At 36.8% G+C, this 1117155-nt stretch overlaps 5 long non-coding RNA genes and 1 pseudogene across 16 annotated transcripts; 2 read left to right on the top strand and 4 right to left on the bottom strand.

The window, feature by feature from the left end:
- Window positions 1–93062: 93062 nt before the first annotated feature.
- LOC139363562 (uncharacterized) lies at window positions 93063–132407 on the bottom strand. The gene is made up of 3 exons (XR_011624206.1): window positions 132229–132407; window positions 94644–94792; window positions 93063–93793 (listed from the first exon to the last, which is right to left on the bottom strand). It is a non-coding gene; the product is annotated as an uncharacterized lncRNA (long non-coding RNA).
- Window positions 132408–204342: 71935 nt separating this feature from the next.
- LOC105480807 (uncharacterized) lies at window positions 204343–225583 on the top strand. Of its 7 annotated transcripts, XR_011624493.1 has the most exons (9): window positions 204343–204466; window positions 204652–204779; window positions 205109–205168; window positions 205569–205668; window positions 208398–208551; window positions 211178–211332; window positions 211957–212073; window positions 221533–221692; window positions 225288–225583. It is a non-coding gene; the product is annotated as an uncharacterized lncRNA (long non-coding RNA). The 7 variants fall into 7 exon arrangements; XR_011624492.1 differs by lacking the exon at window positions 221533–221692 and having other exon boundaries at window positions 225288–225581; XR_011624491.1 differs by lacking the exons at window positions 221533–221692; window positions 225288–225583 and adding an exon at window positions 208009–208126 and having other exon boundaries at window positions 208398–208487; window positions 211957–212208.
- A 4120-nt stretch (window positions 225584–229703) lies between these two features.
- Window positions 229704–232646, bottom strand: LOC139363709 (uncharacterized). The gene is made up of 2 exons (XR_011624494.1): window positions 232566–232646; window positions 229704–229923 (listed from the first exon to the last, which is right to left on the bottom strand). It is a non-coding gene; the product is annotated as an uncharacterized lncRNA (long non-coding RNA).
- Window positions 232647–280440: 47794 nt separating this feature from the next.
- Window positions 280441–393841, bottom strand: LOC105480806 (uncharacterized). Its single transcript, XR_011624487.1, has 5 exons — window positions 391899–393841; window positions 390102–390297; window positions 377854–378386; window positions 283413–283550; window positions 280441–281045 (listed from the first exon to the last, which is right to left on the bottom strand). It is a non-coding gene; the product is annotated as an uncharacterized lncRNA (long non-coding RNA).
- A 330-nt stretch (window positions 393842–394171) lies between these two features.
- On the bottom strand, window positions 394172–1088201 carry LOC105480808 (uncharacterized). 6 transcript variants are annotated; one of them, XR_011624483.1, is made up of 10 exons: window positions 1086704–1088201; window positions 1042699–1042835; window positions 1007160–1007211; window positions 891024–891125; window positions 819259–819345; window positions 818058–818225; window positions 817358–817450; window positions 399739–399943; window positions 397594–397708; window positions 394173–395203 (listed from the first exon to the last, which is right to left on the bottom strand). It is a non-coding gene; the product is annotated as an uncharacterized lncRNA (long non-coding RNA). The 6 variants fall into 6 exon arrangements; XR_011624482.1 differs by lacking the exon at window positions 1007160–1007211 and adding an exon at window positions 1080029–1080127 and having other exon boundaries at window positions 394174–395203; XR_011624484.1 differs by lacking the exon at window positions 1007160–1007211 and having other exon boundaries at window positions 394172–395203; window positions 817358–817474.
- LOC139363545 (uncharacterized) lies at window positions 582279–587859 on the top strand (annotated as a pseudogene).
- Window positions 1088202–1117155: the final 28954 nt, after the last annotated feature.

The following is a 1117155-nucleotide window of genomic DNA, read 5'->3' as shown; positions in this document are numbered from 1 at the left end:
TTTTATTTTTAGGAAATATTTGCATTGCAAGTCTTTTAAACTATATGTTGGAAATTCCAATCTCATTGGAAAAAACTTACACATTACATTAGTTATTTTTAAGGAACTATTATTCATACCCCCCAAATCTACAAACATACAAAGTCGATTAGCCCTACTCCAGAGACAATGTCATGTTTTCTTGAAGTCTTTTGAAATTCTCCCAGGAATATAGCATGATCTTCACAACACAGTTGCCCTAACCATCCTCGGCCCCATTCTCTTGACCCTGCATGTCTTCCTGCATCTAATTTAAACATCTATTTCTCACCTTTCAAACTTATAAAAATGTAGTTTTCACTTAGATGTTGTCTGCTGTCTAACTCAATGCCCTTAACTTTAGCTGAGTGTATATCTTTATATGGCCTTGATTCTTTGTATTAAGTCTCAATATTATTCTGACTAGTAGCAACAATTTTTGTCTGCAATGAAGGTCAAATTAAGTTAACCAAATGATGGTTAACTTCAGGGATTATGTCAAAAATTGCTATCTCTATGCTTTGTCACTATGAATCTTTGTCAAAGGTGTAGAATATGGGGGAATGACATAGAAAAAAAGCTCGGCTATGTTTTTCAGTGCTCAGTGAACTGCCAAAAGTCACACAGCTAGTTAATGACAGATCAAGGGGTCATCTGAGCATTGCTCTTTCCACTGTGTCTCACAGTATTTCAGAATTTAGAAGTAATATTCTGAAATATTTTATCTTTCTGTTAATATTTTAGGATCTGCCAAACTGCAGGATGCTTTCTTTCTTTGATCTAAACCTCACTTTGACTCATTTTATTGCAATGAGACAGGAATTTTAGAATACCTCATAACAGAAGGAAGTCAGTGGGTTTTGTATTTATTTTATTCCTTCTCATGTAAAATGACCAATTGATATTTAATATTACCCATACTACTTTCAGAATGCTGTTTCAAAGAAACATCTAAACAACTCCAGACCTAGGGTTAGCCTTTGTCTTTTAGGGTATGGGGCAGTAGACAACCAAAAAGTTTCCATGGCTAGGATCTGCAGGTTCATTCTTTCTACTATTTAAGCAAAGTGGTGGCGAGTGACCTAACTCTTATGATTCTTTCTAAGGTTACAGATTATAGAGAAATTGCAAAATCCAGTTGTAACTTTCTTTTGCCACATTTTGGATAATAAAGAAATAGTTTCCTCTAATTATGGTTTGTATAACTAATTGGAAAAGCAGAGGCTCTTGCTCTAGATTAACTAGGTTCAAATATCAGCCCTGTCAACTTTTGTCTGCCTCGGTTTTCTCACCTGAAAAATGGAGATAATATTGGTGTATATCTCAGACTTTATTATAAGGAGAAACTGAGTTAATACTAAAGAATTACTGGATGCTAGTAATTTTCCTCAGTAAGGATATGAAGTTTCAGAAAATACAGGGTACAAGGACCATATCTACTTTGCTTAAAAATATTGATCATCATTTGTGAGGACTCTCTTTTCTCATTAAAAAAAAAAAAGTCACTGGACGAGGGATAGAAATTTCAGTTAACATCTGGGGATTTCCAAATACTTCTATCTTGATGATATTCAGTTTCTTATGTAAATGAGAGAATTTGGCCCCTTTTTCTCCAGCAGGCTTTTATTCGATCACTTCTCTGCTATTTGCTATGGCCTGATGTTATTGATTACCATCTAACATTCTGACTCTATTAAACTATGTCTTATCTCCACACAGGTATCTTGGCTCATTTATGTTATTTCCTCCTTGAGACTTCTACGAAAAAGCACAATAGTCCTAGAATGTCTTTCTCTGCTCAACAGATTCAACAGTCTCTAATTAAAGACTCTACCTCGTCTGTAAGGTCTTCCCAGTTTCACTAAAGTTCAATATGTTATTGTCTTTTATCTCTTCCAGTTCTTGATGTGACTTTCAAATGGCCTACTCCTAATGTTTATCTGAGTTAAATACTTGCATTCATCCAATCCGCTTAGTAAACAACATTAAATGAACAATGCTGTGACAAGAATATATTATAAATAATTCACTATCAATTTGCATCTTAAATCATGATGGTCATCTTCTATCTCCATGCTCTATAAATTTGCCTCATAGTTTTTTTTTTTTTTTTTTTCCCTGAGACTTGTATGTTTTATGGGTGTGGAATTAAGTCCCTCATCAAATAAGTTTTCATTAAGCATCTATACATTCAGTTTAATGTAAAGTTATCAGTAAATTCATGCCATGGGCCTAATATAGGGCACTGTGAGTGCAGGAAGAGATAAATTTCAGCTATGCTTGGCCCTGAAATGCCCATAATATGATACAAAAGTCAGAAAAGAATACAAATAACTCTAATGGAACTGCACACAAGTAGTTGTAGATAGAATAAGTCATTATTCTAACTGTGAGTGAAGTCAGAAAAGGGTTTCTCTGTATAAAAAGCATTCCTCTACATGTGAGGAGGTCCCTTCATGCTTAAAAGCCCCCTTTCTATAATTACTAATAAAAATCCTATGGACTATTTGAAAACTATGTACATGCACATAACAATATTGTTTTTAATCCATTAGCAAGAGTTAATCACTAAAATAGTATTTACCTTTTTATTTTTGTTTTCCTCCATATATATTTTTATAGCTGAGGGTTTTATATGTATATAAATATATGTAACAATATATAAATATATATATAACAATATATAAATATAATAACAATATATAAATATATATATAACAATATATTAAAAATATATATAACTATATATATATATATATATGTCTTCCTCTATTTTCATAAAATAAATCCCTAAACATGAGCTTTGCTGAATTAAAATGTATAAGCATTTAACAATTAGAGTCCTGGCAGAAAACAAGTGGTATACTCCAAGGAGTAATTGAAGAAAAATTAATGAAGGGTTACTTAGAAAGATTTAGGCAAGGTTAAAGTCTACCAATTAAAGGATGGTTTAGTACAACGGGTCTAGCATCGATCAACTGAACTAGTTACCTATATCCATTGTACAAATTATCATGAACTCAGCGACTTAGAACAATATAAATTCATTATCATAATGAATTTCAGAAGGTCAGAAATTTCAGTGGCTGAAATCAAGATGTGAACAAGGCTGCATTCCGTCTGAAGGATTTAGGGGAGAATTAATTTCTTGACTTTTCCCTGTTCTAGAGGCCTCTTGAATTCCCTGGCTTGTGGTTCATGTTCACCTTTAAAGCCAGCAACTACATCACTCAGTCCATTTCCTTCATGTTTCCTCTGGCTCTGACCTCAAGCCTCCTACTTACAAAGACCCTTGAGATTACATTGGATCCACCCAGGTAATCCAAGATAATCTCGTCTCCAGATCCTTAACCAGGCCTGCAAATTCCCTTTTACCACATAAGATATCATATGTACAGTTTGCAGGGATTCAAACAAGGACCTTTTTTGGGGACCTATTATTTTGCCTACCAGACCACCCCAGTCATTAAAGCACAAAAGGAAGGGACAGTTACTGGACCCAGAAAAGCTGTAGAACAGGAACTGTGACTTTAAACTAATACAGCCACTGCCCAACAGTGGCCAGTCAAGGAGAGAGTGTAGGAATAAGTAATCAGAATTCTCTCTTCTCCTACCTGAAGTATATCTAATTGGTCAAACCAAATGGAAACTAGCAGACAGGGAAATGCAGATAGGGTGCGCCAGAGGTCAGCCTCATGGGGCACAACATGTGATGAAGAACTTTGAAGAATGGATCCAGAGAAATGACTAGAAATTATCCAGAAAACCTCTCCAAAAATTAGCATGAGTGCTACAAAAGAAATCTTCTTTACTTGTACCCTACTTATCATAACTTTCTGAAATAAAGAAGTTTGAGGTTTTCAAATAGATGTCTATGCCATGGAAAAAGTAGTCTTTAAAAGTTATTATGCTGGAATATTACAGATCCATATATTTTATATTGGGTAATCTGTTCAACCTGAACAACTTTTCAACAGGCTTTAAAACGATAAAGCAAAAGCCTTTATACAACTACTTTCTGGAAGTTAATGTGGGTTAATAGACATGCCCTTCTGGTGAGTCCTGTGGCAAGGGTGCCAATTTAGTCAGTGATTTGCAGGCCATAGCACCTTGAGCTATTTTCACAAAGGGTGGACCTTCTGAGCCAATATTCCTCATCTGTTATTGCAGACCTTAAAAAGGGACAGGGCTTCTGAGTCACTGAGAGCCCAAGGGTACAATTCTATACTGGGTTCGAGGCTGAAAATAGCAAAACCACAGACCTATTTCTGTAAACACAATGACTGTAAGGACAATTAAAACTTAATTTGGACAACTTAACCTAAAGTGAAAACAGTAAACCATTTGGAAAACAGACTAGCTTAGTACTGACACTCTGAACATAGCCTCTTACAGTGTACAAGACTATGACTTTCCCATTGACAGCCTTCCCATCCTCTTGAAGTCATGGGGGAAACTGAGTCCTCATTAGGGCTAGATTGTGGACCCTGTTGAACAAAAAAGAAGGACAATTTTACATGGCACTTAAATTTAGCTCTTCTCTTCTAAACCTCTATTGACTCTGTTTCTCCCCTTTCATTCTTTCAATCTCTTTTTTTCTTCAAAAATACTTGATGTTATTGTGAGGCAATGAAGATGTGATTCAATTCAGTAAGTATGTTGAGTGCCTACCATATGCCAAGAACAGCACTATGCGTTGGAGATATCTTGGTAAAAATTATTGGCTTAGGCCCTATCCTTACAGAATTTACAATATAATGCAAAAAGAGGTAAGAAATGTGAAATTAAGTGGGTGGTTAGTATTATTAATGCAGAGGTAAATATCTGATCATAAATGCCTCAAACCTCTCCAAATTCTATATATATAAATGTGTGGGGTAGGTTTAAGCTGATATTCTTCAATTAATATTAATAGATTTATTTCTTAGACATAGAAAATAAACCTATGAAGTAGTGGATCATGGGGTTTCCTTAGGATAATGCATTTTTCATTTTTAAAAATTGCTTGTGTCTGCTAGAGGATCAAATCAGGTTTTTTTCATTATAAATGTATTTTCAGGCATGTATATGAAATTACACAGGCAACATGTATTTCTTTGGAAAACACATTGCTTTTCAGGCATAGTGATCTTTTACCAAGGGACTAAACGACAGAGAATCGTGAAGTGCTTTCAGTGGTGTTTTATATTAAATAGTTGACTTCCTAGTTTGTCACTGGGGAATTAGTACCAATTATTAAAGTAATAAATTCCTGCTGCTACCATGAAAATCAGGGCTTTAAAACTTATATTGACCCATGATAAGCAATAATTGTACATTTTAAGCTAATATACATGCACCATGCATATCCATGTATTTGCAATACATACACTTGATGCAATATTTCTTGTAAAGCTACAGTTTCTCAAAGTGAGGGCCAAAGTTTACACTTCTAAATCTTTATTGCCTAACACAGTGCCTGACCCATAATAGCCACTTGAGAGATGAAGTTTTTAAAATACAGTCTGTCAAATGGATGCTATTTGACTATTATTTGTGAAGTTTTTATTTAAAATACCCATTCTATTTTTTTATTTTAAGGAGGACTATATATATAAATATATATGTGTGTGTGTGTGTATGTTTATGTGTGTGTGTGTGTGTAATCACCACAACATTCTAAAGCATCCTCTCACATATCTTCCCCCAGAAGAGTACCACTAACTTGATGAACATAATCAAAGGTAATCCTCAGAAATATGAGAGTATCATCAAAGACGGTATCTACTGAAAATCCCCATGAAATTTAAGACAACTTACTGAGATTTGTTATTTAACAATTAACTTTCAATGGCAACCAAGTGACTCAATTAGTTTTGAGGAGAAACAAGAAACACATTTCCTGAAATGAGATTTTTCCAGGTAAATTCTAATAAGGATCAAGACTAAAATTACTTCCTTTCTTGATAAATAATATGGTTTGGATATTTGTTCTCTACAAGTCTCATGTAGAAATGTGAACCCCAATGTTGGAGATGGGGCCTGGTAGGAGATTATTGAATCATAAGGCAAATGTCTCATGAATGCTTTAGCACCAACCTCCTAATGATAAATGAGTTCTCACTCAACTACTTCACAAAATATCTGGTTGTTGTAAAAATTCTGGGACTTCCTCCTTCTGTATCTTGCTCCTTTTCTCTTCTTGCACCATGTGGTGTGCTGCTCCTGCTTCACCTTCTTCTATGAGTAAAAGCTCCCTGAGGCCTCACCAGAAGCCTAGCAGACGTCAGCACCACGCTTACTGTATAGCCTGCAAAACCATGAGCCAATTAAACTTTTTTCCTTCATATATTACCCAGCCTCAGGTATTCCTTTACAGCACACAAAATGGACTAATACAACAAGTTAGCAATTATTTATAATTGTCTTAATTTCTTTAAGCCCTCAGTGAACACAATTTGGAGAGTTTATTGTATTTTTTGCATAATGTTTTAATACTTATTCCAAGGTAGAAAAATAAAAGGATGATAATTTTCTGGTTATTCTGTTTAATGTCTACATCCTTCAAAAGCTTATTTTGATGGTTTTATATACATTATACAAAATGTAAGAAATAGGTCATCTTTACGTGTTTATAGTGGGTGAGAGTAAGAGCAAGATCTAGGCCAAGAGCAAGATGAGATAATGAGGAATAAATAATACAATGGGGAAATGATAAAGGAATTTATACTTCTCTGACCATTAATTCATTACTATTAGAAATAATTTAATCAGAATTCCAAATGTAATAATTTCTTCATATTGGGATATGATATTCTTATTTGCAAAAGTTATATTAGTCTTCATATTATCACTAGTAACACTTTGAGCACTAATATTTTTATTTGTATATTGAGTAGAAAATACTATTTATAATTTTCCAAATGTTCTGTTGTTTATGACAAAGTTTAATCACAACATGCTGCTCATCACTAGTACTCAATAAATGTCTGCTTTAATTACAATAATGACAAAATTATATGCTAAGAAAGATGTGACAGGGGGAGGGAAAAAGATGACTGGTTAGAAGCAGCTACAGTGCATAGTACTCATGGAGGGGAATAAAAGGGCCAAGAAAATACAGCACCTTCCACTGAAATATCCAGGTACTCTTATTGGGACTGATAGGGTAAACAATGCGACCCATAGAGAATGAAGAAAAGCAGGGCAGGATAATGGCCTACCTGGGAGCAACATCGAGTCAAGTGAAACCCTACCTCCTGCCAAGGGAAGTGGTGAGTGAATGTGCAACCCTGGAAAACCACACTTCTCCCATGGATCTTTGCAACACTCAGATCAGGAGATCATCTCATGTGCCACTCCATCAGGGCTTTGGGTCCGACACACAGAGCTGTGAGGAGTCTCAGCAGAGTAGCTGCTCAGGCATGCACATACTCTGACCCTAGGGTTCCGACAAAGGTGACTGCAACTCAGGCAAGGCAGGAGGTATGTGAAGCAGAGTTTGTTTGGGGTAATACTCGAGGTTCCTTCCCTCATGCCAGAGAAATGAAGGACAACATTGAAAACACAAGGAGTGAGTATAAAAGCAGAAGTTTCACAGGCGAAAGAAACAGAAAAGAGAAAAGCTCTCTCTCTTGCAGAGAGAGAGAAGTTCCGCAATGGGTCTTCTGGTTCTGTGGTGAAGTGCACAGGATTTTATAGTCGAGCTTGAGGATGCAGTGTCTGATTTACATAGGGCATAAGAAATTGGTCAGATCAGGTGTGCCATTTGCATAGCACATGAAGAAGCTGTCCATCTCACCCCAATCTTTTATTATGCAGAGGGGGTCTCTACCTGGCTGGTGTCGTGTTGCCTGCTTTTTCACTGCACATGTAGCAAAAAAGAAAAGGGAAGAGAAAACCTCCATGTTGAACATATCTGGCTTCCAGGTATCCCTTTTCTATTGGCACAGCTGCTAGCCTTTAGCTATGCAAGATTTTGGCTTGCTTATCCATGCTTGCAGCCTGATTTTTCAGGCTGGGCTTCTTGTTAGAAAAGAAATGATTTGAGGGCTACTTTTTATTAAAAAGAAATCTTTCTGAGGACTCTCTTACCCTTGCTATCTGCCTAAATAATTTCTAGGTCTTGTATCATCTGTACATACTCCTAGAAGGGGGCTGAATCCAGGGGCTGGGCAGGATTAGTCTGCAGGCCCCATTTCCATGGCACCACACAAGATAAGACTTATTATCTTGAAATTCCAGCCAGCTACTGGCAACAGGGTAGAACCTGCCTGAGACCTGAGATGGGACAGAGCCCCCAAGAAGAGGGGTGGGCCACCATCTTTGCTGTTTGCACGACTCAGCCATTCCAGTCTGCAGGCTTTGGAGAGTCCAAACGATCCTGACAAGGAAGGAACTCCCCAGTGTAGCACAGCCTCTTTCCCAAAATGTTGATGGACTGCTCCTTTAAGTAGGACCCTGATCCATTCCGCACTGTGATGCACCTCCTAGCAAAGGCCTCCAGCCAACCCTGCCTGCCTGTATTCTACAGACAGAGCTCTGAACTCTCCCTGGGATGGAGAGCCAGGGGAGGGGCAGGCCACCAGCTTTGTTGCTTGGATGACTCAATCATTCCAGTCTCTGGGCTTTGGTGAATCCAAGCAGTTTAGGCAAGGAAGGGACCCCCCCACCACCTCTACACAGCACAGCTGCTTTACCAAAACATGGCTAGACTACTACTTTAAGTGAGATCCCAATTCATGCCTCCTCTGGGTGCAACCTCCCTGCTGGGGTCTCCAGTCACCCCCCCCCCCCATATTCTATGGACAGAGCTCTGATCTTTTCTTGAGATAGAGTGCCCAGGGAAAGGGGCAGGCTGTGACTTTGCTGTTTGGATTATTTTGCCATTCCAGCCTGCAGGATTTGGAGAATCCAAGCTGACTTGGTCAGAGGCAGTTCCCCAGCATGGCCTGGCTGTTTTGTCGAGGCATGGCCAGACTACATTTTTAAATGAGACCCTGATCCATTTCTTCTCACTGGGCAGGTCCTCTTAGCTGGGGCCTCTGGCAACCCCTTCCTGTGTTCTATGGCAAACAGAGCTCTCATTTCTCTCTGGGACACAGGGCCTGGGGGATAAAGTGGGCCACCAGCTTTGCTGTTCAGGCACATCAGCCAGTCCAGCCTTTGGGCCTTGGAGAGCCCAGACTGATCAGGGGCTGAAGAGATTCCCTACACAGCACAGCTGCTCTACCAAAATGCAGCCAGACTACTTCTTTAAGCAGGTCCCTGATCCTGTTCCTCCTGACTGAGGAGACCTCCAACCTGGGGTCTCCAGCCACCTTCTATAGGTGTGTTCAAGCCAACAACAGGTCAGTGCCTTCCTGGGGTGAAGTTCCAAGAGGAAGGGGCAGGCTGCCATCTTTGCTGTTTCACAGCCTTCACTGGTGATACCTCCAGATGCTGGAATAACCAAGACAACTCAGGTCTGGAGTGAACCCCCAGCAAATCATAGCAGCCTTACAGAAGAGTGGCCAGACTCTTAAGAGAAAAACAAATAAAACAACAACAATTACAACAACAACAACAACAACAACAAAAACACACACAAAAGCCCCATCTAAAGGTCAGCCTAGCTAGACAAGCCAATATTCAAACTCAGGAAATGCAGAAAACCCCAGTAAGATACTCTGCAAGAAGATCATCCCCAAGGCACATTATCATCAGATTCTCTAAGGTTGAAATGAAAGAAAAAAATGTTAATGGGAGCTAGAGAGGAAGGCCAGGTCTCCTGCAAAGGAAAGCCCATCAAACAAATAGTGAATCTCTCAGCATAAACCCTACCAGCCAGAAAAGATTGGATGTCAATATTCAATATTCTTAAATAAAATAAATTGCAACCCAGAATTTGATATCCAGCCAAATTAAGCTTCATAAGCAAAAGAGAAATTAGATCCTTTTCAGACGAGCAAATGCTAAGGGAATTTGTTACCACCACCAGACCTGCCTTACAGGAGCTTCTGAAAGAAGCACTATGTATTTTCTGGAAAGCAGAAATCATTACCAGCCACTACAAAATCCCACTGAAGTACACAGACCAGTGACACTATGAAGCAACCACATAAACATGGCTGCAAAACAACTAGCTAGCATCATGACGACAGGATCAAATCCACACATAACCTTAGTAACCTTAAATGTAAATGGGCTAAATGCCCCAATTAATGGGCATAAAGTGGCAAGCTGGATAAAGAACCAAGACCTATTGGTATGCTGTCTTCAAGAGATCCATCTCACATGCAAAAACGTACATAGTCTCAAAATAAAGGGATGGGGAAAATTTGCCAAGCAAATGGAAAACAGAAAATAGCAGGGGTTGCAATCTGAGTTTCTGACAAAACAAACTTTAAACCAACAAAGATCAATAAAGACAAAGAAGGGTATTACATAATGGTAAAGTGTACAATTCAAGAAGAGGAGACAATTATCCTAAATATATGTGCACCCAATACAGGACCACCCAGATTCAGAAAGCAAGTTCTTAAAGACCTTCAAAGAGACTTGGACTCCCACACAATAATAATGGGAGACTTTAACACCACACTGACAATATTAGACAAATCATCAAGACAGAAAATTAGCAAAGATATTCAGAATCTGAACCCAGCTCTGAATCAAACAGAGCAGATAGATATCTATAGAACTCTCCCCTGCAAAACAACAGAATATACATTCTTCTCATCACCACATGGCACTTACTCTAAAATTTATCACATAGTTGAAAGTAAAGCAATCTTCAGCAAATGCAAAAGAACTGAAATCATAACAAACAGTCTCTCAGACCACAGCAAAATCAAATTAAATTCAAGATTAAGAAATTCACTCAATTCACTCAAAACCATACAGCAACATAGAAATTGAACAACCTGCTCCTGAATGACTTTTAGGTAAATAATAAAATTAAGGAAGATATCAAGAAGTTCTTTGAAACTAATGAGAACAAAAAGATAATGTACCAGAATCTCTGTGACGCAGTTAAATCAGTGTTAGGAAGGAAATGTAGGCCAGGAGCAGTGGCTTATGCCTGTAATTCCAGCACTTTGGGAGGCAGAGGTGGGCATCTTATGAGGTCAAGAGATCAAGACCATCCTTACTAACATGGTGAAACCCATCTCTACTAAAAATACAAAAATTAGCTGGGTGTGCTGACACATACCTGTTGTCCCGGCTACTCGGGAGGCTGAGACAGAAGAACCACTTGAACCTAGGAGGTGGAGGTCACCATGAGCCAAGATCACGCTGCTGCACTCTAGTCTGGCAACAAAGCAAGAGTCCGTCTCAAAAAAAAAAAGAAAAAGAAAAAAAGAGAGGGACATTTATAACACAAAGTTTCCATATTGAAAAGCTAAATAATTCTCAAGTTAACAACCAAATATCACAACTAAAAGAACTAGAAAAACAAGAGCAAACAATACCCTAAATTAGCAGAAGACCAGAAAGAACTAAGATCATGGTTGAACCGAAGGAGATAGTGACACAGAACAACCCTTCAAAAGATCAATAACTCACGGAACGGATTTTTTGAAGAAATTAATAAAATAGACTGCTAACTAGGCTAATAAAAAAGAGAGAAGATTCAAATAAATGCAATCAGAAATGATAAGGGCAGAATTACTGCTGACCTCACAGAAACAGAAACAACCATCAAAGAACATTATAAATACTTCTATGCACATAAACTAGAAAAAAATTTAGAAGAAATGGACAAATTCCTGGACACATGCACCCTACTAAGACTGAACCCGAAAAATATTGAATCTCTGAATAGACCAATAACAAGTTTGGAATTTGAGGCAGGAACAAATAGCCTTCAAACTGAAAAAAAAAAAAAAAAAAAGCACAGGACCTGATAAATTCACTGGTGAATTCTACCACAGTTACAAAGAAGAGCTGGTACCATTCCTACTGAAACTATTCCGAGCAGTTGAAAAGGAGGGACTCCTCCCTAACTCATTAGATGAGGGAAGCATCATCCTGACCCCAAAACCTGGCAGAGTTACAACAATAAAAGAAATCTTCAGGTCAATATTCTCGATGAACATCAATGCAAAAACCCTCAACAAAATATTGACAAATCAAATCCAGCAAAACGTCAAAAAGCTCATCCACCACAATCAAGTAGGCATTATCCCCAGGATGAAAGGTTTGTTCAACATATACAAATCAACAAATGTGATTCATCACATAAAGAAAACAAATGACAAAAAGCACATTATTATCTCAAAAGATTCAAAAAAGGCCTTTGATAAAATTCAACATCCCTTCATGTTAAAAGCTCTCAATAAACTAGATATTGAAGGAACATAACTCAAAATAAGAGTCATATATGACAAACCCACAGCCAAGATCATACTGAATGGGCAAAAGCTGTAAGCATTTCCCTTGAAAACCAGCACAAGACAAGAATGCCCTCTCTCATCACTCCTATTCAGTATACTATTGGAAGTTCTGGCAAAGGCAATCAGGTAAGATTAAAAAAAAAAAAAAAAAAAATGAAGGATATTCAAATAGGAAGAGAGGAAGTCAAACTGTCTTTGTTTGAAGATGACATAATCCTGTATCTAGAAAACCCTACTAATTCAACCTAAAATCTTCTTAAGCTGATAAGCAACTCCAGCAGTCTCAGGATACAAAATCAATATGCAAAAATCACTAGCATATATCCAACAAAAGGCAAGCCAAGAACCCAATCAGGAATGAACTTCCATTTACAGTAGCCACAAAAAGTATAAAATACCTAGGAAGACAGCTAAGAAGGGAAGTTAAAGACTTCTTCAAGAACTACAAACCATGGCTGAAAGAAATTCAGAGATGACACAAACAAATGGAAAAACATTCCATGATCACAGATAGCAAGAATTGATATCATGAAAAATGGCCATACTACCCAAATCAACTTAAAGATTCAATGCTATTCCCATTAAACTATCATTGACATTCTTCACAGAATTAGAAAAAGTTAAAATTCATATGGAATCAAAAAAGAGCCCAAATAGCCAATACAATCCTAAGCAAAAAGAACAAAGCTGGAGACATCACACTACCTGACTTTAAACTGTACTATAGGGCTACAGTAACCCAATCACCACTATACTGGTACAAGAATCAATAAAGAGCCAAAGAGCCAAGGCAATCCTAAGCAAAAAGAACAAAGCTACAGGCATCATGCTACCTGACTTCCAACTGTACTACAGGGCTATAGTAACCAAAATACCACTGTACTCTTACTAAAACAGACACATAGACCAATGGAACAGAATAAAGAGCCCAGAAATAAAGCCACACAACTACAACCATCTGATTTTCAATAAAGGTAATAAAAACAAGCAATAGGAAAAGGATTTCCTATTTAATAATTGGTTCTGGGAGCACTGGCTAGCCATATTCCAAAAATTAAAACTGGACCCCTTCCTTATATGATATACAAAAATTGACTCAAGATGGATTAAAGACATAACTATAAAACCCAACACTATAAAAACCATAGAAGAAAACTTAGGTAATACCATTCAGGACACAGGTATGGGCAAAGATTTCATGAAGATGCCAAAAGCAATTGCAACAAAAGCAAAAATCGACAAATGAGATCTAATTAAACTAAAGAGCTTTTGCACAGCAAAAGAAACTATCAACAGAGTAAATAGACAACCTACAGAATGGAAGAAAATTTTTGCAAACTATGCATCTGACAAAAGTCTAATATCCAGCATCTGTAAGGAACTTAAACAAATTTACAAGAAAAAAAAACCTTATTAAAAAGTGAACAAAGTACATGAACAGTCACTTCTCAAAAGAAGACATACATGAGGTCAACAAACATGAAAAAAGGCTCAACATAGCTGATCATTAGAGAAACGCAAAACCACAATTAGATACCGTCTCATACCAGTCAGAATGTATTACTAAAAAGTGAAAAAATAACAGATGCTGGTGAGGTTGTGCAGAAAAAGGAACACTTGTACACTGTTGAAGTGTAAATTGGTTCAACCATTGTGTAAAACAGTGTGGTGATTCCTCAAAGACCTAGAGGCAAACATATCATGTAACCCAGCAATCCCATTACTGGGTATATACCCAAAGGGATAGAAATCATTCTATGACAAATATGCACATATTCACACATATGTTCATTGCAGCACTTTTCACAATAGCCATAACATGGAATCAACCTAAATGCCCATCAATGATGGATTGGATAAAGAAATTGTGGTACATATACACCATGGAATACTATGTAGCCATAAAAAGGAATGAGATAATGTTCTTTGCAGGGGCATGGATAGAGCTGGAGGCCATTATCCTTAGCAAACTAACTCAGAAACAGTAAACCAAACACCATATGTTCTTGCTTATAAGTGGGAGTTCAACAATGAGAACACATGGACTCAGGGAGGGGAACAACACACACTGAGGCCTACCAAAGGGTGGGGTTGGGAGGAGGGAGAGGATGAGGAAGAACAGCTAGTGGATTCTGGGCTTAATACCTGCGTGTTGGGTTGAACTGTGCAGCAAACAACCATAGTACATGTTTACCTATGTAACAAACCTGCACATCCTGCACATGTACCCCTAAACTTAAAATAAAAGTTGAAAATAAAAAAGAAAATATATTTCTCTATATGTTTATACACATTTTTCCAATAAATTTTATTTCGTGGACATTGATATTTTAGATATTTGCCATATTTCAAGATTATTCCATTTTTCTCCTAGCACTTCTTTTTCTTTCAAAGCTATGTTGTTATATAACTTATAAAAACTTAAAAAATGTAAGAAGTACTTGAAGGAGAAAAGAGTTCTTACTCAAGACATGCCAAAATAAAATGCTAAACATAATGTCAACAACTGATAAATTGGATTATTTATTTTCTTCAAAAGACACGTTAAAGAAAGCAACACACAGAGGATCTAGGAGTTATTTTTGACACATATGTAGGAAAAGGTCTCGCTAAAATTGTATGATTAACTCCTACAAATCAATAATAATAAGAAAACCCAATAAAAAATTGTCAAATATTAAGTGAGTTCTTTACATATGAGATACCAACTAATCTATTTAACTATCATGAGTGCATATTAAAACTGTAATGCCAAATCAATATACAACTACTGAAACTAGTTTGAAAAAGAAAAAATTTCAAGTGTTGCAAACATGTGAAGCCATATAAACCCTCAAACTCTACTTGTGGAAGTGTAAATTGCACAATATTTTTGAATAGTGTTGGAAAAATTGACTAAACCATTCATATCCAATGACCTAGAAATTCCCCTAATGAAAGCATAAACATATTCAGCAAAAATATAGTTATAAAAATATTCATCAGAGCACAATTTTTACCAGCTTGTACATTCAAGACATAGAATACTACTTTTTTAATAACTCAAATAGCGAAAACACTAAAATGCCTATCAAATGCAGAATGAATAAAAAAGCTTTGGTATAGTCTCATAATAACATATTTTGTACTGTAGAATATATAGTAAATATAATACAGAATAACATATTCTGTGCAGCAAGCAGATAAAATATGTATGAATCTCACATCTGTAATGTAGAACAAATGAACATCGTATTTGCGCTACACTAAATATTTGTGTGCCCCCAAAATTGCTAAGTTGAAACCTTAATCCCAATGTGATAATATCAGGAGATGGGGCCTTTGGGAAGTAAGTAATGAAGGTGAAGTGTTCATGAATGGGATTAGTGCTTTTTCAGGCTGGAAAGCTAGGTAGTTCTCCTTCTTTCACATAGGATACAATGAGAAATTGACAATCTGCAATCCAGAGAGGGTGCTCATCAGAACCTGACTATCCTAGTGCCGAGATCTCAGAATTCCATTCTTCAGAACTATGAGAAATGTATTCCTACCATTATCACCCAGTCTATGATATTTTGTTATAACAGCCTGATCTAAGACACTAAGATTCCATTCATATAAAACTGAGAAAGAGCCAGGTGTGGTGGCTCACGCCTGTAATCTCAGAGCTTTGGGAGGCCAAAGTAGGAGGATCAGTGGAGGCAAGGAGTTTCAGACCGCCTGGGCAAAATTGTGAGACCCTGTCTCCACTAAAAAAAAAAAAAAAAATAGCAAAGTCTTGGTAGTGTGTGCCTATAGTCCCAGCCACTCAGGAGGCAAAGAGAGGAGAACCTTTTGAGCCCAGGTGGCTCCAGTGAGCAATGATCGTGCCGCTGTGCTCCAGATCAGGTGACGGAGAAAGACCTGTAGATGTGAGGAGAATTCTTGTGTGTGTGTGTTGTGGAGGAGAGCAGGGAGAAAAGGGCTGAGCATGAGAAGCACTTTGGGATATAGATAACACCATTAAACTCCTTCTTGATCTGGGTTCTGCATAGGTGGATAGGTTGCACCTATTTTTTGAAAAATATATGATCTGTAGTACCCTTTTCAATACTCATATTTATTTCAATAGAAACTACAAAAATACATAAAGGTGGCTGGGCACAGTGGCTCACTCCTGTAATCCCAGCATTTTGGGAGGCCAGGGAGGGTAGATCACCTGACGTCAAGTTCGAGATCAGCATAGCCAACATGGTGAAATCCTGTCTCTAGTAAAAAAATTACAAAAATTAGCCAGGTGTGGTGGCAGGCACCTGTAATCCCAGCTACTTGGGAGGTTGAGGCAGGAGAATCACTTGAACCTGGGAGGCAGAGATTGCAGTGAGCTGAGATCACACCACTGCACTGCAGCCTGGGCAACAGAGCAAGACTCTGAAAAAAAAAATTGCATAAAGGTGTATGCTTGCATATATACATATTCTATGTTTCTTTATATATATCAACAAACAATATACATCTATAATAAATTAAAGTACATACTTTGGTTGTGAAGCCATGAGGCATAATATAAGGGATCTTAAAGAAAATCAGGTTAGTTTTATTTTAAATACTGATTTTTCAACAAAAAAACATTGTGACCTCAGGAAAAAATATAGCATATCCAGAGTTTTCTCATGAGGGACTTGAACTATATTAACTCCAAGTTTAACTTTTGTACTTTATATTCCATAAGATATATGTGAAATTTCATATCGATCTCCCAGGTATTGATACTGCCTTTGAAAGAGAGTAAAGATAATGAACGCAGTTTCTAGAGTATCAGTAGATCATTGTTATGTTCATTTAGATTTATACTTGTTCACGTCACAAAATGCATGTTATAAGTTGACCACAGATTTTAACTATATACCTAGAAGTCAAATAAATTGGATTATTATTTCAGTAGTTGGAAAATATTCTGCAAGTTGTATGAACAGAGTAATTCATGTATCGTGAAAATAATGCCTATATGTATATCCATGGAGAATCATTAACTCTTACCAAATGAGAAAATCTTTCGTGCTATTGACACTCATCTATGTAACATACATTGGCCAAACAAGAATTAGGCACATGAAAATTGGTTATCTTTGTGACAGATGACTTGAAATAGCTGTTTTAGGAATTGTAAGCCTGTCTTCCCTGACCAGAGTCACACGGTCTGCTAAACTGTGCCTAGATCTTAGCTGCTTTGAAGACCAACACCCAAAGAGAGTTCTGCAAGGAAAACATCAAGCCTTTGCCATCCATCTGAGAACGAACTACAAAAAATCGCTCCTGTTCAAAACAAATCATTATTTGCAACTTCTCTGGGAACCTAACTGCGGGTCCCCCAAAGTAAATTTTGAGTACACCGCATAGCATATTTTCAATCAGAAAATCAAATTTTGTGGATGGATTAGATAGAGAGATGATAGATAGCCAGCCAGACAGAAAAAAATATTAATAATATGTATGCTGTTTGGAACATTAGAGACCATCAGTGATTTTTATTTTTAAAAATATCCCTCTGAGTTTTCTAAAATATTTAATTGTACAAATTAATTTTATAAGCAGAAAATGGATATATTCTTAAATTATAAAATTGCTATGACAAAAATCTGGATTTTTAAAATATATGCGGTCAGAGTGGGAAAGATTGTTCTCAGTAAATCAAAATCATACAAAAAAAAAAAAGGTATATGCGTAGCAAAGTAGACCGCAGGGCTACATATACAATTCAAAAAAATAAATAAATAAATAAATAAAGTTTTTAAAAAATGTCAAGTGTTCTAAAAACCAGAAGTTGAGTGCATTTACTTTCCGTTGTTGTTTAAACACATTCCCTTTGTCCTTTCCTCCAAACCCTTCCTGTTTCAGATGACATTTCAGGGAGCTATTTGAAGGCTCAGCCCCTCCCACACCCGCACCTCCACTTTTAGTTCCTTTTTTTCTTTTTTCCTGAAAAATACAGAAAGTGCTCTTAAGAAGCAAGAGAGAAATAGCTTTTGAGACTGGAGTTGTCTCTACATTTCCATTATTGGAGGAGGTCAGATGGCACTGGTCAATATGTTCCACCATCCCACAGTGATATTTTAAATGTTGCAGAAGCGCCAGGGCTCCAAAACTGGGTCATGGTTGCCCTCCTCCAATTAGTCACAGCTACTCTGCTGTGAGGCTGATGAAAGAAAGTTGCAACATTCCTGTCTCCTAATGTGGACTGATTAAGAATGATTAAATAGTGTGCTTGCTGTCCACAGCACCCATGCATGAGATAATAGAGGACACTGTGGAAGGGGGGTATATATACGTGTATATATGATTAAAAACACACACATACATAATATATATAAAAGAATCTCTCACATTTTATAAAAATCCTGAAGATTATCTACTTCACTCAGTGAGGCTGTTATTCTACTATTCATTTATTCATTCAAAAATAGCTAGGGAATACAAGTGATAAAAATGATGCTTCTCGGTACAATAGAACAAGAACGAGTCAGAAACCTCTTCCTTTTAAAAACAACTTATCTAATGAATGCTTTAGAACATCTGTTATGAAGCAGACATTATGATGTATGAAGACTAGAACAGGAAAGCCTGTGTAATAGCCAATGCTGTTGAGACCCACATCTACCATCTGTATCTGATGTAGAAGAGCCCAACCTTCAACTGACAGCTCTTGCACATTTTTTTTTTGCCTGGGGGCTTTTGGGTCATTGGAGTTTATCTTGTTGTCTACACAACAGACTAAAAGTGTCAGGGAATTTATAACAATCCTCCATTCCTCCAGTCACCTGTCTTCTCTTTAGCTGCCTTTAACCATAACTAATGGAAGTTGGTTCTAGGGGGATTACTCTGGTTTGTCTGAGACTGACGGGTTATCCAGGATGTAGCACTTTCAGTGATAAAACTGTAACTTTCAGTGCTATCAGGCTAGTTGCTCATACTAGTTAGTGTGTGAATACGGTAACGCTTTCCTAGGCTAGAGTAACTCTGAGGCACATATTTTACACTGTCTCCTGGAGAATCTAAGCTCCACTCACCTAGAGTGGTAATGTCCTTGATGATCTGTTTATTGATTACTTTCCCTTCCCTGTCTCTCTTCCTTACTCTGTCGTCAGTAAGGAAGATCACTTTCAAAATTATTGCGCTTGAATCTTTCTCTCAGGCCCTGCTTCTAGGGAAAATTAAGTCAAGAGAAAGTCAAGGTGCCTACCCTTGAAGGGACATAAAATTCAGTGACAGTTGTGCAAAAAAAAAAAAAAAGTGGGTAATTAAGATGCAAAAGAAAAGAGGCAGTGTGATAAATTCTGTGATCGGGGTAATGATTATATCCTCTGGGAGATCATAGGGAGACCTTGGGGAGGGAGAGAAGGCTTACAAGAGGAAGTTAACATCTAAGCTGAATCATGAAGGATGATGTGCAGTTAGCCTACTGAATGAGAGAGAAGGTCACATTGTTAGGCAGTAGAAAAGAACTTTTTTGTAAATCTTAAAGGTGAAATAAAGTGCAGCCTGTTTGGAGATCTACAAATAGTGTCCAATGGTTGGAACTTAGAATGAAGTAAGTAGTTTGGATAGAAGAAGCCACAGATTTAGACAAATGCTGGGTCATGAATGACCTTGCATGTCTTACTAAGGAGTTTGGATCTTATCCTGAAGGCAGTGGAATGACATTGACAGGCTCTAAGTAAGCAAGAAAGGGACATGACCAGATTTAACTTGAGAAAATCACTCAGACTGCATTGCGAAAAATGGATTGGAAGGGTCATGAACTGGAACAGGGACACCAGTAAGGAAGTTGCTGCAGTGATTATGGGGTGGGTTAAATGGTGTTTTGAACAGCGGAGATAGAGAGATTTGGCTGTATATTTCAGGTTTTAAGAAAGGACAAGCTACAAAACTTATGATTCATTACATATGATCTGCAAGAGAAAATGTCTAATTTCTTGAGTGTATAAATTGATGAATAATTGCAAATTATTGCAATAATAAATCAAATGGAAAATTTCAATTTAGGTTCTGTTGGATTTGAGTTTTTGTGGAGAAGCCCTTGCATATTTATCACTAGAGGCAGAATGAAAAGTGGCTAATAGCATGGGGTTGGGAGTAAGACACATCTCAATTCTAATTGAATGTATTGAATAATTTATTAAATATCTGTAATCTTCAGTTTATTTATCTTTAAAGGGAGTTAATATTTGAAACTGCCTTTTAAGGTTGATAATTCATCAATGGATTTATCAGGGACTCATCAACAGTGAGTTCTCAATTATTATGATTCTTACATTTAATAGTGGTGCAATGTTACCACCAGGCTATACTTCCATAGATACATTGATATGTGGACTGGAGATAAGGAGTAAAACTTACACTGGAAATCTAGCTTAAATTATTAAAATATAAAACAGTACATGAAGATCAGGGAATGGATAAGTTCACTGAGGAAAAGTGGTCAGAATAAAAAGAGGTTGTAATCACGAGGAAAACAAAAGAAAATTCTAGTAAGGAGGCTGAGAAGGACACAGTAAGAAGGATGTGGTGTGACATGCTCTCTCCCCCGCCAAAATAGAATACAATGTAAGGAAAGGTTGATGAACACATCAAATTCCAAGCAAAGACTAACCAAAACTAGGGCGGAGACATTTCCATTCAATGAAGTAACAAAGAAGTCAATGGTGATTTTTATCTACAACAATTTCAGCCTAGCAGAGGTGACAGAAGCCAGGTTGTAGTTGTGTGAAACACAAATAGAGGGTGAAAAAATGGATACAGCCTTTTTTTTTGCAGACAGCTTCTTCAGGACACTTGGTTGTAAAGGGAATGAGAAAGATAAGAGAATAGCTTCAGGGAGTCCAAAAGAGGTGAAGGAAAAATTTTATATTTTAAAGATGGGAGAAACTTTTATTGGTTTTAATACTCTTGAGAGGGGTCAACAGAGAAGAAAAGGCTGAGAAAAATAAAATAAATTGTATTAAATGACCCAGACCCTTAAGGACACCGAATGTGATGGGATCCAGTACATAGGTGAAGGGAAGGCACCTTTAATATCGTGCCCTTGCCAAAATATCTTGCTAATGTCTATGCAATTTCTAGAATAGACTCTTTTCTGGCCGTGACTGATAGTTTGCATTGTAGTCAAATTTGTCAGGGCTAGTTGATTGGATTTGCATGGCGTTAGTTATTAGAGCATGAAGCAAAGTTAATCAGCATCTAAGGGACAGATTTCCTGTTCTGTTAAGCTGAGCATCAGGGAGATTTTATCCCTCAGAAGTTAAATTGTTTCCACTTTGCATTAGTTTTCCAGGGCCATCATTTAAGCCAGCATACATCTTATGTGCCAGTTTTAGCCAGTTAAATATGATCCTTGAAATGTACTTGAATTAATAAAGTGACCTGAGAGATTGGCATTGCATGGGAAAGGACAGGGAGTCAAGGATGGGGGGTTGGTATTACATATGCCTAATGTAGCACATGTCTTTTGTATGCCAGCCAGATTGGCTTAATAAATAATTTATTCTGTATTATTTACATATATATTTGTAACATATATATGTCAATTAAGGAAATAAAACCTAATTCCAAGAAATTGTATATTGTGTTTTGTATATGTATTATACATATTGTATATGTATAATATATAGTAATATATTGCATATTACTATATATTATATAACATATAATATATTGTATAATATATTTATAGATAACATATAATTAATAATAATGTATAATATATACTATATATTAGCATATATATCAATTATTCATGATAATATATATAACATACTATATTTTATCATATATAATAGTTAATAATTATCATAGATAATTATACTATATTACATATTATTATAATATAGTATAATTATTAATGACATATAATTATACATATATACACACACAATATAAAATTTCCTGGAATTAGGTTTTATTTTCTTAATTGACATTTTAGACAGCTTTCAATCTATAAATTTACTAAGTCAAATCAATACCAAAACTATTAATATTATTGTTATTAATTTGCCTCTCAGCTTGACTTGTACCAAGGGAAAAATTTATAACAGGGAAAGGTCCATTCCTTGCTCTACAGGTAGTTTTGAGATGTCTAAGTTGTTCTCAGCTCCTACAAAATCTCTAGTAGTCATTAGATATGTATTATATGATGTTAGTTTGCAAACAACATAATTATACACAAAGGATCACTGGTGCAGAAGTTAATGGACACTCTAGAATACTCATGAATAGATTTCAGGGATTCTGTAATCCTCTGAATTTATGCACATTATGTTTTCAACTCAAATCAAAGGAGAACCCACAGTCTGTATAGTTTGAAAGAAATGCTGAGTGGTTGCGTTCATCAGTTTTCCTATCCACTGACATTTCTCTTCAAAGTAGTCGCATCAGTTTAGACTCCCACCAGAAAAAATATAAGAGAATAATGTTTCTCACACTTCTGCTGATGAATATTATTTAAAACTTTTTAATGTTCTTTCTGATTCATAGGATTTGAATTGTGCTGCTTTGTTTTAAGTTGTATTTTTACAAATTTATGAGATTCAAAATCCTTTCTCATGTTTGTGATCATTCAGATTTCTTATTTGAATTGATTGTCCATACTATTGGTTGTTTTTTATTTCTTTCTTCTTGTTTTCTTTTCCCCCTATTCATTGATAGGTGTTTGTTTTATGTTTTGCATATTTTACTTGTATTGGAGAGGTATAGATGTTTTAAATATCTTCTCTTAGTCTACCCAGCTGTTTTTTAAACTTTATGATTTCTATGGCATGCAGAATTTTTTAATTCATTGTGGTTGAACTTACATGTTTTCCTTCAGAAAGTCTTCCCCACACGTAAAACTCTATTTATATATTTTATTGTAACACTTTTGTAGTTTTCATTGTTTTAATATTAAGGTAATTATTCTAGATATAATTAATTTGTATATATATATATTTTGCATTCATACAAGTTATTTTCTTTATTTCAATAGGTTTATGGAACAGGTGGTGTTTGGTTACTTGAGTAAGTTCTTTAATGGTGATTTCTGAGATTTTGATGGACCCATCACCCAAGGAGGGTACACTGCAACCAATGTGTAGTCTTTATTCCCATGCCACACCCCATACTTTCCCCTGAGTTCCCAATGTCTAATGTATCATTCTTATGCCTTTGTGTCCTCATAGTTTAGCTCCTACATATGAGTGAGAATGTATGATGTTTGGGTTTCCATTCCTGAGTTACTTCATTTACAATAATAGTCTCCAATTCCATCCAGGTTGCTGCAAATACCATCATTTCATTCTTTTTTATGGCTGAGTAGTATTCTATGGTATATGTATTTGCATATATCTATATACACACACACACATACACAAACACATGTATATACACCATAGAATGTTTTATATATATACACACACATATATGTAATGTTTTCTTTATCCACTTGTTGATTGATGAGCATTTGGGCTGGTTCCATATTTTTGCAATTACAATTTGTGCTGTTATAAATACGTGTGTGCAAGTATCTTTTTTATATAATGACTTCTTTCCCTCTGGGTGGATACCTAGTAGTGGGATTGCTGGACCAAATGGTAGATCTACTTTTAGTTCCTTAAGGAATCTCCACACTGTTTTCCATAGTGCCTATACTAGTTTACATTCCCATGAACAGTGTAAAAGTGTACCCATATCATGGTATCGACACGAGCATGAATTATTTTTTGATTTTTTATTATGACCATCTTTGCAAGAGCGAGGTGGTATCGCATTGTTGTTTTGATTTACCCTTCCCTGATCATTAGTGATGTTTAGCATTTTTCCATATACTTGTTGGCCTTTTGTGTATCTTCTTTTGAGAATAGTCTAAGTCATAAAAAGTGTTAGGCCACTTTTTAACGGGATTGGTTTTGTTGCTGTTGATGATTTATTTGGGTTTCTTGTAGATTCTGAATATTAGCCCCTGGTCAGATGTAGATTGTGAAGATTTTCTCCCACTCTGTGGGTTGTCTGTTAACTCTGCTGATTATTTCTTTTGCTGTGCAGAAGCTTTTTAGTCTAATTAAGTCCCATCTATTTATCTCTGTTTTAGTTGCAACTTCTTTTGGGTTCTTGGTCATAAAGTTTCAGCTAAACCAATGTCTAGAAAGTTTTTCCAATGTTACCTTCTAGAATCTTAAAGTATCGGGTATTAGATATAAGTCTTTGATCCACCTTGAGTTGATTTTTGTATAAGGCAAGAACTGAGGATCCAGTTTCATTCTTCTACATGTGGCTTGCCAATTATTTCAGCACCACTTGTTGAATAGGGTGTCCTTTCCCCACTTTATGTTTTTGTTTGCTTTGTTGAAAATCAGTTGGTTGTAAGTATTTGGCTTTATTTCTGGGTTCTCTATTCTGTTCCGTTGGTCTGTGTGCCTATTTCTATACCAGTTCCAAGCTGTTTTGGTGACTATAGTGTTATAGTATAAAGTTGGGTAGTGTGATGCCTCCAGATTTGTTCTTTTTGCTTAGCCTTGCTTTGGCTATGTGGGTTCTTTTTGGTCCCATGCGAATTTTAGGATTCTTTTTTTCTAATTCTGTGAAGAATGATGATGGTATTTTGATGAAAATTGCATTGAATTTGTAAACTGCTTTTGGCAGTATGGTCATTTTCACAACATTGATTCTTCCCATCCATGAGCATGGGAAGTGTTTCCATTTGTTTGTGTCATTTATTATTTCTTTCAGCAGTGTTTTGTAGTTTTCCTTGTAGAGGTTTTTCATGTCCTTGGGTGGTACATTTCTAAGTTTTTATTTTATTTATTTTTTGTTTGCTTTTTTTTATTTTTATTTTTTGGCAGCCATTGTGAAGAGGCTTGAGTTCCTGATTTGATTCTCAGCTTGGTCATTGTTGGTGTGTAGCAGAGCTAATTATTTATGTACATATTTTTATATTTTTAGAAGTAGGACCTAAGTTAATTTATTCCATATGTACAATTATTTAATCCAGCAAAAAGTATTCATTAATCATTTCCCCTTTAAAGTGTATGCAACCTCCTTCTTTTAATGATTTTGCATACATTTAAAGGTATCTTTCCAAAATTCCTGTTCTAATCCATTGTTTTATTGGTCTACTTCAGTATAACACAATGTCCACATAAGTTCTTGAAGGAAAGGTAAAAAAAAAAAATACATTGCTACAGTTTCGTTAATAATGTAAAGTTCAGAACAGACATTAAGAAGGGATTGATTATCATAAGTATGGCACATCTATGCAATGTGCTATATCCAACAGCTAAAGTAATGGTGTTCATTTAAGCACGGAGATAGGCTGAAATATACATATGCTCAAATACATATATTTAAAGTATGGCCTTAATATTTATATAGAAAGCATAAGCTTAAAAACAATATATATGGTAAAATATATATACCCATACACATTTAAAATATATATTTTAATATATATTAAAGTAATGACATGAATGTAAACATATATGTGTGAGAGTGTGTGTGTGTATATACATATATATCAAATTTACTGATTTGTCATTCTATATCTTCCCATTAAACCTCGTGTATTTCCATTCTCCAATATAATAGATTTTTCTTTTGGTAAAAACTACCCAAGAGTTGGTAGCTATAATTTCCATTTTGTAAATAAGCAAAGCAAGAATTAGATGAGAGATAAGATGCCTGAGATCATGCAGGAACTAACACAATTTACATATAGGTTTCCAAGCAGCCAATAAAATAACTCATTGTGTGACATGGCTTTAAGCAGGAAGTTTAATTCCTATAGACAGTAACATTTGTCTCTTATTCTTGGGTCATTGTTAAAACCTTAATCGCTAGATTAAAGTGGTGGATTTTTTTACACTTTCCTCTTGCTGCTTGGATGTTGTTTAATCTTTATTTCTAGCACCTGTGGATTTCCTTTCTTTTGTAAGCGTAAGTTTTTCCACAAGATAATTTTAATTTGTGTTTTTCAGAAGTTCAAGATGTTTGTAGCTAGAACTGTGCCAGAATCAGAAGTTAAATGAGCTTGTACAATTGAGGAATGGTATGTTCTCATGTACAAGATCCATGAAAATGTAGGCTTATTTTCAGTTTTAAATAAGCATTTAAATACAATGTAGCCTTTTACTTTCTTTTTTTTTTCAAACTGGTGCTGTTAAAACAAAGACAAATTATCTTGCCATGATTGATGTAATGCTATTGCAGTATCCTTTGTTCTCAACTTTTCTTTATGAGTGTGAATCTCATCAAAACCTTTGGAAATATCAGAATTTTCTTATTTATTTATTTATTCATCAATTTATTCATTTATTGCTGGTTTAAAGCTAATCATTCAAGCCAGGAGCTGTGCAGCATGCCTTCAATCTAAGATACTCAGGAGGCTGAGGCAGGAGGATCACTTAAGCCCAGGAGTCTGAGTTCATTTTGGACAACACAGTAAGACTCCCATCTCTTAAAAACATGTGTAAATAAAATGAAATCAGTGGTTCAAAATACTCATTTCAAATGAAGTCCTATGCTTTCAATAAAGAATATAAATACAAATTATTGGGCTTTAATTTTAATTTTAAAAATGATACTAAACTCTTAAAGGACAGAATTTGTAGTAATAACTCTACTTAATTCCATGTTAAAAACCATTTCTGTCATTTTCTTTATTAATATATAACTAGTATAATTTGACTGTGTCCACACCCAGATTACATCTTTAATTTCAGCTCCCATATCCCCATATGTTGTAGGAGAGACCCAGTGGAAGGTAATTAAAATATGGGGCAGGTTTTTCCCTTGCTGTTGTTTTGATACTGAACAAGTCTCATGTGATCTGATTATTTCATAAAGGGCAATTCCCCTGCACACACTCCCCTGCCTGCTGCCATGTCAGATGTGCCTTTACTGCTTCTTTGCCTTCTGCCATGATTGTGAGACATCCCCTGCCATGTGGATCTGTGAGTCCATTAGACCTCTTTTCTTTATAAATTACCCAGTCTCAGGTATTTCCTTATAGTGGTATGAAAATGGACCAATACAGTCATATATTAGATACATTTTTTAATTTTGCTGTATTTGTTTTCTCACATATCTCTTGACCTATCCATCATTCTTTTAATTCATTTTCATTTTTAAGAGTAAAATATCTATAGAGTGAAATGCACAAATCCCAAATGTACCATTATCCGACTGTTGACAAATGCATACATCTGTATAATGCAAACCAATTTCAAGATATTGTATTACCATTATCCCCAGAGAGTTTTCTTCTAGCCCTTCCCAGGAGATTCCTACTATCAACTCCCAAAAGGCAATCATAGTTGTTTTTTATTTTTTTTACTATAGGTGAGTTTTACCTGTTCTACATGTTATACAAATGGAAGCAAACCATATATATATTCTTTGGTGTACGGCTTTTTTCACACAGGATGATGTTTTTGAGACTTTTTCCACATTATTGCACATTATGAGTAGTTGTTCTTTTATATCTCTGAGTTGTATACTATCATATAAATATATCAGAGTTTTATTTTAACCATCCTTCTTTCATGGAAAATGAATTTTTATCTATTTTAAGACTATTAGAAATAAAGCCACTGGGAATATTATTTTTCCAATTTTTTAAGAGACGAGGGCTTGCTATGTTTACCAGGCTGAACTCAAACTTCTGATTTCAAGGGATCTTGTTGCCTCATCCTCGTGAGTGGCTGAGACTACAGGTGCACAACACCAGCTTCAAATCAGTTTGAGCTTAGGGTTTCATGTATCTTGGGTAAAAAACTAATAATGGAATTGCTGCATCATAGGGTAGATATAGGTTTAATTTTATAAGAAACCACCAGAACTTTTTCTAAATACATTGCAATATTTTACAGTCCCATCAAAAATGTATGATAGTTCCAGTTGCTTTATATCCATTAAACATTAGTTGTCATTTTTGAAGATGTTAGTCCTTCTCATGGGTGTGTCTCATTGTGTTTGGCTTATTTAATTATTTTTCTAAAACGACTTAAGTGAAATTGAAACAGGTAAATATGCCATGATTTTTTTTCTAGATGTTTTTTATTTTTAGTTTAACTCTGTTATGGTCAGATTACATATTCTATGAGATTTTATTCTTCAGAGTTGTACACTAATTTATTTTATAACCCAAGGTGTGCTCTATCTTGGTCAATATTCCATGTGCACTTATAAAAATGTACATTCTACTGTTGAGCATATTGTTCTGTACATGTCACTTAGAGCAAATTAAGTAGTATTGTTCCCTTCTGTAGCCTACTGAATTCAGGGTGTTTTATTTTTTGGTACAATCAACTGATAATAGAAAAAATGTTAAAATATCCAGCTGATTTTAATTTCTCTACTTTTTCCTTCAGATTTATCAGGCTTTAATTTTTTTTTATTTCCATAGTTTATTGGGGAAGAGGTGGTGTTTGGTTATATGAGTAAGTTCTTTAGTGGTGATTTGTGAGATTCTGGTGCACCCATCATCTAAGTAGTATACACTGTACCCTATTTGTAGTCTTTTATCCCTCATCCCCTTCCTGCCCTTTCCCCATGAATCCCCAAAGTCCATTGTGTAATTCATATGCCTTTGCAGCCTCATAGCTTAGTTCCCACTTATGAGTGAAAACATACTATGCTTCATTCCTGAGTTACTTCACTTAGAAGAACAGTCTCCAATCTCATCCACGTTGCTTCGATTGCCATCAATTCATTCACTTTTATGGCTGGGTAATATTCCATCATGTATATATGTGTATAGATAGATAGATAGATAGATAGATAGATAGATAGATAGATAGATAGATAGATAGATAGATAGATAGATATCACAGTTTCTTTATCCACTCGTTGATGGATGGGTATTTCGGCTAGTTCCATATTTTTGCAATTGCAAATTGTGCTGCTCTAAACATTCCTGTGCAAGTATCTTTTCCGTATAATGACTTATTTTCCTCTGGGTAGATACCCAGCAGTGGGATTGCTAGATCAAATGATAGTTCTACTTTTAGTTTTTTAAGGAATCTCCACACTGTTTTCCATAGTGGTTGTACTACTTTACCTTCTCACCACCAGTGTAGAAGTGTTCCCTGTTCACTGCGTCCACACCAACATCTACTCTTTTTTGATTATGGCCATTCTTGCAGGAGTAAGGTATTATCATATTGTGGTTTTGATTTGAATTTCACTGATCATTAGGAATGCTGAGCATTTTTAAAAATATGGTTGTTGGCCATTTGTATATCTTCTTTTGAGAATTGTCTATTCATGTCCTTAGCCCACTTATTGATGGGATAGTTTGCTTTATTCTTGTTGATTTGTTTGAGTTCATTGTAGATTCTGGATATTAGTCCTTTGTCAGATGTATAGATTGTGAGGTTTTTCTCCCACTCTGTGGGTTGTCTGTTTACTATGCTGATTGTTACTTTTAACCTGCAAACCCTCTTTAGTTTAATTAAGTCCCAGCAATGTATCTTTGTTTTTCTTGCATTTGTTTTGGGTTCTTCTAGCCTAAGCCAATGTCTTGAAAAGTTGTTCCAATGTTGTCTTCTATAATTTTGAAGTTTCAGGTCTTAAATTTAAGCCCTTAATCCATCTTGAGTTGATTTTTGTATAAGGCAAGAGCTGAGGATCCAATTTCATTCTCCTACATGTGGCTTGCCAATTATCTCAGCACTATTTGTTGAACAGAGCGTCCTTTCCCCATTTTATGTTATTGTTTGCTTTGTCAAAGGTCAGTTGTCTGTAAGTATTTGACTTTATTTCTGGGTTCTCTATTCTGTTCCATTGGTCTATGTGCCTATTTTTATACCAATACTATGCTGTTTTGGTGACCACGGCCTTACAGTGTATTTTGAAATCAGGTAATGTGATGCCTCCAGATTTGTTTTTTTGTTTTTGTTTGTTTGTTTGTTTGTTTTTTGCTTAGTCTTGCTTTGGCTATGTGGGCCCTTTTTTGGTTGCATGTGAATTTTATGATTGTTTTTTCTAATTCTGTGAATAATGATGGTGGTATTTTTATGAAAATTGCATTGAATTTTTCGATTGCTTTTTGCAGTGTGGTCATTTTCAAAACATTGATTTTACCCTCCATGGGCATGGTATGTGTTTCCATCGGTTTGTGTCATTTATTATTTCTTTCAGCAGTGTTTTGTAGTTTTCCTTGTAGAGGTGTTTTACATCCTTGGTTAGGTATATTCCTAAGTTGTTTTTTGTTTTGTTTTGTTTTATTTTGTTTTTCAGCTATTGTAAAAAGAGTTGAGTTCTTGACTTGATTCTCAGCTTGGTCTCTGTTGGTATACAGAGGTGCTACTGAATTGTGTACATTAATTTTTTTATCCAGAGACCTTGCTGAATTCTTTTTCAGTTATATGAGCTTTCTGGAGGAGTCTTTAGGGTTTTCTAGGTAAACAATTATATCATCAGCAAACAGCGACAGTTTGACTTACTCTTTACCAATTTGGTTGCCCTTTATTTCTTTCTCTTCTCTGATTACTCTGGCTAGGACTTCCAGTACTATGTTGAATAGGAGTGGTGAGAGTGGGACTTCATTTCTTGTTCCAGTTCTCAGAAAGAATGCTTTCAACTTTTCTCTTTTTCAGTATTATGTTGGCTGTGGGTTTCTCATAGATGGCTTTTATTTTATTGAAGTATATCCCTTTATGCCAGTTTTTCTGAGAGTTTTAATCATAAAGGGATGCTGGATTTTATCAAAAGCCTTTTCTGCATCTATTGAGATGATCATGTGATTTTTGTTTTTAATTCTGTGTGTGTGGTATATCACATTCATTGACATGTATATTAAACCACCTCTGCATCCTTGGTATGAAACTCACTTGATCATGGTGGACTATCTTTTTGATATGTTGTTGGATTCAGTTAGTTAGTATTTTGTTTAGGATTTTAGCATCTATATTCATCAGGGATATTGGCCTGTAGTTTTCTTTTTTGGTTATGTCCTTTCCTGGTTTTGGTATTAGGGTGATACTGGCTTCATAGAATGATTTAAGAAGGGTTCCCTCTTTCTCTATACTGTGGAATAGTGTCAATAAAATTGGTACCAATTCTTTGAATGTCTGCTAAAAATCTGCTGTGAATCTATCTGGTCCTGGACTTTTTTTTATTGGTAATTTTTTAATTACCATTTTAATCTCGTTGGTTATTATTGGACTGTTCAAGGTATCTAATTCTTCCTGACTTAAGCTAGCAGGGTTGTATTTCTCAAGGAATTTATCCATCTCTTCTAGGTTTTCTAGTTCATGCGCATAAAGATGTTCATAGTAGCCTTGAATTATCTTTTGTATTTCTATGGTGTCAGCTGCAGTATCTCTCAGTTCATTTCTTACTGAGCTTATTTGGATTTTCTCTCTTCTTTTCTTGGTTAACCTTGCCAATGGTCTGTCAATTTTATTTATCTCTTCAAAGAATCAGCTTTTTGTTTCATTTATCTTTTGTGGGAATTTTTTGTTTCAATTTCATTTAGTTCTGTTCTGATCTTGGTTATTTCCTTTCTTCTGCTGGGTTTGGTTTTGGTTTGTTCTTGTTTCTCTAGTTCCTTCAGGTGGGATCTTAGATTATCTGTGTTCTTTCAGACTTTTTGATGTAGGTGTTTAGGGCTATGAACATTCCTCTTATCACCACCTTTGCTGTGTCCCAGAGGTTTTGATAGGTTGTGGCACTGTTGTTGTTCAGTTCAAAAATTTTTGTAATTTGCATCTTGATTTCATTTTTAACCCAATGCTCCTTCAGGAGCAGGTTATTTGATTTTCATGTATTTGCATGGCTTTGAAGATTCCTTTTGGAGTTGATTTCCAGTTTTATTCCACTGTGGTCTGAGAGAGTGCCTAATATAATTTCAATTTTCTTAAATTTATGAGGGTCATTTTGTGGCCTAACATACAATCTATCTTGGAGAAAGTTCCATGCGCTGTTGAATAGAATGTATATTCTGCAGTTGTTTGATGGAATGTTCTGTGTGTATCTGTTAAGTTCATTTATTCCAGGGTATAGTTTAAATCCATTGTTTTTTTCTGACTTTCTGTCTTGACAACCTGTCTAGTGCTGTCAGTGGAGTATTGAAGTCCCCCACTATTATTGTGTCATGGTCTATTTCAATTTTTAGGTATATTAGTGATTACTCTATAAATTTGGGAACTCCAGTGTTAGGAGCATATGTTTAGGATTGCGATAGTTTCCTGTTAGACAAGGCCTGTTATTATCATATAATGCCCCTCTTTGTCTTTTTTTTTTTTTTTAACTGCTGTTGCTTTAAAGTTTGTTTTATCTGATATAAAAATAGCTACTCCTGCTCATTTTTGGTGTCCATTTACATTAAATGTCTTTTTCCACCCCTTTATCTTAAGTTTATGTGAGTCCTTATGTGTTAGGTGAGTCTCTTGAAGGCAGCAGATAGTTGATTGGTAAATTCATATTCATCAGCAATTCTGTATCTTTTAGGTGGAGCATTTAGGGTATTTACATTCATTGTTAATGTTGAGATGTGAGGTACCATTCCATTAATCATGCTATTTATTGCCTGTATACCTTGACTTTTTGTTCTTTGTTTTAGTTTTTTTAAGTTGTATTTTTGTTTTATAGGTCCTGTGAAATTTATGCTTTAAAGAGGTTCTGTTTTGATATGTTTCCAGGATTTGTTTCAATATTTAGAGCTCCTTTTAGCAGTTCTTGTAGTGGTGGCTTGGTAATGGTGAATTCTTTCAACATTTGTTTGTCTGAAGAAGACAGTATCTTTTGATCATATATGAAGCTTAGTTTCACTAGATACAAAATTCTTGGCTAATAATTGTTTTTTTTTTTTTTTGAGGTGGCTGAAGATAGGGGCCCAATCCCTTCCAGCCTGTAGGGTTTCTGCTGAGAAATCTTCTGTTAATCTGATAGGTTTTCCTTTACAGGTTACCTGGGACTTTTGTCACAGCTCTTAAGATTCTTTCCTTTGTCTTAACTGTAGATAACATGATGAAAATGTGCCTAGGTGATGATCTTTTTGAGAAGAATCCCAGGTGTTCTTTATATTTCTTCTATTTGGAGATCTAGGCCTCTAGCAAGACCGGAGGAGTTTTCCTCAATTATTCCCACAAATAAGTTTGTCAGACTTTTATATTTCTTTTCTTCCTCAGGAACACCAATTATTCTTAGGTTTGGTCATTTAACATAATCCTAGATATCTTGGAGACTTTGTTCATATTTCTTTATTCTTTTCTCTTTGTCTTTGTTAGATTGGGTTAATTTGTCTTCAAGCTCTGAATTTCTTTCTTCTATTTGTTTAATTCTATTGCTGAGACTTTCCAGAGCAATTTGCATTTCTATTAATGTGTCCAATGTTTCCTGAAGTTTTGATTGTTTCTTATTTATGCTATTTCCTTGAATATTTACCCCCTCACTTCTTGTGTCATATTTTGGATTTCTTTACATTGGGCTTTGCCTTTCTCTGGTGCCTCCCTGATTAGCTTATAACTAACTTCTTGAATTCTTTTTCAGGTAAATCAGGGATTTCTTCTTGTTTTGGGTCCATTGCTTGTGAGCTAGTGTGATTTATTGGGGGTGTTAAAGAACCCTGTTTTGTCATATTACCAGAGCTGGTTTTCTCATTTCTTCTCATTTGGGTAGGTTCTGTCAGAGGGAAGGTCTAGGGCTGAAGGCTGTTGTTCATTCTTTTGTCCCATAGTGTGTTCCCTTGATGTAGTACTCTACTCCTTTTCCTATGGATGTGACTTCCTGAGAGCAGAGCTGTAATGATTGTTATCTCTCTTCTGGATCTAGCCACTCAGCAAGTCTACCAGGCTCCGGGATGGTACTGGGGGTTGTCTGCAAAGAGCTCTGTAATGTGAACTCTCTGTGGTTCTCTCAGCCATAGATACCAGCACGTGTTCTGGTGAAGGTGCCAGGTGGGTGAAATGGACTCTGTGGGGTCTCTTAGCTTTGGTGGTTTAATGCACTAATTTTGTGCTGGTTGGCCTCCTGCCAGGAGGTGGTGCTTTCCAGAGAGCATCAGTAGTTTGTGGAGGAACAGGTGGTGGGCAGAGCCCTAGAACTCCCAAGAGTATATGCCCTTTGTCTTCAGTTACCAGGGCGGGTAGGGAAGGACCACTGAGTGGTGGCAGGGCTAGGTGTGTCTGAGCTGACTCCTTGGGTGGGTTTTGCTGCAGCTGCTGTAGCGGATAGGGATGAGATTCCCAGGTCAATGGAATTGGGTACCTAGGAGGACTATGACTGTCTCTACTGTGTCATTTAGGTTGTCAGGGAAGTGGGGGAAAGTCGGCAGTTACAGGCCTCACCCAGTACACAATCCAAGGGGCCAGTCTTACTCCCACCATGCCCCCTGCAACAGCACCGAGTCTGTTTCCAGGCAATGGGCAAGCAGGGCTGAGAACTTGCCCGAGACTACCCACCTACCAGCAGCAAAAGCAAATATGGCTTTCCTTCTTTCCCTGCCTGTGAAGTCTGCACACCGGATTCATGTCTTTCCCTGAGTTCTGACCAGGAGGCTTCTCAGTCAGTTCAAATTGTTATGAAGTTTAGCTGGAGATTTCCCTCTCCCTGTGGCCTTTTTCCAGCACCTCTGTCTACCCTCCTGAAGAACTCATGTATGACCCGGCAAAATCAGCTTGATAGGGGACCCTACAAGATCCTTGGGCTTTTCCCACTGCTTCCTCTACCCCTGTATTTTGCTTTGCTCTTTAAATTGACTCAGCTCCAGGTAAGTTCAAAATCCTCTCCCATAATCTAGGCCTCCAGTTTCCGTAGTGAGAGTGGCAGATGTTCAGCTGTGGATGTTTCCCACTTCCACAGTCTGGACACTCACAGTATTTGGGGTGTCTCCCGGGTCCTGCAGGATCAATCCACTTCCTTAAAGGGGTCTGTGAGTCTTCTCAGGTTTCTTGATTTATTCCTGTAGTTGTTCTGGAATAATAATTCACGGAGAGAGCCTCCGGACACTGCTCTGTCTGTCTGAGTAACAGCTGCAATCTAGACCTGCCATGGTTACTTTAAAATTTTGCATACCACCTGCATGAAAACATCTACTTTAGAGGACTATGCTTTATTTTTAGAAATATAGTACCAAAGGTTATGCTTTCAGAAGACAGTTGCATTCATTTCATGACAAGTAATGCAACACTAGAGAGTAAAATTCCTCAAATTGGTTGATTAAATGTAATTCTACTGAGAAAAGCAATTTCAGATAGGAGTTAGAGAAAACATAGTACCTACATTTTCATTGATTGGATCACAGTCAATGTTCTTGCCTTTTAGTTTAACCATATGTTCAATCATTTTATTTATCTTTGTTACAAATAGAACAGAGTAGATTAATTGAATTAGATAAATAAGCATAAGAATACTGCATTTCTTATAATAGTTTCCCCACTTATTTGGCTATTTTCCTAGCTTTTTAGAGCTACTAAGCATGACATTACCCAGCATCATAAATTATGCAATAACAGTGTGATCCCTTGGGTGAAACTGTAAAGATTTCCAAACAGTTCCTTGTAGAACTGCAATACACACTGCCCACTTTCCAACTATATTGTTGTAAATTTCCTCACTTATTTAACTGTAACCTATTTTGCACCATTAATACAGTATTTCCAAAAAGATAACTGTGAAAAGTCATTGTATAATTAGTTGCTTATAATAATTTTTCCAAGGGTGTTAAGAAAGAGGTTTGAGGCCGGGCCCAGTGGCTCACTCCTATAATCCCAGCACTTTGGGAGGCCAAGGCGGGTGGATCACCTGAGGTCAGGAGATTCAGACCATCCTGGCTGACATGGTGAAACCCGTCACTACTAAAAATACAAAAAATTAGCCGGGCATGGTGGTGGGCACCTGTAGTCCCAGCTACTCTGGAGGCTCAGGCAGGAGAATGGCGTGAACCCGGGAGGCAGAGCTTGCAGTGAGTGGAGATCGCGCCACTGCACTCCAGCCTGGCCTACAGAGCCAGACTCTGTCTCAAAAAAAAAAAGAAAAAAAAGAAAAAAAAGAAAGATGTTTGAGCTTTCCAGCTGTGTGGAATCAGGTTTTGTTGTTTTTCTTTTGGTTCATTCTAGTGCTTTTCTTAGGAAGAGAGTTTTGTGTACACTCATAACAAAATTAATGGAAAAAACACAATATTACATATATATTTTACATATAATGGAAAGTAAAAATCAACCATTGGAGTTGGAAAATTAATTTTATGTTAAAGACTTCATCAAAAGCAAATATGCAGACATAATTTGGAAACTTGCCTATTATTCTTATTATTCTTCTATTCTATAGTCTTAAATGAAATAAAAATGTCTCTAATTGTTGACTCCTACTATGTGCTGTTCATCTCCTCCTGCCAATCTTTTTCTAAATATTCAATGTCCTTTTTAAATTTACTTATAATTCATTTTTAGGAGAGTATCATCTAGAAGCCCAGGGATCTTGAATATGCCTATGTTCCTTTGCAGTAAGAAATATAACTTCCAGCAAATGCATTAGCTTCTTCTAAATTACTGTTTACCTTCTTAACAAACTTTCAAAGATGAAGTTACTATCCCTATTTTATAAGGAAACATAGATGATGTTTTGGTTACCCCATAGAGATGGATGAATCCCTCACCTAAAATTTGATTTGGATGTTGAGACTGATAATTCTACCTACACATACACCAAGAGGGAATGAAAATGGCTATTACCTACGTACCTAGGAGGGAGCAGGGGTTGGCTCTCAAGTTGGTCCAGAAATGGCTTGAAAGGTTAGCGAAATGCTTGGTTTTAATGGTGGTTAGTTGATTAGGCTGGGTTGTGTTTTCCAATGCACAGTCTAGAGATTCCATGGCTTGAACATTCTGATGGTATCAAAGAAGAAAATACTCACCCTTTCTGAGCTTTCTCAGGCATTGCACGGAAAGGAAGGGGAATGGTTGGGCTTAAAGGCTGTCAACAATCCACATAGAAAATGGCCTAAGACTCTTCATTCCACAGGAATTCTATGCATTTGGCAGAGCACAATCTACAGGTGGTGTTCCAGGACACTCTGCTCAATAGGTAGGGGTTAATACTAAGGTTAAAAGGCCTAAAAATAAGAATAAATAGGCCACAGAAAATTGCATTCACATACAGGTTATCTCAGGCTGTGGATGTTCAGGATTCCCTTCCTATCTTTTCCTGAGTCCTTACTCCCAGGCCACATAAATTCAGAGGGGTCACGTGTTGCTGAATGTAGGACTATGAAGCAGGATATATTTCTTAGTCAAGAAACCTTTTTTTTTTTTTTTTTTGAGACAGATTCTTGCTATGTTGCCCAGACTGGAGTGCAGTGGTGCAATCTCAACCCATTGCAGACTCTGACCTGGGGTTCAAATGATTCTTGTGCATCAGCCTCTCAAGTATCTGGGATTACAGGCTCATGCTACCACACCAAGCTAATTTTTGTATTTTTAATAGTGACAAGGTTTCACCATGTTGGCCAGACTGGTTTCAAACTTCCGACCTCAATGATCCACCTGCCTCAGCCTCCCAAAGTGCTGGGATTACAGCGTGAGTCACTACACCTGGCCAAGATACTGATTTTAATGACATTTTTGTTTTTCTCTTCAGCACGACTCAGGCAATTGTCAAAATCTTCATAGAACTTCAGCTTCCTTGGGTCCATTCTAACATGGCAGAGTATGTATGATTATTCAGTGTCATTATTTTTGCGAACTCGCATATGAAATCTTGACCAACTGCCACTGTCTAGGTTTGCAGTTGTAAACCCCTAATATGGAAGGGATTTTGCCCATCAGTCTAGCTGTCATTCATAATCATGGACACACAGAGGAAAAGCAATCATTACTTATGGGTCAGTATAATATTACTCTTACATAACCCAGTTCTGAAGAGAACTGTACACATTATCTAACTCCCTCATTTCACAAATGAGAAAGATGAGTCTTATCCAAACAAGCAAGTTCCAGAAAGCAAAAAAGAGGTACAATACTATAATTGCATTGTTTATATGAACTCCAAGAATATTAGTGCCAGCCAAATCTGGTGGTGATCTTGTTTAGAGAACCAAGTAGGTCCACTGAGAGTGTTTCTATACCATGAACAATTAAGAAGCAATTTCTCACTTGTTAAAAGTTTCATTTCCTCAAAAGATTAAAGCTAGAATTTAAAAATAGAATTTTTGTGTCATTCTTGGCAATATCTGAAACAGTAAATACTGATGTTGCTGCTGCTAATACCATCAATACTAATTACTGCTATTATTCTAATATTATTAGGCATACCACATTTTAAATTTGAAATAAAATTAAGTGTGATGGTTATTTGTGAAGGCTGTGGGGTAAAGAAACATTGGATTTCAGCATTTCTATCTACGAGTTTTGTGACTATATCACAAACTATAAGAGTTATAAATTGAGATCTGTGACAAAAGTCATGAGATGTAGATACTTAGTTAAGTAAATACTGATTTACCTGATTATATTATTTTATTAAGACACATTCTGCTGCAAATATGAAAAACTATATTGTTTAAACACAGGTTTAAAAAATAAGGAAATTGATTACTGCAAACATCAGGATCGCTTAAGGTAGAATAGATTTCAAGCCTGGTTCATTCCACTCCTTGGTTTTGCCTTCAAGAACAAAGACCTCTATTTTATCTTTCTACCTTTTTTTTTTTTTTTTTTTTTTTTTTTTTGAGACGGAGTCTCGCTCTGTCGCCCAGGCTGGAGTGCAGTGGCCGGATCTCAGCTCACTGCAAGCTCCGCCTCCCGGGTTTACGCCATTCTCCTGCCTCAGCCTCCCGAGTAGCTGGGACTACAGGTGCCCGTCACCTCTCCCGGCTAGTTTTTTGTATTTTTTTAGTAGAGACGGGGTTTCACGGTGTCAGCCAGGATGGTCTCGATCTCCTGACCTCGTGATCCACCCGTCTCAGCCTCCCAAAGTGCTGGGATTACAGGCGTGATCCACCGTGCCCGGCCCTTTCTACCATTCTTAATCTTGATTTTATTCTTGGACTATTTGTCATAGGAAGCAGAAGATATGTATTTCATATCCTGATACATCAACATTAAGAGCAAGGTTTCTCGACCTGAGAACTATCAGTATTCTGCATAATTCTTTGTCATAGGGCCTGTCCTGCACATGGTAGTATATGTAGCAGCATCCCTGATATCTATTCAGTAGAATACATTAGCCCCTTTCCAAATTATCCCTTGGTTATGAAACCCAAATGTCTCTAGACAGTGATAAAAGACCTTTGGTGGGAAGACGGGTCAAAATTGTCCTCAGTTGAGAACCACCTTTATTCCCAGAGAAAGAGGAAGAGAAGACAGCACCTGTATTCCTGCATGAGTCTTTCCTCATGCTTTCTTGGTAAGGATTGGATCACATATACACGCGGGAACTCATCAGTCACATAGGTGTTGGGAATGGAAACCTGAACACAATTGTGGTCCTTTTAGGAGGGGCACTGGGGTAAGGAACCAATAGTATCATCTCCAGTATCTAATTATTTGTTGCCCCAACAGACAAACTCCCAAATCTCAGAGACTTAGCATCATAAAAGTGCTATTTATTATTCACTTAAACTCTCACATGGGCAGTGTGATTTTTCTCCATCTTGTAATTTCAGGAGCTAAAAAACAGGAGAAGAGAAAGATAGAGAAAACACACTATTTGTTTTTAACCTTTTCATTTTGAATCAATTTCAGACTTACAACAAAGTTATAAAAATAATACAGAGGGTTCCCCTTTATCTCCTACTCAGCTTCCCCTAATGGTAACATTTTCTCTAGTACAATTATCAAAACCAATAAATTACACTGGTAAAATATGACTGACTAAACTACAGGTCTTATTAGAATTTTGTCTATTTGTTCACTAATGTCTTTTTTTCTCTGACTACCTTAGCCTGGAAGTGAAATGAATCACTTCACAGAGTCATTCGCCAGAACATGTTACACAACACTAATCAACTGCAAAGGAGAATATTAACTGAGAGGAGGACATGGATACTTGGTGAGAACAAATGATCTCTTCCTAATATTTTTAGACAGGTATATGACTGAACACACTTAATCTCTCTAGAGATTCCAGAGATATATGTAAAAGCCAGAGGACTCTAATTTCAACAACCTGTGCAAAGTGGGTGTTTCCATACCTGAGGCACTGCCCATTTGTAGCTTTCCTTCTTTATTGAAGTGTGTTGCTGGTTGGAATTTGTGAGAAGGCTTCTGGTTAAAATCCTGTTGTATCATTTGTCGTGGTCAGTCTTCCAGGCCATAAGGAGACACACATTTGTGCCTCTACACCTCCAAAAATAGCTGTACAGTCACCTAATTATCTACATTGAAAATTCATAGTTGGCCATCTTTCTGAGATGAACTTTCTTTACAGTAACTTTAAATGAGAAGCTTGACTGCTCTGAGCCTCAATCTCCTTTGCTGCAAAATAGATACAATAATGCTTCACACAGTGGATGAAAGTATTATATGAAATGATGTACATAAAGCAAGAAGAATGTTTGAGCCATAATACATGTTCAAGAAATTAAAACAAAATAGTTATGGTAGTATTATGGCAATGTTTTTGTGCATCACCAATTAAAACAGATTATTCAATAATGTTCTATAACTTTTAGTCTTTTTAAGGTATGCTTGACATGTTTAAAAGGTTCAGTTTGCAGATCATTATTAATATAATTGTAAATGTACATGTTAGGATGTTTGTGTAAACTACAAGAAAACTGACTGAGTTAATGTAATCTATTGGGAAAATAAGAGAAAATTTAAAAGTCCAGGATTCAATTATCTGTGGTCTCTTCATCTTTTTATGATATTTTTCATTGACTTTTCTCCCTCCTAATAATAATTTATGTTTGTTTCTGTAATATGTTTTCTCACATTATCCCCAGAGAACTAAAAAACTGTTATTTTTAATATAGGCTTTTTTGCTTCCCAGAAGTTGGGCTAAAAGAAGGTGAGAATCTATCAGAGTTGCCAAAACAGAAATGCTTGGTGATAAATTATCTATCTGAGCATGTACAATGGACAAACAAAATATTCTGAAACTGTCAAATCAAATGTGAGCATGATTAGAATAAAGCTGCTCGATGTCAGGGCCTTGCTTAAATAAAAGTGACAAGTTCTGACAGAATTTCTGCCTGGTGTGGATGAATGACTGCGATGATTTCTGAAATTACTTTTTTGTCAAGGAAACAAAGAGTCAAAGTTTTTCTGCTGTATACCATCTGCAGACAACACCTTGGTAATGAAAACCACCACAGTTTCTAGAAGCCACACATTTTGCAGACTCTGCTGGTGTGGTCTCTCTCCTACCATCTTCAACTTATGACTGGACCTGGTCTTTGACCATCTGTGGGTAAAACAATCGGGTGGTTTTTCAATACTACAAGAGAAAGCTGAGCTCAAAGGTGACTACACTCAGATCTTCAGAGTTTGCTCATTCTCTTCACCAATCCATTTTCCTAGATGGCAGTTTGCCTTCTCAGAGGATGGTGAGGTACCTTCTTAGACAAGAGTGATGTGCCCTCTTACGGAAAAGGAATCCATACAAGCATTACAGTGGCTTTCAATTCCAAACCTATTGAGAACCAACTGCATGTCTTAAATAAGCCTTTTTCTTTCTCTTTGAATTATTTTACTCCATATAAAATAGAAAGAATGCTTTCAACATTTATTAGATCCATGCTACATGTTGGCTACTGTGGTAAACATTTAAACTTATAAGATGTGCTAACTGTCTCTAAAGGTTTAATACTTCATCTGTTTACTGAGCAACTGAAAATATAAAGCATTATATGAATGCAAAGATTCACTGGAATATTTTATCTAAAATGAATAGGTGTGTGCGTATAATTGATAACTCTCACCTATTTATCCATCTGTCTATCTGTATATTCCTCTTCTTCTCAATGTGTATATCATATACTACACAGGCATACACAGTGAGAGAGGGAGGAAGATACAGAGAGAGTGACTAATAAGAAACTTGTAATTATTACCATTTTCTATGTGATTACATGTGACATTTTATTTTGAATTTATGTTTTTAAGATGAATATGCTTTTATAACAAAAATAAGCAAGTAGAAGTTATTTCATCTCTATTCAGAAAAAAGACATTTTACATGGATCCAATTTTGAATTTTCCATTATTACCTGACTTTTATTTTCTCTAGCTAACACAAATATGGCTCTCTCCTCTCTTGCAGACTATTTTCTTATGAGGTAGGGTTAGAGAAAATGAAGGTGGCATGTGATACATATTCTATGTCAAATGATTTTAGAGTTTCTAGGAATTCAGTGAGTAAGTAGAAAATCAGACATCATGGCCTACATAGAATGACTGAGAGAAGCTGTTTTGTTCACAGCCTGATCCTGAGTGCCTAGCACCATGCCCACCATATAATAGGATATAAAGAGAAAATTAAAACCTTGGCTGAAGCAATGCAACTATGAACTCCCAGTCCTAAGTTTTGACTGTGACACATGAGTTAAAAGAATTTTTTTTTTTTTTTTTAGGTCTCAGTTAGTAAAAAAGCTAGTTTTAAAGATTCAAATAGCCATACTTTGGATAGACACAAAACTTTAAACTAGGTACAAACACGTGTCCATCTCCATTGTCTTCATGTAATATCCCTCTGGTATCTAGGGCTCAGTTGAAGACAACGGACTTTCACATAAACAATCATTTCGTTGTGACAAGATGTCTTGTGCTAGCTTTCTATTTCTATATAACACATGTCCACAAAACTTAATAGCTTAAAACAACAAACTTAAAAACCTCACACAGTTTTGGAGAGTCAGAAGTCTGGCAGCTTAGGTGGATGGTTCTGGTTCATGGTTGCTGTTAAAACTCGGCGGGGGCTGCAGTCATCTCAAGGTTAGACTGGTTGTTGGCCAGAAGCTTCAGTTCCCTGCCACATGTGCCTCTCCAGGCCTGCTTCCCACATAGCAGCTACTTCACCCAGAGACAGTATTGAGAGAGAGAGAGCACAGTGACGTCTCCATGTTTCTATGCCCTGTCTCAGTCACACATCATTAATCCCATTTTGTTAGAAGTAAAACAAGTCCAACCCTGTTCAAAAAGGAGTTTCAAATAATTTGCTGACATTAAAAAAATTATTTTATTTCATTTTATTTTTGGTAGAGAATGGGTCTCACTATGTTGTCCACTCTGCTCTCAAATTCCTGGGCTTAAGTGATTCCCTGGCATCGGCCTATAAAATGTTGGGATTATAGGCATGAGCCACTGTGCTGTAGTGGACAAATTTGTAAAATCTTCACAGATGGCTCAATATGGGGAGAAAGTCAGGATTATAGTTCTGGCTTCCGGCAGTAATGAACTGTCCCTTACCTCTTCCATCACTGGGCCAGAATCTGTTGTATTCAGACTCAGTTAATGCTGTGAAGCTGCTATGTAAGTCTCGGTGGATGCACTGGTGAGTACTGAGATCGATTTAGGAGTCCACAGAGATCAGTTTCATTTTCTTGGATGGTTTCACTAACACTCATGCAATTCCAAAAACATGATGAAATTGTTTTTCAGTCCTTTATTGGTCTATCCTTGCCCATCCAGACTGGTTTTCTTCTTAAATTCCACAGGGAAACAAAAACTGGAAGACAACTTTTCAGGTTAAATATTTGTTAAAGTTTTACCTCCTCTTCTCACAGACACAGGGAAAACTGTATTTATTAAACAAGAAAAGAAATGCCTTTTTTGAAGCACTATATTATTCTCACTCTCCTATCTTTCTCTTCCCTGACCCCAAACATTCACATAAGCTATTATTTTTAATAAGGTTGCTTTATAAAAATCACACATAAATTAATCAAGCAAAAACTGTGTTTCCTGAAAGCTAAAAAAACGAGTAATTATTATACTATTACATTCTCATCTTATGATTGTACAGGACTGCACAGTTTATAAATAACTATTCATACACTGTTTTATTTAATCTTCTCGAAGAATCTGTGGGATAGGTAAAATAGGTATTCATCTTTCCATTGTACATATAAATAGAGACATACAGATGTTTGGTATCTTGGATAAAGTCATTCAACTTCCACCTTAAGTATAGTTTAGAATAAATTAGAGGAGAGATGCGGGAGAGGAAGGGAAAGAGAGAGCGAGAGAGAAGGAGAGAATAGAAGATTGAGATTAATAACAAGTATCATCACACAGCAGACCTCTGACAGAACCCACATCAGAAAACAGGATTTTGAGGTGGCAGAGCTGACTCTCCAAGTTAATACAAACGTGAAGGAAAAAACTGTGAAGACTTTTTAGGTGTGATGAGTCACAGTACTGTGGAAAATTTTGAGGCTTAAAACCTGCATTTCACCCTGAAATTTCTCCTCCATTTGCTGGGAAACCAGTCCTTCTTGACTACAGTCAAAAGCATAGCCAAGCACAAACAAATTAGTTAGAAACGTGTTCTCCAAGTCAGTCTATGAATTATCCCAGTGATTCTCAAACTTGAGAAAGTATTGAAATTATCTGACGATTCCTTAAGACACAGAATCCTGATCCCCTTCCCCAAAAGTTGTTGGATTCAACAGCTCTGCAGTGGGGCCCAGTAATTTGCATTTTTAAACAAATTTCCAGATGGTGCTGGCATTGTTTCTCTGGAGATCTGACTTTGAGAACCCCTAGATTGTTATGTTTATTTCTATACTTCTTGAGTCCTCCTCTGGCCTTGGCTTTCCCAACTTGATATCCAACTTGTGTGCACTAATCCTGGCCAGCCTCAATGCTGGCCCTACTAAGGGTAGTCTTTCATTTTATTATCTAAACTGGGACACTTTTGAAAGTGAAGGCAATACTAGTAATAACTACTACACTGGAATTGTCTTGATAAACAAGAATGTATATGCAAGACCTGAAAGCACTAATTTGATTTGACTCAATCCTCTACATACGTTTTTATTCCAAATGATTTTTTACACAATTAATAAATGAGTTAGGTTTTACAGAAATATAAATCTATATACACACATATGCTTATATATATACACATATATGCATATAGATACACACATACACACACACACACACACACACAAATGCTTTTTTTCATCCCAGTTTCTGGAACATAATGGTAGATTCTCTGAGGAGCATCTTCAAGAAGAAACCATGGATATATTCCCTCGGCTGCTGGCTGACGAGCACTAACAATTCTTTTGTCTCTCTTAGGAGATAGCCTCATCTGAAGCCAACTTCCTCTTCCAAGGTCATGCCTTCTTCCAAGGACAACCTGCATCAGTGACTGATGACAGCATATATAGGCTCATTCCCTTACTCTAACTTGTGAAGACTCCAAAGGGTCATCCCACCTCTAAAGAGGCTTCTTGGGGTTGGCTGAGGCATCTACTGAGAATGCATCACAGCTCAACTTCTTCCTCTGATCAAAACTCCTTTTCTTTTTCATAAGAATTGATCCTAGTTGATGTCTTGCATACTAATCTTTATCTCGGAGTTGTTGCTTCCTGGGAACTCAACCTGTGACACACACAATAAATGTTCAATAAGATGAATTGCTGCTAGTGACTACATTTTCTTCAAGTAAAGTTTCATCCAGTGACTCCCTTAGACATTGTTATAATCATACTACCCTTTGATCTATAGCTACTAAAATTAATATGGTAAATCCGGTAACTAAATAGCTTTCATAGAATGTACATAGTAACTTTCTACTTGGTAAATAGTGATAAATGCTTCATCTTGAAGCATAATTAAGGCCTGCTCTCATTAGGAGGATTTGTCCACATAACGCCAATCACTGGAATGATATGGAGGGTAAGCAACTGTGCAGTTCTTTCGACTGTATTTATTTAATACTCATGTGAGTCTTGAGAGTGAGTGTGCTAAATCTTTGGATAACTCCAGGGTTAAGGGTTCCAACCCCCCTCCTTCCACACAGTAAAAAATCCACATGTAACTTTAGATCCCCCCAAAATTTAACTACTAGGAGCCTACTATTGACTAGAAGCCTTAACAATAGCATAAACTGTCAATTAACACATTTTGTATGTTATTGTATTATATAGTTTATTTTACAGTATGGTAAACTAGAGAAAATAATTTGTTATTAAGAAAACCATAAGGAAGAGAAAATACATTTATAGTACCGTACTGTGTTTATTGATACCATAGGTTTATGTCATCCGTTTACAAGATAAATCATCTGTCTGAGATGGTGGGCAACCACAGCTGCAGACCTCAATCTGTGGTGCATAGCAAGCAATTCAGCTTGTTCTTATAATGTCATGACTTTTCTCTGCTTCTTGGGAGCACTTCCATCATCACTAGTGGCATTTCGTATGGGTCCCATGGTGTTATTCAAGGTTTATGATAGTGTACTAAACACAATAAAAAAAATTGCAAGAACCATGAGAGTTCACCTTTTACTGAAATGCTCAATTTACTAGAGAGAAGAGTTGCTCACACAGAGATGATTAGCATCATCTGACGTTTTAAGTATATACTCACAACTCTGAGCTCACTGCAATAGCTACAGGAGAACTTGTTCTAGCAGTACAGTACATACTACAGTTAATTTTATACAGTGATGATTTAATACTGCACTTTTATGTTTGTTTACAATTTTTTCCTGATGGGGAATGGTGCCATGAATGGTTTGTGTATGTATAAGTTTGGTAAATTTTAACTTTATATAATAAATTTGTATATATTTAATAATAGTAAATGACAAAATAGACTAGTGTCTTATACATACATCTTATATATTCATGACATATCTAACTTTTTCTGATTTTTTTTCAATATTTCTAGGCTACATAGTTCATCTGCAAGTTTATTTAAATTGTCACAATCTCCAAAAATTGTTCTAGGTTTATTGAAAAAAATCCATATACAAGTGGACCAGCATAGCTTAAACTCATGTTGTTCAAGGGTCAACTGTGGTATGATTTTTCCTCATTCTACATTTTGGACTGTTATATATATTCACTGTGAATTGCAGTGTGTGTATGTGCGCATGCATACATGTATACACGATGATGTCAGATGTTGGGCAACTCTCAGTGTAGTGAAGTCATATACTTGAGCTTTCATATTTAGCTTTATTTCTTTGCATGTGAGCTAATGAGATGGGCTGGAAGCTATTCAAATTTCCTTGAGAACTCCCTGTAAAAATATGTGATGTTCTTTCTAAGAGGAAGACATGCTAGATTTACTGTTAGTTAATAGGAACCCCAGTCTGTGAGGTGGAGACATTTATACTGCTTGGCAGTATTAAGATCAAGCTTACAAAGAAGCTATAAATTTCTTAATCGTTGGCAGAAGCTAAGCTTCCTTTTTTATGTAATTTCTAGGCTTCCTTTTTTTAACCTCATTGCCAGTTTCAAATGGCTTGGGACTCTAAATAAAGGTCTGGCCCCATAACTGTCTCCTTTTACATGCTTCCTGACAGATTTTTTTGAGAGGTGAACAATTCATTATTCTATCTGGGTTTAAGAAAACCAATTCTCAAGTCTGGCTCTTTTTGTATGAATGCATTCTAAGAGCTCTAGGTATGGCCCTGAGTGCTTTTCAATAACTTAATTAAAACTCATCTGGGAGAGTTTACAGGGGGAGTAATGAATGTAATCAGGGAACAAGAATCCAAGAGAAAGAGAAGACAGCACATTTAGGTCAAGGTTTGTTAACACTGGCCCTGATATTTGGGGCTGGATAATTCTTTGCTGTGAGGGGCTGTCCTGTGCATTTTACACATCTTTAATAAGACCCCCCAACCCTCTGAATTGTGACAGCCAAAGATTTTTCAGATATTCCAGAAAGTTCCCCACGGAGAGATGCAAAATTGTTCCAAGTTGGCAACCACTGATTTAGATGTTAAGTAGCAAATGATGCAAAGACCCCAACAATAATCTAAATGATCTTCTCTTTACTCCAAGTAGCACCACTGAGGACAGAAATCTGGTGACCTGGCCTCCATTACATCATTTAACATCTATTTGTGGAATAAATACTGACTGTATTTTCTGGCATTTTGCTAGGTCTACAAAACTTGGTTCCTATCTTCAGAGAGCCTACACTCAACTGAGGAAGACAGACAATGGATTTAGAATCAGACAAATATATATCTGAATAAAATAATGGAAGCCTTATGAAGGAAAATGAAACTGGTATGAGAGGGTAATAGACAGGGTCTGTCCTAGAGTTGCAGTCAGAGAAGGACTCCTTGAGGTGCAAATGTTGTAACCAGTATCTGAAGATCTAATAAGAGCTGACCAGAGATCTAGCTCTGTTTTCCTGACTGAGTCTAATACTTGTTTTAAATTGCACTGTCCACAAGGTATTTGGACCCTTTCTTCTTCAGTTCTCTCTTTCTTAGTTATTTCTGAGGGCCTTATGCTTGCTAGGGTGAGAGAGAAGAGATGGGCCTGGGAAGCTGCAGGGCTCCCTAATCAAAAAATTTACCCCGACCATGACTATGGTGCAGTGGCGATTCTTCTCACAATTGCCCTGGCTAGTCAAGACTATCTTTGGGCTTTTGTTTGTTTATTTTGCTTTGTTTTTCATTTTTATTTTTCAACACATGCCATCATCACCCCCCATCCTGGCTGTTTTAGAATAACAAAAAATACATATTATTGAATATATAAATACTATTTCTAAAAGCAAATCAAAGCAATTACTGTATTGAATCTGCCTTTTCAAATCATATTCTTTTTTACCTTCTGTATAAAATTTGGAGACAGGGAGTTGCATTCTGCTCCAGAGTTTCCAGGCTGGGGATCATGAACTCCATAGCCTTCTTATTCTGTTTGTATTACTCTGTTCTCACTCTGCTAATAAATTCATACCTGAGACTGGGTAATTTATAAAAGAAAGAGGTTTAATTTACTCACAGTTCCACATGGTTAGGGAGGCATAACAATCATGGTTAAAGGAGGATGAGGAGCATCTTACATGGTGGCAGGCAAGAGAGCGTGGGTAGGGGAATTGCCCTTTATAAAGTCATCAGCTCTCTTGAGACTTATTCACTATTATGAGAACAGCACAGGAAAGACCCACCCCCATGATTCAATTACTTCCCACCACGTCTTTTCCACAACACATAAGAATTATAGGAGCTACAATTCAAGATGAGATTTTGGTGAGGACACAGCCAAACCGTATCACTGTTACTACACATTTTGTTGTATAACAGAAATCTGGTATGGGACAGAGAAGGGAACCACCCTTCTCCAGACAGGGCAAAAACATTTCATTTACTATTTTGTAAATAGTTCTAAAATTTACCACATTAGTTAATTATATTAGTTTAGCCTTAAAGGCCCTAATGAGATGCAAAGTTGACAGATGGGATGACACATTAAACCTGTTCATGTCCATTACCATGAAAACTGGCATGAATTAAGTGGACACATTAGGCAGCAAGAGCAGGACCCTAAAAATGCAAACTGAAACCACAATGAGATTATCATCACATGCAAGTTAGGGTGGCTATTACCAAAAAGTCAAAAGATAACCAATGTTGTTAGGGATGTGGAGGAAAGGGAACCCTTGTGCATTGTAGGTTGGAATGTAAATTAGTACAGTCGTTATGAACAATTTCTCAAAAAATTAAAAATAGAACTACTAGCAATCCCACTCCTGAGTATTGGGAAAAACCCCACCCCTGACATTTATTGTAGGTTCTTTTCTATTTCCCTAAGTGTCTCAGCTGGTTTGAGAAATAAAGGGAAAGAGTACAAGAGAGAGAAATTTTAAAGTTGGGTGTCTGGGGGAGACATCACATGTTGGCAGGTTCCGTGATGCTCCCTGAGCCGTAAAACCAGCAAGTTTTTATTAGCAATTTTCAAAAGGGGTGGGAGTGTACAAATAGGGTGTGGGTCACAGAGATCACATACTTCACAACGTAATAAAATATCACAAAGCAAGTGGAGGCAGGGCGAGATCACAGGACCACAGGATGGGGTGAAATTAAAATTGCTAATGAAGTTTTGGGCATGCATTGTCATTGATAACATCTTATCAGGAGGCAGGGTTTGAGAGCAGACAACCTGTCTGACCAAAATTTATTAGGTGGGAATTTCCTCATCCTAATAAGCCTGGGAGCACTACAGGAGACTGGGGCTTATTTCATTCCATCGGCTTCGACCATAAAAGGTGGCTGCCTCAAGGGGGCCATCTATAGACCTACCCTCAGGGCACATTCTCTTTCTCAGGGATGTTCCTTGCTGAGAAAAAGAATTCAGCGATAGTTCTCCTATTTGCCTTTGAAAGAAGAAAACTATGGCTCTGTTCTGTCCGGCTCACCGGAGGTCAGACTCCAAGTCTTATCTCCCTTGTTCCCTGAAGATTACTGTTATCCTGTTCTTTCTTCAAGGTGCCCAGATTTCACATTGTTCAAACACACATGCTTTACAAACAATTTGTGCAATTAACGCAACCATCAAAGGGTCCTGAGGCAACATACATCCTCCTCAGTTTGCGAAGATGACGGGATTAAGAGATTAAAGTAAAGACAGGCACAGGAAATCACAAGAATATTGATTGGGGAAGTGATACGTGTCCATTAAATCTTCACAATTTATGTTGGGGGATTGCAGTAAAGACAGGCATAAGAAATTATAAAAGTGTTAATTTGGGGGACTAATAAATGTCCATGAAATCTTCACAATTTATATTCTTCTGCCATGGCTTCAGCTGGTTCCTCCGTTCGGGGTCCCTGACTTCCCGCAACACCTGAGTATATATACAAAATAAATGAAATCAGTGTGTGGAAGAGATACCTGCACTCCCATGTTCATTACAGCATTTTTCACAATAGCCAAGGTATGAAAACAACCTAAATGTTCATGAACTGATACACTGATAATATTTATTAGACACATGTATATATTTTGTGTGTGTATATGTAAATATATATACATGTAAATGTCAATGTGTACATGTATATATATGTATGCATATGTACACACACACACACACACACACACACCCTTACCCACACGATGAAATATTTTTCAACCTCAAGAAAGAAAGAAATCCTGTTACTTTCACCAAAATGGATGAATCTTGAGTTCATTATGTTAAATGAAATAGGCCAGGCACAGAAAGTTAAATACTGCATTATGTCATTTATATGTGGTATCTAAATAAGTCAAATTCATAGAAGCAAGAGTAAAAGGGTGGCTGAGGGGAGGGTGGGGTATTGAGGAGATCAAAGAATCGTGATCAAAGAAAACAAACTATCAGTTATACAGGATGAATAAGTTTTAGAGATCTAATGTACAGGATGGTGACCATAGCTGATAAAATGTATTGTGTACTTGAAATTTGCTAAGAGAGTAGGTCTTAAGTGTTCTCACCACACAGACACACAGGCACACACAGATGGTATCTATACAAACTGATGGTTATGTTAATTAGCTTGATTGTGGCAATCATTTCACAATGTATACATATATCAAGACACTACCTTGTATACCTTAAATACATGCATTTTTTATTGTCTTCAGTTATATCTCAATAAAGCTGAAGAAAAAGATTATGAAAAATGGGGGGATGGGAAACTGGACCCTAAGGTCATGGAATGGAGGAGACAGCTTATCTTCAGTAGGGGTGATAGGAGTGTCAGGGAAAGACACTGGCCTACAGGTAAACCTGAGACAAGGATGCCTCCAAATTCCTCAGCAGGGAGGGATACAGGAGAGGAGCCACAGAAATGGAGGACGAATGCATAGAGAAGACCCCCAAGACAAACTTCACCTCACTTCCAATCAAGCTGTTTTCAGAAAACACATGGGAGGCAAAATCCAAGCCCTTTTGTCTATGTCCTTCTTCAAATAAAAAGCAAAATAGGCATTAATACACAAAGGGGTCACAAAACCTCAAGTTTTTGCCCATCTTAGAGGCCCTGCCTCTGAGGGAGAATGACAGAAGCATAATAATTTGACACTCAGTATTGTTGGTTAAAGAGAACGTGCTACCCACAGACAGACTGAGATACCCACAGAGGCCTCTTTAAAATTAAAGTCTAAGAGAATGACAGAAACATAATAATTTGACACTCAGTATTGTTGGTTAAAGAGAACGTGCTACCCACAGACAGCCTGAGATACCCACAGAGGCCTCTTTAAAATTAAAGTCTAAACTTCTTCAGAAGTTTCCAAACAAAATAAATAGGCAGATGTTTGTGTCACCCTGATTTTGTTTAGGATTTCCTAGATGACTACTAAACATTTTATTTTAAAAAATTACTTTTGCCATGTAAGAAAACTTAGTGATTTTTCTAAAACTGAAAAGTTCACTGCAGTCTCACTGAACTATTCCTTAAAAAACAGGCCAGGACAGCAAGCTAAGGTGCCGAGTGATGACAGTTGTGATAGCCCACAGCTCTGAGCAGGGAGGTAAGGGGAGCGGTGTCAAGTTAAATCTGTCAGAAGAAGTTGAGAAACCTGATAAAAGTATAAAATATTCAGGATGCAGGAGAAGTGCACCCAAATTCTCCATTAAAAAAAAATAGCTTCCCTTTAAGAAGCCGAAAGAGATATGAGAACAGCAGCCGCCTTGGGGCACCACTTCTAGGTTGATCTACTTGAAATCTGATTAAGCAAAAATATAATGAGCATTTCCACTTATGTGCTAGAATTAAAAAGGCATCACCTGCAAATAATGTTACTGAGCATTTTTTATATTGCAAGGCACTGAAATAAGTACTTTACGTTAACTAACATTAATCCTCAAAACAAATCTTATCAGGTTGGTATCATTATTCATATTTGTAGGAAACTGAGGTGAATAGAGTAACATATGAGCAGATGCCTATGGGGATGCAGGTTGGTCTGAATCCACGCAAGTGCACTTTGAACAATGACACAAGTTAAAACAATAAAGGAAGAAAGACACTGTTGATTCTCATTATTTGTGGTAGTTACGCTATATAAAGCCATTCTAAAAAATGTAATTAGCAAAGACAGAACCATTACTTCTGGGGGAAGTGGAGGGTGAAATTTCTACAAACCTCTGGTCACGACATTTTCTTTTTTCTTTTTCTTTTTTTTGGGGGGGTGGGGAGGTGGTGTTTCACTCTTGTTGCCCAGGCTGGAGTGCAATGGCACAAACTCAGCTCACTGCAACCTCTGCCCCCTTGATTCAAGTGATTCTCCTGCCTCAGCCTCCCCAGTAGCTGGGATTACAGGTACACGCCACCACGCCTGGCTAATTTTTGTATTTTTAGTAGAGATGGGATTTCAACATGTCGCCAGGCTGATCTCGAACCCCTGACTTCAGGTGATCCACCAGCCTTGACCTTCCAAAATGCTGGGATCACAAGCATAAGCCACCATGCCTGGCCGACATTTTCAACTGATAAATATATAACCTTGCTTTACATGTTTCTATTTACAGAAAACTTATGTAATATACCGTTGATGCATTAACACTGAGCTCATAGCCAATAGCACTATAGCTTGTATCTGAATGAAGCTTATCATACACACATTTTCTCCCTAAGACACATCACAGCCTTCTTACTCTTAGGAACACTGCATAGCACTTTAGCACTCTGGTTGGGGGCCATTACAAATGACAAAATCATCAACAGAAAGTCAAAAATGGGAAAAACATGGCACTAAATTGACCACTAAAAGAAAACTTATTTACAGAATGAGAGCTGAAACAAAATGGAAGAGTTGATCTCAGTTGGGAATGTGCACTTCTGGTAACAAATTTTTCACGCACTTTTCACATCTCCAGTGACTGTAAAAGTGCTGTGTCAATTTGGGGATTATGTATCAATTTTGGAGAGTAGAGGGATTCATAAATACAGAATCCAGCAATAATATTGATGAACTACATGCATTCTGCCCATCCCCATAGCCTGGTAAACAACGTTCTGGAGAGCAGAAAAGGAGAGAAGGATGACAAGAAAACCAGAAAGAGGGGCTCAACAGAAAGCGAGATCTATGTTGCTGACATCCTTGGTTTTAGCAGGTCAGTTTTTGTAGCATTTCTTCTCTTGAGAGCCCTGTGTTGTAGCCTTGTTTAAGTCACCGACAGGCTTATTTCCTGAAGCAGAAACCCTGCATTCCTTGATCTCCTCTCGTGTTTTCCAGATCTTTCCGAAATGAGGACCTGACTTGTCCCATCTCTAATTCCTTGACAAATCCAGGAGTGCTGTTTCTCAACACAGCCGTTATTGGGTTGATACTGTTTTCAGTCTTTCTCATATCTCGTTACCCTTATTCAGAAATGATCTGATCACCTAATGCTACATTTTAGAAACTTTTCTACACAAATGAACAAAATGAGTTACTTAAACTGATTTATCTATTGAGATTACAGAAACCCAAGGGCAGGTGTGGCATTTAAGTAAGCCTGGAATAAAGATGACACCCCCAAATGATGGCTCAGGACCTTACCTCTGTCTCGAACTCAGCTCTCTTTTACTGTGCTAACCCACGCTCAGAGAGTCTCTCCCTGTGGTCACCCAATGGCAAACAGAGACACCAAAGGCAAAATCTTTCCAACTTCAGCTCAAGAACAAAGACATGGACCCCTTTCCTCGTATTCTTAACAAAGACCTTAGGACTTAACCTGCCGTTATTCAAACTGTCCTGATTTAAATCCGCATGTGTCCATCCTGATTCACATAAACTGAGACTGTTTGCGTGAGGATGGAGCATCCCCCGATAAAAACTATGGGGTTTTTTAGAAGCCGGACTCCTCTGTGTAGGCAAACACGAATGAATGCTACACAGGTGAAGTGAGGTTCATCTGCCTCTTAAGCCGGCCTCAGAAGAGTTAATCTTTTCCAGAGTATCTGTCCTCAACGTCCTGAGCAGCCCCTAACAGTCAATAGTGGCCAGATGAGGGCAGTAGAGAGAAAAGTCGCCGTGGAAACCTCAGACCACAGGAAGCTATGATGGAGCGCTCGCTGCTCTGGGTACATGTCAGAGAACTTGAAGCTGATTTGAAGCTTCCTGCCTGTACCCACTAAGGCATTGTGATTGTCACGCACAACTGGCTTTCTGCTCCCTGAGGATTCTCTCTGGCTGCCAGAGCCTGCTCTCCCTGGACTCCTGGCAGGTTTGAAAGGCCAGAGAGTTAACACTCCTTGGGAGCAGCTCCCCGCACCCCCCGCCCCCGCCCCCGCCCCCGCCCCGCCAGTGAACCCTCCTGTGGGATGACCCTGAGGCACATGTGCCACACTGACTCACAGCTTCATCCTAGTGGGGATGAAAATCCAGTGAATTGGAGAAACAATGCACTTTTCTTTCTCTCTCACTCCCCTGCTCCTCTGCCAGTGCCTCTGGGATTACCTCCCAAATAAACCACTTTCCTGGAACCTTGTCTACTGAGACAAATGCCACATGGACCATGATGGCATAGGATCCAGGATTTTAAATATTTTTGCAAGAACACATATTTTCTGTTGTTGTGTTCTCCCTACTATAGAATAAAAATCAAGGAAAGGATGGATAATCTCCTTGCTGGGAAATCCACTGTTAACATATTTTCTAGAAATAAATGAAAAGAATATATATTTATGCTGAAAAATGTAAATAGCATGATACTATAAAATATAAAAACTAAATTTGTATTTTCTCACCTTCTTCCAACAGTAAATTCTGATAAATTCTCTTGTAATTCCTCCCACAGGAAAGAGAATATACAGAGAAAGCAAAAGATAAAAGAGAAGAGAATGTCATAGAGAGGTACAGAAGGAGAGAGCATTTGCAAAGCTTTTGGTATAGAGCTGGTTACTAAATAAATCACTTTCCTTAACACTTTCTTCAAACAATAATTCTATCTTTGAGTATACTTCAAGTAACAGAACCTGCACTGTAAATAAACATACATACAGGCATGTTTAAATGATGATGTTGGTCTGGCTACTGGATATGCCATAGATTAACTCAGTTAACTCACCAATAAAAATTCAAATGAAGTCCTCTTTGCTAATGAATAAAAATGAGCAGCACTAAAATCTAATTACATCCCTACAAGAATATTTTATGTCTTAAGTAGCCAATATTTTTACAAAGTGAGCTAATTAAAATATTAAATAAAATATTAAAATAGGTAGACAGTTTTGAATATTTCTGATTAAGTTAAATTTGTTCTTTATACATTTTTCTAATACAAATGGTGGAAATTACAGAATATAAGCCTCCAATTAATCTTTCCTTCCTTAAATGGAAACATGATTCAGAACTTAACAGCATTGATAGAATCTAAGCATTTTGCTAATGCAAAACAAATCTTAACAAAACATCAGTACAATATGTTCAGTCAGAAAGAGAATATAGGCTGGGCACCGTGACTCACATCTGTAATCCCAGCACTTTGGGATTGCTTAAGGACAAAAGTTCAAGACTAGAGTGAGCAATATAGTGAGACCCTGTCTCTACAAAAAAATTTAAAATTACTCTGGGGTGGTGGTGCACACCTGTTGTCCTAGCTACTTGGGAGGCTGAGGCAGAAGGATTGCTGGAGCCCAGGATTTCAAGGCTACAGTGAGCTATGATCGCTCTGCTGCATTCCAGCCTGGGTGGCACAGGGAGACCCTGTCTCCAAAATAAATAAATAAATAAATAAAATAGAACATAGTTTTGCTTTAGTTATCCTTTTATTTACCAAAAAAAAAAAAAAGCCAAAAAAAACCAAAAACAAACAAACAAAAAAACCTGAAATTTTGTTCCATGTGAACTTGAAAACTGTTCTGGACTGAAGATGGTGGCTCGTGCCTTTAACTCCAACCCTTTGGGAGGCCAAGTCGGTAGAATCGTTTGAGCCCTTGAGTTCAAGACTACAGTGAGCTATTATGGCACCAGTGCACTCCAGTCTGAGCAACAGAACAAAACCCTGCCTCTAAAAAGTAAAAGCAAAGCAAAGAGAAATGTCTTGAACTATCTGATTTTCTGATTTGTCATTAATTAAACAATTTAAGAAGTAGCACGTTAGCCAGTCGTGGTATATCACACCTGTAATCCCAGCACTTTGGGAGGCGGAGGTGGATGGATCACTTGAGGTCAGGAGTTTGAAACCAGCCTGGCCAATATGGTGAAACCCCATCTCTACTAAAAATACAAAATTAGCTGAGCATGGAGCCACATGCCTGTAGTCCCAGCTACTTGGCAGGCTGAGACAGGAGAATCGCTTGAACCCTGGAGGCAGAGGTTGCAGCGAGCCAAGACTGCACCACTGCACTCCAGCCTGGGCAACAGAGTGAGACTTCGTGTCTAATTCAACAACAAAAAAAAAGCAGCACCTCAAAAAAATAAATAAATAAAACTTTTAAGAAGAGCAATAAATACACTTATGCTTACGAGCATGTGCACATATGTGCACACACCCACAAACCCAATAAATATGACTGAAGATGGTAAACAAATTAGGTTAGGAAAAATATTTCTATCTAATACTATAGACAAATGGCTCATATTGTTAATATACAAAAGGCTGTTCTAAGACAAAAAATATTAAAATTCAGGTAGAATAAATATGAGTAACAACCAAACACAGTTAAAAGGAAAGTAATTTTAAAATTTTTGAAAAAATGTTCAATCTGACTTAAAATATTTTTTAAAATACCATTTAAAGCCACTAATTGTCATTTCAACTGCCTGACTGACAAAGATAAAAAAGTCTTTTAGTAAATCTACAGCTTCCTGGGGGTGTTGCAGAAGCAGGAACGCTCACCTTTGATTGGTGTGGAGGATACAAGATTTCAATATCCTTAAGATAAATTTTTCAATAATTTTAAAAACTAGAATGTTTATAAAGTTTCTAAGGATTTACTCAAAATATATACTCATTGATATGAATTGAAGAATGTCATCAAAGCATCTTAGTGACAGCAAAACATTGAAAAGAAGAAAAATACACATCAATCATTCCTGGTTAAGTAAGTTATGCAGAGTAATACAATGTAAAACTATGATATTTAAAGAACTAAATAATTTTATTTTGTTGATATAGAGCTTTGGATATCTTTTTTGAAAAGTAAGAAGAAGAACAATTTGTAGTCTGTTAACATTTATGTTAAATGTTAAGTGCTCCATGTCCCTCTGTTATTCTATATGCATAGACAACTTCAAATTGTATTCAAACATCAGGACAGTTGGTAGTCTTAGAGTAGAGGGACTGAGTGGCCAGGGGTCAGAGATGGGAAAAATGGGAGTGTTTTTTCCTGCATTTTTCAGTCACTTCAGTAATAGATTGGGAAAATACTTGGACAGACTTTCCCATTCTGAGATTATTAAGGGAAAAGAAGCCTAGGGTCAATGGCTCAACATCCAGAATTTCAACATTTTGGGAGGCCAAAGCAGTAGGATCACTTGAAGCCAGGAGTTTGAGACCAGCCTGGGCAGCAAAACAAGACCCTCTGTCTACAACTTAAAAAAACAAAAATCTTAGCCAGGTATGGTGGTGGGCACCTTTGGTCCCAGCTACTCAGGATGATGTGGGAGGATTGCTTAAACCCAAGAGCTTGAGGCTAAGGCGAGCTGTCATCTGGGTGACAGAGAGAAACCCGGTATCTTTAAAAGAAGAAAAGTAAGGAAAAAGGGAGGGAGGCAGGGAAGGAAGGAAGGAAGGAAGGAAGGAAGGAAGGAAGGAAGGAAGGAAGGAAGGAAGGAAGGAAAGAAGGAGGGAGGGAGGGAGGGAGGGAGGGAGGGAGGGAGGGAGGGAGGGAAGGGAAGATGGTAAAATATTCCCTGGTGGTTTTTTTTATGGCATTCCTTGTCCACATTTAAATCTTTGAGTTTATTGATATTTTCATGTCTTCTACAGGTTCTTGAGTGCCTACAGATTCAGGAGAAAAGACAGCACATAAACAGAAACACACAAACAATATTTTCAAAAGAGGTGGCCACTTGGTTCATAAGGAGACAAAAAGCTTCTCACTGGTTATTCCCTTGATGTTCAGTCTTGAATGATGACCTCATCTGCTGGATATGGAAACTGAGTTATTTTGATATTTTACACTTGCTGTTTTTGTCATTCATTCAGAAAAATTTATGGAAATGATAGAAGCATCCAGTTCCCTACTGGGGAAAGGTCAGGTCAGTACCCATCTCAGCCACTAGTTTTCCATCATTCTGAAAATTCATTTCTCCTCAGCTACTCATTTGTCTCAATAGAATATGTTGAATCATTCTCTTTCCTAATTATGCAAATGGCTTCCTGTATCAAAGGTAAAGTTGTCTGGTTATTGGGATGAATTTGGGGACACTATTCTGTTTCTATTTATTTTTTGGTTTAGTGCTGTATTGGTACCACGTTGCTTTAACCATGGTGACTGGATATTATGTTTTCTTTTTTGATAATGTTAGTTTTTCCTCCTTATTTCCTTTTCATCATAGATCTCTATCATCTGCCTGCATATATACTTTTTCATATACTGGGGACTTTTATCATTATGTTACAGATAAGGAAACCAAATATTAAAGAACTAAAATGTTCAAGTCGCACAACTTGTAAATATCAAAACAAAGATTTGGACTTAGTTTTGTTGGACTCCAAATCTACACTTAGAATCTTTGGATTTGAACCCTATAGGTTGGAAACGTGATTCTTTTTACTTTTCTATTTATTTTGCATTCTTGTAAGTTGCATGTATTGATTTTTGCTCTTTTTTAGTATTTTTGAATAACCTAGTTGAAATGTTAAAACCTCAGTTTTCATAAGTATATACAATTTTTTCCTGGGACAGGTTCTGATACAGCTGACTTAAAGTTGAAATAGCACAATTCTGGAAATCGTGGGCACTGGTGACTTTGTGATAAATGAATAGAATCTCAAAATAGAGGTAAAATGAAATATACAAATTTTTAAAATTATATTGTTCCAAACTTACAGAAAGTTACAAGAATAGTTAGGATTGTCCTCTATACCTTTACCCAGATTTACTTAATTATAATATTTTTGTTCTCTGCTCTCTTTATGTAATATGCATGTTATAGGTTTTCCTGAACATTTGAGAGTGAGTTCAGTACATCACCGCCCTTCACCATTAAATATTTTAGAGGATGTTTTCTAAAATATAGACTTGTACCCATAGTAAAATTATCAAGTTTTTATATTGAATATTTATACAGAATTTTATCAAATCTGTCAGTCACATTTCAATTCATCCTGGAGTATCCTTTATAGCATTGAATTTCTTCTACTACATATTTTATTGGCTATGAATTATAATCTATAGTCATAGATTCTAGTCTATGGTCATATAATATATTTAGTTATCATGTGCCTCTAGACTCCTTTAATTTGTAAAGGTTCCCCAGGCTTTCTTTGCCTTTTACGATATTGACATTTTTGAAGAATAAAGTTGATGGACTACTTTTATAGCCCCTTATATCACCTTGATAGTGTGTGTTTGAAGCATACCTTTGTTCAAACTGGAAAGAGTATTTTTACATATAGAAGTGCTGAGACCTTTAGAGCCAGCCAGGGCCAGAATCATAAATGACATTAAAGATATGGCAGTAGCAGACATGCCGGAAATTTTTCAGAGAAAATTTTCCACACAGAAGGACTCTCTGCATTGAAGGTAGAGTAAATAAGGGAAGGAGGCATGACTTAAATTCCAAGTTTTTAGGGGTTACCTGACAAAGGAGAAGTTGTTGTTACAGAAGAAGCCAGGCAAAGAAAAAAGCTGCCAAGTCTGCTAAATCTCCATAATATGAATGAGAAAGGTTTGATTTTCTGAGCCAAGACTGTTGCTTTAGAATCAGAACAGAATTGAAGAACTCAAAGCAAGTAAATCGTGTAGTGCTTGACTTCAACAATTTCTAATCTCAGCGATGAAGCTGTCCATATTGTAACTTTCACAGGCATACATCACACAGGGAGAAATACTCATGGGAATATTCTTTCACACCTACCTGCCTACATCTATATCAATATATACCATCAAGTAAATCTCCTCATTAACTATGTTTTAAAATATTAGGTATTTTTATAACCACCAAGAGTGGTTTGAGTTAAACCAAATATTTAAAGGATAGAAGAGAAAAATAGGGAAACGATTCACAGAGGAATAAACTTTGATGTAATTCAACACTACCATACATCCTGCTCTGTGTAACTTCACGTGCTCCCATTAGAGACTGAATTTTGCTAAGGAGAGGTTCTCACCCACTCTCTACATCAAGATGGGTTTAGGTATGCAACTTGGCATGGGGATGTGATGCCAATTCTATATGTGAGAATTGGATTTCTCAGTGTGAGAACAGGGGAAAAATTAAAATGGTAGGAGACCTGAAAGTGAAGGACCAGCAGGTTGGGAAGTTTACTTTCAGGAAGAGACATGATAGACCTCAGGGGCATAGTAGCCTACAAGAGACAAAGAGGACTAACAATTAAGAGAGGTGATCAAATTATTTGCCATAGGGTATGATAACATTTTTCTCAGTAATTTTGCACTCTTGAAAGATATTTAATAGAGGCTATATTGCTCACTCATGCTTTTTGGTTTAAGTAGATTGTTATAGGTAAACTTGAAAAGTTGCTTAGTTCTATGTCAGGGTTGATCAAAGACAGGACCAGTTTATATTGTGAAGCTGTAGTTAAGAATAGGGAAGATCCTAAAAGTATAATGATCAGAGAATAAGCAAACATTTCTGGGAAAACTCCAGGCTTTCAAGGTTATGAAATTGGTCATTTCAAAGCTGAGAACTCAAAGGAATAAAGCTAGACCAAGTTAATATCTGGTTTTATTTGACAAAAATCTAAAAAATGTACTGAAGTATACATGACATTTCTAAATGGTTAGGGTTGGAAATATGCGAGGCCAAGAGAAGGTTGGAGAAATACGGTAGCCCAGGATATGTGGTTGGATCTGCTTGGTTGGTTGGTGTGGATGGGATTGGGGATGCACCTTCTTTTTGTCTCCTCTTCACCCTCTTTACACTCAAGACCCTCATAGCTCTGTAGGCTGTAGAGCACATGCTCAGGGCCCAGTGGCCCGAGATAGCAGTGTGCTATATAAAATATAGAAAAACTTTCATTTATTGAACAGCTGTAGTACCCATGAATGAGTTCAAACTCAACCTTCTAGGACATTTTCTGTTTCTTTTTTCTTCTTGTGGAGTGTGAGACTCTTTTTGGTTTATGTACTCCCTCCAGGTGAATCAATGTTTAGAAAAAGGGGATAGAAATAAGATTTTTTAAAAATTCTGGATTTGCCCACCAATGAAGGTTGACTGTATTTTATTGTTCTTGTTTTTACTTTCATGTTTTTCTTCCAGTTCTACTAAATCAACAGACATGTGAGATGGAACATCTCAGTATAAATAGGAAATATTTTCTACTAGGAGAGTAGGCTGGACAAGACAGTGATTAAAGTGATTACTGAATCTTCTATCAAAACCTCATGGGCAATTCTATCTTGGTGTTGTAAAAAATTCCAAGATGAGGTTGAAACCCTGTGATACAGTGTCTGTGGAGTGGATTGTTAAGAGAGTGCAGCATACCTGTGGAGAAGCAGAATCACACAATTGTTCAGCACTCTGTTTTCTACATCAGGCACCTTTAGACCTGGCCTCTGTCTTTGTGATGACGTGGAGATAAAGGCTGAGTGTCTGAAAGTCTCCGATCAGATGCTAAATACTGAACTCTGACCTCAGGGAGCAGAATCCTACCTGTCAAAGCATACACAACCTATATAGGTCATTGATTCTGCAGCTGTCCTCAGCAGAGGGCTCCTGACTGGAATCTTAATAGAGAAACATGTGCATAAAGCACTTCTTTATTTGAGTTTACAAAGAAGGTGCAATATAAAGTATGTTCACTATCTTTACAAAAAAATAACAGAAAAGAAGCATGGAGTCTGTCCATGAACCCAATGTAGAAAGTCACATAATTCGTAGGTAATAAAGCTCTGTAACTTGCCTAGGGAGAGAAGAGTGGCAGTTTGATTCCACTTTCTTTGCTTTCTTGTTCCACACAGAAGCAAGATAAGCAAGTCCTCAGATGATCCCACATTCTCTAAGGATATTAATTTATCATCAGTCTCAACTACCCCAAGAATAGAGCTGATACCTTTGCTTGTCTTCCTCCACCACCAACCCTCTCTCTTTCACTAACACTGTGTTTCTATGGCTGCTGTAACAAATTACCATAAACTTAATGGTTTGAAATGACACAGATTTGGTATCTTACAGAAAGACGAAATGGTTCTCAGTAGGCTACAATTTATGTATCAGCAGGGCTACCTCATTTCTGGAGGTCCTAAGGGACAGTTTGCTTTCTTTCCCTTCCCAGCTTCTAGAGACTTCCTGCATTCTTTGGCTTGTGGTCCCTTTCCATCTTCAAAGCCAGCAAGGGACATTTGAGTCTTTCTAAAGTCACATATTTCTAATCCTGACTTTTCTGCCTCCATCTTCCCCATTTACGAACCCTGTGACTATATTGGTCCCAACTAAATAATCACGGTTGATCTCTATATTTTAAGGTCCATTGCTTAGCAAACCTAATTCCATCTTACACCTTTAGTTCTTTTTCCGTGGAAGATAACATATTCACAGGTTCCAGGAATTAAGAAGCAGACATCTTTGGTGTTCACTACTATGCCTACCACAACTACCATATACCATATGAAGTCTGACCCAAACTTATATGATTCTTGTTCTGCTGAACAATGTCTGAAAGAGCTTATCTCCAGAATGTCTAAATTTGTTGGCCTCAGCTGTTCTAATATTATCAGCCACAGACTACTCACAATTGCCCATTTCGGCATTCTTGTGGCAGATATATGCAAAAGACTTGTCCTTTTCAACATTCCCACACTGTGTTCTTCACAATGCCATCTTTCTTTCCATATATCAAGACTTGACTCAGTGAAAATTCTGCAACCAGCAATACAGAAGATGGAAGCCTCTCTCTGTGTAGACACAATATCCAGGATAACCTAAAGATTTGAGTCCTGAAGAAGGTGAACTTCCAGATAGGGTTGGAGGAAAACAAAAGAAGGTCTAATTTCTAAAACAATTGAGACCGGGCTATAAACTGAATACTCTTAATATTGTAGCATAACTTGAGGTGCATAAATACACCTACCCCAATACTCCTGGACCACTGAGGGGTAATCAGAGTAGCTGCATAGTTCCTACTGCCTATCAAATTACCTGAAAAGCTCTAGAGAACATTTGCAACAGAAATGGATTCTGTTCTTCTAAAAATTCCTCTTCAGACAAAGCAAGTCCCTGGTGGCCACTGTGTTGGTCTCTGGTAGCTGTTTTCCTCTTGCAACTACCTTTGTCTTATCCTGAGTAATATCCAGTGCCAACCCTAGGCCTAACGTGTATCAAGAATCCCCATTGCTTCTCCAGCTGTAGCCTCCTCTTCATCTCAGTTACAGCCCAGACATTTGTCTCTGTTATAGCCACAGGCCCACTTCAAGCCTATCTCCCAATTCTACTAACATCCTCTCCAACATGTTACAGTCTGTGGAGTATTGCTCGTTAGAATCCAGAAAGAAGCACAGTTTCTTATGATGATTAATATTGGAAAAGAAAAATGGTGCTCATGGTAGAAGCAACTGGAGAGGTTCAGGAGTTTACCCTGAGAGGTCCAGAGATCTCAGGAAGCCTTAGTCTTCCAGCTCACAGCCTTCCCCAGGATGGCCTGGACTCTATTCTATGTGATGGAGTCTAACATTCCTGAAAATTTGCTGTCAACAAGAATATATGGAAACAATTCTAGCATCACATTCAAAATAGGCCTGGCCTGCACAACTGCAGAAATCTGGCATTCATGCAGCCGTATAGCAAATGACCAGAGATTGCTAAATCAAAGAGGGAACGTGGACTCTCATGGCCCTTTGTGTTTAAGGCCAAAGCAGTAAGATTCGGAGGACTGGGTTGATGCATCCAAGAAGCTTCTAGGGGAGAAGGCCCAGAAGCATCTGCCTACAGAATGACTTAAGGGCCTGGGATATGTCCTAAGAAGTCCAAAAAGTATAACCTCTCAAGGCTCTTGGAAATATACCTAATAAAGAGTTAAGGAGCTAATGCTGAGAAGGAGGTAAAAAGTGACTTAGTGACTCACTCAGTGAATGATTTATTTTCATGATTTAAGGGAGAACCAGAGGAAATCATCCAGAAGACATCCAGAACATAACCTCTGTCAGAAAGACACAGCATGTCAATCAGGGTATACATTCTTCATGGATAGCAACCCTCTCTATCTTCTCCCTTCATAAGAAGTCTCATACATGTGGAATCAAAAATGTGCTATTTTATTGGGTCAATAACATCATCTCAATACCTCTTGGAGCTTTCCTTCCTTGATCTCAGGACTTGACAGGTGCTGGAAGCCTACTTGATACAATTTTGTGGGTGGCAGAGGTGAGGCCTAACTCTCAAGGTCCTTGAATCCAGAAAACTGTATTGGATGAGAAAAGCCCAAGCCTGGTCTCTTTCTTGGGGAAGAGCATACTGGACATGCTTGGTTTAGGAGCAGACTCCATAGCCATGATTTCTCAGCTTCTAATAGGAAAATGTCAAGCATTTCATGGAGAACGGTGATTACAAAAAAAAGTTTCATTTTTTTTGTTGTGGGGTGTGAGATGGAGTTTCACTCTGTCGCCCAGGCTGGAGTGTAGTGGCGCAATCTTGGCTCACTGCAACCTCTGCTTCCTGGGTTCAAACAATTCTCCTGCCTCAGCCTCCTGAGTAGCTGGGATTACAGACATGCCACCATGCCCAGCTAATTTTTCTATTTTTAGTAGAGACAGGGTTTCACCATGTTGATCAGGCTGGTCTCGAGCTCCTGACCTCGTGATCTGACCACCTCGGCCTTCCAAAGTGCCGGAATTACAGGCGTGAGCCACTGTGCCTGGCCACAAAAAAGTTCTTATCTACCCGTGATAATGTTTTACTTGAACTTTCCCCTATAGATGAAGAAGACAAGAAAGCCTTGAGATGGTCCCACTTTGATATCAAACATGAATTTCCAGGGACCAACCCCTCATGCCCCACATCAAAGACAAAACCAGGCACAAAGAGACTGAACTAGAGAGCTGGATGACAGGGGGTGCACACTGGGTCAGTGAGAACAAGCATCCCTTTTACTTTCATGTCGAAAAAAAAAAAAAAAAAAAAAGACAGTGCATTAATTTAGACCCTCCAAAAAGAAGAAGGCCTTAAGAGACAACCTATTCGGGAAGCATATATTATAGAAAGGGATCCAAGGTTGGGGAACTTTACACACCAGAGGAAAGACAAGCAACTTGGCCAGGGACAGGAAGTCAAACAGATATTCATTCTGTTGAGCAAAATGTCCCCAGTTCCTTTCCTAAAAGGATTGGGTTCTTCAGAAAAGTAAAGTCAGATAAAGAACACATCATTAACTAGGGTGAATTAACCCCAGGAAAAAATGAAAAAGTCAGTAAGCTCCCCGGAAACAAAATATGTCAATGTCACTATCTGAGCAGAGTTCAGGCCTATTCCAACCAAACCGATCTGGGGACATTGAAGATATTGAAAGTCAAGATCAATGTCAGTCATGGACCTGATCCCACAACATGCACTGGGTCTAAGACGTGGACTTCATGCAGGGAAGACAGTCAACTCAAAGAGGTACTTTACAGATCACATAGCTAACTAAACATGCCTGTGATTACTGGGCTGCCTTCTTCCTTGTGCAAAGCAGAGAAATAAAGGCTAAACTTGCAGGATTCAAGCATGTTCTGAAGACCTGAATTTAATGAGGGGAATCATGTAGATTAGAAAAAAATTCTGGATATTATGAAATTATTTCAAAAAGTAGCCCTGGAGACATCTGGTTTTGGCTATACTAATTTATGAGGGTTATCTCTACCTTGATTTGAACTTGAATCTCTACCACTCTCCAGTTTCATGGCTTTGGGAAAACTACTTAATCTAAATGATCCTTCATTACCTTTTCTATTATTTCTTGTCTCACCGTTCTGTTTTAAAACACATATGCATTTATATTTATATATCGCATTAAGCCCAGTTCCTGCTCAAAAAGTGCTAGTTCCCATTTTTTTCCCATTTGTTTTTTTCTTTGCCTTCAATTGAAGAAGGTGCTAGTTTATGTATTTCTGTAACAGGTGCATTGAGTTATAGACAAGCACGATCTATTTTCAGATTAAAAGCTGAATGAAAATGAGCAATGGTGTTTTCTCCAGAACAGTTGACTTAAAAAAATAGGAAGTAGAAAAAATTAATTGTTCTATTTTCACAATAGTTTCTATTAATGTGGAAAAATACAGAAAAATGAATGGTTATCTTGAATTAGTATTGTAACAGTTGTGTCAAAAACATATATTTTTAAACTTTCGCTTATATTTTTTTTCTCATTCTGCCAAGCTAACTCCATGTACTAAGCACACTGTGGCGACCCAATTTAAACCTGTGGTGAAGGGAAATCAATTTAACTAAAAATACACTTTGGAGTTTTAAAGAATTATTCAAATATTACTGGCTCCTTGAATACATTGTCACATTTATATAAAATCTGAAATACAGACTCTTTTCCTCCTAGCACTAGAATCCCCTTCTCTTATCTCCTTCATAGAGCAATCTGCTTTTAGGGGACAAAGAATTTGCTAAAATAATTATAGTGAGAGGAAAGGCCCTGAAGGGGTTTGCTCAACTAATAATGAATTGTCACTGAACTGTCTGTTTAAGGGGGTGACTGTTTAACTAGAGGACTTCAGGTTTGCTGAGCAGGGTGTGGCATGAGGGGGCAAAGCAGACTTGTTTGAAGCAATCAAAAGGTGTATTTGCTCTACAGGAAAAGAGGTGGCAAGGAAAATTATACACCATGAGGAAATGGGATTTATTTCAGACATGCAAAGCTAATTCAGTATTTGAAAATCTAATGTAACTATCAAAAAGCTAAAGAAGATAAACCATATGATCATATTATTAGATACAGGAAGAGCATTTTATAAAATCTAACACCTAGTCATAGTAAATACTTTCAGCAGACTAGAAATATAGAAGACTTTCTAAACTTAAAGAACGTGCACAGAAACCCTACAGCAAACATCGCATTTAATGGCGAGAAATTACATCAGTAAAAAGATACGCCCATTTTAATCACTCAGACACAACATCTTATTGGAAGGACTAGCTAATGCAGTATAATGAAGAAAAGGAAACAAAGATATATATGTTAAAAAGAAAGGAGTAAAATTGTCTTTTTTCACAGATATCATGATTGTTAATGTATTTAGAAAATCAGAAAAAGTCAACCAAAAATCTCCTGAAACTAAGCAAATATAGCAAGGTTCAAATACCAGTTTAATGAATAAAAGTTAACCAATTTCCTACATACCAGCAATTAGCAGTTGGAATTTAAAATTTGAAAATGTTAAAAATACTTTTTGCCATAAAAAATTTTAATATGCATATTGCTAAGGAAAAGGAGCTAGTGTGAAATGGCTCTACACTATGATTTCTCTTCAATAACATTTTGGAAAAGGCAAAATTATTGAAGTGGTTTCTGGAAAATTGGGGGATGGCAGAAGAGAGGGATGAACAGATAAACCTGGGGGAGTTTTTAAGGTATTGAAACTATTTTATATGATATTGTAATTATTAATACATGACACTATATATTTGCCAAAAATAAGAAAGGTACACTGCGAAGAGACAGTCTTAATGTATGTTAATTAAAATATCTACCATTTAGGAGGTTGGAGTATTCCAGCATGAGATGTAGTATGCGATAAAAAAAGCTAACTCCATTACAAATATCTAAAACAACCTCATTGAAAGAATGATAAAAAGGTGCTGATCTAAGTAACTGGAAACCTATGGACCCTTTAAAACCAAAGCGAAAGAAACAGTACACAGCACTATACTTTAGTTGATGAAGTTATTTCCCATGGAGATACAAGTTAAAAATTCTGATGTTTCATATATATAGTCATTTGTTGCTTAACAACAGACATACATTTTGAGAAATGCTTCATTAGGCAATTTCATCATTATGTAAACATCATAGAGTGCTTACGCCAGCTTAGACAGTATAGCCTACTACACACCTAGGCTATATATTATAGCCTATTGCCCCTAGCCTACAAAGCTGGATAGCATGTTACTGTATTGAATTCTGTGGGAAACTGTAACATAATGGTAAGTGCTTTTGTATTTAAACACATCTAAACATAGAAAAGGTGCAATAAAAATATGGTATTCTAATCTTATGGGATCTACATTGTATATACAGTGTATTGTTGGCTGAAACATCGTTATGCAATGTGTGACTCTATACTGGACTTGAACAATTAAGAAAACAAATGGTAGATGATGGAGTCAGTTTTCTCATCGTTGGAATGGGATTTTACAAGCAATGGCAGGACACCAGAATAATCCATGTGATAATAGACTGGAGTTGGAGACTGTGTGTGAACTCGTATTTAGTTTAATATAAATACAGATGTTTAGATATGGAAACACTTAAACATATGTGCGTATGTATGTGTTCTTATGCACACCTATGTCCTTGCTCTGTCAGCTGAAGGGGCACATAAGTAAAAACAGTCCTGCAGAAATGAACACATCTAGCTCCTAGACCTTGATTTCTAATACCATTGTCTCATAAAAGGAGCCATTTAGAGAAATGGCGGGGACAGAAAGTATATAAAATGAGTCAGGGACGTCTCGTAGTGCCAGAAAGTAAAAAGTACTCAAAACAAATAAAAATCAAAAATCACTACCCACAGGAATGAGGGTATGTCAAGGGAAGCAGAAGGCAATCGAAAGAGCTCCTATTGCCAACACTATACCAATTTGAATAACAAAAGTAGAATGAGATTAGAACCATAGAGTTATTGTGTATGAGTCTATGCTGATATAAATAAATGATTGGATAAATAAATCAATAAATGAAAGAAGAAACAACTCTCCGATGTAGAAGAATTTCACCTAACTTTTGCAGATATTCCTCTCTCAAGGAGGTGGTGCCCTACTGCCCACTCATAAAGTGTGGGCTGAAGAGTGTCCTTCTTTCAAAGAAGTAATGGGAAGTATGAAAAGTCGGGAAGAAAAAGGTAACTTCACAGTGGAGAAACCTGACAAGCCTTACTTGAGTCTGCTGATTGAGGTCAACATCAGCAGCGATAAGTCATGTTGATATAATGTGATGAAAACGGGACTTTACCACTATGGGTTTTGTGACAACTCATAATTCAAATCAAATCATAAGAAAACATCAGACAAACACCAACTGAGGGACATTCTACAAAATGCTTGACCAGTACTCCCCAAAACTGTCAAGATCATCAAAAACTAGGAAAGTCAAACTGTCACATCCAAAGGAGCCTATTGAGACATTTTGACAACTGTAATGGGGTATACTGGGTGAGATCCTGGAATAAAAAGAGGACAATAGGTGAAAACTACTTGCATATTTAAATTAATTATGTAGAATAATATAAAAATGTTGGTTTTCTAATTGTCAAATATACTATTCTAGTGTAACCTGCTTTTTTTTTTTTTTTTTTTTTTTTGGAGTCTCGATCTGTCACCCAGGCTGGAGTGCAGTGGCACGATCTTGGCTTATTCTCCTGCCTCAGCCTCCCGAGTAGCTGGGACTACAGGCGCCCGCCACCACACCTGGCTAATGTTTTTTTGTTGTTGTATTTTTAGTAGAGACGGGGTTTCACCAAGTTAGCCAGGATGGTCTCGATCTCCTGACCTCATGATCCGCCTGCCTTGGCCTCCCAAAGTGCTAGGATTACAGGCATGAGCCACTGGGCCCGGCCTTGTAAGCTTCTAATAAGAGGGGAAACTGTGTTCAGGGTATATAGGAACTACGTAATATCTTCTACTATCTTTACAGTTTTTCTGTAAATGTAAAAATGCTATAGAAAATAAAGTCTGTTAAAAAGAAACAAGCAAACAAACAAAAACAATTGTGTCCTAGGCGTCCTCATGCCATGCCTCCCAGTTAGCCTGTGTCCCAGACAGGACCATGCTGTGTCCAGAATGCCAGGTTGTTCGGATGGCGTGTGCCATTGCCCTGGCTGTGCCTTTTGCCCTTTGTCACTTCTAACCTGCCTGAAAGTCCTCCTCCATCTCTTTTAAAAATGAAAATATATTTCAAAAAAAAATTTCAGTCATAAAAATAAAATACGTTAGACTGGCAAATTCTGTAAATAGTGGCGTCTGTTTTTACTGTGTTTTCACATGTGCTTGATGATAACATGTAGCTCTCCTTTTAAATTCCACTCATACCTCGCTATGAGTATGTTGAAAGCTTTAACATGGATATTATACCTATATTAACATCATACTTAAATGACTTTTAAAAAGTTCGTTTTTCTTTTCCAAATATATTTGTTTCTTCTAATACGAGTGTGATGTCATCCTTCTCTGCCATGCCTTGGGCCAAACTTTAGTATATTTCAGTAGCTAAATTAGTGTATTTGGGCTAAAAGGAACCAAGGAGTTAAACTCAGCTCTTATTGAGTGACTGCTTCAGCTTCTAAAGAAGATCTTGTTCATGGATGGAGGATGACAGCGTTGTTGACACCACTACAATCCTTGGCTTATTTTATTTGCACCTGCTCATATATCCTATTGCCATTTGTTTTATTTATTTGTTTGTTTGTTTGTTTGTTTGTTTTTGAGACAGTCTCACTCCGTTTCCCAGGCTGAAATGCAGTGCTGCAATCTCAGCTTACTGTAGCCTTTACCTCCTGGGTTCAGGTGACGCTTCTGCCTCAGCCACACAAGCAGTTGGGACTACAGGCACACGCTACCTCACCTGGCTTTTATGATTTTTTCTTGTGGGATCAGGGTCTCTCTATGTTACCCAGGCTACTCTTGAACTCCTGGGCTCAAGCAATCCTCCTGCCTCAACCTTCCAAAGTCCTGGGATTACTGAAATGTGAGCCACCACACCCAGCCAGATATCCTGTTTTTAAAGCACATAGTATTTTCATAATATTGTCATAAGGAAAAAATATGTACAATAGAAAGAAAATACTATAAAATCATTCAGGGTCTTTTGAAATTGACTTTTAAAAAGTCTACTGCAGGCCCAATTTCAGGTCCTGGCTCAAGCATTTATGCCATCCCCCAGTGTCCTGAACATCCCCCAGTGTCTGTGAACTCTGCTACTCTGGGGTGGATGTGAATACACTGCCCTAACAGGAAATGCCATTCTCTGACAGTCTTTCAGGGAGATAAGAGACTAGTAGCTTCCTCTAGCACACATGGGAAAATTGGAAGTCTGAGGGTGGCTAGGCCCTGAGCTCTGAAGATGGAGGAAATCTCTATCTCTGATTCTTTTCCTGGAAATAGCTGCAATCTGCACTATGACCCTTGGTTTTTCCCCAGTAAACATTTGGGGGATGGGCTCAGTGGCTCTTGCCTGTAATCCTAGCATTTTGGGAGGCCAAGGCGGGCGGATCACGGGATCAAGAGATGGAGACCATCCTGTCCAACATGGTGAAAACTTGTTGGGTTTTCACCCAAAAATTATCTGGGCGTGATGGTGCACGCCTGTTGTCCCAACTACTCAGGAAGCTGAGGAAGGAGAATGGCTTGAACCCGGGAAGTGGAGGTTGCAGTGAGCTGAGATCAAGCTGCTGCACTCCAGCCTGATGACAGAGGGAGACTCTGTCTCAAAAAAAAAAAAAAAAAAAAAAAAAAGTTGGGAAGTGAGCACTGCTACCCCAACCTCTTAGCTTAGTCTTAATGAAGATGCAAAGAAGTCCATCTCTTTCTGTTCTTATACCTAAGCTATAGAGTATACCTGGGCAGGGAATTGCTGTGTGTCCACATGAGCAAGAATTTTGCACCTCTCTACCTGAAAGGAGGTATACCACTCTCTTACTTGCCTTCCCTATCTCATCCCCAGAGAGGGTACTAACAGCTTGTGTTTGGAAATTTTTAGCTGTTGACAGCAGGACATTTGGGACCCTGAGTGCTGAATATAGTAAATCGGATTATTGTTTGTGTATCTGCTCTCCCCACCCACCAAATAATAGTGCATTAGTTTGTCCTCACACTGCTATAAAGAAATACTGGAGACTGAGTAATTTATAAAGGAAAGGGGTTTAATTGACTCACAGTCCCACATGGCTAGGGTGGCCTCAGGAACATAAAATCATAGCGGAAAGTAAAGGGGGAAAGGACCTATTTCACATGGGGATAGGAGAGAGAAGCGCAGCAAGTGAAATGCCAGATGCTTATAAAACCATCAGATCTCATGAGAACTCACTCACTATCACCAGAACAGCATGGGGAAAACTGACCCTATGATTCAATCACCTACCACCAGGTTCCTCCCTCAACACCTGGGGTTTACAATTTAATATGAGATTTGGGTGGGGACACAAAGCCTACCCATATCAAATAGGAAGCCAAGGAAAAGGGAGGGCTGAGGAAACATCAAAGAAGCTTGGAGTTTGAGAAGGATACACTATTCAGCAGCCTGTGCAAGAAATCTCTTCACATTGTTACAAGCAATTATCAAAAAAGGCGGGGGGGGGGGCGGCGGGGGATGTGAAAGTATGATTCTAATATAGGTATAATATCTATGTTAAAGCTTTCAACATACTCATGGTAAGATGTGAGTAGAATTTAAAAGGGGAATTACATGTTGTCATCAAGCACAGCTGAAGGAAACACTAAGTCCACCTTGCCCAAGAGGGCAACGCCAGGTTGAGTAATATCCATGCGGATATTATCAGATATTATCAAGATAAATCTCGTGTGTTCTTCCACAGAAAGGCCACCAATGTGCTCTAAAGCCATAAGCCCTGAGCAGTCATTAGAAGATGAGACCTGGGTTTGCTGTGCATGTATCAGGGGAAAAGGTGCGAGCGTCATGATTAGGGATGCTGGGGACTTCCCATTCCTTCATACCAGCTGGTTAATCTTTTGTTCTTCAACCTTTTTTTCTGTGGTCCTACCTATGTACAATAGAATAAAGGTCTTTTGAATTCAAGGATAATTTTTTCTGTCAGTATTTATTGACAGTAATTACTTTGCATTGCTGTCAATTATCTACAACTTTTACAGTGTTCTAAAACAGATGCCATGCAATCAAATTCTGAAAACTCTGAAAGGTGTGCTATAGACAAAATACAGTTTTCAGCAGAAGCACAGCTACTTTTTCCTAAAATATGTTCAAATAGATTTCAGGTTGTGCTTCAGGCAAGCATATGAAATCATTTCACATACAGAGACATGAAAATTAAGCTCTGGCCAATGCCAGCTTTCCATACTTTCCAGGAGATCACCCAGCTTGCAGAGACCGTTGAATTTTTGAAAAATTAGCCAGTGTCCAGAAGACACAGAGCTGGGTAGATGATGGGTTGCAGTGGGTGATATATGTTTGGGAAATATTGCTGTAGTAAGCAACGGGATGGTGGGGTAGCATAGAAACAGCAGAGATACAGCTTAAGAATTATCGATGTCTCTGGTATTAATCTATCTGGAACAAACATGAACTTGGAAATGAGAGCTCCCCATTGGCTTGGAACCTCATGGAAGGAAAGGCCTTCCGCATGGAGAGTCTCTGTGAGGTTGCTGACTTAATGACTTCATTGCAAGGCACAGGCAGCAGATATCAGTGCAATCACCCAATTCCTAGTGAAAAATGAGACAGGGAGTGGGGAACAGGTTGACTTGGTGGTAGACTGCATAGGAACACAGGAAAAAGAAAGGGCGAAAAAGGAAAGATTAACCATTTGATATGAAGGAATGGGAAGACCCCAGTATTCTTAAACATGACACTCACATGGTTTTCCCTAATACGTACACAGCAAACCCAGGTCTCACCTTCTTATGACTGCTCAGGGCTTGTGGTTACAGACCACATTGGTGGCCTTTCTGTGGAAGAGCACATGGGATGTATTTTTGATAATATCTGCATGGATACTGTTCAACACGATGTTGCCCTCTTGGGCAGGGTAAACTTGGTGCTTCCTCCAGCTGTGTTTGATGAAAACATGTCAGACTCTGTCCTCTTCCTTCTAATACTTCTCTTTTTATAAAGTGAGGAACCAAAACTCTGATTTTCCAGTAGCCCTTTGTCAAATATCTAACATATTTTTGTATGTTAAAGATGTCCTAACATTTTAAAATTATTTTTATGTTTAAAATCTGAGGTTAAAGCAAAAATCAAAAATGGTCATGATATTTGAACACCTAAGATAGGATTATGGTCATGGTTGCCTGAAAAACAATTCTTAGCTCTTCTATATAAAATGAGAATAAAATATTTAAAAGTAAATATATAAGATAACATGATTGTAAATAATCTTGGTTCTTTCCTAAGTGAGAAACTTTTGTTTTCTTAAATAGTCAAGAACATGGTAAAAGCAACATAAAGCACAGGAAATTATTCTAGTAAAAGACAGAATCTTTGCTATCTCAGTAGATTGCATGGGAGAGGCAAAGGGCATCCTTCAGATAGTAGACAAAGGCAGTAAACAGTATATAAAGAAAAAAGCCCAAAGTTTCATGATGCAAGCCTGGAGATCTAAGCCAGGGCATGCATGCTCACTTCGTAGTTATCTGGGTCCAGAAAGTGACAATCTCTCCAAAATAACTGAAATCCCAGCCAGGAGCAATGGCTCACGCCTGTAATCCCAGCACTTTGGGAGGCCAAGGCAGGTGGATTACAAGGTCAGGAGTTCAAGACCAGCCTGGCCAAGATGGTGAAACCCCGTCTCTACTAAAAGTACAAAAATTAGTCAGATGTGGTGGCGAGCACCTTCAATCCCAGCTACTGAGGAGGCTGAGGCAGAGAATTGCTTGAACCTCGGAGGCAGAGGTTGCAGTGAGCCGAGATCATGCCACTGCACTCCAGCCTGCATAACAGAGCGAGACTTCATCTCAAAAAAAATTTAAAAAAGTAAAAAAAAACTGGAATCTGAAATCCAATGTCTAACACAGCAATTATGACAGAAACAACAGAAAAATGTGTTACTTACTTCTGTGGTCCACGGATCTCAGGAAGCCCTTAGTCCTGCAGCTCACAATCTTTCCCAGGTTAGCCTGACTCCCTAGTCCTACGTAATAGTTTCTAATATTCCCAAAGAATTTGCTGTCAGGGAGGAAATTTAAAAACAACTGCAGTTCCACTTTCAAAATTGGCTCACTGAACAACAGATAGGCCTGGTCTGCATGACTAAGGAGACTTTGGCACTGATGGCAGCCTCAGGGCAAATGTCCAGGGATGTTGGTATTCTAGAATCCATCAAGAGCCTCAGGTATTGTACAGAGCCCAAATTTGAGATATTCACATCTAGGGAGTAACTAACTACTTTTTTGTGTAGCTGCAAAACTCCCTTAATCATCAATTTACTTTTTTTTCAGAGGATATATCATTTTCTTTGATAATACATGCCTCTTGGTCAATACTCATTTTGTTAATGCTTTCATTTTTACTCACCCCAGCTTGGGATGTAGAGGATGAATATGCTGTTGCCGTTGTAGTTAGTCTCACGGTATCCATCAACAGCCAATAACAAAACAGTAATAGCCACCAAATGAGGTATTACTAGGGTGTGAAGTAAGGCCTGTGTCCAAAGCAGCGTATCTAAAAACCCCAGGGGACATCATTGCTTTAGTTGTGATATCTATTTACCATTGGCTACAGTTTACATTATTGTCAGTCACTGGTGTTTGCAGCTCAAAAAGTTATTAGTGTGTACACCTTAGTGAGTGGATTCTCTGAATTTTTTTCCCCCACAGATTCACTGAAAAGTTGCTGTCTTTTCAGTGTTCTTATATAACCCTCTGCGCAGAATCCTCATACAACGTATGAACTAACTACAATACCTAATCAGGTCAATCAGATGCTTGCCTTCTTTTTGTTTGTCGGATTTTATTTTATTTTATTATTTTTTTTAATGAAGTCTCGCTTCTGTCACCCAGGCTGGAGTGCAGTGACGTGATCTCAGCTCACTGCAACCTCTGCCTCCCGGGTTTAAGCAGTTCTCTGCCTCAACTTCCTGATTAGCTGAGATTATAGGCACCTGCCACCACACCCTGCTAATTTTTTTTTTTTTTTTTTTTTTTGTATTTTTAGTAGAGACAGGGTTTCACCATCTTGGCCAGGCTGGTCTTGAACTCCTAACCTCATGATTTTCCTGCTTTTGCCTCCCAAAGTGCTGTGATTACAGGCATGAGCAACCATGCCCTGGAATTTTTAAGGGTACCGATTCTTCTTTAGTAGATTCATAGTTTATCCTTGGGACATTATTTTACATAGTGTTCACATTTTTGCTTGGGTGATGATATGGTTTGGCTGTGTTCCCACTCAAATCTCATCTTGAATTGTAACTCCCACAATTAGCATGCGTCATGGGGAACCAGGTGACGTCACTGAATTATGCTCATGATAGTGAATCAGTTTCATGAGATGTGATGGTTTTAAAAATTGGAGTTTCCCTGCACGAGCTCCTTTTTTTTGTTGTTTTTTTGTCTGCTGCCATCCAGGTAAGATATGACTTGCTCTTATTTGCCTTCTGTCATGATTGTGAGGCCTCCCCAGCCATGTGGAAATGTAAGTCCATTAAACTTCTTTCTTTTGTAAATTGGCCTGTCTTTGGTATGTGTTTATCGGCAGTGTAAAAACAAACTAATACAGTAAATAGTAAATTGGTACTAGTAGAATGCAGTGTTGCTGAAAAAAATACCCTGAAATGTGGAAGTAACATAGGAACTGGGTAACAGGCAGAGATTGGAACAGTTTGGAGGGCTCAGAAAAAGATAGGAAAATGTGGGAAAGATGGAACTCCCTAGAGACTTGTCGAATGGCTTTGTCCAAAATGCTAAGAATGATGTGAACAATGAAATCCAGGCTGAGGTGGTCTCAGGTGAAGATAAGGAACTTGTTAAGAACCGGAGTAAAAGTGTCTTGTTTTGTTTTAGAAGACACTGGTGGCATTTTGCCCCCGCCCTAGAGATTTATGGCACTGTGAACATGGGAGAGAGGATTTAGGGTATCTGGCAGAAGAAATTTTTAAGCAGCAAAGCATTCAAGAGGTGGCAGGTGCTATTAAAGGCATTCGGCTTTAAAAGAGAAACAGAGCATAAAAGTTTGGAAAATTTGTAACCTGACAATGCAGAAGAAGAAAAATCCTATTTTCTGAGGAGAAATTCAAGCTGGCTGCAGAAATTTGCATAAGTAATGACGAGTCAAATGTTAATCACCAAGACAATGAGGAAAATGCCTGCAGGGCATGTCAGAAAACTTTGCAGCAGCCTTTCCCATCATAGGCCCAGAGGTTTAGGAGGAAAAAATTGTTTCATGGGGTGGGCCCAGGGTCCCTCTGCTATGTGCAGTCTAAGGACTTGGTGCCCTGCATCTCAGCAGCTCCAGCTGTGACTAAAAGGAGCCAAAGTAGCTTGAGCTGTTGCTTCAGAAGGTGGAAGCCCCAAGCGTTGGCAGCTTCCACGTGGTGTTGAGCCTGTGGGTTCACAGAATTCAAGAACTGAGATTTAGGAACCTCTGCCTAGATTTCAGAGGTTGTGTGAAAATGCATGGATACCCAGCCAGAAGTTTGTTGCAGAGGCAGAGTCCTCATGGAGAACCTCTGTTAGGGCAGTGCAGAAAGGAAATGTGGAGTTGGAGACCCCACACCGAGTCCCTACTGGGGTACCCCCTAGGGAGCTGTGAGGAGAGGTCCATCATCCTCCAGACCCTAGAATGGTTGATCTGCTGACAGCTTGCACCGTGTACCTGGAAAAGCCACAGACACTCAGCACCAGCCTGTGAATGCAGCCAGGAGGGAGGCTATACCATGCAAAGCCACAGAGGCAGAGCTGCCCAAGACCATGGGAACTCACCTCTTGAAGCAGCATGACGTGGATGTGAGGCATGGAGTCAAAAAAGATCATTTTGGAGCTTTAAGATTTGACTCTCCTGCTGGATTTTGGGCCGCCATAGGACCTGTAGCCCCTTTGTTTTGGCCAATTTCTCTCATTTGGAAAAGCTGTATTTACCCAATGCCTGTACTCCCATTGTGTCTAGGAAGTAACTAAATTGCTTTTGATTTTTTTTTTTTTTTTTTTTGACATAGAGTTTTGCTCTCAGGCTGGAGTGCAGTGGCACAATTTCAGCTCACCACAATCTCTGCCTCCCAGGTTCAAGCAATTCTCCTATCTCACCCTCCTTAGTAGCTGGGATTATAGGATGTACCACCATGCCCAGATAATTATGTATTTTTAGTAGACATGGGGTTTCTCCATGTTGATCAGGCTGATCTCAAACTCTTGACCTCAGGTGATCTGCCCATCTCGACCTCCCAAAGCGTTGGGATTACAGTCATGAACCGCTATGCCCAGCCTTTGCTTTTGATTTTACTGGCTCATAGGTGGAAGGAACTTGCCTTGTCTCAGATGATACGTTGGACTGTGGACTTTTGAGTTAATGCTGAAATGATTTAAAACTTTCAGGGACTGTTGGGAAAGCATGATTGGTTTTAAAATGTGAAGACATGAGATTTTGGAGGGGCCAGGGGAGAATGATATGGTTTGACCTGTCCCCACTCAAATCTCATTTTGTACTGTAACTCCCACAATTACCACATGTTGTGGGAGGAACCGAGTGGAAGGTGATTTATATGGGTCCAGGTCTGTTCTGCACTGCTCTCAAGATAGTGAATGAGGCTTATGAGATCTGATGGTTTTAAAAATGGGAGTTTCCCTGCACATGCTCTTTTTTTTTCTGCCACCATCCATGTAAGACGTAATTTGCTCCTCCTTGTTTGCCACCACGTTTGTAAGGCCTCCCCAACCACATGTAACTATAAGTCCATTAAAGATCTTTCCTTTGTAAATTGCCTAGTCTTGGGTATGACTTTATCAGGAGCATAAAAATGGACTAATAAAGTGACTAGCCCCTCTAACTTCTCAGGGTTAATTCTCATCCTGGTTTCTCAGATATTGAAATATTTTCTTCTAAGTCAGCTTGTACTCTGTTTTTAGTCCCTCCAATAAGAATAATTTATCAATATAATGGTACCACATCACCTCTGGTAGGATCTTCATCTGTTCCAGGTCTCTGCTTAATTGCTGAAGACAAATCATGGGGAAGTTTAGACAGCCTTTAGACAGTAAAGTAAAAATATATTGTGACATGGCCATGAAAATACAAATTGATTTTGATCATCTGGATGCAATGGGGTGCTTGAAAAGCATTAGTAATGCCCACCCCTATGTACCAAGCACCTTCAGTCTATGCAATGGATTCTGTTATCTGGAACTGCAAGGGCAAAGGGAGCTACTGCAACATTGACCTGGAAATAGTCCACAGAGATGTGTCAAGTACTGTGGGAATTCTTCACTGGCCACATAATGCTATCACAAAGGGATAACAAGAAGTAGCTCTGCCTCTACTATCACCTTGAACAATGTCATGATTTCTTTCTACCCTTGCCCCACCAGTATATTATACTGCTTCATAGTAGTTACGTGATTAGGCAAAGTAAGGCTAATCGGCTCCAGTTATGTAATCTTCCTACCACTGTTCTAATCAGGGTATCTCACCTTGAGAACATTCCTTAGAATCAAGAGTGGATTACACACTCAACACATGTAATCTCACAATGTATTCAGCATTATCAATACTGTTGTGCACTGCTCCAAAAGGACCTACTCACAAGTCGATCAGTTGATTGTCCAATCTGAGAATTTTTGCAAATCCAGTTAAAATATTTTTTTGGCCCCACACATAGGTGCTTCCCAGCACCACAGGGCTGAAAAGGTTTGGCAAACTTGGTTGCTGTAAAATCCTCTGTACACCTTTATGAGTAAATAAGGTCTCCAGTCCCCTTTAGGCAACTTTATTCTCTATTCTTGTCTGTTTGTTCTTGAAGGAGGCAAAATAAGGATAGAGAAGTGGTATCCAAGGTGTTGAATCAACACAAGCCCAAACAGCACAAACCTCAGCAAAGGCACTGAGATCCTCCTTCCTTGCCTCCTGTTGGCCATACTAAATGTAAAGCTAGTGGGGGATTTCCTCTGCTACTCTCCAGATCTTCAAAGTTTTTGTCCCTTTAAAGGTTTGATAATGAGAGATAATATCTTCTGAGGGGAAACCACTAATCTCCTTGGGGACTTCCTGATATAATAGCCTGATCCACATGGTTCTAGTGTATGCATTTTAATTGATTTTATTTATCCCTCCTTACATTCTAGGTCTAAGGTCACTTTCCCTGACATTTGCCAAAACTTTCCCAAGCAGTTTGTTTCCTAGTAGAGCTTATCCCAGGTGCACATTATAACACTTATTTCCCAATAGGGTAGTGGTGCTGATTGAACAAATCAGTAAATCAGACCCAAGTGACTATTTCATTATCTGGGCGCTCTTGATATATTTATCAATCCAGAGTAGGGGTTAAAGAAGTTCTAAGGGAAGTTAGAATTTCTCCAACAGATTTCCTTGGGTGCTTATCAGAGGATGGAAACTCATTCTGGGTGTATTATTCTTTTTCACACTGCTATAAGGATACCCAAGACTGGGTAATTTATAAAGGAAAGAGGTTTAATTGACTCACAGTTAAGCATAGCTGAGGCGGCCTCAGAAAACTTACAATCGTAGGGTAAGGCAAAGGGGAGGTAAGGCACCTTCTTCACAAGGTGGCAGGAAGTAGAAGATCCAAGCAAAGGGGAAGAGCCCCTTATAAAACCATCATATTGTGAGAACTCACTTACTATCATGAGAACAGCGTGATAGAAACCACTCCTATAATTCAATTACTTCCACCTGCTCTCTCCCTTGACATGTGGGGATTATGGGGATTGCAATTCAAGATGAGAGTTGGGTAGGGACACAGAGCCTAACCATATCATTCCACCCCTGGCCACTCCCAAATCATGTCCCTTTTACATTTTAAAACCAATCATGCCTTCCCAACAGCCTCACAGAGTCTTAATTCATTCCATCATTAACCCAAAAGTCCAAATCCAAAGTCTCACCTGAGACAAGGCAAATCCCTTTCGCCTATGAGCCTGTAACATCAAAAGCAAGTTAGTTACTTCCTAGACACAATGGGGGTACAGGCATTTGGTAAATACACCCATTTGAAATGGAATGAATTGGCCAAAACAAATAGGTTACAGGCCTTATGCAAATCCAAAATCCAGTGGGGCTGTTAAACAGTAAAGCTCCAAAATGATCTCATTTGACACCATGTCTCACATCTAGGTCATGCTAATGCAAGAAGTGGACCTCCATGGTCTTGGGCAGCTCTGCCCCTGTGGCTTTGCAGGGCACAGTCCCCCTCCCGGCTGATTTTATGGGCTGTCATTGTCTACTGTTTTTCTAGGCACATGGTGCAAGCTGTTAGTGGATCTGCCATTCTAGGGTCTGGAGGATGGTGGTCCTCTTCTCACAGCTCCACTAGGCAGTGCCTAGTGGAAAATCTGTGGGGACTGTGATCCCACATTTCCCTTCCACACTGTCCTAGCGGAGGTTCTCCATGAAGACTCCACCCCTGCAGTAAACTTCTGCCTGGACATCCAGGCATTTCCATACATCCTCTGAAATCTAGGAAGGGGCTCCCCAACCTGAATCCTTGACTTCTGTGTACCCATAACAGCCTGAGCTGTGCCTTGGCCCCTTTTACCCACAGCTGGGACACAGATAACCAAGTTTTACGACTGCACAAAGCAGCAAGGCCCTGGGCCTGACCCATAAAATCACATTTTCCTGCTAGGCCTCCAGTCCTGTGATGGGAGGGGCTGCCATGAAGACCTCTGGCATGCCCCAGAGACATTTTCCTCATTTTCTTCGTGATTAACATTCAACTCCTTGTTATTTATGCAAATTTCTGCAGCTGGATTGAGTTTCTCCTCACAAAAAAAATGCATATTTCTTTCTATCACATTGTCAGGCTGCAAACTTTCTAAACTTTTATGCTCTATTTCCCTTTTAAGCATAAGCTCCAATTCCAAAACATCTCTTTGTAAATGCATAAAACTGAGTGCCTTTAAGAAAACCCAAGTCGCCTCTTGAATGCTTTGCTGATTAGAAATTTCTTCTGCCAGATACCCTAAATCATCTCTCTCAGATTCAAAGATCTTCATATCTCTAGGACAGGGGCAAAACATTGCCAGTCTCTTTGCATACCAAGTAACGTTTACTCCAATTCCCAACAAGCTCCTCATCTGCACCTGAGACCACCTCATGTGGACTTAATTCTCCATATCACTATCAGCATTTTGGTCAAAACCATTTAACAAGCCTCTAGGAAGTTACAAACATTTGCACATCTTTCTGTCTTTCCGAGACGAGCTCAGTCGGGGAGACCCTACCCCAACAGTGCTAGAGGAATTAAAGACACACACACACAGAAATATATAGAGGTGTGAAGTGGGAAATCAGGGGTCTCACAGCCTTTAGAGCTGAGAGCCTCAAACAGAGATTTACCCACGAATTTTTTAACAGCAAGCCAGTCATTAGCATTGTTTCTATAGGTATTAGATTAACTAAAAGTATCCCTTATGGGAAATGAAGGGATGGGCCGAAATAAAGGGTTGGGTTGGGCTAGTTATCTGCAGCAGGAGCATATCCTTAAGGCACAAATCGCTCATACTATTGTTTGTGGTTTAAGAACACCTTTAAGCGATTTTCCGCCCTGGGTGGGCCAGGTGTTCCTTGCCCTCATTCCAGTAAACCCACAACCTTCCAGCATGTGTGTGTTATGGCCATCATGAATATGTCACAGTGCTGCAGAGATTTTGTTTATGGCCAGTTTTGGGGCCAGTTTATGGCCAGATTTTGGGGCCCTGTTCCCAACATGTCCCCCTTATTTGATTTGCAAAGTGATAAAAGAGAGGGTAGCTTTGTCACGGTGAGCTACTTCTCGCAGGAGTCAGGATCTGCATGTGCAGGCTATACAAAGACAAACAACACAGATTCAAAGCACAATCATCATTGAAGTCACAGAGCTTCCAAGTGTTTTTATCCATTTTAATGAATTACTAGCTGCTAATCTGTCTGCAGCTCCTTCAAGCACTCCAGTTCTTGGCATTAAGGTCAGGTGTGCCTGGGATGCTTTAAATATTTGTTCTTTTAATTTTGTAATATCCAAAGACAAGTTTCTAGAGTATTCTTCTAGATTTTTTAAATTTTTTCCCAAATTTTGATCTTATTAAGAGTTATTAATAGTTTCCACAAATCCTTATGTGTAGCTCCTACAACGAGTCATATCATTTGAGGTTGAGGTGCCACTATACCCCCCATGGTTCCAGATAATAGGAGCTCTCGCTGTACTTCTTATCATTTCTGCCATCTGACCATTTTGTTCAGACCAGCAAAACGTAGTGTGGCCATGGCATGTAGACTGAGAGGTGAAATTCAAGCTAAACATCTCCTTAGGGGACAAATTAATAATGATTTCATAGGAATCATTGTGCAGCACCTCTACCTGTTCTGCAATGCAATTTTCCTAAACAAGTATGTTCATTTCTTTCTGATCAGGTTCCATTTTGTTTACAAATAGGTTTTTGAGGGCAGTATGCCTCAATTATAGGAGCAGATTATGGTAAATACTGAGATCAGAAATCATGTGTAACTGTGTCATAGAGTGATTACATCCAGGCATTATTGTCAGCTAAGATTGATAAATATGCCCAATAAGTACAATAAGTATAATTGTTCTCTGTGTCAGCCCTTGTTGAAGGAATACTCACAGCAATGGTGATCGTCACTATCATAACTACCATTAAATTACTCATTGTGACTGGTCATCCCATTTTCCTTAGGTTTCCTTCTGCAATCTGTGACAGCTTCTTGATCTGTCCCCAGGTGGGTGGCTGTGTTCAACAGGTATTGCTTGTGACAGTTGGGGTCCTCTTCAGCATTAGTCTTGACATGGCTGCAACCGGGGGGTCCTCGGGATCCTCCCAGAATCTCTCCCTCGGCATCTGGCTCGTGATAAGGTTTCAGGTGTCTTGATAGCATCCAAATCGGTTGTGGGGGTTTTGGCCTGGAGAAATACAAGCATAACCTCTACCCCAAGTTATTATTTTACTTATTTCCCAACTTTTTGTTATTGGATCTCTCCACCAAACCAATTGTTCTGCTTCTGTCTTTGAAGCTGGTTTCTGTAGATGCTGTTCAACTGCTGATAAAATCTGGCCTTTGGGTAGCTTCAAAAAAATTAAAGTTAATAATGCTAGATTCAATTGTGTATGGGCTGTCCTGTAAACCCTATTTCTCCCCCTTTTTTGTTTTTGTCTTCAGTTGTTTATCTGTATGAAATAGTAACGGAGCATTTTTAATTAACTATATGGAATGAACCACGTATGAAGAATCAGAAGTCACATTAATAGGCATGTCAAAAGCAGTTAAAACATCAATTATAGCTACAAGCTCTGCTTTTTGAGCTGAAGTATAAGGCATCTGCAATACTTCACTTTTCGAACCAGAACAATAAACTTTACCATTACTAGACCCATCTGTAAAACAATGAAAATGCTTAGCAGGTTGCAGGTTGTTTACCGCAGGAATTGTAAATGCAAACTGTTCACAGTCTTGCTCAGCTAAGGGAATAGTAAAGAAATAGTCTTTTAAATCTATGACTATTAAAGGCCAATTTTTTTGAAATTATAGCAGGAGAAGGCAATCCTGGCTGTAATGTTCCCATAGGTTGTATAACTGAATTGATGGTTCTTAAATCAGTTAACATTCTCCATTTACCTGATTTTTTCTTAATTACAAAAACTGAAGAATTTCAAGGAGAAAATGTTGGAGCTATGTGCCCATTTTCTAATTGTTCAGTAACTAATTTCTCTAAAGCCTCCTGTTTCTCTTTACTTAGCGGCCATTGTTCTATCCAGATTGGCTGGTCTATTAACCTTTCTAAAGGTATAGGTTTTGGAGGCTTAACAATGGCCACCATCAAAAATGATATCCTAATCTTTGGTGGGAACTTTGTCTTTCCAGTTGAAGCAGTTCTTTCAAACCCTGCAATTTTTTTTTCTAGTGCCATACCAGGGACATACCCCATTTCATGCATTGTATGTTGACTTTGAGGGCTATATAATTCTTCTGGAGTTAGAACTTGTGCTCCCCATTGTTGTAATAAATCTCTCCCCCATACATTTATAGGTACAGAAGTTATAATTGGTTGAATAGTCCCAGGTTGTCCATCTGCCCTTCACAATGCAAAATAAAACTACTTTGATATACTTTAGGGGCTTTACCAACTCCAACTATGTTAAATTGACCAGGTTGAATTGGCCACATGGACAGTCAGTGCTGTAGAGAAATGATTGAAATGTCCCCTCCTATATCTACCAAACCTTTAAATTTATTTCCCTGAATAGTTATTTCACAGGTAGGATGTTTATCAGTACTTTGATTTACCTAATAAGCTGCTTTGCCTTGTTTATTTGTGCTTCCAAATCCTCCTGTTCATTTAATTTCACTTTTTCCCATTCCCACATATGGCACAATCAGGAGCTGTGCTATGTACTCTCCTGGCTCTGCCATCCAGAGAACAGAAGTAGATATAACAATTTGAATTTCCCCATTATAATCTGAATCAATGACTCCTGTATGTATCTTAAACTAGATCTTCCTAAACTTAAACTAGACTTTCCTAAAAGTAATCCTATTGTCCCCACTGGCAAGGGTCCACAGACTCCTATTGGGACCTTTTGCCAGGGGTTCCCCAGGCAGAAGGCTCACAGCTTTTGTGCAGCATAAATCTACTGTGGCACTACTGGCTATGGCAGGGGACAGACATTGTACAGGGGTGAGGGAATGGCCTGAGCTGGAAATGCCCCAGTTTAGAATGGGATCTGGGATGGGCCCCTTATGGCATTTCCCGAAATCAGGTTCCTATCTTTATCAAACTTAGAGTGACGTTCATTAGCCCAATGTTTTCCTTTTTTATATTTTGGACATATTTCAGACTCATTGTTCTTTTTTCCCCTATCTGGCAGCCTGACTCACTGATTTTTTTCTGTATTCTTCTTTAGTATGACCATGCTTCCCACAGTTAAAACAAGCTCCAGGAAATGGAGTATTTCCTTTATCCACTCTTAGTCCTGCTGCTGCCTGTGCTAGGAGAGAATCCTTATGCAGATTACCTCTGATACCATCACAGGCCTTGATATAATCAACTAAATGTACTTTCCAGAATTTAAAAGGAAAAGTCTCAAATGTAGCTATAATATTTCCCTGTTGATCTGGGGGGTGTATTCTAACAGGGAACTGCCAAGCCTCTAAATCACCCTCTCGTCTAGCTTGGTTAATTCCTGCCTGAATAGAAATAAGAGCGGTCGCTTGAGGCGCTGCTCGAACAGTCACTGGGGCAACTACTTTTCACCCAGTGTTCTCTGGAAAAGAAAGATCTGGAGGGTTTTTTTCTTCAAAATAATAATGTGGGGGAGCAGAACGGTAGGGGTGAATCTATCCCTCCTTTGCCGCTTTAACTGGCAAACAAATCTGCTCTGTAACCTCTTCTGTTACTTCGTTATACTCTCCTTCCTCCTCATCATCAGTGTGAAAAAGTTCCAAGGTGAAACGAACCAGACCCCATACTTGTCCCATCGTTACTCTGATGCTTCCGAGCTCCCCTTCTTACTCACCATAGGGACTGCTTTAAGATAATCAGGTGTCCTCCAGCTAATTCCACGTTCTCCAACCATCACTCCAGTGACCCTTTGACCTGGATTCCAGCCCCCACAATGGCTGCCACTTGCCAAGATCAGTTCATCTGGGGAGACCCTAACCAGTGGCTGGCGCTAGAGGAATTAAAAACACACACACACAGAAATATAGAGGTGTGAAGTGGGAAATCAGGGGTCTCACAGCCTTCAGAACTGAGAGCCTCAAACAGAGATTTACCCATGAATTTATTAACAGCAAGCCAGTCATTAGCATTGTTTCTATAGATATTAGATTAACTAAAAGTATCCCTTACAGGAAACGAAGGGATGGGCCAAAATAAAGGGATGGGTTGGGCTAGTTATCTGCAGCAGGAGCATGTTTTTAAGGCACAAATCGCATGCTATTGTTTGTGGTTTAAGAACGCCTTTAAGTGGTTTTCCGCCCGGGGTGGGCCAGGCATTCCTTGCCCTCATTCCAGTAAACCCACAACCTTCCAGCATGGGCGTTATGGCCATCATGAATATGTCACAGGGCTGCAGAGATTTTATTTATGGCCAATTTTGAGGCCAGTTTATGGCTGGATTTTGGGGGGCCTGTTCCCAACATGTCTTCTTCTGAGTCCTTTGCCCTCTGCTTGTTACACAGTTCCAAAGACACTTCCATATTGTTGGGTAAATTTATAGCCACACCACACCCTCTGTGGTACAAATTTATTATATTAGTCTATTTTCATACTGCTATAAGAAAATACCCGAGACTGGGTCATTTATAAAGAAAAGAGGTTTAGTTAACTCACAGGTCAACATGGCTAGGGAGGCCTCAGGAAACTTACAATCATGATGAAAGGCAAAGGGGAGGCAAGGCACCTTCTTCTCAAGGCGGCCAGAAAGAGAAGTGCTGAGCAAACGGGAAAGAGGCCCTTATAAAATTATCAGATCTCATGAGAACTCACTCATTATTACAAGAATAGCATGGCAGAAATCAACCTCATGATTCAGTTACCTCCACCTTGTCTCTCCTTTCATACGTGGGGACTATGGGGATTGTGAGGATTACAATTCAAGATGAGGTTTGGCTCAGGACACAAAGCCTAACCATATCAATTGCAGTAAGTACTGCAATTGCTAACCCCTGGACAATTGCAGTAAGTCTTGGTCTGTCTTTACATGTTCTTCCTTGCCTATGGCATTGCATAAAGTGGCTGTGGCCAGACTGTCTTGGAGCACAGGGCCGATTATTAAGTGACTAAAATAATTCCATTTCTTTTTATCTAGCAACATTTGTGTAGTGCCCTAATCTGTGAATCAGATGAGTCACATTTTTATAATACCATAAGGCTTTTGCCCAAATTGATATCCAGTTTTGCTTGTTTGGGTTTATTGTAAGGGAAAACCTCAGTATTTTTATGGATAACTAATTACTGTTGATTATCAGGAACCAGGACTGAGGAAAGTGGCCTCACTTTCCCAGTGGTGCCAAATGGTGAGTGACAACCACAGTATACTTTCTTGGTGTCGTAGGTTCTATCTCTAATTGTAACCACCAAGGTAATTCATCAATCATCTTAGACATTGTGGCCCAGAAACAGTTACCTCTATTGTTACTGAACACTTTAGCAACCAAATTTGCTTCCACTCACCAATGAGTTGTACTGTATCTGACTAGCCAGCCCACCAGACTCCTGTTGTCATTCTTCCAAAAAGGCGTTGCGATCTCAATAGCCCAAAGTTGGGAGCCAAATTTGTCAAGAAAGCTGAATGATTCAGTTGGTAAATAAAACATAAGCCCAGATAAAGTCATAGTTTTTCACTTACATTGTCAGCCAAACAAGGTCAACAATGATGGCAGTGCTCCACGTCCCTTGTTCCTTGCCCACAGGTTGACACTCAAACAAAAAGGGCAAAATGACATGCAAATGTTACGAGGCACTGTGTTCTGTGGAGCCAATTCCACACAGCAACCAAGCAGTTTTACAGTCTGCAGCTGTACCCTAAGAGGAAACAAGGCAGGAAACACCCCTCTGGGAACTAGAGAGGCAGATGAGGAACTGCCTGTGAAAGTCTCTCTCATGGTAAGGGAGTAGGTAAGACATTGCCTTGCAGCAGCTCCTCAAAGACTGACCTCCTTCCTGTTCTTGGAGGACCACAAGGTATTCTGAGAAGGCTTACATCACACGAGCCTTGACTGTGTGGCCTATGTGCTATAAGGTCACCAGGGCACCAGTATTTCCACCACTAAGAAAATTGGTTCAGGTTCTAGGGAAACCATTCCTGAAACCATTCCTGCCTCACATAGGTTTTCTTTGGAGGGTTCACAGCCCCATGGCCAGAATGTGTCCAGTGGCACCAAATGCTAAGCATAATCTAGCAACAGAATGTTTCAGTCTTAAGCTTCTGAGCAGAACAGTCATATTCCATGGGTTATTTCTAGCTATTATGATCATGAACATGTAGCATGTTAGATATGGGTGTATTTTACCTAAACACAGAAAGGTAGTAGAGAAATTTGTTGAAAAGGATACTATAAAAGTTCCTTGTTTTATCTTCTTATTCTTATAAGAAGGAAAATATTTTCAGCCCTTTTAATTATAATGTGTTTTGAGAGAAAAAGAGAGAGGGAGACAGAGAAAGAGGGAGAGGGAAAGAGACTACTCTAATCATTTTGCTATCTGAAAACAGTCCCCTATCCTGATGTCACTCAAGGAGACACATCTTAAACCAAGTTTTTTTTTTATCATGTTCTTCATTTGTTGGTCTTTTCACAAAGAAACTTTGCTGACACGAATACCTTTTTTCCATCTAGAAATATCATTTATTTGAAGAGAAGTTCAGGAGTCCTCAAATAATTCAACAATTAATTAATGATTATCCAGCATTTGAGACAGATAGTATAATAACTGAATTAATTATTTATTCTCCTACAGCGAGATCATCTAAGCTGTAGCCCAGCATGATGCTGAATTGTGGCCTAGAATTAGTTATGAAAGTAATGCAGCAAATACAGCACTTAACATTAAGACTGATCACTCTTTATGATGTTCAATATACTAGGGGTTTCTCAAAGTGTAGTACACTGCTTCTGCTATGGAAAATGATAACAGGTGTTGTTTGTAATAACATTTTAAATGTTTACAAGCATATATTTATTTTATGGTTATTTTTACCATAATGATTTGAAGCTTTTTTCAAAATAGGTTAAAATATTAATTATGTAATGGTATAGCTACCTATATGGAGACACTCACAAGGGTATTAAGATGTGATTGGAATTTGGAATCACTAAGTTGGAAAGAAAAACCAATTTGATGTTGTGGGTTGCACCTATAGCCCCTATTATTCAGCTTTCCCTGTATGTACAGCTTTTCCATGTGATTTTGCAAATTCTTTCCCTAAAGGGGTGATGAACATTTCTCTGACCCTTGAGGTCATTTTGGTAATGTACCTTATTTGGCTAACAGAAGGTGAGAAGTGACAGTGTGCTGGTGCTGAATCCAGAACTCAACAGGCCTTGCATGTTTCCACTTGTTTCCTTTGCAACTTTGCATCAACGTGAAAAGAACACATATTAGCTAGCTTGATGGTTCAAGGAGATTGAGAGACACATAGGAGAGAGTCACTTCAGCAGAGTCCATCCTAGCTCTGCCTAAACCCAAGCAAACTGCAAATGCCTGAGAAATAATAAACGTACTTTAAGCCACTGAGTTTGGAGGTTGTTTGTTATGTATCAATAACATAATATCAATTGATAGAGAATAAGAAGCAAACAATGTATGTCTGCTAGCCATTTTAATAAATCCCTAGTAAGCATCCAAATGGTTTCACATCTATTACTTACTCCAAGTCACCGTCACAATACTGCCATGAAAGTGAAATGGGAAAGATTCTTTATCTCCCTCACATGGCATGTGATGAGAGTGCGGCTTGCTTCTTTGGTGCCCTGCTGCTCATACCTCTAGGGGAGCATGCATATGGGCAGGTTGTAAGGCTCTGACCCCACAGCAGTGTCTAGAGGTGAATGTTTACATCTCCTGAAACCCCAGTGGGCAGGGGATACAGTGTGCTGTTTTAGTTTTGCCATCTGTAGGTGGCTTGTGTTAATCAGCTCAATTAGATCCTCTGCTTTATTGCAAGAGGACTTTCTGTACCCCAGGGTTCTTGCCTTGGTGTACTGGCAAAATTGGATCGCAAGTGGGCTTGGATAATGAGTGTAGGGTTTTATTGAATGTTTGAAGTAGCTCTCAGTGATGAATGGGGAGCCAGAAGCAGGATGGATTGGGAAGGTGGACTTCCCCAGAATCAGGCCACCCAGTGGCCAAACTCTCCTCCAACCCCTACCTCCCACCGAATTCCACGTGGTCTCACCTTTGACAGCCTACTGGCATCTGCTGGCACCTGTCAGTATATTCTTCTGCTTCTCTGCACCTCTCAACATCCAGCCACCTGTGTGTTCTTCTACTGGTGTGTTTCTCTCAACGTCTAGAGGCATGTGTGTATACCCACTAGGGTCTCAGGTTTTTAAAGGCACCGGATGGAGGGCATGGAGGGCCAGGGTGGCCTTGAAAAATGCAACATTTGGGCATGAAAACAGGAGTGTCTGTGCTCACCTAGGTCCGTGGGCACAGGCCCAAGGGTGGAGCCCTTGCCAGGGACCCTGCTTTTCTCTACCCATCACTTCCCTGCCCCCTCTCCTGTATCAAAGGTAGTAGATCCTACAGCACAACCATTCATTCTACAGATGAGGAGACTAAGTTTCTGCAAAATTCACTGAATTTCTTTTGTAACTCTCACAACTAGATTATTGGTGATAAATTTTTAAAATACTAAATTAGAGTCCAATATTATTCCATTATTGCTGGGCTTACATCACTGGAAAGTAAATCATTACATTTGATTTTTTTTTTTTTTCTAGAAACTTGAGCTATTGCCAAAGATTCCACATAAAAAGAAGAGAGATGCCTCAGTACTGATTTGAAAACAGATAGAAAATATTTTTTCCTAGTCATAGCATTTAGGTTCTTCTCATTTACAAAAAAATTAACAATATATTACACAATAGCTGAAAATAATCTGTAGAAATACAGGATTATTTTGAAGACACCGTGTTAAATTTTTCAAAAAGTTCAGGACAACATGTATGGATTGATAACATTTATTTGAAAAATATTAGATATTTTGTGGGTTTATTTTTGTATCCATAAATATATTGCATGAATGTAAATATAAGTTGGAAGTTTTCACAAACTGAAGGATAGTTACCTCACAATGAAAAGAGAGGTACCGAATATTTCTGGGCAATGAGAAAAGTGGACTGTAACCTTATAAGCAAGTTGAAATTCTTATAAAGAGATTGTATCTATCTATTGTTTGCACAATAAAATATTAATACAAAGTGGAACTTTTTTTGGATGAGCAATGAATTATCTGAAGTCAAAGAAATGACTTTATTTTTGCATCCAAACTAGCTTTATGCAACACTGCACATTTTGCACCTTAAGGTGGATTGAAAACCACTTTTGCGAAAATAACAAACAGAAAAGTTCACAAGTTTCCCATATTGATGATCACGAATAAACAAGAATGCTCCCTTAAGTAGACAAACAAAGTCTTTGCTTCCTCAGACACAGAGATAAGATATTAGGGACGTGTTTATTGTTCTTTCTGATGTGAATGCGCTAATACTTTCACACATAGTGACTTCAACAGTAGAGAAAATAAGCAAAGTTAATATCAATTATTAAAATAATTTGTGCATCACTTGTTTCCAGTGTTAAAGAAAGCCTGGATTAAGATTTCAATCTTAATTCACAGACACGGTTGTGGATACGTGGAACGAATCAGCAGCATCATTCTTTGTTCTTCGCCCTGTACATTCCATTGAGTATTCCTGGACAAGAGCAGAAAACAGAAAATCAGACAGATTTCATGAAATAGCTAGGTGAGTGTCTCAAGCAGCTTGGAAATAGCTGCTACAAGTATTTTCTTCATTGATGCTCTTGTTTTGAGCCCTCTTTTTTTTTTTTTTTCTATTGACTCCTCACTTTTACTATACTGGTCTCTCAACATATTTAATAAATAATGAAAGTTACATCGAGAGTAGAAAAGAGCCTAAGCTAACCAATGAAATCAGAAAATGAAAAAACAAGGACAATAAAACCAATGAGTTCGGAAGGTGGCTCAGTGGAGACTCCATTTTCTTTTTCTCCTTTAGTTACTTGCATAACTTATTGCTGTTATTCTCCACTTTTCTGATTTCTCGAATAGACTATGTTCCTTACATTGCCATAGGCATTTTTTTCCATAAATTTCAAGATCTTTTCTAATATCTTTATTTTCATCATACCTGCGTCTACATTTTTCTCATAAAGGAGCATAATTTGTCATGATTCTGTGAAGCTATTATCCCCATTTGACAGCTGACGAAGTCCGTATCGGATTTTCCCATGGCCACAGAGGAGACTTATTCTGTAATACCCTTAGTGCATTTTCCCCTCAATAGCCAAAATGATTTTTAAAAAATATGTGTCAGAACATATGAGCTTTCTTTTTAAAATATTCCAATAGCGTTCTGCATATTTAACATAAAATCCAGACACTTTCCACACATTTAAGGCCGTGTTAGGATCTCGTCTTGGAAACTCCTTCAATCTCATCTCTTACTCCTGTCCCCATTGTACATTATACTTTGGCTACTGTGTCTTCTTTCAATTGATAAAAAAAGAAAAGTCTATTTTTACCCCCAACTCTTGCCCTTATCTTTTCTCTGCGTGGAATGCTGTCCTCAGATTTCCATAGAACTGCTTCTTCTCATCATGTAAGTCTCAGACCAAATATTTCCTCTTCCAGGATTTCTTCTAGATTGCCTCATCCAATGTCAACAGATTCCCTAGAAATATGTGGATCAAGAGTAGGAAAGAGCTCAGTTCTTGCCATATTGGCAATCAGAATATGGATTTTTCCAAGAAGGTAAGAAAATTCGAAGCTATGGAAATAATAAGGAAATTCATCTCAAATTGGGTAACTTTTCATCTGAGCATCAAAATAGTGTGCATGAAATGGAGTAGAGGAAGAATAAAACATGTACAAAACAGAGTCAAAAGTAGAAAAGGTTTGACTTAATAAAGGAGATTTTACAAAAGTGAGAATAGACAGGTTGAGAATTAGAGGGTAACTGAAGAAAGACATCGAATACTGGGCATAAGACATGAGATGGTTTGATTTGCTAAGCAGCCAGGCTTTTGAGCACAGTGTGTTACTTAATGCTTCTGAGGAAAAAAAAAAAGAAGAATTCAGTGAAAATCCTTTTTTGAAGAGCATTTTTTCTGCTATTTGTCAAATGAGATAACAGTTGCTTTAATTACGGAAAATATATGACAGAAATAGTAAATATACACTGTGCTTATCAAAGCAATAAACCTACAGCTCAGTAAATTTAATTTGACTATTCTAAAGTGCCACATGCTGTGACTGAGTCCTTTGTTGAGCATACTTAATATCAATAAGGGAGTTTTCAAATTAACAATTTCTATTTCAGCATGTTTCCTTAAAATTAATGTAACATCATGGGGTATCTTGGGAAGTTAGTTAAATTTAAATGAAGACATTTCCTTTTAGGAAAACCTTAACTATTTTAATTGATGTTCATGCTTCTATATATATATATATATATCACTTTGGAATGCAAATTTAGTATGCAGTCAGATCTGTTTCTAATTTCAGATTTTCCATTTACTAGTAGGTTAACATTGAATAAAATACATTAAATTATTTGTATATGTACAAGAAAATAGGGGTTCATATAAGTCATCTTGTGATAAGTTTCTCAAAATCATGTTTTCTATATTATGAGGTATCACTAAAATATAGAACAGGTGAAGCACACGAAAAGAAAATGCACTACCTGAAGATCATGTAACAATGATACAGTTAGTGATACCTACTCTATACTAGGCACTTTGCTAAACAGTGAGATAAAGTTATGATCAAGTGTATTTCCAGCCCTCAAGAAAATTATTATCTTATAATCAAAATATTTGCTGTAGCTCAGCTAGAAACCATCTTCTGCACAGCTATGAATTTACTATTCATTCTCTGGTTGTTTAACGCTATTTTATAAATCCTGGAATTAATCTGATGTAAAGCAATCTCATGATGGTAACACAGACCAGAACTATACTTCTGGAGAGTCAAGCACTTTCATTTTATTCTAGATTAATTACGCTATTATATAAACAATGTATTTGACATGACTAAGAATATTTAGAATAAATGACATGACTCTACTTTGAAATTTTTCACCCTTTAAATGGTGTTACAAAAATATAAAGGTCAAGTTGACATAAAGACATAGTAATTAATAAATTTAATTTCTTTTGCATTGCATATCCCTTTACTAAAAACATAAACAAGTCTTAAGTATGTACTAAAGTGTTCACAGCATGCTCTGTGTCCTGGTAAATTTTCAAATAATAATAACAAAAGGTCTACAATAATAGATTTATAAGATGCATGCAATTATAATTTATTGTTATTATAAGGTTTTGATAAAAGTAAAAGATCTATTATTTTCTTACTGTGTGCAAGGTACTCTACTTTGTATTTTATATGCATTTTTTCATTGATTCTACATAGAAACCTTATGAGGTTAAATTTTGTAATAAATACATGTAGGGTTCCTTGCATAGCTCGTGCTCCCATATTTGAAACTGCCATTTGCCAGATGAAGATATGAGGCTAGGTGCTGTATTTAATATCTATTTCATCCCTGTGGTCACAATTGAGCAAAGAAGAGATTCTAAGTGTTTCAAACTGGACTTGAGAAGACCAGGAAAATTAAGTGATGATATGAGCTTAAACAAAAACACAGCGAACAGAATAGGCCAGAATATGTTCCTTGTTCAGAATAATGCCAAGAATAAATTGCACTTTTAGAGGTACAAAGAAGACATGAAAGCAAAAAAAAAAAAAAAAAAAAAAAGAAAGAAAGAAGAAAACAAAGAAAAGAAAATCTCATCCTCAAGTAAAATATGGAGAATTTAAAGGATGCATAGAAGGATTCAGAGGCAGAAATTTCAGTCACTATATGTGCTGGCTGGATTTCATTTTTGTTCTGTCATTAAAATTGCTTATTGCACACTTCGGAAAAACCCCTTATTCATTTGCATTGCATTGCTTTATTAATACAGTGCTTTGTACTTAATGAACCCTGAGTAAGAATGAAGATACTAGTTGTCCAACATTCTTGCCAAAATTTTATATTGTAGTATTTCTATTAGCTATTCCAACATTTGTGGAATTATATCGTTTTGTAGCTTTAATTTTTATTCTCGTAATGACTAATGATTTTTAGTACCTTTTTTGAACATTCATTTATCTTTCTTTATATTTATCTTAGACACAAATATAAATGTCAGAGTAAAGATTTTAAATGAAAATTTGAGCAAATATCTTCATAATCTTGGAGTACACATGTATTTCTTAGATTTCTTAGACCAAAATGTACTAACTATACAAGAAAAAATGACAAATCATATTCATCAAAATTAAAAACATCTGCTCATCAAAGACATTAGTAAGAAAATAAGTTAACAAGCCACACTCTGAGAAAAAAACTATTTGTAATACATATGTTTGGCAAAAGCTCAAATTTATAATATACAGAAAACTTATATAACAAACTTCTATAGGCAAGCAAACCAATTAAAAATGGATAAAAGACTTGGGTACATCTAAAGAAAGATAAATTAATGATCAATAAGCTTGTAAAAGTACTCAAAATTATTAGTCATTAGGGAATTATAAATTAAAGCTACAAAAACTTATAATTTCACAAATGCTGGAATAGCTAATAGAAATACTACAATATAAAATTTTGTCAACAAGGTTGGACAACTAGTATCCTCATTCTTACTCAGGGGTCATTCAGTACAAAGTACTATACTAATATAATAACACAGTGCAAGTGAATAAAGGACTTTTTCAAAGTGTGCAATAATCAATTTTACTGACAGAACAAAAATGGAATAGAGCCAGCACACATAGTGACTGAAATTTCTGCCTCTGAATCTTTCTATGCATCCTTTAACTTCTCCATATTTTACTTGAGGATCACTATTTTTTTTTAGCTTTTATATCTTCTTCATATATGTACAGCGAAAGGGGATGAGATTATTTTTTCCATTCAACCAACCAGTTTTTCCAGCTATTTTTATTAAAACTTATTTGTACTTTGTGTTTCAATTTGATAATTCCTATAGAATTGCCTTCAAGTTCACTGACCCTTTCCTTTTTAGTTTCTAGCATGCTGCTAAATCTGTCAATTGAATTCATTTGGTTTATTTTTATAGTTTTTATACCTGTGATGAAATATACCATTTATTATTAAATGTTACACATTTTTTCAACTAAATCCATCCATAAGCTTTTCAAATCTAGGCTATCTCTGTATCTGTGTGAATTTTCTGTTTTCTCTCTTTTTTGTGTGTAATGGAGTCTCACCGTGTCGCACAGGCTGGAGTGCAATGTCGCAATCTCAGCTCACTGCAACCTCTGCGTCCTAGGTTCAAGTAATTCTCCTGCCTCAGCCTCTCAAATAGCTGGGACTACAGTCACATGCCACCACGCCCAGCTAATTTTTTTTGTACTTTTAGTACAGACACGGTTTCACCATGTTGGCCAGGCTGTCTCCAATTCCTGACCTCAGGTGATCCACCCACCCCGGCCTCCCAAAGTGTTGGGATTACAGGCGTGAGAAACAGAGCCCAGCCTGTTTCCTCTCTTGACTATGGACTACACTTTATTGTTCCGGCATGTTTAGTAATTTTTACCGTACATCAGATATTGAATATAAAAGTATCTAGTACATTAGCAAAACAATATTTAGCCTAGAAAATGGAACACCCTTATTTCTGTAAGGTCTCTACTGCTGGGCTGAGTATAGCCATATTTTACCTGGGCCTGGACTTCGTTGCAGCTTTATTCCTTTGGTTCACCATTGGCTTACACTATTTGGTGAAAAGAACAACGACATTTCCTTCATGCAAACTTTGGACTTGAACATCAACAAAATGTCAATAATTTTCATGTGCCTTTCCGGATGCCAGCTTTCAAGCCGTGGGAAGTCACTTTCTAATTTAAGCTTGGCACCAGGCCGTTGGGCCACTGAGAAATCCCCTCTGATGTCTAGGTTAATCCTTGGGAAGTTTTCCGGGAATCTTCCTCCCTCAGCTGTTCTACATTGGACCCTTTGAAGCAGAGCTGCAATGCTTTCAGTGAACACCAGGGGTGCCCGAGAAGGATTTCTCTTTCTCAGAGTTGCTACCTCACTCAGCCTTTGGAAGATTTCCGCAACACACACAGAGATGGTGAAGAGTGACTTAGAGGGATTTATCTCAGCTTTCCTGTCCTCCTCACCATCGCTGACAGCGGTTACCTGCATTTGACAATGACCCATTGTGTCTCAGGTAGTTGTTCTCTGGCTCTCCTGCCCTGCTCAACTAAAGTAAGCAAGGTGCTGTGGGGACAGCACCTCAGGGATGGGATTCCGCTTAATTCTCCTGTTCTATCTCAGCTTTTGATTAAGGAAAGATTAGTAGAAAAAAATTAGTAGAAGAATGCAACTGAATTTGTGACTGGGGTTCCTCAGTACTCTAATCCAACAAACCAGCCCACAAATGTCCATTAAAATTGTATTAAATGTTCAGCTGGTTTCTCCATCTGCCTTTCTCAGGAAGATTCTTCTCCTCCTCTCTCTTCACCAGAAATCAAAGCAGCTGGGAGGTTCTTCTGCCTTCGAAAGGGTCCATCACTTTCTGAAGTGGAGTTCATACATTTTTGATGTTGTTTTGTTTTCATCTTCAGCTCTCTGATGTTTTGTTTTATTTGCTTTCTTTGTTTGTTTTAATGTTGACTTTGTAGCTTCTTTAGCTTGCTCTTTTTATTAAAGTGGAGCCCATAGTCTCTTGCAGCTTTGTACATCCCAGTGAAAAGTAGATATTTACTATTAAGCTTGTATTTTTATTGTTATTTTTACACCTCCGAGTCATACCTCCAAGACAAGCTACTTTATTCTAAAGAAAGTCATGTATTTGCTGACATAAAGTCTCATTTTAAAGTAGTTAATTATACATTTTTAAATGTACTTCTTAACTGCTCATATTTGTCTCTAATTTTCTCTTCTGTAAAATTTCTACAAGTATTTCCAAGTGAATAAAACTCTGTTAGTATTAATAAAAAACAATTTTACTTTATGTGAGTAGTGAGGCCTCATGTTTGTAATTCCCAAGCTACAATATTTCCAAGGAGATTTTAGAAAGAGTTGGTAGAACATGCTGTTAATGATAAACCATTTCTAATTTTTCCAAAGAAAAAAAGAAATATCAAGAAAGTCTCAAAATCCATACTTTCATTTTTCATTTCTTTTTCAGTCAAAAATATCTCAAGTCTTAAGGTGAATGAAGATCTTTGGACAGAGTTTTTGTATTTATTGGCATCCATAAATAGTTCTTGACAAAAGTGTTTAAATTCGTATTTTTTCAAATAAAAAAAATAAGATAATTTCGGGTACCTCCACTGATTGATATAGGGAACTACCAAGTTGTTCATGTCTATCATTTATGATTTATTTCTGAAACACCCACCAAAGTGTCATTTTTCCTTATGCTGTATTATGATGACAGGATGTTTCATTAATTATGTCAACTAAAATACAATATAAAATAACCCAACATCAAAGATGTAATAAAACTTAAAAACATGCAACTAATGCATTCATTTCAAAGGAAATTAATAATTAAATCAATAAGATTAGTTATATGCCAATTTGTATTCTTGAAGTTAGTCATGTTCCTCAGTAGCACCTTTCTTTTGTCACATTCAAATTGTAGGGACAGCAAAGAGCCATTTGATTTCTTATTTTTTTCCTTCTTCAAAGTGGACTTTAGTGAGTATGTCATTTTTTTTTCATGAGCATATAATGATACAATGTGACATGCTGTGAGGAACCAATGCGTACTGCTATTCAAATCAGAGCAGCATATTGAAGAATCTGAGGCTCAGAAATCTTCTATTTTCTTTCCAGTGATTTTCTTTATAGAATTCATCAATAGATGGATATAATATTCATTATGTAGGTGATATCCAAAATTGTGACTCTTAGTGACTTTATCTGTTAAGTTATTTATGCCTCTGTGGTGAAAAAATGACAATGATAGTAGCAGCTATATTTTAGTGAACACTTGTAATGTGTCAGACACTATGCTATAAACATTATATATACATATTGTCATTTAGTCTTTATAACAGTCTTATAAAGTAGGCTTTATTGTTCTCATCTTATGGATGAAGACAGACAGTTTAAGTGACTGGACCAAGATTATACAATTATTAAGTACCCGAGTGAGAATTCAAATCTAGCACTATCTGATTTTCTCCCTGTATGAAGACAGAATATAAGCCAAGCCCTGCCCTGCATTGTAGGCATCAGCATGAGAAACACAGCCTGAATCTGGATCTTTACTACTAAAATAATACTGGGTACAAACCATCCAAACTGATCAATAAATAGATGTAATATGTTTAAAAACTTATTTTTCACCAGAAAGGAAAAGTGAACCCTAAAGGAAGTTTGCTAATTGCTCTTTCCTGGTGCTGGCATTAGGCAATGTTAACCAAAATAGGTATTAACTATAAGAAAGTTTATGCATTGTAAATATTATACAATGTTTCACCAGTAAATATTTCATAGATAAAAACTCATGCAACTACAATTTTTCTCAGCTGTCAAAGAAGCAATTCTAATCAACTGTGGGGTTTCAAATTGTAAGTACAAGTGCGTTTTTCCCTTTTGTCTCCTTCTATATATGTGAACACCACTGATTAAGAATACATTTTAATGCACAAATGGTCAAAATTTAAAGGTAACAAAACATAGCCCTGAAAGTGTTCAATCATTCCTTCCTTTCTGGACTTTGAACATGTATGTTTTTGGCCTATGCAAATGACAGTTACAGAAATCATCAGACTCGTTTTTTTTTTTTTTTTTTTTTGATTAAGGGCCATTTTCAAGGGACTCAAATGGCTTAATGTAGTCCTGTTTCCCCCAATATTGTGGTAATAAATTATAAACCATAAAGCTGGATTCACCAAATTCTGAAAACTATTTCACCGTTTATAGCAGGATGATAATTAAACTTTCTAACATGTTAGTCAACACACGATGAACCACATTAACTCAGCTACAGGTAGCTCAGCATGTGTCGTCATGGCGCATACTGTATGCATCATGAATGCATTGTACAGTATGATCTATCGAATTATACTTATGACTTTGTTTTGTTTTGTTTGTTTAATTTAAGGTTTCTAAACAGGACAAGGAGTGTCAAGGGCTATGACTGACACATGTCTAGAGAGCTCAGACTATTTTTCTCTTGAATGGAACAGGTGTTCAGCCTAAAACCCCAGATAATTTTTATAATATTTACATAAACAAGATAAAGGGATTCTTCAGGACATTTATAGGTAACTATTTTGGAAAAGTTACTGCTTTCTCAGGAATCTTTTAAATGGATGATGTTCCTTTCTAGAATACTGAGAAAGGAAGCACCACCAACTGCCAATCAACAAAGTTGGGTCGTAAAACCCAAATTTGTCTGTAAAATCTGTAGTTCTCTCCCTTTTTTCATTTCAGATTTTAGTTATGTTAATCTTTTCTCTCTCTCTCTCTCTTTAAAGTTTTTAAGTCAACGTAGCTAAAAGTCTGTCAATTTTGTTTAGTCACTCAAAGAACTGACTCTTGGTTTCATTGATTTTCTCTGTTTGGTCTATTCTCGCTTTTGTTTATCTCTGATCTCATCCTTATTTCTGTCTTTCTACTGCCTCTGGGTGAGTTTGTTCTTTTCTAGTTCCTTAAGCTGTAAACATTTTGTAGTTTTTAAAGTAGATATGAAATATTTCCTTTTTTAATGTAAGAGTTTATAGCTCTAAATTTCCCACCTAGCACTGCTTTTGCTGCATCTCATAAATTTTAGAAAATGGTGTTTTCATTTTCATTTGTCTCAAGATATCTTCTAATTTCCCTTGTGATCTCTTCTTTGACCCAATGGTTAAGAGTGTGTTTTTTAATTTTCATATATTTGTGTGTTTTTAAATTTTTTCTCTGATATAGATCTCTAGTTTCATTCCTTTGCGAATAGAAAAGATACTTTGTATAATTTTCAATGTTTTAAAATCTATCAAGACTTATTTTATGACCTAACATGTGATCTCTTCTGAAGAATGTTTCATGTGCAATCGAGAAAAATGTGCATTCTGCTGTCACTGGGTGGGGTGTTCCATTTATGCCTGTTAGGTCCGTTTGGTTGGAAGTGTTGTTTAAGTTCTTTGCTTCTTTGTTGATTTTCCATAGGTTGTTCTATTCTTTATTGAAAGTGGATTATTGACGGCTCTTTCCATTATTATAGATTGTGTGGTAATGTTTATGATATCCAACTTCTCTTAAGAATTTGTGATGAAACCACGTTCTCACTCATAAGTGGGAGCTAAACAATGAGAATACATGGACACAGGAGGGGGAACATCACACACCAGGGTCTGTCAGGGAGTAGGGGAAAAGGGGAGGGAGAACGTTAGGACAAATACCTAATGCATGCAGGGCTTAAAACCTAGATGATGGGTTGATAGGTGCAGCAAACCACCATGGCACATATACACCTATGTAACAAACCTGCACGTTCTGCACATGTATCCCAGAACTTAAAGTAAAATAAAAATAAAAATAAATAATTTGTGGTGAAAATTGGAAATAAGTATATAGAAGGGGCAGAGAAATAAAGTGATAACATTATGGGTTTATATTATAACTTTTTTTGAAGTTCATATTTATTTTTCTTTTCTATAGCCTCAACATCTACACAAATAGGCTGGGAACATCCTTCCCCACTGTGATAATGATGGCTCCTGCCACAAGTTTCCCTTCCTGCCCTTCCCTGGTTATGACCTAGTGATATTCAAAAACCCCAGTGAAGTCTCATGCCTTTTCGTATGTCCTCCGCACTGATCCCTAATAATGGCAGTTGCCCACAAATTCTCTATCTCTTTAGGCTCTCTACTTGCTTAGTTGAGCCCACTCCATAGGTGTTCCTCTCATGGCTTTTTCTTGGTGTGCAGTGACTCTGTCTCTCTAGGACCTGTGGTTATGTAATAAACTTTGTTTTCCTGAGTCTCTTCTTTGTTTACTCTTACAGCCCCACTTGACCGACCATTAATTAAAAAGTCACAGAACAAATTTCTACAACTAGAATTGATCATAAAGTTAACCAAACCTCTAGTTGTACAGCAGGAGAAACTGATGCATATTAGAATTGAAAATCTACCTTAAAGTAATATAATGACTTATAACAGAACTGGGTCTAAAATAGGGATAATTTTGTTTCACCTTTCGTATGAATTTTGTTGTATGTGTGATAATTTCCCAGAATTATGAATTAAGAAATAATGGGCAGTCTCACCTGTGTTCAGTGGGAAGGAGAACTGTAGGGGATTACTTGGTGTCTGCCAACGGCATTTTAAAGAATGAGCAAACCCGCTCTCTGATGTGTGTCCCTGTGCTTGTGATCCCTGGTCTAGAATAGAAAGCTCTTGTGATTCAGAAATCCATGTTTTCTACCAAGCAAGTGACTCTCAAATATGGTACATGTTTCATTAGTTCTATGTGAGTTTATTTTTAGACAGAATTTTTAAAATGTGTTTTAATAAATATTTTACTTTAAGAAGTATTAAGAAAATGTGTATATATATATGAGCACAGCGAATGAAGTTTTTCTGGAAAAAAATATGTGCATAGTGAGTTTAAGAAAAATATTTGATAAAATTTGACAACATTGAGAAGCAGTATTATATAATATTTAAGATCTTAAACTCTAGCAAGAATCCAGTATAAATTCTGACTCCACCACTTAAACAAGTTTCTTAACTTCTTAACTCCACTATATTGACCAGATAAGCATGATATTTACCCACAAGATTATTGGAGGATTAAATTTGTTAACATAAATAAATGCTCAAACCAGTGACTAGAATATTGTAAGCACCGCATTATAAGTCAACTAGTGTTGACTAGTTGCAATACTGATGACCCGTAAAAAAATATGTGAAGGTTGTACAGAAACAAATGAAGTTTAGAACTAATGTGTTTTCCTCCAGGTCTTTTGACATTGCTGATTAATGGGTCCTTAAGAAATTTAGCCCTGGGACTAGCTAAAAGTCAAAAAAGAAATAATCAACCCACCCTGTTTTTGTGACATATCAGGCATTTTAATTCTGTGTTCTATAATGAAACAAACTTTCTACATGTTCATCATTGTGTCAGGCTCTAAGGAGAGACTAGTGATATGTGATTCTTTGCCTTGCAGAGCTCAGAGAGTGTGATGATTTCCAGGGAATTTATTTATTTATTTATTTATTTATTTATTTATTTATTTTTGAGACGGAGTCTCACTCTGTCGCCCAGGCTGGAGTGCAGTGGCCGGATCTTAGCTCACTGCAAGCTCTGCCTCCTGGGTTCACGCCATTCTCCTGCCTCAGTCTCCTGAATAGCTGGGACTACAGGCGCCCGCCACTTCGCCCACCTAGTTTTTTGTATTTTTTAGTAGAGACGGGGTTTCACCGGGTTAGCCAGGATGATCTCGATCTCCTGACCTCGTGATCCGCCCGTCTCGGCCTCCCAAAGTGCTGGGATTACAGGCTTGAGCCACCGCGCTCGGCCTCCAGGGAGTTTATTAAATTAACTCTCCTGAAGTAATAAGTAATACAAAATCCCTGCAAATCATGCACTGTTATATTTTCAAGAAACACGAAGGCAACTTCAAATCCAGTAATTGCTGATCTTAAAGCTTTTTCAAAAGACAAATGTAATGGCAAAAAAGATTTACCTAGCATATAATTGACGTGCATCTGTCACTTGAAAAGATAATTTCTAATAAAATAAAATCAGCATTTATATTTGCTATCATCTTCAAGTTATATAAGTCACAGTTTAACCATTTTTTCTGTCTACAATTTCTTTGCCACATCTCCTATTGCATCATCTTTTAATCTCTGTTTATTGCAAGAGTTAGTCTCAACCAGAAGGTATACCTCTAAAATAAATTTAGCTTCTATTGCTGGTTCTTCTTAGTTCTCTATTTTTTCAGCATATACACAAATGTTGTTCTACTTCAACAATAATTTCTAGTTCCTTAACTCTTTCTGGACAACCAACTGAAGATTACCAAGACATTTTCTAACCAGCTGTATCTAGGACCGACTCAGACATCATGAATATTTAGAAAGTTTGGGCTCGTTTACTTCAAAGGTGATTGCAGTGTTCTGTCTTATAACCTGTTTAACTGCTTTCAGAAACAAGTTTAACACAACCTCTTCTGCAGATTTTCCAGCTGAACAGTGTCAGCTTAAGGCCTTGCAGAAACCCTTTCTTGCTGTCACTCATTTCCCATCCTATGAAATAACTCCAATTGCACTAGAACATCACCCAGATGGACGGCTTCTTCCATACTCTAGATTATGGAAAAAAGAGATGTTTCTGCTCAGGTGAGTGAAGGCACATTAAGATTAATCCAACTTTCTTCCTTTAAACCTCAATCTTCTACACTATACTCAACTAAAAGAATATAGGTAGAATTGATCATTGCCATTAGTTCTATTAATTTTTCCTACCTGTGACCAAGCTGAATTCCAAAAAAGAACCTAACGTTATTGAAATAGTAAGGTGATCAGAGGCAGTTAGCTGTTTTTTGTTATTATTCTTGTTTCTAGACCTCTGAGTCCTGACCTCTTAATTCACTAGATTATTAAGTACTAAAAAATCTGTCCTTTGGAAAACATTTACTTGCATCTATTGTTTATGGTAGATACCAGGACCTCTCCAGTTTATGGCCCATTCCTAGTGCTCTAGGGGCAGTGTGAACAGCAGGAAGAGCATAGGTTCTGAACTTAGGTAGACAATGGTTTCAAACCTTGGTACTATGACTCCCAATATTGTGCCTTGAATGGAATTATTAGCCTTGCTAATATTAAATTCCTAATCAGCGAAAATGAAATAATAATGCTATTTTGAAAAGTTCTATAAGTCAAATGAAACAAATATATGTATAAAGTTAGGCCTAAAGATGTGATTGGTAAATTTTAGTTTAATAATGATATTTATTTATATTTTAATAATTCAATCAGTATTTATTAAGATGTTGTCACTTCAGATACAATTATTCTAATTTAATGATAAAACTGTATTTTTTTCTCTGTGGGGTACCTATAAAAGGCCTTCATACTAACTAAATGTTTGTAAATTTGAATGTAGCATTATTATAAAATTTTCTGTCTTAGAGAACACTAAAAAATTACAAAAATTTTCTAGCTTTTGTTTACATTGGAAATATTTAGAGAATTTTAAATGCATGATACATTGGAATAAACATAAGATATTAAAGGAACACAGAAAACAGCACATATCCCAATATTGTGACAATCTACCTTAGTTTTTCAAAAATAGAGACATCAAAACTGAATCCTAAAGAAAGAAGAAAAAGAAGCTAAGTTAAATTGTGGGGCTTCATGTTTTAGGCCTGTGGATGGTCTAAGAAGGCATGAAGTAGAGCTTCCCAGTTCTTTTGTTTTAAAGGAAGGATATCAATTGAAGTAGGACACATCCTGATATTTTTAATTAGATTGGTTGACCAGCTGTTTGGTGCTTTTCTATGGACCGAAGCTGCTGCTAAAGTTTGTTCTTCAATGTTTCACTTGTCCTATCTGGCCATCTTTGCCTCACACAATCTCTAATTATTGAATACCTAAAGGAAGCACAGTTTGTTCTACTTTTTAGCTGCAATGATGATCTCAAGTGGAAGCTGACTGGCTTCTTTTAGAAAACCAGATCAAAGAAAACGTGGTGATAGTATCAAACTGGAAGATCAATCCACCCTAGAAGAGCTTTGCTGCACTGGCTGGGACTTGTCAATAGCAGGATCCTCTTGCAATTCATTTCTGAACTGTTCAAACCAAGCTATTCAATCATCAAGAGTGACATGGTGCTACTCATTTTTGAGATCTGATCATGTGCACATTAGGATGTCAGCAGGAAACAGATGGTGCATTCAAATTAGGATAACTCAAGGGAGTTAAATAAAGGGACTCTTTGCAAAGATGTTGAAGGGTGATCTCCAGGACTGTTTGCACTCCTGAAGCAGTGAGTGGACACAGCAGTTATAAAAATTCTTTAAGACAGTCATATGGAAACCTCCACCTGGAGAGGAGATTCGACCTTTTGCTGAGGAATGCAGCCAGGTCAAGGAGAAACCAGACCTGGGAGAATAAATACCTTGAACATTCTCTCTCTCTTTCTCTCTTTCCAGTAGTCAACCCAGTGAAAGAAGAAAGGGATCCATAAAGGTCAAGCTTTTGGAGACAGAGAGAAGACCATTTAATAAGAAAAGATGATCTGGATGGCATTAAAAAAGCTGTCTAACACAGTTTAATTTATGAATCAAAAAGGGGACCAATTCATGTGAATGTACTTAATTATTTCCCATCCTTTAAAACTGCACTGCTTATGAAATTATTTACAAAACAGTCTCATGGAGAAAAATACAATTATCGAAGACTGCTTCTTATGTGTTGTGTATGTGTGTATGGTAGCGGTGGGGTGATTCTATTATGCCTTCCTAAATCTCCTGAATTGTATTGCAGGCATCTTAGCTGACCTATTTATCATCACGAAGAATATCATTGGATGAGCTGGGTCAATGTTAATAACATTTTCTGTAGGATTATCGTGTTAGAGTAAACCATAGACCTCACCAAGCAATAAAATTAACCATCAGGAGACGTTGTATAGCTCTATAAAACTGACCTAGTAAAGTTAGTATTACCTCTAGATATCATATGTTCACAATCTATGTTTGAGCATGAAAACCAAGCTCTTTTAAATGAGGACACTCAATGATTGAAGGATAATAGATGCCAACAAAAATACTAGAACTGGAGGCAGAGACAATTTTCTATTGAATAATCGTGAGTTCCTAAATGTGATTCTTATCCATTGGTTTTTAATTGAATTTTAAGGTGGATATTACCAGTTTTATATTAGATGACCAATGATATATTTCCAAAAATAGGTCAGATGCTCTCCCCTTGAGTCTAGAAAATACTAACCACATTAATTAACTTTGAAGGGCTCTTCTGACTTACAGGAGAAGATGAACAATATTTCCTATGGCCTACACTGAGGAATTTGTTTCCATTCAGACCATAAGCTGATTCAGTGTATTTTCCCTGTCATGTAATAAATACAAAACAAATATTATTTATTGTTATTACACAGCAAGTTTTAAATTATTCCTTCTTTGTATATATCCTTTTCATCTTGTGTTCTTACATCTTTACAATGTCTTGCTTCTTTCTACCAGGACAAATTAAGTAAAGCTTATCCTAGGGCAGAGATGTTCTTTTCATTTTGTTTAAAAACCACTGCATCATTCAGGAAATTCAAACAGAGTCAGATTCTACTTGGCAACCCCTTTCCCCTAGAAGACTTTCAACTATTTTATCTTGAGTTTTTTGCAAAGTTCTAGAAAATACTCAATGAATGAATAATTCAAAGACCTTGAAGATGGAAAAATTATGGACCAAATTTTGAAATCTAGAATGTTCTCATTCATGTTACATTTGATTTTTATAATTTTACTTGCTGTCTCTTTATAGAATTATAGTTATGCCACAGTTATACACATAAAACAAAGGCTTGGTTTTATAGTTTACTTTCTGTTGTCTAATATTTCCTTCGGAAACACTACGTTTCTGGTTATAAATTTCCTCAGTATTATTAAGGAAGTCTGCTTACCATCTCAACAGCTAAGTCTGCAAGACCTGAGATGCGAAGCCTCACTCAGATGTTTCTGCTGAACCCTTCTGTGCATTATTACTCCTAAATGAATAACTCCATCTTTGGGAAATGCATTCCTTGGTTGCTCTTGTTTTTGTTTTATAGATTTTCTGGTAAGGGAAGGAGTAAAGAATATGTCCTAGTGTAACACCAAACCCCATGTGAGGATGCTCAGAATGGCATAAAGAATGGTAGGGATTAACCATCTGAACACATGGAGAATATTTAGAACAGGATCCAGCAAACGGTAAGTAAGAGTTTAATAACAACAATTATAATCATTATCAATAGCTTCCTTAGTTGTAGTGTAATAATATAAGGAAGATATAACTCCTACAAAGAAAAAAAAAAAGACAGAAAAGCAGGTAAGAGAATCAAGAGGGTTATCGTTAGAAGATACTCTATATAGAGTTTTCTGTGTTGTATTTTTCCTGTGGACCTGGACACACTGTAGTTAGCATTGGGTCTCCTCTCATTGCCAGCTTCTGCTTTTGCCTGCCCTGACCTTGAAGTAGTAGCATTTTGTCATATCCCTGAAAAACAGAGACATAAAGGAGACTGCAACGGTCATAATTCTCCTATATCAGGGGACAACTTTGGATATATGTATCAAAACCCTCCAGGACTGAATGCCTGACAGAGGCCAAACCAAGCTTTGTTAATATAGAGGTTACCTAAGAGACTCATATGTTGTATTTCTGACCACTTACTAAAAATACAGATCTGATATGTGTGTTCACTCTATAATATTTTTGTCCTCAGCCACAATTGTTTACTTTCCATGCCGACTCTTCTCCTATATAGCCAATAAACTTCCTTTATTGCTTCAAGCAAGTCTGCTGTGGTCCCTGATGGCATATCCTGCTCAACAAGGCTAAAGTCCTATAGTTAACCAGTCACCTCCTTAAACAGGCAGTTCAGTAACCATCCATCATTATTTGAGCAAACTCCTTCAGGGTCTCTCCTCTCACTACAAACATTTAGCAAATTATTTGTTCCCTAAATGCAGGGCACTCTGGCCAGGCATGGTGGCTCACGCCTGTAACCCCAGAACTTTGGGAGGCTGAGGCAGGTGAATCACCTGAGGTCAGGAGTTCGAAACCAGCCTTGCCAATATGGCAAAACCCCATCTCTAAACACACACACACAAAATCAGCTGGGCGTGGTGGTGCACACCTGTCATCCCAGCTACTTGGGAGCCTGAGGTGGGAGAACTGCTAGAACTCGGAATGCAGAGGTTACAGTGAGCTGAGATAGGGACACTGAGATAGGGACACTGCACTCAAGACTGGACGACATAGACAGACTCTGTCCAAAAAAAAAAAAAAAAAAAAAAACCAGGTGCTCTATAGGGGGAGATAGGATTCTAGTTCTAAGAGAAGTCTCCATTTCAGATTTTATATAAACATGGCAATTTATAAAAGGGAGAAATAGCACTAAAAAGCTCTAGAGGTACCTTAATTCTTTAAAATTGCAAAGTGTACTCTTAGCTGTATTGATTTCCCTTGACCACAAGTTTAAATTAGGTTGTAACCATGCATTTAATACATGGCATTAGCTTGGCAGAGTGAGAAAAGAAGCTACAGTTTTCTCTGATGTATTTCCTTCTTGGCACAATTGTTAGAATACTACTTCAGAAAAACCATTCATTTTTCTATTCTTTTTTCTATTTTACAAGAACTATTTTTTTTGTAATTATTCTTTCTTAGTTCCTTTTGTGAAAGATTCACTGTTCTAAAAATGCCATTTATCTTTTATTCATTCAGATTTTAATCTGCAAATATATTTTAAATATCTATCAATAACCCAATTCACCCAGCACTAAAATATATAAATTATCATCTATTTTATTGAGATAAAGGAAAAATAAAGAAGAATAGAAAAAGGAGATGACAGCCTGCACTTTTTTGAGCAGATACTGGGCTCAATATAATTTATAAACATAAATGCATATATATTTCAAAGAAGAACACTGAAATAAGAAAAAGAAATGAAAAGAAAATAAAGAAATCCTTAGTTGTTTGCCCAAGATCACAAATAGAAAACGGGAGAAATTAAATAGAAATCTAGGGTACCAGGCTAACCCTTATGAGTTAATGGGAGGTCAGTTGTTTGTTAAAGTATATCAGTCTAATAATACCCACAACTAAGTGATAAAAGAATGTAGAAATCCATGTGTGACGGAGGAGCAGGAGACAGCTTCATAAGGAAGATGCACATGATACGGACCTTAAAAGATCCGATTTGAGCTTATGGAAGGAAGAATGGTCTCCTCTCTCAGAGTATGGTGATAAGCATTCATCAGATTAAAGAAGTTGAGCTCTTCTGCCAGTTGTCTGGTTGAAGAATTTCAATATCATTTGCCATGGAGCTCGGCATTTCTTGGCTATACTAAATCTAGCAGATGCTAACACAAAGAATTGGATGGCTGTAGCCTTCTAGTTTATGAGAAGACTTATAAAAAATTTTCAAAGTCCACATTTAAAACTAACAGGATTAAGTACATGAAATGAAGTGTAATTATTCTTCATTAAGGTTTGTGTGTGTGTGCACGCACGAGTGTGCACACGCACAAGTGTATTCTCTTAAGTAAATTTTGGTTGCCATAGTGTTAAATGAAACCCAGCTTTATGGAAAGCAGTATGGAAGTTTCTCCAAAAATTAAAATAGAACTACTATATAATCCATCAATCCCACTACTGGGTACATATCCAAAGGAAATAAAATTAGTAAGTCAAAGAGATACCTACATTATCATGTTCATTGCAGCATTATTCACAATAGCCAAACTATGAAATCAATCTAAGTGTCCATAATAGATCAATGTATAAAGAAAATGAAGTATACATAAACAATAAAATATTATTCAGCCTTTAGAAATTTGGAAAATATTTTCATTTGGAATAACATAGATGAACCTGGAGGACACGATGTCAAGTAAAATAAGCCATTCACAGAAAGATAAACACCACATGAGCTCATTTAAATGTGGAACCTAAATAAAGTCAAACTCAGAACCAGAGAGTGCTACTAGGGGCTAAATTGGGGATTGAAGAGATGTTGGTCAAAAGATACAACATTTCAATTAGACAGTAGGAATAAGTTCAAAAGATCTATTGTACAACATGGTGAACATGGTTAATGACAATGTATTGTGTACTTGAAAACAGCTAAGAGAGTAGATTTTAAGTTTTCTCATTATAAAAAAATTGATATGTATGTGAGGTGATGCATATGTTAGCTAGCTTAATTTAGCCTTTCCACAATGTGTACATATTTTTAAAGAGAACATTACACACCACAAATACATATAGATTTTAGTTGTCAATTTAAAAATAAATTTAAAAGTCAATCTTTGACTTAATGTATCAGAAATGAATTCAAGCTTCCGTTAAAGAACACCAACAAAAACAAATCATAGATAAGTTTGTGGAAGAGGAGGCAGAGCAAGATGGCCAAATATAACCCTGTAACAATTGTCCCCCCACCCTCACCCAATACCAAATTTAATAACTATCCACCAAAGAAAGCACCCTCTTAAGAACTAAAATTCAGGTAAGTAATCATAGCAGCAGGTTTTAACATCCTAGCAGGAAAAGAGGAATTGAAGAGGGTAGGAAAGATATTCTTATATTGTCAATACCACCCCTCCCTCATCCCCTGGCAATAGCACTCTTATGCCAAGAGAGAATCTGTTTGCTTCAGGGAGGGTGAACGCAGTGATTGGGACTTTGAATTGGAACTCAGTGCTGCCTGTCCCAGCAGAAAGAAATGCATGGTGGAAATAATTCAACTGTCAGACATTTATGGACATGCTCTGGTCTACGGGGGCATAGTGAGGAACTTGTTACCCTGATGGGAAGGTCAAAGCCTGGCTGAATTTGCCACTTGCTGAATGTAGAGCCTTTGGGTCTTGAGTGAACATCAGCAGTAGTCAGGCAGTGGCGACCACCACCCTTCAGCAAGACCCAGAGCTGTGCTGGCTTCAAATCTGACCCAGCACAGTGGCCATAGGGGTTCTTGTGTCACTCCTCCCCAAGCTCCAGGTAGCCCAGCAGGGAAATAGACCAAAACCAGAAAAAGCCACACCATAAATAGAAAACCATAGGCCAATATCCCTGATGAACATTGAAGCAAAAATTCTCAACAAAAAACTAGCAAACTGAGTTCAACAACACATTACGAAGATCGTTCATTATGATCAAGTGGATTTATCCTAGGGATGCAAGGATAGTTCAAAATATGCAAATTAATTAATGTGATGCATCATATCAACAGAATGAATAAAACCCATATTATCATTTATATTGATGCTCAAAAATCATTTGATAACATTTTACATCTCTTCATGATAAAAACCCTCAAAAAAATGGATGTAGATGGTACATATCTCAACACAATAGTGATATATGACAAAACTACAGCTAATGTCATACTGAATGGAGAAAAACATAAAGCTTTTTCTCTAAGATTTGGAATAAGTCAAGAATATCTACTTTTACCATTGTTACTCAACATAGTACTGGAAATCCTACAGAGCAAACTGACAAGAAAAAAAATGAAGGGCATACAAATTGGAAAAGAAAAAGTCAAATTATCTTTGTTTGCAGATGATATAATCTTATATTTGAAAAAACCTAAAAACCCTGCCAAAAAACTAATAGAACCGATAAACAAATGCAGTAAAGTGACAGGATATTAAAATAAACATGCAAAAATCAGTAGCATTTCTATATGTCAACAATTAACAATCTAAAGAAGAAATCAAGAAAGTAATCCCATTTACAATAGCTACAAATAAAATAAAATACCTAGGAATAACTTAATCAAAGAAGTGAAAAATCTCTACAATGAAAACTATAAAACATTGGTGCAAGAAATTGAAGAGGACATACAAAAAAATGGAAAGGTAGTCCATGTTCATGGATTCGAAGAATGAATGTTGTTAAAATGTCCGTACTATCCAAAGCAATCTATAGATTCAATGCAATACCAATTAAAATCTCAATGACATTCTTCACAGAAATGAAAACAAAAAATCTTAAAATGTATACAAGGCACGAAAGACCTGGAATAGCCAACACATCCTGAGCAAAAAGAATAAAACTGGAAGAATCACATTATCTAACTTCAAATTATATTACAGAGCTATAGTAACCAAATCAGCATGACATTGGCATAAAAATAGACACATAGACCAATGAGACAGAATAGACAACCCAGAAACAAATGCATACATTTACAGTGAACTTGTTTTCCACAAAGGTGTCAAGAACATACACTGGGAACGGACAGTCTCTTTAATAAATGATGCTGGAAAAACTGGATATTCATATGCAGAAGAATCAAACTAGACTCATATCTCTCACCATACCTAAAAGTTGACACAAAATGGATTACTTAGTTTTAAGACCTGAAACTATGAAATTAATAAAAGAAAATTTTAGAGAAACACTCCAGCACATTGATCTGGGAAAAGAGTTCTTGAATAATCCCCACAAGCACAAGCAACCAAAGGAAAAATAGACAAATGGGATCACATCAATTTAAAAAGCTTCTGCACAGCAAGGTAGCAATCAACAAAGTGAAGAGATAGCTCATGGAATGGGAGAATATATTTGCAAACTATATATCTAAGAAGGGACTAATAATTTGAATATAAGGAGCTTAAACAATTCAAAAAAATCTAGTAGTCTGATTAGAAATGGACAAAATATCTGAGGAGATATTTCTTAAAAGAAGACATACAAATGTTGAACAGATATATGAAAAGATGCTCAACATGATAGATCATCAGAGAAATGCAAATCAAAACTACAAAGAGATATCATCTCATCCCAGTTAAAATGACTTTTATCCAAAAGACAGGCAATAACAAGTGATGACAAAGATGTGGAAAAAAGGGAACACTCATAAATTTTTGTTGGAAATGTACATTATTCTAGCCACTATGGAGAAGAATGTGGAGGTTCCTCAAGAAACTAAAAGTAGAATTACAGCAATAGACATAGCAATCCCACTGCTATGTATGTGCCCCAAAGAAATCAGTGTATTAAAGAGGTATCTGCGCTCCCATATTTATTGCAGTACTATTCCCGACTACCAAGATTTGGAAGCAATTTAAATTTTCATCAACAGATTAGTGGAAAAGAAACATATTTATATACACACAATGGAGTAGTGCTCAGCCATAAAAAAGAATTAGATCCTGTCTTTGCAACAACGTGGATTGAACTGGAGGACATTACGTTAAGAGAAATAAGCCAGTCACGGAAAGATAAACTTCACATGCTCTCATTCATTTGTGGGAGATAAAAGTTAAAATGATTGTACTCATGGAGATAGTAGAAGGACAGTTACTAGAGGCTGGGAAGGGTAGTGAGGTGGGAGAGTGGGGATGGTTAATAGGTACAAAAACAGAATGAATAAGATCTAGTATTTGATAGCACAACAGGGTGATTACAGCCAACAATAATTTAAATACATTTAAATTTAGTATATATAGTGTATTTTAAAATATAATAACAAACAATATAATTGGAATGTAACAGAAAGAAAGAGTAAATGCTTAAGGTGATGGATACTGTATTTACCCTAATACAATTGTTACACATTAATATCTGTATCAAAATATCCAAGGTACCCCATAAATACATACACTTACATACCCATAAAAATTAAGTACTAAAAATAAAATGAATTTAAAATTAAAACATAAGGTTACCTTTGGAAAAAGATTTTAATAAAATATTTATTTTGGATTGTTGCTAAGCATAGTCTAATAGTAAATTAAAAATATATACATATATATATGTATATACACACCAATAAGACTTGTCATTCTTTACCCAGCACCTCTCTTTCTCTACCCTGCCTCCATCTCTCTTTTCCACACAAAAAGCAATTCTGTTAAAAGCCAGAAGCCTTGTGGTAATTGCTTTCTTGGGATTCTGAAATTAGTGTACGTCTTCCTATTTATTTAGCTGTTTGAAAACAATGAGATATTTCTTTACACAACCAAAGAAGATTGAAATCTCACAATCTATAGCCTAGAAAGGTGTTGCCATGAATGCAAAGCAGTTGCAAAAGTTGATGGGCTAAGTTTTATAGCCTCTAGTGAACCAGCTCTTCCCAGGGCAGGGCCAATGTCGTTTTTCCAATGTTTCCAACCCTTCAAAATTACCTTTCTCATAGCAAGACTCCTAGGTTCAGGGAGGCTGAGAAGGCTACATTTTGAAAACACATTGTTTGAAACTCTGTTTTAGAAAAAAATACTGATTGTTTTCTATTAACACTGGAATGAAATAGAGAGGAGTTTGACTCGATAATGACAGTGTATTTATGTTCCCAAGAAAACAGTCCCATTTTAATTGACTAAGGGAGTCACCACTCAATCCTCCTGCACTGTGGGATTGTAAAATTAGGTGAGCATATAATTAAGGATGAAAATCCAAATGTAAAATAGAGTTATTTTATTAATCTGGACCAGTACTCTCTAACTCACTCATTGCAGGGCTTCTGATAATGGTGATGAAGCCGGTTTAAGCTTGAAGTTGAAATAAGGCTTCCTTCTCCATTCACCTCCTGAATTTTAAATAGTTACATCTCAAGAAGATTTAGTTGTATATCATTGCATTCTGATTAACTGGCTTAACTGAGGATTATCAATTGTTTTATACCATTGCTTTCCTAATCTTGAATTTTTAAATTAATTTTTAGACATTTCTGCGTGTATGTGTTTGTGTGTGTGTGTGTATTTCCATCACAAATTATTTGTTAAAGATACTGTTTTTTTCTGGTTTGTTTTCCCCCAGGATTTCTGAAAACACACATACATTCACATTTGCACATAGATGACAATTTATATCAATGTAGACTTCTCGGGTTATTTATAATTATTTTTTCTCATGACTGTCAATATCATTGCATTGCCTTCTGGTGTTTCATGCTGCATATGAAAAGGCTAAGAGAACTTTTTCTTCCACATAGATAACTTTTTTCGTATCTTGAAATCCTGTTAAATTTTCTTTATTCTTGAATTTAAAATAAAATTAAAACAACATACCTAGCTTTGATTGTTTTTTTAACTGCATGAACCTTTTTGATCTGCATATTGAAACCTTCCTATTAGGAAAATTTTAAGTGTGCTCTGTGATTTCAGTGACTATTTCTTCTCCCCAGCCCTCCACCAAACCAGGCAACTCTTCATACAGAGAAACTAGAATTCCTGTATCTATTAATGTCTTCTAACTACTGTATTATAACACTTTATTTTTATCTTCTGAGATCTCAGTGAATATCTCAGTTTTGTCTTTTCTGTTTACTTGGACTTCTCTTCTTGATTTTTAAGTGAGTAATTATGTTATTCATCAAATGTATTTTTCAATTATAGGTTTCACACACTTCACATCTGCTTACTTTAATTTCATAAAACAGATATGTATCATCCCCTTTTGTTCTTACACAAAAAATTTTTCAGGTACAAAGTTTTAGCTGATTATTTGGGATATTTCTCTTTTTGTGGGCTGTAATACATATTTTTCTTAGCTCCTATGCTTTTCTTTTGCACTTTAATTTGACAGAAAGCTCCACTCAATAACATTGATTTGATGGTAGGCAGTAGCTATTGGAGCCCATTTGGAACAGGTTTTCTTCTTCTTGCAGTATCTGCTTTGAAACAAAACTCTGTCATTTCATTCATTCATTCATTCATTTATTCGATAAAAATTACATTCCTACTAGGGCCCGGACACAGGCAATGGAAATAAATGGAGACCCAACTAGGCTGCCTGTTTTGGCTACCTGCCTCATAAAAAAGAAGAAATCCAAGGGACCTACACATTTCAGGGAATAATACTTAAGTTATTATTAGTGCTGAAACTTCTCCCCCTGCCAACCTGTGGTAGTCTTTATAGAAGTAGAGGGAACAAGAGGTCAATCACCCTCTCTACCTGTACAATAGGGTGTAGTCTTACGCCCTGCCAATATTTTCATTGTTAACATGGCCTTTTAGCATTTCTTTGTGAAACCCGATGCTTGTCAGAGACTTCCCTGAAATCAATGTGTATTGAAAGGTAGAAGTGGGAAAGAAGGAGCAGAGTGATTTATGTTACGAGTTATGGTATTGTGTCTACAAGAGGCTATGTGAGAGACACAGCTTCTTTGTCTTCTGAAAGCTGCTGACACAATAAACTACCTAGTAAGCTAATTGTGCTTCTAAGAAGTCATCCTGACATTTATCCAGCTAAATGAAACATCAGTAGCAGAAAACTTCGGTTCCTAGTGACCTCAGAGAAGAATAGTTAAGGTAACATTAATTTGTCTTGCTTCCAATCGAATGAAAAAGCTTTGGGTTTTTAAAGAACTTAACGTAACTACTGCTGCAAATAATATCTATTGCTACTAAATCTTCAGATTCAAGTTTTACAAGCATTTTCTGAGTGCTTCTTATACGCTTTCACATTGACTTTCTTAACTTTTATAAAAATTCTAAGGTAACATCAAATTTCTCCTTGATACAGGCGAGAAAACTAAGAAAAATGAATTTGCCAAACATCATAGCAAAGTTGGTCTACGATTGACATGTAATTCTTCTAATGTAAACCCGTCAACAAGCCCAACTCAAAAGAAGCAACAATAATATTAAACATATATATTGTTGAGGAAAATTGTATATACACTTTACAAAATGCATTTGTAAACTTTCTTGCTATTCCAAACCATCATCATCTTCCATATCCTTCATGTTTTGGCAATAATTGATACTTTAAAGGAAGATTTCAAATATGCTGGCTCATTTAAACATCAAAATTACCCAAGACGGAAAGCAAAGCAGGAACAATACCAAAGAATCGAGAAAGAAGCTAAGGTTTAGAAAATTGAAGTGTCTGACACTACGTTTTTTCAAATACCTAGCTAGGGTCGGAGTTCTCTCTTGCACCTGTCATTCTAAATATTATCAACTGCCACAAATTTGTTTCATATTATTCACCACCAGTTAATATCCGGTAATGTTTCATTGTTACTGGACATCAGATACTTTTATGATGTAGCCTGGACTGTGTTTAAATGTAAAAATTGAATAATATTGAGAGGTGAAGCCAGCTGGATTTCCTGGGTCCAGCAGGGACTTCTCCAACTTTTCTTACAAGAGGATTGTAAAATGCACCCATTAGCACTCTGTAGCTAGGATTGTAAAATGCACCAATCAGCACTCTGTGGCTAGCTAGAGGTTTATAAAATGGACCAATCAGTGCTCTGTAAAATGGACCAATCAGCACTCTGTAAAAATGGACCAATCAGCAGGATGTGGGCATGGACAAACAAGGGAATAAAAGCTGGCCACCAGCCAGCAGCAGCAACCTGCAGGTCCTGTTCCATGGTATGGAAGCTTTGTTCTTTGGCTCTTCACAGTAAATCTTGTTGCTGCTCACTCTAGGTCCACAACACCTTTAAGAGCTGTAAGGCTCACTGCCAAGGTCTGTCGCTTCATTCTTGAAGTCAGTGAGACCACGAAACCACAGAAAGAAGAAACTCTGGACACACCATCTTTAAGAGCTGTAACACTCACGGTGAAGATCCCCGGCTTCATGCTTGAAGTCAGCGAGACCACACACCCACCAGAAGGAAGAAACTCCGGACACAATATCATGAATATGGAACAGGCAAGAAGCAGTTAAGCCACGTGCTGAGTGATTCTGGGAGAATCAGTAATAACTACAGAAACGAAATGGTTGTGGTCTGGGTGGACTGAGAAAGGAAAACTTACTTTTTCATATTAAAGTAGGACTTTATTTTGACACGATGACAATAGGATGAGAACTTCTTAGTGAGGATCCAGGCACAGTTAATAGACAATTTGATTTTTGCCACAAAGAGTGAAGCAAGTGGGAGCAATACAGTTTGGGGCCACATAATTCTGTTGTTTCATGAAATAAGTAGAGGAAATTCTGACCTAATAAATGTGTCTCGGAGTTTTCTGATGCATCCAGAACCATCCTGGAACTCTGAAAATTTACCAAATTATAACACTGGCTGGAACTAAGGAATAGTAGAACATGGAAACTTGGAATTGGAAATGAATTTGAAATGTATTCATTCCAGTTCTCTAATATCCCTAAAATATGATTGTCCAGTCTATGCTTTAAATCACTCTGATGAGAAGAAACTCATTGAGCCCTGAAGTGGTTTATTACAGTGTCAGATAATGTTTTTTCTTAAAAATTCACCTGTTTGTGTGGCGGGCGCCTGTAGTCCCAGCTACTCGGGAGGCTGAGGCAGGAGAATGGCGTGAACCCGGGAGGCGGAGCTTGCAGCGAGCTGAGATCGCGCCACTGCACTCCAGCTCGAGCGACAGAGCGAGACTCCGTCTCAAAAAAAAAAAAAAAAAAAAATTCACCTGTTTGTGATTTGCATCCATGATTCTTGATTAACACTCAAGAGTTTCATTTAGTGAGTATATTCCATTTTTATTCACCAAGAACTTCAAGCATTTAGCAATATCTATCTTATATCTTCCCAGGTCTTTTCTTCTTCAAGCTAAATATCTGTCATTTAATCAACTTTCTCTTATGACACACAGTTTTTATTTCCATGTTCTAAGTCCTTTTCATTTTTTGTCTTTTAATTTGTTAACACTTTATTTAAAATTCTACCTGTGTTCTGGTCAGTTTATGACTATGAGACCAACCCAGTAGACAGGAGAAGGCTTTTCAGGTAGTCGATAACTCTGTCAGCCCTAATGAGTATGGATCATTTACCCGATGAATTTATTTAGACATCACAAAGGTGGTTCCACTTGCAGTCTATAAGCATTTATTAATTACTTGTTTTCTGCCTATTTCAGTATTTCACCCATAACATAGAAATGCTTTGTGTTTCATTCCCTCCTTTCTCTTTCACCTATTTCTCACCCTTGTTCATATCTGCTTTCTGAAAATACTCCTCCTGATGCATGAAATTACCGTGATGGTAATTGAGGAAAATTAATACCCCATTTCCACCTATTGGTTTGCTTCTCTCACATGTACTTTGTCTTATTTGCACTCTTCTCTCTTTCAATGTCACACTCATTATGACATTGTGCTTAGCCCTGCTACAAAATTTCAGGAATAAAATAGATCATTCAGCCAAGAAATACTATTCATTGTCTACTATGAACAAGATGTTAAACAGGGTACTGGAAATCAATGGATTAAATAAGACACCTAATAAAGGACTTCAAGCTCTGAATATTTAAAATATCAAAAAAATAGTTTCAGGGCTTATAAATTAATCCTCATAAAACATCATTAATTTAGTATTGTAATCTTAATTTTACACATCAAGAATCTGATGTTTAAAGTTGTTAGGAAACTTGTCTATACCAATAGAGGTGATACGTCGGGGGTGTATAAGATTATCTGATGTCAAAGTTCACTACCTCTCAACCAAAATATGATAGGTTGGTGCAAAAGTAATTGTGGTTTTGCTATTAAAATGGTGGCAAAAGCCCCAGTTACTTTCATACCAACCTAATAAATATGTCACATTATTTTAGGGTACCATTTCTGCAGTCATTGTTATTTCTCCCATTTAATCTTGTCAGTTTTAAATCTTCTTTAATTTTTTGAGTCTATTTAAGGCAAAAACACATCTTATTTTAGGAAAATGTACTGTATTCTGCCAAGAGGTGGCTGTCTCATTCATTACAAATTTAACTAGACAAGGGCAGGGATATTTGTTAGTGTTCCAGATAGTCAGGCACCTCCGATTTGAAGTTGTTTAGAATAGATTTGGAATTTCATTGAAAAAATAATGCACCACTTCATAAAGCATTAATGATCATCATAGTCACTCTGAACAAGCACAATTGAGTAGAATATAACAACAATTTTAAAACTCCATAAAAAGTAGAAACAAAAACAACTATGTTTCATCTCTAAAACTAACATACAGAAGGAATTGATTTAGTAATTCTTGTCTTGCCTGTAAACCTTCAGATATATTTAAACAACCAAGCAAATTCCTATTAGGGAACAATCTAGGGGTCATACAATATGACTCTTCATTTTCTTGTGAGAACTCCTATGTATATGGGAAATTTCTCCTTTGCCCTCTTAGGGTCTCTAGCTGGGCCTAAGACTTAAACTGAAATAATTCGGATGAACATGAGAAAAGTATACAAGTTTTATTAGGATAGTGCATATACATTGGAGTCCTCACAAGAAAATGAAGACCCAGAGAATTGACCAGAGCAGAAAGCTTATATACCTTTTAGAAAAATAATTGATAAATATGTGAAGAAATGGCATGAAGAAGGAGTTTGGGCTGGGGCAAAAAAAAAAAAAAATGTGGGTGAGTCACTAAGAGATAGACGCAGAAAAGTAATGGAAAATATGGCTATCTCAGGAAATGTGTACAGATTCATTTTAGCATCCATTCCCATCTCTGATGATAAAGATGGGTTTCTCTCTCCCTGGTACTAGGAGGGGACCTTTCTCGTGGGATATGTTATGACCTGTTTTTAAGTAGAAAAGCCCATACTGCACATGATGATGTCATGCAGTGTATTTTTTTTTTAAGTTGGATTCTCTAAAGCAAGTGCAAGGTAAATGCAGGAATTGTTCAAATGGTTGGAAGGAAGTGATTCAAGCAGCTCTAAAGAAACTACTAGCAGCCTGGGAGTGATGCTGCAGGAACTCACTTCCAGAGTCATTTAGAAACCAACTATTGAGGAAACAATTAACTTCTCTTGGAAGAATGAAAAGAAAAAGGAAAAAAAAAAAAAAGAAAGAAAATCTTCATTACTTAGTACTAGAAAACAATCCTGAGTTAGTTCTTAGAGAGATCACGCCTCCAACACGTTAGCCATTTAGATAAGCAAGAGTACTGTAGGATTTGGCTGTCTAATTTATCTAAGTTTCTCAAGAGATTTTGGGTTGTTTTGTTTATTATAACAATAGTGTTTTTAAAAGTTTTTTTTTTTTTTTAAAAAGAGGGTATAACCATATAGATACAAAATGACCACATGTCAAAAGTTGTATTCAACTCAGTCAAGAAGAAAACCAGCAAGACGTTTCCTCAGATTCTCAAAGGGAGGACTAAAAGGAAGGTGACTGTAGGAATGCTACCTCAGGAATGCTGAAGTAATTCGCTAAATAGATGCGAAACTGGCAAAACTGGTCAATCTCCACAGAGCAGTAATCAATTGCACACGATTTTCATTGTGACAAAATTGACTTTTTATATAATTATTAGTTTTCTATAATTTATAGGGTTGTAAAATAGTTCAAAAACACTGAAAAGCTTGGATAACCTGGAGACAGTACTAGACAGAACACTCAATAATCTTTTTGGTCCATTTTGAAATCCTTCATATTTTTTTCCTATGCTAGAGTTTTGTTTTAATTGAACTTTGTAGTATTATGAAAATATTCTAATGTATATGTCAGCTTTAAAAAAATAATCTAATGTAGATTTGGCTTCTTTAAAAGAATTTTGATTTCATAGGAAGAAAAGCTTAATGAATCAAGTATTGTCTAGGTGATTTTTCTAGAAGAACTGCATCTAAACATTGATTAATGTGCTAAACATATGTTTATTGAGTACAGGTTGTAAATAATGAACTTCCTAGCAGAAGCAGAATTAACCTGGGCAAAATAAGTTTATTTAATATTATTTCTTGGCCTGCCAGAGCAGGTGCTAGACACAGCAGAAAGATCTATTGGATTTATTCTCTATCATTTCAAAGGGTTCCCTGTTTCAGTAATATCTAAAAATAAGTATGAAGGCTATTTCATACTGCTTGACACTCCAACAAGGTAGGTAACATCCATCCTCTGCCTAAATGCTTGGTGCTTATGAGCCAAGCACTCATTCGAAATACTTCTCTCTTGTCAAAGACGCTCTCTAATAACAAGAAATTTGAGCCAAAAACTTTTTAAAAATCACACCTTAGTATGAAACAAAACTCACAAAGCTTCCCAGCAGACTTAGGGGGCTGATGGAATATAATGTGTCTTCTGTCCTCTACCAAAACGTTCAGGGCACCTAACCTGGAGCCCTTTCTTTATCTTACATTGTCAGTGTTGCAGAGTTCCAGTACTGTGCCCTCTGGGAAAAGGTTTCACCACTGGCCTGGAAGTTTAGGACATGCCATCCCAAAATACGCCACTTTGCTATATTGATGATATTGAGCTGAAGGCACTTGAGAAACAGCAGATGCAGGAAGGGCCTTTTGACCTCCCCTTTTCTACTTAAAAACAGGCCATAACATAGCCCATGAGAAAAGTGCCCTCCTAGTGCCAGGGAGAGAGAAACATCTTTATCATCAGAGATTGAAATGGATGCTGACATGAATCTTACAAATTTCATAAGAAAGCCATATTTTCCATTAGTTTTCTGCATATATCTCTTAGTGACTCACCTACATTATTTTTGCCCATAACCCAAACCCCTTCTTCAAGTCATTTCTTCACAAATTTATCAATTATTTTTCTAAAAGGTATTTAAGCTTTATACTCTGGTCACTTCTCTGGGTCTTCATTTTCTTGTGACTCCCATATACATGTACATGTAATAAAAATTGTATACTTTTCTCATATTCATCTGAATTATTTCAGTTTAAGTCTTAGACCCAGCTGGAGACCCTAAGAGAACAGAGGAGAAATTTCCCATATACATGGGAGTTCCCACAAGAAAATTAAGAGTCGTATTTTATGTCCCCTAGATTGTTCCTTAATAGGAATTTGCTTGGTTGTTTAAATATATATGAACATTCTGATTAGACATTCATGAGTATATATTCATTAACTTTTAAAAATGCAGATATTTCTCCCAAATAAAGTTATGTCTGTGCATTTTAGATATGCAATAAATCCATTCATTCAAAAATATTTACTTTGAATCCATCGGTTAGTGTAGACAAAGTCTGTGTTCTCAAGAACTCTAGTCAAATGGAAGAGATAGCTATAGAGCTATAGTTACATTTTTTCTGGAATTACTTTTGTTTCAAAATATAGATTTTATTATTAGTCAGGTATGGCAAGGCCAACAGATTAAGAGACAATTACCATTGAAATGGTAGTTGGTTTTATTCACAGATCCCAAGAAATAGGCTCACACTGAGAGTGGTCATGCATGGCAGCCCTGGGGTCTATCACGGGGTGGTGATGAGGGTGGGAAGTGTGGGCAAGAGCCTTAACAGTGATTTCCAGAAGAAGGCAACTGGGAAGGCTGGTAAGTAGATGTAATTGCCATGGGCTCTGGGACCCCAGGAGCTATCCCTAATTGTCTGGCACCTGGCCCTGGAGTAATTAGCCAGGCAGAGAGTGGGATAGTGGCCCAGAGTGTGAGGGCCCAGTAAGAGAGTTTGTTGAAGTGTGAACTCTGGATTGGTTGGTTTGCATTTGAAAAGCTCACTCTTGGAGTTGTTCACTCTCTTTAGGAATTACCAACTAGAGAGACCTCAGGAGGGGCTGGAATAGAAAGGCCCCAAAAGTCAAAATGTCAAAACACAGAAAATAAAGAACAAGATAAATACACTCATGCGTCATTTTTTACACCCTCATTACCAAAAGTAATGATGAAGAATACAGGAAATGAGGGGAAATACCACCAACCAAAAACAAACAGAAAGTTCAGAATTGTTTGTACTTTTTTCTAGCTTCTTATTGTCAGGCCTCTGAGCCCAAGCCAAGCCATCGCATCCCCTGTGACTTGCACATAATATGCCCAGATGGCCTGAAGTAACTGAAGAATCACAAAAGAAGTGCAAATGCCCTGCCTCGCCTTAACCGATGACATTCCACCACAAAAGGAGTGAAAATGGCCGGTCCTTTCCTTAAGCAATGGTATTATCTTGTGAAATTCCTTTTCCTGGCTCATCCTGGCTGAAAAAACTCCCCCACTGAGCACCTTGTAACCCCCACTCCTGCCTGCCAGAGAATAACCTCCCTTTGACTGTAATTTTCCTTTACCTACCCAAATCCTATAAAATGGCGCCACCCTTATCTCCCTTGGCTGACTCTCTTTTCGGACTCAGCCCGCCTGCACCCAGTTGAAATAAACAGCCATGTTGCTCACACAAAGCCTGTTTGTTGGTCTCTTCACATGGACGCGCATGTCACTTATAATGGGAGTAAGATCGATAAGTTGAGCAAACTGTGAATCCAGGAAAATAATCATAATTAGTAACAGCAACTATTCAGGGTTTGCTTATCGTGACCTGGGCATTATGCTGAGTGCTTTTCATGTAGTTATTTTATTTGATTTTTCTGGTAACTCTGACAGCATTAGGAAAGTGAGGCTTAGAGGGTAATTTTTTAAAGTTTACATAGCAAGTGAGTAGTATAAGTGGAATTTATGCTGAGGTATGAAGGACTTTATAGCTGGAATTGATCATTATTTTACACACACACACACACAAATACACACACACACACACATTACTTATCTATATCTCCACACACGCACTTGTTTCCATATACTACAGAGCTATTTTAGTTGAAGAAACAGGAAAGACTTTTAAGCATATTGTTCAAATCATATACAGTTAAGACTTTAATTTTCTGGTATGGTTTAAAAATGGAGTATGATAATTAGATTTTATGAATATTAAAGAGATAATCATAAAAGTCTTCCAATAATTATGATTGACAATCATAATTGTCTTATCATACTTAAGTTCTGAGGAATCTAATATAATATTTGATGATTAAATACCTGGGAAGGCCTTAGTGTCATGATAATGAATATGAGTTGGATCATACTGAAGAAATAAAATAGTGCTTATTGTTGTAGCTGTGATTTTTCTCACTTCTTGCTCCTAAAATTGTGTATATATATATATATATACATACACACACACACACAAATATATACAATTGTGTATATATAAAATTATATATATATAAGTATATATATGAAAAACTATTATATATATGAATATATTTCAATGGAACTTGATAGAGTAGATGTACCCCTATTTATCATGAAAAGGAAAGTGAAAGGGAGAAATAGACACTCCATCTAAGATTAAAGAGAACACAGAGAAAGGGAGTTTAACATAAAATTATTCCAATAATAGATACTGTAATGGATACAGCACTGCCTCTGAGCTCACCCTGATTTGGGTTTTAATTCAAGATGCAAATTCCTAACTGAACTTGTTCCTACACTGTTAAGCAGTGAAAATTCCTATCTCATGGGATGATCGTGAGGGCTAAATAAAATAATGATTGTGAAACTCTTAATACAGTGTTTATTACATATACATTTTAAGTTTTATTCCCTTTTTACGTATGAAATAGCATGTATTAAATAAGCATTCAAGCCGGGCGCGGTGGCTCAAGCCTGTAATCCCAGCACTTTGGGAGGCTGAGACGGGCGGATCACAAGGTCAGGAGATCGAGACCATCCTGGCTAACACGGTGAAACCCCGTCTCTACTAAAAAATACAAAAAACTAGCCGGGCGAGGTGGCGGGCGCCTGTGGTCCCAGCTACTCCGGAGGCTGAGGCAGGAGAATGGCATAAACCCGGGAGGCGGAGCTTGCAGTGAGCTGAGATCCGGCCACTGCACTCCAGCCTGGGCGACAGAGTGAGACTCAGTCTCAAAATAAATAAATAAATAAATAAATAAATAAATAAATAAATAAGCATTCAATAAATCTTAGTTATACATAAAATTTGCCTTTAATATGTATTCTTGCCACATACTCCTTAGAACAGCTGTATCTTGGGGAGAAGCTTCACCCTTGGAAAAGGAATCTCTCACACACAAATTCCTACTACTAGTGGAACCTAACTTACTCCATTAACTTCAAGGGGGAAAGGGACTCCTCTATGAAGATGCAACGTCTACAGCATAACCTTCAAGTTTCAGGCTCAACAGGCACCATAGTTCTGAGAAAGAAGGGCGCTGAAGAAAAATGCAGCAAGTAAGAGGGCTTAATTAGCTCTGGTAGAAAATTAGATGATAATTGTCTGCTCCTGCCGACCCAAGGGACTTGCATTCTCCATTTCTTATCAGATGATCCCTTGGCTCCAATTTCTTTGGGGAAAGAATCTTGATGCTGATAACATTCTCACACCACCAGGAAGGTTACTGCACAAAATCCCAGAGTTTGGTGCAGAGTTGGCTCAGTTTCCTATTGCGAAGTAAGCAGTCTTTTAACTGCCTGAATGTCAATTGTTCTGCTTCAGTCCTCCTCAGGGATATCCTGACCCCTTCCAATACAATCTCTTACCTTTACACTGACCTTGCCCTAGAGACCCCTCGATTAATTCCCAGCTCTCAAATAGATGTATATATATATGTATATATATGAAAAAAATCCCAGGCTTCTCATAGTTTGACATGCTCTGGTGAGAATTCAAATCATAACCACAAAAATCTTGCACACAATGTGAACACTTCTGGGTTTATGAATTCTCTACTCACTTGGCCACTTGTGGTTTCACCACGTTGGCCAGACTGGTGTCAAACCCCTGACCTCAAGTGATCTACCCTCCTTGGTCTCCCAAAGTGTGTTGAGATTACAGGCATGAGCCACTGAACCTGGTCTCTCAGGACATTCTTGATGGAAGCAGGAAGAATATTCTGTATAATCAGGGTGATATTTTAAAATACATTGTTGTGAATTTCTCTTTCACATTTCTTTCCATGGAGATGATACCCTCCCTGGTGAGCCCAGAGTAGTTCTGAGTTGGGGGTTGGGAATTAAATTGTCATATTAACATTCACAATAATAAAAAGAGAAATAGTTAATATTTTTCTTCTGACACTAAAATATGATTTTGCAGCAAAACCAAAGGCTTGGGTGAAAGACTTAGAGTAAGAAGATAATTTTCTAGTTCATTTGAGCATATCAAAGAATGAGTAGATATCCAATAAGAGTTTATTTCTTAGTAGAATGAAGATACTCTTTTGTCTATGGTTACTGGATTGTGTTTTGCTCTTGAAAGGTAGGAGAAGAATACAAAGGAGAGAAATTCTTGAAGCCCATCCCTTCTGGGCAGTAGGATTAAACATTGCCAGGGAAGAGTGAAAGAAAAAAGACTCATGGGTTCTAATCTCTAGGCAGCAGGCTTTAGTGTGTGAAGAGAATGTGTATTGGATAAGCACAGAGGAATGCATAAGTCTAGGAAGCATTTACTTTCATCCAATTTGGGACTCTATATGGCACACTGCAGAATTTAACAGTTCCAGGCAACCAGTATTTCAAATGCAGCATGAACAGGGGCAGAAGAGCTGATTTAAACCCAAGAGAGACTCCAAGACAGCTGGAAAATTTAGGGGCTTGTTTGTTTGTTTGTTTGCAACTTCCCCAGGTGCTTACTGCTCTCTAAAATATTAAGGTTGTTTTGAGAAAAGACAGGAGGAGTTAGGACGTTAGGCAGGCCTCCAATAGTGGCTACCATAAATGAGGAACCCTAGAGGTCTCATCTGGAGAAACTGGGTTTTAGGTATCATGGGTTTCCTTATTGCTATGCTTTGAATGTTTTTGTCTACTCCAAAATTCATATTGAAACTTGATCCCCAATGCAAGAATGTTAGAGGTGGGACTTTTAGAAAGTGATGAGGCCACGAGAGTTCTGCCGTCAAGAATAAGATTAGTAACCTTATAAAAGGGCTGGAGGAAACTAGCAAGTTCCCTCTTGTTTTCCCCAGACACCAAATGCCAATACCTTGATCTTGGACTTCTCAGACTTAGAACTATAAGAAATACATTTTTTTGTTTTTTGTAAACTACTCAATGCTGTGGTTTGACTGTTTGTCCCCTGCCAAAACTCATGTTGACATTTACTCCCCAGCGTGGCAGCATGAAGAGATTGGGCCTTTAAGAGTTGATTGTGTCATGAAGGCTCTGGGTGTCAAAACTGGAGGAAGGGAAGAGAATCTGAGTCTTCTCACAAAATCTTGCTATGAGAGGACTGGCCATGATTAACAATACATCATCCTGGAGTGCCAGATATTTTTGGAATAAGAAAAGGCAAATTAAGTCGTGGGTCTACTGTTGCTTAGAGACAATGTTTCTGATTATAGGCCATAGCTATCCTAAAAAGATCATGTTGATCTTCACCGTCAGCTGAGAATATAAAAGCATTGGTAGTGATTGCCATGGAGGGATGGCTTTTGAGTAGCACATGTAGGACCTCATGGGATTGAGGATCAAGTGAAATAACTGAAAATTCATAACTTGAGAACATTTCACATATTTAAGAGTTGAACACAATCACCAAAAAATCTATTTTATTTGCTCATATTTACATTATTAGTTATTTTATTTGTTCAGGGAGTTAGGAAGAGGGAAATTTACAAACTAATGATGAATGTATTTTGTGGCCAGGGTCTTACCTGAATTGGGCCTCGTTTCAAGACTGAACCTTATTTTCTTTAAAATATTGTTTACCAGACCGAAGATATTCGTCACACAAACATTGTCGACTTCTGGTTTGTTCTCTGCCCCTCACTAAGAGGTGGGTGCTTGACATGCAGTACCAATGAGTTACAGATGGACAGTAAGAAGCCACATGTTCTTTGTCCTTTGCACATTTGCATTGAAATGTGAAAACCCTGGTGTACTTGAGCTAACATGAACTAACCAGATCCCCTCTCTCCCTTCCTTCTTTCTTTCTTTCTTTTCTTTCTTTCTTTCTTTCTTTCTTTCTTTCTTTCTTTCTTTCTTTCTTTCTTTCTTTCTTTCTTTCTTTCTTTCTTTCTTTCTTTCTTTCTCTCTGTCTCTCTTTCTTTCTCTCTTTCTTTCTTTCTTTCTTTCCTGTTTTCCTTCCTTCTTTCTTTCTTTCCTTCCTTCTTTTTTTATTTTTAAGTGACCTTAAAGATGACCTAATCAGGTGCCCTAGTGCACTGGGATAGAAATTCAGAGACATTCAGGAGATTATTGAGGAATAATTTATTATTATTTATTCAGGAGATTATTGAGGAATTATTGAGGAGATTATTGAGGAGATTAAGAGGAATTCTATCTCCTCATCTCAGGGATTGTATTTCTGACTCACTTGTATTTCTCCTGTATCTTCAGTTTCTCTCTCCTCTATTTACCTTAAATATCAAATTCTGAAAGAGGAGGTTCCTGACTCTCAAATAGAAGGAATTATCTACTAACCCATTATAACCTAATCTTGATGTAATTCTCTCCTTGACTACTCTTTTAGCAAATATTTTCTTGTTTGTTCACTTGTTTTACTGTTTCTCCTTGTTTCCTAGTATAGCGTCTCCATGAAAAGAAAAACATTATTGCTCATGTGCAATAGGGGATCTCCAGGACACATAACTGTGAGCAACATAGAATAGGCTCTCAGTAAATATTTGTTAAATCTGTTAAAAATGCATGAGCCAAAATATGATATAGCCTGAGAGGCAAAGACATAAGAAGAGGAGTCCGCTTACCTTCCAATTTCCCTAAGGTCAACTTCTTGTAATTCCATTCCTTAATATTTCTCTCTGCTCTTAATTTTGTCTGGTGTTCCCCGTCTTCCAATCAAATAATGGATGAGCTAGCACTTGCCTTTCCTAAACCTCAGTTTCTTTATTTTAGAAACAGAGGGGACTCTCTATTACCACAGAAGATATATCTAGGAGGATTAAAATTAAAATGGGTAAGATGTACATGTAAAACATTTTAAACTACTTACTGCACACATTTAAAGACAATTTTACAGAATTACTAGATTTTCAATTCTTGAAGGAATGTTCAAGCCTTTTATTTTCCAAAGGAGGAAAAATTGATCCAGAGATCTTATATTTCTTCACCATGGTTACAGAAATTGTGTAGTTTTCTGACTCCAGATTCTCTCTTTGGTTTACTATTCCAAACTACCTCCTCCAAATCTTACCAAGTGTTTTAACCTTAGGGGTGACCTGCTTAAAGCAGTACACCCAGCATGCTGCAAAGTCTTTTGACTCCCTAGTTTAGCACTTTTTTATATTATGTCTTCCTGCCTTCCATTCTTATTGAATTGTAATGAGATGTATTCTATTTTAATTAGTATGTTAATGTTTTAGTGTTGGTGTCAGCCTGACCTTGTATGTGTTTGTCTTTGCTGCTCTGTTTCTATTTAAACTACAAGCTCTTGGGAAGAGAAAGAAATGCCAATTTAACCACTCCACTGCCTTTGCTCCTGAAGACTTTAACAAAGACTATTTGGCGATGATAATGATGATAGACTATACATAATAATATTCCCCCTTCTCTCTAGAGGCCTGCATGGTTGCTTTACTTTGCATTTGGAATTCTCTCATTACTGTTTGAAAAACAGATACTTTAGGATTCTTCTAAAGGCCAGAAAATGGAAGCAATATTTTCCATCAATAATTTTTCTCACTAGAATTCTGAATTTTCCTCATATTTGCAAAGGAAAACAAATGTGTGAAACCCAGAGATAAAGTGTAGAGTGGAGCTGTCATTTATATGTTTATGTATTTTCCAGAACACTGCTGAGCACAGCAATATAAATGGTAAATGCAACATTTCTTTTGCGGGAGAGCAGGTGGCACTTGAGGCAGGGGAATTGAAAGGATGTGGGATATGTAAGATAGAAAAGCAACAACAGAAAAATGGAAGCTAAGGAGGCAGCTGGATACAATACCTTACACATTTTTTTTTTTTTTTTTTTTTTTTTTTTTTGCACAAAAATACAGAACTTCTGTAATTGGGTATAAGTTAGAGTTGCCAAGTTCCCATAGGCCGCTTAACGGAATTAGAAATAGGACAGCATAGTGGTTAGGTTCTTGAGCCAAACTACATAGACTGGTATTCCAGCACCAGCAATTCCTTCCTATTGAAAAGTATTGTAATATTAATTAAAATAATACATGCAAAACATTTCAAACAGTGCTTTTCCCATAGCAGGCAAACAATAAGTTTGTTTAATAATATGTAAATATAAACAACTAGTCTATTTATATTTAAGGCTTTATTCTTATTAGCAGAGTGAAGGGGTTGTTCCCAGCTTGAAGACAGAGTGATTACAAAATTTGGGTGGCCAAACAGTGATCTTGGGGACATGGGTCAATAGAGTCGGAGAATTGGATGCTGAAGCCTCCAGAGTTCTCCCTGATAGTAACTGCTTTTCTAAAACTATTCACTTAAATGGTTGAGACATTATGAAATTACAAATGTATAATATAGGATTAAGACATAATCACCTATTAACCCACAATCATTAATCCATTTATCGTATTAGCTACTGATAGCTTAAGGGACCTGAGGGAATTAGAAAATACAAACTATGAATGTGTATTGGCAGACAGTGGCTAGCTGTTTCCCATATCCACTTCCTTTTCTTCCTGAGCACACATGCCCCAGATTCACTTCCTGTTAGGTGTGTAGGGACAGGCCTAAGCTCTACTCAATGCAATGCAATCCGAATAGATGAGTGCCCCTTTCAGGCCCAGACCACTAAACATTTCCCATATACTGTCCTTCGTGCTTTCTCCTGACTGGATCAATGAGTACGTGGCTTTTGAAAACCACAAGTTGAAGATGTAAACAACTCATGTCAGTTATCTCATCTAGAAAATTTGTAAAAACAAGAAGCAAACTCCTATGGTGTTTGAAACATTATTCAGTTTTGGGATTTATTTATGACAAAAACTAGCATTCAGCTAACTCATAAGAAACATATATAAGTTTGTATATGTGTAAAGTTTAGAGCAAGGGGAATGATAGGAGATGAGAAGGAGAAGCGTTGGCGCAAACAAAATGCAATTCACTGTGGTGCCATTTTCTAAGTAAAAACCTGAGACGTTAGAGGGGGCACAGTTTACAAGACCGTTGTCATTTCTGACATTATTTGCAAATTTGGGTTCCCCCAAACCACTTATAAGATCAATAATTAGCAAGAAAGCCTCACTGAACGCACTGAAAGCTATTCATTCACAGTAAAGGGTTATCACAGCTAAAGGGTACCGATTAAAATCAGTTAAGAGAAAAGTACCATAGGGCAGAATCCAAGAAAGTCCCAAATGCAGAGAGATCTTCCAGTTGTTCTCTCCTCAGCGAGCCATGGACAGTACTACTTTTCTAGTATCGATGTATGACAGTGTTGGGGGTCAGCAAAACATACCCTAAATTGAAGCAGCTTTAGAAGCAAATGTTTCTGTCTGAGCTTCTCCTGCCCCCCTGTCTCTCAGTCACGAGAGACTGAGTCTCTTATGTCTGTGAAAACAGAGTTTCTTGTCTATGGAAAGAAAGACAAGTTAACACTGTTTAAACTCATGAATTCAAGTGTGTTTGATGAGCTTTCCTTTGATAGTCTGTGAAATGGGCACACAAACTTCCTTTTTGTTTTAAAGTGTTTTGAAGTGATTACTGTAATTGACATTGAAATACTGCTAATTACATGCAGTAAAGAAAACATTAAAATGCATGTAAGCAAAGGGATAGGGGTTAAAGCCCTCAATTTCTGAATAACTGTGAAATTGACTGGAGGTAAGTGACAATATTCCTCTCTTAACTGGCCACTTGATTTCATAATTTTCATCTTCCTGGCTATGCAATTATGGCTTGGTCCTTTGTGTTTCTTTAGTTGATTCCCCTGTCCCAAGATATAGTTGCTGCTGTCAGGGACCCTATATTTATAATGACGATTGAGTTAGCTCAGGCAGGAATGTGCCTTATCAACAGATTCACTCCACAGAAAGTGTTATGATGATTAATGAGTTCATTTTTCTTATAATTCAAAAGTGACTTAGGGTGGCGCCTGTGGTTGTATGGAGTCTAACACTGTGGTGATTTGTGTTCGCCCAACACCTTTGACTCAGCCAGTCCGTCAGGACTGAGACTTACATGCCCTTCAAATTAGGGAGGCATTGAGTAATTAACAATACATGGCAGATTTTAACATGGGAGGAAACTGCTTCTCTTAACCAACATTCCTCAACCAAGTTCCTTATAAAAGGTGGTGGAATAAAAATTCGCTAATTATTTTTATCACTAATAATGTTTTAATCTGTAATTATTTTTACCTCTAATAATTTTAAACCTAGTATTTGCAAAATATCTGCTATGTACCAGATGCCAGGGTAGTAGATGTGTGTGTGTCAATATATGCTGCTGTGTGATCTAAAGTGATCTAGAAGTAAGAGAATTTTAATCTCTATTGCCTAAGTAAGACCAAAGACTTGAAAAAATAGGCCCCAACATACTAAATTCATATTCAAAAACACTTTTTAAAAATCATAGCTTAACTCCTCTGTTTCTCCAAATGAATGTGAAATTATGAAAATGCAGATCTTGTTGTTTATGTGAACCGGCTATTTTCTTTGAAAACCTTTGTGTACTCACCCAGAACATTTAAAGATTTAAGACAGGAAAGGACAATTTTCAAATTGTTAAACACATAAGTGTTACGCAAGTAGAAAATAAATACGTGCCAAAGTTTTATTTGAGTCATTAATGACAGAATAAGCAACACGCAAGTGATGTTTTGGAAAAGATTTTAGAAATGTAGTGTGAACAAAGTTACATTTTCCGAGACCGTCAAATATCTCTCAGATGTGCTTATTAGAATACAATCTACCATAATACTGAAGTCACAAAAATCAACATTTTATTTATTTTCAATTTTGGATAATTTTCCTACACTTGTTGATTTCTTATCCATTCCCTACTAATAAAAAGTAAACTAATAATTATTTTCAGCAAACCTTATATATCTCAGATATTTGTAGATTTGCCTCCAGATACTAAAAATGCAAGTTAGAAGCTCAGGCATATTTATCAAGGAAAACAAATTAAATTGCTTACAATGTACGAGTTGAAAGAGGGAAAAGTTTAGTTCATAAAATGATAAACGTGAGGTAGGAGGTGGGACTCCACTGCAGACTCAGGGCTAGGATAGGACCGAATTGAGGACTAGCTAAAATAAGGATGGAGCATGGAGCTGAAGTTACTTCCCAAAAAACCCACCCACCAGTGTGCCCTATCAGTTTACCATTACCATGGCAACACCTAGGTGTTACCACCCCTTCCCATGGCAATGACCCTAGGATCCACATGTTACTACCCTTTGAAAGAAATCAGGCACATTCCTCAGTCCCGGGCTCAAAACAAACAGGCCCAGTACAAACACATCCCACCATATATCTCTTAACTTCCTGAGCCCAGTACAAACACATCCCACCATATATCTCTTAACTTCCTGAGCCCAGTACAAACACATCCCACCATATATCTCTTAACTTCCTGAGCCCAGTACAAACACATCCCACCATATATCTCTTAACTTCCTGAGCCCAGTACAAACACACCTCTCAACACAGAGACTACCATATATCTCAACTTTAGAAAAACACCACCTGGAAAGTCCCCGATAAGGACACAGCCGTTTGTGGTTTTACTGAAAGCGCGGGAACCAATAGAAAAACTGCTATATGTATAACTTAAAATGTAAACCAATTGTAATGCTGTAACCAAAAGAATTCCCTTGTTCCTCTGTAACTTTACGTATCCTACTTACATCGGGCTATAAAAAGCAAGCACTCACATTGTTCGGGGCCCTCTTGTATGCTGTGGAATGGAGGACCAAGTTCGAACTTGTAGTAAACGATCCTTGCCGCTTGGCTTTGACTCTGGACTCTGGTGGTCTTCTTTGGGGAACAAACGGTCTGGGTATAACACCTTCTCCTAAAAATTTCCGCATAAACTGCCCTTTAATCTACATGTAATTAAAAGTAGGTGGAGGCCGGGCGCGGTGGCTCAAGCCTGTAATCCCAGCACTTTGGGAGGCCGAGACGGGCGGATCACGAGGTCAGGAGATCGAGACCATCCTGGCTAACACGGTGAAACCCCGTCTCTACTAAAAAATACAAAAAACTAGCCGGGCGAGGTGGCGGGCGCCTGTAGTCCCAACTACTCGGGAGGCTGAGGCAGGAGAATGGCGTGAACCCGGGAGCCGGAGCTTGCAGTGAGCTGAGATCCGGCCACTGCACTCCAGCCTGGGCGGCAGAGCGAGACTCCGTCTCAAAAAAAAAAAAAAAAAAAAAAAAAAAGTAGGTGGAAATATGGCTAAAACTGCCCTGAGCTGCTACTCTCAGTGCACTGTCGGTGCAGTAGCCCTGCTCTGCGGAAGCAGTCACGAACACGTAAAACTACAGGTACTGTAACACTGCTGCTTCCACAAAGTCGTTTTCCTCTGCCCTGCCACAGCTCACCCTTGAATTTGAAATTCCTGGGCGAAGCCAACAACTCTCGCAGGCTAAGCGCCATTTTGGGGTTGCCTGCCCTGCACCAAAGGTAGCTAGTGTTTCTAAAGAAACATAACCATAAGGTGAGTTGGCAACAATAAGTAATTGCACATAATAATTTTACCGTAAATAAATTTTTAAGATCCTCAGGGTTATTTTTACCCCAAGGGGAATTTTTTTTTTTTTTTTTTTTTGACAGAGTCTCACTCTGTCACCCAGGCTAAAGTGTAGTGGCGTGATCTTGACTCACTGCAACCTCTGCCTTCCAGTTTCAAGTGATATTCTTGTGCCTCAGCCTCCTGAGTAGCTGACTACAGGCACGTGCCACCACACCTGGCTAATTTTTTTTTGTATTTTTAGCAGAGACGGGGTTTCACCATGTAGGCCAGGCTGTACTGGAACTCCTGACCTCAGGTGGTCTGAATGCCTTGGCCTCCCAAAGTGCTGGGATTTCAGGCATGAGCCACCACACCTGGCAGAAAATTTTTTAAGATTTTATTTTCTCCCATCTTTCTATACAGCATTTGAAATGTCACACGTCTCCAGAACAAGGGAGGGAGAGAGGGAGGAAGGGAGGAAGGGAGGAAGGAAGGAAGGAAGGAAGGAAGGAAGGAAGGAAGGAAGGAAGGAAGGAAGGAAGGAAGGAAGGAAGGAAGGAAGGAAGGAAGGAAGGAAGGGGGGAAGGGGGGAAGGGGGGAAGGGGGGAAGGGGGGAAGGGGGGAAGGGGGGAAGGGGGGAAGGGGGAAGGGGGAGACTCAAATCAAATCATCACACTTAATATTTAATTTGGATCCTCATCATCTTGGCATGCTCTTGTTTACTTCCCCAAACCACCTTTTTCTCACATAATAATTATATTTTTATTAAAAATACAAATTACAGCTAAAATTTCTTATTTAATTAAATGAGAACATTTTTCCTCCTTTGTACACTCTGCATCCTCTAAACGCTTGCCTGTCCCTTATCTTTTGGGAGCATCATTGGCACTATTTCTATTATAGTTAACAAGCCACTGCAAATTAACTCACCCAATATGCCACCATTGACCAACAGTTTTAGGATTTCAGAAACAAGTAGGATTTTACATTATTCTCAGGTAGATATTACGCAGGACCAAGTTTGTCTTTCCCGGTTGGAATCAGTAACATGACTGTTCTAGAAGCACGATGAGTTTTTAACTAAATGTAGGGGCTAAAAAAGCTAAGCGCAGAAAGACACTACAAGAAACACAAAATTAGCCTAGGATTTTGTGAGTAAGGACCATGAATTGAGTACATTTGTAGAATGATACATTGGGTGAGTTTGAGCCTGGCTTCATAGTTATTTTCAGGTTCTGTGGAAAATCTTCAAGAGGTGGGCATTATTTCTTGTGACTCTGGGCCAGCAACTTCATTCTGATATCCTCAACAAGGAAAAAAAACATCCATAAACACCTGGAATTATACAACTGATGTTTCTATAATGCAAGGAGTACAATTTATTTGTGATTTGAGGTGTTCCTGTTTAAAGTTCTTAGGAGAGAAATTTCGTAACCATACTTAAGGAAGGCGTATTTTGAACTCAAGTTTTGTTTTGTAATTATGGTATATACTTACCAGCAAGAATCTGAAGCAATTAAAGTTAGAGGGTGCCAATGATTATGACACTCAGAGAAAGTAAATAAGGCATAACTATATTAACATCTAAACCAAGATGCTCCTTGAAAAGGGGCAGTCTTTGAAGCTATCTACTTGAGAAAAAAGGTCTCAGTTTGGAGACAGGAAAATCCCTTATCGCAAACCTTGCTAACCATAAAGTATCAGGTCAATGATATCAAGCGCAGTTCTTTGGAGGCTGAATAATTGATTCCACAGCGCATGGTTATAAATATCTTAGAGCTTAGAGGAGTTGATTCTAATAAAGTCTAATATTAAGCTCCTGTTCCTGGTGGCAAAGACACCAAGACAATTAATAACTTGGTATTAGATATTAGCAGCAGAGAAGCTGGCTATTTTAAAAGTCTTAATTGTTATGATTACAGAAAGATGTAGGTCAAAGGGGAATGAATAAAAGTGGAAACCTACCTTCATTAAGATATTGAGGGGCTGGAGTAATGTTTCATTCTTACTAGCCTTGTATACTCAGGCCAGAATAGAGTAGGAAGTTGGTCAAAAAGTAAAGTTAATTGATTCATAAATTAATACATTCGTTTTGCATTTACCGCCCTCCCCTTGCTCATAGCACTAAGAACCTGGGTCATGGCTCAGCATATAATAGACCGCAAGTATTAGCTCATATTTATTAAGTGCTTTTTAAATGTTAAATAAAAAGCTAAATAAAGTCGTTGCAGATATCATGTCATTTAATTTTCATAAAACTTCAAGTAGTTAACCTATTATCAGGACTTCCATTTTGTAGATGAGTAATTTGGAAGTTAAAGAGTTTAGGTTAGAGGTAAGTGGCAGATCCATGACACACACAGGTCTTGGTATTTATTTGTTCTGATACAGAATGACAGACTGGTAGGTTGATTAACTGGAAAATTTAAAAGTAATGCCTTATTTCTAGGGCTACTGCCTGAATCAGCTCAGTATCTGCTTATAGGCAAAATGTTCTTAGAATAGCAGGGGAACCTAAAGTCTAGATATGAATGTTTATTGGTGTTCTTCCTGCTCTGGTTATTCATTCCTTCTACCTCCTGTCTAACTTCTAGCAATTCTAGGTTCCAGGTAGCTGGCCACAAAACTGATATTCACTACTGTTGGTTGCTCTATATAATTTGGCTTCTTTTAATTTGTTATATTGATTTATTTTATAAATAATTTGCAAGACACTTCGTTTTATTTTGTTTTAGTTTTATTTTAGATTCAGTGGCATATGGGCAGGTTTGATATACAGGTAAATTTCATGTCACGGGGCTTGATGTCAAATTATTTCATCACTTAGGTAATAAGCATAGCACCTAATAGGTAGTTTTTTGATCCTTACCCTCCTCCCACCCTCCACACTCAATAAGCCCCAGTATCTATTGTTCTCTTCTTCATGTCCACGTGTACTCAATGTTTAGCTCCCACTTGTGAGAACATGCAGTGTTTCATTTTCTGTTCCTGTCTCAGTTCACTTAGGATAAAGGCCTCCAGTTCCACCCATGTTGCTACAAGGACATGATCTTATTCCTTTTTTGTTATAGCTGCACAGTATTCCATGGTGTATATGGAACACACATATATATATATTTAAAGCCCGTTAGAGATTAGAGATTTCTGCATGTCAAATACGTTAGGTTTCAAACATTTAGAAAGTTACAGTAAATCCATAATAGGCAAACATATACAAAACAAAGGTTAAGGTCAAAAACTAGAGTGAACACCCTGGGCACCTTCACTGATTGCTTCCCCCCAGGGGCCAGGAGGACCATTATCTAAATTTGTTCCATCATTCTTGTGCTTTGCTTCACATTTTATTATTTTTAAATTTTTATTTATTTATTTAGCTATTATTTTAGGCTCAGGGGTACCTGTGCACATCTGTTCTATAGGTAACTTGCATGCCATAGGGTTTGGTGTATAGATTATTTTCTCATGCAGGTAATAAGCATAGTACCCGATTTGTTTTTGATCCTTACCCTCAAGTAGGCGCCAGTTTGTTGTTCCCTTCATGGTGTTCATATGTACACAAATTTTACCTCCCACTTATAAGTGAGAACATGTAGTATTTGGTTCTCTGTTCCCATGTGAGTTTGCTTAGAATAATGGGCTCCAGCTCTACCCATGTTGCTGCAAAGGACATGATCTCATTCTTTTTTATGGCTGCATAGTATTCTGTAGTGTATATATACCACTTTTTTTAACCCAGTCTACTGTTGATGGATATTTAGGTTGATTCCATGTATTTGCTTTTGTGGATAGTGCTGTGATGAACATATGCTTCCATGTGTCTTTAGGGTAAAATTATTTATATTCCTTTGGGTATATACCCAAAACTGGAAGGGCTGGATCACATAGTAATTCTGTTTTAACTTATTTGAGAAATTGCCTTACTGTCCATCCTCACATGGATGAACATTTCCACCAGCTGTAAATGTTTCCTTTTCTCGACAGTCTCACCAGCATCTGTTATTTTTTGACTTTTTAGTGATAGTCATTCTGACTGGTGTGAGATGGTATCTCATTACAGTTTTGATGTGCATTTCTCTAATTACTAGTGATGTTGAGCATTTTTTTTTTCTATACAAGTTGGCTGGGTGTATGTCCTCCTTTGAAAAGTGTCTGTTCATGGCCTTTGCCCACTTTTTAATGAGGTTGTTTGACTTTTGCTTGCATATTTGTTTAAGTTTCTTACAGATTCTAGCTATTAGACCTTTCTTAGATGCATAATTTTGAAATTTTCTCCCATACAGTAGGTTGTCTGTTTATTGCTGTTTATTGACAGTTCCTTTTGCTGTGCAGAAGCTCTTTATTTGAATTAGATCCTCTTTGTCCATAGTTCTTTCTGTTGCAATTGCTTTCGGCATTTTTATCTTGAAATCTTTGCCAGGTCCAATGACCAGAATTCTATTTCCTAGATTATCTTCCGTGGTTTTTATAGTTTTAGATCTTACCTTTAAGTCTTTAATCCATTTTGTGTTTATTTTTATTTATGGTGTAAGGAAGGGACCTTCCACTATTATTGTGTGGTTATCTAAGTCTCTTCATAGGTCTCTAAGAGCTTGTTTTGTGAATCTGGGTGCTCCTGTGTTGGGTGCATATGTGGTTAGAATAGTTAAGTCATCTTGTTGAACTGATTCCTTTACCATCATATAATGCCCTATTTTATACTTAAAAAAATCGTTGTTGGTTTTCAATCCATTTTTTCTGGAATTGGAATAGTAACCCTTGCTTTTTTGTTTTTCATTTGATTAGTAGATTTTTCTCCATCCTTTTACTTTGCACCTATAGGTGCCATTGCATATGAGATGGGTCTCTTGAAGACAGTGTACAGTTTGGTCTTGCTTCTTTATCCAGTTTGCCTCTCTGCGCCTTTTAATTGGGGCATATAGCCCATTTACATTCAACATTAACACTGATATGTGCAGATTTGATCCTATCCTTACGTTGTTAGCTTGATTATATAGTTGTTTTATACTGTCACTGGTTTATGCAATTAAATGTGTTTTTGTGGTGGCCAATAACTCTTTTGTTTCCATAGTTAGCACTCCTTAAGTACCTCTTATAAAGCACGTTTGGTGATAATAAATTCTCTTAACATTTACTTGTCTGAAAAGGATCTTATTTCTCCTTCACTTACGAAACTTAGTTTAGCTGGATATGAAATTCTTGGTTGAAAAGTCTTTTCTTTAAGAATGCTTAGTACAGGCTACAAGTTTCTTCTGGCTTATAGAGTTTCCAACTGAAAGATCTGGTTTTTCCTTTGTAGGTGGCCTGCCCCTTCTCTCTAGCTGACTTTAAATTGACCTTGAAGAATCTGATGACTATGTTTCTTGGGAATGGTCATGCTATGGGTTCTCAGGGGTTCTCTGCATTTCCTGAATTTAAATGTTGACCTCTCTAGTGAGGTTGGAGAAATTTTCATGGACAGCATCCTCAAATATGTTTTCCAAGTTGCTTGCTTTCTCTCTTTTTCAAGAACACCAGTGAGTGATAGATACGATCTCTTTATGTAATCCTGTGTTTCTCAAAAATTTTATTTATTTTTGCTTATTACATTTTCTCTGTATTTGTCTGAGTTGATTTAAAGAACTGGTCTTCAGGTTCTGAGATTCTTTCCTCAGCTTACTCTATTCTGCTGCTAATACTCACTGTATTCTGAAATTCTTGTAGTGAGCTTTTCAGCTCTATCAGATCATTTTGGTTCTTTCTTAAAATGGTTATTTCATCTTTCAGCTCCTGTATCATTTTACTAGATTCCTTAGATTCCTTGGATTGGTTTTCAACTTTCTCCTAATCTCAATTATCTTTGTTCTTATTTAGATTCTGAATTCTACACCTATCATTTCAGCCATTTCATCCTGGTTAAGGATCATTGCTGGGAAACTAGTGTGATCATTTGGAGGTAAGAAGACACTATGACTTTTCAAGTTGCCAGAGTTCTTGCACTGGTTCTTTCTCACTTGTGTGGATGGTGCTTCCAAGGCTGTGCTGCAAGCAAGTGCAGCCAGAATGGGGCCTGAGGAGTGGCCAGCACGCAGGGAGGCACTTAGATTGAACTGGTCCTGTCTCATGGGCAAGGCCACCCTGCTTTGTCCAGGACTGACAGTCAACAAAAGACAAAGCTATCTAGAGGATTGTGGTAAACTTTGAAGGATGAGCATTCAAGGTCATGCTCCACTGTAGCCTTTCCCACACCAAACCCTCTGGTGTCTCACAAGTTAGAGTCCTGCCCCTGCTACTCTCCAAGCTGCTCTCCCTGCCAGCCCAAGTGTCTGTATGGATTGTGGGCTTCCCTGCAGCTAGGATTTTGGAGGTCTGTGTTGAAAGCAGGCCACTTCTTGCCTGTTGAACTTACCCCTGCCCTAGGAGCCACTGGGGGCTAGGAACAAGTCCCTGTGCATGGTAGCCACATGCAGGTAAGCCATCAGCTTACTCCCACTTCAGCCCAGTGTCTAAATCCTCCCTTCATCTACTCTCAGTGTCTTCCTGCAAGGATCTTCTTGGAATGTACCAATCTTCCTGATGTTCTTCTCTCTCAGTGGGAGATGTTCTTCCTGGATGCATATTGTTGGCCATATGGGCTCTGAATACTTTGCATTATTTTTAAAAGAAACTTTTTGTCAAAACAAAAACAGTGTGTCCCAAACAATAAGTATTTTATATTATACATATTTCTTTTTCTCACATTTATTCACTCACCTTTGACAAATTTCAGGAACATTCTATTTGTAAATTCTCACATAAAACACCTTTCACCCTCAGTTATCTATCTGTTTTTTATTATAAAATTGACTCCATATTTGCTAAAATGTTAACAATTTCCTAGCTCATATTAAATAGTACTGTTTTATTACAGTGCATATATTTTTATTAAGAATATTTTAATAACACTAGCAAAAATAGAACAAAAGTAATTGCATCTTCTAGCAAACATCTTAATTTTAATTTGTATTTCCAATACATCTTATTCCATTTCTTTTCCACATGATAGAAAAACTTTCTTCTTCAACCAAAATTGCACGAAGATATTTGTGATAGTTATTATTTTAATGGCAGATAGCATTATTATAATTCAACTTGTAACCTTAACAAAATCACACTATCCTAAAAAAGCATATGACATTTAATATGATTTTAACTTGATCTCTATTTTGAGAATCATCAAGATGTCAATTTACAACAAAAATTGTATAAATCTTACCTCATAATTTGTTCTTATAGTCTAGAAATGTGAACAGTTTTTAATGCTCAGTGGAACTATAGTTGGTAAGTTGCCACCTGGCAAAAGATACAGGACTAGACACAGAGCATAAAATTTAGAGTAACAAAGCTGCTGCCATCTGAAAGATTCCAGTAGAAAATACATCATTAAAAAAGTATTGGAGGACAGCGACAGATAATTCTGGAACTGCTGCAACAAATATATACAGCTTTTTTTTTTTTAAATTTATTTATTATTATTATACTTTAAGTTGTAGGGTACATGTGCATAACGTGCAGGTCTGTTACATATGTATACTTGTGCCATGTTGGTGTGCTGCACCCATCACCTCGTCATTTACATCAGGTATAAATCCCAATGCAATCCCTCCCCGCTACCCCCTCCCGATGATAGGCCCCGGTGTGTGATGTTCCCCTTCCTGAGTCCAAGTGATCTCATTGTTCAGTTCCCACCTATGAGTGAGAACATGAGGTGTTTGGTTTTCTGTTCTTGTGATAGTGTGCTAAGAATGATGGTTTCCAGCTGCATCCATGTCCCTACAAAGGACGCAAACTCATCCTTTTTTATGGCTGCATAGTATTCCATGGTGTATATGTGCCACATTTTCTTAATCCAATCTGTCACTGATGGACATTTGGGTTGATTCCAAGTCTTTGCTATTGTGAATAGTGCTGCAATAAACATACGTGTGCATGTGTCTTTATAGCAGCATAATTTATAATCCTTTGGGTATATACCCAGTAATGGGATGGCTGGGTCATATGGTACATCTAGTTCTAGATCCTTGAGGAATCGCCATACTGTTTTCCATAATGGTTGAACTAGTTTACAATCCCACCAACAGTGTAAAAGTGTTCCTATTTCTCCACATCCTCTCCAGCACCTATTGTTTCCTGACTTTTGAATGATTGCCATTCTAACTGGCGTGAGATGGTATCTCATTGTGGTTTTGATTTGCATTTCTCTGATGGCCAGTGATGATGAGCATTTTTTCATGTGTCTGTTGGCTGTATGAATGTCTTCTTTTGAGAAATGTCTGTTCATATCCTTTGCCCACTTTTTGATGGGGTTGTTTGTTTTTTTCTTGTAAATTTGTTTGGGTTCTTTGTAGGTTCTGGATATTAGCCCTTTGTCAGATGAGTAGATTGCAAAAATTTTCTCCTATTCTGTAGGTTGCCTGTTCACTCTGATGGTAGTTTCTTTTGCTGTGCAGAAGCTCGTTAGTTTAATTAGATCCCATTTGTCAATTTTGGCTTTTGCTGCCGTTGCTTTTGGTGTTTTAGACATGAAGTCTTTGCCCATGCCTATGTCCTGAATGGTACTACCTAGGTTTTCCTCTAGGATTTTTATGGTATTAGGTCTAACATTTAAGTCTCTAATCCATCTTGAATTAATTTTCGTATAAGGAGTAAGGAAAGGATCCAGTTTCAGCTTTCTACTTATGGCTAGCCAATTTTCCCAGCACCACTTATTAAATAGGGAATCCTTTCCCTATTTCTTGTTTCTCTCAGGTTTGTCAAAGATCAGATGGCTGTAGATGTGTGGTATTATTTCTGAGGACTCTGTTCTGTTCCATTGGTCTATATCTCTGTTTTGGTACCAGTACCATGCTGTTTTGGTTACTGTAGCCTTGTAGTATAGTTTGAAGGCAGGTAGCGTGATGCCTCCAGCTTTGTTCTTTTGACTTAGGATTGTCTTGGAGATTCGGGCTCTTTTTTGGTTCCATATGAACTTTAAAGCAGTTTTTTCCAATTCTGTGAAGAAACTCATTGGTAGCTTGATGGGGATGGCATTGAATCTATAAATTACCTTGGGCAGTATGGCCATTTTCACGATATTAATTCTTCCTATCCATGAGCATGGTATGTTCTTCCATTTGTTTGTGTCCTCTTTTATTTCACTGAGCAGTGGTTTGAAGTTCTCCTTGAAGAGGTCCTTTACATCCCTTGTAAGTTGGATTCCTAGGTATTTTATTCTCTTTGAAGCAATTGTGAATGGAAGTTCATTCCTGATTTGGCTCTCTGTTTGTCTGTTACTGGTGTATAAGAATGCTTATGATTTTTGCACATTAATTTTGTATCCTGAGACTTTGCTGAAGTTGCTTATCAGCTTAAGGAGATTTTGGGCTGAGACAATGGGGTTTTATAAATATACAATCATGTCATCTGCAAAGAGGGACAATTTGATTTCTTCTTTTCCTAACTGAATACCCTTGATTTCTTTCTCTTGCCTAATTGCCCTAGCCAGAACTTCCAACACTATGTTGAATAGGAGTGGTGAGAGAGGGCATCCCTGTCTTGTGCCAGTTTTCAAAGGGAATTTTTCCAGTTTTTGCCCATTCAGTATGATATTGACTGTGGGTTTGTCATAAATAGCTCTTATTATTTTGAGGTACATTCCATCATTACCGAATTTATTGAGCATTTTTAGCATGAAGGGCTGTTGAATTTTGTCAAAAGCCTTTTCTGCATCTATTGAGATAATCATGTGGTTCTTGTCTTTGGTTCTGTTTATATGCTGGATTATGTTTATTGATTTGCGAATGTTGAACCAACCTTGCATCCCAGGGATGAAGCCCACTTGATCATGGTGGATAAGCTTTTTGATGTGTTGCTGAATCCGGTTTGCCAGTATTTTATTGAGGATTTTTGCATCGATGTTCATCAGGGATATTGGTCTAAAATTCTCTTTTTTTGTTGTGTCTCTGCCAGGCTTTGGTATCAGGATGATGTTGGCCTCATAAAATGAGTTAGGGAGGATTCCCTCTTTTTCTATTGATTGGAATAGTTTCAGAAGGAATGGTACCAACTCCTCCTTGTACCTCTGGTAGAATTCAGCTGTGAATCCATCTGGTCCTGGACTTTTTTTGGTTGGTAGGCCATTAATTATTGCCTCAATTTCAGAGCCTGCTATTGGTCTATTCAGGGATTCAACTTCTTCCTGGTTTAGTCTTGGGAGAGTGTAAGTGTCCAGGAAATTATCCATTTCTTCTAGATTTTCCAGTTTATTTGCATAGTGGTGTTTATAGTATTCTCTGATGGTAGTTTGTATTTCTGTGGGGTCAGTGGTGATATCCCCTTTATCATTTTTAATTGCGTCGATTTGATTCTTCTCTCTTTTCTTCTTTATTAGTCTTGCTAGTGGTCTGTCAATTTTGTTGATCTTTTCAAAAAACCAACTCCTGGATTCATTGATTTTTTGGAGGGTTTTTTGTGTCTCTATCTCCTTCAGTTCAGCTCTGATCTTAGTTATTTCTTGCCTTCTGCTAGCTTCGAATGTGTTTGCTCTTGCTTCTCTAGTTCTTTTAATTGCGATGTGAGAGTGTCAATTTTAGATCTTTCCTGCTTTCTCTTGTGGGCATTTAGTGCTATAAATTGCCCTCTACACACTGCTTTAAATGTGTCCCAGAGATTCTGGTATGTCGTATCTTTGTTCTCATTGGTTTCAAAGAACATCTTTATTTCTGCCTTCATTTCGTTATGTACCCAGTAGTCATTCAGGAGCAGGTTGTTCAGTTTCCATGTCGTTGAGCGGTTTTGATTGAGTTTCTTAGTCCTGAGTTCTAGTTTGATTGCACTGTGGTCTGAGAGACAGTTTGTTATAATTTCTGTTCTTGTACATTTGCTGAGGAGTGCTTTACTTCCAATTACGTGGTCAATTTTGGAGTAGGTACGATGTGGTGCTGAGAAGAATGTATATTCTGTTGATTTGGGGTGGAAAGTTCTATAGATGTCTATTAGGTCTGCTTGCTGCAGAGATGAGTTCAATTCCTGGATATCCTTGTTAACTTTCTGTCTTGTTGATCTGTCTAATGTTGACAGTGGAGTGTTGAAGTCTCCCATTATTATTGTATGGGAGTCTAAGTCTCTTTGTAAGTCTCTAAGGACTTGCTTTATGAATCTGGGTGCTCCTGTATTGGGTGCATATATATTTAGGATAGTTAGCTCTTCCTGTTGAATTGATCCCTTTACCATTATGTAATGGCCTTCTTTGTCTCTTTTGATCTTTGATGGTTTAAAGTCTGTTTTATGAGAGACTAGTATTGCAACCCCCGCTTTTTTTTGTTCTCCATTTGCTTGGTAAATCTTCCTCCATCCCTTTATTTTGAGCCTATGTATGTCTCTGCGTATGAGATGGGTCTCCTGAATACAGCAGACTGATGGGTCTTGACTCTTTATCCAGTTTGCCAGTCTGTGTCTTTTAATTGGAGCATTTAGTCCATTTACATTTAAGGTTAAGATTGTTATGTGTGAACTTGATCCTGCCATTATGATATTAACTGGTTATTTTGCTCGTTAGTTGATGCAGTTTCTTCCTAGCCTCAATGGTCTTTACATTTTGGCATGTTTTTGCAATGGCTGGTACCGGTTGTTCCTTTCCATGTTTAGTGCTTCCTTCAGGGTCTCTTGTAAGGCAGGCCTAGTGGTGACAAAATCTCTAAGCATTTGCTTATCTGTAAAGGATTTTTTTCTCCTTCACTTATGAAACTTAGTTTGGCTGGATATGAAATTCTGGGTTTAAAATTCTTTTCTTTAAGAATGTTGAATATTGGCCCCCACTCTCTTCTGGCTTGTAGAGTTTCTGCCGAGAGATCTGCTGTTAGTCTGATAGGCTTCCCTTTGTGGGTAACCCAACCTTTCTCTCTGGCTGCCCTTAAGATTTTTTCCTTCATTTCAACTTTGGTGAATCTGGCAATTATGTGCCTTGGTGTTCCTCTTCTCGAGGAGTATCTTTGTGGCGTTCTCTGTATTTCCTGGATTTGAATGTTGGCCTGCCCTACTTGGTTGGGGAAGTTCTCCTGGATGATATCCTGAAGAGTGTTTTCCAACTTGGTTCCATATTCCCCCTCACTTTCAGGCACCCCAATCAGACGTAGATTTGGTCTTTTTACATAATCCCATACTTCTTGCAGGCTTTGTTCATTTCTTTTTCTTCTTTTTTCTTTTGGTTTCTCTTCTCGCTTCATTTCATTCATTTGATCCTCAATCGCTGATACTCTTTCTTCCAGTTGATCGAGTCGGTTACTGAAGCTTGTGCATTTGTCACGTATTTCTCGTGTCATGGTTTTCATCTCTTTCATTTCGTTTATGACCTTCTCTGCATTAATTACTCTAGCCATCAATTCTTCCACTTTTTTTTCAAGATTTTTAGTTTCTTTGCGCTGGGTACATAATTCCTCCTTTAGCTCTGAGAAATTTGATGGACTGAAGCCTTCTTCTCTCATCTCATCAAAGTCATTCTCCGTCCAGCTTTGATCCGTTGCTGGCGATGAGCTGCGCTCCTTTGCCGGGGGAGATGCGCTCTTATTTTTGGAATTTCCAGCTTTTCTGCCCTGCTTTTTCCCCATCTTTGTGGTTTTATCTGCCTCTGGTCTTTGATGATGGTGATGTACTGATGGGGTTTTGGTGTAGGTGTCCTTCCTGTTTGATAGTTTTCCTTCTAACAGTCAGGACCCTCAGCTGTAGGTCTGTTGGAGATTGCTTGAGGTCCACTCCAGACCCCGTTTGCCTGGGTATCAGCAGCAGAGGCTGCAGAAGATAGAATATTTCTGAACAGCGAGTGTACCTGTCTGATTCTTGCTTTGGAAGCTTCCTCTCAGGGGTGTACTCCACCCTGTGAGGTGTGGGGTGTCAGACTGCCCCTAGTGGGGGATGTCTCCCAGTTAGGCTACTCAGGGGTCAGGGACCCACTTGAGCAGGGAGTCTTTCCCTTCTCAGATCTCAACCTCCGTGTTGGGAGATCCACTGCTCTCTTCAAAGCTGTCAGACAAAGTCGTTTGCGTCTGCAGAGCTTTCTGCTGTGTTTGCTATTGTTTACTGTGCCCTGTCCCCAGAGGTGGAGTCTACAGAGACAGGCAGGTTTCCTTGAGCTGCTGTGAGCTCCACCCAGTTCGAGCTTCCCAGCAGCTTTGTTTACCTACTTAAGCCTCAGCAATGGCGGGCGCCCCTCCCCCAGTCTCGCTGCTGCCTTGCCGGTAGATCGCAGACTGCTGTGCTAGCAATGAGGGAGGCTCCGTGGGTGTGGGACCCTCCCGGCCAGGTGTGGGATATGATCTCCTGGTGTGCTTGTTTGCTTAAAGCGCAGTATTGGGGTGGGAGTTACCTGATTTTCCAGGTGTTGTGTGTCTCAGTTCCCCTGGCTAGGAAAAGGGATTCCCTTCCCCCTTGCGCTTCCCAGGTGAGGCAATGCCTCGCCCTGCTTCAGCTCTTGCTGGTTGGGCTGCAGCAGCTGACCAGCACCAATCGTCCGGCACTCCCCAGTGAGATGAACCCAGTACCTCGGTTGAAAATGCAGAAATCACCGGTCTTCTGTGTCGCTCACGCTGGGAGTTGGAGACTGGAGCTGTTCCTATTCGGCCATCTTGCTTGACCAATATATACAGTTTTAAAGGGCTGCTAAGGAACAACAATCAAACCTTGAAAACACAGTGGTTAAATTAGAATGCAAGAGAAGAAGAAAACAGGTTTAAGCAAGAAAGAGAACAATTCAAGGACAATCCAAGCCTTATTCATAAATCTTGCAAAAACAAATTGGTTCTGTGACATCAAATAAAAATATATATGTATCTTGATAAACATCACTCAGAGAGTCATTCTGTAGTCTCCTTGCTTTTGATAGAAAAATTTTCTCTCCTTAAGTCTCAATATATTTGTAGCTTTCATTAATGTTTAGAAAAGATGTAACTCTCAGACCTTTATCCCTAATTTCTTTGCTATATTTGATTTAGACTGCTAAATTTGTCAAGAGATTTATAGTCTTGTAACAAATTAGGATTAAACATAGTCACCAAAACATTGTCAACTATTTAACTCAGAGAAGAGGGGAAAAAAACAGCACCCTTGTTTTCTTTTTGTTATTGTTTCCAATACACATGTCTCTTACATGCCAAATTGAAAAAAAGACCTATTTTTATTACAAATAAACCCTATAATAATCAACGTTTAATGAAATTAAAAGTGAATTGTCAGGTTATTCATCATTGAAATTTGAAAAGAAAATATTTAATTACTGATTACTGTTTGCTATTACTTAATATGCTGGCATATTTGAGCCTGTTCATTTCTTCCTGCATATTACTTTTGTTGTTTGGTTAAGCTGCCAAGTAGAGAATATTGGTGTCCAGGTTATGGTTTAATGGTTTATATTATAAATGGAAACTGTACTCAGAGAAGTGAATCTTACCTTGTAGCATGTGATTATAGTAAATGGTCCTTCTGTTTAATATTAATAACAAAATAATGAACAAAAATATGTCCTATTTAAAAAGAAAGTATAGCTCATCTCAGTATATAAAGAAGTGCAAAGTAGAAAACAGATATGCCAGATCAAAAAATTATAAAATTTATATATATTAAGAAGTTACCAAAGATAATTTTTATCTTCTTTGACTACTATAATTTACTCCACCTATTCTTAAGCTTTTCTTCTAGGCTGTCTTAGTCTGTTTTGTGCTACTATAGCATAAGAGCTGAGATTGGTTAATTTACAGTAAAATCAAAATTTATTTGGTTCCTGGTTCTGGAGGCTGGGAAATCCATGAGCATGGTGCTGGCATCTGGTATTAATCTTTAATGGCAGAAGGTAGAAGGGTACGAGGGGCAAGAAAGAGTTCGAACTCAGCCTCAGGCGTGCATTGGAGATTGTTTCCAACACATGCATTTTGAGAGATACATTAAAACCATAATGAAAGCCCCAGGGCAAAGCAGCCTATTCTTAATCTTTTCTTTAACTTGACCCCAAAATCATGTTCTGTCTCTAGTATTATTAATTTTGGTGAAAGTCGATGTCAAAAATCATATTTGGCAATTTATATCAAAATTTAAACTGCACATGCAATTTGGCATATTGATTTTATTACTAGAAATTTATTTTATAGGTATCCAGAAAAAATATAGAAACATAAATCTAAAATTGTGTTCAATGAAGCATTGTTTATAATAGGGGAGACAGATATTAAGAGAACCAAATATCCATTGGTAAAATATATGTCTTATTAAATTACAAAAAATTATAGTACAATGATACTGTGGTTAGCTCATGGCTAAATTATAACATAGTCATTTTTTGAAAGTAAGATAGAAGTATACATGCTGATTTCTAAAAAATCTCCAGAGTTTATTAAGTCAAAAAGTAAGATTCAAAATGCATTTTAACAGTATGAGCCTATTGTTGTAAAGGAAATGAAATTCTTCAACTTTTTAAAATATTTTATATTTTCACCACACACATTTGTGGTATTTATTTTTTTTAAGTCAAAAGAAACATTGATAACAAGAACAAAGTCAAAAACAACAGAGCTGTCAAATATGAGAAACCAATATGCCTTTTGAAATTTGCTGCTCATCTCAATTCTTTGCAGAAGAAATATATTACAAAACACATTTAAATGGGTATTGTACAATTCAATAAAATAGCCTTGCAGTGTTTATGTTAAAATTAATATCACTATGTATATGACATAAAGGAGTTATCTACTGGCAATTTTCTAATGTTCGTCCAATAATTCACAGTCTCTAAACACAGCAACATGCAGAAGATTGATTTTGACATGGTCATTCACTGTTCTTACCTGGAAAACAAATTCAATCCTCATGCAGGTGATGATGAACATTCCTTTGAAATCAATGAAATTGTGATGACTATAATTTTGTGGGAACTATCCTGCTTATCAAAAGTGAAACAAGAAGAAAAGCCTTTCACAATCAGAAAAATAAAATTAAAAACCAGAGCTGTGGAACAGAATTCTCTACATTGAGTAAACAGTTTGATCAAGTGAAATAATTTAGAACATGTAGAAAATTAAAAATTCCATTTATGATGACGGGTTTAGAATCATAATCCTAGGATGTTATATATAAGAAAATGGTGTTTAGAGGGACATTTATGGTACTAAATGCCCACAGGAGAAAGCAGGAAAGCTCTAAAATCAAAACCATAGCATCACAATTAAAAGGACCAGAGAAGCAAAACAAGCAAATTCAAAAGCTAGCAGAAGACAAGAAATAGCTAAGATCAGAGCCAAAGTGAAGGAGATAGAGACACAAAAAGTCCTTCCAAAAAAAAAAAAAAATCAATGAATCAAGGAGCTGGTTTTTTGAAAAGAGTAACAAAATAGATAGACCACTAGCTATACTAATAAAGAAGAAAAGAGAGAAAAATCAAACTGACACACTAAAAAATGATAAAGGGGATATCACCACTGATCCTACAGAAATATAAACTACCATCAGAGAACACTATAAACACCTCTACTCAAATAAAGTAGAAAATCTAGAGAAAAATGGATAAATTCCTGGATACATATACCCTCTCAAGACTAAACCAGGAGGAAGTCGAATCCTTTACTAGACCAGTAACAAGTTCCGAAATTGAGGCAATAATTATTACCCAACCAACCAAAAAAAAAAGAAAAAAAAAAAAAAAAAAAAAAAGCCCAGGACCAGATGGATTCACAGCTGAATTCTACTAGAGGAACAAAAAGGAGCTGGTAACATTCTTTCTGAAACAATTCCAAACAACGGAAAAAGAGGGACTCCTCTCTAATTCATTTTATGAGGTAAGCATCATCCTGATACCAATGGCAGACACACAACAACAACAAAAAAGAAAATTTCTTTTTTGGCCAATACCCCTGATGAACATCGATGCGAAAATTCTCAATAAAATACTGGCAATTGAACCCAGCAGCACATCAAAAAGCTTATCCGGCACAATCAAGTCGACTTCATCTCCTTCATCCCTGAGATGCAAGACTGGTTCAACATATGCAAATCAATAAACAAAACCAATGACAAAAACCACATGATTATCTCAATAGATGCAGAAAAGGCCTTTGATAAAATTCAACACCTCTTCATGCTAACAACTCTCAATAAACCAGGTCTGAATGGAATGTATCTCAAAATAGTAAGATCTTTTTATGACAAACCCAAAGCCAATATCACACTAAATGGGCAAAAGCTGGAAGCGTTCCCTTTGAAAACCGACACAAGACAGGGATGCATTCTCTCACCACTCCTATTCAACATAGTATTGGAGGTTCTGGCCAGGGCAATCAGGCAAGAGAAAGAAATAAAGCATATTCATATAGGAAGAGAGGAAGTCAAATTGTCCCTGTTTGAAGATGCATGATTTTATATTTAGAAATCCCCATTGTCTCAGCCCAAAATCTACTTAAGCTGATAAGCAACTTCAGTAAAGTCTCAGGATACAAAATTAATGTGCAAAAATCACAAGCATTCATATACACCAATAAAAGACAAACAGAAAGCCAAATCATGAGTGAACTCCCATTCACAGTTGCTACAAAGAGAAAAAAAATACCTAGGAATACAACTTACAAGGCATGGGAAGGACTTCTTCAAGGAGAACTGCAAATCACTGCTCAAGGAAATAAGAGAGGACACAAACAAATGAAAAAACATTCCGTGCTCATGGATAAGAATAATCAATATCATGAAAATGGTACACTGCCCAAAGTAATTTCTAGATTCAATTTTATTCCTTTCAAGCTACCATTGACTTTCTTCACAGAATTAGAAAAAACTACTTAAAATTTCATATGGAACCAAAAAAGAGCCCGTATAGCCAAGACAATCCTAATGCAAAAGAATAAAGCTGGAGGCATCATGCTACCTGACTTCAAGCTATACTACAAGGCTACAGTAACCAAAACAGCATGATACTGGTGCCAAAAGAGATATATAGACCAATGGAACGAACAGAGACCTCAGAGATAACACCACAAACTTACACCCTCTGATCTTTGGCAAAACTGGCAAAAACAGCAATGGGGAAAGGATTCCCTATTAAATAAATAGTGTTGGGAAAATCAGCTAGCCATATTCAGAAATCTACAACTGGACCCCTTCCACACACCTTATACAAAAATCAACTCAAGATGGATTAAAGACTTAAACGTGAGACCTAAAACCATAAAAACCCTAGAAGGAAACCTAGGCAATACCATTTAGGACACAGGCATGGGCAAAGACCTCATGACTAACACACCAAAAGCAATTGCAACAAAAGCCAAAATTGACAAATAGGATCTAATTAAACTAAAGAGTCTCTGAAATGCAAAAGAAACTACCATGAGAGTGAACAGGCAACCTACAGAATGGGAGAAAATTTTTGCAATCTATCCATCTGACAAAAGACTAATATCCAGAATCTACAAGGAACTTAAACAAATTTACAAGAAGAAAAAAAAAACCCAACATAATTAGGCAAAGGATATGAACAGAAACTTCTCAAAAGAAGACATTTATGTGGCCAAACATATGAAAAAAAGCTTATTATCACTGATCATTAGAGAAATGCAAATCAAAACCACAATGAGATACCATCTCATGCCAGTTAGAATGGCGATCATTGAAAAGTCAGGAAACAACAGATGGTGGAGAGGATGTGGAGAAATAGGAATGCTTTTACCCTGTTGGTGGGAGTGTAAATTAGTTCAACTATTGTGGAAGACAGTGTGGTGATTTTTCAAGGATCTAGAACAAGAAATACCATTTGACCCAGCAGCAATCCCATTACTGGATATGTACTAAAAGGATTATAAATCATTCTACTATAAAGACAGATGAACACATTTATTGTGTTCATATAGTGTTTATTGCAGCACTGTTCACAATAGCAATAAACACACATGCATGTTTATTGCAGCACTATTCACAATAACAAAGACTTGGAACCAACCAAAATGCCCATCAATGATAGACTGGATAAGAAAATGTGGCACACATACACAATGGAATACTATGCAGCCATAAAAAAGGATGAGTTCATGTCCTTTGGAGGGACGTGGGTGAATCTGGAAATCATCATTCTCAGCAAAGTGACATAGGAACAGAAAACCAAACACTGCATGTTCTCACCCATAAGTGGGAGTTGAACAATGAGAACACATGGACGCAGGGAGGGGAACATCACACGCTAAGGCCTGTTGGAGGGTGGGGGTTTGGGGAAGGGATAGCATTATTAGAAATACCTAATGTAGACGATGGATTGATGGGTACAGCAAACCACCATGGCACGTGTATACCTATGGAAAAAGCCTGTACATCTGCACATGTATCCCAGAACTTAAAGATAATAAACACACACACACACACACACACACAAAAAGAGACTATATTATAAGTGTTTTCATGCATGCAAAAAAAAAAGGTAACTGTGAAGTGATGGATGTGTAAATTAGCACACATATCTAAACATTACATTCTATACCTTCAACATATGTAATTGAAAAAAAATGAAAACGGAAGCTTGCTGCTGTGTGTAAACCAGGGTCTCCCAATCTTGGCACTATTGACATTTTGGATCAGATAATTCTTTGTAACAAGGATGCTGCCTGTTGCATTGTAGGATATTGAGCAGCATCCATTACCCTTTATCCACTGGATGCCAGTAACATCCCTTCTTCCACTCTCCCATCCCAACTGTGATAACTAAAAATGTCTCTAGATATGTCAAATATTCCCCAAAGGGGCAAACTATTCCTGGTTGAGAATCTCTGAAATAGACTATATTGACTAATTTGAGAGATTTAAATGCTGTTTTTATTGCTGTTATTCCATGTTCCTTAGTAAGATATCTAATTCAGGATCCTAATATACATATATATGTAAATGAGGATATATAAGAATATTTAACAATGATTTTGGCCTGATCATTTGATCAATCAAAATAGTCAGTGGTGGTAGAGCTAGAGGCCTCTGCTGTACCAGGAAATGTTCTTCAGCGGATAGGCTCTGGATGGGTCTTGTCACAGGACTCAAGGGAGTTACTGTGTCCAGGGGAAAGAAGGCACTGGGGGCCAGAGAGTCCCTGACTTTTTACTATTAAACAGATACTTCATTATTGTAACAACTGGTTCAGCCCATTTTAGTGTGTACTGACCGAACACCAGTATATTCAACACAAAATATTTTATGAAATGATAACTCTATGACAATGAACATTGATAATTTTTATTCTATTATTATTGTATTTCTCTTTCTCTTGTTACTTTTCTTAATGTTGACATCCACTAAACTGTATTTATTGAACACATTGGTAAGTCATAATTCACACTTCTTTGATAAATACTGGACTAAGTGTGTATCATCCCAGTCACATAAGTATGTCTGATTTTTCTTCATAGAAAAGAAAATAATGTTGATTTGAGGCGGATTCCTTTTACAATGTCACACAGTTTTTGAGTTTTGACGTAATACTTGTGCCAAGATGGCATCTGTCTGTATGTGTAATTTGTAACTGCCAGATATTTATGGTGCAAAGGATATCAAAAGATATCTCTAACTCAATTTATATCATCTACCGACCTGTTTCAAATTCCCCTAATTGACCACGCCTTCTAGGGCTCACCACTGAGAGTTTAGTTTAAGTTCATACATTTGATTAGTAGGAGAATAGTTAAATTTATTATTAGCCTGTAATCTCTTTGCAGTAATTCAAAGGCAGTGTGCTTTAGTGGTTAAGAATATGCCCATTGGAGACCTACAGATACCATAGGCACATCCTAGTTTTGCTACTTTTTATCTGAGAGTTTTAGGGTAATGTACTGAACTTACGCAAGCTTAATTTATCTCAAAAGTTGGAATAATGATAGTACCTACTGCATCTCTTTAATGTGAGAATTAAACAAAATAATGTATGCAAAGGGTTTAGGTCAGTTCCCACATGTAGTAAATGCTCCATGAATGCTACTATTAACTAGAATGATAACACCAATATGCTAATAATCTGAATGTCAAGTCATGCTATTCTGTGAGTATCAGAAAGAGGAAATATATAACATGACATTTGAGAGAGTGTTAAGGTTGCTTTCAGCTCTAGAACAAAGTCTTTTGGATCACCCTTCCCACAATTTTGTGGGAAGTCATTTGATGTCTGTAACTGAAAATGTATCATTTATATAGATTAATAACAAGAATTTTTTTTTTTTACTTGCGTGATTAGGATAGATATTACACTACAAGGGGAAAAGCTGCCTGGATAAGATTTTTGGTGACATTTTCCAATTAAAGGCATCTGGAAGCTTTTGAAGAACAAACTGGGTTGCTATTTTTAGAGCTCAGTTTAACAATTGTTAGACTTTTTGTGCTTTATCTTATTCATTTTTTACCCCTTTAACAAAATTGTAGAAATGTTTTACAATTTGAGCCTCATATATACCAGCATCTGCTATATAGCAATTCACATATGTTGTCTCCTTGATAAAACACTAGATTGATGGTGGCCTCCTGTAGCTCCCTCAAATGTTAAACCATTAAGTAGTGTAATCTGCGTTGGGAACTGGCAATGTACCACACAGTCTCATCTGAAAGATGCAGGAAATGGTAAAAGCCAGAATCTACTGGTTTTCCTGCTATGAAGATAAGCATTCATGCTTACAAAATAATGAAACTGGGTGTTCGTTTTCAGAATTTGACACAGAAGTATCCAGTTTGAATTTTTTCTCACTATGTTGGAAAGGTCCTCTGTTTGAGGAGGCCAGGCTATGATGGTGGTAAAAGACCATCTTTGAAATCCAGGTAGTGGTACTTTAGTTAGTTTTGTTTGGAAATTACTCTGTGATTCTTCATCTCATTTAGCAATAATGTGAAATGAAATATGAGAGCTAAAAGGTTAGATACCAATAAATCCAGTTTGTCTTCATAAATGTGGTAAAAGAGGTAAAAATTATCTGTTTCTGCTTATTTCTGTAGTTTAAAATTCATTTTTCAAGTTCAAAATTCATGTGTATATATATATACACACACACACACATAGCCAGTGCATCACGATTCTGGAATGGTTAAGATGAAATAAACTTCTAGCCTCTTCCATTCATTACAACTAAAAATTCTATATAATATACATAAAACAATTATTCAAGGACTAAAACATAAATATAGAAGATGGATTTGGGAGAAAAAACTTGAAGAAAGACTACCACAGTGGTTATCTTCCTCTCTGCCACTCATTCCCAACTGCACATCCTTCTTAGCGTCAGAGGAGTCTAAATTTGCAACTGCACAAAGTGTGTTGCCATGGAAAACCCTCTCTTTCTGGTCAGAGGAATAATAAAGGGAACCCTGGAAACAGAAAGGGTGATAGACATTTCTGTTTCTTTTTCACTCCCAGTTCTACCTGCCCTGGAGGTCCTCAAGCTTCAAATCCTATGGTGTTGAATAGGTAGCAGTAGTCAGATTTACTAATTTGCCCTAGACGAAAATACACTTACAGGAGATATATAACAGTGTCAGAACTTTACAATCCTGGCTTTCTGGCCAGAGAAAAGGAAGAATATGCTCTGAGACAAAGTGAAGTTGGGAGATTATGAAGAAGAGAGACCTGTTAAGGGGATCAAGAAGAAGAGCTGTGTGCGAGGTCCTAGCTGTGCAAGTGTGAAAATGATGCAGAGGCCAACCACTGGGAGAACGGACCTATAAGGCATATAGACCTCCCATGTCTCAGATAGTTCCCTGGGTGGCGTGTAAGCAGCTAGATCCAAATAACAAAGCAGAAGCTTTAAAAGCGGAACTAACACCAGAATCACAGGTCACATTAAACAGAACAGGACTTGAAGCCTAAACCAAAGAAGGTTGATTATTTGTTTAAACAAACAAAGAAAGGAAAGAGTCAATATTATCCAGAAGATTTTTAACAGGAACGCGAGACTGAAGACATAATATTTTGAATACCCAGGACACAATAGAAAATTATGCAACATATAAAAAACAGAAAATCATCAACAACTTTCAAGAAAAAGAAAACAGTTGCCAAACACACAATGATCAGATATAAATTTTCAAGCAGTTATAACCTAGCTCTATAAAATAAGTGTGAGAACTCTTGAAACAAATTGAAAGATTAAAAATTTCAGAAGAAAAAAATAATTTGAAAGGTAGACATTTTAAAACTGAAATACATAACAAAAGCCTTAAAAACCACCTGAATGACTCAAAAGCTGATTGAAAATTATAGAGGGAAAGATTTAATGAACTTGAATATATATATATGTGTGTGTGTGTCTGTGTGTGTGTGTGTGTATATTTAGATAGAGGCAGGTTTTCAGTTGGCCACCCAGGCTGGAGTACAGTGGCATGATCATAACTCATTGCAACCTCAAACTCCTGGGCCCAAGCTATCTTCCCATCTCAACCTCCCAACACTCTGGGATTTCAGGTATAAGCCTTTGTATCAGCCTTTTATGTAAATTAAAGGCAACAATCAGAATAAGAAGAGAAAAGAAAAAAAAAAAAAAACGAACAAAACCTCAGGAACCTGTGAAATAACACCAGAAGTTCTAATATTTGTGTCATTGTAGTCCCATGAGGATAGCAAAATTGTGTTCCCTCATTCCTTTAAAATGAAGAAATAATATCTGAAAACTCCTCAAATTTGGTGAAAGAAAAAAAAAAGTGTGCAGTTTTAGGAAGCTATAAACAACAAAGAGTGTTAAGCTCAGAGAAAAACACATCTGTACATATCCTAATTAAGCTGCTTACAAACAAAGAAAAAGGAAAAACGAAACAAAACTTGAAAACAGTCAGAGACAAATGACATGCAACAATATAGAAACAGCAGTTCTAATCATTGTGGCTTTCTCATAAACCACGAGGGTGAGCAAAGTTGAATACATTTTTTTAAATACTGAAAGCAAACAATTATCAACCAATAATTCTACTTTAAGCAAACATATTCTCCAGGAATCATGGTGAAATAAAAGCATTTTCTAACGAAGTAAAACTAAGATAATTTGACTCTAGAAGCACTGCTTCAAAAGAAATAAGATTGTATTTTAGGCAAAAAAAAAAAAAAAAAAAAAAAAGTGTTGTCAGAAGAAAAGTTGAAAAATCAGGAATAAGGAAATAGCAATAGAAATGGTAAATATATGTGTAAATATAATAGATTATTTTATTCCTCGTACCGTATTTAAAATGTGTGTGAAAGTTAAAAGCACATATTTGAAATTGATTGGTGGGCTTTCAATTTTTCCGTATATAATACATAATGTGGCAATTACAGCATAAGGAGGGGAGATAAAGGAACTTTAATGGTTGTAAGGGCCCCATATATCACTTGAAAAGATAAAATATAAACTGGATGTGAAGTTGAAAAGTCATATGTACATCTCACAAGTCCAATACAAACCACTGAAAAAGTATTTTAAAAGACGTAGTAAAAATTAATAGATAAATTAAAATGCAATTTTAAAAATTATTCATATAATCAAAAAGGGAGGAGAGAAAAGAGGAAGACACAACAGAAGAAACAAAATGAAGACATGTAATAAAAGAGCAGCCTAAACCCAAGCATATTAATAAAACATTGAATGTAAATAATCTAAGACAACCAATTTAAAGACAAATGTAATGAGACTGAATTACAAAGATACCCAAATATATGCTGTTTATAAGAACTCAGTTTGAATATCTATAAATTAAGTATTTATAAAGTGGACAAAAGTTATAAAATACTAATAAAAAACAAAGAAAATTTTCAGGCATAAAAAGAACATTATATACTGATAAAAAAACATTTCATCAAAACACATAGTAATCATAAATTGCATGCACTTAACAAAATAACTTTGAAATATGTTTATGTGTGTGTACACATGTATAATCATGAATGTTTGTGTTCCCCCCTAAATTTGTATGTTAAAACATAATCACTAATACTATTAGAAGGTTGAGACTTTCAGAGATTTTCAGATTTTCTCTTTCTTTTTAGAGAAATTCTAAGATTTTTAGCTCTTAGACTTCTCAGCCTCCACACCCGTGAGAAATAAATTTTTATTGCTTATAAACTACCCAGTTTATGATATTTTTTGTAGCAACCCAAATGAACTAAAAGAGTTAGAAACATAAACACTCCTTCAATGTGATTGATAGAAGTAGACAGAAAATCAGTAAGAAAATAAAAAACTTGAATAATACCCACAAATACCTTGACATAGTTGATATATATAGAACCCTTCACGCAAAAGCCTGTGAATACATTTTTATATGCATAAGAAACAACGGCCACAACTGAACATATTCTGCATCACAGAGAAATATATTGACAGGTTAACCAAAAAATTAAATTTTGTAAATGTTATCTTGTCACTATAATGAGATTTGACTAGAAATAAATAATAGAAAGCTACCTGGAAAATCCCTATACACATAAAAATTAAATTACACATTTTTAGATAATCACTAGATCAAAGAGGAAGCCTCAAGATAAATTCAGAAACATTTTGAACGGAATGAAAACAAAATTATAGCATATCAATATTTGCAGAATACACCAAAAATACAAATTAAAAACATTTATAGCATTAAATACATTTATTAGAAATAACAAAGTTCTAAAATTACTACTTTGAGCTTCCACCTGAAGGATCTAGGAAAAGAAGATAAATTTAAACCTAAATCATGCAGGAAAAGGAAATAAAAATATAAGCTGATAGCAAAAAGAGATGAAAACAGCAACAATTGAAAAAAATTTTAAAAAGTGGTTATTTGTAAACATCAATAAAATTGATAAAAATGGTAGCCAATTTGACTAGGAAATGAGTAAAGCCAGTGTTCTTATGTCAAGAATGAAAGAGGAAATGGCTTTATAAACTCCATAGGCACTAAAAACGTAATAAAGGAATCCTGCAAAAAACACTATGGGGAGGGGAAAAATGAAGAGAACTTCATTAATGGGTGCAAAATTACACTTAGATAGAATAAATAAGTGATAGTAATTGATAATGCAGTAGGAAGACTATAGTTAAAAAAATTATTGTATATTTTGAAATAGCTAGAAGAAAAGAATTAGAATGTTCCCAATAGAAATAAAAGTACATGTTAGAGGTGAAGGATAGACCAGTTATCCTGATCTGTTCATTGTACATTGTATACAGGTATCAAAATATCACACGTACCCCCAAAATATGTACCACTATTATATATCAATGAAAAGTAATAAATAAGCACTATCAACATAACTTGTACATGAAGGAAATGAAACATTTTCTTGAAAGAGGCAAACTAAGAAAACTTTCTTAAGAAGACAGATAATCTAAATAGTCATATATCTAATAATAAAATTGAATTCATAGTTAAACGCTTTTTAAAGAATTGTCAAACCTGAATGGTTCCACTGGTGAATTCTACCATATGTTTAAAGAAGAAATAACACAAATATTATAAAATCTCTTCCTAAAAGCAGAAGAAAAGGGAATATTTATCAATTTATTTTATTATGCCAGGATTGCCCTAATACCAAATCCACATTAAGACAGTACAGGACAAGAAAACCAAAGAAAGAGCAATCATAAATATAGATGCCAAAATCCTCAATAAAGTATTAGCACATTGAGTCTACAAATAAATACAAAGAATAAATCATCGTCAAATGAAGTTAGTCTCAGGAAATGAAATATTAAAAACCAATATTAGAAAGTCAATCAACATACTCCATCATATCAATAGGCATACAAATAAAAAAAAACATGATCATATGAGTAGATAACAAAAGCAGTTAGCAAAGACAACCACCATTCAGGATTTTAAAAAAATACTTCCACAAACTTATGAATAGAAAAAAGCCTTTTATGTGATAAATGGCAACTACATAAAACCCACATCTAATGTCATGTTTAACATTGAGAGACAGAATACTTCTCATTAAGATCATGACCAAGGCACAGATGTTCACTCTCACCAGCCCTGTTTAATACTGTGCAAAAATCTTCACAATTTCAATGAAGCAAAGAAAGGAAACAACAGATATTGAAATTGAAAAGGAAAAAATGAAACTGTTCCTATTCTAGGAGACAAGTTTTCTATATAGAAGCTTTCAAATAATCTGCAGAAGAGCTCCTAGGACTTATAATTGGGTTTACTGAAGTTGCAGAATATGATATGAAGATACTAAAGTCAATATTACTTGTATACACTATCAATCAACATGTGAACATAGAAAAAGCACCATTCATAGGAGTTTCAAATAATGAATTAGTTAGGTATAAAGTGACCAACATATGCATAGGACATATATGTTGAATCTCCAAAATGCTAATGAAAGATATCAAATAAGACACAGTCCATGAAGAAATACTTGGTGTTCATTGAATGGAAGAGCCAATATAATTAAGATGCCAATCCCAATGAAACCTCTGTAGGATTTTTAATAGAAATATACAAATTAATTATAATCTTTATATTAAAAGACAAAATAATCAACAAACATAATTGTTATGAAACTATTACAAATAAGACAGTATGTCATTGACAAAGAGAGATACATAGCTCAATGAAACAGAGAACAATAAAAAATACATAATTCATGGATTTTTAAGAAAATGAGAAAGTCAAGTTAATGGAATAAGGATGGTCCTTGTAACAATGCGTGATTAAATATTTGGATATTCACTTACCAAGAAAAAAAAAGTGTTGTTTTTTTTTTCTTGGTAAGAAGGTTTGCCTTATTGAAAATGTACTCAAAATGGATTATACAGTAAATTGTAAAATGCCAAACTCTGAAATTTTTAGAGGAAAACTTAGGGAAAGATCTATGTCTCCTTGAGTTACGCAAAGACTTTTAAAACATATTTCAAGTCACATATCCGGCAAATAACTTGATATACAGAATATACAACTAAGTCTTAAATCAAGAGTAAGAAAACAAACAATTTAATCAAAATATGGGCAAAAAAATTGAATATTTACTGTAACACAGAAGTCATATGGATGGCAATAAACATATGAAAAGCTGCGCAACCTTATTAGTCATTGAAATTCAAATTGAAACCAATATGCTAGGCTATACTAATATACACTTATTAGAATGACTATAATGAAAAACACTGATAATACCAAATTATGACTACTACAAGGAACAACTGGAAATTGATTACAGGTGGGACCTCAAAATGGTACAGCCACTCAAGAAAATCGTTTGCTCACTTCTCTCAATGCTAAATATTTCACTCCACTCTCTTCTTGCTTGCATGGTTTCTGAGAACTTGTATATAGTCAGATCTCCATATTTGTGGGATCTGCATATGGGGATTCAAGTACCATAGGTCAAACCTCTTTAGAAAAAAAATAGTAAGTATCAATATAAAAATGCAAATAAACAGCAATACAGCATAACAACTATTTACATAACATTTGCATTTTATTAGATATTATAAGTAATCTAGAGTAGGTTTCAAGGATGCAGAAGATGTATGCCGTTCATATGTAAATAATATGCCATTTTATAGAAGGAAATTGAGCATTCTCAGATTTTAGTATCTGCAAGGGTTCCTGTAAATAATCCTCCTTTGAATGAATATAAGGGGACAATTTTAATTGCTATCTTTGCTTCTCTATAGGTCTGGTGATTTTTCTGTCTTCTTATAAGATCTTTTTCTTCATCTTTGGTTTTTTGAAGTTTGAAAATGATATACCTGGATGTGATTGTGTTTGTATTTATCATGGTTTGTGTTCTTTGAGCTTTCTGGGTCAGTGGTTTGATGTTTGACATTAATTTCAAAAAAGTCCCAGTCATTACTGTTTCAAATATTCTCTCTCTCTCTCTCTCTCTCTCTCTCTCTCTCTCCTTGTTTTCCCATTGTATGTTTATATCTTTTGTAGTTGCCCAACATTGTTGGATATTTTGTTCTTTTTTTCCTTTAGTCATTTCTGTCTTTGCTATTCAATTTCAATGTTTTCTGTTGTATCCTCAATTGCAGATTCTTTATTCAGCTGTGTCCCATCTACTAATGAGTCTATCAAATTCATTCTTTATTTCTGTTCAGGGTTTTTGGTGACTACCATTTTTAAAAATTATTTCTTAGAATTTTAATGTCTCTACATTATTCATCTGTTTTTTCATGTTGTTTGCTTTTTCCATTGAAACTTTTAGCATATTAATCGTAGTTTAAAAATTTCTTATAATTCCAACATTCCTGGTGTATCTAGTTCTGATGCTGGTTAAGAGACTAAAAAAAAAAAGCAAAAAAAAAAAAAATCTCAGTTTCTTGGAACTGTGTTTTTCTGCTTTTTTTTTTTTTTTTTTTTCAGTATGCCTTGTAATGTGTTGAAAAGTGGGCATGTTGTACAGGTTAGAAGTAACTGAAGTAAATGTAGTTGTAAGGTGTGGAAGGAAGGAAAGTGTTCTATCATCCTGAGATTCGGTTTTAGTCTTTTAGTAGCCCTGAACTGTGAACTTCACCCTTGTTTCTCAGTCTTGCAACTCCCTTAAATCAAACAGGACAGCTAGAGGAGGATGGAGTTAGGCCAATCTAACAGGTAAGTTAAGCTCATACTCCAGCAAGTTAGATTCTGGTTAACTTGTTTCTCCTGAGGGCAGAACTTGTCAAGAATAGATGGCTCCAGCATATTTCAAAATGATTCCTTTTCCCCTCTCTCTGCTTGGCAGATAAAGGGATTTTCTCTGTGAGATATATATCTATATATCTATATATATATCTATATATATAGATATATATAGTTTTTTTTTGTTTGTTTTTGTTTGTTTGTTTTTTTTTCTTTTTTGAGATGGAATCTCAATTGGTTACCCAGGCTGGACTGCAGTGGCACAATCTCAGCTCACTGCAACCTCTGCCTCCTGGGCTCAGATGATCCTCCCACCTCAGCCTCCTGAGTAGCTGGGACTACAGGCATGCACCACCATACCCAGATAATTTTTTGTATTTTTGGTAGAGACAGGTTTTGCCATTGATATGGTTTGGCTGTGTCCCCACCCAAATCTCATCTTGAATTCCCATGTGTTGTGGGAGGGACCCGGTAAAAGGTAATTGAATTATGGAGGCAAATCTTTCCCATGGTGCTATTCTTGTGATAGTGAATGAGTCTCATGAGATCTGATGGTTTTATAAAAGGAGTTCCCCTATACAAGTCTTCTATTCTTTTGTCTGTCACCATGTGAGACATGCCTTTCACCTTCACCATGATTGTGAGGCCTCCCCAGTCACATGGAGCTGTAAGTTCATTAAACCTCTTTCTTTGGTAAATTACTCAGTTGCAGGTATGCCTTTATCAGGAGTGTAAAGATGGATTAATACAATAAATTGGTACTAGGAGTAGGGTGCTGCTGAAAAGATATCTAAAAATGTGGAATCGACTTTGGAATTGGGTAACAGGCAGAGGTTGGAATAGTTTGGAGGGCTTAGAAGAATATGGGAAACTGTAGGAAACTTTGAAATTCCTAGAGACTTGTTGAATGGCTTTGAACATAATGCTGATAGTGATATGGACAGTGAAATCTAGGCTATAGTGGTCTCAGATGGAGATAAGGAGCTTGTTGGGAACTGGAGTAAAGGTGACTCTTGCTATATTTCAGCAATGAGACTGTTGGCATTTTGCCCCTGTTCTAGAAATTCATGGAACTTTGAACTTGAGAGATAATTTAGGGTATCTGGTGGAAGAAATTTCTATGCAGCAAAGCATTCAGGATGTGACTTGGGTGCTGTTAAAGGCATCCAGTTTTATAAGGGAAGCAGAGCATAAGCATAAAGGTTTGGAAAGTTTGCAGCCTGACAATGCAATAGAAAAGAAAATTTCATTTTCTGAGGAAAAATTCAAGCTGGTTGCAGAAATTTGCATGAGTAACGAGGAACTGACTGTTAATCACCAAGACAATGGAACCAATGTCTCCAGGGCATGTGAGAGGACTTCATGGCAACCCCTCCAGTCACAGGCCCAGGCTCAGAGGCCTAGGAGGAAACGATAGTTTCCTAGGCTGGATCTAGAGCTCCCTTGCTGTGTGACACCTAGGGACTGCGATGAATCTGAGGCCTCCGCAGCCGTGTGGAACTGTAAGTCCATTAAACCTCTTTCTTTTGTAAATTTCCTAGTCCTGGTTATAGCTTTATCAGCAGCATGAAAGTGGATTAATGCAGCCATGTTGGCCAGGTTGGTCTTGAACTCCTAGTTCAAGTTATTCTCCCTCCTTGGCCTTCCAAAGGGCTGGGATTATAGGCGTGAGCCACTGTGCCCAGCCATCTCTGTGATATTTTCTGTGAGAACTGGTCAGAGCTCCTAGAAGTAAAACTCACAAAAATGTGGGGGTCCCTCTATGACTGGGTACCCCTGAAGTTTTTAACTCTCATACTTGTCCACATTGAGCCTCCAGCAATTCATCAGTTATAGTTTAGGTTTTTCTTACGCTGGTACTGGTTCCCTCTCATGGTTTTCTGCCCTGGTAAGCTGTGATTCTCTGCACTTATCTACCTATCTCTCCAATTTGGGGTGGGGGGTGCAGTGGTTTTCTCTGTGGCCTCATTTCTCTGATAGGTATCAGAAGAGTTGAGTTTTCAATTTGTTCTTCTTTTTACTTGTTGTTAGAACAGAGTGGCTAATTCTGTTTCTTATATGCTGAGCTAGAAACTGGAAGTCCAGTTGTTTTGTATAACGTTAAATTTGCCCTTACCATATGACCCATCCATCCCACAAAGCCTACATATGAAGATTCACAGCAATCAATGTACAATCACCAAAAATTGGAAACAACCCAAATGACTTTTAGTAAGGAAATGGATAAATTCTGGTACAAAGGTACAATACAATACTACTCAACAATAAAATAAATGAGCAACTAGTATACACAAAAACATGAATGACTTCTAAAGACAGTATGACAAGTTAAAATAGCCAGTCTCAAAGGTTACCTTCTAAATTATTTAAAAATATATATATATTGGAAAACAACAAAACAATTTGAATGGGGACCAGGTCATTGGTTGCCAGGGATGGGGTGAGAGGGGGATTTGGCCACCAAGTGACAGCACAAGAGAATTCTTTGGAGTGTTATAATTATTATGCATCCCAATTGTGCTGGTTGTTACATAAATCTGTAGATGTTTTAAAACTCAGAAATGTGCAATTAAAGAAATACGTTTTGTAAATGTTTAAAGCTTATGTTGTAATAAAAACTCTTTTATTTAAAGTGAAAAATGTATACTCAGAAGATTTTCTATGCATTTTCTCTAGCATATTTATAGCTCCAAAATTAGACATCATGCCAATCATAGTTTTTTACTACTTCATAACACCCTGAATACCAGAACAGCAGATGCAGTCAGTCATAGGAGGGGAAAACTGACACTATGTTGCATTGACAAAAAGTCTAATGAACTAACACTTTGTAACTCAATGTTTTAGCAAGAGGGACCATTATTATGTCACACAGAATATTATTTAATAAAGCAGAGTGCAGAGGGAGTCTTGAAGAAAAAGAAATAAACAGAATACGAGACAAATTCTCTTTGCTTTTGAGTGCTGTTTGATGAATCTAATTAGTAAGCCTCAATGGTCCTGTGGAGGCTTTGTGGATTTTTGCATTCATTTAAAAAATGAAATGAATGTGTTGGCAGCTCCTGAAACAGAATGTTAAGATAAGAAATGTAACACAAAAAGCAGTCACCTTGAATCAGAACTGAAGAGCTGACTGGAGGTGCTACTGAGACTATAAAGAAGTTTGTCTTTTTTTTTTTTTTTTTTCCTGCAAGATCACCTTGCATTTCAAACCAACAGCTTCACAAAAAATGCAAGAATTAGGGAGAAAAACAACTGTCAGCTGATTAGAAACTGGTGGGAGGTTAAAACTCTGGAGGATTGGAAGAGAAATCAAACAATATTAGGCAGTAAGCACATTTAGGTTCAGCGAGTTGGCAATTAAGTTGAATGTTAATTAATCAGCAAAAATAAAATGAGGTGACTACCTAGCAGAAAGTCATTTATAAAGGCTTCCATTTCCAGCTAGTTCTGTGAAGGAAGTTCAGAGTTTGCACCTCTCCAGGGCATTTCTCCAGAGTATGTCAATACAGGTGCCAGCCTGCCTAGCAAATCCTGAAGGTCACACATCTGTTTTCTACCAGAGCCTCTGAGCCCATGGCAGGAACAATAAGATCTCCCTTTCATCCAAGAGCTGTTTCTTACTCTTTGCTCCATCTCCCACTATCATCTTCCACAAAATCGGCTTGTCCTCAGCTTCTATCAGTCACTGTTGCATGATCAAGCTGGCAGCTTCCTGCTCAGACACAATACAGAAAACACTGCATTGACTCTTTACTGTTCCTATGATGTGAAGGCATAAGATGGGGGTATACTTGGCCTGGTAATCATTCCTGTTATCCCAACATCATACAAAGTTTTAAATCACATGAATCATCAAATAAGGCAAACAGTGTGGGTTATTGCAGAATTCAGTTAGCATCGTCAGAGTATCTCCTTTAGATGCTGCTGGACCAAGGTACAGTGTGAGCAGGAAGCCTTGATCGAAGGCTTTGCTTTGCTGCCTGGCTGGCTATACCTCATAATTTGCTAAGGTAAATCTGCAAGACTAGAGTGAAAAAAAATTTAAAATGTTGTGGTGGATGCTGGTAAAATGCAGGTCATAGCTTAGGATAAATAGACTCCCTACTTGATTTTCTCCTAGGTGTTCCTGTCAAAATGTAGTTCTTGTTCAATTAGCAACTTTGCAGGTGTATAGGTGATGAGTGAAAGGGGAATCAGGCATGTGATTGGTCATCTAGTATTGCCAAAAATAGATGATCATAAAGGAATAAAATAGCTTTAAATGGAAAAGGAAATATGGCAGATAAGGAAAAACATCTGGATTAGCATATTTACCTTTCACCAACTCTGAGGGCACCTTGACAATGTGCTATTTGCCTATTTAAAGGCATACATAGTTTACTACATGAAGAACCTGAGGATAATGTATCTGGTATGTGAATCACTTGAAGAATAAACTATCTTCCTGAACTTATTCAAGGCAGATCAAATCTAGAATTCCATGAAATTAGACACACCATAAATACTTGGTGAGATTATAATACGAGGTTTATTTAATATCATTTTCTTGACTGTGGGTACGAGTTAGATTTGGAAAGCATCTTCTTTTTATGATAATCTGCTTCTGTTCATAATTGGTCATAGAACCCTCGAATTTCCAATTGTCATAGAACATACACTGCATTAGTATTTGTGGTCATGTTTTTCCCAGAATGCAAACACAATGTAGAGTGAAAATATAATCAACCATCTAAATGGCTGTTTCAGATTTATACAGCCCATACACACACACAAACTGCTTTTACTATTTTTCATTTATTTGTAAAAAGATAGCTTATACACACAATCTTAGTCAATATTTAATATTAATATTATTAAATATTAATATTAATATTCAATATTTATTATATAACATATTAATATTAATTTAATATTAAATTAATATTTAATATTTAAAGGATGAAATAACTAATTATACAGCATAATGCACATTACAAAACTGTAAGAGTTTGACTGAAAACTTAACTTTTCCAATTTTTTTACAGACACAGATTTAACTGACAATGTAATTGATACAGTTGCATTAAACGCACAGCTCCAGTCTCATTTGAATATACACTTACAGCAAAAACAAACAAACATCAAAAATGTTCAATTGTTTTCACTTGATGTTGAGCTTTAAATCTCAACTAAGCCACGCCTCTCAGAAATTTCTGTTAGGTAATAAATCAAAACCACCACCCATTCCCTCCAGGAAGAGAATATCTGAAAGCAGGCCAGTTGGCATGATTCGCATGGTCTGTATGTGGTGGGAGCATTTGTTATAAACTTAAATGCCTTAGGCCAGGCAGGAAACATAAATAACTAAAGTGATTTGGGTGAGGATTGTGCTGACAAAAAAGCACATGGCCTTAGGCATGACAGAGCCACAGGTTTCTCTGACTGCTTTTCTAAATGCCATTGCTGGTTGAGACCAACTTGCTAGAGCTAGGGGTAGAAGTTTAACAGCTAAGTAAAAATGCCTTACCGATTTTCCTGTTTTGTAAATGCAGGTCAAGTGTCATTAGATCTAATTTTAAAAGGAAACAATTGCGTATGATGGTTTTTCTTCTCTAGTTAAAACCATAAATGTATAAACACATACATTTGCTTATCATATGTATATGTCATAGCTTATAAAGTCTAAATATCATGGTTATGGGCTGAATTGTGTCCCCTAAAAATTCATAGGTTGAAGTCCTAACCCTAGTATTTCAGAATATGACTGAATTTGGAGATAGGGTCTCTACAGAGGTAATTCAGTTAAAATCAGGTCACTGGAGTGAACCTTAACCCAGTATGATCAGTGCTTAAAAGAAAAGATTATGGCACAGACACAGAGAGAACACCATTTGAGGACAGAGCAAGAAGATGTCATCTGCAAGCCAAGATAAAATTGCAAATTTAACCTTGTCTATACTTTGATCTTGGACTTCTAGCCTTCAGATTTTTGAGAAAATAAATTTCTGGTTTTTGAGCCACCTGGTTGATAGAACTTTGTTATGATAGTCCTAGCAAACTAATCTGATCACAACTGTTTATGAATATGTATCAATAGTTATAAAAAAGCTGAGTGCAAGTTAAGTGATTCAGTTATCCCTGACTTAGAAAGCATGGATGTTGATTTATGATTTGTGAGTTATGATGATCTTTTCATTATACCATTCCCTCACCAGCCCCCATGCCAAAACAGCTTGCTTTGGGAAGCTTTAATTTGGGAGATTAGCTATTTCTAAACAGCCTGAGCTAATTCATTTTTGATGTGTGCCCATTGTCTGTATCACAGACTACATCTTACTTTCAGTAACATAGTTTAGCTAGCCAATTAAATAGAGCGAACAAGTGGACTCAAAAAATACTATATATAATTGTACAGTCTAGTACAATGGGTTAGAATTAGGTTGTAAACTTGTTTCTTTTTAACAAATTCTTACCACATAGCTGCTGAATCTGCAGCATTTTTTTTCCCTTTGCTTTATTTTTTAGGTTGTTTTATATATTTTTGCGGGCAATACTATCAATTTTCCCTTAAAAAGAAAAAAAAACCTACACTGAATAAATAACATCACAACATCACAGAATTCTATACAAAGTTTTATATTTCATGAGGTCAAATAATGACAGGTTTCAGGTTCTGAATCAAGATCAGATTATATTAAAGTTTATTCGCTTTGTAACTATCTTTTAATTTATGCTAACCAATAATTTTAGGGGACTGCCTTAGGCACTCACATAATAAAACTTTGGGGGAATCTTAGATAATTTAATATAATTTCAGATGATAAGCTTTTATTAATTCAATAAAAAATTTTAAACATTTTATGTGTCCTAAAATAAAATTCTTGCCTAGTAAAATGCTAATAGCATTTATTCAAGCTCAAATCTGTAGCTACTCCAAAAAACCTAAGTTGCCACTGGACAAAGTCAGAGGGTTATCAGGGAACTCTGTTTACTGTTTTTCATCACATTTTTTTCCTTATTTTCAAAATCTGTTGAAGGTTTTTTGCTCTTAGACTCTTAGAGCTTTAAGAAGCTTTCAAGCACATTTTCACACTGCAAGGAAAACTTAGTTCTGACCTTGGAAAGACTTTGGCAGCAGGACCAGAGCCAAATAAAATAACGAAAGACACAAATTGGTCTTCAGCATTACTTAGGTAATTTGCTTCAGGTTTTGCTGCTCAGAGCTTTCACAGAAATTTCTCTATATCCACAATCTCATTCTCAGTTTGGGTGATTGCCCCCAGCTCAAGCTATTCCAGGAAAGTGCTTCATGCTCTACAACTTAATAGGCCTGAAGCCTTTGAGCACAGAGACCTCTTGGTTGCAGTGTGACCCTAAGCAAGTGACTTAGCCTTTCAAATAATCAATTTCTTCATCTCTACGCTGAACCAAGCTCAGTAGCCTATAATCAGAGAAAAAGAGATAATCTATATACATTACTTAGCATAGGGTCTGTCACACGAACTCTATTCCATCAATATTTGTTGTCAGTGAGTCAGACCCCAGCTCTGAGTAAGACAAAGACCACAGTGCAAAGATTCACTGGACTTGAAGCTAGAGTGATAGCAATTATTCAATGTTATTAAATTATTTTCTGGGCAATAGACAAAAAAAATTAAAACTAAAAACAGAAATTAAAGACTGACTTGACAATAAAGAAATCTAAAATGTGTGTTATCAAAGTTCCAGATAAATAGAGAAAAATATGTGGTACTGAAAATAACATTAAACAACTTTCCCTCCAGCAGTGAGAGACATAAGCCTACAGATTCAAAGAAACACAGAGAATTCAAAACAGGTTAACATATAACCAAAGATGAAAAGCAATACTTGAAGAGAGACAGAGAGAACAGATATATTATATATAGGAGAACAGTAATTTGAAGGACAGATTTCTCTTCAGCAACCACAGAGTTCAGAAGGAAATGGCATAGGATTTTTAAAGTGCTGACAGAAACTATAAATCCAGAATTCTACATCTAGAAAAAATATCTTCTACAATTAAAAGTAAAAATAAAGATACCACAGGAGAATAAAATCCAGTATAACTTGTTGCTAATGAAACTGCTATAAAACATCATTAAAAGACAGACTTAAACACAAGCGAAATAGAACGAGAAAAATCAGACATAAAGAAAAAGAAACAAAAATGGTAAATATCTAGGTAAATATATTACTTTACTTTTCTTCTCTTGGGATTTGTACAATATGTTTGGTGTTTATATCAACTAACAAAACTTAAGATTGTTGTTGTATTTTTCTTTTTTTTTTTTCTTTTTTTTTTTAGTCTGAATTCCTGGCATTACAATTTTCTGAGTAACAGGACTATCTTTGTCATGCATGAGCTCCTTTGGATAATCCTGATAATTTAGACTAATGAGGAGAATCATGGTAGGTTCCTGGATAGTTCTAAGATCGGACCCGTAATGCCACAAAGACAACCATGTGGTTAAAGGGTTGAGCCCATGAGCCAATCTGAATTCTGGGAGGGGAAAGTTTTAAACATTGAGTTCAACCACATTGCCGATGATTTAATCAAGCCTCTGTAACAAAACCTCAGTAAAAACTCTGGACATTGAAGCTCAGTGGAGATTCCTGGTGGGGGAACACATTGATGTGCCTTTAATTCCATGGGATTAGAATACAGAAGCTCTATGCTGGGGAGACTGCAAGATGCCACCCTATGTTTCTCTTTATTTGGCTGATCTTGATCTGTATCCTTAATAATAAAATTGTTGGTATAGATCTTTCCCGATATGCTTTTTAGCAAATGATGGTACAATAACTGGACATCCACTTGCAATAAATAAATAAATCTAAACACAACCTTACGTCCTTTACAGAAATCAATTCAAAATGGATAACAGCCCTAAATGTAAAATGCAAAAGGATAAGACTCATAGAAGATAACATAGGTGAAAATCTAGATGACCTTGGACACAGCAATGATTTTTTTGGTATGACACCAAAAGCACACTCCATGAAAGAAAGAATTGATAGGCAGAACTTCATTAAGACTAGAAGTTTCTCCTTTGCAAAAGACACTGTCAAGAGAATGAAAAGACAAGCCACAGACTGAGAAGAAATATTTGCAGAAGACATATATGTAAAAGGACTGTTTTCCAAAATATATGTAATATTCTTAAAACTCAACAATAAGAAAACAAGCAAATTTATCAATGGTCCAAAGACATTAACAGACAACTAACCAAATAAAAGGTACAGATGGCAAATAAGCATATGAAAAGTTGCCTTGGGGGGCCAAGATGGCTGACTAGAACAATGGCAAGTGGAGGAGGCTCCCATGGAAAAGATCCAAAACAGTGTGCGAATCCTGCACCAGCAACTGAAATATTCAGGTTCTGTCATTAGGACTGACTAGGCAGCTGGTGTGATCACAGACAGGAAGGAAGAGCAGTACAGTGCGGCAGCCCACCTGAGAACCACATAGGGCAGGGGAGCCCCCACCCCCAGCCAAGGAACCCAGACAGCCCAGACAAGTGGGTTTCCCCCCAGAGGAGCACACCCCCTCCACCAAGGGACAGCCAAAGTGCCTCGTTAAATGGTTCCTGCTTTCCATGCCACACAACTGGGTGAGATCCCCCCAATAGGGATTATCAGACATCCTATACAGGAGCATTCCCACTGGCATCAGATTGGTGTCCCTCAAGGTCAGAGATCCTAGAGGAAGGAGCAGGCACCCGTCTTTGCTGTTCTTCAGGCTCCTCAAGTGACATCTCCAGGTGCAGGAGTGAACCAGATGAATAGGGCCAAAGTGAACCCCAAGCAAACTATAGCAGCCTTACAGAAGAGAGACCTAATTATTGAAAGAAAAACAAACAAATGGAAAGCAACAAAAACAGTATCAACAAAAAAAGTTCCCACAAAAACCTCATCCAAGGGTCAGCAGCCTCAAATACCAAAACTAGATAAACTTGTGAAGATGAGAAAGATTCAGTGGAAAAACCCTGAAAGCCCAAAAGGCCAGAGTGCCTCTTCTCCAAATGATTGCAGCACCTCTCCAGCAAGGGTACAGAACTGGACAGAGAAGGAGATGAATAAATTGACATAAGTAGGCTTCAGGCGGTGGGTAATAACAAACTTCACTGAGGTAAAGGAGCATGTTCTAATCCAATACAAATAAGCTAAGAACCTTAAAAGGTTAGAGGAGCTTCTAACTAGAATAACCAGTTTAGAACAGAACATAAATTACATGATGGAGCTGAAAAGCTCAGCACAAGAACTTTGTGAAGCATATACAAGTATGAACAGCCAAATTCATCAAGCAGAAGAAAGAATATCAGAGATGGAAATCTATCTTGCTGAAATAAGGCAGGCAGACAAGATTAGAGAAAAAGAATGAAAAGGAATGAACAAAACCTCCTAGAAATATGGGACTATGTAAAAAGACTGAACCTATGATGGATTGGAGTAACTGAAAAAGATGGGAAGAATGGAATTAAGTTGGAAAACACACTCCAGGATATTATACAGAAAACTTCCCCAACCTAGCAAGATAATCCAACATTCAAATTCAGGAAATACAAAACCCCACTAAGATACTCCACAAGAAGATCAACCCCAAGACACATAATCACAATATCCAAGGTCGAAATGAAGGATAACAATGTTAAGGGCAGCCAGGGAGTGGGGCCAGGTCACCTATAAAGGGAAATCCAACAGATTAACAGTGGATCTCTCAGCAGAAACTCTGCAAGCCAGAAAAGAGTGTGGACCAATATTCAACATTCTTTTAAAAAACAATTTTCAACCTAGAGTTTCATATGCAGTCAAAGTAAGCTTCATACATGAAGGAGAAATTAAATCCTTTTCAGACAAGCAGATGCTGAGGGAATTTGTCAACACCAGGCCTGCCTTGCAAAAGCTCCTCAAGGAAACACTAAATATGGAAAGGAAAAACTGGTACCAACCACTGCAAAATATAAAGACCACTGAAACTATGACGAAATGGCAACAACTAGTGTGCAAAATAGCCAGCTAACATCATGATAACAGGATCAAATTGACACATAACAATATTAACCTTAAATTTAGATGGACTAAGTGCCCAAATTAAAAGACACAGGCTGGCAAATTGGACAAAGAGTCAAGATCCATCTGTGTGCTCAATTCAAGAGACCCATTTCATGTGCAAAGACACAACTAGGCTCAAAATAAAGGAATGGAGAAAAATTTACCAAGCAAATGGAAAGAAAAAAAAAAAGGAGTAGTTGCCTAGACTCTGACAAAACAGACTTTAAGCCAACAAAGATCAAAAAAGACAAAGAAGGGCATTACATAATGATAAAGAAATCAATTCAAGAAGAAGAGCTAACTATCCTAAATATATATGCACTCAATGCAGGAGCACTGAGATTTATAAAACAAGTCTTTGGAGACCTACAAAGAGACTTAGAATCCCACACAACAACAGTAAGGGATTTTAACACCCCACTGTCACTATTAAATAGATCAGTGAGACAGAAAGTTAACAAGGATATTCAGGATTTGAACTCAACTCTTCGATCAAGTGGACCTAATAGATATTTACAGAACTCTGCACCTCAAAACAACACAATATGCATTCTTCTCAGTGCCACATAACACTCACTCTAAAATTGACCACATAATTGGAAATAAAAGACTCCTTAGCAAATGTAAAATAACTGAAATCATAACAAAGACTCTCTTAGAACATAGTGCGATCAAATTAGAACTCAAGATTAAGCAACTCACTGAAAACCACACAACTACATGGATATTGAACAACCTGCTCCTGAGTGACTCCTGGGTAAATAATGAAATTAAGGCAGAAATCAAGAACTTCTTTGAAACCAATGAGAACAAAGACACAATGTACTAGAATCTCTGGGACGCAGCTAAAGCAATGATAAGAGGGAAATTTATAGCACTAAATGCCCACATCAAAAGCTAGAAAGATCTCAATTTGACACCCTAACATCACAATTAAAACAATTAGAGAAGCAAGAGCAAACAAATCCAAAAGCTAGCAGAAGAGAAGAAATAACTAAGATCAGAGCAAAACTGGAGATACATACACAATAAACCCTTCAAAAAATCAAAATCCAGGAGCTGGTTTTTGAAAAAATTAATAAAATAGATAGACTGCTAGCTAGAATAATGAAGAAGAAAAGAGAGAAGAATCAAATAGACACAATAAAAAATGATAAAGAGGATATCACCACTGACCCCACAGAAATACAAACTACTATCAGAGAATACTATGAACACCTCTATCAAGCAAACTAGAAAATCTAGAAGAAATGGAAAAATTCCTGGACACATACACCCTCCAAAGACTAAACCAGGAAGAAGACAAATCCCTGAATAGACCAATCCCTAGTTCTGAAATTCAGGCAGTAATAAATAACCTACCAACCAAAAAAAGTTCAGGATCAGATGGATTCACAGCCAAATTCTAACAGAGGTAAAAGAGAAGCTGGTACCATTCCTTCAGAAATAAGAGAGGACACACATAAAAATACAAAAACGTTCCATCCTCTTGGATAGAAAGAATCTATATTGTGAAAATGGCTATACTGCCCAAAGTAATTTATAGATTCAGTGCTATTCTCATCAAATTACCATTGACATTCTTCACAGAATTAGAAAAATCAACTTTAAAATTCATATGGAACTAAAACAGGGCCCACATAGCCAAGACAATCCTAAACATAAAGAACAAAGCTGGAGGCATCACGCTACCTGACTTCAAACTGTACTACAAGCGAACAGTAATCAGAACTGTGTGATATTGGTACCAAAACAGACATATAGACCAATGGAACAGAATATAGCCCTCAGAAATAACATCACACATATACAGACATCTGATCTTTGACAAACCTGACAAAAACAAGAAATGGGGAAAGGATTTAACTGACTAACTGTATGCAGAAAACTTAAACTGGACCCCTCATTTATACCATATACAAAATTAACTCAAGATGGATTAAATATTTAAATGTAAAAAATTACACAAAATTAACTCAAGATGGATTAAATACTTAAATGTAAAACCCCAAACCACAAAATCCCTAGAAGAAAACCTAGGCAATACTATTCAAGACATAAGCCTGGGCAAAGATTTTCTGATGAAACCGCCAAAAGCAATTGTAACAAAAGTTAAAATTGACAAGTGGGATCTGATTAAACTAAAGAGCTTCTGCACAGCAAAATAAACTATCATCAGAGCAAACAGGCAACCTACAGAATGGGAGAAATTTTTGAAATCTACCTATCTGACAAAGGTCTAAGATCCAGTATTTATAAGGAACTTAAACAAATTTACAGTAAACAAACAACTCCCTCAAAAAGTGGGCAAAAGATATTTACAGACACTTCTCAAAAGAAGACATTTATTTGGCCAAAAAACATGAAGAAAAGCTCAACATCACTGATTATTAAAGAAATGCAAATCCAAACCACATTGAGATACCATCTCATGCCAGTCAGAATGACAATTATTAAAAAGTCAAGAAACAACAGATGCTGGCAAGGCTGTGGAGAAACAGGAACACTTTTATATTGTTGGTGGGAATGTAAATTAGTTCCACCATTTTGAAAGACAATGTGGAGATTCCTCAAGGATCTAGAACAAGAAATATCATTTGACCCAGCAATCCCATTGCTGGATATACACCCAAGGTATATAGATCACTCTTTTATAATGATACCTGCATGCATATGTTTATTGCAGCCCTATTCACAATACCAAAGACATGGAACCAACGCAAACGCCATCAATGTTAGACTACATGAAGAAAATGTGGTACATATACATCATGGAATACTATGCAGTAACAAAAAGGAATGCGATCATGTCCTTTACAGGCACATGGATGAAGCTGGAAGCCATCATCTTCAGCAAAATAACACAAGAACAGAAAACCAAACACTGAATGTTCTCACTCACAAATGGGAGTTGAACCTGCACTCAGATGTTTATGGTAGCTCTACTCCTAATTGCCAAAACTTAGAATCAACCATGATATCATTATATATGTGGATAAAGTGTGATACATCCAGACAACGAAATATTGCTCAGTGGTAAAAAGAAATAAGCTGTCAAGACATGAAGAGACGTAGAGTGACATGGAGAAAACATAAATCCATATTACTAAGTGAAAAAAAGCCAATATGTAAAAGAAACACACTGTATGATTCCAACTATATGATATTCTGGAAAAGACAATTCTATGGAGACAGTAAATAGATCAGGGGTAACCAGGGGTTTAGGGGGAGGGAAAATAGAATAGGCACAGTACAGAGGATTTTTAGAGTAGTGAAACTAGAGTTGACACTTGAACTGTTCAGGTCCACAAGTACACATAAATTTCAGAAACCAAAGGTGAATAAAAAGTATTTTCATAGGATGGGCAACCTGCTTATACAGAGGGCTGATTTTTCAGATATGTGGATTCCACATTGTTGGCTATGGGACTTAAGTGTGTGCAGGTTTTGGTATATGCCAGAGTGCGGGAACCAATCATCCATGGATGCTGAGGGATGACTGTATATGACACTAATATGGTGGATACATATTATTATATATTTGTTCAAACCCATAGAATGTACAGCACCTAGATTGAACACTAATATAAACTGTGGGCTTTGGGTGATAATGATGTGTCAATGTAGGTTTATTAATTGTAGCAAATGCACCACTCTGGTGAGGAATGTTGATAAGGTGGGAAGCTATGCATGTGTGGGGTGGGGAGTATTTGGAAATCCTTTTTACTTTCTGCTCAATATTTCTGTGAACCTAAAACTGCTCTGAAAATATTGAAAATCATTCAAAAAGAGGGACATTGTATAAAAATAATATTGACTGTACCAAATCCTGACAACGATGCAGAGCAATGAGAATTCTCATACATTGCTGGTATGAATGTAAAATGGCACAATTAATTTGGAAAATAATTTGTAAGTTGCTTATAAAGTTAAGTGAAGACCATGTAACTTAACAATCTCACTCTTGAGTATTTACCATAGAGAAATAAAAACTCATGGTCACTTAACATCTTACACACAAACGTTTATAGCTGTTATTTCATACTCACCAAAAATTGGAGTAACCCTAAAGTAATGAACAGGTGAAAGGATAAAGAAATTGTGGTCCATACATACAATGTAATGTTCCTCAACAATTAACAGACTATTGATACACATAGAAACTCAGAAGCCATTTAAAGGCAATACGCAGAATATAAAAGAAATCAGTTTCAAGATTTCTTACTGCATAATTCCATTTATATGATATTCTTGAAAACCCAAATTTACAGGGATTGAAAACAGGTCAGTAATTTCCAGGAAATAGGAATGGGGTTGTTAAATGAATAGCATAAAGAACTTTTCAGGGGTAACAAAGCTGTGTCCTGTGGTGGTTGTTGCATTACTCTGTCAATGTATTAAAACGAGTAGAATTGCACAACAAAAAATACTCAGCTCCACTATAATAATGTATACAATAAATAATTTTACTAATAAAATTATTGATAATTTATAAAATAAAAGCAAACAAATGAAAAGAGTGGTTCTTATTGTCATTAGTTTCTTAGCATCAGCAAGCCTGTGCATTCTGAGTATGCTCAGAAACAACACACTATCTAGCCTTGTGCTTGTAATATACTACACATTTACTAAAAAGGAAGAAATTATTATTGATATTGTTAAAATTGTCTAATACACCACTCTCAAAGAATACTGAGAGACGACCTCTAATGTAATCTAATGAATTTTGCGTTTCAGTTACCTATTGCTACATAACAATGTTGTTGCTTAAAACAACACTGTATTACTTTATGTTATTTTATAGTAGTTATCTTAGTGACTTCTCTGCTGATTTTGCCTGAGCTCATACATGAGTCAACATAAACTGGAGAGTTGGGTGGGCTGGAAAACCCAAGATGGTATTGATGACTTGTCTGGCATTAATGCTAGCTGAAAATAAGGGCAACTTTTCTCCTCTACATGATTCTCAACCTCCAGTATTCTAGACCAACTTTGTATAGTGGCCTCAGAGCAATAAGTCATGAGGGTGAGAGTGAAAGCTGCAAGGTATCTTCAGGCCTAGGCTCTAGAACCTACGCAATGAACCTGGTCAAAGCAAATAACAAGGCCAGCCTGAATTGAAGTAGTGGGGAAATACACTCCACCTCTTCATTGCAGAAGCCACAAACTATTTGGACTATATTTTTTTCTACCATACCATTTAATTCTTATATTAACAGGAGTTAAAGAGCAAACTGCTGAACATTTATTTCCCGATACACGCAAAGATAGAAATTTCAGACTTTTTTCCAACGCAGTAAGAAGAAAGACCTTTCCTTTCCCTTACGTTGTGAATATCATTTTTCATGCGAATAGTGTATGCATGATATGGCCATCATGTGTGGTGGTCGTCTCTATTTGAAAGGTCTTTTTTATTTCCTAAGAATTAATTGAATATGGTAACTGTTTATTGCATAGCTCAGGCTTGTGCCTACTTCCCTACAAGGCAGATCTGATGATCTGTTAACACCTACAGTTTCAATTTATCTCAGAGGAAAAAAGAATCACACTAACATAGGAATGAGACTCATTAAATTCACCCTGTCTTGGTTAGAAACTGGAAATAGTGTTCCTCACTTACATTTGTCAGCTAAAAGAGAGAATTCTTATGATTAAAAAGTTGGAGAATTATTTGTACTTTGCAAAAGGTGCTAAGTCGTTTTCCCAAAGGAAGTAATTTCCAGATTTCCATTTTTAGAACTGCTTCTCCCCACATTTTCCCTGAAGATATTTTTCTTTTCAATTCTCACTTTCACATCTCTATTGCCTTGGTTTTAATTTAATTAATTACTTATTTTAATTTTATTTTTGTGGGATACTTTTATGACATATAGATGATTTGTAAATATATATACAGGGATGCTGTGGTTGTATGGATGTGTAAAACAGTGCAGATGAAGAGCCATCTACGTTTCCATAGGAAAGTATAAGTTTCCTGAGTAACATTCAGGTTTATTTTAGTGCCTCTTTTTTTTTTTTCCAGTGTAGCAACAACTTTCAAAAGAATGTTCACTTGCATTAAGAAATTCAGAAGTAATAGCATTTCTTAGAAAGATGAAATGATCCTCTGTTCCCAAATGTGCTCTGTGTCTAATATTATAGTCACTTCCTTCCTTGTTTCTGCCTGTAAAGTAATGCTCTGATTAGTGTCATCCTTGCACTTTGCTGTTAGGTACAATAAGGCACTTAATATGGACAATAATGAAATAGTGAAAATTAGAAGCTTTGGGAAAAATTACATGTACAGCAACATTTAATATTCGTAATGGCTGGATACAGCAATTGGAGGTAGTGTTTTCAATGAAATAAAAGATCATTTGACCAGCAGCATACTCTTATTAAGAAACCTGGGCAAAATAATTTTTTCTTTCAATTGCTGGCTTAGACAATTTGCAGGAAGTGAATGGATATATCATGACCTCTGCCTGTAATTAGTATCTAAATTCTACTTTCTTTGTTGAGTGTATTAGCACTACCATTGGTTTTAGAATCTAGTCCTGGCATCCATGTATTGTGTCTTTTCTATTAATTAGGTGCCAGTTTTAGCCAGCCAATTGATCTACCAAAACAAGCTAAAACATCAGGAGCTCATAAATTGAATGTTTTACTATTGCAAAGGAATTAGGTCATTCAGGAATACATTCATCAGAGCATGGATAATAGAAACAATCATTAGGAGGAGGCCAAGAAAGGGCCTTGAGGTCTCTGGTTGATATGGGGTTGTTTGGTGTAAAAAACTATCTCTAAAACATTTGTAACAATAAGTCTGCTTTAAGTGAAGGAGCTCCTTAATTTGTATGGTGCACTACACCATCCTAAGACTAACAAAATAAGATAAAGTTCTTAGTTTATCCAAATTTATTATCTCCCATATTTTGTTTTATAATACATAATTGTATTTCTCATACACACATCATTGATTTGAGGAGAGTGTTCAGCCATTAAATATCCCCTTTCTAGAAAAGATTTTATTCTTCATTAGGATATCTCCAGTTTTCTCAGGAATTTGGTTGAACATTATGTTTTTTAAAGAGCCCTTAAGAGAATTAGGTACTGCATCCCAGAGGCAGATTTCTCAGTAGAAAGCACAGTGGGATAATCCTTTCCCTTGCTCTGTTTATTCTTCCTAATCTTCTATTAGGAGTCTTTGGAGTCATTTCACACTGTTGATATTTACTGAGCTTGTCATCATCTGAAAGCTCGTCCTTTGTTGATATGGATTTCTGTCAAGTCAAATTTCTTCTATCTAATATTATATGTGTTTGCAGGTTTAACATTCATTTGTGTGCACGTGGTCAGGTGCTGGGGGAGTGGTGGAGAAAGATGTTCCATATTTTTCTTCGGGATATTTGAAATCTTTTGAATGCTGATATTGCCAACAACGGTATTAATTATGCCTTGTGACTTTGCATAATGAATAAAAGATTTATTTTTCTCCTTCCTGAATTATAAGAATAAATGTATGAGGTGCACTTGAATAAAGCGAAAAATAGATTTCTAAAAATATCTTATTTGCTATTAATATTCAGTAAAACCTGAGTCACAGAAAATGAAAGAGATTGCAAATCTGACAAAAAAAGTTGATCTTTTGGCAGTCTACTTTTAGAGAAAAGTCAAAGACAAGATTAAAAGTGAATATAGCATGGCTAACAAAACTCATATATGCATAACTCATACAGTGCAAATTTCCTGACATCCTTTTCTGTGTTCTAAACTACTCCAGGAATCTTTCTCTATACCTATTATCCCTAGTATTCTATTCAATGGAAAATGATGTTCAGAATATCACAAGCAAAAGACTACAGAATTGTTCACAATAAAGTATTAAGAGAATTTCACTGTGCAGCACTTTCAAAACCAGAAAAGGGATGTAAATGTTTATTATGTTTTATACTTATCTAAACAAAACATTTAATATTTCAAGTGTCCCCATTTCATTTTCCTGTATTCATTTTGGCTTCTTACCATTGAAGTTTTTCTCTTTTTCATTTTATTCTCCTTTACTAATTTCAAACTAGAAATACTTATAGACATGGTACATATATACATATCCATCTCTTCTTTTCACTTGGGAACTAATCTTACTAAAAGAATTCTGGAACTTACAAGATGTATTGGTTCATTTTGAACATAATAATCTTTAGAATAAGGACATGTTATGTAAAATCAATTTATTCATACAATAGACATGAACTCAATGCTTACCATGGGTTTGATTATTGTGTTGGAGATCAAAGAAGTACCAGCTGTAAGTGCAACCCAATTTCAACTACAGAATAGGTTCTTAATATGTTTTTTTTTTTAAAAGTCAGCTACATTACAAATAAATGATTCTCATTTGACATTTTAATCGACCAACTTTTACTCACTTTTTAGTTTATTTATATCTAAGTGACAATAATGTAAGAATGGCAGAATCTAAGATATACGGAGAAGCTTAAGTCCCAATGAACAAATTTAAGTGTAATCTGAGCCATCTAAAAAGTAAAAACTAAACTGTGTTAGTCCACAGTTGAAACCCACAATTTGAGGCTACATGTGTATATAGCACTTTGCAAAAAAAAGTTCTCAGTAATAAATAATCAAAACAGAAACAAAAGAAAAATACACAAACCACAGTATGATTTTATTAGTCATGTATGTAGAAAGCAAACATATTTATTTTAGAAATTGTTTTTATCTGTCTATTCTCAACTGAGAGTTACTTCTGGTGCATTTAGACATCATCAATAAAAGGAAGCAATTTGGTCTAGAAGAAACTGTTTCAGTTTAGGGATCTAGAAACTTGGTGCTGATCCAAAATTTGTAAATAGGTTGGTATGGGAACATGAGACAATTATTTTGAGTTCTTGCTCTGAGATTTCTTATCTATAAAAAGAAGAATTTGCACTGATCTTCTCCATCTTTTCCACATACCAAGAGCAAGTCCCAAAGCTCCACATAGCATTCACAGGAATGAAGCAGATCCCAGATGATTCTGCTTGTCCTTGGTAAGGCTTCCACTTCTCCTTCTCCTTCTATGGTATAGCTAATGTTATCTGTATTATGCTCTGAATGCTTGAGTTCCATCAAAATTAATATGTTGAAATCCTACCTCCCAAGGTGATGGTTTTAGGAGATGGAATCTTTGGGAAGTGATTAGTTCGTGAGAGTGATGACTTTATCAAGGGGATTAATGACCTTATAAAAGAGGCTAGAGAAATAATTTTTCCCTTCCACCATGAAGGACAGAGTGAAAGACAGCCATGTATGACCCAGAAAGTGGGCCATCACCAGACATCATATCTATTGGCACCTTAATCTTGAAATTCCCTACCTCCAGAACTGTCAATAATGAATTTCTGTTGTTTATAAGCCATCAAGTCCATCTATGGTATTTTGTTATAGCAGCACAAATGGACTAAGACACCCTGAAATCTCCCAAGACTAATCTTATTCTTTTTCTTTTATTGTATATATCAATCAACACTAGAAGCTTGGCATATTACGATCATCCTTTAAACCCTGGTTCTATCCATGTATTGAGTAAGTTATGAGGCAAACCCTTTACCTCTGCTCTGGCCAACATTTTCTATTCCTTTTGACTCTTTTATTTTTCCTCATAGTATTTGTCACCATCTCTTATACCGTATATTTTATTTTTATCAATGCTTATCTTCCCATAGATATATAGCCTTTACAAAGACAGAACTTCATTTTTAAAAAAACTATTATTTTTAGAATACTTTTAGATTTATAGAAAAATTTTAAAGATAGTAGAGTTTTCTAATACACCACACCTAGTTTTCCCTATTATTAACATAATAATCAATATGTATTCATTGTAATATTTGTTATAATTAAAATAATATTCATATATTATTAACTAAAATTTATTTCACCTACTACTTACCTAATGTCCTTTTTCAGTCCTTGAATCCAGCCAATATGTCAAATTACATTTAGTCCTTGTGTTTTCTTAAACTCCTCTTGGCCATGAAGTTTCTCAGACTTCCCTTGTTTTTGATAATTTTGACAATTTTGAGTAATACTGGTAAAATATTTTGTAGAATGTTTCTTGAATGATATTTGTCTAATGTTTTTCACAAGATTGGAGAAGAGTTGTGGATTTGGAGGAGGGAGAGCACAGGTAATGAACTATTCTTATCACATCACATGAACGGTTTATACTATTAACGTGACTTATCACTGCTGATGCTGGTCTTGATCAACTGGGTGAAGCAGTGTCTGTCAAATTTCCCCACTGCAAAATTACTCTTTTTTTTTACTTCTGTTTTGTAGTCTTTGGAAGGAAGTTGCTACGTATAGCCCAAATTAAGGGAGTGATGTTCCACCTCCTTTAGAGCATAGTATGTACAAAAATCATTGGGATTTTTCTACACAGAAAATTTATCTATACTCTCATTTGTTTATTTATTCAATTATTTATTTATATTTGTATAGACTCACAGGTATTTATTATACTTTGGGTTATAATACAATATTATATTTATTTTATTGGCTCCTATGTATTTTGATACACTCCCATAATTTTTTATTTTTATTTATTTATTTTTTTAGGTACTTTCTTACTTTCTGGCACTACAAGATGTTCCAGCCTCATCTCCTATATTTCCCGTCTTAGTCTTAGAATGTAAGGAGTTCTGCTTCCTTTCCTTGAATATCAGCATTTTAAACCATGATATGAATGTTAGACATGCTGTTTCCTACTGGTGCACTCTTACTTCTAGGCTCTCCCAAGTAACAAGGGGTGGGACCTTTGGAAGATAGGTGGGTTTAGATGAGGTCTTGAAGGTGAGATTCCCAGGATGGGACTTGGAGAGACCAGAGAGCTTGTTCTACAAACAATCAGCAATAAGTCCTTTAAGCAGTCAGCAAGATGATAGACTATCTGTAAGGCAGGAAGAGGCCCCTCACCATAAAACAAACTTGTCAACACCTTGATCCAAAACTGCACAGCCGCTAGAACTGTGGGAAATAAGTGTCTGTTGTTTAGGCCACCTAGTCTGTGGTATTTTCTTACAGCACCCTGAGCTGACTAACAGCATACTCAATATATCTTTTTGAATGAATGAATAGAAAAATGGTTTTTGAGTTTCTTTCTAGTTAAAAAACCACCGTGATACTATGTAAGTTATTTGGTGATATAATTTTATTTTATTTTGCCTACTCCCACTTTCTCTTCCAAAAAGTCGTGGTAGAAAATAAAATAGGTACTGCTTTAAATTATGATTGTGATAAAACCGTTTCCCAAAAAACTTTTCCAAAAGGAATTTGGAGGTATGTCATTTATAATGACTGTTGCACTGATTAAAATAGTATATATAAGAAATTTTAGGTATTTAGAAATGGATAAAAGTGGTAACATAGTAGATCTTTTTTTTCTACCATTTGCATAGGGTCAATTTATGCAGCATTTTTCAAAGAAAATTGAAAGTTATCTTTAAATTATTCTGTGCTATTAACGAGGTTTAAGCCTTAGAGAGTAGACGTAAACTACTTCACCTAAAAAGAACATACAATTACAGGCCTCCCTGAGCAGATATCTTGGTGTATGGAAACAAGGGTTTTCAGTCTTTCCTATTTTAAAGAGTTCCCAGTTGAGGACTGGGTGAAATACATGCAAAAATTTGCCTGCAGCCCTTTTACTCACATAGTTCACACACAATTTAGTTTTGAGTTAATCTGAAGTCGTTTTATTGTTAAGTTATAATTTATGGTGTATATCCAAAACAACAACACTAAGTTAAATAAAGTACCATAGAAAAGTTATTATTAGTCTTTTCATTTACCTTATTACTAAAGACATCAGTGTAAAACTGGTTTAAATTAAGATATGATGCACAAGACCTTGATGGAATGACAAGCCCATAAGCATATCTAATTCTACCAGGAAAACTTTCAAGACTTGATCATCAGTCTTGTCCTAGTGTGAGTTAGAGATATGATTCTCAAGGTCGTAATTACTCTTAAGTTAGTCCAACCAGAAATTCTAGTCTACATAAAACACTCCAATATTTCTAAGACTGAGCAATCAGCAGAATCACAGAAGAATTTGGAATCAAATCAGTTAGGATTTTTGTAAATGACAAGCCACAGTTGGTTTGGTTTTGTAAATCTTTGCACAGAACTTCACTGTCCCTGAAGTTTGTCATAAAGAGAGCATTTATATAATGTGTGGCATTAAATACCCCATTTTACTTATAGATATTAACAAATTTTCTTTTAAACATCTGTAGATACTAAATAATATTACTCTCATGAAAAACTTATCTCTAGTAATTCCCCCACACCACCCCAGCACACACACACTGGTTGTTATTTCCTTACAGCTTTTATTTTCTCTTCACATCCCAAGGCTACTCTCTATCTTTTTATTCTTCATCGAATTCCAGATATACTAGAGAATTCAGTGAAAATTGCATATCAAATAAAAAATTAATAATACCTTTTAGTATTAGTATGTTCCAAATATTATGTGGGACATAGTTACACTACATTTATTATTCATCACTTATCTAAAAGTCAAATTTAACTGGATGTCCTGTGTTTTAATTTGCTAAAACCTTAAGTCTAATGTTACACACAGCACTTGCCATTTCAGTTGTTTAATGTTTTTAATGTCCTATATAAAATGAAAATCTAATTAATTATTCAAACATTTTTGAGCAATAAGACATTTTAAAAACTCAGTGTAAATAATCACTTTTAAATTTAACTACATATACAAAATTATTTTGAATTCATACTGTGCTAAGCCTTAGTCCAATTTTTTTTTAAAGTTCTCAAATTTCCCTCAAAGAACTTTGTTCTCTTTATGTTCCCATAAAAAAGTGAACATCCAGAACCCATTGGATTTTTTCTCGTGTAATATTGTTATATTTCATTAAGATACCTGTCTTCTTGTTGAATTATAAGCTCCTTGGAAAAAATAGATACTTTATCTTGGTATCACTCAGATTATTTTACCTTCGTATCTTTTAATGTACCACGTTCCAGTTAATTGAATTGGAAAAATCAGGCTCCACTGGATGGCAGCTAAGCATTGGTACTCCAGTCATTTCGAAATGGCACACAGTAACTGCATTGCAAATCAGTTTACAGTCTCATGACTGCTTGTTAGGTCAAAGCAGAAAATAAACCAAATAACAGATGTTGAAAGGAAGACTACTTCAACTTAGAGTGCCTTTGGGAAAACATGTATGTTATGTTTTTTTTCTGGGCCATGGGAAGTAGTTGAATTTTTTAAAACAGATGATACTGTCACCATAATAATTTCCAGTAGGAAATTTGAAAAAAAAAAAAAAAACTATAAGGCTTGTTATATTTTCTTTTCACGGATAATCTTCAAATATTTTGGTCTTGTATTATTTTATTCTTAAGAATAATGTAAAGTAATGAAAATGGCTGTTTAAAGTTTTTTAAATACCTTAAGATATCTAGGATAGATAGGCTGTGTTGAAATATTTTCATGAAATATTTATTTTTTCTTGTACTTATTCCAAAAAAGTTTAGTTTGGCTCATAGAAAACTTGAAACCATGATAATCAAAAGTTATTTTGAATCCATTTGACCTATATATGTATATATTGTTTTTATTATAAGTAATATCGTATTTTGATATAACCAACATGATGTGACCTAAAGTTGTTAATGGTCAGTGTAAAGTATATAAACCCAAAGTGTAGCACAAATCCGCTATTTTGCCCTATCTTTCATTTTCTCTTCTTCTGGTACAACTCTGATTTTATTTGGGGGACCATACATTTCTCATTAGATAGAATCTAGGCGGAACTGTCAATCAAATTCCTTGTACTTCTCTCAGAGGATAGATACTTCATGCAAACCAGGACAGATAATATCCTTTCCCTAGAATGCACACAAAAGCTGACGGTAGTTATGAGTCTCCTTTAGTCTTGGCTTCTCACATCCAAATAGCTTCATTGATTCCTGTCTTGTTTGATGCCTGGTTCTGTAACGTTTTCTTTGATGTGTGGAGTTATTTCATATCCTCCAGAAAATTGTTTGTTTGTTTGTTTATTTATTGAGACGGAGTCTCACTCTGTTGCCCAGACTGGAGTGCTGTGACTCACTGCAACCTCCAACATCAAGGTTCAAGTGATTCTCTTGCTTCGGTCTCCTGAGTAGCTGGAATTACAGGTGCCAGCCACCACGCCTGACTAATTATTGTATTTTTAATAGAGATGGAGTTTCAACATGTTGGTCAAGCTGGTCTCAAACTTCTGACCTCAAGTGATTCACCCGCCTCGGCCTCCCAAAGTGCTGGGATTACAGGCATGAACCACTGCACCTGGCCTGGAAAATTTTTGTTTAATTGAGCAGAACAAGTTTAGTTGCTTGAAACTAAAGAACGTTAGTGAAAACACACGTTTATATGTTCCCTTAAAACAGGAGAAAAAAAATAAGATGCGAGTAATACGGAGACTATTAGTTTTCTCTGTGCTTCCATAATGAAGTACCTCAGAATGGATGACTTTAACAACAGAAATTGATTTTCTCACAATTCTAGAGGCTAGGAACCTGCGATAAATGTGTCAGCTAGGTTGGTTTCTTCTGCAGCCTCTTTTTCACTTCTAGATGGCTGTTCTCTCCTTGTGTCCTCACATGGTCTTTTCTGTTTATGTGTCTGTGTCATGATTTTCTCTTATTATAGGAATACTAGTCATATTAGATTAGAACCAACTTAGTGATGCCATTTTAACTTAATTACCTTGTTAAAGACTATCTCTGAATACATTCGTATTCTAAGATACAGAGGTTAGGGCTTCAACATGAGTCTGGAATTTGGGGTGGAGGTGAGATACCACAATATCAGAGACTATCATTGTTGGGTTGAGAGGCAAGACCCCATTACTTGCCTGGATGACCACTCAGCTGAGAGAGACAGAGACAAAGAAATAGAGACAGAGAAAGAGAGAAAGAGAATTTTTAAAGGTGCAGAAAGAGAAATAATAGAGAAAGGTTTAGGGTGCTTACATGTCACAGAAATCCAGTAATATTCGAAATTGCTGATAAATTTAATAACTCATTGTAGTAAAGACTACAAAGTTGCATGATGTGTAGACTTTTCGCCATTAGTTTGCACAATAACTTGTACAGGCCTAGAATAGTCACAAAAAATAGCTCTAAAACTCCAAATCCTTGGAAACAGACACACTGCATTCTCTCTGAAAGCTGAGAAATAAAATGTTACATTAACACTTGTAGAGACAGCAATTCTGTTAGACCTTTCTTTCTCTTTCTCTTTCTTTCTTTCTTTTTTTTCTTTCTTTCTTTTCCTTTCTCTTTCTCTCTCTTTCTCTTTCTTTCTTTCTTTCTCCTTCCTTCCTTCCTTCTTTCCCTCCCTCCCTTCCTTCCTTCCTTCCTTCCTTCCTTCCTTCCTTCCTTCCTTCCTTCCTTCCTTCCTTCCTTCCTTCCTTCCTTCCTTCCTTCCTTCCTTCCTTCCTTCCTTCCTTCCTTCCTTCCTCTCTCTTTCTTTCAAGTCTCACTCTGTCTCCCAGGCTGGAGTGCAGTGGCGTGATCTCTGCTCACTGCAAGCTCCAACTCCCGGGTTCACGCTATTCTCCTGCCTCAACCTCCTGAGTAGCTGGGACTACAGGCGCCCGCCACTGTACCTGGCTAATTTTTTTTAAAAAATATTTTTAGTAGAGATGGGGTTTCACCGTGTTAGCAAGGATGGTCTTGATCTCCTTACGTCATGATCCACCCGCCTTGGCCTCCCAAAGTGCTGGGGTTACAGGCGTGAGCCACCACGCCCGGCCTCTGTTAGATATTCCTATAATTGCTTTTAAATAACTTTAAATATGACCCACAGTAAGCAGTCATTTTATATGACTCAGTGGTGTAAAACTAAAACAGAAGTTTAATGAAAGAATGTTCTATCTATCTGTGTGTGATGCACTCTTCTTATCTTTCTTTGATGTGATTTTATTTTTTTAAAAAGACTGAGTCCTGCTCTGTTGCCCAGGGCCAGGCCAGTCTGTAGTGCAGTGGTGTTATCACAGCTCACTGTAACTCTGAACTCCTGGACTCAAACAATCCTCCTACCCTCAGCCTCCCAAAGTGCTAGGACTACAGGCATGAGCCACCACTCCTGGTAAACTTTGTAAAAATAATAATTACTAACTAAAATTGATTTCATGACCCACTAATAGGTCACAATCTGCAGTTCGAAAAATACTAGAAAACGGAAATTGCAGAAATGGTACAATTACACATATTATTGTAGAATGAGAAAAAAACATATCTATCTATTTCTCTATCATCTATATGTATGTACTTATTATTGGAATACTCCAATGCAAATTTCCCATTATTCTTCAATATTTGCATAGCTGTTCTGTTTTTCTGCCAAACCTTGAATAAGAATAGTGATACAGTAAAAACTAGGATAAAATCCATTTTATTCTCTCTTTTTAAAATTATTATTATACTTTAAGTTCCAGAGTACATGTGCAGAATGCGCAAGTTTGTCTTATGGGTATACACGTGTCATGGTGGTTTGCTGCACCCATCAACTTGTCATCTCCATTAGGTATGTCTCCTAATGCTATCCCTTCCGTAGCCCCCCATGCCTCAAAGGCCCCGATGTGTGATGTTCCCCTCCCTGTGTCCATGTGTTCTCATTGTTCAACTCCCACTTATTAGTGAGAACATGCAGTGTTTGGTTTTCTGTTCTTGTGTTACTTTGCTGAGAATGATGGTTTTCAGATTCACCTTTGTTGCTGCAAATGACATGAACTCATCCTTTTTTATGACTGCATAGTATTCCATGGTATGTATGTGCCACATTTTCTTTATCCAGTCTATCATTGATGGGCATTTGGGATGGTTCCAAGTCTTTGCTATTGTCAATAGTGCTGCAATAAACATACGTGTGCATGTGTCTTTAAAACAGAATGATTTCTAATCCTTTGGTATACACCTGTAGTGGGATCACTGGGTCAAATGGTATTTCTGGTTCTCGATCCTTGAGGAATCGCCACACTGTTTTCCACAATGGTTGAACTAATTTACATTCCCACCAACCATGTACAAGCAATCCTATTTCTCCACATCCTCTTCAGTGTCTGTTGTTTCCTGACTTTTTAATGATCGCCATTCTAACTGGCGTGAGCTGGTATCTCATTGTGATTTTGATTTGCATTTCTCTAATGACCGGTGATGATGAGCTTTTTTTCATGTTTGTTGGCTGCATAAATGTCTTCTTTTGAGAAGTGTCTGTTCATATCCTTTGTCCACTTTTTGATGGGGTTGTTTTTTTCTTGTAAACTTGTTTCAGTTCTTTGCAGATTCTGGATATTAGCCCTTTGTCAGATGGATAGATTGCAAAAATTTTCTCCCATTCTGTCAGTTGCCTGTTCACTCATTAGCTTCTTTTGCTGTGCAGAAGCTGTTTAGTTTAATTAGATCCCATTTGTCAATTTTGGCTTTTGTTGCCATTGCTTTTGGTATTTTAGTCATGAAGTCTTTGCCCATGCCTATGTCCTGAATTGTCTTGCCTAGGTTTTCTATGGTTTGAGATCTTACGTTTAAGTCTTTAATCCATCTTGAGTTGATTTTTGTATAAGGTGTAAGGAAGGGGTCCAGTTTGTGCTCTGCATATGGCTAGCCAGTTTTCCCAACACAATTTGTTAAATAGGGAATCCTTTCCCCATTGCTTGTTTTTGTCGGGTTTGTCACAGATCAGGTGGTTGTAGATGTGTGGTGTTATTTCTGAGACCTCCGTTCTGTTCCATTGGTCTCTGTATCTGTTTTGGTGCCAGTATCATGCTGTTTTAGTTGCTGTAGCCTTGGAGTATAGTTTGAAGTCAGGTAGCATCATGCCTCTAGCTTTGTTCTTTTTGCTTAGGATTGTCTTGACTATGCAGGCTCTTTTTTGGTCCCAAATGAAATTCAAAGTAGTTTTTTCTAATTCTGTGAAGAAAGTCAATGGAATAGCGTTGAATTACTTTGGGCAGTTCGGCCATTTTCATGATACTAATTCTTCCTATAAATAGCATGTATTTTCTTTTGTTTGTGTCCTCTTTTATTTCCTTGAGCAGTAATTTGTACTTCTCCTTGAAGAGGTCCTTCACATCCCTTGTAAGTTGTATTTCTAGGTATTTTATTCTCTCTGTAGTAATTGTGAATGGGAGTTCACTCATAACTTGGCTCTCTGTTTGTCTATTATTAGTGTATAGGAATGCTTGTGATTTTTGCATATTCACTTTGCATCTTGAGACTTTGCTAAAGTTGCTTACCAGCTTAAGGAGATTTTGGGCTGAGACTATGGGGTTTTCTAAATATTCACTTTTTAAAAAATGTGGTTTAAGTTTTATATGTTTAGGACGTACATATGCAGGTTTTGCTTTTAGTTTTAATATTTTTATTTCAATAGGTTTTGGGGGAACTGGTGGTGTTTTGTTACACAGATAAGTTCTTAAATGGTGATCTCTGAGATTTTGGTGCACCCTTCACCCGAGCTGTGTACACTGTACCCAATGTGTAGCCTTTTATCCCTTACCCACCTCCCACCCCTTCCTCCAAATCCCCAAAGTCCATTGTACTATTTTTATGCCTTTGGATCCTCATAACTTAGCTCCCATGTATGAGTGAGAACATATGATATTTGGATTTCCATTCCTGAGTTACTTCACTTAGAATAACGGTCCCCAATTCCATCCAGGTTGCTATGAATGCCATTATTTTGTTCTTTTTCATGACTTAATAGTATTCCATGGTATGTATATGCCATATTTTCTTTATCCACTCTATGATTTATGGGTATTTGGGCTGATTCCATATATTTTCAGTTGAGAATTATGCTGCTATAAACATGCATGTGCAAATAACTTTTTCATATAATAACTTCTTTGCTTCTGGGTAGATGCCTAGTAGTGGGTTTGCTGGATCAACCGGTAGATCTCCTTTTAGTTCTTTAAGGAATCTCCACACTGTTTTTCATAGTGGTTGTACTAGTTTTCTTTACATTCTCATCAGCAGTGTAAAAGTGTTCCCTTTTCACCACATTTATGCCAACATATATTATTTTTAAATTTTTTTGGATTATGGCCATTCTTGTGGGAGTAAGGTCGTATCACATTGTGGTTTTGATTTGCATTTCCCTGATAAATAGGGATGGTGAGCATTTCTTCATATGTTTGTTGTCTGTTTGTATATCTTCCTTTGATAATTTTCTATTCATGTCCTTAGCCCACTTGATGAGATTGTTTGTTTTAAACTTTCTGATTTGTTTGAGTTTCTTGTAGGTTCTTGGATATTAGTGCTTTGTCAGTTGCATAATTTGTGAAAACTTTCTCCCACTCTGTGGGTTGTCTGTTTTGATTACTGCTGTGCACAAGCTTTTTAGTTTAATTAAGTCCCATCTATTTTATTTATTTATTTATTTATTTATTTATTTATTTATTTTGCATTTGCTTTTGGGTTCTTGGTCATAAAGTCTTTGCATAAGTCAATGTCTAGAAGGGTTTTTCTGATGTTATCCTCTATGATTTTTTATGATTTCAGGTCTTAGATTTAAGTCTTCGATCCATTTTCAGTTTATTTTTGTATGACGTGAGATATGAGGGTCCAGTTTCATTCTTCTACATATGGCTTGCCAATTATCCCAGCACCATTTGTTGAATAGGGTGTTCTTTCCCTACTTTATGGTTTTGTTTGCTTTGTCAAATATCAACTGGCTACATTTGCCTTTATTTCTGGGTTATTTGTTCTGTTCTATTAATCTATGTGCCTATTTTTGTATTAGTACCATGCTGTTTTGGTGACTATGGCCTTATAGTGTAGTTTGAAATCAGGTATTGTGATGCCTCCAGATATTTTTTTCTTTTTGTTTAGCCTAGATTTAGCTATGTGGGCTCTTTTTTGGTAGTAGTATAGTTTGAAATTGGGTAATGTGATGCTTCCAGATTTGTTATTTTTGCTTAGTCTGGCTTTAGCTATGTGGGCTTTTTTTGGTTCCACATAAATTTTAGCTTTTTTTTTTTTTCTGGTTCTGTGAAGAATGATGGTAGTATTTTGATGGAGATTGCATTGAAGTTGTAGATTGCTTTTGGCTGTCTGGTCATTTTCACAACATTGATTCTACCATCCATGAGCATGGGATGTGTTTCTGTGGGGTTTTTTTGTGTGTCATCTGTGATTTCTTTCAGCAGTGTTTTATAGTTTTCCTTGTAGAGGTCTTTCACGTCCATGGTTAGGTATATTCCTAAGTATTATGTTTTTATGTTTTTTTTTTTTCAGCTATTGTAAAAGGGGCTTAGTTTGTGATTTGATCCTCAGCTTGGTTATTGTTTGTATATAGCAGTATTACTGATTTGTGTACATTAATTTTGCATCCTGAAACTTTACTGAATTCATTTAATAGTTCTAGGAGGTTTTGGATGATTAGGGTTTTCTAAGTATGATCATATATGGGTGAACATAGACAGTCTGACTTCTTGTTTACTGATTTAGATGTCCTTTATTTCTTTCTCGTGTCTGATTGCTCTGGCTAGGACTTCTAGTACTATGTTGAACAGAAGTGGTGAAAGTGGGCATCCTTGCATTGTTCCCCTTCTCAAGGGAAATGATTTTGACTTTTCTCCATTCAGTATTATGTTGGTTGTGGATTTGTTATAGATGGCTTTTATTACCTTATGGTATGTTCCTTCTATGCTGATTTCACTAAGGGTTTTAGTCAAAAAGGAATGCTGGATTTTGCCAAATGCTTTTTCTGCATTAAGATGATCATGTGATTTTTGTTTTCAATTCTGTTTATGTGGTGTATCACATTTATTGACTTGCTAAATCATCCCTACATCCTTGATATGAAACCCTCTTGATCATGGTGAATTATCTTTTTCATATGCTTTTGGTTTCAGTCAGCTAGTTTTTTGTTGAGGATTTTTGCATCTATGTTCATCAGGAATATTGTTCATCAAAGATATTTGTCAGTAATTTTCTTTTTTTGTTATGTCCTTTCCTAGTTTTGGTATTCGTGTGCAACTGGCTTCATAGAATGATTTAGGGAGGATTCCCTCTTTCTCTAACATTTGGAATAGTGTCAATAGGATTGGTACCAACTCTTCTTTGAACGTCTGATAGAATTTAGCTGTGAATTCATCTAGTCCTGGACTTTTTTTGTGTGGGCAATGGCAATTTTTTAAATTTCCATTTCAATCTGGCTGCTTGTTATTGGTCTGCTCAGAGTTTCTATTTTTTCCAGGTTTAATTTATGAGGGTTGTATATTTCCAGGAATTTATCCATCTCTTCTAGGTTTTCTAGTTTATGTGCATAAGGTGTTCATAGTGGCCTTGAATTATCTTTCATATTCCTGTAGGATTAATTGTAATATCTCCAGTTTCATTTTTTGTTTGGATTTTCTCTCTTCTTTTCTTGGTTAATCTCACTAATGGTCTATCGATTTTGTATATCTTTTCAAAAAAACCAGCTTTCTGTTTCATTTATCTTTTGTTGTTGTTTTAATCTTTGCTATTTCTTTTTTTGGTTGTTGGGTTTGGATTTGGTGTTTTCTTACTTCTCTAGTTCCTTGAGGCATGATCTTAGATTGACTATTTGTACTCTTTCAGAATTTATCATGTAGGCATTCAATCCTATGAATTTTCCTCTTAGCACTGCTTTTGCTGTATCCCATACGTTTTGATAGTTTGTGTCATTATTATTCGGTTCAAATAATTTTTTAAATTTTCATATTGACTTAATTGTTGACCCAACCATCATGCAGGAGCAGGTTATTTAATTTCCATGTATTTACATGGTTTTGAGCATCCTTTTGGAGTCTATTTTCAATTTTATTCCACTATGGTGTGAGAAAGTACTTGATATAATTTCAATGTTTTTAAACTTATTGAGGCTTTTTTTGTGGCCTATAATATGTTCTATATTGGATAATGTTTCATATGCTGATTAATAGAATATATTAAGTCCATTTGTTCTAGGGTATAGTTGAAGTCTATTGTTTCTTTGTTGACTTTTTGTCTTGATGACCTGTCTAGTGCTGTCAGTGGAGTATTGAAGTCCCCCATTATTACTGTGTTGCTGTCTATCTCATTTTTCAGGTCTAGTGGTAATTGTTTCATAAAGTTGGAAACTCCAGTGTTAGGTGCATTCGTATTTAAGATTGTGATAGTTTTCTGTTGGACTAGCCCTTTTATTATTATATAATGTCCCTCTTTGCCTTTTTCAAGTGTTGTTGCTTTAAAGTCTCTTTTGTCTGATATAAGAATAGCTGCTCCTGCTCACTTTTGGTGTCCATTTGCATGGAATATCTTTTTCCAGTCCTTTACCTTAAGTTTATGTGAGTCGTTATGTTTTAGGTGAATCTCCTGAAGACAGTGGATTTTTGGTTGGTGAATTCTTATTCATTTTGCCATTCATATCTTTTTTTTTTTTTGAGATGGAGTCTGGCTCTGTCTCCAAGGCTGGAGTGCAGTGGTACGATCTTGGCTCACTGCAACCCCCGCCTCCTGGGTTCACGCCATTCTCCTGCCTCAGCCTCCCGAGTAGCTGGGACTACAGGCACCTGCCACCACGCCAGGCTAATTTTTTGTATTTTTAGTAGTGATGGGGTTTCACCGTGTTAGCCAGGATGGTCTCGATCTCCTGACCTCGTGATCCGCCCACATTGGCCTCCCAAAGTGCTGGGGTTACAGGCATGAGCCACTGTGCCCGGCCACCATTCTGTATCTTTTAAGTGAAGCATTTAGGCCATTTACATTCATTATTAGTATTGAGAAGTGAGGTACTATTCTATTCAACATGCTAGTTTTGCCTGAATACCCTTTTTTCCCATTTTGTTATTATTTTATAGGCCTGTCTTTTGCTTTAAGACGGTTCTACTTTGGTATATTCCAAGGGTTTCTTTCAAGATATAGAACTCCTTTTGGCAGTTCTTGTAGTGCTGGCTTGGTGGTGGCAAATTCTCTCAGCTCCTGAGAAAGACTGTATGTTTTCTTCATTCATGATGCTTAGTTTCACCAGATACAAACTTCTTGGCTGGTAATTGTTTTGTTTAAGAGAGCTAAAGATAGGACCCCAATCTCTTCTAGCTTGTAGGGTTTCTGATGAGAAATCTGCTGTTTGTCTGTTAGGTTTTCCTTTATAGGTTACCTGATGCATTTGCCTCACAGCTTTTAAGATTCTTTCCTTCCTCTTAAATTTAGATAATGTGATGACAACACATCTAGGTGATTATCTTTTTGTGATTTTTCCAGTTGTTCTCTGAGCTTCTTGTATTTGGATGTCTAGTTCTTTAGCAAGGCCAGGAAAGTTTTCATCAATTATTCCCTCACATATGCTTTCCAAAATGTTAGATTTCTCTTCTTCCACAGGAACACCAATGATTCTTAGGTTTGGTCATTTAACATAATTCCAAGCTTCTTGGAGGCTTTGTTCGTTTTTAAAATTATTTTTTCTCTGTCCTTATTGGATAGGGTTGATTCAAAAGCTTTGTCTTCAAGCTCAAGGAACTTCAAGAGAAGTTCTTTCTTCTCCTTGTTCAATTATACTGCGGAGACTTTTCAGGGTATTTTGCATTTCTCTAAGTGTGTTCTTCATTTTCAGAAGTTGTGATTGTTTTTTTATTTATGTTATCTATTTCTTTGGAGATTTTTCCATCCACTTCCTATACCATTTTATTTTTCATTCCTTTATATTGGTATTCACCTTTCTGTGGTGCCTGTTTGAGTAGCTTAATAATCAACCTTCTGCATTCTTTTTCTGGCAATTCAGAGATTTCTTCCTGGTTTGGGTCCATTGCTGGTGAGTTAGTGTGATTTTTGAGGGGTGTTAAAGAACCTTGTTTTGTCATATTACCAAATTGTTTTTCTGGTTGCTTCTTATTTGGGTAGACTATATCAGAGGGAAGATCTGGGGTTTAAGGGCTATTGTTCATATTCTTTGTCTTGCAGGATGCTCCCTTGATGTGGTGCTCTCCCTTTCCTCTCGGGATGTGGCTTCCTGAAAGCTAAACTGCAGTGATTGTTATTTTTCTTCTGGGTCTAGCCACCCAGCAGAGCTACCAGGCTCCAGTCTGGTACTAGGGAGAATCTGCAAAGACTCCTGTGATGTGATCCATCTTCAGGTCTCTCAGCTGTGGATACCAACACCTGCTCTGGTGGATATAACAGAAGAGTGAAGTGGACTCTGTGAGGGTCCTTCAGTGTAGTTTTGTTTAGTGTGCTAGTTTTGTCTTGTTTGGCCTCCAGTCAGGAGGTGGTGTTTTCAAGGCAGCATCAGCTGCAGTAGTGTAGCTTCCCCTAGGGACACCTGGATAAGTATTTGGGTTTCTCAGGTGGTGAGCAGGGCCACAGAGCTCCCAAGAGATTATCAAGTGCAGGTTTCTTACATGTGTATGTTGTGTAGTGGTGAAGTGTGGACTTTTACTGTACCTATCACCTGAATCGTGAACATTGTATGCGATAAGTAACTTTTTAACCCTCACCCCTCTCCCACCTTCCCATGTTCTGCAGACTCCAATGTCCCTTATTCTAATCTGTGTGTCCATGTGTACTCACTGTTTAGCTCCCACTTATAAGGGAGCACATGTGGCATTTGACTCTCTGTTTCTGAAATATTTCACTTAAGATAATGGCCTCTAGTTCCATCCAGGTTGCTGCAAAGAACATGATTTCTTTCTTTTTTATGGCTAAGTAGCATTCCATGATATAGCTATGTTGCATTTTATCTAATCCTCTGTTGATGGACACAGGTTGACTCTATATCTTTCCTATCGTGAATAGTGCTGCAATAAACATATGAGTACAGGTATCTTGTTGATATAATAAATTCTTTCTTTTGGGTACTATCCAGTAGTGGGATTGCCAAATTAAATGATAGGTCTATTTTTAGTGCTTTGAGAAATCTCCATACTGTTTTCCCTAAAGATTGTACTAATTTATATTTCCACTAACAGCATGTAAGTGTTCCCTTTTCTCTGCAGCCTCAACACCATTGGTTGTTTTTTGACTTTTTATATATGATCTGTTTATAAAATAAGTTTTATAAGCAGCCTGTTGCTTTCTGACTTTTATATAGAGTCAGAATTAGTATTATTAAAAATTATTGTTAATGATAGCCATTCTGACTGGTGTAAGATGGAATTTCATTGTGGTTGTAATTTGAATTTCTCTGATGGTTAGCGATGTTGAGCATTTTTCATGTTTGTTAGCTGCTTGTCTGCCTTTTGAAAATTTTTGAGTGATCTCCATATGCAAGATCTTATAGAAATTACAGGTCAAGATTGCACTCTTCAAAATATCTATTTGAAAATTCCGACAATTGTCTCCTCTTGAAGATTGTCTAATAGAACTTTCTGCAGTAATGGAAGTTTTTTATAATCTGCAGCAACAAATATGTTAGCCACTAGCCACACGTGAGTAAAGAATAAATGGAATTGGGCAGCGAGACTGAAGACTTGAACTTTAAATTTTCTTCAAATTTCATTAATTTAAACGGCCATATGTGGTTCATGGCTGCCATATTAGAAAGCACAGTTCTAGAATTTTTTGTAGTTCTAGAACTACTGGCAGGTAGGATGCTAGGAAGCAGGTAACGTTTATTTCAATCTCTCAGCACACAATTATGGAAGAAATATCTCCTTCTTCTTCCCCTCCAAAAATATACATTTCCAAAATTGTGGAACTTGTTTACTTAAAATGAAATCTTCCATGTAAGATATGTGTGTGTGGAGTGGGAGGGGGGCAGGTGGGGAGTAGGTGGTATAGTTTATATCACTGGCAAATTAAATATCTTTTATTTATAGATGTTAGTGAGGGGTATTTAAAGAAAGACTGAAATGCCAAATTTCCTGTGGGATAAAGTATGAGATTCAAGATTCACATTATCTTTTTCCAGGTGAGCACCCTAATCAATCTTCAGAAACACAAGGGAGACTCCAAAGCCAAATAAAGGCTATAAAACTAAATTGTTTGGCATAATAAAGATGAGATGGAGCAAGTGACTAAGCAGAGGAGTTGAAAAATGTGAGTAAAGTATTTTTAAATTTTATTGATATTTAATGGTTGTGTATATTTTGGGGGCACTTGTGATATTTTGATACCTGTATATGATGGATAATGATGATCAAATAACAGTATTTAGGATATACTTCACCTCAAATGTTTATCTTTCTTTGTGTCGGGAACATTGCAATTCTTCTCTTCCATTGTAATTTGAAATATACAATACATTATTGTTAACTATAATTTCCCTAATGTACTATGATGCTTGAATTTATTCCTTCGAACTGTATGCTTGTACCTGTTAACCAACTTCTTTTCATTCCCTGCCCTCAAACCCCCTTCCCTTCCAGGCCTCTGGTAAATACCATTTTACTCTCTACCTTCATGAGATCCATTTTTTTAGCTTCCACGTGAGTAAGAATAAGCCATATTTATCTTACTGTGTCTGACTTATTTCTCTTAACATAATGACCACCAGTTTCATCCATGTTTATGCCAATAACAGGATTTAATTGTTTTATATGGGCAAATAATATTCCATTGCATTTATATACCACATTTTCTTTATCCATTCATCTGTTGATGAGCACATGTTTTGGCTCTGTATCTTGGTTATTGTGAATAATGCTGCAGTAAACATGGAAGTGTAGATATCTTTTGACAACACTGATTTCCTTTATTTTGTATAAGTACCCATTAATAGGATTGTTGTATCATATGTATCTTTGTCTGTTTTGCATTGTTATAAGGAATACCTGAGACTGGGTAATTTATAAAGAAAGGAGGTTTACTTGCCTCACGGTTTTGCAGGCTATACAGGCATGGCATCCATATCTGCCCAACTTCTGGTGAGGCTTCAGAAAGCTTTTACTCAAGGAAGAAGGTGGAAGAGGAGCAGTAGTATCACATGGTAAGAGAAGGAGCAAGAGAGCGAGAGAGAAGGGTGCCACACTCCTTTGAACAACCAGCTCTTGTGTGAACTAATGGAACTCACTTATTACCACTAAGATGATATAAACCCTTCATTAGTAATCCACATCTGTGACCCAAATACCTTACATTAGGCCCCACCTCCAAAATCAGGGATCAATTTCAACATGAGATTCTGAGGGGACAAATATCTGAATTGTATGGTAGTTCTAATTGTCTTCATTTGGTAAATGTCTGTTCAATTCTTGTGCCTTTTTGTTTCTTTGTTTTGAGATGGAGCCTTGCTCTGTTGTCCAGGCTGGAGTGCAGGGGCGTGATCTCTGCTCACTGCAACCTCCGCCTCCTGGGTTCGAGCAATTATCTGCCTCAGCCTCTCGAGTAGCTGCCATTACAGGCAACTGCCACCACACCCAGGTAATTTTTTTGTATTTTTAGTAGAGATGGGGTTTCACCATTTTGGCCAGGCTGGTCTTGAACTCCTGACCTGTGATCCATCCGGCTCAGCCTCCCAAAGTGCTGGGATTACAGGCGTGAGCCTCTGTGCCCAGCCCTTGTGCCCATTTTTAATTGGATTATTTGTTTGTTTTCTATTGAGTTACTTGAGCTTCTTATATTTCCCTAATATATTCTTGTTGGATGAATAGTTTGCAAATAGTTTTCACTTTCTGTAGGTTGCTCTTCACTTCATTAATTGTTTCCTTAAAAACCAGAAGCTTTTTAACTTAATGTGATCACATTTGTCTATTTTTGTTTTTGTTGCCTGCGCTTTTGAAACCCAAATCATCTTTGCTCAGATCAATGTCCTAAAGTGTTTCCCCAATGCATTCTTTTTGTAGTTTTATACTTTCATGTCTTGTATTTAAGTATTTAATCCATTTTGAGTTGCTTTTTGCATGTGGTGAAAGGTGGGGATATAGTTTCATTCTTCTCCATATAGATATCCAGTCTTCCCAGCATCATTTATTAAAGATGCTGTTCTTTTCCCAATGCATATTCTTGGTGGCTTGTCAAAGATAAGCTGACTATAAGTGGATGGATTTATTTCTGGATTCTCTATTCTGTTCCATTTGTCAATATGTCTGTTTTTATGCCAATACCATGCTTATTTGAATACTATAGCTTTGTAGTAAAATTTGAAATCAAGTAGTATGATCCCTCCAGCTATATTCTTTTTGTGTGAGATTAACTATTAAAGGACTGTTGTGTCTCTGTATAAATATTAGGGTTTTTTTTTTTTCTGTGAAGAAAATCATTGAAATTTTGATGATGATTACACTGAATCTGTAGATCTATTTGAGTAGTATAGAAATTTTAACAAGTTAATTCTTTGAATCCATGAGCATGGGATATCTTTTCATTTTTTGTGTATACTCTTCAATTTCTTTCCTCAGTGTTTTATTGTTTTCCCTGCAGAAATCTTTCACTTTTTTGGTTAAATTCATTCCAAAGATTTTTGTTTGTTTGTTTTTTGTTTGTTGTAGGTGTTGTAAATGGGATTGCTTTCGTAATTTCTTTTGCAGGTTGATCACTGTTACCATATGTGAATGTTACTGAGTTTGTATGTTGATTTTGTATCCTGCAACCGTATTAATTTATTAATTCTCAGTATTTTGGTGGAGTATTTAGGTTTTTATAACCATAAGAGCATGTTGTTTGCAAGCAAGGATAATTTGACTTCTTTAATTTGAATTTGTATGGCTTTTATTTATCTTGCCAGATTGCTCTGGCTAGGATTTCCAGTACTATTTTTAATAGAAGTGGTGAAAGTTTCAAATCTTAGTCCAAAAGCTTTCAATCTTTTTGGGATGGAGTTTTGCTCTTGTTGCCCAGGCGGTAGTGCAATGGCGCCATCTTGGCTTACCACAAACTCCGCCTCCCAGGTTCAATTGATTCTCCTGCCTCAGCCTCCTGAGTAGCTGGGATTACAGGCGTGTTCCACCATGCCTGGCTATTTATTTATTTATTTATTTATTTATTTATTTATTTATTTATTTTAGTAGAGATGGGGTTTCTCCATGTTGGTCAGGCTGGTCTCAAACTCCTGACCTCAGGTGATAATGCCCACCTTGGCCTCCCGAAGTGCTGGGATTACAGGCATAAGCCACCATGCCTGGCCTTATTAAATGCTTTTTAAGCATCTATTGAGAGGATTTTATGGTTTTTATTCTTGATTCTGTTGATCTGATTTGTCACATTTATTGATTTGCATATGTTGATGCCTCCTTGGAATGAATTTCAGTTCCTCATGGTGAATCTTTTTAATGGGTTGTTGAATTCATTTTGTTATTACCTTTTTTTTTTTTTTTTTTTTTTGAGACAGAATCTCACTCTGTAATCCAGGCTGAAGTGCAGTTGGCATGATCTCAGCTCACTGCAACCTCCACCTCCCAGTTCAAGCAATTCTCGTGTCTCAGCCTTCCAAGGAGCTGGAACTACAGGCATGTGCCACCATCCCTGGTTACTTTTTGTATTTTTAGTAGAGATGAGGTTTTTTCATGTTGGTCTGGCTGGTCTCAAACTCCTGACCTTAGATGATTCACCCGCCATGGCCTCCCAAAGTGCTGGGATTATAGGCGTGAGCCACCACACCTGTCCCAGTTTGTTAATATTTTGTTAAATATTTTTGCATCTGTTTTCATTAGGGATATTGGTTTCCTCTTTTTCTTATCTTTCTCTTTTTCTTGTGTGCCTGTCTGGTTTTGATATCAGGGTAAGGCTGGCCTGTGAGTGAAGTACAGAAGGGAAGATGAGGATAAGTCTCAGAACAGAAGGCTCAAATAATCAGATAAAATTCATCAAGTAACCATCAATGTCAAAGAAATATTGTGGAGAAATATATTCGAATTAAGATTATGCAAAGAAGGTAAATAGCTATACCAAGAAGTTCTTAAGTAACTGAAATAAATTATCATTGGGAGCAGCAATTCATGACCAGATGTGCCCGTGTGTTTTAAGGCCCTCTGACACTTCTGCTATGTTATAGATCACTATAATCTATGGGGATCATGAAATATTTTATATGTTCCTATCTTTCTCATTAATTTATAGTAAAATCTACTAAAATACTTGTGGGTGATGTTTGATAAAATTATCTGTTTTTAGAATACTGGCTGTTTTGTGTTTTCTATTCTCAAAAATACCGTTGTTTTTGAAACTTAACAAAAAATATGTAGAATTTTCTGCAGGTAAAGCACTCTTATAATCATTTTAAAAATAATGTATTTAATCATCATACTATTTCCAGTTACCAGATATTGAAATTTAAACAGGGAATTTAAGCAACTCCCTTCTCAAAGTCACACTGGTAGTGAACCGAGGATCCTGCATTTTAAATTTGCAGTTTATCTGCAGAATTCATGCTCCTCAAACATAAAACCTTTGCTTGTGCTACAATAAAAACAAACAAAAAATGAATTAAAACAAGAGTGGACTCTAGAATCAAACATACCCAGATTCAATTCATTAATCTTCTAGCTGTGTGACCGATTTGATTTACTTATTTTTTTTCTCATTGTAGATGGAATTGAGTTTCAGTTAATTTTTCTCAATATTCAATATGTTTTAGAATTGGAACTTCTTCAAAATTTTACTTTTATTTTACTCTGTAATCTATTTGTTCACCAATATTTTTGAGTGCCTATTATTTACCAGGCATTGTTATCATAATAAGTATAGATAAAAAGGGAAAGGTCCCAGATCTTATGAAACTATATATTATGTACCCATTAGTTTGTTTCACATCCTATTACAGTGGTCCAAGGCACTCATTTGATAGTGTCCTAACTTTATTCCATTAAAAGTCAATCAGTTTTCTCAAATTATGCATTAAGTTTATCAAATGTCTTCTCAATAAAAAAAAAAAAACAAATAATGTAAAGGTATTATTCCATATCAATATCTGTCCCCACGAGTCAGGTGACACATTGTCAAGTAATGTGACTGGACTGGACTTTGGTAACCACTCTATATACAGCTCAGAGAAAAACAAGCTGAATTACAGTTGAATATGAATGGTTTCTTGCCACAAGTAGATCATATCCTTGTCAAGAAGCATTTGAGTCACATTAAAGAGTAGTAATTAATGTTAATGGGAAATCCAACAAAATCAATTCCTTTCCTGCATTTAGTCTCTGAGGAAGAGTTTGGCTTCAGCTCACTATTGATGCATAGGCTCTTTGATTTTGGGAAAAATGACACTGCGTGACTTGGGCTATTTAAACTGGAAATGCTTCTCACGGGATTAGCTATACAATCATCATTTTCCCTTTAGAGACACACTTAGATCTTGATTAATCATCCCAGGTTCATAGAGACTGCAGTTAGGAAAAGGTTGTATGTGACATAGAGCTCCACAAATTATTACCATTTGTAATCATTGCAATTGCTGCAATTTCTAGATGGGATCATGTATAGCATGTTGAGAAGAAATAATTCTTTGGTTACTGGAGTAGTTAGGTGTGCCTTACACTATTACAGTGGATACATAAAGGACATTTGATTAGTTTTGTTTTGATTTGCTTGCCTGCTCGTCATCCATTTTTCCTTCTTTTGATAAAAGCACACTGACTTTAATTTTTGGAACCACTTATTTCTCATTATCAATACTCTGGCTCTGATTATGAGTATGTGAGCCAGTGCTGGCCAATCAACAAGTTCTCCCTTCTAGCCACAGTGTGATGAGAACATGACTCAAGTCAGCCAGTACAGTGAAACTCAATCTTTGCATTTTTCTGGAACTATTAACTATTATTTGTGACTTTTAAAACTCTCTTATGCTGACTGACTGCTCAGAGGATTGCATGTAAGTCTGACTGTATTGGAGTGTTCCATGTGGGAATAGATTGACCAAGTGCATTCAAAATGGAGGAAAGTCATAAAATATACAGTACATGAGTTCTGTTAGTGCTATCTGAGATCTTGTATATGGCCTTGCTGGAAAACCATGCTACCTTCCTTTGTGTTGTTAAGATATGCAAGTCACTGATTCTTCTTTGTCACCTAATCCAGTTTTGGTTTGGTTTCTGTATCTAAGAGTCATCTGGAATTGCTCAAATGTTCCTCCTTGAAAACTATGAGCCTGGGTTAACATTCCATAAGCCAGGGATGAGGAAAGGTGTTCAGTGTGTACTATGGCAAAACCAATGGCTACCTCATGAGGGTACCTGGACTTACAAAGATTATTCTACTAGCTAAAGTTCAAGAATATGAACACAGACAAACTAGAACCGAAGTCAAAATTGGGAAATAAGTATAGAGAAAAGTCATTGTCAAGGCTGAAGGATGGAGGTGAGGAAGATTCCCTAAAGAATGAGGCTTTAATAAGGTGTTCTTCAAATCATATTTGGAGGCTGAGGTGGTTCCAGTGAAATTTACCAATAAGGTAAATATTCCAAGTGTAGCAGTCTGTAATCCCTCATGGAAATATTGTTTGTGTATGATAGATTTAATATCTAAAGTACTGACTTTGATGATAATTATATCTGAAACAGGTTTTGAATAAACCATCTTGAAAATTCAGTAAATCAGTGATTCATATGAAGCAGGAGGAGGAGGCTCAGTTAGCTAGGAAAATCTGTGTCCCTACTACTCAGATTTCTGCCTGTGATTTACCATGACAGAAGGCTTGGCATACGCCATATTCAAGGTATTAGTGTTTTGCTTTTGCTTTCTTCTATTTGAATTTGTGTGACATGTTATTCATCATGATTCTTGGAGCAAAATTTGGCTTTCTCTGTAAGAACCTATTATGGTATGGCTTAAGGCTGTATACATTAGTCTTCAATCTTTCACAACTGCTGCTTGAGTCATAATTAAAAGTTAGCTGTAAAATGCCACATAAAGTGGTCAAACTTAGTCCATTAGGCTTAGGTTCTAAGAGGAATTTATTTATAATATGTAGGTCATTAAAAAAATGGAAAAGAATGAAAGAAGCTTTTGACTGTAACTCATTTATATTTTATGAAACAAATGCCTCAGCACTTATATTTTACTCAGCTTTTAATTAAAGCATGCATACAGTGTTATGTAACTATTAATAAGTCTAAGTATTTCCGTGAAGCATTGTTATGCTTCAACAACTTTTATAAAGTTCATTCTGCTAATTCTAAAACTTTTGATGGGACATTTTACTAAGATGATTTCATATATAATAGGTATTTCCTCGAGTGGCCTAATTGTATATTTAAATATTCCTCTTTTTAAAGTGGCAATGAGTTTTGCTTTCCATGCCTAATTGTAACTAAGCTAAACTCCTTTACCTGCTTTATAGGTCTTCATATATCCTGGCATAATTTAAGTTAGTTGGCTCTACTCAAACCAGCTTAGGAAATAAGAGGAAGAAGAAAAGGAAGAATAACAAGGAAACAGAGAGGAGGAGGAAGAGAATGTAAGAATTTGTAGTTATCATTAGGTACAACTGGATCTCGGAATTTAAGCAATGTTATTAGCTTGTACTCCTCATCCCCTAACTCTGTTCTATTCTCCGCATGTTGGCAATAAACTGTTGGTAATATATCCAAAGCCAAAACATTTGTTGATTGAAAAAATGATTTAAAATAATGCTAACTCTAGAACTGTGGTGGTTAGTACGACTTCTTTCTAGTAGGTAATCATACTTTGTAGTATGTAATCATACTTTCTTATTGGCAAAGAAAAATAATTTAACTCTGGATATCAGGGGACACTATCAAAATCTTCAAACTAGTGTTAATAACAACAAGGTAGTTCTAGTTGCTTTAAGAAATATACTGCCACACTTGAGTAATTTATACATACAAGTGTATTTGCGGCTCACATAACTTCCGTGCAGATGCTCCTGGTCAGTCTCCATTTGGTAATTCAGGAGCCTGGAGTTCTTTCATCTTACAGGTTCACTATCTCTAGGAACTTAAGATCTTTTGCATCTGGCAATCAGATGGGGCATGAACATGAATGTAGAGACGGCATGCTTCATTTTATTAACCAACATTTTGTTCAAGTGAAACACATAGCAGTAGCTCACATTTGTTAGGCAAAACTAGGCCCATTTAGATGCAGGGAAGGATGGGAAATGTGACTTCTATCTACCCAGGCACAGCCCAATCCCAGCTGCATTTTATGTGTGGAATTAAGTATGAATATTTGGTGAACAACTATTTATGCCTGCCACTAAGCTTAGATAAGGCCCCAGTAAGCTGATTGTGAGAATTTGAAAGACTGTGATGCATAGTATTAACAAAATTGGCAGCAGTATGAACAATTCAGGCATGCAACTATTTTTTATGCAGTAAAGACAAAACAAAACATCAAAAATCAAAGAAACCAAAACGTGTTGAGCTATTTTCTGTTTTATGGTTTTGTTTCCATTTTCTGTTTCTGGCTGCTTGTGTTTTCTTTTTGTTTTAAGAAACATTGGAAATACAACCTCAGGCTGGCATGTTGTGAGTGACAACAGACTTTTGTGATTTCTCTCTCAAATCTTAACTTGTTCTTTCATTATTTCTGAAAATATTTTTAAGTGTTAACCCAAAAGAATTGATTTTAACACATATAATTCCAATGTCTGAATTTATTATGTTCTATCCTGTCAAGATGATGCTAATCAACTGCTTTTTAAATTACTTTATTTGGTTTGTTTAATACAGCAGTGTACTATTTATTATCTTCACAAAACGTGAAGACTGAAAGTTACAACAGTATTTTACTGAATGAGAAATACAAAAACAGGTGGCAATTACCACAATACTGTGTTCAATGTTAAAACACTGGCAAATTGGATAGTCTATCAGCAGATGTTTTATTATGTTAATTCATTTAATTTTGGATATAAAGAGTCTAAAGTAACCAAAGCTATGTGCAAACTAAGGGAATACAGAGACAAGCACAGGGCGCTGACTTGTTTTGTATGATAATTTTTCCTAATAAGATTCCCACAAAAGTCAATTTTATTTTAGTCAATAAGTCATAGCAGGAAATCCTAGCCAGAGCAATTAGGCAAGTGAAAGAAATAAAAGGCATCCAAATAGGGAAAGATAAAATCAAACTATCCCTCTTTGCTGATGATATGTTTCTATACCTAGAAAATCTTAAAGACTATGCCCAAAGGCTCCTGGAACTGATAAATGACAGTTTCAGGATACAAAGTCAAAGTACAAAAATCATAGAATTACTACATAGTACTATGTACTACTATTACTAAAATCATAGAATTTGTAAAACTACAAAACACTGCTGAAAGAAATCATAGATGGCACAAACAAATGGAAATGCAATCTACACATTCAGTGCTATTCCTATCAAACTACCAATGTAATTTTCCACAGAATTAGAAATAATTATTTTAAAATTCATTTATAATCAAAAAGAGGGTGACTGATCAAAGTATTTTTTTTTTTTCTTTTTTGAGATGGAACCTCACTCTGTCATCAGGCTGGAGTGCAGTAGCGTGATCTCAGCTCACTGCAACCTCCAACTCCCAGGATCAAGCAATTCTCCTGCCTCAGCCTCCTGAGTAGCTGGGATTACTGGCATGCACTACCATACCCAGCTAATTTTTGTATTTTTAGTAGAGACAGGGTTTCATCATGTTGACCAGGAGGGTCTCAATCTCCTGACCTCGTGATCCGCCCACTTCAACCTCCCAAAGTGTAGTCAAAGCAATTTTAAGCGAAAAGAAAATAGCTGGAAGTGCCATATTACTTGATTTCAAACTATACTACAAGGCTACAATAAACAAAACATCATGATACTGGTACAAAAACAGACATATAGAAAAATGGAACAGCATAGAGAACTGAGAAATAAAGCCATATGCCTATAGCCAACAATATTGGCTATAGATAAAACCAAGCAATGGGGAAAGGACTAAATGATGCTGGGATAACTGGCTAGCCATATGCAGAAGAATGCAACTGGACCCCTACCTTTCACTATATACCAAAAGTAACCCAGGAGACCAACATTCTAGACACTAGTCTTAGAAAGAATTTATGACTAAGTCCTCAGAAGCAACTGCAACAAAAAAGAAAGTTGACAAGTGAGACTTATTTAAACCAAAGAGTTTCTGCACAGCAACAAGAACTATCAATAGAGGAAATAGACAGTCTATAGAATGGAAGAAAATATTTGGAAACTATGCATCTGATAAAGGTCTAACATCCAAAATCTATGAATAACTTAATCCGACAAGTGAAAAACAACCCTATTAAAAAAATAGACAAAGGACATGAACAGACACTTTTCAAAAGAAGACATACAAGCAGCCAACAAATATATGACAAATGCTCCACATCATTATCATCAGAGACAGGCAAATTAAAATTACAGGGAGATATTATTTCATATCAGTGAGAATGGCTGCTGTGAAAAAAATATACAAATATATATATAAAAAATAAGTCAAAAAATAGTTGCTGATGAATCTGCAGAGAATAGGGAACACCTACACACTGTTGTTGAAAGTGTAAATTAATTCAGCCGTTATAAAAAGTATTTTGGCAATTCCTAAAAGAACTTAATGCAGAACTAACATTTGAGCCAGTAATCACACTACTATGTGTGTATCCAAAAGAAAATAAATTGTTCTTCCAAAAAGACACATGCACTTATGTGTTCAACGCAGGACTGTTTACCATAACAAAGACATGGAATCAACCTAGGTGTCTATCGATGGTGAATTGGATAAATAAAATGTGGTACATGTACACTATGAAATACAATGCAGCCAGAAAAGAAAACAAATCATATCTTTGCTGAAACATGGATGCAGTCGGAGGTCATTATCCTGAGCAAATTAACAGAGGGACAGAAAACCAAATACCACATGTCCTCCCTTATAAGTGAGAGCTAAACAGTGGATACTCATGGACATAAAGGTGGCAGCAATAGACACTGGAGACTACTAAAGGAGGGGAAAAGGGAGGGCATCTAGGTTTGAAAAACTCTTAGGTATTGTGCTCACTTCCTGGGTGATGGGTTCAATCATACCCAAACCTCAGCATCACACAATATACTCATGTAACAAACCTGCACATGTATCCCATAAATCTAAAATAAAAGTTAAAATTATATTAAAAAATAATTCATGGCAAGTAGCCCAAACTGATGTCTCTAAACCACATTTATTAAAGATTTATAATTCTTTTGAAATTTCTTACAATGTTTTAAAAAATAATTTGTCATGATTTGTTTTCTCTGCTGGAAATTAAAATATTTCCTCCCCACTTGTCACTCATATTCATTCAACAATAAATATCTCATATATATGTGTATATATGTGTGTGTATATATGTGTATATATGTGTATATATATATATATGTATATGTACATATGAGTATATATATGAGATATACACATATATATACATGTATCATGTATATCTCATGTATATACATGTATATACACATGTATATATACACACACACACACACATATATTTGCCCTCAAAGTAGTTCTTTGTATACCAGACTGTTATTACCAGAACTGAATGATGATATCTGACAATGACATCAGTGACATTTCAGAGAAGTGTATGGTAAATGTTGAATAAGTTAAACAGATATATATCATGTACTCTGAGCATAAAATTTATCACAGAGGAGAAGAGTAACCTGAAAAATCTTCTTGGAGGTGGTATGAATTAGGGATTTTGGAGAATGCATAGGAGTTGAACAGTATAAGAATAAGTTTGGAATTTCCAAAGAGGAAAACAGTGTGAAAGAATCATAGAGAAGAGGTCTGAGTATAACATTTAGAGAGAAGAATCAGAAAAGTGTTATGGCTGAAGAGAGGAAGGCTCAATGAGAGGAGGGTAAAGAACTTTGAGAGCTGATAAACTCACCAACCAGCTTACTTGGGGGAACAGAATAAATTATGTATAAATTAAGACCTTAATGATGAGTCAGTAATATTGACTCTGCAGTGTGGAAGTAAGGAATCTGAAAAAGTTTCCAGTAAAAAGAATGACATACACAAAAACCCAAAGGAGATTAAAGTATTCATTATTTAAGAAACTACAAAAAGTTCAAAATGGTTAAAAGATAAAGTGTTTATGCATGGCAAAGGGAAGAGAAGACAACAGTTGGGATTGGGAAAGATGAGTTGTAGGAGGTTGCTTAGCTGGGGCCAAAACCTGGGGGCTATTTATCACCACATTTAAAAGTTGGATTTTACTCTGAAAGCACTGTGTATTAGTCCATTCTCACACAGCTAATAAAGACATACCTAAGACTGAGTAATTTATAAATGAGAGAGGTTTAATTGACTCACAGTTCAGCATGGCTGCACCCCAGGAAACTAACAATTAAGGCAGAAGGGGAAGCAAATGCATCCTATTTCACATGGAAATAGCAAGGAGAAGTGCCAAGCAAAAGAGGGAAAAGCCCCTTATAAAATCATCAGATCTTGTGAGAATGCACTCACTATCACAAGAACAGCATGAGGATAAACACCCCCATGATTAAACTATCCCCAACCGGTTCACTTCCACAACATGTGGGGCTTATGGGAACTATAATTCAAGATTTTAGTTGGGTAGGGACAGAGCCAAACCATGTCATTCCACCCCAGACCCCTCCCAAATCTCATATCCTCCCATTTCAAAACATGATAATGCCCTTCCAAGAGTCCCACAAACTCTTAACTCATTCCAAGTTCAAAGTCTCATCTGAGACAAGGCAAGTCCCTTCCACCCATGAGCCTGTAAAATAAAAAGTAAGTTAGTTACTTCATAGATACAGTGGGTCTACAGGCATTAGGTACATACTGCCATTCCATATGAGAGAAATTGGCCAAAAAAAAGGGGAGCTACAGGCCCCATGCAAGTCGGAAATCCAATAGGTCTGTCATTATACCTTAAAGTTCCAAAATAACTTCCTTTCACTCCCTGCCTCACATTCAGGTCATGCTGATGCAAAAGACGGGCTGCAATGGCCTTGAGCAGCTTCATCCCTGTGGTTTTGCAGGATACAGCTCCCATCCTGGCTATTTCCATGGACTTGCGTTGAGTGTCTGTGGCTTTTCCAGATGTAGAGTATAAGCTGTCAGTGAATCTCCCATTCTGGGGTCTGGAGGACAGTTGGGACACTTCTCACAACTCCACTAGGCAGTGCCACAGTGGGGACTCTGTATGGGGGCTCTGACTCCACATTTCCCTTCTGCACTGCCCTAGCAGAAGTTCTCCATGAGGGCTCCACCCCTGCAGCAATCTTCTGTCTGGACATCCAGGCATTTCCATACATCCTCTGAAATCTAGGCAGACATTCCCAAACATCAATTCTTGAGTTCTGTGCATCTGCAGGCCCAACACCAAGTGTAAGCTGCCAAGACTTGGGACTTGCACTCTCTGAAGCAATGACCTGAGCTGTACATTTTAGCCATGCTGGAGCTGAAGCAGCTGGGACACAGGGCACCATGACCCAAAGATGCATGTAGCAAGTAGGCCCTGGGCCCAGCCCAAGAAATCATTTTTCCCTCCAAGACTTCTGGGCCTTTGATAGAAGGGGATCCCTTGAAGGTTTTGCATGCCCTGGAGACATTTTCCCCATTGTCTTTGTGATTAACATTCAACTCTTCATTACTTATGCAAGTTTCTGCAGCAGGCTTGAATTTCTCCCCTGAAAATGGTTTTTTTTTTATTTTCTTTCACATCATCAACCTGGAAATTTTCCACAATTTTATGATCTGCTTCCTCTTCAATGCTTTGCTGCTTAGAAATTTCTCTTGCCAGATGCCCTAAATCATCTCTCTACAGTTCAAAGTTCCACATATCTCTAGGGCAGGGGCAATATTCTGCCAGTCCATTTGCTAAATCATAGCAAGAATCACCATTATTCCAGTTCCCAACAAGTTCCTTATCTCTGAGACCATCTCAGCCTGGACTTCATTGTCCATATCATAATCAGCATTTTGGGCAAAACAATTCAACAAGTCTCTAGGAAGTTTCGAACTTTCCCACATCTTCCTGTCTTCTGAACTCTCCAAGTCTCTAGAGAGTTCCAAACTTTCCCACACTTTTCTGTATTCTTCTGAGCCCTCCAAACTGATCCAACCTCTGCCTGTTACCCAGTTTCAGTGTTACTTCCACATTTTCAGGTATCTTTACTCCAGGACCCCACTTCTGGTACCAATTTACTGTATTAGTCCATTTTCATGCTGCTAATAAAGACATACCCGAGAATGGGTAATTTATAAAGAAAAGAGGTTTAATTGACTCACAGTTCAGCATGGCTGAGGAGGCCTCAGAAAATTTACAATCACAGTGGAAAGGGAAGCAAACATGCCCTTCTTCACATGGTGGCAGTAAGGAGAAGTGTCGAGCAAAAGGGGGAAAAGCCCCTTATAAAATCATCAGATCTCATAAGAACTCATTCACTACCATGAGAAGAGCATGAGAGTGACTGCCCCCATGATTAAATTATCCCTCCCATGACAAGTGGGGATGGTGGGAAGTACAATTCAAGATAAGTTTTGGGACATAGCCAAACCGTACCACACTGGGAGCTCCTTGGAGGGAAGAACAGGGTCAGAATATGGTGGATTACACTAAGCTGCAGTGGGGATGATCTAAAAGAGTTGGCACAGTTGGAGGTAGAAAGAACCATTATTAGGAAATTGAAGTGAATTCAGATGATAAACAGTAGTGAAGGGAACTCTAGTGGCATGGGAATAGAAAGGAGTAAACAGATGAATGGTGTAGTAAGGAGAAAGAACTCATAAGTATTTCTGTGTGAATAGAGGACCTTAGGACCATTCTGGTGCCCTCATAGTCCATGCATTTCCACTTTGGGTATCCTTACCCTATATTGTATTAGGCATATTACAAAATACTTACAAACCTGTTGAATATCATAAGTAATTATGACAAAATGGAATCCTCTCATTTTTATAATTGAGTTCTTATACATTCCATTATTAATATTTTCTTTCAATTTTAACCTTATTAGGTTAAATCTATGCTTTGATTTTTACATCTATATAAGATTTGCATTGAGCAACTGGCTAGTTATAAAATAATTCATGGGTAATTAACTAAACAATTATAATTTTAATTTTTCTGGGTTTATATATGGATATGTAAATTTTATGTACAATTTAAAATATTTTCAGTAGTGCTTCAAAAGCTTTTTGTCCTAGGTGTTGTACTTTTTATGTAACGTTGTCTTGGATGGTGGCGACACTTACTAATACATCAAGAATCACGAAAAGGAAGATCAAATTCCAAGAGCCTCCCACAACACCCTTTTAGAGTTTCATGTACTAAAGTCCTAAGTCAATACTTTTAAATTCAGCAAGTCTTTGAGTATGCTCTGTATCATGGAGTAAGTGTCTCCACCTCCTTGTGGAGATGTTTGTAGTTAACTCAGTGGGAAAAACAAAAGAGAAATCTGTTTTTCCATGCAGACCCTTCTCATAAGTGCAGTCATTTGTGATCTTAGGGAAGGAGGAAAAAAACACAGCTGCTCAGGCCAGCCCAGGCCACTCTGTGGAGCTATTTCAGTAATAAAAGGGCCCAGCATGCTACAGAAGGGCAGATGCTGCATTGACGTCAGCCCCTCCTCAGGGCCAGTCTTCAGTGTGCACATACTCATCTGCCATGAACAGTGCACCCCACGAATCCTCACTGACATGTCGTGGCTACAGCAGTGACTTAGACTTTCTCCTTGACCACTTGCCATTTCTGCAGAAATCAGAATCTTCTCCTTGCTTCTTTACAATTGCCAGCTAAGACTTGTACTGGAGCAGAGTCAGAGGCAAAAAGGCAAGGCAATTTATGATGACACATTAGTGAAGTGAAAGTAAGTCAAAGCTCTAGGTTATCTAAAAAATTAAAATTAAATTTTCTCAAAAAATGTTTCCCCAATTTTTTTTTTCATTTATCAATATGTTGTATAGCTTGTTCTGAATCAAATTTACCTCTCTTTCAAGGCAATATTAGATATTTTTAGTGGAGTAATTTGATATGAATCTGTCATGTAGACAATTGAGATCAATATTCAGCTTTTATGTATTTCTTATATATTTCTTCCTCCAATCAGCACTTTTTAGAAAAAAAAGCAAGCTAGATGAATAGTTAGGAGGGGTAGAGAAGACGAGGTAGAAAAATATGGTAATGGAGAGAAAAAAGAAAAAGAAAAAGCTGTGAAAAAAATCTGTGAAAATCACTTTCCCTCTTTCTCTCTTCCATGAATGATTAATTCAAACTTTCTTTAAAAATTTTCCCATCTAATCATATGGAGACTCTACTCCAAATCAAGTTCACTTTGTAAGTATAAAGGTAACATCCCCAGATTAAGGAGTTTGGTTGTTTTCTTCTTGTCACTAAATAAAATTAAAAATGTTATTTGACATTATTGTTCCAGTCTTGTAGATGATAAATTATGGCCATGGGTCTAGTTAAAGTTAGATTTCTTTGGCACTCACATTCTCTAGGCATCCAACTCTTTCATTCTTTAATAGACTAATCTATATCACCTCTTCTTTTATTTTTGTTCTTTTATTTATTTTTTCTTGCTATGTTGCCCAAACTCATCTTGAGCTCGTTGCCTCAAGCAATCCTCCTGCATCAGGCTCTTGAGTGACTGGGATTACAGGCACAAGCCACTGTGCCTCATATTATGTCTTATAAAAAAATTTATCTTTGGCTTCCAGAACTTGATCAGCCAATATGTTCAACATAAAAACTAGTTCTGTAATAAACACTGACTTGTTTGCTCCTCTCTAAACTGTGTTCATTTTATCTCCAGAGATAAACTGTAAATTATCTTTGAACATCAAACTGATAGTGTGCTGTTTCCAGGGTAATTGGAAACCCTGAGCCACAATCTAGAAAATACATAATAATATATCCATGTGTATTGTTTTATTTAGTCTTTTACAAGAGCTCATCACATGCCAGACTTTGCTAAAATTTGAGGAGATGGAGAAGATGAATTTGAATCCATTCTCTAGGGAAGCTCTCAACAAAGTGGAGGTGATGAACTTTTGATCTGATGAATTCAGAAAAATATGACAAGCTTGTGAATGAAAGGTAGTGAGGACATAAAAATTGGGTAATTAATTTTGCCCAATGTGGTCATATCAATAGCTATTTAATCTGGGTCTAGATTTTAAAGAATATATATGACTTTATTAGGATAAACATTAGGGAGTCAGGAAATTTTCAGGTAGAAGTAATATTCAGAATCAAAATAAAAGTTTCCCCAACCTTTAGCACACAGCCATGTAAATAGAATTTACTATTTAACAATAGTTTCATTTTAATTAATAAAAAATCTTCTATATTGGTTGGGGAAATCTAGATTCATATTTGCCTAAAAACTGCAAGGAGAACCAAAGCCCTTCTACTCTGCATTTAATGTGCTATCTTAAATAAAAGCTGAGACGATTCAGTTATCACAAAGAGAAATAGGCCAAATATTCAATTTGATGCATTTTGATGATGTAAACTTACAGAGTATCTTAAGCTCTTAATATTCCCTGCTGGTCTATTCTAATTAATGTGAGCACTACGTTTGAAGGACAAAGTTTAGTCTACAAAGGCACTGCCTGAAGTAATAGCATTTGCATCTTGCTTGATTTCCCCTATGAAAACAGAAAAAAAAAAAAAAAGACTCATGCCCAAGTGGGGAACAAAAGTACTGTTCCAATCATCTATTTAGCTAAAAATACATGTATTTGATTCTAAGTTCTAATTACCTCAGTGTTTTCTCTTCATTTTTGCCAAGTGTAGCTAAAACATGAAGTTTCGCTAATATTTTGGAACCAGATTTATATCCAATTACTTTCTGCAGATGCTTAATGTATGCTTAATGCTTTACATACACACAATGCTAGATACCAGGAATATAAACAGTGAACAAGGGAAATACCACCACACTCTTGCAGACTCTTCTATCTAATGGGAAAATGGTAGAAAACAAGGAAATGGCTGACCATGACTCTATGATCAAAGGACTCAAATGGCTTACTGTTAAACTCCATTCGTTAAATAAATACCATTCAAACTCAGTATCATGATCTACAAGACCCTACATGTTCTGCTCTTACATAATTCCCTCTCATCATCACCTACTATTCTCCCCTTCTCCCACTTAACTTTAGAAATGTAGACCTCCATGGTCATCTTCAAACATGTCGAGCTTATTTCCACACCTGAGCATTTTTATTTGTTGTTTCCTTGTCAAGGAAATCTTTGCTAATTTCCTGAATTCATTCAAATGTTACCTTGAGGAAGCTTATTCCTGACCATGCTTTTTCAGTTGGTCTCATCTACCTTCTATTGTGCTCTAACAGTCTTTGTGGCCCATATAACTTCCTGAAATAATATTATACACACATACATGTACATACACAAATATATTATGTGCCTCTCTTCTAGAGAGGGAAGCCAGTTTGAGCCTCTTATTGATGACTGTATCTCCAGTTTCTTGTACAGTACCTTGCACTTAATAAATGTTCAATAAATATTTTCTGGTTTTCATTGGAGTTGATTCATGTATGTAGAGTGACATGAAAGGAGAACAAATGTCTTTTGAGTGTCTTTTCCCTTTAGAAATTTGCATAGGATCATTCACCATAAATTTTTTATTCCATTCTGGCTATCTCAAATGTGATATTTCTAATGGAATGATCACAGAGGATAGTTGATTCTGAAGCTCAGATTTGTCAGTTGAAATGGAAGGACACTCCTCTGTCTGAATAGTGCCAACAATTCAAACTGATGTACTGATTTCTACCAACAATCATGAGAATTTATCTAGTTCTCATAATTCTAAAAACACTCCCTTTATTGAACAGCATCTGTTCTGTTTTGAGCTGAATCAGTCAACTTGTTTGTTCTGTAAGGTCCATTGCTGCTAGAGACTCCTCTACCGGCAACACAAATGCTTTAATTACAGGTTTCCTTCTCTGTCTTCGTTCCCAAGGAAGGAAATACTTTAATCTACTTTTAACATTCGTCGCCAGTTTCAGCGTCAGTGACCACGTCATCTTCATAGCTCACTGCTTGTGTATTTTTTTAGCTAATCCTTTTGTGTTTTTTTCACATTTAAATTTAACACTAAACATAAATGAGAATTTTCAAGCTCAAAAGAGCCTAACAATCTTTCCATCAGCTTTACAGGTGATTTGCTTTCTAATCACCATTTAAAATAATATATGCATAGTTATTTTTACATTCATATATTCATTGCTGCTATATGCAATTGAATAAAGACAGATACAGAGACAGGCACAATTATATCTGCAAATCATTGCAGTAAATTGGATGTTTATTCACAGAAACATCTAGTTGATGATCAATTGCTGGCAAGATTGGACAAGTTTCAAAGCAACTCTAAAGGAGATCTGAGCACACTGTTATAAAGAAAATGTTCACAGAACATAATCAAGATATTTGTTTTTGCTAAGGCAATTATAACCCCATGAAAAATGAATGCTCTAACTTTGAGGTAGAGGTGTCATTTATTTACTGTGATATTAACTGCAAGCCAAGAATCGGTTTGCTTTAATGAAAGAGGAGAAAATGTTGTTTCTGATCAAGCAAATTCAAATGAAAACATTGCCAGTTCCCATTTGTCATTTGGATATTCTTCGCTATTTCCTTTAGAATACTACCTTAACACATTCATATACAATTGATGGAAATGTAAATTAGTTTGATCCTTCTGGAAGAAAATTTAGAAACAAGAATAACATCTTTCAAAATTTTTATTTGAGCTACTAGAAATGGACTCTAGCCAACAGAAGCAGATGAATACTTTATTGACGGTGTATCTTAGAGCTCTTAGAATGGAAGGGACATCTAATGATCCCAGCTTTAGCTAGGGCCAGAAAAGTACTGGGTGGAGGTATAGGAGGTAATAGACATCTTTTAGGGAGTGTGCAATGAAATGAATTAGGTCCAAGCCTTTTTCAATTTTTTTTCACTCACCTGCTCATTTTCACATTTCTTCAGAGAGATAGCGTTTGATTGGCCAGCCGTCAGTGATATGTCAATTATTTTCCCAAGGCATAACAGAACACTTTAACTGACATTTTCACCAGAATGTATTCTAATACGGGAAAGGTTGTTTCTAATCAATCAGTATTCAAACAAATAAAAAAAAAAAAACAGACCCATCACTCCTATCAAAAAGCTTCAAAATAAATAACCTAAGCTCAGCCATTTTTTAACATGCTTATGAGACCTTCTCCTAACTTTCTTATAGAGGAAATCAAATATATAGCCAATGTATTAGTAAGCCAACTTATTAGTGAAGTCTGCCCACATTCTTTATATTTAATGTTTCATAGCCTAATAAAAGCCTAACAAATAACAAACTCACTAACTCAGAGCAGAAGCTTTAAAGCCAGTCAGACCTGTACCTGAATCTTACTTCTTCCACGTCTTAGCAGTGAGAACTTATCCAAGTTATTTCAATGTTCAGATTTCACATTCTATATCTCTGAAGTGGAGGTAATACATTATAATTTATAAGATAGAACACTATAGAAACAACACTTATATAAAAGGTATATTAATTTTACATTTACTATAGAAATAGAAAATGTATACAATAGTTATCTATTAGAAATTGGATTTTAAAAATATTAAACGATTTAAATATTTTTATTTTATACAGATATAAGTGGAACCATGAAAGCAGTAGGCAACTAGTTAAAATGTGGAAACGATGCTCTAAAATTATGAATGGAAATTTGGGGAACCCTCTGGCTTACTTAGAATCTGACATGTGCATAAGGTACTATGATCATGGGAAGAATTATACCCTTGTTTTAACGTTGGTGAGTAATCTAATTTCATCTTCTAGAAAGCCACATCTAGCGAATGCAGGAGTGATTATGTTGGTATCCATGGGTGCCCCTATTGGTCAGTGAGAATGTACACAAAACTTTAAAGTATTGATGGCAGTGACTTTGTTGGAGTGAGAGCCGATAGCCTTCACCAACTTTTCAGAAAGATGTGAGATCCTCAAAATACTAAGAAGCACAGAATTAAAATCTTCACTATCTACCCCTCCCAATGTCCCTGATTTTGTCTACTTCCTCCTTCCTTCCTTCTATCCATTACTTCCCACTTTCAAATGCTCTTACAAGTGTGAACTGGCTGCTTAAAAAGGCCTTAGAAATTAGGGGGAGCAAGTTAGGCATGTTCCCTTTACTCCGCCATCTTTTGTAATGAGCATCCTTATATGTGGTGGAAATAAAAGATGAAATTGATTTGGCTAAGGTTAAAAACACATGAATAGTAATTTAATATTAAGTTAATATAAACCTATTTTATTCCCTCATTGGAGATATAAATATGGAAACAGAAAACAGGATGGCATAATTTAAAGTGAAAATGTAATACGGTGTTACAGACTGAATCAGAATACTAAGATGAATTATTTTTCTTATCTGCATTGCCTTTATAATTCGAGTCCTCTTTCATAAAACTTCACTAACCCTCCCTTTTTCTTTAGCTTGTTCTAACGTCACTTTTCTGATTTCTCATTCCTGGAGTGACAAATGTTTCCCAGGCCAACTCTGATCAGTTGTTTGGCTGTTTGAGAAGGATTTGGAGGACCTGTCAAGGCTCAGTTGGAAAGAAAACTTTGATGATTAGCAGTGTATGCTATGGGTGCTGATGGGAGAAAATGGTTGCCCTTAGACGAGATTAGAGCTGAGAAAACAATAAAGGACTCACAGCACAAAAATACTAAAATATTTTTAAAACCCATTAGGAACTAGTATAATTCAAAGTTACACACATTAACATGCAATCAAGTATGAATGTACAAACAGGGTTATGACAACCTTAATTACATTAGCCTTGGGGATAAAAGTATTAGCAAAGGCAATGCATAGTTATTATAACCTTGAATATAAGCCAGTAAATTCATAGTGATAATGCATTGGATAAATTTTGTTCAACTTTTATTATCTGACTTAGTGTACATAAACTAAAGTAGCTACTATTGGTTTATAAAGAAGTTATAAGTTGATACAATAGGCAGCATGGAAAACTTTGGGATGAGGGTGAAGAAACAAAATGGACTTTTTCTCTGCGTCATTTATTTATTCTGTAGCAAATACTATGCTTATTTGTCCTTCATATATCCTTTTAAGTAAGATATGATGAATGTCTCCTTTTACAAATGTGCAAATAGGTTCAAAAACTTTTTGCTCCAAAGTAGGTGAAAGTTTCACCCAAGTCCAACTCTTCTATAGTCCATGCCTTTAATTGTTTTACTATTTTATTATGTAACCTCCAAAGACACTGTTAAATCATCATTACTTTCTGTAGATTCCCTCAGCTAAATAGCTAACAGAAAGTAGTCAGAAACAGCTAACAATTGATCAGACTATCTGGTAGGTGCCCATTCAGCTGACATAAGAGAAGATGGAGGAGGGAGTTACTTTTCACCAGGAAAATTATAGAACTACATACTCTCTACTTTTTAAATTTAAAAATCCTAATAAAGACCCACTTCTATTATTGTCAATGTCAAACTCAAATATTAAAGTGACAGAATTGAATATTGAGAGTGTTGCTTTGGGAACCATACTGCCTGAGTCCATATCCTTGGCTCTAATACTTGCAAAGTGTGTGACACTGGATAGGTTATTTAGCCTCTCTGTTCTTTAGTTCCTGCAATTGAAAAATGTAGCTATAATAATTCCCATCTCATATTATTGCATCACATTATTGCAAGAAACAAAATAATGTATCTAGAACGCTTAGATCTGTGCACGGAATGCTGTATAATTGATGTGTTTACTATTATTAACATTGTTATAATAATAATTACTCTTATTCCAAGTCTATAGATACCACCAATAATTTCATTCTGTTTTCAGTATCATAGCTGCCCATTTTAGAATTCTCTACCATGACCTGTTGCTCATCACTGATAACTCCACCATTAAAACCTTCCTTTCCCACATGAAGCACTGAGATGCAGTGATGAAAAAAACAGATGCTTCCTTATCCTCATCAAATTTTCAGCCTCTTAGGGAATGCAGAAATTAAGATGAATTAATAATTTGGAATATTATGAATGTTTTGAAAGAAAAATATAGTTGTGATGGAGAGTACAGTTGTGGTGTTGGCATTATGGAAGCCTTTCTGAGAAAGTGGCGCTTAAGTTGAAACTTTCTGGAAAAGGAAGCTAAGTGAAGACAAGTGATTCAAACAGAGGAAAAGGTATGTGTGAAAAGTTGAAAGATGTGTACATACCAGCTAGTTATTTACAGCGTACCTTGAATGTACCCTCCTATAAGAGGAAGGGTGAAGAGAGGAGAGTGAAGTCCGTTAAAGGCAAGGTCTTGTTTGTCATTTTGGGAAGTTTGTAGCTCGAGGATCATGGAAAGTCACAGAAGGGTTTTAAACAAGGAAATGACAATCCTTTTGTTACTCACAGAAAACTGGAATTCGGCCTATTCCCAGTATTGCAGACAGAACAAGAACTAAAAAGGAATTGAAATGCTTACTTAAGTCTTGTCTTAGCTCAGGCTGCTACAACAAAACTACCAGAGAGTGGGTGGCTTAAAAACAACGGTTATTTATTTCTTAAATATCTGTCCTGGAGGCTGGAAGTCCAAGATCAGTGTTCCAGTATGGTCAGGTGAAAGCCCTCTTCTGGGTTGTAGACTTCCAATTTCTCATCCTATCCTTACATGGCAGAGAGTAGAAGGGGGAAGCAAGCTCTCTCACGAGTCTTTCAAAGGTGCTAGTTTTATTCACAATGGCTCTCCCCTCATAACCCAATCTAATCCTAATTATCTCCAAAAGGTCCTACTTCTACTACTATCACATTTGGTGGGGTTTGTTTTAGTGTTTTAACATATGAATGTTGGGAGACACAATTATTCTGAATATAATTTTCTCTTTAAAAATGCTGATAGGAGACTTAATTGAATAAAGCACAGAATACCCTAGAATTTTGTTTCACCATCTATCTCCTCAAAGTTGAAGGCATTCTAGCATAACAGCTATTTTTCCTCCACTTCTCATGCCCCTTTCCAAAGAAAGCTCCTTCTATCTTTTCAGTTTCAAAACCACTGTTACTTTTCTTTCTCCCTCTTTCTTTATTTCACTTCTCATTTCCAAGATAGACTTAGACAGGCATGACCTACATTCCCCTTCATAGAGGCTCCCAAGTTGAGGGGAGTGTGGTCAGCAGGCAACCTTTAGCGGTGAGCCCATTCTCAGGGTCAGCCTTAGCTCTGGAGACCCATCTCTTCCTAGGTCATTTCTTTCCCAGGGAGGTCCACTTCTGTGACTGAGAGAAATGAGGATATAAGGACCTGGCAATTTCAGCCAAAATGGGGAAACTGCCCATCCACATACACCCAGAGTTCCCAGCAGGGTTGGCCGAGGCTTTGTCAATCCTGCACGGCAATTAAATGTCTCCCTTTATCCAATCCTTCTATCTCCCATTTCTTTCACCAGTTTTGACCCTGATAAATCTCTTACAGCCCACACGTTTCTGCACACATTTCCAGAGAACCCAGCCTGCCGTAACTTTTCATTCTATTTTATTCTTCAGAAGGTATCTCTGCCAATTCACATATAGATGAACTCAATTTTTTTTTTAAACTGAGTTTTAAAAAATTATTTCTCAACAGGGTGCGGTGGCTCACGCCTGTAATCCCACACTTTGGGAGGCCGAGGCGGACAGATCACAAGATCGGGAGATCGAGACCATCCTGGGTAACACAGTGAAACTCCGTCTCTACTAAAAATACAAAAAATTAGCCGGGCTTGGTGGCAGACACCTGTAGTCCCAGCTACTCAGGAGGCTGAGGCAGGAGAATGGCATGAGCCCAGGAGGTGGAGCTTGCAGTGAGCTGAGATCGCACCACTGAACTCCAGCCTGGGTGACAGAGAGAGACTCCGTCCCCCCAAAAATATATATATATTATTTCTCTCTGCACATTGCTCTGATCAAAGTGACAGAAACCCAAGCCGTGGAGCTTGTGTAGCACCAAAGCCCTCTCTCACAAGTTCATGGAGCTATGTGTGAGTGTGGAGGGCAGTAAGTAAGGTATAGTAAGACTACGACTTAGTGTATATTATTATTTTTTGCACATATTACGCAGACTCCCTGGAACACCTCTTTCATGAAGCTTCTCTCCAGTCAATGAGATTATAGGAGCCGGGAAAAAGGCATCAAATTCCACATTCTCTGCATCAAAGCATCTGCCTGTCTTCCGCCCATAGCAGCAAATCTGTATTTCATCTCATTATTCTAGTGCATTTTTTTTGATGACCTAGCACAGAATTGGAAGACAAAAATGGTAGGAAGAGGTGAGAGAAGAAGGAGATGGACTTTGTGAGATCAATCTGCATAATCAGGAGTGGAGGGTGGAGTGGGGGATGTTTGGCTGGTTGGTTTGCTTTTTGGAGGGTAATGGCAGTGGGAATGTTGGGCATGATAGAGTTGGGGAGAAAGAATGGGAGATTTGAGAATATTGCTAGGAGTTATGAACTTGATCTCCTTTTATGTATGTTGAGAGATAGGGAAATTATTAAAGTTCTCTTTTATTGCTCTTTTGTTGTTTACATTAAAGTTCTTTATATATATATATCTTTATATTAAAGTTCCCTTTTATTGCTCCTTTGTTGTTTGGACTAGAACAGTGTTTCCAAAAGAATGATCTAGAAGGTCATATGTATCATAATCACCTGGAGAGCTTTAACCCTAATTCTGTAGCCACACCTCCAGAGTTCACCATTAGATTTGAAGCTGGGTCTATAATATCTTTTTTGTTTTTCAAAGTAAGTATCCCACATGTTTCCAGAACATTTCATCCATAGACCATATTATCTGAGCACTGGCAGAGTCCAAAAATCACTCTTCAAACTGAGCAAGTCGCATGATGAAGTTATCCACATGCAGGCTTCCCAGGGTTTATAGAGTCATGCATGGTTTTAGGGAAATTTACCTCCAGATCCTCAGCTTCTGCATGCAGTCTTTCCCAAAGGTGATATTGCTGAAAAAAGTGTTTTGTCTTCTAATTTTCCATAACTACCCCTCCCTTTCAAAATGGCTTTTTCCCGTGCTCTAAATGAAGAATAGCATTATCCTGCCTGCAATGAATCTTTCAGATTTCATTGCCCTTCGGTCTCAATAATGCAAGCACTAAACAAAGGGAAATGTCAGAGTTCATCGTTGCTAAGAAAGAGATTCAAGAGAACAAAAAAAAAAGTCAGCATGTTAGTGAAAAGTATAGAAATTTTCCTCTTCCACAGATTCATGACAAGGCTCCTGCCTTTGGGCATCTATGTGTCTCTTCATTGTCTACCTACCTACCACATCCACTCATCTATCATCAGTATTAGTCAGAGTTCTCCAGAGAAACAGAGCCAATGGAATATATGTATATTGTATTGTATTTATAGGTAGGTAGGTAGGTAGGTAGATAGATAGATAGATAGATAGATAGATAGATAGATAGATAGATAGATAGATAGATATTGGTCTATTTATACATCATTAGTATGAATTGGCTTATGCACTTATGGAGGCTGAGAAGTCCCACAAACTGCCATCTGCATGCTGGAGAGTCAAGAAAGCCAGTGGTGGAATTCAGCCTGAAGGCAGGAGAAGATGCGATGAGAGGTCCCAGCCCAAGCAGTGAGGCAGGAAGAAAAATGAGTAAATTACTCTTTCCTTTGTCTTTTGTGCTATTTGGTCCCTCATTGGATTGAATGATGGCCAAACATATTGGGGAGGGTATGTATTAAAAGCCAATACAGCATAAACAATTGGCCAGAAAACATCTTTTGAAACTATTAAACTTGTGATGAAAAATCTCAGGTGACAACTTAAAATATGTAAGGAGTTAAATAATTTAAATATTATTTTAGTGAATACAGGAGGATATGTATGTGTGTACATGCCTACACACACACACACACACACACACACACATATATATATATATGTGTGTGTGTGTTTTGGGATGGTTTAAAGATGCTTTAAGGATGGTTGCATCTGTACTGAACTCTTTTCTTTTTACCTGTGCCTGTGAAGTATATCACAAGAATACATAGCTCTGGATCTCATGAGGAAATATTCTAGAAATCATGGTCCTAGACAATATCTACTAAGTACCTAAACTAGAGTATAATGTAGATCTGAGTGTGGGGCAGTTATGTTGGGCCCATATGCATACAGAGCAAAGAAAGTTGCCACCAGAGAAAAAATAACAAAGCAAATGTAGAAAGAAAAGTAGAGAAGTGATGATGATGATGGAGAGAGAAGCTGCGAAGTTGCCAACAATTTTTTTATTATAATTCCAGCCATTATTAAGATATGGGAGCATTTTCTTGCCTTGAAGTTCATGTGCTAATGTTTGTATGTTTCCAATAATTGTCCTTTTTTTAGCTTCAGGTAATTTGAACAGGTATCTCACACTTGTCTCTAAATTGTTCCATGCCTAAGCACATGGCAAATAACCGAGAGGAAAAAGCATTTTAAGACTATTGAGGAAGAATTTAAGAGGCCCCACAAAACCACTGCTGGGATCATAAACCAACAGCATCCATCTCATTAGCCTCATTAATAAGGAAGTTGAAACACCATCTATTCTAAGCCCTTCATTTTATAGATAAGGAAACTATTTGGTCACATTGTATGCAATTAAGTAACAATTTCAAATATATATATATATTATAGATCTAGATGAAAGGAAAGGACCAAACCTTTACACAGAACAGCTTGAAATAGAAACCACTGCTGAATGCAAGCTGGTATTATTCTGATTCATCATAGACAGATGATAATTTAGATTTGAGAGAGATTTTTCCTTAAATATACTTGCACATCTCACGTGCTGTTTCAGCAATTTAGTTACCTAATGATTTGCTTGTATTCATTCCCAAGTCAGGAGCCTAAGTTAAAACATACCTTGTGAATCTCAAATCAGGTTGCCATGGTAATAGAATCTGTTCTCCACCAACTGTGCACTCTCAGCTAACTTGAATGTCATGTATTATTTCTCTGTGATGTCAAAGAACTATAACAGATTATGGGATTTTTATGTCTTATTGCATAGAATTTAATTTCTCTTCAAAAGGTGTTTTATAGGTTGCGTTTTACAGTATACATTAATATAGCCCCAAAATTTTATTCATTTGAAAAATGTTACAAATCTTGACTCCAATTTTGGCACAAGTTGAGATGAGACATTTTATACTTTAACCCTGCTCCTTTAGGCACTGTGAAAAAGAACTTCAAAGAAAAATTTAAATAAATTCTGAAACATAGCTTGACTTCCCATTAATACATATTTTTCCTAATGTTTAAAATTCATCAGCAAGCTCCTTGTGGGCAGAGAATGGGTTCATATTCTTTGACTCATCCAAAGTAACTTTAATGCCACCTAAATTCATCTTTAACTAAACTAGGCATGTTATATTCCAAGATATTTATGAACACCCATGCTCTCCAGTCTCAAAGTATCTCTGTTTACTTGTGTGGCTTAAAATCCAATGACTTGCACTTCTTGGAAAGACATTAGGCTTCAACGAAGGCAAAGACAAGCAAGTCTGAGTAGAAACTTTATCTAATTCCAATCCATCATCAGCATAATAATTATGCTCTACTATAACTGGTCCTCTGCCCCTGTGGTTTCCATTTCGGAGGGTTCTGCTTCCACCCAACTGCCAATCCAAAATATTTAAGGAAAAAAAAAAAAACAATAAAGAGTAACAATACAATAATGAAAAACAGTATAAATAAAAATGCAATGTAACAACTTTTTACATAGCATTTACATTGTATTGGGTATTATAAGCATTTAGAGGTGACTTAAAGTATATGGGAGGGTGTTTATAGGTTATATGCAAATAGCATGCCACTTTATATAAGGAACTTGTACATCTATACATTTGAGTATCTGCAGGGGCCCTGGAACAAATCCTCCATGAACACAGAGGGTCGACTATATTTTCTTGGCATTACAATGCTAGTGTGCTAAGCATTTTATCTAACTGTTCCATGTGAATCTTCAAGGCAAACACATTTTATAGATGATGGCTGTATGGTTCAGAGAAGATAAAGCAAGTTAGCTGAAGACCAACAACTGTAAACTATTCAAATCCAGGTGTTCTAAATATCTTCAACTAGTGAGGATATTTCTGGCTACAAGTAAATAAAAATCAGATTCGCTCTCAATCCAGAGCTAGGGCAAGGGTAAAGTTAGGTGCCTGGAGCACAAAGTTAACCTTCACCTCAAGCTCTTACTGTTGTTCTGTCCTGACCCATTCTTTTCCATCCTACTCTGTCCCAGGAGGTTGATCTGTAAGGATCATATCAGAGCTTCCTTCTCCTCTCACTTCCCTATGGGTTGGGCTTTTCTGCTGGATCTCAGCAGGAAATCAGAGAAAAGCAGGAGAGAGACCTGTCTTCAACGTAGCCTTGGCTGCTTTCCTTTACACATTTCCCTAGATTTTGTCATATCATGTTTAGTACATAAGGGCCACAGAATAATATATGTTTTATGTTAAGACAGCTGGGTAGAGACATGTGTTTAAAAACTAATGTTAGCCTGCAGATACTGAAATATCTTATGATATACTGCATATAATCTTATAAATATTATTAATATTCTCTTCAGTTCAAGTCACTCAACACGTACTTGGTAGTTATTTACTGAAACTCTGAATGACTTTCCATTGTGCTTAATATAAAATTCCATATCCTAAAGTGACATATCATATTCTACAATCTGACTCCTAACGGCCAGTTGAGGTTTTTCTCCATCATTTAGTCTTAACTGTCTGCAGTCCAAGGCATTGTGGACTCCTTAATACCTTTAAGGGTGACAAAATCTTGAGGCTTTCTTTACAAACAATCCCTCTGCCACAAATTATTTCCCCTAACTTTTATTCAGCTGAACAGTTTCTACTATCATACATCTCTTTAGAAGAGTTAAATAAGTGAACAATAGTATTTAGCTAGTTCTTGGCAAATAACATTCATGCTAGCTATTATCAATTGTCAAGCCAAGTGCTAAGTGTGGGTCATTTCAAAATTAAGAAGATGGCCAGGGGTGGTGGCTCATGCCTGTAATTCCAGCACTTTGGGAGGCTGAAGCAGGCAGATCACCTGAGGTCAGGAGTTCAAGACAAGCCTGGCCAACATGGTGAAACTGTCTCTACTAAAAGTACAAAAATTAGCCGGACTTCGTGGCGCATGACTGTAGGACCAGCTACTTGGGAGGCTGAGGCAGGAGCACTGCTTGAACCCCAGAGGTGGAGGTTGCAGTGAGCTGAGACCGCACCATTGAATTCCAGTCAGGGTGACAGAGTAAGACTCCATCTCAAAAAAAAAAAAAAAAAAAAAAAAAAAGGGCTAGGCGCAGTGGCTCACGCCTGTAATCCCAGCACTTTGGGAGGCTGAGGGGGGTGGATCATGAGGTCAGGAGATCAAGACAAGCCTGGCCAATATGGCGAAATCCTGTCTCTACTAAAAATATAAAAATTAGCTGGGCATGGTGGTGGGTGCCTGTTAATACTAGGTACTCAGGAGGCTGAGGCAGAAGAATCACTTGAATCTGGGAGGCGGAGGTTGCAGTGAGCCGGGATAGCGCCACTGCACCCCAATCTGAGTGACAGACCAAGACTTTGTTTAAAAAAAAAAAAATTGAGAACATAAGCATATGAATGTGTTGTTTTTATAGAGGTACTATTATTATTGTATTGATTGGGAGGAAGTAAGACAATTTCTCCTAGGGCATATCAGAAAGGCTTACCAAATGAAGAAGGAAACTTGTATGTTGTACTTAAAACCCCAGATCCATATGTCTTCTATGTGAAACTACAAAGAACAAAATAAAAGGAAGTATAATATTTTGAAAGGTCTATCAGAAACCATGCATCTTAAAAGTAAGTTCTATTATTTCCAAGTGAAAAGCATGTAAAGAAAGGTAGAGTGGGTGTAGGATAACGTCTGTTCAAGGAATTTTGCCATCATTCTTGGCTGTTCCTGTATTTAGCATTTTTCATCTGGGAAGAAGACCGATGGCATCTTTCTCGAAGATTGTTAACCTTGTTCAAAAAGACTACAATGAGAGGTGTTATATAAACACACAGAAAAATAACTCGGGCATCTGAGCCCCTCCAGATCTCAGAGACGTGAGAATGGAAGATTGACTTAGCAAAGGAGAAGCTTGGAGGGGAGAAGAAATTGAAGAGCCATCTGTCAGCTAAAAAGCTAGAAAAACAAATACAATAGTAAGTCACATAACCTCAGTCTTGGCCTTTCCTTTGGCTGATTATCTAAATGTAGAAAAACTGACCTATCTCATTTCTTTGAGTGCTTCAGAAAATAAAACACTTACTCCTCTTACTGGAAGAGCTTTATGTTGCAAATTGTAAGGTGATTATTCCTATAAATAAAATTTTAAAGCCCAATGTGCGCATTTAACTGGTGATTATCCAGAAACATTAAAGGGAGGGAAATGTCCCAGTTCATGTCATTCATATCTTTCTGAGTCAATGTTTTCATTTATGAAAAACACGAATGTTTTGTGTGAGCTTTCTCCCACCAAGTCCCTGCCACTGGATTGGAAGACATCAACACACATGGGCAACCTTTATAACACACTTGCCCTCTCAGTTCTGTTTTATCCTCCAATGCAATGAGATTTTCTTAACCTCCTCCATGATCAATGTCCATGAATACACTCTGAATCTTGTCATCCCTAAAACTACTCTATATCGCAAATAATTAATTCTAGTTACTTAACTGACATATTTTCAGCTTGATTGCTTCACCATTGTTATTATATGCAATTGCATTTCCAGTTTACTGGAAACTCTGTTTACATACTCTCCATCCCTTTCTTCCTCTCCATCTACCCTCCATTTTCAGATTGGACTTTAAATCATCTCTAACCAATAACACTGATTCCACTGATCCTCTGTATTTTCATTACCATCTGGCAAAACCTTTATAAAGAAAAAAACAATGCTATCTTCTCTCTTCTGTACCCTGGTGTTATAAACCGAATGATCTCTAAAAAATTTATATTTTGAAAACTAACATCTTATGTGACTGTATATAAAGATACAACCTTTAGGAAGTAATTAAGGCTAAATGATTTCATAAGGATGGGGTCCTAATTCTACAGGATCAGTGGCTTTATAGAAAAAGGAAAAGAGAGAAAGTATCTTTATATGGAAGACTATGGTTTATATATAGCAAGGAAAGGCTATGTAATTACATAGTGAGAGGCAGCTCTCTGCAAGCCAGGAAGAAAGCCCTGCTCTCAGACTTCCAGCCTCCAGAAATCTGAGAAAAATAAGTTTCTGGTTTTTTAAGCCACCTAGTCTATGCTATTTTGTTTTGGTAGACCAAACTGACTAACACATCTGGAACCTTAGCATTCTTGGGGGAAAAAGTCATAAGACAAAGTTGATTAGTATGACTACAACTTCATGATTACTAACTGAAACCAGGCCTTTATCACAGACTAAAATGACTCATCTGTTTATCTTGTCAATCAATTTTATATAATGCACAGCAAACAAACATTGTTCATCCTTCCCAAATAGTCATAACCACTTTCCCGTCCCTGTTGTATTTGTTTCATAACTAGCTTTAGTGAATGCCCTCCTTATAACTTTGGGGTTCTTTCCCACTTGAAATCTGAGTGTGGATGTGCTACTTGCCTTTGCCAATGAGCTAGTAGAATACTTAATGCAAGCAGAAGCTTAAAAAAGGACATGTATTTTTTGTTTGTTTCTATATTCATCTGTTCTGGCTCCATAACAAAATAACGTAGACTGGGTGGCTTAAATGCCAGAAATTTATTTTCTCACAGTTCTGGAGGCTGGAAGTTTAAGATCAGAGCATAGCATGGTCAAGTTCTGATGGAGGACCTCTTCCAGGTTTGCTGATAGCCCCCGTCTCACGATGTCCTCACATAACAGAGAGAATGAGAGAAACAGATAGCTCTCTGGTATCTCTTCTTCTAAAGATGTAAATTCTGTCTGATCAAAGCCCATGCTGATGATCTGTTTTAATCTTAGTAACTTCCTTAAAAGTTTTGTCTCTAAATACAGTCACATTGATGGTTGGGGCCTTTGATATATGAAATTAGGGGTGACACAAACATTCAGTCCATAACTGTTTTCTTTCCTGGAATACTGCCACTAGTATTAGAACAAGTCTTATTCAACTTGCTGTAGGACCGTAGGCAACTTGGAGGGGAAGTGCATGGTCTCAGCTGAAGTCATTCTAGGTCAACCAGCTCATAGTTCACCTGGATGTTGACTACAGGCAGCAAGCCCAGCCCAAATCAGTGGAACGTAGTCCAGATACACTGAACTGCCTTACCATCCACAAATTCATGAGAAATAACAAGTGGCTGCCAATTTAAGCCCCTAAGATTTGAGGTTGTTTGTTTGTTACTCAGCAATAGCTAAATGATAATGCCCCATCACTCTTAGAATACCACATATTCTTGTACAGAGAAAATAGAAGCCATCAAACAGAAATATCCCTTACTTTTTGCTGCCACATTTACAAATTATTGAAAATGTATCAAATCTCTCCTCAGCTTTTCCTTCAGTAAAAAAGAAAATGTCTTTCTCCTATCTAAAGCCAGCTGCTCCATTTGAATTCTGGAACTCTAGAGTCTCTGCATCTTCTTGTTTCCTTTACTTGCCACTCACTCATCAACCTATTGCAACTTGGCTTTTATCTCCTGTCAATAAGCCACAATGTCCATAGATAAGATCACTAAGGAACACTTCATCATATTTTATTTTTCATTTTCTTGACCTCTCAGTACTTATTCCTCTGGCTTCATAATGCCATCTTCTCATGTTGATCCTCCCACCTCTCTGTCTATATATTTCAATCTCTTTTCCTGGATCCTTTGCCTCCATCTGGATTTTAGATACTAGAGTTCCTCAAAGATTAGTCTTAAGACTTCTAATTTAGTTACTTAGTGTTCTGTCCTTAGGTGCGTTCTTCATCATTCATCACCTAATATTGAATACCTCTATATTTACATATCCCAGGCCACCTCTTTAGCTCTAGATTATACATCTCCAGGACTTCTGGAGATATCTACATCCCAAACTCAACATGTACATGTCTCCTCTTGTGATCATCTCTGTTTTATTATACTAACCTGGCATTCTTCCAGTGTTACCCAGTTAAGTAAGTGGTACCACCATCTGTATTCAGTTTTGCAAGCCAGAATCATCATGTCACCTTGACAACTCCCTTCTTCTTCCAATTTCCATTTTCTCCCCCACCCCCAGATGTATGCAATGAATAGCTTATAAAGTTGTCCTGATTCCCGAGAAGGGTCACTTTTCCTTGCCATATAAATTTTGGTAACCTTTATATCTCTTTGCAGTGCTCATAATAATTTAATTACATCTGCTCTTCCTCTAGAATATTAACTGTATTTAAAGGGTGTGTCCGTGTTGATGTCACTTATTCTATTTCCAACACTTAGTATACTCTCTTGAAATTTATAAATATTCAATAAATATTAGAAGAATGGTGGAATATAAATACTCATTTGAAAATTTTAATCAGTCAAGGAGTGCTTTATGTCCTCTGAGGGAAAATATATTGTATAAGTATTTAAATACCTAAGGTAAAATTTGTTTATGTGGGTTTATTTGTTCCTAGATGATGTACAGAGGTTCTGCCTGGTTAAGAATTATTGCAAAAAAAAAAAAAGTTTGATTACACAAGATTCTACAAGAAAATTATAAGAGCAAAGCATGTGGTGAAATTGATGGGTTATTTTGAGATCAATTTTAATGAGAAGGAGAAAGTACATTGTTCTATAATATTATTAAAAAACACAAAGTTAGGCTTTGGAAACTGATGCGCGAGTGCTAAATTCACCATTTAACCTTGGAGATTTACCATCTAATAGCCCCTTTTGCTCACATAAAAATATTTTTAAGTCTAACTATATATTATAATCAATGGTTTAACTTTTAAAAAATAGCGAAAAATGAGTGTCAAACCCAGAGCTTATCAAAAGAGAAATAGAATATATATGAGTGCTTTAAAACTCCAAAATCTAATGTGTTGCTCAGCAAAGATGAAAGGACATGTATGTAGAAAAAGACAGTAGCAATAAGCAATACCTTCCTCACAGGACTGTTAAAAATAGCAAGTAATTGGGAGGCCAAGGCAGTCAGATCACAACGTCAGGAGTTCCAGACCAGCCTGACCAACATGATGAAACCCCGTCTCTACTAAAACTACAAAAATTAGCCAGACGTGTGGTGTGTGCTTGTAATCCCAGCTACTCAGGAGGCTAAGGCAGGAGAATCGCTTGAACCCAAGAGGTGGAGGTTGCAGTGAGCTGAGATCACACCACAGCACTCAAGCCTGGGCAACAGAGTGAAGGTCTGTCAAAAAAAAAGAAAGAAGAGAGAGAGAGAGGAAGGAAGGAAGGAAGGAAGGAAGGAAGGAAGGAAGGAAGGAAGGAAGGAAGGAAGGAAGAAAAAGAAAAGAGCAAGTGAGATAATATGGACAAATACTAGAGAGAGAGCAGAAATATTAGTTTCCTATCCTTTCACTTTTTCTCAGGATACTGGAAACAGTAAGAAAAATGCTTTTAGAACAGTGATGTGGAAAAAAGAAGTCCTAAGTTCAAATTCTACCTCTATTCTTCACTAGCTGAACAAATATTGGCAAGTCACGCATTTTCTTTAAGCCTGAGTGGTCTGTCTGCTTAACATGAGTAATAATTGATATATATTCATTCAGTTAGATAACATATACTAAAATTATTGAATAAACAATTCAATCAGATCATTCATTGAATATTTCTTGAGCATTTACTCTATGCATAGTACTCTTCTAGAAATTCCAGAAATAAAAATGAAGAAAAAACAGTGAACATGGTCTCTACCCTTTTGACACTTAAGAACTATCACTAAATATTTTTAAAAGAAATAAAAATATAAATGATAAAGAAATTGTAATACATACCCTACATAAAAGTTATTGAGATAGAAAAATAGGAAATACTGGTGAATGGGGAACTTCTTTGATTTAGGGTGATCAGGAATGACCACTTTCAGCAACTTACTTTTGCTCTGAGATCAAGCTAAGGGCTAGAAGAGAGTACAGTGTGTTAAGGTGGAAAATAGGGCTTTGGACTCAGGTTACATTTTATATGGAAATCTAGAAGAATACAAGCACTCAAATAACAAACAGATTCAAGTATTTGGCATTTTGTTAACTCTAATGAGATCAGGGTAACTGCCTCAGCCAAGTTTGAGAAAAGAAGCAGATTTTGCCCTTTTGAGTAATAAGATATGCCAACACCACCTCCTGATATTTGATTTTCACCTTTTAACAAGAATGTCTTAGACTCTTTTAATCATCAGTAGTAACCAGAGACCTTTCACATTCACATTGTGTTCATTTTATTTACCAAATGTAAATCAGCAATGTTTAGTGGCATCCAACTAATCTGAAAAGAATATTGTAGATTCTATCACAAATGTTACAGATGCCAAGATTTACTAGAAAATTAGGTTAGTTATGTCCAGGCGACATTGCCTAAGGCACAGACCTCTCTATATTCTCCAAGATGTATTTTTGTCTCTAACAACAAGAAACACACATGTACATGTTTCTGCAAGTAAACATTTTCATTATTCCTTGTCCTCATGTACTGGTTCACAAAAAGATATAGGGGAGGTCCACAGAAGAAGGAACCGTTTACGATCTCACTTGCTTTGCTGCCTTCTAACAGTAGAAATTTGAAATTCGTGTTGGAGGCTTTCAGATCCCCAAGCGTTCTGAGTCATCTTTTTCTGTTTAGTAAAGAGACAGAATTTTAATCAGGAGTCTCTATAGATGCAACAGCCTTGCCAGAATTAGAGAACGTGCCTTTGTTATGTCACCCTACCCCAGGGAGAAGAATAAAGAACATTCTAATTTATAGAACAAGTATATGTAGACACTGGTCTTATCTCAATTGTTCAAAAACTCTCGAAGTTATTCAAAATTCCAGTCAAACTAAAGTATTAAAATGTAAATCCACAACTATTATCGTAGCAAAAATATTTATAATATGAAGCCTATAGCTTCTATTAAGCCCAAAAGTAATGTTTCTAGGATTTTTATTTGTTCATACAATGTGTAGTTTGTTCCTTTGTTCATGCGCTCATTCATCCATTCATTCTTGCAACAAATACACACTTTTGTGCCAACTGTGTACCAGGAATTGTGCTAGGCACTGGGGTTTCAGCACTGAGTGATGGAGACAGGTTGATTATCCTTGAGGAACTTGAGGAGCTTACTAGAGGAGTGACCAGCTGTTAAACAAACAATTCAATGAGATAGTTAATCACAACTGTTTTACATCCTTTGGGGAAGCATGCGGTTTCTTTCTTTCTTTCTTTTCTTTCTTTCTTTCTTTTCTTTCTTTCTTTCTTTCTTTCTTTCTTTCTTTCTTTCTTTCTTTCTCTCTCTTTCTTTCTTCTTTCTTTCTTTTTCTTTCTTTCTCTTCTTTTTTTTTTTGAAATTAACCTGCTGATAGCAAGGAGCTGTTGTCAAAAAAAAAAAAGAAATCATTCTCTAAGGGAGAAACATTAAAACACTTAGTGGGGAATAAATAAGAACTTGCTAGGCAAAAATGAATTGGGGGAAAAGGAAGGGAGCTTCGTAGGCCAACCAGAGAACTGATTTTGTGCAGATGTCTCTGCAAGGAGACAAAGGATTCTGCAAATTGAAGGAAGTCCTTTGTAGCTGAAGCTTGGTGAGCAAGGGTGACCATCTCAAAATATACCGAGCTACATATGGCATGTTAAGAAATTTATATCCCTATTCAAAAGACAATCAGAAGCCAATAAAAATTTTAAAGTACAACAGCTACGTAAAACCTACATATATTTTTAAAAAGATCACTCTGAATACTGGGTGAAGGATAAATATGGATACATATTTTGTGCTGAAAACAACATTGCTCAAACATTTAAGGTGTAATAAAATCATTTAAAATTTTAAAATAACACCAAAAGAAGGGGTATTCTAGGTGTTACAAAAACAAGTTTCCAGAAAATAATGTTAACAAGAGGGTAGAATAGAAAGCTTCGTCTCCCATCCACCAACAGACACACACATTTGGCAAACACCATAGACAAGAGTACACTTGTGGGAGCCACACAGTCTAGCTACAGAGTGTAATATCCCACTGAGACAAAAAAAAAATTATATGAGTAGACACACTAAAGACAATAATAGAGCAGTTTCACATTATGTGCATTACCCCTCCTCCAAAGTAGCACAGCTCAATGCCAAGAGAGGCCCCCTCAGCCTGCAATTTCTCACCTGGGGAAAAGAGGGAGAACAGTAAGCATTAGGCTTTCCCAGTCTTGTGGGACACTACCCAGCAGGCCTGCTTCTGTTTCATCCCACCAGAGCACTGACGGGTCAGCACAACTAAATCATCTGGGGACAGCTAAAAGCAGGGAAATGGCAAGGGAGCATATAGCAACCATTAGGCAGTTCTCGAGAACCAGCTGCAAATCCTGCTAACCTGCTACTGGATTCCCTCAAGTGGCCCACCCACAACCCCTGCAACATGACTCACCCAAGGAACCCTCTCAACTAGTCAACACATGCCTCCAGCACTCTGTGTACTTGCTCACCCACCCCTGCATGGATGGCACTCCATATGTTTCTATTAATGGCCCACATAAGCTTTTGTAGGCAGTACATGAATCTCAACAGCAGGTACAGATCTTAGCAGCTAGCTTTACCCTGTTGGTTTTGGGAGAGTGCAAACAACTGTGAATGTTTCAAGGCACTGTCCTAGAAAAATAAATGAGAGTCTAAGAACAATGCTGGCTTTGTAGGATCAAGAGAAGACACATAATCCTAAGATTTTCCCACTCAAATATAACAAGTGGAGCAGGAACACTCACAGCAAAGGCCTTGGAGGCCACGAACATCTCTAGGCAGGCTGCCTGGTGAAAGTCTTTCTCTTCAAAGCTAGTCAGTAAAGACTAGAGAAAGGAACTGCTTCCTCAAGTGCAAAAACAGCAATGCAAGACTTAGAGGAACATGAAGAGACAAGGAGGTATCATAACACCAAAGAAACAAAATCAAGCTCTAGTGACTTACCCCAGACAAACTAACATCTACGAATTGCCTGATAATTCAAAACAATCTTTATAAAGAAGTTCAGTGAGCTCCAGAAGAACAGAGATAGCAATTAAAAATATCAAGAGGACAGTGCATGAACAAAATGGCAAAGTCAATAAAGATATATAAATCATTATTTTTAAACCTAGAAATTGTGCATTGAAGAATTCAGTGTTTGAAGTAAAAAGTTCCATAGAGAGATGCAAGAGCAGAATCAATCAAACAGAAAAAAAGAATCAATAAATTCAAAGACAGATCATTTGAAATTATCTAGCCAGAACAGAAAAATATAAAAAGAATTAAAAAGAATGAATAAAGCCTATATGACTTATGGGAAACACTGACTTAAACCGATATACACAGAAGGAGTCCCAGAAGAAGCAGAAAAAGAAGGGACAGAAAGCTTATTTAAAGAAATAAGACAGAAAGTCTTCCAAATCTGAAGAGGGAAATAAGCATCCCTTCATGAACACTCACGATGCTTAAGGAACTTCAAATAGGGTAAAGATAAAGAGAACTTCACTGAGACACATAATAATAAAATTATTAAAGATCAACAACAAAGAGAATGTTGAGAATAGCAAGAGAAAACTTACTTATCAAATATAAAGGAAACTACATAAAATTATCAGCAGATTTCAGCAGAAACCTTGCAGGCTAGCAGAGTAGGATAATATATGCAAAGTGCTAAAGGAAGAAGAAAAGCCAACCAAGAATGTTGTACACTGTGAAGTTGTCCCTTAGAAATAAAGGAGAAAAATACAGTCTTTTTCAGACAAAAGAAAAAGAGGGAGTTCATCATCTCTAGATCCAGTGCATGTAAAAAATGCTAATGTGAGTTCTTCAAGCTGAAATGAAAAGACTCAAATCAGCACCATGAAAACATACTAAGGTTAAAAGTTCACTGGTAAAGGTAACTATATAGTAAAATTAATAATGTTATAGTGCTTTAATGATGGTTTATATTTTAATTTTAACTCTCATATAAGATTGAAAGACAAAAGTGTTAAAAACAACTATGGTAACAACAATGTGTTAATGGATATGAATATAAAAACATGTAAATTGTGACATCAATAACATAATACATGAGGGAGGAAGTAAAGTTACAGAGCGGTTGTATGTGATCAAAATTTTGTTGTCATCAGACTAAAATACACTTGTATAAATAAAAAAGTGACATTTATTTAAGCCTCATGGTAATCATAGATAAAACTTGAAGTAGATACACAAAATATAAAGAAATAAATCAAAGCATACCACAACAAAAAAAATCAAAAAATCATAAAAGAAGTCAGTAAGAGAGAAAGAAAAGAAAAGAAACAGAAAACAATGAAAAATGGCAATGAACAAAATGGCCATATACAGGCTCTATTACCTATCAATAATTACTTTAAATGTAAGTATATTAAATTATCCAATCAAAAGTAAAGGTAGGCCGGGCGCAGTGGCTCACACCTGTAATCCCAGCACTTTGGGAGCCTGAGGCAGACGGATTATAAGGTCAAGAGATAGAGACCATCCTGGCCAACATGGTGAAACCCTCTCTCTACTAAAAAATACAAAAATTAGCTGGGTTTGGGGGCATGTGCCTTTAGTCCCAGCTACTCTGGAGGCTGAGGCAGGAGAATCATTTGAACCCAGGAAGTGAAGGTTGCAGTGAGCCAAGCTGAGATCGCGCCATTGCACTGCAGCCTGCTGACAGAATGAGACTCCATCTAGAAAAAATAAAAAAATAAAAAAAGATAACTGAATGGATTAAATATTGAAACCCAACTATATGCTGCCTAGAAGAAATTCACTTTACCCTATGAGACACAGAAGCTAAAAGTGTAAAGAATGGAAAAAGATATTCCAAGCAAATGAAAACCAAAAGAGAACAAAGTAGCTATATTTATATCAGGCAATATAAACTACAAGTTGAAAATAATAAAAGAGACAAAGAAGGCCATTATATAATGACTAAGGAGTCCACTCTTCAAAAGGATATAACAATAGTAAACATATATAAAGAAAACATATATATATATAAAACATATATAAAGAAACATATATATATATAAAAACATATATAAAGAAAAAATTAACATATTTGAAAGGAAAAATTTAAAGTGATACGATAATAGTTGGGAACTTCAGTCATCCACTTTTAAAAATGGACAGAACATCCAGACAGAAAAATCAATAAGAAAACATTGAATTTGAACTATACTTTAGACCAAATGAACCTAACAGACATAAAGAACATTCCATTAAACTTCAAAAAAAATCCTTTTCTTAGGGCCACATGGAATATTTTCCAGTATAGATTATATATTAGGACACAAAACAACTTCTAACAAATTTAATAAGATTGAAATTTATCAAGTATTTTTTTCTGAGCACGATAGTATGAAACTAGAAATCAATATCATGGGTAATCTTAAAAATACTCACAATTATGTGGAAATTAAACAAGAGAGTTCTGACCAATCAATGTGTCAAGGAAGAAATCAAAGGAGGAATCAAAAACTATCCTGAGACAAACAAAAATGAAAACAAAGTATACCAAGGCTATGGAATGTGGCAAATGCAATTATTTGAAGGAATTTTATAGCAATAAATGCCTACATTAAAAAAGTAAGTATCTGTAATAAATAATCTACCATTATACCTCAAGGAACTAGATAAAGAACAAACTCAGCCCAAAGTGTGCATAAGGAAGAAAGTGATAAATACTAGAACAGATACAAATAAAATAGAGATAGAGAAATCAATAAAAAATCAACAAAATTAAGAGTTAGATTCTTTAAAAATTAAACAAAATCAACAATCTTCTAACTAGGCTAAGAAAAATGACAGAAGAATTAGATAAATATAATTATAAATGAAAGAGGAGGCATTGCAATTGATACTATAGAAATAAAAAGAATCGGGGGCGGAGCAAGATGGCCGAATAGGAACAGCTCCAGTCTCCAACTCCCAGCGCGAGCGACACAGAAGACCGGTGATTTCTGCATTTTCAACTGAGGTACTGGGTTCATCTCACTGGGGAGTGCCGGACGATCGGTGCTGGTCAGCTGCTGCAGCCCGACCAGCGAGAGCTGAAGCAGGGCGAGGCATTGCCTCACCTGGGAAGCGCAAGGGGGAAGGGAATCCCTTTTCCTAGCCAGGGGAACTGAGACACACAACACCTGGAAAATCGGGTAACTCCCACCCCAATACTGCGCTTTAAGCAAACAGGCACACCAGGAGATCATATCCCACGCCTGGCCGGGAGGGTCCCACACCCACGGAGCCTCCCTCATTGCTAGCACAGCAGTCTGTGATCTACCGGCAAGGCAGCAGCGAGGCTGGGGGAGGGGCGCCCGCCATTGCCGAGGCTTAAGTAGGTAAACATAGCCGCTGGGAAGCTCGAACTGGGTGGAGCTCACAGCAGCTCAAGGAAACCTACCTGTCTCTGTAGACTCCACCTCTGGGGACAGGGCACAACTATACAACAACAAAAGCAGCAGAAAACTCTGCAGACGCAAACGACTCTGTCTGACAGCTTTGAAGAGAGCAGTGGATCTCCCAACACGGAGGTTGAGATCTGAGAAGGGACAGACTCCCTGCTCAAGTGGGTCCCTGACCCCTGAGCAGCCTAACTGGGAGACATCCCCCACTAGGGGCAGTCTGATACCCCACACCTCACAGGGTGGAGTACACCCCTGAGAGGAAGCTTCCAAAGCAAGAATCAGACAGTTACACTCGCTGTTCAGAAATATTCTATCTTCTGCAGCCTCTGCTGCTGATACCCAGGCAAACAGGGTCTGGAGTGGACCTCAAGCAATCTCCAACAGACCTACAGCTGAGGGTCCTGACTGTTAGAAGGAAAACTATCAAACAGGAAGGACACCTACACCAAAACCCCATCAGTACATCACCATCATCAAAGACCAGAGGCAGATAAAACCACAAAGATGGGGAAAAAGCAGGGCAGAAAAGCTGGAAATTCAAAAAATAAGAGCGCATCTCCCCCGGCAAAGGAGCGCAGCTCATCGCCAGCAACGGATCAAAGCTGGACGGAGAATGACTTTGACGAGATGAGAGAAGAAGGCTTCAGTCCATCAAATTTCTCAGAGCTAAAGGAGGAATTACGTACCCAGCGCAAAGAAACTAAAAATCTTGAAAAAAAAGTGGAAGAATTGATGGCTAGAGTAATTAATGCAGAGAAGGTCCTAAACGAAATGAAAGAGATGAAAACCATGACACGAGAAATACGTGACAAATGCACAAGCTTCAGTAACCGACTCGATCAACTGGAAGAAAGAGTATCAGCGATTGAGGATCAAATGAATGAAATGAAGCGAGAAGAGAAACCAAAAGAAAAAAGAAGAAAAAGAAATGAACAAAGCCTGCAAGAAGTATGGGATTATGTAAAAAGACCAAATCTACGTCTGATTGGGGTGCCTGAAAGTGAGGGGGAAAATGGAACCAAGTTGGAAAACACTCTTCAGGATATCATCCAGGAGAACTTCCCCAACCTAGTAGGGCAGGCCAACATTCAAATCCAGGAAATACAGAGAACGCCACAAAGATACTCCTCGAGAAGAGCAACTCCAAGACACATAATTGCCAGATTCACCAAAGTTGAAATGAAGGAAAAAATCTTAAGGGCAGCCAGAGAGAAAGGTCGGGTTACCCACAAAGGGAAGCCCATCAGACTAACAGCAGATCTCTCGGCAGAAACTCTACAAGCCAGAAGAGAGTGGGGGCCAATATTCAACATTCTTAAAGAAAAGAATTTTAAACCCAGAATTTCATATCCAGCCAAACTAAGTTTCATAAGTGAAGGAGAAATAAAATCCTTTACAGATAAGCAAATGCTTAGAGATTTTGTCACCACTAGGCCTGCCTTACAAGAGATCCTGAAGGAAGCACTAAACATGGAAAGGAACAACCGGTACCAGCCATTGCAAAAACATGCCAAAATGTAAAGACCATCGAGGCTAGGAAGAAACTGCATCAACTAACAAGCAAAATAACCAGTTAATATCATAATGGCAGGATCAAGTTCACACATAACAATCTTAACCTTAAATGTAAATGGACTAAATGCTCCAATTAAAAGACACAGACTGGCAAACTGGATAAAGAGTCAAGACCCATCAGTCTGCTGTATTCAGGAGACCCATCTCACACGCAGAGACATACATAGGCTCAAAATAAAGGGATGGAGGAAGATTTACCAAGCAAATGGAGAACAAAAAAAAGCGGGGGTTGCAATACTAGTCTCTGATAAAACAGACTTTAAACCATCAAAGATCAAAAGAGACAAAGAAGGCCATTACATAATGGTAAAGGGATCAATTCAACAGGAAGAGCTAACTCTCCTAAAATATATATGCACCCAATACAGGAGCACCCAGATTCATCAAGCAAGTCCTTAGAGACTTACAAAGAGACTTAGACTCCCATACAATAATAATGGGAGACTTCAACACTCCACTGTCAATATTAGACAGATCAACGAGACAGAAAGTTAACAAGGATATCCAGGAATTGAACTCATCTCTGCAGCAAGCAGACCTAATAGACATCTACAGAACTCTCCACCCCAAATCAACAGAATATACATTCTTCTCAGCACCACATCGTACTTACTCCAAAATTGACCACGTAATTGGAAGTAAAGCACTCCTCAGCAAATGTACAAGAACAGAAATTATAACAAACTGTCTCTCAGACCACAGTGCAATCAAACTACAACTCAGGACTAAGAAACTCAATCAAAACTGCTCAACTACATGGAAACTGAACAACCTGCTCCTGAATGACTACTGGGTACATAACGAAATGAAGGCAGAAATAAAGATGTTCTTTGAAACCAATGAGAACAAAGATACAACATACCAGAATCTCTGGGACACATTTAAAGCAGTGTGTAGAGGGAAATTTATAGCACTAAATGCCCACAAGAGAAAGCAGGAAAGATCTAAAATTGACACTCTAACATCACAATTAAAAGAGTTAGAGAAGCAAGAGCAAACACATTCGAAAGCTAGCAGAAGGCAAGAAATAACTAAGATCAGAGCAGAACTGAAGGAGATAGAGACACAAAAAACCCTCCAAAAAATCAATGAATCTAGGAGTTGGTTTTTTGAAAAGATCAACAAAATTGACAGACCACTAGCCAGACTAATAAAGAAGAAAAGAGAGAAGAATCAAATCTACGCAATTAAAAATGATAAAGGGGATATCACCACCGACCCCACAGAAATACAAACTACCATCAGAGAATACTATAAACACCTCTACGCAAACAAACTGGAAAATCTAGAAGAAATGGATAATTTCCTGGACACTTACACTCTTCCAAGACTAAACCAGGAAGAAGTTGAATCCCTGAATAGACCAATAGTAGGCTCTGAAATTGAGGCAATAATTAATAGCCTACCAACCAAAAAAAGTCCAGGACCAGATGGATTCACAGCTGAATTCTACCAGAGGTACAAGGAGGAGTTGGTACCATTCCTTCTGAAACTATTCCAATCAATAGAAAAAGAGGGAATCCTCCCTAACTCATTTTATGAGGCCAACATCATTCTGATACCAAAGCCTGGCAGAGACACAACAAAAAAAGAGAATTTTAGACCAATATCCCTGATGAACATCGATGCAAAAATCCTCAATAAAATACTGGCAAACCGGGTTCAGCAACACATCAAAAAGCTTATCCACCATGATCAAGTGGGCTTCATCCCTGGGATGCAAGGCTGGTTCAACATTCGCAAATCAATAAACATAATCCAGCATATAAACAGAACCAAAGACAAGAACCACATGATTATCTCAATAGATGCAGAAAAGGCTTTTGACAAAATTCAACAGCCCTTCATGCTAAAAACGCTCAATAAATTCGGTATTGATGGAACGTACCTCAAAATAATAAGAGCTATTTATGACAAACCCACAGCCAATATCATACTGAATGGGCAAAAACTGGAAAAATTCCCTTTGAAAACTGGCACAAGACAGGGATGCCCTCTCTCACCACTCCTATTCAACATAGTGTTGGAAGTTCTGGCTAGGGCAATCAGGCAAGAGAAAGAAATCAAGGGTATTCAGTTAGGAAAAGAAGAAGTCAAATTGTCCCTGTTTGCGGATGACATGATTGTATATTTAGAAAACCCCATTGTCTCAGCCCAAAATCTCCTTAAGCTGATAAGCAATTTCAGCAAAGTCTCAGGATACAAAATTAATGTGCAAAAATCACAAGCATTCTTATACACCAGTAACAGACAAACAGAGAGCCAAATCAGGAATGAACTTCCATTCACAATTGCTTCAAAGAGAATAAAATACCTAGGAATCCAACTTACAAGGGATGTAAAGGACCTCTTCAAGGAGAACTACAAACCACTGCTCAGTGAAATCAAAGAGGACACAAACAAATGGAAGAACATACCATGCTCATGGATAGGAAGAATCAATATCGTGAAAATGGCCATACTGCCCAAGGTTATTTATAGATTCAATGCCATCCCCATCAAGCTACCAACGAGTTTCTTCACAGAATTGGAAAAAACTGCTTTAAAGTTCATATGGAACCAAAAAAGAGCCCGCATCTCCAAGACAATCCTAAGTCAAAAGAACAAAGCTGGAGGCATCACGCTACCTGACTTCAAACTATACTACAAAGCTACAGTAACCAAAACAGCATGGTACTGGTACCAAAACAGAGATATAGACCAATGGAACAGAACAGAGTCCTCAGAAATAATACCACACATCTACAGCCATCTGATCTTTGACAAACCTGAGAGAAACAAGAAATGGGGAAAGGATTCCCTATTTAATAAATGGTGCTGGGAAAATTGGCTAGACATAAGTAAAAAGCTGAAACTGGATCCTTTCCTTACTCCTTAGACGAAAATTAATTCAAGATGGATTAGAGACTTAAATGTTAGACCTAATACCATAAAAATCCTAGAGGAAAACCTAGGTAGTACCATTCAGGACATAGGCATGGGCAAAGACTTCATGTCTAAAACACCAAAAGCAACGGCAGCAAAAGCCAAAATTGACAAATGGGATCTCATTAAACTAAAGAGCTTCTGCACAGCAAAAGAAACTACCATCAGAGTGAACAGGCAACCTACAGAATGGGAGAAAATTTTTGCAATCTACTCATCTGACAAAGGGCTAATATCCAGAACCTACAAAGAACTCCAACAAATTTACAAGAAAAAAACAAACAACCCCATCAAAAAGTGGGCAAAGGATATGAACAGACATTTCTCAAAAGAAGACATTCAGACAGCCAACAGACACATGAAAAAATGCTCATCATCACTGGCCATCAGAGAAATGCAAATCAAAACCACAATGAGATACCATCTCACACCAGTTAGAATGGCGATCATTAAAAAGTCAGGAAACAACAGGTGCTGGAGAGGATGTGGAGAAATAGGAACACTTTTACACTGTTGGTGGGATTGTAAACTAGTTCAACCATTATGGAAAACAGTATGGCGATTCCTCAAGGATCTAGAACTAGATGTACCATATGACCCAGCCATCCCATTACTGGGTATATACCCAAAGGATTATAAATTATGCTGCTATAAAGACACATGCACACGTATGTTTATTGCGGCACTATTCACAATAGCAAAGACTTGGAATCAACCCAAATGTCCATCAGTGACAGATTGGATTAAGAAAATGTGGCACATATACACCATGGAATACTATGCAGCCATCAAAAAGGATGAGTTTGTGTCCTTTGTAGGGACATGGATGCAGCTGGAAACCATCATTCTTAGCAAACTATCACAAGAACAGAAAACCAAACACCGCATGTTCTCACTCATAGGTGGGAACTGAACAATGAGATCACTCGGACTCAGGAAGGGGAACATCACACACCGGGGCCTATCATGGGGAGGGGGGAGGGGGGAGGGATTGCATTGGGAGTTATACCTGATGTAAATGACGAGTTGATGGGTGCAGCACACCAACAAGGCACAAGTATACATATGTAACAAACCTGCACGTTATGCACATGTACCCTACAACTTAAAGTATAATAATAATAAATAAATTTAAAAAAAAAAAAAAAAAAAAAAAAAAAAAGAAATAAAAAGAATCATAAGAGGATACTATGAATAATTATATGCCAATAAGTTGAATTACCTAGAAGAAATGGATAAATTCCTAGAAACACACATCTAGAAAGACTGAACAATTAAGAAATAGAAAATCTGAACCATCCTATCATAAAGAAGAAGATTAAGTTAGTAATCAAAACCCCCCAGCAAAGAAAAGCCCAGAATAAGATGACTTAAGTGGGGAGTTTTACCAAATATTTATAGAAGCCTAATGCCAACCTTCTCAAACTCTTCCAAAACATTAAAGAAAAGAGGACATTTCAAACTTATCTTATTAGACCAGTATCATTGTTACAGGAAAGCCAAATAAGGACACCACAAGAAAATAAGTACATGCCAAAATTGCTAATAACCATTGATGTAAAAATCATCAACAAAATACTACCATACCAAATTCAATAGTGCATGAAAAGAATCATATCATAATCAAGTATGAGTTACTTGTGGGATAAGGATGGTTCAACATAGGCAAATCAATATCAATAAATACACACCACATTAACAGAATTAAGTATAGAAATCATGATTACCTAAATAGAAGCAGAAAAAGCACTCAACAAAATTAAATGTCCATTCATGATTACAACTCTTTTTTCTTTCTTTCTTTCTTTTTTTTTTTTTTTTTTTGAGACGGAGTCTCGCTCTGTCGCCCAGGCTGGAGTGCAGCCGCCGGATCTCAGCTCACTGCAAGCTCTGCCTCCCGCGTTCACGCCATTCTCCTGCCTCAGCCTCCCGAGTAGCTGGGACTACAGGCGCCCGCCACCACGCCCGGCTAGTTTTTTGTATTTTTTTTAGTAGAGACAGAGTTTCACTGTTTTAGCCAGGATGATCTCGATTTCCTGACCTCGTGATCCACCCATCTCGGCCTCCCAAAGTGCTGGGATTACAGGCTTGAGCCACCGAGCCCGGCCATGATTACAACTCTTAACTCAGGTAGAGAAAAAATGTGGCTGAGTGTGATTGCTTATGCCTGTAGTTGTAGCCCTCTGGGAGGCTGAGAAAGGAAGATTACTCGAGGCCAGGAATTCAAGACAAGCCTGGGCAACATAGCAGGACCACCTTGTCTGTGTGTATGTGTGTGTGTGTGTGTCTGTGTATATATATGACAAGCCCACAGCTAACATCATACTCAATAGTCAAAAGCTGAAAGCAAGCTGGGCGCGGTGGCTCAAGCCTGTAATCCCAGCACTTTGGGAGGCCGAGACGGGCAGATCACAAGGTCAGGAGATCGAGAACATCCTGGCTAACACGATGAAACCCTGTCTCTACTAAAAAATACAAAAAACTAGCCGGGCGAGGTGGCGGGCGCCTGTAGTCCCAGCTACTCAGGAGGCTGAGGCAGGAGAATGGCGTGAACCCGGGAGGCGGAGCTTGCAGTGAGCTGAGATCTGGCCACTGCACTCCAGCCCGGGCGACAGAGCAAGACTCTGTCTCAAAAAAAAAAAAAAAAAAAAAAAAAAAAAAAAAAAAAGCTGAAAGCATTTTCTCTAAGATTAGTAATAAATTTAGGGTCCCACTCCTGTCATTCCTATTAAGCATAGTACTGGCAACCTTATCTAGCAATTAGGACCTGTAACAAAAAGTCTAGCACTTAGACAAAAAAAGAAATAAAAAGCATTAAAGGAAGGAAGGAAGGAAGGAAGGAAGGAAGGAAGGAAGGAAGGAAGGAAGGAAGGAAGGAAGGAAGGAAGGAAGGAAGGGAAAATTATCTCTGTTTATGACATAATATAATATATAGAAAACCTAAAGATTCCTCCAAAAAAATATTAGAACTAGTAAACAAATTGAGGAAAGTTGCAAGATATAAAATCAACATACAAAAATTAGTTGCATTTTTATACACAAACAACAAACTGAAAAAAATCAGGAAAACAATCTCATTTACAATAGCATCAAAAATTTAAAATACTTAGGCATTAATTTAACCAGAGAGGTGAAAGCTGTGTACACTTAAAATTACAAACATCAATGAAGAAATTGAAGTAGGCACAAATTAACAAAAAGATATTTCATGTTCAGAGATTGGAAGAATTTGTATTGTTAAAATTTCTATACGACACAAAACAGTCTCCAGATTCAGTGCAATTGCCATCAGTATTCCAATGATATTATCACCTTTTCTGATTTCAAATTATGTTACAAAGCTATAGTAATCAAAATTATATGGTATTAACATTAAAAAAGAAACAGATAGACCAATACAATAGAATAGAGAGTCCGTAAATAAATAAATAAGACCTATGCACATAAGGTTTTTACAAGGGTACTGAGAACGTACAATGCGGAAAGAAAAATCTCTTAAATAAATGGTAATAAGAAAATTGGATGGCCACAAGCAAAAAAAAAAAGATAGAAAAAAAAAGAACGCTTATCTAATACCATATACAAAAATCAAATCAAAATGAATTAAATACTTAAACGTTAGAACTGAAACCACAAAACTCATAGAAGTAACCATAGGAAAAATGTTCCTTGACATTGGCAATGTTTTTTATTTTTTGGATGTGACACAAAAAAGGAAACTTAGGGAATGGAAGAAATTATTTTCAAACCATACAGCTGATAAGGAATTAATACCCCAAATATACAAATAACTTACAACTGAAGAGCAAAAAAAAAAAAAAAAAAAAAAAAAGGAGAAAACAACAATAAACAAAAATACTAAGTTAAAGAATGAGCAAAGGATTTGAATAGACATTATCCCCAAAATTAAGGTCTATAAGGTCGTGTTCAACATGTCTAATCATCAAGGAAACACAAATCAAAATTACAAAAGGATATCATCTCATGCTAGTTAGGATGGTTATACATATAATTTATATATATATAAAACATATAATATATATAAATAAAACATCCTCTTAATATGAAACATATATAAATAAAACATCATCTTTTATATATAAAACAATGGCTATTGTTATGAAACTATATATATATATATATATATATATATATATATTTATAAAATAAATGTTGACAAGGATGTGGGAGAAAAGGAAACCCTTGTTTACTGTTGGTGGGAATGTGACTTGGTGCAGTAATTACAAAAAACATTATGAAGCTTCCTCACAAAATTAGTAGATCTACCATATAATCCAGTAATCCCATTGCTGGATATATAACCAAAGGAATTGACATTAGCATCCCGAAGACATATCGGCATTCCTATGTTCATTGTAGTAGTATATTTTTATTCCTTATTATTATTATTATTGAGTTGGAGTCTCACAGTGTTGCCCAGGCTGGAGTGCAGTGGTGCGATCTTGACTCACTGCAATCTCCACCTCCCGGGTTCAAGTGATTCTCCTGCCTCAGGCTCCCAAGTAGCTGGGATTACAGGTGGGCACCACCACGCCAGGCTAATTTTTGTAGTTTGAGTAGAGATGGCACTTCATTTTGTTGGCCAGTCTGGTCTCGAATTCCTGGCCTCAAGTGATCTGCCCACCTCAGCCTTCCAAAGTGCTAGGAATACAGGCGTGAGCCACCTTGTCTGGGCCTCACTGTAGCATTATTTATAAAAGCTAGAATATGGAAACAACAAATGACTCTATAAAGAGATGAATGAATATACAAATTGTGGTGTGCATGTATAATGGAATATTATTCAGTCTCAAAAAAGAAGGAAATCCTGCTATTTACAACACAAATAGACCTGGAGGACATTAAGTGAAATAAACCAGAAAAATACTGCATGTTCTAAATTACATGTGGAATCAAAAATAGTTAAATTCATGGAAACAAGCAGTAGAATAGTGGTTGCCAGGGGCTGCCAAGAAGGAAAAATGGAGAGGTGATTTTTTTTTTTTTTTTTTTTTTTGATGGAGTCTTGCTCTGTCACCCAGGCTGGAGGGCAATGGCACAATCTTGGCTCACTGCAATCCCCGCCTCCCCGGTTCAAGCACTTCCCTTGCCTCAGCCTCCCACTAGCTGGGATTACAGGCTTCTGCCACCAAGCCCGGCTAATTTTGCATTTTTAGTAGAGACTGGGTTTTGCCATGTTGGCCAGGCTGCTCTTGAACTCCTGACCTCAGGTGATCCACCCGCCTCGGCCTCCCAAAGTGCTGAGATTACAGGCATGAGCCACTGCCCGGCCAAGAGGGAATGTTTTAAGGGTACTAATTTTCAGTTATACAAGATAAGTAAGTTCTGGAGATACATCATACTGCCTACAGCTCATAGTACTATATCACATATTTAAAATTGCTAGGTGGGTATGTTAACTCTTACCCAAACAAACAAAATAAACAAAACAATAATAATTATAAAAGGAATAAGAGGAGGTAAAGGAAATTTTGAAGTTCTTATTAGTGGTGGTAGGGATGGGTATATACTTATCCCCAAACTCATCAAGATGTGTGTATACTAAATGTGTACACCTTTTTATATGTCAGTTTTATCTCAATAAAGTGGTTTCAAAAAACCAAAAATGAAACAAATTTCCAATCCCAATTCCAAACCAGTCATTCACATAGCAAATCTGTATGCTATTTATCATTTTTAAAAAATGAAACACAAATATTTCACCTAGTTTGCTTGACCTGTATTTATAACAGCACTTCTCAAATTATTTTCATCAGAACAGCAACATAAACATGAAGCAGGACCTTGGTAGAAATAGAAATTCTCAGGTCTAACACCATATCTACTGAATCAAGCCCTCCATGTTATTCTGATGCAGACGCAAGTTTGAGAACTGCTAAAGGTTGAGAATAACTGATTTATACAAATGACGGTCACAAGCAAATACTAATGAATTTTTCTAGACAGCGTTATTGGTTAAATTCTAATAATTAGTATTCTTTAGATGTTAATAGACATTGAAGTTGGAGAGACTTCATGTCTGTTTAAAATGACTCATTCTACAGATGGCACACTGAGGCTCAGGGAGGGTGACCTTGCTTTGATCACACAGTCTTTCAGGGCAAAGACTGAGATCACACAATGCCTGGTATTCAGTGTTTGTCACTTAGTATGACCCTGGGTCATTTAAATTTTCTGGACTCAATTTCTTCATCTATAAATAAAGATAGTAACAGTGTGTATTTATTTCCTATTGTGTTCTGAGGATTAAGTAATAGTAGTGAAGCACATTACCCACTGAGTTGCACACAGTAAAAGAACCCAATAAATGGTAGGAATTTATTGGTTCAAAGATTTACTGTCTCCCTCATATTCTGATGCTTTGAGTGGAATGTGTTATAAATGAGTGTGTAGTAATGCCTTTTTTCAGAATAGTTGTTACTGAATCAATGGTGTCACGTACAACAAATGATGAAACCTTAAAATGGAGTAAATATCTCATTATTGCCATTGATATGATTTCAATTCCAATGTTCAAGTCTCTTTTTGACTAGTTCTAATTCCATTGTTACTCAGGAGAAGACCAAATGGCAGCATTGTGGGAGACGGTTGAACTCTTTGTCGCCTTAAATCCTGTACACCAGTTGTTCCCTCTGTCTGATAGGCTCTTTCCCCAGATAGACATAGAGCTGGTTTCTTCAAATTATCCCACTTCTGTTTAAGTGTTCACTTCCTTGTAAAATAATTTCCCAATCATTCTATAACAGTCACAGTAGGCATTCTATTTTATTTTCACTATTGAACAAACATCTTTTTGTCATGTCTAATTTTGTTGTGTTGTTTTGCCTATTATCCATCTATTCCATTAGAACGTAAGGTCCCTAAGTGTTCAAAGCTGCAAACCCAGTAAACAAACAATAGGAACTTAATACATATTTCTTGAATGACAGAAGTAAGGTTAGATCAGGGGTTTTACCTGGACATTGATAAATATGCCACAAAATGAAGAAATTAGTGTGGCTATAATTACTAGTCTCCATCAAGAGTGACTATAACAAAAGTTTTATTGAATGATCACTCTATCAGACAACATGGTAAACATTTTACATGCATAATATTGATTGTGAAGTTATTAATTCCATTTTATAGATGAAGAACCTGTATAGGCTTGTGAAATAAGTTGCCCAAGTTTACAAATCAAAAAGGAACATCTTCATCTTCAATCAAGGTAACCAAACCCCTACAGAACCTATGCTCTTGTACTATGCATCACAATTATTTCCAAAATGTCAACAAAAGTAGAAGTAATAATTAAGGTGAGCAGTGAGAAGGGAAGAGGCTGGAAGCTTGTGCAGCAAAGTACTTACTCTTGAAACAGAAAGATCCTGCCAAAAATTGTAAAAAACAGTAGCCACTGACATCTGGGAACTTATGTGATGCTCACAGCTAGCCTCCAAAGTTATGACAAGTGGGCCTGATGATCGCAGCTAGATGATGTTTCTCTCCTGCTCACCATAAAAAAAAATACTCATAGAACATCAGGAAATCATTCTGAGATCATAATAAACTGAATCAAAAACAATATCTCGGCACATTACATAACACTTTACATAACAGCAAGTATCTTCCACTCTCAGCCAAAATGAAGGATTGCTGCTTCTTTACCAACGAAACTTTATTATCTTACTGATCTCCCCTTCCTATATATGGGGTATATTAAAATATTCAATTGTAGAATTGCCCCCATTTTTGACAGAACAAATGTAGAGCAAACCCCTGTTCTTAGACACCTCTCCAAATTACCTCATCAAAACCCAAATTCTTAAACAGATTTTTCTAACCTGCCTTGCTCAGATACCTTATGGTTCCCTATGGTGTGTTCCTTCTTGATGCAATACAAAATAAAACCACCTGTTCAAGCACAAGTATGTTCCTGGTGATCTTTGGCTAAAGGGAATTGAAAATTGTGAGGGCTGATGGGGAAGTAGGAAGCTAAGGAAGTGTGTTGTATTTATCGGTGGTCACCTGAAACATGTGGAAGAGATGTCCTTTAAAAAAAACAGGTTGTTCATTCTAAAAATCCCAATTTTGTTATGCTTTGTCAGATTCTTCAAAGATAGGTGTTAGAATTTTCCTTCTTGATTAAGAATTGCACTAACTGATTAATGTATATTAAACTATCTTCTAACCGGGAGACCATTTTTAAGTCCTTTTCTAGAACCTTCTCAATGCCATATGAAATCTGTTAAAATACATCTCCATCCTACATTAAATATATGTTTTGCTCTAAACATTTGAAAATATTTTGTTATTTTAATATTTCGTTCTTAATTATTAAAAATAATTAAGAACTGGGAAATGTGTTTTATTCGTGGTTGACTGATATTTTAAGCAATTATTTCACAAGCCTGAGAAATATTTTGCTGTGAGAAACTGAATCTGCAAGATGCTTTCAAACACAATGAAAATTTTATAAATATTAACTGTGGCAGTTAATGAGGCTAACATAATACGTTGATTGAAACATTTATTAGTTTTCATCTTGTGGTTTAAATTTCAAGTTGATGATTTTGTTTGTTCTCTAGGTCTTAGATATTTTCCTAGGCCACTGAAAATTACTTAGGCCCAAACATATTCGCTTTTGTGCTGAACAGTTGAAGTTCTCCTTTGTCTAGGTCCACTTTCGATACTTCTTATTGTTAGTGCTTAATTGAAAGATATTATCTCTAACACCTACTTATTTGGTTATTGATTTATTTATATTTAGAAAACACGTTAAGTATACAGAAAAGTTGCAAGCAGAATATGGGATACACTTTTTTCCCTGAAAAACTTAAGAGCAAGTTGTCTAAATACCCTACCATGACCATCATTTTTTAGTGTGTATTAACTACAAACAAGGATATCTTCCTATTTAACCTCAATATAACCACCAACCTTAGAAAATTAAGACTCATACATTACATTACTACCAACTTTGAATCTCATTCAAATTTTGATGCTGCCACAATAATAACTTTACTGGCACAATATTCAGTTTAGAACCATGCATGAACTTTTGTTAGGTCTCTTTAGTTCTTCAGTCTTTCATTGACTTTTATAATTTATCACATTTAGAGATTACAGGCAGTTATTTTGTAGACTTTATCTGCAATTCAGTCTATGTGATGTTTCCTCTTCAGTGGAATTAGGTCTACCTCTTTGGGAGGAGTAGCACAGAGTAATACTGTGTTCTTTACATTACAACATATTGGGTAACACACAATTCAATTTGTCTTGTCCTTGATAATGTACATTTTGATTACATCACAAAGTTACTGTGTACCGGGATTTTCCACTATAATAATCACAAATTATCCATTAGTGTTTTTATTGATTTTGTTCAAAAGAACTTTCAAATTATTTAAATATTCCATTCCTTATTATATCTATACATCAATCTATCTAAACTACCAATAAATATACCTCCAATTTCAAATAAATACCACCAAATCTCTTCTACTTTTCCCTTTACCATCTATAATTCTGTCCTCCATCAGAGAGAAGCTCAGCTCACATTATTCCTAATGTGTATATTGATTTAGTCAACCACCCTATGTATGACTAATCTCCAGTCATTACCACTGTGTCTGACTGGCTGGGTGGCCTCCTTACTCCAGTCAGACTCTAAACCCCATGCTGTGCAAAACTTCTGTACTGATAGACTCTTTCCCCCGGTCAGTTCCAACACCCTCCTCTGCTACAACATATGGCTTTGAGACTAACTCTGTCTTAATAATTATCCTAGGAATGAAAGGGAGGAAAGAGGATTGAAGAGAGAAAGGGACGGAAAGAAGAACGGGGTAAAGAAGGGCTATCTGGCATGTTTGCATTCACATCAGTAGGAAGCTTTCCCTTCTGAAACTTTGTTACTCATCCTCCTTTCCATAGCACTTCCCCAAAATTAAATCAAAGACTAGCCTTACACAGTCCACACTCCCTCATAAGAGGGCTATGAAATTCAGTGTGCATATCAAATAATTACAACCATATATGTACCTACCTAATAATGGTTCTATGTTATTATAATTCATATCTCTATATCCACTGGGGGAGGGTCTTAATTATAGAGTTACAACTCACTGAAGTATCATATTCAGTTTTAATGTGTGCCAGAGATGATTTTCTGCTTCTTACAAAGTAACAAATTTTGGAATAATGTAATTAGAGGGGATTCAAAATGGTTTTCATAAGAAAGTCACTTTCTCATATCCTTTCTTGAGTAGGAGAGGGTGGGAAGCTTTATAGCTTGAGCAATGCAAATTATCATTACATTTTTATTACCTTCACAGAAACTTAATAGCCATATATCATAGGAGTTTGTCATTTATCTTGTTTCTTGTGGTGAGTTAAAAAGGTTGAGGCCGTGAAAAGGATTCATAAAATATCAATGGTATATTTAATCTTTGAACTTAATTTAATTCATTGATTATTTTAAATACAGATAAAATACCATATTGCATTTCTTATGATTATTGTATTAAGTAATGTCTGTAAATGCTTACCAAGTACATAATAAGTGTTCACTAAATTGAAGTGAATTTCATTGTTAGCATAATTCTTCCACTACTAAGGGTAGTGGTGGAAATAATGGAACTTAGATCACTTGAATTTTATTTAGATTCCTCTTATCAGATCATTGTCTCCCTGGTTTTCTATACTTTGAGTTTTATAGTATCCATGTCTTTCTTGTAATACAAAGTAGAAAATCTTTATAAAAGCTGGAAATGTGTCTGTTGAAGGTCCTGGGTGGATGAAGTGAGTCAATGATTTGAGGACCTATGTCAGGCTATATTTTATTAAAATAGCTTTAAATTCATGGTGCTCTAGTTTTTTTCACTCAATAGAAATAATAGAAATAGTGGATTATAAATTCTCTGCTCCTGTTAGAAGGTGAAAACTTTCTCCTGAAGGCTCTTTACCCCAGCTCTTAATTGAAGATGAGATGAACCTGAGAATTAATGGAACTTAGATCACTTGAATTTTATTTAGATTCCTCTTATCAGATCATTGTCTCCCTGGTTTTCTATACTTTGAGTTTTATAGTATCCATGTCTTTCTTGTAATACAAAGTAGAAAATCTTGTATATAACATATAAGCTATAGAAAAAGATAACATATTTATCTTTAGAAAAAAGGCATTCAATCTTATAGCCCTTTTGTTGGGAGAAATGTCTTGTGTCTCTTGGATTTTTGCAGATTTTGTGAAGAAACATTGACAGCTTCTGTTCCAGACTACACTTTGAAAGATATTTGGATAGCAAACAGCCTTGGTAAATACAGAAAGCATATTCTTGTATGGCAGAGAGAAGATTTATTTTTAGGTCTAAATTTTAAAAAAAATGATGTCTGCCAGGCACGATGGCTCACGCCTGTAATCCCAGCACTTTGGGAGGCGGAGGTGGGTGGCTCACGTGAGGTCAGGAGTTTGAGACCAGACTGGCCCACATGGTGAAACCCCATCTCTATTAAAATACAAAGATTAACAAAAATAGTTCCAGCTATTCAGCAGGCTGAGGCAGGAGAATAACTTGAACCCCGGAGATGGAGGTTGCAGTGAGCCGAGATGGCGCCACTGCATTCCAGCCTGGGCAACAGAGCGAGACTCCCTCTCAAAAAGAAAAAAAAAAAGATGTCTTTTTTAAGGGTAAAAGTTAGGAAGATTTTCCAGTAGCTCTCTTATAAGATTGAGGCTCCCTAAACTTGAGATTCCTCAGCAGTCCTCCCCTGCATCACACTCATGGGACCAGGGAGGTACAGGCAAAGGGAACTGATGCAAATATGAAGCCTACACTGCCTGCTGTGCCATGAGTAATAATAGTCTTTTGTCTCTCACTCAGGAGTATTGTGTCTTCTGCCAGCCTCCATAAAAGTGTGGGAGGGTAACTTGTTAGTTTGCAAGTAGTGTAATCTTATATCCTTCACAATTATTCACACTTTTGTCTACCATTTTTGGTTCTTCATCCTATTCTCAATCCTCTCACAGTAAATTCACAAAGTTTCTCATACAATGTCATGGAAAAATATCTTCCGTGGCTTTGCAAATTCTTTGTTATTCTGATTTCTCAAAAATCCATTTAATAAAAACCCAAAAATTCAGCTGATAGAATATTTGAGGAATCTGCTTTAATACAACAGAAAAAAAATACCTAAATAATTTCATAGAGAGAAACTCCTTTTGAACTAGGATTCCTACAGCCTGTCTGCATTTTTGGCAGCTTTTTCTTTCTTATAAACTCACAACGTGGGGATGATCATCTGCCCATTCCAGATGCTCCAAGTGCCTGCTTTACAGGAATTACTTTTATTAAACAGTCACATGTCTAGGAGACCCACATTTTCAGTGATGAGCTCTACAGAGCCTAAGAACAAACATTTTTTAGACTTCTCAGGTTCATCTCATCTTCAATTAAGAGCTGGGGTAAAGAGCCTTCAGGAGAAAGTTTTCACCTTCTAACAGGAGCAGAGAATTTATAATCCACTTTTCTATTATTTCTATTGAGTGAAAAAAACTAGAGCACCATGAATTTAAAGCTATTTTAATAAAATATAGCCTGACATAGGTCCGCAAATCATTGACTCACTTCATCCACCCAGGACCTTCAACAGACACATTTCCAGCTTTCATAAATTCCTAATAACATAACTATTCAGTGCCTCTCAGGACACAAATGAAAAATATAGCTACACCATGGGTTTTACAAGGGCATGCTCACTAGTAAAGTGGAATTTGATTACATTAATGCAGACATAAGATAGCATTAGGTCTTGATGGGTCACATGTTTTATATGTCCATGAGAGGAGTCCCACATCCTTGGCAAGAGGGAGATTTTTTTTTTTCAAAATTATTTGCTGCCCTTGGTTGGGTGATGGCTAACATTCATTTAGTGATTCAACAAATTTATACTGAACTCATTCTGCACGGCCAGTGCTAAGCCCTGAGGGCTACAGTGGTGTACAAGACAGACTCATATTCTGCTCTCTGAGTTCACAGCTGGGTAAACCGCAAATTACCAGCTATAAAATAGTGGCTTTGATAAGTGCTATGCACGACAAGGATGTGCGATAAGTATGATGGAGATGTTTTCCGTCGGGTTATAAAGAGCTCCCATTTGAGGTCAGTTGTTGTGGGCTTTGTTCTTTGAGAGGTTGCAGTCAACATGATTCTTTAAGACCACAACCCTGCACACTTCTCGGGCTGTATTTCTTACATTCCTTTTCTATTTTAACCATATCCCATGTTACCTACTTCCAGCATAGTGGTCATGTTGAATTTTTACAAAACCATTTTGCCACTTGTTGCCAATTGTGTTCTTTATAAAGCAGACTTTCAGATGGAGGCTAGTGTTCAGAGGGGATGCTCAGGAGAAGTTTGGGGATTAATACTTATGGCAGGTAAGGGAAGGAAGCAGGATTAGACAGAGAGAAATATTGAACTGTGATACAAATTCAGCAAAGACTTTAGTCAATCATACGGGAGCTCTGAAGCCAAGGTAGTCCTTCAGCCTTGCCTTGAGTTGGAGAGAAGCTGTTAGCTCTCTGTACTTCCAAGTTAGCCGGTCTTTGGATGCAGACTTCTCTAGGCAATCGATAAGACCTTGAGCACAGTTTTTCTCTTGAGTCAAAGCACTCCTCAAAGACAGCTGTCAGCTAAGGTCTGTCTGCTGGCAGCACTTCCAGCAACTACGGGGAATAAATATTTTCCTTCATCTTCAAAGAACAAAGTGGGTGATTCATTGTGGCATCCACTACAGTTGTTACCTCTCTTGTGTACAGAGCTTCACATATGTTGTCACCACTGCCTGAAACAGTTTTTTTGTTTGTTTGTTTGTTTGTTGAGATGGAGTTTTGCTCTTGTTGCCCAGGCTGGAGTGCAATGGTACGATCTTGGCTCACCACAACATTCGCCTCCAGGTTCAAGGGATTCTCCTGCCTCAGTCTCCCAAGTAGCTGGGATTACAGGCATGTGCTACCATGCCCCGCTAATTTTTTGTATTCTTTGTATTCTTAGTAGAGACGGGGTTTCTCCATGCTGACTGGGCTGGTCTTGAACTCCCAACCTCAGATGATCCGCCCACCTCGGCCTCCCAAAGTGCTGGGATTATAGGCGTGAGCTACCGCGCCCAGCATGAAACAGGTTTATACTCTGTTTCTCTTAATATCCTTTACTCAACATTTGAATCTTAGAATAAATGTCTTCCTCTTGTGAATTTCTCCTGATAGACTCTTGTTAGAATTTTGTTATTTTCTTTCTGCAGCACAAAATGTAGAAGGGGATACAGAGAGTAAAAAGACAACTAAAATACACATTTTGTGCTGCTTGAAGACAGGAATCATTCATTATTGTATCACTAATGCTTATCATGGCTGCTACAAAGCAGAGTGTTGATAAATATTGGTTGAATAAATGGTTAAATGAAAGGAAAGCAGGAAGGAAGAAAGGAAAGAAGGAAGGGAGGAAGGAAGGGAAGGAGTATGAGCTTTATACATAATGATGCCATTGCTTAAATTCCAATTATTTAAGAAGCTAGTTGCATGGTTTTGGATAAGTTATTTAGTTTCTTTGATTTTTCTCTCTTCCCTATGTAAAATGGGAATAACTCCTACCGTTAAAATATTGTAATGTAACTGTTACAGAATAGATGCCAAATAGATTTTGATTCTTTTTTTCCTTCTCTCCTCCCTGTCAAGGCATGTACTATAATGTCCAAGGTGTCTTCTATCTCTAATGTTCTGTAAGTCTACATGAAGAATAATGGCTATTCTAGTATCACAGAAAAACAAAATATTGTCAATTGGCCGGGCATAGTGGCTCACGTCTATAATCCCAGCACTTTGGGAGGCTGAGAAGGGTGAATTACCTGAGGTCAGGAGTTCGAGACCAGCCTGGCCAACATGGTGAAGCCCCGTCTCTACTAAAAATACAAAAATTAGCCGGGTGAGTTGGCACACACCTCTAATCCCAGCTACTTGGGAAGCTGAGGCAGGAGAGTTGCTTGAACCCGGGAAATGGAGGTTGCAGTGAGCAGAGATCATGCCAATGCACACCAGTCTGGCTGACAGAGCGAGACTCTGTCTCAAAAAAAAAAAATATATATATATATATAAATATATATATATATATAAAATACATATATATATATTGAATTGAGGAAATTAGGAAGTGAATGTAGCTGAGGCCTGATTCATGTGAGGTCTGATATTACTTATAAAGAAGCAATCACTTTAATGTGTTGCAGTGATAAAAATCAGAGGGAAAGAGGAAAATCAGAGGGAAAGAGGAAATTACAACATTTGGTCTCACATAATCTGTGTAAAATTTCCTTCCCTGGGCCCAGCCGAGATATTACCTGACTCCCGTGACATGGGGAACACCATTTCATTGATAAAATATTGTAAGATTTCCAAATTAAACTTTATTTTCTTGCTTCCATCACGTGTATGTCTCTGTGCAGGGGACCTAGAGGGACATAGCTACTAGAGGGAAGAAGGTTCTGGTATCGGGGGCAATTTAACTTCTAGTCTTAGTAACAATTCTGCCTCTTCTGGTGTTGTCCTATCCTTAGGTTACCAACAGCCTCCTTTCTATCCGCTACCTAACACTTCACCTGGAGATGCCACCATTTCTCAGAATTTTACAGCTAGGGCTCAGCCAGGTTCACTGAACATCAGTGAATGACCAACATACATCTCTGGCTTTTCTTGTCTGTAGTGTTCTGCTTCAGCTATCTTCAGAACAGCTGTCCTCGGGCTCTGAGCCCATCCGTTCTCTGCACATGCCCAGTCCAAAAGATTAATGGTAGAGCAGCTCTTCCCAGCAGTGAGGCCGGCTGTGTGCCACGATTTGGCCAGGACTCATCTTTCTTTCTCTTTGATTACCAGTAGGTACTGCGGGTGATAGTAACAAGGCTGCTCAAGAAGCCAGATACAATCCAAGGTCCGGATAATCCCTGTGTGATAAGTTATCCGTGAAGCTTTCCCTGACACAGCAGCCCAGGTGATCTCTATTTCAGTAAACTCCTCAAAGTTGTTGCTTCAGCTTCCTTTGTATATGATTATATATTTCAGCATTAGCATTTAAATAAGTTGCCTATAAAACAAAGTAGAAAAATATTTGCCCTGATACTTAAAGTCTTCTAAAATTTGACCTCCACTAATGTTTCAATTTGTGTCTGCTATCTCAAAGCCACTCAGTTCACGGCAAGGTGACCCTTCATTCTTCACTCTGCCTTGACACTGTTTCCCTATCATGCTTACTCTGTCTTCCTTTTTAAATCTATAGGGTAACCAAAGTGATTCTTTTAATATTGTAAGCCAGGCCATGTCATTCTTCTACAAACAAGCCTCCAGAAGATTATTTTGCCGCTCAGGGGAAAAATAAATAAGTAACTGCCTTTGACACGGTTGGCAGGCCCTATCTCACGTTCTGCTCTCTCTCATTCTGCTCTAACCACACCAGCCATTTTCCCCCGCTCAATTTGCCCAATATACTTCCACCTTATAATTTTTGCATTTATTTTTATTTTTACCTGGAATGCTCTTTCTTTAAATATCTAATTTTGTCTTTCTTCACTTCTTCAATTCCTTTTGGTCTCAATTCAGATGTCTCCTTGACAAAGCAGATATTGTTCACCAACCTATCCAAACTGCCATGCTCCACTGAGCCCCCACTGCCTTGCGTCACTCTCTAGCCCCTTTCTCTCTTATACGTTTCTTTGTGACACCTCCATGATATACAATATGCATTTTGTGATTTGTGTACATACACATTGACTTTCCCTTTAAAACCAAGAATCTTGGGACCAGAGACACTGTCGTATTCATTTCTGCATTTCTATCTTTAGCATACATCAGCATGCTCGGTATGCAGTTTGTCCTTGATGTAATTTTGTGGAATGATCACATAAATGAATAAATAAATGTCAAACGTCCTTTCCTGTCAGGCATTTGCTTAGGTTTTCCAGCTTTTGTTTATGCCACTCCCTCTTTTTTGCTAAGTCTTAGCTTGACCTTTCCTTCCAATTTAGTTCACATCCTTTATCTTATTAGTTGTACTGTTCACAGTGAGCTTTCCTTCCTATGAACTCTAATAGGAAAAGTTTTGAATGAAAAATATATTTGACAATTATAAAGCACAATATTATTTTCTTAAAAGAAAAGTCCTAGGTATTTGAACGCAATTACATTTCGCTGCTTTTTCTGCATCTTCAATTTCTTCTTTGTCCTAAACTTTGAAAATAATGTCTTATTGAATCTGGGTAAATAAGATTATTTTCACACACTTTTGTAAGATCTACCATAGTTACAGCTAGTCTCTCCAAAAGAATACTTTAGATATTATTAGTCATGGTTTATTCTGTTTCAGAAATTGAATAAACTTGTTTTCTCTGAAATATAAGTTTAATTAAAATGTACAGTTTTTCTGGTCCTTGATAATTTCTGAGTATAGACTTCAAACACTGTGCAATTTGAATGACTGAAAGTTGTTCTTAGGTCTGTATCATTTATAATTGTGATCTTGGCAACATCATAACATAGATGTAACTTCTAAATAATTGCAGAAACATTAAATTATAGTGACCATAATTTCACTATTGATTTTTAAAAGTACTCTAACTTTCTTAAGATCAATAATTTGTGTTGGAAAAAATAAATGCAACTTCTTTCTACTCTAACTTACCATAAAATTTCAATGAGTTCTCTTTTACCTATATATTAGTATTATCTTTTATTATTGGTGTTAGTATAAACAATTGTTGTGTTTCAGATTAAAATTTTCTTGCTGGGAAGGATTAAGTCTTGCAGTTATAAAAGGAAGAAAATAATAATATGTACCTCATTGGAACATAGTGAAAGTTAAATGAAAAATTCGTATAAAATACTCAGCACAGGTTCTGAGAATACTGAAAATACAATAAAAATGCTATTGTTAATATTGTTATTTATTTTTCTATGGAAGAACCTAGGATATTTATAGTATAAATTTCATGCTAAATAGATATCTACCGACAAATACTTGATGGATAGATGGATGGATGGGTGGATAGATGAATGGTTGAAATGACTGATGATTAGATGCGATTTAGAAGAAAGACTTCCCATGCCGTTTTTTAAAGATTTGGCATCCCTGTGGAGATGACAGAGATAAGCATACACACGTTTCAGTCGTCCCAGTAGGCCTTGTCTAGATAATGCATATCTGGTGAAGAAAATGTAAAGATTAACTGAGTGATGTGTAGGGATTGATATTATTTTAGCCCTAGTTCACCATATCTTTTTATCCTCATAAGAGCTTGATGTGGCAGGCCAACTTTTTTTTTTTTTTTTTTTGGTTTACAGATGAAGACATCTGAGGCTTAGAAATATGAAATAACTTTCTTAAGGCTTCACATAGGTGGAAAAATAAAATCCATCTCCAGCACTTTTTTCTATTTCATGTTAATGTCTTTCACTAGGCCCTACAAAAAGGTGATTTTCTTTCTTGAGTCCATGTCCAATTGTTAATTCAATGTGAGACACATAGTTCAAAATATAAGGCAGGTCTTAGTTCCTTCTGGGAATTTTGACTAAGGCAACTTCCCAATATTAAGTCATATTAAGATATATATGGCTATGAAAAAAATGGGGCCTATCTGTAAAAAGCCTGTGAGAAATCACAAAACTATACCATAGGTCATCAATGCCAGCTGGTTATAATTTGTGTTGCAAATATTCAAGCAACTCTCTATTCATTGTTATGTTGTGATCTTGGTGTTCGTCATTGTGCCTTAACAAATAAATAAGGGTGTAGTTTTTATTATCACTATGCTGTAACGAACTGAGCTAACAGTCTGGGTTGTAATAATGTGTGAGGTATATATACCTTTTCTATTAACTTTGCTGTATGTTTATTCTCAGTGATGACACTTAAATTTATATTATAATAACCAAAACCAAATATTTAAATACTTTTGGCTACAGAAAAGTTCATCTTTCTTCCCAGGGGTTAGGAATAGTTTGCTAGAGGCTTAATCCTGATTTAACCGCTTCTGAAACATTAACTGGACGGGGGAGATACAAGCCTATATATGTAATTCTTTTGTGAAGAATAAAAACATTTACTATTGTAATACCAAAAAATATACACTTTTTCAAAAGAAGACAAATCAAGACCTTGTCTTTTATTATTTAAATTAAGGACAGCTTATTAGCCAGATGAATTAAATAATGATAATAATAAATGTTAAACAATGATTACATATTTACTATATTCTGAGTACTGTGTTAAGCACATGGGCTGTATAATTAAACTCTCATCGTAAGACTAGGTGAAAAGAAATACGCGGTCCGTATGTGAATCACAGAATGGTGCGACCCACTGTCGCATGAAAACACCAGGCCTTTAAGAGGTCAATACATGAACAATACAATGTGTGGTAGAGGGGCCCTAAATCCTGTATTCATTCCACCACAACCCATGCTCTTAAATAACTGGATTTCATATTCATAGGGAAGGGAAAAGGCACAAAGATAATTTTTTTTACCAGAACAAGGAAAAATTAGAAACCCTCATTTTCAAGCATGCCAAAGTATATTCAAAGTTAACTAATCTAAAGCGTAGAGAATAAATAAAGATAATAAAACACTGCTTGATTTATCTTGATTTATCTCTTTGGAAATCATGAAACGGCCCCCTCTTTATTTTTTAGCAAATACAAAACACAATAAAGCTCATGCTTTTGGACATACATCATTCTTGAGCAAGTAGCAAGTTACTGACCCTTCTCTATATATGTATTTTACAGTGACGTTACACTCAATTCGGAAAAGCTGACCAATTAAACGCATAATATATTTTTGTTTTATTGATGACTCTCACTGCTAACACACCCTCCCAAAATACTTTACTGTGTGGCTGTTAAATAGAAGTTGGTACAATTTATTTTTGAAATGGCCACTTGCCAGATTGACAGGCAGTGTGCTTTCTTTGTTAATGTGACCTGTTTCTTATCCATAAATGGCAAAGACTGAGCTGTGTTCTTCCAGTGGAATTCAGAAGTGGAACTTATAGAATGATGTTTGTAGTCAAACAGTGATTTTTTTTTATATGGCATATAGCTTCATACTTGAAATTAAATTTTCATGACATTACCCACAAATCTTTCTGAGAAGAAAAAAAAATGATTCCTGATTAAATTTGGCATAGTGAACCTACCATTTATCATTTCTGTTTCTTAAAACTTTACTAAAATGGTACAACATGGCTGTGCCCAAAGTACATACCCTCAATAACTGTGTAGAATATGAGAAGACAGTAAGGTAAAAATTAATTGACTGGTGACTGTGTGGCAGTTTAAGAAAATGAATCTTAAGCTGGAATTGGGAAAGTCATTCAGAGACGACTTTCATGAAAGATTCAAATGGCATATTAATTGGGTGCATCAGGTAATGGGGGTTATAAACAAGAGGGTTATATCAACTTCTGTTTATGGGCAGGGTGCGGTGACTCACGCCTGTAATCCCAGCACTTTGGGAGGCCAAGGCGGTCAAATCACAAGGTCAAGAGATTGAGACCATCCTCACCAACGTGGTAAAAATACAAAAATTAGCTGGGCATGGTGGTGCACACCTGTAGTCCCAGCTACTCGGGAGGCCACGGCAGGAGAATTGCTTGAACCTGGGAAACGGAGGTGGCAGTGAACTGAGATCTCACTACTACACTCGAGCCTGGCGACAGAGCAAGACTCCGTCTCAAAAAAGCAAAACAAAACAAAAAAATCTGTTTATAAAGTAATCTGAGTGCCAAATCCCATGCCGATATTGATGCAATGATGTGCTAGTTATTCCACTCTCCCGCAGAAGCCTGGGAGTCCTCTAGAGGGGGATATGCTGCCACCTACGCAGGAGATTGGAAGCCTCTTTGCCAAGGATTACCATCTCCTCCACACACACACATAAAAGTAACCCAGAAAGCTATTGAAACTGGAGGTTCTCTAAGGAACCCATTTAAACTACTGTACAGTAAAGGTGACAGCTGACAAACATCTTATGTACATGCAGAAATTTCAATGCATGTTATGGTGTCCCTGCTCTGAAATATGAATCAGGATTACCAGACATCTCAAGAAAGCATCTAACATGAATGGCAGACAAAGCGAAAAAGAAAAATAGAGCATAAACAGAACCACTATATCTAATATATATTATTAAGTTCAAAAAAATTCTAACGTATTAAATGGTCTGACTGAGACAAGCTGTCTCATCATATCATAATATAAACACTGACAATTGAGAGACAATATAACATAGCAGTTAAAAACACAGGTTTTGGAGCCAAATTTCTTGAGACTGAAGGTCAAATCTACAGGCTACTAACAGAACTTCATCAATTTACTTACCTCCTGTCTGCTTCAGTTTTATTTCTACAAAATATGCATAAAAATAACACCTGCCTCCAAGATCAGGAAATAATGCTTTGAGGATTAAATGAATATGTATTTGTAAAGTTCTTACAGAATACTTAACATGTAAAAAGCACAATATAAATGTTTTTAACAAATTCAGCATGGTTGGTCTAAACAAACTCATGATGTAACTGAAATATTAAAATGGAGAAATAGAACTAAATTCATGTGTGGTGGAGATGGAGATGGCAAGTAACGGATTTAAATACTAATCTTCTACAGTGGGAGAGGCATTGCTAAACTGTATAAACCATGGAAAAGCAATATGCAAATATTATTTAGAAACACTGTGGACTGTCTCACGCAAAAGTAAATCTAATATTTGAATAATTTTCTTTAGGGATCAAAAGCATAGGACAGTGATTGCTGGAACAATACTAATTCTAAAATAAGAATTTTAGAATAACGTAACTCTTTATGCACAGAAACACAGTACTTTTAAAGTTTTACTTAGAAATTAGAAATATGCTGTACACTAATTCCCCCTTATCTATGGTTTTGCTTTCTAGGTTTCAATTACTTCTGAGCAACTATGGTTCAAAAATATTAAATGAAAAATTCCAGAGATGTATAATACATCTTATTTTTTTAATTTTTAAAAATATACTTTCAAAGTTTCTTTTAGATTAAGGGGGTATATGTGCAGGTTTGTTCCATGGGCATATTTCATGACACTGAGGTTTGGAATATGATTGATCCCATCACCCAGGTAGTAAGCATAATATCCAATAGTTAGATTTTCAATCCTTGGTCCCCTTCCTACCTTCCTGCTCTAGTAGTCCCAAGTTTCTATTGTTACCATCTTTATCAACATAAGTACTCAATGTTTAGCTCCCACTTGTAAGTGAGAGCATGCAGTATGTGGTTCTCTGTTCCTGTGTTCATTTGCTTATAATGCCCTCCAGCTGCATCCATGTTGCTCCAAAGGACAAGCATTCACTCTTTTTACTGGCTGCGTAGTATTCCATGCTGTATATGTACCACATTCTCTTTATCCAGTCTACTGTGGATGGGCAGCTGGGTTGATTCTATGTCTTTGCTATTGTGAATGGTCCTGTGATACACATGTGAGTTCGTGTGTCTTTGGTATAATGACTTACATTATTTTGGATATATATCCAGTAATGGGATTGCTGGGTTGAACGGTAGTTCTAAGTTTTTTGAGAAAGCTCCAAACTGCTTTACAAAGTTGTTGAACAAATTTACACTCCCACCAACAGTGTCTAAATGTCCTCTTGCATCCAGAGTCTCACAGCATATGCTAATGTTTGACCTTTTATCATAGCCATTCTGACTGGTGTGAGATGATATCTCATTATAGCTTTGACTCACATTTCTCTGATGATTAGTGATTTTGAACATTTTTTTCATATGTTTGTTGGCCAGATGTATTGTTTTGAGAAGAAATGTTTGCTCATGTCCTTTGCCTGCTTTTTAATAGGGTTATTTGTTTTTGGTTGTTTAGTTAAGTTTGTTATGGATTGTGGATAGTAGACCTTTACTAGGTGCCTAGACTTTAATAGATGCATAATCTACAAATATTTTCTCCCATTATATAGGCTGTCTGTTTACTCTGGTGGTAGTCACTTTTGTTATGCTGAAGCACTTTAGTTTAATTAGGTCCCACTTGTCAATTTTTGTTTTAGTTGCATTTCCTTTTGAGGACTTAGTCATAAATTCTTTCCCAAGGCTGATGTCCAGAATGGTGTTTCCTAGGTTTTCTTCTAGGACTCTTATAGTTGGAGGTCTTACATTTAAATATTTAGTCTATCTTGAGTTGATTTTTGGATATGGCCAAATGTAGGGACCAGTGCAACAGAATAGAGAATCCAGAAATAAAGCCACATGCCTACAGTCATCTGATCTTTGACAAGTTTGACAAAAATAAGCAAAGAAGAAAAGACTCCCTATTCAATAATTCATGCTGGGATGACTGGCTAACCATATGCAAAATAATGAAACCGGATCCCTAACTGTCTTGTTTTAAATCACATGCTGTTCTGACTAGGGCGTCATATCCAACACTGCACCACTCCATTCAGTCTGGGATGTGAATCATCCCTTTCTCTAGAGTCTTCATGCTGTATACACTACCTGCCTATTAGTCACTTAGGAAGCTTCTTGGTTATCAGATCAAATATCACTCTATCCCAGCTTACTTTCAAGTAACTTTTATATTACTTAGTAATGGCTCCAAGGAGTATAATAATGACAAGAGTAATGATGCTGCCAATTTGGTTATGCCAAAGAGAAGTCATAAAGCGCTTCCTTTAAGTGAAAAGGTGAACATTCTTGACTTAATAGAGAAAGAAAAAAATGTATACTGTGGTTGCTTTTATCTATGAAATTGTGAAGAAGAAAAAAATTGGCTGGTTTTGCTGCCACACTTCAAACTTTATTATAGGTGGGTTTGTTTGAGAAACATATATAGGGTTTGGTACCATCCTTGGTTTCAGGCATCTAGTGAGGGTCTTGAAATGTATCTCTTTGAATTAGGGGAGACAATGGAATCCATGTTATTAAAATATTAAGAAAGCAACCCCAGCACTGTTTAATCACGTATTCTGATGTGATTATCATTTTGACCATTTTCCTGAACTCTTTAAACACTTGAATTTTTCTGTAGACGTGAAACCCTCTTGCTACTTTCTGACCCTGTTTTGATTTGCAGGGCTCTTAGTAGGGGTAATCATAGCAGCCAGAATATAAATGTTATGGCACTGGTTTTTACTTTGCCATGTGAATAATGACTCCCCTGCACTCCCTTGCTGAATTTTCAGGGGTTGGAATTAAAATAAATGATTCTCTTAGATGAATGGTAATAAATTTCTTACTCACTTTTATTTTACTAAACTCCATAGACCATTAGAGGATGAAGTCATTACCTTCATTTAAAGGAACGAGAACAAGAAGCACAGGAACATTAAAAAGGAATTATGTGACTGAGCATCTATCTTTAACTCAGAAAGGATATTATGACTTACATGGTATTATCCATAGTCATGTTAATCATATTTGGAGAAAATGTACTGAAATTAACCAAAAGAAAGATGTATTCTACATAAAATGTGGAACTTCAAGACTCCAAGGAAAGGATGGTGGGGAAAGTGAAGGAACCATGTATCTCTCTTAAATAATTTAGTTTTTGGAGGCAAGGTGTTAGACTTAATCAGACATCACAAACTGCAAGCCGGAAGAAACCAGGCAGGAACACAAACGAGCAAAGATATCAAGCCTAGAAAGACCTGGTCCCAGTCTACCTTTGCTGACAGCAGCCATGCAGAAACACAGTCCAGGTGCAGGAGACATTTCCATTCTTCATGAGAAGCCAAGAATCTAGAGTTTTGTATCAAAAGGTTAATTTGAAATGTTTGACAGTTATTGAAGGAAGGAAAGAAGAACAGGAGAGAGGGAGATGGGGAAGGTCAAACAGTGTGGGCCCAGTCCACAGGCTCCTTTTTTGACCTCTAGGCATAATGAATCATTTAAAAAAGCTTCCAGCCATTGGATTTTAGTATATCTTCATAGACTTACAACACAGCTGGGGAATATCTTACTTTATGCCTTTTTCTAAACTTTGATAATACCATCTCTATCATATAGTCAAGCTGACAAGTGGAAAATACATAAAAATTTACTTTCCGTTTTCTGGTGACATATAGTTTTCTGAAGCAAATTATTCAAAAGCTGAGTCCTAATTATTATTCCTATCACAGCCCATCTGATTAAGTTTTTCACTTCTTAGTTGAAATAAATATAAATTGGAGCAATATTTATATTGCCTTTCTATAGAGAAGAGGGTATTTTATTGAAATATATTATTTACTAGATGAAGCTGAAGAGGGAAGCTAGAGGTTTTTAAACAGATAATTGTGTTTGAAATCTGAAGCAATCCAGTGTTTTAGCTCCTCGAAATTGCATTTACTGAACACACTGATATTCTTGTTATTATAAATCATTTAGTAAGTCCTAGTTTTTATTAGTTTTGTTACAGCTAACTAAAATTGGGGCACAATAAAATCCAAATTAATGAATTTTGCTTAAGAATACTTTTGTGACTGGAAGAACATTGTGTTCTCTCAATTTATAAGAGTTAAAGGGAACAATTGGATGGCTGCTGAGTACCCTTCTACTCAGAAAGAGACAGTCAAATTTCAATTAGCACTTTAACAAAACAGCCCATGTATTTCCACCTATAGGCTTGATTCTGATCATTCAGTTTAATTTAAAAATCAGACTGCATTTTGGATTGTAGGCTTTTTCCACAGCTATTGACTACTGTGATATTGGAAAATTGATTTTTACTGTTATTGGTCTGACTAATTTTTGGTTTACATTGTTCCGTCAATCCATATTTGACGCTCTTTTAATAACATAAATTTTTAAAAATGGTAGCGATGCATGATTTTTATGTATCATGCACTTTGTAAATTGATTTACTTTGAAACAGCATCGATACTTGTTTTCATTTACAGGGCAGTAAATAATTTGCTTAAATGTATACACAAATTCTGGATCCCATAAGGGAGGGGGACTGATTTTACTCACTAAACACTCAGTACTTGGAACAGGGTAGGTTGCAAACACCTTGGTTGTAGTGAAAGTTTACAGAACACAATGAAATATAACTTTTGTTGTCAGCTATGTTCTTTCTTTGATACATGGATATTTTAAATAACTATAAAACTGATAAAGCCATCTTATAGCTTGTGTGTGTGTATTTAACCATGGGGATAGTAGAGAACTATTGCTGTATTAAAAAAAATTTTATGGAAAACTGTCCTATGTGACTGGAGTTGAGATCTCGAGGTTATCCCTAATCATGACAATGACTTGAAGGAGAGAAAAATGACCATCTAAAGACATTCAGAAATTGACCTCAGACTCCTAGCTAGACCGTGTTATTCTCTTGATAGACATAAGCCATCTCACAGAATAACAACCTCAGATGAGATTACTCTGAGGTTGTGATAAGATTAGATAAAATAAATCCATTTTATAATTTTGTCTAAGCACAGTCAAAAACTATGCCAATGTGGAACCCACAGATAAATAAATAACTGCTACTTCTTTAATCATTGGAATTTTGCTTTTATTCTAATCTCTTATTGTTATAGATAATATTTATTGAGATAGTCAACAGAATTGCCTTCACTTTCTACATGCATGTAATCTGGAGAGAACCCCACTTCTTTAGACTTTCCCCCAGTAACCCAACCAAAGCCCAAATCCTTCAACAGTTTCAATTAAACTCCCTCTTACTGAGATACTCCATGGTTCTCCATGGTTCCCCATGGTCTGTATTTGCTCTTCATGTGATGAATAACAGACCCAACCTATTCAGGTGTGTTCTTGACTATCTTTGACTGGAGGACATTGACAATTGCAATAATAGCCAAAACAATAATAATAATAACCCACTGCTCACTTTACTACAGCCACAATCCTCTTGCTAGAAGAACACAACACATGCTCTCGAGGATGTTTGCTGTTGCTGCTAATTCTGCCTGGAGCATTACTCACTAAATATCTGCAAGATTCCCTCTCATTTCCTTCAGATATATACAAAAATATGTGGTGGATAACAAACTACTCAGAGGCTTAAACAACATTATTTTATTCTTATTCATAATTGTATGTATTAGCTGATGGACTGATGAGCTAGATTGGGCTTAGCTGGGGGTCTGTGTTCCAAGCTGTGATTCTGAAGGACGGGGCTTCTTACTGTGAGTTGAGTTCCTGTATTTGTATTCTCTGGCTCCTGGTAAGGCACTACAACTTCTCATAAGGAGTGCTTCTTCTACAGATGATAGAGGCACAAATTGATATACTGCTCTGCACAAGTAAGTTTCAAGACTTTGTTTTCTCCACCTCTCCAAACATTCCATTGTCCAAAGCAAGTCATATCACTGAGCCCAAAGTCAAAAAACAGGTACTACACCCCTCCCTTGTGGTAGAAACAGCACAGTTATTTGAAAAAAGGATGTGGATACCTAGAGGGGTAAAGAACTGTGCCAGTCAATAACTCAGTCTACCACAAGATCTCTATATGAATTTTATCTTTGCAGAGAAATCTTTTTTGATCACCCTACCTTAGATCAAAGATTCCCCACTCCACCACTTTCTTATCGAACTTTATTTAAATAATTAATTGCTACTTCATCTATATCTGTGCCAGTATGATTGATTTTGTGTGTGTTTATTATCTGCTTGCTGCCATTGACACTACCTCCCACCCCCAACCCCACATATAATATAAACTACAAGGAGCAGAGAATCTGATCAGGGTTGCTTATTGCTGTGTCCTCAGTACCTAGTATAGCACCTGGTAATTGTTAAGCACTCCACTGAATATTAAGGATACTGATATTCTGAAGTCAAGATGACAGAAACATTTCTAGACTCTGACTCTTCAGTACATAGGCAATGCTCCTTCTTTGTGGCCAAAGGTGGAGACTGTAAAAACAATATCAAGCTATACATGAAATGTGAGATATAGGATTATATCTTGATGTATTGTCACTTGGCTGAAATATCTATTTTAAGATAGTAGGAAGAGAAAGATTTAGTAATATTTACTAATTAAAATGTGGCTCATGTTTTCTTTACACAGCCTGTTTCCAAAGTAGAAATTATAATAAAGAAGCAATAGTGTATTGACATCACTAAATCCAATAGGTCAAAAGAAAAAAAAAAGCCTAAATTTTAAAATAACAATCTAAGAGCTTTACTGCAGAAAAAGTTAAATTTATATTGGTTTTCCTCATAATATCTGACTACATTTCTCTTCTTAATGACCGTAGTGGCCATTTGTTCTTAGGGATTTCACTGAAAATTAATGCCTCATTGAAAAAAATAAGTGGTTCCTGTATTCATACATCGTGAAACATAAAAGATGTATGGTGAAGTTGACAAGATCACTTCTTTATTTTTTTTAAATTTGTTAAAATGTTTTTCTTAACAGAAGGTACAGGTCTAAGTACAGTGGAGAAGTAGCAGTAATATTTAACAGCCAAGTTGAAAAACTCTCTAATTTAATTTTAAATGTTTTTGTATAGTTCTAATTTCATGAAAGAAGAAAAAAACTATATGAAAGTAAAGGTGAAAATATATTTCTTAAAAATCAAATTCATTTGAAACCTGAAGTTAAAATATTAAAACTATTGTGGGATCAACATTTTACCAACATTTCATAGAAAAAAATTACATACACTTTTAATCAAAACGTTTGACTTATTAAAAAATGATACTTTTTTACTGTGTTACAAACTGTAGAGAGTATTGAACATCCACATATCTGAAAGTATATCAATGTGATATAAATAAGTAATACAGATAAATATGGTGTTTTTTCCATTTCAAAATTATTACTTCTTGGCTTCAAGAAAGTTTGACGTTGAAGTTGGAATGTAAAAAAGATCAAAGATGGAAGAGTTTTAAAAGTTAATCTGTTGAGCAATGCCAAAACTTCATTACAGGATCCCTTTCAGATATTCATCCATCTTCTGTTTAAATACCCAAGAATGCTGAACTTACTACTGCCTAAGACACTCCATGCTAGTGTTGACAACCCATTTATGAGTAAAGTTCTTTCAATGCTCAGTCACCTGGAAAAATAATAATTTATAATTTGCTGGAAATTCTCTTCTACTGGTTATAACAGCAAAAGCATATATTCAAAGTGGAGACTAAGGTTCCAAAAGTTGTATCTTCAGAGGGCCTTTCAGGTCATGTGACCGCAAGTGTTTGCGACAGTTTTCTTCTTGCAATTTTTAAACAATATAATGTATACCATTTTTAAAGTTATGGACACTGAGATCTACAAGAAACAGAAAAAAAGAACAATAGTGCACAAAAGTATCAATAATAAATAGTTTAGATTGAAATCTATGAGAATTTAAACCATAGTTGAGGACTCCAATTAAGCACCCAAAATAAAGAAGATCCATGATTCGGGTATCTACAATACATAATTTATATATGACATATATAAATATATGATAACTGATTGTAAAATGGAAAAAAATGAAAGATGACAATTTTATTCATGTCATTCATTCACTTATTCCAAAACTATTTACTGAGCATTTATTAGGTGCCAGAACCTGTGTTAGACACCTAAAAGCTCATAAACACAGAGACTTTTGTAAAATCCCTATGGAAGTAAAAACAAAAAATGAGAGAGAGAGAGAGAGACTTTCTATATACAAAATTTTGGTACCAACCTTGTCATAGAGACACCGGTACAAATGTGGCTTTTACTAAGAGGTAATACAGGTGCTTGCTGTGGCATCTCAGATTGAGAACAAGGTTCATTTGTTGGTGCAATAAATTGCTAAGAGCAGTGAAATAGAAAATGACTGTATAGCTGAGTAAAGCCCTAGTTACTGAACCGTGGCACTAGGTTCTACTCAATTGAGCTAATGGGTATAGAATCTAGCACTGGTTCTTGCTAAAACCTACAACTCTTCGTTTAGTTAAACATAGAAAAAATATACCGAGTGAAAAAATGCACCTCAGGGTAATATGCATGTATTAATCTCTGTTAATTTTCGAGGTACAAGATGAGATCAATACTTTATTGGTTGTGCCTTTAACATGAATTTAGTTTGAATGTGATATCATCTGTTACTTTATTGAGAGAAATAGTAATGATGGCTAATGTTTATAATGGCCTCTTTATTTTTCTCAGGCTTAAGATAAAAACTAAACTATATGACACTCTGACAGAAGCTTCAATGCTAACTGTTTCAGAAGAACCAGAACAGACATCTCTTCTCTGAGCCTTCGGTCTTTATACTTTGGAAGAGAGAGATTTAATTTATTTGAAAGAGTGATCTTGCAAAATCTTTCTCCTTCACGAGATTTTTCTAGTAATTTATGCACCAAGGTGGGCTATTTAAAAATTAATTGACTCTGTAGATACCATGTGTTTGGGTCCCTGGAACTATATGACATTCATAGTTGTATACATTTTTCTTAATATATTGCTAGATGATCTGTGTGAAAGTAATGCCCATGGAGCCCACTTTCAGGAAGACATAAATAACTTCGTAAACGTGTTGTGCTTCATAGTACATCTCTTTAATCGCAAATTTCTTAATTTTAGTAAGGCACATAAATATTACTCATCTGCTTCTTTTAAAGTACTACTTGTAGATAATAAAAATAGAAATAGATTTATTTTCATAAGAGTAATTGTCAGGGCACGTATACATAATGTACAAAATTAACGACATTAGGGATCCAGAAAAGGATGTTTTTCAAAATTCTCTTCTTTGAATCTTGAAATTTTGAACCTCAAGAATTCTACACAAATATCCACAAGACTAGTAAATCAATGAAATTTGTAAGTCAATAATTATTGTCCAGTAAATTACTGAAGACCAAAACCTGAAAACATGGTTTAGACCAGGAGTCTGCACTCCCACAAGCTAAATCCAGCTTGCTGTCTGTTTTTTTTTTTTTTAGAAGTTTGTGTTAGAACACAGGCACATTCATTTCTGTACTTGCTGTCTATGACTGCTTTGACAATAGCAGAGGTGTGTAGATGCAACAGAAATATTTAATATTTAAATATTTAATATTAAAGCCTAAAATATTTACTATTTGACCCTTTACAGGAAGCGTGGTCATCTGGGGTCTTGACTGTTTATTATGCTGCAATCCACATTCTTATTAATCAATAAATCTTGTCAATACTACCTCCTAAGTAAATGAACAAATTTATTTTATTTCCTCTTTCCTATTATCTGTGCTACAAACCTAATTTAGTTCCTTATAATATCCATCTGAATTAAAGGCAATATTTTCTCAACTGTTCCCCAGTAGCCTCTCCACAATCAATTCATCCTTAGTCTTCATGATGTGTGAAAACATAGCTCTATCTCCGAAACCCTTTTCTGAGAGGTTGAAAAAGTTACCCAAATTTCTTTTTATCTTGTATAAAGCTCTTCCCAGTGTAGCTGCAAACTTAAATTAGCCTTACTCAGTATCTTGGATGAACTCAGGGTACACTATCATCTATTGTTTTCTCTACCTACCTCCTACTTAATCCACCAAACTCTGACTCATATTTTAAGTTCCTTCTTAAATGTAGCTTGAATGGGTATGACTTTTCTGACTATTTATGGCATAATTGGCAGCATTTGTCACTAAGTTATAGCAGTACTCTAATTGTACATACCTCTTTCTACATTGTATTGTATTTATTTGTATATGATCTTTGTATATCTTCTTTTCTGTGATATTATTATGAACATCTCAGTTAAAGGTAAATACCTTGATTCAATCATCTTCATATCTCCAATGTCTAGCACAAATCCTAGAAGACAATAGTTGTAAAATTAGTTTTCTTAATGGATATGTATAAAAGATAGTAATAGGAATAACCTAAAATTATGAAACTCACTTTTTATGAAGTGACTGATACAGTTAAATCGCTGTTTTATTTGTTAAATGGAATGTAAAATGTTCTTCCCACAAAGACATTAACTATGTGAGATAATACATATGTTAATTTGCTAGATTTAGTCATTCCACAATGTATATATACTTCAAAACATCATGTTGTACACGGTAAATACATACAATTTTATGTGTCAATATAAAAAATAAAATAAAAATCAAGAAAGAAACCACTTAACTAAAAAAAACTGCTTTAATTTACTCTGACTCCTATTTGTTTAATAATATGTCCTAAATGAAAAAGTAATTTATTTTATTATTATGACTAGGTGGTGAATGTCTATTGAGCATTTCCATATTCCTAGATATGTTATCTTTAATAGCTGTCATGTAGATATTTACTCCATCTATATATGTTTATTTATTTACTCAATTAATCATCTACTGAATGAGTTTTATATTCCAGAATCTGTACTACACTTTGAGAATACAATGATAAGCAAAGCAGACAGCCACTTTCCTTATAAAGCCAATAATTTAGTAGACAGACAATAAAATTAAAGAGATAAATGTATATTATGAGTAGGATTTTGTAAGAAATGAACATTTCAATGTAACAGAAGATAGAAATCAGGGATACTAAAGGAGATTGGAAAGTTTTCTGTGAGGAGGTAACATTTAAGGGAGACAGAAAGGGTGAGGTGGAGTCAGCAGCTGTGGCAGTTGTGTTCTAAAAATATTCCAGGCAGAAGAAATAGGTTGCATCTAAGCTTTGTTGTATCATTAAAAAATTTAACTTTTCTTTTTTTGGTACTTTGTTGATATAGCTGTACATATTTTGGGAATACATGTGATATTTTGATACCTCTATACTATAATGAGTATAATATTTGTACCCATTAACCAACTTTTCTTCATCCGCCATATCCCTCAACTTTTCCAGGCTCCAGTAGCCACTATGCTACTCTCTACTTCCATGAAATCGACTTTTTTTTAGTTCCCACACATATGTTTTTCAAGGAATGGGGAGAGAGTTAATGTGGTAACAAGACAGTAGTAGGGAACAGGAGTCAAGATGGAGCAGAGGGCTAAAGATTAGTTGGATTTTTCATAGCCTTGAGAGTAAAAATTAGATTTATTCAAAATTTTAGGAAGCCTTGGCAGACTTTACTTGAAGGCCTAATGTGATGACATTTTTGTACTAAAAAGATTATTCTGGGGATTGCTATGTGGAGATTGGATTGGAAAAGTAGTTAGGAGATTCAAAAACTGTGTATTTTCCTAAAAAAGTAAGAATTGATAGTGCTTTGGTCTAGGCTCTAGGGTGGTAGCAATGAGATAAGAAACTGACAATAGAGAGGAATCATGATTGAAAATTCTAATTCATGATTGCTAAATACAGTATCTGGGACTAACTTATTAAATTAGTGTATCATATGTGATGCTAAGCTCATACATTTGGTCTGAAATTGTTCTGTAAGCTTTTTTATTCTATGGCATGGTGTGTACAGAACAGGACTAAGATAGATGAATATTCAGGAGATACTGGGTGTAATGGCATGGTTGGTTGAATGGAGAATTTTCTCTACTGAAAGTCAATTCTCCAGAACCTATTCATTATAAGTCCATGCAATCATTCATTTGACACTGGGGTTGGCAATTTTTCCTTAAAGTGCCAGACAGTAGGCCCAGCGTGGTGGCTCACACCTGTAATCCCAGCACTTTGGGAGGCCGAGGCGGGCGGATCATGAGGTCAGGAGATCGAGACCATCCTGGCTAACAAAGTGAAACCCCATTTCTACTAAAAATACAAAAAATTAGCCAGGTGAGGTGGCGGGCACCTGTAGTCCCAGCTACTTGAGAGGCTGAGGTGGGAGAATGGAGTGAACCCGAAGGCAGAGGTTGCAGTGAGCCGAGATCATGCCACTGCACTCCAGCCTGGGTGACAGGGAGAGACGCCATCTCAAAAAAAAAAAAAAAAAAAAAAAAGTGCCAGATACTAAATATTTCAGACTTTATGGGCCATCCAGTCTTTGCCACAACTACTGAGCTCCGCAGTTGTAGCAACCAAACAGTCTTAAACAATATGTAGATGAATAGGTGTGACTATGTCTTAATAAAACTTTATTTAAAAACAGGCAGGAACCATGATTTTGTCTTCAAGCTATGGGCCTACATCTGATTTCTCATATGAATAATGTACTTACCATTAACCAGACTTGTTTTAGTTGAGCCTATTATTACATTACACCTCATCTTACTCACATACATCTGGATCAGAGTTAGTATTTAAAGACCTTTCTATAGGATAAAACTGAAACAAATGAATAATTTTAAGAAACAAAATAACATAGATGCTAAAATTTATCATGATTTTATCAGTGGATCTAAAAATGATAAATACTTGTTTTCCTATCTCAGCCTATTCGCCCTTGAAGACCCAAATATTTATTTTTGTGGGAATTCTCAGCAGTTCTTCTACTTACCCTCTGAAGATTCATTTTACCTATTCTCTATGACTTTCTAGAATGTAGTTCGTAAATACATTATAGGACTCGTTGTATTTTATTACAAGTGTTTATTTATGGAACTGCCGTGTTCATCATGCTTCGAGTTTCTTGTGGGTGAGCACTATTTCTTATTTATTGGTCATTTAGTTTTCATTTTAAAACAATGCTTATTAGATATCAACTATATATAGGTACCATTCTAAGTACTGAGGAAATAATAAAGCATAACATAATATTTTGTATTATAATAATGATACAAAAAAACAGCATAGTCTTTCTCACAGTAAAGCAGATATTACACAAAGGAATTGACATTTTGTATTACAGTTTGAAAGATCTATTAAGAAAATTAAAGAGATGACATAAAGAATATCCAAGATCTGGGACAAAGCATTTCACTCTTTCCTCTGAAAAAAAAAAAGTATTACAATCAGCATCTGCAAAGGTTCTGATTAAACTGATTTTGACAAGCTATAGAAACAGAAGGAAGGGCATTATGGCTACAGAGTTGATGAGGAGTTGAGGAAATGGGCAGGAGATGATAGTAGAAAGCCTTGCAGACAAACCTGTGGCAAATGGTATTTTCCAAAAACCACTACAGTAACTCGCCTGCCTCACAGGCTCCTCCAAAACCCTGCCACTTCTCCCATCAATGAATGGCACCAAATCCCCTTTGCTGGAGCCTAGATGGGTCTTTGTGACTGCCTTGAGCAATAGAGTAAGGTAGAAGTGACATTCTGTACATTTTAAAACAAAGTGATATATTTTCTAGTAGGTTCTCTTTCAGGATGCTCACCCTTGTTCCTCACCCATCCTAAGAAGAGGAAGCCGCCTTAAGAGTCCCACGTTGAGAGGAACTGAAGCTCCTGGGCTCCCACATATAACTGACCAGCATGCAATTGCTGTTTTGGGGAGGGCGGACAACTGGAATGTATAAGTTAACCTCATTTTATAATCTGTGTCTGGGACAAATAAAGTCCTTATTAAATCATATTGATATTGATGGAATCACGGAAGGAAATGCAAGCAAGCCATAATTACAGAAATTACTTTCTCTGGGTAAATGAGGTCATAAAACCCTAGTGACACTAATCTTAGCCATAATTTTTGAATGTACTTATGTTCCCACATTTATCACTTCATTTATTATTTGTAATAGGCCTTATTTTTTAGAGAAGGTTTAGCAAAATTGAGCAGAAGGTACAGATTTCCGTGTAACTCATGTCCCCACACATCCATAGCCTCTCTCATCATGAACATTATTTTCTTTATTTTGCATTTTGAAACATCAATTCATATTTGATCCATTGTTTCTTATATTTAAAAGTTGCCTTCAACTATTGAATGTTTACACATTTCAAGTACATTTTTATTGAAGTATGACATACATAATAAAACATGGACCATAATAAAAGTGCATAGCTTGATGAATTTTCACAAAGAGAACACATCTGTGAAGCAAGTATCTAGATTGAAAAATTAAATATTACCACAGCCCAGCTGTCCCCTCCATGCCACTCGTAATCACAATGCCTACCCCAAAAATAATAGCTTATCTGACTTCTAACATCATAGGTTAAGTTTGCTTGATTTGAAATGTTGAGTTAATGGAATCATACACAACAAACTCTGATATGATTTTCATCATACTATGTATATACATACTATGATGATACATCATAGTATGATGTAAATGTAGTGTATAGATACATTTCATTAATTCTCATTATTATGCAGTATTTTCTGTATGTATTTATCACAATTTACATACATAATGTTCTCAATGGATATTAGGGCTGTTTCCAACACCATGAAAAATTATTGCTGCTGGGAACTTACCTAGGAGTAGAACTGTGGTGTCTTAAACTGCATATACGCTGCATTTAAGAAAATATTTTCAGAGCTGTTGTATTAATTTTACTAATTTACACTCCCACCATCAGTGACTGAGAATTCCCATTGTTCCACATTCTCACCAATGCTTCGTGTTGCTAGTCTTTTTTATTTTAGCAATTCTGGTGAATATGTGGCAGTATCTCCTTGTGGTTTTATTTTTGTTTCCTGATGACTAATGCTTTTGAGTACATTTTCATATGTTTACTGTCTATTTGGATAGCCTCTTTTAGGAAATGTCTGTCAAGTCTGTCCAGATGTTCTGTTAGATTGTTTACCTCCTTGTTGTTGATTATAGAAAAAAAAAATATATATATATATATATATACATTCATTCCAGGTATGTCCTTCCTTGCGCACAAGTATTGCAAATATTTTCTCCCATTGTGTGTCATAATTTTTCACTCTCTTAATTATGTCTCTCAATTAGCAGATTTTTTATTTAATATAATTAAATTACATTTTTTGTGTTATAATTAGTGACTTTTGGCATACTACTTAAGAAATATTTGTCTACCTCCAAGTAATAAAAATATTCTGCTGTGTTTCCTTTGAGAAACATTTTAAAATTTGATTCAGAATCCATCTACAATTGATTTTTTGTATCAATACCTATTTTTCCCATATGTGTATCAAATTTAATCCATACCCTTATATGAATGAAAGCACATTTTATGTTTTCTTTTGTGATTGATATTTTCCACTTAATCTATTTCTAATCAGATTAAATCATGTTGCTTTATCTAGTAATAGTGTATTTTTTCTCACAGCTGTATAATATCACAGTGTATCTATACCCTATAATTCATTTATGCATTTTGCTTAGTAAGATATCTAGATCACTTTTAGCTATCCAGTTATTAAAAACATTACTGTTGTGATCACTCTATTCTGTTGGTGAACATATGTGTGTATCTCACTGAGTATATACCTATGAGTCAAGTTTGTGGGTTAGATGTTATGCACATGTTTAGATTTAGTAGTACTGAAGAAGCATTTCTCAAATAGTTTACAATTTTGTGACCCAAACGGCAGTATATGAATACCTGTGTTTTCTAATTCATCAAATCAGTTGGTATTTGTTCTTTCTTTTACATTTTTGTTCTTCTAGTTCTATGTTGTGATATTTCTTGTCATTTTAATTTGTATTTCTCTGATCAGAAAACTAGAATAGTTGAATAATTTCCTGTATATTCACTGGTCATTTGAATATCCTCTTTTGTGAAATGCCTATTCAAAATAATTCAGAAAAATTGAAGATTACTTTGAAATATTATCTCCAAAATAATTGAAGGGAGATAATTCTATGAGATTCTTTCACTTTTTCATATTGATTTTTATGTTTCTTTTTATTTTTAATATTTTAAAAATGTTCTCTGTATGCAAGTCCTTTGTGTAATGCATGGGTTGTAACCATATTCTCTCAGACAACAGTTTGACCTTTTTCCTCGCTAATGGTATTTCTTTTTTTCTTATTGTAAATTTTATTTTACAGTTGTTTTGTATGGGTGCATAGTAAGTGTTCATATTTATGGGGTACATGAGATATTTTGGTACAGGCCTGTGCAATAATAACTAACATCAGGGTAAATGGGGGTATCAGTCTCCACAGGTATTTATCCTTTCTTTGTATTACAAATAATCCAAGTAAACTCTTTTAGTTATTTTTAAATGTACAATAAATTACCATTGACTGTAGTCAGCCTGTTGTGTTATTGAATACTAGATCTTATTCATTCTATCTAACTATATTTTTGTACCCATTAGCCATCTCTACTCCCCCCAACCCCACTAACCTTTCCAGCCTCTGGTAACCATTGTTACACTCTCTATCTCGATGAGTTCAACTGTTTTAATTTTCAGCTTCCACAAATAAGTGAGAACATGAAAAATTTGTCTTTCTGTGCCTGGCTTATTTCATTTAACATAATTACCTCCAGTTTCATCCATGTCGTAAATGACAGAATCTCATTATTTTATGGCTGAATAGTACTCAATTGTGTATATATACCACATGTTCTTTATCCATATGTCTATTAATGGACACTTGGGTTGTTTTCAAATCTTGGCTATTGTTAATGATGTTTCTTAATAAAATGTATAAAGACAATCTGGTCTAATTTTTTCATTTAAAAAATTTTTGAGATGACACCTTTGTCTGAAGAAAAAATCTTTGCTAATCTCCAAATTATGATTTTTTCTCTTTCCTTTTAAATATCCCACATATTAATAATGAATAAAAATCCTATCTTACACTCTGTAAGAGTGATAATCAGACTGAATCATGATAGGTTATAGCAACAGAGTTTTGGCATGAATAATTATGAAAACATATCAAATGTGTGTGTTTCTCTGTGCCAATCCAACTGTGTTCTTTTTACTAACGAAAATACCTTGAAAGTACCTATTCCTACAAAGTTCCAAGAGTAGGATACCTCTTATTTCATGGTTAGCATTTGATTAACGTTCTGATGATCTAAAAGTTCAAAGGAGTTGGAATGAACCAGTTCTATCATTGTCATTTTTATTTCTGAGATTTATATTACCAAATATGGACTATAGATCTCAAACTGATGTCTGTGTAGTCAAGGGAATTAGGAAATGAAAGTTAAACTTTATTCATTAAGGTATATGAATTGTCTAATTCCTTCAAAGTGTTTCATTCTCACTGATTAAGAACCCCCCTTTGAAATGGTAGACTGTATTCAAGTGTAAGTTTGATAGAATTTTTTTAAAGGCTCTTTTTCTTAATGATATGCACTGACAGATTCACATACAACAGATGCTTGGTCACTCACTCAAATTTCTGATCATTTTCCAACACTTCAGACGGAGTGATTTTGACTGCCATTTGTTCCAGACCAAAGACTTTCAGGCCAGAAGCAAATGTCTTTTAAATTCCATGTGATTAATGTCCCTCAACAGTGTATTTGTCACTTCCAGAAACTCCACATGTTGTTCTCCAAGGCAAACCTACCCTGAAATGATCTGGAGAAGAAATGAGGCATGTTGAATAAGCACTATTAGATTTTAATGTGACTGAAACTCAATAATCCTCACTGCTGGAAATTAAACATTAAGATCCTGAAGCAGAGACAGGAACTAAAATCTTACCTCATTTTTTTCTTATGTCTAGGTTCACTAAGAAAGGTGATGACACTAATGTGTCGATCTTATCAATGAATAATAAATAATGTGTTAGGTCATGTAGATGTCACATAGTCGAATGAACCCTGTTTCATCAAGTTTGCATACAATTACTAAGAGAAATAAGATCAAATGTCTACTTTGGCAATGTTCTGAGAAAGGCAATCTACCATTTTTTGTTTTTGTTCCCCCACCCCCTTAGCATTTCAAGCTCTCAATTCTATCCTCAGCAAAATGAATTTTAAGCTTAAAAACTCTTCTTACCTTAGAATTATGCTTTTTATTGTGTGATTTGGACCTTGACGTGAAAATGGAAGCTATTCATTCACCTTTAAACACCATAAAACTCATTTTTATAAAATTCACTTTTAACTCATGATATTAAACACAATTTATTTAGTGCCATGGAAAATGCAGGAAATAAGAATCAATCCCTTGGAACTCTTAAAACTCTTTTCCTTTTTAAGCTCATCTATTAAATATCTCTTCTGTGAAAAGATAACAGAAAACAGTGTTCTATTGATATTATCAGATACTCAGGTTTTGGAAGGAACAGAGAAAATCCCCTAGACAAGCACCATCCTACAGCAACATAATGCCAACCACAAATGTATGCAACATATGTCATTTAACAATTTTTAGTAGACACATTAAATAAAGTAAACCAACATAGGTAAATTAATTTTAGTAATATCTTTTATCTAGTCCAGTAATCATCATATTATCTTTTCAATATGTACTCAATGTCATTTATTAATAAGATATTTGCATTTTTGATGTGAAATCTTTGAAATCCAGTGTGTGTTTTAAGCTTTCAGTATATGTCAATTTGGATTCATCAGATTTCGAGTGTCCAGTGCCCACATGTGGCTGGTGGCTACCAAATTGAGCAGTACAGCTCTAGCACATTTGAATTTACTTCTCAAGATAGAAACACTTGGAATAAAATCTTATCTTTTATATCTGTCTTTACTGTTTACTTTTCTAATGGCTCTTTTTGCTTTTCATCTATTTTTATTTTTTATAGAGATGAGGTCTTGATATGTTGCCCAGTCTGGTCTCAAACTCCTGGGCTCAAGCAATCCTCCTGCCTCAGCCTCCTCAAGTGCCAAGATTACAGGTGTGAGCCACCACGGCCAGCCCCATTACTTTTCTAGTCACTGGATTATAATCCCAATCAATCCTCGTTTTATTTTCCTTCAAGCTAGTAAAAGAAATTACTAGAATTATAACTTTTTTTTTTTTTTTTGAGATGGAGTCTCGCTCTGTTACCCAGGCTGGAGTGCAGTGGCCGGATCTCAGCTCACTGCAAGCTCCGCCTCCCGGGTTTACGCCATTCTCCTGCCTAAGCCTCCCGAGTAGCTGGGACTGCAGGCGCCTGCCACCTCACCGGGCTAGTTTTTTTGTATTTTTTAGTAGAGACGGGGTTTCACCGTGTTAGCCAGGATGGTCTCGATCTCCTGACCTCGTTAGCCAGGATGGTCTCGATCTCCTGACCTCGTGATCCGAGACGGGTGGATCACAAGAATTATAACATTTTGATAGCAAGGTATGAATTCCAGAAAATACATTGAATTATTGATGATTATTGATATAATTTCCATTTAAAGCTTTCTTTTAATAGAATTTGTTGCCTTTAATTGTTTTGTCTGGGATGAAAGTTATGTCTGCCATTTGCACGTTAGGTGAACATAGGCAACTTATTTTGAATCTCTAAGTTGTAGCTTCCTCATTCCTAAAATGAAGAAATAATATATTATATATATATATTTATATATATATAAATTTATATATATATATATATATATATTTTTTTTTTGAGACGGAGTCTCACTCTGTCACCCAGGCTAGAGTGCACCACGTCTGGCCAGAAATAACATTTTTTTCATAAGATTGTTCAGAGAATTTCATGAGGTCATGCTTATATACTTAGTATAGGGCCTGGCACATTATAAGAGCTTACTATACACAAATAAACATTCTTGTTTAATAGGCATTTTTCATCAACTAGAAAACATAAGCGTTTTCTTTGACTTTTTCATTTACCTTGAGATGCAGAAAAGATATTATAAAGTTATTTAATTTGCATATCTGTTAAACAGAAACCATTTTATTCAAAGTATCCCTGTGCTCAAATTGCAAGTCCTCACTGGCCTTCTTTAACATCATTTTACTCTCATTCAAACTACTCAAATTTTTTCAACACTGATTTTTTTTCCTGATTTATACAAGCAATTTAACTACGTAAGATTTAAGGTAGCTTTTGACCCATCAACAGCTGATTACAAGAATACCTCAGTTTATTGTACCTCACTTTATAGTGCTTCACAGATACTGTGTTTTGTTTTGTTTTGTTTTGTTTTTTTCCCAGTTCAACGTTTGTGGCGACCCTGCATTGAGAAAGTCTGTCCTTACAATTTTCCCAACAGCTTGTGCTGACTTTGTGTCTCTGCTTCGTATTTTGGTAATTCTTGCAATATTTGCAATATTTCATACTTTTACATTATTGTTATATCTGTTGTGATAATCTGTGCTCAGTGATCTTTGATATTACTATTGTAATTGAGGGTACAACTGACCATGCCCATTTAAAAAGGCAAACATTTCTCTCTCTCTCTCTCTCTTTTTTTAGAAATTCTGTTTAACTATGTTGCCCAGGCTGGAATATAGTGGCTACTCACTGGCATGATCACAGAGCACTACAGCCTCTAACTCCTGGGCTCAAGCCATCCTCCTGCCTCAGCCACCAGAATAGCTGAGATTACTGGAATGAGCAGCCATGCTTGGCCAGAAGACAAACTTAATCAATACTTATTGTATGTGTTCTGACTCCTCCACTGAGGCTGTTCTCCCATCTCTATCCCTTTCTTAGGGTGTCCCTGTTCCCTGAGACATAACAATATTGAAAATAGGCCAATTAGTAACCATACAATGGCCTTTAAGTGTTCAAGTAAAAGAAAGAGTTGTAAGTCCCGTTCTTTAAATCAAAAGCTAGAAAATGATTAAGCTTAGTGAGGAAGGCATGTGGAAAACTGAAACAGGCTGAAAGCTGGACCTTGTCAGCCCAACAGTTAGCCAAATTGTGAGTGCGATGAAAAATTGTTGAAGAAAATTAAAGATGCTACTCCAATGAACATACAAATGATAAGAAAGTGAAATGGCCTTATATCTGATATCGAGAAAGTTTGAGTGGACTGAATAGAAGATTAAACCAGACACATTTCTTTAAAAACTACAGCCTAATCTAGAGCAAGACCCTAACTCTATTCAATTTTATGAAGGCTGAGAGAGGCAAGAAAAGTGGAGAAGAATAATTTGAAGCTAGCAGAGGCTTGTTAAAGAGGTTTAAGGAAAGGTGCCATCTCCATAACATAAAAGTGCAAGATGAAGCAACAAATACTGATGTAGAAGCTACAGCAAATTACCTAGAAGATTTTGCTGAAATCATTGATGAAGGTGACTCCACTAAACAACAGACTCAAAATGGTGGCAAAATTGCCTTCTATTAGAAGAAGATACCATCTAGGACTTTCATAGCTAAAGAGGAGAGGTCAATTCCTGGCTTCAAAGCTCCTAAGGACAGGCTAACTCTCTTATTAGAAGTTAATATGGCTGGTGACTTTAAATCGAAGTCAATATACTACTCATATAACACTCTGAAAATATTAGGGCCCTTAAGAATTATGCTGAATTTACTCTGACTGTGCTTTATAAATAGCACAACAAAGCCTGAATAATAGCACATGTGTTTACAGCAGGGACTACCATATATTTTGTGCTCACTGCTGAGGCCTACTGCTCAGAACAAATGATTTGTTTCAAAATATTACTGGTGATTAATAATGCAAAGGGTCACCAAAGAGATCTGACGGAGATGTAAAAGAAGATTTATGGTGGTTTTTTTGTGGGGGAGGGGCTCCTAGAACATCATCCAATCTGCAGCCCATGGATCAAAGAGTAATTTTGGCTTTTGAGTCTTATGATTTAAGAAACACATTCTGTAATGGATCTGGGTAAAATAAATTGAAAACCTTCTGGAAAAGATTTGTCACATTCTAGATGTTGTTAAGAACATTCATGACTCAGGGGAGGAGGTCAAAATATCAACATTAACAGAAGTTTGGAAGAAGTTGATACCAACCCTCATGAATGACTTTGAGGAGTTTAAGACTTTAGTAGGGGAAAGTCACTGCAGATGTGGTGGAAATAGAAGGAGAACTAAAATTAGAAGTGTGGCTTGAAGATGTGATGGAATTGCAATCTCGTGATAAAACTTTAACAGATAAGGAGGTGTTTCTCATGGATGAACAAAGAAAGTGGTTTCTTGAGATGGAATCATCTACTCCTGGTGAAGATGCTGTCAATATTGTAGAAATGATAACAAAGGAATTAGAATATGCCATAACCTTAGTTAATAAAGCAGCGACAGGGTTTGAGAGAATTGACTCCAATTTTGAAAGAAGTTATACTGTGAGTAAAATGCTACCAAACAGCATTGCATACTACAGAGAAATCTTTCATGAAAGGAGGAGTCAAGAGATGTGGCAAGCCTCATTGTTGTCATATTTTAAGAAATTGCCACAGCCACCCCAGCCTTCAACAGCTACTACCCTGATCAGTGAACACTCATGGAGGCAAGACCATCCACCAACAAAACAATTACAACTCCCTGAAGGCTCAGAGGATCATTAGTAATCTTCAAAAACAAAGATCTTTTAAATTAAGGTATATACTTTTACAATATAGATATAATGCTATTGCACACTTAATAGACTGCAGTATAGTGTAAGCATTTCTTCTACATGCACTGGAAAGCCAAAGAGTTCATGGGACTTGCTTATTCCAATATTCAGTTTACTCTGTTGATCTGGAACTGAGTCCATATCTTTGAGATATACCTATATAATGTTAAGTACAATTTTGCTCTTGTGGTTTTCACTAAAAGAGGAATAACTTTATTTAAAATATGTGTAAGTTCCCAATTAATCAAAGTATCAATTAATTGGAATATTTTCCCAATTATGTTAGAGAGATGAGAGAGTGCAATTCCATCTATTTCATTTATATCTCATAAGGATGATTTCTGCAACTTTTTCTAATTTTGTTTTATCACTATTCCACCCACTTACTAGATATATTCTCCATACAACACCCAGTCACCTTTTCAAAAACATAAATTAGATAGAATCATTTATAGATCAGAAACCTTACGTTATATTCAAAATGCAACCAAACTCCCTAAACGGCACCACTGAGCAGATTCTGTTCTATTGTATATCCACACTGGCCTTTCTTTCTTTTGAAATCTTAATCCTTAGTTGATCACCTCTGCCTAGAATATTTTGCTCCCTCTTAATGTTCAGCACTTATATTAAATGTCACCTCTTCAGAGTACTTTTCTCTGAACAAATTACCTAAAGAACAACCCAATTAAAACCTTAGTTATCCTCTCTCTCATCCCATCATTCTCTATCATATTATTGTCTTCTACCTGACTGCTCTCACAATCTGAGATGATCATATTTGTGTATTTCTTGGTCTAGTTAAGGTCCTCTCCTTCACCAACAAAATATGAATCCTTGCGGGGAAGGAGCACATCTATTCTATTCCCTAGTGACTCCCCATACTTAGGAAGGTGCCAGGCACACAATACTTGTTCAATAATTTTTTTTGGAAAAATTAACAAATTTCATACAAGAGAAAATATTTGGCCTTTCTTTATATCTTTTTGAGTCCCTTTACTCTAATTATGTAGGCTTAACCTGAAAAGTGTATCACAATGGATCTGCATAATGGAGGAAAGTTTCAGGTAAATATAATCATCCATACAATTTATTTTTCCTTAAACCTAGCAAATATCCACCTAAAAATATAAGGCAGCTTTATTTTTCTTTGCCCTTTTTTGTGCATAAATGTTTTTTAGGCATTTGTGGGGAGGTTCAAAGACTTCTGCTAAAATAGAATTTAGATATCCCACAGCTGACTTTCAAAATTAAATTGTAACTCATTAACATTGTATTGTTTTTGCTAATTACCAATTGCTACTTCTTTATGAAATCTAACAGTAAATTTAAGGCATAACATCAAATTTACATATACAAACACATTTTTGGCATACGAAAGAAGGTAGAGAGAAAAGAGTACTGATAAGTGAAAAATGTTTTCCTTAGAAAAATGAGAGAATTATAAACTTACATGCTACTGTGGGAGAATTACAAGGCTCAAAATATTTACCAAATACAATGCTAAACTGTTCAGTCTTTAGAATATCTGTCCTCAAAAGCAAAATCACTCTTAGTCATTGACAGCCCTATAAATCGGACTTAGAAATAAAAAGATGCTACATTAGTTTACTGTGTCGTAACAGACAATATAGTAAAAACCTCTCCTGGGGCAAGAGGGTCTCTCTTTGTCCTTTTTGATTTTCCTAAATTATATTTGATAAGACATTCATGCAGTGCTAACCACAGTGCCAAGGAAAAGATTAGCAAAAGATTTATATACAAAGCTTTTCTTCTTCCCTTTCTGTATGTAAATTGAAGGAAAGAACTAATCATTCAAGCATCCATTTCAATCATATGAAAAGAAGAATAGGTTAGGAGGATAAACAATGATTAATGAGAATGCCATCAGGCAAGAAAGTAAAGGTTTCATTATAATATGAAATTGCTGGAAACTTGCAAAATAAAAGTGCATCTCTAAAGAAAAAGATATCTTGTCAATGCACATGAACTTGCTATAGATTTACCTTAAAAGTAGATCCCACAGTATGTTTCTTGAAAGCTATGCATACAGATCGTAGATATTCATGAAATATTTATTAAAATCAGATTTTAGAAAACTCACACATTAAAAATTATTTTTCCTTTTTTACTTGGGTGAGTTAAAGTGATTATCCTTTAATCTTCCAATCCAGGGTTCAGGCATCCTGAAGACTTAACTGTAGGTTCTGTTTGCAATTACGGAGCAAAGGACAATGCACTTGGTCTTTGTTTTACTGAAGTTCTTAGGGCTCCTACTATGGGGGTATTTATTGATTCATACCCTTCCATTATTTCAAACACAAAACACCTTTGGAAGGCATTAACAATTAATCTAAATTTTTGCAAGACTCTTCAGAGGCATTTTGAACTGTAGCAATGCAGTACAGTGGCTTAGCACATGGGATTCACAGTCACATGAACTGAAACTGGAATCACAGCTCTGCTGCAAACAGCTGTATTATTTTGTTTAGGATCATTAAGTTGTCAGTTGTTTCAATAAAAAATGGGGTTAATACCAGAACCTAATCTGAAGTTTGTTGAAAGCATTCAAAATGTCATGTATTTGAAGTAGTGAGGACAACATCTGGCATAAAGAAAGAATTCCATAAAAGGTAGCTTTTCCAAAGGAAAAAATGAATCATTGAAGTATAGCAAAAATGGAGAGATGTACAAAAATATACATGTAAGCTTGATGAATTCTCACAGAAGACATTCATTAATAATTGTGTCCTTGCTGCTATTGCCATATCTGTTCTTATAATTTATAGGAATGGCTTGTAGATTATACGCTCATTTGTGTATGGCTTCTTTCATTGACCGTGATGCTTGTGATACATGCTCCTGTTGTTCCAAGTAGTGATAGTTGGGGTTTTTAAATTCTCACTATTATATAATATTCATTTGTAGGTTTATACCACCATTTTATTATTCATTATACTATTAATGGAACTTATATTTTCTGTTCCAATTGTTCATGACAAATGGTAAGTTTTCTATGGTATATAGTACTTGAAGATAAGGTATAACCTGTTCTTTGCCACATCTCATATAGCTGCCTATTCCTGTCTATTCTCACTACCCTCACAGCAACATCAATTCTTTCCTATTTTCCTTGCCTTCAGCCTCTCTGTGTTCAAATTTATTCTGAGTATAACTGTCTTAGTTCTTCTCCGTGTAGGTGAATAATGTCTACACATGGACATAAGGTATAAAATAATAGACACTGGAGACTTGGAAGGGTGGGAGGTTGGGAGGGGGGTGAGGAGTGAGAAATTACTTAATGTGTACAATGTACACTATTCAAGTGATGGCTGCACCAAAAGCCCAGACTTCACCACTACGCAATATATCCATGTAACGAAACTGCCCCTTGTGCCCTCTAAATCTCTACAAACAAAAAACAATAATAATAATTGAGGACTATGTTTAAATTGAATATGAGAACAATGCTGTGAAAAGCATACAAATCGATATCGCCATTTTATCCATGGAAAAACTGAGGCTTAGTTAGGTTAGGCCACTGACACAGTTCTTCAGATCTAGTGAGACACAGAACAGAAGCCCAAACCAATGCTCGCTGGCTCCAGAGGCAGTAATCTTCTCAGTTTTACGAAGCTAATATTATCTGAATTAGGTATAACTTGCTTCCTGGTTGTTCCAGAAAGTGCTGCCTTCAGTCCTGCCTCATTGCCTTTTCCTGTGACGTGCCCCTTGCCTAGCATGCCTCTCATCATCAGAGAACTCGTCCCTGATCTTGTCATGACCTGTCACGAAGCCTTTCTGGACCACTGTGCCCCCATCGGTCTCTGTCTGTGGCTCGTCTTCCTCAGGAGAATGGGTTTTAAATATTCTCCTCAATCCTGTCCTGTTTATAACCTTGTGCTTCAAGCGCGGCTGTGATAGAGCTGAATAGTCAGTGATAGATGTCTACATCTTTCTTGTTTTTACAATATTGGCTTGGCCTTTATATGCAGAAACTTTGAACCACACTTACTATTCTGAGTTATAACGCAATAACGCTGACTCGAAACTCTTATGACTCTCACCTTTCTGTTTTTTAAGCCCACAGTAATGATACGGAAGTGGGACAGGGAAGTGCTGGGAAGGGAAGGGCAGGTCCCTGGTGAGTGCTCCACCCCCTGGGCTAAGGCCTACGGACCTAGCTGAGAACAGGCACTCCCTCCTTAGCGCCCAAATGTTGCATTTCTCAAGAACACCCTGGCCTGCCATGCCCCCATCCTGTGCCTCTAAAACTCATGGAGATCCTAGCAGGCAGACACACAGGTGGCTCAATGTTGAGAGCAATGCTCCGATAGGCACCTGCACCATGGCAGGCCACTGACTGGCTGACAGAAGCAGAATGAGCAGAGCTTGGCTAGGGCAGTTGGAGGAGAGCCCAGACATCTGAGCACCCCAACTCCAGGAGGAAACCTTCCCATTCCATCCCCTTCTGACTTCCCTGGAGCTACCTCCACTCAATAAAACCTTGCACTCATTCTCTAAGCCCAAGTGTGATCTGATTCTTCCGGTAAACCAAGGCAGGAACCAAAGATTCAGAAAGCCCTCTGTCTCTGGGACAAGGTAGAGGGTCTAATTGAGCTGGTTAACACAAGCTGGCTACAGACAGCAAACTAAAAGAGCACCCTGTAACACACGCCCACTGTGGCTTCAGGAGCTGTAAACATTCACCCCCAGACACTGTCCTGGTGTCAGAGCCACACAGCCTGCCCATCCGTATGCTCTCTTAGAAGTTTGAGCAGTGGGGCACTGAAGAAGTAAGCCACACTCTCATGGCACACTCTGAGAGGGGGACAAGAGAACTTTTCCCCCTTTTTCCCCTTTCAGTAACAATAATAAGATATTGTATTATCCATTTGGGAAAGATAGGTATAGAAATGTATGCAGGTGATTATTCCTTTAAGTTGTAACAAACTTCAATATTTATCACTAATGGAAAAAATCCAACCCTTCACTTCCAGTGTTTCACTTTCATTTCGACAATCACACAGCCCCGTGGGCCACTAGTTAACACTGAAAATGCTAACTTATCAGTATAATAAGCGGTTAGTCTCTTATTCAGTTTGTCCACAGAATGAAAATTTTACTTGCATTTGCATTAAGAGGTAGCAAGCAAGTTAATTGTTAATAACTTGAGTTATTACATTAAGTATAATTTGTTGATGGCAATTTGAAAGCAAAGTAGCACTATGACAACTTAGAGATGAGATCCAGAAAGTTGTTTGCATACAAATATTAAATGCATCATTCTTTTAGCCAATCTATTTTGGTTGGTGTAATTATTATTAATAATAAACTGACACAGTGACTAAAATAACATATCTCACTGGTTAAGGCAAAAGCATACATAATTTGTGACTGTCTGAAGGGGACTTTTTGGCTAGACTAATGTTCATGCATGCTTTAGCTTATTCCTTAATTATTAAAAGTTATATAATTTCTCACAGTTAATTCATAATACTTTGGATTTTAACATAGAAATGTCAACAGTCATAAGACTATATACTGGAAAAAAGATTTATCAAAATTTAGTATCTACAGAGCAGAAATTCATTATGCACTAGCATTTCCTCTCACTCACCCATAGAATAGACAATATGGAAATTAAAATATCATAGTCAGACTTTTGTATTTAAGAATCCAGGGACTGGGCATGGTGGCTCACGCCTGTAATACCTGTATTTTGAGAGGCAGAGGCAGGAGGATCACTTGAAATCAGGAGTTCTAAACCACTTTGGCCAACATAGAAAGAACTCTTCTCTACAAAAAATTAGCTGGATGTGGTGGTGTGCACCTGTAGTCTCAGCTACTCAGGAGGCTGAGGTGGGAAGATCCCTTGAGCCCAGGAAGTTGAGGCTGCAGTGAGCCATGATCATGCCACTGCACTCCCACCTGGGCGACAGAGACCCTGTCTCTGAAAATAATAACAGTCCAGATTCTGGAATCCCAGCACTAGCACTTGTTAGCACAACACATTAGAAAAGCCTGGAAACATAATGGTGAGCCAATCATTCTGATTAGTGTTTATAAAAAGAAGTCGAACTTTTAAAGGAATTAGAAATGGGATGAATCAGATACACAGTTCACAGAGATTTAGAGCAGAAGACAGGGAACCATGTTAGGGCCTCAAACACAGAAGACGAGCATCAACATGACTTAACTAAGCTATAGGAAAGACTTCGGAGACCAGAATTAAGCAGAAACTAAATTACTAGAATCAATGTTCTTTGCTAGGTCCAGCATTCAGGAGCTAAGGCAATATGAAGATATTGGATGAGGCCAGCATGAGACACAGTGCCTTCCCCACCCCTCTAGATGTGAAGACTGTCTGTGGTATAACAGGGGGCTCTAGGGGCTTTTCTTACTGCACTATTTTTGGATATTTTTCTCTTTGGCTTACAATTATGCCATAAAGCCAGGTATTAGGCAGAGGCTCCATGGGAAAGGAGACATGGTTCAGTTCAAAGTGTCCTCTCAGATAGATTAACACCACAGTTATTAAAAATCTTCTTTTAGTCTTTACCCCAGTCATTACTGTATCTACCAAAGCAATCCCTTCCGAAGACTTCAACTCACCCAAAGATCACTCAGCTCTGTATCTGTGGATTCTGGCTACTTTTTCTAAAATTTAGAAAAGCAACTGTTTTCAGGTTTTTAAAAAGTACCTCTTTTCATGAATCACTTTAAACAAGAACTGCCGTGTGATGAGTGAGAGATTCAGAGATCTAGCCCTAGCTAGAGCTCAATTTTCTTGTACTTACCTTTGAATCAAACTGATCTCATGCCTAGAGAGTGACCTGAGTGTTACCTGAATATAATACAGGAAAGCAATCCATGTTTCAATGGAAAACATACATTAATTATAGCACACCCTTCAGCGTGTCCTCATTCTCATTCTGTAGGAGTCATAAGGACTTATGTAAATGGAATATTTTTAAATTCCCAAGGAAATAGAAAAGTTTGATTTCTAATGCTTTAAATATGCTGAATTAAGAAAGTATTTTTGAAGAAACCAATTCAGAAACTTTTAAAAAATCTTTTTAAAAACTTTTTAAAAATCCTATTTCACATAATTTAAGTAAACCTTTTGCAAATTCGTTAACAAATTTGATTCAATAAAACAACCATAGTTCTATTGGTGTCGAATATAATACAAGCTTTTTTCACCATTCTATTTTTTTCTTCAGTTTGGGAACCACTTCTTGAACACATTTTTTAAAAAAATTGATACATTACAATTTTATGTATTTATGGAGTTCAAGTTGATATTTTGATACATATATATGTTGTATAATAATCAAGGTATTTAGCATGACCATCTCCTCACGCATTTATCATTTCTTTGTGAAGACATTCAAAATCCTCTCTTGTAGCTACTTGGTAACATACAATACCTTACAGTTAACCCATCGTCACTCTACTATGCAAAATAACACCAGAACTTATTCCTCGTATCTAATTGTAACTTTGTGCTTGTGGACTAAACTCTCCCCATGCTCTCCTCTTCACTCCTCTCTTCAGTCTCTAGAAACCACTGCTCCATTCTCTGGTTCTATGATATTAACTTTCTTTCCTTTCCTTTCCTCCTTCCTTTCTTTCTTTCTTTTTCTTTCTCTCCCTTTCTTTCTTGATTACACATATGAGCGAGATCATGAGACATTTGTCTTTCTGCATCTGGCTTATTTAAGTTAACATCATATTTTGCAGGTCCATCCATGTTTGTCTCAAATGACAAGATTTTATGAGTTTTATGGTTAAATAGAATTCAATTGTGTATATATACCACACTTTCTTTATCCATTCATCCATTTTTGGGCACTTGAGTTGATTATGTATCTTGGCTATTGTAAGTAGTGATGAAATAAACGTGGGAGTGACCTCACTTTGACCTACTGAATTCACACCCAGTAGTGAGAGTGCTGGATTATGTGAGTTCCATTTTTAATTTTTCGAGACATGTCTGTTGGTATGTTTTTCTAAATGTATATAGGCTTTCTGATAAAAATAAGTTAAATAATTCCTAACGTTTTAAGATCATAAAACATGTAGGCTTGTTTTTAACTAAATTAATTTTGACAAATTCTATTGCAATAGTAACTATATTTTATAGTACATTAACTTGAACACAATTTCTAAAGCCTTTAAGGAACTTAAAGCCTTGAACAAATATTAAATTAATTGAAAATGATTAGATGCTTATTATTTCTTAGTAAGACTAGAATACTGAGATGTTAATTGTTAAGCATCATTTTAGGTTTATATGCTTTTTCCTCCTTTATTTATTTATTTATTTATTTATTTATTTATTTATTTTTGAGCCAGAGTCTCGCACTGTTGCCCAGGCTGGAGTTCAGTGGCATGATCTCTGCTCACTGCAACCTCCGCCTTCTGGGTGCAAGCAGTTCTCCTGCCTCAGCCTCCTAAGTAGCTGGGATTATAGGTGCCTGCCACCACGCCCGGCTAATTTTTTTGTATTTTTAGTAGAGACGGGGTTTCACTATGTTGGCCAGGCTGGTCTTGAACTCCTGACCTCGTGATCCTCCTGCCTTGGTCTCCCAAAGTGCTGGGATTACAGGTGTGAGCCACCACACCTGGCCTTCTCCAATTTTTATATGCTACAAAGAAGTATCTTTGGGTCTATTATTGAATGTGTATGTGTTTTGTTTTTAGGTTTTGTTTCGTTTTGTTCTTCTGTGTTGCTGTGTCTACCATTTTGAAAAGTTGTGTAAGAATTTAGCATGTTGGTGGTTGTAGAAATTTGTGTTATAGATATCTATGAGCTCTGTGAATCTGCTGCAATGAGTACATGTGACATGAGAGTTCTCAATTATCCACATTATCTTTTCCCTTGAGCAAAGCAATCATAAATATGGTTGGATTTTTTTTTCATTTTGTTCTCCAAGTATCTTTACACTCTTCAAACTTACTGAGAATCTCCAAAGCACTTTTTTTGTGTGTTTAGATGTGTTACAATTAATGATATTTACAATATTAAAAATGGAAACTGAAAATTTGTTAAATGTTTACTTATTGATTCATCTGAAGAGATCAATAAATGTGTTCTGGTAGTAATGACATCTTAGCAATACGATAAAGTTAGTCATGAGCTCACAGACACCCTAAGGTCTGAGCTCTGTTCCATAGTATGAAAGAACAAAATACAAGATGAAACTGGAAAATTAATTTTGTTTGCTGTCATTTACTATGTGAGTCTGAAAAGTTATGAAGTGTGTTAAAATCTCAACAGATTTGCTCAATTTTGATGGGCTTGTTTCCTTGGTTGGCCATTTACTGCCTTAACCTATAATATCAAGGGTAATTCTCTTTATGTGTAATCTGTCAAGATAGCAAAAATTTTGTGTCTTACCAGAATAATTTTATCTGCTTTATATTAACTTTATTATTTAAGAAAATAAAACTTCTTCAATTATGAAAGAGCTAAGATTATTTATGATTACATTACCATCTATTTTTAAGTACTTTATTGTCCTGTCCTGGTTCTGAGCTAAATTTTCAAGTTTCCTGACAAATTTGATTTTGGCTTTCCAGTTCAAATCTTTAATATAAAATGGAATGAAATAAAATTTTCAGAATATCTCTTACACCTAAAACTGTCTTTGAGATTTCCCAATGGTACCGTGAAACATCATACAGTTTAATTTTTTCACCTTATACAAAGAAAAGCTCTGGGAATAATTAGTGTATTTGATATATTATGATTTATGAGTTTCATTGCAAGAATTGTCAAATAAACACACTGCTCAGCCTTCCAATGGTTAAATTTTTATCATTCAAATAACTATAGTCATGCACCCCATAATGACGTTTCAGTCAGTTATGAATCACATATTTGACAGTGGTTCCATAAGGTTAAAATACTGTACTTTTGGCCAGGCATGGTGGCTCATGCCTGTAATCCCAGCACTTTGGGAGGCTGAGGCGAGTGTATCACTTGAGGTTGGGAGTTTGAGACCAGCCTGGCCAACATGGTGAAACCCCATCTCTACTAAAAGTACAAAACTTAGCCAGGTGTGGTGGTGGCCACCTGTAATCCCAGCTACTCAGGAGGCTGAGGCAGGAGAGTCACACAAACCTGGGAGGTAGAGCATGCAGTTAGCCAATATTGTGCCACTGCACTCTAGCCTGGGTGACAGAGTGAGACTCTGTCTCAAAATAAAATAAAATAAAATAAAATAAAATATAAACAAACAAATAAATAAATAAAACACTGTACTTTTACCATACCTTTTCCATGCCTAGATATGTTTAGAAACACAAATACCACGTGTTACAATTGCCTGCAGTACTCAGTACAGTAACGTACCATCCAGGTTTGTAGCTTAGAGAAATAGACTATATACTATACAATGTAGGTGTGTGGTAGGACATACCATTTAGGTCTAGGTAAGTACACTCTGTGATGTTCACACAATGAGGAAATTGCCTAACAATATATGTATCAGAGTGTATCCTTTTCTTAAACAAAGCATGGCTACTTCAGAGATGGCATGTTTTATGGGAAATCTACAATTATTAGTCAATGCCTTTACTTTCCATATGTCATAACCTCAGAAACACTAAAATAAATAGCAAGCAATAGTTCTGCCAGTTTTTGTATATTTATATATAGGTGTATAAGTGTGATTGGCCCGATGATATTAGGCAACAACAGTAAAGTGTTATCAGTCATAAATTCAGTTATTATTTAAAATGTTTATATGACCATAACCTCATTTTTTTTTTTTTTTTTGAGACAGAGTGTCATTCTATCCTCCAGGCTGGATTACAGTGGCGCGATCTCGGCTCACTGCAACCTCTGCCTCCTGGATTCAAGCGATTCTTATGCCTCAGCCTCCCGAGTAGCTGGGATTATATGCGCTTGTCTCCATGCCCGACTAATTTTTGTATTTTTGGTAGAGTTGGGGTTTTGCCATATTGGCCAGGCTGGTCTTAAACTCCTGACCTCAGGTGATCCGCCTGCCTCGGCCTCCCAGAGTGCTGGGATTACAGATGTGAATAACCTCATTTCCTTAATTTGGATCTAGCGTCATCTAGGCCAATACTTTCTATCTGATGATTCACGTCAATATTAACAATTGAGTTGGTTTTGTTTTGTCTTTTGCTAAAAATGCAGATAATTAGAATTTTCATCAAACTTACTAAACTTCTTGATAGTATCATGTAGTGCTTGATATATATTCTTACTAAGGGCTTGGTATATTCTTGGGATGTGGTAATATATTGTTTTAAGATTATTATAGTTACATCTCAAAATATTTTTCTTCATAAAAATTGTTTATTCATTTTTACAAAATAAATGTAATATTCACTATATTCTTGGAAAATATCTTTAATCATTATGTCTACAGGCATTTTGTCAAAACCTTTTTTGGTTTAACCTTATTTTCTTCTTTATTTCACAAGCCACGGCATCAATCTAATTTCCTTGTCAGTTGCATTATTCTTGTCATGAATTCTCATCAGACTTTTCACTTTTGAAAATTATCAGTAATAAATTTACCACAGCCATTGTACATCTCTGTCTTCTACAGATAGGTTTTGTTTTATTCTGATCTTTCTGCAAATGTTGTATAATCAGCTACAGGCCAGAGTCTTTCTGGTACTTAAAGAAGGACTGACTCAGAAAGCTGTGAAAAACGGGTATAACAGGTATTTCCAACAACCATTTCATGGAAAACTAGATTTTTGAGTATAGGTTTCCGATTTCTGATGGCATCCCTTAGACAACTTTAATACCATATGGGGGTACTATGGGGGTACTGAGTAAGAATTTTCTGCAGCTGAAAAGCAGAGAGGTTCATGAGACTGCTAACCTAAGACCCAGTGGAACCAGAATTCATTATATGGGATTGAATAAACTGACAATGGATTGCTATAGCTTTATTTTTTATATTGCTGGCATTTTAATATATATTACATATATATTCTCCACATAAATATATATTTATGTAAAAATAAAATATATGTAAATATATATAGTACATATATATTCAAATATCCTTTGCTATTTGTTAGACACACATACAAACTTTGTTATTGTGCTGTGTGCAAATCGTAACAATTTAATCGTTTAATAGACTCTGCACTGGTAAGCTAAGGGAAAACTTTTAAATGATATATTTTCCCTGACATCCAGAAATCCAGAAACTCTAATTGAGTCTCCTTCCTATTCATAGCGGTGCAGTTATTTGCATACATTCATGAAAAATTTGTCTCCCTTCTTTTCAGGACACAATTGGAAAGTTGGTTATGCAACCCAAGACTTGTCAGAATGTCATATTCAAAAATGATGCTCTTTCATTCAGGTTTGACCAGGCCACTTCTAAGGCAATTTATGGAACCTTTTCTTACAAAGCCGTCCCGGGAACTGTAGCCAGGTATCTCGCTTACAGGATCCAGACTTACAGGTGGTAACACAAGTCACTCCCAGAGATTCCAGGAAATGGCATATTTGGGGGCCTTGAAAAGAGAAGAACTTGCCAAAATTTATACTATTTGTAGGTGAAATCTAGTGGAGATAATTTCTTGGGCTTGTCTTCCTAGCTTCAGGACAGCAATAGAGGAATTAAAAGGTCCAATCTGAGACTCCTTATGAAAACATCCAGGGAGGCAACTTAAGAAGGCCTGCATAGAAATTTACACTCTTTCTGCTCTTATGTAAATAATCAAGTTAAAACTGCTAAGACTGGTAGCTTTATTTTGTGACCAAATAAAAACATCGTTCTATGAGGGTTTTGTTTGTTTGTTTGTTTTCTTTTGTTTTTATTATAAGGGGAGAGACTATATGAAAAAATCTGAGCTGCAGTAAACACTATACACCGCCTGAAGCAAATCTTTCTGATTATCTGATTCCATTTTATGAGAGCTATCATGGTGCTTTGTAAGTTGTAAATAACTGATAGCAGTGCAGCATAATTCTTCAGGAAGGAAAAGAAGCCATGAGCGCCATGTCAGCTATTCCCACCTAGAGAAGCAAGAACAAAGATTTTCCTCCCACTAATTCAGAGCACAGGTCCTAGCCTGCCCAGACTTCTGATTTTCTCTTTTGAGAGTATGTGACCTTCAGTGTTCCTACTATCCCAAGCACAGTCTGGTTGGATAGGGCCTGGGCTCTGCTCAGAGGCTGACGCTGCTTTGCTTCGGGGAAACTTGCTGAGATTACTGTGTCCTCCTCAGACGGTTCTGTGGTAACAGATGCCTGATCCTTTGTCTGGATTTACATTTTCAAAGAGTCTGTCCCTTCTGGAGCAGGAACTGAGCTGTCTTTCTCAACAGGGTCTCCGTTCTGGGAAGATGGCTTGCCTTCACTCTGGTGAGGGAGGTTCCCAACCCTGCACTCCCTTCTGGAGGCTCTCCTGATTTGAACTCTTCCTTTTCTGCTTTTTTGTTCTAAATTTAGGTGCTGGCTCTTTCCTAGAAACTGAAACTCAGGAGATCCCATCTCCTTCTCCCTTCAGTGTGCCCCCTCTGCCCTCCAGATCTCCAGTTCAGTCACCCTATGCCAGATTTGGTCTTTGACACTGGGTGTGAAGTTGGAAATGTTGTTTGCTCTCTTCTCAGTGTGATGTGCCTCTGCATGCCCATGGCCAGGATGACAATGAGAACATCTCAAGGCTGTCTGGCCCTCCCCACCCCCATGTGTGGGTTAGCAAGGGCACTATGCAGGGTGGGTAGCGTCATCTTTTACAATCACCTGTTCTCCATGATCTTAATGCTTTGTTCCAAAGAACTGGGAAACTTGGCTATGGAGTCTACTCCTGAACCATGGGTGTCTAAGAAGGGGAAGGTGACCTGGTAAAGTGGCTATGACTCAGTATCTCTCGTCTGATACAATCATGTAAATTTAAAAACTTTGATAAGTCTTTCTATTTCTTCTACCTACAGTCATATATTAACCGGGTCTAGCTTTACTCCTGGGAGGTTTTGGCTTTCACTTCACAATTTTCAAGGTCTTCAAAGACTGGAGTTTTTCAAGAAATTTTTACTTATTTCTAAATCTTCACATTCTTAGGAATTTTTCTGTTCTCCACTCCAGCTTCTCCATATAATCTGGTCTTGCTTTGGATCAACCCAGATGTAGAACTCAGTCCCAACTTGAATTTTATCTGACATAATCCACCTTCCCAAAAAACGTGAACGAGAAGAAAAATATCCTGGATTGAATATACCATAAGAGTGACAAAGAGGGAGGGAGGTGCTAACACACCCAGTGCAGGAGGGAGGTGCTAGCACACCCCATGGATACATAGACCAATGGAGCAGAATAGAAAACCTAGAAACAAGCCACTGCATTTACAGCCAATTGATTTGCAACAAACATGCTAAGAACACACAATGGAGAAAGAACAGACTCTTCATTAAATAAAACTGGATATCCACATGCAGAAAAATAAAATTTAACCCTTATCTGTCACCACATAAAAAAACTAAAAATGGATTAAATACTTAAATGTAAGATCCAAAACTGTGAAACTGCTAGAAGAAAACTTAGGGGATAAGCTTTATAATATTGGTCTAGGCAATGATTCTCTGGATATCACCCCAAAAGCACAGGCAACAAAAGCAAAAACAGACAGATGAGATTATATCCAGCAAAAAGCTTTTGTACAGCAAAGAAAACAATCAGCAGAGTGAAGAGACAACCTACAGAATGAGATCAAATGTTTGAAACTCTACATTTCATAAAAGGTTAATATCCAAAACTCTAAGAAATTCAAATGCTTCAATAGCACAAAAATAGGTAACCAAGTTTTAAAAATGGACAAAAGACCTAAATAGATATTTCTCAAAAGAAGACATATGAATAGCCAAAAGGTATGTAAAAAAATACTCAACATCACTAATTATTGGTGAAATGGAAATCAAAGCCGCAATTAAATATGGCCTTACCTCCTGTTATAATGGCTGTTACCAAAACACAAAAACTAGCAAATGTTGACAAGAATGTGAAAAAAGGGAACTCTAAAACACTGCTGGTAGAAATGAAAATAAGTATAGTCATTATGGAAAACAATATGGAGTGTCCTCAAAAAAGTAAAAATAGGACTACCTTATGATCCAGCAACCCCACTAGTGGGTTTCTATCCAAAGGAAATAAAAATCATTATGTTGAAAAGAAATATGCACTCTCATGTTTATTACAGCACTATTCGCAATAGTCAAGATTTGAAATCAACCTAAGTATCTACTGATGGATGAAAGGATGAAGAAACTGTGGTGTATATACACAATGGAATACTATTTAGCCATGAAAAGAACAGAATCCTGTCATTTGCAACAAGAGGATGAACCTGAATGACAATATGTTAAGTGAAATATGCCAGATACAAAAAGACAATTACCATATAACTTCATGCCAATGTGAAATCTCAAAAAGTTGGTATCATAGAAGTAGAGAGTACATTGGTAGTTTGCCAGAGGTTGAAGTGGTTTGGAAGGAGGAGAGATTGAAGGTATGTTTGTCAAAGGATGTATATTTGTAGTTATACAGGAGAAATGAGATACATTGTACAGCATTGTAACTATAGTAAATGACAATATGTTATTTTCTTAAATAGGGCTAAGAGAATGCCTGTTAAGTGTTCTCACCACACACACAAAAAATGATTCTACATAACGTAGTAACGTTTATTAGTTAGATAGATTTAACAATTTTACAGTGCATATACACCTTAAAACATCATGTTGTGGCTGGGGTTGGTGGCTCACGCCTGTAATCCCAGCACTTTGGGAGGCCAAGAAGGGCAGATCACCTGAGTTCGGGAGTTCAAGACCAACCTGACCAACATGGAGAAACCCTGTCTCTACTAAAAAAAAAAAAAAAAAAAAATTAGCTGCGTGTGGTTGCACACGCCTGTAATCCCAGCAACTGTGAGGATGAGGCAGGAGAATTGTTTGAACTCAGGAGGCGGAGGTTGCAATGAGCCAAGCCAAGATCACGCCATTGCACTCCAGCCTGGGCAACAAGAGTGAAACTCCGTCTCAAAAATAAATAAGTAAGTAAGTAAATCAATCAATCAATCAATCAATCAATCAATCAATCATGTTGTAGACAACAAATACATAAAATTTTATATCTCAATTTAAAATAAGCAAACTAAAAAATTATAATTGTGATTATTATGTGTGTATATATGTGCATGTGTGTGGGTGCACACGTGTGGTTTGTGTACTTCTAGAAAGGAAATCATGCATTTTCTTCTCCCTTTTTATGCTTACGTAAGAAGCATTTGACAATGAACGATAACTATTTTGCAAAAATAAGCCTGGATTCTATGCAGTCATGGCCTATATGAGTATTTGAGGACCCTGAGGAAAGGGTTCAAGTACAGGTGGTTTATTTGGGAGGTGACCCCAGAGGCACTGGTAGAGGAGCAGTAGTCCCCACTGGGATAAAGCTGGGAGTCAGTGTGGCACTTGTGACTCAGTGCCATCCCACAGGAGAGATCACTGGCTGGGAGCTGCTCCTACAAGATGTCAACTCTCTGGCCCTTCAAGGGACCTGGGTAAAGAAGGTTCTGGCAGCCAGAGAGAATCCTCAGGGAGTGAAAAGCCAGTTGTGCCTGACAGTCATAATGCCTGAGTGAGTCTGGGCAGGAAGCTTCAAATCAGCTTCAAGTACTGTGACATGTACTCAGAGTGGTGTGCGTTCCATCATTACTTCCTGTGGTCTTCTCTTGTGTTTCAGAGGTTACAATTGTGTTTTCTCTCTCTCTATTTCCCTTATCCAGTCACTCCTGAGTGTTGAGGCTACTCAGGACTTCCAGACAGAATCTTCTAGAAAAGGAGGAATCCTCTGAGGCCAGTTTCGGGGTCGTGTAGCATTCATTTGTGTTTGCCTACACGGAGGTATCTGGCTTCTAGTAAACCCCTCAGTTTTTATTAGAGGATGCTCCTCCCCCATGCAAACAGTCTCAGTTTATGTGAATCAGGATGGACACAGCGGATTTAAATCAGGATAGTTTAAATAACAACAGGATACGTCCTAGGGTCTTTGTTAAGAATACCAGAAAAGGTATCCACCTTTTTTGCTCTGGAGCTAAAGTTGGAAAGATTTTCCCCCGGTATCTCTGTCTTCCATTGTGTGACAATAGGGAGAGGTCCTCTCTGGGAATTGGTCAGGTCAGTACAGTGAAGAGAGCTGAGTTCAAGAGAGAAGTAAGGTCCTGAACTATCATTTGGGAGTGGGAACATTTCTCAGCCTGGTGTAGGACCCAGACCTACACCTCTATTATCAGGACATCCAGAAATAAATTAGTTGGAGTAAAATTTTTGGATTTTAAATTCAGAGGTTTCCTAAATGCAACATTTAATGACAGGCTATTATAATATAGGAAGTAATAGTAACAACCTATTGAAGACATTTTCAGCAATAGGGAAATCTTTGGAAACCAGAAACTGCGGTGACCTTTGGTGAATTTCTTAAATTTTAGTGCCTCAGTTTTCTCAATATTAAACTGAAATAAACCCTGTATGTACCATATAGAAGGGCTGTGAGGGTTAAGTAACCTAATAAACATTTTGCAAAGATCTTGGCACATGGTATTATTACCTCAGTAAGGGCTGCATCTATGTCCAGTATTCATTTGTGGAACCACTAAAATTCTAGTGCCAACTATACTTTATTCATAGTAAGTTGTTAACAGATAAATGCCAGTTGAATGAACAGAGGGAAGAGAGTAGACATAATATTCAAAATATTTAACAACAAGGTGGCTGAATAGACACAGGTAGCATATACCTCCTACATGGAGAGAAACCAGAATAGCAAGTAGATACTCATATTTTGAACAGAATATCTAGGAGATAATATTAGGATTCCCCAGAGAAGAGATGGGAAGCACAAGAAGTAAGTAAGGAGAGAGTTTGAGGCAGCTTGCCCACACAGGAGCTGACTGAGATCTGAGAGAGGCTCCTGGACCTGGGGAAACAGAAAGAGAGAAACTCCCAGGCCTGAGACATGGGCGTTTACCATCTTGGCTATGGGAGAAACCCTTGACTTACTAGGCCCCTGAACCTTACATATAGAGTTGCCTAAAGATTGCACAGAGATATTGCTCCAAAAAGGTAACTCACATAGAATCCCTCAGGCATTCAAGGCTGGTATGTAGCCTCAGTTGGAAGCCATTTTGAAAGCCTGGATATAAGGGTAGCATATATCCAGGTGGATATAGGGGCAGCAGAGCAAGACTCCATCTCAAAAAATAAATTTAAAAAAAGCAAAAATAAAAAATAAAAGTTAACAGAATACATTTCCTTGATTTCATGACTCTTTATACAGACTTCTACTTCTGAGAAAAGACTCATGACTTGACATCCCCCTGAATGGTCAATATTACAAGAAGTCACTTGCCTGTGCTCTATAATTCTATTGCTAAGAGCATGCTTTGAGACTATATGCTAGGTATATGCATGACACTTCACAGAAGTAATCTGTTTGGAGAGTCCTTCAACATGAGCTGTGTGATTTTACTGTTCTTTATTAATTATGACCCCTTTGATAAATACAATATTTAATGTACTCCTTCATTCACCAAGCCAAAGATTGACTATTACTGAGAACAACGGAGTTTAAGGACTGACTCTATGTCCCACAGAAGGGTCAAAGTAGAACTAGAATACAAACCCATCTTTTCTTACCACTAGTTCTCTAAAACATGTAAGCATATGTCTGCTGTAGGACAGACTATACCAGTATAACAACAACAACAACAAAAACCCGTGTTTTCATCTGTTAATCAATTCAAGAACTCAAGGATACACTCATAAAACTGAATACTATTTTTTGTCATCTCATTATATCCAGGTTATTTTCCCAAATTCACATCTGCCCAAAATATCTATCTTCTTTTTACCTTAGAACCTCTCCATATGTCCTCAGGCAATAGAAATTGATTTCCTTAAGCATTCATGATTTTATTTAACAAATATTTGTTTAGTGCCTGAAAGCACAAGCCACTGGGCCAAGACTGATTAAAGAAAAACACAATGAGGATCACAGTTCTCCTGCAACAAGAACATCAATAATAAAATTGTAACATTCAACTTTCCTATTTGCCAAAGTCAACAGACAAGCTTACATCAGTCAACTGGTGAGTCAAAATTGTTTATTCCCAGAATAGACACTTTGTTTCATCCATGATAGGCCCTTGATGGAGCAGAACAGAATCATATTTGACATTCATTGGATTTGGCAATGGTCATCACTGTTTAATCAGTTACTCTTAAGTATTCTTCATCTGTCATTATTGTGTCTAAATTACAAACAAGTCAAGGATTAACAATTACCAAGTACTTTGGGATTTAATCAAAATAAACCCAATGGGGTACATCATTAATATCTCAATTCCACAATCTTCCCTTTCATTGTACTTCCGATAATAATTGCCCCAACCTAGCAGATAAATACCTCTGAGTTATTTTTTCTTTCTCATTTATTAACAACCACAAGACCACATTTCCTTACAGATGAACCATACATCTTCAGTTTGTGATTGTATTCCCTTAGTGTACAAAGGAACTGAGCAGGAATTAGGAAATATAAGGTAAACATTCTGGCTGAAAGAATAATTACTATATTGATTTTCTGCTTAATGCCACAAAATGCCTTTGTTTCTAAAATTCCCCCTCTCTTCTGCCAAATATTAACAAGAAAATGACCTTTGCATTACTTCAAACTAAATCATACATCATATTATTTCAACTGCTTTATAAAAGGTCAAAAAACATTTTCCAGTATAAAGATTGGTAGTCGAGAAGGCAACATACGTATATTTTTAATTATACTGTTTAAATATACATATGCACACCTACAAGGTAATCTTTCATTCTGAAACATCCTTTGCCATGACTTTGAAAAAACTGGAAAATACTTAAATTCCTCAAAGACTTTGCACAAGCCTTGCATTTTTTTCATACTTTCTAGAGCACATATTGTCAGCAAGGACTACCAGAAAGTTGTACCATAATTGCTAACTACCTACATATGATGAAAAGAAAATTAAATAATCCATTATCTACAGAATATAAGCTACTTAGTAGTTACAGTTCTTAAACTTGTACTTTAATATTAATGTACATAGCATAATATAATTATAGTAAAATATATCTAGAATATAATAACACAATAATACATTTTATACTATCTTATAAATATGTATAATATACTACATAAGATATAGTATAATATAAAGTCCAAAGTTTTTACCACTAATATAATACCAACAAGTTGTCTAAATAAATTTATGTTTATGGATACCTACACTTTCTTCACAAACAGTTTAAAAAACTGCTGAAGGGATAGAACCAATCTAGTTTATTCTCAGATAAATCTACACAATGTCTATTTTTTAAACTACAGATTATGGAAAGAAGAGCAAAGGTATTATTACATCATGACTTTCTATGGAAATGAAAACATATCTTCAGTTTTCATGTCAAAACCTCTTGTTATCTAAATTATCTTTCACAGTATATAACTTCTTGGAGATTAAAAAAAAGTAAGTTATTTGGATTAAATATCAGGGTTTTTGAGGGAGATACAGGTATGTGAAAATATAGCAGAGCTAATAAGAGGTAATTCCTGTGACCAGAAATCGATGTGCTGAAATGGATTTTAAATCACAGAAGTACTCAAATCTACTGTATAGTTAAGATGTGAGCACAGCAAGCAACAGAAAGCAGCTCTGGCAGCTGCATGCAAAAGAGTGGTGCTGGACAGTTCTCTAAGTGACCTTGAACAGACCCGGTTTTCTCCTTTTTCACATTTGTAGACCTCGAGAGTAACTGTGGAATGTGCTGGGAATGCAATATCCTAAGATAGAGAAGAACTGGCCAGAATAGCTCAGGTTCTGTTCCAGTCCCTACTAGAAAAAGGGTCTGCTTTCACCTGTTAGCCCAGGATGTCATGTTGCCCTCTGTTATAAAACCTGGACTGGGATGGTTTCTGGGGTTCCTCAGCTCTGGTGCAAGTGAGACATACACTGAGGAAATGCCATCCACCATGGCAGCCTCCCTGGGCCATGGAAGACTGGCTGGCTCTGAATCCTAGGCCTCTCTTGTTCCTTGCTGCCTATCTGTTTGCAATAAATCCAATCGGCTTCATTAACTTGTTTTGTGTGGGTGTGTTCTGTCTCACTAGACTTAGACAAGTTGGTATCTGGTGCACAGTGACCTTGCTTCACAAAGATGGCGCACTGAGCAGTGTCCTCCTTGATAAAATCATGGCGTCCTGGTGAAGCTAGAAAGACAATAACCTCCAGGATCTGACCCAAGAAAAAATGTCAGCCTGGGGATGTAGGGACTAGACATGCAACTAGATGAGTTATGGGAAAGGAAGTGCAATAAATGGGACATAGGTCACTCCCAATGGATGTGAATGAATTGGCTGCATGGATTGAGGCAAAGAAAAGGGAATATGGAAACGGGGAAGCACAGAATGCAATTCTCTGATTGTCAGACATATATGTGATCACTCATTCCTGGGACCAGAGGGCTCAAAAAGTAAATGCTCATAAAGATCCTGAGGCATTTGAGAGGGAACCAACATGTGCAACTTGAGCCTTCACAGAAACAGAGACTTGTGATCTAAAGGACAAATATCAGGAAAAGCCAGACAAGTCTTAGGCAGATTGGTTGGTGTGTTTGTTCGATAAAGGGACATTGCAGGTCCAAATGTCTCAGATTTAATAGAGTAATTAGTGACAGGGCCAAATAGTGCAGTTAGAAATAGGTTCCCCACTGGAGGCCAGTGGCCTTTACAACGGTCAGAATTAAAGGGGAAAAGAGAAAAACATTAAGCTGCTGATGTTGGGAGGTTTGGAGACAAATGAGGTCACCCACGTTGCTTATCTGCCTACGGGTCAGGCATTTGGGGGCATTTCAGGTACCCATGACCATGATTCCGCCACTCAGTGCATTATAGACATTGACATTTTGACCATTTGTGCTGCAGAACCTCACCTGCCACCTGAGGAGGTATGACCCCTCATAGCTAAAAATTCATGCCATAACAATGGGGCATATCTACTCCTGCCTGCCACCTAACCTACCCAAGTCCAAATGAGTTACTCACCTAACGTAGTATTCCATACTAAGTAGAGAGTAGCACGTTACCTGGTTAACTGAGGAATTGCTATAAACAAAAATATTACAAACCACCCTGTCACAAAGTAACACTACAGTTGGACTGCTCAAAAAGACCTCCAGGACATTAAGACTATTACAGGCTGAATGCCAGGGCCAGTTAGATGGGAAGCCAAATGAATATTCAGATACAGTTAGGAAAATACTATTGGCCTTGGTGGCACCAACTAAGTAAAATGGAGGCTGAGCAGCCAAGAGGCCTCTGGGTACTGAAGACAGCGTACCCCATCTTAGTGTTCTTTTGGCCATCATAATCAAAGTGGCCAACAAAGCCATCAACTTTGAAAGGCTTTGAAAGAGCAGGATTTAGAAACCATTCAAAAAGCTGTGGCCCGGGCACTACCTTTGCAACTTTCAGAGCCTGCTAGCTCATTGGAATTACAGAAGTCTGCAACTTGCGTGCACACTGATTGTCATCTGGGGCAACAGAAAACTGCCATTGGGCTGCTCTAGCACTTTATACGTTGCCTGATATAGCCAACAGATAGACTCCCCTTTTGAATGGCAACTCCTTGCTCACTATTGGGAACTGATAAAAATAGAACGTTTTATGGCCAGAATGCCACATGTGATTGCTGCAGTACCAACTGCCTATTTTTACTTGTTTGCCTACAAACCTCACCAATAAAATTGGACAGGTTTGGCAGAGCCCACTTATCAAATGGAACGCATACATTTAAAGTTGGATTGAGCCGGAATTCCAGGGAAGCGGTGGGTCCCATGGCTAGCTTTCTAGGATGGACCAAGTGACCCTCAGGGGATGCTTTGACTCCTCCTGTGCCTACTGACGGTATGGCACGATTCACTGATGCCCCTGCAAAACTAAAAGCAGACAGGGTCCACTGGACTGCAGCCCCCATCTGGTGAGTGAATGGCCATATTTTTACTGAGGCTGAACACGAACATTCTGCCCCAAGGGTCAAACTACATGCACCAATGATGGCCACGCAGGCCACCACTTACCAGCCTATCTTGCTGCATTTTCACCGATGTATGGGCATTTATCTACAACCTAGCCATCTGGTCAAGAGAACAGCAACTGAATGATGGGACTATCAAAGGATCCCCTATATGGGGACAGGGACTATGGCAATAACTTGCTGCCTGGAAAGGACAAACGTGTATCACTCATATGGATGCTAGGCCTACCATGTCCTCCCTGGAAGAGAGCTTGTGATCCCACTTGCAAAGCAACTGAAGAAAGAATATCAAGATGTCCTGCTAGTGGGGTGGTTCCCCTTCTGACTAGAGCAGTATGGACACTAAACTCTGCACCATGATGTGAGGGAAACATGGCACTGCAGCACCTGTTGAGAAACAATGGCCTTAGCCGGGGTAGAGGTAACCAGCCAGCTGCTTGATTAGGCAACATCTGCAAATCCCAATCTCAGTGTTCCCAACCATTTATTTCTTTTTTCCTTTAGAGTACATGTCCTGGGGGGCAGTTTGCAGTTCAGGCCACCATAATACTCCAGACGGGGACCCCTAACTCTAATCTGAAAACAATCCTTCCCGTGGGTCACTGCTCTCTATGGGATCCCACAGGGTTATTGGACGGAACCAAGGAATACCAGAGTGCCAGGACTCTCTAGGGACACTGGGGAAATCTAAACCCTTCAGTCAAGTGGGCAGCATTACCAAACATGTCATGTTTGAACAGGATGTGACTTCCCTTCCTGAACTGGAGGACTGAAAATGAATGGTCTGGCTCAAGCAACAAGGACAATGAGTACCTGCAGATGTGGTAACCTGGGGACTGGAACAGACAAAATTGGACACTATGTCTACCCAGCCCAAACCCTATTCAATAAGTAGAAACACCTAAAACCCCAAGAGGGGTGAAGTGTAGGGCACTCATCTGTAAATCTGTTTTATTTTACAAGGATGTGGCAGCAGAGGCCTGGAAGCACAACACTTTTATTAGGTTCTCCCAGGCATCAGCCACCTTGGGTACCCCGATTAAGGGTTAGACTTATTTAGTAATTGCCATCTCAGACATTACTCTGTTACAAACCACAGCAACTTCTCATCCTATCAGTGGTAAATTACACACACATTCCTAATGCCGCAGTGCACGCTTCAGTGTGAATTTGGCACCCACCACATGGAAGAGAATCAGAGGTGCTCTGTTTTAACTTAACTGCCAAAATGTCACAACTATAACTGAGAAGACCTTGGTGGGCTTGCACTTTGACACTTCACGTTCCTTTGATTACCTGAACAAGAAGTGTCCCAGGGTGAAAATGAAAACAAGGACTGAACTGTTGTTAGCCCTCTGTGTAGGGGCTTCATGGACAATATTTGAAGAAAACTGAGTTCATGCAACTAACTCAAGACTTGGCTGGTGAATTCCAATGCCTTCATACCCATGAATGTGTCACTGAATAATAAAGTGAGAGAAGGGTTGCTGTGTACACCCAAAAGTTACACCTTTCTCTGCAGGTGGTTCAGTGATTCAGTGGTGAGTCAAATATAGGATGGGCAATGTCATGCCTGATGGATGCTAGGATCCTGCATGCTGGAAGTGCTCCTGGATATCACCCCTGGAAATGAGATGCACCACTGGCCTGGGAGGCTTACTAACTGTCTCTGGGTTTACGCCCTTTGTGAGCTCTTTGATAACAGACACAGGAGTCCGTGCTCATGAAAAAATTATAGGAAATCTGTTTCTGACCATAGTAAATGTTGCTTCTTTCACAGCCACTGCCTTGTCAGTCCAACAGACATCCCTCAGCTTCCTTGGGAAGATTGTTTTAGGCAACAGAATGGATCTAGATCTTTTTAGCCCAACTTGGAGGAGTATATGCAATTGCCAACGCCTCCTGCTACACCTAGATAAACTTCAGTTATTGTCGAAGCACAAGTAGAGGAAGTACAGAAGCAGGTGCACTGGCTGCAGACAGTGGGGCCACTGGAAGGATCTTTTTTTGGCAACTTTAATACCCTCTTACCTGGATCACTGGGATCCTCTGTTAGGTCACTGCTCTGAGCAAGCCTGAGCACCTTGCTTATGAGTAGTAGTCAAATGTACTCCTGGGCCTGGTGAAATGTATTCTGCCGATGGCTCAATGATGTTGCAAAGAGATTGTGTCAGTGCAGGTGTTACATCGATCTGACAAAACCAATCTCCAACTCCAAATCTGGGGATGTCACTGGGCATAGGAAATGGACAAGCTTTGCTATCTGGATCAGCAGTAAACTGCAGAACAGTTCTCTGGGTGACCTTGGACTCACCCAGTTTCTCCCCCTTTCCTGTTCGTAGTTCTTAAGTATAACTGTAGAATGTTCCGAGTATGCAACATTCTAAGATAGGGAGAAACTTACTAGAACAGCCAGGGCTCTGTTCCAGTTCCTCCTAGAAACAAGTTGCTCTTCAATGTTTTAGTCCAGTGGGTCATGTTTTCCTTCCCCTCATATAAAACCTAGGGTGGGATGCTTTCCAGGGGCCTGCAGCTGCAGTACAAGTGCAGTCCATTCAAACAAGACTCCATCCAACCTGGGCAGCTTTCCTGAGCCTTGGGGGACTGGCATGCCCTGAATCCTAGGCTTTTATTGTCACTTGTTGCCTCTCAGTTAAGTAATAAATCTGCTTCATGTAACTTGTTTTGTGTGTGGGTGTTCTGTCTCACCAAATCAGACAAGTTAGTAACCAGAACACAGTGGACCTGCTTCACAGATGGATATCTATTTGAGCAATACTATGAATTCACAGAGCTAATGGGAGTTTGGAGATGCAGGCTTAGCAAACAAAGATGCAAGTTAGGTCAAACAGCTTTGGAACAGAAAACACAGTCTGTTTCTTCCTAAGAAGAGAAGTTTGAGCATCATTGTTGTAGGTGATGTAGTGAATGACTCCTATAAGTATCCTACCACGTCTTTGCATCCTTTGATCAATATTAAAAATTGCAAACAGGAATATCTCATTAACTGAGCTAATTCACATGTTTGATCCCTGGCTCTGTCAAATTGAAGTAAGAGAGGATCTGATCCTTTTAGCTTCCAGACTAGAACGTGGAGTACAATCTCTCACAAAACTACATGAAATGCAGAATTCCTCCTCTCTAGGAGGAAGGGGGTGAATACTGTACAAAGTGTTAAGCAAATATTTACCTAGCCATGACAGTAAAAAAATCTTTTCTCTACTCTACATGTATATTATTTTATAATAATCTTCTAAAGTGATGTTACTTTTTAAAATTTAACTTGCTGTCATCTTTAATGGCAAAAATATAAGTCCCACAAGAAGACAAATTTGTCTGTCTTGTTCAATGCTTTTTTTCTATCACCTAGACCAGATATTGGTAATATACACACAGATAATCAGAAAACATTTGTTGAATAGATTGAATGACAAATAGAAAAACACTAATATGTACAAAATACTTCTCCAATTCCTTTGCCCCATCCAATCCCTATGAATTACTTCTGCCACAACCCTGTGGCCTGTTTGCAACCTTAAATAATCGTTATCACATAGAAGCCTTGACTAAAGGGAAGATGGAGAGCTTTCAATCTATGTTTTACATATTTAGCAGTTTTATCCCTACATATCCTTGTAGAAAGTGAATCTTTGACCTACTTTAACAGGCAGAGTGCAGTGTTCTGGAGTTAATAATGAACTTGTGGTGATGATAAATCAAGTGTGAAACAGCTGTTTCCCACTGGTCCCTTTGAAAGTGCTTCAAGCTTCTAAAAGACATTTTGTAAACACCAGTAGAATATGAATAAAAAATGTAAACTGAACTTATTGAAGAGCTTTTGTACTGAAAAGTTTCTAACATAATTCAGAAGAAGGAGTTAAAGAAAACAATAAAGGCTTGAAAAGATTGATGATAAGTATTATGACAAAATGTCTGAAAAGGTATTCCATATAGTTTATTCATTTATGTCTGTGAGTGAGTGCGGGAGAGATAATTAGATGTCAAGATTTATGGTCAATAATTCTGGATGATACTTTTTGTCTGAAATCCTTTTGTCCTCTAAAACCCAGTCAGTTCCAGGTTCATATATGCAGGAAGGTTTCCCTGAACTTTCAAGATTATACTCTACTTTATTTTACAATGTAGCACTTTTTTTTTTTTTTACATTTGGATTCTTTATCTATATTTCCCTACTCAAACATTATTCTTCTAAATGTAAAACGACATCTTACTGGTCCTTGTACCCAAGCATTGAGTTCAACAATATGCAGCACATAGAGCTCAATGCAGTTTCCCTGAAACATTAAGTAGTCTAGGGTGAATCCAGTCATTTAATTTTGCTGAAAATGAATAACAAATCCAATTTATGGGTTATATTAAGAAGAATGGCATGTTAAAAATAACAAAGCAATTCCAATTTGTAAATTTGGAATCAAATCGCATTTTATTTGGTAATTAATATATATTCTCAGCCTTTTTAAAATAAGCAATATACAATATTTTCTGAATATGAGAAGAAAGTTTAGAGGTAATAATGTAGTTATTACCCCTTCTCTCTTAAAGACTTAATAGAAAAGGAGAACCCACATAAGTAGTCAGGCAACAAGAAAACATGGAAGGTAGGGAGAGAATCAAAAGTACTGAAAAGATAAAGTTTTACGCCTTTGCCAGTCTGCCTGAGATGACTCAGGAAAAAAAAAAAAAAGGAATAAAGACTGAAAATCCCAGTGACACTTTGTTTATGCCAATGGTAGTTTTAGGTCTATTTTAATAGAGCTTTCAGAATTCCCCAGACAACAAACTCTGTTCCTCTCAAGGTTCCTGCATTTTTCCGAGGCCTTTGGGCATCCAGTAATTTCTCTGAAGAGTTTGGTCATCAGAAACTCCCAAACATCATAGAGAAAAAGCGTCATGGAGAGCTTTCAATCTGTGTTTTACATATTTAGCAGTTTTATCTCTATATAGCCTCATATAAAGTGAATATTTGACCTACTTTCTCTGATAGGCAGGGTGCAGTGTTCTGGAGTTAAAAATGAACCTTATTCTAACAGTAAGAACTGAACAATTAATAAATCAAATTATTATTATTTATACCAATATGCCATATATGTATATATAATATATAATATAAAAATTCAATGTTTATATATACATATATGGCATATATGTATATATGAAATTAAATATATATGTATATAGAAACATAATTAGATTTATTATTCATTTATTCCACTACATATATTGGCTCTCCTTTTCTATTAACTATTTAAGAGAGGAGGGCTAATAACTACATTATTATCTCTAAACTTTCTTCTCATATTCAGAAAAAGGTATATTGCCTTTACCAACAGAAAGGACTAGAAAAACATATCTTTCATCTTCACGAATATTAGCATTAGCCACATTAGGACCCTTTTGCAGCTAAGGAAGAAGAAAAGAGTACTTTGTTAGATGCCATAAAAGAAACATTATTTTTAAGTTCTCACTTCTTTTTTGAGGGACACTTGCTTGAAAATTAAGGCAGTCGATCTTTTTTCTCAAAAACTTAATGGGAAAGTAAAATTTGTATAGGAAAAAAAAATTGGTTTGGCCCTTATACACATGCAATGTGCCACAAACACTCACCATAATGTTAAACCACTGAATTACTCTTTAAATAATATATGACATTGATGATGATGATGATGATGATGATGATGATGATGATGATAATGATGATGATGATGACGAAACATGATCTCACTCTGTTGTCTAGAATGGAGTGCAGTGTCGCTATCTTGGCCCACTGCAACCTCTGCCTCCCAAGCTCAAGTGATCCTCCCACTTCAGCCTCCCGAGTAGCTGGGACTACAGGTGTGTGCCACCACACGTGGCTAATTTTTGTATTTTTTATTTTCGTCATGTTGCCCAGGCTGGTCTTGAACTCCTGGGCTCCAGGCTCCCAAAGTGCTAGGATTACAGACACGAGCCACTATGCCCAGTCTTATTATTTTTAATAGAGAAAATAAATGTAAAGAAGACAAAAACGTAATTTAAAAAGCTCCTTTTATATAACTTTTAGATTTAATCTTTGCTAAATGCTTAGAAAAAATATTTTTCAATAGCAAAATACTTCCTAAACATTGTTTTCCTTGGTATATGTCAAATTAAAGAGAAATATATAGTTGAAAATGAATGGAATGTTTTCTTTATTCCCCTTCCCCATATGCCCTAGGCCTTGTAGTGAGGACAACAAAGTATAGAATTCCTTGCCACTCTGTGATGGACACGAGACATGAGAAAGAACTAGACTATTGTTTCAATGTACTGAGATTTTGAGGTTGTTGATTTCCAAAGCATAATCCAGCCTATTTTGATAGATATAGAAGTTAGATTAATTATTCTTTATTTTATTATTTAAAAAAATTTTGAGGCAGGGTCTCACTCTGTCATCCAGACTAGAGAGCACTGACCCAATCATAGCTCTCTGTAGTCTCCAACTCCTGGGCTCAAGTGATCCTCCCACCTCAACCTCTTGAGTAGCTGGGACTACTGGTGTGCCCACCACACCCAGCGAATTTAAAATAATTTTTTGTAGATACTGGATCTCACTATGTTGTCCAGGTTGGTCTCAATCTCCTGGTCTCAAGCCATCCTCCCACCTTAGCCTCCCAAAATGCTGTGATTTCAAGCATGAGCCACCACGTCTGGCCTTATTCTTTATTTTACAGTATTCATATTTACATTTTATTATTTTATGTTTTCTCTTACTCTTCTTTAACTTAAAATATCTACTGATGTTACTGGATATTAATCTACTTTATTCTTTTTAATGGATGCATAATATTTTATTGAATTAATGTATAACATGATTGATATGTCAAATTGCTTGAAAGAATATTAAATGTAGCAGAGGATGACTTTACATAAACTAAAGCTTCCATAAATAAAAAAAGTGTTTGCCTGTAGTATAAATAATGAAGATGGTGAATTTAAAAACAGGCCTAGGATAAAAATAAGATTAAAAGAGGAACAGGTAAAATGTGTAAGATGTTTGCTACAAAAAGTAAATGGTTAAGAAAGAGATTGACAGAAGTATGGGAAGAGCTGCTAACCACTGTACGAACATCAAGAGGGAAGCTGGTTTTTGATATTTGTGTTAACTGTAGGAAAGAGAACAGCACCTGACACATTCACCTATTTGGGGTTTAATACATACTTGTGAAGTAGTGCTAATAAAAATAAAAATAACTCCTAACACTTATTCAAAATTTTTATTTGTTCAACTCCATGTTCTGTGCAAAGTGTTGGTAGTAATCCCTGGAAAGGCCTCTTCAGTAAGTTTTCATTTGCTATATTCATTTACTGAACTATTTCTAGATTCCCCTTTTTTTCACAACCACACGTAATCCATCAGTAAGTTCTATGTTCGCTACTTTCAAAATATATCCGAAATCTGACCACTTTTCATCACTGTCACAGCTCCCTTCTAATTCAAGCCATCTTCTTTTTTAGACAAGCCTGATATAGTAACCTTCTAACTAGTTTCCTTGCTCCCACATTTGCCTCCATGCAGTTATTTTTCATCTAGCAACAAAATAATGTTTTCATCATGTAAATCTAATCATGTCCTTCCTCTTACTCAGAGCCTTCCAATAAGACAGTAATCTACAGCCTCCGTCATGGTTTATAAGGACACCTATTTCCGCAACGCAATCTCCTGCTATTCTTCACCCAGCTCACTGGGCTCCAGGCGCACTGGCTTCTTTATTTTCAGTCAAATGCCCACGTTCATTCCTCCTTAAAACTCCTTCACCCTCCGTCTGTCCTATACCTTGAAAGATCCTCTCCCAGAAGTTCACACAGCAATTTCCTCACTTCACTGAATCCTCATGCAAAGGCCATTTCCTAAGAGCAGCTTTCTCTGACTACCCTATCCCAAATACCCTTACCATGTAACCACTTACAATGCTGTAGTTTTCTTCCTAGAATTAATCATTACTATGTATTAGTTATACTTTTACTTTTTTGTTTACTGTTCATCTGACCTATTGGAATGTACATTTCATGAATACAGGAACTCCATCTGCTCTTTTCTGTATCTCAAGCACCTAACAGCATTATTTGATACATGGGGACTTCAGCAAATATTCATGGAATAAATATCAAAAAAGAAGGCTTTGTTTAAGGGTGTCACTTTTTGTTTTTAAGCTTGACATATTATGAATTCCCCTTTTTGTTAAGTGCTCTTTGTTCTAAATTGTCAGGGCTTAACAGAAACCCTGTTAAAGGCTAGGGAGTTTTGTATATTATACAATCTGGAATTGTCAAAATTTTTGTTGGGATTAATAGTATTGATGCAACTGCTTAAGTCATAAAAGCTCAACTTAGCTTATGTTAGCAATTGAGGGTGGTCATAAGTAAGATGTTTCCTCTCCTGAGTGTACCAACCCTTTACAAACCAAGAAGCAGAGTCCAGGACAAGGGACCCAATTGAATAGCTTGCCTATTCCATCAGCTTTAGATATACATCAATTCTGTCACTCTCTGCTTTGCACACTTTCCAATTAACCAGTTATTTCTAGAGAAAGGGTAACTTCTATGCAATTTGAACTTTCAATTCGAAGATACCAGAAAGAGTTTCACCACATGATCCTATTTAATTATTGCAATCATTTAACAGGTTATGACAATACATGCTTGCATTTTATACGTTAAGACACTGACTCCTCTCTCTAGCTCCAGAGTTTGTTCTCCCACACGGTCACTGCATTCAAACACTAGGTCAAATACTTCCTAGCTACGTGACCTTGAATGGGTTGCTTAACGTTTTAAGGTATTATCTTTATTTAACATAAAGTAGAAATAATAATAGCATTCATGTGATAGAGTTATGGTATGATTGAACAAATGAATGCTCCTGTAAGCTACCTATCCAATCAACAAGAGTAGCAGGGATTCTTAGTGGGAGGTAAATATCAGAATTGTCTGAAGACAACTGTCATAGCCCCAGCTGAGCATTTCTGCACTAAATTCTAGAATATAGAGTAGTTGTTTCTTTGCAATCATTTGAAAGGAGTTTAAATTACTAAAATAGCAATAGCCTCTCATTATCATTAGGATCCTCTCATAACTATTCACAATGCTTCCTTTGCAATTTGCCTTTACTGGATTAAATATTTATTGATTTGGCCAGGCATGGTGGCTCACGCCTGTAATCCCAGCAGTTTGGGAGGCCGAGGTAGGAGGATTATGTGAGGTCAGGAGTTCAAGACAAGCCTGGCCAACATGATGAAATCCCGTCTCTACTAAAATTATAAAATTAGCTGTGCGTGATGGCACATGCCAGTAATCCCAGCTACTCGGGAGGCTGAGGCAGGAGAATCACTTGAATCCGGAAGGCAGAGGTTATGGTGAGCCAAGATCGTGCCATTGCACTCCAGCCTGGGCAACAACTCTATCTCAAAAAAAAAAAAAAAATTATTGATTTAAAGAATATGTTTACGGTATAACTCTGAAGTTGTATTTTATAGATGAATGCTCAGTGGTTAATATCACTAACGCTAGAATCACAGTAAAGTAAATTCAAATCTCAGCTCACACCCTTCATCCCCTCATAGTTCTATGATCTTGAATAAGGTAATAGTAAGGTTTAGCTACATTATATTATATTATAATGTATTATATTATATTATATTATATTATAGCTAGATTATCAAGCTAGCTGACTTTCCAGTTATATATGACTAGGGGCACAAACCCTCTGGACTGATTAACCTCAGAATAACAGGAATTGTAGAGGTTAATATCTGCTGAGCACATGTCTAGCATTCTGCTTAACACTCTGCCTGAATTACATCATCTGATCAACACAGGTGACCTATAACATTGGTATTATTATTTGTATCTCTTTTAACAGATAATACAAATAAAGTAAAATATTTTATTTATGTTCTGTAAGTTAGCAAGTGATCAAGCTATTAATTCAATCTATATCATTCTGATATCACCGCTGTTGTCAATCCAGTGTTAAGTGCTTTCCAATGTTTTTAAGTAGCCTATACTTTTCTAAATGAAATCTCTTGAAAAACCCAATAAATAAAGCAGAGAAAGTAGAACTTCTATAGCTTAACAAAAAATGAGGGGACCATAAATCCAACTCTCTTTGACGCATTGCTTTCTTGAGGTGGACCTTCCGTGGACCAAGAGTGATCTGAAGTACATATTGAAAATTATTTATTTAAAGCAACCCTTAACTCTCTAGAGTAGTCCTTATCTCTAGCACATAGTATGATTTATATTTAATTCTTTATTTATTATAATTTTTTTTTTCTAGACAGAATCTCACTGGGTCACCCAGGCTGGAGTACAGTGGTACAAACTCTGCTCACAGCAACCTCTGCCTCCCTGGTTCAAGCGATTCTCCTGCCTCAGCCTCTCAAGTATCTGGGATTATAGGTGCCTGCCATCACACATAGCTCATGTTTGTATTTTTAGTGAAGACAGGGTTTCACCATGTTGGCCAGGCTTGTCTCAAACTCCTGACCTGAAGAGATCCGCCCACCTCAGCCTCCCAAAGTTCTGGGGTTACCGGCCTGAGCCACCGCATCCTGCCATTTAATTAATTTTTAATTATTATTAAATTATGGATTTTAATTAAATTGGTTAAATTCAATTATCGAAACATAAAAATTGTATTAGATTAGAAATTTTAATTTAAAATTAATTTAATTTTTATTAAAATTAAAAATAATAAAATACATAGTTCCTCAGTCCCACTGGCTCTATTTTGAATGTTGAATGGAATCTATATCAGATAGCACAGATAGAGAACATTTTCATCATAAATTAAAGTTTTATTGGACAGTGTTTATTTAGAGTCGATCCCCACTAACTCTCCCATTACAATTAGAATAAAACCCAGCCACTTTACTGTAGCATTCCTGGGCTGATATGTTCTGGCCCTTGCCTACTTCTTTGAGTTTACTTCATAGCAATGTCTGTTGTTCACTATGTTTTGGACATAGTGGCTTTCCTATGTCCCTCTGATACACAAAACTTCGTTGAGACCTTTGCATTTGTTTTATATCTGCCCATTACATCCTTTCCCTAGATAATCCCACGTGGCTGCCTTCCTCTAATCTTCTAGATACTAGACCAAATATTGTCTTCTCAAAGATCTCTCTTTCAATTATTCCATCTAAACCCTTCCATTTCATCTTTTCAATTTCATTACCCTGTTGTATTTTCTTACAGCATTTGCCACGTTTGGAGTTTTGTTGTCCGTGTTCTCGTATGTTTAGTGCTTTCATTCTTGTATTACTCAGAGGGAAGGTCAGGAGGAAGATTATGCTCAGGAAACACTTCAATATCTAGTTTAAAAAAAGCTAGGATTCAGGCTACCCGGGAAGACTGATGGAATCACCGATACAGCTCACGATATTAAGTCAGATGCAATAGCAACTGTTGACATCTCGTGGGAGCTGTGAACTGGGCACTTGAACTTTCACTGCACTGAAATGACGTCACTTGCCAAAGACAGCCATCTAACCTCAAAGGCTAAAAAGTGCCTGACACAAGATCCCATAGTGGTTCAATTAATAGCAAGAAATTTTCACAGAACACAGAAAGACAGACATCAGAGGCTAATCAGAAGACTAAGGTGGAGAGAGGCACCAGTAGATCAGAGAGTTGTTGAGAACAAGTATTAAGTCGATCAGCCAGCAGCACTAATGGAGGGTCAGAAAGAATTGATGGTGAGTTACTGGCAGGCCCTGAGCACAGCTGGTAGCCACAGGAAGAGCTGGCAGGGTGAGAGAAAGGAGCAGCTAATCAAACTGTCTAAGGGCTGATTAGCCAAGCAGTGGGATCAACCAGCAGGGGTAGGCGATTCAACTGCCAGAGGATCAGAGGGACAGGAAAGGGAAAGACAGAACAAGGTCAGTTAGGGGCCTGAGTAAAAGAGAAGATGATTGGGTGGCAGTCTGATCAGCCAGCTGTGACAGCTCATCAAAGAATAAAGGGAGCCAACTGTAGCAGTAGCAAGGAGGGCCGAGGGGACGGAACAGTTTACGGAGCGGGAGAATCTCGCAGTCAGAAAAGCTAATCAAAGCTGACAGCAGTTCCGCAGAGCTAGGGGCGGGACTAGTTGTGAATTTGCAGCCACTGCCTTGGGTCAAGGGTTTATTTTTTCACACCACAAGCAGAGCATGCAGCTCAGCTGCTTTCTCTGCTGTTCCAAGGCTCAGGGGACTGTGATTTGAAGACTCGTTGACAAAGTAGGGCAGAGAGGCCAAGTCCCAGCTCCTATAAATATGGCAGCCTAGACCAGGAGCTGAGACCTGATTGAAACCCTGGCCAACCTGATTCACTCAGGCAAATAAATATGCAAGCATTCCTCTTTTTTTTCTTTCCTTTTTCCTGTTTTCCCTTCTTTTTTCATCTTTTCTTTTTTTATTTTAAACGTAACACCTACACTCTTGGAAAAGTTGTATCAAGGATTCTGAATGTAAAAGTTTATGTCAAAATATGACATATCTTAAATATATCAGAAATATCTGTCCTTTGTTTTTTAAACTTCAGATACAGACTCAACACACTTAACCCCTTTGTTCTTTTATTCTCCCCGCCAAGCCACTACATATTTTCTTTTTTGTTATAACACACAGACAAAGACACACACTTAAATACTTTAAAATTGCATCCTTGTGAAGTGATTTATATAATGGATTTTCTTAAAGCAGAAAATAAATGTCCAACTTGAAAAACAACCATTTTCCCTATCTTCCTTCTGTTGTTGCTAATAGGATTCTATCAGCATCAAACCCATCTTTCATGTTTAGAAGAATAATTGTTGTCCTATAACCTACATTTCCCTTGTCTATGATGACTTGGGAATTTAAAGGCACATAAAAATAATAACAACAATAATAACTACCTTCTTTGAGTGCTTACTTGGAAATACTCTATGCTATAAGAACCTATTCATATTTCCACATTACTGGGAAATGAGGCCCGTAGAAGTTAAGAAGATTAACCAAAGCCACACACACTAGGATGCAGTTAAGTTGAAACTCAAATGCTGCTTCACTTATCCACCATGTCACATCACCTTTAGGTTTCAAACAACATTCAGAGACACCAGATGAAAACTTGCATAAGGTTTTACTCTTCCCACTTTTGTTCTCTACATGGAATAGACTAAAGAAAGCTTTCTACCAAGGCTTAAAATTTCTGTGTGTTATAAAAAACAAACGACATGCTTTTAGAATATACCAGGTGAAATTATTTCAAGATGTGACATAGCTATATTTGGTAAGTGTTACAGCAGCTGTAAATTAAGCATGGGCTCCAGCATATCCCTCTCTGACCTTCTGCATTGTCTGGATAAGGATCTGGAACCAAAAAAATTAAAATGTTATTTTAGTGTGTGAATTAATTTATTCAATATTAACTAAGCTTGAAACCACAATAATTAAAATAATGTGGTATCAGAACAAGAATAGACAGGTTGATTCAAATTTAAATTTAAGTAAGTACAGGATTTAAATTAGTCTAAAGGTGACATTTCAGATCACCAAAGGAAAGAAGAACTTCCTACTGTTCCTAGGTTAATTTTCTTACTAAAGAAAAAAAGCAGTTTTAAAAAATCCTTGTTTTAAAACAAATACTAAAATTAATTCCAGATAGATTAAACTTAAGTTTGGCAGACTCTGTGTTGGAATATACGTAGCCACTGTATTAAAAAATGAAAAAACAAACAAACAAACAAAAAACTTCAGTAATGTGTTTGCCTTTCAACACAACACTTTTCTTTTAGTGAATGCCCATCACATCATTGTTTACTCTAACCATGATGAAAGGCTACTGGTGAGACAAATGTTAAACAACAGGGGATTGCATAAATAAAATATGATGCATGCTTATAAAAAACAGATCCTATGCTATCACTACCAACAATTTGTGCTGCAAGGCTCATATATTACTCTGTAACTATAAAATAAACAAAACCAATATTTTCATGAAATATGCAAAATAGACGAAATGTATGTCTAGGTAAACTACTATAAATTACATCAGAAAGGGCACTTTTGGTGATAGTGCCAATTGTATGTACTAGTCAGCATGGTGGTTTATATTGAGTAGACACATAATATGTATGTGATGAAGTCCATTTTATTATCCTGAAACGATTCCATAATTCTCTAAAGTTAATTTTAAAATGTCTTTGTATCATCATGATCTTATTTGATTATGCGTAGGTAAATACTTAAAAGCTAATGCTCTACTCAAACAGCTTTTATTTTCCTAACTGGTATTTAAACCTTATTACATTAATACTTGTTTAACGTTTTATTTTTACCTGCTTCCAGTCCACTTGTAAACCAGTCAATCAGAATGACTAAGTACTAGTAAGACACACTGGGAAGTTCCTCACGTCTTCAATCTCTCTCTTCCCCAACAAATGTAGCCCCAAAAGAATTTTTTCTCATGTAAATTTCTGCAGGATCTAATATCTTTCCAAGCTTAGCTATAAGTGAAGAATCAGACTCCATGTTATTACATTACACATGAGCCTTTCATAGAAGTAGTACATTTTTAGCTGCCTGCCCTCTCTCTAGGAGACAGAGGGAAAAAGTTATTATTTTTAAGTAGTTACATGACAAGAATCATAATGATTCTTTTGGTCATGCTCCAAACTCCAAAGCATTACATAAAGAAGGCATACCTTGGAGAAACTGAACAAAAACACAAGAATTCTAAGCATTGGGCTAAAGAACACATTGGTTTAATTTGAAAATGGTTTAATTTTAAACCTGAATATTATCACTAGATAGAAATGGTAATTCACAATCAAGCCAGAAGAAACTTGCTTCTTTTGTCAATTTTCTTTAAAGAATTTAAATGTCACATTCAAACATATAACTCTAACAACAATTATACATATATATAGTTAATATATATATAGTTAATATATAATTAATATATATATAGTTTATATATATATAAACAACTTCAAAATTAACACATTGTATCACCACATCTCATATGCCTTCGTTCTTGACAAAATGTAATAAAAATTTCAATTTTAAAGGAAAGGACACCACTTTTGGTTAAACCCTAATATTTTTCTCAGATTTACAGCAGTCTGTAAGACAAGCATATTTTTCCACCAGCTCAGGACACAAACTGGTGTTAAAACTTAGCTCTTAAAAAAAGTTACTAGAATTATGACTAAAGAAAAAAATTTAAGTAAAACTTGAAATGGGCCTAACTATTGATGAGAGCTTGAATTTCAGGAAACAAGGATGGCTCACAAACCATACTGACAATCATAAATAAACATTCAGGTCAACCACCACCACAGCATCATTGTGTTTCAACTTGACTGAATCAGCAGTGAGCAATCTTATCATCCTTACGTTAACACATAAACAGTTTACCTTTGAAAAAGCAGAGTCTTACCAGGAGTATATAAAACATTATCTCCAATATGGAAGGGTTTGAGATACTCTATCTTCCAAGAGAATGGGGAACCATTGAATTATAAACAATGTGTTCATTTCTAAGGAATGTCAATCATTTGAAATAATATGACTTGGTAACTTAATCTCAGATATACTTACTTAAGACACAGTAAATCTCTAATAAAATGATGGCAGTCCTAAAGAGGGAGATCATTTTCAATACAGCACATTCAGTTCAGTTTTGTTTACTTTTTTATATATATATTACTATTGTTCACTATTGAGAATGAAATTATATTGATAAAGTTCCTGCATTTATAATACTGATAGTTTAGGAACATAAATATAAGAGCATGAATCAGTCAAAAATAAGGGAATGATTCTGGGATTGAATCTAAATTTTATTTAAACCAAATGAGTTAACCCATTGCTTGGGCAATATATAAATTCATAGTTAGGCTAATGGAAGAATATCTAGAGCAGAAGTAGCAGACTCAAATACTCACAGAAGCCAGCAAGGTATTATAAATGTTGAATACAGAATGACAAAGAATATTAGGACCCACATAAACATTCAACATTCAATAAAAATAACTATAGCAGGGTAGTGTTACTTTCAAGCCATAAGCTGCCACTTTTGACCTGGTGAAATGACTAGAGTATGTAACTGCAACCCCAAATGAAGGAGCCCAATATTAGAATCCCTGTGTAAGAGACAACCAAGACTATGACCAGTTATTATTCTTTGCTCAAGAGGCCGTGCGGTTTGCTTCTTGCTAAGGAGATAAGATACGGTCATAGTTCCCAAGAAGCTGATAGTTTGAGTTTATAAGTTAATACCTAGTGAATAACAATTAATTTTGACAAATGCTGTAGTAAATGTAAGTACAGAGAAGAGAACCATCGAGTGAAAATAGAGGTACTGATATCTGCATTAAGTCATTAAGTATAAATAGGAATTATTCAGCAATGAAAGTGGGGAGGCTCTGCAGACAAGAAAACAGCATATTGTACATGTCATTCTCTTGCCTTCTTTATTTCTCAACCTACAATAGCTACAATAGCTAGCTAGCTAGAGCTCACTCAATAAATAGCTATTATTATTAGAGTGGAACAATTGGTTGATGTTTTGAGTTAGCCAGAGCTGGCTGATTCAAATCCTGTTTTGTGAGTTTGTTAGCTGTGTGACCTGGATTATACCACTTACATTCACTAGTTTTGTTTTCTTATCTGTTTAATGAAGATAATAATTACTTACCCACATTGTTGTCCTATGGATTAAATAAAATGATGCACATAAAACCCAGCTCCTACTACATAATAAACCCAGCTCCTACATACATAATAAAATTCAATTTTTATTATCAGGGAAAATAAAACACAATAGGCAGAGTTAGACCAAGGAAGACAGAAAATGGAGCGCAAGTGAAGTGATACAAACTCATCCACACCATTCATCCAGACCAAATTTAGTAACAGTTATTTTTTTCTCTCTAAAAAGTTATTGGGTGCTCAGATGTGATTCAGACATTCCAGCATGGGGGCCATGGAGAGGGCTCAGTAGGGGAAGTGGTGAATTACTAGAAAGAACATGAGTAGGAATGTTCCCAAGCTTAAGTGAGCTTTGAGCTCCCAAACAGAGCTTGCTGTGGTTTTTATTTACTAAATGTGGGCTGAGAATTTCTGATGCTGTCTGTCATCAGATCACTGACATAATTCCTTATCTCCTGCATTATATCTCTTTCATGGTTATTCTTTTATTTTTTTGCATCATTTAAAATTAAAGCCTTGACTCTGTCCCTTGATTAAATGATTTTAGAATACAACCCTCTTTATTTTAAATTTCTTATTTACGTATTACCTTCCTTCATGGATGCTGGAAATAACTTTAGAATCTTTTAAAACTCTAAGATGGAGAAAACATTCTGGGCAACAAATTTATGTTTATTTTTCAGGTAGCTCATGTCAGTCTGACCCTTCTGAGCCTTACCTTTCCTTGTGGGACCACCCTTTACATCTAAAAGATAATGCTTTGCACACAGTGTCAAACGTATTATATTCTGTGTTAATCATCATGGAATCCAAGGGTTTTCTTTGCTTCCTACCCTCTGTATCCAATGAATTAAGCCATGCCAACCTGGTGATTTAGCAAATAATTTATTCTTTTCTGTCAATTTTGGGCTAGTAACAAAAATTGCAAGAAAATCATGCTGCTTAATAAGTTCACATCTAACTGAGAATGCTAGTATTTTTCCACATGTCTAGAATGCATTTGCATCTTTAATTTTTCTCTAAGTAGTATAAAAATGTACTAACATAAACAACCAGTATAATTATGTTTCTATGAGGAAATAAAAAATCCAGAGTAGAAATGAAGAGATTTGTATTTGTATTCCAACTCTGATACTTATAATATGGCCCTGGCTATGTATTGGAACTTTATGGATACTACATACCAAATGTTTATTGATCACATGTCATGTTTCAGATCCTAATCTTATCTCCTCAAAAAAATGGTCATACAAATTTGCAAGGTCAAGTATGTTTCCATGAGAAAACAAAAGTGCATGTTTTAAATTTAAAAATTGTAAAAAGAATGAGAAATTCTTCAGCATCCTTTTATCTATTCCTTTCTGAACAATGTCCCTTATGAAGCAAAAACTGCCTCCTAACTTATGAAAGACAGAAATAGCAGACAGTTATGTTCTGAAGCTTCCTTTGTAACTATAAACCAGGCACAGAAGCCAAAGTTTCTGTTTTGGGTGAACTGACCTTAGAGTCCTAGGAACCAGGAGGAATTTTGTCTTTCTAGTGGTAAATGTAGGAGGACTAAATTTCTAAATCTTGGTGACAGCCGTGCTACTGGCAATGCCAAGAGACACAAGACCAGTGTGACAAGCACCAGCAACCACAACTTCATGGTCACAACGGCACAGGGTTCCCTGACCAGTTCTGCATTGGCATATACATAGTCCCAAACCTTATTCTCCCATCTTTTTAGTAGTGTCTAAGCTTTCCAATATCCTTTCAGTGCATCTGGTGTCTATTCAAATTTGGTAAATATACTTTGTTTTAGGTGCTCTGGGGGAATATACTGAACAAAAACAGTCTCAGCTTCTCTCCCTCCTCCCTCCCTCTCTTCCTATAGTGAAGAGAACACACAATTCTCCTTATTGCATTTGATCAAATTTGCTTCTACCAAAGAGAGAAAGGTAACCTATCTTATTACTGTTTATTGAGCAGATAGTAGATAGCAGAGAGTTTGTTACTAGATTATTTTCATGCATTAAATAATTTAATTTTTAATACTTTTGATTTATTTTTTGTAATAATAATAGGGACAGGAGGCAGAGAAATTCTAGGCAGAAAAAGGTGGGTCCCTGGCAAAGCCCCACCCTCAAGCCAAAAAGCCTGAGACTGTGGCCCAAAGTGAGAACTTCCATCCCTGTTTTCCTGCTTAAATGTTGCCTTTTCCAAATGCACACATGACCCTGCCCTGGCCCCCATCCTGTACCTATAAAAACCCCAGACTCAGCCAGCAGAGAGAAGAAGCAGCTGGATATCACAGACTACAGCTGGATGTCAGAAAGAAGCAGCAATTCTGCTATTTTTTTCTATTGCTGCAATTCTGACTCCTAACAGATGTAAAGAGAGTTAAGTTGTAGATGTTTTCAAAGCACCCATCTACCTATGGAAGATGCCATCCTATTACTATCATGGGCTGAGGAGGACATGACAAAAGAGCTCCCCTCCCCAACTTCAGTTGAAACTGACCTAATAGCCCAATAGAGCTGATGGTTAGGGTGTCTTTGAATAAACATAGAAGTTAATCCTCTCAGTCTTAAAACTTGAGAAAGTAACGTTTATGTTAATTGAGTTTCTCTCTCAGGAAACCAACCATCAGGCCTCCCAGATAGTCTCAAGGAGCTGAAACTCAGCAGACCACTGCATTTGGACAATGAGATTCCAGATCCCTCACTCATCGTAACTGCCTAACCAACCACCTGCTTCCTGTTGACCAACTCCTCTTCCTTTCCTCTCCCTCTGCCCCATGAATGAATGCCTCTGTAATCAAATAACTTTAGAAGATGCTGCATACAATGTCTGCTCTTGGAAATCTGCATAACAGGTCAACATATGATAGGCTCTGGGAAGTGTAGTGGTAAAGAGATATTTGTGACTTTCTACCTTGCACCTAAACTTATTTGTCCGAGAAAAATGTATTTTCCAAAGCACCAAGAACATTGTGCCATTAGGGTCCTGCTGAATGTATTTTTAGGCATACATCTATGCCATATTATTTAGTCATTTTATTTTGGAAGAGATAATCCTAGAAGTATGCTACACATAGTAACAGGAGAAATAGCATGGGAATGGGATTCATATCACATACCACGTGAAATATCTTGGGGACATCAATGCACTTCTCTGATTCTTAATTTCATCTTCTGTAGAATGTGGTAAATAACCCTTTTTATGTACATTACTGAAATATTGTATATAAAACTCTTAGCGCAATGTCTAGCACATAGGGAACTAGATGTATTATTGAAGAAAGATATTTACCTGACCCCTTCATGGGATTAGCAATAAGGATGCCTCATTTACTCAGCCTGTAGCTGTCAACACCTCATGGGAGGGAGCATGAGAAGAAACAAGGTGGGAACTGGAGTGCAGGAGTGCTAGAACCAGCCAGCCACTCCAGTGCCAGCAGAGGTGAACTCCACTCACTCAAACCCACTGTGTTCCACCCCTCACAGGAGGGAGCACACAGGTGAATGGGTACAGGAGCTGGGGGAGTGCTTCTGGGAGCTGGCAGGAGCAAACTCTGTGCAGGCCCCATGGCAGTGTCTAGGGAGGGTGCCCATAATCCCTGAAGCCCCAGTGGGGAGTGTTACGGTGCTCATTTAGCTCTGCTATCCGTGGATGGCTTAAGTGTTGACAGATCAATGGGTCCTCTGCCTTTCACATGAGGTGGTTGCATTCCACCAGTAAAGGCAAAGTGTCAGTGTGTCAGCCTTTTGTATCCACAGTCATGGCTCCTGAGCTCTTGTCAGGCATCCAAGAGAAATGAGTTGCGCAAACGAATTGAAGAATGGTGCATGCAAGGGATTTTATTGCTGATGAAAATGGCTCTCAGTGGGAACGGAAGCTGAAAAAGGGATAGGCGGGAAGGTAATACTCTCCTGAAGTTCAGCCATCTCCAACCAGATTCTTCTCCAGAGTTATGTTGTCAAGCTGTCCTTCTGAAGTCAAGCTGCTTCTCTCTGACATCCAGCTGTAGTCTATGATATCCAGCTGCTGCTTCTCTCTGCTGGCTGAGTCTGGGGTTTTTATAGGCACAGGATGGGGGCCAGGGCAGGGTCATGTGTGCATTTGGAAAGGGCAACATTTAAGCAGGAAAACAGGGATGGAAGTTCTCACTTTGGGCCACAGTCTCAGGCTTTTTGGCTTGAGGGTGGGGCTTTGCCAGGGACCCACATTTTTCTGCCTAGAATTTCTCTGCCTCCTGTCCCTATTATTATTATAAAAAATAAATCAAAAGTATTAAAAATTAAATTATTTAATGCATGAAAATAATCTAGTAACAAACTCTCTGCCATCTACTATCTGCTCAATAAACAGTAATAAGATAGGTTACCTTTCTCTCTTTGGTAGAAGCAAATTTGATCAAATGCAATAAGGAGAATTCTGTATTCTCTTCACTATACTGTAAATGGAGGGAGGGAGGATAGAAGCTGAGACTGTTTTTGTTCAGTATATTCCCCCAGAGTACCTAAAACAAAGTATATTTTTGTATATTGTTACATAAATGTCCTACTGTTTGTGTTAACTTCCCAGAGCACAGAATCAAAATGCTCCATTTTTTTCTCTGTAGAAATTTATTCAAAACAATAGATTACATATAATAAGTTCTTTTTCTCATATTTTACTATGTTTCTCAGTCTGGTCTCAATTTCATTTTTCAATTCAAACTTCCAATGATTAGCAAAAGGCAAATAAATAAGAACATCTTATTTTTGATACAGTTAAGGTAAATATATTGGCATCTCAACAAACATACAGATTGAAAACTTTTTTCTGAAACATTGGAAGACTTTCCTACTAAGCAGTGTTCCACTCTCAATTCCATGGATACAAAATTGCTATTGACTGCAGGGCAGAACAGCCTAACCAATTTCACAGAATTACTTTTTGGTATATGGATTACAACTGCACAGAGAACAGCAGATATATAAAGATACTGGCTTCTAGGACAAAGGGAAAATAGCAATTAGGGCAATATAGTCATATCAGAAAGCCAGAATATTTGTGTGATGGTTTGCATTTTGGAAATTGCCAGACTTAATTTTTCATACTTGGTCTCTTCAATGTTCCTGGGAGAATGGTAAATACAGCTATGATGAATAATGTATAGTTATCAAAACTCTCTTAACCTCATCAATCATTCATATATTTAGCATAGGATTCTTCCCCCAAAGAAAAATATCTGAAAATCTCTACTTTTTGAAAGATAGTTCAATGCTTAAAAAATGATCCAAATTATTAATTTGGCCCATAAGGCTGTGTATTCTGACACCATCTCTAATAGTCGGGTTAGGCTATGCTACGCTACAATAATAAGCAAACCCCAAATTCCAGTGTCCTAACATAGCATTTTATTTCTTAATTTATTTGTTACCCAATGCCACACATCCATTCAACTCTTCTGAATAATTGTTCTCCAAATAGCGACTTACATCTGGATCAGTTAATTTTGGAAACTTTGCCATATCAATACGAGGTATCCTCATTGACCCCAGAAGAGAAAAAGAGGTACTAGATAATTAATTGTGCATGCCCTTTAATTGCCTCAGCCAAAGGTGATATTCTCAGAGCTTCCTTGCCTGAAAGGGGTGAGGAGTTTGTATGTGAGTAAATGAATATTTAAGGAGTACCACTGTCTCTTCTTCACCTCCTTACCTGTGCCACTCTCCTACCTGTTCTCAGCTCTCAGCTAAACTCAGTTTTTTAAATGAGCCATGCTCTCTGCTCCTACAGGGAACTTGTACATCCTTTTATTTCTGTGGGTAATATCTTAATATTCTCCTCTATCATTCCACCAACTACCTCTACTTGATTTTGTTTTTCTCCCATTCTCAGCTAAGCATCACTTTCTCAGGGAACTCCTTCCCAAACTACTCCCCTCCCGCAAATACCATTACAGGAATTCTCTTTTAAGAGGACTTATTACTTCATACATATGTGTTTCTCATTTGGCGATTTGACTAAGCCTTGCCTATCCCACTAGAATGGAGCTGCAAGAGAACATGAAATGTATTGTTATGTTTTTAATCACCATTGTATTCCCAATACATAGAAAAATAATTGACCCATAATATAAATGCAATAACTATTTGTTAAATGAATAAATGAATGATTAAGCGTTTGGTATTCAGAGAGATTATAACATATGACCAAAGTTATAACGAACTGGTGACAAAGCCCAGACTTATACTCTAATCTTCTGACTCTAAATTCCATTATCTTTTTATTGTTTCCCAGTAGGCTAAATTTGGAAATGGGCAGTTTCTTGGAAGGAGGGAATTGGAGATGCGTCCTAGAAAGCCTTTCCTGTCAGAAATTTAAAAAGAGACATAGATTTTAGCCATCTGTTTTTACAGAGCCAACAATTCTTTGCCTGGAGATCCTTGGGTATATAAATTAATTACAAAGCAACCATTGTCAACTTAAAGATCATAATGAAACTATTGTTAATGTCAGCCAAAAGAGCTTTCAAAGTTTGAAGACAAAAAAAAGTGTTTGCTTTGTGGCTTTCTACTGTCCCTTCATTCTTATTTTCAGACTGTTGGGACAGACAAGTCACATTACTTTATAATAAGTCATACTTTCTAAAAATAGAACTTTATTTGCATGAACAATAGTTATGTGTGCAGCTCGATAGTCAGTAAGGCTGAAAACCAGCCTCTATTAAGTAAATAGCTTTTCTATTTCTGTAGATCACCTGAAATTAGGTGAAATTTCATTGTGAGCTAGTTAGTTAAAAACTGCTAATTTATGAAAGTGATGCATGCTCAATGGAAAATAAAAGTAAAAACAAAATTATTAAACAGTGCAAGGAAGAAATCAAATTTTGTTTGAAACCCTACCTCCTAAATGTAATCACAGTTACCATTTGGGCAAACATCCTTCCAAAGACAGTTATCTCTCAATAACCCATATTTTTAAGAAATTGTCTGTTTCCAGATGTGGAACCCAAGGTTGAATTGTGCAATATTTGAGTCAAAAGTCCCAGGTTTAAATGCTTACTCTGCCACCTACCAGCTGTGTGACCTTAGACAGTTAATTTCTCTAACCTTCACTTCTTCCATTTAAAAATTTTGAGAGTATTTACTTTGTAGGGTGGTTATAGAAATAAAATGAGATAAAATATGCAAAGCACCAGGTACAATGCCAGAAATACTCAGGCAGCCAAGGAAAACAAACACAATTTTGTTTTCCCGGTAGGATATAGATAGTGATGATCCGATATGAGGATTGAATGACAAATGGAAAAGTGGGAGACCATTTTGCATGCAGTCAAAATTGCAAGACCAATGCCTTCAGCTACCCTTTTATCAGTGTTGATGGGCACTGAGGCTAAATTGGCCTTTAAACATGTCTGATGGTTACATTTACTAAAATTTTCTGAAAAGTCATTCCCTACAAAAATAACTTGGCTGGGAGTATATGAAGACAGAACTATCATTCATCGAGCAAAGTATTAGGCAGGTGTTATACTAGGTTCTTTACATTTATTGTTTTATTAAATCTTCCTAACAATACTATAAGTTAGATGCCATTACTAGACATATTTTACAGATTAGGGAACTGAAACTTAGCAAGTTGAGGTGATTTGTCCAAGCAAGTTGAGGTGATTTATCTATTTTTATGTGTCCTTGGGCATGTAATAATAGAGGAACTGAGATATGATTATAAGTTGGGTCAACCACAAATTTGAAGCCCTAATTCATTGGGCAGCACTTCTTTCCCAGGTACCTGGAATATCTTCATTTATTTTTTAAAATCCTATAACATGTGCTTTCAAGAAAACATAAGTTGTAAAGCAAAATATACTGTCTACTTAATAAACAATGAGCTCAAGACCTGAAAGGATGCACCATTTGTTTACTGTCTGATAATATGCACAGCCAGTGGAATGAAAGAGCTAGGGAGGACCAGGAACTCCTAAATTGCTCTAACTAAACTGATTTTTGGAAGAAACCAAAGGCTACTCACAGATTATCTCTTAAAAATTTCTGTCCAGAAAAATAGTGACAATCATACTGCACATCTAACTAGCATGCTCTTTCAAAGGTTATATGATTCTTGCAACAACTCTAAATCTGGAGGGTAGACATTATAAGGCCTATTTTACACATAGAAGAGATTAGATTACAAATGCAATTGGTATTAGAAAATCTAGGCTTTCTAACTTTAGATAAGTGTTCTCTTTACAATACCTGGGAGAGAAAAAGTACAATATTTTGTCTCCCAGGAATAACTTCAACATATTTTGAAACTCATTCACCTATATTGTCGTGTCCTGGAGCAAATAATTTACAGGATATTCTTTTTATGTTTTATACTTTAGCTAGGTGAAGTCTCTGGTTTTTCAGATATCACCATGTGCAACTCAAATAGCTCTGCCTGGCGAGTTACAGGGAAACATCCTAAATGAGATTTATGAGGAGGCCTCTCTAGCTTTGGTGTCCTTCCTAGATAAAGTAGAACTTTTCCCACTAACCTCGCAAGATCTATACTTGAGGCACTTGGTAACTCTTTTTATGAGAAATCAAAATGACTGCCTTCATCACAGTGAATAATTTTTGACTTTAGAAAGAATACGTAATTAAGTGACTTGCAGTACAATAACTCTAAATTAATCAAGAGAGGACGGACATTAATTCAGAAAGGGAAAAATCTATCAAGAGCAAACCAAGTTAAACACTGTAGAATCATTAATATCCATTTCACAGGATCAAATGTCATTAGCTCTACTCAGCCAACAGCCTGGCACAATCACTTTCTCTTCCCTCTGCCACTGGTCCATGGAAAAACACAGCTTACTGAATGTGTTTTCAAACAACTTAATTTGCTTCTCATTAAGGGGCTGTGTGGTTAGCCATGATGGATAGATGTTTAAATGAGAAATAAGAGTTTATTAAAAACAAAAAAAAAAGGTGTTTATTAAAAATATTTAATTTTGTGATGGGAAGAACTTATGTTTTGTTTTGTTTTGTTTTATTTTTCTTAAATCTGCATGCACTAGTTGATTTACTCAAAATCAAACTGAGAGCTGCCAAAACATCCCTGTAGTGAAAAAGCCCATCCAATTCAACTTTGTGGTACAACCATACTTTAGTTAAAAAGAAAACCTGGGCCAGGCGTTGTGGCTCACGCCTGTAATCCCAGCTCTTTGGGAGGCCGAGGCGGGCAGATCACGAGGTCAAGAGATCGAAACCATCCTGGTCAACATGGTGAAACCCCATCTCTATCAAAGATACAAAAATTAGGTGGGCATGGTGGCGGGTGCCTGTAGTCCCAGCTACTCTGGAGGCTGAGGCAGGAGAATCGCTGGAACCCAGGAGGTAGAGGTTGCAGTGAGCCGAGATTGCGCCACTGCACTCCAGCCTGGGCGACAGAGAGAGACGTCATCTCAAAAGAAAAGAAAAGAAAAGAAAACCTGGAATAGAATGCAGACTATACCATATTTCAACTATAACTCATGGGAGATTCACGTTACCTCTCTGAGTCTCAGTTCTTGTATCAGGTGAAAATCAGGTGAATATTCACCACACTGAGTCTCAGTTCAGGTGAATATTCACCTCTCTGAGTCTCAGTTCTTTTATCAGGTGAAAATCAGGTGAATATTTACCACGCTGGAAAGTTGTGGGGCCAAAATGAAATCATAAGTGCTTTGTAAAGTCTAAAGTAATACTAATTAAGCTTTTAAGACAGAGAACTGTTGATTCAAGTCCTAGTTCCTTTAACTCATTAGCTGTGTGGTCTTGAGTAATTTGCATACTTCTCTGGATTTAAGATGTCACCCATAAAAGTATAACAATGATTCCTGATAAGACTGTTATGTGAAATAGCAGTAAAAAACCAAATTTAACACCTTGTTGGCACTTGATAAAAGGTGGCATTATTATTGCTATGTTTATTAATTTTCCCCGAGACCAACATGATGAGAATTAGTATCAGGTGGGATGATCATAATGGAAAGTATAAAATATAATACAAGAAATCTTTGCCAAGAACACAGGAATAAAGCCTGGTAGGGCTGAGAGAGGAGCTTTTTCTGCTAAATAATTACTTTCAACTCATACATTTATATATTGAACAATTTTTGTGGAGTATTTACAGTGTGGCATTAAAAAAATGTTATTCATAATCATCATTTTCAGGGGCTTAATATATAGTGAGATAAATAGATTTAAATATATTTATATAAGCAAATACATAAAACGTTATTTACATGGCAAATTATATGCATATATAATTTATGTATGTACACACACTATATTTTAATTTAAAAATTTTGCAGAAAGAGCAACATATCACAAGACAGTGTAGAGTAAAATTGAAATGACTGTGACAGACAGTAAGTATTCAAGTATAGGAACAATGCCTGTTTTTCACTGTATTAAGTAAACACAATGTGTTCTCAACAATATTGATTACAGAAATAAATCTGTCAATACACGTTTCATTCTGAAAACCTGTTTCTGAGGACTGGAGTTTAGCTTTCTTATTTTGTTGTTCCCCATTTTCTCTACTCACCTAAATGAAAAGATAAGGGAGAGTTCTCTCCAAAAGCCTATCAGTATATGTCAGCAAATCTGTTATCACTCTTATACTTAAAGTCTTTCAAATTTATCCCTTTGGCATTTTACATGGCATGAGGAGCTTCTTTTCCTGCCACTCTCAGGTACACATACATAGCCTATGTGCAGTGCTGTATTGCATGACTTATCTTATAGTCACTTGTACAAGTTGTTCTCTCTGCCTATGATACCCCTTCCTCCCCTACCTAGTACACATCCATCAACTCCTCATGCAACTGTTTCTTCATCTTTGAAGTTTTTTCACTCCTACTCGTTTAAAAAAAAGTGAATTGTTATATTTTGTTCTGCCTCTCCATCATTAATTAACATATTATGTATCTATCTATAACATATTGCTTATCTATCTTCTCCACTAGACTTCTGAGATTTACAAAGACTAGAACTGTGTCATGTCTCTCCATGGCTCCAGGGACAGTGGCTGGCGGGTTGTAAACACTTTACAAATAAATCTCTAGCCAATTCTTTCAAGTAACTATTGTATTAAACTTGTTATTATGTTGCATTAGACAAGAAGGAAAACATGTGTTTTGAATAAAGACAGCTAATACTACTGAACAATTCTTATACGACATGTGTTATACTGTTATTTACCCCAGTTTATGAATGAAAAGAAAAAAAAAATAAGCTGCCAGAGACAGTGAGATTAGATCAACCATTAGATCAAATAAGAACTGGGCCGGGCGCGGTGGCTCACGCCTGTAATCCCAGCACTTTGGGAGGCCGAGGCGGGCGGATCACGAGGTCAGGAGATCGAGACCACGGTGAAACCCCGTCTCTACTAAAAATACAAAAAATTAGCCGGGCGCGGTTGTGGGCGCCTGTAGTCCCAGCTACTCGGGAGGCTGAGGCAGGAGAATGGCGTGAACCCGGGAGGCGGAGCTTGCAGTGAGCCGAGATCGCGCCACTGCACTCCAGCCTGGGCTGGGCGACAGAGCGAGACTCCATCTCAAAAAAAAAAAAAAAAAAAAAAAGACCAGATATAAGGTGACCTATCCAACTGTCATGAGATGAAAGGGTACCAAGGTGGTGATTCACAGTAGTGGAAGCTTTGGGTTGCAGAGAAGAAAATAAAGGTGACAGAGCCACCCACACTAGTACTCTTAAAAACACATTTGATTATTTTTTTAGTGAAAATGTAAATGTGTTTGATCTATTTGGCAAAGTAGTGGCAATTGGATTCATGAAAATTAAGATGGTGTTCTGCTGGTTTTATAGAAAGAGGCTAAAATTTAAAAAAAAAGAAAGGGGCTAAAATAGAAATTTCAACTGCTACACATACAAAGGAGATCATTATTTTGGTTAAATGTAACTAATAATTAATGAAAAAATTCCAATTTTTGCTAAACATGGGAATCTCTATGACTAATAGCCAAGTGACAGAGGTACTTAATCTCCATTTCTTTTTTTTAAGATCTTAATTGGCTTTATTTTTGATTCTAGAATCAGGCAACACCTCATTCTATAAAATAGAAGGAGTGTTATCACCGTTCCTTAACTGATGACTTTTTAAACCACAGATGCTTTCCTTTTACACTTTATTTTTATTTTTACTTTTTTCAGGATCCAGTTGATTGGACTGAATACACTTTATTTTTAAAAGAAACATACATTTAAAAATAAAAGACAAATCAATGATGACTCCCACATATACATGTCATGGAAAGTGACGTGTGAAAATGAATGGAAACTCCAAAAATAAATAAATAAAATAAAAATGAAAAAGAGAGTGCTGTCATTAAAAATATGTATAATAAAATAGAGGAATTGTATAGCCTAGACTTTTCTTTTTGAGTATATAGAAAAAAGGACAGAAAGCTCTCCAGGAACATGGGAGACATTACTGGGATCCATCCCTAACCTTCTTTCTTTCCTTGCATCTCCTTATCTTTTCATGGGGAGATAGTGTTTCCTCACTGGGGGAAGTTCTGCTTGAGGATCTTAGACATGAGAAAGCATAAGGAAGGTCCTTGATGACTGAAATGCAGCAGCTTAAGGCATTTGCCTGCGGCTGTTGAACAGCTTTGACAGGTATCTTTGTCCGTTTTAGAATTGAGCCTTCTTTTCTCAGAATGACAACATTGCAGAGGAAGCCAGTGGCAAGATCAGCAAATTCTGAAGATGTCAGTGTCCTCCCTATATACCTAATGCATGAATGTCCACATTCATGTACATACACCCACACTCAGAACACACAATTTGCTTGTTTCAGAAATCATACTTAGGCCATTATCATTACATGGATTTAATTGAACTGATTTCTTGAGAATAATCATCCTTGATGTTGAAAACACAGCCTAGATGCTCACTGAACTTTTGTCTTCATGAAAACACTTTAGAAAGACTAAATTCCTTTAGCAATTGGATGATACGGCTGGATTCAGGCCAAGAGATGGGCACAGAAGTGATATACACTGCTTTCAGCTGTAACAGTAGAAAGACTTGTCTATTTTTTTTTTTTTTTTTTTTGAGATGGAGTCTTGCTCTATCACCCAGGCTGGAGTGCAGTGGCCAGATATCGCTCACTGCAAGCTCCGCCTACCGGATTCACGCCATTCTCCTGCCTCAGCCTCCCGAGTAGCTGGGACTACAGGCGCCCGCCACCTCACCTGGCTAGTTTTTTGTATTTTTCTTAGTAGAGACGGGGTTTCACCGTGTTAGCCAGGATGGTCTCGATCTCCTGACCTCGTGATCCGCCCGTCTTGGCCTCCCAAAGTGCTGGGATTACAGGCTTGAGCCACCGCACCCGGCCGACTAGTCTAATTTTTTACTTCCTCTCCTTCTCTAAGCCTGTCTGCCCGTTCTGCCAGGTACATAACCTTAGGCAAACCTTGAAGCCTCAATGTGAGAGAGACATAAGATATAAGAAGCCTGGGTTCTAGCATCACTCCTGGAAGACAGCCACCTGCCCTGTCTCAGACTTCCATGTGAGTGAGAAATAAACTTCTCTGCTAAGGCCACTGAGCCTTTAGAATTTATCTATGACTTAGATTGTCTACACTGACTAACAGGAAAATTGGCGCAAAAAAATGTGGTATTGCTTTAAAAAAGCGTGAAATAACTTTTGCTCATCAGTTGGGCAGCAGACACCAAGAAAATCAATATCAGATGCTGGAAACATGTCAATGGCATTCAGAGGCAAATCTTTAGTAACAATGTTGCCCCAAATCAGCACTTACTACGCCAGCTACAGCTCTAAGGAAAGAAGATTGAGACTAGGGCCCAGGCGCAGTGGCTCACGCCTGTAATCCCACCACTTTGGGAGGCCAATACAGGTGGATCACCTGAGGTCAGGAGTTCAAGACCAGCCCGGTCAACATGGTGAAACCCCATCTGTACTAAAAATACAAAAATTAGCCGGGTGTGGCGACAGGCACCTGTAATACCAGCTACTCAGGAGGCTGAGGCAGAATCATCACTTGAACCCGGGAGGTGGAGGTTGCAGTGAGCCGAGATCATGCCACTGCACTGACCCTGTCTCATAAAAAAAAAAAAAGAAGATTGTGTCTAGAAAGTTCTACTTTAGCCCCTTTCCATGAAGCTAACAGAACAGCATCTTAATTTCCATGCATGAACTAGATTGTTTTGGTTTAGTTTTGATTGCCTATGTTTGGGAAGCCTTTTCAGAAGTGGAAAGGGTCAGGAAAGAATGAGTTACTTTGGAAACATAGCTGAAAATGAACAGAGAATCCGTAAATGCGGGATCTCTCAGGATTGGAAATTGTAGACTGCAATTATAAGGAATGGGATTTGAAAAGACTTTGCCTGATGGAGACCCAGTAAAAACTTCTCAGTAACTCAGAGAACAAACCAGATGTAGGATTGCATTTTCTTTTTTTTTTTTTTTTTTTTTTTTTGAGACGGAGTCTCGCTCTGTCACCCGGGCTGGAGTGCAGTGGCCGGATCTCAGCTCACTGCAAGCTCCGCCTCCCGGGTTCACGCCATTCTCCTGCCTCAGCCTCCCGAGTAGCTGGGACTACAGGCGCCCGCCACCTCGCCCGGCTAGCTTTTTGTATTTTTTAGTAGAGACAGGGTTTCACCGTGTTAGCCAGGATGGTCTCGATCTCCTGACCTTGTGATCCGCCCGTCTCAGCCTCCCAAAGTGCTGGGATTACAGGCTTGAGCCACCGCGCCCGGCTAGGATTGCATTTTCTATTGAATCCCAATGACTTTGAGATATTCGAGAGAGAAAGAATCATGAGGATAAGAAAGCACAGACATCAACTGGACATAAAAATTATTTCTAGGAACCATCTCTAGATGCAGATATCATCACATAAAGCAAAAGAGATTTAAATATATCAGAAGCCTACCATGTGGTTGTGGGAACTGTATTTCCAGAAAACTATGTGCCTGAAACTTAAAAAACAGTGCCTGTTTGAGACTTAAGCAGCCTTTGGCATCTATTCCTCTGCCTCCCATTCTTTTAGAGCTGGAGAAAGGCCATGCAATATTCCCCTGGGCCAATCGCTACACTATTTTTTCCATTCTTTCTGTTTAAGAATGGAGGTCTGTTTTGGTTATTTTAGCCCTGCCTCTCCTTTATATATTAAAATGTATTGGAGTGGAGAGCAGTTAACTTTTATTTTTATTCCATGCATTGCCAGACCCAAGGCTCCCATATCCAAGCCTTCTAGAAAACAATGAGCAACACTTTCCAGGGCCTGAATAGGATTTTGGGCTGCCATCCTTGTGAAGAGGTGAGTGTTTCCTCCATGCAAAAGGAGATATGTGGTGACCAGAATGTGCAGGGGGCTACGACAAAGACAGGATAGATATTCACCTTACCATTTCCTCTTCTTGGACATAAGGAAGACTCTATTTCCTAACCCCCTTTGCAATTAAGTTGACATATATTATTGGTTTCTGGCAAACAGAATGCGGGCATAAACTCCAGTGATTCATGACATTCCAATGATGGTCCTGACAATACTGGTTGATCCCATGTTCTCTCTATGCCCTCCTTCCCTGTCATGTCTGCTACTGCTGGCTAGATAAAGTCAGGGTGAACTGAAAGCCACAGGATACACATAGCTTGGGTTTCTGAATCACCGTCTGGTGGAGAACTGTTTGACCTACATCAGGTTGATATTAGCAAAAAGTAAAGTTATATTGTTATTATCTCACTAAAATTTTAGAATTTATTACTTCTATATCGCTTAACCTATCCAACGTATACACTTTTATATATAAGAAGCATAGTCATGCATGATTATTATTACATGTGTTACTTCGTTACTGTCCTACTAGATTCAATTTCTTAATATTTTGTTTGCTAAATTAATTAGTAAGATTCTTATAATTGTTCAAATACATTTGACTAAGAGATAAAAGTAATCCTAACTGAGCATTACTCTAGTTAAGTCCCTGTGCTGGATACTTTAAAATCACTTTGAGTTATGTTATTCCAATTTTAAAGATGAGACAGCTTAAAACATAGGGAAGCTACATAACTTGCTACTTGAGCGCATATTACTATTTTACATCCAATCCCCTTCTTAAAGTGCTAGCTCTCCTGAGTTTCCCTTTAGCTATATGTCCATCCCCCATTCTCAGTACAGTTGTCTGCATAGAGTTTTACATCTACACCTACACCTAGACTGTTCCCCATGGATATCAGGTATAGTTCCAAGGCAGCATGTGGTTTAAGCCAGTCCAATCACAGCGAATCTTAGAATTTTTATTTAGATTGGGGAAAATAAATTCCCTCTTTATTCTGAATGTTAATCAGAAATGGGAAATTCCCTAGAACTACTGGTGACCAACCATTTTTCAACGACATGGGGAGAAACTATCTGCTTATGAGAAGAAGACAAACAAGAGATGGAATGGATTACATATAGCATCATTTGAATTTTTATGCCTTTTGGGACATGAAACTATATTTAAACCATTATGCTCTTCTCTTAGTAAAGACAATGGATCCCCTCTACATTCATTTAAAGTGCATTTGAGTTGGTTTACCCTCACCTTCAATCTCATGCTTCCTAAAATATACCTAAGTCCAGCCAGGTAACAGCTGAACCAATTTTCGAAATCCGGAACACCATTTTTTTTCTCATTTAATGATACTGTCTTACCTTTCATTTGATAAAATATGGTTTTGTATTAAATTAAGTTATTTGTCTACATTGAGACATTTATAAGGCAACAACTATACATTGGGAATTACGCTAGGAGGGAAATATAAAAGATATAGTATCAGAAGATTACAGTGTTACTGAGATGTGAATAATATCCACTAAACTGCAAGACAACTGCACAACGCAGGATAGCCAAGTGCTAAATATTAATCTCTTGTTGATCAAATTCAGATAACATTAAAAACCTTAGTAATAATTGGCTCAAAATATTTTACGAAGAATTATTTTAAATAAACCATTTTAATTGTCCTAGAGAGAATATAATATGAAGGAAAACATTTACATGTATTTTATGAAGTTAGCCTAATATACAAAATATAACTTGACAGATAAGATGTGACGTCCAAGATAGGTTAGAAAAGACAATGCATCTTCTAACTGGTCTTTCTCTAGATCCTTTGGAACTGGGAACCATCATGTAGGAATCCCGGTACTTTGAGTAACCACAAAAAGAACACAATGGAGAGATCCTGAAACTCCATGAGGAGTGGGTGATGACCGGCTTGCCTCTATCTGCTACAACCCCTCATTGTTCCAGTTCTAGCCACTGTGTAATGAGGAACACATGACGGGAACCCAGTTAGAATCAACCAGACAGCTGTTTCAGAATTACTCACCCACAGAAACCACGAGATACAATAAACAATTGTTGATATTTTAAGACACTGAGATTTGGGTCAGTTGGTTTTGCAACAAAAATAAATGCATAAATAAATAATAATAAGCAGAAAAATTATAAAATTGAAAGTTTTAAAATTAATTTAATACAGTTGACCTAAGCTAGATAATGAAACCTGGCAGATGGCACACATGTACACACATAAATACACACACCCATATACACTTGGAAACACATATAGGACAAGAGACCATTCTAAGTTTGAATATGGATACTAAATTCACATAGAAGGTACTTTCAAAAACTCGGTAGAATATCAAAAAGAAAAATTGAATTATTCATTTTTAATTCATTTTAAGGGTATATATGAATCATTCCAAACATGTAAGGATAACGCAGCATTATGAGATTATTAATATCATACCAATGTGAGGAAACATGTCACTATCTTGATAGACGCTAATAAAGCATTTGATAAAATTAACACACATTATAGATTAAAACAACTCTAGATAAACAAGAATAAAAGTTACTTTATAAAGGGATAAAGAGCTACATGAAACCTAAAGTCTTTTTATCAAGCAGCTCTGCTCCATGCAATAATTTCAGAATCCATACACTTTCAATTTTGTATTTTCAGTATTCTATAGGTGCCAGGCCTGGTGTCTTATGCCTGTAATCCCAGCTACTTGGGAGGCTGGTTGATGTGGGAGTAGGGCTTGAGCCCAGGTGTTCGAGGCTGTGATGTGCTGTGATAGCACCACTGCATTTCAGCCTGGATGAAAGAGCAACCCTATTTCTAACATATATATTCACTAAAACAGAGCCTTTTCATGTCATTGTACCTACCATCTATTCCATCACTGCTACCACCGATAACAACAGCATCAATAACAACAAATGAGCAAGTTTTCCTACAAAGTTGCTCTTGTGTTCATTTGCTACAGTAGCTCTAAAACTTGAGTGTACACTAAAATCACCTAGAGGACCTGTCGCAAAAAATAAGATTGATGGGTTTCACCCCAGAGTTTTTTTATTTAGTAGGTCTAAGATAGGTCACAAGGAATTTCATTTCTAACAAGTTCCAAGGGAATGCTGTTGTGTTGCTCTGAGAACACACACTTTCAGAGAAACATTGAAACTGTTTTAATATTTCACCTCCTTGAAATTTAAAATACAAGCCCTATTATGGTACAAATAGAGTTGTTCTGAATAGTCTCAATTTTGAGTATGCAGAATGTTATGGTATGACTGTTACACACGATGGGAGAGAGGAATAACTACATTATAATGGATACTATATAACCAGAATAGACATAGGTACAGTATAATTAATTTCTGACACTAAAAACGGTGCTTGGTTTGACATTTTGCTAGGACAGACAGCTCAGTTAAACTCAATAACATTTAGGGCAGCTGCTCTTTATTCCACCTCCTATTTGTACTTCTCACTGTATCTGTTCTTCTCCCTCTTCCAGATAATTGTGTACTGCTTCCTTCTGCTTCCTTTGTCTGCAATATACTTCTTCGATCCACCACATGGCTAACTCCTACTTTCATTTTTATTTCATAGGTTGCCAGACCCAAGGTTCCCATAGCCGTCTCTTTTTTTGTTTGTTTGTTTGTTTGTTTGTTTTGAGGGAGAGTTTCGGCTCACATGATCTTGGCTCACTGCACCCTCTGCCTTCAAGCGATTCTCCTGCCTCAACCTCCCAAGTAGTTGGGACTACAGGCGTGTGCCACCATGCCCAGCTAATTTTTAGATTTTTAGTAGAGATGGGGTTCCACCGTGTTAGGCAGGATGGTCCAGATCTTTTGACCTTGTGATCCTCCCGCCTCGGCCTCCCAAAGTGCTGGGATTAGAGACGTGAGCCACTCCGCCCAGACTATGATTCATCTTTAAAGTCACCTTTTCCAAGAGATCCGTCTTGAAACACTTTTTACGGCTGTAAAATATGTTGGGAGGCTTCTTTTTTTCCAATCGGAAGATGTTGTGCTCATCTCTATCATACTTACCAGAGCATAGTGTTTATGTATCTTCCAGTTTATGTATCTTGGCTAAAACTGTAAGCTCCTGAAGAGTGGCAATCTGACCTTGCTGATGTTTCTATTTCCAGCCACCAGAATAAGACCTTGACGATATTTTCAATTAACATGTATATATATGTGTATAATTTGTTGTTAGCATTGTCAAAATAAACCTGGAAATTGTGTTTTATTTTATTTATAACTTTAGTCAAGTAGATTTGGAATAGAAGCCTATTTATTTGCTCATTTGAATTTAATGGACTCATGTCTATGTGCCAAACACAACGGATATATTAGTGAAGAAGCCCATGAGATTTCTATTCTCTAAGGTTCCAACATTTGATGAAGATGCACATTAATAAAAGGATGATTACAGATTAGCATGATAAAGGTTTGATGGGGTAATAAAGACTGAGAGATTTATATATGAGGATCAATTAACACAGACTTGGAGGTTTAGGAAAGGATTCATGAAGAAAGTAATTTCTAAGGTAGATGTTATTTTAAAAATCTGTTTTCCTTGGGTGTTTTCTGTATTAATCTTCTATGTTCACATCTGGCATAGCAATTATCTATGGATTCATTGTTTGGGCTTCCAGAAAGTTGTACTTGAATATAAAATGAGAATCAGAAAGAAAAAATTTATAAGCTAATTATGAGATATCACACTTTTTACTGTTTTTACATAAATAATTTTAGTTCACTGTATTTGGAATTTTGAAATATTTTCCCCCTCTTTTCCTAGTCTACATTTGTATTCACTCATTTTGCATGCAAATATGCAGATTCGAATCATTGATTGCTTTCACTATAATGTAGTTATTCCTCTCTCCTATCATGTTCAACTGTCATACTGTGCTGTTTTGAATTTTGAAGGATAAGACTACTCAGAGCAACTATATTTGCATCATAATATAATTATAATAGGATTTGCATTCCTAATAAGGGGATTCATCACCCTTTTGGTATCACCTTTACCTTTGGATTGTCACTTTAAAGGTTGGTCATCTCAGTGAGGTTTCCCGTGCCCAAGGTGCTGGCATTTAAGAAATGTATTAGATGCCTCAAATGAGACAGTGGCCAGGGACATAGAAAAGGGTGATGATCACTGACTCAAGCAATACAATGGAAAGGTTTGATTCATACTGTGCGCACAATTCTGTAATACCAAAATTAGTATTTAAAGTTTCTCCCATCACCACCCATTTTCTTCTCAACAGACTATTTTTCCTCAGTTAATATTATATCCTATATATCTAACAGGAAACTGTTGACAACATATTAAAGAGGAGATGAAGTTAAAGAGAAGATTGTATTTCCTCATGCAAGAGGAAGTACACATATATTATTAATGAGCAATTTATAAAACGTATAAAAGTTACGTCTTTCTCCTGATGTCACCAGATCATTTTTATTATATTTGTACGAGTCCAATTTAAGTGGCAATAAGTAATGCTTTATATTGTCTTCCATCCCTGGCTACTAATTAGAGTTACATGGCATGGTAGGCAGAAGAATGGTCCTCAAAGATGTCTACATTCTAGTCTCCAAAATCTGTGAAAATGTTATTTTGTGTCGAAGAGAAATTAAGGTTAATCATCAGGTGACCTTAAACAGGGAGATTACTCTGGACTATCTGCGTGGGCACAATATAATCATAAGAGCCCTTAAAAGTGGAAGAGTGATTATGAAAAGAGAACCAGAGGGACAGCAGCTTGTGGTAAACTTGACCTGATTTTGCTGGCTTTCAAGCTTGGGTAAGTGGGCCTTGAACCAAGGAAGGCAAGCATCCTCTAAAAACTAGAAATGATGGGAAGATGAATTTACTTCTAGGTGAACTTTTCTGACACCTTTATCTTAGCTGATTGAGATCCCCATTAGACTTACGATCTACAGAACTGTACAGTAATAAATTTGTATTCTTATAAACCACTAAACTTGTGGTAATTTGTCACAACAGCAGTAGAAATTCAATAAACTTGGGATTCTTTTAATAGCTCTAATGCCCAGGTCACACTCCAGAGCAATTATAGAAATTCTGGGGTCAGAAGACATAGGTATCAATCATTTTTTCAGGTTCCCTAGGAAATTCCAATGGGCAGCCATGTTTAAAAACTCTTAACTCTAAGCATATTTACAGGTCTTTATAAGGAATTAAACTGCCTCAAAACCCTTCATTGGTGGTAAGGCTGAGGCCATATGTCCTGCCACTCCACATGTGATTTCAGAGTATCAATATCGTCTCAGATAATGCATTTTCTAAGGTGTATTATCTTAAAAAATGCATTATCTGGGTCCCAACTTGACCTACCAAATAAGAATCTGAATGCTTTGTATGCACATTAAATTTTAAGAAACAATTAAATAGTAAGAACTGATGGTTGCCCTCCTAATCCAAGATGTCTCTAAGACTTGTAATGATTTTTAAATTATTATAAAGATGAAACTTTTTAAGCATGTCCTCTAGGCTATGGGTTCCTGAATAAAAGGAACTCCCTTCCTTCCTTCCTTCCTTCCTTCCTTCCTTCCTTCCTTCCTTCCTTCCTTCCTTCCTTCCTTCCTTCCTCCCTCCCTCCCTCCCTCCCTCCCTCCCTCCCTCCCTCCCTTCCTTCCTTCCTTCCTTCCTTCCTTCCTTCTTTCCTTCCCTCTTTCTTTCTCTCTCTCTCTTTCTTTCTTTTTTCCTTTCTTTTGTTCTTTCTTTTGTTCTTTTTCTTCCTTTCTTTCTTTCCTTTTTCTTTCTTTTTTCTCTTTGTTTCCTTTTTCTTTTTTCTCTTTCTGTTTCTTTCTTTCTTTTTCTTCCTTCCTTCCCTCCTTCTTCTTTCTACTGTTTCCCCTTCCTTCCTGCTTTCCTTCCTTCCTTCCTCGCTTTCTGTCTTTCTCCCTCTCATACTTTTTCTGTTTTCTCTTTCGATTTATCTGTTATTCTGTGCTTTCACTTTTTATTTCCTTTTTCTTCCATTCTTTTCCTTCTCCTTCTTTTCCTGTCTCTTTCTCTCTTTTTCTTCCCTCCACTCCCCATCTCACTCTCTCTCTATCTTTCTTTACTTATCACCAGGGCAAGAGACACATTTCTGACTTGCTGACTCACTACCTAGGTTAATAATATATGCAACTGCAGCAAAGACAAAATAACTCAACCAAATGCATACTACTACCAAATAGAAATATAACTCGAAATGTCAGAGAAACGTACATTTTAATTTATAATAAGTGTTCTTTTTTTTAATTTTTGTGAGTACATAGTAGGTATATATATTTATAGGGTTCATGAGATATTTTGATATAGGCATGCAATGTGTAATGATCATATAAGGGTAAATGGGCTATCCATCACCTCAAGCATTTGTTCTTTCTTTGTGTTGCAAAGAAAAGTACAATTCAATAGTTCTACTTTAGTTTGTTTTAAATGTAAAATAAATTATTATTGTCTGTAGTCACCCTTTTGTGCTAACAGGTACTAGATCTTATTCATTCTATTGAATTATGTTTTGTATCAATTAACCATCCACACTTCCCACTGCCCCAGTACCCTTCTCAGCCTCTGATGATCATCATTCTACTCTCTACTTACATGAGATCAATTGTAATTTTAGCTCCCACAAATAAGCGACAACATATAAAGTTTATCCTTCTGTGCCTGTCTTATTTCACTTAACACAATGTTCTCCAGTTTCATTCATGATCCAGCAAATGGTGAAATCTTATTCTTTTTATGGTTGAATAGTGTTACATTACATATATGTGCCACATTTTTCTCTTTCCACTCATTTGTTGATGGACACTTAGGTTGCTTAAAAATATTAGCTATTGTGAATAATGCTGCAATAAACATGAAAATGAAGCTATATCTTCAATATACTGATTTTCTTTCATTTAGGTATATACCTAGCAATAGGATTGCTAGATCATATGCTAGTTTTTGCTTTTTGAGAACTCTCCAGACTGTTCTCCATAGTAGTTTTACTAGTTTACATTCCCACTAACAGTGTACATAGGTTTCCTTTTCTCCACCTCCTGGCCAGCATTTGTTATTGCTTGTCTTTTGGATATAAGCCATTTTAACTGGGGTAAGATGATATCTCATTGTAGTTTTGATTTGCACTTCTCTGATGATCAATGATATTGAGCATCTTTTCATATACCTGTTTGGCATTTATATGTCGTCTTCTGAGAAATGTCTATTCAAATCTTTGGCCCATTTAAAAAATTAGATTATTAGATTTCTTTTGCTATTGACACGTTTTAGCTCTTTATACAATCTCGTTATTGATCCCTTGTCAGATGGGTAGTTTGTGAACATTTTTCCCATTCCATGGATTGTCTCTTCACTTTGTTGATTGTATCTTTTGCTGTGCAGAAGCTTTTTAACCTGATGTGATGTTAGTTGTCCATTTTTGCTTTGGTTGCCTGTGCTTGTGAGGTACTACCCAAGAAACCTTTACCCAAACCAGTGGCCTAGAGAGTTTTCTGAATGTTTTCTTTTATTAGTTTCATAGCTTGAGATCTTAGATTTAAGTCTCTAATTGATGTTGGTTTGATTTTTACATATGGTGAGAGATAGGAGTCAAGTTTCATTATTCTGTGTATGGATATCCAGTTTTCTTAGCACCATTTATTAAAGAATATATCCTTTCTCCAATGCATCTCTTAGGCACCTTCATTGAAAATGAATTCATTGAAATGAATTCACTGTAGTATTTTTGTTCCATGTCTGTATGTCTGTTTTTATAATAATGTCATAGCATTTTGCTTATTATAGCTCTGTAGTATAATCTGAAATCAATTAATGTAATTTTTTTAACATTGTTCTTTTTGCTCAGAATAGATTTTGCTATGCTGGATTTTTTGTTATTCCACACAAAAATTATGATTATTTTTTCTATTTCTATGAAGAATATTACTGGTTTTTAATAGGGATTTCATTGAATCTGTAGACTGCTTTGGGTAGTATGAACATTTTAAAAATTTGATTCTTCCAATCAATGAACACAGAATATCTTTCCATTTTTACCTGTCCTCTTCAATTTCATCCATCAGGGTATTATACTTCATATTCTTGAGATTTTTACTTCTTTCCTTAGGTTTATTCCTAGATAGTTTGCTTTATTTTTAGCTATTGTAAATGGAATTACTTTCTTGATTTCTTTTTCAGATTGTTCACTGTTGGCATATAGAAATGCTACTGACTTTTTAATGTAAATTTTCTATCCTGACATGAACTGAATTTGTTTATCATTAATAATAGTTTTTTTGTGGAGTATTTCAGTTTTTCTAAATATAAGATCATATTATCTTCAAACAAGGATAATTTGACTTGTTCCTTTCCAGTTTGTATACCCTTTATTTCATCCTCTTGTCTAATTGTCTAGCTAGAACTTCCAGTCCTATGTTGAATAACAGTGGTGAAAGTAGACATTTTGTTTTGTTCCATATCTCAGAGGAAAGGGGTTCAGTTTCTCCCCATTCAGTATGATATCAGTTGTGTGTCTGTCATATATGGCTTTTATTATATTGAGGTATGTTCCTTCTATACCTAGTTTTTGAAGGTTTTTATCATGAAGGGATGCTGAATTTTATCAAATGCTCTCTGAGCATCAGTTGAAATTGTCTTGTGGTTTTTGTCCTTTATGTTCTTGATATGGTGTAATACATTCATTGATTTGTGTATGTTGAACCATCATTGTATCACTGAGATAAACCCTATATGGTCATAATGAATGATCTTTTTAATGTGTTGTTAAAAATTCTGTTTGCAGTATTTCATTGAGGATTTTTGCATCAATGTTAATCAGGCATATTGGGCTGTAATTTCATTTCCTTTTTTTTTTCTTTTTGCTGCATCTTCGACTTTGGTATCAGGGTAATAGTGGCCTTGTAGAATGTGCTCAAAGTATTATTTCCTCCTTTATTTTGTGGAATAGTTTGACTAGAATTGGTGTTAGTTCCTTAAATGTTTGCTAAAATTCAGGAGTAAAGGTAGTAGGTCCTAGGCTTTCCTTTGCTAAGAGGCTTTTTATTACAACTTCAATCTTATTACTTGTTATTGGTCCATTCATGTTTTGAATTTCTTCATGGTTCAATCTTGGTAGGTTGTATGTGTCTAGTAATTTATCTATTTCTTTTCGGTTTTCCAATTTATTGGCATATAGTTGCTCATAGTAGCCTCTAATGATCCTTGAAATTCTGCAGTATCTGCAGTTTTAATATCTGCATTTTATCTCTGATATTATTTGGGTGTTCTCTTTTCTTTCCTTAGTTTAATGTGTTAGTTCATTCTCACACTGCTGTAAAGAACTACCTGAGACTAGGTAATTTATGAAGAAAAGAGGTTTAATTGACTCACAGTTCTTCAGGCTGTACAGGAAGCATGGCTGGGAGGCCTCAGGAAACATACAATTATTGCAGAAGGGTAAAGGGGAAGCAAGCATATTTTCACATGGAGGCAGGAGAGAGAGCAAAGGAGGACATGCCACACACTTTTAAAATATCAGATCTCATGAGAACTCACTCACTGTAAGAAGAACAGCAAGGGGAAAATCTGCCCTCATGTTCCAATCACCTCCCATCAGGTTCCTTCTCCAACACTGGGAATTACAATTCAACATGAGATTTGGGTGGGGACACAGAGCCAAATCATATCATCTGTGTAAAATTTCATTATTTTGCTTATCTTTCAAAGAAATATTTTTTCATTGATCTTTTGTATTGTTTTATTCCTTTCAATTTTATTTATTTCTGCTCCTTATTTTGGATTTGATTTGCTCTTGCTTTTTTAGGTCTTTAAGACACATTATTAGATTATTTATTTGAAGTGTTTCTACTTTTTTGATGTGGGTGCTTATTGACACAAATTTCCCTCTTAGTACTGGTTTCATTGTATCTCATAGGTTTACATATATTGTGATTCCATTATCAGCTGTTTCAATAAATTTATAACTTTTCTTCTTAATTTCTCCATTGACCCACTGGTCATTCAAGAGCATATTGTTTAATTTCCATGTTTTGTATAGTTTTCTACGTTCATCTTGCTATGATTTCTATTTTTATTTCATTGTTTTCTGAGAAGATACTTGATATTATTTCCTTTTTTTTTTTTTGAAAATTCTAAGACATGTTTTGTGGCCTAACATGTGGTCTATCCTTGAGAATGATCTTTGTCATGAAGAGAAGTATGTGTATTCCAGAGCCGTTGGATGAAATGTTCTGTTAATATCTACCAGTTCCATCTGGTCTATTGTGCAGATTAAGTCAGATGTTCCTAAGTTGATTTTCTGTCTGCATGATCTATTCAATGCTGAGAGCTGAGTCTTGAAATTTCCAGCTATTGTTGTATTGGGATCTATTTCTCTCCTTAGCACTAATGATATTTGCTTTATATATATGGGTGATCCAGTGTTGGGTGCATATATAATTACAATTGTTATGTCCTATTACTTAATTTGCTCCTTTATCATTATGTAATGACCTTCTTTGCCGCTATTTAGAGTTTTATCTTGAAATACATGTTGTCTGATATATCTACTCCTTCTCTTTTCTGGTTTGCATTTCAGTAAAATACCTTTTTCCATCCCTTTATTTTCAGTCTACATGTGTCTTTATATATAAAATGTATCTTGTAGGCAACAGATCATTGGGTTTTCTTTTTTATCCATTAAGCCACTCTATGTCTTGATTGGAGAGTTTAATCCATTTACATTTATTATTAATAAGTAAGGACTTACTCTTGTCATTTTGTTATTCATTTTCTAGTTGTTTTGTGGTGTGTTTTCTCTCTTCTTTTCTGTCTTCCTGTCTTCCTTTTAGTAAAGAGAACTATCTCAGGTGGTATATTTTAATTTCTTTCTTTCTATTTTTTATGTATTTGTTGTACGTGCTTTGATTTGGCATTGCCATGAGGCTTGCAAATAATAGCTTAAAGCCCATTACTTTAAACTGACAACAAGTTTACAGTGATTGCATAAACAATCAAACAACATAGCAAACAAATCAAAAGAAAAGCAATGAAAGCTTTACACTTTAACTTCATCTTTCACTTTTTAACTTTATCTTTCACTTTTTAACTTTTTGTTGTTTTTAACTATTTTTATTACACTCTATCTTGAAAAGTTTTGTTTTTATTATTTTTGCAGTTTCATGTTTTAGTCTTTCTACTCAAGATATGCATAGTTTACACACTACAAATACAGTATGGTAATATCCTGTTTGTGCATTTAGTATTACCATTTGAGTTTTGTACCTTCAGATGATTTCTTATTACTGATTATTTTCCTTTTCTTAAAGATTGAAGAGCTCTCTTTAGCATTTCTTGTTGGACAGGTCTGGTGTTGACAAATGCCTTCAATTTTTATTTGTCTGTGAAAGTCTTTATTTTTCTTTTATGTTTGAGGATAGTTTCACTGAATGTACCTTCCTACTATAAAGGTTTTTCTTTTAATTTCAGCTGTTTAAATATGTCATGCTACTCTATTCTGACCTGTAAAGTTTCCACTGAAAAGCCTGCTGCTAGACATATTGGAGCTCCTTTGTGTGTTATTTGTTTTCTTTCTCTTGCTGCTTTTAGAATCCTTTCTGTATCCTTGACCTATTGGAGTTCTATTATTAAATATCTAGTGGTGCTTTTATTTGGATTATATCTGCTTGGTGTTCTATAACCTCCTTCTTGTAATTGTATATTGATATCTTTCTCTAGGTTTAGAAAGTTATCTGTTATTATCCTTTTGAATAAACTTTCTACCCTGATCTCTCTCTATCTCTCCTTAGACCAATAACGCTCAGATCTGCTCTTTTTGATTCTATTTTCTAGACCTTGTAGGCATCCTTCTGTCTTTTTTGTATTTTTCTTTTGTTTTTGTCTACTGTGCATTTTCAAATAGCTTGTCTTCAAGTTCACTAATTATTTCTTCTGCTTAATCAGTTCTGCTCTTAAGAGACTCTGATACATTCTTGGGTATGTCAATTTAATTTTTCAGCTCCAGAATTTTTGTTTCATTTCTTGTAATTATTTCAATATCTTCAATAAATTGTTCTGATAAAATTCTGGATTCCTTGTATGTTTAATCCTTAATTTCACTGAGCTTCCTCAAAACAGCTATTTTAAAGTCTCTGTCTGAAAGGTCCTATGTCTGCCACTGGTGCTTTGTTTAGTTTGTTTGGTGAGGTCATGTTTTACTGAATGGTATTGATGCTTGTGGATGTTCATCAACTTCTTGGCATTGAAGGGTTAGGTATTTATTGTAGTCTTTGCAGTCTGGGCTAATTTGTATTTGCACTTCTTGGGAATGCTTTCTAAGTATTTGCAGAGACTTAGGTGTTGTGATCTAAGTATTTGGCCACTGCAGCTATATGTGCTTTAGAAGGGATCCTAAGCCCAGTAATGTAGCTCTTGCAGACTCACAGACATACTGCCTTGGTGTTCTAAGGAAGATGTAGGAAAATTCCATATTACAAGGCAGAAATTCTTGTTCTTTTTCCCTACTTTCCCCCAAACAAATGGAGTCTTTCTCTATATGTAATGAGCTGCCTGGAGCTGGGTGACAGGTGAAACAAGCATCTCTGTGGCCACCATCACTGGTGCTGTGATAGGTCAGACCTGAAACTAGCACACCACATGTCTTGCCCAAGGTCCACAGTGTACACTGCCTGGCTATCACCTATGTTCACTCAAGATCCAAGACTCTATAATCATCAGGAGACAAATACAGCCAGATTTGTGTCCTTCCATTCAAGATGGTGAATTCTGTTTGGCCCTGTGCAGGTTCAAAGGTGTTGTCCAGGAGTCAGGACCTGGAGTCAGGTGCCTTAGGAATGTTCCTGGTGCTCTATTCTACTGCGGCTGAGGTGAAACTGAAGCACAAGGCAATGTCTTTCCCACTCTTCCCTTCCCTTTCCTTAAGTAGAGATGTCCCTCTCCATGGCCACCACCATCCTAGTCCATGGTGAATACTGTCTAGCTACCTGCATTATTCACTCAAGGCCCAGGAAGTCTACCATCAGCTTGTGGTGAATGTTGTCAGGCCTGAATCTCTTCATTCAAGACAGTGGGACCCCTCTGGCTAAGGGAAGGTCCAGAAATTTCATCCAAAATCCAAGCCCTGGAAGTGGGACCATAGGAGCCCCATTGGCGCTTTACTCCACTGTGGTGAAGCTAGTGCCTAAGCTACAAAACAAAGTGTCTTTACTCTTCTCTCTCTGATCCTCAAGCAGGAGACTCTCCCCATAGCCACTACAGCTGGAAATGTGTTTGGTCACACCTGAAGCCAGTACAGCTCTGAGTTTCACCCAAAGCTCATGGCCATTACTACCTGGCTACCACTGCTGATTATTTAGGGCCCAAGGGCTCTTTAGTCAGAAGGTGATAAATCCTACCAGAATATTGTCCTTCCCTTCAAGGCAGCAGACTTCCTTCTGGCCCAGGTGTGTCTAGAAATGTCATCCATGAGCTATGGCCTGTAATGGAGGCTACAGGACTCTGCAAGTACCCTATTCTACTGTGGCTGGACTGCTAACAAAGTTTCAAGCCAAATCCCTCTTTATTCTCCCGTCTCTTCTCTACAGTGGAAGGAAGGAGCCCCTTCCACAGCTGCAAGCTGTGCTGCCTGAGGCTGGTGTAGGATTGATGCAAGCCCTCCTTTGGCTGCAACACCTAGTGTCTCACTAGGTTTCATGTACCAGCTTTGAGCTCAGCACAGCACCTGGGCTTGCCCAGGAATTGCAGTCCTTGTGGTATAGACTGCTTTTCGAGTTTATTTAGAAACTTATAGCACTTTAGCACACAGTCATGGGGCTTGCTGGAAATCAGATTCCACCTACTGGGATGGACAATTTGTCTCTGGCTAGGCTGGACTAAATGCTCCTTCCATGGGTGTCACTTGAGTTCTGCCTTGTTTGCTTTCTGCTGTGACAGAGCAGAACTAAGTTCCAATGCGAAGTGCCACAATCACTGCATTCTCTCTCTCGCAAGCACAAGCACACAGATACGCTCTTTACGCCATGAGCTTGCTGCCAAGGTATGGATGAGGGATGATTTAAGCAAAGCAAGACTGTGTTTCTCACCCTGTTTAGTACCTCTTTCCTAAACATTATGTTAAAACCAAGTACTGTGATGTCAAAACCAAGTACTGTGATCACTCCATTGTAATCATTCACCTTTCTTGTGTGTGAACAGTTGTTCAATTTGGTATTCTTGTTGAGGGGGGATAATTGCTGGAGGCTTCTATTCAGTTATCTTGATCTGCCTCTTCTTCCATAGCTCTATTTTTTTATTGACAAATGTTTTTCACCTATTTCTTGGTATGTGTGATATTTTGTTACATGCATAGACTGTATAAGGATCAAGTCAGGGTCCTTGGGGTATCCATCACCTCCAGTATTTATCACTACTATGTGTTGGGAACATTTCAAGTCCTCTCTTCTGTTTTGAAATATGCAATACACTGTTGTTAAGTATAGTCAGTCTATTCTGCTATCAAGCATTAGAACTTATTTCTTCTATCTAACTGTATGCTTGTACTCATTAATCAAACGTTCCTTATCCCTAACCATTCACCCACACAATTTTGCCAGCCCATTCTGTGGCGTGAGTTGTTGGGTCTTGTTTTTCACTTCAGACTGAGTTTAAGCTCTCTGTTTTCTTTTGGTTTGTCTAGCCAGGTGTTTATTATTGATTTTGTTTATCTTTTCAATAAACCAAGTTTTCATTTTGTTGAGCCTTTGTATTTTTTTTTGGTCTTTATTTTGTTCAGTTCTGCTTCAGTACTTATTACTTATTTTCTTCTACTAATTTAGAGTTCAGTTTATTCTAGTTCCTTGAGGTGCATCATTAATATTTTTATTTTGAATCTTTCTACTACTTTGATGTAGGCATTTATTGATATAAAGTTCCTTCATAGCACTGCTTTTGCTATATTCCAGAGGTTTATTATGTTGTATATCTGTTTCCATTTGTTTCAAGACTTTTTAAAAAACTTTCCTCCTTGATTACTTCCTTGACCCAATGGTCATCCTGGAGTTAATTTAGCATGATGTTTAATTTCCATGTATTTGTACTCTTTCCCATGTACCTCTTGGTATTAATTCCTTTTAAATTTTACAGTTGTCTTAGAAGATATTTCATATAATTTTGATTTTTAAAAATTTCTTTAAATTTGTTTTATGTCCTAATATGTGGTCTACCATGGAGAATGTTTCATGAGCTGATAAGAGTGTCCAATCTGTAGCTGTGGGATGAAATGTTCTGTAAATGTCTGCTAGGTCCATTTGGTTTAATTGCAGTTTAAATCCAATGTGTCTCTGTTAATTGTCTGTCTGGATGATCTGTCTGATGCTGAGAGTAGGGTGTTCAAGTCCCCAACTATTATTGTAATGGAGTCTATCTCTCCTTTTAGCTGTAATAATATTTGATTTACATATTTGTGTGCTCTGTGTTCGCTGCATATATGTTTAGAATTGTCATAATCTCTTGCTGAATTTATCCCCTTAGCATTATATGACCCTCTTTGTCTCTTTTTACTTCTTCTGACTTAAATTCTGTTTTATCTGATGTAACTATAGCCACTCCTACTCAATTATGGCTTCCATTTGCACAGATACAATTCTCCAATTTTTACTTTCAGTCTAAAATTGTTTTTACCAGTGAGATTAGTTTCTTTTAGACAGCATAGACAGCATATAGCTGGGCCTGGTTTGTTGTTCCTGTTGTTGTTGTTTTTAATCCATTCAATCAGTCTACATCTTTTAAGTGGAAAGTTTAATCCATTTACATGTAATGTTATTATTGATATGTGAGGGTTGTTCCTGATTGATTTCTCATTGTTTTGTATATCCTTTGTTCTTTTCTTTTCTTTCCCTCTTATTGTTTGTCATTTTGTTTTTGTTTTTGTTTTCTTTTTCTGCAGTGGTAACATTTGAATTATTTCTCTTCTTTAATTTTGTGTTTGTTCTATCAGTGGGTTTTGAACTTTCATGTGTCTTCATGATGATAAATAGCATACTTTTGCTTCCAGGTATAGTACTCTCTTAAGCTATTTATTTATTTATTTATTTAGACAGAGTCTCATTCTGTAGCCCAGGCTGGAGTGCAGTGGTGCGATTTTGGCTCATGGCAAGCTCTGCCTCCTGGGTTCACGCCATTCTCCTGCCTCAGCCTCCCTAGTAGCTGGGACTACAGGTGCCCACCACCATGCCCAGCTAATTTTTTTGTATTTTTAGTAGAGACTGGGTTTCACTGTGTTACCCAGGATGGTCTCAATGTCCTGACCTCATGATCCGCTTGCCTACACCTCCCAAAGTGCCGGGATTACAGGCGTGAACCACCATGCCCAACCCTTAAGCAATTTTTAAGGGCCAATCTAGTGTTGATGAATTCCCTGAGCTTTGGCTTGTCTGAGAAAGACTTTATTTATCTTTTATTCTCTTATCTTATAAAAGATAACTTTGCCAACTACAGTATCCTTGATTAGCTGTTTTTATCTTTCAGCAAATTGAATATGTCATCCCATTCTCTCCTGGCCTGTAAGGTTTCCAGTGAGAAATCTGCTAGTATTCTAATAGGTTTACTTCTAAGGGAATAGATGTTTTTCTCTTGCTGTTTTTATATTCTCTCTTTGTCTTCACTTTTGACACGTTGATTATAATGTATCATGAAGAAGGCATGTTTGATTGTATCAGTTTGCGGATTTCTGAATTTCTTGTATCTCAATGTCTAAATCTCTTGCTAGACTTGGAAAGTTTTCTGCTATTATTTTGTTAAATACGTTTTATAATTATTTTGTTTATTTCTTTACCTTCAGGGACAATGAAAATTTAAATTTGTGGTTGTTTTACGGTGTTTCATAAAACACCTAAAAGTCTGCATGTTGTGGTCAATGGCAATAGCAGTGGGGGGTCTAACCTTTGGGAACCAATTGGTATTTACCCGTGTTAGCAGTGGCTGCAATGAGCAAGGTTGGCCAGTTTCCGGACCCACAGAAGCATGTGCAGTTGAGTGCCCACCGTTATGGTAGCAATAGTTTGGGTGGGCCTGATCTCAGTCCCTTAAGAGGAATGCTTGGGTGCCAACAGTAGTGGACTGGGCAGGGAAGTCCCCAGGCCCTTGAACAGCATGAGAATGTAAAGCAGGGCTTGGTGGGCCCGTCCTCTGGCACCCCAGTGATGTGGATAGGCACTGACTGCGGTAGGCAAAAGCAGAATGAACCCAAGACCCACGGCAGAATGCTTGGGTGAGTGTGGCAGCAGCAGTGGCTGCACTGTGGACTTACTTCTGGGGAGAAGAGGTGTGCTTTCAGGGACAACAGTCATAGGCAGGCAGCTGAGGAGCATGCACTTCACTCATATTTCAACCCTGGATGTGACAGCTTGTAGTGACGGCTACTGCTAGTTGCAGAGTTTGTCTTCAGAGTGCATGAAAATGTGAAGTGACATCATTCCTGAGGAAACAGGGTCTTTGCCAAAAGCTCATGCTTCAGCCCTGGATGCAGCATCCAGCCGTGGTGGTAGCTGAACGTGGGGAATCTCTGAAGGCTCTAGAGAAGTGGGGATGCAAGCACTGTTGCACCTCCAGGCAGGATGCAGTTTGGTGGAGGCTGGGCTCTAAATATGCTGCCTGTCAGTAGCTGCTTAGCTCAGAATATGTTCAACGCAGTGTGAGCTCCCTGTCTGGAGCAATGTTTTCACACTGCCTCCATACAACTCCTTATGCTAGTCTTACGGACTGCAAGGGTCTAGGGGCTTTCCCATGCCCAGAATGCAAGAGTCCATGGTGGAAATGTGAAGCTCTGTGGGTCACTAACTTATCCTTGACTGCACTAGAGAACCTCTCCAGGCTACTGCATGATCCCAGACAAGCAGACTGCCACGTTTCCCTCTCCCTCCTTGTTTTAGGTGTCTCCTGTAACTTCTCTGTTGAATTCCAGTGTTCTTTCTTACATTATGTATTTGCATTTCAGTTATCTACTCACTATTTTGGTTCACTTTTGTGGAGGATAAGAATACTGGGTGCTTTTAATCCACCTTCTTTTTTTGTTTGTTTGTTTTTTTGTTTTTTTGGTGGTTTTTTTTTTTTTTTTGGACTTTTAGTAGAGATGAGGTTTCACCGTGTTAGCCAGGATGGTCTCAATCTCCTGACCTTGTGATCCCCCCCCATCAGCCTCCCAAAGTGCTGGGATTACAGGCATGAGCCACCATGCCCAGTCCATTAATCCAACTTCTTGAACGTACTTTCTGAGGTTTACCTTTATTTATTTTTATTCCAGACTGATTTCCCTTAGACTTTGCAGATGTGTATTAATATTTCTTTCTTTTTTTTTTTTTTTTTTTAAGAGACAGATTCTTATTCTGTCACCCAAGCTGGAATACAGTGGTGTGATCTCGACTCACTGCAACCTCTGTGTCCTGAGCTCAGATGATTCTTGTGCCTTAGCCTCCTGAGTAGGTGGGACTACAGGTGCACACCACCACACCCAGATAATTTTTTGTATTTTTAGTAGAGACAGGGTTTCCCCATGTTGCCCAGGATGGTCATGAACTCCTGAGCTCAGGCAATCTGCCCGCCTCAGCCTCCCAAAGTGCTAAGATTATAGGTGTTAGCCACTGCTCCTGGCCAGTATTTGTTAGTTTACTCTTAAAATTCCTAAATAATTCCAAATCTCTCTTGGGATTATTTTTCCCATCCTTCTGGTAATATCTTGCCTACATTAAACTTAAATTCCTTTTACCATAAGTTTACAATAAAAAAAAATCTAACCTCTGTAAATAGAATCATTCTCCATCAGTAGAACTATGTTCTCCTTTTTTCTCAACCCAGAGTTCAAAGAAACCAATGACAATGACATTGTAAGATTTGAAAGTGAGAAATACGAGATTGCAAATTACACTCTGTCATTCCCTATCCTATGCTGTCAGAAACATCAACCAATCCATCAGAATTCTTTCCTGCGCTGAGTTCAAGAGTTTTTTTTATAAATTCATCTCAATATAGCACTTTATATAGCATCTCAATTAATGGTTTATTATTATTTTTTCCTTAATCATTTTACTTAACTCTTACAACAAACCAAGGAGTTAGGTGTTACTAATCCCATTTTACTAATGAGGACGCTAAAATCTAGATAGGATTGTAATTTATCCAAGGTTATGCTGTTAGCAGTAGGTGATTACAAGATTCCAGTCTAGGTTTGTCTGGTTCCAAGGCCCATGCTGTTAAAACTGTGCTGCCTGTGGTGGTATGGCCTGATTTGTTGGCCTGATTTGTTGGCCATGGGAGTGTCAGGAAGCCACATATTAAAGAACTCTCCCGTGAGGTGTCGTAGGAAGAGCCCCAATGATCAGGTGAACTCCTTGCTCTTTCTGAAGCAGCCAAATGTGTGTAAAACTGTCCTGTATAAGTTTGACGAAGAAGTTCATTTATAGAACACATCCTTGCTCTAGAAATATGTCATTATAGAGCACAGAGATACATTGCCTATGTATTATCCCACACTAAGAAACAAACCATATTGATTCAAACCAACGACCTATTAGGCTGAATTCAAATTATTTGCTGAAAGCAAATAAGTAATTTTCACTTACATACGGAATTTTTGTAACATGTTGATGCATGTGTCACCACCTGCAAAACACAGTGCTTTTTCAGAGTATCCAGTTTAATTAAGGAACTTCACTAAGATGAGGCATTATCCAAATAGTTGTATCCATCTGTTATTGTGGAGAGAGGGAAGGAAGGGGAAAATTCAGAGATAACATGCCGACCTTACCATGCAACTAAGGATAAATGTTTTCTGCTTTCAGAGCATTATCCAGTATTCTTTTTAAAAGATAGGTCTGCCTATTAGCTAGTTGGCAATGCCCTTTGTCTCCCACCAAGAAGACATCTGAAAGGCTGTTTCTGCAGGAAATGCCAGGAAGGCTTTCTCGTCTTGCCTACAGCCAATAGGTGTTATAAGTCTCACCCATGATCTTGTCTATGCTTATGTGACAATATCTAATGAGACAGAAAGATCCAGTCAGTCCAATATACCACTGATTTTTAAGATGACCCCAAACAGGGAAAACAGAAGTTAAAGATCACTGCCAGTTACAAGATAATTAATTTTAAATAGTTTTATTACAATGACAAATTAAAATTCAAGAAAGTCAAGATTTGGATCACACCTGGGTTTGAGTCTTGGCTCCACCAGCTATTGGTTTTGTAACATTCAGTAAGTCATTTAACAGCTCTAGGTCTCAAATTCTCATTCTATGAAGTGTGAATAATGCCTAAGTCTCAGGATTATTGTAAAAAATAAACAGATGAATTCAAAGTATGCAAGGGGATTAACATACTGCCTGGAGCAAAGCGAATACTCAGAAAAAAATCAACTTTCATCTCCTTCCCTTTTCTGAGAGTCAGAATTTCATATTTTTTTCACACCCTCAATTGCATATGCTTTGTGCCCTGTAAGTTCAAGTATTCAAGGCAATATATTTCCACTAATTTCCTAACAGAGTACATATTACTTTTTACACTTAATGTTGAATGCACATAACCACAGCCTTAAGCAAATGATTTCTGTTGCCAGATATTATGGTGGAGTACAATTATTCGAGACTGATTAATTTTCATTGAGTTCCTACTATGTGGCAGTTGATTTGTAAAGCACTAGGTGAAGAATAAAAAGAATAAGACATACTTTCTGCCCGTGAGGCATTCACAATCTAGCAGAAAAGGATTAAGCTAACTAAACCATGTACCCCATAAAGTTATATAAAAGGGAAGGTGGGACACAGAGGCTTGATCAAGAAATAAATCTTGAGAAAGGTAATGTTTCATAAGGGCCTTGGGTAGTAAGTCAAATTTTAATAGGAAGAAAGGACAGTAAGGACATGTTGGACAAAAATCTTGGAAACCGACTAGAAAGGACCTAGAATGGCAACATTTAAGTATTTAATATTTTGAGTGGCAAGAATTCAATGAGGCATATAAAGCAGGAGAGTTACAGCACTGTATCAATAGAATTAACTGATAAAATAAAAACTAGTCTGCACTTAGCCAACCATACCCAAGGTTCTATTTAGCTACCATTAGTGTGCTTAGTGTGCCAGCTTTTTTTCTATTCAGTTGTAAATGTATGTGGGTGCACACACACTATAAATACATTTCTCTGCATGACGTACATATGCAAATACTTATATAGGAGTGGCAGAGTCAAGAGCTAGGAGTAACCTTTTCTTAGCAAAACAAAAATTTTATTGTTGAAAACCATAAAAAATTATAGTCTAGGGAAATTCTCTAAGAGCATACAGGAATTAAAGAAACATTCACTGGAAAAAATCTACTAAGTCTCAGTAAGAACAGTGAGATTCTATAGTATTTGGGTCATGACTCGCTTCCTTTCTGCCCCCTTCAGCCCAGCATGCAAAAAACTATATTGCAAATTGGTATAGCCAAAAACACTGGGCTCCCTTTTCTGATCCCCTCCCCAACCCCAGCTTTCATCTATGGAGCTCTGCAATGCTGCCTGAGGATCTTTATTATTATTATTGTTATTGTTATTGTTGTTGTTAAAAAGCATGGGGAACTCTGTGACTAAGAGAAGTATCTGAAATAATGAATATCTTAGTGGTGAGAAATTATGAGAGGCTAGAAGCTCCATGATACAAAACATGATGCAATAGAGGGAAACATTCAGAGCTTTAATAGAGAGAACAAGGGAAAGAGATATCTAAGAAGAGTACTCCTGGAATCATACTCAACCCCAGGAGTCAAGAAGATTGCCCATATACAATGAGCTTTGCTCACTCAGAAGTAATCAGAACAGGATATGGACAGACTTGAAGGTGTTTTCAAAACCACACACAGACCAGTTCAAAGGACACATCCCTAATGGCACAAATACTTAAATTCAACTTCTTACCAAACACTCACTGGCGATCTTCTCTGACACAAGTGTGACTCCTAGGAAACTATGTTTAGAAGTAAATCATAGCCACTACTGGTAATCTGAAAGAGTATGCATGCCCAGTGCTGTGCCCTCAAAACTGCAATAAGAAGAGTAACCTCCAAGGTCTTGGTCCCAAGCCGAATTCAGATTTAAACAAAAAACAAACAAAAAAAACCCATGTAAACACACTGAACAGTAGTAGTAGTCTGTAAGCTACATATATATTCAACATATCAACAGAGAGAGGAAAGATCTTACCGGCTGAGAGAGTTTAATCATAACAATTGACTAATAAGTGGCTTATGCTGACTAGGACCGAGCTATAAGTAGCCAAGCTACAAGATTAAAACAAATAAACCAGAAAACAAACAAACAAACAAAAAAAACAAAAAAAGAAAAGAAAGAACATCTGACCAGGCACATAAGAGACTGCATGCTAAAAAGTAATGGATTACAGCCATGTTACTAAATCAATGAAAAACAGTCAAATAACAATTACTCCTTCCACTAGCAGATCTATATTCAGATTTGTTATACTATCTAAAATAAGCTGTTTTCAATAAAAAGTTAGGAGACATGCAAAGAATGTGTATGTAATACATACACAGGGAAAACAGTCAATAGAAGCCGACTTTGAAAAGGTACATAATATAAACACGTTAAAAAAACTAATGGAAATAATGCATCAAAAATATGATAAAGTAATAAACACTATTTAAATAAAAACAAATGAAAATTCTCCAGTTAAAAGGTAGAATAACCAAAATAGATCTCAACAGATTTGAGCTGGCAGAAAATAGTCGTTGTCTTGAGGACAAGTCAATAGAGATTACAAAATAATAACAGGCCATCAAAACATATAAAGAAAAAATTGACAGATTTAAAGGGAGAAATAAGCAGCTCTACAATAATAGTTGGAGATTTAATATCCTACTCTCTATCATGTATAGAACATTTAGTCTCAAAATAAGTAAGAAAATAGAGGTCTTAAAGAACACAATAAACCAAGTAGTTTTAACAGACATACAGAACAGTCTACTCAACAACAGAATACTAATTCTTCTCAAGAGCACATGGAACATTTTCCAAGATAGACTGTGTGGGGGCCTACAAATGAAGTCTCAGTAGCTGTGAAAAGATAGCTGTCAAACAAAAATTCATCTCTTACCATGACAGATGAAGTTAGAAATCAGTAGCAGAAGGAAAACAAGAAAATTCATAAATTTGTGGAAATTACAAAACACACTCAAATAACAAATGAATTAAAAAAGAAATCACAAGGAAAACTGAAAAATATTTAAGATAAATGAAAATAAAAACATAACATACCAACATTTATGGGGCATAGTGAAGGCCACATTAAGAAGAAAATTTATAGCTATAACACATTAAAAATTTAATCAAAAATGTTTTAAATCAGCAGATTAACTTTACAACTTAAGGTACTAGAAAAAGAAACAAATTAAACACAAAGGTAGTAGAAGGAAGGAAATAATAGAAAAGCAAAGATAAATGGGATAGAGAATAAAATAATAATAGAGAAATGCAACAAAACTAAAAGTTGGCTCTTTGGACAGATCAAGTTTGACAAACCTTTAACTAAATAAAAAAAAAGAGAAAAAGTGGGGCAGAAAAGACTCAAATTACAAAAATAAAAAATGAAAGACATCACTACTGATTTTATAGAAATAAAAGGATTATGAGACAGTACTATGAGCAGTTGCATGCCAACAATTGGATAACTACATGAAATTCTTATAAACTCGAAAGCTACCAAGACTAAACCATGAAGAAATAGAAAATTTAAATAGAACCATATAATGAGTAAGAAAATAAAATAAATAATAAAAAACACCCAACAAAGTAAATCCCTGGATCTGAAGGCCTCACTGGTGAATTCTGCCTAATCTTTAAAGATTAATTAATGGCAATTTCTTTTCAAAGTTTTCCAAAAAATATTGAAGAGGAGAGAACACTTCCTAACTCACTTCATGAGACAAGTATTACCCTGATGCCAAAACCAGAAAAACACAATTGAAGAAGAGAAAATTACAGACCAAAATCACTAATAAACATAGATGCAAATATTTTCAACAGTATACTAGAAAACTGAATTCAACAGCATATTAAAAAATTACTCACTTGGAAAGCAAGGTTCAAAGTATACAAACCAATCAATGAAATATACCACATTAAGGAAATGAAAGAGAAAATACTATGATTATCTCAATTGATGCAGAAAAAGCATTTGACATAATTCAAATTTATTTCATGACTGAAAAAAGACAAAGTAGAAATAGAAGGCAATTACCTCTACATATAAAAGCCATATATAAAAACCCCATGACAAACATCATATTACTAGTATTAATAAAAAATTGAAAGCTTTCCCTTTAAGACCAAGAATATATTTTTCTCCTTAGAAAACCAAAAAAGTGGGCCATGCGTGGTGGCTCACGCCTGTAATCCCAGCACTTTGGGAGGCCGAGACAGGAAAATGCTTGAACCGGGACCCGGGAGATGGAGGTTGCAGTGAGCTGAAATCACACCACTGCACTCTAGCCTGGTGTCCTGGGGTACAGAGAGAGACTCTGTCTCAAAAAAAAAAAAAAAAAAAAAAGGAAAGAAGAGAAAAGAAAACCAAAAATGTACTTATTGATTGATTCTTTAGAGATTTTTCTTTTTATAAATTGATACACAATAATTGTACATATTTATGGTGTACAGAGGGATGTTTTGATACATACAATGTGTAGTCATTGGATCAGAGTAATCACCATATTCATTATCTCAAACATATATCATTTGTGGTGGGAACATCAAATAACCTCCTTCTGGCTATTTTAAACTATAAGATATATTATTGTCAACTATAGTCATCATACAGTGATATAGAACACTACAACTTATTTCTCCTATCTAGCTGTAATTTTGTATTCTTTAACAAATCTCTCCCTATTTCTCCATTTCCCCTATTATTTTCAGCTTACAATACTCTTTGTTATACTTTTTATTTCTATGAGATCAACATTTTCTAGTTTGTGCTTATGAATGGGAATATTTCTCACTTCTATTTAACATAGTACTGGAAGTCCTAGTCAGAGAACTTAAACAAGAAAAATAAATTGAAAAATTCAATCAGAAAAGAAGAAATAAAATTATTTCTGTTTGTAGATGATGTGACTTCATATGTAGAAAACTCCAAAAATTCTATATAAATATATACACAAAATACTCTTAGAATATAAATGAATTTAGCAAAGAATCAAGATATAAAGTTCAAACACAAAATCAGTTGCATTTTTATATACGAATAATAAACCATCTAAAAATTAAGAAAATATTTTCATTTGCAATACCACTACAAATTATAAAATACTTAAGAATTAACCAAACCAAGGAAGTAAAAGACTTGTACAATGAAAATTATAAAACATTAACCAATAAAATTAAGGAAGACATCAATAAATGAAAAAATATCTCACATTCTGGATTAGGGCTTAGCATTGTTAAAATTTCAATAGTACACAAAGTGACCTACAGATTTAATGCAATCTCTATCAAAATGTAAGGTCAGTTTAACATCCAAAAGTTAATTTATGTGATATGCCATGTCAATAGAATAAAGAAAAACTATATGCTCATCTCAATAAATCCAGAAAAAGTATTTGACAGAAATACAATACCAAACAAACAAACAAAACTAGGAATAGAAGCCTCACCCTGTTAAAAGGGATTTGCAAAACATTCCACAACTACCATCATACCTCATGGTGAAAGACAATTCTTTTCTCCTAAGATCATGAAAATCATAAGGATATTCATTCTTGCCACTTCTAACGTTGTACTGGGGGTGCTGGTCAGGGCAAGTAGGCGAGAATAAGAAAGAGAAAGTATCCAGATAGGAAAAGAAAAAATAGAACTCCTTATATTTTCAATTACCTAATTTTATACATGTGTGTGTATACACATATAAACATACGCACTTTGTTATGAGCATTATAAAAACTGAAATTAAGAAAACAATTGCATTTATAATAGCATTAAAAACCCAGAATACTTAGTTATATGTTCAATAAAGGACAAAACTTGTATACTGAAAACTAAAAAACATAGGAAGTAATTAATTATTTGTATTTACCTTATTATTTCCCTGATCATTCTTACCACCAGAGAGATCGAAGACTTAATGGGCAGTTTGCTTCTTCAGTGATGTGCTTATTCGTATGCGTTGTTCAATATTCTTCTGTTATTCTTCAATAACAATGTCTGTTATTTTCTTATTCAGGCAATGGAACTCCTTTTAGAGATATAAACACTTTTCTTATAAATGTTGTAAATATTTTCTCCTGACAAATCATTTGTCCCTTCATTTCATTTAATTTTATTCACTTTTCCACTTTTTCTCCCGTATTTGTTCTGCTTCAGGCACACAGTCTCTTAGATGTTCTCTAAACATTAAGAATTTGCACTGACTGTTCTCTTTGCCTAGAATGCTTTTCTCTGGATTCTCATTCCTCACTCTCTCCAAGTCTTTGTCACATATCACCTTCTGAATGAGGCCTACACTAACCACTTTATTTAATTTCAGCACAATCCCACTGCCGCAAGAGCCAGGCCAGATCATCTTTACTCTGCCTTTTTTTTTATAGCACTTAAAACCTTCTAAAATAATATATCATTTATTTATTTTCATGTTTTTATTTCTTGTTTTTCTGGTAAATTTAAAATTAATAAGAGCAAATATTTGTTTGTTTTGTTCCTCATATATCCCAAAATTTTTGAACAGTTAGTACATGTTAGGGGCTTATAAATATTTGCTGAATTATATAATTTATAATCACTTCTTCCAAATAAGTTTTTAATGTTTAATGTTATCAAATCTAGAAGAGATATCTTTAAGAATAAGTATATCTTTATCTTGTGTTGTCAAGATAAGCTACACTAAGATTAAGAACATCTTCTCCTTTATTTTTATTATGCTTTTATAAGAATTATTGTTGATTTACACTTACGTTTTGACTTGAACTAGATTATAATTTGGGTAAGATAGAAACTCTAAAAGCTCTTTCATTTTAAAACCTAATTGTCTTAACAGTAATTATAGAACAGTCGATTCTGTACCCACAGATAATTAGCGTGACCTTTAGAATATGCTAAATCTCATTTGTATTGCTTTCTGAAATTTATTCTTTTTCACTCTGCAATAACTTTACTTAAAAGAGTTTTACACCTGAAATTATAATAAATTTATAGCTGTATTTGGGTGAAATTGACCCATATTTTCTAGTTGAGTTAATATTTGCTAATTTCTAGAAAAATTAATCCCCTATATTCAATCTGTTTATTCCTTCACAAACTACTATGACCAGACATTGAATCTCCTCGATATATATTCTATACCACGTTAAGTTCCTTTCATAACACGTACTTTTATTTTTTAATGTCCTTGAGACTTCCACTTAATTATTCAAGTTTATCTTTCATTGTGTCCAACTGCCCAAAACTTTACTGATATTTTTAAACATTTCATACATACGGAGAAGTACATAAATGTATATGCAGAATTTAAAGAGTATTTTTAAATGAACTTCTGTGATAATTTCATCTAGAAGAGAAAATGGAACATTTTTCCATGTATTTTTGAAAAATGTATTCTGAAATAATTTTACTAACTGTATATTCTGATATGTGCTATTATACTCAACTATTTAGTGTTGTTTCTTCATGTAACTTTCTGAGTTTACATTTCATTTGATACTTTTGCAAATATGCTAGGTAATGTTTACAGTTTCTTGTTCCATACATGCATTTTTTCCAGTCTTCTAATGCTTCAAACATAAATTATAATTATTTTATAATAGATACTTTAATAATTCTTATATTTGGCCGGGCACGTTGGCTCAAGCCTGTAATCCCAGCACTTTGGGAGGCCGAGACGGGTGGATCACAAGGTCAGGAGATCGAGAGCATCCTGGCTAACACGGTGAAACCCTGTCTCTACCAAAAATACAAAAAAATTAGCTGGGCATTGTGGCGGGGGCCTGTAGTCCCAGCTACTCGAAGGCTGAAGCAGGAGAATGTTGTGAACCCAGGAGACGGAGGTTGCAGTGAGCCGAGATCGTGCCACTGCACTCCAGCCTGGGTGACAAAGCGAGACTCCGTCTCAAAATAAATAAATAAATAAATAAATAAATATATAAATAATTTGAGATGAAGACATACTCTTGAATTATACAGGTAGGCCCAAGGTAATGTCAAGGGTCCTTATCACAGGAGGGCAGTAGCATCACATTCAGAGAAGAAAGTATCATCATGGGAGTAAAGATTACAGGAAATGAGAAACAGGTCATGATCTAATAAATTCATCCCGCCTCCAATATGGAAAAGGCAAGAAAACAGATTTTCCACTAGAACCTCTTGAAGAAATGCAGCCCTGCTGACCCCTTTATTTTTGGAATTCCTAACCTCTATAATTATAAGATGATAAATGTGGGTTGTTTTAAGTCACTACATTTGGGGTAATTAGTTACAATAACAATAGAATACTAATACAGTTATTTTAGTAATTTCTTAATTATGGTACCTTTTCAGTACGTGCTTGGTTATTTTTCATTGTGAGGCATATGTTTGGTTTTTTTCCAGAAATTACTTGTGGAATAACGAGGTTGAAGGTGAGTTTCTCTGGAGAGCATTTGCTTATATCAGGGCTTATGGGTTCTGCAAATACCAGTCTACTGTAAAGTATTTTCATGTTGTGTCTGTATTTTTGGACCAACAAATAAATTGCCTTGCTTATGTTTTCATATCTTCTTTTTTTATACTGTAAGTTTTTCTCCTATTTATAACAACAAAGATGTGAGGATAAAAATAAGACTTCTTTTTAATGTCCTCACATTGGTTGTTGGTTGTTTAAAGTGTAGAGCATCAGTATGTTACCAAGACACCAGGGGCTCGGTCTGGGTTCTGCTGCCTCCCACACAAAAGGACAATGATGGAGACAATGAATATTGCCAAGGAAGAAGCTTTAATCAGGTGCTGCAGCTGAGGAGATGGGAGCTCAGTCTCAAATCTAAACCCCTGACTGACTAAAACTAGGGATATATAGCAGGGAAGAAATAAAACAATGTGTAAGAAAACAAAAAGCAGGGAGGGCAAGCAAGCAATCATGATGAAAAGGTGTTTGGTCATTGTCTGATGTGGTGATGTGTGAGATTCAGTTGTTTGATACTTTTTTTTTTTTTTTTTGAGATGGAGTCTTGCTCTGTCTTTTAGGTGGTAGTGCAATGGCGTAATCTCGACTCACTGCAACCTCTGCCTCCCAACTTCAAGCGATTCTCCTGCCTCAGCCTCCCGAGTAGCTGGGATTACAGGCGCCAGCCACCACGCGCAGCTAATTTTTGTATTTTTCAGTAGAGATGGGGTTAAGCCATGTTGGCCAGGCTGGTCTTGAACTCCTGACCTCAGGTGATCCACCTGCCTTGGCCTCCCAAAGTGCTGGGATTACAGGCGTAAGCCACCACTTCTAGCCGATATTTTTTTGGGGGGGAGGCCTGAAAGTTCTTTTCTGAGGAGAGAACTCCTATAAAACAAATATAACTTTCAAGCTTTAAGGCCATAAGGGGTTAATTTCAATCTGTATCCAAAAAAATCCATGTAGGACTATCAGTTTCAAGTACAGCACGATAGATAGATGGAATTACCCTCTATGGCAGACTGCCTTCTACAGTGAGATAACCGAAAACTGTTAGTAAGAAGGCTTTCATTTGTGTTACTTGCGAGAAGAGGAGGAAGGTGTTTAGGAATTAATGCATTTATCTTTTAGTATTCTTATTTTTATCTTGCTCTTGCCTTGTGGTTGCTAGGCTTTTCTGTCCTTTAGTTGTTGTTATTGCAATTTCATCTGCTTTTTATCCTCCTTACACCATTATAAAAAACCCAATGTTTGAAGAAACCAGTTTGAAGTCATATCAAAAGAGACATGGTAGCTGCATATTGTATAGATTTTATAGGTACCTGAGAATATTACATTATCATTAACCTTAAACAAATGCCACAGGAAGACAGTATATTGCTTGCTGGAAAATAAAGCTAAGGGTGTGCTATGATGAATTTCATATTCATACTTTGTCTAAAGGCAGATGTTTGCATGATTTGGAGTTTTTCCAGGCTTAAAGACTATAAACTTTATCAAGAATCTCAACCAAAGACAGTTGTTTCCTCCATTCCATCTGTGCAGCAGCAAGACGTTACACAAAAATCCAAGCCAGAGATGGTAATTATGATAAGGATATATTGGTACACTAATGAACATCAGTTATCATTATAAATTTAATTATTTACTATTATTAGTAACTGATGTATTGTCCTGTAAAATAAGTACTATTACAGATATTGTAAAGAAAGAATGAGAAACATCATTTGTTAAATAACGATTTGACTTCTGTACCACAGAAAAATTGATTGGAAGTGACTTTTTAAAATTTTTACTTTTTATTTATCTTCATATATAATAATGATTACTTGTTTATTTCTGCATAATTAAGTATCTGAAATTATGTACCTGGATCCCAGAGTAGTCTTTGTTAAAGTAGCCTGGTTTCATATCAAAGTATGAGGCTCTCTTTATGTGACATGGACCATGTTATAAGCCAGACCACCTTAAATAAGTGGATAAAGATCCTTCAAGATTTGTTTTAACTCATTCATTCATTCAATCAGCAAACACCGAGTATAAGGCACTTACCTAAATGCCCAATATACATCAACGAACAGAGAAGATGAAGTTATTTTACCTCCTGGAACTTATAGTCTGGCAAATAATTTATTATAAATACATAATATACAAAAGTGATAAGTGTTATGATGGAAACCTTAGAGTATGATAAGAAAGATTAGGGGAGCTTTGATTTGGCAGTTTTAAATCGGTGATCATGGTGGGGCTTCTGAGAAGTGTTATCTGAGTAGAAACTTAAAGGAGTCACGGAGTTAGCCATGTGGATATCTGGAGGAAGAGCACCGTATGCAGAGGAAACAGACAGTAAATAGGCCCTGAAGCAGAAGCATGCCTGGCATAATTGGAGAATAGTGAAGAAGCCAGGTTTTTCTGAGTAGAGTGGAAAAAAAAAAAAATGGAAAGGATAGAGTAGTAGGAGTTGATATCACAGAGAAATTGGAAGGACAGATCATGAAGGACTTTATGGGTCATTATGTGAATGTGGGCTATTTCATGAAAAAAATCGGGGAAAATTTTGAGTTGAACATTGAATTTAATCTAGCTTTTATTGTAAAAGGTTCCCTCTGGCTGCTGAGTGGAGGAGAAACCAAAGTTAAGAAAGGATAGGAAAAGTGCAACAGTGAGCTGGCTACTTTGTTACGCAGACAGGCAATGATGGTGGCTTGGTTTAGAGCCAGTGGTAGATAAATGCAGGACATATATCAAATCATCAAGTACATAAATTACTACAATTCTAGATTACATATTGGCCTCCTGACTTCCCAAGTGAATACTTTCATTTCAATATAATAACCAATCACTTTAACTTCAAAACCAAAAATAGTTAATGAAATCTTCATGTACTTCTAGTGATGAGTTCTAAAATGAATGGATGATATTTTCTTTCATTTCCGTAGTAGTCATGGTTAAGGACTAAGGTGTAGGATAAAGTGAGAAAGCAAAGCAGGGTTAATGAGCTTCAGAAATGATAGCCCTGTTTGCTGGACCTGATTCAAAGTGGAAATGTAGAGGGGAGTGTTTGAGCATGGTGACTTCATGATTTAAAATTTAGAAAGCAGAAGGATTGATCTTTTCTCCTGTCAAAAATGCCAGAGAGAGTCGCACAATTTATTATTCTTCCTGTTGAGTAAGCAACACTGAAGAAAAGCAAGAAAGTAGGACTTTGCTAAAGCAAAGCAAGGGAAGGATGCTAGGCCACAATAAAGATTCAGTGATAACTTGCTTTACCGTGAATTCATCATGGACTTAGGTGTTTGCGAGACAGGGAGTCAAATACAGACTCTACCCTTTCTTTAGCCACATATGTCACCTTTAAAAAGTTAATTAATCTCACCAATTTTATATTCCTTATTTTTGAAATACATTTTGAATATCATTTAAAATTCATAACAATTTGTGATCATAATTATAATTTCATCCTCCTTATTACTAGCTATTATTGACTACTTTGTACGTCAATTGAAATAATATTGTATAAAATTAGATCTCACTGTCCTCTGTGCCCACTTTCCAAAAACAGGGAAAAGGTAACTAAGACAACCCACAGTGTACATCATGTATATTTTCTGGAACAAGAAAGAAAATGCCTAAAGAGGAAACTGAACAGTTGGTATCTTGTTAGAAGGGGATTTTTTTTTTTCCAGTCTCAACAATAACCTGATGCAGTTGCTAATATTTTCCACCTCAGCTTGTGTTTATTAAGATGATTTTAAAAGGCAATGAAGTGGAGAATGCATCAGGGTAAGTGGCTACATATTTTATTTAATTATCTGATGAAAAGGGCAAAACAGTGAGGAGAGCTCTTCTTTTGGTACATGCCAAAATAGACATACTCAGAATGGAATTCTGAACAAGCCTGCTCTCCACTTAACTAAGCCCTTCTCCCTGTCCCCACGTGGCTTACTTGACTGAAAAGAATTCACTAATAGAAACAGAGCACCTATGATACGCTCTGCATTGAGCCAGGTATTGTAAAGGAAGCACCAAGATGCCGCTTTTATAATACTGATGATGTAAGAACGGCAAATATGAATAACAGCAACAAACCTGAAAGATAAGAACTGTGTAATAACGTTCACAGTAACAGCTGTATGTTCTGTGTAAGGCACAGAACTAACACCACCTCGGAATAATAGGGAAGGGGCCTGGTGTGGTGGCTCACCCCTGTAGTACCAGCACTTTGGGTGGCTGAGGTGGGAGATGAGCCCAGGAGTTTGAGACCAGCCTGGGCAATATGGTGAAATCCTGTCTCTACAAAACACACAAACATTAGCTGGGCGTAGTGGCACACATCTGTAGCCCCAGTTACTTTGGGAGGCTGAGGTGGGAGGATGCCTTGAGCTCAAGAGACGGAGGTTGCAGTGAGCTGAGATTGTGCTGCTTCACTCCAGCCTCCGTGACATAGTGAATCTCAAAAATAAAACAAAAACAAAAACATAAAGAACGATTTATAATCTTTTATATATATGCAGTAATGGGATTGCTGGGTCAAATGGTATTTCTGTTTCTAGATCCTTGAGCAATCATCACAGCAGCACTGTTCACAATAGCAAAGATTTGGAACCAACCCAAATGCCCATCAATGACAGACTGGATAAAGAAACTGTGGCACATATACACCATGGAATACTATGCAGCCATAAAAAAGGATAAGTTCATGTCCTTTGCAGGGACATGGATGAAGCTGGAAACCATCATTCTCAGCAAACTAATACAGGAACAGAAAACAAAACACCACATGTTCTCACTTAGAAGTGGGAGTTGAACAATGAGAACACATGGACACAGGGAGGGGAACATCACACACTGGGGCCTGTTGGGGGTTGGGGGCTAGGGGAGGGATTGCATTAGGAGAAATACCTAACGGAGATGACGGGTTGATGGGTGCAGCAAACCACCATGGTACGTATATACCTATGTAACAAACATGAATGTTCTGCACATGTATCCCAGAACTTAAAGTATAATTAAAGGAAGGAAGGAAGGAAGGAAGGAAGGAAGGAAGGAAGGAAGGAAGGAAGGAAGGAAGGAAGGAAGGAAGGAAGGAAGGAAGGGAGGGAGGGAGGGAGGGAGGGAGGGAGGGAGGGAGGGAGGGAGGGAGGGAGGGAGGAAGGGGAAAAAGAAAGGAATAATAGGGAAGTCTTTATAGTTGAATGTGAGATTCAAGTCATATCTGGAAGAATAGGTAAGCTCTGGATATGTAGAAGAGAAAGGGATGCTGGACTTGGAGTCAGACAAACCTCTTTCACTCTCTGCTCCATTACAAGCTGCATGGCCCTTAGAAAATTAATAAGTGCTAGGTTATTTCATTGCATATTGGAATTACAGTAGAATCTGTCATGTGTGATCACTGTGAGATTTCAAGAAGATGATGCATATGAAGTGCTTCACACAGAGCCTGTCATATAGCAAGTTCTCAGTAAATGGTGGGAATTGTTCTTGTTGCTTGTATTGTAACTATTATGATTAATTAAAGTATAACAACACTGACCTCAGGAGATTATTGTACAGGAAGACTTTTAACACTGTAACTGGTTTTTGGAGCGTATGCATCTGTAACTAGTTTGGGGGCATATGCATTTGCATATGCATCTGGAGATGGGAATAAGGCATGCAATGTTTACGAAATAGTGAACACAAAAGCTTATGAGAGCTAAGCATAGAATTCAAGTCCAATTGAACAAAAAAGAAGCAAGTTTCATACTGGAAGATGTTGGTTAAATGCTTTGAGATGAGAAAACTGGAAGCCTTTTGCTTTGGTTTAGATTAGCAATGTGTTTAATCATTTGTAGCAATTATATTATAATTATATAACGGCCCCCACCTGGAGTGTAGACAAAGATTCTGAACATACAAGGCTGTGCATCAGAGTGGAATGAGGCCATTATTTCCTTTGGGTAAGATTCATTTCTCCTGCACAAAAACACCCGGTGCTCTTTGTTTTTCAATTCAACATTTCTAGTGGAAATAATTTATGGTAATACAGGCAAATAGCACAGAGCATGTAAGGAACTGAAATAAATTTGAGTCTCAAATGAGAAACCTTGGAGTGTCGACAATAGCAAGACGGTCCTTTGGAAACAGCAGGTCTCATTATTTTTCCACACTGATCAACAAGGGATTTGGCTGTAAGGGGTGGTTAAGTGGCTGAAGTTTTAGTTTTGACTTCCTTCTCCTCTAGTGAGACAATTACTGTCAGGGTCAATTAGTCTTCACAAATTTGCAGATAAAGTTCTATGTCATTATCATTTAAGATATTGTTAAAGCAAGTCTCAAATACCACAAGTCTGTCAGCTCTATATGGGCATTAAGAGTATCTGACAACATTGTCTTGTGGTTTAGTTTCAATTTTTTTATTTTTTCCTTTCTTGGGTTTAAAGTCACCTGAAATTAAAATAAAAATTTGGGAAAGGTTTTGGCAAATTTTGAATCTTGAGATACATATCATTAATAAGGTTTAAACTCTAGGATGTTGAGCTAAAATAATTAATGTAAATATTATTTAGACAGAAATAAATCTTGATATTTAAGTGCAATTTTCACTTAATTTGCATTCATCTATAAGAGATTAATTCAACAAGTAAAAATGATTGATTTCAAGGAATTAGAACAATTGAAAGATGCATTTCTAAAATGCTACTAAATACATAATATTTCTTCAAACTATATTATCTTTTTTCAGATGGAGAAAAAAGTTTGTAAACTTTTCTGATTATTCTGATTCTGACTTAAGAAGCAAACAAAATAAAACATAAATACTATAAGTGTTGACGTCCTCAGAATTCTGTACAAAAGAACAAAAGTAATTTGAACACCATACATTTCCTCCTGCTAGGGTTGGACATTTGGTTTTATGAAGATTGTTTTCCAAATGCTTCGCACGATTAAGCGTGCAATATCGCTGCTCTGTTAGCATGGGATAAGGTGACTTCCACGTTTTATGAAACTCATTACCAACAACTCGGTGTGCACCTAAATAGCCTCTGAAGAAAAACAAACAATATGCCCAATTGCTGTTTCTGTGGCCATAAATACAATGTTTAAAACTGGTGTGTGTCTTTGGGGAAACACATCTGAAATGGTTCATTGTCTAGTAGCGAATGTTTATGGATGGATTTTCTTCCTGCCTCCCTCACAGCATCCTATCAACATTAGGAGATACAAACTGCAAGAGACTTCAGAGGGAAGGACTCAAGCCTAGAAAGAATTGACAACCAGTATTTCTTACACGTACTTACTTTTTAGCAAGCTATAAAGGATGAGTATTTTAATGGTTAAGGAAGAAATACATGCCAACAATTCTATACCAAGAAATTCATTCTCTACCCTTGAGAAATACCATGAGGATGTGTTAAACTCAGTGGGGTTGTTGGTGTTGAAATAAATGAAGAAACAGAATCCCTCTGGTCTTATTGTTTCATCTCATGCAGCAAGAGGCCTTCAAAATCCTCTACATTGACATAGAGAAAAATATAATAAGGACGTGACATGTCAAAAGGGTCAAGCCTCAGAAATGAGAATTGGGCACATGTACCCTAGAACTTAAAGCATAATAATAATAAAAAATAAATTAAAAAAATACCTTACATTCACACAATGAAATGCTTTGTAGCGATTACTTTAAAATTGGACTGCTGATATATGCTGGCTTGAGTATTTTATAGATGATACCTGTTCACTCAAAACTTTTAAATAACCAGATCTTCTATATCTTTACATTTTTATTTGCTTGGCACATAAGTAACCGAAAGTGATGTAGTATATTATGGCCATCATAACACTAAATGGTGCAGCTTTTTTGTAGATTTATTGACTATATTCTTTGTGTGTTTGGAGCTATTAGGTCCAAGCAAGATAAAATTATTCTATTTCTCTCAAGAATTGGATCTTTTTCATGCTATGACTACCTCTATTCCTAATGATGTTCCTTTCAAACATTTGTCTGGTAAAGATTTCTTTTTTTATGTTATTTTAACTGTTCAAACTTTATTTTGTGTATTACTTTCCTGTTATATTTATCCCTTGTACTTGTACCTTAATACTTGTCCTTATGCTTTTAGGTGAATCTCTTAGAAGTAACACAAACTTTGATCTTTATTCCACTGTGATTATAGTTTTTGTCATCTACCTGGTGAATTTATTGTCTTTACTGGGATTATAGATAAGCTGAGATGTTTCTCACATCTTTGATGGTTTTTGTTGTTGTTGTTGTTCTACTTTATAATACACCCTTCATTCTTGCCTTCTTTTCAATAAATTGTTTTTAAATTTTGTCTCAATTTTTATCCTCTACTAACTTAGACATTTCTAAATATAGATCCCATTTTAAATGTTTAACTTCAATAAATATACATGTACATTTCACAAGTTCTAAAGTCAATCAGTATCTACCTTCCATTCAAATATGTTTACATGTTTGACTCTGCCAGCCTAACAACTTATTTTTTGGCCAAAACTTTACTTTTACAAGATTAATTAAGCATTATGTAATACTATTTTACGACATTATGTGTAAAACACAATAAATATTGTATTTTGTATTTATTGTATTGTAAATATGGGATACATGTGAACAAATATGGGATGCATATAAACAAATACTGTTTGTTCACATGTATCCCATATTTACCAATGTCTATATACATTTTACTCTTTGCAACTCAAACTTTCATTCTAATGTGATTTCTCTTCTGCTTGAAAGTTCTTAAATGAGGATCTATGGCTGTTAAACAGTCTAAGTTTCTTCTGTTTAATAATGCCTTTAGTTTGTCCTCATTCTTGAAAAACAGCTTATCTTTTCACAAAATTTTAGATTGACAGATTCTGTCTTTCAAGAATTCGATTACACTTTTTGAGTATTTAGTTGCTGAAGGCTGCAAGAAATAAAGTTATATTACTTTATGTGATTTTTTTAAACCAATATTGACTACAGCAGTCTTTATCATCAGATATATCAAATGTCTATCTTCTGACTCACAGTCCCTAAAGAAAATGCTTATAACTTTGATCTTCCATTTGTTAAAGAATTCTTAGAGGTCTAGAATATCTTAAAAACATAGAACCTATTTCATTCCACACAGTGTAGAGGCAATCTGAATGTGGAAAGCAGAGATGAGAAACAAACATCTATTAAATTATTTCTTGAGCTAGATATGATGGTACATACTTTATACACAAAATCTCACTGAATTCAAACAACAAATATTTGAGGTTGGTATTAGCGTTCTTGTTTCACAGGTGAGCGTCTAAGATTCTAAGCTGAGATGTGTTCCATTTTACCTGCTGGTTGTGACTCTGTAAGATCTTTGAAGGGAAGTGCACTGCCTTGTTCATCTTTCTATTCCCAGTTCAGTCTTTATTGCTGAGGGCAACCATTCTGATGCTTATGTCCAGGTCAAGGTAGTCAGTTGGTACAATTCTGAACGTGGCCTCTTTCCTCGCTCCCTCAAAAGAAGTGGAATGACTTATCTGCTTGCTACATTTGGAAAGAATAAATGGAACATGCTTAAATTTCTCTCCCCCACTTTTTTTCTTATATGGACATGAGTGGCTGCCCACAGACATTAGGTGCTCTTTCCCTTTCTACCACAGCTTCACTCCTACCTGGTCTGTTTTTGAACACATGAGAGGCTGCCTTAGCCCAACACTATCATAGTGTGATAGGTAAGTTTGCCTAATTTGAGGATTTAATTAACAGGCCTATTTGTTTTTACACAAAACTAAATTGTTTAACTTGATTTTTATTAATCCAAATGGTGATATTTACATCTCCCACTTATCTTACATTTTATCTTATTTCTCATTTTATTTAAAATCTGGCGAGGGAAAAGGGATACTGCTCAAAGACCACAATGCCAGTATAGTATGTTCTGTAAAATGTATCAAGGCATTAAGTTAATGGATTCATAGGTACTTCCACTTCACTGAACAATTCCTTTCCTTTAGAATTCTCTGTTGTTGTATTAAAAAATAAACTAAGGATAACCCAAAATAGGTCTATATTTAATATGCATTGAATGTTTATTGCTGAACATTAATGACTTTATATTTTTCCTTTTTTAAAAGAATTTCCATTTCTACAAATGCTTTTCCTTTTTTAGAAGGCCCATAATTAATAAGTTCATGACTTATTAATTATGAATTTTTAGGAATTAGAAAAAGGGTAGTGGTAGAATATTTCAGGAGGATTTTTTATGCTACTTGAATCATACCACATAGAATATCATCTAATCTACCCACAAATAAATTTAGCTCTCCTTTCACATTCAAAATTTCTCTTATCAATAGTTTGTAACATTCCAATTTCAGGAATACCTGAGATTACAAGAAAATAAGAACTTAATTAAATCCACACAGTATCCAGGTGGAAGAGAACCTTTATGTATGTATCCATTGATTGCCAAACATTAATTGCCACAGACTATATTTTCAATAAATATTTGATGAATGAGAATCAGTAAATGAATTAAACTCATAAGTAAAATTCCATTTCATAAAACAAAAGACTTCTCAGGCACATCAGATAAAATCTAGGATTCAATCTTTTCTCTAAAAGAACTCTCAAGAGGAAGCTTAATTTGTAAAATAGGTCAGTATAATGCTCTACCTCTTTTCCTAAGCCTTCAGTGAAGATGAAGGTCGCTTTGCGAGGTGAAGTCAGCTGGACTTCCTGGGTCGAGTGGGGACTTGGAGAACTTTTCTTCCTTACAAGGGGATTGTAAAATGCACCAATCAGCACTCTGCAGCTAGGATTGTAAAACGCACCAATCAGTGCTCTGTAGCTAGCAAGGGGATTGTAAAATGCACCAATCAGCGCTCTGTAAAACGCACCCATCAGTAGGATCTTAAAAGCAGCCAATTGGACAGAGGGTTGAAAAAAGGGCACTCTAATAGGACAAAAATGGAACATGGGAGGGGACAAATAAGGGAATAAAAGCTGGCCACCCCAGCCAGCAGTGGCAACCCGCTCGGGTCCCCTTCCAGGCTGTGAAAGCTTTGTTTTTTCACTCTTCACAATAAATCTTGCTGCTGCTCACTCTTTGGGTCTGTGCCATCTTTAAGAGCTGTAACACTCACCGTGAACGTCCACGGCTCCATTCTTGAAGTCAGAGAGACTACAAACCCACCGGAAGGAACCAACTCCAGACACAACTTCTGAGCTTCCAAATCTGTATTTATGGACAGAAAAAAATCTCAGTTCCTGACAGAAGTTACTGCCTATGGCCAAGCGTAATGAGTAGCAGGAACTTTGCTGGTATCTTCTTCTCACCCTGGTCCAGTGATTGTGCTTGTTCAACCTTCATTCCTCCATGATGTTAGTGGTCAAGCCCCCCAGGATATTTTAGCCAGAATGGTTCTTTATGTATGCTATTAAAATGGCATTATAAATGACTTCAGGAAACTTCTCTTTGACTTCTCTTTGTTCTATTCATTCTCAGCTAGCTGAACTAGAATAATACTTTTAAAGGAATCCCCAGACATAAGACCTAGTTAAAGCCTTTTGTAAACAAGAGTAAGAAGGGAGATGAAGAATGATTGTTTTTTCCTGTTCTGTGTATAAACTCTAGAAAGAGAGACATTTGCCATTTGGACTAGGGCATTCAAGTCTGGTCTTGGACTATTTAGAATAATAAAGAAAACTCCAAGTTCTGTCAGAATAAACCACATATATTATAATTAAACACAGACCTCCTTAGTAAGTTTTCTATTACATTATTTTCCCACTCCCACCCCAAGGATCCAGGCTGTCACGGAGGTGTGTTTACACAAGAGATACAATAGATGGAAAGGAACTTAAAGCACAACTATAATTTTACAGTTCGTAAAATATTACAAATCCATGTATTTTGAGTTAAACAAAGACCAGAATGTTTTCTGGTTTCAGTGACATAGGATGCATCACATGAGCCATGAAAACCTCCAAAAATTCTTTCAGACAAATGAAATTTGTCTTATGTTCTTTTGGACTCAATAGTCACGGCTCCGGGAAAATAGATCCTAGTGATACCAGAGTTCTGGGAAGGGAAGAGTATGGTTCCTTTAAATGATATGGAAGGGGGAAAGGGAAGTACTGTGTAGAGGTGAATGTGGTCCCTGGCTAGGGCTCCACTGCATGGACCCAGGTGAGGAAAGGCACTCCTGCTTTGGAGCCCAAATGTTGCATTTTCCAAGACCACCTTAGCCTGGACTGACAAAAACTTGAGACCTGCAGGACACGGTGGCTCATGCCTGTGATATCAGCACTTTGGGAGGCTGAGGTGGTGGATTATGTGAGGTCATGAGTTCGAGACCAGACTGGCCAACATGGTGAATCACCGTCTCTACTAAAAAAAAAAAAAAAAAAAAACATTAGCCAGGGGTGGTGGTGCATGTCTGTAATCCCAGCTACGCATGAGGCAGAGGCGGGGGAATCTCTTGAACCCGAGAGGCAGAGGTTGCAGTGAGCCAAGAATGCACCATTGCACTCCAGCCTGGGCAACAAGAGTGAAACTCTGTCTCAAAACAAAAACAAACAAACAAACAAAAACTTGAGACCTTAGCGAGCAGACACACAAGAGGCTGGACGTCAAGAAGAGTGGATCCGCGAAAGAAGGCACAGAGGCAGCTGGAGGTGGAGAGAAGCACATCAGCGGAGGAACACACAGGCCACTGCACTTCTAGAGAAACGCACCGACAGGCAGGGCACACCAGCAGGCCACCGACTGGCAGAACAACGTGGAGTTTGGCCAGGGTAGCCAAAGAAGAGTCTGGGCTACCGACGGCGCACTCCAGGGGAAAGCCATCTCCCTTCTAGGTGCCCCATCTGCTGAAAGCTACTTCCATTCAATAAAACCTTGCACTCATTCTCCAAGCGCAGGTGTGATCCGATTCTTCCAGTATGCCAAGGCAAGAACCCAGGATACAGAAAGCCCTCTGTGGTTGCAACAATAAGAGAGTCAAATTGAGCTAACACAAGCCACCTATAGGCAAACTAAAAGAGCGCCCTGTAACACATGACCACTGGGGCTTCAGGAGGCTTAAACATTCACCCCTAGACACTGCCTTGGGGTCGGAGCCCCACAGCCTGCCCATCTATATGCTCCCCTGGAAGTCCCAGCAGCGGGGCACTGAAGAAGTGAGCCACACCTCCATCGCACGTCCTGTGAGGGGGACAAGGGAACTTTTCCCATTTCACTAGTTAGTTGTAACGATGTCCATAGCAATACCTCTGACGCTACAATCATTGACTATCCAGGGAAATCTGGAGTCTTCTGGCAATATGAGAAGATGGTCCTGGTCTCAATTTCTTCTGAGACTGGATTGCTACCATGACTCTTGTCACTTGGGGGAGTAGGCTATGCATAATATCACCTTAGTTCAAAAGGATACATTTTGATACTTACAACCTTTCACAATCCTTTTTTATTAAAAAACAAGATACATATTGAGGGTGGCTCCAATGGGAATAAAATAGATTTTCTGGACATTATCTCTTAAGTGACAGGAAGATATCTGAAGATGTAAAATTTGCTTAATCAGTTTTTTGCCTGTGTCTCCAGGGCTAGCCACTGAAATATGTGTACCTCTAGCACCCTGAATAAATCCAACAATCTCTCCCAACCCCATCACTATAAATAAACTACATCCCATAATAAACATCATGAGCATTTACAGATAGTAATAGGGAAGTGAGATCACTGAGGACTTGGTCTCCATTTTAAAATGATTTGCCCTTGGTATTCTCTAATTATATTATTTCATGTTCTCCATGCACGTTTTCTAGTTACCCTTAAACATTGGAAATTTCCCAGATGGATCTTGGTTTTACTCAATTATTTGGTGTGATAAGTAATATTTGGGTCCTTCCCATAAAGAGGAGGTGAGTAGCATACTATACAAATTTTGTATTTCAACTAGCAAGAAGAATAAAACAAAGCATTACAAGAAAACTGAGTGAAAACTATTATTGTGGTTAACAGATGAATAATAAAGATGGCAGAATACCATATCTATTCATGCCTGACCCTAGATATAAAAGGAGAATTGTTAATCAAATTTGGCTAGCCTGCACTACCGTGCCACTTCAGTGGTATTGTGTAGAATATCTAATTCCAGTTGGAGCAGCTTTTACTGCCTGCCTTTTCCCTCAGCTTCTTTGACTATATCACAATTTTAGAAGATATTTTCTGTCTTTACCTATGATCAGAATCATATATAACAATGTTTTGCATAATTAATTCCTTGCATGAAGTAAACAACGGTTTTGCAAACTCTATTTTGATTTTTTTACTTACCCTCTAAATTAGGGAATATTTCGCAAATCCACACGGGTATGTGACATTGTCCATGTACTTATATGGATTTTCAATATTGAGAAAGACATTTTGCACACTAGAAAATATCTGTAAGACCAAGAGATGTTAATTTTAGGTTTTTAAATATCGAATTTGACATAATAAAATAGAGAGGGAACACTCAAACAAAGGTAGCCTGTGGGTTTTATAGAGAGAGCGCGCTCCTTTTGCATTCAGGTAAGTGCAGCTCATTGTTGCAGGCGGAAGAATGGCTTCCACAAAGATGCCCATATCCACATTTTCAGAAACTATAAATATGTTCTGATATATGGCAAAGGGGATTTAAGACTGCAGATGGATTTAAGGTGGCTAATCAGTTAACTTTAAAATAGGAAGATTATACTAGATTATTATCTATGTGTGCCCAAAGTAATCCAAGGGCTAGAAAAAGGTGGAAGAGGGAGAGAGAACAGTCACTGCTAAGAGTGATACAGCATGAGAAAGACTTTACTAGCTATTGCTGGGTTTGACGATGGAAAGAAGCCACAAGCCAAGTAAAGTAGGCAGCCTTTAGAAGTTGGAAAAAGTACGAAAAATTTATTTTCCCCTAGAAGGAACAATCCAGAAGGAACACAGCCCTGCTATACCTTGATTTAGTCCAATGAGACCCATTTCAGATTTTTTACTTCCAAAACTGTACGATAATAAATATGTGCTGTTTTTAGCAACCAAGTTTACAGTAGTTTGTTACGGCACATTTGGAAATTAATACAATATCCTCATACATATGTTTTTATAGGAATTGACAGTATTTCAACTTCTCCTTAAGGCTTCCGGATATGTAATTAAAATGACAAAGTTCAACTGCTTCTATAAAGCCTAAGGCTTTATTGCTTCGATTATTGTTTATTTTCTTAGTACCATTTAACATCACTTGAAACGATTTTATGTGTTTATTTATTGCTGTTTCCTTTAGTACAAAGTAAGTTGCATGAGAGCAGGCTTTTAAGCTACATTGCTCATTGGGTACAAAGCCTAGAAAAGTACCTATCACATATTGGATATTCCATATATGTTGATTAAATGAATGATGAATAAATGAGTGAATGATAGGTCTTCAGTAGCAATGAATATTTGAGTGAAATACATCAATAAATTAAAGCTTTTCTTCTCATTTTCCTAAAGTATGTGAGTAAGAATACATGTTATGTTTAATGCTTCCTGATGAAGTTAACCTTAATTATTTTTCATTGCATTGCATTTTTTGCCTCAAGAATAAATTTGTTTTCTTTATTGATTTGCCTATTCAGTATTCATATATACTAACCCATGCCTCTGCAGTCACTCTGTAGATTTAGACTGATCATTTTTCTCTTGTTACTCCCAACAAATCCCTTAGGGAATTTTTAATGTAAGCACAGCTGGAAATATGTGCAGTCAAGGTTTTATGCCCAAGAATACAGTGACCCTTTGTTGAATGAGGATTTTCTACAACTGATTTTTTCTTGTGAAATGTCTCCTATTTTAGCAAGTTGCTACAACCTCCTACCTCCCCTATCCTAGTCATCTCCTGGAGACAATGTCTGAGCTCCTGGAATATCCTGCCTGATAATATTCCCATAAGCCTGAGGCCTTGGGCCATGCTATGGCAATTTGACCACATAAGTTTATCCTAACAGTATGATTTATAGTGAATACCTGATTTTACTCTTGAGGCTACAGTCTGGTGGGTGAAGTCAGTCACAGAAACACTGAATGTGTGCATGACTGACAACCAGTAAAAACCCTGGTGACCAAAGCTGGGGGGAGCTTCCCTGATGGCCAATACTTTGCATGTGTTGTCCCACATTGCTGCTGGGAGAGATATGTGCATCCCCATGGGACTCCACTGGAGAGAAAACCTTGTAGCTTGGTTTCTCCTGGCCTTCACCCCATGGGCCTTTTCCCTTTGCCGATTCTAATCTCTACATCTGTTCTCTGTAATAAACAATAACTATTAGTATAGCAGCTTTTCTGAATCACGTGAATTGTTTCATTCAATCATCAAGTCTTAGGAGGGTCTTATGGACCCTCCTGACCCAATCCATTAATTTGTTTATTCCTCATGATAACCCAATGAACTTGGTTTGAGCTTTTACTTTCATCTCAGAGATGAGGAAACTAAGAGTTATTTTGCCAAAGGTGAAGCTAATCTAGCAAAAACAGAAAATAAATAAGAAATAATTATTTCTTTATATTTGAATATTTAAATATTTCTACCTTTTAAGATAACAATCAAATACAGGCATACCTTAGAGACACTTTGTGTTTTATTTCAGACCACTGAAATAAAGCAAATACCACAATAAAACAAGTTACAAATATTTTGTCATTTTCCAGTGCATATAAAAGTTATGTTTACACTATGGTGTTGACTATTGTGTGCAATAGCATTATGTCTAAAATGTATATATACGTTAATTAAAAAATGCTTTGTTGCTAAAAATGTTAATAATTACCAGAGCCTTTAGCCAGCTATAATCTCTTTGCTGGTGGAGGATCTTGTCATAATGTTGATGAATGGTGACGGATCAGGATAATGGTTGCTGAAGGCAGGGTTGGTTGAGACAATTTCTTAAAATAAAACAATGAAGTTTGCCACATCAGTTGATTATTTCGCGAAAGATTTCTCTGTAACATGCAATGCTGTTTGATAGCATTTTACTGTCAAAACTGCTATAAACAGATGTACTGTCATCCAGTCTTTGTTGTTTCATTTATAGAGCACAGGCAGAATAAATTTAGCACAATTCTTAAGGGTCCTAGGATTTCTGAATGTTAAATGAGCATTTACTTTAACTTAAGGTTACCAGCTGCCTTGACCCCTAACAAGAGGGTCAGCCTATCCTTTGAGGCTTTGAAGCCGGACATTAACTTCTCCTCTTTATCTATGAAAGTCCTAGATGGCATCTTCTTCCAATAGAAGGCTATTTTGTCTATACCGAAAATCTGTTGTTTAGTGTTGCCACCTTCATCAATTATCTTAGCTAGATCTTCAGGATAACTTGCTGTAGCTTCTACAACAGTACTTACTGCTTCACCTTGTACTTTTATGGTTATGGAAACATTTTCTTTCCTTAAACTTCATGAACCAACCTCTGCTATTAATATTCAGAGATATTAATATCAACCTCTGCTGTTAATTATTGGAATATAATATTCAAACTATTCTTCTGTAGCTTCTTTATCTTTCTCAGCCTTCATAGAATTGAAGAACTGAGGAACAGAATTGTTAGAGCTTTGCTCTAAATTAGTCTCTGACTTAAGGGAATGTTGTGGATGGTTTGATCTATCCAGACCACTAAAACTTTATCCATGTCAACAATCAGGCGGTTTCACTTTCGTATCATTCATGTGTTCACTAGAGTAGCAATATACTCATTGATTACTTAGATTTATATCTACTTAATGATATAGCTTATTGGAACAACTCGTCTGGGCAAGAGACATTTCTTTTTTAGTCCTCTTTTATTTGTATCATTCATGTGTTCACTAGAGTAGCACTTTTACTTTCCTTCAAGAATTTCTCCTTTGCACCCACAACTTGGCTAACTGTTTGGTGTCAAGGGGCCTAGCTTTCAGCCTATTGCAGTTTTTGGCATGCCTTCCTAACTAAGTTTGATCATTTCTAGCTTTTGATCTAGAGTGAGATATGTGTGACTCTTCCTTTCACTTGAACACTAGAGGCTATTGTAGGGTTATATTAACTGGCCTAATTTCAATATTGCTCTTGCTCATGAAATAGAGGGGTCCCGGGAGATGGAGGGAGATGGGGGAATAACTGGTTGGTAGAACAGTCGTAACACACACATTAATTAAGTACATTGTTTTATATTGACACACTTTGTGGCACTTCAAGACAGTTACAAAAGTAACATCAAAGGTTACAGGCCAGGTGCGGTGGCTCACACCTGTCATCCCAGCACTTTGGGAAGCCGAGGCAGGTGGATCACTTGAACTCAGGAGTTCCAGACTGGCCTGGGCAACATGGCGAAACTGTGTCTCCACAAAAAAATATGAAGATTAGCCAGGTGTGGTGGCATATTGTGAGAATTTCCATAATTGACACAGAGACAGGAAGTGAGCAGATGCTGCTGAAAAGTGGCTTTGGTAGATTTGCTTGTTGCAGGGTCGCCACAAATCTTCAATTTGTTAACAATGCAATATCTGCCATACATAATAAAATGAAGTATGACCGTATATAGATTGGAATGTGAAATCAAAGAGGACTAAAAAGAAATTTCTCTTGCCCAGACGAGTTGTTCCAACAAGCTCTATTCAGTAGCTATAAATCTAAGTAATCAACAAGTATACTGTTACTATGTGGACAAGACAGAAGTGCCAAAGCATCTAGCTGCGGCTTAACAGATCCTTGACCAAGCCCACATACAAACTGTGTTTTTAGCAATTACGTTAGAAACTATTTAGCCATCTGCTTTCTTTCTTTCCATACTGCTGATTTTATTGTGGGAAGCATCGTTCAGTATTTACAGATACCACAAAACATTCTAAATAATTTAAACATGAAAAGATTCCATGTAAGATCTTTAGAAGGATTAGGTAAATAGGTTAGAGATGGAGATTCCAGGAACACCACCACAGACCTCAATTAGCGAAAGGGTTGCTTCTTCTGCCGTGGAGAGAAGGTCAGGAATTCGAGAAGACATCACCACCTCTGCTGGCTGTGCCACATCCGTGTGCTGTGATCTCGGAATCATGAGGCTGCCGCCAAGAAGTCGTGATGTCCCATGTCTTAAATCTCAGCAGTCACAAAGCTGAGGACTCCACACAAGAAATCCTCTATAGTGTCTGCAGAAAAAGCAAAAGAGAGAGCGAGATAAGTGTTTTTAAGACTGTGCTGGATGGGAGAAAAGCTAAAAGCAGCAAAATTGTGACCACTATCTTATCATTCACTTCAGCTTTTCAAAGTTCACAGATCACTTCTGATGGTGAAATATAAATGGGATTGTAGCCTGGCTGCAATCAATGTTCCTTACCTCTCTGAGTACTGAAAAATAAACTAGAAGAAAGTTGGAGCGGATGAGTGATTCAATCCAGAATATATACTTACCTCCCCTCCTATGCCCTTAAAGATTAGTTATGTTGCCGGGCACGGTGCCTCACCCCTATAATTCCAGCACTTTGGGATGCCAAGGCAAGCAGATCATGAGGTCAGGAGTTTGAGACCAGCCTGGCCAACATGGTGAAACCCCATCTCTACTATAAATACAAAAATTAGCCAGGTGTGGTGGCACTGGCCTGTAGTCCCAGCTACTCAGGAGGCTGAGGCAGGAGAATCATTTGAACCCAGGAGGTGGAGGTTGCAGTGAGTCAAGATCGTGCCACTGCATTCCAGCCTGGGCAACAGAGCAACACTCTGTCTCAAAAGAAGAAGAAGAAAAAAAAAGATTAGTTACGTTTTGCTAGGAAGAGTGAACAGTTAATTTATAAGGTCAAAAAAATGCATAGATGCTGTGACTCTACTCTAATGAGCACCCCTCTCTCTTCACTCCAATTTAAGACTAAAGAAAATTCCTGATTCTTACCTGCTACTTTCTGAACTATTCTGAATTATTTTCAAGAATTGCCCTTCTACCTTTGCATTAATCCAAAACTTTGCTTCCAATCTCATTTTAAGACCTTTTAAAAAAGCTTTCTTGATAATCCCTTCAAAACAGCAGTAGTTTTATTTTATTATTTGAATTCCTAATTCCCCAGCAGGCTATGGTAAACCGTTCCATGCTTAATTAAAAGAACTTGACTTAGTCTGTTCTAAAATCATTTCAAAATGTTAAGCCCGTCCTCTCTATTTAGATAATAAAATTTTAAAAGACTATATCATATATTGATTCCTCCTTTCAGATCCCAGAGAAACAGTTGCTTAGATACTTAAATTAATAAGCAGATTTCATTTATTTGGATAAGGTAGCACCTTTTGGAAGTATCTCTAATTCTTTTATTTCAACATACAGGCTAAATAAATGGCCTACAAGAGGCGTTCTTCTGACACAGCAGTTCAGAATACCTCCACCCAGCTTCATAATTTTGCTTAACCGCTGAGCAACATTCAACTTCCTAACAGAATAAAAAAATCAGTTATTTCACTCAATTTCCTTTATCTCTTGCAAAGCTGAAGCAAAAAATAAATAAAATATGTGTCCACTCTCTTATTCATTTTTTCTCTAACGGATATCTTCCTTGCCTTTTCTATTTGATCTAAAATAAAAGTTGTGTTTATTATAATCATAATATATAATAATTATAAATATTTTGCAAAAACAGAAAGGTATAGATGATACGAAAATCATTAACAATCCAGAAAAAGCACTTTAAACTTGTAAGTATATAATGCTTTAGTATTTATTACACAATCAGTGGTAAATATAAAGTCATGTATAATTATTTTAAATACTTATTTTTCTTAAAGACAAGATTACAAACTTTTTTTTAAATCTTGTAGATTTTTTAAGTTTCAAAATTTACTTTTTGAATAATGTGTAACAATATTTGCATGCTAGCATTTATTTATTTAAAGGCATTAGAGACTGTTTCTATTGTCATATATTCTGATTAGACTAATTTGATTTTATAGACCAGACACTCAAAGCAAATATTACTGAGCTATTAACAGATGTATGGACTCCATGGAAAGTGAATTGCTACTTTCAAAGCAAATATTTTAGGTTCACAACTACATCCATACATCCTAAAAAGCAAATCTTTTGTTTTCTATTTTAATTTGAGCCTCTTTCAAAAAGGTTTTTATTAGATCAATCTAAGTAGATTACTTGATGCTGATGCTTCTGAAATTAGGTTGAAACCACTGTCTCCTTTCTTCTTCTTCTTCTTCTTTTTTTTTTTTTTTTTTTTTGAGATGGAGTCTTGCTCTGTCACCCAGGCTGTGGTGCAGTGGCGAGATCTTGGCTCGCTGCAACCTCTACCTCCCAGGTTCAAGCGATTCTCCTGCCTCAGCCTCCCGAGGAGCTGGGATTACAGGCACCTGCCACCATGCCCAGCTAATTTTTTTGTATTTTCAGTAGAGACGGGGTTTCACCATGTTGGTCAGGCTGGTCTTGAACTCCTGACTTCAGGTGATCCACCTGCCTTGGCCTCCCAAAGTGCTGGGATTACAGATGTGAGCCACTGCGTCCGGCCTCAGGACATTTTTTTAAAGCACTTTCCACAAAACAAAGACGGAACCCTTATAGTTAAACGCAAAACTGACATTTGGATCATGGCACAAGTGGAAGAGTGAATATTATAAATTTGTTCATTGATGAACAGACCAGGTGAAATAAAATGATTAAAGGAAGATGAGAGTTAGATCCTGTTGTTGCCATCCAGGCAACATGATCCTGCATATATCATGACATGTACCAGTCATTTGAAAATCACTGTTATGTATCTGGGGATGAGTTGCTGTTGGTGGCAGAAGTGGTATCAGCAAAATACGTTCTTTTTTTTTTCATTCTATCCACGATACATGGAAGCATCATATTTTCTTTATTTTACTTACCTTATTTTCTAAGTAAAATTACCTTTTAAAACCATGATTTTTATGGTTTTATTGGAGAAAGAAACTGATTGTTCCATTTCTCCATTATGGAAGTTAGCAACTCTCTAGCCAGTATTTACAGAGAAAGGGCTTTGATTCTATTGATCAGAAGCCTATGTAAAGAATTTCTATTTTCTGTGAACCTGGGAAGAACAAGAGAAGAAAAGATGAAATCACCAAAGAGAAAACAAATAGTCTCTAAAAGATTAGTCTGGACAGAAACAACCTAAAGCAGAAAACAGCAAATATTCTACCATCTCTTCATAACCGTTAGTGTATATAGTGTGTATATGCCAGGGGCTGTTGGGAAATGAAGGTATTCTCTTGTTTTTCCCCCCATTATGTACTTCAAAGGCAAGGGAAAGATAAACAAGTACTACAGGTAGAAACAAACACATTTTAAATGTCTTTGGAATTACCTTATCAGTGTTATTGTTTTATTTTGATTGAAATTTCAGTTCAACTTATATATTACAAATACATTTTATATTCCTAATTTTGAAAATAATGACACATTGCTTGAGGCGATTTTTTGAATTACTAATTATTTCTGTCAAGTTGGAAAATTCAGAGTTAATATTATATACTACATGACTTTACAACAACTTATTAGCTAAGTAATATAATTATCAATTTTTGAATACAAAACTTACGATACAAAGAAGTTCAGTATCTTACCAAAAGTCACACAGCTACTAAGGGATGGAAGCAATATTTATAACAACTCATTGTTAAAAATCTATATTAGGTCAAAAAAACACACACTTGCATGTCAAGAGTATATGCATGTATTCTATGGAGAAGCATGCCTTCAATATTCCAAAGAAGGTCCATGGTGGCCGGGCGCGGTGGCTCATTCCTATAATCCCAGCACTTCGAGAGGCCGAGGCGGGTGGATCACGAGGTCAGGAGTTCAAGACCAACCTCGCCAACATGGTGAAACCCCATCTCTACTAAAAATACCAAAAATAGTTGGGCTTGGTGGTAGGCACCTGTAATTCCAGCTACTTGGGAGACTGAAGCAGGAGAATCATTTATCGTTTGAACTTGGGAGGTGGAGGTTGCAGGGAGCCAAGATCATGCCCTTGCACTCCAGCCTGGGTGACAGGGCAAGACTCCATCTCAGAAAAAACAAACAAACAAAAAGAATAAGATGGTCCATAGCTACAGTTTCCACAGAACATGTACTGACAATTGAAAAAAAAAATGCAGGATATGCAAGTAAACAGTGATCAAAGGTCAAAAGACAAAACAACAGCAAAATTAGAACCAAATACTGGTTTAACGAAAAACAAAAGAACATACATTTTTTAGTATGTTTAAGGTTATTAAAATAGTATCAAGTGAATGTATAAGAAGGATAGAGTTTTAAAATTGAAAAAGGATATATGCAAAAAGTGAATACAATTTGTTGAAATTTAACATCATAAAATGGATTAGGTAGATTAACTAACACATTTATCACAACTAAAGGACATATTCGTGAACTGTAAGATAGGTCTGAAGAAATGTCTGACAATTATTATAAAAAGAGGAAAATATAGTAACTCATTTTACTAAGTATTAATATATTATCTAAGTTCTAGGATAGAATAGGATTAATGATTAATGAAGTGAGGTAATATTTTTTTAAAAATGATAGCCCACAGCTAGTACAAGCAGCCAAGCAATGGACATAAAAGATACACAAATTGAGAAGGAAGAAACAAAACTGTTTTTGTTTACAAATGCCATGATTGTCTATGCAGAAAATCTAAAAACATCAAACAAAAAATACCTTCTAGAACTAATAAACAACAATAGGAAGGTTGCAGGATACAAGATTCGTATACAAAAGTCATTTACTTTCCTATATAAAGTACTAGCAATAAACAAATTTAAAATTAAAAACAAAATACCATTTATATTAGCAGCCCCAAAATGAAACAGGTCTAAATCTAACAAATATTTACAAGATCTGTATGAGAAAAACTATAAAACTCAGATTGGATGTAGAGGGATAAATAGGCGGAGCACAAAACATTTTTAGTGAAATACTGTGTATAATATAAGTTCAGAAATGAACTGAATAGGGAGACGTTTCATGTTTATGAATAGGAAGATTCAATATTGTCAAGATATCTGTGTGTCCCGACATGATCTATACATTAAGTGCAATCCCAATCGAAATCATATAAGTTATTTCATGTATAGTGGCAAACTGAGTCTAAAGTGTATAGAGAGAGGCAAAAGTCCTAGAATAGTCAACCCAGTAGTGAAGAAGAACAATGTTGAAGGGCTGATACTCCCTGACTTCAAGACTTACTATAAAAGCTATAGTAATCAAAAACATGTGTATGTTGGTGAAGTAAGACACAAGTAGATCAACAGAACATACCAGAGAGCTCATAGACCCACGTAAATACAGTCAACTGCTCTTTGAGAAAGGAACAAAGGCAGCAGAATGGAGAAAAGATAGTCTTTTCAGCAAATGTTGTTAAAACAACTAAACATCTACATGCAAAAAAATAAATCTAGGCAGAGTTTATACCCTTAGCAAAATTAGCTCAAAGTGAGTCCTAGACCTAAATGTAAAATTAAAACTATAAAACTCTTAGAAGATAACATTAGAGAAAACCTAAATGATCATGCAAATTTTGATGACTTTTAGATACAACACTGTAACCACAATGCACCCATTCATTCAGAGCCACGTTGCAAATCACATAATCTAAGCATGTGCAGATGAATTGAGCATGCTCAATTGCAGTAAAGTTTTTTTCCCCAGTGACAACACGAAATACACCACACCTAAATGAAATAAGTGATAAACTGAGCTTCATTAAAATTTAAAATGTCTGCCTTATGAAAGACAATGTCAAAAGAATAAGAAAACATGCTATAAACTAGAATAAAATATTCGCAGAAAAACATATCTGAGAAAGGACTGCTATCCAAAACATACAAAGAACTCCTAAAACAACTCAATCTTAAAATAGGCCAAAGATCTTACCAAAGAAGCTATACATATTGCAAATAAGCATATGCAAAGATGTTCCACATCATATGTCATCACGGAAATGCAAATAGGACAACAATAAGATACCACTACAAACCTATAGAATGGTCAAAATCCAGAACACTTACAACACCAAATGTTGGCAAGGGCGTGGAACAGCAGGAACTCTCATTCATTGCTGGTGGGAATGCAAAATGGTACAGCCTCTTTGGAAGACAGTTTGAAAGTTTCTTTCAAAACTAAACATCTTCTAATTATACTGTCCAGAAATTTCATTCTTTGGTATCTACTCAAAGGATTTAAAAGCATCCCCACACAAAAACCTTCACACAGATGTTTTATAACAGCTTTATTCACAATAGCCAAAATTTGGAAAGAACCAAGATATTTTTCAACAAGTGAATGCATCAATAAACTCCAGTAAATCCAGGAAATAAAACATAATTTGACACAAAAGGTAAATCAGTTATCAAGCCATGAAAATACATGGGAGGCTGGGTGTAGTGGCTCACGTCTGTAATCCCAGTATTTCAGGAGGCCGAGGCGGGTGGATCACCTGAGGTCAGGAGTTCAAGACCAGCCTGACCAACATGATGAAACCCCGTCTCTACGAAAAATACAAAAATTAGCTGGGCATGGTGGGGCGCACCTGTAGTCCTAGCTACTCAGGAGGCTGAGACAGGAGCATCACTTGAACACAGGAGGCGGAGGTTGCAGTGAGCCAAGATCAGGCCACTGCACAGCCTGGGTGACAAAACTAGACTCTATCTCAAAATAAAATAAAATAAAATAAAATAAAATAAATAAAGACATGGAAAACTTAAATGCATATTACCAAGTGAAAGAAGCAAATGTGAAAAGGCTACACACTCTGTGACTTCCTAGTATATGACATTCTGAAAAAGACAAACTTTGAAGACAGTAAAAAAAATTTAGAGGTTGCTATGGGTGGGGGCAGGAGGAGGAGCACAGAGCATTTTTAGTGAAATACTGTGTGTGGTACTGTAATGTAATGGTTGCTATATGTCACCATACATGTGTCCAAACCCAGAGAATGTACAACACCAAGAGTGAACTCTAATATAAATTATGACTTTTGGGTGATTATGATCTGCTAAAGCATGTTCATCATTTGGAACAAATATACCACTCTGGTGGTGGATGTTGAAAATTGGAGAAGCTATGCATGTGTGGGGACAGGGAGTATATGGGAAGTCTCTATACCTTCCTCTCAATTTTGTTACTAGTCTAAAACTGCCCTGAAAAAAAGAGTCTTTTAAAACAAGTTATGACTAAGAAAGTTCTAGAACTGATGAAAAAATATGCAACTATGTATTCTGGGTTGTTAATAAACCCCAAGTAGAATAAATAAAAATTCATAGCTAGACATACTGCAGGTAGCTTTGCAGAAAAAACATGTAGAAAAGCTCTTCAAATAATCCAGAAAGAAAAGACCCCCTCCCCACGCACACACATACACAAAATAACTGAAAAAAAAGAAAGACAATATTTTTGATCTGAGAAATGAAAACCCCTTTAAATTATCAGGTCTGGGGAAGCATTAGAATAAAACAGCAGTCGCGTTACTCCCCTTTGAGCTAAATAAGTATCTCTTGAAGCCACTTGGGATTTGGGCTAAGCCGTAAAATGCTATATGGACACCGTAACTCACACCCTATAGTTCAACAATGTATAGACAATCACTTATCAATATTATCTCTGTAAACCAGTGAAAATTCTGGTTAGACAACTTGGTTTCAGCCCTTTCTTGTTCTCTTTGGCTGACTTGCCAATAGCAACAACAAAATCAAAAGAGAGTGAAATAATATATTTAAATTGCTGAGAAAAATAACTGTCTAACGGGATTGTATACCCAATTTAGGCAAACTGTTCGAGAATAAGGATAAAATAAAGACAACTTCAAATTACTAAAAATAAGGAGTTTCCCATGAATATGCCCTTAGTAACTGAATTTCTTTCTAAAAAGAAAAACAAAAAACAAAAAAACAAAACAAAACATACTCCAGAAAGAGAGATATGATGAGAAAGGGGAAAAATGTTCTGAAATTCAAGAACAAAATAGTAGTAAAACAAAATAAAAAATATGAGATCAATACAAACAAACATGGAAGGTATAATATATTGGCAGCAGACAGATACAGTAAAAATAGAATGTGACTTAAATATAGGTCTAGTGCTACTGGTACAAGAGACGAGCAGAGAAAGGCAGAAACAGCTCAGTTTCTTCATTAGTGAGACAAAGGTATTTATGACTTTCTATCCCAATGGTTTTCCTAGTGGTGAAGGAGACCATGGATGTGGTCCCAGTTAAAACCCAGAGGATACGATGAATGTTCAAAGTATTTACGCTACGTTGGTCAGTTTCTAGGTGAAAAAATATATATATATATTGAGCCTTTAAACAACTGCAACCTCCATGAATCATTTTTAAACAAATTCTGTATTCAGGGAAGACACACTTATTCTTGGTACTAGGGTTCAAAATGGAAAAATCAAATTAAAATCTTCAACAATTTAACCTCAACTGGTACAAAAGAATGACTCACCACATAGGCTGAAGGCTAAAGGAAAGGGGAGTAAAATGATCAGCAGAAAGAATCAACAGAAATGAACATCTTTCATCAGAAAATGAAAATTATAAAAAAAAAAGATGCTAAATCTTTCATTTTCTCCCCTAATGATTATAAAACAAATTTTACACTGAGACCTCGTCACTATTCTCTTATGGAAATGAAAATAAAATTTCTATAGTTGTAAATAGTGTCTTGGATAGCCTGATATTCTTTACAAAATAGGTGTACTGAGGCATCTGTTGTTGTTACTCACATAGCATTTTAAGGATAGCTCATAAATTAGCAGGGATATTTCAAAATAGGAAACTGGAGCACTGAACAAAAGCATCAGAAAACAGTAAGCTGTATCAGGCTCATGGAAGTATTTATGGTGAAGAAGTGGTTATGTGTGTGTTCATCTGACCAAAATTGGAGATGAAGCCGAGTGTCTCACTTTTCTATTTTATGTTATAAACTGTACTATGTCATTGAGAATTTAAGAAGCTTAAAATGAATGTGTTGAGGAAGAAGAAGGATATGATGTTTTAATATCTAACATGCTACAGAAACCTGAAATGTGTTAAAATTACACATTACTCTTACCATCTGCTATGTTCATATAACGTCAAGTGACTATCAATTTTTTTCATACTTGAAATTGTTTTATCCTCCAGTGAGTTCTTGAAGGCAAGAAATAAAAGTGTTTATTGTTTCTTTGAAACTTACTGAAATTATAACTCCATGAATTGTTTTAAAATAAGTTGACATACAAACATATTTATTGGATCACTGCTTATAATAGCAAAAAAAAAAAAAAAAAAAAACCATCCCAAAACAAAACAAAACATAAAATGACTTACATGTTCATGAAAATGATGTAATATGTCTATACAATAAAATACCACATCGTCTCTGAGAAGAGTAAAATAATTTAATAAAATTTGATTTGAAGGATTGGTAAGTTGATAAGTGAAAAAAGTTGCAAAATAATAGACATTATACATGTGTACCCAACATTGAGTTTATGTTTTGCAAACTTTTTTTAATTGCTTCCCCAGTGCCTGTTCATCTTCCCTTTTGCAATAATATCCTAAACATTATTTGAAGAAGACAGGAAGTGAGTGACCAAAGTCCTAAATTAGTCCCATACTCCTTTCCTATGGCGATTTGTTAACAAATGGACATATGACAAAATTCAGACTATATGTCTCTAAGAAGACTCAATTGTAGGATTATTGTTGGAAATATTAAATAAGTAAGTATTCTTTTTTTGACTAGATATAGAACATCTATATCTAGAGTAGATATGGTATTGCATATGGGTACTAATAGTAGCACTGCCCTGGGAACCGATAATAGTCATTTCACTCTCACAAAGTGAAAGTCTACAAAGAAGGGGCCAACCAGAGTAGAGCTAATAAATGGACAGAGAAAAACAGAGTCTGGACACCCATGTGAGTTACTGGACCGAACCTCAGCTCAAGTTAGTCTCTGTTCCCCACTTGGTTTCTGTTGACATCCTGGTGAGGAAGAATGGTGCCTCATTACAGGTGGGTAAGGATGGATGGGAGTTCAGGCTCCCATTAGTCCTCCGCTCTTGCCACCCTGGCTGGAAGAGGCAAGGCTGCCTCACATTGCTCCCCTCATGCTTCTGAATACATCAAGGAGGTAGGAAGTCAAGTATCCTGGAAAGTCATGAAAGCCCAGGTTTCCCACGTGGCCTTTTCTGATGCCAATCCAACGGGGAAGAGGATGAACAGATTTTTACTGCTGAGTCGGGGTGGAAGTCCACGCTTCCCATGTGCTCTCCACCAGGGGGAGGAAAGTCTTCAGTCCCCACTTGGTCATCTCTGACACCACCCAGACAGGAAGGGGAGGGATGTTTCTTCATATCCTGGTAGAATGAAAGTCCAGGCTCCCGTTCACCTTCACTGAGAGTTTGAGGAGTGAGACCACACTTTCTTTTCCTGTAAAAGTTAAAGTATGGCACTTATTGTCTACATATTTTCTCTATTGCTAGGCTGCTCTTTTCTGATCTTTGAATGGACAGAATGGGATTTTCCTGGGGCTTTTTTACTCTCATTCATTGACATTTTGGGGTTAGTGACTTTTCCAGCACTGAGTCTGTGATAAATGAAGCAAAAGAAAACCAAGAAAATCTACTACCTGTTCCTTGTATCTAATGCTCTTGGCTGGTCTGTCTTCTTCTTTTTACCTACCATAGACTTCTTCTGTTGCTTTGTATATAATGTCCATGATTTTTAGCTATAATTAGCAAGAGGACGAGTGAAAACTGCATTTACACCCTGATGTGGAAGACCCTACTTAATATGATTTTACTTCTAAGTTTATTGGGGTAGTCTTCATTGTCCAGTTTGCCTTAATAATTTTTCCATTTGTCTTTGAGTGGCATGCATATTCTTTGGTTGTTGGCTGGAGTATTCTATACTGTCAATGGAACCAATTTCATTATAGTTTTGTTTAGACTTTCTGTATCCTTACAAAATTTTCTCTAAGGGTCTCTCAATCAAACAATAGAACTAAGAAACTTAAGGATGTTGTTCTGTAGCAAAGGGATAAGGTAGAGAAGTTATTATCCTGAAGACATTTGTGGGTATGGCTTTTGCCTAATGAAGTAAATCCTATTAATACTCAAAGGTGATGCATCAAATCTTTGAGAAAAAATCATAGATGCAGAAACATAGCTTGGAGAAAAAGTGACAGAAACAGTACAAAATGAAAAGGACCTTTTGGAACCCTAAATATCGACAAGCCAGAAACAGGCTAAAGCAAATACTCATCCAAAAAGTCTGGGCTGCATTTCCTGGCAAAGGAAGGGTGACTTCGATGGCAAAAGTAATTGGCTACTGGGAAGAACCAAAAATTCTGAGGGTGGAGTTGAAAGTTCTGAAGAATCATTTCCAGGAAGTAACAGGACTGAGTTCTCATCAAGGAACTTCCTACATTTGCCTGGATGAATTTCAAAATTGCTATGGATCTGTGAATCTGTGCTTTACATTTTCTCCCTTTTGAAACTGGAGTCTATAGTGGTTAGCATCATCTTTTGCTGGGTGTACAGGAGCAGACACTGTATCTGTTTCACAGACTTGCAGGAAGAACTCTATTTAGGGAGCAGCACATAAGGAGCTTCATGTGGGAGATGCACCCTCATCTGGACTTCATTTAGGTAGGGTGATACTGCAGGTTTTTCTGACATGGTAATGGGCTAAGATTTGGTGAGGAACCGGGGGACATGGCAGGATGTGAGTGTATTTTGTATGTGGGAGAAACTTAGATCTTTTGGAGCCAGAGGGTAGACTCTGGTAACCAGCCTTTCGGACCTACTTTCCAGGCAGCCCCTCTCCACCACTGTGGTCTCTCTCGCTCTCTCTTCTCTCTCTCACTCTTTCTTCCTCTCTCTGTTGGCTCTTATTCTCAGGTAAAACTACATCATAAGCAGCATATGGAGAGCCCTTCATGGTAAGGAAATAAAGTCTCCTGCCAAAGGCCAGATGAGTGAGCTTGGAAGTGGCACTTCCAGATAAGACAGCAGTCTCAATCAGCAGCTTAACTCCAAGCACAGAATTGATGCTGAGTCACAAGCACTCAGTTAAGCTGGTCTCAGCTTCCTGAGTCTCAGAACCTCTGTGAAATAATATTATTTTATTTGTTTTCATCTGCTCATTTTGGGGTAATTTGTTATACAGCAACAAATAATACACCAGACATTTTCAATTTCTATACCCAGAATAATATACAAAGAAGAGTGCAAGACTTTTGTCCGTATACTTATTTCTATGGGACTGTTTTTATGAGCGTTTTCAAAATAGATATGTGAATCCGCCCCTGAAACTGTCATTACATCTGTAAGTGTGGTTGTTTCCTGAGCAAAAGGCAAGCTTTCCCTAATTTGGTGGCATGATTCTTTGGGTAAGACATATGGTTACAGCAGAAGTCTGTGAGGTATTGAAAGCTATAGGCCAAACAGTTCTGTGGTTCTGTTTTGCCTCCGGGGACATTGGTAACTGAAAGAAGTGAAGGGCTAGTCTCTAAACTCGCTGTTGCCATGCAACACAGACCATTGGTTTTATCTTTTATTTTCTTATATTTTTGTCCATTACCTCTCAATTGCTGTGCTAAGCTTTAAAAAAAAAAAAAATCAGAAATCCTTCTACATAGGTGTTTGTCTGCTTTTCTTGACAAGCAATAATTTGAGGTTCATGTAAGGTGACTCATTTGAGGCAGCCCTTGTTGAATAGCCCAGTGATTTAAATGAGGTCTGTTGGAAATGGATCTTTGGTTCCAAATCAGTATGCCACTGCATTGTGACTTAGTTTACAGCACTTCTTCCTTTCTTGATTCTCTCTTTCTTTTTCTGAATTCCAATCAGAACAAGAACTAGGGCATATTTCATAGTTTACAATTAATTCTGATATCTTGAAAGAGTTTTAGAGTGAGGCTTTTTCCGCCTTTGTTTTAATAGAGAGTAGAGATTGTTACCGTTACGCTTCATGTACTTTTATCAAAACAGAGAGCCTAACCTAAATTATCTTTCTGGCAGATATTTCAACAGGCTCTTTTTAATGTTCTACTTGGCAGCATTTGTTTTATGGACATACACTGCCCTCTATAAAGATGTACTGCTTATGTTTCCTGGGACAGAGAAATGGAAACAATCTCTATAAGGCACATACACCAAGAAAGTATTTATTTAATGCACTGTACTACCTTTTTAGAAAGGAAGATAGACGGCTAGCTATTGATTTTTGTTCTTGTTTGTGCTTTTTGTTTTTGTAATACAGTCTTTTAATAGCAATATTCTATCTTCTACTTTGCATCTTTTCTCCACATCTGGCTGTTCACCATTTATCTTCACAATAGATGGAAGAAAAACTTGTAAATCATTTAACCTTGTTTGCCTAATATCTTTCCTTGATATTATGTATTAGCTTGTGTTACATTAAAAGGCTTTTAATATTATAGACCAGGAAGTACTCGTTTAATTCAGTTTTCAGAAAGCAGAAGGGGCAGCTACTCTACATCTTAGAAACAGGGAATGGAGTGTTTGAATGTAACTGTGTAATTACATAGCTATGACATCACTATTATACTTTATTATGGAAAAGAAAACATGTTACACCATTAGGATATACCTCTTCCTGCCTCTTCTTTTCACTCCTAGCTCTCTTAGGAAACCTAGTTGCCTTTATTTCCATTGCAAACAGTGGTCAATATCGAAAGTTGGAAGATGTGGGCGTGGATGTCAAAAAAACTTAGTATTCCACTGTGGCACGAGTTTGTCCCTCCTTTCCGAGTAGTACTCCTACTGATAATCAGGATCAGAGAGAGAGAAGCCTTCTGGATAGGGTAGACTTCAGGGCACGGTTGTTGGAAGTTGTATTAGTCCGTCCTTGCATTACTATAAAGAAATACCCGAGACTAGGTAATTTATAAAAAAACAGAAGTTTAATTGACTGACAGTTCTTCAGGCTGTACAGGAAGCATGATGACTTCTGGGAGGCCTCAGGAAGCTTTCGATCACGAAGGAAGGTGAAGGAGAAGCAGGCACATCTTACGTGGCAGCAGCGGGAGGAAGAGAGAGAACTAGTGGGGTGGTGCTACTGGTGCTACTCACCTTTAAACAACCAGAGCTCATGAGAACTCACTCACCCTACAGTACAAAGGGGGATAATACTAAATCATTAACAAGAACTCTGCCCCCATGATCTAATCACCTCCCACTAAACCCCACCTTCAGCACTGGGGATTACAATACAACATGAGATATGGGTGGGAGCACAGATTCAAACCACATCAGCAGTTTTCACTCCACACTTTTCTCTGCCTGAGGCCCTTCCAGATATTTCACTAATGAAACAAAATACACCATGACTAAGTACATATTAATAGTCAAATCTATACTGTAAGGCATCTCCATGTTCTGGGAAACATTCTAAGAATACACAAGGCATATGCTATGTGTTAACTACTCATAGGAATGAGGTAGGAGACCGGCAAGACTTACTTCCTGGTCTCAACAGGCTAAAAGGAAGAAGTCAGCTGGAACTAGCAAATGATGCCAAAGGCAACCTCTAGTTGTCCTAGCTGCTCATCAGCATAAGACACGCCCACCAGCACCATGACAGTTTACAAATGCTGTGGCAACACCTGGAACTCCCTGCCACTTTTCTAGACGTTTCTGAATAACCCTCCCCTTAATTTGCAAGTAATTAAAAGTAGGTATAAATACTGCCAGCCAGGAGCCCCTATGCTCCTACTCTGGGTGCGCTGCCTATGGTTTAGCCCATAGGCTAAAGGTTTAGCCCTGATCCACAAGGACCAGGCACCGAGCTGCACACTGCTGCTTCTGCTAACTTGCTTTCTTCCACTGCTGGTTCACTCTTGAATTCTTTCCTAAGCAAAGCAAAGAACCCACCCATGCTAATCCCCACTTTTGGGGCTCACCTGTCCTGCATCAGGAACATCAATAAAAGAAGAATAATTCTGAATGCCAAAAAAATGCTACTGCTCCCTTTTCCTCAAACTGTCTGTGGTGAAAGGTGAGTGTTTGTTGTTTATTTTCAATTTACAGTTCATTGTATGTGGATTGAATTTTAAAAATGTAATTAAAAAATAGTAAAATAAAACACAAAGAAAAACAGAACATACAAGCCTGTTGATATGTTAAAGCTTTTAAACATTTTCTCTCAATGTTTGCATTTATTACAAACTCTTAGGAGTTTGTGGATTGGCATTGGTCCACAAAAGACACTTTGAGTAGCATGACAACTACTGCTCTGAAAAAGATGATGCAGCTGGGTGCGGTGACTCACGCTTGTAATCCCAGCACCTTGGGAGGCCGAGGCGAGCGGTTCACGAGGTCAGGAGATCGAGACTATCCTGGCTAACACAGTGAAACCCTGTCTCTACTAAAAATACAAAAAAAGAAAAAAGAAAAAGAAAATTAGCCGGGTGTAGTGGCGGGCGCCTGTAGTCCCAGCTACTCAGGAGGCTGAGGCAGGAGAATGGCGTGAACCCGGGAGGCGGAGCTTGCAATGAGCCGAGATCACGCCACTGCACTCCAGCCTGGGCGACAGATCGAGACTCCCTCAAAGAAAAAAACAAAACAACAACAACAACAACAACAACAAAAGATGATGCAGCTGGAGCCCCAAGTCGTTTTTTCACAAGGACATTGTTCCTCAATTTGTATTACAGCTCAATATTCTTGAAGCATGTTATATATTCTCACGAGTACTATTGGCTTACTACAGAAGGGACAACTAGGATCTTTTACGGCTGTGTGTGAAGTTGGAAAAAGCTTCCCATATAATTCTGATGGATTCTCCTTGTCCTACCTTAGAACCATTATGTAAGAAATCACAAACACGTAATGAGATTCTATTCTGTATAAAGCCCTGTACTATACAACTATACACACAAAGACCGTGAGACAGACCTGAACACTATTCATCAATGTGAGAATGGGGATAGCAGTGGGACTCATGCAAAAATAACTAATGATTCAAAGTAATTCATAAAAAGTTAATTTGCACATTGGAAGTGCACAGATTAATTATAGTGTCATAGATTTAAATACCAGTTATACCACCTCCTAGTTTTTAAATTTAGATTTATAATCTCAAATTTATAGGGTTTTATGAAAATGTAACTACACTGTTATGGAGGGTTAAACAAAAATAAACTTACGCTAGGGAAGGGGAGAAGTCGCATAAATATACTCCTTAGAAAAAGATTTTAAAAGATTAAATTATTTTATGTGACACCTCAGATATAACACCTAGCCTTACCTCCAAGGATGTGTGTTGTTCTGCCATATTTATATAAACATTGATAAAGAAAAGGTCAAATGTATAAGTGCCATTACGGATGAATGTGAGATTACATACATAAAGCAAGTAGTACAGGTGATGTCATATGGTATGTTTTCAAAACATGGTACCCATGTCTAATTTCATTTAAAGTTTTTCCACCAAGATTAACTAGGTGAGATGAGCTAATTTTATATCCATATAAAATAGCACATTGATAAAGCCCTGGTTGCAATTCCATAAATATTTTTTGATGGATCACTCATCACTTCTCATTTTACAAAGTTAGACTAAAAAGATATTTTAGCACAATTACCTTTCTCAAGATTTGCAAATATTTCTAACATAACTTCAGTTAAAAGAGTAATGACAGAGAAATGTAAGATGGCATAAAGTACTGACAGCCTAAAACAAAATGCAGCAAAATGGATGGAGCTGGAGGCCATAAATCTAAGCGAATTAACTCAGGAACAGAAAATCAAACCCTGCATGTTCTCACTTATAAGTGGGAGCTAAATATTGAGCACACATGGACATGAATATGGGCACAATAGACACTCAGGACTACTAGAGGGTGAGGGGAATGGTGAGTTGAAAAACTACCTATTGATTACTGTGTTCACTATCTGGGTAATGGGATCCACATCCCAAACCTCACCATCACACGACATTCCCAGGTAAGAAACCTTGACATATTCCCCTGCATCTAAGATAAAATTTGAAATTTAAAAACAAGAAATGAAAACAGGAAAAAAGTCTCAGAAACTTTAATAAAGCAAATGATAAATAGATTTGACTTTGATTTTTAAGGCATCCGTTTATTTCTAATATATTTGTATAATTATATATATTTCTAATGTTTTAAGTCAATTCTAGGTATATTTCAAAAGAAAAAAGAATTGAGAAACTAAAGATGTATGCTAAGAGAAGGAAGATTTTAGTACAGGCTTGTGATGTTCAAAATACCTCTCACATATTTTAAGTAATACAATTTATTCATATGACTGGCAATTGATCAGGGAAACAGTTATTCAATATTGACACATTTGGTACAACTTTCTTATTCTGGCCTCATAGCACAAAGAAGTAACATCTGATTATTAACTAAAAATAAGAAAGTACTGAACAGTATTCATTGTAAAAATGTATTTTTATTTCAAATAAAATTCATCTGCAAAAGTAATTTTTTTGAGGCTTTAAGGAAATTAACTACTTTGGCCAAGCTAGAGTTAAGTGTAGCTTCAGCTTTTGTTATCCCTGTTCCATAAGATCTAGATTTTGTTCATGTGGGTATAGTTAGAAAATGGGATCTTTTCTCGCACAGGGCACTTAAAGAGAAATAGGTACTTGCTTAACAGTAAACATTTAGATGATGACCATAACAAAAGGTCAAAACTTGCTATGAAATTAGACTTTGGCATGACAGTCAGTCACTAGGAGAAAGAAGGGAATATTTACAAGAAATTCAAATATTTCCTTAAGTCCAGGATAATAGGTGGGTAGCTAAGGATGTTTGAATTCTACTTAAGAGACAACATTTAATAATTAAGTAATTTCTAGATGCACCACCACAGTTGCTCAGCTATAAATGTAAACTGGTGTGTACCTTTTATGGAATTTGAATAGTGAATCATCAGCAGTAGTCTTTCCCCCAAAGACTTTGTTTTGGGGAAAAAAAATCTTTGTTTCTAACACATTCATATATAAAATCATTTAATGGGTCCCAGTTATTTGAAAAACCAGATAAAAATTTCCTTAGCATAGTTTATTTAGACTGTTTAAACGTGATTCACAAATCTCACTTTACATACACTCTGCTCCCATTCTTCCTTCTTGTGTACTGTCCTGGTGTCTGGGACTTCACTTGGAGAGGTAAATTGACCTCAAATGCCAACTTCATTTCTTTTTACTTATCTAATCTTAATATGTGTCCATCTGCAAACAATGTCTTCAGTACTTCTAACGTCTAAAATACGTTTGACAATGCAGGCAAAATTGCCATGTTCTATTTCTCTAAATAGAATGTCGCAAAGGCCATATTATGTACTTCTAAGTATCTCTCACAGATCTGAGCACAGTGCTATGTCTATAGTTAAGGCACTTTCACTTATCTCAAGAATACAGGGAAAGAAATAGAGAAATGGAAGTAATGAAGGGGTTTAGCAGTATTAAGAAAAGGGAAAGAAAAGAGGAAGTGAGAAAAAAACAGAACGCAAGAGAAGCAAAGGAACGAAGGATACAGAAAAAAAAGTAAAAACAAACTTACAAAAAACAGTATGTTAGAAAATAAAGAGTAGTCAACACCTCACACAAGAATAAGGTGCCTATTCCCACCACTTGGTAAAATCTTTATGAGTTAGAGGATAGAGTACTCATAAGGGTCTTGTCTCAGTATTGGGGAGTTATTAGCACTAAACTAAACACATCTTAAAAACAAGTTGGGTACAGTGCTTCATGCCTGTAATCTCAGGACTTTAGGAGACTGAGGTGGAAGAATTGCTTGAGGCCCAGAGTTTGAGATTAGCCTGGGCAATATAGTGAGACCCCTTCTCTATAATAAATAAAAAATTAAAAAATACCCAGATGTGGTGGTGTGTGCCTGTGGTGCCAGCTGCTTGGGCAGATGATGCAGGAGGATTGCTTGAGCCTAGAAGTTTGAGGCTGCAGTGAGCTATGATCACACCCCTGCACTCCAGCCCGGACAATAGAGATTAGTGAACTTGAATATATAGCAACAGACAATGTACAAAATGTAACACAAACAGAAAAACAATTTAAAGAAGAAAAAGTGTATCAGAGAGCTGTGAGGCAACTTTAAGACACATTACATATAAAATTGCAGTCTTCAAAGGGAGGAAAGGAGCAGTAAAATATTTGAAGAAATAATGTCTCCACATTTTCCATAAAGCTCTATGAACCCTAAGCAGAAGAAACAGAAAGAAAACTCTATGAAAGCACTTCAGAAACAAATTACTCAAATCAGTGATAAAACTTTTAATGTTTAAGATTTTTTTTAATTTAAAAAATGAGTTAATCATAGAGGAAAGAAAAGTTAAAAAAACAGGATTTATTCTCATAATCAATCTAAGCAAAAAGATAGTAGAGCATTATGTTTAAAGTACTGAAGCAAAACATCTAGCAACTAGAATTTTTAAAAGAGTTAACATAACTTTCCAAAAAAAAAAAAAAAAGAACCATGAAATTTATCAGACTTAGAAACACTGAAAAAAAATATTTTTTAACAAACCAGTCTTACAAGAGACATTAAAGGAAGTCCTGTGGGCAGAAAAATAAAAGATACCTAATGGAAATATAGAAATGCAAAAGGAGTAAGGAACACTAGAAATAGTAACAAGAAAAAATATATTATTGGTTTTCTTCTTATGTAAATTTCTTTACAAAGTAAATAACAAAATTTTACACTAAATAACAATGCTTTGAAGTTTTTGTACTACATAAAAGTAAAATGAATGACAACAATAACATAAAAGTGGGAATTGAGAAGTGAAACTATTTAATGTGAAATTCTTATACTTTGCAAGAAGAAATATAGTATCATTTGAAGACAATCTGTGAAGGGTCCAAATATATATTATGAACTCAGCAACTGCTAACTTTGCAAAAGAAAGAGTTACAGCTAAATCAACAATGGAGATAAAATAGATAAATTTAAATTTTTCTCCAGAAGAAAGCAAAAAAAAAAAAAAGCAACATGGAAACGAAGAACATATAAGACATATAGAAAAAAATGAGAAGAGAGATTTAAGCCTAACCATAATAATAATCATTAAATATAAATGGTCTAATTAGTCCAATTAAAAGTGAGAGGTTTTCAGATTAGATAGACCCGTCCATAGCCTGCCTATGAGAAGCATTTTCTTGTAAAGACACAAATTAGTTAAAAGTTAAAGGATATAAAAAGCTATATTGGTCGGGCATGATGGTTCATGCCTGTAATACCAGCACTTTGGGAGGCTGAGGCGGGTGGATCACTGGAGGTCAGGAATTCAAGACCAGCCTGGCCAACATGGTGAAACCCCATCTCTACTAAACATAAAACAATTAGATGAGGCGGGCAGATCACTGGAGGTCAGGAATTCGAACCAGCCTGGCCAATACGATGAAACCCCGTCTCTACTAAAAATACAAAAATTGGCTGGACATGGTGGTGAGCGCCTATAATCCCAGCTACTCAGGAGGCTGAGATGGGAGAATTGTTTGAACCCAGGAGGCAGAAGTTGCAGTTAGCCCAGATCACGCCATTGCACTCCAGCCTGGGCAACAGGGTGAGATTCTGTCTCAAAAAAAAAAAAAAGCTGCATCTTACTAAAATTAATTAAAAGAACGTGGAAATGACTATATAAATCAGATAAAGTATATTTTGGAGCAAAAAATGGTACCAGATATAATTACTTTATAAGAAAGATATCAGTTTTTCAAGAGGACATTACCATCCTGAACATTTTGTACCTAATAACAGAGCTTTTTAAAAACTGATAACATTTCAAAGAGAAAAAGACAAATTTGTAATTATAGAAAGAGATTTCAATACCTCTCTGTATCCCCCCCACTGTATTCCAGTAATGATAAAACAAGAATACTGGAAATCTTGAAGCATATAAAATTTTGAAGACATTTGATAAATATTGGATGGTGGAACAACTTTTTATTTTTACAATAAAAAATATTTTTTATTGTAAAAAAATATATATTTTTTACAATATTTATTGTAAATTTCCAGCATTTCACTTGAGAGCATGAATAGCAACTTTGTTTATTGGGATATCTGTCTGCTTTGGAGAAAACAGAGAACACACTGTTATTTTATTTTTCCCCAATTTTAATCGAGTTACAGAGAGACTATGCATCACATTCTTTAATTTAAATAGCAGTTGAAGAAAACAGTAATCATTTGAGTAATTAAAACAAAAGACTTTTTCCAGGCATGGTGGCTCACACTTCTAATCCCAGCACTTTGGGAGGCTGAGGCAGGTAGACCACTTAAGGACAGGAGTTTGAGACCAGCCTGGCCAATATGGCAAAACCTCGTCTCTACTAAAAATACAAAACTTAGGCAGGAGTCATGGCTCATGCCTGTAATCCCAGCTACTTGGGAGGCTGAGGCAGGAGAATTGCTTGAACCTGGGAGGCACAGGTTGCAGTGAGCCGAGATTGCCCCATTGCACTCCAACCTGGGCGACAGGGCAAGACTCTGTCTCAAAAAAAAGAAAAAAAAGGACTTTTAAAAGTTAAGATAGATGCTTATAAAACCTCATACTTCTCATTTTATATCACGTCCAACCTTTCCAACCTGTTTTATCTTGTTTAGTTTACACACACACACATACACACACACACACACACACACACACAAAACAAATGAAACCTTTCAGAATACACACCTAGCTCAGCAATATTACTGAGACTTTAATCCTTTTCTCCAAAGTCCTGTTCTGTGCCTTCTACACTTTCTTTACATTACCACTGCTACACTCTCATGTATTTCCCACCCACCCCCCATTTTCTTTTTGGAAATGGAGTCTCGTTGTGTCACCCAGGCTGAAATGCAGTGGTGCAATCTGGGCTCACTCCAACCTCTGCCCCCTAAGTTTGAGCAATTCTCTTGCCTCATCCAGAGTAGCTGGGGCTACAGGCGTATGCCACCATGCCCGGCTAATTTTTGTATTTTTGGTAGAGATGAGATTTCACCATGCTGGCCAGGCTGATCTCCAGCTCCTGGCCTCAGGTGATACACCCACCTTGGCCTCCCAGAATGGGATTACACACCTGAGCCACTGTGCCCAGCCAATATTTTCAATGAGTCAGTCTGTAAAACCTTTCTTTTGTAATCAGGCACTAAGGGTATTCTAGGATTAATTTTTTGAACCATTCACCAAGAAATGCAGGATTTAGAATTTGTGGGTTTTGTTAATAAAAAAGTATGAGCTTGAATGTTTCTACGTTTATGTATGTATGTGTGCACATGTTTTTGTGTAGCTAATCTCTGAATACATTGACCAAAATCTCTTAAGAATTACTATTTCTTTGGTTATATTTGAGTACTCACAGAGTTCACCTATTTTTTTGTTATTTTCCCTTCAGAAAGTAGTTGATACTATATTTAACACAATAGTCAAACAAATTGAGACATCATCGTCAAATTAAATGTAAAAATAAAAAATTTGGAGCTTGTGCGTTGAGAAAGTTGTACAGTTAAGAAATAGTAGTTGTGTAATTCAATTTATAATTTATGTTTGACTTTGTGACATTTAAAGGACAGAGCGATAGACTGACAGAGATACAGATATCTTTATATATCTATAAAACATATATAAAATATATATCTATCAAATATCTTATATATAAATATCTTATATATATAAAAGATATTATATATATCTTATATATATAAAAGATATTATGTATATCTTATATATAAAAGATATTATATATGTACATCTTTTATAGTGAGAGGTTTTCAGATTAGATAGACCCATCTATAGCCTGCCTATGAGAAGCATTTTCTTGTAAAGACACAAATTAGTTAAAAGTTAAAGGACATAAAAAGCTGTATCAGCTAAGCGTGGTGGCTCATGCCTGTAATCCCAGCACTTTGGGAGGCTGAGGCAGGCGAATCACTGGAGATCAGGAATTCGAGACCAGCCTGGCCAACATGGTGAAACCCCGATATATATAAAATATATAATATATTTATATTTTAATATATATTTTATATATAATATATATTATACATAATTTTAATATATATTTATATTACATATTATATTTTATATATAATATATCTTTATATTATATATTTTATATATTTTATATATAATATATATTTATATTATATATTTTATATATTTTATATATAATATATATTTATATTATATATTTTATATATTTTTATTATAAATTTATATATTTATATATACTTTATATAATATATAAAATTAATAAAATATATAATATATTTTACATATTTATATATTTATATTATGTATTATATTATATAATATATAATAATTTATATAATATAAAAATATTTTATATAATATATAATATATAATATATAATATAAATATATATTAAAATTATATATAATTAATTAATATATATTATATATTTATATATTTATATATTTATATATTTATATTATATAATATATAATATAAAAATATATTATATTATATATTATATAATATAAAAATATATTATATATTATATATTATATAAATATATATTAAAATTATATATAATTAATTAATATATATTATATATTTATATATTGATATATCTTTTATAGATATACAGATAAAAGATATCTCTATCTCTATCAGTCTATCTATCCATCTATCTATCTCTCTATCTACCTAGCTACCTACCTAGCTATCTCTAAGTTAAAACATCAACTACAAAGGTTAACAACATGAAAAATAAATTTCCTATTTATATGTTTTGAGTTTCCTGGTTTCTGTACTCAGGGACAAAACTTTATCTATGCCTCAATTTTCTCACCTATAAAACTGAGATAATTACCACTTTCATCCCATTGATTTAAATTATCATTTGGTGTAACTTTCTTCCAACTTGAAGAATTTCCTTTAGGGCACATCTTCTGACAATGAAGTATTCCAATTTTTATCTGAAATATCTTTATTTTACTTTATTTTTAAAAGATATTTTCTCTCGATAAACAATTTTCCTTTTACAGCTATTTTCTTTTAGCACTTTAAACGTGTTCCACTCTCATTTGTCCATTAATGTTTCTGATAAGTCATTCCTAATTTGAATAACTCTTCTCCTATTTGTAATATTTCAGTATTCCTTAATGATGTTCAGGATTTTCTTTTTATCTTTTGGATATCAACATTTTAATGTCACATGTCCAGTTATATACTTGTTATTGCATCTATACTTCTAGACTATTTTATCAAGCTTCTTGAGTCTATAAATGAATGTCTGTTACCAAATTCGGAATGTTTTCAGCCATTATTTCTTCATATTTTTCTTCCTTAATGTCCATGATCTGTCTCTGGTCCTTCCAGAATTCTAATCACACATATAATAGATTTCACTCAATATTGTCATACAGACTTCTAAGATACTTCGTTTTTTTCTATTTTTTTCTTTATGTTCATTAGATTATATGATTTCTATTTATCCACAAGATCATTGGTTATTTTATTTCTGCCATTGACATTATTTTCTTAACCCTTTCCAATTATTTTTATATCAGTTATTTTCCAATTATTTTTATATCAGTGCTTTTCAGCTCTAGAATTTTTATTTCATTTTGTTTTGTTTCTATATTTTTGTTGATAGTCTGTCTCTACTTATTATGCATGTATTTTCTTTTAAGTACTTAAATATATTTTTAGTAGGGTTTTTAAAGTCCTTTTGTATTCATTACAATGTGTAATTATGTCAGAGTTGTTTTCTGTTGCATGCTTATTTTCTGGAGTAGGAGTCATATATTTCTGTTTCATCATATGTTCAGTAGTTTCTAATTGTATGTTGGATTTTACAAATACTAAGTTTTAGAAAATCTGCAGTTTGATACATTCCTCTATAGATTTGTTTTTGCACGCAATTTGACTTGCTTGGACTCAAATTCCGTTTTTATCTACTCTGAAGTGGGAAGTCAGCAAAATCTCTGCAAAGTTCATTCAGCTTCTGGCTCCTACTTTTTCACTATAGGCTTTAGTGTCTCACCTGTCCTTACATAGGTTAGTATTCATTCAATGCTTTTGGTGGATTTTAAATGCAGACTTTTGGTCTTTTATGGCTCTTCCTCCTGAATATCCCCACCCTCTCATTCTTACTTGCTGGCTATTCTTTCAAATTCAATACTTTCCAACCTCAAACTAATAAACAGCATCTCTCTGCTACTCTAGCAGAATCGAAGTTTGACAGTTTATCTTTTCAGATGTATGTTCCTCTAATTTCTCCCAACTTTTGGTCACTTTTCAATACCTTCAAATAGCTACATCTTATATTTTGTTGAGGTTGTATAATTTTTTTCTTGCAATAAGTTTGGCGTAGCTACTTCTCCATTTCTAGAAGCCAGAAAATTTACTCCTCCATTCCTGGAAGGCAGAGGTCTATTTCATGTATTTCAAAATTAAAGTGACAAGTCAATTTTCACATCTTTCTTATGTGACTTGCTGTATATGTAACTATGGTAATCTCTTAAAGACCAAAATGTGAAAGCCTGTAATCCCAGCACTTTGGGAGGCCGAGACGGGCGGATCACGAGGTCAGGAGATCGAGACCATCCTGGCTAACACGGTGAAACCCCGTCTCTACTAAAAAATACACTAGCCGGGCGAGGTGGCGGGCGCCTGTAGTCCCAGCTACTCGGGAGGCTGAGGCAGGAGAATGGCGTGAACCCGGGAGGCGGAGCTTGCAGTGAGCTGAGATCCGGCCACTGCACTCCAGCCTGGGCGACAGAGTGAGACTCCGTCTCAAAAAAAAAAAAAAAAAAAGACCAAAATGTGAGTTATTTTGCATAGTGCCTTTGTGTGTGTGTGTGTGTATTAAATATTTGTTGCATGCATAAGCATATTAATTAGATGTTTAAGAATTATACATTCTTGTTATTCATTTTCTCACAAGATTACCTATTTTCTGCTACAGTCTATGACACTTGGGATATAGATTTTGTTTGATTCACTGATATCTCCTCCAGTAATATATAAAGTGATCAAACAAGATCATTAGAATACATTTGAATTTCCCACAAAAATAGAGATTTTCATATGATCTATTGCTTTTAGTTTTCTCCACTTCTATTATTTTTCACTACAAAGTTAACAATCTAGAATTATAACTGTTTTTAGTTGGACTCCAGCCTTTGAGCAGTTATAAGGAAAGTTTGAAAGCAAGGGATGGAGACAAAAAGAAGTTTTTTAAGTAGTAGATCCATGAAGATAATTCAAGACAATCCAGAAAATAGAGAAATAATTTTTTATCCATTTTAAATTTTTATACTCTTTAAAAATTGCCAATTACTAGATTTAATTAAGGGAAAATGTAAAGTCAATATGTGTGTATATTTTTAAATGATAAAACACATTACAAGACTTCAATTATCATGACTTTAAGTTAGTTTTCTCTGAACAGATTTTCAGTGCTGGTCAGAATGGTATTTGAAGCCAGACAAAAGGGTCATCTGGGCTGGGCGCGATGGCTCACTCCTTTACTCCCAGCACTTTGGGAGGCCAAGGCAAGCAGATCACCTGAGGTCAGGAGTTTGAGACCAGCCCAACCAACATGAAGAAACCCCATCTCTACTAAAAATACAAAATTAGCCAGGCATGGTGGTGCATGCCTGTAATCCCAGCTGCTTGGGAGGCTGAGGCAGGAGAATCACTTGAGCCTGGGAGGTGGAGGTTACCATGAGTCGAGATCACGCCATTGCACTCCAGCCTGGGCAACAAGAGGGAAACTCCATCTCACACACACACACACACACACACACACACACACACACACACACACAAGTCAGATTCCTATAATTGTTTAATACTTTTTTGTGTATTTACATATATATATACACATATAAACATGCTTAAATAAAGCCATTCTGTCATTAGCCAAAGACCACATACAGATGAAAGATGTTATTGAAATAAATGAGAAAACATATGATAGGGTTACACTTCAGAAATGAGTCTATTATATATATTTCAAGTATATATGATTATTCTGTAAAACTTTTTAGTATTCCGTATACTCAGTTCTAAAGTAGAATCTCAGCACTTTTTTTTTATGTGTAGCTCCAAGTTAATAAGTGCTGAAAAATAGTTTATGGGGAAGGCATTTAAATTGAATATATTGGAAAAGTTTTTGTTTGCTAATTTCACAATGTTTTTAGAAGACAGTTCTATAATTGCAGCATTCAGAAGATTAAAGAGACACTTTATCAGAGAGCAAGAAAATGTTGTTAACCAGAAAACAGTACCTCAGAAGAAAATTAAATATGATAAAAATTCCATTTGCCTTGATAAAATTTATCAGTAACTCAATGATAAGTACAAACAAGGGAGGTAAAGCTATGAAAGAGATTGTTTAAGAATTGTGGTATAGGCAATATATCTCAAAGACAGAGGGATAGCACAGCTCTATAAAATGCACCTGTAAGAAACAGCAAGATTATAAAAGTAGGCATCAGCACTGATAATACTGATAATAAACTGCTGCAAGCACTAAAATGGAAGTTTAAAATTGGAGAAATGAACAAAATAACCCACAGAAAGCTGCTTGGTTTATTGAAACTGGTATGCCCTATATACCTTGGAGACATGTACCTAAAGGCCTTGAAGGATGCATGTCTTTTTCATTCTTTTATTTTTTTGATTTCCAACTTCCATTTTAAGTCAAGGGATACATGTGTCATGGTGGTTTGCTGCACAGATCACCCAATCACCTAGCATGCATTAGCTATTTTTCCTGATACCCTCCCTCCTCCCACCCCCACCCTCCAACAGGCCCCAGTGTTTATTGTTCCCATGTGTCCATATGTTCTCATCATTCAGCTCCCAGTTATAAGTGAGAACGTGTGGTATTTGGCTTTCTGTTCCTGTATTAGTTTGCTGAGGGTAATGGCGTCCAGCTACATCCATGTCCCTACAAAGGATATGATCTCATTCCTTTTTATGACTGCATAGTATTCTATGGTGTATGTGTTCCACATTTTCTTTATCCAGTCTATCATTGATGGGCATTTAGGTTGATTCTATGTCTTTGCTCTTATGAATAGTGCTGCAACGGACATACACGTGCATGTATCTTTATAACATAACGATTTATATTCCACTGGGTATATACCCAGTAATGGAACTGCTGGGTTAAATAGTATTTCTGCCTCTAGGTCTTTGAGGAATTGCCACACTGTCTTCCACAATGGTTGAACTAATTTATATTCCCTCCAAAAGTGTAAAAGCATTCCTTTTCCTCCACAACCTTGCCAGCATCTGCTGTTTTTGCCTTTTGAATAATAGCCAGTCTGACTGGTGTGAGATGGTATCTCATTGTGTTTTTTATTTGCATTTCTCTAATAATCAGTGATTTTGAGCTTTCTTCCCTAACTTTCTTGGCCACATGTATGTCTTCTTTCGAGAAGTATCTATTCATGTCCTTTGCCCACTTTTTAATTTTTTTTTTTTGTAGATTTATTTAAGTTCCTCAAAGATGCTGGATGTTAGACTTTTCTCAGATTGATAGATTGCAAAATTTTTCTCCCATTCTGTAGGTTGTCTGTTTACTCTGATGATAGTTTCTTTTGGAGGATGCATTTCTTCACCATTGTTTAATTGTTGTCATAAGAAGTATCCTTTGTCCTCTCTAAAATCATCTATTTCAGCTGAAAAAAAAGATTTTGTATTTAAAGATGTGGTTTAGGTTTTTATTAAAATCATGTTTTATTTTGTAATAATGAATCCACTTTAATTAAAGGGATTTCTGCCATACTGTTTGCTGCAGGGAAGTGAAATATAAAGTTCTCAAGATTTGAAACCTAAGATTTCTTAGATCATTTACAACACAAAAATTGCATGATTCTATATGTAGCTTCAATCTTGTCATACAGTTAGGATGTGGATGAGTTGATTGTCACTAAAATCCAGCATGATGTGTTTAAAGGTGATACAGACTTATATGGATGCTAGTTAAATCATTATTTGTCATGGTGGATAAGTAGGACTTAATTTTTAAAATATATTTGCCAATGTCACCTGGTTGGAAAAATTAGCCAAAACTTTAGGCCCCATGTGGTATTTTATGGCAGCATTAAGTATTGAGTGGATCCTACTTCTAGCACTGATAAATTGTAAAACCTCCAATTACTGACTTTATTCCTGAAAGCCCTGATTATTACATTTAATAGACTTCACAATAGTGCTCACATGTTAAATATGCTGGGAGTATTAAAACTACAAAGCCTGAAAAGTTGGGCACCAAATTCACTCTCTGGCAATTAGTTACTTTCCAATAATTCGTAGTTAATAACTCATTTGATCCACATACTCATTAACAGGATCTATTTAACAATATTATTACAACTTTTTTCAGGCTTTATGATACATTGCTTTGGTGACTTGGAACCAAATAGAAATTAGACAGGTATCTCTGTAATCCTATACAAATTTCCCACTCTTTAAGTTCCGAAACAGCATGATGATAAAATGTCCCATCCTATAGTAAGAGCAGCCCACAACAAGGAGAAAGTTTAATATAAAACACACTTGTTTTTTGTCTGATATGTGAAGGCTCTTATCTTATATTTTGGTAACCAGCTATTTTGTAGAGTTTTATTTGATTATTCTAATTCTAATTCCATGAGAGTTCTTTTTTTTTTTGTTTTGTAGCTTCTAATTTCTTTAATACAACTCTACATGGAAATTGGCATGACCAGTTTCTTTCCAGAGAGAGAATAATTGGATATAGTGATACATCAAATTAATGAGAAAGTGAACTTGTTTCTCATAAATTGACCATCATAAAAAGACTAAAAACCTCACAAGTGCTAAGAACAAAAAAAGCTATTATAAATTATATAAGTAAAAGAAAAACTAACATACTATGAAGGAAATTTTCTATTTAGAAAATCTCCAGAAGTTAAGTTTTGGAGTTATGGAGAAAAAAATTAACTAAAGAATATTCCTAGGAGAAAAGAAGAGGATTTGGTCAACATCAATTTCTGAAAAAAAAAATTTTGAAAAAAATTGTAAATGATTTAATTGACTATTATAGTGCCTATGATCTATTTACTTCATATTTCCCAGAATTTCATTTCAAAAAATTCAGTAGGGCAGTTATATTTGCTGTAAACTAACTTTAAATCAGATAAGTAACTACTGAAATAGACAATTTTATTCAGGAGTTTTTGTTGGTTTGAGTTAAACCAATTATACATAATGATACATATAACACACGGTAGGATAATCTCTTCTGTCCAATATAGTAATTTTATGTGTATACGTGTGTATGTGCACATTTATAGGTATATTTATGCCTATGCATGTTAAAACCTATATTCATATACCTAGCTATATCCCCAGTAGACTTATGTAATAACTGAAGCCTCAGCTGCTCTGCGGGGATTTACCACTTAAGAAACTGGGTTGTTTGATACTGGCAGCTGCGTAAAACTCAACAAATAAAGCTTTGGGCAGTGCAAGGTGGAGGGACTGCTACAAGAAAAAAATGATCCTTGAATAACTATATCTTCACTGAAAGAGTAGACAAGAGAAAAGAATGCCAGCAAAGAAAGACAAAGCATACATTTTTGTTTTCATACTAGTATTATTTGGGAAAAGCAAAAGCTTCCCTAAGAACCTGCTCAATTACACTGCCGATTTTTTATTTCTGTGTTATTTCTAACCTCTACGTTTACAGTCTCTGAAACACTAAGACAAACCTACAGGTATGTTGGAAGTATCAAGAAGTTCTCTGAAAAATTAATGAAACATGTAAACTAGAAATATTAAAAGCAGCCAGAGGTAAACAAAGTTCAAAAACAACACTGAAGAAACGAAACAAGAACATATAGGGCAATATCTTCTAGGAATGTAAAGAAAGGAAGACATAGAAATATGTAGAAGACCATAACAAGATTATCAAACAAATTTTAGTAATTGACATTTTTGGATATTTTTAGAACAAAACATTCAATGATGTCAGAATGTACATTTTGCTCAAGTACACTATAAAGTCCAGAAATAGTTACAAATCTGTATGGACAACTGATTTTTTACACAGACACAAAGTTAATTTAATGGTGAAAAGATAGCTATTTTGACAAATAAAGTAGAAACTATTGGATAGACTTAAATGAAAAAGAAACAAAAACAAAGTAAAAACAATATTCTGTCTGTAAATCAACAGCATATACAAAAGGCAACTCAAAATGGACATTGCCAGGATTTAAATGTGTCCCCAAAGTTCACATGTTAGAAACTTAATCCCCAATACAGAAGTGCTGAGAAGTAGGGCCTAATAAGAGTTTATTAGGTTGTGAGGACTTTGCCCTTGTGAATAAATTAGTGTCATAATCATGGGATTGTGTTATTTGTTAAGAGAGTGGTCTTCTTATAAAAGCAAGTTTGACCCCCTCTTGCTGGCTTGTTCTATCGTGCTCTCTTACGCATCTGCCTTTCACCATGGGATAAAGCAGCAAGAAGACCTTCACCAGATGTAGGCCCTTTGACCTTGGATGTCTTGGCCTCCAGAATGGTATGAAAAAAAATGGAATTTCTTTATAAGTTACCCAGTCTGTGGTATTCTTTTATAGCAATGCACAAAAAACTTAGACAAACATACATGTAAATCTAAAACCTTAATAAAACTATAAAACTTTTTGAGCTAACATAGGATAAAATCATCATGACTTAGAATTAGGCATGAAGGGAAAATAATTCCTCAGTACAATGGAAGAAGGATATGATGAATGGCAGACTTCTAATCTGATATAATAGAAGCCGGAAAGCAATGGGATGATTGACTGAAATAAAAGAAAAAATTGGGCAAGAATTCTTTATCCAGCAAAACCATCCTTCGGAAACGATGGTGAGAAAAAATATTTCTAGATAAACCAAGACGAATATAATTTATTGCTATCAAACTTGCCTTTCAAGAAATACTATTGGAAGTCTCTGAAGGAGACATTCTAGATAATATAGCAGCAACTCTGGTTTCTGATTTTTATTTTCCCCTAAAAACACTTTTTTAACTATCATGTCCAGAGACTAAATTAATTATATCTGTCTTTCTTACAGTGTATGTCATTGGTGCTCAATTTATTATGATTGTTATTATTATTTTAAGCATGGCAGCCTAGAAGTAGCTCTATGTCTGCATTGCAGGTTCAGGACTAAGGTGAGGCAAGCAAGGAATCTTGGGAGGAAAATTCAAAGAGGCACTTGTTCACAGTATTGTGAAGTACAGGATTGGTTCATGTGTCTGTGTATAGTCTGGATGGTAAACTCAAAGTTAGGGGGGTTTTTCACTTTTTGCTGGAACCTCTCACGTATCTTTGGATGTGTGTCCAGCCTCCTGCAAGCCAGTAATATGTGGATATATTGAACCATCTCCAACCTTTCAAGCAAATGTGTGCAGGCTCTGTGTTCAGCCAAGCATACTTAGAGTATGTCAAGCCTGTCTCTGGCTGTCTCACCTCCCAGATCCTCCTGTTAAATCACACAGCTACTAAGTAGAAAAAATGGGATTTATTTAAAATTGATTTTCTGGCTCTCATGTTCAGATCTTCTCACTATGCCACACTAAGGATTTAAACTATGCTCTATGATTTATACATGTATTATTTATTAATGTATAATTAATGGTTAAGAAAAAATAATGATTTTTTTCTTAATAACAAATCAAATACCTTTTTCCTCCATCTTTTTTTAAAACAGTAACTTTTTCATTATTCTTTGAACATGTGCCAGGAGTATGATTAATCTATGCCAGGAAAGATGGATGAATATCTTAGTTACCAACAGGCACCTTGCTATGAATTCATAAACAGTTTAAATCAGAGATATGGCAACACTTGATAGACATTCTGTTTTCGAGTATCTATTACTGTCTACATCTTTAAATCATAATTTTCTCACCTTATTATTGCACAAAAGAATTTGTATAATACAAATGGAAGCTGTCAAAATCTGATTGCTTAATGCAACATCAAAGTAAATTGATGTGGACTTGGGTGGATAAAGGGGAGAAATCCAGAAATGCCATGTGACAATACATTCCTAATAGTGAGTAAACCAATCTGGTAATCATGGCTCTTTTAATTTGTGGAGGTAAGTTACCTAGACAAGAAATCAGAAACTCAAGAAAATGTCCACATTTCCTCATGGCATAATTCTGGTTTTTTTTTTTTTTTTTTCTGCATTGGTAAACATACTGGAAAAAAATTATGACTCTTTGAAGTAGTTAAGAAATCAGACAGACCTGGCTTCAAATCTGATATTCATCCCCATTCAGCTGGAATAACATGAGTGAGCTGCTTAACCTTAACCAAAGTCTCATTCATAAAGTGGAAAGTTGAGTTATAGTGAGAATCACATAAGACGGTGCATGTAGAGTACGGTGCCCAGTAGCTATTATTATTGCTGTCAGTCAGGATCAGGAGATTTTCCTCAATTTCACTCAGCTTCCTAATGGTAACAAGCTATTCATTGTTGATATCTTGAAGTCTTCCTAATTGTTGGAAATCTTAGGTAAATGACTGTAAAAATTTTTTCAACTGGTTTTTCTTTGCATTTCTATTTTTATGACTGGACTTTTAATTTTCATTATTTTGCCTTGTTATGTGGCAGATCTTTGTAGTATACATGGGGGATAGAAGTCATGGAGAGGAGAAGAATGATTATGGACTGTCTTTGCTTTCCAGGAATTTGTAATCTATAGCAAGAGATAACATAAATACAACTCTAGTAGTACTATGCTACAGTGAGTTCTAAGTAATTGAGGATTAACAGAAGAGTAACAACATGTCTGAGAGAGGAGAAAATCAGTGTGCTTAGCATCATCTGGGAACAGTCAGAGCAGGAGTGGGGCTTTGAAAGGCTGGGTCAGAAATTATCAAAAGGATGTTAAAATAGAGAAAAATCATCAAGTAGAACTTAAGCAAATTTCTTCAGAAGTGAAAGATTATAAGCAGCAATAGAAGACCAAAACTAGATGTAAATTGCTGAAGAGTAGAGTTCAAGGAACAGTTAAAAATAGGTCAGTTTTGGCACATTCAGGAGAACCCAAATCAAATAAGTAATCATTCCACAATCTACAAGGTGAAGAAGAGTCGCAAAATCACTTTAGGTAAACAACTATGGTATCTTATGTAATATGTCATCTATGTTTGTTGGTATTTAAAATCTCCAATTAGTAGCACTTGAGAATGTCTTGGTGACTTATTACCTTTTGTGTTTATAATTTTTAACAGTAAATTTGTGTTCATAAGAGGTGATTACTTACTTTTTAAATGATTTTTGCCCCCAAAGAATTGTTCATGGCCTGAAATGTGAAGGCAACATACACTGAGGAGTGATTCTGCATTGTCTCTGTAGGGTGCATGGGACTATTGGTTCTGGGTAAGTTTTTCTGTTAATAATCCCAAGTAATAATGTTTCCATTATGTAAATAGTGCTGAAGTCCGACCCATTACCCCTTCATAGGTAAAACTGGGAGTCCTATTTCTAACTGTGACTTTCTTTTGTATTTTATCTCCAGACTAGTGAGAGGAGGTTTTCTAGACTGTCTTACAGAAGGGACAGTACTTCTTGGGTTTTCAGTTAAGGCAAAAATCTCAGAATCTATTCCTCATGATGCACAAGCATAAGGTCACGTTCTGATTTTCATTTGCTTGTTGAAACCTCAACTCTTGTAGGCTATATTATCTTCTGATGCTCTAATGGGCTGCATGTCAGTGGTTGCTCACAATTACGGTTTGCATTCTTCTTTTCTGGTATAAAAATACTTCTTTTTATTTGCTTTTCAATGGTTTATTGGGATATATGTCACATATCCATACCATTCACCTATTTAAAGCATACGATTCATAAGTTTTATTATATTCATGAAGTTGTGCATCTATTATCACAATCAATTTTAGAATATTTTTTATTACCCCAAAAAGAAACCACATGCCTATTATTCATTTCCGTTAATCCTTCCCTCTTCTACATGCCACCATGCCCAGCTGATTTTTAGATTTTTTTGTAGAGACAGGGTTTCCTCATGCAACCCAGGCTCAAACTCCTGAGCTCAAGCAGTCCTCCAGCTTTGGCCTCCTAAAGTTCTGAGATTACAGGTATGAGCCACCACGCCTCACCTTCTAGAGTTAATTTTGAGGGATCTATCTAGGGTTTATAATATACAACTTATCAGAATCTATTTTAGATGTATACTAATTTAATCCAAGTAATATTTGAAAACATTACTCCTATCTCTATTTCCTCTTATCTTTTTGTGATATTATTAGTAAACATATTATTTCTAATTATATTACAAGCACAACATAAGTTATTATAATGATTACTGTATATAATTTGATGTCTATTAAAATAGCTGAAAGAAGAAAGGAGTGCAGTATATATTTTTGATGCTATATATGCCTTCTTATTTACTATTTCTAATTTTCTTCTTTTATCCTGTATATATAAGTTAATATCTTGCTTCCACTCACATCCTTTATGTTATTTTTAAATATTTACTAAAATTTTAAAAAGGTTACTAAAGATAACAAATGATATTTTAGAATAAAAAGGGTCAATCCATCAGCAAGTTATAACAATTATAATCATATATGATCATATATAAAATAGACAACAGAGTCTCAAAATACATGAATAAAAAGCCAACAGAACTGAGGAGAAAACTAGACAATTTGGCATACTACTGGAAGTGCTAGCCAGAGCACTCCGGCAAGAAAAAGAAATAAAAGGCATCCAAATAGGAAAAGAGGGCAAACTATCTCTCTTCATGGATAATATGATTCCGTACGTTGAAAACCCTAAAGACCCCACTAAAGCTTTCTTAGAACTGAAGGACCTCAGCAAAGCTTCAGAATACAAAATCAATGTATGAAAATTAGCATTTCTATATACCAACAACATTCAAGTTGAGAGTCAAATCAAGAACATGATCCCACTTATAATAGTCAGAAAAATACAATATGATACGATATAATACCTAGGAATATGTCCAACCAAGGAGGTGAAAGACCTCTTCAAGGAGAACTATAATATACTGCTAAAATAAATCAGATATGGCACATGCAAATAGAAAAACTTTTCATACTCATGGATTGGAAGAATCAGTATTATTAAAATGGACATACTGCCCAAAGCAATCTATAAATCCAATGCTATTTATTTCAAACTACTAATGTCAATATCATTTTTCACAGAACTATTAAAAAACTATTCTAAAATTCTTATGGAATCAAAAAAGAGCCTGAATAACCAAAGCAATCCCAAGCCAAAAGAAAAAAAAGTTAGAGGCATCATATTGCCTAACTTCAAACTATACTACAAGACTACAGTAACCAAAACAGCATAGTAATAGTACAAAACTAGACCAATGGAACAGACTAGAGAATCCAGAAATAAAGCTGCATACTTACAGCCATCTAATCTTTGACAACATTGATACAAATAAGCAATGGAGAAAGGACTCCCCATTCAATAAATGGTCTGGGATAACCATTCAGGAGAATGCAACTGGATTCCTATATTTCACCATACACAAAAATTAACTCAAGATGGATTATGGATTTAAATGTAAGACCTGAAAATATAAGAATCTTAGAGTAAAACATAGAAAACACCATTCTAGACATGGACCTTGGTAAAGAATTTATGACTAAGTCAGCAAAAGCAATTGAAACAGAAACAAAAATTGACAAGTGGGACCTAATTAAACTGGAGAACTTCTGCACAGCAAAAGAAGCTATCAATAGTGTAAACAGACAACCTACAAAATGGAGAAAATATTCACGAACTATGCATTCAACAAAGGTCTAATGTCCAGAACGTATAAAAAAAGTGAATAACTGAACAAGCAAAAAAAAAAAAAAACCCAAATAATTTTATTTAAACATGGACTAAAGATGTAAAGAGACAGTTCTCAAAAGAAGACATACAAGCAGCCAACAAGTATATGAAAAAATGCTCGTCATCGCCAATCATCAGAGAAATGCAAATCAAAACCACAATGAAATACCATTTCACACCAGTCAGAAGGGCTATTAAAAAGTCAAAAAACAACAGATGTCGGCACAGCTGTGGAGAAAAGGGAACACTTATACTCTGTTAGTGGGAATGTAAATTAGTTCAGCCACTGTGAAAAGCAGTTTAGAGATTTCTCAAAAACTTAGAACTACCTAATTCTAAGAACTAATTCAACCTAGCAATCCCATTACTGAGTACATATTCAAAAGAAAACAAATTGTTCTACCCAAAAGACACATACTCTAGCATGTTCATTGCAGCACTATTCACAATTAGCAAAGACATGGAATCACCCTGAATGTCCATCAACTGTAGACTAAAGAAAATATGCTATATATACATCAGGGAATACTACACAGTCATAAAATGGAATTAACTCATGTCCTTTGCAGCAATATGTATGCAGCTGGAGGCCATCATCCTGTGAATTAATGCAGACACAGAAAATCAAATACTACATGTTTTCACTTATAATTGGGAACTAAATGTTGGGTACTCATGGACAGAAAGATAGCATCAGTAGATACTGAGAACTACTGCAGGTGGAGGGAAAGAGGGGAGAAAGGGTTGAAAAACTAACTGTTGGTTATTATACTCTGTAGATGGGTGATGAAATCATTCCTCTCTAAAACCTCAGCATCATGCAATATACCCAGGTAACAAACCCACACATGCACCTACTAAATCTAAAAGAAAAGTTGGAAAATAAAAAAGGAAATGAATAAATAACAGAAAACAAAAAAACAATAATGGTTAGAGATTTTAACAACCTTTCTTTCATGTATTTAGTTTTGTTGTGTACACTTGCTTTTTGAATCAGGTAATAAATGAAGGAAAACATACATTTATAGTGCCCTTGTATCATTGTATAATTTACCTTTTCTAATCCTGTTTGTTTTCTTGAGTACATTCAAATTTCCATTTGGGTTTACTTGCTTCTGTATGATGAATCTCCTTTAGTATTTCTGGTAAGACAGGTCTTCTAGCAGCAAATTCTCTCATTTCTTGCTTATCTGGAAAGCTCTTTATTTTGCCTTCATTTTTGAAAACTTGCTTTACTGGATATAAGAATTTTGGTTCACATGTCTGTTTTGTTGCTGTTTTCAGCACTTTGAATGTGTCATCTCACTGTCTTCTGGCTGGTCTTTATGGTTTCTGATGTTAAATCACCTGCTGATCTTTTGGGGCCTCTCTTATATGTGACAAGGCATCTTCTCTTGCTGTGTTTGATATTTTCTTTTTATTATTGGCTTTCAGGATTTTTATTGTGTTGTGTCTGGGCATGGATCTCTTTGTGTTTATCCTACTTGGAGCTTAGACAATTTCTTAAATGTTTAGATTACTGCTTCTCAACAAATTTCAGAAGTTTTCAGCTTTGTTTCATTAACATATTTTTCTGCTGCTTTCTCTTTCTCTTACTCTTGGTACTACCATTACACAAATGTTGGTGAGCTCAAATATATTGTATATTTCTCTGAGGTTCTTTCATTTTTCTTCATTCTATTTTCTCTATGAAGAAAATAAAATGAAGGTCATACGAAGATTCTTGCATAATCTCCATCAACCTATTTCAAAGTTTACAGACATTTTATTCTGTCAATTAAAGTCTCCTTTTGAGCTTTTCATATATATATATATGTATCGACATATACATATATGTGTATGTATACATTTATATATGTTCATATTCATTTTGACTGCTTTAATTTTCAACACCAGAGTTTCCATTTGGTTCTTTTATATATATAACTTCTATTTCTTTTTTAATATTCTCTATCTGATAAAACATTGTCTTCATGCCTTCTTTTATTTATTTAAGCATGTTTTCTTTTTAACTTTTTTGGAGCATATTATTATTGGCTTCTTGGATGTCTTTGTCTGTTGAATATGTTTTATCTCTTTTATAGACAGTTCATATTGTCTGTCTTTCTTTCCTCCTGTATATGGGTTACACATTTCCGTGTCTTTTTATGTCTCATTGATTTTTTTTTTTTGACAACTAGGAATTGTTTGTAATATACTACATAATAATATCCCCACTTTCAGGGTTTGTTTTTGCTCTCTCTTCACATGTTTTGTGACTTGACTAGGCTATTTTAGTGACATTTATTTTCCTTCCAGTGTGAAGACACTGTTGCTCCTTAAAGTAGGCAGCCATTGGCATGTGCACAGTCACTCTGGGATGCTGGGATGACAGGGGTTTCAGCAGGACCCTTTTTGACTGTCTCTCAGATCTCTGTCTTAAGATAGATGCTTCATTTTGTTATATACCGACCCATTAGGCCATGTTAATTATGAGTTGACTGCTTTATTGGTTTTTTTTTTTTAATTTATTTATTATTATTATACTTTAAGTTGTAGGGTACATGTGCATAACGTGCAGGTTTGTTACATATGTATACTTGTGCCATGTTGGTGTGCTGCACCCATCAACTCGTCAGCACCCATCAACTCGTCATTTACATCAGGTATAACTCCCAATGCAATCCCTCCCCCCTCCCCCTCCCCATGATAGGCCCCGGTGTGTGATGTTCCCCTTCCCGAGTCCAAGTGATCTCATTGTTCAGTTCCCACCTATGAGTGAGAACATGCGGTGTTTGGTTTTCTGTTCTTGTGATAGTTTGCTAAGAATGATGGTTTCCAGCTGCATCCATGTCCCTACAAAGGACACAAACTCATCCTTTTTGATGGCTGCATAGTATTCCATGGTGTATATGTGCCACATTTTCTTAATCCAATCTGTCACTGATGGACACTTGAGTTGATTCCAAGTCTTTGCTATTGTGAATAGTGCTGCAATAAACATACGTGTGCATGTGTCTTTATAGCAGCATAATTTATAATCCTTTGGGTATATACCCAGTAATGGGATGGCTGGGTCATATGGTACATCTAGTTCTAGATCCTTGAGGAATCGCCATACTGTTTTCCATAATGGTTGAACTAGTTTACAATCCCACCAACAGTGTAAAAGTGTTCCTATTTCTCCACATCCTCTCCAGCACCTGTTGTTTCCTGACTTTTTAATGATCGCCATTCTAACTGGTGTGAGATGGTATCTCATTGTGGTTTTGATTTGCATTTCTCTGATGGCCAGTGATGATGAGCATTTTTTCATGTGTCTGTTGGCTGTATGAATGTCTTCTTTTGAGAAATGTCTGTTCATATCCTTTGCCCACTTTTTGATGGGGTTGTTTGTTTTTTTCTTGTAAATTTGTTTGAGTTCTTTGTAGGTTCTGGAGATTAGCCCTTTGTCAGATGAGTAGATTGCAAAAATTTTCTCCCATTCTGTAGGTTGCCTGTTCACTCTGATGGTAGTTTCTTTTGCTGTGCAGAAGCTCTTTAGTTTAATGAGATCCCATTTGTCAATTTTGGCTTTTGCTGCCGTTGCTTTTGGTGTTTTAGACATGAAGTCTTTGCCCATGCCTATGTCCTGAATGGTACTACCTAGGTTTTCCTCTAGGATTTTTATGGTATTAGGTCTAACATTTAAGTCTCTAATCCATCTTGAATTAATTTTCGTATAAGGAGTAAGGAAAGGATCCAGTTTCAGCTTTCTACTTATGGCTAGCCAATTTTCCCAGCACCATTTATTAAATAGGGAATCCTTTCCCCATTTCTTGTTTCTCTCAGGTTTGTCAAAGATCAGATGGCTGTAGATGTGTGGTATTATTTCTGAGGACTCTGTTCTGTTCCATTGGTCTATATCTCTGTTTTGGTACCAGTACCATGCTGTTTTAGTTACTGTAGCCTTGTAGTATAGTTTGAAGTCAGGTAGCGTGATGCCTCCAGCTTTGTTCTTTTGACTTAGGATTGTCTTGGAGATGCGGGCTCTTTTTTGGTTCCATATGAACTTTAAAGCAGTTTTTTCCAATTCTGTGAAGAAACTCATTGGTAGCTTGATGGGGATGGCATTGAATCTATAAATTACCTTGGGCAGTATGGCCATTTTCACGATATTGATTCTTCCTATCCATGAGCATGGTATGTTCTTCCATTTGTTTGTGTCCTCTTTTATTTCACTGAGCAGTGGTTTGTAGTTCTCCTTGAAGAGGTCCTTTACATCCCTTGTCAGTTGGATTCCTAGGTATTTGATTCTCTTTGAAGCAATTGTGAATGGAAGTTCCTTCATGATTTGGCTCTCTGTTTGTCTGTTACTGGTGTATAAGAATGCTTGTGATTTTTGCACATTAATTTTGTATCCTGAGACTTTGCTGAAGTTGCTTATCAGCTTAAGGAGATTTTGGGCTGAGACAATGGGGTTTTCTAAATATACAATCATGTCATCTGCAAACAGGGACAATTTGACTTCTTCTTTTCCTAACTGAATACCCTTGATTTCTTTCTCTTGCCTAATTGCCCTAGCCAGAACTTCCAACACTATGTTGAATAGGAGTGGTGAGAGAGGGCATCCCTGTCTTGTGCCAGTTTTCAAAGGGAATTTTTCCAGTTTTTGCCCATTCAGTATGATATTGGCTGTCGGTTTGTCATAAATAGCTCTTATTATTTTGAGGTACGTTCCATCAATACCGAATTTATTGAGCATTTTTAGCATGAAGGGCTGTTGAATTTTGTCAAAAGCCTTTTCTGCATCTATTGAGATAATCATGTGGTTCTTGTCTTTGGTTCTGTTTATATGCTGGATTATGTTTATTGATTTGCGAATGTTGAACCAGCCTTGCATCCCAGGGATGAATCCCACTTGATCATGGTGGATAAGCTTTTTGATGTGTTGCTGAATCCGGTTTGCCAGTATTTTATTGAGGATTTTTGCATCGATGTTCATCAGGGATATTGGTCTAAAATTCTCTTTTTTTGTTGTGTCTCTGCCAGGCTTTGGTATCAGGATGATGTTGGCCTTGTAAAATGAGTTAGGGAGGATTCCCTCTTTTTCTATTGATTTGAATAGCTTCAGAAGGAATGGTACCAACTCCTCCTTGTACCTCTGGTAGAATTCAGCTGTGAATCCATCTGGTCCTGGTCTTTTATTGGTTGGTAGGCTATTAATTATTGCCTCAATTTCAGAGCCTGCTATTGGTCTATTCAGGGATTCAACTTCTTCCTGGTTTTTTCTTGGAAGAGTGTAAGTGTCCAGGAAATTATCCATTTCTTCTAGATTTTCCAGTTTATTTGCGTAGAGGTGTTTATAGTATTCTCTGATGGTAGTTTGTATTTCTGTGGGGTCGGTGGTGATATCCCCTTTATCATTTTTAATTGCGTCGATTTCATTCTTCTCTCTTTTCTTCTTTATTAGTCTTGCTAGTGGTCTGTCAATTTTGTTGATCTTTTCAAAAAACCAACTCCTGGATTCATTGACTTTTTGGAGGGCTTTTTGTGTCTCTATCTCCTTCAGTTCTGCTCTGATCTTAGTTATTTCTAGCCTTCTGCTAGCTTTCGAATGTGTTTGCTCTTGCTTCTCTAGTTCTTTTAATTGCGATGTTAGAGTGTCAATTTTAGATCTTTCCTGCTTTCTCTTGTGGGCATTTAGTGCTATAAATTTCCCTCTACACACTGCTTTAAATGTGTCCCAGAGATTCTGGTATGTTGTATCTTTGTTCTCATTGGTTTCAAAGAACATCTTTATTTCTGCCTTCATTTCGTGATGTACCCAGTAGTCATTCAGGAGCAGGTTGTTCAGTTTCCATGTAGTTGAGCAGTTTTGATTGAGTTTCTTAGTCCTGAGTTCTAGTTTGATTGCACTGTGGTCTGAGAGACAGTTTGTTATAATTTCTGTTCTTGTACATTTGCTGAGGAGTGCTTTACTTCCAATTACGTGGTCGATTTTGGAGTAAGTTCGATGTGGTGCTGAGAAGAATGTATATTCTGTTGATTTGGGGTGGAGAGTTCTATAGATGTCTATTAGGTCTGCTTGCTGCAGAGATGAGTTCAATTCCTGGATATCCTTGTTAACTTTCTGTCTCGTTGATCTGTCTAATGTTGACAGTGGAGTGTTGAAGTCTCCCATTATTATTGTATGGCAGTCTAAGTCTCTTTGTAAGTCTCTAAGGACTTGCTTTATGAATCTGGGTGCTCCTGTATTGGGTGCATATATATTTAGGATAGTTAGCTCTTCCTGTTGAATTGATCCCTTTACCATTATGTAATGGCCTTCTTTGTCTCTTTTGATCTTTGATGGTTTAAAGTCTGTTTTATCAGAGACTAGTATTGCAACCCCTGCTTTTTTTTGTTCTCCATTTGCTTGGTAAATCTTCCTCCATCCCTTTATTTTGAGCCTATGTATGTCTCTGCGTGTGAGATGGGTCTCCTGAATACAGCAGACTGATGGGTCTTGACTCTTTATCCAGTTTGCCAGTCTGTGTCTTTTAATTGGAGCATTTAGTCCATTTACATTTAAGGTTAAGATTGTTATGTGTGAACTTGATCCTGCCATTATGATATTAACTGGTTATTTTGCTCGTTAGTTGATGCAGTTTCTTCCTAGCCTCGATGGTCTTTACATTTTGGCATGTTTTTGCAATGGCTGGTACCGGTTGTTCCTTTCCATGTTTAGTGCTTCCTTCAGGGTCTCTTGTAAGGCAGGCCTAGTGGTGACAAAATCTCTAAGCATTTGCTTATCTGTAAAGGATTTTATTTCTCCTTCACTTATGAAACTTAGTTTGGCTGGATATGAAATTCTGGGTTTAAAATTCTTTTCTTTAAGAATGTTGAATATTGGCCCCCACTCTCTTCTGGCTTGGAGAGTTTCTGCTGAGAGATCTGCTGTTAGTCTGATGGGCTTCCCTTTGTGGGTAACCCGACCTTTCTCTCTGGCTGCCCTTAAGATTTTTTCCTTCATTTCAACTTTGGTGAATCTGGCAATTATGTGTCTTGGAGTTGCTCTTCTCGAGGAGTATCTTTGTGGCGTTCTCTGTATTTCCTGGATTTGAATGTTGGCCTGCCCTACTAGGTTGGGGAAGTTCTCCTGGATGATATCCTGAAAAGTGTTTTCCAACTTGGTTCCATATTCCCCCTCACTTTCAGGCACCCCAATCAGATGTAGATTTGGTCTTTTTACATAATCCCATACTTCTTGCAGGCTTTGTTCATTTCTTTTTCTCCTTTTTTCTTTTGGTTTCTCTTCTCGCTTCATTTCATTCATTTGATCCTCAATCGCTGATACTCTTTCTTCCAGTTGATCAAGTCGGTTACTGAAGCTTGTGCATTTGTCACGTATTTCTCGTGTCATGGTTTTCATCTCTTTCATTTCGTTTATGACCTTCTCTGCATTAATTACTCTAGCCATCAATTCTTCCACTTTTTTTTCAAGATTTTTAGTTTCTTTGCACTGGGTACGTAATTCCTCCTTTAGCTCTGAGAAGTTTGATGGACTGAAGCCTTCTTCTCTCATCTCGTCAAAGTCATTCTCCGTCCAGCTTTGATCCGTTGCTGGCGATGAGCTGCGCTCCTTTGCCGGGGGAGATGCGCTCTTATTTTTGGAATTTCCAGCTTTTCTGCCCTGCTTTTTTCCCATCTTTGTGGTTTTATCTGCCTCTGGTCTTTGATGATGGTGATGTACTGATGGGGTTTTGGTGTAGGTGTCCTTCCTGTTTGATAGTTTTCCTTCTAACAGTCAGGACCCTCAGCTGTAGGTCTGTTGGAGATTGCTTGAGGTCCACTCCAGACCCTGTTTGCCTGGATATCAGAAGCAGAGGCTGCAGAAGATAGACTATTTCTGAACAGCGAGTGTACCTGTCTGATTCTTGCTTTGGAAGCTTCCTCTCAGGGGTGTACTCCACCCTGTGAGGTGTGGGGTGTCAGACTGCCCCTAGTGGGGGATGTCTCCCAGTTAGGCTACTCAGGGGTCAGGGACCCACTTGAGCAGGGAGTCTGTCCCTTCTCAGATCTCAGCCTCCGTGTTGGGAGATCCACTGCTCTCTTCAAAGCTGTCAGACAGAGTCGTTTGTGTCTGCAGAGGTTTCTGCTGTTTTTGTTATTTTTACTGTGCCCTGTCCCCAGAGGTGGAGTCTACAGAGACAGGCAGGTTTCCTTGAGCTGCTGTGAGCTCCACCCAGTTCGAGCTTCCCAGCAGCTTTGGTTACCTACTTAAGCCTCAGCAATGGCGGGCGCCCCTCCCCCAGCCTTGTTGCTGCCTTGCTGCGATATCGCAGACTGCTGTGCTAGCAATGAGGGAGGCTCCGTGGGCGTGGGACCCTCCCGGCCAGGTGTGGGATATGATCTCCTGGTGTGCCTGTTTGCTTAAAGCGCAGTATTGGGGTGGGAGTTACCCGATTTTCCAGGTGTTGTGTGTCTCAGTTTCCCTGGCTAGGAAAAGGGATTCCCTTCCCTTTGCGCTTCCCAGGTGAGGCGATGCCTCGCCCTGCTTCAGCTCTTGCTGGTCGGGCTGCAGCAGCTGACCAGCACCGATCGTCCGGCACTCCCCAGTGAGATGAACCCAGTACCTCAGTTGAAAATGCAGAAATCACCGGTCTTCTGTGTCGCTCGCGCTGGGAGTTGGAGACTGGAGCTGTTCCTATTCGGCCATCTTGCTCCGCCCCCCGCTTTATTGGTTTTGATAATGCCTTGAGGCATAAATTGCCCAGCAGCCAAATCTAATAAAATCTGGACAGGGATAATTTATGAAGACAGTATTTGAGGTTTGTTCTGACCACAGAATAGCAGAATGGCTTTTTTTCTGTTTTTCTATCTCTTTCAATAATTCTCTGTGCTGAGGTAGGTAGCTTATTGTAAACCTTATTACTGTTTAATTAAGAGGAGCTATTGTCTCTGAGAGTGCTCATAAAGTTTTACTTTCTTCACTCTTTGTTTCAAGTATTTTCAGTTCATTTGGTAAGAGCTTTGCAGTCTTTTATTTTATGAACTGACTGTACTCAGGAGCAAACTTTCAGAGACAATACTCTGGGTGCTGGGAGGACAGGAATCTCTGGTGTTCTTGGCTTGCCTTTCCTTGCACGGAAACTCTACCTAAGATTAAGCTGGAGGAAATGTGGTTGGGGTCCCAATATTCTCATCTTGCCATGGACAATTTGGAACCACTGTGCTAAAAGTAGGGTTGTGGGGAGAAAGAGAGCCCTTAACTTCTTAGTTATACTCCGCATATCTTTACCTTTTTCAACTCAAAGTTTGAGAAGATAGAAGGGCTGGCAGCCTGAGTCTCAATATGAGATATGGAAAGCCTTGATTGGGAATTGACAGGAGACAAAACCCTATCTTCTTGACACATGTTTCCCTACACTCACGTGGACTGGCACTTCCATCAAACTTAGCTGGGGTAGGGAAGTAGTAAGTAGGTCAGGGCTCAAATGCCACAAGTTCTTGCTGTTCTTATTGAGTTTTAGATTTTCTTAAATAGGTGTTTCTTCAATTCTGTATGTCCTTAGCACAATTTCCAGAGATTTTTTATATTGTTCTCTTGCTGCCATTGTTGTTTTGAATTTTCATCAGCATTGCTTGTTTTGCTGGGGAATGGGTACGTGGAACTCACACATTGCCATTTTTGAACTCAGCTACATATTTTTGTTTTTTTTTTTCTTTTTAAATTGAGTATAGTATTTACATGTATGTAGAGCTGGAGGCTGGGGCCTTCCCATGTTAGACCAGAAGAAGCTTAAAGAGTTTTAAACCTCAGACTTAGTTCTCACAGGCACTTGATGTTGCAATATGCATATATAAATCATTTTTGACAAGAGATGATATTGAGACAAAATAAGTGCTACCTGCCAAAGGTTAATAGAGCTAGTTGTTATTGGAGTTAGGCCTACATCCCAGCAATTTTGTCTCCTGGTAAAGCCACTCTTCATCTCTTTCTGTCTCTTTCTCTCTTTCTCTCATGCTCTATCTCCCTGTCTTATGAGTAAAAGTAGATATACATTTAGTTTTGTGAAATTGCATTAGTCTAATTAACATATATATTTCTCAAAAGGAAACAGCAAATCAAACACATTAGTTAATACATAAGCAAGGATTATCTAAAAGGAAGATACTTTGTGAAAGTATAAAAAAATAAGCAACTAAGATCAACTGCCCACAAAAGAGAAAGGGGGTTTTTGCTTCAAGAAAAGCATGATGCACAGGGTGAGAGATTGGATATGGGAAGTAAGGATGGATGAAATAATTAATAAAGATTTTGAATGTCCCATTGGATGACCCGAAAAATTGCAATGACAGTGATAGAAATTGAGTTTTCAGGAGACAATAAAGGTTAAAACAAAGGTAGTGGGTTTGGTACTAGAACTCTGCTTGATTATGAAGATTTGGGAAATTACCCCATACATACACATATATACAGTTATGCTCATTTCATATATTACTCTCAATAATTCATACATAATTATTTTAAAATAATTTATGTTTTATCCATGTATGTATGCGTGCACATATGTGTTTCTATGTGTGCTTGAATATGGATGTACATTGTGCATCTGTATAAAAGTGTTGTGTGTATGTGTGTATTTGTGTAAATCTATATTATCCTGGGACAATAATGTAGCATTCCTCCATGGGATTTGGATTTGGATGGAGCTGAAATAAAATTCTGGATCCCTTAGCAGCCAAATGTGAATAAGTTATTTGAATTCATTTGGCTGGGTGCAGTGGCTCATGCCTGTAATCCTAGTACTTTGATAAGTCAAGGCAGGTGGATCACTTGAAGGCAGGGGTTCAAGACCAGCCTAGCCAACATGGCAAAACTCCGTCTTTACTAAAAAATATAAAGTTAGCCGGGTGCGGTGGTGCATGCCTGTAGTCCCAGATACTCAGGAGACTGAGGCACAAGAATCACCTGTTAGAACCTAGGAGATGGAGGTTGCAGTGAGCTGAGATCCTGCCACTGCACTTCATTCTGGGTGACAGAGTGAGACTCGGTCTCAAAAAATATATATATTTATCTGCAGATGCCTTATACCAAATAGAGTTACTTGTGAATAGTGCATATCAAACACTTAGTGCAATTCATGACACAAAAGTGTTCAATACATATTAGTTTTTAGCTATATGATATAGTAAAAATAGTTAAGGTAATAAATATGATGTCAATATATTTAAAATTACTGAACTAGTATAAAATATATCTTCATTGTTGAATATGAGAATGGTTTATTTTTCATTTCCCTTTACTATCTATGATAAAAGGAAAATAGTCTTTATTACTTGACTTCTTATACATATATTTTAGAAATATTTATTTAAATTTATGCAGAAAGGACTGGGTGCAGTGGCTCACACCTGTAATCCCAGCACTTTGGGAGGCCGAGGTGGACAGATCACTTGAGCCCAGAGGAGCTCCAGACCAGTCTGGCCAACATGATGAAACCCCGACTCCACTAAAATTAAAAAAAAATTAGCCTGGCATGGTGGGTGTGCACCTGTAATTCCAGCTACTTAGGAAACTGAGGCAGGACAATCATTTGAACATGGGAGGTTCAACATCGGAGGCTGCAGTGAGCAGAGATCATGCTACTGCACTCCAGCCTGGGCACAGAGTGAGACTCTGTCTTTAAATATGTAAGTAAAATAAATGTATGCAGAAAGAAATATCAGAGAATATCAAGTCAACTTGATGGTATTTACAACCCTTGGATGTGAAAGTAATTAGGCATATTTAAATAGATACAAGTCATTTTCCTACTTGGTACCTGGCTCTTAAGTGTACATCTATAGCGAGTGTTCCCAAAACTATGGTTCCCTAAATTCACAATGGGCCTTTCATGTAAAAGACTACAAAATTCTTAAGATTATCACTCCTGATGGTAGTATTTTTTAAACATTTTAAGCTATAATATTTTTTGAATCCTGAAGGTATTTGTATGGAATGGTAGCATTTCATGTAAATATACAATGATTATCTGGATATCTGTGGAAAATCTTTGTATTTTTTATGTCCAGACCTGTGTAGTTGTAAATTAATTGAATAATAAAATAATGCTGGTAAAGTTCTATTTAAAGTATTGGCTAGCTGGTACTGTTTGTTTATAATCAGGAGAGCTCAGATGACATTGATACACATGCTCAAATAGTTACATGTGGTAGATTTAGATCTTATGATTACATGTCAAGGTTAGACATATAAAAATCCTACATTTGAAGGGAGTCTGGTTTAACTATGGTATTGAAGTTTGTCAGCTTTCTAAAGGACAATTTTCATCCTATTGGCTTCTCTTTTGCCTTTTTTAAATAAAGGAGGCCAGAGTAACACATATTATTTTTTTTGCATGGTTACATGAATATCACAGTTTCATTATTTGTGTATTTACTGTTTTTTCCTCAATCTTTTCTTTAAAAGATTGAAGGTAAACTTAGAGACTTGTTTTGATGGTCAGTTATCCTCATTCAACAGATAGCTGAACCGTTCATTAGGCCATTCATTAGCTGATGTAATATAAGAGCTGTTTTATTCTGAGACTCATATAGTCATGGGCAAAACTATATATATATATATATATATATATATATATATATATATATATATATATATATATATAATTTTAAATTATAAAATGTTTCTCTTATCTCTCATCCAATTAACCTCAGGTCATTGAAAACACAAAAGAATAATCATAGTGACTTGAGGATTAATTAACTGGGTTTATATTTGTTTATGCTCTTTTTAAAACAGTTCAGATTAAAGTGATTCTATGAAATTTCTCCTAAAAGTGAACATTTAGTATAAATTGAAACTCAATCTGGGGTTTTGGATGATGATTAATCTTAGATTTTTCTCTCGTCTCAAATGTATGCTATTATAGCTTAATCAAGCATTTATCAGTATCATGGAACTAGATATAAATTTTTCTCCAATGATTAAAAGTAATTTTATTACTTCATTTTCACATTAAGTGTAATTTTTGCAGCAGAGTTTTTCAAGCTCTGTTAATAACATTTAATATAGTGACAGAAAGAGGCTGCCATCTTTGGAAGTCAGAACTTCTCCCTTCTTACATTTTACAGCCATGGGTATAACTCAACTACATGGAGAAATAAAGAATAAGGAAAATTAAATTTTCTTAAGATTGTATGCAAAAAAGAGTTCTTCAACTTACTATTTAATTGGCTAAAAATGCAAATGTCTACAGTTACTAGACAGGTTGTCTAAATAAACTGGCCTGCTGGAAATGATGAACTGGAAGTCCAGGATTAAAATAACTGTAGATTGCTTAGAGGAGTCCAAATGTCTGGATATGTGTGTACATGTATGTATGTGTGTTTGTGTTTGTGTGAGAATTCTCACAATTCACAAAGCATTGGCTTAAATTTTAAAAACACTTTACTACTTCCCTCTCTTCCTCCCCCCTCAAAAAAATCTTCAAGTATATTTGTTTCAGAGGCCACCATTTTGCAACCTGTATATATCATCATTGTTATTACAATGAGTATTAATAATATATTTTTTACGAATGTATCAATAATTTATTATAATCAAGTTTTATTTGGAAAATAATGCATAATGTACTACACATTTATGATGGATTTATTAATAGTATTATTACAGTGATAACAGTCTACATAAATGTAGCTTCGTTTAATGGAAAGAGTAATCATTTTAGAAGTCAGTTCCAGTTTTAATACTCAGTTCTTCTACATATTGGCTACAGAAACTTAAGAAGTTTGACTGACTTTACCAAGCCTTAGATTCTCAATCCATAAAATAATAATACTATTTACATTTCAGGATCATTGTGAAGAATAGAATTGATGCATTAATAAAGCCTTCTCATCATGTTTGACTTACAGTAGAGACTGCATAGTACATCTATTCAATGACACATTCCACAATCATTAAAATCATTTTTTTAATGAAAGCTGTCAACTATCCTATTTTACTTAATACACAAAAAAATCCTTAATAACTGATGTATTTTGGGTATCCCAAATATCATGTTGAATTGCAACCCCCAGTGTTGAAAGTGAGGCCTGGTGGGAGGGTATTGGGTCATGGAGGCAGATCCCTTATGGCTTGGTGGTGTTCTCATGACAGGAAATTCTCGTGAGATCTGCTTACTTAAAAGCATGGCACATGCCCCCATCATTTTTGTTCGTACTTCCACCAGGTGAGATATCTGCTCCAACTTCATCTTCCACCATGATTTTAAGCTTCCTGAAGTCTTCATCAGAAGCTAAGCAGATGGTGGCACCATGCTTCCTACAAAGTCTCCAGAACCATGAGCAAATTAAACCTTTTTCTTATAAATTACCCACTCTAAGATGTTCCTTTATAGCAATGTGAAAAGAGCCTAACACGGAAAATTGGTACTTGCTGTAAAGATATCCAAAAATATTGAAGCAGCTTTGGAACTGGGTAACAGGCAGAGATTGGAAGACTTTGGAGGGTTCAGAAGAAGACAGGAAAAATTTGGAACTTCTTAGAGACTGATTAAATGGTTGTGATCAAAATGTTGGTTGTGATGTAAACAATGAATGAGGTCTCAGATGAAAATGAGGAATGTATCAGGAACTGGATCAAGGATCACCTTTGTTATGCCTTAGCAAAGGACCTAGTTGTATTGTGTTCTCACTCTTGGGATCTGTGAAAGTTTGAATGTGGTAGTCATGACCTTGGATATTTGGTGGAAGAAATTTCTAAGCACCCAAGAGTTCAAGGTGTGACCTGGCTGCTTCTAAGAGCCTATGCTCTGATGCAGGCAAAGAAATGACATAAATCTGGAACTTATATTTTCAAGGGAAGCGAGTCTATTAATTTGGAAAGCTTGCAGGCTGGCCATGTGGTAGAAAAGAAAAGCCCAATTTCAGGGGAAGAAGTCAAGCAGGCTGTGGAGTCACCACTTGCGAGATATTTGCATAACTAAAATAAAAGCCAAGTGCTGATATCCGAGGCAATGGGAAACAGGATTTGAAGGCTTTTGATAAATCTTCTGGTCAACCCCTCCCATTACAGGCTCTAGGAGGAAAGAATGGCTTTGCCTAGAAAGGAAAAATGGTTTCAGAAGTCAGGGCTCCACAGCCTCAGTACACAGTTCAGGGCCCAGGACATAAGACACAGCACAGGCTCAAGAGACTGCTCCCCACATCCAGGCAACTCCTGCATTAGCCTTGGTTCAGAGGACCCCAGGTACAGCTCAGGCTGCAGCTGGGTTGTAAGCCACTGTAAGCCTTGGCAGCTCCCATGTGGTATTAAGTCTGTGGGCACACAGAATGCAAGAGTAAAAGAGGTTTGGCAGCCTCTACCCAAATTTCAGAGGATGTGTGGAAAAGCCTAGGTGCCCAGGCAGAAGCCTGACACAGGGGTGGAGCCCACACTGGGAAATCCTACTAGGGCAGTGCCAAGGGGAAATGTGGGATTGGAGACCGAAGACAGAGTTCTCACTGGGGCACTGCCTAGTGGAGCTGTGGGAAGGGGGCCACCATCCTCCAGACCCCAGAATGGCAAAGCCAATGGAAGCTTGCACCCTGCACCTGGAAAGTCTGCAAGCACTACATTCCAACCTGTAAGAGCAGCTGTGGGAGCTAAACCCTGCAGAACCACAGGGTCAGACCTGCCCAAGACCTTTGGAACCCACCCCTGGAAACAGTGTGTCCAGATGTGGGACATGGACTCAGAGGAGACTATTTTGGAGCTTTAAGATTTAACGGCTGCCCTGCTGGGTTTCAGACTTGCATGAGGCCTGTACCCCTTTCTTTTGACTGATGTACCTCTTTGGGAATGGGAATGTTTACCTGATGCCTATATCCCCACCTGATCTTGTACATAAATGATTTGTTTTTGATTTTTCAGGTTCATACGTAAAAGGAACTTGCATTGTCTCAAATGAGACTTTAGACTTTTAAGTTAATGCTGTAATAAGCTAATAATTTGAGGGGATTATTGGGAAAAGATTCTTATATTTTGCAATGTGAGAAGGACAGAGATTTGAAGGGCCAGGGTTGGAATTATATAGTTTGGATGTCCCCTCCAAGCTTCATGTTGAATTGTAATCTCAGTGTTGGAGGTGGGGTCTGGTGGGACATGATTAGATCATGGGAGAGGATGCCTCATGGCTTGGTGCTGTCCTAATGATACAGAGTGAGTACTCATGAGATATCGTTGTTTAAAACTAAGGCACTTCCCCTCCCATCTTTCTTGTTCCTGCCATGTGAGATGCCTGCTCTCTCTTCACTTTCTTCCATGATTGTAAGCTTCCAGAGGCTATCATCAAAAGCTGAGCAGATGTTGGCACTGTGCTTCCTGTACAGCCTGTAGAACTGTGAACCAGTTAAACCTCTTTCCTTATAAATTATGCAATCTCAGGTATTTATAACAATGCAAGAATGATCTAACACAATAATATTAAATATTCTAAGTCCACAGTGAAAAATAATAGGCCCAAGTCTTACACATACACATTCATCATCCATCCTTCCATACATGCATCCATCCATGCACCCATGTAATATTCATTCATTCATTTAAAAATATGCATTAATTGCAAACTGTATGCCAAGTGCTGTCCTAGATAAAGTTTACTTAAGCACAAAAATAAATGCTAGTCTCTTTTTACTGTAGAAATTTTGAAAAAATATGGTGACTGAGTTAAAATAAGGAATGAGAAAGGGGTGAATGGGGGGGTGCAATTTTGATTTGAGGGGATGACATCTAAACCAAAGTATGAAAATGGAGAATTTTCCAGCAAAAGGAAGAGTTAAGGTAAGAATGTTCTTGATATATAAAGGTTCCAGGGGAGATGGAAGCTCCAGAGATTAGTTCACTAGAGAAACAGAAGGAAGGCCGATAGGTATGTATTATGTGGCAATTACAAATTATCTCAAACTTTCCTAGTGTGCCTGAAGCTGCCTCATAAATCTGAATCAACAATCCACTGTCAGTAAAATTACCTGGAGATACCTTGCTTTTATCTTTTCTATTTATTTCTTTCCTAATTTTCTAATTTCTTTTCTGAACATTTGTCACGAGGAAATAGACAACATTAAATTACCCCAGAACTAATATAATGACATTAGTATAATGTAGACAGTAATAATTATTTGGTAAATATGTGATTCAATGAAATAAACATTAAAATTGGGACACAGACCAACTGTTAAAATGAGAGGAGTTAAGTAAAGGACTCTAAAGAAGATAATAAAACATAAGCATCAATGAAAATGAAACACTCTTTATGAATGCCTAAGGTTGAAGCATTTCTAGACTAAGACCATTATCAATAAGACTTGTATTTATTATAGTAAACAATAATACATATACTCTGCTTCATGTCAGGAATAAGTGGTCTTCCTTTCTATGTCTCAATTCCATTTAATAATTTTTTTAGGAAATGGAATAACTACTTTTAGTACCCATAAGTAATAATGTTTTTAAATTGTGTGGGACAATAATTTAGTGTAAGTCAATCAGCACATACTTATATCCAAACATAATGCTAGCATTTTGTTTTATTTCTTCATTCACAATTTCTGCATCTATGATGTACAAGATGATCTGCCTAGGATGGCAGTGTAAATATAAATAACATAAAATCCCTATTCCAAAGATTCCATAAGGAAGATCAGCAAGAATATTTATAATGAAGGTGGAGAATTGGTATAATAGAAATGTGTCCTAAATGTGCTGGAGGCTAAAAGCAGAAAGGATTCCATGGGGGAAGAAGTCACAGATGGCTTCTCAAAAATAAAGAGCAACTTATTAGTGCTTAAAAATGCATATGAGTTGATAAGGTGGTTGTGTCTATACAGTAGAGAGATCTTTGGCTTTTGATCTAGAAATAGAGGACAAAACAATTGATTACATGTAAATACCAAAATATGTCATATCAATTACTGTGTGTTATTGGCATTCAAGATGGACAGTCGACCATGTGAACTATTGTTACTAAAGAGGGCTTTGAAGAGAAGAAAATTTAATCTGTGCCTTGGAAGAAATTCTAGGATATAAAGAACACAAAAAAGTCATTGAAGATTATATAACTTGCATAAAATGGAAGAAATATTCAATTATGTAACAGAGACAACTTTGGCTCACACACTCCTTTTGTTTTTTTCCCCAGTGCTACAAATGTGCTGTTCACATTGTCACTGAAACCCAACTCTTCCATTTGTGCACTAGATCCCATGTTCTTTTGCCTATTCAAAGATGTGGATCCGGTGGTTTACTCACATCATTCTGACACCATAATTTCTTCTCTCTCTTCTAGATGTTTCCCCTAAGCTTACACGTAATTTGTACCATCATATAAAGCAAATCCTCTCCTGATCTCATTTTCCTCTCCATCTAACACCAATATTTCATTTTTATTGACATCAAAACTCTCTGAACGTTTTATATACTCTCTTTTTCCAATGTCTTCCCATTCGTTTTTTATTGATTCCTTCCTATCAGTCTGTTGTCTCCAATCCTCCGTTACATGTGCTGTTGTCAAAGTAACCAGTAACCTTAATATGGTCAAATACAATACTTACTTAAGCCTCAGACTTCATCATTCTTGAACTCTCTGCACATTTAACATTTCATCCATCTTGACTGAATAATTTTCCTCACTTGACTTTCAGGACACCACATACACCTAGGTTTTCTTCTGCCTCACTTGTCATTCTTACATCTTCTTTGCTTATTTCACCACACATCCCCAACCACTAAACAAAGCTCACTTTTAAGCTATCTATGATTATTGTTGCATTGATTTGTTTGTAACTTTATTATTTCAAAATACTATTTAAAAATAGTATCTCCCAAATTTATTTTTCTTATCAAACTTATCCTATGAAATTTCATTCTTAAATGTTCAACTGCTTATCAGACATCTATCTCTACTTGTATGTATAATAATAGACATCTCAAAATTATAGTATATCAATCTAAGCTTTTCCACTCCTCATTCCCCCAAATTTACTCCTCACACAATCTTATCCATTTCAGTTAATGGAAATGTAATCCTTCCCGTTGCTAAGGCCAAACCTTTGGATTCATTCCTGACTTTCAATCAACCAGCATTATCTATTGGCTCTATTTTCCAATATCTTCAGAAAACTCATTACCTCTACTACTGCTCTGGTCCAAGTCAAGAGTATCTCTTGCCTGGGTAATGTCCATAGCCATCTAAGTGTTTTGCTATCTTTAGCTACCCCACAATTTCTTAATAGTGAAATAGTTAATTATTTACACAGAAGTCTAGTGATGTTTTGAAATGTACCTCAAAACACATCATGTCTAAACCACCAATGACTGCCTATTTTACTTGGAGTCAAAACCAAAACCCATCCAATGACTTAAAATATGATCTCACCTACATGATCTCACCTCTCATTGCATAAGGGTATATTCAGGTTCATTCCTCTGCCTGGAACATTCTTCTTCAGGATATTTGATATTCATGTATCAATTTCATTCTTCATCTCAGTCAGGGCTTAGGTCAAATATCATGTTTCCATTGAGTTCTTTTCTGCCTTTCATTTTGAAAATTGCCTATATTTCCTTTTTTCCTACATTATATTCCTCTATACCACTGATCATTATCTACACATCAGTATCTATATCTGTAGCTATCTAATCTACCTATATAGCATTTACGTGTTAATTATTTCTTTTCCTGAAGACAGGGATTTCTTTTTGTCTGTTTTAGTAGCTACTGAGTCCGACATCAGGTAAATATTCAATGAATATTTTAAATGAGTTAATGAATAAATGAATAGATCAGTTTTACTGAGGTTAAAATACTGTAGAACATTAAAATTATAGTGGAAATTTTCAAAATTACTTATGTATAATTTACCTATATAAGAGTAGAGGAGGCAAATATTAAAACTGATAGAGAGTGTGTGAGGTATGAAAAACAGGACTGTGTCCCTGCCCAGGTAGGTAGTGAAAGGCTCATATCACCTATTTTGCCTTCTTTTCCTGTCATAGCTGTCTCTCACAGAAGCAGCGATAAGGTAGATGCTTTTATACAGTTCCTGGACATAGGGTATAAATAACATTAAACCACATTGTGAGTAATTTATGCCCTTTTTATTATCTGTGATTCCTCCTTTTAAAATCATGCTTTTTTAACTAAGAGAGTGAATCCTTCTGACTCATAATCTTCAAGAAGCAGCCATATTTATAGGTAAGATTTAACAATATTGTGGTTTTACTATACTAATACGATGTATATTTTCTTTTCAGAGCAAAAGGTGTCTTCTCTTAAAATACATTTATTTAATAAATCAGTAAATTGATGTAAAAAGAAATATTTAAAATTAGCAAGATTTTGATGTGCAAGTATGGTAAAATAATGAAAGTGATACATGAGTAAGTGTATATTTTGAAATTTTAATTGAGTAAGCAAATGACTAAATTTGAGAAAATGGCAAGGTTCTATCCATCCAGGATTAGAACATTTACACAATAATATTGTCTTAGCCTTATCATAAAACTTTAAAAAAGACTGGCTTGAAATAAAATCTCTTTAATCTTCCTATCAATTCCGTGAGGCACAGCAAGTAGGCTATTAGAATTAGTTAATACATATCTAATTAATGAGCCTGATACTTGAACATCTGCATATTGCTCCTCATTTATTTTCCTTCTCGTGCAAAAACTTTCTCAACAGTCAAATTATATATAATAGAGCCAATTAGTAGAGAAGCCTGAACTTCTTGTGAGAAGACTTGGTTAGCTTAACATTAAACCTGATTTTCTTACTTTATCTCTTTCCATTTCTCTTTTTCCACTGCCAGTCTAAGTACAGTAACCATGAGTTACATATTAAAACAAAGAGCCAAGGTAAAGCTATGACAAAAATAATAGGACTAGGTTTGGGAGGTCATTTACTAATTGTCAACCCTGGGGAGACTAGGGGACTTGAACAAAATTTCCAGAAATTGAAATCATTTCCAGATGTCTCCTCTACACAACCTTACTTGGAGGTGGATGGTTATCACTGTCCCTCATTTTTTAATATGGTCTCACTTCCTCTAATTCCTTTCTGATACCATTTCTCCTTTCAGAAATTGCTACCATTGCTCTCCACCGATTCGTGCTTCAAACCCCAAATAAAATCCCAATTTTCAATGAAGGCTTCTGAGATTACTGTAGCCACCATCAGTCTCTTGTAGTGCTCTTTTAAATGTCATTTTCTCAAACACACAACTAACATTTGGTTTTTAAAATGGCCATTTACCAGTTTTCTGTTGCACAAAATTAGCAGTTTATTATACACAATTTCATCCTCAATAATCATTTTATATATTTAAAATGTCCTTTTTGGGGTCTACAGGTGGTATTATACTTCTTTTAATATCTACTGGTCCCAGAATATGTATGTATATACTTATACATTTCATGATTTTGTAAACCATTTGGAACAGAAATGTCAACAACTTACATGTTCTAATTACATAAGAGAATGCCTGCATGTGTTTTGAAATTTCTGCCCTTGCTGATGAAAGGCTTGCATTTAATAAATATCCAGCCGTGACAGCTAAAATTAACACATCTTTCTGTAACGTTAAGTAGAATGCTCCACAAGGCTGCACTGGAGTGGAATGTAGAATTTGCCAATTTTAAAACCTTTAGGAAAATAGGGTACCTTTTTAGCTGCAATTGATGGGACCATCAGTGTGCCAAACATCATAGGACTTTGTTTTGCTGAATTTATAAATATTATGTAATTATCATTGTAGCAATGAAAGTTATCATTCAGTAGTAGGCTTACTGCAATGCTAGGCACCTAAGATATTTAAATGTGCTATGCCAACTCTGTGATGTAAGTATGGTTGTTACCCAAAATTTACAAATCAGGAACTGAGGCCCTTTTAGTATGTAAAAGACATAGAAATAGAACTCAGTCTGGTCCATTTCAAAGTTTACACATTGAAGCATTAAGATATTTTTCAGTTAAAACAACAATAACAACAAAGTAATCACAGCGAATGGATATAATCCAGAGTCACCCATTAGGTCCAAATCAATTAGCTTAAACCCCACCTTAGGAAAACATACCCCATACACATAACCCCTATAGCCAGAAACCTCTCAATCTCAGGGAAGGCCTCCTTTTCCTTGACCTGCTTTTTATTTCTCATACTTTTTCTGCCTTGGCAGATCCTATTTTGTTCCTCTTGTCTAGTACTTGATTTCCTGCAGCAGTGCTTGATCTCATCTATATCCTTTTTTGCTGGATTTCAGATACATATCTCAATACCACTCCTTACCAATATACCTATGGTATATTCCCTACTGAATAGAAACCAACTGTCCCCATATATTCTGGTGGTCATAATTCCTCAAGATGGCATAACACCTAGATTGCTACTTTCCATGAGGAGGCCTCTACCTGTTCATCAGTCCAACAGACATTCTACTAAGTTTCTACTATGTATCATAGTTTCAGCAATTATGAAAAGCATCAAATGTTACAAGGGAGCTGCTACCATCATGGAATCTGCACTGTATTTTGAATTGTGAAGGTTTCCTGTTGCTGTTGTAACAAATTGTCACAAACTTAGTAGCTGAAACATCATTAGTTTATTACATTACAGTTCTGTAGTCTGGGAGTTTGGCATGAGTCTTCTGGGCTAAAAATCAAGGTGCAAGCATTACTCTCTGAAGGTTCTCTGGGAGTTTCTCTTTCTTCACCTTTTCAGCTTCTGGAGGCTGCCCACATTTCTTGGCGTGTGATCTTCTTCCACCTTCAAAACTATCAACTTTGCATCTGTCTGTGTCTATCTTCTGTAGTAACATCTCCCTATAACTCCCCTCTTTTGTATCCCTTTTCCACATTTTAAATCCTTTGTGTTCACTTTGGGAGGCTGAGGCAGGCAGATCACTTGAGGTCAGGCGTTCAAGACCAGCCAGGTCAACGTGGTGAAACACTGTCTCTACTACAAATACAAAAATTAGCCGGGGTAGTGGCACGTGCCTCTAATCCCAGCTACTAGGGAGGCTGAGGCAGGAGAATTGCTTGAACCCAGAAGGCAGAGGTTGCAGTGAGCCAAGATCAGGCCACTGCACTCCAGCCTGGAAGACAAAGCGAGACACCCTCTCAAATAAATAAATAAATAAATAAATAAATAAATAAATAAAATTCCTTTGTGTTTATACCAGGTCAGTTGGATAATTCATGATAATCTCCCTATTTCAAGGTCAACTGGTAGCAATCTTAATTTTATCTGCAACCTTAATTCAATTGTTCCATCTAACTTAACATATACATGGATTCCAGGGATTAAGAAAAATACAATTCGCGTGTGGAGGGGTGGCATGATTTTGTTTATCATAGAAGGTGAAAAGGACATCAGAGAAAGAGAGATCTATGAGAAGCAAAGCAGAGAGTATGGAAAGCACAGATAATGTGTGGAGAATAGTTGTAAATAGAAGTCCTACCTCATGTTTCATGAAGACATCTTGCAAATGTAGATAACTAATAAGATTGCAAGATTGTATGAGCATTTGTTTCCAGTGGCTTCATTTTCCAAAGTAAGTTATAAAATATTAATAAATACCTAACTATGACAGACAAAGGGGAGCATATGAGTAAGGGGAAGATGAGAAGGAAAAAAGAGAGAAATGAAAGGCCTCAAATGCTAATAGCCCAAATTGAAATTAGCAGATTCACTTCAGCCTAAAATGTCAGTCCTGACATTTTTCTTGTAGCTTCAGAATATCCATTCAACTCTTAGAATGTGGATTCTCTTCAACTTTCACTCAGGAGTAGGGCTGGGGTGTAGAAGGGGTTACTTAGAGAGATGCCAGCTTTAGCCCTCCCGATGTCCAGGCATGGAACATCTGTTTTAGGTCCAATTAAAGGTCTTTGGCTGGAGTCAAGAAATAGATTATTGGGCTCTAAGACAAACAGTGTGGAATTACATTTGTGATGAACCATACATTTTTCAGAGTACTTACGGTGAAAGATTATATAATAAAAAGTTATAATCTTTTTAAAAATTTTATTTAAATTTAAATTTAAATTTTATTTAAATTTAAAATTTAAAATTTTATTTTAGGTTCAGGAGTACATGTGCAGGTTTGTTATGTAGGTAAACTGCACATCATGGGGGTTTGTTGTACAGATTATTTTGCCACCCAGGTAATGAGCACAGTACCAAATAGGGAGTTTTTTCAATCCTGTGACTACTACCACCCTCCACCTCCAAGTAGCCCCCAGTGTCTGCTGTTCCTTTCATTGTGTCTATGTCTACTCAATATTTAGCTTCCATATATAAGAGAACATGTGGTATTTTACTTTTTGTTCCTGCATTAATTCACTTAGGATCATGGCCTGCAGTTCCATGTATGTTGCTGCAAAGGACCATGACTTCATTTTTTTTTATGACTGTGTAGTATTCCATGATGTATATGTACCACATTTTCTTCCACCAGTCTACCATTGATGGGCATTTAGATTGATTTTATGGCTTTGCTCCTGTGATAGAGCTCCAATGAACATATGAGTGTCTGTGCCTTTATGGTTGAATGATTTATATTCCTTTGGGTATGTACCCAACAATAAAATTGCTGGGTTGAAGGGTAGTTCTATTTTAAGTTCTTTGAGAAATTGCCAAACTGCTTTCCACAATGGCTGAATTAATTTACATTCCCACGACCAGTGTATAAGCATTCCCTTTTCTCCACAACCTCAACAGCATCTGTTATTTTTTTACTTTTTAATAATAATCATTCTGACTGGTGTGAGATAATATTTCATTGGGGTTTTGATTTGCATTTCTCTAATGCAGCAGTTACCAACCTTTTGGGCACCAGAGAGCAGTTTTGTGGATGACAATGTTTTCATGGATGAGGTGGGATGGTTTCGGGATAAAATTGTTCCACCTCAGATCATCAGGCATTAGATTCTCATAAGGAGTGGAGTGCACAACCTAGATCCCTTGTGCAGTTCACAATAGCATTCATACTCCCATGAGAATCTAATGCCACAGACTGCTAGTCATAATACCACAATTACTATGTGTCAGAAGCCATTTATTGCAAATATTTTCTATATGTTTTCTTACTGAATCTTCATAAAAGCCTTAGATCACAGCTCACTGTGAAGATTAGGTGAAGGAATATATATATAAAGTCTTAGGCATAGGGTCTGATCAATAATCAGTTTTCAAAAACTATTAGCTAAAATTTAATATTTTTCATCAAAACAGTTAGAGTTCAATATTCTCAATGCCTCAGTGTTTGGGTATTTAATAAAAATGAATAGCCCCTCAATAACCAGGAAGATATTATTAACAGCATAGTAAGTTATTCTGACCTTGTGTGGCTCATTTTCTTCCCTGTGGACTCTTCTCAGTATGCACAAGCATTTGTTAACATTTCCCAAGAGTAGACAGCTTGCTTAATTTTCTTCCTATGGCATCACAATTATTCCATAACTAGAATTTTTAAGTGAGGGGTCTTAAGTGACTGAGTTATAATGATCAGACATTTCAAAGCACCCATCAAAGCAATCTGGGCTCTGCGAAAAGCTGAAGGCATTAATGTAATGGCCTCCCTATGGAGAGAAGAACAACATGAGAAAGAGACACATTTTCTTTATGTTTTCAAATAAAGCATCCAATTTTCAGAAGTCCAGAACACTATAGAAGGATGTCATTCTTTTGATTTGGAGTATAGAACAATCGGGCAGTGGAAGCACACTGACATACCTCAGGTGGGTTCATGTCAGAGAGACCAGCTGAAGAGCTGTAGGAAGGCAGGAGACAAAACCTGAGGCAAACAGCAAATGAGTCTAAGTATCTTTGAAAAAAGTGCTGCATACTATAGCAAAACTTGAAAAAAAATAGGTATCTCTTTAATTTTTGAAATTAACTGCATTAATTGCCATTATAATTTATCAATCATCAAAGCCAGCTTGTGGAATAGAGCTTGGGGTGCTGTTCTTCAAAGTGCTTCAGCAATTCTCAGGATTTAGCATTGCCTTAAGCCAAAGTCACCATAGATGTCCCAACTGCTATTTTAGTGTAAACTTAAAATATTAATGGTGCTGAAGAGCAATATTGCCTTTGGACAACCATCTATCATGTATTCCCTTATTTTATTGTCCAGATAACTGAAATACTTCAATAATGAAATGGAAAATAGTGGAGCAGGAAACCAGATTTTTCACTCCTTTCCACTCCACATTTTTCATGAAAGTTGAACTATCAAGCTCTTTTTCCAGCCCAGGCTTCGTTATGATCCCCTGGGTACATATCATGCCCTGAATCTCGTTCCAAAGTGTTCCTGACAACTCTTTCTCTTCCAGCTCTGCAATCTGAGGGCAAAATTCCAGAACCTCCTTTTATACATTGTATAAGAAAAGCAATCATTTCACGTAGTAGGAAAGCCACCTGAGTAATAAAATACTCAACTTCATATATTTAAGTACAATGATGCTAGCCTTTACATGACCAGTGAAGAAATAGTTTCTTGTTTTTTAGCTTGTTTTGACACCCTATTTTACTTAGTTTTATGACACTATTAGCTAAATTCATAAGTGTGCCAATAATAATAATAAAAATAGTTGAGAAATCATTCTTTAAATCAAAAGACATAAAATAACTAACCAGTCCAACTTGGGTGAAAAATGCTACACTCTGTCATCTATTGATTTAATATTTTATTCAACTGTCTTTATGTATATTACATATATATTACATATGTAACAATAACAAAAACAACATCACTGAAAATTTACAGGGTGATCTGGCAAGATGGCTGAATAGGAACAGCTCCAGTCTGCAGCTCCCAGTGATACCAATGCAGAAGTTGGGCAATTTCTGCATTTCCAACTGAGGTACCCTGTTCATCTCATTGGGACTGATTAGGCAGTGAGTGCAGCCCATGGAGGGCTAGCAGAAGCAGGGTGGGGCATTGCCTCACCCAGGAAGTACGAGGAACAGGGGGGCATCCCTTTCCCAGCCAAGGGAAGCCATGAGGGACTGTGCTATCCAGCCTGGACACTACATCTTTCTCACGGTTTTTGCAATCTTCAGATCAGGAGATTCCCTCATGTGCCTACACCATCAGGGACCTGGGTTTAGAAACTGTGCATTTGTTTGGGCAGAGACTGAGCTAGCTACAAGAGTTTTTTTGTTGTTGTTGTTTTGTTTTTTGTTCTTTTTTTTTTATATATACCCCAGTGGCACCTGGAACTCCAGAGAGACAGAACCATTCACTCCCCTGGAAATGGGGCTGAAGCCAGGGAGTCAAGTGGCCCCATTCCCACGGGGCCCAACAAGCTAAGAATCACAGGCTTGAAATTCTCACTACCTGCACAGCAGTCTGAAGTTGACCTGGGATGATAAAGCTTGGTGGGGGGATCAGTTCACCATTACTGAGGTTTGAATAGGTGGTTTTCCCCTGAGAGTGCCAAAGAGGCCTGGAAATTTGGACTGGGTGGAACTCAACACAACACAGAAAAGCAGCTGTGGCAAGACTGCCTCTCTGTCCCATCTGCTATTCCTCTTCACTGGGCAGGGCATCTCTGAGAGAAAGGCAGCAGCCCGTCAGGGGCTTATAGGTAAATCTCCCATCTCCCTGGAACAGAGCACCTGGGGGAAGGAGCGGCTGTGGGTGCAGCTTCAGCAGACTTAAACATTCTTGCCTGCCTGCTCTGAAGAGAACAGCAGATCCTGACAAGGAGGGTTCTCCCAGCAGAACACTTGAGCCCTAATAAGGGACAGGCTGCCTCCTTAAGTGAGTTTCAGACCCCCATGCTTCCTAACTGAGAGAAACCTCCCAACAGGAGTTGACAGACACCTCATACAGGAGAGCTCTGGCTGGCATCAGGCCAGTGCCCCTCTGGGATGAAGTTTCCAGAGGAAGGAGCAGACATCAATCTTTGCTATTCTGCAGCCTCTGCTTGTGATACCCAGGCAAATAGGGTGTGGAGTGGACCTCCAGCAAACTGCAACAGACCTGCAAATGAGGGGTCTGACTGTTAGAAGAAAAATTAACAAACAGAAAGCAATAACATCAGCATCAATAAAAAGGACCCTCACACAGAAATCTCATCCAAAGGTAATCAGCCTCAAAGATCAAAGGTAGATAAATCCATGAAGTTGAAGAAAAAACAGCCCCAAAATGTTGAAAATTCCAAACATCAGAATGCCTCTTCTCCTCCAAATGATCACAACTCCTCTCCAGCAAGGGCACAAAACTGGATGGAGAATGAGTTTGATGAATTGACGGAAGTAGGCTTCAGAAGGTGGGTAATAACAAACACCTCAGAGCTAGAGGAGCATGTTGTAACCCAATACAAGGAAGCTAAGAATCTTGAAAAAAGGTTACAAGAACTGCTAACTAGAATAATCAGTTTAGAGAAGAACATAAATGACCCGATAGAGCTGAAAAACAACACAGGATGAGAACTTCGTGAAACATACACAAGTATTAATAGCCAAATCGATCAAGTGGAAGAAAGCATATCAGAGATTGAAGATCAACTTACTAAAATAAGGTATGAAGACAAGATTAGAGAAAAAGGAATGAAAAGGAATGAACAAAGCCTCCAAGAAATATGGTATTATGTGAAAAGACCAAACCTATGATTGATTGGGGTCCCTGAAAGTGATGGGGAGTATAGAACCAACTTGAAAAACACACTTCAAGATATTATCCAGGAGACCTTACCCAACCTAGCAAAACAGGCCAACATTCAAATTCAAGAAATACAGAAACACCACTAAGATATTCCTCAAGAAGAGCAACTCCAAGACACATAATCATCAGATTCTCCAAGGTTGAAATGAAGGAAAAAAGGTTAAGGACAGCCAGAGAGAAAGGTGAGGTTACCGACAAAAGGAATCTCATAAGACTAACAGCAGATCTCTCTGCAGAAACCCTACAAGTTAGAAGAGTGTGGAGGCCAATATTCCACATTCTTAAAGAAAAGAATTTTCAACCCAGAATTTTATATCCAGCCAAACTAAGCTTCATAAGTGAAGGAAATAAAATCCTTTACAGACTAGCAAATACTGAGGGATTTTGGCACCACCAGGCCTGCCTCCTGAAGGAAGCACTAAATATGGAAAGGAAAACCCAGTTTCAGCCACTGCAATTTTGGTGCAAAAACACACCAAAATATGAAGACCAACAACAGTATGAAGAAACTACATCAACTATTGTGCAAAATAACCAGCTAGAATCATAATAACAGGATCAAATTCACACATAACAATACTAACCTTAAATGTCAATGAGTTAAATACCCCAATTAAAAGACACACACAGGCAAATTGGACAGAGTGAAGACCCACTGGTATGCTGTATTCAGGAGACCCATCTCACGTGCAAAGACACACACAGGCTCAAAATAAAGGGATAGAGGAAAATTTACCAAGCAAATCGAAAGCAAAAAAAAAAAAAAAAAAAAAAGAAGCAGGGGTTGAAATCTTAGTCTCTGATAAAACAGACTTTAAACCAACAAACATCAAAATGGACAAAGAAGGGCATCACATAATGGTGAAGGGATCAATGCAACAAAAAGAGCTAACCATTCTAAATATATGTGCACCCAATAGGAGCACCCGTATGCATAAAGCAAGTTCTTAGAGACCTACAAAGAGACTTAGACTCCCACGAAAAACAGTGGGAGATTTTAACACTCCACTATCAATATTAGACAATTCAACAAGACAGAAAATCAACAAGGATATTCAGGACTTGAACTCAACTATGGACCAAGCAGAACTAATAGACATCTACAGAATTCTCCACCCCAAACGAAAATGTGGTCTGAACAAACATTCAGACCACAGTGCAATCAAACTAGAACTCAGAATTAAGAAACTCACTCAAAACTGCACAAGTACATAGAAACTGAACAGCTTGCTCCTGAATGACTACTGGGTAAATAATGAAATTAAGGCTTAAGTTCTTTGAAACCAATGAGAACAAAGAGACAACATACCACAATCTACCAGACACAGCTAAAGCAGTGTTAAGAGGGAAATTTATAGCATTAAATGCTCACATCAGAAAACAGGAAAGGTCTAAAATCAACACCCTAACATCACGATTAAAAGAACTAGAGAAGAAAGAAAAAACAAATTCAAAAGCTAGCAGAAGACAAAAAATAACTAAGATTAGCACAGAACTGAAGGAGATAGAGATATGAGAAACCTTTCAAAAAATCAATGAATCCAGGAGCTGGTTCTTTGAAAAGATTAACAAAATAGATAGACTGCTAGTCAGACTAATAAAGAAGAAAATAGAGAACAATCAAATAGACACAGTAAAAAATGATAAAGGGGATATCACCACTGATCACACAGAAATACAAACTACAATCAAAGAACACTATAAACACCTCTATGCTAATGTACTAGAAAATCTAGAAGAAATGGATAAATTCCTGGACACATACACCCTCCCAAGACTAAATCAGGAAGAAGTCAAATCTCTGAATAGACCAATAACAAGTTCTGAAGTTGAGGCAGTAATTAATAGCCTACCAACCAAAAAAAAGCCCAGGACCAGAAGGATTCACAGTCGAATTCTACAAGAGGTACAATAAGGAGCTGGTACCATTCCTTCTGAAACTAATCCTAACAATAGAAAAAGAGGGACACCTCCCTAATTCATTTTATGAGGCCAGCACCATCCTGACACCCAAACCTGGCAGAGACACACACACACAAAGAGAAAATTTCAGGCCAATATCCCTGATGAACCTCAATGTGAAAATCCTCGATGAAATACTGGCAAACAGAATCCAGCAGCACATGAAAAAGATGATCCACTATATTCAAGCCAGCTTCATCTCTGGGAGGCAAGGCTGGTTCAACATATGCAAATCAGTAAATGTAATCCATCACATGAACAGAACCAATGATAAAAACCACATGATTATCTCAATAGATGCAGAGAAGGCCTTTGATAAAATTCAACACTGCTTTATGCTAAAAACTCTCAGTAAACTAGGTATTGATGGAATATATCTCAAAATAAGAAGAGCTATTTATGACAAACCCATAACCATTATCATACTGCCCATCATATTGAATGCCCATTCAGTATGATATCGGCCATGGATTTGTCATAAGGGATCGTCAAAGGGAATGCTCCCCATTCCCTTTGAAAACCAGCACAAGACAGGAATGCCCTTTCTCACTACTCCTATTCAACATAGTGCTGGAAGTTCTGGCCATAGCAATCAGGCAAGAGAAAGAAATAAAAAGTATTCAAATAGGAAAAGAGGAAGTCAAACTCTCTCCATTTGCAGATGACATGATTGTATATTTAGAAAAGCCCATCATCAGAGTCGCAAAACTCCTTAAGCTGATAAACAATTTCAGCAAAGTCTCAGGATACAGAATCAGTGTGCAAAAATAACAAGCATTCTTATACACCAATAATAGACAAGCAGAGGGCCAAATCATGAGTGAACTCCCATTCACAAGTGCTATAAAGATAATAAAATACCTAGGAATACAACTTACAAGGGACATGAAGAACTTTTTCAAGGAGAACCAGAAACCACTGCTCAAGGAAATAAGAGAGGACACAAACAAATGGAAAAAATTCCATGCTCATGGATAGGAAGAATCAGTATCATGAAAATGGCCACACTGCCCAAAGTAATTTTTAGATGAAATGTTATTTCCATCAAGCTGCCATTGAATTTCTTCACAAAATTAGAAAAAAACTACTTTAAATGTCATATGGAACCAAAAAAGAGCCTGTATATCCAAGACAATACTAAGCAAAAATAACAAAGCTGGAGGCATCACACTACGTGACTTCAAACTAAGGCTACAGTAACCAAAACAGCATGGTACTGTTACCAAAACAGATATATAGACTAATGGAACATAACAGAGGTCTCAGAAATAACATTACACATCTAAAACCATCTGATCTTTGACAAACCTGACAAAAACAAGCAATAGGGACAGGATTCCCTATTTAATAAATGGTACTGGGAAAACTGGCTAGCCATATGTAGAAAACAGAAACTGAACCCCTTCCTTACAACTTATATGAAAATTAACTCAAGATGGATTAAAGACTTAAACGTATAACAAAAACCATAAAAACCCCAGAAGAAAACCTAGGCAATACCATTAAGGACATAGGCATGGGCAAAAACTTCATGACTAAAACACCAAAAGCAATTCTAACAAAAGCCAAAATTGATAAATTGGATCTAATTAAACAAAAGAGCTTCTGCTCAGCAAAAGAAAGTATCATCAGAGTGAACAGGCAACCCACAAATGGGAGAAATTTTTTGCAATCTATCCATCTGACAAACGTCTAATATCCAGACTATACAAGGAACTTAAAAAAATTAAAAGAAAAAAACAAACAAACAAGTCCATCAAACAGTGAGTGAAGAAAAAAAGCTTATAATCACAGATCATTAGAGAAATGCAAACCAAAACCACAATGAGATACCACCTCATACCAGTTAGAATGATGATTATTAAAAAGTCTGGAAAGAACAAATGCTGGTGAGAATGCGGAGAAATAGGAATGCTTATACACTGTTGGTGGGAGTATAAATTAGTTCAACTATTGTGGAAGACAGTGTAGTGATTCCTCAAAGATCTAGAACCAGAAATACCATTTGACCCTGCAATCCCATTACTGGGTATATACCCAAAGATTATAAATTATTCTACTATAAAGACACACACATGCATGCATATGTTTATTGCAGCACTATTTACAATAGCAAAGACTTGGAACCAACCAAAATGCCCATCAATGATAGACTGGATAAAGAAAATGTAGCACATATACTCCATGGAATACTATGCAGCCATACAAAAGAATGAGCTCATGTCCTTTGCAGGGACATGGATGAAGCTGGAAACTATCACAGGAACAGAAAACCAAGCACTGCATGTTGTCACTCATAAGTGGAAGTTGAACAGTGAGAACACCTGGACACAGGGAGGGAAACATCGCATGCTGGAGCTTGTCAGAGGTTGGAAGAAAAGGGAGGGAGAACATTAGGACAAATACCTAATCCATGTGGGGCTTAAAACCTAGATGATGGGTTGACAGGTGCAGCAAACCACCATGGCACATGTATACCTATGTAACAAACCTGCACTTTTAGCACATGTATCCCATAACTTAAAGTAAAAGAAACAAAAAGAAAATTTACAATAGCACTGTAATGGCTAAATCTTTATCATCCATCATGTTAATTAATCCTCATAAAATAATTTATGTGTCAAATACTCTTGTTTCACAAGTGAGAGAAATATAGCACAGTGTGGTTTAAGATTTTTGTTTAAGATCGCACAAGTGCATAATAGTCAGGATTTGAACCTAGGCAGCGTGACAACTAATGACCACATTCTGAAGACTCTCATATACTTTGAAGATAGTTGCTTAATCCACTTGTTTTGTCATATAGGAAAAAGGAATTGAGCATGGAAATCTAATATTTGATGAAGACTCAGTGTGAAAATAATCATGGAGGCACTATATTGTTTTATTCTAGTGTCCTTGTAATTTTCTTTATAGAGCACCAAAACAATAAAGTGCTTCTCAGATGCTTGTATTCAAGTGCTTTATAATATTAACTCATTAGGTGTGCATAACAACTCTATGAGGTAGGTTTTATTATTATGCCCATTTTCCAAATGAAGCATCCGTGTGCAAAGAATTAAGTAATTTACCCAAGATTATTCAGTTGATGAATGGCAAGATATTCACATACATGGTTCTCTATAGTTATAATGAATCTCATTACCAGTTCAATGAAGTGAATGGTTCCTACACTCAGAGGATACTCTTTTGTTAACACCTGTGCTTTAACCAAGAAAGGCAGGGATATGATTGTTAGTGATGGGACATTTTTATTTTCTATCCTCTAGGAGTTGATTAAATAAGTTCTTTTTCACAAAAACCATTGGGCTAATTTAAATTTCTCACAGTATGTCTAAATTATTCCTCATAGCTCTTTTTGAAACAGTGGCCTTCCTAGCTTCCTAAGAACAGAAAAGCTAGTTAAGCTGTTGTATATACAAGGTCAATCATGGTGACAGACTTCACTTTGAGAGATTTAGTATCAGCTTCTCCAATTGAAAAAAACGTTTAGGAATGATTTCAACATTAGGTGTGCAACAAGATGCAAAATCCACCCTCTTATTTTCTAAAACTCACTATTTGTATGAGCTGCATGACTCAGTATTACAGGAAGTTATTGGTTTTGAAATTCTGAAACTAGAAATTATAAATATCCCATAGAACTTAATAACACATATGTATTACTCCATTTTTGCACTGATAAAAAATATCTAAGTCTGGATAATTTTTAAAGAAAAAATATTTAATTGGCTCATGGTTCCACAGGCTGTACATGAAGCATGGCTGAGGAGGCCTCAGAAAACTTACAATCATGGCAGAAGGTAAAGAGAAAGGAGGCACCTCTTCACATGGCCAGAGCAGAGGAAGAGCGATAGAGGTGCTACACACTTTTAAACAACCAGATCTCATGAAAACTCACTCACTATCACAAGGACAGCAAGGAGAAAGTCTGCCCTTGGGATCCAATCACATCCCACTAGTCCCCTCCTCCAACACTGGGGATTACAATTTGAAATGAGATTTGGGTGGGCACACAAATCCAAACCATATCATTCCACCACTGGCCCCTCCCAAATCTCATTGCAAAAGATATTGCAAAAGACAATCACCCCTTCCCAATAGTCCCTTAAGTCTTAACTCATTTCAGCATCAACTCAAAAGTCCACAGTCTAAAATCTCACCTGAGACAAGGTTAGTTGTTCCCACTTATGAGCCTATAAAATAAAAAACAAGTTAGTTACTTCCAAGATGCAATGGGAGGAAATGCACTGGGTAAATACTACCTTTCCAAAGGGAAGAAATCAGCCAAAAGCAGTGGTGACAGGCCTTGTGCAAGTCCAAAACCCAGCAGTACAGTCATTAAATCTTAAAGCTTCAAAATAATCTCCTTTGACTCCATGTGTCAGATCCAGGCAACACTGATCCAAAGGGTGGGCTCCCAAGGCTTTGGGCAGCTCTGCTTCTATGGTTATGCAGGGTACAGCCCCTGCAGCTGCTTTCATGGGCTTTCATGGAGTGTTGAATGCCTGAGGCTTTTCCAAAAGCATGGTACAAGCTGTCAGTGGATCTACCATTCTATTCTGGGGTCTGAAGGATGGTGGCCCTCTTCTCACACCTCCAATAGGCAGTGTCCCAGTGGAGACTCTGTGTGGGGGCTCCAACCCCACATTTCCTCTTGGCACTACCCTAGTAGACATTCTCCATGAAGCCTCCACTCCTGCAGCAGACTTTTGCCTGGACATCAGGCATTTCCATACATCCTCTGAAATATAGGTGCAGGCTCCCAAGCCTCAACTCTCACACTCTGCACCCCTATAGATTTAATACCATGTGAAAGCCACAAAGGCTTATGGATTGCACCTTCTGAAGCAACAGCCTGAGCTGTACATTGGCTCCTTTTAGCCATGGGTAGAGCTGGAGCAGCTACAATTCAGGGGGCCATGTCCTGAGATCACACAGAGCAGGAGAGCACTGGCCCTGGCCCACAAAACCATTCTTCCCTCCTACGCCTCCAGGCCTGCGATGGGAGAAGCTGCCCTGTAGGTCTCTGAAATACCTTCAAGTCATTATCCCCATTATCCTGGCTATCAACATTTGGCTCCCCTTTACTTATGCAAATTTCTGAAGCCAGTTTGAATTCCTCCCCCCAAAATGGGTTTTTCTTTCCCACCATATGGCCAGGCTGCAAACTTTTCAAACTTTTATGTTCTGTTTCCCTTTTAAATATAAGTTCTAGTTCTGCATCTTTTTGCTCATGAATATGAGCATAAGCTTCTAGAAGCAGCCAGGTCATGTCTTGAATGTTCTGCTGCTTAGAAATTTCTTCCACCAAATGGTCTAAATCATCACTCTCAAGGTCAAAGTTCCATAGATTTCTAGAGCAGGGGCACAATACCTGTAACCTCTTTGCCAAGACATAACAAAAATGATCCTTGCTTAAGTTCTCAGTAACTTCCACATCTCCGTCTGAGACCTCTTCAGCCTGGACTTCATTGGCCATATCACAATCATCAGTTTGGTCACAATAATTTAAGAAGTCTGTAGGAAGTTCCAAACTTTCTGTCATCTTCCTGTCTCCTTGTGAGCCCTCCATACTCTTCCAACCTCTTCCCATTACCCAATTCCAAAGATGCTTCCATGCTTTCAGGTATCTTTATAGCAGTGCCCCACTTTTTGCTACCAATTTTCTGTATTAGTCTGTTATCGCACTGCTATAAAAAATACCTGAGACTGGGTAATTTATGAAGAAAAGAGGTTTAGTTGGCTCATGATTCCACAGGCTGTACAGGAAGCATGGCTGGGGAGGCCTCAGGAAACTTACAATTATGGCAGAAGGTGAAAAGGAAGGAGGTACTTCTTCACATGGCCAGGGAGGAAGAGAGCAAAGGGAGAGATGCTACACACTTTTAAACAACCAGATCCCATGAGAACTCATTCACTATCATGATAATAGCAAGGGGGAAATTTGATCCCATGATCAAATCATCTCCCACAAGGCCCCTCTTCCAACACTGGGGATTACAATTTGACATGAGATTTGGGTGGGGACACAAATCCAAAACATGTCAACGTTTATTATTTAAAACATTATATTTCTTTGTGTGTTTTAAAAATTGATATATATATTTCTCTGAACTATATTCTTATGATAAAATCATTTGTCTCTGGAAATTAAGTAGTCTCAAAAGGTACAAATAATTAAATCAGTAAGACATTAGAGATAATCTAAGTAGCTAAAGTGCTATAGAGATATGGAATATCAAAGTGTAGAGAAATTCCTAGTTAAATAAAAATTGCAAAGATATAAAAGTGTGGTTTAATTGGGTCAGTTTTCATGGGTTAATAAAGCTGTGGCTACTGACCACATTAAGGCAAGGAAATAAATTCCCACAAAGTACTTCAGGGAGTCTTGTCTTTTCTTACTTGCTTGTTTGCTTGCTTTTCTCTTTTCTTTCTTTTTTTAAATGTTGACAACCGAGATGAATGAGCAGCTATTCCTGCCAATTGAAACATTCATCTTTTTAGTTTATCTCCAGAAGATTAAATATAGTTCCAGAAAATTAATCACTTTGTATAATCCAAAAATCTATACATTGCCTGATGAAATGTTTGATCAGCACATTTCATTTTCATGATGAATTGGGAAAAGACAAAAAAAATTTTTTTACTGCAGATTATTGTACATTGGCTTATTTAAAACAAACACATAGCCTGACATACAATCCATTGAAAACAATTTAAAAGCCAAATCATTTCCTGAGAAAAAGAATATCTTGCTGATAAAAATTGATATGAGGCTGTAAGCCTCATGAGAGCCAGTATAGTGTTTTCTTACTCACAACTGCATTTCTAATACTGTTATATGGAGTAAATGTCCTCAGACCTTTTAAGTGAATGTATCTCTTCCATACAACAGCTTCCTGAAAAAGTCTGGATGCCAGAAGTTCCACATCAACTCACCTTTTCAACCCACTCTTGAAATTGCCAAGCTCAGTACTCCAGTTCCAAATGCCTGCAACTTGTTTTGCAAACTTATGCGTATACTCTTTTGAACTCTAGCCCTCATAATCTATGCAACTGGACTTTTCCTTGGGCTCCATCAATATACCATTGTAGGTAAGAAATACTTCCACTGCCTGTCCTATCTCTTCAGAACTCATCTTAACCAGGTCACTTCACCCAGTTTTCAACAACCAAAGAGAATGACAGTAAGAGCTCACTCTTGAGAAAACAGCCAGGTATGGTTGTGGGCAATGGTTTATGAGTTTCTGATAAAAAGAAGCTTTTCAGAAGGAAAAAAGAAAAGTATGTGACTATTTCTACTCTAAGTGTAAAGAAAACAGAGAAATGATTCATCCCACATAAACATCATAGGATCTCTCTGCTGATGCAGTTTTCATCTTGCACAGTACGTTATTGTTCTAACCATGTCTCTTACTCTGCTCCCAGCTTTCTACCGAGGAAGCCACTATGTTTAAAATTGCTTCCCACCTGTCTTGACCATTCTCCTGCAGAAATTCCTTCATTTTGGGGGCTTGGAAAAAAACCACTCAAAATACATAATTCTTATTTAAGTACAGTCTGTGCACTGCACACCAGGCCCGTAGTTCCACACCAAAGCCCTATTTCTATTTTCTTTTCTTTAGCCTCTGAGTTTCAAATCAGTAATTTTCCTCTTCTGACTTCAAGGGAAAGACCAAATTCAAAAATTAAACATAAAAGTTATCTCCATAGTATACATGCATTATGTATAATAAGATTATTATAAGTTTCTCCTTTTCAGTATATCAACCACCAGAGATAGGTAGTATGAATTATGTTCTGAAGGCACTGCCCAATATTCACCCTGGTACCTACACATTCATGCCCAATAGTTTCCCATTTAAAATGTCTTGCCATAATCATGTACTGTATGTGCAGAATCATACTTCACTATTCCCAAAGGGGAATAAAAATAGTACAGCTGGCTAAGAGCACACTGTTTCATGTTTCCAACAGAGTATCTCTTTGAAAAACAATCCTCGTGGATTGTAAATAATGGCATCAACCAATCACCACTTGAGAGGAAAACTAACACAGTAATTGAGATTTCTTCCTAGAGTGACCAAGAGAATGGCTTGCCTATTTTTATAAGAGTTAAAAACAAGCTGCAAGCTCCCAGTCTGTCCTCTGTCCTTATAAAGAGTCAACAACATTTTGTCGTCTATCAATATCCCATTTGGTGCATCTCAACCTGCTGGGGATTTTTATGTCTTAGTCTATTAAAATAAATGTTGTACTTTCTTGGTGTGACCAAAAATAAATGATGGCTCATACTGTGCGTGGGTTCTTGCTCATGACAGTCCAGACTGCTAACAGATTGCTAATATGTTAACAGCTCTATTATAAGACTCTCAAAGATGCAATTTTTAATGCCATTTGTGAAGTTGAATTCTCCATGTTAAAAGAGTATTGTATGGGAATGTTGGAATAAATGCTGATAAGTCTGTATACTTTCTACGTGCAGATATGTCCGCAGATGTATAAGAGCTCCAGATGGCTGAGCTTTTAAAGGTAACATTCTCTATGATGTGCCCATTCTAGGCACCAGAATATTGGATGAAATGGTAGGATAGAATCTCTGCCTTTTGGCCAAGATCTGCATATCATAAAAGGTATTCTGAATGCAAACGTTTCTAGGAATGATGGAGGTTATAAAAAATTATGAATGATTGTACTCAAATAATGGAATTAGCTATATTTTTGTTATGTCTTCCAAAGATACTAGTGAAAATCTTTAGCCAGATATGACTCAGTGTGTCTCCAGTTCTAGTGTAATCCATGTTTTTTATGTATTATTTACATGTGTTACTATTCTTTTGACTCTGACGCTGTTTGTCTTACAGAGTCTTGGCACTAATATTGTAAAGTGAGAGTCTGGCTTTAGCTAGGAGGAGGAATAATATATCTGACACATGGACCATGCTCTATAAATGCATTCCAGTAAAGTTTCATGGAATGGTATGTCCTAATTTTTTGAAAATTATGTGTTCTGTTTCTAAAAGTTGCCTGTTATTGCTAAGAAGAAATTCTCTAAATGTTTATCATGGTTGTCTCCCTCAATCTTCAGATAGGTAGTGTTGGTAAGACTCAGTCATTGATCTAGATTGACCAAGATAGGTGTTCACACAAACAAATTTCGTCAAACAGTGGATACTATGGCAAATACTCTATAATCACAAAACTCCTACAAGATTATAAACATTCTAATTTTACTTTTTATTATTCAACACTTTTTTTTGAAATAAACAGTATTCGTTTGTTTATAAAATTGAAGTCATAAAGGAGTCATCTGACTTCAAACAGAGCAAGATTCAGGTGCCCACATAATATTTCATTGATTCTCTCATTCTCTCCAGCAATGTTTTCCATTGTGCTGACTTCAGTTGGAAGCACATTTGTTTAAAAATGTTTCACACCCTTCCAGATTTGCCATATCATTAGATTTTCTAGTAATTTTACCTAAAATCTTAGTACTGTTGCTCATTGATACTCTTTGACTATGCCTAAGTCTCTGAATTCACAGAGCAGGTTCAGCACCATCTGAAATGTAAACATTGAATCTAAGGGAAGGCTAGCTCCCAAAAGAAGCCCAGGAAGCTGTTATTAGAAGGGAGCTGAATGCATGCTGTGCTGACTAAAACAATAGGTACCCACTAACCCTCATCTTGCAAATAATTATATTGGAAGCTTTGATAATGTATCAAGTAAGTAAAACAGAAAGTCACACCCAGGCTCGTTGACCCCAAAGTCACTCTTGACAAATGTACCACAATCCCTATCAGTATCAATTAGATTAGCTCTAGTCTGCAATAAAACCTAAGATTGTTTACGATGATCCATTCTTTAGAACAGTAATTTAACAAGTGGAAGTCGATCTGTTTTCTTCACAAATTTAATCTGTGAATACAATATATTTTGCTTTTAAAAAAGCAAAATTCAGGTTTATGTATGAATAACAAAAAGGTATATTCCACTGGGATCCTGCCCTACCATAAGGGCACAGTATAAAGAGCCTCAAATTCCCAGATGGAAATAAATATCAGTCAAATGCATTGTCAATATTTTGTTGTAGTTTTGAGTTTTTATATTATTTTAAGTGTAAGCAATGAATTTAAAACTGATTTTCTGTAAGCATAGCTCTGCAATATGACAAAACAAAGAGCTAAGGCAGACAAAATAGAGGGTAATTAAAGGACTTTTCTTATAGTATTTCTTTTTAAAAACTTCTGCCATTTCTCACTCTTTCTGAGCAATGATAATAATTTATTTATTTTTATCATTTATTTTTGTGGTTACATAGTAGATGTATATATATTATGGGATACATGAGATGTTTTGATATAAGCATGCAATATGAAATAAACACATTGTGGAAAATGGGGTATCCATCCCCTCAAGCATTTATCCTTTGAGTTACAAACAATCCAATTACACCCTTAAAGTTATTTTAAAATGTACAGTTAAGTCATTATTGACTATAGTCATTCTCCTGTGTGATCAAGTTGTAGGCCTTATTCATTCTGACTATATTTTGTACCCATTACCCATTCGTACCTCCCTTCCAGCCCCCGTCTGCCTTCTCCAGCCTCTGTCTGGAGGCTGTCTACTGTCTGTGTTCATAAGTGCAATTGTTTTCATTTTTAGATCCCACAAATAAGTGAGAACATGAGATGCTTGTCTTTCTGTGTCTGGCTTATTTCACTTAACATAATGATCTCCAGTTTCATCCATGTTGCTGCAAATGACTGGATCTCTTTTTCTTATGGCCAAACAGTACCTCATTGTTTATATGCAGCACATTTTCTTTATTCATTTATCTGTTGATGGACACTTAGGTTGCTTCTAAATCATAGTTATTGCCAACAGTGCTGCACAAGCGCAGGAGTGCAGATATCTCTTCGATATACTGATTTTCTTCACGTTAGGTATATACCCAGCAGTGGGATTGCTGGATCATACGGTAGCTCAATTTTTAGTTTTTTTTAGGAACCTCCAAACTTTTCTCCATAGTGGTTGTACTAACTTATTAATACATTGCCAGCAACAACATACAATGGTTTCCTTTTCTCCACATCCTTGTCAGCATTTGTCATTGCCTGTCTATTGGATCTAAGCCATTTTAACAGGACTGAGATGATATCTCATTACAGTTTTGATTTGCATTACTCTGACAATTAGCAATGTTGAGCCCCTTTTCATATACCTGTTTGTCATTTGTCTGCATTCGTTTGAGAAACATCTATTCAAATTTTTTGCCTATTTTTGATTGGATCATTAGATTTTTTGCCTGTAGAATTGTTTGAGCTCCTTATATATTCTGGTTCTTAATCTTTTGTCAGATGGGTAGCTTGCAAATATTTTCTCTCATTCTGTGGGTTGTCTCTTCACTTTGTTGATTGTATCCTTTGGTGTGCAGAAACCTTTTAACTTGATTAATGTCATTTGTCCATTTTTGTTTTGGTTGCCTGTGCTCATGATGTATGGCTCAAGAAATGTTTGCCCAGACCAATGTCTTAGAGATTTTTCCCAATGTGCTCTTGTAGTAGTTTCATAGTTTGAGGTCTTAGATTTAAGTCTGTAAACCATTTTGATTTAATTTTTGTATATGGTGAAACATGGGGTCTAGTTTCATTTTTCTGCATATGCATATCCAGTTCTCCCAGCACCATTTATTGAAGAGACTGATTTTTCCCCAGAGTATGTTCTTGTCACCTTTGTGGAAAATGACTTCCCTCTAGGTGTGGACAATCACTTTTAAAAAGGGCTTTGGAGGTTGGAGAATAGTTCAAGACTTACAGAACTAGATGTGTCTGATCACATAGGACTGCAGCCTACTGTCTGAGTCCTATATGGCTTGTGCTCCAGCTAACTAGCCTCTCACTATGACTTCTAATTTAAAAAAGTGCTCATTACACCACAGCTTTCTTGGAAGAGCTCACGCTGCTTTATAGAAAACATCTTCAAAAGCAAGGAAGAAAATACCCACTGCCTCACACAGGAGTCATGTTAACAATGACATTATCATTTTCAAGATGAGTAAATATGAGAGGTTAAATTACTGTGGAAGGTCACGCACTTCCTGTTTGAAGGAGAGTGGCGGTTTTATTTGTAAAATTTGGAGACCTTGAAACAGCATTGTCTAAGCAGTCACAGATCAACAATCACTGCATCCTCTGGCTGTAGCAGCGATTGCACGCACCCTCATATATCATGTGTTGTTGTTTCTCTCCTATGTGAGTAATTAATTCAGCTTTGTAATGATGCATGAACTGCTAGATTTTTTTCAGTTTCGCATTTAGTTTTACGTAAAATATTATAAATTTATTGAAAGACTTTTCTCCTAAATCTCATGAAATGTTGATATTTTTACCATATCCTGTAACTGAAACTCTGTAACCTCAATTTTGTAGTAATTTAGCATATGAAAATAACGTGTGGAAAGTTGCAACTATCTAGCTAATTCTAACTAAACTAAAATGTAGTCACTTTCAAATTTCTTTCTTTTTAACCTAAGATACAAGTCCAAGTGGCATCAACAGCAAGCCTATGTGCGAATCCATAGATAGGTTAGTGAGAAAAGTGAACTTTTATGACCAAAGGCCCATCCAGCAAGTTATTGGATGTTACACCAACCAGTTTTCTATTCTTAACTTTCATAATGACAAATATTAAGCATCTGTTTTCTGATGCTTTAGAGTATTACAAAAATGTAATGAAGCCATTTGAACTATCTAAGTACCCTAAAGACAGCTCAGTTCCTAAAGAAATTGTCAATATTGATGTGTTGACCAGAAATCCTTATTCGCAGAACATAAAAAGATTTCACTCAAAATCGTATTCCCTTCCAGACATGGTGGCACACCTCTGTAGTCCCAGCTCTTTGGGAGGCTAAGGCAGGAGGATTGCTTGAGTCCAGAACTTCAAGGCTGCAGTGAGCTATGATATCAGGTACCACTGCACTCCAACCCTGGACCCTAGTTCTTTCCAAAAAAATTATATTCCTAAAAAGTTTATTTTTTTACTGAGCAAATGTGTATGCCAGTATATTAATTAAAATACCCTGTAGTAGACAGAATAAATTTGATAAATTTTCTGCCTTCATGTGGCTTTCAAGATAATAATGTTCATTAAGCATGTATAATAATTTTAATACAGCTAAGATGTATTAATAATTTCTGTCATAAAAAAAGTACTATCTTCTGTGGAATTTTAGAATGAAGAGTGGTTATTTTCAGGTGAGATTGTATGTTAAGAACAAAAAGGAACGACTCTGTGGATCAGGAACCATTTGAAGAAGTCCTTCAGGTATATTAACAATTTTAATTTTTAATTCAATAGATATTGAGTCAATAAGACACAGAAATAGAAAGTCACATAGTTCACACACGAACTGGAACCAAAGCACATAAAGGGTTGAACAGAAGACCATATAATTAAAATACACTAAAGATATCAATTTTTCCCCTAACCCCCACATTCCCTTCTTGGAGAACACACTTAATCCAGAGGAGCATGGTTTATATTATACATGACATTGGCCACACCTGGTTTAACCAGATTGGACACAAGATCAAATCCAGGGCAATCACATATTTTCTTTTAGAAATTCATATTTTTTACAAACAAAGATTCCAGATGGTCTGTATGAGCTTTTCGATTTGGATAGCACTTTGAGTAAGGGTTGAAGCAGATAATCTGAGGGCAGATTTATTTGAATCTGTAAAAGCCAGGGTGGATAGAGAGGAGAAAATTAGATAGAAGCAGAGAAAAGAGACCATGTGATCCCAGAAAGAGAGACAGACAGAAGGAAAACTTGCCCTGTTTCTTACCCATGTACTAATTCTAGTGGTGGTCCACCAAATCTTATCTGTATGCTTTGCTCTTGTTATGCCTCAGTTCACCCTATTCCTCTTCTATCAGTTTATACTGATTGCAAAAACACAAAGAAAAATTTTAGATAACCTAAGCAAAACTTGAAAAGATTGGGGATAAACTAGGTAGCTTAGTTAATGACTGAATGTCTCATTTCAGGAAAGAAACGAGATGAAATGAGAACAAAAGCCAAGGCAGTTTGGAGTAACTAAACTGCGGAAGATTTTGACCATTCTGACTGGGTGCTGCTACTAGAGTTACAGGGATCTATTTGATCTATCTCCCACCTCTCTAATCAAGACTCAAAGTCCTGAAAGGGTTGAAAAGGAGCCTAATTTGACTAACTAGATCATGTACTAGTCAAGAGGGTTGTTATTTGCCCTATGGCCAGAGTAGGGCAAGATGTTTTGGTAGGCAGTCTACAATAAGGCAACATATAGTAAGAGAAAGATAATTTCCCAAAACAAAACTGGAAATAGGGTTGCAGAAGAAAAGTATATGCCAGTGACCAAGGAGCAACAGGCATCTGCCACCATTTCCTATCAATATATTTTAATAACTTAAGCTAAGGTAAGTGAGATTTGATTTTTTGTATTATAATGAGCCCTGTATAAGATCACAGACTAAGTAATTTTAATTGTATTTGTTTGACAGTGAGGGGATATTGACAAATTTTAACAGCTTAATGGTATCCTCTCAGAGCTATGTTATAGGAAGGCTGCATTACATGGAACAAATAGTGGAAGCAATCAGGACTCTAATACCTAAAAATAGGAAGAAATAGAATGAGCTTCTTCATTGTGGACTGCAATAGTCTCAGGGAGAGAAAATGAGAGGGTCAACGGAAAGACTGTAAAGGAGCAGGAGTACAGCTGTTACCAAATCTTCAGGAGAAGACAAATACAGTTTTATATTTGACCAATTTAAGGGGAACAATGGAGAGCAATGTAAGAATAAAGCCACAGAGTATGGTAAGAGGAATCGGTACACACACACACACCCCCCACTCCATTTACATCAGAGAGGCACTAAATTAGAGCAAAGTCATTGGCGCCACTATTCCCAAAGTAGAAAATAGACTAAGATTTAAAGAATGTATGACGTTTTACGTTACTGACACACCTTAACCAAACAAACAGAGAATGCACAGCTTCTCAGTAATGCCACAAAAAGCCATAAGGCTTGAAAGTCAGAACCAGAGTCCTAGTAATAGGGAAAATGAGATTTATACAGGAAACATTGTTTTGCTTCAGATAGAAACTTATTTGGAGACGCATGCTACTTAGTAATTTAAGTATTGGAGGATGCAGCAAATCTGTAGACTTTACCTGTTGGGAACTTGAAATAGAACAGATCATGGCTACTCATCCTTACTCTTGGAGATAAAAATATTCTCTCCTTTCTTTCCCTTACCCATTCTGAACAGTGTGGAGATGCTGATGAGAGAGCACCTGGTGGAAGTATGACGTGTCACTCAAGATTACAGAGTGCATTATGGATGCAAAATAGACACCAAGAGGAAATCTTTGTGTTGAAGAAAGTAGTATTTGCCCTGTGGGAAGAGATGAGGGTATGAGTAGGTGGATGCTCAAGAAGAAGAGATAAGTCTCTATGAAAAGGAACTTCTACAGGATAAGAAGCAAGACAATTAAACTTTTGTACCATGAAAGTAGCCAGTAAAACTGAAAGAATAATTCTACAACAAGAAAATTGCTTCACTTGATGTATACTTATATGGATAAAGAATTAGCATGTTGCTGATCAACATGTACATGTAGAACAACTAGAAAACCTGCCCAAAATATAAAAAAGATTTATGTTTGAAGTCACTGGAGACATCTCAAGGCAGTGAAGATTTGAGGGCCAAGATCATGTAGAGAAAGAAAGCACACACAAAAAATGAACCCTACATCCAGTGCCACTTTTCCATTGTGGATACATAAATTCCAAAGTATCATCTGAAAATGTGATCAAAAAGTTGTGGCTAAGAAGCTGAGATGATAAACACACTGTTCATCTTTCTACAAGAGATTGAAAAAACAACACAAGCTCATAAAACTGGACACAAAAATATATTCTGTATAACTTCATTTCTACATACAAGGGAAACTATTTTATATAAGGCAACTTATTTAAATTAAGATGTTGAAACTAAGAACAGCTTTTATCTTTGGTGAGTAGAATGAAGATAGTGATATAGAAGCCAGAGACTAGCTTTTGATATGCTGGAAATAGTATCCTTTTGATCCATGCAGTGGGTTACAAAAGTGTGTTCAGACTGTGATAATTCAAAAAGTTGAACCCTTTTGATCTGTACATTTTTACATACAGGCATACCACAGATATATTGTGGGTTTGATTCCAGACTACCATGAAAAAAGCAATTTGCAACAAAGCAAGTCACACAAATTTTTTGGTTTCCCAGTGCATATAAAAGTTATGATTATACTGTACTATAATCTATTAAGTGCATAATAGCACTTAATAGTCTAAACTTGTACCTTAATTAAACATACTTTATTGCTAAAAATGCTAATGATTATCTAAGCCTTCAGTGAGTCACATTTTTGCCGGTGGAACACTTGCCTTGATGTTGATGTCTGCTGACTAATCAAGTGGTGGTTGCTGAAGGTTGGGGTGGCTGTGGAAATGGGTTGAAATAAGACAACAGTGAAGTTTGCCACATTAATTTACTCTCCTTTCCATGAAAGATTTCTCTGTATCATGCTTTTTATCCACACTTGAACATCTTTCAAAATTGAATTCACTTCTCTCAAACCTTGCTGCTGTTTTATCTATTAAGTCCATGTAGTATTCCAAATCTTTTGTTATCATTTTAACAATGTTCACGGCATCTTCACCGGGAGTATATTCTATACTTTCTTTGTTCATTCATTCATAAGAAGCAACTGCTCATCTTAAAATTTTATCATGAGAGTGCAGCAATTCAGTCACATCTTCAAGCTCCACTTCTAATTCTATTCTTCTTGCTATTTTTGCCAAATCTGCAGTGACTTCCTCCACTGAAATTTTGAACCCTTCATAGTCATCCATGAAGGTTAGAATTTACTTCTGCCAAACTCTTGTTAATGTTGATATTTTCACACCCTCTCATGAATCATGAATTTTCTTAATGGCATGCAGAATAGTGGATTCTTTCCAGAAGTGTTTCAATTTACTTTACTTAAATTCATAAGAGGAATCACTGTCTATGGTAGCTCTATCCTTATGAAAAACATTTCTTAAATAATAAGACTTGAAAGTCTAAATTACTCCTTGGTCTATAGGCTGCAGAATGGATATTGTCCTGGGAGGCATGAAAATAATATTAATCTTCATTTACATTTCCCTCAGAGCTACTGCGTAACCAGATGCATTGTCAATAAGTAGTAATGTTTTGAACAGCAGTTCTTAACAGTGGGCTTATGATGTTCACTAAACCATGCTGTAAACATAAGAGCTGTCATCCAGGCTTTGTCATTCCATTTACAGAGCAGAAGCAGAGTAGATTTAGCATAAAGCTTACAGGCCCTAGAACTTTTGGAATGGTAAATAGGCACTGGTTTCCACTTAAAGTAACAAGCTGCATTAGCTGCATACAAGAAAGTCAGCCTGTGTTTTGAAGCTTTGAAGCCAGACATTGACTTCTCCTCTCTAGCTATTAAAGTTCTAAATGACATCTTTTTTCAATATAAGACTCTTTCATCCACATTGAAAATCTCTTGTTTTGTATAGTTGAGAGGTGAAGCCAGCTGAACTTCTGGGTCAGGTGGGGACTTGGAGAACTTTTCTGTCTTACAAGAGGATTGTAAAATGCACCAATCCACACTCTGTAGCTAACTAGAGGTTTGTAAGATGAACCAATCAGCACTCTGTAAAATGGACCACTCAGCAGGACATGGTGGGGACAAATAAGGGAATAAAAGCTGGCCACCCCAGTCAGCAGCAGCAAACCCCTTGGGTCCCCTTCCACACTGTGGAAGCTTTGTTCTTTCACTCTTCACAATAAATCTTGCTGCTGACCACTCTTTGGGTCTATGCCATCTTTAAGAGCTGTAACACTCACTGCAAAGGTCTGTGGCTTCATTCTTGAAGTCAGCAAGACCACGAACCCACTGGAAGAAACCAACTCCAGACACATAGTCACCTTCAGTTACCTCAGCTAGATCTTCTGGATAACTTGCTGAGGTTTCTCCATTTGCCCTTGTTTCTGACCATGGTATTTTTATGGTGTGGAGATGTCTTATTTCCTTAAATTTCATGAACCAACCTCCGTTAGCTTCCAGCTTTTATTCTGCAGCTTCCTTATCTCTCTTAGCCTTCATAGAATTGAAGACAGTTAGGGTCTTGCTCTGGATTAGGTTTTGACTTAAGGAACTGCTGTGGCCAGTTTGATCTTCCATCCAGACCACTAAAACCTTCTCTATATCAGGAATAAACCTATTTCATTTTCTTATTGTTTTTGTGTTCATTGGAGTGGCACTTTTAATTTCTTTCAAGAACTTTTCCTTGCATGCACAACTTGGTTAACAATTTGACCCAAGAGGCCTAGCTTTCTGGCCTATTTCAGCTTCTGATGTACCTTCCTCGCTAAACTAAATAATTTCTAGATTTTTATTTAAAGTGAGAGACTTGCAACTCCTTCTTTCACTTGAACATTTAGAGCCCATTGTAGGGTTATTAACAAGACTGATTTCGATATTGTTGTGTCTCAGAGAATAGTGACTCTCAGAGAGAGAGCAATGAGAGAACAGCCAGTTGGTGAAGCAGTCAGAATACATGAATTTATTGATTAAGTCTATCATCTTATATTCATGTGGTTTGTGGTACCCTCAAAATAATTACAATAGTCATATCAAAGATCCCTGATCACAGAACACCATAATATGTATTATAAAACTGAAAATGTTTAAAATATTGTAAGAATTGGCCGGGCACAGTGGCTCATGCCTATAATCCCAGCACTTTGGGAGGCCGAGGCAGATGGATCACAAGGTCAAGAGATTGAGAACATCCTGGCCAACATGGTGAAACCTGTCTCTACTAAAACTACAAAAATCAGCTGGGCGTGGTGGCACGAGCATGTAATCCCAGATACTCAGGAGACTGAGGCAGGAGAATTGCTTCAACCCAGGAGGCAGAAGTTGCAGTGAGCCAAGATTTCACCACTGCACTCCAGCCTGACGACAGAGCAAGACTCCATCTCTAAATAAATAAATAAACAAATAATAAAATACCGTGAGAATTACCAAAACATGACACAGAGGCACGAAGTGAGCAGACATTATTGGACAAATGACTCCAAAAGACTTATTTGACACAGGGTTGCCACAAACCATCAATTTCTAAAAAGCACAATATATCTGAAGCACAAGAAATAACGCACAATAAAACAAAGTATGTCTGCAAGTACATTAAACTTCTATTAAACATGTATTAAAATAAGATAAATAATATAAAAACATGGTCATATCCAACTTTGATTTTATTGTAGAAACTCGTATTAATATAGTCTAGTAACTATAGTCAAATCTTGACAATACTTTTGTTTAACATTTTCTCTTATCTCTAAATAATTTAAAACACCTTGTATTATGGGAACAGGGAGTTACAGTCCTCAGAAAGTGTAGATAGCGAGCATTTAAAACAAATGTAGATAATATCATTTGCAGAAACTGAATAAAAATATACCTAACAAGAGTGAAATTACTCATCATATAGAAGCTATTCATAACAAAGAAATAATTTGTAACTATGTTATTGATAAGACTTCTGTGGATTTTCAACATAGAACATCATTTAAAAATATTTATAATTGAAGAAATGACAATATTTAGAAAATTACAGTATTTCTGGTGGGATGAGTTATGACAGTCTTTTTTAATGGCTTAGTAAAACAAAGATGATAAGATATTATGTAGAAATTTACAGTCAATAAGATAGTATGTTATTTGAGTCTAATAATTGTAATATTCATCATCTAGACAGAAATGACCTCTAAATATTGGAAAAGAAAGAATCAAATTCTTGCAGCTTGTGACATTATTTCTTTATGCTGCCACTAACTCCCTTTACTCACCAAAAATTTTCTGTTTTGTGCTTGATTTCTTGAGTTGTCCTGCCCATATTGAATATTGTCCTTGGTTTATAAGTAATTTTTTTCAACTATCAGTATCCTCACAAATATTAAGTTAACCAGCTGACATTCTAGATTATTAATTAATGTTCTATGAATTAAAATTGATCTATTATGAGTGACTGATACAACTGAGTATTGTAAGCATTTCCCACAGCACCTGGGACATTACAGGTGCTCAGTAAATGAGTATTCTTATATTAGAAAACAGGAATGACCAATACTCAATGGAAACTTGTTGTTGACTAACATCTCATTAGTATGTAACAGAAGTGTACTGTTAAGTGTCTTTGAAATATGTTGGGAAAATGCAGAGCAAAATACTAGTGCTTGTTAGTAATCATAGTAACAAAAGTTATTCCTGCTACATTCTACACATGTTTATTAAGTAGGTTTACTGTCCAAGTGCAGGAGACTCAGTAGACAAACATAGTTCTTGCCCCATAGAGTTTAGCTGAAAATTAGCAATCAGCACTCAACAAATGTAAATGTAATATGTGCTGCAAATTGTGCTGTGAAACTATATAATAAAGAATTTAACTTAATGTGAGGATAATATGAGTATGTCCAGACTTAAAGGATGAGCCTAATGTGTCCAGGCTAACAGTGGTGGAAAGTTTTTTTTTCCAGACAAAGACAAAAACATATGCTAAGTTTACAAGGTGGGAAGAAGTTTGATACATGGGATATGAGGTCAGTGTAGTTCATGAGAAGGAGGAATCACCAAAGAAGACTCAGAATGTGTAGTGAAGGAAAAAAAGAAAACTAGGAAAGTGGGTTATCACTCAGGTTATTAAATATATGCAACATTTGGGAAATACCTATATTGAAAATTAGTCATAGCTTCTCTGGTAAGCAAATGTAACTGAGCACCTTGTATTATTTATTTGCTAAATCTGGCAACCCTGGTTATCAGGTAAGTCCAGAGTAGAAAGTGTCATGGAGGAAATCACCACAATTACAAGTAGTATTTTTGGGGCATTGTGCCAAGAGCTTGGCCTGGATTGTGTAGTTTCATATCCCTGCCTTTGCCAGTTCTAATTCACACAGCTGGATCTACTGATGGTCTAATTTGAAGCTCTTGGATGTCCTCATTAGATAATGTTGAACCAGATGAAAAGTGTCAAAGTAATCCCAACTCCATTAGCCCTTGTGTATTGGAATAGAATTGAGCTTTATACAAGCCCTGAGATCTGTGGAGTGCTGAGGGCATGGGGCAAAATAGGCTAGACACTTTCAATACTCTCTCTGTCCTTCTCACAATCCACCATTATTGACCTACTATCTTTGTGTGATTCCTACTTTGCAGAGAGCAGAATATTATTTGAGAAACATAATGTCCTTCTAAGACTAAGCGTCTGTCCTCAAGCTAGTGCTAGTTTTTGTTGTTGTTGTTTTTGTTTTGTTTTGCTGAATAATATGATCTTACTTCTCAGATCCTCTTAACTTCCAGAATCCCAAATAATAATTTGCTGCCACCATCTTAATCAAAATTATTATAATATTTAACATTTGTTAAGTTATTATTAAATATGAGACACTCTATCAAGAGTTTTATATAAATGGTCTCATTAAATTTCTCAACAGTTCAATAATGTTGAGATCACCTACTTTTTATATACGTGAAGAAACTGACATCCATATCAAGCCACTTGCTGGGGTGAGATAACTGAGACTCCCCAAGAGTTACTTAATTCAAGTTAAAAGTGAAGTCTATTTATTTTCACAGAAATAAAAAAAAAAAAATCTCAAAATTTATATGGAACCATGAAAGACCCCAAATAGCCAAAGCAATCCTAAGCAAAAAGAACAAAGCTGAAAGTATCATTTTGTCTAACTTCAAATTATATTACAAAGTTATAGTAACCAAAACAGTATGGTACTGGTATAAAAGCAGACACATAGACCAATGGAACTAAATAGATAGCCCAGAAATAAAACTGCACATTTATAGCCAACTCATTTTTGACCAAGCTGTCAAGAGCGTACTTTGGGAAAAGGACAGTCTCTTCAATTATTTATTCTTCACATGCAGAAGAATGAAATTAAACCCCATGCCTCACCATATAGAAAAAAATTCAAATAAAAATGGATCAAATGTTTAAATTTAATATCTGAAACTATCAAACTATCGGGAGAAAATATTAAGGAAATGCTCTAAGACATTGATTTGAGCAAAGATTTCTTAAGACCCCAAAAGCACAGGAGACAAAATAAAAATGGACAAATGAGATCACATCAAGCTAAAAAGCTTCTGCACAGCAAAGAAAACAGTAACAAAGTGAAAAGACAACCCACAGAATGAGAGAAAATATTTGCAAACTGACCCTCTGACAAGTGATTAATAACCAGAACATATAAGAAGTTCAATCAACTCAATAGCAAAACATACCTGATTTAAAAATGGGCAAAAGATGTGAATAGACATTTTTCAAAAGAACACATACAAATGGCGAACATGTATATGAAAACATGCTCAACATGGCTAATCATCAGAGAAATTCAAATTAGAATTGCAATGAGATATCAGTTAAAATGGCTTGCATAAAAAAGGCAATAACAGATACTAATGAGGAGGCAGAGAAAGAAGAAACTTTGTTGATTTTGGTGGGAATATAAATTGCTACAGCCACTATGGAGAACAGTTTGGAGGTCCCTCAAAAAACTAACAATAGAACTAACATATGATCCAGCAATTCCACTATTGTCTGTATACCCACCCCCCTCAAAAAAAGGAACTTACTATACTGAAGAAATATCTGCACCTCCATGTTTATTGCAGCACTATTCACAATAGCCAGGATATGGAATCAACCTAAGTGTCCATCAACAGATGAATGAATAAAGAAAATGTGGTGTATATGTAGACAATGGCATATTATTCAGCAATTACAAAATAAAATTCCACCATTTATAACAACATGGATGGAACTGGAGGTCGTTTCATGAAATAAGCTAGGCACAGAATGACAAATATTGTAAGTCTCATTTATATGTGGGAACTAAAATGTTAATCTCATGGAGGCAGAGTAGAATAATGGTTCCCAGAGGCTAGGAAGGATGGTGGGTCAGGGGGATTAAATATGGGTTGGTTAATGGGTACAAAAATACAGTTGGATAAAAGAAATAAGATCTAATGTTCAGTAGCACAATAAGGCAACTATAGTTAACAATAATGTTATATATTTTAATGTAACTAAAAGAATGTAATTGGAATGTTCCTAATGAGTAAATAATAAATGCTTGAGGTGATGGATTTCCTAATTATTCTGATTTGATCATTAAACATTATGTGCTTGTATTAAAATATTGCATACATCCCCTAAATGTGTACAATTATGTATCCATAAAAATTTAAAATTGCCGGATGCCGGCCAGGCGCGGTGTCTCACACCTGTAACCCCAGCACTTTGGGAGGCCGAGGCAGGAGGATCACAAGGTCAGGAGATTGAGACCATCCTGGCTAACATGGTGAAACCCTGTCTCTTCTAAAAATACAAAAAAGTTGCTGGGCATGGTGGCAGGTGCCTGTGGTCCCAGCTACTTGGGAGGCTGAGGCAGAGGAACAGAGTGAATCTGGAGGGCAGAGCTTGCAGTGAGCCGAGACTGTGCCACCTGCACTCCAGCCTGGGCAACAGAGTGAGACTCTGTCTCAAATAAATAAATAAATAAATAAATAAAATTAAAATGCAATTAAAAAAGTGAATTCACTTGACCAAGACCACTCTGTAAGTAAGTTGTTGGTTCAAATTTTGATTTGCATTTGACTGTCAGCTAAGCCAAGTCTCTTAATACTCTATGCTTATTCTCTATCTCTCTCACATTTTCTCCCATCAACAGGCACAATTTTCTCATCATTTTCAAAGCCTGGTTCTAGTCTGTTTACTTGACCATTTGCCCAAAGGTCTCTTTAAGAAACAAGAGCCTGTATCTTCTCAACAGGGTGGTCTTTGTGGCTGAGTGTTCCTTTTCACCATGCCATTTTAGCATGCCTTCTACTCAAATCTGCTCTGATTACCTCAAACTTAGTAGATGTATTGTACTTCTAAAATATCCATGTATAATTGGAGTTTAGGGTGCTCCTTAATATATCTCCAACTATGTGTGGAATTAGGGGAAATATTATTTGTGTATTTGGATTAGAGATTGTGAATATATTAAAATGTTTGTTTTTTAACATTGGAATTTTTAAAATTTAAATCTTCAATGTAATACAGCAGCTCTTTATCTCTACAAATATGTCATTAACCCTAAGTATAGGCTTTGCCTCACTAAACCTCATTTTTTATGACATCAGTACCTCAGTTTCCGTTTCAATCAGTTTATCAGATCAATAAAGAAAAAAAAATTACTGACAATACTATTTGGATTGGCAGACCAAATATCCTGCAAGATTTAAGTGAGATTATATAGGCTCTAGGCAATCATTTGAGGAAGCTAAATCTTTATTGGCTTTAGAAAGATGCAAAAATTGCTTAACATTCTCGAATATCAGTTGAAGGACATAACATTTGTTGTAGAATAAACAAAAAAGATAATGCTAAAAATAAAACATCTATTGTTGGACAGCCAAGGGCTTAAGAAGAAATTTTTTTTTTCCAGTAAGACCCTTCTAGAAAAAGCAAGAAACAGTTTACTATGCCTGATTTTTGGATAGAAGTGAAACTTTAATATAGGATATGCATTTGCTCTTAATGTGTTACTAGTTTTAGGGAAAAAAAACTAGAAAGCTGATAAATGGAATATTTTCCTATTATAATTTTGTTAAAAAGCTAAGTCCAACATAATGACAAGCTGTCACTTTGGTAAATTAAGATAATAGAAAACTGTGGTGTGCTATTGAAATTAATCTAGGAGCTCCAGAAATGTTGATGTTTTAGATTTAGGGTAACAAAACTTTGTCCAATTAAACTTTATACTATGTAGGACACTTTAATTGCAAGAACAGAAACCCAATCCAAGCTTACTTTATGTTAAAAACAAATGTTTTGGCTCATGTCACTGAAATGCCTATAGCTTAGGATGTGATTGTGCCTAGAGGGCCAAACAATATCTTACGTGCTGGCAGTTTTCTCACCATCTTTAATCTCTGTATTCCTCCCTATTGGATTTACTCTCGGTTAGGCCTTTGCTATGCCACCCTTATAAGCTTCCAGCTCCAATTTTATTTAAAAGAGAGATTCCATTCCCCAACAGTGTTGGAAAAGTTTCTGGAATTGAGGTCATTTTCCCTAACTGGGTAATGTCAAACTCTGAACCAATCGTTTTGGCCAAGGAGATATAATTATCAGATTTGTAGGCAGGCTTAGAACCAGGAGTTCATTCAACTCTTATCAAACTGGCTGGACTTAGGGGAAGAGAGACACCCGTGGAAACTGGAATACTATTGCTAGATGGAGCAAGAACTGATGCTGGAGAGACAAAGCCACAAATGGTCACTATAAGCATCAATCATTTCTCATTTTCCTTTCTCTCGTTTCCTTCCTCTGAATAAAACAAAGACTGAAACACCTCTGTTTCTTTTTTCTCTGTATTTACACTTCAATATAGCCCTCACAACTAACAATGGTTCCTTAAATGAGTCATAATGCTTCCATCCTCAGAGTCTTTGTACATGCCAGGTCCCACTGCCTGAAATGTCTGTCTCTCCCTTATTCACTTGGAGTGCTCTTCTGTCTCTTGTTACTACACAGCCAGTTCCATTGATGTTCAGTTTAAATGTCAGTTCCTCAAAGAAGACTTGGAATATAGATTCAGAAACTGTGATTTGTCTATTGCCCTCTTAGATTAAAAACCAAATGAAAGCCTTTGCCCCTTTACACATGAGAAAGCACTTGCATCACTGAAAACCAGAAGTAGAGAGCTAATGAAACTGCTGTATTGCATGATTGTAATACTGACTGAGAAAGACATATACTGAAAATGTAGATGGACAGAGGAGAATACAATCTGAAAAGAGTCAATTATTATGGCTAGAGGGTAATAAATAGAAAAGTTTGCCAAAGAGTGAAAAGTTAGAAAGTTCATAATTCTACAGTGGATAGTGTCTGTATGTATTTTACAGTGTTCTGTGGTTGCTTTGGACCAAATATAAGCTGATATGTGAAAATTTAAAAAATTAAAACCTAATAACAATAAAGTCATAACATTAAAAGTGACTACATAATTGACAAATTCAAACAAAATTCTGACTACTATTTCTGAAGTGCCCCTTGTTCCGCTTTGAGAATTGAAAAATAAACAAATAAAACCACAGAGCATACAAAAATATACTTAGAATGAAAAAGATCTAGTATTTAGCACAACAGAATGATTACAGTAAACAGCAATCTATTATCCCCCTCCCCCCTTTTTTTTTTTGAGATGGAGTCTCGCTCTGTTGCCCAGGCTGGAGTGCATTGGCCAGATCTCAGTTCACTGCAAGCTCTGCCTCCTGGGTTCACGCCATTCTCCTGCCTCAGCCTCCCAAGCAGCTGGGACTACAGGCGCCCGCCACCACACTCAGCTAATTTTTTGTATTTTTAGTAGAGATGGGGTTTCACCATGTCAGCCAGGATGGTCTCAATCTCCTGACCTCGTGATCCGCCTGCCTTGGCGTCTCAAAGTGCTGGGATTACAAGAGTGAGCCACCGCCCCAGACCTCTATTATCTATTTTAAAATAACTAAAAAACTATAATTGGAATGTTTGTAACACAAAGAAATTATAAATGCTTGAGGTGATAGATACGCCATTTACCTTGATGTGATTATTACACATTGCATGCCTGTATCAAAATATCTCATGTACCCTATAAATATATACATCTACTATCTACCCATAAAAATTAAAAATTAAAAACAAAAGAAAAATTTTTAAAAGAATAAAGGCATTTTTCAGGCTATTTTTGTATTAATTTTCAAATCTGTACTTTTGGCTAAGTTCTAAAATTTTAAATTAACATAATGTTCAGTAAAGTTAATGATGTAAAACCCCATTTTCTTTATTTTTGCATTTTTTTAGACCAAAGTTCTTTGAAGAAAATAAAGGGAACTCTCTTCTTGTGATCTGGGATGCTCTCTTCTGTCCTTGCTTAGCTGATTTCTCCATAACAAGATGTCAGCTCAAATGCCATTTCTTCAAAGAAACGTTTACCCTGAGTAATTAATAAAAATCCAGCTGCAATGCTCTTACAACTTTTTGCATTTTTCTCTTGCTTATCACATATTTTTTCTTGGAGACTATTTGATTTTTGTCTGCGCTCCCTCCCAGGCTGGAAGTTCCATGAGGGCGGTGTCTATGTCTGTTTTGTTTCTCCACAGTATGTCCAAAGTGAAGCCTAGTTCCGAAGAAGGCACTCAATAAATATGTGTGGAATGAGTAAATATTACCCATCCTCAAGACTCAGCACAAGTACCTGCAGCTCTAGGTAGCCATCCTTAATACCACTGCCTTTGGATGTCCTTGTTCTTTGTCTCAGAGGCCTCTGTATATACCACTGTCCTAGCACCTACCACATTGTACTGAATCCATCATTATTACTCTCCCTCACTTCCTAGACGGTGCCTGAAACAGTACCTGAACTACAAAAGGTACTGGAGTAGAGATTCTGTAATGAATGAATGTATAAGTGAAGAAAATAATGAATATGCCCCTACCTTCACCAGTCTCCTCATTCAGAGGCACACGCAGTGTTATAACCTGGCTGAGGAACCAAGAAGTTCCTCAGCTAAACACCTCTGAGACACACTCTTCAATTGGAAAGATTACTACCCAGAGACAAAAGATGCAGTCATAAAGACCTCATCTTTTAAATTTTTTTAAGGTAAGCTTTTAGAATCCTCACTATCTTCCAAAGTGAGAAAATATTTTTAGTGGCTTGATTCTGAAGTTTGGCAATGTGACAATATAACAGTGCCGTTAACTACACTTTCCATCATGTGAATGAAGACTAAATAGTTGACACTTTCCTCGTGAGGCATCGTGATTCCAGAATGATTCAGCTGCTCTTCACATAGTACATTATGTGTGAGTGAGTGACAACATCTGAGGAGCACTGTGACTCCTCTTAAAAAATGCTAATAGATAATCCAAATCACTTCCTCCAGGTCCCTCTCAAGTGAAAGAAATGAGGTTATGTTTTTGACTACTAAACTCCCTTTTTATTTGGGATTTGGAAGAGGCTCAAATGCCTTTGTGTATAAGAGAAATTTCATGATTAATAAAATGTGCTTTTGTTAGCAGCTAAGAAATTATACCGGTATTGTGTATGTGTGCATGTGTATGACTAACTGGTTAATATGTCAATTTCATATATAGATATATGTTTTAGATATACTATCTATGCATGAATGTTATATACATGTATAATATACACCTGTTCTTTCAATAAATGTGTACTGAGCACCAACCATGTGCCAGTCAATGCTCTAGGCCCTATGAGCGGACTATTGAACATAGCATAGAGTTCTTATCCCCATGGAGTTTACATTCTAAGAAGGAAATACATAATAAACCAACAAAACATTCTAATAAATTTTCAGGGATTGAACAGGATAATACGATAACTAGGAAGGAGAATAACTTCAGATATTCCATTTGTATATATACACATATCTGTAATAGGTAAAATGTACAAAACATCTCAATGGAAATCTAGTACATTTTTTAAAAAAACACAACAGTGTAATAATTTTATTTTTAAGAAATGTAAATAAGAGCTCTTTTACATTTTCACATTTAAGCAAATACTTTCATTTACTCTGTGTATTAAAAAAATCAGATGATTGCCAAATTCAGATTTTTGCAAACCTGCAGAATACTAAAGATACGATTGCTATTGATATGTTTTAAGGTGGCATTCCTAAATCTAGCTCTGACAAGCATCATCTGAGATGCTTTTGAAAATTCCAGATTCTGGTTGACCATATTCAGATCCTCATAGTCATGATTTTGTGGATGGGACCTCCAAATATTAAGTATTTTAAAATCTCCCAAGTAGATTTAGATAACTGACCAGGTTTAAGGTCTCTTCACCTAAGATGTTCAGAATGGGCATACAATGATTCAGCGCAGTGTTTTCTAGATCCAGGTAAGTAAACTGTCACCGAGTGATATAGTTTGGCTCTGTGTCCCCACACAAATCTCATCTTGAATTATAATCCCCACGTGTCAGTGGAGGGACCAGGAGGGAGGTGATTGGATCACAGGGGCAGTTTTCCCCACGCTTTTCTTGTGATAGTAAGTAAGTTCTCATGAGAGCTGAAGGTTTTAAAGTATGGCACTTCCTCATTCACACCTCCCTCCTGCCACCTTGTGAAGGTGACTGCTTCCTGTTTGCCTTCTGCCATGATTGTAAGTTTCCTGAGGGCTCCTTGCCATGCTCCCTGTTAAGCCTCCAGAACTGTGAGTCAAAGAAACCTCTTTCTATTGCAGCACTATTCAGAATAGCAAAGACTTGGAATCAACCCAAATGTCCATCAGTGACAGACTGGATTAAGAAAATGTGGCACATATACACCATGGAATACTATGCAGCCATAAAAAATGATGTGGTCGTGTCCTTTGTAGGGACATGGATGTAGCTGGAAACCATCATTCTCAGCAAACTATAGCAAGAACAGAAAACCAAACACTGCATGTTCTCACTCATAGGTGGGAATTGAACAATGAGATCACTTGGACACCGGAAGGGGAACATCACATACCGGGACCTATTGTGGGGAGGGGGTAGGGGGAGGGATAGCATTAGGAGATATACCTAATGTAAATGACGAGTTAATGGGTGCAGCACACCAACATGGCACATGTATACATAAGTAACACACCTGCACGTATAAGTAACAAACGTGCACATTGTGCACATGTACCCCAGAACTTAAAGTATAATAATAATAACTAAAAAGAAAAAAAAAGAAACCTCCTTCCTTTGTAAGTACCCAGTCTCCTGTAGTATTCTTAAAATCAGTGTGAGAACAGACTAATACACACATCTTGATAAAAATGCAGATTGCTGCTCCCAGCCTTGGGATCCTGATCCACCATATCTAGAGAGCTGTTTGTCTAGCTTTTGTAAAACTCCCTCAAGTATTCTAATCCACAACTACTTTTTTGGAAATCATTGTTTTGAAGAAAATATGTCAGACAGAAAAATTGCCTGTAGGTACAAATATGGTAATTCTTTCAACAAACGTGGGGCAGACTACCAACAAATTTTCAAACAGCTTCTTTTTATAAAAAATGCTACAGAGTATGCCAAATCCTAATGTAGCTTCATAAGAAAATGCTTTTTGGAAGAAACGTGAATAGATGTTTACGGTGGCTGAGAGAAATGTATATTTTGCTAGCTAGTTTCCAGGAGCATCTACTGGTTATTGCATGTAAATGAGAACAAAAGCTATAATTTATGCATGCATGAGGAGATTTCAGAATTGCTCTGACATTATTCCTTAAGAGAGTTCTTGGGCATGAAGACCATAATGATGAAGTCAACATTTATCCTGACATGAAACTTAGTGTGCTTTGAGTTATTTCCTCATGTTTGTTTTCCTTTTACTTGGAAAATATAACTCTGTCGTATCCCTTTTCTAGTCATCCCTTGATCCTTACTGAGTTATTATCCCTCTCAATGAATGACTTACACTAGTTGAAACAAAAATTTCTCATCTTGAGTTGAAAACTATGGGAAAGGAAGTGGTTGGAATGGGATGCATGGCTGTTGGTTCAAGTAGAAAAAATAAAGGAAAAATGTGCAGATGGGCAGGTAGGCATGGTTTCCTCAGAGCACCTCAATGGGGAGCAATGATGTCTATGTGGGAATGCATATCATAATTGCATATTATGAACACAGGAGCTTTGTCACACCTCAGAAATCAGGCTCAAAAGAGGGCAGGTGTGTGGAAAACTTTTGGTGAAAGAGAAGGGAAGAAATAGATAAATTATTGTATGGCCTATGATTACTGAAAAGTAAATACCTTACAAATCTACCGTAATTTAAACTATCTGGCACTGAGTGAGAGAATTGACCTACAGCTCAACAGAAGAAAATAGAGTTTCCAGGAAAATAACTGATTATACATGAAAATTTAAAAAGGATTTAAATTAAACTTAATATGGATTGGCAGAATAATCATAAATCAAGTAATAAAAACACAGCAACAAGCAATAAGCTGTTGCTATTTTTTTTTTTTTTTTTTTTTGAGACAGAGTCTCACTCTGTTGCCCACGCTGGAGTGCAGTGGTGCGATCTTGGCTCACTGCAAGCTCCGTCTCCCGGGTTCACATCATTCTCCTGCCTCAGCCCCCCGGGTAGCTGGGACTACAGGCACCCATCATGCCCGGCTAATTTTTTTTTTTTTTTTTTGTATTTTTAGTATAGATGAAGTTTCACCGTGTTAGCTAGGATGGTCTCCATCTCCTGACCTCGTGATCTGCCCACCTCGACCTCCCAAAGTGCTTTTAGTCTTTTGGAGATGAGCTTAAAGAACAACTTGGCAGCTGTATGTACTTATCCCATTCTGTCATTAAGGCTTTGAGGTGGCATATCCTGAACTCACCAAATAGTTCATATCTTTAAGAGCATCGCCCTTCAATTACCATATCAGGCTTCTTTCTACAAAGTTCCTCTCAGGAAAGTCAAGTCTCTATTCTGAGAAACTTGTGAGTTTCCTTCATACAGAAGTAAAGAAATGGAAAAGATAAAATAACACAGTCATTTGTAGAAGGAAGGCGTCTGCATTTATCTCAGGTTGATAGTTATTAATATAATACATCTCAGATTATAAATAGATCATGATGTTGGTAAAGAGTTTTTTAATTAGTAAGAATGTGCCATTAATTATGAAAAAAACATTCCATAGACATTACCTAACAATATAGCATGTCACTACATTCTCATCAACAATATCATCTTTGTTTTTAAACTTTGCTAAGATGACAGACACCATTGTATATTTTTATCATGCACAACATGATTTAAAGTATATAATATATACATTCATGATATATAGAGCATTATATACATACACACACACAAACACACATATATACACACACAAACACACATGTATGCACACACATTGTGAAATGGTTAAATCTAGCTAATTGACAAATGCATTACCTCTAGTTATACTTTATAAAAAATAGTTACTATTTCTGTGGTAAGAACACATAACAAATATCCACTTTCTTTTTTATGAATATAATATATCACCCTTAACTATAGTCACCTTGCTGCACAATAGCTCTCTTGAAATTTTCCTCTATCTTATTACGTATCCTTTGACCAACAACATCTTCCCATCTCTCTATCTCCGCCAACCACCTCTGTCTTTGTTAACCACCATTATACTCTCTATCTTCTATAATATAAACTTTTTAAGATTCCACTTATGAGTGAGATCATGAGATACTTGTCTTTCTGTACCTGGCTTATTTCATTTGACATACTGTCCTCCAGGTTCATTCATGTGGTTTCAAATTACAGGATTCTTTTCCTTTTATGACTCAATAGTATTTCATTCAGTATATATACAACACAGTTTCCTTATTCATTCACCTATCAATGGAAATTAGGTTGATTCTATGTCTTGGCTATTGTGAATAGTACTTTAACAAACATGAGAGTACAGGTATATCTTGAAAATGCTGATTTCATTTTTTTTTTTTGGATATATACTCAGAGAAATTGCTGAATAATGTGTTAGTTCTATTTTTAATTTTTGAAAAATTCCATATTATTTTTCATAGTAACTGTACTAATTTACATTTTCTCTGACAGTGTGTAAGGGTTCCCCTTTCTCCACATCAATGCCAATACCTGTTATCTTTGACTTTTGATAGTAGCCTTTCTAACTGGGGAGAGATGATATCTCATTGTGGTTTTGATTTACATTTCCTTGATGTTTAGTGATGTTGAGGATTTTATATACCTGTTGACAATTTCTATGTCTTTTTTTGAGAAATTTCTACTTAGATCTTTTGCTCATTTTTAAATTAGGTTATTTTATTTTTTGCTATTGAGTTGTTTGAGTTCCTTATCTATTTTGGATATTAACCCCTTTTCAGATGTATAGTTTACAGATATTTTCTCTCATTCTGTAGGTTGATCACTTATTTTTTAACAACATTGTCTTTAGATATTTGTATTTACACTGAGTACAAACTGAAATTGATGTTGTTTGGCTAAATAGTAGAAATTCTTTTTCTCATGTCCAAGAATGCTTGCTGAGAACCATTTATCACACATAATTTTGCAAAATGACAAGAGCATAATGGTTCTAAGTAAAATAGCATTAAGTGACTCTGAAGCTTCCACTATTTCCAGTTTTGAAGTGAAATTAAGCCAACAGAAACAAACAAGTTTATTACAGGCCTCTGCCAAATGAATAGCAGAAAATAATCCATTGCAAAAAATGAAAAGCCCCTATTATTTTTGCTCATGTCCCTTACAGTGTGCCATCAATGTATAACAAAACTGAAGCCTGATGCATTTAGAAATAATATTTTTATTTTAACACTAATTCAGGCACCTGTACACATCTTTTTACATATATAAACAGACTAAAAGTTAATATTTATCATAATTTGCTCTGTTTTTTGGCACATGTAATTATAACAAGACTTTTTGTATAATTCATATTATTACTTGATATTTAAAATGCATGCTCTATGGTGTGTTGCAGGATACTGCTGTATATAATTAGCAGTTATTTTAAAAATATTCAACCAGAACTTTTAAAAAAGGTTATTACTAAATGACAATATAACTATTTTTTTTCCAGTGGCTTGTAACAAAACAGAACGTATTTACAATTCAACAAGGCATTATTTTGAAAACTATGCTTTCTAAGGTCTAATTTATCCAGATTTAATACACTTTTTCTGGTGACATTTTTCTTCACAAATCAACATCAAACACATCATTCAAATATAATTTCAACCTATTGTCATGTTCTATTTAATCTAATCAGTTTTCCAAATATTAAGGTTGAATATACTAATCACATCATCCTCCTATGTGATAGATCCAACAAGCAAAGGAATCTTACTGGAAACTTTCTTATACATGCAAAAGTATCTGGCCTTCCATTAATTTATTTTAAATGCTTTTCAAATTCTACCTTGAAATCCTTGGCAAATTTTCAAAAATCCTTCTTTATTTGATTCTCCCCCCGCCACTCCTTCAAGGCTCCCAAAAGTCTCGGAATGAAAAATGAAAAGCTGCAGCATTAACTTATATACACATTAGCTCTTACCACCTATATTAGGGCATTGTTTCATCTGTTTTATCAGGTGTAGAATGGACTGAAAGTTAATTGGAAAAGTATTTCAGAACAAAAAGTGGCAGCACAAGGTCAGTTTTTGGAGACATAAAGTTTCATATTTTTTTATTGGAAAAAATGCTCAATTGAAGAAAAATTTTCTAGTTTTTAAAAAACAGTAGGGAAAGATTTGTCTATGTAAAACCTGGTTATGATATGTGAAAAAAATAAAAATAAACTTCCTGCAGATCCACTTTACTTAGCTGGTTAAGAAGTATTTGTCACTATAGCCTTCAAAAGCTCTTTACATGAGCTTGGTCTATTTTTTCTAAATGTCCTCCATAACATTTTTTGTGTTGAGACCAGGGACTGCTCTCTCCACCTTCCAAAATCCTGGACATCTATTGACATTATGTCTAAAACCCTTCTCTTTGAGTTACCTTCCATGACTACCTGGCTGAATATTTTATATGTTACTGACCCTTAGAACTTAATCTGCATTTATTATCACTGTGTATATTTTTGTTCTACCTAGTCATCGATATTGTAACTTTTTGAGGCCACAGATATATCTGATTTATCTTTGTAGCTTCTAGAACATGATTGACTTGAATGGATTTGAATAAATATGGCCCATTAAATCTATGGAAGGAGCACAAACTTTTGGTTAAAAAGCTCCTAATACCCAACATCTAGGTCTAATCCAAATACATGGGTATGTGCAGTCATAAACCAAGCTCCCTCTTGAAAACAATGTTTTCAGTTATTACGATAAAATCAAATGTTGCAGTGTTTCAAACTATTGTCAAAATGTCATTCAATCAGATGAAAGTAGAATCAACAAGGAAAAAACAGATAGAGGTAATAAAATATACCTAAAGTTTATAAAATTGTTTTGAAGTGATCTTTAAAATTATAATATACTATAAAAATAATCTATGAAACACTAGTCAACTGTCATGCAAATAGTTCCTTTTCTGGCATAATAGTAATGGTGGGTTATTCTTTCTTTAGTATTTGCTATCTGACAAATACATGCTAAGCACATTAGATTTATTATTTCGTTTGTTATACAGTGGTCCCAAATCACTATGTATCACTGATTCATAATAATCCTGTACCTTATTGTAAGCATGACCATTTTAAAGATGAGGAAACTGAGTGTGACAACAGAATTGTGTACTTACTATATATGCCTCTCCACACTTCCCATTGCACCTGACTGAAACTGAGTAACCTGTTTCTCAGGTTACTGTAACTAGCTCTGGATAACTATGTGTGGAATTAATAGGTATTACTCAATGTACAGTATATAGCATGGATTTGAGTTTACTAAATTCTTTATTCCCCGGGAATGAGACTTTGAGATGATGATAATGATGTCAAAATATTCAAGCAAGCTTGGGGCGGTGGCTCATGCCTGTAATCCCAGTACTTTGGGAGGCCAGGAGAGCAAGACCATCCTGGCTAACACAGTGAAATCCCGTCTCTACTAAAAATACAAAAAAAATAGCCGGGAGTGATGGTGGGCGCCTGTAGTCCCAGCTACTCCGGAGGCTGAGGCAGGAGAATGGTATGAACCCGGGAGGCGGAGCTTGCAGTGAGCCGACATGGTGTCACTACACTCCAGCCTGAGTGACAGAACGAGACTCCGTCTCAAAAAAAAAAAAAAAAAAAATTGAAGCATTCTGGCCTGCTTGGTAGTCAAATGTGGCATTCAGATTTCAAATGAGGCCTGGTCACTGATCTGCAGTTTGAATGAGCAAGAAATATATCTTTGCTGTGTTAAGCTACTGGCATGTGGGACCTAAGTTGTTACCACAGTATGACGTAACCTACTCTAGCAAATACACTAGGACTCCAAATTTTGTTTTATTTTAGATTTTTTTAAAAAGTTTAGTAATGTTGAAAGAAATTTATTTTATGCCAGCACTTACAGTCTTTCATAATATGCTTCTTATAGAAGAGCAAGTCCAAGTGGTTTCTCTGGAATATAATTGCTTATGTCATACGTGCAGCATCAACAAAACATCACTGGCTTTCTTTAGTGGGACCAGTGAATGGTATCTAAGAAAGGTCATTCTGTGGAGATCGGATATGAGAGAAGCAACTGCTCCCTGAGGTGGTACTTTATCCTAATCAAATCCTCTCTCTGGGAAATACAAATTCTAGGTACACAGGAAGAAGCGAGCTACTGGAGTTTAGCTCCAATTTTTTAGATAATACTGAGCTCAGGCTCCAATTCTCCATGAGATCATTTATATGAGCTTGGAAGTCTGAGATCCAAAATAAATGTCAAGCTGCCAAGGATGTTTCCCCAGCTATTTTCCTTTCCATGTGTCCTTATAATAAATCCATAGCAACAAAGATAATCTGACCTTGTCTTTTCTTGGAAATCACAAAGAACTTAATAAAGACATTTATTTCTTTTTTAAAACAGCATGTTTTCAAAGGCTGGGATGATACTGGCATGTGCATTACCCTAAGTGTCCTACAAAATTGTAACCTATGTATGCTATACTTTTAGCAAGGTGTTTCACAATTACATTTTCTAAAATGGATATCAATTTGTAGTTATTTGCAAAAATTGCAATCAGCAGACTCCAAATTGTTATGAATTGTGTTGCTTTTCTAATTTTTAAGTTTATGTGCTTTGTGTGTGTGTGTGTGTGTGTGTGTAATCAGAAACTCAGATTGCTGCTGTCTCGTTTCACAAGAAAGCCCTGTTTATTATTAATAAGACAACTTTGCATGCAAAAATTTTGCAACTAAAATGACCTAGAAGGACAAGTGATTTTCAGCATACTAATTGCTTTTGCCATGAGGAGAAATTAATACCTTGTAGCTGGCTTTGCATTTCCTAAGTTACATATGTAGACATCCACATCCAGGAGGAAAATTCATTTTAATGTGCTTTGTAACTTTCATAAATGATTGCCTAGTGGAGCTGCTGGTCCCACTGGGCCTTGGGTATGGTACAGCACGTGGACTTGCAGCTATGATATTATTATAGATGTGTGACTGCTCAATTGAAAAATACTGGGAAGAGGGAGGAGAAGTCAAGTTTGATGATCATTGCAAGCTAAAATGTTAATTTAGTTATGTTTTCTAGTGTTTAATTAATAATATTTGGTTTCTTAAAACATCTAGGTAAAAATTATAGATGCCAAGTCCTCATTAAAATGATGAGCATGATGGTTGTCTTAGTACATTTTCTTCTGTTATAACAGAATGCCAAAGCCTGGGTAGTTTATAAATAATAGAAAGGTATTTGGCTCATGGTTCTGGAGGCTGGGAAGTCCAAGAGCATGGCACAGGCCTCTGGCAAAGGCCTCATCACATGGCAAAAGGGTACAAGGGCAAAAGAGCAGAAAGGTGAGGGAACAAGTGAGTGCCAGAGACAGAGAGAGAAAATTAGGAAATTTTCATTTTTCTAATCAGGATCTTACTCCCACAATAACTAATTCACTCCCTGGATAATGGCATTTAACCACTCATAAGGGAAGAGTCCTCATGACCTAATTACCTCTTAAAGCCCATGAGATCAAGTGAGGTATCTTAGAGAATGTAGAGACTAGAGAAAAGCAGGCTCAGTGCAAACCTCAGACACACACTAGAACTAACATGGTCAGAGGTCCCCCCAAAAAACAAACAAACAAACAAAAAACCCCAAAACCCAGAAAGAATTATCCATAGTAAGAAATGGAAGAAGAGATAGTTTAATGTCACAGGACCCAGGAGAATAATGTGTTTTAGGGGAGAAGTAGTTGTTCTACATAGTGACAAACAATGTACAGAGATCAAGTCATATAATGCATGAAAAATGGCCATTGTATTTAACATTTAGAGACTTGTTCCTATCTTTGTTGAGATCAGATTCAATAGAGTGGTAAAGGAAGAAGACAAATGATCATGTGTTCAATGTTTGATGTACAAGAGATAAACAAGTAGAGACATTCTCTCAAGCAAGTTGACCCTAGAAGAAAAGAACAAGAGATGCTGCTAGTTTGATAGGGATATTAGGTTAGAATATATGAGAGAGATATATATATATATATAAACTCACACATAGTTTTGCAAAATGACAAGAACATAATGGTTCTAAGAAAAAATAGCATTAAGTGACTCTGAAGCATCCACTATTTCCAGTTTTGAACTGAAATGAACTGAAATGAAGCCAACAGAAACAAACAAGTTTATTATAGGCCTCTGCCAAATGAATAGCAGAAAATAATCCATTGCAAAAAATGAAAAGCCCCCATTATTTTTGCTCATGTCCCTTACAGTGTGCCATCAATGTATAGCAAAACTAAAGCCTGATGCATTTAGAAATAATATTTTTATTTTAACACTTATTAAAGAGTAAAATATGGTATATATATGAATATATACCATATAGGTTGGTGCAAAATCATTGCGGGTTTTCCCATTACTTTCAATGCCAAAAGTGCAATTAGTTTTGCACCAACCATATGTGTATACCTATATATATGTATATCCACACACACACATACACATACACACATATATGTATATGTATATATGTGTGTATTATATGTATCATGTCAAAAATATACCTCATATACAATATAAATTATATATAATATAGGTATTTGATATTTAAATTGTTCTTTTAGAAAGAAGTCAGTAGAAGAAGAGATATAAGATAAAAGAGGAAAAAGGAAATGTTAACAGATAATTGGGCACAGAAGGTACCAAATTCAGATATATAGAAACTAGTTTATCGTTTCCTTTGCATTGAAAAATACAAACTTTGCATTGAAAAATTACAAAAAGCAATACTGAGTATGCATATATCTAAATGTTTTAGCTCAGCTTAGATGATCATCCCATCCTTGATTCTTTGTCTTCAAACTTAAGACTCTGGAATCAGATGTTAGAACAGTCATTCATTGAATGGTTTTACCTGGCTTTTTGAAAGAATCAAAAATATAAAGAAGTTAGGTAAGTAGCTTCTTTGTCACACTTTTGTTATCAAACTGAAAGGGAGTCCACTCTTCTGGCAGAGTAGGGCCATGTATCCACACAGAGGTTTGCAGGGAGCGAAAAGAGGGTGTTCGCAGGGCACCAAGCAAGGTAAATAGGGTAGCTCAAAGGTAAGACCCACTTTTCCCAATGGCTTGCAGGTAAGGATTTTTAATAGCAGGGAGGCAGTTAAAGCAACCTCATAAATCAATACATAGAAGCTATACATTGATTTGACCTAAGAAGACAAGACATCTCAAAGCAGGGGCTTACAGGTCATAGGTAGATTGAAAGATTTTTCTGATTTTCTATTGGTTAAGAAGGTGAAGCTTTGTCTAAAACTTTGGGGTCAGCAGAAAAGAATGTTAGCTCTGACTGTAGGTGTGACTTCCTCCAAAACCCTCAGGAAGAATTTCAGAACAAAGGACAGCTATCAGAGGTCAGTCCTCAGTTCCCCTATGTCTGAGGTCTACCTGCCAGTGAATCTCTGTGGTGGGGGGGTCCAGGTTTCTGAAAAACAACTCAGAAACATACGTTATACGTAATCTTTGGTTTCTGTAGGGAACGTCTCATAATTCTAATCTCCTTGGCTATTGTTTTAAGCTACTATTACCTTCTTGCTTCTAAAGTTACTCATTTACTTCTTAGTGCTAGTTAGTTGCTTAGTCAGGTTCCCTTGAAGGAACTCAAGATTTTCCTTTATTTCCATGCTGGTTGGGGAGTGTTGCAGGGTGCCTGGCAGCCCGCTTAGAGGGTATCCCTGCTCTGTTTCACTTTTACAACTTGTGCACAGATACATATGGTTCGTACAGGAAAATAAGTGAAACAAGAGTCCCAAATTGTGTAACTTTAACATTCTTATAAGGTTCTATGGAAACACCACACAAAATATATCTCTTTCAATTTTTCTTTCTATCTATCTATCTATCTATCTATCTATCTATCTATCTATCTATCTATCTATCTATCTATTCCCATGTATTTTTTTGTGTGTTTCAGATGAAACGTTTAATTCTGTAATTTCTGTGTATTTTACAAGTATATTTGTGTTTATTTAGTAAATCTGTATTCCGTATATATTTTTTTCAAATTATGTGGAAATATATATTTAGTTAAATAAAGACAATAGGGATGAAACCTTCAACAGAACCTTAAAAAATATACTTGAGGAAGTTACTCTATTAAAAAAATATAAATAGGCAGATGTCTAATTATTTAGTTGATTTTAGAAATATAGTTTCCCCTCTAGGCAAAAACATCATTTGGATTCTGAATTAAAGCTCTCAAGTACAGAAGGATTAAATATAGAATAAAATTGATTAGCTTTTTATACAAGTATCTCATAATCCAATTCACCAAAAAATTATACAGTGCACAATGACCATTTAATTTATGAAGAGCTCATTAATTTCATTGTTGTTTTAACCAATGTTCAAAGAAGATTTTGAAGATATTGTTGCTATGTGGCTTTAGGCCGTACATATCCACATTCAATCCCAAAGGCATTTTATAACAGACGGAAATAAAAATGACATGGACTTACAGTAATCTGAAAATGACTTTATAGTCTGGTAAATTTATACAACATTTTCACTTAAAATGAAGAATTTTTAGAAAGCAACTTATTCATTTTTAATTTTTTCATGTATCTTCCCTTGGACAGATGGAAAAAAGCCAAACAATAACTAATAATGTGTCAACGACATAATGGAATTCTTGCTTTAACAAATTGACTAAATAATGGCTCACATTTAGAAAAATTGATTTTTAAGTAGTCTATTTACAGTCTTCATCTATATTTTAAAGGCATTTCTTTCACAGATTTTAAACACTGTGTATTTGGTTTGTTAGGTAATGCAATGTATTATGTTTTGGCTTTACGGCAAACAAAATTAACATATCAACTACTCTAGAAACAAGAGCTTTAAGAAGAGTGAGAGAGAAAGGGACTGAGAAGACTGCTGAAACTTCTGAGGGAGAAAAAAAAGAATCTGGCATATTCTAGCATCTTCCGTCAGGGAAGCCATAGAGAAAGTCAGAAGAGCTTAGGGCAGGTGAAATAATGCCTACAATTCCTCCTGCTGTGAGAGGTGTGCAAATTAAACTTCACTGGCTTCACAGGTAAAGGTAAACGGCATTGCAAAGCCAGCCACCCCTCCCTACAGGAAAATTCATGACACTGAATTCTAGGAGCTGCTACATACATGAAACTCTCCAGACCCTACCCACAGAAATGAAGAAGTGACCCCAATATTGCATGAAATGTGTTCCTCGCAAGAAAACTACATCATACCATAGTAGCTGACTCTGCTATTCTGAAAATGAATGTTTCTTGATTATGAGTGAATTTAACCCTCTACCTTTACAACAGAAATAGATAGTGACTTGAGCCTTATTTCATCCTTCATGGCACATTAAGGCAGAGAAAGCAAACCACAAATCTCCCCATAATTAAGAAATTAAGTTCTATGCAAACCATACAAATTCCTATAATCATCTTCCACTTAACTTCGAATGTGGAGACTTGACCTTAGCACAGCAAATTTTGGGTTGATTTCCCTCTCAGCAGCTGCCTCTTTTTAAATGACTCACCAGGCTTATATATCATACACTTGTTTAAAAAGAGTCTTGGCCTTAATTAGCAAGGGTACAATTCAATAGCACATGTAGTAATTGTCCTGGAAGTAAAAGCTTAATGTCAACTAAAGTGACAAATCATAAACATCAGGTCAGCGAGATGCACAAGTTAGCAAAAGAAAAAGATTTTTTCAAAAAAACATGTTACCCTCTGGAATCAAAATGCCATGTGATCTTGCCGAAGAAGTAGGTTATGTGTTCATATGTGTTTGTTGATTTTCTTGTTCGTTTTGAGGCAAAGGGACTAAGAAATCAGTGATATTTTTCTTCAGCATAGTTTATATTTACATACTGTATTTACATTTGGAGGGAAATTAAATTTTCAGTAGAAAGAAACTCCTACGTACAGGATTATAAAAGGGTAAAAGGAATACATATGAAGCACCAGACTTCTTAGGTCGAACACAAGAGAAACCTGGGCGATTTAGGAAGTAGAAACAATTGAAAATCACTTTCGGCCATGAACTGGACAAGACTCAATTTCCCAGAAGAAAAACCTGGGCTGGAGTTTCATACCCATCTGTTGGCTGGTCAAGCAGCCAACATTATACCCTTTGTATACTTTTGCATACTTCATTCAAAGGTCTACAAAAGGTAAGGTAGGGAAGTTATAATTGGATATCTGGCCTGTACCTTACTGATATCCTTAGTACATTTATTTTCTGCTAAAATTATCAATAGTTTCTTTTCCTTGCTATTTCAAAGGCAGACTAATCTGCTCTTACATCATTAAGCCTATGCTGTACCTGCCTACAGTGTATCAGGTACCACATAGTATAAACTGAAAATTGATAATTAAATAACCTTAAGTTATTGAACTCAGCCCATGCTAACATAAATAGGAAGGACAACTGAATTTGCAGTCCAAGAAGAGCTATGCTAGATGCATCTGGCTAACAACATTTTTTTTCATGAAGCAATTTGTGATATTCTACAGGAAAGGAAAGATAGATCTTTAGGCAGAAAAATATCCTGGAGCTGACCACCCATCCATGTCAGCCCTACTGTTCACCACTGGAAAGCAATGACAACTGTTTGCAAGTTGACCATAAAATGAAATTTAAGTTTGGCTGCCTTCTTTCGTCATAATATCCCTGGCACACTCGCTTCTATTTGTCTGATTATTCCCTTATCCACTGCAGAGGAGAGGATTACTTTATTGCTAAGACATGAGGGAGAAAAGAAAACCTTTCTTGAATTTAGAGGACATTAAAAACTCCTCGTAACATCCTAGTGTGGTTGTATTTTGTGTTGGAGGGGAAATTTTCCCATGTGATATACCCGCTGATAATTCTCCAGATAATGTGTCTACGCAATGTTTCAAAAATGTTTGCAAAACAAAATAGTTACAAACACATAAGATATTTGAATGTGTATTTCTGGACAACATGCTATGCACAAATGTTTTGATTCTTTAAAAAGTAATACTTTACTATTTTAGTGCAACAAAGGAACTCAGTCTATTAAACTTCAAAAATTGCTTCTAATCCAGAGCATTCCCTGTGACTTTTTAAATATATTTTAATGTATATTTATTATTAAGGGTAACAAAGTAGCACAGTTTATTTAAAACACAATAATAGGCTTATTACACTTTGGTAAATTGCTTGGGGATTCTTCAGAGAGATTTATTTTTGCCTAAAATAGTGCCCTCCTTCTCTGTAGAGTCTCATGAACTTTCCCAGTTGGGATTAGAATTCTTTCTGCTGCAGTAGAGCTACATTCAAAGTGTGTTGTCATGAACAGCCAGTGTCCCAAGATAATACACTGAAAAGGTCACTGAGATGTCTTTGGGATTGCACAAGAATACGGCAGGAGTGAAGCAATTGACTTCTAAGAGAAATTTGGCTATTTTGTGTCCACACTGTTTTTTATTCACTTGATCATAAACATTAACACTGCAGAAATATTTTATTTCTCTTGACGCCTCTGGCAACACCTCTCCTCCTGAAAAACACACACATTTTCATCCCGATGAAGCCAGTTTGCTAATCAGCCAAGGTGCACCAAAAAGTCAAGTGCAATCAGGTATTAAGAAAGAAGCTATTAGGGAAAAAGGTATTTAAGAATCAGAAGCAGACGTCATATTACATGTAAATGCTTCTGTCTCTAAACTTAGAAGATTTTTCTTTGTGACATTTAATTTCTGTTCTCATCTATATGACTCTTCTGCCCTTCTAATTAACATTTTGCATTAACTGCCAATCTCAACCTCTTCTATTGGTTTACGTCAATATGAAGCTAATTCCTTTCAGCAAAGTAGGTCTTGAAGCAATTCTAATGAATCATAGTGAACTCTAAAGATATGACTTGTTTAGACACAAGTCAGTATGTTTTTGTTCAGTTTCTCAATTTTTAAAATAGAAACATCACTTTTTTATGCACAACTGTTTAATGTGGTCAAATCAAGGGATGTTGCAGGTGAACCTTCTGTTCCAATAACTTTCCAAAGTAATGCATGATAATAATTATTGAGACAAATAGACTAAAAGACCATTCTCACATTGACCTTTGGTAACTAACTTTAGATCATGCTTACTGGTTTTAAAGATTCTTCTATAAAAATATCACTAGGAATGGGATTAAAACAGAGATGGCTCCTACAAGAACTCATTTCTACCATGACCCTGACAATTTAAACCATACAGAAATATAATTAATCAGCATTGGGAAACTGTTCAGGATTATAAGATCAAATGAAAATTGTTTTCCTCTAAAACAGGGTTTCTCAACCATAACAGAATACAAAAAACCCATGAGGAGTTTTTAAGAAAGTACTCACATCCAGATCTCAGTGAATGAACTGAACAAACAAAAGTCAAGATTTTCTGGTGACGATACCCACACATTGGTATTATTTCAGAGCTCCCCAGGTGCTGCCAATGTGTAGCCAGGGTTGACTAGAAAGGACAATGGACACACACACACACACACACAACCCCCAAAGTAGTCATTTCAAGATTCCAATGAATTGGATTAAAATTTATTTTCAAGTTTCTAAGAGTCATAGATAGAGATGTTCCCTAAACTATAGTGGCAAAATTTCTCATGGATATTTTGCTGAATAAGAAATGCACACATTTTCCAAACTACATTAGGTGGCTGATAAAGATTGAAAAAGACTTCAAAGAGGATAGAGTTGAGCACAGCATTCCTCAGTTCAGAACTATTGGGGGAAATTCATAAGATTTCAAGAACCAAGAAATTTGTTTATCAGAAATGAATTCTTTAATACTATGGTTGCTTTTATGTTTTTCTTAACACTGCAAAACAAATTTATGGGAGGCCATTGTTTTAGGCTCTTGCACTAGGCCCCATCAGACCAGCTACACTTGAATGGAATTGCTTGTATAAAGTGCTATGTAATGAACCGGAACTACTTTTCCCCAAATCCATAGATTCCAGGAAACATGAGTCATTGTAACAAGGAAGCCCACATGTGTTTTAACCCCATAAGGAAAGTAACTTGGAATTGAGCATTCCACTATTTGTTTTCTGTTTCTGCTTTCTTCAGTTCTTTTCTGCCTATAAAGCCAAACTCCTCTGCTTAGCTCATCAGAACACTTACTCTATTTTATAAAATAAAATGTTGCCTGATTGTAGAATTATAAATAAAATCCAGTTAAGATCTTTAAACTAAATTTATTGTCATTTTTTAATTTTGACAATTCTTTCAGATATTTTCCAAATAATTCTTACAATGCTACTTAAAAAATCATTATCCTCTTGTCGGTCATCTAAGTTAAATATTAATTTTTTTGTCATTAAAAGAAATCACAACATGATCTTTTACTTGTTATTCTTGTGGGTTGTTTTTTCTTCCATCATGAATTTGTTATCAAACTGAGGAATTTTCTGGATGTAATATTGTTTATTACCTCAGCTGATTCTTCATCAGTTTAGAAGTCCATGTTTTAGCAAGTGCATAATCATTCTCTCTCTCTCTCTCTCTCTTTCTCTCTCTCTAATTATTCTCCATTGTGTAACACTGGTATTTGAGTCTTCCTGTTCACCACTGCCTAAATTCTCTTCTTGGATCTGAAGTTCTATCATATTAGTCTTTGTATTGGATCTTTCAGGTTTGTTAGTGTGGGTCAAGAAAGTGAAAGTGATTTCAATTATGTGTGGTGAATCTTTTAAGAATATGAGCATAAAACAACTCATGGGTAGGAATGTGCTGATTAGAAAACTACCAGTGAATAGTTATACATAATTTTTCACATATTATCCTAATGTCTCCACATCCTGCTAACTCTTGAATGCACTACCCAATTTGTACTGACTCCTCATCCTCTTCTGTACACATGGGAAATATAATTCCTTAAAATCTCTCCCAGGTTATATTTTTGGAACTTCCCTGAACTTATATTGACTTACAAATAATATTCCAATTTTGATGCTGCTGATGCCCCTCACTTACGCTTCAGTTCTCATACTCCACAGCATTTCAACAATCTCTAACTAAATGAGATGCCCTTTAACACTGGGTTACCCACACAGTGAAGTACTCAGCATCTCAACGAGTCCTTCTAAGTGATTAAAACTTTTAACTAACAAACCTTATTTTCCGCCCCCCCCCAAAAATTACTCATTTTTCTTGATCACATCAGGACCAGTCACCATGCAGTGTTCAAGAATCCACTTGTCTGAAGCTCATGTTCCATTGTGAAGTCTAATTTATTGAGTTGGCCCACATATTCCTTTATACCCTCTTTGCAATAGGAATACCATTATCTTCTGTCTCCCCAGCCCACAGTACAATAGTCCAACCTATTTCTGTTCAAACCTGTTGCTAACACAGTTTAAGCCATTTTTCCCATGTATGGCATTAGATGCAAATCATTATTACAGAGTTGTTACAGGTTGCTTAGCTCTAAATTTTAGTTAATGTGAGTCTGATTTATGCTGCCAGAAACCCTGCCACATATGATATTCTCTCAAGCATGATGGGAGCTCTTTAAGAACAAGGATTAGGTCTTCAATGCTTGACTTCTTACTACAGTTCAATAAAGGTTATTGGACAATTACACAAATAAAATGTTGTAGGATTACTAAAAGGTAGAAAAAGGTTAGGAATACCTAATACAGACTCTTCTTTATGTTATAGAATTCTTTTTAAATTAAGAACCAGATTTTTCTCTTAGCTTAAAAAAATGCCAAAGATATTTAAAAATTCATAAAGCCATCCTTATCCCTAATTCCTCACTCAACATAGCGTCCTTATTGCTCTTGACTTCCCTTGGAAGAGCATTTCTGTGCTACAGCTTGAAAAGTGCACTTATCCCAGTAATAAAGGTTAAATCTATCTCAAGGAGCAGCAATTCTGCATAGGTAGGGTCACATGGAGGGATGACATGCTGTGTAACAGCTATCTGGGTCAGAAAAACATGGGTGGTGGTAATGGAATTATTATTTTTTTCAATCTGATTTCTGAGTCCTAAGACAGAAAACCTAAAGAACACAGCCTCTCTTCTCAGTAAATGTAATGAGTTTTGAAGCCATATTAAAGTTTCATTCATTAGATTTGTTTGTCTTTTGTGTCTTTTTCTAGGGAGAATGGGAAGAATAATGTTTTCTCATATTATAGAAAAAATAAAAATAATTCCCGGCTTCATAGTGTGGTTGCAGTTTCAGAACTCCACTTCAACACACAGGCAACATAATTGATTTTTTAAACTTCAGGGCCTAGCACAGTGTCCTGCACATTTCTATTTTCTTTTACTCAGTAAATATTGAGCTTCTAGTAAGTGCTCAGTAAATATCTATGATAGTCTTATAAATCAAAGTGATCAAGAAGGTAAATAAGACTGGAATAATAAATGAAAAGATAACGTCACTACACTATGAATTCCTTCCAGGCAACAACCATTTAAAAATACCTAGTAAAATTGCTGGTATATCAAAAGTACTTAATAGTATTTGTAGAAATAAGTTGATAAATCGTGGCATAATCAGAAAATAAGACCTAAGCCAAGAAATGAAGACAGAAAAATTAATTTTATTAGGAAATGTATGCATGATATCACTAAGGAGTAGGAGCCCTTGAAGATGAACATGGATGACCCAGTGTGTAACATGAACCTACACTTTTTGGAATTGTTCAAGAACATGAACCACTATGTCTCTTCTCTCGCCCATCTTACCATTTGGTATTCAAAGCAAGAAGACACAAAGAAGTATTTGCTTTTGTCAAAAAGCGAGCACAGTTGCATACGGTACTGTAGAAGAATTTAAGACAGTGTCAAATGAATGATGCAGACACACTTGAGTACAGAGGAATGTGATTACTTTGGGTTTCTTCAAGATGGTAAGACTTGGGCTATTCTCATTTAATTATCCAAGTATTTTTTCTAAATGTAGGTTCCTGGTAAACATCCATCTTTAAGAATATAAGCAAAACTTTCTGTGAGAGAAATACCCATTCTCTCTCTCTCTCTCTCTCTCTCTCTCTCTCTCTCTCTGTGTGTGTGTGTGTGTGTGTGTGTGTGTGTTCAGAAGTACAAATTATATTTTACATGTTGATCAGAATTTGTTAACCTGCAAGAGGATTTACAAAACAAGGATATGCTTGTAAAAAATCACTGATTTAAACACTTTGACACAAGTAGACTTGTAAAATAGTTGGTAACTTATAAACCAAGCCCTAAAATTATTCACATTTATTTCATCTATGATTACTTTGTGACAACTATATTGTAAAATGTCTAAATATTGGTACGATTACCAGATTTTGTTTTGCTTCCCAAATAGCCTCCAGCATGATGCTGAGGAATTTACTAATTTATATAAAGAGATGAATCATTGAACAATCTTAAATTATCTAATATGATTTCTAGGTAAGCAGAGATTAAGAAACTTATTTTAAAAGTCCAAGAAGTAGAAAAAGGAATACTCACTTTTCTGCAATTAAAATCAAAGAAAATTTTTCATAAGTTGTCTGTGAAAAGATTCTAAAAATGTATAGCTTCTGCTGGCCTGACACACATTAAAAAAGAGAGAGATGGAAATAGATAGTATCGTTCAGCATTCAGAAGCTTGAAGTGTATTAGGTTATTTGAAACTCTGCTCTTAGCAATTAGGCCTTTGGGCATACAAACCCTTTGAAAAATCAGATAATTGCAGGTTTGAATTTTTTTTTAAATGCTTTAAATGTGGTTAAAGCAATACTCAATTGATCTACTTCATAACCTTTGGGGGAAATAATTTTTAACAAAAGGGCAAGGATTAAGCATTGAAAGAGGTAGAAGAGTCACATAGAAGTTAGTCAACTCAGCACAGAAGGCAAGAATCAATTATGTAAAAAATTGCCCTTAAATTACCTGTAAAATACAGTGCACATAATTCTGTGTACTCAACCTAGTCCATAAAATAATTTGCTTACTAAAAGTTGAGAAACACTGAAGTAGACAAAGGAAAGAAAAATAGAAGATCTCTATGCAGATGTATAAAAATCTAATCATTTTGCTTTAAATACAATTACAAAGTTCCTAGAGGTAAGAGGTGGAGAGTGAGTGAAGGATTCTGAAGTGTTTGTCCTTGCACATTGGTTGACCAGTTTTAATATTGTCTTCATATCTGAATATATTTAATAGATTTATTAACTGTTGTAAGAGTTTAAGTTCTAAAGTAAATACATAATGTAAATCTACTAGTATATGACTCCACTGTATCATAGAAGGGCCCTTTGCTTCCAAACTCTCCCCTATTGCCCTTTCAGCATACCTGATTATAACACATAACTTACCAATGTAGATGATGGTTTGACAATAACAGCTGTCGACCAAAAGGAAAAAGTGAGGCAAAATTAACATAAGTGGAGAGCTTATTTGAGCCAAATTTGAGGATTGCACCCAGAAAACACACTTACACATTAAGTTTGAGAGGTGCTCCAAGTTGGGGCAGCTACAAGCAGATTTTTTTTTTTTTTTTTTGAGACGGAGTCTCGCTCTGTCGCCCAGGCTGGAGTGCAGTGGCCGGATCTCAGCTCACTGCAAGCTCCACCTCCCGGGTTTACGCCATTCTCCTGCCTCAGCCTCCCGAGTAGCTGGGACTACAGGTGCCCTCACCTCGTCCGGCTAGTTTTTTGTATTTTTTAGTAGAGACGGGGTTTCACCGTGTTAGCCAGGATGGTCTCGATCTCCTGACCTTGTGATCCGCCCGTCTCGGCCTCCCAAAGTGCTGAGATTACAGATGTGAACCACCGCGCCCGGCCTACAAGCAGATTTTTAAGGATAAACTGAAGAGATATAGCAAGGCAGTCTCAGTCTATTCATATAGAAACACCATGGGTGAACAAAAATTAGTGACAGGATGATTGACTAAAGCATACAGTACCTCTTGGAATAGTTATTACCAGTTACCAGTTTGTGATTAACCTCTAGTTCCTGGAATTCTTTATATAAGCAAGAGGGGTCCATGAATTTCAGGAGATGACTGTGGCCTATTTGTTCAAATTTGTTCTTACAGTCAAAATGCAAATATTTTATGAAAAAGGTAATTGCATGATCTTTGGTAAGGTAACATCTTTGTAGATAGTTTAATTCATACTGTCCAGTTCTGAATGTATAGTTTCATTAAGGATATTGTTATCTATCTGTGCTATCTAACACAGAAGTCACTAGCCACATATGGCTATTTAAATTAAATTAATTAAAGTTAAATAAAATTTAAAAATCAGCAGGTGGATAATGAGGTCAGGTGTTCGAGACCAGTCTGGCCAGCATGGTGAATCCCTGTCTTTACTAAAAATACAAAAATTAGTTGGGCGTGGTGGCACTTGCCTGTAATCCCAGCTACTTGGGAGGTTGAGGCAGGAGAATCACTTGAACTTGGGAGGTGGAGGTTGCAGTGAGCCAAGATCGCGTCACTGCACTCCAGCCTGGGTGACACAGTGAGACTCTGTCTCAAAAAAAAAAAAAAAAAAATCAGTTACCGAATTATGCTAGTCATCTTTTCAGTGCTCAGTAGCCACATGTGCCTAGTGGCTGTCATATATGGACAGTGCAAATACAGAATATTTCCATTATTATCGAGAGCTCTATTGAACAGCACTGATACACCCATGATTTGTTTCACGGTATTATTTCTATGGAAAACTCTGCAAGTGGTTGGAATAAATTTTGGATAACCAACAGATTAGTAAGTTGAAATCTATCTATAATTAACTTTAAGCCATGTGTCTCCATGAACACGATAACCATCCGCAATGAATAACCTCATTTTGCTGATTAATAAAACATTTTATTTTTAGTCCAAAATTAAAGAAATGCTGTGCTGCGACACTATGAAAATAGCAAGATACAATGTAACCTATTAGGCTTTACAAAACATTCATTTCTAGTGTGTGTCTGTGGGGGGTGTGTGTACACACAATCTTTTAGAGGCAGGGGATATTTTTGATGTAATGATGATTCTAAAATTGAATATATTTGAGCCAAGAAAAAAATTAAGTATGGTGGATGCTATTGATGGAAACTGTGTGACACTTTGTCCTTCACCCCGGTGATTGTTCATTTCTGGGAAAGAAATTTTAGGTACAAATGTCAACAACATGCTAATCCCCGCTGTAGAGATTTCACTTTCAAATACAAGCTTTCTTCTTTGATTTTCATATTGAACATTTGGGTTCAAAGGAATAGGGCTACACAAGTAAGGCAGGATAGATGGCCTTTTTCTCCTACAGTCACATTTCCACAGAGCTCTGTGGCTCCCTCAGTTGTGTAAAGAGGTTTACATTTCTCCTTTAAAGTTTCAATAATTTGAGTCCATAAAACAAACTGATAATACACAGATTAATAGGGAAAAGGCATCCACATTTTTATGTGCACATGTGTGCACAGGAGTTATACTAAATATGACAACTCTAAGAAATGGCCAGATGGTTGACGCTTTTACACCATCTTGAAATTACAAAAGGAACGGGGGCTGGAAGCATGGCAAAACAGTTTGTGGTGGTAAAACAGGTTATGGGAGAGGGAGAAGAGGAGATCTGGCCAGTACAACTTCTCCTGTTATATAGACAAAACTTCACAGATAGCAGCCCTCAGAGAGACCAGATGGTAAATATTTCTTTCAGACCTTTAAAAGTGTCAGACTCTTACTTGACCTTTTCCAGAGTTAGAGAAGGGAGGGCCTCAGAGAAAGACTGGCAACGCCCATGCAGATTTTCACTGCAGATGCAATTCTCTCCCACAAAAGTCAGCTTTGTAGGGTTACTACTGTCTGCAGTCCCTCTGAACAGCAACTTCAAAATATATCAAAATATATTTTGAGGTTCAATATTTTGACAGTTGTGTTTTCCCAGTTGTATCCAAAGCAGAATAAATGCATACATGCATAACAAGAGGTAAACAAATACTGAGAAATGGACTCAGATCAACTTTTCATGTTGATTCTCACTGATTTTCATTCCAAATCCAATTCATTCATTCAATAATTATTATTTAGCATACAGTGAATGTTAGACGCTGTTCTATGCACAAGGCGAAGCAGGTCCCTACCCTCACGAGACTTCAAATATACTGGGACTTGAGTAAGTTGAAAGGAAGGAAGACAAGGAAAAACATAAACAAATACATAAATAAGACAATTTCAAATAGTGGCATATTCTATGAAGAAAATAAAACAGGCTAGTGGGAGAGAGGTGACACACACTGGGTTATTTGGGGTAGGGTGCTCAGAAAAGTCATCCATAGGGGTGACACTTGAGCTGACAGCTAAATGATGAGTAAGCATTAGCTTTACAAAGACAAACGAATACAGAATTTCAAGAAGAGAGAACAGCAAATGCGAAATCCCCAAAACAGAGACAACTTCAGTATGCTTAAGAAATTAAAAGAAAAAAAAAAGGAAAAGGAAATAAAAGGCTAGGGTTGCTACAGTGTAGGAAGGAGAAAGAGAATGATAGGGGTGAATTTAGGGGCAGGTAGAAGGATGACATTAGAGTCTGGTAGACATGGTAATACATTAGGACTTTATTCTAATTGCAATTTGAAGCCATTTGGAGCATTTTAAAGAGGGCAGTGAAACAATCTGATTTCTATTTGTAGATCACTCAAGTGACTTTGTAAAGGATGAACTAAAGGACGCAACAGCGCAGCAGGAGCATCAACTGTGAGAGGCAGGTTGTTGCAGTATTTCCACTAGAATAGCAATATGACTAGCGCCAGCAGAGGAGACTGGGGTAAATAAATACAAAATATATGTTGGATGTAAAATAGACGTGACTTGCTAATGGATGTAAGCAATAAGAGAAAAGGAAGAAGGAGTTAAAGGACCCTAGATTTTATCCTGAGCAAGTGGGTGGATGATGGTTTCATTAACCCAAATGTGGTTGTCGGTAGCTATGCTACCCAATTATTCTTACATGGAGGACAACTGGCAATGTCCATTTGGTCCAGCAAACCATAGAAGAGAATTATTTCATAGTCACAAATTTGGTCATTGGAAACAGTCTCCGATCAGAGATGAAACCCCCTATCAGGATCAATGCAGTTTATATAATGTAACAAAGAAACACTACACTATACATAATTCTATCTCAATATAGCATACTAACTTTACCATGTGCATAAATTAATATATATATATGTGTATTATATATATTCTTAAGTTATCAATACTCAGAATGGAAGGAGATGGTTTAAAAAAAAAATCTCCATATTCCAGAGATACGAGTTCAGATTATTTCTTGGGACTGTGTAATCTTGGATGAGTCACTTCATCTCTTAAATCTCATTTGAAAATCAAAGCAATAGTGTTACTTTATAGAACTGTAGGAAGACTGCATAAGACACTTTATGTAAAACACTTCAAATACTGCCTGTAGTATAACTAATGTTCAGTAAATAAAGGAGTCTCTCTTTCTTCTCCTCCTCATTCCCTTGAGTTATTGCCAAGTTGTCATTCAGCCTTATCTACTCCACCAATTTAGCAATATTAGCATAAAGATTGCATATTAGGCCATTCTTGCATTGCTATAAGGAAATATCTGAGACTGAGTCATTTATAAAGAAAGGAGAATTAACTGGCTCATGGCTCTGCAGGCTGCGCAGGACGCACGGTGCTTGGCTTCTGGTGAGGCCTCAGGGAGCTTTTGCTCATGGCAGACAGGAGGTGAAGCAGGAGCAGACACTTCACATGGTGAAAGCAGGAGGAAGAGAGGGAGGGGAGGTGCCACACCTTAAAACAACCAGCTCTCCTGAACTCTCTGTCATGAGGACAGCACCAAGCTATGAAGGATCTACCTCTATGACTGAAATACGTACCACCAGGCATCACCTCCAACACTGGAATTACATTTCAACATGAGACTTGGGTGGGGACAAATATCCAAACCATATCAGATTGTGTCTACTTCCAGATAGTTTCAGCCAAAGTTACAGATTTGTGTCTTATTTTCCTGATATTGTGCATATCAAAAGCAAATACTGATAGGTGAGAGGTGGATTACGGTAATTGACCAGATGTGGCTCACTTGTCAATTCCTGGACTAATAGGGTAGGCTCAGAATCAGAATCCTTGAAATCATGAATATGAGAGAATGTTGATTCCACAATGCAAAATTAAATTGAGGTTACCTGAAGAGAGAGTAATGAATGCTGATCAGAAGAAAAACACCTGCTACTATACATGTGCATGTTTTTCTTGAAGGAAATTTAGAAACATTAATAATTATTGTTCAAATTCCATTCTAAAAGTGCTAAACCTGTCAGTTCCTTCTGACTGAACTGCTTTGGAAACTCAATATTATAAGGTAAGAGCACTTCTAGTCAAGAAGTTGCTAGCTGCATTTCTACTCCTATCTTTACTGTTAATCAGCTTTTAGAAGCGGAGACAATAGAAAACTTTGTTTGCTGCATTCTCAGGATGAGAAAATAAGAGACTCTGATTTCTGTTTTTAAAAGAAATGCAGATTTCTGTATTACAGATGTAACTATAGATCAAATCTGGCCATGGGTAGGTATTAATCTTCCAGTATTGCTTGCACCCAGAGGTTTCTATGTTACTCTCTTCTGGCTAATTCCACCGAACAGGAAGTCTTCCAGCGTGTTAATGGAAAGAATTTTGCCCTCTAAGAGGAGGTAAAAGAAGGTAAGATTACTTTCTTAGCCAACCACTGCTTCCTCTATTTGAATGAAACCATGCTGTCAAAGTCAATACCTTGCCTAAGGAAGGGAGAGTAGATATTTGAAAAGTGTTGGGTTTGGATAAAATCATGGAGGAACTGAACGAATATCAGCAACTGCCAACCTCTACAATTAGTTTTGTAGGGCCAAGAAGAAGGTTCCCGTTTTGCCCTCTGAGTCACTGAAAATCACCGATAAAAGACAGATTAACAGGATAAAACAAATAGAAACGTATTTGATCATGCATTCATGTGACATAGGAGCCTTCAGAAGATCTCAAAGATACAGGGGGAACTCCATTTTTATATTTGGGTTCAACAAAGTATAAACAGCCATATAGAAATATGATTGGGCAAAAAGGGTAAAATCTAATGCTAATAGATAGAACAGGGAAGCCCCCCAAATACTGACTGTTTAGATTCTTCCTGGCTTGTCTGTGAAGCAGTTTTTCCTTTCAGGGATGGGGCAGGACCCTCAAAAAATGTAGGTCAGATGATTTCTTTAGGTCTAGGTTTGCACAGAAAGGCAGAGGGGAAGATTTGAGTAATGTTCTTAGGTTTTATGGCTGGCTTTGGGGAAAAGGGGTTCTGGTTTCTATGACCCACCTTGGGGAAGAGAGATTGTAGTTTCTATGGCCAGACTCAGGGGAGACAAGGGGCCAGATATAGGAGGGCAGGTGAATGTCAGTGAAAAACTTTTGCTTCTGAGGATGCTTCTGATGCCTTCATTTCAGGGTATCATTTTCTGATCTCCAAAAGATTGAAGTGAGAAAAAGTAAACTATACTGGTCTAATGAGATACTAGTTGAGATTTCTGTTATGCCAAAGGGATTCCAACTGATAAGACAAGTATAATATATTATGAGGAGCCTTGCAAATATTCTGAGAATGAGAAAATTAAAGCAAGATAAATAGTTTACATAGGACAAATGCCAGGAATTTTTAAACAAGAATTCACAGATCTCTGGGTCTATAAACTCTGTTGAATTGTATGCTAAACTATTTATACATATGCATACTTTCCAGGAAATTGTTGAACAAATGTTTCAATAGAAGTGTGATCCAAAACAGATATGTGATTAAAAATAGATTATTATCTTCTCCCATTGCTATATTGATTATGGCATCACATAGTAGGCATTCAGTAAGTATTTGAATAATACAAAGGTATTAAATAAATGCAAAGATAAATAAATGAACAATTCAGTAAACAATGTCAACATTTTGCCTGTGTATTCTGGACAGATGCTGAAATATGAGATTTCAATAGTGCCACTGTATTACCATTCCTCAAAAATCTTGCATTCTAAAGGGGAAAAAAAAAGGTATGGAAATGATTTTGTTTTGGAATGGTAACTGATAAGATAAATTTGCACACGGATGTTATTGAAGTACAGAAACCGGGCTCTGTCCCAACACAGAGTCACAGTATATTTTATGGACTGTAGACTGCTCCAGTGGTAATGAGAAATCTGCTCCAGAGAATTGACACAGTCTGAGGTTTGTTTAACTCTGAAGAAGAATCCAATGTACAGAGTAGCAGTAGGATAGTATCTCCTAAAATTCTTGTTCACCTGGAACCTTAGAATGTGGAATGTGGCCTTATTTGGAAATAAGGTCTTTGGTGATATAATTGGTTAAAATGAGGTCAGGCTGGACTAGGGTGAGCCCTAATTTTAATGACTGGTGTTCCTATAGAAAGAAGAGAGGGCATACAGAGAAGAAGGCATTAGAGTGGCAGGAATCAGAGCCATGCAGCTACAAGCCAAGCAATGCCCAAGATTTCTGGCACCCAGCAGAAACCAGGAGACAGGCATGGAACAGACTTTCCCTCAAAGCCTCCAGAAGGAACTAATCCTGCCAACATCTGGATTTCAGATTTCTTCCCTCCTAAAGCATTTGTGAATTCATTTATGTTTTTTGTTTGTTTTCTTTTTTCTCTCTTTTTTTTTTTTTTTTTTGAGACCGAGTTTTGCTCTTGCTGCCCAGGCTGCAGTGCAATGGCACGATCTCGGGCTCACTGCAAACTCCACCTCCTGGGTTCAAGCGATTCTCCTGCCTTAGCCTCCCAAGTGGCTGGGCTTACAGATGCCTGCCACGACACCCAGCTAATTTTTTGTATTTTTAGTAGAGACGGGGTTTCACCATATTGGCCAGGCTGGTCTCAAACTCTCGACCTCAGGCAATCTGCCCGCCTCAACCTCCCAAAGTCCTGGGATTACAGGCGTAAGCCACCAGCCACCAAGTCCGGCCAATTTCTATTGTTTTAAGCCACCCATTTGTGGTCATTGCTTACAGCTGCCCTGGGAACCTCTTACAGCTGTAAGGCATTGACCTGTAGAGGAAGGCTCAGGAAAGGCCACATGAAGAAAAAAATGTGAGCTCAATTTAGAAGCTAATTCAAGGTTGTTGGCTGGATTCATTCAAATTTACAACAAAAAGAACATAATAAAATATTTCAAAAGCTGCATATATTCCAGAATTTTTCAGTGGTCATGAGAAAGCTACACCAGCATAACAGCAAAGTCACTTGCTAGAGTATGAGTTTTGTTAAACTATGAAAAAGGGTCCATCATCAAAACTGCCAGGATCTTATTGAAAAGCAAATTTTGTGCTGCTGCTGTTTTCAATTTAGTAAGACTCCAAGCAAATCAATGAGGTCAAACAGCTAACATGACCTGGAAACTCACAGAAGAGAAATACTCATCCCACTGAAGGAATGATAAATCATATATTTCTAGCTGATAAATATTGTTTTCCATTCGGTTTTGCTTTCCATCAACAACTAAGAACACCCATTCTTAGTGACTTAGCCATGCACATTATATTTTATATTAATTCTATTTTTAATTTGGGGTATTAAAAGTTAATATCTATATAAATATCTATATAAAATATTTGCTATATAAAAATATATAAAATAAATATTAGGAATATAATTATCGAGCATTACACATTATGTAGAATATTTTTACTAATAAACATCTGAATCACATAAAGGGAAAAATGGTTGTATGAGGACTTTTAAATTTAACAGGATATTTAAAACAATAAAAATTTAATTAAAAGCAACTGAGAATCCTGCAGGGCTGCAACCCCAGAACTTCTGCAAAATTTTGTTCATATTTGCCGTCTGCATTCTTTGGTCCTCTTCCTCAGGAGTTGGAATTGGAAGGAAAGCCCAAGTAGCAATTACTCAAAAGATGTCTGTGCTTTATATATCACCATATTTAGAAACTTCTAGATACTATGCTTGGAATCAGGAAATCTCATTATGTACTTAAGTAATCATTGTCATTTTAATTGTCAATGAGCTAGTAAAGCATACTCAGTGATCCATTTCTCAACTGCAGCAAACAGCTACGGTCCAATCTTCTGGAGAAAGGTTTGTGTCTGAAAACTGGAGAACTTTTACTATTACTTCCTCCTTTAAGATTTCCTCAGGTCTTTAGATTCATCTTCTTCCCTTTACCCCAATCCAATCATGTTTTGTTTGTTTTCCGGTTGGTTTTTGAGACAGAGTCTCGCTCTGTCACCCAGATGGGAATGCAGTGGCGTGATCTCGGCTCACTGGAGCCTCCACCTCCTGGGTTCAAGCAATTCTCTGCCTCAGCCCCCTGAGTAGCTGGGATGACAGGCACCTGCCACCACCCCGGCTAACTTTTGTAGTTTTAGTAGAAACGGGGTTTCACCATATTGGCCAGGCTGGTCTTGAACTCCTGACCTCGTGATCCGCCCGCCTTGGGCTCCCAAAGTGCTGGGATTACAGGTGTGAGCCTCTGCGCCCAGCCAGGCCGGCCATGGTTTTAAGCTCCTCCTGGAAGAGAGAAGGCACATGTGGGGCATGATCAAAATATCATGAAGAACAATCAGTGATAACAATAAGGTCGTGATTCCTTATTATGATGGCAGGTTTGTGTTGTCAAACATTTTTTGAGCACTTACTCTGTGCTAGTAATGCTAGGCATGGGTTTCCAGTGGTAAGTAAGATGGGTGTAGTCTCCTGTAGAATACATTATTGTTTCTTTTAACAAGGGTACATTACTATCACTTCACTTCCTTGAGATCATAGTTTTCCTACTCTCCAGCCACTTCCCACCATCTTGGAAACATCAGTTTTAGAATCCTGCAGAATTATTAGCACTAACTTCTCTGTTAGTCTATATAGTTAAAGTACATTTTGCTAGTACTAGCATGTGTCCAAATGGAATTCTTTCCCTACCTTGGGATGTTTCCAGTGTGCACTGAGGAAGAGAATCTGGAATCCTCCCAGAACCTCAGGAGCTCATGATGATGTATCACCTCTTCTGTTTTCAGTTGGTCCAAAGTAACTCTGAATGAGAAGTTTTCAGACATTTAAAGAGCTTCATTTCTTCTACTAGTTTTGCATTCCGTCCTCATAGGGTAAAATTCAGTCCTCTTATATAATAGTTACAACCAAGTGGCCAAATTGCTCACCTTTTTACATTTTAATTTGTATCTACCTATATGCATTTAAAAACAAATAAAACCCTAGGCAGCAGCAAAGGCACTAGCCTGCCATGCTTAAACCAAGAAGGAGTGATATTGTCGATGTTACAATTTACTTACTGTGAAAATCTTTTTAAGGAGAGAGTCCAGAAATGCTTATGAACTAAAGGAACTATGACATTTAAATAGCCTTAGACTGCTCTCTTCTACTACCAAAATAAAAGAACTTTTATCACAATCAAAAGCTTTTCGGCATCCCTTTTTCTCCTAAATTCTGGTAACATTTACTTTCTGACATAGTATTACAGCTAAACCATATTGCTCTATTGTTGCCTTTAGGAAATGGAAATGAGCTGAATTGTCCAATTTCTTTTGTGCATAAGTACACCCACGTACATTTTCAATACACTTTAATTTTTTTTTTTATTATACTTTAAGTTCTGGGATACATGTGCAGAATGTGCAGGTTTGTTACATAGGTATACAAGTGCCATGTTGGTTTGCTGCACCCATCAACCCATCATCTACATTAGGTATTTCTCCTAATGCTATCCCTCCCCTAGCCCCCCCCCCCCATTCCCCTACAGGCCCTGTTGTGTGATGTTCCCCTCCCTGTGGCCATGTGTTCTCATTCTTCAACTCCCACTTACGAGTGAGAACATGTGGTGTTTGGTTTTCTGTTCTTGTGTTAGTTTGCTGAGAATGATGGTTTCCTGCTTCATCTGTGTCCCTGCAAAGGACATTAACTCATCCTTTTTTATGACTGCATAGTATTCTATGGTGTATATGTGCCACATTTTCTTTATCCAGTCTATCACTGATGGGCATTTGGGTTGGTTCCAAGTCTTTGCTATTGTGAACAGTGCTGTAATAAACGTACACATGCATGTGTCTTCATAGTAGAATGACTTTCATTTTTTGTGTGTAGAGACAGTCTCACTCTGTTGCCCAGGCTGGGGTACAGAGGTACCATTTTAGCTCACTGAAACCTCCATGTCAGCAATGCTACTGCCTCAGCCTCCAGAGTCGCTGGGTTTATAGGCACCCACCATTATGCCTGGCTAACTTTTGTATTTTCAGTAGAGATGTGTTTTCACCATGTTGGTCAGGCCGGTCTCCAACTCCTGACGTCAAGTCATCCTCCCACCTCAGCCTCCCAAAGTGCTGGGATTACAGGTGTGAGCCACTGCACCCAGCCCCACCTACATTTTCTATGCTGATTATGCTTATTTTTCATTCTCCTTCATTAGAAAATTTGGAAACAACTTTTTCTGCCATTTTTTTTAATTTAATGGTTTTAATTTAAATCTCAAGTGATTATTTTTCTTTCATGTATTATGAAGAATTATTTAGTCATTAAACTATCTCCTTTGTAAATAATATTAAAAACATTCAAACTGAAAAATCCCCTATTATCCTGATGGTAAGGAAACATTAAATGTTCATGAGAAATATTTTACACCCAAATATTAATAGGCAATTATCTTCCAGAAGATATATTGATAAAAGTCTTTCAATGATGTGAAACTAGGTAATAGATAATTGTATTTATTATAGCGATTTGCTTCAGTTATACTCTAAAGTTAATTTTGTTCTGTCTAATGTTATTTTAATTAAATATACACTGCAAGTAGGTCAATGTTGTTAGATGTTGGGTCAATATAGTTATGAGGCAGTTTATATTTATAATGACTCTCTTGCTTCTTTCTAGCAACATTTAATGATCTATAAATTAAAACAGAATTGGATTGCCTCTTGAATTGTTCTAAGAATTATCTTCAAGAGATAAACATTCAAAGTAGGTTAACATCCAATGAGTGGAATTGTGCGCTGATGTGTGTATATGTGTGTGTGTATATATGTGTGTGTGTGTATGTATGTGTATATGTATACACACATACGTATGTGTGTATACATATATATGTATACATACACACACACACATATTTATATACACATATTTATGTGTGTGTGTGTAATTATCCCTTACAATCATGCTAACCTCAAAGAAGGTGAAGTCATTTGCCAGAAAAAAAAAAATTATATAAAACCTTTAAGCGTTGTGCTTTTTCAAGTCAAGAGAGAATATCATTAAAAGGTGATAGACACTTGGTAACAACAATAATGGGTTGAAGAAGGAATCCTCAGTAGCTACCAAAGTTGTAGATATAGCGTCTCAAAATCATTATTTCACTGAATGAGAAAGAATTTTGTGTCCACCTTCACAAATTTAAAGATTATGTCTACACATTAAACTTCAAGAAGGCCTTCCCAACTAGAAGGTTCTATCAACTTGACCATCACATTTCAGTCATATAACTGAGTCATTGATAAACATACAGAAATATCAAACCAATATATCTTCTGGAAGATAATTGCCTATTAATATTTGGGTGTACATTTGCTATTGTGAATAGTGCCGATCACAGTATGACCTAATATTTCTTGATCAGACAGAATAAAATTTATGTCTGGGACATGTAAAAGAGTGGTTCTGGGCCGGGTGCAGAGGCTCATGCCTGTAATCCCAGCACTTTGGGAGGCCGAGGTGGGCGGATCACGAGGTCAAGAGATGAAGACCATTCTGGCCAACATGGTGAAACCCCATCTCTACTAAAAACAAAAAATAGCCGGGCGTGGTGGCAGGCACCTGTAGTCCCAGCTACTTGGGAGGCTGAGGCAGGAGAATCGCTTGAACCCGCGAGGCGGAGGTTGCAGTGAGCTGAGATCACGCCACTGCACTCCAGCCTGGTGACAGAGTGAGACTCTGTCTGAAAAAAAAAAAAAAAAAAAAAAAAAAAGGTTCTCCCATGGGCACAGCCTAAGTATCATTGTCTTGTTTATTTGTAAGTTTGGATATGCTATAAGATCCTAAAATAGAATTTTAAAAAGTATGCCATACCTTTAGGTTTTAAAGGCAGTCTCTTTCTAGGGCATAGGAATGCAATGGAAGAAAATCTCTTCCTATGCAAATTATTTTACTAAATGTAAAACTAACTTTTAGATCTATTGAATAATCCTTTTTTAAATTTTTTTTGTTTTTTGTTTTTTTTATTATACTTTAAGTTCTAGGGTACAGGGGCACAACGTGCAGGTTTGTTATATATGTACACATGTGCCATGTTAGTGTGCTGCACCCATTAACTCATCATTTACATTAGGTATATCTCCTAATGCTATCCCTCCTGGCTCCCACCACCCCACGACAGGCACTGGTGTGTGATGTTCCCCTTCCTGTGTCCAAGTGATCTCATTGTTCAATTCCCACCTATGAGTGAGAACATGCGGTGTTTGGCTTTTTGTTCTTGCAACAGTTTGCTGAGAATGGTGGTTTCCAGCTTCATCCATGTCCCTACAAAGGACATGAACTCATCCTTTTTTATGGCTGCATACTATTCCATGGTGTATATGTGCCACACTTTCTTAATCCAGCCTATCATTGATGGACATTTGGGTTTGTTCCAAGTCTTTGCTATTGTGAATAGTGCTGCAATAAACATATGTGTGCATGTGTCTTTATAGCAGCATGATTTATAATCCTTTGGGTATATACCCAGTAATGGGATGGCTGGGTCAAATGATATTTCTAGTTCTAGATCCTTGAGGAATCGTCACACTGTCTTCCACATGGCTGTACTCGTTTACAATCCCACCAATAGTATAAAAACGTTCCTGTTTCTCCACATCCTCTCCAGCACCTGTTGTGTCCTGACTTTTTAATGATCTCCATTCTAACTGGTGTGAGATGGTATCTCACTGTGGTTTTGATTTGCATTTCTCTGATGGCCAGTGATGATGAGCATTTTTTCATATGTCTTCTTTTGAGAAGCATCTGTTCATATCCTTTGCCCACTTTTTGATGGGGTTGTTTGTTTTTTTCTTGTAAATTTGTTTGAGTTCTTTGTAGATTTTGGGTATTAGCCCTTTGTCAGATGAGTAGATTGCAAAAATTTTCTCCATTCTGTAGGTTGCCTGTTCACCCTGATGGTAGTTTCCTTTGCTGTGCAGAAGCTCTTTAGTTTAATTAGATCCCATTTGTCAATTTTGGCTTTTGTTGCCATTGCTTTTGGTGTTTTAGACATGAAGTCCTTGCCCATGCCTATGTCCTGAATGGAATTGCCTAGGTTTTCTTCTTTTTATGGTTTTAGGTCTAACATTTAAGTCTTTAAATCGCAGGTTCTATTTCAAAAATATAATAGAATATCTCACGAATAAGCACAGTATCATTTAAAAGATATCAAAATGTCTAAAATTTTAGAAAACAAAGTTCCAGAAATGTGTTTATTCACTAAGTACATTCAACAGCCCTACCCATATCTGGTATTAAAGACAGCCGCAGGGAATATAGTAGCAATGATCCAAAGCATTTGAAATAGGAACTTCTTGCTTTCGTGGAACTATTCATTTACTGGGAAAGACAAGAGATGCACAACAACTACGATATGAAGATATAAATGTTCAGAACTAAGAGAGTGGTGTGGTGTGATACAAATTTAGGTCATGAAAAAGGCTGTTCCTATTAGCTTTGAAATGCCCACACATGTTCCAAGCATCCATCATTAATTCTATGCATATTCAAACTTTGGTGTATAAGCCAAATATTTTCAAACTTGTGGTGTGTAAATTTTCTAAAATGTTAATATTTTGACAAAGGAAGAATATAGCATGAGGGAAGTAGAGAGGAAGCTGATAAAGTTGTGTGTTTCTGAAAGGGCTCAACCCAGATAACAAAAAATTCAATTCAAATGTTAGTATGATTATCATTCCTATTTTTAATATTATTAAGAACCATCCCCCAGACCCACACCAAGATATAATTGAAGCCTGTATATTCTGAATATAGATCAACATTTCCTAAATTGCATTCTTCAGAATACTAACTCTGTGAAAAATTTGTTAGGGTTACATTTTTTTAAAAAATGATTTCTTCTGCTGTCAAGTAGGTTTCAGAAATGCTGGCTTCATCATTCAGGGAAAGTCTTCAAGACTTTTCTGAGTCTTTAATATAATTCTCCAATGTGGGGACACAACAATGGCACAACTCATTTGAGGACAGAATTCTTTTCTCTTTGTTCATTGCTACACTATTTTTCTAAGGTCCACAATTTGAACTCCTAAATGGATGCCTAAGGAAATTCTGTTAAGCTCAAGACTAGAAACACGAGATTGGCTAGAATTCACTCCCTTGTTGTCCCTGGCTGGGTCATTTTAAGCCAACATCCATCCATCCATCCATCCATCCATCTATCTATCTATCTATCTATCTATCCATCCATCCATCCATCTATCATTATCTGTCTCTCTATCTATCATCTATCTATCTATCATTATCTATCTATCTATCATTATCTATCTAGCTATCGTTACATATCTATCATTATCTATCATCTATCATTATCTATCCTTATCTATCATCTATCATTATCTATCTGTCTATCATTATCTATCATCTATTCATCAATATCTATCATCTATGTATCTATGTATCTATCTATCATCTATCATTATCTAGCTAGCTAGCTAGCTATCTGCCTGTCCATCCATCCATCCATCCATCCATCCATCTATTATTTTTATCTATTTATAAGACTTATGAGAAGTCAGAATGCACAGCACCAGATTCCTTGAGATTAGGGCAGGTAGAGTTTTTCCAGAAGCTACAGTATTATCGGCACTAACATTATTTTTCTTAGGACAGACATGATCTGACATGGTAATCTAGGTTCAGAGGAGGAAAGCGGGTTACTGAAAGAAGATATTAACTGGAGATAATGTTTCAATTCAACATGGTTTGTGTTAGTTTCCTTTTCTCTCTGAAATAAGAAATTAAACAAATGTATTTTATAATATAGATATCAACACATATATGATCAAGGTAGTAATTCATTCTCATTCTTGAAGGAAAGAGAGCTGTATTCCAAGTAGGCTTGAAGCATGATTTATTGAAATATGTTTCATTATGTATCACACGATGAATTCTGCATACCAGGGCACTCTACTAGTGATCATATTTCTGAGGATTAACTCTACATTTTTATTTCCTTTTCTATCATTCTCCCCAATGCAAGGTTTTTTTATGTTGCTGTGACTCAACAGGGTATTGATTTGAGTAGATACCAGGACTGGCATTAGAGTGAAGATATCGTAGTAAGGTCCTGACATCAGGAACAGAATAAGGAGATGCCAAAATGACAAGCAAGCCAGAAATTAAGATAAACAATATTTTAATGAAATATTTTAAAAGTCAAAATTAATCTCAAATGTCTATGATAAACAAAACATAAACATTTTGAAAAATCATAATGCTGATTTTTTAGTTTTGCCTTATGCTCCAATACAGCTCTGCATGGCACCAGTAGAAGCCTCTTTAATCAAAATTTCCCTGGGATGCACTCTGTCAATCTTACATCTGAGGATATTCAGTTTCTGTAAGTTGATTTTTATATAACTGGTATGAATAAGCACATTTGAAAACAAACAGTTTACTTCAATCATTTAAGGTGTTATTTTGTTCATAACCGTTAAGTACTCAGTAGCTAGATTAAACTGATTGTTTTCTTTCTCTCTAAACTGGTTTGTGAATATATAAACCCTACATTATAGATCAATGAAAAATATAAATATTACTTATTAACATTCTCATGGAAAACTCAAAGCACAGGAAAGTTAACAAAAGGTCAAATAAATAGCATCGGATTCTGAACAGGTCAAAGTTGCCTTTTCCACACTCAGGGTAAACCTTATTTTTGGTGAATAAAAAGCGAAAATCATGATACTAACTTTTTTTTTACTTTTATAAATGCATTAGACCTATTTTGATAATTTTTCTAAGAGTTAGAATGAGGGATTTGGTTAGTTTTGTCTAAATAAGTCCTATGAACCATTATTCTACTGCCCTCTATTGTTTCATAGTGAATAATAATGTCCTTGAGCAGGATCAAGTATAGAGTAAAATATCTTTGATGGAGCTGTCATATATAACTGTCTCTATATATTTACCAATAACCTAGAATATCTCCTGGAAGCCAAAACGTATGTGGTATGTCTTTGGAAATTTACGATTCATTAGGATTTTTGTAAAATGCTGACATTCATACTTCAGCACAAAATATTAAAATTTACTACATTTAGTTTACTTATTTCAATTAAAATAGTACATTTAAAAATGACTGTTGAAATATAGAAATGTACAAAGAATATCAAAGTTCTCTAAGTCCTATATCCAGAGACAAACACTAGTGAAAATTGACTCTATTCTTTCTGAGTTTACGGTACACAATTTTAGTTTAAAAAAAAAAAAACTCACTACCAAATATTGCTAAGTAAACTTTTGTTTTTACTCAACCAGTCTTTTTATTCTTCTCAATCAGTCCTTGTTAATATATTCAGTGGTCAATTGATTAAGCAAATTTCTCATGAGGACTCTTGCTAAGAACAATGAGGGCTACTAAAAAATAATAAAATAAAACTACTCAGTAACCTTGAGTAACATATGACAAGTATGCTTGAAACAACCACCTAAAGAACATGAATGGCAGCATGACGTTCTAAAAATGAATCACAATTAAAGAAATAAGAAGCAGAGTAGCAAATGTATTGTAGCTCACTTCTACTCTGTGATGGTTATGAAAGGCTTTTCTATTTTGGAGAAAGCATGGATGAAGGGGAAGCAGAGGGCATTATTTCAGGTGTCATGTGAAGACTGAGTAAAGCCAAGCATGAGTCTTAGTGAGAGTAGTGGAGAAGAAAGGAAGAAGAAAAAAGAGGCTGGGCATGGTGGCTCTACGCCTGTAATCTCGGCACTTTGGGAGGCTGACGTGGGTGAATCATGAGGTCAGGAGTTCAAGACCAGCCTGGCCAAGATGGTGAAACCCTGTCTCTACAAAAAATAAAAATTAGCCAGGCATGGTGGTGGGCTCCTGTAATCCCAGCTACTTGGGAGACTGAGGCAAAGAGTTGCCTGAACCCAGGAGATGGAGGTTGCAGTGAGCCGAGATTGTGCCACTGCACTCCAGCCTGGGCTACAGAGCAAGACTCTGACTCTAAATAAATAATTAAATAAATAGGAAAGAGGGAGGATCATAGAAAATACTGAGAAATACAGTATTCATATATTCAGATATGTGTTGGCATACTAGATAAAGAGCACAGCTAATAAAAATGTCATCCATGCAAAAAAATGAAACTTTAAATTTGATCTGAAGCACACTCAGGCAGACATTGAATTTTTGAGCAGGTGAATGACAGGATAAAAATAAAATTTGGCCTTTGGAGATATGTGCAACTGCACAATAAATAAATGTTGACATTAACTGATCATGCAGAATGCTATTTGTAATAACACATTATTGTTAATGATAATCTTCCTGTAATTGTAATATACAGGGTAACATTTCCAACACTCCCTAGCCTGCTTAACCTGCCTGCTATTCATTCATCCATTTATTCATAGAGCAAACATTCATTGTATATCTTATAAGTAAGGGGCATTGTTCCAGATCTAACAAGAAAATGAAGATTATATATTTATATATGTATTTGTGCTGCACCTTTTTCCCAAAGGATTTAAGGCAAAGAAGGGTATTAATATATGATTGCATCACTTAAGAAGGTTATAATCCCAGTGGGGAAGATGATAGACATGCATAATAAAACAAATAAAAATAAAGAAATTAATGCTATAAGTGGATGTATAAAATCATTCTATGAACACTCAAAGGAAGGTAAACTGAATTCCAAATACCTGAACTGAGGGAGTCTAAATAAAAGATATGGTGTAAGAGTAGAGATGTGAAGTACATAGAATTTTAATAGGAAGAATGGAGAGGAGAGGAGAGGAGAGGAGAGGAGAGGAGAGGAGAGGAGAGGAGAGGAGAGGAGACGAGATGAGAAGAGACGAGAGACGAGAGGAGATGAGAGGAGACAAGAGGAGAGGAAAGGAGAGCGAGGTATCACATGTACAGGATATCATCCATATAAAGTGAGGTATTTGGCCAGGCATATGACACCTACAAGGAACAGCAAAACATATGAAGAGCTACAGTCCGGGTGGATGGGACATTGGTAGATAGTGATGAGGATGTACTCAGTGCTAGATAATGTCACAAGATTACTGAAGGTGTTAAATATCATGTGAAGTTTGGATTTTTCTTTTCTGTAAGAATAAAAGATTTTCAGTCAACCTAGGAAGAATCGATCTGATTTTATAAAGTAATGCTAACAAGAATATAGAAATGAAGTTTAGACATAACAGATAAGAGCCAAAGGACCATAAGGAAAGTTTCTGTAATATTCTGAAGTACATATGACTAAGCCTTTACATTTTTATGATGGGAAAAATGCAAAATTGAAATAACCAACTGTATTTAGTAACTAATTTTATGAGAGAGGGTGATTATAAGGAGTCGGTGAAATATGATGATGCTTCTAGCTTTAGCGATCAAGAGGTCAGTGATTTCAGAAGAATCTTAGACTTTAGAAGAAAGGCTACTAATTAAATTGTTTGGGGGCATGGGGATTTTTTGGATTAGTGTGGTATCTAAGAGGGTGTATTACACACAGAACTATAAAGAAAGATAATAAGATATTAGGACTTCAGGTACAAATTTGGAAGTCATCTTCAGCAAGGAGATTTTAGGTTAAGCCATTGGACTGAAAACAATTTTTCAAGGAGATGTTTCTGAGCTAGAATAAATTAGGATGAATTTATTCAACCTAGAGAATACTTTAAAAGCAGATAAAAGAACAGAGGCATGAAAAAGACAAAAAGAAGCGGTCTGACATTCAGGAGGTACAATACAATTATGATTTATTACTGATATATACTTCAGGTTATTAAAAAGATGTTTTTATTATATTAGACATATGTATTATATTATTCTATTAGGAATAGATATGACCCTGAGTAGCCAGCTTGATTTTATCTATGGATACTGTTATATTCTTTGACCTATGGACAGAATTCGGATGCAAAATTGTGGTTTTAATTCTTGCAAATGTGTGAGGGTTTTTAAAAATTATCTTATTTATTAAGTTATCATGCAATAAAGTTGACTCTTTCAGTGTATAATTATATGCACTTAAATATACATATTTATGAAAGTATCACCACAATCAAGATACAGAAGAGTTCTCTTACCCAGAAATCTCCCTCATGCTCTATCCCACCTCTTTGTAATCATGTTCTTCCTCCATCCCATCCTCTGTTCTGTTAATCTGTTCTTCATCAATGCCATTTTTTCCAGAATATTTTATAAATAAAACCGTACAGTATGTAGCCCTACAGAACTAGCTACTTTCACTCAGCATAACGCCTTTGATTTACATGCATAATTTTCATGTATCAATAGTTTATTCCTTTTTATTTTTGATAAGTATCCCAATGTATACATATACTACAATTTATCCATTTATCCATTGAAGGATTGGGGGGGGTTGTTCCAGTTTTTGGCAATTATTGAGAGAGTTGCTATAAATATATGTTTTGTGTGACTATAACTTCACTTCTGTAAGGTAAAGACCCAGATGAGGAGTTGCTGGGTCATAAGATAAGTGTATTTTTAACAATGTGATAAACTGCCAAAGTGTTGTTTAGTGACATTTTGCATTCCCAAGAGCAGTGTATGAAAATGTCAGTTGTTTTACATTTTCTCAAGTACCTGCTATTTTAGCCATTCTAATAAGTGCAAAAAGGTGGTCATAATTTTCATTCCCCTAATGGCTGATAATGTTGACTATCTTTTCATTTGCTCATTTGCCATCTCTGTATCCTCTTTGGTAAAGTTGTCTGTGAGGTTGTAAGGCCTATATTTTATGTAGCACCTTACCCTCCAGCTTTATGTTATTTCCATATTTTTATCTTTGCCTCATCTTTTGGCCTTGTTTTAATTTTTTTCATTCTTTCTCTACTGTGTATTCTTTTATAAGCCACTTTAAATATTCTTGGAATAAGTTTGGTGGCTAAGATGGAAGAGAAAACATAATTACATATAAATAGTTAAATATGCAAATAAGTATAATCTTTCCTGATTCTAAAAACTAGAGAAAATATTAAATTCTCTCAAGGGAATTTCTAATTTACCTAATCAGATTTGTAACTATGTAGTCATATAAAGGAAGCTTGGTTGAAGATTAATCAGGAACAGAAAGAGTCCTATTTTTTTTCCTTACTACTTCCTTATAAATAGGAGTGTTTTGATGAGGACCAAAGATAGATTGGAATCTGAAATGTTTAATCAATGAAATGCACATTTGCAGAAAAGTACAGGCACTTGCTATAAATTTAAACAAAATGCTTGTTTTTTCTATTTAGGACAGACTGGCATACTGATTGTATTAAGAAGACCTGAAAGCCTTAGGGCAAGAGGTATCTTCTAAATAAATACAGTACTGTTATTTCCCCAGGCTCCGAAGAGAGGTTCTGGAACATCAGCCGGAGCTTAATTAAGGAGTCTCTGCATTGCTTAAACTGTCTCTAGCAGCTTTCTCCTGGCTGCTTGAAGAACTGTCCAGCAAATGAATTGCTGAAAACCAATATGGCATTTACGCTGTAATTAGCTCAAATAAACCTGTAATAAAATGGTAGACCTTATGACTTGCATATCACATGTTCTCTCATATCACTGGTTGATGTAAGAGCAACGGAAATTTTCCAAAAAGATAAAAAAAATATTAAATGCCAAGATATGTTTGTGTTTTATTACCTCAAATTAACACCATGTATTATGAAGTCCTAATCCCAATCTATCAAGGCATCACAGAACTAATCAGATAATGGCTTAGGAAATTATATGAGAATAATGTGAGAACTTAGAGAGACAATAAAATACAGGTTAGAGAACTGAGTTGGAAGCATAAAATATTTTCATTCAAAATTTGATGATTTCCAATGTTTTTGTGTATAATTTAAGCAATAATTTTATCACAATTTTATTAGATCTTGATGTGGAGGGAGACTCAAGAAAAAATGCAGTGGAAATTTAAAATGTAATTATAAGGATTAGTCATTTCAAATAAAAATAATGTTATTTCATATAGTTCTTGGGTTTATTGTGAAAAATGACATATTTTTAAATTTATTAAAATTATCTTCATGCAGAGAGACATTTCTGAGAGCCTTTAAATCAAGCTTAATTCAAAACCTATTAAAATACACATCTTTAAAAAGGCTTGCTGATATTAACTTTTTTACACTGAATACATGCTTAATTTTCCTTTAATATACCTCTTTATTAATCAATATTTAAATGAAAATGCTATTTCACATTAATATCTGCCTGAGAATTCTAATTCTTGTTACCCATGTTACTATTTGCTGCAGATAATTAGACGAAGAATGAGATATCATATAGTCCCTCTTAAAATTCACAGCATACTTTACAATAATGACTTCAATGTTTTTCCATGCTCTAGAAAGCTTATGCAGCAATTATTCATTTGCCTCCATTTTCCTGTGATGCTTCATCATTGCAAACAGAAAAGAAAAGAGAATACAATCTGAGCAAGAAGGTGAGGTTTTGAATGCTAAAAGAAAAAGAAAGAAAGAGAAAGGAAAGAGAAGTTCTATTGGGCCCTGAGCTATTGTGAAGAAAATCAACCAAAGTGAATGATCTCAAGGGCTAGCCTTGATGCTTGCAAAATGTCAAAAAGCAGTGAGTGAGCGACATTACTTGGGACTTAAAAAGAAACCTGGTGTGACTGCAATTCATAAGATCTGCTGCAGGAATGGGCATCAAAACTTCCTTCTCCTTTTCTCAAGGATATATATATATATAAAAAATATGAAAAATAAATGAACAGTAATTATATATATATTTTTTTCACAATTGTTAGATTAATACTGAAAACTGAATCTTAAGTGCCAAATAAGTAAAGAAATTAAATCAAGTATTTCTTCAGGACTGGCATCAGCTTTTCAGCATAATCTTTTGAGACTGGTGATTAGTAAACTACATCTTGTGTTACAGGTCAGTTGTTTTCAAAGTGTGTTTTCTGGATGAGTAGCATCAGCATGACTTTGGAACTTGGACCCCAGACCTACTAAATCAGAACCTTTGCATTGGGTATTCCAGGAATCTTCATTTTAACAAGCCCTTTTGGGGGATTCTGATGTATTGTAAAATTTTAGAACGGTTGATCTAGGTAAAACTATGACACACTGGTGTAATCTAGAGGTAGTTTTTATTTATTTATTTGCTTATCTATTTATTGAGCTTCTACTAGGTGTCAAGCCCTAGAGACATTGTGAGGAACATAACCTAGTCCCTGACCTTGAGCAGTTTACATTCTAGAAACAATAGACAAGCAGAAAGCAAGCAAATAAAATAATTAAAGTTGTGATATAAAGGTTATTAAATAAACAGACAGAGTACTGGAATAGGAATAACAGGGAGAAAACTACTTTAAATGACAAGATCATGGAAGGTTTTTCTAAGGAGAAAATAAAACATCTATTTTCAACATATGGCCTGGGGATGAAAGTATCATCATTACTTAGGAGCTTACTTGAAGTAAAGAATCTCAGGACTTACTCAGAGCATACTGAATCTGTGTTTGCTTTTGAACAAGGTCTCTAGATGTCAGATGACTTGTAAGCAGAATAAGAAGCAATAATGTAAAGCAAAAGAAAAAGCCAACACATGGTGGGTTGGCATGCTGCAAGTCAGTAAAATCATCATACGCAAAAGCCCTGTAACAGGAAAAATCTTAGTATGAATTTTAGAGTCTTCATGGGATTCAAACATTTATTCCCATTCAACCAGATTTAATCCCATCAGAAGCACATAAGAAAAGTTGCTCTGCCATTTCCTGTTATTAAGAACATAAAATCATGGCCCATCACCATTTATTTTTTTCCAGTAAATCCCAGAATAACTGTTTAGAGGTATCTGTAAGGATTTTTAATTTCCTGACCCTTATTTTTCTTGATGACAAAGCTGTGTGGTCACGTTCTGATTTGTCTCACAACTCTGGTTATATATAACCACTCAGGATTTGCTTGACATGTGATTTTTAAAAAAGATGACTTAATTAGATAATTTAAATATTTTATGTAACTACTTCATTTCATGAGCAATTTTGATACTCCAATGACTGTTATTGTTATAAATACTACTCTCATAATATAAAGAGCCTAAATTTACTCAGAGGTAGAAACTGTTAAATTCTAGAAAGTTCGGTTTTCTGTCAGTTCACTTAATGTGATATTCAATTTTTGATAGAGAGATAACCAATATGAGGCATGGAAATGAGAAAGAGAATAAAAGTCTGGAAAAGAATAACATTATTACCTCACCCTATGGATGATTACTATGAGATACCTATCCCTGAGCTAAGCACTAGGTATAATAGAAAGAAAGAGACATTTAATAAGAATTCTGTAACATTTGCATTCTCATATCCCAGATCTCATATTTTCAGCTGAAAATGCTAAGAGATTAATGATTTTTCTGAGGTTTAGACAATAGGACACACACTAGCAGGGTAGGGTATGCCGTAGTGGAGGCAGCTGGACTGAGTGGCAGGATTTAAACTCAAAGCTGTGTGACTCTGAACAATTACTTGAATTACAGTGCTTTCCAAACATCAACCATTATTTTACTTCTATTGCAACACTGGTATGCCCAAATGAAACTTATATGGCTACTACTTTATTTACATAAACAAATTTTACTGTGTATCACTCCCATAAATGAAAGTATATTATTTTAAATTGATAGAAAATACACTAACAATAAATTAAACAAAATAATGGTATTTAATTCTATACACTGTTGGTAACATGATGCTGAGGATTGTGAATTGTGAGGACCACTTTAAAAAATAAAAGTTACCTTATGGTCAAGAGAGTTAGAGCAATGATGACCAGACTAATGCTGTGGCTAATTTTGGTTGAGCAAGAATTGAAAAGGGAGTAACTTCTTCACCTTCAATGTCATTTAATGTCTATTCCATAAATCACTTAATTGTATATGGTCAGGGTAGAGCAACCCAAACACTGAGGACTATTAGATTACACTTCATGTTCAAATATTGAAGGGAAAACAGGCCCTTTTGCACTATATTTTTAAGGAGTAAGCTTATTTCCTGGTTAACAAATACAATGTCAACTAATCAAATAACTTTAAATAGATTTCTTATGAATATAGAATGTAATAGAGTAAAATCAAGAAGATGTATTGAGATTAGATGATCCTTGAGCACTGGACCAGTTCTCATGATCCATCATACTGATTCTGGGATAAATAAAGACTGAAGAACAGAGACCTGGGTTCAACCCTGGACTGCCACATATTAGTTCGGTTACCATAGTCAGGTAACTTCTTTAGGCCATAGTTTCCTAAGGATAATAAATGAAAATAACAAAAGTGATTAATTGATAGCATTATTGGATGTTTAAATGAGACAATATGTAAGATTTGGTAAGGTATCTAGCACATGGTAAATGCCCAATATATGTTGCTATGATAATAATTATTATTATACGCAACGGTAGGGTAACAGAGAAGAAGCACCAATTTTTTTTAATGCATACTATTCTTCATTTGCAAATTAAGCTGCAAATGGCAAGTAATAACATGTCTTTCTTGGCAGATTTTTAGTATGATTTCCATAAGATAGATTACTGTGTGTAAATAGGCTATTTGTAAGACTTTTGAAAAATGTATACTAATTTTTGGAGTAAATCTGAACTCAAATAAATTCCAGTGATACCTGGAGTTATCTGAACATCACAGCATAGACTGCGCTGTTTAAAAATTTTTGTTTCTGCTACCCACCTTCATAGTGCCTTCCCTGCCACAGTCATCAGAATGAAACATTGATATCATGATGATCATGGCTCAAAATTTGACAGTCATATGAAGTATTTAAAAGTTACTTCCAGTCCCTGGGACTTACTCAGCAAACAGGAAAACATTTATTTTTTAAAAAACTCACAAATCTTCATAAAGTGGATTATTTCAATATTAATAGAAGAATATGGAAGAAGCACATAAGAAAATATTTTTTTACTAGACATGATTTAAATTGTGACCATTATGATGACTCTTTATTCTTACAACCAACACACCTGGGCATCTGTCTGCTATGTTCGTCTCTCTAGTCTTATGAATAAATAACGTATTTGGGGAATTATAAAATATATAATACATATCATATTCTGGCATGAATTTAAAAATTGCAGTATAAGGAATAGCATGCATTTTACTCAATGCTTTAATAGTTAACATTTAGTAGCTGCAGCATACTTAGTTTCTTCTGTTCTATGTTATAAGTATTAACTCACTGAATCCACTCAGCAAGAACCCGTATTACAGATGATGAAACTGAGACACAGCCCAAGTCCCACAGCTAGTAAATGGTGGCACAAAGTTTAAACTCACAGTCTGGTGTCAGTGGTGGCCATACTCCAATGACTTCATAATTATAAATAATGATAGTAGCAATAGCAATTAAGTCTCTTTTATGAACTGCGGGTATATTTATATCAATTTTTACAAACAATCTTGTTTTTATCTCATTGATTGCAAAACCACATACTGTACATTATAATGAATAAAAAAGTAGAAGAAAATGGAAGACAGTTCTTTCTGTAGTTTTTTCTCAAATGTTATCTACCGAATAGTTGACAAAACATTGAGTCTAACCTGCTTTCATCATGACAATGTTTTTTTCTATCTACAGTATTTAGTATCAGCTTTCGTGACCTTTAAAGCAAATTTCTTCTAGATTCATGTGCTGAAAAGTAACCCAACTAATTCTATTCCCAAGACAAGTACCTTCTCTAAACTTCACCTAGATGTCTTCCAAAACTGAAACACATTCAGAAATCTTTATGCAGCAGTTTCCGTGTTTGCTGTATAACGTCTTCTTGCTGGTCACTTGTTATTTTATACACCATCTTGATTTGCTGACCGCGATTCTCAATAGCCGGTAGAACTGTGGATTCTGGAACTAAACCAAGTGTCATCACACCTTTACTTAATTGTACATTTTAAATAACTAAAACAGTGTAATTAGATTGTTTGTAACACAGTGGGTACATGTTTGAGGGGATGGATACCCCATTCTCCATGAAGTGATTATTTCACATTGCACGCCTGTATCAAAACCTCTGGTGTACCCGAAAAATATATGCAGCTACTACGTATTCACAAAATTTTGAAAATGTTTTTAAAAAGTATCATCACACCTAGGTCAGCCCCCACTTTTTATTTCTCAATCATATATAAACTGAGACACACCATGTAATCAACTGTCAGGAATTATTCCATGAAGGCGTTAATAAAAATGACGTAGTTCGTAGGGATGATCACAACATTGAATTTCATGGCCCCTTTTTCTCCATGAACTCTCCTCTGCTAACAGAAGTCTGTTACCTGATTTCATGGCCAAAATCACCTGTCTAAGATTCATATATATTTCCATGAAATAATCTCTAATATTTGAATTGAATTATTAGAAGTAGTGGTGGAATAATCAATAAAACAATAGAAAAATTAAAAGTGCAATGATGGTAAGTGAAAGAAAACATAGACTTTGTTCAGAACTTGCTCTGAGTCTCTAGGCCAAATGCTTTCCATGCAATTTCATTTAATCCTCACAAAATTCCTACGCTGTAAGTACTATTTGTGTGTTCATCTTCAAAATGAGAAAACTGAAATTCAGAGTATTTAAGTAACTGGCCTAATAGAATGCATTTGGTAGGTATCAGGACTAAAAATACAGACCCAAGTCTGTCTTATGTGAGGTAAATTATTTGAACTCTGCAGGTGTAAATAATAACATCTAATGTATGTAAAACAAGCAGTTCACAACATCCAGATGGAAATTTGGAATGATCTTTTAAAATCATGTCATATATGAAAAGTAATAGTTTCAAGTTAAAATAATAGCTGTATTTATGTTCTATGTTGCAACAAAGTTAATGGAAAATTATACTCATGATGAGAAATGTGAGTTACATCTTGCAGAATGATGTGTAGTTGAATGCAAATGAGCCTCACTTTGCAAAGTGCCTGTTGAAGAGCTCAGTGTCAGCAAAACTGACCTGCTCATTATCGATTGCAAATGATCTTAATATTTGTTTTAGATAAAAATAAACTAGAGATGAAGTCAGTGCTCTGAGGTAAGTTATTTTCTGCTACTAGGGTGAGAAGTCAGATGTACTTAAAAAGCTTGCTGAGCAAGTGTACAAAGTTCATCATATTTTCACACATAGATGATGGTGATTAGTGACTAAGACTCGTGCTTGGAAAGAACATTTTATTAGCAATGATTTAAAAATACTATGGTTTATTAACTCAAATGTAGTTAGATAAGTTACCACACGTTGTGTCTACAAGGTAGAACAAAATATTATTCATGTTACAAAAGAAACTTGAAACTGCTAACGGTGCCTAGCTGATGACATAGACAACAGAGAGAGGTAAAACTAGAGATATGAACTATCTTTCAGCAACATCTCCTGTAAGATAGGTTGCTACATTAGAAAAAAATTATTGATGAATATTTAAGAGATTTATATACTATCAGTGGCTCTAGGCCTATCTGATTTTCTACCTCTTTCTTGTTCATAAGAAAGATAACCACTGGATAAGATAACATCAAATATGTATTTAGTTCTGAAATGCCTTGATTTTAGAATTCAGTGGCTAGATTTTTAACTCCCCCATGATCATAGACTTGTTGTCAGCTACTGAATGGCTAGAAGCAATTTTGGAAAGATAACGTCACATGGTTTAGGGTCTGATACTTGAAGTGTTCAAAATTAACAGTCTACTGAACAACTATTCTGTGGCAGACTGAGTGCTAAGTACTTTACGCTGCTGACTTATCTTCACAACTCTGTCAGATCCAAGTGGTGGCTCTATTAGAGATGGAGAAATTGAGATTTACAGAAATTGCCTAAGGTCACACTCCTAGTGAGGGACATGCAATAATTCGGAGATATTTTTTAAAATTGTTGTTTATCTGACATTCAAATTTAACTGGGTATCCTATATTTTTATTTGCTAAATTGGGCAACCCTAATCTAGGTTCATCTTATTCCAAAGGCTTCAAATGTATTGTATTCTGCTGAATTTATTGTTTTTAAATTCATTTACATTTTCTCATGAGAATTTCACAATAAACCTATGAGGAAGACAGTATTTTCCATGTAGTATTCTGGATGTAAAGAGAAGTAAAACATTTTTCAAGGTCAAATGAGTATTGTTTGTGAGATGCCATTTTCCTATGTTGCAATTATAGGGTTTTGATGCTATAAAGTCCCTAGGCTTTGAATAAAATTTCAGCATTGTGCATGGCATGTGGTAAGTGTTTAATAGATGTTTATTGATGATGATTTTGTTAGTGCCATCATCATTACTGTTATTGCTATGGGAGTCATCAAGACTGTCTAAGATTTAGAATATTTTGTACACACAGATACATAGGGTTTCTCTAGAAAAAAATAGCTTCACAGATGACATATTGTCACATCTGATAAGCAACTTGAAATCATTAGCAAAACAGGAGGCAAACACAAATGTTGAATCAGAGAAGAAAATGGTCATGTTTGAAAGGCTACCAATGGGTCTCTGACTAATTTTACTGGACTATAAATGCTTTAGGAGTCACCATAGAGTAGAAGAACAAAAAATCGATTTAACTTATAAGTACCCCCCACTCCTCTGTTCTCTACAGGGAAGAGTACAACATGAAGGAAAATTTGATTCTCAGATTTACCGTTCTCTGACTATCCACATGACCTAGGACAATTTATTTGGCTCCTCTAAACTCCGGGTTTACATCTTTCAAATGTGGATGACTTATATCATTGGGTGGTTGTGGCCGTTAAATGAGATACATGTGCAAAGTGTTTACTTAGCACATTGTCCAAATAAATGCTGGCTATTAGTATTGATAATTTTGTTTATCCATTCCTACTTAAAATATTTTGGTGCTCTTTCACAGATAACTTGAAATGTGATTTAACTGTGGTTTCCACGAAGCTGACTCACCTGGTTAAATCTGTCAAAATAATTTGTGGCTGTAGATTTAATCTAAGTTGCCTATACCCTAATATTTGGGCTCAGTTAGGCCAGGTTAATTAATTTTTTGACAGCTGTCCCATTGGGCTGTTTAGGATTAATGGCTTAATGGCTTTGTTCTCACTTTATCATCCTTTTTCAGGAGAACTAACTCTTGCAGGAAACGCCCATGATGCTGTAATACAAAGTAAAATAAAATAAATAAAATTAATCTTTGTAAATTCTTCCAAACAAAGACCTAGTATAACTAGCACTTTTTACTGCTACTCTTCCCTTTGTTTCCAGTTTATACTGGGATTTTAGTTTTAGTGTATCTCTTGGTAACAAATGTTCACAAAGCTTCAGGCCACCATCACTGAACATTAATACCTTATTTTAACTGCAGCAGGGCATGGTGGCTCATGCCTGTAATCCCAGCACTTCGGGAGGCCAAGGCAGGTGAATCACTTGAGGTCAGGAGTTCGAGACCAGCCTGGCCAACATGGTGAAACCTCGTATCTACTAAAAATACAAAAATTAGCCAGGCGTGGCAGCACACACTTGTAATCCCAGCTACTCTGGAGGCTGAGGCATGAGAATTGCTTGAGCCAGGGATGTGGAAGTTGCAGTGAGAAGAGATCCTGACATTGCACTCCAGCCCGGGCAATAGAGCAAGATCTTGTCTCAAAAAAAAAAATACATTTTTATAACTGGATTTCAAACTGTTTTCTTACTCACAATCTTTTTCATCTGTCTTGAGATAGAATTATTAAAAACAGTCAAACTGTAATCACAGTGATGCCCTGTATGTGATTATTCTCTGCTGGGAAGCTAAAGCATGTTTTAAGCAAAAACAAACAAACAAACAAAAGCTGAAACCCAGAAATCAGCTCGCAGTCTACTTCTGCTTCTATCTGTGACGGCTGTGTGAACACTCCAAGTTGCAACTTATTTTCATACTAAAAAGTGTTCCTGGCTGGGCACGGTTGCTCACACCTGTGATCCCAGCACTTTGGGAGGCTGAGGTGGGCGGATCACAAGGTCAGGAGATTGAGACCATCCTGGCTAGCACAGTGAAACCTGACTCTAGTAAAAATACAAAAAAAAAAAAAAAATTGCTGGGCGTGGTGGCGGGTGCCTGTAGTCCCAGCTACTCGAGAGGCTGAGGCAGGAGAATGGCATGAACCAGGGAGGCAGAGCTTGCGGTGAACCGAGATCATGCCACTCCACTATAGCCTGGGCGACAGAGCGAGACTCCTTCCCCCCCCAAAAAAATATTCCTGTCCGAAAGTAGAATCGCCCAAGGGAAACTTTTAAGATGATTACCTGGAATACTATAGTGGCATTCACATTCAATTCGCTTCTGTCTCAGTAAAAACAAAAAGATAGAGACAATCACAATGTTAGATGTCACTGTCTCCAAAGTCTACAGGAAAAGATAGGTAACAGCAGCCTCTAACCTACAGTTGATCTCTGCCATGTAGGAATAGAGTGCTGTATTATTCTGCCATGTTTTTACACAAGAAGAAAGAAGTATAGACTTGGTGTGAAGTTGTTGACTGTTAAATATTGGCAGCTAATTTAACTATTTGAAATCTGTGTGTTACTCAAAACTTTCAGGCAAGACCCAGTTAATGAACTATTGGATGAAGACTTGTTTTAAGTCCTGAAAGATTGCCCAAATTCATTATTATTATTATTAATTATTATTATTATTTCTGAGAAGGAGTCTCTCTCTGTTGCCCAGACTGGAGTGCAGTGGCGCGATCTCGCTCACTGCAAGCTCCGCCTCCCGGGTTCACACCATTCTCCTGCTTCAGCCTCCTGAGTAGCTGGGACTACAGGTGCCTGCCACCATGCCCGGCTAATTTTTTGTATTTTTAGTAGAGATGGGATTTCACCGTGTTAGCCAGGATGGTCTCCATCTCCTGACCTTGTGATCTGCCCACCTCGGCCTCCCAAAGTGCTGGGATTACAAGCGTGAGCCACCACGCCTGACCTCATTATTTTTAAAAGATCTTAACTTGAACATAAAATAGTGCTAGAGTTAGTGAGATGCACTATCATTTTACAGGTATGATATGCAATATCTATGCGGTTTGTCACAATTTTTCCTGGCCTTTATTGAACATTGGCTTAATGAAGTCCACTGTAGGATACACACCGAAGGAACTGTGATATTCCTTCCTATTGAGTGAAAAGCACACTCTTTGCTAATGCCATAACAATGAGCCAAAGAGCCATGTTCCTTTAGGATCTTCCCTTGGGATCTCTCTTTCCATTACTGGTAATATTATAATAATTATCCTCATTGGGTAGGTTCTCTCAATTTCTTTCTATGACTCCATTTCATGTGACTCCAGACCTCCAAGTCTGACAAAGAACCATCGGTGATAGCATGCCTGAGACTTCATAGTAGGTTTACATTTATTATATTTAAGGAGTTGTCTCATCCTATGAACAACGATTATCCAATAATTTAGAGATGAATACCTTTCTGCAAAGTGACAGAGAAAGAACATCCCTATCTTAGACAAACAGCATCATTTTAAGTTCACCTTCATTAAACCCAGCCCCAAAACATTAGCCACAACGTAAATGTGAAGTGATATATTATGCATTTTAAATAACAGATTATTAATAATATTGTTGCCATGAGAAATATTTATAACTGCAAATAACATTTTTATATGAAATCCATCACCTTAGGCCTATCGATAGAACTTCCTAAAAAAAAAGGCCTCGCTTTAAGGAATTCTTCCAATATTTCTAGTTGTATAACAAGCCTCCAGTAAGCACACAGCATGCACTTGCATAGTTAATACCCTTTTGGATGTGTCTTTAGTTAAGACAGGGGAGAAGAATACTAATATCTTAATAACTTGCAAAGAGGAAAGATATCTAGCTCAGGATTTTGTAAACAACTTATTGATTTTTAAAGCAGAACCATAATAAGGATAGTAAAATGGAGTAATCATTTAAAATTTAGAAAAGTAAGTTGTTTTATAGAAAAGAAACTTTAAAAGTTTTTCATACACATACATAGTGTCTGACTACATATCCCATTGCCCGTGTTTAAAATTATATATTTTATTTAAGCCCATGGGCCCATGTACTATATTATAATGTTTTGTGTATTAGGAAAATTATAATTTACCTAATACACATTATCGCACATCTTCTATGGGGTGCATTATCACACATCTTCTATGGGGTAAGAACAATTATTTTAAATATGTTAAATGCAACATCTAATCTTGTTGCTAAAACAAATTTTATATGATCTTATTAATATTTAAAAATTTAAACTGTGCCTTGGATCTTTCACAAAATACAGCTATCAGTATTCTTAAAAAATAAAATTAAAAGAATTACCTCTATTAAAATATTTTATTTAAATACTTTATTAATATATGCTTTAACAGTTTAATGGCTCCAGTGTTATTATTACCTACATATAAATTCTTAATAGTCATATATGGAAATAAACAAAAACTATCTGTCTTAGTTCATTTGGGCTGCTATAACAAAATACCATAGACAGAGTAGCTTATAAATATAGGAAATTCATTATTTACAGTTCTGGAGGTTGGAAATTCCAAGATCAAGATGCTGAAAGATTCAGTGTCTGGTGAGGGCCCACTTCCTGACTCATAGATACTGACTTCTCACTGTTTCCTCACATGGTGGAAAAATCAAGTCAGCTTTCTGGGTTCTATTAGGGCACTAAATTATTCATGATTACTCCACCATCACAATCTAACCATCTCCCAAAGTCTCTGCCTCCTTACATTATCACCTTGGTGATTAGGTTTTCAACATACGAACTTCTGGGGAACCTAAACATTCACACCAGAGCAAAACCCAAATGAGAACACAGGCTATTTATTTAGAGCTTTCAACAGCAAAGAAGATAGTCACCATCACTTGTGTTTAACACAGACTCAAAGGCTGACTGGAGGAAGAAGACCAAACTTTATCATGAGGAAAAACAAGCCATCAAGTTCTTTTTCTGATTGGAGGTCAGCATGAAGCAGCAGTAGGTGGACTAACCAAAAGTTGGTCATTTATGTGAATGGCTTGGGAAGTATATTTGACTTTCCCTACTTGGTCCTGAATTGAAAGCAGAGGCAAATATATGTAAGTTGGCAGTTATTGACCCAGTCCTGGACATTTTGGACTGATTGCTACAGAAGTTATAGTTTTGTTTCCCAGATCAAAGAGTTTGTAGATCAGAGTTCTGCTTTCATCTGTGGTCTGGCCATTGTTCATTTGTATACTCAGTAACTTATCCATATTATATTTAAACAACAGGGATCCTACATCTTCATGTAAACCTACTATCAGTAATAGATGAACTCCTAAAGGTGTACTCAGAGCTGATAAAATTATCTTTGTTGGTATTCCACAATATAAATCCTGATTAAATGAATAAGACAGGTGCTCAAATAGTTACTCTTAATCAAACATGATATGGTCACTGTTGTACACACATAATGCTGATCTGAATAAAAAGCACTTGTTCATTTAACAAATATTCATTGAGTACCAAAGTGTTTGTCAAATCCTGTGAAATTTAAAATACTGCTCTGACACTTCCTTTACCTTCTTGTACTAGAATCTGGCTTTCCCTTGTGGGGGTTCCCTGAAGATCTCATAATTGGGTTTTTTATACTTTAAGTTCTGGGATGCATGTGCAGAATGTTCAGGTTTGTTACATAGGTGTACATGTGCCATGGTGGTTTGCTGCACCTATCAACCAGTCATCTAGGTTTTAAGCCCCGCATGCATTAGGTATTTGTCCTAATGCTCTCCATCCCCTTACTTCCCATCCCCTGATAGGCCCCACTGTATAATATTACCCTCCCTTTGTCAATGTGTTCTCATTGTTCAGCTCCCACTGATGAGTGAGAACATGCAGTGTTTGGTTTTCTGTTCCTGTGTTAGTTTGCTGAGAAGGATGGTTTCCAGCTACATCCATGTCCCTGCAAAGGACATGAACTCATCCTTTTCTAGTCATGAAGTCTTTGCCCATGCCTATGTCCTGAATGGTATTGGCTGGGTTTTCTTCTTTTGTTGTTTTCCGTATTACGTTTAAGCCTTTAATCCATCTTGAATTAATTGTTGTATAAGGTGTAAAGAAGGGGTCCAGTTTCAGTTTTCTTCATATGGCTAGCCAGTTTTCCCAACACCATTTATTAAATAGGGAATCCTTTCCCTATTGCTTGTTTTTGTCAGGTTTGTCAAAGATCGAATGGTTGTAGATGTGTAGTGTTATTTCTGAGGCCTCTGTTCTGTTCCATTGGTCTATATATCTGTTTTGGTACTAGTACCATGCTGCTTTGGTTACTGTAGTATAAAGTCAGGTAACATGATGCCTCCAGTTTGTTCTTTTTGCTTAGGATTGTCTTGGCTACAAGGACTCCTTTTTGTTTTCATATGAAATTTAAAGTAGTTTTTACCAATTTTGTGAAGAAGTCAATGGTAGCTTGAAGGGAATAGCATTGAATCTATAAATTACTTTGGGCAGTATGGCAATTTTCATGATATTGATTCTTCCTATCCATGAGCATGGAATGTTCATACCAGAATCTCTGGGACACAGCTAAAGCAGTGTCTAGAGGGAAATTTATAGCACTAAATGCCCACATCAATAGACACCCTAACATCACAATTAAAAGAAGTAGAGAAATGAGAGCAAACAAATTCAAAAGCTAGCAGAAGACAATAAATAACTAAGATCAGAGAAGAACTGAAGGACATAGAGACACAAAAACCCTTCAAAAAATCAATGAATCCAGGAGCTGGTTTGAAAAGATTAATAATTGGGTTTTTTAACTGCTACATCCTAGACCTGGAGATGAGTAACTGATGACCTTGCCTCTCATTGCTGCATTCAAATCACCATTCTTGCCTTCTTCCTGATGAAACTTCCCTGCTCTTTGTGTCAGACTGCACCATTTGCTTCCAAACCTGTACCTGCCAACTACAGCCTGGCTTTTACATTCCTTCAGGATATTAGCACCTTGTTCAAATACTCTCTTGCATCTTCTATTTTTTTTATTTGTGATTTCACAATTCAAATAAACAATGCACCCATTACCTTCATTTTCTTGCTTCAAATGACTTGAGAATCGTATATGTGTTTTAATGTATGTATGTGTATCTGTCAAATGATTTAAATGTGTAGGTGAAGATGCAAACTTGTATCTTAAGCCAGACGTTCTCCTTCACAGCATCTTGGAAGCTTTTTTATATATCAGTGTCAGTCAGACATGGTGGCTCATGCCTGTAATTCCAGCACTTTGAGTGGCTGAGGCAGGCAGATCTCTTGAGCTCAGGAGTTCAAGACCAGCCTTAGGCAACATAGTGAAACCCCAACTCTAAAAAAAGGAAATGCAGAAATTAGCCAGGCATGGTGGTGCACACCTGTAGTCCCAGCTACTCAGGAAGATGAGGTGGTAGGATCACTTCAGCCCAGGAAATCGAGGCTGCAGTGAGCTAAGATCATGCTCTCACTCACTGAACTCCAGCCTGGGCAACAGAGCAAGGTCCTATCTGAAAATTGCATATGTGTGTGTGTCCAGGTATATGAGTACTGGTTGTCTAGCCCAGATCAATTAATGTCATCATTTTTTAAAATAGGGGAAGACAACAGTGTTCTTTAAAATAAAGGAAGAATGAATACATAAATATATGTTTTGATGAATAAATACATAGATTATTTAATTAATTAAAATAGAATTTCCTGAGGCATTATAAAAAGTTGAAAAATGGCTCCACTCTTGACTTTTCCATTATGAATAGCTTCCCCACTCTGATTTTTTTTCTTATCTGGCCCTAGTAAATCTCATTTCCCTCAAATAGCCTGATATCACTAACTCTTTAACCACATAGACACTTTTGATTTGTTGACCCTTCTCCCTTGTATTCTCATTTTCCTCCCTAACCAATTTAGATTCCAAGTCCATCATTTAACTAACTCCCTTAACAAAAAAATTCTTAATTCTTGTCCCACTGTCTTTCCCTAACTTAATGATGAATTGCTCTTTCTCCTCTTGTTTATACCATCACCTCTTCCTCACTCTAGAATATAATTTCTGCAGTTGTCTACACATTCATCATTAACCTCATTCATCATTAATGTCTTCTTCACTAGATAATTTCTGTCATTAAATAAATATTTTTGTGATAATTCTGGCATTTAACAATAATCTCTATTTCACATCCTTCTTCAGTTAGCACTGCCTTATCTACTCTTTTTATGACAAAATTTTTAAATGCTGTCTCTATTTGTTATTCTTATGTCGTTTTTTAAATTATCCCTAATCACCAAATCCATTCTTGTCAAGGTCAGTGGTGACTTCTACATGAAAAGACTTAATGGCCACTTTTCATTATTATATTATTCTGCCTATTAACTAACATTTGAAGTAGCTGATCACTCCTTTCTTCTAGAAATACTGTCACTGCATTATCTGATACCATATACTTTTTTCCTCCTACCTCACTTTGCCTCCAACTTCAGTGTCTCCTTTGCTGAATCTTTATTTTCTTCCCAAACTCTAAATGCAGAAGATCTTTCCTGGGATATCTTCTTTCAATTATCTGTCCCCATTCCTTAGGTGACCCTAGAGATTCTCCTTGTTTATATGCCATCTTTATACTTATGACTCACAATTTAGTTTCTCCAGTCTTTCCTCTGAACTTCAGGCTCTTAGATCCATCTGTCTCCTTAATTTATCCTCTTGGATGCCTCAAATTTAACACGTCCAAAACCAAACTCTTTATTTTTCTTCCCTGTTTGTTCCTCACTCTTCCTTTTCTCAATAAATAAGAACGGCACTTTTCCAGTTCTCAGACTAAAAAAATTGCATTAGTTTTTTAAAAACTTATGGCCAATTTATTATACCTTATCAAAATTACTTTAAAAGCTTTATTGAGGTATAACTGCTATGCAAAAAAACTGCCCCCATTTAATACAGTTTGATCAGTTTGGACATATTCATGAACCTGTGAAATCATCACCATAATCAATATAATAGATATTTCCATCACCTCCAAAATTTTGATGTATCTCTTTTGCTTTTGTTTATGTGGTAAGAACGTTTAGCATGAGGTTTATCCTCATAAACATTTAAGCATCCAATACATCATTAACCACAGGCACTATGTTGTACAGCAGATCTTTAGAACTTCATTCATCTCATACAAATGAAAACTTGTACCCATTAAACAATAAATCCCCATGTCCTAATCCCACTGGCCCATGGAAACCACCATTCTATTTTCTACTTAATTTAAAATGATTCCTCGTGTAAGTGGAATCATGCAGTATTTGTCCCGTGTCACAGATACCTCACTTGGCATAATGTCTTCCAGGTTCTCCATGTTGTCATAAATAGTAGGATTTCCTTCATATTTAAGGCTAAGTTCTTACAAAATATGAAAACAACACAAATGGTCACCGAAAGATAGAGAATGGATAAAGAAAATGTAGTTTTATACCCCAATCCATGAGCAAATTTTGCTGTTATTTCCTTCAGAACATACCCCAATTCTGATCACATTTTACCTATTCCACTGCCCAAACCATGTGTTACTGGTGGAGGGTGTCCAGTTTCTTGGCATTTTGAACAAAGAATAGGACAAAATGCACAAACGAAGCAAGGAAAGAATGAAGCAACAAAGGCAGAGATTTACTGAAAACAGAAGCACATTCCACAGGGTGGGAGTGCACCTGAGCAAGTGGCTCAGAGCCCGGTTACATAATTTTCTGGGGTTTAAATATCCTATAGAGGTTTCCCATTGGTTGCCTGGTGCACACCCTTTGTAAATGAAGAGGATGAAGCTAAGTTACAAAGTTATTTACTTGGTGTACACCCTATGCAAATGAAGAGGATGTTTCCTGTCATAGCTGGAGTTACAAAGTTATTCACTTGGTCTTAGAAAGTTGGGGTTTTTTCCATTTGATTTAATTCCAGGAAGTCCTTAGGTTCCTGGCCCCCAGAGCCTATTCTCCTGCCTCAATGGCACCAACATCTCTGACCTGGACCATTCAGCATCCTTCTAACTAGTTCCTGTTCTACTTTTACACCCTAGTGTCATGCTGTTCTCCACGCATTAACCAGAGTGACTCTTGCCTGATATAAATAAAATCAATAATTGCTCTCTACAGAAACCTCTGATGCTATCATCTCTTTTTATAAATACAATATAAATGTTTTACATGGTCCCTGAATATCTCACTTATGATTTTGTATTGCAGTCCCTTCTCTCCAGGCTTAATGAAATTTTTCTTGTTCTTTGAACATGACAAATACCTCAGGGATTTTGCATATGCTATTCCTTCTGTCTGGAAGGCTCATCTCCCAGATGTCTCAATGACTTCCTCCCTCACTTTATTCATACTAGTACTGAAACAGCACCTCCCAATAACACTTTCTCTGACTACCATGTTTATTTATTTATTTATTTTTATTTTTTGAGATAGGGTCTCATTCTGTTGCCCAGGCTGGAGTGAGATAGCATGATCACAGCTCACTGCAGCCTCAAACTCCTGGACTCAGGCAATCCTCCCACCTCAGCCTCCCAACCGCCCAAGTAGCTGGGACTACAGGCGAGCACTGTGACACCAGGCTAACTTTTTTTTTTTTTTTTTGTAAAGATGGGATTTTGTCAAGTTGCCCAGGCTGGTTTCAAACTCCTGGTCTTAAGCAATTCTCCCAGCCTCAGACTCCCCAAGCGCTGGGATTACAGGCATGAGCCACGGTACCTGACTTCACTACTATGTTTAAAAGATCACCTTCCATCACTCTCCATCCTCCCTATGTTTCAATTCATTGTAGATTTTTGTCATTTTATTTACCTACTTACATGGTGTGTCTTTGCCATTCCTTATGAAAACGTAAAATTGATAAAAGCAAAGGTTTTGTTTATTTTATCTATTGTAATAATTTGGAGTCTAAACCATGACTGCCACATAGTAGATATTCATAGTAGATATTCAAATAAACACAAAGATATGGATAAAGGAGCATTAACTACAAGCCAGGCTTTTGTTCTGGTCCTGCTCTCATGCAACATGTGTTGAATATCAAAGAGAAAATGAAAAACCAAAACAAAAGCCAGATAATTACAGATGGTGATAAGTGCTGTGAAAGAAATGCAGTGACTGAGTGAGACAGCCTGAAGTGGGCCAAGCAAAGCATTTCTGAGGAAGTGGTATTTAATGGGAGCCTGGACGTTAAGAAGTCAACCTCTGAAAAAGCTAAAGGAAATACACTTCGCTAGAGGAAATACAAGTCCTGTATTAAAAAAAATCAAATGCTATGCAGCTGACTTAAGAAGGTAAGACTACCAAAGAGAAGCCGTATGAATAAATGCATGAGTAAACCCAAGAATAAAGTGATCTAACAGAAAGGAAAAAGATGTTACTTAAGAGTATTTGTACAATGATCTAAGCCTATGGTAAGATTTAATTTTTTGATGATCCCCAGAATTACCTTTGCCCTCAAAGCCAAAGTATAACCCTGACCTTTGCCCAAAAATAACTACTTTGTTTGTATCACATGGGCTAAGCTATTACACACTCATTTTGTTTTGTGTTTTGGGTTTTTTTGAGACAGAGTTTTGCTCTGTCGCCCAGGTTGGACTGCAGTGGTGCCATCTCGGCTCACTGCAACCTCCGCCTCCCAGGTTCAAGCGATTCTTCTGCCTCAGCCTCCCAATTAGTTGAGACTACAGGTGTGCACCACCACGCTCAGCTAATTTTTGTATTTTTAGTAGAGACGGGGTTTCACCATATTGGCCAGGTTGGTCTTGAACTCCTGACCTCGTGATCTGCCGGCCTCGGCCTCCCAAAGTGCTGGGATTGTAGGTGTGAGCCACTGCACCTGGACTACATACTCATTCTAACCAGCACCACGCTAGTTGCAATGCTTTCAGAATACAAAATATGCAGATGGATGAGGCTATCCTGACACTTATTTAAGCAACTCAAAGTGATTTTTAAGCAGTGGTACATCAGCAACAAAGACAGAGAAAAATAAAGTCTAGTTTCAGGTCTGGCAACAGCTTAAAAGGCAGCCTTGCATTCATCGCAGCAAGTCACTGCATCTTCGTTTTTTGTTTTTGTTTTTTTATCTTCAAAATAATGAGGAGGCTTTGACTAGATTATTGGTTGTCAAATTGTGCACAGTGGAACTGAAAAAGAGGTCAGGTCCCTTAGGGAAGAGCTAACCAGAACAAGTAGACTTTTGGGCATTGAGGTCTCTTGTGACCAGAGAAGCACTGCATTTATTATCTGTTTTAGGAAATACTGAGATTCCATTAAGATTTAATTTTAAAGTAGATTTCTGTGCATATATTGATAGATATATGATAAAAGATTTATAGTTAAAATTTTAATGGTCGAACCTAGGTTCTTAGAATATGGTATTCACTCTAAAATTATTTCAAGTTCTCTCTGTATTTGAAATTTTTAAAACTAAAATTGAAAACATGGGTTCTCCTAAAAAAGTTACAGAATCCTTTGGAGTACTTAAAGCTTTTAATAGCTCGTATATCCTATGAATCAATGAAGTTTGTAATCTAGCACTTGTACTTTAGAAACAGTTGTTTACATAATATTAATGTATCAGTGTTTAAATTGTTGAGTAATTAATGAATGTACATAATCTTATAGAGGATTACAGGCAGCTTTAAGGCAGATGTTCTTATGTTTTTCTAGGTTAACAGTTATCACAAGAACAAGTTCAAAAGAGTCACATACAAGGTGTGTGTGTGTGTGATTTTCGATAAAAGAGTAAAGAGATGGCATAATAGTCTATCAGAATTTTGCTCCTTAGTTCAACTAAAACTGGGTTCCTGTTACACAACCAGGAAAGATTAGGAATGCGGACACCTGAAGGATGAGTAGAGTGGAATATATTGGGTGAAAAGAAAAAAAGAAAAAAAGAAATAAACTCTCAGCAAAATGAGAGGGGGGTCTCCTAGCAGGCCCCCACCTCACAGACTGATTCCAGGCCACCACACCTGAGCTGAAGAGGCCAGGCTCCTCCCCTTGCACAAGGCAGGGACTTCCGTGACTCTACCTTGTTCTCCCAGCATGTAGGCAGGTCGGAGATTCTCCAGGGGCCCTCTCCTTTATCTGCCTCTTGCATCTTTCTTTGATAATGTAATTTCATTTTAGTCAGTATCAAGATCCTGTTACTGTTAGGTCCTCAAAATCGTTTCCTACATTTGACTTTACAAGGTAAATTTTGCACTTGTGCAATATTCTTTCATTTCTCTTCTTTTGAAGATGCTAAAAAATAATAATAATAATGCAAGACAGAGGAAGAGCAGTCTGAGTTAGGCAAAGTGAAACCACCATTGCAAAATTGTAACAGACAGTGAAAGAGATCTGACCTAACCACCTCCATCTTGCTTCTAACCTTCAAGCTGACCTCCTTGTTCATTCCTGGGCATAGGCTGAACTAACTTTGGGAGGAACCCAGGAACTGACTCAGTGGCAAGAAGACTGCTTTGACTCCTTACAGTTTCATCTCTGACCTCACCAATCAGCACTCCCAGCTCACCGGCTTCCCCAAACCCACCATGTTGTCTTTAAAAACTCTGATCCCTGAAAGCTTTGGGAGACTGATTTGGCTAATAAAACTCCAGTCTCTTGCAGAGCTGGCTCTGCATGCATTACTCTTTTTCTATTGCAATTCACATGTCTTGATAAATCAGGTCTGTCTAGGCAGCAGGCAAGGTGAACCCATTGGTGAATACAAAAGTACTCACTAAAGACAGCTCTGTCAGCTATTTAAGCCATCACTTCAGCAAGGTACACAACTAATTGCCATCATAATGTCCCGAACACTTTCACTTTGCAGTGATTAGCAAATCCCTCTCTCCACCAAGTCTGGTGATAGGGACAGCTTTTTTTCTTTCCTTTTTCAAAACATTATCAGATTCTATTTAATCTCAGAATGTCAGTCTTTGAAGACTAGGAATATAATTAAGGTTATCTAGATTTGGCATTTGTTACAAACAATGTTTTTCCTGTGTCCAATGGCAAAGAGATAGGGATATTAATTATTTTATGAGTATTCCTTAAAGACATCTTAGAAAAGCCAGTTACTACAATATATATCAACACAGCAAATAATTAATGAAAACCTGACATTCTAATATTCGTACTGAAAAACTAACAAAATACACAAAAGATTTTTATGTTTGTTTCACAGGCTGTAGAGCTAAGCATTCAGATACTTCAATTAATGTTAGTTGCATTTCATGACAATGACAGCAGGAGGTTACAAGCAGTTTCATCCATGATCTGCTGACACATTAGTGAGTTTCACTCACGTCCGTGTATGTGTGAAGAGACTACTAAACAGGCTTTGTGTGAGCAATACAGCTTTTTAATCACCTGAGTGCAGGCGGGCTGAGTCTCAAAAGAGAGTCAGCGAAGGGAGATGGGGTAGGGCTGTTTTATAAGATTTGGGTAGGTAAAGGAAAATTACAGTCAAAGGAGGGTTGTTCTCTGGCGGGCAGGAGTAGGGGGTCACAAGGAGCTTTCTGAGCCAGGATGAGCCAGGAAAAGGAATTTCACAAGGTAATGTCATCAGTTAAGGGAAGGACCGGCCATTTTCACTTCTTTTGTGGTGGAATGTCATCAGTTAAGGCAGGAACAGGCCATTTAAATTTCACTTCTTTTGTGATTCTTCAGTTACTTCAGGCCATCTGGATGTATACGTTCAGGTCACAGGAGATAAGACGGCTTAGCTTAGGCTCAGAGGTCTAACAGTGAGTAAATTATCCTCCTCAAATGTCTTCTGCTAAGTGAGTAAACATGCAGGGAATTTTACTTTTGTTTAAATGGAATTTTCTTCTCATACTTTAATGACTTTTAGATGGTCTATGTTCATTTTACTTGTTAATTACAGTCTTGTGCACACTGAAGCTGATGAAACTGTAATGCAGTCATATCAGGAACAAGTAGTGTATTTCCAAATGGCTTCACTAGTGAGAAGGTAGTTCACCTATATAGCAAATCAGTTTCAAACAGCCAGCTAAGAAAGGTTATATACTGATTCACTATGGTTTGGCAGACATTAACTACTGTGTTTTAATAAGGAGATAAAGAATGATTAACTGAATGCTTATTTTGCACCAGGAACTACAGTAAATGTTTCAACTGTTGTATCTCATGGAATTACAACAATCTTTTGAAGGAGATCATTTGTTCTTAATTTCAAAGATGAGGAAACTGAAAATTGACAAGGTAACCTGTTCAAAGTCACATAGCTGGGAAGTGGCAAAGCTGAGATGCCACCCAGTGCTGTTTGATTCTAAGGCCCAAATATTTGACCACTGTGTTTGATGGTTCCTGTCAAAAAACATAACAGTTTTATGCAAACAAAATTTTGATGACCATCAAGGGTCTATGTCTATGGCTAGCCAGTTATCCCAGCACCATTTATTAAATACAGGGTGTTTTCCCATTGCTTACTTTTGTCACCTTTGTTGAAGATCAGTTGGTTATGGGTGTGCAGCTTTATTTCTGGGCTATTTATTATGTTCCATTCTATGTTCTATGTGTCTGTTTTCGTACTAGTACCATGCTGTTTTGGTTATTGTAGCCTTGCAGTATAAAGCTGGGTAATGTAATGGCTCTGGCGTTGTTCTTTTTGTTTAGGATTGTCCTGGCTATTCAGGTTCTTTTTGGTTTCATATGAATTTTAAAATAGATTTTTTTCTAATTCTGTGAAGAATGTCAATGGTAGTTTAAAGGGGATAGCATGGAATCTAGAAATTGCTTTCAGCAGTATGACCATTCTCATGATACTGATCCATTAGTATGGAATATTTTTCTATTTGTTTGTCTCCTCTCTGATTTCTTTGAGCAGTGGTTTGCAGTTCTTGAAGATGTTCTTCACTTCCCTTATTAGCTACATTCCTAAGCATGTTATTCTTTTTGTGGTAATTGTGAATGGGAGTTCATTTATGATTTGGTCCTCAACTTGCCTGTTGCTGGTGTATAAGAATGCTAGGAAATGTTGCACATTGATTTTTTTTTATCCTGAGACTTTGCTGAACTTGCTTATCAGCTTAAGAAGTTTTGGGACTGAGATGATAGGGTTTTCTAGATGTAGGATCCTATCATCCGCAAAGACAGTTTCACTTCCTCTCTTCCTATCTAAATGCCCCTTATTGAATACCCGTTATTTGTTTTCCTTGCCTGATTGCCCTGGCCAGAACTTCCAATACTATGCTGAATAGGTGTGGCAAGAGAGGGCATCTTTGCCTTGTGCTGGCTTTCAAGGGGAATGCTTCATCTTTTGCCCACTCAGCATGATTTTGGCTGTGGGTTTGTCATACATAGGTCTTATTTTGGGGGGTTATGTTCCTTCAATACCTAGTTTATTGAGTGTTTTTAACATGAAAAGATGTCGGATTTTATCAAAGGCCTTTTCTGCATCTATTGAGACAATCATGTGTTTTTGTCTTTAGATCAGTTTATGTGATGAATCACACTTATTGATTTGCATATGTTGAACCAAACTAATATCCTGAGAATGAAGACAGCTTGATCGTGGTGGATAAGCTTTTTGATGTGCTGCTGGATTCAGCTTGCCAGTATTTTTTTTTTTTTTTTTGAGGATATTTGCATCAATGTTCATCATGGATATTGGCCTGGAGTTTTCTGTTTTGTTGTTGTTGTACCTCTGCCAGGTTTTGGTGTCAGGATAATGCTGGCCTCATGGAATGAGTTAGGGAAGAAAGAGTCCCTCTCTGTCAACTGAAATAGTTTCAATAGGAATGGTACCAGCTCTTCTCTGTAACTCTGGTAGAATTCAGCTGTGAATCCGTCTGGTCCTGGGCTATTTTGGGTTGGTAGGCTATTTATTAGTGCCTCAATTTCAGAATTTGTTATTGGTCTATTCAGGGATTTAATTTCTTCCTGTTTAAGTCTTGGTGGATGGATGTGTCCAGGAATTTATCAATTTCTTCTAAATTTTCTAGTTTATGTGTGTAGAGTTGTTTATAGTATTTTCTGATGGTTGTTCCTTTTTCTGTGGGGTCAGTGGTGTTATATCCCTTATGATTTCTGATTGTGTTTATTTGAATCTTCTCTCTTTTCTTCATTAGTCTAGCTAACAATCTATTTTATTTTATTTTCCAAAAAAAACCTCCTGGATTTCTTGATCTTTTGAAGGGTTTTTCTTGTCTCTGTCTTCTCCAGTTCAGTTCTGATCTTGGTTATTTCCTGTTTTCTGCTAGCTTTGGGGTTTGTTTGCTCTTGGTTCTCTAATTCTTTTAGTGGTGATGTTAGGTTGTTAACTTGAGATATTTCTAGCTTTTTGTTATGGGCATTTAGTGCTATAAATTTCCCTCTTAACCCTGATTTAGCTGAGTCCCAGAGATTATGGTACATTGTATCTCTTTCCTCATTCATTTCAAAGAACATCTTGATTTCTGCCTTAATTTCATTATTTACCCAAAAGTAATTCAGGAGCAGATTGTTCAATTTCCATGTAGTTATATGGTTTTGAGTGAACATCTTATACTTGAGTTCTAATTTGATTGAGCTGTGGTCTGAGAGACTGTTATGATTTCAATACTGCTGCATTTGCTGAGAAGTGTTTTGCTTCTGATTACGTGATCAATTTTACAGTAAGTACTATGTGGTGATGAGAATAATGTATATTCTTTTGTTTTTGAGTGGAGACTTCTATAGATATCTATCAGGTACACTTGTCCAGAGTTGAGTTCAGGTCCTGAATATCTTTGTGAATTTTCTGTCTCGGTGAGCTAATATTGTCAATGGGGTGTTAAAGTCTCCACTATTATTATGTGGCCATCTAAGTATCTTTGTAGGTCTCTAACAACTTGTGTTTTGAATCTGGGTGTTCCTGTATTGGGTGCATATATATTTAGGATAGTTAGCTCTTCTTGTTGAATTGAACCCTTTACCATTATGTAATGCCCTTCTTTGTCTTTTTTGATCTTTGTTGCTTTAAAGATTGTTTTGTCAGAAACTAGGAGTGCAACTCTTGCTTTCTTCAGTTTTCCATTTGCTTGGTAAATTTTCCTCCATCCTTTATTTTGAGCCTGTGTATGTCTTTGCATGTGTGATGGGTCTCTTTTAGACAGCATACCAATAGGTCTTGGTTCTTTATCCAACTTGCCATTCTTTTTAATTAGGATTCTATTTACATTTAATTAAATCCTATTTTATTAGGATTCTATTTACATTTAAGATTAGTAACATTATGTGTGAATTTGATCCTGTCAGCATGATGTTAGTTGGTTATTATGCAGTCTTGTTTTATGTGTTTCACAGTGTCACTTGTCTGTGTGCTTCAGTGTTTTTTGTTTTGTTTTGTTTGTTTGTTTTTGAGATGAAGTCTCACTCTGTTGCCCAGGCTGGAGTACAGTGGCATGATCTCCGCTCACTGTAAGCTCCACCTCCCAGGTTCACGTCGTTCTCCTGCCTCAGCCTCCCAAGTAGCTGGGACTACAGGCGCCCGCCACCACGCCTGGCTAATTTTTTGTATTTTTTAGTAGAGACAGGGTTTCACCATGTTATCTGGGATGGTCTTGATCTCCTGACCTTGTGATCCACCTGTCTCAGCCTCCCAAATTACAGGGATTACAGGCATGAGCCACCATGCCTGGCCTTCAGTGTGTTTTTGTAGTGGCTGGTAACAGTTTTTCATTTCCATGTTTAGTGCTCCTTTCAGGAGCTCTTGTAAGGCAGGTCTGGTGGTAACAAATTCCCTCAGCATTTTTTTGCCTGAAAAGGATCTTATTTCTCCTTTGCTTATAAAGCTTAATTTGGCTGGATATGAAATCCTGGGTTGGAAATTCTTTTCTTTAAGAATGTTGAATATTGGCCCCCTATCTCTGCTAGCTTGTTGGGTTTTCACTGAGAGATCTTCTGTTAGTCTGATGGACTTCCCTTTATAGGTGACCTTGCCTTTCTCTCTGGCTGCCCTGAACACTTTTTCTTTGATTTTGACCTTGGTGAATCTGATGATTTTATGTCTTGAAGATGGTCTTCTCATGGAGTATCTTAGTGGAATTTTCTGGCATTTCCTGACTTTGAATGTTGGCCTGTCTTGCTAGGTTCAGGAAGTCATCCTGGGTGATATTCTGAAGTATGATTTCCAGGGAAAATTGAAAATATTTTTAAAAACTTCCTGAACATTTCAAAGATAATATTTTGGCAAGGAATGTATATATTCATAAAATTAAGTTTGCCAACATATGACCAGAAGAAAAAAAGGGTAATAAATTAAATAAATTTCACTTTCAAATTATGTATTTATTTGGCAACAAAAGTAAAGATGTGACACCAATTAATTGACTTGCTAATGCTTATCATTTACTTACAATCTTTAAATGTTTACTGGCTTTGGAATACGATGATTTGTACTGATACTCCACAAATATTTGATATTTCATAGTATTTTACATTTTAACTATAAATAACTGATTTATACCATGGAATTAAAGTCAACTTGTGCCTCTCAAAAAACTGGCTGGGTGAAGTGGCTCATGCCTATAATCCCAGCACTTTGGGAGAGCAAGGTGGTCAGATCATTTGAGGTCAGGAATTTGAGACCAGCGTGACCAACATGGTGAAACCCCAACTCTACTAAAATACAAAAATTAGCCAGGTGTGGTGTTGGGCGCTTATAGTCCCACCTACTTGGGAGGCTGAGGCAGGAGAATTGCTTGAATCCAGGAGGCAGAGGTTGCAGTGAGCCATGATCACACCACTGCACTCCAGCCTGGGCAACAGAGCAAGAGTGCCTCTCAAAAAAAAAAATAAATAAAATAAAAAAAACAGAAAAAACCTATGCCTTGTAAAATTACATTTTTGTCTCTCTTTTCCTCATATGTAACCCATCATTTTATTTAAACTTGATGTAGTCATGTCACTGAATCTGCCAATGTCCCCTTTCCTGTCTGCTAAGTAATGCCTTGATTTTATTCTAAAGTACCACCCCACCTTATGCACATATAATGTGAAAAAAGGGGTCTGAGACTAGCCCGGAGATTGGGGGTTAAGCATGTCATCAGTCAGAGGTACATATTTTATTTAATTCAATATGGTCAAATGATCCAATGCGGGCCAATGTCCTCAAGCCGAGGACTTCTGTAGGGGACTGAGTTAGGGAAGACAGCCTCTTTCAAAAAGGAATGTTGATCAATAAATATAAAATACCACATTAATATAATTAAGGATAAAAATCATATGATCATTCCCATAGATTTAGAAAAAGCTTTCAACAAAATTCAACATCTTTTCGTGATTGGAACTCTCAACAGCTAGGTATAGAAGGAATGTTCTTCAATATAATAAATGCTATATATAACAAGTCCACAGCTAACATCATACTCAGTGGTGAAGAGCTGAAAATTCTCCTCTAAGATCAAGAATAAAACAAGTATTCCCACTCTTATCCTTTCTATTCAACATAGGTCTGAAAGTCCTCACTAAAGCATGTAGGCAAAAAGCAAAGAGAGAAAGAAAAGAGAAAGGAAGAAAAGGCATCCAAATTAAAAAGGAAGAAGCAAAATTGTTTCTGTGGGCATATAACATTAGTTCATATATAAAAATGCTAAAGATTCTACCAAAAAACTCTTATAAATAATAAGAAAATTCAGGCAAGTTGCAGGATACAAGATCAGCACACAAAAATCAGTAGTATTTACATACACTAACAACAGACTATGGATAAATAAATTAAGAAAACAATCTCATTTGCAATAGCATCAAAAAAAAAAAACACTTAGGAATAAATTTATCCAAGTAGGCAAAATATATGTACACTGAAAATTTAAAAAATATTGTTGAAATAAATTGAAGAAGTCATAAGTAAATGGAAAATATGTCTCATGTTTATGAATCAAAATAATCCATATTGTCAAAATGCCCATTCTATCCAAAGGAATCTACAGATACCTATTAAAATTCCACTGGTATTTTTTCATAGAAATAGAAAAACAATCCAAAAATACATATGAAACTGTAAAAGCCTCCAAATAGCTAAAGCAGTCTTGAACAAGAGCAAAGCTGAAGGCATCACACACCCTGTCTTCAAATTATATTACAAAGCTATAGAAACCAAAACAGTATGGTACTGACATAAAAAAGACACATAGGTCAATAGAAAAGAATAGAAAGCCCAGAAATAAACTCACACATATACAATCAACTACTTGTTGATAAAGGCATCAAATATATTCAATGGGGAAAGATAGTCACTTCAATAAATGTTGTTGAGAAAACTGAATATCCACATGCAAAAATACAATAAAATTGGATCCTTATGTTTTATCACAAAAATCAACTTACAATGTATTAAACACCTAATACATTAAGAAGGCCTAAACTGTAAAACACTTAGAAGAAAACAGGGGATAATCTCCATGGCATTAGTCCTGGCAATTATTTTTTAGATATGAGGCAAAAATCACAAGAAGTAAAAGCAAAAATAGACAAATGGGACTACATCAAACTAGAAAGTTACTGCACAGCAAAGAAAATAGCCAACAAAATGAAAAGGCAGCATACAGAATGAGAGAAAATATTTGCAAGCCATATATCTGATATGGAGTTAATATCCAAAATATAGAAGAAACTCATTCAACTCAATTACAAAAAAAAAAAAAAAAAAAAAGCTAACAACTCAGTTAAAATACAGGCAAAGGAACTGAATAGACATATTGCCAAAGAAAACATACAAATGACCTAAAGAGACATAAAAAGACGTTCAATCATCACGGGAATTCAAATGAAGACCACAGGAAATAGTACCTCATACCTGTCAGGGTAGCTATTATCAAAAAAGGCAAATGATAACAAGCACTGGTAGGGATGTAGAGAAAAGGGAGCCCTTATATACTGTTGGTAGAAATGTAAATTGGGAAAAATTACGGAAAACAGCATGGAGGCTCCTCAAAAAAAAAAAGCTACCAGATGATCTAGCAGAAATCTCATTTCTAGGTGTCTATCTAAAGGAAATAAAATCACTATTTAGAGGTACATCTGTACTCCTATGTTCATTGCAGCATTATTCACAATAGTCAAAATATGGAAACAGTCTAAATGTTTCTCAACAGACCAATGAATTAGAAAATTATATAAGTAAATATATATATTACTATATATTACAATGTATCCATTCATCTTTAAGAGGTACTTAGATTGTATATTGTATATGTAGAAATTGTACCTATACATCATATGTGTATATACACACACAGTGGAATATTATTCAGTTTTAAAAGAGAAGGAAATTCTGCTATTTGCAATATGGATAAACCTGGGGGGCATGATGTTAAGTGAAATAAGCCAGATGCAGAAAGACAACTATTGCTTGTAGAGTCTTAAAAACTTGAACTCACAGAAACAGAGAGTAGAAGTGTAGTTATCAAGGGTCAAGGCATGAGGGAAATGGGATGTTGGTTACAGAAAACATATTTTTAATTATAAGATGAATAAGTTCTGGAAATCTAATTTAAATATGGTGACTACAATTAATAATAATATATTATATACTAGAAATTTGCTAAGAATATAGACATTAGGTGTTCTCATCACACATGCACAAACGCACAACGGTAACTATGTAAGGCAATGGATGTGTTAGATTGATTATGGTTATCATTTTATAACATACACATATTTCGAAACATCATGCTGTACACCATAAGTACATATTATTTTTATTTATAAACAAATATATGTTCACGCTAAAAAATGAACGAGTACTGCTAAGTGAATAGGATGTGAGTCTGGATCTGCTATTAATCCTTCTTCTACCTTAAAGGAAGGCTTGCCAGAGACTAACGTCACCCTGAAAGGAAGCAGACTCACACAAAGGAAGGAGAAAGTCCTGAAAACATCATTTGAGCTCCTGGACTCAGCTCTGTCAGAAGCTTAGACTTTCCCAGGTCGATTTTTATTTCCCGAGGCTATAAAAATCCTGTTTTGTGTAAGCCTCATAAGCGGGTTTCTGGCACTTGGAACAGAAAGAGTCCTGTTAGTGTAATTTGGCCCAAATGAAAAAAATATTCACCAAGGTGCAACACATATACAAAATTGAGATTGCTTATTTCTGATTAAAAATCACCTTCATATGGAAATTCGACTCTCTTTGTTGGAAGGCAGTTAAGGAAAAAAAGGGTGGCAGTTGCATAAAATAGATTCTTAGCCTTAGCCCCGCAAATCACTACACAAACCCAACATAATATAGGTAAACATATCCACTTATTCTCTCATTGGCTCCAAAAATTCTATAGATTCTTTTCATTGTGAAAATATAGCATTATTGACTGAAAAGACATAGCTTCTTCATAAGGCAAGAAGATAGTTGTCAAGGGATAAGGCAATACAACGAAGTTATGAGGCAGTAGACCTGGTCCTAAAGGCCTATCAGTTTCTTTTCCTCTGATTGTCAGTGTTCTCAACAATTAAATGGGGATAATAAAATTTTCTCTGCTACTCAGGTTTATTGATAAAGAATACAAAAGAGTGTTTATGTGTAACCAATAGGAACACATGATACACACATAAAACTGCAAATATTTGTTGTTTGCATTAATCACTAAAATATATTTCACAACAGAAAGCCAATTTTAAATCATAAACGTAGACGAATTTTTACTTTCCCAACAGAAATGTCTTTTTTGAAATTAAAAAAAAAGTATTTAACTTGTATAAGGCTTGCTTCCTGAGTTTACCATCCACTTGAGGAATAAAAAAGGGATAAAATTAGACACATCGACCTTCTGTATGTTGAGAACCATGGTATCTCTGAGCCTGTAGAAGCAGATGTCCCAATTCCAACTGCAAAGTTATTGATATTTTTTCTATTTTAAAGGGGCTCTGAAATGATTCCTGCAGTAGTTGCCTAGGTTAAATGTTGCTCTCCTTAAATGCCATTGGCAGATCACCTCTCTGTTCTAGCAAGTAGGTGTAGTGTCCTTCTGTTATCCTGCTGACACAGTCACTTCACAGATGGCTTTAGCAGCACTTGAACTGACACTGCAGTTGATTGCCAAATGAACCCTTAACCTTTGCCAACAATCTGGAGATGAAAGGACAAATGTGACCTCACGGACCTTTAGAAGCTGCCTGTTGGAGGTTTTCAGAAGAAACCATAAAGAAGAATTCTTGAATGTATTTTCATACTCAAGCCACCATCCTTCTCACAGCTACTGCTGCGAGTCACTGCACAAAGTGCCATGCTTATGAACTTGCATTAATTAGCAAATGTAATCAAAGTTGATTATAATTAATTATACAATTATGAACATTTCAAGTTTAATTCCACCAAAATTATTTCATAAACTATGTTTTGAATGATGTCTGGCTAAAGGAAAATAGATATGAATGTGTATGTGGATTTCTGATCATGTACCCAACTACTGAAAAAAACATTAATAGCCCTAATTTTGTACTCATTTTCAAAGACACGGTCTAAAATTCATGTTGACTTTAATATACGATATTGCTTAGTGACCTCTTAAATTGAGCGTGACCTATCGTGGTACATGTTGCTCTGGTTAAGCTGAGAATAAACCCTTATTTCACACACAAAAAAGCAGTCTTTACCTCCCTGACTCCGTCCTTCCTTACCTCCTTCTCTTCCTTCCCTAATGTTTATTGAGATCTTTCTATATATCAGATATTATGCTAGTATGCAGAGGATACAACATTGAACAATACAGAAGTTGTCTTTCCTTCAAACAGACTAGAATCCAGCAGAATATAGTAAATTTGATTAATGGATAGATACACATATGGACAGATACATGACAATGCAAATATAGCAAAATGATAATTGTGGAATCTAGGTGGAGAGTAAATATAAAATATTCAATCTATAATTCTTTCAATTTATCTGTATGTTTGACAAATTTCACTACAAAATTTTAGATAAAAATTCAGCAGTAGACGTAGAAAATCTACGATGTGCAAAAATTCTTATCATGAGAGATATGCAAATTATCATGGGAGCTAATCTTTTCTAAGGAATCAAGGAAGGAATCTGAGATTTTCAGATGGAGATCATAGTGAGCATTAAGAGAGTTACCCCAACAATTATTTTGTGAAGCCATGTGTTTGGTAGAGATGGACTCTATCTCCCAGTTGTAGGTTCTATTAATTCAACTAACCTAGGCCTAAGCCAGTCAGCATATGACAATTTCCTGTAATTGAGATTGGGTAAGAAATAAGGCATGTGACTGACTTGGGGCCAAAGCAGAAAGAGTAGGTGTTTTTCTGGGGATATAGGGAGCTTTCTTTCTTTGATAGTTTAAAAAAAAAAAAAAGCTATCAGAAGCCATTTCTATCTCTCTTTTTGGGTAGTGTGACATGATTTGTTTGACGATTAGGATTGGAACATTCGTTTTTTCTATTATGATAGAAACAAGCCTTAAGATGTGGCTGACAACTCAGAGGGTCCCCAATGATGTCTTAGAGCCAGTGACAAGGCCGTATTTACCCTCAGACTTTCAAATTATGTGAGCCAATAAAGTTATTTTATTTTAAAAGTTATTTTAAATTGCCATTTTCAATTATTATAGCACAGAGTCCTGGCTGATATAGAGGAATATTTTTATTATTCATTTTGTTTTTAATATACATTGTTCCTAATTTGTCAATTTTAAGTGACTTTTTCAGTGTTTTGCCACACTTGAAATGCAGCCTCAGGTGACTGGTCAAAAGACAATATGAATAAAAATATATGATATTCTTTTATACATATATATACTTTATATATACATATACTTTATACACACACACACACACACACACACGCACTTTAAGTACTAGGTACATGTGCACAACGTGGTATTCTAATCCTACCTCTACCTCACGGAACATTCTACTCCTACTTCCAGCTACCTCTAGCTGGGATACTTTGATTCTCTCTCGTTGCCTCCAAAATTACTCAGTTGCTGTCAATTCCAGGACATCAGAGGTATCCTAATTTGATTGTCTCCCAACATTCCAAAATTCTCAATTTGGTCATATATCAAAGTCTGACAACAAACTTTTAACAGTGTTACATTCATTGAACCAAAAGTCTTTATCTTCTTATCCCAGGTAATTAAAACAAATGTCAATTTGGAAATAACTCAACCCATCTGTTACTTTTTATTTTCTATTTTTAAACCAAAACCTACTCAAATGTTTAAATTATAGAAGGATAAACAAATAAGAGCAAATATTGTCATTGTTTAAAAAATACATTCAGTGTTTGGGAAATGAAGGATTACTTTCTATGTAAATATTCAGTACCTAATATTGGCATACTTTATGACACCCACATATTCATTGAGGAAAATACTGAAAAGAGTTCTGACTACATTGTGGGGTCTGTGGATCAAGGAAATATATTTTGCTCTCTGCACCAATCTGTAGAAATTCTAAATTTTCCTCCATTTTTATTGGTCATTCTTACAGATTTAAAGCAAAGATCTTTTGATCTGTAAATGACGGTAATATTCTACAAAAAGGGGTATATTCAGGGTGGAAACCCAAGAGCAGGAATGAAGATCAAATATGTCTTCAATAGTCTTCAGATTGCTTTTCACAGTATTTTTCCTCTTCCTTCCAAATTCTACTTCCCACCTCTGAATATCTATACCCAAGGCACTTAGTGCTGGTATGTTGTCTTATCTATATGGCTCACTTGTTAAAAGACCAGCTTTTATTCCACATCTCAGCCACTTCTGTTCTTTTATTAGTTTTCTATTGCTACCAAAACAAATTACTACAAACAGAGTGACTTAAACCACAGAAATTTATTATATGAGAATTCTGTGGGTTAGCTATCTAGGCATTCCCAGGCCCAGCTAGTTTTCTGTTTCAGGTTTCGCAAAGCCAGAATCAACATGTTACTGTGTTACTTTCTGGCATCTCCGGGAAAAATTTGTTTTCAAGGTTATTCAGGTTGTCAGCCAAATTCAGATCTTTACAATTGTATGTCTGAGGTTCTCATTTTCTTGCTGGCTGGTAGCAGTGGGTGAAGTGGGTCATTCTCAACTTCTGAACGTTGAAATGCCCATCCTTGGCTCATAGCTTTCTTCACTCCATCTTCAAAGCCAACAGCACAATTGGTTTTCATGCTTTGCATCTCTCTGACCTCCCTGTTAGCCTCATTTCTCCTCTTGCTTCTCTCTTCTGCATCTCTCTGACACTTCCGCTTCCCACTTCGGTTTTTAAAGACTCAAGATTACACTGGGCTCACCATCACAATCTCCTTATGTTAAAGGGAGTTGATTAATATTCCAAAATGCCTTCTGCAAAGTTCTTTCACAATATCACCTGGATTAGTATTTGACTGAAAATTCAGGGGATAGTAATAAAGTTACTCCCTAGAGTTTTCCCCTTCCACATTCCTCCATCCTTCAAAAATGTAATCATCTTTCCATGTTCCATTCTGTCAACCAGGAAAAAATTTTACTTAAGATTTGTGGTCATAGGAGCTTATTAGCATCCTTCTTCCAAATGTGATATATATATATATATATATATATATATATATATATAGAGAGAGAGAGAGAGAGAGAGAGAGAGAGAGAGAGTCTTTTGTAACTATCAAAGAAAGCAAGCTCCCTAGATTCCCAGAAAACTATATATATATATATATATATATATATATATATATATATATATATATATATAGAGAGAGAGAGAGAGAGAGAGAGAGAGAGAGAGAGAGAGAGTCTCACTCTGTTGCCTAGGCTATAGTGCAATGAATGGCATGATCTATCTCGGCTCACTGTAGCTTCTACCTCCCAAGTTCAAGCAACTCTCCTGGCTCAGTGTCCCGAGTGAGCTGGGATTACAGGCGCATGCCACCACGCCTGGCTAATTTTTGTATATTTAGTAGAGTCGAGGTTTTGCCATGTTGGCCAGGCTGTTCTCAAACTTCCAACCTCAGGTGATCCGCCCGCCTGGGCCTCCCAAAGTGCTGGTATTACAGGTTTGAGCCATGGCACCTGGCCTTAATATATATTTTTTAAGATGGTTACTTTAACTAATGGGAAATGCTGATGAGGGAAAATATTTTGGAGGCTCTTTTGGAATATCCTTTAAAATAAGCTTTACATATGGTTATATTAGAGTGTAATTTGTGGGGTTTTTATGAACTCCCTACAGAAAATAAAGAATGAATTCTACACTCCCACTTTTAGGATACTGAAGCTCTTTTCTGTGTTTCTGCAATTCCTCATCTTATGACTATCTGTCTTCCACCATTAGAGCTACAGTGCTGTGACAGAGGCATTTGACCTAGCCACAGTCTGGTAAGTGCATCAGAACCAGTCATTGAAAAAGTGAGGGTGGTAATAATGGATCACTTTGTCTTTATAGCAACAGTAGCAGTATCTGAAAATTATAGGACCAAGCAAAACTTTCAGTTTTATCAATGAGCCAATTTATTATCCAATTTTGAACATAGTTTCTGGCTGCTAACTTTGAGTTTTGTTTTCAAGGACCTCAACAATTAGACAAACTCCCAATATTCTTTTAACAAACTCATTGTTTAATCAGCCGAAGTCTTCTTTCGTTGTTTGCAACCAAGAACACTGAATAGTACAAACAGCATCCAACGTGCTAGTGAAGACTTTGCAGTAGGCCACAAAACTTCACAAGGAACCCGATTTACTGCAACCCCTGGCTCAGATTCTCCAAGAATGGACTACAACTTTGCTTGTCCTAATGGATTTCTGCCACTCATCCAGGGATTTTCCTTTGAAATAATTTAACTATGCTTTTGGAAATTGCCAGTTTAATTCCTACTTTATTTTTGTTTTGATAACAAGTCACTTTTCCCCATTTACATGACTAAGTGTTCAATGAGTTATAAACAAAATAAAAACTGTCAATTTTGATATATTTGCATAAGAAATTAGTGTAATGGTTTTAAATTGCATTCCAGTGAAATAAATTCATAGTCACAGTAATTCAGAAAAAAATCTGCATATTTTTTCTTTAATGAAACATGGAGTTTTTCATTTAGAAGATTAAAATTCAACTCCTTATGCTCTTAGGCAAGCCTCAAAAGTAGTTTTGAAGAACAGCAACAGAAATAACAAGAAAAAGCCAAAGTATAAACATGTCTTTAGCCTAAATGATTCATTTGGGGCTGGACACAGTGACTCACGCTTATAATCCCACACGTTGGGAGGCCGAGGCGGGAGGGTTGCTTGAGTCCGGGAGTTCAAGACCAGCCTGGGCCTCATAATGACACCTCACAATGAGTCCTCATCTCTTCAAAGAATAATGATAATAAATCATTCATTTGGCTGCACAATGTATTGTTTATTCCTCACTTTCTTACTCTCTTTTGGCACAAATCACATGGCGCTAAAATTGTCCATATATCTAATTGTGGCGAAGTCTCCAAAAACTTGTAAAATTTGAAGTAGACACCTCTTAGAAAAAAAATTAAAAACTCTAAGAAAAATTAAATGAAAAACAGAAAGAACATAAAAGTCATGCACCAAAATTTTGTGTCCACTGATACTACTACTTTTTTTATTTTAAGATATTGGATAGAGAAATGTCTTAATCAGTTTTGGGCTGTTTAAACAAAATACATGTAGCTGAATAATTTGTAAATAATAGAAATTTATTTTTCACAGTTCTAGAGATTGGAAAATTTAAGATCAAAGTACCAGCAGGGTCAGTGTCTGGTGAGAGCCAGATATCTGCTTTCAAGATGGTGCCTTGAATGCTGTGTCCTCACATGGCAGAGGAGCAAAAGAGCAAAAGCACCTAAGTTAGTTTCCTCCAGCTGCTTCATTCATAAGGGCAGGAACCTCATGACTTAATCACTTCTCAAAAAGCCCTAACTCTTAATACCAACACAATGAGTACTAAGTTTCAACATAAATTTTGTAGGGGACACATTCAAACAGTCAAACCATAGTAAAGAGTTAAATAGTCAAGTTATTCAAAATACACCTTTAGACTCTCTATTATGCCTTAAATCCAACCCTGGTTCTGAATCTGGATAGCAGGTTTAACTGAGATGATTCTCTTGACTTATACCTGGTTTATTATTTTATATATATAAAATAATATATACATAATATATATAATAATATATATATAATATATAAAGTTAGTATTTGTTAATACTCAGAAATTTTTGACTGTGTGCAGTGGCTCACACCTGTAATCTCAACACTTTAGGAGGCTGAGGCAGGCAGATTGCTTGAGTCCAGGAGTTCAAGACCAGCCTAGATAACATGGTGAAACCCCCTTTCTCCAAAAAAAATTTAAAAATACCTGGGCATGGTGGCACACACCTGTGGTTCCAGCTACTCAAGAGACTGAGATGGGAGGATTGCTTGAGCCCAGGAATTTGAGATTTCACTGACCTATGATTGCAACAGTACACTTCAGCTTGGACAATAAAGTGAGACTCCATCTCTAAAAAAAGGTTATTAAACCATGACATCTTGGTGAATCATGATTCTTCCCCAATATCTTCAAAGGAAACTTTCACCAGAAACACTATTTACTTTGTGCCAATTTTAAATTCATAGAATATAGATAGTACACTAGGGAAATTATAGTTAACAATAATTTGTTCATTTCAAAATAGCTCGAAAAGAAGAATTTTAATGTTTCCAACACAAAGAAAAGGCAACTGTTTAAGTTGACAGATGTCCCAATTACTCTGATTTGATCATTACACATTGTATACAGGTATCAAAATGTTACATATACCCCCAAATATGTATGACCATTATATATCAATAAAAACATCTATACTTTTATAGAATACATATTCTGGAACTTTCTTTGTAAGCTGTGACTAGCTCTAGCAAACCTTTATTAGCAAGTCATTACAGATAACCGTATTGCTACCCTAGGTTCGTTTAATCTTACCTGACTCAAATGCTATAAATTTAAAAAGCATTTTTTGAGCACTAGAGTGTATTTGTATAAAACAGAGAGAGAGAGAGAGAGATTTTGTGTGTGTGTGTGTGTGTGTGTGCGCGCGTGCGCTCACGAGGCATTCAACGTCTTTCCTCCTTGGACGGCAATTCTTCATTGAAAATATGCAATTCTTCATATCCCTCTATAGAAGCTAGACAGACAAGAGCTATAGAATCCTATTCTGTCCATTTAATTAACAGCCATATGGACATACATGCACCAATCACAAGGTCCAAATCTACTCTTTTTTACTTGATTTTTTTTTTTTTTTTTTTTTTTTTTTTTTTTTTTTTTTTTTGAGACGGAGTCTCGCTCTGTTCCCAGGCTGGAGTGCAGTGGCATGATCTTGGCTGATTGCAACCTCTGCCTCCCAGGTTCAAGTGATTCTCCTGCCTCAGCCTACTGAGTAGCAGGGACTGCAGGTGCCCACCACCACACCTGGCTAATTTTTGAATTTTTGTAGAGATGGGTTTTCACCATGTTGGCCATGATGGTCTCGATCTCTTGACCTTGTGATCCACCCACTTCGGCCTCCCAAAGTGCTGGGATTACAGGTGTGAGCCACCGCGCCTGGCTAATTTTTATATTTTTAGTAGAGATGGGGGTTTCACCATCTTGGCCAGGCTGGCCTTTAACTCCTGACCTCGTGATTTGCCCGCCTCAGCCTCCCAAGCTGCTAGGAGTACAGGCGTGAGCCACCACGCCTGGCCTGTTGTATTCTTAAATATGGTACTGAGCTCCCTGATTGCAAGCCTCAATCAAGCTTTTCCTCTACCTCTCCTGCCCTCCTTCTACCTTACGAGTCTGATTCTCCAGCCTTTAGTTTACTCTGTGAATTCCTAAAACTTTTTATTAAATTCATTTTTTTCCTCAGGGTATCAAGAGATTGTTTCAGTTGCTTTCAATGAGGAAACTAAACACTCAAGAGTGATGTACTATAAGTTTTAAAGAATGATATTGACTACTTATAACAATGCCAGATATTTGAGGAAAGTAATCTTATGTATGAAGGAACAGCATGAAAATGCATATTGTTGTTAGGTTTACAAACATTAACTGATTATCTGAATCATCCCTCTCTTTCCATCTCCTCTTTTAATAGCATTAGAAATATTCTATGCAAATAGCCCAACATTCTCTTTGCCAAGCAAGGTTGTCCAATTTTTTCGCAAATAAAAAACCATCAGGTTTAAAGCTTGGATTTAGTAAATATGTACTCTTTCAAAAAGACTGAATGAAAAACTAAACAGAAATACATGTAACATCAACTTTGACTGCCATGATGATCATATACAAAATTGTAGAAAACTGATTATGCTTGCTTCCCCAATCTCCTGCAATTGAGCTTATGCACTTTCACTGTTTAAATTTTATTTGACATAAGTGAGAAGCTAAGTAAGTAAAAGCACTTTTTAAAAGATCTGCAACCAGGATCATTGTATTAGAGTTGCAGACAACAAACTCAGCTCATGAGCTTGCCTTCAGATTTAATTCTAGATGTCCTTTCTCTCTTGCACATGTGAATAAACAGAAAAAAGATTTCCGTTAGCTCAATCTCTGGTTTAAGCAGAAATGCAATCATCATGGTTCCTAAGTGTTGTGTGTACACTTTCTAACTCAATTTTCTCAGCATTATTTAGACACGCTCACTGCTTAAACCTGATAGAAAGCCTTCCCACCCATACCAATTAACCTAACCCTGCAATTTTGTGTTACCCATTCGTCCTTGAATCCTCCCTTGTTCTCCTCTATGCTGCTTATTTGAATTGGTTTGAATCCTTGCCCAGAAAGTGTTTGTAATCTAAAAATTGTCTTAATCTTTTTGGTACAATTTTTCCTGCTTTTTAATTTCCTGAGAAACCCAAGTGAATTTCCAAACTTTTCTGCAGATTGCATGGAACACTACTTTTTAAGCGCAATTTTCTTTCAGCGTTTTGCCCATAGGAACTGGCATGTTAAAAACAGCAGTCATTGGCCAAACCACAATAAAGAGCTTCTCTCCCTTCCATTCTCATGGGCTTTCTAGGTGTTTCTCTCAGCAAGATCCATGAGGGAAAGAAAAGGCAAAAATATTTCTCATCTGTCAAGTTAACACTCTCTGAAAGTTAGGCATTGGAAAGTATAAATCACTTGAGAGCTATGAAGTGAACTGTGCAGTTGGAGTTACAAATTCTATGAATATTTGAGATTGGGTTTATATGAATGAATGAAGCTTAGAGAAATCTATAAAATGGCTCAAATATAAAATTAATTACTAACCCATATTACTTAGGATCATAAAAGCAAGTGATAGTCATTAGAAGTGATGAGTACATTCTTTGCAAAGGTTTCATTTAAAACGTGGTACTCTTTAGGTCATCACCTTTAGCCCTTCTATAAGTAACCTTGAAATTACTGAATGGGTACATGGATTTAACTGGATTGTTTGGAATGCACGAATTTATGTATTTGTCTTCCAATAAGGACAAGGAGGTAGGTATCCACACTTCTTCAGTTTCAGAAAGGAAGTGACTGAGACTTAGAATTGTGACGTGTCCAGAACTGCATAGCTAGTAGCTGGTAGAGGCAGTATTTGAACGCAGGTCTATGTGACTACAGAGTTTAAGTTCTTAAACACTTCTCATCTCCATGGAGAGCTACAAATGTTTATGTCATAAATATAAATCTTACGCATCAAAACTTCTTTGAGATGAAAGTTCCGCCTGGCAGGAGCAACTGTACTTGTACTATTTATCCTTGGCAATGGGAAGGGAAGTCATTCCCATGTAGGCCAGAAATGTTTCCATCTGTGCAATAATAATTTGTCTTTCTCTTAAAAGAATAGAGAGGAGTTGACATTTTGCAAAGGACATGCCATGAATACAAACCAACATAGAGCTTTTGCTTAACCTGAAATTATAATAATCTGTATGTACAAAAGTTCCAACTATGAGACCAAACCTACTTATAAGCAGTGATCTGGTGATTCAGTCCTTTTGTAGAATTATATGATGGACCAGGATAGAATAGATTCTAGATATATAGGAGACTGGGGTGGTTTGAATGACTTATTTTTAATGCATGTGTGTGAATGTGTGTGGGTGTTTGTATGTAATGCACATAGATAAAAAGGACAATATTCAATACTATCTAGTTTCAAATAATTATTTTAAGAGTTACCAAATGATACATGTGTTCAGGGTATAGGGTGTTTTTAATCTCTTATTCAAATAAACCCAGGTATCTTAGAATTCATGCGTAAGTTGAGTTTTCTTTAATAGGTTGACTGTCTTCCTCCTTTAAAAGCATGTGATCAAAATTGCATACTCTGAAATTGTCTTTCTTATATTCTATTTACTGCTGAGATGCTTGCTGCATCAAAATGTATCTGAAAAAGCTGGAATAAATAGTTAACCACATTACAGAATACATCAGTAAACTATGATAAGCCTAGAACTATGTATATTGTATTACTATGTCTTCTCAGTTTTCAAGCTAAAGACAATTTATAAAATAACTGTTTTTCCTTAGAACAAATATTTCACCCAGAAATATAATTTTTTATTTGTTAATGTCCTAATATATTTAAAAGGAAATTTTAAAAAACTAATGTGTGGCCGGGTGCAGTGGCTCATGCCTGTAATCCCAGCACTTTGGGAAGTCAAGGCCAGTAGATCACGAGGTCAGGAGTTCGAGACCAGCCTGACCAATATGGTGAAAGCCCGTCTCTACTAAAAATACAAAAATTAGTTCCGCATCGTGGTGCACACCTGTAATTCCAGCTACTCAGGAGGCTGAGGAAGGAGAATCGCTTGAACCCAGGAGGCAGAGGTTGCAGTGAGCTGAGATTATGCCACTGCACTCCTTCCTGGGAGACAGAGCAAGACTCCATCTCAAAAAAAATCCAAGAAACAGGCCGGGCGCGGTGGCTCATGCCCGTAATCACAGCATTTTGGGAGGCTGAGATAGGCGGATCACAAGGTCAGGAGATCAAGACCATCCTGGCTAACATGGTGAAACCCCGTCTCTACTAAAAATACAACAACAACAAAAATAATAATAATAATTAGCCAAGTATGATGGCGGGCACCTGTAGTTCTAGCTACTCGGGAGGCTGAGGCAGGCTGAGGCAGGCTGAGGCAGGAGAATGGCGTGAACCCGGGAGGCGGAGCTTGCAGTGAGCCAAGATTGCCCCACTGCCCTGCAGCCTGGGCAACAGAGCAAGACACCATCTCAAAAACAAACAAACAAAAAAACCCAAAAAACAAAACGTGTGTGTGTGTGTGTGTGTGTGTATGTGTGTCATAAGTCAGAGCCCACAAAATTAGAGTCTACGGACTTTTGTTAGTCCACAGAAAGGTTTTACTTGAACATGAATGTAAGCCAGTGTTTAAACCATGTGAAAATACAGACTCTGGATGAATAATAATTTTAATATAAAACATTAAAAGTGTAGTTGGACAAGACAATCTTCTGGTTTGAAACAGTCAGAGATGTTGAGTCACCCTTTGCTGAATGTTGAGGGTTACTATCTACCATTTTAAAATAAAAAATGTTCTTCCAGTTACCACTAAAGTGATACATTCCCATGGTAGAGCTGGAGAGGAGGTTGGTTAGTAGGAATGAATGGTAAAGTTGTTTGCAACTTTCTAAGGCAACACCTTTCAAATTTTAAAGTATATAAGAACCACCTGTGAACTTGTGAAAATGCAGATTCTCTGCTATACCCTCAAAGGTTATGATTGAGAGATTTGGGATGGAGACCTGAGTATCTGCATTGTGAAAAAGATTCCCAAGTGAGGTTGATGTTGATGTAAAGACCAGAGTCTCACAATTACTGGAAGTAGAATTTCAACCATTCAATTGACATCATATACAAAAATTAGCTCAAAATGTAATCAAAGTCCTAAGTGTTCAGAGTTACAACAAAACTATAGAATCTGAGAAGCAATAAAAATAACTATAAAATCTTAAAAGAAAATCTTCATGATCCTGAATTATGCAATTTTTTAAAATATCTGACACAAAACACAAGCATCCTTGTCAACAAAAACAAATGACCAGGCATCATCAAAATTGAAAACTTTTTTTTTCCCTTAAGATAGAGTTTTGCTCTTGTTGGCCAGGCTGGGGTGCAATGGCGCACTCTCAGCTCACTGCAACCTCTGCCTCTCGGGTTCAAGCGATTCTCCTGTCTCAGCCTCCCGAGTAGCTGGGACTACAGGAAACCACCACCAAGGCTGGCTAATTTTGTGTTTTATTAGTGACGGGGTTTCACCATGTAGGTCAGGTTGGTCTTGAACTTCTGACCCCAGGTGAGCTATTGGCCTTGGCCCCCCAAAGTGCTGAGATTACAGGCGTGAGCCACCATGCCTGGCTGAAACCTTTTTTAATTTTGCTTCAAATGACACCAGTAAGAAGGTAAAAAGAATTCAACGTAGTAGAAATTTTGTGTAGATAATGTAAGTGATGAGGGACTTACACCAAGAATAGATAAAGAACTCTTACGAGAATATAATAAAAAGATAAATAGCTCAATTTTAAAATGGCAAAGAATTTGATAGACAGTCATCCAAAGCCGGGTTGTACAGAGGCAGCCGCAGCAACACAAAGAGCCGTCTGTTGGGTCGCTGGCGGGATAGAAGACCGAAAGGCCTGCTCCAGAGGGAGGATGAACACTTTAGAGGAAGAGAACTTCTTACTGTCTTTCTCCTCCATCTCTGGTGAACAATTTTATGCTGTAGCTGGATACTATATTATGCTGGATAACGAGTTGCAGTTATTACAGAGAAATTTCTTGGACAAATACTGTCAGGAACTTGAAGACACATTAAAGAATAAACTCACCTACGTGCCTACTTTTAGTGAATATATTTCTTTGGTAGAAAAGTATATTAAAGACCAGCTGCTGGGGCAGATGCTTGGATTTAACATGGCAGCCTTTACGACATTACAGCACAATAAAGAGGAAGTTGTTGGTGACATATTTGACATACTGTTCACATTTACAGGTTTGATAGCATTTAAAGAACGATTTCTGGACTACAAAGAAGAAAACCAAGGCTGAGATTGAACTTAAGCAGTGGTTTAGTGGTGACTTCATTGTGTAGATCATCTTCTATGTTAGCTTCCCAGAACGATCTGAAGCACTAGGTCTTACCTCCAGCCAATGAATGAGATCATTCCAGATGTCACCAGCCCAAAAGGCCAATAGGCTCAGCTAATAATGACATAAGAATATATTTTGGAAAGACTTACTGTGTTCTGCAACTATTCCCTCATGTTACGTATTGATGGGTCAAAACCAAAATGACCTAACCCTCCTGAAACACCTTCTTTGTATTCATTAACCTTAGTACACCTCCTGAAGTGTTTAGTAACCCTAATACTCCTCTCCTCCCCAAGTAAAAACATCTCTCAGATGCTTCTAATCAGACCCCTGTGAAGAAAGCCCATGTCAAGCATTTCACCTGGAGGGCCCCTGGCCCAGCATACATGTTGGTGTGTTAACAGCATGGACTAACCCAATATCAGGAGCCCTCTTTGTCCCAGCAGCTTTGCATGAATCTTTTTGCACACTCACAGCTCTTTTGTACATGGTTCAGAATTTCAGTCCTTCAGTCTCAATGGGTTTTTTTATATTTATCTAGCGTGTTACTCAAGCCAGCTGCCTGTCTTGATATTTCAGAATCTTCTATGACAGCTTGTCTTGGCTTTAGGAATCAGCTGATGAAAGAGATGACCTTTTCCTAAAAACTACATGTGAAAGTCAACTACTAGTCTTAACACTTGCAGTCATAGTGTCACTATATCTTCTTCTGGTCCTGATGTAGTAACAGTGTTTTGAGAAGTGTCTCTTAAGCATTATTTAAATATATATATAGACAGATGAATACTCAGGCTTACCTAGTGGCTATCATCTTGGAATGTTCATGATTATTCAAGGATCAAAGTATTATATGCTGTGTGCTTTTTAGCCTTTAGTGCTATGAAGGCAAACATGCTTTCTACATTGTCCTCTGCTCCTATTTTACTGGGCACCAATGAATGTATGTTATGTGTTAGAGACAGACTAAAAGATATCCTGTTCTTATAGCATGATAAATGTGTCTGTGCATATTTGCAGAAAATCCTTTCTGTATAAACCAGTTTGTTAGGTTCGCTGTTGGGGTAGGTACAGACTCTGTAATTTCTTCTTCCTATTAAAATCTCTTCTACCACGATAGGGTTCCACTGATTGAGCTCAATATGAGCAGAAGGTAGTAAATAGCTTTACTGGTCATCTGTCTGCTTTGGTTTACTACAATGTTTGGTAGAATATTACTTACAAGAAAACATATATGTCACATATCTAGAAAAAAAAAGTAGTAACTTAATTCCCAATCCTTTGAGTTTCTAAAAGTAAAAAAAAGGATCTGTACTGACTTTTCACATCAATGAGCTATAAGCTATGTGTTTTTGTGTACTGATGTGTTGATTAAATACTTTTGCACCATGAAAGACAAAAAAGATAAGCAACTGACCAATAAGCACATGAAAAGATTCTCAACTTTATTAGCCACCAAGGAAATTAAAATGAAAACCATAATGAGATACCACTTTACACACACTAGGTTGGTTATAATCAAAACAAAGGACAAATAGCAAGTGTTGGTAAGGATATGAAACCACCATAATTGTTGGTGAGAATGTAAAATGGTTCAATTCCTTTGAAAAACAGTCTGGCAGTTTCTCAAAATGTTAAACATTGATGCAGTAATTTCACTCACAGGTATAGGTGCAAGCATATGTCTACACACACACACACACACACACACACACACAACCTTATGCACAAATGTTCACAGCAGCATTATTTATAATAGCTAAACAAATGGGAATAATCCAAATGCCCATCAATTGATGAGTGTATGAATAAAATGTGCTATATCCATAAAATGGAACAGTATTTGGCAATAAAAAGGAATAAAGTACTGATGCATGCTTCAACACAAATTAACTTGGAAAGCATGCTAATTAAAAGGATTAGGTTATGAAGAAACTACATATTTTATAATTTCATTCTATGGAATGTCCAGAATAATCTACTTACTGTCAGTAGATTAGTGGGGTGGAGATAGGAGGATTTTGGCGGGGTAATGGCTAGGGGATACATGATTTCTTTCTTGTGTAATAAAAATATTCTAAAATCAATTTTGTTCGTGGACACACAACTCTCAGAATATACTAGAAATCATTAAAGCATACACTTTAAATGGGTGAATTGTATGCTATGGGAATTATATCTCAATAAAGGTGTTTTTGTAAAGACACTCAAAAGCATTTATTGAGCAACTACTGCATATTGATCACTTGGTTGTTTCCCTCTTTGTGACTTTCAGAGTTTCCGATTAAATAGCAATTCTTCTGGAAATTTTTTCTAACCACCTTTCCCATTGACCAGATTTGATACTTTGACTAAATACTTTCAACATATCCTATACTTCCCCTTCAAAGCATGTCTCAGACTTTAATGTGATTGATTATTCCATGTTCGGTCACCTTTCTCAGATTCTAAGTTTTAGTAACCATGAATGTCTTGTCTTCTATTATCCCCATAACTTACTACAGTACTTGGTAGAGGTGATACTTAATAAATTATTCTTGAATTAATTAATGAAGGACACATGTTCTTATGGGATTACAAAGCTCCTTCTTTCTAATTTCATAACACTCCTGTAGCATGAGGTGAAGAGAAAGTCAAGGACTTCCTCTGCTATCCACAAGCATGACCAAGGGGGAAGACAAAGTGACTTTCATTGCTACAAAAGACTACAGTGAATATTTTCAAAAGGAGCATCAGATTGCAATAAGAAGACATTAAAATCCAGATTATATTTTTTAAGCTGTGCAACCCTGGGCAAGTTCCTTTACCCAGGAACTTCTGCATATCAGTGAAATGCTGAAAATTATACCCACTTCTACTTTCCTCCTCTGGGTGGTTTGGAAGAACAAATAAGATAACCTGAATGTTAACCCCTTGTAAAAGTGTGAAACTGTACAATTGTAAGTTGCTAATGGTGTGGCATATTAGTAAAGAAGGAAAGCTACAATAATTAAGGAAAAACCTGTGTTTACATCAGAGCCCTCTAGCAGATATTCTAAAGTGCCTACACAGCAGCCAGGCTTTCTTCCTTGCCAACAATCCAATTTTGTTCGAGCAGTCATGTGCCTAGCTCTGAGGAATGAATTATGGCTAGTCTAAGCAAATCATTAAAATGTTATTTCCTTTACCTGCAATTGGTCTTAGAATGAACAGGTGGTTCATTTCTTGCCAATAAAAATTACCCTAAATTCATTGTATGCGTCCGGGCGCGGTGGCTCAAGCCTGTAATCCCAGCACTTTGGGAGGCCGAGACGGGCGGATCACGAGGTCAGGAGATCGAGACCAGCCTGGCTAACACGGTGAAACCCCGTCTCTACCAAAAAAAAATACAAAAAGCTAGCCGGGCGAGGTGGCGGGCGCCTGTAGTCCCAGCTACTCGGGAGGCTGAGGCAGGAGAATGGCGTAAACCTGGGAGGCGGAGCTTGCAGTGAGCTGAGATCCGGCCACTGCACTCCAGCCTGGGCGACAGAGCGAGACTCCGTCTCAAAAAAAAAAAAAAAAAAAAAAAAAAAAAATTCATTGTATGCGCCAGAGAAAGATTTTCCTCCTTGAAAAGAGGCACACCAAGAAAACCTTTTTATATTCACCATTTTGCTTCCTATGTAAGATACTTACCTATAAAGACCTGAGACAGAACAATGCTGCCACCATCCTCTAGCCATGAAGGAAGGGACAAGAGAACCAGAGATGCTGCACCAACAACTGCTACTGAGTTACCCTTGGACCCATGTACCCCCAGACTTCTTGTCATCAAAGGTGAATGACTGCCTTTAATTTTGAAGCCTCTGTTGATAGGTTTTTGTAATAGTGGTTGTTGAAAGCATTCTAACTCATACTCAGCTCTTTGGGAAATGCAGTGGCATGGTGAACTGGGGAAGACTAGGAATCTGTCAAAATGCCTTTTTTTTTTTTTTTTTTTTTTTTTTTTTTTGAGACTTGAGTCTGTTCTGTCGCCCAGGCTGGAGTGCAGTGCGATCTCGGCTCACTGCAAGCTCCACCTCCCGGGTTCACGCCATTCTCCTGCCTCAGCCTCCCGTGTGTAGCTGGGACTACAGGCGCCCGCCACCACGCCCGGATAATTTTTGTATTTTTAGTAGAGACGGGGTTTCACCGTGTTAGCCAGGGTGGTCTCGATCCCCTGACCTCGTGATCCGCCCGTCTCGGCCTCCCAAAGTGCTGGGATTACAGGTGTGAGCCACCGCGCCAGCCAAAATGCCTTTTTATGCTGTGTAAAGCAGCAGCAGTTTAATGCCCCCTTGCGTTCTGCCACTTTAGAGCAGTAACTATAGGCAATTAAATTTCTGAAAATTGGAAAACTTGCTCCTTCATTTAGGCAGATTAATTGAAATGATAAAAGGTATTTTAAAATGTTCATGTCTAAGTACTTGTCACACTCCTTTGATCAAAGGAGAGAAGAAAAATCACGGGAGAAAAGGGTGGGTTTTGCAAACCTGCGGGATTTGCTGATCTCCATTGTATTAATAGATTCCTATAGGTTCATGACACTGCTTTCCGCAAGGTACAATATATATATAGTTGAAGGCTAATTATGCAATTGTCTGTGTGGCTTTTGTAGCCTTGCTCTCCCAGCCAACATCTGTTTCTTTTATTAGAGTAACCATGTTAATGCAGCTGTGAGGCACAGAAATACAGAAGCAGGGACAATACACATCCATAATAATTTCTGACAATTCTTTCATTATTTTATCAAATAAAGTTGGTTGTTTCTACTGGGTTGAGTTTCTTTTGGAGGTAATTTTATTGAAAATAAACAAGGGCTAACTCTTCACCCAGACGATGAGTGGCTTACTTAATGGAGGGTTAGCGCTTGTGTATTTTCTTAATACTCAATCTTAATACTTCTTAATACTGCCTGAAAAGAACAACTATTGACACATCTTTTTCAATGAATTTTTTTCTTCTCTTCAGAGATAAACCCAAGGCAGTCTCAGCTTTGGCAAATATGGATAATGCTGAATGATTCTAAGGTACACTAACGAGAGTCATTTTTTTTTTCTAAAAAGGCTGACTCCAAGCTTATTGTTAGAATAACCCTTTGCTGTATTCATATTTGTGTCCCCAGTGCTGGGAAAAGTGCCTGGCGCCCAGCAGTGGTGCTAATTTTTTGTGGAATGAATGAGGGAATGCACAAATCGGTAATTCTCCAAATTTTACCGCTATGATTCTCTTTTATTTCCTTTTCTAGATCATTGTATTAGTCCATTCTCACATTGCTATAAAGAAATACCTGAGAATGGGTAATTAATAAAGAAAAGGGGTTTAACTAGCTCATGGTTCTACAGGCTGTACAGGAAGCACGATGCTGGGATCTGCCCAGCTTCTGGAGAGGCCTCAGGAAATTTGCAATCATGGTGGAAGGCAAAAGGGAGAGCAGGCACATCCACGGTCAGAGCATGAGCATAAGAGCGAGGAGGGAGGTGCTACACACTTAATGACTAGATCTTGAGAGAACTCACTCACTACCACGAGGACACCACCAAGAGGGACTGTGCTAAACCATTCATGAGAAATCTTCCCTCATGATCCCATCTCCTCCCCGCAGGCCCAATCTCCAATGTTGGAGACTGCATTTTAATATGAGATTTGGGCATGGACACACATCCAAACCATATTAATCATGGACCCTGTGCTTTTGTAAAAGATCTCTCAAACCATATGTATTAAGAATTTTTGAACCATGAAGACACATGTGACTGCATAATTACCACAGATCAGCAAGAGTTGGAGTGAAGAATTGTTGGATTTCAGTTTAATTTGGTATGCAGATATAAACTGAGAGTAGGTAACACGTGGTCTCCATTAGGCATTTGAAACATTGAAAATAACTCACAGATCACCTGCTTATTGAAGAGAGCATATGAAGAGAATCTAGATTCAGGGCCACTGGTGGGCCATGTGGGCTGTCCTAGAGAATATACCTTGACCAAAAAAAACAAAAAAACAAAAAAACAAAAAGACCCTCTTGCATTTGGTAAGCTCATACTCTTTATCCAAGCCCACATCTCCAAGTAAGACCACCAGGAAGTAATAGAAGGGGCTGTCATGATAGCCAGAACAGCTTAGTCAGCCCCGAGTTGGAAAATGTTCTAAGATTATCTTTGCATCTCACCCTCCTCTGTGAGAGTAAAGAAAATGACCTAAATCACCTCACATGCGACCTCCTAGATCAACCATATTGCCATTTTACTTGACATTGCCCTTCATACAAACATTGTTCCTTCCCTCTTTCTAATTTCCTAGGTCATGATAACCTTAAGAATATGCTTCTAAACTCTCTTCTGCTCACTAAAATGCCATTCTTTCTTATATCGATGTATACAATCAATTCATTATGACATAATCTTTGCCTTCCCTAAATACCTGAATGACGTGTCATCTTCCCCACATTATTTGACCATGCATGGTCTGTCCCAGATTATTTCACTATGCACAGCCTATCCCATATTATGGCAGCATATACAGCCCACACTGTATTAACTTCATCATGATCACTATTATTTTTAACATTATTCTTTACATATTATGTGCTAGGTGCTATATTAGGTGCTTCATAAATATATATTAGGGTTACATCTCAGGGTATATCCTGAGAACAGTCTTTCTCCTCCCCTAGCCTAGGCCAAAGTAGAAACAAAGACTCAAAGAAGATTTTGGCCTAAGTATACATCCTCGATCAAAAAGTGACTGTATCTCCCCTTGAGTCTTAGACAAAGAAATTATCACTAGGCTTCCCTTTGATTTTTTTTTCTCAATCATGGACCCTGTGCATTTATAAAAACAGGGTTTGGGAAAGGGCCAGGAGTAGACAAAGGGGAAAAGAACGGAGGGTTCTAATTAACTATAGAATAAAGAAGTTTTCATTATTGAGGACCATGGAGAGGCGAGTGGAAAGGGACACTCTTCTAATTGTTCTAGGGAATGGTTGACCCTTTATTTAAGGAAAACCCACTATCTCAACAATCTTGGTCACTTGTAAGTCCCTGAACTAAGGGTGTCCACATTTGTAATTGTTATGTAGTTCTTCCTGCGTGCTCTGAATTAAGAGACCTTGATCCATATTCTATTTAGAAAGATTTCATAAAAACCTATTTTCAGGTTTATATATCTCATAAGTTTACCTCAATTATAAACCCTTAAAGAACCAGAATAGTATAAATTCAATTATAAACCTCTAAAAAACTAGAATAGTATTAAATTCATCCTCAGGATACAATAATTATCCTACTAGTTAACCAGAGAAATTTAGAAATGACTTTATTATTTCACTTCTCTCTCTAAGATATAAAGTACTAGTTAAGAAAGTTTTTCAGGTTTATCTACTGTATAATTTGTGATATCATTGATCACGAAGGAATTGATTATTTTTGCCACCTAATTAGTGAAACAAACCTCCACTTAGCACCTTGTGCTGAAAACATGTCAGCACTTCATTACACAGATATTGGAAACTGCAATCTAGTTTCTATGGTGACAACAAGCTCCCATAGGGAGTTTAGTGTTTAGCTGACATACCCTGATCAGACAGAATACGATTAAAGGAAAGAATCTAACTTAAAGCACTTTTGTGTTCAAAACACTGCAAAATTATGTCTTTGAAACAGCCAATTTCAAATAAAATCATTGCACAAGTCTCCATAGAAATAAAGAAGTTTCTTGTTTTTTGGTATCTCATTATCCTATGACCTGAACTTTTTACTTTGAAGATAAAAATTATGATCACAGAAACACTCAGAACATAATCCCCATTGTTTCAATATTTTATCGATTCCAATAATGCATAAATGATATTAGAAGTCACACACTTAAGCCAAGGCAACAAAAACAAAAGATGTATGGCCTTAATACAAAAAGTAAATCAGAAACAAAGACTGCTTTATGCTAATATGATTCTGTGACAGCAATTGACAGAGAAGCATGCTAAAAAGACAAGTCATTAAAAGTTATAGCTTTGTTTGGTTAAATGCCATGTTTTTTTCCTGTCCAGTCTGTATGCGCTACTGCCACATTCATTTGCGATGCTTGATTTGTACAGTTTGACCTATATATAATCTACCTCTTAGGCCAATACTAAAATGTAGAAAATATTCCAGTCAGCAAACAATTATTGAGCTTTCACTCATCCAAAATAAATATACCACTTTATGATTTATTATACTTTAATCCCCCTTTTTAAAATGTAGTTGATTTCAAAATAGTCAATGTCTTATTTGCATAAACCAACTCAACACCTAAACAAGGCATAACTCTGTTTAGGCTGAGATAACCAGCTTCTGTCAAGACTAAGGTGCCATTCGTGACAGAGCAGGCAGGAACCAAAAGACTGAGAGAAGTGTAGTGTGAGATATGGCTTGTGATTGACAGGTGAACCCAAGGGCAAGTAATGTCAACAAATTGTGACAGCCGATGGATCCCCAAATTGTCAGAGCCCAGAAAGGTTCTTTGCGGCACACCGGATATGAGATTTAGTTGCAGCAAATCAGAGATCTCAACCTTGGAAGAAGAAATATACTGGGCCGGAAACCAAGGTATTAGAAACACCAAGGTATTAGAAAACATGCAACCTAGTTTGAGAAGCTTAAATGTTTAAGAACATTGAAATTCTGCTGACATAAACTCAACAGGAGCCCACAAGTCATTATTGTGGTCCTATATGACCCAGAACCGTTAGTTCTGCCACTGGATATACAAACTTGAGAACAGAAATGAGAACTCCTTTGAGAATCTAACCATGTAATACTGTAGATTGCATTGGTGAACACTGACTCAAAAGAGCCCGAAAATAACTATAAAAGCATGTTCACAGAAAATCATTATACAGAAATCATTTTGCCAGTCTGAATAATGAGTCAGCAAAATTATGAACACAAGGAAAACCTAGCCACTTGACTTTAGGCGGCAATAGGACCAGGTGCGGTGGCTCACGCCTGTAATCCCAGCACTGTGGAAGGCCCAGGTGGGTGGATTGCTTGAGCCCAGGAGCTCGAGACCAGCCTGGGCAACATAGTGAAACCCCGTCTCTACTAAAAATACAAAAAATTAGCCAGGCTTGGTGGGATGCACATGTAGTCCCAGATACTTGGGAGGCTGAGGTGGGAAGATCACTTGAGTGCAGGAGGTAGAGGTTGCAGTGGGTCATGATGCCGTGATCACACCATTGCAGCCTGGACAACAGAGTGGTGAGACCTTGTCTAAAACAAAACAAAACAAAACAAAACAAAAAAGTCAATAGCAAAGCCTTTAGCATAAATTGTCTTTCTGGCCTCAACTTTCCAGAAAGCACAAAATATAAATATGGATTTTATATAATAAAAATCTAAAAGCAACCTTTTGATAATCCAGATCCAATCTACTCAAGGCAAAATCATATATATTAACTGTCTATGTTTCTATAGAATTCTTAATTATTTTTGGTTAGCAGTAGCCAAATATATTTGGTAGAGGGTATGTCTTCAGAGTTACAAAGCTCTGTTTGTTTAACATTTGAGTGTCAAATTTGTGGCTTCACTTTCAGCTGTCTTTATGAAAGCAAAAATCTCTCCTAAGCACTATGCTGAGCTCTCAACTCCATGATTGGAGCTTTTTTGCACATAGGCTCACAGCTGTGGAGTATTTTTTTAAGTTGTGTGAATGATTTATGAATAAGTGTCTCAGCTTTAAATGTTATTGGCTGGGTACAGTGGCTACCGCCTGTAATTCTAGCACTTTGCGGGGCCAAGGCGGGAGGATCACTGGAGCTCAGGAGTTCAAGACCAGCCTGGGCAACATGGCAAAACCTCATCTCTACTAAAAATTAAAAAAAAAAAAAAAATTGGCCAGGCGTGTTGATGGCACCTGTAGTCCCAGTTACCCGGGAGGCTGAAGCAGGAGAATCGCTTGAACGTGGAGGTGGAGGTTGCAGTGAGCCAGATCATGCCACTGCAGTCCTGCCTGGATAACAGAGTGAGACTCCATCTCAAAAATAAAAATAAATAAATGTTACTGTTAGACATGTACTGAGTCAATTCCTACTTGTCACTGAGGAAGATAGCTGTGTATCTTTTGATTTATGCAAGTATACTTAAATATCAGTCTACAAAAAAATAAGAAAAGATAATTTTTTGTTTCTTAATTAAGCCATTTATTTTAAGATAATTTTAGATTAACATTTAGTTTTAATAAATAATGTAGGTAGCTCTTGTGCAACCTTTAACCAGTTTTTCTCAATGGTAACATTCTATAATACTGTAGTACAATATCCCAACTAGGGTATTAACATTGATAGCATCAAGTTCCAGAACATTCCCATCACCAAGAGGATCCCTTGGTGTTGCCTCTTTATAAACATAACCACATGATACACAGGCCTATGATCAGGCTGTTGTATGTATTAATAGTTTGTTCCTTTTTATAACATGGTATGGATGTATCATGGTTTATTTAACCATTCATTCACTGAAGGACACCTGGGATGTTTCCAATTTTTGATGATTACAAATCAACCTTATATAAACATTCGTTTACAAGCTATTATGTAAACATCAGTTTTCATTTCTCTGGGACGAATGCCTAGAAATGTAATTAATAAGTCATATGGTAGTTGCATGTGTAGTTATTTAAGAAACTGACAAACCATTTTGCAAAATGGATGTTCCCTTTAATATTTCCACAAGTGATGTATCAATGATCCAGTTTCTTGACATCCTCACCAGCATTTAGTGTTGTTATGTTTAGGTATACCATTAGGTATTCACATTAGGGTTTAATTTGTGTTTCCCTAACAGCAAATGACATTGATGATGTTTCTTGAGTGCTTATTTGCCATCTGTACATTCTCTTTTGCCTTTTGCTCATTTTTCTAATCGGAACATTTTGTTTTGTTTTTTTCATTGCTGACCTTTGAGGGATCTTTATATACTGTAGTTCTAGTTCTTTGTCGGGGGTATGGTTAGCAAATGTTTTTTTCCCCCCAGGCTGTAACTTGTCTTTTCCTCTTCTTAGTAGAACTTTTCACAGAGCAAAGCTTTTAATTTTGAAGTCTACTTTGTCAGTTTTTCATTGTATGTATTATGCTTTCAATGTCAGATCTAAGAATACTTTGCTTTTCTCTAGATCCTGAATATTTTCTCCTATGATTTTTTTCTAAGTGTTATATAGTTTTGTTTTACACTGAAACTCACTGATCAATTTTAACTTAATATTTGTATAATGTGTAAGACTTAAGTTGAGGTTCATTGTTTTGTGTTTATGATATCCTGCACCATTTGTTAAAAAATTTTGTTCCTGCACAATTTGTTAAAAAATTATCTTTCCTCAATGAAATCAATTTGCTCCTTTGTCAGCAATCAGTTGGACATATTGTGTGGGTCTGTTTCTGGGTTTCTGTTGTGTTCCATTGGTCTCTGTCTCTGTCAGTACCACAGATTTGGATTACTATAGACATATGAATAAGTTTTGAAATCAGGTAAACTGGTTTCTCTCACTTTATTCTTGATGTATTTTTAGGCCATTCTAGTTCGTCTTTTTATTTTAGGATGACATTGTCTGTATTTTTTTCTGGGATTTTGATAGGATTTGTGTTAAATCTGTATGTTAGTTTAGGAAAAATTGGCATCGTGATGTTGAGTCTTCTCGTTGGTGAATATGCTGTAGATTTCTCCACGTATTTAATTTTTCTTTGAATTTTTCATCAACATTTTGTAGTTTTCAGCATACAAGTCCCGTACATGTTCTGTTAGGTTTACATCAAATTATTTTGATTTTTTAATGATTGTAAGTAGCATTGTATTTTTACCTTTGATGTCCCATGTTCATTGCTAATATGTACAAATAAGACAAATTTTTGGAAGTTTCTGTTGTATCTTAATACTGTGATAAACTCAATTGTCAGTTTTAGGAGTTTTATTTTAGATACTTTGGATATTTTGTGTAGAAAGCCATGCCGTCTGAAAATGGGGACAATTTTATATATTTGTTTCCATCTGTATGTATTTTATTTCTTTATTTGCCTATTGCACTGGTTAGAAGTTCCAGAATTATATGTTGAATAACAGTGATGAAAAAAATTATCCTCTTTTTGTTCTTAATCTTAGGGGAAAAGCATCTAGTCTTTTAATATTAAGTAAAATTTTGGCTGTGGATTTCTGTAAATTTTTAAGAAATGAAAAATTTTGTCAAATACTTCTATCAGGTAATTTTTCTTCTATAGCTTATTAATATAGTATACTAATGGATAGATTTTTCAATAGTAAACCAACCTTGCATTTAAGAAATAAACCCAGGTTGGTAATGGTATTTATTCTTTTTATGTATTGTTCAATTATATTTGCCTATACACACACATGCACACAGACACACACACACACACACACACACACACACACAGAGCATTTTCTTATATTGTCTTTGCCTGCCGTTGGTATCAACGTAACACTAGCTTTATAATATGAATTGAAAAATATCCCTTCTTATATTTTCTGGAAGAGTTTATATAGAATTTAATGTTAATTATCTTTTAAGTGTTTTGTAGAATTTTCTAGAGATACCATGTGGCCATTGGAGTTAATTTTTTGGAAGATTTTTATTTATAAATTTAATTTCCTTAATAGTTACAGGGCTCCTCAAACTACCATTTTATACTGGGTAATGTATATCAGTTTGTATATTTTGAGAACTTCGTCCATTTATTCTAAGCTGTCAAATTAATTTTTGTAGAATTGTTTGTAATATACACATGATATTTTTGATGTCTCAAGGTCTGTAGTGATATTTTCTGTTTCATTCCTGATTTTAGTAAAATGAATTCTTTCTTTCTCTCTCTCTTTTTCATTGTCGTTCTTGCTAGAGGTTTGCCAATTGTGGTTTCTGAGAGTAAGCTCTCTGTTTCAAAAATACATTCTATCATTCTGTTTTCCTATTTTCAGTTTCATTTATTTCTGCTCTTATCCTTATTATTTTCTTCCTTCTGCTTTGGGTTTACTTGGCTCTTCTTTTTCTAGGTTATTGATATGGAAGCTTGGGTTACTGATTTATCATATTCCTTCATCTCAAATGTATGTATTTTATGTTATAAATTATCCTCTCAGCACTACTTTAGCCACATTTCACCATCCTAATACATAGTATTTTCCTTTTCATTAGTTCAATATTGTTTTTTATTTTTTTCTTGAGACTTTCTCTTTAACCCATAGAATTGTTTAGACCTGTTTGGTTTAGTTGTCAAGTGTTATAGACTTTCCTGATATTTTTCTAGTATTCATTTCCAGTTTGATTCCTTGGTCACAGAATGCAATATGTATTATTTCAATTTTTAAATATTTTTTCAGATTATTTTTAAGAGCCTAGATATGTTCTACATGGGCATATGTTCCATGTACACTAAAAAAATGTATATTCTGATATTTTGGGTGAAATATTTTATAACTTTATTACATAATGCTTATAAATAGTTTTTATGGTATTTCTATAGGCTGATTTTCTATTATTTATATAAATTGCTGAGTAAAGGGTGTTAAAGTTCAACTATAATTGTGGATTTATGTACTCATTTTAGTTCAGTTCTCACTCTCTCTTCCTTTTGGTTTTTATTTCACATATTTTGTTACTCTGTTGTTTGGTATTGTATAGTGTCATATTTACTATTCCTATGTCTTTGTGGAAGATTGATACAGATATCATTATATAATGTCTACCTCTGGAATACTACTTTGTTCTGAAGCCTACTTTATCTGATATTAATATCTGACATTAATATGCTTTCTTTCGATTCAACTTTTCCCCTTTAATTTCAACCTGACTATATCTTTATAGTTGAGGTGAGTTTCTTATACAGAAAATCCTTGGATTATTTTTTTGTTAGTGGATATGGAGGTGATTTTTTTTATCTACCCTGCCAATCTCTGTATTTTAACTAATGTATTTAGACCACTTACATTAATGTCATTGTTAACATAATAGAACTTAAATAGGCCATTTCACTTTTTGATACTTTTCTCTGTCTCTTCTCTTTCTTGCCTTTATGTAGAATACTTGAACATTTTTTGGAATTCAATTTTTGATTTATCTAATCTGCTACTATCCTGATTTTATATATTCGTATATAGTATATATACCATACCTCCCTTTCAGTCTCTTTAAACTCCTCCATTAGTAATATAATTTTCTTAAATATTTTCACTATGTACATTTATAATCAAATTAGATAATTTTTGCTTCAACCATCAAAGGTTTAGAAAACTCAAGAGATGTATTTTTTTGTATTTTTGCTACTGATTATTTCTTTTTTCCTTATATTTCAACATTTCATCTATTACCATTTGTATTTTGTTTAGAGAACTTCTTTCAGTCGTTTCTTTAGGGTAAGTCTGCAGAAACAAAATTCTCTTTGTTTTTCCTCATTTGAGAATATCTTGATTTCCTTTTCATTCCTAAAGGATATTTTCACTGAGTTTCGGATTTGGGGTTGAGAATTCTTTCCTTCCAGCATTTCAAAATGTTGTGCTACTTGTGACTGGCCTCCATAGTTCCTAATTGGAAATTCACTGTATCTGAATTTTTGTTCATCTATAGGTAAGGTATCATTTTTTTATTTTTTTCTCTCTCTCTCCTTGCTTTCAAGATTTTTCTTTGTATGTATTAATAGTTGTAGAAGTTTTATTATGGTGTGTCTTCGTGTGAATTTCTTTGGGTTTATCCTGTTCAGAATTTGGTCAGATTCTTGAATTTGTAAAATTATGGTTTGTCATATTTGGGAAGTTGAAGCCATCATTTCCTCAAGTACTTTTTGATCCCTGCTCTGTTTATTCTTTCCTCCTGGAATGCCAATGACATAAATGTCAGATCTTTAATTACAGTCCATTGGGTTCCAGAGACTTTCTTCATTTTTTAACTGCATTATTTCCTTGTTGTTCAGATTGGGTAATTTTCATTGTTCTGTCTTTCTGTTCACTGATTCTTTCCTCTTTCTCCTCCATTCTGCTCTGAGCTCATGCACTCAGTTGTTTATTTTGGTTATTGTATTTCTTCAGCTCTGAAATCTCTATTGCTTTCTTATAAATCTAATTTTTGGTAAGACTTTGATATGGCTAAGCTTTGTGTCCTCACCCAAATCTCATCCAGAATTATAATCCCCACAGTCCCTACTTGTCAAGGGAGACATCAGGTGGAGTAACTGGATCATGGGGCGGTTTCCCCGATGCTGTTATAGTGATAGTGAGTGAGTTACCACGACATCTGATGGTGTTGTAGTGTTTGGTAGTTCCTCCTTCATTCACGCTGTTTTCTGTCACCTTGTGAAGACGGTGCCTTGCTTCCCCTTTGCCTTTGCCATGATTTTAAGTTTCCTGAGGTCTGCCCAGCCATACTGAACTGTGAGTCAATTAGTTCTCTTTTATAAATAAATTACTCAATCTCAGGCAGTTCTTTACAGCAGTATGAAAAAGGACTAATACAGACTTGCTATTTATTTTTTTGATATTTTCTTTTTTTTATTTGTTTCAAGTATGTTCATACTTTCTTCTTGTAACATTTTTATTATGGCTGCTTTAAAATATTTTGCAGATGGTTGTAACATCCATGTTATCTTGACATTGACATATATTGATTTTTTTTCAGTATGCAATCTTCCTGGCTTTTGCTATGACAAGTAATTTTTTACTGAAGTCTGGATATATTGGGTATTATGCTGAATTTTATTTAAACCTTTTGTTTTTGCTGGCTTTCTCTGGCACTGCTTCAGCAGAGGAAGGGAGATATATTGCTTCATTATTGCCAGGCAGTGGTAGAAGTCCAGGTTCCTCACTTGCTCTTTATTGACACTTCAGGGGGTGGCTCCTTTTTATGGCTGGGTATTTGGAAATTCTGTCTTTCTACTGGGCCTCCACTGATGCCTCCTTAGCTGGGAGGGGTAAAAGTGCCTGGGTATTGCTTCCCATGTGGCCTCACTGAGACCACAGTGCAGGGGCAGTCTTTGTTAGTGTTTAGTTGCTAGCGAATGTTCTGACTCTCAACTAGGCCACCTCTGACAGTACCTCAGTGGGTCGAGGTGTCACCTCTTCACTGATGGGTGGAGACAGAAGTTCAGGTTCCCCAAGTGATTATCAGCCACATCACAGCAGAGGAAGCTCGTTATGGTTTTCTTGAAAGGAAAGTCCCAGGTGCCTATTTGACTTTCTCTGACATTACCACAGTGCTGGTGTGAGGGAACCTCATGAGACTAGGCTCACCACTAGGCTTTTTTTGCTGTGTGTGGAAGTGGAAATACAGTTTTTCTGTGATGTGTTTGGCTAGAATAGTGCAGTTATCTAAATGTTTTTGCCTTGCTAGGTCACACTCTTCCTGATCCTTTGACAAGAGAGATTGCTTTTGTTCAAGCTTTCTTTGTCTGCATCAATTGGTTTTTCTAGGTTGCCAGCTTCTTCAGCTCCATGTCTGAGATACGCAAGGCAAAAAAAAAAAAAAAAAAAAGAGAGAGAAACAAAAAAACCCTAGGGAATTCGCCACCATTTCATGCCTCGAGTACCAAGGTCTTTAGCTGGTCTACCTATTTATTTTCATTTCAGTCTTCTTATGCTTGTTTTAGATATAATGTCCAGGATTTTTGGTTGAATAGGGAAAAGTACATTTACTCCATATTCTAAGAAGCAGAAGTGGATTAGCATAAGCTATTTTGTATGGAAATCTAACTGTTCTGAGTTCCTTTCTTTGCTTTATTGCAAACATTTTCTCTTACCTTCTGTGGGTGTTTGAAGATAAAGCCCTCCTTTTAAAATAAAATTGTTCACAGTCGCTAGTAATTTGGGGTATGTGTTTAACACTCTAATGAAAAGTAAGAAAATAATAAGATGATTTGGAGTGGAGGAAAAATAGAGAGTAAAACCAAGAGGATTCTATGGAAAAGGAATAAATTACTAGAAGTATCAGGTGAGTTTGATTTCTAAGAAATAGAAGAAGATAAGAAAGTACTGCTAACTACCCCCCCTTGCTACCCCCCCACACAGAAACAAACAAACAAAAAACAACCAGTGAGATTTGCCATAGAATGAGCAATATTACCAGCAGAAACTTTCATTGACTTCCCAATTCATGGGAAGATTATATATCCCCATCTCATTGAGCCCAGGAGTGACCGCATGACTTGGTTTCATTAATGAAATGTTGGAAGAAATAAAATGTGTATACTCTGATCAGAAGTATAGGAGCCATCTCATGGTTCACCTGTCTGGTTTTTGCTGTCTGTAGGAAATGTTCCAGCTAAATACTACGTTGTCAACCTGAATTATGGAACAAAGACAACACAGAACAAAGCCAGGTCAGATCCACAATGCAAATAAATTTTAAGTGAAAAATGAACATTTGTTATTTTACTCCACTCAAATTTTGGGGACATTTTTCCCTGTAGCATAACTCATCTTTTTTGTATTAATTTCTGATTAATGTAGGGCTGTGCACCTGTTCACTTACATGTCAAGTCTGAGTATCTCAGAAACACTATTATTGCAATTTTTCTCTCGTTCCCTCTCAATTTCCCTTTCTTTACTGTCTCAGTCCCATCTGCATGAAAACATACTAAAATAATAACTATGCAACTAAAAGGAATCCTTCCTGTATGCCAGCTATTGTCCTGTATCCCTGTTCCTCTTTACAACAAAGCCCCTCCAAAAAGCTATTTCTAATTTCAGTGTTCATTTCTTCTTACATTATCTCTTATTCTTATCAGAGTATTTTTCATATCATTTCTCAAAATACCAAATTCAACAGTCAATGATCAATCCTTATCTTACTTGGTTTATCAATAACAATTGTCATTTTATATCTCCTTCCTTCTTAAAGCACTTCACTTGGTCTTTGATTATCTTCCTACTCCTTCACTCTTTTATCCTCTAATCCCTTCTCTTCTAATCATTGAAGTGTCCAAGGTCCAACTGTGGACCCATTCTAGTTTTGCCCTTTTAAAGCAATGTATGTATTAGTATATTATAAGTACTGCCAACTCTACATTTCCACATCCAGGTTAGACACCATCCATAACATCCAGACTCATATATTCTGCCAAATCAGCATCTCCATTTGACTGACTTATAGACATCTCAACCTAATCAGGTCATAAATAGAACTCTTGAGTAGTTCCCTCAAACTAGTGTTTCCTACAATCTTTGTTACCTTCATAGATGGCACCTCCATTCCTTCAGTTGCCCGAGCCAAAATTCTAGAGTCATTCTTGACTTTTAATTTACTTTCATCTCATGACAATATGTCAACAAACACAAGCCTTCAAAACCCAGAGTCTCATTACCGTCTAACAACGTTCATTTCTACCACCCTAATTCAAGCTATCATCATCTCTTACCTAGTCTACCTGTGTCAGTGCTTGCACCCTTATAGACTATTCTCTTCACTTCAGTACAGATTGTTTTAAATACAATGATAATACAAAATCAGATTATAAGACTTATTTCCTTATTTCATAGAATGACATCCAAAGTCTTTATCATGACACAGTATTCCTTGCATGATCTGGTCTCCCGTTTGCTTTTTGATTTCACATTTATTCCACTCCATCCAGTCTGACCTCCTCCCTAGACATAATCCTACCTTGCATTGTATTGGCCGTTTCTTCTTCGTGGAATGCTACTGCGTAAGATATAAGCATGGCTTGAATTGTTTTTCCCCCTTGTGCTCTGCACACAAATATCAAAGCTTTGAGGAAGCCTCCCCTGACTACCTTGTATAAAATAGCCCTAACTCATTATTCTTTATGCTTTACTTTTTAAAAATTACTTATTAACATCTCACCTACTGGATATATATTTGGGGAGTGATTATTCTCCCTACAGTACAATGTCAATTCCTTGAAGATGAAGACCTTTTATGTTTTGTTTTGTTTTATTGCTGTATCCCTGATACCTAACACAAACAGCTGAAGTATTCAAAATATATTTGTTGATTAAATGAATCAATTAATGTCTTTTATCAAATTCTTTTTCTCTTTAACAATCGACACCATGATGCTAGAAGCTGTTGTTTGTATTATGTTTCTATATTATTTCCATAACTTCTCAGTGACTTCTATAGTTAAACTACGTTAAATATTCCCATTTGATCTAATGCCTTTTTGTATTATGTTTCTATATTATTTCCATAACTTCTCAGTGACTTCTATAGTTAAACTACATTAAATATTCCCATTTGATCTAATGCCTTTTGCCTTGAATTCAATTTTTTCTTATATAACTATAATCATTGCTGTCTTCATGTGTTTTTATTTCTATAATAATTTCCACATTCTTATATAGGTAGAGGATGCCAAGTCAGAAATTCAAAGAAGCCCGAAACCTGAAATTATTTTGAGCACTGACATGATGCTCAAAGGAAATGCTCATTATAGCATTTTGAATCTTAAATTTTGGGATTTTTGAATATTCAACCTGTAAGTGTAACACAAACATTCCAAAATCAAAAAGAATTCAAAATCCAAAATACTTCTGATCCCAAACATTTAGGATAAGGGATGCTCAATCTATATTTTAAATTGTTACATGTTTCTTATAAATATCTTCTAAATTCATTTTTTGTTTGTTTGTTTGTTTTTGTTTGTATGCATTTAAGGGGTACAAGTGAAGTTTTGTTACATGGATATATTGCATAACGATAAAGTCTGGATTTTAGTGTAACCATCGCCCACTAAATGAATTGTGTGATCACTTCAGAAGAAACTTTTCATGGGAAAATACACTTTAAACATTAGAATCATTATTATTTGGAGTAAATTATTCATCTTATTTTGGGTGCATCATATTTCCAAGTGGTATACATTTTTCTTTTTTGAAATTTGCAAAGCTGGATATATTTTATGTTACTTCTTTTTCTCTCTTTTATTTGTTTGGATGTATACATATATATACACCTATATACATGATATACATGTATGTGTATATATATTTATATACATACACAAATCTAATAATTAATTATGTAGCTATTATATTTACTTACATTGTATTGTCGACAATAATTAATATCTATACTGTATCCCTTGAATGGGTTAAGATGTTACCATATATTTTATCTTTCCTTTTTTCATTTCCTAGATTTTGTTGAAATAATTTGTAATTTTTGTTCCAGATTGTCAAATCTGCATTATTAACATTTATTTGGAATTAACTATGAGTTTACATAATTATGCTCAACACAATATTTCATACACTAAACTTTAGCCTTTTATCAAATTTACTTATTTTTTGATGAAGTATATTAAGCAAAAACCAGATTTAGGTTTGGGCATCAATGTTTTAATTCCTGATTAAGTCTAAAAATTAATTTATTCTGTCCTTATTTGTGAAGTTTCACTGAAATCGGATTTTAACTGTAATGTCCTTCTTCAGCACATTTAGACATCACTTTAATCATTTGTTTCATTCTGTGATGCAGATTAGAAACAATATATGTCTCTCAATTTATTACAGAACAAATTTTTGTTCATTGTAGATATATATGAATGAGCTTTTAGTTTGATTCCTATTAGAAGCTAAAGTGTATTTCCTACATCTAAGCAAAATGTCTTCTCTGCTTTGCAGTGAATGAAGAACTAAAGTTTCAAGAGTCACCTGGGGAAGTGTTGAGGGAAGGGAAACAAAGCTCCTGGAGTTTTCTTTTAGAGAAGAGAAGAAGCACGCCTTTCCAGTGTTGGAAGCTCCTTACCTGTCCTTAAATGTATGTGGGGCAGAGCCTGATACTTTCTCTGTCTCAAAGCTCACTAAGACAGTGTCCCCCTGTAGATCTCCAACTTTATCTGGAGAAATGGACTCAGTCGTTAACCTGTGGGCAAACACTAAGCCAGCCTACCAGAAGCTGGGGCACAAAGGCATTGATCAATCATCCTACGCAACAGCTCACAGCCCATTAGCTGTCCCAGACCTTGATGCCTTTAATAATCATGTTATTCTAGGGTTTTTCTGGGAAAGGTCACTTTGGGGAAAGTATTTCTTTCTTCTGTATAGGCCACTGGTTCTTTCTAGAAATTCCTTAATGGGGGGGGGGGGGGGCGGGGTTTCCTCTTATTACCCTTTTAGTTAAAACTCATATTGTTATTTTAGTGGTCACAAATTAATGTTTTAAGTATGTTATATCCTAAAATAATGGTTTGTATTTATATGTGGGCATTTCCCTGTGTTTTATCTATATTTTAAGAAATTGGTTGGGAGGATTATCATAATTTGTCTCATTTAAAATGAGAAATAGGCCAGGTGTGGTGGCGTGTACCTATAGTCTCAACTACTCTGGAGGGTGATGGAGGAGGACAGCTTGAGTCCAGGAGTTCTGGGCTGTAGAGCACTATGCTGCTTGGTGGCTGCACTAAGGCACTGAGTTCAGCATTAATATGATAACGTCTCTGGAGCAGGAGACCCCCACATTGCCTAAGGACAGGTGAACTGGCCCGGGTCAGAAACAGAGCAGGTCAAAACTCCCATGCTTTGTTCTCGCTTGTAAGTGGGAGCTGAGGCCGGGCGCGGTGGCTCACGCCTGTAATCCCAGCACTTTGGGAGGCCGAGGCGGGCAGATCACGAGGTCAGGAGATCAAGACCATCCTGGCTAACACGGTGAAACCCCGTCTCTACTAAAAATACAAAAAATTAGCCAGGCGTGGTAGCAGGCGCCGGTAGTCCCAGCTACTCCGGAGGCTGAGGCAGGAGAATGGTGTGAACGGGGGAGGCGGAGCTTGCAGTGAGCCGAGGTCTCGCCACTGCACTCCAGCCTGGGCAACAGAGGGAGACTCCACCTCAAAAATAAATAAATAAATAAATAAATGGGAGCTGAACAATGAGACCACATGGACTCAGGGAGGGGAACAAAACACACTGGGACCTGCCACGGAAGGGGCAGTCGGGGAGAACATTAGGGAAAACAGCTAATGCATGCTGGGCTTAATACTTAGGTGATGAGTTGATAGGAGCAGCAAACCACCATGGTACACATTTACCTATGTAACAAATCTGCACATCCTGCACATGTACCCCAGAATTTAAAAAAATACAATACAGTACAATAACAAGCAAATAAAACATACAACACATACAATTTAATAAATCTTGCAACTTAAGAAAAAATAACTTCCATGCTGATTAGTAGTAGGATCATACCTGTGAATAGCCACTGCACTCCATTCTGGGCAATACAGTCAGACTGTGTCTCTAAATAAAATAAAATAAGAAACTGGCTTCTAGTTAGATTTTTGTAGAGAATGTTTTGTTTTTACAGATGGAGTACTGATTTAAGCAGAACCTGTGTTAATATTTTTGATTAAAAAACTTTTTTCCTGCCATTTAAATGTGATTTATGAAATGGAGAAAGATAACCTTTAGTCCCCTGTTAGATATATTCAATTAGAAATGTGTAAACTCTAATAAAACCATGTGTTCTTCAGTCTCTTATTCTCAGCCTCTTCCACACCACTGGGAGCATAACAAACGCTAGAGCTTGTGTTATATGTAATATGCATTCATTCAGAACCCTACCACATGGGACTTGGCAAGAATCCACATTGTATAACAAAAATGACCTTAATTGTATGCATAAAATAGGGCAATCTAAAATCTTCACATTCCTGTCTATATATTCCTTTTCTTGTGGGGCTGTCACTGAATCTATGCAAAGATCACTAGCAAATGCATTCTGAAATACATAGCTGGCAACAAAAGGAATGATAGAAAATGTATTAAATAAGCATCAAGTATTTCGTTTTGAAAAAAGAATATTAAATCCTAAGAGGAGAATAGAGGACAGATATTCACGAATTTTTCTACACTTTACTAAAATTTGTATTGATTCATGTTAAGCATCTGGCTGAGGCCCCAGGTCAGTACTATTTTAACTTATGAATAGTCTTCAATCAGAAAAGTAATAGAAACTTTCTTATAGCTCTCAATAGCAAGAATAAGAAAAAGTGTGACATAAATGCATTATTCTTAAGCCTATGAGAGTTCATGGAAGTCATTTATAGCTCTCATTCTCAACCATTATGTGTGTTAAAAACGAATATGTCACAGCTTAAAAGATATTGAATGTCCAGTGTTCAAGAGTTTCAATTTATTTTCTATTAATCTAAATACCTTTTTGGTTTAGGAAACCAAAGTATGTTTGTTTGTTTGCATGTTTGTTTAATTTATAATGATATACCTTCCCTACTTTTAGAAAGGGTTTGAATCAGCTTACTCAACAAGAATACTCCATACATACAATAAAGCTCTTTAGAATGGAAATAGAAATAATAAACCAAAAAAAAGAAAACATGAAAGAAGCAAAAAATCCAGCTAATAGATTTTCTATACATAGTTGATTTTAATTTATATTAGGTTTCAGTTGCTTTATTTTTGAGACAAGACAAAAGAAAGAATGAGAGAGAGAATGTAAATTATTATTTCAGTTAATATTTTTGCATCAAAGAAAAAGTGAAAAGCAATGGCAAAGAGAAAAATAAAAAGCATTTATTAAGTGCCTACTTTTTGATAGAAATTGTGTTGAGACACACAAACATATATATTGCCAAAAAGACCTCATGTCATCTTGAAAATTCCTTGAGCTATAAATATTATTTTCATTTTACAGTTAAGAAAACTGAGCTTCCAAAAGATGAATAGTTTTTCAAAATTTCCATTACAGGAAGGTGATATGCCAAGGATTGAATTTTGGTCTTGTTACACAAAAATAGCTTTCATAGACCATAACGAAGAGCTTTAAAAATAAATATAATTTCAGAATATCCACATGCATGCACATACATTTATCCAATATATACACACACAGCATATAGAATATCAAAGAGCTTCTCTCCATGTTCAAAAACTGGGAAAGAAATGATACATCACTTCAGTCTGTAGGTAATCTCTCATCTTAGCTATCAAAGGACAAGTTAGGGGAAGTTAGGATGTGGTAAAGCAAGGATCTTCTTTCCTTTCCTTACAGGAAGATATTTCTGACTCAGCAAAAAATATCAAGTTGAATCATCATCTCAAGACTACAAAGTGGGTTTTACACAAATGTATCACAATCCATTTTCTGTGAGTTATGATGGTCATGCTGAGGTGTTTCTCTGATCACAGCTAGGGATGAAGGAGAGACCTAGAGAGTTGAATTTCTTCTGGTTTCTCCCTCATCCTCTTTGAAAACAGCAGTTCTGTTTAAAACTATTTTAAATATTGGCACTCACATTAGCTAGCTATTGCTCTGTAACAAATTATTCCTAAGCTTAAGCACTTAAAATTATCTTACACGGTTTTGAGAGTCAGCAATCTGGGAGCAGCTTAAATGTGTTGTTATGATTCAGGGTCACACATGAGGTTGCAATTAAGATGCTGGCCAGTGCTGCAGTCATCTGGCTCTAGGATAACAAACTAACATGGCTGTTACCTAAAGGCCTCAGTTCCTTACCACGTGGGCTTCTTCACATGGCTGGTCCTCATGACATGGCAGTTAGCCTTTTCCAGAGTGAGTGACTCAAGAGAAGGAGCAGTGTCCTTCTTGACCTGCCATTGCTGCCATATTCTATCTATTAGAGACGAGTCACTAAGTCTAGCCCACACTCAAAACAAGAAGAATCAGACTCCACCTGCTGGAGTAAAGAGCACTGAAAAGCTTCTAGACATATCTTAAAACCACAAAATCATTCCACATAAGATACCATTTTTTAAGTGTTTTGCTGCTTTAAAAATAAAAGGTTAGAAAATATTTCTCTAAATAAACTTCATTAAGGTATATGACAATTCAATTGCATTCCCATTTAGTCATTAGAAAGCTTGTTCTTAAGAAACTTGGTCTTAAGAAACTTAAGAAACTTTGCCCAGGAAACAGAAAATTGTGAAATTAGCAATCAGCAGTATAAGAGATGGTCTAAAATTGTATGAAATATTCCATAAATGTTAAATAATATTTAAACATTTTTGAGAATCTCTTCATCTCCTATATAGACTGCATTATTGTTTTACGTATTTAATTTGTAAAGACATATATAGGAAGCTCTAAACAAGTGTGAACTGTCAGTGAAATATAACCTGGGCTTTTGGCCATGAAACAATCATACTGAGTAGAAAAGAGATGATTGTCGATGCTAACATATTTTCTGAGATCAGTGATACAGATGATTTCTAGTTTTATTCTTTCCAGTGGTACTAAGTTTAGATATCTATCTTATAGTTCAACTTGAGCATTAAGAGTCAGAAATGGAAATTGAAAGTATACAGCTATAAAGTTCAGGAATTAATTGAATGGGCATTGTTGAAATCCAAATTAGTAACCTGAAAGATTAAGAGATTAAAACCACTGAAGAATTCCACATAAGATGCCATTTAAAAAAAAAGATTAAGATTTGCCATAAGATAATGCAAAAATAATAATAATAAAGAGGGGAAATAATAAGAAAACATTAGAGAGTTGGAGGATAAATCCAAGAGTACTAACCACAAATAATAGGTAATCCAGAAAGAAAAAGCAACAGATGAACATAGAAAAACCATGATTAAATAAATTTTTAAAATTTTTCTGAGAAAAAAATTTAGGAAAGAACTGTAACCAGAAATACAAATGTTAGGATGGAGACATCATTATAAGAGAAGAAACTGAATAAGGGCAAGCAATTAACTTTGCAGGGCACACAGTTCAGTTTAAATGGATAATGATATAGTGGCTGCAAATACATAATTTGAGCACTCAGTAAGGTTTGTTGGCATAGAAAATACATACTGTGGGTGAAAACATCATGATAGTCTGATGCTAAAAGTACTAAGGTATCTCAGAAAAAAATAAACACATGAATAGGTCATTAAACCGGATAGGATGTAGAGGTAGACTATTCTCAATATCTCTTTTTGGACAATAAGGAAACAGAAAAAGAGTTTATTATGAGAAGAAATTATTTATAAATTACTTTCATATAACAGATAAATGTCTTTTACTATGACAAAGGTATGAGGCCATTAGAGCAATGGAATATACAATAAAACTCCAAAATAGCAGCTTGTCCCCACCAGTAAAAATGAAATGGCAAAAAGTAAACAATAATGCAATATAAACAGTACACATACATGAACCAGAAGAAAGAAAATCTATTATATCCATTGTTATGTTAAATATGAACAATTACTGCATTCACACTTTTGTATAGAAAAGATATTACAAAAGAAAACAAAGACAAATCATTCTTGTAGCCACACTTGTAAAGGGTCATTATTTACAAAGGACATTGGATGGGAAAACGTGGAGAGAGCCAGGAAGAAAGCGAGGAAGGAGAGTGCTTGGGAAGGAGAGAGAAATCCTATAGAACTTCACTGGAAACTTCCTACTATGCTTATTAGAATTATTCACCCAGTCCAGGTACAGTGGCTCCTGGCTGTAATTCCAGCACTCTGGGAGGCCAAGGCAGGAGGATCACTTAAGCCCAGGAGTTTGAGGCTGCTGTAAGCCGTGATCACACCACTATACTCCAGCCTGAGTGACAGAGGAGACTGTGTCTCAAAAGCAAAAACTAAAACAAAAGCAGTAAGAATTATTCATCCAGCTACAAATTAAAAGGAAAAACTTATTTTTTTTAAAAAAATTTTGTATAAGTTCCAGGATACACTTGTGTAAGATGTGCAGGTTTGTTACATAGATAAACATATGCCATCGTGTTTTACTGCACCTACCAACCCATCACCTAGGTATTAAGCCACACATGCATTAGCTATTTATCCTGATGCTCTCCCTCACCTTCCCCATCCCCGCATAGGCCCCACTGTGTGTTTTTCCCCTCCATGTGTCCATGTGTTCTCATTGTTCAGCTCCCACTTACAAGTGAGAACATGTGGTGTTTGGTTTTCTGTTCCTGCATTAGTTTGCTGAGGATAATGGCTTCCAGCTCCATCCATGTCCCTGCAAAGAACATTATCTCATTCCTTTTTGTGGCTGCATAGTATTCCATGGTGTATATGTACATTTCTTTTATCCAGTCTATCATTGATGGGCACTTGGGTTGATTCAATGTCTTTGCTACTGTGAATAGTGTTGCAATGAACATACGCATGTGTGTATCATTATAATAGAGTGATTTATATTCCTTTATATACCCAGTAATGGGATTGCTGGGTCAAATGGTATTTCTGGTTCTAGATATTTAAAGAATTGCTACACCGTCTTCCACAATGGTTGAACTAATTTACATTCCCACCAACAGTGTAAAAGAGTTTCTATTTCTCCACAGCCTCGCCAGCATCTGTTGTTTCTTGACTTTTTAATAATTGCCATTCTGACTGGAGTGAGATGGTATCTCATTGTGGTTTTGATTTTCATTTCTCTAATGATCAGTTGTGTTGAGCTTTTTTTCATATGTTTGTTGGCCGCATAAATGTCTTCTTTTGAGAAGTGTCTGTTCATGTCCTTTGCCCACTTTTTAATGGGGTTGTTTGTGTGTGTGTGTGTGCGTGTAAATTCATTTAAGTTCCTTATAGATTCTGGATATTAGACCTTTGTCAGATGGATAGATTGCAAAATTTTTCCCCCATTCTGTAGGCTGCCTATTCACTCTGATGATGGTTTCTTTTGTTGTGAAGATGCTCTTTAGTTTAATTACATCCCATTTGCCAATTTTTGCTTTTGTTGCAATTGAAATCTTTGCCCGTGCCTGTGTCATGTGTGGTATTGCCTAGATTTTCTTCTAGGGTTTTTATAGTTTTGGGTTTTATATCTAAGTCTTTAATCCATCGAGTTAATTTTTGTACAAGGTGTAAGAAAGGGGGCCAGTTTCAATGGAAACACTTATTTTAAAAGTTATAACCAGGTTTTTTTTAAAGTTCGGAAGATGGATGGTGATCACTGCACAACAACATGAATATCCTTAATGCCATGGAGCTGTACCTTTAAAAATAGTTAATATAATAAATTTTGTTATTTATATCTTTCCACAAGAAAAATATTAACATCAGGATATTTGTGGTTTTAGTGTTCTAATAACTCTTAATGACATAGGAAAATATTAAGAGAACAAAAATTAAAAACAAAAGAAAGAGAAAAGAAAACCATAGCCACATTGTAGCAGTCCATCATTTAAGTTCGAGTGCTAAACACAGAAAGCTTTCATTTGCTATTTTGAATGCGTACTATGCTTTTTATTTAAAATGCGGCCTTTGAAACTAGAAAAGTAGTCCTGGCTCTCAGCTCAGAGCAATATTGAGAAAATGTTTAATGAAAGGATCAAGGATACGAATGCTTTTGTTCTAGATTCTTCTGCTTTTGGGTAGACACATACCATGTCATCTTCCCAATTCTCTCTATTTCTCTAGTAGAAAGCCAAGAATGCTGCCACAGTCAATTCAAGATAAACCCTCTGTATTAGTTTGTTCTTACACTGCTATAAAGAAATATCTGAGACTGGGTAATCTACAAAGAAAAGAAGTTTAATTGACTCATGGTTCTGCAGGCTGTACAGGAAGCATGGCAGCATCTGCTTCTGGGGAGGCCTCAGGAAACATAATCATGGCAGAAGGCAAAGGGCATGCAGGCTGGTCTTACATGGCTGGAGCAGGAGGAAGTTTGGGGCAGCGGGGAGGTGCCTCACACTTATAAACAACCAGATCTCATGAGAACTCGCTCACTATAGAGCACCAAGGGGGGATGGTGCTAAACCATTCAGGAGACACCTATCCCTATGATGCAGTCACCTCCCACCAGGTCCCACCTCCAACACTGGAGGGTACAACTCCACATGAGATTTGGGCAGGGACAGAGATCCAAACCATATCACCCTCTATCTTCACGCAGCCCATACTCAGTGCATTAGTACCAGAGACTGGTGGCTTAAACAACAGAAATTTTATTTTCCCCACAATCCTGAAGGCTAGAAGTCTGAGATCAAGGTGTCAGGAGAGTTGGTTTCCTTCAAGGCCTGTCTTCTTGTTTTGTAGATAGCCATATTCTCCCTGTAGCTTCTCATGGTCTCTGCTCTGTGTGTGTCTGTTTACTAATCTCCTCTTAGAAAAACACAAGTCATATTGGATTAGTGACCACCCTTATGACCTAATTTTAATTTAATTACCTCTCTACAGATCCTTTCTCCAAATTCAGAGAAAATGGGAAATTAAGACTTCGATGATTCAAATTTATGGGAACACAATTTAGCATAGAATCCCCAGCTTATAGGCCGGGTGCGGTGGCTCAAGCCTGTAATCCCAGCACTTTGGGAGGCCGAGATGGGCGGATCACGAGGTCAGGAGATCGAGACCATCCTGGCTAACACGGTGAAACCCCGTCTCTACTAAGAAATACAAAAAATAGCTGGGCGAGGTGGCAGCGCCTGTAGTCCCAGCTACTCGGGAGGCTGAGGCCGGAGAATGGCGTGAACCCGGGAGGCGGAGCTTGCAGTGAGCTGAGATCCGGCCACTGCACTCCAGCCTGGGCTAGAGAGCGAGACTCCGTCTCAAAAAAAAAAAAAAAAAAAAAAGAATCCCCAGCTTATTATATAGCTGCTTGCTGAGGATAGGAGGGACAGGATTTCACTCACCCAGACTTACCAATGAGCAGGCTGCCGGGAGGCATTTTGGGATTCATCTTCCACTTGCAAAATCAATAAAAGAGACTGCTTAGGATAACCAGGGCCAGGATATATAGAATATTGCTTCACCAGCAAAACCATAGCCTCTGATTATTATATTATGGCATTAACCTAGATGTTTTCTGCCAGGCCCTTGGTGAATATGGACCTGTGACAGAAAGAAGAAAATACTTCGAAAAACCTGAAAGTTAGGATCTGAGTCATCTTTTTTTGCTGATAGGTATGGCATTTCTCTCAAATCAAATGAGTAATTTTTTTGTTTAAATTGCAAATGATTAAGTTTATGTAACTTTTAAGGATTTCAAAATAAATATGTTCTAGGGGGAGGGGGTGTAGAAAATATAATATAATCAGCTCCAGAAATATAGAATCAGTGTCTTTGAACAGAAGCATCTCTGTTTATTCATCCATCAAATATTGTTTTAGTATCTATCATATTAGAAGCAGTCTACTTGTTGCTACAAACAACAATTACTGGAGGAGACCATCTTTGTCTTCTTGGAGCTTACAGCCTGATGGAGAGAGATACTGTGGGCTATATACCCTCTTCAGATCACACGTATCATACAAAATGATGGAATATTAAAGCTAGAATGAAAAACATAAAATATTCTCAAACCTACTACTAATTTGAATCTTTCAAAGTTCTATAAAAGTATTGTTATTTGAGAAACACTCAATTAAAAATTGTTTGCTAAATAAACAGTTTTCCAAAGAAGGTATACAAATGGCCAATAAGACCTCATTAGCCAGCAGAGAAATGCAAATCAAAAGTGCATTGAGTTACTACTTTATATGCATTAGGTTGGCTATAATGAAAAGGACAGGTAATAATAACTGTTTTTGAGGAGAAAATGGATCTATCACACACTGCTTGTAGAATTGTAAAATGCTACAGCCACTTTGGAAAACAATCTAGACACGCCACAAAATATTAAACATATTCACCATTTACCCAGAAATTCCACTCTAAGTATATATCCCAAGGAAATAAAAAAATGTTCACACAAAACTCGTTAACACACATTCATAGCAGCATTATTCATAATAGCCAAAAAGTGAGAACAACTCAAGCACCAATCAAGTGAACTGATGAGTAAATGTGGTATATACACACAATGAAATATATTTAACAATAAAAAGGAATGAAGTTTTAATTCATGCTGCAACATGGACAAACATTGAAACATTATGCTAAATGAAAGAAGTCTCAGGAGATCGAGACCATCCCGGCTAACACGTGAAACCCGGTCTCTACTAAAAGTACCAAAAAAATTAGCTGGGCGTGGTGGTGGGTGCCTGTAGTCCCAGCTACTCAGGAGGCTCAAGCAGGAGAATGGCATGAACCCAGGAGGTGGAGCTTTCAGTGAGCCGAGATCGGCCACTGCACTCCAGCCTGGGCGACAGAGTGAGACTCTGTCTCAAAAAAAAAAAAAAAAAAAAAGAAAGAGAGAAAGAAGTCAGTCAGTCACAAAAGACAAACGACAAAAGACAACCTATTGCATGATTCCGTTTGAATGAAATGTCCAGAAAAGGCAAATGTATAGATACAGAAAGATTAGTGGTTCCCTAGGGTTTCTGAGAAGTTGGAGGGAAATGGTACCTCACTGCTAATTGGAATAAGGTTCTTGGTGGCTCATTAGTCAAGGGGTATGCTTCTTGTTTGTTGGGGATGTAGGAATGAGGCTTCTTTCTGGAGTGGTGAAATTTTTCTAAAATTGTCACAATGATTGCACAATTTTGGAATGTATGAAAAACTGTATACTTTAAACAGATGAATTGTGTGCTATGTGAGTCCATTTCAATAAAGTTGTTATTTCTAAAATGCCAACTGCTTCCATTTTAAATTTCTTGTCAATATCAAGTTAAGTAAAATGAAAAAACAGGCAGGAAAATAGAATGGACATCACTGATACAAAGTAATCACCAAGATAACCCAGATTATGTATTTATTCTTTACAATTTCCATCAAAATCATGGCTCAACCTTAGCAAAGTCAGGGAAGGAATCACATTTTTCTAGCTCTCAGAACAATGTTCTTTCTAGTACATCACCATAACACTTAATAATTTCTCCTGATTTATCGCAGTCACCAGATAGTACAGTGAATATCGCTCCGTGGAATCCTGCAGTACACTACACAAACAACGGTACACAGTGACCCTGATTGGATCACCACTCCAAAATGTAAAAGAGGTCTACTATTAAGTATTTAAACTCTCAAAGGTTGTATACACCCTGATTTGCTTACTGGGACTAACCATATATCTTACATTCTATTATCTTTTCCCAGGACCATAAAATCAGCAATAAGTAAAGCAAAGCATTTACTGACAGCATTTACTGCAAGTTACCTCTCTGAAAAGAAACCAGTGAAATCAGGGACTGCTCACTAGGTGAATAAATGTGTCTTGGTGATTTTCTCCAGGTTAGCAACCCCATGCAACCTTCAAAAACAAACCTAAATCATTTTAGTTTTAGAGGAATGCAAGAAGTCAACATATGATAAAATTTGGTAATTTAATTTGCTTCTCTTAATTTAATTTTCACACGCCAAAGGTGCAGACTAAAAGGGTGTTAAAATTCAGGGAACAACTTTATAGAATTATACTTGCTCCCTGTAAGAGGTTATGAAGATGACATTGGGGAGCATTTTCCTGAACCACTAAATTTTAATGCATGGCTGATTTGGGCATTTTGAGATGAATTGAGTAAAGGGATGATCTGATTTCCTTGAGATTTACTGTGAGCATAGATCAAAAATACACCTCCTTGGTGTTTCCCTAAGCTCCTTCTGTTGTCTATTTAGAAGGCAGTGCACTGTATAAATAAAATGCTGAATCATGTCCGGTCTATGGAGATGTTGAACACAATTTTTTTAAAATACTGATTCTTCTTCAACTGGTCCAGTGAATTAGTAAGGAAATTTATTTAAATAATAGAATAAGAACATTGATATGTTTAATAACTTAAAAATCATGAGAAACACAACTCATTCCCCAATAATAGTTATTTAAAAAGTTAACGTTATCTTTAGTTTTTATTAGAAAGGTAATGCCTATGCCTTAAAGAAAAGGTTAAATATAAAGAACATTTTTACTATCCCAAGAGCCACTAGCATAAAACAATGTTAATGTGTTAGTGTATTTCCTCTCATTTCTCTTCCTCAAGTATGATCAGTTTTGTTTTTCAAAGCATCAATCATCTATTGAAACCATGCTGTTTATCTTTACAGTTTGGGTCCAATGTACAGTATTTAAATCTGAATGTCATGTTCTTTACACACACACACACACACACACACACACACACACACACACACACACACGCTTCAGCCATCATTCTCTCATCCAAAGGACAAGTACTATTTGCTCTAGTTTTCTTAGCCAGAATATGTACCCATCCCTTTGAAGATAAAGAAGGTGAAAGATTCCAGAATTTAGAGCTGATTAGTCTGGTCCAAACAGTTCCCAAAATATGAGGTTGAAATGAAACCTGAAAAAAGGCAATTGCCCCTGTGAATGCTGAAACATACCAGCATCCTGTATGGTTCCAATGCTAATGCTTGGGCCTGCACCTTCTTTAGAAGAAGTTAATGCCTTTCCAGGCAGGTCACAGAATTTCTTTAAGCTGGGAGATGGACAGTCTTTCCATCAGTGATACAGGATCCAAGGATGTTTTACACCATCACTGGCCTTGGATTCCAATATTATAACTGTTTGGATTCAGTCACAAAAGCCATTTTGCTGAAGCACAAGCCTTGCTTGCATAGAGTATATCCCTGTGTCACCCATAAGACAACAATACCATTTCCTTTGATCTGTAGTTTTAGAGCAGGGAAGAGCCCATTCAATCATGCTGTGCCTTTCTACTTTTATTGACATTTCATTTCTTACGTCATGTCGCTTTGACCTGATCCCAGGGCCTCACTCAGGGCTACCTCAGTCCAACTGTCATAGGAGAAAAGAGTCGGGTCTTGATCCTATCTCTCTGAAAAAGTTCCCAGGCACCTTATGTAAATGAGCTCATTAATTTGAAGACAAACTTCCAGTTGCAAAAATCATTGCTGTCTTTAAGGCGATAAAATTTTTCCTCACCAAATCTAGTTACTATAAAGACAAGGCAACATCATTTGGCAATTAAGAGTATGGGTTCTGAGCCAAATCAGGAATGAACTTCCATTCACAATTGCTTCAAAGAGAATCAAATACCTAGGAATCCAACTTACAAGGGATGTAAAGGACCTCTTCAAGGAGAACTACAAACCACTGCTCAGTGAAATAAAAGAGGACACAAACAAATGGAAGAACATACCATGCTCATGGATAGGAAGAATCAATATCGTGAAAATGGCCATACTGCCCAAGGTAATTTATAGATTCAATGCCATCCCCATCAAGCTACCAATGAGTTTCTTCACAGAATTGGAAAAAACTGCTTTAAAGTTCATATGGAACCAAAAAAGAGCCCGCATCTCCAAGACAATCCTAAGTCAAAAGAACAAAGCTGGAGGCATCACGCTACCTGACTTCAAACTATACTACAAGGCCACAGTAACCAAAACAGCATGGTACTGGTACCAAAACAGAGATATAGACCAATGGAACAGAACAGAGTCCTCAGAAATAATACCACACATCTACAGCCATCTGATCTTTGACAAACCTGAGAGAAACAAGAAATGGGGAAAGGATTCCCTATTTAATAAATGGTGCTGGGAAAATTGGCTAGCCATAAGTAGAAAGCTGAAACTGGATCCCTTCCTTACTCCTTATACGAAAATTAATTCAAGATGGATTAGAGACTTAAATGTTAGACCTAATACCATAAAAATCCTAGAGGAAAACCTAGGTAGTACCATTCAGGACATAGGCATGGGCAAAGACTTCATGTCTAAAACACCAAAAGCAACGGCAGCAAAAGCCAAAATTGACAAATGGGATCTCATTAAACTAAAGAGCTTCTGCACAGCAAAAGAAACTACCATCAGAGTGAACAGGCAACCTACAGAATGGGAGAAAATTTTTGCAATCTACTCATCTGACAAAGGGCTAATATCCAGAACCTACAAAGAACTCAAACAAATTTACAAGAAAAAAACAAACAACCCCATCAAAAAGTGGGCAAAGGATATGAACAGACATTTCTCAAAAGAAGACATTCATACAGCCAACAGACACATGAAAAAATGCTCATCATCACTGGCCATCAGAGAAATGCAAATCAAAACCACAATGAGATACCATCTCACACCAGTTAGAATGGCGATCATTAAAAAGTCAGGAAACAACAGGTGCTGGAGAGGATGTGGAGAAATAGGAACACTTTTACACTGTTGGTGGGATTGTAAACTAGTTCAACCATTATGGAAAACAGTGTGGCGATTCCTCAAGGATCTAGTACTAGATGTACCATATGACCCAGCCATCCTATTACTGGGTATATACCCAAAGGATTATAAATTATGCTGCTATAAAGACACATGCACACGTATGTTTATTGCAGCACTATTCACAATAGCAAAGACTTGGAATCAACCCAAATGTCTATCAGTGACAGATTGGATTAAGAAAATGTGGCACATATACACCATAGAATACTATGCAGCCATCAAAAAGGATGAGTTTGTGTCCTTTGTAGGGACATGGATGCAGCTGGAAACCATCATTCTTAGCAAACTATCACAAGAACAGAAAACCAAACACCACATGTTCTCACTCATAGGTGGGAACTGAACAATGAGATCACTTGGACTCAGGAAGGGGAACATCACACACTGGGGCCTATCATGGGGAGGGGGGAGGGGGGAGGGATTGCATTGGGAGTTATACCTGATGTAAATGACGAGTTGATGGGTGCAGCACACCAACATGGCACAAGTATACATATGTAACACACCTGCACGTTATGCACATGTACCCTACAACTTAAAGTATAATAATAATAAATAAGTTAAAAAAAAAAAAAAAAAGAGTATGGGTTCTGAAGCCTCAATGTCTTAGTTGAAATATCACCCTTGTCATTTATTTTCATTATGACCTTGGTCAAATACTACAAATGTTCTGTTCCTAGACTTCCTTATGTGCATAACAGGAACGATATCACTGCTTCCTTTACAGAGTTGTTATGAGAATTCAATGAGGTTAAAAATGTAGCACACTGGCCGGGTGCAGTGGCTCAAGCCTGTAATCCCAGCACTTTGGGAGGCCGAGGCGGGCAGATCACGAGGTCAGGAGATCGAGACCATCCCTGGCTAACATGGTGAAACCCCGTCTCTACTAAAAATACAAAAAACTAGCCGGGCGTGGTGGCGGGCGCCTGTAGTCCCAGCTACTCGGAGGCTGAGGCAGGAGAATGGCGTGAACCCAGGAGGCGGAGCTTGCAGTGAGCCGAGATCGCGCCACTGCACCCCAGCCTGGGCGACACAGCGAGACTCCTTCTCAAAAAAAAAAAAAAAAAATGTAGCACACTTAGAAAAGTGTCATATAGTAAACACTGAGTAGATGCTGGCTATCAGTATCTTGATTGTTTTTACTTACGATTATGAATATTTTGTTATTTTTAATGGCTACCTATTTTGTATTGAATGGGTGTAAGGTTATTCAACAATTCTCTTATAATTGGACATTTAGTTTCTTTTCAGTTTTTACTATTAGAAACTATCATTTATTTTGATATAAATATCTTTGTGCATGATTTTTTCATGTTGAATTTTTTTTTTTAGTTGCAGTCCCTCCAAATGGAAATTAATAAATCAAGGAATAAATACTATAAAGCTCCTGATATATTTTGCCAAAATATCTTACAGGGCCACTCTGATTATTTTCACCAATTTTGGCACCAATTTAATCTCAGAATTCAGAAGGTAAAATATGAAGAAAAAAATGTACTTAGAAAAGTGTCATATCACACTGAGTAAACACAAAAGAAACACAAATATTTTTTTATCAACATAGTTTATAATAGCAAAACTGAAGAGAAACTAAGAGTCTCCCAAAATAATTTCTTAAAGATTTTGAACACTACTATTAGACATTACTATGGCTATTATTCCCCATCTTTTGTTCTGAGAGCAATAATCTTATGACAAATTTACATGTAGATGTTCCTTGCTTTTGACTTTTCAGGAACTTGAATTTCAACTCAATAAAAACACAAAGTGGTCGCTGACCTGTAATACAAAGTGTCAGTTGATGTATCTGTCAGTTAATATTGCTTAACCATTCACTGTGCCAAAAGCCCTACAACGAAATCAGGAGAAGTGAAGGAGTGACTTAGAATAAAATACCTGGAGATAAATCAGAAATACATACACTAAGAGTAGCAGATGAAGAAAACTTGGAAAAACAAAAACTCCTTCCCTGCTGTCAAATGTTATTATAGAAGAGCAGTACACCATAGTAGTTAATCTAAGCTCTGGGATTAGACTCATTAGTGTGAATGTGAAGTCCATCACACACAAAAAATTTTACTTTGAGCTAATCTTACAGTTAAATTTAGATAAAATCACATGGTAGGTTGAATGTAAATTCCCATATGGAGATTACTGTGCATACTATAGGTATGGCTGAATCTAGCTTGTCCCCTAACATTCAGTTCCCTATCCCTCATAGAGATTTGGATGGGTATGTGGCCACGCAGCTTTACCACATTCCCCAGCAAACCTTGCACTTGTGCTTGGCCATGTGATAAAGTTTTGACCACTGGGATGTGAAAAAAAAATTAAATGTACAATGTCTAAATAGTGCCTTTAAAAAAAAGTGGCTGTGTGATAGAGTTTTGGCAATTGGGATGTGAAAAAAAAAAATTAAATGTACAATGTCTGGATGTTGCCTTGAAAAGGAGTGGGTGTGTACTCCATAGGCCTCTGCCTCTTCCTACAGGCTGATACTTGGTGAGAAGTGGTTTACCCCAGGCAGAGGGGCCCACTGGAATCTTGGGGGAACTGCTCTTTGAATCTGTGTAATGAAAAGAATCTGAGTGCAAGAGATGAATTGTAGTAGGCACAATGATGTGCCCCTCAAGAAGACTTGTGGCCGCAGCTGCTAGGAGTGACTACAACTAAGCAGCCTTCAGCTGTTAGACCCTTAAGGGATTTCCTCAGTGGTAGAGAGTCGCTGAGTTCAAGGATACACCCTTCCCAAGGAAGCACACATTCAAAGACTAGTTGGGGTGGGTGGGAGGTGAAAGCCCAGACATTTCTGCCCGGAAAGGGACAATTTTAATGGACCATTTTAATTCTGTGGGATCAACCTAGGCTGTTATCATACCAGCATTTCAGCTCTACCTCTCTCATTGCCCTAACTTGCTTCCTTCCACTTCCTTCCACAGATTTTACTCCCACTGGTAGCCCCTAATGAAAACTGCATATGCTACAATTGGTTTCAGAGTCTGCTTGACTGAGAATCCATCCAGTTGTGACATGCATTTTATTTCTCATATTCCTCAAAACACATTATTTACTTAGATTATAGACACCATAGTCATCTGTTTTTGTTTTTGTTTTTTTCTATTTCCTTGGCCACTATTTCGTCTTGTTTGTAAGTTATTTCCCTAATTCATCATGCCCCAAAACTCACTTCCTAGTCCTCTTCCTTTTTTAAAAAATTCTCCCCACGTTCTTTTGCTAATATTAGCTAGTTTTGTTGCTTTAAATACCATGCAATCTGTTTTCAATAGAGCGGCCAAAACAGTTATGTTAAAATACCAAGTTATGTCATTTCTTTCCTGAAAACCATTCCACAACTTCTTATCCCAATCAGAGTCTAACCCAGTTCTTTGTTTTGTTTTGTTTTGTTTTGTTTGTTAGAATAGTCTGCAAGACCTGATACCAGTGGTTCTCAACCCTGGATGTACGTTAGAATCACCTGGAGATCTTTAACCACTACTCCAGCCTGAAACTGAGCACAAACGAATTGAATAAGAATATCTGGAGGTGATATGTGGTCCTCACTAATTGTGTAGCTCTTAATAAGAGCATCTGACATGCATTCTAGAGTTAAGAAGCACAGTCTTAGAACTCTAACTCAATCATGCTGCTATAAAGACACATGCACACGTATGTTTATTGCGGCACTATTCACAATAGCAAAGACTTGGAATCAACCCAAATGTCCATCGGTGACAGATTGGATTAAGACAATGTGGCACATATACACCATGGAATATTATGCAGCCATAAAAAAGGATGAGTTTGTGTCCTTTGTAGGGACATTGATGCAGCTGGAAAACATCATTCTCAGCAAACTATCGCAAGAACAGAAAACCAAACACCGCATGTTCTCACTCATAGGTGGGAACTGAACAATGAGATCACTTGGACTCAGGAAGGGGAACATCACACACTGGGGCCTATCACGGGGAGGGGGGAGGGGGAAAGGATTGCATTGGGAGTTATACCTGATGTAAATGACGAGTTGATGGGTGCTGACAAATTGATGGGTACAGCACACCAACATGGCACAAGTACACATATGTAACAAACCTGCACGTTATGCACATGTACCCTAGAACTTAAAGTATAATAAAAAATAAATAAATAAAATAAAAAATAAAAAAAGAACTCTAACTCTTTGTTCTCTCTGATCTCCTCTCCTAGCATTCTGGCCACATCTCACTGAGCTTCAGCCTCACTGGACGCTTTCTCATTTTTCAAACACACCAAGCAATACTCTGAACTCTGAGCTTACTGTTTTCTCTGCTTGGGATGCTTTCCCTCACATATCTGATGGTTCACTCCTCACTAGCCTCAGATCTTTGCCAAACTTCACTGACCCATTAGTCATTTTCCAAGTTATCTATTTGAAAGTGTCACCCCCTCCTTCTCAAAACTTTTAATTTCTCCAAGCATGTATCATATGTCATTATAGGTGTTTTACTTATTTGTTATTTCTTAGCTTCCCATACTAGGTTCCTATTGCCAATGTAACAAATTACTACACACTGCATCTTAAAATAACACAAATTTATAATCTTACAGTTCAGGAGGTCAGAAGTTCAAGATGGAAATTACTGGGCTAAAATCCAAGGTGTCAGCAAGGCTTTGTTTCTTCTAGAGGCTGTAGAAGAGAATCCATTTCCTTGCACTCTCTAGCCTCAAGATTGCTGGCATCCCTTGGCTCATGGCCCCATTTCTCCTTTGCAAAGCCAACAATCTCAGTACTCGGGCCTCTGCTTCTGTAGTCACATCTCCTTCTCTGAGCTAACTATTCTGCTTTCCACTTTTTCTTGTGAGAATCCTTGTAATTATATTGGGCAGCCTGATAATCTACAATATTCTTCCCATCTCAAAATTCTTAACTTAATCATATTTGCAAAGTCCCCTTTGCCATATAAGGCAACACAGTCACAGGTTCCAAAGACTGGTATGTAGGCATCTTTTGAGACCATTATTCTGCCTATTATACTTCCTCCTCTCAAATGTATTCTCCCTGAGAGAGGAATTTCTGTCCACTTGGGTCACTGCTCTATCCCACGTACCTAGAGCAGTGCCTTTTGTGTTGTTCAACAATTTGCTTAATAAATGTATTAATTCAGTGACCTATGACTCCTCCAAAGCTGAGATGAATCCAACAGGTGATGAGCATCTTGGAGATTTTTCCAGCTCATCAAGTTATTTTATTTGGCGACACATAATATGCTAGAAGGAAATTCGTTTTTACATACTGCTTTTAATAGCCAAAGTATGTTATCCTAAAATATTTTATGAACATCTGCTTTATATTTGCTACCAAGCCCATAAGGGACAATCTTAGCAGAATCAAAGCCGGATTCACTCAGCTTAGAGCTCCAACCAGACAGTTAAAATAAATTTAGATGGAAGAAAGTGCTCCGAAGATTCCTAGACTCATCAAACCACAGGCAGATTCGGAAGAAATATTTAAAGGTCACTTGATATATTCCCCTGTCTTCATATGTGATAAAAATGTCACAAACTTAGGCTTATCACTGTTTTAAAATTTGTACTTACCTTTGAGCTCCTTGAGATAAGGAATTATATCTTATTTACTTTTTAATCTTCAGTACCTAGTACATAGTAAGCATTCGATATGTGTTCTGGAATGATATATTGAATAAATAAATGTAACATAAAATTCTTCATGCCATAAAAGCTGAAAATGGAGCTGAAAATCAAATTGAGAGAAAACAAGCACCCCATCTTTATGAACTAAAAATAATTTTATAAAATAAGGTATATAATCATATCTCTAAATCAATTGTAATGGTACCAAGAAATAATAGCTATGGCTGCAGCTATAGTAAAGCACACCTGTGAATAATGTCAAAGCCAGGTTTGTACATACCAATGACCTTTTGCAACCATTCTCCCAATTACACAAGCCAAAACTTAGGAATCATCTCTGATTTTCCACTTTCTCTCTCATCCTTACATTCCATCCACCACCAAAACCTGTGACTCTGTTTTCAAAATATATCCCTTGTAGAAACCATTGTTAATGTTCAACAAATATCCCCATTCTTTTGCACATTTCCTAATCCCCATGTAGTTAGGTTGGAGCCATGGGATTAATTCAGTCAAAGAAATTTGAATAGCAACAGCTACGATCTTCAAGGCAATTAGGAAATGGTAGGCATCCTTTATCTCCCTCTTGCTCAGCTGTCGTGACCTTAAAGGCCGCATGTTCCAGATGGCATAGCTAGAAGATTGAAGATGCTGGGATTCTTGAGTCACCATTTGGAGGAGGGCCACTTTGGAGAGCTTTCCAAACTGCTTCAGACTGTGAGATAAGAAATGCACTTATATTGGGTCAAGGCACTGAGATTATGGGATTTGTGTCTTGTAGCAGCTAGCATTAATTAGTCTAAAAAATAACAAGATCAGTACCAAGAATGGGCGGGGACTTCTCTAGCAAAAATGAAAACAAAAATATGTGGTGTCTGCTCAGGAGTCAAATGTCACGACAGCCAAGAAAGGGATATTGGAGGCTGTAAATGTATTAATCCTTCATATACAGAAAGAAAACATGTGATTATGCTATTACCTACAGCAACTTTTGATCATATAATTATTGAGCTGGCAACTCCAGGGAAATAATTGTAAAACAGAAAATTAGTAGTGTTAGTTGCCTAGTATAGGCTCTGAAAATGTTACCTCATCACAGAGGCCTTTTCCCTCCTCTCTACTCACAAGTTAACCCTTTATTTTACTCTTGATACTTCACATGACTCATATTATCCTCAATAATAATATATCTTTGTTTATTCACTGAGAACCTGTCTCACTAGGATAAAATCTCCATGAGAAAGAGGCTTAAGTTTCACATTTACCACTTTATCATTAGAATCTTTAACAGTACCTGACACATAATAGCAAAAATGTATTAAACAAATAAAAGAATGAATGTATATTCTCTAGTTATTGGTTTCAGATGAAGGTTCCTTAATATGCATCAGTGTCTGTCTTTGCTTCTCCTCTCTCTCCCACTCTCTTTCACTCTTTTGTTCATGTTCACAGTCTCTCATCTCTTCTTTTCTTTGTGTATCTGCTTTATGTTTCTTTCCCTAAAGATTGGTTTCTCTGCTTCCAAGTTAACATAGCAGCCCCACAGCATCCAAATTAATGTAATCTCACCATTCTTTAATTTGAAATTATTTTAAGAAATAATCAAAATAATTTGAATAATTTATGACCAACTATTGACAGTCATTTGAGAGGGTTATATACACAGCTGTCTATGTCCATAGCAGAAATCTCAAAAAAGTGGCTACTACAAAGCTCTTGACAACAGAATGATAAAGATGATTAATAAATTTTCAAATAACATTCCCCTATTTAGAAACATAAATATTTTATTAAGTGGTTCCTCAGGAAACCATGCACAGAAAAGTAATTTTAAAAGCCCTAAAATTACATGTAAAAGATGAAGTAGATAGCTGAGTGATATTATTGACCATTTTGAAGAGTAAGAAAATAATGAATATTTAAATCAAGTACATAAGGAAATATTCCAAAACCTTTAGGATTACTTATTCACAATCACATGTTTGAAGCAACATTTTCTTTATTAGAATGATGATATGACAAGAAAAAAAGGAATGAGAGTTATAAAAATAGAAGTATGTATCATTTTTTTCTTCTGTATTCGATTGTTTTACTTCCTTTGTCGAGGAAAGACAACTTAAACAGCTCAAGCAACCAATTCATAAGCAGATGGGAAAGAAAGTTTGTGAAAGTTCAGCGTTTTCCTGGAAAGCTACAGATTTAACTACATATTCTGACAAGAGAAACCCCATTTATGACTGTGATTTGTCCATAAAAATATCAAACAAGTTAAAATAAATGCATAGCTTACACTTTATGTAGTATGCAGTAATTATATGGTCTAGTTTAAACAAGTCCAATTGCATTCTGATTTGGGAAAATAATTTTAATATAACATTTTATCATTATTTGACAATTATTTAATGTACAACTTATGTACATAGCTGTATAATATACACATATGTATGCACACATAAGCACACAGTATGTTTTGAATGAAAACATTAAAAATTAGCTTTAAAACTGCATCATAAATGAGTATCTTATCTCTTACTTCTCAAATTTTTTAGATACCCATTGTCCTCTGATGCCAGGAAACTCAAATTTAACAAAAACATGAGGTCTTTTTGTTTCACTCCACGAAAGGTCTCTTCTGTTTTCCTTCCCATACCAATTAGAGAGAATATTCCAGAAAGTCAAACAGATGATTATTTGATTATTCTACACTCTGAAGAAGTTTTAACATTCCCTTCTTTCATTTCATTCATTTAGGAAGAGAGAGAGAGAGAGAGAGAGTGTGTGTGTGTGTGTGCGCGCGCGCACCATATACTGAGTGTTGAAGAAACAATAGTGAATAAATCAATTTCCTGCCCTCAAATACTTAGGGTTTGATAAATAATAAATAAAACTTATTAAGCCCTTACTATATGCCAATAGGTGATGTGCAATGTATAGTATCTTATTTTATTCTTTAAATCCTTTGAGCTAGGGTTAATACCATTTTAAAGATGTGATAAATTCTTTAACAAGCCCAAGCCCAAAGAGTGTCATTTTTTAAGTCTCTGGATATCTAATCTTCAAAAGCAAATATTAGTTATTGCAATGGTATTTGAGGCATAATTTGATAAGATTTGATTAATAGTCTAAGACCCCACAATCCCTTTTCATCAAATATTTCTGATATGATTGCTGAGGAAGCTAAATACATACATTACTATTAAACAGAAACCCAAAATGTTGCTTTAATTCCTAGTGGGATAGCAGGAATACCCAAATGCAAGACTTTCTTGTAACCTGGATCAAATATATCACTTTAGACTCAAGCCCTAACAGGGTTTCTCTATTTTACTGGATGCAATCCAATCAGGATGATTTCCTAGGTTTAGGGAATGTTCTAAGAGGAAGCAGAGAGATATCAGATGGGGAACTGACCCTCCCATGTAGGAGTTCAACTTAGTCCCCTTACAAGTCCTAGAGACAAGGAAAAGAAAGTAAAAAGAAAAGATGAATAGTGGCCCTGACTACTAGTAGCAATAACCCAACCACTGATCCAAGGTCTGAAGAATCGGATTGGATTATCTCCCTTTTGGGGAACAAACAAACAAACAACAACAACAACAACAAAAAGAGTGTTGGAGAAAGAATGACCGTTTTCCCTCACATTAAACTAGTATATGTTAAAGACCGAATATGACTCACTTTTTTCCACTGTAAGAACAATTATTTTAACTGCTCTCTCTTAAAAAATAAGTTTTCTTAGCTTTGCATCTTCAAAAGAGAGCATTATTTACAAAAATGGACCCCTAACTAATAGAATCCTGAAAGGATTTATGTTTAATCACAAAAGCTTCCTCTGCTTCTATTTCTAGGAAACCATTTCTTCCTGCTACAGCTTACTCACTCAGCCCATTCCTCATGTGTGTATTCTAACCAAAGTAGATTTTTCTCAGATTTTGTTAACCGTACATTTTAAGAAACAATCCAAAACTTTCCAGGGGTGGTACTTGATGGCAACAGAGAGATCAGCAATAATTATCATGATTAATATAAAGCAAAAGAGTGAGAATTGTAGAGAAAAACTTATTTAACTTAAAACAAGTATATTTCTTTTTTTAACTTTAAACCTGTAATGTTAATTAAAGCACTAAGTCTTCTTGCTTATCAGAAATGCTTATTTGGGGTAGTACGGAAAATACAACTCATGGAAACCCAGTATCATTGTTAAGTAAGTTGTTCCAGTTTTAAAAATATATTCACATTTCCTCCCGCACCAGATTTCAAGATAGAGATGCTGTTCAATGTCTGTCTTTGAAATTTGTTTTCTCTATTTCTATATTTTTTCCTCTTTCTTTACTGTGTGATTTCTGAACTGTCAATCTTTAATACTCAGATCATATGATGAGGGCTTTAGAATTCCATCTCACAGAATTCTGTCCCTGTAGAGTTGTACACTTTCTAATTTTAGAACTTGCCACAATGTTTTCTGTGACACAGCACTGTGAAGTTTTGAAAGAAGAGACTATATTCCATTCAACTGTGAAATCTTCTGCACCCAAAGTCCATCACAATTTGGGCCTACGAAATGAACAAACTATGTTTAGAAGGGACAGCCAGAAATCCACAACTCTAAACTCCCAGACAATTATGCCTCTCTCCACAATCCCTCATCTCTTAATAATACTCATATGAATATAACAAGCAAGTTCCAACTTGGTGTTTTAATCTTTATATAGTTTTGAGAAGTCTATGTCTTTCAAGATTTCTGTAGCCTAAAAAGATTAATTCATGGTGACTCATTCTGATCCATATTAAACAGGATAACAAATTGTAAAAACTCTTCAAATTTTTGGAGTCCAGCACCTACATTATTTACTGGAACAGAGCTAATAATACAATTTTGTTACAGACATCATCCCTGGATTTATTGTATTTTGTTGCTTTGTTTAGATTTTTATTATATAATTAAAACATGTATTTTTGTAAATGACCTTAAGTCATTTCTAGTAAAATTTGAGGAATGAATAGACAAATGAATGATATACCAACTGACGATTTCTATTCCTTCCGTAAGTTTTTATAAGTCACTGACAAATGCGAGTTCTCTAGTTCTAATATAGCAGTATATTAAGTTTAATACTGAAAGCAAAATCAGTTATTATTTAAAATTTGATGTTGGGCATTCTCCCAACACACACTTTCTACACCGGAAAGTTAGAGTTTCACTGGCCTTAATTCCCATCTCTAAACTCATTTCATATCCAAACAAGCTATTTTATTCAATAAATATTTATAAAGCTCCCTCCTGACATGCACTCAAAGTTGTTCTGTCAAAGAGAAAAGGTTAGTGAAGCTCAATTAGACCAAATGGAATGCTTGAGAGAACAGCACTGTCTTTGGCATTTTTCGAACATTACTACTGAGTGAGTTGATTCTGTGCCCTTAGACAAGGAATTTTGTAGCTCTGGGCGGGAATTGAAAGGTTTGTCAGTAGCACCTGCCCACACCAATCTACATATGGGAATGGGATAAGCCATCACATAAGGGTTACACGTGATTGTGTAAAGAAAAAACTTGTTTTCAGGTAAGCATTCCCCAGCTATTTCATGTATTTAAAGAGAGCCTGCACTGCTTTGAGACTGATAAATATGTGCCCTATTACACCTCAGAGAAAGGTACTATTTAGAGCAGAAATATCTGCAGAAAAGACAACTAAGCAGAATATTTAAGGAATCTTCTGGAAAATAAGGGAGATGCTAATACGCAAGTCACTGAAACTCTAATTTCTCATCTTCTAATGGTGCCTCTTAGGTAACAGCTAAAATGTGCAGTAATTTCCAGCTTGGTCATCAGAGAATTCTCATTTAAACACTAGATATAAACAGCCGAACCTGAGACTCAAATTGAGCAAATATTCAGTTTGGTAAGACAAATGCCTGTTATAGCTGTAGATCTGGAAAGAACCATGTAGCTGTAGAACATAATGCCTACAGCTGCATAGGATAAAGCAAAACCAAATGCAGATCTTTTCTGTTGTATGACTGATTTGTGTAACTGGATAAAGAAAAATTCTTCCAATATGAAGGAGTTATGTAGAAATATGAAAACATTTTTGACAGTAATCAAGTAAAAAGAGGGGAATGGGTTAAATAATCAGCAGTTTTATTTCTTATCCCAACTATTTGTTACCAACAGAGGTTACCACATTAAAGCATTTCTAAATTATTAGTCAATGTTAGACATTTTCCCATTAAATCAAAAATTCATTGGTTCTGATATTTAATGTTGCCACTAATTTGTTATATAAGTCCAAGTTTCTTTGTAAATTACTATTTCATCAATCAAAATGGAAGTAATATCTTTCCTCCCTATCTTTAAAACTTACTGCAAGAATAAAATGAGATAGTAGGTAGATGTAAAGTTATGCACTTAAAGTCAAAAATTCAAATGTTCAAAATAAGTCAACTGTCCATGAAGATCTTGCAATACATCAAATCAATAAAATAAAACAAAAACAATAAGAAAACAAAATAAGTCAATTGTCTAAATAGAGGATATGAGAGAATATACTTAAAACTCTACTCAAAAGATAAGATTATAATCTCCCATGGACATTTTAATGAACAGGTGCTAAAAAGCTAATAAAATCTGAGACTACAAAAATAAAACTCTTGTCTAGCTCAAGGGATACAACAGGGCACAATATTCTGTACAGGTCACATCAAGTAGACATTGCCCAGAACTTTGAGAGCCTTTAAGAAGGGATAGCTGAAGTAGTTGGAAACTGTGTCACAGGAACAAACTTTGAAACCATCAAGGATGATTACCCAGGACAAGTAAAGTTTTAGAAGTATTGTCATTAGAATAGTACAAAAGAAATTCGAATTAAAATATGTCCAGTAATTACAGCTCTCCATAAGTAAAAAGATGATGCGACAAAGTAATGAACTTTCTGTCATTAGAAAGATTCAGGCATAGGCTAGATAATCAATCAACTGACAGAGTGTTCTAAGGAAGATATCCTAGGTATACTCCAAAGTCTCTTACAATCAGACAATTTTCAAATTGAGGCTATAACAGTAATTTTTAAATTAATTGTACTGGACAAAAGAAAGACTTTGTCATCCTGTAGAAATAGATTTCTCCAATATAAAAATCTTTGAGTAATATGCTAACATGTCATTATTCTGAGGACGATGCTTCCGGACGGTAAAAGGAGACAAAAGGAACAATTACTTCATGTTCACCACACCATTTTCACAGTGAGTGCTTGTGGCTTGGATGCTACTGCCAAGTGCATGATTAAAAACAAACACTTTTCAATATGAACATGCAATTTGTCTATCATTCCTATTAATGAAGGCAAGAATTGCTTCTGTTTTGAAAATAAACTTTTTAAAACTTATTTTCACAGAAATTACTTGAAATGAGAAAAATTGATTTTATTAGAAAGTAATCCTAGAAATGCAATATTGAGGTACATTGTAAAAATGAAAACTGTTCCATGAAATAAGCTATGGCCCAACTGAAAATGACACGATTTTTTTTTTTAATGTAAAGCTCACTATCCCATTTCAGACTGTTTGCATAGATTTAAATAAAGAACTTTCCATGAGCTGTACAATTTGAAAACTTCCTGGTTTATATAGGATGCACATATTTATCTGAGGTTACATATAATCAAATAAATACCAAAACTTTCCTAGATTTTGTATACATATACCTGGGAAAATTAGAAATTTACTCTAAAGTCATAATTGACTACACAATCAAATTAATTACATAATTTGGCTCCCTTTTCTTTCTGCTATTCAAGTGCATTGAGCAAGCTCAAACAGGATTAGCTGGCTCCTTCTAAATCCAGAAACTTAGAATAAGATTTTGAGACCATAATTGTCCATACATACTATCTCCTGAAGGGAGTCATAGAATCAATTGTCATCAGGGACCAGTCAGGTAATGAAAAGAAAAAAGACATCAGAGAGTGATAGAGCTTGTAGAAAATGACAGACAATCCCCTGACAAAATGCATCAGCCTCAATTTCTAAAACTTATATGATGATCAAATAAAACATTTCTGTGACCTAGATCTAACTCAGAGTCAAGAAGATAAAACTCCTGACCTAATGGTCAGCCATTTTATACCAAGTGGATGTTGGGTTAAATACATGACTTTTTCAAGGTCATATAGTAAATTATGGCAAAGCCAGATCTAGATTCCACGTGTTCTGTGTTTTGGTTGCATGACACTTTTAAGTTATGTGTTTGACTCTATTACTAAAATCCAGAGCCTATGGTTCTGACCATTAAAATATTTTCATGCATATAAAGATTGTGATTCTTTGTGCATTGATGTCTTGTATAATACTAATTACCTATTCTTTTTGCTTTTTCTATTAACAAAAGACTACCGTGTGAAGTAAAACATAGTGAAAAAATCTTGTAAACATATTTAGCAGATACCCCTCTAAGTCTTGGTGAAAATGCGATACTACTTTGTAAATTAAAAAGATCCAAAACTGGAATACACTCTGAGATACTGACTTAGTTAATAACGAAAATTGAGCCTGCCATACTCTATGCATATCCAGTTCTGCTACATTTACATAGATTTTTCCTTGGGGAGAACAATAAACAATCTTACAACCCCATATACGATTGGCCTGGCATAGATCTTCACAGTCTGCTATTAATAAAAAAACTGTTAGAACAAACCAAATAATAATAAATATTTTCTTGCTAGTAAGTCATTTATAGATAGACTATCATCCCACTTTTTTTTGCAGCCTAAACATATGTTATTGCATCTTCAGAAAGATTCATTTTTGCTTAGATGAGATATGGCAAGCAATTGGAGCCTTTAATCCAGTGATCTGCAAGGATGACATCATACCAGGAATAATCATCATGTTTATGATGGTTATGTCCATCAGGACATTAAGCATTTTTTCTCCTATATAGGCCAGAGGAGAGAAGCAAAAATTCATTATTGAAGTGGCTTCAATCTCTGGGTCCAAATTACAATTATTATTTGCCTCTAAGTCTTCTGATTACATAGGGATTCTTCAATACCAATTTATCTCTTCTAGAAATTTGTTTTTCATTCTTAAAATAGAAGCATAGCTCTACCTTGAACACAATGATGAAAGATGAGCACATGCAGCCCAATCTATTTTTATGAATGAATTGGTTTGATTTCCTTTTTGGCAACTGCAAACTCAAAGCATCAGAATAAATGTGTTCATTCAACAAAAATGCGTCTTGTTTGATTGAATAATGCTGTGATCCAAGGAAAAGAGTCTTAGAAAAATGGAAACGATTTGCAAGGAAGTCAGTGAGATATTCATATCTTAATGGAGATGAAACCACTCTCTCACTGGGATTTTTTAAAGACATAGTTAGATAGTCTTGTTGAGCATGAGAATGGTAGGCAGGTATTTCCCATTGGCCCTTAGCTACTAAACAATTATACTTCTCCAGTCATTCCCCAGTCCCATGACTAACTTACTATTTATCTAGTCTCTAGTATTAGCACTTCATGTGTCCATTTGGATTTTGTTGGCTGTAATCAACACAAACCAATGTTAAATAAGCACAAAAGATAAGGAATTCTATGGAAGGTTGTCATACAACACAGATTCAAAGATAATACTCGTGAGCCAGGTTCAGGAAAGAACAAGAATTAGGGAAACTCTACTCAACATTTAAATTCCCACAGGAACATGTGTGGCTTAATTTGGGACACTATGCTAAGAGAAGCCAGAATACTTTGGTAGTTTCAACAAAACTGCACAGAGGAAAGGTAATTTCCCAAAAGGAAAAAGAGGTGCTGTTATCAGATGGGAGAGGGAAGAAATCAAGTATGCACTACACTGTCCTTTATATATTTTTGTCATTGATCAATGCAAGATTGAGAACACAGATTCCAACAGAGGCTAAGAACATCAATACAGGTTCTTGTCCAGGCCTCTTGATTTGTCTCCATCTTACCCTAGCCTTGGTTTCTGACCAAAAGTATGTTTTCAACACTTCTGATTTGAGACCAGGCCTGTACCTGGGAACTCTTGCTGTTTTATAATTTTATATCACAGGACAGACATGAAATTACCAAAGACCAGCCTAAAAATTGGTGTGGTTTTGTTTGTTTGTTTTTATTTTAGTTTTTTTAAAAAAAACCTAATAACTTACTGCTAATAACTTCTGAGCATCACTACCTATTGGTCTGAGTTCATTATAATAGAAATAGTATCAAACAAGAAAAATTCATTTTATAAAACTCAGGGGCAATTAATTTCTGATTTTTAGATACATAAACTTTTAAATGATGTGAAAATAAGGATTCAAGGATTATCTCTGTATTTACCATGAAAACTAAAAAGAGTTTTACATCCCGAATATGCCACAGTGGGCATTTTGACCAATGACTATTTTATAATGTGCTTAGGAGGCCTAAAAGAAATCCTTATCATTATCACCAACAGCAGAAGCACCAATTGCTAGCATTTTCTCAGGTTTCAGGATATTCCAGACCTGGAGCTGAATGCTTTGCAGACATCAGTCTCTAATGCATATAGTCACTTGTGAGAAGAATGGTCCTATTTCCATGTAATAGATAAACACCTGAAAGCCTACAGTGGTTAAACAATATACCTGAAATTATTTAGCTAGCAAATGCTTAAAACTGAAGGTTAAAGAAAGGCTCACTGGACTCAAAGTTTTCTCCACTGTGCCATAATTCTACAAAAACCACCAGACATTTTGTATATTATTTAAGAAAAATAAATCTAGTTTATTCTTAGGTATCTCAAATTTAATTCAGGTGACTTAGGTACAGATGATATCAATAACTTTTTAAATAAAAGGGCGTAAAATTCATTATGGGGGAGGTCAAGAGCACCTACAATATTCAAATTCATGCTTAAAAATAAATTGTAATAACTAACAAATTCAGCTGATAGCCTTTTTTAAAAAAATTCTTATTAGTCAGGTCTTACTAGGAAGTAACAACATAATGAGAAATACTTTTGTATTTATTTTTGTATTTACAAAATTAACCACCTGATAAAAATCATGGCTAATATTTAATGAGTACTCACAATGTGCTCAATATTGAACTTAAAAATATACTTACTTCTCCCCCCATCCTATTTTTCCTTTCTCCTACACTGAAGTTGTTTTCTGTCCTTATATACACGGCTTCCCATCACTGACCTTATTGACATTTTGGATTCTTTGTTGTATGAGGCAGTCCTATGCATCATAGGATGTTTAACACTGTCTCTGGCATCAACCCACTAAATGCCAGTAGCAGCACTGTCCACACTGTGACAACCAAATGTATATTCAGACTGGGCACAGTGGCTCATGCCTGTAATTCCAGCACTTTGGGAGGCCAAGGTGGGTGGATCATTTGAGGTCAGGAGTTTGAGACCAGCCTGGCCAACATGGTAAAACCATGCCTCTACTAAAAACACAAAAATTAGCTGGGCATGGTGGCAGGTGCCTGTAGTCCCAGCTACTCAGGAGGCTGAGGCAAGAGAATTGCTCAAACCTGAGAGGCAAAGGTCACAGTGAGATTGCACCACTGCATTCCAGCCTGGGTGACAGAGCAAGACTCTGTCATAAAAATAAATAAATAAAATAAAATAAAAATAAAGTATCTCCAGACTCACCCAAAAGTGTTGAGGGAAGACAAGAGGTAAAAATCAGTCCCTGCTGAGAATCACTGTTCTAGTGACTCCCTTCTGCACCTGTTGCTTGTACCCATCCCTGCCACCTTTGCAAGAATCTCACCCTGTCTATAATAACTTTTCTCTCTAGAATCTTTAAATGCTCTCAAATTGTTTCTTTACATTGGCTTTAAATACACAAGAAACTCCCTTTTAAGAATGGTGATTAATTAATGTAAATATTCTCCTGATCATAACATTGGTATTAACCCCTGTCTTGTCACTCTTCCCCACTTCCTAGCTAAATTTGCTGGAAATCCATCTATTCTTGTGTTCATTTGTTCACTTTCATTTTCCTTCTTATCCCCATCTTAAATTGGCTTATCTTTCTCTTTCTCTCCTTCTTTGGGTCATGTGTACAAGATCTTGATTTTCCTTTCTCTCTGAAAGTTTCTTGCCTCCTCCTTCTTCCCTCTCCTTTTCTCCTCCCTTCTCTTACTTTCTCTTTTCTTCCCTCTCCCTTCCCCTCCTCCTTTCTCTTCCCTTCGCTCTCTCACTCACTTTCTCTCTCTACCCTCTTTTCTGACTCTCTTCTCTCTCCTCTCTCTTCTCTTCTTTCTCTCTCTACCCTCTTTTCTGACTCTCTTCTCTCTCTCTTCTCTTCTCTTCTCTTCTCTTCTCTTCTCTTCTCTTTTCTCTCTCTCTCTCTGTCTCTCTCATATTCCACTTCCAGTCTATAACATTGTGGAGTTTCTCAAAGTTGATTCCTAATTATTCTTCGATTACTCAAGTTTCTCTGCCTCAATGATCTCACTCATCCCCTAGCTTTATAGGTGCCTATATGATGATGGCTCACAGAATTTATGCCTGCCTCTTAGGTCTCTCCTTGGAGCGTCAGTTAACCAATGTGTCCACCTGATGAGTTGACATTGCCTTTCAAAGATCCTAAAGCACCTCAAACTCCACATGTCCAAAATAAAATTTAAGGTCATTTCATCTTCCAACCTACTTTTTGTCCCTTTCTGTATTACAGTAATTTGATCTTTGATCCATCTTGTTGTGCAAGTGGGAAACGTGTCAGTCTTAAAACTTACATCTTACCTTCATATCCATACATAATCACAAAATATGTAAAGTTAGTGATTTATATGAATCTTAAATACCAATCAATTCTGTCCATTTTTTTTTATATTCATCAGTTCTAGCCTAGCATACTACCTTCTTCTCATAGCTAGTTAGGACTTATGACAGTAGTCTGGCAGTGGGTCCACCTGAATCCATTCTGGCCCACTCCAGCAGGTAAGTCAGAGGAAGGTCAAGTGATACAGGTTTACAATGGAGATCACTGATCTCATTACATACTATACCGTTAGAAACTTTAAATGCTTCCTCAGTGCCTTGTGAAACACACAATATTTAAAGTTTATATAATAAGAAAATCATATAAAAAGCACAATAGCAAACTCATCATCGAACTATAAAACCGGTGAGATCTATAACAATAATACTAACAACAACAAAGCCAAAACATAGAAGCTTTATTCTTAACCAGGTACTATTCTGAGAGTTTTACATACATTAGCTAATTTCATACTCATGGCAGCCCTAAGAAATGAACACTATCTTCGTGCCCATTTTACAGATGAAGAGCTGAGGCTCAGAGAGTTGAAGTGATCTTACAAGGACACACAACCATTAAGAGTCAAAGACAAGATTCAAATCTCAGTAGTCTGGCTCCAGGTCCACAATCTAGATAATCACACTATAATATCTCCCAATAATATAAGACTTTCAATTAGCTCACAATATATACACCAGAATTTTCATGTAATTGAACTTTTCTTACCACTTTTACAGCAGTAAACACCATAAAAATTAGAAGAAAAAAGCATTCAATTGCTTCCATTTAGGAACCATCTAAAATTTTCAATTAAATGTGTGTTGTAATAATGCTTTCTTCTAAAGTGCTTGGACGTGGAGGAAATAGAATCACTAACCAACTATGAAATGGAAAGTATCAAGGAAGAGAGGAGAGTCATGTTGAAGATATAAAATGACCTTAATGCTACAAAACAGAATTAAATGCATTACAACTACTAAAGAAGAAGAAGGCATGAATCTGAAGGGAAACCAGAATTTATGACGACACACTTGTGCTATAAACAACCAATACCAACAACAACAGAAGGAGGGCTGACATTTATTTAGCATTTACTATTTAAAAAAAAAAACTGAGCAGAGCCCTTTAAGGCAGTAACTTATTTGCTTCTCACAGCAATTGTATTTGTGATAAATATTATCACCTGTAATTTGCAGGCAGCTAACTGAGGCTAGAACCACAGTGCTAGAAACCCTGAGGGCTGGAATTTGAACCCAATTTAGTGTAACTCAAGTGACAATTTAAAAAACATTTTCAGAGAAAAAGAAAACATTACAAACATACTAATATAAACATAGGTCAGATCTTCCCAGGTTCAATCTGATAATGAGACTGCCTTCCAAGGCCACGACAAAGAAATCTAGGAGAAAATCTTTGGAGGCTCAAGAGAAGGTAGGAAGGTTTACTTATACAACAGCCATTTTTTCTTCTTTTTTTTACCTGCTCTGCTTTTCTGCATTTTTCTTCTTCTCTGCTCTGAGAATTTGTTAATTGGGTTTCAAAGTGAGAAGCTGTTCTCTAGAAAAAGTGTTCTGCTCCAGCCTCTAGGTAAGTTAATTTTTTAAACCTTCACCGATCGTTCTCCAAGCACTACACAGCAGGGTTACTCAAGAAAGGCAATAAATGAAGGCCTTGGCCACCAAGTCAGTATTGGGGAGTATTATTGACCAAAAAAACAGGAATAAAAGATTAAATTCAAATAAAAGCTGAATTGAGAGAATGTTGTCCTTTGTTCTTCCTGACCACTAGAGAACTTGCTTGAAAATAATTACTTTTAGCATGTATTCAAAATGCCTGCATGAGAGGTCACTCTTCCAGTGTACACAGCGTAGAAGAGATTGGATATTACTTAAAGACTCTGTAGGCGGCAGAGCTCCTAACGTAAGCCTTCATCTAGAATGCCTCTCAGGATTTGCCTAACCGTAAGCTTCTCTCTCAAAGACATCTACCATCTACAATGGCAAGATAACTTTTACTCAGATGAAAAATTAAATTTTTAAAGAACAATAACAATTTAGGAAGAAAAAATGATCTGGTTGTGAAAAAAAAATTAAACATGTTGCATATTTAGGGACATTTGTAAAAAGAAATGTCTTAACCTGAAGATGGATTCACTGCAAAGTACATCTAAGGCTCTGTGACTGGACACATATAAGACTTCAATAAACATTTATTCATTATGCCCTAGAGCATGTTATGATTGTTAAAAGCATGATCAAAATTTATTTTGCACTTTACAGCATAAAATCTCTGACTTAAGTATTCAGGCCACCGTTTACAACCCAATTCTAAATTCATGTCATAAAGAAATTAAGACAGTTACTAGGTAGCTTGCAAAGGCATTGTTTTAAGATGTTCTATAGAAGATAAAACATAGAATAATGTTCCATTGTTATTATTAGAAAACAAGACCTATTTTATTGATAGTAGAGATGTTAGTTATATTGGGCTAAAGTCCTCTTAAAATATACAAAACTCTAATAGCTCAAACACAATAGTTGCTCGCTTCTTTCTTGGTGTAAAGTAGGTGGTGTTGGCAGGTGGCTCTTTTCTCCACAGTGATATAGAGCTCCTACTTCTCTTCTGCCTTATATAGGTCCCTGTCAATGCCTATGCCCTGGCAGATGAAGAGGATAAAGAGCACACCCACTTTTTAGAGGCCATAACCCAGAAGAGGTACATAGATATTCCACTCATATTTCATTAATAAAAATGAGGTGCATGGCCAGGTATAGATGTGAAAAGTGCCAGAACAGTAGTCTTGGTCTGGGAAGCCATCATACTACCACACCTCTGTTGCTACAGAAAAGAACAAAGCGTTTTCACTACCACTTAGTCATCTCCATCACAGATCAATAAAACTAAAAATTCAGCTTCACTGACAACAAAATTTCAGAGGCACAATGTTTATAGTATAGGTTCCAAAAACCAATCATTCAAAATCAATGTAAATAAATAAGGAAAACAGCACACACAATTTTAAAGTGGAAAGAATCAAAATATTGGCAAAGCATCATAAAGAAGAAATACAAATTCAATTTTTGGATGTGTGGTCAACAGTTGTGCTATCTTATGCTATTTCATTCCACCGAGGAGGCAGAATATAGCAAAAAAGTCAGACAGACCTGATTTAAATCAAGGTTGTGTGTATTTCTAGTTGTGTTAGCTTGAGAGAGTCAAATAAACTCTCTGATTCAGTTTCCTCTTCTCTACAATGGAATTATTAGCATCTGTTCATATGGATTCTTAGTAATTAATTACTACGTAAAAAGGACAGCAGAGTTCATGGTACAAAATAAACGTTAAATAAAAAATAATGAGTATCATTATTACTTTTCTCATATCATTTTTAATTTTATAGGTTACTCAACCTACCCAAAACCAAGGCAAATACTGCCATAGTCAAATACCATAAATCTTGTTTCCAAGTCCCTATAACATTTTCTTCATTCTTGAACCATAAAACTTCTTAAACAGATCTGACACGGGTTTTTACGCCCCTTTCTGATTGCTCATTCAGATTAGGTACTTTTCATATGACGTACCATTATCACTTGATTTGTCTACACATTTTCTATATTTGCTTAGCATGTTGATCTATTTTTAAATTGGACAACATTTGAATATATACTGCAGAAGGGCATCTAAATCGTATCTGGAAAAAACAGATTATCTTTTCAGCCTTTCCTTTTCCAGTATTTAATCTGAGCCATTTGATCTCCATTATTAAGTGTGAAAAAATTGAATAGGTATAAAAGAGAGCAAATGGTATGGGCTTTAGAGTCAGATAGATCTGCTTTTGACTCTTGGTTCTCAAAATTATTCCCTGTGTTAATCTGGGTGTGTAACTAACTTTTAACCTTATTTTCTTTATCTTTCAAATGGGAGGCAAGCTAGATTTTAAGATCTTTGAAATCAAACACCTCACCTTGATCACTCAATCATTCATTATTATATTCCCAGTGCCTACCAGAGTGCCCTCCACATAATAGGCAGAAAATCAGGTATCGCTTTTAGTATTATCAGTAATAGGATATTATTAAAGATACCTAGAGAGATCATATACAGCCCTAGGGAGAAGTAAACAATCATGTGTTGCAGAAAACAGATTTCATAAAGAAAGATTATAGAAGAGCTAAACAAATAAAAGCATCACGCCAAAAACCCACCCTCAACTAGTCAGAAATCTTAACAAAGAACATCTTCGATACAGGATTCCATGTTAGCACACAACCAAATGCTCCTACATACAAACACCCCTAAAGGTCCTAAGGAAAATATCTTCAGAAAAAGGGAAGGAGAAAAGTGAAATTTGAATTTATTTATTAAATTGAATCCCTGACATCTCTACTGGGAAGGCTATAGAAACAGATGAAGATTTGTCTCCAAATGAATAACCAAAGATAACAGGTCCCCTAGAGGTTGATGTTGTAAAGTGGGCACTATAGATGTTTTCAATGGGATTATATGACCACTTATACTAAAAGTAAGGCAATATTAATAAAGTCCTCTGTAGCTACATATGCATTGAGACCATCACAATGTGCTGAAGACCTGACAGCACCATCTGCTTATCTTTTCATTGGTCCTTGAACTAATGTGTTTTATTCACATGCAGCAGTTACTTAATAAGCATTTCATTGTTTAAAACACAAATGGGTCTTTTATACCCCCAATTTTGGGGGAACTGCATGTCCCCATAAAGCAACAAGGTATATTTTAATTTCGCCGCATGACATGACACATTCAGCTTCAATGATTTGTGTTGAGTCACTCAAATTATGAACAGTGGTTCCAAGGCACAAATGCAAACTAGGTCTGGTCGTGTTTTTGCATTTAAAAACACAGGGAAAAATGGCAATTGGAACAAACAGTGTTCAGTCCTTTGCAGAGTTTTGTTTTTAGTCAATGTCACAAACTGAATTACAGATTCAGCATCGCTTCATCTCAAAGCAAGCAATCAATAACTTACCATGGAGACACATTATGATTTTGGTAGACTTAGTAAGTTGTGCAATGTGATTTTCTATTTTTTGGTAACTCCACGCCTCTAGTTCCTTAACGCAGAGAAGGCTTTAATATGCATCAAGGATGGCAGCCCTGCAATCTTGTTCCCTCTTGAGTCTGTGCTTATCAGAATAACAAACTGAACCGCAGAAACCAGAAGTAGGAAAAAAAAAAAAAAGAAGAAAGAAAGAAAGTGAGTGTAAGAATCATGTCTGAGAGGCGGCAAAATACAAGATTGCTTGGGTTGATTTTCCTCCCTCCAGCTGTAATCCTTTATAATGCTAAAATAAGACGGAAGTATCATCCTTCCAATTAAGCACCTTTATTTGGTGGAAGGCCTTAGAATGCTCATATTCCACCAGCAAGGTCCAGCACGACCCACATCAAAGGTGTCAAATCAGAGTGCTCAAATCCAGAAAGGAAGCTCAGGTTCTAGGAAATTGTAGCAATAGTTCCAGGCCCTTCAAGCAATGCAAAGAACAGTTGCCTAGAAATCATTAAGGGAAACATAAAAAGCAAGTACAAATGGAATTTCATTTACCTACATATATCAGTCATTAAAAAAACTATGCACACCCAAGATATTCCAAAGCCCTCTGGCCTTTGGGGATCCCATTTGCAATATCCAGATAAGGTGGATCCATTCTATACACAGTAGGGAAACATGAGATATTTTCATTGACTCCCAAGGTCTTACATCCTTTTGATCCATTCACAACATAGCTTAATTTCTAACTGTTATTTTCATCCTATATTGTGTCTTACTATGTCTTTTTTTATGATTTGTTTTTTGTTTTGTTTTGTTTTTTGAGACAGTGTCTCACTCTGCCACCCAGGCTGGAATGCAGTGGCCTGATATCAGCTCACTGTAACCTCCAACCCCTGGGTTCAAGTGATTCTCCTGCCTCAGCCTCCTAAGTAGCTGGGACTACAGGCACCCGTCATCATGCCCAGCCAATTCTTTTGTATTTTTAGTAGAGACGGGGTTTCACCATGTTGGTCAGGCTGGTCTTGAACTCCTGACCTTGTGATCCACCCGCCTCAGTCTCCCAAAGTGCCGGGATTACAGACGTGAGCCACCGTGCCCAGCCGATTTGTTTTCTTATTGGAGATAGAGCAGGCAGCATAGCACATGGGAAAAATAAAGTTGAGAGAAGATCTAGGTTCAAATGCCTGCTCTGTGACTTATTAAAACAACTCATAGAGTTAACAGTGGACTAAAATAGATAAAGCGGTAAGGTCCTGGCAGGAAGTTCCTTGTAATTAAGCAATATTACCACTGTATGAGAGTTTCTGCATTATGAGATCTAACCCTATCAAGCAAAAAGAATTAAGCATTATTGTATTTTTTATTTGCTTAATTAATAATTTTACTTGAGAGGTTGTGCCCTGAGTTATCTGAAAGCCTCTAAAGAAAGATCAGAGTGTATATTTTAAAGCATATTTTTTCAACCCTAGCAAGTAAGTTGCTCCATTTTAGAAATATGGACACTAACAACCAGAGATGTTAAGTATTTAGCTCAAAACCACAGATGGAAGCCAGAGCCTGTTTTAAAAACATGATCTTCTGATTGGTAGTTGTTTCTTTTCCAGGCAGATGGCCCGAGCTTTCTGCACCAGGTCCTAGATCTCTACCTTCCTCCAAGAATTTACATTTCACTGAGGCCAGCAAGTCTTTCAGATTCTTGCTTATCTCTGAAGCATTGATTCACAATCAAATTAAAGCCAGCAATGAGATAAATACAAAAGCTCCTTCAGAGCAATGTCTTCTCATAATGCTGGGACACAACTCAGTGACATCTTGACTTTCAGTCATGTGACCCTTCTATGGAGTCATAGAAAATTAAATTCATTTGAGGATACTACAGGGAGAGGTTGCTTCAAAGGCAGTAGGGTTTCATAACGAGAATCATTTTTATACCAAATACTTAAAGGCCTCATTATTTTACTGCAATGAGGCTTTTCCGATAGGCTTTGAAATTTGGATGTCGTTGTTTTAATGCTCTCGAAGAAATAAATCTGAATGGTAAAAGGTCATGTAAAATAGTTATCGTGCCTATATGTCACCATTTTAGAACTCAATCTTTGAATCAATAATCCTTTCAAAAGCTACTTTTTAATGTAAATAAATAGCATGATAGATATATAATGTATTCCCTTTGGTTTAAATTGATTAATGATACTAGCCATTACCTTTTTTGGAGTCTTAGGTGTATGCTAAATTGTGAGCTAAGCACTTTACGTCAGTTATCTTTCATCTCTGCAACAATTCTTTGAGAGATGATCTCAATAAATATTTGTTAGAAAAAATCAGTGTAATAGACCCTGGAAGATACAGGCTTTTGTCTGTCTGAAATGACCCTCTCCTTTCTTTGGCTTCTGTTGGGGCATTACTACCATACCCTGTGTGGTCTCCTGGATGTTTTCAGTTAAGAAAACCTACCTTCTCCAACCAAAGCGAGGGAAGGAAAACACTAGACTGGCCATTGAGAGCACCATCAATCTCCTGGCCACAGTAATGACTCCAGCAAGGCCAATCAGGTAATTGCCTAGGTGGCTGGAATGGAAAATTCTTCTGGGCTTATTCATTATGGGGATATAAGTCTGAGGGTGACAGAGGACTTCTTTTCTAATACTGGAAGAGTTTGAGAGTGAAGCTGAGCAGAGGAAAACAAGGCTAACAGAAGAAAAGAGTAACACTGACCCAGAAACATCTTTTGAACCTCTGCACTAAACTATGCCTAAAGCCAAAATTCCCCTTGGATTCCAGTCAGTCATTTTCCCTTTCTGGTCAATGTAGTTGGATTTGGATTTCTGTTACTTACAACCAACATTTTATTAATTAATTCCATTTTACAGATGAGAAAAGTTAAACTCTGATGTGTCATATATATGACTCAAAGACACCAAAATACATGACAAGCCAAGATGTAAAGCCAGGTCTCTAGGTACCATAGCAGATGTGCTGGCATAGTAATTGGTTTGGGAATCCAATGTTTGCTGCCCTTGAAGCCATCATGTACTTTGAGCTTTTGTTCCTCTCGTTGGTGATAATTTGTCAGTCGTTCTCTAAATCTTAATCCTCCTTATCATCTGTGGAACATGTTTCTGAGACAATGGTGGAGACTAGCAAGGGAAGAAACTAAACGGTATATCCAGTATCCATCTTTGGGCATTGTATTAAACAATGGTTAAAAAGTGAGAGGGGGGCCGGGCGCGGTGGCTCAAGCCTGTAATCCCAGCACTTTGGGAGGCCGAGACGGGCGGATCACGAGGTCAGGAGATCGAGATCATCCTGGCTAACACGGTGAAACCCCGTCTCTACTAAAAAATACAAAAAACTAGCCGGGCGAGGTGGCGGGCGCCTGTAGTCCCAGCTACTCAGGAGGCTGAGGCAGGAGAATGGCGTAAACCCGGGAGGCGGAGCTTGCAGTGAGCTGAGATCCGGCCACTGCACTCCAGCCCGGGCGACAGAGCCAGACTCCATCTCAAAAAAAAAAAAAAAAAAAAAAAGTGAGAGGGGGAAAAATGAAGAAAAAAAGTCCTGCCCTCAGGAGTATTGAACTTAAGAACATGCAGCGAGACACATGAATAAGTAATTATAACATAACAAGTATTATATTAGAGTTATTTATTCACAGTGAGCTCTAATTTAAGAGTAAGAGAAAAGTATGAATAGATATCTAGAGGATGTGAGATTTCCCAGAAGGGATAATACTTAAATTGAGAAGTAAAAGAAGAACAGAAACTTGTCCATTATAGAAAAGTAGAAAAAATAATCCAGACCAATAACACAATATTTTCAAATTCATTCAGTCAGATATAGTTAGAAAGTCAGACATAGTCAGAAAATGGATTTTGATAAGCATCAAATTGATGAATCCAACTTCATTAGCACCACTCTGGCATTTGTTTTTGAATGAAAACATCAGTGATTTAATTCCAGTGCTTTGTGTACTCTTCTAGGATGTTTTAGGGTAAATCTATTTCACTCAGCTCAACAAATATTTATAGAATACTTTTTTTTATGCCAGGCCTAATGCTAGGAAATAAGTAGATGTGTGTGGGGAGGGAAGAGGCAGGGGTGGATGGTGGGAAGAAGTTACTTGGTCATGAAAGATGTATTCACAATACTCATGTTCTTCAAAGGAGTTGAGGGAGAGATACAAACAAATAGTCTCAATAAAATGGAATCAGTACTTGTCTTTTGCTATAAGAACACAAAGAAAGCGCATTTTGTAATATGACGGTTCAGAGAAAGATACATGGAAGTCATGTCACTTGACCTGAAAGAAGGAAGAGTTAGAATGAGACTGATGAAAACTATAGTAAGGGGGAGAATTCCAGGCAGAAGGAGTAACTTGAGCAAATATTTAAAGGAGTTAACTACCCAGAGTATGCAAAGAATTTAAAATAATATGGTGTTATTTCAGTTCAAAGAAGCTGGAGAGTAGAGACTGGGTCATGGAGGACTGAAAGACCTATAACTTTATTCCACGGTCAATAAGGAACCATCAAAACATTTTAAGCAGCAATGTGACAATGTCAGTCTGATTTTACCTGTAATGTGGAGAACGGGCCTAAGTAGGGTAGAACTAAAGACTTAGATAGTAAGAAGACTTAGTGCAAACTTTAAGCCTACTACATTCATTTTTAACCATGTGTAGACACAGTAGTCCATCCAGTTTGGGGAGCAACTATAATTCAGGATCACTTAGACTCCTTTTCTATCAGCCAAGGCATTGGAACAAAGCTGTAAAAATCCCTTGGCCTCACTGGATTATAAGGACAAGACAGTTGTGGAGCTTGGCCATATAGGTGATATAGATTAAAGATGAAAGCCACATCTAAGGTTAGATGTTAAAGAAGCCTCAAAATTGGCAGAGCTTGCAGTGAGCTGAGATCGCGCCACTGCACTCCAGACTGGGCGACAGAGCGAGACTCCGTCTCAAAAAAAAAAAAAAAAAAAAAAAGAAGCCTCAAAATATTTCAAAGACTCCTCTACTCAAGAAAGGATTTTACTTGGTCCTTCCCTTGGTAAGCCTAACCAAATAAAATATTGTTGCCAGAAAAACAAATTATACAGTTCATTGCTCAAACCAATGCAACAAAATCAGTTGTGTGGATGGCCTTTGTTTGTTTTAAAGTCATATTGAAATTTTTATTGTAATAGCTCAGAGGTCAATCCTAGATCCTAATCATTTCAGAGTTGTGGTTAAGTAGATCTGTAAGTGCATGTATCCAGTTAGTTATTTTAATGTGTGTGTGTGGTGTGTGGTCTGTGTGTGTGTGTGTGTGTGTGTGTGTAGAGTTGTGAAGTCTGAGTATACAATGAATGTCAACATTATAGTGAATAAGAAAAGCAATTCCAAGGATAGTATTCTTCACAGTTATAATCTACAAACTAAAGAGTTTTCAGAGTTAGTGTGAACTGAGAGGTGGGGAAGAACTGACTTTTTGAAATACCATATTTGGGATGTTTAGAAACTCTATAAGAAGCCCAGTGTAAATTCTATCTTTGAGCGTAATCCATTCTCATGTGATACGGTCATCCTCTGAGATTCTTCTGTGTCTTAGAGCTTAGGAAATGGTGGTAAACTTCAGCATTTATCATGATAGCATATTCATCTAATTTGATGACTTTTATTTTTAAAATTTAGAGTTTCGATTTAGGTTAGCTTGTCACATTGACAATAACTAAAAGCCAGCTCAGTTTTTCTCAAGGAAAAAAAAATGTTAAATGCCATTATATCTCATAAAATGCACAGAAGAGTAGAACTATCAAGGAGTTAGATGCATATGATACAGACAATGTAGAATTATTAGTGGATCAGATAGGTATTAATTTTACTGTTCCACATCCATTCAACCACTTTGATAAACAGAACATCCATTAAATGCCAGATTTGTGAAAAACAACTTTTTTTCCTTATCCCAAACTTGTTCTGATGATATCAATACTACCGTTATCTCCAAGAAGGTCATGTGGCCCATTCTGAAACTACTCAGCATACTTTATTCTTTGCTACCAGTGATTTGTTCAAAGATGGAATTGTGGTCTGTGTTATAACAATTACAACCATCAAAACTCACTTCTGAGAGTTCTTTCTAAACTGTTAGGAAAGTGGACTCTATCAGGATAGGGTAGAATATGCTGTATGTTGGCAAGGCGTCTCTGCCCATTGCAGGCACTCAAGGTCTAAGGCTGAATAGAGGCTCGATATTGACACAGGCTTCCATGACCACTGAACAAGGGAAGAGAGAATTTGGCAAACTGTAAACACCCCTTTCTCTCTAAATTTATTGGCCAAAAGAAATCATGAGGCCACACTTGAGTTCAAATTATCAGAGAAGGATAATTCTACCGTGAGCCAGAATGTTATGAAACATTTGTGAGTAGCCCAAATGATTATCTTGGTCTGTTCCTATAGTCATAGTATTCTGTTTGCTTTTTCTTATTTGAAAAATATACTCACCACCTTCCCACCCAAGGGTCAACTCCAAAATCCCATCTAAATATGGCTTTAGGCCTAAAGTTTGAAATTTCTGTTCTCATCTTTATCTGGTCTGCTTGATAAAGAGACTCAAACTAACAAAGAAACACACACTCAATATGCAATAGTGAAAAGGAAATAGAATCTCTACAATAAATACTTTCATATGGTAAAATATGGGGCCATATGAAAACACTGACCTCAAATACTTCAGAAATAACACACATTGTGAGGCATTTTACTCTGGGAGGATTGGAAGTATCTTTGGTTACACTCTAATTCTGATCATTCTTCAGTCTTTATCTTCCTTGGCTCTTGGCTGTAACTTTTAGGGAAAACTTCCCTTTCCAGCATCTGACATCATTAGATCTGAAGAGAGCAAGTTGAATATGTATGCCTACCTTGGAGACTAACACTGCTTCTGCCCAACAGAACTTTGGAAACACAAAGTCATTTTCAGTCTCAAACAGCCACAGCCTATTTCTTCTTGTGGCAATTCACTGCTTTCAAAATTTAGTGAGTTTCATAGGTATCTGAGTCTGGTTTTTACTTGTGCCATAGCCACACCCACAAGTCTTTTGGACAAATGCCTCTCTTTCTATTTAATTGTGAGGATGGTGAGTCTCTCTGTCTCCGTGGATCAGCTTAGTCTCTCATCCCATTACTCTCCTTATCCTGGGCTGTTTTTATCCAACTGAAAGAATTTACTGGATACCACTTTAATGGTAAAGGAAAAGTTGACTTCACTTTCTACTGACCCCTTGCCTCAAGTCTGAGTTCTAATTGAATTTGTAATGCAGAGCCCTTCTCAGTGTTATCTTTTACCCATTAGAAATAAGAATCAACAGGCCTCTTCCTACCTTGAAATTTCCTGTATTTCTAGACATTCTCCTGTCCCTTGTATTCATGCTTGCAGTGACCAATAATTTCCTGAGTGTAACTACTGCTCACAGGTTTCTTATTGGAGGCCAACAAAAATAAGCAAACATACTAATAACATTCTATTTTCTAATATTTTCACCCAGAATTCAAAATCATTAGGCACATTATATGTCTGCAAAGTTATTGTAGACAATTTTGCTAAATATTTTACCACTTCATAGATGAATCACGATTTTTCCACCTCGAACATTTTTCTCACCACTTTCCAGCAGGCCCTGAAGTCAATGCCACATATATTAGCTTTTCTGTTTCATAACATCTCATTTCAGTGCCTATTTTTATAGTACTCAGGATAGGCTCCATTATACCACTGTAATAATCAACCCCTAAATATTTGCAAATTAAAGCACAGATGCTGATTTTTCACTCATTCTGCTGCTCATCTTGGGTCAGCAAAGAGGGTCTGCACATTGTAGGCTATCGGGGGCCAGGCTGATGAAGGCTTTCACGTGGCAGATGCCTTAGGTGCTCACATAGCCTGAGAAAACACCGTGTCAAAAATCATACACTAGTTCTTAAAGCACTTTCTTTTTTTTATTTTTATTTTTTTTATTATACTTTAAGTTCTAGGGTACATGTGCACAACGTGCAGGTTTGTTACATATGTATACATGTGCTATGTTGGTGTGCTGTACCCATTAACTCGTCATTTACATCAGGTATATATCTCCTAATGCTATCCCTCCCCCTCCTCCCTCCCCACAATAGGACCCAGTGTGTGATGTTTCCCTTCCTGTGTCTAAGTGATCTCATTGTTCAATTCCCACCTATGAGTGAGAACATGTGGTGTTTGGTTTTCTGTTCTTGCGATAATTTGCTGAGAATGATGGTTTCCAGTTGCATCCATGTCCCTACAAAGGACACAAACTCATCCTTTTTTATGGCTACATAGTATTCCATGGTGTATATGTGCCACATTTTCTTAATCCAGTCTGTCACTGATGGACATTTGGGTTGATTCCAAGTCTTTGCTATTGTGAATAGTGCTGCAATAAACATACGTGTGCATGTGTCTTTATAGCAGCATGACTTATAATCCTTTGGGTATATACCCAGAAATGGGATGACTGGGTCAAATGGTATTTCTAGTTCTAGATCCTTGAGGAATCACCACACTGTTTTCCACAATGGTTGAACTAGTTTACAATCCCACCAACAGTGTAAAAGTGTTCCTATTTCTCCACATCCTCTCCAGCACCTGTTGTTTCCTGATTTTTTAATGATTGCCATTCTAACTGGTGTGAGATGGTATCTCATTGTGGTTTTGATTTGCATTTGCAATCTACTCATCTGACAAAGGGCTAATATCTAGAACCTACAAAGAACTCAATCAAATTTACAAGAAAAAAACAAACAACCCCATCAAAAAGTGGGCAAAGGATATGAACAGACACTTCTCAAAAGCACTCTTTATTTCTCTTTTTCTATCTCTCTTCATTTGAATTTAGCTATTGGGCTTCAGAAAGGTCTGTGGATAATCTGACATCATTAGTTTGTCCAAGATGATCCAATTAAATGGAAGGTATATCTGAACTTGAAAAATAACAAAATAGTTCAGATTACACTATTTTATATGAGTCCTTGATTACATTGTGCCTAAAGCCAGATGACTCCTGGGGATTTCATTATGTTAAGTTACTGGCATTTTCAACTGAAATCTTACCAAATAGGACAAGGCAAAGTGCAGCTGAGTTTCAGGCACAGCTAGAACTTGGCATTCAAAGTTCCTGCATGTTCTGTCTTTGTGTCACTTTATGTATCAACCTCATTTTTTCTATTACTAGAAGCTGACCTTCTCCTCAAGGTATTGAGTGGTTTCCATAAATGCCCAATTTTTAAATATTGAAGCTTAGTCCCTAGTGTAAAAGCTTCTGTTGTCTTTTGGATCCATGTACCAAAATCCTAGGGAAATAATCATTCATTAGCTGAAATTAAGAAAGTGCCCTTTGGGAGGCCAAGGCAGGTGGATCATGAGGTCAGGAGTTCAAGATCAGCCTGACCAATATGGCGAAACCCCATCTCTACTAAAAATACAAAAATTAGCCAGGCCGGTGGCAGGTGCCTGTAATCCCAGCTACTCAGGAGGGTGAGGCAGTAGAATCGCTTGAACCTGGGCGGCAGAGGTTGCAGTGAACTGAGATCACACCACTGCACTCCAGCCTGGGTGACAGGGTGAGACTCTGTCTCAAAAAAACAAACAAACAACAAAAAAGAAAAAGAACAGAAAGTGCCTAACACAGTACCCGAGAACCCGAACTGTTTCTTTTTTCTTTTTCCTTTTTCTTTCTTTCTTTTTTTTTTTTTTTTTTTTTTTCCCCTCACTCTGTCGCCTAGGCTGGAGTGCAGTGGCATAATCTCAGCTCACTGCAACCTCCACCTCCCAGGTTCAAGCGATTCTCCTGCCTCAGCCTCCCGAGTAGCTGGAACTACAAGAGTGTGCCACCACACCCAGCTAATTTTTGTATTTTTAGTAGAGGCAAAATTTCATCATGTTGGCCAGGATGGTCTTGATCTCTTGACCTCGTGATCCACCCACCTCAGCTTCCCAAAGTGCTGGGATTACAGGCATGAGCCACCGCGCCCAGCCCCGAACTATTTCTTAGAGAGCTAATCAGTATGACTAGATCTTAAGATGAAACCTCTGACCCCTTAAAACAATAAATAATTAACAGGGGCTAGGGATGAGGTTTGACATGGCTGTTCCTGCGGAAATCACATGGATCAGTAAGCTAGAGGTCACAATTTACAGAAGAGTGCAGTTCCTGGATAAACAATTTGAAGATTGCCCAACAGGTTGCTTTCATATCAAATATTAAAGTAATATCAGGCTGGATACAGTGGCTCACGCCTGTTATTCCGGCACTTTGGGAGTTTGAGGCAGGCAGATAACACGAGGCCAGGAGGTAGAGACCAGCCTGGCCAATATGGCAAAACTCTGTCTCTGCTAAAAATACCAAAATTAGCCAGGGTGGTGGTGCCTGGCTCCCTCCTGAGGCAGGAGGATCATTTGAACTCAGGAGAGGGAGGTTGCAGTTAGCCAAGACTGAGCCACAGTACTAAGCCTGGGCAAGAGCAAGATCCCATCTCCTAAATAAATAAATAAATAAATAAATAAATAAAGTAATATCAAATGAAACAAATAACTTTAAATCTAATCAAATATTCAAGTCAGCCTTATTTCTACAATTTTGTTAAAATTCTAAAATTATAAGAAATTTGTATCTTAGCAACCCTGTCTGAAGAAGCTGTTATTTTATACTTGTTGATGGGCCATTTAATAATAGATAGATTTCTGTTCATGTAAAGGAAGATACACAACTATTTATACTGCATTTAGTGATCAATGAATAAAAATTTCATATAAATTGTATTAATATTAAACGTATTCATTAAATGTCTACAATATACTTGCAACTATTCTAAATATCAAAAATGTATATTATATATCCTAATAAATACAACTTTAGAAGTAAATTTTATTTAAACATTTTATCATTGGATATAATCATAATTAAAGTCTATTAAACAATTTAAACTGTATTTGATGTATTTATTATGGCTATAACAAATTTCCACAACCAAATAAAACAACACAAATGTATTCTCTTACAGTTTTGACTGTAAGTCTGACATAGATTCCCTTGAACTAAAATCAAGGTGTTAGCAATGCTATGTTCCTTTCTGGAGGCTATCAGGGAGAATCTGTTTCTCTGAGATTTTCCAGCTTATGAGAGGATACTCATATTTCTTGGTCCATGGCCATCTTCAGAACCAGCAACACTGAATGTTTCTGATCCTTCTTATAAAAGTCGCATATTCCTCTGAGTGCTGCAGAAAAATGTTCTCCAATCTGAAGGACTCACGATTAGGTTGAGCCCTCCTGGATAATCAAGCGTATTCTTTGATCTAGAGTCCTTTCCTTAATCACATCTGCAGAGTCCCTGTTGCCATGTAACATACCATACTCACAGGATATGGATTTGGAAGTGAACATTTAAAGGGGGAGTGAAAGAATTATTCTGCCTACCATGATGTACCCGATTCATTTGAATGCTTCAAACACCTTAAAAAGTAGACAAAACCATACACATACAAGCATGACAAAATGTTCTATACTTGCACAAATTCATTCTAAAATTAACACCAGTGTTTTAAGAAGTTTGTCTTTATTTTAATCTAGTTGTATGCCATCTTAAAATAATGAGAGGCTTAGTTCAAGATCCTTTTAGGGTATCAGAAAAATTACTATGAAATCTTTTGGTAAATGCAGTAATTCTACTAAGAAAGAGAATTCTTTCTTAGACTAGCTAAGGTGACAGAATCTGGGTCACTGATCAATTGATTTGTGATCAGGGCTCAGGACTTAACTGACTTCTTCCAAGGCGATTCAAATTAAAGTCACTGGTACTGAGGCCGCCTTTGCCCTTTTTATAGATAAATTGCACTTGTTACATCAATAAGACTTTTTCTTTAAGGTCCGTGCCTCTAGAATAGATTTCAGTTCTCTCAAGTTGGGATCTCCTGCCAAAGTGATAGATTTTTAAAGCCCTGCTTAGTTTGCATTACATAACTCATTGTTCTGTCAGTTTGACATATTGACCTGTTCTCTTAGAATTCTTTAAAAGTTGATGCATTCCTTTTTAACATGGTATTACAATTAGCAGAGCCATCTAGAGGTTTTAGCTCCTAGAAAATAAGGGATTGAGTCTGGTAGTCAAATGTGTTTTTTTTTTTTTTTTTTTTTTGAGAAATGTGCCTAATTTGTTATCCAGGGACATGCTGTATAACTTTTGATAATTATGTACAAACTTATTCTTCCTTCTGATACAATAGAGTTCTCAGATTTCAAGGACTATTATTTGTGAACTTACAACTCTCTGTGTTTATTCTTTACTGTTTATCTGGATATAAACCTATACTATAGGCAGATTCCTAATGAATACTATACACTTTTTTTTTTTTTTTTTTTTTTTTGAGATGGAATCTCACTCTGCCACCCAGGCTGGAGGGCAGTGGCCTGAGCTCACTGCAACCTCTGCCTCCCGGGTTCAAGTGATTCTCCTGCCTCAGCCTCCCAAGCAGCTGGGATAACAGGCACATGCCACCATGCCCAGCTAATTTTTATATTTTTAGTAGGGATGGGATTTTGCCATGTTGGCCAGTCTTGTCTCAAACTCTTGACCTCAGGTGATCAGCCCGCCTCAGTCTCCCAAAGTGCTGGGATTACAGGCGTGAGCCACTGTACCCGGCCTATATTTTTTAAAACATGCATGTACACACATACACATATATACATATGCATATTATCTATGTATCTACCTATATCTATATATCTCTACTTAGGAAAAATAAATTCAAAACAAGGAGTACTATGTAAAATATTTAACAACTAGGAGAGTTCAAATGCCAATTCATCAAAACAGATGCCACCTCATAAAGAATGGATACCAGCCGTAAACATCCACTGGTACATCCACAACAATGAATGCCTGTTGAATATTAACCTTTTTTATGCTCTATATTTTCTCATTTTCAAGGACACATGACCCTTAACAAACTACAATTATTTTAATAAATCATAATAGCTTTGATTGTTGTGGTTACTGTCATTATTTTTACTGTTATTCTCCTCAGATTTCTTAATCAATGCAAACACCTTAAGTTAGCTCCTTTTTCCCCTGCAGCACTCATCTCTCAAGGAATTCTGACTCCTCTTACTAGAGAAGATTGTTGGATGGCCAAATCAAGGGGTAAAATGCATGAGGGTTGGTAGTGGTTAAAATTGTCTCTTTAATTGGACCACTTATGGAAGAGCTGTAAGAGATTTTAAAGTTACTGGTTATTACAAGTATTCCAATGCATTTGTTGGTGTCTGATCCCCATCTTTATAAAAAATAAGTATTTATACTTTAAAACTTTCTACTACAAAAGCACCTCAAAACGTATTAAATTCCAAACACTTTTTTCTCGTTCTTAGAGAAGTTCTATTTTCTTTGTTCTTATCTTTCTAACTTTCCAATGGTGCAAAAGTCCTTTGAACTTGAGAAATCTGACGGCTGTAACATATATTTATGCAACCACATTAACGACACTAATGATATTTAGTCGTCAATTTGGTTAGCTGATTGGGAGAGACACCACAAAAATGAGGTAAACTGTGCTGAATGCCTGTCCATACTGATAGACAAGTCATGACATTTACGATCAATGGAATTGTGAAAAGACCTACTTAGGCTAAATAACCATTTTTTCCTGTTTTTAAAAGCCAGTAAGAGAAAATTAGGTGAATAGTGATCAGGAGCTTAAAAGCTTAACAAATGGCATGATTTAGATTTAAAATGCATAATCCTATTTCAAAGTTCATCTATTTAGACTCTATATTTTCTCAAATTTTAAAAAGCACCTGCAGCACCCTGGAAATACATATTTAATATTATACCATTATGGCCAGTCATTGAGAACAACATTTTGAAAATGTATTCTCTAAAGCGATGAGGTCTTCTGAAGACTCTACTAATTGAAGTGTATTAGTCCGTTTTTATGCTGCTGATAAAGATATACCCGAGACTGGGAAGGAAAAGAGGTTTAATTGAACTTACAGTTCCACATGGTTGGGGAGGCCTCAGAATCATGATGCAAGGCGAAAGGCACTTCTTACATGGCGACAGCAAGAGAAAATGGAAGGATGCAAAAGCGGAAACCCTGATAAAACCATGAGATCTCATGAGACTTATTCACTACCACAAAAACAGTATGGGGGAAACTGCCCCCATGATTCAAACTGTCTCCACTAGGTTCCTCCCACAACACATGGGAATTATGGGAGTACAATTCAAGATGACATTTGGGTGGGAACACAGAGTCAAACCATATCATTCCACCCCTGGCCCCTCCAAATTCCATGTCCTCACATTTCAAAACCAATCATGCCTTTCCAACAGTACCCCGAAGTCTTAACTAATTCCAGCATTAATCCAAAAGTCCACATTCCAAAGTCTCATCTGACACAAGTCCCTTCTGCCTATAAGCCTGTAAAATCAAAAGCAAGCTAGTTACTTCCTAGATACAATGGAGGTACAGGTATTGGGTAAATACAGCCATTCCAAAGAGGAGAAATTGGCCAAAACACAGAGGTTACAAGGCCCAAGCAAGTCCAAAATCCAGAGGAGCAGTAAAATCTTAAAGCTCCAAAATGATCTCCTTTGATTCCAGGTCTCACATCCAGGTCATGCTGATGCAAGGGGTGGGTTCCCATGGTCTTGGGCAGCTCTACTCCTGTGGCTTTGCAGGGTATAGCCCCCCTCCTGGCTACTTTCACAGGCTGGCGTTGAGTGTCTGCAGCTTTTCCAGGTGCAAAGTGCAAGCTGTCTAGGGTCTGGAGGACCATGGCCCTCTTCTCACAGCTCCACTATGGCGGTGCCCCAGTAGGGACTCTGTGTGGGGACTCCAGCCCCACATTTCCCTTCCACACTGCCCTAACAGAGGTTCTCCATGAGGGCCCCAACCCTGCAGCAAACTTTTGTCAGGGTATCCAGGAGTTTCCGTACATCTTTTGAAATCTAGGTGGAGGTTCCCAAACCTGTTTTCCTGACTTCTGTGTACCCACAGGTTCAACACCACATGGAAGCTGCCAAGGCTCGGGGCTTCCACCCTCTGAAGCAACAACCCAAACTGTACCTTGACCCCTTTTAGTCATGGCTGGAATGGCTGGGATGCAGGGCACTATGTCCCTAGACTGCACACAGCATGGGGACCTCGGGCCCAGCTCACCATTTTTTCCTAGATCTCCAGGCCTGTGATGGGAGGGTTGCTGTGAAGACCTCTGACATGCCCTGGAGACATTTTCCCCATTGTCTTGGGGATTAACATTTGGCTCCTCGTTACTTATGCATATTTCTGCAGCAGCTTGAATTTCTCCTCAGAAAAAGGGTTTTTCTTTTCTATCACATTGTCAGGTTGCAAATTCTCCACACTTTCATGCTCTGCTTCCCTTATAAAACTGAATGCCTTTCACAGCACCCAAGTCACCTCTTGAGTGCTTTGCTGCTTAGCAATTTCTTCTACCAGATACCGTAAACCATCTCTCTCAAGTTCAGAGTTTCACAGATCTCTGGGGCCAGGGCAAAATGCTGCCAGTCTCTTGCTAAAACATAACAAGAGTCACCTTTGCCCCAGTTCCCAATAAATTCCTCATCTCCATCTAAGACCACCTCAGCCTGGACCTTATTATCCATATCACTAACAGCCTTTTGGGCAAAGCCACTCAACAAATCTCTAGGAAGTTTCCAACTTTCCACCTTTTCTTATTTTCTTCTGAGCCCTCCAAACTGTTCCAACCTCTGCCTGTTACCCAGTTCCAAAGTCGATTCCATATTTTTGGGTATCTTTTCAGCAGCACCCCACTCTGCTGGAACCAATTTACTGTATTAGTCCATTTTCATGCTGCTGATAAAGAAATACCCGAAACTGAGAAGAAAAAGAGGTTTAGTTGGACTTACAGTTCCACATGGCTAGGGAGGCCTCAGAATCACAGCAGGAGGCGAAAGGCACTTCTTACATGGCAGTGGCAACAGAAAATGAGAAGTATGCAAAAGTGGAAACCCTTGATAAAACCATCAAATGTTGTGAGAATTATTCACTACCATGAGAACAGTATGGGGGAAATTGCCCCCATGATTAAAATTATCTCCCACCAGGTCCCTCCCACAACACGTGGGAATTATGGGAGTGCAATTCAATATGAGATTTGGGTTGGGAAACAGAGCTGAACCATATCATGAAGAAAAGAGGATTTTATATTATAATACTTCTCCTCTGTTGGCAATATGAGTAAGTGGCTATTAAAAATAGTAGGCACACTTATTGTTCTATATTTAGGAGAGTTTAGTCTCTCCAATTTGACCTTGAATTTTTAAAATAATTTACCCATCCACTCATTCAATAAAAATGTATCTATAATTTATTGTTCTACACTCTAGGAATAAAATGATGAAGAAAGCATATACCTTCTTCCTGAAATTCTCTTTTATCTTTTCCTAGCCATTCTTAGCCTCTTCCTCCCAGATATTTCTTACTAAGATTTTAGAATCCTGCTAGGGAATTATATTCTCTAGAAACCCTTTATTGATCTCCCAAGACTAGAAAATAGCCTCTCCATGTGCTTTCATGATACTCTATTTAACTTTTTGTAATATTTTCATCCTGGATGGTCACTGGCTGTGTTCTTGTCTGAATGCCCAGTACATCCTGTCCCCCTTTAGTGACCTGTATGCAATTACTGTATCATTCACCATGGTGTTCACACACCCTAAATCCTAAAACAGTCAGATCTCCATCAATAGCATTAATTCAATATTGGTTGAATTAATGCCAGTTAGTGTGGGTGGTGTTCCTACTTCCCAAACTTTTATTCTTTAATGAGTCAGTACTATAGGCATAGTGGTACTGCAGAAGCTTAATCATAGCACTGTAGTAGGCACAGAATGTAAAGAGAGCACAAAGGGGAGCCAGAGAACTGGCTCTTGGTGAGCCATGGTCATTTCAAGTGGGAAGTGATAGTTATACCATCTACATGTAGAGGGCTAAATATATTTAAGGGGAAACTGGACCAGTGCTTCCTGAGGGCTTGAGTTTCTTGGTACCTTACCAAAACTATAAATAGATTTTTCCTGTCCCAATCTGAAAGACAGGTGAGAGCAGAAAGCCTCTCCATTTCAAGTTAATCAATGTTTTACTGTAAATTGAATGAACAAGTAGACAAATATGCCACACCAAGGGCTAAGTGAATGAAAGACAGGAGCTTATCAACTGTCACAGCTATCAAAGTGCCCCAATTTCACACTCTGGCACTCTTCCTATTATGGAAAGGAAAAGATACCAACTTGGAAAAATGACCAGGAGAAATGTAGGCTGAAATGAACCTGGTTTTCATAACTTGTCTTGAGAACAGATAACTAAAGGCAGAGATTAGAAATTCACATTAAAATAGAGAGAGAATGACATCTACTGGTTGAGAGAATTTGGCCTTGTAGATAGCTAGTAATGGTTTTTCCCCAAAAAGTTTGAATGTTTTCCTTTCTTCTTATATATATAACTCCAAATAATGATAATGGGAATTATCTACACATGATGAGGGGGAAATTGACCTATTATCTGTGTAGTTCTAATAATAATGAAAGAAAGTTAATCCTTAATTGTCTGGCATTGCAGTTAGAAGTATTTTGCAAATGTCTTTAAATGACATTGACTTAATTTCTGTACATGTATAAGCAGTTTTTTTATGACAGTCTCTTGTACAAAACTGTCATCAACTTTCTTGCAAATAAAAAACAGAAATTTGTGTGTGACAATTTTAAAAATCATTTATTGTGCAAATCATAGGAGCTTTCTGTACTAAAAATTATTTGCATTTCTAAAATCAATTATCAAGGGAAAAAGTCTGTGTGACCTTGGGATTGGTGATCACAAGTTTTTAGGTATATCACCCAAAGCATAATCCCTAAAAGAATTGACAAATTGGACTTCATTAAAATTAAAAGCTATTCTGTTAAAGACATTGCTGAGACAGTGAAAAGAAAAGGCTCAGACTGGGAGAGACTATTTTAATTTTTTTTTGTATATTCTAACAGTCTACACTGAGATTCATCCGATTCCTGTAAGGAGAGTTGAGGTTCTGTATGGCTCATGGGTTGCCAGAGCTGAACACAAGGCTGCAATCAAAGGAAGTCCAATTTTTTAAAAAAAATAAAAACTTCAGATGAGAAGTGAAAAGCTCAAATATTAACATTTGTTTTCTTATCTAGAAGAACAATGTAACAGGAACAAATTTATTTGAGCAGATATTTTGCTTTAAGTATTTTAGAGCAATTTTTATTTTAAGATAAAGAGAAATCCTTTCTAGGCCATTGATATTAAAATAAACTTAATCATTGAATTTCAACCTTTCCAGCATTTGCTTTCTTCCCATAAATAAAATTAAAGGACACAAATTCAAATCAATAGTACCAAACTTACCTAGATAAACCCAAGTCAAACATTATGCACTAACTAATCTCCTCTTCTCAAATTTACACGTTTCAAGAGATAGAATTGCAGTCTTATTACTACTGATTTTCTTCAAAAATCAATTTGGGAACAAAGGACTGTTTTTAAAATCATAGCAGAATAAAAACATATACAGTCATGCATCACTTAACAGTGGGGATATGTTCTGAGAAATATGTCATTAGGTGATTTAATTGCTGTGTGAACATGATAGAGTTACTTACATAAACCTTGACGCTGTAGCCTACCACACACCTAGGCTGTATGATATAGCTTCTTGTTCCTAGGCTACAAATCTTTATAGAATGTTACTGTACTGAAAACTGTAGGCAATTAAAACACAATGGTATTTGTGTATATAAGCAGACTATGCTCCTAGTATTTGGAAGAAAAGGGCTAAGAATACCAAATATTGGTCAATGGATGCATAATCATACACAATCAAGTTGACATAGTCTGTTATACAAAAAAAGAAATAGCAATATCACTTTAAATTCTTGTTGATAAATGAAGCACTTCAGTTTGTATTTTATTTTACTAGTATCTACATCTCACCATAGGAAAACCACTTTTTCCAAATAAAATGTACTTTCATTTATCTGAGCATAAAAGCCATTTTATGTGGAGATTACTTGGAAAGTATTTACAACCCTAAATTTTAAAAATTATGCAAAATCTCACCACTCCAGAAAAATGCTACCAACATTCTATTTGATTTCAAATGTCAACATTATTTGAAAAATTAAATTGGGATTATAGCACACATACTATTTCATCTAGTGTATAATATATAAACTATTTCTTATCAAAATATGTTTATAAGTTCTCTCCCATGTCAATGAAACATTTTTTTAGTCCCTAATGGCTGTTTAGTCTTTCAGTATTTGATGAACCACAACTGATCTAATCAATTTCTCTAAAATTAAACACGCAGACTGGTTCAAATATTCACTATTACAAGAAATACTAATGTTTCTTGCTTTTGTAGGTCTTTTTTGGCCATCAAACTACATTACCATTGGTTCTATTTTTTCCAGAATTTCAGCCGTCTTACCACCCTTTTCACTTCTAATTATGGCTACTTTTGTTTTTCTACTAACATGATATTTGATCCAATGTTTCTAACTGTCAGGGTCAAAAGTGAAACCTTATCTTTTGGGTCCCCTTATTTAACAGATAATTTGACACATTTCGAAAAACCCAAACTCCCCCTACCCACTGCTTCACTTGATAAAGTAACTTTGAATTTGTGATACAAATTTTATATAAATCATTTTTACTGTAAGTTTTCATTTAAAACATTTTAACATTTGTATGTGGTTTGAGACCCACAAGAACAACAAAGCTGCTTATGTAACTTTTTTAAAGACACAATCAATGTATTTCTGAAACCAGAGGCCAGAGGTGAGTGGTCCAGATGGCTGGGGCTGCTCAGCTTCATTGGGTCAGGCAGGAATGTGGCTTCCTCCCATTGTTTTGTCGTTGTTGTTTTAGTTTTAGTTGGATTTTGATTGACACATAATTATACATATTTATGGGGTACAGTGTGATGTTTTCATGCATATATACATGGTGTAATGATCCAATCAGGGTAATTAGTGTATCCATCACCTCAAATGGTTGCCATTTTTTTTGTTGTGAGAACATTCAAAAGTCTCCCTTCTAGCTATTTGGACGTACACAATACACTGTTGTTGACTATAGTCACCCTATTGTGCAACAGAATGCCAGAATTTATTCTTCCTAACAGTAACATTGTTGGTGCACCCATCACCCATGCAGTGGACACTGCACACAATGTGTAGTCTTTCTAAACATTCCATGTATGAGTGAGATCATCTGTCATAGGTCCTTTGTGCTTAGCATATTTCACTCAACATCATGTTCTCTAGGTTCACCAATGTTGTCACAAAGGACAGGATTTTGTCTTTTTTTTTTTTTTTTGGCTGAATAGTATTTCACTATGTAGGCATACCACATTTTCAAAAATCCATGAATCAATCTGTGAACATTAGGATGATTCATGATCTTGGCTATTGTGAATAGCATTGCGATAAATGTGGGAGTGCAGATATATTTTTGACATACTGGTTTAATTTCCTCTGGATACACACCCAGTAGTGGGATTGTTGAATCACATAGTAGTTTTATTTTTAATTTTTGAGAAACCTCCATATTATTGTCTGTAATGGTTGTGCTAATTTACATTCCCACCCACAGTGTATGAGTTCCCCTTTCTCCACATCCTCAGCAGAATTTGTTACCTTTTGTCTTCTGACACCTTGTTTTAGTGTCCACCCCCTGTCATGTTATGCCACAACTCTCTCATTATGGAGGACTTAAATAGCAGTTTTACTGAGCTGTAATTCACATAAAATTCACTCTTGCAAAGTGTACAGTTCAGTGGGTTTTAGCATATACACAGAGTTATTCAGCTGAGTTCTTAATAATTCAGTCCCAAACCTATTCACTAGACTAGAGCCAGTAAGTTGTTATGCATTGGCAGAGGGGACATGTGGTGGCCCAGACAGGAGTAGTCTAAAGTGTTTCCACAAATGGGAAGCTCCAAGTAGAATATTAGAGCCTGAATGGGGTATGGGGGACAAACCTGAAGAAGGATAGTATGAAGTGCCAGAGTCCACCAGGATGAGAAGGGCATCCACGGTGGGGAGAAGGAGGAACAGTGTACCCAGATGCTCCTGGCACAGCCTGAGCAGGATGAGGCAAACATCCCCCTAAGAGTGTGGTCCAGCATGATGTGAGTCCAGCAGGGTGAGGAGGTGGATATACAGTGTGAGCAGGCATCCAGGAATGGGAAGTCAGAGATGACCAGAGTGAGGAGGGCATCAACACAGAGAAGGGATGGCAATAGAAATAGGAACATCATACACCGGGGCCTATTATGGGGAGGGGGGAGGAGGGAGGGATTGCATTGGGAGTTATACCTGATGTAAATGACGAGTTGATGGGTGCTGACGAGTTGATGGGTGCGGCACGCCAACATGGCACAAGTATACATATGTAACAAACCTGCACGTTATCCACATGTACCCTAGAAATTAAAGTATAATAATAATAAAAAAAAGAAATAGGAGATTGGTAATGTACACAGAATTGGCCAAATAAGTACACATCAAAGCGTAACAGGGACCAGTCTTATATCATAGAACTGTGGTATACATAGGCAAAAATTATGTCTAGTATGATCCCTGAGGTGACAGAGTGAAACTGGAAATATATGTGAATTTATGGTTTTTGATATATAACAATAGATACAGAAATAAATGTGGAGGTAAGTGCATATGCATATAAGGGTGCATATACTTATTGCAATCACTGACATGACCTAGAACCAAAAACACCCCTAACAACAAGCATACCTGAGGCTCAGCTCCTAGTTTTTTTAATACTCATCTCCACCAAAAGGCACTCAGACTTGTTATAAAAATGACTGCTTCCAAAACTGAGGCAGTGAAAGTAAAAGAGGAGGCTGGCACATGTTTTTGTGCTAGATAGAAAGCAAGCCAGTATGAAAAGAATGACTAAGCCATGTCAAAGGGACATAGGGAAAGCATGAAGGGGCTCTTGTTGTCCAAATCTGAAGCAATTTGACTATGAAAGCAACCAACGTAATGACTTAGAAAGCACTGGCAAAAATAGAAAGCCATGAGTCTATAATTTGGTGAAGAATGGGATAGATGAAAAGTAAGGCCCCACAAAATATATATTAATTACAAAAGAGAAACTAGTGGCTCGAAGACACCAACTTAATCAGAAATCAAAGTGAACATCATTAGTAGTTCAGCAGATCAAATTTATGCGTCACCTGATAGGGTGCAGGGAGAAGGACACACCACCACTTCTGCAGCTTTCCTGATAAAAATTCAGAATTTAATATAGTCATGAGTAAGCAAAAAACAGATACAAATTGAAGGACATTTGAAAAAATAACTGGTCTCATCTTCAAAAGTGTCAAGGCCATGAAAGTCAAGAAAAATCTGAGGAGAAATTGTTCCAAAACATAGGAGGTAAAGGTTCATGACAAGTAAATGCAGTGAAAGACTCTGAACTGGGTCTTCTGGCTATTAAAAAAAAATACTGGGATAACTGGTGTGACTAGAATAGGATTAGTGTATTTATGATGGTAATATGTCTGTGTTAATTTCCTGATTTTGACAGTTTGCTGTGATGATGTAAAATAATGGGGTATATTCTGCAGGTAGACCAATGTTCTGTTGTTTCAAAAGAATAAAAGATAAATTTCAAAACCACAGGCAAAATAAGAAACATTCTAAAGCAATTCATTACACAAAAAATGCAGTAAGTACACACTAAAATATTAGGTAGTGAAGGGGCATCAGATTAGCCCTCTGAAATGTTACAGGAATAAAAAGCAATTTGTCCTTTCCTGTAAATCTGAGATGATTTCAAAATATTTTAACATTCCAATGAAAAAGGATCTGAATTTCAGATAAATAGTAACATTCAATTCTTTTCATCATCTACAAAAGCCAACATATGACTGCAGGAATTGAAAATAGCTCATAAGGCTCAGGAAGACTGTCTTGTTTGATTTTTCCCACCTAGGAGAAAGAAAGCAGAACCACAAAAGAATTGTGCTTCTCCTTTCTCAGCTTCAAGAGGACATTTGATCATCAAAGCACAACTTTCTTTCTGCCTCTTGCAGAAAATTTTGCCTGCATAACTGCCAAGTAGCTCCTGGATTCAGCACCTAGGACAGTGCTTGGTAGACCATAGTAACAGAAATAGTAGTGGTCACAGAACACTCTTAATTCAACGTTATGCAGAGAGGGAAGGTCAAAGCCAGAATTTAAAGGTGGATTATTTGGCTTTAAGAATCCTATTAAACAAATCTTTGTTGACTAAAACTTGATAAATTTACTCTTCTTAATTGGGTAGTTTATTAAGCATGAAAAGGCTAATTTTCCCACTGGATTGCTTTGTAAAATCATTGAAGATACAATATTGCTCTGCTTTAAAAAGCATCTGCATGTAAGAGGAATGTAAGCCATAATGTGATAGTCAATTTTATTTGTCAATTCGACTAGGTTAAGAGGTGCCCAGATAGCTGATAAAACATTATTTGAGACTGTTTATTTGAGGGTGTTTTCAGAGGAGATCGGCATTAGAATCAGCAGACTAAATAAAGAAAATCCACCATTACCAAGGTAAGCTGAGTTAATTGAATTCGTTGAAGGCCTAAATAAAACAAATAGTTTGGATTAGGGCAAATGTAACCTCTCTTGTGGAACTGAAACAATCACCTTCTTTCTTCCAACATCAGAGCTCCAGGTTCTTGGGTCTTTGAACTCTGGAACTTGCACCAGAAGCCCATCCAGTCCTTTGGTCTTGGGCCTCAGACAAGGAGTTACACAATCAGCTCTCCTGGGCCTCAGACAAGGAGTTACACAATCAGCTCTCCTGGTTCTCAGGCCTTTGGACTCATATTGAATTACACCACCAGTTTTCCAGGGCCTCCAGCTTGCAGACAGCATTATCGTGGGACTTCTTACCTCCATAATCATGTGGAACAATTCCCAATTCCCATAACAAATCCCCTCTTATCTCTCTCTTTTTATATGAACTGTTTTCTTTCTAATTCTATGAAACAACTGACAGGGAGTTGAATATTCCTACTTCATCATGTAGGAATCATACCATGCCCAAATTACTGTTTTTGAGTAGTAAAGAGTTAATGAGATAGTAAAATATTATCTCATTAAGTTACAGAGAGAGAAAGAGATATATATATATATATCAAAATATATATATATATAAGAAGATAGATCTTTCATAGATCCATTATTTTTGTTACTCCATTAAAGTCACACTTTGTAAATAAACAGAAATTCCGAAGTTGAAATATTTTATTTATTTTATCTTATATGTTCACAAATGGAACTAAGCCATTCAAAACTAAATTCTGAAAATGTCATAACATATTAATTAATTTATTCAATAAATATTATTGAACAAGCACTATTCACCAACTCCATTCTAGATGCAGGAGAAATAATTACACAGAGGAAAAAGCAGCTGATTAATGTTATATAAAGGTCTCACTAATAAATTCGGTTTTAACAATAAAGACACCGAATTTCCCAGTCATTCATATATTCATTTATTCATTCACTCAAAATAGATGTATTCCCTACTTCTCCCCAGAATGTGGTTAAAGATATGAGCTCAACAATAGCAAAAGCAATATAACAAAAAACAGGTTTAAATAAATCACTGAATAAAATACTCAAAATGTTACAAAATCTAAACAAACTATTTTTGAAATTAAATAGAAATGCTTGAGGTCAAAATAAGAATAAGAGGGAAAAGGAAGCACTGTTGACACAAAATAACAATAGCTAATGTGTTTTCTAAGTATCGGAAAATTGTACGTTCTTATCTCATTAACTCTTTACTACTCAAAAATGGTAATGTTGGGATGGTATGATTCATTGAGGAATCAAAACTAAATTGAAGTAATATTCAACTCCCTCTTACAGAATTAGAGAGAAAACAGTTAATATAAAAATTAACTGGAAATCTGGAAAGATGAAGTAGTTTGATTTTTCAACTACAGGTGAATTGTTTTCCAAATGTGGTTATAAGGCAGGTCACTGGTGCTGTTTGGGGAAACATAGAGAATGGTGAATGAACTGAATGCATTCCAATGTTCTGATTGTTTCCAAAGGAAAAAAAGACAAATTTCCAAAGAAAATTCCTGGAAGAAAATTAAATCAATTGATTATACAGAAAATTCATGAGCACTTAAAAAATAAACTAGATCAGTAAGGTTCACAAAAATACTAATGGCAATAGCTCTCATGTATCTCATTTCAAGAGTCTCATTTGGAGTATACTACATGCCAGGTACTATTCTAGTGTCTATATAAAAATTCATCCGAAGATGGCCGAATAGGAACAGCTCCAGTCTCCAACTCCCAGTGCGAGCGACACAGAAGACCGGTGATTTCTGCATTTTCAACTGAGGTACTGGGTTCATCTCACTGGGGAGTGACGGACGATCCGTGCTGGTCAGCTGCTGCAGCCCGACCAGCAAGAGCTGAAGCAGGGCGAGGCATCGCCTCACCTGGGAAGCGCAAAGGGAAGGGAATCCCTTTTCCTAGCCAGGGGAACTGAGACACACAACACCTGGAAAATCGGGTAACTCCCACTCCAATACTGCGCTTTAAGCAAACAGGCACACCAGGAGATCATATCCCACACCTGGCCGGGAGGGTACCACGCCCACGGAGCCTCCCTCATTGCTAGCACAGCAGTCTGCGATATCGCAGCAAGGCAGCAACAAGGCTGGGGGAGGGGCGCCCGCCATTGCTGAGGCTTAAGTAGGTAAACAAAGCTGCTGGGAAGCTCGAACTGGGTGGAGCTCACAGCAGCTCAAGGAAACCTGCCTGTCTCTGTAGACTCCACCTCTGGGGACAGGGCACAGTAAAAATAACAAAAACAGCAGAAACCTCTGCAGACACAAACAACTCTGTCTGACAGCTTTGAAGAGAGCAGTGGATCTCCCAACACGGAGGTTGAGATCTGAGAAGGGACAGACTCCCTGCTCAAGTGGGTCCCTGACCCCTGAGTAGCCTAACTGGGAGACATCCCCCACTAGGGGCAGTCTGACACCCCACACCTCACAGGGTGGAGTACACCCCTGAGAGGAAGCTTCCAAAGCAAGAATCAGACAGGTACACTCGCTGTTCAGAAATATTCTATCTTCTGCAGCCTCTGCTTCTGATATCCAGGCAAACAGGGTCTGGAGTGGACCTCAAGCAATCTCCAACAGACCTACAGCTGAGGATCCTGACTGTTAGAAGGAAAACTATCAAACAGGAAGGACACCTACACCAAAACCCCATCAGTACATCACCATCATCAAAGACCAGAGGCAGATAAAACCACAAAGATGAGAAAAAAGCAGGGCAGAAAAGCCGGAAATTCAAAAAATAAGAGCGCATCTCCCCCGGCAAAGGAGAGCAGCTCATCAACAGCAACGGATCAAAGCTGTACGGAGAATGACTTTGACGAGATGAGAGAAGAAGGCTTCAGTCCATCAAACTTCTCAGAGCTAAAGGAGGAATTACGTACCCAGAGCAAAGAAACTAAAAATCTTGAAAAAAATGTGGAAGAATTGATGGCTAGAGTAATTAATGCAGAGAAGGTCATAAACGAAATGAAAGAGATGAAAACCATGACACGAGAAATACGTGACAAATGCACAAGCTTCAGTAACCAACTCGATCAACTGGAAGAAAGAGTATCAGCGATTGAGGATCAAATGAATGAAATGAAGTGAGAAGAGAAACCAAAAGAAAAAAGAAGAAAAAGAAATGAACAAAGCCTGCAAGAAGTATGGGATTATGTAAAAAGACCAAATCTACGTCTGACTGGGGTGCCTGAAAGTGAGGGGGAAGATGGAACCAAGTTGGAAAACACTCTTCAGGATATCATCCAGGAGAACTTCCCCAACCTAGTAGGGCAGGCCAACATTCAAATCCAGGAAATACAGAGAACGCCACAAAGATACTCCTCGAGAAGAGCAACTCCAAGACACATAATTGCCAGATTCACCAAAGTTGAAATGAAGGAAAAAATCTTAAGGGCAGCCAGAGAGAAAGGTCGGGTTACCCACAAAGGGAAGCCCATCAGACTAACAGCAGATCTCTCAGCAGAAACTCTCCAAGCCAGAAGAGAGTGGGGGCCAATATTCAACATTCTTAAAGAAAAGAATTTTAAACCCAGAATTTCATATCCAGCCAAACTAAGTTTCATAAGTGAAGGAGAAATAAAATCCTTTACAGATAAGCAAATGCTTAGAGATTTTGTCACCACTAGGCCTGCCTTACAAGAGACCCTGAAGGAAGCACTAAACATGGAAAGGAACAACCGGTACCAGCCATTGCAAAAACATGCCAAAATATAAAGACCATCGAGGCTAGGAAGAAACTGCATCAACTAACGAGCAAAATAACCAGTTAATATCATAATGGCAGGATCAAGTTCACACATAACAATCTTAACCTTAAATGTAAATGGACTAAATGCTCCAATTAAAAGACATAGACTGGCAAACTGGATAAAGAGTCAAGACACATCAGTCTGCCGTATTCAGGAAACCCATCTCACACGCAGAGACATACATAGGCTCAAAATAAAGGGATGGAGGAAGATTTACCAAGCAAATGGAGAACAAAAAAAAGCAGGGGTTGCAATACTAGTCTCTGATAAAACAGACTTTAAACCATCAAAGATCAAAAGAGACAAAGAAGGCCATTACATAATGGTAAAGGGATCAATTCAACAGGAAGAGCTAACTATCCTAAATATATATGCACCCAATACAGGAGCACCCAGATTCATAAAGCAAGTCCTTAGAGACTTACAAAGAGACTTAGACTCCCATACAAGAATAATGGGAGACTTCAACACTCCACTGTCAACATTAGACAGATCAACGAGACAGAAAGTTAACAAGGATATCCAGGAATTGAACTCATCTCTGCAGCAAGCAGACCTAATAGACATCTATAGAACTCTCCACCCCAAATCAACAGAATATACATTCTTCTCAGCACCACATTGTACTTACTCCAAAATCGACCACGTAATTGGAAGTAAAGCACTCCTCAGCAAATGTACAAGAACAGAAATTATAACAAACTGTCTCTCAGACCACAGTGCAATCAAACTAGAACTCAGGACCAAGAAACTCAATCAAAACCGCTCAATTACATGGAAACTGAACAACCTGCTCCTGAATGACTACTGGGTACATAACGAAATGAAGGCAGAAATAAAGATGTTCTTTGAAACCAATGAGAACAAAGATACAACATACCAGAATCTCTGGGACACATTTAAAGCAGTGTGTAGAGGGAAATTTATAGCACTAAATGCCCACAAGAGAAAGCAGGAAAGATCTAAAATTGACACTCTAACATCGCAATTAAAAGAACTAGAGAAACAAGAGCAAACACATTCGAAAGCTAGCAGAAGGCAAGAAATAACTAAGATCAGAGCAGAACTGAAGGAGATAGAGACACAAAAAACTCTCCAAAAAATCAATGAATCCAGGAGTTGGTTTTTTGAAAAGATCAACAAAATTGACAGACCACTAGCAAGACTAATAAAGAAGAAAAGAGAGAAGAATCAAATCGACGCAATTAAAAATGATAAAGGGGATATCACCACTGACCCCACAGAAATACAAACTACCATCAGAGAATACTATAAACACCTCTACGCAAATAAACTGGAAAATCTAGAAGAAATGAATAATTTCCTGGACGCTTACACTCTTCCAAGACTAAACCAGGAAGAAGTTGAATCCCTGAATAGACCAATAGCAGGCTCTGAAATTGAGGCAATAATTAATAGCCTACCAACCAAAAAAAGTCCAGGACCAGATGGATTCACAGCTGAATTCTACCAGAGATACAAGGAGGAGTTGGTACCATTCCTTCTGAAACTATTCCAATCAATAGAAAAAGAGGGAATCCTCCCTAACTCATTTTATGAGGCCAACATCATCCTGATACCAAAGCCTGGCAGAGACACAACAAAAAAAGAGAATTTTAGACCAATATCCCTGATGAACATCGATGCAAAAATCCTCAATAAAATACTGGCAAACCGGATTCAGCAACACATCAAAAAGCTTATCCACCATGATCAAGTGGGCTTCATCCCTGGGATGCAAGGCTGGTTCAACATTCGCAAATCAATAAACATAATCCAGCATATAAACAGAACCAAAGACAAGAACCACATGATTATCTCAAGAGATGCAGAAAAGGCTTTTGACAAAATTCAACAGCCCTTCATGCTAAAAACGCTCAATAAATTCGGTATTGATGGAACGTACCTCAAAATAATAACAGCTATTTATGACAAACCCACAGCCAATATCATACTGAATGGGCAAAAACTGGAAAAATTCCCTTTGAAAACTGGCACAAGACAGGGATGCCCTCTCTCACCACTCCTATTCAACATAGTGTTGGAAGTTCTGGCTAGGGCAATTAGGCAAGAGAAAGAAATCAAGGGTATTCAGTTAGGAAAAGAAGAAGTCAAACTGTCCTTGTTTGTAGATGACATGATTGTATATTTAGAAAACCCCATTGTCTCAGCCCAAAATCTCCTTAAGCTGATAAGCAACTTCAGCAAAGTCTCAGGATACAAAATTAATGTGCAAAAATCACAAGCATTCTTATACACCAGTAACAGACAAACAGAGAGCCAAATCAGGAATGAACTTCCATTCACAATTGCTTCAAAGAGAATCAAATACCTAGGAATCCAACTTACAAGGGATGTAAAGGACCTCTTCAAGGAGAACTACAAACCACTGCTCAGTGAAATAAAAGAGGACACAAACAAATGGAAGAACATACCATGCTCATGGATAGGAAGAATCAATATCATGAAAATGGACATACTGCCCAAGGTAATTTATAGATTCAATGCCATCCCCATCAAGCTACCAATGAGTTTCTTCACAGAATTGGAAAAAACTGCTTTAAAGTTCAGATGGAACCAAAAAAGAGCCCGCATCTCCAAGACAATCCTAAGTCAAAAGAACAAAGCTGGAGGCATCATGCTACCTGACTTCAAACTATACTACAAGGCTACAGTAACCAAAACAGCATGGTACTGGTGCCAAAACAGAGATATAGACCAATGGAACAGAACAGAGTCCTCAGAAATAATACCACACATCTACAGCCATCTGATCTTTGACAAACCTGAGAGAAACAAGAAATGGGGAAAGGATTCCCTATTTAATAAATGGTGCTGGGAAAATTGGCTAGCCATAAGTAGAAAGCTGAAACTGGATCCTTTCCTTACTCCTTAGACGAAAATTAATTCAAGATGGATTAGAGACTTAAATGTTAGACCTAATACCATAAAAATCCTAGAGGAAAACCTAGGTAGTACCATTCAGGACATAGGCATGGGCAAAGACTTCATGTCTAAAACACCAAAAGCAACGGCAGCAAAAGCCAAAATTGACAAATGGGATCTCATTAAACTAAAGAGCTTCTGCACAGCAAAAGAAACTACCATCAGAGTGAACAGGCAACCTACAGAATGGGAGAAAATTTTTGCAATCTACTCATCTGACAAAGGGCTAATATCCAGAACCTACAAAGAACTCAAACAAATTTACAAGAAAAAAACAAACAGCCCCATCAAAAAGTGGGCAAAGGATATGAACAGACATTTCTCAAAAGAAGACATTCATACAGCCAACAGACACATGAAAAAATGCTCATCATCACTGGCCATCAGAGAAATGCAAATCAAAACCACAATGAGATACCATCTCACACCAGTTAGAATGGCGATCATTAAAAAGTCAGGAAACAACAGGTGCTGGAGAGGATGTGGAGAAATAGGAACACTTTTACACTGTTGGTGGGATTGTAAACTAGTTCAACCATTATGGAAAACAGTATGGCGATTCCTCAAGGATCTAGAACTAGATGTACCATATGACCCAGCCATCCCATTACTGGGTATATACCCAAAGGATTATAAATTATGCTGCTATAAAGACACATGCACACATATGTTTATTGCAGCACTATTCACAATAGCAAAGACTTGGAATCAACCCAAATGTCCATCAGTGACAGATTGGATTAAGAAAATGTGGCACATATACACCATGGAATACTATGCAGCCATCAAAAAGGATGAGTTTACGTCCTTTGTAGGGACATGGATGCAGCTGGAAACCATCATTCTTAGCAAACTATCACAAGAACAGAAAACCAAACACCGCATGTTCTCACTCATAGGTGGGAACTGAACAATGAGATCACTTGGACTCAGGAAGGGGAACATCACACACTGGGGCCTATCATGGGGAGGGGGGAGGGGGGAGGGATTGCATTGGGAGTTATACCTGATGTAAATGACGAGTTGATGGGTGCAGCACACCAACATGGCACAAGTATACATATGTAACAAACCTGCACGTTATGCACATGTACCCTACAACTTAAAGTATAATAATAATAAATAAATTAAAAAAAAAAAAAAGAAAAGCCTAGGAACACACCCAGGGTTACACAGCTAGTGATGATAAGCCTGGAGGCTGCTCCCAGATCTAGATTCATTCTTATTTATTTTGAATTGTTGAATTATTTATTTTATTTTGAAGAGATTTTATGTAAAAGAAATCAGAGAAATGACACAGTAACTAAAGGGATTTGGTGCCAAAAAAAAAAAAAAATTAATCCATCTAACCCTGCAAATATTCTATGTAATAGAAAAAAAAGCCATTTTATAGGTGGAAAACGGAGACATAGGTTTAATGATTAATGCAAAATCATTTATATAAAAATTGACAGAATCAGAATTTTAATTCAAGCATAATGATTTTAGAGCCTACACCTTTGATCTACTTTTGTTAGAAAAAGACACAATTACAATGTTATTGGCAAGTGCAGAGTACCCCAACATTACTCTATTGGGTGCCTGGCATATACTAAGCATATAATGGCTATTTGTCGAGTGAATGAGCCTTCTAGCTATTTCTATTATTTTTGCCTCAACACCTTTATACATGTTGTTTCCTTTGCCTATAATATTTCTTCAACATCTTTTAAAAAGAGAACTCGTTTTCAACATTTGGATCTGAACCTGGGTATTCTCTCCACAAATAGACTTCCCTGACTATCTTTCTAGCATGGACCCCAATCATATATCTAGACAAATATCCATATATATTCAGGCCTATCTCAACTTGAAATCATGAAATCAATCTACTTGACTTATTTTCTTGCAGTTAGTTTGTGCTCTCCCAGTAAGATATAAGGTGTAAAAGAACAAGAGCTCTGTCTACCATGTTCATAATTCTGTGTTCCTACTAGGCTTTTAATACATGTTTGATGAATAATTGAATGAATAGATGGAAAGAAGGATGGATAAATAATGTATCTGAATTTAAGATAGGCATTTGGTCATAACTTTTATATTGTGCAGGTGGGCTATATGTATTTTCAGCTGGTTAAATTACCAAGCCCCCCAAATCTTCAATTTACCAAAATAATAACAGATTAGAAAAGTTCTCTAATTGCATGATAGATGGTTTCATCTTTAACACTTTTCAAAAGTTTTTTTCTGTTTAGTAAAAACAAAAAAAAAATGTAAAAAGCAGAATCCATAAGCTCTAACATAGATGTCTAAAACATTTTATATTCAATTATTTTCATTTGTTGTAATATTAGTAGACAATCTCTAGAATCATTTCTATACTCAAAAATATTGTTATCTTTCAACATAGTACATACTAAGGCTTCATCTATGCTGTTGTTGTTGTTCTGTGTGTGTGTGTACATATGACAAAAAGTTAAACATCATAAAATAATATACAGAAGAAGAATTTTAAAAATTGTTTTGCAATGACCATGGAAGCTTACGCTGTTACTTTTTAAACATGTAAGTCCAGAAATGTTATTAAAAATAAATTACAGTTAATGCCATGAATAAATGTTAGATTCATGGGGAAAATGCTGCTTTATAGACATATATTGAACATTAGAAGATATAAGAAGTCCTGCTTTTAAAAGTATACATCAAGCAGATATTGGAATGAAATTTTCATTCTTCCCTAAACATAAGCATGTCTTCTTAAGTCATGTATAAATGACAATATAAGTATAAGGAAATCTGAAAATGTGGGTCCTTTCCTCTCTACTCCCTACTTTTTCCATCACTTGGTATACTTACTTAGAAGCAGGACAGGGCCCTGGATTCCAAATCTTTTATTCCCCTCTTTCATAATCACTGCATGCCACTGCCCACACACAAACACACTCAACATATTCTTTTCTGATACAACACCATTCCATTGGCTATAATAAACTGAACAATATTAAAAAGGACTTTTAAGAACTATTGACCTCAGGCAATTTGAGTACCTGTTCAGAAAACTATTCTCAGTCAGGGAAGACCTGTTGATGTCTCAAATCACGCATTCTGGGCACTTTCTCTGTGCCTTACTTAAACCTCGCGTCCTCTATCTGAGGCTGTACACATTTCAGGTCCTGGGTTTAGTCAACATGGAAAGACTGCCATCTACTGAATTACAGGCAACTAATTTGGAATATTGACGCATGTTTGATTTAATCTTGCCTGTGGTGACTCGGTTTTGTTTTTTAATTGAGGATATCACGAATTCTGAGCCATTTCAGGGAGAAGGCAAGAGGACGACTAGCATGGAAGTGGTGACTAACAGTAAGTCAATAATAATTTCCACAATAGCCACTTGTTGAGTGACAAAATAAAGTAACAATCAGGTAATTCTCAGTTGAATAAGAATTAGGAAAAACAGAATAACAAATGTATTGGGTTATTTCCTATATACATACTGATTTCCTAATATACATACTGAGATTATATTGCCCTATTTACCTTTTCTGCCTGCAAAAGCTGTTAACAACATTTTCGTTGCTGAAACGGTAAAATCAAAACAGTCTGCTAATGGGAAACAAACAAACAAAACCCCACAAACAAACTATCAAATCAAAGGGGGACAAATCATAAAGATTTCTTATGCCTTTCTGTGCTTGCATCTTCATTCATGTGATCCTTGCCTCTTGTTATCTACAACTTCACCAATCTTTACCCAATAGATAAAAGAAAAGAGCTTTCTCCAAATTCAGATTACAGCAAGCAAACAACAGTCAAATTTCTTACAACAACAGGAATTATTTATTATGGGCCAAAACAGAAAAAAAAAATTTTTTTTCACTAAACATTATTATCTGAGGTTTAAAGAAAAGTTAGTGTTGAGAAATCAAATATCAACTCATTAGAGAAAATAGTAGATCATCCTCAAATTCACTATTCATGAATATTGATGTTCATTAGCTGAAACAGAAAGCACAGATGCAGAAACTACCTAATTTACAGAAAGGTTACCTGAATGATGCCAAGCACTTTCCAAAGACAAATAAAAGCTTGATTAATGGCTCAACAGCCAATGAAGCTCATTTAAATTCACTCATGGGGGAAAATGTAATTTTCAAACTAAGCTAATAAAATCTCAGTTTCTTGCACTAAATTAACTTTATTAACTTCATTGTTTAAATTCATGAATGACTTAACATCTAAAATGTGTTTACTATTAAAAACTCAATAGTTTATTTCATTATTTTAATAAGTCATTAATCAAATACCAAAAAAAAAAAAAAATCCTCTAAAGTCTTGCTTATCAATGTGTTAATGTGTAGGTTCCTGTGGAAATGGCCTGATTCCTGCATGTATACTTAATAACTATTTCACCACTATTGTAAATTTTCAACAAGTGAACAAGTGTATGAATGTCGCACACAAATACATTAGAGCTCCGAAGTTACTTATGAACAGCCAAAGTACTGTGCTTGCTACTAAATCTAAAGATTTAACTTTCCCAGAAAATGACAGGCATATAGATACGGAGGTTTGCTTTTTGGTAAAAATACTAAAAATAGCAGCACAAGTTAGTGAGACCTACTAATATCTTAGAAGATGCATACTAAAGAATTTGGGAATAAAGATTCTAAGTATATGATTTAATTTCTAAGTATTCAACATGATAGACCAATAAAGTAAATCTGTAAGAATATTTGTTTAACAATCACAATAAAAAATATCAATTATTATTAAATATAGATTATATGTGTGTGTGTATATATATATATATATACACACACACATTTTTCTTTCTTTCAATTTTTCTGTATGTTTAAAAACTCAGCTAACACATATTATGGACAAGAAATAGCAGACACCTCAAATAGCAGAGTTTCTCTTTTCCATCTTTGAGTAATGCCCAGTCTCAAAAATGCTATTTTTGAGTGCTATTGATTAATGTCTTGATCTAAACACATATCTTTATTATTATGCTCTAATGTCAGAATCGGTGATACCAAGAGTATAGGTATATATCAATAAAGATTCGCTGTCCATAGATATTTTAGGGTCTTATAATTGTTAGAAAGCTCAAATAGGTTAAAAGACTGCTAGGTTACTATACAAAGTTGAGCATCGAAATGACTAAAAAGGATTGAAAAACAGAAATTTGAATTACCAGCCCAAGAGCTGGGTAACCCTCCCCCTACTAATAAAGCATTACTTTCACTTGGAGTTCATTCTAATTAACAAAACCTTAAGATTAAACTCTGGAAAATAAAGTAAATAAGTGCCTCAGCACATCGATGCATACATACACCAGGCAAGGACAGATGGTCATTTTTTAAAGTAGTATCAATTTGCACTTCTAAAATATAAAAGGGAGGAGGTCTGCAGACCAGCTCCCCAGGGAAAGGAGTAAAAATTCTTTCTAAAAGTATTTAAAGTAGCTGACCATATTCTTAAGAGCATACAAGAAAATGAAGAAATATTTAATCAAGAAAATCCACTGAAATTCAGTAAGAACAGTGAAAGTCTGGGGAATTTGAAGCACAAGCTGCTCTCTCCTTCCTCCCACCCAGCCTAGCATGATGGAAACTCCATTACAGTCTAGAGTAGCCATGAGCACAGAGCTCCCTCTTTACCGGCAACCAATCAAGAGTTATGGTATTGTTGCTCCATTCCCAGTAACAGCTGCATGTCAGCATTTCTCATCCCATCCCTCACCCCCAGCTCTATGTTATAGAAATTAAATTTCAGGAGTACAGTTGAGAGGGCAAGAGCTCTCCTTACGCCTAACCCTCACTTGTGAGGCAGAGGATACTGAAAATAATGGAGCCCTAATTGCCCTTGCCTGGTTCATCTGTAGGGCAAAGAATCTATGCCAGAGAGCCCTACCAAGAAGACAAAAGACAACTCTATGGGTATCACACAGAGAGAAGCATGCCACTGTCCTCACACCAGTTCAGAAGCTCTGGCTCAGAGGCTTTCCCAGGGGGAAATGGTAGGCCATAAGACAGATAGTTCCAACGCTCTCTCCAAAGAAATGCCTAACCAAGCTCTTCTGTTGGACAGGAATTAATGGGAAATTGTTAACTTTATTAGAGATACAAACTAAACCATTGACCAGCTAGCTTACCAGAGAGAACCAGGAAAAGGAGTTAAGACTCTTCCAGGGACTAGAAAAAAACTCAAACACTGACCTCAAAAATTACTCCTGAAAAGGATCTTTGTTAAAGTGGATCAAGTATGTGGATAAATTTATAAACCAAGGCATTGTTGAAAATAATAAAGCAATTAACTGGAACTTAGTGAAGCTTGACAGCTGGATGTGGTGGTAGTGAGGAAGGATGGTCAAACAGGGGCCTGCTAAAACCATTATCAATTCAGAATAACCATATACATTCCTAAGGCTGAACCCTCTGAGGAGTAACATCAGAGGATTCACAATGCAAGAGAAATAGACCTTACTAAAATAGTCCAGCCAATTATTAAATAAATAAGCAAATGACAAAGAAACATCCAAATGAAGACCAGAGTCACTATAGTATGTTAATATATTATAAATGTCACTATAATATATTAATATGAATGTATTATATATAATAGTGTCTACTAATATATTCTATATTAATATATTGTTAATTCCCTGGGGGAGCTGGATGTCAGCATTTCTTATCCCATCCCTCGCCCACAGCTATATCTTATAGAAATTAAATTTCAGGGAGTGCATCAAGAGGGCAAGAGCTCTCCTTACGCTTAACCCTCACTTGTGAGGCAGAGGATACTGAGAATAATGGTGCCATGGAAAAATGGAGTCTATAGAATATTATTCTGTATTAATATATTATTTATATATTGTATACTGTATATTAAATAGTATTATAGTATATAATATATTAATTATATGTTATATAATATATTATGAACATATAATATGTTCATAATATAACATATATTAATATTAGTCACCATATTGACTAATCTAAATTAATATATAAACATATTTAGTAATATGTAATAAATTATTATATAGTAACATACATTCTATGAATATATTAATATTAGTCACCACAATATTAATATATTATATAAAATGAACAGTTTTCAACAAAAATTATGAGACTAAACAAACAGCAATGTGTGACTTATATACCAGAAAGAAAGCAGTGGAATGAAACTGTCTTTGAGAGTGACAAGACATTATATTTAACAAAGACTTGAGATCTGCTGTATGGTCAAAGAACTAAATGAAACCATAATAATGGTGACAATGGCTTATCAACTAAGTAGACAATGTCACCAAAGCAATAGAACTTACAAAAGAACCAAATTGAATTATGGAGCTGAAAATAAAATAACTGAAATGAAAAATTTGTTAAAGTGACTCAACAATAGGTATGTACTAACAGAAGAAAGAATTTGTGAACCTGAAGATAAATAATAGAGTTTATGCAGTCTGAAAAACAGAGCAAATAGAATGAAGAAAAACAGACCTCAGTGAAATGTGGAACACCTTTAATCACACTAACATACACATAAAAGAAGAGAGAAAAAATACTGATAAAAATAATGCTTGAAGTATAAAATTCTAAATTTATTAAAAAATAACAAGGTATACTTCCAAAAAGCTTAACAAACTCCAAGTACAATTAAAAACAAAGATATACACACAGAGACACACAATAATGAAAACTCTGAAAGTCAAAGACCAGGAAAAATATCTTATTAAAAGTGGCAAAAAATAAATTAGTAAATAAAGAATTCATCACCTATAAGAAAAATCCCAATAAGATTAACAGCAGACATCTCTTCAGAAACAAGGGAGGCCAGAAGACAGTGGGAAAAAAATACTCAACCAATGCTTGGGAGATGGGAGAAGAAAAATCTATGAACCAAGAATGATATGACCAGCAAAACTGTTTTTATAATAATAAAGGATTATATATGGTGACCAAGTGGTTTTTATTCCAGGAATTCAAAGTTGGTTGAACATTCAAAAATAAGTTAATACAACACACCATGTCAACAGAATAAATATAAAATCCACCTGATCAGCTCAAGAGTCAGAAAGAGTACTTGACCAAATCCAAAACATTTCTGATAGAAATACTCAACAAGCTAAGAATAGAAGGGAACTTCTTCAACCTGACAAATAGTATCTATGAAAACCCACAACTACCATTACACTTAATGGAAAAAAATTAAATTATTTTTCTCTAAGACTTTAAACAAGACAAGAATGTATTCTGTTGCCATTTCCACTTAGTATTCTTTTAAGACTTCTAGCCAGGGTAATTGAGTAAGAAAAACAAATTAAAGGTATTTAAATTGGCAACAAGGAAGTAACACTATCTCTCTTCCTAGATGGCATAATCTTATATACAGAAAATCATAAGAACTTGTCTAAAAAACTATTAGAACAAAAAAGTTCAGAAAGGTTGCAAAATAACAAATAAATATATAAAATTCTGTGTGTTTCTATATGCTTGCAATAAAATTCCAAAAATAAAATTAAGAGAATAATTTTATTTTAAAATAGCATCAAAAATAATAAAGTGCTTATAAATAAATTTTACCAAAAGGAGTGCAAATTTTATACTCTGGAAAACACAAAACATTTTTAAGAGAAATTAAGAAGTTCCAAAGAAACAGAAGCCATTCTATGGTGATTGATTGGAAGATCTAATATTGTTTAGTTGGCAATTATTATGGAATAAATTGTACCCTGCCTCCAAAATTCATATGTTGACATCCTAATTAATCATCAGTACCTGAGAATGTGACTATATTTGGATACAGGGTCTTTAAAGAGGTAATTAAGTTAAAATGAAGTCATTAGAATGGACCTCATCCAAAATGACTGATGTCCTTATAACAACAGGAAATTTGCACACAGATGCATACACAGGAAAAACGATGTAAAGGCACAGGTAGATGTTGACCATCTATGAGCCAAGGAGAGAAGTTACAGAAGAAACCAACCATGCTGACACCCAGATCTTGGACTTCCGGCCTTCAGAGTGTGACAAAATAAATTCCTATCATTTAAGCCACTCAATCTCTGGTACTTTGTAATGGCAGCCCTTACAATTTAAGACAGAAAAAACTCCCAAATTGACCTATAGATTCAATGCAATTTCCATCAGAATCCCAGCTGGTTTCTCTGTAAAAATTGACAATCTGCTTTTAAAATTCATATCGAAACTCAAGTAACCCAGGAATAGTGAAAACATTCTTGAAAAAGAATAACAAATTTAGAGGTGTGACACTTTTCAATTGCAAAACTTAAGGTAAGCCTACAGTAATCAAAACAGCACACTATTTGCATAAAGATAGAGATATAGATCAAAGGAATAGAATTGAATTTCCAGAAGTAAACTCTCACATTTTTTATCAATTGATTCTCAACAAAGTTGCCAGGACAATTTAGTAGGGGGAGGGGGGAAGAAGTCTTCTCAACAAATAATACTGGGAGAACTGGATATCCACTTACAAAAGTATAAAGTTGGACCCCTATATCACACTGTGTACCAAATTAACTCAAAGTGGATTAATAACCTATACGTAAGAAGTAACACTACAAAACTCTTGGCAAAAGAACATAGGCACAAATCATAGCCTTGGGTTTGGCAATGTTTTCTTAGATAAGACACTAAAAACACAAGCAACAACAAATATATTGATAAATTTGACCTCTTCAAAATTAAAGACATTTGTGCCTTAAAAGACATTATCAAGAAAATGAAAAAATAACTCAGAAAGTGGGAGAGAATATTTGCAAATTATATGTCTGATAAGGGACTTATATCTAGACTATCTAAAAAGCTCTTAAAGTCAATAGTAAATCATGTAACCCAGTTTTAAAACAGACAAAGAATTTGAGTAGATATCAAGAAGATATACAAATAACCAATAAGCATATGGGAAACATGTTCAGTACCATTAGTGATCAGGGAAATGCAAATCAACATCACAAGTGAGATACCACCTCACACTCACTGTGATGCTTATACCAAGAAGATAAATAATCAGTGTTGGAGAGAATATAGAGGATCAGAACTCATATGCTGCTGGTAGAAATGTAAAACAGTGCAGCCACTTTAGAAAGCAGTCTGGCTATTCCTCAAATGATTAAACACAGAGCTAACGTACGATCTAGCAATTGCATTACTAGGTATATATTCAAGAGAAATAAAAACATATCCACAAAAACTTGCGCACAAATGTTCACAGGATCTTTATTCGGAATATTCAAAAGGTAGAAACAACCCAATGTCCATCAACTGATGAATGAATAAACAAAATATGGATAAATAATCATACATTGGAACATTTTTTCAGCAATAAAAAACTAATTACAAACTCGGGAGGCTGAGGCAGGAGAATCACTTGAACCCAGGAGGCAGAGGTTGCAATGAGCTGAGATCGAGCCATTGCACTCCAGCCTGGGCAACAGAGCAAGATTCCATTAAAAAAAAAAAAAAAAAAAACCTGCTACATACTACAATGTGGAACAATCATGAAGACATTATGCCAAGTGTGAGAAGCCCATCACACAATACCACATATTATATGCTTCAATTTATATTAAATGTCCAGAATAGGCAAACGTATGGAGACAAAAAGTACATTAGTGGTTGCTTAGACGGCAAGAGGAATGGAAGAACTGAGGAAGGAGTGAAAGGGTAAAGATGTTTTAAAACTGATTATAGTGATTGTTGGACAACTCTGTAAATATCCTAAAAATCACTGAATTTTATACTTTCAATGATTTAATTCTGTGGTATATGAATTGTATTTTAATAAAGTTGTTACAGAAAAGGTTTATCTCACTTTTCTTTGTCATGTCTATGTATTTCATCAAAGAACATATAAATTATTAGTGATAGATAACACAATAACCAGTCCTTTAGACACTCTATCATAAGAGTACAGACAATTAAGTTATAATAAAAATAATGATGAAAATATACAAGATGACACCTCTCTATAGGGTGTCAATGAATCTTGTAAGAAGAGATACCTTACAAAGACTTGACCGGTTAAAGATGAATGCCAGGAATTACCTAAAGTGATTTCTGAAGGAGTATGGCATAATAGGCAAAGCATTTCCGTAATACACAAGAGCATGCACAAGTTCCAGAAGCAAGAGAAACTATATGGCAGGAGCAGGGACCCTGAATTATAATCGTGCAATATGGCTACCACAAAAAATTAAAGGAAGAGAGAAAAAAACTTAGGATTAGAGAAGTACGTGGACACCACATTGTCTCACTGATTGGCCAAAGTGGAGAGTAGGGCTTTGTGATTATGAATGGGAACAGCCAACTTCTACAGGATCATACTGCTTCATGCAGGGTCCTTTATTGCTGGCGACTTCCTGGTTTATTGTGTCTTACACGTGTTTCTTAGAGGTGTCAGGGATTCACGAAACAGGAAAAATTTTACTTGCAATTTAAACTCAATCTCTCTGAAATGCCACTTTTTTTCTTAATATTAAATATTCGTGTTTTCTCTTCAAACCAAATCACCTGGTATCACATTCGTCTTAAGTCTTACGACTGTTACTCTGTTTAAGATATTTTAATAATATGTGGAATTCACATACCTTTATACAATTTCCCATAAGTGGAAGAAGAATTGGTGATGGGAAGGGACTGGGAAAGGGTAAGGAAACTTGTTTTTCTCAAATCTATCTTTTGAAAGATAGATATCGTTATCCTTTAAGAAGCTGAGAACGTAACATCAACTATCAGCTTCCAAAAGAATCTCATCAAGGTATTGACCTTTGGCGCACATGTCAGACACACTGATATACCTAGGTGAACAAGAATCCACAGCTTCATCTGGATTTTCTATTTTCCTTTGTAATATTTAGTTTTAAAAAACCTGACTTACATGGTTGCCATGGAAATGAGTGAAATGGTGAATCGTGAAGCTTTTAGAAGAATGCTGCATAAATGTGAAAAGGGTTACTTTTATTAATATTTTTACAATGTTGGTAGCTCTCATGATACAGAAGATTCAATAGAAAAAGAGAAAAGTTGATTATTATAGTCCTAACTCTCAGTAGGTGATGTAAATGCTGTGAAAAAAATCCAAACATTGTGGCAATGAATAAAAAAATACAGGAAGATTAGTTCTATACTCTAATTTGTTATTTTATATAAGTAAATATATCATAAACCATAACTTCTCTGAAGCAATATAATAGCAATTCACTTATACATGTGTATAGGTTCTTTCGTGTAATGTCAGCATCATAAAGCCTTTTCTCTTTACTGTCAACCTAAGCACACAGCTCTTCCTTTTTGAAGCCCAGCTCTTTTTAAAAAAGCTTCTGACATCATTTAATGTGAAAAGAAAGAAGTGTATATCTGTGAACCCAATAAGGTAACCATAGTGGGGGACAAGGTTTTAACAGTTACAAAAGTATTGCATAAAATATTTATTGACCATTGTTTGGAAGAATGAAAAAATCCAAAAGATATAATCAGATTCCCCAGGTGGAAAATGGACACCAAAGAACTTTCAACTTTATATGTAAATTACATACTATGATATATTTTTAATAGCAGCTAATACAGCATAATTACATTATTTTGGCTTATTTAGAAACTGTCATTCTCAAATTAAATAATTTTAAATTGGCTTTATTCAAAATATATGCAATAGCTACAATCAATAGAATGATTTTCAAACATGGTTAGTAAGATGGTAGCTTATACAAGACCAACTAAATTGTTTATTGCTTTCATGACTGCTGCCTACCTTGAAGACTGTTATCATATCTGAATGGTGCTTATTGAGCAGAGTATATTTTCCTTTTTTGTCCCAAAGCTAATTTTTTAAGTTCTTCTGTCATTTTAGAAAAGGAGATAACCATAAGGACTAGTAAGCTAAGGTGTAACCTCCCCGCACTTCATTCATTTTCTGGATGTTAAGGGATAGTTGCCAAAAGGCACTTTGACATATATTGTTAAAAGTCTAAAATAAAAGTTGACTTTCAATTTAAACTTTTAAGTCCTGGATGGTGTTCTAGAGGTCCATCTATGGGAACTAACAGTTTTCTTCTGCATTAAGTATATGAGAATATAAGGGTTACTTTTAAGACTCCTACAATTATAACTTATTTGAACTTGATGAGTCTCATTTATCCCTCCAAGAATATTATATTATAAGATCAATAAATAATGCAAAACAGATTTGCCTGCTATGGAAGGTCAAGGAAAGTAATTTCTTCTAGTGATAGGGAGAAATATTAGGAGATGAAGGTAATGTTCAAAAGATTGTGTGTGGTGTTTGAAGTTACCTGCCACGATAGAATAATCAATAACTAACTGGAAAGACCTTCATTTGATCATTCATGCCTCACTGCTCTAGAGCATTATTAAATATTCTCTTGGTTTCTCAGCAGGTTGCCTTTGAAGTTGCCACATGGAACATTTTTGTGCATGAAGGATTATAATTTAGAAAAAAAAAGTGATACTGACAGGTAGCTACAAGACAAAAAGAGATATAATAAACTTGCACATATTTCATCAGTTACTCAATGATCTTGAGTTACAAGATTATTTTTATCAAAATATGCTTGTTTCCTCTTGAGAAGTCAGTTTTGCCAAATGGCCAACCATAGTCTATTGACCATTTGGAAGTACTGGACATAGGGAAAACATTTAAATTATAGCTGGTCCATTATATGGGAGATGTTCATAAAGATGCAATGAATATTTTTTCACCCAAGTATTTTTTGTCAGAAGTTATGATAAATTAAAATGGTTTTCTTTAGGAATATCATATTTTGCCTACAAAAGTATTAATGAAAACATTTGCCAAGTCAAAACAAGAACTCAGAACTACTGTGCCATGGTGTTTTCACTTTCCAAAGTCCTAAATATGTAGCAAACATGAAGCAGAGCACAAGTGTCGGTTGAAAGAGGAATTTTATGCATGACCACAAAGGTGGTGTGGCCAAAAGCATTGAAATGGCTCATGTTTACAAAAATCCAAGATCCTACCGAAAATTTTGTAATTTATGAAGAATGAACCCTTAGGGAGGAGTCAGTTTTGACTAGAATTACATTCACACACACGCGCGCGCACACACACACACACACACACATTTGAAAAGATCACCCAAACCAACACTAATGGTAAGAGTAAGATGAAATTTACATGAAGAAATTCATGGCATGATCCTTAAACAATGACAAATCTTTCATTCCATCATAATGTTCCCATTCAGTCAAAAGGCATTCATTAAAATTTACAATGGATTTACAACAGGAAATGAAAATACAAGGATAAATAAGACACATTCCTTACTCTCAAATCATGGGGAAACCAGGCAGATAATAGATTGCACTATTGTGTAACAAAACTCTGTTCACAGAGAACAGCACATGATTCTACCAGGGGGAGGCCAGACAATGTCCGTAGAGATGATGTTTTTACTAAGTCTTGATGAGTAAGAAGGAGTTTGCTATACTGAGAAAATATGAGATGACAATCTCTGAAAAGTGCATAGATTGGGTAAAGAATGTTTGAGAATCATGAAAAATTTAGTGCTACAGAACACAGAAATGCAAAGAATGATGTGGCACTAGCATAGCTGAAGCGAGTTTGTTGCTATCCTTTTTTTACATTTTCAGTAGTTAAAGTTCAGCAGATAGCAATTTGAACATGATATTTAGTTAGGGCAGTGGTAACATTAAGGAAGCTATAAGGTTTATAATAGATTACGTTGAGAAATGAGGGGCAAGGCAGAAGTTAAGGGTGATGCTAATCTTTCTTGCATATATTTACAGTGATAATGCCACTCAACAAGATAGAAAATAAAAAGAAAAAACCTAAAGGCAGCGAATTCTACTTTTTACATTTTAAGTTTGAATTACAAATTTACTTGGTTTTAGTAACAAAGAAGAGGAGTCAGGTGCAGGAGATGTTGTTGAAATAAACAGCTCAAGATGGCACTTGAAATTTGGGGAGTAAATAGTATCATTCATAGAGAGCAAGAAGGAAAAAAGAGAATTAATGACATTAAGGAATAAAGAAGAATGAGAAGTCAAAAGTTCGGAGAAAAGCTAGGGGCATGGAGGTGAGGAGTGGGCAGGTAGTGAGGTAGAATGATTTTCTGAAAGCCTAGAAAAGATTCCTCTAAGGAAGAGAGGCAGGAGGATTGTGACAAGACTGTAAAACACAGAAAAAAGGTCAAAGAAAAAACTGAAACAGGCTACTGGATTTAGCAATTGAAAAATAAGCCATTGGACTTTGAAAGAAGACTGTGTAATAGGGACACAAACTAGGTGTCCATGGGCTGAAGCATTGGAATGAAGTGATGATGTGCAAACGATACTACTAAGTCTAGAAAGAAGTTCCAGAAGGATGTAAGAGAGTAACTAAATCTAGTTTAGTTAAAGGTGTTAAGTGTGAGTGCAGCTTTGTCATTTTTTTTCATAGAATGAAGGGCAAATAGGAATACCTAAGTGTGTTTTTAAACAAAGTGCTTTTATACAAAGTGAAAGACAAAAACCAATGCACAAAGTTTTAAATAATTTGTAATAGAGTCTTAATCTTAGAAAAGGTAGGTGGGGCGTGGTGGCTCACACCTGTAATCCTAGCACTTTGGGAGGTCGAGATGGGCAGATCACTTGAGTTCAGGAGTTTGAGAGCAGTCTGGTCAACATGGTGAAACCCCGTCTCTACTAAAAATACAAAAATTAGCTGGGTATGGTAATGCACACCTGTAGTTGCAGCTACTCGGGAGCCTGAGGTGGGAGAACTGCTTCAACCCAGGAGGTGGAGGTGGCAGTGAACGAAGATCACGCCATTGTACTGCAGCCTGTGAGACACAGAGAGACTCTGTCAGAAAGAGAGAAACAGAGAAAGAGAGAAGGAGAGAAGGAGAGAAGGAGAGAAGGAGAGAGAGAAAGGGAGAGAGAAAGAGAGAGAGAAAGAGAAACAAAGAGAAAGAAAGAAAAAAATGGCTTATCTCAGATGAAATAGGAAGATACAATGACACATGGAACTTTAGGTGTGTTTACAAACGAGAAGGAGCAAAGAAGTAAATGTTGCAACATAACTTCGATTTTCCTGGAAATGTAAATTTCTCATCTCTTGGGAGGTGTTGATGCGGCTTGGATCTGTGTCCCTATCCAAATATCATGTTCAATTATAATTCCCAGTGTTGGAGATGGGGCCTGGGTGATTGGATCATGCGGATGGTATCTCATGAATGTTTTAGCACCATCCCCTTGGTGCTGTTCTAGTGATAGTGAGTGAGTGAGTTATCCTGAGATCTAGTTGTTTAAAATTGTGTGGCCTCTCCCCTCACCATTCCTCCTGCTCAGGCCATATAAGAGGTGCCTGCTCCCCTTCACCTACTGCCATGATTGTAAGTTTTCTGAGGCCTCCCCAGAAGCTGAACAGAAGCCACTACCTTTCTTGTAGAGCTGCAGAACAGTAAGCAGATTAAAGCTCTTTTCTTTATAAATTACCCAGTCTCACATATTTATTTGTTTATTTATGTATTTTGTTGAGACGGAGTTTCACTCTTGTTGCTCTTATTCTCTCTTGCATGAAAATTTTGTTAAAACAGACAACCAAATTGCATTCTATCTTTGTATATTATTAATATTAAGCTAATTTTAATAAAACCTTATAAACAAATCTATCTAATTTTAATCAGTTGGACCATAAGTTAAGACTTCCATAAACCTTTTTATAACCTTTTGCAATTTTCCATTAAAGAGCAGATTAATACTACAAGAAAATTTTCTAATTCGAACACATGGACCCAGATGCTGGCCTTTCATTAGAGTGCTTTTGATATTAATGTTTAATTTATAGGAACACTCAAATAATCTTATCTCTGAAAATCAGTCCTTACAATCTCATACATCCAACTCTTCCACAATAGTCCCTGGCCCTATAGGAGGTTGAAGAGTTTTAATTTCCAACCCTGTCTCTCACAAAACAGTTCATTCTGTTTGTCACCTTCTCCCAGGTCTGAAGACAAGGCTTTGCATAGGGGGTCAAGGTTCAAAATTTAGCAGGGGTCAGCGCCTTTTTCAGAACCAGGAGTCAAAGTTCTGTTAACTTAATAGCACAAGGATTAGTTAATAAGACATTTATACTACAGAAACTCCTATCATTCTCTCTAACATGTCACATATTAAAACACTGTGATTTTTTTTATCTAATAGCTACTGCCTGCAACACTTCAATCCACTGTATTAGTTTACTCATTGCATATGTCTAATTGCTAGCATGCTAGTGATAGAACTGTGACCAAACACATCACAAATGTGGTAAGTCATATGCCAAACTTATCAAAGTAAGACAACTAACTTTTCTTTCCATCATTTAAAAAAATGATAAATGCAAATTTCAGTTCTGGAAACTCAGTATGAAAATAAATAATTTTGTTTCACTTAAATTCTGTACTACAAAACAAGGACAAAGTAAGAACAATCTCCCAATAATTTCTTTTCAGCTATTTCAAAGAGTGTTATCACATATTTCTGAGACTTGTTTCCAGATACAGTACTGATAACAGATTAGGTAATTTTCGCCACTAAAATCTTCAATCCAATGCAACATTTGTACATATTTCATTTCCAAGTACACACAAAGGTCCATCAGTGATAAATGATTGGGATAAAAAAAATCATTAGAAAGTCTCACTTTTTTCATTAATTCTTAATTAATACTTAAACCAGGTAAATGTCATTTAATGCTAATAATGGTAAAAACAACTAAAGTAGTATGAGAGAAATCCCAGTCAATATAATTTCCTTAAGGACAAAGCCAGTCTTTCCTAAACTTTAAAACTTTGTACCCATATCACAGTTTTTTTCTCATTATAGGAAAAGATCTGAAACGAACTCAAATTATTAATTTAATTGAATTACTTTGGATATATACACCATTTCAGCATTTCTACTCGCATCTACTTTTCCAAGTAACACAATAAATAATGCATTATTTCTCTTCATAACTTATAAAAGTAAGGCTTTTATTTATTTAATTATTTATTTATTTATTTTTTGTCAGGAACCTTCAAGCTCTTATAGCTCTCTGGATCAGAGGTGTACAGTGTTATCTAGAGTCTTAAAAAAAATAAAACATGATGGATATTTTCTTCCTGGTATACAAAACTAATGTCTTTAAGTCCAACAATACCATTATACATTTTGTGCAATTAAAAAAATTCTCTTTAGGCATGTGACCAATAAATTCTTTAGTGCTAGTATTATCTATGCAGAATAGCAAATACAGTGTGAAGCAATACAAACATTTATATGAAATTTAGTGCTATGCTAAACCTGGATTCATGCTTAGCTATATTTAAAAAGAACTGCTAAACTGTCAATGTATTTTTTTATAATATTTCTTATTTTACCTTCATCAAGATTAAGAGCCTTAACTATGAGCAATGTTAATTAGCCAAATTCTCCAATTTTTCATTAGGTTTTAAAGAATATTTTACTATCTAAATTTTTCAAGTTTCTATTTCCTCTGTATGTGAATGAAGATTGGCACAGAGAAAAACAGGAAAAACTACATATGACTTACACAGACCATCTATGAATTGTTTGGACTTTCTGTTTTGTCCTAAATTTTTTCTCTTCTTTTTTTTAAATAACCAGTTATTTTACTTTAGGGCAAATATTTACCATACACACAAAAGTATTCTCAATTTTTATAACTGTTCTTACCAAAAAATACATCTTTATATCCATAACTTTCTTCATATCTCTCTCCCCTACTTACTGGTTTCTTTCTACATTGTTTCATAAATAACCTTTTCAAGTCTGTAATTTGAATTAATCTTTAGATAACTTCTGAAATAGACAAAATTATTCTTTTTCTCACTAAGAATATATCTTGTTTGGCATGTTTTATATACAGAGTTATATATTAACTATAATCCTTATCCTCAGTAACCTTAAATTTTAGTGAAAACCTAGGAAGCATAAATTCCTGAGTTGCCTCTCAGATACTGGCATTTTATAGATGAGACTTATTCCACAATTTCTAGAAATATGTTTTTCCATATCATAACTTTTTCATAATTGGAAATGGCCCAGACATCCAGTGAGCACCAAAAATAATTTTAAGGTTTTAAATTACACAAAATTTTCACCTACAACATTTATCCTATTTACATATGCTCAACTCTTTTATTTTTAAATTTATCTATATTACTTCAGAAAAATTTATAGCCAGTGAACAATACGCGCTCACCTAAGTAAGAACCTTAATATTTTTGCCGACAACGCAGAAGATTCAGCTCACATTAACTTAGTCTCGCTTATTAAAGAAGGCACACAAACCAATATCATTTTATTTTAGCTGGGTTTATAGTCTTTTAACCTTCTATGGCAAACCCTGACACCTCAAAATATCTAGCAGAGACAAATATAAAACCCAGATAAAAGGGTACACTGACAATTCCAAAGACGTTTCTATTTTTCTTCTGTCAATAATTTTAAAGCCAGCTTGTCCATTAAAGGTTTACTTAAGTTACGCGAACTTGAAAAATACTTTAGACTTTTTAAATTTGTGAATGGTCTTTTATTTATAAGCCAGTTTGGTAGACACAACATATAATATAACAAATCTATATACGCAAACACATGTAGACATTCACACATACACATAAACACAGATCCAATAGCTTTTACCTCAGAACTCTAGTCGTGAGATATCAGTGGAAACTCACCAGTTTACATGACTACACTTTGTTTGCCTCAGTAGGTAACCCACTGAAGGCTGTCATCCAAAATGTTGGGCAAAGCAGTTTTCATGGCAGTTTGATTTTTAAAGGTCAGACCTCCCCAGACTCCAAAGAACACTGAGGCCAAACAGCAGCACAGAAGAACATCACATACTAACCAGGCCTGACTCTGCTTAGAACAGCAGCACAAAAGCCTGGATACATGAAACTCCATCACACTTTCCCATGCAACAGCAAACTCTAGATTCCAAACAGTATTACAATAGGTTATAAGCTTTCTAATTCTAATTTCCCGTGACACACACAATAACCAAAACGCAATCCAACCACTGCAGCAGCAAACAAGCCCCAGGAGTGTCCAAACTCAAACAGTCACGTGCTTCCTGCTCTCAGTCAGTTGGGCTTTTTCAACCTGCAAATGGAAATTCTTTTACAAATTTTCCAAATTGAGAGGAGCAGATCCTGCTCTCTGGGCCCACAAAGGACACTTACCTATCCAGGCAAGTGTCAAACTTCAAAGGCTGTTCTTCTGAGGCAATCAGGACATGGTTGGGGCCGGCAGTGGCAGGGCCGGAAAGAGGGAAACACACCTCTATCCAAAATTGGGTGGGCAGCTGCTTAAGAGGGCTTCTGAGACTCCTGGCCCATGGCAGCAGATCCACTAGCAATGCGTTCCCAGTCAGGGAATCAAAATCTGTTACCAAAACACCAGGGGTTTAGTCTAGGTCCTGCTGCTCACCATACAGTAAAGCTATCACTGAGACAAGCACTGCCAGGGAAGAAGGTTTTTCAGGTCCTGCAGCCAAGGAGATGGGAGATTGGTCTTAAATCCATCATTAATATAATTAATTTAGTTGGCATTATTAATTTAGTTGATTAAACTAAAATTAATGGTTTATATAGCAGGGAAGAAATTTAATATTGTGTGGGAAAACATGAAGTAGGTAGGGGTAAGGAGGCAAAATGAGGAGCCTGGCTCTCTTTGTCTGGATGCAGTGATCTGGTGAGTTTCCTGGGCCCTCTCCTGAGGAAGGAACTCAGATTTTTAAAAATGTAAGTTTCAAGCTTTAAGTTGAGAAGACTCCATTTGTTTTTTTTTTAATTCTGTAATTTTAATTTTTCCATAAGTTATTGGGGTACAGGTGGTATTTGGCTACATGAGTAAGTTCTTTAGTGGTGATTTGTGAGATTTTGGTGCACCCATCACCTGAGCAGTATACACTGCACCCCATTTGTAGTCTTTTATCCCTTACTCCCTTTCACCCTTCCCCCCAAGTCTCAAAGTCCATTATATCCTTCTTATGCCTTATAGCTTAGCTCCCACATATCAATAGAACATACGATGTTTGGTTTTCCATTCCTGAGCTACTTCACTTAGAATAATAGTCTCCAGTCTCATTCAGGGTGCTGCAAATGCCGTTAATTCATTCCTTCTCATGACTGAGTAGTATTCATCGTATACGTATACTAGAGTTTCTTTATCCACTCATTGATTGATGGGCATTTGGGTTGGTTCCACAATTTTGCAATTGCAAATTGTGCTGCTATAAACATGTGTGTGCAACTATCTTTTTTGTATAATGACTTGAGAATACTTAATTTCTATGTTTATCCAAAAAAACCATCTATGGACTATTGATCACTTAAAATATATCTAAAAGAAGAATACAAAATTATTAATAATAATTATCTCTAATGAGTGGAAAGGCAGATTTTAACAATTACACCCTTTGTTAGGCCTTTTTAAAATTTTTTTGCAATGTGTATGTAACCATATTACTTTTTTTTTTTTTTTTTTTTTTTTGAGACAAGGTTTTGCTCTGTCATACAGGCTGGAGTTCAGTGGCACAATTATGGCTCACTGCAGCCTCAACCTCCCAAGTTTAAGTGATTTTCCTACCTCAACCTCTGGAGTACCTGGGACCACAGGTACACACCATTCCCAGCTAATTTTTTTACTTTTAGCAGAGATGGTTTCTCACAACGTTACCCATGCTTGTCTCAAACTCCTGGCCTGCCTCAAGTGATCTAACCACCTCAGCCTGCCTAAGTGTTGGGTTATAGAGTTGAGCCACAGTGCCCAGCCAACATTTTTAAAAACAATTTATAAAAATAAATACAACCTCTCTTGCCCTGAAAAAATAAAGAATGCCTTCTCTTAGAAAAGGATAGGAAACAAGATAATTAATGGGAGCTATGTTTGTATTTAAGAACTAGAAGCAGAGTCTCAGAAAGGTCTAGTATCTGCTGCTGCATGCCTATGATTTCATTCTCTTGTGATAAGGAAGGTGAGGGGGACGTGGTAGTAAGCAGACAATAGGACTCCTGTTCCATTAGCATATATTTTATATAAATTGTTCAAACCTAAGGTGTCTTAGGTGGAAAATGTATGTATTAGTAAAAGTTTGGGCCCCTAATCCTGCTAGCTGTACATGAAACATCGGTAAAGCAGAGGAATCCAGGGGCTAACCCTGAGTTAACTCAGAGCTTCAGAGAGAAACCTTAGGTTAACGACCCTACACTAACTTGGTTCAGCATAGACTAAAGAGCTATTCTTGCTTCTTCCTCTGCCTGTGCGTTTCCCCTTTTCTTTGCATTAAATGCAACCTTTCCAAGGCAACATTTTTTAAACCATTTCTCTCAATTACTGCCTCTCTTCATTTTTATCTATGGCAACCACTGCATTATTTCCATCTATCATTTATTATTATTTGTCATTATTAGTTTATTTGTTTTGTATTTGTTTATTGACTGTAGTGCCCCTACAATATATGTTTCATGAAGGCAGGGATCATGACTATCTCTCTGAATACTTTATCCCCAGCTTTAGACAGTGGTAGATATATATAGAACACATCCAATACATATTTATTTCATAAACAAATAGAACATTAAATAAATCATCATTGTTCTGTATACCAAATAGCTCTCATTTCACCAAACTGGGAAAAAATAGGAAACTACTGATTGTTTTACTTGTAGTTCCCATTACAGGAATTGTCTCAGTCAACACAGAATTCATTTTTAATGTATTTCCTGGTTGTCACAGGCAAGATAAGTGGGATTATTTCTGTATTTTTTATTTTACATTTTGGGAAAATACGTATGTTCATTCTATGGAATTTCATTGGATTTTGGGGGGGAAATTTGAGGAACAGGACTTGAAATTTACATAAGAGTTCAAAATTGGCTGGGCACAGTGGCTCACGCCTGTAATCCCAGCACTTTGGGAGGCAGAGGCAGGTAGATCACTTGAGCCCAGGAGTTCAAGACCAGCCTGGGCAACATGGTGAAACCCCATCTCTACAAAAACTACAAACATTTGCTGGGTGTGGTGATGCATGCCTGTAGTCCTTGCTACTTGGGAGGCTGAGGTGGGAGGATGGCTTAAGTGAGCTCGGAAGGCAGAGGATGCAGTAAGCCAAGATCACACCATTGCACTTCAGCTTGGGTGACAGAGCTCGACTCTGTATCCAAAAAGAAAAAATAAAAAAATCAAAGAGTTCAAAATTATTTGAAGATTTTTGAATTTTTTTCAAGAAACAGATCAAATTAGGAATCTGTTTAAACCATCAATTTCTCATATTTTTAAAATGTTTGCCATTTGAAATAATTAATTTTGATAACTAAGTGCTTGGCTGTTTCTTAGCAAATTCTTTGGAATACCTCTATAATCTCGACTGTTGTTGATATTTTAATTGATAATCTCAAGGAATTTCTGAGTTCCTAATTCATACAAAGAATAACTCAAAGAAGGGCATATTATGCACAATTATTTAACATTTTAATTATAAATGAATTTAAGAAACACTTCTGAGAACTCTTAAACGCTATCTGAATCTGCATAATATAGATCTTGTAGAAACGTGTTGGGGCCTTTTAAATTCTTGCTCACTGAAATACACTTTCAAGATATCTTTTAAAATTTTCAAAAATAGGTTTAAATTAAATTTATATTTCAAATTAGGTTTTATTCCTCTTCAGAAAAAGCTCAACCTTAATTATGGTTTTCCCACAGCCAAGTTTCCTCACACAGAGTTATCGTTTAGACGAATTGCTTTCACAAGAAAATCTTTACTAATTATTTTTAATATTAGGGCTAAAAAATTATCTCACTTCCCTTATTGGATTAAGGCTTCATCACCACCGTAAATAATGCAGATTATGAGACCTGGCCCTGTTTTGGTTAACAAAAAGACATTAAACTGCAAACTTTTCAATGTTGCAATTACTGCTGCCTCTTTAAGTACATTCATCTGTATTCACTGTAATAATGGATTCAATGACAAGTTGGTTGACCTTCTCGAGTTTCTGATGCAAATCAATATTCATAAATAAAAACTATAAGAGTCTGCTATTTATAATCCAAAAACCTGTCATGGCCAATAGCATTTCTAAATCCTGCTTAATAAACCACTTGACTCTGCTTGTATAATTGAGAGAGGAGAAGGCTTGTGTCTGAATTATCTAGATAAGTGCTTAATTCTGGTGGGAACAATTTGATCCTAGTGTCATTTTTCATAATGTGCATATTAGTTATACTTTAATACCAGACAGTTTGTGGTAAGCCACATTCAGGTTATGAACTTAATATCTAAGTAAAAGACAAAACATAAAAAAAAATTCCTCTGTGGTTTTCAGCAGGTAGTCCCTGGACCAGCATTATCAGCAATACTACTTGGGAACTTGTGAAAAATGATATTCTGGGTCCCTGTCTGAGGTCTACTGAATCAGAAACTGGGTATGAGTGTATGGTACTCTGTGCCTTAACAAGCCCCCTAGTTGATTCTGATACTAAAGTTTGAGAGCCCCTGCTTTATATCTTCTGCAGTCCTCAGTGGTCTCTTGAGTGCTGGCATCTCCCCTTGCAGTGTAAGCCTATGGCTCAGCGCTCCTCTGACCTAGAGAGTGTTCCCTCTACGTGGACTGCGTTAGCCTCTGAAGTTTATAGGTTCACCTCCCCAACAAACAAGGGAGATGCTGGGAATCTGTAATGCTCACTTATATTTATATTCTTAAGTGCTGCCATGCTTGGTGCCTGATGGGAATGTAAATTAAATTAAACCTAGCTTGATCCAAGTTAGAGTTGATATGATCACCAGTCTGCAAACCCAGACCAATATTTTGTGTTTCAGATCAGTGCAGTGATAATCTGAAAGAGCAAACAAACCAAAAACAGTTCTACTGATGAATTGTCCTTTATATATGACTGAGAGTCCACAAGATTTATCTGGCTAATCTGGATCTCTGGATAATGAAATCTATACTTTTATTTTGACCTGTATAATTTACTTTAATATTTAGCAAACAGGAGTCAGTCACTCATTGATGCTTCACCAAAACCAGCATCATTCTTAGTATTTGAGATTTCAGAGCACATTGTTTTTATTCTGACCAGTAAATCTAAGAAGTTAGCATGTGATTTATAGGAACTATTGGTCTTTTGAAAAGGCCACTGTATAAACTTTGAGAATTGTTGTTTGAAGTCATCATATGTCTTAAGTAGCATTTATAGATAGATAGACAGATAGATAGATAAAATATATATATACACACATTTACATACATATATATGAGCAGCATTTATATACATATATATGTGTGTGTGTGTGTATAAATTCAATTTTTGTGTCTTCTTCTGCAATAGCTCTCCCCTTCAAACAACTATTTATCCCATACAAATGTAATGTTCCAAGGAGTGAAGATGCATGCTGAGAAAACATAAATGTTCTTGTAAGCCCTGAAAATATATAACCTAAATCTGAAATGTCACTAAAGCAAGAATGTTCAATACTGCCACTAATGGGTGAACCAATGGGTAAATTTAAAAGCAAGTGAGAATGCAGCTGAAAAAAGAAATGGCCTTTCTAAGAGCCTAAGTCAAAAGCAAAATCAAGCATTTCCCCGAAATTGTGCTCATTCTCTATGTGGAAATACAAATGCTTGGTAGTTTTGTGTGATGACACTTCCCACGGGGTAAGCTTCAGTACCCCGGTGACATCATTAACATGTGGGTGGTGGTTTTACTTGCATTTCCATTTCTAGTTGCACTTTGACAACTAAAAGGTTGTCAAATCTTAAAGGTGAGTTTTCAATTTTAAAAGATTCAGGAAATCATCTAAATTGCCATATTGTAGAGAGTAGTCCATAGACTTTGAAAATGGGAAATTACTTATGTGTGCATTTGTCTCTAACTAGTATTACCATTTGTCTTCCACATCTATTTACTGAAAAATTATAGTCTAACCTTTAGAAAGCACACCAAGAAAAGCTGGTTTATTCTGATTTTTTGAAACAATTTTAATTTAACTGGGATAGTCTTAGGAAATGTTTATGAAACACTTCATGTTATGACATGATTTAAAAATAATAATTTTACTCAGCACACTGAGGCAAATGGCTAAGAGTAATTTCAGCTACCCCATACTCTGACCACTGACCACCCCTGGCATCACACGGGCACGTTTGTTACCTATTTGTTCCATACCAAGTTGTATGCACTCCAGTCGTCAGATTTTGCTCTAGCGTTATTGATAATCTGTAATTCCTGGAATAAATTACAGAATAATAATACGAAGAGAAAGAAAAAGAGAGGGAGGGAGGGAAAAAGATGGAGGCACAGAAGGAGAGAAGGGTAAAGAGACAAAAAGAAAATGTTAAAAAGAAGAGATAGAGGAGGGCAAAAGTAATGACATGACAGAAAGGGAAACATATCAGAAGTAAAATTGAAAGACCCGAATTTAAATTTAAATATAAGCTGAAAAACCTACATTAAAATAAAGAGTAAAGATACAAAGCAAGAAAAAGCAGAGAAGTTCACAAACAAATCAACTATTATTATAAGAATACTAATATACAGGGGAAAAAATTTTAAGGAGTCTTATGAATAATTACAGGTGGTACAAAGAGATTAACATTAAAAAATAAATATGAGGATTATACCTCCTTTTTCTTTCTTTTTCATATTTTCTGATTATTCAAGAAGAAATTTTCAGTTTAATGTTAGTACGTCTTTCATACTTTTTTGAATTTTTTTCATTTTCTAACAAACAAAGAGCAGAGCTTTTGACCTTTGGGTAGAACTCAATACCATTATTTTGTTATTCAACAAAATTACTTTTACCAATAACTTCTATGTTACCCAACTGGCAGAAGAACAATAGAATCTTAGAAATCTGGTCTTGCCCAAATTGTACATGGCATGCTTTTTTAAATTTCTGAACTAAACCTTAAAAAATATGCTTTCCTAGAGTTGCATAACTCTTAGAGTCAAAATGAACATTGGAAAACAGGACTCTCTGCTCTCTCTCTCTCTCTCTCTCTCTCTGATAATGAAAAGAAACTTACAAACATACATCACCTTGATTGTTAAAAGTTTTCTTAAAATCATCATCAAATTATACAAAACATCCAATTTTCAAAAAAAAAAAAAAAGCAAAATTCTTTGGTCTCCACATTTGTAGATGTGTGTGTGTGTGTGTGTGTGTGTATGTGTGTGTCATGCTATGAACGTATTTATGACTAAAAGCCAAGTAAAAACCGTACTTACCAAGGCTGTTTAATGAAGAGTGAAACATCTTGACTTCTACAATGTCTGACCACATTCCCTTGAAGTAAAAGCAATGCCATTTAAATGTTAAACCACTAGCCACTAGCACTTGAGGTTAGAACTTAAATATGGCTAGTCCAAACTGAGATGTGCTGTATCAAGTAGCGGTATCAGTAATTTAATATGAAAAAAGAATGTAAAATATCTCATCATAATTTTGTATAGATTAAATGTCAAAATGATAAAATTTGGGATACAGTTGTTTAAATAAAACATTCAAATTAATTTCACTTTTTTGACATAGCTATAATGAAAGTTTTGTTTATATACATAGTTTGCTTATATTTCTGTTGGACAATACTGTTCTAGAAGCTGTCACCAGTAAATTTAGCTATGTAAGGGTTACTAATGACATTGTGGAGAACATATTTTTGTGAACATTTTTTCACAATTTTGTACATAATTATGGATGTGTTCTAGTTTTCTGCACCACCTTGAATTATGTTTTATAATACATATTTTGCTAGAAAATCATTAGCTTCAAGAATTTTTGAAACACTTATTAGGTATAACTTGTACATAATATCCTCATACATTTTTGTTGTTTTCTGGATCAGTAGTTATATTTTTAATGTTGAATTATATACGTGGAGTTTCTACTTTTATCCTTTATTTGGAATTAGGGTATTATTTTTATTGCTTTCTGTTTTCTATTTTAAGAATTTGTCCTGTTACATTAACTAATATCTTTCATAGTGCTTTAGCTAATTTCTAAAATTCAATTCTTATTTTATTTTTATTGCTTAACAGTAAAAATCAACAAGACAATAAACCAATGTGATACATCTTTTGCAGCATGGCATAAAATTTTTAATCTTCAGTGGTTTCTTTGTCATTATCTACCAAAGAGTATATCGTTTCTTCTTGATTTCTATTTTTCCTGAGGGTTTAGAATTTCCTTTAAATTTCAAATGTATAAGGGTTTTCTGGTTAAACATTTAAAATTTTTTTTTAGTGTATGGTGTTAAGAATGGTAAGTGTAAACTGTACAGTATCTGCTTTTAGAAATTTAAGATATTAGTTTTAATAACCTAGAATATAAATAATCAACATTCATTTTAAAATCTGTATATCCTCTTTAACATACAACATTTTATATTTATATATTACATATAGCCTATGGAGTTCACACTTCAAAATTTTTAAATCTTTGTTTTTATTTTCTGTCTACACCAATGCCTAGGAGAATATGTCTCCTTATATTCAAAACGGATTGCTTGTTTCACCAGAAGGGATAATCTTATTGCATGCTTGAATGAGATGTTTCTTTTTCTTTCTTGTGCTGTTTGTCAGTTAAAAAGTACTTTGTCTTAATTCACGGGCAGCCATCTTGGAATCCTAAGGAAAGCCAACTTGTGCAAAAACTGATACTACAGTAGTTCAGCAAAGCAGAGAAGTAAGTAGAATTGGATGGATGATGGTAGCAATAAGTCACAAAGACAACTAATACTAGAAGTCTTTCAACCTCTAGGATTTTAGGTTGGTAACATATACTATTTTTGCAGATTATGTAAATCTAATTTCATTTATATCCCTATTACAACAGAAGACATTCCTGACTTGTTAATAATTCTCTCTCTGCTTCTCACTCAAGACAATCTTAAGGGTAGGCCAAATTAAATAAGTAATAGTTTGCTACATATGTTAAAATTGCTACAATTACTAACTACTATGTTGAGAAGAAGAAATACTGATATTTCTAAGTGCTTCTCATTTCTAGGCAGGGACATAGGTGGTTAATGTATGGAAGATAACGTCAGTGTGAAACTATTTGATTTTTGGCATGTTTAAGAATAAACTGTGTGACAAACAGTGCATCTATAATTTCTCAGACACACTAGTGAACATATACCCAAATTAAACTCAAATTATTTTTCTCATCCTTTATCCATGAGTTAAATTCCTCCCAAACACCTCCTTGGACATATTCCAAAGGTTAAGCTAACCGGATCTACCAAATGATATTGGAAAAATTTGCATACATTAAAGTTTACTCTTTGTGCTATATATAAAGTTCTATAAGTTTCGGCAAATGTATAGTCTCATGTATTCACCATTACAGTACTATACACAGGTTTATTAACCTAAAAAGTTGCTGTGCATTAAGTTTTCAACCCTGCCCAACTCCTTACAAACTCTTGGCAGCTACTAATTTTTTTAATGTTCTCTGTCATTTTGCCTTTTCCAAAATGGTCATATAATTGGAATCAGATGCTGTGTAGCTTTTTAGACTAGCTTTGTTTACTTAGCAATGTGCATTCGGGATTCATCCATGATATTTTAAGGCTTGATAGCTCATTTCTTTTTATTGCTGAATAATATGTCATTGTATTGATGTCTATCCATCAATGTTTGTTTCCATACAATTGTATTGATGTCCATGCATCAATGTTTATATCCATGCAAAATGTATTGCTGTTAGTTGGCCGCTTCCAGTTTGGGGTAATTATGAATAAAACTGCTATAAACATTTACATCAAGGGTTTTGTGTGGACACAGTTTTCAAAATAAATGAATATATGCCTAGAAACTTGATTGCTAGATTGCATGGCCTTTGCTTTCTTTTATTTATGTTTACCCAGTATTCTTTTGACCATTTCTTTGATTTTTACATTTTGTGTAATCTTGTTTCAGATATACCTTGCGTACATAATAATACATAGCAGGGGTGTCCAATCTTTTGGCTTCCCTGGGCCACACTGGAAGAAGAAGAATTGTCTTGGGCTACATATAAAATACACTAACACTAATGATTGCTGATTAGCTAAAAAAAAAAAAAAAAAAAAGGTGAAAAAAAAACACAAAAAAAATCTCATAATGTTTTAAGAAAGTGTATTAATTTGTGTTAGGCCACATTCAAAGCCATTTTGGGCTGCATGCAGACAAGCTTGATAAATAGTATAACATATATTGGAAATAGAAGTTTTTACTCTAACTAAAAATCTTTGACTTTTAATAAGTAAGTCAAATATGCATGTGTACATGTATGTTTATATGTATTATAATATTTGATGGTTAACTTTATGTTTTAAAATTATGACTACATGTTTTTCTTTAAAATTATCACAAGAAAGATACAGCATCTAGTGACTATCTCCTGTGAAAATCGAGAAATTGTGCATACTTTTATTTCACTTCTCATGTTTCAGAGCTGTAGATATAATCTAGAACAGTGAATCTAAATCTTTATAGTAGTAAAAACTTATCTTCAAACAAACATTGCATGAAAATCCAATACATAAAACAGTTAAACATTGCAGCTGTTCTAATTGGGTCACACTGAGTTTTCCCTCCTCAATTCTTTTTAATCCTTCTGAGAAGGTTCCAAGATGGTCTTTGTTTTATAATAGTATTTCTTTGCCAATTCATTACAGTGTGCCAAACTCTTCTTCTCACAAATAGTAAGCCTTTAGAAGCAATGTGTTTTTCACTCTTTCATTTTACTGTTACTACTTATGGTAAGTGAGCCTAGCATTGAACCAACCATTTTAATACAAGATCTCCTCCTTAGATAAAACAATTCAAATAACAGAAGTGAGTTGCTCTAAGGAAAAATATGTAATCACAAATACAATATTTATGTGGCCAAAAAATTCCAGTGGTAAACAGCATAGCACAATTATAGAAAACTCTGCTCTACAACCAAGTTTCCTAGAAGAAGTAAAGTGAATCAAAGAGAAATAGAAACCATTATCTGAGACTGAATATAGGTAGGCGAGGGATCCTTCACAGATTTTAAGTGAACAACAAAAGCTTAGGGGAAATATAATAAAATTAGCAGATTTTGTGAGAATTTTTACAAGGCAACAGACCTATGTTAGAGTTATAAACTACTCTAGTTTGCCTCTCTTCTTCATTTTAATTTTTAGCAAGTAGTCAGTCTTCTTAAAGAATAAATAATAATCAATAACAAACTGTCACAAGATGAAAGCATGAAAATGCGCAGAGAAAGTAACAATTATGGAGAACATGTAAAGTATATCTGAAGAAGAGTCAAAAATGCAACATAAGAAATATTCAGGATATATGGGCTGGGCGTGGTGACTCATGCCTGTAATCTGAGCACTTTGGGAGACTGAGGAGGACAGATCCCCTGAGGTCAGGAGTTCCAGACCAGCCTGGCCAACACCGCGAAACCCCGTCTCTACTAAAAATACAAAAAGTAGCTGGCGTGGTGGTGCATGCCTGTAATCCCAGCTACTCGGGAAGCTGAGGCAGGAGTATTGCTTGAACCCAGGAGGCAGAGATTGTGGTGAGCTGAGATCGTGTCACTGCACTACAGCCTGGGTGACAGAGTGAGACTCTGCCAAAAAAAAAAGAAAAGAGAAAAGAAAACAAAAGAAAAGAAACAGAAATATTCAGGATATAATAAAGTTATCCTTGAAATAAAGAAAAAATGATTTGAAATTTAGATTAAGAGAGCCACCTGTATATTGATATGACCTTCTAGTGATATATTGAAATAACATTACTAAACTTCAAGAATAAGGAATGAATCTAATATAGGCCTATGCAAGAAAACTGAGTAATGTGCCAGAAAAAAACTGATTTACTTCAAACTATTCTATGGTAACACTCAATGCCAGAATAAAGTAAATTAATGTGTGTAGTAGGTTGAATAATGGTCACCCAAAGACATCAATTTCTAATTCCTAGAATTTGTAAAAGTTACCTTGTTTGGGAAAAAGTGTTTGCAGATTTGACTAAATTAATAATTTTGAGATGAAAAAATTAACCTGGACTTTGCAGAGGGGCTCTGAATGCCATCATAAGTGTCCTTGTAAAATTGAAACAGAAGATGTTTTTATTTATTTATTCATTGAGACAGAGTCTCACTCTGTTGGCTGGCGTGCATGGCGCAATCTCAGCTCACTGCAGCCTCCACCTCCCAGGTTCAAGCGATTCTCCTGCCTCAGCCTCCTGAGTAGCTAAGATTACAGGCACCTGCTGGTCTCAAACACCTGACCTCAAGTGATCCGTCCGCCTCGGCCTCCCAAAGTGCTGGAATTACAGGCATGAGCCACCACGCCTGGCCCCGAAATAGAATATATTAAACAGACATGAAGAGAAGGTTATATGAAGATGTAGGCAAAGATTATAGTGATATAACCACAAGCCTAAGAATGTTGAAGCAGCCACCAGAATCTGGAGGAGGCAAGGAACAGATTCTCCTCTGTGCCCACTGGGGAGAGTGCAACCTCAATGGATTTCAGGGTTCTTGTTTTCAGATCTTCAAGAAAATTAATTTATTTTATTTAAGCCTGTAACTAGAGAGGGAGCCAAGATGGCCAACTAGAAGCAGCCAGGAAGAAGTTATTCTATCGAGAGAGAACAAACCATCAAGTAGACCAGCAGACTTTGAACAGATCTTTGAAAAGAAGGCATAGAACATGGACAGAGAAAGAATGCAGACCCCAGGCTTAAAGTGGAGGAAGCTGGGAACTCTGAATGAGGTTGCAAAGCGCCAGGACACATTCCAGGCCACGAGCAGCTCCTGGGGAAGAGGTAAGTGAAATAGGCGTGGAATGGCTCACTGTCACCATGGACCTCCAGAATCCTAGCTGCAGGAGACCCCAGCACTCCAAAGGAGATTTGAGTTGGCAGGGGGATCTTCCTCGAGAGTTGACAGAAACAAAACTCCAGCCTGCATGAAGCCCAGAAAGTATGGTGTGGGAATAGCTGCAGTGGAGCACAGCCATGATGGCCCGTCCCCTAGTGCTCACCATGCTGCGCTAGGTGGCTTGGCCTTTGTTGTCTGCTGAACCTGGATAGAGCAGGGTTATCTTGCCCGTGACACAGGTCCAGTCCGATCTGAGCACCCCCTGATCTGCCAGTCTATCCCGGGGTCCCTGCCTGGCCACACCCACTGGCAGTGTGGCTTCAGCAGCCAAGATGAGGCACTTGCCAGCAGGCACCACCATAGCTTTCTTGTCAGCAGACCCCACCTAACAGTTGGAGGACTTCTGCAGGCAAGCCCCAGTCAGCAAGTACATATCCAAAGCCCTAACCCATTGGTATGTGCTTGCCCACAGCCTCCCCTCACTGCTTCAGCCACATGTGCACATGGGACTTACCAGTGCCCACTGCTAGCAGCATGCATACGTGGGGACCCCTACCACCCAGTGCCCTGCCACTAAAGCGTTTTTGCCAACACCCATCATCAGAGTGTCATTGTCAGTTGACTGAGAACACCTTGGCCACTCCGGCATAGCAGGTGCTTAACCTTAAGGAGTCAGAGAAAAAAGCTGTGGTTGGGCCTCATCCCAGCCTCCCAGGGTCAGAGCATGAAGCCCAGGATTCCTGAGCTGAGCCTTAGCCCCCTGAAATTACCCAGAAAGAAAGTAAACTGACTGAACCCATCTTATACCACTGTCAAACCCTAAGGAGCATCAAATCATATAAAACCAAAAGCCCCATGCAAAAGATAGCAACTTCAAACATTAAATGAACATCAGTCCGCATAGATAAGAAGAAACCAGTGTAATAAATCTGGCAACCCTAAAAGCCAAAGTTTCTTCTTACCTCCAGACAATTGCACTAGCTCCCCAGCAATGGTTCTTAAGCAGACTGAAATGGCTGAAAAGACAGATGTAAAATTCAGAAACTAGATGGCAACAAACATCATCAAGATTCAGGTGTTGAAACCCAATCTAAGGAATCTAGAGAATTAAATAAAATGATAAAAGAGATGAAAAACCAAATAGACTTTTAAAGAAAGAACCAAACAAAAATGTTCTAATGTAATGGGAAGTATTAACAGCAAAATAGACCAAGCTGCAGAAAAATTCTCAGAGCTTGAAGACTGGTTCTTAGAATCAACTCACACAAAATTAAGAAAAAAAAAAAATTTTAATGAAATAATCCTTAGAGTAAATGGACATTATATAAAGAAATCAAACCTATGATTCACTGGTATTCCAGAAAGACAGGGGGAAAGAGCAAGCACCTCAAAAATCCTATTTGAAGAAGATGTCCACAAAAGTTACCCCAACCTCTTTAGAACAGTCAACATGCAAATTCAGGAAATTCGGTACCTTGGTGAATATCCCCCAGACATACAACCATCAGATTATCTGAGACCAACACAAAATAAAAATATTTAAGGCAGCTAGAGAGAAGGGATAACTTACAGAGAAGGAAAACCTCATCAGCCTAACAACAGATGTTTCCACAGAAACCTTCAAAGCCAGAAGAGATTTGGGGACTATATTTGACATCCTTAAAGAAAAGAAATTTCCACCAAGAATTCCATGTCCAGCCAAACTAAGCTTCATAAACAAAGGAGAAATAAAATCATTTTCAGACTAGCAAATGGTAGGAAATTCATTACTAGCAGACCTACATGATAAGAAGTCCTCAAGGGGCTTATAAATATGAAAACAAATGACCATTACTTGCCACTACCAAAACACACTTAACTATATAGCCCACTGACACCATAAAGTAACTACATAATCAAATCTACATAAAAACTAGCTAACAACATGATGACAGTATCGAATCCTCATATATCAATTTTAATCTTGAATGTTAATGGGATAAATATCCAACTTAAAAGGCATAGCTAGCAAATTGTATAAAGAACCAAGACCCAACTGTATGCATCAGAGACCCATCTTACATGCAATGACATCCACAGGCTCAAAGTAAATGAATAGGGAAAAACCTATCCTGCAAATAGAAAACAAAAGAGAGCACAGGCTGTTATTCTTATTTCAGCCAAAACAAACTTTAAACCAACAATGATAAAACAATACAAGAAGGACATTGCACAATGATAAAGATTTCAATTCAACAAGAACACTTAACTATTCCGAATATATATGCACTCAAGACTGGAGCATCCAGATTGATTAAACAAGTCCTTAGAGATCTACAAAGAGACTTAGATAACCACACAATAATAATGAGAGACTTCCACACTCTGCTGACAGTGTTAGATAGTTCAACAAGGCAGAAAACTAACAGAGATATTTGGGACCTAAAGTTGACACATGACCAAATGAACTTAGCAGACATCTACAGAATAGTCCACTGAACAAGAACAGAATATACATTCTTCTCATCTGTGTGAGAAAATATTTTAAATGGTCTATTTTCAAGGCATAATAAATCTAAGGACTGGCAGCTAGCCTGCAAATGTAACAAACTGCACAGCTCATGCACCTAGAAGGTCACAATGGTCACAAGCGAACAGAAACAGAATGCAGAGGACGCGTCAGCCCATGAAAGGGGAAAAATTTCATAATTGGGAAACTGAAACTTAAGCGGGGAAGGGGATGGGGCATAACCTTATAAGGGGAATAATAAAACATAGGCGATAATAAAACAAATGCCTTAGCATTTACTTGTCTGGGAAGATTGTAACCCCATAGTACTTGACAATGAGGAACTAGGGGAGGGACTCGAGTGCTAGAAGATAAAGTGCCTATTGTGACTGCCCCAGATGTGCCTGCTCACCACCAGACACTCAATCTTGCAAGACCGTTATTAAAAAGTCTCACTTTTACTGTTCTTTGTGCTTCTAAGTCCATTCTTTGGGTTTGGATGAGGAAGTGTGTTTCTCACAATCTGCACATGGCACATGCTCTAAGATCGAATACATGCTCAGCCATAAAGCAATTGTTAACAAATTCAAAAAACCTCAAATCACACGAACCACACTCTTGGACCACAGCACAATAAAAATAGAAATCAATACCAAGAAGATCTTTCAAAATCATACAATTACATGGAAATTAAACAATGTACTCCTGAATGACTTTTGGGTAAAAAATAAAATTGAGGCAGAAATCAATAAATTATTTGAAACAAAGATACAACATACCAGAATCTCTGGGACACAACTGAAGCAGTGGTAGGAGAAAAGTTTATAACACTAAACACCTACATCAAAAAGTTAGAGAGATCCAAATTTACAAACTAACACTATGCCTAGAGTAATTAGAAACACAAGAGAAAAAACAGCCCCAAAGCTAGAAGGAGAAAAAAAAATAACCAAAATCAGAGCTGAACTGAATGAAATGGAGACATGAACATCCATACAAAAGGTCAACAAAACCAAATTTTGTTTTTTGAAAGAATAAACAAGATTGGTAGACTGCAATCTAAAGTAATAAAAGAGAGAGAAGATCTAAATAAACACAATCAGAAATGACAAAGGTGACATTACCACTAACCCCACAGAAATACAAAACAAACAAAGAAAAACCCCTCAGAGACTACGATAAACACCTCTATGCACACAAACTAGAAAACCTAGAAGAAATGGATAAATTTCTGAAAACATACAACCTCCCAAGATTGAACCAGGAAGAAATTCAATCCCTGACCAGACCAATAACATGTTATGAAATAGAATAAGTAATTTTAAAAAAAGAAAACTACCAACCAGAAAAGGCCCTGAACCAGAGAGATTCATAACCAAGTTCTACCAGATGTATAAAGAGCTAGTACCAATACTACTGAAACTCTTCCAAATATCTTCTGAAACTCATTCTATGAGGACAGCATTATTCTGATGCCAAAACCTGACAGAGACACAATGAAAAAAGAAAATGTTAGGTTAATATCCCTGATGAAGATAGATGCAAATATCCTCAACAAAATACTAGCAAAACAAATCTAGCAGCACATAAAAAAGCAATCAAACATGATCAAATAGGCTTTATTCCTGAAATGAAAGGTTGGTTCAACATACAGAAATCAGTAAATGTGATTCATCACAAAAACAGAACTAAAAACAAAAACCACGTGATCATCTCAACAGAGGCAGAAAAGTCTTTCGATAAAATTCCACATCCCTTCATTTTAAAAAACCCAAAAAAACTAGGCATCATAGGAACATTCCTCCAAATAATAAGAGTCATCTTTGACAGAGCTACAGCCAACATAATGCTGAGCAGGCAACAGCTGGAAGCATTCCTTTTGAAAATCAGAACAAGAGAAGGATGGTCACTTTCACCACTTCTATTCAGCATAGTACTGGAAGTCCCAAGCAGAACAATCAGAGAGAAAGAAATAAAAGGCATCTGAATAGGAAGAGAGCAAGTCAAAATAACTCTCTTTGTAGATTATATAATTCTATACTTAGAAAACACCATAATTTTTGCCCAAAAGCTTCTAAATCTGAAAAAAAGCTTTAGCAAAGTTTCAGGGTACAAAATATATGTACAAAAATTAGTAGCATTTCTATGTACCAGTAATATCCAAGCTGAGAGCCAAATCAAGAACACAATCCCTCTTGCAATAACCACAAGAATAAAATACTTAGCAATACAGCTAACCAGGGAGATAAAAGATCTCTACAACAAGTATTATAAAACACTGCTCAAAGAAATCAGAGATAACACAAATGGAAAAACATTCTATGCTCATGGATAGGAAAAATCAATATTGTTAAAATGGCCATACTTCCCAAAGCAATTTACAGATTCAATGCTGTTCCTATCAAACTACCAAATGCATTTTTCACATGACTAGGAAAAACTATTCTCAAATTCATATGGAACTACAAAATAACCTAAATAACTTAGCAATCCCAAGCAGAAATAACAAAGCCAGAGGCATCACACAACCCAACTTCAAATTAATTCTACTAGGCTACGGTAACTGATACAATTTGGCTGTGTCCCCACCCAAATTTCATCTTGAATGGTAGCTCCCATAACTCCCACATGTTGTGGGAGGGATTCGGTGGGAGATAACTGAATCATGGGGGCAGTTTCCTCTATACTGTTCTCCTGGTAGTGAATAAGTCTCACAAGAGCTGATGGTTTCATAAGGGGAACCCCCTTTCACTTGGTTCTCATTCTCTCTTGTCTGCCACCATGTAAGACATGACTTTTGCCTTCTACCAAGATTTTGAGGCCTCCCCAACTATGTAGAACTGTGAGTCCATTAAACCTCTTTTTTCTTTACAAATTACCCAGTTTCAGGTATGTCTTTATCAGCAACATGAAAACAGACTAACACAGTAACCAACACAGCATGGTACTGGTACAAAATCAGACACATAGAACAATGGAACAAAGTAGAGAACCCGGGAATAAAGGCGTATACCTACAACTAACAGATATTTGACAAAGTCTACAATAATAAGCAATAGGGAAAGGACTCCTTATTCAATAAATGGTGCTGGGATAACTGGCTAGCCATATGCAGAAAACTGAAACTGGACTCCCTTTCACCATACACAAAAATCAATTCAAGATGGATTAAAGACTTCAGTGTAAATCCTAAAACTATGAAAACTCTAGAATATAGGAAATACCATTTCAGACATAGGCTTTGGCAAAGATTTCATAACAAAAATATCAAAAAGTAGTTGCAATGAAAACAAAAATTTACAAGTGAAACCTAAACTAAACCGCTTCTACACAGCAAAAGATACTGTAAATAAACAGACAACTTGCAGCATGAGAGAAAATATTTGCAAACTACACATCAAAAAAATGTCTAATATACAGAATATATAAGTAACTTAAATCAATAAGCAAAACACAAACAACCCCATTAAAAAGCGGGCAAAGGCATGAACAGATAGTTCTCAAAAGAAGACATACACACAACCATCAAGGATATGCTCATCACTAATCATTAGAGAAATGCAAATCAAAACCATAATGAGATACTATCTCATATCAGCCAGAATGGCTATCACTACAAATTCAAAAAAATAACAGATGTAAGCAAAGTTGCAGGGAAAAGGGAACATTTACACACTGTTGATGGGAATGTATATTAGTTCAGCCACTGTGGCAAGTAGTTTGGAGATTTCTCAAAAATCTTAGAACTACCGTTTGACCCAGCAATTTCTTTTTTTTTTTTTTTTTTTTTTCTTTTTTTTTTTTTTTTTTTTGAGACGGAGTCATGCTCTGTCGCCCAGGCTGGAGTGCAGTGGCCGGATCTCAGCTCACTGCAAGCTCCGCCTCCCGGGTTCACGCCATTCTCCTGCCTCAGCCTCCCAAGTAGCTGGGACTACAGGCGCCCGCCACTTCGCCCGGCTAGTTTTTTGTATTTTTTTTTTTTTAGTAGAGACGGGGTTTCACCGTGTTAGCCAGGATGGTCTCGATCTCCTGACCTTGTGATCCGCCCGTCTCGGCCTCCCAAAGTGCTGGGATTACAGGCTTGAGCCACCGCGTCCGGCCCTGACCCAGCAATTTCATTGCTGGGTGTACACTCAAAGGAATACAATTGTTTTATCATAAAGACACATGCACACATATGTTCATCACAGCACTTTCCACAGTAACAAAGACATAGAATCAATTTAGATGCCCATCAGGGGTGGACTGCATATAAATAATGTGGTAAATATACATCATGGAATACTGCACAGCCATAAAAAAGAACGAAATCATGTCCTTTGCAGCAACATGGATGCAGCTGGAGGCCATTATCCCAAGCAAATTAACACAGGAATAGAAAACCAAATACCACATGTCCTCTCTTATAAGTGGGTGCCTAATATTGAGTACACATGGACACAAAGAGGGGAAAAATAGACACTAGGACTTACTCGAGGGTGGAGGGGACAGGAAGGTGAGAATTGAAAACTACTTATCAGTAGTTCACTACCTCACTACCTTGGTGAATGAAATCATTTGTACACCAAATGCCAGTGATACACAATTTATCCATATAACAAACCTGCACATATACCTCCTAAACCTAAAATAAAGGATGACAGGAAAAAATAAATAAAATTAAAACAACATTAATACATTTCCTTATAAGAAAAAGCAAGAAAAGAAAGTCTGCACATTTCTTGTAATTCATCATGGCAGCCACAGGGAACTAATATAATGTGTAAGATATTTTGAAGAAAACTATGTGTGACTCAAGAACATCATACCCAAACCAAATGTTCAAGCTTGTGAGAAATAAGTAACTAGAGTCTATCTTAAAAAATGCAACAAATTTTAAAAAACGCTATAGTATGAAATCCCACCAATTAAGAGACAAAAAAGTCAAAATAAACTCAGGGAACTATGAAAAAAAAGACTAATAAGAAATAATGAATCAATTTCAATACAGAGTCATATTTTTAAACTATGGGAATTATGGTTACATTTTATATGTGTTACATATACACACACTCACATATATATGTAAAAAACATAAAAAATAAGTAAACAGAGAAAGTAGAATAGGGGAATAGGAGACAACATAGCACTATGTACTACCTTTTATAAAAGGAATTTTAAAATATCTAAGTAAAATATATAATGTAAATACATAACAATTTCAACTTACAATTTTTTTATGATTTATTTCTTCTTAAATTTTGTGTGATATTTTGGGAATTGCTATGGTGAATTTTATGTGTCTACTTGGCTAAGCTATTATACCTAATTACTTAAACACTAATCTAGGTATTGTTCTCTGAAAGTATTTTGTAGATGTGGTTATCATCTATAATCCGTTTGACTTTAAGTAAATGAGATTACACTTAGTGTTGTGGGTGGGTCTTGTCTAATCAGTTGGAGCAAAGATTGAGGTTACTTCTGTTTCAAGCCTGCAGCAATTCCTGCCTGAGGTTCTAGACTGCTGGTGTGCTCATTTCAGACTTGTCAGCACTTACGATTGCGTTAGACAATTTTTTGAAATTAGTCTACCTGCCTACCTACCTAGCTCATGAGCTTGCATGCTTTCTTTCTCTTCTTTCTTTCTCTCTTTCTCTTTCTCTTTTTCTTTCCTTCTTTCTCTTTCTTTCCTTTTTCTTTCTTTTCTTTATTTTTCTCTCTCTCTTTTCTTTCTTTCCCTTTCTTCTTTCTTTTTCTTTTGTTTTTTCTTTTTCTTTCTTTTCTCTCTTTCTCTTTTTTCTTTCTTTTTTCTTTTTCTTTTCTTTCTCTTTCTTTACCTCTCTCTCTCTTTCTCTTTCTTTCTTTTCCATTCTATTGGTTCTGTTTTTCTGGAGAACCCTGGATGATGTAGAAACTAATTATTATCATTAATTAATGCATATTTATTTCAGTTCATTACATTCTATTTAATTATTTATTTATTTATTTATTTATTTATTTATTTATTTATTTAGTGTGTGATGCAGTCTCGCTTTGTCGACAGGCTGGAGTGCAGTGATGCAATCTCGGCTCACTGCAACTTCCATCTCCCGGGTTCAAGCAATTCCTGCCTCAGCCTCCTGGGTAGCTGGGACTACAGGCGTGCACTACCACACCCAGTTAATTTTTGTATTTTTAGTAGAGACAATATGGGTTAGCCATATTGGCCAGGATGGTCTTGATCTCTTGACCTCTAGATCCACCCGCCTCGGCCTCCCAAAGTGCTGGGATTACAGGCATGAGCCGCCATGCCCGGCCCATTGCATTCCTTTTTAAATAATTAAATTACAATTAAATTTTCTTTTAAAAATATGGCATTATTATGCAATACCATTAAAAAATGTTTGTTTTGGAGGCCTAGATGGACGGATCACTTGAGATCAGGAATTCAAAACCAGCCTGGCTAACATGATGAAACCCAGTCTCTACTAAAAATACAAAAAAAGAATTAACTGGGAGTGGCTGTGCATGACTGTAATTCCAGCTACTTGGGAGGCTGAGGTGGGAAAATCCCTTGAACTCAGGAGGAAGAGGTTGCAGTGAGCATGGGCAACAGAGTAACACTGTCAAAAAAGCAAAGCAAAACAAAACAAAAACACTTTGCTTATTTTTTTTCCTTATAGTTTTCTTCACTTCTTTTTCATTTCTCCTTTACTTTCTTCCTTCCGTCTTATTTCTGCAAATCTGTATGTATCCACGGAGAAATTACTAGAACAATACTAGTAATTACTAGTAAATACTCGTTATTGTGAAGGTAATTTCTAGCTACTATATTTTTTTATTGTTTTAGCTTTATTTTCTTTGTCCTTTTTGGTATGCTTGAAAATGTTACAAGTAATATGTAATGCATACTTATAAAATATCCAAAACCAAATAATGCTGAAATAACCAATTATTTGGAAGAAAATTAAGTTGGAAGCTTTCCTCTCTTATACAAACACACACATATGAATTCTAAGTGTTTTAAAGACTTAAATGCAATAAAATAAATGAATGTGGAATTAAAAGAAAACAAATTAAGCCCTAATATGAACAGTAGAAACCATTAGTAAATAAGTTATCAGCTATTAGAGTGGCACAGTACTTTCATACATAAAAATCAAGAAAAATAAATTAGAAAGGGAAGAATCACTTAATAGCATAAAAATAATAGAAAAAAATATTATGCCAAAGAAGTTATAGAAAAATTAAATATAAAACTAAAAAAAAAAAAAAAGTAACATCTCTGCCATTCATGAGGAAAAGGGTTACTTCTGACTTGTTACTTCTGGAACTCCCAACTCTTAGCAGAGTCACTGGTACGCAATAGGATCTCAGTGCATTGCTAAAGGACAAGAAGGAAAGAATCAAGGAAGGGAGAGAAAAGAAAATGCAGAAATATGCCAAATTTTAAGATAATTCTACTGTGCTCTTTATTTTTCCTCCCTTTCTTCACCTTTTCTACAATGAATACATTATTAAGTATATGTTACTTTTAAATAAAATAAAAATAAATCTTCTTAAAATAAGAAAGTGATAGTGTAGAAATAAATACATTGTAATATTCACCCTCTTTCAATATTCTTTGACAAAATGTGATTGCAATTATCTTTCAATATATCTTTAAACTGTGTTAAAAACACAAATATCTATAAATTGTACCTCTGAAAAGTTTTAGTTTTGGTCTTAAAGAAAATAGAATTATTTAACTATTTTTGTTGAAAAAATTGAATAATAATCATCATGGATTAATAATTTAAGTATTAATGCAAATTTTCTAGTTGCATTACTTACTATCTGTTTGACCTTGAACAAGGTATGAGGTACTTATCACAGTGTCTGGCATTTTGTTTTTAAAAAAAGGTAGTTCAGTAAAAATATAGCTCTTAAGATACATCTATAGAAATCGTCAGTATGGTAATCTGAGAATGCAAAGAATATCAGTGGAAGCACCATGGCATAATAAAAGCAAATTTATACAATCAAAAATTATTTTATTGCCATTATAAAATATCCATTCACGTCTTTTGAAAATAAAATCTTGCTCAAAATGTGTTTTTCATAGAGTCGGAGAATATTATTATAAGAGTTAGCAGATGAAGCTGATCGTCTCGTTTGTGAATGTGAGTTATTACTAAACTCAACAGCTGCAGAGGATGAATTATTATATCCCCTTTCCATGACAAAGCATAGTTCATTTTTTGCTTTGGACAGTTTATATAGGAAAAGCAAAGAAACTGGGATACTTGGATCCACACTAAGCAGTTTTAACACTACATGTTTGCTTACAAAAATTGAATCTTTCCTTGAAAAAATAATTATTGATTTAAATAAAATGTAGATCTCATTAACAGCCACACAATGAGGATGAAATCTATTGAAAGTGAAAAATGAATTTCCTCTTTATACAATTATAGCTGCCCAAACTTATCAAAGGCAAAAGGGACAATTGAAAGTATTTTTTTATTAATTACAAGTTCAAAAAACCACAAAAGCAAAGTGAGGCACATCAATTTTCCCTTACAAAAAATAACTTCATAAATAAATATTCTGGTGTTAGAAAAATACTATCATAGCTCAAAATAGGAATCTCTGTCTTCAGAGTTTATTGTACGTTTTATTATCATTTGCTTGATTTCCTGCCGCTAACCTTGGTACCTCCAGCAAAAATATTATTTCTAATTTTTAGGACTGAATGATAGTTTGCGGATACAATAGTGCTGTTTATATAGAGTAACTTTAACAATCAGAATACTTAAAGTACTTTATAAATATTATCTCTAGCATAACAGCATGATTTAAATAACAGACTGAAATCTGGTTTATTACCAATAATTTATAATATTTACTGAATCCAGTCTCCTCCATAACACCTTCCCTGATCACTCTAGCAGCATTGATTTCATTTTTTTCTTTTTTTTTTTTTTTGAGATGAATTTCACTCTTGTTGCCCAAGCTGGAGTGCAAATGGCACCACCTTGGCTCACTGCAACATCGGCCTCCCAGGTTCAAGCCATTCTCCTGCCTCAGCCTCCCGACTAACTGGGATTACAGGCACCTGCCTCTAGGCCCAGCTAATTTTTGTATTTTTAGTAGAGATGGGGTTTCACCATGTTGGCCAGGCTAGTCTCGAAGTCCTGACCTCAGGTAATCCACTCACCTCGGCCTCCCAAAGTGCTGGGATTACAGGCATGAGCCACCATGCCAGGCTGGTTTCATCTTTCTTTGTTTTTTATTATGCTCATCATCAGTAGCAGCATAGGGTTTAGTACTTAATTTCATGATGAGGTTTAGCCTAGTTCCTGAGCCCAGGCAAAAGCCCTCAGTGTGAAAGTTTCATGCTTTGTTCCTTTAAATGAATTACATTTTCTCACTCATTATCATACGAGCTTATTATATGCCAATGACTTTCCCTAGAGGATTTCATATATAGTACTTTATTTAATTCACACAATAGCCCTGTGAGATGGATATTTTATACCTACTTTTCCAAATGACGAACCTGAGGTACAGCCACTTCAGGAGTTAATTCTAAACCACTGACTATACAACCTTTTCTGTTTGACTGCATACGACCACATAGTAGATATCCAGCAAGCACTTGGGGGACAGAAGAAGGTGAGCCAATGTCAGATTTGGATCCTAGGATCTCAGTTCTAATGGCTCCTTACCCTAAAAAACATGTAGTGGGTATAAAATAACTAAAAGGATATAGAAGGTATTGGAATTAAATTAATTCTAGTCAAGTCTTTTGAAGGCACTTTGAAAGTAAAACTCTTCTATCTGGCACTCAAGTTCCTTTAAAAACTTTTCGTATTAGAATAATTTTAGACTCATAAGAAGTTGTGAATACAGCACTGAGAGTTCCCATATAACCTTCACTCAGCTTCTGCAGTATTAACATCTTACCTCACCATACTACATTATTAAAACCAGGAGACTGGCATTGATAAAATACTATTCACTACAGACTTCATTTGGATTTTATTCATTTTTGCATGTGCTTGTGTGTGTGTGTGTATGCATGCGTTTGTGTGTCTATGAAATTTTATCTCATAGATTCATGTAGCCACCCCCTCTACCAGGATTTAGAACAGTTTCAAGATTGTATATATATATAAAATATGCCCAGCACAAGCATTTTCTTCTTCTTTCAGGTTAGATGTCTTACTGATCTCTATATGTTTCATAATCTCTCCACTAAATAGAATGCTTCTGGTCCACTGCTTTTACATCCACTGCCCTCAAAAATCACCATGAATCTATTTTTAAAACTTTGATAAATTATATTTAAATGTTGTTTTTGGATGTTACATTTTGTGGAAACATATAAGCTTCACTATCTAAAGTTTTCTGAAACTCATGGATGTGCTGAACTGTTGCTAGGGAACCAATTCCTATAGCTGCTAATCAAATTCCTAAGAGAGAAAGGATAAGAGCTCACAAATACAATTTTGTTTTTGTTTTTAATTAAGCAATTAAAGCGGTAGAGTTGTGCAGATGGAAAGAAAGATAGTGTCATGTAATATGGCCCTTCAGATATGCAAATATTTTAAAGAAACATTTAATAGACTCCCTCACTTTATAACATGTTATAAAATGCTGAGATTTGCCCCCATCACACAGCAAGCTAGTGATTTAGCCTGGATTAAAACCCACTTGTTTCCAACAGGCACACTTCCCATTATGCCTCACTGTCTTGAACAGGTGGAAAGAGGGAAAATACTTGTAGAGGCCAACTTCTGACAAGTGGCAGACAGTCCGATAGGAATCTAGCTTCAAAATCAGATCAGGTCTGGATGAAACAGAGATTTAAAGATTTAATGATTTGTGAGACAGTTGCCTAATTACACATGACATTAAAAACTTTCCAATTTTCAGTTTAGATTTGGTAGTATTTAAATTAGCTATCTTCATTTAATTTTTGATGAGTAAACTGAGCTATATGTATTAGATAGACATGTGATCTGATAATATTTAAACCACCCGGAATCATTGAAATGTGATAGACAGATATTCAACATACTGGACCAATCATTTAAATATTTTTTTAAATCATGACAATTAAATCTGAAAATCTGAACTTATAAGGATCATCACCTCCTTTTTTTTCCCCAAAAGTACCACTCTTAAAACCAATTTCAGTTCTGATTTTTTTGATGTCTTAATTAGTTCGTATTAATCTAATTCATCTCTGATCTACTCTACCACTTATAATCTGTATCAAATATTTTAATAACTGACTAAATGCTTTCATATTATTCTTCTCTATATATTCTTTTATCATCGGGAAGAGCACTTTGCAAAGGAGCCTGTGTTTGGTGCTTTTCTTATTCAACCTGGTCACACAGCAAGTGTTTAGTAACTAAATCCTGAATTATTTTTTAACAGCATAATGCATAGAGGTTATTTGTGTTTCAACAGAAGGAGCAACTTATTCTAAATGAACTCAGAAAATCACCTGTCAATATATCAACTGAAAAGAGAATTCATATTGTGAAATCGTGGATAAAATAGTGCTAAACAAATGACAGGGAATCACCAGTAATTTATGCGGAGTAGCATTACAAAAGTTACCTTGCACTGCACAGTGCTTATTACTTTAAAAGGATGGTGAGGAAGCTCTAGAGAAAACCTTAGAGAAACTCGCTTCCTGTCTGGACATTTCTTCCAGCAAGTTGCATGACCTTGGGGAAGATACATAAATTATTTGGGCCTCAATTAGGATTGATCTCTAAAATACTTCTAGCTTCAAATTATTATGATTTTATTTAAGTTCTAAAAACATCTTTTACTTATACAGAAGCTAAGAGGGATGTAATTTATAGCAGAGCTTATAAAATCAAATGTTTTCGATGATATCAGCTTCAATATAACACTACGCCTGCTTTAAGTCAATTTGTGCAAGGCTATTTCAGACATAAGAACTGAATAAAGAGAATTCTGATGGTTTAAAAAACAGAGAATCTAGTATTAGTTGACTTGAATTTAAGACCCTATTTGACCTTTCCCAGTGGTTATAACGTGAGGAAACTTTTTCTTTCTTTTCTTTTTATCTTACCTATAAAAAATATAGGTGGGGGGTGGGAGAATAATTACAATAAATATGCCTTAAAGACCTTTTCACAGTTTTATTATATTGTTGGAGAATGGCATGACATTTCAACACAACCACTATCTCTGAAGGTTAAAGAAAGAAGATAACTAAATATTACTGTAAAAAAGGAATCAGTCACAGCTCCAAAGGGGAATGGAGAAGGTGTCCTGTGATCCACTAGACAGAGGCTGGAACTGCAGGGATGGTCAAGTCTGATTAGGAAGAAGCTAGAAACCACTACTAGGAAGCAAAATTACATAAGTAAATTTTAACTTAGTCCTCCACCAAGGTTGTCTGTATATATTAAGAGTCTATATATAGCAAGTCTCCACTTGTTCTGCCTGAGAAGCTTTTCCCATTTCCTCTGTGGCCCAGTCTGCTCTCCTTCACGTGGCCAGTTTCTTTCTATCCTTTAGGGTTCTGTTTGATGCTAGCTTCACAGAGAAGCTTTCCAAAAGTTGCTTTTTCTTAATTATTACCTAAGTCCTTTATTAGTTTTATTTTCTTTTGAGCTATATCTATCTATATCTCCATCTATATAGAGATATATATATATATATCTGAAAAGTTATATATATAAAAGTTATATATATAGCTGAAAAGTTATATATATAAAAAATTATATATATAGCTCAAAAGTTATATAATACAAACATGTTATAATATATACTAGCATGTACTGTAATATATAGTAGTTATGTAATATAACACTTTCAAATATGACCCAAACTTTTCTTCTGAAGTGAAGCTTTATATGTCTTTCACTTAGATATCTCACAGCTATTTTTGACCTCACTCCCATCTAAAATCAGACTGACTTGATTTATCCTCTCAATCCTGTTTTCTGAGTGTTACAGTTCACCTGGGTGCTCAAACTAGAAATTCCTAGTTTCTCCTTTTTCCCTACTCACCCCTGAAATCCCATCCATGAGCAGGCTCTAATAGTACACCTCTAAAATGTCTTGAATGAATAAACATTCCCCCATGATCGCTGATATTTTCTACTCAAAGTCACTGTCATCTCTTCTCCAGTTATTCCAATAGACAGCTTCTATCGTTTTTTTACCCTGACCACAATCTATTCTCTCTCTGACAGTTGGAATAAACTTATAAAAATCAAAACAGGATTGTCATTATTCTAACTGAAGCCTTCCAGTGGATGCCCAGTGCATGTTGTCTACCACACACTTCAAAACCCCTTATGATTTAGCACTGGCCTCGCTCCCTCTTCACCCCAGCTGGCTCTGCTTCTTGATCAGTTTCCTGCAAAAGCTCCAGATCCTGGAATAGTGTCATCTCATTTCCCCCTCAGAGGTTTTGTACAAATTGTCTCCACTTGCCCTGCCTGGCAAGCTTTTCCCATTTCCTCTGTGGCCTGGCCTGCTCTCCATGTGCCCAGTTTCTTTCCATTCTTTAGGGTTCTGTTTGATGCCAACCTGACAGAGAAGCTTTCCAAAAATCACTTTTTCTTACTTATAACCGAAGTCCCTTATTAGTTTTATTAGCCATCTAGTTCTTTATTAGCTATCTAATATGGCTCATACCAGAATATACAATTATTTAAATTATTCATCTGTTTATATTTAATCTTTCTTTCCCTCCAGAATATTGAACCCCTGAAGATGAAGAATAAATGTCTCATTCACTATTGTTTTCCCAGTAATTAATACAGTGTCTAGTATACAATAGGCACATGGTAAATATTTGTTAAACAAATTCATTGAGTGTCGGGAAACTTTCCCATCAGTTGAATTTTTCTCGGGAAAACCATTGGCAAAATTAAATGTCTTTATGGTCATTTTCTCTACTTTCTTTGTCAGGTTTATTCCACAAGGCAGAGGAAACTTGAAATGTCATAAATGAGAAATTGCTGTTCATGTATTTTCTTATTACTTTGGTGATTTGAACTTATATCTTTATTTCACATGATTCAGCGGTTTTAAAATCTATTTTGTGTAGATATTAGACCGTATTTTATACCTAAAGTTTTGGAAAATCTGACATTAGTATCATCAGCATTTCTGGATGATTTTCCTTTTTCATTTGTTTTTAAATAAGTTTACTGCAGTTCAGAGTTGCTGATCAGTTTCACTTATACTGTGAAAGCTCTGAGAAGATTACTAGATGTTTTAAACACAAATATATGTAGTATTGATACAGGATCATATGACAATGTCACACAGCACTTTTAACATATCATGTAATTGCTTTTTTAGGTTAGAAATCAGTTTTCTAAGTGCGATAAAATTAAACTTGCTTTAATTTGAATATTAATTTCATTTAATTCAGAGAACACTGTTTCCAGCAATAAAAAGTGAAACTTTTATTTAATATTGCTTTGATGAAGTTATATCAACACTTATAAGTCAATCACAATCTAATGTTAGGTCATCTTATATTCTAAAATAAGCAGTTTTTGTTATCAATCCTGCTGTAAATTAAAATGAGTTAAGGAACAAAGAGTGAAATGAATTAACCTTCTGGTCAAGACAAGGAACAAGTCAACAGACCCATTTACTTTGATTAATCGATGTTTTATTTTGCTTCAGGGTTTCAAACCAAGTGATTGGATTTATATAACATAACACTTCACTCGAATTAAGAGCAGCTGGGAGCACATACAATTTTTTACACGAACTCTTCTCCAAAAGATTTGTTTTAAATACTAATTAAAACTAATACTCAGAGTAAGTTGCAGAAAACTGTTAAGAATTCATTAACTCCTATAGTCTAAGTAGGATCTGCTTATGAGCTGTAAAAACAAAACAAACAAACAAAAACAGGGTTTAACCTGCAAAAATTGCCTGAGGCATCTCAAATTTGTGAGTGATAAGAAGTAGTGAGAGGAAGTTTTCTTAAATTATTCAATTTATATTTGGATTTGGAAAAGATAAAAACATTATTTTCTATCATTGTTCTGATAACTTTACTATTTAAAAATATAATTCAATGCATGTTTAACATTTATTGCCAAAGGCTTAGAGGTGAACTTGATCATAGATATCTGCAAAACCAAACAAACAAAACACTCAGGTTATAGAATATGGCAAAAGACTGAATATAATATAAAGTAAGAATTATTCCCAACACTGCTGCCAGGGTGGTCTTTTGAAAAGATGAGTCAGATTCTGGCACTTCTCAGTTCAAAACCCTGCTATGCATGGCTCCTCCTCACACAGAGCCAAAGCCAAACTCCTCAAAGGGAACTTCAAGGGCTCATGTGATCTGTGTCCCTCACGTGATCTGTGCCTCTGTAGCCTCTCCACAGTTACAGCAACCCCACTTCCCTCTCACCCCACTCTTTACCTCTCCTCCTCCCTCACTCCCCACCAGATACAGGGTCTCCCTGCTATATGAATGTTCCAGGCACACTCCTACCTGAAAATCTTCGTATCAGCAACTTCTTCTGCCAGAATTATCTTCACAAAACTAATCCCCAACTCTGTTTATGACTTTATTGATGTCATCTTCTCAAGGATCATGCTAAGCACCACAAGCTGCAACCTGCCCTGCCCTTATACATTCTTAACCCCTCTTCCCTGTTTGACTTTTTCCTTTTTACTCTCATGACTTTTATTGCTTTCCAACATGTTACACAATTTACTTCTTTTTCACATTTGTTATGTATTATCTGTCTTCCCTCATCAGAATGTAAACTTCATGAGAACCGAGGGCTTTGTCCCCAAACACCTACAAGAGTACTCAGTACGTAGTACTAGGCATTCATGGCATACTTGTTGAATGAATGAAATAATACATCTATAGCTTTCCTCAAGTTAGAAAATGAAGTCTGTGGGAGAACATAGCCTGAATTAGGATTAAAAGCCAGGAAGGCATGGGCAAGGACTTCATGTCTAAAACACCAAAAGCAACGGCAACAAAAGTCAAAATTGACAAATGGGATCTAATTAAACTAAAGAGTTTCTGCACAGCAAAAGAAACTACCATCAGAGTGAACAGGCAACCTACAGAATGGGAGAAAATTTTTGCAATCTACTCATCTGACAAAGGGCTAATATACAGAACCTACAAAGAACTCAAACAAATTTACAAGAAAAAAACAAACAACCCCATCAAAAAGTGGGCAAAGGATATGAACAGACATTTCTCAAAAGAAGACATTCATACAGCCAACAGACACATGAAAAAATGTTCATCATCACTGGCCATTAGAGAAATGCAAATCAAAACCACAATGAGATACCATCTCACAGCAGTTAGAATGGCAGTCATTAAAAAGTCAGGAAACAACAGGTGCTGGAGAGGATGTGGAGAAATAGGAACACTTTTACACTGTTGGTGGGATTGTAAACTAGTTCAACCATTATGGAAAACAGTATGGCGATTCCTCAAGGATCTAGAACTAGAAGTACCATATGACCCAGCCATCCCATTACTGGGTATATACCCAAAGGATTATAAATCATGCTGCTGTAAAGACACATGCACACGTATGTTTATTGCGGCACTATTCACAATAGCAAAGACTTGGAATCAACCCAAATGTCCATCAGTGACAGACTGGATTGAGAAAATGTGGCACATATACACCATGGAATACTATGCAGCCATAAAAAAGGATGAGTTTGTGTCCTTTGCGGGGACATGGATGCAGCTGGAAACCATCATTCTCAGCAAACTATCACAAGAATAGAAAACCAAACACCGCATGTTCTCACTCATAGGTGGGAACTGAACAATGAGATCACTTGGACTCAGGAAGGGGAACATCACACACAGGGGCCTATCACGGGGAGGGGGGAGGAGAGAGGGATTGCATTGGGAGTTATACCTGATGTAAATGACGAGTTGATGGGTGCTGACGAGTTGATGGGTGCAGTACACCAACATGGCACAAGTATACATATGTAACAAACCTGCACGTTATGCACATGTACCCTAGAACTTAAAGTATAATAATAATTAAAAAAAAAAAAAAGCCAGGAAGAACTAGAGGGGATAAAGAACCCAAGGGAAATGAGGAAGGACAAAGCAATTCTCAAATAAAAAAATGAGAACGTTTACATACTCTAGTTAGCCCAAACTGGTCTTTTTTTTTTTTTTTTCTTTTTTTTCTCTGAGACAGAGTCTTGCTCTGTCACCCAAGCTGGAGTGCAGTAGCTCACTGCAACCTCCACCTCCCAGGTTCAAGCCATTCTCCTGCTTCAGCCCCCCTAGTAGCTGAGATTACAGATACCCACTACCATGCCCGCCTAATTTTTGTATTTTTAGTAGAGATGGGGTTTCACCATGTTGGCCAGGCTGGTCTCAAACTCCTGACCTCAAGTGATCCACTTGCCTTGGCCTCCCAAAGTGGTGGGATTACAGGCATGAACCACTGCGCTGGGCCAAACTGGTCTTCTTCTGTATTTATTTTAATTTATTCCCTACATTCCATAGTCACCTATTCGATGCCAGAAAGTCTGTAGTAACATTTTTGACTCCAGGTAGCATTTTCCATGAAAGTGCTGCAGATGGCTTCTTAGTAAGAGAAGACTAAAAGGAAAGTGAGGCTATATCATTAGGCTGCAAACCAGCAGTCCTAATGGCAAGGTGCCCTGGAGCCAATGTACCATTGTGAATCTGTAGTATTTTCCTCAATAACACAGCTCTAAGGATTTCGTTAACCAGTAAAAACAATTTTCTTTGCATCCAAATTGGCATGTTATCCATCACTGGGATTTCTGTGTGAAGCTTGAAGATACTATCATTTATTTCTCTAATTAGAATTGCTGTTTAATCCAAAAATCGACTTTAACTTTAAAGTTAGGATAAATTTAGAGGCTGAGCTCTATAATACGCTTTCAATATGAAAATTACTCATTTTCTGAATCTTTATCAGTGAAGTTTCAGTTGCCTTTTTAGATATACTTAATAAAAATGAACTAAGGTCCCTAGAAATCTCATGACTCGAGTAGGCAGGCAATACGAGAGAGAAAAGACTAATGGACAGGCAAGATTCTAATACTGCTGACAATAATGCAGGTATTCTGCTATTTTGACAAATTACAGCTTTCTTCCCTCAGAATTCGATTCTCTTTCTCTCCTCTCCTCTAATCATTGCCTGCCTATAAATTTATTTGTACAAATAAATTTGTATAAATGTCTTGGCAATAAATTAATTTATTAATTATACTCAGAAGTAACTCTAGGCAAAGAGGTGTGTCAGGGAAGTTTCACTGCATACGAACTCAAGAACTTTCTAGAATTTGGACCTGTGATTGTATCATTACCTAGGGCAGAATTTTACCAGCCAGAGATATACCACCATCAGCTCTTGCTCTCAACTAATTTTTATAAAAATAAAATTTATGGCTTGAATATGTTTCAAATGATGCCTATTAATTACAAACTATTCATTTGCAAGGATACTTATATCAGGGATTACTCTTAAAAACAGGATTTAAATTGACCATATTTTCCAATAATTCTCATATTTAGAGAAGGCAGACAATGTAAATTTCCTACTCCTATTTTAGATAATACCAAATGACATTTTCAAATAACCTGCAAAAGATTAAATGATTAATTCAACCAGTTGTTCATTCTTTTCTCTTCAGAATTCATGATTGCTAGTGTCAGAACAGATTTATTGATGGAGATTTACATAGTGTGATACAAGTACTCAACAAGGTATCAACTAAATTGGAATCGTGGTCGATCACATTCAATAAGGTAAGTAGTGGGCATGATAGCCAATATTTGGCAATAGATAAGTATTGAGGATTGGTCTGGGGGACTTCTAAATGATCTTGATTTTGTGTTGATAAGTGTGAAAGGAAACTAAAAACTTGGGACCCCAGTTCACATGCCACAAAGAAAGAAATTAAGCTGAAACCTGGGTCATGCAAAAAATGGCCTTTTCTTGTGTTCTTAAACAGACGGCTACAGATAAAAAGTTAAATATATGCACTAGAAGCTACTTTGTGTTTGCCTTATCTGATGTAAAGTGCCGATTTACTGAGCACCAGATGAACACATCATTGGCTATTCCCCTACCTACTCCTTTTCTCATGCATTATATAGATTACCATATCCTTCCTCTTTTCTCTCCAGCCAAATTTTCCTTTTAAATATTTAAGCCCTCAAATTCGTCTTTGGAGAAAAGTACAGACCACAGACTATTTGTGTGATTCCTTGGGATTTCTGTTTGTTGGTTGGTTGGTTGTTTTTTCGTTTTTTGTTTTTAGTTTTCTTTTTTTGAGATGAGGTCTCACTCTGTCACCCAGGTTTGAGTGCCGTAGTGTGATCTCACTTCACTGTGTGATCTCAGCTCATAGTGTGATCTCCACTCACCTTGGCCTCCCAGACTCAAGCGATCCTCCCACCTCAGCCTCCTGAGTAGCTGGGACCACAGACATATGCCACCACGTCTGGCTAATTTTTTGTATTTTTGGTAGAGACAGGGTTTCACCATGTTGCTGTATGCAGGTTGGTCTCGAACTTCTGAGCTGAGGCAATCTACCTGCCTCTGCCTCCCAAAGTGCTGGGATTAAAGGGGTAAGCCACTGTGCCCAGCCTTGTGTTTTTTGTTTGTTTGTTTGTTCTTTCCAGGCATGTCCTTAACCTTGGCAAAATAAACTTCTAAATTGACTGATAACTGTCTCAGATACTGTTTTGGTTTACATAAGAAATAAACAACTATAAAGATAGATTAAAAATAAGTAATTATATGTATATATCCTATTGGTTTATTTTCTATATATCCTATTAGATATATATATACACACACACACACATATATATATATATATATATATATCCCCTATTAGTTCTGTCCCTCTAGGGAACCGGACTAATACAGGGACTATCAGATGATTGGTACCTACAACAATACAGCTTGTATCCCATCATCAATTACTTTTATTCCCTTAGTTTCTGGCATCCTACACATGACACTATCAGGCTACCATTTAACAGGATGTGGAACAAACCCAGGGGTCTGGCAGAGACATTAATGTGGAAATATGTGGGAAGTTGAGGGTTCTTTCTTTCGTTCGTTCGTTCGTTTTTGAGACAGTCTCACTCTGTCGCTCAGGCTGGCGTGCAGTGGAGCGACCTCTGCCCACTGCAACCTCCGCCTCCCACGTTCACGCCATTCCCCTGCCTCAGCCTCCGGAGTAGCTGGGACCACAAGCTCCCGCCACCATGCCTGGCTATTTTATTTTTATTTTTATTTTTTATTTTTAGTAGTGACAGGGTTTCACCGTGTTAGCCAGGATGGTCCCAATCTCCTGACCTCGTGATCCACCTGCCTCGGCCTCCCAAAGTGCTGGGATTACAGGCCTGAGCCACTGTGCCTGGCCAAAGGTTGTTTTTTCCAACTCCTTAAATAAATGATTTCTGAATTATGCGAACACGTGAATGCTTTATCTTCAATGCTTTGTCATGTTATGATTCATAATTATGTACTGTATATACAATTCTAGGCATATAAATAATAACTAAAGCATATATCTTTTATTTATTCATTCAGTAAAAATTATTGAAAGTTTATGATGATACAGGCACCTTGTGCTTAGTACAAAATGGGGATCAAGATAATAGAAACTCTGCCATCAGAGAATTGTATAGTTAATGGGAGAGACAATATTTGAATAATACACAAATAAATCTTAAACTTCAGCTGTGAAAACTGATAAAATAGATACTTGGGGAACTAAGAGAACATGTAGCTGTTGATTAAGCTATAGTAATATATTTCAGTCACTAGAACAAGAAGCATCCACATATTTGGGACTGAAAGATTATTTAACCTGTAGCACAGGCAGATGTTGGTTTCACTATTTAGACTTTTTTCTTTTTAGTGCTAAATAATTCCATACCAAGAACAACATGTGTTTTTATTTATTCTTCCTAGTTTGAGGCCCTGACCTCATAAGACACAACTACAATTAAAGTTAAAATATTGGAACAGTGCCTTTGCTTGGAATTTGCAATAAAAACATTTGTCAAACATTATTCAATAAATGGCGGAAGGAAACGCCATAGCGACTGCAGCATTGAAAAAAACTTGAGAAAAAACTGCACGATGATATTTATTCTTGAAAAATACATGTGAAAGGAAAGGTTTATGTTTCCACAGCAACAAACTTTGCTGAGCATACTGAGCTCTGTTAAAAATAAAGAAAAGGAGAGAAATAGAAGTAAAGGACAGAGTATGGTCTAAGGTGGCAAAATAAGGAATTCTGAAGTCAAGGACATTGTAGGAGGAATAAAAAAATCCCCAATTGATCATGGGTTCTGGTTTTCTTGAAATTTTAATTAATTAATTAATTTTAAACCTCATTTTATTGTGGTAAGAACTTAATGTAAGATCTATCCTCTCAACAATTTTGGGGGCGGTAGGGTGGGCATTTATTTATTTTTACTTTTTTTAATAAATATATTTTTCTTTCAATAGCTTTTGGGATACACATGGTTTTTGGTTACATGGATGAATTATTTAGTGAAGTCTGAGATTTTACTGCCCGAGTACTGTACATTGTACACAATATGTAGGGATTTTAAAAATCAAACCCCACCCTCCCCTCCTCCCTGAGTCTCCAGTTTTCATTATACCACTCTGCATGCCTTTGTGTACCCATAGTTTAGCTCCCATTTGTAAGTGACAACACATGGCATTTGGTTTATCATTCCTGAGTTACTTCACTTAGAATAATGGCCCCCAGCTCCATCCAAATTACTGCAAAATACATTATTTCACTCTTGTTATGGCTGAGTAGTATTCCATGGTATATATGTACAACATTTTCTTTATCTACTCCTTGGCTGATGGGCACTTACATTGGTTCCATAGCTTTGGGACTGAAAATTATGCTGTGATACACATACGTGTGCAGGTGTCTTTTGATATAATGACTAATTCTTTTGGGTACTCAGTGACGGGATTGCTGGATCAAATAGTTGATCTACTTTTAGTTCGTTGCCTCTCAACAGAGTTTAAGCATATAACACATTACTAACTGTAGGCACAGTATTGCACAACATATCTCTAAAACTTATTCCTCTTGTACAATTGAAACTTTATGACCATTGACCAGTAACTCCGTATTTCCCCATCCTTCAGTCTACTCTTATTTTACGTGGTTCACTATCTAAATTACCTCATATAAGTGATATAATGCAGTATTTGTCCACCAATAGCTGGCTTATTATGCTGAGCATAATGACTTCAAGCTTCATCTACACTGTTGCATATTGAAGGAATTCCTTATCTTTTCAAGGCTGAATAATATTCCACTGTATGTATGTACCATATTTTCTTTATCCATTCATCCATGAATAGACATTTAGATAGTTTCCACATCTTGGATATTATGAATAGTGCTACGATGACCATTGGAATGGTAATATCACTTAAACATACTGATTTTAATTATTTTGATAACTATCCAGAAGTGGGATTGCTGGACCATGTAATAATTTTATTTTGATTTTTTGAGGAAACTTTGAATTACTTTTCATAGCAACTGTATCTTTTTGCTTTATGACCAAGAGTGTACAGGAGTTCCAATTTCTTCACATTTTTGCCAACATTTATCATCTTTTTTTAAAAAAATTAACCATCCTACCAGGTGTGAAGTGATATCTCATTGTGATTTTGATTTGCATTTACCTAATGATAAGTGACATTTAGCATGTTTATATGTATGTCAGCCTACTGCATGACTTCTTTAGATAGATACTCATTTAAGTCTTTAGGCATTTTAAATGTTGGATTGTTATTCTTGTTTTGAGTTTTTCCTTATATATTTTGGAAATTAATACCGTATCTATTCTACCAGAGGTACAAGGAGGAGTTGGTACCATTCCTTCTGAAACTATTCCAATCAATAGAAAAAGAGGGAATCCTCCCTAACTCATTTTATGAGGCCAACATCATCCTGATACCAAAGCCTGGCAGAGACACAACAAAAAAAGAGAATTTTAGACCAATATCCCTGATGAACATCGATGCAAAAATCCTCAATAAAATACTGGCAAACCAGATTCAGCAACACATCAAAAAGCTTATCCACCATGATCAAGTGGGCTTCATCCCTGGGATGCAAGGCTGGTTCAACATTCGCAAATCAATAAACATAATCCAGCATATAAACAGAACCAAAGACAAGAACCACATGATTATCTCAATAGATGCAGAAAAGGCTTTTGACAAAATTCAACAGCCCTTCATGCTAAAAACGCTCAATAAATTTGGTATTGATGGAACGTACCTCAAAATAATAAGAGCTATTTATGACAAACCCACAGCCAATATCATACTGAATGGGCAAAAACTGGAAAAATTCCCTTTGAAAACTGGCACAAGACAGGGATGCCCTCTCTCACCACTCCTATTCAACATAGTGTTGGAAGTTCTGGCTAGGGCAATTAGGCAAGAGAAAGAAATCAAGGGTATTCAGTTAGGAAAAGAAGAAGTCAAACTGTCCCTGTTTGCAGATGACATGATTGTATATTTAGAAAACCCCATTGTCTCAGCCCAAAATCTCCTTAAGCTGATAAGCAACTTCAGCAAAGTCTCAGGATACAAAATTAATGTGCAAAAATCACAAGCATTCTTATACACCAGTAACAGACAAACAGAGAGCCAAATTAGGAATGAACTTCCATTCACAATTGCTTCAAAGAGAATCAAATACCTAGGAATCCAACTTACAAGGGACGTAAAGGACCTCTTCAAGGAGAACTACAAACCACTGCTCAGTGAAATAAAAGAGGACACAAACAAATGGAAGAACATACCATGCTCATGGATAGGAAGAATCAATATCGTGAAAATGGCCATACTGCCCAAGGTAATTTATAGATTCAATGCCATCCCCATCAAGCTACCAATGAGTTTCTTCACAGAATTGGAAAAAACTGCTTTAAAGTTCATATGGAACCAAAAAAGAGCCCGCATCTCCAAGACAATCCTAAGTCAAAAGAACAAAGCTGGAGGCATCACGCTACCTGACTTCAAACTATACTACAAGGCTACAGTAACCAAAACAGCATGGTACTGGTACCAAAACAGAGATATAGACCAATGGAACAGAACAGAGTCCTCAGAAATAATACCACACATCTACAGCCATCTGATCTTTGACAAACCTGAGAGAAACAAGAAATGGGGAAAGGATTCCCTATTTAATAAATGGTGCTGGGAAAATTGGCTAGCCATAAGTAGAAAGCTGAAACTGGATCCTTTCCTTACTCCTTATACGAAAATTAATTCAAGATGGATTAGAGACTTAAATGTTAGACCTAATACCATAAAAATCCTAGAGGAAAACCTAGGTAGTACCATTCAGGACATAGGCATGGGCAAAGACTTCATGTCTAAAACACCAAAAGCAACGGCAACAAAAGCCAAAATTGACAAATGGGATCTAATTAAACTAAAGAGCTTCTGCACAGCAAAAGAAACTACCATCAGAGTGAACAGGCAACCTACAGAATGGGAGAAAATTTTTGCAATCTACTCATCTGACAAAGGGCTAATATCCAGAACCTACAAAGAACTCAATCAAATTTACAAGAAAAAAACAAACAACCCCATCAAAAAGTGGGCAAAGGATATGAACAGACATTTCTCAAAAGAAGACATTCATACAGCCAACAGACACATGAAAAAATGCTCATCATCACTGGCCATCAGAGAAATGCAAATCAAAACCACAATGAGATACCATCTCACACCAGTTAGAATGGCGATCATTAAAAAGTCTGGAAACAACAGGTGCTGGAGAGGATGTGGAGAAATAGGAACGCTTTTACACTGTTGGTGGGATTGTAAACTAGTTCAACCATTATGGAAAACAGTATGGCGATTCCTCAAGGATCTAGAACTAGATGTACCATATGACCCAGCCATCCCATTACTGGGTATATACCCAAAGGATTATAAATTATGCTGCTATAAAGACACATGCACATGTATGTTTATTGCGGCACTATTCACAATAGCAAAGACTTGGAATCAACCCAAATGTCCATCAGTGACAGATTGGATTAAGAAAATGTGGCACATATACACCATGGAATACTATGCAGCCATAAAAAAGGATGAGTTTGTGTCCTTTGTAGGGACATGGATGCAGCTGGAAACCATCATTCTTAGCAAACTATCACAAGAATAGAAAACCAAACACCGCATGTTCTCACTCATAGGTGGGAACTGAACAATGAGATCACTTGGACTCAGGAAGGGGAACATCACACACAGGGGCCTATCATGGGGAGGGGGGAGGGGGGAGGGATTGCATTGGGAGTTATACCTGATGTAAATGATGAGTTGATGGGTGCAGCACACCAACATGGCACAAGTATACATATGTAACACACCTGCACGTTATGCACATGTACCCTACAACTTAAAGTACAATAATAATAAATAAATTTAAAAAAAAAATTACAAAAAAAAAAAAATACCGTATCTAATATATAGCTTACAGATATTTTCTTCCATTCTGTAGGCTGTCTTTTCACTCTGTTCATTGTTTCTTTGGCTATACAGAATCTTTTTGTTTATATCTTTTGAATTTTATGAGTTTCACTTGTCTATTTTGCTTCTGTTACCTGTGTATTTGGTGTCATATCCATGAAATAACTGCCAAGACCAATGTCATACAGCTTTTTCTTTATTTATTTCTAGGAGTGTTAAAGTTTAGAGCCTTATATTTATAATCAATTTTGAGGGGTTTTTTTTATGGTGTATGATGCGGGTCCAATTTCATTATCTTCTATGTGGGTATCCAATACCATTGTTGAAGATACTATCCTTTCTTTATTGCATATTCTTGGCACCTAAGTTGAAGATCAATTGACTATTTATAAATGTGGATTCTTTGTTGTGTTTCATTTTTCCACATGTCTCTATTTATGACATTATCATATTGTTTTAATTACTATTGCTTTGTACTACATTTTGTCTTTTTTTTTTTTTTAATTCCTTTTTGTAGAGAATGGGGTCTTGCTATATTGCCCAGGCAGGTATTGAACACCTGGGCTCAAGCTATCCTCTTGCCTCTGCCTCCTTAAGAGCTGGGATTACAGATGTGGGCCACATGCCAGCAATTTGTACTATATTTTGAAATCAGGAAGTCTGATGCTTCCCATTTTGTTTTTCACTATCAAGGTTGTTTTGAATATTTAGGGTTTTTTGGTTTCATATAAATTTTAGGATTATCTATTTTTTTAATGTCATGGGGGTTTTGATAAGAATTACATTTTATCTGTAGATTGCTATGGGTAATGTGAACACTTTAACAATATTAAGTCTTCCAATCTCTGAACACTGATGTCTTTCTATTTGCATGTGTAGTCTTAACTTTTATTCATCAATGTTTTGTAGTCTTCTGTGTACAAGTGCTTTGCCTCCATTTAGTTTTTTGCTAAGTCTTTTATTCATTTTCATGGTATGGTAAATGGAATTGTATTCTTAATTTTTGAAGAAGTTAGTTTGTTTTTAGTTTATAGAAAAGCAACTAATTTTGTGTGCTCATTTTGTATCTTGCAAATATTCTGGAATTATTAGTTCTAACAACGTTTTGTGGAAGTTTTAGAATTTTCTACATCATGTCATCTGTGAATAGCAATTATTTTACTCCTTGCTTTATTTGGATGTCTCTCTTTTTTTTTTTTTTTTCTTGACTAATTGCTCTGTCTAGAATTTCTGGTACTATCCTTGCCTTACTTCTGATCTTAGAGGCAAAGTTTACAGTTTTTCACCACTTATTATGATGTTAGATGTGGGCTTGTCAAATATGGCCTACATTACATGGAGGTACATTCCATCTATAAATAGTTTGTAGAGTGTCTTTTTAATCATGCAAGGGTGTTCATTTTTGTCAAATGGTTTTCTGCATCACTTGAAATGATCATGTGATTTTTTTTCTTTCAATCTGTTAAGGTGGTACATCACATTAATTGATTTGCATGAGTTAAACCATACTTGCATCCCAGGGAAAATTCCCACTTGATCATGGTGTATGGTTCTTTAAACGTGCTGTTGAATTCAGTTTGCTAGTATTCTGTTGAGGATTTCTGTATCTATATTCATTAGAGAAATTGGCCTGAAGTTTTGTTTTCTTGAGCTATCTTCTCACTTTAGTATCAGAGTAATGCAGGCCTGATGAAATGACTTTGGTAGTATTCCTTCTATTTCTGTTTTTTGAAAGACTTGGAGAAGGACTGGAATTATTTCTTCTTTAAATGTTGATAAATTGACCAGTGAAGCTATCTGGTCCTGGGTTTTTGTTGTTGTTGTTGGGAAATTTTTGATTACTGATTCAATCCCCTCTGATTCAATATAGATCGATTCAGACTTTTTATTTCTTTATGATTCAGCCTAAGTAGGTTGCCTGTTTCTAAAAATTTATTCACTTCTAGGTTACCCAGTTCGCGGACATAAAATTATTTATAGTAGCCTCTTATGATACTTTTTATTTCTCAGGCATCTGTGGTAATGTCTCCATTTTCATTTCTAATTTTATTTACTTGAATCTTCTCTCATTTTCCCAGGCTAATTAATGGCTTTTAAATTTTGTTTATCTTTAACAAAAAGCAACTTTTAGTGTCATTGATTTTTCTATTGTTTCTCCAGTCTCTATTTTGTCTATTTCTTTTCTAGTCTTTATTACTTTCTCTCATGTGCTAATTTTGGCCCTAGTTTTTGCTGCACTTTTTAGTTCCTTGAGGCATAAAATTAGATTTTTTATTTGAAATCATTCTTTGGATTTAAATATATGCATATATCATATATATAAATACTGTGCTTGTATCCTTCTTAGCATTATTCCTGCTACAACCCATACATTTTGGCAAGTTGTACTTTTATTTTCATTTGTCTCAAGATATTTTCTAATTTCCCGTTGATTTCTTATTTGACCCCATGGTTGTTCAAAAGTGTGATGTTTAGTTTTTACATATTTGTGAATATCTGTTTTCCTTCTGCCATTGCTGTCTAGTTTCAGTCAATTATGGGCAGAAAATAAATTTGGTATGATTTCATCATTTCAAAATTTCATAAGAATTTTCTGTGAGCTAAAATGTGATCTCTGCTACAAACTGTTCCACATGTGCTTTAAAAGAATGTATATTCTGGGTGGAATGTTCTGTACGTGTTTGTTAGGTCCATTTTGTTTGTAGGGTTGTTAATGTTTGCTATTAATATGTTAACTTCCTGTCCGGCTGTTCTATCCATTATCGAAAGTGGGGTATTAAAATCTCTCTTACTATTATTTTATTGTTGTATATTATATCTGCAGTTCTGTCAATATTTTCTTTACATATTTAGGTGCTCTGATGATGGTGATATCTATTTATTATTATGTCTTCCTGACGTATTTATTCTTTTATTACTATATAATATTTCCCTTTGTGTACTGTGACAGTTTCGATTGAAATTCTGTTTTGTGTGGTATAAGTCATTCTGCTCCTTTATGTTGTTGTTTTTCTCATTTCATGGGGTATCTTCTCCATCCCTTAACATTCAGAGTGTGTGTCTTAAAATCTAAAATTAATTACTTATAGGCAGCATAGAGCTGAATCTTGTGATTTTTGTTTGTCTGTTTGTTTTTGAGACAGAGTTTTGCTCATTGCCTAGGCTGGAGTGCAATGGCGCCATCTCGGCTCACTGCAACCTCCACCTCCGGGGTTCAAGTGATTCTCCTGCCTCAGCCTCCCAAGTAGCTGAGATTACAGGCGCCTGCCACCACGCCCAGCTAATTTTTGTATTTTTAGTAGAGACGGGGTTTCACCATGTTGGTCAGGCTGGTCTCAAACTCCTGACCTCAGGTGATCCACCAGCCTCGGTTTCCCAAAGTGCTGGGATTACAGGCGTGAGCCACCACGCCCAGCCTGAATCTTGTTTTTATAATGAATTCATCCACTTTATTTATTGTGATTGAGGAGACTTCATGAACATTTAAAATAATCATTAATAAAAATTTACTATTGCTACTTTAGTGTTTTTGTATATCTTGGAGTTCTTTTGTCACACACTCTCTCTTGCTTTCTTCCTTTGTGCTTTGTTGATTTTTTGGATTGATGTATTTTGATTCCTTTCTCTTTCTATTAGTGTATATTCTATAGGTATTTTCTTTGTGATTACCATAGGGCTTATAGAAAATATCTTACAGTTACAACAGTCTATTTTAAGGTTATAGCATTTTCAATTCAATTGCATATAAAAACCCTACACTGTTACTCTCCCTTATGACACGTTCTGTCATTGATGTCACAATGCACATTTATTTGTATCGTGTATCCATCAACATTTTTGATATGGTGTTTTAATAATTTTATCTTTTAACTTTTATACTAGAATTAAAAGCGATTTACACACCACTATTACAGTAATATAGTATTCTGTATTTGTGTATATATTTAACTTACCAAGTTTCTTATTTTTTATGCTATTTTATTGCTCTTTAGTATCTTTTTGTTTTGGCTTTAAGAAGTTTCTTTAACATTTCTTCCCCCCCACCCCCACCCCCCACCACCCTGTCTTCCTATAACCTTTAACATTTCTTGTAGGGCAGTTCTAGTAGTGATGAACTTCATTAGCTTTTATTTGCATAAAAAAATCTCTCTTCATTTTTAAGGTAGAGCATTGCTGAGGATAGTATTCTTGTTTGCAGTTTTCTTGTCTTGGTTTGATTTCTTTCAGCACTCAGAATGTATCATTTCACTGCCTTTTGGTCTGCAAGGTTTCTGCTGAACAACTAGTTGATAGTTTTTCATGCGGATTCCCTTATATGTGAAAAAAAAAATGATTTCTCTTATTGCTTTCAAAATTCTTTTTGTCTTCAACATTTGACAATTTGATTATAATTGATTCCACTGTGTACTTATTCGGGTTGTTATTTGGGATCCTTTAGGTTTTCTGGATGTATGTATTCATTTCCTTCCTCAGAATTGGGAAGTTTGGGGTCATTGCTTCTTTCAATATGCTGTCTGGTCATTTCTTTCTCTGTTCCTTCTGCAGTCTTACATGGTGCATTTGGTAAGCTTAGTGTTGTTCATAAGTTCCTTGAATTTCTTTACTCTCTTCCACTATTTTATTTCTCCTCTGAATAATTTCTAATGACTTGTCTTTAAGTTTGCTAATATTTTCTTCTGCTTCATCTAGTCTGCTTTTGAATTACTCTAGTGATTTCTTTGTTTAGTTAATTGTGTTGTTTATCATGATTTCTGCTTAGTATTTTTTAAGTTTTCTATTTGTTGAAATTCTAGTTTTATTCATGCATTGTCCTCCTGACCTCAGTGACCATCTTTATGACGGTTATTTTTAATTCTCTATCTGCTACATCCTATAACTCCATTTCACTAAGGTCAGTTTCTAGAAATTTATATTTGCCCTTTGTTTGGAAGATATTTCTTTGGTTTCTTATTTTGTTTGACTCTCTGTGTTGGTGGCTGGGCATTAGAAAAACCACCCACCTGTCCTAGTGTTCACAAACTGGCTTCACAGAAGAACCTCCCCTATCAGCCTGGTCAGAGATTCTAGGGGCCCCTCAAACCTTCATGCTAGTCCAACCTGTTTTCTTTGTTCTTAATGACCCTGTCTAGAGTGCCAGGTCCACCAGCACTCTGAGAAAAGCAATACTGAAGGCACTTCCTCAAGAATCCTCCAGAAAAGTTGAGTCATTCGATGTTTTGTCCAACTTACTACCTCTGCCAGGAGAACCTAGCATCTGGGAGTTTTCATCCACTTTCTCCGTGATAAGCCAAAAACAGGGGCTACGGTAACCACCAACCCACAGCACTGTCACTGCTCTTATTGGTCCTGGGCCACTAGAGAATGCCAGACCTCATCAGTGCTCTTAAGACAGCCTGGACAGAGCCGGACCCACTCCTATCTGGGTAGCTCCTAGAGGAGTTGGAACACTGGACATATGGTATACCTCCTTTCCTCCCCAGCAGGAAGCTTGGATGTGGGGAGATTCATCTCAATCATACAGTACTCTGCCAGTTTAGAAATGAGGGCAAGAAGGTGTTTTGAACTTCCCAACTATCTTTGATGTGGCTGATTTTGCACTGACCTGGGGTATAAGAGCCTCTTAACCAGTTCCTTGGTTTCTCACAAAGGCAATCTGTCCATGAATTGTTGCCAAATCAGTGTGTTTGTGGAGGGAAGGAGGGCCTAGGGCTGCTGATGTCTCTTTTCTAAATTTGAGAACAATTGTTGAAAATACAAATGCCAATTGGAAAAGTATGTTATGTAAATGAGTAAAGTGGTCAGGTGTTAATGAGTAAAAAAGAGTCTTGGGCTCCAACCAAATGAGACAGCTACTACTTAACCCCAATCTCGTGCAACCAAACCAGAAAGTCTATCCAGAAACAGAAATTTCTAGGAGAGATAACCCAACATTAGTTTTCCTTTGCTGTCATACATTATCACAAATTTAGGGGTTTGAAGTAACACTCCTTTATTATCTCACAGTTCTGTAGGTCAGAAGTCCTGATACAGCAGGACTGAGTCCTTTGCTGAGAGTCTTTCAGGTCTGAAATCAAGATGTTGGCAAGTTATATTTCTTTTTCGAGGCTCCTATGTTGAATTTTCTTCTAATCTCATTCAAGTTTTGCAAAACTCAATTCATGTTGGTTGTAGGACTAAGTCCCCATTTCCTCTCTGGGGATAGTCTTTGCTACTCAAAGTTACCTTCAATCCTTCCCATGCTTTTCATATGACCTCCCTTGGGCAATGGTAAATTCAATCTCTCTTTAACGCTTTGGATAACTCAAACTTTCCCTGATGCCACATCTGTATGCCTTCAAGGTAAGTAAAATTTTTTGTTTTTAAATGTTAATGTTATTAGATTGGGCCCACTTCAACTGGGAAATCTAGGATAATCTCCTTATTTTAAGATCTGGACTGTAATCTTAACTTTGTGAATAAAGTCCCATTTGCTACACAATGTAACATATTCATGAGTTCTTGGCTTAGGGCATGGACCTCTTTGGGGTATCATTATTCTGCCTCTCATAATCCCAAATTCAAAATATAGACAAATAATTATTAACACTACTTAGGCCAGAAGAAAAACACATCTGTGGTCTATATCTCGACTTACGAACAAAATTTGGATCTCTAATTAAGAGATAAATGTAACAAATAAGATCAATATTGTACTGTATCTTTTAAAGTAGAATGTTATTAAATTAACTGACATTAAGATAAACATATTATTAAGAAGAAAATTGATATTTGTATTAGTCCGTTTTCATGCTGCTGATAAAGACATATGCAAGACTGGGAAGAAAAAGAGGTTTAATTGGACTTACCTTTCCACATGGCTGGGGAGGCCTCAGAATCATGGAGGGAGGCAAAAGGCACTTCTTACATGGTGGAGGCAAGAGAAAGTGAGGAAGAAGCAAAAGTGGAAACCCCCGATAAACCCATCAGATCTCATGAGACTTACTCACTATCATGAGAATATCACAGGAAAGACCAGCCCCTACGATTCAATTACCTCCCGTCAGTCACTCCCACAACATGTGGGAATTCTAGGAGATACAATTCGAGATTTAGGTTGGGACACAGTCCAACAAAATCAACATTCAATTTTACTTTCTTCGATCCTATGTGCATTGGTTAATACTACATATAGGTCAAAGTCCTTTAGCATCGAATTACTTAATATTTGAATAATTAATAATCAGTATTTGTTTACAACTTTCCTCATGTTTGTAACACTACTAGAGTTTACACTGGGTCAAAGATAGTTAAAACAAGTTGTTTTCTTGCTGAACTCAGTTTATATAATATATTAAACATTTTTTATTGGGTCAAAAAACAGAAAAAATATTAACCTACAGAGTAATTTGTCATTTGTTTATTCTCATTAGTTCTATGATAACATAATCCATAGAACCACATGAAAATATATTGGCATTAAAAACTTTAACATTTTATTTATATTTTATGTCTTTAAACTAAATGTTAATACAATCTTTAATGCAGATAATTTTAAAAGGAAAACTAACAGTGGTATTGGAAAAGGATGGCAAGAGAATTACAATATCTATTTACCAACTTGCCCATACTATAGACAGTTGCCTTAAAACATCTCTTAACTTTAATTGATAGAAGGCAGAGGTGTAGGCTAGACAGATAGACCTTGGTTTGGTGCCAGGATAAGGCACTACCTATTTGGTTGGCTAACTCCATACAAAATAATAAGCTCTTTGAGCCTCAGTTTTGTGCTGCAAAATAATTTGTAAAATAAGTTTATCTATTTTTCATTGGTTTTTATGAGAAGGAAGTGAGATAATTCATATGGAGTGCTTAGACAATGCATGACACAGTACAGTGTCAGTAAAATATTAACAGAATTCTAGTTTGGGTTCAAATAATATATTTTGTTCACACAGAGTCTTCTATTCAGCTTACTAATTCTCCTTGAAGCAAATATTTTTAGATTTATTAATTGTATTTCTAATTTCTGAATTCCTTTTCAAAACTGCTATTATTGTACAGTCACATTTTTAGATACAGAGTTAAGAATTTGCACTATTGTATTTAAGATTGGTTTAGTAAATCATAGTCATTAATGTTATATTTATAAAAAATAATCACTAGGCCAGGCATGGTGGCTCATGCCTGTAATCCCAGCACTTTGGAAGGCTGAGGTGGGCAGATCACAAGGTCAGAAGATTGACACCATCCCAGCTAACACAGTGAAACCCCGTCTCTACTGAAAATACAAAAAATTAGCCAGGCGTGGTGGCACGTGCCTGTAGTCCCAGCTACTCAGGAGGCTGAGGGAGGAGAATTGCTTGAACCCGGGATGCGAAGGTTGCAGGGAGCTGAGATCGCACCACTGCACTCCAGCCTGGGCAACAGAGTGAGACTCCATCTCAAAAAGAAAAAAATCATTATAAAGACAAAATAGAATTTAAAAGTATTTATAATAAAATATGAAATAAAAATATAAAGTTATACATAAATGTAATTATATATGAATTTAGACAAGACAGAGGCAAATAATAATTTTGTTAGGAATAATAACAAATTGTTTTATTGTTTTGCTTTTTTGGTAGTGTACACAATGTTTGTAATTAAAAAGAAGTTGTTAAAAATCCTCAAGGATTGACAACATGCTTTTAACATGTGTATATAGTCTAATACATTTACAGATGAGAGCATTACTTACAAATAGAATTTTTAAAGTTAAAAGTGATCTTTGAGATCATCGGGCTAGGCAGTTTCCACACTGGGTGGTCCCTGGCACTTTGGACGTGATCAGATGGCATAGTTGCTATGAAGTATTAGGACAAGCAGACAGGGATCAGGCATCTTCAGATCTGCTCCCATTAATACAGTGTCACTATTATGTATAAAATAATGTATCAAACTATAAGTATAACATTTGTATGTTTATATATTTTATTGTAAGAAGTGTTCCTATTGCTTTAGGAAACAAACAACAAAAAGTCACAATTCCTTCATGTGGAAGAAATAATCATACTCACCAAATGTTTCATTTGCTCCCCTGTATTTCTCAGCTCTTTTAAAGTTGCAGGAAGCCAATGGCTGTTTCTCACAGATGAGATGTGAGCAGAAGTGATACATGTCACTTCTGAGATAAGGTAGTTAAAAGCTTATGCTCAGCTCTCCAATCTCTCTTTTCCAATGACGAGGCAAGTGTATAAGGCTAATATTCACAGTGGTTCAACTTCAAGAGAATCAACCCTCCATCTGCTGGCTTCTGAGTGACAATGTGAAGCAGAGCCCTCTGCCCACCAATATGGTAGATAGAAACTGAGTAAGAAGGAAATCTGATCATATTAAATCACTGAATTAATGGGGTTACTTGCTACTTCTAGATAACCTAATTTATCCTTACTAAGGCACCTTATTTTAAAGATGCAAAAACAGGGTTGCAGATAGTGGAAGTGAACAGTTCAAGGTTACTGAGATTTGAACTAAAACTTAGGTCTCCTGACACTCCAATGTAAAGCTCTCCTTATGCCAATCTATTTGGCTTGAATGACCACAACAAAATGATAAACCATGATGTGGGATGGTCTTAAAGATCACCTAATCCAAACATTTCTAAATTCAAAATGACAGAAGATCATCCAAATGTTGCTGGAAAACAATGATGGACATCTCATCATTTCCAGGGTTTGTTCTTTCCTTTTTGAGAGTTGCCATTATAAGCAATTCCTTGTCTAAAGATAATGGCATTGTGAACATTGTAGCAAAGAAAGGGATGATCCATTCAACAATTAACTTTTGAGCTCTTACTTTGTGAGAGGCATTATAGTTATACAGATACGAAAGCATTGATGAGTAAACATAGATATGATCCTTGCTTTCGTGTAGCTTGCAGGCCAATGAAGTGACAAATATATGTTCATAAAATAGTCATAAACATGAATCTGTGATCCCAAAATTTCATAAGTTCTACAAATGAAAAATCTCATAGTATCATGAGAGACAAAACAGTGACCCAACTTAGTCTGAGGGGCTTAAGTAGGAGAAGAGAAATGTCGCAAGGACAACATATACATTTCTAGTTTTCCCACCTTGATAGATTAGAGCATCATTGACTGAAATGAAGACACTGGATAAACACCTGGTTTAGAGAAGTGAAGGTAGTGATGTTATGGAAAGAATGGGTTCCATTTCAGAACATCTGAAGTTAGAGATGTGGATATAACATCCACACACAAACGTATACATGAGGATGAGAGAACACTTTGAGGGAGTGACTATCTCTGCATAAAAACCGAAACAACTAAAAAAGAAAGAGCTAGAAAATGACAGTGTTTCACTTAGCTGAGAGTACAGAGCCTCCCTGCCCATTCATTTTTAAGTCACTGTCAACACAGGCAGACTGCTGCAGCTGAGGTCCCGCAGCTGTTGTTCTGGTCTCCTTTACTTTCACACTTGCCGTTGGTGCTACTCTGTAGGGTAGTCAACCCTGTCGGTGCAGTCCTTAAAGAGCAGCTTGAGTCAGGAAGGAGAGGTGGCTGACCTTCCAATTCACACCTTCTCCAGCCATCCCTCAGACCAGTTTTCCAGTGCTAAATAAAGGTGCTCCCCTCTGAATTTTGGAATTCACCCAAAGGATTACAAAACCTTCTATCTTATGGCAGCACAAACTTATCCTTTATGAAGATCCCTAGAAAAACTACTCAGCTACCACTACTTGTCAATCAATTATAATTTTCTATTTTTAAGAGATAAAAAAGCCTATAAAATGTTTGCTACTAGAAAATTTAAAAAGCAATCAATGGGTCCTAAATCTGAATCAAAGAAGTTTCATAAACATGGGATTTAAATCCACCAACAATTTGAGTTTTGGAAGCCAGCTGTCAGTGACTAGCTATATTGCCTCAAACAAGTAATGTAATCATTCTGGGTCTCAGTATTATTATCTATAAAATTAGGCTAATTACCAATTTGGGGATTTTGTGATTGTGAAGCAGGTTTACTGTGCACTGGTTACCAACTTGTCTCAATCTGAAGGAACACAGTTAAAAGAAACAAGTTACATGAGACAGATTTATTACTTACAAATAGGCATCAAAGGACAACAGAAGCCTAGGATTTGCTGTGAACTGGTCCCCTAAGGCTCAGGAAAGCCCACTTACACCATAGGTGAGGGACCCCACAAAAGCAGCCCACCCTGGGTTTTATCCCCTGGGGGCAACATGACCCACTGCACTAAAGCTTTGAATGATATCTTGTTTCTACAAAGGGACTGGTAATTACCATGCACTGTTGTGGCCAGTTGCCCCTTACCTCAGGCTGTTATATTCCCAGCACACTCTACAGTTATTCTTGAGAACAAGCATGAAAGTGGGAAGAACTGAGTTGATTCAAGGCCACCCAGAGAATTGTCCTGCAGCGATGACTGTAATTAATATAAGGGCTTATGCATGTGTGGCATTTGGAAACTTAATACATTTTTAATTCATATGAGTTTATATGCTAATTTGTTTCTGCCTAATCATATAAAAAATAATAGTTCCCATTTACTAAGTGCATACTGTGTATCAGGCACTTTTCTAAGAGCTTTATGAGTACCAGTTCATTTAATGGTCACAAAAATCTAGGGGGTACCTACCACTAATAACGTCATTTTTTCAGACAGTGAAGCACAGATTGTTGCTTGTTCAATATTACATAAGTTATAAACTAGGGCAGTAGAGTATCAATCTAAGAAGTCAGGTTTCAGAATCCACATTTATATGCATTAAAGCTACAATGCCAAGGATGCAAGATTGAAATGTAATTAAGAGGCAGGTATACCTATGTATTGCACCTCTTTTCTTAGAATCAATGTTAATGCTTGAAAATGATTTTATTAAATTGCAAGTACACCCTTCCTCAGCTCAGCCGGACAAGTAGAAATTCATGTTGGAGGGAGATATGAAAGAGGTAGAGAAAAGATTTGTGGGAAGTTTGTGGGCAGAATGAATATTTTGACTTGTTAAAGACAAGGTGATGGCTTCAAAAGCACATTGAACTAGAAGCCAGGAGAACTGGCTATGTAACGTTTCACATCACTTAACCTATCCCTGCCATGGTATTCTCATCTAAAATGAGGACTTGAAAAATTCAGACTCAATTAAATTAGATGGATAGTCTCTAAAGATTGTCCCAGTTCTAATTTAATTGTATGACAGCATTATATAAAAATACAGAAACATCCATCCTTTACCACAAATGCCAACAGCAGTATCTTTTATTTTTAATGGGATTTTTTTCAAATTAAGTTTTTCATCAAGTTTAATTAATGCATATTATTTTACTTAATTCAAGAAAAATTAAATAGACAATATTTTGTCTAGACTGCGGAGTTCAGTACCCATTATCTGTCAGTTTTTGACTGTCAGACTCTTGAACCAGCCTGTTTTTAAAAAAAGAAGCACGCTTCAATTTATGTTTTTAAAATTGATACGTAATATATGTACATATTTTTGGAGTATATGTGATCTTATCTAACATGCATAGGCGTGTAATGATCACATTAGGGCATTTGGAGTGTCCATCACCTCAAGCATTTATCATTTCTATGTGTTATGAACATTTCAAGTCCACTCTTTCAGCTGTTTTGAAATACACAATACATTTTTGCTAACTATAGTCACTCTGCTCTGCTATGAAGCAATAGAAAATTTTCCTTCCATTTAACTATTACATTTGTCCCCATTAACCAACCTCTCTTCATCCTCCTACAACCACCTACACTCCCTTCCCAGTCACTGGTAGCTCTCATTCTATTCTACCTCCATGCAACCAACTTTGTTAGCTCCCACATATGAGTGAGAACATTGAATACTTGTCTTTCTGTGCCTGGTTCATTTCCCTTAACATAATGACCTCCAGTTCCATTCATGTCACTGTGAATGTCATGATTTCTTTATTTTTCATGACTAAATTATATTACATTTGTATATATACCACACTTTCTTCATGCATTTATCTATTGATGTACACTTAGATTAATTTTCTTTTTTTGCTATTATTAATGGTGTTGCAGTAAACGTGAGGGTGCAGGTATCTTTTTGATATATTGATTTCTATTCCTTTGAATAAATACCCAGTAGTGGGATTGCTGAATCATGTGGCAGTTCTGTTTTTAGTTTTCTGAGAACTCACTACACTGTTTTTCATAATGGCTATTCTAATTGACATCTTGCCAACAGTGTAGGAGAGTTTCCTTTTCCCTTCATCTTTGCTAGCATCTGTAATTTTTTTTCTCTTTTTAATAATCATCATTATAACTGGGGTGAGATAGCTCATTGTGGTTTCTATTTGCATTTTCCTAATGATTAGTGATGTTTAGCATTTTCTTGTATACCTGTTGACCATTTCTTTTGAGAAATGTCTATTCACATCCTTTGCTAACTTTTTAATGGGATTACTTGTATTTTTTTATTTTTTGAGTTTTTGAGATTCTTGCATATTCTGGATTTTGTATACTCTGGTTCTTGTATATTCTGGATTTTGTATAGTTTGAATTTTGATGTTCTTTTAATTCTCTTCCCAGGGGAATAAGTGAAGAGATTTTCTCCCATTCGCCAGTTCCTTTCTTCACTCTGTTAACTGTTTCCTTTGCTATTCAGATGCTTTTCAATTTAATATAGCCCCATTTGTCTATTTTAGGTTTTGTTGCTTGTGCTTTGGATGTCTTAGCCATAAAATCTTTGAATAGACCAATTTCCTTAAGAGTTTTCCCTATGTTTTCTTCTAGTAATTTTGAGTTTGGGGTCTAACATTTAAGTATTTAATCCATCTTGAGTTAATTTTTGCATATGATAAAAGATAGCTGTCTAATTTCATTCTTGTGCATATGGTTATCTAGTATTCCCAGCACCATTTATTAAAGAGGATGTGCTTGGTGCCTTTGTTGAAAATCAGTTGACTGTAATATATGGATTTATTTCTGGATTTTCCATTCTGTTCTATTGGTTTATGTATGTGTGCTTATACCAGTGCCATGCTTTTTGGTTACTGGAACCTTGTAATATATTTGTAAGTCAGGTAGAATGATGCTTCCAGCCTTGTTCTTTTTGGTCAGGACTGTGTTAGTTAATCATGCTCTTTTTCAGTTCCACACAAATTTTAAGAATTTGTTCTATCTCTGTGAAAAATGACATTGGTATTTTCATAGAGATTGCCTGAAAAGCTAGTTCACTGTGGTATAGAAATAATAGTGATTTTTTTTTTGTATGTTGATATTGTATCCTGCAACTTTACTGAATTAATTTATCAGATCTAAGAGTTTCTTTGGTGAAGTCTTCAGGTTTTTCATATATAAAACTATGTCATCTGAAAAAAAAAATTGACTTAGTCTTTCTCAATTTGGATGTTTTTTAGTTTTTCCTCTTGACTGATTGTTCTGGCTAGGATTTCCAGTTCTATGTTGAATAGGACTGGTGAAAGTGAACATCATTGTCTTATTTCAGTTCTTAGAGAAAAGACTTTCAACCTTGCTCTATTCGGTATGATGTTGGCTGTGAGTTTATAATATACAGCCTTTATTATGTTGAGGTATGTTCCTCCTATGCCTGGTTTTTGTCATGAATGAATGTTGAATTTTATAAAAATTTTTTTTGCATCTATTGAGATAATCATATGGTTTCTGTCCTTCATTCTGTTTTTATAATATATCCTATTTACTGATTTACATATGTCGAACCATCCTTGCATCCCTGTGATAAATCCTGCTTGACCAATGGTGTATCATCTTTTCTGATGTATTAATGGATTCAAATTGCTAGTAATTTGTTAAGAACTTTTGCATCTATATTCATCAGGGATATTCGCATGTGGTTTTTTGTCATTGTTGTTGTTTTCTGTGTCTTTGTCCATTTTTGGTATCAGTGTAATGCTGGCCTTATAGAATGAGTTGGGGATAATTCCCTCCTATTCCTTTTTTACAATTTTTTTAAGATAATCTAAGGAGAAGTGGTGTGTGTCAGTTTTTCTTTGCAACCTTGGTAGAATTCAGCAGTGATGATTTGCTCCCAGAGCTTCCTTTGTTGGGAGATTTTTATTGCTAATTCAATCTCCTTACACATTATTGGTATGTTCAGGTTTTCTCTTTCTTTATGAGTCAATTTTGGTAGGTTGTATGTGTCCAGAAATTTATCCATTTCCTCTAGGCTTTACATTTTGTTATCATAACAATCTGTGATAATCTTGTGTATGTATGTGGTTATCAATTGTAATGTCTCCTTCACTTGTGATGTATTGGAGTTTTCTCTTTCTCTCTTTTGTATTTTGGTCAGTCTAGCTATGTAACTAATATGTTACATACAACTAACTAAGTAACAAATAGTTGCAAAGATGTAACTATTTGGTAGGCTCATGGTATTCCATATGTCTGTTCTTTTCTCTTTATTTTTTTCTGAATAGGTTATTTTAAAAGTAATTTCTTCAGGATCTGGAATTCATTTTTTCTGCTTGATCCAATCTATTGTTGAAGTTTTTGAATGTATTTTCCATTTCATTCAATGAATGTTTAATTTCCAGAATTTGTTTTCTTAAAATATCTATCTCTTTTAAATTTCTCATTCATATCCTATATTTTATTTCTTAGCACTTTTTATATTCTATTGTATCTCACTAAGATCCTTTAATCTCATCATTTTGAATTCTTTATCTGGGATTTCATAAATTTCTTTTTCACTGGAATCAGTTGCTGGAGAGTTAATTGTGGGTTTTTTGGAGGTGTGGTATTTTCTTGCTTTTCCGGTTTTTATTTGTCTTTTCTATTGACATCTGTGCATCTGGTATAAAAATCACTTCAATTTTTTGAAATTGCTATCGTGGTGGGGGACTTTTCCTGAGGATATACCCATGGTGTTGGTTGGTTAGGGTGCTTTGGCTTTTATTCTTGGGGTGTGCAGTGTTGTAGTCTTAGTATGATTTCTTTGTAAGCAACATCAGTAGTGTCTGTGATTTTCTCAGTGGCTTAGGGTGTGGTTGTTAGTGGAGACTGTGGTGAAATTTTGCTGGGGATGGGGACAACATCTGGGCCAATCCTCAGGCCCCAGTGGTGGCATCGGTGAGCTGAGCATGACTTTCCTTGGTCCCCAGGGGAGCCCAGTATGCTGGTAGTGGTGTTAGCAAGTCCAGGGAGGCCAAATGTTGGGTTTCCAGGTGGTTTGCTCAGATGCTAGAAGTGGCAGCAGTGGGCCACATCTTTGAGTCTCTGGGCAGCAGATGTGGCATGGGCAAAGACAGTAACAGTGATGGGACAATCATCTGGCTCTCAAGCAGTCTGTGGTGGTTTTCGTGTTGACTGCAATGGTCTGGATAGGTCAGACCCCAGGCCTGCATGTGGTGTGTGTGGAGGTGGAGGCCAGCTGTGGTGGTAGCAGCAGGTTGGCTGGGCCTCTGCTCAGGCCCCTGGGAGAAGTGCTGAGGTGTTAATGGCTGTTGAAGAGGCAGAGCAATCCCTAGGCCACTGGATGGTGTGTTGGGCACTAGGGATAAAGTTAGGTTAGGCAGTCTTGTCCTCAGGTCCCGTCATGTGTATAGGATGTCTGTGATAGACAGAGTCAGGGTGATTCCCAGACCCCTGGCAGAATGCTCAGGTTGGAGTGGGAGTGGTTGTACTGTGGCACAGCTCCTGGGAGGGCAGGGTTGGTTTCAGAGGCAGCAGCCATAAACAGGTAGCTGGGGAGCAAACATTTATAGCCACCCAGTGGTGGCTATAAGTAGTATAGCCTTTCCTTCAGGTGCTTTTAAACATGCAGTGGGCCAGCTGTGGTGACTCACGCCTGCAATCCCAGCACTTTGGGAGGCTGAGATGGGCAGATCACGAGGTCAGGAGATCGAGACCATCCTGGCTAACACGGTGAAACCCCGTCTCTACTAAAAATACAAAAAAAAAAAAAAATTAGCTGGGCATGGTGGTGGGTGCCTGTAGTCCCAGCTATTCGGGAGGCTGAGGCAGGAGAATGGCATGAACTCGGGAGGCAAAGCTTGAGGTGAGCCGAGATGGCGCCACTGCACTCCAGCCTGGGTGACAGAGCGAGACTCCATCTCCAAAAAAAAAAAAAAAAAAAAAAAAAGGTGTAGTGGTCCTGCTACTGGGGGTGGTGGGGTTGCTGCTAATGGCTCACATTTTGACCCTTGTGGCAGCAGCCAGCAGCAGTACCCAGGTACCTGTGAGGGATATCAATGAGGCTCCAACAATGTGGATATGCAGGAGCTCTTGGCCCAGTACAGGATGCAGTCTAGTGGGGCTAAGCTCTCAAAATGGTGACTTACTGTAGCTGCTTAGGACTTGGGGTGTGTGTGAGCTCTCTCTCCGGCACAATGTCATTGCCTGCTCTCCAGGCAGCTCCCTATACAAGTCTCAGGGTCCATGAGGATCCTGGGCCTTTCTCTTGGCTTTAATGCAGGAGTTCATGGTAGAAATGTCGACCGCTGGGGATCAGCTTTTTCTCCACATACTCACCAGCATCCATAACTTCCTGACTTTTTGATTAAAAAAAAAAATAGTTTTTTTAATGTTACATGATATTTCATGTAACATGAAGTGACATGATATTTCATGTAGTTTGGATTGCATTGTAGGTTGAATTTGCATTTCTGTGATTAGTGATGGTGAGTATTTTTTAATATCCCTTTTGTATATCTTCTCATAAGAAATGTCTAGTCAGATCTTTTGCTTATTTTTCTATTGGGTTATTGTTTGAGCATATTCCGGTTACATATTCCGGTTATTAATACCTTGTCATATGAATAATTGACAAATATTTTCTCCCATTCTGTAGGTTATCTCTTTATTTTGTTGGTTTTCTTTGCTGTGCAGAAGCTTCTTAGCTTGATGTAATCCCTCCTGTCTGTTTTTGAGCTACTCTCCGGACAGTTGCCTGTTAGTTTCAGTGCCTATGAGAATCAAGAGGCTTCCCCGTGACTGTAATTGCAGGAGTTCATGGTAGGAATGTGGACCACTTGGGGCACGCACCCTTTCCTTGCTCTGGGGAGCCTCTTCAGCTCCCAATGGATCCCACCTGAGCAAGCCACTTCATTTCCCTCTCTTTCTTTGCATTGGTTTTTTTGTTTTGTTTTGTTTTGTTTTGTTTTGTTTTTCCTGTCAATGATCTGTTTAGTTCCAGCATTCTCTCTTGGGTAAGTTATTAGAAATGTGATTATCTCCTTGTTATTTTGGTTCTTCTTTGTGAACGAGGCAAGTATCAGTTGATGTTTAAACTCAGTGTCCTGACCAAAAGGGGTAATTTCTATTTATTTTCCTGGTATTACATTTTATTCATGGTCCAGTTTTGACTAAGTTAATAAACTTTTGCAAACAAGCTTGTTTTATCTATTTAAGCATTTATGGAAAGTACCTTAAAATTCATTGCTTTTATTAGAAGCAAAACTTCAAGGATAAACAGCTGGTAACATTATATAAGAGAAATCTACTAATAACGGACAGGAAGCCTCTGGGGAGTGCCTCTTTTCTAAAGGCACGTGGCTAACTGATGCTAAAAGTTCCTGGGTTTAGCCTCCTAACTTTCTGATTTGTCTGTATAGGAAACTTTCTACTGCTAGTAATTAGCACTCTCTAGACATCTGTTTCCCTGGGAAAAAACACGTAAGCCACAGAAAGATTAAATCTAATTATTATGATTTCCATTTCTGGAGCAAGGCCTTTTCATAAATAATTATGTCTTAGTGCAAAACTGCCAAATTTTATTCATTGGCCCTATCATTCATAAAAATGAATAGATTTATAACCCACACACTCATTAACTACAGAAGGCTAATGAGGGCTGTAACCAAAAACACCACTATGTGAACTGCTCACTGAGGTCACCATAGAATCTGGGCTACAAAAATCACCCACTTCTTACTCTGTATCCAGAACCCAAGGGCAAGAGTGAAATAGTATCTGCCAAATCGGAAAGAGGAGTTTACAGCTGTGTATGAAGTGACCCTCATGTAGAGGCAGGTTCTGGTATTCCTGAGGCTGTATGCACTCAAAACATGTGAAAATAAAAATTATGGCAGAATAAGATAATCATAAAAAGGTCAGTGGGTAGACGTAAGAAAGACCAATACCACATTCTCACAGAGGCATAAGATTTTTAAAATAAATAAAGAAAAGATTAAAATTGTTAAATATACACGGTGATAAAGAATACTACCACATTTTTGTCTAATTTTTTTGCATATTTAAAATATTTTATAGTATTTTAGCAGTTTCCTATATTCAGGTCTTAGATTTAAGTCTTTAATAAGTCTTTAATACATTTTGAGCTGATTTTTGTACATAGTGAGAGATCGAGACTAATAAGCTGATGAGGTTACTACAGTTTTATAGTATATTTTGAAGAAGTCAGGTAGTGTGATGCTGCCAGTTTTTTGTTTTGTTTTGTTGTTGTTGTTGTTGTTGTTGTTGTTGTTTTCTCCAGATTACTTTGGTGATTTATATGGAACCACAAAAAACAAATGAACAAATTTTAAAAAACCACACAAGGTGTTTTGTGGTTCCATATAAATTATTTCCATGAAGAATGATATTGATATTTTGATAGAGACTGCACCAAACATATAATTGCTTTGGATGGTATGGACATTTTAACAACATTGGGGAAACACTCCAGGACCTTAGTTTAGGCAAAAGCTCTTGTGTAAGACCTCAAAAGCACAGGCAACAAAAACAAAAATAGACAAATTGGATTACATAAAGCTAAAAAGCTTTGGCACAGCAAATAAAGCAATCAACAAAGTGAATAGAAAACCCACAGAGTGGCAGAAAATATTTATCAATTATTCATATGACAAGGTTTTGATAATCAGAATATATAAGTAACTCAAGTTAATAGTTAAAAAAATAATCCATTTAAAAATGGGCAAAGGGTCTAAACAGACATTTCTCAAAAGGGGATATACAAAGTGCCAACAGGTATTAAAAAATGAACACTCAACATCACTTATCACAGAAATGTTAATCAAAATTAAAATGAGATATTGTCTCACACCAGTTAAAATGCTTTTCATCAAAAAGTCGGGAAATTATGAATGCCTGCCAGTATGTGACGTGAAAGGAACCCTCATACACTGTTGGTGGGAATGTAAATTAGCACACACACTATGGAAAACAGCGTTGACGTACATCAAGAAACTATAACTAGAACTGCCATATGATCCAGAAATTCTACTACAGGGTATATATCCAAAAAATTTTAAAAAGGAAATCAGTATATTAAAGAGTTATCTGCACGTCCATGTTTATTGCAGCTCTAGTCACAATTGCCAAGATATGGAATCAACCTAAGTGTCCATCAAAAGACAAACAGATAAAGAAAAATGTGTTATTTACATAAATGGAATATTATTCATCCATAAAAGAGAATCAAATACTACTATTTGCAGCAATGTGGACAGAACTGGAGGTCATTATGTTAAGTAAAGAAAGACAAATATCTCATGCTCTTAATCAGATGTGGGAACTAAAAACATGAATCTCATGAAGATAGAGAGTAGAATGATAGTTACCAGAGGGCAGGAAGGGAAGGGGAAATGAGGGAAAAAGAGAAGTTGATTAATGAGAGTTAATACTCAGTGGATTCGATAGAAGAAATAAGACCTAGTGTTCGATAGATCCATAGTGGGTTACAGTAAACAATAATCTACTGTACATTTCACAATAGCCAGAAAAGAAAAATTTGAATGTTCCTAGTATACAGAAAAGATACAAATTTAATATGATGGGTATATCAATTACCCTGATTTGATCTTCTCATTATTTGAATATATCGAATTATCACAAGCACCCCCAAAAATATGTACATCTATTATGTAACAATTTTAAAATGCAGCACAAAATCTTATAATGGTTTCAATGACTTTGAAAGCCGTATCATTCCAGTTTTTGTTTTAAACACAGTCACACCCTGGCTTCTCCTCTGATACCTTGCACTCTACTTTAGAATTCAGAAATTCCATACTGTCTAATCCTCTGCTATCTCATTGATTCACTATGGGTCCCCGACTGCGAAATAATAATAATAATAATAATAATATTAGGGTTTTTTCGGACTTCTTGCATTCTCCCTTATCAAGCCTAGTTCAGAACTTGACATTCATAAGCGCTCCACACATACTGCATATTGGCCTTTTATCTACTTCCACAATTATGCTGAAGAATGTTTGTGCTTATGCTGAATAACATTTGTGAGGGATTCTTCCAGCTCCCTCAAAGAACAGCCAGTGCAGTTTAATTTACTAGCTCATAAAGTACTCCGTAAAAACAGAAGAGAGGAGCGAAACTAACAAATGAGGCCCTGGCTGAGGACAGGACAAGATTATAATTTACGATGTGTTCCCAACCAGGATTTACTCCCAGTAGGTAACAAATGGCACGCGCACCAACAAATCACCGTTCGCTAGCTGTGTCCTGCCTAGCTCTGAGCAGAGTCTGTTAATCTACTGCCTTTCACTCCACTCTGCAGTGCAATTTGGCAAATTAGTAATAAGGTCTAGCCTAAAGTGCATTACACATGCAGTTAGCTATTATAATGCATATGGTATGCTTCATTTACACAATCCGTTACACCCATTTCTAGTGGTTGATTTTACCTTTTATGATTGATTCAGTGTCATTTCAGGAGCTAAGATAAATGGATACCTTAGCAAATTCATCCACTGCCTCATAAACTTTTCGTGTAGGCTTCTTTGAACTTCCTTTGAATTGCTATACAGAACCAAAATAATCTCCATCTCCCAGTATATCATCTTATAGTAATTATTTTCATTATATATAAGCCTATTAAAAACCTCCAGGGCAATTTTAGGATTTTTAAAGCAGGTTAAAAAAAATAAAAATAAAAACAAAGGAAGAATGACAGATTTTAGGTGCCTCAAGGATCTGTTTCAAGATCATTCCCAAGCATTGTCCTTTCTCTTCCAGCCTAAAACATTGTCCTGCATGCAGCTCCAGGACTCTGACAGAGGCAGGATTTGTCTCCTCTCAAAGATGGCTTTTATCCTATTTTTCCTGAGAGAAAATATATTGGTAAACTTTCATTGCAAAGGGGACATCTCCAGGACACAAAAATGCAAACCAGATGTGCTGCTATTAATTTCCAGGAGCCACATAGAACTGTTCTCAAGTTTCTTTTGGTCTCACAATACATTTATAACCTTAAAAATTATTAAAGACTCATAAAAGCCTTGGTTTCGGTGAGATTTACCTATCTACGTTTACCAAATTTGAAGTGGAAATTGAGAAATTTTAAAATGTTTGTTAATTCCTTTTAAAATAACAGAGATAAACCTATTATTACCGGTTCACATAATATATTTTGATGAAAATAATAACCATATACTCCGAAACAAACATAATTTACTGATAGCTACATTATCATTCCACATGTTTGCAAACTTCTTTAATGTCTTGCTTGATATAAGGCAGTCGTATTCTCTTATTTTCTTCTGAATAAAATTTGTTGTGATTTGTCATTTTGGTTCAAATAAATGAAGAAAATTCAGAATCACACAGATAAGAAAACTGAAAGAGAGTACTTTGTGAAAAAAAATGTGGCTAGTTCAGCTCATAATTCCAACAGCTACCATACTTCAGTATGCAGAGGGGTTTTAAATACCCTCCCTATTTCGTTACACGGAATATTAAAAAAGATGTGTACTCAAATGTTGAGATTTATTACAATAAAGATGTTTTAACTGTTAATTAAGGATGTGAAATCAGTCTTATATTTAACCATGAGTGCACAGTGGTAAAATATATATATGTGTGTGTGTGTGTGTGTGTGTGTGTGTGTGTGTATATATATATATGTGTGTATATATATATATATGACTTCTAGCCCAGTTTAGTGCTAGTGCAGTGATTTGAACTAAGCCCTCAGCAATTTTACCCACTACTGTTTTTGTACCATTAGGGCAAATTTCAAAAACCAAAAATAGCAAATAATATCTTAGTGTTATTATGAGAATAGCTCTGACCTTGTGGACCCCCTGAAAAGGTATCAGGAATCTCTAGGGGTTCATGGATCCTACTTCGAGAACCACTGTCTTGGAATTTAGGACACAGAAAAACTCTTATACTGTGTGCTGCTTTAAGATTACATACAAATATGGAACAGTTAATGGTTTGCACTTTTTCTCTAAAAAAAGGTTTTGCCCAACAACATGCTTTTCTGTAGAAACAAAAATGACCCTTTACGCCACCCACCTCTTCCATGACTGGTTACCTTATGCTGCCACAAAAATAAAGCTGGTAATAACCAATAGAATTACCTAATCTGGGGCTTTTACACACAAAGAAACAGAGACAATCACGAAAAAGTTGACTACAGAAAGGCTACAATTTGAAGTCTTCTGATTACTAGCCGAATCATGTTTTATTTCTGCATGTATGACTCTATTCAGCCATGTAATTCTTCACACTTTAGCATGTTGATTTCCCCCGTCCCTTTGTGTTCCCCTTTTAATCAGACTTGCTCCTAATCATACATAGCAGTGTCTCATGCTTTTATTTTGCTAATTCAAACTACATCTTTAAAATATTATCTCTAGGTGGTTTGGCTACATTTAAAAACTGTGTCCTAGCCCAAAGCAATTAAAAATGGTTTCGTCTAAATTTCTGAGTGATGAAGTTTAAGGAGAAAACAAAATGAACATAACTTCTAATTATCTTTGCATGAATTTGCAAAGAAATATTGTTTAAACGTGAATAATTGCAGTGGAGGGGAAATGAGTTCACCCTGGAACGCTGTCTCTGAAGATAGCAGTTTACTCCACCCTTCAGTGGCTGGAACCTTGCCTAAATTAAATCTAATGAGTAAGAAACTATTCAGAAAGTAAAGAAGAAAGTAAGAGAGAAGAAAAAAGTACTCGATATTTTCAGTCCTAAATTACAGGTTTGCTAATCTAGCTGTACCATATTGCAGATATTGCTTGATTCATTATAAGTGAACCACAGCAAATTTCCTCCTACTCAGAATAGAATCGTCACCTTCACCCAAAAAAAAGATGACGTGAGATGCAATGACCATCAAGCATTGGGTAACAGCTTTAAAAATGTTTCCAGCTGAAATCTATGCTGCCTTTACCTATTAAAATGTGGTTAATAATTCCCTTGACAGTCATTTTAGTGCTATTTAGGTCTTGTTAATTGAATTTAAAGGAGCACTTTTAAAATAGAGAGAAAAGAAGGACAGACTGGGTTGGAATATCTTTCCCAAAATAAATTTGTTAAAGGGCCTTTTTATGTCCAGCGTTTGGAACAGGCTGGTGGCCTATTTAAAATAAAAATATTTAAAAAGTGAGATGTCATGTTGTTTCTAGGATCTCACTATAATAATCTGAATGCCAAGGACTCTACTTGGTCTGGATATTGTAAAGCTGAATTTCTCGGCAGAGCTTAAAAGCTAGGGTATTTACGCTTAAGTTTGGGAATTATACCTTCGGTCTTACCAGGTTTTGTATAATACAAATATAAACATGGCTTCTGGCTTATACCAGCTGAGTTTATCCTTCACCAGACAGTTCTAGTTTATGGTACAACAAACATAGGTGGCTGCACACTTCCTGTCAATTTTTCATGGTCTTTAATGGCTCGGATTTAGTGAGGACAGTACAGTAGATTTCCTTTGGTGGTGTTAGAAAGGCACATTAAACAGGCATCCAAGGCTGTAGGTTTAAATATATCATCCAGAATTTAGACGTTAGCCATACTAAACTATTAGAAATTGGAAATCATTTTTGTATCATATATTATAAATTGGAAAGGATTGTCAAAAATCCCATCCTATTTCTAAAATACTGGCTCAAATGCTTTTTGTGGTATTTTTCTCTGACTCAACAATTGTTTTGTCAAACATTCTACAATTTAGGAGGAAAGCTGAAACAGTGAGTACCACTCAAGGCACTAAAGGCAGACCTGAAATCTTTTCCCCGTTACAAGTTTGAACTGAAAGCTTTTGGACATATGATAGAAATAGAAGGGCTCCTGCTGATACATCATTCCAGGGCAACTTTGATTCCTTTATTGACTATGGATGGGACAGAACCCTAGCAGGTAATTTTCAATGAGCCACGCTAAGAGATAAAGCAATGGTAAATCTGACGACTGAAGATGATAAACACAAATACTCCAAGTCCAAAACAAGGACTGAGTGGAACAAGCATGAATGTTTGGCTATTCACCTTTGCTGAGTACAAACTGAGAGCCTCATTCTGGAAAGATGACTCCACTCTCAGCTATAAATTTGGGGTGATTTTAAAACTGGAAAAGAAAACAAGGGGCAATTTACCTCTGTTTTACAAAAAAGCAAATATCTTTAGGTTCAACTATCACTCAATTATTAAGACAGACAGAAGTATTTGGAGCTGAAACTGGCTCAAAGAAGTAGAAATGTGAGGGAAAGAAGAGGAGTTTAAATTTATGTTTCATGTTCTAGGTACATTCCAGAATATCAAGAGAATGCAAGGGAGTGTGGATAATAATAGCAGTCACATTTATTGAGCATTTACTATAAGAATCACTCAGTCCTTCATGTGCCAAAATGAGAATAAAGCAAGGCAGATATTAAGATGCTCTTTTTACAAGTATCAAAAAAGAGTAAATGCAAGAGAGATAACAATCAAGTATTGAAAGTCACCAGTAGCAAAATGAACTGCTCAACTCTGCAATAGTCTACACTCAGACTTCACTGCCTGGGCTGCTTAACTAAACTGTCATCCCATGAAGGTTATTGGAATTTTTACTTTTGCATATATCTATGTTTGATTTTAAATGTCTGTATATCTATATCCATCTTATTTGTATCTATTATTACCTATATAGATATACATACATATACACATATGCACATTTATTAATATATGAAGATATACAGACACATACATACATGCATTATATATATATGTATATATATAAAGAGAGACCAACAAAGACAGAAAAAAATCTGTATAGCTACAAATTCATCCCTGTAGTTCAATTTCCTTAGTCAGGGGAAAAGAAATTGGGCTACAGTTCCTTTTCATTAAAATTGCATTTGAACTATTATATTTGGCTTAAATATGATTATATTCTTTTCTCAAATAAATTTGTTTCTTGTTAAAAAAATGTGGATTTTATGCACTGGATCATAACTTTAAGTCTTTCCTGAGCACACTTTATTAATAAAAAAAAGTGTTAACAATGTCTATAGGAATTTTACAGATATAATATGTTTTATGCTTTCACGAGTGTAAAAATAAAAGCTAGATTCTTTGTCATTAAGAAGGGCCAAGAAAAGGAGAGTATGAAGACTTCTGTATAACACCCAACATTGTGGTTCTTAATGATTAATGAAGGTACAAACAAAATTCAAAAATGGGGCTAGAGGGAACCAGACTGATCTGAAGCTTGTGGTTGAAGCAAACTAAAGGGCTGAGTTATGCCTGAATCTCATAAGGATGATTGTGTAATGACATTTAAAAATAACTTGAACAGATATCAGTTATAGGAGGAATGACTAGAAATGAATCAGAACTTATTAAATGGTTTGTGCCTTGGACAATTTTAAAAGTCCCTGAAATAGTAAGTGAAGACTATCTGAGACAGCCGTTTGGGTTCTAAAGTGGAAGGACCTTGAAGGCCCACTCAGTTCTCACATCCACAAAATCTTTTACTACTGATTTGTATCTGTAACCTCAATCAGTCTGATATGGTAATTCTGACCTTCTTGGTTAATAAAGTGGATATAGTGATCCCTGGATTAAATAGAATGAGCTTAAAGTATAGATAATGTAAAACTAAAAATAAGTAGAGATGTAATAGTTATTACAGGAGTCATGGTCAACCGTTCTGTTGCAAGTTAGTTCTTGGGGGACTTTTGTTTTACAAGTGTTCAAATTCATCAAAAAACAGAATAATATTTTAAATATTTTAGATAAAATCTACTTATATCCAATAATGTGAATATTTAATTTTAAATAAAATGCATATAAAACTAAAACATCACAAAATGAAAAAACCTGGAAAAGATGTACTGAAACCTTTTTCATTTTCTTAATAAAAGGAGTCTTCAAAGATGTATCTCACCACTTGACAGCAATATTCAAGGCCACCAATTATACCTTTATCAAGTAGAGAAACAAGAACTATTCCCAGGTTTATAGAATGAGGCATATTTGATTGTCTACATTTTACTAAACACATTCTTAGACAAATAACATTATACATGAGAACTGAGCAACATTAATTGAAAAAAAATTTCTTTAAGTAAATCATATTGTGAATTTAAGGGAGTGAAGTTTGGTAAAAATATTGACCTTGCCTCTAACTTGGGACTCTAGTGTTCATACAGGACATTTTGAACATGGATTTTAAACCAAGACTGCTACTATTATAACACCTTAAGCTAAATTTAAAACAGTAAAACAAATTAGAATTCAAACAAAATTCATTTAGAATTATAGAATAAATATGGACCAAAAATATTGATTTTTGAAATTCAGTTAATTTTCTAGTGATGAGGTGTGAATTATCTTACAGATGTGTTCAAAAACTTAACTTCAGAGAGACATAATCTATGGTTTTGCCTCTGTGTCCATCCTTGGATAAAATAGACTGGAGGAACCAGGTGCATGACCCAGTAAACTACTTTGCAATAATTTATTTACAAAACAGATATTGGAGTGCCAACTATGTGTCTGGAATCTGGGGCTTCCTGCTGAGATTACATAACAGATATAGTTAAATATGCAGTGGTTACTATGTTACTACCACAGTCCTATATTAACATAATGAACACATAACTGCAGTTTATGGGCTAAGTATCATAGTAACAAAATATAGAGGATCAAAACATCTGGGTATACAAGGACAAATAAATATGCATAGCAAGATATTTTAATGTAACTCTTTCATTTTTTAACCAAATAAAAATATCAAAAGTGACATAAGAAAGCAGAATAAAAGAAATGAATAAGAATTCGCATTGAATTCAGTATGCTGGGGGAAAAAGTGTATTTTCTCTTCAAGTATCCAAGAAACAATAAAATTTTGAAAGTACGTTTGGCCACAAGGAAAAAATGAATACATTATTTATATTGGAAAGAGTACAAAAAATATTCAGTGACTACAATCTCATTTAAAAAAATAGAAATAAAAAGTTAAAATTATTATACATTCACCCCATTCGATAGTCAAAAGCATTCTTCTAAACTTCTTTAAGGCAAAAGGTAATTAAAAAGCTCAAGTGCTGAAAAAAATCAGTAAGAATACCTTTCCTTTCAAAATTCATGGAATGTGATCAAAGAACACTAATTTCAAAGGAGGAGATGGAACAAAGGGAATGACTGTTCTGGGGTTGTTATTTTTAGGACAGGGCAGATAATATAAATTCAGTCAGTCGGTCACATTGACTCAACTATATAGTAATGAAGTCAGAGAAGACACTGGTCATTGTATTGCATCTATGTGCCAGCTGAATGAGCTTGTACACAGCTCCCCAACTTTAATAATGGACATGATAAGTACTTCCTTCATGAGATTATCATGAAGAGAGTAAAACAGTGCTTGGTACTAACCGGATTTTCAATATTGGAATACTAGCAAAATTTCAATGGGGGAAAATCCGAAGAATAGAAGAGCAAAATATACCAAATGTTAGAAAAAGAGAAACGATTTAAGAGTTAAGACATTATTATTGGATTTGAGCATCAAGATGCCACTCGAAATTTCAAGAACGCAATTTCAGAAGATTGAGGAAGGTCAAGGTTATAGACTGAAGGATCTTATAATGTTCCCAAATAAAGTTTCTTGGGAAACTTTGGAAAAAGTCATCCAGGATTTCTAATAGCCATTTCTTTTATATCTATAATTTCAACTTTTATTTTAGATTCGGGGGGTACGTGATGTGCCAGTTTGTTACATAGGTATACCACATAATGCTGAGATTTGGAGTACAATTGATCTCATCGCCTAGGTGGTGAGCATAGTATTCAATAGTTAGTTTTCAACCTTGTAACAGGCATTTCTTAATGACTGGTATATAGAAATCATTTTGCAAAGCTATTTTAAGATGGAAAGAAAAAAATATTTCACTGACTATCTTATGTTCTCTGTTGGCATCCAAAAGGTTCATCAGCATTAGTAATCACAAGTGCTCTGTGATTTTTGTATAGCATAGGCATTCTCTAACGTGTTTAACAAATATTAATTGAGCCACTATAACAGTGTCAGTCTTTTTGTTCAAAGCTAGAAATGAATACATATCAATCTCAGAAGGAAAATCTAATACGATTTTTAAGACCAGCCAGGGCCGGGCGCGGTGGCTCAAGCCTGTAATCCCAGCACTTTGGGAGGCCGAGGCGGGTGGATCACGAGGTCAGGAGATCGAGACTATCCTGGCTAACATGGTGAAACCCCGTCTCTACTAAAAATACAAAAAAAACTAGCCGGGCGTGGTGGCGGGCGCCTGTAGTCTCAGCTACTTGGGAGGCTGAGGCGGGAGAATGGCGTGAACCCGGGAGGCGGAGCTTGCAGTGAGCTGAGATCACGCCACTGCACTCCAGCCTGGGAGACACAGCGAGACTCCGTCTCAAAAAAAAAAAAAAAAAAAAAAAAAAAAAAAAAAAGACTAGCCAAAAATCCGACTATTTATGTACAAATTTACCGATTTTTAAATGTTGACTCAAAAATATTAAGGCCACAATAAGAAACAAAATAAATAAAATCTTAAGTAGAGTTTATCCTTTATCATCAGCCTGACAGTTTAGTCATTGGTCTCCAATTTCATGTCTATTCTAATTTTAATCTCTTTCGAAGTTTCCTTCACAGATCATGTCATTTTCTGAAAAAAAAAAAGGCTTCTAATGTACAAGAGATTCAAAATTAACAAAGATAGAGAAATATTACACACTCTTAGAGCATTTATTTCATGGCCTGTGTCACCTCGTTTTATGGGAAAGTACCATGCTGAACAGATTTCTGATTAAAGGTGGATTTGACTGAGAAGAAAGTTGACAGCTCTACATCAACTGAACACAATCCTTTTCAGAAATGAAACAAAAGTACACTTTCCTTTCAGGTATAATTCTTTCATAAAAGTGAGAGACTTTCCTCAGCACTTAGCAATCCCCAACTCTTAACGCCAGGAAATCCATAAAATACTAATTATTCTATAATTACATAATATATTTGAATTGAGTAATTATTACCTTCCAGGCATTGTGCAGAATACTTGCATCAATTATTTTTCAAAAATAGCGTGAATAAAGAACTCTGATTATTTTCATTTTCAAATGAGAAATCAGAGATTCACACAAAATAGTTTGCCATAGGTCACATAGTTGAGATTCAAATTTATGATTAAGTGATAAGCCTAGAAGGACCAAACGAACTAGGTAAGTTGAAAATAATAAAGGACTGAGGATCAAAGAACAAAAAAGAAGAGAAAAGAAGAAAACAGCATAAAGAAAAGGTGGCAGTGGTAATAACAGAGATAAAATCCCACATCCAATAGTCTGCCATTACAGAGTTCTATGATTGCATTTTATCCTGTACAGAGACAGAGACTGAAGAAGGACTTTTGGACTGCACCTTCTGTTAAAAATGGCCTGTAACTTTCCAAGAACATCTGACAATAGAATCCAGAGAGATACTACAAAATGTGTGATTATTTCTCTTCTTTCCCTAATTACTGAGTAGAAAAAAGCAGCAGCAAGATGAAAATGGGAGAGTGTGTGCTATTTTTTCATCTTCGTTCCAAATGCAGGATTTGGGCAGATATATTCATATTTCACTGCTTAACTTTAAAAACAGTTCTTCTGGGATTCTCTTTCCTGATGGAATTATATAGCACTGAGTGTTATGTTGTTAATAAGATTCAAATCAGAAGTCTTTGACAGAGGAAAATGTACGCCAAAGGTCAAATGTGCCACTGGGAAGACTAGAGAATTCAATAGAGAAATAAGCTACACTATCATTTATTAGAAAGGAGTCAGGAGAGTCTCTCTTCATACTTTGCTTTCTTTGTATTTAGGAGTACATGTATAATCTGTGGATCTTAAAATATTAAAAGATGAATTAATAAGAACATTTCCTTGAAAATAAGATGCCATTTAAATCAATGTAAAAGTTATGTAAAAGTCAAGTAATGAGAAAACCAGAGTTATTCTTCATGATTTTATTAAACTGTAGCTGGTATATCAATCCATCACTTGCCAAGGTTGTCTAGAATGCACACATAACTGTTCATTGTGAATGGAAACAAGCTGAAGAAAGAGGAAATGTCCGATATCCACAGTGCAGCATGACAGGTTACTCTGTTGAAGAGCAAAATAATTTAGCCATGGGTCTTCTCTATTGCTAAAAAATCTGCCTGACGATAGTTACAGGTTTAATTGGAGTTCTCATTTTTGTGCCGTAGAATTCATCTGCTGCTGAGAAACTACTTTGTCGTGTGTTTCTAAATCATTTGACATTTAGAGGTGTTATGAAGGTCATGAGATTTATAATAAATACCAAACTTCAAAAGGAGATGTATTTTTAGTCATTTCTTAAGGCCAAATGATGTGCAAAAAATCATGCAGGTGGAACAATAATAGGAATAAAGGAAGTGGCTAACCAATTTTGTTACACCTTATTTTCTTTAATATTGGTAATTTTTAAAAGGTTGTGTAGTCTTGTGCTTTTAAATCTAGTTTCTAATGTGTTCTGCTGCCACATGGGTATAACAGACTCTGGTCAAAGGTTGTAAACCCCAATGTTTACAGAGTTTACACAGTGAAATTGAAGAAGTAAAGTGAGTTCATTTGGAGAAAAATCACATTGCCATTTTGCTCTACATTTTTGTCATCCATCTTTTGACAGAGCTCCAATGAGGATAAAACTTATATGCTATATAAGTTTGATGATGAATGGCAAATGTTGTTCAATATTGGGATCAGAGACAAGCGGGAATGGTGAGGACTTTGGTGAAGTAGAGACCCCATATTTCACCAAAGGTTTCAGCCAATCCCGTCTGATTGCTGCCTTTGAAAATGTAGGTCCAGAGCTACCCAATCTTTTAATTTTTTTTTACATTTCTGAAAACCTTTCCAAAACATAACACAAATGCAATGAAATGCAAGTGTAAAATTACATTTAGGTCACAGGCCTGGTATGATATGTCTTGTAGTCAGAAAGTATAGAGTACAGATATCACAAAAATCATGCAGTTATGTGTGAATTAGTAACATTTGGAGAACACCTCTACTGTGGGTCTGTCTTGATGTCTATTTTGTTCTTGAGTTCTTCTAGGTTGTGTGTGCAAGGGGAAAGGAGGGGAAGGAGTGAAGAGGGCAACAAAGACCAGACTGTAGGAAGTCACAGAGTTGAAACACACTGCAAGAAACTCTGTATACAGTCATGTGCCACATAACATTTCAGTCAACAATGAATCACATATACAACAGTGGTCTCATAAGTATATTTACTGGACCTCTTCTATGTTTAGGTGTGTTTAGATAGACAAATACTTACAATTGTGTTACAATTGCCAGTAACATGCTATATGGGTTTGTAGCCTAGGACCAACAGGCTATACCATACAGCCTAGGTGTGTGGTAGGTCACACTACCCAGGTTTGTGTACATTCACTCTATGATGTTCCCACAAGGAAAACTTAATGATGCATTTCTCAGAATATATATCCCTGTCACTAAGCAAGGCACGCCTGTATTTACTGCTGAAATCAAATTTACTGTTAACTAGTTTTATGACACTGTACAAATCATTTAACATCTCTATGCTAATTATTTCCTCTTTTGAATTGATGACCGTTAGACTAGATAATGTCTAAAATGTCTTCAACCCCTAAAAATCTAGAATAGATGTAGACAAAGTATTTCACAGCTTCTCAACAACAACTACTAAAGTTATTAATAATACTGTAGCCTATAATTCCCCATTAAATCTTTTTCATAATCCTTTTCCCTGATACGATTTTCTTATTTAAAATTCCCTTTTTATACACTTTCATACATTTTGGTTTTTTTATTCTTCCCATGCCTTTCCCGTAAGAAGCAGAAGAAAAATAGATTTCATCTTCTGTCAGGTCTAATATCAGAGCAGCTTCCCAGAAGATCCTTCCCAAAAGGATTGCGAGTGCTTCCAGAGGTGGTGCACGGAGCATGATTGATTAGCAATGTCTGTATGGGCGAGGGAGAACAATTTACACTTTGTATCACAGATATGAGTTTAGAAGTATTGGTTCTGAATTTTAAGATTTCAAAATTACTAAACCCTAGATTAAACATCCACGATTCATGACTTTCTCCCTACTGTTCTTAAGGGATTTCAGACAGTTTTGTTTTTTTTTTTTTTTTTGCCAAAAATACCAAACTTCCTTTTATTTGTTTTTTATTATTTGGAGGTCATAGAGCAGGTACTTTTTTTTCCATCAAATTATAAGAGAGCCTATCAAAACATGCTTTAAGTTGTATTTCAAAATTCTGGAAAATCATAGGCAAAACATACAAACAACGCTGAATTGAAACTAAGCAAAGTTAATTGTGTTTATATCAGTTGCATTCTAAGGTATTTTCTAACAAATGAAGCATTCAGGTTTTTTTTATTCTTCACAACTAACCATAGGAGTAGTGTGAAATGTACAAGGCCTGTCAAAATCTTATGTTAATATATAAGCTTCTTGCTAGGTTTTTTTCTGCCAACATTCTAGAAATATTTGTCAAGAGAAATTCTTATAATTTTATGAGATTTTATTTTTTCTCAAATGGAGTTTTTAAAGGTTCTGATTTTTAAATGTCTACATGTAAAATTTTTAAGAATAATTATAATTTTACTAATTGTAATACATACTACAAACTAAGATAGGGAGAACTGCCTAATAGAAATCTATTTCTTCCTTCGTTAAGAAATAAGATTAATTTGCAAACTATTCTATTAATTTTCAGTATAAAAATGTGTGCCACTAGGGGATTAAGAGTCCTGGAAAAAAAAACTGTTTTTTAAAATGGAGCATTATCTTAAGTGACCTTCATGAAGAAAGAGTTTTCTACATTGATATAAATTGAAATTACCAGCAGTATCAATTTTTGAATTAGTAAAGAATAAATTAACATGTGGCTATCCACTGTATTAGCCTGTGTTCGCACTGCTCATAAAGCCATACCTGAGACTGGCAATTTACAAAAGAAAGAGGTTTAATGGACTCACAGTTCCACGTGACTGGGGAGGCCTCACAATCATGGTGGAAGGTAAAAAGCACATCTCATGTGGCAGCACACAAGAGAAAAGAATGAGAGCCAAGCAAAAGAGTTTTCCCCTTATAAAACCATCAGATCTCGTGAGACTTAGTCACTACCATGAGAACAGTATGGTGGAAATCATCCCCATGATTCAATTATCTCCCACTGGGTCCCTTCCACAACATGAGGGAATTGTGGGAGCTACAATTCAAAATGAAATTATGAGATTTGGGTGGGGACATGGCCAAATTATATCATCTGCCATTCAAGTTTATACTTCTTAATAAATATATTTAAAAGAAAAGCAACAACTTTTAGAAAAAGATAGCCGCACTTTGAAAATTCAGGTACTGAAAAATGTTTTCTCATGTAGCTTGCTCAGATGAAAATTTTAAATCACACTTAAAGTTCTGCTTGATATTAAAACTCTATCTCTTCTTCTTGCTTGTCCCCCAAGACCCAGAAGCCAAGGTTTTTCCAATTATGGTGTTATGCTTGGAAATCTCCAAGGCTCTAAATAAAAGCTGTCTCTGGATTCCATGAGAAGAATTTCAGTGTGGGTCACACAGCTACAACTTTAACTCTGGCAGAACTGTTAGGCTAAGAGTGCTGTTGACCCAGAGGGAAAGGAGTCCATTTATTTTTTATGCCTGCTAAAGAAAATTAGTCCAGCTATTCTGACAAACAACAGCAACAACAAGAAGCATGTTTTGTTTCTCTTTCTGAGCTATTCCCTATTCAAAACCTGGCCTCTTCTACCTTTGAAAATCCTTTCATTAAAATTTTATGGTCTCTAAACTTATAAAAATTTTTCAAACCCAAAAATCTCTGAAAATTGTCACATGATCTGAAATACTGCAATATCTGACACTTCACAATTCTAGGAAGTATCAATTATTACATTTATGCAAGTCTTTTATTATCACGAGGTAATTAATACACACTGATTATGGAAAAGCACCAAAAATGACACTACAGAACTACAGGATTAGTTTTAGCATTAAAGGGGAACCACATACCCTGAAGTGTGTCCTTAATTATTCAGAAGCAAATAATCATCTGCATGGAATATATCAATAATTAATATGCCTACCTTAATGTACTTTAACTGAACTCTTCTTTTGTATAGTGAATCAACATATTCAACACTATAAAGTTTAAAGTTTTAACAAACTTAGAGGTGGTATCAGCAGCGGGAACTCAGGCTTGGCTCTTTGTCTTTATTACATTTTCCTTCTGGTTTCTCTCATCTAGTGCTATATCTATAAATAGCAATTATGTGCTGCTGATGTCTCTAAAGTTTATTTGTCCAGCTCAGTCTGCTCCACTATATTCCATATCTATTCATTCAACTGCTTATTTGATCTTTCCACTTGGATAGATATCTAGTAAATATATTAAACTTAGTACTCCCAAAAGTCAACTCTATGTCACAATTTATAAAATCTACTCCTCTACCAATTTTGACCATCGGGGCCAAAAAAATGCCACCATCTTCTCTGTAACACGGTTGAAAATACTACACGTCATCCCAGACTCCTTGCTTACCCTCATTCTCTCCACGCTATCTCCAGCAAGCCCTGTTTTATCCTACCTGTAAAATACAACTTCAATGTATCCATTTCTGTCCATCTCCACTGCTACCACCCTAGTCCAAACCACTGTCATCTCTTCCCAGGAAACTGCAGTAGTCTCCAAAATGGATAACTGCCTATATTCTTCCCTCTTCCACAATTCATTTTCCAACAAAAAGAACAGCCAGGATAACCTTTTACAACAATACATCAATCCATGCCACTCCCCTGAACAAAACCCTACAGTGACTTTACACTGTATTAAGAATAAAACCCCAAATTGTTTTTCTACAAAGACCATTATCACCTAATCTCTGCCTTATTCTTTAAATCCTCTATGTTTATTATTTTTTGTTGTTACTTTCTCCCTGCATGAATTATTAGCTCCAAGAGAGCAGAGATTTTTCTGTCCAGTAAATCTTTGGCCTAATCCCTAGAGCAGTGTGTGGTGTATAGTAGACTCTGAATAAATGTTTCTAAAAAGAATGACTCAGATTTCCCAAATATGATTACAAATGTATGCCTTCAAAATGGAAGGAGGGGTAGTGTTGGTCATTGTACTAAAATAAGGTCATATATGATACATTTCTACATTTTTATTATTATTAAACAATAAACTGAGAGGTCCCTGCTATTCAGGTGGTACAGCTTTAGTTCATTCTTTTAATGGTGCATAATATTGCATTAAACAGCTTAAAAAATTTTCAGCCATTGTCCCCATTTATAACCTTTTTTGTGTTTTTTTTTCAACAAAATATGAGAGTATCTTTTTCCCACAACCATTCCATTTTTGAGCTTTAAAGCAGGTTTTTTTTTAATTTTAGCATTTATTCAGCTCAATCTTTTTTTATGATAATTATTGGTATGCTTTTACTATAACTTTTTTCTATTTTAAATAATTTTTACCTTTTCTCTTGTTCTTTAGTGTTATGTATTTGTTCTTAATTCAGAAGACCCCCACTGCCTTTAGACTGTAGACATAGTCTACATATTTTTCCAAGGCTTTTATTGTTCTGTCTTTTAAATTTAAAGTTTTAATGCTTATACCATTTAATTTTAAACATAGTAGGAGATGGAGGATCCACTATCATTTTCTTTCAATGCTGTTTCAAGGGTGTTACCACTAACCTATTCCCATACTAAATTAAACTATCACCCGTGAACCCCCAAAATTTGAGAAAGGTCTCACTTAATTTAGAAAGTTTATTTTGCCAAAGTTGAGGATGTGCCCGTGATACAGCCTCAGGAAGTCCTGACGACATGTGCCCAAAGTGGTCAGAGCATAGAGCTTAGTTTTATACATTTTAGGAAGACAAGAGACATCAATCAATATATGTAAGAATTACGTTGGTTTGGTCTGGAAAGGCGGGACAACTTGAAGCAAAGACAGGAAGACTCGAAGCGAAGCGTGGAGGGAGCTTCTAGGTCACAGATAGGTAATACACAAACAGTTACATTCTTTTAAGTTTCTGATTAGCCTTTCCAAAGGAGGCAAATCAGATATGCATTTATCTCAGTGAGCAGAGGGGTGATTTAATAGCATGGGAGGCAGGTTTGCCCTAAGCAGTTTCCAGCTTGAGTTTTCCTTAGTGATTTTGGGGGATATTTTCCTTTCACACACCCATCATACGGTTGGTTGGTTATCATATTTATATCATGTATTTCCTTTCTCAAATATTCTGGGATATATTTGTGTCCACTGATTTCTTTGCTTCCTCACCATAGTACAACCATATTAAATTGGTTGCAGGCAATTTATAGTATATTCTATCATTGTTCTTCAGGTATTTGCAAGCATTTATGGGTACTCATAAATTTTAAGACCATCTTACACAACTAAAACTTTATGTGGTATTCTAAATAGAATTGCATTAAATTTATGTTAATTTGGGGACAATTGACCTTTTTATAAGAAGTCTTTCCAGCTAAGAATATTATTTTCTTTTCCATTTAATAAGATCTTGTTTTACGAGTTTCAAAAAAAATATTCTCATGTAAATTGTGTGTGTCTTTTTCCTGAACTCATTACTAAGTACTTTTCAGTATATATTTACTATAATTATTTCCACAATAAGTTTAGCTATATTTTAAGTATTGCTAGAGTAGAAAAACAGGTATTAATTTATATTTCTTATCTCCATTATATTATCCAATTTACTGATAAATTGAATGTCTTTATAAATGTATATATAGTTTATTTTTCTGTTTCAGGCATTTTATAGAAATGTAATTCATCATTCATTGCTATTGTGAATAGTGCTGCAATAAACATATGTGTGTATGTGTCTTTATAGCAGCATAATTTATAATCCTTTGGGTATATACCCAGTAATGGGATGGCTGGGTCATATGGTACATCTAGTTCTAGAATCGCCATACTGTTTTCCATAATGGTTGAACTAGTTTACAATCCCACCAACAGTGTAAAAGTGTTCCTATTTCTCCACATCCTCTCCAGCACCTGTTGTTTCCAGACTTTTTAATGATCGCCATTCTAACTGGTGTGAGATGGTATCTCATTGAGGTTTTGATTTGCATTTCTCTGATGAGCAGTGATGATGAGCATTTTATCACATGTCTGTTGGCTGCACACATGTCTTCTTTTGAGAATCGTCTGTTCATATTCTTTGCCCACTTTTTGATGGTTTTTTTTTCTTGTAAATTTGTTTAAGTTCTGTGTAGATTCTAAATATTAGCCCTTTGTCAGATGGGTAGATTGCAAAGATTTTCTCCCATTCTATAGGTTGCCTGTTCACTCTGATGATAGTTTATTTTGCTGTGCAGAAGCTCTTTAGTTTAATTAGATCCCATTTGTCTATTTTGGGTTTTGTTGTCATTGCTTTTGGTGTTTTAGTCATGAAGTCTTTGCCCATGCTTATGTCCTGAATGACCTTGCCTAGATTTTATTCTAGGGTTTTTTATGGTGTTGGGTTTTACATTTAAGTCTTTAATTCATCTTGAGGTAATTTTTGTATACAGTGTAAGGAAGGGATCCAGCTTTCTACATAGAGCTAGCCAGTTTTCCCAGCACCATTTATTAAAAAGGGAATCCTTTCCCCATTGCTTGTGTCTGTCAGGTTTGTCAAAGATCAGATGGTTGTAGACGTGTGGTGTTATTTCTGAGACCTCTGTTCTGTTCCACTGGTTTATATATGTGTGTTGGTACCAGTACCATGCTGTTTTGGTTACTGTAGCCTTGTAGTATAGTTTGAAGTCAGGTAGCGTGATGCATTCAGCTTTGTTCTTTTTGCTTAGGATTGTCTTGGCTATGTAGGCTCTTCTTTGGTTCCACATAAACTTTAAAGCAGTTTTTTTTCCAATTCTGTGAAGAAAGTCAGTGGTAGCTTGATGGGGATGGCACTGAATCTATAAATTACCTTGGGCAGTATGGCCATTTTCACAATATTGATTCTTCCTATCCATGAGCATAGAATGTCTTCCATTTGTTTGTGTCCACTTTTATTTCGTTGAGCAGTGGTCTCTAGTTCTCCTTGAAGATGTCTTTCATATCCCTTGTGAATGGGAGTTCACTCATGATTTGGCTCTCTGTCTATTATTGGTGTATAGGAATGCTTGTGATTTTTGCACATTGATTTTGTATCCCGAGACTTTGCTGAAGTTGCTTATGAGCTTAAGGATATTTTGGGTTGAGACGATGGGGTTTTCTAAATATACAATCATGTCATCTGCACACAGAGACAATTTGACTTCCTCCTTTCCTTACTGAAAACCCTTTATTTCTTTCTCTTGCCTGATTGCCCTAGACAGAACTTCCAACACTATGTTGAATAGGAGTGCTGAGAGAGGGCAGCCTTGTCTTGTGCCAGTTTTCAAAGGGAATGCTTCCAGTTTTTGCCCATTCAGTATGATATTTGCTGTGGGTTTGTCATAAATAGCTCTTATTATTTTGAGATATGTTTCATGAATACCTAGTTTATTGAGAGTTTTTAGCATGAAGGACTGTTGAATTTTGTCAAAGGCCTTTTCTGCATCTATTGAGATCATCATGTGGTTTTTGTCATTGGTTCTGTTTATGTGATGGATTACATTTATTGATTTGTGGATGCTGAACCAGACTTGCATCACAGGAATGAAGCCAACTTGATCATGGTGGATAAGCTTTTTGATGTGCTGCTGGATTCGGTTTGCCAGTATTTTATTGAGGATTTTCACACTGATGTTCATCAGGGATATTGGCCTAAAATTCTCTTTTTGTGTTCTGTCTCTCCCAGGCTTTGGTATCAGAATGATACTAGCCTCATAAAATGAGTTAGGAAGGAATCCCTCTTTTCCTACTGATCGAAATAGTTTCAGAAGGAATGGTACCAGCTCCTCTTCGTACCTCTGGTAGAACTTGGTTATAAATCCATCTGGTCCTGGACTTTTTTTGGTTGGTAGGCTCTTAATTATTGCCTCAATTTCAGAACCTGTTATTGGTCTATTCAGAGATTCAACTTCTTCCTGGTTTAGTCTTGGGAGGGTGTATGCATCCAGGAATTTATCCATTTCTTCTAGATTTTCTAGTTTATTTGCATAGAGGTGTTTATAGTATTCTCTGGTGGTAGTTTGTATTTCTGTGGGATCGGTGGTGATATCCCCTTTATCATTTGTTATTGCGTCTATTTGATTCTTCTCTCTTTTCCTCTGTATTAGTCTTGCTAGTGGTTTAACTATTTTGTTGATCTTTTCAAAAAATCAGCTCCTGGATTCATTGATTTTTTTGAAGGGTTTTTTGTGTTTCCATCTCCTTCAGTTCTGCTGTGATCATAGTTATTTCTTGCCTTCTGCTGGCTTTTGAATTTGTTTGCTCTTGCTTCTCTGGTTCTTTTAATTGCAATGTTAAGGTGTCAATTTTAGATCTTTTCTGTTTTCTTTTGTGGACATTTAGTGCTGTAAGTTTCCCTCTACCTACTGCTTTAAATGTGTCCCAGAGATTCTGGTACATTTTGTCTTTGTTCTCATTGGTTTCAAAGAACATCTTTCCTTCTGACTTCATTTCATTATGTACCCAGTAGTTATTCAGGAGCAGTTTGTTCAGTTTCCATGTAGTTGTGCGGTTTTTGAGTGAGTTTCTTAATCCTGACTTCTAATTTGATTGCACCGTGGTCTGAGAGACAGTTTATTGTGATTTCTGTTCTTTTACATTTGCTGAGGAGTGTTTTGCTACCAATTATGTGGTCAATTTTAGAATAAATGTGATGTGGTGCTGAGAACAATGTATATTCTGGTGATTTGGGGTGGAGACTTCTGTAGATGTCTATTAGGTCCACTTCGTGCAGAGCTGAGTTCAAGTCCTGGATATCCTTGTTAACTTTCTGTCTCACTGATCCATCTAATACTGACAGTGGAGTGTTAAAGTCTCCCATTATTATTGTGTGGGAGTCTAAGTCTCTTTGTAGGTCTCTAAAGACTTGCTTTATGAATCTGAGTGCTTCTGTCGTGGGTGCATATATATTTAGAATAGTTAGCTCTTCTTGGTGAATTGATCCCTTTATCATTATGTAATGGCCTTCTTTGTCTCTTTTGATCTTTGTTGGTTTATAGTCTGTTTTATCAGAGACTAGGATTATAACCCCTGCTTTTTTTATTTCCATTTGTTTGGTAGATCTTCCTCCATCCCTTTATTTTGAGTCTGTGTGCATCTCTGCATGTGAGATTGGTCTCCTGAATACAGCACACTGATGGGTCTTGATTCTTTATCCAATTTGCCAATCTGTGTCTTTTAACTGGGGCATTTAGCCCATTTATGTTTAAGGTTAGTATTATGTTTGAATTTGATCCTGTCATTATGATGTTAGCTGGTTATTTTGCCTGTTAATTGATGCTGTTTCCTCATAGCATTGATAGTCTTTACTATTTAGCATGTTTTTGCCATGGCTGGTACCAGTTGTTCCTTTCCATGTTTAGTGCTTCCTTCAGGAGCTCTTGTAAGGCTGGCCTGATGGTGACAAAATCTCTCAGCATTGGCTTGTCTGTAAAGGAATTTATTTCTCATTCACTTATGAAGCTTAGTTTGGCTGGGTATGAGATTCTGGGTTGAAAATTCTTTTCTTTAAGAACGTTGAATATTGGCCCCTACTCTCTTCTGGCTTGTAGGGTTTCTGCCGAGACAGCTGCTGTTATTCAGATGGGTTTCCTTTTGTGGGTAACCCGACTTTTCTCTCTGGCTGCCCTTAACATTTTCTTCTTCATTTCAACCTTGGTGATACTGACAATTATATGTCTTGGGGTTGCTCTTCTTGAGGAGTATCTTTGTGGTGTTCTCGGTATTTCCTGAATGTTGGCCTGCCTTGCTAGGTTAGGGAAGTTCTCCTGGATAATATCCTGAAGAGTGTTTTCTAACTTGGTTCCATTCTCTATGTCACTCTCTGGTACAGCAATCAAACATATATTTGGTCTTTTCAAATAATCCCATATTTCTTGGAGACTTTGTTCGTTTCTTTTCACTCTTTTTTTTCTCTAATCTTGTCTTTTTGCTTTATTTAATTAATTTGATTTTCAATCACTGATATCCTTTCTTCCACTTGATCGAATTGGCTATTGAAGCTTATGCGTGTGTCACAAAGTTCTCATACTGTGATTTTCAGCTCCATCAGGTCATTTAAGGTCTTATCTACACTGTTAATTCTAGTTAGCCATTTATCTAAACTTTTTTCAGGGTTTTTAGCTTCCTTGTGCTAAACAATGGGCTAGAACACGCTCCTTTAGCTTGGAGAAGTTTGATATTACTGACCTTCTGAAGCCTACTTCTGTCAACTTGTCAAACTCATTCTCTGTCCAGTTTTGTTCCCTTGCTGGTGAGGAGCTGCAATCCTTTGGAGGACAAGGGGTGCTCTGGTTTTTGGAATTTTCAGCTTTTCTGCTCTGGTTTCTCCCCATGTTTGTGGTTTTTTCTACTTTTGGTCTTTGATGTTGGTGATGCACAGATGGGATTTTGGTGTGGATGTCCCTTTGTTGATGTTGATGCTATTGCTTTCTGTTAGTTAGTTTTCCTTTAACAGTCAGGCCCCTCAGCTGCAGGTTGCTGGAGTTTGCTGGAGGTCCACTCCAGACCCTGTTTACCTAGGTATCACCAGCAGAGGCTGCAGAACAGCAAATATTGCTGCCCAATCCTTCCTCTGGAAGCTTTGTCCCAGAGGGGCACCCACCTGTTTGAGGTGTCTGTCAGCCCCTATTGGGAGGGGCCAATTAGCTGGGCGTGGTGGTGTGTGCCTGTAATTCCAGCTACTCGGGAGGCTGAGGCAGGAGAATTGCCTGAACCCGGGAGGCAGAGGTTGCAGTGAGCCGAGATCACGCCACTGCACTCCAGCCTGGTGACATGCACCACCATGCCCAGCTAATTTTTGTAATTTTAGTAGAGACAGGGTTTCACCATGTTGGTCAGGCTCATCTTGAACTTCTGACCTCGTGATTCGCCTGCCTCCCAAAGTGCTGGGATTACAGGCATGAGCCTCCGCACCTGGCTTTTTTTTTTTTTTTTCTCTTGCTTTAAAGTTCTTTCCAATGCCTACTATAAATTATATATTTTATGGCATAGTCACTATTTATTAAAATACATAAGAAAATTTCAACCATTTAATTTATACCTCCTAGGCAATAATTTTTTTGTTTCATAATATTCAAAAGCTTAGCTAATAACTATTAGAAGCAAAACAGTATCTCAGTCTGTAATACAAAACCTATATTTCTGTATTGGCGTTAACAGCAGAAAGTCTGCCTCACAGTAAATTGACAACAAGCTACAGAAGAAGAAACACTATGTGTTCTATTCTATAAAATCACTGTAGGATCACAACTGAACATGGCTTGTGCATCATATCAACTCATCTTTGCCTCACCTCTTAGTTCAGTCACTGTTGGCAGCCACTGGCCCTTACAATTTGTGTTAGTTTGTTTTTCACACTGCTATAAAGATACTACCAGAGACTGGGTAATTTATAAACAGAAAAGGTTTGATTGATTCACAGTTCTGCATGGTCAGGGAGGGCTCAGGAAACTTACAATCATGGTGGAGGATGAAGGGGAAGCAGGTACCTTTTTCACAAGATGGCAGGAGAGAGACAGCACACAGGAGAAACTGCCACATTTAAAACATCAGATCTTGTGAGAACTCCCTCATTAACATGAGAACAGCATGGAGGAAACTGCCCCAATGATCTAATCACCTGCTGCCAGGTTCCTCCCCCAAACCATGGAGATTATGGGGATTACAATTAGAAATGAGATTTGAGTGGGGACACAGAACCAAACCATATCATTCCATCCATGGCCCCTCCCAAATCTCCTGTCTTCATATTTTGGAACACAATTCTGCCTTCCCGACAAGGCCCCAAAGTCTTAGCTCATTCCAGCACTAACCCAAAAGTCTAGGTTGAAAGTCTCATCTGAGACAAGGCAAATCCCTTCCACATATGAGCCTGTAAAACAAAAAGCAAGTTAGTTATTATACTTCCAAGATACAATGGGGTACAGGCATTAGGTAAATGCTTCCATTCCAAATGGCAGAGATTGGCCAAAACAAAGGGGCTACAAGCCCCATGCAAGTCCAAACCCCAACAGGGCATTCATTGAATCTCACAGTTCCAGAATAATCTCTCTTGGCTCCATGTCTCACATTCAAGGCATGCTAATACAAGGGGTGGGCTCCCAAAGCCTTGAGCAGCTCCACCTCTGTGGCTCTGCTGGGTTCAGCACCCAGGCTGATTTCATGAGCTGGCATTCAGTGACTGTGGCTTTTCCAGGCACATGGTGCTACCTGTAGATGGATCTACCAGTCTGGAGTCTGGAGGACGCCAGCCTTCTTCTGTTAGCTCCACCAGGCAGTGCCCCATTGGGAACTCTGTTTGTGGCTCCAATTTCACATTCCCCTTTGCATTGCCCTAGCAGAGGTTCTCCATGAGAACTCTGCCCCTGCAGCAGACTTCCGCCTGGACATCCAAGCATTTTCATACATCTTCTGAAATCTAGGTGGAGGCTCCTAAAAGCTCAACTCTTGTCTTCTGCACATCCACAGGCCCAAAACCACATAAAAGCCACAATGATCTCGAGCTTGCACCCTCTGAAGCAACACCGTGAGCTGTACATTGGCTCCTTTTAGCCATGGCTGAAGTTGGAATGGCTGGGACACAGGGTGCCATGTACCAAGACTGCACAGAACAACAGGGCCCTGGGACTGCCCCCAAAACCATTTTTCCACCCTAGGCCTCCAGGACTATGAAGGGAGGGGCTGCCATGAAGATCTCTGAAATGTCCTGGAGACATTTTCCCCATTGCCTTGGCTATTAACATTTGACTTTTCATTACGTACGCAAACGTCTGCAGCCACCTTGAATTTGTCCCCAGAAAATGATTTTTTTTTTTCTTTTCTACTACATGGTCAGCCTGCAAATTTTTCAAACTTTTGTGCTCTGCTTCCCTTTTAAACATAAGTTCCAATTTCACACCATCTCTGTTAACACATATGACTAAATGCTTTCAGAATCAGCCAGGTCACCTCTTGAATGCTTTATTGCTTAGAAATTTCTTCTGCTAGATACACTAAATTATCTCTCTCAAGTTCAAAGTTCCTCAGAACTCTAGGGCAGGGAAAAAATGCCACCAATCTCTTTGCTAAAATATATCACAAGTGACCTTTGCTCCAGTTCCCAATAAGTTTACTGTCCCCATCTGAGACTTCCTCAGTCTGAACTTCATTGCCCATATCACTATCAGCATTTTGGTCAAAGCCATTTAACAACTCTCTAGGAAATTTAAACTTTCCCAATCTTCCTGTCTTCTGAAACAGCCATCCAAACTGTTCTAACTTCTAACTTTTATCCAGTTTCAATGTCAATTCCACATATTTAGGTCATCTTTATAGCAGTGCCCCACTCCCAGTACCAATTCTCTGTATTAGTTCATTTTCACACTGCTATAAAAATACTAGCTGAGACTGGGTAATTTATAAACAAAAGAAGTTTAATTGACTCACAGTTCCACATGGCTCAGAAGGCAGAATGTGAAGAGGCAGATACCTTATTCACAAGGTTGCAGGGGAGGGAGAGAGCACAGGAAAAACTTCCACTTTAAAACTATCAGATCCCATGAGAACTCCTTATCATGAGAACAACTTGCGGGAAGCTGCCCCCATGGTCCAATCACCTTTCACCAGGTCTCTCCCTCAACATTTTAGAATTACAATTCAAGACAAGATTTGTTTAGGGACACAGGGCCAAACCATATCACCTCCAGATTGAACTGGGCCCTCTTACTTCCTGTGCAAGCTTCCCTGATGACACTGGTTACAGTGCCTGCAGAAAGTGGTTCTTCCCTAGCAGAAACACAATAAAAAGTGCAGGGGACTTAACACCTCTTGACTGCTGTGCAGAAACCAAGGCTGAATCAGTTCATTTCATAATAATTTCAAAATATTTACACTCACAATTCCTAATCACACTAAGTTGATAGATGGCTACTGGTATTGCCATCCAGATATCACTAGAAAGTGATCAGTCAACAAGCCCTTTGACCATTTCTACAGCCAGTGGATTTTTTTTTTCTTTTCCTGAATTCATTGGCTAATAAGATTCTCTGAAAGCAATCCATAACCCAGTGACTCAATTTAGCCTCTAATGCCTTAATTTTACCTTTATATTACTTTTTATTGTAATTGAAATATTTCCTGTCATATTAACTTTGGAGGCCAAAAAAACTTCATCTTTGAGAAATTATTACATACAGACTCTTTGTTACATGAGAAACATGTAAGAGACTAATCTTTCTGTAAAGTCCTGTTATGGTCTGGCTCTGCGTCCCTACCCAAATCTCATCATAAATTGTAATCCCAACATGTTAAGTGAGAGATCTGGTGGGAGGTGATTGGATCATGGAGGCAGTTTCCCCCATGCTGTTTCCGTGATGGCGAGTCCTCACAAGATCTGGTAGTTTAAAAGTATGTGGCAGTTCCCCCTTCCCTCTCCTGCCACCATGGAAGATGTGCCTTCCTTCCCCTTCACCTTCTGCCATGATTATAATTTTCCTGAGGCCTCCCCAGCCATGTGGAACTGTGAGTCAGTTAAACCTCTTTTTTTTTTTTTTATAAACTACCCAGTCTCAGGTAGCTGTTTATAGCAGTGTAAAAATTGACAAATACAGAAAATTGGTACTGAGAATGGGGCACTGCTATGAAGACACCTGAAAATGTGGAAGTGACTTTGGAACTAGGTAATGGGCATAAGTTGGAACAGTTTGGAGGGCTCAGAAGACAGGGAGATAGGGGACAGTTTGGAACCGCCTAAAGACTTGTTAAATCGTTTTGACCAAAATGCTAATAGTGATATAGACAATGAAGTCCAGGATGAGGAGGTTTTAGATGAAAATGAAGAATTTATTGGGAACCGGGGTAGTCACTCTTACTATGCTTTAGCAAAAAGACTGGTGGCATTTTGCCCCTGATTTTGAGATCTGCGTAACTTTGAACTTGAGAAAGATGATTTAGGGTATGTAGTAGAAAATATTTCTAGGCAGCAAGGCATTCCAGATATCACTTGGGTGCTCTTAACAGCATACAGTCATATGGGTTCACAAAGAGATAATCTGAAATTGAACCTTACGTTTAAAAGTGAAGCAGAGCAGAAAAGTTTGGAATTTTTGCAGTTTGACCGTGCAGTAGAAAAGGAAAAACAAACAACAACAACAAAAATTATCTGGGGACAAATTCAAGCTGGCCGCAGAAATTTGCATAAGTAATGGAAAGTCAAATGTTAAATGTTAATAGCCAAGACAATAGGGAAAATGTCTCCAGGGTATTTCAGAGATCTTCATGCCAGACTTTCCCATAACAAGATAAGAGGCATAGGAGGAAAAAATGGTTTTGTGGGAGCAGACCCAGGGCCCCACTGCTCTGTGCAGCCTCAGGACATGGCACCCTGTGTCCTAGCCACTCCAATTTCAGCTGTGACTAAAAGGGGTCAACGTACAGCTCAGGTTGTTGCTTCAGAGGGTGTAAGTTCCAAACCTTGCTGGTTTCCATGTGGTGTTAGGCTGCCTGTGGGTGCACAGACGACAAGAGCTGAGCTTTGGGAGCCTCTACCTAGGTTTCAGAGGATGTATGAAAATGCTTGGATGTCCAGGCCGAAGTCTGCTGCAGGGGCAGAGTTCTCATGGAGAACCTCTGCTAGGGCACAGCAGAGGGGTATATGGAGTGGGAGCCACAGAGTTCCCACTGGGGCACTGCCTAGTGGAGCTGTGAGAAGAAGGCCAGTGTCCTCCAGATCTCAGAATGGTAGATTCATCAACAGCTTGTACCATGCACCTCGAAAAGCTGCAGGCACTCAATGCCAACCCATGAAAGCAGCCACGGGGACTGGACCCTGCAAAGCCACAGAGGTGGAACTGCCCAAGGCTTTTGGAGCCTGACCCTTGCATCAGCACGCTCTGGATGTGAGACACGGAGTCAAAGGAGATTATTTTGAAGCTATAAGATTCAGTGACTGCCCTGCTTGATTTCGAACTTGCATGGGGTCTGTAGCCCCTTTGTTTTGGCAAATATCTGCCATTTGGAATGGAAGAATTTACCCAATGCCTATACCTCCATCATATTTGGAAGTAGCTAACTTGCTTTTTATTTTGCAGGATCATAGGTGGAAGGGACTTTCTTTGTCTCATATGAGACTATGGACTTGGACTTTTGGGTTAATACTGGAATTAGTTAAAATTTTGGGAGACTGTTGGGAAGGCATGATTGTGTTTTGAAATGTGAGAAAGACATGAGATTTGGGAGGGACCCTGGGCAGAATAATATTATTTGGCTCTGTGTCCCCACCCAAATCTCAACTTAAATTGCAATCCTCACATCTCAAGGGAGGGAACTGGTGGGAAGTGATTGGATCATGGGTATGGTTTCCCTCATGCTATTCTTGTGATGGTTTAAGTGTGTGGCAGTCCCCTTACTCCTGCTTCCATGTAAGATGTGCCTTGCTTCCCCTTCTTCTGCCATGATTGTAAGTTGCCTGAGGCCTCCCCAGTCATGCAGAAATATGAGTCAATTAAACCTCTCTTGTTTATAAATTATCCAGTCGCAGGTAGTTCTTTACAGAACTGTGAAAATGGACTAATACAGATCCTGACAAGTGAAAACAAAAATAGCACCACTATTGTAGTATAATTTGACCCATTAATGGAGACAACACTTTCTCTTTAGTTACCAGAGTATTTTTCTTTCTCTAATATTGTTGCATAAAAACTCACACATTCATCATTTTTTTTTTCTGGCTGTAAAACTATTATAAACATGCATCTTGAATTTTTGCTAGATACTTTCAGGCATTTATAAATTTACTTGCTCATGCTCTTAAGTGTTAGCATAGATTTTATATAACTATTCTCAGTAAACTTCCATCTCCACTAGGAATATCATTCTATCTGATACTTGTGAGAAAATAGTATTGTTTGAAACATGGCCAATTTATGTGATCTTTATGACATTATGATTTTTTTTCAAAGCTCAATAGGGCCTCCTTTCTTATACTTTTATAGGTTCAAACTGTAGAGGTATAATTCACATAAATGAAAGGGTAATATAGAATATGTAGTAACCTGCCATCCCAGGAGATCTTACTCTAGACCAGGCTGTGCTGATCAACAGCCAAGGAATATTGTGAAATGACATTTGTCTCTTCTTGCTCTGCTTAGAAAAAAAAAGAACAAAAACAATCATTTATTGGAAATAGAAAAAAGTATTTGAACCCTATCTGAGAAATATTGATTTATTGTTTATATCCACTATTTAGTTGAAGAATATTAATTGCAACTTATTATCTTTTTTTCATACAGGGTCTCACTCTGTCACACAGGCTGGAGTGCAGTGGCACAATCACAGATCATGGTTCACTGCAGTCTCAATCTCCTAAGAGGCTCAGATGATCCTCCCACCTCAGTCTTCCAAATAGCTGAGACTACAGGTCTGCACCACCATGCCACGATTTTTGTATATTTTATAGAGACAAGGCTTTGCTATGTTGCCCAGGCTGGTCTCAAAATCCTGAACCCAAGTGATCCACCCACCTTGACCTCCCAAAGTGTTAAGATTATAGGTGTGACCCACCGTGCCCAGCCTAGCATTATCTTATTTATTATCTACTGTATGCCAGTTTGCTAAGGTCTGTTTTTCATTATTTCATACTGTTGAAATAAATAGTTATCTTTTTGAAATGCTTAGGACCAGAAGTGCTTTGAATTTCACATTGTTTTGGATTTTAGAATATCTTATATACATAATTAGATATCTCAGGAATGGCACCCAGGTCTAAATACGAAATTTGTTTATGTTTTGTATACATCTTATTCATATAGACTGAAATAAATTTTTTACAAGATTTTAAATAACTTTTGTTCATGAAACAAAGTTTTGACTGTGTTTTGACTGTAACTTGTCACATGAAATCAGATATGGAATTTTTTTTAATTATGGTGTCATGTCGGTGCTCAAAAAGTTTCAAATTTGGGAGCATTTCAGATTTCAGATGGTCAGATAAGGGGTTTTCAATCTATATGTTGCAATCCCCATTTTGAAGATGAAGAAATTAAGGTTTAATGAAGGTGTGTATCTTACCTCAGGAGGAATCTGCATTTGAAGTCACATCTTTCTGACTCAAATTCCCGCTAAGTTATCCTTGAACCATGGTGTGAATAGGTTAAATTTATTAATTCAATTTAAAATATGCATTAACCACCTACTCTACTATGTAACAGGCTTTTTAATGAATTAAGGAGCTAGTATAGAAAAAAAGTAAAAAAGACATTTCCTTTCCTTCAAAGATTAGCTTATAAATGAATCTATAATTACTTAAAATAACTAAAATATCACATAAATAAACATAATGTGGTAAGTTTTATGAAGAGAAGATAAAGAGTATATTAGGGGTTTTAAAAAGGAGACATCAGGAAAATATTCCCAGAAAAATATTATTTGAGCAGGCCTAGAGGATGAAATTAAGTTAACTAGCAGAACCAAGGATAGGTGGAAGAAGAGAAAGGATTTCACACATTTGGAAAAACATGGACAGTTTTGTGTTTGGAGTGGACATGGAAAGTAGACATGGCTGAAGAAACGTCACTGTAAATGAAATGAAGCAAGCGAGGAAAAGCCCTTGGCATGTGAGGTCCTGTAGACACCATAAGTAAAAAAAGACTGATCTTTGTCCTGAGAACAGAGGAAAGTGATGGAGGATTTTTAAGCAAGAGTATGTTTTTGGTGGAAAGTCTTGGGGTTTTGGTCAAAGTTGGTAAGACATTTTGTTGGTCAGACTGTATTTTCATTTTACTAGGATTTTACTTATCAAGAATCTTAATTCCAAGCAATTGCAAGGAGAAATATTTTTCTATTTTACTAGGTGCGCTGAATAGAATAACTCTTAAGTATCAAAGCACTTATATGCACATAGATATCTAAACTTACATGTATCCATACATGATATTTTATGCATCAATAATCTTTCACCTTTTTTTTTTTTAAGACAGAGTTTCACTCTTGTTGCCTAGGCTGGAGTGCAGTAGAACGATATTGGCTCAGTGCAACCTCTGCCTCCTGGGTTCAAGTGATTTTGTGCTTCAGCCTCCCAAGTAGCTGGGATTACAGGCATGCACCACCACACCCAGCTATTTTTTTGTATTTGTAGTAAAGACAGGGATTCACCATGTTGGTCAGGCTGGTCTCAAACTCCTGACCTCAGGTGATCCACCTGCCTCAGCCTCCCAAAGCCTCTCACCTTCTAATTCACTTTCTATTATGACAGCATTGTATTCTCTTAAGGTTTTCAAAATTTTACAATATTACCTAGTTCACAGTCTTAGTATGATAAACAAATGAAAGAAAGCATGTATTAAGGCCTAAAATTAAAGCCCAACATTAAGTGGTGCTTTGACACGTGGGAGAAACCAGGGAACCTCATCTGGCCTAATTGCAGTTGTCCTTCTCCACCTTGCTTCTGCTCATAAGGTTCCCTAGCCACACAGCCTTCCTTATCCAGGAGACCAGGAACAGTTCCTGCTCATCCCTGAGTAACAGATTACAGTTTCTTGCCAGCCCCTGGAATTTTTAAAACAAGCCAATCCCATCCTCACCCAGGAACTAGAGGTAACTCCAGCTTCCTGGTACTGCAAAGCCTGCTTCCCACAGCCCCTGGTTGTTTCCTGTCTTCCTGTGTGCAGCTCTTGTGTAGCCCTGCATGGCACAATGTCTACCTTCCTCTGGCTGCGAATATATGTAACTAATAAACCACTGCTGCCAAGTTCATCTGTTCCATGTTGGATGCCATAGGTTCAGTCATCCGCATAATCCTCAGGCAGAATTCCACTATCACAAATGATGTGTGCTATGGCTTGAATGTGTCCTCCAAAAGTTTGTGTGTTGGAAAGCTAATCTCCAAATTCTTATGTAGATTAGGGTTAGGACCTTTGATAGATAATTAGGATTAAACAAGGTTACCTGGGCCAGTGGGGGCAGGGCACCCATGATGGGACTGGTAGCTTTATAAGAAGAGAAAGAACGAACAGAGCTGACATGCATACCCTTAACCTTCTCACCATTTGGTGCCCTCCCCCAAGTTGTAATGCAGCAAGAAGGCCCTCGCCAGATGCCTGCATCATGAGCTCGGGCTTCTCAGCCTCCAAAACTGTGAGTTAAATAAATGTCTTTTTTAAACAAATTATGCAGTTGTGGTATTTTGTTGTAGCAACACAGAATGAACTAAGACAACATGAATATAAGATGATTAAAATAGTTTGTGGGGGAAAAAGCAGCCTGTGCCTGTAAAAGTATTTGAAAGATATTAAGTTCTTTACAAATATAAATCCAACCTCTAAATTAATCTAGGTCTCCCTTTTTCTGCTGTTAGAATACTCTGTGCTGTTTCATAGATGAGAAAACTGGGGCTAAAGAAATAAAATTGTTTTTCTGAGTTTATACAATTACTGAATGCTAAAACCGAAATTTCAAACTTTTAGCTGTCTAAATCCAAAGCTCATACTATTCCTATTATGGCATATTGCAGTCATTTCTCTCACTTAAAATGTGACTAATAAGCAATTATAAAAATTACTTTTTATAAAAGAACATAAATAACAAAGAAATTGTTTTCTTAAAATAATTTTCATGACTCCCACTACACCCACCCTTGATCACTGGCAAACATCTCATAAAAAAGATCTGAGAGATCACTCAAAAACCCATCATCATTTTCCTTTGGCACACAGGAATGGAAGAAAGCATTTAGTGTGTAAGGCTCAACACACACACACACACACACACACACATCAAAACACATTACCAGCACCAACGCTTATATCACACATCTTTGCAAGTAGTGGCAGCATCTCTGAAAAGAAGAGAAGATTTAGCTCTGGTCGATCAATACAATCAAAGAGAATATGCAGTCATAATATTTTAACTGCAAAACAACAGAATATGTTACTACTGTTACAATATTTAAATTTCTACATGACATCATTTATTTGGCACCTTCTAACTTGGCCCAATATCACAGAAAGATATTTGAAGGAGCACAGTATAGTCTAGTTCCTCAAAAAAGAATTAATAAACACACATGATCAGTATTTATACTCGCCTGGGCTCTGAAATGTGCACAATAAACACAGATGGAGTAACTAGAGCATAGTGCTGTACAAACATCTTAGAGGAATAAAAAAGTGGTAAGTGGTATAGTTCAACAAGTTACAAAGATGATGATTTCACAAAATTAATTTTTTTTTTTGATATGGAGTTTAGCTCTGTCACCCAGGCTGGAGTGCAATGGCATGATCTTGGCTCAATGTAACATCCACCTTCCAGATTCAAGCAATTCTCCTGCCTCAGTTTCCCAAGTAGCTAGGAATACCAGAATGCGCTACCACGCCGGACTAATTTTTATATTTTTAGAGACAGGGTTTCACCATGTTGGCCAGGCTGGTCTTGAACTCCTGACCTCAAGTGATCCACCCATCTCTACCTCCCAGAGTGCTTGGATTACAGGTGTGAGCCACCGTACCTGGCCCACAAAATTAACTTTTAATAATGGCTTAAAAATATAGAAATTAATATACGTGCACTTTAGCTATTAGGATTTAAAAGCAAATCTGATGGTACTTTATGTCACCTTCAAAATGCAATAAATCTTTTACATGTTTAACATTACCAAATACTCATGTTATTAAGCATTTGCATCTATCTTTGTATTCTATTTATTCTTATATCAGATAAATTGTTTCAATATGAAGTTACTTACTTATGATGAGTCAGAAGTAACATCAAAAATTTCAAAACCCAAATCAACAAACCAGAGAAGGCTTTTATTTTCAAAAGTCAACTGCACCTTTTGTCTCTGAGGGGACACACACACACACACACACACACAAAGACACACACACACACAGTTTAATATATAACCTAGGTGTGCTCTATACATTTTATCATCCCAAATTCAATTCACTCTGCTCATGAAAATTTCAGGGAGAAAAAAGACAGCTGTGGGAAAGGAAGTAGGTACTTCATTTTATTTAAGTCAACAAGTATTCATTGAGTATCTATTCTCTGCCAGAAATCTGTTACATTTTGAAGATAAATTGTAAATAAAAAGCACACAGTTCCTCTCATAGAGTTGATGGTCTGGCAAGAAATACAGATTCTCTTACTACACTCTGTGGTTTTATCCTGTTTGTTTTGCTTGTAGGACTTACTTTTACTTGTAACTATGTATTTGTCTTTTTACTTTTTTACAGTTTGACTCCTCTATTAGCAAGTCTATCCCTTAGAGAAAAGGCTACTTTGTTCATCACTGTATCTTCTGTCCCTAGTAGATACTCCGCATGTTAGACCAGTACTGTCAGGGTTCCCATACCACCCTCAGTTTCAGTGATTCACTAGAAGTACTCACAGAAGTCAGTAAAGCTGTTATATTCATGGTTATGACTTATTGCAGCAAAATGATACAGATTAATATCAGCAAAGAAAAAAAGGCACATGTAGGAGAGTTCAAGAGAGTTCTGGCACAAGTTTCCAGTTGTCCTCTCCCTGGGGTGTCATATAGAAAAGCACTTAATTCTCCCAGCAATGATGTGTGACAACATACATTAAGTATTGCCAACCAGAGAAGCACGCCTGGATCCTCTTATCAAGGGTTTTGGTTTGGAGTCAATCACATAGGTATGGGACACCCATGTATCTGACCTTGGTTACTCGATTTTTAGCCCCTTTCAAAGTCAAACTCACCTAGCATTGCCCAAGGCCCACCGTAAGTCACAGTGTGAGCATAAAGTACCCGCCATAGCCCAAGGCCCCAGGTACACAAAGATACTTTATCAGGCAGTGTATTTCAAGGGACATTTTGATGTGATCCCTCCGAAGCCAGTCAAGGGCTAGTCCTTTCTTTGGAATATGCAGTGTTGGAATCTCACAAGCCTGATGAATCAAGATTTTATTGCACACGGACATTTGCTGAATACTGACTGAATGTAATGTGAGAAGTTTTATGAAAAGCAATGGACAGATTGCTTTAACAGTAGATAGCAAAAGGTTTAGCTTAATTTATAAAACCAGAGAAAGTCTTTCTGAGGGTACAGGTTTGGACTGTGAGCTGAAAGACAAATGGAAATTACCAAATTAAAAGATGGCGTATGTGAAGAGGGAGTAAAAACGGAGCTGCCACTGGTAGAAATAGTGTACCAAACAAAGTGAATAAGCATCATTGAGAAACCTGGAGACAGACTTATCATTTTAAAAATACTCTTGAACCACCCATTCTCTGTAAAAAGACACATTGATGTTTATAGAGAAGAGAAAACGCTGCATAAATTTCTTTCAGTTGCATCATTTACATTTTATACCAAGAGATAACAATCCCTTCCTCTGGCTACATAGTTTAGATCCACTCTTTCCTTAGTCTTCCTTGGCAGCTCATTCATACAAAAAAAATATTTATCGAGATTTACTATGTGCTGAATACTCAAGCAAAGTATTGCCAATATAGCAGTAAACCTCACTTCTTGTATTTAATGAGGCACGTTTATCTAAAAGAAATCATCACAGTTTTACAAATTGTGAGATTGTAAAAGAAAGAAGAAGCTGTAAATGGGAATAATCTGTGCAATCAAACGTATATCATTTAGATTGGGGTGGCAAGGACATCTTCCTGAAGCAACAACCTTTGCACTAAGATCTAAAAGACATGGAGGAATTAGCCAGATAGATCACAAATGGAATGTGGATTAGGGATTTGGCAGCAGTCCTGGATAAGAGCTCCAGCCCATGGGAAGACCCAGAGTGTGCCACGGAGACAAAACGAAAGCCAATATTTCTCAGATGTTGTATATAGGAGGAAAACTGGTTCGAGACACTGGTGCACTGGAAAGATGGAAGTCCTTCTGGGCTATAATAAGAACATGGCTTTAATTCCAAATGTAGGGTTAGAGTAGAGGTCTAGAATTATTCACTGTTTGGAAAAAGTTAGCTAAAGATTATTGCCAGCTGTGAGTCCCACTCCTGGCCTGGACATGCTGTTGCCCATTCTCCAAAACAACATAACATGCACACACACAATACACAATACAGGTTTTGTGCCCTTTAGAGAAAGAGCAGGTTAAGCAACATTTACAGCCCATGCTAGCTTTGGGACAGAGAGAGGTTTTGAGTTTGCACAATGATCATTCTTTAAGCCATATTCCCTGGACCAATAGGATCAGTTCACCAACAATGCTAAATGTATACCTTCATTTAAGATGAAGAGTTCTCATGCTGCATTTTCTAACTCCTAGCCCAGCCTCCCTTGTTGTGCTGAGCTATCCAAATTAGGCCCTGAAAAAAAATATTTAATGGGGCCTTAATACCTATCTATGTCTTTGAGAAATATAAAAAATGTAAAAGAAGCATTTCCTGTAATAAGTGGCTTGGAACATAATAGGGAAGATAAGATATAGACAGAAGTTATCTCAAGTTCAGCCCGGAGTACAGCAAAAGTCACAGGATGGGATAGGCATCCTTCAGAGAACGTAAGAACAGAATGAGATTAGACATTGCTTCTTGAAAAAAATAATAGAGTCAACTCAAATTTAATAGCTTCCACAAGAGTATGAAGTAGGTAAATGAGGAAAATTAACAGAAGCTCTTAGAAGATATAGATGGCAACATAGATGGATTGGTTGACTTTAGCCTCTACTAGTGAAGGCTAAACTGCTTCTCTTCACATTTGCTAAGAATAGTTTAAAAGTTCCCCCTTTCTATCATGGGATACTATCTACAAAATACTTTTTGTCATTAGAGTAGTTTGAGCAATAGCTTTAAAGCAAAGCCAGCCAAGGAAACTAAAACTGTATTAAAAAACCTAAATCATATGCTGCCAAAAACAATGGAAATGTTTTATGTTAGCAAAGCGTTTCAACTATGATTTCAAGAAGTCCAAAGGATAAAAGATGCATGAACCTCATTGCAAGTAGGAAAAAGGCTGACTGAAAGTTCTTTGAAAGAAAAAGTAACCAAAGGTGGTGATCGAAAGATTCAAATTGCCCACAAGGTAAGTCTCTCTGTGGTGCTGTTTATATTGCGCTATTAAATTTTTCCTAAACAAAACAGGAGACAAGACTTGAGTTCCTTGTACTCAAAATGCAAATCCTTTCAAAATGACACTGTGATGGGTTGAATTCCTTATTCTGTATTTGAAGAATTATTATGAGGCCCTTAATAGAGGTGGCAACACTGAAGAAACATTAAAAGTTCAGTTCCTCTCATTTTCATTTGCAGCAAGAGAATTTCTTTGCATCTCCCAGACGTTTTTGTTTCATCTCCCCACGTTCTCACCCCTCACTAAGTATTTGGTTAAAAAAACAGAGCAGAGGGGCACACACACATTTAACAAATATCTCTTGAGGACTTACTAAGACCAGGGAATTCCATAATGAGCTAACAAGGTCCTGCTCACATGGCACACGTATTTTTCATAGTTCTCACATTCTAGATACTTCATGAAAGTTATCTTGTGAAAAACTTTTTATCACCCCAATAAAAGTTTGTTTGCCACCGACATTTCACCCTAAAGCACATCAAGAACCTAAACTGCTTTCCCAAAACACACAAGGCTTCTCAGTGCAGGAGGTGCCTGTCCAGTATGGAATAATAGGACTTTCAAAGAGGTAGAAGAGGACAAAACGATAAGGAATTGAAGAAAAGGGAGAACAATCAAAGAAAGAAGGGAATTCTCTGGTGCCTATCCAAGACGGATTCTGAATGAACAAATTACTGAATGGGACAAATAAAGAATTGGTGTTACTATATGTGGGGAAGATAGTGAATTGTATCAACACCACACCACACGTGATAAAAATAACCACAGGGTTTATATCTAAGGGACTTGTTTTTTTTTTTTTCCTTCCTCCCTGACTCTTTCATGGAGGAACGCCTTTACTCGGGAAGTATAAAAGAGTGTTCAGTATTCAAAGAGAAATTCTGTTGTCCATATGGATGCTCCAACCCAAAGATTCTAAATCCTTCTCAAGTGATATGCAGCATCCTGACTCTTCAGAATAGAGGGTTGTCTCACAGAAAGAACAAAGGAAGAAAGGATGTAAGGGAGCAGAACCCTGCTGCTAAGTAAGCATCATTCTGTTCACTGTGAAGTAGGTATTGCTTAGGGCACTCACAGAGATTCAAACTCATGCCTTGTCACAGAAGGCTGCCACCTTGAGGGGATGTGGCATATACCATTGGCCTAGTCTATGGGAGAGAGCCATAAGAGAGACACAAGTTATAAAAGAAGATGTTACTTCTGTTCTGCCCTGGGAGACAGCAGGCTTCATGCAAGCAGACTTACATACTTCATGTAAGTTTCATGTAAGCTGGTGTTATCTGAGGTGATAACACCAGCACAAACAAAGGTACAGAAGTGGATGATCTCAGCCTAGGCTAAAGAGGGCCCTCCAGCCTCCCTAGGTTACACGATATTGCAGCAGCCTTACCAATGACCATAGTGTTTGAGTTCTGTTTTCCAAAGTAGGACCTGGAGTTTTTTGTCTCACCACCAAGAAAACTAAGGGTGAGGTTGGAGCAAAAGTTTAATAAGCAAAAGGAGAAAGCTCTCAGCAATGGAGAGAGGGCCCGAAAGAGGGCTGCCATTCTAAAGTTGAATATTAGTGATTTTATAAACAGGCTAGTAGGCTGAGATATTTCATTTACATAAGGTACAAAGAATTGGTTAGGACTAGGTATTTCATTTGCATAAGGCATGAATTCCCGACAGCTCCTCCCTATCCTTTCAGTGCACATGTGGACTCACCCTAAGTTACTCCATGTTGTTTAATTTCCCTTACTGCATATGTCTAAGGGGGTGGGATTCCCTATTGCAGATGTTCTGGGTTCTATGCTATTCCTCTTAGGCATGCTTCAAGTAAGCCCCCCTTCCCCCTCCCCTGCACAAACACCCATATCTGAGTGTGTCCAGAAAAAGAAAGGAATGTGCTCACTGAAGCCTACCATGTATATGTGACCCTTACTAGTTAAGCATCTTTATGGTGGACCTTGCCTCCTTATCTATGCTTGCAGCCCGATCTTTCAGGCTGTTCCTTTGTTTGGAAAAAAAGGAATTCTACCGAGGACTTGTCCTAGCTATCTGCCTAACTAATTCCTTTCTCTCTTTTCCCTCAATATCAGTAGAATTTTCTGGAAATGAGGACTAATGATATAACTGGGTTTCAATGTTTGGAAGAGAGTGTAAAAAAAGTAAGCATCTTGAATGCTCAGAGAAGGAGCTGAAACTCACTGCAGCAGGAAATGTGAAATCACCCAATGTTTGTCATTAGAACAATGAGGGCAGGATCAATAATTTCCCCAGAAAGGAGAATTTACTATTTCTAAACTCATTTATGGTAGGATAGGAAGACTTTAATTAGACAGCCTGTGAAAAACATAACTTTATGTGGGTTATCGCAGAAAGGGGAAGTTGACATTCATGGCTCAGTTACTTCCGTGAGGACTAAATTGGAATATGAGGGAAAATGCTACTGTGATGAGAAGAAAAAGCCTTACAGCAAGTCATTTTTGTTTAATAAGAATCTAATGCTATTTATCTAGAATAAAACATTCTCCAAATTAGATCATATAAAATATAGCAGATCTTTAGCTCCACCATTATTAGATAATTCCAAATGGCATAAGGAATCCCTAATTCTAATCCCAGCAGGGCTCTGAACGTGCCCCTTGAAACTACGTATAAAGCTCACTAAGAACAGTCTTTGGAGCAGGACACTTCTATAGTAGCTGTGTTACTGTAGGCAAACTACTTTATCTCTGAATGCCATGTAGTTAGAAAGTCAGGTTAAATATCACCTTTGGATCGGGCATCAGGCAAGCACTGAAGAATAACAGGGAAACAGGCAGATAAAATCCTTGACTTCATATTGTTTACATTATAGTGGGGATTTTTTTTAAAGGGAGTGAACAAACAATGCCAGTTTTATAAAAATGTAGATTTTGCAAATTGTATGTTGTGCATACATTATAGGTTGTTGTGAAGATGATATAAAATCATGTAGATAATTCCTTTACCTGCATAGTTACATATGTTGTGTATCTTAATTATCACTCATATTATTAGTGAAAATGTGAGCATCAGAAAGGTATTTTTATAGAAGCCATATGGAAATACAACTTTTACTCAAGTCTAAAAAAGCCAAGGAAAAAATAATTTCAAAATAAGAGGAATTACAGTTTCTAACAAAGATGCCATAAGCACAATGGAACTGTCACAGTGCAAAAAAAAAAATGTACTTTATTATTTTTAAATGACACCTACATGGAAGACATTATTCCTTTTACCTAAGAAAGTGCTTTTGCCATTTAATCACAAAATCAAGATCTAGTTTAATGGTAACTAGCTACTTTGGACAAAAGATAAGACAAGAGGCAGGTTAATTACATTTCATGGGGATTGGAACATTAAAATAACCTAAGGAACAATTTACCCTCTGGACAAAGACTTAGGGGATAACAACCATTTCACTAAATAATAAAGACATCCATGGTAATGGGGCCATGTTAAAGAAAATACTGCAATTCACAAAGACTCCTTCTTTGAAAGTTTGGAATGTAAAGAAGACAATATTAAGGAAAATAAAGTGGGCAAATTAAACAAACAAAAAACCTGTGAGCTTTATAACAATTGAAAAAGTAGGCTGGAAAGATTTAAAAATCAAAGCCTTTACTGAATCGTGGCCTCCTCTAGTCCTCTAGGACTTCTAAGTCAAGAACTAGAATTTTCTCTGTATTCCCTGGTTCATTCTGCACACAGTGGGCCTTCAGGAAACACTTATTGGGTAAACTGAACTTTCTGGCATTTGTAAACTCTACTATATATGTTAATAATTCAATAGCATAAACTGAAAACACTGCTTAGTCATTCATTATGTAAAGGCCTTACATGATACACCACAGTTTTATGAATAAGCCAAGCATTTCAGCTTTAATTTCATCTGACATGAAACTGGAATAAATTTGTGCTATTTCCTCATACTTTTTCCTGTTCCCTTCTAACAGTTTTCCATTTTCAGCTGTTAAGAAGTGACCCACCACAGAACTCAGTCTGAGCCTCCACTGCAGCTCACTATATTTCATCTTCAAATAACATTTTAAATAATTTGGTTTGATTTACTGATGTTGTTAGTATCACGTGTGGAGGTGGGGACGGGGTGCTGTCTGAAAGAGGAAGACTACTGAATGAATAGTCAGTTTGCTGAGGCATGGGCTAAACAGAGTTGTCCCCAAAGGAATTCAACATGTAATTAGTTGCTAGAAGTTTCCATAGAACTCAATATAATATTTTCTATATTTTATGTATTTTCTTTTTAGAGACATGATCGCACTCTGTCCCTCTGGCTGGAGTCAATAGAATAGTTCTTAACACATTTTCACACCATTTAATCACAATATTTCTACACCAAATGTCCCGCACAGTACCGGCAACATAATCCAAGCCACTATCAACACTAACTTGGACCACTGCAATAGTCTTTTATATGATTTTCCTGTTTCTGTTACTATGTCTCTACAATTTATTTGCCACTGAATGCCCAGAATGATCACTGAAAAACATAAATCATATCACACTGCTCTGCTGTGTAAAATGTTGCAGTTGTCTTTAAACCGCATTTGGAATCAATCCATATTCTAAACTGTGATTTTCAAGGCCCTAAAGGATCTGTCTCCTGCTGACTTCTCTAACTCCACGTTATACTAGGTACTTGAGTTTACTATACTCCAATTGCACTGTCCTTCTTTTTATTCACTCTATTTCTATTGGATGCACCAAGTGCTTCTCTTCCTTAGAGCCTTTGCATCTGTTTTTTCCTTTGCCAGAAATGACCTGCAGTAAGATATTTTTAATGAATGCCTTCTTATTCATCTCATTTCTCTGCTGCTTGTTCAAAGAGAAGTTCCTTCAGCAACCATTCTAACAGAGCTGCTATTTCCAGAGGTCATGGTCACATCTCCCTGACTTATTACGTTCATACATTTATCACTGTCTACAATGATTGTCTTCAGGTATTTGTTTATCTGTTGATTAAACACCTCTCTAATAAACCTTCTCCTGAGATTTTAAGGCCCACTAATGTATGCTTGAATATTTAGAAGTTTAGAAATCAAGTGATAAAACTGCTAAGTAAAATATCTATCTACTGCCTTGACACAAATGGGTTGGTAATGAAAGGCCAAGTTCAAATGTAGAATTTTTGACTGCTTGGTGTTCTATGCCAGAATATAACAGCATGGGAGAAGGAGACCAATCCTTACCCACAGCCCAACCCCTTTTTCTTCCCACCCTTGACATTGTCTCATATAAGAATGGGCCTCATGTTTGTATGTAAGACACACCAGTGCATATAACCATATTCCATCTACAGTGCCCATCTCATACCCCAGGGAGACTATAAGCCCCTGGCCACTCCTCAGACATAGAAAGGGGTACAACAGTGGTATACTTTGTCTTGTGCATATGGACCCAGGAAATAGGCCTGTGCACTCCCTAAAAGTATAGGCTTGAAGTTGTTTGGGCAGGGAATTCAAGTGCCAGTTGCCTACATCATGATCTCCAGAGAAGAGCAAGTGGCCATTCAGACTCCTTGGCCAGTAGTGAGAGATGTGCCAGATCAGGCCAGAGCGCATTCCTCTTATATGTGAGGGCCAAGGTATGGGCCAGCTGGGGAATTTTAGGAAGATATTGCACTCTCAACCCCACTCCATCCCATCCTAATCAGAGTACAAATACCAAAAGAGCAGATATATTTTGTTTTCGTATATGTTTTCTTTAGTAAACAGTTTCAGGCACTTAATATATGCTTAATAAATATCTGTAGAATAAATAAATATTTGGCATGCAAATATTTACACAAATAAATGTAATGTTTTAACCTCAGAACATTCTTGAGTATGTAGATACTTCTATCCCCACCTTCCTAGTACAACAACTTGAATAGAGTCAGGAAAAAGAAGTGAGTTCAAGTCCATACACTAACTGTCAGAACTGCAAATGAGGATTAAAGGGAGTCAGGTATCCAAGAATAGAGACTTAGTCATTGCTATGCACCAGATTGTCAATTCTGTACAACACTTTTTTTTTTTTTTTTTTTTTTTTTTGCCCTCCAAGTAACATAGGACAAAATGAAACATTTTAAATCTATACCTCATCACCAAAAAAATGGGGAACCAGGATCTAAAACATGGCAAGTTTAGGAGAACAGATGGTTAAGCTGGCCATGGATCTTCTCAGCAGAAGTGCACCATTCTTGTGGGAAACCCCAGAATCCATAAGGAGACTAAAGTGCTTAGTGTAACTTAAGATCTGCTATTGGATCTCTCAGAGTCCACTAGAGGGTCTCAGCTTACTGGGTGAAGATTTTCCCTTAAAGATGATGATTATCAAAGAAAAAATACCTGAAAAAGGGGGTTTCATATTGGCATCAAATTTTTCTAAGTGTATTAGTTCGTTCTCACACTGCTATAAAGAACGACCTGAGACTGGGTAATTTATAAGTAAAGGAGATTTAATTGACTTACAGTTCCATAGGCTTAACAGGAAGCATGGCTAGGAAGCCTCAGGAAACACAATCATGCCGGAAGGCAAAAGGGAAGCAAGCACGTCTCACATGGCGGCAGGCGAGAGAGAGAGTGAAGGGAAAGTGCCACACTTTTAAACCATCAGATCTCGTGTCATTATCACAAGAACAGCATGGGGAAAGTCTTCCCCCATGATCCAGTCACCTCCCACCAGGTCCCTCCCTCAACACATGGGGATTACAATTTGAGATGGGATTTGGGTGGGGACACAGTGTCAAACCATATCACTAAGCATGGAAAAGCAATTGGTTCTATGTCAATAGTCTGATCACATGGCATAAGAACCATAGCAATAACAATAATTATATCTAATACATATATATTGATTCTACCTTCTCAATGCTATTAACTTCTTCCCCTCCTCTCTACTGTCTCCCTAACCCAAGGTGCCCTCAGCCCTCAGTTAGCCTATTGCAGGATCCATCCCATCCACCCATCTTCTTTACATTGTAACCAGAGTTCAAAATACAACATACTTATGTCACCATCACCAACACTTCTTAAAATTATTCAGTGGCTTCTCAAAAATATTAATTTAAAAAAAAAACAGGAATCCATAATAAGGTCTAAAAGGCCCTACATGTTCAAACTCCTGCTAGCATCTTCAGTTGCACTACACACTACTCTTCTTTCTCATTCCTGAGGCATCGACCACCCTGGCCTTCACTACATTTCTCTGACACTCTCTGTTGACACAGGGCTTTTGCCTAGATTACTCTTCCCTTTCTCTCCCCACCATCCCTTAGTGTCTCAGCTTGTTTGGATTGCTATAACAAATCACCAGAGACTGGGTAGCTTGCTCACAGTTTTGGAAGCAAGGAAATTCAGAATCAAGATCCCAGCAAATTCAATGTCTGGTGAAGGCCCACTTTCTCATTCATAGAGGATGTCTTCATGCTGTGTCCTTGCATGGCAGAAGGGGTAAGGCAGCTCCCTAAGGCCTCTTTCCCAGAGCACTAATCCCAACCATGAGAGCACCTTATAATCTAATCACTTCTCAAATTCCCCACCTACCAATACCATCCCAATGGTGAACAGATTTTAACATATGAATTTTGAGGGGACACAAATATTCAGACCATTGTACTTAGTTAACTTCCATTCATCTTTGGAATCTAGCTCTACTGTCACTTTCTCAAGGAAGTTTCCTGTTGTCTCAGACTCTGAATATAATTCTGAGTTATAACACTGCATTGCTTTATTTGATCACAGTTAAAATTTCACAGGTTTATATGATTACTTAATTCATAGCTGCTTTTCTAACCAAGCTCACAACTCACAGGCTCCATGAAGGCAGCAGAATGGGCTTGTTTCGGCACACTCTTGTTTCCAGAGCTTGAAACCATTCCTGGGACACAGCTGGTGCTCAATGAATGCTTCTTGAATAAGAAAATGTGTAGACTGAGCATGTTTGTGTGAAGCAAACTGTCTTCTGCATTTTCTGTGTTACAGATGAGGAAACTAAAGCTTAAGTTGAATTGTCCTAATGTCATATATTTAGTACACAGACCATGAAGCTAGTAATCAAGCCCACACTGTCTAATTCAGAGTTTCCAGACCTCAAAAATTCTATGTAATAATATATCTGCCAAAATGCACTTCCCCTTGTCTCCCATATCATGTCCCTTCTTTCTTCCATAGCATAATCTTATATGAAGACATAATCTTATATAAAGATGGTTTCCTGGAAAGCAGACTAAGAACATACAACAAACTGTTAAGGGTGTCATGGGAGTTTGCAATTGCATTCAGCTGCTAAAGGAGAGACCTGAAATAACAATTGCTTGAGCAAGGTAAAGTTTCATTTTTTTTTTAATTAAGGAAATCCAGAAGAGCTAGGCAGACCAAATAAAAAATATTCCTAAATTATGTCAATATATATTTTCAAATAGTGAAGTGTGACCATTCTTTCAAAAATATTTCCACTTCTTCTGAGATGGAAATGACACCCAGAAATGTATTTCTTGATCAACAGGTAAATTGAAAAATAATGCCAGGTACCCATGGTGTTACACTACATTATTCCCTTTCCTTTCCTAAGGCAAATGCTCTAATCAGCCTCATGCCACATAAGTCTAACACCACTCTGCCCCATGGTATTGAATTAACCTTTACCTGACATTTCTAGGTAATCATCTTGGGAGCCATCCAATAAATCATTTAATAAAATGAAAGTGAAGTAGCCTTCCAGAAAGTGCATGTGCTCATTTTAAGTAATTCTAAATGGAGGCAATTGCACTCAACAACAAAAATAGCTCTTTGTACCACCAAACACAAATGAGTGTGCCTTCTACAAAGGCAACAAGGAAGCATCTGGCCATGAAACAGAATGGACTTCTTAATGACATCCTCAAACAAGGACAACTATGCCTGTGGGGTTTTCTTCCCTGTCCTCACCTCCGTCTGTGGCCACTAAACTTTGGCAATTCATCAGAAAAACAGATTGCATTTGCAAAGAGATTGCATCACTGTCTGGTAGAATAACTGATAGCAAAAATTCCTCACCATTTAGCTTAGGAGATAAGTTGTCTTTTGGAAAGAGAAGTTGGCACCTACTTTATAACACAGAAATGGATGGAGTCACCTTGAAGGTAATTTTGCTTCTATAACAGGTTATTCGGATGCCTTGTTTAGTGATGACAATGTAAAGAAGTGGGCACCAGTTATGTTTTTGAGTACCTTAGTCAATCTGTTTCACTCCTTCATATTCCAAGTTGATTTCTCAGAATAAGTGAACTGATAGGCCTACGAAGGTGAGAGTCTGTGAGAGAAAAAGGAGTTATGCCTGAAATCCTGATCTTTGAGACCTGAAGTTAGAAAACCTGGAGGAGTGGTACAGAATAGCTTCAACCAAGGCCCAACGGAAAGACAAAGAAATAAGTTAATGAGCCTTTTGAATAATGAGGCTTTCAAACTGGCATCACTGCCTCAACACAATGTGAGACTGTAGGGAAGGGCAGATTTATTAGGAAAAAAATATATAGTTTGTGGCTGTTTCTTCCTCTTGAATAGTAGTTTTTGATTTACTGAGTTTTCAGATGAAAAGACTTGCCATTTTACTACGGACATGACCTTTGAATACTCACACAGGCCTTGAAAACATTTTATATGATAATAATTGGCTTGAGAGAGCAGTGTAGTTAATGGTTCTAAAAGAAAGCACAGAACAGCGGTCACTTAGGAATTTCCCTTCAACCACAACAAAATCAAGATACTCATTATTCAGAAAAAGCCTAGACATTTGTTTGCATTCCATAAAATAAGAAAAAAGTTTGCATTTCTGGGAAGTGTATACATCTACATCAGCAGTTTTCAACTGGGAACTATGTTGCCCCACTTCCTTGAGACATTGGCAACACCTAGAGATATTGTTTGTCATAATAGGAAGCTGAGATTGGCATCTAATGGGTAGAGGCCAGGGATCCCATGAATCATCCTACAATGCACAGGTCAGTCCTCCTCATATCAAATTATTACGTGTTCAAAATGTTAGTAGTGTTGAGGTTGAGAAACCCTGAGATAGATCAAAAAGGATCTTCTCAATTGCACTGAAAGTCATCCTCAGATCTCATTACAAACTGAGAAAGTCAATGAATTCAAGAACTGGTAAAACTTTGTAATCTTTTTATTTCTCAGACAGCTGGCTAATTTCTTCATCTCAGGAACACATTCATCAAGCCCACTGCAGAGAAACTCTTCAGTTGCATTTTCCTACGTAATTCCAAACACACATGGGTAATCTGGGGGAATCCAGGGGAGGCTTTGAGAATTTTATCTATGTTTAAAGTGACAAGCAATATTATTCTAAAGCGCATTATGGGAAATTTTGTATACTTGGCACTTTAGCAAAATAGAATAAACAACCAGACAATATTCCAATAAAAATCCAGTATTGTTATGTAATATCTAGGTGAAACTCTGGGCCACATAAACTGGGCTGTTCTCCGATCTGCAATTTAATATGAAGAGTGTGGAGTCTGGTCAGAAGTAAAAAGTTTTGGACCCCAGTCCCATTCAAATTAACTGTTCTACTGTGGAATAAAGGTTCATATACCCCACCTATGATCAATTATTGGATTAATTATTGTATTTGTCTATGGGACTTATTGTGAAAGTTAAATTAATTGTGCATATCAAAATATTTAGGAAATTAACAGCTTAACGATAAATGTAAATAATAGTGACTTTGCTTCAAAATAACTTACAAAAGTATCACAAGATGGAACTTGATTGAGAGAGGCATTTTTGAGATTTTCTGTATTCAATGTGTCTCTTCTTGTGGAAATTTTGTCTTTCAATATGACATCAATTTAAACCATTAAGTTACTGAAAGATAGGGGAAAAGGATATGTATAACTTCATGCTAATTCTGAATCAAGGCATTTTGTTAATATCAATTTTAAGAAAAAGCTGTGTCATAAAGAATAGTCACAGTTATCCAGGATTTCCATGGTTTTACTACTATAGGATTTTAACTGTTGGATGGCCAATTATTTCAGCATTTTGAAATCTCACTTATAGAAATAAATATAAACATAAAAAATAATGAAGACATGAAAAGCAACATAATTTTTCTGGAAATCACAAATTTATGCATCTAAAACAAAACACAATAAAACAAAAAAATATATATATATATGCCATATATAATGTAAAGGTGAATAACTGCGTGAGTCCTAAACTTCTTAATGAATATTTTTAGGGAATATATGTACCTAATCTAATAGGAAACATACATAGCTACTCAGTAATCTCACAGTACCTATCCATGCTATAGCATTAATCACATTTGACTCATAACCCTTCTAGCTTGAAGCCAACAATACACTCTGTTCAGTTATAGACCAATGGCTTACAGACATACATAACTTATTATTCTAAGTGGGTAACTAAAACCTTTATAGCCTTCAAACTGCATTTTCCCATCTTTACACATGGCAAAGATCATGCTAGCCACCGTAAAGGACATAGTTTGGAGGAAAAAAAAAAAACATGAGTTAGTGTGTGATTTCCATTTCTGAGGTTATATTGACATCCAGGCAAGAAATAAAGGCATGTCTTCTTATAAGTGTTTCCTGGTCAATATCAAATCTGATCAAGTGTTCGTCCCCAGCCCCTATGTACTCTAATGATACCTTGTACATTTCCTTCTTCATAGGTATCACAACCATACAGTTTTTGTCTTATAAAGGTTTTTTTAATGCCTGCTTTCCCACTAGACTTGCACATGAGTGCAGGAATTTTATCAGTTATATTTACCTCTTTTGACCCCCAAACACAGAAGAGTACTCAGTACAGAGGTGATGCCAAATAAATATTTGTGGAATGAATGAACAAGAATTGACACTAACTGTTATTGGCCTAAGAAACATAGTTTTATTAAAAATGTTAATTCTGTATATATGAGAAATAGAGGTAAAAATTAGTATGTGGCTGAAAACTCATTTATAGCAATACAGCCACATGAAAAGTCTTTCCCCCTAAGTGCTGTCAGTAAAGTGAATTTTTTTAACTTTTCGTTTACTAAACATTATACAAACCTTTTTAATTAATTTATTTATTTTTTTGATACGGAGTCTCACTCTGTCACCCAGGCTAGAATGCAGTGATGCGATCTCGGCTCACTGCAACCTCTGCTGCCCGGGTTCAAGCAATTCTCCTGCCTCAGCCTCCAGAGTAGCTGGGATTACAGACACCTGCCACCGCACCCAGCTAATTTTTTTTTTTTTTTGTAGTTTTTAGTAGAGATGGGGTTTTCACCATCTTGGCCATGTTGGTCTTGAACTCCTGACCTTGTGATCCACCCGCCTCGGCCTCCCAAAATGTTGGGATTACAGGTGTGAGCCACTGCACCCAGCCCACAAACATTTTAACAAACAGAAAATTAGTAGAAGTTGCTATAGAGTGAAAAAGAGTTGGATAAGATATAGGGCAGGTCCTTTGACTACTAAGTAAAACTGTTTCCTACAAACCAAGTCTCTATCGGTATAAGATCCTAAAGCAAGCTACAATATCATCTACCTAACAATCTGATAGGCTTTCCTACATTTTAGCTCATCCTTCAGTAAACTGGCTGGATAATAAAGAAATGTTATTCTTTGAAAAATAACTACAGCCCTAATTGAGTTTTCGGTCCCTTTCTGCCACCAGTCAGGAGACTACTGCTGTTCATGGTGCTGAAACTTCAAAGACGGATGACTAAACTTTCTGAAGACATAAACACAATCTTGGCTCTTCTTTCTGATGCATGACCACAGGCCAATAAGTTTACCTTATATCTCTAGGGCTCTTTAGAGCTTGTAAAGGGATCTCACTACATTTCACTTAACACACATGATAAAAAGTAAGGTAGCTCACTGGAAAACTGAGATTCAGGAGAGACTGCTATTTGTCCAAGTTCAGAAAGATAGTGTCAGAATTGGGACTTGAACCTGGAATTTCTGACAATAGGCCAGCATGTTTTCCTACAGGTGTTGTCTAACATGACACTTGACCTAAAGAGTACACTACTAACTGAAAATGATATGTAAACACATATGGAAAAGTTAAATTAGAAATTAAGCACCATGTTATAGAGGCAAAATAAATGATCTGAACTAAATCATTGACCTATACTAAATAACGACTGACATAAACTGAATGAGGAAAGAAGATTGGACCCTGAGGTGGCTTTATTAGAAAAAAAACCCTACAGTAACCAAAACAGCATGGTACTGGTACCAAAACAGAGATATAGACCAATGGAACAGAACAGAGTCCTCAGAAATAATACCACACATCTACAGCCATCTGATCTTTGACAAACCTGAGAGAAACAAGAAATGGGGAAAGGATTCCCTATTTAATAAATGGTGCTGGGAAAATTGGCTAGCCATAAGTAGAAAGCTGAAACTGGATCCTTTCCTTACTCCTTAGACGAAAATTAATTCAAGATGGATTCGAGACTTAAATGTTAGACCTAATACCATAAAAATCCTAGAGGAAAACCTAGGTAATGCCATTCAGGACATAGGCATGGGCAAAGACTTCATGTCTAAAACACCAAAAGCAACAGCAGCAAAAGCCAAAATTGACAAATGGGATCTCATTAAACTAAAGAGCTTCTGCACAGCAAAAGAAACTACCATCAGAGTGAACAGGCAACCTACAGAATGGGAGAAAATTGTTGCAATCTACTCATCTGACAAAGGGCTAATATCCAGAACCTACAAAGAACTCAAACAAATTTACAAGAAAAAAACAAACAACCCCATCAAAAAGTGGGCAAAGGATATGAACAGACATTTCTCAAAAGAAGACATTCATACAGCCAACAGACACATGAAAAAATGCTCATCATCACTGGCCATCAGAGAAATGCAAATCAAAACCACAATGAGATACCATCTCACACCAGTTAGAATGGCGATCATTAAAAAGTCAGGAAACAACAGGTGCTGGAGAGGATGTGGAGAAATAGGAACACTTTTACACTGTTGGTGGGATTGTAAACTAGTTCAACCATTATGGAAAACAGTATGGCGATTCTAGAACTAGATGTACCATATGACCCAGCCATCCCATTACTGGGTATATACCCAAAGGATTATAAATTATGCTGCTATAAAGACACATGCACACGTATGTGTATTGCAGCACTATTCACAATAGCAAAGACTTGGAATCAACCCAAATGTCCATCAGTGACAGATTGGATTAAGAAAATGTGGCACATATACACCATGGAATACTATGCAGCCATCAAAAAGGATGAGTTTGTGTCCTTTGTAGGGACATGGATGCAGCTGGAAACCATCATTCTTAGCAAACTATCACAGGAACAGAAAACCAAACACCGCATGTTCTCACTCATAGGTGGGAACTGAACAATGAGATCACTTGGACTCAGGAAGGGGAACACCACACACCGGGGCCTATCATGGGGAGGGGGGAGGGGGGAGGGATTGCACTGGGAGTTATACCTGATGTAAATGACGAGTTGATGGGTGCAGCACACCAACATGGCACAAGTATACATATGTAACAATCCTGCATGTTATGCACATGTACCCTACAACTTAAAGTATAATAATAATAAATAATTTTTTTTTTTTTTTTTTTTTTTTTTTTTTTTTTTTGAGACGGAGTCTCGCTCTGTCGCCCAGGCTGGAGTGCAGTGGTGCGATCTTGGCTCACTGCAAGCCCCGCCTCCCGGGTTCACGCCATTCTCCTGCCTCAGCCTCCCGAGTAGCTGGGACTACAGGCGCCCACAACCGCGCCTGGCTAATTTTTTGTATTTTTAGTAGAGACGGGGTTTCACCGTGGTCTCGATCTCCTGACCTTGTGATCCGCCCGCCTCGGCCTCCCAAAGTGCTGGGATTACAGGCGTGAGCCACTGCGCCCGGCTATAAATTTTTAAAAAAAAGAAAAAGAAAAAAATAAAAAATAAAATAAAATAAAATAAAATAAAAAACCCTAATAATTAGAGAATTCTAAATACTTTTTAAAATTTCAATTTTGGACTTGGAAAATTTCCTTGCAGCTTTCATAAAGGAAAGTCAAGGAATCTTATTTGACCAAAGAAACTAACTAACGGCAATGTATATTAGATAAGGCAAAAATGTAATCCTCCAAAAGCTGTAGACATCTAAAATGCTATTCTCTATCTTTCCCAGTAGATTACAATTCAATAGAAATACTGCATGTGCTGTTGTTTTGTTCTTGATAATGCTTTGTAATAGTATAGGATGAACTAATATTTGCTGCCATACACATTGAAGTGGAAGATGGAAATTAAATTTCTGAAACATTTCCAAAGTGTGTCCACATTTTGAGAGCAGTTCAACCACTATTTGTCTACACTCTTAATTTTCTTCCTAATGATAACATTTAATAGTAGAATCATCCCCAAATTGCTTGGGTCAGAAGAAATTATGTTGCATTTGATAATTCAATTAATTTGTTTACTTAATGACCTGGTTTATAGATATAATAAGGAAATGAAACCACTGGCTAATTTACCATCAAACATACGGTAGATACATTCCTATTTTTGAACCATAATCTGCTAAAACTATAAAGAATTATATGAACTGGGTTGACTCTATAGAAAGTTGCAAATTGAATAATACTGGTTCTTGCGGAGAAGGAAAGAAAAAAACACAGGTTTGAATTAAAAGAGAAAAAGGAAAGCACTTAGTGTGAATAAACCTAGAATTTACATGGCAATTTTTTTTAGCAACTCAAATAAATCTGAGCAAAAGAGAAATTGTCTACAAAGTGTACAAAGTGAGTGGACTGTATGACATAGACCCACTATAAAATTTATTTCTGCTCTTAAAAATCTATGGTCAAAAATAATTTAACTGTACATTTAAAAATAACTGAAAGAGTATTACTGGACTGTTTGTAACAAAGGATAAGTGCAGCAAGTGATGGATACTCCATTTACTTGATGTAATTATAAAACACTGCATGCTTATATCAAAATATTTTATGTAACCTATAAATATAGACACCTAGTACATACCTACAAAAATTAATTTTTAATGTAGATGTTACTTTTTAAAAGTTTTTTTTAATCATAAGACTATTCGGATTGCAAGAAGCAAAGTACATTTTGAATTAGCTTACACTAAATAAATCAATAAGTTTATAAGGGCTGAGCCTAATTCAAAACTGAAGAATGAATGAGAGAAAAGGAAATTAAGAGAAGGTCACTACAATAATCTGCAAGAGAGACAATGGTGTTCTCAAGTGGCGTATTAGTGGAGGAAATGGCTAGAAATGAAAAGGCAAAGAGATACCTTTGATGCAGAAATGACAGATCTTCTTAATTATTGGGTGTTGAGATACGTACAATGAGGTAAGTGACCAGGAAAATTTGTTTTTGTTCTTGTTATTTTGTTTTGTGTGTTTTCTTCTATTGCTTTTATAATTTTACTGTCACATTTAAATCTCTAAGTCACAGAGTATATAAGTTGAAGGGAAACACACATAACACAATTTTTAAAAAGGAAAAAGAGTCTCCCACAGAGCAGGGGTAATTGTGTATCATTAATTGAGGAGTATTATCATCTCAGTTCTGAGCATCTGAGGGCATAAAAATAAAGTACAATAAAACAAAAAGTTTTCAGTAGAGAAATTAATAAGTAATTATAACAAACACTCTGTATTTACATTCATGAAGTTAAGTCATATCTCAGATAGTTACACCCTGCAGTTGAAAAAGGCCATAGAGATTACCTAGTGCCTCTATTTTGAATAAAGACACTGACTTTCAAAGAAGTCAGTTAGTAATAGCTAATACAACACAACATGATGTTAGCAGAGCTGAGACAGCTTTGTTTTCCCAATGATCTAATCAGTGTTTCTTATACTCTTCCATTTTATTTATTCATTCATTGTTATTCTAGTATATACTATGTACAAGAGAAGGCATATGTTAGATGTTATAGAGAAGGCCAAAAGTACGTCCTTGTGGCTGAGACTCTACAGTTATATTCAGAACACCATAATAAGTATATAAAAGTATAATACAAGAAAACATCAAAGGTCCAAACAAGTGTTTGGATATAGCTTTTAAGTTCAAATGAGAAAAACCATAAAGCCTCGGTTAATAATTCTTGCCAAGCACGTTAGTAAATGCTTTACAGGTCTTTTCTCACATAATCTTCACAATGCAACTCACAAAACAGTTATTATTAAACCCCATTTACAGATAAAGACACACTGAGAGTAACTTAGTAATGTACAAAAGATAGTATAGCAGCTAAATGTTCAAACAATGGCAGTGACTCTAATCATCGTATTGTACTGCTCACCTACAGCAGTAGGAAGGATGAAAAAATTCTGGAGAGAACAAGAGATGCATAGGACAAAAGGCATGCATAGAATTATGAGAAAAAGGAGGAATATCACGGGTAAAAAAAACATATTGCAAGTATTCACAGAGATGGCAAAGTGCATGTGTGTTTGTAGAACAATATTAGAAAATTATGATGGAAAGGTAGGAAGGGCCAAAGAGTCAAAGGGACTGAGTACCAAGGTAAATTGTTGGGTTTTATATTGTGAGCAGTGGGAGATATCGAACCTTTCTGAGCACAGGAGACACATATTCAAAACAGATTTTTACGAACATTAATAGTAGTGCTTGTTTTTCTTTTAAAATGGCAAGAGTATGCCATTTTAAAAGAAAAAAAAAGCAAAAAGACCCAAGAAAGCATTGAAATATTTTGAAAACCAGGACAGCAACCAGACTAGAAATAATAACTAGCCAGATTTGTTTAAAAAGTCCTCATCACCAATTATAACACAGCAGATTTGCTTTTTTACCAGCTGAGAAAAAAAATGCCCTCACTTCCACTGTTTGTTTTTACTCATTGGAACCATTTTCAATCATAATTACATTCAATAATATTTTGAATAATTGAAACGTTGATTCTTAGTTATGCAAAACTCTTGGTTTTTGTTACAGTATGAAATTATTGAGGATTGGCTCTACTTACCAAAGAAATCCCTAAATAAAAACATATAGCTGGAATATCTATCCAAAATCCAAATTGAATTATACACGTTCCAAATACTTCCCATTGCAAAGGACCCTCTGCACGCATAAATTGCTGAGAACTCAGCACATGTTTTATAATAAAAGATAATGTAATCAAGTGACCGGCAGCCCATTTAAATACCAAAATATTATAAGAATACTTTGTGTGAAGAATCTGTATGACTTATTTTTAACAAGGGAAAAAAAGAATAAAGTAGAAAGAAATTTTCTATAATGTGAGTGGATTGGGCAAAATAGACCTTTCTAAAGAGTCTCCTTCCTCCCTCCAAAAAAAAGAAAAAATAGAACACCTATTCTGAGCATTTCTTCAATCCCACACTCAGTCAAATCATAATGACTCTACTGGTAGCTTGAAATTGGCCATTTGGGAAGAACATACAGCACAGAAATCAGCAAAGGCAACAAATCTGGGCAGTTTTTTATCCCAGAGTCAATTTTCCAATACATAACTAATTATAAACATTCCAAATGTTTTCTTGATTCGGGAACCTTGATTCTTGTGAAAATATTTGAGAATTTGATGACTGAAATAGAAATCTTATAGAGGACATTTGAAATATAAAAATCAGTTATGTTTTATTTTTTAAAGAACAGAAGTCTTCTAAGATTTATCATTTTCCCTTTGTCACAGAAAGGCTTCCAAAATGTTTTGCCATACACTACATAATTTTGAGGCTGTTAATGAGAATGCTCCTTAAATCTAATAGTCTACTTCACTTGTTCTCAAATACTAAAATGCTGATGCTTGTTAAAACACAAACTCCTGAGCTGCACACACTCTGAGAATTTCTGATTCTATAGGTTTGGGTTGGGGGTCAAGAATGTGCATTTTTAACAAGTTTCTGGATGATGCATATGTTCCCGGCTTAGGCCCCATACTTTGAAAACCATTGGATACTTAACCATATTTTATTAGCAACTAGAAAAATTGCCCTAAATAATATTAAATATATGAACTTTCTGATGAAAATCCTTTTAAAAGGTAAGGGTTAGGCTGGGCACAGTGGCTCACACCTTTATTTCCAGCGCTTTGGGAGGCGAGGCAGGCCGTATGCTGGAGTGCAGGAGTCCAGCCTGGGCAACATAGCAAAACCTCATCTCTACCAAAAATACGAAAATTAGCCAGGCATGGTGGTGCATGCCTGTAGTCCCAGCTACTCAGGAGCTGAGATGGGAGGATCACCTGAGCTCCAGAGGCTGAGGCTGCAATGAGCCGAGATAACACCACTGTACTCCAGCCTGGGCAACAGAACAAGACCCTGTCTCAAGAAAATAAATTAATTTTTAAAAGGTGAGGGGCCAGGCACAGTGGCTCACGACTGTAATCCTAGCACTTTGGGAGGCTGAGGCAGGCAGATCACTTGAGGTTAGGAGTTCTAGACCACCCTGGCCAAGATGGTGAAACCCTGTCTCTACTAAAAATACAAAAATTAGCCTAACGTGGAGGTGCATGCCTATAGTCCCAGCTACTGGAGAGGCTGAGGCAGGAGAATCACTTGAACTCAGGAGGTGGAGGTTGCAGTATGTTGAGAGACTGTGCCACTGCCCTCCAGCCTAAAAGACAGAGTGAGACTCTGCCCAAAAAAACAAAAAAAAATAGTAATGGTCTACATTCTTTAGAATTACTTACCAGACATAATTTAGTATTCCTTAAATAAGGCATCTCTCTCTGGGCCATTAAGTCATCATTTAAATATCAGTTCTCATTTTTCATCAGTATTTGAAAATCTAGCCTTGGACTTTGTCTCTGTCTCTCTCTCTCTCCCTCTCTTTCTCACACACACACACTCACACGTGCACACACATGTACACAAAAAACACCACTTCCAAATCTGTTTTGTATTTATTATTGTCCCTTTAAGTTGAAGCAAAGCCACTTCACTTTTCAACTTAACTTTTTGCCCCAAAAGTAGAAATATCCATTTTTCTCTCTTAGGGTTTTTGTGTGAACCAAGTACATAATGCCGGTATATGTTGAGCAATACAATTGACAATGCTCAAGTATTCAAAGATATACTATAATAGTGAATCTGATTTTTATTTGAAAACTGAATTACTTTGCAAAACAAATAGGAAAGATAAAATAGCTATAAAAAATGTCAGAGGACCTTATTTAAACATCTTGAATCTTATTTTAAATACAGCATTATACATACCTCAAAGAATGCCCATCTATGAGTTTATTCACTTATATATCATTAAACTAATATTTATTGAGAGCCTACTATGTATCAGTTACTGTGTACTGGGAATATAGCACTGAAAAAAAAAAGAAAAAAAAAGACAGGAAGACCAGTGTCATGACTTGTAGAGTCTACTAGGGCATACAGATATTAATCAAATAATCATGTTAGTGAACTTTTCAGCTAAGGGTGAATAATTTACCCAAAGTAAATTAGATAAATTTAGTGCTACTGTGAGTGCATATTATAAAAAATAACTGATCTACATTTGAGAATCAAAGAAATAGTCCATAAGGAAATGATAATCCCATGCTGAAATCTGGAGAATTAACAGGAGTTAACTAGGCAAAAAGAAAACAGTGTTCCACAAGGAGGAAGCAGTGCTCAGAGCCCTGGGGTGAGTGAGAGGATGCTGGAGTGTTGAAAGCTATGAAAGACAGTAAAATAGCCCTGGTAGTAGGAAGGGAGTGGAGAGAAAGATTGAGAAAAAGTAAGCATTACGGTAAGGCTGGATAGATCATAAGAATTTTACCATGGTAAGAATTTTAATTGCCTTAACAACAGAAAGGCAAGGGTAGGTTATAAGGGTTATAAGAAGTAGAGAGAGATATATAAACAGATTTGTTTAAAATATCACTAGCTTGGTTGCTTTAGATACATTGAATTGAATAAAATACATGACTAAATTAATTTCACTATTTTTTCGTCTTCTAATGTGCCTCCTAGAAAACTTAAAATTTTATGTGTGGCTCTCACATTTTATATGGAAAGTCTTAAATAAACTTTATTTTTCTCTATTGCTTTGGGCAAGGCATATGAGAAAAAGTCAACAAACAATTGTTTGTTCTTTTTAGGTAAAAGTCTTAAATAAACTTTATTTTTCTCTATTGCTTTGGGCAAGGCATATGAGAAAAAGTCAACAAACAATTGTTTATTCTTTTTAGGTAAGATTCTTTTCAGGTAAGATTTTTTAAAATTTCTAAGTACTACTAAACATCTAGAAAGTTATAAACTATGTATGAATCACACTATAGGAACTTATACACATAATTCAGACCCCAGGCTTAGATATTTAGCCTAAAGCAGTAGATAAAACTATTCTAGGATAGTATTGTCCATCAGAAATATAATGACAGCCATGTGTACAATTTTAAGTTTTCTAGTGGTCACATAAGAAAACTAAAAGGTGAAATTAATTTAATATTTTATTTAATCCCATAAATTGAAAATCTTATTTCAACATTCAATCAATATATAATTATTGAGATATTTTCCATTTCTTTCCTAGTATTATGTTTGGAATCCAGTGTTTTTTTTGACTCTCACAGTGTATCTCATCTCAGAGTATTCCCATTTTAAATGCTCAATACCTTCATGACTAGTGGCTGCTGTATCACACATCACAGCTCTAGGTGGTTCTGGTATCTTATTCTTTCCCTAATACTAATCAATTTGGTGACCTTAAAGTCACTTAATCTTTAGCTTTCCTTTTGTCATCTATGGCATAGGCATAATATTCATTTAATCTGCCTCAAAAAGTTACAATAATAAAATAATGAATTTAAAAACAGTTCAATATATTTGAATATTCAACTCAATAGCTCATATTAAGAATGATTTCCATCTTACTTTACTTTCATGATTTTTATCACTTGAAAATTAGTAATAAAAACAAACACCAAAAAGGATTACTAATACTAAAACAAATATCAGTACTATTTGTGCTGCGATAGCTTTAAAAATATACTAAATATTGTTAGGTTTTCTATGAATTAAATTAGAACTCACACAAATTTCCCTTATGAATGGAGTTATTAGCCAATTATTCAAAAGGAACATACATGGGCATTTTAATAAATTATAAATATCTAATGATGCTCTTGTGTAAATACTGGGCAGATGCCTTGGCTATGAGAACCACAAGCATTTTCACTACTCAGGAAATTGATAATAACCTAGATTAAGAAGGAAATTATGAAAAACAGTCCAGAATTTTAATTAACATTTAAATACTCTAAGCTGAAATCACAATGACATAAGAAATAATGCAGCAACTCCAGATTTATATAACTTTATAGAACTGCTGAAAAGTAAGTGAATTTATTAAATAAGGTGTTCAGTACCTTATTTTCCCAGACATCTTTTTTTTTCATTTTTAAAAAAAGAAACAGTGTATCATGCTCTGTCACCGCATCTGGAGTGCAGTGGTACAATCATAGCTCACTACAGCTTCAAACTCCTGGGCTCGAAAAATCCTCCTGTCTCAGCCTCCCAACTGGCTGGGACTAGAGATGTGTACCACTGCATGTGGCAAATTTTTTAAGAAAATTTTTGTAGAGATGGGGTCTCACTATGTTGCTCAAGCTGGTGTTGAACTTCTGGCCTCAAGTAATACTCCCGCCTCAGCCTCCCAAAGTGCTGGAATTACAGAAGTGAGCCACTGTGCTCAGCCCCAGATATCTTAATGATATCCATTTGATACAAACAATTTTAATTATTTAGTTATTATATGCATCATGTGATATGCATCATAAGAAAACCTAAACAGGGTTTGAATTATTCCCTACAACTCAAATGTGTCACTGCAACTAGCATTTTGTGTGCTATGAGGGTTGGGTATTCTGTCATCTGTATTCTTGAATTCTGGATCAAAACTTAAACCCCTATTGCATTTAGAGTTCAATGCTAAGACTGGTATAATACCCCTCTATAATGTTTTAAATCTGTTATAAATATCAGGCCACTTGGAATAAAATTTAATACTGTAATGATTCTAGTGCTTTGCTAAAAGTGCTACCACCTTTAAAGATTCCCATTGTGGTAGATACTGCCTGAATGTCTCTAATTCTTCACCTTTCTGTGCACCCATTTTGCTACATGGCTTTCACTAATAAGTACTGATGAGGTTCAATCTATAACCTTGCTCTTTTTGTGTATTTTTTTCTTGTAGCAAAATATACATAACATAAAATTCATTATTTTAGCCATTTTTGAGTGTACAATTCTGTGGCATGAAGTACATTCACATTATGCAATTATTACTACCATCCATCTTCAGAACTCTTTTGTCTTCCCCAACGGAAACCCTGTATCTATTAAATATTAATTACCAATTCCTGTCCCTGGAGCAACTCTAGTTCCTGGCAACCACCACTCTACTTGCTATGAATTTGACTACTCTAGGAACCTAGTAGAAGTGGAATCATACAATATTTGTCCTTTTGTGACTGGCATAATTCACAACGTAATGTTTTCAAGTTTCAACCATGCTCTAGCATGCAACAAAATTCCCTTAAGACTGGATAATAGTTCATTGTACATATGTACCACATTTTGTTTATCCTTTCATCTGTTGATGGACACCTGGGACACTTCAACTTCTGGCTTTTGTGAATAATGCTGCTACTGAACAAGGGTGTGAAAATATCTGTTTGAATCCAAGCTTTCGATTATTTGAAAACTAAATTCTCTTAATTCTTTGGGTATGTACTTAGAGAGGAAATCTCTGGATCACATTGTAATTCTATGTTTAAATTTTTGAACAATCACCATACCATTTTCTATAGCAGTTCCCTCATTTGATATTCTCACCAACAATGCAGAAGTGTTCCAAATTCTCTATATCCTTTCCAACACTTGTTAATTTCGGGTTTCATTTCATTTTGTTTTATTTTTCCAGCTTAATGGGTATAAAGTGATTTGCCTTTATACTCTTACTCATGAACCTGGCTGGTTTTGTGACTAATTTTAGTCAATGAAATACTAGCAAAGTGACTCATGAATAAGATTGAAAACTTATTGAAAAAATAAGATTAGACATGTCTCTTACCCTCTGCTAGTAATGAATGGTCCCTGAGTTACAATGGTTCAACTTAACAATTTTTAAACTTTATGATGGCTTTAGCAAGGTATCAAATGCATTTTTGACTTAAAATATTTTTCACTTACAATAGGTTTATTGGAATGTAACCTCATCATAAGTCAAGGAGCATCTACACAGTGGGAAGAACATACTCAGGCTTGCCTGTTGAAGAAAGGGATATGAGGAACGAACCAAACCACTCAAGTCAGCCCAGATGAGGACATCCTAGGTAAGGCAATCAGTAGCTGACCCTCAACCAAACATTTGAGTGAGCTCACCAAGATGGGCAGCACCTCCAAGCTAATTCTTGTTGGCTGCAGAGGCATATGCAAGCCCAGCTGAAACCACCTAAGCATAGCCATGTCAGTCAATCCGAGTTCCAATCAGCAAAACCCTATAGACTCAAGGCTAAATAAATTGTCATTTTGTTTGTTTATTTTGTAGTATTACTGTGAACACTGGATAAGTCACACACAATCTGTGGTAGGAAACCAAAAATTAAATAATTACATGAAAGCCTGCTGCTAAATAATAAATTAAGGTGGAAATATGGTGGTAAGAATGTGACAAAAGGAAAGATCAAGTTGGTTAATATTGCTGCAGTACAGTGGACAGACCAGAAGAATGAGGATGGAAAAGCAATCTTGCTCTTTTGAGAAAGTATGTTTTCCTGTCTCCATTCACTCTGTCAAACCATGGACAGTGTGTTTGGCTCCAGAAACCCTTTTCTAAAAATCTATTAGCTGAGAAAGCAAAGAAACAAGGACATTGGTTTGTATCCACGTAAGATCAGGAAGATCACAAGTCCAGGCATAACAGTCTTTCTAACAGGCAGACTACAAAATTCTTACTGGCTACACAGCTATTATTTTCACTTACATTCCAATCCTTGTGACTCTGGTCATCTCCAAACTTTGTTCTATTTTATACCTGGCCTACTGTAAGTCTCTATATTTCCTACGTGATCTTTGTCAACATTTGAGTCAGAACTTTTGGTATGGAATTATAACTTCCATTGGTTTTCTCTCATTGAGTTTCTCAGAAATGCAACTTCTCAGAAAATACAAACTAAACACAACTGGGATGTTGTGGATGACACACCTAGCTTGCTATTAAAAATTGTTTTCTTTCACTATGAAAACGCAAGTTCCAAGAGTTTTAAACACAGGGCTAGAAACAATAATAATCTCCACTCCCAACCTTTGCTTTCTTTCTTTGTGATATTTTGCACAGTATTCTTATAGTTGTCATTAGCATCAGTATTTTCATTGGTCGTGAATTGAGCTGTAGAGCACACTCACAATGAAGCCAAGGGAACGTAATGCCAATTTTTGTTCTGTGATCAATTTGAAATGGCTTGCCGTTTGGGTCCTGACTGAGACAGATTAACAACATCTTACCACAAAATGCTATTGATCAATCTACTGTTTAAAAACAATTACCATGGAAACGTGTTATTTCTGATACCTCATCTCCCTTTATTTAACTTTATAGTCTAACATTATTTTCACAAATAGACACCCTTTTCCAGCAATGTCAAAGCACACAATACTACAGGGACTTTATTAAAATGCATTTAACGGTGGTAAACGTGCCAACAGAACACTTAGTTTCATAAAGAAAAAAACATGAAAAGAAAAAAAGAATAAAATCCGGACCTAATTTCCATACACAAATATCATCTCAAAGATTGTTTTTTTCAGTTTGTATAGATTATGTCATGAGAAATATATCAAAAGTATTATTTGACATGTAAAAAAGAAATCTGGTTGTATCTTATTCACCTTAATCTATGTAGCAAGAATTTTTAACATGGGAAGCTCGAGCCACCCAGGAGACCATCTATGGAATTCAGGAGGTCCAGGAATTTGAGTGAATACAATTAGATCCCCTTTTCCCACTAACCTGTAAGTGGTTTAGCCTTTCCTTAAGCTATGAATGTAGGCAACAGACCATAGTACTGTTAAAATCTGTGGTTCTCATCAGGAGAAATCAGAATTTTCATATTACTAATACATTAAAGTTGTGCAAATAGTTCAATATATTATTTATGTCCACCACTATATCAAAATTATACTAATAATTAGGTAATCATAGATTCAATTATTAAATGTGTTGAAGAAGTGTATATATTACCATGTCACAAGTTTGTTTTACTATATTTTGTGAAATGTTTTTAAATATAGGTTTTCTTTAATCTTAGGTGTTTTGTGCCCTCAATAACTTAATTTAGAAAGAGGGTCTACAGGTTTCACCAGGTGCCAAAGGGGTCTATGGGACAAGTATTCTTAATAACCTCTGCTCACCGGAAATACATTTACTAGCAGAAAATTCTTGTTGAACATCTTAAGATAGAAAAAATTTAGCATCACATCTAGCAGAATGAAATTTGATGAGTCACTGACTGAAAACTTTGTGTGGGCAGCCTTAAGGAAAACTAAAATAAGCAATATCTGAGGCCGCTCTCTTTCTCCTCCCTCTGAGCTAAATACCCTTATTCTGCCTTGTGCTGAAGTTATCCAGTGTGTTCTCAGAAAGCAAGTGGTTTCCTCTCCTTTTCTGGCAGTTCTCAAATGTTGAGAGTTTTGTCTATATTCTATTAAACAAGGTCTGTGCTAAAAGGAAGTGGTAAGTGTATTAATTATCAATGCCTCATTGTAAAATGTGAGAAAAAATAGAGAAGACACTATCTAAAATCTTGAGTCTAGAAACTCAAGTATCTCTACTTACCCGATTTTCAAAAATTCTAGAAAGGGTGAAGTTCACAAATTTCTCCAATTGGGCTACATTTTAGAGCCTAATTTTCAGGTTTCAGGATCTAATAACCCTTCAGGGGTTTCATCAGACCCCGACAAAATTACCTTCCACCTCTACCATACAACCAAAGATATTTTAGGTTTAATTTTTCTCCTCCTCCTTCTAATAGATCACCCAGATCAAAAGGAGCAGGTATCAAGTATGCACAAATGACGCTCAAAACACTTTGCTCAACCACATCCCCATAGGAAACAGCAGTGATAAATTTTTAGTAATAAGTGAAAGTTTGACTAAGCCATACTAATATTTAGGGTTGGTTAACTTCATGCCAGCCACTGCGGTCATACGGTTAACCCAGCATTGAAGTAAACTTAGATTTTGTCCATAATCTAGGCCATTATGTTATAAAAGAAAAAGGTTTAATTGACTCACAGTTCAGCATGACTCAGGAGGTCTCAGGAAACTTAATCGTGGCAGAGGGGGAAGCAAACACATCCTTCTTCCCATGGCAGCAGCAAGAAATGCCTAGCAAAAAGGAGGAAAAACCCCCTATAAAACCATCAGATCTCATGAAAACTATCACAAGAACAGGATGAGGGAAACTGCCCCCATGATCCATTTATTTCCACCTGGTCCCTCCCACAACACGTGGGGATTATGGGAACTACAATTCAAGATGAGATTTGGGTGGGGACACAGCCAAACCCTATTAAGTTGGATTAAGTGTCTTAGTTGATTCCTGCTGTTACAGTAAAATACCATAGACTGGGTAATTTATAAGTGGTAGAAATTTATTTTTCATAGTTCTAGAGACTGAGAAGTCTAAGACTGTGGCACCAGCAAATTCACTGGCCGGTGAGGGCTGTGTGGTGCCTTCTCTGTGTCCTCACATGGCACAAGGGCAAAAGGGACAAATTTGCTCCCTCCAGTCCTTTTGTAAGGGCACTAATCCCATCCACCCTCATGGCCTAATCACCTCCTATGGACCCCACCGTTTAATGCTATCACCTTGGGGGTTAAGGTTGCACGTATAAATTCAAACACACATTCCAACCACAGCACGAGGGAAATGAAGTCATCTCCTTTGCTGAATTTGAACATAATAAAAATCACAAGAAATGTTTCTTCTTACCTGTGAAAGACTCTCTGAAAGACGTGTGGACCAGTATTCCAAAGTCCAGATGTTTTCCAAAGCTTAATGTATCTGTATATGTCTTCAATATAATTTAGTTGATCCCATTTCATGTTCCTTTTCATAGATTTGGATATATGAATTGACATATATTCACTCCTGGTGAGGCTAGCAGCATATGATATAAAATATCACAAAATAGCAAATGGTTAAGCCAAGTTCTTTTTTCTTTCTCCATTCCTCTATAATCTAGGGCACCCAGTTGATGGGGCAAAAGGAAAATTTTAAGATGAAGTTTTAAGTTGAAATTGGATAGGTTAAAAAAAAATGTATTCACATTTTTCTGCCTACCTCAAGGGAAATGTACTAACTGAGGATCACATTGAAATGGAGGTGTGTTCAGACACTTCCTGAGTTTTTATATTTAACTTCCTTTAGACTCAGAGCAAGAACACAGGGAGCCCACCTCCATTTCACATCCTGTTAGCACATTTCATAGGGAAGGGAAGAGATGATTGAATAGTTAGAATCTGTACAATTCTAATTATGTGGGATGCTGAAATAAGATTAGCAAGAATTGAAATGCTGAAAAGCAAACAATATCCACAGAAATGGGGTTAAGGAAAGTCTTGGCATTATTTAAGAGTATACATCTCTTTCTAACTAGCATATTATAAAAAGAATATTTAAGTTTAGTACATACTACAGAGCAAACTGAGGCTGTCTCTCTTTTGTTAAGGTATAGATCTTTAACCTTTTTTGAACTGAAGAACTTCAAGGGTGAAAAACAAGCACCCCTGAAGTGTGAGGGTTCACACATGTTCTAGTATAATGAGCAATTAGTAACTGCAATGTCATCTGTAGGAGAAACATGTCACTATTCCATTTAGACATGTTCAGGGCCCCTCTGCTTGCAGATCACCTCACTTTGAAGTGTTAAATACATCCAGTATTAACATATGATAAAGGAAAACATGGATTAGATAAACCCAAACGTTTTAATAGATATATAAACACCGATGTGAACGGTATCATCTTTGAACAATACAATTAATATGACTGACTTCTATAAAAAATTTATTCACTTGGCTCTTTGACACAGTACCTGCTTTTACCCTCTCCAAATATTATTGAACTGCCAAGTTGTATTTGGCTAAAAGCTTTGGGCTATTTAAATGAAATTACACTTAAAAGTACTTACAAGGTCAGAGGACATCTTCTCAGATTTTGGCAAGATCTTTGTCATTTGTTCAATTAAGTCACTGATGATCTGAAAGTAATTCTTGTGCTGGGGAGAGAAAGTTACATAATGTCCATCTATGTGACAAGCATCTGAATGGGTATTCACTGTGTCTGAGAATCTAGAAAGTCAAAGTTATGATGAATGCAGGGCTTGCCTGGTGAAATGGGGGTGGTGGCTTAAGAATTCAACAACTTTAGGTTAGCTGAATCCACAGGTATATCAGATATTAAAATAACACAGTACTCTCAGCTTTCACAAGAGCAGAGTCAGGACTGGACTCGGTGGCTCATGCCTGTAATTCCAGAAATTTGGGAGGCCAAGGTGGGTAAATCACTTAAGGCCTCTAGTTTGAGAATAGTCTGGCCAACATAGGGAAAGCCCGTCTCTAGTAAAAAATACAAGAATTTAGTCGGCTGTGGTGGAACAGGCCTGTAATCCTAGCTACTTGGGAGGCTGAGGCAGGAGAATCACTTGAACCCGGGAGGTAGAGGTTGCAGTGAGCCAAGACTGTGCTATTGCACTCCAGCCTGGGTGACACAGTGGGACTCTGTTTCAAGAAAAAGAAAAAAAGAAAGTCGAATTGAATCTGAGAGTTGATGCCTTCTTATATTTTGCATGTTGGTTGCTTGCTTGCTGCACCCAGCCCTGCAGGAATTTTAAGTGTTTTGATACTTTCAGTCACATTTGATGTTAGGGTGGATATGATACAGGAAGGCAGTATTTTCCTAAGTGTAGCTTAAGGTCCACTGAAATCAGGAGTATCTGAAAAACCTGGAAAAACTGGGATTTCTATACTCTCTCTTTTAATCAGAGAATGAGGCTTGACAATCTGCGTTTATACCATGTATTTTGGGTGATTCCAATGCATTTTAGAGTAGACCTTCCAGTATTTTCTGTATAATTGGATGATTGATTGAGCGAATCAACGGAATGTAAGTGGAGACTTAGGCAGTTGTTTAAAAATGATCTTGTACTGGTCGGGTGCAGTGGCTCACACCTGTAATCCCAGCACTTTGGGAGGCCGAGGCGGGCAGATCACAAGGTCAGGAGATCAAGACTATCCTGGCTCACATGGTGAAATCCCATCTCCACTAAAAATACAAAAAATTAGCTGGGCGTGGTGGCGGGCACCTGTGGTCCCAGCTACTCGGGAGGCTGAGGCAGGAGGACAGCATGAACCCAGGAGACAGAGCTTGCAGTGAGCCGAGATCGCGCCACTGCACTCCAGCCTAGGCAACAGAGAGAGACTCCGTCACACACACACACACACACACAAAATAAAATAAAATAAAAATAAAAATAAATAAATAATCTTGTACTCCACATTTTTCCTGAACTAAAAAAGAAATTAACTGGAAAGAAGAATATCTGTATATGAATTAACTCATTTATGTAACTTACCATGTTGCTTTTTCTAACAGAATATATTCTAATAACTTCAAATAATTTTATATAGAAACATTGAATTTATTCTGAAGTATTTAATGGTAGGTAACTGCAAATACTATTTTCATAGGCAGGTAAAAACAAATAATTGAGTTTCTTAAACTTTTCTGAATTTACATTTCTTAATTTTTGGTCCCTAATATTTTACCAACCCATTCATCCAGAATGATACTACATTAGCACAATATATACTCTTAAAACAGAATATCTTTAAAGATGTCCCCTAAAACAGGAGCAACAATAAAATACAAGTTTTATACTATTCCACAGAAAACACGGGATTCTGATATTCCCTTGAGGGAAAGGTTATCTTTTCAAAGGTTATCTTTCGAATCAACCTAAACAGAAGACATACTTCTATTTACGAAGCTGGAAGAAGGATAAGAACTGCCATTAGACTTCTAATTGTAGAAACACCTAAATCTGCAGTTTACAGGTTGTCCTGTTTCTGCTATGAAAGGATGTTTTATGCTTTTCAGTCTTGAATTCATGTTATTTCTTATGTAATATACAACTCTCTTGGGTCCAGCAAAGCCTTACTTGATAGATACTCTGTTATCCCATTTATTGCAGCAATGATTATGATATGAAGACGTATTTTGGTGCTAACAAAATCATATCGTAGGCTCAATAGCTAAAGAGGCAGAACGGAATGGCCCACCACGGTACAGTTTTTGAGAAAATATTGCAGTAGAATCATCAGCGAGGGAAAAAGTGATTGTTTATGTGTTAGTTGAACATCGATTATAGTACTTTGGGGCATTATTGAATGGTGTTTTGGAATTTGAGAGTTTTATGAATATGGCAAAAGCTTTTTTGCCTCTTCTAGGAACAAAAAACCTACTTTCAGTTTTTTTAGGTTCAGATTCTAAGGGTACAGATTCTAGGGTACAGATTCTAAGAAAGGATGAATATTCTGTCTTTCATACCCAATTACGAGCACCAAGTCTCAGTCTCACAATATTTGACTCTTTCCCTACAAGTAAAATGAGAAGACAAATGAGGTTATCAATACCTAGACTGATGTGATCAAGAAAGTGGAGATTGCGGACCGGGTGCAGTGGCTCACAACTGTAATCCCAGCACTTTGGGAGGCCGAGGCGGGTAGATCACGAGGTCAGGAGATCGAGACCATCCTGGCTAACACAGTGAAACTCCATCTCTAGTAAAAAATACAAAAAACTAGCTGGGCATGGTGGCGGGTGCCTGTAGTCTCAGCTACTCAGGAGGCTGAGGCAGGTGCATTGCTTGAACCTGGGAGGCGGAGGTTGCAGTGAGTCGAGATCATGCCATTGTACTCCAGCCTAGGTGACAGAGCAAGACTCGGTCTCACAAAAAAAAAAAAAAAAAAAAAAAAAAAAAGTAGAGAATGCCAACACGATAAACCACAAACAATGGAAATATGAGTTTAATGTACACAAGAAATAAGGAAATATTATGGGGAACATTAATAAAATAGGCTTCTGATTCTTTTAGGGTATTCCTCTAGCTAGCCTCTTTAGTAAAGGTTAAAATATGAAACAATGTTTTCCAAAGTGATGCCTTGGACAATTTGTACAAAAATCAGTTAGAGAACTTGTTTAAAGTAATTTCATCAGAAATACATTCCTATCTCTCAACTCTGCTCTATTATGTTGGCATCATCTTCAGGCAGGTTCTCTTTTGAGATATTTATAGGCAGCTCCAAGTTTCCAGGCTCCTCACAGCTAGCAAAACATGAGCTCTTCTGTTCCAGACTTTACTAAGATTATATCCTACTGGCTTGTGTCACATTGCTGATTCCTGAACCAGTCATTGTGGAAACATGAAATAGGCTGTTTGACCAGTCCTGGGTCATTTGCCCAACTATGGTGACAAAACATCTGGTGAGTCCCATTTAAACCTTAGGAACTAAGAATATAGGCCGGGTGGTTGCCCTTTGAAATCAAGCTATAGCTACCAACAAATGAAATAAAAGGTACCAGCCTGACAAAAACCAAGCCTTCTATGGGATACTTTATATATGCTCATGTATTTATTGTATAAATGAAAGTAAAGCTCCCAGGAAGGACTCTTAAAATTCTTCATGGCTCTCATCATTTTTGTCCTTGCTCTGTCTTTCTTTATCTCATATATTTCTACACCAGACTGATTCTCATTCTTTTCCCTACATAGTTTAGTCTTCCTGCCATCTTCCCATAGAATAACGATGGTTTCCTGGAAAGCAGACTAAGAACATACAACAAACTGTTAAGGGTGTCATGTGAGTTTGCAATTGAATTCAGCTACTAAAGCAGACACCTGCAATAACAATTGCTTGAGCAAGGTAAAGTTTTACTTTTTTTTTAATTAAGAAAATCCAGAAGAGCTAGGCAGACCAAAGCTGGCATAGAAAATTCCCAATATTCTCACCCCCGGCCCCTTCCATCTTCCTATCCCACCATCATTAACACATGATTTTCGTTTTCAAGTTTGAATTCCTAAACTCAACCAAAGAAAAGCAGATGCAGCTCCAGCTATCATGTCACCATCAAGGAAGAAACAGAAGAGCGGGAGGATAAACAGGAAACATCTCTGTGCCAAGTTGATTCCTTTATAAAATTTTCCTGGAGTCCTTATCAAATGACTTCTGCTTATATTGCATTCGTGATTTTTATTTGCAGAAGAGGTTGGGACTTGCCGTTTTGTTTTGTGTAGATCATGCTACTTCCCTACCCCATTTCCACAATTCAAGCAACAGTTACTAAGGAAGAAATTGAGGACAACAACTGTTACTAAGGAAGAAATGGAGAAATGGACAACTTTTATTTTACCACAGTGGTGATATTAGTGATATTAGTGATGGAATTATGGAAGACCTCTCCCATATTATATATTTCTGCAATGTTTGAATTTTCACAGTATTTTGATAAACATGAAGACAAAGACAGGGAATCTGTTGAATATAATGTAGGTTATATCTACAACAGGGGTGTCACAATACTGGAATACAGACTTATATCATCACATGTTGACCATATGTTGACTATTCTTCCATTATTCCCTTTTTATCTATTCTTATTGCCTTCTCTCATACCCACTAACAAACATATTTAAGCTCAATTCTTTCATTATTCGTTATTGTGACCAGTATATAACAAACATTTGACTATCATTATTTAGAGGTGATGCATGAAGGTTAACAAATGGTGTGTAGGCAAAAAGCACAAGTTTTCAAATCAGTAAACATATTAATATTGATTAACATACTGTGCTACTCTAGCAGGTCACTTTACCATTCTGCTCCTCAGACACATCCCTTCTAAAAATAAAGGGGGTATTCTGTATCACCAATTGGACAGTGTTTTTTTCAATTTAAATCTATCACAGTCCCCAAGGAAAGCTAGTAATATGTGGATTCCAGAGCCACATCATCAAAAACTTTCATCCAGTAGTCTGCAGTGAGCTAATGAATCTGCAATTTTGCCAAGCACCGGCAGGTGATTTTTGAGAAAGGTATCAGAGGATTATATCTTGAAAACACTACTAAGATATCTTTATTTCTTTCAACTTAATGAGACACACTGAATTTGTCTTTTTGTTTGTGTGTTTTGGTTTTTTGCAACAAGGTCTCACTCTGTCACCCAGGCTGAAGTGCAGTGGCATGATCACGGCTCACTGAAGCCTTGACCTCCCTATTCAATCAATCCTCCCACCTCAGCCTCCCAAGTAGCTGGAACTACAGGCACCCAACACTATGCCTGGCTAATTTTTGTGTTTTTCACAGAGATGGGGGTCTCACTATGTTCCTGAGGCCAGCCTTGAATTCCTGAACTCCAGCGATCCAACCACCTCGGCCTCCCAAAGTGATGGGATTACAGATAGGAGTCAGTGCACCTGGACAAGAATTTGATTTCTGCTCATAAAATATTTTAATTTTTAAAGCCAGTGGATGAAGCAAAACTTTCATACCTATAGCTAAATTGGACATGAAGATATCTTCTCTCAATAAGTCCAATGAAATCAATCAAGTTTTCTTCCAACATTGGAATTTTCCTCTTTCTCTCTCTTTCTCTTTTCTTCCCTTTCTCATTCCCTTGCTACAGCTGAATCTGCGAAAGCTAAATGTCTACCTGATGAGAGTCACCTGTCTTGTCCATGCATTCTTAAGATTCTGCAATGTTAAAACTCAAACTATAGAACAATTCATTACTTTTAAAGAAACTTTCCAGGAAAAATGTTGATAAGGCCTCCCACAAGTTAAAATGAAAATGAATTTGGTTTTAATCTCATCCAGCTTTGATTGGACAGTAAACATTCGGGAGTAATTTAATGAATAAAAGTGCTCATATTTTAGAAGATAATGGTACCATAAAATAGAGCCACTAAACTGCAAATAGACAACATGCATTGCCAATTTCTCCGAGGGGAAAGGTTTATTAACCCACATTCCAGACAAAGTTGTAACACTGTCTTGTTATTGGAAGCTCTGCCATTTAGGTCTTTGCTATCAGATAACCTGAAGAAGCCACTCTTTTGTATAACACGAGTACCTTAGTTCCCTAACTAGCTATTAATTTCACTTCATTGGATCTTAAAGCACATTTTTTACCTGAGTCCACTAAATTAGTCATGTGGGGTTTTTTGTTCAGTGGAGGCAAAAGAAATTCTTATTAATTTGAGGGACTAGAGGAACATAATAAAATATGGTTAAACAGCCATTCTCTTGACATAAACATCCATTTGATGAAGAACAAAATGTAGACTCATTCATTTAGTTCTAACAATCCCTGTAGTCCCGATTGCTATATTCAGTAATGCTTTCCAGACTGTTCAAAGTTCTTCTACTTTTGCCTTTTTTTCCAACTTATTTTAATTGGAAAGTTGCTAACATCACTCACTTTTAATATGGTAAATTGGATATCCACAGAAATGATGTTATTTTAAAAGCAAGAGAGGCACAGGAAAGCATACTCTTCTTGAGACTTCTACTGGGCAGTGCATCCTTGCAATGACAGTGCCGTGGCAAGAAAATATTTTAAATTTTTGTTTATTTGTAGTTAGTAGTTTGTTTTTTACTGCTATCCTAGCATTGATTCCTTCTTTTTTTAGTTAAAAGTCCCTGATTCTTCCTTCTATATAAATATAGTGGGACAATCAGTCAAGGTCCCCCACAACTTCTGGCCAAGGGTGGGCAGGAGGCCAGATGTTCTCTTCCTGGAACTCTAGTCTTAAGCAGAAGGACTCACAGATAAAAAGAAACCTGGACTCACTCATCCACAAGTAGTGCCCTATTAAGTGTCATCCATTTTTATAATCATTCCACTACAAAGACACATGCACACGTATGTTTATTGCAGCACTATTTACAATAGAAAAGACTTGGAGCCAACCCAAATGCCCATCAATGATAGACTGGATAAAAAAAAAATGTGGCACATATATACCATGGAATACTATGCAGCTATAAAAAAGAATGAGTTCATGTCCTTTGCAGGGACATGGATGAAGCTGGAGGCCATCATTCTCAGCAAATTAATACAGGAACAGAAATCCAAACACCACATGTTATCACTCATAAGTGGGAGTTCATGGACACAGGGAGGGGAACGTCACACCCCAGGGCTTGTCAGTGGGTGGAGGGCAAGGGGAGGGAGAACATTAGGACAAATACGTAATGCATGCAGGGCTTAAAACCTAGATGGTGGGTTGACAGGTGCAGCAAATCACCATGGCACATGGATACCTATGTAACTGACCTGCACATTCTGCACATGTATCCCAGAACTTAAAGTAAAAATTTTTTTAAAGTCCATTTCTTAACTGAATTTTCAGAGTGACTGTGGTCATCTCTAAACTTTACATCGTTATATTTCTGGTCAATTCTCTGAACTATTCCATATCCTTCCAACAAATCCCTGCTTTGCTTAGGCTTATCAGAGTCAGCTTGTTTTGTTTTGTTTTGTTTTTCTTGCAACTAAAGAACCATACTGATATGAAAAGCAAAAGCAAAATGTTATAATAGCAAAAGTCCCCAAAGTCCTTTTACCTCCCTTAGTGCTTCTAAAGCAAATGATGGAAAGATAATCCTCCTTGATTCTTGAAAAACAAACATAGGTTGTCTCTGCAGAAAAAGCATACATATCTCTAAACACTTAAAACTCAGTGCTTCTGTGCTGCAGGTTTGTCTCTTGCCACACAGATATTTTTAATGAATTGGTTTTAGAAGATGTCTTAGGCATATAAGGAAAATTAAACTTTGAACAAATCTACTGCTGTTTCTGAACTAGAATTTCTCATTTTTGCATAAGGGAATTTTCATGCTGAAAAGAATTAGGTAACCTGACCTCAGAATCACAATGAGAAATAAGAGAAGAAAAGATTCTCAGTGGAAATAACTTCCCTCTAACCCAGGTAGCTTCGATCTTTACCACTCTTTATTATCACTTTTGGCACTTTGCAAAGAGACAGGAACATAAGCCTTTTCCCTAAATGGTTCTTGTCTTTGCTCTTCTGCCTCTATCAGCTTGAGATAATAATTATTGGGAAATTAAAAGTGGCATTGGTTGAAGGTTACTTCCTTTGAGAAAGTGGAGTCAGAAATTCTTTCTTGCTTAGTGTATCGAAATGTTTGGGTAGTATTACCAAAGAATAAGAAGGAGCCATCCACAAAAAGCAGCAGATAATATTTAGAGGACAAAAATAGAATGTTATCCACATAAATTTATATGGTTTCCCTTTACTACACATTCTTTCTCCCAACCTTCAATTTCATGCACATACAATAAAAATTATTTCCAGTTTATCTCTACAGAAAGAAATTAATTGAAAGCTCAAAATAGTCTATAAACATTGTCATTTATCAATGTTCAGAAGGGCTTTTAAAGCGTCTAATAACAAAAGTGGTTTCTTTGGTAAATAAAGAGGTCTGTAATGGTATTTGACAGTAATGACTTACATTTTACTTACTTAGCTGCACATTTGATTATCCATATCCAAACATGAAATTGGTATTATTTCTTTCACCATATCTTAAAGACTTGAAATAGGATATAAAGTGAGAAATGTCAAGGGGCAAAATATAAATAAATGAGCAATAAACTGCTTTCCTGCAAAAGGACCTTAGGTATGCTCCATGGAGGAAATAAAGAAATGGAATCAATTTGAATTTTTATGCACAGGTGAGAAAATAATGGTTGCTTTCTTTTGCATTTTGGAAGCGTAGCATCATGAAGTAGTCAAGAACTTCTTGTTTTATTTTTAAATGATGAACTACTTTCACATAGAAAATAGCATATTTAAAGTTTAAATTTGTTAAGTGTGTAGCTTAAAGAATGACAAAACAATAACCTAGCACCTGGAAACCAGCTTAAGGAACATATCCTTACAGATACCTTTTGAAGGCCTCTTCATGCTTCTACCAGACCATAACGCCTCCCTGCTCCTGAGGGGTAACTGCTATACTAAATTCCTTTAATCATCATTTGCTTTTCCTTAGTCTTGTCTACAAATCGATGTGCCCCTAGTCAACAGCCGGCTCAGGCATGTTTTTAAGGTTTAGATAAATGGGCAAATCCTCAGGTCATTTTTTTCTTCAGTACTGTTTTTGAGATCTCTCTCTGTTTCATCACTAAATAGGAAAGCATTGCATGCGTAAACCAAAATTTATTTTTTTCCATTTTCTGATTGATTGGCATTTGGGTTGTTTCTTTTTTGGGCTGTTTCCTCTATTGAGACAAATGCTGCTCTCTCTCTCTCTCTCTCTATATATATATATGTATATATATGCATATTTTATCACTTAGACATGTGGAAGACTTTCTCCAGGATGTATGTTTGGGTCTCGAATTTTGGATTCTTAAGGTACTTGCATCTACCTTTTTGATTAGATAATATCACCTTGCTTTCTCAAGTGATTATATACCTTTACCATGCGAGTATGAGTTCCTGTTGTTCCACATCCTTGCCAACAACTTTACCACTGTGATAACTGTAAAATTATGTCATATTTTAGTTATAGTTTACATCCTTCTGCTTTCTATCGATATTGGGCTTAAAAAATATATTTCTTGGACATTTATATTTCCTTTTTTGTGAAATGCTTGTTATAATTTGATTATTTATTTGTCCTTGTATTGATTTGTATGACTCTTTTATATGGTCTGGATACGATTCTTATGGCAGTAATAAGTGTTATAAATATAAATATCTCTCGGGTTTTGGTTTGTATATTTATGGTATCTTTTGAAAAATGTAAATTGTTGTAATCACAGCATTTTGAGAGGCCGAGGCGGGTGGATCACAAGGTCAGGAGTTCGAGACCAGCCTGGCCAACATGGTGAAACCCAGTCTCTACTAAAGACACAAAACATTAGCCGAGCATGGTGGTGCATGCCTGTAATCCCAGCTACTCAGAGGCTGAGACAGGAGAATTGCTTGAACCCAGAAGGCAGAGGTTGCGGTGAGCCAAGATCGCGCCACTGCACTCCAGTCTGGGTGACAGGGCGAGAGTCCATCACAAAAAAAAAAAAAAAAGTAAATTCTTACTTACTTTTTCTTTTATTTATTTTTTATTATTATTATTATACTTTAAGTTCTAGGGTACATGTGCATAACATGCAGGTTTGTTACATATGTATACTTGTGCCATGTTGCTGTGCTGCACCCATCAACTCGTCAGCACCCATCAACTCGTCATTTACATCAGGTATAACTCCCAATGCAATCCCTCCCCACCCCCTCCCCGTGATAGGCTCCGGTGTGTGATGTTCCCCTTCCCGAGTCCAAGTGATCTCATTGTTCAGTTCCCACCTATGAGTGAGAACATGCGGTGTTTGGTTTTCTGTTCTTGTGATAGTTTGCTGAGAATGATGGTTTCCAGCTGCATCCATGTCCCTACAAAGGACACAAACTCATTCTTTTTAATGGCTGCGTAGTATTCCATGGTGTATATGTGCCTTAATCCAGTCTGTCACTGATGGACATTTGGGTTGATTCCAAGTCTTTGCTATTGTGAATAGTGCCGCAATAAACATACGTGTGCATGTGTCTCTATAGCAGCATGATTTATAATCCTTTGAGTATATACCCAGTAATGGGATGGCTGAGTCATATGGTACATCTAGTTCTAGATCCTTGAGGAATCGCCATACTGTTTTCCATAATGGTTGAACTAGTTTACAATCCCACTAACAGTGTAAAAGTGTTCCTATTTCTCCACATCCTCTCCAGCACCTGTTGTTTCCTGACTTTTTAATGATCGCCATTCTAACTGGTGTGAGATGGTATCTCATTGTGGTTTTGATTTGCATTTCTCTGATGGCCAGTGATGATGAGCATTTTTTCATGTGTCTGTTGGCTGTATGAATGTCTTCTTTTGAAAAATGTCTGTTCATATCCTTTGCCCACTTTTTGATGGGATTGTTTGTTTTTTTCTTGTAAATTTGTTTGAGTTCTTTGTAGGTTCTGGATATTAGCCCTTTGTCAGATGAGTAGATTGCAAAAATTTTCTCCCATTCTGTAGGTTGCCTGTTCACTCTGATGGTAGTTTCTTTTGCTGTGCAGAAGCTCTTTAGTTTAATGAGATCCCATTTGTCAATTTTGGCTTTTGTCTCGTTGCTTTTGGTGTTTTAGACATGAAGTCCTTTCCCATGCCTATGTCCTGAATGGTACTACCTAGGTTTTCCTCTAGGATTTTTATGGTATTAGGTCTAACATTTAAGTCTCTAATCCATCTTGAATTAATTTTCGTATAAGGAGTAAGGAAAGGATCCAGTTTCAGCTTTCTACTTATGGCTAGCCTATTTTTCCAGCACCATTTATTAAATAGGGAATCCTTTCCCCATTTCTTGTTTCTCTCAGGTTTGTCAAAGATCAGATGGCTGTAGATGTGTGGTATTATTTCTGAGGACTCTGTTCTGTTCCATTGGTCTATATCTCTGTTTTGGTACCAGTACCATGCTGTTTTGGTTACTGTAGCCTTGTAGTATAGTTTGAAGTCAGGTAGCGTGATGCCTCCAGCTTTGTTCTTTTGACTTAGGATTGTCTTGGAGACGTGGGCTCTTTTTTGGTTCCAAATGAACTTTAAAGCAGTTTTTTCCAATTCTGTGAAGAAACTCATTGGTAGCTTGATGGGGATGGCATTGAATCTATAAATTACCTTGGGCAGTATGGCCATTTTCACGATATTGATTCTTCCTATCCATGAGCATGGTATGTTCTTCCATTTGTTTGTGTCCTCTTTTATTTCACTGAGCAGTGGTTTGTAGTTCTCCTTGAAGAGGTCCTTTACATCCCTTGTAAGTTGGATTCCTAGGTATTTTATTCTCTTTGAAGCAATTGTGAATGGAAGTTCATTCATGATTTGGCTCTCTGTCTGTTACTGGTGTATAAGAATGCTTGTGATTTTTGCACATTAATTTTGTATCCTGAGACTTTGCTGAAGTTTCTTATCAGCTTAAGGAGATTTGGGGCTGAAATAAAGGGTATTCAGTTAGGAAAAGAAGAAGTCAAATTGTCCCTGTCTGCAGATGACATGATTGTATATTTAGAAATTCTTACTTTCAATATGAAATTGTTTTCTTCTTTATGATTTACAATTTTGTGCATTGTTTGAGAATATAATAGAGATATTTTCCTCTTAAAACATAAAATTATATTTTTCATAGTATCACTGAGAGCTGATATTTATGTGTGTGTAAGTGTGGAGGTGAAGTAGGATTCAATTTTACATCTTTTCATGTTAACAAGCATGTATCTAAGAATCTTTTATTGCTAAGCTCACTTTTCTTCAGTTATCTGTACAGCACCTTTATAATATGTTGTTTTCATATATATGTATGTGTATAAAATATTTGGCTATATGATAAATTTCTAGGATTTCTAGAGGTTATAGTTAAATTTTTAGGATTCCTAACATTCCATGGACTGAATTTTGTGTGTGTGTCTGCTGTTGCCTCTACCTGGAAGGTCTTTGCTTGACTCACTTCTCCCTCATTTTGGGTCTTTGCTCAAAGAGGACTTTATGACAATTTTAACCTAAAGTATTTCCCAGTCTCTCACTGCTTGTTTTTAAATCCCTTGTCACATTTTATTTTTTTATATCCGTCACCACTTCTTTATGTTTATATTCACTTCTTTGTTTACTGACTCTATCCTCCACTAGGATGTAGAACCATGAGATCTGAAACCTTGTCTTTTTCATTTCTGCATCTTCAGTGTCTTTGGAATAATACTTGGAAGAGAGTAGGCCTTCAGTGAAAGTTTAACCAAGGAATAAATAAAGAAATGGATATAAAATTTGGTCTGTCATTTATGAGATTAAGAATCTTATGAAAGTTACCAAATCTTTCTGAATTGTACTCTTTAAATATTTAGGTAAAGCTTAGAGATAATGAATCTACTATGCCCACCATAGTGTCTGGCACACAGAAGGTTCCTTGTAAATGATAGACATTATTATATATAGTCTCCACATGAGAAGAAGCAAGATGCAATTTGTCATCAAGAGCACCCCAAAACATAAACACGTGAAATATAAAATGAGAGTTTTAGACTTTTACTTGATTTTTAAAAATGAAAGAAAGAATAAAAGAAAACCAAAAAGGAAATAAAAGAAGGAAGGAAGGGAGGAAGGAAGGAAGGAAGGAAGGAAGGAAGGAAGGAAGGAAGGAAGGAAGGAAAGAAGGAAAGAAGGAAAGAAGGAAAGAAGGAAGGAAGGAGAAAAGAAAAGAAAGAAATGGAACAGAAAGGAAAGGAAAGGAAAGGAAAGGAAAGGAAAGAGGGAGGGAGAGAGCGAAGGAGGAAGGAAGGAGGGAGGGAGGAAGCAAAGAAGGAAGGAAGGACAAAGGAAGGAGGGAGGGAGGAAGCAAAGAAGGAAGGAAGGACGGAGGAAGGGAGGGAGGGAAGGAGGGAAAGGAGGGAGGGATGAAGGGAAGGAGGGAGAGAAGGAAGGAAGGAAGGAAGGAAAGAAGGAAGGAAGGAGAGAGAAAGAAAGAAAAAAGAGAGTGAAAGAAAGAAAAAGAAAGAAAGAAAAGAAAGAAGGAAGGAAGGGAGGGAGGGAGGAAGGGAAGGAGGGAGGGAAAGAAAGAAAGAAAGAAAGAAAGAAAGAAAGAAAGAAAGAAAGAAAGAAAGAAAGAAAGAAAGAAAGAAAGAAAGAAAGAGAAAGAAGGAAGGAAGGAAAAGAAAAAGAAAGAAAGAGAAAGAAAGAAAGAAAGAAAGAAAGAAAGAAAGAAAGAAAGAAAGAAAGAAAGAAAGAAAGAAAGAAAGAAAGAAAGAAAAAGAGAAAGAAAGAGAGAAGGAAGGAAGGAAGGAAGGAGGGAGGGAGGGAGGGAGGGAGGGAGGGAGGGAAGGAAAGAAAGAAAAGAAAAGAAAAGAAAAGAAAGAGGGAAAGAGCCTTCTGAAACTATCTCAAACTAAAGAGAAAATCCACTCGAAAATTATAGTGGTATCTTATAGAACCCAAGACTGAAAATAGGGAACTCAGAAATCCCTCCTCTCCCCTTCTCATTTCTGCTTTTCTCTGCAGTGAATTTAATGGATTTACTTCTTCTCCCTCATTCCAAACAGCATTCAGCTAATGTGGCAGCCAATGGCTACAAAGGCTATAGGTTACATATTCAGCCAATCAGAAATATGCTGATTTTTTTTATTCCCTACTCCAAATTCTCATGAAAATAATTTATTTGACTGAATTGATGTATACATTTATTTTTCAACAAATCAATTGTGGCCAGAGAGCTAGGATTATATTGAAGAAACATAAAAGTTCCTTCTGATGCATATATCTGTGGGGAGAGCAATTACCTACATAAACAAGGAAGTAGTCTCCAATAAGTCAAGGGGGACTGCAAAGATCATAAATAGTCTATTCCAATTGTATTTTAAAAAGGAAACCTTAACTAGTGTCTGACCTTGAAGCATTAGCTTGAAAAATAACCACAGTAGGAAGGTATAGTATAATGAAAAGATCATTGCTCTGAAAGCTAAAAGATCTTGTTTCCAGTGTCTAGTTAACCAGCAGGAAAAATTCAGAGAAGTCACTAAGGACAAGAGAACCATTACATTAAATACTATCATTTTTGGCTGCCTTAAAGTGCTATTATTCAATCCTTTCAATGATGGGTTAAATTTCAGAATATTTTAATGAACATAAATAATTTTTGTCTTGACTTTTTATAATAATCCATGTGGGGTTTTCTAGACCTCTTATCTAATGCTATAACTTTGTGCTTCTACAGTGGATGACTAGGTTCAAACAAAAATCACTTGTTTAAAGAGACACTAAGAAAGAAAATCTATTTTTTCTACAAAGTTAAAGATAGATATTGATACTGACTTTCACATCACAGAACTCTTATTATACCTGATAAACTGCATGGCTCCAAAAAGACAATACTCTGAGAAGGATATACTTTTCTTCCCTCATTTGACCTAACATTCCTTGGGAGGGGTCAATCCCATGGTGACAGCTACTGGCAAACTTTAACAGTATCATCACCAATTAAAGTGCCTCTTCCTCCTGACAGTCAGTATCCACTTCATTCTAGATGTGCAATTTGGCCTCTTTCTGTCATAAATCTCCTCTCCTGGATGGCATTTTGAGAAAACAGACACTTGCTTGATTTCTCGCATAACATGGGAAGTTTCAGCCCACTGGGATGTCACCCACATAGTACTAATTACTTTTCCCTTTGTAGTCTTCAAATTAGAAAGGCATTGTCCACAAGCCAATGATGCACAAGAATAAATAGATAATATTTTGCAAATGATACAGACAGCAAATCTATTAATGTAGAAATGATGTGTTCATGTTCACAATTTAATATAGTAATATAGGCCAGATTCATCACACACACACAAACACACACACACACACTATATATATATATACACACACACACACACATATATATATATAATGAGGAAGGGAGCTAAGACTCCTCTTTCTAAACAACTACTAGATTTCAAGTGTTTGGCCGGGTTGTTTATCTTATTTAACCATGCAACAAAATCTTCATTTTTTTTTTTTTTACAATTTTTTTTTATATTATACTTTCAGTTCTAGGGTACATGTGCACAACGTGCAGGTTTGTTACATATGTATACATGTGCCATGTTGGTGTGCTGCACCCATTAACTCGTCATTTACATTAAGTATATCTCCTAAAATTATCCCTCCCCACTACCCCCCACCCCACCACAGGTCCCGGTGTGTGATGTTCCACACCCCATGTCCAAGTGTTCTCATTGTTCAATTCCCATCTATGAGTGAGAACATGCAGTGTTTGGCTTTCTGTTCTTGCGATAGTTTGCTCAGAATGATGGTTTCTAGCTTCATCCATCATTTTTAAAATAAGGAAAAGGACCTTTGGAGAATTGAAAAAGTTTTCTCAAAATTTCACACACAAAAAAGTATAATTTAATGGAATATTTGCAAACCTTGGTGCTCACAGAAGCCAAGCAGGTAAAATAAATGAATAAATTAGGTGTGACACTTGTAGATTAAACTAAAAGAAATGTTCTTTGCTTCTTCAAGTAAGAGTGCACTGTCTCTCGTTACTTGAAAAGTTTCACCCTCTAGATTAATAATTCATTTTCAAAAGTACAAATAATTATATCTCTATTATAAGAAAAGCAACAATGTGAAATAAGTGACCATTACTTACTAACACAACTTTGGAGTCAGGGCAACACTAAAGAAGGATGGAAATTACGGAAAACTGTAGAAGGCATGTCATGGTTAAATGGCGCAGCCGTTGTACCTCGCCGCCTGATAATTCCCATGGGAATGCAGACCTAGGGTGGCCAGACCTCATTTTTTAAGTGAAGATGCAAGTTCAGATTTTTACATGGAATTAGCCAATGCTTATATGCTGGCTCAAACATTTCAAAAACACAATGCACGGGCCAAATAAAATACACGTGGATCAGCACTTTTCAAAGATGTAAGGGAGTCAAAGTGAAAACATGGTATGATGTACACATAGGTTTGCAAACTACTGGTGCCCCACACTAACTTGTACACTTTGGATTTATTTCTCTATTCTTGGTCTCCTTGTTGTAAAATAATAGACTCAGTAAGAGGATTACATGAGATAATGATCTTAAATTGCTTGGCACATGGTAAATGATCAATAAATATTTGCAAATATTTATGTCAAGTGAATGAGTCATAATTTAAACCAATGTCTGCCTCACCTCAAAGTCTATGCTTTTTCTACTCTATTACCATTCCCTTTAACAAGTTGAGGATTCTTCACAGTATTTGACAGATCTCTTCTGGTTTTTCCTGTCATATATTTGCTTTGACAATCCTAAAATTGTGATTAGCCCCATAAATTTCCCTCAGCTAGCACACTCAAGATGTGAGGATTGGTTTTGGTTACCAATAAAAGAAAACCTAACTCAAATTGGCTTAAAATATAAGGAGATTTTATTAACTCACACAAAGCTCAGGCTTTAATTGTGTCACAAAAGTTGGGCAGGTATGTGTGTGTATCTGTGTGTGTGTGTGCTTCTCACATCTCACTCTGCCTTCCAAGATATTTACATCTTCCTAAAATTGACTTACTTTAGCATCTCAAATGACTGCTAATACCTAGGGCTCCCTGTTTCCTCATTCATACTTAGCAAGGAAAGAGGTCATGTTTGCTCCAGAATTCCCAGCAAACTGAATTTCACTCTGAATGAGTGTAGGTGCCATGGGAATGGGATAGCAAGTCCTGAACCAAAGTGTGTGACCAGGAAAATGAAATGCTCTGATTGGCTTGGCCTAGGTATTCCAGCCCCACTCCAGCACTAGATGCCCAAGCGGAAACTGGTGACCATTTGGAAAAGGAGCAGAGGAGAGGGTTGGAAAAGAAGATATCAACAAATGTCCATCCACACTGATGTTTTAATGAGAGTTCTCCAGAGAGACAGAACTGATAGGATAGGTAGAGAGAAATGCTACAACAGATTTATCAGGAGAATTGGCTGGTTTGATTATGGAGGCTGAGAATTCCCATGATAGGCCACCTGCAAACTGGAGAACGAAGAAGGCTGGTAATGCAGCTCAGTCCATGTCCAAAAGCCTCAGAACCAAGGAAGCTGATGGTATAATTCTCAGTCCGAGGCTGAGGCTCAAGAGCCCAGTGGGATTGCTGGGGGAGTGTTGGAGTCCAAAGGCCAGAGAATCTAATGTTCTGATGTCCAAGGTCAGGAGAAGGAGGACACCTCAGCTCCAAAAGAGAGAGGGAAAGAATTAACCCTTCCTTTGCCTTTTTGTTCCATCAGGGACCCCAGCTCATTAGATGGTGCCCCACACATCGAGGGTGGATCTTCCACACTCAGTCTAGTGATTCACAGGCCAGTCTCCTCTGGAAACACTCTCACAGACACAACTGGGGCAGCCCTGTCATTGAAATCCAAAGCTAAACCACCTGGGCTTCCTTTTCAGCAGAAAAGGGATGAGCCCAGGCCGACCGAAGCACTGAGAATAAATAATACTTTATCTACTATCTGGATATCCCTTAATCCAGTCAGGCTGACACCCCAAATCAGCCACCACAAGTCTATTCCTTGTCAACTAGACAACCCATCCTCTGTCTTTAAATCATACTTAGTCTCCACATAAACAAAATAACACGGTTGTAGTTCCACTTAAAATGATGTAACTATTCTGTGTACAACCAAAAATGTATTAATCCTTTCCCTAGAAGAGGAGGTTAAGTCCTTGAGTGATGTTTACTCTTTTCCTCATATCCCATAACTTAAATATTATGATGTAAAAATGAATAATCGCTAATTAATGATATAAATTCAATTTTGAAATTTTGTTTGTTTGGAGGGCTGAAGGGTAATACAATCAGTATTGTATTACCAGATGCTATTGAAATAGCCATGGACCTTACATTAAATAATGATTCTCTTTTTTGTTGTTGTTGTTGCTGTTTTTTTGAGATGTAGTTTCAATCTTGTTGACCAGGTTGGAGTGCAATGGCGCGATCTCAGCTCACAGCAACCTCCACCTCCCAAATTCAAGCAATTCTCCTGCCTCAGCCTCCCCAGTAGCTGGGATTACAGGCATGCACCACCACACCCAGCTAATTTTGTATTTCTAGTAGAGACAGTGTTTCTCCATGTTGGTAAGGGTGGTCTCGAACTCCCAACCTCAGGTGATCCGCCTGCCTTGGCCTTCCAAAATGCTGGGATTACAGGCATGAGCCACCGCACCTGGCCAATGACACTCTTTAATCCAAGAGCTAGATTAAAGAACTTAATCTTAAGAACTAAGTTCTTAAATCTTAAGAACTACAAGACAGCTTAGAAATTTGTAAATATAGGGTTGGGTGCGGTGGCTCACACCTGTAATCCCAGCACTTTGGGAGGCCGAGGCAGGGGGATCATGAGGTCAAGAGATCCAGACCATCTTGGCCAACACGGTGAAACCCTGTCTCTATTAAAAATACAAAAAAAAAAAAAAAGAAATCAGTAGACACAACCTATTTATTTTGATAGATTAATAAAATGGTTCCAGAAGAGCATAAATGGCAGGTTTAATATCAAATTTAAAAGTTATTTGTAAACGGAATCCGTATTTCTCTACTTTTATTTCTGTTCTTGGAGGAGCAGCCTAGGACAAATATACAACACAAATCTCAAATCTCTTTTCAATGGCAATTTAGACTGATAAAACATGAAGTCATTTTTTTCAGACTTTATTTCTTAGAGCAGATTTAAGTTCACAGCAAAATTAAGAGAAAGGTACAGGCTGGGCATGGTGGCTCACACCTGTAATCCCAACAGTTTGGGAGGCTGAGGAGGGCGGATCATGAGGTCAGGAGATCGAGACCATCCTGGCTAACATGGTGAAACCGGGTCTCTACTAAAAATACAAAAAATTAGCCAGGCAAGGTGTTGGGTGACTGTAGTCCCAGCTACTCTGGATACTGAGGCAGGTGAATGGCGTGAACTCGGGAGGCGAAGGTTGCAATGAGCCGAGATCGCGCCACTGCACTTCAGCCTGGGTGACAGAGTGAGACTCCATCTCAAAAAAAAAAAAACAAAAAATGAGAACAGTACAGAGATTTCCAATAGTCTCTCTCATTACCAACGTTGCTCACCAGTGGTACATTTGTTACAATTGGTGAACCTACATTAACACATCATCACCCATCACCCAAAATCCATAGTTCACATTAGGGTTTATTCCTGGTGTTGAGTTCCCTCACATTCTATGAGCTTGGACAAATGTATAATGATATGTATTTGTTATTACAACATCAAACAATGTTTTCACTGCCCTAAAAATCCATGTTCCACCTATTCAGTTCTCCTCATCCCCACCTCCTGTGAACCACTGATCTTTTTACTGTCTCCATAGTTTTGCCCTGTCTTGAATGTAATATAGTTGAAATTATTACATATATAGCCTTCTCAGATATGCCCTTTTACTTACCTATATTCATTTAAGTTTCCTCCATGTCTCTTCATGGCTTGATAGCTCTTTTTTCAGTGCTGAACAATATTCCATTATCTGGATGTACCACAGTTTACTTATTCATTCACCTACTTAAGGACATCTTGGTTGCTTTCAAGTTTTAACAATTATGAATAAAGCTGCTATAAACACCTGCATGCAGGATTTTGTGTGAAAATATGTTTCCAGTTCCTTTGGGTAAATAATAAGAATAACTGCTGAGTCAAATGGTATGTTTAGTGTCATGAGAAATCACCAAGCTGGCTTTCAAAGTGACTGTACTATTTTTCATTCCCACCAGCCCTGATCATACGTTCCTGTTGCTTTATATTTTTGTCAGCATTTGGTGGTGTTAGTATTCCAGATTTTGACCATCCTAATAGGTATATACTGGTGTTCTGTTGTTTTAACTTGCAGTTCCCAATGGCATATGATTATGTGCATATTTTCATATGCTTATTTGCCATCTGTATATCTTCTTTGATGAGGTGTCTGCTAAGGTCTTTGGCCAATTTTTAAATCAGGTTGTTTTCTTATTTTAAAAGTCCTTGTTTTTAAAGTTATTTCAAGGTTTTAAAAGTTCATTGTATATTTTGGATAACAGTCCTTTATCATATATGTCTTCTGAAGATATTTTCTCCCAGTCAGTGACTTATCATTCTCTTGACATTGCCTTTCCCAGAGCAGAATTTTTTATTCTTAATGAAGTCCATCTTATCAATTATTTCTTTCAGATACTCTGGTTTTGGTGTTGTATCTAAAAAGTCATCACCATACCCAATGTCATCTAGATTCTCTTCTATGTTATCCTCTAGGAATTTCACAGTTTCTCATTTTACATCTAGGCATACAATTTATTTTGAGTTAATTTTGGGGAAGGATGTGAAGTCTGTTTCCAGACTTATTTTTGCATGTTGATGTCCAGTTGCTCCAACACCACTCATTGAAAAGACTATCTTTGCTCCATTATATTGTATGTGCTCCTTTATCAAAGATCAGTTGACTACATTCACATGGGTCCACTAGAGTCATTTTTAAATTAGCCCTACACCCTCTAAATACTTCTAGTAGAAGAAAATTGATGGATTCTTGTCTGGGCAAAGAAATACATCTGTCTGAATACATGCCATGATCCTACATAGCTATTTCATTTTGAATGGTTTTTAAGTTCTCCAACCTATAATAGATGAGATGGAGAGAAAAAGAAGAAACAACAAAAAGAGGAAAGAAAAGGAAAGGAAAGGTAAAGGAAAAAAGAAAGATAACTAATTACTTGGACATTCTGTTTTGTCAAAGACAACTCTTTTTCAAGGCTTTTACATTTAAAAGAAACATTTTTATATTATTGTCTAATTTTCTGTCTGCCACCTTCAATAGCAGAGTATTGCCAACAGAATTGGTAAGTAATGCAATACCAAAAGATATGCTTGTATTAGTCTGTTCTCACACTGCTAATAAAGACACATTTAAGATTGGGTTGCTTATAATGGAAAGAGGTTTAATTGACTCACAGTTCCACATGGCTGGGGAGGCCTCACAATCATGGCGGAAGGTGAGGGAGGAGAAAGGCACATCTTACACGGTGGTAGGCAAGAGAGAGATCATGTACAGGAAAAATTCCCTTTATAAAACCATCAGATCTTGTGAGACTTCTTCACTACCATGAGAATAGAACAGGAGAAACCCACACCCATGATTCTATTACCTCCCACTGGGTCCCTCCCACGACATGTGGGGATTATTGCAATTCAAGGTGCGATATGGGTGGGGACCGAGAGCCAAACAATATCAATGCTTCCCTTGATAGGAAAAACCAAATTCATTAGTATCCACATATCTAAAACTCCTTTGTGTGTTTGTTTAGAGGTAACAACTGTTAAATGATAAACCTGCCCTAACTTCTAACTTTAAAGTTAAAACATTGTGTTTTCAAAACTCTCAAAGAGATTCACATATTTCTGCCCTCTAAAAGTTAAAATCTGTGTAAATTCAAATCAAGTAAGAGAAAAAGAAAAAAGAATAGCAAATATTTTCTAATGATTTTTCCCAAAACAGAGATTTCTCAGTCTTACTATTCTCCCTGCTATTTCCTTACATAAAAAGTTATTATTTATACCCTAGCCTTTTTATGGCATAATTATTCTAATGTCAACATTATCTATGGTGTGGACGGAACTGCTGTGTCAGACAACAGAAAAAAGGCTGAAAAAAGACAAATTTTGTGTTTAAATTAAAAATTGAAGAATTTAAAAAAATCATTTATCTAAAAATAATAGCCTCTTTGGACTATTGTGATATTACACAAAATATATTGGTTCTTCATCCTGGTTTCATACAACTTCTAAAATCTGCAGAATGGCCAAAGTCATGTCTTTTTATGTGCTAATGCGTTGGCTGATGGTTGGCAGCCCCTAGCTAACTTCAGAATGGGGCAGGACACCAGAAAGACCAAAGCACAATTAGAAAGTTGGGACTTTCAGCCCCATCCACAACCTCTGGGGACGGATTAGGGGTGGGTGGGGGGTTAAGTGAACCAAAGCAGCCAATGCTTTAATCAATCATGCCTAAGTAATAAAGCTTCCAGCAAAACCAAAAGGACTAGATCTCAATGAGCTTTCAGATAGCCAAATGCATGGAAGTGCCTGGAGAGCATCACACCCAAGAGGGCATGGGAGCTCCACATCCCTTCCTACATGCCTTGATCTGTGCATCTCTTTGTCTATATTCTTTGTAATATTCTTTATAAGAAACTGGTAAATGTGTTTTCCTGAGCTCTGTTGAGTTCCTCTAGCAAATTAATCAAACTTAAAAAGGTGGTCACCACGGGAACCTCAATTTACAGCTAGTCAGTCAGAAGTGCAGGAAAAACAAACTGAGGCTTGCTACTGGCATCCGAAGTTGGGGCAGTCCTGTAGGGACTGAGCTCTCAATCTGTGCAATCTATACAACCTCCAGGTAGATAGTGTCAGAACTGAATTGAATTAAAGGACACTGAGTGAATTAAAGGACACTGAGCTGGTATCCACTGCAGAATTAATTGCTTGCTGCTGGGGAGAAATCCACACACATCTGGTGTCAGAAGTGTTTTGTGAGAGTGTAGTGGAAGAAACTGAGTTTGTTTTTCCTTTTCAACTATGTAACTGCCCTCTGATGTTCCTAATTCACTGGTAATTAAACATTTGCAGAATGTGTATATGGTTGCACTGCAAATAATCTTTGCACTATCTTTAAGTCTAGATCAACCAGTTTTCTGAATGTTATTCATCAATGTATCATAGCACCTATCACTTCAGGGAAAAAATACTCGGTATAGTGTAAAAATTATTTCTTTAACAGACAGTATCAGACTTATTTTTATAGAGGAAAACAAATTTTTAGGAAAACACCTTGATAAGAAAGTGAGTTAGGAGAAAATGCATGTGGTTATAAGTTGGCAAAAGTCAAGACAGTAGAAGAAATAGCTAAAATGTTCTGCACTAAAAATAAATAGAACTCCGATGGTGGGGAAAGTGAGAGAACAAAGAAGAGAGGATGAAGGGCAAGGTGGCCAAGAAACACAACCAGGGAGTCTGGAGCTCAATTTACAGAAATAGCTACAGGAGTTCCACAAAGAGGAATTTCTTACAGTGAATTTTAAATTGTATGTGCTACTTCACTGCAAAATTCTCCATATTGTCAAAAATTCAGGAAAGACTTGACACAAAATGTTATAAAATAAGTGGTTTGGTGAAAGTAATGGGAAAAGCCAATTTCTTCATCTGGGTCCATGTGGTGTGAAACAGAGACAGAGACAGAATGGCCAGATGGTCCCAAAACTGACCTAATTTGTCAGAAAGTCTCGCTTAATCACATGGAAAACCTAAAACAGTGGCTGGTGCATAGTAGCTGCTCAATACATATTTGATCAGAATTAATGAATGAATTCATTAGGCATCAGTGATTTTGAGATGCCCCTTGAGAACCATGAACATCTTCTCTCAGGTAGCCATATAATTACTAGGGTATTAAAATGAGGTTTCAAGCAATCTAATTGAAATTATATACATCAATAAAACCTTTGTTAATGTCTAGCTTATATTTACATTAATATCTAAGACTTTTGAATATTAAAGTTTTAAGAGTAAATACTACTATGTGGGCATTTTTTCAAACCTTAAAGTATCCTATTTTCCTCTCTTTTAATTACTTGTTGTACAGAGAATCAAGAGGCTTTTAAAATCACTTTCAAAAATAAAATTCCAAGGAATAATTTACAACTATGGGAAGAAAAACAGCTTATAGACACTCAAGTTAAACCAAAATCTTCTCTATCCATGTCGATTTCAAAATATTAAAGTGTTGAACATGACAAATTGCCTCAAAATGTAGTGCCTTGAAACAATAAATATGTATGATGCTATGACTTGAATATTTGTCCCCTCCAAAGCTCATAGAAATTTAATCCCCAGTACGACAGTATTGAGCAGTAGAGCTTTGAAGAGGTGATTGCATCTTGAGGGCTCTGCCCTCATGAATGGATTATCTATTCATGGATTAATAGGTTAATGAATTAATGGGTTATCATGGGAAGGGACTGCTGCCTTTATAAGAAGTAGAGTCCTGAGCTACCACCCTCAGTCCCCTCTCCATGTGTGGCCCTGTGCTGTCTCAGGACTCTGCAGACTTCCTACTAGAAAGAAGGCCCTCACCCAATATGGACTTCTCAGCATCTATAACTCTTAGTTTTCTGTATAAATTACCATGTTTCAGGAGTTTTATTGTAAGTAACAGATAAATGGACTAAGACATTACTTCACATTTTCTGTGGATGGGATGTGGCACTACTTAGCCCAGTGATTCTGGCTCAGGGTTTCACATGAGGCTGCTGTCATGGCATCAACTGAAGACACACTTTTACGAAAGTTTGAATGGCGCTGGAGAATCTGCTTAAGATAGTTCATTCACATAGGTGAGAAGTTGGTGCTATCTCTTGACAGAAGGACAAGTTTCTTGATGCACAGACCTCTCCACAGCACTGCTTGAGTGTCCTCATGACAAGGGGGCCAACTTCCACCAGAAGAAGTGAATAATCAAAAGAGATGAAGGTGGATCTCCCATGTCTTCATGAACACTCTTGGAAGTGACACAACATTACTTCTATCACATTTTATTCATTAGAGGCAAATCACAAAGTCCAGCCCATACTCAAGAGAAGGGAAGTTAAGCTTTGATATGGTTTGGTTTCCCCACCCAAATCTCATCTTGAATTGTAATGCCATCATCTGCACTTGTCTCCTGGGAGGCACCCAGTGGGAGGTAACTGAATCATGGCAGCAGTTTCCCCAAGGCTTTTATTGTGATAGTGAGTGAGTTCTCAGGAGATCTGATGGTATTATAAGTGTCTGGCATTTCCCCTGCTGGCATGCATTCTCTCTCCTGCCGCCCTGTGAAGAGGTGATAATTATAAGTTTCCTGAGGCCTCCCAGCCATGCAGAACTGTGAGTCAATTAAACCTTTTCTTTATAAATTACACAGTCTCAGGTATTTCTTCATAGCAGCATGAGAATGAACTAATACAGCAAATTGGGACAAAGGGAGTGGGGTGCTGCCATAAGGATACCCAAAAATGTGTAAGTGATTTTGGCACTGGGTAATAGGCAGAGATTGGAGCAGTTTGGAGGGCTCAGAAGAAGACAGGAAAATGTGGGAAAGTTTGGAATTTCCTAGAGACTTGGTGAATGGTTTTGACCAAAAGGCTGATAGTGGTATGGACAACAAAGTCCAGGCTGAGGTGGTCTCAGATGCAGATGAGGAATTTCTTGAGAACTGGAATAAAGGTAACTCTTGTTGCACTTTAGAAAAGAGACTGACATCATTTTGCCCTTGCCCCAGAGAACTGTGGAGCTTTGTACTTGAGAGAGATGATTTAGGGTACCTGGTGGAAGAAATTTCTAAGCAGCAAAGCCTTCAAGAGAAAGCAGAGCATAAAAGTTTGGAAAATTTGCAGCCTGATGATGCAGTAAAAAAGAAAAATGTAGTTTCTGGGGAGAAATTCAAGCTGGTTGCAGAAATTTGCATAAGTAACGAGGAGCCAAATGTAAATAAAACAATGGGTAAAATGTCTCCAGGGCACATCAGAGGTCTTCAAGGCAGCCCCTCCCATCACAGTGTAGGAGGCATAAGAGGAAAAAATGGTTTCATGGGTCTAGCCCTGGCCATGCTGCTTTGTGCAGTCTCAGAACTTGGTGCCCTGCATTCTAGTCTTGGCTAAAAGTGGCCAACGTACCACTCAGACCATTGCTTCAGAGGGTACAAGCCCCAAACTTTGGTGTCTCACACATGGTGTTGGGACTGCAGGTGCACAGATGTCAAGAACTGATATTTGGGAACCTCTGCCTAGATTTCAGAGGATATATGTAAATGCCTGGATATCTAGGCAAAAGTTTGCTGCTGGCCAGGTGCAGTGGCTCATGCCTGTAATCCCAGCACTTTGGGAGGCCAAGGCAGGTGGATTACTTGAGGTCAAGTGTTCAAAACCAACCTGGTTACCATGGTGAAACCCAGACTCTACTAAAAATACACAAAACAAAGTTAGCAGGCCACGGTGGCACATGACTGTAATGCCAGCTACTTGGGAGGCTGAAGTGGGACAATCATTTGAACCTGGGAGGTGGAAGTTGCATTGAACCAAGTTAGTGACACTGCACTCCAGCCTGGGTGACAGAGTGAGACTCCATCGAAAGAAGAAGAAGAAGGAGGAGGCGGAGGAGGAGGAGGAGGATGAGGAGGAGAAGAAGGAGGAGGAGAAGGAGGAGGAGGAGAAGGAGTTTGCTGCAGGGACAGAGCCCTCATGGAGAATCTCTGCTAGGGCAGTGAAGAAGGGAAATGTGGGGTTAGAGCCCCCACACAGAGTCCTTACAGAGCCACTGCCTGGTGGAGCTGTGAGAAGAGGGCCACCATCCTCTAGGCCCCAGAGTGGTAGATCTACCTACAGTTTGCACCATGTTCCTGGAAAAGTCACAGACATTCAATGCCAGCCTGTGAAAGCAGCTGGGAAAGGGGCTGTACCCTGCAAAGCCACAAAGGCAGAGCTGCCTAAGGCCATGGGAGCCCACCTCTTGCATCAGCATGACCTGGATGTGAGACATGCAGTCAAAGGAGATCAGGCTGGAACTTTAAGGTTTAATGACTGCTCTAGTAGATTTTGGACTTGCATGGGGCCTGTGGCCACTTTGTTTTGGCCAATATCTCCCATTTGGAATGGGTGTATTTACCCAACGCTTGTACCCCATTGTATCTAGGAAGTAACGAACTTGCTTTTGATTTTACAAGCTGATAGTGAGAAGGGACTTGCCTTGTCTCAGATGAGAGTTTGGACTTGGACTTTTGAGTTAATGCTGGAACGAGTTAAGACTTTGGGGGACTGTTAGAAGGGTATGATCATGGTTTGAAATGTGAGGATATGAAATTTGAGAGGGGCCAGGGGAGGAATTATATGATTTAGTTTTGTGGACCCACCCAAATTTCATCTTGAATTTTAATCCCATAATCCCATGTGTCTTGGGAAGGACCTGGTGGGAGGTAATTGAATCATGGTGGCAGTTTCCCCCATGCTGTTCTCATGATAGTGAGTGAGTTCTCATGAGATCTGATTATTTTGTAAGCACCTGACATTTCCCCTGCTGACACTCATTCTCTCTCTCCTGCTGCCCTGTGAAGAGGTGCCTTCTGCCATTATTGTAAGTTTCCTGAGTCCTCCATAGCCATGCAGAATTGAGAGTCCATTAAACCTCTTTTCTTTATAAATTATCTAGTCTTGTGTATTTCTTCACAGCAACACGAGAACAGACTAATACGGACTCCATCTTTTTAAGAGAGGAGTGTCAAAGATTTGTGACCTTTGATTCCTTACCATCAGGGGTGAGGAATGAATAAATTCAAGGATGACCAGAGTAATGCCATCGGAGTAACGCATATCTGCTGCATAAGGCAAAGAGCAATACTCATTGATACTAATCCTTAATGAAAGTTGAAAAGGGAATACAGTTATATGGGATTTTTTACAGAGGTTGCCTGACTGGCTACCCAGAGGTAGGATTATTGTATTTTATTGTAACTGAGGGCAGCCGGCAGAGCATATTTTACTTAAAATACAGAGTATGTCAATCTTTCAGGGTCGAATGATATGAGATAACCTCATTGTATAGAGCACCTGTTATTATGAGTCAAAAAGCTATGTTTTTAAAAAATACTGTTCTTCAATTAAACAAGGCAATTTAACCATTTGATATCCTGCTATTTATAATATTACTATAGTAAGTCATTCTTGGACCAGGAAGAAAGTTTCCTTAGAGAAGAAAAGAGTAGAAAAAGGAGGAGGAGAAGGAGATGGAATAAGAGGAAGAGGAATCAGAAAGAGAAGGTGAAAAAGAAAGATTGGGAAGGAAGGAGAAAAAAACAGGAGGGGGAAGAGGAAAAGAAACAGCCCTTATCGTCCATGCTGTATAGTTCACATGTTTTTCTTATTGCTCTGACTGGGTCATGTGTCATTCCTGATTTGATCACTGTATCAAGGAAATTCTATGTCTTACTGGGCAGACCCAAGGTACATAGGCACATAACCATTCCTGGTCTAGGATAGATTCAACATCTTGGAAGCATATGGACTCAAGTATAAGAAGCGTGAGGTACCAGAGGAATCAGAGTTGTGGTTACCTAAAGCATGAGTTGATTCTAGGTAGCCAAAAACAGATATTCACTAACAGACGTCATTTAATTTAAAAAATACATATATATGTATATGTATATACACACACACACATATATATATGTGGCATGTGTGTGTGTATGAATTAATCACCCTGACACCTAATTGAGGAATATAGGAATTTAAAAGTGAAAAAGGGGTAAAATCTTAGAAGGAAAGGGGACATGAGCATAAAGATATGTATTTTTAAAAAAATACATTTATTCAAAAGGGACTTGTAAGTCAAACATATATTTTTTAAATCTATACCTCATTAGTAAAAAATGACCATGTTAGAATGTCTGAAAGCTATGCAAAGCAAATAATATTAATTTTGAAAGACTAGGTATCTCACCACACATGGGGTGGCCAGAATGAAAAGATGAAAATGAGATTGAGTTCAGCATGAATAAAATAAAGACTGGGGAAGAACTGCTCTAGTCTAGGGACATGACCAGGCAAGTTTCAGTGGCTCTCATCATAGAAATGGATGAATCAAGTTATCATTACCAGATATTCTTGAATAACTGATTAATCTACTAATCCTTATTGCTCTTATTATGTGCTTATCAAATAACTATGCAATATTTGGCTTCCCTGTAGCTTGCTCTATAAGAAAAAGAATATCTGGCAGCCTCCTTTAATATCACTCTTTCTGAATTAATCAACTGGCATCCTGGTAAGATTCATGTGAATGTGTCGCATGAGTGGTGCAAGGTCAGGATAATCAGATCCATGCCTGTCTGTGTCTTTCCCCAAATGTCAGACTTTTATTGACACTATCTCAATCATAAAAGCCACGAGCTACATGGAGTTCCCAAGGAGGCAGTTCTCCTTAGTAATTCCCACTCACTTGGTAATTAGAGCTGTGGGCACACTGGCTCAAGCCACTCCACAAGTCAGTCAATATTGCCAACCATACATGATAGTATACTTAAACAATATGTAAGTGTTATAGATTAAACATTCCACAACAAACTAAGTGACATTTAACATCAAGAGAAAAGGGATAGCAAAAAAAAAAAAAAGGTTAACAGACCAGTTCATAGACCGTGATGTAGGCCAAAAGAATATCCCGATCTGGCCCAGGTGGTCGCTGGTCTTTCACGGTAGAGTCTTTGATGTGGACAGAGCCTTTGGTGGAAGATGCCGGTTGCTTATCATGACTGTTAGAAAGACAGTGTCTGTTAAGACAGTCATTTTGAGCTGCTGAAGTCCTGCTCTTTTTATTTCCCTAGAATCCTCTGGTGAGGACTGACAGTGAAAGAGTGTACTTTGTCCTTATCTGGTTGGGTCCAGTCTTTATTGATCAAGCAAAACATCTAGTCCTGGTTGGCAAGGTGCCTTTTGAAATGTAAGATTGAGTCTTTTTCTAAGATGGAGTTACTTATGTCAATGGTGCTCTATACAATGAGGTTATCTCATATCATTCAACCCTGAAAGACTGACATACTCTGTATTTTAAGTAAAATATGCTCTGCCTGCTGCCCTCAGTTACAATAAAATACAACAATGCTACCTCTGGGTAGCCAGTCAGGCAACCTCTGTAAAAAATCCCATATAACTGTATTCCCTTTTCAACTTTCATTAAGGATTAGTATCAATGAGTATTGCTCTTTGCCTTATGCAGCAGATATGCATTAATCCGATGGCATTACTCTGGTCATCCTTGAATTTATTCATTCCTCACCCCTGATGGTAATATGAGTGGCACTTCCATCTACAGCATAAACACCTAGAGGCAAGACTATTGTGTTGTCCCTTTTCTCATCCTTCTGTTTTTATACTGAGAATTTGTTCCAGATTTGAGTTCAGTCCCTGAAGTCTAAGAGAACCATCATTTTTAGTCAGCAAACTGTCTTTGCCACTTCATAGTTTAAAAAAAGAAAAGAAAAGGAGGCAGGTGCACTTTTGATACAATGGCAGCCTGGGAGACGCAGATTCCAGAGGGAATCCAGACGCAGATTCCAGAGGGCAGGCACCATGTTTCTGACCACCCTCTTCATCTGCACTCCCAAACCTGACAGGCAGTGGATGAGGATGCACTGGTGGCTGCTGCCCACCATTGCACACCAATCAGAACATGATCCATTGCCTGCAGATCAGGGTGGAAAACCACTACTGACTGTCCATGCCCTATTGACCCTGGAGCAGCAGCATGGCCATGCTACTGCAGTGTGCAGGGCAGAGGCTATGGAGGCCATGAAGGTGGCCAATACTTCCAAGGTCCCCCAACATAGATCTGTTGTAGACAAGATTGACCATCTCAATGTCATCCAGAAATGGTCCTAACTTTGTGTCATTACCTTTTGATTTTATAGATTGCGAGGCTGCCCCATTGTTACCAGGTACCAGAACTAAAAAACTATAACTTATATAAAAATGTGAGCCTTTAGACCAGATTCTTATTTAAACAAACAAATAAGAGCATCCTCGTCTGCATATAGGATATTTGGACTCTAAACGTCTCAATACTTAAAAGTCTAATTATTCTCCTACTGTGTTTCTTGTTTCTTTAGCCTGATATGCAGATGGGGATTTCCTGAGTCACAGATAATGTAACACATATTTTGAATGAAAGTTTTAATAAAGCCACTGGTATGGTTAGACATTGTGTCCCCACCCAAATCTCATTTTGAATTGTAATCCCCAGGTGTTGAGGGAGAGACCTGGAGGTAAGTGATTGGATCACAGAGGCGGTTTCCCCCAAGCTGTTCTCATGATAGTGAGTGAGTTCTCAAGAGATCTGATGGTTTTATAAGGGGCTCTTCCCCCTTCTTTCTCTCCTCACTCTCTCCTGCCACCTCGTGAAGAAGGTGCCTGCTTCCCCTTCCACCATGATTGGAAGTTTCCTGAGGCCTCCCAGCCATGTGAAACTGTGACTCAATTAAACCTCCTTTGTTTATAAATTATCCAGTCTCAGGTAGTATCTTTATAGCAGTGTGGGAACAGACTAATACAGCCACAAACTATAAGTTGGGTTCTTTGCTTAAGTATGAGATACTTGATGGGGACTTTGTCATGCAATATTAATTTGCTTACCTTCTTAAACTTAGATGGAAATAGAGCTTTTTTATTTAAACATACTCCTAAAAATAACATTGTCTTCTGGGATTTGACTACTAAAAGTGAACACTTAAAAGTAAAAGATATTCTCAGAACTATTTTTTTAAAACGGAGAAAAAAGTGACATTTGAAGAAGAACCTTTGGATATTTTCAGATAAGCAAACTTCTTATCTTCTCATGATTTGCATTTTAATCTCTAAATGAAGGGGATTAGGGAAGGTGGAGCAAGATGGCCAAATAGAATCCTTCAGCGTTCCCACAGGAACACCAAATATCCATGCAAGCAAACACCTTCATAAGAATCAAAAAAAGCAGGTAGTCACAGTACCTGGTTTTAACATAATAACAAGGAAAAAGGCATTGAAGAGGGTAACACAGAGAGTCTTGCACTGTAACACATTCTCCAACTCCAGGCAGGGCAGCATGGAGAAAGAATCCACGGGCTCAGGGAAGAGAAAGTGAAGTGAGGGTGGGTTTTAGCTTTGAAACTCAGAGCCGCCCAGTCACAGTGGAATACAACACAGGGCAGAATTCTGCCAGTGCCAACTGAGGGAGCATTTAGACCAGACAGTCATGGATCAGAAGGGACTCCTCTGCCCTAGCAGGAGAAACTCACTTCCTGGCCAACTTCACCACTGGCTGACTAAAGTGACCCGGGGCTCTGGATAAATCTGAGTGGCAGTTGGGCCATAAGGACTGCAGTCCTTGTGGAAGCCCTGGTGCTGCAGTGGACTTGCAACAACAGTTGCAGTGGCCATGATAGTGCCTGAATCACCCCTCCCCCAACTCCCAGCAATGCAGCTCCTGTAGCAACTCCTTTTACTTGGGGGAAGGAGAGGTAAGAGTACAGAGCACTTTGTCTTGCAACTTAGGTACCAAATCAGCCACAGTAAAACAAAGCACCAGGCATATTCCTGAAGACCCCAGTTTCATTTGTTTGCTCCTGGATGGCATTTCTAGATACAACTTCAGCCAAAAGGGAATGCACTGCCCTGATGACAGCTACGCAGTCCCAGCAGGATTCACTAACTGCTGACTAAAGGGGGCTTAGGCTTTGAGTAAATATCTGTGACAGCCAGACAGTGGTGGCCTCAGGCCCCGGGTGAACTCTAGTACTATGCTGGTCTGGAAAGCCATGGGCTTCAGGTGTGACTCAACATGATGATAGCTGTAGTAGCCACAAGAGTGCCTGTGTCATCCCACCCACAACTCCAAAGACAGAAAAAGAAACTCCCTCACGGAGAAATACTACTTCTGATTGGGAAGAACAGAGGAAAGAGAATGAGAGACTTTGCCTGATAACCCAGGGAATTCTCCTTTTATCTTCCCCAAGTCTAGCAAGTCTGTGTATCTAGGAGTTCACAAGAGTTGTAGTGTTCCTGGGCTTAGAGAATCCTCTCATGTGAAAATGCTGCAGGGACCACAGGCTTAGGTCACAACACTTAGTCCCCTTTGAATTATTGGAAAGCCCTTTAAACAAGGACAAATATAAACACACTCAGACTGCAAAGATTGAAATAAAAATCTGACTTTTCAATGCCCAGACATTGACAAATGTTCTCAGGGATCAAGAACATTCAGGAAAACATGACCTCACCAAATGAACTAAATAAGGCATCTGTGACCAATCCTGGAGTGATGACAAAAGATCAATCCTGGAGTGAAGATATGTGACCTCTCACGCAGAGAATTCAAAATATCTGTTTTGAGGAAGCTTAATGAACTCAAGATAGCACAGAAAAAAAAAATTAGAATTCTATTACACAAATGTAACAAAGAGATTGAAATAATTTTTTTTAAAAAATCAAGCAGAAAATTCTTGAACTAAAAAATTCAATTAACAAACTGAAATATGCATTAGAGTCTCTCAGTGGCAGAATTGCTTGAGCAGAAGAAAAAAATTAATGAGCTTGAAGACAGGCTATATATGAATAAACAATCAGAAGAGAAAAATAAGAATTAAAAAGAATGAAACACATATACAAGATTCAGAAAATAGTCTCAAGGAGGCAATTCTAAGAGTTATTGGCCTTGAAGAGAGAGAATTGGGTAGAAAGTATATTCAAGAAAATAATAACAGAGAATGTTTCAAACCTGGAGAAAGATATGAATATCCAGATACAAGAAGGTCAAAGAACACCAGGCAGATTCAACCCAAATAAGACTATTTCAAGTCATATAACAGTCACCATCATAAGTCAAAGACAAAGAACAAATTCTAAAAGCAGCAAGAGAAAAAAAATAACATATAAATGAGCTCTGATAACGTTGGCAATCAACTTCTCAGAGAAAGTCTTACGAGCTAGGAGGAAGTGGGATGACATAGTCAAAGTGCTGAAGGAAAAACACCTTTCAACCTACAATAGTATATCTAGCAAATATTATCCTTCAAACATGAAGAAGTAAAGAGTCTTACAGACAAAAAAAAAAAAGAAAAAAAACTGACAGATTTTTTTTCAACACCAGACCTCTCTTAAAAAAAATACTAAAGGAAGATAGTCAGTCTGAAAGAAAAGAACACTAATGAGCAACAAGAAATCATCTGAAGTTGTAAGACTCACTGGTAAAAGTAAGTACACAGACAAATACAGAATATTCTAACAGTGTAACTGCAGTATGTAAACCACTCATATCTTTAAATAAAAGATAAACCTATTAAAAATAATAACTACAATTTTTTAAAAGAGACAATATAAAAAGATAAAAGAGAGAACAAAAACTCAAAAAGCAGGGAGGGGATGATGGAATTTAAAGTGTGAAGTTTTTTAGTTTTCTCTTTGCTTGATTTTTTATTTTCTTTGCGATGAAAGTTAAATTGTCATTGGTTTAAAATAATTGGTTATAAGGGATTATTTGCAAGCCCTATTTACGGTAATCACAAAATAAATGTCTACAACAGATACACAAAAAATAAAAAGCAAGAAAATAAAACACACTACCAGAGAAAATCACTTTTGCAAAAAGGAAGATAGGAAGAAGGAATAAAGGAAGAGAGTACCATCAAAACAACCTAAAAACAAATTTCAAAAATGGCTGAAGTAAGTCTTTAAATACCAATAATAACATTGAATGTCCAATTGAAAACATACAGTGTGGTTAATGGATTAAAAAATAAGACTTAACTTTATGCTCTTTGTTGCCTACAAGAAATCCACTTCATCTAAAAATGCACAAATGGACTGAAATAGAATCAATATAAAAAAAAATCCATGCAAATGGAAACCAAAAAAGAGTAGAAGTAGCTATACATGTATCAGATAAAATAGATTTCAAGACATAAAGTGTATAAAGAGACAAAACGTCACTAATAATGATAAAGGGATCAAATCAGCAAAACAATATAATTATTGTAAATATGTATGCATTCAATGCTGGAGCACCCACATATACAAAGCAAATATTATTAGAACTAAAGAAAAAGATAGATTCCAGTACAGTAATGCCCCAACACCCAATTTTTAGCAATGCACAGGTTATCAAGACAGAAAATCAAGGATACAACAAACTTAACCTGTAATATAGACCAAATGGACATAATAGATACTTACAGAACATACATTTAACAGCTGCAGAATACAAGTCTTTCTCCTCAGCACATAAAACATTCTCAAGGATAGACTATATGTTAGACAACAAAACAATTATCAAAAATTTTTTTTAAATTATAGTCATATCAAGTAGTTTTTCTTACTGCAATGGAATAAAACTAAAAGTCAATAACAAGAGGAACTTTGAAACTATGAAACACATAGAAATTAAACAGTATTTTTCAAATAAACATTAGGTCAATGAAAAAATAAGAAGGAAATTTTAAAAATCAAGCTATAAAAGAAAATTGAAACACAACATACAAAAGCTATAAGATAGAGCAAAAGCTGTACTAAGAAATTTATAGCAATAAATGCCTATAAGAGGGAAAATTAAGAAGAAAAATTTAAAAATCATACTATAAATAAAAATTAAAGAAAATTTTAAAAAATAATGTAATAAATGAAAATGTAAACACAACATACCAAAACCTATGGGATAGAGCAAAAGCAGTACTAAGAGAGAAGTTTCTAGCAATAAATGCCTACATCAAAAAAACAGAAAAACTTTAAATACACATCACAGTGCATCTTAAAGAACTAGAAAAGCAAGTGCAAACCAAACTCAAAATTAGAAGAAGAAAAACATGAAGATCAGAGCAGAAATAAGTGAAATGGACACTAAAATAACAATAACAAAATAATAAAAGATCAACAGGATAAAAAGTTGGTTTACTGGGGTAAACAAAACTGACAAATCTTTATCCATACCAAGGGGGGAAAAAATAGAAGACCCAAATAAATAAAATCAGAGATGAAAAGGGAGATATTATAACTGATACCACAGAAATTTAAAGGATCATTAGAGACTATTAAGCAATTATATGCCAGTAAATTGAAAAACAACTTAGGAGAAATGAATTCTTAGATACACACAACCTACCGACATTGAACCATAAAAAAAATCTAAAACCTGAATAGCCCAATAACAGGTTACAACCTAGAAGCCATAATAAAAGGGTCCCATTAAAACAAAAAAAGTTCAGGACCTGATTGTTTCACTGCAAGAACTAATACCATTTTGACTCAAACTATTCCAAAACCATGAGGGGAAGGGAATACTCTGAAACTCATCCTACACGGTCAGTATTACCCTGATACCAAAACCAAAGACACAACAACAAAAAGGAAAATTTCAGACCAATATAGTTGATAAACATAGATGCAAAAATATTCAACAAAATACTAGCAAACCAAATTCAATGACACACTAAAAAGATCATTCACCATGATCAAGTGGGATTCATCCCAGTGATACAAGGATGGGTCAAGATAGGCAAATCAATAAATGTGATACATCACATCAACAAAATGAAGGACACAAACCATATGATCATTTCAATAAATGCCAAAAAAGCATTTGATAAAATTCAACACACTATCTTGATAAAAACTTTCAACAAACTGGATATAGATGGAACATGGTGCAACATGGTAAAAGCCATATATGACAAACCCACAAAGAGTATCACATTGAATGAGAAAAAAGACTCTCTTGTAAGATCTGAAGCAAGACAAAGATGCCAACTGTCACCATTGTTATTCAACCTAGTACTGGAAGTCCTAGCTAGAGAAATCAGACAAGAGAAAGAAACAAAGGGCATCAAAATTGAAAGGAAAACATCAAATTATCCATGTGTGCAGACAATCTGACATTATATTTAGAAAAACCTAAAGATTCCATCAAAAAGAAACCATTAGAACTGGTAAACAAACACAGTAAAGTTGAAGGACACAAAATCAACATGCAAAAATCTGTAGTTTTTGTATACGTCAATAGTAAATCATCTGAAAAAGAAACCAAAAAAGTAATCCCATTTATGATAGCTACAAATAAGATAAAATACTTGGGATTTAACTTAACCAAAGAAGTGAAATATCTGTACAATGACATCTGCAAAACACTGATGAAAGTAATTAAAGAGGAAACAAACAAAATGAAAAATATTCCATGTTGATAGGTTGGAATAATCAATATTGTTAAAATCTCCATATTACTCAAAGCAATCTACAGATTCATGCAATCTCTATCAAAACAACAACAATATTTTGCACAGAATTTTTTAAATCATAAAACATATATAGAACCACAAAAGACATTCAATAGCCAAAGCAATCCTGAGCAAAAAGAAAAAGGTTAGAAGTGTCACATTACTTAACTTCAAATAATACTACAAAGCTATCGTAACCAAAACAACTTGGAACTGGCATTGAAAACAGACACACAGACCAATGGAAGAGAATAGAGAACCCAGAAATAAATCCATGAATTTATGTTTGTAATAGTCTATTTTCACACTGTGGAATTATACAGTTTGACTCTATGCCCCACATATATTTCATCTTGATTTGTAATCCCCATAATCCCCACATGTGGAGGGAGAGACCCGGTAGGAGGTGATTACATCATGGGGGCAGTATCCCTCATGCAGTTTGCATGATAGGGAGTGAGTTCTCATGAGATCTGGTGGTTTTATCAGCATCTGACATTTCCCCTGCTTTCATTCTGTCTCTCATCTGCCCCCTGCTTTCCCTTCATGCCTCCCCAGCCATGCAGAACTGTGAGTCAATTAAACCTCTTTTCTTTATGAATTACCCAGTCTCCTGAATACAGCACACCAATGGGTCTTGACTCTTTATCCAATTTGCCAGTCTGTGTCTTTTAATTGGGGCATTTAGCCCATTTACATTTAAGGTTAATATTGTGAGTGAATTTGATGTATGATGCTAGCTGGTTATGTTGCCATTAGTTGATGCAATTTCTTCATAGTGCTGATGGTCTTTACAATTTGGTATGTTTTTGAAGTAGCTGGTACAGGTTTTTCCTTTCCATATTTAGTGCTTCCTTGAGGAGCTCTTGTAAGGCAGGCCTGGTGGTGACAAAATCTCTCAGTATTTGCTTGTCTATGAAGGATTTTATTTCTGCTTTGCTTATGAAGATTAGTTTGGCTGGATATGAAATTCTGGGTTGAAAATTCTTTTCTTTAAGAATGCTGAATATTGGCCCCCCACTCTCTTCTGGCTTGTAGGGTTTCTGCAGAGATATCCTCTGTTAGTCTAATGGGCTTTCCTTTGTGGGTAACCCGACCTTTCTCTCCATCTGTCCTTAACATTTTTTCCTTCATTTCAACCTTGGTGAATCTAATGATTATGTGTCTTGGGGTTGCTCTTCTTGAGGAGCATCTTTGTGGTATCCTCTGTATTTCCTGAATTTCAGTGTTGACCTGTCTTTCTAGGTTGGGGAAGTTCTCCTGGATAATATCCTGCAGAGTGTTTTCCAAGTTGGTTCCATTCTCCCTGTCACTTTCAGGTACACCAATCAAATGTAGGTTTGATCTGTTCACATAGTCCCATGTTTCTCAGAGGCTTTGTTCATTTCTTTTCACAATTTTTTCTCTAATCATGTCTTCATGCTTTATTTCATTAAGTTGATCTTTGATCGCTGATATTCTTTCTTCTGCTTGATCAATTCCACTATTGATACTTGTGTATGCTTCATGAAGTTCTTGTGCTGTGTTTTTCAGCTCCATCAGGTCATTTGTGTTCTTCTCTAAATGAGTTATTCTAGTTAGCAATTAGTCTAACTTTTTTCAAGGTTCTTAGCTTCCTTGCATTGGGTTAGAACATGCTCTTTAGCTCCGAGGAGTTTGTTATTACCGACCTTCTGAAGCCTACCTCTGTTAATTCGTCAAACTCATTCTCCAGTTAGTTTTGTTCCAATGCTGGTGAGGAGTTGTGATCCTTCGAAGGAGTAGAGGCATTCTGGTTTTTGGTATTGTCAGAGTTTTTACACTGATTTTTCCTCATCTTTGTGGATTTATCTACCTTTGGTCTTTGATGTTGGTGACCTTTGGATGAGGTTTTTGTGTAGATATTCTTTTTGTTGATGTTGATGGTATTCCTCTTTGTTAGTTTTCCTTATAACAGTCAGTCCCCTCTGTTGCCAGTCTGCTGGAGTTTGCTGGAGATCCACTCCAGACCCTGATAGATTGGGTATAACCAGCAGAGGCTGCTGAAGAGCAAAGATTGCTGACTGTTCCTTCCTCTGGAAGCTTCATCCCAGAGGGACATCCACCAGATGCCAGCTGGAGCACTTCTGTATGAGGTGTCTGTAGACACCTGCTGAGAGGTGTCTCCCACTCAGGAGTCATGGGGGTTAGGGACCCACTTGTGGAGCCAGTCTGTCACTTAGCAGAGCTCGAGAACTGTAATGGGAGATCTGCTGCTCTCCTCAGTGCTGGCAGGCAAGAGTGTTTAAGTCTGCTGAAGCTGCACCCACAGCTTCCCATTTCCCCAGGAGCTCTGTCCCAGGGAGATGGGAGTTTTATATATAAGCCCCTGACTGGGGCTGCTGCCTTTCCTTCAGAGATGCCCTGCCCAGAGAGGAGGAATCTGGAGAGGCAGTCTGACTACAGTGGGTTTGTCGAGTTGTGGTGGGCTCCACTCAGTTGGAACTTCCTGGTGGCTTTGTTTACACCATGAGGGGAAAACTGCCTACTCAAGCCTCAGTAATGCCGGATGTCCCTTCCCCAAACCAAGCTGGAACATCCCAGGTTGACTTCAGACTGCTGTGCTGGCAGTGAGAATTTCAAGCCAGTGGATCTTAGCTTGCTGGGCTCTGTGGGGGTGGGATCCACTGAGCAAGACCTTTGGCTTCCTGACTTCAGGCCCCTTCCAGGGGAGTGAATGGTTCTGTCTTGCTGTTGTTCTAGGTGCCACTGGGGTATGAAAAAAACTCCTGTAGCCAGCTCGGTGTCTTGCCAAACGGCCACCCAGCTTTGTGCTTGAATCCCAGGGCACTGGTGTTGTAGGCAACTAAGGGAATCTCCTGGTCTGCAGGTTGTGAAGACAGTAGGAAAAGTGTAGTATCTGGACCAGAATGCACCCTCCCACATGGCACAGACCCTCACAGCTTCTCTTGCTAGGAGAGGGAGTTCCCCGACCCTTCATGCTTCCTGGGTGAGGCAATGCCCAACCCTGCTTCATCTTGCCCTCCATGGGCTTCATGCACTAATTAGTACCAATGAGATGAGCTGGGTACCTCTATTGGAAAGGCAGAAATCACCTGCCTTCTGCAACTGATCTCACGGGGTGCTGCAGACTGAAGCTGTTCCTATTTAGCCATCTTGCCAGCCAGACCTCAAAGACATGCATATGCTCAAAATAAATGGATGAAGGACGATTTACCAAGCAAAGCAAAAAAAATAAAATAAAATAAAATAAAAAAAAGCAGGGGTTGCAATTCTAGTCTCTGATAAAACAGACTTTAAACCAACAAAGATCAAAAGAGACAAGGCCATTACATAATGGTAAAGGGATTAATACAACAAGAACTAACTATCCTAAATATATATGGAAGCAATACAGGAGCACCCAGATTCATAAATCAAGTTCTTAGAGACCTACAAAGAGACGTAGACTCCCACACAATAATAGTGGGAGACTTTAACACCCCACTGTCAATATTAGACAGATCAATGAGACAGAAAAGTAACAATGATATTCAGGACTTGAATTCAGCTCTGGACCAAGGGAACCTAATACACATCTACAGAACTCTCCACCCCAAATCAATAGAATATACATTCTTCTCAGCACCACATCACACTTATTCCAAAATTGACCACATGTGTGAAAGTAAAACACTCCTCAGCAAATGCAAAAGAATGGAAATCATAACAAACAGTGTCTCAGACCACAGTGCAATCAAATTAGAACTCAGGATTACAAAACACTCAAAACCACATAACTACATGGAAACTGAACTACCTGCTTCTGAATGACTACTGGGTAAATAACGAAATTAAGTTAGAAATAAAGAAGTTCTTTGAAAACAATGAGAACAAAGACACAAGGTACCAGAATCTCTGGGACACAGCTAAAGCAGTGTTGAGAGGGAAATTTATAGCACTAAATGCCCACAGAAGAAAGCAGGAAAGATCTAAAATCGATACCCCAATATCACAACTAAAGGAACTACAGATGCAAGAGCAAACAAATCCAAAAGCTAGCAGAAGACAAGAAATAACTAAGATCAGAGCAGAACTGAAGAAGATAGAGACACAAAAAATCCTCCAAAAAATCAATGCATCCAGGAGCTTTTTTTTTTTAAGATTAACAAACTAGATAGACCACTAGCCAACTAATAAAGAAGAAAAGATAGAAGAATCAAAAAGACACAATGAAAAATGATAAAAGAGATGTCACCACCAACCCCACAGAAATACAAACCACTGTCAGAGAATAGTATAAATATCTCTATGCAAATAAACTAGAAAATCTTGAAAAAATGGATAAATTTCTGGACACATACACCCGCCCAAGACTAAACTAGGAAGAAGTTGAATCTCTGAATACACCAATAACAGGCTCTGAAATTGAGGCAATAATTAATAGCCTACCAACCAAAAAAAGTCCAGGACCAGAAGGATTCACGGCTGAATCCAGAGCTACAAAGAGGAGCTGGTACCGTTCCTTCTGAACTATTCCAAAAAATACAAAAAGAGGGACTCTTCCCTAACTCATTTTATGAGGTCAGCATCATCCTGATACTAAAACCTGGCAAAGACACAACAACCAAAAATTTCAGGCTAATATCCCTGATGAACATCGATACAAAAATCCTCAATAAAATACTGGCAAACCGAATCCAGCAGCACATCAAAAAGCTTATGCACCGCGATCAAGTTGGCTTCATCCCTGGGATACAAGGCTGGTTCCACATATGCAAATCTATAAACGTAATTCATCACATAAACAGAACCAATGACAAAAAACACATGATTATCTCAATAGATACAGAAAAGACCTTCGATAAAATTCAACACCTCCTTCATGTTAAGAACTCTCAACAGACTAGGTATTGATTGAACATATCTCAAAATAGTAAGAACTATTTATGACAAACCCACAGCCAATATCATACTGAATGGGCAAAACCTGGAAGCCTTCCCTTTGAAAACCAGCACAAGACAAGGATGCCCTCTCTCACCACTCCTATTCAACATAGTATTGGAAGTTTTGGCCAGGGCAATTAGGCAAGAGAAAGAAATAAGGGGCATTCAAATAGAAATGCAGGAAGTCAAATTGTCTCTGTGTGCAGATGACATGATTGTATATTTAGAAAAGCTTATAATCTCAGCCCAAAATCTCCTTAGGCTGATAAGCAGCTTCAGCAAAGTCTCAGGATACAAAATCAAGGTGCAAAACTCACAAGCATTCCTATACACCAATAATAGACAAACAGAGAGTGAAATAATGAGTGAACTCCCGTTCACAATTGCTACAAAGAGAATAAAATACCTAAGAACACAACTTACAAGGGATGTGAAGGACCTCTTCAAGCAGAACTACAAACCACTGCTCAAGGAAGTAAGAGAGGACTCAAACAAATGGAAAAACATTCCATCCTCATGGATAGGAAGAATCAATACCGTGAAAATGGCCATACTGCCTAAAGTAATTTATAGATTCAATGCTATCCCCATCAAACTGCTATTGACTTTATTCACAGAATTAGGAAAAAAAAAAACTACTTTAGAATTCATATGGAGCCAAAAAATAGCCCACATAGTGAAGACAATCTTAAGCAAAAAGAACAAAGCTGCAGGCATCATGCTACCTGACTTCAAACTATACTACAAGGCTACCGTATCTAAAATAGCATGGTACTGGTACCAAAACAGATATATAGACCAATGGAAGAGAACAGAGGCCTCAGAAATAACACAAGACATCTACAACCATCTGATCTGTGACAAACCTGACAAAAACAAGCAATGGAGAAACTATTCCCTATTTAACAAATGCTATTGGGAAAACTGGCTAGCCATATGCAGTAAACTCAAACTGGACCCCTTCCTTACACTTTATACTAAAATTTACTCAAGATGGATTAAAGATATGACCTAAAACCATAAAAACCCAAGAAGAAAACCTAGGCAATACCTTTCAGGACATAGGCATGGACAAATACTTCATGACTAAAACACCAACAGCAATGGCAACAAAAGACAAAATTGACAAATGGGACCTAATTAAACTAAAGAGCTTCTGCACAGCAAAAGAAACTATCATCAGAATGAACAGTCAACCTACAGAATGGGAAAAAATTTTTGCCATCTATTTATTTGACAAAGGGCTAATATCCAGAATCTACAAGGAACTTAAACAAATTTACAAGAAAAAGACCAACAACCCCATCAAAAAGTGGGTAAAGGATATGAACAAACACTTCTCAAAAGAAGACATTTATGCAGCCAACAAACATATGAAAAAAAGCTCATCATCACTGGTCATTAGAGAAATGCAAATCAAAACCACAATGAGATATCATTTCATGCCAGTTAGAATGGGGATCATTAAAAAGTCAAAACACAACAGATGCTGGAGAGGATGTGGAGAAATAGGAATGCTTTTACACTGTGGGTGGAAGTGTAAATTAGTTCAACCATTGTGAAAGACAGTGTGGCGATTCCTCAAGGACCTAGAACTAGAAATACCATTTGACCCAGCAATCCCATTACTGGGTATATACCCAAAGGATTATAAATCATTCTATTATAAAGACACATGAACACCTATGTTTATTGCAGCACTATTCACAATAGCAAAGACTTGGAACCAACCCAAATGCCCATCAAAGATACACTGGATAAAGAAAATGTGGCACATATACACCATGGAATACCATGCAGCCATAAAAAAGGATGAGTTCATGCCCTTTTGCAGGGACATGAATGAAGCTGGAAACCATCATTCTCAGCAAACTAACACAAGAACAGAGAACCAAACACCACATGTTCTCACTCATAAGTGGGAGTTGAACAATGAGAACACATGGACACAGGGAGGGGAACATCATACACCAGGGCCTCTCAGGGGGTGGTGGGCTAGGGGAGGGGTAGCACTAATATAGATGACAGGTTGATGGGTGCAGCAAACCAATGTGTCACGTGTATACCTATGTAACAAACCTGTATGTTCCGCACATGTGTCCCAAAACTTAAAAAATGATGAATACATTTTTTAAAAAACCTGTTACCTGGAGCAAAATATAAAAATAAAATAAAATAATAAATTACCCAGTCTTGGAAGTTCTTTATAGCAGTGTGAAAAATAAACTAATACAACAGTCAACACATTTTTGAGAATGGCTCCAAGAATATACATTGAGGAAACAACAGTCTCTTCAATAAATGGTGCTGGGGAAACTGGATATTCATATGCAGAAAAAGGAAACTAGACCCCTAACTCTCCCCATATACAAAAATCAAATCAAAATGGATTAAAGACTTAATCTATGACTTCAAACTATGAAACTACTGCAAGAAAACATTGGGGAAAATCTCCAGGATATTAGAGTGGGCAAAGACTTGATTAATACATCCCACAGGCACAGGCAACCAAAGCAAAAATAGACAAATGGGATCACATCAAGTCAAACTTCTGTACAGCAAAGGAAATCATCAACAAACTGAAGAGACAATCCACAGAATGGGAAAAAATACTTGCAAACTACCCTCCTGACAAGGGATTAATAAGCAAAATATATGAGAAGCTCAAACATCTCAACAAACAATTTGATTAGAAAATGGGCAAAAGATCTATGTAGACATTTCTCAGAAGAAGACATAAAAATGGCCAACAGGTATATGAAAACATGCTCAACATTGCTAATCATCAGAGAAATGCAAATCGAAACTACAATGATACATCGTCTGACCCCGGTTAAAATGGCTTTTATGCAAAAGACAGGTAATAATGGATGCTGGAAAAGATATAACAAAAGGGGAACTTCCATACTCTGTGGGAATACAAGTAGTACAGCCGCTCTGAAGAACAGTATGGAGGTTTCCAAAAACACTATGAACAGAACTACCATACGATCTAGGAAATTCACTCCCAGGTATATATCCCAAATGAAAGGTTATTATTATTATCTAAGAAATATCTCCATTCCCATCTTTATTGCAGCACTATTCCTAATCACCAAGATATGGAATCACCCAAAGTGTCCATCATCGAATGAATGGATAAAGAAAAATGTGGTACATATACACAATGGAATATTATTCAGCCATAAAAAATGACATCTTGTCATTTTCAAAAATATAGTGGAACTAGGGAATATTATGTTTATTAAAATAAGACAAGTATCACATTTCTCACTCACAGGTGGGAACTAAAAAAGAAATTGAATTCATGGAGATAGAAAGTAGAATGATGGCTACCAGAGGATGGGAAGGAAAATGAGACCTGGGACAAAGAGGGGATGGTTAATAGGCACAAAAAATACACTGAGATAGAAGGAATGAGATCTAGTGTTCAGGAACACAACAGGTGACCATAGTTAACAATAATTTATTGTATATTTCAAAATAACTAAAGGAGTGAAATTGGAATGTTCCTAATACAAACAAACGATAAATGCTTGAGGAGGTGGATCCCAATTAACATGTACACCATAAATATATACAACCATTATGTATCCATAATAATTTAACACAACTTTTAAAAAATCAAAATAGTAATAAATGAAGGGGAACAACCATACAGTGTTTGAAGTCTCCTGAAACCCTAACATCCCCAGAATCTATGGTTGATTCTTTCTTGGGAGGGAAAATTACTATATTCTAGGCATCTACCTTTGAAAACAGTATTCTTCAATCTGTATAGCCTCTGAGCTACATATTATTTTCACATCAATGTGATTTATCTCCTAAGCTATATTTTAAAAGCATTGAATTCCAGGATATTTCACCATACTTTATATCCTAATCACATATACCTTTCTTCCTTGCACAGTATATACACTTCAGAAATGCCCATCTAAATACTCACCAGGCATGGGGATGGGCACGGTGGCTCACACCTGTAATGCCAGCACTTTGGGAGGCTGAAGCAGGTGGATCACAAGGTCAGGAGTTCAAGACCAGCCTGACCAGCATGGTGAAACCCCATCTCTACTAAAAATGCAAAAAAATTAGCCGGGCATGGTGGTGCAACGCCTGTAGTCCCAACTACCCGGGAGGCTGGCTCTGTTATTTCAATCCTAATATAACTAAACTAAAACACAAACAGACAAAGAAAAAAAAACCAGGACAATCAGAGAGATGGAAGCACTGGATATTTAATGATGCTAAACAATAACTGTGATTTTTATGGGCGGGGGCGAATTGAAGGAGGGTGTGATAACAATATTGGTTTTTTTAAAAGCAGAATTACTATCATTTATGTTGAAAATGTTACAGATGAAGCTATATGAAATACACGGTTTTCTTCAAAATAATCTACAAAAGGGAAGATTACTAAATAGTTAATAATATGAACAAATTTAGAAATGAGTTGGCAATTGTTTAAACTGTTGATAGGTACATGGGGTATCATATTTCTGTATCTACTGTTGTGTATGTTTTAAATTTTCATAAATTTTTTTTTACAAAAAGAAATGTGTTGGCTGAGAAGATTTTGCAGCTCTTTGGATGCTTAACATACATGGACTGCACTGATGAGAGAAATTTACCAAAAAAGAAGGAGGAGGAGGAGGAGGAGGACAAGAACAAGAAGAACAAGAACAAGAAGCGAGGAGAAACCTAAGAACAAAAAGAGCATCAGAGAAATATTAGAGAAACTTAGATCTAAAGGTGTTCTTTGATAAAAAATTAAAGGGAAAAATTCTAATAGTGCTCTAGGGGTGGGTCAACCACATAAAATTCACCTGTAACATGCTTTTGGTGTGAGTCATTAACTCAGAGATGCTTTCCAGAATACTATTACCTTTGATGGGGTTCAGGATATGCTACCGCAAACTAGGACACTGTGGCAAACTGAATATTTTTAGCTGAAGGAATTTGAGAAATGGCAGATGCTGGAAGGACTTTCTGACCTACTTTGCTGAAGCAGGTCATAAGACCTTTCTGTGAGAGGTGCCCTCACTATACCAGAAGGAAAGGAGTCTCCTTACATCTGAAGATGGAGAAATGCCAAAAGGAATCTTAATGAATAAGCCTTACTAAGTTTCCTCCAGTTTACTCCACTTAGCTCATACCCTTTTGTCCTATTACTCTTTTTTCCCGTAACTCTCCATTCTTAATCACACTTAGTATAAAAACGCTTCGGCTTAACCATTTATTAGGGGTCTTCATTTCCTTATGAAGCTCCATGTCACATAAAACATATATTAAAAGAATTAGTATGATCTTTTCCTGGTAATCTGTCTTTTGTTATAAAACTCCAGCTGAGAACCTAGAAGGGCAGAATGAAAAGATTTTCTCCCTCTCTTACAGTTTTTGTTGACCACAAAGAGGCAGAAAAAACCTGGAATACTCTACTCAACCCAGGGACTGCAGTTGAAGTCTGGGACAACCGTGAAATCTGAAAGAAGATAAGAATTCTTACCATATCAGTTTCCGGGGTCTCTGTCCATAGAGCCTAATCAAGAGAGGAAGGTTATTAATAAAGCCGTTTTCTTGTCACTTCCTTTCCAAATTCAGATTTGTAGGAGAAAAGCATTTGTAAGAACAAATTTTTTGAGTTGTGATTCTTGTGAACTTGTTTTTGGGGTATTCATTGGTTATTGGTCCTTTCTCAGGGACAAGTATTAGTTTCCTGTTTATCTTGTTTAGTGTCCTGTAAACTTAGCTTGCCTTTCTACCTGTCTGGGCAGACAGATTGTTGGGCCAACAACATCTGCAGGTGGTCAACCACGACACTGGGGATGCCAAGAGTAGGCTGAACAGAAACAGAGTTTGCACATCATTTGCTGCTAATGTCCTACCAACCTTTTGCTGTCTCTAGTGAGGTGGAGAGGGTGGTGTCTTCATCTGTTTTCCCTTTGGCTATCTTTGGAAATAATTTTGGATCTTGGGAGGTCTGTATCTTTGGAAATTTCTTTTAGGACACCTCTTTTGTCCATGGATAAGTCATAAAAGGCTTACTGGTTTTGGTTTTGAGTCACTTGGAATAGATGTATTCTTGGGTTAAAAAAAAAAAGGGTTAAGTCCTGCCAGGAATATTTACTGTTTGTCCCAAACAAATGATTTTTGAAAGTGCTCTAAGGACAGAAGGTGACTTTTTTAAGTGCTCTAAAGTGAGAAGCGGGCCTAATCAGAAGTTGATATTCACAGCCTGAGAGGAGCTGTGATTTTCTAAGGCCTGTCCGCTCTTTCTATTTTATATTGCTCCTTCCATGGGAACTTGTCAACGAACACTCCTTTCTCAAAACCCTACTGATTCTATGTTCTGCCAGTGCTGCCCAACCTTCTCTTGGCATGATCTGCTGAGGATAATTTGGAATTTCACTGGCTTCTTCGGGAAACTTCTGATCTTCCCACACTGGCCCCCCAAGGTCTCTTTCTCCCCATTGCTTCTGCTCTTCCACAGTCCTTTTGGCACCTCCCATCCTCATTCAGTTCTCCTAAATTCCAAGGTTCCCTTCCTAGGTCCTACCCTTTTCCATGTCAGCCTCTTAATCACTGAACTTTAGGTCCCTTTGTTGCTAGGTACTCAGCTTCCTCCAAAAGCAAATAACTGAGGTTGGAAAGAAAAAAGTCTAATCGACAATAAACTGAATATTTTATCCACTCAGATGGGCTTTGAAGACATCCAGACAACTGCTGGATATTTCCCCAGTCACTTCCCTAAAATGTAGCTTTCAGCTACCATAAGATTACATGTCAGGACAAAGGAAATCTAAAAAGCCTTCTCCACAAATACTGGTGAGAAGTATTTGCCCTCATACTGAATAGGTAACCTCAACTTGTCCCATTTATCTGAAATACAATTCAGATAAAAATATGAAGTGGATATAAAGCAGTGAGTTTGTATTACTATTTTACTGACTTGTGGCTATAATTTTAGAATAAATTCTATGTCTCTTAGTGTCTATCTGTATGTATGTGTATGTCTATATATTAATATTATGTTACATTTTTTTTTCCATCTCCAGGTAATTTTACCAAATTAATTTATAAAACCCATTAAAGGAGTTCTATTCGAAATTGTTTAGGGAGGAATGAGCACTTATGTAAATTAATTACTCCTGAAACTCTCAGAAATATAGAAACATTCAAATTTTTTCTTTTTCTTCTTTTTTTTGATTCATATGAGGTAGGATATTCTTTGATATATAAAGCTAGTTTTAAGATTTTCAATAAATAAAAGCAGATATGTCTTCAGATTTGTAAGTTTTTCTACGTAGATTTACTAGTCAATCAAACTTGTCTCTACGAGATGTTTAAGATTATAAAACTATAAATTTAACCTAGGAACAAATTGTACAATAAAAATAAATTGCTTTCTGGTTCTATGAGTTGAGCTGTTTTTAGATTCCACATATAAATGAGATCATGCAATATCTGTCTTTCTCTAGCTGAGTTACTTGATTTAACATAATGTCCCCCAGTTTCATCTGTTATTGCAAATGACAGAATATCCTTCTTTTTTAAGACTGAGTAATATTCCATTATATACACAGATGTATACATACACACACAGATATACATACATATATATATATATTTTTTTTTGAGATGGAATTTCACTCTTGTTGCCCAGGTTGGCGTGCAATGGCGTGATCTTGGCTCACTGCAACCTCCACCTCCCAGGTTCAAACGATTCTCCTGCCTCAATTTCCCAAGTAGCTGAGATTACAGGAATCTGCTACCATGTCCAGCTAATCTTTGTAGTTTTTAGTAAAGACAGGGTTTTGACATGTTGACCAGGCTGGTCTGCAACTCCTGACCTGGTGGTCTACCTGCCTCAGCCTCACAAATTGCTGGGATTACAGGCATCAGCTATGGCGCCCAGCCCTATATTTTATATTTTTTATGACAGACATTCTAACGTGTGAGATAATTTTGATTTGCATTTCCCTGATGATTAGCGACATTGAGCACCTTTTCATATACTTCTTGACTATTAGTATGGGTTCTTTGGAGAAATATCTTTTCTGGTCCTTTGACCATTTTTTAATGCAGTTATTTATTTTTTGATTTTAGGTGTTTGGCCTGCTATTGAGTCGAATGAGTTCCTTATATATTTTGGATACTAAACTCTTATCAGATATATGGTGTGCAAATGTTTTCTCTCATTTCCTAGGTTGCTTTTTAAGTCTATTGATTGCAGAAGCTTTTTGGTTTGATTTAATATCATTTGTCTATTTTTGCTTTTGTTGCCTATGCTTTTGGTATCACATCCAAAAAAAAAAAAAAATCATTGCCCAGACCTATTTCAAGAAGGTTTTCCATATGGCTTCTTCTAGTAGTTTCATGGTTTCAAATATTACATTTCATGTTAATGTAATTAATCTTATCTTAAGTCTTTACTATTTTGAAGTTATTTTTGTATATGATATAAGGGTCAACTTTTATTTTTCTGCATGTGGATATCCAGTCTTCCTAACACCATTTATTGAAGAAACTATCTTTTCCTCATTTTGTATGCTTGGCACCCTTGTGAAGATCCATGAACTGATTTCACTCATAGAAGCAGAGAATAAAATGGAGGTTGTCAGGGGCTGGAGGAGGACGGTAAAATGGAGAGATGGTGGTTGAGGGGTACATAGTTTCAATTATGTAAGATGAAAAAATTTGGGAGATCTAATTTACGATAAACTTACCAAAAATTAATAATATTTTTGTGCATTTGAAATTTCCTAAGATTGTAGATCTTAAATGTTCTTACCACAAAGGAAAAAAGGAACAAAGGAAGGAAGGAAGGAAGGAAGGAAGGAAGGAAGGAAGGAAGGAAGGAAGGAAGGAAGGAAGGACGGACGGACTTTCTGAGGTGATGGATATATTAATTACCTTGATTGTAGTGATTATTTCACAATGTATATGTATGTCAAATAATCAACTTGCGCACCTTAAATATACACAATTTTTAATTTTCAAATATGCCTCAATAAAAATAAGTAAAGTCTTTCACGTATCCTGTTTGTCTTGGTCAACCACATTAAAATATAACTGTCTAAAAACTAAAAATAATCAAAGTTAAAATTAAAGCAAGTTATGAAACTGGCAGACCTATCAGACACGTCAAAGATTCAAACCAGGAAGGGCATGGAAATCCGCAGGATGCCAGGTTCATATTTGCTTTGCTGCTGGTTGGAAAAAGCCTATGTGATGCCAATAATTCCCATGCCTCCATATGACAGATGCTTCTTTCTCCTCACATTCTACAGTGAATCCTTCGAGAGAATAGCAAAGACCAGCTTTATTTAGACTTGTGAAAATGTGAAGATGTTCCAGCCACTATGATTTTCCACCTCTTCTGTCAAAAGAAATTCTAATTCTACATTATCTGCATGCCTTTGAAAGAATCAGCTGTTGGCTTTCTGAGACCAGATTAAAACAGAATAATAATTATTAACATATGTCGAATATGTTTGATAATGAAGAAAGGAGAAAATACGTATAAAGAGATAAAGGTGAGACATGTTGAAGTAAAAACATTGTGTTGTATGTCCAGGAACCAAAGTCTAATCCACTTCTGACATTAGTCCTGCCTTTTGAACAAAGTCACCTAAAGCTCTTGAAAAATTAAGCAGTTACTTAAGTCATTCAGTAAACTATAAAGTATTAGAAATTATGTGATTAGATATGTGCATATACTTATTATATATTTGTGTGCATATAAGAGTATGTATAGTGTGTATAAGCATATGTATACATACATATATACATGTATGTTTATATAGTGTGTTTATGTATATATACCTACATATATGTAGGTATACAAACATATACATGTATATGTAGGTATACAAACATATACATGGTATTCCTACACACATGTAGATATGCAAACACATGCACGCATACGTATGCCTACATACATGTAGGCATACAAACACATGCATGCATATGTATGCCTACATACATGTAGGTATACAAACACATGCATGCATACATATGCCCACATGCATGTAGGCATACACATACATGCATATACAAACACATACATGCATACGCATGCCTACATGCATGTAGGCATACAAACACATACATGCACGTGTATGCCTACATACATGTAGGCATACAAACACATACATGCATGCGTATGCCTACATGTAGGCATACAAACACATGCATGCATCCGTATGCCTACATACATGTAGGCATACAAACACATGCATACATATGCCTACATACATGTAGGTATACAAACATATACATGTGCACACACATATATATATATAACGTTACATATATACTTGGCCATCAAAAAGCTCTCAAATTTTCTTTTTTCTTCATTCCCTTTATGAGCTATTCAAAAGTTCAAGTATTCTTAAACACAGGCAATTTGCATGGTGCTGTTAGAATACATATATTCATTATATGTCTATAACAAGACATGCACTTTCTTATTATAAAAAGCTCTCAAATTTTCCATTTCTTTGCTCTACAGGCTCAGACTCTCTTTGAAAACCTAAGACTATATGCTAAGGACTTTGAATATCAGTCAGCAGATAATGTTAATTAATCCATCTATTTCATCCTTCTGTCCATCCATCCATTCATCCATTCAGTGTTCTCCAGACTCCAAGGTAGTAGATAGTGACATGGTGAGGTTTGATATCTAACAGGAAAGAAAATAAGAAATTATCCCAGTTCTACTTCGTTGTTACTATTTGTTTGTTTCTTATTTTAAGTACTGTTTTTTAATTTATAGAAAGGATGGCAGATAATGGGTTCCTGAGGGAAAGGAGCATGTATTCTCATATATCTCCAGGAATTAGTGAGGTACTCACAAGTATTTGGAAAAAGGAATGTATGAACATATATATACATGAAGGCACTTCAAGGCTAACATGCTGAAAGCTTCTCTAGGAATACAGAATTACTTGAAGAAATCTTGTCTGAGGTTTATTATGAGAGATGAAATCAGAGACTCAAAGAAAGGAATACTTCCTTATTCCTCTTTTGTTGAAACTTTACCATGTTTGAGCAGTGGAGGACAATGGGGAGAGGAGAAAAGAGAGGAAAAGGAGAAAGGGAGGAAGTGGGAAACACAGTCTGCAATGCTGTACACATGGACAAAAGAAGAAAAAAGTAGATGGTGTATAAATGTAGCATTACTGGCTGGGTGCAGTGGCTTATGTCTGTAATCCCAGAACTTTGGTAGGCCAAGGCGGGCGAGTCATCTAAGGTCAGGAGTTTGAGACCAGCCTGGCCAACGTGGTGAAACCCAATCTCTACTAAAAATACAAAAGTTAGCCAGGCATGATGGCAAATGCTTGTAATTCCAGCTACTTGGGAGGCTGAGGCAGGAGAATCACTTGAACTCGGGAGGCAGAGGTTGCAGTGAACTGAGATCTAGCCATTTTACTCCAGCCTGGGCGATAGAGCAAGACTCTGTCTCAAAAAAAAATAAAAAGAGTAGCATTACCACTAGTTATCCATAGTCCTCTGCCCCGTCATTTCAAATCCAAGTCATTTCTATTTTAAAAATAATGAAAATGTTGTACCAGTGCCATTAATGAATATTAATCTAGTTAAAATATCAATTTTTAAAAATAAATTTAGAAACAAAAAGTTCTATTCATCTGTTTGCCACCAAAAAACAAGAGAGAGAGAATTGCTTAATGTATATCAAGCATGGCAGGAAAAAAAGAAAAAAAAAATATGCTTAACGTTTTAGTTTCTTTGCCTCTGTGATGTTTGGTGATTGCTTAATATATGTATGTTAAAAAATAACTAGACGTGATGGTTAGCTTTGTTTGCTATTATAGTATGTCCGCCTGAAAACTGTTTCCAAAATTTTTTTGGTAACTTGCAACCTTAACGCTATGCTAAGTAATACATATTTTAAACTCATATTAATTTTAAATATTAAATATATTAATAGATTGAAGGCATTAAATATTAAAGATATAAAAATTATTAACTAAAAATCATAAGATAAACTCATGTATTAAAAAATCGTAAGTTTAAATTTGTACTTTTGTCATATTATTTTTATATGGTATAGAAAGGCTAAATATATTTCAGTCTCTTAACAAACATAAAATATTCTATAGCAGAAAATTTTTTGCTTTAGAAAATATAAAAAATTCTTCCTCATAGAATTCATATATTCTATGAGGAACTATACACTTTTAAAACTTGTGAGATGAAATAGTCACAAAATTTTCTAGTGTGCTATAGAATGTTGGTATGTGACAGACAATTCACAATTGCCTACTTTATAGTTTTCTCCATAAAAGAGAGGTCACTAATGGCTAAAATTTATAATTAATATATGTAAATGAAATTACTAGAAACTGTAAGCATAAAGGAAAACAACTTTGTAGGCCGGGTATGTGAGGTATGAAGAATATGTTTTTGTTCTGAGGAAATGAAAATAATTATATTCTAAGATAGAATATAGGGCCAGGCATGATGGCTCACACCTGTAATCCCAACACTTTGGGAGGTCGAGGCAGGCGAATCATGAGGTAAGGAGATCGAAACTATCCTGGCCAAAATGGTGAAACCCCGTCTCTAATAAAAATACAAAAATTAGCTGTTTCTGTATTTTTATTAGTGGTGGCACATGCCTGTAATCCCAGTTACTTGGGAGGCTGAGGCCGGAAAATCGCTTGAACCCGGGAGGCGGAGGTTGCAGTGAACCAAGATCGCACCACCACTCCAGCCTGGTGACATAACAAGACTCCATCTCAAAAAAAAAAAAAAAAAAAAAAATTATATGTGTATATATATATATATATATATAGAGAGAGAGAGAGAGAGAGAAGGAGAGAATGACTGTTTATTCCAAAATGAGAAAAAAGTATAGATGTGTTTAAAAAAAAAAAAAAACAAGAAAGAGAAGAAGAAGAAGGAGGAGGAGGAGGAGGAGGAGAAGAAGATTGTATAATAGGTGTGAAGGAAAGGAATTTTCTGTGTACTCCAGCTGCTAAGATTGAATGGATTTACTTACAAGTTTTTAAAACATACTGACCCTTAATTTCAAAAGTCTACTGAAGCAAAACTAGAATAACACAGTATTCTTGGATTATTGGTCTGCTCTTATTAGTAAATTGTAACATGGTGTTCTTCATCTTTTAAGTAGGCTGCCTAGGACACAAAATTTTTTTTCTTCTATGTAAATAATTTTCCTATGATTTATGTTCATTTAATTGGGTCTTTTATTACTTAGGAAAACTAAGTCATCTCAAAATCAAAGGAGTTACATTTTGCTTAAAACAATGTAAACTTCTTTATTTGCCTTTGCCTTTGGAATTTTTTTTTGTCATTTTGGTTAAATAACTTCTCTGTCCATATGTATACACACACACACATATATAGAGAGAGAGAGAGAGAGATAGTTTCATAGTAATCTTTGATCTGTTATTCAAACCTTTTAATATTTTTGACAAACTTCCTAAAATCAAATCTAAACGAAGTCTTTTCAATCTCAAACTAATTTTAGGATTTTCCAGAGGGTCTGGGGGGGGGGGGGGCAGAAAAAAAAAAATATATATATATAAAGGTTCTCCTTATAAAAAGAGAGATATTAAAATGTTTCATATTCTAAGTTACAAGGGAAACACTGTAAAATAAAAAGTGATATTTAACCTTCTTTATATTTGTTAGTCATTTCAAGTATTATGTCATTTAGAGATAGTTTTACATTCATGCTTTCCTGAAAGCTTTTGCAAAGTACAGATTTATGATCATTTTAAGGTCATGCCATTAGACTGGGTAAGAATTTCAAAACTCTAATGAAGAATCTGATGTGTTCATGAAACTGTTACCAGAAAAAGTGGTCTAGATTCAGATACCCAGAGAGGGTTCTTGGATCTTGTGCAAGAAGGAATTCATGGAGTCTCAAAGTTCAGTGAAAGAAGCAAGTTTATTCAAAGTTACTCCATTGCAGAGTACAATGTCTTCAGAAAGCAAGTGGAGGAGCGCACCATATTTGTTTTAAGTTTTTGTGTATAGAGGTCTTTGCTATGCAAAGACTAAACTAAGCTGTACTTATGTACAGGTGAGCAGACAAAATGACAAAATTTATTATTCTAATGAGTTAAAGAAAACTACCCTTGACATTTTAATGTGTGAGTACATCAAAGCATAAGTGTTATTTTCTTGAAAGCATATATTTTTATGGGTATTGGGACATCTGGACTGTCTACTGTTGTCAGAGTGTGTCCTTATAGGTTTAGGCTGTTTCCTCAACTATAAACATCTCAGGACCATGGGTTGTGACTGACAAGGAAAGTGCCTTGCTTGTTTAAAATGGAGTTGATTTTAAAATGGTGTTACTCTCCTGGGCTTCTGCTTCTGTAACAAAACTACTAACCCAAGATCAAGCAAACAGTGATTAATTACATGGAACTGAACGAACTGAAATACAATTATTATGATTTTTGTTTTGGAAAACTGATAGTTCTTCAATGTCTTGTTTTCAGATCTAATGGATGACTTTGTTCTTTTCTCTTAAGCTATCTATAGCTTACAGCTATTTGGTAAAGTATGCCATTGTAAACAAAAATGAAACACTTATTTTTTTCTTCCTATCTAATCCTCTGAAATTCAGAAACTCTTATTAAATATTCATATTTTTATGGCAATGTCGTTATTTGTATAAGTTCAATAAGAATCTGTTATCCTTGTAACTGGACATAATTGGAAACATTGGTTACATTAGTAAGGCTTTCACTGGAATGTCCAGTTTTAAGGAACTAAGCTTGACTTTATTGAGTCAGCGCTTTCAATAGCCTCTTGGGAAAAACCAAACAAATAAACAAGAAAAACAACCTGATAGCAGGCTTACAGGATTTCTGACCTTACAGATGAGTAAAACAGGTTGCTTGCTGGCAGGCCCAGGAACCTTCCAAATACTGGAAATGTTGAGAAGAGATGAATTCATTGAAATCTACAGGTATTGTGGATGACATCTGATGACAAGCTCCTCTGCTTAACTTCCTAGCCTCAGAGGCTTTTAAATACCTAATCTGAAATTCCTTATGAAAAGTTTTACCAAAGCAAAGTGAAAAAAGAGCCTATGTGGTCAATTACTAATCTTGCCACTTTTAGGTAAGTAATCAGGCCAAGTTTAATGAGACTATAAGTAAATTAGTCTTACTGTAATTATATTTGACATAAGCTGTGTGAGGAGAAAACAATGTTTCCATGAAAAACTATAGGAAACACATATGGATAATAAAATCTAGTCCCATTCACTGTAAAGTTTTGTTATCTACTTATAAATAGGACTGGATCTTTAATTATTAATAGTTTTCTCCAATATCTGGTTACAACTTCAGAAATAAATGTTCTTAAATTGTCTCCCTTCTGATTTGGAATTATTGAGAACAAAAACTACCTTTTTTCCTGAGGACTTGCAGGCTGATGCTGGAGGATTTCATACAAACTTAAGAGAAATCTTCACAACATATCATGTATAGACAACCTTCATTCCTGTTGGCATCTGGGCGACTCAGAAAGTTCACTGGAACACCAGTGACATAACCAAAGATATTCAAACTATAAATCAGGAAAATCTATGAAATTGCTACCATTATCTTCACTCCACCATCTTAAAATTATTCAGTCTAAACATCTAGAAATCTTAATTGACTTCTCTCTGTCCTTAACTTGATACAACCATTAACCTTTGTTTTTCTCTTATTGCCATAAACATACCTCCTATTAAATGACTGATTGCTCGCTTCATTTGGGTGGTTGACTACTCCCATCTATACCACTGCCTCCCAAAATGAGATACAATTGTTTAACTGGATAGAACTGTTCCCAGTGCTGAGAGACTAGTTCAACGGGATGTGGGGCAATTTACCAACTTGGCTTCTGAATTGTGAAGCTTCTTGGGGAGGTTTCAGGTGGATGAATGGTGGGGTTCATGACATGATACCCCATAATATGACAACATAGCATATTTAGTATTTTTAGCTGCAGTCATTTGAGTAATGGTAGGTGATAGAAGGATTCTCTGACTGTCTTCCCTGAGGCAGGTCATAAGACTTTCACATGAGAGGTGACCACCCTGTCCTGGAGAAAAGGAACCTCCTGTCTCCAAAGATGGAGGAACTTCAAGAATAATCTGAAGGCATAGGCTTTGCTGAAGGGTAAGTTTCCCCCAGTGAACTGGGAGAAAAAAACCTTAGCTTTTTCCACGACTTTTCACTCCTTATCAAACTTAGTGTAAAGACACTCAGATTTAATCATATATTTAGGTCTTAATCTGTTTATTAAAGCTTTCACATCATGTGACTTTTATATTAAATAAATGTTTATGCTCTCCTCTTGTTAATCTTTCGTTTCAGAGACCTAGTAGAGAACCTAATGGGTTAAAAGGAAAATAATTTTCCGCTACACCTTCTAAGCTAAACATAATTAGAAATAGATTTCTCCACTCCTGTGCAAGAAAAAAAAATCTAAACATTAAAAATAAACAATCTTGCTTCCATTTCTGAAATGATCCAAATTTTATTAAGCTATACTTACGTGGTCTGGTTAAGGTGAAAAAAATTATCTTTAAGATAGTGTATTCAGCAACACAAAACTATTTTTTATTAAAATAACATTTCTTTTTGCAATTGATGGGGTGATGTAGATGATTTTAACACAGTGAGAATCTCCTTCAAAATATTTAAATGTTACACATCATGCTAGCTCCTCCAGAAAAAAAAAAAAAAATCATTAATCTGGCTGCTAATGAAAACCTCTGAGATATTCTAAAATTAGACAGCAGTATTATGCTTGCACTTCACTGGATATTATTTAAGTAAATTAGAAAAACATTGTTTAGCAAATTTGAAGGAAATTAGTCAGTAAAGAATATTCCCTTATTGAGTCACACTATAAAGACTGTTTTTACAATTCCATCTTAAATACAACTGCTTTACACCAAATCAGCAAGATCTGCCAGGTTGATACATCTTTTTCTCATTTTTCAATCTCTTTTCATTAATCCCAACACTTTTTTTTTTTTTTTTTTTTTTTTGAGACGGGGTCTCGCTCTGTCATCCAGGCTGGAGTGCAGTGGCCGGATCTCAGCTCACTGCAAGCTCCGCCTCCCGAGTTCACGCCATTCTCCTGCCTCAGCCTCCCGAGTAGCTGAGACTACAGGTGCCCCTCACCACACCGGGCTAAGTTTTTTGTCTTTTTTGGTAGAGACGGGGTTTCACCGTGTTAGCCAGGATGGTCTCGATCTCCTGACCTCATGATCCGCCCCTCTTGGCCTCCCCAAGTGCTGGGATTACAGGCTTGAGCCACCGCGCCCGGCCCCAACATTTTTATTTAATTAAAGCTTGACTATCAATAAATGAGCCTGAAAAATAGTTTTTAAAGACAGACATTAATGGTTTGCATGCTAACAAAGAGCAAAGCTGGAATAGTTTCATACGTGCATTCCCAGAGAATATGTATTTATAGACATTGTAGTGAATCAAAATTAAACTGATATTTTTATTAAAATCTCTTTAAAGAGACAAGAGCTGCCCTTGGCCACTAGGTATAAAGTATTTTACCATATTATCTTTTAAAGGAATTGCTTTCAGAACACAATTTATTTTAGCTGTAATGTACACCACAAGAAACATAAAATATTGTCATAACAAAAACATTTCATTGAGGAATTGATGCCCTCAGGCAACACAGAGAATGTTACCATCAGGTTTTGTAATATAACAAATATTTGATATGTCTTAAAGGATCCACTATTAAAGTGTTTTTATGAACAATGATATTAGATCTTAATACTCACGCTTATTTGTGTTTTTGATTACTCACTTATTAATTCTAATAACAAAAGGTCATAGAGACTTAAAATCTAAGAAAAAATTAAATTAAATATTAGAGAATTTTCTTGAATAATGCATTGTTTGAATAACCGGACTGTTTTAATTAGCATTTTCCACTGTATATTTATTTATAACCAGACAAGGGAATAATTTACATGCAAACTATCGAACCATTTTTCCGCAAAGTTTAGATAAATAGAGAAAACCTTAAATAACCGGAAGTGGACAAATATGATAGCTAGCTTTATGATAAGGACCATATTTTACCCTGGAAATACAGGTTAAAATCATAATATGCACCTCCCTTATGAAACATAACTATGTTATGCTGTTTTCCCATATGCCATCCAAGCAAAGATCTTCTAATTCCATTGAAAATATGAGATCAGAGATATAGAAGGATCCTGGAATCCATTTTAATGCAAATGGCCAAGTACTAAATACGTTTTAATGATTATCAGAGTTTGCACAATTCCAAGATTGAATGCACCTTCATTGCATATAATGTGTGCGTGTGTGTGTGTGTAAATATCCTTTTAGCTGAAGTCCTGCGAAAAACATGACCTCAGTTAGAAATTGACATTATCAATAGATATTTTCAAAGTTTAAAGGCAATATCATAAGTAACAACAAAAGATATCTAACTCATCTATAGTCTAACATTTAACTGTTCATATCTAAATTCTAATATTAATGAGCATCTCTTGATCAAAGCAAATCATGTCATAGGACTTATTTTCCAAAAGGAGGACCTCATATGTAATAAGACCAAGCCAGAAACAAAAATAAAAATTTAATCTGGTGTTATGTTTGCAAGTTTTCATAACTGGAATCTTACTGAAAGTAAACAATTCTGGTTTAACCTACCTTTTTAGCATTTTTGCCATTAATTAATGGATACATTATAGTTAAATTTTACCTTTTGCTTTCTAATTTGAGATGCATATTTGATAATATGTATTTAAGGTAACAACAGAAAATAATATTATCCAAGACTGATCCATAATAACAATTAATAATTAATATTTTCTCAAAAAGAACATTAATAATAGGCTATATAATTATCGTGAAATTATATTTCACGTGAAATTATATTATCGTGAAATGCCTATTCCTAATACAAGAACAAAACTGCCATAGTAATTTACTTTTACAAAGATTTGTAATTTTTTATAGCTAATACTCTTAATATTAACAAACCTAAAAAAGTGGAGTGATTTGGATGTTCAAGTACAGGATAAATATAAACATTGATGATTTTAGGAAACACAGTAACTTGATATCCAATCTTTTTTATTGAACATCCAATTAAACATCCAGGTTTTTGTTTTGTTTTGTTTTTTGTTTTGTTTTGTTTTATGTAAGGAGTCTCGCTCTGTCGCCCAGACTGGAGTGCAGTGGCGTGATCTCAGCTCACTGCAAGCTCCGCCTCCCGGGTTCACGCCATTCTCCTGCTTCAGCCTCCCGAGTAGCTGGGACTACAGGCGCCCGCCACCACGCCCAGCTAATTTTTTGTATTTTTAGTAGAGACTGGGTTTGACCATGTTAGACAGTATGGTCTCAATCTCCTGACCTCGTGATCCTCCCACTTCGGCCTTCCAAAGTGCTGGGATTACAGGCATGAGCCACTGCTCCCGGCCTAAACATGCAGTTTTTAAAAGTGTGTGAACACACTTATCTATAGAGTTTAACAGAAAAAACTATTTTAAAAATAACTGAGAACACACAGAAAATCATTTTAAACATGCTGTTAAAATTCAAAACTACACAGAAAGAACTTGATTTAAAAACATAAAATTTTTAGAAATTTGAATAATAAAATGCTCTATTAAAGTTTACAAAAGAAGGTGCATTACATTTCTTTAAAAGCAAATAAAAGGTAATAAATACTCAAAATGCAAATTATTTATTTTTTCTTTTCTTTTTAAAAATTTTCTTATTTTTAATTTTTGTGGGTACATAGTAGGTGTATATATTTGTGGTGCACATAAGGTGTTTTGATATAAGCATGCAATTTGAAATAATCACATCATGGAGAATGGGGTTTCCATCCTTTCAAGCATTTACCTTTTGCATTACAAACAATCCGATTACACTCTTTTAATTATTTTAAAATGTACAATTAAGTTATTATAGTCACCCTGTTGTGCAATCTGTTGATGGACATTTAGGCTGTTTCCAAATCTTAGCTGTGGTGAATAATGTTGCAATAAACATGAGAATTCAGATAGCTCTTTGACATATTGATTTCCTTTCTTTTGGGCATGTGCCCAGCAGTGGGACTGCTAGATTATATGGTAGCTCTATTTTTAGTTTTGTGAGGAACCTCCAAACTCTTCTCCATAGTGGTTGTACTAATTTACATTCCCACCAACAGTATACGAGGGTTTCCTTTCACCACATCCTCACCAGCATTTATTATTGCCTAATGGATATAAGCCATTTTAACTGGTGTAAAATGATATCTCACTGCAGTTTTGCTTTGCACTTCCCTGAAGATTAATGATTTTGAGCACATTTTCATATGTCTGTTTGCCATTTATATATTTTCTTTTGAGAAATGTCTATTTAAATCTTTTGCTGATTTTTTGATGGGATGAATTGATTTTTCATATAGAGTTGTTTGAGCTCCTTATATATTCTGTTTATTAATCCCTTATCTGATGGTTAATTTGCATATATTTTCTCCCATTCTGTGGGTTGTCTCCATCTTTTTGGTTGTTTCTTTTGCTGTGCAGAATCTTTTTAACTTAATGTGATTCCATTGGTTCATTTTTGCTTTGTTTGTTTGAGCTTGTGGGGTATTACTCAAGAAATTTTTGCCCAGACCAGTGTCCTGGAGATTTTCCCTCAATGTATTCACATAGTAATTTTATAGTTTGAGGTCTTAGATTGAAGTCTTTAACCCATTTTGATTTGACTTTTATATGTGGTAAGAGATAGGGGTCTAGTTTCATTCTTCACATATGGATATCTAGTTTTCTCAGCACCATTTATTGAAGAGACTGTCTTTTCCCCAGCACATATTCTTGGCACCTTTGTCAGAAATGAATTCATTTTAAGTGTGTGGGTTTGTTTCTGGGTTCTCTATTCTATTCCATTCGTCTATGTGTCTGTTTTTATGCCAGTACCATGTTGTTTTGGTTATTATAGCCCTCTACTATAATTTGAAGTCAAGAATGTGATTCCTCCAGTTCTGTTCTTCTTGCTTAGGATGACTGTGGCTATTCTGGGTCTTTTGTGGTTGCATATAAATTTGAGGATTGTTTTTTCTATTTCTGTGAAGAATGTCATGGATATTCTGATAAGGATTGCATTGAATCTGTAGATTGCTTTCTGTAGTATGGACTTTTTAACAATACTGATTCTTCAATCCATGAATATAGAATATTTTTCAATTTTTTGGTGTCCTCTACAATTTCTTTCATCAGTGCTTTGTAGTTTTAATTATAGAGATCTTTCACTAGTTTTGTTTAGCTAATTCCTAGGTATTCAATTTTATTTGTGGCTATTGTAAATGGGATTTCTTTTTTCTTTTTCAGATTGCTCACTGTTGGCATATAGAAATGCTACTGATTTTTGTATGTTGATTTTGTAACTTGCAACTTTACTGAATTTACCAGTTCAAATAGCTTTTTTTTTTCTGCAGCCTTCATGTTTTTCCAAATATAAGATCATGTTATCTGCAAACAAGGATAATTTCACTTCCATTCCAATTTAGATGCTCTTTATTTCTCTCTTTTGTCTGATTGTTCCAGCTAGGATTTCCTGTACTATGTTGAATAACAGTGGTAAAATTAGCATTTTGGTGGGTTCCAGATCTTAGGGGAAAGGCTTTCAATTTTTTCCCATTCAGTATGATACTAGCTGTGGGTCAGCTATATATGGCTTTTATTATGTTCAAGTATGTTACTCATATCTGCAGTTGTTTTTAGAGTTTTTATCATGAAGGGATGTTGAATTTTACCAAATGTTTTTTCAGCATTACTTGAAATAATCATATGGTTTTTATCCTTCATTCTGTTGATATAATGTATCGTATCGATTGATTTGTATATGTTGAATCATCCTTGCATCCCAAGGAGAAAAGTCATGATGAGTGTTCTTTTTTTTTTTTTTTTTTTTTTTGAGATGGAGTCTCACTCTGTCGCCCAGGCTGGAGTGCAGTGGCCAGATCTCAGCTCACTGCAAGCTCCGCCTCCCGGGTTTACGCCATTCTCCTGCCTCAGCCTCCCGAGTAGCTGGGACTACAGGCACCCACCACCTCGCCCGGCTAGTTTTTTGTATTTGTAGTAGAGATGGGGTTTCACCATGTTAGCCAGGATGGTCTCGATCTCCTGACCTTGTGATCCGCCCATCTCAGCCTCCCAAAGTGCTGGGATTACAGGCTTGAGCCACCGCGCCCGGCCGAGTGTTCTTTTTAATGTATTGTTTAATTTGATTTTGCTGAGGATTTTTGCATCAATATTCATCAGAAATATTGGCCTGTAGTATTTTTTTTTTTTTGATGTGACTTTTTCTTGTTTGGGTATCAGAATAATTCAGGTCTCATAAAATGAGTTTAGAAGTATTCCTTTCTCCTCTATTTTTTGGGAAAGTTTGAGTAGGATTGATAATAGTTCTTCTTTAAATGTTTGGTAGAATTCAGCAGGGAAGCCATCAGGTCCTAAGCTTTCCTTTACTGGGAGAATTTTATTATGGCTTAAATGTAGTTACTTGTTATTGGTCTGTGCAGGTTTTGAATTTCTTCCTGGTTCAATCTTGGTAGGTTGTATGTATCTAGGAATTTGTCCATTTCTTCTAGATTATATCGGCATATAGTTGCTCACAGTAGCCACTAATGATCCTTTGAATTTCTGCAGTATCAGTTGCAATGTCTCCTTTTTCATTTCTGATTTTATTTATTTGGATCTTCTCCCTTTTTTCCTCAGTTGGTCTGGTTAAAGTTTTGTCAATTTTGTTTAACTTTAAAAGAAAATTGTTTCACCAATCTTTTAAATTGTTTTATCAATTTTAAATTTCTTTACTTCTGCCCTGATCTTTATTATTTCTTTTCTTTTACTAGTTTGGGGGCTGGTTTGCTCTTGCTTTTTTAGTTCTTTAAGATGCATAATTAGATTCTTTATTTGAAGTTTTTCATCTCTTTTGATGTAGGCACTTATAGGTATAAACTTTCTTCTTAGTAGTGCTTTTGCTATATACAAATGCAAAATTTTTTAAAATTTAATTGTTAAGAAAGAAGTATATGATTATCTATATTCACTATATATAACATAAGGATTAACTAGTCTATTTGCTGAATTGTGTATAGCAGTATCTATCAAATATGAGGTGAATTGCCTTTGACTCAAATTTAATTTTAGTGTTTATTGTAGAGAAATCATCGATTAATACTAATGCAAAATATATTCATTAGAATTATTTTTGCAGAATTATAATAATGTCAGCAAATGGAACTAATCTAAATGTCCATCAATAAGATATTTGTTATAAATTATAAAGATCTATGCAATGAAATATTATGAAGGTGTTGAAAAGAATGTGTATTTACACTCATTGGAAAGAATATATTACCATGGCATATTGTTAACTAAAAAAAAAAGAATTTTAAAATGGTTATGTAATTGAAACTTCTTATTTACACTATGATGGAGTAATGAGAAATGACTCACTCATTCATTACAAAAGAATCTAGAAAATTGGATTAAAAACCTGACCCTTGAGAGAAGGACATACCTCAATATAATAAAAGCCGTCTATGACAAATCCACAGTCAACATATTACTGGATGGGGAAAAGTTGAAAGCTCCCTCTGAGAACTGGAACAAGATATGGATGCCCATTCTCACCACTACTCTTCAACACAGTATTGAAAGTCCTAGCCAGAGCAATCAGACAAGCGAAATAAATAAAGGGCATCCAAATCAGTGAAGAGGAAGTCAAACTGTCACTGTTTGCTGATGCTATGATCGTTTACATAGAAAATCCTTAAGATTCTTACAGAAAGCTCCTAGAACTGATCAAAGAATTCAGCAAAGTTTCCAGATACAAAATTAACGTACACAAATCAGTAGCTTTTCTACACACCATCAGCAACCAAGCTGAGAATCAAATTAAGAACTCAATCCCTTTTACAATAGCTGCAAAAAAAATAAAATGCTTAGAAATATACCTAACTGAAGAGGTTAAAGACTTCCACAAGGAAAGCTACAAAACACTGCTGAAAGAAATTGTAGATGACACAAATAAATGGAAACACATCCTTTGCTCATGGATGGGTAGAATCAATATTGTGAAAATGACCATACTGCCAAAAGCAATCTATAAATTCAATGCAATTCCTGTCAAAATACCACCATCACTTTTCACATAATTAGAAAAAAACAATTCTAAAATTAATATGGAACCAAAAAAGAGCCCATATAGCCAAAGCAAGACTAAGCAAAAAGAACAAATCTGGAGGCATCACATTACCTGATTTCAAACTATACTATATGGCCATAGTCACCAAAACAGCATGGTACTGGTATAAAAAATAGGCACATAGACCAATGGAACAGAATAAAGAACCCAGAAATAAACCCAAATTCTTAAAGCCAACTGATCTTCAATAAAGCAAACAAAAACATAAAATGGGGAAAGGACACTCTTTTCCAAAATGGTGCTGGGATAATTGGCTAGCCACGTGCAGGAGAATGAAACTGGATCCTCAACTCTTACCTTATACAAAAATCAACTCAAATGGATAAAGGACTTAAATCTAAGACCTAAAACTATAAAAATTTGAGAAGATAACATTGGAAAAATCCTTCTAGACATTGCATGAAATCCTTAGGCAAGAATTTCATGATCAAGACCCAAAAACAAATGCAGTGAAAACAAAGATAAACTGTTGGGACTTACTTAAACTAAAGAGCTTTTGCATGGCAAAAGGAATAATCAACAGGGTAAAAAGACAACCCACAGAATGGGCAAAATCTTCAAAAATCTGTACATCTGAAAAAGGACTAATATTCAGAATCTACAATGAACTCAAGCAAATCAAAAAGAACAAAACAAAAATCCCATCAAAAAGTGGGCTAAGGACATGAATAGATAATTCTCAAAAGAAGATATACAAATGGCCAACAAACATATGAAAAAATGCTCAACATCACTAATAATCAGGGAAATGCAAATCAAAACCACAATGTGATACCATCTTACTCCTGCAAGAACGGCCATAATCAAAAAATCTACTACACTGCTGGTGGGAATGAAAACTAGTATAATCACTATGGAAAACAGTGTGGCGATTCCTTAAAGAACTAAAAGTAGAACTACTATTTGATCCAGCAATCCCACTGCTGGGTATCTACCTGGAGGAAAAGAAGTTTTTATACAAAAAAGATACTTACACATGCATGTTTATAGCAGCACAATTCACAACTGCAAAATCATGGAACCAACCCAAATGCCCATCAATCAATGAGCGGATAAAGAAACTGTTATACACACACACACACACACACACACACACATATATATATGATGGAATACTACTCAGCCATAAAAAGGAATGAGTTATGACATTCACAGGGACCTGGATGAGATTGGAGACTATTATTCTAAGTGAAGTAACTCTGGAACAGAAAACCAAACATTGTATGTTCTCATTCATAAGTGGGAGGTAAGCTATGAGGATGCAAAGGCCTAAGAATGACACAATAGACTTTGGGGACTCAAGGGGAAAGGGCAGGAAGGGAGTGAGGGATAAAAGACTACAACTACTGTGCATTATACATTGCTCACAAATCACCACTAAAGAACTTGCTAATGTAAGTTTATCCCTTCGCCTTCGACCATAAAACACAGCCGCCCCCAAAGGGGCCATTTCAGAAGCCTACCTTCAGAGGCCATTCTCTTTCTCAGGGATGTTCCTTGCTGAGAAAAAGAATTCAGTGATAGTTCTCCTATTTGCTTTTGAAAGAAGAGAAATATGGCTCTGTTCCACCCGCTCACCAGCAGTCAGAGTTTAAGGTTATCTCTCTTGTTCCCTGAACATTGTTGTTATCCTGTTCTTTTTTCAAGGTGCCCAGATTTCATATTGTTCAAACACACATGCTCTACAAACAATTTGTGCAGTTAAGGCAATCATCACAGGGTCCTGAGGCAACATACATCCTCCTCATCTTAGGAAGATGATGGGATTAAGAGATTAAAGTAAAGACAGGCATAGGAAATCACAAGGGTATTGATTGGGGAAGTGATAAGTGTCCATGAAATCTTCACAATTTATGTTAAGAGACTGCAGTAAAGATAGGCATAAGAAATTACAAAAGTATTAATTTGGGAAAATAATAAATGTCCATGAAATCTTCACAAGTTATGTTCTTCTACCATGGCTTCAGCTGGTCCCTCCGTTCGGGGTCCCTGACTTCCCGCAACACATAAATACATCTTTATTGTCTGATTCTCCTCCTGTATTATTTACTCCTTGAGGTCGAAGACCTCATAGCCTTATTTCACTAATATATTCCCAACACCCAGTACCTGGCACAAGGTAGGAAAGCAGTTATTAAACAAACTGAAGGACTAAATAAATGAGCCAATGAATGAATTAATGATAGCATGGAAGATTATTCAACAAAATGTTTTATGGATATAATCAGCTGATAGATCATGGATAATAACATTCTTCTATGTACATTTTACTACTTATGCTTAATATCACTTGAAATATCTCTATATGCATATTCTTTAGGATAAAAGAATATTTTTAATGTTTTGTTTATATATTGAGGGCTCAAAACAACTCAAGAGCAACATTAGGATAATATTACTTCAAGGAAGCTTGTAAAGGAGGTATTGGGCAAGGAAATCCTACTGAAAAACTATCTTAAATGTTCACTGCAGTGAGAATCAAAGCTTTAGATACCAGAAAAATGAAGAGTATAAATAATTAACTATTAGGAAAACAAATATATTTGTCTTTTTTTTTTTTGAAATGGCATTTTGCTCTTGTCACCCAGGCTGGAGTGCAATGGCATGATCTTGGCCCACTGCAACATCTACCTCCCGGGTTCAAGTGATTCTCCTGCCTCAGCCTACCAAGTAGCTGGGATTACAGGCGCCTGCCACCACACCCAGCTAATTTTTGTATTTTTAGTAGAGATGGGGTTTCAACATGTTGGCCACCCTGGTCTCGATCCTGACCTCTGGCAATCCACTGGCCTCAGCCTCCCGAATTGTTGGGATTACAGGCATGAGCCAGCATGTCTGGACAGATATTTGTCTTTTTAAAAAACATATCAAAATGAGAGGTCAAGCTAGTCCTACCCAAAGTTCTTCACATTCTTCAAATGTATGGGAAGGGGCGCTTCCTGAACATGCTACATACAACCAGCAAATACCTCCCCAAAAAAGTAGCTCTTCTCCTCCTACCTCTTTACATTCTTTAAATGTAAAGAACCCAAACCTTAGCATCATGCAGTGTACCCTTGTAATAAGCCTGCACATATAACCCTTGAATTTAAAATAAAAGTTGAAGTGGATAAATCCACATAAAGAACAAACTTTTTATGGACTTAATTGCCTGAACCTAAATTTCATTCAGAATTCAGAGTTCTGCACATGATACAATAAAGAACATTCAGATGTGATTTCCCTTGCAAAGTATATACAGAGATCCCAAATAGTAAGTTATAGCTCTTCTTCAAATGATGCTCACTAATTTACACACAAAGACATTCTGCATGTTTGTGCTATTCTATAATCTTACTCACAATGGAGATTTCCATTTGGAAAAAGAAGTAAATTATGAAAATTTTTCCTCAGTGTTAGTATATGTAATTTCTATGGTAAATATAAAAATTACAGGATATGTAGTTATGATTCCCATTCAATTTATTCAATAATTAAGTGTTAAGTGAGTCTTATATGCTAACAATTATGCTAGATCATGAAATGTCTGAGTATGAAAATAAATGTTAACAGGTTCCTAGCCTTCAAAGACCCATGGCCTTTTTCCTATTAACAAAACAACCATTTGACTTGAAGTTATGTAACGTAGGAGTAAAACCACAGAAAAGCACAAGGTTTGACAACAAACCAAGTAGATCAAAATTCTAACTCACTCTTTTTCTTTTTCATTCTTTTTTTTTTTAAAGACAAGTTTCACCCTGTTGCCCAGGTTGGAGTACAGTGATGTGATCATAGCTCCTTGCAGCCTCAAACTCCTGGGCTCAAACAACCCTTCCACTTCAGCCTCTTGAGTAGTTAGAATTACAGATGCACACCATGATGCCCACCTAAGTTTTTAATATTTGAAACTTTTTTGTAGATGGAGTCTTATTATGTTCCCCAGGTTGCTCTCGAACTCCTGGCCTCAAGCAATCCTCTTGCCTAGGCTTGCCAAAGTGCTGGGATTACAGGTGTGAGCCACCACACGCAGTCCTAACTCACTCTTTTAATACACATATGCTATTCCATTGTATGGATGTAGCAGTATTTATCCAACCAGTCCCCTATCGATATAGTATGCATTCAGTGTTTTCTGTAATTAGGTGACATAAGACAGTGATGCAACAAACACCCCTGCACACAGAGCCTTATGTTCTGATGTGTTTATTTACACAGAAATTAAAAGCAATAGCCTCCAGATTGCTGCAATCGTCTAACTAGTGTGCCTGCTCTGTCCTTGCTCTTTTATCATGTACATAAAAATTGTAACTTAGACCGTGTCAGTCTTCTGCCCCAATCCATCAGTGGTCTGTCAGTTCTCTTAGAGCAAAAGACAAAGTCCTTCGATGACCTGTGTCTCTTTGTGAATTGCTCATCTTCATCCTCGGTATCATTTTGACCCCATCTCCTACCACTCCCCACCACAGTTCCTTCACTCCAGACCCACTGGCCTCAGCACTATTCCCTGAATCCTACACAATGCAAGCCTTCACCTTGGAATTTCTTGCATTTGCTTGTTCCCTCTACTTGGAGCTCTCTTTGCATAGGTCTCTGCACGCCCCACTCTCTCACATTCTTCAGGTCTCCTCCACTCAAGTGTTACTTTCTTAGCGGCGCCCTTCCAGAACATGCTAAATGCTAAATAAAACCAGTAACATACCTCCCCAAAAGAAGTAGCTCTTCTCCTCCTACCTCACCTTATTTTGTTCAAAGCATTAATTACATTTGACATACTTTGGATTTACTTGTTTATTTGTTTATTTTCTGTTTCCAGTCCTACTCCAAATAAGAGTACCACCCACAGGGGTAAGGACTTACTTTTTCCACTGCCATATCCCCAGTAACTAAAATTGTGCCTGGCACATAGTAAATGCTCACTTGATTTTTATTAAATGAATTGATAAAGGAATACGAGAGACTCAAAGCTAGGATAGATGCTGCCAGATTAATTTCCCCAAAATGTTGCTGCAATCAATATTTTTCTGCAAGATGTAAGAATGATTGTAACTACTTCCCCACGCTTTTACCAACTCTAGACATTATCATTCTTTTTATTATTTGTGTATGTACTTTTTGTCTAAGGGATAGTTGCAGCTTTTATCAAGTAAATGTGAAATTCTAATGTGTATCCAAACACGCATATTTAATTTACTTCAGTATGTTCCTAAGTGACAGACTGTACAGAATGCAAACAGAAACAATGCAGATAACTAAAGTTTCGAGCTAGTATTTTCAATAGTTCATGTCCACAGATTTTAGCTCCAACAATTAAAATGCAAATCAAATACCTCTTCAAGGAGACCTGTCTAAGGCAGCAGTCTCTCAGTTTCAAGGAAGCATCTTTCAGCCAGCACTGTCCTTCTGTGAAATAAGCAGCTTCTTTGGCAAGTCTGAAAGAAAGAATGGGGAAAATGAGAGGATCACTCATTATAACTACCCTCCTGGAGTTCTTTCAAGAATATGCTTCCATGACAGATAAAGGGAATTCAGAGGCTAAGAGGCACTCTGTTAAGATTTACAGGCGGCTTTGGCACAGATCCAGATGCAAGAAAAATAACAAATGTGAACAGGAAAAGAAGGATGTGACAGAGTGAGAATATCCTTCATATGACATGAAAGGCAGTGATTCTGGGGATGCAAACTCAGCCTGTTGAATAGTCCTTGAAAATGGCATTTTAAAAGAACATCAAGCAGTTGGAAGACCTATGGGGAAATTGACAGGATCCAGAACTAGACAGTCGTGTTGAAGTATTGTAAGGCATGGATTTGCTTTAAAAATGTCTCAGTGTTAAAAGATAATTTCCATTTGTAGTGTAGAAATTACAAAGTCGGGTCATTTTTTGGATAGTTCTGAGTTAATAAAATGATAGCATAAACCAAAATTAACACTAAATGCAGTCATATTTCACTTTCAAGTTATTCTTTTCTTTCATATTTAATAGGGTTTTGGGAAGGAAGACAGGTACCTTTCCAAATTGCAAACTACAGATGTCCTACAAAACCCCAAAATATTCAGGCCTACTTCAGAAATTAGCCAAATCCCGCATTTTGGAGATAAAACTTAAGTTGGAGGTAGAGCCAATAAAAAGATAAAATACTGCCAGACTACAGAAGACTCAGATGATTTCAATGATGTTGCCAACAGATGGTAAATGCAGGGCAGTGGAAGATAATGCCAAAATAATTACCTCTCAAGCCAGAAGCCAAACTAGGGAGTATGTTCTGAGAAATAATTATTCTACTCACTGCTCAGGAAAAGGACACGCACACACACAAATATTAGGAGGAAAATAATCAAATCTGTAGAAATAAAGGATTAGTACTTAGGTTAAATTATTCTATCAAAGGAAATGGAAAAGGAGAAAGAATAATTTAGATATGCCTCTTAAGAATAACATTATATGAAAGTAATTCAATAATAATAATGTTTGCCTTTTTAAAGCCATATGTGCTAGGCCTTGTGTCAAATGCTTTTATAAGTATTTTCTCATTCAACTCTGGATAATGCTGTGAGCTTGATTTTATTATTACTCAGGTTTTACAGGGGGATAAAGAAGTTAAGTTCTCTTTCCAAGGTCATATAACTTGTAAGTGGTGGAGCCAGGATCCACTGCTAGACATATTGATGACAGAGACTCCACTCTCGGATATTTCACTGCATAAGGTCACATTTTATAGGTAAACACCTAAAAAGCAGCTTAACTTTCTATCTGAAGGCAACCCAACTATGTAACCCTGGTATATGACAATGTTACTCTGTTCACCTAAGACTCAAAGACTCATTGATACAAACATTTAATTGGCACTTACTGTATCACAAATGTCACACTAGGCACTAGGGAGAAGATAATTTCAGCTCAGGAAGAGTATACTGTGTAGTGGGTGCTATTAGGCCATTCTTGCATTGCTATAAAGAAATACCTGAAACTAGGTAATATACAAGAAAGAGGTTTATGTGGCTCACAGTTCTGCAGGCTGTACAGAAACATAATGCCAACCAGCACCTGCTTCTGAGGAGGCCTCAGGAAGCTTTTATTCATGGTAAAAGGCGAGGCAGAAACAGGAACTTCATATAGTGAAAGCAGGAGCGAGAGAGAGAGTGTGAGCAGGAGGAGCCACACACTTTTAAATGATGGGCTCTTGCAAGAACTCACTATCATGAAGACAGCACCAAGCCATAAGGGATCTGCGTCCAGGATCCGAACACCTCCCACCAGGCCCCATCTCCAGCATTAGGAATTACAATCCAAGATGAGATTTGGGTGGGGACAAAAATCCAAACTATATCAGTACAGAATAAGATAGATATGTAAACAAATAATCATAATGCAATGCAAGAAATGGCATGCTAGCAGATACATTCATGGGAAGGTGGGAAGAAAGAAAGGGATGAGAAGTAACTGAAAGAAAGAAAACAGAATATCCAAAGACATTAAGTTGGCATTCACAAAAAAACATTCAAATACGGAATGCAGACCGTGACCAAAGAACATAACTATTAAAAATGCACGAAAAAATGCATGGAATAATTTTGCTGAAGAATGTGCTCATCTAAGTAACTTTGGAAAGGAGTAAAGACTGTAAGACTAAATGCAAAGGAAACTTAACATAAGCATTATACTCTCTTTGATAAAATTGTTTTCCCTGAGGATATAGTTAACAGTTATTTAAAAACTACATATGTATATTGTAATTTTACAAAAAAGTAAATGGATGATGGATGATGAGAGTAAGATTTCTCACTATTGGAGTGGTAGATAACAGACAAGCAAAGAGACAAGACAAGAAAAATCCATGTGGTAATGTTTACAGTTGGGAACATCAGTACGAACTCCTGTCTAGCTTAATATAGATGTTGATGGAAATGTTTAGAGATGTGCATGTGTATGTGTTTATGCACAGCTTAGCATACACATATATGTTTTCTTGTTCTGTCAACGATAATTACCTACAAGAGACAACACACCAGTAGCCACATCTAAAGGCCAGATCTTGGTTTCTAATACCTTTCTCCAATAAAGGAACCAAATATCTTTAGAGAAATATCTGATTCTAAGACTGGGGCAGTAAATGTACAAGATGAGTCTGGAGCCTGTTTTACTCAAGAATAAAAAGAAACAAACCCACGTTGATAGGTATATGACAAAATAATGGCACATGAGCTAACTGCAAGAGCTCCTAATGGCCAAAGCAGGAACAGTAATAATAAAATTATATTTGATTATAACCTAAAATATAAAATAAATATCCATTAACCCATACTAATATAAACAGCTAATTAAATAAATAGATGAGAGAGGACTAATAAGTTTCTTATGCCGAAGAATTTCAAATCATTTACAAAGATACCCCATTCTCAAGGAGGGGAACATAACTCTATAGTGGAGAAACCTGACAAACACTACTTCAGCCAGATAATCAAAGTTAGTATCAACAGTGGTTGCATATGTTGATTAGTATGTGCCCCTGCTATGACATGATAATAATGACACTTTGCTTCTGTGGTCTCCCTCCCAAATTCTCATAACACCAGTGCAATCATAAGCAAATCACAATATAAATCACTACTGAAAAATGTTCTACAAAATTAGGTTCTACCAATTTTGGCGAGTTTGGAAGACAGAAGATGGCCGAAGCATATTTCTCTTCCTCTGGCAGTGACAAGCAGTCATTTGACCTTCTCTCCTTGAGTCATCTTCCTTGATGCTCCACATTTTATAAATTTTCTTAACAGGAGAAAAAGCAGCAATTTCCTGATCCTTTAAAAATCTACAGCAAATAGAAAACACGTGACAGCCTTTCCTGGCCTTCACTCTTAGAGACCATTCAGTGGTTTTCTAAGCACCTAATCCCCTGTATTAAATTCCTTTCTTCTCAAAATAGTTAGGGTGGTATCTGTTTCCTGACTGACCCCACTGATAAACACATAATGTATACATTACAGCACCTAGCTCTCACAGGCACTCAATAACGTTCTACAAAATGTATGAACAGAACTCCTTCAAAATCTTCAAAGTCAACAAAATCAAGCAAAGTCTGAGAAGGTGTCCCAACCAGGAGGAGCCTAAGTAAACAGCGCTATGTGAAATGTAATATCATAGATAGGATCCTAGAACAGAAAAAAGACATTAGGCAAAAACTAAGAAAATCTGAGGAAAATGTGAACTTTAGTTGATAATAATGTGTCACTGTTGGCTCATTAATTGTAATAAGTGTATCATGTTGATGTAAGATATTAATAATAGGTAAAATCAGGTGTGGGCTATCTGCACAACTTTTGTATAAATCTAAAACTATTTTATATTTAAAAGTGTATTAAAACCAAATATCCATCACAAGAATTAAAAAGAATTTAAATAATATAGAAAAGAAAATTAAATATTTTTATATTTATGAGCTTTCATAAAAAGAAAAATAGCATTCATTGAATATGTACTTCTAAATATTAAGAAATTAAGTACCCTAGAAACTTACATATACATGAGAAAGATGAACACTTACCCTCAATATACAAAAAATTCAAAGAATAGAGCAACTTTTTAGCAAATTCTGAGAGGTAGAACTTCTGGGAGGGAAAAAAAGGCTCAAGCAAAGAGTTGCAGGATAAACTAATCTGACCTTCCTAAAGTGGATAAAATTGGTATTATTGAAGGATAAGATTGTCTCCCTGAATGGCTCTCTCTCTCTGTCAATTTCTAGCAAGTCTCTTTCTTATTTTTCTCACCAAAACATTAAAAAAGATGAGCCTGAAATGAACTACCAAGGACTGAATTAACTATGGTCAATTTTCACAGTAGTTGAACATAATAGGATCATGGAATCTCAGAGCAGGTCAAATCACCAGGGTCAATCCCTCACTGTGAGGAAACTGAGACCCAGAGAGATAAGGTGTCTTGTCCTACAAAATAGGTATAACTGGTGACTCATTTGACACTAGAGCCAAGTTTTCTTTAACTCTAGGGCCATGCTTTTACCCATGTATGACACCACTGATGGAAAAGAACTGCTACATGTTACTTCTTGCAGCCATTCCTTACTTCCTTACCTTTCTGTCTTTCTCTCTCTCTCCAATGTTTGTCTATCACAACACATTTTCTAACAGAGCAGATAGAGAGGTTAAAATACCCTCTACCCTATGCATCCCATACCCTAGATAATGAATAAACTTATATTCCATCCTTAAAGACAAAATGTTGTACTAGTATAAAGCAGCCATGCCCTAAGGTGACAAGTTAATCCTGGAACCAAAGCACACCAGCTCACACCAACATGCTTCACACCATAATAAACTCAGAAACTTCATTAAAGTAATGTTTGCTTATGAAGCTGGAACCAATTAAAAGTAATTAAACAAAAAACAGTGATCCATTTCTTCTACTATATTAATTTAATTTGGATGAGAATAAGCTATACCTCGAATTAATCACTTCAATGGGAGTTGGTTAAAATGGCTAGGTTTTCCAGCCTATGACTTTTAAAACTAAAATGAAGAAAAACACAAAAGTAGTTTAATTGCAATAAAAGTACAGCTTTGAACCTCAAAATAATCAGATATTGAGCAGATGCAGCTATTTTTCCAACTTATATTCTAATTAGTTTTCTTTGGTCTAAAACTGATATGCATCCTATAAACTTGCAAATTTAGTAATAATCTGTAAAAATCTTTTTCTTTAAATAGCTTGGGAGTTGTCTGCTGGGACTAAAAATATATGCAACAGATACAGAAATGTTTAAAAGTGAAAATTTTGCCTGTCTGAAATGTACTTAGAAATATGAAAAATCTGTGCTTAAATAAGTTGCCTCAAAATTGCCTCATTTCAAATTTATTAAACTTTCAAAATCTCAAAGACAAAAGAAAAATGTCAGCAGGTGATGGTAAGCAAGCATAAACTTTATATAATTATCATGTTTCACAAACCACAAAAGTTGATTTTCAGAGCAGAAAAAAAAAAATCTTTGCAACCACCTAACCCCAATTTTCACATTTGTGCAACATATCCACAGTGCTTAAGTAATTTTCTAGAAGGCACACAAGTAGTTGGGATTAGATCCCAAGGGTGCTGCCTGTTGGTGCAACGCTTGCCACCTCTTCATAATAACATGCAGCCCCCTCAGTTTCTTGTCTTCATAGATGAGTGGTTGCCATTGCTTATATAATATGAAACCTTTATTCCCTTATTCTCATGTGTGTTTTCTTGGTTTCACTTCACCCTTAAAGTCAAGACTATTTACTTTGGGATCTTTATATCTTCAAGGAGAAAAATACTTGACTGTTTGCTCTATAGCTTGAAGCAATAGGTCTAAAATATAATACAACCTTTATTATTTTCCTCTCAGAATCGGGTGACAGTAAGTAAAGTATATTTTGCAGACACAGGATAAACAAAAGAGAAGTTATGACAGTGAATGCTAATTAACAAATAATCGTGTTAAGTAGAGTGCCCTCGATGATAACACATTTGGCTTGGTGGTTCATTCCAGGTGCCAGAGTGAGACTTTCTGACTTCAAAGCCTTCTTCTTCCATTGTTCAGCTGTGTGACCATAAGTCACACCCTCACTATTTTTATAGTTCAAAATAGATAGGTAGATAACATAGAGAGAGACAGAGACATAAAATCAAAGGAAGGAAATTCAGTAAAGTCCCTGGTGTTTCCCACAATGACTGCCTTAATGCTTCTTTTAGAAATACCAAATAACAAATTGTTTCATTATCGTTTATCGCTCTCTGCTTTACCAAACATTTTCGGCTTACCTAGTATGCAAGCCAGGGCTACTAACATGGTTCCTTAATACTTCTAAGTCTCAGGTCTCCTCATCTATAATGCTTACTCACAGAATTTAATGAGACAGTAAATAGTATGCTGTAAGTTGTCTGTTGAGATTTGGAAGCCTTTTCACCCTTTGCTGTACTTTCCCTTTTATAGCAAAGACTAGGAGCTTAAGAGCTGGATTTCCCAGGCTCCTTTGCTGACACTATTCTGGACACAGATTAGGTTCTACCAATTTTGGCGAGTTTGGAAGACAGAAGATGGCCGAAGCATATTTCTCTTCCTCTGGCAGTAACAAGCAGTCATTTGACCTTCTCTCCTTGAGTCATCTTCCTTGATGCTCCACATTTTACAAATTTTCTTAACATGAGAAAAAGTAGCAATTTCCTGATCCTTTAAAAATCTACAGCAAATAGAAAACATGTGACAGCCTTTCCTGACCTTCACTCTTGGAGACCATTCAGTGGTTTTCTAAGCACCTAATCCCCTATATTAAATTCCTTTCTTCTCAAAATAGTTAGGGTGGTATCTGTTTCCTGACTGACCCCACTGATAAACACATAATGTATCCATCGCAGCACCTAGCTCTCATAGGCACTCAATAAAGGATCGCTTGAAACAGCAGCAGTAGTAGCAATGGCAGCAGTATTAGTAGAGGCAGTAAACTCAGTCTTCACTTTCTCTAACAAAACAAGAATAGAGGACTATCCAAATTAGGGAAAATTCTGGATTATGGCCCTCATAAGAGAAATATACATTAGTATTTAGAATTAGATACAATAATTTAATTCAGCTATCATGCTACTTTGTAGAACTATGTTTGGATTTGCAAGTATTGTTTGTGCATTTTATGTTCATGTGATTTGGAGAAATGATTTTTAAACAAAAAACCCCAGCATATCTGGTTTCAAATCTCACTCAGCTACTTACTAACTGTGATTTTGCACAAGTCAACTTTCTATGCATTGTTTTCCAACACAAAATAAAATAGCTGAAATAAATGCTCATAGAGGGTCTGTTCAGCTGTTTAATGCTGTGCTTTTAGAACTAAGTATGTGAAGGCTTTTAAGGTCCTTGAAAACTAATGCCGGAAGTGATTTAAATATTCCCCTGAAACCATATGTATGTGATTAATTTTCCTAAGGAAGAAAACATTTGCATACCAAAAGGTATTTTTCATTTTAGTATAGCCTAGCTCCTGTCCCAATTACCATCAATTTTTTATTAATAAAATAATGTTGCCTCATTTCAACCAATTTACAGTCAAGAGAAAAGAGACCTGAAAAGTATCCATTTATTCCATTCATTACAAGGATATCTCAGAGGGCAATAATATACTGGTCTTTTCAATCATCAAAAAGCATACAAACAGTAGCTTCTGGCAAAAAATAAAATAAAATAAATACATTTATAAGGCAGGGAAACAGAGAGGGGGACACAAAGACACAGAGAGAGAGAGAGATGAAGAAAGAGGCAGAGAAAAAGAGGGAGGTAATATGAAAAAATTTTGAAAAGTGCAAAGCACTGAATGAATGTAAATATAAGACGCTTAAACCACCTATCTGAAGAAATTACCAATCAATGAAATCCATTTCTTTATTCTGCTAGAAAATTTAAGTTCTCTAATGCAGTCCAGCATATATTGGTTAGAGCATAAATTCTGGGTAAGAGCAGACATGGAGTTGAATTTCAGATTCAGTAATTACTAGCTGTTTGATTATAAAGAATTTAATTTCCATGAGCTCCAGCTTCATATTAGTAAAAGGAAAACAATAACAGTAATCTCATAGAATTGTTTGAATTAAATAACAAGATTCATGTACATACATGGATAACACCTATTAAGGTATTTACTATAAAGCAAATGCTGGTTACATGTTAGTTACTCTCAGAAATCACTCCTCCAACCAACCTGCTGTTTCATTTCATGAACTATCTTTTGCTATCCCACTGGTATCTTTTTTTTGTTGGCAATTTTACTATGATAAGCTCAGCTCTAAAGGATTAAACTGATTTCAGTTTTCACCACTCTGAACGTGTGAAGAGATGCTAGAAGGAAAAAAAAATTGAATTCAGAAAGTAAATTCAACTTATTAAGTTGAAACTAAAATAGAATTATAAAGGATAAGTTTGGTTTTGGTTTCAATTAGTGATTAGGAATACTCTATTCTGTCATAACTCAATCTTTTTATCTACTTTTGTTTTCAGCAGGTTCTGGGCCATCCAGTTCTAATCTCCTTTATAAGAATGGACTTTGAGCTGGAAAAATACTAACATGTGAACTGCTCAGATTACCTTTAGTGGCACACAGAATTTCTCAAATCTAAAGGAAAGGGTCAAAAGATGCAAATCCAAGGGGCCTTGGAAAAATATTTATAATATACTAATAAATTGGTGCTTCGTTGGTCAGATTTCTCCAAATGTGGTCCATGGCCCATTGTGGGCTGCCACAGTCTCCATGGTGGGCCATGGTCTTTTCCAACTCAATGGAGTTGGAACAAATATTAACTAAGCATAGTATGTGCCAGAAACTATTCGATACTCAAAATAGAGTGGTAAATAAAATGTAAAAAGTCCTTGATCTATTGGACTTATATTCTAGTATCTAGGGACAGACACATAAAAATTAATAAGTAATATATACTATCTGGCAAATGATATAAGTGTTTTAGAGAAAAATAAACAGGAAATAGGAATAGAAATACCATGGTAGGAAGAGAGGTTCAATTTTAAACAGTGTGTTCAGTGGAAGTTTCACCAAGATGATAACATTTGAGAAAAGACCTAAAACAGATAAGTAGCAAGCCTTTTGCATATCTGGGGAAAGAGTATGGTAGGCAGAAAGAGGATCAAGGCAAAAAAATTGGGGTGAAAAAGTACAAGCAGGCCATGTGACCAATCTTTTCTTATTAAACTATCTTTTACATTGAATGAGTAGGTGAGCCATGGGATAGTTCAACCTTCCCGAAATGAACTGCTTTCAAAAATCTGGAAAATCTTCAGATGTACTTTTGCAAGTCAAGCCCTGGACAGTGGACACCCAGGAAAATTATCCAGAATGACAATATGATGCAATTTTTTTAAGTCTAAATGAATATCGCATCCAGCTATTGTGGTCACTGCTATTTAAATCTAGAAAATAGAACCCCTCCGAGTAAAGACTGAAGAATATGGCACTCATTCAACAGTCAGTGAAATATTTAATAAGCATGCACTATGTTTCATGTATTATTTTTGTATTATTATCAAAAATACAAATAAGAAGATTGCATTTTCTGGCATCTTGGTCTCAGATAAATAACAAGGACATGTATGCAGAGTCATGTGATGAAACAACTCAAGCACATGGAATCAACCTTCTACACCGCCAAGCACCATCAGCAACGTTCTGAAGAAAATTTTCTTTGGAGTCTCACACTACAGATATGGTCATCTCCATACACAAACAATCAGCAGATTACCTATTTAACATTATTCACGAGTACTAGATAGCATCGACTCTAAAAATAGACACAGACAGATTAGATTATTCTTTCTTAACAGAGGTGAATTACCCATGAAGCAAAGCAAGAAATAAAGAGACCTAATTTTGCAGGAAAAAAATTTCCAATTATTCTTTGGCTGGACACTTCTTTGGATTTTGTGGATGAGGAAAAGAGAACAGACAATTCCCCCTAATTATCTGTTCCTATAATGAACATCTGTTGCATTTGCCCCAAATCCATTCTCCCTTTCTCTTGGAGAATCATCCCCTCCTCCTTTCTGAGTCAGACAGTTTTGATTGAGAAATTTGGCTCCAGGGATGAGCAAGTAATCCAAACTAAGACAGAGTATTCCTTGCTCCCTTGCAGGGCCAGCTTCATTGGGGAATGTGTGAGCCATGTAAATATACATGATCCTGCAGTCAGAAGGATCTCAGACTTGGCTTAATGCATTACAGCCTCTGTCTCAAAATAGGTAATAATTTTGTTTCTGAACTTGTGTTTTTTAAGCAAAATCCAGTGGGACAATAAGGTTTCCATATGAGCATAGTAAATATGCACAATGTCCATCACTCCATGCTACCCCATTCACTCATAACATTTGCATGTAGCATTCACATGGCCCCGTGAATACAGAATTTCAGTACATTAGAGTTCAGTGAGATTCAAAGCAAGAAGGTATCATTTGCATCTAAAACTGAATAATTGAGGGCCCTGAAAGCCACATTTTTCTTTTGAGCCAGAATTTCCTTCAATAGGAAAAGAAGGCAATTGCATTCTAAGAAACACGGGTGACCAAAGAACCCTATCGTATTCATTTTTTCCAGTGTAACATTCCTGTATTAGGCAACCACTTAGCTGAAAATGATGACATTCAGGAAAAGAAAAAACAGGGCAACTCAGAGTTCCTTTTCCTTTTGGCCCTTCCCTACTCATCAATGAGTGGGACCTAGAGAGTATTGATAGAATGAGGACATATCAAGAAGTGAAGATAGTGTGATGCAGCATCTCTACAGTTCTGAAAAGAACAAAATCCATATGCATGAGAAAGTTTATACAACATAAATTTTGTAATTTTGATGAATTTGTATATGAATTAAATGTCATTTAAAACTGGCATTGCACATATAAAGAGAAATGGTAAGGTCTATGCTAATCATTTAAAATTTAAATTTTCTTTACTTAGAATGACATTAAACAGCAAATAAGAAACACCATGACAAGTTGAATGTGAGTGCAGAAGAAAGAAACTTCACATTTAATCACCTTTGACAACACTCTTTTCTTACTTTTTGAACAAGAAACTTCACACTTTTATCACGCACTAAGCCCCACAAACTGTGTAGCTAGGCCTTCTTCCTGGCCACCGTGATTGGTTCAGAATGGGCACGTGAATTAATCCAGGTCAATGAGACCTAACATCATGGAGTTTTTTGGGTTTTGCCTTTGTTGTTGTTGTTGTTGTTGTTTAAACTTTGTTTTATTTTGGTTTTCTTTCCCCTGGAGCTCAGAGAAATAGAGTGTCTCTTTCCACTGAAAGTGATTAGGGATAAAACCCTGGGGCTCCTAATGGTCATCTTGCTGCTGAATAATGAAAACGCCAGAGAAAAAAAAATCACCCCAGAGGTGGAAAAAGATTCCTCATAGTATCATGTGAGCATCTGAGCCCAGCCATGCCTACTCCTCCTATGTTTCTATTTTGTTCACACTAGTTGAGATCAATTCCCTTTTTGCTCAAGCTAGTTGGAACCAAGTTTCTATTATTTACAACCAAAACATTCTTGCTATTAGTATTCCCTGGCCTCGTATCTTTAATGTGCTCCTGCTCCTTTGCTTATGGAATAAAGGCAGCCCTTATGAATTCAGCATTTACTCCAGGCTCCTACCCAACTTTCCACTTTTTCCTTCCATTATGCAAAACTGCACACTTGAGACGTGTTGTGGCCACCCCGCTCTGCTCTCGGTTGCGCCTTCCTACTGTGCTTTACTTTTACTATTTTTGCCTACACCTAGCGACCATGTGACCTCACTTACCGCCTCATAATGCTGCATCCGATCTTTCAATACCCACCTGCAATGTTCTTTCTCTAGAATGATCTCCCTGTTTGTCCTCAAAACCATGTTCTTTCTATTTCTTTAAACATTGCCATTTCAAATATACACTGTGTAATAACAATTATCTATATCCCTCACTAAATTGTACATATTTCAAAGGTATCTATGAATTTTCTACAGTGTCTAGCACACAAACTGGTGCATACTTCTTGTTCAATAAGTACTAGTTGAATTGAATTAAATGGAAGACTGAAAAACAACTGAGAAGAAAATTCAAAACACTCAAGAGGGTAGGAAGAATCAGAACCTTGATGAACTCTGGCAGTGATATCTTAAGTAGGCTATTTTGTGTCATTCTTAAGGTTATTTTTGCCTGAAGGAAGACACAATAAATGACATTTTAAAAAAATCAGATGATCTATTCCTGCTTAATGCTTAGGATAAAATGGACAATTCAGTTCATCAAGGAGACAAACTCTCCCAGCTTTGGCTCTGAGTCTCTCAAGTTGCAGTTATCATCTTTTAGGCCAAAAGTAGCACTTTGAAATAGAAAGTCTCATATACCAAAATGTTTTAGGTTCAATAGAAGCATAAATTCAAAAAGATCAAAGTCATACCTTTTTTTTACATTTTATGGGTACATAGTAGCTATATATTTTCATGCATCCCTTCCTCCCTTCTACTCCTAAAATACAGAAAGCATTCAATAAAGTCAATAAACACCAGTTGAAAGTATTTTCTTGTCTTTTTTTTTCTTTTTTTGAGACGGAGTCTTGCTGTGTCACCCAGGCTGGAGTGCGATGACGTGGTCTCGGCTCACTGCAACCTCCACCTCGAGTGTTCCAGCGATTCTCCGGCCTCAGCCTCTCAAGTAGCTGGGATTACAGGCACCCACCACCATGCCCTGCTAATTTCTGTAATTTTAGTAGAGACAAGGTTTCACCATGTTGATAAGGCTTGTCTTGAACACCTGACTTCAGGTGATCCGCCTGCCTCGACCTCCCAAAGTGCTGGGATTATAGGCATGAGCCACTGCATCCAGCTTAGTTGAAAGTTTTTAACTAAAAATTTTAGTTATTATCAAAATCTTGTCCTGAACTATTTCTTTCATAATTTTTATTTTCATGTTCTAATGTAAGGGGTACTTTGAAAAACAGAATATAACGTGATTAGTGCCACTAGAATAGTACCCCTGACATTCTGCGATGCTCTAGCTCCTTCTTAGTTTGGGTTTCTCCATAAACAAACTCTGAGACAATGATGTGGGTACAAGTGGTTTTGCAGGGAGGGGATGCCAGGAAATACTGTGAAGAAGTAGAAAAGTGAGAGAGCAGAAGGGGGATATGTTAGTAAGGGGTGAATAAATAAACAAGTTATTGCTGTAGGCAATTGGGTGTCAATACTACTGAGGACCCTCTGAGAGTCTTTGTGCAACACACCCTGAGATTCCCATCCCTCACTGGCTGAATGTCACTCCAGGGGCATTAACTCTACAGCACTTCTAGGCTTTCCTTGGCAGCCTAGAAGTGCTAGAGAATACCACTAGGCAAAGAGACACAGAAGACTGCAACTACGTAAAGGAACCATGTGTGATTGTCCTAGAATAGGCTGAGGGGATATGACTGACCGCATCTGCTACAAGTCTGATAAGTGTGATATGACATACTCCTGAAGCCTCAATATTTTATCTATTGTGCATCTGCTGTGTGCTAGACATTGTTCTAGATGTAAAAGGTATAAAATTGAAAATAACAGATGGAAATCTCTTCCATTATGAAACTTGTACACCATTTGAAAAGAGAGATATTAACTCATGTATTACACAAACATATGAAGCATGTTTTATGACGTTCAGGAGGTAATAAATGCATATAATGATCACTTGATCTTGTCTGAGAATTAAGGACAGGTTTATAGAGAAAATGAGATTTGAGATGAGGAAGGAAAGGTAAGTAAGACTGCACTAAGAGACACGGAATACATTTAAAAATGGAAATATGGCTGAAGTGCAGAGATAAAGGAGAAAGAGGAGCAGCAGGTCAGGCTAGAAAGGCCAGCAGAGGCCAGATTATTTGGCACCCTGAGGGATATGTTAAAAACTATAGTTTTAAAATAAGAACAATAGAAAGTCACTGAAGGATTTTAAGAGGAGAGAATATTATACGGCAAGACTGTGTTTTGAAAGACGACGTTGCCTATCCCTTGTAGGAATTGGTTTAGGAAAGTGCAGAGTAGGTGTGAGAAGTACACTTTAGAGAACATAAGTGATAAAAATTGTGTGAATAAAAATTGTGGCTTAAGCTAGATAGTCATAGAGTTACAAATTAGATGAACTGATATAAAAATGGCATGACTTGATGATAAATTAGATATGGAAGAAGAAGTATCCATGAAGATACTTCCATTTCTACCTCTGACTTCTGCTCACTGGACCCCCAGAAAGGTAGACACTGTCTTATTCTCTGCTGTACTGTATTAACTCATATAGTGCCTGGATTACAGAGCATGTCTATATTTTTGGATAATTTTTGATAAATTATCAGGGAAGGAACAGATTTGGTGAGGGAAGTACCTTTGAGAGTACCATACGTTTGAGACCTCCAAGTGGTAATGCAGAGTAAGCATTTGGAATGGAGAGTCTGCAGCTCCCAGGAGGTCTGGTCTGGAGATGTAAACCTGGAATAGTCATATTTACTTGATAATCGAAATGCAGGTCATACTTGTTATTCCCTGGCGAGAGAATTTAGTATAAGAAGAAACCCTTGAGGAACTTGATTGTCCACAAATTAAACCTAATGTATAACTGCAATCCTTTGAAAGCTTATGTAAATATTCAGAAGTTATTCTTATATAAATAAGTTGGGAAGGCAATCGTTTTGGTGTGTTTTTGCTTTGTTTTATTTATTTATTTTTACCTTGTCTTGATTTCTCAGTCTCTTAGAGATAATTTTGTTTTTCTCTCACACATAATTTTTATCCAGACACACACACACAAGCGGTTCTCACATTTTAAAAGTCTGTGATAAAGCTTAACACAGTTTGAACTATTATAAATAAGAAAACTATTCAACAGCGCTTTCAAATCACTCGCTTTAGCTTCTAAATGTTCTAAAATGCAGAGTTAATTACTTAGTGGGACATAATGGCAAATACAATTAAATGGAAAGAGGCACAGAATTGTCAATAGAAAGAATCCCAGAATCAAAACAACTGTTTACTTGTCGGCCGATAAAGTGAAGAGCAGAAAACCTCTTTGTAAAGGTGGTGGTTTTTTTCCCTTAGCAGAAAGAGAACATATGCATGAAATGAATAGTCTATATTTTATATCTAAAAATACCATACATATACAGAAAAGCACTTGATTTCTGAGATCCTATAACCATATGCCAACTAGAAAACCAGCGGCTAAATGCATTTACAGCATTGACAACAAAGCCAAGTAAATGGAAACTTCAGGACATTCTTACTCCAAAGCTTACTTCAGTTTAAATTTCCCTTGAATATTTGTTTAAGCTCCATAAGGTTAAGGGGAAAAAAATATAAGTGAAATAAAGTGATATCCTCCAAGTTATAAGGACCAGATATGAGATTTAGATAAGGGCTTGTCTTAGACCAGGGCTCTCTTCATCATGCTACATTTTCATTTTTCCCTCCTTGCAAGTTCTTCTATTAAAATGAATCTCTGCTCTATCACGTAGATTAACCCAAGGGTCATCATTCTAAAAATGCAAGAGAAATGAAATATGAAGTGTGTATTTGAATTTTACTGAGTCATTACCATCTACTTATAAATGAATTAGAAAACCAATAAAAAATGGGCTGACATAGTTACACCCCCAATGAATCTGTCCATTAGGGAATAATCAGCCGTGAGTTATTCATGGTGGTTCTACCGCCGGGTGGTGTACGGCCCACCTCTGAGTAGCATGTAACTGGCTTTTCCTCTGCTTCTGGGACTATATACATGAAATGTCAAGAATCAGACTTACTTAATTTTTGGTTTTGAAAATGTGAATGAGGAAAATACAGTTTCCAAAATCTCACAAATAAGTAAAACAAGATGTATGAAGGACTTGCCTCCAGGGAAAAAACACTTAGTAGTAAACCATTCCTACATTTGATTAGATTCTGTTCATTACATTTTCTAGAATTTTGTAATCAATGTAGAAGTTCCCCCAAATGGAAGGCTCCAGTCTGTATCTCTCCCCTGAGTTCTAGACTCATATCCACTTCATAGAAACCTCTCCACTAGGTTATTCCATAGAAATCTCCAAAGCCCAATTCCAGATTGTTATCTTCTCCCTCCGTGTCTGTCCCTCCCTTAGCTTTCCCTATGACATTAAATTGCCTTCCAGGCACCCAGTTTCCTAAGCCAGAAACATGAGAACCAGTGCATTCCCTCACACAGCAGACAAAATTTATCAGAAAATCTATTGTTGCCATATGGAAAATATTCATAGAATCCATACATTCTTTCCCAACTCTGCTGCCACTACCTTTGTGAAAGCCACTTTCAATTCTCTTCTGCATAACTGCATTATCTCCCTGTCTAACTTCCTACTTCTAAACTCACACTCTACCCAAATTAATAGTAGCTATAGTGATCATACAAAAATGTAAACCTCATCACATCATTTCCTGATTAAAATTCTTCATTATTTTGCTGTGAACCTAAAACTATTCTAGAAAATAAAGTATATTCATAAAAAATAAAAGCTTTCACTAGCATTCAAATGAATTTCAAGTAAAACTTAAAACTCTTTTTATGGTCAAAGGTAAGGCTCTGCAGGTAGTTACATAGATGTGTATACATGCATTATTGCACAATATGTTAGCACTTCTTGGAACAACTGTTGGCCTACTTGGCCCACCTACTCCCCAACAGCATTCTTCAGTGTACTCACTGTCACTGAGCCACAGAGCAGAGTCAGAAGCTGCTGAGATGCTCGAGTTTTTCCCACTTTAGGATTTCTGCATGTACTGAACTGTTTGCCTGGAATTTTCTTTTTCTTTTCTCTGCTTCTCTTTATTGTTCCTTTTAATCTTTCTGGGCCCAACCTAAATGCCGTCTTCTCCAAGAGTCCTTCCAGAGTCACCCAATCTAAAGAGAAACATCCTCTCCTCACACCCTTATTCTCCACCCAACACCTGGTAGTAACTCGTTCTTTCTTTCTCTTCGACAAATAGAAATTGTATATATTTATCGTGTACCACATGTTCTTTTGAAATATATATACTCTGTGGAATGGCTAAGTCTAGCTAATTAACGTATCCATGATCTCTTACATGCTTTATCTATGGCAATAGTTAATTAGATGTTGTGCATACTGTTTAGTTGCTTATTCCTTGTTTTTCCCACCAGATTGTGAGCTTTGTGAAGGCTAGGCTTTGTTTTATTCACTAATGTGCAACCAGTAGCCACTACAGTGTAAGCATTCAATAAATACTTGCTGAATAAATGAGTGACACAGTTAAGTGGTAAGCACTTCCCCTTGGGGCATCATTATATAATCTTCAAATACGAGCCTGGCTGGCAACCTACTGAATCCAAAACCCACTGTAAGAAACTGAAACAAAAACCACAACCTGAAATTTTTTGCTGCAAAAGGATGATTTTTTTCTCTCATTTGAAACATGCTGACCGTAGAGTGTCCTATTGATGCCTCCAATTTCAAAACTCTTCTTAGATCTTCAGATTTTGTTCTTACTCTTTCCCCAGTGAGTGTTTTGGTCAGCATTAATGCATATGCCATGTTGATTTCAGCACAGCGAAATGAAAATGTAAGACTTTTATTTCCAGAAAGTTAATTATTTTGGATGTCATGAGAAGCTGAAGTCTCAAACATTTCCAATCTTTCTTAATCAGCATTTCCCCAAATGTTTTTCTAAGGAAAACAGTTGTTCCAAGAAGTGTTAACATATTATGCAATAATGCATATATACACATCTATGTAACTGCCTACTTACATAAGGTTTTGTATAGTCAAAAATATAGGAAATACTGAATGAAAGATAAATAGGTCTATAATGGTCTTGTCAGACAGCCTTTATTAATACAGGCATACCTCCGAGATATTGCAAGTTCAGTTCCAGACCATCACGATACAGCAAGTCACACAAACTTTTTGTTTTCCCAGTGCATATAAAAGTTATGTTTACACTACACTGTAGGACATTAAGTATAGAATAGCATATCTACAAAACAATGTATGTAACTTAACTTAAAAATACTTTATTGCTAAAAAAATGTTCATCATCTGAGCCTTCAGTGAGTGTAAGCTTTTTGCTGGCGGATGGTCTGACCTCAGTGTTGATGGCTGCTGAGGTAGTAGTCATCAGTTGATGACTGATCAGGTAGTAGTTGCTAAAGTTCAGAGAGGCTGTGGCAAGTTTGAAAAACAAGACAGCAATAAAATTTGGAACATCGATTGACTCTTCCTTTAATGAAAAACTTCTCTCTGTCCCATGTGATGTTGTTTGACAGCATTTTACCTGTAGTGGAGCTTGTTTCAAAACCGATGCCAAGTCTCTCAAGTACTGCTGACGCTTTATCAACTCAGTTTATGTAATATTCTAAATATTTTGTTGTCATTTCAATAATGTTCACAGCGTCTTCACCAGGAATAGATTTCTTCCCAAGGAACAGCTTTCTTTGCTCATCCACAAGAAGAAATTCCTCATCAGTTCACATTTTATCATGAGATTGCAGCAATTCAGTAGCATCTTCAGACTCCACTTCTAATTCTAGTTCCTTTGCCATTTCCACCACATCTGCAGTTACTTCTTCCACTGAAGTCCTGAACTCCTCAAAGTCATTCTTGAAAGTTGGAATTAGCTTCTTCTAAACTCCTATTAATATTGCTATTTTTGACTTCCTCTCATGAACCATCAATGTTCTTAACGACATCTGGAATGATGAGTTCTTTCCAGAAGATTTTCAATTTACTTTGCCCATCAGAGGAATCACTATATGGCAGCCATAGCTGTACAAAATGTATTTCTTAAATAATAAGACTTGAAAGCCAAAATTATTCCTTGCTCCATAGGCTGCAGAACAGATATGTGTTAGTAGGCATGAAAACAACACTAATCTTCTTGTATATCTCCATCAGAGCTCATGGGTGACCAGGTGCATTGTCAATGGTCAGTAATAATTTGAAAAAAAAAAATCTTTTTCTTTTTTTTTTTCTGAGCAGTAGGCCTCAATTATGGGTTCAAAATATTTAGTAAACCATGTTGTTAACAGACGTGCTAACATCCAGGCTTTGCTGCTTCATTTATAGAGCACAGGCAGAGTAGAGCTGGCATGATTATTAAGGGCTATTGGATTTTTAGAGGAGTAAGTGAGCATTGGCTTCAACTTAAATTCACTAGCTGCATTGGCCCCTAACAAAAGAGTAAGTTTGTCCTTTGAAACTTTGAAGCTGGGCATTGACTTCTCCTTTCTAACTATGAAAATTCTATGTGTTATCTTCTTCCCATTCGAGGATGCTTTATCTATATAGAAAATATATTATTTAGTGTACCCACCTTCATCAATTATCTTACCTAGATTTTCTAGATAACTTGCTGCAGCTTCTACATTAGCCTTTACTGCTTTACCTTGTACTTTTATGTTATACAGAAGGCTTCTTTTCTTAAACCTCATGAACCAACCTCTGCTATCTTCCAACATTTCTTCTGCATTTTCTTACCTCTCTCAGCCTTCATAGAATTGAAGAGTTAGAACCTTGCTCTGGATTAGGCCTTGGGTTACAGGAATGTTATGGCTGGTTTGATCTTATATACAGACCATGAAAACGTTCGTCATATCAGCTATAAAGGCTGTTTTCTCTTCTTAGCATTCATCTGTTCACTGGAGTAGTCCTTTTAATTTCCTTCAACAAGTTTGCCTTTGTATTCACAACTTGGTTAACTGGTTTGGTGCAAGAGGTCTAGTTTCCAGTCTGTCTGAGCATCACACAGGACTTCTTCACTAAGCTTAATCATTAAGCGTTTGAATTAAAGTGAGAGACATCTTTCTTTCACTTGAACACGGAGAGGCCATTGTAGGGTTATTAATTGACCGAATTTCAATATCGTTGTGTCTCCGGGAATAGGGAGACCCACGGCAAGGGAGAGAGATGGGGCCGCCCGGTTGGTGGAGCAGCGAGAACACACACATTTATTAAGTTAGCCATCTTCTATGGGCATGGTTCATACCCATCACCTCAAATACCCATCACATTACCCTATGGTGAAAACACTTAAAATCTATTTTTAAGCTATTTTGAAATATATAAAACATTATTATATATTAAAATCTAATAATATTTTGAATTTCAAAGAACTATTAATTATCCTTCAAATAAAATATAATACATTATTATTAACTATTATTAACTATTAACTATAGTCACCATGATGTATAATAGATCACCACAGCCCATTCCTCCTGTCTAAATGGAGATGTTGGTCAAAGATACAATTTTTATTACAGCTAAGACTTGAAATGGAATTATGAAAATAGAATATATATCACTGAGAAATGAGGTAACTCAAATTGAATTTTGAATACTAAGAGCAATAAAAGGGCACATAATGAAATAATATCATCAAGAACTCATCAGCTTCAAACTCATTTTCTCATTGCCCACCGACCATCATTTCAGTCACTTGACATTATACCCAAGAATCATTAACACATTACTGAAACATTTGCTTTGCTTTAAAGTGTTTCATAATTTACTGTAAATGGCATGCTAAACTTTTCCATCTTTCTACAGTTTGATGCTAATGATGCTTTGAATACTTACAGTTTACTAATGGCTGAAATACATTACAAATAGTTTACTACTTAATCACCTATTTTAATTCATACCAGAGCTTAAGCAGTAGGCAAAAATAAATTATAATAAAATTTTATAGCTAAACTGAATTTCTGGTGAGTATAAATGTTCTCTTCTCTTGAAGTAAACTCAGAAAATAAAATTATCAGTAATTTAAGGTATTTTTGCTTTCTGCTATATGCACAACTATTTTATAAATAACGGTTTTATGTTCTAGTTTTAAATGAATTATAAAAAGCATATTCTAATAATCTATGAACTGATACATATCCAAAATGATCTATGACCATACAATTATTCTGATTAAGGTATAATGAAAAGAACATACTACTTGGGGTCCAAAAAACACGGACTCTGTCACTGACACATTTATTCAACACATTTTATTGAGCTTATAGTACATGCCAGTCACTTTTTGAGGTACTAGGGATACTGTAAAGAGCAAGACAAAATATTTACCCTTATGGGACTTACATTCTAGGAATGAAGACAGACAAACAACTAAGCACAGAGTAGAGCAATCCATGTTATAAAAAAATGATATGCATCTCTAATAAAAAGAGAGGAGTGATGGAGAGAGGAGACCAGATGCAATAAAGTAGTCAGGGAAGGTCTCTTCAGGGAGAAAGCATTTGAGCAGAAAGTTGAATGAAGGTAGGAAAGTGAGCCATTTTAAGACCTAATAAAAGAGTATTTCCAGAAAAGGGAGCCAAAGATAGTCTTTCCCAGAAAAGCACCTATGTCCTCAAGAGGAGTAAGCTTGGAAGGTCTAAGGAGCATGAGAAAGCCATTGTGACCAGACTGAGCATTGCACAAGATGAGGTAGGCAGATAGCTTGTCTGTGATAAGGCTGTGGTTGTTACTGAGCGTGATGAGAAGAGTCTAGAAGTTTGAGTGTGTTTCATTCTAGGACTTAGGTTTTCAAATGTTCAGTCTAGCTGCTGAATGGAGAACCAACAGTAGTTAGGCAGAATGAACAGGGAGATGTTAGTAGCTTAGTAATAGTCTTCCAAGTGAGACATGAAGGTGCCACTTACGAACATGTGAACAAGTTACTCAGCCTATCTGGCCTCAGTTTCCTCATCTACAGGCTGTGAGTTATAAATGAGTTCTTATTACATGCAACTTAAACTCTGCATTGAAAGTTGAACAAACTTCAGTGGCTGACTGCAAGATTCTGCATCTAAAATCAACATTGAATTCAAATTCAACCCTGGGCAAAACTGAAGTGGTCTTCCAGAGAATTTATTTCATATGTACTGTATAAATTTTGGAAGAAGCCCTATAAAAATAGCATTAAAAAGTGACAGCAACTCTAACACATAGAAATGACAATTCTGAATATGTTTCTGTTTTTCTCCCTGAGGATGTATTTTTGTAAACCTGTTTTTTTTTTCAAAGAACCATTTATCATCCTTTAAAACATTAAATGTCCTTCAAAAAAGGTAAACTTCTACTTGTTTGCAGGCTTGTATAATTATAAACAATGCTTTGATAATTCTTGTGTGTAAATCCTTGCATGTCTACCTGGTTATTTCCATAGTAAATATTCTTGAGAGTAGAATTTTTGAGACACTCAAATATATATATATATATATATGTTTTATATATATATATAAATTTAATGCATTTAACATCATTGTCAAATTTCTTTCCAGACCCTTATTCCAATAGCCCTTTTAACATGTGCCTGACAAAAATATTTTTGACCTTTCTAGGGCTTTTCTGAGAACTTTAAAGCCCTCTTTTTATCAGTCTTATAGTTTCCATCTCTGCCTGTTTTTCTTGGTAAGTGTCCATGCTCCAGAGTCTTCTTCAGATCTAACACTGGACAAGACTACACACTTAAAACCTCCCTAGGTGTGGAGTCATAGCTGACAATATTGATTCCCTGCATAACTGCCTTTCTCACCCTTCTCCCTAGCCAATAGCGGCCCTGGTTTGTTTAGGTATCAGATTGCCAGCAATACATTGTATTTAAGGAAAGGAGGTACCTCTTCCAGTCCCAGGAATGGGGCAATAAATATTTATATTTCTAATTCACTGATGGGGAAAAAAGTCATTCTTCTATTTTCTAATTCCATTGTCTTAGCCATGAATTAACGGCATGTGAATGATGTTTAACCAATCAAACATAAGAGGAAATATGCTGGGGGTTTCTGGAACAGCAATCTATACTTCCCAGATAACAGGAAAAAAGTGGTTCTCTAACCGCTCTGGCCACTGTCCTGTTTCATACTTTTGAATGGAAATGTGATAGACGGAAATTTAGCAGCCATTGTGTAGCTGCTACACATTTAGTTACTACATTTCAAGATAAAAACAAACATGTCAAGGATGGCAGAAGAGCAGGATAAAAAGTGCCTGGCTTCTTGATGACATCACTCAGACACTGAACGAATCTTGAACTGCCCACCTAGATGCTTCTTATTATGTGAGATAATTCAATGTTTTATTGCTTAAAATCACTGTTCTAATTTTTTTCATTACCTGATGTTAAATATATCCTATTCAATAAACGAGGATATCTAATCAATCTCTCTACAAGTAGACATTCATTTGTTTCCTGAGCCACCACCATTAATTTCAATGTCTGTGAGGTTCATTTAGTCTGAACTGGGCGCTTCAATATTGTAACTCAGGATAACAGTTACATAGTATGGTATTCATGAGAATTTGCCTGCAGAACTCAATGACAGGAAGCTTAACTGGCCAGGGACTCAGCTGCTACACTCTGAAACCCTTGTCTGCATTTGTGCTGCAGCCAATGACTGAATATGGCAGGAATTTTAAGGCAGGCCCATCCCTGGGAAACACAAGAGTCCCCTGACAGCCAACTTTAATATGAAGATTCCCAATGGCATTGCCACACCTTCCCCACAACCTTCTTTTGCTGTCATCTTCACTCAGGATCAGACTTGAGTTGCAGCCTGATGGTTCTCCCACCTTCCCCAGATCCCACTCCATTTCTCTCAAAGGTGTTTCTCTCAGTAAAAACTTTGCATGTTAAATCCAATCTCAGAGGACTTAGACTAACATGCATGGTATAAATATCAACCACTAACCGTTTACCTCTACCTTTTCCACTGAGCCCAGATTTGACTTCTGAATAATTCTCAACCCAGTATTTCATTGCAACCACTACTAATAAGTAGTGGTTTTCATGCTAGATGAAACCTTTATACCATCTCTGCCTTAACCCAAATGAGTCTTTATTGCTCATGTGCCAAGAGTTGTGCCATACTGGAAAGGGAAAAAAATAAAGCCATGATATCTTAGGCACTTCTCACACAGCTCCTTTATATACTTCAAAAGAGTCCCAGGCCTAATATATTCATTAGAAACCCAGAATAACAGTAAAGGTTTTAGTCAACAGGTTGTTTGTTTGGCTGTCTAGCTTTTCATTTCCTCTTCCAAACTGCACTCAGTTTGTTAGGGGGTTAGATTACTGGATAAAATCTGCTGAGATTATCAAGAGATCTGCCTTCCCTTAGAGCAAGCAGATAATTCCTCCCTCCAACTGAATTTTGAGAAAAGAAAAAAGATACTGAAAATGCTCAAAATTTTAGTCCTTCTTACTAGTGGCATCATGATGTCAAAGAAAAGTTACACTTGGGACAAGTTAAAAAGGCAAGGAAGATTTTATTCAAAACTGTTACCATAGCAGAGAGAGATTGAACTTAATTCTATTATAACAAATGGCTGAGAATTTTTAAGCACTGAGTGAGCCAGTAGATACTGCTGGAGGACTTTAGACGGGAGACTGGCCAATGTAATTAGTCCATCTGTGTTTGCTAATTGTCTCTTACTGAAGTTAAGCTCCTACTCTCCCATGGAGACTGGGAGTTAGGAGGCTTCTTTTTTGTAAGTTATATTTCAAAGGGACAGCTCCCAGTTCCTTTAGAAAGACATCCCTGGGTTCCAAAGCTGGCAGGAGGCTGGGAAAAGATTTACATCTTAAAGGGGTAGAATTTATAGTTGCAAGTCTTTAAAAGTAAATAAGAAAAGGAGGCCGGGCGCGGGGCTCAAGTCTGTAATCCCAGCACTTTGGGAGTCCGAGGCGGGCGGATCACGAGATCAGGAGATCCAGACCATCCTGGCTAACTCGGTGAAACCCCGTCTCTACTAAAAAATACAAAAAACTAGCCGGTCGAGGTGGCGGGCGCCTGTAGTCCCAGCTACTCAGGAGGCTGAGGCAGGAGAATGGCGTGAACTCGGGAGGCGGAGCTTGCAGTGAGCTGAGATCGGCCACTGCACTCCAGCCTGGGCGACAGAGCCAGACTCCGTCTCAAAAAAAAAAAAAAAAAAAAAAGAAAGAAAGAAAGAAAAAAAGAAAAGAAAAGGAAACTCAAAGGTCTATAGTCAGGAAGAAACCTGTCTAAATCAAGCTGAGGGGAACATTAAGGCTATCTTGCTCAATAAACATGCTGTTTCTCCTTCTGAGTTTCACTAATCACTCCTTATTTTGAAGACCTGTGCTAAAGAATTAAGTGAGCCTTTGATAACCTTTCAGCAAATTCTCTTTTGCCCTAAATACCCAAAGTCAGGTTCTGTTGTTTGCAACCAATGTCCCCCTGATAAATCAAGATTGCAGTCCTTATTTCACTTTGTTTTGAAAATTAGGAAATAAAACTACATTTCCCATTGAGAGTAAAATAAACCAGATATAGTAGGAAGGCTATATGTGGGCCTGGAGACCAGAGCTCTGGATTCTAGTTTTAGTTTAGTAACCATGTGTTTGAGCTCTGAGGCTCATTTATCTCAACATGACAAATGAGAGGGTTGAACCAGATGGTTTCTGAGGTCCCTTCCAAATCTGTTATTCTAAAACTGTGATAATTTTGACCAGTTAAATAAATGCATCATTAGAAATGGAAAACAAAAAGATTACTCTTTTAATCCCAAATTTTCATTGACTGGAAAAGATAAAGATAACTATGCCAAAACTGTCCACAGTTTAGTAAAAGCGAAATTACAGGCAGAATTTTGAATAACAAATTTTGATTTGATGGGAGTTCAAAGCAGCCATAATTGACTTTCTCTTCAAAGAGGCTCTTAGCATAGACCTACACAAATTACCCATATAAAATGGTTGGCAAGTACAAAGGAGAAAAGCAAGAGCTATGTTGAGTAAAGAGTTATTTTAGACACCAAAGAATACGTTAGAACAGTAACTCAAGAAAGGAGAAACACGACAAACAGCATTATAGAATAAATTCATTTTCCAAGCACTCTGAAAGCAGCAATCCAGAGTCAGGAAATAAGACAGAAAATCACACTACAAGGGATAGATGAATCTGTAGTGTTCACAAAAGGAGGATCAATGAAGTTTATCACAGTGGATTTGGTGTTCAAAAGAGTAGAAATTTCTTATAACAGCTACTACTTGTGATGGATCTCAAGAATGTTTTCAAATGAGTAGATAAGGTCTCAAAATCCTTGCCTTCTGCCTGGACTCAGTCCTTTGGAAAAGGAAGGAGAATAAAAGATGGTAGCTGAAATTTGTTGCCAGAAAATGCTGAATATAATTTTAAATATACCTTTCTTATTTGAAATGTAATTCATGCTCATTTCTGGAAAAATGCAAGGAAAGGAAAGATAAACAAAAGAAAATAAAACACGTACTGCCATTACCCATCTAGATCCAACTCTACTCCATGGTTCCTCCTAGTATAAGATCTCAGATATTACAGTGATACAATTATTTCTTAAATTACCAGCCACATACCTATGTGTTCAAACTGGAGGTTAGAGAAGTGGACTGTTGCCTTTGCCTTTTCTGTCTCTCCACCTCTAACCATAAATACAATTATGTACAGATTACTTAAAGAGCCTCAGTGTGTTGAGGATGTAACATGGTTTTCCCAAGCTGCTAGCTTAGGCAACAGAGACACGATCTGCTTCTACTGGTAAAATAAGCCTTTCTTTCAGCCTGGGTGTTACTTCTTGAATAAAGTCTGTAGCAAAGGTTCCCATATGTCAGGTTTCCCTTCAAAGGGAATGATGAAGGTACAATTCCCTGCCTTAATGTCATAGGTTCCCCTCCTACATGCCAGCATGATTCAGTCAACATTCACAGTGAGTAATGGATATTCAAGTACAGACTCTGTCTGTTGTCAGCACCTAGTCCCCCTAAGTCCCAGCCTCTCAGAGAGGTAAAAACGTTTTAGCACATGGCTCTACATTTATGCTCCTGTTATATGAATATCAGTCGAAGCGGACTTAGAAACCAATGGGTAGCAATCACAGGTTTCCAGGGCAGTTCATCTTCCCAGCCTGGGCTCTAAGAAAACACTACACTGACTGACACTAAAGGCTCTGTCAAAGGGACCAATGAAGATTTCTATGGAGTTTCACATCATTAGCCAAAAATTTCATTTAGAGCCAGCTGCTACTTCCTGGAATAAAGGCAGAGCCAATCACTGATACATGTTTTACATAAATGCACTACCAACTAATCAAATACTTTAAACATTCACAATCTTCTAATGCGGAGGATATTTCAAGCTAGGCAGTCAACACCAACTAGTTTTTGCGTTACTTCAAACAATGACAACAGAAGAAATAAAACTCATTACCCTTGAGTACTCATATTCTGACATTACACGACGTAAATCATCACTTCAGTGTGAAGTTGAATTGTTTGCTAATATTTTGTTGACGATTTCTGCAGCTATGCTCATCAGAAATATTAGCCGTAATTTTCTTTTCTTGTAGCATCCTTGTCTGCCTTTGGTATCAAAGTAGTGTTTGTTTGTTTGGTAAAATGAGGTTGAAAGTATTTCCTCCTCTTTAATATTTTGGAACACTTTAAGATAAATTGGCTGACCTTTCAATGTCTGGTAGAATTCTTCAGCAAAGCCATCAAGTCCTGGGCTTTTTATGCAGGGGGAGTTTTCAATTACTGATACAATCCCTTTGCTTGTTACTAACCTGTTCAGATTTTGTATTTTTTCATGATTCAGTCTCGGTAGGTTGTATGTTTCAAGGAAGTTATCCATTTCTTCTAGGTTATCCAATTTCTTGGTGTATAATTGTTCAGAGCAATCTCATAATCCTTTGTATTTCTGTGGTATCAATTATAATGTCTTCACTTTCATTTCTTATTTGAGTCTTCTCTGTTTTTTAAAAAATTTAATCTAGCTAAAGGTTTGTTAATTTTGTTTATCTTTTCAAAAAACCAACTCTTAGTTTCACTGAACATTTCTGGTATCTGTTTTACTTATTTCTGCTCTGATCAACATTTCCTTCCTTCTGCTAACTTAGTTTGAGGCTTAGTTTGCTCTTCTTTTTCTGGTTCCTTTAGGTGCAAAGTTAGGTTGCTTAGTTGGGATCTTTCTTTTTGTATTATAGTCATTTACCACTATAAACTTCCCTCTTATAACTGCTTTCACTGCATCCAATAAGTTTTGGTATATTGTGTTTTTATTTATGTTGGTCTCAAGATATTTTTTAATTTCTCTTTTGATTTTTTTAATTTGACCCATTGGTTGTTTAGGAGTATGTTGTTTGTTGTCTACATATTTGTGAATTTTCTAATTTTCCTCCTGGTATTGATTTCTGATTTTAGACACTATGTGGTCAGAAAAAAATATTTGATATTTTTCCACTTCTTGAATTTATTAAGAGTTGTTTTGTCACCTAACATATGAGCTAGCCCAGAGAATATTCTATGTGCATTTTAAAAGAATGTGTATTCTGCTGCTGTTTGATAGAATGTTCTGTATATGTCTGTTATGACCTTTTTGTCTATAGTGTTGTTCAATTCCACTGATTCTTATTGATTCCCTTGTTTCCTGTGTTATTGACTGTTGAAAGTGGGGTATTTAAAGTCCCCTACTTTTATTGTATTGCTGTCTATTGCACCTGGAGGACACAATGCTAAATGAAATAAGCCAAACACAGAAAGGCAAATACTGCATGATCTTGCTTATATGTAGAATATAAAAAAATCAAACTCATAGAAGTAGGAGAATGGTGGTTTCCAGGGGATGTGGAAGGGGTGATGAGGAAAATGGGGAGATGTTGATCAAAGGGTACAAAGTTTTATTTATAAAGTATGAATAAATTCTGGAGTCTAATGTAAAGGATGGTTACTATAACTAAGAATACCATATTGTATACTTGAAATTTGCTGGGAGAGTAGATCTTAAATGTTGTCACAAAAGAAATGGTGAGTGATGGGCATGTTAATTAGCTTGATTGTGGTATCACAATCATTTCACAATGTATAGACAGGCCTAAACATCATGTGGTACACCTTAAATACATATAATTTTATCAATTATACTTAATTACAGTTTGGGGGAAAAAACCCATAATTTGCATCAGTGATTGCAAGGTTATGTGCCACATCATACTAAGACACAAAGACACAGGGATACAGAATACAGTAAAACATGGTTCCTGCCTATTATAGTAACAACAACAACAAAAGAGCATGTTACCAACTGTTATGTCTTGAATTTCCCAAACTAAGCATCTGAGAAAGCATTACAAAGTACATTGATTTGTTGTTTTTTCCAGAAGCAATCTATCCTTTTGAAGGATGTCTAAGATGTTAAAACTAGTGATTTACTGATGGTACAGATGAACGAGATCTAGACTGGAAGTAGATGATGGAAAAACCTGGCATTCAGAAAGAAAAGAGTATCTGGGTTGCTTTTTTTGCAGACTCTGTGAAAGGGATCTCAGAATTTCTTATTCTAGAAGCATCTGAAAAATGGGAAAGAACCCTGAGGTTAAGTATGAAAATAAAAATAATTTTGAAATTTTTTTCAAAAATTTTCAGAATCCAAAATTTATTTCCCAAACTGTAATGAAGCAGAAAGTTCTCCCAAAGTTTCTTGAATTAGCCACCTTATGCCTGTTTTAAGTGACTTTTGATAGATGGTTTAAAGTCTGAAGGAGATATTTAATATCAATCAATATAAACAACTTTTGGCTGTTAATTGATGATTAAGTTGTATAACCATCTACAATGGTATGTTACTTCTGTGATGTGGAATAGGATGTAACAAGATTAACTCACAATTGGTAGGACCTGTGATGTATCAAGTATGTGGATGTTCCTAATTTACTTAGTTGAAAATGTAACCTGACAACACACTTATAGAAATAACATTGAGCTCTTTGTTTTGTAATATTATTTTCATTTTTTTAAAAAAAGAGGACTATCATGAAAACGATAAGTTATGCTATGAATAGATAATAAAGTATAATCTTATTTCCATTTTCCAAAAGGCTCTGCATTGATTGTACTTGCCTCTCTCTTAAGCGTCATATCCTGATACTTTTCTCTCAAAATTTCAAAGTTTATTCTAACTTTGCACTCACTTTCCTCTACGTGAAATAATCTTTCGTCACTCAGTCTCTACAGAGAACTGCTTCTTATTTGGGCTTCAATACAAATCTTACTTGTTCAAAGACATGTTCCTTAACTTTGTACAACCTCATACCTTAGTCAACTCCTTATGTTTCTTCTATACTTTACCCAACTTCATACCTTAGTCAGCTCTTTTGTGCTTCTCATGGTTCTTATCTGCATCAGAAAATATTTCATTTACGTGCTTACTCTGTTTTAGTCCCTACAAGTATATAAATTTCAAAAGGATAGAAAACGTGATTAACATGTTTATTATTAGGGTCCTATTTTCTACCAGACTGTCTAGAATATTTGTTAAGGAATGAATGAATGAAGTATACAGTGGCTTTCTAAGGAAGAAAAATTAAAGGAAAATTTTGTTTGTTCAATACTGGCATGGTTTTCTGAGCCTGGTGCAGTAGTTGGCACATATTATGTACACTCTCTTGGTATAAGATATAAAACCCAATTAAGCCACAATCTGATCATTGCAATTAACAAGAGGTTAAAACACCTCCAGTGTCCGTGATTGCTGTCTATGTAGAGTGAATAACATCAAAAGTACATGTCATATATTTTTACATTTTTCAGTGGGATCACATACCTTGTTGACAACTGGCTCCCAGAATTTAATGCAATGTTATACTGATGTATGTTTTAGCACTCTTGCACTCGTCCTTCTTTAATCAAATTAACTAAATCTATATCTCATCAGCCAGATACCACACATACCTGAAGTTCAGATTTCTTGATGGCTATCATAAAGATGTTCTGTCATATGTTCATTACAGCACTATTCACGATAGCAAAGACATGGAATCTATCTAGATGCTCATCAACAGTGTGTTGGATAAAGAAACTGTGGGGTGTACACACTGTGGAATACCATGCAACCATAAAAAGAATGAAATCACATCCTTGCAGCAACATAGATGCAGCTGGAGGCCATTATCCTAAGCATATAAACACAGGAACAGAAAACTGAATACTGCATGTTCTTACTGATAAGAGGGAGCTTACCACTGAGTACTCATGGACATAAAGAGGGCAACAGTAGACACTAGAGGGAAGAGAGAAGGAGTAGGGGAGAGGCTGAAAACTGATTGTTGGGTACTATATTCAGTACCTGGGTGACAGAATCAATCATACCCCAAACTTCGGCATCATAACCATGTAGTAAATCTGCATTTGTAACCCATGAATTGAAAATAAAGGTTGAAATTATCTTAAAAAAGAATGAAAGCAAAGAAAAATGGGCTGTGCAGCAGTATAGTTTTCAACTTCTCTTCAACATTGACCTGTAGCAGTTACTCTTGTCCCTAACTGTAATCTTGGGTCATTTCCAAAAGAGAGGTGATCCTCTTTTCATATTAAGTGCAATAATAAGTTTTGGAGCCCCATCAAGCATAGGAATGAGTTGTGCAAATAAATATCAATTCCAGAGTTAATGCTCATCTTTTCAAATAATGATCTTGTTCTCCAACCCGTTGTTTCCCTGAAAAGTAATTTAAACTTTGAAAATTAAACACAATCTGTTTCCTCCCCAACCTATTCCCGCTCTCACTACTCCTGGATTGAATTAATTTTATTTAAGCAAAAAATAACTTGAATTCCAACACCTTGCTATTTGAAGTCCCACCAGGTTACTGCTACCTTGCTGTAAATCTGGTTGCTTCGTTATTACTTTCAGTGGAATTAATATCAACTGCCTATTTGTTTTCCCTGTCAATGTCTTTAAAGCTCCTTGATGGGGGCCCCTAATAAAAAGACATAAAACAATAAAGCAAGTGATTTCTCTACCTTCCTTTTGGTGTCTGACATCATTAATGTGATTAATGAGGTGATCAAGGACCCCAAATCGCTTGTCACCATTAGACTGCTAATACAATCACCAAAGCTCAAAGGTGAGCAAGGTATAAAAAATAAGTTTCTCTTATGTCTGTTCTCCTTCTTTCTCAAGGAGACAAACAACCTACTCTTGTGTGAAGCTTTCTGTCATACAATAGTAACCATTTTGTAATGGTGAATGCTAAGAAAATGGCAAACGTGTTCATTTGGTTCCAAATATCTGTGATGACTAACAAATAGTTATTTTACTTTGAAAGCTTAACAGTACATTCCAGATGACTGAATAATGATTATAAAATTTAAAAAGCAAACATCTGAATGTGTGCCTTTAACATAAAAAGTAAAGGGAAGGTGTATACCCACCAATGGAAGTGACTGGAACTCCAGCAGTAGGTTGGGCTTCAGACACAGCTAAACTATCTTGCCTTTTCTGTCCCTCTCTTCCTCTCCCAAGATTTCCTTTTCTGCTTTCATTTTCTGCTCTAAATGTTTCCATTGTTTTCAAAATCTTAGAGAGAGAGAGACTCTTCTTTTCTCTCATTCTAGTAAAATTCCAAAATTAATAGAAAAACTCAGCTTGGTGATCTGCTTAGCCCTAGAGGATGAGAATATTGTGTACGCTGATGTGTTCACAGGAACCACATGCCCAGTCCTGGAAAAGGGAGGGGTCGTTCACCCCGATGTGAAACATACTCCTGAGCGTGAAATATCAAAATGGCTTTTGCCCATAGGAAGAAAAAATATCAGTCCCCAGCAGTCAATAAAAATAAAATGTCTACTATAGAAGGAATAAATTATTTTCAAAGAGAAAATGGGTTTGCACTTGGTCATTCTTCCGCAGAGTTATGCACTGATGGGAATTCTTGTACCTGGCCTGGGGGTATAAGCTTTAGAATATTTTTAGAGGGCAATATGGAAACCTTTTATATATGAATATACACTTTGATCAGACAACCACTCCTCTAGGAATTTATTCTAAAGAAATAACAATAAATCTTTGCCAAAAATATATAACAAGAACGATGTTTATCTCTTTGCATATATAACAACAAAAAATTGGAAGCAAACAGAAGGTTCAAAAATAGGGAACAGATCTAAAACAGCATCGAAACTGGTGTTTTTTTCATGTGTTCATTTGTTTATCTGTTATTGATTTATTTATAAAATCTGAAAAGCTTTCCACCAAGAGGCTAGGAGTGTCTGTCTCTGGGTGGTTGAAATATGGGTGACTTTTCCTGCTTTTTTTTTTTTTTTGGCTAATTTCTATTTACTAATTTTTTACCCAACGTGTGTAAACAGGTATTAGTTTTCTAATGTTTGTAAAAACAGGGCAACTTGAACACAGATGGGTGATTCACTCCAAACACCCTAAGTGATACCACATTTGGATATGAGGCATGGTGGGACATAGGACACTTCTGAGGTGTCCTTAGGGACCAAGAATTGGCCACAAATTATTCTTTTATGGGTCTGCCGCAAGCTTAGAGGTCAGCCTCAGGGCAGAGAGCTTACTGTGTTTGGGGTCACCAATGATGACTCAGATGTCTTGATTCCCTGAGGGAAATCAGCAAGCAGGTGCCTGGGCTCCTCTTCCAGAAAGGCTGCACCTGACCACTTGCCACATGTTCTTACCTACCCCCAAGTCCAGGAAGAAATCACACTGAGGGCAAGAATGCCCCATTCCCTAAAGTGGGGAGATGGCTGCTACTTGTACTCCAATTTCACATGATACTTTAAAATTAATCCCAGATGAAGTGAAGATTTAAATGCAAAATATAAAATAGTTAAAATATTGTAAGACACTTTGGAACAATATGTGTATAATCTTAGATCGTCATAAGCAAGATAGAAAACCTAAAGGTTGTAATGAAAAGTATAGACACACTTCATTATATAAAAGCATCTTTTATGGAAACATAACATGAGCAATATTAAAAGAGAAAAAAGAGGCTGGAAAAATATTTTCCATGTTTATGTCAAATAAAGGATTTGTATTCCCCGTATAAAATGATCTCCTCATGTCCTTTGCAGAACATGGATGGAGCTGGAGGCCATTATCCTTAGCAAACTAACTCAGGAACAGAAAACCAAACACTGCATGTTTACTTATAAGTGGGAGCTAAATGATGAGAACACATGGACACATAGTAGAAAACAACAGACACTAGAGCTTACTGGGGGGTGGGAAGTGGGAGGAGGGAGAGGAGCAGAAAAAACAACTGCTAGGTACTAGGCTTAGTGCCTGAGTCACAAAATAACCTGTACAACAACAAACCCCTGTGACATGAGTTTACAACAAACCTGTGTGTGTACCCCTGAACCTAAAATAAAAGCTTAAAAATAAAAGATCAAATAAAATGATCTCCATAAATGTGATAAGGAAAAAAAGCAGAAGGGAAAAATGGACAGAGGCAAAGGTTGAAGAGGCTAATAAAAATACAAGAATTCTCCTAAACTCTCTATGGCTTATGGGAATGCCATAGAATTTATGGAATTTAAAACAATAAGATGCCATTTTTTATTCATCTGATATAGAAATACTAATGCAGTGAGAATGCAGCACCAAGAAGGAACAGAGATATAATCTCTGATGTGTAATAATTTGTGAATTGCAATGACCACTTTCAAAGGCTAATAAGCAGTGAATATTAAAATTGTAAATGTTTACCAATTTTGACCTACCAATCTCACATTACAAAACCTATTCTACAAAAAAAAAAAAAATTCCTTGTGTTATATGAGCAAAGATGTTTGTTGCAATAGCATTTTATAGTGGCAAAACCAAAGGAAAAAATGAAGAGCTACTAATAGGAAATGATTGGAACAATCATAGCACATCTATTGCATGCAGTAATTGATAGCCATCAAAAAGAAAACTAGGTTAGACCAGTGATTTCCAAGGTGTGGCCCTTGGACAGGCAGCCACAGCATCACCTATAAACTTGTTAGAAATGCTTATTCTCTGGCTCTACAACAGGTCTCTTTTTTTTTTTTTTTTTTTTTTTTTTTTGAGACAGTCTCGATCTGTTGCCCAGGCTGGAGTGTGCAGTGGCACCATCTTGGCTCACTGCAATCTCCACCTCCCAGGTTCACACCATTCTCCTGCCTCAGCCTTCCGAGTAGCTGGGACTACAGGTGCCCGCCACCACGCCCAGCTAATTTTTTGTATTTTTAGTAGAGACGGGTTTTCACCGTGTTAGCCAGGATGGTCTCGATCTCCTGACCTCGTGATCCACCCGCCTCGGCCTCCCAAACTGCTGGGGCTACAGGCGTAAGCCACTGTGCCCAGTCTACACCAGGCCTTCTGAATCAAAATCTCAGAGGGTAGGGCGTAGTCATCTGTGGTTTATCAAGTCATCCAGGTGTTTCTGATACAGAAACAACATATCAATTGTCTTGAGAGGTCTGTTTGCACTGTTAAATGAGAAATTAAATTTCCAAGTAATATATTTAATGTGATTCATTTTTATGAAAACACCATTAACAAAGCATGTACATCTTTTGATGAAATTTGCATAAAGTTGCATGAAAAAGCAGAAAGTTGTGGAATGATAGCTATGCTTGATGCCAATAACATTGATTAGGGTGGGAAAGGAGTGAAATGGAGAAAAGAAAACTCTCTCTTCATGCATCATTGCTTCATTTTTCACTATTAACAGTGAGTATATATTACTTTCCTAATTTTAAAAATGACATTTAAATAATAAATTAAAGAAAAAAGAGTAAATGAGCCTAGACTTTAACTCCATGTAGATCAAACAGACCCCAAGCTAATCGGACATCAATAGATAAAAGGTTCTTTATTTCCCCAAGTCTTAATTGGCCTCAAGATCAAGCTAGTGACAGTCCTGGAACAACTCTTCATTAAGCAAACTATTTAAACATGTAGATAGGTCAGAGTAAGGATTCTCGGATTTCGCATGAAGAAGCTAATAATACAATTTCCCTGTATCATTCTCTCGAAACCACCTGCCCAGTTAAAGACCCATCCATTGGACTTTCTGAATAGATTACAGTCACTGTAACAAACCATGTAAATGTCAACATCTCTAGAATGACTTTATGGTAGTTTACTAATTGTGAAAATTTTGTGTATTGGTACTTAATCCTTCTTCTCATCATGTTTTACTTTTAAATTTCAAATAGTATAAAAACAAAGACTTCTTGTTTAAAACCTTAACCATTTATTGAAATACAATTTTTAAAGTTCAAATTAAGTTATTGAATTGTCATTTTTTTTACCTAAGAATTTTCTTTCAAGGACAAAATCTTTCAATACTATCAGTTGATATTGATCCTATCTATATTTTAAGTCTGTTAGAAAATACATTTATTTTAAAATGTCCATCAAGTCAATAATTATCTGATTGTTGAATCCAAAAGTTTCATTCCAGGAAGTCACACAAGCTAATAACATGGGCCAGAATAATCACTGAGATTAGGTAAATTTAACTCACGATGTTGACTTCTTCCTTTTAATTGCTTACTTCTTGAATGTAGTCAATAGTTTGATGAGCTCTGATTATGAAGAGCTGAGCTAAAAATAGTTTGAATTAATAATCATCTGCAAAGTGACATTAAAGATTGTAAAAGTTTCATTCCCCGTCCCCCTTTCTCATTCTTTTTTTTTTTTTTTTTTCTTTTTCTGTTTTTGTAAGACGGAGTCTCACTCTGTTGCCCAGGCTGGAGTGCAGTGGTGCAATCTCGGCTCACGCAGCCTCCCCTTCCCAGGTTCAAGCAATTCTCCTGCCTCAGCCTCCTGAGCGGCTGGGACTCTTAAGCACATGCCAGCACACCTGGCTAATTTTTGTATTTTCAGTAAAGACAAGGTTTCACCATGTTGGCCAGAATGGTCTCTATCTCCTAACCTCATGATCCACCCGTCTCGGCCTCCCAAGGTACTGGGATTATAGGCGTGAGTCACCGCGCCCGGCCGCTCATTCTTTTTTCATGAGACAACTTTAGGGTTACAACTGAGGTGAATCTCTAATTACTAGAGCCCAGGTGATTTGATCTTTGCATTTTACTGGAAAATTAACAGGAACATTTACTTGCCCTTAATAAAAATCTATATTCCACTAAAGAAATTCAGGTTTAAAATTTCCCTAAGCCTGAAAGAAATACTTCCATAACCTAATACGTCAAGGTGGTCTAAATGAGGATTTTCAAAGACAATCACATAAAAAGAAGCTTTTGCCACTAGACTTAGATTGGATTTATGTAATTTAATAAATTGACAAAGTCCACTGTAATTCTTTAGAAGTGAATCTCTTTTCATCTTCCAAGTTCATTGGCTTCATTACTGTTGCAAATAATTTCTAAACGCGGATTACGTCTGCACCTCTCCACAGAGCTGCTCAGAGTCCTAAGAAAAATCCTACTAATTTTGTGACATGTTTTAGTTCTCATCAGATACCAACAAAGAAAACTCTTTCTGCCTTAGCTCTAAAATGTTTGCTCTGCATTAATATATTTTGCTAGTACATATAAATAATCTCTTCCTTCAAGCAAATATTTGAGAACCTACTATGTTCCAGTTCTTGCCAAGCACTTCAAGCATGTAAGGAAAATAAAGACAAAGATTTGACATAAGTACTATCTTACAGTACAGTAAGGAGCTTTTCCTAAAAGAGTTCCTAAATGTATTTTTACTAACTCGATTAACTACTTAATTAGATGTTTAACTGAACACACGTGCAATTTCCCACCCTTTTGGTAACTAATTAATGTATTTTCCTATTTTGCTTTAAATGTTTACCAGCCTCCACACTGTTTCTTTGCATCTTTCCCTTCATTGAGGCCCGGTGATCACTAACATTCAGCCAAGGAGCAGATAGTAATGTACCTTCCAAAATTATTTGACTTTATTTCCATAGCACTCTTTCTTTCATGAAAGAGTACCCTGAGATGCTCGGCTTAGGAAGAATATTTTTATTTAAATATTAGGAGTTTGCGCTTGCATAATTTAAATCACAATACCTTCCTCTGCAAGGACTTATGTTATGCTGAGAGTTTATCAGTTTTATCTGTGGTGTTAATGGAAATTCAAATTGCTAAATTAGATTCAGATATCATATTCATGGTTTGCACTGTTGAGAATAAAAGCAGACAGTTGAATAGATTTGGAAATTGTGCATGTTCAAGGTAATGACTATACTAAGTGTGAAAAAATGTAGTTTTTTTAAAAAATGTAGTTTTAGGGAAAAAGTCTATCCAATATAAACTCTCAACCATAGCTGTAAGATCTTTTTGTTCAGTAAATTATAATCTGTTCCTTAGCCCAGAAAAAAAATTTTGCAGTTGATGGGGAACAAATTCAATATTAAAGAATTCATGTTACTGAAATTCCCACCAGTTACTAATGTCCCTTGAGAGCCATAGCCAGACCTTTCAGGAGAGAAGATGTATACCCTTCTGCAGAGGTCCCACTGTTAATCCAGCATATCACAGAAAGTATGGCTGAAAGAGTCCCAGTTCACCAGTCCCCTTCCACCATCAGATACTAGATTTCCCACATTTGCAGTAGATAATGATCCGTAGATACTTCTCTGTATTTGCAACAACAACCTTTCAAAAGTATGATGCCATCCGTAGGTGTTTTCCTGGAAAACTTCTTTAACCACAAAGTACCTGAAACCCCACACTAGAATTCTTAGAATGGAGATTTCTAGAACCCACACTGTGGTTTCCTATTAGAACTACATCAAAGAGAATATGAACTACGATCTCCAGCTAATGGTTAGAAATGAAGAGTTAAAATGCCTGGGTTTAATTCCCAGCTGTATAATCTTGCACATATTAGTTAGTCTCTGTCATTCTTCTTCACATGTAAAATGGAGATGAAACTGCTGCTCACCTTAAAGGGTTATTGTGAAGATTAAATAAAGTGCTTAGGACAATGGCTAGTACCTAGTTCCCCTTCTACAAATTCCTCATTCAACAAACATATATGTGTGCTACTATTTGGTAATTTTCAATGTTTTTACGCTCTATCACTTTTCTTAATATACTTTAAGGGCTTTATTGGTTTTATTGGCATTTCCAAAGAACTAGATTCATATTGATTTTCTAAAGAGTTTTTTGTTATTTTCCTCTTTTTATAAATTTTATAAAATTGAGATACATCTTTTTCTTAATATTCTGTTTTCTTTGGTTATTTTTCTTTCTCTAGGTTTTTTTATGTTTGCCTTCTTTCCTAAATGTGGGCATTAGGACACTATTTATAGCTTGTACTATAAATAATAGGCTTGAGCATGTTTTCTAGAGTTTTCAGTGTTCATGTTAATTTTCTCTTTGATTCAAGAATAAACTGGGAGTGAATTTCTTAATTTTTATGAAGTTCAAATTCTTTTGTGTCATCCCTTGGTTTTTAGATCACTGCATTTGTTTGAGAAAACCTTTTAGTTTACCGTCATCTCTATTAAAAAAGAATTTTGTCTTGACAGTAAAAAATGTGCTACCATCTAAGAGAATTTCTTTAAATTAGTAATTCTGATACACCCTTAATAATTTCCAAGATTTCTGCAGGCAATGTAGCCTTGATGTTGAGAAACATAGAATAATTAGTAAAATCAAAAGAAAGTCAATGTTTGAATGTCTAGGCATTCAGTTTCCTTATTGTATATTTTAAGTATCTAGTAGGAATCAAGAATAAGGCATGGGAAGAATTTTAAATACTTCTACTTGATTATACATTTTACTCCACTCAGTTTTAATAATGTCTTTATAATATTAGTCAGTCCAGGAAGCTTTCTGGAAGTAAATTGACAGGAACTCAAGCATCAAAACAGAACGGTGGGTATGAAGTGGGCCCAGCAGCCTGGGTTCAGGAAAGACACAGACTGTCAAGTTCAAGCCTATGTTTAAATATACATATAAATAAGTAGACCATCCAAACAATATGTAACGAGTATCAGATAAGAAACCTTTACTATTATGATACTTCTGCCCCAAGAAGAAAAAACAAATAAGCAAAAACATGCAAGAACAAATGGCTTAACTTCCAAGGCAGCGCCAACAACACAGACAACAGACCTTCATATAAGTTCTAGAAGTTTATCATCTCAGTCCCCAAAAAACAAGACATTTACCCTGAATCCAGAGTTCTCACTATTTTATGCAAGGTTATGGAAAGAAAAACTATTCACATAACTTTGAGCAAGTGGTTCTCATTGAACTTCAGTTTCCACATCTGATAAACAGCTGTGGGGTGGTAAAGGGCCTATGTAATCTGCACAGTTATTTTTAGTTTTAATATTCTATAGTTTTATAGGCTGGTTAACATATGTCTACTCTAAGCATTCAAAACATACGAAGAGGCCGGGCGCAGTGGCTTATGCCTGTTATCTTTGCACTTTGGGAGGCCAAGGCGGGCGGATCATTTGAGGTCAGGAGTCCAAAACCAGCCTGGCCAAATGGTGAAACCCCGTCTCCACTTAAAAGAAAAAAACAACAACAAAAACTTAACCGGGCAAGGTTGTGGTGCCTGTAATCCCAGCTGCTTGGGAGGCTGAGGCAAAAGAATTGCTTGAACCCGAGAAACGGAGGTTGCAGTGAGCCAAGATAATGCCACTACACTCTAGCCTGGGTGACAGAGTGAGACTCTGTCTCAAAATATGATAAAATAAACAAACAAACAAACAAACATATGAAGAAAGTCCAATCACAAATAGCAGGGCTATAAGATAACTTATTAAAATGGTTTTGATTGAATACACAGCACCCTAAAGCATCACTTGATAAGACTAGTTTTGAAGTTATCTTTTCATTGATAATAACCTAAGTCTTCAGGTATAAAGATTAATCATGTCAGAAGTTATTTTGTAATATGAAAATTTGATTTAACCATCTAAAACTGTAAGAAGGAAGAAAATTTCTGAGTACCAAAAATGGGCCAAGAAATACGCATTAGGTGTTTTACATGTTTTGTAAGTGGAAATGATGAACATAAAATTGCAAACAATCAGCCTCTAGCAGATGCTGTTGGTTCCCTGCCCATATCCCTCGGGTGTTGTGACTTCAGTTTGCTCCTGCACAAATATTACACCAACTGGCAATATCTGCATCTCTTTACCTGAAAGTCTGGGAAGCCAAGGAAGGCCGCTTTGCCTGCACAGAGCAGGCAGACGGCTAGCTTATCCACTCTGCAGGCAAAGTGTGTGTTCTACACTATTAACTTAAAAAAAATCCCAAGATATGAATTTATAAAAGGAAAGAGGAGACTGTATTTCTTTTAAAGAGTTACAGTCTGCAAGGTGGCCATCCCACAGGATGGGAAGCGTGCCTCAGGCCAAGAACAAAAACAGGCACTTCGAAGGAGGAGTTGGAGTGGGATCTCTACGCTAAAGAAATTGGCTAAACACACATATTCAAGTGACAGGAGGGGTTATGAATACAAAGGTAGCCCTGACACAGGCACATGGAACAAACATGCATATAACATACAACCTATGTTCACTTTAGGGCACAGACTTAACATTTAAATGTATTACAATTGGACACTAAAAATCAAAAGATCTTTTCAGGACATGAAGGCACACGAGTGCACAATTTCTGTAAACCAGCCAGGACCAGTCCGTGGTCAGTGGCCTTCTTACCTGAAGAAAGTTACTAACATCAGTCTCTAATCCAAGATAAGAGTAGTCCCCTCTTATATTCAGGGGGTATGTTCCAAGACCTCCACTGAATGCCTGAAACTGAGGATAATTTACTGAGCTGGATTGACCTCACTTGGAACAAGTTTTTGTTTGTGCTTTTTTGGTGTATTTTCCAACTTTTATTTTGGATACAAGGGGTACATGTGCAGGTTTGTTACCTGGGTACACTGCATAATGCTAAGGTTTAGGTTATGAATGATTCTGTCACCCAGGTACAGAGCATAGTACCCAAAGTTAGTTTCAATCCATGCCCCCCACCCACAATAGTCCCAGTTTCTATTGTTGCCATCTTTATGTTTCTGAATACTCAGTGTTTAGTTTTCATTTACAAGTGAGAACCCGTGGTATTTGTTTTCTCTTCCTGTGTTGATTAGCTTAGGATAATGGCCTTCAGCTACATCCATGTTGCTGCAAAAAGATGTGATTACATTCCTTTTTATGGCCGTGTGATATTCCATGGTATATATGTAACACATTTTCTTTACCCAATCCACCATTGACAGGCACCTAGGTTGATTTCATGTCTTTGCTATTGTGTGAATAGTGCTGCAGTGAACATGCAGGTGTATGTGTCCTTTTCGAAGAAAGATTTGTTTTCTTTTGGACATATACCCAGAAATGGCATTACTGGTTTGAATGGTGTTCAAAGTTCTTTGAGAAATCTCCAAACTGCTTTCCCCAGTAGCTAAACCAATCTACGTTCCCACCAACGGTGTATAAGCGGCCTTGCCAGTATCTGTTATTTTTCTACTTTTAACAGTAGCCATTCTGACTGATTTGATATGGTATCTCATTGTGGTTTTGATTTGCATTTCTCCGATCACTAGTGATGAGGAGCATTTTTTTCCTATTTTTGTTGGTTGCTTTTATGTCTTCTTTTGAGAAGTGTCTGTTCTTGTACTTTGCATAGTTTTTAATCAGATATTTGCTGTTTGCTTGTTTGTTTAAGTTCCTTATAGATTCTGTATATTAGACCTTTTTTGGATGTACAGTTTGTGAATATTCTCTCCCATTCTGTAGGTTGTCTGTTTACTCTGTTAATAGTTTTGTTTGTTTGTTTGTTTGTTTGTTTGTTTGTTTGTTTGCTGTGCAGAAGCTCTTTAGTTTAATTATGTCCCACTTGTCAATTTTTGTTTTGGTTGCAATTGCTTTTAGGGACTTAGTCATAATTTTTTTTTCCAAGGCCAATGTCCAGAATAATTTTCCTAGATTTTATTCTAAGATTTTTATAGTTTGAGGTCTTACAGTTAAGGCTTTAATCCATCTTCAGTTAACTTTTGTACATAGTGAAAGGTTGGGGTCTAGCTTCATTCTTCTACATATGGCTAGACAGCTATTACAGCACCATTTATTGATTAGGGAGTCTTTTCTTCATTGCTTATTTTTGTCAACTTTGTCAAAGATTAGATGGTTGTAGGTGTACAGTCTTATTTATTGGTTCTCTATTCTGTTTCATTGGTCTACATGTCTGTTTTTACGCTAGTATCATGCTGTTTTGGTTACTGTAAACTTATAGTAGAGTTTGAAGCCAAGTAACCTGATGTCTCCAGCTTAGATCCTTTAGCTTAGGATTGGTTTGGCTAGTTGGGTCCATTTTTTGTTCCATATGAATTTTAAAATAGTTTTTTCTAATTCTGTAGCAAATAATGTTGGTAGTTTGACAGCAGTAGCATGGAATCTATAGATTGCTCTGAGCAATGTGGTCACTTTAACCACGTTAATTCTTCTAATCCACGAGCATGGAATGTTTTTCATTTGTTTGTGTCATCTCTGATTTCTTATTGCAATGTTTTGTCGTTCTCCTTGAAGAGATCTTTCACCTCCTTGGTTAGATGTATTCCTAGGTATGTTTGTGTGTGTGTGTGTGGTTATTGTAAATGGAACTGTGATCTTGAGTTGGCTCTAAGCTTTAACATTATTGGTGTATAGAAACACTACTCACTTTTGTACATTGAGTTTGTATCCTGAAACTTTACAGAAGTTGTTTATCAGTTCCAGGAGCCTTTTGATGGAGTCTTTAAGGTTTTCTACGTGTAGGATCATATAATTTATGAAGAGAGATAGTTTGACTTGTACTTTTCCTATTTGGATGACTTTTATTTCTTTACTTTACATGATTGCTCTGGCTAACACTTCCAGTACTATGTTGAATGGGCATCTTTGTCTTATTCCAGTTCTCAAGGCCAATGTTTCTGATTTTTGCCCATTCAATATAATATTGGTTGCGGTTTTGTCATAAATGACTTTTATTATTTTGAGGGTTTTTTTATGTATTTTGTTGGGGATTTTTGCATCTATGCTCATCAGGGACATTGGCCAATAGTTTTCTTTTTTTTATTGTGTGTTTGCCAGGTTTTGCCATCAGGGTGATGCTTCATAGAATGAGTTAGTGAGGAAGTCCTCCTCAATTTTTTGGAATAGTTTCAGTAGGACTGGTACCAGTGATTTGTTGTATGCTTGGTAGAATTCGGCTATGAATCCATCTGGTCCAGGACTTTTTGGTTGGCAAATTTTTTATTACTGATTCAATTTTGGAACTCATTCAGTATTTCAATTTTTTTCCTGATTCATTCTTGGGAGATGGTATGTTTTCAGGAATTTATCAATTTCCTCTAGATTTTCTAGTTTGTGTGAATAGAGGTGTTCATAATAGTCCTGAGGAACTTTTGCATTTCTGTCAGATTGATTGTAATGTCACCTTTCTCATTTCTGATTGTGCTTATTTGGATATTCTCTCTTTTCTTTGTTAATATAGCTAGCTAGCTAGCCAGCTATCAATCTTATTTATCCTTTCAAAAAACCAACTTGGTTTTATTGATTTTGATATGGATTTGAGTGTTTCAATTTCATTCAGGTCTGCTCTGATTTTAGTTATTTCTTCTGCTAGCTTTTGGATTAGTTTGTTCCTGTTTTCCTAGTTCTTCTCAGTGTGATGTCAGATCATTAATTTAAGATATTTCCAGAACTTTAAGGTAGGCATTTAGCACTATAAATTTTTCTTCTGAAAGGGAATGCTTATACACTGTTGGTGGGAGTGTAAATTACTTCAACCATTGTGGAAAGCAGTATGGTGATTCCTCAGAGAGCTAAAAGCAAAACTATCCATTTGACCCAGCAATCCAATTACTGGGTATATACTGAAAGGAATATAAATCGTTCTACCACAAAGACACATGCACATGTGTGTTCATTGCAGCACTATTCACAATAGCAAAGACATGGAATCAACCTAAATGCCCACCAATGACAGATTGGATAAAGAAAATGTAGTACATATATACCATGGAATACGATGCAGTCATAAAAGAAAATGATATTATGTCTTTTGTAAGAACATGGATAGAGCTAGGGGCCATTATCCTTAGCAAACTAATGCAAGAACAGAAAACCAAATACCCACATGTTCTCACTTATAAGTAGGAGCTAAATGATGAGAACTCATGGACACAAAGAGAGAAGCAACATACACTGGGGTCTACTTGAGGGTGGAGGTTGGGAGGAGGGAGAGAACCAGAAAAAAATATTATTGAGTATTAGGCTTCATACCTGGGTGACAAAACAATCTGTACAACAAACCCCTGTAATTAAAGTTTACCTACATAACAAACCTGCACATGTATCCCTGAACATACAATAAAAGCTTAAAAACAAAACAAAACAAAACCAAAAATCCTTTTCTTCTAACACTGCTTCTGCTGCATCTCATAAATTTTGGTATGTTGTATCTCTGTTTTCATTTACTTTAAATAATTTTTTTTATTTCTGCCTTAATTTCATTGTTTACCAAAAGTCACTCAGGAGCAAATTGTTTAGTTTCTGTGTAATTGTATAGTTTTGAGAGATCTTGATATTAATTTCTATTTGTATTCCATTCTGGTCCAACAGTATGGTTAGTATGATTTCATTTGTTTTTGAATTTGCTGAGATTTGCTTTATGGCTGAGCATGTGGTCGATCTTGTATTACCTTCCATTTGCAGATGAGAAGGATGTATATTCTGTCGCTGATGAGTAGAGTATTCTGTAGATGTCTTGGTTCCAACTGATCAAATGTTAAGTTTATGTTGCATTTATGTCTAAAATTTCTGAGTTTAAATCTTGGATTTCTTTTTTAGTCATCTGCCTTGACGATTTGTCTAGTGCTGTCAATGGAGTGTTAAAGTCCCAAACTATTATTGTGTGACTAAGTCTTTTCATGGGTCTAGAAGTAGTTGCTTTATGAATCTGGGTGCTCCAATGTTGGTTAAATACATATTTAGGACAGTTATGTTTTCTTGTTGATTAGAAACAATTACAATATAATGCCTTTCTTTGTCCTTTTTTACTATTGTTGCATTCAAGACTGTTTTATCTGATATAATAGCAACCCTCTTTTTTCTTTTCCATTTGCATGATAGATCTTTCTCCAACCCTTTATTTTGAGCCTATGAGTGTCGCTACATGTGAAATTAGTCTCTTGAAGCAGACAGATGGATCTTGTTTTTTAATGGTGCCTGCTACTCTGTGCAATTAGATTAGGCATTTAGACCATTTATATTTAAGGTTAATATTGCTATGTCAAGTTTTGATCTTAATATTGATATGTCAAGTTTTGATCTTATTGTGAGGTTGTTAGCTGGTTGCTTTGTAGTTTCTATCATGTGATTGCTTTATAGAATCTTCAGGCTATTTATTTAAGTGTGTTTTTATGGTAACAAGCACTGCTTTTTCATTTCCATGTTTAGAACTCTTTTAAGGAGCTCTTATAAGGCTGGCCTGGTAGTAACATATTCACTTAGAGCTTGCTTCTCTGGAAAAGCTTTCATTTCTCCTTCGCTTATGAGGCTTAGTTTGCCAGGATATGAAATTCTTGATTGGAATTTATTTTCTTTATGAATGCTGAAAATAGGTCCCTAAGCTCTCCTGGCTTCTAAGGGTTTCTGCTGAGAAGTCCTCTGTTTACCTGAAGTGGTTCTCTTTGTACATGATTTGACCTTATCCTATAGCTGCCTTTATGATTTTTTCTTTAGCTCTTACCTTGGACATTCTGGTGACTCTATGCCTTTGATGATGTTCATTTTGTATAGTATCTCACAGATGTTCTCTGGATTTTTTGTATCTGGATATCTATCTCTTTAGCAAGATTAAGAGAGTTTTCTTGAATTATTCCCTCAAGTATGTTTTCCAGGCTCTTTTATTTTTCTCCTCTGTCAGAAATGTCAATAATTCATCACCTTTCACAATGTTATATTTCTCAAAGACTGCTTTTTTTATTTTCTTTTAATTTTTGTCTAACTGGGTTAATTCAAAAGACTGGTGTTCAAGCTCTGAAATCCTTTCATTTGGCCCACTCTATTGATAAAAGGTTTTCATTGTATTTTGAATTCCTTAAGTGAGTTTTTCAATTCCAGAAGCTCTGATTGATTTCTTTTTAAGATATTTATCTCTTCCTTCATTTCCTGGATTTCTTTAGAAGTTTCTGTGTATTGATTTTTTAACCTTGTCTTGGATCTCATTGAGCTTCCTTGCAATCCATATTCTAAATTCTTTATCTGTCACTTCTGAATTTCAATTTTGGTTAGGGATCACTGCTGGAGAGCTAATGTGATCCCTTGGTGGTATCAATAAATACAGATTTTTTCATGGTGCTATAATTCTTGAGCTTTTTTTTTTTTTTCTCATCTGGAGATGCTGGCACTTCTAGTTTTTATCATTATTTTCATGCAGGTAGAATTTTTTATTTTTCTTTCTTTTCCTATATTATTATTATTTTTTTCCTTTTCCCATCTTCCTGGGGGGTGTGACTGTACAGAATGCTAAGTAGGGTTTTCTGGTTTTGCTTCTATAGCCCTACACACTAATTTGGGCAGGTTTTACACTGGGCTGTTCATTTCTACCTACAAGCCAATAGCTGGTGCTTACAGGTAAGAGTTGGCTACAGCCAATGTGGCTGGATGTATACTGATCCTTGTTTACTGACCAAAGCTCTCTGTTGCTTCAGGCAATGGGCTGATTTATGAAGGCACAGTGGTCTGAGCTCCCTGATCATAAGGGCACAGCCAGACCACGTAGGTCCACCTACAGATCCTTCAATCGCAGGCACAAGCACTAGCCTTAGGGAAAATTCAGTGGGCAGCCACCAAAAACCTAGAGATGAGCCTAGGTCAGGAGCTGGGAAACCTCCTCCACCCCAAATTCTCTGTAGGGGTTAGACAGCAGCCTAAACTCCCAATCCAGGACAGTGAGTGCTCCAGATGCCTAGAGATCTGCTGGGTATGCAGCAGTTAAGGCCCCCTGCATTAGGATCTATGTCCAGGAAGGGTGGAAAAGTGCACACTGCTGAACCAAATGAGTGGTTATTGTTTATTCTTTGACCGAAGAGTACTGTTTATTCTTTGTTTATTCTTTGACTGAAGGGGTGTATGACTTAACCCTTGCCTAGCATGGCCTTAGGACTTGTTTATAATTTGGTACTTTATTGCCACAAAGAGCCTGTTCTGTCAGTCTTATGATCTCTATTTTAACATTAATGCCAATCATTTGTGTCTACACGATAAAAGAGAAGGGGTATAACAAAGCATGTCTGACCTCCCATTCCATCATAGCTGGGAACTCAGCTTTAAGGTTTCTCTAGGGTCGCCTTGGCCAAAAAAGGGGGTCCATTCAGTCGCTGGGGGCTTAGGATTTTATTTTAACCTTACAACACTATTTCCCAGAATTCTCCAGAGGTAGTAAGGTTTAGTCACTGACAGCAGAGGCTGCCTTTATAGTCCTCCCAACATCGGCTACCCCCATTTCCATGACTCTCTTCCTCTCCTCCCTACCCGTGTTGCCTGCATCTGCCAAATCAACTACTTGTACTCAAATCCTTGTCTTGTCTCAGGACCTGCTTCTGGAGGGAGAGACACACACAAAGACTACCAGAAAAAGACTGATCTATTGTGAAAGCACATAGTCCAATTAAATTATTATTTTACCTTTACCACTCCACTTATATACACACTCACATTCTTTGCTCAAACTAAGAAACAACCTTGGCAAGAATCTTGTATCTACAATCAAGAAAGTGATAACCACTTACAAAATAAATAAATAAACAAACAAATAAACAAACATGAATGTGAAATGGAATGCCCACCCTGGCAGCAAAGAACATGGCAGAGACTTTTTTCACAAATGATGATATTAAGGCTTGCAGGAAAGGAGCCAGTCCTTTAATTACCATTTTCTCTACTTTTAGAAAAATATTGAAGATAAAGACTTGAAGAAGCATGCTTTAGCAAGGTAGGTGTGATTAAGGGTACATTCTGCTCAGCACTAATTCTGAGTCTGAAAGCAAAATTTTGGCAGAGACACACCATGTGTACTGTCTTTCAGGAGTTTAGAAATAATGAAAAGAAGTATGTTGGAGATTTTCTAAAAGAAGAAAAAGAAAACTGCCATTATCCCAATTATGCTTTTAGCATAAAGTTCAAATCAAAGGCAAATGTCAAATTTTAGAGTAATTAAAGAGGTAATTGCTGTTAAAATATTTTGGTTCATATATGTGGAAGTAAAAATTGCTGCTATAATATTTTGGTTCTCATATATGTGGAAGTAAAAAAAAAAACATATTCCCTTCCCATGAGACCCTTCTCAGAAAATATGTCTGTTTCCTTGTGGCTGAATCATTCATGAACAAACTATGGATTATCAGGTATGTTGCTTTTTTCTGGTTTGACTTTTATGGAGCCAATCACAGGAATAAGCCTGTTCCTACATAAAACTAATTCTGAATGAGAAAATGAAAATTTTATGCTTGACTGATGCTAGATATACTTAGCACCCAGTTATAAAGAATTTGGTCTTTTTTTTTCTTTTTGCTCATCCTCTTTTCCTTTTCTCTTCTCTGCTCTATTTCAATGGAAATTCTCTTGATAAACTCAGCCCCCAGGATTTTATCTTCCTAAATTTGGAGACCAACTATAGTGATATCTAACGAAGGAAAGGGGATGTCCCAAAAAATAGCAGACACATGGCTTGGGGCTTCATAAGACAGGGAGTAAAGAGAGAATCAGAGCATCAGAGACCTCGATGGCATATTAAAAACTGGGAGATGACAGGAGATTTTATAAAGCACTGTTGTTTTATAAAACTGTGGTTCAAACACAAATCACTCAAATACTAACCTGAAAGTATAAGCTTATAATAGAATATAGGAAGTATAGTCTGGAATACTAGGCTAAGATGCTTGTCCTGTCCCTTTCTATCCAGAACGTATATACAATGGTGCCAGTGGTCTCCAGAGCACTAACAGGACAATTTTGAATACTTCATTAGATAACCCAAACCACCAAACAGGCATTAAGCTATCATTTTCCAATCAACCACATTATCATTATCATTTCTGTCTCTACAAGATGGATGTTTAAAGATGGATGTGTACATTCCATCTTGGGAAAAGTGGTAATTTTATTTCAGCTTTATGTACATCATTAAGTTGATGGGAATTATGAAGACCTAAATTACATACGTGAGCCTTTTCAGGCACTGAGCCCTCTGGTAGGAAGAGGCAGCCATCAAATCAGTCAGTTTAAATCATCCTTGACATTAACAAGGTGGCTGGCTATGATCACTTTAATAAATGACTTTCTGTTCCTATTAGCTGAGTGACTATACTCTAGCTCCTGTTCCAGAAGCATGTTGCCAAACTAGTCTCCCAAAAAGTGTATTTAAAGGATACAAGATTTTTTCAGTGTTTGTATTCAAATAAATGCTTAACTTTTTAGGATTATTGGGCAAGATGGCCGAACAGGAACAGCCTCAGTCTGCAGCTCCCAGTGAGACTAACGCAGAAGGCAGCGATTTTTGCATTTCCAACTGAGGTACCTGGCTTATCTTGTTGGGACTGGTTAGACAGTGGATGTAGCCCACGGAGGGCGAGCAGAGGCAGGGTGTGGCATCACCTCACCCAGGAAGCACAAGGGGTTGGGGGAACTCCCTCCCCTATCCCAGGGAAGCCATGAAGGATTGTGCTGTGAGGGATGGTGCTATCTGGCCCAGATACTATACTTTTCCCACTGTCTTTGCAACCCATAGACCAGGAGATTCTCTCAGCTACCCACACAAGCAGGACCCTGGGTTTCAAGCACAAAGCTGGGCAGCCGTTTGGGCAGACACCCAGCTAGCTGCAGGAGTTTATTTTCTTCATACCCCAGTGGTACCTGGAATACCAATGAGACAGAGCTGCTCACTCCTCTGTAAAGGGGGCTGAAGCGAGGGAGCTGAGTGGTCTTGCTCAGGGGATCCCACCCCAACGGAGACCAACAAGCTAAGATCCACTGGCTTGAAATTCTTGCTGCCAGCACAGCAGTCTGAAGTCGACCTGGGACACTTGAGCTTGATGTTGGGAGGGGTGTCCACCATTACTGAGGCTTGAGTAGGTGGTTTTCCCCTCACAGTGTAAACAAAGCTGCCAGGAAGTTCAAACTGGGCATAGCCCACCGCAGCACCACAAAGCCGCTGTAGCCAGACTGCCTCTCTAGATTCCTTCTCTCTGGGAAGGACATCTCTGAAAGAAGGGCAGCAGCCCCAGTCAGGGGCGTATAGACAAAGCTCCCATCTCCCTGGGACAGAGCATCTGGGGGAAGGGACGGCTGTAGGTGCAGCTTCAGCAGACTTAAACATTCTTGCTTGCCAGCTCTGAAGAGAGCAGATCTCCCAGCACAGTGCTCAAGCCCTGCTAAGGGACAGACTGCCTCCTCAAGTGGGTTCCTGAACCCCATGCCTCCTGACGGGGAGAAACCTCCCAGCAGAGGTCAACAGACACCTAATATAGGAGAGCTCCGACTGGCATCTGACAGGTGCCCTCTGGGACAAAGCTTTCAGAGGAAGGAACAGGCAGCAATCTTTATGTTCTGCAGCCTTTGCTGGTGATACCCAGGCAAACAGTGTCTGGAGTGGACCTCCAGCAAACTCCAGCAGACCTGCAGCAGTGGGGCCTGACCTTTAAAAGGAAAACTAACATAGAGAAAGCAATAGCATCAACATCAACAAAAAGGATGAACACTCAAAAACCCCATGCGAAGGTAACCAAGATCAAAAACGAAAGGTAGACAAATCCACGAAGTTGAGGAGAAACCAAAACAAAAAGCATTCCAAAAACCAGAATGCCTCTTCTCCTCCAAAGGAATACAACTCCTTACCAGCAAGGGAACAAAACTGGACAGAGAATGATCTGATGAATTGACAGAAGTAGGCTCCAGAAGGTGGGTAATAACAAACTCCTCCAACCTATAGGAGCATGTTCTAACCCAATGAAAGGAAGCTAAGAACCTTGGTAAAACATTACAGGAACTGCTAAATAGAATAACCAGTTTAGAGAAGAACATAAATGACTTGATGGAGCTGAAAAACATAGCACAAGAACTTCATGAAGCATACACATAGCTAAATTGATCAAGCGGAAGAAAGGATATCAGAAATTGAAGATCAACTTAATGAAATAAAGCCTGAAGACAAGATTAGAGAAAAAAGAACAAAAAGGAATGAACAAAGCCTCCAAGAAATATGGGACTATGTGAAGAGACCAAATCTATGTTTGATTGGTGTACCTGAAAGTGACGGGGAGAATGGAACCAAGCTGGAAAACACTCTTAAGGATATAATCCAGGAGAACTTCCCAACCTAGCAAGGCAGGGCAACATTCAAATTCAGGAAATACAGCGAACACCACAAAGATACTCCTGGAGAAGAGCAACCCCAAGACACGTAATCATCAGATTCAGCAAGGTTGAAATGAAGGAAAAAATGTTAATGGCAGCCAGAGAGAAAGATCGGGCTACCCACAATGGGAAGCCCATCAGACTAACAGTAGATCTCTCTACAGAAACCCTACAGCCAGAAGAGAGTGGGGACCAATATTCAACATTCTTAAAATAATTTTCAACCCAGATTGTCATATCCAGCCAAACTAAGCTTCATAAGTGAAGGAGAAATAAAATCCTTCACAGACAAGCAAATGCTGAGGGATTTTGTCACCACCAGGCCTGCCTTAAAAAAGCTCCTGAAGGAAGCACTACATATAAAAAGGGAAAATGAGTACCAGCCACCGCAAAAACAAACCAAACTGTAAGACTATCAACACTACGAAGAAACTGCATCACCTAATGGGCAAAATAACCAGCTAGCATCATAATGACAGGATCAAATTCACACATAACAATATTAAAATAAAATGTAAATGGGCTAAATGCCCAAATTAAAAGACAGACTGGCAAACTGGATAAAGTGTCAAGACCCATCAGTGTGCTGTATTCAGAAGACCCATCTCATGTGCAAAGACACACATAGGCTCAAAATAAAAGGATGGAGGAAGATTTACCAACCAATTGGAAAGAAAAAAAAAAAAAAAGCAGGGGTTGTAATCCTTGTCTCTGATAAAGCAGACTTTAAACCAACAAAGACCAAAAGAGACAAAGAAGGCCATTATATAACGGTAAAGGGATCAATTCAAGAAGAAGAGCTAACTATCCTGAATATATACGCACCTAATACAGGAGTACCCAGATTCATAAAGCAAGTTCTTAGAGACTTACAAAGACACTTAGACTCCCACACAATAATAATGGGAGATTTTAACACCCCACTGTCAATACTAGACAGATCAATGACACAGAAAATTAACAAGGATATTCAGGACTTGAGCTCAGCTCTGGACCAAGCGGACCTAATAGACATCTACAGAACTCTCCACCCCAAATCAACAGAATATACATTCTTCTCAGCACCACATAGCACTTACCAAAAATTTGACCACATAATTGGAAGTAAAACACTCCTCAGCAAATGCAAAAGAATGGAAATCATAACAAACAGTGTCTCAGACCACAGTGCAACCAAATTAGAACTCAGGATTACAAAACTCACTCAAAACCACACAACTACATGGAAACTGAACAAGCTGCTCCTGAATGACTACTGGGTAAATAACAAAATTAAGGCAGAAATAAATAAGTTCTTTGAAACCAATGAGAACAAAGACCCAACGTACCAGAATCTCTGAGACACAACTAAAGCAGTGTTAAGAGGGAAATTTATAGCACTAAATGCCCACAGGAAAAAGTGGGAAAGATCTAAAATCAACACCCTAACATCACAATTAAAAGAACTAGAGAAGCAAGAGCAAACACATTCAAAAGTTAGCAGAAGGCAAGAAATAACTAAGATCAAAACAGAAGTGAAGGAGATAGAGAGATGAAAAACCTTCAAAGAATCAATGAATCCAGGAGCTGGTTTTTTGAAAAGATCAACAAAATAGATAGACTGCTAGCCAGACTAATAAAGAAGAAAACAGAGAAGAATCAAACAGACACAATAAAAAATGGTAAAGGGGTTATCACTATTGATCCCATAGAAACACAAACTACCATCAGAGGATACTATAAACACCTCTATGTAAATAAGCTAGAAAATTTAGAAGAAATGGATAAATTCCTAGACACATATACCCTCCCAAGACTAAACCAGAAAGAAGTCAAATCCCTGAATAGACCAATAACAAGTTCTGAAATTGAGGCAGTAATTAATAGGCTACCAACCAAAAAAAGCCCAGGACCAGATGAACTCAGAGCTGAATTCTGCCAGAGGTACAAAAAGGAGCTGGTACCATTCCTTCTAAAACTATTCCAAGCAACAGAAAAAGAGGGACGCCTCCCTAACTCTTTTTATGAGGCTACCATCATCCTGATACCAAAACCTAGCAGAGACACAACAAAAAAAGAAAATTTCAGGCCAATATCCCTGATGAACATCGATGCAAAAACTCTGAATACAATACTGGCAAACCAAATCCAGCAGCACATTTAAAAGCTTATCCACCATGATCAAGTTGGCTTCATCCCTGGGATGCAAGGCTGGATCAACATATGCAAATCAATAAATGTAATCCATCACATAAACAGAACCAATGACAAAAATCACATGATTATCTCAATAGATGCAGGAAAGGCCTCGATAAAATTCAACATCCCTTCACACTAAAAACTCTCAATAAACTAGGTATTGACAGAATGTATCTCAAAATAATAAGAGCTATTTATGACAGACCCACAGATAATATCATACTGAATGGGCAAAAGCTGGAAGCATTCCCTTTGAAAACTGGGACAAGACAAGGATGCCCTCTCTCACTCCTCCTATTCAACATAGTATTGGAAGTTCTGGCCAGGGCAATCAGGCAAGAGAAAGAAATAAGGGGTATTCAAATAGGAATACAGGAAGTCAAATAGTCTCTGTTTGCAGATGACATGATTGTATATTTAGAAAATCCCATCATCTCAGTCCAAAAACTCCTTAAGCTGATAAGGAACTTTAGCAAAGTCCCAGGTTACAAAATCAATGTGCAAAAATCACAAGCATTCCTACACACCAGTAGCAGACAAACAGAGAGCCAAATCATGAGTGAACTCCCATTCACAACTGCTACAAAGAGAATAAAAGACCTAGGGATACAATTTCAAAGACATGTGAAGGACCTCTTCAAGGAGAACTACAAGGAAATAAAAGAGGACACAAACAAATGGAAAAACATTCCATGTTCACAGATAGGAAGAATCAATATTGTGAAAATGGCCATACTGCACAAAGTAATTTACAGATTCAATGCTATTCCCATCAAACTACCATTCACTTTCTTCACAGAATTAGAAAAAAACTACTTTAAATTTCAAATGGAACCAAAAAAGAGCCCATATAGCCAAGACAACCCTAAGCAAGAAGAACAAAGCTGGAGGTATCACACTACCTGACTTCAAATTATACTACAAAGCTACAGTAACCAAAACAGCTTGGTACTGATACCAAAACAGATATATAAACCAATGGAACAGAACAGAGGCCTCTGAAAAAACACCACACATCTACAACCGTCTGATCTTTGACAAATCTGATGAAAATGAGCAATGGGAAAATGATTTCCTGTTTAATAAATGGTGTTGGGAAAATTGGCTAGCCATATGCAGAAAACTGAAACTGGACCCCTTCCTTACACCTCATACAAAAATTAACTCAAGATGGATTAAATACTTAAACATAAGACCTAAAACCATAAAAACCCTAGAAGAAAACCTAGGTAATACCATTCAGGACATAGGCATGGGCAAAGACTTCATGACTAAAACACCAAAAGCAATGGCAACAAAAACCAAAATTGACAAATGGGATCTAATTAAACTAAAGAGCTTCTGCACAGCAAAGGAAACTACCAGCAGAGTGAACAGGCAACCTACAGAATGGGAGAAAATTTTTGCAATCTATCCATCTGACAAAAGGCATTTAATATCGAGAATCTATAAGGAACTTAAACAAATTTACAAGAAAAAACCCCATCAAAAAGTGGGTGAAGGATATGAACAGACACTTTTCAAAAGAAGACATTTATGCGGCCAACAAATACATGAAAAAAAGTTCATCATCACTGGTCATTAGAGAAATGCAAATCAAAACCACAATGAGATATCATCTCATGCCATTTAAAATGGTGATTACTAAAAAGGAAACAACAGATGCTGGAGAAGATGTGGAGAAACAGAAATGCTTTTACACTGTTGGTGGGAGTGTAAATTAGTTCAACCATTGTGAAAGACAGTGTGGTGATTCCTCAAGGATCTAACACTAGAAATACCATTTGACCCAGCAATCCCATTACTGGGTATATACCCAAAGGATTATAAGTCATTCTACTATAAAGACCATCCACATGTATGTTTATTGCAGCACTATTCACAATAGCAAAGACTTGGAACCAACCCAAATGCCCACCAATGATAGGCTGGATAAAGAAAATGTGGTACATATACACCATGGAATACTACACAGTCATAAAAAAGAATGAGTTCAGGCCGGGCACTGTGGCTCACGCTTGTAATCCCAGCACTTTGGGAGGCCGAGGTGGGCGGTTCACCAGGTCAGGAGTTCAAGACCAGCCTGACTAACATGGTGAAACCTCATCTCTATTAATGATACAAAATTTAGCCAGGCATGGTGGCATGTGCCTGTAATTCCAGCTACTCTGGAGGCTGAGGCAGAAGAATCACTTGAACCCGGGAGGCGGAGGAGGTTGCAGTGAGCTAAGATTGCACCATTGCACTCCAGCCTGGTCGACAGGAGGAGACTTTGTCTCAAAAACAAACAAACAAAAAGGGCCTGGCCCAGTGGCTCACTCCTGTAATCCCAGCACTTTGGGAGGCCAAGGCAGGTGGATCACGAGGTCAGGAGATCGAGCCCATCCTGGATAACACACTGAAACACCATCTCTACTAAAAATACAAAAAAATTAACCAGACGTGGTGGCGGGCGCCTGTAGTCCCAGCTACTTGGGAGGCTGAGGCAGGAGAATGGCGTGAACCCGGGAGGAGGAGCTTGCAGTGAGCCGAGATTGTGCCACTGCACTCCAGCCTGGGCGACAGAGCAAGACTCCATGTCAAAAAAGAAAGAAAAAGAAAAGAATGGGTTCATGTCTTTGCAGGGACATGGATGAAGCTGGAAACCATCACTCTCAGCAAACTAACACAGGAACAGAAATCCAAACCCCGCATGTTCTCATTCATAAATGGGAGTTGAACAATGAGCACATATGGGCAGAGGGAGGGGAACATTACACACTGGGGCCTATCAGCGGGTGGAGGATAAGGGGAGGGATAGCATTAGGAGAAATACGTAATGCAGATGATGGATTGATGGGTGCAGCAAACCACCATGGCACATGTACATGTACACCTATGTAACAAACATTGACATTCTGCACGTGTATCCCAGAACTGAAGTATAATAAGCATAATTTTTAAGGGCAAGAATATTAGAAAAAAATTGGACCCATGACTCTTTGTATCTCTTCAGTAGAAGCAATCATCAAGGCAAATGTTTACTGTTAGGTTTGTTGAACATAGATGTGTGGACAGAAGCTTAATGTCCGTGCAATCTGTTTCCACTGCATTAGCCATTACATTAAAAACAACAAACAAAATTCTTTCTTGTTTAAAATGTGTTCCACATGCTCAGAATCAATCTTGATCAACAGACTGCAGTCTAATTTTAAATGGTGGTTCAGAGATGAGAAGATTATGGACATATTTCAATTAAAAAACAAATTGAGAAAAGACAACTTAATGCATTATGCAACTAACAATGTTTCTGAAAAACATTTAGGAGTTCTCCAAGTCAATTCTGCACAGTCTTGGTCTACATTGCCAAACAATATAATATAGATGAATTACTTACGGAGAAGCTATAGGCAAACTTCTGTTTTTTACATAACAAATTCTTTTTTAAAAACTTTATTTATTTATTTATTTATTTACTATCTTATTTTTTTTTTAAGACACAGTCTCACTCTGTCAGCCAGGCTGGAGTGCGGTGGCACCATCTCATCTCACTGCAACCTCTGCCTTCCGGGTTCATTGGTTCACCTGCCTCAGCCTCCCGAGTAGCTGGGATTACAGGCACATGCCACCATGCCGGGCTAATTTTTATATTTTTGGTAGATACAGGGTTTCGCCATGTTGGCCAGGCTGGTCTCAAACTCCTGACCTCAGGTGATCCACCCACCTCAGTCTCCCAAAGTTCTGGCATTACAGGCGTGAGCCACTGCACCCGGCCAGCAAATTCTTAATATATATTTAAAAGTTGAGTGTGCAAAAATAAAATCATCCGTGTTTAATTCTAGCTCCACCAATTAAAAGATCCTGAATTACCTGACATCTCTGATTCTGACATTTATTCATTCAACAGATATTTATCATTTGCCTATTATGTTTGAGCCACTGTCCTAAGGTCTAGGAATACAGAAGTCAACAAAAGAGGCTCCAATTTCTGACTTTCACTTTTAAATAAATGAGTTAATAAAAGAGATTGCAGACAAATATGCAGTTTATTAAAACATGAAAAATGTTAGAAAGCAAAATAAGGAAAGCAGAGAATGGGTTATGAATTACTGAGGGATAGCATTTTAGATAGAGCTAGGTAAGGTGTCCCCCACCTGAAGATGACTTTGGATGATAAACTGAAGGAAGTGAGGGAGCAAGTCATGCAGATAACCATCCAGGGAAAGGGCATTCCAAAGGCAGCAAGTACAAAAGCTCTGAGGCAAGAATGTGCCTGACAAGAAAAGAGGTGCAAATGCCAAGCACAGAAAGGTGAAGAGCAGAGTGGCAGAGGGGGCCATGAAAATGGTGGGGTGGGGGCTAGCGGACAGACTGTGAAGGCCTCATAATACACAGAGAGAATCTCAGAGGAAATGAAAAAGCCTTGGAGGTCTTTGAGAAGAGAAGTGATATGATCCAGCTTACATTTGATAGAAATAATAATAATTTATCCCCATAGGTTTACTGAAAGATGAAATAAGAAAATTGATGTAAAATGCTTCCCTCAGAGCATGGCAAAAGGTAAACATAAAATATTCACTGCTCTAATTATTTTTGTTATCTAGATAGAGATTAGAAAATCATAATCAAAAATGAAGTTGTTGTACGATATTACAGATTAGGTTTCTTATTTTTTAATTTTGCTTTTATCCTTCAAAAATTAGATCAATAACCCAAAGGGAGAAAGAGAAATAACAAGGATATGCTTTAGTTCAAAGATCAAGTGAAGAAAATTTCTGAAACAATAAAGTCTTGTTTCAAAAATGGAGGAAGAAACTTAAAGGAACAAAAGAGAGAGAAATTAAAGTTTCCAGGTAAATCTCTCAATATTCTAAGCACATAAATAATTGGAAATCTTTTTGAGGCAATTTGAATTGATGTTTCTTCTAACTTAGGCCCAGGAAGTAGCATCAAAATGTGTTTGGATCACTTCAGCAAAGAGTTTTACTTAATAAATAGAAAGAATTTGTTGTAAATAGATTCGAAGAAAGCTACTAATAGGCTTCCCTGCTGGCTGAGCAAGATTACTTTAGTAAAGCAAGGCAAAAGGTACTATTGGCTACTTAAATATTCTGGCATAAAAATTAACACAGAAGCTGGACTTCAGAGAAAAAAATAAATTGAGCATGAACAAAACATCATAGGAAACAAAGTCTATCATATTTCTTCCAGTAAATCATGACAAGGGTACAACAGGCACAAATTACATGAGCAATGGAGAGGGATTTTTATTTGAACTTACAGAGAAACTTGCAGGATCTTATTTCACAGAGAGCCCACAGAATAGTATATCTTTCATTTTTATATCATCTTATGTATTTTGCTCCTTTAAAAAGAATTTATTGATTACCTATTCTGTGCAAGGAGCTGTGGAAAATAGAAAATTGTGTAAGACATGGTACTTTCGTCCCAAGAAACTCACATTACAGCAAAGGATGACGAGGCATAGACTATATTTTACTGGACATAAGGCACCAAGAATTTAAGTTAAACCAAAATAAGAAATTCATAGAAAAAAGAAAACGTAACTATACATAGAGTTTTTAAAAACATACTCCAATTTCAGAAACATTGAAATAGGAAATGCATACATTTATATACAAAACAGGTATATAAATATCTACCCAAGAGGAAGCATAAGGAACAAGGATGCTTTTTTAAAAATGTTTTCATTTTCATCGGTTATTGGGGAACAGATAGTGTTTGGTTACATGAGTAAGTTCTTTAGTGGTGATTTGTGAGACTTTGGTGCACCCATCACCAGAGCAGTATACACTGCACCCCATTTGTAGTATTTTATCCCTCACCCATTGCCCACCCTTTCCCCCTGAGTCCCCAAAATCCATTGTGTCATTCTTATGCCTCTGCATCCTCATAACTTAGCTCCCACTTATAAATGGGAACATACGATGTTTGGTTTTCCATTCCTGATTTACTTTACTTAGAATAATACTCTCCAATCTCATCCAAGTTGCTGTGAATGTCACTAAGTCATTCCTTTTTATGGCTGAGTAGTATCTCATCTCATATATATATATATATATATATATCAGTTTATTTATCCACCCATTGGTTGATGGGCATTTGGATTGGTTCCACATTTTTTGCAACCATTGTAGACATTGGCTTAGGCAAGGATTTCATGACCAGGAACCCAAAAGCAAATACAATAGAAACAAAGATTTAATCAAGCTGGGACTTGATTAAATTAAAAAGCTTTGCACGGGAAAAGGAACAGTCACCAGAGTAAACAGACAACCCACAGAGTGGGAGAAAATCTTCACAATCTATACATCTGACAAAGGACTAATATCCAGGACCTACAATGAACTCAAACAAATGAGCAAGGATGCTTTTTGAAATCGTTAGGTGTCATAGCAGTACAAAGAAAAAAGATACTAATTAGTACTGGGTCACATGGATAGCAAAACCCAGATGTTGTTAATATTTCAGCTGGGTTTTAAAGAGAGATAGAAATTCTATCATGGCAATGCTGGGTGACAAACGCATTCCAGGCAGATGAAATAGCACATGTAGAAGCACAGCATAAAAATTACTTTCACAGAAGGGCAGCCGTAACGCTGGGCACGGTGGCTCACACCTGTAATCCCCGCACTTTGGGAGGCCAAAGTGGGTGGAACACAAGGTCAGAAGTTCAAAACCAACCTGACCAACATGGGGAAACCCTGTCTGTACTAAAAATACAAAAATTAGCTGGGCATAGTGGCATGCATCTGTAATCCCAGCTACTCAGAAGGCTAAGGCAGGAGAATCACTTGAAACTGGGAGGTGGAGGTTGCAGTGAGCCAAGATCACACCACTGCACTCCAGTCTGGCAGCCTGGGTGACAGACCAAGACTCTGTCTCGAAAAAGAAAAGAAAAGAAAAGAAAGAAAAGAAAAGAAAAGAAAAGAAAAGAAAAGAAAAGAAAAGAAAAGAAAAGAGAAAAGAAAGAAGGAAGGAAGGAAGGAAGGAAGGAAGGAAGGAAGGAAGGAAGGAAGGAAGGAAGGAAGGAAGGAAGGAAGGAGGGAAGGAAGGGAAGGAAGGGAAGGAAGGGAAGGAAGGGAAGGAAGGGAAGGAAGGGGAGGAAGGGGAGGAAGGGAAGGAAGGGAAGGAAGGGAAGGAAGGGAAGGAAGGGAAGGAAGGAAGGGAAGGAAGGGAGGAAGGAAGGAAGGAAGAGAGAGAGGAAAGAAGGAAGGAAGGAAGGAAGGAAGGAAGGAAGGAAGGAAGGAAGGAAGGAAGGAAGGAAGGAAGGAAGGAAGGAAGGAAGGAAAGAAAGAAAGAAAGAAGAGCAGCCGTAAAATCAGATTGACTGGAGAAGGCTTGTGTTAGACCCAGTTATAAAGGGCTTTAAATGCTAGATAAAAGATTGTAAAACATTGCCCTGCCAGAAACTAGTAAGTTTTAAAAGTAGAGGGCAATTGCTCTCCTATACGTGGTTTAGGAAGGTTAACAAAACAGTGGTAGACAGCGGGCTGTAGGGAGGCTCGTCTTCAGAGTGGGACACCAGTGAGGAATCTTTCATAATAATATAGGGAAGAGGTGCCAAACTGAACCAGGGAGGCTAAAATGTGGATTGAAAAGAAATGGATGTGCCTCTCCCTCTATAGTGCTTTTACTTACATGTGATACACAGTAATGTGGCACAGGAAGAATAATAACTAACTTAGGTTCTCATAAAGACATCAAGATAGAACATGTGTGAATTTTTTTTAACTATATGTAGGCAGAGGCAGAATCAGCCACAGAAAACACTTTCACTGCCTCAGAGGGCAGATCTGTGGTTCTCTTCTCAGCATATAATCTGTCATGGAGGTTTCTGGTCAAGAATTTAAAAATGAATATTTTAGGAGAAATTGAATATTACAACTTAAGTGCTTCACCAAAGATGACCTGCAGTGGCTCAGCAATTCAATGTCATTCCACTGTTGACATTTTTGTGACTGCGACAGTTTGTAAAGGCATTGTGTCCACACCCAACCTGCGGCCATGTAATCAGTAGTTTATAGTTGGTGACTTCATGGGACCAGCCGTGAACCAAAATTTTGGCTACTTTATTAAGCAAGATTGAATTTAGGGGCAAAGAGACACAGTCAGGACCTCCAAGGATTGCCAGCAGGTTGTGCCCGGCACATGGCACTCAGCTGAAGGGGTGAGCAGAAGTAGGCTCTGCTTCCCAAGCCACGCGCGCTGTGGCTGGGCTGCTTCCTTTTTTTCAATGATCCACATGGAAGGTCACATAGGCTAGGCTAAGGAGACTTCTGGAGGGAAAAGGAGAGTCACAATGGAGAGTATCAGAGGAGAGCCAGGAACATATCTGCATTTTGGAAGAGCTCCTTTGCCCCCAGGGAGGAATCAGAGGAGGGAATCCATATTTTCTATTTGAAAAAAATAAAATATTTCTGAAAGAGACTGGACATGCACACATCATCAAAAGAAATTTCATTACACACATCATCAAAATAAATGTAACACTATAATAGACTAATTACCAGTTAAATGGACTAACTTCTCCAAGCATCACTTAGATACTAAACATTGGTTCTGACTTTCCAAAGAATTCCGTCCTAGATATTTTGGTACAGTAGATTTTAAAATGATGACCAAAAATGATGGAACAATATCAGAATCACCTTGGGTGCTTCATAATTCAGATTATGAATCAGTAGGACTGGATTACTGGATTCAGATGTAAAAATATGTGGCAACAGATTTTGGAAATATTGCTCCAAGACATGCTGTGACCAATAAATAGTTCACATGCAACCCATGCGAATAAATTAGTTTTTACCTTTAAATGCCATAATAGCTTCCATTTTTCAGTGTATTTCATGCCATTCTTTCCCAAGCAACCAATCTCTATCTCTCAAGATAATTACATTAATGGTTGTTACTAACTATATATGAAAACCACGTATTCTTTTGTGTCTGACATCTTTTAAGATTATTCACGGTATAGTGTGCATCAGTATTGTGTTCATTTTTATTGCTGAGCATAATAAGAAGGTTGGGAATGAAGGAGTAATCCTGATAACAAGTGAGATTTTTTCAATCATGAAAATTTTTCTTGATTAGTAAATATTTACATATATAGGCACACACATATATACATGCTACAAACTTCATTTACAGTTTCGAGATTGTTCTATTTGTATCTATAAGGATTACAGTATAATTTATTGGCTTTGAGCAACTATTATATATTTAATGTCTCCCAAAAAGTGTTATTCAACAAAGAGAAGAACAAAAGGTCATTTTGGTCAAATTCTTTGAAGGACAGACCTTTTAGGTTATTGCATTGATAATGAATTTACTCCACTTCTCTAGTAAAATATCTTCAATACTTCTTGATTATTCTAGAGAAACAAACATAAATATCTGATAGGTATTTTGTATAAACTCTAAAAAGTCATCAGGGAAAGGACCAGGAAAAAATACTCCAAAGCAAATCTCCACAGACATTTTCTGTGAAGAGCCAGACAGTAATAGTTTAGACTTTGTGGGCCATATGGTGTCGGTGACAACTCTGCCATTGTGGCATGAGAGCAGCCACAGGCAATATGCAAACGAATGAGCATGGCTATGTTCCAGTAAAATTATATTTACAAAAACAGGCAATTAGAAGCTATGAGATACCACTAAGCACCTACTAGAGTGGCTAAAATACAAAACACTGTCAACAGTAAATGCTGGCAAGAATGTGAAGCAAAGAAATCTCTCATTCATTGCTGGTGTCAATGCAAAATGGTACAACCGCTTTAGAAGACATCTTGACAGTTTCTTACAAAGCTAAGCATAGTATATTACCAAATGACCCAGCAATGGTCCTCCTAGATATTTACTTAAATAAGTTAAACACTAACGTTCATACCAAAACCTGCACATGGGTGTTTGCAGTAGCTTTTTTCATAATCTCCAATAATGGGAAGCAATTAAGAAAAACAACCTGTGATACAGTTGAACAATGGGATATCATTCAGCAATTAGAATAAATGTGCTATCAAATCATGACTAGACATAGAGGAACCTAAAATGCATATTGCTAAGCGAAAGAAGCCAGTCTGAAAAGGCTACATACTGTATGCTTCCCACTATATAACATTCTGCAAAAGTCAAACTAAACGACAATGGTTACGGGTAGGGTGGGGAAGGATGAACAGGTGGAGCACAGGAGAATTTGAGAGCAGTGAAGGTATTTGATGACACTGTGATAGTGTGTATGTGACATTAGGCACTGGGAAAGACCCATACAATATACAACACAAACAGTGAACCCTAATGTAAACTATGGACTTTAGTTAATAATAATGCATCAATATTGGTTTACAAATTTTAACACATATACCAAAGGGAAGATATTAATAGCAATGGAAACTGTGGTCGGGGTGGACAGAATATAGGGGAACTCCCTATAGTTTCTGTTCAGTTTTTTTGTAAACCATAAATCAGATCTAAGAAAAAAACAAAACAAAACAGAAAACAGGCAATGAGCCCCATTTGGCCTGTGGGCTACAGTTTGCTGATACCTGTTCTAAATAATGAAAACGTCATCAGAGAACACTTGGAATATATAAAGTTGTCATTGTGAATTTCACCTACTTTGAGGAAATTCATTCAATGTGGCTTTCAGAATTTTTTTGGAAAAGGAGTCTTCTCATAATAGCCATCCTGACAATTACACTCATATGCTTATTTCTACAGCAGAAAGTTATCCATTATATCATCTTTTCATACATGCCAACAGTTAAGCCTATCCTTGCTCCAGCATTAAGGGACTTCCCCGTAACCCAGCAGAACCCCTGAGCTGGAAAACCTGGCATACTTTATCTCAAACACAAGCAGAGCTCAAGCTATGTCTCACCGAGGCTGCTGGAAAACTCTCCATGTGACTGGATACTTTATGGCTCTCTTTAATAGTTTCATCTTCTATACTTTAGAAAGCTTCATCTTCTACAGTTTTCCCTTGTTATGTTACCACTAGTAGCACAGGAAATAAGCCTAGCATTATTTTTTAGGTTCTATAAACTTAATCTTCCTCAATCTTCATGGATGCTTACCGAATAAATGTTTATTGCATTTTAAGATACTTAACAGAATATGAGTAGAATTTGTTTTACTCAAAATGATACATGTATTCTTGGTAACAATACCATAAATAATCTGTTTTACATTTAATGTGACATTAAAAATACATATTCAATGCTGTCATTATTATTCTACATACTGAGTTGTTTTTGTTTGTGTTGCAAAATTGTAGCAATAAAATTTAACTGCAATTGTGGATGCAAGTATGACTTTTATTTTCTTATAATTTGCCATAAATCATAAATAATATAATGCTTATAAAAAGCACAGCTGTCCTTCTTGGAAAAAAAAAATGGTTTTTTATTCTTGTAATTAGAGTAGAATCTGTTAGGAGTCAAGAGTAGAAGTTAGCTAACCCGGCATCCCTCAGCTGCTAGGTGATATCGGATGTGTAAAAGCCTTATTTTCTTTAGGAAAAAACTATAGCTGCTCTGAGAAATGTAACATGCACAGTCTTGTCCCATTTAGGTAATTTTTAACGGAGAATATACTGAGTAAAAGTGGTAAAAGAGTCAAACTTCAACCACGTAGCATGAGGATCAGATTGATTAGCTTGTGGGGGTAGGATGTCTGAGTTGAAATGAAAGATTTTTCTTAATATCTGTACACATAGTTACTTTCTATCTATAAAAGACTGACAATGTTCTTTCCTGACCATGTCCATAACTAGGCTAGCAGCCATTTTGAAAAGTGGTGGATGTGTGTATATTGTGGAGAGGGTAGAACAGAAAAGGGAGTAGCCGGAATATTCTATTAAGTAGAAGCAAGAGTATCTCAGTTATGAATTGAGTTTATCAAGTGTGCTATTCCTGAGAAAGTATAAATAATCTTTATACATCTTTATACATCTGTCTAAGACATCTTAGACAACCAGCTATTTATCACATGCAATGCTATCACAGAAGCCAATACATAAATAAAGCAAGGTTAAATACATAAGACTCCCTGTGCCACATAACTGCAGTTTGTCCCAATATCCTTTTTCTTTTTGTCTCTGCATTTGTATGTGTGGGAGGAAGGCAAGGAGAGAATCAGAGCTTGTAAGGAGAATTTCGCCTTGTTATTTCGCTAATTTAATGTTCAGTATCTGGTCCACCTGCTGCTGTGCATGAGCTGCGGTGATCTGACACTGATCATGAAATGCTGATTGAAAAATAATGAAGAGTTGACTTTAGACTGAAATTCTTTGTCGTTGAACTAACAACATTCAAGCTTATTAGGAGCAGTCGATAACTAACCAAATTTGCGCTTGTGAACTATTTTAACAGATGGCTGCTTTATGTGGTTTCATATATCTTTCATAAGCTCGAAAACTACTCATTTGCATTTTCTTTACATCTTAGAAACTAATTGCTGTGGTTTTTCACTTTTTATTCCCTTATGCATTTAAGTTTCCATGTTGAAATTGTCACCTGGACTTTTTCTACTTTACAGTGGCAAGATTAGAATAAGTTAGTAATAATTAAGTGTGAGCCAGAAGCATATGTAATTTTTAACATATGCCTTGGAAATTCAAGTTGCCTAAGGAAAACACTTATTTCCTCAACTGAAAAATGTGAGATTTTGAGTTTGTCAGAGTATCTTCTTATATAAGAAAATTTTTCAAAAGTTAGAAAAATCTTAAGGCAATAACATGATTTTTCTAATAGTGACAGTGACTTTTCATAACTGCAAACAGATATTTAAGCAATTATGACAAAGCCACATCTCCAAGGTGCTTATAGGGCAAAGTTTTTCAATGGCTCTGTGCAATTTATACACCATCCTAAATCTAGAAATCTTTAACAAGTATCATATATAATATGGTGCATTACACCAATATGAAATTTATCCCAATCAGTAGATACTTTCCTCTCCTATTGTCTGACATAATTTACTTCTTCCAGAAACACTTGAAAGACTTTTTTTCCTCTCACTGACAGGGATTCCCTTTAATCAAGTGCAATAACTGTTGTATGAAAGAAAGAGTAAGCTTTGATCTTTGAGAAGAAACATATAGACATGTATGGTGAAGAGATGATCAATTAATTAAAGTATTCAAAAAACGTCTTAAAAAAATGGTAGCAGGTCTAAGAATATCATCACCATCTGAAAAAAGCAAACTACTTTACTATACAAACTAGTTCAATGATTCTGCAGCCAATCAGTAACATTACATCCAAAGTTACCCGAAGTACTCAGAGAGAACGAAGCTTGTTCTTCCTGTTACACTTCCCAAACACAAATAAAACCTAGGATGAGGTGGTAGATTGGTTGCATGAATAGTCCCAAATACTACCTTCCCTACACCCAGGATCTTTGCCCTTAACTGTATTCCTGTCTCACTCTGACTCTGGGATTGAACATTCGACTTGTTTTGCCCAATGGGATATTAGTCCATGTGTTGCAAGCAGAGCAGAAGGCATGGACATTTCTGCTTGCTCTCCTGCCTAATTGGACTGACTCATTCCTGGAACTTACCACCACCAAATGAGCATGGCTAGGCTTCTCTGATGAAAAGATATGAGAGACTTATGGAGTAAAGCTCCAAAGGCAAACAAAGCTCCAAAGTAAAACACAGTGATTTTCTCCATTTCTCCCATGCTTCCTCAATACTTTGAAATAAAATGCTTCATTACAGCTTTAAATATCTCTCTATTATTACCAATAATAATATGTACATTTCAGGTGTGATTACTTATTCAGCTTCCAGGTCAATGTTTCACAGTTGCAGTACACCTTTTACCTAAAAGTAGTCTTAGACATGAAGAGAAACTTCTAAAAAAGAGAAGGCTTAATATGAAAAATAAAAATCCTTAAGAGCTTTTGTAAACAAACCAAACAACAAAGAAACAAAACCCTATTCCAGAATATCAGATAAGATCTTACTTACTTTGAGTAATGCAATTTCTTGCTACTATATTTTTCTCTTTTTGCATTTTCAACCAAAGACAGCTGATGATAATTAGAATCCATCAATCTACGTATTTCTTGTTGTTACAGTCAAATGTCCTTTTATAGGGACCCTCGGCTTCTTGCCAAGTTTTCCACATCTTTCTCAAGGACAGTATATATCAACATGAGCATACTCATCAGATGAAGTGAAATACTTAAATAAATTATTTGACCATGGCGGGCATTCCAAGATGGCCAAATAGGAAGAGCTGTGGTCTGCAGCGCCCGGTGTGATTGACACAGAAGATGGGTGATTTCCGCATTTCCAGCTGAGGTACCTGGTTCATCTTATTGGGACTGGCTGGACAGTGGGTGCAGCCCACAGAGGGCGAGCTGAAGCATGGCAGGGCATTGCTTCACCCACGAAGTGCAAGCGGTTGGGGGATTTCCCTTTCCTAGCCAAGGGAAGCTGTGACAGACTACCTGGAAAATTGGGACACTCTTGCCCAAATACTGTGCTTTTCCCAAGGTGTCAGCCACAGACAGACAAGGTGATTCTCTCCCATGCCTGGCTCAGTGGCTTCTACGCCCACAAAGTCTTGCTCACTGTAAACGCAGCAGTCTGATATCAATCTGGGAGACAGAAGCCTGGCTGGGGGAGGGGCGTCCTCCATTGCTGAGGCTTCAGTAGATAAACAAAGCCACCAGGAAGCTTGAACTGGGTGGAGCCCACTGCAGCTCAACAGGGCCTACTGTCTCTAGACTCCACCTCTGTAGGCAGGGCATAGCTGAACAAAAGGCAGAAGACAACTTTTGCAGACTTAAACGTTCCTGTCTGACAGCTCTGAAGAAAGTAGTGGTTCTGCCAGCACAGCATTTGAGCTCTGAGAATGGACAGACTGCCTCCTAAAGTGGGTTCCTGACCCCCGTGAAGCCTAACTGAGAGACACCTCCCAGTAGGGGCTGACAGACACCTCATAGAGGCAGCTGCCCCTCTGTGATAAAGCTTCCAGAGGAAGGATCAGGCAGCAATACTTGCTGTTCTGCAATATTTGCTGTTCTGCAGCCTCCGCTGGTGATACCCAGGCAAAGAGGATCTGGAGTGGACCTCCAGCAAACTTGAACAGACCTGCAGCTGAGGGACCTGACTGTTAGAAGGAAAACTAACAAATAGAAAGGAACAGTAATGATGTCAACAAAAAGGTCATCTACACCAAAACCCCATCTGTAGGTCACCAACATCAAAGACCAAAGGTAGATAAAACCGCAAACATGGGGAGAAACCAGAGCAGAAAAGCTGAAAATTCTAAAAATCAGAGCACCTCTTCTCCTCCAAAGGACTGCAGTTCCTCACCAGCAATGGAACAAAGCTGCATGAAGAATGACTCTGATGAGTTGACAGAAGTAGGCTTCAAAAGGTTGGTAATAACAAACTTCTCTGAGCTAAAGAAGGATGTTCAAACCCATCGCAAGGAAGCTAAAAACCTTGAAAAAAGATGAGATGAATGGCTAACTAGAATAAACAGTGTAGAGAAGATGTTAAATGACCTGATGGAGCTGAAAACCATGGCATGAGAACTTTGTGACATATGCACAAGTTTCAATAGCTGATTTGATCGAGCGGAAGAAAGGGTATCGGTGATTGAAGATCAAATTAATGAAAAAAAAGAGAGAGAAAAACAAGGTTAGAGAAAAAAGAGTAAAAAGAAACGAACAAAGCTTCCAAGATATGTGGGACTATGTAAAAAAAAAACAAAACTATGTTTGATTGGTGTACATGAAAGTGAGGGGGAGAATGGAACCAAGTTGGAAAACACTCTTCAGGATATAATCCAGGAGAACTTCCCCAACCTAGAAGGCAGGCCAACATTCAAATTCAGAAAATACAGAGAATACCACAAAGATACTCTGCGAGAAGAGCAACCCAAGACACATAATCGTCAGATTCACCAACGTTGAAATGAAGGAAAAAGTGTTAAGGGCAGCCAGAGAGAAAAGTCAAGTTACCCACAAAGGGAAGCCCATCAGACTAACAGCAGATCTCTCTGCAGAAACCCTACAAGCCAGAAGAGAGTGGGAGCCAATATTCAACATTCTTAAAGAAAAGAATTTTCAACCCAGAGTGTCATATTCAGCCAAACTAAGCTTCATAAATGAAGGAGAAATAAAATCCTTTACAGACAACCAAATGCTGAGAGATTTTGTCACCACCAGGCCTGCCTTACAAGAGCTCCTGAAGGAAGCACTAAACATGGAAAGGAACAACTGGTACCAGCCACTGCAAAAACATGCCAAATTGTAAAGACCATTGATGCTATGAAGAAACTGTATCAATTAATGGGCAAAATAACCAGCGAACTTCAGAATGACAGGATCAAATTCACACATAACAATATTAAAATTAAATGTAAATAAGCTAAATGCCCCAATTAAAAGACATAGACTGGCAAATTGGATAAAGAGTCAAGACCCATCAGTGTGCTGTATTCAGAAGACCCACCTCATGTGCAGAGACACATATAGGTTCAAAATAAAGGGATGGAGGAATACTTAGCAAGCAAATGGAAAGCAAAAAAAAAAAAAGCAGGGGTTTCAATCGTAGTCTCAGATAAAACAGACTTTAAAGCAACAAAGATCAAAAGAGACAAAGAAGGCCATTACATAATGGTAAAGGGATCAATTCAAGAAGAAGAGCTAACTATCCTATATATATATGCACCCAATACAGGAACACCCAGATTCATAAAGCAAGTACATACAGACCTACAAAGAGACTTAGACTCCCACACAATAATAACGGGAGACTTTAACACCCTACTGTCAATATTAGACAGATCAACGAGACAGAAGGTTAACAAGGATAACCAGGACTTGAACTCAGCTCTGCACCAAGTGGACCTAAAAGACATCTACAGAACTCTCCACCCCAAATCAACAGAATATACATTGTTCTCAGCACCACATCACACTTATTCTAAAACTGACCACATAATTCAAAGTAAAGCACTCCTCAGCAAATGTAAAAGAACAGAAATCACAACAAACTGTCTCTCAGATCACAGTGCGATCAAATTACAAGTCAGGATTAAGAAACTCACTCAAAACTGCACAACTACATGGAAACTGAACAACCTGCTCCTGAATGACTACTGGGTAAATAACGAAATTAAGGCAGAAATAAATAAGTTATTTGAAACCAATGAGAACAAAGACCCAACATACCAGAATCTCTGGAACACATTTAAAGCAGTGTGTAGAGGGAAAGTTATAGCACTAAATGCCCACAAGAGAAAGCAGGAAACATCTAAAATTGACACCCTAACATCACAATTAAAAGATCTAGAGAAGCAAGGGCAAACAAATTCAAAAGCTAGCAGAAGGCAAGAAACAACTAAGATCAGAGCAGAACTGAAAGAGATAGAGACACAAAAAAACCTTTCAAAAAATCAATGAATCCAGGAGCTGGTTTTTCAAAAAGATCAACAAAATTGGTAGACTTGTACCCAGACTAATAAAAAAGAAAAGAGAGAAGAATCAAATAGACATAATAAAAAATTATAAATGGGATATCACCACCAATCCCACAGAAATACAAACTACCATCAGAGGATACTATAAACACTTCTATGCAAATTAACTGGAAAATCTAGAAGAAATGGATAAATTCCTGGATGCATACACCCTCCCAAGACTAAACCAGGAAGAAGTTGAATCTCTGAATAGACCAATAACAGGCTCTGAAATTGAGGCAATAATTAATAGCCTACCAACCAAAAAAAGTCCAGGACCAGATGGATTCACAGCCAAATTCCACCAGAGGTACAAAAAGGAGCTGTACCATTCCTTCTGAAACTATTCCAATCAATAGAAAAGGAGGGACTCCTCCCTAACTCATTTTATGAGGCCACCATCATTCTGATACCAAAACCTGGCAGAGACACAACAAAAAAAGAGAATTTTAGACCAATATGCCTGATGAACATTGATGGGAAAATCCTCAATACAATACTGGCAAACCGAATCCAGCAGCACATCAAAAAGCTCATCCACCGTGATCAAGTTGGCTTCATCCCTGGGATGCAAGGCTGGTTCAATATATGCAAATCAATAAATGTAATCCATCACATAAACAGAATGAAAGACAAAAACCACATGATTATCTCAATAGATGCAGAAAGGCCTTCAACAAAATTAAACAGCCCTTCATGCTAAAAACTCTCAATAAATAGGTATTGATGAAACATATCTCAAAATAATAAAAACTATTTATGACAAACCCACAGCCAATATCATACTGAATGGGCAAAAACTGGAACCATTCCCTTTGAAAACCAGCACAAGACAAGAATGCCCTCTCTCAACACTCCTATTCAACATAGTGTTGGAAGTTCTGGCCAGGGTAATCAGGCAAGAGAAAGAAATAAAGGGTATTCAATTAGGAAATGAGGAAGTCAAATTGTCCCTATTTGCAGATGACATGATTGTATATTTAGAAAACCCCATTGTCTCAGCCCAAAATCTCCTTAAGCTGATAAGCAACCTCAGCAAGGTCTCAGGATACAAAATCAATGTGCAAAAATCACAAGCATTCCTATACACCATTAACAGACATAGAGCTAAATCATGAGTGAACTCCCATTCACAATTGCTACAAAGAGAATGAAACTAGGAATACAACTTACAAGGGATGTGAAGGACCTCTTCAAGGAGAACAACAAACCACAGCTCAACGAAATAAAAGAAGACACAAACAAATGGAAGAATATTCCATGCTCATGGATAGGAAGAATCAACATTGTGAAAATGGCCATACTGCCCAAAGTAATTTATAGATTCAATGTCATTCCCATCAAGCTACCAATAACTTACCTCACAGAATTAGAAAAAAACTACTTTAAAGTTCATATGGAACCAAAAAAGAGTTGCATTGCCAAGACAATCCTAAGCAAAAAGAACAAAGCTGGAGACATCACACTACCTGACTTCAAACTATACTACAAGGCTACAGTAACCAAAACAGCATGGTACTGGTACCAAAACAGATATATAGACCAATGGAACAGAACAGAGGCCTCAGAAGTAACACCACACATCTACAACCATCTGTTATTTGACAAACCTGACAAACACAAGCAATGGGGAAAGGATTCTTTTTTTAATAAATGGTGCTGGGAAAACTGTCTAGCCATATGTAGAAAGCTGAAACTGGATCCCTTCCTTACACTGTATACAAAAACTCAAGATGGATTAAAGACTTAAATGTACAACCCAACACCACAAAAAAAAAACCCTAGAAGAAAACCTAGGCAAGATCATTCAGGACATAAGCATGGGCAAAGACTTCATGACTAAAACACGGAAAGCAATGACAGCAAAACCCAAAATAGATGAATGGGATCTAATTAAAGAGCTTCTGCACAGCAAAAGAAACTATCATCAGAGTGAACATGCAACCTACAGAATAGGAAAACATTTTTGCAATCTACCCATCTGACAAAGGGCTAATATCCAGAATCTGCAAAGAAGTTAAACAAATTTACAAGAAAAAAACAAACAACCTCATCAAAAAGTGGGCATAGGATATGAACAGACACTTCTCAAAAGAAGACATCTATGCAGCCAACAGACACATGAAAAAAATGCTCATCATCACTGGTTATCAGAGAAATGCAAATCAAAACCACAATGAGATAACACCTCACACCAGTTAGAATGGCAACCATTAAAAAGTCAGGAAACAACAGATGCTGGAGAGGATGTGGAGAAATAGGAACACTTTTACACTGTTGGTGGGAGTGTAAACTAGTTCAACCATTGTGGAAAACTGTGGCGATTCCTCAAAGATCTAGAACTAGAATTACCATTTGACCCAGCAATCCCATTACTGGGTATATACCCAAAGGATTATAAATCATGCTACTATAAAGACATATGCACATGTACGTTTGTTGCCACACTATTCACAACAGAAAAGACTTGGAACCAACCCAAATGTCCATCAATGATAGACTGGATTAAGAAAATGTGGCACACATACACCATGGAATACTATGTCGCCATAAAAAAGGATGAGTTCATGTCCTTTGCAGGGACATGGATGAAGCTGGAAACCATCATTCTTAGCAAACTATCACAAGGATAGAAAAACCAAACACTGCATGTTCTCACTCATAGGTGGGATTGGAACAATGAGATCACTTGGACACAGGGTGGGGAACATCGCACACTGGGCATGTCTTGGGGTGAGGGGTTGGGAGAGGGATAGCATTAGGAGAAATACCTAATGTAAATGATTAGTTGATGGGTGCAGCAAACCAACATGTCATATGCATACCTATTTCTCAAACCTGCACGTTGTGCACATGTACCCTAGGACTTAAAGTATAATAAAAATAAATAAGTAAATAATTTTACTTTATTCCTGTGATGTCTTTCACGGAAGGACAGGAAATTATCAATAATTATATATAAGGGAAACCTGGGGCATTGTGGATATCATTTGCTTTTTGCTCAACCTCTCAGAATCTTGTTTTTTCCTTTTATCACAAATCAAATGATGTTGCTGGGCAGCGAAAGGCTTGGAAAATATGGTACCCTGCCCCCCAAAATGATTCTTTTCTCCATATTTCTGTGGGAGTAGGAAATACTACAAACCAGAACCTAGAAATCATTTGTTTATATCTTAAATTCATCAACCCCAGTTAAAGTTATACATAGAAATTTAATATGAGAAAGTGGTAAATTTTTACTTTTTAAAGACAGAATATCATTATTTCCAGTGACTTTCTCACATGAAAAGATAGTGTAAGATAAGAAAACAAGTGGTGACATTGCCAAGCTAACAATCACTTCTTATTTCCTTGATATTGATAATAACTATGATACATCTGCTTCCTATAAGTCTTATTCTCTGCTAAGTGATTTTCAGACATTTTATTTAATCCTACAACAATGATGATTCAACAGCAAACGTCTCTAGTTGGCAGATCCAAGAGTCAATTCCCTCATCCTTCTTTCATATTGCCTTCCCCTGTTGTGGCTAGAAAAGTGAAATACTCAATTTTCTAATCTTTCTTACAGCAAGAGATGGCTATGACAAGCATTGGCCAACAATCTATAAACAGAAGTAGATTTAAGAGATTTCTAGAAAAGCCTTTGGTTTACTGATTGAAGAAACTGCCAAAATGGACATAATTGCTCTTCCTTTATTCTGCTTTGAATGTGGATCTGATGCCTAGAGCTGTGGCAGTCATCTTGTCACCATATGAAAAAGACCAAGAGCATTACAGAGGAGCCAACCCTGGTATTACTGAACCATCAAACCAATTCCAGCAGCCATCTATCTCCAGATTTCTTGCCATGAAAAGGAAAATAAGCCCCTACTTATTATAATCATTGTTAGTCAAATGTTTTAGTATCGCAACATGTAGATATTCCTCACTCAAGTTTCAAATCCCATTTTCTTAACCAAGCCCAATATTTCTTCTCTCCCTGTACTCAGTATTAAACTAGATATTGCATCAGTAATATCTCCCAAACTTCCCAACACAAATTTTTATGCTAAGTTCCAAGTACATGTGAGGTGCTGGTTGCAAGATGAAGTCAATTGATTGCTGATTTTAGTATACTTATCATGAAGAGAAGGACAGTAACTAGTAACTGCCACAGGTTTCCTTATAATATGTCCGTAACTTAAATATAAAAAAAAAAAGAAAGAAAGACTAACACCAAAGTATAAAATGTAGGACTTTAAAAGAGCTTATTTCTTGGGTATAGAACTTTCATTCATCCTTTTATTTCTAAAGGCTCTGCAATCATCAAGCTGCTCCTAATTTAGACAACTTTAGAACTACTAGAATCATTTCCTGGGAAATTTGAGTTATGAAGACAATTGAAGTGAAATTGCATTCACAGATTGTAGTATCATAGAAAGAGGACAGACTTTGAAGCCAGATAGTAGCTTAAGCACCTGGTGTGATTTATTTAGCCTGCTTGTGTTTCAGAATTCTCATCTGCAACAGGTAAGTTGCAGACCAAAGATATCATTTCTGTAACACGCTTTGTACAGATGATGGAATATATTAAATGTTTAGTAAATATTTCCTATTTTTCTTAATTTGATTATCTTTCTGATATCTTGGCTTTTAAAAAATGTTTAGACAAAGCCAGAGAAGAAACATCCCAGTAGGTTCAACCAGTCTCATCCTTACTCAAAATGACTTTCAGGCCTCAAAATAAAATCTTTTTTTCAACCTATAAATCTCTAAGTACAAAGCAAGGAAATTGTGGTGAGAGCAGTCATTGATTCTGATGAGATCTCTGACTGGGTTGAGCAAACACTGGGTAAACTCCAAGTTCAATGAGGGCTGAGCAAATAAAATCACAGCCTGTTCTGTTTGCTCCATCTGCCTAAGATGTGAAGAAAGTGCAAATGGGGTGTTCTGTTAGCCTTCATTTTATTTATTTAGCAAATGTAAAATCGGTCGTGGAACCTGTAGTACATTCTACAGCCCAGGTCACAAAATGTTAGCAATAAATGAAAACCAAGATTTTATAACATCTTCATAGTGTTTTTTCCCCTCCAGACAGTTCATGTAACAAGTATTTGAGATCCTTCTGTTTGTTAGGCATTGAGGATACAAAGATTAATAAGATACTGCTCCTGCCCCCTTGAAAGGCTCCCAATCTCTTGGAATTAGAGGCTGGTTTTCTGGGGTGACCATGATGGGTAGCAATGGCAGTTCAGAATGAGTTTTTGGTAGAGATCATGGAAAATAAATGCTTGACAGCTCAAGTGATGTGATAAAAGGTCTTCCCTTCTTGTGCCTCCCACAAAAGGCTACTCTACGCAAGTGCCAAGGCTGGGAGACTGGATCAAGTCAGACAAGATTATCTAGGCTTGGGCAGAACTAAGATTATAAAATCAGCCCAAGAAAGGACAGAACTGTAAGTCACCTGTTCCATGGGTCTGACTCAAATGTCAAATGTCTATTCTGCCAAGCAGCTCAGGTGGGCAACCTGGAAGCTTGGCTTATGTCTTCATGTGGTAGCTTCATCCTGAGCAGCAATAGTGGAAATAGTGCCCTGATAACAAATTGAGAGGCTCTCTTCTTGCCAAACCCAACCATATACAATTTGTCTGCGGCTACTGTGCTTCCTCTCCCTGCAATAGCTGAGTGAACAGAGATGGAGGAGTAATAACGAAACAGACATGCACATAAGTCATTAAAATGCAATGAACTATGGAAGTATAGATTAATGATCAATTAATTCATCTTGTTTCCAGAAACAGATGCTCACAGAAAACTCAGAAGACTTCTCAAGTGCTGATACTTCACAGAGAATATAGAGGTTTTGTTGAGCTGGTGCATGAAAAGAGGAGAAGGTAAGGAGAGAGCATGCTGGCCAATGGAAGAGCATGCAAAGCGCAAAAAGGTAGGAAAGCAACTGATGTATTCTGGAAACGTCAAACAACTCAACATTGGACATGAGGTGTTCCGTATGTGTAAAGGGTGAGAGCAGCCATTTATGCGGATGCAGTGTCCCTGTAGGGGCTAATCATTAGACAACACATACATGCATCAAAACATCACACTGTACCTTAGAAATAGGTACAATCATTATCTGTCAATTAAGAAATAAGTATTAACATCTTAATCTGTGGTGGGAAAAAGAAAATTAAAATCAGTTGGATCTCGCTTTTTGTGATTAAAGAGTCAGTGCAGTTCAAATTTGCTCCATAAAAGGACACATTTTTCATTTCCTATAGATTACATAACAGGGAGATATCACATGGTAAAAACCCATATGTTTGTTTTTTCTTGAAAACTCAGATGTGGCAGCATTCGTGGAGGTGAAAGGCAGCAGTCATTTAGAAAAATATGTGATCCAGTTGGCCACCAACCTTGACCAGCCCATTTCATTTTTGTTTCCTGCCAGGCCTTGGAAAGAAGTGTTTTTTACTTCTGCACTCAGTGATGAAAAGATACAATTTTTAAACAGGAGACCAACAGGATTACATTAGTTTTATGTTCAACATGGTGAGCAGAGAAGGAAGGGATACCACACACACTCTGCTATCCCCTGCCAGGATTTTAATAATTTAAAAATCCCTCGCTGCTGCTTAGGCAATTTTTAATAGTGGGTAAGTGGACCTCTGAAATCTAGCTTCCTTGCTACCAAATTCCCCTTTTTCTCTCCTTTAGTAAAAGGATTTTCAAATTATAGAGTCCATTTTCAGAAAACCACATGAGATAATCGATTTTATTGTGTTGAATGTCTTTAAATAATTCAAATCAAAGTACACCATGAACTTAATATCACTCATCTATGATGTTTTAATGGTTATTAAATACCTAGATTTGCTCCAATGAGTTAAATTAAAAGTTTATCCTGAATGTGTGATGCTTGCAAAGCCCTTCGGCATGTGTGTTGCTGCGGCATGTGGACTCAGTACTCAATGGTGGTTAAGAAGTTTTGCCCCCAAGTCAGAGGAAAGTTGAGTTTAATAATATCAACATATATCATTGCAATGCACTGATTTAAAACCAAATTAATATTTTATCCTCAGGTAATTCTTACTATAATCCAAAAAGTCTCATCAAAAGAGATTTATCTGAAAAACTTTTCTTTTATTAAGTTTACTAACCAGAGTTATTTTTAAGAGTCTCCAAGATGAATACCTGAGATGTAGAAAGATGTAAAATTTCTGGAGAAATTGAGGTTGCAAGATCCTGTAAAGTGAAATACTGACTAATGGGAATTTTGAACAGATATATCTAATGCTATTATAATGAACGAACACAAGTGGATAAAAATGATTGACAAAAGGATAGAAGATCTCTAATATTTACTGAGTTCCTTCTACGTGTCAGGTACTATTTTAGGTCTTTCATAAATCATATAATACATCTAAACCTCACAATAAACCTGTGTCAGGTTACTATCCTCACTTTACAGGTGCAGAAACTGAAACACAGAGAGGTTAAGTAACATATACAAGGTTGCGCAGTTGCAAATGGCAATCAATTTTGAACTTAAGATTTGTCTAATTCCAAGGCTATGCTTTGGAGAGAAAGTAAACACTGAAAATGATCAAGAGTTTCACCAAGCATTACCCAATCCTGCTGAAAGACTGCTGCTAACCTTAGTTGTATGGGTGAATCTGAAGCCAAATGTACACATTGGGAAAGGCAGGTTCACAGGTCCCCTACATTAGTTCTACTGTTCAGGGATGCTCCTGCAATATTACATAGGCCCATTTCCCCACTTTCTCTCTCTCACACACACACACACCACAGCAGTGCTAAATGTCTAGGAAGTTATGACAGGATGGGCCATTACTTCTACCCAAAGATGTAAATCCTTTTAAAAAATACCAAATGTTGGGCACCTGGACAGACAGTGCCCCATTCATTAGCATAGGTAAATGTATACAATCCACTATAAGAAAACTGAAATAAATACACTCACACGCTGTCAATCTTTGCCAACACTATGAAGTGAAGTGTGCACCAGAGGCCATTGGTAACCTTCAGATAAGAAATCCTTAAGCCAGAGACCCTCTTTCACTTTTTCTTTCATATTTTACTAGGTTTAAATAAAGGCTGGCAAATCACTGCACCACAGTAGCAATAGTTCCACCTCGATATTTTTATATGTGAAGGAACCAACCAATAAGACTTAAGAACAAGAACAAAGCTGCCAAAGGAGATGGATGTGATGGCAGCATGAAAGACCATGATGTCCACCTGATGTGCAAGAGGAGGAGGGCTGCACTGCACAGGCTAGGAAACCAAAGGTGGCTCATTGGGTTCATCTGAAGCTCTTTAAGTGAAGACCAGGTCACAACAGAAATCCCCAAAGAGAAGTTCTGAAAGAGCTGTTCTTTTCCTGATGACTTCGTTTCATTTAGGGATTCGCAAAAGTACATGCCTACTTTCAAATTTTGTTACTTACCTGCTATGAACAAGCAAAAAGAGCAGAAAATAATGTCCTCCAAAAAAAAGTCACTTGTAATAGCAGTTATCAGAATTTTTAATGGAATCATCATTCTACTTGATGGCAACAGCTCTTCTGTAGATAGGCACATTTCGAGAATCTTGGCACTTGTTTTATATCCAGATTTCACAATTTTCTCCAGTTACAGTAAAATGTGCAGGGAGTACTTTTGTTCCTGCTCATATATTATCTTAGATTTTAAAATCTTGGAGGCAATGATATATTCTATACTTATTTTTATATAACCTACTGCACTTTCTTTTAAATAATAACTCATTGCCTTCATAAAGCAGATTATATATTTCATTTGAGTACTTCCATTATATCATTTTATTTGACTCTTATTATCCTGTGAGAGAAAGTAGGATGGCATTATTTCTATTTTACAGATAAAGCCTTAAAAGAAGATAGTTTCCCAAGAACACACAGTTGTTCAACAAGAGGGTTGAGGCAAGATCCTGAATCTTCTGATCTATGGATAAATGAACCCAATTTTTTTGATTCATTCATTTTCAAAGAAGAATAAGGCTGTAGTGATTTTCGTGTAATCCTCTTAAGTCTACTCAGCCTAAAGCATGGATCAAATGCTGGGAACCGTTGGCAAAAATCTTTAGAATACATGGTGTTTAGCCCAGCTGCTGCGGTGAAGGGCAATAGCAAATTAGTAGTCTGTGGAAATGTGGGTTAGATAGCTCCTTTAAGGATAAAGTTCATTTTGATTGGGTTTATGTTAGTTTTTAATGAATATAATGGTCTATCAAATGGCTTAAAAATAAAATAAAGCAAAGGTCATTGCTATGAACTGAATATTTGTGTCCCCTTAAATTCATGTGATGGTATTTGGAGAAGCAGTTTTGGGGAGGTAACTAAGATTAGGTTAGATCATGAGAGTTTGTTCCCGTAATGAGATTAGTGTCCTTATTAAATAAAAATGTAAAAAGGAATAGACAGGAGATCTATTTCATGGTTTGTGGAGAAGAAAGCTGTGTAAAGACTTAACCAGGAAGAGGATTTTCACCAAGAACCTGACCATGCTGGCTGGCTCCTTGATCTCAGACTTCCAACCTTGATAGGACTGTGAGAAATAACATCTGCCATTTAACCTATCCATTCTATGGTACTGGTATTCTGTTCTAGTACACTGAGGAGACAGAGAGAGTCATATAAGTGGGAAAGTGTCATGAATGGTCACAAAATAAGCAGCTTAACACCAGTTCCTTATACCAAATGGCCTCTGTTGTTATCTGAAATTGTGAGCCTGAGCCCCAAATAATAATTTGTTCTTACTGTCTTCTAAAAGGCAGTACACTGGAAATCCTGTTCCTCGTCAGTTATAGCTCCTAAAATGCTACCAATAAAAAAACTTTGCAAAACAAAGTTAAAATATATATAAACTGAATTAATTTAAAAATCTGTAATATTGACTAATTAAGCCCTCCAGACAATTACATCCATATGTAATTCACTGTTCAATGAGATGTCACATATTATTATCCTAAATAAAAGTTTAAAACTTCCAAAAAGACCTTCTAGAGACACTTTTATAGAGCTATAATACCTAAATACACAGCACAATGCGCTCTTCATATATATTAACAGCATTAATACAATTCCAAGGAAAAGTATAAGAACTATAATAGTCTTTTGTCAGACATATAGATTGTGAAGATTTTCTCCCACTCTGTGGGTTGTCTTTTTACTCTGCTGACTATTCCTTTTGCTGTGCAAAAGCTCTTTAGTTTAATTAGGTCCCAGCTATCTATCTTTGTTTTCATTGCATTTGCTTTTGGGATCTTGGTCATGAAATCCTTGCTTAAGCCAATGTCTAGAAGGGTTTCTCCAATTTTATCTTCTGGAATTTTTATAGTTTCAGGTCTTAGGTTTAAGTCCTTAATACATCTTGAGTTGATTTTGTATAAGGTAAGAGATGAGGATCCAGTTTCATTCTCCTACATGTGGCTTGCCAATTATCCCAGCACCATTTGTTGAAAAGGGTGTCCTTTCCCCACTTTATGTTTTTGTTTGTTTTGTCGAAGATCAGTTGGCTGTAAGTATTTGGGTTTATTTCTGGGTTGGCTATTCTGTTCCATTGGTCTTTGTGCCTATTTTTATACCAGTACCATGCTGTTTTGGTGACTATGGCTTTATAGTATAGTTTGAAATCAGGTAGTGTGATGCCTCCAGATTTGTTCTTTTTGCTTAGTCTTGCTTTGGCTATGTGGGCTCCTTTTGGTTCCATATGAATTTTAGAATTTTTTTCTAATTCTGTGAAGAATGATGGTGGTACTTTGATGGGAATTGCATTGAATTTGTGGATTGCTTTTGGCAGTATGGTCATTTCACAATATCAATGCTACCCATCCATGAGCATGTGATGTGTTTCCATTTGTTTGTGTCATCTCTGATTTCTTTCAGCAATGTTTTGTAGTTTTCCTTGTAGAGGTCTTTTGACTCCTTAGATATTCCTAAGGGTTTTTTTGTGTTTTTTTTTTTTTTCTTTTTTTGCAGCTATTGTAAAAGGGGTTGAGTTCTTGATTTGATTCTCCACTTGGTCGCTGTCGGTGTATAGAAGAGCTACTGATTTGTGTACATTAATCTTGTATGCAGAAATTTTGTGGAACTCTTTTATCAGTTCTAGGAGCTTTCTGGAGGAGTCCTTACTGTTTTCAAGGTAAACAATCATATTGTCAGCAAACAGTGACAGTTTGATTTCCTCTTTACTGATTTGGATGCCCTTTAGTTCTTTCTCTTGTCTGACTGCTCTGTGAACTCAAACAAATCAGTAAGAAAAAAATAAACAATCCCATCAAAAAGTGGGCTAAGGACATGAATAGACAATTCTCAAAAGAAGATATACAAATGGCCCACATACATATGAAAAAATGCTCAACATCACTAATGATCAGGGAAATGCAAATCAGAACCACAATGTGATACCACAGGGAAATGCAAATCAGAACTACAATGTGATACCACCTTACTCCTGCAAGAATGGCCATAATCAAAGAAATCAAAAAACAGTAGATGTTGGCATGGATATGGTGAACAGGGAACACTTCACCGCTGGTAGGAATGTAAACTAGTACAGTCACTAAAGAAAACACAAAAATTACTCGGGTGTGGTGGCATGTGCCTGTAGTCCCAGTTACTCAGGAGGCTGAGGCAGGAGAATCGCTTGAACCCGTGAGGCGGAGGTTGCAGTGAGTCGTGATGTCGCCACTGCACTCCAGCCTGGGAGACAGAGCGAGACTCTCTCTCAAAAAAAGAAAAAAGAAAAGAAGATAAAAGTAACAGAATACCTGATGTGTTTGAGCAGGTTGAAAGGAGACATAGAAAAATGTAAGGGAAGTGAGAAAAAATATATATATATCTATACACACACACACATATGAAGAAAACATTACTATTAGCAATTAAGGAAAAATGGGAAGTTATGCAACAAATGAGTAGTGATCAGAACATACTACTGTTGTGACTAGAATTCACAAGATCATAGTAAACATAAAGGCTGAAAACTGGTCTACTCAAAACAATGACATAACAATTTTGGCTGAATGAGAGGTTATGTTTTTATGCATGCCTGTGCAGGGAGAGGTGATGAAGAAGGGGTAAATTGTCCTCCTCCATGGTGAGAAGTTAATAGATGTTGGTTAAAACAAAATGAATAATGCCATAAGCTGTTGCTCAGAAATGTGCAGTTGCTTTCTACAAAATTCTGTTGAAAATGGTTGCTTCTGGAATGCAAGAAATGGGTAAGAGAACCTGGGAACAGATATTCTTCCAATAGCTTTGTAGAACTTTATAAGTCTTTAAACTAGGTGCTGAAAATTTTTTTTAAAATTAAAATAACTTTAATTTTTAAAAATTTAAACATTTACCTTACTATTTTTTTCCACATTAAATAAGCAAACTTTTAAGCATTCCTTCCATTGGCCAAAGCTTTTGCTACTTAACCATTAAATCATACATGTTTATTCTAGCAAACATTAGAGAATGCAGTGTGTGTGTGTGTGTGTGTGTGTGTGTGTGTGTGTGTGTGTGTACTACTCTTATGAGAAAATTATTCTCCTACTGGATTTCTGCTAGCAAGAAAGATTGCCTGAAATGGTTATGAGAATCACTTTTAATAGCTTGGAAGAAAGGACGATTTTTCTAAGAAATTGTCCCCAAGTTCACCAGAGAATAATGAAGCTACTTTCTAAAAATCCCCAATGCAAACCTTTGTCCTACTTCTTGGGCCTCATCCATCTTCTCAGAATTGGTAGGCATGAACAAATGTAGCAAAAAACCCTTTCCTAATTTTACAGATACTGATAAATAAAATTAACTGATGAATGTAACCAAAACACCTAGGCAAACTGGGTAACAATTTAACACTTAAATTTTCCTTATTAAAGAGAATATGCTGATCTAGCAGTACACGTCTAGATATGGGGGGCATGATAGCCCCCTTAACTAATGTGTCATTCAGAATCTTTCTGTCTTATTTAGTAATTTTTCATGCTTGTGGGGATCCAAGGTTTTTTGTTTTTTGGGGGTTTTTTTAGAGTTTTCCGTTGAGTAGGTTAAAATGGGGATATTTTACTATCATCTTCATGTTTAAAACTCTATTCCACTGCACGATGCTTTCCTGAAAATATTTAACTGGAACAAAAACATTCTTAAGATGTGCACACAGGAGATGCATCCCATAGGCTCCTCAAACACACGCACTGACATACAGCAATCTCTAGCTGATCTGGAGGCTGTAGCCATATCAACAGATATTTTAGTTTATGCTGTATTGTTCCTCCACCAGTTTTCTATTCTCTTTAGCAGCGACCCTCAATCTCTAGTTGGGTATATGAGCATTACCCAAGGTATATTTTAAATAGGCAGGTTTTCTACTATGCGGCCATAGAAAAGAATGAGTTCATGTCCTTTGCGGGGTCACCAATGAAGCTGGAAGACATTATTCTCAGCAAACTAAGACAGGAGCAGAAAACCAAACACCGCATGTTCTCACTCATAAGTGGGAGCTGAACAATGAGAACACAGGGACACAGGGAGGGGAACATCACACACTGGAGTCTGTCAGGGGGTGGGGGCCAAGGGGAGGGAGAACATTAGGACAAATACCTAATGCATGTGGGGCTTAAAACCTAGATGATGGGTTGATAGATGCAGCAAACCACCATGGTATACCTATGTAACAAACCTGCATGTTCTGCACATGTATCCCAGAACTTAAAGGAAAATTAAAATAAATAAATAAAAATAAAAATGCAGATTCTCAGGCACCCCATTATTTGGATTCTTTGTGCTTAGTGTTGAGCTTGTGAATCAGCATTTTAACAAATCCCCCTCCATCCTATGAGTCTGCTGCCACATTTACAACATACTGGCCTGCAGGATACAATTTAAATCCCTTACCAGAATATACATAGTTCTCCCAACCTGGTCCTTGCCTATTTCTCTAACCTATATTTCTTTTTTTTTCTTTTTTTTTTTTTAATTTATTTATTATTATTATACTTTAAGTTGTAGGGTACATGTGCATAATGTGCAGGTGTGTTACATATGTATACTTGTGCCATGTTGGTGTGCTGCACCCATCAACTCGTCATTTACATCAGGTATAACTCCCAATGCAATCCCTCCCCCCTCCCCCATCCCCATGATAGGCCCCTGTGTGTGATGTTCCCCTTCCTGAGTCCAAATGATCTCATTGTTCAGTTCCCACCTATGAGTGAGAACATGCGGTGTTTGGTTTTCTGTTCTTGTGATAGTTTGCTAAGAATGATGGTTTCCAGCTGCATCCATGTCCCTACAAAGGACACAAACTCATCCTTTTTGATGGTTGCATAGTATTCCATGGTGTATATGTGCCACATTTTCTTAATCCAATCTGTCACTGATGGACATTTGGGTTGATTCCAAGTCTTTGCTATTGTGAATAGTGCTGCAATAAACATACGTGTGCATGTGTCTTTATAGCAGCATAATTTATAATCCTTTGGGTATATACCCAGTAATGGGATGGCTGGGTCATATGGTACATCTAGTTCTAGATCCTTGAGGAATCGCCATACTGTTTTCCATAATGGTTGAACTAGTTTACAATCCCACCAACAGTGTAAAAGTGTTCCTATTTCTCCACATCCTCTCCAGCACCTGTTGTTTCCTGACTTTTGAATGATTGCCATTCTAACTGGTGTGAGATGGTATCTCATTGTGGTTTTGATTTGCATTTCTCTGATAGCCAGTGATGATGAGCATTTTTTCATGTGTCTGTTGGCTGTATGAATGTCTTCTTTTGAGAAATGTCTGTTCATATCCTTTGCCCACTTTTTGATGGGGTTGTTTTTTTCTTGTAAATTTGTTGGAGTTCTTTGTAGGTTCTGGATATTAGCCCTTTGTCAGATGAGTAGATTGCAAAAATTTTCTCCCATTCTGTAGGTTGCCTGTTCACTCTGATGGTAGTTTCTTTTGCTGTGCAGAAGCTCTTTAGTTTAATGAGATCCCATTTGTCAATTTTGGCTTTTGCTGCCGTTGCTTTTGGTGTTTTAGACATGAAGTCTTTGCCCATGCCTATGTCCTGAATGGTACTACCTAGGTTTTCCTCTAGGATTTTTATGGTATTAGGTCTAACATTTAAGTCTCTAATCCATCTTCAATTAATTTTCGTATAAGGAGTAAGGAAAGGATCCAGTTTCAGCTTTCTACTTATGGCTAGCCAATTTTCCCAGCACCATTTATTAAATAGGGAATCCTTTCCCCATTTCTTGTTTCTCTCAGGTTTGTCAAAGATCAGATGGCTGTAGATGTGTGGTATTATTTCTGAGGACTCTGTTTTGTTCCATTGGTCTATATCTCTGTTTTGGTACCAGTACCATGCTGTTTTGGTTACTGTAGCCTTGTAGTATAGTTTGAAGTCAGGTAGCGTGATGCCTCCAGCTTTGTTCTTTTGACTTAGGATTGTCTTGGAGATGCGGGCTCTTTTTTGGTTCCATATGAACTTTAAAGCAGTTTTTTCCAATTCTGTGAAGAAACTCATTGGTAGCTTGATGGGGATGGCATTGAATCTATAAATTACCTTGGGCAGTATGGCCATTTTCACGATAGAAGTTGAATCCCTGAATAGACCAATAGTAGGCTCTGAAATTGAGGCAATAATTAATAGCCTACCAACCAAAAAAAGTCCAGGACCAGATGGATTCACAGCTGAATTCTACCAGAGGTACAAGGAGGAGTTGGTACCATTCCTTCTGAAACTATTCCAATCAATAGAAAAAGAGGGAATCCTCCCTAACTCATTTTATGAGGCCAACATCATCCTGATACCAAAGCCTGGCAGAGACACAACAAAAAAAGAGAATTTTAGACCAATATCCCTGATGAACATCGATGCAAAAATCCTCAATAAAATACTGGCAAACCGGATTCAGCAACACATCAAAAAGCTTATCCACCATGATCAAGTGGGCTTCATCCCTGGGATGCAAGGCTGGTTCAACATTCGCAAATCAATAAACATAATCCAGCATATAAACAGAACCAAAGACAAGAACCACATGATTATCTCAATAGATGCAGAAAAGGCTTTGGACAAAATTCAACAGCCCTTCATGCTAAAAACGCTCAATAAATTCGGTATTGATGGAACGTACCTCAAAATAATAAGAGCTATTTATGACAAACCCACAGCCAATATCATACTGAATGGGCAAAAACTGGAAAAATTCCCTTTGAAAACTGGCACAAGACAGGGATGCCCTCTCTCACCACTCCTATTCAACATAGTGCTGGAAGTTCTGGCTAGGGCAATTAGGCAAGAGAAAGAAATCAAGGGTATTCAGTTAGGAAAAGAAGAAGTCAAACTGTCCCTGTTTGCAGATGACATGATTGTATATTTAGAAAACCCCATTGTCTCAGCCCAAAATCTCCTTAAGCTGATAAGCAACTTCAGCAAAGTCTCAGGATACAAAATTAATGTGCAAAAATCACAAGCATTCTTATACATCAGTAACAGACAAACAGAGAGCCAAATCAGGAATGAACTTCCATTCACAATTGCTTCAAAGAGAATAAAATACCTAGGAATCCAACTTACAAGGGATGTAAAGGACCTCTTCAAGGAGAACTACAAACCACTGCTCAGTGAAATAAAAGAGGACACAAACAAATGGAAGAACATACCATGCTCATGGATAGGAAGAATCAATATCGTGAACCTATATTTCTTACATCCCAGAATGAATGCTATTGCTCAAACTGAACTATCACCTTTCCATGCTATTTCAAATATTTGTAGCATATTTCATTTTATTTCCTGGAATGCACTTCTCCAGCCAGTATTTATTATTTTCCCATCATACCAAGTATCTCCTGTGAATAATGGACTTTTGGGGGAGGGGATGCTCTTTAATCTTCATTTCTCACTCAAAACCTGTTCTAATTAGAGTTTCTAACTATAGTATCTACTCCCTTGGCCACAGGAAACTAGTGGAGGGCATGTGAGGCCAACCAAATACTTTCCCTGGGATTTTCTGAACTAGAAATTTTATCTTTCTGTGCCTGGCTTATTTCAAAAAGAAATAGAACTTTAACAGTGAAAAAGCTGAGAGACGTGTGGGTCAAGAGCTATATGAAATCTTGTTCCTTAAAAATGGAGGAATAAAGCCAAGGAGAATAAAGCTAACATCCACAAAGAAGCAGGAATAGTTAATAAATGTACACTGATCAAATATAATTTTGATATAGGTAATACTGTTATACATTATTAAGCTAAATATATGGAAACAAATATTACTTGGCTGAACCTGAATGAATACAGGCTGAGGTCTGCATGGATACGTTTTATATGGGAAAAATGTATTAAATTATAAGATTTATTTAGGACATTAGGACTGTTCATAGTTTATTTAAACAAGCCAATACTTTAATATAATATCATACATTAATATGGAACTAAGAGAAATCATTTCTTACAAATAACTCTAAATTGGAAGGAAATTATAACATTTTTCTGGATCACAGATTCCTTTGAGAGACTGATAGAAGTTTGAATTCTTTTAGGGGAAAAAAATGCATATTTACCCCAAATTCGATAAACAGTTTCTGGAGAATCACAGATGACCGAAAACCTAATCATGGAGCTCTTTTAGAATTTCCAGGGCTCAACCAGACTTGTTTCTATTCTGCTCTATATGACTGCCACACCAGCCTACCTGTGTACATAAGAATGAACAAAGTAAATTGGAATCAGGAAGGTTTGAAATGGATTTAGTTTCTAGGTTAGATGTGGAAGACAGTAACATAGACAAGAGAATTCCAAGTGATAATTAAGAACCAAAGGAAAATTTTAACATAGCCAGTTTTAGAAACATATTTCTTGGCAGTGCGCAGTGGCTCACGCCTGTAATCCTGGCACTTTGGGAGGCCAAACGGGTGGATCGCTTGAGGTCAGGAGTTTGAGACCAGCCTGACCAACAGGGTGAAACCCTGTCTCTACTAAAAATATAAAAATTAGCCAGGCGTGGTGGCACGAGCCTGTAGCCCCAGCTACTCTGGAGGCTGAGGCAGAAGAATGACTTGAACCTGGGAGGTGGAGATTGCAGTGAGCCAAGATCACACCACTGCACTCCATCCTGGGCAAAGGAGTGAGACTCCATCTCAAAAAAAAACAAAAAGAAACGTATTTCTTTACTCCACTTTTCGTTTAATTTTTTTTATTTGTGTCATTGTTTTTGCTATTTGTGGAAGTATCCGTTAGTTTAATTTTCTTATAATTTCTTGTATTTATTATATCTAATGCAAAATGCAAGCAATTTTATTATTTTTCTTTATATTTCCTTATGATTTTTATCTGATGCAAAATACCTGTGCTTTTATGCCACATTCCAGGTACTTTGTCTTCATATCTGTTGACTCTGAAGCTGGGGCAGCACTTTCAAATGTCAAATAGGTAACTTAAGATTGAATAGAGGTTCTACATATTAAGTAGAAATTTCCTACTGTCTACCACAAGTATGTCATGAGATAATGTTTAGACTATTTCACAGTCTGACATCTAATAATATGTTTTATACTGTTTTTTAGTTATTGCATGCCTGTCTATCTTCTTTATCTCACTATATGGTAAACTACTTTGGAGAAGACTCCAGGTTTTCTGTTTCCCATGTTATTTCCATGTGGTATTTTGGTCAACATTATGTGTTGCATGTGACAGAAACAACTCAAACTGCCTTAGTGGGTAAGGAGGAAGGAAGGGTTATTGGCTTCAAAAACTGAAGAATTCAATGAATCATTCTTCCTTTGGACACAGCTGGATCCAAGTGCTCCAACAGTGTTGTCAAAGATCAACCCTTCTACAGCTTGCACAGTTCTCTCTGTGTTGGCATCATCATTTGATGAGTTCTTCCCAACTGAAAGTGCTCAGCACCTCCAAGCTTACATTCCCCTTGACTCCTCTCTCCCAATTGTACATTCTTACACACTCCTAGAATTGAGTGCCATGTACCTACCCAATAATATACCCAATTCTGAAAATTCTGGAGACAGGAGTCAACTTTATCCAAATTATGTGGGTTAAAAAGTGAGAAGAGATACTTGCCAAAAGGAAAATAAAAGTAAAATTATCAAAATGATGGCAATTATGAGATGGAAATTAGGTTCTGGACACGTGAAAACAACACATATTCACTACACAGAATTTACTAGCTTTAAGCATGAGGTAAGAAGCAGGACTTAACTCAAAGGTGGGGCTAGAACTGCAGACCAGATTGAAGACTAGCTGAAACAGGGAAGTGATGAAAGCACCTCTCTATAAGACATGTCCACCAGTGCCATGTCAGTTTACCATTGCCATGGCAATACCTGGAAGTTACCACCCCCTTCCAAGGCAACAACCTGAAAATTACCACTCTTATTTTAGAAATTTCTGCATAGTCTGTTCTTAATTTGCATGTAATTGAAAGTGGGTATAAGTATGGCTGCAGAACTGCTTCTGGGCTGCTACTCTGGGCATACTGCCTATGAGGTAGCTCTACTGCACAAGGAGCAGTACCTCCGCTGCCACTGTACACTACTGCTTCAACAAAAGTTGCTGTCTAACACCACTGGCTCACCCTTGAATTCTTTCCTGGGTGAAGCCAAGAACCCTCCCAGGCTAAGCCCCAATTGTGAGATACACTTGTCCTGCATCAAGTACATATCAAACAGTCTTCGGTTGATAGAGCATTCACTCTTACTAAGGACTGAAAATAAATAATCATTTTTTGTCCATCTTATACAGGGCCCATTTGATTGTAAGGCATAGAAACAACTCCATATACTTCAAGTAAAAATTAGTTTTATTTTATTCTCAACCAGTCTCACTGTAAGAATTACAGCAGGGCCTCCAGAAAACCAAGGAAAAAAAAAAAAAACCCCAGCGGCTAGAGTTACATGAGGGTGTTGGGGTGGGGACTACAGAGTAGCGAGGAGGATATGTCTGATGAATTCTACATGTCTTTGTGCATCAGTGTGCCTCTTTCATTCTTTAAACCAGCTCCCCATAAGTTTGGTCCACAGAACAATATTTCCTTACCTAGGACATCTTGAAATAAGAACTCAACACCAGAATGCATTTGGGGCATTTAGCTTAGCTGCCCACAAAAACCTCAGTTCTCTGGTCCAGATCGGATTGGCCCAACTGAGGTCAGGAATCCACTCCCGGTTCCCTAGAGGAGCTGTCTGAAGTAGGAATTAGAGCAGAGGGACTGTAGGTGAAGGTATTAGAGCTCAAAGAGCTTCTTTTTGTGGCTCCAGTGGCAGGGCAGGTCCCTTGACGGTGGTTGTGGAGGCAAAGAGGAAGTTATTAGCATCCTTAATCCAATTTGATACAAAATTTAATTCTGCATTTTATCTCAACTACAAGAGAGTAACACAAATAGAATTTGAAAAGACAGTAAGACTCTAATAATGAAAATTCCATTCTATTTGTAGGCCAAAACCAAATTATTATTTAAGGAAAATGGTGAATAATGAGATGATCTGTGTATCAAAATAAGAATTTCATTTATTTTCAAGCAAGGTTACTAAAAGTGCTTTATCTTATAAGTTAGGTAAGTAATGGTTACAATCAGTAGAATTTGAAGTTTTAAGGGATAATAAAGGTGACCAACTTTTGCTTCCCACTAAATGTAAGAATGTCTGGTATCCATATGTATATATCTTTAAAATTCATATTAGAGTGAATAACAAACTAGTAGAGAATATTTGAACAAATAAGTTATTTTAAAAACAGTAAGACAGCATACATATTACAATTTCAGCTTCTAAAGACCCACTAAAAGAGTTTTTAAATTGTCTTAGCTATAAGACATTTTACTTTACATCTGTTGATATTAAAGAAATGGAAATGAACACATCTTTTCATTAGATTTGAGTAAATTGAATCAACTACACATAAATGCGCTCCTTTTTCAGTGTTCTACTGAAAATTAACCACCTACCAAATGCCAAATGCGATTTACGATAGCACCTTCCAATAGAAGGCAAAGCAAAACTGATCTGATTCACACATATGGCAACATTTAAACCATCTTACAGTTCAAAATCTGCAAAACGTTTTCTATTTGTTTTTACATATATATGTTCATACTCCTACACGAGGTGAATGTCTCTGAATGTCTCTGAATTTCAAGAATGTCTCTGAAATTTTATCATCTCTAGTTCCTTGAGATTCCTGAAATTGTCTTTCTGGAATTTTCATCTCCCAGACCCCACATCAGCATTTACCTCTCCAGGGAAGCAATTATACAAAGTAGTTAAGGCAAAGGACTTAAAGTCAGATGGAATAGAAGTTAAACTCCTCCTTCTTCACTTACAAAGTGTAGGATCTAGGACAAGGCATTTAACTCCTCTCAGCCTGTTTCCTAACCTAATAGAATGTATACCTACCTCACAAGTCAGTGTGTGGATTAACTGATATAAAATAGATAAAGCACTTAGGACAGTACCCAACACAAAATACTCAGTTAATTATAGCCATTGTTGAGAAATAATCATGATTAAGCCAGGCGCGGTGGCTCATGCCTGTAATTCTAGCACTTTGGGAGGCCAAGGCGGGTGGATTACCAGAGGTGAGGAGTTCGAGACCAGCCTGGCCAACATGGTGAAATCCTGTCTCTACTAAAAATACAAAAATTAGCAGGGTGTGATGGCACACGCCTGTAATCCCAGCTACTCGGGAGGCTGAGGCAGAATTGCTTGAGCCCTGGGAGACGGAAGTTGAAGTGAGTCGCGACTGTGTCACTGAGCTCCAGCCTAGTCGACAGAGTGAGGCTGTGTCTCGAAAAAATAAAAATTTAAAAAAAAGAGAAATAATCATCATTTAAAATAAATAATAACAGTAATAATGACAGGGCCATTTCTACCTCTGAACTGATATATATTGCTTTTATAATACATATGGTAATGATCTTTACATAACTGTCCTACCCATCCTCATCAGACAGTGAACTCCTTGAAGATGATGATTTTGCTGTATATTTTCATATTTAATCTTGGTACATATTATGTATTAAACAATTCCTGTAAATGGAATTAAAGCTAAAAATAGCTACAAGCCAATTATTTCTTCTAGGATGTAGAACTATGCAGCTCTTTATTCTGCTTTCTACATTTGAAGTGTGTAAGATATATACTCTCTGAAACCTTCCATCAAATGCAAGAATCAATGAGGCAGGTGTTCATGGTAAAACAGGCTATGCAGAGTTCTTAAATGGTAGCCGAGTTTAAACTCTCAAGGCAAGTACTGAGTTAATGTCTAACAAAACCTGACTACTATTCCATTTTAAGTTCTGACAGTGTTCTTAGCAATCTGTATAGCAGAAAGAGGCTGCAACATTCTTTGAGATATTGCATCAGAACGCTTGGTTCTGAGCTTCAGCCCTTACTGCATCAATTTATATTCTGAAGGTTATCTTTAAAGCCAGAAAGGTGAGGAACGGAAAGGTTTAAAATAAAAATTTTCTAGGGTTTACTATATCTAAAACTCCTTATATTTTAAAATTGGCTTCACCTTGATAATAGGGCTCTGATTGCAGTAAGAAACAGCCTTAACTTTTATTTCCCTTTGAAAATGTACTTTTCCAGTGTGGGAGAACGCACTGAACTACTTTTAAAATTATGTTCATGGATATTTCATAGGCTGCAGTAGACTTGTGAGTCCTAAAAGAGTTAGCATTTTTCTTCTCTGGAATCCTGACTCAACCCCAGGACCAATAATCAGCAAACTAAACTGAATCTGAGTGAGGAGCTTAGAGCACCTCCCACTTGTTTCTGAGGGTGCCTCAGGGGTTTACTTGGCCTAGATAAAATTCGAGAAACATTGAAGATGGGTGCTAAATTACAGAGTGGAGAGAGGCTGACTAAAGTCAGATAATCTAACACCTGCCTGAAGAGTAATGAAGAAACATTTATTCTGATCTAGGAACAGAAAAGAAGGTGATGAGTTTGCAATAAGGATAAAGAGAAAAGAGAAAAAACTTCAAGGTGAAGGGCAAAGCATAGAAATAGAATGTCATCAATGGTCACTTTGAGTTAGTGTGTATCACGGTGATACACAATTAAGCATTCGAGTACATTCTCTGATCTGATTATTCATTCTGGGAAAAGGCCACAGAAGGCTTCAGCAAAACACTGCACAGTGGGAGAAACCTTTGACACTCCAAATCTAGTATATCTTGATGGATTTAAATGTATTTGATCCCTTCATTACTCAGTTCTCCAAATACACAGTGTTTATTGTGTCACTAGGACTTGCCAAGCACAATGTGTTTTGAAGGGTCACCACCGACGAAGATATGCTGCTTCATACTTTCAACTATCAGAACACAATGCATACACACACATACATGAAAACACACTCCCAAAGAAAGACAATATTCTCCCAAATGTAAAGTAATCTGCAAAAATGTCCCCTGCCCACATGGCAGGTAGCATTTTACATATTAATGCAGAGCAGTTTCAGTTCCCCTACACGCACTTATTCACATCAAGTCAGGCTTTCTTTGCATAAGACATCAGCAGATAATGGTACATGTACAAGCAACAAAGATACCTGCCTCGTATCACCATTCTAAGGTACAAAAAATGACTTTAAAAAAGCTTCGAAATGATCTTTCTGTTAGTTTATTTTTCCTTTTATCTTCATCTAAATTCCTCTCGATCCCCCACTTCCCCACAACTGGTTTCTGTAGCCAAAAGGGAAACAGTATGGGCTGAGGAGGATGTATTTTTCTTCTATTTTATAAATACATACTATGTAAATATATGCATATACATATATATTTACACAGTCAAATTTGATGTATCTTAAAATAAAACATAAGTTGTAAGACGAAAGCATTTTTTCGAATGCAACATTGTAAGATGGAATCTTAAAGTAAGATGATACTGCAGTCACTGGGTTCCTGAAAGGTGACCTTCACCCCCAGTCACATTAGTCAGCAATTCAATTTTCTCAGTATCTTTAAGAGGTGATAATAGCTGCAAATTGTCTTGACATATGCTACCAGCTGCTTCTTTTAAGCAACAGTTACACAACTTGCTTTCTCTCCGTTTGAATCAGAAAAAAAAAAAAAATGTTCTTTAACAGTTGTTTTTACATTTTCCAACTCAAGTTTGGAACTACATGTTGGAACTCCTATGTGCAGGAGTATCCAAGAGCCAGTCTCGTTGAAATATATGAAAGCCACTCTTACTGATACACAATTTTACCTTCTCTCAATCTCATTATTTTTAAAAAGTAATTTGTAATGTCATCCTATTTGATCACATTTCTGTCATTTGTCATTGCAATTTCACACTGCATCTGAAATAACACTAAGGGAGAGGACTGCCCCTCATATTGTCTTATGCCCAGTTTCTGCCTCCAAAGAAAGAAGAAGTAAAAACTAAAAGGCAGAAATGAAATCCACACGCACACAGCCTGACGCCACACCCTGGGCCTGGTAGTTAAACATCGACCCCTGACCTAATCAGTTATGTTATCTATAGATTACAGACATTGCATAGAAAAGCACTGTGAAAATCCCTGTCCTGTTCTGTTCTGTTCTAATTACTGGTGTATGCAGCCCCCAGTCACATCCTGCTTGCTCAATTGATCACGACCCTCTCACGTGGACCCCCTTAGAGTTGTGAGCCCTTAAAAGGAACAGGAATTGCTCACTTGGGGAGCTCGGTTGTTGGAGACTTTAGTCTTGCCCAAGCTCCTGGTCAAATAAAGCCCTTCCTTCTTTAACTCGGTGTCTGAGGGGTTTTGTCTGCAGCTTGCCCTGCTACAACACCATATTTTGCCAAAGAATGCTCACATCACTCATTCCATGAGAGCCTCTCAACCACTGTGAGTATGGTAGGTGGGGTGGGTAATACTAACCACACAGTTCACAGTAGCAGAAATGGAAACTCAAAGAATTAGAGTATGAATATTTTCAATAACTGTCTTGAGTTCCTCTATCTTCTTTCATCCTCCAAGAGAACTCTTGTACTACAGCATTGCAGACTCAACACTCAACTTCATGAAATGGCCTCGTAAAATTCTATCTTTAATTCCTCCCACTTACTCAAGCTCCACACTTGATTTCAAATGTCTCTTGAAAATTTCTTGTATATTTGGCCCATAAGCCAAATTAAACAGAACATCTCCTACGAGCTTCCCTTCCTTCACGAATTCCTGTTGCTGTCACCTTAGTAGCCAACTGTGACTTCACCTTCAGATTTTCAGGAATTCTTCCATCTCTTTCCACAAATAAAATTAGTTTCTTGTCATCCAACTCCCCACCTCAGAAATCTCCAGTAGCTCTCCATTTCTTACTACAATCGGCTGAAACTTTTGCCAAGAACCCAGAGTCCTTTAATAACAACCTAGAATCACCCTATCTACCAATCTCATTCAAATGCTACCCATTTCTTGCCCTTGGCGCTAATCAGTTTACCCACTTTATTGTCTTATAAAGACATCAGCATCATTCTTGAATGTCTGCCATTTATGTTTTTTTTTTACCCAAAATTCTTTCCACCAATGATTCAGTCATCACTATTCTCTCCCTACATGCCCACAAAACTGAGTGTCTATTTCACATATTCAACACTTTGATAATGTATATCCATCGTTCTCTGAAAATTTTCTCATCTTTGAGCGCTTAAAGACAAGATGAACATAGATAATAATAAATTCTCTGTTTTTTTCCCAAGTACCCTAGTCCAGAGATTAGATGCATGCAAACAACATAGATGGTGAGGGTAATTCTCGGGTAGGAATCAGAAAGTTTAGCCTACTAGCAAGTTGCAGAATGTGGACCACCCAATTAACCTCCTGGATTTTAAGATCTCTATCTACAAACAGAGGAATATTAGAATAGGAAAAAGTTTCTCAAAAGTCAATCATTCATATCCCATCTTTGCGATTCATTGATGGGAATACAGTTACTACTAATGTATATGACGGTGGGCATATACATACACACACACACACACACACACACACACACACACACACACAACTGACTACTGAATCTCCTCAATCCAATATTACCTTTTACCTGCCACTCTTCTTTTTCAGTCCCCTTTATGGCTCAAAAATTTTTTTCTGTTTTGTTCTGGATCCCATTTCTTCCCTTCTATGTTTCTCTTCAATCCCTTCTAATTAGGCTTTTTGTTTCTTATGTGCCAGTAAGCTATATCTGTCAAGGTAATAAATTATCTCCATCTTACCAAATCCGATGATCAGTTCTCAGTTCTCATCTTCCTGAACCTGATGGCAGTATTTACGATAGTTGATCACTATATCCATCTTGAGGCACATTATTAACCAGGCTTCTAGGATACCACACTATCCTGAGATTTTCTCCTACCTCACTGGCCACTTCTTTTCAGTATTCTTTGCCAATTTCTTCTCTTCCTGATCTCTAAAAGTTGAAATGTTCCAGAACTTAATCTTCAGCCTATTTCTCTCTTCAATCTACACTTGTTCACTAGTCACCCATTTGACTTTAAATATCATCTATACTCTTAAACATATATCCATTTGTAACATTTTGAGCTCCAAATTCATATATACTACTTTTTATTAAACATCACCAGTGAGATATCTAATAGGCATCTCGTATTTAATATGTCCAAAATGAAACTCTTCAACAAAACCCTGCCCCCTTTAAAGTGCCCACATTTATTCTTTCCTTGGGCTTCCTCAAATCTGTAAATGGCACTACCCATCACCCAGTAGTTCAAGCCAAAAGTATTGGAAAAATTCTTGATGTTTCTCTTTTCTTCAACCCATACATCCAATCTATTAGCAAATCTTATTGGTTAAACTTTTGAAATGTATCAGGAATCCATTTCTTTTCTCACCAATTCCATCAGCACAGCCCCAGTAGAAGCAAGGATGCTACTAGCTTAAAATTGTCATCGTGCAAAGAGTTTAAAGGTACCCATTTGGGGTAGGCATATAGTTGAATGAGAAAGTGGGAGACCAAAGAGATTTATAAAAATGTTGTCCTTCTGTGGGCACATGGCTTAGCAGCAGATGACTTTGCAAAGATTTTTTTTTAATGTCCATCAATGATAGACTAGATAAAGAAAATGTGGTACATATACACCACGGAATACTATGCAGCCATAAAAAGGAATGAGATCATTTCCTTCATAGGGACATGGATGGAGCTGGAAGCCATCATCTTCAGCAAACTAATGGAGGAACAGAAAACCAAACACTGCATGTTCTCTCTTGTAAGTAGGAGTTGAACAATGAGAACACATGGACACAGGAAAGGTAGCAACACACACTGGGGCCTGTCGGGTGGGGCAAGGGGAGAGAGAGCATCAGGAAAAATAGCTAATGCATGCTAGGCTTAATACCTAGGTGATGGGTTGATCTGTGCAGCAAACTACCATGGCACATGTTTACCTATATAACAAACCTGCACATCCTGCACGTGTATCCCAGAATAAAATAAAATAAAAAAGACTCTCCTTTCTTCAGTAGAATATAACCTGTGTCAGGGCACTTGCTCTAGATACACTTCAGCCCTTACTTGATTCTCGACCTACATAACTGTACTTAGTGGCCATGAGTCAGAGCCGCCATCATCACTTGCCTAGAATGCTACAATCACCTCCTGTTCACCTCGTCATTTTAACTGGTGTCCCCCTGCATTAAGTTCCCCATAAAACTTCCAAAGTAATATTTCTAAATTATAAAGCAGACAGAGACCCTCTCCTTGACCAAATGTGAGTCAAGATCCTCTGAGCCCTCTTTTCACCAAGGCCTCAACACTGGGCTCTATCCTTGGCCCATTTAGTCCAATTTTAACCAAGAATCCTGCTGGGTCAGTTTATCAGGAATCCCCCACCACTGATATCTGATCAAATTCTTCATCCCCTACCTTTGGTATCTGATCTCTCTTGACATCTTATCACTCTGGTCTGAGTTCAGTAAGAATCCTGCCAAGTCCATTTAGCCAGAGTCCTCCTTACTCCTAATGCTTCTTCTTAGTAATTTGCCATCTATTGATCCCCACCCTGCTCCTTGGCTATAATCATCACTTGTCATTGTACTTGGAGTTGAACTCACTTTATCTCCCTTAGTGCAAAACCCCCATTATAAAAGTCTTCTTTAACACTGTCATGAAAATGTTTTCTTTAATAAAGCGGGTTGTGGCATACTCCAACTAAAACATCTCCAGAGACTTTCCATTACACTCAGAATACCATACAAACTCCCTACCATGGCCAATGAGGCCCTGCATGCTCTCACCTTTCCTCTTCCTTAACCTCATCTTTCTACATTATCTGCCTTACTCACTCAAGTCTAGCCACATGGCTCTCTTGCTGTTTCTCTGGTATACCAAGTTTATCCTGCTTCTGGCATTGAGAGTTGCTACTCTTTTTGGCTACAATCACTTTCCCCAAGATCTTTGCATAGATTATCCTTCTATTTATTCCATTCCTCCTAAAAAAAACTATTTCCTGACTATCCTAACTAAAACAGTACACACATAAACACACACAGACATGCTTTCTCTCTGTATCCCTACCCTGCCTTATTTTCATATAATTTATCACAACGTAAAATATTTTATATTTACTCAATTTGTTTCGTTATGTTCTTTTTCCTCAAAATTTTAAGTTTCCTGGCCGGGCATGGTGGCTCATTCCTGTAATCCCAGCACTTTTGGAGGCCGAGGCGGGTGGATCACCTGAAGTCAGGAGTTCGAGACCAGCCTGGCCAACATGCCAAAACCCTGTCTTTATTAAAAATACAAAAATTAGCTGGGTGTGGTGGCATGTGCCTGTAATCCCAGCTACTCAGGAGGCTGAGACAGGAGGATCACTTGAACCCAGGAGGCAGAGGTTGCAGTGAGCCAAGATCATGCCACTGCACAGAGCAAGACTCCATCTCAAAAACAAAAAAAAAAACAAAAACTTAAGCTTCTGAAAAAGAATCATATCTAGTTTATTTTTTGCTATATTCCCCCAATGTTTAGAACAGAGACTGGCATTAGCAGATATTTAACGTTTGCTGATTGAATAATTGTTATATTTATGTACCATCTTTACTATTGTTTACTAACATTTTATTTAAATTGAATGCTTTTGTTACTAAATGGTTATATTTAAAATGAAAAAAACTTGAAAGTAACTAATTAACAGTAGCATTAGCCACAAATAGAAGGTAATCTAAAAATTGATATCTTGAAAACAAAATAATATTATTGCTATCAGTTAGCTATTTTTTTGGTCAAAGACTCTGAGCTTAAGCCTCACTTTATTAAAAAGAAGATTACAAGGTATTGGAGAAGTCCCAAGGACACACTAGCCCAAACTCAGGCTTCCTCCTCCTAAGAAAATCTGAGTAAACAAGAGGGAAATGTTTCAACTTGTAAGATTCAAAGGTATTGAATGCCATGCCATATTACTGCTTAAAACCATCGTACATATCATCAGTAGTAGACTTTTCTAACTTTGGAATGCCCTGGCCTAGACGGTGAAGTCCTTGTGTCTCAGATTCTAGGATTGTATAAGGAATAAAAAAACAGCCTCCTCAAGTTCACATAACTGGCCAGAATAAACTACAGCTTGGAAACCGATTTTCTGATCCTAGCCCAGGGTTCTATAAAATAAGTTAACCATTTTCCCCATTTTACATTAAAAAAAAAAAGTGCCTCTATATTTTTCCATATTTTTAAGCTAGCTTTGGCATTCCCTGAAGCGATTAGATTTCCCAAGTCTTTGGTCATGAATTGCACTCAAATTTTACCCACGGGTTAAAGCAAGGTCTGGAACAACATTTCACACCCCTAGTGGTTCACGCCTGTAGTCCCAGCTACTTGGGAGACTGAGGTAGGAGGATCGCTTGAACCCAGGAAGCAGAGGTTGCAGTGAGCGGAGACGGCGCCACTGCGCTGCAACCTGGGGAACAGAGCAAGGCTGTATCTCAAAAACAAAAAATGAAACATTTCACACCCCTTAATACAAAGTCAATTATACCAAGGGTCTCTTTTTGTAAAAGCTTACATCATTTGCATATGTGAGAAGTTGATGTACAGTCAAAATGACAGAAACAGATGCTTTCTGCCATCACTTAATAGGAGACATATTTTTCCATGCTGGTGAACAGAAGGCTATCAGTTGCAGAGGCTACAGGTGAAAAGGTTCTTACATTTTAGAACCTGTTGAGGATAAAATGCCATCAAACATTTTCTAAATTAAAATGCATTTTGTTTTGTTCATCTGAAAGTGATACATTTCTATACTGGGTTAGGGTATAAAATCTGCTGCTTAATGGTTGTCCACAGGTTGATGTTTTCTCCCCTTCTTCTAAGACATAAACATCCAGGTTGAAAACCTGAGCTTCTAACAATCCTGGGCATGGTAAGCAGTGGTTCACTATAAATGGTTGTCATAGAAATGAGCAGAGTATTGCAAAATCAAGTTAGAACAATTTAGTTACAAAAATTAGATAACTTAAATCACCCAAAGATATTTATGATAAAAGATTAAATCCACTATAGTATAATGGAGTTTTATATGTCCATATTTACAAGGCTTTTCAGTCTTAATTTATTCATTTATTCAACAACAGTAATTTATTGTTCGGAGGCAACGTGGTATCGTGAATAGGGTAAAAAAATTAGCATATATCCCTGTCTGTTAATTTCTCCTCACCTCTCCCACTTCTTCATTCCATGGCCTTGGATAAGAAATCTGGTTTTTCAGGGGCTCCATTTCCTCTTCTACATAAAAGTGATAATACCTTTCAAGGCTATTGTGGAATTAAATGAAATATCATTTGAGTCCAGTATGGTGTTTGACAGCTACTAGACAATTAATTACTAAATGTCGATCTACTCAAAGATCCCTCTACTTTGGCCAAGCGCAGTGGCTCACGCCTGCAATCACAGCACTTTGGGATGCTGAGGTGGGAGGCTCCCTTGAGGCTGGAGGATCCTTTGAGGCTGAGAGGATCCCTTGAGACCAGGAGTTCAAAACCAGCCTGGTCAACATAGTGAGACCCTGTACCTACAAAAGGAAAATTTTTTAAATCAGCTGGGTGTGGAGATGCATGCCTATAGTCACCGCTACTCAGGAGGTTAAGGCAGGAGGATCACTTGAGTCCAGGAGTACGATCCACGAGCCATGATAGTGACACAGCACTTCAGCCTAGTCTAGGTGACAGAGGTAGACCCTATCTTTAAAAACAAAACAAAACAAAACAAAAAGGATGTGCTGCTATGTGTACGTAATGAATACAAACTTGTGGTATGGTCTTTCTCTCAGGAGTCACAGTGTGAAATAATTCAAGCTCCTTTCTACCTTAGTGTCATACATATGATTTCCCAGTCTGAAAGCTGAATCACAATTCTACTATCTTCTGTTGTCTCATTCTTTCTCATCCTTTGGATCTCAGCTTAAATGTCACCTCCAAAGAGAAGTCTATGAGACTAACCCCTAACGCATGCAGTTAGTCCTAATTCTCAAGATTGCATTTATTTCTTTCACACTGCTTCTATTTACATAGTTGTGTGTGTGTGTGTGTGTGTGTGTGTGTGTGTGTGTGTTTGTGTGTATTATTTGCTTTTACCAGTAAACTGCAAGAAGGCTGGGAACACATTTTTCTTGTTGCTTATATCCCCAGTTCCTAGATTAATGCCTAACATTTAGTAAACACTCAAAAATATTTGTTCAATAAATGAACAGAGTTACAGTGTTGAATGACAAGAACACATCTTTCACCTAGGAAAATATTCTAAAGTGAGAAACAAATATAAAAAACCAATTAAAAAAATTATTAAACCATAATAGCAATAAGAGCATCACGTACGTAAAATATGTTAAGAACATGTATTTTTGAGTGAGGAAAAACCTATAATATCATTTGTCAAGCACTATGATCAATGAATTTTCAAAGTGTTTTGTGAACAAAGATAGTGGAGAGAAAGATTTGTTGTACTTAGGCAGAGAAGGGAAACCTGAAGTGTCGCGTAGCTGACGTTCTGATCTAGGACTCGAAGTGTAAGTATGATATTGCCAGAAGTTGAAGGAGTAGGAGAGTATTCATGATAGAGGTAAAAAACACCTCACATCTTCCATTGAACATTTGTCGTAGAGTGGAAAGATATCCCAAATGAGGAATAAATAGATCGAAAAATGACAGCATAGAACTTCACGTTTGGTTCTACCATGTTAAAGTTTGGAAGTCATTATATCTATCCTTACCAAAAAGAGCTGGACATAAGGACAAACTGAAAATCAATGACTTTTCTTGGACTCTTTAGAGAACTGAGTTTGCAGAGTGAACTGCCATCCCAAAATCTGAAGAGAAAGACTCATTCAAAGAGACAAAGCCAGAATCTGTTTAACCAGATAGAAAATGCTGAAGCCACAAACTTAAACATTATTATTTTCTAGGGTCCCTGCAACAAATTACCACAAACTCGGAGGCTTAAAACAGTAGGGATGTATTCTTCCACCAAAAGTATAAAATAAACATTCATCAATCCATACTGATATTAACAAATGAGTGAATAAGGGGGGAGAATAGACAAATCTGCTCAGAATTCTGAATTCAACAGAAGAGTGAATGTAGACACTGACCCCTCAAGGAGATGGAGCATAACTAACTCCCTAGTCCTTAAGCGTGGGCTGCTCAGAGTGTTTTTTTTTTTTTTTTCCAAAGAGTAGAGTATAAAAAGAAGAAAAAAAGAGTAAACCTACAGAGGAGAAACCAAACACACACTATCTCTGCCAGGTGATTAGGTGAGTATCAACAGTGAGAGCTCATGCTGTTAGTATGTTCCCTGGATATAGTGTGGTGAGAATCACATTTTACCTCTGTGGTTCCTCCAGGAACACATCACTGCAGTCTAATCATGAGAAAACTACCAATAAATTCCAATTGAGGAACATTTTACAAATTACCTGACCAGAACTCCTCAAAACTGTCAAGGACATTAAAAATAAAGAAAGTCTGAGAAACTTTAATAGCCAAACAGATCAAAGGAGACAAGAAATGTGGTATCCAGGAAGAGGAAAAAAAAAGACATTAGGTACAAACAAATAAAATATGAATAAACTATGCATTTCAGTTAATAATTTGTTGATACTGATTCACAAATTGCGACAAATATATGATATTTATTTAAGATGCATTAATTACTAAGTAACCCAAGTCTCTGTATTGCATATGGGAACTCTCTATACTATTAATATCTTCACAATTTTGCTATAAATCTAATCTAAAATAAATTTCAAGTTAAAATTACTTAAAAGTAAGTATTTTCAGTGGCTACTTTATGAAAAAAACCTATATACATTATAGAAAACCTTACCTCTATAACACTTTCAAATAGTTGTGGAAGAAAAATGCTAGTAAAAGTTATATACAGACAGTTAAACTTACTAAAACAATGACTCCTCAAGAACACATTATCTTCATTTTTTCACTCACAAAAATGTTCTATCATACTCCTGAATGGCAGAGAAAGGCTTTGCCTTGGCAAGAAAGGTGAGAGAGCCATGTGCACAAATTTAAATTACAAACCTGCACTCTCCTATTTTTATACCAGGAAGTAACCATTTTTGTTCTGGCGTTTTGGGTGCTCACTCGTCGGCCATTATCTGTTTTCCCATTTGCTAGCAGAGACTGCCTTGCACTATAAAGGCTGAAAACATCAGATACTCAGCTTCTCAGACACCCCCGAAGTTCAGATTTGGGCATATAATACTATCCTGCTCAATGGAATATGAGGGGAATTCTGCTAAGAGGTTCTGCGAATGGTTTTCATTTCTAATTAAAAGACATGTAAGGAAACTATCCTCGACCTTCATTTCATATACACCTCATGGGTGTAACTGTATGAGGACATGATTCCTGGAGCTCTAGCAATCATGTAGCAGCCATGATGGGGTGGTCCTAATAGTAAAAGTTAAATCACCAAGAATGGTCATTCACTAACGGATATAGAAAGCATCATCCTTCAAAGGCATCATTGAGCTGCTGAATTAGCTAATCCTAAAATCTGTCCCCACATCTAGACTTTTTATTAAATGGATAATAAATATCCTCATGGTTTCAGCTTCTTTTAGTTTTATCTTATGTTAGAGTTAAAAGCACCATAACTGTTTTATGTCAAATTATGCTACTCCATTAATTTGTTCTTTCTCACTCCAATTTATGTTTGTCTACCTAAACCTGATCTATATATTAATCATAGCCCAATGACATTTTTGACACCTGAAAACCTCATTCCAAGGGAAGAGAGTCCTACTCTAGTTCATTAACCTTTATTGCCTATAACATTAGTTCAAACATCTCCCAGCCCATCAGAATCATTTAGGAACTTAAAATATCCAGCTTCCCAGGCTCTACTTCAGACTTATTAAATCAGTCTCTGAAAGAAAAAAATCGGGAAATTTGCATTTTTAACAAGATACTTAGATGACTGTTGTGGTCCTCTATATTTAGGAAGCACTGATCTACATTGCATTAATACTTAGTCTGCAGGCTCATTTTCTAAACTCATAACCAGGGATTCGTTAGTTTCCAGAGGACAGAAACTAAGCCTTGGGGGTGATGATATGCTTCTGTTTTTCTGGCATATTTTCTATCTTCTGAGGTAATATCACTTAAAGAATAGCCCACATCCATGACAGGTGTAGAGATTATTTTAGTTTGAGAATTTTATGAAATGGATAAATGTGATATGCTTAATTTTAAAATATTGCCTAGAATCCAATTTCAAAGTAATTTTTAAGAAGCAATGGGGGTAAAGTCACCTACAGGAAACTAGGTAAAAGAGTCCTGTAAGAATCCTTTGTTCCATTAGACACCAGGAATTCTTCCGATTTTATTTTTATATTTTCATTCTATTTATTTTATATAATGGTAACTTAGACAAAAATAGTATGTAAAAAGGGTGGAGGTGGAACTCAAATGGCTAAATATTGGAGAAGATTGTTCTGTGGGATTGTAGCAAATAGATAAAGTCTTAATTTTTGTTGCTGTGATGGTAATCTCTTTAGGAAAAAAAATTGAAAGAAAGTATATCTTTCTACTTGCTTTGGTGCCTGGCACTAAGTGTCGCACAGAATAAGAAATACATTAGTAAGAAGAGAAATAAAAGCACACATTTTCTGCCCTGGACAGTGGGGAGTGCATCTCATTCACACATTCAGTTCTTCATTCATTCAACAAGTAGTCATTGAGCATCCACTATGCAGCAAGCACTTTTCTACTGGCCATTTGGATGCTGCAGTGACTAAGCAATAAAACCTGGACATTTTCATTTGTACTAAGTAATATGGTTTGGATGTTTATGCCTTCCAAACCTCATGTTGAAACGTGATCCCCAGTGTTAGAGGTGGGGCCTGATGATGAGTGGTTTTTGGGTCATGGGGACAGATTCCTCTTGAATGGCTTGGTGCCCTCCCCAAGGCAATAAGTCAGTTCTCACTCTCTTACTTCACTGGAGACCTGGTTGTTTAAAGGAGCCTGGCTTCTCCGCCTCTCTCTCTCACCATGTGATACACCAGTTCCCCCTTTGAATTACACCATGATTGGAAGCTTCCTGAGGTCCTCACCAGATGCAGATGCTGGCACCACACTACCTGTACAGCCTGCAGAAGCATTAGCCAAAATAAACCTCATTTATTTATAAATTATCTAGTCTCAGGCATTCTTTTATAGCAAGCATGTCCAACCCACAGCCAATGGGCCACATGTGGCCCAGGATGACTTTGACTGTGGCCCAACACAAATTCATAAACTTTCATAAAACATGAGTTTTTTTGCAATTTTTTATCTCATCAGCTATCATTAGTGTTAGTGTATTTTATGTGCAGTCCAAGACAATTTTTCTTCTTCCAGTGTGGCCCATGGAAGTCAAAAGGTTGGACACCACTGCTTTATAGCAATGCAAACGGACTAACACACCAAGCCACTTAGATGATTGTGACGATCCTTCAGGTTTCAGAAGCACCAGTCAATATTACACAGGTATTTCATTCATATGTTCATTAACACTCATCTCACAGAGCATATATTTTCCATGTGGGAGAATATAGACAATAAACAAATTAATAAATAATGCATGGTATAACAAATAATGATAAACACTATACAGAAAAATATATCAAAGTAGTAGCAACTTAGAACAAGTGATATTATTTTATATCCAGTAACAAGAAAAGGTTCCACTAATAAGATAACATTTGAACAAGACCTGCAGAAAGGAAGTAGTAAGTCACGGGATATCTGGGAGAAGGGTGTTCCAGAAAGAAGAATCAAGGAAGTCCCTGGAGCAAGAGCTTAACTGGGATATTTAAGAGACAGCAAGGAGACCAGTATGACTGGGAAGCTGAGTGACAAGCAAAAGATTAGAGAATCAGGTTAAAGAAGTAGTGGAGGGGCTGATCTTGAAAACCTAGTAAGCTATCGAAAAGTCTTTAGTATTTATTCTGGATGAAAAGAGAAGCCAGTTGAAGAATCTGAGAACAGCATGATCTCATTTATGTTTAAAAAATATATTCTGGCTGCTATGTTGAATGTAGACCATAGAAGAAGTGTGGAAGCAGGAAGATGAGTTGGATGATGAAAGCAGTAACGTGGGCAGGTTGAAGTATGATGGTCATGATGAAAGGGAAAAGAAAGAGATCAATTCTCTGTGTATGTTGACAATAGAGCCAACAGGATTTCCTGAAGGCTTAGAAGTGGAATTTTGAAAAAACAAAGGAATAAACGATTACTGCATGGTTTTTTGTTTTGTTCTTTTGTTTTGCTTACTTTGGGGCTTTTTAATGTTTTTTTGTATTTTGTTTTGTCTGAGCAACTGGAAGGAAAGAATTTCCATTTATTAAAGTAAGAATGACTCTTAGAAGAGTAATGTTGGAAAAGAAAGGGCAAAATTGGAGTTCACTTTAGTATCTATAATATTAAGTTTAATATGTCTACAGTTCATCAAAGTGGAATGACAAGCAGACATCTGAATATATGTGTCTGGAGATGAGGAAAGAGGTCAAGAGTGGGACAAATTTTGGAGTTGTTAATATTTAGAAGATATTAAAGTCATGAGATCTGAAAGATTCACAAAGTAGGGCAGTCTGGATAAAGAAAAGTCAACGGTGTAAAGATTTAACCCTGAAGCAACACAAATAAGCTGGGGAGATAAGGAGAAACTAGCAAAGACCGAAAGAAAGAGCCCAATGAGGTACAAAAAGAACCAAGAAAATTGGTATCCACAAAACTAAGTTGAAAATTAGGGCATGAACACTAGTGTTAAATGATCTGAAAGGTCAAATGAAATAAGAACTAGGGACTAAATATTACATTAAATAAAAGGAAAATCACTGATGATCTTGACAAGCACAATTATGACAGATTGAGGGGGGCAAGGCCAAGAGTGAATGAGAGGAGTGATCTTGGGCACAGCTGATAGAGATAGATATTTCTAGAAGTTTTGTTATAGAGTTCCTGAAGAATGGGATAGGAGTGACAGGAGGAAATACAACTAAGACATTTATTTAATGGGTAATTCTCCACCATGTGATTGTGCTGATCAAAAATTACAGTGGAAAGATTGATTTACAGGAGAGAGAAGAATGTCTACATAATATCCTTGAAAAATCACAGGACAATGGGAGCTAATGTACCAGAAGAAGTGTTAGTCTCAGGTAGGAAAACAGACAGTTTTTCCATAGTCAAAGAAGGGATGTCAAGATAAGTAGATAAAGATGCAAGTGGCTCATGTATGTAGTAGCAACAAATGTACTAGACTCTATCAGACTTCAAAAGTCCTAAAACTCTGCATTTTATTTAACAAGAAAGAAAAATATATCATGATTTTGTTTTTACACTAATAGCCTTTATTAGAGGATTTTGGTTGGATCCAAGTACTAAACACGGTTTCACAAAGGTATTCGGACTCAATTAGTTGGGAAGGAAACTTACAAAAAAATTAATATTCAGATATGTAATCAATCAAAATCATCTTGCATTCAAATGCCTCCTAATAATAAATGAGGGTCTGAAGTTTGAAAACTTTCTTCCACTTTAGTATATTACTCTTACTATTTTTAATATTAGCCATATGATTAATAATAGCATAACTCAATGATGTATAATTTCCTTCTTAGTTGGTCCAAGCTACAGGATGAGGCAATCAATTGTAGCCCAATATAGTCAATGATGACATATTTTTATCAACGTTCCCAAACAATTTGACTTAACAGTCCCCAAGTTATAATAAATTTGACATTGAAATGATATTTTCAAAGCCTGGAAAAACTGATAATGCTACTAAATGGTGCACATCTGGATGGCATCCAAAGGTGATTAACTGCTTACTCTCTTACTTCAGGCCAAAGTCCATGGAACGCTGAAGCATCAAGTTCTTAGATCAGGGTCAGACTTGATTAACGCCCAAAATAAATCAATAATATAGAAAAGTTGAACAAGATTGGCTGTTAAGCCCTTGAGAACAACTGAGGTTTGCATTTCTCATTCTGATGAGCTAACGAAAAAAGAAAAAGAAATACTGAAATTACTCAAGCAGTTGCAAAACGCAAGTGTATTTTTCCATAGACTAGAAGTATATGAGAATATATGCCATATTTCCAATATTCAACAACACCCCTAAGTGAAAAAAAATCTTTGCCCTATTTAAGACTATCTGATATTTATATGTATAAATACTACTATCTATATTTATGTACATATATATTATAAGGATGTTTATATGAAACCTTCTCACATTTGGCCACAAAATTATGGCTGAATGAAGACCTGCAATTACTTTATTTTTGTTACTTGTTGAGAATCAGTCATTCTTCTGCTTCTGATGTATTATATTATTTGTATCTCTTTCCAAATTAGCAGACACAGAGTCTCCCTAAAAGCAGAACAATTCTTTACAGCAGTACAAAATTAAATTTCTTACTTCCAAATATTGAAAGCTTTTAGAACTTGAACCTCAACTTTATCCATCATATGGTAACCTATCCTTCAGTGTGGTCAAATGAAAATATAAAATACTTTGCTCTGAAAGGGACAAATGTCATTATGTAATAGGCAAGACTGTCATTTTCTGGTACATTACTTGCTGAGTCATTAATAAATAGATAAATCTGCATGAGGTGCATGTCCTTGGAAAACCAACACAGGTAATTTGAAAGAAATGCAAGCACCTGACAATCAGAAGAGATGGTTTTGTAAAGGACAATTGGAGCCTTTCAAGTGTTCTAACCTGCATGAATCATTAATATTTCTTCAATTATTTAGGATACAATTTTTAGTTTTTACTGAAGGCATCATGAGATTTCTAATAGCTGTGTTTAGTGGTTACAATACCACTTCTATTAACCTAAATGAGAATATCTCATTTTATATATGTGCCCACAACCACATCTCAATACTAAAGATCAAATGCAAATTTCAACAGATTTTTTTAACATTACCCAGTTTCTCTGTATTAATCTCCAGAGTTACTAAAAACACTTTCACATTTTAAAATACCTGTGTCACAAGGAACAGCAGCAGAGACAACTAGAAATATAATTGGGCCCACTATCATTAGCTGATTTATAATTCCACATGTAAAATATAATAATATACATGCACTAATGGTTCTAACCATAGTTTTCTACCTATGGAACCAAATGTAGCTTTTCTCATTTTTTTCCTAACTAGAAATTTCAGGCTGAATCAGAGCTAGAACTCAAAACAAAGCAGGGAAATTTAGGCAGGAAGTCTTTGAAACAAGCTATTAAAAAGTACCTAATTTTCTTATCCATATTAATAGAAAACAATTCTCTCTATATAAATGCAAAGTAATGTCATCTGTAAAATAGACTGTCACTAACATTAGAAGCATTTCTTCGCGATTCAGGCCCCCCCAGCTCCTTGTTTTTGAGACAAGATCTCACTCTGTTGCTCAGGCTGGACTGTAGTTCCATAACTATAGCTCACTAGAACCTCAAACTCCTGGCTCCAGTAATCTTCCCACCTCAGCCTCCTGAGTAGCTGAGACTACAGGCACATGCTACCACGTGTGGCTAATTTAAAAAAAAAAAAAATTAGAGATAGGGTCTTTCTGTGTTGCCCAGCCTCGTCTTGAACCATTGGCCTCAAGCAATCTTCCTGCCTTAGCCTCCCAAAGTGCTAGGGTTACAGGTGTGAGCTACCACCCCTGGCCAGGATCCACTTCTTCACTCTTTGCCAGGATCCACTTCTTCACTCTTTGCGTCTTTTTTGTGGTTGGGAAGTGCATAAAACGTACAGAATTCTCACCCTTGATTATATGTAAGAACAAGCCCTGTTTATCTGAACTCTATCTTTTTCATCAGGAGGAACGCAATTCCACAACTTGCGAGGAATGCATGGCTTAGATTTCATTATTTATGATTTGTGTTCTGATTATGAGGCAACATTCAGAAAGCAAGATAAATGGAAGTGTTTTTGAGTTTTCATTAGTGACAGCAGCTTGTCATGTCCCTGTAGCAAACTCCAGCAGTTGTTCACACATGGCATAAATAGTAGAAGTTAGTTACCACTCCACATCTTACCAAAATGTGAACGTTATTTCTTATCCTCTTGCTTTCCACTCTACCCTCCAGTAAGGTTATAGCTATTAAATATTCAGTAGATGACATATTCAACAATTCTATAGACCCAAATACACCCAAATAGTATTTTTCATTAAAAAGTAGTAGTGTTTTTTCCATTTATCAATAATGCATTAAAAATGTGTTTCTATACATTCTAATGGCAATACAGCTTAGTAGAGAAAAACAAGGTGTTAATGATTGAAGACCTGTAGGCTACTCTAAACTACTAAACATTTACTATTGCAATTCTGTCATTTTCCAGCTTCCCTTGCTAGGATATGGGACTGGGACCTGATTACAAACAAGGGCTGTGAGATTTTCATTGAGAGAATGCTAGATACATAGTTACAACAGACAGTCAAGGGCAGCACGCACTTTCCAATTCTATCATCATGACACTCCTCCCCATCGGGGAATAGGCAATGACATAGTGAGATAAAAAGTTCAATGGAGAATGTCTTTGGGATTGAGTAGGGTCTCAAGGCAGAATTTTTTAAAGTGTGTATCCTGGCAATCCCAGGATTTTTACAGTCTTTTCCTTTCACTTGTTTAAACAGAAGCAAGGATCCATCTATTACCTTCCCAACCTGCCCATCGTGGCTACTTCAGAAACCAGAGTTCACATCTAATTGGCTTACTCATTCTGAGAGGAGAGACACAGAAAGGGAATCTAATTTCATAGCACAAGTTGTGTTTTTATTAACTTGTGCATTGAAGAAAAGTCCAGCCATTTTCCTTAAAATCTGTAAATAAGTACAAAGCACAAAGCAGTTCCTTCTCTATGAACACTTTCCTCTGGAAAAAAATTTCATAACTAACTTTCAGCTAAATTACTCACTAGCTTAACAAACCCACTCTATTCCCTCTGATAAACTCAGGAAACTGTCTAATATCCATGTCATAATAAAATTATAGGAATCTGTAAGAGATAAGAAAACGAAAGTGTTTTTCCTCCTCTCACACACTGAACACAGCACAGTTCACCTCTGGTCACCAAAGTGTTATGGGGGATTTCTTTCCAACACAATCAATTCTCCAGCACATACCAACTGGTTGTCCTCTAATTCACTTCAACTCCAATACTACCTGTCTGGAGATAGCGTCAGGTCTCACATATTAAGAGCTCAGTCCCACAAGACTGCTCCCACTTCAGATATCATTGTAAGCCACAGGTTGTGACCTGTGCTTCTGACCAACTAGCTATAAATCAAGGCTCCCATGACCCCCTCCTTGAGTTTGATTATTTTGCTAGAATGGCTCACAGAACTCAGGTAACACTTCCATTGACTGGTTTGTTTAGAGGATATAACGAACGATACAGATGAACAGCCAGATGAAAGAGGTGCACAGGGCAAGGCGTGTGGCAGGAGCAAGGAGCTTCCATGCTCTTTCTGGGCACCTCACACTCCAGGAACCTCCACGTGTTCAGCAATCTGGAAGTTCTTGACCCCTTCAAACCTAGTCCTTTTGGGATTTTATAAATGCTTCCTTATGTAGATAAGATTGATTAAATTATGTACCATTGGTGAATGACTAATCTTCAGCTCCTATCCACTCCAAGAAGGTTGGGGTGTTGGGCTGAAAGATCCAACCCTCTAATTCTGCCTTTCTCTCTGGTGACCAGCCTCCATTATGAAGCTATGTAGGGGCCCCCAGGCACCAATCATCTCATTCGTGTTCAAAAAGATGTCACTTTGGACATTTCAAGGGTTTTAGGCACTGTGTACTAGGAACAAGAAGCAGAGACCAAATACATTTTCCTTATTGTATCACAATATCACAGCATCCTCCTAGCACCCTACCCAATTATGGACCCACCAGTTGGGCTGTAAGAGTCAGTTGTGTTTGTTTGTTCCTATTGCCTTTCTACCAGCTGCACTTGTTGAGGTAATTAAAACATTTTATTGACTATTACATAAACCACTGAAATAAGAGTTCAAAAAGAGTTCAAAAAGAATGAAAAGGTGTTTTGCTAAGAAAACTAAATTGGATGTTTCAAAAACATGTTCTAAATGTGACCACTATCAAAAATTGCTATTTAATTTGGTGTGAAAGAGGTGGAGGCATTACATCCTCAAAAGTCTAGATGGAGAGTGAACTGGCAGCTCCACAAAGATTTTAACATTCTGACCCTTTTTGAAGAACTAGAATCTGGAAACAGGATGTGAGAGACAAAGTATCATGGGTGTAGTTTAGCCACGAAAAAAGATGCAGAATGTCAATCATCGAGGCTCATCTCAAAGGAAGGCCTCAAATTATTTTAATGAAATTGGCAAAGGAATAGAAAGTGTTGCATTCTTAGGATGGTTCAACTTACAGATTTTCTGGGTATCAAATGCATTTCGACTTACGATACTTTCAATTTACCTTAAGTTTATTAGGACTTAGCTCCACTTTAAGTTGAGTGTATGCGCTTCATTTTTTTATGATTCCCTCACCAAATAACTCTCTCAATTAATCCACCACCCATTGTTCCTAATTGCCTCGAGTAGGAGGGCTTCTTTTGTTTTCCTAATCTAACCATGTTTCACTTTCTCCTGATGCTCACTTTGCTTCTCCCAAGCCAAATCCGACTGAATTGTATTTATTAAGAAATCTCCCTGTAGCAGGCCTGAAAATGCTGGCAAGTAAAAAGGCTGAAAGGCTTTGCACTCTAACAGGGAGTAGTGATAAATCCTATCAACCTGAATGAATCAAGGTTTCATCTGGCTTCCATTTACTTTTTTTTTAATTATCCTACTTCAAGTTCTGGGATACATGTGCAGAACGTGCAGGTTTGTCACATATGTATACACGTGCCAATGGTGGTTTGCTGCACCTATCAACCCATAATCTACATTAAGTATTTCTCCTAATGCAATTCCTCCCTTAGCCCCAACCCCCCGACAGGCCCCAGTGTGTGATTTTCCCCTCCCTGTGCCCATGTGTTCTCATTGTTCAACTCCCACTTATAAGTGAGAACATGTGGCGTTTGGTTTTCTGTTCTTGTATTAGTTTGCTGAGAATGATGACTTCCAGCTGTATCCACGTCCCTGCAAAGGACATGAACTCATCCTTTTTATGGCTGCATAGTATTCCATGGTGTATATGTGCCACATTTTCTTTATCCAATCTATCATTGATGGGCATTAACCCTGTTATCATCCCATGACATTTGGAGCAAAGAAGGTAACCAAGTTGTTCATCCAGGTGTAATTTATGGCATTTTAAACTGAGTCTAGAAGTTAATAACTATAAAATAATGCATGCACCTCATACTGAGTTTAATCAGGGTTTATTAAAAGATGGGTGATTTATACATTTTTGCCCTTCATGTATCATCCTTTAAAAACAAGTTTACCAGGAACTGAATAAAAACTTTCATGGCACTCTCAATATTTTCTGAATTGTCAGCTTTAAAAAAAAAACACACACACAGCTTGTCAGAACTTAAATGGTTAAAAAAGATTCACCAGCTTACCTATAATTCCTCTTCAGGCACAATATCTGCAGAAAGCACATTTCTCTTCACTCTGAAATTGTAGAAAGTGACACCACTGTGAAGCCTCTGGGACTCCTCACTAAACATGAATATTCAGCACCAAGGACAGAAACTTTGGCACATCAAATTAAATGTAACCTTAAGAAGGCTTATCATTTTAAAGTCATTTGCATCTTATTCCCCCAGATTTCCCTTCTTAACTGTCTAAGATGACTCGGCATCTCAACCCAGTCAGCATTCATTTCACATACCTGAGGGGGAAGGAAAGAGAATAGCTCCCTGGCTGAAGCTCTAGCGTGAGGAGTTTGGGCCAGTCACCTGTAACAGCCATGCAACCACCAAATATTCAGTGTTAAATCAACCAAGGCTATCAGGAGCAAGCCTTGCATACTATTCAAGTCCTTTGAGGGTAAGAATGTATTAGAAAGTTTCAGCTAGAATTCTTTGGTTGCAAATATCAGAAACTCAAGTTAAGCAAGAGCAGGAATATATTGTTTCACTTATCCTAGAGGTAGGGGGGTGGCAGTGAGGTGACCTCAGGCACAGATAGTTGACAGATTCAAACAGTGTCATCTTGTATCTCACTCCTTGCCTAATCTCTACTTTTCTAGTTAACCTGCACTGTATAAATACAGAGATGATGTGTGTATGGTCCTCAGAACCTGCAAATTCAGTAACAACAGCACCCCTGAGTGTCTATGTCAGTTATTTGACTATACCACTCCTATTTGCTTTACATGCCCATGCTTTGGTAGGAAACTCAGGACCACATACTTTATTTTATTTTATTTTATTTTATTTTATTTTATTTTATTTTATTTTATTGAGGGAGTCTTTCTCTGTCACCCAGGCTGGAGTGCAGTGGCATGATCTTGGTTCAAGCGATTCTTCTGCCTCAGACTCCTGAGTAGCTGAGATTACAGGTGCGCACCACCACACTTGGCTAATTTTTGTATTTTAATAGAGATGGGGTTTCACCAGATTGTTCAGGCTTGTCTCAAATTCTTGACCTTAAATGATCTGCCCACCTTAGCCTCCCAACGTGCTGGGATTACAGGCTTGAGCCACTGTGCCCGGCCAGGACCACGTATTTAAGAACCCTTTCAGAATTGCAGGATGTGGGGTCCAGGCCCTGTGGCTCACACCTATAATCCCAGCACTTTAGGAGGCTGAGGCAAGAGGATCACTTGAGGCCAGGAATTCGAGATCAGCTTGGATAACATGGTGAAACTCCATCTCTCCTAAAAAAATATATACCAAAATTAGCCAGGTGTGGTGGTGCATGCCTGTAATCCCAGATACTTGAGAGGCTGAGGCACCAGAATTGCTTAAACCCAGGTGGTGGAGGTTGCAGTGAGTCAAGATCAGAGCCCATTGCACTCCAACCTAGGCAACAGAGCTAAACCCTGTCTCAAAAGAAAAAAAAAAAAAAAAAGAATTGCAGGATGTAGGGGGAAAAAAGACAGTCCCTAAAATGAACAGATGCAGAACAGATCAAAAAATAAATAAAAAAGTAGCCAACATCCACATATATCCCTTATCACAGTCAACAGGGGAGGTAGGTAGGGAGGGTATATGTGGGGTAACGGAAAGGATGCAAGTTTTGGAGGCAGAGTTCTGTCTTTGAAAACTGTTTCTACCACCTACAAGCTGTGACTGCCTGAGTCACTTTTTTTAGCCTGTTTTCCCGTCCACAAAGCAAGTCCTACCGTGGAGGGTTATTTCAAGAATCAGATGTCCTCCTTGTGAAGCACCTAGCATGGGACATCCCGTATAGTACATGGTCAGTAAAAGACAGTTCTTATTATTTGGGTGGAGCAAAAGAGCCAAGATTAATGTTAAATCTCAACCAAAAGAAGCAGAGAGTTGGAAAGATATTTAAAGCATAAATTTACCCTCTTTAATAGCGCGTAAATAAATTACCATAATTTCTTTTAAACATTTCAAATTAGAATTAGCATTAACTGGCTGGGCACGGTGGCTCACATCTGTAATCCCAGCACTTTGGGAAGCAGAGGTGAGAAGATCACTTGAGGTCAGGGGTTCAAGACCAGCCTGGCCAACATGGTGAAACCCCATCTCTACTAAAAATACAAAAATTAGCCAGGCGTGGTGGCACATGCCTGTAATCCCAGCTACTTGGGAGGCTGAGGCAGGAGAATCACTTAAACCCAGGAGGCAGAGGTTGCAGTGGGCCGAGATGATGCCACTGCACTCCAGCCTGGGCTACAGAGCAAGACTCTGTATTAAAAAAAAAAAAAAAAAAATTAGCATTAACTTATAAAATACGTTGTATTTCACATAAGAATCCTTTTTTTTTTTTTTTGAGACAGGGTATCTCTCTGTCACCCAGGGTGAAGTGCAGTGGCAAGATCATAGCTCACTGCAGCCTCAAACTCCCGGGCTCAGGCGCTCTTCCCCATCCCAGCCCCCCAACTAGCAAGGACTGTAGGTGCACACCACCACACCTGGTTAATTCTTTTATTTTCTTGTAGAGAAAGGGTCTCGCTATGTTGCCCAGGTTGGTTTCAAACTCCTGACCTCAAGTGATCCTCCCATCTCAGTCTCCCAAAGTGCTGGGATTATAGGCATGAGCCACTGAACTAGGCCTTAATATACTGTTATATGGTGTTTGTTGAAGTATTACAGTGGCTCATTTACAAACAAAGCATGTGCTCAGGGTGTGCAGTTGCAATAAATATGTTGGGAATGTTTTCAGTCTCAATATTCACAGTGATATTTAATACACTGAATAATTAGCACAAATCAAAATGGGATAAGTATGTTTCTAAAACCAGCACTAAGCTCAGGAAAGAGCAAAGCCTTAAGGGTATGAAGTGAAAGGCTATTTAGTATTTTAAATCCCATTTCTGACTCTCACACTAACCCCCTGTAACCCCAACTGCCAGTGCAGTGACTTCTCAGTGCTCCTCTAGCTGCGAAAGAGGAAGCTGCTGGGCCCCAATCACCTCCAAAAGATTGTGTTTGAGAACACGGCATGGAAAAAGAAAAAAAATTATTTCAATTCTTAAATTTCACTTGCCTCTCAGGACAATTTCAGTAAGTGAACACTTAGTATGTATCTATCCCTTTTATTATACACAAAGTTATATAAGTTTTAATGTATAACACCAAATTTATTAAATAGTTAGATTTCATAGTTAACATAGGAATTCAAGCTCACAGAATCACAGAATAATATAGCCAGAGGTAATCCTAAAATTGAACTACTCCAATACCTTTATTTTACAGATGAGGAGAATAAGGATAGAGTTCATATTTTCTAGGCATAAGTACAGAGAACTTTCATTTTACCATCCCACATAAGCAGGAAATTGTTAAAGGTTTAAAAGTAACTTTTAAAGCAGTATTAGTTCTTTCAACTATAAAGAGACAAAGAATATAAATAAGAAAACAAATATGTAGGAGAAAGCATTGAACACAGATATACAGGTTAGGGTCTAGAAACTGGTTGAAAAGATTCAGAAAAACCATCAACCAAAGAGATGAATAGGACAGGAGGAGAAAGACAGCCTCTGAGAATTTTCACTTTATAACTTCCGCATCTCACAAAGATTGCACATGACTATCTCCAGAGTAGAGTCAGACAGACATACCTCAGAGGGGGGACTAACTACTAGAATTACATGAAAAATTTCACCATACTAACCAATGTAAAGTTACTAAATTAGCATTTGATAAGGGAAATGTTAAAGAAAATGTCATCAGATCATATAGCTGTTTTGGGCAACTATGAGCAAGTTCTAAACAAATAAAAGACAATTACTAGTGAGCAACACATGCCAAATGCCTAGAAAGCCAACAAATTGATTGTGTTCAATGACAGAAATTTTCAAGAACACAACAGCTGCCAAAATGTGACTGGATTGAACAGGACTTTGGGATGGTGGAGAGAGGAGTTCACCAAATCCTCTTCTCAAAAAGAAATGACGAAACTGAACAAAATTGTCCAACACTAAGATTTCAGGATTCTGGAATAGACCAAAGGTACAATTTCTTTAGAAATGGACCAAAGGCATAAAAAATAATAAGACATTTAGATTCAAGAATAAAAAAAGAAAAACTAAACCCTGGATAATAACAGTGTGAATCTGTGGCGTTTTAGCCTGAAGCTGCTCCCTACCTGTCCTTCCCAGCACCCAATAGCTTAGTAGCTCTATAAGGTTGGGGGCAAGCTGTGAAGCCAGCAGCTTTATTGCCCAAGGAGGGGATGTCTTAATTTGGAGCAAAGGTCAGAAAAAGAAACCCACGGTCCTGGGCTCTATCAGAAACAGCAGCCATAGTGATGTTAAAGGAATAGGGAAAACCAAAGGTCACAGCTATCCTGATGTAATGATCCTGGATGGTTCTAGTAAGAAACTGGCAGACTAGCCAGAAATTTAACAGGAAGATGCAGGGGATGAGTGAGCCTCAATAAGCAACTACACATCCCTGGTAGTCTGGAAGGTTGTGCGTGAGGCCATGCACACATGCAGAGGTGAAACAAGCAGACTGAGCAGAAAGTAAAAGCCAGGGAAGACTTACAAATGCATCTGAATGCATCCCCCAAGCCACAGATATATTCATTAGTAAAAAGTGGAACTGTTACTGGCTTGAGATGATTAAACATGACCTCTGACCAATCACTGGCCCAATACCAAGTTATGCTCACCCAAGGTTACTCCTAGAAAGCCAGATTAAACAAAGAAAGAAAGAAAGAAAGAAAGAAAGAAAGAAAGAAAGAAAGAAAGAAAGAAAGAAAGAAAGAAAGAAAGAAAGAAAATCACTCAGAAGAGACAGCAGCGTCCACTGAGGGGGAGACAGATTTCACAGAATTAGCGCAGGCAACTCACTAAACAAATAAACAAAATAGCAGCAGCAAAAACCCCCAGCTAGGGAAACATCTGAATCCAGAGTTGCTACAATATGCCAAAAATGTCCAGTTTTCAACAAGAAAAAAGTGACATCTGACAAGAAATGTGAAATTTTGACTGCTAGGAATGAAAAAAAAAAAATCCACTGAAACTGTTTCTAAAAGTTTCCAAATGTTTAACTTAGGAGAAAAAGACTAACAGACAATGATCATAAATATGCTCTAAATACTAAAAGAACCATGTTTATAAGAATTAAAGGAAATTATGATAACAATGACACATTAGAGAATCTCAATAAAGCGACTAAAATGAATAAATTGATGATAGATAATAGATAACCATACACATACATACAGTGAGGATAAGTATAATTCTTATCACTTGCAAATATTATACATTGAAATTACACCTAGTAAGCTAAAACAAATTCTATGAGTCCTTGATATTCCTTACAGTACGGGACAGTTCAGTCAGTCCTCTACCAATTTCAACTCATGAGTTGAAGATTTGGGAACTGAGCTGAATAAAAGAGACAAGTGAGGCAAGAGGCTTTAAAGAGAAACTAAAAACATAAGTCCCAATATATGGCATATAGTAATAAGATCAAGATGACACATAGATACACTATATTATATATTATTTCATATAAATCATGTGTAAGGTAGATGATATTTGGATTAAATCATACATGTTGATATCTCCTCATCCTATATATTTCCATGAGAGACACCTAACAACCAAAAATAATCTTAAAGAACAGTTCTAAGGGCAGAAAAATTAAATATGCACACTATGTATTTTTCTTTCAGTCATAACCAAGAGACTGATAAACTGTGAAGTTTTTGAAATCATTGTTTCCCCCACATAAAGTGCTACAAAAATCCTTTTCCCACAATCCCAATAACACTTTACTTTTGTTTTCTTTAAGATGAGTAAGTTTTTTTTCTTCTTTCTGAAGATTGGCTAACACTGAAGAAAGTATGTTTTTCTTGTATCTTACATGCATTCAGAGAAAATTATATTTTTTAAAATTTATTGATACTGGTGTAACAACCACAAAACTTAAAATATTATTATAGTAGGCACTGGGGAGTCCAGAATGCTTGGAAACTACAACCTAATTGGCAGGGTTGTAGATCACAGAGTGTCAGTAAGAGCAAAGGTTCCCTGAAAAGCAAACATCAAAAAGCTAGTGAAAACTGTCTCCTAATTAGTAACTTCAGTTGCTTATGGGATATGGGTTGTTATGGAAACTGAAGTAAGAAAGAAAAATGGGGAGACTGAAAAATATTGTCATAATGGGCAGGAGCTTATCCATAAACTCTTTTTTTTTTTTTTTTTTTTTTTTTTTTTTTTTGAGACAGAGTCTGTCTCTGTCGCCCAGGCTGGAGTGCAGTGGCAGGATCCCAGCTCACTGCAACCTCCATCTCCCGGGTTCGAGCGATTCTCCTGCCTCAGCCTCCCAAGTAGCTAGTATTACAGGCATAAGCCAACACAGCCCAACTAATTTTTGTATTTTTAGTAGAGAGAGGGTTTCACCATGTTGGACAGGCTTGTCTTGAACTTTGGACCTCAAGCAATCTGCCCGCCTCGGCCTCCCAAAGTGCTGAGATTACAGGTGTGAGCCACTGTGCCTGACCATCTATAAATTCTTTATAAAACCTTTCTTCTTTGAGTTATCAAGTTGCCAGCTTGATCTCATGTTATCATCAAATTCAAAATGTCTTTCAAAGTTGTAGGAGTGAGTCTGATCTCTAGTCCAGAATTCTTAAGAGCCTGAGTTACAGGGTACTGGGGAAAGTTTTTTGGTATTAGTAACAGATTGATCTTATTTAACAAGCTTAGGGGATTATAAAGATCTTGCTGTACATACATCACATGCCTCATAGGCCTCTTAATTCTCCACCCAAGGGTGTCTTTTACTATTATAATGAGCATAAGTCAGCCTAAAGACACTAATCATGGTTTTCTGCACTTGGATGAATTTGAGGATTTTCCCTTCTGCTCTTTTACCTCCTTGCTGCAAAGTGTTCTAACCATGAGCCCAAAATGCAGTTCATACACTGCGGAGCAGATGGTTATCTCCATCTATCTGGCAGATTTGCTCCCCTTTATCTACTTCAAGTGGAGGCATCTCTCATAGAAACCTTGTGTCTCTCAATAAGCGTGTCTCCTCTCAGCACAGGTAAAGAAGTGCAAGCCTCTGTGTTCACTGAGTGTTCATCTAAATTACATCTAGTCTGCATTTTCACGACATCAAAAATGACTTACTTGTTTTTCACTACAGCATATTACTTCCTGGTGTTTTCACCGGGTGTTTTTAGATGTCAGTGTTACTGTTATTATCATTTTTGAGTGACTATTTTTCAAATCATGAAGGTAGTTATAAGATATATATATAAGATATATGTAAGATACATAAGATACATATAAAATATATAAGCAACAAGGCATTTGCATTTATTTCAATATTTTTGGCTACCTAGGAAAAACAATACTTTAGTCCAAAGAGGTTTGGCGTCAATAGACTTAAACAGAAATCTAGACGTTGTCACTAACCAGCTATGAACATTGGGCAATTTCCTTTACCCTGAGACTGCTAAATACAAAATCTTTGGCAAAAATTCTGGAAGAAAAAAAAAACCCACAGATTACAAATAAAATTAAGGCCAAGTATTGAAAAAAATAAAAGAAAATTCTGGAAGAACATAGCATGGTTGTGGCCCCATGACATTTCTTAGAAATCCTACATTTTAAGTAGTGGGAAGTTGAAAGTAGAAATAAGCTGTTTTAACAGATTTGCCCCTGAAATTATCAATAGTCAGGTAACTTGTAGAACAAGTTTATTACTAAGTGGACTTGTTAGCTTGAGTGATATTCAGGTAACAAAAAGTCACAGAAATGTTATCTTACGGGCACTAAGAGTCATTTTTCATGTGTGTCTGTTTTTAAACTTTAAACAATTAACAGTACCAAGTGACAGAGACTCATGAAAGATGACAGTCTGTCAGCACTTCTCAACAAGGATTCCAGGAGAGCATTAAGCCCTGATGGCCCAAGACATCCATCATATTTAAGGAATTAACTTATCTCCTGTGTATATAGAATATTACTAGCATACCATCCTTGGGAAAACTGAGAAAAGAGTAGCCCGATCATGGCTTAATTTTCTCACAGATCACCAGTAAATGAAAGCTGATAGCTACGGGGTTGAAGGACCTAGGATTTAGTCACATTTTCTTGACAAGGCCTATAAATGCTCTACTCTTTGTCCCAAGGATCATCTTGATGTCTATGATAGACAATAAACAAGGTCATACATACCTTACTAGGCAATTTTGGGTTTTCACCAACTTTTTTCTTTTTTTTTTTTTTTTTTTTTTTGAGATGGAGTCTCACTCTGTTGCCCAGCTGGAGTGTAGTGGGGCGATCTCTGCTCACTGCAAGCTCTGCCTCCCAGGTTCACACCATCCTCCTACCTCAGTCTCCCAAATACCTGGGACTACAAGTGCCTGCCACCACACCTGGCTAATTTGTGTATTTTTAGTACAGACAGGGTTTCACCATGTTATCCAAGATTGTCTCAGTCTCCTGACTGTGATCTGTCTGCCTCGGCCTCCCAAAGTGCTGAGATTACAGGTATGAGCCACCGCACCCGGCTGCCCATTTTATTCTCTAAAAGATTTTCACTAACAGAGTTATTTAGCATTTTGAGTTGTGTGTTTTATTTAGCAAGTGAGTAAAAATATTGAATACTGAAGTATTTGCATGAAAAAGGAAATGGTAGTGTTTTGTAATCTCTATTTTATTTCCTATTAAAGTTTTATATGTAAAAAAACTGTCTATGGAGTACGAATTAGAGACAGACTAGGACGAGGCTACAAAGAACCCACAGAATCGTCACAGATATGGAGTCAGACACCTACGAGCTGTGAAACTTGGGACAACGATTTAATTTTCTGAGTTTTAGTTTATGTGTAAAATGAGTATAAGTAATAACTTCTTCATAAGGCTGATGAAAGGATTAAATGCAATAAACCTGGTTAAATGTTTAGAAGAAATTCATTAAACAACACTAGAACAGTAGATATTATGTCTTCTTACTGTTACATCTAATTCTCAAAGTCTTCCAGAAGAAAGAACTACCCTGCTTTAAACGCAGCATACCTACCAATCAGAGCCCCAGTGAGTAGGATATCTGGAAGACAGGAATTGGCTTAGAAATGGAGAAAGTAAGCCGGGCGCGGTGGCTCAAGCCTGTAATCCCAGCACTTTGGGAGGCCGAGACGGGCGAATCACGAGGTCAGGAGATCGAGACCATCCTGGCTAACACGGTGAAACACCCTCTCTACTAAAAAATACAAAAAAAAAAAACCTAGCCGGGCGAGGTGCCGGGCGCCTGTAGTCCCAGCTACTCGGGAGGCTGAGGCAGGAAAATGCCGTAAACCCGGGAGGCGGAGCTTGCAGTGAGCTGAGATCCGGCCACTGCACTCCAGCCTGGGCTACAGAGCGAGACTCCGTCTCAAAAAAAAAAAAAAAAGAAATGGAGAAAGTAATTGGGAATATCTTTTGGCTTTTCAGTAGTCACAGAGTCAAATAATTCAAAGATTTAAAACGATTAAGAGTCACTGCTCTTATCATCCCTTGAATTTCTGAAATAATGATTCAAATCTAAGTAGGACTGGAGGACATGGGTTTCCAGAGAATAAAGAATTGGATGTTCAAGAAAATTTCATTGGTAATTAGGGAAATGCAAATAAAGTATCAATAAGGTATTTTTTACACACAGTTGGTAAGAAGTAAAACTAAATAATAAATGTCTACATCTGACAATGGTATGGAGACCAAAACTGCCACACTGGGGGAAGGAGAAATTGGTGCAGCCTTTTTAGAGGGTAATTTGGCATCTATTCAACATACGCATGTCTTTTTTACTCATAATTCCACGTCTATGAATCTACGCTACAGGATTCTGACATGTTCAAAGATAAACATTCTAAAATATCATTTCTTTTTGTAATTAAAATGAAACAAAAATTTCACCAATAGGAAAATATGTATATTAATCACGATTATGCTATGCTATAGATGCAATGCAACCATTTTAAATCATGAAACAATTTCTATATGTGATTTGGAGAGTCATCCCAGATATATCACTAATTGAAAAAGAAAAGAAAAAATAAAGCAAGTTCCAAAACAATTTTCAGAGTACGATATTATTTATTTATATACATATATGTATATACAGCATTGGGAATCATGTGTGTGCGCATGTGTGTACAAATGCACCTATCCACATGAATGATTTACACATCCTATCCACATGAATGAATTAAATATGTGAAATAGTAGAGTGTAAAAATTATTAACTCCCCTTTCACAACCTTCTGTCAATCCCTTCCTGTCTCCAAAGAGAATCACTATCATCTGTTTCGCATATATCTTGCTCTTTCTCTCCCTCTCTCTCTGTGTGTGTGTGTGTGTATGTGTGTGTGTATACATATATACACATATATATACATATAGATGGCATTTTCAATGCTATATATATACCATATATGTTATATTATAATATATAATATGTATATGCGATACAGAAATTGCTTCCACTAAACCAAGAACTCCTTGAGGCCAGAGGCTATACGTATTTTAATATTCTCTCAATACCAGGCAACTCACACTGATTTACAGACTGCTAGTATTAAATCTGTTGGTTCACGATTTAAATTTGTTGAATTTAAATTGAGGGCATTCATTTTGTGTATATATTATATATATTATATATATGCTATATTCCCAATGCTATTAATAATTTTTACACTGTAGTACTTCATATATTTAAATTTCCCATCAAGCACACATTACTATTGTGATTACAAGTATTTTAAATCACCAAACATGGTGGCTGTTGCCTGTAATCCCAACATTTTAGGAGGCTGAGGCAGGAGGATTGCTTGAGCCCAGGAGTTCAAGACCGGCCTGGGTAACATAGAGAGGCTCCATCTCTACAAAAAAATAAAATTTTATCCAGGCAGGTGGTGCATGCCTGTAGCTACTGGGGAGGCTGAGGCAGGAGGATCATTATAGCCTGGGAAGCCAAAGCTGCAGCGAGCCATGGTCACACCACTACACTCCAGTCTGGGCAATAAAGAGAGATTTTGTCTCCAAAAAACAAAAAGAAGTATTTTAAATAATTACTAATGAATTTAATATCTGTCTTTGTCATTTGGTCGAGGTACAGCCCTGGAAGTTTGATCTAATAATCAAAACTTCTTCTTGATTAATCCTCTACTATAAATTAATCAGGTAGCAAAAATAGAGCTAAAGCAAAAAATAATAGAAATGCTAGGAGAGTCATAAAAACTACAAAATGAATGTCCTCAATTTAAATTCTACACATTTAAATTGTGAACAAACAGACTTAATACTAGTAGCGTGTAAATCAGTGTGAGTTGCCTGGCATTGAGAGAATATTGAAATACGTATAGCCCCTAGCTTCAAGGAGTTCTCAGTTTAGTGGAAGCAATTTCTGTATAGGCAGATCATTTCAATATTCCAACATAAACTCTGTGCTTAAGGGTATGTTCAAAAGCTTATAAAAACAATAAGAAGGAGTCCCAGAAAGGAAGTCTGGATAATGTTTGCTCCTAGACTCTAAGGATTAATCTTAGAACTGAGGCTCTCATCCATCTGATTGCAAATAAGCCAAATCAAAAAAAATAAATACGCAGTGACTTCTTAATAACTGTCCTGTATATTTCAATTTATTGTTTTCCTTAAGAAGTTAAAAATTAGGTATCTATGCCAATACCATGTTATATTTTAGTTTACTATGAACAAATTAGAAGATTTAGGATTGCATCATTTATTTATTACTGAATTCCCACCAATAATAGCCACCGACAATTATTTAATCATGTATAATATACAGAGTACCTATGTGTATATCATTTCATTTTATCCTTACAACTTTTGTGTTAGGCAGGAAGAATTTTCCCCATTGTATAGATTAGGAAATAGAGATTCAGAGATATTAAAATAGACTGTTCTTAGACAGTGCAATTATGCCATAAATGGGGCATTTTTCTCTATCCTGAAGAAGATTCTAGATTTGCAAATACCATATTTAACAATTAGGCAAAATATAACAAAGTGTTCCTGTTTTCTCCACTATTAACTGCAGGACCTTTTTAGACCATGCTGATATGATTTACAGTAATTATCACAGTAACAAGAATAGAACATATTGTAAAATAAGGGGAAAATATCGACCTAAACTTTCCTTAGAACTCCTAGAAGTGCTCAAAATGGCACCTTATACTATTCAGATCAGAGTTCTCTTCACGTAGTTGTTTTCTCCATCCAAAATATTTTTAGTAATTTAATTTTTCATGTCCATGACTTAGTTCAGTAAGATACTGCTTCAGCAATGAGACTTTCAGGAAATTCGGCACAAATGGCTTATTTTTAAAAAAGGAAGTTATTGAAATCATACAATTGAAGCTCCAAGAATATGTTTGCTTCAGGTATGTCTTGATCCAGCAGTTCAATGACATAAAGACCTAGACTCCCTTCATCTACTGGTTCCATTCTCCCAGAGTACAAAATGGTTACCAGCAGTTCCAGACCACAGGCTTGCAGGTTCAAATCCAGTAGGCAAAGTCCACATATCTCTTTCCTTAGCTGCTCACATAAGTTTTGTTGCGCCTTATTGGCTCTTACTGAGCGACATACTTATTCCTGAACTTTGGAAGTTCAGGAGAAAAGTGATACTTTGGTTAGGTCTAAATCTCAAGTCAACCTTTTGAGCTGGGAATAAGTCAATGTCATGCAAAGCACACAAAATAAGAGAAAAAGGAGTGGATCCCAGAGGAAAATCAGTATACCCTTACCAGAAAAAGCTTAATAAATTGTGGTTCATGAAAACAAGTCATTTAGGACAATTTCTTATAGATCTGATATTAATAATCCAAGTATAATTTTATATTGACTGAATGAAGGCTGAGAATTTGTTTTGTGGCATAAAATTATATAAGGGTAAGGAAAGGTACTGTTGATTAACCTTCCTGGAGAAGAGACTCTGAAATGGAAATGTGCAGGCATGAAGTTCAACAGGAAGTGATTTCAGTATTAACATTTGTAAGAGAGTGAAAGAAGAAGTGAGCAGTGGAAAAAGTTGAACGCTGAGAAAGCTGGCCACAGACAATCCCTTGGAGATTTCTGAAACTAGCCTACTCTTCCAATAGTCTAGTCTTCTACATTGTCCTGAATTGAGGCAAGGGGACCAGGCCCTTACCCTCTTGCTTTGTAATTGGATGTAGGTTACTCCTGAAGAGCAAATGTAAATTTGGGTGAGGCAAAGGCCTCCTGCTGAGGGCATTTTGGGGGACAAACTCAGCTGTGCCCTGTCGGCAGTTAACGCTTCCAGAAGCCAGGGGAATGAGGGCCTTGAAACTAAAGTGAGTGATCTGGGCAGCACTCCAACACATTCAGGGGTCTACCCCTTGTTCCACCCATATCCATCAGTAGTAATTAAGTCCACCCCATCCTGGAATACTTCCTCCAGGATTTGGTCATTCTCTTTCCTGGGGACACACACAAGTGAAAGGTTAGTGGGATAAATGACAATCCCTCCACCACTGCAGCTCTTCTCGGTGTCTCAACTGATATTCATCATCTCTTTCTTCTGTTGCCAATTCTAGATTTCCCCCACACTCAGTTAGCACCTCTGCCAGTCTAAGCCCCAGGATGTAAGCCCCTGCCTACCACAGCATTTTTATACTATAGTTGCTGCACTTGTCGATTGATGATCACAAGTGGGCGGAGGTGTACCAAGAAACACCTAGTGGATCCTCTGGTGTTCACTGAAGGACAACAGTCCTATCCTCTTCTGATGATGAGGGTCAATTATCACTGCTACGTGCCTCCTTTACTTGCCTTCTGGTTTCTTGGAACAAAGATTCTAAAGTGTTTAAAACCTCAGCCATAAAATTTAATAGGATCCTTGCTGTGTCTCCCGGTGAAAGCACTATCCCTCTGGGAGTCATAATCTCTAGACCCATACAGCCCAAAGGTGTGGGGATAAGAAAGACAAATTCTATAATCGAATCATTGAAAGTGATGGGAAACTGGTCAATTCCTTCTACCACTTCTTTGGTTCCCAGACTTATGTAGTCTAGAATATTTATTAGGGATACAGCACATTATAATGATTATTGATTAAGGACATATAAAATGTTCTATGCCCTTACTAAGCTGCTCATTTATCACTCTGCCACTCTGGCAGGCCAGTATTTTCTGGATGGTGTGGTATAAGATAGAACAGTGGATATCATAGCTATGTGTTCACAGTTACACTTTGTTTGCTGTAAAGTGGATGCTTTTGTATGATGATGAGTTATGTTAAATTCTATATCCATGGACCAAACACTTCCAACCCCTTGGATAGTGGAGCTAGCCTGAGCCGTATGAACAGGAAAACCTATATCATCCACAAAATCAATTCCAATCCCAGCCTACATGAATCTCTTCTCACTCCAGGGTGAGAGGTGTCCAATATAATCAAATGGCTAGTCTTGAGGAATGGTGTCATATTAAGGGCTCAGCATTTGTCTACTGCTGGCAGGTTACACCGAAATAGTATCACAGCTGGATTAACATAGGTGAGCTGAAACCCAAGCTGTGGGCTCATGAATAGCCTTTGACTTTGCCAGCATGGCTATTCCAGCACCAGAATGGCTAATTTGACATCAGCTGTTTAAAGTACGTTGTCTATTTAGTTGCTCAGTGCCACTGCTGCACAGTCTCTTCCTCGTCTATATTCATATATAAAACAAAGGACTTCTAATTTCAGTCAAGATAAAGTCTGAGACTGAATCTCTACTCCCACCTGAAACAACCAAAAAAAAAAAATAGAACAGAAAACTAGTAAGTAAAAATAGTAAAATAATAAAACAGTAAAATAGCAAAAAAGCAGTAAAAATAGTAAGGCTTTTCCACTATTTTCACTATAAACAGAATGGTATTTAAGTGGTAACTGTGATAACTTAAATATTTGTATTTTAAATTCTAAATCAACCCCTAAAATAGCAAAGAATTACAGAATCATAAAAAATACAATTAATCCAAATGAAAGCAGAAAAAGAGGAAAATGAAACAAAGAACACACGGGCATATAGAAGATAAACAGCAAGAGAAAAGATCTAAACTTAACCATATCAATAATCACATCAAATGGAAATGATCTAAAGTCTTCATTAAATGGCAGAGATTGTAAATTAGAGAAAAAAAGGAAGATGCATTTGCACCTTACAAGAAATTCACTTTATATATATAAACAAAAATTCGTTAAAAAGTAAATGGATGAAAAAAGATATGCCTTGCCAACACTAACCAAAAGAAAGTTGATTAGGTATATTAATTTTGGCATCATCTTCAAGTAATGTGTTTTGCTAGTTTTTAATGCGATGGAATGAGCTACTACTTTTTTTTTTTTTTTTTTTTTTTTTTTTTTTGAGACAGAGTTTTGCTCTTGTTACCCAGACTGGAGCGTAATGGCACAATCTCCACTCACTGCAACCTCTGCCTCCCGGTCAAGGGATTCTCCTGTATAAGCCTCCAGAGTAGCTGGGATTACAGGTGTGTGCCACCACGCTCAGCTAATTTTTGTATTTTTAGTAGAGACGGGGTTTTACCAAGTTGGCCAGGCTGGTCTCGAACTCCCGACATCAGGTGATCCACCCACCTCGGCCTCCCAAAGTGCTGCTGGGATTACAGGCGTGAGCCACCTCACCTAGCCAGAATGAGCTACTTCTATAGGCCCAGAAGTTTCATGGAAATCAGAAGGGTTTTTTTGCTTTGTTTTGTTTTTGAGACGGAGTCTCACTCTGTCGCCCAGGCTGGAGTACAATGGCATGAACTCTGCTCACTGCAACCTCTGCCTCCTGGGTTTAAGCAGCCTCCCGAGTAGCTGGGATTATAGGCACCCACCACCACTCCTGGCTAATTTTTGTATTTTCAGTAGAGATGAGGTTTCACCATGTTGGCCAGGCTGGTCTCAAACTCCTGACCTCAAGTGATCCACCCGCCTCGGCCTCCCAAAGTGCTGGGATTACAGATGTGAGCCACTGTTCACAGCCAGAAATTGGAAGTTTTAAGTTGCAGGTACTTTGACTCAAATGTCCCCAGCCCAAATTCAGCATTCCATGCCTTCTCAGCCGAGATTCTTACCTTGAATGGCAGAATTGCTGGCCTTGGGAACTCAAATTCTCTGCTGTCAGGAAGCCCAGTTCAGGTCCTGATATTCAGCACCCTCCTTTCTTTAGCTTTGAGAAATTAGAATTTATTTATATCTTACTACTGAGGTCCTTTGGCTTTCACAGATAAGTCACTGATCAATCACCCTCAGCCTTTTGTTGTCTTTCTCCACTGCATCAAGGACACTCAGCAAGAGACATTCAGTTCCACAGACCTTATGATTACTATTTCCCCAAAACCTGTTAAATACTGGAAAATATTGAATCTTGTAGTTTATTTCCTTCCACCAGCATCTGATCTTGGTTTACTACCAATAGAAGTTTGAATAACTGGACTGCTATATCATGCCACAGGCTACTTACATTCCACATACCACCAGTAATAGTGGCCTTATTGTCAGTTGCCTTGCACATAACTGTCTCCAGGATCTCATTTAAGAGTACAACCGTCATTTAGAATTTGCTGATACCAACTGTCCTAGGTCAGGTTTCCCAGGAAACAGACTCTGAGATTAAGGTTTTCAAGTGGTTTATTAAGAAATACTTTCAAAATAAAATCCAAGAGCAGTGATGGGAAAGATAGAGTACTGGACAAAATGAAAACTTGAACTGTGATGGAGTTGTGACAGAGACCTCGGTTGATACCATGGGGTTCTCTGTAGTTGGAATGTACCAAATAAAAGCAAGAGGGCCAAGCCCTTATGCCCCACATTGGCCTGCCTTTGGATAGGATGTTCCTGAAAAGGAGACATACTCTTGGGCAAGAAGACTTGCCTTAGGTGAAAGTAATTCCTTGGTAGGCACTCAGCTGTGAGCTGTCAATAAAACAGAAAATAATGTAAACATGTGTACTATAAATCTTAATTCAATTTTTAAAATAACAGCTAAGTGAATGAGTGTTTTGATGTTAAATGTAGCAAATGCCAGGGAAAAGGGGAAGACCAGGCAAGAAATCTGGGTAGCACACCATAAATCTACCACAAAAAGCAACATGAAATGAAAGGGGGAAATAACATAGTTAATTTTTTTTTTCTCATCTTAGTGTTCCATGAGGTAGATTATAAGAAAAAGTTCCACTATTAACTCATTTACTTGGGGGAAGGGAGACGATAAGGAAAAAACAGTTCAGTGGGAATTTTGGGCACCTTTTCCAAAAGATTCTTAAAAAATAGATCTCCTTCACTTACAGTTGTCAAATAGTCACACACATATTATAGATGCACAGCCCTTTTACTTCTTCAGGTTGACAGATGGACACATCAATCTATCAGGGATGGAAAGGAAAAGGCCAAGGGAATAATGAATCTAGCTGTTACTCATTTTCAAAACAAACAAGACGATTTGCCAAGTGCTAATCTGCTTAATTTTCATCATGAGCCCAACTCTTCTATTTCATTCTCATAGGACCCATCTACATTGGAGAATTTGTCTACTTAATGCAACAATGATCAATCAAAGTCCATTTTTATGTAGACCAAAAACAAAAGTCCAAGTTTTTCCAGAGAATCTCATGTGGGATAAGTATTACTGGACCACAACTTTCTTCTGCCTCCCCTTAATTCAAATGCTGTTATAAAGAAGTTCTCTTTTAGAGTTAATATCAGAAAGACCTATCCAAAAGCGAAGAGTTAATATAAGACAGACCTATCTCAAAGCAAAGAAATGTCCAAACACCAAATGTATCCATTTCATTTTCCTGACTAAAACTAGTTTTACTTCAAATGTATTTCAAACACGATTCATCAAGAACTCACCTTATACATTCTCACATAGTACCTGACACAGTCATAAGAAGCCATCCCCATACGACTATCACAGTTTCCAACTACACCTCCAAAGTAAATTTTAACAAAGTACCTGCTATGAAACCCACGTCAATGGAGCACCACATTTTGAAAAAGACTAAAAACAGAAACAATATCTGCCTTTATAGTCCAAATAATTATTGTAGAACTCTGATTCTTGGGTTCCTAACATCAGAGCGGTGAGATAACTAAAACACTCATAGATGAAAGATTATGCACCCTCTTGGCCGATATTTCAAGGCTGTTTTCAGTATAGCAAATGAATGCCTGCATTTGCTACCTTATTTTACAAGAATTAAAATTGGTGACAAAAACACATTTAACAACTACTTTTAAACATATTTTAATGACAATAAGTAACTGGCTAGATATATACTTTGTGTGCAACAATCTAAAATTTCATTTTGTATTTTAATTGGATACTTTATCAGCTAATCTAAATATTTTGCATTATACAGAAATCTCAAACATTGAGAAACTATGGTTAATTAAATTATCTGATTAGCTAAATATTAAGGCAGAAAATCTTTTAATGCAACAATTTCTGAATACACTCAGTAGATACATAGCATAATTTAATTTTTCTTAGTGGCTCAGGATCTTATAAGGCCTCAAGAATACTTTGATCAGCAATAATATTATACTGTAAATGTAGATGGTCAACATTATGTTGTTTTGTGGATATAAAGGAGTAGGCTTATATATTTTTTATCTTCTAAAAAGAAGACAGAGAAATGATTTTGAGTATTCCATTAAATCTATGTAATACATATTGATAAAGAACATGTACAAGCCCAGCCAATCAAAGGCATTAAAGTTACCAAGAGAAGCACCCATCTGTTATCTAAAATGACAAGAGCTTGTCGCAAATATTCATAATATCATGAACTAGAAGGTAAAGGTAAAATTACTGGCAATAGCATAGTCATGCTGGTTCTATTTTTCCCAGCCACAGAATATTCTGTAGACTGTGATAATAACTGTAAACAGCTGTTAGAGCTTTAAAAAACAACAACAACAACAAAAATTTGAACTAAAAGGTCTACATTATCTTTCTCTTCCCAGTATTTATGCTTTCCAAAAGTGAGGCCATTTAGTATAAGAAGTTTATATTAAACCACTCACCTCTCTATTCATTTTTAATCCAGAACTAGCTAGGAAATGTCAGATTCCATTCATATTTATCCCATATATAGTTCTTAGTTCCTTACCCCATTTATGTTTCCTAGTCCCTTGTCTAGCCATCTGTATTATCTAATAACTGTTTCTATCTCCCTAACAGAGCATTCAGCAAAGATGGCAGGGACTAACGTAGAAAAGTAAGTCATTGGCGTGAATTTCTCAAAAGATAGCTCTGTGTGACATGGGAGTGAGAATATATGCAATTGTTCATGGAACTATTTTTTAAAATTCTAAAATTTGTGGGAACCACAAAAGACCCCAAATAGCCAAAGCAATCTTCAACAAAAAGAACAAAACTGGAGGCATCATTTCAAAATCTACCACAAATCTATAGTAACCAAAATAGCCTGGTATTTGCATACAAACAGACACACAAACCGATGGAATAAAATAGCCCAGAAATAAATCCAAATGTGAAGGATCAATTGATTTTCAACAAAGATGTCAAGAACACACAATGGGAAAAGAACAGTCTATTCAATAAATGGTACTGGGTAAACTGCATATACACATGAAAAACAATGAAATTAGACTTTCTTCTCACACCATACACAAAAATTGACTCAAAATGATTAAAGAATTAAATGTGAGATCTAAAACTGTAGAACTGCTAGAAGAAAACATAGCAAAAAAAGCTCCATGGCACTGGTTGAAGCATGATTTTTGAATACGATCTCAAATGCACAGGCAACAAAAGGAAAAATAGACAAACGGTATTATATTGAACTAACAAACTTCTGCACAGGCAATGAAACAATCAACAAAGCGAAGCGCTCACATAAAGAGTGGGAGAATACATTTGCAAACCATACATATCATAAGGAGTTAATATCCAAAATATATAAGGACTTCAAACAACTCAATAGTGAGAAAGCAACCTGACTTTTTTTAATGAGCAAAAGGCATGAATACAAATTTCTCAAAAGAAGACAAACTAATAGCCAACAGGTATAGGAAAAAAAAAAAATGTTCAACATCACTAATTGCCAGGGAAAAAGCAAATTAAAACCACATAAGATACCACCTCACACCTGTTAGAATGGCTATTATCAAAAAGACAAAAGATTCTGAATATTAGCTCTTTGTCAGATGCATAGACTACAAAAATTTTCTCCCATTCTGTAGGTTGCCTTTTCACTCTGATGAGAGTTTCTTTTGCTGTGCAGAAGCTCTTTAGTTTAATTAGATCCCATTTGTCAAACAAATTTACAAGAAAAAAAAAAAAACATCAAAAAATGGGCAAAGGATATGAACAGACACTTCTTCAGAGAAGAAATTTATGTAGCCAATAGACATATGAAAAAATGCTCATCATCACTGGTCATTATAGAAATACAAATCAAAATCACAATGAGATACCATCTCATGCCAATTAGAATGGTGATCATTAAAAAGTCAGGAAACAACAGATGCTAGAGAGGTTGTGGAAAAATAGGAAAACTTTCACACTGTTGGTGGGAGTGTAAATTAGTTCAACCATTATGGAAGACAGTGTGGCAATCCCTCAAGGATCTAGAACCAGAAATACCATTTGACCCAGCCATCCCATTACTGGGCATATACCCAAAGGATTATAAATCATTCTATGATAAAGACACATGTACACGTATGTTTAGTGTGGCACTATTCACAATAGCAAAGACTTGGAACCAACCCAAATGTCGATCAATGATAGACTGGATTAAGAAAATGTGGCACATATACACCATGGAATACTATGCAGCCATAAAAAAAGGATGAGTTCATGTCCTTTGCAGGGACATGGATGAGCTGGAAACCATCATTCTCAGCAAACTGTCACAAGGACAGAAAAGCAAAAGCTGCATGTTCTCACTCATAGGTGGAAGTTGAACAATGAGAACACATGGACACAGGGAGGGGAACATGGCACACTGGGGCCTGTCGGTGGGTAGGGGACTGGGAGAGGGATAACATTAGGAGAAATACCTAAAGTAGGTGACAGGTTGATGGGTGCAGCAAACCACCATGGCACATGTATACCTATGTAACAAAACTGCACGTTCTGCACAGGTAACCCAGAACTCAAAGTATAATTAAAAATAATAATAATAAGACGAAAGATAACAAGATTTGGCAAAAATGCAGAAAAAAGCAAATCCTTGCATATTGTTGATAGGAATGTAAATTAGTATAGCCATTGTAAAAAACAGTACAGAGATTCTGGAAAAAATTACAAATAAAACTACCATATAAATGTGCCATAAATCACACTACTGGGTATATATCCAAAGAATATAAAATCAGAATGTCAAAATTACATCTGCACTACCATGTTCATTGCAGCACTATTAACAATAGCCAAGATATGAAATCAACCTAAGTGTCCATCAACGGATGAGTGGATAAAGAAAATGTAGTGTGCATACACAATGGAATACTATACAGCCTTAAAAACAATGAAGAAATTCCTGCCATTTGCAACAGCCTGAATGAACTTAAGAGGACATTACATTCCATTAAATAAGGCAGGACCAAAGAGACAAATACCACATGATCTCACTGACATAGGAAATCTAAAACCATGGAACTCACAAAAGCAGAGAGTAAAGTGATGGGTATCAAAAATTGGTGGAGTGGCAGTGTGGGTTGGGGTCAGGCAGAGATGTCCACAGGACATCAAATTTCAATTAGGGAGAATAAATTAGACTGATCCATCGTACATCATGACAACTCTAGCTAATAATATATTTTATACTTAAAAATTGCTGAGAGAGTACATTTTAAGTATCTTCACTGCAAAAAAAAAATGATAAGTATGTGAGATAATGTATTTGGTAAATAGCTGGATTTAGCCATTCCTCAATGCATGCATATATCAAAAAATCATGTTTTCCCTCATAACTATAAGCAATTTAACTTCTGAATTAAATGAGTGATTTTTTAAAAATAATTGTTGTGGTAATATATGACAAATGTTGCTATTAGTAAAATATTAAACATTTTTTAAAAATATGTGAAGTCTAATAAGTCAGGTTTGGATGTAATGAAGTTAACTCATAGGAATTGACTTGACTGGGTTTCTTAAGTATGAAACCCACAAGAACAACACCCTCTTCCAAAGACCTTTTCCACTAACTCCACCAAACAAAACAAACATAGTCTTTCTCTTTTCCAGAGTCCATTTCTTATGTAGCAGCCAGATTTCTCCCTACACTATTCACAACTCTCCCACCCCAATTTTATTTGATCATTTTATTCTCTGAGCCAGTAATCAGTAAGATTCTAATTACTTTTCATCCTTTTTTGAGGCATGCATTCATCCATTAATCTTCAGTAATAATGTCACTTTAGAAAAGTCCTTTTATATTTCATACATCCTAGAGCTCATTTTGAAATTCTTGGCTATTTGCATACATGATTCTTGAGCTGGCTGCTAAAATGTTGGAAGACACAGTGGACAAGATAGAGAAGTACATATTCATATCTGATCCCACTTTCCCCCACTCTGGGATAAGCAGTAAGCTTATGAATTGTTCACTGAAACTGACAGAAAAAGATTCCTTCAGTAGTATGTGCCCAAAATAATTTCACACACACACACACACACACACACAAATTGTTTAACAGTTGTAGGTGGTTAATATTTGTATTAGTTTGGCTTAACTTTAAACGTATGAAATAAATATTTTATATATATAAAAGGATATATATATATATATATATATCCTTCCCCAAAGCAAGATGAAGTACAATAGGCAATTAAAGTATGGTCTTGGTTTGGGGCACTCAACTTTGAATTTTCACACTCTTGTAAATTTGCTGTGCTGAGAATCTTTTTCTTCCTGTTTAACATTCAGGACAAAAGCAATGTACATGTCTATAGGCCTATTTGTCAAGAAATAAAAGTAATAAATGAGAGACACATTTGAATAACAAGAGTGAACTAGACATGAGAAAATAGAACAGGCCTAGGCAGCTTCAATTCTCCATCTTAAAATTACTCACCATTGTTGAGAATAATAGAATATCAAAAGAAGAAATTCAAAACTCAAATTAATTCCTATCCTCCCAGGAGAAGCTGCCTGCCTGATTCTGATCTGTCTTTCATGCGTTGTTCTCACTCAAACTTACAATTTCAAGGGCTAGAGTGTCATTCCAATATGCAAAGAGGCACTGGCATTAATAAGAGTTATATTTAGAAATCCTTCTACTGTGAGATAGAATATAATATTAAACTTGTGAATTTTAAGGTCATGACAAGGACACACTGACTAGCTAAAGTTTCAAAATTATGTAAATTAGCTCCTTTGGTAATCACAGGCTCTACAAATGTTCTGTCCAAATTAAAAGGGACAAGTTTGTTCATTCTTCCTGCAAATAAGGACCATCAGGATGGGCACGTTATATTCGGGTAACAAACTATCCCAAAATCTCAAAGAGACTTTTACAGACAAAGGTCTGTTTCTTTCTCATCCCACATGGCCACGATTTTACTCTTGGTACCAGCTGACAGAGCAGCAACCATCCTAAATATTGCTGATCATTATGACAATGGGAAAAAATAGTCTAAGAGTGCGTTGCATGAGTAATTAACTATTTCTGTCTAGAAGTGACTGTCATTTCTCTCACAACTCATTGGCTGAAACAAACCATGTGACCCCACACAATTGTAATGGGACAAGGAAGTACAATCTCTCCAGGTATCCAAAGGAAAATAAGATGACAACCAGAGCAGTAAACACAACAAACAACAACGGGCTTCTTTTCTCTCTAGCTTTCAGTTCGCATCCATCACTGAGAAACACAGGGGGAAATCAGACGGAGGCAGAAGAGTGGAGGCCCCACTCCCTTTAGGATGGTGTTGCTGCTGGCTGGCTGCATGCCCCAGCTAGGGTTCAAAGTCCTGTCAGGAAGCCCACACCACATCCATTTCCTGTTTTCCAGAGTAGTAGTCAAACCCTCTCTAGTTCCTTCAGGTCTAACAATAACTCCCTAATGTTTCTAGTCCCAGGGTACTGAAGTATCCCCTGTGGTTTTCCTAATTATTGTGGACTGAACTGTGTCCTCTTGGCATTCCTGTGTTGAAGCCCTACCCCCACAGTGTGATGGTATCAGGAAATGGGGCCTTTGGGGGATAATTAGGTTTAGAAAAGGTCTTGAGGGTAGGATCTTCATTAGGGAATTACTGCCCCTAAAAGAAGAAACACCAGATCTCTCTCTCTCTCTCTCTTTCTCTCTCTCTCTCTCTCCCCCTCTTCTGTCTTCTTTCTCCTCTCTTCTCTTTCTCTCTCTCTTCTCTCTTTTTTCTCCTCTCTTCTCTTTCTCTCTCTCTTCTCTCTTTTTTCTCCTCCCTTCTCTTTCTCTCTCTCTCTCTCCCCCTTTTTTTCTCTCTCAACTCTGTCTCTTGACTCTCTCTTTCTCTCATTCTCCCTGTCTCCCCCCATTTCTCTTCTTGCTGTTTGAGAATATAGTAAGAAGGCAGCCATCTGCAAGTCAGAAGGTGGCCCTCATTAAGAATCTAGCCATGCTGGCACCCTGACCTCAGAGTTCCAACTTCCAGAACTGCGAGAAATAAATTTCTTTTGTTTAAGCCACCCAGTCTTTGGCATTTTCGTATGGCAGCCTGGCAGACTAAGACATTGATCCCACCCATACTCTTAGAATAATCCCTTTATTAAACTCTTCTCAAATTACCTAATAGGAATATGCCATCTCTTTCCTGCTGAGATCCTTACTAATGCAATATGTATTTTTAATTTTCCGTTGTTTGCACCTATAATTTATCTCAAACTTGTAATTTCCTATATACATGACAGCTTAATTATGACTTAGAAAATTAGAACAAACTTCTGTTTAAAAGGGAGAAATGTTTAAGTAAATGTACCATTTATGTTTTATTCAAGGCATTGTAAAGTGGAAGGCACAATACAGCATAATCATTCAGGGAACAGAACTTGGGGTCAGGCAGACCTGGAGTTTAGTCGCACCTCTGCACATTGTAGCAAAGTTATTTGGCCATGTTACTTAACTTCTCTAATGCTCTTACTCCTTACCTGTCAAATAAGGATTATCATTTGCCTTATAACCAAGTTACAGAGTTGTAATGGCCTAAAACCTGGAACAAAGAAAAGCTATTACTATTACTCACTTACCAAAAATGCTTTTTTGGTATTGCTATTTTTTGTGATACTGCTATTACTGGAAGCTTCTTGAAACCTGAGCATATCTATGAGTGCCAATTCTCACAACCATCACAGTCTATGGGACTTTTACATTAAGGGGAATAGAGAAGCACCCATCACCAAGATCTAAAAGCAACATGAGCCAAGGCCAGGAGGCATCCTGCATTTGCCTACAGAACATTATCTTCCACAGCAAAGCTAATCAAAGCTTTATTATCTTTAATGAAGTTCTCATATTAAATGCAGGACACTTGATATAATTTATCTTAATCAATTTTTAATGCTTAGAGGAAGTTGTTTCACAAATTATTTGTTCTGCCTGCACATTCTCTCTTTATCATTTTTCTTGCCTGCCACTACATTAAACATAGACATGACCTACAGAGCAGGGTGAAAAAAACTAACAAGCATTAAGCCCCTACTTCAGCAACTAACAGGAGACTTATTCACACAAGACATCACTTAATTTTTCTTTAGCAACACAGATTTTTCCATGGCTCAGTCAATAAGTATCTCACAGGAAAGTCAAACCGGGCTCTGGAGCCTCCATCTATTAGGAGCCTTTGCAATAGGTAAAAAAACTTCTCGGCAGGCACACTAAACGGTGAAAGGTCTGAAAACCAACAACTGTGGTCAGGCAATCAGAAATTTCTGCTTCCTAAATCCCATGCCCAAAAATAATTTCTAATAAATTGCTACTTACAAATGACCTTGAAAGCACCTAATCAACCCGTAATTGCAAGATGAAAGTGTTAGGAAAATGAGTTATATAACCTTAATCAACTTCCTTCACCTCTTTAGTTTTAGACTCCTCATTAAAATGGGGGAAATAATAGTACAAAGGGCAACGGCTGCTGAAAAGAATGAAATAAAATAAGGCATGCAAAGTAGAGCACCTGATACAGAAGAAAATAATAACCATTAGATATTTTATTATTGTGATATTTGATATCCTTTCTAGCTATGAAATATTAGGATCCACTGCCATTTAGAAAATTTGATCCATCTTGCAATAGAAAGAGGTTATTCTTGTCATACAACTACTCAGAGTTTAAGGCTTTCCTCTGATCATCTGCATCCGGAAAAGATTTGACACTTTCCAGTTGTCAAGGCCATCCCAGGCAGGTGAAGATGACTAGCTTGTTAAAATTCCGTATCAATAAGCCAAACAGCTTTTTCTGATTTCTGGTTCATTGCAGTATGGAATATAATAGAAATAAGATGGTGTCAACTTGATTGGATGGAAGGATGCCTAGATAGCTGGTAAAGTATTGTTTCTGGGTATGTCTGGGAGGGTGTTGCCAGAGGAGACTGACATTTGAGTCAGCGGACTGGGAGAGACAGACCCACCCTCAATGTGGGTGGGCACTATCCAACTGGCTGCCAGTGAGGCAAGAACAAAGCATGCAGAAGAAGGTGGAAGAAGCTGGCTTGCTGAGTCTCCTGGCTTTCATCTTTCTTCCGTGTACATGCTTTTTGTCCATTCCTCCTACCCTTAGACATCAGACTCCAGGTTCTTTGGCCTTTGGGCTATTGGACTTATACCAGTAGTTTGCCAGAGGCTCTTGGGCCTTCTGCCAACAGACTGAAGGCTGTACTGTTGGCTTCCTTACTTTTGAGGCATTTGGACTCCGACCAAGCCACTACTGGCTTCTTTCTTCCTCGGCTTGCAGATGGCCTATCATGGGGCTTCACCTTGTGATCATGTGAGCCAATTCTCCTTAATAAACTCCCTTTCACAAATGTCCTGTTAGTTCTGTCCCTCTGGAGAACCCTAATACATAAGGTGACCTTTACCCTAGGTGGCCTTGAGAGCCCCAGGAGACCAGGTTTTAAATATTAAACCTCAAATATCTACTAATTTGTTTCAAGGGTTCACTTTAACTGTGAATTTATAATGTTAAAAAAAGAAAAAGGAAAAAGGAAACAAGAAAAGAAGTTCTCATTCATGTTTTAAGGTTTCTTAGTTTTCTGATAGGTATTTCTTTTATAATTCCTTTTATGACTCAAAGTATGCTTTTAAAACGGGGAGGGAGCATTATTCAAATGTCCTTTTCATCATTATCAATTCATCTACAAATATCCTACCATACAAGGAAATATTTCTAAAGGGCATCCGTGCCAGAGAGCTGGTCATCATTACTGGGGGAACTAGTCAAAAGGAAGGTATGTTCATGGAGTCAAACATTTCACAGGCCATTGTTTTTTCCCAGTCAGGGCCCAAAATGTAAGAAACAAAGCAAATGGAACTCTAGCCCTTTGAAATGTTTTTCTGTTTAGTTGATTTCCTTGGAAAGAAGAGAGAAGTCTTACAGCAGAAATAGCCATTTTTACTCAGAAATTGTTGCCATATTAGCTTAAGAGAGTGAAGCGTATCATATAACAGTGCAATTCAACCCAATTTGGCATGCCACTCCAGATACTCCACTTCTATACTGAAGTCCAAAGCTGGGTGAAATTTGAGTTTTCTTTTTTTTTGGGGGGGGGCACAGACTCACTGCACCTCCGACTCCCTGGTTGAAGCGATTCTCCTGCCTCAGCCGACCGAGTAGCTGGGATTACAGGCACGCATCACCATGTCCAGCTAAGTTTTGTATTTTTAGTAGAGATGGGGTTTCACCATGTTGGCCAGGCTGGTCTCAATCTCCTGGCCTCGTGATCCACCCGCCTCAGCCTCCCAAAGTGCTGGGATTATAGACATGAGCCACCACACCCGGCCAATTTGAGCTTTCTTATAGGATTAGAATTTTTTTTTTTAAGATTTAATACTGATTATTTTTCCAGAATAAATTTTCATAAAACAATCTCACTATTATGGCATGGGCAGATGCCTCCTCCCTTGTATCCATCTTCATCTGGAGTTGACAATCAGAGAATCCACAAAGTGGTCACTGACTACCTACCAAAGACTATAAAATAAAAGGGCCCATAAAATGTACTTTAAAACACCTTCAAAAACTCCTGAATACAAATTGTTCTACATGGTAACTTTCTTGAACTCTTCAAAAGTGAATGTCATGAAAACCAAAAACAGACATACACCAAAAAAATAAAGCAAGCAAGAAAGCAAGAACGTAAGCAAGAAAAAAAGAAAGAAGAAAGATTGAGGCACAGCCATTATAATGGCTAAATTTTTTTAAAAACGTACCTTACCAAGTATGTTGGCAAGAAGGAACTGGAACTCTCTCCACTGGTGGTAAAAATGTAAAATGCTACAACCACTTTGGAAAACAGCTTTGCAGTTTCTTAAAATGTTAAACATATACCTACTATATGATTCAGCCATTCCAATCTAGAAATAGACTCAAGACAAAAAAAAGCAAATGTCTATACAAAGACATGCCCACAAATAGTCACAGCAACTTTATTTGGTAAAGCCAAATCATGGAAACAACCCAGACGGGTATCAGCAGGTAAATGGATAAACATATTGTGATATATCCACAAGATGAAATGCTGTGCAGCAACAAAACGATGAACTATTGACACACGCAAAACATGGAGGAATCTCAAAATAGTTACACTGAGGAAAAGAAGCCAGACACAAAATAGTACATACTGTATGATTCCCTTTACATGAAAATCTACAAAATTCAAATTATCTCTAGTGACAGAAAGATCAGTGGTTGACGGAGGATGAAGGAGAAAAGTAAAGTGAGGGCAACGGAGAAAGTTTACAAAGGGGAACCAAGAAGCTTTGGGGGTGACATATACATTCATTGCCTTGATTGTGATGATAGTTTCACGATGTATCCATGTCTAAACTTCTCAAATTATACACTTAAAAATATGTAGTTTTATGTCAACTATACCTCACTTTAACGTGTAAAAAAAGATGGAGGGACTTCTCTAGATTAAAAGAGGTTAAAATTCATCCAAACATGTGAACATTGGACCCTTCCTTTAGAAAAATCACATAAGATAATTGCAGGACAATTGAAGAAACTTACATATGAATTGCATAAGTGATATGGTACTTGGGTTATTTCTTCTAAGATGTAACAACAGTGCTGTGGGGAAGGTTTTTCCTTTTTATTCTGTTATAGCAGCCCAAACTAAGACATCATTCCTATTTTGCAGACAAAAAACTAACACAAAGATTAACTAGCTTGCTCAGAGTTATATAGGATAATTGGAAGAGCAAGTACTTATACCAGGGCAGTGTGAGTCTAGAGCTGGTACTCAAGTCTGAGCTCCCAATGTCTCTGAAGGCCAGGCAAGAAAATAATGAGCAGCTGGCGCCTATGACAAGCTGGTATATTCAATTCCTGCTCCTCAGCCAATATTGTCACGTGTTTGGACTATTCAAAAAAAAAAAGGCCAGAAATTTGAATTTAAAGGCAAAATTTCTTGGTTGCTTTTGTTTGATTATTTGTTTACATTGGAGAAATTTCATTTTTTAAATATAGTACTGATAAGAAGTAGACATTTTGAAAGAGAAATTCTGCCCATAAGCCACCAATTTTTAATCTATATCAAAACTATTAAAGCCCTTTTGCACTGCTGCATTAAGAAATATATAGAGAATTTCCAAGAAATTCTATCTTTATGGAATCCATGATGCAAGCCAAAAGTTAAAATATCTACCCCTATCCAGGAGCCCCTGTTCAATGATATTTCTGAAACCAGAAACTTCTATCATGCCAAAACACCAGATGGGTAACAGGTTTTGTGGAATGCACAAGCAGTACACACAGAACTTTGAGCATTCTTTCTCTCTCCACCATTTCACCAGGTCGCTGTGTCTATAGTACACAGAGGGGACACAGAACACAGACAAGACAATGTTAACAAGGGAATCCTTCTCTAACTTCTGTCCCCAACCAACCTCACCTTGTCAACTTTCAAGAAGAAAAGGCAGATATGACAAAGATAATAGCATCCACTTCCTCTACTCAGTGCCACCAACAGACGCTACAAATGCTGATAGCACCATACTTCATTTAGTTCCCTGCACAGGATTGGGGATTTCTGAGAATCTCATTGTTGGTATACTCTTGCTCTGCTGTTTTCTCTTGAGGACCGCTTCCCTTTCTTCACCTCATCATTAGGCTCAGGTCCTCCCTAATGGGTTTTCATTCTAAGCCTAAGGAAAAGGGAAAGGGGGGAGTAAAAGAGCAGAAAAATTCCCCTAGTGTGTGCATGACACACGTAATCCTCTACAAGGTAACATTTCTGTGCCGGCAACCCCAGAGGCAGGTGTAACAAGTTAGTGCCAAGGAGAAATCAAGGTCATAATAATAGCACTATTTAAGCACTTATTATGTACTAGGTGTTGGATAAGATACTCTCTAAACATCATCCCTAGAGCTCTAAGGAAAACTCTTAGGGCCATCTCAAAGATGGAGAAACTGAGACTCAGAATAAGTTTACCTGTCTCAGTCTAGGGTTCACCTTTTATAAATGCCATACCAGGGACTCCAATCCAGACCTCATGAGCTTATCCATCATAACACTCTGCCTCTAGGAGCAAAGATTTATGATGAAGAAGAAAGAATGGGGTTAGAAAAATAACTAAAACAAATTCCAAAACAGAAAAGCACACCTCCCTATTGTAATCTTCAGCCACCAGCTCTCCAAGACTAGAGCTTTGTTTCTCACCATCTCACCATCAGAATTACGTTGGGGAGCTCACTTAAAATACCAATTCCTGGGTCCTACTCTAGACTTAATGAATCCACATCTCTAGGGTGGGGAACCAGGGATGTGCATTTTTAATTGCAACGCCACAGTGGATTTTAATCAGTGATTCTTCAACTGACCACTGAATTTGATGATTCAGAAAAGGAGGAAGGTAGAGTCTAACAATCTCTACCAGCTATTCAAAGATAAAAAAGAAACTTTAAAGTAATAACCTATGAAGGAGTTTTTGCTGCCAGACACACAATTTTTAATTTTTTTCAGGCAAACAGTTATTACCAACAAACATCTCCAGGAAATCTAGTCCATTTATTTTACTTGTTTTGACATCTGCAGATAATGACAAGCTACAGGGAAAAGTGGGTTTCAGGACTGCAGCAATTAGTTAATTTGTGACTGATTATTAAAAAATAATATATGTAGCTCTGTGTTTCTCCAGAGGTGAGAGTTACAAATTATGTTTGTTTCCATTGCCACTGCCACGGCTGATGTTACTGTTTTTAAAGAATTGCAGCCTCCATATGTTTGTGAATATTAATAGTTTGAGGTTTTTCCGGTTGCCATAGCCACCTCAGTTCCCTTCTGCCGGCAGGACATGGTGCACTGGCAGTCAGAATTGTGAAGGAATCCACGTATGTAAATGTAAGCTGGGAAGAAGCTCAAGCTGGAAACAGCCTCTTTCCTTCCCACAATTCCCAGTTTTAATCGCTAGTGACCAAAATGCACATGCTTCCAGCCCACTAGCCATCTCAAACCCAGCATAGTTATCCTCACACATCTATCCTCCATACCCCTGGTAACCAATCCTTCACTGTGCTTTTTTGAACCTTTATACACACATTTTGACTCAGTCCTTCCGGTAATACTTCCTCTACCTTCTCTCCTACATTGAAACATGGCTCTTCCCTGATTGTGATGATACTGAACTCCTAAGTGTATGCAGATCCTGGTGATCATTTTCTTTTGTAACCCATCCCTCACCCCACCATCCCATTATCTCAAAAACTACAGGTAGGTGGGCACCAGCCTCAATGTTTGTGATTCCTCCATTGTTTGACCATTCCCATTCAGGGACTCCTCCTTTTATTAACCTCCTCCATCTAATTTTGCCATGCCTCTCTGATCTCAATCTTTGTCTTCTAAACTCTGTGGGACCCCCAAGCTTTCCTATGGGTCCCATCTCCTATCACCCCCTTAAGGAACTACACAGAGATGAGATGCCAGCCTCAGCTACTTTACCTCCTCTACTCTAAAGCTATTGATTCAGCTGCATCTCTTGTTCATTTAAGTTCTAACTACAGGCCAGATCAAATGCTTCCACCATAGTGGTAAGTTTTCTACATTTTTAAGTTGACTGACATTGTCTCTGGATCAACAAAGCATGTGAAGCTGTAGAATACAGTGCTTTGGAATGTGGTCGTTGGATTGAACTGTGCAAGTAAAGTCCTGGCTTTGTGCCGCTTTGTGCCACTGTGGTTCAGGACAAGTGATCTAACCTTAAGACTTCAGTTTCCTTACCTCTAAAATGATAACAGTAATAACATCAATTTCACAGAATCATTATGAAGATGGAAGAGATAACTTCTGGGTATAATTCAGACTAGTTGAACAAAAGAGAAAACATAACTCAGACTAGCATAAGCAACAAAAGTGTATTACTGGCCCACTAATCTCAAAGTCCAGAGAAAAGAGAGTCTTCAGGCTGGGTTTGATTTCAGTGACTAAGCCACAGATTCAAGAACTGTTTTCTTTTTTTCTGCCTCTGTTCAGCCTTCTGTGGAGTCAGCAGGCTTGCTTTGCCTCACAGGTACAAGGAGCTTCTTCATCCAAAGCAAAGAAATGAACAAAATGATCACTTCAAAAAGTTCTCCCAAAATAGTGAGAGAGCTTTTCCAGTCATTCTCAGAAAACCTCTCATGGCCTGTAGTCCAGATGTGAATGGCTCTTCCCATTCACATGAGAATTATCTCTTCCCATTCACATTCACAAAGTCCCATTCTTGAACCATTGCCTGGGGCAAGGGAATTCCTTGCACTGATTGGCTGAGACCTGCTCACCCTAGCACAGAGAAAGGGATTACAAATCTTGGAAAGCATCTTTCCATCTATAAGCTGCACAGTAGGTATAAGATAAGGAAAAAGAGGCAGTTGGATGTTGGGAGGAGAGGATGACATAATATTCACAATGGACCGTCAAGTCCTTCACTAATGATGGGAAATTAGTAAACATCCTGCTAAAATCAGCAGTGATTACTACATCATTTTTACCTTTGATGACTACTTCTCATTCTTCTTTATATTATCACTTACTGTCAAACACCACGTATTCTCATTAATAAGTGGTAGCTGAACAATGAGAACACATAGACACAGGAAGGGGAACATCACACACCAGGGCCTGTCATGGGGCGGGAGAGCTAGGGGAGGGATAGCATTAGGAGAAATACCTAATGTAGATGACGGGTTGATGGGTGCAGCAAACCACCATGGCATGTATATACCTCTGTAACAAATCTGCACATTCTGTACATATATCCCAGAACTTAAAGTATAATTTTTAAAAAGTTAAAAAAAAGATTGCTCTCCATACCCTGTGCAATGATTACTGATCTTTTCACCACTAACATACACTAACATGAACTTTTTACCACTAATGTACACACCCCAAATTCTGTACCTAGCAGTGTCCATACAAGAAACCTACCTTCAATACATGCTTGTTGGATAAATGAACAGACTGTAAAAGTGATCCTATCCAATGTCAAAGTCTCTTTCTGGCAAGAATTACAGGTCACTCTCGATTATTTTATGCTCTTCAGTACAGAAAAATGTAATACATTTTAAAAAGTCTTTTTATACAAAATAATATTACTAACGCATCACTGATTACACAGGCACAGAGAGCAAGTATATCTTTGGTATTTTCTGTCTATTCAGTAAACGCTTATCCTTTACTACAATTACATGCAATTTCTTCTTTTATAGCTTTCTTTCACTATTATTTCGGAGGTACATGATTCCATTTGACCAGACTAAATGCACTACGAAGAATAACATGAGACATATAATTTGTTTTGGTCAGTGTACCCTCATAATAAAAGCTAAAAGATCTTCAAATGAATAAATTCTAAGACCCCATAATTTTCAAAACCAAAAATTATCAGAAAATCTCCACTATTATACAGTGTAAAATGATAAAATATTTACATAGGAAAAGACTTCCCTATTAAGATTAATCTTTGAAATGTCTCATTTTCCATAAAAAATATTTAATCATCTTATACCAATATAAAAACATATATTCCTTATTCTGCCCAATTTTTTAAATAAATGACATTACTTCTAAACAATTTTACTTTAATGCTTTTGAAAAGTAGATGATATTAGCAATTCTGCAATAATTTAACTAGCTAAGGCATTGCTGTAATTGTTAGATAGATGTGGTAAATGGCTCTATATGGGAGTTATTTCTTGTTTTTAATTCCTGGTATTTCTTTTTTTTTTTTTTTTTTTTTTTTGAGACGGAGTCTCGCTCTGTCGCCCAGGCTGGAGTGCAGTGGCCGGATCTCGGCTCACTGCAAGCTCCGCCTTCCGGGTTCCCGCCATTCTCCTGCCTCAGCCTCCCGAGTAGCTGGGACCACAGGCGCCGCCACCTCGCCCGGCTAATTTTTTGTGTTTTTAGTAGAGACGGGGTTTCGCCGTGTTAGCCAGGATGGTCTCGATCTCCTGACCTTGTGATCCGCCCGTCTTGGCCTCCCAAAGTGCTGGGATTACAGGCTTGAGCCACCGCGCCCGGCCAATTCCTGGTATTTCTTTTAAAGCCTGCATGATTCTAGACTTTTTTAAAATATAATATTAAACTTGGAAATGTCTTTGAGAGAAGAAAAGTGCGTGTGGGAGACTACAAAACAGACTGGCCGTCTCAGAGTAAAATGAGAGAAAATGTGGATGCTCTGTCTTTTAACGGCAAGCTGTAGCAGTGCAGAACCTTTGCTTCTTGTCTGTAGAGACCATGCAGTGAATTTTAAGAGTAGAAGCTAACGAAATAGTAAAACAAGAAATGTTTAGAGAATATAAACTAGTCAGACCATCTGAACTTCATGAAAAAAGCAATACATTTTAAAAGCATAATAATAGCACATGTGCCCAATCTAGGTAACACTACATATAGAAAGCTATATTATACATTATACATCTAATAATCCATATGCATGACCAGTCACATTTTTATTTCACATGTCTCCTAAAATTGCCACTTGGGTTTATCTCTAGCCACAAGCTTTTCACTATCCAATACAAACCAAAGTCTCAGAAAATAATGAAACAAGATGAAGGAGAGCTCATGCAGTGGACAATAGTATATCCCCACAGAATGTGATGCCTGATCCAACTCAATGAAGTAGATATTGTTACCTGAGGCCAAGATGTTAAATAATTTTGTTCTATGCTTCTGAGTATTGGGAATCGGGTCCCAAAGACACTGACGGCATTGTAATGTGAGATCTAACCAATAAATCTCTTTCCCAAAGCAAAATCCAGCAGAGAACGTGGGCACCATTGATCTCACACAGCCAACTAAATAGCCAAAAGGTTGAGCAATGTAAGTTATTCTATTACCTCTGTTGAATTTGGGTGATGAGTCACTCGGGTGAAGCTTTTGATATTTCCTCAGTGATCAGACTGCTTGATGGTACAGCCAAAATTCATTTAAATCCATATTCCCTGCAGCCTCCACTCTGGCTTCTTTAGCGACCCTAAGAACAAAAACAGAGATGCAACCAGTACAATGGAAGGGCCTTCTTGATAATGATTACAAAACCACTTATTTCCAGGAGATGCACATGCAAATAGGCTTACAAAGAGATGCTCAATCTCACTCATTATTCAAGAATAATAAATTAAGGCAAAAATTAAATGCTATTTTTACCTTAAAATTTAAACAATATGAGAATTTGAGAAAAAAATGTCTCACATATGGGAGGATACATTGATGCACTCTTGTTGTTGAATCTAAATTTTAAACATGCATACATTTTGAAACAGTAATTCCCATTTTTATAAATTTAACCCTAGATAAGTGTTCAGAGATGCATACAGATGATATTACAGTGTTGAATAAGGAAGTAGCTAAATTAATTATAGTAAATCCATGCAGTGGAATGTCATGAGGATCTAGAAAGAATGAGGTAAATCTATATATATTGATATGGAAATTATCCCAATGTATTGCAAAATGAAGAAAAATAGTTTGAATAGCAATAGCTCTCACATGATTTCCATTTGCATGCTATGATTCTCACTTGTGAAAAGAGTATATACATATTTTTTTCCTTATGTACATAGAAATTTCTGGAAGTATAAAATAGCAATAAGTCTGTGAAGTGGAACACTAAGGTAGCAGGGGCAGGGGTGAAGTCAATGTGGATACAATAGGACCTTACCTTCCCACCTATTCTTTCTTTATTTGACAAAAAATGTTTACAAGAGAAGGACAGGAGATTCTCATCTCTCTTAGCTTGCCTGTGTGAAGGTGAAATTGGATGGTAAGTGTCCAGTATAAAGAGCCTGTCAGACACCAGGAACACAGTGAATACTGGGTCCCCTATTAAAACATGACCAAGTGTGCACAAACATACACACACACACACAACCCACTCTCTTCTACCAGCTTCTAAAACCTGGTATCATAGTATATGCCTTCCATCACAGAATGTCCCCATTTCTTCAAGGTATTCTTATTTCAAAGGAGGAATGGAGAGACGGACTAGGACGAGAGTTAATTTGGCCATTGTTGTCACTCGATAGCTAGCTTATATTTTTCAAAAGAGAAAGAATCTTGTGTTTTATTTTACATTTCTAAAACAGAGAGAAATAAAATCTTCCTAGGTGCTATCTGTGACTTAGGCAAATGCTGCATCCTGCTCCCCTCTTCAGTCAATCTTGAGAGAACAACTGGGGTGGGAACATTTAAAATATACCTCTGCTGTGATTGTAAACTGCAAGAATAATGAAACTTTAAGCATAATAATGTTGAAAAAACACACAGTGAATTGTGGGGATTCTGACAGTCAGTGAGATTTACAACTCCTTTTCTCTCTCCCAAATCACAGAAACGACAACAAAAAAACTACCTTCGGTCAGTGGTCTCCAAAACAGATGTCGCTCTCACACACCAGCAATAAAGAAATTCTGAGCAAGCAGTCACAAAGTCACATACATCACAACATTTTACTAATATTAACCAATATAAAAATAGAAATTAAAACATGACATTTAAAACACATAGAAAATCAAATTTCTAGTATTTTTTCCCACATCCAATGGGTTCCTGTTCCAAATAACTCATTAAGAAGTAACTATCGTGCTGTCTCTTACACAATTATAGGAGTTACACCCCTAAAATATTACAACTTGATCTACTCAACCAGTGAAAACTTTTGAGACAACTTTTACCGCTAAAATGCCTCCTTAGAGAGCGTAGCGACACAAAATTAATTTGAGGAAATTTATTATTATTCTTTCAATTTGGAGGGGTTGGGTACTATTGTGAGTGCTCTCTGGATGCTAAGCATTGTCAAGAGCCTTAAAACAGTTGACTTTTAATTTTTCCAACCACTCTGGATAGTTGACCTTATTCCCATCTTACAGTTACAGAAACTGAGGATTAAAGCAGCCCAGCATTAACTAGTTAGAAACTGGTAAGATATCACATCAGAATCTTACTTTGACTGATTCCAAATCCAAACACTTAATCAGTCTATTTACTGCTTAGAAAAGGAAAACATTAGGTGTAAAAAAATGTGTAATGTGGTTACAGAATCTGAAATTATGAAATATTATGTAGTCAAAAAGATAAGCAGTTTGAGAGCTGGGTCTTCTCTCATTCCGTATCTGTGAGCTTTATCACTTAAAGAAAGATTTTTCTGTAGCTAACAATAAAATAGGACCCCACCTGTATTTATCACCAGGTACACTATACCTTAAGAACTTTGGTAGGAAAGGTTTGCAAGTTTGTCCAACCTGCAGCCTGTGGGCTGCATGTGACTCAGGACAGCTTTGAATGCAACCCAATACAAATTGGTAAACTTTCTTAAAACATTATAAGATTGTTTGTGATTGTTAATGTTAGCGGATTTTATGTGTGGCCAAAGACAATTCTTCTTCCAATGTGGCCCAGGGAAGCAAAAGATTGGACACCCTTGGTTTAGGAAAAACATTTTCCACAAATTTAAAGTTGTCTCTTTATAACTTTCTATTACTTTATTTAAAGCGAAAATAAAACCCACATAGATTTTTTTTAAATTAAATCTGTGCGTATGATTTGTGTGAGAATTCTTTTTTAAATAATTTACTCTGTGGCACTGGTTCTCAATGGGGGAAGATTTTGGCTTCCAAGGACATTTGGCAATGTCTTGAGACAGTTTTGGCTGTCACCACCAGGGTAGGGATGCTTCTGACATCTAGTGGGTAGAGGCCAGGGATGTTGCTAAACGCTCTGCAGTGCACAGGATGGTCCTCTACAACAAATAATTATCCTTCCCCAAATGCCAATAAACATCCTTCCCCAATAGTGCCAGGTTGAGAAACCTCACTCTAAGGAAATAATCAATGATATTGTCAAAAATAACTATCCAGATGTGTTCATCACAGCACTGTTTGTGATTGTTTAATAATGAGATGTTAAACACAGCACATTTATTCATTAGAACACTGTAGCCATTTAAAATTACGTTGGCCGGGCACAGTGGCTCATGCCTGTAATCCCAGCACTTTGTGAGGCCTAGCTGAGCAGATCACAAGGTCAAGAGATCGAGACTATCCTGGCCAACATAGTGAAACCCTGTCTCTACTAAAACTACCAAAAATTAGCTGGGCATGGTGGCACGTGCCTGTAGTCCCAGCTACTCAGGAGGCTGAGACAGGAGAATCACTTGAACACGGAAGGCAGAGGTTGCAGTGAGCCAAGGTAGTGCCACTGCAATCCTGCCTGGGTGACAAAGCGAGACATCATCTCAAAAAAAATAAAATAAAATGATGTTGCAGAAGAATATTTAACAACATGAAGAAATGTACATGAATTTACATGTCCTAAATTAGTATGTTTGGTATGATTATAGTATTATAAAAGTATATATATACTTACATACAGCATGGAAAATATTTTGAAAGAATATTGACCAAAATATTAATAATGTCTGTTGCTGACAGGAGATCCTATAAAATAATATCCATGACCAATGTCATTAAAAATATTGACACACTTATCCTGAGGAGGAAAAGCACAGTGGATCTAAGCTATCATCTCAAAATCAAAGTCTTCTCAACATATAACATTTTGTAACCTCTCTTTTCAGAACATGTCAGTGGAAGAGTTTTATTTCCTGACATCAAGTTCCTTAATGATAGAAGAGGGGAGCAGCAGGTGTTTCTCACCAGGTGCCTTCGTGATGGAAGCAGATAGAGTTCACTGGAATATTTTTGTTCAGAGCCAAAATAGCACCTACTATTCTCATGCCTTGTCTTTAAAAGGCTTCATTGTTACACTATGATTCAAAAGTAAAATTACTCTCTTGCACCCACTCCAAGAACAGTATGATCATGACACTCTCCAAACTTAATAAATGTTTGAAACATCATGAACATCACATATCCCCATATCAGAATGTTGTATGAGTAGGAGGCATTATGATATCATCTGCTGTGCAGCCTCTTAACTTCCTATTGCAATTCAGAAATATTATTGCTGTCCCTCCAGAAACACATCCTTTATTTGAGTGACCAATAGCCTCATTGTGAATAAGCCAAAAAATAAAATAAAATGAAATGGTAATAAGTCTTCACAAATGCTACAATGTTTATATAAACCAAAAAAAAAAAAAAAACTGATAAGAGAAAGTTTGCTCACCAATATACTTGAACTTCTTATCTGCACCAGCCAGAGAAAGGAAACAGGAAGAGGTGAAGGATAAAGGGAGAGAGGAAAAGAGGACTATCTATTATTTAAAAATGAGCAAAGATTATATAAATTAAAATGTCCTTGCTTATATTCATCTAAAAGAGGTCCAAATAGCTTACAGTTACCCATGGTACAAAGACCATTTCTTCTACTCTGAAATATTAAATAAGAACAATAATTTCTTAGCGGCTCCAGAAAAGAGAAAGCACTTTTGTTATAGTTGTTCATCCATTACATTACATATTATGTAAAATCATTGAAAGCACATTAACTCTCTGACTCAAGATCATAAAATAATCACATGTACATGCCTTTATTTCCTTCCCAAAATCTTAGGGAAATACCAAAACACACATATTTTTTTAAACACTATCAAACTCTGGAAAATAGAAAATCATTTCATCAGTGAGCCAAACTTTGAAGAAATTTCTGAAAAGCTGAGAGCAAATAGAATAAGATGGACAGAATAGTCCAAGTAAGAGAGACAATCAAAGAGAAACAAAAGAGAGGGGCACTGCAGAGCCACTTTTCCCAGTGGTGATACAACAAAACTCCAAGGTTAGAGTCAATAAGAACTGGAAGGAGCAGCAGGATATGGAGCAGCCCTCAGGGTAATTAACGAGTGGGCCAGTTTCCAGCCAACATCCGTGTGTACAGACAGGCTGATTGTCACATGCATCCCAGATAGAACACAGCGGAAAACAGTTCTCTAAACCTAGGCTGTCCAATATGGTAACACACGAGTGGCTAGTGGCTTCCGTATTGGACAGAACAGCCACAGAACATTTCTATTATAGCAGAAAATTTGATTACATGTCACTACTCTAAACAAAGCGAGAGATCTGACAATAGTAGCAAGAGTAGAGACGGACACACAGGAGAGGAATTGAAAAAGGATTTTTCCTGTCCTAATCATAGGGCCTAGAAATGAAGCAGAAATGAGCTAAGTGCAGACATACAGAGGGGAAAAGGCAGCTCGGTGCAAAACTGAAATGAATTTTTTTTTCCTCCTCAAGTAAAAGGCAGCAAGAATTACAGTAGTTAAGAGGATGGCCTCTGGAGCCTGAATGACTAGTGGTATTCATATTTATAGTTATACAGCCTTAGCACATTAAATGCATAAGGTAGAACAAGTGAATTAAAGCCCTTGGTACATGTCTTCTTATCTGTTATATCAAATAATAGTCTCCACCTCACAGAATTGTGAGAGTATTAGTTAATTTATATGAAACACCCAACAAGTGTTTACTATTGCGATTGTTATATTGTTACCACAATAAATTATTCTATACTCAGAACAAAGCCATCCTTAATTTGACAAAAGTAGAGAGCATGAGATTGGTACCCACCCTCCATGCATCCTAAGAAGATAACCTATCCCCTGTACACATTATTTACAAAGAGTTAGCTGGTAGGTAGTCCTCCCAATCCTGTGACAGTCCTGTTTCTTAAACAAGCAAACAAAACTGTGGAGGACTCACGTGCCATCTAGTCTTTTAATCAACTTTGTCTTTTATGTATAAATTTGAAAAAAAAACAAACTCCAGACATCTGAGGACAACAAGAACATGAAAGAGAAAGATAAAAATAAACATTAAAACTGACTTTAGAGGAAATAGGCATTATATAAGCAACATAAGATAATTAAAAGAAAACAGACTTTGACACTTAAGATATTTTATAAGTAAAAGAACAAAGCACTATCTTAAAAGGTAATCAATATTGTACTGGAAATTGAAGACATGATTGCAAAAAAAAAAAAAGAAAAAAATACAGAATGTCAAGAAAAGAAAAGTAGTAGAATATTTATATCTTGTTTTCAGAAAGATATAAGTATTAATCACTTTTAAAGTTTTAGAAAACTAGGTTAAAATGTATTCATTAAAATGTAAGAGGAACTACTAAAATTAATGTGATCTAAAACAATAAAATAACAATAAGGAAAAAATTTACTTAGTAAAATATAAGAAGAAAAGGAAATATAGGTAAACAGAAGCATTAAGTATGAAGGAAGTAATAACCCTATATGTGTCAGGAATCACTATATATGTAACCAAATTATATTCTTCCAATAAGAAAATATATATATAATTAAGTTTTATATAGCTATATGCTATATAAAAGGAAAAAAAGGTTGACTACAAGGTATGCACAAAGGTATACCTATAAGTGCAAACAAAATGAAAGCAAGTATGGTAAAACAAATATTAGATATAGAATTCAAGGCAGAAGGTATTAAATGAACTAGAGCAAGCTGTTTCATTTTAGTAGAAATTACATTACACCCAAAAAGCAAACAAACAGGAAAAAGAAAATTTATGCTCCTAATAACACAAAGTAAAGATATATAAATGAATAAACACTAAAAATATAAGCACTCATAAACATTATAATAATGTTGAGACTTCATATACTTAATTTAAAATGACATATCAAGTAATCAAATATTGCAAAAGCTCATAAAATACTTCAGTAACAATAAGTTTCTTATATCTAAGAAACAAAGCATGTATAATCTTTTCAAATGCCCTTAAAACATTTACAAAAATTAATCATATTTTTGAACCCTTACTGAAGCCATAATTTGCAAGAAGTAGAGATCATTTTGCCGTTACCTCATAATATAACAGAAATTAATAATTTTTTAATATTTGGTAAAGGAAAAATAAATTTTCCATAAAAGAAGTGGATCTCCCATACAGAATTTCAAATAACTTATGTAGACACTGCCCCATCAAGGAGCTTAACTCTCCACCCTTTAAGTGTAGGCTGCACTTAGTGACTTGCTTACAAAGAACAACAGTATGGAAAGGAAGAAAAGGTAAATTTACACTGGAGATCCTGACAAGTGCTACCTCAGTCAGATCTTAATATGATACAAGAAGAATGGCACTTCATCTCTGTGATCTTCTTTCCTTCCTGAATGTTAATCATGGAAAAAAAATACTTCAAACCCAAACTAAGGGATATGCTACAAACAACAACAACAAAAAAAAACCTGACTGACCTCAAAGCTATTAAAGTTATTAAAAATTAGGAGACTGAGAAACTCTCACAAACCAGACGAAGCCAAAGAGACATGTAAAGTGATACCTTGGATGGGATCCTGGAACAGACAAAGGACATTATTTTTTCAAAACTATCAAAATGCAAATAAAGTGTAGAAATCTGTTAACAGTAATGTACTGATGTTGGTTCCTTAGTTGTAACAAATGTACCACAGTAATATAAAATGTTAACAATAGGAAAAACTGGGTGAGGTGTATATGAGAACTCTGTACTATCTTTGCAATATTTCTGTAAATCTAAAAGTGTTTTGAAATAAAAAGTTTATTTAAATAAAATTAATTTTAAAACATAGCAATATCAGTTCAAGAAGGAAAGACCTATCTGATTTCATTCATATGAAATTCTAGCAAATGCAAAGCTATAGAACTAAAAAATCAGAATAATACTTGCTTCTGGAAGTGTAATGAATTGAGTGGGACAGGGCATGAGGAAACGTTATGGGATCATGATAACATTCCATATCTTGATTTGGATTTGGATTACACAGCAATATGCATTTGTCAAAATTCAGTGAAGACACACTTAAGAGTTGGGCATTTCATTGCATATAATTTTTAAATTGTGGCCAGGTGCGGTGGCTCATGCCAATAATCCCACCACTTTGGGAGGCTGAGGTGGGCAGATCACTTGAGGTCAGGAGTTCAAGACCAAGTTGGTCAACATGGCAAAACCCCATCTCTACTAAAAGTACAAAACTTAGCTGGGCATGGTAGCATACACCTGTAATCCCAGCTACTAGGTAGGCTAAGGCAAGAGAATTGCTTGAACCCAGCGGGCAGAGGTTGCAGTGAGTCAAAATTGTGCCACTGCACTCCAGCCTGGGCCATAGAGCGACACTCTATCTAAAAAAATAAATAAATAGATAAACATGTAAATGAATATTGAACTATAGTTAATGATATGCATGATGAAATATATAGAGAGAAATATACTGAAATCTGCAATTTATTTTGAAATTTATCCAAAAAAGAATATGATGGCTTAATGCATAGATAGAGCAATGGGTAGGCGAATAGCTGTGTGGTAAGCAAGTAGAATAAAATCTTAATGGTAGAATTTAGGTGATGGGAATATGTGCGTTTATTCACAAATATTTCCAAATCATGTGTGTTCATAACAAAATATTATAAAAACAGAAATTAAGGAAAATTTAGAATTAAACTACGCTAAACATTAAAAACTATGCTGGTAAAGTAAAGGAAAAAGATCATTAAAAGTTCAAGGAATTAAGAGAGCAGATGTTGAAGGATAGTAACTGGATTTGCCAAGCATGATAATAGGCATTGAAGTCATAAGAAAGAAAGTGCAATAAGGTAGGGAGATTATGGGGAAAAGAGATTATGCATTTCCAGAAGGAGCAGGGGTTTTTATAAGAAAGACAGGGTTCTGGTCTAGAAGAGGTAATACAGAATGAGTATACAAATCCTATCATCTACTTGAGGTACATTGAGCAGGAGGCAAGAGGAAAATACAGTCTTTTTTTAAGAGCATTGAACTCACAGAATACACAGGTTTCGATCACAATTAGAAAAGAACATGATGCAAAGAAGAGAGGAGACACAGGACACTTTATTGATCAACAGCGCAGGTCCAGAGGATACAGGAAGCTTTGGGATCCTAACAACGAGATGTTGGCAATGTACAGACTGCTGTACAGATGACAAAAATGGGGGTGATAATGAAAATCCAGGAAGATTTTGCCTTACTAGAGATTACTAAAGTAAATACAGATGTGTAGCATCGTGAAATTAATCCTCAGTCTCGTAGAAGAAAGAGAGTGATCAGATACAGTATTGTGGACTGAAATGCTCAGGGAAAAAATTCAAATCTCACTCCTCTCTCAGACAGCATCTAAGGATAGAGCTAAAAAGAAGCTGAAGAGGCCAGGCGCGGTGGCTCATGCCTGTAATCCCAGCATTTTGGGAGACCGAAGTGGGCGGATCATGAGGTCAGGAGTTCGAGACCAGCCTGGTCAATATGGTGAAACCTCGTCTCTAATAAAAATACAAAAATGAGCCGGATGTGGTGGCAGGCGCCTGTAGTCCCAGCTACTCAGGAGGCTGAGGCAGGAGAATGGCTAGAACTCCCTGAGGTGGAGGTTGCAGTGAGCCAAGATCAAGCCACTGCACTCCAGCCTGGGCAACAGTGAGACTCCCTCTCAAAAAAAAAAAAAAAAAAAAAAAAGAGGCTGAAGAAGGGAGAATGGCATGCATTTTTTAAAATCAGAAAATAATAGAAAACTAATCAAATTTCAAAAATGTAGACTAATAAAATGGAAGCCTAGTTCTTTGTAAAAATTAACAGACTGACTTACTTCTGGAACCCATTATCAAAAAATGAAAAAAGAAAAGGTCGAATAACCATTATTAATCATGAAAAAGAAAATGTAACTGGAAATTCAAAGTATTTCTGGTTTTCATTTTTGAAAAATGTCAAATATGTACAAAGATAGAAAGAATAGAACAATAAAACTTAATGTACCCATTAACCAGCTTCAGTAATTACTATGGCTTATTTTGTTCATTGCTATCTGCCATCCACTCCCTGCAGCCTATATTATTTTGAAGCACATGTCAGACATCAAACCATTTGAGCTGTAAATATTCCGTGTGTATCACTAAAAGGTAGTATCTCTTTTTAAAGACAGCACTATATCATCATCACAGATTCAGTGTTCATATTTAAGTTTTCATATTTTTTAGTGCTTATAATTTTCTTGGTTTCTTTAAACCAGAATCCAAATAAGATCCATACATGACAATTGGTTGATATTCTTCTAGGTCTCTTCTAATGTATAGCTTTCCCTTCTCTCTTTAGCTCTTGCTTTTCCCCTATAAATTTTGTTGTTGTTGTTGTTGTTGTTGTTGTTGTTGAAGAAATGGTGTCTTTTATCCTGTGGTTTGCTTACAGTTTGGATTTTGTTGATTATATCCTGCAGTGCTGTTTAATATATTCTTATATATTCTTCATTTGCTGAATATGGGCAGTTACATCTAGATGCTTCATAAGATTCAAATTCCATTATTTGATAAGACAACTTCATAGATGACACTGTGAACTTCCATCAAGAGCTGACCATTTCTGTTTCTGTGATGTAGCAGCCATTGATAATCATTGCCTAGCCAATTAATTCATTGGGGTGAAAAAATAACATTTTATTTATATTACCAGAAAAATTATCAGAAAACAATCTGTACAGCCTCATGCCAATAAATCAAAAACTCTAAATAAAATAAAAACTTCTCTTGGAACATGTTTTATGAATATTAAATCTGTAATCAGTAAAAAACTTTAACAAACTACTTACCATACAAAGAATTAAAAAGATAATTATGAAACACTCATGTTTTAGGGACATATTTTCCCAAACCTTCAAGGAACAGATAATTCCTTTGTCATAAATTGTTTCAGACCATAGAAAAAGATGAAAAACTTCACAGTTCATTTTATGAAGCAATACTAATTTTGATACGAAACTCAATAAGAGTATAACAAAAAGGAAATTATAAATCAGTTTCATTTGTGAGGATTAAAAAAATCATTAACAAAATGAATCCAGCAATATATTAAAATAATTTAACATAATAACCAACTGGAGTAGAACCAGAAGTGCAGACATGGCTTAACATTAGAAAACAATTTCGGTAAAACAAAAACAGATGGCTATCCTCCCTCACTTCAATTATTTGACATTGTTCCGGAGGTTCCAATTGGCGCACATAAATATGTAAAGTTGTTTAGTATTTGAAGATGATATGATTGTATGTAAGAAAAAAATCCAAGATTCCAAATGAAAAACTTGTTACCAAAAAAAGCAAATACAACTAACTAGGCTGGATATAAATTTAATATACAAAAATTGATGGCTTTAATATCAAAAAACAATAACTACTTCTAATGAATAATGGAATAAAGTACCAAAAAATCAATAGCAATAAAAAGTAAATCTCCAAGAATAAATATTGTAAGTAAATAATTAACAAGATCTAAATAACAAACAGATTTAAATACTCTTGAGGGATCTAAAAGGATAAATAAATCAAAGTATAACATATTCCTAGATAGGAAGACTCAACATTAATAGAAATGTTATTTCTCCTTAATCTATAAATGTAGGGAAATCTTAACTACAAGATTTATATGACATAATAAACACACAAGAGTACTAGGAAAAAAAAATCTGGGTTAGAAAAAAAATTGGAGTATAACAGGGATGAGCCCAAAGAGTAATTAAACATTACAAAGCCAAAATAACTAAAACAGTGTGGCAACAGCACATGAAGAGATAATCAAGAAAGTGCAAGAATGAACCCAAAAGCACACAGAAATTTATATTATGGGCACCTCAAAGCAGCAAGGAAAAGGTGACTGATGCAATAAGGAGGGCTGGGACAACTAGATAGCTATTTGGAAAACTGCTTCTGTCTTACACCTAGATAAATTCCAAAAAGATTAAAGATTTTCTGAAATATAAAAGTGTTTGAAAAAGCCATTTGCAAATCCTTTCAAAATTTCAAACTGGGAAAGATGTGTTTATACAATTGGTTGATATTCTTCTAGGTCTCTTCTAACGTATAGGCTTCCCTTCTCTCTTTAGCTCTTGCTTTTCCCCTATAAATTTTGTTGTTGTTGTTGTTGTTGTTGTTGTTGTTGTTGTTGCTGCTGCTGCTGCTGCTGCTGCTGCTGTTGAAGAAATGGTACCTTTTATCCTGTGGTTTGCTTACAGTCTGGATTTTGTTGATTATATCCATGCATATCCAGCATGACAGTACCTCTTCTCCAGCACCTTTGCCAAAACAATGTGTGAATTATTTTCACTATGCTCATAGGTCAAAACTAATATTTCAACATTGTTTAAATTCATGCTATTTATTTTCAATTAAGACTCTGCTTTCATTTCGGAAAAAAAAAGACTATTTTCCATATTTTATGTTGTAAGTGTACACAAAGTTTTGATTACAGTAGCAATACTCCCCAAAATGGAGTTAGACTAAGCTGGGTCCAGAACCCAGTCCTATTGCTTCTTCAATACGTGTCTTTGCAGAAATTAATATCACTGACCTCAGGCATCTTTATCTACAAAAGAGTACTAGTAATATCTACTTCACAGGGTTTTTGTTGGAAAGAAAATGAGATCGCAATTGTGAAGTTCTGGGCACACAGAGTAGGGACTTCATGTGTGTTAATGTTTTTTACCTCTTTTCTTCCCTTGCCCTCATACCTGGAGCATGGACAGTTCCATGCTTTCAAAGAGCAAGCTGATCTGGATAGCGAAGAGAACCTACTCATTTTACAAATGGTGAAACTGAGGCAATGCAGAGACATTTCTAGAGAAACATCCCACACAGATATGGACAATGACAGTTTCCTCTCATCCCCCAGAAGTAGCCAAAACCACAAGTCACTGCAAAAACCTCAAACTCCAAACCTCAACAAGGTTTTTGGTTGATTTCCCATGTTCTGTGAAATCCCATATAGCCACAAGATATCCAAGGTAATAATCCAAGAGTTAGAAAACAGCCACTTTTTTTCTTTTTTTCTTTTTTTTCTAGATTGTGTCCTTTTGAAAACTGCAGAACTAACTGCTTAAGCAAGTTTGGAAGAGTTAATGCTGAGAATGTCTCTTGGACACAGCACAAGGGCTCCACCTTCAGCTTTAGAGTGAAGAGGAATTTCTCAAAAATTCCACTGTCAGAGTCCTAAGAAAGCATACCTGAAATATAATCTCTTCTCATAAAATTTAAACTACACGACCTTTCACTTTTAAATATTTCAGTCCTGAATATTTATCTACTGCCCACAGGTGAAATGAAGAGTCTTATGATGTGCAATATTGATATTATAGTGACAAGATTTAAAAATGTATTACAGTTTCTTTAAATTCTTCGGAACGTACATTTTCACATCATTTTCTTTATACTTGCAGCAAAGCCTGATCAGCTCTTTCAATCCAATTCTCCTATGGTTTCACTCAATTGGATTTAAGTTCTTCTAATAAAGAAAAAGGTGAATTCTTGCCCAGTAGATTTATTTATAAATTACCAGTGGGTTTTGAATATTCCAGTAAATACATTGCAGTTTTTGGAAGAGCATTTCTATATTGACAAAGGGAAGCAAAATTCAGTTCTATTCAAGGATGCTGACTGGACCTTGAACATTAAAATCTACCAGTGAGCAGTGGTAAGGAATACAGCATCTAAACACAAACTTCCAAGAGATTCCCATAATTTCACAGAAAGAAACTCACAAATCTAAGTTGAATTCTATATAATTACATTACAGAGTGGAAGATAACCTTTTTCTCAGCTACATATTTTACAGTAATATATTTTTTAAAAGGTGACGAAGTGCCAATTTCTGTACAAATTGTGGCATGTAGGAGGGAAATTAGTCATTTTTCTACATTAAAATTAGTAGATATGGATTATAAGCAAATGTAAATACAGACAGACACAGATTGAGTCTTTCAAATTCTGATCATAAGTGTAAACTTATTGCTAATTGTGTAAACTTGTTGCTAATTTTCACCATCTTTTTTCCTCTATCATGCTCTCAGATTTCTATGTCTTAGTGAAAAGTCATAGATATTCAGGGTTATAGAACTGTGTCCCAGTAAAGAAAACTGGAAAATTAAACTTATGTCTTAAACTTCAGAAAGTTTCTACATGCCTTCTAATGGTTTCTTGAATTCTTATCTTTTTTTCCCATTGGATTGCTTACAAAACTGGAGTCAGAGGTTGCCACAGAGAAATGTGATTTTTTTGTGTCCCAAAGACATGGAAATGAGATTACCACCTCACCAAAGCAAGGATTGAAACCAAGTCCAAACTTCTGTTTTTTTCAACACTCAGTTTCCAAAGTCCTTGACCATCTAAAGTTTCTTTTATAACGGTGGGGAGTTAAAATGTGTAGTGTAATTTCTATGCACTTAGCACCATGATAAGTATTCTTAAAATGTATTCTAATCTTCATAATGACCCAGTGACAGTGGTTTTAAGATTCCTCATTTTATCATTAAGTAACCAAAGCATAAAGAAATTCAATAAGACCAAAGTTGTGTTGGTGCACCAGCAGGCCCAAACTCTTACTCCCTATCCTCTCTACATATCTCAGCCACGACAACCCTCACATTAACCCCGTATGTAGGTGATTATCAAAACAAATACTTTTTGAGGCCAGGTGTGGTGGCTCAGCACTCAGGGAGTGCTGTAATCTCAGCACTTAGGGAGGCCAAGGAGGGCGGATCACCCGAGATCAGGAGTTCCAGACCAGTCTGGCCAACATGGTGAAACCCCATCTTTACTAAAAATACAAAAATTAGCCAGGCATGGTGGCATGTGCCTGTAATCCCGACTACTAGGGAGGCTGAGGCAGGAGAATCACTTGAACGCAGGAGGTGGAGGTTGCAGTGAGCCGAGATCGTGCCGCTGCACTCCAGGCTGAGTGACAGAGCAACACTCAAAAAAAGAAGAAGAAAAAAAGATTTTTGAGCGATTTCTATTTGATAGACATTATGCCTTATGGAAATGAAGCACAGAAATGTTAAGTGAGCTGCCTAAGATACCAGAGCAACTTCACAAAAGTTGGAACTAGAAGTCATCTGCTGAATCTTGACCCTGAAGAGCAAGCAGAAAGATTCAAAGTGAACAGGCTCTGGAATCAGACATGTCTGCATTCAAATCCCAGCTCCACCATAACCAGCTATGTAATCTAGGTCGAGTTACCCAACATTACTATTCCTCAATTTTCTCTTCAGTTAGCTGAAAAGAATAATAGCATGCCAAATTTTTATGAGGATTACAGCTACCATATAAAAAGAATCTGGTACAAAGTATGGATGCACACAAGTTCTTTATCATTTCAGAAGAACTAGGATCTCTTAGGCATTCTCCTCATGGTGAACAATTATTATAGGCATCTTAACTTTATTGACCTTGACTTTTCCACTTGCCCAAACATAACAAATTTACTACCCTAAAAGAATTAGCTTTGACCATGCTTGTCCCCAAGTATCTAATGAAAATATTGGTGTAGGTACAAAATAAATGCCCTTATTCTTTCCTCTCTTCCACCTCCTCTCTCTCACTCTGTCTCTCTCTCTCTCTCACACACACACATACACACACACACAGTGTCTCAGTGCAAGTAGAACCATCAATAAGATTAAAATGTTTTACTCGATGGAAACAAGAGAAAACATACAAACTCTAAAGAAAGATGCTGAATTGCTATCTTTCTAAGGATAGAAGAATACGTCATAATGACAAATTGTTAGGCTAATTATTTTGATTTTTAAAAATTGAAAAATCATGATGTTAATGCCTTTTAAAGCATTCTCCTCTCTAACTTCATGCTTAATGTGAAATACATACACATCATACATCTTATTAGTAAGATATTCATTACTGAACTAATATAAAGGAAAGGTTATTAACCTCCTGAAATACCTTATCAAGACCATTCTTTAGGAGAAAAGTCCTAAACTATATAAACAATTCAATTTTTCCCTACATCACGGCTCATCCAATTAATGCAGGATACTTCTTCTCAGTCACTTTGCAAGCCAGGAACCCCCTAGACAGCAACACCCCATCTGGGCCTCACTTGGCCACACTCGCATGCCCTAGCTCACCTGTGTTATAGCTTGTACCCATGTTCAGCAGTTCCTGAGCTCTTGTACCATGCCCAAGAAGAATGAGGATACACGGGACATTGAAGGGAGAAGAGGAAAGAGAAGAATTTTATTGAGTAATGAAAATGGCTTTCAGCAGAGAGGGAATGCAGGGGTGCGGGGACATGGTTCCCCTGTGTGGCTGGGTCTGGGGCCCTTTATGGACTCAGAATCTGGAGTGTATGCTGATTGATCTGTGAGTATCCAAAAAAGGTTAAAGCAAAGACACCATCTAAAGGTGAGCACAACAGTGTAGAAAACCATTTAGGAAAAGGTAGGTATATGTAAAATAGATGAAGGGTGGGGACCAATTAGAGGAAAGCACACCAAACAGGAAGACAAGTTCTCAATCTGGTCTGAGGAACTAACTTGTAGCTTGGCTTTCAGGCTTTAAACTCTTTGGCTTGGAGGTGGGGTTTCACTAGAATCCTACCCCTATTTGCCTATGCATTTGGCTGCCTCCTGCTGCTCTCACAATTTTAGAGCTTTGTTGAGGAAAAAGTCAAACTCTGCTGAATCTTGATATGTAAAATATATGAAGAGATTTATTCTGAGCCAAATGTGAAGACCGTAACCCATGACACAGCTATTACCAAGAAAGGGGTCCTGACCCAGACTCCAAGAGAGGGTTCTTGGATCTTGCACAAGAAACAATTCAGGGTGAGTCCACAGAGTAAAGTGAAAGCAAGTTTACTAAGAAAGTAAAGAAATAAAAGAATGGCTACTCCATAGGCAGAGCAGCCCGAGGGCAGCTGGTTGCCCATTTTTATGGTTATTTCTTGATTATATGCTAAACAACGGGTGGATTATTCACAAGTTTTCCAGGAAAGAAACGGGCAGTTCCCAGAACTAAGGGTTCTTCCCCTTTTTAGACCATATAGGGTAACTTCTTGACATTGCCGTGGCATTTGTAAACTGTCATGGCACTGGTAGGAATGTAGCAGTGAGGACAACCTTGAGGTCACTCTTGTTGCCATCTTCGTTTTGGTGGGTTTTAGCCAGCTTCTTTACTACAGTCTGCTTTATCAGCAAGGTCTTTATGACCTGTATCTTGTGCTGACCTCCTACCTCATCCTGTAACTAAGAATGCCTTAACCTCCTGGGAATGCAACGCAGTAGGTCTCAGCCTTATTTTACCCAGCCTCTATTCAAGATGGACTTGCTCTGGTTCAAACACCTCTGACACAGCCTCAGGAGGTTCTGAAAACATGTGCCCAAGGTGGTTAGGTCACAGCTTGAATTTATACATTTTAGAGAGACTTAAGACATAAGACATTAATACATGTAAAGTATACATTGGTTCTGCCCCATAAGGAGGGACAGCTTGCAGTGGGGTCTCACAGAACATAGATAGACTCAAAGATTTTCAGATTGGCAATTGTTTGAAAGAGATAAGTTATTATCTAAAGACCTAGAATCAATAGAGAGGAGTGTTTGGGTTAAGATAAGAGATTGTGGAGACCAAGGTTCTTATTATGTAGATAAAGTCTCATAGGTGGCCACCCCTAGAGGCAATAGATGGCTAATGTTTCCTAGTCAGATCTTTAAAAGGTGCTAGACTCTTAGCTAATCTCTTCAGGATCAGCAAAAGACCTGGAAAGGTAAGGGGATTATCTAAGGAATGTAAATTTCCCCTACAAGAAATAGCTTTGCAGGGTCCTTTCAAAATATGTCAAATAAATGTATTTCGGGGTAAAATACTTTGATTTCTTTCAGGGTCTGCAATCTGTCATGTGATGCTATCCTAGAGTCAGGTTGGAATTTGGTATCTTACTGTTAATGTCTATTAGTCTTAAGGTCTCTGTTTTAATGTTAATGCTAGTTAGCTGTGCCTGAATTCTAATGGGAAGAGAGCATACTGAGGCACGTTCAGCCCCCCTTCCCATCACAGCCTGAACTAGTTTTTCAAGTATCTTTGGAATCCCCGTAGCCCAGAGAAGTGATCCATTCAGTCTGCTGGGGGGCTTAGTATTTTATTTTTGGTTTACAGCTTGAAGAGTCCACTGAGATTATTTAGCCACTGTAGAAACTTCTGGAATATCTGCCTAGTTTTTCCTCTTCTTTTCTGAGAATTAACTTCCCTTAAATACTGGAGTAGACTTCTTAGCCATGTTTGTAATTCATTACCACTCTCTATTTCGTCACAGGTATGGATTCCTGGATCAACACGATAAATCAGGTTAGTCTTGAACTTCAAACATGCTATTTGGCCTCAGGGGTTAAACTAGAGGCTAGAGAAGCCATATTTAATAATATTCATTACAAAGCAGGGGAAGGGAGTATGGGAGAAAAAGAAAATAGATTTAAATCAAGTTTAGCTAAAAACTGTCTCCTTACATATTTTAAGTTTGGCTTAAGGTTTTTCTGTACATCATGAACTATAACAAGTAAAGGTGTAAACAGACCGTAGCCTACACTCATGCTAATCACCAAGTTTTGGCCAATCAAATGTAGCCAACTGTTTGAATAGTGTTCAAATAAGGCAAAAGCCAACCTGTAACCAATCCCACCATTTCTGAACCTCACTTCCATTTTCTGTGTGTAAATCATTCATTGCTCAATTAAACTCCTTTAAATTTAATTCAACTGAAGTTTTTCTTTTATGAAGACAAACAGAAAAAAAAATAAGAAGAGAAAGTACATGGAATGAGAAAGAGATCACAAGAGAGAAAAGAAAAGGAAATGTCTTCCTTGCATTCTGACAATTTTCTACTCCCAAGTATTAGTAATTCATGAGACTCAATCACTTTCTGCCCCTGGTTTACATGTGATGCTCTTACTTATTTTGTAATCCACTTCAGTCACTCTTAAGTTAAAGTTTTTGTTTATGGCAACTGTGAAATTCAATAATTCACACTTAAAATTAATTCAAACTTAAAACTGTTGGAATTTTAAATTATTCTGAGCCTTGAAAGGAATGTGGCTATGCAACCCGAGTGACACAGAATGCAGCTGCAACTTCTGCCTTTTTTTTCTCTAAATAAGTAAGACCAAACAACATCAGAGATAAGAACCTTCAGATTACGATCCCTCCTCATGGTGGAGTAATAAAATAACCTTCCTTGGAATGTACCAGTCTGTGACCGATTAAGTTGCAGTGGTGTATGCACTAGTCTTGTATAGAAAATGTTATAATTCTGCTAACATCTCTATACAAATGAAACCTTAACTCTCCACTTAGGAACACTGACCCCATTCTCTTGGAGTCTATTTCCAGGTGTCTAGCCTCACGTTTAGCACTCCAGTAAACTCTATACTTAATCATATTTTCTAAATCTCATTATTTCAGGTTAACACAACCAAATGTTCCCTCACTAAAATAATAGATCAATGCCTTCTTCTATTTTATAAAACAGAGAATGAGACCCAGAAGGGTGAAATTCCTGCTCTGCTCATTTTCACCTACATAATTAGCAGAACTAAATTCAGTTCCTTTATTTAAACTGAAGTTCTCTTCCTACTATGCTAATTTCCACTGAATGTTCTAAAATACTTAAATGGAAATATAAGAAACCCAAATATCATACTTCACAAAAACCTAAGATCCATTAATTGTACGACATACCAAACATTGCAAATTAAACTATGATATGTTGCTAAGATGCAAATGATAGTAAGAGATATTCATATTTCAGATATATTAAAATATGAAATCAAAGGCTCACTTCAGAATCAGGGAAAAATGATAATACAATGGATGAACTGAATTTGGGACAGGGCAGGTTGAAATGTATTAATTGTAGTACCAGTTGGGGAGGAAATGGTCATAAGTTTCTCAAATAGGAAAATGAATACTGTGATTCTTCCTGTTTTAAAATCCATTGCATATGTGTTGCCAATAGTGGAGAATCTGAGCCAAGTTCAGAGTGCTTAAAAGAGGAATGGAAAGGACACTTTCAAATCCCCTTCTTGATTGATGTCAAAGTCCTAACACTAAAGGAATGTGAGAAAAGAGATGGAAAATATATAAAGCCCATTTCTAGTCCTCATGCATCATTCTTTAATCAAGGCTATTTATTGAGTCCCCAGTCAGTGTTAGGCACCGTTTCAATACAGAGTCTATAGCAGAGAACAAAAGAAGCAAAGTGCTTCATAGACCTGACATTGTAGTGGAGAAAACAGATGAAAAACAACAAAATGAAATTAAAATATCATAGAAAAATGTCACGTAGTATACAAGTTCAAGAAAAAGCATAGTAAAGAGTAACTCCCTCATGAAACACACAATACAAAAATGAGTCTCACATACATGAAATAATTTTTCAAATCCTTTGAGACGGTAGGTGACTAAGTGTCCAGGTAAGTTGTTTGGACATTTAGTATAGTAGAATTCAGAGAGGTCCTCTCAAGGCTCTTTTGCCTTGACCTCAGATCTAACAACCCTGTCATTTGTTGCTTTGCATTTGTTACTTAATTCAAAGACCTGGACCTTGATACAAAATGGCTACTCTCTGCTAAGGTGGTCAATCCAGCAAGTAGGAATCAGTTGCATGTAAACCCTTCCCTTGATTTCCAGAGTATGTGGGACCGCTCACTCTAACCCTTGTTGCTCTATAACCAAACCTTCAAATATACCCCAAGGCAAGCTTGGAGGCATGAATTTGTGATCCCTGTCTCACAGTCAGTGTCCCCCTGGCCTCCCTCATGTCACACTATGCCTTCCCTCACCGGTAAATACTAACTCTTTCTAGATGGTTGTCCAGAAGGTTTTCTTCATTACCGTTTAGAATAGTACCATGAAATTTCCAGGAGAGTCACCTGAAGCTCAGTCCTATCTCTGCCATCATGCCATCCGCCTGAGGTTTAGCAGGGATTATTTAATTATGAATTGTAGAGAAAAAAAAAATCTGAATTTCTCAGAGAGCTTGAAGTCCTTTCGAGGAATATTTATAAATATTTTTTTCATTTAAAAAAATTTATACAGATATTTATTAGTCTTCCAAACCGTCAAGCAATAAAGCAAGGAAAAGCATCCCTGTTCCCATAACAGCCCAATCTCCAATCTCCTTAGAGGATTATTTTCAGAAGGAAAATTAAAACTATAAAAAAATCAAATGAAAATTTGAGAACTGAAAAATATACTATTTTAAATCAGCAAAATTTAGCGGATGGGCTTAATAGCAGAATGGAGATGAAAGAAGAAAAACACAGGGAAACTGAAAATACAGCAATAGAAATGTATGCATCTTGCTATATAGTGATTCTGTGCATTATTTATTAATAAATAAACATAAAGGGAATTTTCTATAGGTATAATGTTCTGTAACCTACTTGCTACTCAGACATAAATTGTAGATACTATCTTTTTCTCTGAGTAGATAAAGGTGTCATGTTCTTTTTAATGGCTATATATGAGTTTATTGTACAGAACTATGATAGTATGTTAAACTATCACCATATTGATCAGTTTCTTTCCAATTTTCATATAATGATGCAATAATTAACATATATACACTCACTTGATGCATTGGTGTGTTTCCATAGAATATATTCCTGAAATTTGAACTTTTAGGTCAAAAGAAATGCACACATTTTATATTTATCAAGATCTCCATATTGACTATGAAAAAGACTGTACTAATTTGCATACTACTATCTAAGTGGAGACTGCCTATTTTCCCATAATGCACCCAAATTGGTTACCATTTTCATGTTTGAATATCTGGTCATTGAATAATGATTACATCATTGTAATATTTACTAAAAAATTACGATATTTCTCACAATACTTATTCCTTTTAAAATTAAAAAATGCACTAATTTGCTCAGCAGCAATAGAAAAAAATTAATTTAAAAAAATTTTTTAACTTCATATTTACCCCTACATGTAGCTTATGTTAATGGTAGAAGGTAAACACTTAAGGAAAAATGGAATATCAGGGTACATGTGGTGCCAGCCAAATGGAGAACTTGATACAGGTTATTTGTCTACTGTTACAACTAAAAACTGAACAGGTTGTAAAATGCACTATTTGAGATTCTGAAAAGTAAATAATAGCAAATGAATTGAGGACTAAAGTCAAAATTTAAATGTTGGCAAGCAAAGTAAGACTCCAGTCACTAGGAAATTCATAATGACAGTGAAAGTTAAAAGTCTGAGAGACATACATCTTTCTGGCCAAAGGTATAAGGAAAACAAACTACTGGAAGCTAGAGTATGAAAGAAATCCCAAAGGGAAAAGAACTGGAGAACGGGATTCTGTATATGAAGTGACGTAAGTCCTGGGCTTACTACCTCCAAGCTGTGCATGTACAGAACAGACTCAAAGAAATCAACAAAGGCTTTAAGAAGTGAATTGCCACAAAAACCACTGTTCCAGTTAAAGACAAACCCATAAGATGCACATGTGCCAAGCAGATTCAAAAAGCATAAGACAGGCCTGAAAAACTGAAATGACATTGGAACCACCACCCTACGAAGGAGACTCAGAACTTGTGGTCTGAACCTACCTAGCCAATTGTCTGCTTAAACAATAAAGAAATAAATAACATTCTGCAGAGGATTTAACAGGACCTAGAATCTATCAACATGATATTAAAAATATTCTGGATACAAACCAAAAGCATTCAATATACAAAGAAACAAAATTATCTAACCAATATCTAAGAAAATAGATACTTAGCAGATACCAAGCCTGAGATAACCCAGATGTTGGGATTATCAAAGACCTTAAAGTAGCTATTATAAGAATTATCCATTAGATAAAGATAAACACATTGAAATGAATGGATATATAAAAGTTTTCAGAAGCAAAATTAAAACTATAAAAAAGAATCAAATGGAAATTTGAGAACTGAAAAATCAGAAAAATTTACTGGATGGACAAAATAGCATAATGGAGATGAACGAGAAAGGGCCAGTGAAATTGAAGACGCAGCAATCGAAATTATGCAATTTAAAGAAGGGAGAGGAAAAGACTGCAAAAACTAAAAAAGCCTCCAACCTGTGAAACCATATCTAAGGATCTAACATGTTATTGGAGTGGAAGAAAGGAGAAATAAATTGGTGTAGAAAAATATTGAGGAAGAGCATCAGGATAAATAGCTAATGCATGTGGAGCTTACTACCTAAGCAATGGGTTGATAGGTGCAGCAAACCACCACGGGACACATTTACCTATGTAACAAACCTGCATGTCCTGCACATGTATCCCGGAACTTAAAATTAAATTAAAAACAACAAAAAGAAAAAAACTGTTATCAAGAATCCTGTCATCCAGAGATAATCAATTTTAATATTTGATATAGACATTTCAAGGCTTTTTTTCATATATGTAAGTGCACGTGCGCGTGCACACACACACACACACACTCATATATGCTGGGATACTAGAATATCTGCCCCGGTAAATTGTTTTTGTTTTTTTTTAAATAATATATTGCAAATGCTTTTCTATGTCAATAAATGTGCATCTTGTACAATAATTTTAACGGCTGGTCAATAGCTCATTGTACAATGTAGCCATAGTATTTTATTTTATTTATTTATTTATTTGAGAAGGAGTCTTGCTGTGTTGCCCCGGCTGAAGTGCAGTGGCACGATCTCAGCTCACTGAAATCTCCGCTCCCGGGTTCAAGTGATTCTCCTGCCTCAGCATCCTGTTAGCCATAATATTTTAAATTCAATAACCTACCTTTGCTTAGCTTCCTTCCCTTTTATTAGCCATTATAAAATTCTGCACTCAGTCTTATTCCTAAATCATTTCATATTTCACACCATTATTATTTTCTTCATTCATATTCCTACAAATAAAATTGCTGTGTGATACAGTTTGGACATTGTCCCCTCCAAATCTCCTGTTAAAATGTAATGCCCCATGTTGGAGGTGGGAGGTGGGAGATGATGGATCATAGGGACAGATCTCTCACAGATGGTTTCGCACCATTCTTGCAGTAATGAGCTAGTTCTTACTCTGAGTTCAAGAGAGATCTGGTTGTTTAAAAGAGTGTGGCACCTCCGCCTGCTTTCTCTTGCTTCCACTCTCCCCATGTGACATGCCAGCACCCCCTTCACCTTCTACCGTAATTGAAAACTTCCTGAGACCTCACTAGAAGCAAGGCAGATGCCAGCACCATGCTTCCTATAATGCTTGCAGAACCATGAGTGAATTACATCTCTTGTCTTTATAACTTACCCAGTCTCAGGTCAAAGACTTACTCTGTGTAAGAGAGTATTCATTTAACCAGTATTTACCCAACAAATATTTATTTAGCATTTAATATAAATTGGGTACTGCTAATATGTGGAAGTACTACTTTCTCTGAACGTTTGCCAAATCTAAGCTTAATCAGCAACAGTTGGTCGATCTTGAATGACAAAACTAAAATATATGCATACATTGGGTTTCTATGGAACAGTGAAAGTTGGTCTTAGTGGTACAGTGATGGTGCAAGATCAAGTCTCCAAAAAGTTCTTTAAGAAAGAAAGGAGTCATTAAGTATTAAGAACACAGAAAACATGTTGATTTTTCTCTTGTGTATGTTGTTTTTCTTTACTTAAATAATGGAAGTGTGTTTTAGAAGCTACAAAATTGGCTCATATCAGAGCAACCCATTTTCTCTCAATCAGCACAAAGGTGATCCATATACATTGACAGTCCCAATGGACCGATCAGTGCTACAATCGTCTCTATATAATTGGTTATAATTATTGAATCATTTCTACCAAATAACCACTGTTACAAATTTTAAGATTGCTTTCTGAATGTTCTATTAAAGGTTATTAACTATATACTATGATTGCCTGAATGCTGATTCCCAAGAAGTTAGTCTATTATTCTATATCCTTTTAAGAACTAATCTTTGTGAAAATAAACTGGGCATGGCAGAAAAGCATGGAATACATTATTAGTGTAAGATATTCTTATTCCCTAATTGGAAAAGTAATCCTCAACTATTTTGGGATCACTCCCTCCTGTGTGACCTTACTTTTTCATGAATATACTACTAGTATAGTATGTTAAACAATTGTAGAATTATACTCTTTGAAGTCTGTCTTCCCTGGTATACACTGAACCCTTTGAGGGCATGAAATTGAGTCGTATTCATTTTATTTTTCTGTTAATTAACTCAGAAAAATGTTAGATACAGGTACGCTGTTTTTTGTTTTAGTTTTAACATATTTTGGTATTCTTCTTCACTGTGAATGCAGAAGATATCCCACTTAAAAACAAAGCAAATTAAAACAATGTGTGGTTGTTGCCAGATAAAATACAGGACACCCAGTTAAATTTGAATTTTAGAAAACAATTTTTTTTAGTATAGGTATGTCCCAAATATCACATGTTTATCTGAAATTCAAATTTAACAGGGCATTTATATTTTTATTTGCTAAATCTGGCAACCCAAAAATGAATGTACTAGAAATAGCTGGAGATTTCCTAGAATATCCCTGAAACCAGAACAAAAGTTTCTCCCTGGCCTAGGAAGGAAGATACCCCAAAATCTTCATAAAATGGAATGTGGGACTTCTGAGCTAAGAGCTCACTAGAGAGATGTAAAGTGGGGCTAGAGAGCCACTATCAGAAATGCTGTACAATGCATTGCTTAAAATATTAGACAATATCACTTCTAAGTCTTGACTTTTTCGTGCATTTTACTTTTGCTTTAATTTCGGGATTCCTTTTTGCTATCAGAGTTAGAAAATCTTGAACTTTTTAATTGATTTTTCTCCACCAGTGAACTTGGAACCGTGCATCTGTCTTTCAGGAGTCAGGTTCCCTCCACCGCTCTGGAACACCACCCTACTGGGTATTCCCAGAAAAGCCCCTTTGCGAGAAAGACCAGTGTGGTCACAATATTTACATCAATGCACAACGGCCAGACTCCATTTCAGAAGCTATTTTATGAACACAGATTTATTCACCACCAGATGATTCTTACTCAGTTACTTTTCCCAAACTCTCAGCTGCTGCCAAGGTTAATGCAGGCTCTGACTCTGCCTGTTGATTCATATTAATTAAGCCAATCCATGATCTTGTATCATACAGTGTCTGTTTTTAATATGACCTATTTGATGACGCTGTATTAATTGAGGAGAAATGCACACTGGCATTCTGGCCTGCACTCTTCCTAATTATCTTACAGCCCTCATTCAGCAGCGTTGAAATTCGACTTGGTTATCACAGTTAATGGAAGCCCGTAGCTCCTAGCTAAGTGATCTCCATCAGTCACCTGATCTTTTCTTGCTCTCAGCTGCATAAACATGATTGTGCTATCTATGCAGTCCCTGATGAATGCATAATTTGAGCGAGGGTATGAATGTTTTAACGAAATCTCCTGCTTTGATCCTTAGGGCAACAAGATGGCACTCCATTCTGGTACCTTTCTCTAAGTGGAAGGATAACAAGATTGGAATGACAAGCCTATGAAAAGAAAAGTTACACAATAACAGGGGCTAGGAAAGGTGAAGCTGGCTCTGAGAATATGCAGGAAACTTGAAACATGACCTTGCAATTGTGCGTTAAAGATCAGATGGGGCCGGGCGCGGTGGCTCACGCCTGTAATCCCAGCACTTTGGGAGGCCGAGGCGGGCAGATCACGAGGTCAGGAGATCGAGACCATCCTGGCTAACACGGGGAAACCCCATCTCTGCTAAACAAAATACAAAAAATTAGCTGGGCGAGGTGGCGGGCGCCTGTAGTCCCAGCTACTCGGGAGGCTGAGGCAGGAGAATGGCGTGAACCTGGGAGGCGCAGCTTGCCGTGAGCTGAGATCACGCCACTGCACTCCAGCCTGGGTGACAGAGTGAGACTCCGTCTCAAAAAAAATTAAAAAAAATAAAAATCAGATGATAGAACAGAAGGCAAATAAGGGCATCAAAATCCTCCTGTGTTTCCTCATGCTGCTCTTGAGCGCTACAAAGTCAATTCCACATTGTCCACCTTTCTCTTAAAAGCTTGATGGAAGGCTGGCGTGGTGCCTCATGCCTGTAATCCCAGCACTTTGGGGAGGCTGAGGCGGGTGGATTAGTTGAGCTCAGGAGTTAAGAGACCAGCCTAGGCAACATGGTTAAACCCTGTCTCTACAAAAAATACAAAAATTAGCTGGGTGTGGTGGCCCACGCCTGTAGTTCCAGCTACTTGGGAGGCTGAGGTGGGAGGATCACTTGAGACTGGGAGGTTGAGGTTGAATGAGCTGAGATCATGCCACTGCACTCCAGTCTGGGTGACAGAGTAAGATCCTGTCTCAAAAATAACATAAAATTAATAATAATAATAAATAAAATTATAATTTAAAACACTTGGTGGAGTTCCTAGTCAAAACTACTAATTCCTGCTCTACGTTTCCATTCACTATATTCATTCATTCATTCATTTATTCAATAAATACCTACTAGATATCAGACACTGTGAAATGCACTGGGGAAAAAAACCTGTGAATAAAACAGAAATAGTCACTTTCTTCATGAAACTTCAGTCTAGTCAATGAGACAGGTAATTAAACAAGTTCATTAAAATCAATAATTATAAATTGTGAAAATGGTGAGAATAATACAATAGGGTGCTCTGATAGATAATGACAAGGAGGAACCAGTTTTTGAAAGGGTGTTTTGGGAAAGCCTCCCCAAGGAGATGACATCTCAGCTGAGATCTGACTGACCAGCAGGAACCAGCATATGAGAACTGAGACAGCACAGTCCAGCAAAGAAATAGCATATGTAAAGGTTCTGAGGCACGAATAAGCTTGGTGTTTCTGAAACCAAATGTAGGCTAGCGTATCTGGAGTTAAAGCCACAAGAGAAGAGGAGCTGAGAATGCGACCCTCTATAAAGCCCTTCTGCTGCTGGAATCTGGGATGTTAGTGGTTTTCTGCATCTCTTTCCTCTTTTTCCACCAAATAATACCCAATTTAAGGCAGAAATGATGTAATGTTCATTTTTAATTACCAACAGTGTCTATTATGATGCCTTGTGTAATACAGGTGGCCAAGAAATGGTGGTTAAACTTGTATTGATTTAAATGTACTAGGAATTTCAATTGTATCTGTAAAAAGAGAAAGCTGTTTAGTCTCTGAAAAACTTGCTAATGATAACAGTTAATATTTATTCAACCATTATTATTTACTGGGTGCTATTCTAAGCTATTTACACATGTTCATTTCCTTAACATGGGCAAAAACCCTATGAGAAGATATTATGTTTGCTTTCATTGCAAAGGTGAGAAACTCAGGAGCTGATAGGTCAATCAACTAAAAAAGTGAGAGTATAATTAGTGTCTGAGCCAGGATATGAATACAGAGAGTTAGTCTCCACAATACATGTCCCTAAACATGATGGTAATGCTCCTAGCAGTTTGAATACGAAAGCTAATTAAGCCATTGAGGTACATCAGTACTTAATACTCTAGAATTTATGTCAGGTATATGACATGTCATGGAAGGAACATACTTCACCTGAATATATATTACTCAGGTTGTATGAAATATACCTTTAATACATTTCCATCTCTCTGTATTTTTGGTTATAAGAAAGGATTATCTATTCACACTTCAAAAGGTTTGAGTGTTGCTATAGAAACTGCTTTTCCTTAAATTTTTGAGATGGCTCTCAGTTCGTAAGATACTCAGCTGTAGAGACAGTAGAACATTTCTCAGTCCTACCAACCATACCAGCCCCAAGGGGTAGCTCAGGGAAATTGTCGATTTTTATCGATATTCTCCACCTTCTTTTTTCCCTCTTTCCCCAAACTAACTCAAATACAGAATCTAAATAAAATTAGCGTGCCTGCTGTGCCATATAGTTTTAGGACAAATTTTCTAGTCTCCTCCCCAGCTACCGGCTTGCTTCCCCTGAAATGCTTTTAAATGAAGCTCTGGTGCTCCCCTGCCCGCCAATGATGTGGAACAGACCCATTGCTTAGAAGACTCCTGTTCTTTGATTATTACCTTCTTTGGGGACTTTGGCCTAGGATATAAAGTGAGGGCAAAAGGAAAACATATGAATGGTATTTAGAAAAGTAAGAATGTCAAGTTTTCTGGAAAGGAATGAGAAGAATGTACCGATGTTTTGATAAAGGAATTCATCTGTCCTAGAAACTCAAGCCTCCATCATCCCTTCATTCCTAGCACTTAGCACAGCTCCTGGCACCCACTAAGTGCTCAGTAAATGCTGGATAAATGTGTGACATCTCTGGTCCTTTGAGAGGTAAATGCACGGGAGTAAGATGGTAGGAAAGGTATAGAAATGTCATAAGACTATTTCCCCAATGACTTCCAAACACAGCAAACTCTAACTCCTTTTGTACATATTACTAGATCAACCCAATCAGCACACAAGATTATCTTTGCAGTTGTTTTGAAATTGCCTAACTTTGCGATCAAGCCTGTTAACCACGCACTGATATATATGTGTGTGTATGTGTGTGTATACATATATATAATTTAGGTTTATGTACCATCTTCCCAAGTAGATTGTAAATCTTTGTGGTATTATTTCTCTTTTCATTGCCTGTTACATATCTTTTTACGAATACAGTGCTGTGCAGAGTGAAGAGGCTCAATAATCCTCACGTGTTAGCTAAAGAATCTGAAATGGTGAAGGGCTTCCTGAGCAGTCTTGTTCTTGGGTGTATACCATTTTGTCACTCAAATTAGGAGAGTTCCACAGAAATCTTCTATTTAGGCCAGGCATGGTAGCTCATGCCTTTAATCCCAGCACTGTGGGAGGCTGAGGCAGGTGGATCACATGAGGTCAGGAGTTCGAGACCAGCCTGGCCAACATGTTGAAACCCCGTCTCTACTGAAAATACAAAAATTAACTGGGCATGGTGGCGAATGCCTGTAGTTCCAGCTACTCAGGAGACTGAGGCAGGAGAATTGCTTGAACCTGGGAGGCAGAGGTTGTAATGAGCCAAGATCACACCACTGCACTCCTGCCTGGGTGACACAGCGAGACTCGGTCTCAAAAAAAAAAAAAAAAATCTTCCATTTAATCTCACTCAATAAATATTTAAAAGAAAGGAAGAAAAAAGAGAAGGGAGGGAGAGATGAAGGGAGGTGGGAAGTGGAGAAAGAATTTGGAAGGAGCTTTTAGTTTGAGAGAAATAATTTAGAAAGCTTTCAGTTCAGTGGGACTGAAAGAATATGGGTTTTGGAGTAGATCTTCCGAGATCTAATAATGTGAGAACTTTGGCAAATAATTGAGCTGTGTCTCTTTCCCTAAATTATGAACATTAATACCTTTCTTAGAAAATGTATATAATGCTATGAACTTTAAAAAAATAGAACTCTCTTTGTTTCAAGTGGGAGGAATATATCCAGAACTAGCTGAAGCTTAACAAGGAATACTGGGGTGCTCACAGAATCCAAGGGGCTGGCTGAAGGATCAGGGATGGTACAGAGCCCTCAGAGTCTTCTAAAGCTTGAGAATGGTGTAGATAGAAAAACCACAGACCCAACATTTTAAAACAAGATTAATATTATCCATGCAGGGATAAAAGGAAAGAGGGACACAAAGACCACAGGTGGACAGTTCCATTGTAATTTGAAGTAGAACTAGGCTAATTACCTAAAGAGATCATTATGCATGTTTTTCTAAGAGACATTTTCTATAGTTAGAATTTTCTTATAAAACAGGACAGTAGTGGGCAAAGCAACTTGGTAACACAGGGAAAACTGCATGGGTCCAAGTGAATCTTCTCTGATGTCTTGCTAACCCTTGGCCAACCACCACCCTAGGGCCACCCAGATGGCATCCTCGGATCCCTGCTGTGTGGGCCTCTCTGCAACATGGCAGTTGGCTTCTTCAAAGAAAGCAGAAGAATTTCTTTCATTCTTCAAATCTCTCCTTTTAGAAAAATCATGCTTATTTCTCCATCTTATCTTTTGGCCTCTGCTCCCACAGTTACCTGAATATTCACATAAGGCTTGAATCTAAGCTCTAGAAGAAAAGATCTGATTGGTCTCATGACTTGTCAGTGGTCAAGACTTCTCCATTAGGATACTATTACTTGGTCTATAGTTCCCTTGGAACTACCACATAGAAAACAGGTTGTCTCGTGAATTGCTGACTAAGAATCAGACGTTCATTTCAAATCCAATTTATTATGGTCGGGGTGGTTGGGTGATAGAGATTTGTGTAAAAGAAACCACTTTGGAAATGGAATGTAACAAGCTTGGATTAATGAGTACACTGCTTTAACCAAAGGATAATTTCATAACGTGGCACTTAGTGTTTTTCTTATACAAGAGGTTTTGCATTTATTGTTTCATTTTATTTTAATATTTACAAAATTCTCATATTTGTATAAAGAAGGTATTCTAATCTTCATGTTTAAGTAGGGAACCTGAAGTCCCGCAAAACTAAGTCATTAACCCAAAGTATAGTTAGAAAGCCTAGTCCATATTCTGTGACTCAGAATTATTAGATTTTTGCATTTTTTTTTTTTTTTTTTTTACTACATTGCATGGTTATCATTGTCCTCCATTGCCTTCTTTTTGTGTTGTGCTTGAAAAACAAACCTCTTTTGCTTTTATCATCTCAAAGAGAACAATGGCCGGAGAAGATAAAGATAGCAAAAAAGGAAGAGAGAATGCTGCTGCTGTCTCAAGGCCTGTGGAAGGAAGGAGAATCTCATAATCACGTCATATGCCAACTAGGATCAATTGGTAGGGGATCCTGAAGCTCCATGTTGAGAATTTCAAAAGCATATCTGGGCTGGGCACGGTGGCTCACGCCTGTAATCCTAGCACTTTGGGAGGCCAAGGCAGGCAGATCACAAGGTTAGGAGTTCGAGACCAGCCTGACCAACATGATGAAAACCCATCTCTACTAAAAATACAAAAATTAGCCAGGTGTGGTGGCATGTGCCTGTAGTCCCAGCTACTCAGGAGGCTGAGGCAGGAGAATTGTTTTAACCTGGGAGAAGGAGGTTGCAGTGAGCCAAGATCAGGCCACTGCTACTGCACTCCAGCCTGGGCAACAGAGCAAGACTCCATCTCAAAAGAAAAAAAAAAAAAAAGCATATCTGGGTTCTCCTGGGTAGAAGGAAAGCTTCTGGTTAGATTAACGATATCTAGGGTGGAGGAGATGTTTTCTGATTGCTTGGTGATATCCACTATGGCCTCTAGAAATATCAGCGGAAGAGAAAGAAAGATTATTTAGCATGCCAGGCCTGAGCTTTATTGTGTCAACATTGCCCACCTGAAATTATGGCATCAAATATATTATTCTGCTGCTTCTAGTAAAATGAGGGGAAACAACTGTTGAGAATGGATCTGTTTGGGAGCTAAATGTATTTAGGGGGCTTTCTTTTTTTGTTTTTTTGTTTTTAATTTTTATTTTAAGTTCAGGGGTACATGTGCAGGTTTGTTACACAGGTAAACTCATGTCATGGGAGATTGGTGTACAGATTATTTTGTCACTCAGGTACTAAGCCTAATACCCAATAGTTTTCATCATTTAGCTCCCACTTATACATGAGAACATGAGGTTTTCTATTCCTGTGTTAGTTCACTCAGGATAATGGTCTTCGGCTCCATTCATATTCCCACAAAAGACATGATATCATTCTTGTTTATGGCTGCATAGTATTCCATGGTGTATATGTACCACATTTTCTTTATGTAATCTGTAATCGATGGGCATTTAGATTGATTCCATGTCTTTGCTATTGTGAATAGTGCTGCAATGAAAATTCGCATGCATGTGTCTCCATGGTAGGATGATTTATATTCCTTTGGGTATATATCCATAAATGGGATTGCTGGATCAATTGGTAACTCTGTTTTTAACTCTTTCTGTATGTTCAAATTAAGTTAAAGAAAGGAACTTTTCTTGTAAAGAGAAATTATGTATTTAGAATTTAGGGATGATAATCCTTGACAATGGCTGGCTTTGGTTAAAAGTATAAGACTGATGGCAATGATGATGATGGTAATAAAGACAGCAACAATATTAACATCATAACACATAAATATAAACTCTCTACAGAGAAGAAAGTGGATGAGGGAGAACTGCCCTGAAAGATTCGCACACAGGCTGTCCAATATAGAAAATATTTTCAAACTTATGAAAAAATAATACTTTGCAAGTTGTTTTTACCTCTATAGAATGTGTTGAAGGGCCATAGGGAAATTAAAACATCATCCAATTTTCTTTAATTGAAAAATCTTTAACCAAGATAAATAACTGTCCTTGCACAGAAAGAGAACTGCAGATGCAAACATTTTTTCATTGTTTTAAATTATGATTTCTAATTTGGGATGGTTTTGCTATTTTTGTCTTATTTTGTGGCTGTTTATTATTATTATTATTATTATTATTATTATCATCCAGCATCATCTCAGAATGTTTCTGCTTTGGGAAACAAATTGAAATAAAACCTCATTTCAAATTATCAGTTTGAAAGTCATAGAAAAAACAAGGAAGTGTAACCAGTGATTTAGAAAGTCTTTCCTGCACCCAGATCACCATGAGCCCAGGCATAAGACAGGGTTAAGAAAGTCTGGAAAAGCAGGCAGCAATGTTCTGAACACTCCACGGCAGAAAACGAACCCGAAGACCACATTCCAAAGACACCTATTTTGCCTATGAAAGGAAAAAAAAATAGGGTACACTTATTTTTAATTTCAGATAAACTGGAAAACTATTTCAAAAAACATTAAAATGTAGAAAAATAAACTGACAATCAAATTTGTGCATCATGGAAGAATTCCACGGGGATCAATTCAAGACACTTAACATCTCATATTAAAAAACTTTATACACATACACACACAGACACACACACACATACATAGTCACCTCAAGAATACATATATTCTGGGATATATAGAGATACATTCTAGGATATATATATATTCCAGGATATATATATATAAATTCATATATATGTAAATATATACATATATGTATTTTAAGAAGACCCTCTGTAAAACGAAGCACGAGCAGGAATGGTATACTCATATGTCTTATTAAAACAACATGGGACATTTAAATTTGGGCTTGCCATTTTTCTGGCAGGAAAAGAAATTCAGCCAATTTAAGACGGAAAATTAAATGGCACTACACATATATATCAAGCAGAAAGTAAAAGAGAAATGAAGTAACTGAGTCCAGGAATTTCAAATGGAGCTCACTAAAAAAAGAAAGGGAGAAAAGAGAGGCCAGAAGCAAAGAGTCTAAGCATATGAGTGGTAACAAATGTGTAATCAGTGTAGAATGATATCCTCTGTCCTGAGGTTAGGTCTGACTCTGGGTTGGAGGCAGAGTTGGTGAGGGTGGTCTACAAGGCACAATATGTGTCAGACAGACCAGAGGCACACATTCCTGTCAATGCCCATGCTTCAGGCCCCTTTTCTAGATCACAACCCTGAGATTGTAACAACCTCTGGATCTCTCTGAACAGAACCTCTAATAGATCCCTGTTCCACTGAATCCTGGTATCCTGGCCTAGGCTTTGTGTCTCATTCACCCAATGCACTAGACCCTGTATTTCATCTTTGTAGATTCAGGGCAAAGTGTGTTTCTCCTTGTCTTAGCAGGCTTTTCTAGTCTCAACATTCTTCTTACTCATTCAGGGTTATTATGCCTGCTTGATCCCCCCCAGCCATTGGTAACTGCTCTATAACTCACTTCCTGTCTGCTGAGGCCACAATAACTATCAATGAAATGTTATGAAATGTATGACAAGGTGGAAGGAAGTTTTAGAGTCACATAGATCTGGGTCCATGCTTGCTTCTCCACAGACTGTAGTGTGAGCCTTAGCAAGGTCCTTTGCCTCTGTGAGTTTCAAGTTTATCCTTGCAGAGTTATTGTCTGGATTTACAATAATTTTTAAAACCTGACTCACTGATACATCACGTATGTTCCAAATTGTAGTTACTATTATCTGAATTACTAGTTCGACATTTCATTCCATCCTATTATTTTCTACTTTCTGATCCTCTGCAAAACTAAACTAAAACATCTGTCTTACTATTCATTGATTCACTCATTCCAACATTATTTTGCTGGATGCCTACTAGAATAATGAGGCTCTGTAGTAGGCACTGGAGATTCAGCAAGGAGCAACAGACAGATACAAAGTGTCTACCCTCATCAATCTTTTAGTCAAGTCAACAAGAAAAACAACAAAAGCATAATTATATGTGTTGCTAATTGCTATGGTAATAAGTGCATGAAAAAAACCTACAGAGGATCCTAACCTACTCTAGGAAAGGGGTGGTCTGAGACAATCCTAAGAAACACTCCTCTTCTTAGGACCTAAACTATGAGTAAACTGAGTTATTCAAAACAAAGAGAGAAGGAAGGGCCGGGCGCGGTGGCTCACGCCTGTAATCCCAGCACTTTGGGAGGCCGAGGCGGGCGGATCACAAGGTCAGGAGATCGAGACCACGGTGAAACCCCGTCTCTACTAAAAATACAAAAAATTAGCCGGGCGCGGTTGTGGCGCCTGTAGTCCCAGCTACTCGGGAGGCTGAGGCAGGAGAATGGCGTGAACCCGAGAGGCGGAGCTTGCAGTGAGCCGAGATCGCGCCACTGCACTCCAGCCTGGGCGACAGAGCGAGACTCCGTCTCAAAAAAAAAAAAAAAAAAAAGAGAGAAGGAAGCATCCTCAGGTGTAGAGGACAATGTGTGTGAAGCCCAGCAGTGGCAGGGATTTGGCACATTCAAAGAACAGGAAGCAGTGTGGCCAAAGTACAGTGTTCGGGTGACAAAGACGGTCACTATTAAATATATAAGTAGCAAATGGGTCAAATCTGAGCCATAGAAGGAGTATAAAAACAAATGATTCTCAAGCCTTTGAATTACCCAATGAGCCAACGAACAAAAGAAGCACAGAATCTCTGAGACACCTCAGTAGTAACAGGTTCCTTGCACAGAATTGAGCTGTAGGTGGTAAATGTCACAGCAACACTGGGAAAACAATTGTGTCCCAGAGAGTCCCTGCCTTGTAAATATATCTCAACCTATTTTAGGGATGTTTTAAGGTAGCACTTGACAACTAAATAACTCTTAGCTACTGTGTATCAGGCAATATCATAATGTTCTAGCTACAAATCCTTCCCACTGCGTGCCCCCATAGAAACCTCTTTCTAACATTTCACAAACTTGACTGTAAATAACCATTTATTTATGTGTGTTCTCATATAAACAGAAACTGTGTTATCTCCAGTGCCTAGAATACAGGGACACAAATTATATGATCAATAAAAAATATATTCATATGTTTTCTTCCATGCTTGGAATATCCTTTCCCTCTCACTTCCTTTTATGATGAATAACTTATCTTTTGCATATACAGATGGCCTTTCTGTATTTTCATAAAACTTCACTCATCACTGCACCTACCCACCTGTACTGTCATTCTCTCTTTTTTTTCTCTCTACCCTACCAGATAGAAACCTTCATAAAAGCTCACATCTGTTCTATTGTAGTCACTATGGCCCTAGGACCAGTATAAGATGCTTAGTAAATACGGGTTGAATTAATGAGTAGAATTCATGAAAAATGAACTTGCTCACAAGGCTTATTAGTATAATGTGTTCATTACATAGACAACAAGATCTGCCCAGTCAGCAAATTCAGGACAGCACTAGATTCAGAACCCACCAAACCTGAGTTATTACTATGGAACTCATCCTGTTGAATTTGGCTAACTTCTTATGACAGACATTAAGGATTGGTATTTAGATTTTGTTTGTTTGTTTGTTTTGTGTTGTGTTATTTTGTTCTGTGGAAGGAAATGTTTTGGTATTAGTATCAGCTATTTAAAAAAAAAAAAAGGAAAGGAAAAACATAAAGGCATAGTATCCTAAGCACTTAGAAAAAGGTCATCAAGCAAGAGACTGAGCAAGACCTACTCACGGAGAACAGAAAACAGCAAATTAATTCTAAGGCCCTCTGGAGGCTGAACGCAAGTGAATGAAGGTTAGCAATGCTATGACATATTCAATAGCCATCAGTGTGAATTTGTTCTTTTAACAGAAAGGTTCATATGATACTATCTGAGCAGCATTTCCTAAGTGCCCTCCATGGAACATTATCTGTGACAGTGCTATGGTCAAGTAGGTTTAGGCTTCATCTGCAATTAACACATGTAATGGTGAAAAACTGGTTACACATTGTTTAATCTCACGCTTTCCAAATGAAATTTAACTTGAAAAAGCTTTTTTCTCCACCCTTCAACACTAATTAATACTTAGAGAAAGCAATATTTCCCAAAACACCCTTTGGAAAACACTTGCATATGTAGTAGAAGACCAGAAATGGACAGAAGGGAAAATCTCTCCCAAGAGTATATACCTACCAGTAGGTATCTAACTGCATGTAAATACAACAACTTTTGTGATGGAGTATTCTCTCATTACTATCTTCAGTTCTTCTACTTGAGATACTTCTGTGCCTCCTAAAATCAAGACAAATTCAACCAAAAGGAGGACTTTAGGAGATGATAGTCTCCCAAAACTGAAATAAAGCTAGTTTGATTGAAAAAAAAAAAAGTAGAAGTTCCAATAACTTTAAAATATGTTTCCATTGTTAATCACAACTTTTAATAGATGCATAGCCTTCAGCAACCTCATAGTCTGTTTTCTGAATGCTTTGTACAAAATGTGCTGAGAATTTATTTTTCTCCTTCACTGCTCTAACTTGCTGTGGCATTGCCTTGTCAAACACACAGCTAATGACATTTCTGGGGATTCAGAGGTAGGAGATACAGAAAGGTCTGCAGGAAAAATGACAGTCATCAAGTCCGGAGGACATGAACTGCATAGGTAACAGACATGGTTTCCCATGATTGCACTGCAACTTTAAAAACTTAGTAACGAGGCCGGGCGCGGTGGCTCAAACCTGTAATCCCAGCACTTTGGGAGGCCGAGATGGGCGGATCACGAGGTCAGGAGATCGAGACCATCCTGGCTAACACGGTGAAACCCCGTCTCTACTAAAAATACAAAAAACTAGCCGGGTGAGGTGGCGGGCGTCTGTAGTCCCAGCTACTCAGGAGGCTGAGGCAGGAGAATGGCGGGAACCGGGGAGGTGGAGCTTGCAGTGAGCTGAGATCTGGCCACTGCACTCCAGCCTGGGCAACAGAGTGAGACTCCGTCTCAAAAAAAAAAAAAAAAAAAAAACTTAGTAACGTAATCCAAAAATGTATGAACAGGGAAGAAAAAAGAAGTTGTAAAACATCATTTTTGAGATGACTTTTAGCATTTTCAAAAAAGTTTTGAATTTATAGTGCGCATCAGTAATAGAGTTCTTTTAATGGCAAGTTTCAGGAATTTTTTCAAGGTGTACTGAATATTTACCAAGTCTTTTTGATGTCAAAATATGCTACAGACGCAAAAATGCAAGGAACTGTTCTATGGAAATTCACAGTCAAACGGTGGAAATAAACTTAGAGTTAAATAACTGAGATACCATGTAATTCATATCCTAGTAAGATAAGCTCACAAAGATTAGCATATGGGGACAAAGCGATTTACAAAGGTTGGCAGAATCGGGTACGGCTGTGGTCACAGAGAAGATGCTGGAGTTAGGTTTTTGAAGGCTTAACAGGAGTTTGTTGGGTGCACATATTGGAGGACTTTTTTTTTTTTTTTTTTTGGAGTCGGAGTCTCACTCTGTCCCCCAGGCTGGATGGAGTTCAGGGGCGCGATCTCGGCTCACTGCAAGCTCCACCTCCCAAGTTCACGCCATTCTCCTGCCTCAGCCTCCTGAGTAGCTGGGACTACAGGCGCCCACCACCACGCCCGGCTAATTGTTTGTATTTTTAGTAGAAACGGGGTTTCACCGTGTTGACCAGGATGGTCTCGATCTCCTGACCTTGTGATCCGCCTGCCTCGGCCTCCCAAAAGTGCTGGGATTACAGGCGTGAGCCACCACGCCTGGCCGGAGAAGGGCATTTTAAGCAAGGGAAATCACATGAGATACATGAAAAAAACCAGCCAATTCAATAAACACAGGCAGTGAATGTTGCTTATTATTTTATTTTTTTTCTTTTTTCGAGTCAGGGTATTGTTCTATCGCTCAGGCTGGAGTGCAGTGGCACGATCTCAGCTCACTGCAACCTCCACCTCCCGGGCTCAGGTGATCCTCCTGCCTCAGCCTCCGGAGTAGCTGGGACTACAGGCCCCGGTCACCAGGTCAGGCTAATTTTTGTATTTTTAGTAGAGAAAGGGTTTCAACGTGTTGGCGAGGCTGGTCTCAAACTCCTGATTTTAAGTGATCTCCCCACCTGAGCCTCCCAAAGTGCTGGGATTACAAGCATAAGGCACCACTCCTGGCCAAATGTTGCTTATTATTAACAGGCAAGTATGGAGAAAGAAGGAAGCAGGGGATGATATAGGTCTGCTTGTGCTCTCCAAAGATGTAATAATAGTTTTAACCATTTTAGAAAATATTTGCAAACTATGCATCTGACAAAGGACTAATATCCAGACTCTACAAGGAACTCAAACAAATCAGCAAGAGATTATTTTATAAATAAAATAATCCCATTAAAAAGTGGCCAAAAGACATGAGTAGACATTTCTCAAAAGAAGACATACAAATGGCCAGTAAACATATGTAAAAAATTTCACCGGGCGTGGTGGCTCACACCTGTAATCCCAGCACTTTGGGAGGCCGAGGTGGGCAGATTGCTTGAGGTCAGGGTTTGAGACCAGCCTGGCCAACATAATGAAACCCCATCTCTACTAAAACTACAAAAATTAGCTGGATGTGGTGGCGCACGTCTGTAATCCTAGCTACTGGGGAGGCTGAGGCATGAGAATCGCTTGAACCCAGCAGGCAGAGGTTACAGTGAGCCGAGATCCTGCCACTGCACTCCAGCCTGGGCAACAGAGTGAGACTCCATCTCCAAAAAAAAAAAGTTCAACATCACTAATGATCAGGGAAATGCAAATTAAAACCACAATGAGATACCAGAATGGCCATTATGAAAAAGTGGAATAACAATACATGTTGATGCTGATATAGTAAAAAGGGAATGCTTATACACTGCTGGTGGGAATGTAAATTAGTACAGCCTCTACAGAAAACAGTCTAGAGATTCCTCATAAAACTAAAAGCAGAGCTATCATTCGATCCAGCAATTGCACTACTGGGTATTTACTCAAAGGAAAAGAAGTTATTATATAAAAAAGACACCTGCACACTTATGTTTATCACAGCACAATTCACAATTGTGAAGAGAGTGGGAGGAAGGTGAGGGATGGAAAACTACGTTTTGGAAACAACGTACACTACTTGGGTGACCAGCACACTAAAATCTTAGACTTCATCACCATACAATTCTTCCATGTAACCAAAAGCCATGCTACTCTTAAAGTTATTGAAATTTTTTTAAAAATTAAATAATAATTTTAGCCATTTTATATATCTGTATATAAACTGGTATATATGTCATATCATATATATATCTTATATATAATTGTATCATATATACATTGTATCATGTATATCTTACATATATCTATCTATATATATATATATCTGTATATATGTCTGTCAAGTAAGACTTTTTTTTTCTTTTTTTTTTTTTTTATGGAGTTCCACTCTCATTGCCCAGGCTAGAGTGCAATGGCGCTATCTCGGCTCACTGCAACCTCCACCTCCTGGGTTCAAGCAATTCTCCTGCCTAAGCCTCCAGAGTAGCTGGGGTTACAGGCGCCCTACCACCGTACCTGGCTAATTTTGTATTTTTCGTAGAGACGGAGTTTCACTATGTTGGTCAGGCTGGTCTCGAACCCCTGACCTAAGGCAATCCACCCACCTCGGCCTCCCAAAGAGCTGGGATTACAGGTGTGAGCCACCATGCCTGGCCTCAAGTAAGACTATTTTTTTTATTTGAAAGATACATGTGTTAAGAAGAGCCTAATAGAGTTTTTATAACAGCAAGCTAATACCAGAACCTGACTCTTTTGTGTGTTGCCTGTTTCTCACTACTGGACACCATGAGCTTCTGAGTGAAACCAGAATTCATTTCTACCAAAAATTCATCTGTACCAAAAAAAATTTGCTTTTTTGACACAAAGTGGCAGATGCATGCATGGAAGAAAAGAAAGCAACAGGCCCAAAACTCGCTTACACCTTTCCCACAAGCTGTGAACCCTAGTCATGGTGTTACAAGCTGAACTGCTGGAGGCTCCCCACAACACCACTAAGTCAGTCTTATGAAAAAGAAGCAGTTGTCAGTGATTCGGTTAACGTTCTTCGGTTGCAAGAAAATAAATAGAATCTGGTTCTCTTAAGGCAGAAAGGAATGCATGGGAGGGACAAGGGACAGCCTACAGAAACGCCAACACCCCAGACTTATGAGAAGGCCCAAGCAGAGCAGTTTCAGTAATCACGGTTCATTGCAAGAACCGTCAGTCTCCACCAGACACTTCTATCAGGATAAAAAAACCCTGCAACTATTTTAGATCTTTATCATCCCCCTCAAGATTCAAACTCCAGGAACAGAGCATGTGATCAGGCTGGCTTATGTCTCATATCTACCCATTAGCCAAGGAAATGCAAAGCACCAAGACAAACATGATGAGGGAAGGATAGTTCCCCTAAGCAAAATCAGGATATGGATACCAAAATAAGACAGAGGAGATGCTGAACAGACAAAATCAATACACGCCCACCACAGTCCACACAGCATCGCACATCTGGAAACTTATAAATAATCAGCCAACTCATTCACTGAACTTTACATCTTCTACACTTCTCAATGAGATCTGAGATGGAGGAGGTGTTACAAGAAGCATAGAGAGTTGTTAAGAATAAGGTCTAGGGAGGCAGTCCGAAGGGTTAAATCTTAGGTCCACCATTCACTAGTGGTGAGAACCCCAGCCAAGTTTCTTAACTTCTCTGTGCCTCAATTTTTTCTTTTATTTTTAAGAGATAAGGTCTCACTCTGATGCCTAGGCTGGGGTACAGTGGCACCATCATTGCTCACTGCAGACTCCAACTCCTAGGCTCGAGTGATCCTCCCACCTCAGCTCCCCAAGTAGCTGGGATTACAGGCATATGCTGCCATGTCTGGCTTATTTACTTATTTATTTACAGACAGGATCTTGCTATGTTGCCCAGACTGGTCTCAAACTCTTAACTTCAAGCGATCCTCCCACCTCGGCCTCCTAAAGTGCTGAGAGTTTTTTCATCTGTAAAACTGGCATGATAATATTAGGTGGGGGTCCTATGAGGATGAGAGACTGGGAGGAAACAGAGGTGAGGCATGGAATGCATTTATTTAGTGCTTTTCTGGCATCTGATAAGCACTCAAGAAACATTAGTTACTGTCATCTAGCTGTCTGGCACTGTGACTTGCATAAATAATTCTCTCCCCCTTTTAAAGTGTCTTGTTTTGATTCTTGAGTTTCCTCGAGATGCTCCTATATAACATCACAAGATCATAATAGAAATTCAGAGTGAGAAGCATCTTTGTTTTTCTTCCCTGCCTTGTTTCTCTCCTACCTGAAAAGAATAGTCAAGACTTCATTTAGATTTCAAACTAATGTTCTGTGACAATTGTTCAGCATGAGTAGCACTCAAAATAGAATTCCAGTGATTTTTTTCTTCTTCTCTAAAAGGTATACAGCTAAGGTTAATAGAGGTGCAACTCTCAAAATATATCTGCCCTGAGCAACGTAAAAGGATTATTTAAAAGGGCACAGTGCATAGGACACACCCTGGTATTAAAGGCCTAGCAACTAAAATTAATTTTATAAGCTCCTACACACACCAATTTTCATTGACTCTGAATCTTCTAAATTATACTTTCCCCTTGTTTAGGGAGGTCTACGAAAATAAGTAAAAAGAAGAAAAATCTTTTCATTTGCAAACCAATGCAGAGACAGTACCTGCACCTTTTGAGCATTTAAAGATAAATGACTTTGTCCTTTTGTTGTTTCTTTCTTCTTTGTTTTTCTCTGCAGAGTTGATTGACGGCAATAACATAACAAAAATGAAACACTGATTTCCCCTCATCAAGTCTCACTGACTTTTAAATTATCTTGGATAGCCTTCATTTGTAAATACCTTATCTTTGAGAACAAATGCCTTTAAATTTCCTCTAGTATAGCTTTTACTGCATTTTAATCAAAAAACATATCTTCAACATAAGTAAAATAAAGAAAGACTTCTGAATTTTTTTTAAAGAAAACCCTTTCGTTATGGCCCTAACAGGATTCTTTTTTTTCAAAGTTTAAAATAGAGCATAAAGTTCTAAATTAGACTAACCATTTTTCCTTCAATTACATTCCTGGGATAGACATTTGAAATAAATTTCAAGCTAACAAACTATTGCTCAAAATGCTCTCAAAAGTATTTCAAAGTCCAAGATTATGTCTTCAGTCTCTTACACTTGTTTACTAGCTTACCTCCATTAAATCCTTTGAATTATTATTCAAAAGCAGCCACATTCGTTTACTCTTAATTCTGTTGGCTTAGTACTTCAGTGCATAATTGTACTTTCAAAGTTCTTTGAAGTGGCTTCATGCTATTTACATATTACATAATTCAAGGACTAACCAAGATATTACAAAAGGGAAAATGTTCAGTTCTATAACTTGTTAATTAAGACTGCAGTACCTATGTAAAGATAGCTGTAGATAATCTAGAAGTCTCTAGAAATAGGAAAATTGTCTCATATCACAGGGGAAAGGGAGAAGAAAGCTGACAAATTTTTAGAGTAAATCCCAACATGACCTGAGGTCTCACTTGGTGCCCATTTTGCCCTTATTCTCTAAACCTTCTTCACTTAGACCTATAATTTAAAAGATAGAAAAAAAAAATAGGGGAAAATAAAGAGGTATCTTTGGTGCAGATCCTCCTAACTTCTAACAAAAAGTCTCATGAATATTCACACATAATAACAACTGAAAAAGAGCTTAAAATAAAGTTGAACAGATACACTATTGCCAAAATCTGGGAGGAATTTCTCACAACTCTATGGCTTATGAAACTGGATAAAGAAAAAAAAATTCCTTACCCATGCGTGGGTTCATCCAACGGAACAACCCAGAGAGAAGGTAGGAAGACATTTTATCCTCTTTCACTCTAGTCTCATGCCTGAGAGATCCAGGATCTGTACCAATAAGAAAACTCGGTGAGCAGTCATCTAGTTCGAGAGTACCACTTTGGGATGTATGGTGAATACTGTCTCCTTACACACTCTCCCAACTGGACCTTGGGATTTCTACAGTTGTCCATCATCACCCACCCGCTTTGCAATTTCAAAGGAATCCCCCATTGGGTATCATATTCATTTCTTAGGGCTGCAAGAACATTTGAAAACAAACCAAATGGCTTAGAACAACAGAAATATATTTTCTCGAAGTCTTGGAGGCTAGAAGTCTGAAGCCAAGGTGTCAGCAGGGCCATGGTCCTTCTGAGGGCTTTAGGGGAAGATCCTTCCTTGGCTCTTCCCTGCTTTTGATGGTTGCTGGCAATCCTTCATGTTCCTTGGCTTGCAGCTGCAGCACTCCAGTTTCTACCTCTGTCATGTTTTGGTCTTCTCCCCTTGTGTGTCAGTGTGCAAATTTCCTCCTTCTCATTAAGACATCAGGCGTTGAATTAGGACCTACCCTAATGATTTCATCTTAACGTAATTATATCTGACCCCGTTTTTAAATAAGGTCATCTTTCCAGGTATTTGGGGTTAGGATTTCAACATTTCTTTTTGGAGGACACAATTGGACCCACAACTTGAGTATTCTGGTGTGAGACAACACCCTGCTGCCCTGTTTTTCAGAGAAAGGAGTCCAACCCAGGCACATGACCTAATTCCAGCCCACTGGATGCGCCCACTCCATATATTAATAAAGTTAGATTAAGTGACACAAAGGTAAAAGACTTTTACATTTCATTCCCAACTGCAGCGGTAACGCCCCCTCTACCATCCCAATACTCGTACAATGTCCTAACTTCTTCCAAAGTATTAAATCCTTTCTGGCTTAAGATAACCAGAAATAGTACTTGGTATTTGGGAATGACAACTTTCAAAAATATATAAATGGGTGACACAGAATGAGGGGCTGCAGAGGTGCATCTCTCCTAGAAAAGAATGTATTCTTAGAAAAGCTAAAACAGAACGAGCCTGAAAGAAGTACATGCAAGGGTTATAATTTTTATATTTGAAATCTGCTCAAATGTGAAGTTTCCAGACAGGAGGATTTAAGAGCCTCAGTACTGAAATCTGTAAGGCATTGGGAAATGAGCTACTTTCTTGTGGTAGATTTGATACAAGAATTTAGCAAACAGCGAGAAGCGCCATAAGAAAAACACACAACCCGGCTGGTAAACATTATCTGAATAAAGATCTCCTAATTTGAGGATGGATAGAGATAAAGAAAAGCAGAGATGTGCTCAAAGAATAATATATGCAAAACATTAAGAAGAGAATATCATACTGAAGAATTAAAAGAGCATTACTCTGATAGTCATTTACCAGTAGAGATAAAGGAAAAATCATTACTAATTTTATAACACCCCTCAAAAGGATGCCATGAAATTTATATGAAATAAGAGCAGAAAATCAAAGGTAAACTAAGAAAAGGAAAAACAGCATAATGATGTGGAGACACAATTTATTAAAATTTTAAAAATGGGCCGGGTACAGTGGCTCACACCTGTAATCCCAGCACTTTGGGAGGCTGAGGTAGGTGGATCACCTGAGGTCAGGAGTTCGAGACCAGCCTGGCCAACATGGCAAAACCCTGTCTCTACTAAAAATACAAAAATTAGCTGGGCATGGTGGTACATGCCTGTATTCCCAGATATTTGGGAGGCTGAAGCAGGAGAACTGCTTGAACCCAGGAGGCTGAGGTTGCAATGAGCTGAAATTGTGCCATTGCACTACAGCCTGGGCAACAAGAGCAAAACTCTATCTCAAAAAATAAAATAAAATAAAAAGTAAAATTTAAAAATGAAATTTAAAGTATATTAAAGATTAAAATAATCAGTGGAGACATTAAAGAATAGGATTGACGATATTGTGAAAGTTGGGCAGAGAGTTGTTTTAGATTTTGTTTTGTTTGGCTTGTTTTTCCATCCAACCAAAGGGAAACACCTACCTGGCTAAAAACACAAATAAAACAAGGACGGAATAGTGAGTAGAGTTGGTGACTCTCAAATCCTGTATTTGCCATGCACCTCTTCATAGACTTATACAAGTAAGGTAAGAATCAAGTCAGAAATAAATTTTATGGGTTTCCTAAAACACTACAAACTGCGGTATAAACTGCTAGTTTCTTTGCCATATTTGTCTGATACTTTAAATAGCATAGGGCTTTAGATCTAAATGGCTCGACAGACCAATTTGGAGAGACGAGCCTAGCTTAATGCACATTTCCATGGAAATAGATAAACTACACTTCAACATACTGTGAAAAGATACAACACACTAAAGGTATCCTGGAAACCTCTTCTTCTTACACCACCTCCTCTACCCCTATGCATTCTCACCTTGTCCCATAAAATAGAAACTTTAATCGAAACTTCTACTCTCATTAGGAAGAACTCGACAAAAAAAAAAACCTTCCACACTTCTCTTTACCCCTTATTGGATTCTCTCCACAACAAGAGAGGCTATAAATGATTGAGGAGTTTTGTGACAGTCTGAAATCCATACACCTACTTTCCCGTATTGAAGTTTTCAACTAGAGGCAATTTTGACTGCCAGGGGCATTTGGAAACGTCTCAAGAAATGTTTTACTCCCATGTTTCAGGGTGGATAGAGACCAGGGATGCTGCTAAGCACCCTATAACACAGACGACAGTCTGCCACAATAAGGAATTATCTAGTTAGCTGGGCACGGTGACTCCTGTCTGTAATCTCAACACTTTGGGAGGCCGAGGCAGGTGGAACACTTGGGGTCAAGAGTTCGAGACCAGCCTGGCCAAAATGGTGAAATCCCATCTCCACTAAAAATTCAAAAATTAGCTGGGCGTGGTGGCAGGTGCCTGTAACGCCAGCTACTTGGGAAGCTGAGGCAGGAGAATCGCTTGAACCCAGGAGGCAGGAGTTGCAGTGAGCTGAGATGGTGTCACTGCACTCGAGCTCCAGCCTGGGCAACAGAGCAAGACTCTGTTTCAAAAAAAAAAAAAACAGAAAAGGAATAATCCTCTAGTTCAAAATGTCCATGGTGTGGAGGTTGCTACACCACATGGAGATCTCTGCTTCTGCCTGACCCAGTTTCATGTTCTTTCTTCTTATATTGCCTACTTCTACTTTCCATCTCATGAAATTTAAAAAATAATAATAATTTAAATTAAAAAAAAAAAAAGCAGGATCTTCTTAAAGTGTTCACCCTCACCTGGCTTGGTAAGTTCATCTGCAAGGAGCAGAAGACTCTGCTCACATGAGTCTTCAGGGCTGGGAAACAATCTCTCTTTTGCTTTAGCTAGTTTGAGTTAAGTCTCTATCCCTCTACTCACTGCAAGGTCTGGCCATACTTCCTAAAACTGACTTCTCTGTGATTCTCCTCAATTTTTCACCACAAATTCCTGAAGGACATTTGAATAGATCTGTTTTCCTTGCAATTAAGCATGCCCTAAGACACATACACACTACATGTAGTTGAAAATAGCTCACACCTGTAATCCCAGCACTCTGAGAGGCTGAGATGGTAAGATTGCTTGAGCTCAGGAGTCGGAGGCTGCAGCGAGCTATGATGGCACCACTGCCCTCCAGCCTGGCCTACAGGGTGAGATCTTGTCTCTAAAATAAAATAAATAAAATATTTAAAAAATCAAAAAATTATAATTTTTTGTGTGAACAACCTCAACATTTCACATCACCACACCTAACCTGATCTTTCCTGAATGACTTAGAAGGCACTTCAGAATAATGCAATGCCTCAGAAATATGTTCTCCAACACCAAGCGTCATTAGAAGATAGATATTTTCCATTTGGCATAATATTATGAGTGGGGAGAATTTTACTGGCATTAGTAAAAAACAAAACAAACAAACAAAAAAACACGAAACTCTTCCCTTAGGAATCTAAATTGTGCTTATACTCTGGTTTTCTCTGGTCTTTTGCCTGATTTAACTTCAGTAAAATACTATAAGAAAACACACATTACTAATATAGGTGTTACAAAAATGCTAGTTAGAAATTACTTATGTCCTCTACTAACCCATTGTTCACAAAACATTTATTAAAATGTTGCTAATATACACAGATCCAGTACAAAGCTAGGGAATAAATACATTATAACTGACCTTGTTAAAAAGCTGACAGTTTCATTTAAAACCTTATTGACCTCTGTGTATATGTCTTTCTAAATTATGGTTCCAACACGTTGCAGTTGATCTTTGACCTCTAAAAGGTCATTCTTTCATAAAGATTTCAACCCCATTCAGTTATAGCAGAGACTGAATCCTGAGTCCCCTGCCCACGTCTCCTCTGTCACACACATTCATGGGTGTTTGGGACATTAAGCTATTGCTGCAACTACAAAAGTTTCACTTCTTAAAGAGAAATCAATGTGAACAAATGGATCGTGAAGAATTCTGGGTATTTAGTGTAAAAAAATTATATCTACCATTCATAATAATACTGATACGTGTCAATTAGAAAGATAATGTACAATGAGATAAAAGGCTACTGGGAAAACTGTGATGATGGATAGGTTTTGTGCTTATTTGATTTTTTATTAATATAACATCACATACTAACAGGAGTCCTTGTCTCTTCACATTTTGTAGCTACAGGAGAATCTTCAGAGGAAATGAAATTTTTTTTTTATTCTACCTCCCCACAATCCTCTGAGCTTCTGGAGAAGCAATGTCAATTATACCATCATTAATGCAAATGGCATTTTAAAGAGTTTGTAAGGCAAACGGAGAATGTTAGTGCCACTCAGAAGTGCCAATGTACACTGCAGATTTCCCCCTAAAGTCTGCAGCCCATCACGTCTTTATTCACTCAGATCTAATCCGATCCACTGAGGGGACAGGCCACTGGCCTGCTCTCTGCCTTTGTCACTCAAACTCACCCATTAAAAACAATCCATTTTCTAAAGCTGGACAATGTGGAATACAGGTTTGGCAGCCAAAAGACAAAAATTCCTATATGCAGAGCAGGATAATAAGGAGGCTGTTGCCTTTTTTGCTCCATGGGTTATTCTTATTAAAATAAAATGTGTTCCAAAGTGACTCAGAAACATGAAAATCAGCTAGTTCATAAAAAGTTATATGGGAGCTTAGGCTTTCAAATTAAGAAAACAAATGTGATAAACATGATCCCAAACTCAGTATGAAAGTGTCTGCTGCCACTAAAATGTCCTCCTTCTATTGTGTTTTCTCATGTTGTAATATTACAAAGAACCTTCTAATTGTGCTATCATGAGAATTTAGATGGTTTCACAGTTGAGTCATCTCCACTAATCTTTTGTGTAATGAAAGCTGAATTTGTAGTAACAAAGCTTAGGAGTCAATAATTTACCTTCTGATGATGGAGCATCTACCCGGTAGACGGCACTGTGCTAGGTAATGAAGAACATCAAAAAAGGGAAGATGGAACATGGAACACACAGGTCTTACTCACAAGAAGTAAGGGTATGTTAGACAAGATACAATAAATAGAATGCAAGAAAAGATGTAAAAGTGGAAATGTCACAACAAAGCAATTCTGTATACATAGTCATTTTATAAAACTCAAAAAGCATTACAGACACAAAAACAACCCATATTGAGGCTGGTTGAGATCAGCTGATGAGCCTTAAGTCTTAGGATATTTACTTTATTCTCTAAGCGATGAAGATCTAAAGAAACTTTGAGAAGAGGGGTAACATGGTGGAGCAACAAAGGAAGAGAATACTGTCAATGGTACCCCTATTGCACTAGAAAGAGAGGCTACCCACTGATGGCACCTGAATTTAGGTTGTGTGTGAACATGAGATTGTATAGTGTTGAATTGCACAGTGAAAAATACATTCTAATTTTCTTTTTTAAAAAAATACTTAAAAGGAGAAAGTCTTTGATTTGGTACTAATATTAAGGGAGGAGACCACCCCTCATATCGTCTTATGCCCAATTTCTGCCTCCAAAGAAAGAAGTAAAAACTAAAAGGCAGAAATGAAATCCACAGGCAGACAGCCCAGTGCCGCACCCTGGGCCTGGTAGTTAAGGATCGACCCCTGACCTGACTGGTTATGTTATCGATAGATTACAGACATTGTATAGAAATGCACGGTGAAAATTCCTATCCTGTTTTTTCTGATCTAAATACCGGTCCATGCAGCCCCCAGTTACCTACACCCTGTTTGCTCAATCAATCACGACCCCCTCACAGGCACCCCCTTAGAGTTGTGAGCCCTTAAAAGGGACAGGGGAGCTCGGCTCTTGAGACAGGAGTCTGATGCCCCTGGCCGAATAAACCCCTTCCTTCTTTAACTGGGTGTCTGAGGAGTTTGTCTGCAGCTCGTCCTGCTGCATTTCTTGGTTCCCTGACCAGGAAGTGAGGTGATTGGCGGATGGTCAAGGCAGCTCCTTAGGCGGCTAAAGCCTGCCCTGTGGAACATCCCTACAGGGGACTCCAACCAGCCCAAGCGACGCAGATCCTGAGAGCGCTCCCGGGTAGGCATTTGCCCCGGTGGGACGCCTGGCCAGAGCAGTGTGTGGCAGGCCCCTGTGGAGGATCAATGCAGTGGCCGAACACCGGGAAGGAACTGGTACTTGGAGTCCAGACATCTGAAATTTGGTAAGACTAGTCTTGGGAACTTGCCCACTCCATTTGAGTGGAAGCGTGGCCTGATCACCCACGACGTGCCTTTAGCAGCACTTTTGGTTTGGTTTTGGTTTTGGTTCTGACTTGGTTTGAATTGCTTGACAGGACCGGTCTTGGGAACTTGCCCACCCCATTTGAGTGGGAGCGTGGCCTGATCACCCAAGGCGTGCCTTTATCAGCACTTTGGTTTGGTATTGGTTTTGACTTGGTTTAAATTGCTTGACAGGACTGGTCTTGGGAACCTGCCTACGCCATTTGAATGGAAGCGTGGCCTGATCACCCACAGTGTGCCTGTACCAGCACTTTGGTTTTTGTCTTGACTTGGATTGCTTGATACTTTGGTTTTGGTTTTGACCCAGCTTAGATTTCTTGATACTCTGATTTTGGTTTTGATTCTGGTTTGGCATAAACTGTAAAAGTGTGTGTGTGCCCTTTTTACCCATTCTTTGTTTTGTGGTGTGTGTGTGGTGTGAGCGTGGTGTTTTGTCTCAAAGAAACATGGGTCAGGCACAAAGTAAGCCCACCCCACTAGGAACTATGTTAAAAACTTTCAAAAATGGATTTAAGGGAGACTATGGAGCCACCATGACACCAGGAAAACTTAGAACTTTATGTGAGATAGACTGGCCAGCATTAGAGGTGGGTTGGCCATTAGAAGGAAGCCTGGACAGGTCCCTTGTCTCGAAGGTATGGCACAGGGTAACCTGTAAGTTAGGGTAACCAGATCAGTTCCCATATATAGATTCTTGGTTACAGCTAGTTTTGGACCCCCCACACTGGTTAAGAGGACAGGCGGCAGCAGTACTAGTAGCAAAGGGACAGTTAGTTAAGGAAGGTCCTTGCTCCAACCACCGAGGGAAGTCGGCACCAAAAGTCCTGTCTGACCCAACACCAGAATAATCATGGCAGGAACTGGTACCAGCAATACCCTCTCCTTATCGGGAGGAAGGGCTCCTCACCCCTGAGCCCACAGCACCTCCACCTCCACCAGATGACCACACCCCTAGACCACCCAGAGTAGACAAGAGCGGAGGTGAAGCCGCAGGAGAAATTTTTCCCTTGGCAGCTCGCTTATGGCCCATGATTGGAATCCAAATGCCCCTGAGACAGCAGCAATATACTGGGGTAGATGAGGATGGACACATGGTGGAAAGGTGTGCCTTTGTGTATCAACCTTTAACCTTTGCTGACCTCCTCAATTGGAAAAATAATACTCCATCTTACACTGAAAAGCCTCAAGTTTTTTTTTTTTTTTTTTTTTTTTTTTTTTGAGACGGAGTCTTGCTGTGCCCCAGGCTGGAGTGCAGTGGCGCACGATCTTGGCTCACTGCAAGCTCCGCCCCGCCAGTTTCACACCATTCTCCTGCCTCAGCCTCCCAAGTAGCTGGGACTACAGGCGCCCGCCACCTCACCCGGCTAATTTTCTTGTATTTTTAGTAGAGACGGGGTTTCACCGGGTTAGCCAGGATGGTCTCGATCTCCTGACCTCGTGATCTGCCCATCTCGGCCTCCCAAAGTGCTGGGATTACAGGCTTGAGCCACCGCGCCCGGCCAAGCCTCAAGCTTTAATTGACTTGCTCCAAACTATTATACGGACTCATAATCCTACTTGGGCTGATTGCCACCAGCTGCTCATGTACTCTTTAATACAGATGAAAGGCGAAGGGTGCTCCAGGTGGTGGCTAAGTGGCTAGAGGAGCACGTCCCAGCCAATTACCAAAACCCCCAAGAATATATAAGAATTCAACTGCCAGGAACAGACCCCCAATGGGACCCGAACGAGGGACCAGACATGGTGAGGCTAAGATGGTACCGTGAGGCATTAATAGAAGGTCTAAAGAAAGGGACTCAAAAGGCTACAAATATAAATAAGGTCTCTGAGGTCATCCAAGGAAAAGAGGAGAATCCAGCGTAATTCTATGAAAGACTGTGTGAGGCTTACCGTATGTACACTCCTTTTGATCCAGATAGCCCTGAAAATCAGCACATGATTAACATGGCCTTAGTCAAAGCGCAGAAGATATCAGAAGAAAATTGCAGAAACAGGCTGGGTTTGCGGGTATGAATCACAGTTACTGGAAATAGCCAATCAAGTGTTTGTGAATAGAGATGCAACAAGCTGCAGAGAAAGCCATAAGGAAGGCGAACACCAGGCTAGGCGAAATGCCGACTTACTGGCTGCGGCCATTAAGGGAATTCCCCCGAAAGGCGAAGGAAAGAGGGTTTCAGGGAAGAATACTCAGTCTAATTGCTCATGCTTGCAACGTAACCAGTGCACCTATTGTAAGGAAATAGGACATTGGAAAGATAAGTGTCCTCAACTGAAGGAAAAGCAAGGTGGTTCGGAACAAAAGACCTCAGACAAAGACGAGGGAGCTTTGTTCAATCTGGCTGAAGCCCTATTGGACTGAAGGGGACCGGGCTCAAGTGCCCTCAAGGAGCCCACGGTCAGGATTACAACGGAGGGCAAGGACATTAAGCTTTTGGTCGATACTGGTGCTGAACATTCAGTAGTGACCACCCCGGTCGCCCCCTTATCCAAGAAAACCATTGATATAATCGGAGCAACAGGAGTTTCCACTAAGCAGGCTTTCTGTCTACCACGGACCTGCCTGGTGGGACATGAGATAGTTCACCAGTTCTTGTACATGCCTGGCTGCCCCTTGCCCTTGCTGGGAAGAGACTTTCTTAGCAAGCTGAGAGCCACCATCTCCTTTACAAAACAGGGCTCTTTACAGCTCAAGTTACCAGGAAAAGGAATTATCATGGCCCTTATGGTCCCCCAGGAAGAAGAATGGAGACTTTTTCTAACCGAGCCAGGCCAAGAGATAAAACCAGCTCTAGCTAAGCAATGGCCCGAGTATGGGCAGAGGAAAATCCTCCAGGACTGGCGGTCAACCAAGCCCCTGTACTCACAGAAGTTAAGCTTGGGGCCCAACCTTTTAGACAAAAGCAGTATCCGGTTCCCAGAGGAGCTCTCAAAGGAATCCAGGTTCATCTCAGGCGCTTGGAAGCCTATGGAATTATAGTTCCTTGCCAGTCTCCATGGAACACCCCCCTCCTGCCTGTCCCTAAGCCAGGGACCAAGGACTACCAGCCAGTACAGGACTCGCACTTGGTCAACCAAGCTACAGTGACTCTGCACCCAACGGTTCCTAACCCTTACACATTGTAAGGGCTGCTGCCGGCTGAGGACAGCTGGTTTACCTGTCTGGAATTAAAAGATGCTTCTTTAGCATCAAACTGGCTCCTGAGAGCCAGAAGCTGTTTGCCTTTCAGTGGGAAGATCCAGAGTCAGGTGTCACTACTCAGTACACTTGGACCCGGCTTCCCCAAGGGTTCAAGAACTCCACTACTATCTTCGGGGAGGCCCTGGCTAGAGACCTGCAAAGGTTTCCTGCTAAAGACCTAGGCTGCATCTTGCTCCTGTACATGGACGACCTTCTGCTGGGACACTCCACAGCAGTCGGGTGCGCAAAAGGGACGGATGCCCTGCTTCGGCACCTGGAGGACTGTGGGTATAAGGTGTCCAAGAATAAAGCTCAGATCTGCAGACAGCAGGTATGCTACCTGGGATTCACTATTCGGAAAGGGGAACGCAGCCTGGGGTCAGAAAGAAAGCAGGTCATCTGCAGCCTGTCGGAACCTAAAACCAGAAGGCAAGTAAGAAAATTCCTAGGAGCTGTGGGGTTTTGCAGATGATGGATTCCAAACTTTGCAGTACTAGCCAAACCTTTGTACAGGGTTACAAAGGGGGGTGACCGGGAGCCTTTTGAATGGGGCCTCTACAACAGCAAGCCTTTTGTAAGTTAAAGGAAAAACTTATGTTGGCCCCACCCTAGGACTACCAGATTTGACAAAGCCCTTTACACTCTATGTGCCAGAAAGAGAAAAAATGGCAGTTGAAGTTTTAACCCAGACTGTGGGGCCCTGGCCAAGGCCAGTGGCCTCTCTCTCAAAACAACTAGATGAGGTTTCCAAAGGCTGGCCACCATGTCTAAGGGACCTGGCAGCAACAGCCCTGTTAGCACAAGAAGTAAATAAACTAACCCTTGGGTAAAACCTGAATGTAAAGGCCCCCCATGCTGTGATAACTTTGATGAATACCAAAGGACATCATTGGCTAACAAATGCTAGATTAACCAAGTACCAAAGCTTGCTATGTGAAAATCCCCACATGACCACTGAAGTCTATAACACCCTAAATCCCGCCACCCTGCTCCCAGTATCAGAGAGCCTGGTCAAGCATAGCTGTGTAGAGTCTATTCTAGCAGACCGGACCTTCGGGACCAGCCATGGGCATCAGTAGACTGGGAGTTACACGTGGACGGGAGCAGCTTCGTTAACCCACAAGGAGAAAGATGTGCAGGATATGCGGTGGTAACTTTGGATGCTGTCATTGAAGCCAAACCATCCTCAGAGGGCACTTCAGCCCAGAAGGCTGAGCTCATTGCTTTAACTCGGGCTCTAGAACTCAGTGAAGGTAAGACTGTAAACATCTACACTAACTCTCAATACGCCTTTCTAACCCTCTAAGCGCATGGAGCATTATATAAGGAAAAGGGTCTGTTAAATTCTGTGGAAAAGGACATAAAATATCAACAAGAAATTCTACAATTATTAGAGGCAGTGTGGAAACCTCAGAGGGTGGCAGTCATGCACTGCAAGGGACAACAGCGAGCCTCTGCCTCAGTGGCCTTAGGAAAGTCTCAAGCTGATTCAGAAGCTCAAAAAGCAGCATCTACCCCTTAACAGGCATCAGTAGTAGCCCCCTACTCCCTCAAACACCTGACCTGGTACCTACCTATTCTAAGGAAGAAAAAGACTTCTTCCACACAGAAGGGGGCAAGTAATAAAAGGAGGATAGATCAGACTGCCAGATGGGAGGGTAGCTGTGCCGTTGCTAGGAGCCACAATCGTATTGGCCGTGCATGAAACCAGTCATCTAGGTCAAGAGTCACTTGAAAAACTGTTAGGCCCGTACTTCTACATCTCACACTTGCCAGCCCTTGCTAAAGCCGTAGCACAACAGTGCATTACTTGCCGACAGCACAATGCCAGGCAAGGCTCCACTGTTCCACCCGGCATACAAGCTTATGGAGCAGCTCCTTTTGAGGATCTTCAGGTGGATTTCACAGAAATGCCGAAATGTGGAGGTAACAAGTATTTGCTGGTTCTTGTGTGTACTTACTCTGAGTGTGTGAAGGCTTATCCAACAAGAACTGAAAAGGCCTCCGAGGTAACCGTGTGCTTCTCCGAGATGTTATTCCTAGGTTTGGACTGCCCTTACGAATCAGCTCAGATAACAGGCCGGTGTTTGTGGCTGACTTGGTACAGAAGACAGCAAAGTCATTAGGAATCACTTGGAAGCTATATGCCACCTACTGACCTCAGAGTTTCAGAAAGGTGGAGCGAATGAGTCGGACTGTCAAAAATAGTTTAGGGAAAGTATGTCAGGAAACAGGATTAAAGTGGATACAGACCCTTCCTATGGTATTGTTTAAAATTAGATGCACTTCTTCTAAGAAAACAGGATACTCCCCTTATGAAATACTGTATCATATGCCCCCTCCTGTACTACAGGAGCTTCCAGGCACTCCCTGAGAGTTAGGTGAAATTGAATTACAGCAACAGCTACAGGCTTTAGGAAAAATTACACAAACAATCTCAATTTGGGTAGATGAGAGGTGTCCCATCAGGTTATTCTCCCCAGTTCACCCTTTCTCTCCAGGTGATCGCGTGTGGATCAAGGACTGGCACGTAGCCCCTTTGCGGCCACGGTGGAAAGGACCTCAGACCATCATCCTGATCACCCCCATGGCTGTAAAGGTAGAAGGAATCCCAGCCTGGATCCACCACAGCCGTGTGAAACTGCAGCCAATGAAATCTGGGAGGCAAAACCGAGCCCGGACAATCCCTGCAAAGTGACTCTGAGGAGGATGACAAGCCCTGCTCCAGGCACACCCGGAAGCTGACTGGTCTATGCACAGCCAAAGCATGAGGAGAATCACCGTGGGACTCATTTTCCTTATAACTTGGACTTGTATAGTAAAAACTTCCACTGATTTTCCCAGCATGGAAGACTGCTCTCAGTGTATACATTAGGTTACTCAGGTAGGACAACAAGTGAAAACAATCTTTCTGTTCTGTAGTTACTATGAATGCCTAGGAACTTTAAAAGGAACACGTTTATATAATGACACTCAGTACAAGGTATGTAGCCCATCCGACCAACCAGATGTGTGTTATGACCCCTCTGAGCCTCCCATGTCCACAGTTTTTGAAATAAGATTAAGGACTGAAGACTGGTGGGAACTCAAATGATACAAGTAAAGTATTAGCCAGAAGAAAAAGGGGTGCCCAAACACGTAATCTTGAAATTTGATGCCTGTGCTGTCATTAATAGCAATAAGTTAGGAAAGGGATGTGGCTCTTTTAGTTGGGAAAAAGGCTTTATCACTGAAAATAAGTACATTTGTCATGAATTAGGACTGTGTGGAAATGAATGTGGATACTGGTCTTGTATCATTTGGGCCACTTGGATAAAAAATGAAAAGGATCCAGTTCACCTTCAGAAAGAAAAAAATGGCCCTTCCTGCACTAAGGGACAGTGTAACCCCTTAGAGCTAGTAATAACCAATCCCCTTGATCCATGCTGGAAAACAGGGGAGCGTGTGACCTTGGGAATCGATGGGGCCGGATTGGATCCTCGAGTAAATATCTTGGTTCGAAGAGGAGTTTACAAACGCTCTCCTGAGCCAGTGTTTCAAACTTTCTATGATGAACTAAATGTACCAGTACCAGAAATTCCAGGAAAAACAAGAAATTTGTTTTTGCAATTAGCCGAGCATGTAGCCCAGTCTCTCAATGTCACTTCATGTTATGTATGTGGAGGAACTGTAATGAGAGATCAATGGCCATGGGAAACCCAAGAATTAGTACCTACAGACCCAGTTCCTGATGAATTCCCGGCTCAAAAGAATCACCCTGATAATTTCTGCGTCCTAAAAGCCTCAGTTATTGAACAATATTGCATAGCTACAGAAGGAAAAGAATTCACTCACCCTGTAGGATGACTTTGTTGTCTGGGACAGAAACTGTATAATGGTACCACAAAAACAGTCACTTGGTGGAGTTCAAGTCAAACAGAGAGGAATCCATTTAGCAAATTCCCAAAGTTGCAAACCATGCGGACCCACTCAGAGTACCAGGACTGGACAGTCCCGCTGGATTATATTGGATATGTGGGCATAGAGTTTACGCCAAATTACCTGACCAGTGGGCAGGTAGTTGTGTTATTGGCACTATTAAACCATCTTTCTTCCTACCGCCCATAAAAACAGGCAAACTCCTGGGTTTCTCTGTCTATACTTCCCACAAAAAGAGAAGCATAGCTATAGGAAATTGGAAAGATGATGAATGGCCCCCTGAGAGAATCATACAATATTATAGGCCTGCTACTTAGGCACAAGATGGCTCATGGGGGTACTGGACCCCCATTTACATGATCAACCAAATCATACGGTTACAAGCTGTCTTAGAAATAATCACTAATAAAACTGGTAGAGCCTTGACTATTCTGGCCCAGCAAGAAACTCAGATGAGAAACGCTATCTATCAAAATAGATTGGCTTTCTACTACTTGCCAGCAGCTGAATGAGGGGTCTGTGGGAAATTTAACCTAATTGCCGTCTACAAATAGATGATCAAGGGCAAGTAGTTGAAGACATAGTTAGAGATATGACAAAACTGGCACATGTGTCCGTGCAAGTGAGGAATGGACTTGATCCTGGGGCCATGTTTGGAAAATGGTTCCCAGCACTAGGAGGATTTAAAATTCTTATAATAAGAGTTATAATAATAATAGGAACCTGCCTACTACTCCCTTGTTTGCTACCTGTACTTCTACAAATGATAAAAAGCTTCATCGCTACCTTAGTTCACCAAAATGCTTCAGCACAAGTGTACTATATGAATCACTATCAATCTGTCTTGCAAGAAGACATGGGTAGTGAAAATGAAAGTGAGATCACCCACTAATAAAATGAGTGAGAGTCTCAAGAGGGGGGAATAAGGGAGGAGACCACCCCTCATATCATCTTATGCCCAATTTCTGCCTCCAAAGAAAGAAGAAGTAAAAACTGAAAGGCAGAAATGAAATCCACAGGCAGACAGCCTGGTGCCGCACCCTGGGCCTGGTAGTTAAAGATTGATCCCTGACCTAATCAGTTATGTTATCTATAGATTACAGACATTGTATAGAAATACACTGTGAAAATCCCTATCCTGTTTTGTTCCGATCTAATTACTGATGCATGCAGCCCCCAGTCATGTACCCCCTGCTTGCTCAATCACGACCCTCTCACACGCACCCCTTTAGAGTTGTGAGCCCTTAAAAGGGACAGGAATTACTCACTTGGGGGGCTCAGCTCTCGAGACAGGAGTCTTGCCAATGCCCCCAGCCAAATAAACCCCTTCCTTCTTTAACTCGGTGTCTGAGGAGTTTTGTCTGCAGCTCGTCCTGCTACAATATGATATTAACATCTCTCCAATACTTGTTACTATTCCTTTCAACAAAGAGAGCAGGCAATCACATCCACTTTGAATTCAATAATATTGTTTTTATGAAATTTGCACTTACTTTTACAGTTACCATCTATTTATGGTGATACTTATTTCCTCTTTATATACATATTGAACAAATAAAAGCTTCTATAAAATACAATTAAGATTAGCCAATTTAATGGAAAAATTATTCAGCATGTGCAACTGAGTTAAATTTAGAAAACATATACCTAGGCTAGGAACCACTAACCGTTTTCTTTTTTCCTTTCAGAGACCAAGCCCTGCTCTGTTTCCCAGTCTGCAGTGCAGTGGTGAGATCATAGCTCACAGCAACCTAGAACTCCTAGGCTCAAGGGATCCTTCTTCTTTAACCTTCTGACTAGTCAGGTAAGATTACAGGCCCTCACCACCACACCCAGCAGCTGTGTGTGTGTGTGTGTGTGTGTGTGTGTGTGTGTGTAGATAGGGCCTTGCTATGTTGCCCAGGCTGATCTCAAATTTCTGGCCTCAAGCAATCCTTGTGCCTTGGTTTCCCAAAGCACAAGGATTACACACACAAACCACTATACCCAGCCAGCATTTTCTTAAAGAAATACTTACACATGTGCAAAAGAATGTTCAAATACGTTCACCACAGCATTGTTGTAATACAGCAGTGGTCACCAACCTTTTTGGCCCCAGGGACCAGTTTAATAGAAGACACGGTTTTTTCATGGACTAGGGGTGGGAGACGGTTTTGGGATGATTCAAGCATACTACATTTATTGTGCACTTTATTTCTATTATTAGTGTGTCCGGAATTGGTGGGTTCTTGGTCTCACTGACTTTAAGAATGAAGCCGCGGACCCTTGCGGTGAGTGTTACAGTTCTTAAAGACAGTGTGTCCGGATTTGTTCCTTCAGACATTTAGATGTATCTGGAGCTTCTTCCTTCTGGTGGGTTCGTGGTCTCGCTGTCAGGAGTGAAGCTGCAGACCTTTGTGGTGAGTGTTACAGCTCTTAAAGGCAGCACGTCTGGAGTTGTTCGTTCTTCCCAGTGGGTACGTGGTCTCGCTGGCTTCAGGAGTGAAGCTGCAGACCTTCATGGTGAGTGTTACATCTCATAAAGGCAGCGTGGACCCAAAGAGTGAGCAGCAGCAAGATCTACTGCAAAGAGCAAAAGAATGAAGCTTCCACAGTGTGCAACGGAGCAGGTTGCCACTGCTGGCTCCAGGAGCCTGCTTTTATTCCCTTATCTGGCCCCACCCACATCCTGCTGATTGGTCCATTTTGCAGAGAGCTGATTGGTCCACTTTACAGAGAGGTGATTGGTCCGTTTTGACAGAGTGCTGATTGGTGTGTTTACAATCCTGGAGCTAGACACAGAGTCACAGAGTGCTAGTTCTCCAAGTCTCCACTAGGTTAGCCAGTTACAGAGTACCAATTGGTGTATTCACAAACCCTGAGCTAGACACAGAGTGCTGATTGGTGCATTTACAATCCTTGAGCTAGACACAGAGTCACAGAGTGCTAGTCCTCCAAGTCTCCACTAGGTTACCTAAATACAGAGTACCAATTGGTATATTCACAAACCCTGAGTTAGACACAGAGTGCTGATTGGTGTATTTACAAACCCTGAGCTAGACACAGAGTGCTGATTGGTGCACCTACGATCCTCGGCTAGATGTAAAAGTTCTCCAAGTCCCCATCCAGTTCAGGAGCCCAACTGGCTTCACCCAGTGAATCCTGCACCAGGGCTGCAGGCAGGGCTGCCCGCTAGTCCCAAGCCACGCCTGCACTCCTCAGCCCTTGGGCTGCCCATGGGACTGGGCGCCATGGAGCAGGGGGCGGCACCCATCAGGGAGGCTCAGGCCATGCAGGAGCCCACCACAGGGGGAGGAGCTCAGACATGGAGGGCTGCAGCAACCGGGCCCTGCGGGGGGCGGCGGGGGGGGACACAGCTAGGGCCCAGCGAGAATTTGAATGCAGCACCGGAGGGCTGGCACTGCTAGGGGACCCGGGACAACCTCCACAGCTGCTGGCCCAGGTGTTAAGCCCCTCACTGTGCGGGCCGGCCTCTCCCTGTGCAGGGCCCCCGAGCCCGTGCCAACGCCCACCGGAACTAACACCAGCCCACGAGTGCAGCGCCGGTTCCCACCCGCGCCTCTCCCTCCACACCTCCCCGCAGGGAGAGTGAGAAGGCTCCGGCTTCACCCAGCTCAGAGAGGGGCTCCCCCGGTGCCATGGCGGGCTGAAGGGCTCCTCAAGCACTGCCAGAGTGGAAGCCGAGGCTGGGGAGGCACTGAGAGTGAGGGCTGCTAGCACATTGTCACCTCTCCTTAGTATATTGTAACATATAATGAAATAATTATATAGCTCACCATAATGTAGAATCAGTGGGAGCCCTGAGCCTGTATTCCTGCAACTAGACAGTCCCATCTGGGGGTGATGGGCGACAGAGACAGGTCATCAGGCATTAGATTCTCATAAGGAGTGCGCAACCTGGATCCCTCGCATGTGCAGTTCACAATAGGGTTCACACTCCTATGAAAGTCTAATGCTGCACTGATATGACAGGAGGTGGAGTTCAGGTAGTAATTCAAGCAATGGGGAGTGGCTGTATATACAGATGAAGCTTCATTCGATTGCCCTCTGCTCACCTCCTGCTATGCCACCCTGTTCCTAAAAGGCCACGGATCATCGCCCCGGGGTTGGGGATGCCTATAATAGAGGAAACATGAAAACAAATTGAAAGTTCCTAAATAGACAAAAGGACAAATAAAGCATAGTACCAGTATTCTAGAATACTAGGCAGCTGTTCAAAGGATGGGAAATATCTACATGTGTTTATGTGGCAAGATTACCAATTTTAAAAATGAGCAAACAGAAACAAGCAACTCATAAAGCCATATATTTGGCATGATCCCAATTATTTTTTGAAATGTATACATATATAAGCAAGTGCATGCAAATGCACAGGAAAAGTACTGGAAAAATAATTATCCAATAGTTAAAATTGTTCATCTCAGAAGAGGTGAAATATGGAATCCAAGGGGAGGGAAAAGACAGTCACTTTTTTTCATATAATGATAAATTGCTTGAATCTTAAATTCATGTCATACATTGTCATGTATTTTTGAATGATTGGTGTAATTTTTAAAAGAATTAGGAAAACGAGAGAGACCTTCAGGTAAATTTCTATTTATTTTACTCTTTCCCAAAACTACACTAAAACATCAGAAAAGAACTTTTTAAAGGGCACAAAATCATAAGGACAAACAAAAAAGCAACAACAGCAGCAAAATTTTGAAAGCTGGATGAATGGTAACTGACTAAAGGGTTTAAAGAAAGCTCAATCCTAAACCAGCAGTGGAAGCAGCCAAGAAAAAAGCAAATATGCTTTGCAGAATCTGCAAAGTCTCTGGAATTGGCAACATTAGGCCCTCTGGGAATAGATATGAACGTAAAATTAAAAACAAGAGAATTGTTTGAAATACCATTAAAGAAGTAGTAAGAGAAATCTCAGAAACAGTTACATCCCTGATTCCTTTCCTACTTCAGTCAGTCTGTGCATCTTACCTGCCCCAAAAGGATAAAGGAGGCTAACTCTCTAGAGCAAATAAGAAAAGCTTACTCTATAGAGAGGAAAATAAAAGGCATAGGTATGGGTAGAGACAATATATGGAAAAGAGGGATTCTCCATTAGGAATTCCCTCAGTGAAAAAACTCATTAAGATCAGAAACCCCACACATACCCTCAGGAGATTCCTGTCCGTTGTTTATTGCCCCACTTTTGAGGGATCACCAACATCCAAAAAAAGAATAAAAGTGACTTGGAGGCAACAGTCTTTACAGAGAGAATAAAACCTCAAATAAACTCTCCTATATTTAAAAGATTAGACAAGCTATAATATATGTGAATACAACAGTGTACTATTAATAAAAGAAGAAAGAGGGAGAGGTAAGAAGAGAAGAAAAAAGAACACAACAAAAAAGAACTACTGAGAACAACTATACATATATATATATACACACACACGTTTATGTTTATAGATGTATGTATAGGGGGGGGTGTGTGTGTGTGTGTAACTCGTTGGAATACTTGAATAAATAAGGTGAGGAAATCTCCCAGAAACTGAACAAAAAGACCTCAGAGAATAGTTGTGCCTATATCTATCATGTACGTGTGCTTTTTCCCAGAGTGGACTGCTTGCAGCTTAGTGCAGTATATTGCATTTGCTCATCTTGATATTCCAGTTTCACAGTTTCCTTTAACACTTGGCTTTCCACTATCACCTCAAGGGCTGATTCCTTCCATAGAGAAGTTCCAGTCTGCGTTCCTCATTTTGGTTTTAAGTCCGATTTCTCAATCTAACAAATGTTAAAATGGAAATATCTTACTTCCCTGCTTTTGGCCCCAGAAGAGGGGGAAGTCAACGCCTATAAAAGGAAGGAAAGAAAGAAACTAGTGTTATTTCTGTCAATCTCTTCCTCTTGAGTGTAAGCTGCATGACTCAGGGACTCTGCCTAGAATAGTACTGAAGGCAACAGAACAGCATAAAAAAATATTTTTGAATGAATGAATGAATGAACAAATATAAGCAAGATACATATGGCTTTTAGAGGTGCCATTGCAACCTCGAAAAAGAATGGAAAAAGTAACGTGAAAACCACAAAACAAAACAGGAAGGCTCTGATAAGCACAAATTTTCTGTTTACACTTACTTGGAAAAAAATTCAAGGAAGGTGTCTGTAGAGTTAACTCCATTTCCCCAAGTCTAGCTCCAATCAGTCAGTCTCTGTGAAGGCTTTCTTTACATGCATACCTGTGGACGTGGGATTCCTACCTATTATGTTATACCCTTAGAAATATCCCCTACATGGTCTTATATCCTGTACTCTTGCCTCACGATAAGCATTTTTTCCCCTTCTTGCAGATGGTTTAACAGGCTGTGAGTTATTCTTTTTTACTTAATATTTTCTTAATTTTAGTAAAGAAATACATCCAGGTAACTTTAAAGTCACAATTAGATGGTGGGGTAGGGACTGGGCCACTTGGTTGGGGAGCACCCAACTGTCAGCCTGTGTGGGTCCCTCCTCCTGGGCATAAAAAAGCCTGGCTGTCAGTATTGTAAAAGCATTTCAGAAGAATAGGAATGAGGTATCTCACCATCCAAGTTACAGATATTCAGCATCTCACCAGTACCCTAGCTATACAAACCTCTTCAATGTGAAGCTCCCATTATCTACCAGGATGGACAAGGGACAGGTTCCAGGCTAGGAGGATTGAGAGAGATGATCTGGGAGTCTAAATGCTCATTACACCAAAGTTTAATAAATCCCTTGATTTTTACTTCTTTTCATGCCCCATTTTTAAAGGTGCCTGGTATCTCCAATTGCTAAGCCTTTCTTGATTCTAGAACATCATTTTTTTTTTCTCTTATTGGCTTCATTCACTGCAGACTTTAGTTTCAGATTTTTCAAATTGGTTAACTCAGCTTCCATCTGCTTTCAGTTTCCAAAATGTTGTTAACTTCTTTCCGGTGTTGTCATCTTCTCTTCTGTTTCATTTTTTTAAATGAGTACATACTTTTTATTCATTTTGGGAGGTTTATGAGAGTGCAAAGATAAATGTCTGTGTTCAATCCTCCTTCTTATTCAATGTCCTTAAGCCAATGGCTATGTGCCTTTCTAAGACACAAGTTGTATGTTTGCACTGAAAAAAGAAAATTTATACTATCCTTAAATCTCTTCTTAAAGGACTCTTTATTTAGAAATCGTGTGTCTGCTTCTTAGGATTTTATAAAACAATAGTGACACAAATGAGGAAAAGGAATGTGATGAGTGAGTGTCACCAAAGGCCCAAAATTTCTGCTTTAAGGAAAATAATGAAGGAGACAGAAAATTTACTCCCCATAACACACATGCACATGCCTCCAGGATAGTCCTCTTTCCAAAACTGTAGCAGATTTGGTGTAAGGGAGGAGACCACCCCTCATATCGTCTTATGCCCAATTTCTGCCTCCAAAGAAAGAAGTAAAAACTAAAAGGCAGAAATGAAATCCACAGGCAGACAGCCCGGCGCCGCACCCTGGGCCTGGTAGTTAAAGATCACCCCTGACCTAATCGGTTATGTTATCTATAGATTACAGACATTGTACAGAAATGCACTGTGAAAATCCCTATCTTGTTTTGTTCCGATCTAATTATCAGTGCATACAGCCCCCATCATGTACCCCCTGCTTGCTCAATCAATCACAACCCTCTCACACACACCTCCTTAGAGTTGTGAGCCCTTAAAAGGGACAGGAATTGCTCACTTGGGGGGCCCAGCTCTTGAGACAGGAGTCTTGCCGATGCCCCCAGCCAAATAAACCCCTTCCTTCTTTAACTGGGTGTCTGAGGAGTTTTGTCTGCAGCTCATCCTGCTACAGTGTAGTGCTGGAAATCCATCATCCTTTATTTGTCGATGTCCATGACTTGGTGCCACATCAGCTGAGGGGCAAAGACTTTTCAAAAACTTGAAGAATCCCATATTTAGCAACTTGCAGATGCCATGCTGGTAATCTCTGGGAGGTGACTTGGCACTGTTGCAGACAGGAAGTAGATGGAAAATGAAGCCATCTGACAAGTCTCTGTCTCTTACAAATGCAAATATCCTTCAATTTGCATTTCACTCGGGAACACAGGACCCAAGTAAGACCTTCCCCACTGAAACAACAGCCTTGACCCCAAATAAGGGACAGATTGGAGGGGCTTGCTGAATGTCAGTTTTGGTGCATTGATCCTGATCCTATCACATTGCTTGAAGTTAATTACTATGATATTCTACTAATGACGCTGACCACTTTCTCTGTCATCCTGGTTCCTGGTTCTTAGTCCTGATACCGCAGGTGGTAATGGTTAATATTGAGTGTCAACTTGATTGGATTGAAGGATACAAAGTATTCCTTCTGAGTGTGTCTGTGAAGGTGTTTCGAAAAGAGATTAACATTTGAGCCAGTAAACTGGGAGATGCAGACCCCACCTCAATCTGGGTGGGCACAATCTAATCAGCTCCCAGTGTGGCTAGAATAAAAGCAGAAAGAAGAACATGGAAAGACCAGACTGGCTAAGTCTTCTGTTTCATTTTTCTCCATCTGTTTTCTTCCTACTGCCTGGATGCTTATTCTCTTTCTCCTGTGCTGGATGCTTCCTGCCCTGGAACATGAGACTCCAAGTTCTTCAGCTTTTGGATCCTTGGACTTACACCAGTAATTTGCCAGGGGCTCTCGGGCCTTTGGCCACAGACTGAGGTTTGCACTATGAGCTTCCCTACTTTTGAGGTTTGGGGATTCAGACTGACTTCCTGGCTCCTCAGCTTGCAGATGGCCTATTGTGGAATTTCACCTTGCGATCACGTAAGTCAATTCTCCTAATAAACTCCCTTTCATATATACATCTATCCTATTAGTTCTATCCCTCTAGAAAACCCTGACTAATACCCAGGTCTCCCTATTTCTACCTTGACTTCCTGACCTAAAGACCTCAGGATGCTTCTGCGCACTGATATATCTGATGGCTCAACCCTGCCCTCGCTGGCTTTCTTCCCTCTCCTTTTTCTGATTCATACCTAAGAAGTGTTAGCCTGCTGCCAGCCATATGTGTGACAGTATCACTCATGCTCTTACTTGAGTCCCTTAGTAGTCATAGTTAAAACTCATTTTTACGTTCCCACTGCCCTAAAAAATTTTAAAATCTCATTGTACTCAGTTTGCAACATAAAGCCACTCACAAACTATCTTTACCTAAAAAGTACCCAAATGATGGTACCACTCCTTAACCGGCACCTTTTCTATCAGGTGTCTTCTCTAGGCCTGGTAGTCCTCTGCATCCTTAAAGGGCTCGATCACACGTTACCCTTCCTAAAAGTCTCACCTCATATTTTGAGTTTACTTTCATCTTTCCTTTTCCACTTCTCAGCTTTAATGAGATACTGCCTCACATTGTGATTAACTGTTGCTGATTAAGTACAAAAAGCAAGAAGAGGAGTTTGATGAGATAGAAAATGATAGATATAGAGAAAAGAAAATAGTGAGCCAAGCTAGGAATTAGACATATTCCCAAGCAACAAAACAGAGCAATTGGGACAAGCCTGATTATCAATGTATATTTCTACAGTTATATAAGCTTGTGATAAAAAAAGAAAGGAGTAAACTGTGCAGTTAAGTAATGTTTATAATTCTTTCCAGCTTATTTACAGTTAAAGATATGGACACTATGAAAACAGAATAGTTTAAAATCTAGATTTCCTTTTACTCTGTTTATTTTAAATATTGCTAACCAATTCTTTCACCCACACACCCACAGTGTTTTTGGCCCTAGCAACCTAGATTCCCTTCTTGCATTAAGGTTACACCACTTGGATGTTTTGAAGTAAGAGACCTATCTGGGATTACAGAACTATGAGCAAAGCACTCAGAGTACGTACTGTTTGCCACGTAGACAACAAAAACTAAGAGCCAAAAACAAAAATAGCCTCTTCTTACTGCTGAAGTAAAGGTGTTTTATAATCCATATAGACTTGGTTTAAAAATACTCTTTTCAAGCATCACATTGTCTCATGATATGGACAATAGAATGTCCTTGGGTCACAAAGAATTAGTTTGCTGTCTTTTTTAGGTAAACTTAGTATCTATAAAAGACCACAAGGTAAAATTTCTGATGCTAAAACATGATGAATTAAAGACATAATCCAAAAAAAATTTCCTTGTTTAAAAAAAATTGTAATAAAGCCTGAGAATGCAGTTTGAATGCATTCACCGCATTCCATGAGAAATCAACAGAGGCCCATATCAAAGCACATCTTGACAAATATTTGGTTTACTGAGCTAAAGAAAACATTTAAAAGCATCCAGGCAGGAGGAAGAAAACAGGCTACCTACAAATAATAAAAACTTGACTGGCCCAATATTTAACAACCAATTGTATTTTGAAAGGAAAATTCAGTGAGCTAATAATTTGGTATCCTCATCACTTGTCTTTCATACATAAGGAAAACATAAAGATATGCTCAGATGCATAAAAACAGGGTCTTACTTGAGGATACACTCAAGCCAATTGAAAGAAAAATCAAAGTGAGGAACTAAATTGAGAAAGACATGAAATAAAATTGATTTCCATACTTAATTTGTACCCAACTTTGGGAATCCAGTTTGATTATGGACCACATTAAAGAATGAAATTCCACCCTACAGTGCCTCCCTCAAATGTATCTCTTCTGTTTTTCACTCTTAATTCCAGAAAATATGTTTATTCAGCCTTCTCAAAAATGCAGGGAAAAAGGCCAGAAATTATCAATCATCTTCCCAAAAATTGTACAGCAATTCACAGCAAAGAGAACAACATTAAACACTTAAATAATCTGCTAACCTAATGAACTTATTATCCTCCAAAAGGAAATAGAAACCACAATTCTAGCACCAAGGATTTTTTTTTAAATATAAATAATGTAAAAGTTAGAAATGTAATGGAAAATCACTAATTATTATCCAAAGCAGAAATTATAGGGCCTGGAAAAAAATGTGTTATATCCCTTGAAACCTCTAATATTCATTTACATATCCATTTTACATATCCATTTAAGCAGGAAAAAGATCTATTACCAAAATTATTGAACTTCGGATGCTGGCCACAAGCACTCAATTTGGGAGCTTCTGTTGTTATTCAACATGAAACCACCCAATATAATTGGAAAGCATTGTAGTATAGAAAATACTTCTCATCTGTGGGGAAAAATAGAATTTATTTGCAATTGTACTGTTCCTTTCACTGATTTTAAGGAAGGAAAACACAATTTGGATTAGCCAGACAGATGGGGTCATATCACTCCTCAAGCTATTTATCAAAGTTCTATGGCAGGAAAAATTTGTATTTAAGAAGCAAATTATTTGTAAATGAGTGTTTTCTTTTGTTTTGTTTTGTTTTTGCAGATGCCAAAGCCATATATGTAACTCTTGAGAAGAGTCCTTTGTTTTTTTTCTTCTAAAAAAGATTACTCTCTGTCTATGGTTCTCTCTTGCCCTTTTAAGAAAGGTACCAGCTGGTACAATAATGCCCGTGATGAGAATAGTAAGAAGATTGAATTATCCTGAAACCTCTCAACGAGGGAGAGGAATCCAAGCACCTCCTTGCACTGCTCACAGGGACCAAGAATCATATAGGAAGGACCAACAAAAGAGGCTGTAGCTGTCCCAATGAATGGACAATTAGAACAACGAAGGGCACTTACAGAGAAAATCTGTTCTGCTCCAAAGCCAAGACTTTAAACCCTAACTACATTTTTCTCAAAAACTTAATGGAAAAATTCATGTAATATTGCAAACTGTAAGCTTTAGAATCAGAAAAACCTGAATTTAAATCCTCAGTATCTATGCCTGGTATAAAATTTGGGCAAATCATCTTTTGCTTATTACCCTGTTTGCTCATTGGCAAAATGAGGATAATAATACCTGCCTCATAGAGTGCTTGAAAAGCTTTGAGTAAATACATGTAAACCATATGGTTATTCTATAAATATTATTAATGATGTCCTCAGATTCACTTAGAAAGAAGAAGAAATTAAGGGGTTTATTATCTGAAGTACATAATGATATAAACCAGTAAACATTATAGACCTGCTACGTGTCCTTCAAGATTTTGGATGCCATAGAGTAGGTAAATGTTACATTTGCCACATTAGTTAAATAATACATTTCTTTTTCTTTTCTTTTTTTTTTTTTTTCTTTTTTTTTTTTTTTTTTGGAGACAGACTCTCACTCCATCACCCAGGCTAGAGTGCAGTGGCATGATCCCGGCTCGCTGCAGCACCCACCTCCCAGGTTCAAGTGATTCTCATGCCTCAGTCTCCCAAGTAGCTGAGATTACAGGCCTGCGCCACCATGCCTGGCTAATATTTGTATGTTCACTAGAGACGAGGTTTCACCATGTTGGCCAGGCTGGTCTTGAACTCCTGGGCTCAAGCGATCCGCCTCCCTCAGCCTCCCAAAGTGCTAGGATTAATGGCATGAGCCACCATACCCAGCCAAACAAAACATTTCTGAGGATGATAAACTAAACTACAAGCACTAGAAAAAGTGAAAAGGTGAGATCTCTATAGAAGGCAGGGAGGTAAGAAACAGGAGCTGAGCCTTAAAGAATGAGCAGATGGGAGAAAAATGTAAGAGACGATACAGCAATACACAGAAGGAATCGGGATGTAGGGTGTGTATGGATGTGAGAGATACAGAGAGAAAGAAAAAGAACCATACCTTGGGTTCCCAATGAGTGTCAGTACTGCATTAATTGCTTTACATAGTAATCACATTTAATCATCAGAATAACTCTGCAAGGTATTATTCCATTTTACAGAGAAGGAAACTGAAGATCAGAGAAGTTAGAATGCAGAGCTTTTAGTGACACAGTCAGGATTTGAAAGGAGGTCTGCCTAATCCGATTCTTTAATTTTTTTCAGTACCGTGTTTGTCAAAGTAAAGATAAGCATGATCATTCTGGAGTGCAGTGATTCTGTTGAGGAAAAAGTGCTTTTACATTCAGAAGCCTCTGAATGTCCATTTTGTGACAAGATTCTAACACTTCTTTAATTCCAAAATTGAGGTAAATGTCCTATTGCCCGCTCTCTTTGATGTGTAGGAATTTAGCTCTTTTCCCTATGGGCAAAACTTGCAAAATTTTCAGGAACCCCTGGAAAGCCTACAATTCCCGTCACATACAAAATTCCCTTCCCACCTACCTCCAAACCCCAGTATATTCTATTTCTCACTCCAGGAGGAATTGATTTTCATTGGTATTCATTTGAAGTAGAGAAGGTCATGATTTAGAACATTGAAAATGTGTTGTCTAAAGAGCACAGTTTGTATCTTACTTCAGAGAGAAGATCTTTAAAGATGCCTTGGCTTAGCTGACTTTTCTTACCCTCCTGGTCCAAGAAACATCCTCCAGGGAGAAAGTCAATTTCAAATCTGCACACTGCAGAGGCTACGGGGCAGTCAATTGCAGAATGCAGATCAGTCTGTGTCTTCTCTTTTGAAATAAACAGAATCTGGGAAGAGTGTTGAAGGAAAACTTTTTGAGCAATCCTCATAGCAAGGGTGTCAGGTTTTAGGGAGTTTTTTTATTGTGTGGCAAATACACAGTTTACTAACTTGCCTGCGCCATTCTATTATGCAACCAGGAAACAAGGCTCCATGAGAGTCTAAAAACCAGCATGTTTCCATTTGAAAGCCAGCCCAACTCTAGCCTAGATCCCCACTAAGAGAATATATTTTTTAGTTCCCAGGTGCTCCCCAAGCTTTGAATGTGATATGTAAACATTCTAAATTAGTCTATTCATTAAATAGTTTTTTATTGCAAAAGTGTGTCTGTGACAGGAGGTTTGTTTTTTAAATGGTGTGTATGGAGAAATTAATTATTCTGCAGTTTCCTGAGAAAGAATTCAGTAGAATCTGGATGTGTTTAAAGTATACTTAATTACTCAGACACAGATATCATCAAATCATGCAGTGCTCCATATATCCCCTCCTAACATCTCAAAAAGCATCAACTCTAACTTTCCGTTTTATAATGTATATTTTTTTATATTTTATATTTTATTTTTTAATTTTTCTTATTTATTTTTTATATTTTATTTATTTATTTATTTATTTGAGACAGAGTCTCGCTCTGTCGCCCAAGCTGGAGTGCAACAGTACTATCTCAACTCACTGTAACCCCCGCCTCCCAGGTTCAAGTGATTCTCCTGCCTCGGCCTCCCCAGTAGCTGGGATTACAGGCGTGTGCCACCATGCCCAGCTAATATTTGTATTTTCAGTAGAGATGGGGTTTCACCATGTTGACCAGGCTGATCTTGAACTCCTGACCTCAGGTGATCCACTCGCCTTAGCTTCCCAAAATGCTGGGATTACAGGTATGAACCACCGTGCCCGGGCCCTATAATATAAATATTTTTATATAAAAGTGTCTGAAGAGAAAAAAGACTATATTCGAGGGAGCAAATGTTAGGCCAAACTTTGCTGTCACTAATGCTGGCCAGGGCCATGAATATTCACGCAGAATACTTTTCTAAAAATCACATGGAGTGAATATCACTTATTTTTCCTTTCCCCAATATTTTCCCACTCTGACTAGAATAATTCAAAACTTTGAGCTGGGCATCAACAAGATTACAGACATTTCTATGTTTCTATTGCAATAAGTGGCCAAGTTTGAAGCTTACAGGACCTCCTTTCTAAGTAAAGGTGCTGGAGAAGCAAGAAGCTTTCCTAACCTGAGCTCCACTCAAGTGGTGAACAAATAAAGGTGATCCAAGAAGTGAATGACCAAAAGCCATAGATCAAAGACACTAAAAGAAGAAAAAACCTCTAGCCTTGGAAAAACAGTGCTATTTATTAAACACATGTACCAGGCATATTTGTTTTGCAAACATTAGTTTAATCTTCACAACTGCATGAGGGCAGCATCACTATCATCCATTTTTCATAACTGAGGAAAGTGAGGCACAGTTAGTAAGTAGTGGAACCAAGATTTACACTGGGCAGTCTTGACTCCAGAGACTGCATTGTTAGCCACTATGCAAGCTGTGTTACTCATGGTTCTCCAGAAACACAACCAATCAGTGACATACTAGTATATGAAATACATTTACTATGAGGGATTGGTGATTATGGATGATTATGATTATGTGATTATGGATTACATGATTATGGAGACTGAGAAATCCCATGATCCGAGAGCCAATGGTAAGTCCTGGTCCAAGTCCAAAGGCTTGAGAACCAGGTGTGCTAAATGTCCAAGGGCAGGAAAATAGGGAGGGCCCAGCTAAGCATTCACCGTTCCTCCGGCTTTTTCTTCTTTTCAGCTCCTCAGCAGGTCGAATGATACCCAACCACACTGGTGAGAGTAATCTTTACTCAGTCTAATGATTGAAATGCTAATCTCTTCCAGAAACACCCTCACAGACACACCCAGAAATAGTGTTTTGTGAACTATCTGGGAATCCCTTAGCCCAGCCAAGTTGAAACATAAAATGAACCTTCACTCGAGCTCATCTCTTTCTATTCCTTTCTAGTCTCTAGGCCCCATGAGATCAAAGACTTTATCCATTTTCTTCATGTGTGTGTCTCTAAAATCCTAGAACAGTGTCTGGCAAATATTAGGTGCCCAATGAAGGTTCCATTATTTACTTATATAAGTATATGATGAAAACATGAATAAATGGAATTCCCAATCTAGCTTTTTCCCCTTGATCTTCAAATATATTGGGTATAGAAAACAGGCCATTCTTAGGTGCATGAAAGGCACTATCAAGTGAAAAACCCCTGCCCCAGCTGTTTCTCTGATGTGGACCCAATGGACATATACAATAGAAATGCCTTCTTCACCCCACCCTCATGCATATCTTTTTTCTGTTTTATACATAACCCTGACTAGCCTCTAATGTATCATTTCCTGACACCATTTTTTTCTACCAATTAACTAAATTGAATTTTAGGGCAAATGAAAAGAAAACAATTTTGCCTCTTCACATTTATCCATCGTCGCTCAGTGTGAGGTCCATGGAAATTCTGCTTCAGAACCAACTGAGATGCCTGCTGGAGATGAGATTTCAGGGTCCTATTTCAGACCTTCTGCATCAGAATCTCAGAGCTTGGGGCCCAGGAATATGAATATTTAACTGGCTTCTTTTTTTTTTTTTTTCAGACAAAGTCCCACTATGTCACCCAAGCTGGAGTGCAGTGGCATGATCACAGCTCACGGCAGCCTCAATCTCCCAAGTTCAAGCAATCCTCCCACTCACTGCAGCCTCCCAAGTAGCTGGGACTAGAGGCATGCAGGCACCACCATGCTCAGTGAAGTTTTTTAATTTTTTTGTAGAGATGAGGTGTCACTATGTTGCCTAGGCTGATCTCGAACTCCTGAGCTCAAGCAATCCTCTTACTTCAGCCTTCCAAAGCATTAAGATTACAGGCATGAGCCAATGCACCCAGCCTTAACCAGCTTTCTATGTGATTATTATACAGACTTGTTTTTGGCAAACACAAAAAGAGATTATCAAATCTCTTCCACCACAAAAGAGGTTATAAGCTCCTTTTTTAAAAAGCCCCTAACACTGGGCACCAGTATTTCAG

The sequence above is a fragment of the Macaca nemestrina genome, chromosome 6 (assembly GCF_043159975.1).
Source record: "Macaca nemestrina isolate mMacNem1 chromosome 6, mMacNem.hap1, whole genome shotgun sequence".
NCBI classification, from domain to species: Eukaryota; Metazoa; Chordata; class Mammalia; order Primates; family Cercopithecidae; genus Macaca; species Macaca nemestrina.
Note: the sequence above shows the minus strand (reverse complement) of the source record. Positions and strands in the feature narration are given on the sequence as shown.